Below are 1153433 nucleotides of genomic sequence, written 5' to 3' on the forward strand. Positions count from 1 at the left end.
GGAAACGGTCTACATAGGCATATAGCTAAGAAGACACCGTCCGGGAATGAGGGGGTGATATACAAACGCATCCATAGGAGTTTAAAGGTTGTCTGCGATTTTTAAAAAAATGTATTGTCAACAGGAAATATAGTAAAATTAAAAACTAACCCGTGACCTTTTCCAGGGCCAGTATGGCCACTCATGTCCCCAGTGACATACATGACTTCTGTGGCCTGGTCTCTGTGGTAATGTTTGCATCTATGTCACAAGACCAGTAATAGGCTATAGAAATGTTGGTGAACCTTTTAGAGACCGAGTGCCGAAACTACAAGTAAAATCCACTTTTATCGTAAAGTGCCAATATGGCAATTTAAGTAGTCACTGATTCTTTCCTTCTCTGTCACAGTTTTCAATCGTATTGGCTCCTGCAGACAACAACACGGTAGAAAGAAAGAGAAATTCATATTACTATTGGAGCTTCCCTTCAGGGTCCTCTGAACAGGAAGAATTGCAGGGCCAGGAGAAGGAAGTCCAATGATAGTCCAGCCCAACGGACACCTCTTCCTGCAGTCCGAAGAAGCCAAGGATGTGTCGCTGAAAGTAGCATTTAGCGACAGTGGGGCTGCTATATGAAAAGTGTTAGACTAGACCACGGGTGTCAAACACAAGGCTCGTAGCCGGGCTCTTGTTGCCTTTCCTCTATGCCGTGCTCATCGATACTCACCTTCCCGAACTCCCACAAAGCAATGATCTCCACTGTACGCAGCGGCTCAAGCCAGCACATGTGATGATGAACGTGACATACTGTTCCCTGGAGAGGGCACTGAAGGAAGATGATGGATGCTACCACTGCTTCGTGGGAGTGAGAAAATGTGAGTACAATTTTTTTCCCCCACAGTAGAACATCAGAGGGGAAAGGGCTACTGGGGTCAGTGAAGGGGCTGTGGCTGCTGGGGCACTGTGGCTACTGGGGGGCAGCGTGAGGCTCTGGCTGTTGGGGACACTGTGCCTACTGTGGGGGCTCTGGCTTCTGGGGAGCACCATGACTCCTGGAGGGCAGTGTGGAGGCTCTGGGTGCTGGGGTCACAGTGACTATTGGGGACACTGTGGCTGCTGGGGGCAGTCAGGGTGTTAGAATGGCACTAGGGGGGGATAACTGTGTGAGCTGGGGGACACATAGCTTTGTGGTTGCCCTCGAATGGCTGATTGTAATGATAAAGCTGTACAAATGTAACTGCTTGAGTAGATACATTTGAACAGTAATAAAATGACAGCCTGGGTGGCCACAGAGAGGGTGCCACTGGTTCGCCACCCCTTGGCTCTAGAGTTCATTTTCTGTTAACATGACCAATGGGGACCACCAGGAAAGTAAAGTTCTTACCACATTCCCTGCTTTTAAAATTAGTTTTGTAGACCCTGAACAACGCGGAAAACAGTATAATTCTTAAATAATTAAATTCAATTATTTTCTTTTCTTATTCTTCATATACTTCTAAAAAAATCATTGTCCAAGCAAAGAGAGGCTGACGGGACTGACTATGGGTCATTCTGTCACAGAGGAGATACATATCCTAATTAGAAAGAAGGAGATAAAACAGAAGCCACAGTATCAGAACGATGTGTATAACGCTGGACGAAAAGCAATTATGCTGTTAAATGTTTTGATATGTGAACTTGAACTCTGCCTCTTAGTAAAATGAAATCTCATTAAATTAGAGGATGACGGAAACATTGATGCCCTAGATCACAAAACACAAGCATTCAGCCAATGCTGGACCACTTATATAAAAACTTGAAAATTGAAATTCTAATAGAGTTCATTTTCCCATTGAACCGGCTTGGCCCAGTCTCGTACAACAGAGAGTCCCTACAGCTAAGTTGTTTACAGGTTCATATGTAGGGTATATTCTAACCATTCATATAGAAGAATAATTAATAACCTGACACCTTCACAAAGATTAAAGGGATTTCCCAATTTGTAGAAAAATGTATATAATGTTACTTATTTTTAACAATATCCTTGATTTTTCTCCTGATTGCAGCATCTGGCTCTACTTTTCTGCTGCAGCCAATCACCGACCTTCGGTGGTTAATTTTGAGAGTAGATTTCCTTTAACCCCTTAAAGGACACCTGTCATCAGGTCTGTGTCACTATTTCTTTCACCACTACCTGTTGGAGCAGCTCACAAGGATCCCATCCCAGCCTTTATCTAATCAATTCATACATTAATCATTGCAAAATCATCTTTTCTTTATTATGTAAATGAGACTGGTCACATGGTCAGAGGCAGTGATGTCACCCCTGTTACCCCTCCCCCTGCTCATGTCTGTGTGTAATGTATAGTAAAGCATTGCTAGGATCTGTGCTGCATCTGCTGACATGCTGCATCCTCCTAATACACATGTGTGAGACACAGACATCAGCTACACAAGTACCTGACATGTTCTGCTATAACATGGCTGCATCCTGGAGCTGTTGTATCTCTCCAATACACACACAGGCTGCAGGGGACACCAGCACCAGGAAGCACATGGAGGAGCCATCACACCATTATACAGGCTGTCAGTCATGTGTATAGGAGTATCTCATACACAGGCTGCAGGGGGCACCAGCACCAGGAAGCACATGGAGGAGCCATCACAACATTATACAGGCTGTCAGTCATGTGTATAGGAGTATCTCATACACACACAGGCTGCAGGGGGCACCAGCACCAGGAAGCACTTGGGGGAGCCATCACACCATTATACAGGCTGTCAGTCAAGCACTGGGGGTGTGGCTGTACCTCCCACTCAAGAATAAGCTGGACAGTTTGAATATGCTAATGACTCATTGGACATCTCACAGGTCATTTGCATACAGCTTTAGGACCTCATTGCTTAAGTTTACAGGCATGTAGAGGGATAATAAAGGGATAGAGGCAATGCTCTCTAATGGCAGTTTATGAAAATATATTTAGTTTAGGGGGGTTATTTTGCCTGATGGGTTCTCTTTAAAGACGCAGCCATTTTACAGTTTAAGGGTGAAGACACACATGGCGTTTTTGGGCCGTTTTTGGGCCGTTTTTACTTAGTGCGTTTTCAGATCGTTAAAAACGCATGCGTTAAAAAACGCATCCGTTTTTTAAAAACGCATCGGTTTTTGTCCGTTTTTCCGAAATTGCGCAATGAAAAACAGACAAAAACGCATGCGTTTTTAACGATCTGAAAACGCACTAAGTAAAAACGGCCCAAAAACGGCCCAAAAACGCCATGTGTGTCTTCACCCTTAGGCTCAGCCCCATTTTTTGTATTCTGACCTGCGTCGCTTTATATGGTTATAACTTTTGAACACTGTTGCTTATCAAAACGATTCGGAGATTGTTTATACCTTACATGTTGTACTTCATTTTAATGGTAAATTTTGGTTGATAAGTTTTGCGTTTACTTACAAAAAAAAAGAAAAATGTAGATTTAAAAAAAAAAAATTTCCAGTTTCGAAATTTGAAATCATTGCGTTTTCAGGCAGATAGATTTACCACCTAAATAAGTTGCTGAATAACATTTCCCATTTGTCTACTTTACATTTTCATAATTTTTGAAATGTCTGGATAATTTAGTTTGATGTCACACGGCTTACAAATTGAATATCTGTTTTCCCGAATTTTCAGAATTTATTATTTTGGGGATAAATACTGTTTTGAATGAAATTTTACATATTTAACATAAAAAAACCCTATATACCCAACCAATTTTCAAATCTGCACCCCTCAAACTATCAGAAACAGCTTTTAGGAAGATTGTTAACCCATTGAGATCTTCATAATAATTGAATCAAAATGGAGGTGAAATTTTAAATGGTCAAATTTTGTCGCTTATACGTTCAGTTAGCCCTAAAATTTACACATTTCCAAAAGAAAAAAAACACCATACAATTAGTTATGATGATTTCTCCCGAGTACAGGGACCCCCCACATGTGATCCTCCATCTGTTTTATGGGTGCACAGCGAGGCGCAGAAAGAAAGGAGCGCACTGCAGCTGGTATTCCTATTGTTGAAAACTTGGGGTACTTTTTTTGAAGGCAGGAGTAGATAAGCATCAATTCTGTACTGGATTCTTTACTTTTTTGGTGTTCACTTTATAGCCAAATAATCATGTTATCTTTATTCTATGGGTTGATATAATTATGGGGGTACCATACTTGAATATTTCTTCTTACGTTTTTCTAAATGTGTCAAATAAAACACTAATTTGGGGAAAAATCTATCATTTGTGCAACGGCGCCTTCCAAGTGGCATAACATTGTTACTTTTTTGGCTATGTAGCTGGTTGATGGCTTGTTTTTTGCAGGACATGTTGTACTTTGTAACAGTATTATTCTGGAGGTTTTTTTGTTCACTTTTTATTGCATTTTTTGTGGGATTCAATAGGAAAAAAATCATAATTTTTGGTGGGTTCTTAACAGTTTTTTTTTTTTTTTTTTTAGAAGTGTTCATTGTCCGGGTTCACTAATTATTTACATTTATTCTACAGGTTGTTACAGACGCAGTGATAATATGAGGTTTGTGTTATGATTTAGACAGTTTTATGTCTCTTTAGATGTTATGGGGATTATGGGCATTTTTATTTATTTATTGCTTTATTTTTTTATGAAAAACCTTTTTTTAAACTTTTCTTTACTATTTTCACTATGGGACATGAACAAGCAATCATCTGATTGCCGTCAGAGACACCATCTTTTAGGCAGTGCCTGCATTCAGCTCTGGGTGCCATAGTAACGATTGGCGTCCCCTGTAGACAGTGCGGGGGGGCACCATGGGGGAAAGACCCACAGAAGGCATGTTAAATGCTGCAGTTATGTTGACCGCGGCATTTAACGAGTTAAACCCCCGCAATCGGAGCCCACTCGGGTGTTACACGGGGATGTTGGCTCTTAGGTACAGCAGGCACCCCGTGTATCTCAATGCCGGTTCGGCTCTGATCCAGAGCTGAGCTGGCATCAGCACTGCGGCGGATATATCCGCCGCTAAGTCACTGAGGAGCAGGAAGGATAAAAGGATATCCACCAGGATAAAAGGATTGTAAACAAAGCACACTGACATACTTGTGTGTGTCCCCTCTGGCAGGTTCCTCTCTTTATCTAGCTTCTTATGCCCTTGTTTTTACAAAAAAAAAAAGAAAACTAAGCAAATGAGCCTGAGGGGCTCCAGGATCCATAGCTGTTAAAAGAGTTTTCCCACAAAGACAACATTTTTAAATATACTCATGATAACACATTCTCTAATTCAATGTTATTAACAAAAATACAGCATTTTACAGATATAATTCCAACCTGTCTCTAATAGTCCTGGTGCACACAGTTTTGGTTGCCGCTGGATCAGACTGTAAATAAGAATTCTAGGGTCGGGCAGGACACATTATTCTCCTCTCTGCCTTCAGCCCCCTGCCTTGCAATCCAGGATGAACACACACACACACACAGACTTCCTGCTGGCAGGGAACACGTTGCGAGGAGAGTAAAGATGCAACCAGATAACATCTTTATCCGGGGGAGGGGGAGGGAGGCACAATAGAGCTGACAGTGTATTGCTAAGATGTAGCAAGGATGAGAATACCATTGTGTGTAAATGCATCTCATGTCTGTTCTGTCTTATCACTCTTTCTAGGTGTCAGATACTAGTAAATATTCAGACGCTAAATGAATAAATGAAAGTGTATATAAACCTGGACCCTTATAATCTAACCACAATGTCAGCTCACAGCACTACAGGGATCATAATGGTGCTTATTTACCAAGGGTCCCGCGGAAGCATTTCTGTCGTTTTTTCCAACGTTTGTAGAGCTCATGCCGCTGGGACAGGCATTGAGAATGTGATTGTGTCACACGCAATCGGATTTTGGCGCATCTGCGCCGGCTTTCATGTGACAGAAATCAAAGGCTGGCCTGTCAGACGATCCGACTGATTCTGACTGAGCTCGGGATATAACAGTAAAATTGTGTTGCAAGACAATGCACTTACATACACTGGGGAAGAAGAAGGTGAAATGATCGGGGAAGCGACACATGCAGGAAATCTGGCACACGATCTTTGTGAAACGAGTTCATTCTTGTCAGACACTCTGGATCGGGGGAACATGCAGGGACAGATAAGTAAATGTACCCCAATGTCTCTGCTTAGAGAATCCCTGCCCACACTCTGGTATTTTACACTTACCAGCCTAGGGAGTAGTAGGAACTAAAACAGCATTAAAACAGTTAAATTGTAAAGTAAGGGGTTAAAAAAATTATTTTTTATTGCGTAAACATCACACAATTGAAATTTGGGATTGTGATCGAAATTTGAGATTTTTTTTTTTTATAGGCAAACCCCTTTAATCGACTTTGGAGCCCCTCATGCTTATTTGCATAATTATTAAAGCCTTTTTTGCAAAAACAATGGCATAACAAGCTAAAAGAAAAGCAGAATCTGGGTGCACACACCAGTATGTCAGTGTGCTTGGTTTACAATCCTTCATCCTGGTGGGAGATCTCCTTTAACAAAAGAAAACAAAGAGCTTCTGACTACTTCCCTAGCTATGGATCGCCGTGATGCTCCCCACATGACACATGGCACATATTTATCTGAAACTTTATCCAGGTGCTGAAGCAGCTCCAGGCTTAACATCTAGAAATAATCAATTTGTTTTCTTTTACGCCTAGAGGCACCCACTGCAGACAGTGATCATGTGTGAGATCTCAGCCCTGGTACCCCTGCTACTTTCTAATGTCTGATATACTTTTAGAAAATACTGAAACATTTCAGAATGCCAACAAAGACATTTTAAACTCAGTGGCAGAGTCTATTGGAACTGGTCACCAGGTAAAAATTACATTCTTGTAAAGGGAACCAATCACCACATTTCCCATTTACAGCTTGTGACAGGTTCCTATAGAGCCCTATTAACTGACTGACACCCTTATTTTAGATAAAAATAGTTTCCATTACATCCACATAAACCAACTTTATGTTATATTCCCTGGCATCAGAGGGGTGTGTGGCCTGCTCAGTCAGCCCCTCCCATCTAATCCTACCCATCCCCCATGCCTCTTCTCAGCATGTCTTGTGACCAGATTGACATCATCGCAGGTCCTTTAGCCTCCTATTATTAGCAAACTGCATACCATGCATATATCTGATTACATGAGATCACAGCAGCCTCCATGGGCTTCTACTTCTCCCCATCCTCCATGGAGGCATGCTGTGATTTCATGTGATCAGATGGTGACATGAGGTAGATGTTGCAGTTCTTAGAGTACCTGCAATGATTTTACCTGGTTACACGTGCCCAATGAGCTCTGTTTTAAATGTTCCATACAGCAGAATATCATAGCCCTGATATCTGTCAATCAAAAGCAAGGAGGCAGGGCAGTGCCATTAAATTTTAATATGTATGAATATGTAAATGACTCACATCAGGTCAGTTGCTTATAAGTTTACAAACTGATTTTTGTAACACTGCAGCGATGGAAAGGAACCATTTAAGGATAAGGGCAATACTTTTTAATGAATTCATTACTTTGTAATGAATATTTTGGGTGGGTTCATTTGCATGATAGATAGTCTTTAAGTGTAACAGGGTTTTTCAGGAAAAAGCATAGAACACATACTTATCCCACTTATCTGGCTCCCAGGTCAACTGGGTATTCCAGTTTTCACTGAAGTGATACATGAACCAGGAGCAAGGGGAGCATAGGTGCCAGTATGTTGTGTAGAATGATAAATGTACCATAAAAATCTGGCAAAACTTTTTTTTGGACAAAAAACTTTTTAATTTAAGTCCTTAAGTCGTGTCTTTGTGGATAGAAAGGCTCCACTTTAGGCAGGGACCCAACAAAATTCATATAAATTCAACTATATATTTGTATAGGTCTTCATAAAACAACCGTGTTTGGGGCTGTGAGCTAGCTGCAAAAACGGCACACGGTCCCAATATTGCTCATGTGCATGAGGCATAAGCAAATACCGTTTGGAGACTTGATTTAACCCCTTACCGACATGTAATGTACTATTACGTAACATGCCAGCTGCGGTTGTATGGAAAAGGGCTCAATTGCTGGTGTTAACCCTGTAAATGCCCCTGGGACAAAGCTGTCGGAGGCATTTTAATCTTGGCGGCACGTGGGCACCACCATCTTGGATTCGATCGCCATCTTGGATTCGATTCGGTCATCGCATGGGGGGCAGCGATCGATTCCCTTGACAGCATCAGGTCTTATAATGACCCCAGGCTGTCTAGTTAAAACCCATTCATTACAATGTGCGATTTGCACATTGTAATAAATGATGTGGTAAATCCCCATATACTGCCATACTGTAGTACAGCAGTATATGGTAGGGTCAATCAGACAATCTAAGGTTAAAAATACCCTAGGGGGTCTGAAAAATAGTAAAAATTGCAAAAACTGTTTAAAAAATAAAATTATTTTTAAAAAAACCTAACAATTCAAATCGCCCCCCTTTCCTTAGAACTCGTATAAATAAACAGTAAAAATTATAAACATGTTAGGTATCACCACGTCCCAAAATATCCAGTCTGTCAAAATATAATAACAGTTATTCCCGGCACTTAACCCCGTAACGGAATTAGGTGCCCAAAGTCGAAAATACCACTTTTTTTGCCATTTTGAAAAATATTAAAAAATACAATAAAAAGTGATCACAAGGCTATACAGTGCTGAAAATGGTAGCATTGAAAATGTAATCAAAAGTCGCAAAAAATGACACCACCCACAGCTCCATACACGAAAGTATGAAAAAGTCATTAGTGCCAGAAAATGGCAAAATGAAGAATTATTTTTTATGCAGGAAGTTTTGATTTTTGTAAACGTATGAAAACATTACAAAACGTATACAAAATGTTATATCCCCCGTGATCGCACCAACCCAAAGAATAAAAGTAGACATGTCATTTGGGGCGGACAGTGAAAACCCTAAAATTTAAGCCCACAAGAAAATGGCGCAAATGAGTTTTTTCATTGCATTTGAAACTTTTTTTCCCCACTTCCCAGTAGATGACATAGAATATGAATTACCGTCACTATGAAGTGCAATTTGTTACGCAGAAAACAAGCCGTCACACAGCTCTTTACATGGAAAATTAAAAAGTTATAGATTTTTGAAGTTGGGGAGTAAAAAATGGAAATGCAAAAATGAAAAAAAGGACTCAGCATTAAGGGGTTAAAGGAGATTATTTGGAGATATGTTACCTGTAATTATGTAACAAGCCATCAATACAGATTCCCTCAGCTAGGATTTGAGAAGTGATTACATAATTTATCGCTTTTTTACAAAAATATAACTAACCTTGTAAAACTGTGAACTTGGCTTGAAGTAAACATTGAGATAATTTTCTTAGATAAATATGGCACACGGGCCCCTGACTGTTTTATACTGATTATGGATTCTTCTGTAGACCTAGGAATAAGAAGTCGTACAATAAACAAAAATGTATCCCGTAGTTAATCATTACAACAAACACGGCAGGAAACCGGCTAGAAAATCCATGTCTAAATCTCCTTCCCAACCATATAGTTTGATTGCTCGGTACATCGATATTAAACTGCGTTACCTGCTGCTCGCTGATATATTTAGACAATCTGTCGCAGTGAATGGGGCTCTTTAAATAAGGCAAATAAATTCCAGTTAATCGCTTTTACACCTGTTACCGGCAACTTCTCCAGATTTTAATATGCAAGAGTTTTGTAGGGAAATCTTTACACAATGTTATGATATTGGGCTTTCATAAAGCTCTTATTTGTAGATACCTGAATAATTACATTCCCAGGCTAGAAATTCAGAGAGGCGGACAGCTCTTCTAGCAAGTATTTTTTTTTTTTTTTAATTTTGGAGCATCTTTGACAACTGAAAGTTACCATTAGGGTGGATTGACAAAGATCAAAAGCCAAGTTGTCATTTTAGCCCTACAGTCCAGGTGTAATATTGGAACAATAAATTGCAATGTCTTAACCCCTCAGTGACTAAACTATTGCCACGGCTGATAAATAATATCACATCGTATGAAAATACATTTTTTTTGTAAGTGGTTGATCTATGAAGTTATTCTGACCACCATATTAGGGGGTTGGGAAGTATTTTTTTTCCCTGCTTTAGGCCATTTGGCATCAGCCCTGCAGGGTTTTTGTCTTTTTCTGGATCAACGTAATCTGATGTATAGACTGGACTGATGGACTGATGTCTTTTTCTAACTTTATTTACTTTGAAACTTTTATAGGTTGTACCTCAAGCATTGAGAAGAGCAATTGCTCGGGTTTACAGCGACAGCCAGACAATGTTGACTGCGGTATTCAGATGCTTTTAGAGGACGGGGGCTTCCTCCTCAACCTATCAGACCCTCATGATGTGGGGCAACACAAGGCCTCTCAATGGCTTCTGGTAAGGGGTCTGATAGTCTTTCTGTGAGTGTATAATACACTGTAATATAGAAGTATTGAGGTGCATTTATTATACAAGTGATTAAAGGATTGCAGGTAGAGATGAGCGAACATACTCGTCGGAGCTTGATGCTCGAGCATTAGCGTACTCGAAACTGCTCGTTGCTCGGACGAATACTTCGCCCGCTCGAGAAAATGGCAGCTCCCGCCGCTTTGCTTTTTGGCGGCCAGAAACAGAGCCAATCACAAGCCAGGAGACTCTGCACTCCACCCAGCATGACGTGGTACCCTTACACGTCGATAGCAGTGGTTGGCTGGCCAGATCAGGTGACCCTGGGATAGACTAGCCGCTGCCCGCGCTGCTCGGATCATTCTGTGTCTGGATGCCGCTAGGGAGAGAGCTGCTGCTGGTCAGGGAAAGCATTAGGGTGTTCTATTAGAATAGTGTTAGGCAGGAGTGATTCTACAAGAACCCAACAGCCCTTCTTAGGGCTACAATAACGTTATACTTTTTTTTTTTTTTATTTGCTTGTGGCTGGGCTTGCTGGCACTAGTAGTGCAGCTAGTACCATATTGTGAGGAATTTGCAGGGGGACTTGCTACCGTTGTGTTTAGCTCTTAGTGACACACATATCCACCTCAAACACCGAAGTGGGACAATTTATTAGGGGTTTGAGTAGAATTAGGCAGAGTCTGCTGATTTAATTTTTTTTTTTTATCTTTATTTCATTTTAAACTCAAACTCATCTTGCAAAGCAGTGTGCTCTCATTGTAGGCTACAAAATAGCCATAGGAGAACCCCAACGGCTTACTTAGGCCTACAATAGCGTTATATTTTCCTTTTTTTTGTTTGCTTGTGGCTGGGCTTGCTGGCACTAGTAGTGCAGCTAGTACCATACTGTGAGGAATTTGCTAGGAGACCTGCGACCGTTGTGTTTAGCTCTTAGTGACACGCATATCCACCTCAAACACCGAAGTGGGACAATTTATTAGGGGTTTGATTAGAATTAGGCATTCTGATTTATTTTTTTTTTTACCTTTATTTCATTTTATAGCTCAAACTCAATCTTGCAAAGCACAAATTCCAGTTGTGTGCTGCCAGTGTAGGTTAGAAACTAGCCATAGCAATAGGATAGCATCGTTTTGTTAAAAAAAAAATAAAAAACAAAAAAAAAATAAACACAAATTTTTTTTTTCAAGTTTACACTTTAATTTGGAAAATGTTTAACCCGAGGGCTAGGGGTAGAGGACGAGGGCGTGGACGTGGGTGTCCAACTACTGCAGGGGTCAGAGGCCGTGGTCCTGTGCGGGGTGAGACACCACCTGCTGATGGGGGAGCAGGGGAACGCCGCAGAGGTACACTCCCTAGGTTCATCATGTCTCAAGTTACTGGGACTCGTGGTAGAGCACTGTTGAGGCCAGAACAGTGCGAAGAGGTGATGTCGTGGATTGCGGACAATGCTTCTAGGCATTTGTCCACCAGTCAGTCTTCCACGCAGTCCACCCATGTCACCGAAATCGGCACTCCTCCAGCTCCTCCACCTCAGACTCCTTCCCCCCAGTCTGCCCCCTCCCACCAAAATTTGGCATTTGAACCGGCATACTCTGAGGAACTGTTTTCTGGACCCTTCCCACAGTCACAAACCACTTGTCCTGCTGCTGCTGAGCTATTTTCCGATGCCCAGGTTTTCCACCAGTCGCAGTCTGTGGGTGATGATGACATTATTCACGTAGTGGAAGAAGTGTGTAAAGAGGTGTCGGACGATGAGGAGACACAGTTGTCAGACAGTGGTGAAGTTGTTGTCAGGGCAGGAAGTCCGAGGGGGGAGCAGACTGAGGGATCGGAGGATGATGAGGTGACAGACCCAAGCTGGGTTGATAGGCCGGGTGAACACAGTGCTTCTGAGACTGAGGCGAGTCCTATAGCAGAACAGGTTGGAAGAGGCAGTGGTGGGGCAAGACGGAGAGGCAGGGCCAGAGCTGGTGCATCAGCGCCAAATGTTGCCCGTAGTCAAGCTCCCGTGGCGAGGGCTAGATTTTCAGAAGCCTGGAGGTTCTTTAAAGAAACACCGGATGACCGACGGACTGTGGTGTGCAACCTTTGCCAAACCAGGATCAGCAGGGGTTCCACCACTACTAGCTTAACTACCACCAGTATGCGCAGGCATCTGAATGCTAAACACCCCACTCAATGGCACCAAGCCCGTTCACCTCCGGCCGGGCACACCACTGCTCCTTCCCCTGTGTCATCTGCTAGTCAGCCCCCTGCCCAGGACCCCGGCCCAAACACCTCCCGTGCGAAAACCCCATCTTCGCCTCCACGATCCTCCACAGCATCCACCAGCGTTCAGCTCTCCATACCCCAGACGCTGGAGCGCAAAAGGAGGTATAGCGCAACCCACCCACACGCCCAAGCCCTCAACGTCCACATCTCCAAGTTGCTTAGCCTGGAGATGCTGCCCTATAGGCTGGTAGAGACCGCCCTTCGGTATTCGGTCCCCAGCCGCCACTACTTTTCCCGATGTGCCGTCCCAGCCCTGCACAAGCACGTGTCAGAGAACATCCTCCGTGCCCTGAGCAACGCCGTTTCTGACAAGGTCCACCTGGCCAAGGACACGTGGACGAGTGCTGCCGGGCAGGGCCACTTTATATCGCTGACGGCACATTGGGTTAACTTGGTGGAGGCTGGGACCGAGTCTGACCCTGGGGCTGGTCATATACTGCCGACGCCGAGGATTGCGGGGCCTTCCTCGGTCCAGGTCTCAAAGGCCTACTATGCCTCCTCCTCCGGCTCCCACCCCTCCTCCACCTCCTCCTCTGAATTACCATCCGTGGGCATGGCGCCATCAGTCGGTAGCTCTAGGCACAGCAGCAGTGCCATCGCTAAGCGACAGCAGGCGGTGCTCAAACTGCTGAGCCTAGGCGATAAAAGGCACACCGCCCAAGAGTTATTACAGGGCATCACGGCGCAGACTGATCTGTGGCTGGCACCGCTGAACCTGAAGCCAGGCATGGTTGTGTGTGACAACAGCCGTAACCTGGTGGCAGCACTGCAACTCGGCGCCGCATCTGTGCGCATTTCAGGAAGTCCAGCACAGATGCTGCCACTCTCAGGGCAGCGCAGCGCCGCCTCCAACTGCCAGCTCACCGGCTGTTGTGCGACGTGCCCACGAGGTGGAATTCAACAATAACCATGTTATCCAGAGTTTACCAGCAGCGCAGAGCGATTGTAGACTGCCAGATGTCAACTTCCACCAGAACTGGTAGTCAGGTCAGTCAGCTTCCTCAAGTCTACAATGAGGAGTGGACGTGGATGTCTGATATCTGTCAGGTGCTGAGTAACTTTGAGGAGTCAACACAGATGGTCAGTGGTGATGCCGCCATCATCAGCCTCACCATTCCACTGCTTGGCCTGTTGAAAAACTCTCTGGTCAGCATGAAGTCAGAAGCTTTGCGCTCGTCACAAGAGACGGGGGAAGAAGATTCCCTTGTTGATAGCCAAAGCACCCTTAGGTCTGTTTCTCAGCGCATATCGGAGGAGGTGGAGGAGGATGAGGAGGAAGAGGAGGAGAATGTTGGCGAGACAGAAGAGGGGACCATTGTTCAGTCCTTCACTGTTCAGCGTGTATGGGCAGAAGAAGAGGAGTTGGAGGAGTTGGAGGAGGAGGAAATGGACAGTCAGGCCAGTGAGGGGAGAGAATTCTTGCACGTTGGGACTCTGGCGCATATGGCAGATTTCATGCTAGGCTGCCTATCCCGTGACCCTCGCGTTCAAAGAATTTATTCCAGCACCGATTACTGGGTATTCACTCTCCTGGACCCACGGTACAAGCAAAATCTTTCCACTCTCATCCCTGGAGAGGAAAGGAGTGTGAGAATGCATGAATACCAGCAGGCCCTGGTGCACAAGCTGAAACACTATTTCCCTTCTGACAGCGCTAGCGGCAGAGTGCATAGTTCTGCGGGACAAGTAGCGAGGGAGAGTAGGCGACCAGGCAGCTTGTCCAGCACTGGCAGGGGTACGCTTTACAAGGCCTTTGCCAGTTTTATGTCACCCCAGCAAGACACTGTCACCTGTCCCAAATCTCAGCAGAGTAGGGCTGATCTTTACAGAAAGATGGTGAGGGAGTACGTAGCTGACCATACCATCGTCCTAAATGATCACACAGCTCCCTACAACTACTGGGTTTCAAAGCTGGACATGTGGCACGAACTGGCGCTGTACGCCTTGGAGGTTCTTGCCTGCCCTGCCGCTAGCGTGTTGTCCGAGCGGGTTTTCAGTGCAGCTGGTGGCATCATCACCGATAAGTGTACACGACTGTCGACTGACAGTGCTGACAGGCTGACGCTTATCAAGATGAATAAAGCCTGGATTACTCCGCATTTCCATTCTCCACCAGGTGAAAGAAGCTGAACCTGAATAATGTATGCACTCCTCCTCCTCATTGTCCTCCTTCTCCTCCTCTTTGTACCCTAAAGCAGAGGAAACTGGCTATTTTTTTGCCAGGGCCAACTGGCTCTGGCTATAGTACTCTATGTATTTAATTTTTCTGGAGGGCCAACTACCCTGTCCTCTGTTTTAAACAATTTTTGGGAGTGCCACATACAGGCACTAAATCTATGTAATTTTTCTGGAGGACCAGCTACCTGCTCCTCTGGTTTGAAAACTTTTTTGGACTGCCACATACAGGCACTATCCAATTTAAATTGTCTCCATAGCAGCCTCCACACATCGTCTTTTTAGCTGCCTTCACACGTTGTCTCCATTGCTACCTCCACACGTCATCGCCATAGCTGCCTCCAAAAGTAGTCCATATAGCTGCCTCCATACATGGTCCCCTTATCAAACGAGCTGTGTCAGGCAGAATTTTGGATTGTTTTCATGGCTTCCATGTTAACTTTGTCGCCACCCTGCTGTGTAATCCACAAAATATACTGGCAAACTTTTATCATTTACCAATATTATTTCAGCGCTTCTTGCGCATCTGTTTACATTCCCCTCACCCGCCATATCCTAAACTTATAAGAACGCTACTACACTTGATCTTATACAAAAGGTTCTTAGAAGTGCTGTTTGGGGAGTAGCCTAGAGACAGGGGCTTGGATTGGCGAAAGCTCGCCTGGCAGCGGAGCGCCAGCTCCATCCCAAGATCCAACTAACATAGTTTTAACTGCAGCACCTTTAATCTACTACTAGTTCACTGCCTCCATACATGGTCCCCTTATCAAACGAGCTGTGTCAGGCAGAATTTTGGGTTGTTTTCATGGCTTCCTGATCAAACTTGTTAACTTTGTCGCCACCCTGCTGTGTAATCCACAAAATATACTGGCAAACTTTTATCATTTACCGATATCATTTGAGCGCTTCTTGCTCACCTCCTTTGGTTCCTCTCTGCCACCCATTGGTTTAAAGCCTGAGTCCATTTGGGGTATGTTGCCAAGACACTCTCTAGCCTGCCGCTGCCTCTGCATAGTCCCCTATAGTGTCAGGGTCAATTATTGGATGTTTTAGATGCTATCTAGCCTCATTCGGTCACTCTGTCATGGCCATGCTGTTGTCCATACTTTTGGCATAATGGTGCGATTAAGCAGCCTCAGAGGCATCCATGCATGCTGCCCCTGCTGTTTCCTGTCCATTTCCGTGGTGTTTCCATCCTTTTCTGAGGTTCCCAGGTGCTTGGCCAAGCTTCCCTGTGCAGATCCTTGGTCCCCTTGAAAAATGCTCGAGTCTCCCATTTACTTCAATGGGGCTCGTTATTCGAGACGAGCACTCGAGCATCGGGAAAAGTTCGTCTCGAATAACGAGTACCCGAGCATTTTAGTGCTCGCTCATCTCTAATTGCAGGTGGAAGGCTCATAGACTAAACAATGTGGTAAAAAAAAATGACAATGACAATCTCATATAGATAATGTGCAATGGAAAAGCCTTTCCGCGGCAAATCATTGAAATGCTTCACTTTGAAATGGGAACTTTGAATATCCTTGCTGCGGCTTTCAGTGCGCAATTCAACATTTGCTCACCCCCACATCCCTGAGTGCGGCAAAATGACAGTATTGTACACATTAGAAAGTAGACAGTTAAGGCGACTTACTGATGCTTGTACCATTCTGCAACCTCTAAGCCAGTGATGGCAAACCTTTTAGAGGCCGGGTGCCCAAACTACAACAAAGACCCACTTATTTATCGCAAAGTGCCAACACAGAAATTTAATTTGTGATTTATACTCCCTTCTCTGTCACAGTTTTCATTGATACCAGCACCCTGAGGACACCAATAAAGCAGAAAGTCCCAGGTAGAGCTGTCACTTTAAAATACCTCTGTGCACAGCAAGTCCTGGGCTCTGGGACTGCAGGAAGATCCCTGGAGTCATCTCTGGTGATGGCCTGAGTGCCCACAGAAAGGGCTCCGAGTGCCACCTCTGGCACCAGTGCCATAGGTTAGCTATCACTGCTCTAAGCTAATATGGCTGTCATTTGAGCTTGTATACAAGCAGAGGAGTAACTAGAAAAGGCGGGGCCCCCTAGCGGGCATCTGGAGGTGACCCCCTTCCCAAATCGATATACTTTTTCTATACACATTCATGCGAGTTACGATCACACATATACATTCATGCATACACATATCGTGCATATACACAGAGACAGTGCCATATTCAAAACGTACAACATATATACAAAAAGTATTTACAACACCATACAGCATATACACATGACAGATACATCACATATATGTTATATAGACATTATGCTGTGCAATGTGCAGTATAGTATGTATATAACGGCGCATATCCTCCACTTTTGAGTGTGTCAGGTCAGATGATAGGGCCCCTTGACACTGTGGGCCCCATAGCAGCTGCTACACCTGTATACAAGGTATAGCCCTAATTTGTGGAAAACAGTTTTTGTTTTTTAAAGTGACAATGGGTGTCATAATATCAAGTAACATGTCCCTGTAGCCGCCTAGATTAATGCAAATGGTTTCCCTTTGAAAAAAATACATAAAATATTAGTAATTAGTAAATGAAATCCCAGAATCACATGTCCTTTCGTAAAGCCTGTGTGAGCTCTGAAAATATTTCTTACCACAAATGGCAGATGACGTCAGAGGAAAGAAATTTTGATCTTTTAGACCCCCTCCATTTTTTGGCAAGAAATATATACAGATTTTTCTACAATGACTGAAAGCATGATTACTCTTGTTTATATGTTTGTCAATGTTGATCTGTATGATTGAGATAATGAGGCTTATTTACTATCGCGCTGGCTTTCATGCAACACAAATCGGGATTTAACAAATTTGTCACATCCAATGCACTTACATAAACCAGGAGGAAGATGGTGAACTCCGGCGTACCTGATCGGGAAAGCGACACACGCAGGAAATAGGGCGCACAACCTTAGTGAATTTTGGCAGATGGGCATTCCGGCGGACAACGCACAGCGTTTGGACCAGGTAAGTAAATGTGCCCAAATATTTCTTATTGCTAAATGTAACATAAGCTTTATATGACATGGAAAAATGTCAACAATAATAGTTAGAGGTAAACCAATCCCAGGGGCCAAACAAACTAGACCCCTAGTTCTTCCCATAGGTGAAAGGCGCTAAAACGGAATCTATGTCTAACAAAAAATATGAGTAGATTTTAAAAAAGGTCCGCTTGTTGTCCACCGTGAGCAATCGCCGCACCCATCGGGCCGACAATTTTCTTTCATCGCCAACTTATCATGTAAAATATTAATTGCCATTCCGGGCAACACACCTATGGCCTCTGCTAATTTGCGCACTTTCGTTCTTCGATCAGCCGTGGACTTTTTGAATGATTTTCTCGGTAACCACGTCTGCTGGGCGTCCTGGTTGCTCCTCATCAAAAACGGATGTTCGCCCACGTTTAAATTAGTTGAACCAATATCTAACTGTGGTCATAGATGGCGAAGTGTCCCCATAAACAGCATCCAACTTTGCTTTTATCTCCTCGCATTTTTTTCCCATCCAAAAACAAAAAGCGAATTACCGAACGATACTGCTCTTTTTCCATCTTACCGAAAATCACAAAACACTTCTTACTCAAATGGCTGCCAAATCCAAACTAACCTATCAATCAGTCTGCAATTCGTTTTGCCGTCGTTTTATAGATGGCAGCACATGATGATAACTCCAACTTCCCTCAGGAACGCCCTCTGTCGTCAAACACAGGTACTTATTGAACCGCCCTTGTATTTGAGGTAGAGACTAAGGCTTTCAGAGACAACTGATACATTGTACAGGTAGTCCCTGACTTAAGGACACGGACTCCTAGTTATAGAGACACCACTCTGCCCACTACGACCTCTGGTGATGCTCTCTGGGTGCAGGCAATTTACTGAACTTTAGTCTAAGGTTGCAAATATCAACTGTAAGGTGTCTGCAATTAAGTATATTCTTCATTCTCTTTTTTTATGGCAAACCAAAATGTTCAAATTCCTCCGGGTCCTCCCATACTATAAAGAAAATATACTTTCCTTAAACAGTAAGATGTGGGGAGATCATACATACCCCACATGTGTATATTCACCAAAATATGCAGCAAAGGGAAAGTTACATCCACAGGGACAACTTTGCACTGAGCGTCACACAGATCTATCATTGTATGCACCTTACACAATGGTAACCCAAATAAATAACTATATATCCATAAACCCCTCTAATGAGATAACAAAAGTCACTTTTAGATGTGCGCCACTGTGTTAGCCGCACAATAACAGAACCGTCCGCGGTTCATAAGAATGAGAGTGAGAACCTCATAACATGGGTGTAAATAATGGAGGATGGTGTGAAATAAAAACTTTATTCCAGAACATGTGAGTGTTTTTGGTGTTACATATAACTTTATGGACATGTTCTGCATTATGGTGTTAATATATAATAGTGACATAGGGCGAAGAGGATTGAATGATCATCGTATCAGCCAATCTTCGCAAAAAAAACAAAAAAACAAACTATCACGAAGTAAAAGACAATAAGAGAAAGTGTGTTCTTAGATAGTTCTGCATAGAGAAGGGTTAAAAACATGAACATAAGTTTTCCTTCTCAAAATGTAGTAACATATAAAGTGAATATTTCCATTATCTGCGAGGTGCAGCTAATTCTCCCTGTAACCTGATGGCTAAGAATCTGGAGGGGGGTCACACTTCAGGGGGCTGTATCTCTGGCTCTGTGACACATAGAATCTCACTTCTTTTTTCCTATGAAAGAAGGGAGTCTCCTCTCTTATAAGAATCTAAATGCGTTTCGAAGGGTCAAGAAAAAGTGAAAATATTAACTATTAAAGTGATTTTTATATATAAAAATGGCACCGGATATTCTCACTTTTACCCTGAATATCTCTGGATCCATGGCACCTAGAAACGTGGATTCATTTGAAAGAAGAAAATCTCCCAACTGCCCACTTTGCCTACCCATAGCACCGTCCCTGATCATATTGCCCTATGATGCAAGGACCTCCATCCACTAGAGGACGCTCAATCCAACCTTCACATGGCCCCATTACCACGGGCTGAACAGCCGACCTAACAGAGGGGACAAGGGGTAACTTTCCTTGCATGCATTAGATTTCTTTGTTGGGGAAGTGGGTGGCAGCAGGTGGAGAAAACCTTTAAATGCTACACTTAAAAGGAATGTATGCTGAAGGAAAACTCATTAGGAATAATTGATACCTGTGCACACTTCTCACTAGGCATATATAACTGCACAGTTCTGCCATTATTCTGCAAAATGTAATCATCCTTGACGTGTCCGCTAATAAACATATGCATTTTAAGCAGAAGTTATAAAATAAATTAATAAATAAAAAAAGGATCGTAAAAATGTTGTATAGCTAGCATGAATGGACGACATAAAACCGTGGCGGAGCAGCACTATGCTGAGCTCATACAGTTATACTTTTATTTAATGAACAAAAATCTAACGTTAGTTTAACTTGAGTTGACCATAAAAGCGATGAGGGCGGGGGAGCGGCAGGCTTTATGCTGACACAGTACCGTTTTAATCCCCGTGATGCATTAACATCAAAATGAACTGAAAATCAGCATCCATGTCATGATCTGCCTGCATCAACCATGGGCTGAGACATCTTTTATCATCCGTGTTTTATTCTGGGTTTATTTCTGCAAGTTAGCAAAGACTAGAGAGTTACAAGGGACAAAGATCACATGGATTCGAAAACGATGTATGTTTTTTTACTTTTGTGTGGTCAAACATTTTAATAAATGTGATACCTATTCACAAAAGGCATTTAGCCCCCCCCCCCTTTCCCCCTCTCTATAACATAGCAGGTGCCTTGTGATGTGAGGAGTCTATATGTAAGGGATACTCATCTTCTTGATGTGACTTCTGTGAACCTTGCGGAGTGTAGGGTTCACATCTGGATCTAGAACACATACACATTGCTGACCAGATTAAACTGGTACCCAGGGAAGTTGTCAATGGGGTTAACGGGGGGAGGGGATGTATGTATGTGTCTGTCTTTAGACCAGTGCAGAGTGGATGGTGGATGAGTAATCTGGTGCAGTATAAGGCTACATTCACACGAGCATATGGAGGACGTATATGCATCCCCCATAGATGGCAATGGCGCACGGTGCCTTACGAGAGTGGTACAGTGCAGTACACATGCGGTACCGTACCGTCCTATAGCCAGGAGAAAGATAGGACATGTCCTATATTTGCCCGGAATATAGCGCTGTGCTATATTGAGGGGTGGGTGTGAGCAGCTCTTCTCCTCTCACCGTACAACGGTATGGCGGGCACACATCGTGTGAATGTAGTCTAAGACTGGAGAGTCGTACTTTGCACCTCCAATTAGTTGGTCTAGTTTGCTGCACCACAAAATTGTATTTTGCACACAAGTCGTTTCTGCATGGCCACACCCCCTAAATTGATGAAGACACGCCCTTTTTGGACAACTCCGATAACTATAGAAAAAAATTCAAAAACTCTCAAATTTGACGCAAGGCATTTCAAGTGCAAATTACTCAAGCACTCTGGCATAGACAGTTGATACGTATCACCCCAAGGCGTCCTAGGTTCTGTTAGGAATTCTTTGTTATAAACCACAAATGAGATTGTTTTGTATGCAACATGGCAGAACCCATCATAAAATACATTGTTTATCGGGCTATTAGGATCAGTTTTTGTTCATAACATGAAGGATCTTTACCCCACTAGTTTTTCAGTGATGTCCATAGTATGAACAATACATACTAGATTATACTCTGTACACCTCTAAAAGGAAAAAAAAACAAAAAAAGGTAGTTTTTTGTAAGAGTTTTATGTAAGACTGTATTAAAATAGGTGAATTAAGGGAAGGTGCGTTGGTTTGGTCATAGGTTGCTGCGTCCTACCCTTCTGCTACACACTTGGCAGTTATCCTATTCTGGCCTGATGAAGCTACAACACACGTTTAGCTACAACACACATTGCAAATACGATTTCTAACTGGGACCCTGGGTACTGCTACAAGTGCGACAGCTATCCTGTTCTGGCCTGATGAAGACAAGCCTTTAGTTTCAAAATTTCCAGCAGTATTACCCATTGCCTGATTCAGCTCTGTACTTCCCAGCAGCTGCTCTTCATATACTGCTTTGTACATGCACAGGAAATTCAACATATGTAAACTCCTTTCCCACTGTAAATTCATTTTAAGCAACAGTTATCATACATGATGTCTAAACTATAGTTTATTAGAAACTGCATTAAAAAAAGCAAGAAACTAAAAAATGGAAGCATTATGAAATAAAATACATATACAAAAATATAGAATATCTAAAATACAAAAGCATCACAAAATGGCAAATTTACATTTGCACTCATCGATACAATAATAGTACATCCTGGTTACAAGAAGATGTGCTGCTCACAATTATTTGGGCCACATAAGAGGTGGCATCATTTATGCAAACCACCAGTTGTCAGATACTTATCCCCAATCCTGTAGGTGAGATAAATCTTCATGATACAACCCCTTTAAATAAACACATCGCATCCAATTTGCCGACTTCCAGTTAATGCACTTGTTGGCTCCAGATCAAAGTCTTTTTATTTTTAAGGGCACAAACACATTGGTCAAGAAGGACTTCCCTTTAACCCTTTCACCGCAAGGCATTTCTGGCAGTTTGGTTGCGTTATTGGCCAGATAAATTTTTACAACTTTGACGTTTACAAAAAAAGCCGAAATTACAGCAAAAAGAATTATACTACACCCCAACAAACCACATTTTCTGAAAGCAGATTAGATTTGATTCAAAGTCTAAAATTTTATTTAAAAAAAATACATAAAATTTGACTTTGATGGCAAAAATCTGAAAATATTTACCTGCACATCTACTAAATGTAATAGATGAACACGTGTAGAGTTCAGGGATACCTCAGTCATATGTTCACATGAATAAATCATAATAGCACTGAAATAACTAAATATCTGCTTTCCAGCTATAAAACAGATTAAAAAGCAAGAGGCACCCCTAAAACCCATATATTTTTTGAAAGTAGACAACCAGGCAATTGCATTTGCCTTGATTAATAGTTTGAAGACTGTACCACCCTCATGCAACTTTGTGACAAACACAAATTATTAAACAAAAAGTGCATTGAAACGGTCATGGAAATACTAGTTTTTACATAAAACTCACATCAAAGTGGAGCTTTACTCACAAACTGGCATTTAAAAATAATATACATCCTACACAGAAAACAGCCAGACTTCAACAATAAGCATCTTCAATAAGCATCAAAATTGTATTATGTTAAAAAATACAAGACAGAAAACCATGCCATATTTGGTTGCAGTCCACAAATGTGTTTAAAAATACCGTATATACAGGCGGTCCCCTACTTAAGAACACCCGACTTACATACGACCCCTAGTTACAAACAGCCTCTGGATTTTGGTAATTTACTGTACTTTAGTCCTAGGCTACAATAAACAGCTGTAACAGTTATCACAGGTGTCTGTAATGAAGCTTTATTGTTAATCCTTGTTCTTATGACAATCCAACACTTTTAAAATTCATTTGTTCGCTGGGGTTACAATGATAAAATATACAGTTCTGACTTACATACAAATTCAACTTAAGAACAAACCTACAGAACCCATCTTGTACATAACCCGGGGACTGCCTGGTACTTGAGTATAAGTCGAGATACCCAATTTAAACACAAAAACTGGGAAAATCTATTAACTTGAGTATAAGCCTAAGCTGGGAATTGCATTGGTCACAGCCTCCCCAGTGTATAGCTGGACAGCACCCTTCCTCCCAGTATACAGCCAGCTGCCCCCCAGTACACAGCCAGAAGCCACTTTCCACCCAGTACACAGCCAGAAGCCACCTTCCCCCCAGTATACAGACAGCAGCCACCTGCCCCCCAGTATATAGCTGGAAAGCACCCTGCCCTCCAGTATACAGCCAGCTGCCCCCCAGTACACAGCCAGAAGCCACTTTCCACCCAGTACACAGCCAGAAGCCACCTTCCCCCCAGTATACAGACAGCAGCCACCTTCCCCCCAGTATACAGACAGCAGCCACCTGCCCCCCAGTATATAGCTGGATAGCACCCTGCCCCCCAGTATACAGCCAGCAGCCAGCTGCCCCCAGTATACAGCCAGCTGCCCCCCCAGTATATAGCTGGATAGCACCCTGCCCCCCAGTATACAGCCAGCAGCCAGCTGCCCCCAGTATACAGCCAGCAGCCCCCAGTATACAGCCAGCAGCCCCCCAGTATACAGCCAGCAGCGATGTGCCCCCCAGTATACAGCCAGCAGCAAATAGAGGACCTTCAGGGGCATCGGAAAGGCGAGTACAGTGTAATTTATTTTTTTATAGACTTGAGCATAAGCAGAGTAAGGGTTTTTCAGCACAATTTTTGTGCTGAAAAGCTCAAAATTAAACGGTATATTATATACAAAGTAAGAAGCTCTTATTCTGTCAAAATCCATTTTTTTCATAAATCACCGCCTAGCAGGTCTTCAAAAATAACTTAAATTAAACCATAATTTTCCTCTAAAATATGTACAAATACAGGCAGTCCCCGGGTTACTTACATGATAGCATCTGTAGGTTTGTTCTTAAGTTGAATTTGTATGTAAGTCGGAACTGTATACTTTATAATTGTAAACCCAGCCAAAATGTTTTGGGTCTCTGACAATTGAATTTTAAAAATGTTGGACTGCCATAAGAACCAGAATTAACACTAAAGCTTAATTGCAGACATAATTTATAACGGTTATTGCTGTTTATTGTAGCCTAGGACTAAAGTATAGTAAATTACCAAAACATCCAGAGGTCCGTTTGTAACTAGGGGTCGTCTGTAAGTCGGGTGTTCTTAAGTAGGGGATCGTCTGTACAGAATACTTATACATAGAAAATATACTTTCCTAAAAATGGTAAGAGGTGAGAAGTTCACACATTGAATATATGTATATATTCACCAAAATATGCAGCAAAGGGAACATTAAATCCACAGGGGGTGCCAAACAATTTTTGCAGAAAATTGCACTTAGAGATCATACAGTAATATATCTTGCTTACACAATGGTAACCCAAATAAATAACTATACAGGCAGTCCCCGGGTTACATACAGGATAGGGTCTGTAGGTTTGTTCTTAAGTTGAGTTTGTATGTAAGTCGGAACTGTATACTTTATCATTGTAACCCCCAGCCAAATTTTTTTGGTCTCTGTGACAATTGGATTTTAAAAATGTTGGGTTGTTATTAGAACCAGGATTAAACAATAAAGCTTCAGTGTAGACACCAGTGATAACTGTTACAGCTGTTAATTGCAGCCTAAGGCTAAAGTAGAGTAAATTACCAACATCCAGAGGTCCGTTTGTAACTAGGGGTCGTATGTAAGTCAGGTGTTCTTAAGTAGGGGACCGCCTGTATATCCATAAACCAAGCTTATGAAATAGCAAAAGTCCTGATTTGATGAGCGCCATTGTAATAGCTGCCTAATAACCGAGCCATCTGCGGTTCATAAGAATTTGAGTATAAACGCCATAACATAGGTATAAATAATGGAGGGATGGTGTGAAATAAAAACTTTATTCAGGAACTTGTGTGTGTGTGTTTCATGTTATATGCAACTTTTTGGACAAGTTCTGGGTCACGTTGTTAATATGTAGCCACATTAGGCGAGGAGGATCAAATGTTCATCGTTTCACTCATTTTACGTAAAAAACCCCCCAAAAAAACACTATCACGAAAAGTCAACCAGAGAGTAAGCGTGTTCTGGATAGGAGAAGGTTAAAAACATGAACATTAGTTGATACAGTATTATCCCTCATCCAAATTTGGTAACAGATAACGTCAATATTTCCATTAACTGTGAGGTGCAGCAGCTCAATTTAAAGGGAACCTACCACCACGAATCTACCTATAAAAGGTAGATCAGGTGGTAGGTGGATCAATAGGACGTGAGGATAGCCCTTTTAAGGGCTATGCCTCACGTCCCCGCACTTTTTGATAATTTGTATTAGCTTTTTATGCAAATTTTGTTATGCTGCTACTGGGGCATGGAGTAGCCGCAGCTGAGATTACACTGTGCGGCTACTCCACGCCCCGGTAGCCTCTTTACTCCTCCTATCTGCGCATGCGCTGAACAGCAGGCCTGCGCCTGTGCAGCTCCGTGAATATCTCCTGTTCCCCTGAGACCTAGAAACACAATTTTAGATTCATTTGAAAGAAGAGATTCTTCTCTTTTATAGGAAGTAGTATGTTACTAGGTTCCACAGAGCCAATGTTATAGTCTTCTGCAGTGAAGACATACCATATACATCCTTGGCTATATACACTCACCGGCCACTTTATTAGGTACACCTGTCCAACTGCTCGTTAACACTTAATTTCTACTCAGCCAATCACATGGCGGCAACTCAGTGCATTTAGGCATGTAGACATGGTCAAGACAATCTCCTGCAGTTCAAACCGAGCATCAGTATGGGGAAGAAAGGTGATTTGAGTGCCTTTGAACGTGGCATGGTTGTGGGTGCCAGAAGGGCTGGTCTGAGTATTTCAGAAACTGCTGATCTACTGGGATTTTCATGCACAACCATCTCTAGGGTTTACAGAGAATGGTCCGAAAAAGAAAAAACATCCAGTGAGCGGCAGTTCTGTGAGCGGAAATGCCTTGTTGATGCCAGAGGTCAGAGGAGAATGGGCAGACTGGTTCGAGCTGATAGAAAGGCAACAGTGACTCAAATCGCCACCTGTTACAACCAAGGTAGGCAGAAGAGCATCTCTGAACGCACAGTACGTCGAACTTTGAGGCAGATGGGCTACAGCAGCAGAAGACCACACCGGGTGCCACTCCTTTCAGCTAAGAACAGGAAACTGAGGCTACAATTTGCACAAGCTCATCGAAATTGGACAGTAGAAGATTGGAAAAACGTTGCCTGGTCTGATGAGTCTCGATTTCTGCTGCGACATTCGGATGGTAGGGTCAGAATTTGGCGTCAACAACATGAAAGCATGGATCCATCCTGCCTTGTATCAACGGTTCAGGCTGGTGGTGGTGGTGTCATGGTGTGGGGAATATTTTCTTGGCACTCTTTGGGCCCCTTGGTACCAATTGAGCATCGTTGCAACACCACAGCCTACCTGAGTATTGTTGCTGTCCATGTCCATCCCTTTATGACCACAATGTACCCTGTAACATCTGATGGCTGCTTTTAGCAGGATAATGCGCCATGTCATAAAGCTGGAATCATCTCAGACTGGTTTCTTGAACATGACAATGAGTTCACTGTACTCAAATGGCCTCCACAGTCACCAGATCTCAATCCAATAGAGCATCTTTGGGATGTGGTGGAACGGGAGATTCGCATCATGGATGTGCAGCCGACAAATCTGTGGCAACTGTGTGATGCCATCATGTCAATATGGACCAAAATCTCTGAGGAATGCTTCCAGCACCTTGTTGAATCTATGCCACGAAGAATTGAGGCAGTTCTGAAGGCAAATGGGGGTCCAACCCGTTACTAGCATGGTGTACCTAATAAACTGGCCGGTGAGTGTATATAGGGCACCCTGTGAGGACTTATGAAATACAACCTTCGCAGGGAAAAGGTTGATGTTACCCTTGCCTCCATATAGTAAAAAAAAATAATAAGTTATAATACAAGATTTAACACTGAATAAAATTTTTTTTTTAATTTTAAAAATAAATTAGGGAACCATTTTCTTAATATCCTTGCAAAGACCAATTTTTGTATCATGGGTACACACACAATTTTGTCAAAGATCAAAATTTGTGTGAGAAATAAACATATACACCGACTTTGTAGACTTAGTCTTTGCTCCTGTTATAAAGTGAATGCATTAATTTAAAGTAAATTATACAATACAGATAAATAATGCTATCAGACTATACAAATAATGGCATTATACAACACAGACGCAACACCCATAAGTCCAGATTCACATCTCTTTGTTACCCCTCCATTGTAAAGGTATGTCAGGAGGATTCACTGAAAACTAGAACACATCACGCTGTATGCTCATACAATGGGATACTTCCTCCAGCACATCTCATCCCCATTAGAGCGGGAGAGGGAGCAAATGTCGGCAGGAGCTAGCGAATTGCTGCTGCCGATGTTCCAGGTATCTCACGAGTTACGCAACTGTCCTTATTTGGACAGTTACAACACTGGAGAACACCAAAAGCAAATAATCAGTGGAGGCCAGGGATGGATGCCATACAATGGCATATGTTCCCCATGGCCTCCACTGAGCAAATACTGATTTCTCCAGGAACAAGCAACAAAACAGTTTTGCAATTTGCAATTTCTTCACATCCAGTGTTGATTTTTTACTAAATGTCATGTAAACTGAGCAGATGGAAACAAGAAGGATGCACCCACCTGCTGATACATGTCTAAGCAAGTTCAGAATATACGCTGAACATATCCAAAAACTGAGATGTGAATGTAGTCGGCACTATTTATCGTGGAATTCAGTTACATCATCATGGCCCGCCATAAGGAAACTGACACCAGAGTGTTTTGTCTCCAGTTAGGAGATCTATGTGCTATTAGCCAATTACGTAGCACTAGAATTCTGAATGACCCACAAAGGCTTTTAGGCCTCCAATCAGCAGGCTCAATGTAGAAAGCAAATCGCTTTCAACATGGCCACTTTGTAATAAATTATAAGGACGGAACATATTAATAAAGTTAATAATAAAATTGACTTAAAATATTAAGTCAACTACATAAAAATAAAACAAAAAAAAAAAACTCAGCAAAATTAAGCAAAAATATATAAAAAAAGTTGATATAATAAAAAGTCACTATGAAATATCACAGTTGTTGAAGAGCACATTATTATATTGAATAAAATATTTAAAAAAATAATCATTCATCAGGTATGATAAAAGTGCATAAGAAAAGATGGATAATAAAAAGGCTGTATAATTTAATCTGTATTGTGCATTGTGGGGTGGTACACTCTGTTCAAGCAAACTTCCACTTTGCTTTCTCCAAGGTGACATATGTCCAAGATGCAGATGACGTGCAGCCGGTCTCTGGATCGTGCATATTCCACAAGTTCATCTGAAATGGAAGAGTGAGAGCAAACAGTGAATGTGATAAGTGGTGAGAAACTGGGATGATCCACCGACTGAAAACTACACAATTTCATCTACGATGATATGAGTCATTGACTAAATGTCCCTTATGGCTCATTCATACAGCCTTGGGGGGGTTAGTGATCTGGTCACATGATTAGCGACCAGATCACAGCCCTCAAAGACATCTATAGGTCTTGGTTACAGAACAGTGAGCACACAGTGTCTCACTACACACTAACATATAGGACACAATCTATACGTTGTCAGATTTGCCACACAGCCACTCATCTGTCTATGGGGGCAAGTTTTAAAGATTGCTCACCCCAACCCATGTCCCGACCCTGTGCTCGCTCAGGATCTGGTCCGGGTGAGCACAAGACCATCTGAAAGCAGCCTTAGGCTTGACTCTGTACACTGTAGCAGATACTGTATCCACCCTGTATCGAAAAGCCACTTATTTATATTATGGAGCTACTGTAATACAAGCCTTTCGACCTCCCCTGTTTGATCAAAAAAAAAAAATTAAAAAAACTCAAGCACCACAGACCTCTGTAATTCCCTTATGATGGCTGAACCACAGAATGTTCAAGTGTTACATATGCAAGTCAAACCTACAAGACATGGTGTGTTGATCCAGAGGAAGACAAAAAGAACCCCAAAAAGCTGATGCAAATTGGTCAAAAAGGAGAAAAATTCCTTCGCTATGTTGTGGTCAGAATAAATGCCTGGATCAACCAAGTGGTTTTGGGCTCAAAATCCAATAAATGTATATCCGTGTTGGTTCAAACTTCGCCCTGATAATGTCTTCTGTTGGATCTAAACTGCTGGTAACATGTTAGAAGTCCCACCAGGGTGGCACATTACATGGCTCTTCTTTTATGTGTATGGTGTGCCTGCTTTGCATGGATAATGTGGCAACATTGCACAATGCAGACCTTTCAATAAGAAGAGGTAAAATGTTTACTTTCTTACTTTTTAGAGAAAACCAATGGTGGTCTTGGAGGTCATCATTATTACCAGCTCTGGTACAGTGGAGTTGACTTGGAAGAGAGTTAATACCAAACACACTGAAGTTCTCAAACATTGGTAGAGAAACGTCTATCGCTATGTCCCGATTTATACCTTTTATAAAAAGAAAACAAATATGGTAGAATTTGTGTAGGTTACATACAGTATGACAGCAGTACATAGTCCATTGCTTACCCAGTATAGTCAGTTCATAGTGGCCACACCTGCTGGCCATGGCGACACTTGAGTTACGTTGTGTTAGGTTTGTGACGGTTGCCGGATGAAGGTTATATGGCTGAATCAGAAACTCCTTGCGTTTGTAGTCAAACTTTTGAGCAAAACTTTCTGGAAATAACTTGCTGTAGTATAGATGTTCCTTTATACTGAGCTTAGCCTCCGGCCACAAGGGGTTTTCCCAGAATTCTGTATGATACAAAGTATCACTGTCTGTAGCAAAACTTCTTGCATGGTCATCTATAGGTGTAGGAAAATAATGGAAATCAAATACAGTCGACTCCTCTCCACTGAAGTCACTATAAATAAATGAAGGTTCAATGGTTATTCCCTATTCTGCTGCAGCCCACGGAGGAAATGGGGTCCTGTAACCTCTATTTGAAAGGGGTATTCCAGGAAAAAGAATAATTCATATTCTATTGGGTCATTAAAATATAAGCTAATGTGTAATTGGTTTTGCTAAAATTTTGCTCCCCTTAGCAGAAAAATGCTGTGGACATACAATGTAAAGGAGAATTAAAATTCTACTGGCCCTTTAACCCCTTAGGGATGCAGCTTTTTTTTCATTAATTTTTCTGTTTACAGAGCTGTACGAGGACCTTTTCTGTGTAACAAATTGCAGTTTTTAGTGATGGCATTTATTATTCCATGCATTGTACTGGGAAGCTGGAAAAAAAAAATTCCAAATGTGGTGAGAATCTGTGAAAAAACATTTGCACATTTTCTTGTGGCCTTGGTTTTTACAAATTTAACAATGAGCTCTAAATAGCACCTTTACTTTATTCTTTCTTAAAATATTAAAACCTTGTTTACCAACTTTTTAGTTTCACCATGTTCTGACGCCAATAACGTTTTCATACTACGGTGTATGTAGCTGTGTAAGGTGTAATTTTATGCGAGATGAGCTGACTTTTCATTGCTAACATTTTGAGGACTGTACAACTGGTACAATCTGTAAATTTTTTATATTTACAAAATGGTGAAAAAGTGTATTTTTTTTTAGACATTCCGCTATTTTTCGTTATGGGGTTCAATGCCGGAAATAATCGCCATTATATTTTGATTGAGGGGACATTTTGGGATGCGGTGATACTTTATATATTTATGATTTAACTTATTAGTTTATTTTATAGCCGTTATAGGAATAGGGGGGGTGAATTTAAATTTTAGGTTTTATTTTATTTATTTATTTTTTTTTTTATCAGCCCCTTAATTACCTGGCTGTATTTTGTTTTTTCATTTCCATTTTTCACTCCCCACCTTCAAAAATCTATAACTTTATTTTTCCATGTACAGAGCTGTGCGACGGCTTGTTTTCAGCGTAACAATTGCATTTCATGGTGTTGGTACTGAATATTCCATGCCGTGTACTGGTGCTATATTCAATATGCAGCAAAGACTTACTGGCTATGGAGAGGGCTCAGCCCGTGAGCCCTATCCAGGTACCCTCATTGTACTATTACAGCGTGCTTCGGTAAGGGGTTAACCCTAGATTGTGTAATAGATTTTACCATTTACTGCCTTTGACTTTACTGATCATGTATTACAATGTGCAAATAGGCGGTAAGTTGCAGTGCACCCAGTATGGCCAGTGTCGTGGTGAGATGACATCTCAGTGAGATAATGTGCAGTGAAGGCAGTTACACACATCATTACTATGGTAACTGAGCAAGACAATCCATTACATCATCACTAGGCACAGAGCATAAAAGGGAGGAGCTGCTACTGAAAACTAAGGGGTCATGGGAGTTGTAGATTGTGGCCATCTTGGAGATAACTTTCCCTACTTTAAAAATCACATAAAATGTAAAAAAAAAAGCATAAAAGCATACAAATTTAAGCTGTGCTTTGTAATTAATGACATTGAGTTTTGTTGTATTCATTTATTTATAGCATTATGGGTTTTTGTATCAGATGTTGACATTCCCAGAATACCCCTAAAGCAACAGGGTAAACATACTTCTTCCAGCTCTTGTTATTGTCAATATCAAAGCACAGGGCTTGGTTATATCCTACCCCCTTATTCCTCTTCTATAACTTGTCAGAGGAAGCCAAGTAATGTTCTAGGCCAGTGGTGGCGAACCTATGGCACGGGTGCCAGAGGTGGCACTCGGAGCCATTTCTGTGGGCATTCAGGCATCACCCCAGGACAGAGTTCACCAATTAGGACCAAATCCACCAAGTCCCAGGCAACTTAAGAGATGCTGCTCTCAGCACTATTTTGGCTGTTAGGAACTGCGGGAAAAGGTGAGAAGGTGTTAACAGAACTGCAATGTCTTTGAAGGTCATCCTGCTGGAACAACCATTTTTCCTACAGAGAGAGACCCTGGATAGAAGCCACAACAAGAGTCTGAATTTGCTCTCCTTCTTTCAACTGTATTTGTTGCCTCAGGGGGGGGCGATGCAGTTGAAAGATGTGGAAGAACAGGTATCAATAAGTTACTGCTTAAAATGCCATGTTGGCACTCCACGGGAAAATAAGTGGATTTTGGTTGTACTTAGGGCACTCTGTCTCCAAAAGGTTCGCCATCACTGTTCTAGGCTATTCTGCCTCTTGGGCTCCATTCATATATCTGAATATGATGGCCGTGAGCTAGCCTCAAAAAGGCTCATGGCCGCCTCAGAGGAGCCTTAAGCACAGGCATTGTGCACTATGCCACCAGAGACCGTGCAGGTCCTATCCCTGCCTGGATTTGCTGTGTGGTCGCACAGCTTCCTCCTTCTCCACCTGACTTATGGTTCATGGCTGTTCACACGGACATGTGAATGGAGCCTTAAAGGGAACCCGTCACCAGGGACCTCTTTTTCACCATGCCTTTCTGCCTTTTCTAAGCATTTGCATTTCAATATAAATTGTGTGTTATAACTTACCTTGCACCCTCACAAAATCCTGGGGTAGTCCCAGGGGCCGGACTTTGGTTTGGATGCATTTAAAAAAACAACATTTGCCTTGCCTACGTTACTCTACCTCCTCAGAGCTTGGCCCCCACCTTTGTACTCCTGTATAGCTCCACCTCATGCTCCTTTTTCAGAGGTCACAGCCTGGTGAGATGACATCAGTGGGGTGTGTTTTTTGAATGCATCAAAACCAAAGCCCAGCCCCTGTGACCACCCCAGGATTTTATCAGGATGCAAGAGTAAGTTATAACACACAATTATATTGTAATGCAAATGCTTAGAAAAGACAGAGGCATTTTTGCACTGCTGAAGTCTTGGGCTTTTACAATCTATCGTTAGTGAAAATGAGGTCCCTGGTGACAGGTTCCCTATAAAGACATTGAATATAGCAGCAAGATACATACTACACCCTATCCATCAATAAGAAGGAACATTGTGGTGGGACTCCAGCAGTCAGACAACCATTATCAGACCATTATATGTGGTATATCTTGTGGATCAGGATAATAATTAGACTTGAGACAACCTCTTTAACAACTCAAAGGGCATTTATAGGCAAAATATAAAATGCACAGTTACCTGCAATGAGATGCCTAAGGAAATTGCACACAACTAACAATACATTTCCCAGAAAAGGTACTGTGGATGTAGTAAGTGAATGTCTGACACCAGGACTCCTTTCAGATGTACTACACTCTTGAGTATGTGACTGCAGAGCCATAGGTGGGTGTAGCACTGTGTTATAAAATTTCGCGAGGGCCTTTCTAAAAATCAGCACCCTATATGTGGTACTTCAGAGAATTACCAGAGGCTGAGCTGCTACATCTTCGATAACCTTGTAGACAGAGGCATGGAACAAATTACCTTTAAAATTTGCGGTTTCCCTAGACCCGGTGTCCACATCTTGGTACAAATGATGCACAACTGGACGATTCTCCATTTCAGAAAAACTTCTGAAAGAAAATGGAAGTTAAAGTATCCATTATTTTATTTCATATGAGACACATTTGCCTTATGCGCCTTCCTCCTCTTATGTCTGGGCTTGTTCTTAATTGGAGTAATGAAGTAAGTAGGTAAGGAGTATAGGGGTAACCTTGATCCCGTCTGAAAGTTTCTCTGACAAAGAACTGGTGCGTGTTCACGCAAGATCAGTTTAATCAGCTTCAAAGTAACATTTGCTTCTACTTTATAAATTATGTTTTAATTGGCCTGAAATAAAACCTGAGCCTGGGAAGCACAAACTAATGAGATATTAGATGTTACATTAGGAAGCTGAGTGGTTTCAATTGGCTCTGCCGAAAATATTAATGAAAAGAACCATAGACAGAACACTGTAGAAGAACGGAGCGGTTGCAATGGCGTATCCTCAGAGGCCACAAGCTAATAAAAGATACATTATTAACCTTTTAAAACACCAGGGGGAAGCCATATCACTTTGTCACTGACTTCCTTCTTGTAGAGAAGTGTATATAGTAGAGCAGGTTGTGTGTGTGCACACCTTACGGGTGCTGCACTGACTGTCCAAAAATGTCAGAGCTAATTGCAGTCTCCCAGATTTGCTGGTTTCCCCTTTCCCACACCCTCGGTGTGGATTCTCTATCTAGATACCAACAAGGGGAACTGGAACAGCACCAAAAGATGGAGAATTATACACACAAACTCATGCCTACCCCCTGGAACTGCAGAAAAAAAAGTAGTGCACGTCCAAAAAGTGGAATCGTACCAATAAATTCTATTCAAACATAAAATGTGTGGACCTCAAACATCTACCATCCTTTGATGTTGTTGCAGTCCCCCTCTCCTGTAATGTAGATACTCTAGTGAGAAAAAAAAACAGCAAAATGGTAATATTTACTATACTATACAAAGTAGAAGATTTTGAAAGGCTGTCACAAGCTGAAACTTTGCATAGCCCAAAGATTAAAAATAGCAGCTCTGTTATCTAATCTATACTGTAAAAGGGGTATTCCCAACTTGAAAAGCATAGATCTATGTGGTGCTAGAGTACTTTAAGTGGGGGTTTCATGTTCCCCGGCCCCCCGGTATACAGCCGGCCAGCCTGCCCCCCGGTATACAGCCGGCCAGCCTGCCCCCTGCCCCCCGGTATACAGCCGGCCAGCCTACCCCCCGGTATACAGCCGGCCAGCTTGCCCCCTGCCCCCCGGTATACAGCCGGCCAGCTTGCCCCCTGCCCCCCGGTATACAGCCGGCCAGCTTGCCCCCTGCCCCCCGGTATACAGCCGGCCAGCCTGCCCCCCGCTATACAGCCGGCCAGCCTGCCCCCTGCCCCCCGCTATACAGCCGGCCAGCCTGCCCCCCGCTATACAGCCGGCCAGCCTGCCCCCCGCTATACAGCCGGCCAGCCTGCCCCCCGCTATACAGCCGGCCAGCCTGCCCCCCGCTATACAGCCGGCCAGCCTGCCCCCCGGGTATACAGCCGGCCAGCCTGCCCCCCGGGTATACAGCCGGCCAGCCTGCCCCCCGGGTATACAGCCGGCCAGCCTGCCCCCCGGGTATACAGCCGGCCAGCCTGCCCCCCGGGTATACAGCCGGCCAGCCTGCCCCCCGGGTATACAGCCGGCCAGCCTGCCCCCCGGGTATACAGCCGGCCAGCCTGCCCCCGGGTATACAGCCGGCCAGCCTGCCCCCGGGTATACAGCCGGCCAGCCTGCCCCCGGGTATACAGCCGGCCAGCCTGCCCCCGGGTATACAGCCGGCCAGCCTGCCCCCGGGTATACAGCCGGCCAGCCTGCCCCCGGGTATACAGCCGGCCAGCCTGCCCCCGGGTATACAGCCGGCCAGCCTGCCCCCGGGTATACAGCCGGCCAGCCTGCCCCCGGGTATACAGCCGGCCAGCCTGCCCCCGGGTATACAGCCGGCCAGCCTGCCCCCTGCCCCCCGGTATACAGTCAGGCAGCCTGCCCCCCGCCCCTCGGTATACAGCCAGCCTGCCCCCCACCCCGCATTAACTCTGTACTCGCCTTTCCGATGGCCCCCACCCACCCACAGGTCCTCTTCTTTGTTGTGATGTTCCATCTCCATGTTCCTACGTGCTGCTGACACCCACACACACTTGGACGTCAGGGACAAAGAGCTGGAGCATTAAAAGAAAAAAAAAAAAAAAAAAGTCGACGTGCAGGGGTAGGGGGGTGTCATAAAGGTGAGGTTTTTTTAATATGCTGGAAATACCATGGTCAGGGGGTTGGCTATATAATTGCGGTACGGGCTGATGGCTATTGATTTGAGTATAAGCTGAGTTAGCTTTCTTAGCATATTTTTTGTGCTGAAAAAAAAAATCTGTTTATGCGCGAGTATATATGGCAAGTCGTTTCCTGATTTACCTCAGATTAAGCTGTGAGTAATAATTGTTCTACAGCTGCCTTAAATGTGCATCTGTTTCCGTTGAGTGGTGAAGATCACTGAACATTGGATATTTGCTGAATCTGAGATTCGATATCAAAGACAAAACTGAAAAATCAATGTGCCTCTAAGGATAGCACAGAGATTATTGTGAAATGGAAGCGCCTGACTTACAGGCCTACTGGTGAGGCTGGCCTTTTCCTTCTCTTTGTCAGATCATAGGCTTCCTTCTGAGGTGTAGGCTCCTGTGCGCCTCGTTTTGAGCTGTTGACTGATCGTTCTGCCATTATGAGGCTCCTGCTTGGAATATGCTCCTCACCGCTGGGTCCTGGGTCATCCATATTGTGTATACTTGGCTTCTGAAAAGGGATAAAATAAAAGCTTATCCAAAGCAAATAAGATACTGATGTAGCAATTGAGGTGCAGAACATTTGGGATCTATTACAGTCAGTCACTCTCCCATTACAAATTCCAATCACAGGCAATGTACATTCTATATTACAGAACTGAAGAGGTTTTATCAACTTTTTGTTTGTTATGCATCTGCTTTTTTTCAAGATTTAACAATTCTAACATCTTTTCTTCTACAACGAAGTGTATTAATTAATGACAACTAGGCATAACTAGTAGGAGGCATGTCGCTGCATAATCTCCAGTCAATGTCGGACTGTACAGCGGTACACAATAGTGATAAGAGGAATAGTAACCTTCAGTTGGCAATTTATTCAAAGTGTTAAATGACTGTACTGAGTAGACATTGATAATACTGTAAAATAGAGTGTTCCATCCCAGATGCTGGTGTGATACCACAAAGATATGTAACATGTAAGGGCTGACTATTGCAATACTGAGCTTTAACTTTACTTTGTGCACAGGAAGACTAGAAAGTAAGTTACACCACCCACTTCCTTCTAGCATAGCAGTGCCTACAGAAGTCACAATCCCACCCACCAGTTACACATGGCATCATCCACCATAATAATAATAAATAATAATAATACTAATAATTCTTTAATTATATAGCGCCTACAGATTACACAGCCCTGCAGAGAACTTGCCAAATTGGTCCCTGTCCCCAATTGGGCTCACAATCTAATCATCCTACCAGTATATTTTTTGGAGTATGTGAGGAAACCAGAGGAAACCCAGACAAACACGGATCTCAGTAAAACTTTAAGAGAATTAAAAAAAGGAACCTGTCATGGCAATTTGCGATACTAAACCACCCACAGGCCCTTATGATTTTTAAGCATTAGGGACAAAAGAGATAAAAAGAAGAAACACCACACCCTCGTCGGCTGCACGTTTTGGCGAGTGAAGTATTACGGCCCCCAAATCGACCCGACAGGTTCTCTTTAAAGGCTCCTTTTTCTTTTATTTTCTAGCATCCACACAATATCAGATCTTTCTATTCATTAGCATGCCTTATAGCCTAGTTTCTCATACACAGACAATGTATACATACCATTTTGGCTTGTGAGAGATTTCTCACAAAGGCACAAGCAGCAATAATACCCTGAACAGCGACACGCTTGTGCTCCCTGTAATGCATGTGCTGCACTATAGTCTTCAGCTCTCCAATCGTGTTTAATATTTCTTCGGCTGTAAATATATACATACATGTTAGTAATCAATGTTGATATTACAACATTTCAATGCATTACTCAAGCAAGAATATTAAATCCAGCAATTCACATACCGTCTCCTGTAGATTGACAGAGAAGTTAACTGGGTGACAATACTGACACCAATCATCTACTCAGAGGATATGTGAGAAGTGTATGAAGCCTCAGCTGCCAGTATGCTACATTAAGAGTCTATGGGAATGACATTGATACTGTTCATGACAGCAGCATCAAAAGGAGAGGTATCACACATGTTAGGGCAGGTTCACATCTAGTTTTTACCTCTCCACTGTAAAAATGCATTGTGTGGACAACTGGCATTTCCTTACAACAAAGGTAAGGACGTACCCTACTGTGTGAGCATCAAAGTGGCAAGAGGAGCGACTATCAGCAGCAGACAGTGATAAAACGGTCCTTCTATGGACAGGTCACTGGGGTCCTCCCATAGCGTAAAGTCAGTGGAGGCCGGAGATGGATACAATATTTTGCATATGTCCCCATAGGCTAAAGATGCATCTTCCCTAAGACTTTCCATCCTGTGTTTCCAGATGGATGCAACTTACACTGGCAGATGGAATCCTCCTTTTTACCCACCTTCTGCAAGTTTATGTATACCTTTATGTATACATGCACGGTTGACGCCAGGAGTTTACACAGCGTTTACGTTGAACGTATCCAAAAAAGATGACATGAATGTAGTAATTATACATCTCTTGGCCCAGCCAATCCCATGTGTACAGTCAGCTGACCCAAAACAAGATGGCACCACTTTCACTTAGCGTTCATCAAAACCAAGTCCTGTTCTCTTTCATAAATTTACATGGACAATCCTTTTTGGAAACAACTTCCTTTACAATTTTGCTTTGTAAATTGTATGGTTAATATCTATTTTTAAAACAGTTGGATGAAAGTACACTCACTTTTTCTATCATTACAGTACTTGGCAAAGGTGGATGGGGTTGGTGGATAGGGTTGGTAGCCGCCAACTGATGTTTTCTTCTCAATTTCAACTTCATTTTGATTCTTCATCCATTTTATATAGCTCTTTACTTTCTCATTGGTTACATACGGCCGCCCTTTATGGTGACCTGAAAATAAAAATGTCACATTTACAAACTGGCTAACACACAAAAAAAGAAGGCTCAACTCTGTTCTGTTCTACAACATGACACATTTAACAAAAAATGTACTGAGTAGAGGCATGATCCAGCACTAAAATTTTACATTTCCAGGTCATTTATTTCAGATTTCTTCAAAACATCAGGTAAAAGTCATGTCTCATGACTAAGGAGTGATATGCGTTTTGTCCGACAGTAGAGCTTGTAGACTCACCTTTACCTGATGTTTTAAAGAAATATGAAATAAACGACCTGAAAAACTTAAAAAATTTAACGATCGCTGGATCATACCTTGCTCCATACAATAGTGTTCCCCCGGAATCAGGATACAGGGCACCGCTCACACGGATAGAGGAGATCTTCAGGATTGCTACATTGAGCTGTTAAACTTTTCTTTCTCCAATTTAGCAAAAAAATGGTGTAGACTCATTGGCTATCCCTGCGGCACAAGAGGGCTGATTGCCGCCATATCCACAGCCTAGAGCAGCATCTAAGGCAGTGGTTCTCAACCTTTCTAATGCTGTGACCCCACAATACAGTTCCTCAAGTTGCGGTGACCTCAAACCATGTATAAGAATATTGTATTCGTGCCAAAAAATGCAATAAAATCGTGGCTCCCATGGCTTTAGGCGACCCCTGTGTTTTGGTCATTTGACCACCACCGGGGTCGCGACCCACAGGTTGAGAACCACTGATCTAAGGCATTGTACACAAACCACCTGGCGTGATCACTTACCGACTGACACCCACTGCTACATCAGAGGGGGTTTCGGTCTAGTTGTCAAAACCACAGACCTAGAAACCCATTGCTCTCGGACCGGTCACCATTGCATGCCAAAACCTACTAGGGGCGTTTCACCCTACAACATTTTTATGATGTTTTGTAATATATTTGATCAAATCATGAAATGTTGTCATTACTCTTATGCATACCAAGTGTAAAAAAAAATTAAAAAAAATATTAAAAAAAAATAAAAATGGTTATCCCGTTTTTTTTCCCCTTACTTTACTTCAAACCCCTAACATCTATCTAATGAAACAAAAATGTAACACATGCCCCAAATCCTGAAAGGAAATTCGATGCAGATCAGAAAATTCACAGTAATTGACAATCATTTCTGCAGGTTTTACAGATAAAAAGAAATCTACCATCATAATCAAGCAAGTATCCCCCCCACTTCGCTCTACCTGATGTACCGTATATACTCGAGTATAAGCCGACCCGAGTATAAGCCTAGACCCAGAGGTCGCACTAACATTTTTCCAGAAGGGTAAAAAATACTCCTCTCACCATTTTTGAGGAGTATTTTTACCCGAGGAGTATGAAAATTTCAGTAAAACACTGCACACATAGCGCACGCACAACACTCCACTACACTACACACTACACTCACAACACTCCACTACACTCACAACACTCACAACACTCACAACACTCACAACACTCCACTACACTCACAACACTCCACTACACTCACAACACTCCACTACACTCACAACACTCCACTACACTCACAACACTCCACTACACTCACAACACTCCACTACACTCACAACACTCCACTACACTCACAACACTCCACTACACTCACAACACTCACAACACTCCACTACACTCACAACACTCCACTACACTCACAACACTCCACTACACTCACAACACTCCACTACACTCACAACACTCCACTACACTCCCAACACTCCACTACACTCCACTACACTACACACAGCACGCACTACACTACACTACACACAGCACGCACTACACTACACTACACTACACTCACACAGCACGCACTACACTACACTCACACAGCACGCACGCACTACACTCACACAGCACGCACGCACTACACTACACACAGCACGCACGCACTACACTACACTCACACAGCACGCACTACACTACACTCACACAGCACGCACGCACTACACTACACTCACACAGCACGCACGCACTACACTACACTCACACAGCACGCACGCACTACACTACACTCACACAGCACGCACGCACTACACTACACTCACACAGCACGCACGCACTACACTACACTCACACAGCACGCACGCACTACACTACACTCACACAGCACGCACGCACTACACTACACTCACACAGCATGCACGCACTACACTACACTCACACAGCACGCACTACACTACACTCACACAGCACGCACTACACTACACTCACACAGCACGCACTACACTACACTCACACAGCACGCACTACACTACACTCACACAGCACGCACTACACTACACTCACACAGCACGCACTACACTACACTACACACAGCACGCACAACACTACACTACACACAGCACGCACAACACTACACTACACACAGCACGCACAACACTACACACAGCACAGCACGCACAACACTACACACAGCACGCACTACACTACACACAGCACGCACTACACTACACACAGCACGCACTACACTACACACAGCACGCACTACACTACACACAGCACGCACAACACTACACACAGCACGCACAACACTACACACAGCACGCACAACACTACACACAGCAAGCACAACACTACACACAGCAAGCACAACACTACACACAGCAAGCACAACACTACACACAGCAAGCACAACACTACACACACACACCACACTACACTACACTCACCCGGCACTGCTCTTAAGTCCCGTCGGCATAACATTAACACGCAGGCAGCTGCGGGCAGGCAGAGATGGAGCAGGACGGGGAGCAGCAGCCCCGCTGTCCACATGTCTCCCCTGTGGCCGGTGCTCTCACTCCGGGTCTCTCCGGCACGCCCCTTAGTCACGTGCCCCGCTGAGCGGCCCGGCGCGCGCTGTGTTCGCGCTAGTGACAGTTCCCTCAGTGACATTGCAGCCGCACCGCAAAAGATAGAGCAGGTCCTTTTCCAACAACCCTGTGGAGAGGGTAGGGGTGAGCAGCACTTACCCCCTGCTCCTACAGCTGGCTTGCAGCACATGTCAGCTCATGCGGACATGTGCATGTAGCCTAGTATAGTGTTATCTTAGTCAACAGAAATATCAAAGAGGTATTTTTCTTGAGGAGGATGTATGATGGTAAAACACACAAGCTCTTAGACTCGACAACATACCAGTTATGAAGACCTGGCTTTCATTGGTAGTTGTAAGATAAGCTTTGTAGGAGATATCTCCTGGGTGTTCCCGGATCACACGCATCTGCGTGCACACCAAATAAGACACTAAGAGAAAAAAGAAAAAAAAGAAGATAATACATGTATTTGCTCAATCCATCACTGTAGGTGAAACACAGAGTGACCATATAAAACAATGATCCTTTTGATTGAACATGTTACTCACAAAAAGGGGTCTAGAGTGAAATCCTTTCATTTTTAACCTCCAATTGAAGATAACTAGGCTGGTAAAATAAAGAATTCTCATGTCCATCAACCCAACAACGTAATCAGTAATAAAATCACCATTTGGCATGATACAGTAGAGGAACATATTTGTTGTATTGTTTAACCTCAAAAGTCATTGCTAGTTGAAGGTCCCGGTCAAACTTTGCAGTTCTACTCTTCTATAAATGATGATATCTTTGAAAGGCTTCATAACTTTTTTTTCTCCTATGAAATGTTAAACCTGATTGGATAGTTTTATTAATTTGATATTTGTTGCTTATAAAAGTAAAAACATAGACATTACTAAAAATTTGAAAAAAAAAAATGCTTTTGTTTGTAATTTTTCACAAAGTAAAATTGAATACACTTTACCAAACTGTTTAAAATGTGAATGTGTGCGGCGACCATTCCCTAGGTGCAGCTACATCTACAAAATTGTCAGCTCCGTCTGACATTTCTAACAGCTATATCTATATGGAGCTGTGGCAAATAGAAACACAGTTCAGGTATCATATTTAAGAGAAGAACCCCTTTATTATTGCACTAGCAATGTGTTTCTAGGTGCTACAGAACAGGAGAAAAGTTAAACATTTACTAATTCTACAACCAAGTTTAAATGAGTAAATTATCCCACTGCACAAGTCCCAACTATTCCCATAACATATATTTACCAGCCATCCACAAATTAGGTAAATACATTTCTACTGTTGTGGATCCAACTTCTGGAACCTCTTATGTCTCTAGTAGGAAACCTCTTTGTCAATAGGATATTAGGCATCCAGTATACATACTTGGAATTATATGTTCAAATATATCTGGCTGTGATGTAGCAAATATTTCAAGTAGAAACGGTTGCTCTGAAGTCCCATCAATCATCTGAACCCATCGATATATCCAGAAGTCTTCCCAGTCATCTGAAGGAATGACACCAACAAAAACACCATATATGGCTCTGAAGGATTGTGTGACAACACAGATACATGTCACCTTACAAACAGCTTTGGATTTCCATATAGATAAAAATATATAAAAATCTAGCAGGTAACTGGTTGCACAGTAATCCTTAGGTTCTCCGAGACATTCTAAACAAATAGTCTTTTAAGAACACATACCTTGCCTTAGATACATGCTGTATGTAAAAAAGTGTCGTCTCTGTAGAGGAGGCCCCTAAAATCTGCACTCAGGGTCCAAATTGCTGCAGAAGATATTATAAAGTGTGAGTACAAAAAGAGAGCTTTCTTCAATCAACTTTATTTACAATGTCTTGGAGAATCAAGGGTGGGCCAAAAGGATAGATTTAAAGGAAACCTTCCATTTGATTTCATGCATTATGAAGCAAACATACCTTGAGAATGTGGTAGCTACACTGATACAGTGTCGTATCTTGTTTAATCCCATGGTTTTGCTGAAAAAAACTATTATAAAATTCAGGACCTCGTGAAAGATGGGCGAGGCTGGGTGCCTACATAAAACACATTACACATGGAGCTTAGTCAAGACATGACTAATGAATCTGAGCTGGATCACTCATACATAGTAGTTGGCGGATGGTGTAGCATTTGATTATTCTGTGCTAGAAAAGCGCCAAGCCCAGGCACAGAAGAGACACAGCTTTATTATCATAATTTTATAATTGTTTATCAGCAAAACCACTCAACACAGGGATTAAGCAAGATATGACCCTGCATCAGTGCAGCTACAGCATTCTCTAGGTAGGTTTGGTTCATAATGCATCAAAATCAAATGGTAGATTTTCTCCAAAAAGGACCACTGAACAGGTCTGGCTTACCTCTTCTTCGTAATCTTTCACATCTTCCAACATAAATCACAAGTCCTATAACATCACAGATTGTATTATGAGGTAGGTCACCGAATTCCGATCTAAAAATCATAGAATTACCACGATCCATTATATTGAAACATCTCACACACACACACACTTAAAGGATGGTTCCTGTTATCAGTTGATAACAGCTAGCAGACCCCCAATCACAATAGTCGACTTTACACACAGAGTGCAAGACCTCGCCAATATACTTGCCCTTAAAATGCCTCTAAAACCTCCAGGATGTGGCCCATCGACAGCAGGGTCTGTGATATCCCATGTCCCGCTGGCTACTGGTGGATGGAGGGGGCCGTGCAGTAATTACTGAATGCATGCCCCCTCCATCATGACCATGGTCCACATGCCATGCTAGACACTGATATGATAGTGGTTATGACCGGGGGGGCAGTTGTGCATACAATAATGCCTGGACACCCCCTCCAACACTCTGAACCCAGCTAGACAGGGGACGTCAACGATGCCAGTGGGTCATGTAACCCACAGCTAACAATGGCAACAGAAACTTTACAGAGGCAAGTACACTATGGGGGATACTGTTAGGGTCTTAACCTGGTAAAGTTCTTATTTGCATGCCCTTTAGTGGTGCTTGTAACTTTTATTAAATTTGGAAAGAGCAGCAGGAAACAAGTACAGCTACCCCAAACTCGACCTCATGTGATCAGTCACTAAGGATATCCCTTAAAAGTACACTACCAGAAACATTTTGTCTGGGGTTTTTTGTTAGTTCTTGCAGTGATGTCAAAGCAAGACTTTTTGTAAAACACTCTACTAAACCATCAATACATAAAATATACAGTGAAATATTCTCAAAAAGAGCATACATACAGTTATGTAACAGATTACTACCTTGTAACAAATTGATATTTCACAGCTGGCAAATTCCATTCCGGCTTCACTTTACTCTCAGAGAGGATGATAATTTTGGGAGGAGGATCTCTGGGATTTAAGCAGATTTCTGGAAAAATAAAAAACAACATACATTTACATTGACGGAGAAACGTCCGTCGGGGTGCTGTGGTGGTGGTCTGGGGACTTATGATTTGTTGGTAGGCACTTTGGGCAAAGATATTGTCTGTGCATTTGTTCTAATCCCCCTTTGTATTTACCTTGATGCCCCACTGTGGGATATATCTGTACTATGATCTGACCACCACCTATTTTGTGTTGTTTCTGTGGTTTTTAACCCCATTCCCGACATTTGGACGTAATAGTACTGCATGGCGAGAGGTGCGTTCCCCAAAAATGCAGTACTATAACGTCATGCTCTGGCATTTCACAAGAATCGGACCCCCTGCGGCGCTTACCTAAGAATAGCTTGAACAAGCGATCAGTGTAAAAGTGAAAAAAAAAAAAAAAAAAAACAATAAAGAATTAAATAAAGTCCCCTAAACACAAACATTCCCTATATACATGCAATATAGTGGAAAAAAAACAAAATTGCCAAAGAAACCCACATATTTGGTATTGCCGCGTCCATAACAATCCGTACAATAACTCAGAAACATTATTGGGCCCGCTCGGTGAACGCCGTAAAAACAAAACCCGGAAAACTCGCCAAAAATGTAAATTTTTCATAAAATCTCTTCACAAAAATGTTCTAAAAAGTGATCATAAAAAGTTATATGCGCCAAAATGGTACCACTTGAAAGGACAACTCAACACGTAAAAAATAAGCCCTAAACCAGCTCTGTCAACAAAAAAATATTAAAGTTACATCTGAAAAGATGGCGATTCAAAAACAAATGAGATTTCCTCTATATTATTTTTTTCAGTAAAATTGTAAAAATAAATGAAAAACTATATAAAATGAGGTATCACCGTAATCGTAGTGACCTATAGAATAAAAATAATATATTTTTTTTAGTGTACGGTGTACGACCCCCAAAAAATACAAAAAGAAAGGAAACCAAACTTGACAATTTTCTTTTCACCCATACATTCAAGAGTTAATAAAATCTCATCAATAAGCTAATGACCCACTAAAATGAAGTATTTGTAAAGTGCATCTCATGTCACAAAAAATAAGCCCTTATGTCCAAATTGCCAAAAAAAATAAAGATTGTATAGCCAATAAAAAATTGCAATGCATAATCTGCTCCCCCTCAGTAGCCTGGCGTGTGCCCATACAGCAGGTGACCACCACATGTGGGGGATTGTTATACACGGGAGGGATTGGGTATCAAATTTTGTGGAGCGTTTTGGTATTTTATCCACTGAGAATTTGTACATTTTTTGGAAAAACATTCATTTAGCCAAAAAAAATAACTTTCAAAATTGTATCCGATTTTGTTTTAACCCCTGTAAAACAATTAAAGGGTTAACAAACTTCACAAAAGTTGTTTTACATACGTTGAGGGGTGTAGTTTCTATAATGGGGTTTTACTTTTATTTAGGCCTCTCAAATTTTCACCAAATATCTGATTTTCTCATAAATAAATGCAAAACATACCACCAAATTTTTTCAACTAACATGAAGTACAAAGTGTCACGAGAAAACTATTTTAAAATCACTTGGATATGTTAAAGTGTTCCAAAGTAATAACCACTTATAGTGACACAGGGCAGATTTGAAAAAAATGGGCCGTGTCCGGAAGGTGAAAAGTGGCTTCGGCGTTAAGGGGTTAAAGAAGTTTTTAATTTTGATTGCCATATTGTTTAAATAAGGTATTAAATAAATGTATTATTATGTAACGCAAGGTTTGAGAGTGGTATGCTGTGGTCCTATATACTATTTTTGGTATTTATTCTATTTTTATTGTAGTGGGCATCTTTATTGGTACTTATTACATTTACATTGAGTAGTCTTCCATTTAGTGTCCTGTTCTGACATTACAGATTTGCCATTTATGGCCTTTTGTCCTAAACCTTCAAAATAAAAGGGAACCGGTTACCAGGTTTTACCCCACTAAGCTACTAGCTCCTGAGGTAAGGCATGAGAAATCTTTTATGTGAATTGTTGACTACAGATTTTTTTTAAAAATCTCCTCCAAAGTCACATGAAAAATTTGCCTAAGGTTAGTCACGTTTTAATAACTCCTTCAAAACAGATCCCTTCTCTGCCAAAAATCGCTCTTTGACCATTTTGCACCCTTTATTTAAATTTTCGTTTGTTGCCTAGGTTCGATACACCCACCGCTGCAAGATCTCAGCAGGGAGACAAAGGCATTTGAGTATGGAGAGGCAGAATATGGAGGTGTATTGAAAGATGCCGGATAGACCAATTTAGTTGATGGATGAAATATGGGCTTTACTTTTAGAAGACAAGTGTCCTTTAACATACAATACTCATTAAAGTAAGTGGAGACTTTTTGGCCTCAGCGTTAAATCCCCCGTCTTATTGGAAATTAATTGTGAAGCAGGAAAGATAAAATGAATATTCACACCAAAGTTATTTTCTTCTTTCTCAGGATGATAAATCACAACATTACTTGGAGACAAATGCATGAAACAAGAGAACGGGCTGGGATACTGTCACTACGTGGTTACAATAGACAGGTTTATTGGATTAGGGAGGGAGACGGGCTCAGGTAACGGCAGCAGGCTATCGCTGGTGGATTGGAGAATATTTAATAGCCTCAGCTAGGACATGCAGATTAGTACGATGCCAGACTCAGGCGGCTGCACAATATTATTGGGAAATATGAAATATGGAGGAAATAAAGGTAGGAACACTTATTGATTCAGATCTGGAAAGCACACCCTCCATATTCATTAATATATAATCTTTATGATGAAAGGCAAGGCTGCTCAAAGAAGCGTTTTAACTAAAAGAAAATAGGAGTAGAGGTAATTTTAGGCCATAGATCATATTAGCCACATTGTGAGTCTCACCCCGGCGATTTGAAGCCGGCCCCGTGCTTGAAATAAGGCCCCGGACTCATCCATCAGTCACTGACAAGTAATTTGCTTAGTTCATGCAGGAAAACAGAAACAAATCCCATCTACTTGTCAACAGACGATGGCTCATGAGCTGCGGATGGGAGAAGCTCCGGATAACGTCATAGCTGAACAGTGTGCAACAGTAGCACGGTGGGACCTAGGGTTGTATGATGCATCCAAACCTTGCTACTCGTTCAATACTTTCATACTCAAATGGTTCAATACCTGATTTCTGTCATTTTTGGTACTCAATGGTTTATCTGGTTGTACAGACTCCTGTCTACAGAGGAATCCTCAGAGGAGACATTGGGCATCTTTTGAATAGATTTGTTAGGTTAGAGGCACAACAAGAAGCAAGCCACCAGGGAAATATCATCATCTGCCCTTATATGGTGTTTCTACATCTCCCAGGGCTTCCCCTGACACAAGGTCTCTAAATGAATTCATGTTATTCAATTAAATATTTTTTTTTGCCCATAGAATATGAACTCACAGCCTCCACACGCTTGCAGGCCAAAGAGATACAGGGCCTCTATTTGCTAGATTATGGACTTACTGGCTGAACGCTGCAATAGAATTACACTGTGACCCAAGCTCAATGCACTGGTATATAGAAATGGATCTTCTCAGAGAACTCGATTATTTTTTTTTATTTAAAAAAAAAACATATAAATAATACAAATAAATGAAAAAAACAGCAGCACAATATAAAGAGATAGTGAGATTTTATTTGACCTCATGTGCGACGTTTCAGCAATACAATTTTTAATTTTTATTTTGTTATTACACGATACAGCTTATCCACCGATACAAATTTCCCAATTAAATGGCAGGGCAATAAACACAATCTTGCCAATATAGAGCGGAATATGGGTTAGTATGGTTAAAAACATGCAGTGATATCAAATAAGCAGTTAACTAACTAAGTCAGACTGCTTAAGGCCAGAGGTGACCTTGTGAGGACCGGTCCAATTATAGTCAATTGACCATAACCAAAACTTAAAGGAATTGGCCACTTTTCAATAAATCTGTTTCATTAGACATGTCTCTGCATGTACATTTAACTGCGTCTTTGCCTCCTACAAGAGCCTCAGCCTTTCTCTGATCTCCACATGCTGCACTTTGCATCTCCACACAACTTCCCATTTCTCACTCCTTCAGTCATGGCAGTCTCCAGTGTGTATTTTTTCTCTCTGTCCATCTCATTGACAGACAAGGGGAAAGGGGAGGGGGAGCAGCAGGATGAGTCCTCTCCTGCTAAAGGCCCCTCCTATCCACCAGTGTAGGGTGTTTGTTTACATGTGTATGCAGAGTGCACAAGGAGTCTGCACACAGGCATAAAGGAAGCATCAGGGATAATTAAGAAATTGGTGAGTATTCAGGGATTATTAATATGACAGTAAAGGCACATAGGCAATGGCCAACCCCTTTAAAGTCAGAACAGAATACATCAACTAGTCTAGAACTCGAACTTAGTGGTCTTTGTTTCGTTTCCTGGTGAGTGGGAGGTCGATTCCTCTGTAAAATAGTGCGGTGCAAGGTCTCCACTGGGTCTCTTTGAATGGCTATGTCTTATTCATAATCTCACACAGTATTTATTTCCCTAATTACTTCTTCCACTGTTGGACATATGGGAGGTTTCCAAAGTCTTGTAATTATGGGTTTAGTGGACATAAGCAGTTGAGCTGGGAGTGTGGAATGCTTTTGGCAAATTTCTGTTTCTTGTATATAATTGACAGTATGTTTTTCATCAGCCCTCAGCCCCCCACCTTTGTGCTCCTGTACTGCTCCTCCCTCTCCCACTGATGTCAGCTCACTAGACTGAGCTCTGTAAAGCAGCAGGAGGGAGGAGCTGTAGAGGAGTACAAAGGTGGGGCCAAGAGCTGAGCAGTCTGCAGCGCAGACAAGTTACATGTTTTTTGAAATGCATCTAAACCAAAGCCCAACTCCTGGAACTACACAGAGCATTCTGTCAGGGTTGAAGGTAAGTTATAACACACAATTATATTGTAATGCAAATGTTTAGAGAAAGGTATATTTACAATGCAGCTGTAATTGGCTTCTATAACCAGTCTTAAAGGGAACCTGTCACTAGGGAGCTCATTTTCATTAAACGCAAAGGGTGATGGTAGAATCCTGTTAGTGAAGACTTGAGCTTTGGAATTTGTATAAAGTGCTTTTATGGCACTACATATATTGCCTCTAATGCCAAATTTATCCAGAACCGAAAAGGTGTATTCCCAGTTTAGTCTGTCGAACGCCTTTTTGGTGTAGAAAGTCAGTAGTAAGGCCTGTATTTTTTTGTCTCGGTGTTGAAGGACATTGATAATCCTATTCTTGAGTATGTGCTGTGTCTGTGAGAGTAGAAAGAAAAATCTCTACCTGATGCATGCTGTATACGCCACACATCAAATAGCTCATTGTTCTATAACTTAGGGTCCTATGGACTTGTTTTGCAGCTCCCGAGTGCAATGCCACCAGTTGCTGTGCCCGCAGTGTTCCCCGGCATGACAGCCGTTTCAGGTAAGTGTGTAGCGGGTTTGGATGCTGGTCCAGGCGCTGTATAGGGATGGTGACGACGGAGCTCCCTATTCACGCTGCCATCTTTGTCGGCAGACAAGCTACACCCCTCTATACAGGCATTGCTCAAGCACAGTTGTAGTTAAATTATAAAAATGTATAAGACTAAATAAATTACACATTTTATATTTTTTATATTTTTATAAATATACCTCTGGTGTCACTTTTCTGGAATAGAGATGTTATCTTCATGCACATTTCCTTCATATATTACAGTCATAAAAGAGAAGGACATTACACTAACATTATCAATAGAGGACTGACACATGGCAGGAATACGTTACCAAGGGAAGGCAGCCTCTTCACCTGTGCATTCCCGGATGTTGGGTGGGTTCTACAGACATAGCTCTTCTTCACAGCATACTGCTGGAGCAGGACTACATTGCCAACCTGGAGGGTATTGTACCATTCTGGACAGAGGGAATTCCAAAGCACAAGAGACATCATACCAGAGTGGTCCGCAACCTCAAAATATGCCTAGTAAAGAAGTTACAGTACAAAATATGTGAACTAGAAGTCAGTCATCTGTGTTACACAAAAACTGCTGGTATAGCGGGAGTAAGAAAGAACTACAATCAGAGGACACACTATAAAAAAATAAATAAATACATTTCAGAAGGGTAATAATACTCCTCGTACCATTTGTAGCCACGCACATAAATAACTCATAGGTGTAGATGATGTGAATAGACAGATATTTATACAAAGACATTCATTACTGTGCATAAATATTTCAGTAATGTTGGGGTAACTCTTTCCTCTCATGGGAATCGGGCTGGGATTTGCAGCAGTGGATAGACAAGGGGCAAAGCTGCCTGTGCTAGCATTTATGTCACTTGTGCAGCCGTTAATGCAACCTCTGACTACATTGAAAAAAAAAAAAACACAACTAAAACCATCAATTAACTGGATATAAACAAATCTATGGCCCCAAAGAAAGCCCTGCAGAGATGAGATGAATATATTATGGGTAGTCAGTCTAAGGCCTCATGCACACACCCCATTTTTTGGGGCAGTGAACTAGCAGCTAAATCACGATTCTCAATGACGTGTTTTGTGGTATTGTGCGAGTGGTATTGTGCATCCACATACGTTTCTGTTTCTTTTAACGGACACAGCAATATTATATGACCCGACTTTACATCAGAATATCTTTCATGTAATAATACAATGTTAAAATATTGGTTCCTTTATTGCGAGATGACCCTATACTTGCAGCCCATATTCCTTATGTATTTAGGATCCTTAATGCAGCTAATCCAGATGCAGATGTACTGCAGAACTGTGGCAGCAGTCAGTGAGTGGCTGAACTGCAAGTTTCCCCTATGGTACATCTGTATTACATGAACAAAGCCTAAGGGCTATTACACAAGTAGCACATTACCTGCAGATTTTCCCCATGGCATGATCTGCAGCAGGTAATTTAATTGCTACATATCATGAAGCAAAACAACTTTTGCAAATTAAAGTGTGATCTCACTCCCCCCCCCCCCTAGCCAGAAAACCACTGCTGCAAAATTGCATGATACTTGGGGAATTGCTGCAAAATTAGAGCTGGGGCAACTTCCTCGCTACATGTGCGGATGCCCTAATAGTTCACTTTTACAAAACACCAAAGTAATCATCGATGGATTTGCATCGCATATCAACCACAGGTCTCTTCTTACTTGGTAAGGGTAGTCCGTTTTCTTTTCTGCTTTGCCAAAATAGCGAAGTCTGGATTTGTGCATGACCCGCACTAGCAGAGGAGGTAAAGTTATTTTCGATAACCCAGTCATTTCCAGCTTCAGTAATGAGCAGACTTTGGTGACTATGAGGAAACAGATAAAGTTATAGTATTAGTCACAGTTGTCACATCGCTTTTATCATATCAGGATTCTACAGAAAACATATGAGCGGAACACAAGGAAATGCTATCAGCTGCTGGTACCACTTCTACGGAGACAGCAACTAACACTAAAAGTTTCACCATTACTTTGTAAATCATATAAATAGGTAGAAGGAGCAGCACTGTGGATAACCGGATTAAATCCAATGTGGGTGCAGGATTCAAGGAACTGACTCAGGATTCCATATGTATACAAACTCCAAGGAAGGAAGCAGCACTCCAAGATAAATAGTGAATGTTTATTCCACCAGTGGTAAGAGCTACGTTTCGGTTGACTCTATGCAGCCATTCTCAAGCATAGTGAAACAGTGATACAGGGCGGGTTTAACTCCCCCGCAGGATGTGACATCATGATTACAAAAACAGGTGGTGCGATAATGAGTTGTTGAATCATGCTCAGAAAACATATAAGGTATATATAGCATATCAATGTGGTAGTTCTCACAATAGCGGGTCCGATCCCCGAGAGTTTGAGAAAAAGCCATGTGACATGGTGGATCGCAGCTGAGCTGATCACAGCCCTGCGTAGCGATCACACTGCCTTGGCCTGTCACCTCAGGATCTCCTCTACCTTGGTAAGGATGAGCCTCCGTTTGTTGTTGGCGCAGTAAGTCGTACTCCGGCACTGAGCGCGCTTTTCTTTCTTTATTTACTTTTTTTGATTCGCTGTGCAGTGTCATGTTGCTTAGCAACGGGTTAAGGACATGTGTTAACATGATGTTTACACACTGTGGCTAGACGGCGTGCGGGGGAATATCGATTGGCTACACTGTTTTTTGTACACTTGATACTGTGTTATGATCATGATGTAATAATATTGCACATTGATATGCTATATATACCTTATATGTTTTCTGAGCATGATTCAACAACTCATTATCGCACCACCTGTTTTTGTAATCATGATGTCACATCCTGCGGGGGATTTAAACCCACCCTGTATCACTGTTTCACTATGCTTGAGAATGGCTGCATAGAGTCAGCCGAAATGTAGCTCTTACCACTGGTGGAATAAACATTCACTATTTATCTTGGAGTGCTGCTTCCTTCCTTGGAGTTTGTAAATCATATAGTTACACATTTCAGTTTAGGAATGAGCTTCATTTCACCAGAGGACAAAGTGGGCACATGGGATTTATGCAACATCACTCTTCACTTGCTGACAAATATATTCCAGCGATTGATAAACATGGAAATTGGTCTATCACCATCAGCTAGGGAGATTCTGTAGATTGTTTGTAGGTGATGTTTGACATAATCCAGCCTTAAAGGGAACCTGTCATCAGATTTTACCCATTTAAACTCCCAGCCCTCAGCTAGGACATGAAATGTACTTTATGGAATTCCCTCTTATCTGAAATTTCACCAGTTTAATGAGCAGAAAAGAGTCATATTTAGAGGCTTTGGGTGGGGGAGGCACCACTATCTTTGGTTCTACAGCACCTAGAAACATGATGCAGGTGTTGCAGGGATCTTTCAGATTACACCAGGCTTGTAGTTCTGTAATTTACAGCAATGAAGATTTATATATTGCAGCTCACATTTCCAACTATGTCTTTAACTACCCGAATGTCCAGTTCTCTAGCTCACAGAACCTCTAGCATGGCGAATCTTATCTTTAGTATGACACCAAAAACATCTTGCACCCTACCTCAGGATGCTAGTAGTTTAAAGGGAACCTGTCACCACATTTTCTTATACACAACTAGTGACAGGTTCCCATAGTAAACTAAAGAACACCCTTCTTTTAGCTAAAAATGGTTTCCCTTACATCCCCACAAATCAACTTTATCTTCTATTACCTGGCATCAGAGGCAGCAAGGTCTGCTTGACCAGCTGCTCACCTAATTAAGGTGATGTCAGCTAAGTCTTTTACCCACTTACGTTTGCAAAGTCTACCCCATGTATGTATCTGATCACATGGACGTCTACTCCTCCCCATCCTCCATGGAGGCTGCATGGATTTCATGTGATTCGATTCATATATGGGGTAGACTGTGCAAATGTAACAGGACCTTAGATGAAGTTGCCATGGTCACGTGACATGAAGTGGCCAATGAGGTTACAAAACCTCTCGCAATGTTACACACAGCAGCATGTTCTGTAGCAATGACAATTGTCAATCAGGAACAATATGGCAGGGCAATACAAGTAACCCATGAAACAGGGCTTCATTGGACTCACTGGACTGAACATCAGGTGTGCTGTATGCTAGTTTAAAAACTGATTTTTAACATTGTAGCCATGGAAATGAACCATTTAAGGATGTGGTTGGATGCTTAGCTTTTTTAATGAAGTATTTATTTTGTGTGGGTTTAAATGTAAAAATTGGTGATGGGTTCCCATTAGGCTCATTGCCCACGACAGAGTTTGTTCCAACAAACCTGCTCTATGAGCTTACGGATTATGGAGACACATTATGACCCATCTAGTTTTGTGATGTGATAATGTGGTTAGATTATCAGGGTACAGATGTATATGAACTTTCATCTGTTTTCTGACACTGTACTAACACACTGACACATAGAAAGAGATGAGACAGATCAGAGATGCAGGAGATGATTACACAGAGGCTGATAGACCATTACACTGTGAGCTCAGCTACATATCACAGATATGTGCCTGCCTCCCCCTCCCCCAGATCACTTATGTCCTTGTAGGTTATAGTTTGCAGCTCCTCCCTCTGCTCACCATGTGCCGACAGGCTGTGAATCAGTGAGTATCTCTAAGCTCCGTGCAGGGGGCGTGGCTACAGGCAAAGCAGAGACAAATCTCATCAAAGATGGTGACCAACTCGAAGTCAAAAAGGAGAATTATTCTCACCGTTAATTCGGTTTCCATTAGTCCACCATGACGGCCCCAACTGGAGGATGACCCTTGACCTCTGTAGGGACAGGAAGCAGAGAGGTTAAATACCCCACCCCGGCATCCGTACACCAGTGGCTACCAAATAACTACACCGGCCTTGGATGCAACCCATTTATTGTATGTTATCAATGCACACAGAACAAATAGGCAATTTTAACTTTTTTAAATTACAGGGTGGGAAATATATATGGGCCGTCATGGTGGACTAATGGAAACCGAATTAACGGTGAGAATAATTCTCCTTTTCCATAGCGTCCCCCATGACGGCCCCAACTGGAGATGTACCAGATAAATAATTAGGGTGGGACAACAGCTTGTAAGACCTTCCTTCCGAAGGACTGGTCTCTAGCACTTTGAACATCTAGCCTATAGTGTCTGGCAAAAGTTAGGTGAGTAGACCAGGTAGCTGCTCTACATATGTCCTCTAATGAGGCGCCCCGTTTCTCCGCCCAGGAGGCTGCCACTCCTCGGGTCGAGTGGGCCCTAATAGTCCCTGAAATGTCCAGGTTGTTGGCATCATAAGCTTCTTTGATGATTGTTCTTATCCACCTGGCGATGGATGCCTTTGAAGCTTTTCTGCCCTTGCTCTTTCCTTTAAATTGTAGGAGAATGTTGTTGTCTTTTCTCCAGGATTTGGTAACTTCGAGATAATGTAGAAGGTATCTTCTGACATCTAGCGTATGCCACTCCTGTTCTTTGGCATGTTTTGGATTCTGACAGAATGAAGGTAGAATAATCTCTTGGTTACGATGAAAAGATGAAGCTACTTTAGGAGTAAAGGCTTTATCTAACATTAGTACAATCTTATCTTCACATATTTTAAGATATGGTTCTTTAACAGGCAAACTTTGGATCTCACCCAAACGCCTAGCTGTTGTTATGGCTATGAGAAAGGTAAGTTTTAGCGTTAACTCTCTAAGTTTAACCGTCTCTAGAGGTTCAAACGGTATTTTTGTGAGATAATCCAGTACTAATGAAAGATCCCAATTGGGGATATTCTGTTTTATATGAGGTCTTAGTCTAGCCGTAGCTTTGACAAACCTTTGGATCCATCTATTTTCGGCTAATGGAGTGTCGAAAAAGGCGCTGAGAGCTGAAATTTGGACTTTTAAGGAATTCGTCTTCAGGCCCTTGTCAAACCCTGCTTGCAGGAAGTCTAGCACCTGTGAGACATTAGGGGACATTTGGTTAGGAGGAGTCCTGCCACAAAAAGACACAAATCTTCCCCATATTCTGGCATAGATTTTGTGGGTAACTGGTTTGCGGCTCGCTTTGAGTGTGGAAATTACCTTGTCTGATAGCCCCCTGGATCTTAGCAATCTCCCTTCAGGATCCATGCCGAGAGCCGGAGAGCCTGTGGATGTGGATGGTAAACTGGACCCTGGAACAGAAGATTGTTTAGAGGTTCCAGCATGACAGGTTCTTCCAATGCCATCTTTCCTAGCCACGGAAACCAGTTCCTCTTTGGCCACCAGGGAACAATGAGTATAACCTTTGCTTGGTCTTCTCTGATCTTCTGAATCACTCTCGCTATGAGAGGTATAGGAGGAAAGGCATACATTAGTGGTCCGCTCCAGGACTGGCTGAAGGCATCCCTTTGGCAAACCGGAGTATCTGGATGCAGAGAGAAGAAATGAGGAACTTTTGTGTTTTTGCTGGTGGCAAACAGATCTGTTACTGGTCGTCCCCATTTTTGTGTGAGACTTGAAAAGATGTTCTCGTTTAGACACCACTCGTTGTGGTCTATTGTCTGACGACTGAGATAGTCCGCTATTTGATTCATTTCTCCCTTTAGATGGGTAGCTGAGAGGGAGCGGATGTTGGTCTCTGCCCAGATGAATATCTTGTCTGAAAGACTGAGGAGATCGGGGTTCCTGGTACCCCCTGATGACGGAGATAAGCCACCGTGGTGGTGTTGTCTGAATAAATTCTTACGTGCTTTCCCCTCAGGCTTTGAGCACTTGCTCTTAAGGTCTCTAGAACAGCTCTCAGTTCTCGGAAGTTCGAGGAACGGGATCTGATTGAGGACGCCCATAGACCCTGAACGGGAATGCCTGCTATGTCCGCTCCCCATCCTGACCGACTTGCGTCCGTCTGGATATTTATCACTGGCCAGGGATGCCACGATATCCCTCTTTCCAGGTTGGAAGTATCTATCCACCACTCCAGGGATTGCTTGACCGCTTCCGGAATCTGGATCTTTTGATTTAGATGTTGGGGATCTTTGTCCCAGGCCGCCAATATCCAATTTTGAAGGACTCTGGTGTGACTTTGGCTCCACTGTACACATTGTATCGAAGATGTCATAAGGCCCAGTATCCTCATGGCTTCCCTTATCATGCAGTGACTTCTTTTTTGAAACATTACAACATGTTGCATTAGTCTTGTTGCCTTCTCTGGTGGTAAGAAGGACATCTGCTGGATCGAATTCAATAATGTCCCTAGGAACACAACTTCTGTGCTTGGATTTAGTTTGGACTTTTCCAGGTTTATTATCCATCCTAACTGCTGTAGGATCCTCATTGTGAAATCTCGGTGGTGTATAAGCTCTTGTTTTGAACCGGCCACCAGTAACAGATCGTCCAGGTAGGGGATGACTAGAATCCCTTTTCGCCTCAGCAAAGCTATCACCTCGATCATGATTTTTGTGAAAGTCCTGGGGGCCGAAGAAATCCCAAAAGGCAGCGCCTTGTACTGATAGTGGACCTCTTCTCCCCAAGGTGATCGTACTGCGAATCTGAGGAACTTTTGAGATTTTTGATGTATTGGCACATGGTAATACGCATCCCTCAGATCTATCGTACACATATATGCTCCTGGTTGGATCAGAACGACCGCCGAGCTCACTGTTTCCATCTTGAACTTCCGATACCGTATGTACCTGTTCAGATTCTTCAGGTTGCAAATCATCCTGAAAGAGCCATTCGGTTTTTTTATCAAGAAGAGGGGAGAGTAGTGTCCCTCCCTTAATTGTGTCTGGGCTACTGGGATGATGACATCCAACTGAATAAGTTTTTGTATCTCCGACCACAGTGAGTTTGAGAGGTTTTCTGAGGGCTGCTCTGTCAAAACAAATTTTCTGGGGGGAAGAGAGGTTAATTCTAGATGGTAACCTTCCTGAAGAATATTTAGTATCCAGGGATTTGATGTTATCTGAGTCCATTGGAAGTGGAACTTCAATAATCTTCCCCCCACCCTGGCGTCATTGTTTTCTGAACACTGGGCCCGAGTTGCTGGCACTGAGAAGGAAGCCCCTTCCTCTCCCTCCTTTAGGGTAGCTCCATCTGCCCTGTTTGCCTTTCCCTCTAAAGGGCTGTTTTCTGTCCTTAGAATCTCGAAAGGGTTGCTTTCTTTGGCTACTTCTGGATTCCGGAAACCCTTTCTTCCTGTCCGCCGCTTTTTCCAAAAGAGTGTCAAGTTCAGAGCCGAATAGGTATTCCCCTTCAAACGGAATACCACATAACTTTGACTTCGATCTGAAATCACCAGTCCACTGGCGAAGCCAAAGTGATCTTCTGACTGAATTTGATAGTGCCCCTTCCTTGGCACTTATTCTAACTCCTTCCGCTGAGGCATCCGCGATGAAGGCTGTGGCTGCTCTCAACGTTGAAAATGTACTCAATAGCATCTCCCTAGGAGTGCCGTCTCTAATATGACCTTCCAATTCGGTAATCCAATGAAAGAGAGTCCGCGCCATAGATGTTGTGGCAATATTTGATTTTAGATTCAACATGGCACACTCCCATGTCTTCTTTAGAAGGCTGTCCGCCTTCCTATCCAGGGGATCTCTTAACTGGATTGCGTCCTCAAACGGGAGGTCCGTCTTCTTGGTCATTTTTGTGACCTGGATGTCTACTTTAGGGGTAGCGTTCCAAATTTTGGCCTCTGTTTCATCAAAAGAGAGTCGATTTTTAAATTCTCTAGATATGGAGATTTTGTTCTCCGGTTCTCTCCATTCTTCTAGGATTAGCTCCTTAAGAGTGTCATTTATGGGAAACACTCGCCTTTTCTTAACTTTAAGAAGTCCGAATAATTCGTCCTGAATAGATTTGGTCTCTTCTACTTCCTCAATTTTGAGGGTATCCCTCATAGCTTTTAGTAAGGGTTCCAGCTCTTCGGATGCTAACAAATATCTCGACTCCATTCTACTTGCTGAATTGGAGGGACCTGGCTCCATATCCATAGATTCCTTGGTCCCTTCTGAGTCTGATGTATAATCCGACATGGATTCTATAACTCTTTGTTTTTTATGTGGAGGCTCCTGAGGTATGAAAGCTGTCATGGACGATGCTATAGATGTTTTCACTTCTTCCCTGATAAAACTACGCATTTCATCCACGAATGAGGTTCTCTCTTCCCTGAGTAGATTATCCACGCAGGTTTTACAGACCGGCTTTTTATAGTCCGTAGGGAGTTTCTCTAAGCACATATTACACTTTCTGGAAGTGGTTTTCTTAGTGCCGGACTGATCTTTAGCTCTCCCTTTATCCTTCTCCTTTTCCCTGGGCTCCTACCAAGGAGAAGGAGAAGTAATTAGTCCTTAACCGGACACCTCATGTGACAATATAGGGACATGTGGGTGACCCACCACCCTATCCCAAATTGACCCTACTTACAGGGTTCAAGGATATGAGGTCCAAACTCGAAGCCTCCATGCCATGTGTCTCCATATTCCCAATTGTGGGACCACAGATATCAGCAAGCCTAAACAATTATAGACATGTGAGATAGACTGTGACATTTTTACCCAGGTGGAATATGACAAAGGGGTACCTGAGGTATCTTGAAATGAGGGTTACACAGCACAAGCCCCTAAGAGAAACATACACATGTCTATATAGACCTGAATTGTATATAATACATATGACACAAACGAGGCAACCATACAGCATGTTAACCGACCTTGTTGGCTGGAAAATGCTCAGAATAGCGTCCGATTATAGCGACTACTCTCGTCAGGACCAGAGTGCGACTATTAGACCTCAGATCAACGTGAATACCTGCTTTTTCAAGCTTACCGCTCCACGCTCCTGCTTCCGGGTCGCGCCATCGTGACGTCACATCCGGTCCCGTCATTTCCGGCGGAAGTCGTCACCAGAGACGGACGGCGGCTGGTCCACGTGACTTCCACGATGGACACGCTCCGGGTGTCCTTAGCTGCGCAGAGCCGCGGGCAGAGCCGGAGAGGAAGGCATCTCTGTCTTGTGGCAGAGGAAAGGACCGAAGTCCGATCGAGGCCGAGACTGCCTTAGGGTAAGGAACAATTTCCTGCGCCACACTGGTCCCCCCTCACCGTCCCAACTACTGGGGATGAGGAGAGACTTCTCTCTACTCCCTGCCCTGTGTAGGGACAGGAAGCCACTGGTGTACGGATGCCGGGGTGGGGTATTTAACCTCTCTGCTTCCTGTCCCTACAGAGGTCAAGGGTCATCCTCCAGTTGGGGCCGTCATGGGGGACGCTATGGAAAGTTACAGTTTCGTGTCTAGGGGAACCTGAAATTGTGTACACCAGGACTGATAGAGACAGGATGGACTTATTAACAAAAATCCAGCATTTGACAGATATAACAGTGAATTATTGAATGTGTTATTTTGTTATCCTGAGAACACATAAGAAACTTGTCTTCGTGGGAATACCCCTTTAATGACTACACCTCTTGAAATTCCAAGAAAGTTCCCCTCTGGCCTGCACATCAATGTAACATGTAAGAATTATACAGTGCTATCTGCATGATGTGCAGTTAAATTAAACAAATAAAAATAAGGGCTCATGGAGGCGGGCGTTTCAGCTGCCAATTTGCAAGAAAATGCAGACGTCATCGATTTTTTTAAGACATTTTAAGAAATAACACTCTGCACGACAAAATAACGCATGCTGCATTTTTCTCACTGTCTGCACATCCATTACAAAAAACGGACACGTGAACAGACCCATAAGAAACAGTGGGTCCGTTTACCATTCCCAAAAAAAGGATAGCACACAGACATCAAAAAACACCAGTCTACATGACCCCAAATTATACTATTTTATATTAACATTACCAGGAGAACCTTTACAACACATATTATACACTGTCATAAAGAACTAAAGCTTCTCCTGGCAAATCACTGGTGACCATTACTGATCACATGTATCAATGGAAACACAAATGTGATCAGGCCGAGCCCGCAATGTAAACGCCCTATGTGAGCGCACCCTGAACATTCAGTATCGTATCGAGTATTGTGATACTTTCCTGGGTATTGCATCAGACTCAAAATTCTGGTATTGGTGCAACCCTAAAGCTTACGCAGAATTTGTGTATGTCAAGTTTGCCTAGTGCAGTGATGGCGAACCTATGACACGCGTGTCAGCACTGACACGCGTAGTCATTTTTGCTGACACGCGGCCGCCCAGCGCCCGCTGTCCCCCCCCCTCCCTGTGTAATGTGCTACCCCTATGTTAATGTCCCGCCCCCGTCCTTGTGTTTCTGTCCCTGTGCAATATGCTCCCCCTGTGTTAATGTTCCTGTGTAATGTGCTGCCCCTGTGGTAATGTCCCGCCCCCGTCCCTGTGTTTCTGCCCCCTGCTTACCTGTCCGGCGCCGCGTTGGTCCGCCCACCTTCTGCAACTCCTCCGGCTCCTCCAGGCTGCAATGCGCGCTGCTCGTCACGTGACTGAAGCGACCTGACGTCAGGTCACGTTAGTCACGTGACCCGAGGCGCGCGGTGCAACCTGGAGGTCCCGAGCCGCCTGCAGTAAAGCTACAGGGAAGAAGACATCACTGGGTAAGTATGTAAGTTTATTATTATATTATATTTAAAGGGAGGGCGCTAGGGGTATTTTAGTAGTAAAGGGAGGGTGCTAGGGGTAATTTAGTAGTAAAGGGAGGGTGCTAGGGGTATTTTAGTAGTAAAGGGAGGGCGCTAGGGGTATTTTAATAGTAAAGGGAGGGCGCTAGGGGTATTTTAGTAGTAAAGGGAGGCCGCTAGGGGTATTTTAATAGTAAAGGGAGGCCGCTAGGGGTATTTTAGTAGTAAAGGGAGGCCGCTAGGGGTATTTTAATAGTAAAGGGAGGCCGCTAGGGGTATTTTAATAGTAAAGGGAGGCCGCTAGGGGTATTTTAGTAGTAAAGGGAGGCCGCTAGGGGTATTTTAGTAGTAAAGGGAGGCCGCTAGGGGCATTTTAGTAGTAAAGGGAGGCCGCTAGGGGCATTTTAGTAGTAAAGGGAGGCCGCTAGGGGTATTTTAGTAGTAAAGGGAGGCCGCTAGGGGTATTTTAGTAGTAAAGGGAGGCTGCTAGGGGTATTTTAGTAGTAAAGGGAGGCTGCTAGGGGTATTTTAGTAGTAAAGGGAGGCCGCTGCTGGACATGTTATTAATAAGGGGAGGCCGCTGCTGGACATGTTATTAATAAGGGGAGGCCGCTGCTGGACATGTTATTAATAAGGGGAGGCCGCTGCTGGACATGTTATTAATAAGGGGAGGCCGCTGCTGGACATGTTATTAATAAGGGGAGGCCGCTGCTGGACATGTTATTACAAAATTAGGTTTTTCCTAAAGGTGACACAGCACCCGAGTTATGCTCGTTTTTTTGGCAAATTTTGACACACCTAGCTCAAAAGATTGCCCATCACTGGCCTAGTGTCTATGCTTACCCGCAGCTTACGTTTACGTTGCATTTATACTTCCCTGCCATCACGTATGTTTGCATTTGTCCCGTTTACACTTAAAGGGATTCTACCACCACGATTCTACCTATAAAGAAAGAACGGGTGGTAGGTGCATGTATGGGACGTGAGGATAGCCTTTATAGAGTTAATCCTTATGTCCCTGCCATCTTTTTGAAAACTTTATTGCTACGAGGAGCTGCGCGACGAATATCTTCGGGGAAGGGGAGTAAAGAGGCTACTGGGGCATGGAGTGGCCGCAACGTGTAGCCTCATGTCCGGCTACTCCATGCCCCAGTAGCCGCTTTACAAAATTTACATATTAGGGCAATAAAGTTTTCAAAAAGATAGCAGGGACGTGAGGATTAGCTATCACGTCCCATACATCCACCTACCACCCGTACTACCTTCATAGGTAGAATTGTGGTGGTAGGTTCCCTTTAAATTTACATTTTGTATCCTGTCATGCTAGATGTCCTTTAAATATTCCAGAAGATGAAATGTTACAATTTTGTCTGGACCAGGCTAAAAGAACAAGCATCTACAATGAATCAATGTACAACATTTACTAAATGTATCATCCTGAATGATAGAAAACAGTTCCATCAATACTGGATTTCAGCACTGGGATGTGGACAGAAAGTTTCCATCTACTCTGCAGCAGTTGAAGGACTTTTTGTTATTTAATGATTGATCATAAACCCCCGTAAGACTATGTAGTGATATAATGATTTATCCAGAAGACCCCTGTAAGTCTACGCAAAAGTAAAAGTAACAATAGTAACAGTCAAAACTAAAAAGTGGCATTTAAAGGGAACCTACCACTCCGATTCTACCTATAAAGGTAGAAGGGGTGGTAGGTGGATGAATAGGACGTGAGGATAGCCCTTTTTTGGGCTAATCCTCACGTCCCGGGTGTCTTTTAGAAAACTTTATTGCATGTATATACTAATTTTTTATGCGGCTACTGGGGCATGGAGTAGCCGGACATGAGGCTACTAGTCGCGGCTACTCCACACCCCAGTAGCCATGTTACTCCACCTACCAGGTAATCTTCAGCGCGCAGCTCCTGGTAGCTGCGCGCCCTCGTCCGAGTCCCCCGGCTACTGCACAGTAGTTGCGGCCCCGGAGCCGCGGCCGTGCAGCCGAGGGACCCGGACGAGGGCGCGCAGCTACCAGGAGCTGCGCGCTGAAGATTACCTGGTAGGTGGAGTAACATGGCTACTGGGGTGTGGAGTAGCCGCGACTAGTAGCCTCATGTCCGGCTACTCCATGCCCCAGTAGCCGCATAAAAAAATTAGTATATACATGCAATAAAGTTTTCTAAAAGACACCCGGGACGTGAGGATTAGCCCAAAAAAGGGCTGTCCTCACGTTCCATCCACCTACCACCCCTTCTACCTTTATAGGTAGAATCGGAGTGGTAGGTTCCCTTTAAATGCCACTTTTTAGTTTTGACTGTTACTATTGTTACTTTTACTTTTGCGTAGACTTACAGGGGTCTTCTGGATAAATCATTATTTATAGGAATGGGTTGGTTTGGCAGTAATGGATTGTACCCCCCAAACACCACATGTGGGTGGCAGAGATACAAGACTACAGCGCCCATTGTATCACTGCCACGTGGCATCTCTCCTGCAGACGGATGTGATGTAACGTTACATTCTGTTCAGAGATGAGACAGTCACATTGGATGGAAGATTATCACAAGGAATCCTCACAGCCCCGGAACATGCAGAGCTCTGCCACCCACGGTGGGTGTGGGTCAGTGCGTCGTATCTGAATCCACAGAGACCAGAATAACAAACACAGAAAAAGTACAAAACTTCCAGAGAGAGAGACAGAGAGAAAGAGACAGAGAGACAGAGAAAGTATCAACCTGGATTACAGCAAACCAGTTATCTATACTGGATTTCAGCACTGGAGTGGAGAGAAAGTTTATTTTAGGGGTTTATTTTAGGGGATAATAGGCAGAGTACAAAGCCGGAATAACAAGTACTTTACATATCAGAAAACTGGTGGATACAGTTATTAACCCTTGTACATCAGCTGTATATCTAACATTCTCATTATTGGCGCATTGTACACCACAAAGTTATGAATTATACCAGTGTACAATAAATTAACCCCTAATGCCCACCAATTGTTGTATTCTTCATAACGACCGATTTGGCAAGCTCTGTACAGCGCCGCGTAATCTGTGTGTGCGCTATATAATTGTATTTTATATAAATAATTATTATTGTGACATAATTTGATAAAAATTGCAGTGAAGAAACAAGATTATTAAAATGAGTCTATTAGAAAAGTTGCGTTATAGTTAAACCTGTTCGTATTAACTCATTTGGCGCCAAACAGTAAAACACAAGATACGAGATAATTGTGGGTTCCTGGCGGATGGGATAAGTCACGTGTCATTAGTCTTATGACTTATTTTTCCCTGCTGTGTTACAATAATCCACAATGTTACTTGTTACGTGGTCGCCAAATGATGTCAAAACTTTCATGTAAAATTGTGTTTAACATGAGCCATGTACAAAGCAATGCAGTGATGACATCACGGTGGCAGGCCATGACGTCACCCTAGTACACAGCTGTCTCACCGTCCACACTGGGCTCCTGCCCCGGTCCTCCTCTCCGCCAGATGTCTCCGTACGGGTCCTCGTTATTCCACAGCGGCAGGTAATGCTTCCTGTCCCCGGAGAGAGGGCCGGCCGGTGCCCGCAGCGGGAGCTCCACGGGGCTGCCCTGCTCCTGCCCGGGCTCCAGCTCGTCCACACACACCAGGCCGGCGGCCAGCCTCTTCTCCAGGTAGCGGTACGAGCAGCGGCGGATGGTGACGGAGCGGCCGCAGCGCAGGAGGTTGCCGTGCACCAGGGGGCAGAGCTCCGGGGCCAGCAGCCAGGTGTCCTGCTCCGCTCCATCCCACAGGGTGACATCATAGCAGTAGCCGGAGCTCTCCCCCAGGTACCGCTGCACGGCCAGCACTGTCACCGGCACCGGCTCCCGCACCACCAGCCGCGGCCTCAGCGCCAGCTCTTCCCGGGTCTGCTGCAGCCAGGAGCCCGAGGCCTGCCCCGCCGGAGGACTGCTGGAAGGAGCGGGGCTCCCCGCATCAAACTCCGAGAGCGGCTCGTACATGTCCTCCCCGATGTGTACACATTAAGCTGAGTGAAGAGCGGCCGTACAGCGCCACACTGCGCTCCAGCAAGTGACGTACACAGGAACATTTGAAAATAGCACGTAAAATGGGCTGGCCAATCAGCGGATAACCCTGGGTGACAGAAACATGAAGGCAGTACATGAGGGAGGAGGGCCAAACATGACGTGCTGGATATGGATAAGCTGGTGGTGATAGATGGACACTGCCTAAATACTCATCAGTGAGGGACACTCACATCAGGAGACTTTAGTTCTATAGTGGAGGGGGAGAAGATGTTCATCCTGGTGGGGGAGAGGAGATCACAATGGCCATAGTGGCAATAGGCTGAGACGGACTGCTTGAAAACGGCCTAAAAATGGGTTCAAAACGCCACGTGTGCCACCGGCCTTAGTAAATGAGCCATTAAACCCATTTGTCATTAATAAAAAGTAACTTTTATTAGGGTATTTTAAAAACACTGAAACGGTGATTAGCGTACACACTAATGTGTGTTTAAAAACACAGCTGGAGCTGGTGAATTATTTTTATTTTATGAGTAGCTTTTGAAAACTAGAGGGTAGGAATAGTTGGATGATATTAATAAAGTTACAAGTCAACAGTTGGAGTATCTGCAATGTGTTTTGTTCAGTAAATAAACATATTTTGATGTTTCATTTTTAACCCCTTATCACCGACACTAGTTTTCAGCTCAATGACCAGACTCGATTTTTCAAATCTGACATGTCTCACAATAATTGGTTATAACTTCGGAACACTTTAACATATCCTGGTGATTTTGAGAATGTTTTCTCGTGACACATTATACTTCATGTTTGTTATAAAATTTAAGTGATACGTTTTGCGATTCGTTCTGAAAAAAAGTGAAAATTTGGCAAAAGTTTGTAAAAATTCTTCATTTTCCAAGTTTGAAATGTTCTGCGTTCCAGACAGGAAGTAAAGCTACCCAAAAAGCTTGATAAATTACATTTACGGAATGTCTGCTTTATGTTGGGATGATATTTTATGTATCCTCTCACTTTTCTAGGATGTTATGAGGTGCAGAACTTTAGGTGCGATTTTTCTCATTTTCATGAAAATGGCCAAAACTCACATTTTGAGGGAAAACTCAGCTTCCAAGTGACTTTGTAAGGCCTAAATAATAGTAAACCCCCATAAATTACCCCACTATAGAAACTTCACCCCTCAACGTATGTAAAACAACTTCTATTAAGTCCATTAACCCTTTAAGTGTTTCACATGGGTTAAAACAATATGGACCTGCGATTTAGAAACTATGGAATTTTTTTTGGGAAAATGACAGTTTCAGAATAAATTAAATGATGAAACGCACTGCAACGTTTGATGCCCAATTCCTCCCGAGTTTACTGATACCCCATATGTGAGCGGCAAACTTCTGTACGGGCGCACGGCTGAGTATAGAATGAATGGAGGCGCCATTCACAGCAGATTTGTATTGTCACATTGTACTACCTATACATTTTTATTTTTTTTGGTAATGCCAACATATGAGGGCTTATTATGTACGGGATGAGATACAATGTATAGATAATTCATTTTGGGGGTCTATAGCTTATTCATGAGATTTTATTAACTATTTCAAGGGGGACACAAACAAAATCATCAATTTTTATTTTGGATTTTTAGCATTTCTTTCCCCCCGCTCATCGTAATGTAAAAATAATATTTTATCTTTATTCTCCGGTTCACTACGATTGCGGTGATACCTCATTTATATAGTTTTTCTTATAGTTATTCTTAATTTTCCTGAGCAAAACCAATATTGGAGAATATCGCATTGTTTTTACTATTGACAACTTTTTAGGGCCATAACTTCTGTATTTTTATGTTGTCAGATCTGGTTGAGGGCTTATTTTTTGCGAAAAGAGTTGTTCTTTTCAGTCGTATCATATTAGGGAACGTAACTTTTTTTGATCACTTTTTAGAAAATTTTTTGTGATGGTGTTTGATGAAAAATTGTATATTACGGGAAGTTTTTCGTAGTTTTTTTTTCCTCGTTCACCGAGCGGGTTCAATATTGATTTAGATTTATTGTACAGATTAATACGGACGCGGTGATACCAAATATGTAAATTTTTCATGTGTTTTTGTGTTTTATATACTGTATTTGCATTATATGTGTAACTGGGGAGATTATGGGACCTTTTTTTATTTATTTATTTAATTATTATTATAAAATGATTTAATCTTTTTTTTTTTTACTTTCACATATTTTCCACCTTTTGGCTTGAACAAGCGATCATCCGATCACTTATTCAAGCCTCTACACTGCAATACACTTGTATTGCAGTGTATAGTGTAAGTAACTGAGCATGCTGCGCATGCTCAGTTACTTACAGCCGGGTCCTGCCAGGAAGGCAGGACCCAGCGAGAAGAGGAGCCGACAGCCTCGGGTCACTCGTCGGGACCCGGGGCAGCGGCAGGAGGGATCGGATCCCCCGATAAGCACACCGGGGGGGGGGGTCCGATCCATGGGGGACACACTTGCACGCCGCGGTCATGCTTGACCGCGGCGTGTAAGGGGTTAAACACCCGGGATCTGAGTTTTTCCGATCCCGGGTGTTAGTGCCGGGTCTGGGCTGTGATATCACAGCCCGACACCGGCACTATACTGACCCGATGTCCCGAAATCTTCTTCTGACGCGGCGCCGTAGAAAGGCGTCGCGTCAGAAGAAGTACCCTTAATGACCGACGTAGATTCCTGATAGGACGGTCATTAAGGGGTTCATTACACAGCCATATTATTTGTTACAAGAGGAAACTTTGTTGGCTGTTTATTTGACAGCTGCACTAATCACTACAACGGACACTATAACACACAACACTCTTCTATTTCTAAGGCTGCAATTCACACGGACATGTATTTCTCCAGTCCTGTATCTACAGGCTGTATTTCTGTATAAATACGTGACGTTTTTCATCCGTATGCAGCACGTATTTAACCCGTATTTTATACATGCCCATAGACTTTTAGGGCATACAGAACTGAAATACGGGAGAAAATAGGACATTTTTATACGGCCAGTATACGGTACGTACACTCCAGTGTCAAAAACGGCAATATAAATGGTTGAACGTATTGTCCATTGAAATGAATGTGGCCGTATGTAACCTGTAAAAAAACGGTACGTATACGGCCGTTTTTATACGTCCGTGTGAATGTAGCCTAAGGCTACATTCACACTACAGTATGGGGGACGTATATACGGCCGACGTATATGCGGCCGATATACGTCCCCCATACACTCCTATGGGCTCACGGCCCTGTACGGGAGCGGTACGGTGCAGCACACGTGCGGCACCGTACCGCTCCGTAGCCCGGGGAAAGATAGGACCTGTCCCATCTTTCCCCGTATTACGGCGCCGTGCGCCATTAGTTTCTATGGAGAGGGGCGGGGGTGAGCTGCGCTCACCTCCTCCTCCTCTCCCCGCGCTGCCGTGAGCCCGCCGTACTACGGTGCGGCAGGGCTCACGGCAGTGTGAATTTAGCCTAAGTCTGTATTAACCTAACATTTCCTGCACAATACTCACTGATATCTCACTACATCCTGTCAGTGGCGTAACTAGGAGAGGCAGGGCCCCATAGCACCTTTCTGTATGGGGCCCCCCTCACCCTTAGGGTGAAGACACGCGTGACGTTTTTAGGCCGTTATTGGGCTGTTTTTAATTAGTGCGTTTCCCCTTGTTAAAAACGCATGCGATAAAAACCGGACAAAAATGAGGTTTTCCGAAATTGCGCAATAAAAACCGGACAAAAACGCATGCGTTTTCAAAAAACGAACGCGTTTTCAAAAAACGGTTGCATTTTTAACGCCACGTGTGTCTTCACCCTTAGGGCGCGTTCACACGTTGCGCTTTGTTTGCGTTTTCATTGCGTTTTAAAACGCATTACAACAGCTGAGATGAGGTTATTTGCCTAATTACATTACTGTTAACGTTTGCGTTTACAAAACGCATGCGTTAACACATTGTTAACGCTCACATTAACAATACGTTAACGTATGCGTTTTGTTAACACCTGGGAGCAGAGTCTAAGTGGCACCCGGTTTGCAGCAAAGCGGCTAGGACTTGCTGCGGCGTGGTACCACCAGGTCGGTCCAAAAGCATGGTCGGGGACAAGCAGAAGGTGGAGACAGGCAGGAGGTCATAATAGGCAGCGCCAGATTAAAGTCAGGGACGTAGCAGTTAGTCAGGACAGGCAGCACAGGAGCGAAGTCGGAAACGGAATCAAGGTCACAATGGGAAATCAGTCTAAACGCACAGCTTTCTCTCAGGTATAGAGCACAAAGATCCGTCAGGGGACACAGTAAGGGGCTGGAATTTACCAGTGAAGGTGGCCAGCCAGCGCCAATTATCAGCTCGCTGGCCTTTAAATTGTACAGAGCGGGCTCTAACGTGTGGAATTATATCTGTAAAATGCTGTATTTTTGTTAATAACAATGAATTAGCGAATATGTTATTTTGTTATCCTGAGTACATTTAAGAAACTTGTCTTCCTGGGAATACCCCTTTAAGGTCCCTTACAGATACCGGTTGCCATACTGATTTCTATGTGATAGAAAGGTTATGTGTAGAGATGAGCGAACATGCTCGTCCGAGCTTGATGCTCGGTCGAGCATTAGCGTACTCGAAACTGCTCGTTGCTCGGACGAATACTTCACCCGCTCGAGAAAATGGCAGCTCCCGCCGTTTTGCTTTTTGGCGGCCAGAAACAGAGCCAATCACAAGCCAGGAGACTCTTCACTCCACCCAGCATGACGTGGTACCCTTACACGTCGATAGCAGTGGTTGGCTGGCCAGATCAGGTGACCCTGGGATAGACTAGCCGCTGCCCGCGCTGCTCGGATCATTCTGTGTCTGGATGCCGCTAGGGAGAGAGCTGCTGCTGGTCAGGGGAAGCGTTAGGGTGTTCTATTAGCTTACTGTTAGGCAGGAGTGATTCTCCAAGAACCCAACAGCCCTTCTTAGGGCTACAATAACGTTCTACTTTTTTTTTTTTTTATTTGCATCTAGTACCATTTTGTGAGGAATTAGCAGGGGGACTTGCTACCGTTGTGTTTAGCTCTTAGTGGCACACATATCCACCTCAAACACCAAAGTGGGAAAATTTAGTAGGGGTTGGATTTCAATTAGGCACAGTCTGCCATTTGTCCTTTTTTATTTTACGTTTATTTTGTTTAATAACTCAGTGTCATCTCATCTTGCATAGTAGTGTGCTTTCATACTTGGCTAGAAAATAGCCATAGGAGAATCCAAACGGCTTACTTGCGCCTACAGTAGCGTTATATATTTGATTTCTGGTTGATCTGCTGGTGGCTGTACTTGCTGCAGTGCATCTACTAGCCAATTGTGAGCAATTTGTAGTGAGACTTGCGACCGCTGTGTTTTGCGCTTAGTGACGCACATATCCATTGCAAAGACCGAAGTGGGAAAATTTAGTAGGGGTTGGATTTCAATTAGGCACAGTCTGCCATTTGTCCTTTTTTATTTTACGTTTATTTTGTTTAATAACTCAGTGTCATCTCATCTGGCATAGTAGTGTGCTTTCATACTTGGCTAGAAAATAGCCATAGCTATAGGATAGCATTGTTTGTTTTTAAAAACTCAAAAACACAAAAAAAAAAACAAAAAACACAAAAAAAAGTTAAAAAAAAATTAAAGTTATAACTCTCATTTTAAAAATGTTTAACCCGAGGGCTAGGGGTAGAGGACGAGGGCGGGGACGTGGGCGTCCAACTACTGCAGGGGTCAGAGGCCGTGGTCCTGGGCGGGGTGAGACACCACCTGCTTATGAGGGAGTAGGGGAACGCCGCAGAGCTACACTCCCTAGGTTCATGTCTGAAGTTACTGGGACTCGTGGTAGAGCACTGTTGAGGCCAGAACAGTGCGAACAGGTGATGTCGTGGATTGCTGACAATGCTTCGAGCAATTTGTCCACCAGTCAGTCTTCCACGCAGTCCACCCATGTCACCGAAATCGCCACTCCTCCAGCTCCTGCACCTCAGCCTCCTCCCCCCCAGTCTGCCCCCTCCCAGGAAAATTTGGCATTTGAACCGGCATACTCTGAGGAACTGTTTTCTGGACCCTTCCCACAGTCACAAACCACTTGTCCGGTTGCTGCTGAGCAATTTTCCGATGCCCAGGTTTTCCACCAGTCACAGTCTGTGGGTGATGATGACCTTCTTGACGTAGTGGAAGTGTGTAAAGAGGTGTCCGACGATGAGGAGACACGGTTGTCAGAAAGTGGGGAAGTTGTTGTCAGGGCAGGAAGTCCGAGGGGGGAGCAGACTGAGGGATCGGAGGATGATGAGGTGACAGACCCAAGCTGGGATGAGAGGCCGGGTGAACACAGTGCTTCTGAGACGGAGGAGAGTCCTCGACCAGAACAGGTTGGAAGAGGCAGTGGTGGGGCCAGACGGAGAGGCAGGGCCAGAGCTGGTGCATCAGCGCCAAATGTGTCAACTAGTGAAGCTCCCGTGGCGAGGGCTCTTGCGGCGAGGGCTAGATCTTCAGAAGTCTGGAGGTTCTTTAAGGAAACACCGGATGACCGACGGACTGTGGTGTGCAACCTTTGCCAAACCAGGCTCAGCAGGGGTTCCACCACTACTAGCTTAACTACCACCAGTATGCGCAGGCATATGAATGCTAAACACCCCACTCAGTGGCAACAAGCCCGTTCACCTCCGGCCGTGCACACCACTGCTCCTTCCCCTGTGTCAGCTGATAGTCAGCCCCCTGCCCAGGACCCTGCCACAAAAACCCCATCGTCGCCTCCACGATCCTCCACAGCATCCACCAGCGTTCAGCTCTCCATACCCCAGACGCTGGAGCGGAAACGCAAATATAGTGCAACCCACCCGCACGCCCAAGCCCTTAATGTGCACATCTCCAGATTGCTTAGCCTGGAGATGCTGCCCTATAGGCTAGTAGAGACCGAGGCCTTTCGCAACCTCATGGCGGCGGCCGCCCCTCGGTATTCGGTCCCCAGCCGCCACTACTTTTCCCGATGTGCCGTCCCAGCCCTGCACCAGCACGTGTCAGACAACATCATCCGTGCCCTGACCAACGCCGTTTCTGACAAGGTCCACCTGACCACGGACACGTGGACGAGTGCTGCCGGGCAGGGCCACTATATATCGCTGACGGCACATTGGGTTAACTTGGTGGAGGCTGGGACCGAGTCTGACCCTGCGGCTGGTCATATACTGCCGACGCCGAGGATTGCGGGGCCTACCTCGGTCCAGGTGTTTCAGGCCTACTATGCCTCCTCCTCCTCCCACCCCTCCTCCACCTCCTCCTCCGAACTACCATCCGTGGGCACGGCGCCATCAGTCGGTAGCTCTAGGCACAGCAGCAGTGCCGTCGCTAAGCGACAGCAGGCGGTGCTCAAACTGCTGAGCCTAGGCGATAAAAGGCACACCGCCCAAGAGCTATTACAGGGCATCACGGCGCAGACTGATCTGTGGCTGGCACCGCTGAACCTGAAGCCAGGCATGGTTGTGTGTGACAACGGCCGTAACCTGGTGGCGGCTCTGCAACTCGGCAGACTGACACATGTGCCATGCCTGGCCCATGTGTTAAATCTGATAGTTCAGCGTTTCCTCAAGACATACCCCAATCTGTCTGATTTGCTCACGAAGGTGCGCCGCATCTGTGCGCATTTCAGGAAGTCCAGCACAGATGCTGCCACTCTCAGGGCAGCGCAGCGCCGCCTCCAACTGCCCGCTCACCGACTGTTGTGCGACGTGCCCACGAGGTGGAATTCAACACTGACCATGTTATCCAGAGTTTACCAGCAGCGCCGAGCGATTGTAGACTGCCAGATGTCAACTTCCACCAGAACTGGTAGTCAGGTCAGTCAGCTTCCTCAAGTCTACAATGAGGAGTGGACGTGGATGTCTGATATCTGTCAGGTGCTGAGTAACTTTGAGGAGTCAACACAGATGGTCAGTGGCGATGCCGCCATCATCAGCCTCACCATCCCGCTGCTTGGCCTGTTGAAAAACTCTCTGATCAGCATGAAGTCGGAAGCTTTGCGCTCGTCACAAGAGACGGGGGAAGAAGATTCCCTTGTTGATAGCCAAAGCACCCTCAGGTCTGTTTCTCAGCGCATATCGGAGGAGGTGGAGGTGGAGGAGGATGAGGAGGAAGAGGAGGAGAATGTTGGCGAGACACAAGAGGGGACCATTGTTGAGTCCTTCACTGTTCAGCGTGTATGGGCAGAAGAAGAGGAGTTGGAGGAGGAGGAAATGGACAGTCAGGCCAGTGAGGGGAGTGAATTCTTACGCGTTGGTACTCTGGCGCATATGGCAGATTTCATGCTAGGCTGCCTATCCCGTGACCCTCGCGTTCAAAGAATTTATTCCAGCACCGATTACTGGGTGTTCACTCTCCTGGACCCACGGTACAAGCAAAATCTTTCCACTCTCATCCCTGCAGAGGAAAGGAGTGTGAGAATGCATGAATACCAGCAGGCCCTGGTGCACAAGCTGAAACAGTATTTCCCTTCTGACAGCGCTAGCGGCAGAGGGCGTAGTTCTGCGGGACAAGTAGCGAGGGAGAGTAGGCGAGCAGGCAGCTTGTCCAGCACTGGCAAGGGTACGCTTTACAAGGCTTTTGCCAGCTTTATGTCACCCCAGCAAGACACTGTCACCTGTCCCCAGTCTCGGCAGAGTAGGGCTGATCTTTACAGAAAGATGGTGAGGGAGTACGTAGCTGACCATACCATCGTCCTAAATGATCACACAGCTCCCTACAACTACTGGGTTTCAAAGCTGGACATGTGGCACGAACTGGCGCTGTACGCCTTGGAGGTTCTTGCCTGCCCTGCCGCTAGCGTCTTGTCCGAGCGGGTTTTCAGTGCAGCTGGTGGCATCATCACCGATAAGCGTACACGCCTGTCGACTGACAGCGCTGACAGGCTGACGCTTATTAAGATGAATAAAGCCTGGATTTCTCATAATTTCCAATCTCCACCAGGTGAAGGAAGCTCAACCTGAATAATTGATCCACTCCTCCTCCTCCTCATTTTCCTCCTTCTCCTCCTCTTTGTACAGTAAAGCAGAGGAAACTGGCTATTTTTTGACAGGGCCCACTGGCTCTAGCTATAGTACTTTATGCATTTAATTTTTCTGGAGGGCCACCTACCCGGTCCTCTGTTTTAAACAATTTTTGGGAGTGCCACATACAGGCACTCAATCTATTCAATTTTTCTGGAGGGCCACCTACCTGCTCCTCTGGTTTGAAAATTTTTTTGGACTGCCACATACAGGCACTCAATCTATTCCATTTTACTGGAGGGCCACCTACCTGCTCCTCTGGTTTGAAAAATTTTTGGGACTGCCACATACAGGCACTATCCAAATTAAATTGTCTCCATAGCAGCCTCCACACGTTGTCTCCATTGCTACCTCCAAAAGTCGTCCATATAGCTGCCTCCATACATCGTCCCTTTATCAAACGAGGTGTGTCAGGCAGAAATTTGGGTTGTTTTCATGGATTCCACATCAAACTTGTTAACTTTGTCGCCACCCTGCTGTGTTATCCACAAAATATACTGGCAAACTTTTATCATTTACCAATATTATTTCAGCGCTTCTTGCGCATCTGTTTACATTCCCCTCACCCGGCATATCCTAAACTTATAAGAACGCTACTACACTTGATCTTATACAAAAGTGCTGTTTGGGGAGTAGCCTAGAGACAGGGGCTTGGATTGGCGAAAGCTCGCCTGGCAGCGGAGCGCCAGCTCCATGCGCATCATGCGCTTCTTGCGCATCTGTTTACATTCCCCTCACCCGCCATATCCCAAACTTATAAGAACGCTACTACACTTAACTTGGTGCAGGCTGGGACCGAGTCTGACCCTGGGGCTGGTCATATACTGCCGACGCAGAGAATTGCGGGGCCTACCTCGGTCCAGGTCTCAAAGGCCTACTATACCTCCTCCCAACCCTCCTCCACCTCCTCCTCCTCCGAATTACCATCCGTGGGCATGGCGCCATCAGTCGGTAGCTCTAGGCACAGCAGCAGTGCCGTCGCTAAGCGACAGCAGGCGGTGCTCAAACTGCTGAGCCTAGGCGATAAAAGGCACACCGCCCAAGAGCTATTACAGGGCATTCCACATCAAACTTGTTAACTTTGTCGCCACCCTGCTGTGTAATCCACAAAATATACTTGCAAACTTTTATCATTTACTGATATTATTTCAGCGCTTCTTGCGCATCTGTTTACATTCCCCTCACCCGGCATATCCTAAACTTATAAGAACGCTACTACACTTGATCTTATACAAAAGGTTCTTAGAAGTGCTGTTTGGGGAGTAGCCTAGAGACACGGGCTTGGATTGGCGAAAGCTCGCCTGGCAGCGGAGCGCCAGCTCCATGCCAAGATCCAACTAACATAGTTTTAACTGCAGCACCTTTAATCTACTACTAGTTCACTGCCTCCATACATGGTCCCCTTATCAAACGAGCTGTGTCAGGCAGAATTTTGGGTTGTTTTCATGGCTTCCATGTTAACTTTGTCGCCACCCTGCTGTGTAATCCACAAAATATACTGGCAAACTTTTATCATGTACCGATATTATTTGAGCGCTTCTTGCTCACCTCCTTTGGTTCCTCTCTGCCACCCATTGGTTTGAAGCCTGAGTCCATTTAGGGTATGTTGCCATGCCACTCTCTAGCCTGCCGCTGCTGCCGCTGCCTCTGCATGCCGTCCCCTATAGTGTCAGGGTCAATTATTGGATGTTTTAGATGCTATCTCGCTTCATTCTGTCACTCTTTCATGGCCATGCTGTTGCCCATAATTTTGGCATAATGGTGCGATTAAGCAGCCTCAGAGGCATCCATGCATGCTGCCCCTGCTGTTTCCTGTCCATTTCCGTGGTGTTTCCATCCGTTTCTGAGGTTCCCAGGTGTTTGGCCAAGCTTCTCTGTGCAGAGCCTTGGTCCCCTTGAAAAATGCTCGAGTCTCCCATTGACTTCAATGGGGTTCGTTATTCGAGACGAGCACTCGAGCATCGGGAAAAGTTCGTCTCGAATAACGAGTACCCGAGCATTTTAGTGTTCGCTCATCTCTAGTTATGTGTCCCCAGTCCCAGAGTAATGGTAGCCCATGAGAAATCTGTACAATGGGGAACATAAAACCAAAGGACCATATTCAGTTCTCCCAGTCCAGCAAAATATACAGTTAGCTCCCACACATTCTGCTCATGGTATAAATAGGTCATAATGGCAGTACAAAATAAGCATGTGAACTGTTTGTAAGCACTAAAGTAGAAACATTAAATGAGAGAACAAAGCTGCCGGTATCCGAATCAAATGGAATGTATTTATATTCAAAAAGGGGAATTTTGTGAGCTCACCCAGCAACAAGGAATGCATCCGTTTAGGGGATTCACAGATAATTCCTCTAGTGTCAATTGAGTAACTCAGTTCATAGTACGTGCGGTGAGTCAGATCCCGCCGGGCATCCGGCTTGTGGTAGAATTGCTTAGTGCTTACTCTACAGAAAAATATCTCGAATATCAAACAGTCCGTGGACATGGCTTGGCGCCTATAAGGCGTTCCTGTGTGTTGTGGTTTGTACATGTTTGTTTTCTGAAAGATTTTTTAAAAATAAGTGTAACTTATATCATCTCTAATACTGAACCAGAGTACAGAAAAAGATACAGCAATTTATATTTTGGACCTTATTTTTAAGTCCCAGCTTCCCAGGAGCGCTCACTCCCCCTACCTTCTTCATCTGGCCAAATGCTTTCATCCTGGATACTAATTTGTTCTAGGTGGTATCACTCCAGCAGAGTTGGGTCAGACAGTAGGTGTTCTCCTAAAATAACTGATTTAATGAGCAATTCACAGTTTCACTGTAAAGAATAGCCACTACTTGCATGGCTTAATCTTTAAAACAAGTATATACTACTGGCAGGATGAACCAGCTCCTTAACCCCTTCCCAACGTGCGCCGTACTAGTACGGCGCGCGCAGGGTCCGGGTGCATGGAGAGGGCTCGCGGGCCGAGCCCTCTCCATAGCCGGTAAGTCTTTGCTGCATATTGCTTTCACTGCGATTGCCGCCGGCAATGCTGCCGGAGGCTTCAGAAAGATGGCGCCGCCATCTTGCAGCGGATCATCGCTCCCCGATGACGTCACGGGGAGCGGGGATCCGTTGCCATGACAGCTTCGGGTCTCACGGAGGCCCGAAGCTGTCTCGTTTTAACCCATTCATTACAATGTGCTATCAGCACATTGTAATGAATGAGGAGTAAAATCCCCATATACTGCCATATTGCAGTATGGCAGTATATGGTAGGATCGATCAGACAACCTAGGGTTAAAGTACCCTAGGGAGTCTTAAAAATAGTAAAAGTAAAAAAAAGTTAAAAAATATATATATAATAAAAAAACCTAAAAATTCAAATCACCCCCCTTTCCCTAGAACTGATATTAATATTAATAAACAGTAAAAATCATAAACACATTAGGTATCACCGCATCCAAAAATGTCCGATCTATCAAAATATATTAACAGTTTTTTGCTGCGTTTAACCCCGTAACGGAAAATAGCGTCGAAAGTCAAAAATGAAATTTTTTTGCCATTTTGGAAAATATAAAAAAATTAATAAAAAGTGATCAAAAGGTCGCACAGTCCTAAAAATGATAGCAATGAAAACGCCATCAAAAGTCGCAAAAAATGACACCACCCACAGCTCCGTACACCAAAGTATGAAAAAGTTATTGCCGCCAGAAGATGACAAAATAAAAAAAAAAATTTTGTACAGGAGGTTCTCATTTTTTTAAATGTATGAAAATATTATAAAACCTATACAAATTTGGTATCCACATAATCGTAGCAACCCAAAGAATAAAATAGACATGTCATTTGGGGCACACAGTGAAAGCTGTAAAATCCAAGCCCACAAGAAAACGTCGCAAATGTGTTTTTTCACCATTTTCACTGCATTTGGAATGTTTTTCCCGCTTCCCAGTACGCACCATGGAATATTAAATACCGTCACTACGAAGTGCAATTTGTTACGCAGAAAATAAGCCATAACAGAGCTCTTTATGTGGAAAAATAAAAAAGTTATATATTTTTGAAGGTGGGGAGTGAAAAATGGAAGTGAAAAAACTAAAAAAGGCCAAGTCGTTAAGGGGTTAAGGAGAACACCTACTGTCTGACCCTAGTCAATAGCCTCTCACACAGCCAAATCCGTGCCCTATGCTGTACTGAGGAGACCCAACCAGGTCGAAACAGTGCTGTCTATAGTTTGGAGTCTGTTCCTTCTGGAATAGATATACTGGTTTGGCTGAATCCCACACCATGCTTTTAGACTTCTTTTAGGTCATGCCTGGTGTTAAGGGGGCTGTCTTTCAAGGTAGCAAAAGGAGGCATTGTTTTCCATTTAACACTATTTGCATTCTTTCCAGCAGAGGTGGTCATATCCAAGGACAACAATCTTGTTTCTAAGGGACAACAAGACTGTATTTATGGAAAATGATTTTCACACGAGTACATTGTTTCAGGTACCAGGGGTAGTGGACCCACTGGACCACAGTGAACCATGACATAAGCCAACACCTGGCAGCAGAGTCTAAGTGGTACCCAGCTTTCACCAGAGCCCGCCACGAAGCGGGTCGAACTTGCTGCGGCGTGGTACCAGCAGGTCTCTCCACAGGCACAACTTTGTCTGCAGTGGTGGCCAAGGCAAAGTACTAAGTCGTATAGCAGAATCGTAGTTGGGGACACGCAGGTCAGGACAGGCAGCACGGGATCGTTGTCAATAACGGAACCGGAACAGGAAATACAGACAAGGAGCATACAGGAACAAAGCGTATGGGCACAAGGCACAAAGATCCGGCAAGGGACACAGGAAGGGGGTGGCAATTTATCAGGGCAGGTGGCCGGCCAGCGCCAATTATTGGCGTGCTGGGCCTTTAAATGTTACCGAGCCGTGCGCGCCCCCTCAGAGACCGGCTGGAGTGCGGGGACCGCAGAGACCGCCGCTAGAATCAGGGAAGGTGAGTGAGGATGCAGACTGGCTCCGGGGACACAAGGAAGCACATGGGTGTGCCTGTGACCCAGGATATGGGTCGCAGGAGCACCCATGACACATTCTTTATGTAACCTTTTGAAGAAATGTATGTACATGGCAGACAAATTAAATTCAATGTCAGTGGCAAGATGAGAATACACCTTGAGGGATTTCCCTTACCTACATATTTGCTTCCTCCCCTCTAGGAATGATGCTCTATAACAGGGGTCCCCAAACTTTTTACATAGGGGGCCGTTCACTGTCCCTTTCAGACTGTTGGAGGGCCGGACTGAAGTTTAAAATACAAAAAAAATATAAGAAATTATACAGCGCTAGCTGTACATGTGACAGCATCCGTAATACCCCTTTGTGAACTATTTTATTTATTGGCCCAATTAATGAATCAATTGGGTCAATTAATTATTAAATATGCTGCCCCCCCCATTAATTACTAGACTGCCCCTTATTTCCTATGCTGCCCCTCATAATTAATTATTTCCTATACCCCCACCATTAATTCTTTCCTATGCTGCCCCTCAAAATTAATTATATCCAATGCTGCCTCTCATAATTAATTATTTCCTATACCCCCACCAATAATTATATCCTATGCTGCACCTCATAATTAATTATATCTTATGCTGCCCCTTATGAGAGGCAGCATAGGAAATAATTAATTATGAGGTGCCGCATAGGAAATAATTAATTATGAGGAGCAGCATAGGATATAATTATTGGTGGGGGTATAGGAAATAATTAATTATGAGAGGCTGCATTGGATATAATTAATTATGAGGGGCAGCATAGGAAAGAATTAATGGTGGGGGTATAGGAAAGAATTAATTATGAGGTGCAGCATAGGAAATAATTAATTATGAGGAGCAGCATAGGAAATAATTTATTATAATTAATTATTCACTATGCTGCCCCTCATAATTAATTATTCCCTATGCTGCCCCTCCATTATTATTTTCTCTAATGGCCCCATAATTCATTACTTTGTATATTGGGGTCGCAACACTCTTTCTACTGCTGTTTAAAAAAAAAAAATTAAAAACCTGTACTTACCTCTGGCTCCCGCGTCTTCTTTCTTCTTCCTGCGGCCGGGCAGAAAGGTTAAAGTTAAGGTGCTCCAGTTAAAGTGCTCGAGCGGCCGTTCCTGGCCGCATCGGGCACTATACAGTGACGGGCAGGAGCTTCCTATCCGGACGGACGGAGGCCCCTGCCCGACCACTGAAGGCCGCGGCCTAATCATTGACACAATTGTCAATGCCAGCGCCGAGCCCCGGATCCATCATTTGGGGGCACCCGGGCGCTGGATGGGATGGGGGCCGTAGTTTGTGGACCCCTGCTCTATAACATTAGTCAGCTGTAATACTTTTTCTATATTTTGCGTTTTGCATTTAGTCATCTGTCATAGATCAGCCTATTCGGAAAGTACCTAGTTAGCTGTATACAGAGAAATCTGCTTTGAGTAAACAAAGCATGCAATAGTGTTTCCTAAAGACAGCGTTCGGGGTGTTATTAAGGGGTTTCCCAGATTTATAAAATATTGCAAATAGCCTGAATCTTCAATATAATAACCTGTAACTTGTTTAACGTCTGTTCCCTGTACTCCTTGTGGTCATAGTCTATATCACTGCAGAAATGATATGCCAACCCATTAATATCTAGTGGTATCTGATAACTGGCTAGTTGTCATCCACCCAGTATAACTTCCACCTAAGGCCCCTTCCACACTAGCGTTGCATTTCACGTCAGGGTGCAATGCGTGACAAACTGACGTTTTTGCCTGCGTTTTTGTTCCATTTTTCCTTGGAGTAATTAGCGTGTTGTTAGCGTTTTTTTGCGTTTTCGGCGCATTTTTCACGCGCGATTCAATGGGAGACTCGAGCATTTTTCAAAGGGACCATGGTTTGGGATTAAAATGTGTTATTTAATTGAAAAATAATGTCTTCTGATAATTTGCAAACATCTGCGATCTATTCTTCACTGTTCTGCGCGTATATTATCTCCCGACAAGTTAGCAGATGTGAAGAACAGTGAAGAATAGAATAAAAACATTGAACACAGTGAACACAGTGAACACAGGATCATTTAAGAGAAAAACACAGTGCAGAACACAGTGCAGAATAGATTACAGATGTTCGGCACATCTGCTTACTTGTCGGGAGATACGCGCGGAACGGCGCGAACAAAATAGCATGTGAAGAACAATATATATGTGTGTGAAGAACACATTGCAGATGTTTAAATACATCTGCAATGTGTTCTTCACACATATATATTGTTCTTCACATGCTATTTTGTTTGCGCCGTTCCGCGCCGTTCCACTGCTGTTCTCGATCCCTTTTTGACGTCTGATGACTACTCTTCCCTCTCAAATACAGATGCACAGTGAGTGGTGTGTAGATGCACCCCATGGCTATAACAGCCTTAATACAACAAAAGGGTGTTTGAATATATTTTTATTTTCATAGAATTACTGTATACAATTAATTAGTTGTGACAGCCGGCCTTACTGCAATTCGTTTTCTCATAGACATAATTACACAGCATTCCAAAAGGGAAATATCACTTTTTAAAAAGTAATTCTCATAATTTATGAATGTCTGCTGTTCTATGATTCTCATAGATTGAAAGTTTACTTTGAATCTCCGTGAGCGTCTAAAGGAGTGCGATGGAAACAACTTTATTCTATCGTGATCTGAATGAGAGTGCAAAAAATCTGATTGGTCCAGGAGGTTTCTAAGGGAGCCCCTAGATTACTTGTTCAATATTGTAGCACTATCCACTCTTTGTTCCGAAATAAGTTTTTCATCTGTGTGATAGTACATAACAGGAAACAATTTTACTTTAAGTTTACATCCCATGGACAAAAATCAGTCCATGGTCATGCGATGTCACACAGGTGCATGACTCCTTATAATACACAGCTCTGATTTCTCTCTATGATATAACGAGCCGTTCACCTGTGTGACATCACATGACCAGGTACCCGTTTTTGTTCACAGGAAGTAAACAATAAAGCTTCCTGTAAAATAACAGCAAGCAGAGATTTAGAAAACAGTGAGCAATTGATATAGAAAGTACATTGGAAAATTGTATAAACTTTCATAGTAAAATATAATATCATTTAATTGCTGAAAGTTGACAACACCTTTAAAGTTACTTTAAAATTGTTATCTATCGTAACAGACAGGTTTCAGATTTGTCAAAAAATAAGCAGACATATTCAGATATCTGGAACACAAACAAAATATATGGACTCTTTTAAGGGAGAACTAGTGAACTGGCATTAAAGGGAACCTGTCATAAGGGTTCAGCTCCTCCCTCCCCCACCTGATGTCATCTTACCAGGCTGTGAGCTCTGTGAAGGAACAGGAGGGAGGAGCTGTACAGGAGCACAAAGGGTGGGAGCCAAGAGCTGAGCAATCTGCAGCACAGACAATCTGTGATTCAACCTTACTGAAGGGGCACAAAGGACTATAACCTGAAAGCATTTCTCCCCATAGACCTAAATCTTAGTCCTGGAAGGAAGACTGTATCAGGAATAGCACTAAGTACACATCCAAACTATCCTGGTAATGCCCCCCCCCCCATGGGTCACAGTACTCTATCTGGGGGGAGAATTAGGAATAATTCAGAATTGACATCTGATGCGTTTCTGCTGATCTGTGAATACTTATGACAGACCAGCTCATTAGAGATGTCATTTGTACAAAGTAGCCCACTACATTGCATAAACCAACCCCAATCACTACACACACATAGCCTTGTTCCTAGCTGTCTCGGAATTAACATGTCTAGTCTAACATGCGTGCAACATTGTCTCCGTCACTAGTATGGTCGTCTTTAAAGAGGGCCATAAAAAAGGCTTACTAAAGTAAGCAGATCCTAGTGCTACATCAGATGTAGCAGTGTTACACTGCTAGCGTTATTGGAACCCTCCGATAAAGCTAGCAGACACTAGCGCGCTGTACAATAGGAATGCCGGACCGGGTTCACAGTGGTCCGGCGTATTTGTGAAGGGGCAGTCCAGGGCGCTGCTTCTTCCTTGGACTGCCCCTCCCACCCCATAGACTGGCGGTGAATGCCAGGCTTCATGCGGCAGTCACCGCCTCCTAGTCCTGCACCCTCATGAATACGCCGGACCGCTGAAAGCTTGGCACGGCGTTCCTATTGTACATAGCGGCAGTTAGCTCCCAGTGCCGTTTTTATGGGTGACAGGTCCTCTTTAAAAAATGGTTGGAAGACAGTTTAAACCGGCTGCTTACCAGCAGTGATGCTGGGGCCTGACCCTCCGATACTGTAAGTAAGGTAATTACAGTCCCCGTCCATGTCTGTGTCCCCAAACAAAAAAGTCATTTGCATCCGATTTCCTTACTCTAGGACAACAGCGTCAAATGTTTTATCACTTTTTATGGGATAAACAACATAAATATATAAAAGCTTTTAAAGCAAGACTGTTGTCATGCATCAACAAATGCCCTCTTTGGCAAATTGAGTGGAAATGTTAAGTGGATTATTTTCCATATCTGTGACATTTTCCTAAAAGCATTTACATAATAAAAGCAAAGCCAGACAACAATAATGTTTATTCAGTCAGTATGTTTTATTTATTCATTTTTTTTTTATTTTGCCTAGAATTCAGAAAAATACAACTTCTTATGAATAAGCACTGCAGCCGAGCAATAGCGATGCATTTATTCTGGAAATAGAAAACATAAAGGTAAGTTTTCTTGCGGCGCTCGAATGAAAATGCCCCTTCCAGTTGTTACCATTTACAGGGAATTAATCAATGCAGAACTTCCATAGTTTCAGGCCTTTGTGTACATTGTTGGATTCTAGTCACAAATAAAGCTGCAGAAATTTGAATAGTTGAAGTTTTTATTAGATGTTGCATTTGATTTACTGTTTGTATTTATTTTTCATCCTTGAAGAAAATCCATTTATGTGCAAAGTATCCTGATTCATAGAGCAGAACCGTTGTACTCAGGTTGTAGTCCTTTACATACAAGTGCAGCTGCTCGCATATGTTTGTATCGGGATTACAATAGACCTGACAATCATTTTACAACTATAATTCAGTTTTGCTGGAGAATGTATGTTTCTGCTTTGTAGGCATTTCACTCATCCAGGCAATGATTTAGCGTGGTGCCGTCCCCTACAGAGTCCACATACCTATACACTACTCTTACATCCATACAGTAAGTGGACCTTTAGTTCAACAGCTCAGTCACCAGGCTTTCCTGGAATTGCTGCTGGATTGCGATCCCATACTTTTACTTCAATCTATGTATATTTGCTGCCAAAATATTAACCACCATTGCCCTTTTTCTTTGATTGCATTTCTCTGTTTTTTAAAATATTTTTCCATTTACAGAGCTGTATGAGGAATTGGTTTCTGAGTAACAAATTGCACTTCCTAATGTCAGTATGAAGTATTCCATGCTGTTTACTGGGATGCTGGATAAAAATTCCAAATGCAGTGAAATTGCTAAAAAAAAACCACATTGGGGCACATTTACTTACCTGTCTGGAGGAGTTCACAGATAATGCACGCGATTCACTAAGATCGTCTGCCCAATATCCTGCATGTGTCGCTTCCCCGCTCAGGTCTGCCGGAGTTCACCTTCTTCTTCCAAATGCATGTAAGTGATTGATCTTCCGGCACAATTTGAAAGTTAAATCAGTATGAATCAGTAAGATCATCCAACGCCCCCCCCCCCCGATTTCTGTCGCATGAAAGCCAAAATCCGGTCACATGCGACACAATCCCCTGTTAAATATCTGTCACAGCCGCGCAAAACCCAAAAATGTTGGGAAGTCTGACGAAAGTGTGTCTGCGGACTCTTTGTAAATAAGCCCCATTTTATTGTGGTTGCTGTTTTCATGGCTTTCACTTTGAGCACCAAATGACCTCTCCTTTACAATCACAGATATAGAACCTTAATAGAGGTTCTATTAAGTTTCAATTTCAAAGAATTGTAATCTTTTGTGCAAAAAAAAAAATTCTCAGTTCGGTTTCCCCATGTCCCATAAGCCTGATCTATTAAAATATGAAAACGAATATCTGGTATGGTAGATCGACACAAATTGAATTAAAATGTCACGGATGCTCCTGCGCCCCATCTTCCGGGTTGCAGGTGCACCCATGACCCTCTCCGCTGCTCCGGTCCCCTGGCGAGTCACTCCGCGATACAGTACCGACTCCGGCAGCATGACGCATGCGTCCCCGCCTCCTAGGGCATGCGCGTGCCAGCTTCAGTAAATTCAAAGTGCCAGCGCGCCGTTAATTGGCCATTTTCAGAAAATTATTTAAGCCTGCCTCTTCCTGCACTCCCTGGATCTTTAAGCCTATTCCATTGAGATAGCTCCCCTGCGATGGAAGTGTTCCTGTGTCATGTGTTCCTGTTCCCGTGTTCTTGTTCCCCTGCTCCTGTGTGATCCTTCGTTCCTGTTCCTGTGCTTCTGTGTGTTCCTGCTTTTCTTTGTATTCCAGTCCATTCCTGTGTTCCCGTTCCCATCTGCCTGGACTTCCTATTGCTGACCCTGGATTGGACCTTGCATCTCTGCCGCCCGGCCTGACCCTGTGCCTGAACTTGACCATGAGACTGTCTTCTGCTAAGGTACCTCGACCTCGGCTGCCACCAAAGGCACACCTGTGGAACGAACTGGTGGTATCCCGCTGCAGCAAGACCATCCCGCTTTGCGGCGAGCTCTGGTAAAGGCCAAGTGCCAGTAAGATTCCGGTCGGAGGTGTCGGCTAGTCCACACTATCACTGATCCTGAATCCTGACTAAAAGATCAGTCACAGTCACAGTGAAATCCTTAAAACAAATCTTGCAAGAAAATGCCTCAGTTGTTTTTTTTGTCAATTCAACCATATTCTTAATTTTCTTCCAGCTTTCCAGTACATTGAAAAGAATTTTAAAACATTAATATTGATGTCACTGGGAACTCAAAAGGTGGAGTATTTAAAAAAAAAGTTTAATAAACATATCTTAAATCACTTACAAAAAATGCGCCACCACAAAAAAAACTACACTCACATTTCAACTACACAATTAAAGTAAATCTACCATTTGTTTTTAAGCATTGTGAACCAAACATAGCATGAGAATGCTGTAGCTCCATCCCTTCCCCTCCGGCTCCAGTTGCCCCCGGAGGTCAAGGCCGGTCCCTGCACTACCCCAAAAGAGTTCACCAACTTTTTTTTTGGTGCACCTTTAACATAGGGCGTGCAATACATTTCTGTCAGACTTTGCATGATAAATTTGGTGCGTGGTTCGACTGAGCACCAGAAGGCCCCCTAATTTGTGTTGCATGATGCCTAGTGCAGCTCCGCCACAAAAGGGATGAGTGCAACACAATTGTGGTGCAGACACTTCTTAAATATCTGTGCAAGCATTTTGCACCTAAAAGATTGTGCAAAGTCCAACAGAAAACTGGCGCCCACCCCTTAATAAATGTGCCCCAATATGTACATAATGGTAAACATCCTCCATTCTTTGGTGTGGCAGGTCGGGTGCTGAGGCCCCCTGTCACTGTGGGCCCCATAGAAGCTGCTATGGCTGCTACCTCTGTAGTTACTGCCCTGCTGGCTGCCTACCCAACTCTAGTAGGCCTCATCCCTCTTCTCATGTAGGGTGTAGAAGATGTAGCAAAAGTTCTTTGATGTTATCAGGAAAACAGAACCCATAGTCCATCTTAGAAGACGAAAATAAAATTGGACCAAAATGACTGTTTGGATTTTTCATGTGCCCCTTTATGTATACTACATTTAAAACAAAATCATGTCTTCATGTATAGATTTATGAAAGCATAATATAACCCAAGCGTTGTGTATGCTGCTGGATGTAAATTATGCTTATATTCCCTACCAACTTCCAAGGAGCACCACAGTGTCTTTGTACAGCTGCTGCTCGAGGCACAGTAAACTCACTTTCCCATGAGGTAGAATAAAGTTTATTCTATCACAGTAAACAAACACTGCAGCCACTTCCAATATTCACATGTTGAAAGACAAGTTTATAGAGGAGTCTTATGAGGTTTCACTGCCAATTAAGTTGCATCTGTGATAATCAAACACAACGACAGAAGCAAAATCTTCTCCTTTTGATGGTCAGGCAGTGCCCATGTGGGTATTTGTCACTTACCGAAAGAAAACATCAACACAAAGCAGATGTGCCTTTGGCGGAATCCTTTTATTATTAATTGACAAGTGATTTCACATCATTCGGAAGTATCATGAACATATGTTGATTTAAATATACAAAGATAGACAAGATGTGAGGTTTCAGTATTCTCTCTCGTCACAGGTGAAAACAAGACTTTGGAGTTGAGTCACATTTTCGTTTCGATTAATATATTATGAAGGGTTTCATAAAGTGTTTCCTGCCTTATAAAGGCATAGTGGCTAAATGACAAACATTAAAGGACATTTGATAAAATAACAAAGGTACATGGAAACACGTGTGTACATTGATAGTGTGGGGAACAGCATACTATGTTCTTTAACTTTATTTTATAGGAATGTGTCAAGTTTATTCATAAAATATTAGTTTCAGTGATAGAGATGGTGACTACTGGGCATATAGTGGGTATGGAAAGTATTCAGACCCCTTTAACTCTGTTTAATTGCAGCCAATTGGTAAGATCAACATTTTTTTTTGCTAATTAATGTACACTCTTTTTTGACAGAAAAACAGAACTGAAATGTAGGTATTTTTGCTAAGTTATTGAAAAAGAAAAACTGAAATATCACATGGTGATAAGTATTCACACCCTTAGCTGGGACACGTATTAGAGTTTAGCTGTGTTTAAGTCTAAGGAACTGCCCAAGAAGCTCAGAGACAAAATTGTGGCAAGGCACAGGTCTGGCCAAGGTTACAAAATAATTTCTGTCCCTAAGATTACAGTGGCCTCCATAATCCTTAAATTAAAGAAGTTTGGGACAACCACAACTCTTCCTCAACCTGGCCGTTCAGCCAGACTAAGAAATCATGGGAAAAGAGCCTTGGTGAGAGAGGTAAAGAAGATTCCCAACATCCCTGTGGCTGACCTTCATAGAAGCAGTAGGGAGCTGGGAGAAAGTTCCACAACTATCACTGCAGCCTCCACCAGTCAGGGCTTTATGGTAGAGTGTGCCAACAGAAGCCTCTCCACAGTGCAAGACATATAAAAGTGCATACAGTTTGCAAAATACTACTACTCCCAGACTATGATAAATAAGATTCTCTGGTCTGATGAGATGAAGATTGAACTATTGTGTTTATTCTAAGCGATATGTGTGGAGAAAACCAGGAACTGCTCTGCACCTGCCAAATACAATCCCAACAGTGACACATGGCTCAGCTGGATCTGAATACTTATGACCATGTGATATTTTAATTTTTCTTGTTTAATAAATTAGAAAAAATATCTACATTTATGTTTCTTTTTCTGTCAAAATGGGGGAGCAGAGTGTACAACTGGCAGAGCAATTGGCTGGAATGAAAGAAAGTGAAAAATCTAAAAGGTACTGAATACTTTCCGTACCTAATGTAGTCCTTTTTCTAGTGGATTTGTTTATGTTTTATTTTTAAATGTTTTGGTGTGCAACCATAGTGGAAGTACTTATTACTTTCTTTTTTTATTTATGAATGCTTCATGGCCATTGCAATGAATTGCAATTAGTGGCAATCAGACAGAGAAATGTCATAGACTGTTAGTCTGCAGGAAGGGGATGGATTATAGACCCACCCCTGAAGACCAGGAAGAATCATACAGACGATTTAGCTGCATTTGTCGAGCTTTTAATGTTTCAATGTTGCTTTATCCAGGTATCTAGCAGTACAACAGAACTGTAATTACAAAGCCTATTCTTAAAGGGATTTTTCTATGAATATACCAGGGGTCTGAGTTTGAAAGAAAGAACATATAATTACCACACTCAAGTTCTCGTTTTGGAACCTGCAATTTTGGGGCCCGCACCCCACTGTAAGTTCTGAGGGTCATGGGACTGAATTCATCTAATGACTGTCCTCTTCTGACCTGGGGACAATGTCCTTGAAATCAGAAGTAATGTCCTGTGGACCAAGGAGGTCACTGATTGGATGCAGTAGGTCCAGTGACTCCTGCAACTGCAGGTTGGGTGCAGACTCAAAGACTGAAAGTAGTGTGGTGACGTGGGAGTTGGGGAGGGGTAAGTATTTTTTCTTTTCTTGCAATCCCCGGCACATAGGGGTCATATAAAACCCCTTTAATGGTAATGGGATGACTCATTCTTTTACAACCTAAAGAGCTCAAAAAAAGAAGGGAGCTCTTGACTAGTCAAATGACAAGTAGTAAAACCATAATATTATCCGCCCTTTAAAAATGGTTTTTGAAAAAACTGTATACTATGAACCTTTAAATTGTTTGTAATTTTTTTAAAATGATAAATCCTACAAAGGACCTAATGCAAGTAAATTACAGTTATTTTGAGCTCCTCCAATTATAAATCATAATATAGGTTGAACTTTCAGGGTATATTCATACCTGGCAACTTTGAAGCAGAGATTTTAAATAGGGTTTAAAGAATCCATATATCATACATCTATACATGCTGTGTAGTTAATACATTGACTTTTCCATATTTTGTAAAATATTTGTTAATGTACTGTAGTATGAATAAAAATAATGGGCTTTTAAAGGGATGCAAATATTTTTCATTTCTGCATTTAAACCATGGTTTCCAACTACTGTGAGCATGGAGGATGACCATTATTCAGGTACCATTCAAGGAATATCACCACAAAACATTGCATAGGGAGTGGATATGGATAATTTTGTAGCAGGATCATATGCACCAATCTTTTGCTACCAATATTTACATAGCACCAACCCATAACAGCTTTGTATAGAAAGAATGATCTCATGCAAGTGCCCTGTCTGACAAAGAGGCAGAGCCTATCGTAAAGGGGTTAAACCTTTCATAAAGGGGTGAGCTTGACAGAAAGGGACAGGCTTAAAATGTTACCAAAATCCACCAAATTGTGCTACATTTTAACCTATTATTAGAGGGTGTAAACTTAGACTCAACTGTACAAAACATACAACATATAATCATACACAAGATTATATAGTTTATATGCATAGTAATCTAAAATTACTTCAGAAACATCACTTATTGTCTTCACTTTCCTGAAACATAATATTTGTCAAACTTAAAAATAGAGAAGAATAGACTATGATGTTACTTAGAATCCTGTGTAATCGGATGTATAAAAGGGAAGTAGAAACTATGTTGTTTTATAAATGGGAAGAATCAGACTGAATCTTATCTAATGGGTACGCGGAGAGGTCAGCTGCCTGTTATAGTACAGATATAAGGGAAATGAACAGCAGTTACATTGTGGTAGTATAGCATTCACTATATTACAGCTAGTGTTCAGAATTGTATTGTACATATGGACACTTAGACTGTTTGAGCCTTGAGAAGTCCTCTGTATATTATGCAACTGGTGAAATCTTTGAATCAAAGCCTCACAGGAGGGGAAATATAAAAGATCATTTAATTAGTTTTAATTTGGGTTGTTTCACTTGAAACTACATAAAAATGCACAGCGAGCCAGAGACAGAACAGGGAATAGAGGAGGCTGATATTGGATTCGGGGTCATTGTGCAGACTTTGGCTAAGAATGACAGAGCCCACTGAGGCTCTTATGTAGCTTTTATGGTAATGAGTAAATCGCAGGGGGGTTGGGTGGGGTTCAATATGGACGTTTTTAAACGCATGCATTTGTGTCCGTTGTTAACTGCGCAAATTCAGAAAACCGTACAAATGCATGCATTTTTTAAAAACGGAAGCGTTTTTTAACAAATGCGTTTTTTTCAATCAAACGGCCTAAAAACGCCATGTGTGACACAGATCTGTCCCAGTAGCTGCTCACCAAATGGCGGAAGTACTCGGCAGGAATTAGAGATGAGAGATTCCAGTTCCATCGTTCTGCTGTCCCCTCCCTCTCCCTCAACATTTCTTATCTGAGCAGCTGATTCATGCTGTGTACTGCAGATGATGTACACTGTTATATACATATTATGCTGTAAAAATGCAGTATTATACTTATATAATGGTGCACAACCTCCATTCTTTAGTGTGTCGGGTTGGATGCCAGGGATCCTGACACTACGGGTCCCATACCAGCTGCTATCGCTGTAGTTATGCCCCTGAATACTGTATTCCTGGGTGCCTCTGGATGAGCAGTTGAGGGCAATTAGCAGTGAGCTGATACTCATTATGATGGTATTATTAAGTCACTGCGTAATTGTAATAATTAACAAATAAATAATTATTTGGCAGTAGGGCTAATCTCACCTAATTTCAAGATTATGGTACAGCATTTAGTGCACATGCAGTACATGTCCCCCTTGTATGGTGGAGAGGTAATCTGGTTTAGATCTTGGACACATATACAATTATTATTTGCTTGCTCCCTGAACATAAATTTGACATCCAGCCCATTACATTACTGATCTTATTTTTTGTCATATGTTATCACTGAAGGACAGAAAAATCAGCTGATATACACTAAAAACTTAGATGTGGGTGTCTGAACAAGTCGAGACATGTCCAGATAGCTCATACATCTTGAAAAGACAACCAGTAAAGGGGTTTCCCAGAATTAACATTTATTACTCATCATCAGAGGAAGCAAATCATTACACAGTTTCCATTAAAATCTATGTGCTGCAGATATTTGCATTATACAGTAAATATTGTATTGTATTGCTCATAGGCATGGTGGATCATCCAGTGGAAGAGAGGTTCCTGATAGCTATGCTGAACTGTGTTCTGGCTAATACATGATGGTGCTAAACTGGGGGCCTCCCTTTATTAACTAAGAATGCAAACAACCTCAACAGAGCTTGGATATCCACTATTAGATATTAATAGTCCATGGAGGGGATGCTAATCTAAAATATTGCAGATGACAGCATAACCATAAACAAAAGAAGAATTGATGGTAGATAGTAATGGTAGAGATATTAAGGACAAGCAACTTAGTGTTCCAAGAATAAAGTGGTATTTCAGTCTTTAAAAACATTGGCGTGAAGCGGCAGGTGTATAAAAATAAGAACAAAAAAGTCCTTGCAGTCTTGTTGTGAGCCTGGTCCCTAGGCTTCCATGTATCTGTCAGACCAATATTGATGACATACTGACCGTTATTCACATGACAGCATAAGGAATCGGTGGCCTCAACAATTATTTGTGCATCATTGGCACATGACCTTGAGGCCAGTGATTGGCTGAGAAGTCTCATGAAGGATGGATGTGATGTCATCATGAGGAAAGGAAGCCCTGGGGCCTATATTTTTTGTAAAAAGACATTTAGAAAATGAGTCTTTTTTACTTGTTTTAAACACATGCCTGCTCCATCTTCAATAATTTTGAATGTTGGCATTAAAGTAACTTCTAAATAAGATATAATGACATCTGGGTACTGACATTTATTTTCCCATTTATTCTTCATAACACATTGGCATGCATTTTATTCTGCTATATATTACTAAAAACAAATACAGGCAGTCACCGGGTTACGTACAAGATAGGTTACATAGGTTTGTTCTTAAGTTGAATTTGTATTAAAGTCGAAACTGTATATTTTATAACTGTAGCTCCAGACAAAAATTTTTTTTGGGCCCCAGTGACAATTGGAGCCTAAACATTTTTTGCTGTAATTGGAATAAGGATTATCAATAAAGCTTCATTACAGACTCCTTACAGATGATCATTGCATTCTGGGACTATAATAAAGCATCAAGGGAGCTTCACCAGAGGTCACAGTGGGTAGAAGGGTCCAACTTTAACTAGGGTTCATTTGTAAGTTGGGTGTCCTTAAGTACGGGACCGCCTGTACTCTCATTTATGCATCAAAAAGCTTTGGCGTGTATTTGATTCTAAAAATGCAGCAATACAATGTAGGTCAGAGTAAACAATGACATAAACCTGATGGGAATAGCATTGATCATTACCGCTTATCACTACAACAACATAGAAACAAAAATAAAACCAAAAGAATTATACCACACTGGAAATATTACTGTTATATAGGCACCTATGGGTGACAAGTGCCTTCCCCAAAGAATGTAATAAACCTGAATCGTGGAATAATGAAACTTTCTTGAAACTCTGTGGGGCTTATTTACTAAGGGTCCCGCGGATCGCACTTTCGTCAGATTTTAGAATTTTTCAGGGATTGCAGCTCTGGGACAGCTAATTAAAAGGGGATTGTGTCGCACACGATTAGATTTTGGCACATCGGCGCCGGCTTTCATGCGACAGAAATCGGGGGGGGGGGGGGGGAGGGGTCGGGCCGTTGCATAATCCGACTGATTTGGACTGAGCGTCGGATTTAATATTCAAATTGCATCGCAACCAATGCACTTATATACACTGGGTAGAAGATGGTGAACTCCAGCGGACCTGAGCGGGAAAGCGACAGATGCAGGAAATCGGGCGCACGGGCGTGAATCACGCCGGAGTGCATTGGAGTCGGACACTCTGTATTTCGGGTACTCCATCGGTCGGGTAAGTAAATGTGCTCCTGTATCTTTTCTGTCTTGCATAAACCAGTCTTTATCACATTCAATTCTTTCTCCTTTCTTTTATCTTCTAACACTTTCACTTTCATCTTCCGTCTAGTAAGGAAACTTAAGCTCACTTTCAAAAATAAAGAACTTTCCTCTTTAACCTTTATATATACATACTGTCGCTTCTAAATGCTTTCCCATTTTGAAAGCTTTCCTTTTTATATACATACTATCCCTTCTAAATGCTTTCCCATTTTGTCACATTACTGTGAATAAACCATGCTTATACATACACAAAATCACTTGGTCCCACCTTGACCAAGATCAAGAGGCCCTTGGTCATTTCCTGTTTTCTGCATGTTGATCTGGCTCTATTTATTAGATCGTTCTTGGAAACAAAACTTGTTAGTTTATATGAAATATATATTTTTTTTATTACGATTAAGGTTTATAGCTGTATGAGGATTGGCTAAACTGCTGTGGCTGCTTGGATGAGTAAGGTAAAAGGCCACTTGAATACACAGATTTTCTTGGTGTAAAAAGTAGTCACATTGAAGGTTTTTGAGACTTTTCACTGCTAAAAAGTCTGCCACATGGTAACCGTGCCACATGCCTTTAGAAAAACTGTATATTTGCCCAGTGCTTATATATCGGACAATGTCATTTTTTCCCTCTATGAAATGTGGATCAGTCAAAAATGGATATCTTTCGTGTGCACTTTGTTTTCACTGATTCCAAAAAAAATCTGTGAATAACAGACAAGAATAGAAGATGGCCCAGGTTTAACAAATCACAAAAACAGACATATCAATGATTCATTGGCTTCTTTGGGGTTGCCTATCATTGTGTGAAAAAGCAGTATTAATCAGTATTGAAAATGTCAATAAGTTTCCTTTTCTTCTATAGGAGGTCACACAGATGCTCACGCTTGGTATCTGTTTGTGACAAGGAGTGAAGAATAAGCTATTTTCTGTTAAAAATATACAGGATGAGAGCTAAAATAACTGTGGATAGCTGTATATAATAGCTATAAATGAAAGTAAATATTTTCACAGCTTACAGTGGAAATTAATAGAAAAAGTTAAGAAACTATATATTTTTTCCTAGTAACATTAAATTCAATATTGACATTGTTTCTATTCACAACTAAAGAATAATTGATCCTTCTCTGTGAATGGAGAAGAAAACATCAGGGAACTCAATATCAGTTTTAAAGAACTAGAAACTACAATATCAATCCTAATTGGAGCTGCAATTTCTATTTCTTAAAGCAAGATAATACTAATGTAGCTGTATTAGTAATATTGATTACTGTTTATATAATTTTATAAATCATTAGATTCTTTTTATGTTTTCATCTACAGTACATAACATTGATGAACTCTTCATGCATTTATGTGCATAAATATAATATCTCTCAAACTATATTACAATATTAATATATAAGCAATATTTTACATGGCAGACTATAGGCGTTCTACATATAATAGAACCTCCTGTCCTTCAAGTAAAACTTATATTACAGTGTCAGTGGAGCATGAGCAGATTCTGAGACAAAAGTGCATTTTTGGCAGTTTGGCAGTTCCCCAAAATACACAATTTTCTATGCACCTTAAATTTTAAGTAGCAGTAAATAAATCACAATACAGGAAAGTTCCTGAAATGTTAGGGGCCAGCCGGAAATGACAACTCATCAGTGTTAGGCTACATTCACACTACAGTATGGGGGACGTATATATGGCCGACGTATATGCAACCGATATACGTCCCCCATACACTTCTATGGGCTCACGGCGCCCTACGGGAGCGGTGCGGTGCAGCACACGTGCGGCACCGTACCGCTCCGTAGCCCAGGAAAAGATAGGACATGTCCTATCTTTTCCCGTAATATGGCGCCGCTGCCATATATCGCTATTGGGAGGGGCGGGGGTGAGCTGCGCTCACCTCCTCCTCCTCTCCCCGCGCTGCCGTTTGCCTGCCGTGCTACGGTGCGGCGGGCTCACAGCAGTGTGCATGTAGCCTTAGAAGGACACCTTTAAAGGGGTTTTCCCATGAAACAAGTTAGGCCCCATCCACAGGATAGGGTCTAACTTCTGATCGTGGGGGACTTAGAGATGAGCCCCCACAGATAACAAAAACGGGAGGTCGGGGGTTACCTCTGTCTGACCCCTCTTTGCTCCCTGAGATGAGGGGTAAACCCCTTTTAGGATCAATGCCAGTAATATTTGATAAAAGTTTATATACTAATGGAAGGGTAAATATAGTATCTACTGTACACAACATTTCCTGTCAAAATGATTGACAAATTGGCAGAAGGAAAGATCCTAGTTGTATGACTTCACCACAAATATGAAAAAAATCCTAGGGTGATGCCACACATGACGTTTTGAACCCGTTTTTGGCCCGATTTTAAGCAGTCCATCCAAAAATGCATGCGTTGAAAAATGTATGCGTTTTTTGAAAACGCATCCGTTTTTGACAGGTTTTTACCAATTATCTTAATTAAAACTGGTCAAAAACGGATGTGTTTTCAAAAAACGGATGCGTTTTGGGACGGACTGCTTAAAAACGGACCAAAAACGGGTTCAAAACGCCATGTGTGGCATCACCCTTAGTATAGTTTTAAGTGTATGGTTTAAAGAGTTAAAAATGTAAAATGGGGCCTTATGCCGTTACAGGGATCCTCAGCTGTCTACTACTAGGCCGCAACTGAAGCCTGCTTGGTATTACCACAGAGCAGTCCTGTGCTGAACCACTTGTCTGAACTTAAATGAAATATAGGCAGATAATATCATGTAATATTTATAATTTTACTACAGAATGTGCCCTATAATAGAATACGAACATGATGATGAGGCTTGGATAAATTTTACATGTCAAAATTACCTCAGCTTTATGTCTGTCAGGTTCTATGGTGCATCTTTTTTAACATATAGTTTCACATTTTCACCACCATTTCTGCACTGACCACTGACATGAATGTAAGGTGAGGTAATTCACATATTGCTGGACATGAAGTCACTGGGTTGGGAGACACCCGAGGCCTCGGCTACATTCATTGGTAACTCTTGATGTCAGGAAACCTCTCTGATATTGCCCTGCAAGGCTACAGCCCCTCCTTGAGGCCCATTTCAAATCATTATCCAGTCTACAATAGAATATTAGTTATAAAATAGAGTTTTTTGCCAGTTGCCAGAATATCATAAATTGCTTTCCATATCTCAAGTATTAGCTTGGTAAAGTGATATTGTACCAGTATGGTGTATGTAATGCTTGTTTCCTCAAGTATAGACATTAATGTATCTAACCTCAAATCAATATATATGTCATCTGCTACATTATCCCCATAAACCCCTTCAGCTATAATGCTTCGCTAACAGCCAGAGAAATATTTTCTTCAATAACATGAAATTCACATGTGCAAAACATAGATGTGACCACAAGATGCGCATAGCGCTACAGGCCAGCCTCAGAAGTGTCTCTTCTCATTGAACACACCACCAATGTTCAGCTCCTCTGGGCCTTCTTTGGGTTACAGTGCACACTTGTAGGAGGCTCCTCTCACAGCCACCATTTTCGTTTTCGGTCCAAATGGTTAATTCGTAACCCTGTGTTACCAGTTGAAGAGAACATTTTGTCCCAGAGTCATGAAGTAAATTTGACTGCCACCACCAGATTGTATAGATGCAAAAAATACCTGAAAAAGAATTGATGTATATTTAGAATTATGGATAATTATGTTCCACTGTATAACATATGAATATACCGTTCACAGAAATCATGTAACATAAGAGTGCCAGACTCCAGATGGACACAACTGAGGGAGATTTAAGAAACTATAATACCAACAATCTGCAGTGCAAGAGTTTGTGATTAAAATAGTGAATATGCCACCAAAACGCCATGTAGGTTCTGAGGGGGCGTAGAGGCGTGCGACGGCCAGTGGGGGAGGCGGGCACGAGGCGTGCCATGCTTTTATTTGAATAACCGGCAAACTTTCGTTTGGCGTTTTTCTTGCTGGCCGCATCGCCCACCAGATACATCAAGAGGCCTCTTGTATCCGACACAACAAATGACCCCCTGGTATATAATAAATATCCCTCATAATCTTTATTTTTATACCATTCCCTGCCTGTATGCAAATATCCAAAAATCCAAAACAACCCCACGAGGGTATTGTTTCAAGCCAATGTCAACAATATGCCCTATTTGACTTTTCTATGTGCCTCTTTACTATGTTACAATGGTTTATACCATGTATACAGTTCTACATTATACCCTAACTTTGTTAGGGTACTCTCAAAGGAAACATGTCTCCAGATTTTACCCTCAAACTACTAGCACCCTCAGGTAGGGTATGAAAAGTCCTTTCTAGAATTCTCTCTTTTATGTGAAAAATATAGATGGCGCCCGACCGCCAAGTCTGAAGTTACAGGGTCGTGTCTAGGGGCACCTGAAATTGTGTACAGCAGGACTGATAGAGGCAGGTTGGACATAAATCTGTGAATTGTTGCATTTTTGTTAATAACGGTGAAATAGAGAATGTGTTATTATGATGTGCAGTATGTGAAGTACATATAAGAAACTTGTCTTCGTGGGAATATCCCTTTAAAACCTACTTGCTAAAAAATGCCTTCTAGAAATTCTTTGAAAACAACTATTCTTGGTCATTACCCCAATCATCAGTCTTAATTTCAATCTTTAGCTTTCTACTTATGTGTCACCTGTAGAGATGAGCGAACATACTCGTCCGAGCTTGATGCTCGTTCGAGCATTAGCGTACTCGAAACTGCTCGTTGCTCGGACGAATACTTCGCCCGCTCGAGAAAATGGCATCTCCCGCCGTTTTGCTTTTTGGCGGCCAGAAACAGAGCCAATCACAAGCCAGGAGACTCTGCACTCCACCCAGCATGACGTGGTACCCTTACACGTCGATAGCAGTGGTTGGCTGGCCAGATCAGGTGACCCTGGGATAGACTAGCCGCTGCCCGCGCTGCTCGGATCATTCTGTGTCTGGATGCCGCTAGGGAGAGAGCTGCTGCTGGTCAGGGACAGCGTTAGGGTGCTAGTAGATTACTGTTAGGCAGGAGTGATTCAACAAGAACCCAACAGCCCTTCTTAGGGCTACAATAACGTTATACTTTTTTTTTTTTGTTTGCTTGTGGCTGGGCTTGCTGGCACTAGTAGTGCAGCTAGTACCATATTGTGAGGAATTTGCAGGGGGACTTGCTACCGTTGTGTTTAGCTCTTAGTGACACACATATCCACCTCAAACACCAAAGTGGGAAAATTTATTAGGGGTTTGATTTCAATTAGGCACAGTCTGCCAGTTTCTTTTTATTTTACGTTTATTTTTTCATAACTCAGCGTCATCTCATCAGTGTGCTTTCATACTTGGCTAGAAAATAGCCAAAGGAGAATCCAAACGGCGTACTTACGCCTACAATAGCGTTATATATATTTTATTTCTGGTTGATCTGCTGGTGGCTGTCCTTGCTGCAGTGCATATACTAGCCAATTGTGAGGAATTTTGAGTGAGACTTGCGACCGCTGTGTTTAGCGCTTAGTGACGCACATATCCATCGCAAAGACCGAAGTGGGAAAATTTATTAGGGGTTGGATTTCAATTAGGCACAGTCTGCCAGTTTCTTTTTATTTTACGTTTATTTTTTCATAACTCAGCGTCATCTCATCAGTGTGCTTTCATACTTGGCTAGAAAATAGCCAAAGGAGAATCCAAACGGCTTACTTACGCCTACAATAGTGTTATATATATTTTATTTCTGGTTGATCTGCTGGTGGCTGTCCTTGCTGCAGTGCATATACTAGCCAATTGTGAGGAATTTGGAGTGAGACTTGCGACCGCTGTGTTTAGCGCTTAGTGACGCACATATCCATCGCAAAGACCGAAGTGGGAAAATTTATTAGGGGTTGGATTTCAATTAGGCACAGTCTGCCAGTTTCTTTTTATTTTACGTTTATTTTTGCATAACTCAGCGTCATCTCATCAGTGTGCTTTCATACTTGGCTAGAAAATAGCCAAAGGAGAATCCAAACAGCTTACTTACGCCTACAATAGCGTTATATATATTTTATTTCTGGTTGATCTGCTGGTGGCTGTCCTTGCTGCAGTGCATATACTAGCCAATTGTGAGGAATTTGGAGTGAGACTTGCGACCGCTGTGTTTAGCGCTTAGTGACGCACATATCCATCGCAAAGACCGAAGTGGGAAAACTTATTAGGGGTTGGATTTCAATTAGGCACAGTCTGCCAGTTTCTTTTTATTTTACGTTTATTTTTGCATAACTCAGCGTCATCTCATCAGTGTGCTTTCATACTTGGCTAGAAAATAGCCAAAGGAGAATCCAAACGGCTTACTTACGCCTACAATAGCGTTATATATATTTTATTTCTGGTTGATCTGCTGGTGGCTGTCCTTGCTGCAGTGCATATACTAGCCAATTGTGAGGAATTTGGAGTGACTACTTGCGACCGCTGTGTTTAGCGCTTAGTGACGCACATATCCATCGCAAAGACCGAAGTGGGAAAATTTATTAGGGGTTGGATTTCAATTAGGCACAGTCTGCCAGTTTCTTTTTATTTTACGTTTATTTTTTCATAACTCAGCGTCATCTCATCAGTGTGCTTTCATACTTGGCTAGAAAATAGCCAAAGGAGAATCCAAACGGCTTACTTACGCCTACAATAGCGTTATATATATTTTATTTCTGGTTGATCTGCTGGTGGCTGTCCTTGCTGCAGTGCATATACTAGCCAATTGTGAGGAATTTTGAGTGAGACTTGCGACCGCTGTGTTTAGCGCTTAGTGACGCACATATCCATCGCAAAGACCGAAGTGGGAAAATTTATTAGGGGTTGGATTTCAATTAGGCACAGTCTGCCAGTTTCTTTTTATTTTACGTTTATTTTTTCATAACTCAGCGTCATCTCATCAGTGTGCTTTCATACTTGGCTAGAAAATAGCCATAGCAATAGGATAGCATTGTTTGGTTTTAAAAACTAAAAAACACAAAAAAAACACAAAAAACACAAAAAAAACAAAAAAAAAGTGAAAAACAAAATTAAAGTTATATAACTTTCATTTTCAAAATGTTTAACCCGAGGGCTAGGGGTAGAGGACGAGGACGGGGGCGGGGACGTGGGCGTCCATCTACTGCAGGGGTCAGAGGCCGTGGTCCTGGGTGGGGTGAGACACCACCTGCTGATGAGGGAGCAGGGGAACGCCGCAGAGCTACACTCCCTAGGTTCATCATGTCTGAAGTTACTGGGACTCGTGGTAGAGCACTGTTGAGGCCAGAACAGTGCGAACAGGTGATGTCGTGGATTGCCGACAATGCTTCGAGCAATTTGTCCACCAGTCAGTCTTCCACGCAGTCCACCCATGTCACCGAAATCGTCACTCCTCCAGCTCCTGCACCTCAGCCTCCTCCCCCCCAGTCTGCCCCCTCCCAGGAAAATTTGGCATTTGAACCGCCATACTCTGAGGAACTGTTTTCTGGACCCTTCCCACAGTCACAAACCACTTGTCCGGTTGCTGCTGAGCAATTTTCCGATGCCCAGGTTTTCCACCAGTCGCAGTCTGTGGGTGATGATGACCTTCTTGACGTAGTGGAAGAAGTGTGTAAAGAGGTGTCCGACGATGAGGAGACACGGTTGTCAGACAGTGGTGAAGTTGTTGTCAGGGCAGGAAGTCCGAGGGGGGAGCAGACTGAGGGATCGGAGGATGATGAGGTGACAGACCCAAGCTGGGTTGAGAGGCCGGGTGAACACAGTGCTTCTGAGACGGAGGAGAGTCCTATAGCAGAACAGGTTGGAAGAGGCAGTGGTGGGGCCAGACGGAGAGGCAGGGCCAGAGCAGGTGCATCAGCGCCAAATGTGTCACGTAGTGAAGCTCCCGTGGTGAGGGCTCCCGCGGCGAGGGCTAGATTTTCAGAAGTCTGGAGGTTCTTTAAGGAAACACCGGATGACCGACGGACTGTGGTGTGCAACCTTTGCCAAACCAGGATCAGCAGGGGTTCCACCACTACTAGCTTAACTACCACCAGTATGCGCAGGCATATGAATGCTAAACACCCAAATCAGTGGCACCAAGCCCGTTCACCTCCGGCCGTGCACACCACTGCTCCTTCCCCTGTGTCAGCTGATAGTTAGCCCCCTGCCCAGGACCCTGGCACAAAAACCCCATCGTCGCCTCCACGATCCTCCACAGCATCCACCAGCGTTCAGCTCTCCATACCCCAGACGCTGGAGCGGAAAAGAAAATATAGTGCAACCCACCCACACGCCCAAGCCCTTAATGTCCACATCTCCAGATTGCTTAGCCTGGAGATGCTGCCCTATAGGCTAGTAGAGACCGAGGCCTTTCGCAACCTCATGGCGGCGGCCGCCCCTCGGTATTCGGTCCCCAGCCGCCACTACTTTTCCCAATGTGCCGTCCCAGCCCTGCACCAGCACGTGTCAGACAACATCATCCGTGCCCTGACCAACGCCGTTTCTGACAAGGTCCACCTGACCACGGACACGTGGACGAGTGCTGCCGGGCAGGGCCACTATATATCGCTGACGGCACATTGGGTTAACTTGGTGGAGGCTGGGACCGAGTCTGACCCTGGGGCTGGTCATATACTGCCGACGCCGAGGATTGCGGGGCCTACCTCGGTCCAGGTCTCAAAGGCCTACTATGCCTCCTCCTCCTCCCACCCCTCCTCCACCTCCTCCTCCTCCGAATTACCATCCGTGGCCATGGCGCCATCGGTCGGTAGCTCTAGGCACAGCAGCAGTGCCGTCGCTAAGCGACAGCTTCCTCAAGTCTACAATGAGGAGTGGACGTGGATGTCTGATATCTGTCAGGTGCTGAGTAACTTTGAGGAGTCAACACAGATGGTCAGTGGCGATGCCGCCATCATCAGCCTCACCATCCCGCTGCTTGGCCTGTTGAAAAACTCTCTGATCAGCATGAAGTCGGAAGCTTTGCGCTCGTCACAAGAGACGGGGGAAGAAGATTCCCTTGTTGATAGCCAAAGCACCCTTAGGTCTGTTTCTCAGCGCATATCGGAGGAGGTGGAGGAGGATGAGGAGGAAGAGGAGGAGAATGTTGGCGAGACACAAGAGGGGAGCATTGCTCAGACCTTCACTGTTCAGCGTGTATGGGCAGAAGAAGAGGAGTTGGAGGAGTAGGAAATGGGCAGTCAGGCCAGTGAGGGGAGTGAATTCTTGCGCGTTGGGACTCTGGCGCATATGGCAGATTTCATGCTAGGCTGCCTATCCCGTGACCCTCGCGTTCAAAGAATTTATTCCAGCACCGATTACTGGGTGTTCACTCTCCTGGACCCACGGTACAAGCAAAATCTTTCCACTCTCATCCCTGCAGAGGAAAGGAGTGTGAGAATGCATGAATACCAGCAGGCCCTGGTGCACAAGCTGAAACAGTATTTCCCTTCTGACAGCGCTAGCAGCAGAGTGCGTAGTTCTGCGGGACAAGTAGCGAGGGAGAGTAGGCGAGCAGGCAGCTTGTCCAGCACTGGCAAGGGTACGCTTTACAAGGCTTTTGCCAGCTTTATGTCACCCCAGCAAGACACTGTCACCTGTCCCCAGTCTCGGCAGAGTAGGGCTGATCTTTACAGAAAGATGGTGAGGGAGTACGTAGCTGACCATACCATCGTCCTAAATGATCACACAGCTCCCTACAACTACTGGGTTTCAAAGCTGGACATGTGGCACGAACTGGCGCTGTACGCCTTGGAGGTTCTTGCCTGCCCTGCCGCTAGTGTCTTGTCCGAGCGGGTTTTCAGTGCAGCTGGTGGCATCATCACCGATAAGCGTACACGCCTGTCGACTGACAGCGCTGACAGGCTGACGCTTATTAAGATGAATAAAGCCTGGATTTCTCATAATTTCCAATCTCCACCAGGTGAAGGAAGCTCAACCTGAATAATTTATGCACTCCTCCTCCTCCTCATTTTCCTCCTTCTCCTCCTCTTTGTACACTAAAGCAGAGGAAACTGGCTATTTGTTGACAGGGCCCACTGGCTCTAGCTATAGTACTTTATGCATTTAATTTTTCTGGAGGGCCACCTACCCGGTCCTCTGTTTTAAACAATTTTTGGGAGTGCCACATACAGGCACTCAATCTATTCAATTTTTCTGGAGGGCCACCTACCTGCTCCTCTGGTTTGAAAACTTTTTTGGACTGCCACATACAGGCACTCAATCTATTTCATTTTTCTGGAGGGCCACCTACCTGCTCCTCTGGTTTGAAAACTTTTTTGGACTGCCACATACAGGCACTATCCAAATTAAATTGTCTCCATAGCAGCCTCCACACGTTGTCTCCATTGCTACCTCCAAAAGTCGTCCATATAGCTGCCTCCATTCATCGTCCCCTTATCAAACGAGGTGTGTCAGGCACAAATTTGGGTTGTTTTCATGGATTCCACATCAAACTTGTTAACTTTGTCGCCACCCTGCTGTGTTATCCACAAAATATACTGGCAAACTTTTACCATTTAGGGATATTATTTCAGCGCTTCTTGCGCATCTGTTTACATTCCCCTCATCCGCCATATCCCAAACTTATAAGAACGCTACTACACTTAACTTGGCTGGGACCGAGTCTGACCCTGGGGCTGGTCATATACTGCCGACGCCGAGGATTGCGGGGCCTACTTCGGTCCAGGTCTCAAAGGCCTACTATACCTCCTCCTCCTCCCACCCCTCCTCCACCTCCTCCTCCTCCGAATTACCATCCGTGGCCATGGCGCCATCGGTCGGTAGCTCTAGGCACAGCAGCAGTGCCGTCGCTAAGCGACAGCAGGCGGTGCTCAAACTGCTGAGCCTAGGCGATAAAAGGCACACCGCCCAAGAGCTATTACAGGGCATTCCACATCAAACTTGTTAACTTTGTCGCCACCCTGCTGTGTAATCCCCAAAATATACTGGCAAACTTTTATCATTTACCAATATTATTTCAGCGCTTCTTGCGCATCTGTTTACATTCCCCTCACCCGCCATATCCTAAACTTATAAGAATGCTACTACACTTGATCTTATACAAAAGGTTCTTAGAGGTGCTGTTTGGGGAGTAGCCTAGAGACAGGGGCTTGGATTGGCGAAAGCTCGCTTGGCAGCGGAGCGCCAGCTCCATGCCAAGATCCAACTAACATAGTTTTAACTGCAGCACCTTTAATCTACTACTAGTTCACTGCCTCCATACATGGTCCCCTTATCAAACAAGCTGTGTCAGGCAGAATTTTGGGTTGTTTTCATGGCTTCTACATCAAACTTGTTAACTTTGTCGCCACCCTGCTGTGTAATCCCCAAAATATACTGGCAAACTTTTATCATTTACCGATATTATTTCAGCGCTTCTTGCGCATCTGTTTACATTCCCCTCACCCGCCATATCCCAAACTTATAAGAACGCTACTACACTTGATCTTATACAAAAGGTTCTTAGAAGTGCTGTTTGGGGAGTAGCCTAGAGACAGGGGCTTGGATTGGCGAAAGCTCGCCTGGCAGCGGAGCGCCAGCTCCATGCCAAGATCCAACTAACATAGTTTTAACTGCAGCACCTTTAATCTACTACTAGTTCAATGCCTCCATACATGGTCCCCTTATCAAACGAGCTGTGTCAGGCAGAATTTTGGGTTGTTTTCATGGCTTCCATGTTAACTTTGTCGCCACTCTGCTGTGTAATCCACAAAATATACTGGCAAACTTTTATCATGTACCGATATTATTTGAGCGCTTCTTGCTCACCTCCTTTGGTTCCTCTCTGCCACCCATTGGTTTGAAGCCTGAGTCCATTTAGGGTATGTCGCCATGACACTCTCTAGCCTGCTGCCGCTGCCTCTGCATGCCGTCCCCTATAGTGTCAGGGTCAATTATTGGATGTTTTAGATGCTATCTAGCTTCATTCTGTCACTCTGTCATGGCCATGCTGTTGCCCATAATTTTGGCATAATGGTGCGATTAAGCAGCCTCAGAGGCATCCATGCATGCTGCCCCTGCTGTTTCCTGTCCATTTCCGTGGTGTTTCCATCCTTTTCTGAGGTTCCCAGGTGTTTGGCCAAGCTTCCCTGTGCAGAGCCTTGGTCCCCTTGAAAAATGCTCGAGTCTCCCATTGACTTCAATGGGGCTCGTTATTCGAGACGAGCACTCGAGCATCGGGAAAAGTTCGTCTCGAATAACGAGTACCCGAGCATTTTAGTGCTCGCTCATCTCTAGTCACCTGCTCTTCTATAATAGAATCGTCTATGGAGCAGACTTTGACATCTAACTTTTGTAGATTCTGATGCTGCTCTGTTTCGGGTTAACATTAAATAAAACATCTACTACAAGATGAAGTGTCGGAGCTTTAAATAGACTATCTGGGCGCAGAAAAATTTCATGTGGTTTGAGCAGAGTTGTCTCTGACAGCTTTCCCCTCAAGAAATAGATTTTCATAAATAGTTCACAGCAATAAAGAAAATAACCCCTGGGTCGGTCAGTCGGCTGCCATTAATGTCCAACCCCTGTCCGCTTTATTAGATATGTCCCTGTCACATGCAGTACTTCTCTAGGACCATTACATGGTAGAATCATCAGATGACAGCAGAGTTCACACAGTGACAGGGACATTAGTTTATCTTATTTATTAGCCAAATCCAGTTTATGATTTTCCAAGGCGTGAGGAGAATGGCAAGTGAATCATCCAAACGCAGAATGTCCAATTATAGACAATCAAATCATGATTCCTAAAATATAGAGCTGCACGGATTATTCCAGCTGGAATCAACATGCACTTACAGTGCTTTGTAAAAATATATATTTCCTGTTATTAAATAGATGATCCATTTATAGTTTGCATATTAATTGGTGTCACATAATAAATTCCATTCTTTCATTAATTGTTATTTTAAAGTGACAAAAAATCTAGTAGTACAAAAGTAGTGCAGTTGTGTTTGCAAGCAGTAACCACTAGGGAAAGCTAGATGAATATGGATTTTACATAGCTAGTATTGATGAACTGTATAAGGCTAAGGCTACAAGGCCCTAAGCCACACCCATTGTTCAGCCCTTTATTTCACCCCCTTGCATAGTATAATATCCACCTTAAAGAGAACCATCAGGCAAATTAACCCCCTAAACTAAATATATTTTCATAAACTGCCATAACAAAGCATTGCCTCTATCCCTTCATTGTCCCTCTACATGCCTGTAAATCTAAGCAATGAGGTCCTAAAGCTGTATGCAAATGACCTGTAAGATGTCCAATGAGTCATTATCATATTCAAGCTGTCCAGCTTATTCATGAGTGGGAGGCACAGCCACACCCCCAGTGCTTGACTGACAGTCTGTATAATGGTGTAATGGCTCCTCCATGTGCTTCCTGGTGCTGGCATCCCTTGCAGCCTGTGTGTATGAGATACTCCTTTACACATGACCGACAGCCTGTATAATGGTGTTAGGTATAATGGTGTAATGGCTCCTACATGTGCTTCCTTGTGCTGGCGCCCCGCTGCAGGCTGTGTGTGTATATAGGAGAGATACAACAGCTCCAGGCAGCCATGTTATAGCAGAACATGTCAGGTACTTGTGTAGCTGATGTCTGTGTCTCACACATGTGTATTAGGAGGTTGCAGCATGTCAGCAGATAAAGCACAGACACTAGCAATGCTTTACTATACATTACACACACACATGAGCAGGGGGAGGAGAGTGGAGGGGTAACAGGGGTGACATCACTGCCTCTGACCATGTGACCAGCCTCATTTACATAAAAAAGAAAAGATGATTTTACAATGATTAATGTATGAAATGACTAGATAAAGACTGGGATGGGATCCTTGTGAGCTGCTCCAAGAGGTAGAGGTGACAGGACTAGTGGCAGAGACCTGATGACAGGTGTCCTTTAATTTCCCCCCAACTATTATAAGGCCATTTTCTGTGGCCAGCTCCCTTGCACCCCCTTATGCCACTCAGCAAAAGATAATCCCCCTCTTAATAATCATAATCTTTACTAATACAGCGCCATCAAATTCCGTAGCGATTTACAGATTCGGGGGAACATACAAATAAAATAAGACAAGTTATAACAGTCATATGAAACATTAGGAGACTGTATCCTTCCTTTCTTGGGTCCCCTTTCTTTTAATTCACCAGATAGTGAGCAGTTTTATTTATCTTCCACTCACTTATAATGCCTGAGATTTCTGTTCTCCTTCTCCCTCACAATTTAGTTCCTTTCTTTCTCCCTGTCACAATGTGGTCTCCTCCTCCTCCTCACACTGTGGCACCCTTCTCCTTCACATTATGACCCCTCTTCTGCTCCTATCTTCCTACTGTTACACCTCTCCTCCCTTACATTGTGGACCCTCTTTTTCCCCCTTGAATCGGGGGACTCCTCCCCTTCACATTTGGCTCCTCTTGTGCTCCTCCCCTCACATTGTGACCCTTATCCTCCTCCCTCACATTGTGGCTCCTCTCCTTCCCCCTCAGATTGTGGCCCCTCTCCTCCCCCTCCTCACATTTTGCCCCCCTTTCCTCTTGTTGCTGTATATTAAACAAAACAACCATTCATTACTTACCTTTCCTATTTTTCCACAGCAGTCCTGCTTCCTCCTATATAGCATCACATTGATATTGTCATCACTTCTAAAGACAGCATTACTTTGACATCATCACATTTCTCCTGCAGGCCTCTGATGCACACAGCAGTAGCAGATTGTTATATTGACTACGGCTCCCTGCATCACCATTGTATGTCTGTGTCCTGAGGAAACCCAAAACAGCGTGGCATACCTCCCGGACAGTTGGCAGGTATGCAAACACTCCTGTAGCCTGACAACTGCAAAAAAAGTTGTCCATTCAGCAGCTTTTAAAAAGTTACTTTCAAAAAGTTTTACTGGCGCTGAGGTCTGCAGAGGGGAAAAGCTTTGACCTGTGTTTACCCTTATATAAGCACAATTACGTACTGATTTCTGCAAAGTTTATTGAATGGCAAGTTATGTGTCAGGCACCTGCCCAGCAAGCAATACAACCACAAGCAAAATTGGTGCAAGCTGTCAGATTGGGTAAGCGGTGGCTAACTCACAAACTAGCAAAATTAGTAACAGATATAAGAAAAAAGCAAGGTTTAATGGAATTGGGCAGGCATGTAAAGGTGTTCCTGGATTTCGCCCCAGTAGCTAAGTGGAGCGGCCATCCATCACTCTATTAACCCTTGCTGGTCAGAGCAAGAACTGGGCGTGGCTCAATCAATCCCAAACAAAGCAGGGATCAGTCACAGTTCACACACACAAAACAGAAAGCAAAATTAATACCACCTAAGACAAACTGCAGACACTGGAAGATGTTACAGTACGTGTTGATATTTTTGTAGTGTGGACATATTCTTTTATTCTACTAGTCTGGTAGTTATGGCTGCAGCCCCTTGATATTGAACTCAGATAAGGGGTTAAATAGCCAGATTTGGAATAATTTCCAAATTAATTTGGGAATTGCAGCAGTAAGTGGGCTATCACAGCATTACAGCACGGTGCAAGTAGTACTCAGTCCCCATGCTGTACTATTGGCAGTCACCGAGATTGTCTTGTAGGTTTTCCAAAAACAGATTTAATGAGGGAATATCTGAACAGATTAAAGGAGTGATTTAATTGTGAGTGCAATGGATGCAACTAAAAACTTTTATTTTTAGGTACATGAAATTATTTTTGCCCTTGCTGTATAATTCTAATAAGAAATGGTACTAAGTAAATCTAACAACCCAGCAGTGAGAGCTTAGAAACACCATATATTTCCTTTATTTTGCACATAAATAGTTAGCATTCTTAGATTTACCTTGTCATTTCTTTCACACAGAAATTTTAACTTCTGCGCCTTCTTGTGCATGAATACTCCTTCTAGAGTTCCTGTTTCTCCGGAACGCAGCTCTATTGCCTTCTCACCCCAGCCCATAATCTGATTAGACTGAAGATATGCTGGAAAATAATAAATGTATAGATGTGATAGATGTGATAGATAGATAATTTTAAGGAAAATACAGTTTTTCTAGTTACAATATACAAAGATAAAATATATTATGAACGTATTTGTACTCAAAAACTAACTTATACAGCTACTTCTGCCTCTCTCACAGCAGGAAATCTCAGCAGGATGTTAAAGTAATCTCTGCCGGATCAAATAAATTCATAAAATGCTCAGTATCAGTAAAACTAAAAATACAAGTCCTTCTGCCATACAGGGATTGCCGCAAAACACCCAATCTCATTGTATAGACCAGTGGTGGCGAACCTATGGCACGGGTGCCAGAGGCGGCACTCTGAGCTCTTTCTGTGGGCACCCGGACCATCGCCCCAGCACACCAGACAGGACTCGAAGTATCTTCCTGCAGTTCCAAACAACTTATAAGAAGCTGCTTTCAGTGATATTTTAAAGTGATAAAGCAGCAATAAGTTACTGCTTTAATTTTTGGTTGGCACCTCGCGATAAATGAGGGGGTTTGTGGTTGCAGTTTGGGCACTCGGTCGCTAAAAGGTTCGCCATCACTGGTATAGACTATTGTCTCTTTAAAAAATTATTACAATCAATTTAATAGTCTTATGGATGTCAAATACATTTTTGGTCCAGTCTCAACTCAAATGACATTAGGATATGAAACAGAATAGAGGGTGAAATATAAGGATCTGCACATGGTTTATAATACATTGAAGGTTACGGCCAAAAGTATAGAGCAGCTGAGTCTAATGAGGCATAGAAACTCAGTATGACATCCACAGACCTGCACCTGATGCCACAATCAGACCGGATCACGGAATGTCCTTTCATAGGGCTGATATGGGGATTATTTATAGTAGCTTTGTTTAGATACAAATGTTCATGGCTAATTTATGTTATTGTAAACCTCATGCTGACTATAATAGTCCTAGAAAACTTATTTAGATAAGCTATTAGGTAGGAAGGTGTAATAGAGAAGTATACATATAGATTATATCATATTCTGGTGCTGTAATCTATATTACTACTACTAGGTAATATAATCATAATGCACATTGATACACTAAAATATTTAGATACAGTATTATAATAATTAGGGGCCTATAAAATTTACTCTCCAAAAGGGCACATTCAGATGAGTGTTTTTGATTTCAGTATACTATCAGTATTTTCTGCAGATAGCATAATAACCCATTCCTTTCTAAGTCTTTTCACATGTTTTACTGGATTTACAAAAAAATGTAACATTTTTTTCTCACAGATAACCAACTGGAAAGGAGACAAAGTGGATTAGGAACCAGGGGCAGATTAAAACTGTCATGAGTCGTGGGCTGTATGAATATTCTTACATACGGTATGACTTGGGGAAACTTCTTGGGGAATGGAGGACACGTCCCTTCTGCCTGCTTTCAATCTGCAGTTTTAGGTCCTTTTGATGGCCTTCAAATGCCTTGAAATGGCTCCAATGAACATGTGTATGGAGAGCAGGAACAAATGTATAAGGGTGTCATGGGTAAAAAAATCGGATGCAGATACAATATGGAATGAACACAGCTATAACCCATTCACATTTTATTGCTGCAAAAATTTTCATTAATTTAATTAATTAAATTGATACTTTTCATTAAATAAATTAATGAAATTTTTTGCGGCAATAAAATGTGAATGTGTATATCTGTGTTTATTCCATATTGTATCTGTATTCAGTTTTTCAGATCTATGTGTCATCCCTTTATTACAAATCCTGAAAAAAAATCAGATGGATTCCTAACAGTAGTGGGTTATAATAAAGGCAGTTTGGGCGGTAGCTTGGGACCCAAGCCTTCTAAGGGGCCCATGTCCACCCAAACCACATACCGAATTTTGTACTCCGAAGGACCTTTACCTATATGCCATAAAGAGGTAAATGGCAAACCAGTGGGAACCATATCCATTGCAAGAACATGGGTCCCCTTATCCATATTATTTTTTTTAAGCCAGCTGGTGATGTCCACCGAACACGATCATCAGGATGGCCATAGCATTGAGGTGGGAGATATATATATATATATATATATATATATATATATATATATATATATATATTCAATTAAAAAGTGTAAATATACCTTCAACCGGACATTTTAGCATTATACCTGCTGTAGATACATGTTCGGGCACACAATATGTATCTTGTGATCATTGACTAAATAACATTGGGATTTGTAGAGATAGACTGTCCTGCCATATAAAAGAAAATCAAAATCCGAAACCTGTCCTGCTAATCCGCTAATGTATCCTTACAAATTGATTGGATAAAATGAAAGACTCTTGGTGTCCATAGGAGATTACAGCTGGCTGTAAATGCTGATAAAACAAGTCCTGTGTATAGACTCCTACAGCTGACAAGATAGTAAAAACATGCCGGCCTTCCTGACTGATATGGAAAAAATGGTTGCCAACGGCGGGCAGAAGGTTGAAAGCGATTAAGGTATTGATTACCATTAGGCATCATCTCTAAGGGAAAGACTAAATATTGACAGTATAAACAGCCTCTTGCCGTCTTGAAAGAAGCTTTTAACACGGATCTTTCTTGTTTACATTGGTGAAACGGTTACATCGACAAATGTTCTTCTCAATGGTCGTAATCCTGCTCATAGGCAGCCGGTATTGTAACTTGTCTGCATGTGAAGTCAAAGGAGTTGTCTCATCAAAATCCAAAAACAGGGATTATTGACAGATCAGTGCAAAGGCTACAGTGTGGGCCCCCATCCCCTGAGTAAAAGCCTAATATACAAGATAAGAACACAGGTCATATTCTGTATCCTTAAATGCAGGATATGACTTGTAGTCCCCTGCCTGTGCATTGGTAAGAAAAGTACATAAAGAACAAAGAAAAAGAGGATGCGTACAAGTAATCAAGTAATTTTATTGAGCAACAAAAAATAGAATATTAAAAACAATTAAAAACACAAATCCTACGGCCATCTTCAAAAAAAAGATAGATCGTCTACTTGCATCTGCGGCACAAGTGGGCATCATAAACAAGAGTGAATTTAAATTTCTAACAGTCGAGCATCCGATAATTCCCACCTTTTACATGCTCCCTAAAGTGCATAAATCACTTACTGCACCACCGGGCCGCCCCATAGTCTCTGGCATAGGCAGCCTCAATGAAAAATTATTGATTTCAGGTTGCCATCCTTTGTTCGGGACACCACGCGTTTAATTCAGAGACTACAGGATGTTTGAACTTCAGAGAACCTCCTCTTTGTGACGCTAGACGTCGAAGCACTCTACACAATAATCGAACATAAGGTAGGCTTGGAAGCGGTGGCTTTCTTCCTGGATAGACAGTGGTCATGCAACAGAAGACACAATTCTTTTATCTTAGATTTACTCCACATCATCCTACACCAAAACTACTTCGTGTTTGACCATACATTCTATAGGCAGGTTTCGGGTATGGCCATGGGGGCCTGTTGCACCCCCTCCTACGCGAACCTGTTTCTAGGATGGTGGGAGGAAAGGGTTGTCTATGTATCAGACATGTTCAATCTCTATGTAGCGGGCTGGTACAGCTACATAGATCATGTGCTCCTATTGTGGACAGGCACAACACTTGAATGTGAACAGTTCCTTAAGAACCTTAATGACAACCCGTGGCATATACATCTCACATCCTATTTCTCCACCTCTGCTGTTGATTTTTTGATGTTACCATCCACCACACATACCCAGCCTTAACTACCACACTGTTCCAGAAAGAGACGGCTACTAACAATTTACTTCATTTTTCTAGTTTTCACACTCAACACCTTAAAACAGGTGTACCAACTGGCCAATTTTTAAGAGTGAAACGCAATTGTAGCTCAGATTCAGAATTTAGAGCCCATGCACTGGATTTGACAAACAGACTCAAGAACCGTGGTTATCCCAAAAAGGTAATTTCCAAAGCCTTTACATGGGCACGTGACAGCAACCGCAGTGATCTCCTCACTACAAGGGTTCGGGAGAAGGACACAAAACCACGGTTAGTGACCACATTCAATAATCAATGGTCTGATATTTACCAGATTCTCACAAAAAACTGGGAAATTCTGATGAGCGATTCACGTCTATCCCATATAATTTCGAACAAACCACAATTAACGGCTAGACGTGCAAGGAACCTTCGTGACATCTTGACCTCCAGCCACTTCAAACAACCTGGCACCACACTCGGAAGAGGCACCCGTCTACAGGGCTCATACCCTTGTGGTGAGTGTACTGTGTGCCCATGGATAATCTGTACGAAACAACTAGAGGACCCCAACAGTCGGGTTTCTCACCCAATAAAGCAATTTATTAATTGCAAATCTAAAGGTGTCATCTATGTTCTTTTGTGTCCTTGTCCTCTCATCTATGTAGGTCAAACCACCCAAGAAATGAGAAAAAGGTTCCAACAGCATTTGTCTAACGTCAACAAAGCTGCATCGGATCTACAAAAAGGTAAACCCCTAACATCGGTAGCTGCGCTTTTCCTCCACTGTCATGGAGGGAATTCCAGAGATCTGAGAGTTATCGGTCTGGAAAAGATTCTATCTAACTCAAGGGGTGGAAACATCACCTCATTGTTATTGCAGAGGGAATCCAAATGGATTTACACTCTTGACTGCGTATCTCCTAAGGGCCTCAGTGAGGCCTTATTGTTTACAGTTTTTTATAAAAAATCATAAATTATCTATGGCACACCCCTTCTTTCAGAGCTATATACGGCATTTCATATCTTTAGCCACCCACCTTTACTCCTTCACATTCTGGACCCCCTCGGCTTGCTTTTTTTCGGGCCCTCCTAGTTTTTACGCTTGCTCACGTTCTCTTCATTTTTTTTTCTCATTCACACACCCTCACCCTCACTCCCAAGCTTCAGGCTTCCTACCTTACTTCATTTTTCATTTTCATGGCACATCCTCACAACTCACTGTGGCACATATTCTCATCTCTAATACATTATTATTGTAACATTCTAAATTTTTTCTTAATATATTTCTTCACTTAGAATGAGACCCTGCAATGTGTTCTTCCCTAACAGTACATTAACTCATCATACCCTCTGCAGTCCTGATGATTCTCGTTGGCTCCGAAGATTCCTTGATCATCGGTTTCCAGTGTTTTATACTGATCTCTTCTGAATCCATATTGGCTGATCTACCCTCTTGAAGGTTGAATGTTTGTCTTCTGCCTTTATTCCCAAGATGCTCTATATACGCATCTTTATGTATTTTTCATGTACATTCCTAATTGTATCTCTAAGTCCACAAAGCTTCCTCCACTGCTGTTTCCTCAGTAGTTTTGCAAACCATACTGTGAGTTATCATGCTTGAAAGGACCAACTATAACTTTAAAAATTGAATTTTTATTATTTTTTGTGTTCTATGACCAATACAATGAGCAGAACTTTTGCATGCTATATCAGCAGCACACTTATTATATTCATAATATACAATACCTTTCTACTCGCCTTCTTTTGCGTGCGGTGTCAGCCTTGGTGTGGCTCCGTGGACCTCAAAACCTATACCCTTTATATACATACCCTATACACCGGCATGAAGTTTCTTTTGTAAGTCCACCATTTATATACATGGATGTGGGGAACTTTGGTGGCATTCGCTCCCTATTATCTTGTAGAAACAGTACTGTGCTGTGTTGTGCCCATATACATGATAGAAGTAGTGGTAATGTGTCAATACTATATATGCAGAGTAGGAGTATACAGAACAAGTACACTGATGGACTGTGCAACTGCACATAAATTTACCTGCCCCATAAAAGTGCAAATAGAGTTAATGTTGAGACTGTCAGGGGCCCCATGGATGGAGCAGCCCTGATCTTAGGATATTCCACACAACTGTGATATTCCAAATAGATTATAGTACAGGCAGTTCCCTACTTAAGAACACTCAACTTACATACGACCCCTAGTTACAAACGGACCTCTGGATATTGGTAATTTATTGTATTTAGTCCTAGGCTACAATAATCAGCTGTAACAGTTATCAAATGTGTCTGTAATGAAGCTTTATTGTTAATATTGTTTCTTATGATAACCCAACATTTTTGAAATCCAATTGTCACAGAGACCAAAAAAGTTCTGTCTGGGATTACAATGATAAAATATACAGTTCCGACTTACATACAAATTCAACTTAAGAACAAACCTACAGACCCTATCTTGTATGTAACCCGGGGACTGCCTGTATTGCACCTCCACCCAGGTACACATCACACAGGTGCAGGGCTTTCAAGACTAGACCACCCAGTAAGTTGTCATCAGAGGTAAAATAACATATTAAGAATAATTAGAAATGAGTTCTAGGTACATAATTATATGTCAAATTACATGGTATTAAGTTATGATTATATGTTAAATTACATGAGGCCAAGCCAAGAAGATTTTTTGTGATATGAATCTTTAAAGCTAGTCTTGTTAATCTCAAACACTGTAATATGTAGAAGATGAATCAAATGTATACTGATGTTTAATATATACACTTCTGTAATACTATACACAGAGTGGACCATGCACAACCACCAAAACAAGGTAAATGTCAGCACACAAAGCAAGCTATAAAATATTCAAAGAGAAAAAGAGGTGTGCCAATAGACAAAATTATGTAAAAAAGTGATAAATCTTTATTTCAACAATAGAAAAACTCCATCCATGAAGGACAAGTTAAAAACAATTAAAAAACATACATGAGTCAAAATGTTTGGCACAACTAGGTAAGGTTTACCAAACAAACACCTCCTCCATACAGTGGGTTGTCCCACTGTCTTTCATAGCTGATATTTTTTGTGTAAGGAAAAGTTATACAATTTTCCAGTATACTTTCTGTATCAATTCCTCACCATTTTCTAGATCTCTGCTTGCTCCGCTTCTACAGAAAGCTTGTCAGTTTACTTCCAGTGGATATATTCTGTCCATGGTGATGTGATGGGCATGCAGGTCCATAAGCTGTTATTATTACACTCCTATTACTCTCAGTGATAACCGCTCGTGCACCTGCGTGTCCATCACATCACCATGGACCGATTCCATCCATGGAAAGTGAATAGAGAAGCTTCCTATAGAAGTACAACAAGCAGTGATCTAAAAAACATGAGCCATTGATACAGAAAGTATATTGAAAAATTGCATAACTTTTCATTCCACAAATTATATCAATTCTTTACTGAAAGTGGCCAACCCCTTTAAGACTAAAATAATCTCCCACACAGTTGATAATGGAAAGATTACATTTTTTTTCATCTAACGTTAAACAATTTTTAAATTACTGAGACTCCAATGACCTATAAATTGTCTAATGCCGTAGCATTAGATACATATATAATTAATAGATTCACTGTAGAGAAAAAAATTAAATATGCCTTTGATACGATCAATTAAGGAACACAGTTGTTAAAGTAATGAGCATTGTTTAATTAGAAGGGGCGACTTGTGTGTGATATCCTAATGACAGTCAAAGCTTTTCTATTTCATTGTGCCATGTATCACAATTCATTTGCTGCCCTCTCTTACACAAAGTTCTGAAGGTCATATTACGGCCTGTGCAAACTAATTAAAGTGAGAAGTCCCCTACTGTTAGACATCACATGACATCATAGTTATAATGCAACAGTTATAATTGAAGCCTTTGGTTGTGTTGGGTGTGCTGATAGCTTTTTGTCTAAAGAAATTCAAGGACAAGAAATGAACATTTTGATAAAAATGTCAAAAATTTTTTTGCAACTATTGCTAATTACAGTGATCACAGTAATGCCGGTTTTGAGATAAGGTAATCTATGTTCCTATGACAACTATCTAATCCAAATTTTCCATTCAAAATATAGCTACATGGCAACTTTGATCACACTAGAGCCATGCTGCTTTAATAAAGGGTTCACACTGTGACTTACTGCAACATTAAAGGAGTTATCCGAGATTAATAAATAACTTCGGGCCTAAATGGGGTGAGCTTTTACAAAATATTAAAGGTGTGCTCACCTCCTCCATCACTGCTGATGTGTCACGCCGCGGTCCGTCCTATCCATGCCCCATGGAAGCTGGGCTCCGGGAGCTTCCGGCCGGCCGGGGTGGTTGGTCACTCCCATCTAACACCATATCCCAGCACTTACAACGCTGAGAGATAGGGACAGATGGGAGTGGCTGGCCACCTCGGCCAGCCGGAAGCTCCTGAGACGCAGCTTCCGTGCACCTGTAAACAAACAGGGGCAGGGACCAGACAGACTGCAACACGGGACATCAGTAGCGACAGAGGAGATGAGTACACATTTATTTTTTTTTTAAAAAGCCCGCCCTAGCCCGTCCCTAAGTTATTTATTAATCTTGGATAACCCCTTTAAAGTAACTGAAATTGAAGTAGTTTTAGATTATTGGCAGCTATTGTGTAAGTGGGGTCACAATGCAATGCAGGCGCAATGTAGCCCAGGCCTAACATGCAGAACGCATCAAATTCATTTCTGGTGCTCCTGGTACCTGCGCAATGTTTCTAGGAAGAAACCGCAGGTCAATAAGGACTTATGGCTGGTATCCTTAATCACTATGGTTCTTCAAAACCATATATGAATAAGGGAATATGAAAATATTCTGTAACTCTGCCTCCGATTCTTATAATGGCATAACTAGGAAATGCTAAACTCCACTGTAAAGTTGTGGTTTCTAGTTAAGTATGACTAGTTTGAGCTACCTGCTAGCAATAGCAACCCCTATGCCTGCTTTTAGCACACCCTTGTGTGCTAAACAACTTATTATTAAGATTATGCCTCCCTCACTATATACTTATGTTCACTAATACATATATTGTCACATTATGACAAACAATTATATCATGCTATGCTGAGGCATTATAGGACTTAAAGGAAAGCAGAAATAAAAGATGATGGCAAACTCTGAAACAGAAGCGTATTACAGAAATAAGTGTAAAATGTTGTAAAAAATCAGATGGTCTAATGCATAAATTTTTCCAGGGCCAGTCCTTATTCTTACCCGTTTTTAGTTACGGTATGTTGAATGATTTCCAGCATTGGACTAGATTATTTCAGTTGCACTAATACTAAGTGTTTTATAGAGTTATATAAATAATGGATCAGATTGATCTGTCTGCCTATGACAGAATGCTTTGCCCCACACTTTTATAGCTAACATGACAAAAGGTATGTTTCTTCAGAAACAGGGCTATACCTTTGTAGGGAAAGGGGCATGAACTAAGCCAACTAATTATTAAGGATTATCATTAGAGATGAGCGAGCACTAAAATGCTCAGGTACTCGTTATTCGAGACGAACTTTTCCCGATGCTCGAGTGCTCGTCTCGAATAACGAGCCCCATTGAAGTCAATGGTAGACTCGAGCATTTTTCAAAGGGACCAAGGCTCTGCACAGGAAAGCTTGGCCAAACACCTGGGAACCTCAGAAAAGGATGGAAACACCACGGAAATGGACAGGAAACAGCAGGGGCAGCATGCATGGATGCCTCTGAGGCTGCTTAATCGCACCATTATGCCAAAATTATGGGCAACAGCATGGCCATGACAGAGTGACCGAATGAGGCTAGATAGCATCTAAAACATCCAATAATTGACCCTGACACTATAGGGGACGGCATGCAGAGGCAGCGGCAACAGTGGCAGGCTAGAGAGTCTCATGGCGACATACCCTAAATGGACTCAGGTTTCACCAAAGGAGGTGAAGTGATTTCCTATGTGAACAAAAGGTTGACGGTATATTTAGTCGATAACACAGCATGGTGGCGACATAGTGACCAAGTTCCATAACGTATCTGGTGAAACACCCGAAAAATGAGCCTGACACAGCTCTTTTGATAAGGGGACGACATGTGGAGGCAGCTATGGAGACGACATCCATGATTAAGAGCGACAGTATGGGGCATTCATATTGCGCTGCTATGATTGCAACTTCAGGTCTCCAGCATGGCGGCGACAGATGGGCCGAGTTCCACTATGTATCTGGTGAAACACCTGAAAATTCTGCCTGACACAGCTCGTTTGATAAGGGGATGATGTGCTCCATATCCTCTCGTGCTCCAGCGTCTGGGGTATAGAGAGTTGAAATGAGACATTGGTGGACGCTGTGGAGGATCGTGGAGGCAAAATGGACAGGAAACAGCAGGGGCAGCATGCATGGATGCCTCTGAGGCTGCCTAATCTTGGGATGGAGCTGGCGGTCCACTGCCAGGCGAGCTTTCGCCTGTCCAAGCCCCTGTCTCTCGGCTCCTCCCCACCCAAAATGGGCCTGGGGGCCAGAAGCGTTTACTTTGAAAAAATTATAATTTTCAAATCAGGCCGGGTCGTTTGAATATTTCACCTAGGAATAATGGAATAGCATAGTGGTTCTATTTTTAATTGTTTTTACGGAAATGGTTCCATGATTAAGAGCGACAGTATGGGGCATCCATATTGCGCTGCTATGATTGCAACTTCAGGTCTCCAGCATGGCGGCGACAGATGGGCCGAGTTCCACTATGTATCTGGTGAAACACCTGAAAATTCTGCCTGACACAGCTCGCAAGAAGCGCTGAAATAATATTGGTAAATGATAAAAGTTTATAAAAGTATATACTGGATTACACAGCAGGGTGGCGACAAAGTTAACAAGTTTGATGTGGAAGCCATGAAAACAACCCAAAATTCTGCCCGACACAGCTCGTTTGATAAGGGGACGATGTATGGAGGCAGCTATATGGACGACTTTTGGAGGCAGCTATGGCGATGACGTGTGGAGGTAGCTAAAAAGACGACATGTGGAGGCTGCTATGGAGACAATTTAATTTGGATAGTGCCTGTATGTGGCAGTCCAAAAAAGTTTTCAAACCAGAGGAGCAGGTAGGTGGTCCTCCAGAAAAATTAAATAGATTGAGTGCCTGTATGTGTCACTCCCAAAAATTGCTTAAAACAGAGGACCGGGTAGGTGGCCCTCCAGAAAAATTAAATACATAGAGTACTATAGCTAGAGCCAGTTGGCCCTGGCCAAAAATAGCCAGTTTCTTATGCTTTAGTGTACAAAGAGGAGGAGAAGGAGGACAATGAGGAGGAGGAGTGCATATATTATTCAGGTTCAGCTTCTTTCACCTGGTGGAGAATGAAAATCCGGAGAAATCCAGGCTTTATTCATCTTGATAAGCGTCAGCCTGTCAGCGCTGTCAGTCGACAGGCGTGTACGCTTATCGGTGATGATGCCACCAGCTGCACTGAAAACCCGCTCGGACAACACGCTAGCGGCAGGGCAGGCAAGAACCTCCAAGGCGTACAGCGCCAGTTCGTGCCACATGTCCAGCTTTGAAACCCAGTAGTTGTAGGGAGCTGTGTGATCATTTAGGACGATGGTATGGTCAGCTACGTACTCCCTCACCATCTTTCTGTAAAGATCAGCCCTACTCTGCCGAGACTGGGGACAGGTGACAGTGTCTTGCTGGGGTGACATAAAACTGGCAAAGGCCTTGTAAAGCGTACCCCTGCCAGTGCTGGAAAAGCTGCCTGCTCGCCTACTCTCCCTCGCTACTTGTCCCGCAGAAGTACGCCCTCTGCCGCTAGCGCTGTCAGAAGGGAAATACTGTTTCAGCTTGTGCACCAGGGCCTGCTGGTATTCATGCATTCTCACACTCCTTTCCTCTCCAGGGATGAGAGTGGAAAGATTTTGCTTGTACCGTGGGTCCAAGAGAGTGAATACCCAGTAATTGGTGCTGGAATAAATTCTTTGAACGCGAGGGTCACGGGATAGGCAGCCTAGCATGAAATCTGCCATATGTGCCAGTGTCCCAACGCACAAGAATTCACTCCCCTCACTGGCCTGACTGCCCATTTCCTCCTCCTCCAGCTCCTCCAACTCCTCTTCTTCTGCCCATACACGCTGAACAGTGAAGGACTGAACAATGGTCCCCTCTTCTGTCTCGCCAACATTCTCCTCCTCTTCCTCCTCATCCTCCTCCACCTCCTCCGATATGCGCTGAGAAACAGACCTAAGGGTGCTTTGGCTATCAACAAGGGAATCTTCTTCCCCCGTCTCTTGTGACGAGCGCAAAGCTTCCGACTTCATGCTGACCAGAGAGTTTTTCAACAGGCCAAGCAGCGGGATGTGAGGCTGATGATGGCGGCATCGCCACTGACCATCTGTGTTGACTCCTCAAAGTTCTCAGCACCTGACAGATATCAGACATCCACGTCCACTCCTCATTGTAGACTTGAGGAAGCTGACTGACCTGGCTACCAGTTCTGGTGGAAGTTGACATCTGGCAGTCTACAATCGCTGTGCGCTGCTGGTAAACTCTGGATAACATGGTTAATGTTGAATTCCACCTCGTGGGCACGTCGCACAACAGTCGGTGAGCGGGCAGTTGGAGGCGGCGCTGCGCTGCCCTGAGAGTGGCAGCATCTGTGCTGGACTTCCTGAAATGCGCACAGATGCGGCGCACCTTCGTGAGCAAATCAGACAGATTGGGGTATGTCTTGAGGAAACGCTGAACTATGATATTTAACACATGGGCCAGGCATGGCACATGTGTCAGTCTGCCGAGTTGCAGAGCCGCCACCAGGTTACGGCCGTTGTCACACACAACCATGCCTGGCTTCAGGTTCAGCGGTGCCAGCCACAGATCAGTCTGCGCCGTGATGCCCTGTAATAGCTCTTGGGCGGTGTGCCTTTTATCGCCTAGGCTCAGCAGTTTGAGCACCGCCTGCTGTCGCTTAGCGATGGCACTGCTGCTGTGCCTAGAGCTACCGACTGATGGCGCCATGCCCACGGGTGGTAATTCGGAGGAGGAGGTGGAGGAGGGGTGGGAGGAGGAGGAGGCATAGTAGGCCTTTGAGACCTGGACAGAGGTAGGCCCCGCAATCCTCGGCGTCGGCAGTATATGAGCAGCCCCAGGGTCAGACTCGGTCCCAGCCTCCACCAAGTTAACCCAATGTGCCGTCAGCGATATATAGTGGCCCTGCCCGGCAGCACTCGTCCACGTGTCCGTGGTCAGGTGGACCTTGTCAGAAACGGCGTTGGTCAGGGCACTGATAATGTTCTCTGACACGTGCTTGTGCAGGGCTGGGACGGCACATCGGGAAAAGTAGCGGCGGTTGGGGACCGAATACCGAGGGGCGGCCGCCGCCATGAGGTTTTGAAAGGCCTTGGTCTCTACCAGCCTATAGGGCAGCATCTCCAGGCTAAGCAACTTGGAGATGTGGACGTTGAGGGCTTGGGCGTGTGGGTGGGTTGCGCTATACTTCCTTTTGCGCTCCAGCGCGTGGGGTATGGAGAGCTGAACGCTGGTGGATGCTGTGGAGGATCGTGGAGGCGAAGATGGGGTTTTCGCACGGGAGGTGTTTGGGCCGTGGTCCTGGGCAGGGGGCTGACTAGCAGATGACACAGGGGAAGGAGCAGTGGTGTGCCCGGCCGGAGGTGAACGGGCTTGGTGCCATTGAGTGGGGTGTTTAGCATTCATATGCCTGCGCATACTGGTGGTAGTTAAGCTAGTAGTGGTGGAACCCCTGCTGATCCTGGTTTGGCAAAGGTTGCACACCACAGTCCGTCGGTCATCCGGTGTTTCTTTAAAGAACCTCCAGACTTCTGAAAATCTAGCCCTCGCCACGGGAGCTTGACTACGGGCAACATTTGGCGCTGATGCACCAGCTCTGGCCCTGCCTCTCCGTCTGGCCCCACCACTGCCTCTTCCAACCTGTTCTGCTATAGGACTCGCCTCCATCTCAGAAGCACTGTGTTCACCCGGCCTCTCAACCCAGCTTGGGTCTGTCACCTCATCATCCTCCGATCCCTCAGTCTGCTCCCCCCTCGGACTTCCTGCCCTGATAACAACTTCACCACTGTCTGACAACCGTGTCTCCTCATCGTCCGACACCTCTTTACACACTTCTTCCACTACGTCAATAATGTCATCATCACCCACAGACTGCGACTGGTGGAAAACCTGGGCATCGGAAAATTGCTCAGCAGCAACCGGACAAGAGGTTTGTGACTGTGGGAAGGGTCCAGAAAACAGTTCCTCAGAGTATGCCGGTTCAAATGCCAAATTTTGCTGGGAGGGGGCAGACTGGGGGGAAGGAGGCTGAGGTGGAGGAGCTGGAGGAGTGCTGATTTCGGTGACATGGGTGGACTGCGTGGAAGACTGACTGGTGGACAAATGGCTAGAAGCATTGTCCCCAATCCACGACATCACCTCTTCGCACTGTTCTGGCCTCAACAGTGCTCTACCACGAGTCCCAGTAACTTGAGACATGATGAACCTAGGGAGTGCAGCTCTGCGGCGTTCCCCTGCTCCCTCATCAGCAGGTGGTGTCTCACCCCGCCCAGGACCACGGCCTCTGACCCCTGCAGTAGTTGGACGCCCACGTCCACGCCCTCTACCCCTCTCCCTCGGGTTAAACATTTTCCAAATTAAAGTGTAAACTTTTAATTTTTTTTTTTTTGTGTTTATTTTTTTTTTATTTTTTTTTTTTTTTAACAAAACGATGCTATCCTATCGCTATGGCTAGTTTCTAACCTACACTGACAGCACACAACTGGATTTTGTGCTGTGCCTGATGACTTTGAGCTATAAAATGAAATAAAGGTAAAAAAAAATAAATCAGCAGACTCTGCCTAATTCTAATCAAACCCCTAATAAATTGTCCCACTTCCGTGTTTGAGGTGGATATGCGTGTCACTAAGAGCTAAACACAACGGTCGCAGGTCTCCCAGCAAATTCCTCACAATATGGTACTAGCTGCACTACTAATGCCAGCAAGCCCAGCCACAAGCAAACAAAAAAAAAGGAAAATATAACGCTATTGTAGGCCTAAGTAAGCCGTTGGGGTTCTCCTATGGCTATTTTGTAGCCTACAATGAAAGCACACTGCTTTGCAAGATGAGTTTGAGCTATAAAATGAAATAAAGGTAAAAAAAAAAAAAAATCAGCAGACTCTGCCTAATTCTAATCAAACCCCTAATAAATTGTCCCACTTCGGTGTTTGAGGTGGATATGTGTGTCACTAAGAGCTAAACACAACGGTAGCAAGTCCCCCTGCAAATTCCTCACAATATGGTACTAGCTGCACTACTAGTGCCAGCAAGCCGAGCCACAAGCAAATAAAAAAAAAAATGTATAACGTTATTGTAGCCCTAAGAAGGACTGTTGGGTTCTTTAAGAATCACTCCTGCCTAACACTATTCTAATAGAACACCCTAACGCTTTCCCTGACCAGCAGCAGCTCTCTCCCTAGCGGCATCCAGACAGAGAATGATCCGAGCAGTGCGGGCAGGGGCTAGTCTATTCCAGGGTCACCTGATCTGGCCAGCCAACCACTGCTATCGACGTGTAAGGGTACCACGTCATGCTGGGTGGAGTGCAGAGTCTCCTGGCTTGTGATTGGCTCTGTTTCTGGCCGCCAAAAAGCAAAACGGCGGGAGATGCCATTTTCTCGAGCGGGCGAAGTATTCGTCCGAGCAACGAGCAGTTTCGAGTACGCTAATGCTCGAACGAGCATCAAGCTCGGACGAGTATGTTCGCTCATCTCTAATTATCATCCAACATCAGACACTTTCATAAATCTGGTGCAGCAGAAGTGTGTCTAGTTGTTATGCTGCTGTAATGAAACGGCTTGGATAAACCGGAAGGACAAACAAGGACAGCAAGCCCTAAGGATAAATTCCCTTCACAGCTGTCCCTACGTACAGGCCTACCCTAAGTGGTAGGTGACAACTTGTTGATGCTCCCTTCCTGCGCCAAAGTATAAACACTGAGACAAAGACTGGATAGTAAAAACATAGAAGAGTACATGACATATATGGGTCAGAACCAAGAGGACAAACCAGTTTAGAATCAATGGGCAAACTGGCTGGTCAGAAAACGGGGGAAACAGGAATACGAAATACATAAGTCATAAGTCAAGATAAATGCTAGCTATCTTCAAAAAGATTTATAGCAAGCTAGGAGGAAGTTCTTTTATAAAGTCATAATTTAATGAAATTATTGACCCCGAGATACTACAAAAGAGGAAAACACTTTCCCAGGGCTCATCTTCTTACTGTCCATACATAGAAAGAGGAGCCAGAAACTCCCTGTTGGCCTCTAGCCCATGATAAGAAAAGGAATGCAGAATACTTAGTTTAAGATGAGATTAAATATTACGATGGATTCATACAAAAGTCTGTAAAAAGCAGCAATATGAATGTCGGGAGGGCTGACCAAAGTCACCATTACTGAATTGTGCAGAGCTTGGCCTTCCATGTAATCTCTGTTATGGTATCATAAAAGTCGTTTTTGCTATTTTACAGAGTTACTTACAATAAAACACAAAATAATCATCTCATACTCACCAACAGATGCCGGCATTTCACCCCACTGTAAAACAGTTTCCTTTGTAAAGTGTCCGTATGTATCAATGTAAACGCCTTCATCTTCATAACTCAGCAGGAGCTCCATGCCGTTCGTGTTGGGGAGAATGATAATGGCGTGTGGGTGGATATTTCCCTGGATCTAAAATCATAAACATACTTCACAATAAGTATATTCCAAAAATGCAGAATATACACATAATACATATAGAAAATACACAAAAAATGCACACAAGAATGCAAAGATTAATAATATATAACAACAGGCTAAGTGTATATACTTTTGTTGCATACCTATGTATATCTATATTATAACCAGACAATAAAGTGCTCTATATACTTTCATAAATATCACATAATTTGTCATGTAGGGGTGTCACCAAGCTATTGATTTGAAGAGGTAATGCGTGATAATCAACTCTGGGGTTGATGTAAAACTACAGCGGTAATGTCAGGCCAATGGCACGTGACAACTGCAAGCCTATAGTCAGGGGTGCAGCAGCCATGAGGCGAGTTGAGCCTCTTGCCTCAGACAGCCCCATCTGCAGCAAGATGGAGTGGGAGCATCAGGGGTGCAGTCCCTGTTACAAAGAACTTAACGCTAAAAAATAGCATTTCTTCACACCAGATGTCAGCATGGGTGTGAGACACTGCATGGAGAGGCCACATATTATAAAAATAACCTGATATATTACTAGTGGAAGTGGTCGAGGGGACGCTGTTCTATTGCTTGTCTCAGGCAGAAGAAAGTTTAGGTTCACCCCTACCTATAGTTGGCGGCATGTATAGCAAATACTGCTAAATGAAGGGAACTTCAACACAATCACATCCTCAGTTAAACAAGCCATAACTAGAAATGGATTACAAAGGAGAAGTAAAATCTTTTCAATGTTCTTATTTGATCATAATAAGCCATTCCTGTCACTGGCTTCACAAAGTGCATCAAAACTCACATGAAAAAGCCCCCTTAAATTAGCACAATACAATAAACGCCAATACAAGATCATTCTCAAAGTTGGGGCATGCACATACTAACGTATATGGTGAAATGGACAAACATTCTTTACTTGCCAGGAAGAAAAATCGGAGGCCAACCTCTGATGTCCATCTCTCCGCTATGACTATCCGTAATACCAATACTGGTATCCACAGCTGGAGGGAAATCTTTATACGTTGCCTTGGTGTTTTCATGAGCAGATGAGTCACAGACAGATATGGGCAGAGGACTAAAAAAATATTGGCAGTGATAGCCAGAAAAAAACAGCAGTCTTCTTCTCCGGACAATCTGCTCTGCTCTCCCCTTCTACATCACATAACATCAGCTATCTGGTCCATAGGCTGTAGCAGAACTGAGAAGATCCACACATTATTTCAGATCATTGACACTAAACAGGGAGGGGGATGTTTATTTTTAGATGTATCTCTTAGAACAAAAAAAAAAAAAGGCAGAATCGCAGGAAAATCTCCAAGGGGAACCTTAAATTAAGGACATAATTTCTTTGAGAAATATTAGGCCTATTTTTTATTAGCTGCTCTACTTTTCATAAGTGATGCCAGAAATAAAAGGGACTTCAATTAACTGGAAATTCATTTTACTAATGAAATATTGAATTGAGGTAAAAAGGGTTACTATTAGAGATGAGCGAACATGCTCGTCCGAGCTTGATGCTCGTTCGAGCATTAGCGTACTCGAAACTGCTCGTTGCTCGGACGAATACTTCGCCCGCTCGAGAAAATGGCAGCTCCCGCCGTTTTGCTTTTTGGCGGCCAGAAACAGAGCCAATCACAAGCCAGGAGACTCTGCACTCCACCCAGCATGACGTGGTACCCTTACACGTCGATAGCAGTGGTTGGCTGGCCAGATCAGGTGACCCTGGGATAGACTAGCCGCTGCCCGCGCTGCTCGGATCATTCTGTGTCTGGATGCCGCTAGGGAGAGAGCTGCTGCTGGTCAGGGAAAGCGTTAGGGTGTTCTATTAGCTTACTGTTAGGCAGGAGTGATTCTACAAGAACCCAACAGCCCTTCTTAGGGCTACAATAATGTTCTACTTTTTTTTTTTTTTATTTGCATCTAGTACCATTTTGTGAGGAATTAGCAGGGGGACTTGCTACCGTTGTGTTTAGCTCTTAGTGGCACACATATCCACCTCAAACACCAAAGTGGGAAAATTTAGTAGGGGTTGGATTTCAATTAGGCACAGTCTGCCATTTTTCCTTTTTTATTTTACGTTTATTTTGTTTAATAACTCAGTGTCATCTCATCTGGCATAGTAGTGTGCTTTCATACTTGGCTAGAAAATAGCCATAGGAGAATCCAAACGGCTTACGCCTACAGTAGCGTTATATATTTGATTTCTGGTTGATCTGCTGGTGGCTGTACTTGCTGCAGTGCATCTACTAGCCAATTGTCAGCAATTTGTAGTGAGACTTGCGACCGCTGTGTTTTGCGCTTAGTGACGCACATATCCATTGCAAAGACCGAAGTGGGAAAATTTAGTAGGGGTTGGATTTCAATTAGGCACAGTCTGCCATTTGTCCTTTTTTATTTTACGTTTATTTTGTTTAATAACTCAGCGTCATCTCATCTGGCATAGTAGTGTGCTTTCATACTTGGCTAGAAAATAGCCATAGGAGAATCCAAACGGCTTACGCCTACAGTAGCGTTATATATTTGATTTCTGGTTGATCTGCTGGTGGCTGTACTTGCTGCAGTGCATCTACTAGCCAATTGTGAGCAATTTGTAGTGAGACTTGCGACCGCTGTGTTTTGCGCTTAGTGACGCACATATCCATTGCAAAGACCGAAGTGGGAAAATTTAGTAGGGGTTGGATTTCAATTAGGCACAGTCTGCCATTTGTCCTTTTTTATTTTACGTTTATTTTGTTTAATAACTCAGCGTCATCTCATCTGGCATAGTAGTGTGCTTTCATACTTGGCTAGAAAATAGCCATAGGAGAATCCAAACGGCTTACGCCTACAGTAGCGTTATATATTTGATTTCTGGTTGATCTGCTGGTGGCTGTACTTGCTGCAGTGCATCTACTAGCCAATTGTCAGCAATTTGTAGTGAGACTTGCGACCGCTGTGTTTTGCGCTTAGTGACGCACATATCCATTGCAAAGACCGAAGTGGGAAAATTTAGTAGGGGTTGGATTTCAATTAGGCACAGTCTGCCATTTGTCCTTTTTTATTTTACGTTTATTTTGTTTAATAACTCAGCGTCATCTCATCTGGCATAGTAGTGTGCTTTCATACTTGGCTAGAAAATAGCCATAGGAGAATCCAAACGGCTTACGCCTACAGTAGCGTTATATATTTGATTTCTGGTTGATCTGCTGGTGGCTGTACTTGCTGCAGTGCATCTACTAGCCAATTGTCAGCAATTTGTAGTGAGACTTGCGACCGCTGTGTTTTGCGCTTAGTGACGCACATATCCATTGCAAAGACCGAAGTGGGAAAATTTAGTAGGGGTTGGATTTCAATTAGGCACAGTCTGCCATTTGTCCTTTTTTATTTTACGTTTATTTTGTTTAATAACTCAGCGTCATCTCATCTGGCATAGTAGTGTGCTTTCATACTTGGCTAGAAAATAGCCATAGGAGAATCCAAACGGCTTACGCCTACAGTAGCGTTATATATTTGATTTCTGGTTGATCTGCTGGTGGCTGTACTTGCTGCAGTGCATCTACTAGCCAATTGTCAGCAATTTGTAGTGAGACTTGCGACCGCTGTGTTTTGCGCTTAGTGACGCACATATCCATTGCAAAGACCGAAGTGGGAAAATTTAGTAGGGGTTGGATTTCAATTAGGCACAGTCTGCCATTTGTCCTTTTTTATTTTACGTTTATTTTGTTTAATAACTCAGCGTCATCTCATCTGGCATAGTAGTGTGCTTTCATACTTGGCTAGAAAATAGCCATAGGAGAATCCAAACGGCTTACGCCTACAGTAGCGTTATATATTTGATTTCTGGTTGATCTGCTGGTGGCTGTACTTGCTGCAGTGCATCTACTAGCCAATTGTCAGCAATTTGTAGTGAGACTTGCGACCGCTGTGTTTTGCGCTTAGTGACGCACATATCCATTGCAAAGACCGAAGTGGGAAAATTTAGTAGGGGTTGGATTTCAATTAGGCACAGTCTGCCATTTGTCCTTTTTTATTTTACGTTTATTTTGTTTAATAACTCGGTGTCATCTCTTCTGGCATAGTAGTGTGCTTTCATACTTGGCTAGAAAATAGCCATAGCAATAGGATAGCATTGTTTGGTTTTAAAAACTCAAAAACACAAAAAAAAAAAAAAACACAAAAAAAAGTTAAAAAAAAATTAAAGCTATAACTCTCATTTTAAAAATGTTTAACCCGAGGGCTAGGGGTAGAGGACGAGGGCGGGGACGTGGGCGTCCAACTACTGCAGGGGTCAGAGGCCGTGGTCCTGGCCGGGGTGAGACACCACCTGCTTATGAGGGAGCAGGGGAACGCCGCAGAGCTACACTCCCTAGGTTCATGTCTGAAGTTACTGGGACTCGTGGTAGAGCACTGTTGAGGCCAGAACAGTGCGAACAGGTGATGTCGTGGATTGCTGACAATGCTTCGAGCAATTTGTCCACCAGTCAGTCTTCCACGCAGTCCACCCATGTCACCGAAATCGCCACTCCTCCAGCTCCTGCACCTCAGCCTCCTCCCCCCCAGTCTGCCCCCTCCCAGGAAAATTTGGCATTTGAACCGGCATACTCTGAGGAACTGTTTTCTGGACCCTTCCCACAGTCACAAACCACTTGTCCGGTTGCTGCTGAGCAATTTTCCGATGCCCAGGTTTTCCACCAGTCACAGTCTGTGGGTGATGATGACCTTCTTGACGTAGTGGAAGTGTGTAAAGAGGTGTCCGACGATGAGGAGACACGGTTGTCAGACAGTGGGGAAGTTGTTGTCAGGGCAGGAAGTCCGAGGGGGGAGCAGACTGAGGGATCGGAGGATGATGAGGTGACAGACCCAAGCTGGGTTGAGAGGCCGGGTGAACACAGTGCTTCTGAGACGGAGGAGAGTCCTATAGCAGAACAGGTTGGAAGAGGCAGTGGTGGGGCCAGACGGAGAGGCAGGGCCAGAGCTGGTGCATCAGCGCCAAATGTGTCAACTAGTGAAGCTCCCGTGGCGAGGGCTCTTGCGGCGAGGGCTAGATCTTCAGAAGTCTGGAGGTTCTTTAAGGAAACACCGGATGACCGACGGACTGTGGTGTGCAACATTTGCCAAAACAGGCTCAGCAGGGGTTCCAACACTACTAGCTTAACTACCACCAGTATGCGCAGGCATATGAATGCTAAACACCCCACTCAGTGGCAACAAGCCCGTTCACCTCCGGCCGTGCACACCACTGCTCCTTCCCCTGTGTCAGCTGATAGTCAGCCCCCTGCCCAGGACCCTGCCACAAAAACCCCATCATCGCCTCCACGATCCGCCACAGCATCCACCAGCGTTCAGCTCTCCATACCCCAGACGCTGGAGCGGAAACGCAAATATAGTGCAACCCACCCGCACGCCCAAGCCCTTAATGTGCACATCTCCAGATTGCTTAGCCTGGAGATGCTGCCCTATAGGCTAGTAGAGACCGAGGCCTTTCGCAACCTCATGGCGGCGGCCGCCCCTCGGTATTCGGTCCCCAGCCGCCACTACTTTTCCCGATGTGCCGTCCCAGCCCTGCACCAGCACGTGTCAGACAACATCACCCGTGCCCTGACCAACGCCGTTTCTGACAAGGTCCACCTGACCACGGACACGTGGACGAGTGCTGCCGGGCAGGGCCACTATATATCGCTGACGGCACATTGGGTTAACTTGGTGGAGGCTGGGACTGAGTCTGACCCTGGGGCTGGTCATATACTGCCGACGCCGAGGATTGCGGGGCCTACCTCGGTCCAGGTGTTTCAGGCCTACTATGCCTCCTCCTCCTCCCACCCCTCCTCCACCTCCTCCTCCGAACTACCATCCGTGGGCACGGCGCCATCAGTCGGTAGCTCTAGGCACAGCAGCAGTGCCGTTGCTAAGCGACAGCAGGCGGTGCTCAAACTGCTGAGCCTAGGCGATAAAAGGCACACCGCCCAAGAGCTATTACAGGGCATCACGGCGCAGACTGATCTGTGGCTGGCACCGCTGAACCTGAAGCCAGGCATGGTTGTGTGTGACAACGGCCGTAACCTGGTGGCGGCTCTGCAACTCGGCAGACTGACACATGTGCCATGCCTGGCCCATGTGTTAAATCTGATAGTTCAGCGTTTCCTCAAGACATACCCCAATCTGTCAGATTTGCTCACGAAGGTGCGCCGCATCTGTGCGCATTTCAGGAAGTCCAGCACAGATGCTGCCACTCTCAGGGCAGCGCAGCGCCGCCTCCAACTGCCCGCTCACCGACTGTTGTGCGACGTGCCCACGAGGTGGAATTCAACACTGACCATGTTATCCAGAGTTTACCAGCAGCGCCGAGCCATTGTAGACTGCCAGATGTCAACTTCCACCAGAACTGGTAGTCAGGTCAGTCAGCTTCCTCAAGTCTACAATGAGGAGTGGATGTGGATGTCTGATATCTGTCAGGTGCTGAGTAACTTTGAGGAGTCAACACAGATGGTCAGTGGCGATGCCGCCATCATCAGCCTCACCATCCCGCTGCTTGGCCTGTTGAAAAACTCTCTGATCAGCATGAAGTCGGAAGCTTTGCGCTCGTCACAAGAGACGGGGGAAGAAGATTCCCTTGTTGATAGCCAAAGCACCCTTAGGTCTGTTTCTCAGCGCATATCGGAGGAGGTGGAGGTGGAGGAGGATGAGGAGGAAGAGGAGGAGAATGTTGGCGAGACACAAGAGGGGACCATTGTTGAGTCCTTTACTGTTCAGCGTGTATGGGCAGAAGAAGAGGAGTTGGAGGAGTTGGAGGAGGAGGAAATGGACAGTCAGGCCAGTGAGGGGAGTGAATTCTTACGCGTTGGTACTCTGGCGCATATGGCAGATTTCATGCTAGGCTGCCTATCCCGTGACCCTCGCGTTCAAAGAATTTATTCCAGCACCGATTACTGGGTGTTCACTCTCCTGGACCCACGGTACAAGCAAAATCTTTCCACTCTCATCCCTGCAGAGGAAAGGAGTGTGAGAATGCATGAATACCAGCAGGCCCTGGTGCACAAGCTGAAACAGTATTTCCCTTCTGACAGCGCTAGCAGCAGAGTGCGTAGTTCTGCGGGACAAGTAGCGAGGGAGAGTAGGCGAGCAGGCAGCTTGTCCAGCACTGGCAAGGGTACGCTTTACAAGGCTTTTGCCAGCTTTATGTCACCCCAGCAAGACACTGTCACCTGTCCCCAGTCTCGGCAGAGTAGGGCTGATCTTTACAGAAAGATGGTGAGGGAGTACGTAGCTGACCATACCATCGTCCTAAATGATCACACAGCTCCCTACAACTACTGGGTTTCAAAGCTGGACATGTGGCACGAACTGGCGCTGTACGCCTTGGAGGTTCTTGCCTGCCCTGCCGCTAGTGTCTTGTCCGAGCGGGTTTTCAGTGCAGCTGGTGGCATCATCACCGATAAGCGTACACGCCTGTCGACTGACAGCGCTGACAGGCTGACGCTTATTAAGATGAATAAAGCCTGGATTTCTCATAATTTCCAATCTCCACCAGGTGAAGGAAGCTCAACCTGAATAATTGATCCACTCCTCCTCCTCCTCATTTTCCTCCTTCTCCTCCTCTTTGTACAGTAAAGCAGAGGAAACTGGCTATTTTTTGACAGGGCCCACTGGCTCTTGCTATAGTACTTTATGCATTTAATTTTTCTGGAGGGCCACCGACCCGGTCCTCTGTTTTAAACAATTTTTGGGAGTGCCACATACAGGCACTCAATCTATTCAATTTTTCTGGAGGGCCACCGACCCGTTCCTCTGTTTTAAACAATTTTTGGGAGTGCCACATACAGGCACTCAATCTATTCTATTTTTCTGGAGGGCCACCTACCTGCTCCTCTGGTTTGAAAACTTTTTGGGACTGCCACATACAGGCACTCAATCGATTCCATTTTTCTGGAGGGCCACCTACCTGCTCCTCTGGTTTGAAAACTTTTTGGGACTGCCACATACAGGCACTCAATCTATTCTATTTTTCTGGAGGGCCACCTACCTGCTCCTCTGGTTTGAAAACTTTTTGGGACTGCCACATACAGGCACTCAATCTATTCAATTTTTCTGGAGGGCCACCTACCTGCTCCTCTGGTTTGAAAAATTTTTGGGACTGCCACATACAGGCACTCAATCTATTCTATTTTTCTGGAGGGCCACCTACCTGCTCCTCTGGTTTGAAAAATTTTTGGGACTGCCACATACAGGCACTATCCAAATTAAATTGTCTCCATAGCAGCCTCCACACGTTGTCTCCATTGCTACCTCCAAAAGTCGTCCATATAGCTGCCTCCATACATCGTCCCTTTATCAAACGAGGTGTGTCAGGCAGAAATTTGGGTTGTTTTCATGGATTCCACATCAAAGTTGTTAACTTTGTCGCCACCCAGCTGTGTTATCCACAAAATATACTAATAAACTTTTATCATTTACCAATATTATTTCAGCGCTTCTTGCGCATCTGTTTACATTCCCCTCACCCGCCATATCCTAAACTTATAAGAACGCTACTACACTTGATCTTATACAAAAGGTTCTTAGAAGTGCTGTTTGGGGAGTAGCCTAGAGACAGGGGCTTGGATTGGCGAAAGCTCGCCTGGCAGCGGAGCGCTAACTCCATGCCAAGATCCAACTAACATAGTTTTAACTGCAGCACCTTTAATCTACTACTAGTTCACTGCCTCCATACATGGTCCCCTTATCAAACGAGCTGTGTCAGGCAGAATTTTGGGTTGTTTTCATGGCTTCCATGTTAACTTTGTCGCCACCCTGCTGTGTAATCCACAAAATATACTGGCAAACTTTTATCATGTACCGATATTATTTGAGCGCTTCTTGCTCACCTCCTTTGGTTCCTCTCTGCCACCCATTGGTTTGAAGCCTGAGTCCATTTAGGGTATGTCGCCATGCCACTCTCTAGCCTGCTGCCGCTGCCTCTGCATGCCGTCCCCTATAGTGTCAGGGTCAATTATTGCATGTTTTAGATGCTATCTAGCTTCATTCTGTCACTCTGTCATGGCCATGCTGTTGCCCATAATTTTGGCATAATGGTGCGATTAAGCAGCCTCAGAGGCATCCATGCATGCTGCCCCTGCTGTTTCCTGTCCATTTCCGTGGTGTTTCCATCCTTTTCTGAGGTTCCCAGGTGTTTGGCCAAGCTTCCCTGTGCAGAGCCTTGGTCCCCTTGAAAAATGCTCGAGTCTCCCATTGACTTCAATGGGGTTCGTTATTCGAGACGAGCACTCGAGCATCGGGAAAAGTTCGTCTCGAATAACGAGTACCCGAGCATTTTAGTGCTCGCTCATCTCTAGTTACTATATCCCCCCACCAAATGTTTATTTAACTCTTTTGCATTCTAAGTTGCTTCCATGGATTTATCCTCAACAATAGAGAAGAAGATGTTGGTATAGCTTACTTCTGTTGTAAGATTTTGATATGCAAATGTACTTTCTATACAATGATCATGCTGATGGTTACATGCGGAGACTGCAGATGTTCTTATGAGAGGAGCCAACTAGATAGGTTCCCTATGAAAGATGTAAGCAAGCAAAATATATATTTTTTTTTGTAAAATATTTTATGTGCTATATCCTAGTAGCATTCCACGCATGAAATCCTGTATTAGCTGCTATTTTTGGAATTCTTTTTAATATAATTATCAGGTTGTGATGTGAAACAGTGTTAGGGTCACATACAGTATATTCAGGAGTGTAGTCATAGGGTAAAGCTACCACTGGTGCCAATAACGACATGGAAGGGCAGGTAGTAGGATCATATATACGCCTTTTCTACTGTATTTAGATGTTTGCCTGTTTACGCAATTTTAATGTAGCTGGAAGAAAAGGCATTGTGGAACGGAGGGTAGATTTTATATTATTATTGATTTTACCAACCCTCCTAACACTGAGAACCATTGGGTCCAAAAGAGGGAAAAGAGGGGGGGTTTTCTAGTGTACAATGGAAGGTCTGAAATTAATGTCCGGTCAGGAATCTTTCAACATCACTTAAAGTTGTCAAGGTGTAATCACCCCTCTCCAGAACGCAGCACCTACATTATCTCCATTTTAACACAAAGGCTTAAAGGATGTCTAGCATCAAAATCAAGCATGCTAAACCAGGGGCGCTCCAGGCACTGTGACTGTAGTAAATTCTTATATTTGTTATCCATGGTCTCCTTTCTTCCAAATTCAACTTTTAAAATTTAGTGCCAAAGGGCTCTTTGGGTGCTATTAGAGCCCCTCTATGGTCTGTAGCTTTGTATTCTGTTACACTGCCTACCTCTGCACTTCTGGGGCTGGCTAGGCTGGCTAAATGTAGACATTATCCAATCTAAGCTCAATAAAATCAATGTGTACAAAGCTCCTGGACCAGATGGGTTACACCCCAGAGTTCTTAAAGAACTCAGTTCTGTTATTGCTGTACCGCTGGCTAAAATCTTCAGGGATTCTGTAATGTCTGGTGTGGTGCCAAGTGACTGGCGCAAGGCAAATGTGGTGCCAATATATAAAAAGGGCTCTAGAACTTCACCTGGCAATTACAGGCCTGTAAGCTTAACTTCCATTGTGGGGAAAGTATTGGAAGGGTTAGTAAAAGACTACATACTGGAGTATGTGACATCAAATAGTATAATAAGTGACAGCCAGCATGGGTTTACTAAGAATAGAAGTTGTCAAACTAACCTTATCTGCTTTTATGAAGATTTGAGCAGATGCTTGGATGGAGGAGCAGCTGTGGATATTGTGTTCTTGGACTTTGCAAAGGCATTTGACACTATCCCTCATAGACGCCTGATGGGTAAAATTAGGGCTATTGGTTTGGCAGAAATCATTTGCAATTGGATTGAAAACTGGCTGAAGGATCGTATCCAGAGAGTTGTGGTCAATGATTCCTACTCGGAATGGTCACCAGTTATGAGTGGTGTACCCCAGGTTTCTGTGCTTGGCCCACTACTATTTAATATATTTTTTAATGATATAGAGGTAGGAATTAATAGCACTGTGTCTATTTTTGCAGATGACACCAAACTGTGTAGTGTAATACAGTCTATGGAGGATGTTCATAGGCTGCAGGGTGACTTGGACAAACTGAATGTTTGGTCATCCACTTGGCAAATGAGGTTTAATGTGGATAAATGTAAGGTTATGCACCTGGGGGCCAATAATCCAAAGGCAAAATATGTCCTTGGGGGAGTAAATCTGGGAGAGTCCCTTGTTGAGAAGGACCTGGGGGTACTAGTAGATCATAAATTGAATAACAGCATGCAATGTCAATCAGCTGCCTCTAAAGCCAGTAGGATCTTGTCATGTATCAAAAGTGGTATGGACTCTCGTGATAGGGATGTAATATTACCACTATACAAGGCACTGGTTCGGCCACACCTGGAATATGCTGTCCAGTTCTGGGCACCGGTCCATAAAAAGGATGCCCTGGAGCTGGAGAGGGTTCAACGTAGAGCCACAAAAATGATAAGGGGTATGGAGGGTCTCAGTTATGAGGAAAGATTAAAACAACTAGATTTATTTAGTCTGGAAAAGAGACGACTACGAGGGGACATGATTAATTTATATAAATATATGAATGGTCCATACAAAAAATATGGTGGTAAGTTGTTTCAGATTAGATCAAATCAAAAGACGAGGGGGCACTGTCTCCGTTTGGAGAAATCAAGGTTTAATCACCGGAGGCGACAGGGCTTTTTTACTATGAGAACGGTCAATCTGTGGAATAGCCTGCCTCAGGCGCTGGTCACAGCAGGGACAGCGGAGAGCTTCAAGAAGGGTCTAGATGCCTTTTTACACCTAAATAACATTGATGGTTATGTTATATAGAATTGTTTCCCCTAAATCCCTTCCTCATCCAATCCCTTCCCTTCCTTGGTTGAACTTGATGGACAAGTGTCTTTTTTCAACCGTAGAAACTATGGAATCAAAAAAAAAAAAAAAAGTGCTCCTGCACATTAAGGCCCCTTCCACACTTGCGTTGCAGATCACGTCAGAGTCTGATCAGGTTGCGATCAGGGTTTGGTCAGTGAAAAACGCACATTTTGCATCAGAGTTCAATCAGTTTTCAGAGTTTGTTCAGTGTCTCAGTTTTTCATGCGCGTTTTCAATGCAATTTCAATGCGTTTTTCACGCGTGTGAAATGGACTCAGGGCTGAGCTCTATCTTTTCTATGGCAATTGATGCATGAAAAACGCATTGCACTTGCAAGTGTCTCAGAGTACAATGCATTTTTGATGCATCTCCATAGACTTGTATGGTGCGTTTTTCACGCGTGTGACTTGCAAAAGTTGAGCATGTCAAAATTTAAATGCGCGTGTGTGCGTGAAAAAAAATGCAAGTCTGAAAAGACCCATTGGTTACAATTGGTCAGAGTGCAATGCAAGTTCTGTGCGTCAAAAGCACGCGCAGAAAACGCGTGTGAAACACGCAAGTGTGAAAGGGACCTAACAGTCAGTGAAGCTGCATTGAAGTTAATTTTAGAAGGAAGGAGGCCATGGATAACAAATATAAGATGATTACCACAGTCATGGAGGGAAGGATAGCATGTTTGATTTGTTACTTATATACCCCTAGCACCTATTTTTATAAATTCCTGATCCCGGACATCGCCTCTCAGCACTGCCATGCTGGTCCTCCCTTCTGAGGCTTACATATTTATGTGGAGATGATGTGCCGGTTTCTATAACCGAGTAAACAAAGCTCGTGGGGAGAACCAAAGTGGTGACACTGGAAACTGTTTCTTGCATCCTCACCTCACCAAATACTGTCTAAGGACTGTCTGATACTTTTCGATAAATGTATTGCAATTTGTTTTAGACAGTCTTTTCTTGGGAGAAATAATTGTCAAACAAACATTTGGCCAATAAGTTGCTTATGTTTATGTCCACTCATATTATCAATTTATATATAAATAATATCTGCGGAGTCATCGTGAAATGAAACACATTGTACATGTACATAGGCAATACTATAAGGTTAATAAATATACATACTTTCAACTATGGTTTCTATGGTTTCTAGTCATCTGAGGGAACTGTGTATATAAATGTAGAATATATACAGGACTAGACTAGTTAGTAATGGTGTCTCCTAATATCGTTGGAGCTATCACACAAGAACTCCATTGCCATATTGTTGCCCTCCAAATGTACAATAATTGCTTTACACTAATGAACTGCTGAGTTACTAAATTCTCTTCTAAGTGATGAAACCAACCAAAATAATGGAAGCAGCCAGTATATCTGTTACATCTGTGAAGTACGCTACATATTTCTATCATCATCTGGAATCAATCCATATCCAGATCTGGGACCTCTTCCAATGTGTAGCAGCAGCTGCAGGCAGTTCTACCTTGCTTCTCCTCAAATTCTAAATTGGAATAGAAATTGTAAAAATAATATACAACATTTACAAAATATTCAGACTAAAGCTACATTCAAACGGCCATATGGAGGACGTATATACGGCAGATATACATCGCCCATAGACAGCAATGGGCGCACGGTGCCCTGCGGGAGCAGTGAGATGCTGCACGTGTGCGGCACCGTACCACTCCGTACCCTGTGAAAAGATAGCACATGCCCTATCTTTTCGTGGCATATGGCTCCATGCGCCATATATACCTATGGAGAGGGGCGGAGGTGAGCATTGCTCACCTCCTCCTCCTCTCCCCTCGCACCGCCGTATGCCTGCTGTGCTACGGTACGCTGTACAACGGGCGTCTGAATGTAGCCTTAGAAAGATCTTAAAGAAAATCTACCACCAAAATCAAGCATTATAAAGCAGGAACACTTACTCATAGATCCAGGCACCGTGACTGTGGTAATCTTCTTATATTTGTTTACTATCCCCATACTCCTTCTAAAATCAACTTATTAGGCTAATTATGCAAATCTAGGGGGAGGGTTTGCCAAAGCCCCTCCGTGCTGTGGCTCGAGGAGCACTTGCCACATCCCACTGTGTGAGACTACAACAGAGAGGGAAGTGCCGAGGGAGCAGGGGTGAGGCCGTGTAACAGCCTTTGAAGCTACAGCACAGAGATCTAGTAACACACCCAGGAGCCCTTCTGACTGATTAGCATAATTTAAAAAGTTGATTATAGGATGAAAGAGGCCATGGATAATAAATATAAGAAGATTACCACAGTCATTGTGTGTGGATCTATCAGTAAGTGCTTCTGGTTTATCATGCTTGATTTTGATAGTAGATTTCCTTTAAAATAAATTTAATATAGAATGGTAAGAGTCCTGTTCCTGAGTTCTGTTATTTCATTTTCTACTCCCTTCTACCACAATGTAAACTTTGTGGAAAAAAGAGGATTCCAGCAGGCAAATGGCCACAAAGGCCTAGCATGGATGGCCTATTAAACTTTTTATGCATAATCATTGACGGTACACATTTTTGGCAGTAACCTTTTTCACTGGCCACGTTGAATGCCCTGGAAAATGAGTATCCTACATACAGGTTAGCACTTTACAGATTATTTTCTGGGATACCAGGGTGCCTGGTCTCTTATGATCAGTGTTCAGGACACTTTGTGGACTAGCAGTATATCCCTGTTATGATTTGGGGAGGGAATCCATTTAAGCCCGTATTCACCTATATATCTCCATAGTAAGTAAAACGTTGGAACGGTTTTTGACAATAATGCTTCAAACCCGAAGACCCCAATGCCAACAATGCCTGTCACAAACCCCACTCACCTGAGTTCCCACACGGGGTGTACCTACTCTATGGAGTCCCAGAATTTAGCCCCTAAGCTCTGCCCACTTCCATAAAATGGCATCCTAATGCTAAATTTACTCCACGCAATCTCAGCACCCAGTCAATCTACTGCCACCACCCACGAGGTACTTACGCAAAGAAGGCCGTAGGCGCCTCAACCACACAAACAATGCACACTGAAGATTTACTCAGCACATGCTCTCACTACTTATACGATATTAAACTGATGAATTCACATAGAACATGCAATCGCTTACTATATAGACTATGCTAAAAATACCTCTGGTAACGCAATTCCCTTTGGAGACACAGATACTTTAAGGCTACAAGCAGAGACTTACTAAAGTCACACTTTAATATACATAAAAAATACAGTACACTCAAAGAATAAAGTTGTCAGATAAAATGAAAAACACAATACACATCTGATACTAACAAACAGTTAGGGAAAAAGGAAACAAAAGACTCTTGCTATTGAAATAGATAGAAGTTCTTTGGCCCGAGGACTAGACATAGAGAGCGATACAGTCTTCTAGTGAATAGGGTCCCCCAAACCGAACCAAAGCCATGTGGCTGCTTCACTAATTTAAACCTAGGGGCTTTTTGACCCCCACCCCTCGCTGTGCTGTCACCGTGAGGGGGAGTTTTTCTTTCCCCCTCCCATCAGTGAGGTACTTTCTGGGTCTGGGGTTTTATTAAAACCCAATAACTTTTGATTGGAAGATGGTACAATTGTGCCATTGCTTCCAATCAACCGGGTACCTTATTCCCATTTACCCCCTACCAAACTCTGGTTGTCTTAGCCTAATATCACGGGTGTTCTGCTATTGGCTGACTTCCCCTGGAGCTAGGCTTCTGATTCTCGCTCCAGGAGCATATCTAGACCCCATAACTGTCCCGTGTAACTGGAGACCCATAATTATGAATTATGCATAAGTTATGGACAGCTATGATATTTCCCATTGTCTGAGTTTTGGAGGGAAAAACCATAATCTGCTGTTTCTTTCATCCACCTTCCTAAACCACACTCTGGACCAAGGTGTCATTTTCCCCACTTAGTGAAGAGCATGTTTCTATGACCAAAAGAGACTCCCTGGGGAGACACTCTCTTCCTGGCTGGTTGTAAAACAATGTGCCCCTTCAGCCATTTGCTCTGGCCAAATGGAGCCTCAGGACAGGACATGATTGAAACAACACAAAAGAAAAAAACAATAAAGAAAATTAAAAAAAAAAAACCTGTAGAGTAGTAATATTATCACACCGCCCATAATGAGAGGAACACTGCAAATAAATGCTAATAGAGGATATGCCACACTACAGAGTATTCTGACTTGATCTGCTGACTGTTGCTGTTCATGGCAATTTAGTGAAGTGGATAAAGCGCTACTTGAAAATCCAACTCTATTGAAATCAATGGTATCTGACAATTTCCTGGCACACGCAACGTAATCAATGTGGTTAGGCAGCAGTTATTTCCGTGCATTTCAAGCCTAAAAATTGCTGAGAAAATGCAGATGTTTTAGAACGCTGATGTTTATTTTGGAAAGTTTGTATGTGTATACCATATACTTATATGGCAGTAGATTGATAAGATATCTTTTCTAACTAGACTAAAAATGTGTATTACAAAATTGCAATATTAAAATTTAAACATAGAGAGCAAATTTATTGCATCAATACAACATCCCCCTTTAGAAGTCATACTATAGAGCATTTGTTATGTAATAACATTTTTTTAATTTTAAAGGAACAGATGTGAATCAACGCAATGAAGTAAGTCAATGCACAATGGGTATAACACAAGGCAAGAATCATGTGCATACGACAATAGAAAATAAAACATCCCATGGCCTAGGGTATTTGGGGCATTAGATCTAAACATATGACCCTAGTGGCGGACCAAACTTAGAAAAGTGGAAAGTGAGGAAAATAACAAGGCGTTGGCCACCAGACTAATGGAGCTTAGCTGGGAGCAGAAGGAAGCATAGTTGTAATATGGCAGTGATATAAGGGTACCTCATTGAGCCAAAATAATCCAATGGGCCCCAAATTGTATTGTATTTATCAATGGAATTACTCAGGAAAGCAGATGGTTCCATTTTGGATGTTGGAGAGGTCTGCTTTCAACAATGGGCTATCAGGGTCAGGATGTTCAGTAATAATTTGTCATGGAACACCATTAAAGTTTGCTAAAAATGTATTCTCATAGCAACCCATTACAATTCAATCCTGGGTACTACCTCCATTCCAGAAAGACTACTTTATTGGCAAGCAAAATGGTAGGGAGTTGGCAAGTGTAAAGGAGCAGAAGGTACTGAGCATTATAATGATGTCCACTTTGATCTTTGCATTACTTCTATGTATGTTGCTAGTTGGATTATAAAATATTGGGCTTCCAAAGACTAGAGTATGCTTTCATTTACTACTTTATATGATACATATTATGTATCATAAAAACAAATATTTGAACTTAGAATTTCCTAATTAAGAAAAGAATACAAATATAAAATACTACCCTGATATAGTACTTACATGTGTGGGCAGATAAAGATCGTAGACCGTCCCAGAGTCAACATCAATGGCGTGAAATCCCACCGAAGATCCAAAAATGACCTTGAGCCTTTGCCCATTTTCTACGGTTAGGTCAACAAATAATGGTTTTTGATGAAGAGAAGAAAATGACTAAAAAAAAAAAACAGACAACAACAAAATTGTGGCACAACAGTAATCAGTTCCATAGTTGTAGTAACAGGTAGTCAACCTCCATACAGAAGACTGTATAATTCTATTACACTATTTATTGCATAATTGAAATATTACATTTCTGGTTATTATGTGTAATTATTACTCAAAAGTTTTCAAGCAAATATACAACAGGAAAATACACTTCAAGAATGAAACAGATATTATCTATAGTCATGGCTAGATATAAACCGTATATTCTTTAAGTATAATTCGACCCGAGTATAAGCCAAGGCCCATAATTTTAACACAAAAAAACTGGTTAAACCTATTGACTCGAGTATAAGCCAAGGATGGGAAATGCATTGGTCACATGCCCCCCAGTATATAGCCAGCCATCCCCCTGTATTATATAGCCAGGCCCCCTAGTATAAAGCCAGTAGTCCCCTTGTATATAGCGAGTGCCTGCCCCCCTGTATATAGCCAGCAAAGTCCTAGTATATAGCCAGTGCCTGCCTCCCCGTGTATATAGCCAGTGTCTGCCACCATGTATATAGCCACTGTCTGCCGCCCATGTATATAGCCAGTGCCTGCCACACAGTATATTGCCAGTGCCTGCCACACAGTATATTGCCAGTGCCTGCCACACAGTATATAGTCAGTGCTTGACACACAGTGTATAACCAGTGCTTGCCCCACAGTATATAGCCAGTGCCTGCCCCACAGTATATAGCCAATGCCTGCCCCCAGTATGTAGCATGTGCCTGCCCCCCCATATATAGCCAGTGCTTGCACCTCCCGGTATATAGCTAGTGCCTCCCCCCCTCCCACCCCATATATAGCAAGCAGCCCCCCTCGCAGCCTAAAAAAACCATCTTTCCAAAATCTGTCCCTGGTCATATGATGTCACAAGTGCATGGCTCATTAATCACAGAGAGCAATCAGAGCTGCGTGACATAACAAGCCATGCACCTGTGTGACATCACATGACCAGAGATATAACGAGCCGTGCACCTGTTTGACATCACATGACTAGAGATATAACGAGCCGTGCACCTGTCTGACATCACGTGACCAGGGACAGATTTCTGCCCACTGCGGGTAAACAAGCTTTCTGTAGAATGACAGCAAGCAGAGATCTAGAAGTGATTTGGAAAATATTGGTACATGGTATATTTTACCAGTATACAGAGCATAATATTTATTTGCTAAAATGAGAAGACCCGTTAGTTACCAAGGCTGCATTCGTGACTGATCCATTGAGGCCTCTAGTAAGCTTTAACCATATCCTGGTTAACATCTGCTTCCAATCAGGGTAGGATATTCAGGAATAATCTGGCATGATACTCTGCGAGTCTCCACCCAAGACTTTTTTCATAACAGTCATTATTGTTCGACTTAGCGTCTCATGAAAGATTTTGTCACAATAAAATAAATGTATAATAAAATAAACCTGATTTAAAATATGATGTCTCCTAGGACAGTGTTCCAAGTGTATGTTTCTTCTGAAATCCCCCGTTACATTTATCCTTAAATCTCTGCTGTTTGAAGGCTGCACAGGGGATTGTATCTCAGAACTCTAAAGACTTCCAATCAGTTTCATCTAGGACCTTGCAGCTTGCTGATCCCAGGGCTGATACGCAGATAGAGAGAGCACTGTTTCACATTCCTAACCTTTGATTTGAAGGTTATCGCTTTGGGTTGTACTATTCGCAGCTTTGTGACTAAATTATTTTATTTGAAGAGTAATTCTTTCTAGATCATTCAGATGGGAACGCACAAAAAGCCACAAGTAATTCTTGCGATTGCTTAATGTTGTATCTAGATACGATGCAGATATTATGAATATTTAGGAATGTCGTCTCTCCACTCAATACAGTTTTTTTTAGCACTACATTATAATTAATACCATTTGTTGGCAGCTGGATGAGCTGCCATAAATATTTTTATGGTATCTGGCAAAAAGTCATAAGAATTCATGTCACGAAGACAAAGAATAACATCCTATGAGGTTTTAAGCAAAGAATTAAAATTGAGATGTCACTTTTTGAAACTACATTTCAACCTGTTACTTAGTGGATGGTTTTTTAAAGAAGACTAACATTTTTTTTTTTTTTTTTTGGGGGGGGGGGGGGGGTTAGATCAGTCAAAGCAATTAGTCAAATCACAACAAGTTTTCAAATAACTACAGCATAAGGGATAACTTGCTGATCGGTGAGGGTCCCAGTGGTGATATCCTCATGGATCACGAGAATGATGGTCCATTGTACACCAAATGAATACAGTACTGGTCACATGGGGGTTCTGCTGCTCTATTCATCTTTATGGCACTAACAGACAGCTGAACGCAATTCTCGACCTACCACAGTAAGCGCATGTTCAACCTGCCCCTCTTTTAATTGAGGTACAATAAATCCCTGTTCTTTAGATCCATGGGGATTAGCAAGTTATACCCTATTTTGTGAATAGGGGATAACTTATTGTGACCCGAGAAGCCCCTTAACATCATATACTGCACCAAGGAGAAACAATAACGCATTATTTTAACCGCTATAGGAGAATATGAGAAGATAAGGGTCATTTCGCTTTCAACACATTAGGGGTCGGATAGCAGCACAAAAAGTTTATCACATCTCAAATAGTAAGGGAAGGTATATATTCAGAATTGCTGTCAGTATTGTGGCAATCTTTGGACTTTGCATTGGATATTAGCAATTTCTTATTTCTTATGTTAGTATAATTTGCCATTTTAATTGTTGTTCTTCATACAGGTACTTATATTTCCTACTATTTTCGAGGACAAGACTAATCTCTTGGAGGCAAATTGAACATAACCCTTTCCCAGGGAAATGAAAGCCTTGCTATGAGGACCCATTGTTTGCGGTCGGGTTTGAGCACGACACTGACATTTTGCCGTATTGGCGGCAGAACAGCCATTCTGGGAAATTGATGCCCTGGTCATAGCCATGGCTATAATTGGCTAGGGGGAAACAGAAGGGCCGAAACCCGAACACAGCCATCAGATCTGCTAATCTCTATCAATCTTTCAAATAGGATATGCTAGGATATGTTCAGGGTACATCGATGAACAATAAGACTAAAATCTAAAAGATCTCACCAGAATTAATAACTAATATGTAAGATTTTGCAGATTGTATTAAAGAAAACCAGAATAAATTTCTATATAGAATGTGAGTGCAGACTGATGAACTGTGTCTAGTTACGAATTGAAAGAATATAGCACACAAGAGTCTATAAAGTCATACATGCGAGTAATAACCTAGTAGTATTAGGTCATTGAAACTTGTGCATAGTTAGAAAAACCACAAAACGGTCATGTAAGACTGAAAAGGAATCAATGACTTAAATGAAGAGTATTGTCCAATTTGCTATGTGAATTTTCTCAGCAAGGGATAATTTCTGGGGCAAGTCACTGTTATAGTTCTACCATGAGTTATAGAAGTGCAATAATCTGAATTGAAATTAAATGAGGAAACCCGTTTAGGGGAAAGAAGAAGGAAGAGGAGAGAGTGTATTTTGGAAAGCGCAATTTAACGGTAGTTGGACTGACACTGTTCGGTGCACAACTGGCACATTTTATACAGAAATGATGGATGACTCACCTTAAAAGCCATAAATTTATGGTATGGCTTTGGCGCCCATGCATACACTTCCACAGAGTTCTTTAGAGCAATAACAAGGAATTTTATTCTTTCATATTTAACTGTAATGGAAAAAAAAAAAAAATCACGAGAAGAAGAAGAAACATATTATCTTAAGGGCTCCTAATGATAATATCTTTCTTGTCTATACCCATTTTACTGTATGTTAAAGTTACAAAAATACCTTAATTTACCTTATACACTTCCATAATTTCATGACATACAGTGCTATATGTAATCCTACAGGTGGGGGCGCTATGATTATGGACACTGTAGAATAATTATAATGAAATAAAACATTCTCTAGTGCATTATTACAAAATACCGATTCAAAGTAGGAAGCTGGATTGGAGGCGAAGAAGGTAGAAGACTAAAAAAACAAGTGATTTTTGATCTGAGAGCACCAAATGGTAAAGGAAAATAATTTAATCATTTCTGAGCGCAATTTTAAATTAAAAAGTTTAATAAATCCTGACTCGTAGGAAATAGTAGAGTCCTGCGTATACCATCGAACACAGCAATTAAAGGCCTTGTACGTCACTTGCAAGCCCTGAAATAATCACAGTTCCTTGCAAATCTCCAGGAATTGTGATTATTTCCACCTCACACCACCTTATGTAACTTACTGCTGATTACATCAGTAGGCCAGAGTCTTTTCATGTATCCAACGTGGAGGATGGTCAGGTTTTCATCATACACTGTGTGTGTGTGGGGTTATCTGGGGTTATCTGGACTATCACCGTCAATAACTGTGTGTGTGTGTGGCATAATCTGGACTCTAACTGTGAATCACTCTGTGTGGACGGGGTTATCTGGACTCTAACTGACAATTACTGTGTTGGAAGGGTTATCGGGACACCCCCTGTCAATTACCATGTGTGGGTGGAGCAATCCGGACTCTCTCTGTCAACCATTCTGTGGGCATTGGGTAATCCGGACTCTCACCGTCAATCACTGTGTGTGGTAATCCGAACTCTCACTGTCAATTACTGTATGTGGGAAGGGCTATGGGGACTCCCTCTGTCAGTTACTGTGTGTGGGGTAATCTAGGCTCTCACCATCAATCATGGTGTGTGGATTGGGTAATGGGCAGGCTATGTAAAAGAGTGACCAACCCCTTTAAGAAGTAATCCGGGGAACCCAATTATATCCAGTAGTTCAGGATAAATGAGTATAGTTTGTGAAAGTTCTGGATTATCAGATGCTTCTTGCTGCGAGAAATATGCCAGCATCACCTCAGATGGCTTGTAGTGTAGTAAACAATTTAATGGCATCTGAATTTACAATGAATATGCGAATGATCTAGTAATTTCATTTATTTGCAAAAAAAAAGTTTATTTGTGCCTATTAAGCAATACACATGATCACTTACTGAATTGTTTTATTACACTAATTTCATGCAATCAACTGTAAATGGGCTGCGGCCCACATGGTATTTATATTGTAATCAGGCATTTCCTGAAATTAGATGGATTAAAAATTTGGGAGCACCTACACGAGGAAACCGTTCTGTAGCACAAATGCAAATGACCAGATTTTTCTTTTTATTGTGCTAAGAGGTGAACATCTGCTTTGGAAATGTAACAAAACACTATTATGCTGTTTACCTTTCATTCCATCACATTTTAGATTCTATTCAAGCTAGAGAACGGAGCAACAGAATTTTTATTCAGAATTGTCAGACTGTACAATTGTATGCCTTGGAATTGTGTGGAGAAATGGCCCATTGCAATCCAAAAAAAACCTGCTGTCGTAGTCTATTCAAAATCCTCCAGTTGGACAAGAGAAGGCAAAACACTACTAATTATAACCACACACTAATTAAGTGTATTATAAAAGGGGAGACATTGGTGATGCCCCTACATTATAAACATTTTTTTAAAGACACTACAAGAGCCTTCTTACATGACATTATCACATTAAATCTGTAGCCTGTGATACACACTTCATTGTTAGATTTCATCAAGCTTCAGTTTTGCTAGTCCAACAGAGTAAGAAAATATAAGAGAGGTTGTCCAAAACTAATAAATGGCCTTTTAAATGATCCCACTACAGCCCCCAGTAACATATCTTAACAAAACCTACTCATCTCATTTCCCCATAGGCATTCCAGGCCTCCCACTGACCCCCCGATCTCTGTTTGACCCAGAAGACTTGGCACTGCTGCAGCCCAATCAGTGACCTTCGATAGAGTGGCATGAGGTCAGTCTATAGATGGTCCCTGCTCAACTGCTGCTTGGCTGTAGAAGTGCAAAGTCTCCCGACTCATAACAGATCAGGAACACCAGGGGAGATCAAGTTCTGGATTGCCTGCAGGGAAATTAAGTGAATTAGATTTTTTTATATCACTGGAAGACCACAGGGTCATTTAAAATAAATATAGTTTCTCTTAGAAAACCCCTTTAATCAGTGGTGTAACTAGAAGCTGGTGGGCCCCAGTGCAAAGTCTGTGCCAGGCCCCCGACTATAATGTATGGTTTAAAGTAATAGTCTTCTCATATGGGAAAGTGACACCATAAGGGCCCCCTAAACCTCTTGGGCCTGGATGCGATCACACCTCCTCAAGTTATGCCCCTGCCTTTAATCTTTCATCCCTCTTTATGTGATAAGCAGAGGGGAATTGCCAAAAAACCTTGCATGGGCAAACCCATTTTGATGTTCCCCAATGATTAGCCTATTACAAGGTGTCTAAAGCCACAGCAATCGTCAATAACCCAAAAAGTCTTGCAGCAGTTGCGGTGCCCCCAATCCAGTGATACTGTATCCATATTATACCACTATATTATACATGCACTTACCAACTTTGTAGTGTACACAGCCTTCCAGTTCCCCAACAGAAACCCAGCCTTGTTTCTTCTCTACTTCTGGATCATTCCGCAGGATTTTATTCCTCAACCATGACAAGTAATAAACCCTCAGTTTGTTTTTCTTGCCTTAAAATACAAAAGTAAAAAACTCATTATCTTTGATGTTTTCCCATCCACACTATAAAGAAACTTAAACATTTTTGAGATTTTTAAAAAAAATTTCCATGTCTGTAAATAGAAAATGCTTCTACTTGTCTGCAATAAGAAACAATGGTCTGAATCTCTTTCTCATAGTAATTTCAGTGTAAGATTACAATGATAATTTACACCTACGGTATATATAAATAACACAGGATCCATTTTTCACATGTCTCCTGCACAATGACTTGCTGCAAAGCAGGTCTAGAAGACTCTCCCATAGTCATCACTAAACATCTACAATGTATTTTATTATGGAATATGCCAAAGGATTCCACATAAAATACTACAAAAGTAACCAATATATCAAAATACTGAGAAACCATCACCCACCTGAAATGGTGATGAGGATATTAAGTCCTTCCAGAACATCCATCTGGTAGAAGCGTCTTCTGCTTATAAGGGAATAAACTCTACCTTGTCCACTTCTGTCCAGGAGCCAGAGGCCGTGCTCTGTTCCCACCAACAAGTTCACACCTGCAATAACGGGACGGAACCTGCATGAGATACATTTCACAACGTAGCAAACAACTCACATGGGCATTATCGTTGACGTGTGTTTATTTATGCCAGGAGCTAACTGGCACAGGAGCCCATTAGTTGGTACAACAAGAGCTCTGTTCTCTATTAGGGAGAGAAATGCTCCAGGCAATTTAGCAATTTCTCCCATAGTGATCATTTCATTATGTTTTATAGTTTCACTGCAACACGTTTACAATTCACTTTCCTGAATGGATAAACTATGTCAAAGAAACCATGATCCAAATGTCATAAGCGAGCATTTCGGCAGTATGACAGAATACAGTGAACAACCGAGTCAAATCGCAACTCAGGGTCGGGTTGAAAAAATAATCAGGCTTTTGTTGCGCTGCTCTAGTTCAGTAAAACGTTTATTTTGATAGTGGTGGACAACGCCTTTCGGAGGTGAACTACCTCCTTCGTCAGGTCCAAGGGTACAAGGTCTGTTTTTTCTCCTGTGACAAGTCCGTCCTGAGGGTGAACTTGGGTGGTATTAGGGGGTACAGACAGGTGGGGATCACAACAAATCGGCCTCGGAGTTTGAGGACTGGGGCAGACTTGCGGAATATTTGGTCTTAAGACGCGAGTTGGCACGGGCGCTGTGTGCCGACTCGCGTCTTAAGACCAAATATTCCGCAAGGAGGTAGTTCACCTCCGAAACGCGTTGTCCACCACTATCAAAATAAACGTTTTACTGAACTAGAGCAGCCCGACAAAAGCCTGATTATTTTTTCAACCCGACCCTAATTGCATTATGTTCGTTGTCTCGGCCTGACAATGGTCATCAGGCGTCCTGCAGCAGCTCTACCTATGTTTTAATTCATTACTTATACATTGTTACCCTGCTACCTCACCATTCTATGACGACTAAGTCTTACATTGCCTGTGCTGTGTAACCTTTTTTCTCCACTTCTGTAAAATCGCAACTCAATCAGTCTGCTTAGCTATCAGCAAAAATTGACTGAGCTGAAACTGAGTGACTGTATGCATTTGTATATTATTTACCTTGTTACATAGTTTATTGACAATACATTTTTGTCACTAGATTTAGAGATCACCTATTCTAAAATGCATGTTATATGTACATATAGAGCAGGGGTCTCAAACTCGCGGCCCGCGGGCCAACTGTGGCCCGCGGGACAATATTTTGCGGCCCCCACCTGGAAAAGCACCGCCCGCCGTGTATTCACGGCGGCGGTCGGGTCACGCTGCATGGAGAGGGCTCACGGGCTGAGCCCTCTCCATAGCCGGTAAGTCTTTGCTGCATATTGCAGCAAAGGCTTACCGGTAACACCCGCGATCGGTGCTAGCAGGCTAGGTGTTTGCACAGCGATAGCTGCCGGCAAAGCTGCCAGCAGCCTCAAAAAGATAGCGGCGCATGGGTGCCGCCATCTTACCTGGGATCGCCGCTCCCCGTGACGTCATCGGGGGCGGCGATCCGTCTCCATGGTAGCCTCGGGTCTTCCGAAGACCCGAGGCTATTTCGTTTTAACCCCTTCATTACAATGTGCTGATAGCACATTGTAATGAATGAGGAGGAAAATCCCCATATATTGCCATACTGTAGTATGGCAGTATATGATAGGATCGATCAGACAACCTAGGGTTAAAGTACCCTAGGGAGTCTGAAAAATAGTATAAATAAAAATACAAAAAAGTTTAAAAAAAAAAAATTATAATAAAAAAACCTAAAATTTCAAATCACCCCCCTTTCCCTAGAACTGACATAAATATAAATAAACAGTAAAAATCATAAACACATCAGGTATCGACGTGTCCGAAAATGCCCGATCTATCAAAATATGTTAATGGTTTTTCAATGCCTTTAACCCCGTAACGGAAAATAGCGCCCAAAGTCGAAAATGCCACTTTTTTGCCATTTTGAAAAATATAAAAAATCTATAAAAAGTGATCAAAAGGTCGTACAGTCCTAAAAATGATATCATTGAAAATATTATCAAATTTCGCAAAAAATGACACCACCCACAGCTCCGTACACTAAAGTATGAAAAAGTTATTAGCGCCAGAAGTTGGCAAAATCAAAAAAATTATTTTAGTACAGGAGGTTTTAATTTTTGTAAAAAACATTATAAACCTATAACAAATTTGGTATCCCCTTAATCGTACCGACCCAAAGAATAAAGTAGACAAGTCATTTGGAGCGCTCAGTGAAAGATGCAATATCCAAGCCCACAAGAAAATGGCGCAAATGCGTTTTTTCACCATTTTCATTGCATTTGGATTTTTTTTCCCGCTTCCAAGTACATGGCATGGAATATTAAATACCATCACTATGAAGTGCAATTTGTTACGCAGAAAACAAGCCGTCACACAGCTCTTTACGTGTAAAAATAAAAAAGTTATAGATTTTTGAAGGTGGGGAGTGAAAAATGGACATGAAAAAACAGGAAAGGGCCCGTAACCGGTTAATCCCCTTCCCTCCGGTACTTGAAGAAGATGAAGTCGCCGCTCTGAACGCACTTGGTGCAGGTCAGAGCGGCGACTTCATCTTCTTCGATGGGAGGGACACGGGGAGACAAGTACCGGGGGGGAGGGGGGGTGGAGTGTCCCTGACTGGGCTCAGTGCGGTAGGAGCTTGGGACCCCTCGGTGCACAGGACCGTTCATAGAGAAAACACGTCTCCCAGCTTGGGGCTTTCCTTGCGCTGGGAGACGCCATGACATTTGAATCTGAATAATGATATTTTGTAAGTGCATTTTGTGTGGAAAACTTGATGCGGCCCAGCCTTACCCAGAATCTACCTCCAGCGGCCCCCAGGTAAATTGAGTTTGAGACCCCTGATATAGAGGGACATTTATCATACGCTGGTGCTCCACGTTGCAGCATATGATGAACACCTCATCAGAAGACTCCAACCTTTCAATGTATTCGGCATCCACTGCGACAATGTACAATTCTTAGGAACTCTTTAGAATTGCGCTATTCAGCGAGGGTGAAGGCGTGGGCAAGAACACGCTGCCCCTTCATGTCCCTCCATTATTACTTGGCGTGGAGGCGATGTAAGGGGTAAAATAATCACAATCCCTGGCAGTTTGCAATGCATTGTGATTATCTCAGGGCTTGAATGCCAGAAAACTGGTGTACAACCCTGGTAAACCTCCCTCATAGTCTACATTAGCCGAAAGAGAATTGGGGGTTGTCCAAATTTTGGTTGTTATCTCCAATCTTCAGCATACAAGATATCTACCTAAGGTACAAATGCGACCCAAGCAATTAGGAGAACAGGGATCCTGTTCTCACTAATGGGTGGGGTTGAAGGCTGAGCACGCACCCTCCCGCTCCATTCAATTCTACGTGCTCAACCGCAGATAGCTGAGCACTGTGCTCAACAATCTTTAGCCAGTTCTGTGAACTGGGGATAACTTTCAGAGTTGGGAGCTTCTACAACAATAAAGGAAACACCAGCAATCATTGTTTGTACAGAAAAAGTAGTTTTGACTTTATGCAGTATATGGTTTGAAAGGCCAGTGGTAAGTAAGGGGAATGTTTTATACCACCCAGTGTCTACCATCTACTTATCTCGGAGTAACAAATAATGGACTATGCTTAGGGTAGGTCTTTCACTGGAGATCGGTGGTTGTCTAACACTCCTCATGGACTAATTGATTACACAGTGTTTAGGGCTTGACACAAATAGCTCCATGACTTTGTAGTGGTCCTGCTGCAGTATTGCGGCTGAGCTTCCGTTTAAATGGAAATACTCCAGCTTACCACATTGCAGGGACTAGATGTCCAACCCTCACCAATCTCCAGTTTATCTAGTCCTAGACCTCCTCTTTAATCTATGACATCTTTCAAAAGGTAAGAGACAAGAAATCTGACTCTCCAACAGGTGGAGACAAGCAGCTAGCATGTACGGTAATCCAATGTATTCATGTATATATTATTGTGGTGACTACAATTCTTTTTTAAAACCACTGCAATTGTTTATTGGGAAGACTCTTCTGGAAGCAGAATCGGGATACTTTGCTGGCACTTTATCTAGAATTATTATACCAGTCTTATACCACAGTTTTGTAAAATCTATCCAATTAAATTCCCTTGTCACATATATTTTTTCTAAGTGCTAAGAGGGATCATATTTTCCACTAAATACTCCAAATTCCTACTCCCATTATGGTGGAAACTTACTTCAATATATTGTAGTGTAATGACAATATATCTTCCTTTTTAGATAGTTATAATGTTATCTATAAATGCACTTGCAGAATGACTAAGAATAAAAGAGATTGGAGAAGGTTTTCATTGTTCTTTAATGGAATAAATAGCTACTTTATGTGCAGTCCTTATAATGTTCAGTTTGCTTCCAATATCCACTCCTACTGAAACGAAATATTGACTTTGGATTTGTTCTTCTAACCGGCTGCCTTAATATGTATCATTAATTCCCCGAAAATAGGCAGATTCAGCTATGTGAACAAACAAAACACATTAGGAAAAGATTTAAGGTTGATGGTAAAATAGTCCTAATTTTATCGAAAGCTAATACTGTGTATGTATTGCATGTATATAGAGTGCACTGCTCTAAAACCAAATTTCTATTTTTTTTATATTTTCTAGCTAAAAGTCAAGAAGAATCAGATGGAATGCAGGATGGAGGGGCTGGGGAACATGAATACGTTCAACACAGAGAAGTCTTGAGAAGTTTACACAAGAAATTATACAACTTTAAAGGGAACCTGTGATAAGGATTTCACATTTTCACCTAATGACAGGTTCCCCTAATACTAATTCCAAATCTGCTATTAGAATTGACAGTTCCATACACTATTAAAAGTAAATAAAAGTAAACCTGGCTTTCTGCAAGCAAAATGGAGTCATGGGGGTGCCCCAAGTCCCTTTTTCATAATCATTATCTGCTCACAACTCTCCCTCTGTTGACAAAAGATTTGCTTGCAGGGTAGGGTAAGCACAAGTGGGCAGGAGGGAGGAAGGATAGTTTTTAGTCCTGGGAAAGCTGTGAGAAGATAATGATGATGACACAGGGACTCAGTTTGACTCGATGCAGTTTGCTGGCAGAGAGCTGGGTATACTTTTATATACTTTTAAATAGTATTGAAAAGGCAGTGGGATCCTGTCATTAGATGAAAATGTGAAATTCTGAAGACAGGTTGCTTTTAAGTGGAAAATTACTAAAGTAAAGTAACTAACTAAAAAAACAAAAACAAATTAAGATTGTAACTGAAGTACCCACAAAAACTCACCCCATAAAGCAGCGCACAGGATCTCAGAATTGAATTTCTTTTTATACTTGCGAATTTCTGGGCTGTCACTTTGAGGTCGAATATTAGTTGGATTAACATTGACAACAGATCCTTTCCTAGCATTTTCTCTGCGGAAAGGCTCAATTTTTGTGCCACTAGCTAAATGTAAAGGACAAGGGCAAGTTAGATATAAAGACAACTTGTAAAAAGATAGAAATTGTACATTTATACAACACATTGTACAACATTTATCTCTATCATGACACACTGTGCTGTGATTGTTACTGTCAGCATTTGGCCCTCTTCCACCGGCCTTTTGGACTTAGTCTGAGAGATGGAACACAGATGCTACAGCGTATCTGCATCATAAATGTGCATGCCTTGTGGGCTCCAGCCAATTGTGCCACTGGGTTCAGCAAGTCTAGCTTCTGCCATCAATGACTTCATGATCAGAACAAACTGTTTTATTATATTTTCAGACAGTAATCATCTGCAGACCCATATCTTTCTTAAGTATACTTACGGGAACATGTAGGACTTGTTGGAGGTGAGAACTGTAGCAGCCGGGGGTCAATGAAAGCACTAAATGATGTAGTGGAAGAAGAACTATTTTTTGGCTGTGGACTGTCACCATTTGGTATCTAAAATATTTAGGAAAAAATGTAATTAATTGCAATTCTAATTTAAATAATTATAAAATGTGTGAAAACTTTTGCAATTCGAAAGAAATCTCATTGAGAAAGACTAACAATCCTCTGGTAATTCATTGATTGGTAGAGCAATATACAAAGTATGTATAATATAGATAGGCAGTGGCGTAACTACAGCGGTAGCAGCTGCTATGGGGCCCACAGTGTGAAAGGACCCTGGCATCTGGGGTATTGGGTGTGTGGTGTGTATATGCTGTATGTCTTTATATGGTATTGTATGTATGTGTGTATTGATATATGTATGTATGTGTATGTGGTGTGTATATTAAAATATTTTTACATCAGTGTAACCTATGTATAATTTTTTTAAGTAAAGAAGGAGGGCCCAAATCAGAAATCTACTACGGGTCCAAGGTTCTCCTAGTAACACCCCTGTAGATACATAAATATATAAATAATATTGGGATTTTGGTGCACGCGATCAGATTGTGGCGCATCGGCGCTGGCATGCATGCGACGGAAATTGGGGGGCGTGGCTGAACGTAAACCCAACGGATTCGGAAAAACCGCCGCATTTAAAAAAAAAAAATCTGTCGGGGAGCTTGCACTTACCTTCACTCAGCCCGGCCCGGTGAACTCCAGCGCGTTCCGATGCTTTTCAGCGCAGCAGCGCCACCTGGTGGACGGCGGAGGAACTACCTTAATGAATTCCGTCCGGACCCGAATCCAGTGCAGAGAACGCGCCGCTGGATCGCGAATGGACCGGGAAAGTAAATCTGCCCCATACTGTATACTTTTAGCTTTTTGATCCAATGTGTATTTTGTGAGATATTCCACAGTCCCAAACTTTTTATTACACCCTGTTGTTTACTCCAGGGGCACCCATCAATGTTGATACTAGATACAGCTTTATCTAAAGTATCATACATATCATACATCTTCAGTTGCTTAGATTAAATTTGTGCTCTTTTTATTACCGTCATTGGGTGATACCTAAACACGTGAGAAAAAAACTATTAATTGTGCTAAACAAACATCACCATTTCATTTTGACTGCCATAGAGGCACTTCCATTGGTCCCTACATACACCATATACACGACTTAGTATACAAGCAATGGGACTTACAGTGTGTCTGTGACATTGACTAAATGCTTTCCCATTTACATTGTAAAAATATTTTATTATTACATGATAAGCAAAATACTATATATACTGTATATTATATATATATCTAATATATGGGAAATTCAGTAATGACTCCTAACAACCCATAGATGTCACTGTTGTGACAGTTAGTAATGAGGAGATGAGGATTAGCCTACAATTTAAATAACAACAATATATATTAAAAAAAAAACACTTCAGAAACGGAACAACTTAATTAAATCACTGTTTTTATGTATACCATATATAAACATTAGATAAGACACATCATTTTCTATGTATATCTTCTGGCGCTCTTTTGCATCAGATTTTTGCATTATGTAAATTACTTTTTTTTAAACCCTATTTGAAAAACTTCATTTTTTTTACATTTTTCTGTGCCAAATGTATAAAATAAGAAATGCAATAACAAATATTTCAAAGCTGTCGTTGTTTATCAATATGTTAAAGATTAATTTTAGTCATTTCATAAGACCGCCATACATGGAGAATAACTTCTGCAGAGCAAGGATTGGGAATATTATATTTAAAGATTTATATTATATGGAGTGTCCAGATCAAAATAAAATTTGACTCGGCTCCACAATAAAGCAGATTAAGTTTATTATTAAGCATAAAATAGAATAAAATAAAATAATAAATTATACAGTCCTTTTGACTAATTTTTTAGGACAGAGCAAATGTATTCTTTGGCTACAGATGTAATTAAGGCGACTTCTCTACTTGTTTTGTATATATACAAGCTTATCTGCAGTATTTTGACATTTGCTCAGTATTTAGAAATTTGCTCTGTCCTAAGTTTGAGATATTGGTTGTTTTCCCCCGAAAGGAGTCAAAAGTACTATATAATTTATTAGTTGATTTTATTCTATTTTATTCTTAAAGGGGTATTTCCGGAATATGATTGTCTGACACAAAAACCCATGATGATATAAATAAATATAACAAAACTCAATGTCATTAGTCACAAAATGGAGCTAAAAATAGTTTGATATTATGATGTACAAAATTTATATCCTCTCTAAAGTATGCAGAGTTATCACCAAGATGTCCGCCACTGAAAACAACAAGTCCCATGATCCTTTGGTTCACAGTAACTCCTCTTCCCTCTTATGCTCTGCTCCCAGAGATGATGTAACAGACTGTCCTGCTCCATTACCATAGTAATGATGTGTGCAACTGCCATCTCTGCACATCAACTCACTGAGATGATGTCTCACCACAACACTGGCCATACTGGGTGCACTGCAACCAACCAACTACAGACAAACTGTGGTGATCACATGACCTGCTTAGGCAGGTGCTGGTGCTGGACATGTGATGTGGACATATGACCAGTGACCATCTTCTGTTCTATTGCTGCTCCCCATGGGGGAAATCAACGGACTGATTAAAGGGCCAGTAGCATTTTAATTCTCCATTACAGTCTATGTCAACAGCATATTTCTGCTAAGGGGAGCAAAATTTTAAATAACAACTAATTACACATTAGCTTCTATTGGGTATCTCCGGCACTCTCATAGACAGTGAATTGGAGTGTCGAAGATAGCTGTTTATTTACATTCACATAGTATCAATTTGTGTGACAGAATGCACGCTCGCACTTCATTCCATTATTGTGAACCTTCATTGTTGCGATTGGTGGGACTACATCAATGTCAGGGTAAGAAGGATCAGACATGTTAAAATAGAATGGCTAAATAGAATTTTTTAATACCCTGTTTCCCCTAAAATAAGACATCCCCCGAAAATAAGACCTAGTACAATTTTGTTCAGGCTTAGAAATATAAGGCCTCCCCTGAAAATAAGACCTAGCGGCAGTCATTGCAGCAGCTCCTCCCATATATTAGTATTAGTAGATCTTTAAGATGCTGCAGAAGGTTGTGACATGGTGAACAATTCATGGAAGTAAATCACTAATTGTTGTGCTGCAAATGTGATCCCAGCAGCTTGCAGGATAAGAAGGGTCATTTATGGAAAGTGCTTTTACTAAACATGAGAGACTGGGGCCAATGATTCTAATAGAAATGGAGTCACAAGAAATTCTGCATGAAATTCAGAGTTTGTAGTCATAAGGAGGTTAGAGAAGATAATTTTTTGTTCATCAATAAATGTAAATTCTTGTTCATGGAAAAATAAGACGTCCCCTGAAAATAAGGCCTAATGCCACTTTAGGAGCAAAAATTAATATAAGACACTGTCTTATTTTCGGGGAAACAGGGTAATTACGAGAAGGGGGCAATGTATTTATTATTTCACATCAGTGGGGATCTCAAGTTTTGGACACCACCATGACAAACGATGAGTGGACCTATAGTTTCAGTTTATGTTTTGGATGCGGAAGAACCAATTCGACAAATGGATGCCTGTTGCTACTAGCCATCATCATGATTGGCCCCCTGGACACCCCCTGTCCAGTCATGGCCATGGCTAGTAGCAAAGGCAACCATTGGGCTATCGACCACCGGAGGGTGTCCAAACTGAAACTATGGGTTTCATCTTTAGGAAATACCTATCTTGCAGGTAGGTTATTAACATTTTTTCTGGAAATCCCCTTTAAGAGGAAGAAAAAAAAAATAGATGGCAGGGGTATATAAGTATTCTGTACTGTCTGTATCCGATCTGCTAAAAGTATAAAAATGTAGTATAAAGGTAGAAAGGTGACCTGTAATAGGGAAGGCAAGCGTTCATTCTCTCTGTGTCTTTCTTGTATGAGTGAACAAATGGAACAGGACATAAAACATAATGGTTTCACCTGATCATTCACAGGCCGGGGACTTTTTGGAGGAGTTTTGTGCTGATTCACTGAAGTCTCTGAAGGATGGCTCTGTTGCAGGAGATCTGGCAGGAGATAATTCTGATTGTAGGAGCTCCAGAGTCCTTGCTTGCTGCTACAACTTTGCTGTTCAGCTGCCTGTTAACACATAATGCAGCAGATTGAAATATAAAGCATCCTGGATCCCTCTGCACCATGAAAGATAAATCTGTCATCAGTCCAAAAGAAATGTAATCTGTGGCAAAGACAAATGTCAGAGCTGAGGACGGTGCGCTCTACCTGGCAGCAACAACTCGCTTATTTATTATGTAATAAACCGATTTCTCATGTGCGCTGCCGATACAAATATTTGGTTACACATTTAGTGTGAAATATCAGTATAAAATGCTAAACTCTGTACAGGGCCAGAGCAAAAATATGGACTCCTATTTTATAACTTTTCCTCATCTGGTCATTGCAAGCCCCCGTTTTTGTTAACCCCCCTACTCAACCATTGGTTTTAATGTTGTGGTTGTGTCCTATGCCGAAACAAATGGAGACAAGTGGCCCTTTCGTGAACTTGTGTGATTATTCAGCATTAAGAACATTATGGAAGAGATTTATCAAAAGCTAGCACATCATTTCAGTGTAATTAATATACTAAGAAAGTGTGCCCTGATCAATTCTATACCATGGAACTGGTACAGGCTAATGCGGTAGTGTGGGGCATCCCCTCAACACACTGGTCCACTTAAGTGGGGCTTTGTGCCAGGAATTGCAAGTTTTTCAAGGCTTGATAATTTATCTAAATATAGGGGGGACATTTAACAAAAATATGGATAATATAACTGAATACATGAAGGCGTAATGCTTAAAAAAAGACTAAATTAAGTGCTGAAGCAAAAGTTCTTTTTACAGAGATTGCCAATTAAGGCCGCCGTGTAGGTGTGTGGAGTTTTATAGCTATTGATGCCCCACTAGGAAATTTCTGGGAACATATGCAAAGTTTTCCAGGGTGGGATAAGGAAAACAACCCCTCTTTTAGCTCCCTTGACATCAAGCATGACCTACAAGAGGCCTTATGACATTATGCAGGATTAAATTAGCTCCTTTCAGCCTTAGATTAGGCCATGAATACTAGATCCTTAGGGGTGCAGAAACTTCCAACAACTGATTGGGAGTGGGGCTGGGGGTAGATCAAAACCTAATATTGATGGCCTTTCTTACAAGATTTGTCCAAGGTCCTTCCACCAGTTGAATTTTTTTTCCTTGTTCACTGTGTTCCAGTGACAGTAGTTTCAGCACTGTATACACTAATTGGACACGCACTATGATTGGGCGCCCGAAATCCTGCATGTGTCGCTTTCCCATTCAGGTCCGACGGAGTTCACCTTCTTCTTCCTGGTGCATGTAAGTGCTTGATCTTGTGACACAATTTGAATGTTAAATCCTATGCTCAGTCCGAATCAGTCGGATTGTCCGACGGCGCGCCCCTCGATTTCTGTCGCATGAAAGTCGGCACAGCTACACCAAAATCCAATCACGTGCAAAACAATCCCCGTTTAAATACCTGTCACAGCCGTGCAATCCCTAAAAATGTCAAAAAAATCAAACGAAAGTGCGGCCGCAGACCCTTAGTAAATAAGCCCCAATGGGATCAACACCACATGCACCAGATAATTGTCCAGCATAGCAAATTTAGTTGACATCCACTGTTTTTATACCTATAGAGTTAGATGGTGATAAGAGGAGCTATGCTGCATGACAAAGACTGATGTAAGTATAAGCTTTTTCTGACTTTTACACCACATTGGGGCCAATAGTGAAAAGATTTATGAACCCGAATGACCCCATTAACTCTTTGGACTTCACTATGAAAATATAATTGTCTGTATTTTATTATTTTATAAAGATATAGATGAAGTTAATTGCCTTTAACAGATTAGAAATTTTAAAGTTTTAGTTACTAAACCAAACTTTGAACAAACTTTTTAAGGTAATTTCATGTGTTTTATTTTTTTTACAAAATGTGATCAAAGCAGGAAATAAAATAGCTGTTTAAAACTGTGCAATATAAAAGCCTACTGACGGTTGCTTATTTCATGAAAGAGACCCAGGGGTAAAGTGCTACGAGCGATTCCAGAGCTTTCGTTTTTATGCAAGACTCTTATCAGCTGCAAGGAAGAAGGAAAGTGGCCTTTTAAATTATAGAATTAATTTATATGTAATGTGGGTCACTTAAATGCAATTGTTTAAGCCCATTGAAGAAGATAATATCTTGAACAAAACGGAATTAGATTTTAGTGCATACAGTCCTTGGAGCATAATGTAGTATTAATGAGATCTTTCAGCATAACTTAAAAGTGATTCTCAAAAGATGGAAGGAAATGGCCGAATGTCGGGTGATGAACAGGTGGAAATTCAGACGCTTGAATGCAGGATCAGATTTTTCTTATCAATTTAAGTGGAAGGAAACATATTTTCTATCATTTTAATATGACAGAGCAACTAGAAGTGATATAATTTCTTTGGTGGCATCAACCATATTGTAGTTGGGCAACTTCGTGACGATGACACCTACCACACTAGAAGGGTGATCTCAACAGTAGCAGAAATTATTGCAACATCCTACTAGGACTGACGGAATAAGAATGTGTTCACATCAAGAGTGGAATGAATAAGCTGATGTTCCAAATGGAAATCAGTGTAAAGTAAGTAACTCATATCAAGTAATTCACAAAAAAAAAGTTTGTCAATTGTTAACAGTCAAAACTATATACAACGCTAGACAGCAGTCATGGGGAGCTGTTTAAAATACATTTGTGCAACTTGCTTGTAAGGGTATGTTCTTGTAAAATGGATGTATATTCCTTAAATGTAGCTTTTCAATGTGCATAGCAATGTGTCCTCACAGTCCTGGGCTCTTTTTTATTTTTTTACTGAACTGCTTCACAGCCCCTCTCCTCTGAGCATGTGCTCTAACAAGCTTCTTGTTGAATACTACAGCAGTCACTCAGGGTCGGCTCCAGGTTTCAGTAAGCCCCTGGGTGACAGAGCCTCAGTGGGCCCTTTTGCAGTGAACTCACATGGCAGCAGTAAAAATTCAGAAACTAATACAGTCTCCTGTTCCCTAAAATGTTCCCTAGTTTATCATTCCAAACACCCCCCCATAGTTATTTTATATAAAGCTCCCCTTACCATCTATGGATTCATTAGATACAGTCCTCCTCACCCCTATGGATTTCTTATGTACAGCCTTGTGTAGGCCCCCCCTGCAGGTCTGGGCACCGGCACTTGCAAAGGTATGCCCAGACGCCTGGTTAGCTGTCACTCATAGCAGAAGGAATGATGTAAAATAAGGGCAGTGTGAGAAAACACAGCTAATGGACTCCTAATTTGGGCCCGGAAAACTCCCAGCATATAAGCAGAACGTATCCATAGACTAATACCAGCAAGTGAAGGCATCCTTCTCACCCCTGTCTGCACAGTATACGTCACATACTCTAGGAAACACACAATGGAAAGATGGAGTAATCTGCTCATGGTAAACCCTAGTGATGTCACTGTCCATATAAGGACGGAGACATCACTGGGGAAACACCGTGAACATCGGTAACTGCTGCCGATACTTTCTCCTCACCCACTTTCAGGGGGAGGAACAGTATGATGTATTCTGGACATAGCCAACCACTATCTGCTGATTGGCATGAAAAATTGGGCCATATACAAACTAAACAATGAAGCATTGTCAACCCTTATTGTATATCTATCTAAACCAGATTGTGGTAAACAAAACAATATAATGTAAATCTATTTGTCCAATAACCTGACCTAGTTATTTCACAACATATGGGACTCATCAGAAATTGTTCTCGATTGCAAATGTGTATTATTGTAGTCATTACGCTAAGTTTATGATTTATATGGAGACTGGCAATAAGCCTGAAAGATTATGCAGGCCATATGTAAAGTACCGTATCTGTCGACAGAGCACTATTGGAATGGAGGAAATATTAGATAAACAGAATGTAAAATAAATGGATAAATAAGAAAGCAGAAAAGTCACAAAACAAAGACTTCATGTAAATGGAATGGAATTTGGGGATTCTTACCGACAATTATTTTTTTTTGGTAATTAAAAATTAGTTTTCACATAAGAAAATATTAAACTTTGGACTGATATAATATCTCATATGTTGCAACTGTATGTTTGCATGCATAAATATTTTATTTCTACAGGTCTATCAGTATAAGGTGTAATAAATGTATCTGCAGTCCTTTTTAAAACCACAGTCATTGGTGATGAAATCCTGACCTTAAGCTACCCCTATACACAGTCCCGGCCAGATGTTTGTTGCAAAAATCCTGGAGAGAAAATTGGCCAGAAAATTTTCGAAGATATTGAATTTTTTTGACATATGTTTTGCACAGATAAAATTACTATTATAGGACTTTCTGACTCCATATCTCATAAAAGGAAATACAATAAGGCTGGGTGCATAGCAATTTGTGAATTTCTAATATTTATGCAATATCTACTAAAAATGTGACATAAATATGTATTGCAAAAATATGGAATTAGACCATCAGAGAATAAATACTAGGTGTACTTTAAAAGGGGTCTTCATTTTTCAACACTCACTACTTGTTCGAAGAATCCCATGACATTTAGCTGTCAAAGTATCCAAAATCATGTCTGACGAAGAGAACTAGTATTCTCAAAAGCTCACCATCAAATATACTCAGTTAGCCTCAAAAAGGTATCGCCTGATTTCTTCACTCTTCTAAAGTATCTGAAACCCAGCCATCAGTGGGGAAAACATGGCCGTGTACACGGCTGTGTTCGGTTTGTGGACACAGACCCATGTGATGGTCAGAGACCCTGGACTGAGCACAATGGACAGAAATATGATACAAGGATTCACTTTCTGCAAGCCGAACAGTGGCATCGGCATAGTGTATGTTTCCCTGCAGCACCACCGCTAGGTAAATGAAAGGGGTTGTTCCATGAAAGTAACTTATTCACAGGATAGAGAATTATTGTCAAGTGGAGCCCCCTCTGAATGAGGTCCCTGTGTGTATGCTTGACTGACAGACCATTCACTTCTCAGGGGATCACAGTCCCAGTCCCCCTTTCTCCAATTGCTTGAAGTCCCTGTGGTTGGTCCACCATCACATTTTCAACTCAGTAATAAGACATATAAAATGGGGCCTTAAAACTGGACAGATAGTTACAATTACATGCAAAAAATCCTGAATCCAGTGTTAACGCGTTGCAAATTTCATTTAGAAACACAAAACCAGCACTTCCAACACATGTTTTGCATTGTTTGACGACACATCACGTTTCTCGTTCATAATCACAAGGCTTTAAGATGAAAACACATCTGTATTCGGGAGTAGCTTCTCCCTGTTTCTATTTCTAAATGCAATTTCAGTGCAATGTTTAACACAGACTTAAAGGGGTTTTCCCAGGAACTAAAGTTAGGCCCTACCCCACAAATTGCGAAAACGAGTGGTCCGTCAGAATGGAGCAGACGGCCATGTATGACCGTTCGGCTCCATTTATCTCTATGGAGCTGACGTAGATTGGTAAGCGCAGCAAATTGCCAAGTGCTGCGGTCACCTATCTGGAGCAGAACGGTAATGCACGGTCGTCTGCTCCATTAGTCTGAGAGAGCGTCAAGGGGTCCGATCATTTTCGCAATCTGTGTCGGTTTCAGCACTGAGACCCACACTGATCAGCAAGTTAGGCCCTATCCTGTGGATAGGGCCCAACTTTAATTTGTGGGAAGACCCACTTACAAGTCTTCAAAACTTTTACGTATGTTTAAGTATGTAATAGGATTAAGTGATTTAGGGATCTGGGTAGGATCCATTAATCGACAATACCTTCATTCTAAAGTAATCTACTCCACCCTAGAAATCCCACTGCAATAACATGCAGATGAAAGCTTTCTAGGTTTCCATAATCAACTAATGTTCTAGTTTATTGGTACCAATGGAGCCTACAAGAATACATAGTGTGATGTTGGCATGACCGTGTGCTTTGGCCGTGATATAGTCACACAAATTGTGGCTAACTCAACCCCCATTGCCTTCTATCGGACATGTTCACAGCATGGTTCATGCACTGTGTGGCATAACTGTGCTGGGAACATACTTCAAGAGATAGGGCAGGTCAGGCGAGGGCAGTCACTCCCTATGAACATTAGTGAGAGGCGCTACCCTAGCGATGTAAGATGGATCACAAGCAAGGATATGCGGCTTGTTACTTGCGGCCCATAAAATGTACACATTCGCATAAATAAAGCCTGTTTGCTACACAGTGAGTCCATCAAAAAGGATTACTTTAAGTTTTCTCTACTACTTCTGCTATTGTAAAAACATATTAAAGAAGCTGGGATGTATGCACCTTGTGTCCATGGGTCTTGCTCTGGGGTTTCTCTGCTTTTCCATCCACTGGTCTTGTCCTAGAGACATCCACTATACCATTGCTCAATGGCTTCCTGCAAACATTATTAAAACATATTACTATACAGTACAATATAATATAATTTATCCCTTAATATTCACTCATTTTAGGAAAAGTACAGTTTAGTTGTCTATGGGTGCAACATTCCAGATAATTTGCAAGGAAATAAAAAAAGAGTTAACTAATGCTGATGCAATTGTATCTACTTTATCATAGCTATGAATACACCAATGTACACATATCATCATGACTAAAATAATAAAGTTAATCTGGTAGAATGAAATAACATTTTGGAAATAACACAATGTAAGTATCTATAGAATTTCTATTTGCAATCCACTAGGGGGAATCAACTCCCCACTGTATAGATTTGCAAAAGCTAGTCGGTCAGATAATGAGTAGAAGTTGGCATAAAAAAGTTCTTATCCCCAGATATTAAAATCTACTTAACCCCCTAACGACCAGGCCCTTTTTTGTTTTTTCATTTCCATCTTTCACTCCCCACCTTCAAAAATTAATAACTTTTTTACTTTTACACGTAAAGAGCTCTGTGACTGCTTGTTTTCTGCGTAACAAATTGCATGGTATTGAATATTCCATGCCATGTACTGGGAAGCAGGAAAAAATTCCAAATGTAGTGAAAATGGTGAAAAACGCATTTGCGCCGTTTTCTTGTGGGCTTGGATTTTATGGCTTTCACTGTGCGCCCCAAATGAGATGTCTACTTTATTACTTTATTCTTTGGGTCAGTACGATCATGGGGGTACCAAATTTGTATAAGTTTTATAATGTTTTTATAATTAAAACCTCCTGTACAAAATTTTTATTTTGGATTTTGCCATCTTCTGGTGCTAATACCCTTTTCATACTTTGGTGTATGGAGCTGTAGGTGGTGTCACTTTTGCGACTTTTGATGATGTCTTCTATGCTACAATTTTTAGGACTGTACGACCTTTTGATCACTTTTTATTGAATTTTATATGTTTTTCAAAATGGCAAAAATGTGCCATTTTTGACTTTGGGCGCTATTTTCCGTTACGGGATTAAACGCAGTGAAAACCAGTTCTTATATTTTGATAGATTGGGCATTTTCGGATGCAGAGATTTTTTCTTAACTTTTTTTTTTTTCAGACCCCCTAGGGTACTTTAACTCTAGGTTGTCTGATCGATTCCTACCATATACTTCCATACTATGTGCAATTAGCATATTGTAACGAATGGGTTGAAACGAGACTGCCTCAGGTCTACGGAAGACCCGAGGCTGTCATAGCAATGGATTGCCATTCCCTGATGACGTCACAGAGAGTGACGATCTTCGGCAACCGTTTGCGGGTGTTATTGATAAGTCTTTGGGATTTTGTGTAATTGCAGCTGTAGCTACTGCCTGGTAGCAACATAGTGATATGTGATTGTCCAATGATGTTCCTGTAACACAAGTTGGAAGGTGATTTGAGAGGTGATATCACCTGACCAGGGAGTATATAAACCCCTGCTGGGTGGAAGCTTATGGTCAGGGTGAGAGACTCCATCATGGAGTCAGTCTCTTGCTAGAGTCTGCAGTCAGAACCAGACTTCCAGGTCTGTCTTCCACAGCCACTCTCCTTACTCTATGAACTCCAAGTGCCTCAGGCCTACTGCCTAGCACCCAGGGCAAGTCCAGAGACTTAAGCCCAGAACTGAGCTCCAATAGCTGGACTCAGTTACATCTGCACCAGCCCAGCCTGAACCTACTACCAGGCTGCGTGTAACCTTCCTGTGGACCGGCTCTCCATGATTCTTCCAGCTTAAGAATCTGCTGTTAATCATTTTGGCCGTTGCCTGCTGTTCAATAAAGAACCGTAAGTTGATTTGCACAACGTTGCCTCCATCTAATTCCTGGATCCAGGCTGCTTACCATCACGGACTTCCCTATCCATCACCCAGGGACTCATCCTACATACACTCAGGGGTTTCCCTAGGGAGAAACCATTGCATCAGCCTCTCCCTCCATATTTCTTGCACACATCACCTGCTGGAGACCTGCCAGCCCTCCGGTCCCCATACCAAGCACCATGGGGAATACTTGGAGTGTTCTATGCCACAATATCACCAAGTGTACACAACATACACTGAGCTATGCTGAATAAGAATACATAACTGAAGCTCTAAATTGAAGCCCTAGAGGGAAGCTGCATAATGATACAATGTAATCTGTAGGCAGCATGTTATAAAACAGGAGGAGTTGAACTCTGCACATTTTCTTATCAGCAGAGAGCATGTTATAGAGCAGAAGGATCCGAGCACATTGTGCCAGTGTCCTACTGGCAGGCAGCATGTTATAAAGCAGGTGTGATCTGAGTGTGTACTGCATGTTGCATATACTAAGAGCCTCAGGACTCTGCTTCTAGTGAATGTTGGGGTTCTGTTGTGTATCCTCCACCAATAACATTGTCCTATCACCACGATTGGGGATAAAAAAAATAATTGTCAAGACCTCTTTAATATACAATAGATGCATCATGCATTAATACTCTGGATTATAGAAACTGTGACATAGCTTTTCCAAAAAAATTAGCCAATAAAATTTGTCAGTGAACCTATTGACATGTGCCATCGTTGGACAACTGTATGTTATCAATGCCTGCCTCTTATATCCAAGTTAGAATCCAACCTTTGTCTTTGGACGTCATCATCGCTGCTGCTGATCTCGTCACTGGACGAAGAGTAATACGATGCTTTTAGGTAGGTCTTGTTACTCTCGTTTCCTTTTGCTACAAAATTGTGATTCTGGGCGAGAAATAATAAAAAATAATTTCTGACTATTTCTCACTGCACATTATAACACTTTATCGGCATCATACACTGTTAGCATATATTTAGAGTAACAACAAGACAAGTCTTTGGACAGATGTAGTTCTTTTGATATCTCCAGGTAACATGGATAAGACTAACAACAGGGCCAATAAAACAAAGACCCAAACTTTGTTACAGGTTTGTTAATTGGTGTTTTACGGATTTCCTTCTTTGATATCTAGAAATTCAGTAAATAAAAAACCCAGTAATGCAATAACAGACGAAGATGACGGCACTCACCGGTTCCAAAGGTAGGAGAATTGTCCTTTTATTGGATCGGTTTGAGAAAGCGCCGCAGCGTGCGAAACGTCCCCGTTGCCGAAGTTTGCTTGCATACCCCCCCTGCATGCTTATCCACCAATAAAGGAGGTTTCTCCTACCTTTGGAACCGGTGAGTGCCGTCATCTTCTTCTGTTATTGCATATGGACTCTCTCTCTTACACACTGACAGAGCACCGCCGGGAGGTCCCACCGTGATCACATTTGCCCTAGCACACCATCCTAAGTTGCGTACTAAGCTGTCAGCGACAATGTTGGGACTGTGCCTGCCTCATATACTCTCCTATTTATACTAAAAAACCCAGTAAGTAGTGTTTTCTTTTTTTTTTTGAGAACAAGAGTGGGCTTACCCCTTTTTGAAGCATGACCGAATAGTGAGTATGCCGCACATACACAGACATTCTGCATTCATGTCAATGGGAGCATCAAATTGTGCACCTGTATTTAGCCAGGCAGTGGGAAGGGGGTCATTGGACCACTGCTCTTGAAACAGGTATGGATCTCAGAGGTGAGACCCACACCTTTCTTGTATTTATACTGTGGATATGTCATAAGTACCCAAGCTAGGAATACCCCTTTAAAGAGAACTTTTCACTTTATTCTCCAACCCCAAATCTTCACATATTTTAACAGACAATGTCCCACGGATTCCAGCACAGCTGGAATTATTTCTCTAACCTAACAGTGTCAATAATATTAGCTCTACTGTCAAATGGTTGTTGCCGTTCCACTGATCCAACTTTAAAGAACCTATTTTGCATACTTTCAGGGTAGTTTTAGGACCCAATATGCTAATAAGGCTCTGGACTACCAGATGAGTGGTCCTAGGCTGCAGCAGGCAACCTAGATCCAATCATCCCTCTGCAGAGATAAAAAAAAATCATGGAGGCTAGAAAGAAAATTCCAACTACACTACACTGATCCATATTAATGGATGCAAAGAGTTGGGAGTTGATAAAAATGGTGAAAGGTCCCCTCTCAAATGAATACGGATGAGATAAAGATATGTCAATTCTTTTGTCAACCACTTCCTTGAGAGTTATGGAGGCAACCAAATACGGCTGTTTCCCACATTTATATGTTATCAACATGACCCCTCCACCCCTGTTTTAAAGGACTCCAGCGATCAGACATCAGCAATCAGGCATGTACGTCCTATTCTCTGGATAAAGTTTAAGAAAAACATCTATAAAAGGGTTATCCACAAGTTTTGTTGATGGCCTATCCTCAGTATAGGTCAATAATGTCTGATAGTGATGAACCAATACTTGTCCAGTTATGGAGTTGCAAGGATCACCTATTCTGGCCCATGAAACACAGAGAACTTTAATGGGAGCAAAATCTGCAGGAGGAACCATCAGATTCTGCCTGTTTATTGGTGTTGGGGATAAATACCTGCTCTGCACTGATCAGGCCTGAAAATAGACCATGGATTTAAAATTGTGGATGATCACTTAAAGGAAACCTGCCATCGCGGATCTACCTATTAAGGTAGGTCTAGTGGCAGGTTCATGTAATAAATATCATCTGAGGCTAGGGCTAACACTTCAGTGCCCACTAAGATTTGAAAAGTTTTATTAACCTAATAGGCAAGTATGTAAAAGAGGCTACTGGGGCGGGGAGTAGCCGGAGCTGAAGCTACACGGCGCCGCTACTAGTAGCCTCTTTCCATCCTCCTACTATATCTTCAGTGCACAGGTCCTGGTAGCTACGCACACTCGTCCACGCTCTGCATAAACTATCTATGCAGAGCTGGGGGCTGCATGTACTCAGCTCCGAAGCCGGTGCTACTGTGCATGCACAGTAACTCCAGCTTCTGAACTGAGTGTGCGCAGCAGCTCGAGCGCAGACGACCTGTGTGCTGAAGATATAGTAGGAGGATCAAAAAAGGCTACTGGGGCGTGGAAAGCCATGCCGTGTAGATCAGCTCCGACTACTCTACGTCCAAGTAGCCTCTTTCACATATTTTCATTTTAAGATAATAAAACTTTTCAAAACTTAGCGGGCACTAAAGTATAAGCCCTATAAAAGGCTCTGATTATATTTATTAGATGAACCTGCCACCGAATCTACTTTAATAGGTAAATCCGGGTTGGTAGCTTTCCTTTAAGTGATGAGATGCTGTAAGTAATTTTCACTTAAATGAATATACATATAAATACACACATGAGTGGTTCTGGGATATAATTGTTAGCATATGTTGCAGCACTTACTGAAATCTTTCTGAAATCCAGATGCAATTCATTTTCAACCTTCTCTAATTGTTGGGGATAATTGTGTACCATTTGCTTATCTCTTGGTGACCCTAAAACAATAAAATACAATGATATGACGATAATTGTACTTTTTTTCTAGAGTGTTCTATCATTTATAGTTAGTGTCATCCACCATGGTGGCATCTGGCACTCTCTGTCAATCCTCATTCATCAAGTATCTTTCATTTATCTTAAGGGAAATCTTGTCGGAGTTATAAGCCATGCATCATAAAAGCACTCAAGCAGCGCTCTTGAACCTTCTAGATTCTAGAAATCCAATGTGACTTGTAGTACAAGATGATCAGTAAATAGAGGAAACCTGCTGATAACCATATGAAAGCAAAAACAAAGTGCATTATGGAGCAAAGCGAAGGCACCAAAGAGCATCACTAAATAAATACACACCGCAACACAAATGTATGTAATGTCACGAGACACAATAAAACACTTGTTATGTGAATTTACAGAATCTCTGCCTGTCAAGCTACACTGTAGAGCAGGGGTCTCAAACTCAATTTACCTGGGGGCCATTGGAGGTAGATTCTGGGTAAGGCTGGGCCGCATCAAGTTTTCCACACAAAATGCGCTTACAAAATATCATTATTCAGATTCAAATGTCACGGCGTCTCCCAGTGCAAGGAAAGCCCCAAGCTGGGAGACGTGTTTTCTCTATGAACGCGTCCTGTGCACCGAGGGGTCCCAAGCTCCTACCGCACTGAGCCCAGTCAGGGACACTCCATTACCCCCCCCCCCACCCGGTACTTGCCTCCCCGTGTCCCTCCCATCGAAGAAGATGAAGTCGCCGCTCTGACCTGCACCAAGTGCATTCAGAGCGGCGACTTCATCTTCTTCAAGTACCGGAGGGAAGGGGATTAACCGGTTACGGGCCCTTTCCTGTTTTTTCATGTCCATTTTTCACTCCCCACCTTCAAAAAACTATAACTTTTTTATTTTTACACGTAAAGAGCTGTGTGATGGATTGTTTTCTGCGTAACAAATTGCACTTCATAGTGATGGTATTAAATATTCCATGCCATGTACTCGGAAGCGGGAAAAAAATTCCAAATGCAATGAAAATGCATTTGCGCCATTTTCTTGTGGGCTTGGATATTACGTCTTTCACTGAGCGCCCCAAATGACATGTCTACTTTATTTTTTGGGTCGGTACGATTAAGGGGATACCAAATTTGTATAGGTTTTATAATGTTTTCATACATTTACAAAAATTAAAACCTACTGTACAAAAATATTTTTTTTTATTTTGCCAAATTCTGGCGCTAATAACTTTTTCATACTTTGATGTACGGAGCTGTGGGTGCTGTCATTTTTTGCGAAATTTGATAATATGTTCAATGATATCATTTTTAGGACTGTACAACCTTTTGATCACTTTTTATAGATTTTTTTATATTTTTCAAAATGGCAAAAAAGTGCCATTTTCGAATTTGGGCGCTATTTTACGTAACGGGGTTAAACGCACTGAAAAACCGTCATCATATTTTGATAGATCGGGCATTTTCGGACGCGTCGGTACCTGATATGTTTATGATTTTTACTGTTTATTTATATTTATGTCAGTTCTAGGGAAAGGGGGGTGATTTGAAATTTTAGGTTTTTTTATTATTATTTTTTTTTTTTAAACTTTTTTTTATTTTTATTTATACTATTTTTCAGACTCCCTAGGGTACTTTAACCCTAGGTTGTCTGATCGATCCTATCATATACTGCCATACTACAGTATGGCAGTATATGGAGATTTTCCTCCTCATTCATTACAATGTGCTATCAGCACATTGTAATGAAGGGGTTAAAACGAAATAGCCTCGGGTCTTCGGAAGACCTGAGGCTACCATGGAGACGGATCTCCGCCCCCCGATGACGTCACGGGGAGCGGTGATCCCAGGTAAGATGGCGGCGCCCATGCGCCGCTATCTTTTTGAGGCTGCCGGCAGCTTTGTCGGCAGCCATCGCTGTGAAAGCACCCGCGATCGGTGCTAGCACCGATCGCGGGTGTTACCGGTAAGCCTTTGCTGCAATATGCAGCAAAGACTTACCGGCTATGGAGAGGGCTCAGCCCGTGAGCCCTCTCCATGCAGCGCGACCAGGTGGGGGCCCCAAAATATTGTCCCGCGGGCCGCAGTTGGCCCGCGGGCCGCGAGTTTGAGACCCCTGCTGTAGAGGGTACTGGTAACTGTGAAATTCTAGGCAAATCTAATGTTATCAAAAGCAATCCCTTTAGCCAAAGAAACATTCGGATATTAACCCTTGAGTTGTCAACAGTGCAGTTAATGCGTATTGCAGGCAATCCTAAACAGATGGGTTTTCAAATCATCTTCCTTTATTGTATCCTACTCTTAGAAAGGACATCACCTATAAGGATCCTCTTAAAAAAGCCAAGTAGACAAAAACTGCAGTTTTACTGTTTATAACGGAATAATCTTTGTTTTGCTGGTTATGCTCTCATTTGGGGTTATGAATAATGTTTTGTGCGTTTCTTAAACAAACCAAATGAAAAATGTCTAGTTTTAAAAATAGATTTTAAGTAAAAGAAGCTGTAGCTGGCTACACTAATTCCATATATTAACCTGTATATGCACTTACACACAGTTTCCAATAACTATAGGATAATACAGCTGATGCTAGAAGTTGGCTTAAGTGCAGAAATCCCAGCGGATAAATAATTTCCTGCAGTACATACCAGTGGGACAAGTGGAAGATGGAGAGCACTTTAACCAAAATGCTAGCAATGTAACTTTAATAATAAGGAAGAATTATGTTTATATAAAGACAATGAGCAAGTTAAAATGTACGAGTTGTGGGACTTAGCAGAAATCCCCTGGAAGCCTCACTACTTCAGCACTTTTTTATTGTAAATCTGTTTTTCTCAGTGTGAGGGCGGCAGCCGAGTGGAGAGCAGTCAATCGATGAGCAAACATCAATTATTTTTAAAGCTTAACCATTTGTTAAAAAAGTCAAGTACATCACAATACGGAAGAGTTCTAAGAAAATGTAAAAAATCAGGAGTAAACCTTAGGCCCGGTCACACCTTCTGCTAGCGTTGAGTTCATAAATGAAAGAAGCCGGGTCGTGGTTATCGATTGCATGTGTTTCCCCGCCTTCTCGTGTGCGCTAGCATTGTGTTATGAGCGCAACGCTAGCAGAATGCGTGACTGCGGCCTAAAAGGGGTTCATGACAACCTGTTCTCGTTGGAAGGATCTGCCAGTCATGAGCCTTTCTCTTCAGCGCCACCACAAGGAAAATAAAGCATTACATGGTGATATTAGGTTGGTAACACCAAGGGGGGGGGGGGATTTATTTACACACTTGCACCACATTTCTGGTGGTTTTGCGGCAAAAACAGCGTCTAAAACGCCTCGCACCACAGTTATCAAGACTTTTAGACTTGAGATGGGCATGAGATGGGCAGGGCCTTGTGAGAAAGGGGCGTGGTTTGTGGGAAATCGTCTGTGCACCCAAAATTCTGGTGTATAGTTTAGACCAACTTAAAGTAGGTCTAAAGTAGGAACCGACAGTCTTATACCAGAATTCATTATTACAGTGATAAATCTGGTGCAGGGAAAGACGGGTGTTTTCCAGCTAGAAGCATGTGTCATTAATGCATGTTTTTTCAAATGCATCACAAGAGCTAGGAAGAGGAGATTTGCCTCATTACTTTGCTGTCAATATTGCATCAACAAAACGCATGCGTTTATTAACGCTATGTTAGCGCATGGGTTAACCCACATGTTTTGTAAACGCAATGTAATCCTCAATCACTTCAATCAGTGATTGGGTGAGATTGGGACCACTTTCTCATGGGTTTTAGGGGTTGGTTCTGGTGATTGGTGGGAGTCCGAGCAGTCAGATGCCAACCAATCAAATTGTTATAACATTTATATTTGGTACAACCCACTGTATGTGCTAGGTCCTCCATCGTGTGGGACACTCACTCTTTCCTTGAAGTGAGAGGTACCTTAGGAGGGGCTTTTAAAACTAGTTTAACACAATAAGGCCGGCGGCACACGTGGTGTTTTGAACCCAATTTTAGTCTGTTTTTGGGCCGTTTTTAAGCAGTCTGTTAAAAAATGCATGCGTTTTTTGGACCGTTTTTGTATATTTTCTAATTATCCTCATTAAGATAATTAAAACAAAACTGTCAAAATGGATGCGTTTTCAAAAACCGCATGTTTTTTTAACGGACTGCTTAAAAACGGCCCAAAAATGGGTTCAAAACGCCACAAGGGCCGCCGGCCTAAATATTTGAATATTGGGAACTTTAAATTGTGTCATGGAATTTGGTGGTCACATCTCAGGTATGATTCAAGTGCTTTTGGAGATAAAGCACTACCCACAGACCAAATTTCAGGCCAGGCTTCCCAAATTATATATGTCTATTCACATCTATCTAGCATATAGTGATCTCTAACCTATTAATAGAAGATGCCTTGTGGTCCCCTGGAGGCCCTATTGTGACTGCACCATATGTATCCCCTTAAGTCTTGCCATTGCCAATAGCAATGTTTATATTAAGGAATTCGTTTTTTTATCTCCCGAATTTGATGTGTTCATTCCATCTCAATTTTCTGATTGAATGAAACCATTTACTTGCTATAAGCCATTGAGACTTTTCTGTATGAAGGTCTGTGGAGCTACATTGTTCATAGAATCCCACAGCACTCCAGAGGTTGGCGGCAAACGTGTCATTTTGAACCCGTTTTCGGGCCGTATTTAAGCAGTCCGTTAAAAAACACATGCATTTTTTTAACGGGCTGCTTAAAAACGGCCCAAAAACTGGTTCAAACGCCACATTTGCCGCCGGCCTTTGGGTGGTGGCACATGTGGCGTTTTGAACCCGTTTTTAGGTCGTTTTAAGGTAGTCCATTAATAAATGCATGCATTTCCAATTATCAATTAAGATAATTGGGAAAACTCAAAAAAACTCAAAAAAGGAGTTTTTTTAATGGACTGCTTAAAAATGGCCAAGAACGGCTTCAAACCGACATGTATATCACCACCCTAGCGAATTAAAAGCAACCTGGGGCAGTCCAGAATCAAAACAGGAACATGAAAAAAAAATTTAATTTGAAAACTGAAACGGAATTAAAACGCTGAGGGTGACGGCACACGTGGCGTTTTGAAACCGTTTTGGGGCCGTTTTAAAGCAGTCTGTTAAAAAATACATGTGTTTTTTGAAACCGCATCCATTTTTGACCCATTTTAATTAAGATAATTGGTAAAACCGGTCAAAAACAGATGCGTTTTCAAACGCATGGGTTTTTTTAACGGACTGCTTAAAAACGGCCCCAAAACGGGTTCAAAACGCTACGTGTGCCGCTGGCCTAACTTTGTAACACTTGTAACTTGTGCAGTCTCAGGGTGCGTTCACACGTTGCAGTTAAAACTGCATCGCAATCAGCTTTGAGGTGGTTTTAGGTGCAGTTTTGTCAATTGAACAGGTGAAAGACATGAACTGAATGGGTGAATTTGATTTTGAAGGAGAAACCTGCTCCACAAATGTCATTCACCCGTTCAGTTCATGTCTTTCACCTGTTCAATTGACAAAACTGCTCCTAAAACCACCTCAAAGCTGATTGCGATGCAGTTTTAACTGCAACGTGTGACCGCACCCTCAGGGTACTATCACACGATGTGTTGTGTCACATTTTTGATTCGTTTTTTTCTTTAACCTTGTTCTTATGCTGAAGTTACATTGTGTTTTAGCAAATGCAATGGAAACGCAATGTTACCTCAGCATGTGATCCAGGCTGGAGCCTTTGGAATGCATCAAAACCGCATACAAAAATGTGACGCAACGCATTGTGTGAGCGCCCTTTACCATGCAGTTTTTCAGTTGCATTTTGAATTGCTGCACAATCCTCGAGGGAGGGGCTAGCCAGACTGCAGATGCATTTCTACTGAAACACTTGTGAACTCGCATCATACTTGCAACGCGTGCTGCTCGGATCGCACGGCCCGAACTCTGCAAAACGAAACTGAACTCAGCATGTTCATTTCGCGAGTGTGAGGCTGGTGCCACACGTAGCGCTTTGTCTGCGTTTGACAAATTAACGCAAAACACCGGCGGTTCATTCCCGATCGCAGGCGTTTCCATAGAATCGCCGATGCGATCGGGCCGAGGCCCGCCCCGGTGGGCACGGCTTTGTCTGCGTTTGCAAGCGCAGACAAAGCGCAACGTCTGACATCACCCTGAAAGGGGCTTAACAAGCTTTGATCGCAACAAATGTTCTCTGTTTGTATGGTTTACATGCACAAATGTGTTCTGTTTTTTAGTATTTAAAGGGGTTGGCCCCTTAGGCTGGCGCCACACATGGCGCTTTGTCTGCGCTTGCAAGCGCAAAGTTGCGCCCACTGGGGCGGGCCTCGGCCCGATCGCATCGGCGTTTCTATGGAAACGCCTGCGATCGGGAACGAGCGGCCGGTGTTTTGGTCGCAGGCGTTTCGGTGGGCGCGACTTTGTTTGCGTTTGCAAGCGCAGACAAAGCGCCATGTGTGGCGCCGGCCTTACTGGCAAGTGTTCATGGGCTTGCAATAAATATCAATAAAGTGGAGCAAAACTATTAATAGATGTATATTGGTAAATTACCTAATATCCTGCCCCCACACTTACACGTACATTACAAAAAACAGGAGGTAAGGGTGATGCCACACAAGGCGTTTTGAACCCGTTTTGGGTCCGCTTTTATGCAGTCCGTTAAAAACCGCAGCAGTTTTTGAAAACGCATCCGTTTTTGACAGGTTTTACCAATTATCTTAATTAAAAATGGTCAAAAATGGATGTGGTTTAAAAAAAAAAAAACAGAGGTTTTTAACGGACTGCTTAAAAACGGACCAAAAACGGGCTCAGAACACCATGTGTGACATCACCCTAAAGTGGCCAAACCACACAACAAAAACGGGAAAAAGCTTTTTGCGGATTTCTAACAGTTAATAACAATGATAGACAATAGACAGATACAAAATGGAAACAAAATTTGATCAAAATGAAAAAAAAAATGAAATGTGCATCCATATTTGATCTGTATTTTCTTACACATGTGAATGAGCCCTAGTACTTTGTATCCACTCACCTGGCTTCAATCTGCTGCTCTGATTGGCAGTCACGCTGCTGCACTTTGCTGGATCAGGCTGCTCCTTGGACGGCTGCTGGAAGCCACTAAAGAAGGAATTGCACAAGGTTAGTGCAAAGTGTACTGAATAAATAGAACATTTCTGATGTTGTTAACAGATGGAGAAAACAAATATTAATCATGTATTCACATGATAAATCTACTTCTATCATGGAATCTGCTGTTCGTTTACTCCGCTGAGAGTCCGTGAGAGTCCGTGATTGTGTAACTCCTAAAATAAAGATCTTTTTGATTTACAGCTGTCCACAACTGTAAGGGTGCGTTCACATGTTCCTCTAGCGTCACGTTCATAACATGACGCTAGTGCATAGGGGGCAGGTCAATTGCATATGCATTTCCAGAGAAACACATGCGATCGGGTTATCAATCGCATGCGTTTCTCTGGAAACAATTAAAACTGGTTAAAAAACGGATGAGCTTTCAAAAAATGCATGCGTCTTTTAACGGACAGCTTAAAAATGGGCCAAAAACGGGTTCAAAACGCCACATGTACCCCCGGCCTAAGGTGTTTTTATGCTTCAATTTTGGGATCAACCACTGCATCGCAAAGGTTTAATTCCGCACCGAGATCCACAGCATATAAATTGTCATAAATTCAAAATATAAAGCCTTTTCTACTGCTGATTTTAGTTTTCTGTAGTGTGTGTGTGTGGAATAAATCTATACTGTTATTGTATAAGGACTCTTGCTGTGTTATGGGCTCTTAGACACAGCCCCATGTATGCTCTTACTTCTAAAGATGCAAGTCCTATTCCTTTTTTGGCTCTAAACGCTTGCCGATTGGTCGCAAGCAACACGTGTTTTGTTTTGTTTGGTGCAATTTTGACACTGCCTCTGCACGCAGCCTAGCGGTTCAGTCACACGTAGCGTTCTTGGTATGTTTACATTTTCACAGCTGCTTACACTTCCAGAAATAAAGGAAAATGGATTCAAACCAGTCAAACCAATGGTAAACATTTCTAAAATGCATAGCGTCGCGTTCATAACAAAATGCTCGCGCACAGGGGGCGGGGCTCGGGACGATCGTATATGTGTTTCAAGGGAATCGCATGCGTTTCTCTGGAAATGCATATGCGATCACCCCGAGTCCCGCCCCCTGTGCGCTAGCATCGCGTTATGAATGTGACGCTAGCGGAACGTGTGAACGCGCCCTCAGTGTGTATTCACCTTGTGCGTTTAAAAGTTAACCAAAAGCTGGATTACAAAAAACACAAGCATTTTTTTGTGTGTTCTTCACAGGTTACTCATGGTCCGTTTTTCTAATACGCAACATTTTAGTCTTAATTTAGTGAAAATTGCATAAATACTTCACACATCAAATTACATTTACATTTACCGTATTTGTTCATATGATATCGTCAATTCACTGCATCAGTGAATCAAAAGCATAAGGAAAAAAATTGATTTTTATGGGATACTGCTGCAAAACCTAATAAAGTATTTCATCGCTCCTTGTAAATGTGTATATAGTATGGATAAAATGTATATAAATCTTTAAAATAACTTGGTTTTAGATGGGATTATACATTCTTGTTTTATGGTCTATCCTTTATAGGACTGAGTATTGTATCCAGGGTTTATCTTCTAGTGTTCCATGGGTTGAATTGTCAAGTAGATGAAACATTCTGACAAACTCTAATTTTAACTAAAGCTTGCAATTATGTTCCCAGAATTGTCCGTTTGGTTGAGAGCTGGAAAATGTGCTTTCCCCTTGTCTTACCCAGACGGGCTCCTTTGGTGGCCTCGGGTGTCCTTATAAAACTTTGATGTGGTCCTTTCTGGAACCTGAATAAAAGAGACATTTCAACAGTAAGCCCAGGCTGACATCACGGTGTCATTGTAATAATACGCTTACCACGGCCGTACTTTAAATAATTTTTCAGAAAAATTAGTTGAAAAACGTACTATTCAAATACCCTACAATACAATGTTGTGAAGATGTTTTTGCGACCCTCCTCCCTATTAGTGGTTAATCCGTCTATGAGAGCAAATAGCTGGGTTGATCACAGATACCAATGGGACAACATGTTCCGTTTTCCTAGCCCAGTTAAAACATACAAGTTTAGCACAATGTAAAAAAAAGCCTATTCTTTATAGTCGCTAAAGCTCATGGTCCCCTCATCATGGCAGTGCAGGAAGTAGGATTAGTAAAACATGTCTTCACTAGAGATGAGCGAACATGCTCGTCCGAGCTTGATGCTCGGTCGAGCATTAGGGTACTCGAAACTGCTCGTTGCTCGGACGAATACTTCGCCCGCTCGAGAAAATGGCAGCTCCCGCCGTTTTGCTTTTTGGCGGCCAGAAACAGAGCCGATCACAAGCCAGGAGACTCTGCACTCCACCCAGCATGACGTGGTACCCTTACACGTCGATAGCAGTGGTTGGCTGGCCAGATCAGGTGACCCTGGGATAGACTAGCCGCTGCCCGCGCTGCTCGGATCATTCTGTGTCTGGATGCCGCTAGGGAGAGAGCTGCTGCTGGTCAGGGAAAGCGTTAGGGTGTTCTATTAGCTTACTGTTAGGCAGGAGTGATTCTCAAAGAACCCAACAGCCCTTCTTAGGGCTACAATAACGTTCTACTTTTTTTATTTTAATTTGCATCTAGTACCATTTTGTGAGGAATTAGCAGGGGGACTTGCTACCGTTGTGTTTAGCTCTTAGTGGCACACATATCCATAGCAAAGACCGAAGTGGGAAAATTTAGTAGGGGTTGGATTTCAATTAGGCACTAACTCAGTGTCATCTCATCTGGCATAGTAGTGTGCTTTGATACTTGGCTAGAAAATAGCCATAGGAGAATACAAAGAGCTTACTTACGCCTACAGTAGCGTTCTATATATTTGATTTCTGGTTGATCTGCTGGTGGCTGTACTTTCTGCAGTGCATGTACTAGCCAATTCTGAGCAATTTGTAGTGAGACTTGCGACCGCTGTGTTCTGCGCTTAGTGACGCACATATCCATAGCAAAGACCGAAGTGGGAAAATTTAGTAGGGGTTGGATTTCAATTAGGCACTAACTCAGTGTCATCTCATCTGGCATAGTAGTGTGCTTTGATACTTGGCTAGAAAATAGCCATAGCAATAGGATAGCATTGTTTGGTTTTAAAAACTCAAAAAAAAACAAAAAACACAAAAAAAAACAAAAAACACAAAAAAAAACAAAAAAAAGTTAAAAAAAAAATAAAGTTATAACTCTCATTTTAAAAATGTTTAACCCGAGGGCTAGGGGTAGAGGACGAGGGCGGGGACGTGGGCGTCCAACTACTGCAGGGGTCAGAGGCCGTGGTCCTGGGCGGGGTGAGACACCACCTGCTGATGAGGGAGCAGGGGAACGCCGCAGAGCTACACTCCCTAGGTTCATGTCTGAAGTTACTGGGACTCGTGGTAGAGCACTGTTGAGGCCAGAACAGTGCGAACAGGTGATGTCGTGGATTGCTGACAATGCTTCGAGCAATTTGTCCACCACCAGTCAGTCTTCCACGCAGTCCACCCATGTCACCGAAATCGCCACTCCTCCAGCTCCTGCACCTCAGCCTCCTCCCCCCCAGTCTGCCCCCTCCCAGGAAAATTTGGCATTTGAACCGGCATACTCTGAGGAACTGTTTTCTGGACCCTTCCCACAGTCACAAACCACTTGTCCGGTTGCTGCTGAGCAATTTTCCGATGCCCAGGTTTTCCACCAGTCACAGTCTGTGGGTGATGATGACCTTCTTGACGTAGTGGAAGTGTGTAAAGAGGTGTCCGACGATGAGGAGACACGGTTGTCAGACAGTGGGGAAGTTGTTGTCAGGGCAGGAAGTCCGAGGGGGGAGCAGACTGAGGGATCGGAGGATGATGAGGTGACAGACCCAAGCTGGGTTGAGAGGCCGGGTGAACACAGTGCTTCTGAGACGGAGGAGAGTCCTCGACCAGAACAGGTTGGAAGAGGCAGTGGTGGGGCCAGACGGAGAGGCAGGGCCAGAGCTGGTGCATCAGCGCCAAATGTGTCAACTAGTGAAGCTCCCGTGGCGAGGGCTAGATCTTCAGAAGTCTGGAGGTTCTTTAAGGAAACACCGGATGACCGACGGACTGTGGTGTGCAACATTTGCCAAACCAGGCTCAGCAGGGGTTCCACCACTACTAGCTTAACTACCACCAGTATGCGCAGGCATATGAATGCTAAACACCCCACTCAGTGGCAACAAGCCCGTTCACCTCCGGCCGTGCACACCACTGCTCCTTCCCCTGTGTCAGCTGCTAGTCAGCCCCCTGCCCAGGACCCTGCCACAAAAACCCCATCGTCGCCTCCACGATCCTCCACAGCATCCACCAGCGTTCAGCTCTCCATACCCCAGACGCTGGAGCGGAAACGCAAATATAGTGCAACCCACCCGCACGCCCAAGCCCTTAATGTGCACATCTCCAGATTGCTTAGCCTAGAGATGCTGCCCTATAGGCTAGTAGAGACCGAGGCCTTTCGCAACCTCATGGCGGCGGCCGCCCCTCGGTATTCGGTCCCCAGCCGCCACTACTTTTCCCGATGTGCCGTCCCAGCCCTGCACCAGCACGTGTCAGACAACATCATCCGTGCCCTGACCAACGCCGTTTCTGACAAGGTCCACCTGACCACGGACACGTGGACGAGTGCTGCCGGGCAGGGCCACTATATATCGCTGACGGCACATTGGGTTAACTTGGTGGAGGCTGGGACCGAGTCTGACCCTGGGGCTGCTCATATACTGCCGACGCCGAGGATTGCGGGGCCTACCTCGGTCCAGGTGTTTCAGGCCTACTATGCCTCCTCCTCCTCCCACCCCTCCTCCACCTCCTCCTCCGAACTACCATCCGTGGGCACGGCGCCATCAGTCGGTAGCTCTAGGCACGGCAGCAGTGCCGTCGCTAAGCGACAGCAGGCGGTGCTCAAACTGCTGAGCCTAGGCGACAAAAGGCACACCGCCCAAGAGCTATTACAGGGCATCACGGCGCAGACTGATCTGTGGCTGGCACCGCTGAACCTCAAGCCGGGAATGGTTGTGTGTGACAACGGCCGTAACCTGGTGGCGGCTCTGCAACTCAGCAGATTGACACATGTGCCATGCCTGGCCCATGTGTTAAATCTGATAATTCAGCGTTTCCTCAAGACATACCCCAATCTGTCTGATTTGCTCACGAAGGTGCGCCGCATCTGTGCGCATTTCAGGAAGTCCAGCCCAGATGCTGCCACTCTCAGGGCAGCGCAGCGCCGCCTCCAACTGCCCGCTCACCGACTGTTGTGCGACGTGCCCACGAGGTGGAATTCAACACTGACCATGTTATCCAGAGTTTACCAGCAGCGCAGAGCGATTGTAGACTGCCAGATGTCAACTTCCACCAGAACTGGTAGTCAGGTCAGTCAGCTTCCTCAAGTCTACAATGAGGAGTGGACGTGGATGTCTGATATCTGTCAGGTGCTGAGTAACTTTGAGGAGTCAACACAGATGGTCAGTGGCGATGCCGCCATCATCAGCCTCACCATCCCGCTGCTTGGCCTGTTGAAAAACTCTCTGGTCAGCATGAAGTCGGAAGCTTTGCGCTCGTCACAAGAGACAGGGGAAGAATATTCCCTTGTTGATAGCCAAAGCACCCTCAGGTCTGTTTCTCAGCGCATATCGGAGGAGGTGGAGGTGGAGGTGGAGGAGGATGAGGAGGAAGAGGAGGAGAATGTTGGCGAGACACAAGAGGGGACCATTGTTGAGTCCTTCACTGTTCAGCGTGTATGGGCAGAAGAAGAGGAGTTGGAGGAGTTGGAGGAGGAGGAAATGGACAGTCAGGCCAGTGAGGGGAGTGAATTCTTACGCGTTGGTACTCTGGCGCATATGGCAGATTTCATGCTAGGCTGCCTATCCCGTGACCCTCGCGTTCAAAGAATTTATTCCAGCACCGATTACTGGGTGTTCACTCTCCTGGACCCACGGTACAAGCAAAATCTTCCCACTCTCATCCCTGCAGAGGAAAGGAGTGTGAGAATGCATGAATACCAGCAGGCCCTGGTGCACAAGCTGAAACAGTATTTCCCTTCTGACAGCGCTAGCGGCAGAGTGCGTAGTTCTGCGGGACAAGTAGCGAGGGAGAGTAGGCGAGCAGGCAGCTTGTCCAGCACTGGCAAGGGTACGCTTTACAAGGCTTTTGCCAGCTTTATGTCACCCCAGCAAGACACTGTCACCTGTCCCCAGTCTCGGCAGAGTAGGGCTGATCTTTACAGAAAGATGGTGAGGGAGTACGTAGCTGACCATACCCTCGTCCTAAATGATCACACAGCTCCCTACAACTACTGGGTTTCAAAGCTGGACATGTGGCACGAACTGGCGCTGTACGCCTTGGAGGTTCTTGCCTGCCCTGCCGCTAGCGTCTTGTCCGAGCGGGTTTTCAGTGCAGCTGGTAGCATCATCACCGATAAGCGTACACGCCTGTCGACTGACAGCGCTGACAGGCTGACGCTTATTAAAATGAATAAAGGCTGGATTTCTCAGAATTTCCAATCTCCACCAGGTGAAGGAAGCTCAACCTGAATAATTGATCCACTCCTCCTCCTCCTCATTTTCCTCCTTCTCCTCCTCTTTGTACAGTAAAGCAGAGGAAAATGGCTATTTTTTGACAGGGCCCACTGGCTCTTGCTATAGTACTTCATGCATTTAATTTTTCTGGAGGGCCACCTACCCGGTCCTCTGTTTGAAACAATTTTTGTGAGTGCCACATACAGGCACTCAATCTATTCCATTTTACTGGAGGGCCACCTACCTGCTCCTCTGGTTTGAAAAATTTTTGGGACTGCCACATACAGGCACTCAATCTATTCCATTTTACTGCAGGGCCACCTACCTGCTCCTCTGGTTTGAAACATTTTTGGGACTGCCACATACAGGCACTCAATCTATTCCATTTTACTGGAGGGCCACCTACCTGCTCCTCTGGTTTGAAAAATTTTTGGGACTGCCACATACAGGCACTCAATCTATTCCATTTTACTGCAGGGCCACCTACCTGCTCCTCTGGTTTGAAACATTTTTGGGACTGCCACATACAGGCACTCAATCTATTCCATTTTACTGGAGGGCCACCTACCTGCTCCTCTGGTTTGAAAAATTTTTGGGACTGCCACATACAGGCACTCAATCTATTCCATTTTTCTGGAGGGCCACCTACCCGGTCCTCTGTTTTAAAAAATTTTTGGGACTGCCACATACAGGCACTCAATCTATTCCATTTTACTGGAGGGCCACCTACCTGCTCCTCTGGTTTGAAAAATTTTTGGGACTGCCACATACAGGCACTCAATCTATTCCATTTTACTGGAGGGCCACCTACCTGCTCCTCTGGTTTGAAAAATGTTTGGGACTGCCACATACAGGCACTATCCAAATTAAATTGTCTCCATAGCAGCCTCCACACGTTGTCTCCATTGCTACCTCCAAAAGTCGTCCATATAGCTGCCTCCATACATCGTCCCTTTATCAAACGAGGTGTGTCAGGCAGAAATTTGGGTTGTTTTCATGGATTCCACATCAAAGTTGTTAACTTTGTCGCCACCCTGCTGTGTTATCCACAAAATATACTGGCAAACTTTTACCATTTAGGGATATTATTTCAGCGCTTCTTGCGCATCTGTTTACATTCCCCTCACCCGGCATATCCTAAACTTATAAGAACGCTACTACACTTGATCTTATACAAAAGGTTCTTAGAAGTGCTGTTTGGGGAGTAGCCTAGAGACAGGGGCTTGGATTGGCGAAAGCTCGCCTGGCAGCGGAGCGCCAGCTCCATGCGCATCATGCGCTTCTTGCGCATCTGTTTACATTCCCCTCACCCGCCATATCCCAAACTTATAAGAACGCTACTACACTTAACTTGGTGCAGGCTGGGACCGAGTCTGACCCTGGGGCTGGTCATATACTGCCGACGCAGAGAATTGCGGGGCCTACCTCGGTCCAGGTCTCAAAGGCCTACTATTCCTCCTCCCACCCCTCCTCCACCTCCTCCTCCTCCGAATTACCATCCGTGGGCATGGCGCCATCAGTCGGTAGCTCTAGGCACAGCAGCAGTGCCGTCGCTAAGCGACAGCAGGCGGTGCTGAAACTGCTGAGCCTAGGCGATAAAAGGCACACCGCCCAAGAGCTATTACAGGGCATTCCACATCAAAGTTGTTAACTTTGTCGCCACCCTGCTGTGTAATCCACAAAATATACTTGCAAACTTTTACCATTTAGGGATATTATTTCAGCGCTTCTTGCGCATCTGTTTACATTCCCCTCACCCGCCATATCCTAAACTTATAAGAACGCTACTACACTTGATCTTATACAAAAGGTTCTTAGAAGTGCTGTTTGGGGAGTAGCCTAGAGACAGGGGCTTGGATTGGCGAAAGCTCGCCTGGCTGCAGAGCGCCAGCTCCATCCCAAGATCCAACTAACATAGTTGCAGCACCTTTAATCTACTACTAGTTCACTGCCTCCATAATAATAATAATAATAATCTTTATTTATATAGCGTCATCATATTCTGTAGCGCTTTACAAATCATAGGAAACAAATACAAATGTAATGTAACAGAGCACAACATTTGTATGGAACAACAGGAGTGAGGTCCCTGCTCGCCAGAGCTTACGGTTTATGAAGATGATGGGGTAACACGAGGTAAAAGAATATTTAATGGTCAAGCCATTCTTCTTAGGGAATAGAAAAAAATATAATAAATGGAATTGCTGTCGCTTGAACCACTCAGCCGTCATCTTATATACCAGGTCCAGGGTGAATGGGACTGCAGAGAAGTCTGGTGCCTGTTGGTTGCTGGATAACAGATGGGAGGACGACACAGGACGGGTTAGTAGAAGAGTTAAAACTTCATGCAGTTAATGAGTGTTATAGGCTTGCCTAAAGAAATGGGTTTTAAGAGCACGTTTGAAACTTTGGAGGTTAGGTATTAGTCTGATAGTCCGGGGAAGAGCATTCCATAGAATTGGTGCAGCTCTAGAGAAGTCTTGGAGACGCGAGTGGGAGGTCCGCACTAGGGTAGAGGTTAATCTAAGATCACTGGCGGATCTAAGAGCACGGGTTGGGCGATAGACTGAGATAAGAGAGGAGAGGTAGGGGGGTGCAGCATTATACAGAGCTTTATGGATGAGGGTTATTATTATTTTAAACTGTATTCGAAAGGAGACTGGCAGCCAGTGCAGCGACTGGCATGAACTGTAAGCATACATGGTCCCCTTATCAAACGAGCTGTGTCAGGCAGAATTTTGGGTTGTTTTCATGGCTTCCATGTTAACTTTGTCGCCACCCTGCTGTGTAATCCACAAAATATACTGGCAAACTTTTATCATGTACCGATATTATTTGAGCGCTTCTTGCTCACCTCCTTTGGTTCCTCTCTGACACCCATTGGTTTGAAGCCTGAGTCCAATTAGGGTATGTCGCCATGCCACTCTCTAGCCTGCTGCCGCTGCCTCTGCATGCCGTCCCCTATAGTGTCAGGGTCAATTATTGGATGTTTTAGATGCTATCTAGCTTCATTCTGTCACTCTGTCATGGCCATGCTGTTGCCCATAATTTTGGCATAATGGTGCGATTAGGCAGCCTCAGAGGCATCCATGCATGCTGCCCCTGCTGTTTCCTGTCCATTTCCGTGGTGTTTCCATCCTTTTCTGAGGTTCCCAGGTGTTTGGCCAAGCTTCCCTGTGCAGAGCCTTGGTCCCCTTGAAAAATGCTCGAGTCTCCCATTGACTTCAATGGGGTTCGTTATTCGAGACGAGCACTCGAGCATCGGGAAAAGTTCGTCTCGAATAACGAGTACCCGAGCATTTTAGTGTTCGCTCATCTCTAGTCTTCACCTAGAAATTGCAACATATAGGTTGTATGCGGTAATTAATTTCAGTTCTATTCACTCTATTTACTTTATTTTTATTACAGGCTGCTATACCTGTAAAAAAAAACAAAACAATAGAAACTGTATTATATGTCCACAGTTTATCAACTTTCTTAACAAAAACAAAAAGACTTATAATAAAAAGACGCCTATAGAAAAGAAACCCCTGTAAATGGTCACCTTTCAACAAACTTTGAATTGTTCGTACAAGTGAATACAAGAAACTATGTAATATATCTAATCAAAGCAAAGTTCTTCTTTCTCCACATTTTTATCATCCTCCCTATTTCCTGATCTACCATTCACTCTGAAATCTATTCTGAATTCTGTTTTGGAAGCAAGACAGATCAGAAACTGTCAGATTAGATGGTAGTAGAGATCAGCGGACCCAATGATCGATTCAGGTTATGCTTACCTGAAAAACCCCTTTATGCATGCATTGTGCAAATTGATAGTTTTGAACATGTTTAACACAATACTTAAAGGGCAGCTGTCATCAGGTCTCTGTCACTATTTCTGTCACCACTACCTGTTGGAGCAGCTCACAAGGATCCCATCCCAGCCTTTATCTTGTCAATTCTTACATTAACAATTCTAAAATCATATTCTCTTTATTATGTAAATGAGGCTGGTCACATGGTCAGAGGCAGTGATGTCACCCCTATTACTCCTCCCCTCTCCTCCCCCTGCTCATGTCTGTGTGTAATGTATAGTAAAGCATTGCTGGTGTCTGTGCTGTATCTGCTGACATGCTGCATCCTCCTAATACACATGTGTGAGACAGACATCAGCTACACAAGTACCTGAGGCTGTGCCTCCCACTCATGAATAAGCTGGACAGCTTGAATATGCTAATGACTCATTGGACATTTCACAAGTCATTTGCATACAGCTTTAGGACCTCATTGCTTAATTTTACAGGCATGTAGAGGGACAATGAAGGGATAGGGGCAATGCTTTCTAAAGGTAGTTTACGAAAATATATTTAGTTTAGGGGGTTAATTTAAACGGGTTCTCTTTAATCCCTCGCTTCACTATTTACCTGCGATATTTGTGTATTTTTGTGTAGAAGCATCTCATCCTAGGTGTATAACCGTTACATTGAACCAATTGTAACTGGGTTCCCCAAGTCTTAATGAGGAGCATTGCCTTAGGAACTGACGTGAGGAATGAATATTCCATATGAATATGATCATACCCATCAGATTTACTATCGCCAGCTACAACCGAGTTAATAACATCAGATGTCTGTATGGTTAATTTATTTTTCTTGAGAGCCATGAAGAGCTGTTCTTGCTATCTCTGAAATGCGGCTATGTAGATCATGTTTACAGAACCGCCTCTGTTCCTCCGCTCGTCTCTGCTCCAGTTTGTTTGTAGAGTTCTGAAGTTCTAATAGGTTTGAAAACATCATTTGCAACGCATGGCTGAATTTTAGAGATACTTAGATGCCGTCTCAAAGATTTATCCCCGTGTTTAGTCAGGCTAACAAAATATACTAAGTTTTCCAAACCTAATGTCTGCTAGTAGATATATATACATATATTTTATGTATATATGTTTCCCTCTCAGATCTGGGGCATCATCAAAATTCTATGCACATGGATTCACACATTTCATAGCCTGTCAGTATTGGAAAAGTTTCCCTCCTCTTAACTTTCTGAAGTTAATCTACTTGCTTGTAGTGATCTTGAGCAAGACCTACTGTATGGAAGTAGTGCAGTGTTATGGTTGAGCTACATGTATATCTATGCAAAGCTAAGCATAGAAAACCTATACAGAATGAATCCTGATAGGACTCCTAGTAGAGACAGTGAGAGTCCTGGTCACCCCTCCCATGCACAGTGATTGGCTGTGAAACCCCTCATCACCCCACCCATGCAGTGTAATTGGCAGTGAGACAAATGCAGTGCAGATAAATATAAAACTTCTTATAGGTCCCAAGACTTGGACCCTATCTCCTCCCTAAACTTAAACTTTACAAGGGTTTTGTTGGATTAGAGATTTTTAAATATAGATCCCTGGGGGGACTTTACTCTTTATACTTGCCCTTCTACGGGACTTCAGTTCAGCACAGTGATGCCAATCACTGCTCAGCAGTGACATCACATTGGCAGCTACACATCTGCTACAGCCTGCAACTGCTGCTGTAGCCGCCTTTCTATGAAGCCTCCCTAAGCAAACAGAAACTGGCGGTGATAGGTGGAGAGAAGTGAGTATATTGTGTTTTTTATATTTCTCTTCTTTGGATCTTTATTTTATTAAAACCTCTGATCCCATACAATCCCTTTTAAATGGCAAAAGTAGCTGGAAATCAAACAGAACATCGTCATTTCCATAACTGTTATGTACCTTAGGTGGCTGTTCTTCACCTTGTACAGATCCCCAAAACACATCATCCTTTCCTGGGGTCAGAGGACTGATGACCATATCAGATAGGGAGCTGCTGTAGTGATTGTCTCTACTGGAGCGGAGGTTTTCATTCTTTGTTTTAGAGAGAAAACAAACACTTGGATAAAATAATAATAATGCTGGATCACAGGAGACGGCGCCGATTAATCAAACCATTCCCAGCTTGGCTCAGGAGAGCTTATCAGCTATACATATTAATATTAACCATTTCTTTTATGGTGTAAGGTATGTTTATTTTCACTTTATAACGTTGACCTGGCTGTTCACATCCTGTTGTGGTGTGAACAAATGTTCTACAACATACGCTGTATGATGTACTAAATTTTGCTCTGCTCTACGTTAAATCACGATATCTTTGCACCAACTTTATATATCATGACAAATTTTACTATTTAAATTTTAATTTTGTGCTCTGATTGGTTTCTATGGGCGACTAGAACAGCCAGGGCTGGCGCCAGCACTGGGTGTGGTGCCCCACCCGGGCAAGTGCTCCACATAAGGCTGTACATAAAAAATCCATGGGGGGATGGCTGTGTCTAATGAATCTATAGGGGTGAGGGGGGCTTTATATAAAATAACCATGCGGGGGCTGACTGGTACGATAAACTAGGGTATATTTTAGGGAATTGTAATTTATTTCTCGTTCTTTGACAACTTTCAATCATTCGGCCTCCTAAAAACACCAACACAGTTGAATGGAGGAGGGCAAATTCATCTATCATTGTAGGAATATTCTGTAGGAAGATTCTTTGAGTAGTGTCTGGTGAACTTCATGCTGGGTTGATGGCCTGGGTGCCCACAGAAAGGGCTCAGAGTGCTGCCTCTGGCACCAGTGCCATAGGTTCGCCACCACTGTTCTAGAATGTATTTTTCCTTTCTCATAGGATACCCAGTCTTATCCAATCTTACCCTTCACACACTCCTACTTCACAGACTTACGAAAGAAGACCAAGACCACATATTCGGGTGAATAGGTAGACTTCATTATTTCCACTCGCAGTCTTTATAGCAGTACTAGGCGTATTTTAAGAAGACTTTTATATGTGTACACAAATATTTAAGAATGAACCAACCTCCAAAATGGCCCTGGGTAAAGCTGGCGTACATGGACTAGAGCTGCTTCCAGACCCAAGCCGTGAATGCGCTGGCTGCACAAAGCCTGGCCATTTCAGATTACTTTGGTCGACATTTGTCGTTCTCTTTTCCGATATCTGAAATTAGAGCAAATTTAAAGTGTTTTATATAATCAACTATATTTGGATGTAAAAGTAGAAAGTTTTTTTTTATATTAAAGACATAAGCATTGATGACTCCTTCAAACCGTCCAAAATATTTCCATGAATTGTATCAGATTGTTTTATTACCATTTTTGAATGCTGAGATCCCATGACCAATGGGTCCTTTGTGAATGGAGTGGAGTGTGAATTAAGCCTGCATACTCCATACCATGTCTGAAAGACTGCTGAATAGAGATACGTAGACTTGAACTTACGGTTTAGCATCCTCAGTTCGGCAACTCCTTCTAACTCACAACATGTTGCTCACTGGGCTCTAGGTCCCAAATTAGGCAGCTTAATGCCCCTAGCAAGTAGGCACGGTTGTAATTGGCCAGGTTAAAAACTTGGGGGGTCATTTATCAAACTTTTTTGGTTTTTATTTTCTCTCTTTTTGCACAATTTTGCCACAATTTGCAACTTTTACACCCATTTAGCAATGTACGCTGCAAATTCAGATGTGGCATCTGAAAAAAGTTTTGAAATTTAGCGCAATCATGGTGAAAAGTCACAATTTTTGCACAAACAACCTCAAGTCCAGAGCAAGCATGTGCAAGGGGTTGCTTAAACATTTGAGACTTTTGTGCAATTTCAAACAAGTCTCAAAAAAACTACCTGCAACTGTCATTTATGAACCACTAAGTTAAAATCGGGCAAGCCCAAAACCTTAAATACAGTAAGTCCCAAAAACTAAATGTATGTTTCCAGACTTTAGATGATTTGTAAGGCACTATGTAATTTGGCGCTATGTAAAGATTATTATTATAAATGCCCCCCATGGTGACCACACTTGGCCAATCACAGCCATTCCCAGATGCTATTGGAGTAAAGCAGCCTGATTGGCTGCTCTGCAAACCATCAAGCAACATGTTCAGGTTAGGCAGAGCTGCCAAACAGTGGAAATTTTCTGCTGAAAATAGCAGATTGTAGTAATCCCCTATTTCCCGCAGACCTGTAGCTGTTCCCTAATTTTTGCTGAGGACAGGTCTATGATCTCCTTTCCCAACCACTAATCAGGCATTGTGATCACACTCCTGATAAGGCATTTAAGATCAATTAAAAAGGACCTGTCTCCCGTAAATTGGGCACTAGGAGATCCTTACTAAAGTAAGTAGCTCCTAGTGCTTAAACAAACACTGCAGTGTTAGAATGATAGTGTTACCAGAAACCGCTATCTAGAATTGCAGCGGAATACAATGTGAAAGCGGGACCGCTCGCAAAGAGGTCCGACGTATTCATGAGGGGGCGGTCGAAGCACTGCCTCTTCTCCAGACCGCCCCGCTCACTCCATAGGCCAGAGGTGACTGCCGTGCATCCTGTGGCAGTCACCGCCCCAAATCCTGCCCCAACCCCGCCCCCTCATGAATAAATCGGACTGCTTGGCGAGCAGTCCAGCGTTTACATTGTAAACCGGGGCAGTGTTAAAGAGGCGCGGTGTTATCGTAGGTTTCCGATAACGCTATCATTTTAACACTGCGGCATTTGTTTAAGCACTAGGAGCTGCTTACCTCAGTAAGCAGCTCCTAGTGCCCAATTTATTGGTTAATCAACCAAGAGCCCCTTTACTGCAGGTTTGCAAAATTTTTGTCTGTCTATGCATCCAAACCATTTTTTTTAATTATCCTGGAAATTGATATACAATGCTCTCTAGTCTACTAAGAATAATCCAAAGAACGTGGTCAATAATGGTTAATGACCCGTGATCACTTATATTCTTAAGGCAGAAAAATACATACAAAGAAGTGATCTTTTTAAAACTTAACTTTTACTGAGAAGTCTCATAAAATATACAAACATTAAGTGGTACAAATTAGCTGCTGCTATGTAGAATCCTTAGTGCATGAACCCCATCTAGAAAAAAATAGACAAATGCAAAACGTGAGCTGGGTGGCCTAAATGGATAAAGTTTCACATGAAAAATATATTAGGCACCAGGCTCACCTTGAATGCTCAGCAGCATAAGTCATCAATGTACACTATCCAACTTCCTTGAGCGTGTCAATTTGTTCATTGGTTTTGTCTCAAGATAGAAGCGTCGGAGTGCTCGTCCGAAAAGTAGACACAACGTGTCTTAAAAGGTGTGAAGAGGATAGGTGAGTATAAACAGGGTAAGATGGGACTTACGGATGTCAAGAATGGGGTCAAGATGACAATGTCACTCTCCCTGGTACACCCTGAGTCCAGCTTCTCTGATACCCTGAGAACCTAACCTCGGAGTCGTGGTCCTATTTGGCCACAACCCCGACAGGAACCTGTCCCTGGCTGGATGGCCCTATTAAACAAGCCTATACCACCGGAGTGGTTCCCGTAAAAAGATTGAAGAAAGTCTGGTATGCAGTTATGGACAGTATATAGTCCTATGGAAATTCAATATACAACGTAGGAATCAGAGCGACCGAATCCCGACAGGACCTGTTTCACCCTTCCAGGGCTCATCAGGGGAAAATTGCGGTGCGCCAGAAGGTGTCCCTTTACTGTGGGTAAGGGAAACACAGGGGTAATCCGTCCCTTAGTCTAAATTGTTGGTACGGACTGGTGGTCAGGTGGGGGCTGTGGGGGCCCAGTTACAGCGTCCCCGTGCACAGCCTTGCAGGACCAGTGGGTCTGTGTAAAACACAGTTTTGTATTCTATTTCATCAATTCTTCACAAATTTTTTGATTTTAAGTCTTCACATAATTGATAATAACAGAGGTCTAACGACCATGAGACAAAAGGACAATAACGGAAACCATCAAAAGACCATTGAAATTACTAGAAATGTTAAGGGACTCCTTAGACCTCTGGTAATACCGTATATACACATTCTCATTTTATTTTCCCTTATCACAATAAAAAGGTAATAACAAAAGCATGAGGGATATGATACAAATGGTCAATAATGAAAACCATCAAAAGACTATTATTGTATGCCTGAAAATCAAAAGATTCACCATATCTACAGTTAATGTAACCTTATAAATTACCTTTAATTCACTGATGGCACCAGTGACTTTATGACCTGAAGTGAGCTTTGGTGTCTCTTGATTCTTCTCCATGTGGTCATGTTGGAGAAACAGTAGCTGTGTCTGGTCTTTGGGCAAGGTCCGATGAAACTTCCTCTGATTCTGATTATCTTCAGTCTTCTGCTAATCAAGGCAAGTTTTATGTTACCTTTCACACTTCATTTTGGTAATACAAGGCATTTGTGTCTTACATTGTATTTATTATTGGATGAATATGTGATTTCTGGCATTTAAGTACCGGTAATTGTTTTCCAGAAATCTGTAGACTATTCAGCTGGAAAATATCATAAGGAGTCAATTAGTTAATTCTACCTGGAAGTTCGAATGATAATTCAACTTGGTAGTAGATGTAAAATACTGTGAATGAAATTATGAGACGGATTATCACACATCCAGAAGGTGAATTTACCCATTTGTTAGAAGAATATAAATAAAAACCCAAAACATTCCCCAAAGCAACCAACAATCATCTGTTATTATAATTATTTATTTTGTAAAGGAATGTACTAAGGTAAAAAGCTTCTATTCTGCAAAACTGTAATTTGTTTTCTTTGCAGAAGTTGGGATTACTTCTGGATCTGATCACAAAATGGGATTATAAGAGTTTCTGTTTTGAATTACAAATTAATTTTCCATATTCTCAGAGAATGAGAATGTTTGCAGGCATTTATCTATGTCTTATGATTTCTTTGAATGGATGGGCCAGGAGACTGCATCTCTGTGGGTTGGTATAGACCAGGGGTCTCAAACTCGCGGCCCGCGGGCCAACTGCGGCCCGCGGGACAATATTTTGTGGCCCCCACCTGGTCGCGCTGCATGGAGAGGGCTCGCCTTGGCAGTCGGGCAGGAGCCTCCGTCCGTCCGGACAGGAAGCTCCTGCCCGTCACTGTATAGTGCTCGGTGCGGCCGGAAACGGCCGCTCGAGCACTATTACTGGAGCGATGTGGCCGGAAAACCACCCCGGCGCACATCGCTCCATGAATTGGGATGCGCGACCGCGCGATGACGTCATCACGCGGCCGCGCACCCTTTCCTGTCCGGACGCAGGACGAGGAAAGAAGCCGCGGGAGCCAGAGGTGAGTATGAGGGGTTTTTTTTTTTCATCAAACAGCAGTAAAAACATGGTGGGGGCTTATTGTATAAAATCATTCATTGGTGGAGAGAGGGGATCGGTGGGCAGAACATGAAGTAATTTATTGTGGGGGGCAGCATATTATATAATTCATTGTGGGGGGGATATTATATAATTCATTGTGGGGGAGGGTATCATATAATTCATTGTGGGGGAGGGTATCATATAATTCATTGTGGGGGAGGGTATCATATAATTCATTGTGGGGGAGGGTATCATATAATTCATTGTGGGGGAGGATATCATATAATTCATTGTGGGGGGGGGTGTAATATAATTCATTGTGGGGGGATGTAATATAATTCATTGTGGGGGGCAGCATATTATATAATTCATTGTTGGGGAGGATATAATATAATTCATTGTGGGGGGCAGCATATTATATAATTCATTGTTGGGGAGGATATAATATAATTCATTGTGGGGGGGGAAGCATATGAAATAATTAACTGGTTCACGGCGCGCAGCGGGTCCTACTGCATGGAGAGGGCCCACGGGCTGAACCCTCTCCATAGCCGGTAAGTCTTTGCTGCATATTGCAGCAAAGACTTAGGGTGATGTCAGACGTGGCGCTTTGTCTGCGCTTGCAAAAGCAGACAAAGCCGCGCCCCCCGGGGCGGCCTGCGGACCAATCGCATTGGCGTTTCTATGGAAACACCTGCGATCGGGAATGAGTCGCCGGTGGTTTGCGTTAATTTAATAGAAACGCAGATGCGATTGGGCCGCAGGCCGCCCCGGGGGGCACGGCTTTGTCTGCATTTGCAAGCGCAGACAAAGCGCCACGTCTGACATCACCCTTCAAAGTAACACCCGCAATCTGTGCTAACACCAATCGCGGGTGTTTTCACAGTGATCACTGCCGGCAAAGCAACCAGCAGCTTCAAAAAGATGTTGGCGCCCATGCCTAGGATCGTCGCTCCCCGTCATCGAGGAGCGGCGATCCGTCGCCAGCCTCGGGTCTTCCGAAGAATGAAGAGGCTGTTTCGTTTTAACCCCTTCATTGCAATGTGCTGATAGCACATTGTAATGAATGAGGAGGGAAATCCCCACCTATGGCAGTAAATGATAGGATTGATCAGACAACCTAGGGTTAAAGTACCCTAGGGAGTTTGAAAAATAGTAAAAATAAAAAAAGTTTTAAAAAAATTATAATAAAAAACCCTAAAAATTCTAATCACCTCGCTTTCCCTAGAACTGATATAAATATAAATAAACAGTAAAAATCATATACACATTAGGTATCACCGCATCCGAAAATGCCCGATCTATCGAAATATATTAACGGTTTTTCACTGCGCTTAAGCCGTAACGGAAAATAGTGCCCAAAATTGAAAATAGCACTTTTTTGCCATTTTGAAAACATTTAAAAAAATCTATAAAAAGTGATCAAAAGGTCGCACAGTCCTAAAGGGACCCCTCGGTACACAGGACGCGTTCATAGAGAAAACACGTCGCCCAGCTTGGGGCTTTCCTTGCACTGGGAGACGCCATGACATTTGAATCTGAATAATGATATTTTGTAAGCGCATTTTGTGTGGAAAACTTGATGCGGCCCAGCCTTACCCAGAATCTACCTCCAACGGCCCCCAGGTAAATTGAGTTTGAGACCCCTGGTATAGACCATTACAGGCTGTACAGTTAGTTTACTCTCTAGCACTTACCTATATTGTGGTGGTTTCCATTAATTATGAATCCTTTCATGGTGCCACCAACCTTGGTCCTCAACAAGTGTTTTGTTTAACCCAACAATGACTAAGTACAGTACATTTATTGTACAAATATGGGTCATAGGCTTTAAATCTACCCTACTGTTAATTTCCCATACTACACCTCTGTTTCTGCAACCTGGCATGACCAGTTCGGAGCTTCGATTTCAGAGACATTGTGGTGCATTTTTTTGGCTTGGCCTTTTCTTTTTTTTATTTGCAACTTTCTTTCTGGATCATGTCTACCTTTATGACTTTTTTATTTGTACCAAAGACCGTGATGGCCAACCTTTTGAGCTTGATGTGTCAAAATTTGTAAAAAAACAAAACAAACAAAAACTGGAGCATTACTCAGGTGGTGGTCAAGAAAAACTTGAATTGTGGAATTCCCTCATAATTGCCGAGCAGTGCTAGTGGGGTGATATTTTAATAGCTGCCTTAAATCAAACCTGTTATCAGCAATGTAATTTTTAGCTGGTGACAGGTTCCAATATTTTATGCTATGCTAATTTTAAAAATGTCTTTGTCAGAAATCTGAATAATTTTATACAACTTTATTCCACATTACCAGGCTCCCTGCCAGCAACATGTGGTGAATCCATGGGTTATGCAGGAGGAGCTGTGGTCATGACTGTGCCAATGACTCTCAAATTCTCAAGTATTTATCCTCCTCTAGGACACAAGCAAATATGCTGCTGCAGCTGCATTCCTCTTCCTTTGGACTCGCCATACACTGCTGACAGGGTGCCAGGTAATGTTAAATAAAGTTTTACAAAGTATTAAACAGAATGCTGACAAAAGGCATTTTTAAAATCGGCATAGCGTAGGCTATTGGAACTTGTAACCAGCTAAAAATGACATTCCTGGTGACAGGTTTGGTGTAAGGAGCACACACGTTAGATAACTCCCAGTCCCAGACTCCCTGTGGAGCTTTAATTGTCCTTGAAATTGGTATGTAACCCCCTCTAGTCCTCTATTTCCCGGTTGTTGCTGGAATAGACGTTGGTCTATCCGTCTGACACTAACAAGGAAAATGTGGAACAAAATGGTAGGTGAAAAATGTTTGTGTGGGTGGGAGCTTTGACTTCAATGCCTAAGTAACTAGTTGCCCCACCTCCAAATGCTGTCACAATGTGTCAGCAAAAATGTCTCCGCATGTCACTTCTGATCAGTGTCTGGGGCACCCCCTCCCAAACACAGCGCCCCTCTGCCCGTTTTGCACATATATAAGGGTCCATATACAGTATAATGCCCATTGTCAGGCCTGCCACACAGAATGCACACCTTGCAGATTATGAAAATCCTTGTATTCTATCAAAATATGATGCCAGGACTACTCATCTGCTGGCCAGACTGCAGCTAATACAGTTTATACAGTGCTGGCGCTGCATTCTGTCCAGATGATAAGTCCTTGCATTATATTTTGATAGAATACAAGGATTTTCATCCTCTTCAAGGTGTGGGTCTGTGGGGCCAGGCTAACATAAAGGCCTGTATCCACAGGCTGGACGAGTCCAGGGACCCCAGCACAGCCTCCCCTCACCACTAACATGTCTAGCAGTGGCCTCCCCTCACTAATAACATGTCTAGCAGTGGCCTCCCCTCACTAACTACATGTCTAGCAGTGGCCTCCCATCACTAACTACATGTCTAGCAGTGGCCTCACCTCACTAATACCATGTCCAGCAGTGGCCTCGCCTAACTAATAACATGTCCAGCAGCAGCCTCCCCTCACTAATAACATGCCCCAGCAGCAGCCTCCTTTTACAATTTACATGCCCCAGCAGCAGCCTCCCTTTACAATTTACATGCCCCAGCAGCAGCCTCCCTTTAAAATTTACATGCCCCAGCAGCAGCCTCCCTTTACTAATAGCATGCCCCAGCAGCAGCCTCCCTTTACAAATAACACGACCCAGCAGCAGCCTCCCTTTACAAATAACTTGCCCTAGCAGCAGCCTTCCTTTACAAATAATAAACTTATTTACTCACTTTCCCATGATCGTGTCCTCTTTCCTGTATCTTTACTCCGAAGAGGCGGCGTGGCTTCTCCGGGGTGCATGGCGCTCCTCTGTTCATGTGACAAGGGGGTGCAGTGCAGCCTAGAGGAGCTACAGTCAGTGGGCAGACCGGACCATCGACGAGGTGCCGGCCGGATAAGCAGGGGCAGGGAAGGAACACAGGCAGCAGGAACAGCAAGCAGGGGGTGGGATGATTGCCGTGTTGTGCCATATAGTAGGGCCCAGGCAGTGGTCGGACCGGGTTGGGAAATGCAGCGCAGCAGTCTGCAGACATTGTGATTCTGCCGCCTTGGCCCCTAAAGCTCACAGGCCCCATAGAAACTGCTACAGCGGTAGTTACGCCACTGCCTCTAATACGCATGTCAAAGGTTAGCCATAACTGGCCTAAGGCGATCTTGCTTCTAAGTTTGCCATGGACACCATTTATGCAGTCTTGCTTCAGTTATCAACTATTTCCAGATGTGATCATCTTGTTTTTGCAAAAAGTCACAACATTTTTTTTGCAAAAACACTCCTGCCTCAAGCTGCCATAGGAATTTGAATAGTTGATTTTGCTAAAATTTTCCACTTTTGAAATAAACGCTAAAATACATAAAACAACAAGGGATTCGCTCCAATGAGCCGGAAGAGGGGATAGAAGTGTTTTTTAACTCCACTTATTTTCCAGCCACATAGTTTAAAAATCATACTTCACATGTAAAGATATTCGGCATCAACATTAGGTAATACATCAATAAGGAACAGATGTTAATATTTTTTTTTCTCAATTTAAAAATTAAGGTGTTATTTTTTTTTTTTTTAATTTTATTAACCTTTTGCTTACCATTTGGGAGTTTGAGATTGGAGTGTCTTTTCCTTCTGTTTTCAGCTTCTGATCTTCGTGCTGTCAAGTAAGAGTTGTCCATTAAAATAATGTAATAACCATATTTCTTATAATTACATAAACCAAAGAAAATTGATGCTTTTTTGAAAGGTACAATTCTTTTGTACATTCTAACATTCTGTTCACATCTGTGATGTTCCTAATCTATAACTGGAAAAAAATGATGGCCTTGTTGGACTCGTCACAAATGGTGTCTGATTGACTCTCAAGATGTCCATTGCATTTCCATCATGGCAATGAATCCACACTTTACTTCATGCTGTGCTATTTTTTCTGCAAGTCCTCCATCCCAAATGTGAGCACAATACAGACATCTCTAAGTTTTACCCCGGCCTTGACCAAAAGCCATAATATAATATTCAGTATTTTCCAACAAAGTAAGGATTGGACTCAGAAACACATCTTTAAACGACTTGTGATTGTCTCTTTGGAAATAAAAGTAGGAACTGTTAGGATATTTCACACTTACTTATTTCTTGTGGGTTTGGCAGAATGATTTTTTATTTAAAAAATGCAGCCAAAATTGGCATCATTAAAATAATAGACTACTAATAAATCCATGCGTATTGCCATATGGTTATGTTGTTTTTCATGTTGGGTATTTTTGACACTATACACGCTTTCTATGATAAGGTTGCCACAAAAACCATTGCGTTTCAGACACTGTTTGTAGTTGTAGTTATTCTTTGCAGCTTGATTTCGATGCATTATAATGTAAATGAGCAAATTGCAATGTTGGGTAGCCTCCTGACTTACGCTTACAATGGAGGGCTCAGACATGTCTCACTTTATGCAGTATACAGTGGGATAAGTCACTTTACTTATATGGACAGTTACATCACTGGCGGACTCTCTAAGCATCTTTTCAGCAGTGGTCCAGGTAGGGGGGGGGGGGGGCACATACTGCTGCTACATTCATTCGCTATAAGATTCAACTGGCTCCATCTGCAAGTATGTGTCAATGGGTACGCTGAGCTTACTGTTTACATCGGGAGCTTTCCTGGTCCTAGCCTTAAAGGGAACCTACCATCAAGAACAGGCACAATAAATCTTACTCCACCCCCACTGTGCCTGAGCTCAAATCTGTATCCTCTCACTAGGAAAATCAATCGCCAATCGTTTCCAGCCTTTGTCTATGTTCTGGCTCCACCCACTGCTGGTTGACTCTGCTATTGCTGCTTAACTCTGCCCATCATAGGGTGCGTGAAATGGTGAGAAGGTCTGCAGCTTCCCACACAGTTCTCACTGCTAAATACACCATGCAGTGAGAGGGACAGCATTCTGGTAAGGGCAGGAAGTGGACAGGGTGAGGACTTCCTGTCAGCTCAGTTTGAGATTTGAAGAGACACTGAGCTGTCAATCAAAAGAAAGAGGTGTGGTTCAGTGGCAACCTGGAGAAAGTATGACTCTTTTCTTCAAGATTGGAGTCTTTGTCTGCACAGAAAAATGGCTGTAATTAAGGTGCAGTGTCTTAGTGGTTAATTTTAGGTTATATAGGGAGGACTTTGAACCCTTTACCAGCAGGTAGTACTGGTGTGAGGGGTAAAATTCTGGTGACAGATCTTCTTTAACTGTCCACTTAATATGACAGGTGTGTGTATATGATAGTGATCCTCCCTCACAAAGCAGGAATGGACGTTTATTTGTGTTACCCTGCTATAGCATAAAGGTCCCTATGTATATTAAGGAAAATTCTGACTGACTATTAGGAGCAAAGCAGATGCCAGAGATGTTAAAATTACTTCTAAAATGGTTCATTGCTGCAATATCTAGAAAAGGATAGGAATATGGTCATTACATCTTAGTGTTAGCCCTGGTTAAAACATTGTCAAAGCTGCTGACGGGCTCAATTTAAGCCACAATTCAGGAGATTTTTAGTACATTTGTTTCATTGATTTTATTTAAAGGATTGCAGAATTAAAATTAATAATCCATTATTTTTGCAACTCCACCAGTTAGCTGTTTAACACCTAAAGATGTGAAGGGTTACGACAGCCACCATTCTCAATGAAGTGAATGAGCCAGGACAGTGATACACTATAGACAGATCTGTCTGCTTATGGCTGCATCTGATCAGTGGGACACAACACTATGCATATTTTAAAGCCAAAGGTTTAAAGAGGCCAGAGACTCTTAGTATACATGGCCTGATGTGTGGGCCGGAGACCTTCAAGGGTTGGCTCTCAATTTACTAGCCTTTGATAAAGTAGAGAGCCCCAGACTACATATGTTATAGCTGACTCCTCTTTCCATACACCTTAAGTACAGGTACACTGATTAACCATGTCTGGTATCGGTGAATTAGCTTAGCTGTGATTAAAGGAGAGCTAACTTTTCACTAAAGGCTCATTCTGCCATTGTTGAAGTAAGTGCAGCACAGTGTTCCCTCATTCTCCTTAGTCTTAATCTATGGGGAGTTTTTGTGACCACTGTGTCTTATTTCAGCTGATACTTTACAAAATGCACCGACCCAGTGTTAGATGTGCTTTAAATTATGGATCCAAACCCTAATAAATGCAGTCGTAAAGTGTAGATGTATTTGGAGAAAGTGCCTTTCTTATCCTCCAGGAGAAGCTTTTTTATTCTCAATTTTTGTTTGAAATGTTTCTTCCGAATTTGTATTTGCACGGTCTACAATCCAACCCTTTCCCATGGTGCTCTAACTGTATAAAACCTCTATGAGGCTGATACGCTGCCGTTTCAAAAGTGACCCTTTCCTGCATTGTATTTGCTTTGAAATAATAAGTTTTTTTGATTTAAGTTGTCTGGTGATACTTCAATGTTTTTTTTTTTTTTTTTTTTTTTTTTTTGGATGAAGTATCTATCCTCACTTTTTTCCCTTAGGAAAGTATAGATGATTACCCGCCGCCTCACACTGTGCCATTTCAGATGGGTCATTTGGTGGCCTAATGTGTTACCTACTCTGTTTCCAAGAGAACAAATGCCTCCTTCCTATCCGTTATAACCGCTCTACGCACTTTATATTGAAATAATATATGTTCTACTGTTATATACAAAGGCAAATCATGGGAGAATACCGGATTGTACATTTTTACAGAAAAAAATCTTATTATCATCAAGAATAACAAATCCAACTTTGTTCTGGAAATAAATTAATGAAGAAAATTAAAGGTTTTTCTATAAACTCAAGTAAATAAGAGAATATGAAAACAAATGTTACAATTAGTCGCAAGCAAAATGTTATTCTGTAAAATGGATAGTTTCATTTCTGAAAGGGTATTAAGCGGTTAGACAATGAAAAAAAAAACTTCTCTAATGACATTACGTGCGTCGACAATAATGAGGTTGCTAAAAGAATTTAACTAAAACTTTAAATAAAATTATTGTAATTAGTAGACTGAAATAATCCTGAGAAGAAGGCAGCGCTGCAGTTTATATCCACTCTTTTTAACACTTTTTGTGCTCTCGATTTCAGATTGCAAGTAAAAATTGTGTTTTTAAAGGAGCTAAAAATTGACTATTTAGTACATTATTACTACTCTTGAAGGTTATTGAAGGCGTCCAGCTTTCTTTGTAATGTTTAGGAGAACGTTCATACTATAGGAAAAAAGCAAGGAGAAAAATAAAGACCTCATGTATCTGCTTACTATTCCTGACTGGATTGATTCCTTTTTTTTCAAGTAGCCAAATGACCAAGTATTTTTTTTATGTGCCAATGGCAACTAGGAGGGAAGCCCACTGGTTACAATATCCTGCAGTTACATATGAGGCATATTAATCTGACATAGTTGCTTGAAAAGGAATTAGGATTTTAGGTAGTGATTACAAACAAATTATGGGGGGGACAGCGTGGCTACTGGGGAAGGGGGGGGACAGCGTGGCTACTGCGGAAGGGGGGGACAGCGTGGCTACTGGGGAAGGGGGGGACAGCGTGGCTACTTGGGAAGGGGGGGACAGCGTGGCTACTTGGGAAGGGGGGGACAGCGTGGCTACTGGGGAAGCGGGGGGGGGGCAGCATGGCCACTGGGGAAGTGGGGGGCAGCGTGGCTACTGGGGAAGGGGGTGGGCAGCGTGGCTACTGGGGAAGGGGGGGGCAGCGTGGCCACTGGGGAAGGGGGGGCAGCGTGGCCACTGGGGAAGGGGGCGGGCAGCGTGGCTACTGGGGAAGGGGGGGGGACAGCGTGGCTACTGGGCAAGAGGGGGGCAGCGTGGCTACTGTGGGGAGACAGTGTGGTGCCAGGATGTGAGTTTACCGAAAAGGGGACCACTAAAATGTTGTCGCCCAGTGATCTACTTAAAGCTGGAGCCAATCCTGCATGGACCATAGGGAACTTTAGTCTGAACATCGTAGGTGACCTGTGAAGAAGCTACAGCGAATGTGGGTGTAGATGCTCTACTGTGCCTATCATCTATTATTCGCAGCCAATCCTGCTGCCTTCAGCTTTAAAATGTTAAACACTGTCACAAAAAACAAGGCTTCATCTACTGAAGAAATTCTCAAAATTTATACAGATTTTAATTCATTTTATAGAACAAAATTGGAAACCAGGAAGATGTTACTTTTGCATAAAAGATGCATTATATATTTTTACTTCTTAGAATTACTGAGACAGTTTTCAGTGGTTGCTTTGAGTCTTATAGAAATGAACGGTATTTAAATCCAATATTGTTTTTTTTTTAAATGCATTTTTTTAGGGTTGTTTAAATGATTTGCATGTCAGCTGGCATAAAAATGTTCCAGATAGGAGCGTGAACGCTTGGTGACAACTATAAAAACAATAAAGGAAAAAGTTATAGTGTGAGTAGAGATGGAGAGAAATGGACTAGAAAGCGCGACAGTGATAGATGACAGATAGCTGAATTGACAGACGAACATCTATCAAAAAAAAAAAATATGGGAAAGAGGTGGTGATTATCCCATGGGTTCTGAAAAGACAGACATTGTTCGTGACACAATTCTCTTCCTACTGTCTGCATATTGTTGTGTTTTCATATTTATTGAATGCAAAGTTATTAGGGTGTCATGGTGTAAATTCTTAGTTTCTGCATACATTTAATGTAAAAAACTACAGGAAATTAATATTTCCACCTAGGACTGGAGGTTCAGTATTAGAAAAAAATCCTCCCATAATCAAGAAGATGATGGTTATATATAATATATATATATATATTACACTCACCGGCCACTTTATTAGGTACACCTGTCCAACTGCTCGTTAACACTTAATTTCTAATCAGCCAATCACATGGCGGCAACTCAGTGCATGTAGACATGGTCAAGACAATCTCGAGCATCAGTATGGGGAAGAAAGGTGATTTGAGGCCTTTGAACGTGGCATGGTTGTTGGTGCCAGAAGGGCTGGTCTGAGTATTTCAGAAACTGCTGATCTACTGGGATTTTCACGCACGACCATCTCTAGGGTTTACAGAGAATGGTCCGAAAAAGAAAATACATCCAGTGAGTGGCAGTTCTGTGGGCGGAAATGCCTTGTTGATGCCAGAGGTCAGAGGAGAATGGGCAGACTGGTTCGAGCTGATAGAAAGGCAACAGTGACTCAAATCGCCATCCGTTACAACCAAGGTAGGCAGAAGAGCATCTCTGAACGCACAGTATGTCGAACTTTGAGGCAGATGGGCTACAGCAGCAGAAGACCACACCGGGTGCCACTCCTTTCAGCTAAGAACAGGAAACTGAGGCTACAATTTGCACAAGCTCATCGAAATTGGACAGTAGAAGATTGGAAAAACGTCGCCTGGTTTGATGAGTCTCGATTTCTGCTGCGACATTCGGATGGTAGGGTCAGAATTTGGCGTCAACAACATGAAAGCATGGATCCATCCTGCCTTGTATCAACGGTTCAGGCTGGTGGTGGTGGTGTCATGGTGTGGGGAATATTTTCTTGGCACTCTTTGGGCCCCTTGGTACCAATTGAGCATCGTTGCAACGCCACAGCCTACCTGAGTATTGTTGCTGACCATGTCCATCCCTTTATGAGCACAATGTACCCAACATCTGATGGCTACTTTCAGCAGGATAATGCGCCATGTCATAAAGCTGGAATCATCTCAGACTGCTTTCTTGAACATGACAATGAGGTCACTGTACTCAAATGGCCTTCACAGTCACCAGATCTCAATCCAATAGAGCATCTTTGGGATGTGGTGGAACGGGAGATTCGCATCATAGATGTGCAGCCGACAAATCTGCGGCAACTGTTTGATGCCATCATGTCAATATGGACCAAAATCTCTGAGGAATGCTTCCAGCACCTTGTTGAATCTATGCCACGAAGAATTGAGGCAGTTCTGAAGGCAAAAGTGGGTCCAACCCGTTACTAGCATGGTGTACCTAATAAAGTGGCCGGTGAGTGTATATAATATATATATTTTATACTGCACATGAACATCATAAAGGTAGGTTCCCTCGCACACAAAGGCTTATAACAGTGATGCCAGTTGCTGGCGTGAAGTTAGTTATTCCAAGTTTGATTGTTAAAGGGCATCTACGACTAGGATAAAGGACTGTGTATGCGAATGAGCCTAAGGGGCTCCAGACTCCATAGGTGTTAATGGGGCCCGGAGCCCTTCAGGCTCATTTGTATACAGTCTTTTATCCTGCGGTGGATGTTCTTTAACTCCTTTCCAGAGGATAGGGGATAACAAATCTGATCAGTGACAACCTCATGACAGGTTCCCTTTTAAGTCTTTTTACCTTTTTCCTTTCACCCCCATCGTGTATATCTGCCAGGACGCATCTCTCCTTATCCAGCTGTTTCCTGTCCTCTTTTCCTCGTCCATCCTTTTTCTGTTCTACCCATTCTGTTGATCTTGGCTCATATTCCTGGATCTTGCGTAGCTCCAACTCTCTCTTCTGGTGCTGTCAGTAGAGCAAATCCACAAGTTTCTATTGTGCACTACACAGAATATCTTTGTGGTATATTACCAGCATTTATACCATATGATATACATAATTTAACTTGTGCATTGGGCAAGTACTTAATTATTGATAGTTGTTATGCCTGACTGAGCCTAGGTAGGTCCTTCTAATATTTACTTTTTAAGGTTCCTTACAGTGCGACATAAAAGCAAACCCAATTGGATAATTTATTTTGTGAGCGTATTAAGTAACTTTGGGAGAGAAGCTGCCTCAGTGACTATATATGATTCTATCATTTGGAGCCGAATTTCTGAGTACCAAAAAAAAAAAAAAATCCTCACCAGCCATAGTACACACAGTACACACCTGAGCCAGCATTTCAGATAAGAAATGTCGGGGTAGAGGAGAATCTGATCTCTACTTCCTCTTGCCTCTTTACCCCATGCAGCTGCTGTGCTGCATCACCCCACTGGTATTAGAAGACTATCTGTATGTATAAGTGATGTATATATGCCTTATGTGTGAATATGTGCTGTGTATGTGTATTTGATAACTACATACTCCATGTGTGTTCATATGGTGTGTATGGACTGTATGTATGTGCTTTTATGCTGTATGTGTTAATACTGTATACACGTGTATATATGCTTTGTATACACTATGATGTACATATTCTATATAAATGTATATATGCATGCTTAAATGTATGCACATAAGTGTACAATTATGTGTATGAGTATAGAACTCTATGTGTATAAAATCTATGTATGAGTGTATAAATGTGTGTGTTTAAAAAAATATATATATATATTTTTTTTTTAAATGGATGGGAGCCCCATTCAAAAGTTTGCTTTGCAGACCCCCCTGTGCACACTGATACAGTGAGAGCTTTCAATCGCTGTATGATTCTATGAGAGTTTGATCTTAAAACCAATTCAAATTATAAAATGTATTGCTGAACTATAGGTTACACTTTACATCAGACTACATACAATGTTTGTAGTCTGTTACCATGGAGACACACAGTCTGCATAGAATCAGGACTTCTGTACTATTCCTTCATTTTGATGCAATGAAGTTATAAAATGTGCAGATAACTTATAAATAAGACCTTTATGCTGTACGTGACCCAGAAATAGTCCAACTGTTTTCATACCCCCTGCCGTCAATTGAGACTTTTTGGCTGCACTTGTGTCAATTTTTACAGAATCTGCTTTGTTGTCGCCCTAGCATACTGTAGGTGACAAATCAGCTGTTTGTGTATTTAGTGAAAAGGGGAAAGATGCTCAATTCCTACATCCTCCAGCTTTTTCCTCTGCTCCTTCTGCTGCTCGATCCGTTTCTGGCGCTCGGCCAGGAGCTGTTTTTTGTATTTCTCCTGGTCTTTTAGCTTCTGTAATTGCTGCTGTCTCTGAGGATCTGATCTGTTCTTGTTTTCCTGCTGCAATCGCAAGAATTCGCGACGGAGAGTCGATTCACCGGGAAGATTAACAATGGAGCTTAAAAAAAAAACATAAGATAATGGAAGTTGAGAATTTTCTTTAGTTTCCCAATCCTTCAAAGATTTGACTTCCCAACAAATAAGACTTTTGCTGTTCAAGCAAAAGTAACTTTCTAAATACGAAGGACAAGCCTCTCCATGCAACAAAAACAGAAAGCGGATTCCCAATATTAATAAAACATGACTCGCTTTTTCAAATAACGGAACCATATCTGTCTATATTATACTGTGGGAATTCAGTTTAATGGAGATGAGCTGCAATACAATACAATACAATACAATGCGGCAGAATGTATAACAAAAATTGACATAATTTAAAGAAAATCTACCATCAAAATCCATCATGATAAACCCAGTACATTTCCTGATAGATCCAGGCCCAGTGACTGTGCTAATATTCTTATATTTTTTATCCATGGCCTCCTTCCTTCTTAAATTAACTTTTAGGTAATTTACCCATATACAGTCCCCGGGTTACATACAAGATAGGGACTGTAGGTTTGTTCTTAAGTTGAATTTGTATGTAAGTCGAAACTGTATATTTTATCATTGTAGTTCCCGACAATTTTTTTTTTTGCCCCAGTGACAATTGGAGTTTCAAATTTTTTTGCTGTAATAGGACCAAGAATTATCAATAAAGCTTCATTGCAGACAATTTTAAGCTGATTATTGCAGTCTGGGACTATTTTAAAGCATCCAGAGAGCTTCACCAGAGGTCACAGTGGGCAGAGGGGTCTGTCTGTAACTATGGGTTGTCTGTAAGTCGGGTGTCCTTAAGTAGGGGACCGCCTGTACTGTACATCTATTAATAGTCCTGCTCTGCTTTCTAAATATTTAAAGTGAAGCCTCCTGTCTTTTTCATCATCAGCCAAAGATTCCTGTCCATAAAATGACCGAAAATGGAGGGTCATGTGGCTCTGTCCATGAGAAATCACCCTGCCAGGACCTAATAACAGTTTTCATGAATATAAGATCTGACAGGGCGATTGTCAAAGAAACATTTCCAGACTCTCTCGTCCATGAAGATACGTTAAACTTTTATTATAAAATAAAATGATAAAACTTTTGATGTCTATGGACACATAGAACATTGTATGCTAAAACAAAAATAGTATAAAAGAATGCATTGAGACCCGTTTCAAGTCCTATACCGGGCTCGTCATAAGTCAGATAAAATGTACACTATGTACTGTATATTTTGTACTGATGATGAGCTTGTCATACTCTATATGTGTTTATCTGTGAATATACTGGTGTGAATATACATACAAGTGGTCCCCTACTTAAGCACACCCGACTTACAGACGACCCCTAGTTGAAGACGGACCACTCTTCCCACTTTGACCTTTGAATCTCTTAAAGCTCTCTGAATGCTTTGCTATAGTCCCAATTCAAATTCATCTTACTGTATTTTTTGGACTATAAGGCGCACAAAAAATCCTTTCATTTTCTCAGAAATCAATGGTGCGCCTTATAAGTCCAGTGCACCTTATATCTGAACAATACTTACAGACAACAGCTGCCTTGAACTGTGCACAGGTCTGCCACCTGCTGGTCATTCACTTATAATCCGGTGCGCCTTATAGTCCGAAAAATACAGTAAAAGGGTATTCCCGCCTGGGCATTCACATTAATTTTAACTAATCTGCCATGTATAAACATTTCTTCAATTAGGTGTTATTTAAAAAAAATGTTCCTGTGTGAAGATAATTTCCCATAAATGTCGTAATATGGTCCCTTAGATACAAGACTGCATCCTTGGATATGCCCACCTCTGCCGATGTGATTGCAAAAAAAAGTAAAGGATTTTGGTATATGAAATGTTCGGGAGTTACTACATGTCCCACAGCCGCCCTGTAGTAATGAACGCTGAGTCCAGGTGGTCAGGAAGGACTCAATAGCGCATGTCTGGCCACTGCTGCCAGAGTGCGGGGTGGTCGTATCCAAGGAAGCTATCTCGTTTCTAAGGGACAATTTGGCTATGTTTATGAGAAATTATCTTCACACAGGAAATTTTTTTTTTATTAACATCCAATTGAAGAAATGTTTACATATGGCAAATGAATTAAATTAAATGTGAAGGCCCAGATGGGAATACCCCTTTAAGAACAAACTTATGGAACCTTGTATGTAACCACAGGGACTGCCTGTATATGGTGTAAATATACTGTATGTATGTAAATGGTGTTTGTATATACCAGTGATACAACCAAAACCCACGTATTTTTCGCAAAGTGCCGATGCGACAATTCAAGCAGTAACATAGGTTACTGTCACAGGTTTAAATTGTATTGGCACCTGAGGACACCAATACAGTAGAAAGAAGGAGAAGTTTGGATTATCAATCTAGCTTCCTTCTAGGGTCCTGGGCTGCCTAGGACTGCAAGTGGCCTTGAGTCCTGGCCCACGAACTCTGCACTGGGGGAATGGCGCAGGTGCCCATAGGGAGGGCTCTGAGTGCCACCTCTGACACCCGTTCCATAGGTTCGCCGCCAGTGGTATATACTGTGTGTATGTATGTTTATGCTATATGGCTATATATGGTGTGTTAATACTGTATACATGGGTATATATGATATGTGTATACTGTATATGTGTAATAAAATGTGTGTATATATACAGTATATGTGAATAAGATATGTATATGCAAGGTACATATATTTGTGTGCATGAATGCATAAATGTGTGTGTATTAGTGTAGAACTTTATGTGTGTGTGCATGATTGTATGAATGTGTAAGTGTACAAATATGTATATTTTTTTAAAAAACAAAAGTTGAGCCCCTTGCAGAAATCTGCTATGTATCCCAGCCTCCTCTAGTTATGCTGCTAGAAGTTGCACTAACTCTCAGACGCAGGGCGTCTCCCAGCAGGGTAAACTGACGTTTGTCTCTGAAGTAGGCACCTATCCACCAACAGCAGCACAGGACTTGCAACCAGGGCATTGAGAGAAAAAAGTGGATGGGACAGGGCAGGGATCTTTGGGGACAGCATCATAGGAACGACCATGCCCTCCTGATAAGGTCATGGACACAGTGGGGCACATTTACTAAGGGTCCTCGGACCGCGGTTTCCTGACTTTCTCTGTTTGGCGCCACATTTAAACTGGGGTTTTTGGCGCACGCGATCGGACTTTCATGCAACACAAATCTGGGGGGGTGTGGCCGTCGGACTACCCGACTGATTCTGACTAAGCGTGGGATTTAACATTCAAAATTGTGTCGCAAGCCAAGCACTTACATGCACTGGGAAGAAGAAGGTGAACTCCGGCGGACCTCAGCGGGGAAGCGAAACATGCAGGAAATTGGACCCACGATCTTAGTGAATCGCGGCAGCTCCGAATCCTCGTCGAACAACACACCTCGGGGATATCGACAGGACAAGTAAATGTGACCCAGTCTCTTTGATAAAACGGTGCTGTAAGTGTGCTCCCTCTAGTGGAGATGGCATATATCCAGGATGCTATCTTTAGTTTCCATCTCTGTGGTGGATTTGTAGCTTTTTAGCAGAAAAAAAACACTAACTTAGACCTTGTTTAAGTTGAACCGGTTGGCTACTAATATACTGTGAAACGGCACATAAAAAGTCCTCTGAATACAGGTAGTCCCCGGGTTACATACAAGATAGGGTCTGTAGGTTTGTTCTTAAGTTGAGTTTGTATGTAAGTCGGAACTCTATATTTTATCATTGTAATCCCAGCCAGAACTTTTTTGGTCTCTGTGACAAGTGGATTTTAAAAATGTTGGGTTGTCATAAGAACCAGGAATAACACTAAAGCTTCATTACAGACACCTGTGATAACTGTTACAGCTGTTTATTGTAGCCTAGGACTAAAATACAATAAATTATCAATATCCAGAGGTCCGTTTGAAACTATGGGTCGTATGTAGAGATGAGCGAACATGCTCGTCCGAGCTTGATGCTCGGTCGAGCATTAGGGTACTCGAAACTGCTCGTTGCTCGGACGAATACTTTGCCCGCTCGAGAAAATGGCAGCTCCCGCCGTTTTGCTTTTTGGCGGCCAGAAACAGAGCCAATCACAAGCCAGGAGACTCTGCACTCCACCCAGCATGACGTGGTACCCTTACACGTCGATAGCAGTGGTTGGCTGGCCAGATCAGGTGACCCTGGGATAGACTAGCCGCTGGCCGCGCTGCTCGGATCATTCTGTCTCTGGATGCCGCTAGGGAGAGAGCTGCTGCTGGTCAGGGAAAGCGTTAGGGTGTTCTATTAGCTTACTGTTAGGCAGGAGTGATTCTCAAAGAACCCAACAGCCCTTCTTAGGGCTACAATAACGTTCTACTTTTTTTATTTTAATTTGCATCTTTTACCATTTTGTGAGGAATTAGCAGGGGGACTTGCTACCGTTGTGTTTAGCTCTTAGTGGCACACATATCCATAGCAAAGACCGAAGTGGGAAAATTCAGTAGGGGTTGGATTTCTATTAGGCAATAACTCAGTGTCATCTCATCTGGCATAGTAGTGTGCTTCCTTTGATACTTGGCTAGAAAATAGCCATAGGAGAATACAAATAGCTTCTTGAAGCCTACAGTAGCGTTCTATATATTTGATTTCTGGTTGATCTGCTGGTGGCTGTAGTTTCTGCAGTGCATGTACTTGCCAATTCTGAGCAATTTGTAGTGAGACTTGCGACCGCTGTGTTCTGCGCTTAGTGGCGCACATATCCATAGCAAAGGCTGAAGTGGGAAAATTCAGTAGGGGTTGGATTTCTATTAGGCAATAACTCAGTGTCATCTCATCTGGCATAGTAGTGTGCTTCCTTTGATACTTGGCTAGAAAATAGCCATAGGAGAATACAAATAGCTTCTTGAAGCCTACAGTAGCGTTCTATATATTTGATTTCTGGTTGATCTGCTGGTGGCTGTAGTTTCTGCAGTGCATGTACTTGCCAATTCTGAGCAATTTGTAGTGAGACTTGCGACCGCTGTGTTCTGCGCTTAGTGGCGCACATATCCATAGCAAAGGCTGAAGTGGCAAAATTCAGTAGGGGTTGGATTTCTATTAGGCAATAACTCAGTGTCATCTCATCTGGCATAGTAGTGTGCTTCCTTTGATACTTGGCTAGAAAATAGCCATAGGAGAATACAAATAGCTTCTTGAAGCCTACAGTAGCGTTCTATATATTTGATTTCTGGTTGATCTGCTGGTGGCTGTAGTTTCTGCAGTGCATGTACTTGCCAATTCTGAGCAATTTGTAGTGAGACTTGCGACCGCTGTGTTCTGCGCTTAGTGGCGCACATATCCATAGCAAAGGCTGAAGTGGGAAAATTCAGTAGGGGTTGGATTTCTATTAGGCAATAACTCAGTGTCATCTCATCTGGCATAGTAGTGTGCTTCCTTTGATACTTGGCTAGAAAATAGCCATAGGAGAATACAAATAGCTTCTTGAAGCCTACAGTAGCGTTCTATATATTTGATTTCTGGTTGATCTGCTGGTGGCTGTAGTTTCTGCAGTGCATGTACTTGCCAATTCTGAGCAATTTGTAGTGAGACTTGCGACCGCTGTGTTCTGCGCTTAGTGGCGCACATATCCATAGCAAAGGCTGAAGTGGGAAAATTCAGTAGGGGTTGGATTTCTATTAGGCAATAACTCAGTGTCATCTCATCTGGCATAGTAGTGTGCTTCCTTTGATACTTGGCTAGAAAATAGCCATAGCAATAGGATAGGATTGTTTGGTTCTAAAAACTCAAAAAAAAACAAAAAACACAAAAAAAAACAAAAAACACAAAAAAACACACAAAAAAAAAAAAAAAAGTAAAAAAAAAAAAAAAGTTATAACTCTCATTTTAAAAATGTTTAACCCCAGGGCTAGGGGTAGAGGACGAGGGCGGGGACGTGGGCGTCCAACTACTGCAGGGGTCAGAGGCCGTGGTCCTGGGCGGGGTGAGACACCACCTGCTGATGAGGGAGCAGGGGAACGCCGCAGAGCTACACTCCCTAGGTTCATGTCTGAAGTTACTGGGACTCGTGGTAGAGCACTGTTGAGGCCAGAACAGTGCGAACAGGTGATGTCGTGGATTGCTGACAATGCTTCGAGCAATTTGTCCACCACCAGTCAGTCTTCCACGCAGTCCACCCATGTCACCGAAATCCCCACTCCTCCAGCTCCTGCACCTCAGCCTCCTCCCCCCCAGTCTGCCCCCTCCCAGGAAAATTTGCCATTTGAACCGGCATACTCTGAGGAACTGTTTTCTGGACCCTTCCCACAGTCACAAACCACTTGTCCGGTTGCTGCTGAGCAATTTTCCGATGCCCAGGTTTTCCACCAGTCACAGTCTGTGGGTGATGATGACCTTCTTGACGTAGTGGAAGTGTGTAAAGAGGTGTCCGACGATGAGGAGACATGGTTGTCAGACAGTGGGGAAGTTGTTGTCAGGGCAGGAAGTCCGAGGGGGGAGCAGACTGAGGGATCGGAGGATGATGAGGTGACAGACCCAAGCTGGGTTGAGAGGCCGGGTGAACACAGTGCTTCTGAGACGGAGGAGAGTCCTCGACCTGAACAGGTTGGAAGAGGCAGTGGTGGGGCCAGACGGAGAGGCAGGGCCAGAGCTGGTGCATCAGCGCCACTGTCAACTAGTGAAGCTCCCGTGGTGAGGGCTCTTGCGGCGAGGGCTAGATCTTCAGAAGTGTGGAGGTTCTTTAAGGAAACACCGGATGACCGACGGACTGTGGTGTGCAACATTTGCCAAACCAGGCTCAGCAGGGGTTCCACCACTACTAGCTTAACTACCACCAGTATGCGCAGGCATATGAATGCTAAGCACCCCACTCAGTGGCAACAAGCCCGTTCACCTCCGGCCGTGCACACCACTGCTCCTTCCCCTGTGTCAGCTGCTAGTCAGCCCCCTGCCCAGGACCCTGGCCCAAAAACCCCATCGTCGCCTCCACGATCCTCCACAGCATCCACCAGCGTTCAGCTCTCCATACCCCAGACGCTGGAGCGGAAACGCAAATATAGTGCAACCCACCCGCACGCCCAAGCCCTTAATGTGCACATCTCCAGATTGCTTAGCCTGGAGATGCTGCCCTATAGGCTAGTAGAGACCGAGGCCTTTCGCAACCTCATGGCGGCGGCCGCCCCTCGGTATTCGGTCCCCAGCCGCCACTACTTTTCCCGATGTGCCGTCCCAGCCCTGCACCAGCACGTGTCAGACAACATCATCCGTGCCCTGACCAACGCCGTTTCTGACAAGGTCCACCTGACCACGGACACGTGGACGAGTGCTGCCGGGCAGGGCCACTATATATCGCTGACGGCACATTGGGTTAACTTGGTGGAGGCTGGGACCGAGACTGACCCTGGGGCTGCTCATATACTGCCGACGCCGAGGATTGCGGGGCCTACCTCGGTCCAGGTGTTTCAGGCCTACTATGCCTCCTCCTCCTCCCACCCCTCCTCCACCTCCTCCTCCGAACTACCATCCGTGGGCACGGCGCCATCAGTCGGTAGCTCTAGGCACAGCAGCAGTGCCGTCGCTAAGCGACAGCAGGCGGTGCTCAAACTGCTGAGCCTAGGCGACAAAAGGCACACCGCCCAAGAGCTATTACAGGGCATCACGGCGCAGACTGATCTGTGGCTGGCACCGCTGAACCTCAAGCCGGGAATGGTTGTGTGTGACAACGGCCGTAACCTGGTGGCGGCTCTGCAACTCGGCAGACTGACACATGTGCCATGCCTGGCCCATGTGTTAAATCTGATAGTGCAGCGTTTCCTCAAGACATACCCCAATCTGTCTGATTTGCTCACGAAGGTGCGCCGCATCTGTGCGCATTTCAGGAAGTCCAGCCCAGATGCTGCCACTCTCAGGGCAGCGCAGCGCCGCCTCCAACTGCCCGCTCACCGACTGTTGTGCGACGTGCCCACGAGGTGGAATTCAACACTGACCATGTTATCCAGAGTTTACCAGCAGCGCCGAGCGATTGTAGACTGCCAGATGTCAACTTCCACCAGAACTGGTAGTCAGGTCAGTCAGCTTCCTCAAGTCTACAATGAGGAGTGGACGTGGATGTCTGATATCTGTCAGGTGCTGAGTAACTTTGAGGAGTCAACACAGATGGTCAGTGGCGATGCCGCCATCATCAGCCTCACCATCCCGCTGCTTGGCCTGTTGAAAAACTCTCTGGTCAGCATGAAGTCGGAAGCTTTGCGCTCGTCACAAGAGACGGGGGAAGAATATTCCCTTGTTGATAGCCAAAGCACCCTGAGGTCTGTTTCTCAGCGCATATCGGAGGAGGTGGAGGTGGAGGAGGATGAGGAGGAAGAGGAGGAGAATGTTGGCGAGACACAAGAGGGGACCATTGTTGAGTCCTTCACTGTTCAGCGTGTATGGGCAGAAGAAGAGGAGTTGGAGGAGTTGGAGGAGGAGGAAATGGACAGTCAGGCCAGTGAGGGGAGTGAATTCTTACGCGTTGGTACTCTGGCGCATATGGCAGATTTCATGCTAGGCTGCCTATCCCGTGACCCTCGTGTTCAAAGAATTTATTCCAGCACCGATTACTGGGTGTTCACTCTCCTGGACCCACGGTACAAGCAAAATCTTGCCACTCTCATCCCTGCAGAGGAAAGGAGTGTGAGAATGCATGAATACCAGCAGGCCCTGGTGCACAAGCTGAAACAGTATTTCCCTTCTGACAGCGCTAGCGGCAGAGTGCGTAGTTCTGCGGGACAAGTAGCGAGGGAGAGTAGGCGAGCAGGCAGCTTGTCCAGCACTGGCAAGGGTACGCTTTACAAGGCTTTTGCCAGCTTTATGTCACCCCAGCAAGACACTGTCACCTGTCCCCAGTCTCGGCAGAGTAGGGCTGATCTTTACAGAAAGATGGTGAGGGAGTACGTAGCTGACCATACCATCGTCCTAAATGATCACACAGCTCCCTACAACTACTGGGTTTCAAAGCTGGACATGTGGCACGAACTGGCGCTGTACGCCTTGGAGGTTCTTGCCTGCCCTGCCGCTAGCGTCTTGTCCGAGCGGGTTTTCAGTGCAGCTGGTGGCATCATCACCGATAAGCGTACACGCCTGTCGACTGACAGCGCTGACAGGCTGACGCTTATTAAAATGAATAAAGGCTGGATTTCTCAGAATTTCCAATCTCCACCAGGTGAAGGAAGCTCAACCTGAATAATTGATCCACTCCTCCTCCTCCTCCTCATTTTCCTCCTTCTCCTCCTCTTTGTACAGTAAAGCAGAGGAAAATGGCTATTTTTTGACAGGGCCCACTGGCTCTTGCTATACTTCATGCATTTAATTTTTCTGGAGGGCCACCTACCCGGTCCTCTGTTTGAAACAATTTTTGTGAGTGCCACATACAGGCACTCAATCTATTCCATTTTTCTGGAGGGCCACCTACCCGGTCCTCTGGTTTGAACAATTTTTGGGACTGCCACATACAGGCACTCAATCTATTCCATTTTACTGGAGGGCCACCTACCTGCTCCTCTGGTTTGAACAATTTTTGGGACTGCCACATACAGGCACTCAATCTATTCCATTTTACTGGAGGGCCACCTACCTGCTCCTCTGGTTTGAAACATTTTTGGGACTGCCACATACAGGCACTCAATCTATCCCATTTTACTGGAGGGCCACCTACCTGCTCCTCTGGTTTGAACAATTTTTGGGACTGCCACATACAGGCACTCAATCTATTCCATTTTACTGGAGGGCCACCTACCTGCTCCTCTGGTTTGAAACATTTTTGGGACTGCCACATACAGGCACTCAATCTATCCCATTTTACTGGAGGGCCACCTACCTGCTCCTCTGGTTTGAAACATTTTTGGGACTGCCACATACAGGCACTCAATCTATCCCATTTTACTGGAGGGCCACCTACCTGCTCCTCTGGTTTGAAACATTTTTGGGACTGCCACATACAGGCACTCAATCTATTCCATTTTACTGCAGGGCCACCTACCTGCTCCTCTGGTTTGAACAATTTTTGGGACTGCCACATACAGGCACTCAATCTATTCCATTTTACTGGAGGGCCACCTACCTGCTCCTCTGGTTTGAACAATTTTTGGGACTGCCACATACAGGCACTCAATCTATCCCATTTTACTGGAGGGCCACCTACCTGCTCCTCTGGTTTGAAAAATGTTTGGGACTGCCACATACAGGCACTATCCAAATTAAATTGTCTCCATAGCAGCCTCCACACGTTGTCTCCATTCCTACCTCCAAAAGTCGTCCATATAGCTGCCTCCATACATCGTCCCTTTATCAAACGAGGTGTGTCAGGCAGAAATTTGGGTTGTTTTCATGGATTCCACATCAAAGTTGTTAACTTTGTCGCCACCCTGCTGTGTAATCCACAAAATATACTTGCAAACTTTTACCATTTAGGGATATTATTTCAGCGCTTCTTGCGCATCTGTTTACATTCCCCTCACCCGCCATATCCTAAACTTATAAGAACGCTACTACACTTGATCTTATACAAAAGTGCTGTTTGGGGAGTAGCCTAGAGACAGGGGCTTGGATTTGCGAAAGCTCGCCTGGCAGCGGAGCGCCAGCTCCATGCGCATCATGCGCTTCTTGCGCATCTGTTTACATTCCCCTCACCCGGCATATCCTAAACTTATAAGAACGCTACTACACTTGATCTTATACAAAAGGTTCTTAGAAGTGCTGTTTGGGGAGTAGCCTAGAGACAGGGGCTTGGATTGGCGAAAGCTCGCCTGGCAGCGGAGCGCCAGCTCCATGCCAAGATCCAACTAACATAGTTTTAACTGCAGCACCTTTAATCTACTACTAGTTCACTGCCTCCATACATGGTCCCCTTATCAAACGAGCTGTGTCAGGCAGAATTTTGGGTTGTTTTCATGGCTTCCATGTTAACTTTGTCGCCACCCTGCTGTGTAATCCACAAAATATACTGGCAAACTTTTATCATGTACCGATATTATTTGAGCACTTCTTGCTCACCTCCTTTGGTTCCTCTCTGCCACCCATTGGTTTGAAGCCTGAGTCCATTTAGGGTATGTCGCCATGACACTCTCTAGCCTGCTGCCGCTGCCTCTGCATGCCGTCCCCTATAGTGTCAGGGTCAATTATTGCATGTTTTAGATGCTATCTAGCTTCATTCTGTCACTCTGTCATGGCCATGCTGTTGCCCATAATTTTGGCATAATGGTGCGTTTAAGCAGCCTCAGAGGCATCCATGCATGCTGCCCCTGCTGTTTCCTGTCCATTTCCGTGGTGTTTCCATCCTTTTCTGAGGTTCCCAGGTGTTTGGCCAAGCTTCCCTGTGCAGAGCCTTGGTCCCCTTGAAAAATGCTCGAGTCTCCCATTGACTTCAATGGGGTTCGTTATTCGAGACGAGCACTCGAGCATCGGGAAAAGTTCGTCTCGAATAACGAGTACCCGAGCATTTTAGTGTTCGCTCATCTCTAGTCGTATGTAAGTAAGGGGACCGCCTGTAGTTACTAGAAATTAATAATAATCTCCATGATGATCACATCTTGGTTTACTAATAACGCCATATGTAAAAACATTGATTTGTGCCCTTTTTATGTGAAAATAAGATTATGAGGACCAATGTGAATGTACAGTTGTCTTTGGATAATTCTGTAGGATATGGTGACTTTAATGAAAATGTGATATCTGGGAAACATTATGTTTTAACGATAAATACACTCCGTGCTTTGTAGTGAAGATAGTGCCTTTCTTTAAGCTTCTGAAATAACTTTTTAATCTAGTTTGACTTTGACAACCAATATAGAGCTTATACAGTGGCAGAGTCCTTTATCTTCGGTGCCATAGTTTATATCCTTGGCAGGCCGGATAAGTCCTGAGCAATTTACCTGAAATGCTCTTTTGTGTAGCTTTTTAATGCGGATACTTTGTCCTCTGCTTACGTGTTGTATCATAAATTAGGAAATGTGCATTTACTTACCTTGGCTCTCCTTCATCTTCATTCATCTCATCATCATCCTCTTCACTTCCACTGTACTCATATCCTGTTTCATCTGAAAAAACAAGTTTAGGTGGGTAAATCTGTCAACTAATCGAATCCAAGTATCGCTGAATGTATGCTGCTTCTTTAAAACCTGTCATTTTAAATTCTATCCTGTTTTTTTTTAAAGGAAACTTAGGACCAGCCTTTTATTAAATGGGATATATAGGAAGGAACCTGTCCTTATACTGCTCCCCCTAGTGGTAACCATATTCAGAGAAATACCTTTTTCTTTCTTCTTTCTCGTCCGATCCAAATGATCTTTGAGCATAATTCGTATTTGACGTTCGTTTTGTAAATCTCGAACAAAGGAATGTTTGAGCAGGGTCTCTGTTGTGGGTCGATGAGTGTAGTTCTTAATTAGGCACGTATCAACAAAATTAAGGCACTTCTTTGACCTGCGGAAATAAAGTCTCTACAGTCAAAGGTTGTGGGGTAATTAGTTATTTTCTAAGACTATAACTATAAAGGTAGTGGTCATATCTGGGCCTTGGTCTTGGAGAGTACTAAAAGGACTACAACGGGAGAAACCAACTTCAGTGTGATAAAGTGGCATATGGTAAGTGGGAAATATGCAAATATGTTTTCCAAGGTGTTAATTGGAAAACAATGGGGCAGATCTATCAAGCTGTCTGAAAGTCTGAATATTTCTAGTTGGCCATGGCAACCAATCACAGCTCCCCTTTAAAATATTCATCAGCACTGGTAAAATTAAAGTTGACCTGTGATTGGTTGCCATGAGCAGCTAGAAATATTCTGACTTTCAGACAGCTTGATAAATCTGCCCCAATGCCTCCTTTTGTTACCTTGAAAGGGAGCCCCCAAGCATGACTTACAAGAAGCCTAATAATATATGGGATTAAGCTAAACCAGTAGACACCATTGTTTTGAGCTAATTTAGTTTCTTAGTATAGGGTAGGGAGTTGGTTTGGCTGTGCGAGAGGCTATTGATTAGGGTCAGGAAGTAGGAGCTCTACTTATGGAGAGTTTGAAAATCAAGACCCTTTTAATGTAGCAAAAAAGCTTTTGTTTTCCTTTTCCCACCTTGGAAAACATATTTGCATATTTCCCAGAGTCCCCTAGTGGAACATCAATGGCTATAAGTCTCAACACTTTTATAACGTGGCCTTATTTGGCAAAGCCAAACCAGTTCCCTACACTCTACCAAAGAGACCCAACCAGGTCAAAACAGCACTGTCTACAGTTGGGAATCTGTTCTTTCTGGAATAGATAAACTGATTTTGCTTCATTTTGGTATTTCGGTTGCCACTTTTTCATGTTTCCTGAAGTTGGCCTACTTAACCATTGCAATGTATCTTAAGTTTTTCCCCTTTGTGATACAGGTGATGAGTTTACCTGTTTAGTCTCACTTTTACAACTTTTTGTTTTGGTGTGTGACTCTTTAGTCCCAAATAGTAGCTGCGAATGTAAGTCTGGGTATAGCATGCTCTGTTTTACAACTTATTAGCCACTAGAATGGGACAATTTCAGAGCCCAAAAGTTGCACAACTTGAACAAACATCTGGGCTACAAAGATAAATACGGCACACTGCATGAGCGGTGATTCGTCGCCTTAAAAAGACCCGAGGCTGTATCGTTTTAACCCATTCATTACAATGTGCTAATTGCACATTGCAAAGAATGAGGAGGAAAATCCCCATATACTACCATACTGTAGTATGGCAGTATATGGTAGGATCGATCAGACAACTTAGGGTTAAAGTAGCCTAGGGAGTCTGAAAAATCGTAAAAATAAAAAATAAGTTTAAAAAAAAATTATAATAAAAAACCATAAAAATTCAAATCACCCCCCTTTCCCTAGAACTGATATAAATATAAATAAACTGTAAATGTCATAAACACATTAGGTATCGCTGCATCCGGAAATGCCCGATATATCAAAATATAACAACGTTTTTTTCATTGCATTTAGCGAAAAATGTCACTTTTTGTCCCGCTTCCCAGTACACAGCATGGAATATTATATACCACCATTTTGAAGTGTAATTTGTTATGCAGAAAATGAGCCACAACACCGCTCTGTATATGGAAAAAGTTTATAGATTCTTGAAGGTGTGGAGTGAAAAATGAAAACGCAAAAACGAAAAAGGGCATCCGCAGGAAGGGGTTAACTTATAAGTGTGTTCGGGCTGAGTCTAATAAATCTCTTGCAGTTGGAAAAGACACTCTATCTACTGACTGTTTCACAGTCTGTTCTAGTTAGACTAGATGCGTAGGAACAGTAGGAATGAGGAAATAACTTAAAAAGGTTCTAAAGGAAATTAAAGAACCCCCAGGGCAAGCAAAGATGCAGGCTTCCCATTTTGCTCCAGTACTCCTGTTTTTTAGAGCCTGTTCATAGACGGAAGTTCAGGGAAGGGGGCTGCAGGGATCATTTGAGCCCATGCGTGTCTTTCTCAGACTAGGAGACAACACAGGAAGTGAAGTCACTTCTGGTTCCCAGGGGACGTCTTGAGATGTGAGAAGGCCACTCATTGGATGAAGCAAGTCCCAGGTAAAGTCTATATATTGTATACTGGCACGGTGGCTGAGTGAGTAGCACTTCTGCCTTGCAGCACTGGGGTCCTGGGTTCGAATCCCACCCAGGTCAACATCTGCAAAGAGTTTGTATGTTCTCTCCGTGTTTGCGTGGGTTTCCTCCGGGTACTCCGGTTTCCTCCCACACTTCAAAACATACTGTTAGGTTGCTTAGATTGTGAGCCCCATGGGGACAGGGACCAATTTGATATGCTTGTGCAGCGCTGCGTAATCTGTGTGCGCTATATAAATAAAGAATTATTATTATTATTATTATTACTGGGAAGAGTGGGGTTTAACCAGCTGCTACTGTTCTGCTACAACAATAGATGTTACTTTGCTATAGTAGTTTTGGGACTTCTGGTGAAGCTGATACAGCTAAACTGTGTGGGTGTAGTTTTGACATTTCTAAATTGTTAGATTAAGTAGCTTTCACCACACAAGTGCAATAGGTCTTCACTGAGCTTAGAGTCTCACATGTAATAATAACATAAGAAAAGCAGACAAAGCTTTCTGCCGCTTAAGTTTTATAAATAAAATAGTGGTCGGTCAAAGATCATTCATGCCCCATTTACCACAGGAGACTATGAGAGTCCGTGTCAGGAAAGAGAAGCATTTCTAAAATCCAGGCTTGACCCAGTCAGGTACTGTAAATCAGATTTTTTTTGTTTCAAGCTAGAAAACTACAGCTCGGCCATGTAGCAGGTACATTGTAGATGTTCTGTATTTTTACCTCCTTTAATCGCATTGGTTCCCAATTCTAGCTCTTCTCTAGTGTCTTATTTGTGCCTTAACGTTTTATTCCATCCACTAACTAAAGTTCTTTCGCCATTATTAAGCGGCGTTCAATATTATCTCTACTTATATAGTACAAGGTCTGAGACTTGTCGGTCAAACAAACATTACAAATTTTTTAAAAAGTGCCTAAGCTCGAAGCACAAGTGTAACCTTTATTTCACCCGGAATTAAACAGAAAATGAATTAATAAATGAATATTAAATACATATTTTATAAAATCGGTTTTGTGCATTTTAAACCTGTTCCACAGTCCATGGAGTGATGATCAAACCAGTTATTTCTCTTATGCCTCTGTGCTTATAGGAAATCTGTCTCACACTTTTATTAAATTTACCTTTTACCCTTTAACACAAACATATTATTTCTCCAGTCCTGTATTTCTGTGCTGTATGAATTGGTATATATGAGTTGTTTTTAATTTGTATGTGCATGTGTATTACCCTATCTTTACCATAACTGTATAAAATACAGTGAGCTGGCAAATGATGGATAGCTGTCTATTGGCTGGCTGACAAAATGCACCTCCCACACTTATATACCGCAACATACAGTGCACAACTATATGCAGCTAGTGTTCAACACATATTTTAAATGCTCCTATAGACTTCTATGGGGCGTATGGAATGGAAATACTGGAGAAAACGGTACATGTTTTAATTTCTTTTTTACATCGTGTTTATGATACAGTACGATGGACAGAACGCCATTTAAATGGATGGCCGCAATACTCATTGAAATGAAATTGGCCATATGCTACCCGTATGAAAACGGTATGGTATCGGCAACATATAGCGATTTCGACCTCCTGATGTGTATATATATACATACACACACCAATCTAATCTAATGTCTAGTGTACAAGTCCTGATAAATCTCCGCCATTGGGAGAAAGCTGTCTATAAATATAGAGCTGAGATATCAAAGGGTTAATTAAAAATTATACTGTGTAATTTCCTGCTAAACTATACATTAATATGTTCAGCTCTGCCTACTCCAAAACAGGCTTTAATATTAACCTAAATACCAGCGAGGTATGGGTGGCACCAGCTTAGCCCAGTCATCTCCTCCAGGATGTAAATGTGGAACACTGGAGGCCCAAAAAACCACTCACTAGCCGCATATGCTGGGAAAGAAACTTCTAATTAGCAGCACGGAGAGTGGGATTGAGATGTCCGGCGCTCCTGGCTGCTAATTATGCACACCCTTGCCACTTCCCTCTCCCATGCTGGTGTGCGCATAATTAGCAGCCCGGAGCGCTGGACATCTTGTCTCTGTGCTGCTAACTATAACTTTCACTTTTGTATCAGGACGAGCAGAGGACAGCGTAGGGATCAAGATGAAAAGGAGCGAAGGTGAGTATTTCTAGGTTCTTTGCGTTCTTTAAGTGGTTGATTTCTTTTAAAGATCTGTGGCCCCTATTAAGCAAGAAGTAGGTGTAAAGTGCCAGTAAAGAGGCTTTCACACACTGCTAATGAATATTTCGTCAGTAATGTCGGCTAATATGACATAAGGTGATTATACAGTGTTTTCCACTGAAGAACGGTTGCCATTATTGCAATCCATAAGTGCAGCGACATCCCTGAAGTATATGTTATCCTGCCTGCTGAGGTGTCCTTTAATAAATCCAATTATCAAGACTAGTCTTGTAATATGCAAATAGACAAGAAGAAAATGAAGGCCCTAGAAAGCAGTAAATTGCTCTTAACTAACCATCTGTGTGATTATTAATTCATTATTTCTCGTAGACGCTCCAGCCGTTGACTAAGCACATTAAACCTTTTTATCCTGTACAGACTTTTCTGTCCCACTTACCCAGTGCATTATCAAAAACTATTGTTTAACCCTGACATTGCCATAAAAAAACAAAATGCCCTCTACATACCACTTCCTTGATTTCAGTTTTGGAGGGGGGTTTCGAGGGATAAGGAATAGCGCTCTCATAGGATGCATGTCACATAAAGCTGAAAAAAATGAAAACATAATGGTGAAATATGTGACACACTACATGGGCATCTCATATAAATGACTTTTGGTTTAACGTTTATAGAAATAAATAAATCATATTTAATTAAATATTCCCTATTCGTAAAAAGGTATAAGTGTTTGACAAGTACATTAAAGGGATTCTTTTGGGATGGAAAAATCGCTGTTAATTGACATTGGGATCAGGACAACATTAGTGGAGATGTAAAGTGATGGATCTGGACTGTTAAATAACTCATTATACTATACTATTTGAACTCTATTTCACTCGTTTTCCCAGAGGACATACAGGAGGTAGGAAACTTCTTAACACATGTAATAGATTTAGGTTGATATCTAGTAACTAAAATGTATTGTTTGATAAGTTTTTATTTTTTGCATGCAGTAGGAGCTGTGGTTATCTTAGGCTAGATTCACATCTCATTATTCACAGGAAAACTCTTGACGTATAAACTGCGCTTGAACATAGAGATATACTGGAGGTGGAGACATCCTTTTTGGCACAGTCTGCACAGTATACAATGAGCACCCTCAGTGGAGGGAAATAGGGATGGATGCAATGTATGGAATTTCGCCCCAGGCCTCTGCGGAGCGTGCGCTCACTGTCCATACAAGGATAATGACCTCACGCGGGTTCATGCCATAAACAGTGGGAGCAGCCAATCACTCCTCATCCAGCTTTCAGGGAGGAGGGAGAAGAGCAGGGTGATGTATGCCACTGTATGTCTTTGGTATGTCATGTATCCTTACAACGTAGAGTGAAGATGTGATGTGAATGCAGCCAAACTCTATACACTGGTCCTAAAGACTGTAATAAGTTAGATATTGGCCTGTAGTGGTCGTGCGTTAGCTTTAAGAACCGTTGTTTAATGATCACTAATAAAAACACAGTATCCTATTTTTCTTATACTAAACTAAAAAAAAAACACTTCACAGCCCATTTTAAAACCTGTCTTTCACCATCTATGGGGCATCTTTTACTGAAAGCGTAAAATCCATCACAGCATCAGCAGTCGGCAGAGCATCGGATATCCCAGAAGGACGTTTTAGAAATGTCACAATTTAGTTCAAATGGAAAATGTTTGGATTAAATGTTTTGACATTTAAGTATTATCTCCAAGGACCCTTCTGAGGACAGCCTGCTAGACTGTCCCTTTTTTGTCATTTAAATGTTGAAACATACATTACCGAACTGCTGGAGATGTACTCGCTGCCAAAACCGTCTATATCTTATCCTACAGAATGATCAAGCTGTGCCGGTAATGACTAATTATTTTTTGAGTAATTTCTTTCCGGAGCAGTTTGTTAAATATAAATGTCAAAATAATGTGACGTGAAAAATGTATCTGGAGTGAGTTAGGTCTGCGTACAGTCTATAAAGCTCTAATGCCTTCAGTCTGTCACAAATTAAACTATTGTAGGTCGTCAAATATACCACATTACAGGTAACCTAAAATCACAGTTTATAAAAATGGCTTAAAAGGCCACTCCACTGAAAACTAAAGTGTTCTCCATTATTATATTCCATGAGTCCAGTTTACAGTTACTAGAAAATGGATGGGTTCCTGTCACAATCTTAGACCTCCTGGACATGACAGAGTACGCAGTATGGGCTTCAAACAACTGCCTTCAGATGAACCCAAAGGTCCAAGGATTCCTACATAAACAATTTCCTGGAAAGTGGAGTGGTCATCGTGGGATGTTGAATGGCCACCAAGATCTAAATCTCTTAGACTTTTATCTTCGGTTTCATCTGAAGGCAATTGTCTATGCTGTGAAGATACGAGATGTGCAGCATCTGGAACAATGGATACTGGAAGCCTTTTTTCTGCAGTGTTGCTATCAGTGTGTCAAGACTGGAAGAAGAGGATTGCATTGACAATCAAACATAATGGGCAGCACTTTGAACACATTTTATAACTGGTCATAAACTTGTAAATAACCCATGGAAGAATAAAGTTATGTTAAAATCAAGCACACCATTGCTACATTACCCTCTTTCCATTGGAAAAAAAAAAGTTATATCCAAAAAAGTTGATATCACCAACCCTTCCCATTTTATTTAGGTGTATCCCATATAAATGACCGACCCTGTATTGCGTTTTTTCAGTTGCAAATAAAGTAAGTGTGATGGATGTGTGCCGTCTGTCAACAAAATCCTGGCTGACTTGTGCTGCACAGTGACTGTGGACAATAGACCTCAATGGGGGGTCATGAGCTAGCCACAATTCAAGAGTCTAACTCCTTCTCCCCAAATACCATTGTGTACATGAGGCCTTATAAATAAGTAGACAACCTCTCTAACTGGGAGGAGTCAGGACATCTGCTTACACATTACATAAAAACTAGCATGTTCATCTGGATTTTATCTAAAGCATACAGGCTCCTTAATTTTTCTTGGTCATCTTCAAGGTACACACAGACATTTAACTAGAAGCTAATGGGCTTGTATTATATCATTTGTCATAACTTCTCTGTATTCATCTGAAGCTTGACTTCTGTTGTTTGATGCCTGGCTTCGGTCAGTAGGTCATGTGAACTGAGCTTCTAGCAGGCTTACACAGATCCTGAGTTGCACAATATTTTTTTTCTTTTTACTTCATTGTAGATCTCACATTTTTGGTGTTCTCTTGTAGCATGTGACTTTTGCAATGGGTATTATTCTTCCACAATTTTGCCAACTTCACCCTTTTGATGTGGCTGCAATCTTTCCCAGACATTGTGAAACTTTTAAGTTTTTTCAATTATTGTGCAAAATATTATTTTTTAGTAAGTAATGTATTTAGTATTCTTGAGGGCCATTTTCCCTATAGAAGTTGGGCAAGAGGTATACAGCAGCTACAGGGGACTGAACCTTATTGGTCATAAAGGCTAGAATTATGACCAGAATTGTATATGAGACATGATAAGTGCCCATTACAGATTTAGCATTTGGGCCCAGGAGCATAAAGTTACGCTTCTCGGTTGCGAAAATCACCTGTAAGGACATGATAACATCCTGCCAGCAGATTCCACATGGTAAACTTAGAAGATCAATGTTCTAGGGGCTTTTTTAAGTCAGAGTTATCGACTAGAAGTAAGTTTAACTGTAGGGAGATATTCCTGTTGCAGGCAGAGGTCTCACAGATGGGAGGATGGTCAGAATTAAAATGTAAAAAAAATTATTTCCCTGAAACTTTCATGAATTTTCTTAGTTTCTAAGTTGAGCAACTTCAAGGATTATGGTGTCCAACTTACGTGGAGCTCCCTCTGCCATCTCTATAGCGGTGATTCCCAAAGACCAGAGATCACTCTGTGGAACAAAGAACAATTATAAGTTCAAGACTGGAATTACTTTTACGAGTAACAATGCTAGTTGGAAGTTTTGAGAGGGGAGAGGTTGTCGGAACATATCTGGATAGAGAAGTGGATTTAGAAATTCACGTTCTGCTCAAGATACAAAAATCCAATGACACACTTTTATTTTTAGAAACAATTGTGAAAATTACATACCTTCAGCAAGTAATGGGTGAGGGAGCCATGTCTGGAACATGACCATTTTATTGGATTTACCAATATGTAGGTGATTATGATTATAAAGTCAGTGTACTTACAATAAGATTTGTAATATATCTTGTGGCTCTATGGTGGAGATTCATTATGCTTTCTCCACTGGTTTGCTGGTGGAGCAGGCATATGAATATTCCCCTCCCCACCAGTTTTTGGCTTCTCCAACCTTCTCGCCACTTTGGGCATGTCAGTTCAGGCATATGGTGGACAGGGGCATGAACGCCTGGCCCGGGTACGGCTATAGCAAAAAAAACTCCACCACTTCAGACCTGGTCTACAGGCCTGACCTGTGCCTCTTAGTAGATATGGGGGGTGGACCGCTATCTTGGGGAATTTTAAGATGTTTAAAACAGCAGTCTTAATGAATTCTCCCCACTGTTTTGGACATGTCACTAAACACAGAACTGAAGATTCTGGACCAAATCGTTATAAACTTCCATGAGAATCTATGGAGAAAGTTTTTTTTGAACCACAAGACCTATTGCAAGTCTGATTGTGGTAATCAATATTGAGACAATTCTTTAATAAGCTACACGATCATTTTCCCATTGGAAAAACTTTCCCTTCAATATGTTGGCTTCCAAGGTGGCAAACGTTCCTGAATTGTGTTTTTTTTTCTATACCACTCCACCAATAATGTTTCATTGAATGTTTTAAGAAACTCATTAAATAATGCATTTTAAATGCACCTCTCCTCTCCTACAAACTTTGATTTAAGGTCTTATTCACATGGCGTGTCCACACCGGATCCTGGACAAACACAGGGCCGGGAGGGTATGGGAAAGATAAGAGGCCACTCATCACATCTTCCCAAAAGTAGAACATGCCCTATATTTTGTGGTGTGAATGCCTGTCTTTGTCAAGGTGTGATGAGACACTGTTCTCACCGCATCGGGACCAGGTGCCATAGACTTTTGTTGTGGCCTTGTGAATAGGGCCTAAAAATGGCAAATTAAATAAGTACAGTTTGACACCTGTGAAGGATTACCATCTCCAGATCTGTGTATGATATGACACAATATAGCATATATAGTGGGGGTTATAATCTGGAATCCACATGATCGCTGCACTGAAGATGTTCATACGTTCTCATCGTCATTGCTTATAACCCGTATTTATCATCTATACTTGGAAGATCTGGCTCCTTTGTCTTCCTGGAACAGCTGCGATATTATCTGTAACCTTCTTTTTACTTAAGTGAACTCCTTTAAGTATAGTGCAAGGGAATATTTCACAATTGTAACAAATACAAGCGTCCATGGCAATGATGATTTGTATGAACAGCTGGCCTTCTCAAATCCCGGGGGGGGGGGGGGGAGGGGTACTGAGTATTCAACAATAACTCTTCACCACTAGCCTATTAGGAAGTGATTCTTACACAGTCAGCATACTTCCTTTAGGAAAGTCTGGTGAGTCCAGTGTTTATCAGAATAGGAGATGACTAATGACACAAAGAATTTCTATTTTCACAGAATCCCTCCGTGTTTCCTTTGTGAAATAATGTGCCTTCTTAGGAGAACTCACCCGATAGTCATATGTTGAGTCTGGATTCTCGTCACATGCAATGACCTCAGGTGCCATCCAGTACGGGGTTCCAATAAATGTGTTTCTTCTGCCGATTGTTCTGTCCAATTGGGCACTCACACCGAAGTCAACTGGAAAGACAGAACCAGTATAAAACCCAGCCAGGCGTTCAATTCCCATTACAACCCAACATGCCACATTTACACAGTTAACAAATCTTGGCGACTGAGCCAAGTGGGTTTTTGCTGTTTCAGTGTAGGGAATACAATTGTAAAAGCAAGAGAAATTGTATAATAAATCAACCGTACTTTTGGCAGAACCTATTTTTGGCCAACACAAAGGAGTTTATTTCCCCCCTCATTTTCAATATGCACTTACAAGTTGGATTCATAGAAGAACTTTTGTGAGTGATAGATACCAGCGTACGGCTCATTCAGACTAATTGCTTTGCGGGGGTAACTAATTCTGAAATAGCATCTTTGTGGTGACGAAAATAAAAGAAATGTCACATTTTTGCACGCACCCATCAATTATGTATTTATACAAATCTATCAAGCCGTTCTTGCTTTGCCAGGCTTTACCTGGAATGTTTTATAATCGTCTCAAAACAGATGAACGCACTGCAATAATTGCCTGTGGATAAGCTGTCTAAATATAGTGTTCTATTAAAGGGCTGGGAGGTAACTCAATGGCAGGTCTCTATTATATAACATAAGCAATTTAGGTAACTGTGCTTGTATATGGCATTTTACAGTGCACTCATGTATGATTTATGGAGGACTCGCTAACTGGCTGTGTCTATAGGATAGGAGTTAAATAAGCAAAGTAAATGTGTTATGGAACTCTCTGCATTATGGATTTATGTAAAGGGAATCTGTCATCGGCTTCCTTTTACCCAGTAACTAGAAGCTGATGGGCCCCAGTGCAAAGTCTGTGCCAGGCCCCGACTATAATATATTATTTAAAGTACTAATCTTCTCATATGGGAAAGTGAGACCTTATGGGCCCCCAAAGCCTCTTTGGCCCGGTTGCAACCGCACCCTCCGAACCCCCTCAAGTTACGCCCCTGCTTTTACCCCTGCTACAGGAAACTTGAAACCCCAACAGGATGAATCACGGACTGAGATCTACTACTCCAGTTTAATGGCGCCTGCATTGGTTCACAAAAATTGTACTTTGTCTAAAACTTTTTGCCCGAGATCTGCTTTCTACTCTGAAGTGAGACTATAATAATCTTGGTAGTTTTTTAAGCATTATTGGAATATTTGTATTTGATATACCGTATTTGGTCTAAATTTCTCAAACAAACTAACCCACTACCTTATCCCCATGCACTTAAAATTGCTCAAAAATTAAGAAATTTATATCCAGAAATCAGTGGGATTGAGGCTGAGCTGCAATACAAGACATAAAGTGAAGAATGTGAAATTGAAGTCAGATTCAAGAACAGTTACAAAATATGTCAAATTTCTCACGTTCAACAATCTACTTGGTGAGATGAGAGATACATGTGAAGCAGAGGGTGTTGAAAAACATCCTGGGCGTTAAAGACACTAAGGTTAATTTTTTTTAACCCAAGGGTGTGTCTGAAACCATCCAGCATCCTGTTTCTTTATACTGTGACTCGGTGAATTGATTTGATGACCTTATGTGACTGTGTTAACCAGAAGAGAATCTCGCATATTGATTTTGGCTAACACTGAGAAAGCAGAGCAAAAACTTGCAAACTCCTTGCAATGACCTGAGAAAATTAAGAACATAAGAAAAAGAAAATATACTGTATCGGACAAAGCTGTATACTGTACAGTGGCACAAAGAGTAATTTAAGTACCATATAACAGTGGTCTACGAACTTCATGTGCCGTTGCATGTTGCCTCTAAGCCAAATGTAAAGTATTTGCACATGTACTTCAACATTGTGAGTGGGAACCAGAATTGACAGGAGGATCTAAGGGGTCAACTGACTTTGGCTATTGGAGCAGGAGCCATTATCAGTCAGTGCTGTCAAGGTCTTCCTTCCATTTGTCTAGTTTTGTGTTTTTGTACTTCTTTGTGCTGGTTGTTATGCTATGCATGTGAACTCCTTTTGATCACTGTGCACTACTTGATCAGTGGGACCCCCAATAGATCATGATAATTGGGATCTGTTGTACTCCAAATCAATTAGGGAGGCTTATGCAGCCAGCTGAGCTGAGGGTAAAACAGACGTTCTCGTGATCTGTGGGGGTGAGATAATTTCCAAGGACAACCAGAATTATGTCTGTGAAATGCTGTATTTTTGTTAATAACAGTGAATTAGAGATTGTGTTCTTTTTGTAATCCTGAGTATATTTGAGTCTTGTCTTTGTAGGAATGCCCCTTTAACAATGTTACAAATGATATACAGGCAATCCTCTACTTAACCCCTTCACGCTCCGTGGCGGATATATCCACCACGGAGCGCAGTGACTTAGCGCTCCGTGGCGGATATATCTGCCACGGCGCTTATGCCGGCTCGGCTCTGGATCAGAGCCGAACCGGCATCGGGAAACACGGGGTGCCGGCTGTAACTAATAGCCGGCACCCCAGTGTAACACCCGCGATCGGAGTTGTCTCCGATCGCGGGTGCTTAACCCGTTAAATGCCGCGGTCAGCGCGACCGCGGCATCTAACATGCATGTGGGGGATCTTTCCCCCACGATCGGCCCCCCCGAACCGTTTTCGGGGGGCGCCGATCGTTGCTATAGCAACTCTGGGGTCCGATCTGGACCCCAGAGTTACTTGCAAGAATTGCCGGTAAGATGGCGTCTGTGACGTCATCTTACTGGCACAGTGCCAGCCTATGCAAGTGTATAGGCTGACACTGATAATACTCTGCAATACATCAGTATTGCAGAATATTATCATGAAGAAGCAATCAGATGATTGCTTGTTCATGTCCCATGGTATAAAAGTGAAAAAGTAAAAAAAAAAAAGTTATTCAATAAAAAAATAAAGTCATAAATCACTAAAAATGCCCCAAACCCCCAAAACATATAAAGAGACATATAACTAAAAAAAAAGTCTAAATCATAACACAAACCCCACATATATAGTATCACCGCGTCCGTAACAACCCGTAGAATAAAAGTAAATCATTATTGAACCCCCACGATAAACGCCGTAAAAAAAACTGTTATAAACCCTCCAAAAATTATGATTTTTACCTTTTCAATCCCACAAAAAATGCTATAAAATGCGATCAAAAAACCATATGTACTCAGACATGATACTGGTGCAAAGTACAACATGTCCCGCAAAAAACAAGCCATCAACCAGCTCCGTAGCCAAAAAAGTAACAATGTTATGCCACTTGGAAGACGGCAATACATAAATGATAGATTTTTCCCCACATTAGTGTTTTGTTTGACAAATTTAGTAAAACGTAAGAAAATATATTCATGTCTGGTATCCCTGTAATCGTATCGACCCATAGAATAAAGATAACATGATTGTTAGTCTATACGGTGAACACCAAAAAAAAAAAGTAAAAAATCCAGTACAGAATTGATGCTTTTCTACTCCTGCCCTCAAAAAAAGTTCCTAAATTTTCAACAATAGGTGATACCAACCCCAAAATGGTAACAATGGAAAAAGCATCTCGTCCCGCAAAAAAAATGCCGTCACATGGCCCCAATAACGAAAAAGCGAAAATTTTATAGCCTTCAAAAGGGGCCAATGAGGAAACTAAAATCCTGGCAGCTGCAGCGCCCTCCTTCCCTTCTGCACCTCGCTGTGCCCCCATAAAACAAGTCACAGCCACATGTGGGGGGTCTTTGTACTCACGAGAAATTGCAGAACAAATTGTATGGTGGTATTTCTCTTTTTATATTTTGGAAATGTGTAAATTTTAGTGCTAAATGAACGTATAAGGGAACAATATGACCATTCTAAATTTCACCTCCATTTTGATTCAATTACTATGAAGATCTCAAGGGGTTAACAATCTTCGTAAAAGCTGTTTCTGATAGCTTGAGGGGTGCAGATTTGAAAATGGGTAGATTATATAGGGGGTTTTGATGCTAAATATGTAAAATTTCATTCAAAACGGTATTTATCCCCAAAATAGTCAATTCTGAAAATCCGGAAAAGCGATATTCTATTTGTAAGCCGCGTGACATCAAAATAAATTATCCAGACATTTCAGAAATTATGAAAATGTAAAGTAGACAAATGGGAAATGTTATTCAGCAGCTTATTTAGGTGGTAAATCTATCTGCCTGAAAACGCAATGATTTAGAATTTCGAAAATGGCAAATTTTTCAAAAAATTTATCATATTTTCTTTTTTTTTTGTAAATAAACGCAAAACTTATCAGCCAAAATTTACCAATAAAATGAAGTACAACATGTGGGGAAAAAACTTTCTCAGAATCGTTTTGATAAGTAACAGTGTTCAAAAGTTATAACCATATAAAGCGAAGCAAGTCAGAATCCAAAAAATCGGGCTGAGCCTTAAGCTACAAAATGGCTGCGTCCTTAAGGGGTTAAGAACACCCGACTTATAGACGACCCCTAGTTACATATGGACCCCTCTGCCCACTGTGACATCTGGTGAAGCTCTCTGGATACTTTACTATAGTCCCAGGCTGCAACGATCAGCTGAAAGGTGTCTGTAATGAAGCTTTATTGATCATCCTTGGTCCCATTACAGCAAAAAATGTAGGAAATCCAACTGTCACTGGGGCAAAAAAAAAAATTGTCTGCATCTACAATTCTAAAATATACAGTTTCGACTTGCATACAAATTTAACTTCAAAACAAACCTATAGAACCTATCCTGTACGTATCCCAGGGACTGCCTGTAATAACAGTTCAGCACAGACACAGTCTACTACAGGGTATCGCCCAATTCAATGTGCAGAGTTTACTGCTGGTAATTTCATGTCATGTGTCCATTGCTAATAGCAACCCTGATGTTATAGATATTTTACTAGTGGTGAAATGATATGACGTCTGTGTGTAATATCATTGACTCTGTTTGTATAGCATTTCATTCTGTACTTGCCAAGTCATAACTAGTTTCTCTAAAAGAGCTGGCACTCTAATTAAAACCATTCACCCTTCACATCTGTCTTTCCTTACACTGCGGTTTTAAGCTTCTAGAATGTATTGGCTCCTGATTGTTAATAGCAGATTTCTGTATGTGACTCTGGTCCTATGTGGAGTGGTTTGTGTAGTCTATGGAGAGTGTTTCTGAGATGACACTCTCTCTGGTGGCTGACTGTAGACAGCAGGCATCTGGGGCATCTGTCATTATACAAAGATTATAGTAAATTGTATACTGTCTCCTTCATTATTAACCTGGGGGGGGGGGGGGGTGTTATATGACTAAAACATCAAACGCTGTGTAATTCTTCTAAAGTGATCTTGGATTGCTATAGGATTCATCTGTAGATGTTTCCAATATGGTTTATTTTCACCAATCTCACAGTGATCATTAAGGGTTATTAGGATTACACATAAATACATGTAATGTGTAAACAGAAAGTTATTAGTCACTAAGTGAGACCACCCACTGGACCCTTAAACCCAGAACGAGCACAGATTAAATTGATTAAATCCTGCCCGATTAATTTTTTAGAACAGTAAATACAGCAGGCCCTGGGTTACGTACAAGATGGGTTCTGTAGGTTTGTTCTTAAGTTGAATTTGTGTGTAAGTCGGAACTATATATTTTATAATTGTAACCTCAGCCAACATTTTTTTGGTCTATGCGACAATAGGATTTTAAAATTGTTGGGTTGTCATAAGAACCAGGATTAACTATAAATCTTCATTGCAGATGCCAGTGATAACTGTTATAGCTGTTTATTGTAGCCTAGGGCTTAAAGGGAACCTACCACCACAATTCTACCTATAAAGGTAGATTGGGTGGTAGATGGATGTAAGGGACATGAGGATAGCTCTTTTAAAAGCTAATCCTCACATCCCCGTTAACTTTTAATAAACTTTATTCCCTTAATATGTAAATTTAGTTATGCGGCTACTGGGGCGTGGAGTAGCCGGGCACGAAGCTACACAGCGCAGCTACTCCACGCCCTAGTAGCCACGTTACTCCTCCTACCCTGTTGTGTGCGGCGCGCAGAGTCCAACAAGCCGGAGTTCTGCACATGCGCAGGAACTCCGGCCTCGGAGCTGTGGCTGCTCAGCTGCAGACCTGCGTTCTATGCATGCGCAGAAAGGCAGCATGTCGGACGAGGGCGCGCAGCTATGAGGAGCTGCGCGCCGCACACAACAAGGTAGGACGAGTAACGTGGCTACTGGGGCGTGGAGTAGCCACGCTGTGTAGCCTCGTGCCCAGCTACTCCACGCCCCAGTAGCCGCATAACTAAATTTACATATTAAGGGAATAAAGTTTATTAAAAGTTAGCGGCGACGTGAGGATTAGCTCTAAAAAGAGCTATCCTCAAGTCCCTTACATCCACCTACCACCTGATCTAGCTTTTATAGGTAGAATCGTGGTGGTAGGTTCCCTTTAAGTACAGTAATTACCAATTACCAATGTAAGTCGAGTGTTCTTAAGTAGGGGACCGCCTGTATCAGTCTTCGTGCTCTATAACATGCTGACAGCAGATAGGACCCTATCTACAGTCTTCTCCGCTCCTCCTGTTTTATAACCTAATACTAGCAGAGAGAACTTTATATAATGTTATTTGTCAGCAGATAGGAAATGATGTACACTCTGAATATTATAGAACAAGAGGAGCTGAGCAACCTGCAGATGGGACACTATGTACAATCTGCCCAGCTCCTCTTGCTTTATAATATGCTGTCAGCTAATGGGATACAATGTACAGTACAAAATATGCTCTGCTCCTACTGCTCTATAACATGCTGTCAGCTAATAGGATGCTATGTACAGTACAATCTATTCAGCTCCTATTGCTGTATAGAAGTCATTTTGTGATGATTTCTCTGGGTTCTATATCAAAACCAGGTCTATCAGTAGGGATGAGAGGAACCAGTTAAGTTTGGGTCCGCCTGGGTTTTTGGCCGAAACCTAACTGAAAAATCCTGTTCGCTTCCCAGACCAGGGAATTAAAACATGATCTACTAAAGATCTGATGCACTGTGCACCACTATGTTGGGATCTGATATCATTGAGGAGCACCAATCCTCCCCAAAATGGGTTGGCATAGCGTTGTTGGCACTGGCGGAGCAGGGTGGTTGAGCTAGATCCAGACTTGATCACATGACTTTTTAATATCCCTTTAAAATGGAATTTTATCTTTTGACTAAGCCTTAAGGGGGCGCTGCAATAGCATTTTTATAGGATAGTAGACGTTTACATAAGATGAGCCTTAATCGTTAACTGAATTATCTGTAGTCATTAGTTTGATCCTCACCCAATTTCACTTCTGCATTTTCCGTCAGGAGAACATTTTGCCCTTTGATGTCCCTGTGAATAACGTGGTGAGCGTGGAGGTGAGCCAGACCCTGCAACACACAAATCTGTCATGTAAAGCCGCAAACACCAGGATCATTATTAGCAGTGGAAGAAATGTATTATGTGCGATATAACAAAGACATGACACATGGCCGTATAGTTTCCATTGCTATACTGTATTCATCATCTTCTTTTATCTTCCCTTTAAAAAAATGTTGATTCGAATTTCCATTTCTTTCCAAAACTGATCTTCTGGACAGACCATCAACGTGTTATCAGTGGGGATCAGCATTACCATTAATGAGAAGAATGGGAAAAAATAATCTTGGACAACACATTTAAATGCAATGGCAATGTTGGCACAGATGACTGGAAGATGATCAAGTCCCTTTTAATTTTTGCCATCAAATTTTTTTTTTCTATACAGTGCTGTATATCTCAGGGGCCTTGTTTTTTGCAAGATCAGGACTATATTGCTATATTCCTATGCATATAATTTGGGGATTAACTGCTTGGTCCAAGACCCAATGGTGCGTTTACACAGAGAAGAGGAGATTCGCCTGATAACATGGCTGTTAACGCTGTATTTACAAAATGCAGGCATTAACGTAATGTTAACGTGTTAACGCATGTGTTTTTTCACAGCCTGGCTGATTTAGCTCCTTGGTTAACCTACTAGGATTAACTATTCTTCCTAGTCCTCCCTTACACCTAGTCAACATCCTCTGTGATATCTTCAAGGATCTTTTACCAGGGATAAAGAACAATCTGTTTTTTGGCTGTGGAAAGGGGCGCAGACAGACCAGGAAGTGTCACTGGTTTCTGCAGTGGTGAAGCCTTTTAGGATGGCACATTGATTTGGGTGGTGAGTCAGAGTAGTAATTGATGTATGCCCACCCACCGTGACTACCTACTATTTTTACCTACATAGCCACCATATAGAACGTAGATGACTTTTGATGCCTGACGTAGGATTGTACCAAACTGATTTCATCTGCAGACACTGCTGTTTTGGTGTTATTACTTCTCATTGGTGCAGTTCAGGAAACTAGTTTGTGAAAGGCAAGTTAGAACAAAGATATAAAAAAGTAGTTGCCTTAAGGGGTCATTGCCCCCCTTCTCACTGCATCCTTGGCATCTTATCTAGACTAACCAGTTTCCTGCTTTGTGCTGATGAGGAGAAAAACTCCACAAAAGCTGCTGTCTGCAGAAGGGTCGAATTTGCTTCAATCCCAAGTCATGTCACAAGAATTTTTGAAAGTTAAGCATCAGCTTATAAAGTGGCACAGGGGCAACTTTTTTCCTCTTTCATCCAAGAAAACTTTTTTTTTGCTTTTGATAGTGAATTCATTGTAATATTATTCTGTATGTCTTTTTAATGTGCGCAATCTTTGATATATAATTATGCACCGCAATGTAATATTCACATTTTCTTAAAAAAAATCATAAAATACTCTGAGCTCTTTGCTCTAAGGATTTCCTGCTGTTTTCAAATGCTTACAAAGCTTTCCTCTAACTTCTAATATTCTTACACTATCTGGTAAATTATGAATAGACTTTCCCACGGTTTGTGTTAATAAAGTCTACAAATGCTGAAAATTGCATTCTGATAGGGGATTTCTGTGCTAATCATTTTAGAAACGTGGCGTACAGTGCAATGTTCCCGGTTTAGATTTCCATTATGGACTAGTGAAGTGACACCACCTCAGTCAGCTGATTGATAGAGGTCAGAAGTGTATTATAATATTGGCCATTTGGGTGGCCGCCTATGGGCCTGCGGCAGCTCCTAATACATATGTATTTATACAACAGCCTTTCTAGGACCCTGACAAAGTTCAGTAGCACTGAAACAGATCTTCTTTCCTGTTTTACTTCCCTATGAATTAAAGGGAACCTGTCACCAGGAGACTCCTTTTTAGCACCCCATAGAGAAGTGGTGGCTAACCTACGGCACTGGTGCAAGAGGTGGCACTCAGAGCCCTTTCAGTGGGCACTCAGGCCATCACCAGAGAGGACTCCAGGTATCTTTCTGCAGTCCTAGACAGCCCAGGACTTGCTGTGCACAGAGCTATTTTAAAGTGACAGCGCTACCTGGGACTACTGGAGGAGTGGGAAGGTGTGTACAGATCTGGATTATCATTGTAGCTTTTGCTCCGGCCCTGACAATTCTTCCTGTTTATGGGACCCTAGAGGGTGCTACAATGATTGTCCAAATTTCTTCTATTTTCTCCTTTATTGGTGTCCTCAGGGTGCTGGTATTAATGAAAGCTGTGAAGGGAGTTGGGAGCAGAGAAGGAAGTATAAATCACAAACTAAATTTCTGTGTTGGCACTTTGCGGTAAATAAGTGGGTCTTGGTAGTAATTTGGGCACTCTGTCTCTAAAAGTTTCACCATCACTGCCATACAGCATTGTACGTAGACTGCAAATTTTTTGTATGAAAAATAGTTTTAACAGAACAAAATGACAGAATGACATGAGCTGTGAGACCAGTCAAGTCGCCCACTGTGCATACAAAGAGAAAAGAGAAGAACAACAGGAGGACGGCGCTTCGTGTGATACCGTCGGCGTAGTGTTCAGTAAGGAGTAAGCAAAACTGCTCACCTGTTTACCACTTGGTGGTATGCAGTGTAAATTCCCAAGAGTAGTCCTCAAAGTCCAGGTAGTTCCTGCAGCTCCACAGACCCTAGGATAACCGGTACCCACAATAATGGACCGGTACCAAGTGTGCAATAAAGGAAAAAAGAAGTGGGGCGCTAAACTAGCCTTGTCTACACCAGAAATGCCAAGATTTAACTGACTCAACTCGCACCAAAAGGCGAGGCAATTTTTGCCCATTTTTTCAGTCCGATGAAGGGATTACTCCCGAAACGCGTCACTCTAGACATTAAGGTCTTATTTTATTTGTACCACATAAATCTGTAAGTGCTTTTTATCCTCAATAAAACGTCCTTGCCTTTTGGTGTGAGTTGAGTCAGTTAAATCTTGGCATTTCTGGTGTAGACACTCCACCTTTTTAAGGCTAGTTTAGCGCCCCACCTAGAGCCCCATTTCTTTTTTCCTTTATTGCTCTAGTCGCCCACTGGGTTGGGCTGAAGAGGTGTAGATTCCCGCCAACCCCCCCCCGCTCCTCCCCCTTACAGACTTTACCTATCCTTGCCCCGCATGACAGTAAGGCGCCAGGAGCTATGCAAACTACGCAGCTACTCTGACTTGGCAGCGTAGTGTGGCGAATGCGACGACCTTGCAGCTGACAACGCTTCATCTGCACATGTCCGTGCACGCGGTACGAGAGATGATAAAGTCGCAAGAATGCCTGATGCGGTCAGCGAGGGTCCTGGACAGCGGGGAGGCCATGGAAAGGGTGCCGTCTGCAGAGGGGGTCAACCAGTGGGCGTAAATTTGATGGAGAAGGGCGGGTGAGGGGCTTGATTAGTCTTTTGAAAATCACACACCGAGGAGCGGTTTCCCGAGGGTGGGGGTGCAGGACTACTCCTTTTCATCCTCGCCCAGAGGGCGACTTGACTAGTCACACAGCACATGTAATTCTAAGGTAATGTATAAATTATCTTTTGTTTTGTAAAACCAATGTTTCATACAAAAATGTTTAGCAGTGTATGTGCAATGTTCTATGGGGATGGGGGGATGGGACTAAAAAGAGGTTTCCTGGTGACAGGTTTTCTTTAAACTTGGCAGTGGTATCATATAAATGTAATATGACGAGTATCAAACCATTAAGAAAAATTGGATAGATGAGGGGCCTATCTAATTTACTGTTGAATTGTTTCAAAACGCATTGTAAACGCCATATGTAACCGCACCCCATGATTAACCATGATGATTTCATTGTATGGGGCTTTTTTTTTACTACTTGATCAATAATATATTGATCAACCTACCCGCAGGACCTCTCTGCAGATGTATGCAATCCAGTCTTCTTTCAAGCAGTTGCCTTTTGTCTTCTTGACCAAGTCTGTAACTGACCCTGCTCCACAGTATTCCATTACTAGCTGTAATAGAGGGGAAATTGTTAAATAGTTCAGGTCATAATGAAACAAATATTTTTTGTGATTATTATGTTAGTCCCTCTAAAGGATTAAACAGCTTGATCTGTGCTATGACCACCCAAGGCTGTTTCAGTAGGGGGACAACTGTCAAATACAGATGGGCTCCAGAAGTGATCATTTATCCAAAACATTCAATAGATGACTCTTCTAGGTAGTGCTGCGCTACCCCAGGAGAAACTAATATGCAGACTCTATACTTTTTAAGGATTTATTATTAAATCTATACGTTGTCGTAGCTCCTTTCTAAGGTCATACCAATGCATAGGGAGTAAATAATGGCACGATTCCCATTGAAAATCTGTTGTTTTCATAGGGTGGGATAATATAGGCCCCTCCATGTTGCAACCCCTCAATGTTGCAATGTAGGCCCCTCCATGTTGCAACACACAAGATCATTTGGCAGGTCCTATAGATGTATATGGACAAAGGGCACGTCTCAACGCAACATAATAGCCCAATAGCTATAGCCCATAATGAATGCCCAATTCATTCATTATAGCCTAGTTTTCTAACCAGGAATCCTTGCGCCCTGATCTAGCGTTCACAAAAGTACAGAAACAACTATTATAAGAGGGAATGAACCACCATCCGATATACCCTGCAAAGCTTTAAGTACATCTGGACTAGATTATATCACCAAGAATGGGATTATTTTTTTCCTTTGGTTTTAATTACATTGAAGTTCAGTGAAACGACTCCTACACATTGGAGGAGAACAGTTTCAAAGACATCAAGGGTGTTTAAAATAGTTTGACCCTTTTTGTCGCTGCTCTGGGCAGATGAATGAGAAGAGATGGTAAACAATTACAAATTATAGAAAATGTAATTCAATTCTAATTCAGCAAGACGGAAACAATGTTTTAAGGACAAGGCCATCCAAGCATTCGTAGTTACTCATAGTTACCCATAGCTGATCATCTTGACCCACTGGACTTTTCTTGACAAAAGCTCCGTAGTATGTAGCAATGTTCCTGTGATGGGAATACTTCTTCAGCATATTAATTTCAAGTTTTATTTCCTCCTCTTCTTCCTAGAGATGCAAGGACATAACATTTAAGAAGAAGTACATTACTATTTGGTTTGCCTAAAATTTGAAATTTGAGTTTTTGTCCATAAGTAGGTTTATACTCTTTATTTTTTTTTCTACATATCTATCCACAAGGTTGTCTCTATAGGGGGGGTGCATAGATTTCAGTCGCTTCAAGGCCTTTAAGCATCAGGGGGCGGAAATAGTAGATCAGCTACTCAAATTGGGAAAAGGTGCTTGTAGCTTGTAAAATAACATAGAAGTGTGTGACAAAGGGAAATCCATGACTGTTTTGTTTTGGCAACAGAAAATGATAATTATGACTACTTGGCTCTGTTGATATTTTTTTGGCATTTGTTCTCTCAAGGTTACTGAAGTGTAAATTTATAAGGCCTTGAGATAATGTAGCACCAGAGCCACAACAATAATAGACAGTGATGTGCATATAAGCTCATGTACAGCACCTAGACAGCTTCACTGCAGAACCATTTTGGTGAAAACCCTAATCAAAGTGAGTGGAGAAGCCGGAGCACAGTGAATGTTAACTATACGAGCCTAATGTAGAGTCTAATCTTCTCCTCTGACTGGAGGGTTCCATTAGTTGTGCTTTTATACCACCGGGTGGGGTGCCGGCCATTTGGGGCAGTGGGGGGCACCTAAATTTGTTCCAAACTGCACAAGAGTCAATAGAATCCATGTCTTTCAGACGTGGATTCTATTGATAATGAGAGTGCCAGACCTGTATTCTGCTATTGCTCTTGTGCTCAATGTGTCTCCGCAGCTCCTGTGCGTTATTATGTCATCAGCAGATGCCGGGGCCCGGGAGTCGGCAGAGGGAGGAGGAGGTTCTAGGAGTGGCTTTATTATTTTATTACAGGGGCACAGTATATCTATCTCAATAATATAGCTTATTAATACAGGGAGCAGAGTATATGACTCTTCTCTCTCCCTGTGTTAATACAGTTATATACTCTGCCACTGTGTTAATACAGAAACATTTTCTTTCCCTGTGTTAATACAGTAATATACTCTTCCCCTGTGTTAATACAGTAATATACTCTGCCCCTGTGTTAATACAGTAATATACTCTGCCCCTGTGTTAATACAGTAGTATATTCTGCTCCTGTATATACATTTCAGGATTCTGGATGGAAAATTTGCAGTTTATATCGTATTAAATTTTGAAATCTAATCTGCACAAAAACATGGAAACTTTAAAATAAAAGGTGTCTTCATACCGGTCAGTAATGGATTATAATATATATAAACCATTAACCAAATTTTATACTGAAGGGCTTTAGTCCATGAAATCCTTGTACATCTGTTCCTGTCCTGCTCTTAATACACATGTTCGCAAAAGCCATTTCAGGACCTTTTGAATCTCCTCCCAAGGTCCTGAAAACTGACGGAAAGGATACATCCTCCATTACCTAAGAAGCTGTATACTAGTATCATATGTAGGAATTGATTCTAGACTTGTCAGGGATATAATATTGATAATGCACAGAGCCCATGGCTGTCTTAATCTGCCCCTGATCCCGGTATATACAGTAAAGAGATACTTCATCACCCCCAACAAAAAGCTGATTGGTGGACGCGACCGTAGTCAGATCCCCACTAAAGGTCAACTTTACAAGTCTGTATTAGCCCTTTAAAGCATGTAGCACTACAGGAAGTATTTTGTATGGCTTTTTACACATAAAGTATAGAATTCACATATCTATCGGTAACATTCGGATGATCTTGTGGTAGATTGTAAATCTGTGCCTTGTTTTGGTGAGATAACTTTCTAGAAAATGACTTTAGATGATGACAGATAACAGGATATGAAGTAGTGCTGCATAAGCACCAGGGAGAAGTAACATAAGCCAGCGCTTGTTTTAGGATCTGTGTTTCATACCCGCCCTGTAAGATGATACAGCAGCATTTCCTGACAGAGGTCCAGATGACCCTACACTGACCGAAAGCATCCTGCAGCCTCGTACAGCCCCGTGTCTCTGCGCTGCAGCCCTCTATATACAGGGAAGAGTTTTAATCTACAGTTTTTTTTCCATTCTTGTCCAAAAAAGTGGAAAAAAATTGTAAAAAAAACAAAACAATTGTGATAAGAACACGGAGATTGCAGTCACACATGAGCACTAGTGATAGAGGGGATGCCATACCTCCTCCGCCATATTATGGGATATTAGTTTCTCCTAACTTTCTTAGTTTTTAACCTAGTAGCTGGTATGTATCTGTAGGAGGACCCCTCCAATATAAATCTGTATACGGAAATGCTGTTAATGTGCTTTTCTATGTACGGTATATTATAAATGACATGTTATATTAGCTTCTAATGCTGGATGATAATTCAGGTGATATCTCTAGTATGATATAATAACTCTTTTTACCACTTTTGAGCCGAGGAGGAGTATTAAATTTTCAGTAATACATATATATAACTCCTATTTGTATAAAGTGTAAAAAGATGTCTATTTCTACAAGAAAATCGTAGTACCGTAATATAACATCATGTATTAAACAAGTGCTGCACAACTTTTTTAGTGTCTCCACAGAAATTTCAACCTACAGAGCGGCTGGGGCTGACGGTAGCACCAGTGCCCCCAGAATTTGATTTAATTTATTTTTGGGGCTTTGGGGTATAATTTTTAAATGTAATTTACTGGAGCACATTTAGTAAGGAACACATTATATAAGTGTTCCCTGATTTTCTTTATATATAGATCACATATAACAAGGATCTAATGGTAACAGCCCATTGGATGACTGTTATCAGTGATCTGTATACAGAGCCTTTTAGAGAAGATGCACATAGCATCCTCCCAGCATGCCTCTCACTGTATACAGGGGCAGGTGTGACAGGTGACTGATAATAGCAGCCCCCTAGAATTGGGCTGTCACATAGACACAGCTGAATCCAGCTGGTATCACTGTGTGCAGGAGCGCACATTACCACTGGAAGGGGCGGAGCTCCTCACCGCTCCGGCCCACAGCCACTGTAGAATGTCATGTGACCTGAGCTACGCTCACGTAACTTTCTATCAGAGCTACGAGCTCTATAGAGAAGTACAGGACTAGTGCCGTAGCACAGAGAAATATAAGACATATCCGTTATTTTTCTTTCCATGGTCACGGTGCGGTGTGACAACGTATGCTCTCCGCACCATGACACTATATCAATGGCGTAACCAGGAATAGCTGAGCCCCCCTTCCCACTTAAAAAATATACATATTTGGATACTCACGCCTGCAAGTTACAATTACACATTTATACACTGAAGCACACACATATAGAGAATATACACATAAATACAGTGCCATATACAAACATACAGCATATATACACACACACACACACACCCATACAGTATATACAGACACCATACACTGTATACACATACACATGACAGATACAGCATGTATACATCACATATATCTTAAATACATATTATGCTGTATATGTTGCAGCATAATATGTATATAATCATGCACATCCTCCACTCTTTAGTGTGTCAAATCGAAAGATGGGGCCCCTTGATACTGCGGGCCCCATAGCGGCTGGTATGGCTGCTGCCACTGTAGTTATGCCTCTGTACTATATGCATCAATGGGGTCCAGTATGGAGTTCGTGTGCATGGGACCTTAGCAGAAGAGGTGTGTTATATGAACAGCACTATAGAGAGGGATGTGCAACATCCCCCACCGGGGCCTAGCCCTTGAGGTGAGGCCTGGAGACAGCCGGGGCCCGCGGTACCGGAGTGGCTGGCGGTTGCGGCCTAAGCACGCTATTGTCACGGTGCTTGGTACGGGGGAACCGGAGGGCTGTCCTACAGCCTGGCAGGTCTCCAGCAGGGTGGTGTTGGCAAGAAATGATGAGGGAGAGGCTGCTATAGCGGATCTCCCTGGGGCAACCCTTTGGTGTCTAGAGTGTAAGTCTCTGTGTGGTGGACAGGGTGCTGGTGATGATGGTAGTTGTAGTAGCAGGGACCAGACGGAGGCAGAGGTTGAACAAAACAACTTACAGTTCTTTATTGGAACCGCAGGAACTTCAGCAACAGGCCGTGAACCAAATGGTGGAGTGCTGGAGAGGTACTTGGAGGGAGCCACAGGAGTAGAGCACCAGCCTGGATACAGATGGCAGGCTGGGCGGTAGCTGGGTCCTAGTAGGATGCTTCAGCTTGTTCTCAGGGGCTTCAGGTATCACCCTTAAAGGTAGGATGATACCCCTTTCCTCACTACACTAACTCCTAGTTCCACTCTTCAGAGGCAGGGGCTAGGCTCTTCCTGCTCTGGTCTGGTGTGCTAAGGGTACAGACTCCTAAGAGCCTGTACTGGAGAGACTCCAGTCTCCCCCTGAGCTACAGCTCAGCTAGCTACTAACTCCTCACATTCCTAAGACCTAAGTCTCTAGAACATTCTGGGCCAGGGGTTTTATCATCTCCCCTTGGTCAGGTGGTGGCTGCTCCTCCAATTACCTCTCAGCTTACAGAGACAGGATGCAATACATGTGATTGGTTACTAGACTCTTACATCACACAGAACAATTAACTTCTGCCTTGCCAGGCAGGATTAACCACTGCAATGTCCCCTGTGTTAAGTGATGACATGCTGTGGGGCTTATTCGCAAACCCTCCTTCGCCATTGCATCGGCGAGGGTGTTGCATACCCCGGGGGCAATTGAAAGAGCCGCCCTCGGCTCGACTACAGATGGTTGGGGCGCATTGGTGGATACGGGCACTTCGGGGAAGTGCAGGCTATGTGAAGGTGTAGGGACAAACCGCCCATGGTCCTGGAAACAGGCACCTGGGTTGGTGTCGGACTAAGACACATATATGTAGATGCGAAGTAAGACAGTTGGTCGCTAACGCCATTAAACCGAACTGTACAGTAGGAAAGGTGTGGTGTCATGTCCTGTAATCCACTCCTTGCACCAAGGCCTGTATATTTGTTATGTAAACACTTCTTCCCTGGCGACAATTATATAATGTGTATATCTGCATTGCATTAGCATATGCGACACGAGTACCTCCTGACGTCCTTACCCATAATATGAGTGGCATCCAGGTGCTATCTCTGTAACACCCCCGGTCCCCGAAGGACCCGCAGTTTACGGACTACCCCCATGTGCAAACCTCGGTTTGGGGATAAGGTAACAGTCAGTGTTTCACACAAAAAGACGGTCCGACACAGCCACACTACAACCTGGAAAGCCTAAGACAGGGTTAATGCAAACTACTGGCATATAGACAGGGTGCAAGCATATTGTAAGCTCACATTGGCTTAGGAGCTCAATGGGTACACATCTTAAACGTTGCAAACGTTACATAGGAAGTTAGGCTACTCAGGGTAGCAGGATCAAATGTCTCTTTTCCTGCAAAGGAAAGGCATAAAAAAGGTGCAAGCATAATGTCCGTACCTAAGAGGGAAGGCATTAAGTGCAAAATAGTAATAAATTACATGGCAACTTTTCTTTAAAATTGGCAACAGTCTCTCAGAAGGTCTCCAATAGGAAAGTCCATCTTCTGGGCACAGCCCTTGATGTGGGGAAAAGTGCAATAAAGTTGCAAAGGGTCTCCTCTATGTGTAGAGGGACAGAGTCCTTTGTAGGAATCTCTGCTGTGGCAGAGGAAGGGGTGCTATCATAGCACATAATAGTGGAAAATCTCTTGACTGAGATAAATAAGGGTAAGAGTCTCAGGAAAGTCTCTGGCTCTATAGGTTAGGAAAAAGCAAATATACAATATGTACACAGTACCTGAAGAAGGCTTTCAGCCCATCAGGGGTTACTCGGCATCGCTGGGTTCAGCAAAGACAAGATCCAGCTCCAGCAAGGGATCCTGTACATCCTCAGCGGGAATGGGTTCCGGCTGGGGACACCCGGTGGCAGTAGCGGGTACTGCAGGTGCAGCAACATCCTCCTGACTTTCAGAGGGAGGAGCGCTGTCGCCCGGGGTGTCGGCTGTTCTAGCCGGGGGCTCAACTGAGCCAGGGACCACGGAGGGGTCCAGAAAGAAATAAACTGGGACCTGCGGCAGCGCCGCAGCTCCCTCCAGCTCCGGTTCTTCCGGGGCCGGGTCATCACCCCATTGGTAACCGGCAAGGGAAAATGTGGGCCTAGACGGAACCTCCGGACAAGGTTCGCTAGCCGGGATGTCTTCTCCCACAGAAGAGCCGCGGGACCTGGCAATACTCCCGGCAGGGGAGACGGTGGGGGTGGCGCCCTGGATCATGCCCGGCCCATGGATGGCAATGGGACCCGTACTCACGATTACCGTGGATGGGGCATTCACGTGGGTCACCGCCCGGGGACTCGCAGCCGAGGAAGAAGAGGTGTTCGGAGATTCCGGCCACTCGTCGTCCTCATACCAGTCGTCATACGGGAGGTAGCGGTCCTCATCGGAGTCGGGCATCCGGATCACACCAGCCGCCCAGGGTCCTCGGGGTCCCTCTTGCAGGGAGAATTCAATGCACTCGCCTGGCTTCAGGTTGTGCTGGCTCTCCGGCAGATCAGGCCTCTTGACAGACCGGCGGGGTATAAATACTTCCCGTCCGGTGTAGTCCTGAGTGGCGAAGCCATAGCCACGCTGCTTATCGAAGAACCGGACCATGCCGGTGGTGCGGTTCTTTTCCACCCAGGCTCCAGCTGTAGACCGGCCGGCCATGTAGCGTTGGGCCTCCTTCTTGCGGCGTCGCTGCTCCGAGACAGCGTCCCGGAGTCGCTGGCGGGCGGCCTCACCTCGGCCTCGAGGCTGCGGAGGTGCTGGTGCTGGGGCTCGTGGCTCCGGTGCAGGCTCGGCTCTCCGTGTTGGTCGGGTAGGTGCCGGAACAGGAGCAGGAGCAGCCGGAGGATCAGGGACCGTCTCAGCAGGGCTAGCAGGCCGAACAGCAGGGACAGTAGGCCTCGTAGCAGGTGGCACAGCAGCAGTAGGCCCAGGCGCTGGCTCGACAGGAGTCGGGGCCTCCCCACGTGGCGCCTCCACGTGGGCCCGCGGTACCGGCATGGTAACCGGGAGAGGCACGAGGAACCGCCCGGGTGGTACTTGATACTCCGTCACCGTCTGGACATACCTCCGGGTGACAAAGGCTCGGGTCAGTCCTCGATGCAGCCGGTGCCCAGCAAAGGGCCTCCGGACCGGCTGCGCAGAGACCACAACCATGGTCTCTAAGACTTCGAAAAACTCGGGACGCTCCACAGAAGGGAATGGCGGAGGACCCCACATGATGCTGACCTCACAGTCCAAGATCCGCACGAGTTCTGGCGTTTTGTTGAGGCGGGGCAGGAAGTCCGCGTCACGCCAGAGGGAGGAGTCCAAGTCCTTCCCGCCAAGAGCTGTGGCGGGCTCTAATTTTTCCTGCGCCACAGGAGGCGGGGTTCGCGCCCTTCGCGCGTGGGTGGAGCTTGATGTGTCGTCTGGGTTTCCCGCCAGTGAAGATTTTGGCGGGCTGGAATTACTTGCTGCGCCACAGTTTCTGAGGTAAAATGTTTAGGCGCGGCAGCGCCGGATGTAGCAGAGCTGGTACAGTTCTTGCAGGGATTAACCTCTTAAGTGCTGGAGCGGCGCTCGACAGCACGTGGCAGCAGTATAACACAGTTCAGTCCAGAAACACACAAGTACTTGGGCCTAAACCCGGATGGCAGCAGGGTTAGGCAGCACAGTCTTTTTAATAAAGGAAAGTCTTTAATGCCGTAATAAGGCACAGAAGTATCAATCCTGTTCGTGACGCCACTTGCAACATCCCCCACCGGGGCCTAGCCCTTGAGGTGAGGCCTGGAGACAGCCGGGGCCCGCGGTACTGGAGTGGCTGGCGGTTGCGGCCTAAGCACACTATTGTCACGGTGCTTGGTACGGGGGAACCGGAGGGCTGTCCTACAGCCTGGCAGGTCTCCAGCAGGGTGGTGTTGGCAAGAAATGATGAGGGAGAGGCTGCTATAGCGGATCTCCCTGGGGCAACCCTTTGGTGTCTAGAGTGTAAGTCTCTGTGTGGTGGACAGGGTGCTGGTGATGATGGTAGTTGTAGTAGCAGGGACCAGACGGAGGCAGAGGTTGAACAAAACAACTTACAGTTCTTTATTGGAACCGCAGGAACTTCAGCAACAGGCCGTGAACCAAATGGTGGAGTGCTGGAGAGGTACTTGGAGGGAGCCACAGGAGTAGAGCACCAGCCTGGATACAGATGGCAGGCTGGGTGGTAGCTGGGTCCTAGTAGGATGCTTCAGCTTGTTCTCAGGGGCTTCAGGTATCACCCTTAAAGGTAGGATGATACCCCTTTCCTCACTACACTAACTCCTAGTTCCACTCTTCAGAGGCAGGGGCTAGGCTCTTCCTGCTCTGGTCTGGTGTGCTAAGGGTACAGACTCCTAAGAGCCTGTACTGGAGAGACTCCAGTCTCCCCCTGAGCTACAGCTCAGCTAGCTACTAACTCCTCACATTCCTAAGACCTAAGTCTCTAGAACATTCTGGGCCAGGGGTTTTATCATCTCCCCTTGGTCAGGTGGTGGCTGCTCCTCCAATTACCTCTCAGCTTACAGAGACAGGATGTAATACATGTGATTGGTTACTAGACTCTTACATCACACAGAACAATTAACTTCTGCCTTGCCAGGCAGGATTAACCACTGCAATGTCCCCTGTGTTAAGTGATGACATGCTGTGGGGCTTATTCGCAAACCCTCCTTCGCCATTGCATCGGCGAGGGTGTTGCAGATGTGTTATACAGAGCATGTCCTGGTGTGGGGGTGATATGTTACAGACAGAAATGTCAGTTTTAGTAGAGGGGTAATATGTTATAGAGAGGGCGGGTCATGGTAGGGCATGTTGTGGTTTTAGTAGAGGGGCGATGTGTTATAGAGAGGGCATGTCATAGTGTTAGTAGAAGTGGTGTGTGTTGCACAGAGTGCTGCCATGGAGATATATAGAGGGCATGTGATACAATGCCAGTAGGCAACCATCTCAGCTATGGCACTATACCTGCTTCCCTTTGCCCATCTCCTCAGAGCTTCCTCTTGCTTCTCTCTTTGATCCCTCAGAAGAAGGAGAGCCTTTCCCCAACCTCTGCTGCCCCACTCCTCACTCCTTCCTGATGCTCCCCTGCTCATTCCGGCTCATGGTCAATGCTGGTCTCTGGACCATTACCAAGCCACTTGCCAGCAGGGTTAAGGTTATAGTGCAGCAGAGTCACGCCGACATACTCTGCGATCTTTCAAAGGAAATTATGCTCCTTAAGAATATCACCAAGCGTATTTATACACTTATACATATTTTGGGGGAAGTAAATAAGCCTCTTCGAGCATCATAGATGCTTTTAGAGGCGTTATTGCGACCTCTGCCTATAAAGTTACTGGATAAACAGTTCATACATTTTTAGGTGGCAACACTGTGATGATTATTACTGTGCCATATGTGTGTCCTGTGACATCTCTGTGTGTATTTTTTCCTGCCCTATAACATCACTGTGTATATTATCCATATACTGTGATATGACTGTGTGTTATCACTTTCCTGTGACATCACAGTGTGTATTATCCAAGTACTGCAACATCACTGTGAGTATTATCCCTGTACTGTGATATCACCCTGTGTATTATCTCTGTACTGTGACATCACTGTGTGTATTATCCCTGTACTGTGACATCACTGTGTCTTTTATCCATGTACTGTGATATCACTGTGTTTATTATCTATGTACTGTGACATCATTGTATGTATTATCCATGTATTGTGATACCACTGTGTGTATTATCTCTGCAATGTCACTGTATGTAATATCCATGTACTTGAACATAGATTTAAAGAAAATTTACCATCAAAATCCATCAAGATAAACCAGGGACACTTCATCATAGATCCAGGCACCGTGACTTTGGTGATCTTTTTATATTTGTTATCCATGCCCTCCTTCCTTTTAAAATCAAACTTCTAAAATGATGCCAATGAGCTCAGGTGGGTGTTTCCAGGGCCCCACATTGATGTCTTTTCACTTGTTAGGACTAGCAGAGCAGGTCTCCCCTCCACTTTCTGCTGCTGCTATATTACACAGGCAGAGGGAGGAGGGAGAGAGCAGGGGCGGATGATTCTGCTCATTGTAACAGCCTGTGAAGCTATAGCACATAGTAGATTTGGAGCCCCTCAGGTTCATTAGCATAATCACAAAAGTTGCTTTTAGCAGGAAGATTACCAGAGTCACGGTGCCTGGATCTATGAATAAGTGCCCCTGGTTTATCATGACATATTTTGATGGTAGATTTCCTTTAAGGCCCAGTTAGGTCTTCATTTATTTGTATCAGTTTTGTGATACAAAACCAGGACTAGAGGAACACACAGAAGTAGTGCAAGTCTTACCATTATACCATACCTATTTATAGTTGCCATAGAAATTGATCTGAAACTGGAATGTATCTCCTTTAAAGAGGTTGTCCACTTTCGGCTAATAATTTGCAGTTTTTGTATAAAGAAATCGGTCCCTGGTCATGTGATGTCACACAGGTGCACAGCTCATTATATCACAGTGCGTAATGAGAGCTGTGTATTAATGAGCCATGCACCTGTGTGACGTCACATGACCATGGACCGATTTCTATCTACAGGAAGTAAGTAGTGTAGCTTTCTATAGAATGACAGCAAGCGGAAATTTGTGAAGCATTGATACAGAAAGTATTTTGGAAAATTGTATAACTTGACACAAAAATTATCAATTATTTGCTTAAAGTGGACAAACCCTTTAAGCATAAACTTATCCGTGGAGGGCTTTGTTACATTTTAAAGAGGATCTGAGACCTGCCAGCTTAACTATTGGTGATTTATTCTCTGTTTGCTGACGATCCACCTTTTATCTGACTTTACACTTCATTTCCGGATCATTAATCTAGTACAATGCTAATAAAGGAGGATGTTTTCCTTAGGGAGAAACCCATTGAGGCTTCCATAAGGATGATATACAGGCAGTCCCCGGCTTACGTACAAGATAGGGTCTGTAGGTTTGTTCTTAAGTTGAATTTGTATGTAAGTCGGAACTGTATACTTCATCATTGTAACCCCCAGCTACATTTTTTTTGGTCCCTGTGACAATTGGATTTTAAAAATGTTGGGTTGTCATCAGAACCAGGATTAACAATAAAGTTTCATTGCAGACACCTGTGATAACTGTTACAGCTGTTTATTGTAGCCTGGGGCTAAAGCACAATAAATTACCAACATCCAGAGGTCCGTTTGTAACTAGGGGTCGTATGTAAGTCAGGTGTTCTTAAGTAGGGGACCGCCTGTAATTTTGTTTCACTAAAAATCTGACACAGATTACTACAAGAAAACTAAAATGTAACGTATAACCAAAAACCGCAAATATTCATTTGTCTTGATAAAAATTGCTTTGTGGCATTTACATTAACTGATGTGCAAGCTGTCAAAAAAACAGCAACATAAAGACGGGTAGATGCCGACATGTTATTATCTGTTATACTGACTGCCGCTCCTGCCGATCTCTATCCCTGCTATGATGTTAATGTAGAGACTAAAAGTGTAACTAATTTCCCTTATGTATTCTCTGTACATGTAGCATCTGTAGGATAGGATCACCCATTGTACGTTCCGGGTGTGATCTTAGGCTTAGTCCATTTTTTTATGATTTTCCTTCTGTCAGACAGTATTCCTGGTACTTTTCTTCCCTCATTTCCAATTACAAATATTAGGCCTTAGTAGATGATTTTTGTATCTCTTTTTGTATTGGTTATTATGTGGCTATCAGAGCTGATTGGTAATGAATTATTTCATGGACATTGCTTCACGACTGGCACAGAATTATGGAACGTTCTGTGTTGTGGGCATGAATGTGTGAGAAGTTACAGGTTCTAGGACTTTTCCCTGGGCAACACTTCATCAAGGCACAAATGTAAGTAAATGTTATAGTTACTAGGGTACTAGTTATATATTTATATAGAGATATAAAAATAAAACATACTCCTATAGTAGCACATACAATGGGTTGTCCCCATATTATATCTGGACAGTTGAGGATATTGGCTGACGTTGGTTGTGCAGCCACTTAGGCTTTTTGTAAGACAGATAATTTGGCAGTAACCATCAGGTTGGTAATGACTACTAGATTAATGGGAATCTAATTTGTCGGATAGGGATTCCCTATACTCAATTGGTATGGAAGGGTTGAATTTGAGCATGCACACCAGGCTCTTGGCTGTGTATACTTTGCATGGCAGGGTGCTAGACTGCAGCTTCATCCAGATAAAAGAGACCTAGGGCTCTGTGGTTATTATTGGAACACCCTTTTATAACCCTAAAAAGACGATGTAGAAGAACAACGTCTGAATACCAAACTGCCGATCATTGCTTGGCTTTTTTTTTGTCTTTTTATAACTTTTTTTTTTTTTTGTCTTTGTTTGTACTGCACTGTATTTCCCCACTTTGGAACTAATGAAGGTTTATGTTATCTTAAAACTAGAAGATGCATTATAATTTCCCTTCCACTCTAATTATGGTCCTGCATCCAGGGTCATCATTCATCAGATCTCCTGAAGACCTGCGCATGATGTCAATCACCTAGTAGGTGTTGAGAGGCAGGGAGAGCTTGACTTCAATGTAAAACTCTCCACCTCCCTGATTCTATACATCAAACTTTAAAGTTGATTTTCTGGATGATGTCACCAGACTGGCAGTTGATCAACTGCTTGACAGCAAAGCGGTAGTGGATTATTGTGCCACTTTCTGATGACATGTTCCCTTTTAATAAATCCCAGTGCTTATGCCGTATCCAGCATGGAGGATTTCAGACCCTGTGTGAACCTTATCTTTAAACTGTGAAAAGTATGTCTAAAACATTGGAGGAATGAAACTGCGTGTGAATTTCTGGAGGTGGCTTCTTCTTTGAAGAGTGACCTGATAAAAATTTTTCCAGTTGGTGTTGTATCTCCAAGGCCGTGGACTCCTGAGTGCAATAGTACATTTTCTAAATTATATTTATTAGTATAACTGTCTACTCCAGAATTCTGGAGTTATTAAGGGTTTAAGACCATCTCTAGGCAGTATTAAGACTTGTCTGAAAAGTGGGTTTGACCATGGAAAGATGGGGGCATGTACATCAGTTTAGAACTAAAGTAGAGGTCACATTTGTAAACTACTCCAGATCACCCGACATGACTTATCTGGGGCATAACAAGACGGAGGAGTCTAAGTTAGCCCTGGTCTATTCTCCGACTCCATCATAAATCACCCCATTGTACTTAACCCTAATCTTCAAAATGTAAGTTGAAGTTTGCCAATTTTAAAGTGCTGTAATAAATAAAATATTATCTCAGTGATTATCTAATGCTTGGCTGACATCTCCCGAGCACCACAGATGGCTCCAGAGCTGGTCTAATGATTAATAAAGCTTTTATACTTCATTTAAAGCTGCTTTTTGCTAATGTTCTTCAGATGAACATCTGAACAAACATCTACTTATTTGCGGACCATGTGCTATTTCAGCTTTTATTGCTCATTGACCTTCAACCATACCAAGAACTCAAACCCTCTTCCTTTTTGCTGGTCATAGACGACATAAACTTCGAAATAATTATGGAACCACTTCTATGTGCCCTAATGTAATTTATTGCAAAATACTTGTATCACTGAATATACTGTCTTATGATCGGGTAGATGAGATGTTGGATTTCTACATTCAGGGGACTTCTCAGAAATGTATTTCCTGCTGACCTAGTGGTAAATCAATACAGCTGGCTGGTGTGACCTCAAGCTGGAGTCACTGGTTTTAATATAGTCACAGAATGAGTCAAATTTGGGTGTGCCACTCAGATTAGGGATTAAGAATCTTCCTCTTTCATTAAAATTTAGGTGTGAGGAAACCGCTATTCGCTGAAATGCTTTGTATAAGAATTAGAGCAATAAGTCTGAATTTAGAACTATTCTGTAACCTTTTATCAAAGTTATGATTATATTAGCATCCAATCAACGTTAATATTGCGGAAAATATTTGTATTGTTATTATGAGAAAACCTATTGATGTAGTGTATACACGTTTACCCATCTGCAATCTCCGTTCAGAATAACCAGGTGTTAACTCTTCATATTTCATATTCAAAATGTAACGTGTAATTGCTATATATAGGCAGCATGTGATAGATTAGTAGGAAAAGATACAAAATAAGTTTCTGGGATTAGTCAAATAGGTGGTCATACTCCGTGACTGATGAATTTTACTCACCTGTTGAAAGATATTTCTGTGTATGTACATTTAGTTAAAGCGTCTTCTTCATTTATGAGGCAAGACAATTGTATAATATTCTACTCAGCTGCTCCTGCACTATAACATGCTGCATGCAGAAAGGCCATTATGTATAATTTTCTAAGCTTCTCCTGCTCTATAGCATGTTGCTAAAGACACTGTATACAAACTGTTCAGTTCCTCTTGCTCGACAACCTGCTGCCTGCAGATAGGACACTGTGTACAATCTGCTCAGCTTCTCTTTCTCTATAACATGCTGCCTGCAGATAGGACACTGTGTGCAATCTGCTCAACTTCTCCTTCTTTATAGCATGCTGTCTGCAGACAGGACACTGTGTGCAATCTGCTCAGTTCCTCCTGCTCTATAACATGCTTTCTGCTGATAGGACACTATGAACAATCTACACAGCTCCTCCTGCTCTATAATATGACACATGCAGCTAGGACACTATGTACAATCTGCACAGTTCCTCCTGCACTATAACTTGCTACCTGCATACTGGATGCTATGTACAATCTACTCAGCATCTGTATAACATGTGGCCTGCAGACAGAGCACTGTGAAAATCTTATCAGCTCCTCCTACTCTATAGCATGCAGACTGCAGATGGGACACTATGTACAATATTCTCAGCTCCACTTCTCTATAACATGCAGACTGCAGATGGGACACTATGAACAATATTCCCAGCTCCCCCTGCTCTGTAACATACTGCCTGCAGATAGGACACTATGAACAATATTCTCAGCTCCTCCTGCTCTACAACATGATACCTGCAGATAGGACACTATGAACAACTTGCCCAGGCCCTCAAGCTCTATATAATGCTACCTGTGGATAAGTACAACCTTTTCAACCTCCTGCCTGACCACAATATATTCTGGTATAAAGGAAAATAATTGTGTTTCTGTTGAAAAACTTTACCAAAACAGACCAGTTACTATGAATAACTACCCTGCTCTTTTTTGCAACAGCTTTGGTATGTTTCATATTGTAATTGATAGCTTTATTGGATGGATCTTTGGCATGGCTCCCTATGTATTTACCTACCCGGTAATTCCATCACCTGTTGGCAGCCAACAATTACTCTGTGAGTAAAGAAATGGTGGAAATCCACTAGTCAGAAAAAACCATAGTGAAAATACCTATACCTATTGCCTAATAAATATATACTATTCATAGAGTGGTTAATGGTATGGAGTATGTGGCACACGACTCTCCTCACATAGTCCTAAAACTGACTGCACTGAAATATTCCCTGGGTCTATGAAATCCTATCATTTCCCCGAGAGCCGGCAGACCTGATAGCAGCTGGCATATTGTTTAGAAAATTTGGCTAATAAAATGCCCTGTCTATTGCTTGGCAGCTCTGTCCTGAGAAGTCAGTAGGACGTAAAAGTCTGGATGTGTCCAAAAAGAAAACAAAAGAATGGAGTTTGTGTGACGGAAAAGGATATGGAGGGTCACACAGTGTTACAGGAAGTTATCTGTGCTCCATCTCTGGCAGCAGATAAACTGGAAGCAGCCAGGAGAATGTGTGTTTTTCTAAGTTGTTTTTTCCTGGTAAATAATTTACTCTAAAATCTCTGAAGAAGGAGGAGGAGGGACGTAATCCAATAACGTGCCCTTATACCCTCCTTTATAGAACGCTATGTTTATTTCTATACCCTTTAATCTCTTGCTACGCCTCGTATCTACAGCCACAATTGCATCAATGTCTTCCGCATTTACCTGATGGGTAGTGACACAAGTGTTTTCTCCTGCCGGGGAGCGATACGCTCCTTGTAAACTAGTTGAGCACTCAAGGGCAAGTAGCGGATCCTTCTATACAAAGGTTATGTCTCTACAGAAGGCGATGCTTAATAGGCTGCTCAGCCATGAAAATTGAAAGTGACCATGAACCCTTTGCATTCTTGTGGTGTATTTGTTATTTGTGTGGACAAACAATACGCAAGCGAAATTCTTTACTTAAAGCAATATTCTGGTCATTAGCAGTCATCTGGTAAATGGACAAACATTTTTTGCAGTGGTCTGTACTTTTTGATACTGTGAGGGACACTCTAAGGGGGCATGCACACCAACATATGGGGGATGTATATACGGCAGACGTATATACGGCATACATACTTCCCCCATACACTTCTATGGCCTCACAGTGCCATACCGCAGCGGTACAGTGCAGCATACATGTGGCATTGTAAGGTTCCGTAGCCCGTAGAAAGATGGGACATGTCCTATCTTTCTACAGAATACGGCACCGTGCGCTGTGTATTCCTATGGAGAAGGCCGGGGGTGAGCAGCGCTCATCCCCTGCTCCACTCCCCGATGCTGATGTATGTACTACGCTGTACTATGGTACGGCGGGCATACATTGTGTGAATGTAGCCTAAGGATGCATGTACACAAACGTATGGGGGACGTATCTATCCCCCCATAATTGTCTATGGCGCCCTGGGCTCGGTACCATGAGCACAACGTGTGCTCACCATACCGTGCCATGGCCCGGATAAATGATAGAGCTTGCTCAATCTTTTGGCTGTAAGCACAGTGTGTGCCACTATTCTCTATGGAGAGGGGAGGGGCGAGCTATGCTCGCTTATCCTCCTATCCATTGCACCCGGCCTGTGTCTGACCGGCAGTAACCGTGTGGGCACACGTTCATGTGCATGCACCCTAAATGGCATCCTAACCTGGCACTTGGGGAGCAATCAGATATCTAGATGTCAATAAACCAAGCAAGTCCAGTATAGGATATCATTTTGTTTTATCTGCATCCCCCTTTCAAATAAATCTGAATGATGGCTGTATTGTGATTCTCACATTTTTCTTTCTAGACTAAAGACCTGTTTTCTGTTTTTAAACTACTTCCTCAGTCAAAGAGTATGGATGTAGAGTGACCTCTTCCTGTCTTTGCCCTAAAGGTGAGTCAATTATATCCTAACCATAGTTTCCATAAAGTAACTTAATAGTAAATCCAAATCTAAATAAAAAAATGAAAGTTGCAGCTTTGTTGTGTTTTAAACAGTTTTGGTAATCTATCACTTACCACAACTTAAGGTAATAGGTGCAGCATTTGGACAATATGGTAGTTTTATTTAAATGCACAGATGTAATATTTTAGCAGTTCTGTCCGGACCTAGAAGTGTTGTAGCAATATTTATGGCACTAGGCATTGGTACTGAGGTTATTGCATTGAGTCATGATACTTTCAAGACATACAATATGTTACCACTTCAATACTAGAGACTTAAGTAGACAATTGAGGGAAAGGGATTGCTGCCAAAAAGTCTTCAGTAACCTCCAAAGTTATTTGTGGTGTAACTTGAAGCAGTATTGTGTATAAATGAAAAATGTAGTTGTTTTCAGCTAGGGAAGAGACTATAGAGATAAAGTAAGCAGTAAATGTCAAGTAAGTAGCACCAAAAGGATACGTATTGTGCATGTCTACCTATAGATAATGATTGACTTGAATTTAATTTCCTCCATACTGCTACTCTACAGCTAGGATATTATGCCTATAGGGAGTCATGGCTATAAAGGTATGGGGGAGGGGTGGTATAGGAAAGGTGGTGAGTAGAATTAAAAATGTAATCTTTATAAGTTATGTATTAACAGAAGTGGAAAATTATTCTAGTCATAGAGAAAATTATGTAAATGAAGAGTGATATGCATAAAAAAACAAATCTGACTTCAGATTCCTTAAGTGCATTGCAAGTGAGCGATAATGAAAGTTATGGGGGGACCTCTGTATATAATCCACCAAGAAAATTTTCATCCAGTACTCCTCTGCTTTCATGGCTATAATGATCTTCTTTATTGATCTTCAAAAATATTATATGCAGTTACAGCAAGAACAGACAATTGGACCAATGTGTTCCGACCTATGGGGTCCTGGATGACATTTTCCTTTTGGATTAAATACTCGGGACACCCATAATTTTCCTAAACCCTCACTTGCAAAACACTGCAGTCACGTTGAAGTACCAGCGTTGTGGGAGAAGCGTCCGTGCACCTGAGGATTCAAGGGCAGGTGAGCTGAACACAATCTCTTTTATGTGTGGTCCCCAGTATTGTTACATTACCAAACCCCTCTACAGTGCGAGTTTAACATGAAATGCTTCAGGGCCAGGGGAAAGAGAAACTTTTTGGGGGCACTTTTTTATTGATACAACCCCTACTATTATATACAAACCGAGGATGTGTCCAGGCGCAAGGTTGTAGTCTCTGGTGGCTCCGACAGCAGAACAATGCCCTAGCAGTCACTTGCTGCTAGTGGCCGAGTAACTGAACTTGGCTCTCCAGACACACGGCACTGAAAGGGTGCTAATCTCAGTAGGTGGCGTGGGGGTGGGGGTGCAGTATTGGATGGCTATCACTCCCACAATTGAACTATCCCCATCTACAGTTGGGTATTGCTGGACCAAACATACATTTCGCTGAAGCTAATCGGCTTATTCTAGGGAAGAATCTAGGCACCCTTCATTATTGGATCAGGTTGATTCTCTCTCCCTCCCTGGATGCAAAAATAATAAAGTATACTTGCTATTCTCCAGGTCCCCTGACACACTAAATGGAGATGAGTGGTTCTGGCAAATCTTACTCATGGCTAGTTACTAAGCTGCTGTTTGTCTGCCAATCCAACATCATGTCCTGGTCACGCAGATGAACGCAAACCTGAACGGGAACATTGGGTCGGCTCCTCTCTAACACTGAAGTGGGAGTAGCCTAAAAACCCACTATAGGCAATAAAAACAGGCCCTGTTAATTTATTTTTCATTTGTTTTTCTAACTCATCCCTTTCCCTGTGGGTTTTTCAAAACAATTGGAAAATCTTCTCTAACAATCCAGTTAAAGAAAAAATGTTTTGTGTTTGTGCCACTCATTTACAGCGTAGCCAAACATTTTACTCTTTTCCGCTACCATTTCTGACTGTGATAATTTCCTCACAGGTAGCCCCCTGTATCCTAGAATGAGAGGCAGCTTCCCGTTCCTTATTTTGTAAGAATCACCCGCAAACCAGATGCAAACTCCAATAACACAAGGTATTGTCCCATTATAGTCCTGTAAACAAGCAACTTACCTCTGTGACATTCATGAGCTTAATTGCGGCGAGCTGTCCTGTCTTCACATGCCGGCCCTGCGGAGATAAAGAGCAGAGTTAAATTAAGGGACTTCATTATAACAACTGATTAAAGACGAGCTCTTGTATGGAAATACAATTTCTCTGTAGTCGGCTGGAGGCTTTGATGCTGCTTCTCAGATCTCCAGCACGGTCCAAACAAGCCAATAATTTCACAAATTCATTGTAGGTATTTATTTCAATTAAATAGCCATTTTACCGACGGCTTTTTCTTTTTCTTAACTTTCTGGTAATGTAACAAGTGTGTTTAAACCTGAAGCAATTTCTGCAATGGGTGACATTTTAGGCAGAGGGCAGACTAGATTTTACTGCTATTAATGGGCGTTTTGAGAAATAGATTTTTAATGAATAGATGGCTTTATGCTAAACGCTTGTGTTGTTTTTTTTTTCCATGTCGCTCTGGCTTTTAATACATTAGGGTTTGGCATAAATTGGACTTTTGGAACAACATTTAAATACTAATCACGCCACAAATGAAAAAAAAAAGTCCAGTTTGCAGTGCAAAGAACAGTGCGGCACCTGATAAAGCGTTGTCAATGCTTCTGCTAATGAACACTGTTCTTTGACACAGCCGCGTGTACGGTCATTATCCGCTTTATTTGATGTAAGTTATGGTTAGTACATATTTCCTTGCTTTTCAATTGGAGGCCATTGTCTGCTCCTTTAATCACTACCCAGACTTGTTTCATATTGAATATAAAATGCTTTTATTTTAGACATTTAACTCCTAAATATCCGATAAACCTTGTGAATGCTAAATTCAAAGCATATGCTTGCCTATGTAAGGGATGCATTGTATATTTACAATGCTACGCTTGTAAATATAGAGGGGTTTGAAGAGAACTTGTCACCAAATATAAACTGCCTCATGTGATCACCACTATGCCCATGATGAATTTGGTGTTGGTTAAGAAAATTCCATGCATTGAAAATATAGGGCTCCCGGAGGCTTATATGTGACTTAGCTTGTAGTAGCCAATGGGGTGGTAAACTTTTATTTTTGTTCCTCACAAGAGACTCTGACATGGAAAAATAAGTTACCGCCACATTGGCTACAATGTGTTTATACAGGGGCTGTTTCATAGGAATGGGTGTAAAAAATACTCTACTGGTCTACAAACATACATGAAAAGCAGAGTTCCCCAAGCAGTCCTGCAATATTTCCAAAAATTACATCTAAGTTGCCTTCCCTCTCTACAATGAATGTGGTTAGTAATGTTACACATCTAATTGACAGTAACTGTGTATATTCCTTTATATGATCATATATACATCATAGAAAGGGTCCCCATTGGATTAGCTACAATGTAATTGTACAGCTAGAAATTCATGCCTGTACTCCTTTTAGAACAGTTTTCTATCGCAAAGTCAGCTGTTTGCTGTAAATGCCAGGAGTGGGACTTAGAGGCGATGGGCTGATTACCCCAGCTTGTCCCATCTGTTCCTGCACACATGACTTTTGGTCCATTCAAAGTCAATAAGACTGGCGGAGACAGCTTAGTTATGTAAATGACCTTGTCTGTCAGCATGATAGAGTGTTATAAACACTTATAAAATTAGCTGATCAGTTGTGACATTAGAAAACAAGGTGCATTCACCAGACGTGTGAAAACGCTCAGAATTAAGTGTAGCATATGGCCCCATTCATTTCAATGGGCAATACGGCCATCCATTTACGTGGTCAAATTGCCCACCGTACTATACCGGAAGCGACCCATATAAAAATATACAGCATGTCCTATTTTCTGTATGTATTTACATTCCGGATGCCCCTTAAAAGTCTATGGGAACGCATAAAACGGTGTATAAAACATGCTGCATGCAGTTGTGCATCGTATGCTGCCATATATACGTGCAGTATCCAGAACCAGTAGGAGGTGGGTTCTATCAGCCAGCCAATAGTCATCCAACCATTATATGCCAGAACAGCATATTTTATATGGATGTGGTACAGAACCGCTGATATGCGGATAAAAATCGTCACGTATATGCAGATTCATTTGGAAATAAGAACGTTCATGTGACTGCAGCCTAACTTTTATGAAATAAAAAGAAGTTGTGGACTCTCTCAGTGAAAGTTCTCAAAAATGATAGGACGCTTGCTTCTGTTTCTGTCCTGCTCCACTTTGTATACTACCTCCTTACTACTTAATTTAAAGTGAGTTTGTGGTCTAAAGATTTGGGCTGCATTCAGACCAATGTGTGGGGGTTGCATGTATGAAAGTCGCAAACAAAAGGCCCTGGCCCATTTGTTGTTGGCCCGGTGCATGAGGCACTGTGCATACACCGCACCATGATTGTGCCCAATAGAAGCTAGTCCCTGGGCTGTCCATGAGGCCTAAGTTTGTGCTAAAACAAAAATGATACAAATCGTGTAGGGATTTAAGTGGCACAACCTATACCAACTTATACACTACTGTCTGCTATGCTACTGCTTCATCTGGTACCAAAATTTGTGCTAAATACAATATTGGAAAGTAGAGACTAGTAGAGTTTATAAGTTATGATTGATCAAACAAAAAATACAAGAAATCCAATGTATAACATGGCCAGAAATTAATGGTTTGCTGTAAACTGTTAGTAATAATCTAGTGGGTATGCCAAAATGTACTGGTAAATCATAGCTAAAAATAACATCACATGTAATATATGTACCAACTACTAACAAAGATACAAAAACAACAGTTAAAAAGTGACAACAAAAAGAAAAAAATGCCTTACACTGCAGTTATCAAAAGGGTTTTTGAACGTTTTAGACAGTTTTTTCACCACTGATGCAAATAAAAGGGGACATGGTATAATGGAAAAGGATGCACGCCACATGGCAATGTGCCAAGATTTTGGCTATTTCTTGCATTAAACTTGGCATACAGAAAGCCAACTAAGATGTGCAAAATGACACCAGATTTATTATCTAGCTTCAGACACGTTAATCAAGGCAAATTTAAGATGATCTGTGATAGTCTGGGTTGCAGACTTTGTTGATTTAGTTGATATTTTCCCCAAATCTTTGGTTTCATCCATCTAGAACTATCAGGGAGACCATCTAAGAGCAACATATTTATTTTCTCTACACAAGGCAATGGCCTGGAATAAGGATCTTGCTAAAAAAGGGTGGGCTCCACTTCATTCAGACAGTCCTGTACTTCAATAATAAGAAGCCATCGGTGATACTGTGTAAAATAACTTCTCTTTACACTGGCTCTGCCTGAGGAATGCAGAGAGATCATGCAAAATACTCTATATCAGGCTGTATGGACTGAACTCTATATATAAGGTGCCAGGTAATAGGCCGCCTCCTGCTGTATAACAATCATGCACACAGGACACTATAAGCAGCAACCATCCTGCTCTATAACACATTGCAGCACATTTACTATGGGCCGTGCGCCAGTTGTTGTTGGACTTTGCACCTTGTTTTAGGTGAAAACTGCTTGCACGGGTATTTAAGAAGGGTCGCACGTGACCCTTTTGTGGCGCAGCTGCACTCGCCATCATGTGAGACAAATCGGGGGCCGTTCTGGTGCTCAGTCGCAGCGTGCGCCAGATTTAAAGGGGTATTCTCATCTGGGCATTAATATTCAATTTTATTAATATGTCCTATATAAACATATCTTCAATTAGATGGTATTACAAAAAAATTTACCTCGGTGAAGATAATTTCTCATAAGTGTAGTGGTCCCTTATAAACAATACTGTATCCTTGGATATGACCCCCTCTGCTGGAGTGATTGCACAAACCAACAAAAAGTGGTAAAGAATGCTGAATCCAGGTGGTCAGGCAGAACTCAATAGAGCATGTCTGCCCACCACTTCCAGAGCGAGGGGTGGTCGTATCCAAGGAAGCCATCTCGTTTCTAAGGGACAACATGGCTACATTTATGAAATTATCTTCACAGAGGAACATTTATTTAATAACATCCAATTGAATAAATGTTTACATATGGCAAATGAATTGAATGAAATGTCAATGCCCAGATGAGAATACCCCTTTAACATGAAAAGTCCAACATAATTGTGTTGAATGCCCTATGTTAAAGGGGCACCCAAAAAAAGTGGTACTCGCTCTCTCTGTTGGGGTAGTGCAAGGGGCGCCAGATTCACGAACAACATGCACCGGAAATCCAGAAGCCGGCCCCCCTTGCACACTACACAGGCAAACTGCATTTAGCGCCGTTTGCACGGTTATTGGTAAATGTGCCCCACTGTCTGTAGATAGGTCGCTATATCCAAAGTACTAAGCTGCACCTGCTCTATGACATGATGATCGGACATTGTAAAATCTGCTCTGCTCCTCCTGTTCTATAACATGTTGCCTGCAGAAAGGACACTCTATACCAGTGGTGGTGAACCTATGGCACGGGTGCCAGAGGTGGCACTCAGAGCCCTCTCTGTGGGCACTCAGGCCATTGACTCAGGCCCAAGACAGAGCTTACCAAACAGGACCAAATCCACCGAATCTTCCTGCAGTCCCAGGCAATTTAAGAGATGCTCCTCTCAGCGCTATTTCAAAGTGACACTTCAATGGCTGTTTGGAACTGCGGGAAAAGTGAGAAGGTGTTGATAGAAGTGCATTATCTTTGTAGCTCATCCTACTGGACCCTTCATTCGTACTGTACAGAGAGACCCTGCAGAGAAGCTACAATGATAGTCTGAATGTGGCCTCAAGGGGCCGATACGATTGATAGATGTTGAAGAACAGTTAGCAATAAGTTACTGCTTAAAATGCCATGTTGGCACTTTGCGGTAAATAAGTGGATTTTGGTTGTAGTTAGGGCACTCTGTCTCTAAAAGGTTCGCCATCACTGCTCTATACAGTCTGCTTTCCTCCTCCTGCTCTATATGATACTTCCAGCAGCTAAGACCCATATGCCCGATCTGTTCATCTCATTCTGCACTGTGTGATAAGGCCTTTTTCTGCTGTGTGTGCTTTCTGTAATGTGCCCATCTACCCCAGGAGATAACTGCCCCCTTATCTTATACCTCACACAATGAATATTACTATTTGGATGATTATGTCACTTTGTAACTTTCACAACAGTTATAAATTGCTATTTTAATTCTACTGTAAGAGGAAACAATGGACACCCTTTAGTTTCCCCCGGCTGTTTACCCAAGGCATTTGACGTGGTTTATGTAACGTTTGCAGTGGTCCTATGAATGCAGACATTAAGAAATTCTTTCTGTAGACACAATGAATAAAAATAACACCTGTGGTGTAAGTCGTACAATACAATGATGATAAACAGTCATTTAAGAATTTCCAGGAGGCAGGAAAGGGTGGAATAGAAATCTCCTTTGATATAAACAAGAGAGAAGGAAACAGTGAAAATATCCTGAACTATTAAACATTTTCGGATTGTCGCACTTTGTGTAGAATTCCTCTCATGGGGAGCCAGATGTTTTCTTTTTATGTCTGCTAGATATTATTTTTATCTGCCGCTGCTGTAAAGTATATACGGTAGTAATTATGTGTCTGTGGTATAAATCGTATGGGATACACGATCACCGGTAATTATGGAGATATATTATGTATCGTGTGTGATATTATCTAGACTGTAAGCCTTTATAGAGTTCCAGGGGAATGGCAGAAATGGGATATTAGGATATACTTTAGAATTTATAGCCTCCTAGAAGAATAGAAATGATACTTAATGCAAAACTAATGTGAACTTAGGCACTGTTCACACTGATGTTATAGCTCCATGTCAACAGGAGCCATGAGACATCCCTTATAACAGTAATACAATCTAATGGATTCAATGTTTCCATTGGAAAGATGGTACAGGATGTTTTGTTAATCTTTCCGTGACAGATTTCACCCTAATGAATATGAAAAGATTTGTCCTGGCTTTGCATTTGTCAGACTTGTGTCGCATGAAAGTTGGCGCGATTGCGCCAAAATCCGATTGCGTGCGCCAGAAACCCCTGTTAAATGCAGCGAAAAACAGGAATAATCAGGAAACCCTGCGGTCTGTGTATCCTTAGTAAATGTGCCCCAATGTACAATATTCTCTGCTCTATAACATGCTGCCTGCAGATGGAACGCAGATATCTTCAGCAAAAACTATGCAATGAGCATTATCGTAAGTCATTTATCACGTTTTCTATTGCACTTTATAACAAAGAACTTGCTGGCTGTGGAACATCATTGAATATCATCTTTTTATGTGGTGTTGTTTTTAGTGTATGTCTTTAGTGTATGTTTTTGTATTTTTTATCTTGTGCATATGACTGAAGCAAAAGAATTTCCTCTTGGGGATTAATAAAGTTTTATCTAATGTAATGCAGCCTGCAGATAGGACACTATGTACAATCTGCTTAGCTCCCCCTGTTCTATAATGTTCTATAACACAATTTAAAATCTGCTTTGCTCCTCCTGCTCTAAAACATGCTGTCTGCATACTGTATAGTACTTTATAGTACAGACGGTCCCCTACTTAAGAACAACCGACTTACAGACGACCCCTAATTACAGATAGACCTCTGAATATTGATTATTTATTGTACTTTAGCTCTAGGCTACAATAACCAGTTATAACAGTTATTAAAGGTGTCTGCATTTAAGATTTATTGTTCATCCTTGTTCACTCCAACATTTTTAAAATCCAATTGTCACAGAGACCAAAAAAATTTTTGCCTGGGGTTACAGTTATAAAATATACAGTTCCGACTTACATACAAATTCAACTTAAGAACAAACCTACAGAACCTATCTTGTACGTAATCCAGGGGCTGTCTGAACTTTATGTGCAATATTCTCTGCTCCTCCTGCTTTATAACTTGCTGCCTGCAGGAAGAACACTAAATACAATCTGCTCATATCACAATCTTTTAACCATATTGACATGTTTGACATGGTCCTGGAAGAAGTTGTGTTTTCTTTTTCTTTTTTGTTGCTACTATGTAAATTGTCTTCCTGCCACAGTAGTCCAGAGTATATGCCATTTGTGAACACACCCTGTGTTGCTGTTTTATAAAAATTTTGCTGTATGCATAGACATATTCTAAACGAGCACTGTCAGTATGGATATTAATGAGCATTATAGTTCTGTACAATAGCTCCGGATATGTTGGGTTGCGGTGTATCCTACATACACGGAAATGACTGTTGTGATATAAAAATACATTTTGGAAACTCTTTCCTGTGTCTGCTGACCCATGGTCAGATAGGGGAAGACGCGTTTCCTATGGCCATTACTTTTATACTGTTCAGTCTGTCGTCTTAAGACACTCACTATTATTGGAAACTATTCCTCCTTGTGACTAAATTTATCTGGTGGCATCTTTACTGAAATCTCTGTACTTGTCCTTTGAAAACTTATCTGCAAGATCTAATAATAAAACTAATAATAAAGTTTTCTCTTGGAAGTGAAGAGCACAAAATGGCAAAATTAGGTCTCAATTTTTGTCTCTTTTGTTCTCAGTTGAAATTGTCTATTCTGTACTCCATCCAAAGATCTGAAAAAGACAGTACCTGAAAATGTTGCGTCTCCTAATATATGAGATGTGTTGAAAATGAAAAATTTATTTTCTAACTTAACTAGTTGTGGAGCTCAGAGCTAGGACTGTAGAAATAACACTAAGGGTGCATTCACACTAATCCCGTCGGCTCGCCAAAGTCGTCTATGGGGATGTATATCGATACAGGTCCCCAAGACGTGTAAAAGGGGCCTTAGAATTATAAAGCGAATGCAAAGGTTAATTCACATGGTAAGCTACGCGCATGGACACTGTAGGGTGGTCATCAGTTATTTAAGATATCAGATTATCCTCTCTACACTATGATTTTGGCACTAGATCAAACATGCCATCAAATTTATAAAATTTTGTATCTATAGAAGTAGAGTGGGGACCCAAAACAGTGTAGAGAAACACAAGAGGTAGAGTAGCTGAAGACAATCCACTTTGGAGGCTATTAGGGTCTGTTTTCTTTGGGTTAATTTCCTATGGGATGTTTTACACCTTAAAAGGTGGCCCGCAAAGGCAAACCTCCGTGAGTGCTGAAGAACAAGAACGTGTATGGTCCGTGAATCCGTGGTGGCTGGATTTCATGATCCGAACACTGTTGGCATTAAATGTGATACAAAGAGTCCCTACATCCCCTCGAAATAACCCTGCAATACTGAAAACATGATAACCTTTCAGATTGGTGTTCAAGTGGTTCCAGTTTAATGCTCAGTGCTAAAATACAGGACCGCACTCCATCCATATATCTCACTGTTGTGGCAGGAAATCACACACTAAAAGATGTGCCAGATATATATAGAACAACACCTATTCTGCTCCCCCAGAGCATATTAAAGTTGTAATGTCATTTTTAATTTTAATTGGTTCCACTTGTTTAGGAATCACAAATATATTTTATATTTATTTTGTTAAAGGGATTTCCAAGGATAAAAATATTTGTGTACATGGCTTGGCAGAGGGGGATGGCTTAAAAGACTATAAATGACTTCTACTTATCAATTCTGCTGTCTGATATTGTGATGTAGCGGGTGCTCAACAGTGGTCAGCATTCTGTGACCCACAATTATGTTGTGCAGTAATGTGAATTTTGGAAAAATTATGATCTCTCTGTAAAACTAAACGTCATGTGTTATTTTAAAGTAATAAATCAATAATTCATGATAAACCAAAATTATCATGTGTGTTTTTTTTTCTTAACTCTTCCCGTTTTTATGTTACTATGCTACCCACACTCTTCTAAAAATACAAGATTTTGGCTTGGCCGAGTGCACAAGTGTAATGTCTTCAGTGAGTGAAGTAGATGCGGTCTGTGGCCTCATCATCATCTTAAAATAAAAATAATAAGTATTTTCCAGGCACCTGTTTTAAAACGGGAACCGGGCACTTAACCACAATCTTTAGATTTAGTTGGAATACAGAAAAAAGGGAACCGAGCCGTGAGGACAGCACAGCTGCCAGCTAGTTTCTTCTGTATTTATTTTATTGTTTTATGAAATGAGTGGAAGTTACTGTAAGTTCATGATATTTACTGGTCCATCATTAGGGGAAGTGACTGGTTTCAAAAAGATCTATGAGAAATATTCTAATCATTTTAAAGGAACTCCTTTCCAATGATAAGAGGGATCCACCACTAATTTTGATGGATAATGGACCACACACCACAGCATAGGAGGGGGATTATTGTAAAATAAAAATCTAACAATGCAGATAGGACAATGAGCCAATTTAAAATATTTTTTAATATGTAGAAAGTTGCTGGTTTAATGTAATATTACTTTGTGAGTTTCATAGGCCTTTAGTAGAGTTTAATGGGGGGGATTTGTGTTCTCTCCAATCCTTTAAATAGGGAATAACATTGTAATGGGGTGGGGTTTAACTGCTGGGACCCCACCAATTGGCAGAATCTTGACATCCATTTCCACTACTTGAGGATGTTCTGTTTTCTGTCAATCCATTCAGTTACCCTGAGAGAACCAAAGATAATTGAACACTGTTCTCCTCTATTTCTGGCATTGAATGGTTTGGCAGTAGGATGCTCCTTCAATTATCAGGAACAGGAACACATTCTCATGATTGAATGGTGCCCAGGAGTTGGACATCCACCAATCATAATGTTATCTACCATCCTTTGGATAGGTAAGTAGAGGTTAAAGATGGGAAATTCCCTGGATCTGTCATCACTATACAAGATGGATACAATGGACTTATAAGTAAGTGCATTTTTTTGTGCACTAAAACCCCCCCACCACCTAAAGTCTATAACATGCTTACTATGGCCAATTCACATACCGGTAACTGTTCTTCACTTGTTGTGAGCCAAAACCATGTGAGACAACTACAGATGGGCACGGTTTAACGAAATAACTAGCACCTGTTTGGTGTAGTTGCCTCACCTGGTTTTGGCTCACAATAACTAATGCTAAAAACTGAAGCGCTAAGACTACACGTACACCGTATTGTTTCACAGTATCCATATTTTAGATTATTTTTTTCATAGGTTCGTATCTCTGTCACATCCCAAATGTGTTTTCTGAAACCATCCATATGTCAACCCTATTTGCAGATTGGTTGCTGGGTCACAAAAAATCAAGTGACTGGAATAAGCCAAGGACTTGATTTACCAGTCTTTTTTTATGGACCATAAATACATTGGTAATATGGGTGACACACTAACTGTATTTATGTCCATATGTGGAGAAACTGAAGACCGTTTGGACAAATATTGAAGATAAATATGGGAAATATTCAGGCTGTATAAAATGATGCGCTGTGTGCATGTAGCCCAAGGGCTTTTTCACGCTACCGTCAAGGCTCATTGAGGTCTATGGCACCCGCTCGTTTTTTTAATCGATATGGGAGGGTTGAGGAGCACACGGCAGTCTGAATGGGGCCTAATGGAGAATTGAACTGCCCTTTACTCTAAAGAGCCGTCAAAGTTATTACTTATGAGAAATGAGACTTAGACACTGCACACACTGTTATTTTATTATTTTTTAATTTATTTATTTTTTATTATTTTGTTTTTAGAATAATATACCATAGACCGACCTAGCTCCTTCGGTCTAATCTTAATTTGCCGAGTTACATTTGTTTGCATTCAGTGATATCTGTGAGAGGTTAAAGACAAGTCATGAGAACTTTTATACACAGCAACTTAAGTGTTGACCACAAACTGTGCATAAACATTAGCAGATGGGCAAGGAATGTTTTACATGTACATTGCTTAATGCAGTAGTGAAACTCCCAGAGTGAAGAACACATCGGCAGCATCAAAAGTCTTCCCATCACATAGTATATGTATGGTCAAACATTGTTGAGCTTTGCACGTTTACTAGAAAAATCGCTTCAAACTGAATTTCCATTACAAAAGAAAAAAAAAAGTATTTCTAAACCATCACAGTAAGATTTGGGTAAGAATATTTTAATAACGTGACTAAGCAAAAGAGGGACTTCTGTTTAACATTTACATATATTCAAAGGTCTTAATAATTGCCAAATTTATTGAAAAATTTTTTAAACATAAGATTTTGTCCCCTTTCACACAAACATTTTTGCATTGCGTTTTTACGTTGAGTTTTTGAATTACGTTTTTGCAGTGTTTTACGTTTTTGCAAAGTTTTTTTTGCTTTACGTTTTTTACATTATGTTTTTGCAGACTTGTATTGCAGATAACATAGGTCTCTATTTTGTTTAATGGATTAATTCTCATTTTTTCCCTGGTGCACTGGTTGTAGTCCTGTCCTGTCCTACTTTTAGCTGATTTTGCGTCTAGTGCCTTCTTAATGAAGTTCATCCGTTTGTTTGCACTTTTTTTTCATTGTGTTGCTTAGATATTACGCACATGTCCAGAAAATCTTCAACTGACCAAGTTTTAATAGAGGCAATATTTGCAGATCCACAAAAACGGATGACATACAGATAACACATGGACTGTACAAGAAATAAAAACTGGCAAATGGGTGCAAAGCACAATAATAAAAATTACCTTACCTACAAGCCAGAGTTTGCAGACCTAAGAAAACCTTTGTGTGAAAGAGGTACAGACAGTTCCCAGGTTACGGGCAGGATAAGTGCTGTAGGTTTGTTCTTAAGTTGAATTTGCATGTAAGTTGGAACCGTATACTTTATAAATGTAACCCCAGTAAAAAAAAAATTTGGTCTCTGTTTAAATAGGATTTTAAAAATGTTGGATTAAAAAAACCAGGATTAAAAATAAAGCATTAAAAAATGCTTTAAAGGATCAACGGGACGAAATATTGTAAGCCAAACACACTTACATGCTGGTGTGTGTCCATTCTGGCAGGATCTTCTCTTCTTTTAGCTTCTTATGCCATTGTTTTTTTTCTTTTAATAGGTTTTAAAATTATGCAATGAAGGCTTGGGCACATTTGCATAATTTTAAAAGCCCTTTTTTTTGTAAAAACCAGGGCAGAAGCTAAAAGAAGAGCAGATACTGCTGATGTAAGTATGAATGGTTTACAATTCTTATCCTGGTGGTAGATTTCCTAAATACAATTTTTAAAAAAAGCATTAAAAAAAGTTTCATTTGTAGAGAGTAAACTTTCTTTTCGAATGGGCAGTAACTTTGTAGTGCCATAAATTTAGCTTTGTACTCATTGAGAATACTTTATATTCTGTACAATAAGTAACATGTTGTACTGAATGCAAAAAAAACCCCTGTTAATGTGCTAAAATGAGTGTTGAATTGGAGTAATGATCGCCTTCTGTGGGATTGCACTACTGGAGACCATAAAGAATGATTTATAACCCAAGCGGTGACGGCAGTGTCAGAAAATCCATCATCTCCTGGCAGTTAATTACCAGGTTTCCCCCTGCAGAATACAGGGTGAGTCTTGATGGGTTTATCATTGTGATTGTATCAGGGTTTTACTGTACCATACTTCTATATCTACATTAGTTTCTTATATCGGGAGCAAAAATAACACCCTGTACCTGTCACCAAGCAACAGGTAGAGGAAAGTACACAATGAACTCTTCTCTGGAAAGACTCGAGGCTGGACATCAAAATTATATTTAGTCATTAGCGGTAGACAAGTATTGCGGCTTTCATTACTTTTTACTGATAGATGTTATAACATGGATTTATTGAAGGATCTTAAAGTTTAGAAGCTTAACTCATTCCCATGGATCAGGGATAAAGCGTTTTAAACCCATCAACACTTGACAAACCGAGACTTCGCTCCTTCCTTCCATTGTTCAATTGTCTTCAGCGTTGACAAGTAACAAGAAGAGGCTGTCGAAATGTATTAACTGGTTTTCGTGAAATGAAAGGTTAAAGATCTTCCTTGTAGTGAGAACATTGTGACTGGAGAGTATTATGTGAACATGTTGTCAGATAATTGCCCTGTACTCGGAGGCATATATTTCCATTACAACTGTACGGTCAAGAGCTTGATTTTATTTAAATGCTACATTTTCTTTAAAACAAAAACTGCACTTTCCATTTTTTTTAAATAAAACATTATTTTGATATCAAAAACAGATATAAATTCATTGGCCCATCACTTATTTTTTTGCTCACCACCAATTTGTATAGCAAACAGGTTCCGGTAAAGAAGTTATCTCAACTTTATATATGTGTGGATTTTAATATTTTAAATCATTAGCAAACATAAAAAGAGATTCTTTCACCAAAATATTCTATACTACTCTGGCATTGATTTTATAACTTCCATTTAAGAGATATTTTTAAAATCTACCTTTTCTAATATTTAGCAAAGATTTGGCAAAGAACACCAATATTTATTTATTTTAACACTAACATTACTATGCCTTGAAACAATATGGGGCAGTCCATATATTGAGGTCTTGTCTTTGGAAGCTTCAACATCTGAGTTAGAGACAAACCCGTGGATGTATTTTAAGGCACACCTTAAACACGCTGCTTCTTTGTGTAACATAATAGGAAAGTCTTCAGAAATCAGGCAAGATATCGGGAAGAGAATTGTGGGTTTGCACAAATCTTGATTACAATTTCGAGATCCCAGAAGGGACCTTTTTCATCTGTAGAAACAATTATATGCAAGTACAAACAAATGCCCGTCCATCATATCACTCAGGAAGGAGAAGGGTTCTGTGTCCAAGAAATGAATATACTTTGGTCCGAATTGTGCATATTAACCCAAGAACAAAAGCAAAGGACCTTGTGAAGAGTGTGTTATTATCCATAGTGAAACAAGTACTGTACCAACATGGGCTGAAAGGACACTGTGCCAGGAAGAAGCCATTACTCCAAAATAAACATAACACGCCAGACACATGAACCCTAAAATCAAACTGTTTTGCCATATTGACAATTGTTGCGTTTGGAGAAAAAAATGGAGAAGCTTGTAATGCTAAGAACACCATCCCAGCTGGGAAACAGGGTGACAGCATCAAGTTGTGTGATTGTTTTACACTGGGGCATTTCACTAAATAGATGCATCATGAGAAAAGAACATTATGTGCCAGATACTGAAGCAACATCTCAAGACATCAGCCAGGAAGTTAAAGCAAATGTGTCTTCTAAATGGACAATGACCTGAAGCTGCTGCCAAACTGGTTACAAAGTGTCTTAAACTGTAACAGTCAATTGATAATTTTTTGTATTGTCTGATATAGTTCATTAACAAATTTAGCTTGGTTCTTTAAAAAATCAATTTACTCCCTCCCATTGAGATGCATATTCCAGCCTGTACAGTGTTTGTCTATGGAGGCTGCATGAGCTCACATCTAATCTCCCTGTGTTTGGTTAAACAGCTCTGAGATGGGAGGATTTACCTTCCCTTTAATCTTGATCTTTGAAAATACTGCTCATAGCATAATGCAGCAGCAGGTGTGAGCAAGATGGCCTACAAACATATTGTGGCCTATCAAATATTGTGAGAAGCTTATGGAAGGATATACAAAATGTTTGAACCAAGTCATGTTTAAACATCACTAGGGAAGTAAAACTATAGAACTTTCTTTCATGGGCAAACCCCTTTAACCCTTTACCGATGCATGCTGTAGTGCTTTGGGTCCCGGTGCATGGAGAGGGCTCATGGGCTTAGCCCTCTCCAAAGCCTTTAAGTCTTTGCTGCATATTGCAGCAAAGGCTTACCGATAACATCTGAACGCAGGTGCTATGTCGTCAATCGTGCCGGCAACTTCAATAAGATTTCGAGGATCGACGCTCCCCATAACGGCAGAAATCCATTGCCATGACAGCCTCCATTTTCCAAAGACCCATGGCTGTCTCGTTTTAACCCTTTCATTACAATGTGCTATCAGCACATTGTAATGAATGAGGAGGAAAATCCCCAAATACTGCCATACTGTAGTATGGCAGCATATGATAGGATTGATCAGACAACCTATAGTTAAAATACATTAGGGAGTCTAACAAAGTAGTAAAAATAAAAAAAAAAGTTAAAAAAAAATTATATATAAAAAACCCTAAAAAATAAAATCACCCCCCTTTCCCTAGAACTGATATAAATATAACAGTAAAAATCATAAACACATTAGGTATTGTCTCGTTCAAAAATGCCCCTTCTATCAAAATATAATAAAGTTTTTTCACTGTGTTTAACCCAGTAAAGGAAAATAGCGCCCATTATAAAAAAGTGATTGAAATGTTGTACCATACTAAAAAGTCCAAAAGTCACAAAAAATTACACCACCCACAGTTCCATACACTGAAGTATGAAAAAGTTATTAGGGCCAGAAGATGGCAAAATCAATCTTTTACAGGAGGTTTTAATTTTTGTAAATGTATGAAAACATTATAAAACCTATACAAATTTGGAATCCCTGTGATCAAACCGACCCAAAGAATAAAGTAGACCTGTCATTTGGGGCGCACAGTGAAAGCTGTAAAATCCATGCCCACAAGAAAACGGCACAATTGCATTTTTTCACCATTTTCACTGTATTTGAAATTTTTTTCCCACATCCCAGTACACAACATGGAAAATTAAATACCATCACTATGAAGAGAAAGCAAGCCGCCACAGAGCTCAAAGTTAGAGATTTTTGAAGGTGGGGAGTGAAAAATGGAACTGAAAAAACTTAAAAGGGCCAAGTCGTTAAGGGGTTAAGTAAGGGCTACAAGAAATTGGGAGAAAATTATTACATAATGTGTGAAATGGTTAGAAGCAAAACTAATCTAGATGAAAGGAGCTAAGCTGGTCATCTGCTAGTTAGTAATGGTTTCCCATTTAGCAATTTACTGGAGGGCAACATCGCTTACAATGGAATGAATAAACCCACAGAATCAGCCCTACAAAAAGCTTTTCATATAAGCTCCAGCAGTTTTTCTAATGTAAACCAAGTCATATGAATTGATCCCTAAAGATTATGTAAGAAAAAATGCATTTCGGTGTCAAAAAATTCCCAAGAAAAAGTAAATGGAGCCGGAGGGAATGAAATTGAGCTTTGAAATATTAAGACATCTGTGTGCGACAATACAATGAAAATAAAGCAGAATGTAAAATAAGAAAATCTTTTCTTTTTCTCTGCAACAAATAAAGGAATGAAAAGTGCCTCACATTTCCCTTAAGTCAGAATTACAGAAAGATATTATCCAAAGTAGCAAATGCACTTTACATGCGGTTTGATGTATTTATCAAAGTGGCTGTTGAAAGAGCCATTTGGCAGAATGAGGGGAAGTGCGTGAAAAGTTCAAGAAGATTCTCAGTCAAAAATCCACTTGATAAATCCTGTAGACCGCGTAACCTGGGATAAATATTGTAGTAAAACATTTACTTTCAAGTTAGGAAAATCATTGCCCTGTCAAATGAATTGAAAAGAAATTAAAAACCGTGTAATAATTATAATAATAAAGGGAAACATGTTTGAGCACTTTAGGGACCTGGACTCAGGACTGGTCAAAAAGATGAAAACGTAATAATGCACATTAGAATTATACATTGCTTCTAAGTTACAGGGGTTTATATAATAAGTGTCTCATTGAGGGGGTCTCATAACTAGATTTCAGTAATCACAGTTATTAATAATCCTTTATGCCAGGAAACTATGCTGGGCCATACCCATCAAGCCAAACTGACAATGGTAAATGCAAACCTGCACAAATGTTGCCCACAAAATTTAAGAACTGTTGAATATGACAAACCACCATTCCAAGGGAAGATTCACAAGACGACCGTGTGATGTGCGTTATCAGAATTGATGTTACAGCAGTTCGTAGCTTTTTAATAGATCGGTAGTCATGTGATTGACCGATCTGTTAAAAGTAGAACATGTCCTAGTCAGAACTGTTTTTCATGGTTCACTTATCATTTACAAGTAATGTTGAGATGACCCAAACTGCAAAATTCGGATTCGGGTCACCCGTGTCCCACCCCAAACTTCAGCATTTAAAGGGCTATTACCATCAGGTCATTTACATTTAATTAAATTCATTTCTTCAATTGTATGTTAATAAAAAAATTTTCCTGTGTGAAGATTATTTCCCATAAATGTAGTCTTGCTGACCCTTAGAAATTAGATAACTTCCTCGGATATGACCTCCTCACACTCTGGCTGCGGTGGCCAGACTGTATGCCAGATTGGTGGCCAAACAGATTGTTTTTGTATATGAAATGTCCGGGAGTTACTATATGTACCACAGCCGTCCAGTGGAAATGATTGCTGAATCCTGGTGGTCCGGCAGGACTCTATAGCGCAGTTCCTTAGCAGTTCACCCTTCTCAGGGCACTATATTTGCTTTAGTCAGGTCTGCACAGGGTGTCTGACAGCTTGCGCCAAGTCTGCTTGTAGTTGCGCAGATTGCTGTACAGGTACCGGACACTGGCTTCCCGAGGTTCATTGCACTCCTCTCTTGTGATATGCCTTCTTTACTTTTGTGCTTTCTCTAGTATTGTGACTCCTGCTTTTGTTGACTGCATCTAAATTCGATTTATTTGGCTCTATGTAGATTATCCTTGATTTGACTTCGATAAGTTTATCACTTCTCCTTTATATTATTTGGCATAGAACTTGCCAATCTTCACAAACCATTTACAGTACTATTACTTAACTTTCTTTTCATAATTTCAATGAGGCTTAAAGTAATGATTTTAAATGTAGCTATAAGACAATAACCCGAGGCGATCCAGTCAATTGCAGCTTTCAGAGCTCCACCGTGGACTGTGAGCACAAAGCATTTCATCTAACCTTGTGATTCCTAATGTGATTTGGAACATGACCCTGTACGTGGTAAATGTGCGGCAAGTAGCATGAAATCTTTAACACCACTATAAAATCCAAGTGGAGTAATGGAAATAAGTGTGATAAACAATGGTTAGAACATATAAAAGCCTTTATTGTTATGAGCAATGAAGTTGACACTTGGACTGGAAAGTAAGACTTATTTCAGCAGCTTTAGTAAGAACTGCTTCTCTCTTGAGAGGTTTATAAAATACTAAGATACTAAACGTAAGGAATGTGTGCATTTTAAAATTACCAGTTTAGGTAAGGCAGGGGTGTAGCTGGAGGGGGAAAAGGGCTGGTATCCTTGGTACACTAATGAACCCCATAAAGGGTTTGCTTACCTATGATGATGTGATTCCCCGCTAACCTTTCTTTTGCTGGCTTTAAAATCCTTTTAAAGGGGTATTCTCATGAGTATAGCTATCTCAAAACAAGTTTATCCCCTTCTCATGGTCCAGCTAAAAAAAAAGTTTGTCGTACAGTCTTCTCGGCTCTCTATTAAGATGAATACCAAAAAGCAGTACATAGGATCAAAAATCATACCACTATCAATACACAAGTACCATATTAGTAGTAAATTATTCAGACTTTGTTTCGCCACAAATTGACACTCAAAATATATTAAAAACAAGATTAAAACCACAGATACAACAAGACAAAGGGTGGTGGTCAGAGTAGTAATAACTATACATCCCTCAATGGGGTATCACAGTCGGGCACAAAAAGGACAGTCAGATTATAGGTTATGAGGGTAGTACCAAACCAGGGCACAATATAGCCCACAAGTGCCTACCAATGGTGTTTAAATCACCAGACCACCATCACAGGACCCAGACGTATGTTTCGCCGTCGCTTCCTCAGGTCTGTGACTCGGCTATTTCCTACTTGAATGGATAGTATGGGGGCTTACATGGCTAATTAGTGAATTAACTGAAGTCCTCTAAGACTAGTTTTATTAATAACATTCCATTGTGTTGTGTCTACAGTTCAAATAATGATCTATGTGTCTTTGTGGTACAGTACAAACTAAAGCCATAATTACAAAAGTGTGTATGAATGGGGTATAACAGTATATTTGACCACTGTTTTTGTATTTGTCATGTTTTAAGCAGTTTTCCCTTCTGCAGCATTAATGTAAATTCTTGTGAGTTGAGATTTGCTGGGATGATGTCTCCAATACACTTGATAAGTGGAAGCAAAGGTTAAGTGGAAGCAGAAGTTTTTTATCTTGAATTACAATAATAGAAACTAAGGCACATTTCTCTTAAGAGGAATGTTCAACAATACAGACGGTCCATGACTTAAGAACACCTGACTTACAGATGACCCCTAGTTATAAATGGACCTCTGGATGTTGGTAATTTACTGTACTTTAGCCTAAGGCAACAATAAACAGCTGGAAAAGTTATCAAAGGAGTCTGCAATGAAGAATTATTGTTAATCCTGTTTCATCAAAAAGTTTTAAAATCGAATTGTCACAGAGACCCAAAAAAATTTCCCTGGGGTTACAATTGTAAAATACACAGTTCTGACTTACATATAAATTCAACTTAAGAACAAACCTAAAGAACCTATCTTGTACGTAACCCAGGGACTGCCTGTACACTATTTTTGACCTTTTCTGTCCATTAAAGGAAACCTACCACTTGAAGTGGCAGGTTTCAGATGGAAATACCGAGCACCAGCTCAGGGTGAGCTGGTGCCGGAGCTGATTTTTGTTTTGTGTTTTAAACCGCGATATCGCGGTTTAAAACACTTTTTAAACTTTATAGCCGGCGCAGGGAGGTACACGCTCGGCGCTTACCATGCGCGCGTCTCTCCTTCACTTCCTATGTAGCCGTGCGCACGGTCGTGTGCATGGTAAGCGCAGAGCGCGTACCTCCCTGCGCCGGCTATAAAGTTTAAAAAGTGTTTTAAACAGCGATACAGCGGTTTAAAACACTAACAAAAATAAGCTCCGGCACCAGCTCACCCTGAGCTGGTGCTCGGTATTTCCATCTGAAACCTGCCACTTCAAGTGGTAGGTTTCCTTTAATATCAGAGTAGCAGGGGATTGACCTCAGCTGATTAGCTGTTTGCACTGGGCACATATCTCTAGTGTGGGGAATTTATTAGACTGGCATTTAGTAATAATCTCTGCTGGCGCACATGGGATTTACCAGGAAGCTTGGCCAGTGAGTAGGTGTCTCAAAAAGCATTCTCCTCCAGGTCAGACCTGGGAGAAATGTAAGCTGTTGCTCCATCTGTCTTCCAGCACAGTAAATAAGGTACTAAGGAGGTCGATACCCCCATCCACTCCTCTTTCCACCCTGTCATTCCCACTTTCAGAAAAAGTGTCCTGTGGGTCAGAAAACCTTACAAAACATCAGAAAAACTGCTTTTTACATTCTTTATCTTCCATAAAACTGTCTCTTGCTTCTGAAGTGATATTATCTTTATTTTGTTTGCTGTGTATTTGGACCTAGATTTGACTACTCTTTTGCCTACCTATTCTGTACCTTGCTACCCTTTTGGTTTCGAACCTGGTTATTCTGTCTTTTTCTGTTTGAGCAATTACTAAGTAGACAGTTCTGTCCATTTGCCGCCTTTGGTTTAGCGCAGGGCTTGGCAAGTAGGTATGGAAAGGGGTACTCTGTAGGCTCTGTATTGACACATGGCCTCTCATACAGGCAACACATATTATTGATGAGGATTAGCAGCAGTTATTTATCTTCTACACATTATATACAATGGGCAATGAAATAAAGTAATGGGACCAGTCGTAACCCTAAGCAACAGTCAAATAGGATGTTTAAGATGGCGGTAAACACAGAAAGCCTGTATTGGGTTTCAGCTAAAGTAATTTACATTTGTTAAGGAAAATCAATGCTACTTTTTGAGATTCAGAATCTCTGTCTTTATTAATGTCCATTCTTGACTGTACAATAGGAGAATTATAAAGATCCCCCATTTAGCTCACATCACAGAGAGAATATGTTCGCGTCTGATAGACAGTGAAGCTATAGCTTCTGACCTGATTACATGGAGAGAAGCTGATTTTAGTGCATGTTTTCAGGAATTAATGATCTTTAACCATAGTCTGGGTGCATTTGCCTTTTACAGCTATTTTTGGCCACTCTCTGGAAGTTATGGAGCAGCACAAGATGGTATCTGACACACATTTGTCTTACATTTATGCCCCAAGGAACTTAATGGTTCCATTTGTCTAACTTAAGTATCTTCTATCATTTCTTCTCAATCCATTTTCCTTGCTCGTTTTCTTTCTTCTGTCAAGGTTGGCCTTGTAAAAGAAGCTAAACAACTCCTTTGATCAGATTAGTTTTGATATCCAGAAGGTGTACTTTATCATAGGTGATTCTCTTGCTACAGTTTTATTTATTCCTATGCTGAATCATTTGTATTGGGCACTGTTATTTTTCTAGATTTGATTTGTCTTCAGATGTTATATGATGTAGATATATTATTGTTTATTTTGAAATACTATTTTTGGAAAAATTAAATACACACATGAGTTTGCAAGAGAATATCCAAATTTATATAGTCCTTTAACTTTGATTTTCCTCTCTTTGCATAATCCTCCAATATATACCTATATGTACAGAAACTGTCGGTTAGCCATATATGGTGCCCTTCCTACAACATGCCCATTTACTGCATGTTTGCAAGGCAAATGTGTTTTGCCAATACATGTTGTACTTGTTTGCCCTGTACAGATTTGTATTACAAGTATGTGACATTTTTGGGGCCCCATATAAAGTCTTGGAGCCAACATTATGATAAACTCTCTTACTAAGTGTGAGTCCTCCCCTTGTGTAGTTACTTTTCCTACAGCTATTGCTTGAGATTTTACCACCAGATGGAGGAGTAGATTGGAGATGGACATTGCTTCATCACACCAAGCAATGGGCAGGAATTTTCTGGGTTTTTACCCAGTGCCTCCCTGTTTCCTGAAACAAGATGAACTTGCATCCCACCTCTGTGTGGGCACCCACTTGGAATCTGGGATGGCATTAAATGGTTAACCAAATGGCCAAATTAAAAAGCATAACTATGCAGGGACAAACCCTGATGACTACTACATTTCTAGAAGGAAAAAGCAGTATATGGCTGACCGTAGTTCTTCATTCTGCTCCTTACCAAGTTCTTCAAATCGGCTATTATTTTGTCAGGCAATTTAGGTGAATTTGCCTACTATCACTGTATTTATTGTAGTCATTTAGGTATTTAGCCAAGTGGTTGTAACCAGTCAGTGCACTTCCCTGCATAGTACTGCCACATAACAGATTATGCAGGGACACAGACCGATTACTCCTGTGTTTCTAGAAGGATAACAATGGGCTAACATAGGTTACAAAAAAGATGCTCTACATTTCTACCTTGTGAAGGATTTTCGTGTTCAGGACACCCCTTTTCCCTGCAGTTAACACTTGCAGCTATAACGAAGCAAAGCATTTAAAGATATCAAAGCTTCTAATATTCAAAATCTCTTTTTTTAGATTTGGGTTCACTCCTCCCCAATGCAATTATTTACTAAAATGGACATTCAGTATTGAGAAATGTGACAAGTCGTCTTTGAAGAAACATATCGTATACCAAATTCTAGTTTGTGTTTTTCTTATAAATATGGATTCCCTATCACTGTATGTTTATAACCAGGTGTATTTTACACAAACAGCTAAACTCTACCCCCTAGTATGGACCTCCTGGAGAGTTGACGAACAAAGGAAAGAAAACAGACTTTGGTACCGGACCATTAGCTAAGATCATTTGTAAAATTTTCATATCTAGTAATTAGAAAAGTAGTTGGTCAAACCTTGTAGACTTGTCCATAGGTTCCATTTCCAACCACTTCCACCAGCTCAAAAATTCCAGCAGGATCCTGTAGAGAAGAATAAATGAAGATGTAAGGCTTAGGACGAGCAGTTTAGCGGCTTAAGCTCTCATTAACCGGCTTCTACTGAGAGGATTTCATGAATTCTGTATTAATCAATTTACTGCAAAGTAGGAAGAATTGCCTCGGAATGTGAAGTTTACTTTATTTCAGTTTTCTGTGTCAGTGACTCATGCGGTGCTCGTCTTCTAAGCCACTCAGAAGGATTTTTGCCATTTCATTTTATGTAATTTAGGATGTGATGAATTTAGCACATAAATGTATTTTGCCTTCTCATATAAATGTTTAAAAGTGTCTCCTTGTCCCGATGAGAAGTTATATTTGTTCAACAACATTCCCACTCCATATTTTATATTTGGAGCAGTGGTTTATGTCCTGACTGTTGTAAGCAGGTAAATAGTTGTGAGGTGGATGCCAAAAAACACTTGGGGACGGGGGGGGGGGGGGGGAATTTATCAGTGTTTTTCTATGGTGTAGAAGCACTGAAATAATAATAGCAATTTGTGCACTGCAAGAATTTGTGATTTATTTTTGTACCTACGCCGCTTCCACACCATCGGCAGTTTTTAAAAACTAATACATGCAGGTTTTTACGCAAAAATTACACAAAACTTTTGCCCGGCAGCACTGCCACTCTACAGATACATCAAGAGGCCTATGTCTCTTAATGTATCCCCCTATACAGGGAGGCCTGGCCCTTATCATACATCGGCACACAACAAATTCCATCCTTGGTGTTCATCCAGGCACGTTTTTTTGTTTTCCAGTGATGTTTAGTTTATTTGTCACAAAAAATTAGTTTTCATTGCAATTTCAATATGTTTTTGCTCTGTACCGTGTGTGTGTATGAATTTTATCAAACAGAATAATATTGTGTGGAACAGAGATGGCGAATAGATCAAACAATATGTTGCAATCTTTAAAAAAAAAAAAAAGTTTTCATCACAAATTATATTCCTAGATGTGATTGATTTTACCAACAGTCCAATCATACTTCTCTAACTTGCTGATTGGTGGGGGTCTCAATGATGAGACCCCCACAGATCAAAAGAACGGGGGGTCCAACTGATCCACATTGGACCCCCGTTCTTGTGATCTGTAGAGGTCTCATAATTGAGACCCCACTGATCATAAAGTTAGGTTTATATTCTACAATAATACTGTAACAATAGTTGCATCATTTTGGACACCTCAGAAACCTTACGTACAGTATGCACTGTGGATTTTAACAAATGCACTTTAGATCCCCGGTGAGTAAACTCTTTGATGTGCAGCAACAATTTTTTAGAAGTCTATGAGCAGCTTTGACCATGCTCATTTGCAGATACTGTTAGGTATGAATCATGTGGAACTTTAGAACCATAGCTTTGTGTATGTTAGTAGCAGCAGGACTGTGAAAAATGAGTTTATAATTCCTGCATTCTAACTGAAGCACTGGGGGAGAGTCATGTATTTTACATACATAGTTAGTTAGTTTTTTGAACCACAGTTCAGTTTGGATAAGAAGAGATACAGTTATAAGCAAAAGAAAGTAGCCCATTTTTAATTCTACAATTTTAGGTACTAGAACATCACATCTTAACATCTAGAATAATAATAATAATAATTATAATCTTTATTTATATAGCGCCATCATATTACGTAGCGCTTTACAAATCATAGGAAACAAATACAAATATAATATAACATGACAGAGCACAACATTTGTATGGAACAACAGGAGTGAGGTCCCTGCTTGCCAGAGCTTATGGTTTATGAAGATGATGGGGTAACACGAGGTAAAAGAATATTTAGTGGTCAAGCCATTCTTCTTAGGGAATAGAACAAAATATAATAAATGGAATTGCTGTCGCTTGAACCAATCAGCCGTCATCATATATACCAGGTCCAGGGTGAATAGGACTGCAGAGAAGTCTGGTGCCTGTTGGTTGCTGGATAACAGATGGGAGGACGACACAGGACGGGTTAGTAGAAGAGTTAAAACTTTATGCAGTTAATGAGTGTTATAGGCTTGCCTAAAGAAATGGGTTTTAAGAGCACGTTTGAAACTTTGGAGGTTAGGTATTAGTCTGATCGTCCGGGGCAGAGCATTCCATAGAATTGGTGCAGCTCTAGAGAAGTCTTGGAGACGCGAGTGGGAGGTCCGCACTAGGGTAGAGGTTAATCTAAGATCACTGGCAGATCTAAGAGCACGAGTTGGGCGACAGACTGAGATTAGAGAGGAGAGGTAGGAAGGTGCAGCATTATAAACTGTATTCGAAAGGAGACTGGCAGCCAGTGCAGTGACTGGCATGAACTGGAGGCATCCGTGTAGCGTTTAGTCTGAAAGACGAGCCTGGCTGCTGAATTAAGAATCGATTGGAGAGGAGAGAGTTTGGTGAGTGGAAGACCGGTTAGTAGAGAGTTACAGTAGTCTAGTCGAGAGTGAATCAGAGCAACAGTTAGCATTTTACAGGTTTCAAATGTGAGAAATGGTCGGATTCTGGAGATATTTCTGAGATGCATCCGGCAAGAGCGAGCAAGAGATTGAATGTGTGGCTCAAAGGAGAGGTCGGAATCCAACACAACCCCAAGACAGCGGGCCTGCTGCTTTGGGGTTATGGTGACCCCACAGACTGATATGGAGAGGTTAGGATAGGCTCTGTTAGTGGATGGTGGAAAGACAAGAAGTTCGGTCTTGGAAAGATTAAGTTTCAAGAAGAGAGAGGACATGATGTTAGAGACAGCAGAGAGACAGTCACTAGTGTTCTGGATTAAGGCAGGAGTGATGTTACGTGCTGAGGTATACAGCTGGGTGTCATCAGCATAAAGATGATATTGAAAACCAAATCTGCTGATGGTTTGTCCAATGGGTGCAGTATAGAGGGAGAAGAGGAGAGGACCTAGGACTGAGCCCTGAGGAACCCCGACAGAGAGCGGAACAGAAGAAGAGATAGATCCAGAAAAGGAGACACTGAAAGTGCGGTCAGAGAGATAGGAGGAAAACCAAGAGAGTGCAGAGCCTTTTAGGCCAATGGAGCAAAGCATCCTGAGGAGGAGCTGGTGGTCCACAGTATCGAACGCTGCGGAGAGATCCAGAAGAATGAGGAGAGAAGAGTCACCTTTGGATTTAGCAGTGAGGAGATCATTGGAGACTTTAGTAAGAGCAGTTTCAGTAGAATGCATAGGGCGGAAACCAGATTGCAGGGGGTCAAGGAGGGAGTTAGCTGAGAGAAAACGGGAAAGTCGAGAATAGACCAGGCGTTCCAGGAGTTTGGAGATGAAAGGGAGGTTAGAAACTGGTCGGTAGTTAGCAGCACTGGATGGGTCCAGGGAAGGTTTCTTTAGTAAAGGGGTAAGAATAGCATGCTTGAAAGATGAGGGAAAGACACCAGAAGAGAGAGAGAGGTTGAAGATTTTAGTTAGGTGAGAAGTGACTGCTGGGGAGAGAGACTGTACCAGATGTGAGGGGATGGGGTCACTGATGCAGGTAGTGGGGCGAGCAGAGAGAAGAAGCCTGGACACTTCTTTCTCTGTGACTGGCTCAAAGGAAGAGAGTGAACAGGGTAAGGTATCAGAGAAAAATGGATTTATGGAGTTAGTGGACTGAGAAATTACTTCCTGGCGAATGCAGTCGATTTTATCTTTAAAGTAGGTGGCCATATCTTCAGCCCCAAGGTCTGTGACCGGTGGCTGCACCTTTGGTGTTAGTAAGGAGTGAAGAGTATTGAAAAGCCTTTTGGGGTTGTTAGAAAGAGAAGATATTAGATTAGTAAAATAGACCTGTTTAGCAAGATGGAGAGCAGAGTTATAGGATTTAAGCATAAATTTAAAGTGAAGAAAGTCAGAGGAAGTGCCCGATTTTCTCCACAGACGTTCGGCACTCCTGGCACACTTACGAAGGAAACGGGTTTGTGCCGTGTGCCAAGGTTGCCTACATCTGTGTCGAAAGGCTCGAACCGATGGTGGTGCCATCTTGTCCAGGGCGCTTTTGAGAACATGATTGTAATGATTAGTGGCCAGGTTAGGACAGGAGAGAGAGGAGATGGGGGACAGCGATGGCTGCACAGTTTCTATGAGGTGGGGAACACTGATGGCACGTGGGTTCCGGTATGTGTGATAAATGGACTTATTCTGTACAGGACAAGAACTATTTACAGTAAAAGAGAGAAGGTTATGGTCTGAAAGTGGAAAGTCATTGTTAGTAAAGTCAGAGACAGAAGAGAGTCGGGCGAAGACCAAGTCAAGGATGTTTCCCTCTTGGTGGGTAGGAGAATCAGAGAGTTAGTAAGTGATAAAAGCTGAGAGGCTGAAGAGGAGATGGGGGTGTTCATAGGGATGTTAAAGTCTCCCATGATGAGTGTTGGGATATCACAGGAAAGAAAGTAAGGGAGCCAGGAAGCAAAGTGATCAAGGAACTGATGGGGTGAACCAGGAGGATGGTAAACTACAGCCACACGAAGAGAGAATGGGCGGAAAAGTCTAAGGGTGTGGACCTCAAAAGATGGGAAAGTAAGAGAGGGGACAGGAGGAATGACCTGGAAAGTGCACCGTTGAGAGAGGAGTATGCCTACCCCTCCTCCCTGCCTATTCTCTGGTCTGGAGGAGTGAGAGAATTGCAAACCGTCATAGCCCAGTGCAGCAAGTGATGCAGTGTCATCCTGCTGGATCCATGTTTCAGTGATAGCCAGCAAGTCAAATGACTTGGAAAGAAACAGAAGAACATCACTTTAGAAGATATGAAAATAAAACAAACCAAAATAAAAACATACAATAGATTCCACTTTTGCAGCAAAAATATTTAGTTTTAGTTTGTAAAACCATTGAATTCTAAGAGGGTGTAACTTCTTTATCTCAAAGCTGTAAAAGACATAAAATACTTTTCTTAAATCTGCTCCTGCATCTAAGATCTGATTCTGAATGTGTGTCCTTTTTCTCAGATTTGTATATGTTAGTAAAATTCACTGTACAAATAGCGGGATTCATTGACAGTTATTGTGGGCTGGTTCAGGCGTTAGTCACATTGGTTCTTTGGCAGACCACAGTAATTCCCTTGAAAACAAAGCACATTTGAAGCAATTTGACTGATCATTTGAGAAACTAGATCCACATGGCAAGCTCTGCGCCAGATGATCCCTGTGAAAGGAAAGTGGAGCCAGTCTTATTTGTTTTAGATTGCACAGCTGGCTGTCCTAGCTCTATCATCCCATTATGTAAGCGGCAGAGGAGGACCAGATACCTGAACTATATTTAGTATTACATCTGTGTAATATGTACCTAGTGATATCAACTCTACGGTTGGTCTGTGCATGGTCTTGACTAGATAACAAAACACACATAATACAAAGCGTCCATTCTTTTTGATGCATGCCTATGGTCTTCTCTTCCACATCAGAAAACACGTTGTATACAGTCCCAGTTGTTCGTATTTGCATCATTTGTCAGAATAATTCAATTGCACATTCTGTACATATGGCTTTCTAAACAAGTTAATGTATTTAACAATGAGAACTAGCAGACATACCCAACGGCTTAGGCTATTTTCACATTGATATCACAGGACTTTAGAGATTTCTCTGGAAAGTCCTTGAAAAATCGTGGACAAAATAGCCTAGCGATGATGGTTCATGATGTTTGTCAGGATCTTTCTATGTATGTCCGAAGACAGATCTGTTCCTCTCAGGATTTCAAGTTTTCTGTTCCTATATCACATTTGAAAATAGAAATTCTGATAAAGTTGTGAACACAGCCTTGAGTTCATATAAACCTTATGTTGGCTACATGTGCATCAGGTGACAGAATATGGAGGAACATTTAAAGTAGATGGAATTTGCTTGAACCATCAATATAGCAACAGAACAAGTGACTACAATGCTTTATAAAAAAAAAATCTACTTAAAGAGAACCTGACAGGGTGATTCGGGACACTAAATCACCCACATATCCTTATGGACCTTTGGTTTAGTGTTCCAAATCACTTTTTATCAAGTCCTCTTGTGCCCTCTAGTGAAATTAAAAAACCTTTATACTTACCTTATTCCGCCTTGTTCTCCCTGTAGCTGCGCAGACCTAGAGTGAAGCCGGAGTCCGGTCATTCTGCATGCACTGTGGTTACAGCTCTGGATTCATTAAATGACTTCACAGGTGCGGGGGGTCTAGAAATGGATCCAATGCACCTCATTGGACCCCTCTCTAGGTAAGGATAAAGGATTTTTTTGATAGTGCCCATGGAGGGATTTTCTCTAGGGCAATTTGGGACACAAAACCACTAATCCATATGGACATGTGGGTAGTTTAGTGTCCCAAATGGCCCTGACCGATCCTCTTTGATTTCACTCTTATCATCCCTCCTTTTATCTGCTGGAACGATAGAAAGGTATTTAAAGTTTTTTTTAATTTAAGAAAAGAAGGAAGCAGCAGGATCCCGCCTCCTGGTCTCAGCTCTGAGCCTCTAGTGTGTCGGGACTAGGCTGGACATTCTCCCATCAGCCCGAGACAGCAGGACAGCCCTCAAAAACTTGGACTGTTCTGCCAAATAGGACATGTTCTCAGTGTGGTGAGAAACATAGCTGTATTTCTTAATAAAGTCAATGGGGGCATTTTTTTAGCCAGAAAAAAAAAATAACGTGCAGTGGCCATTTTTAAGCTCACAAAAGACAGTTGTGTGCATGAGAGCATAGGCTACATACACGTGAACGTATTTTCTGGCCGTGCGCTAGCCATACCGCAACATTCTTTTCACAACAAGCACATGGCTCCTTTGTTTTCAATAGAAAATATGGTTAGGCATTTAATTATGATTGATCCATAATTTGGCAGGGTGAAGAGGCGGAGGAGTGACAAGAGCTCAGTCCCCCTCTCTTCTCCATCCGGCTGTGGGCTACAGCCAGGTTTTGACCCTGGAGAACACACGGTTGTATGCATGTAGCCATACATGGACTGTATTTGTATCCATATGAGAAAGAAACAAGAGAAAAGCAGGACACATATGGAGGACAAACGAATCTGGCCCACAAAACGTCATGTAGCTTTAGACAGAATCTGCTCAATTTACTTTTAATAGCATACGGTGTCAAGCTATTGATTCTGTTCCATGATGAGTAAGCATTTTCTCATCATTACAATATGACCAGTTCAGGGCCCACACACCATTCTACAACATTCTAGTTACTTAGAACCCCGGACTTGAGAACTATTTTTTTTTACAATGTTGCACATTAAAGCAGAGTAAAGCAGAAAAGATACAGATTTCAATTGGTGCCTAAAGAATGGCAGATACGTACCAAATGTATAAACCATCAAAAAAAATTTGGCATCCCTTGTAGAGTCCTTCCTTACCTATCCTCCTGTCTGGACCTAATCAGATTAGTTTGTCCTATTATAACTTGGTTTTCATTTCAACAAAGTTAAGTGATAGTTTTTTGAGTTCTAGTGTTTTAAGCTCTAGTGTTGGGTATTGACATCTGACGAGGGGTTTTCTGGAATTTTGTATAAAATGGAATCCTCAAAGGGGTTGTCCATTAAAAAAATCCCTTTGCTACTTGACATGCCCAGTGTCCAGTGCACTCAAGACTATTGGGTGGTCTACATGAAGACCCATTACTAGCTCTGCTTTGGGATACTGCTTTGTTATGTGTTATGCCTCTATCATACATGCCAAAATTTCTGAGGACTGCCTTTTGTGTGTATAGGGGAATGTCCTATTGGTCTGATATATTCATTGATGTTGATTCCCATCAACAAGGTCCATATTATGATCTCCATGAAAATCTAGGAATACAACATGCAGTTGGGAGTTTAGAATTTAATGTTTTGAACTTGGTGGTGATAAATTCTAAGAAATGTAATGCATTTGTAATTAGTGAGATTAGTTTCATCTTTTCACCTTGACTGTTGACTGATAAAAGAAGTTGAAGACCCTTCAAAACAACTGATATGAGTGACTGATTAAAGTGTAGAGGCACAATGGTGTGGGGAGATCTACAAATCCTTGTCTGCCAGTTTTCATGAATCTTTAGCCAAACAGGTTGGAACGGGGTGGGTGGGGGTGTGGTTGCTTCTCCACAAATTTACTAAAGTCTCCCCCAGAAAATGTCAAGAATGTTCCAGAATTTTTAGACCAGATTTCACCTGGTCTAAACCACTCAAACCTGGTGTACATTTGGAGGAGGGTTAAGGAACTCCCTTTCGGATGCCATTAACACTAGTCTTAATAATTCCCCCTCTATGTGTTTATGTGATCAGTTTTGTACCGTATTGTCCCTTCTCAATCAAAGGCTCATTCTGGGCTGAAATGCATTGAGCATGTCCTCTCTCTACATTTCTGGTAAAATAAATGTTTTTTAAACTTTTAGACATTTTTAAAACTCTCCAGTTTAAATTTGCAGTAATTATTAGGTGTTTAAACGGGTATTCCCATGAATTCAAGATTCTTAAATATACTCAGGATAACAAAATAACACATTCACTAATTCACTGATATTAACAAAATTACAGCATTTCACAGATATAAGTTCAACCTCTATCAGTCCTGGTGTTTACAATTTAGTTGTCCCTGGATACGACCATAAATCTTCTGACGGTATCTTCCCTTAACTGGACACTGCAGTGCCCTCTGCCTCCTGCCCCTCTTCCCTGCATTACCAGACCAGCTCAGACACAGGCACTCTACAAGCTATAGTCAGATAATGTCTTGATAGCAGAGCTGACTGTCTGTATTATTGATTAGGTAAAGGAGCAAAGCTGAAAGTGTGATTGTAATCTTATGGATCTCATAATCTCTCTTCTGTGATCTGTCTCATCTCTCATTCTATTTGTTGGATGCAAGTAGAATGTTCAGAAGCTAAATAAATGTGTAGATAAACCCTGTACTATGACAATCTAAGCACATTGGCAGCACACAGCATCTCATAGCACTAGAGGGATCATGAAGTATATGCTTAGAGAGTCCCCGCCTACATTCTGAAATCTTAAAATCACCATCACTAAGTTATTTGAGCTAAAAAAGCAATAAAACTAACTAAAATTGCAAAGTAAGGGGTTAAAAATTATGTATGGGATTAACATTTGAGAACTTTCTTTCATGGGAAACCCTCTTTTAATGGAATGTGATTTCTACTTCTACAGTAAAAGGTGCTTTACAGCTTTCTACTAGGCAATGTAATTCAAGACCTAATATTCTGTCATGGTCCCGCTGTCTGTATGCGGTGAAGAGCATGATTACAGCCTATGGCACTTGTTCATCAATATTACAGTGATCGCCATAGAGTTGATATCTATTTCTGTAAACATGATGGCAAAAAAATACAGAGTATCCTAACATGACTCCTTCTCACATGCTCTACTATAACACTTTCATCAAAGCAATGGGACAAACCATCAGATGCCTCCCCCACCCCTCAAATGGCGTAATAGCCTCTCCATGGTCCAGGTGTGTAGACACCTGCAAGTCTACCTGCAAGTCCCGTTGGGTTGTTATCGGATTATTCCTACTCAATGTAGACATACTAGTTATGTAGCCTGATCTGTATTTGTCTTGGCGTTGGCCATTATTTCCTATGTAAGAAGTTAACATAAAATAATAACCCAAACTATTCTCTTCCTCAATTTTCTTCATTTTATTATTGTGATCCATTCTATCTTCAGTAAACATTTCTGGACTAACCTTGTAAGTGATTTGTTAGCAGGACATCTCCTCCTACTTTGTGTTACAGATTAAAAAATACCCGGTGCCCAATGGATAACTTTCATTTGATCTTTACGCTGTCTCTGCCTATTTCTTCATTCTACACAAATCGAGCAAATGAATAAAGACTGCTGGGGGAGATAAAGTATAAAGTCAATGCAGGACCCTATGATTCTTAGTCATATCAGTAATGGGCCGTACTCCGCACTGTACATAGGGGAGATCTCAGGTGCTAGGAATGATATAATCCCGCAGAATGTTTATTAGATATGAGAGGATGTGTATTAGTTATCTTCATCGGCTTCCATTTTTTTTGTACTGTATACAGGCAGTCCCCAGGTTACATACAGGATAGGTTCTGTGGGTTTGTTATGAAGTTGAATTTGTATGTAAGTCGGAACCGTATACTTTTAATTTCAACCCCAGTAAAAAAAAAATTTGGTCTCTGTGTCAATAGGATTTTAAAAATGTTGGATTGTCGTATGAACCAGGATTAACAATAAAGCTTTATTACAGACACATTACAGACACACTGTTATAGCGGTTTATATTAGTCTATGGCGTAAGTACAGTAAATTACCAACATCCAGAAGTCTGTTTGTAACTAGGGGTCGTCTGTAAATCGGGTGTTCTTAAGTAGTGGACCGCCTGTATAGGGACTCGACATCTACAAATATTCTGGTATCTTGTAATTATATGAAAGTTTTCCTCATTACAAAGTCTGCACTGGTCTACTAACCTATAGTCTATCGATTGATACTGGACTATGAGCTCCTGAAGTCTGAAGATATGTTCCAAGGTATCTAATTTTTTTTGTAGCCCTTTAGTATATTGCTCCAGTAGCAAAGGTCATATAATTATACAAGGGAATTGCTATTTATGCACATCCTGTGTCAATATCGTCTTCAGGTTTGGTGTCCCTTTAAATAACTTTCTAAGTCATCCTACTTGCAAAAGTTAAAACCCTTTGAGGCACGAGGCGCACAACCCAGAATCTCACAGCAGAGATAACGTCCTCTCCAACCGGCAGAGCTGTGTGTATGAACGCCAATCCAAATTTCTGCCTGACGCATGAATATCAACAGCGAAAGCCGGCAATCTAAGCTTTAATGTCCAGCAACGATAAGAACTTCACAAGCTGGCGAGTCACACTGAAACTTCCCATAGGCATCAGCTCCTCATTAACCCCCTCCAGTCCTGCATGAGGCTTAATGTGAAATAGCATCTGTATTACCCGTTCCTTTAAGCATCAGCTGTAGACCACGCAGCAAGCCTTACTCTCTACAAATAGCAATAATCATTAACTTACTCTCAAAGAGGCCAAGTCGATATAGTCCAGGCTCTTGGTGGTCAACATTCTTGCCATCTCTCGTCTGCATTCAAGTGTGCAAAAAAAAGTTTTTATCCTCCTATTTTTATTTTTGAATTCCTCCCTTTTTCGAGTTGTTTGCAGGGTTTATATTCTGGAAGCATATCGTAGAGTTGTCAGTGAGTGTCAGCCCATGGTTAGAACTGGAAGTGTGTGTGTCTCTGTGACAAACACAGGAAACTTCACATTCAGCACAACCCGGAAAACACACACAGAGGAAACAAATCTGTTTTTCTTTAAGAAGCAGCATTGCACAGCTATTTGCTGGTGAAAGTGAGGGAAGGAAATGACGCTCTAGAATTTTGGAGCTACAAAAGATTTATTATTAATACTTTTTAGTGATTTTGGCTTCTGAACTCTGCTACATGAATGACGTTACTGTAGATTGTAAGTAGATATATGGATCTGCCAATTACACAACAAGCTGAAGCCCTGAAAACTGGCATTGTCTGTATTCATGTTTTATTCAAAAAAACTTTCTTCAATTCTTTGATTATTGACTAATCGGATATAGACTGATGGACTCCTACTGTAAATGTATCAGTATTATTAAAATATATGTACCCCAGGCTTTTCCCTTAAATATATACATTATGTCCCTAAAAGAGTCCGTGTTATGTCTCTCAGAATGTGACTATGCAATAGCAAAAAAATATATTAAAAAAAATCCCACGTGTATTCAAATTAATTAATCTTTAAATCTTGTTATTAAAGCTTTTTGATAATTGTTTGGAAATACTTTTTAACTTTTCCATGCATTATCATTTTTTTTTTTAAATCCTAAACGTCGTAAAATATACACATTTCCTGTTCTGTAAAGATCACTTAATCCAGCCATGCTATCATCATCACATGCAGGATTATAAGGATGGGGCTTGGTAAACCCTCTCATAGACATCTCCAGTCTACACGTTTCTTTGGCTCATGCGGCCACTGTAAACATCCATTTTAAAAAATTCTAAAAATGTTTATGTTCACATTGGCTGCTAAGACATACACACTTCCTGTTCTGTAAAGATCACTTATTGCAACCATGCTGTCATGATCACATGCAGGATTCTGAGGATGGGTCGTCTCCAGTTTACATGTTTCTGTGGGCCATGAGGCCATTGTACAGTGCATCTTAGCGGTGTGGAGAACCATTTAAACAAAATGTCTGCCTTCAAAATAGAAAAGTAAAAAACAGAAAATAAAAAATGGATTAGAAAAAAAACATACAAAAAAATACTGTGTGTCTGCAGTCCAGCAGATAGGGTGTCCTTTCATCATAATTCACTGTTATGCAAGGACCCCAGTCCACTGGTCTGTGTGACCTGACCAGTGCATGTGTCAATTTCCATGGACCGAGCATGTTCGTGTACATGGGGCTTTAGCCTGTTTAAGAGTTGGGTGATGCAAACTCCTTTTCTTCTCAATTTATCACAGTTTCTGATGGTGAAAAGAAATCTGTTGCTTTCTACCACTGAATAGTTTCCTTTGTGTTGCGATTTTGCTCCAAAATTTTGATGCATTCTGGTGAATATTGTTACACCTTAGCCACTCCCCTTTTTAGTTAAGCTCCACCCCCTTATTGAACTAGATGGAAAAAATTGTCTTCAATTTATAGTACATGTGACTAATTATTGTTATGGGTGCCGCTTTGCTGTTTCGGGTAAAGCTGCTTTCAAGTTCCTACTATGTATGAGAAATTTGTGTCATTAGTTTATGCAGCAAATTAGGCTCCTCACTGATAAGAAGGGAATCGGCATGGGTTGGAGCACACCCCTGGGCTGCCCACTTGACAGCAGAGAACTTAATTAGTATAAATTTCCATCTGAAGTGATAAAAAAAAGGAAAATTATAGTCTGTTCCATAGACTGGGTACCACATGTAGTACCACATATAGATGCGCACATATATAGGGTTTGCCCGTCTATCAATAGGCCATGTGGAAATCTTTCACTTTCTCTCAATGTGAGGGATGTTTAATGGGAAATGCAATTCCTTTGAGTCCAAAATAAACAGGTTGAGCTTGGATGTGATGTGTCATGTATCCTGTGCAGCGTGGAGAGTGTGAAGTGACTCGCATATGATCAATATCCTAGAGTCAGGAAAGACATTGTTAGATAGTAGAAAGTGTGACTCTGCATTGATGAACTTCCTCCACTTTATGGTGTATCAGCTATTATAGCACATTGTCATATAGTCTGTATTAGATACTGTACAGTCACGAAACACGAACACTGAGAAGGAAGTGGCCTCCACGTATTGACATCTGTATAATAAAAGGCCTTACATGTACTAATGTGGACATACCATAGAAGTGCTTCTTAATCTCTTTTTAAAATATTTCAGTAGGTACTTGTACCATTCATGAAACAACGATTCTGGATCAAGTTCTCTAAATAGATTTGTGTTATACAGTTTCTCTCCTATTAATAGACAACTGGGAGCTTTTATTTCCCTTGTCAAAGAGCAATACAATCATCATTTATTGGACGTGGTAAGCATGTGCAGAAATATCCCGACTGATAACAGCCACTTATCAATTTATCTTCATTGTAAGGTCGCATTCACGCGACTGTATGGCCTTGCGGCCTTACATACATTCCACATAGATCGGCAATGGCCATACGGAGCGTTACAGTGCCACATGTGCTACACCATACCGCTCCATACAAGAGAAAAAGATAGGACATGTCCTATCTTTCCTGTGTTATGGACCGTTCATAATGCATTGCAATGGTGAGAGGAGGCGTCACCCCTCCTCCTGTCGCGGCTGATGTATGCCGGCCATAGCCGTGCAGGCATACATCAGTGTGAATGAAGCCTTAGAGGAATTACACACAGCACATTTCTTAGAATATGGTACTTTTTGATGAATTAGATTATTTACCGATATACTTTAACCTGGGAAGCGACAGCTGAGGGATAATATAATATACCATCACTTCAGTATTGGTGACCTATCATAGCCGGGAGGCTGTTGGGGACTTGTCATGAATACGTTCAACTACTGGATTGAAGAACATTGATCCACTTTGAATCTTAAAGATGTCCAGTAGTCACCTGTATTGCTGTACAATGAAAAATTTCTTTGAACACAGGCAGTTCCCTACTTAAGAACACCTGACTTACCAACGATCCCTAGTTACACCTCTGGATGCTGGTAATTTACTGTACTTTAGCCCTAGGCTACAATAAACAGCTATAACAGTTATTAAAGGAGTTTATTGTTAATCCTGGTTCTATGACCATTCAACATTTTTAAATTCCAACTCTCACAGAGACCAGTAGCTGGTGCTACAATTGTAAAGTATACAGTTCCCGACTTGCATACAAATTCAACTTGAGAACAAACCTACAGAACCTATCCTGTACGTAACCCAGGGACTGCCTGTAATTACTTAATTAGCCCCCTTAATTGTAAAGGCTCATCTGCATAAAATTGTACTTTTTACTTACTTACTTTTTTGCTCAGTCCGGATTCTGGCCTTGTCACAGGACAGTCACACGGTATGAATCAGAATGCAGAGGAACGTCTTGGGACCTATAGTAACTTTACTTCTCATTTTAACCCATTTGAATTATGTTATAACCGTAAATAGAGGACACACTATTGAATTTTTCTTGAGACATATGGGAGGCCTTACGAATAGAATTTAGGACAATAATTCTGAATCCATGGTTTAGGTAAAAATAGAACAGAAGGACAATGGAGATGGATAAAACACTAAGTCCTAGTACTGAATGCTGTGCCATTGTTCCGTCAAAAGGAGTCTTAAAAAGCGGCCTGTTGTCTTCTCGGTTTTTCCCTGGGGTGATAAGAATCTGCTCTATACTTGGCACTGTGAGACATGGTAAAAAGAACAAATTTATATTCTTCCACAACATTTCTATTACGTTTGCTGGAGCTTTGTAATAATGTGGATAAAGTGTTAGTGAAACTGTCCATACACAGTCATATTGTGCCCTATGTGCCTGCAATGCCGACCACATGTACAAGGAGATGGTACATGCTGCAGGTCTATTCTAGCCACAGTCATAGGATCCAATGCCAGGCACAGGACACCGAGTGAAAAGATTTCCACAACTAGCAGCTGTGTAGAAAAGGAAATGACTACCTCTAGAACATTTCTGTATAGTAAAGATTTTTTTTTTACCAAGATGCCTGCAATGGAAACAATAAGGAGGTGGACACAGGGTTAAAGGAGTTATTAATACTTCGGAAGTTATCCCCAATTAGGAGAACAAGGATTATATTCTCAATAATGAGTAGAGCAGCAGGCCAAGAAAGCACCCAGCCACTCCATCCAGTTCTATGGGTTTGGCCAGAGCGCTGTGCTCAGCAATCTGTGCCTGCTTGCATTGAATTGAATGGAGTGGCAGGTCAAGTATCCACTCATTATAGAAAAGGGTATCCCTGTTCTCCTTTTTGCTGGAGGTCCCGTTCTCATCATTGGTGGGAGTCTCAGCTGTCAGAGTAATTGTAGACAAATAGTGGAGACACTGAAGTAAATTTACTTACCCGGTCCTGACGCGATCCCCGATCTGGACAGTCCAACGAAGATGAAGTCTGGCGCGATTCACGTAGCTTGTTGCGCCGGATTTCCTGCATCTGTCGCTTCCCCGCTGAAGTGCGCAGGAGTTCACCTTCTTCTCAGTGCTTGTAAGTGCGTGTCTTGCAACACAAATTTAATTCCCGTGCGTAGTCCGAATCAGTTGGGTTGTCCGACGGCTACGCCCCCCCCCCCTGATTTGCATCACATGAAAATCGGTGCGATTGCGCCAAAATCCGATCGCGTTGACCAAAAAACCCCGTTAATGCCGCGCAACACGGAAATCATCGGGAAACCCGACAAAAATGCGGTCCGCGGACCCTTAGGAAGTGAGCCCCACAATTGCGAGTTCTAAAAGTAATGGCGTACAGCTTCCATGATACTTATGTCAGCTTCATTCCCTCTTGCTAGCATTTCAGATTGAAATAGAATAGTAGGTAAGGATGGAGGGTGATACACAAGTGCAGAAAGAAGCGTTTTTCACTAATAAGATGCATTACAAAGTTTCTAGAATTCACTTTTAATGTTAAGCTATACAAAGTCTGTTGGAAAGTTAATAACCATATAATTCCATATTCCATAAAATATGAAACATGATGATTATTAAAGATGTCATACTAAATGGATGGTTACAGGAGGGGATAACATAGCTACGCTCTCAGAGTACACACAGATATCCTTCCACTAGAAGAAGCAATGTCCCTATTAAAAGGTTAATATAAACAGGGTCAGATCACACATACACCAGAAGCAGCTCCATGAGCTCATATAGCACGAAGTGAAGACTTATCCCTAAGGTTACAACCGTCTGCTACGAGCAAGGTCCATAATAAAATACTCCATACTATAATAACATCCAAAAGGTGCATTAGGAACCTTTGGTGCAGACATTGCTAAAAGGCACATAGGGCTTTACTTCCATTACCGGAAACCCATTAAAGGGAACCTGTCATCAGAAATCCACCTAATAAACCACTGCCGTATGTTGTCAAGCAGTTGAACAGCTTCTCGATCATGTTTCGTTCATGGTCCAGCATGGTGGCATCATCCAGAAAATGAACTTTTAAGTTGCTAGTGGTTTACTAGGCCAATTTCTGATGATAGGTTCCCTTTAAAGTTGATGAAGGTTTTTGGGCACAGTTTGTGTCTGTTATTGCACATCTTAACTTGAAGACAATGGACACCGCAAAAATGTTGTATTTTATAGTGCAAAATGAATCTCTTTCTCATCTTCTCGAGCAGCATGTAGTTTGCCCATTTTCTGTGTGCAGACTCTATGTAAATATATTGACACCTCCGTGTGCATAAATACGTTTGGAGGGAGAGGAAGACGGTGATGCAGCTGCATTTTTTTTTCTTCTTTTATTCATATATCACCCCCCTCATCCTCATACACTGTAAGCTCTTGTGTCGCCCCTTCAGCCTCATAGACTGTAAACTCTTGTGTCATCCCCTCATCCTCATAGACTGTAAGCTCTTGTGCCCCCCACATCCTCATAGACTGTAAGCTCTTGTGTCACCCCCTCATCCACATAGACTGTAAGCTCTTGTGTCACCCCCTCATCCTCATAGACTGTAAGCTCTTGTGTCACCCCCTCATCCTCATAGACTGTAAGCTCTTGTGTCACCCCCCTCATCCTCATAGACTGTAAGCTCTTGTGTCACCCCCTTCATCCTCATAAACTGTGAGCTTTTTTGTCACCCCCTCATCCTCATAGACTGTAAGCTCTTGTGCCACCCCTTCATCCTCGTACTGTAAGCTCTTGTGTCACCCCCTCATCCTCGTACTGTAAGCTCTTGTGCCACCCCCTCATCCTCAGACTGTAAGCTCTTGTGTCACCCCCTCATCCTCATAGACTGTAAGCTCTTGTGCCCCCCTCATCCTCATAGACTGTAAGCTCTTGTGTCACCCCCCTCATCCTCATAGACTGTAAGCTCTTGTGTCACCCCCTCATCCTCATAGACTGTAAGCTCTTGTGTCACCCCCTCATCCTCATAGACTGTAAGCTCTTGTGTTAACCCCTCATCCTCATAGACTGTAAGCTCTTGTGTCACCCCCTCATCCTCATAGATTGTAAGCTCTTGTGTCACCCCCCTCATCCTCATAGACTGTAAGCTCTTGTGTCACCCCCTTCATCCTCATAAACTGTGAGCTTTTTTGTCACCCCCTCATCCTCATAGACTGTAAGCTCTTGTGCCACCCCTTCATCCTCGTACTGTAAGCTCTTGTGTCACCCCCTCATCCTCGTACTGTAAGCTCTTGTGCCACCCCCTCATCCTCAGACTGTAAGCGCTTGTGTCACCCCCTCATCCTCATAGACTGTAAGCTCTTGTGTCACCCCCCTCATCCTCATACACTGTAAGCTCTTGTGCCCCCCTCATCCTCATAGACTGTAAGCTCTTGTGTCACCCCCTCATCCTCATAGACTGTAAGCTCATGTGCCCCCCTCATCCTCATAGACTGTAAGCTCTTGTGTCACCCCCTCATCCTCATAGACTGTAAGCTCTTGTGTCACACCCCCATCCTAATAGACTGTAAGCTCTTGTGTCACCCCCTCATCCTCATAGACTGTAAGCTCTTGTGTCACACCCCCATCCTCATAGACTGTAAGCTCTTGTGCCCCCCTCATCCTCATAGACTGTAAGCTCTTGTGTCACCCCCTCATCCTCATAGACTGTAAGCTCTTGTGTCACCCCCTCATCCTCATAGACTGTAAGCTCTTGTGCCCCCCTCATCCTCATAGACTGTAAGCTCTTGTGTCAGCCCCTCATCCTCATAGACTGTAAGCTCTTGTGTCAGCCCCTCATCCTCATAGACTGTAAGCTCTTGTGTCACCCCCTCATCCTCATAGACTGTAAGCTCTTGTGTCACCCCCTCATCCTCAAAGACTGTAAGCTCTTGTGTCACCCCCTCATCCTCAGAATGTAAGCTCTTGTGTCACCCCCTTCATACTCATAAACTGTGAGCTTTTTTGTCACCCCCTCATCCTCATAGACTGTAAGCTCTTGTGTCACCCCTTCATCCTCGTACTGTAAGCTCTTGTGTCACCCCTTCTTCCTCATAGACTGTAAGCTCTTGTGTCACCCCCTCTTCCTCATAGACTGTAAGCTCTTGTGTCACCCCTCATCCTCATAGACTGTAAGCTCTTGTGTCACCCCCTCATCCTCATAGACTGTAAGCTCTTGTGTCACCCCCCTCATCCTCATAGACTGTAAGCTCTAGTGTCACCCCCTTCATCCTCATAAACTGTGAGCTTTTTTGTCACCCCCTCATCCTCATAGACTGTAAGCTCTTGTGTCACCCCTTCATCCTCGTACTGTAAGCTCTTGTGTCACCCCTTCTTCCTTATAGACTGTAAGCTCTTGTGTCACCCCCTCATCCTCATAGACTGTAAGCTCTTGTGTCACCCCCTCATCCTCATAGACTGTAAGCTCTTGTGTCACCCCCTCATCCTCATAGACTGTAAGCTCTTGTGTCACCCCCCTCATCCTCATAGACTGTAAGCTCTTGTGTCACCCCCTCATCCTCATAGACTGTAAGCTCTTGTGCCCCAATCATCCTCATAGACTGTAAGCTCTTGTGTCACCCCCTCATCCTCATAGACTGTAAGCTCTTGTGTCACCCCCTCATCCTCATAGACTGTAAGCTCTTGTGTCACCCCTTCATCCTCGTACAGTAAGCTCTTGTGTCACCCCTTCTTCCTTATAGACTGTAAGCTCTTGTGTCACCCCCTCGTCCTCATAGACTGTAAGCTCTTGTGTCACCCCCTCATCCTCATAGACTGTAAGCTCTTGTGTCACCCCCTCATCCTCATAGACTGTAAGCTCTTGTGCCCCCCTCATCCTCATAGACTGTAAGCTCTTGTGTCACCCCCTCTTCCTCAGACTGTAAGCTCTTGTGTCACCCCCTCATCCTCATAGACTGTAAGCTCTTGTGTTACCCCCTCATCCTCATAGACTGTAAGCTCTTGTGTCACCCCCTCATCCTCATAGACTGTAAGCTCTTGTGTCACCCCAATCCAAATAAAATACCAAACCCCCCTTGATCAATCTAATGTTTCTGTTTCTTCAAGCTGCAGTTTACATCCATATTACACAGCAGAACTGAGCATAGTACAGTATGGTACATGTACAGTATGGTACCAGTGATGAGCGGACCACATTGTATGGATCCTGCTAAACACTGCCAGCCAGAAGTTTGGATTTGGCTTGGCCCACTGCTGGTTCAATGGGGAGCATTGGTCCTTGGGAAAATGGAGGCATCCACGAACCTCAGGCATCCAAACCTCAGACACCCATTATCGGTATCCTCGCCAATGACAGGTGTTACCAGCTGGCATGAGCACTGTTCTGAACCCAGACAGAACTTTCAGGTAAGGGTTCAGCTGAACCTGAACCTGATCCGGTCTGCTGAGAGTATTGGGACACTCTGCCATAGGCTCTGGGCTTCTAGCTTTTGGCCACGGTACCAGCCTTCAGATAGAGGTACAGCTAGCCTGGGCCTTTCCTCAGCATTAACCCTTCTTCTGCAGAAGAGATTTGAGAGGTTGTCCCTGCGCTCTCCTTGTATTGTTTTGAACCTAAATTTATTCAGTAAATCAACTGTTCTCTGTAGACCTGGACTTCCCATTGAGGTGCACAGTGCCTTACCATCCTTTCCAGAGAGCAGCAACATGTGGTGACACCTCAATGGTGTCTGGCAGACTCTGCATAGCCTTGGGGCTACCCCTAACCCAGGCACTATACATGTTCTACGATCAACAAGCATTCCTTCCTTTAGGAGAACAACTGCACCATAAAATCATTACCACAACATTTTCTGTGTCCCAAAACATTTAGCAAGTTTCTCAATTTTCCTAACCTTTTCCTTTGAGGTGGCCTGAATCATTTTGCTTAGTTAATAAGATGCTAATGCGCTGTTCTTCTCACCCCTCTTACCTGTCTGTCTTCAGAGGAACACGGGAACATCTAGAAGAACCAGTGTTCTGTCTTCTCACCCAGAGACCTCCTCACATAATGCATCCAGCCCGGTGCATGTGCTATTAAAGTGCCTCATTACCATCACTCTACTGCTTTTACATGCTTTCCTTATTTGCTTAAGGCTTCCACAGTTCAGTTGTTTTCTTGGTCAGGTGGCTCACAGCGAGGCGCAGTAATTAGCTTATTCTCCGCTATGTCCCTGTCTGAATATTTATGACAGTTTAATGTCTGATTCCTTCTCATTTATGTTTGCTGCCTCTAAAGGTAACTGCACTATCCAGGAAGTCCTCCTAGATCTGTGTTAGTTGCCGGTGAATGAATCTCATTTCCCCATCTGATCTCTCCATACATCTTGGGAGCTTGGGTGATGTGTAGTTAAGAGGTCCCAAAGGGATAGTGGGGATTGTTTACTCCATGTCACAGGATATACCATCATTTCAGCTGATGTGGCATTGCAACGATGCTCAATTGGTACCAAGGGGCCCAAAGAGTGCCAAGAAAATATTCCCCACACCATGACACCACCACCACCAGCCTGAACCGTTGATACAAGGCAGGATGGATCCATGCTTTCATGTTGTTGACGCCAAATTCTGACCCTACCATCCGACTGTCGCAGCAGAAATCGAGACTCATCAGACCAGGCAACATTTTTCCAATCTTCTACTGTCCAATTTCGATGAGCTTGTGCAAATTGTAGCCTCAGTTTCCTGTTCTTAGCTGAAAGGAGTGGCACCCGGTGTAGTCTTCTGCTGCTGTAGCCCATCTGCCTCAAAGTTCGACGTACTGTGCGTTCAGAGATGCTCTTCTGCCTACCTTGGTTGTAACGGGTGGCAATTTGAGTCACTGTTGCCGTTCTATCAGCTCGAACCAGTCTGCCCATTCTCCTCTGACCTCTGGCATCAACAAGGCATTTCCGCCCACAGAACTTCCGCTCACTGGATGTTTTTTCTTTTTCAGACCATTCTCTGTAAACCCTAGAGATGGTTGTGCGTGAAAATCCCAGTAGATCAGCAGTTTCTGAAATACTCAGACCAGCCCTTCTGGTACCAACAACCATGCCACGTTCAAAGGCATCAAATCACCTTTCTTCCCCATACTGATGCTCGGTTTGAACTGCAGGAGATTGTCTTGACCATGTCTACATGCCTAAATGCACTGAGTTGCTGCCATGTGATTGGCTGATTAGAAATTGAGTGTTAACGAGCAGTTGGACAGGTGTACCTAATAAACTGCCCGTTGAGTGTATATATAAAAAAAAGCTCCAGCTTTGCAGGCGTTGAGTAAGGAGTTTTGTAATCCAGCCAAGTCCAAGCAGCTGCAGCGGCCCATAGGCCCCTTACAATGTCCTAGTGGTAAATGTGTCACTTGTCTAAGCTGAAGCCCCAGAGTCCTATTAAGAGGATGATGTTGTAGATGACTTTACGATCAAGGGGCGAATAAAACTGCTTTTTGGAGAAATGGGTGCACTAATACTAAAACATTAATTGAAAACCTCTAAAGTGTGCTATAAGGTACTGTGTTGGATTTGTGGGTGGTTTCGTGGTGCCATGTTCCCTTTAAAAACTTTGGTTAGGCTTCATTCACATCACATCTTGCATTTCTTGTATATGTTCAGCATATAAGCCAGGACGGCCCCAGATGTCAGATGGAGGCATCCCTTTTATTCTGCTTCATCCTGCAACCTACTGAGCAATGTACAGTATATGCGCATCAGAGACCATTGGAGGCAATGGGGGACGGATGCAAATTATTGCATCCATCCCCCATAAAAGCACAGTGACATCACTGGGGAAATATCCCAAACATTGCTGTTTTCAGGGGGAGGGGGAGGAACAGGACGACAGTTCCCACTGTATGAGTAGTAGGAAAGCCTCTTTAATCATATGTAGTACATATAATTTTAGTAATCTACACTGTTCAGTCAAATTAGGTTACTACAGGAACTGCTTAATAGAGCGCTCTGCAATTCAATTCTTCTAACTTCTATGACTTCTTTTTGATAATCTTCTAAACTCATTTTTTGTATGTAGGACAACGATGGGATCTCCCATGATAGAAATTTTTTTCTTTGTAATTATTTTTAGCAAAAGTCTAAAGTGGACATCCCTCATATCACTGCAAATGCATAATATACAACCATATAAATTCTGTCCTGGAGATTTGGCCAGGGCTCTCCAAAGTAATCTATATGCAAAGTTCCTCTCTTTTTTTTTTTTTCGCTTCTGTTACATAATGAGTCACAGATACATTCAAGTGAGCACTATTTTATCTTCTTTTTCTCTGAGATTTATCCAACAGAGACTGATTGTTCTTTAGTTGAAATATGTATGTCTGTTCAGCCAGATAATTTTTCTTTGCTTTGTTTGCATGAGTAATTTAATGTGTCTCTTGGTATTTGTGAGAACGGGAAAAGTTTTGCTTGCCGTATACAATTTTGGTCTGCTGAAGGCCGTTCAAGCATATTTGAAGATTTTATAAAATAATGAAACTAAGCCCTGAGTAAGACGGATTAAAGCGTATTCATGCTTACAAGATGACATACAGATGTAGGAAATACAGTTGCACCCAGCAGTACGTTAACACGACAATGAGGACAAGCTGCATGGCTGAGTCAAAAAGAAAAATGAAATCTCTGTCTCCTGAGGCTGAATGCACAATAAATCTGTATCTAAGAAAGGTTTTCCGTAACTTTAACCAGAAGTTAAAAAAAGTAACATTTTGTAACCTGGTTTTATTCAATAAGTTTTTGATCTCAAAGACAAAAATCCTGATGGTCTGGCATATGCCCAGGGTCTAAGTGCACCCATTTAAAAGTGCCAAGGCACAAAGATTCTTAGTGTAGTACAAAGTTTTTCTCTCTTACCTGGCTCTGAGCCTGTTCAGCATGTCCTGATTGCTGCCTATTACTGTATTGACTCGATGACACTTGCTTTGACCTCAGCCTGTATTACCATTTTGCCTGTACTAACCTTGGTCTCTCCCATGACTATGTCTCTGCCTATCCCTTTGGTGCCATTCTTCTATAGTTCTCCAAAAATTCTTGGAGACCTGGTGGTTGCCCTGTACTGGTCAAGACCGTGGACAGGTTAAAGAGTGAATAACAGGTGACCACTTGAATAACACCTGTAAAGTACATCTATCACCACTTTAGGGGTGTTAGACTGTCCTATAAATCATGCTTTTAACCTGTAGGGGATGCTCTCGCTTCTTTCCACTAGTTTACAGGCTCCAGAATCGCCAATAAAATTATTTTAAAAACTTGGCATATAGTACTGGAGGTGTCATCTGAGCTCAGTCATTTATGATCGCCCCCCCCCCCCGGCTAATTGATAAGCATAACTCCCCTGAAGTGCCAATAGATGTCCTTTTATAGTGTTCTGTTTACCAATTATTACTGGTCCAACTCCTGGGATCCTCACTAATCTAAAGAATGGAAGTCCTATTCTCACTAATTGAATGAAGCACCAGGCCAAGCATGAGTCCTGCTGTTGTGTCCTGCTTCTTTTGCACTTTCTTTTGATGGCTATGCGAGTATCTTAGATACTGTGCTCATCAAATTTCGTTGACTCTCATAGTATTGAATGGAGTGTCATGACACATGCTTAAACTGCAGTTTCATTCAATAAGTGAGAACGGGATCTTCGTTCTTATGATTGTGGGGGTCGTAGGTAGATGCCCACCAATTGTATTACTATCCTCTATACTGTGGTATTTGGTACAAAGTGTATCCCAAGTCAAATCTGTGACACACCCACTGTATTACATATACAGTATGAGGTTATAATTATGTCATAACTAGAGATGAGCGAACACACTCGTCCGAGCTTGATGCTCGTTCAAGCATTAGCGTACTCGAAACTGCTCGTTGCTCGGACGAGTATTTCGCCAGCTCGAGAAAATGGCATCTCCCGCCCTTGTGATTTTTGGCGGCCAGAAACAGAGCCAATCACAAGCCAAGAGACTCTGCACTCCACCCAGCATGACGTGGTACCCTTACACGTCGATAGCAGTGGTTGGCTGGCCAGATCAGGTGACCCTGGAATAGACTAGCCCCTGCCCGCGCTGCTCGGATCATTCTGTGTCTGGATGCCGCTAGGGAGAGAGCTGCTGCTGGTCAGGGAAAGCGTTAGGGTGTTCTATTAGAATAGTGTTAGGCAGGAGTGATTCTACAAGAACCCAACAGCCCTTCTTAGGGCTACAATAACGTTTATATATATTTTTTTATTTGCTTGTGGCTGGGCTTGCTGCCACTAGTAGTGCAGCTAGTACCATATTGTGAGGAATTTGCAGGGAGACTTGCAACCGTTGTGTTTAGCTCTTAGAGACACACATATCCATCTCAAATACCTAAGTGGGACAATTTATTAGAGGTTTGGATAGCAATAGTATAGCTTAAAAAAAAAAACACAAAAAAACAAAAAACAAAAAAAATTTACAGTTTACACTTTAATTTTGAAAATGTTTAACCCGAGGGCTAGGGGTAGAGGACGAGGGCGTGGACGTGAGCGTCCAACTACTGCAGGGGTCAGAGGCCGTGCTCCTGGGCGTGGTCCACCTGCTGATGAGGGAGCAGGGGAACGCCGCAGAGCTACACTCCCTTGGTTCATCATGTCTCAAGTTACTGGGACTTGTAGTAGAGCACTGTTGAGGCCAGAACAGTGCGAAGAGGTGATGTCGTGGATTGCGGACAATGCTTCTAGCCATTTGTCCACAAGTCAGTCTTCCACGCAGTCCACCCATGTCACAAAAATCAGCACTCCTCCAGCTCCTCCACCTCAGCCTCCTTCCCCCCAGTCTGCCCCCTCCCTGGAAAATTTGGCATTTGAACCAGCATACTCTGAGGAACTGTTTTATGGACCCTTCCCAGAGTCACAAACCACTTGTCCGGTTGCTGCTGAGCTATTTTCCGATGCCCAGGTTTTCCACCGGTCGCAGTCTGTGGGTGATGATGACATTATTGACGTAGTGGAAGAAGTGTGTAAAGAGGTGTCGGACGATGAGGAGACACGGTTGTCAGACAGTGGTGAAGTTGTTGTCATGGCAGGAAGTCCGAGGGGGGAGCAGACTGAGGGATCGGAGGATGATGAGTTGACAGACCCAAGCTGGGTTAATAGGCCGGGTGACCACAGTGCTTCTGAGAAGGAGGCAAGTCCTATACCAGAACAGGTTGGAAGAGGCAGTGGTGGGGCCAGACGGAGAGGCAGGGCCAGAGCTGGTGCATCAGCGCCAAATGTTTCACATAGTCAAGCTTCCGTGGCGAGGGCTAGATTTTCAGAAGTCTGGAGGTTCTTTAAAGAAACACCGGATGACCGACGGACTGTGGTGTGCAACCTTTGCCAAACCAGGATCAGCAGGGGTTCCACCACTACTAGCTTAACCACCACCAGTATGCGCAGGCATATGAATGCTAAACACCCCACTCAATGGCACCAAGCCCATTCACCTCCGGCCGGGCACACCACTGCTCCTTCCCCTGTGTCATCTGCTAGACAGCCCCCTGCCCAGGACCCCGGCCCAAACACCTCCTGTGCGAAAACCCCATCTTCGCCTCCACGATCCTCCACAGCATCCACCAGCATTCAGCTCTCCATACCCCAGACGCTGGAGCGCAAAAGGAAGTATAGTGCAACCCACCCACACGCCCAAGCCCTCAACGTCCACATCTCCAAACTGCTTAGCCTGGAGATGCTGCGCTATAGGCTGGTAGAGACCGAGGCCTTTCAAAACCTCATGGCGGCGGCCTCGCCTCGGTATTCGGTCCCCAGCCGCCACTACTTTTCCCGATGTGCCGTCCCAGCCCTGCACAAGCACGTTTCTGACAAGGTCCACCAGTGCTGGGCCACTATATATCGCTGACGGCACATTGGTTTAACTTGGTGGAGGCTGGGACTGAGTCTGACCCTGGGGCTGCTCATATACTGCCGACGCCGAGGATTGCGGGGCCTACCTCGGTCCAGGTCTCTCAGGCCTACTATGCCTCCTCCTCCTCCCACCCCTCCTCCACCTCCTCCGAATTACCATCCGTGGGCATGGCGCCATCAGTCGGTAGCTCTAGGCATAGCAGCAGTGCCATCGCTAAGCGACAGCAGGTGATGCTCAAACTGCTGAGCCTAGGCGATAAAAGGCACACCACCAAAGAGCTATTACAGGGCATCATGGCGCAGACTGATCTGTGGCTGGCACCGCTGAACCTGAAGCCAGGGATGGTTGTGTGTGACAACGGCCGTAACCTGGTGGCGGCTCTGCAACTCGGCAGACTGACACATGGGCCAGGCATGGCCCATGTGTTAAATCTCATAGTTCAGCCATTCCTCAAGACATACCCCAATCTGTCTGATTTGCTCACGAAGGTGCGCCGCATCTGTGCGCATTTCAGGAAGTCCAGCACAGATGCTGCCACTCTCAGGGCAGCGCAGCGCCGCCTCCAACTGCCCGCTCACCGACTATTGTGAGACGTGCCCACGAGGTGGAATTCAACATTAACCATGTTATCCAGAGTTTACCAGCAGCGCAGAGCGATTGTAGACTGCCAGATGTCAACTTCCACCAGAACTGGTAGTCAGGCCAGTCAGCTTCCTCAAGTCTACAATGAGGAGTGGACGTGGATGTCTGATATGTGTCAGGTGCTGAGTAACTTTGAGACGTCAACACAGATGGTCAGTGGTGATGCCGCCATCATCAGCCTCACCATCCCGCTGCTTGGCCTGTTGAAAAACTCTCTGGTCAGCATGAAGTCGGAAGCTTTGCACTCGTCACAAGAGATGGGGGAAGAAGATTCCCTTGTTGATAGCCAAAGCACCCTCAGGTCTGTTTCTCAGCGCATATCGGAGGAGGTGGAGGAGGATGAGGAGGAAGAGGAGGAGAATGTTGGCGAGACAGAAGAGGGGAGTATTGTTCAGTCCTTCACTGTTCAGCGTGTATGGGCAGAAGAAGAGGAGTTGGAGGAGGAGGAAATGGAGAGTCAGGCCAGTGAGGGGAGTGAATTCTTGCGCGTTGGTACTCTGGCGCATATGGCAGATTTCATGCTAGGGTGTCTATCCCGTGACCCTCGCGTTCAAAGAATTTATTCCAGCACCGATTACTGGGTATTCACTCTCCTGGACCAACGGTTCCTCTCATCCCTGGAGAGGAAAGGAGTGTGAGAATACATGAATACCAGCAGGCCCTGGTGCACAAGCTGAAACAGTATTTCCCTTATGACAGCGCTAGCGGCAGAGGGCGTACTTCTGCGGGACAAGGAGCGAGGGAGAGTAGGCGAGCAGGCAGCTTGTCCAGCACTGGCAGAGGTACGCTTTACAAGGCCTTTGCCAGTTTTATGTCACCCCAGCAAGACACTGTCACCTGTCCCCAGTCTCGGCAGAGTAGGGCTGATCTTTACAGAAAGATGGTGAGGGAGTACGTAGCTAACCATACCATCGTCCTAAATGATCACACAGCCCAACTGCTGGGTTTCAAAGCTGGGCATGTGGCACGAACTGGCGCTGTACGCCTTGGACGTTCTTGCCTGCCCTGCTGCTAGCGTGTTGTCCGAGTGGGTTTTCAGTGCAGCTGGTGGCATCATCATCGACTGACAGCGCTGACAGGCTGACGCTTATCAAGATGAATAAAGCCTGGATTTCTCAGGATTTCCATTCTCCACCAGGTGAAGGAAGCTCAACCTGAATAATGTATGCACTCCTCCTCCTCATTGTCCTCCTTCTCCTCCTCTTTGTACACTAAAGCAGAGGAAACTGGCTATTTTTTGTCAGGGCCAACTGGCTCTAGCTACAGTACTCTATGTATTTAATTTTTCTGGAGGGCCACCTACCCGGTCCTCTGTTTTAAGCAATTTTTGGGAGTGCCACATACAGGCACTCAATCTATTTAATTTTTCTGGAGGACCACCTACCTGCTCCTCTGGTTTGAAAACTTTTTTGGACTGCCACATACAGGCACTATCCAAATTAAATTGTCTCCATAGCAGCCTCCACACATCGTCTTTTTAGCTGCCTCCACACGTTGTCTCCATTGCTACCTCCAAAAGTCATCCATATAGCTGCCTCCATACATCGTCCCCTTAGCAAACGAGCTGTGTCAGGCAGAGTTTTGGGTTGTTTTCATGGCTTCCACATCAAACTTGTTAACTTTGTCGCCACCCTGCTGTGTTATCCACAAAATATACTGGCAAACTTTTATCATTTACCAATATTATTTCAGCGCTTCTTGTGCATCTGTTTACATTCCCCTCACCCGCCATAACCCAAACTTATAAGAACGCTACTACACTTGATCTTATACAAAAGGTTCTTAGAAGTGCTGTTTGGGGAGTAGCCTAGAGACAGGGGCTTGGATAGGCGAAAGCTCGCCTGGCAGCGTAGCGCCAGCTCCATCCCAAGATCCAACTAACATAGTTTTAACTGCAGCACCTTTAATCTACTACTAGTTTACTGCCTCCATACATCGTCCTCTTATCGAACGAGCTGTGTCAGGCAGAATTTTCAGGTGTTTCACCAGATACATAGTGGAACTCGGCCCATCTGTCGCCGCCATGCTGGAGACCTGAAGTTGCAATCATAGCAGCGTCATATGGATGCCCCATACTGTCGCTCTTAATCATGGAACCATTTCCGAAAAAACAATTAAAAATAGAACCACTATGCTATTCAATTATTCCTAGGTGAAATAAACGACCCAGCCTGCTTTGAAAATTATAATTTTTTCAAAGTAAACGCTTCTGGCCCCCAGGCCCATTTTGGGTGGGGAGGAGCCGAGAGACAGGGGCTTGGACAGGCGAAAGCTCGCCTGGCAGCGGACCGCCAGCTCCATCCCAACATTAGGCAGCCTCAGAGGCATCCATGCATGCTGCCCCTGCTGTTTCCTGTCCATTTTGCCTCCACGATCCTCCACAGCGTCCACCAATGTCTCCATGCGCAACTTTCAACTCTCTATACCCCAGACGCTGGAGCACGAGAGGATATGCAGCACATCATCCCCTTATCAAACGATCTGTGTCAGGCAGAATTTTCAGGTGTTTCACCAGATACATAGTGGAACTCAGCCCATCTGTCGCCGCCATGCTAGAGACCTGAAGTTGCAATCATAGTAGCGCAATATGGATGCCCCATACTGTCGCTCTTCATCATGGAAGTCGTCTCCATGGCTGCCTCCACATGTCGTCTCCTTATCAAAAGAGCTGTGTCAGGCTCATTTTTCGGGTGTTTCACCAGATACGTTATGGAACTTGGTCACTATGTCGCCACCATGCTGTGTTATCGACTAAATATACCGTCAACCTTTTGTTCACATAGGAAATCATTTCAGCGCTTCTTGCTCACCTCCTTTAGTTCCTCTCTGCCACCCATTGGTTTGAAGCCTGAGTCCATTTAGGGTATGTCGCCATGACACTCTCTAGCCTGCCGCTGCTGCAGCTGCCTCTGCATGCCGTCCCCTATAGTGTCAGGGTCAATTATTGCATGTTTTAGATGCTATCTAGCCTCATTCGGTTACTCTGTCATGGCCATGCTGTTGCCCATAATTTTGGCATAATGGTACGATTAAGCAGCCTCAGAGGCATCCATGCATGCTGCCCCTTCTGTTTCCTGTCCATTTCCATGGTGTTTCCATCCTTTTCTGAGGTTCCCAGGTGTTTGGCCAAGCTTCCCTGTGCAGAGCCTTGGTCCCCTTGAAAAATGCTCGAGTCTCCCATTGACTTCAATGGGCCTCGTTATTCGAGACGAGCACTCGAGCATCGGGAAAAGTTTGTCTCGAATAACACGAGCATTTTAGTGCTCGCTCATCTCTAGTCATGACCTATACATAAATATAAAAAATATTTAGGGAAGGGGTTAATTTGATTTTAAAAAATCACAATGTTTGTTTCACTTGTTGGGTAATTTAATCATTTTGTAGACCATAAAATGGGTTGTTCGGAAATGATCACACCCATAATACAATACATTGGTTTTATACTACGGCTGTGTATGGATGATGTTATACTATCATTTGTTTCCAAACAAGATGAGGGTTGATAAGGGATGTATATATATATATATTGATATACATGAGATCCCCTACTTAAGGACACCCGACTTACAGACGACCACTAGTTACAGATGGACCCCTCTGCCCACTGTGACCTCTGGTGAAGCTCTCTGAATGCTTTACTTTAGTCCCAGGCTGTACAAACCCAAGGAACCTATCTTGTACTTAACCCGGGGACTGCCTGTATATATTGATGTTGGATGGTCCCTAATTTTGTCTAGTGTGCCCCACAGAAATAGAGACTATTAAATAATTCATTTATTTTACAATACATTTTCTTTATTGAAAAGCAGTAGTCACAAGTAAAACATTAAATGCAAACACGGACAAAGGATAGAAAATTAATTTTTTAGAATCAGAGGATAAACAAACACCTTAAGTGGAATTTGTCCAAAAATACCGAATTTATCTTTGCTACCCACGAATGTGACTGGCAAAGAGATCATCTTCCTTATTTAGAAGGTGTCAGTCTTTCAGAACTCAGTAACATGAGCCTGATTCTGCCATATTTTATTAGACATTGTGTAATTATACTATTTGGAGAGTAAATGTGTAATTACAGTTTCTAATTTCAGCTTCTAAACTTGTCAAAAAGTTTACGTTAAAGATGTAGGAGTGTGAATAGTTGTCTGCTGCTCCCCCAGTGTGTAACAAATGAAACCTCACAGTGCCCTCTATAGGTGAACATGTCTCATTACATAGGGTTACATGGCAATTTATGGAAAAGAAAATTTTTCTCTTAGGATTTGTATAGAAATATATTGTTATTTCTTTACGGACTCCACTGCTGACGCGTATAATTCTGCAGAGACGCACAGCAGGGAACTGGAACATATTAATATTTAACTTGTCATTGGTTTATAAAGCTTTTTTTTTGCTTTCAGCTATTTCTCCCAGAGAGCGGCCGCATTACAGACGGAAGGGAATCCGTATTTTTCATTTGCAGTCTTGTTTGTGGTTCAGTACAGTGTAACTAGTCTCCATGAAATCCTTTATCTAGACTCTTTACTGTTATCGCCTCATTTTACACTACATTGACTTCTGACTTGCTCCTTTTAGTGCAATATTTATTCTGCGAGATAAAACAGAACTTCTTAATATCAACATATGAAAGTCAGCGTAGTGTGCAAAATCTAAAGACAAAGCGCAGGGCACTTTAAAAAAGAAAAATATTGAGCAAGTTAGTCAGTCATGAAATGAAGACTTGTACTTTTTAGGTAGAGAGCGCTGCTGGAATTTTTTATTTGGATAGTGGGAGCCTGAAGGATGTCACCTACTACATCTGTTTGGTGAAATCCATGCTAACATTATATCATACATGTCACCCAGGGCACCAGTTCAGTTCACTGCCCTTACGTTTAAAAGGAAGCGGCCAGGGAACCTTCTTTGTCAGTCTTGGGAAATCCATCTTCACGGAAAGGCTGACTTGAATCATCTTTCCGGAGTGTCCCCAGCTGAATAATCCGAACTATTCCATAGTAAGGTTATTTCGTTTTTTCATCCCGTTTATTTTCTTAACTGTTTATGTATGTACTGTGTGTATATCTTATATGACCTTTTATTTTCTGTCTGACAACTGCATATTTTATGTCTGCATTGCAAACATCCTTATTAAACTTAAAAACTTAATAAGCCTCTGCTTGTGTTTCTGAAGTGATTTACTTTCCCAAGTTTCTTATAGCATAGAATATTTAGTTATCATATGTTCTCTGTGATTTACCAATGTGGGTTGTCTGCTGAAATGAGGTGCCCACGTCCTTCCTAGTATTAGTAAATTGTGGGTGGTACTGCCACTAGGCAGTAGATTTGTCATAAATACAGCTTCTTGGGTGGTTCAGTGGAATTTATATTGTAAATTGGGAGGATCCCTAGTGTAAGTGTACCCATGATCCTGATATTGTTATTCCCCATGCCATAAAAAATTCAGTTTGTTGTAAAGCTAAATCAACCTCTATTGATATTGATACATTGTAGCTCAGCCATGCCTCAAGCTCCCTCCTAGACAAGGGGCCTATTTCTCTTCTAATGCCAATTATTGTTTCACACTTCAGTGTATGGAGCTGTGTTAGGTGCCATCTTCTGAGGAACAAGCTTAAGCTTCAATGCTTCAATTTTGTGTCTTTCCAACATAATGAACAATTTTAATTCAATGTTTTATTTTACGAATTTGCAAAAACGTGGTGTTATTGACGTTTATTTTTCCATTACGGGGTTAACCACAAGTTGTAACTGTTTTAATGATTTGATAGACCAGACATTTTGGGGTGTGGTGATACCTTACATGTTTGTTCATTTTGATAAACCTAATCCCAGGTAGTGACAATGCAAGGTAACATGGGCCACCATTGAAGTGCCACAGGCAACACCTTTTATCAGTTCTAATATGTTTTAATAGTAGGTTTTTGCTGCATAATGCAGGAAACACTTCCTAAACAGTCAAGGTAGCTACCTTCTCTAGGTGTGTGTCTCTGTTGTGGATGGATAGTAAGGTCCCCCTTAGCTAGTATGAGTTGTTTCATATTTAAGCTACTAGGGACCTTATCTCTTTGTATATGTGGGTAGATGGTGGATCTAATGGAGGATCTGTCCTCAATGGTGGAACTAAGAAAATCATGGACACATATCTACATGTCCAATGTAATATAAAGCTCATCTTCTGCACATCAGAGGGCCCCAGTTGCTCCAGGTTTTCCTGTTAACTTTGGTGGAGATCTCCACTTGACCTAGATAGATTGTGTCAGCCTTTGAGAACATCAGAATTGTGAACAAAGGACCAAAGCTGGGAGATGTTGCCAAGTGGCCTAACGTTTACTGATGATGCATGTGGCACTGCAGCAGTCAATATCTTAGGTCAATGCCCACATTTCTCACATCCAATTTTCAGCTGAGCCCAGGAAACACTGGATGGTTCATGTGGAAGGAAAGTAAGACCTGTAGTCCGGATGCTTGGCTTGCTACCTAATTTGCATGCTGATTTCTAGCATTTTCTCTGCAATAAAGCTTTTGGTAGGTGTAATTCATCTGGCTAAACTTTTGGATTCTTTTCCTTCAGGTTTTTATTATCAGTTGCTTTCTCTGTGCATACAATGAACAAATTTCAAAAGCTTAAAGCGTAATTAACCCTTAAATTACTCTTTTTAGGCCTTTAGGACACAGAATCTGACAGGAAAGAAGGAAAAAGCATCCAAAATCTGTAACTTTTTTTATTTTTCCACATATGTCGCTGGTTAAGAGTTGGTTTTTTGCATAACGAGTTGTAATTTATAGTGGGTCTCCAATGGAGGTGCATATAATTTATTGAGGATAAAAAACATAAACCCTACTGAGAAACCCTAAAGGTTAGTTCCTCTCTATCTTACATATACATTGTATGAAGTCTGTCATCCCCTATCCACAGAGACCCCCAGCAACCATGAGAATGAGGGGTCAAGAATTCTTCCTGCAGATTTATTCAATATAATAAGGCAATAAGAGAACTGAAAATTGCCAAGCACAGCGCTCAGTTATTTCTGTTAAACCTGAGGGCGGTGTGCAGTGGAACCCCACGGATCAAACTGTTTACCTTTATCCTGGGTACCAAACCCCTTTTATTTAGTTTCCCTATAGTTTATATGACAATTTTTTTTTTGTTTTCTCATTTCACAAAAAAAAAAACTTTTTTGTATTAAAGGGGTTTATGGAGGATTAAACAACCAGTCCTCAGGGGGTCTCTGGAAGATTATGTAGTAAAGCATTTTTACTATTGCCCATTTTTGATAAATATTTCCTTTTTTATACCTAGGCAATGAGTATCTGTCTAGTAGACCTGACTTGCTCCATCAGCCATTTTCAGAAAAACCTGCTTTGTCTTCTGCCACCAATTATTTTCAATTACAAGCAGCGGAAATGATTGAAGCACAATGACAACCATAGATTCAGTCCTCAGATATGAGACAATTGGTACAAAAACAGTGTAAATGGAAAATTAAAGGGGTTGTCCGATCATTTTTATTATCCTGCAGGCAGGCTGTGGAGGGATTTAAAAAAAAAAAAACTGTGCTCCCCTCCTCCATTGCCCCCGGTGTCCCGCGCCGCCATCTCTCCGGTCTGTGCCCCTGTTTGCCAGTGGCTCTAAAGCTGTGTTGTGGACAGGTGTCGGCTGGCTGAGGGGCCAGTTGGAAGCCAGTTGGAAGCCGATCTCAGCATAATGTCCGTGCCCCTGTAAACAAACAAGGGCACAGAACGGAGAGACAGCAGCTCGGGGAGCGATGGAGGAGGTGAGTACAGGGTGGTTGTTTGTTTTTTTTTGTTGTTTTTTTTATCCTTCCCTAGCTTGCCTCCAGGATTTAAAAAAAAAATTGGACAACCCCTTCACGGTGTGAAATCATTGTAGATTGAGCTACAAATTTCCTTTACTTTACTTGTCCTGCACCTAGTCATCGGGAGAAGTTACTTAGAACTGATGTTGCCTCATGGATTGAAGAGTTGTAATTAAATGGAAAATAGCTTAAACAGTGTTTCTAGAATTTTTCTTATTCTCCTGCTGTCCTTTTAATAGGTTTTTTTTTATGTTGAATAATTGAAGGTCTATCACCCCACTGGTTCGTCAAGGGCCAATGATCTCCTCATCACTTGTGATTAAATACATTATAAACATGAGACCGTGTGAGTGCAACTCCTAATGTTTGATACTGAGATGAATGTGACCCTTTAATTCATCTAGATGTGCAGTTGTTGTGGGCATTATTCTTGCCCTGTATGCTGTATCTGAATGACTAAGAGGGCAGAAACTCTTAGTAATCCCGAAGTGTTATGTGCCCCCGCAGGGAGTTAATACATTGTCCCCGTTCAGTATTAGGATGATCACCAATCTGTTAGGGTGCTGTCACACGTTCTTGGACCGTTCTTGGTGCGTTTTTAATAGCACTGAAAACACGTGCATTTTACATGTTTACCATATTTTTGGCTGTTTTTAATCTGTTTTGTCTTCAAGTCTGGAAGTGCCGGCAGACATGAAAATGTTAATACAGCTGCTTACGCTTCCAGCAAAAAAGCATCCGTTTTTGGTGCTTTTAAAAACACACCATGTGACTGCACCCTTAAGGTCTTCAGATATTTCCTTCAGTTATATTGTTAACCAAAACCATGTTTGAACACACAGAAGAGGTGCAAGTCTTTCCATTATACCTTCTCTGTGTGGTCACGGGAAAGACTTGCAAGTGTTTTGTGTGTTTGAACACTCCTGGTGTAGGCTCAAAATAACTGAAGACCAAATGGAGATTTTAAATGTCCCTTGCTTGTTGCTTTGCATAAGAAGACAATGGGTCAAATTTATCTTGGTCTAAGCACCTAAAATCTGGTGCACAAGCCATGAAATAGGGCTATTTTTTTCCTTTATGCCACCTCCATGCAAAGTGGGCGTGACTGGTGCAGTGGGTGGGGTTGGGGCGTTCTAGCAAAGTGCCTACGCATAAAGCTATAGCCTGCGCCTGTTCAATTACTATAACAAAAGCTCTCAAAAGGGTTGAAAGTTCTGGTATGTGGTGTATTGTTATAGACTTCCAACATGTTAAAAGGGATGTCGCCTCAAAGACAGTTAACCTTTAATGGTTGCCATCCTTAGCTCAGCAGCCTATGGCAAAGAATCTTCGTGACAATAGGTTACCAAGCCCAGTAGTGTTGGCTAGAGTAGAGTTGACGGCAGCATGGACAACCAATTCCTCTTGTGCTTTAAGGCTATAATCACATCCGTGTCATCCTCTGTGAGGATTATCCTTGTTAGATTTTGTCAAGGGACAAATAAGTGCCCCCTCTGCTGGTCTTCGTGATCATGGATATCATAATGGAACCTCCTTATTATCATTGGGGGCCATCAAAACACATTTGTATCCATTATGACAGCATTGTGCTTCCTGAATGAGAATAGTAGATGTGAACCCAGAGAGCAGAAAATATTATAACTCTAGAATTTTTTTCTGATTAGGGGTTATGTCTTCATATTGGTTATTTTACATGAAATTAAAAGTGGACACCCACATGCAGTTAAATACAGTTATAGCTAAGATACAAAATCTTCTTTTAAGATAACACTTTATTAGCAAACCAAGTTTTTGGGTCACGTATGTCTTAGTCCAGGCATCAATGTGACAGCATCTAATGAAAAGTACAAGTTTACACTGAATACTATGTATATCACCGGTACAAACATATTCCCACAACGCACTAGAAACTTTTACCTGAACTTTAGAGGGACAGAGAGCAGTTCTCTGTGTTTAGTTGTGGATGATTATCAATGCAATTGTAATACTATCAATTGAACAGGCCTGAAGTCTCAGGAGTATTGCTCTGGGATTCATCCTATTGCTGGCATTTTGTAGTGTTTTATATATTCTTGTGTGACATTACAACACTGATAGGAACAGACGTTTCATACAGCAATAGAAAAAGTAAAAGCATTGAGGGTTCTTTGTGAACCTGGAAAAGTGACATCATGTGCATCTGTTTTCTGATACCATATAACTACGTTATATATCTTTCCATAGAAACACAAATATGAAGGTAGATTGACTATACTTACACTGGTTATCCCAGCATCAAAGTTATTCCCTATCCACACATTAGGAGATAACTTGCTGATTGGTGAAGGTCTCAGCAGTGGGGCCCCTATGGATCACAAGAACGAGTGTATGTATAGAGCAGGTAGGTGCTCATGCTCTTACTGCTCTATTCATATCTATGGTGCTGACAGAAATAGCTACATGTATTAATAATAATAATTCCTTTATTTATATAGCGCACACAGATTCCGCAGCGCTACACAGAGTTTGCCAAATCCCTGTCCCCATTAGGGCTCACAGTCTAATCAACCTACCAGTATGTTTTGGAGTGTGGAAACCGTATTGGCTACTTCCATTAGTCACATAGACAGTGAATGGCAGAGCAGTCCGAATGTGCAACCTGCCGCTCCATTTGGAAGTATTACAGACCTCTGATCCAATCATGAAGTTGTCCTGTGGATACAAATTAACTTGGATTACCCCTTTAAACTACAAACTAAATAACAGCGTTATTTCTTATCCTCTCAATTGCCTGAAAGTCTCAGTTCACATAGCATTTGATTGTATTCTATCAGTGGCCTTGGTGGTGGTGGTGTTGACATGTTACTCCTACAGCAGTTTGACACCACAGTGAAGTTTTTAGGATAACTTTCCAAGTCTGCGAATGTCTATGATGTGTGTAGAGATGAAGCAGTGGCTGTTACTTCAAAATCAAATGAAAACAAGACTTGTTATTTCAAAGAATGGTAACCGCCCAATCATCAGATAGGTTTCAGTCCAGTGCGGTCTTTAACCAGATATGACTACAGACTGTACTTGTCTGTAACGTGTCAGATGATACTGCTGGGATTTCCATGATGTTTTTATTGGACCATTACCATTTTTGATATTTGAGTGCTGACCATGACTTCATCTCTCTATTGTCACTGGAAGAAAAATAAGACTTTCTCATGTACTGGGAGGTGAGTGAGACCTTAATTATTTGCATCATCTAGGACAATGTATTACACAGAACTGATCTGAAGTTCAAAGACATTAATAGAGCAATGGTCATGGGATATCGGGCCCTTGCCATGTCAGGGAGGGTCACTGCAGTCAGACCAGCAGCAATTAGACACTTATTCCGTACGCTATAGGGTGGTTAGAAGTGACCTCAGTGGCCTTAGTAGGCCTAAAAGTCTCAGTGATCTGGGATTGGTTGGCAAGAATGCATTCGCTTTATGTTATGCTATCTGCACACGACATAGAATTGAGGCTCAGCCCTGTTCATGAGTGGACTCTTCGAAAAAGCAAAGGCTGAGCACGCCTGTGGATGATACCCGGGGTTTGCAAACAACCATCTACGTTTTGTGCAAGTAGTTTTAGGCAGTGCATTCCTAGCAGTTGCCCTGACTCAAATATATCCTAAGGTCAAGCAGGCCACACTGTACATATTTATTAAGTGTTCTACAGTTCAGTCAAATACTGCTCTCCTAAACTAGCTGAAAATACCAAATGACAACATAATGGCACAGTCTTATGGAAATGTTATGTGCAGCCATGTGTTCTGCTGTGCTCACATCTGCATTGGTGGACGTCAGAATTAAAGGGACAAGTCAAAATCTGTTAGGCTCCATTTCAAGTCATAGAATCGGTTTGGTTCTGATGGATGTCTGCTGTGTGGTGTTGAATTGCTGTGACAGAATTGGTAATGTCATGCCAAGATGACCCAATAGATCAATAGTGTCTTCTGATCCTCACTGTAAACACATCTTTCCATAAGGCCTCGCATGCGACAACCTATTTGGCCCTCTAAAAGTTGAGGGTCATAGCAACCAATTACAATGAGGCCTAAACTTATTTGGACTCCGAAGACATCACATTGTGAATTCGGTGTTATATATAATATAGAAAAAACACTAGGAGACTTCATGTACTATGGAGATGAGAGAATGTGTGTCACTTCAGATGCAGTCTCCTGAAAGGACATCTATCGCCATTTCCTCAGTTTTAGACTGTCCCATAATGCACCCTCGTTATCTGTAGGGCATGAGGGATCTTCCTTTCGCTTCCTCCAGGGCCTTCGTCACATAGAGAAAATAACTTCTAAAAATGTTCAAATGAGCCGGAGGTGCTCAAGGTCCCTTCCGACGAGCGCCTCCTGGCTCTTCCATGACCTAATTGCGCCTGTGCGAGGATTCCAGACAGCCAGGTGACGTCACCAGCTGTCAGGCCGCAGAGAGGCATGGGAGCAGGGAATAACAAGACTATTTTCTCGATGTAACGGATGCCCCAGAGAAAGCGCAAAGAGGATCCCTCATGCCCTACAGGTAACAAGGGTACATTATGGGACAGTCTACCACCGAGAAAATGGTGATAGATGTCCTTTAAAATGATTTCTCAGGATTTTAATATTGATTCTTGTCACTGCTAGGTATCTGGAAGTGCAACTTTCTGGGTATCAGTAGATTTAGGGGGCTCCAATGCTCCTGCGAGCACAAAATCATCAGGGGTGGCTCGTTTAATTTTGTTATGTGCCTATGCCAGGTACTGCAACATATTATGTAAAAACCTCCAAACCTACGACATGTAGGGATTTTCTGGGATTAAAAATACAAATAGCACCACAATTCTGGGCTGACAGTACCTGGTATTAGGGCTCCGTTTAGTCTGACAAAACTAACAAACCAACTGTTTTACTCTTTTTGGATAAATAAGGGGACTCTTTATTGTAATTGTGAAAAAAATGTATAAGACACTACAGGATTAGAAAAACATTACATTTTTTTTCCTTCCAAAAACAGTGCCCCACTAGTTAATGTTTTGTGTTGGTATTGCATTTCATCTCCATTGAGATGAGGGTAGTTGAGGATATGCAACCTATCGAGGGATATGGCCCTTTTTTTGGATGAAAGTAGCCAGGTTTTTCCAAAATTTTGGTCCATACGTACCTGATGCCAGTAGTGTAAGGGTTTTTGCCTGCTCGAACAATAGAATCTAGACATTTATATTAGTGCAGTTTTTATTGGTGCAATTGGAGCATGTTACAAATTGGTTAGTCTGTGAATATCCTTTATGTATCTGTTAATCTATCTATTAATTTTTCTTTACAAAAACAATTCCCTTATAGGGCTTTATGTGTACACCTGTGACCTGTCAATTTTGACCAGGTATCATGCTAGAAAGAGGAAGGGTATTAACTAATCTAATTTACCTATTCAATTGAAAAAAAAAAAAATTCTGATGTAAAAAAAAATTACAGAGAATAAAAAAGTTATTTCCTATCCAAAAGACTGAATGGTGAGGGACCAACTTCTGGGATCCCATTCTCACTAATTGAAGGAGCAGCAGGACTAACAATAGATTATATTGTTATAAATTATGACAACCAAAGATAAAAATTACTATTGAAGCCAGATAGATCCCTGATCTATGGGACCTGTTCATGTACATGAACGGAGGAAGATCTGCTTAGAACTGGATTATAATCTGTATAGAATTTTCAATATTTGTACAGAACATTGACTATTGCTCATATTCTGTAGATGTTTCTATAGGATAAAGGATGTTATCATCTAAATAATAAGGGCCACTGGATCTTGCCACCAGCACAAGGATGCAAGCTCACAAGTGCCCGCATTGTGATTGGTGCAACTGCTCAACCATTCACTTCTTTGGGTCTGCCAGACATTTCCATCCCAGAAGGCCCAAAGAACTGAACAGGGGGGTAGCTGAAGAAACACATCATTTCTCTATTCACCTGGGAAACTTGGGACTGTGTTCACTACTGAGGGTACCTGTGTCCTGTGGGTAAATGGGAAACCCCTTTAAAGAGAACTCATCAATGAACACAAAATGGTACACAACACCATTAATTTCATTGGAAGACCTCAGTTTGCTGTATGTTTCCATCCACCGATAAAAAAAAAAATATTTATATAATATTCCCCTTGTTGGGGAGTGACAAGATCCTCAGAAAAATGTTGCACTCGTGTGCAGTTGGCGTATAAGGGAAAACACAGACAATAGGTGCCGACACCCATCATGGATGTTACCGGTGAGAGTTCAGCCAAACTTGAACTTTTTGCTGAAGTCTGTGTTCAGGTCCAGGTACATGTGTTCATATCATGTTTGGGTACACATTTATCAATACTTAAACTGATGGATTTTTAAAAACAAATTGATGTTTGTACTTGGCGTCAGGTTCTCTTTAAGACCTGCATATAGGTGTGATTTGGAGCCGTAGAAACCTACTCTAGACTGTAAAGTTATACTATATATGGAATATTCCAATATTTCCTTTCCTTACATGTATCCTAGACACCCGTAACACGTGAATACGGATTTTGAATAGTGAATATTGTTGCAATAAAGTAAGAGAAGCATGCTCACTACAGATGTAAGGAACCAGAACAATGCTGTGCTTAGTGCGCAACGCTAAACCCTTCCCAGCTAGAGCTATCCCAGCCTTTTACCTAAAGGTATCATCAACATTTTAACTCTATTGTGCAGTTTTATTGATGGACAATGTGACAATCTCACAAGAAGTGGACAAACCCTCGAAGGTGTCACATAATCCGTGCTTTACAAAAAAAAAAATAAAATAACATTATTAGAATGTGCTATGACATTTGCATAATTATAAGTCTAAAATAACTATAGTTAACATTTTTTTTATTGTATTGAAATAACTTTCGAAATATATAGAAATTAATCCGTACGCACTGAACGTTAGTCCATAAGATTGAAACATCTAAACTAAAATATTTTTTCTTTTTTTCTTTTTTTTTTCAATTCTCCTGACATTGCCGTAAAACATTTACACCATATTTTGTTTTATATATATACTTTTTTTAAACTATGTTGGAACTAAAAAAAGGCAGGATCCTTCATATCAATATCCTGGGATTGTAAACAAAATGCTCCAGTAGAAAACTGAGTAATTGTGCCATTGCTTGAAAGCTTCCTTTGGCACCCCTGTGGCATGAGTCTCAGAGAGCTTGTAGAGCAGCAGAGACGAGAGGTCTGTGTCCTAAAATGCTACCAAATATCACTGGAAATGCCAAGCTCCCTCGAGGAGATTGGTATAAATGTACTATTCCCATGGAACTCCTGGGGGTCCTTGGCTGCGCTGCTGTGGCTCAATTGTCCATTGAGAAGAGATAATGGGATATTGCAATATGTATGGTGGTTGCCTAGGGATGCTACTGGCATAACCGGGGCTGGCTTCTCATACTCATAAGCTCTGCAGAAATGTCTCATTTGTATGGCTTCTGCATGATGGTAGCCAGACATATCTTCTGATGGTGGCAGAGTGCCTGATGTTCCCGTTACTGCAATGGAGGGTACAGTTTGTAGGTCTCCAAAAAGACTCTGTTCACCACTGTCCATGACGTGCTGCCTGGACAGAACTTCTTTCTTTTTTGCAGGCATTTCATAGACTAAGCGCTTCCAAAATTTTGAGTTGAGTTTGCTGCTTTTTGGACCATCCCATTTGATTAATGACTGGTGTTTGATGGCGTGTTTTAGGGATTCTACTTCTTGATAATTGACTTTTCCTCTCAAATTGGTGCATTCTATTAATATGACTTTGATTTCCCCGCTGGTCAGCATATTGTGGAGTCTGCTGTCCAGCACAAAGATGCTCCAGCCCCTTCTGATGACATAATCTGGTGTCAGCACTATGATGAGCCTTCTGCTTTGCTCAACGCACCTCGCCAGATCTTCCATGTAAGCTGTAAGACAGAAAGAGCAGATTCAAAGTTAAATTACTTCCAAATGCTTTGTATTTAGAGTTAGGTGTGATTGTTTTTAAGGTTCTGGTGCATCCCATGCGACCCTGACTTATTGCTGGATTGGTGGCTACCAATCCGGCGATATGTCCAGCTCTAGCAGTATGCACCCAGACCTGAACTTAAACTTCAGGTCCGCTCATCTCTATTTGTAATGTATATCTAGGGTTGTAACATAAACCCTGTGTTGACTTGGTATGCCATGATTCAATCAATAAGTAGGATTTCATCTCGGGCGTCTACATGTAGCCACTACATAAGGCGCCGCCCGTGGTGAAATCCAGCACCTATTGACAATAAAGGAGGTTGTTATATACTTTGCATTAACAATACATCTTAGGAGCTTGTGTACAACACTCTCCTGTCTTATCTATTATGATCTGTTATTCCCTCACTCGTTGGAGGAACCTTACTGTGCATAATAACAAGCTATCCTGATGAACTGTAAAAGAATAATGTACTAGTTGGTGGTCAGACATAAAAGGCAGAGCTTGATTGTATTTAGTTACTACTTTTTCTATGTAGTGGTGGATTTGACTACAATTGACCTAGTAATATCTAGGATTTATGTCAAACCAAGTTTCATTTCTAAAATATTTTAACTTAATGCATACAATGACTGAAATAAACCATAGTTGCAGCCTGTGCCAATCCCAAGGGGCCAAACAGTAGTTAGTAAAGTTGCTTTATTAGTCATTGACTAATAAATAAAATGTTATACCTATCCACTAGAACAGATGGATAATATTCTTCCCAATAAGAAGAATGAGAGATTTCAAGTTCTCCTTATCTGCTGGATAGCAAAGGAACCTCCAGGATCTGGCTGCGCCATATTCCAATCCGAGAAGTCCTGTGCTCCATTGTAGGTCTAGTTAAAAGGACAAACTTTCTAATTGTAGGGGGGGGGGGTGTCAACACCAGAGGTGACCCCTTCCCGCAATTATATATGTATCCCCTGTGGGCTAGATGGTGAATGTCTATTCTCTCCACTGATTCTATAGAAGATGGCTCCTTTTGCTGTACTGGTTTATTATAGGAGTCATTTACAGCAAGTCCTGTGTGACTAGGAAGAGGTGACACTATAGCTGCTAAAACAAGATTTTAAAGGAAACCTACCATTTGATTTGATGCATTATGAACCAAACATACCTTGAGACTGCTGTAGCTACACTGATGCAGAAACATATCTTGTTTAATCCCTGAGATGAGTGGTTTTGCTGAAAAAACTATTATAAATTTCAGTATAATAAGGAAGGTGTCACTCGTTAGCGGTTTGATTCCGTTTCATCATGGAATCAAAACGCACTGGTGGCCGATCGCATATGCGTTTGTTTGCAAACGCACCAGTCCGCAATCAACACCCGGTGTCTCGTATTGTGTAGCTGTGAGACACCGGGCACTGATTGCAGATCGCATGCATTTGTATACAAACGCATATGAGATTGACGGTGTGCTGCCCCAGTGCGTTTTGATTTTGTTACAAATCTGTCGCTCATGTGCCTGCCTCGGAGCTTCTCCTCTTGCACTGCTTCGGAGAATGATGTAATCACTGACAGGCAGAAGTAATCAATCCCTGCACCATTCCTCAACTGATGTATATAAGTCATCCAGCTCATGTTGATTAGTCCTGTCTGGACAGTTCAGAATGCTCGATGTAATGTGTTTATGAACAGCAAGCAGCATGCAACCAAGCTTTCCCAAGGTCCTGAAATTTACAGCAAAACCACTCAGTTCAGGGATTTAACAAGATATGTTTCTGCATCATTGTAGCTACAGCATTCTCAAGGTATGTTTGGTTTATAATTCATGAAATCAAAACGTAGATTTCCTTTAAGAAATCAGTTCTCTGGTCACCCTTTCCATTCAACAAAAACAATAACTGTATAAATATCTCCATAATAGTAAAAGGGATCTCAATGTAACCAGTCACAATTTCTTTAGTATCGTAGCTCCAAGGTACAGTGTTAAAATGTAATCTCAAGCTTCTGTATTATAGTCAAAATTGCTTTCCATCACTTCTCATGTTAGGCTGTGCTGGAAAACTGTAATTTGTGCTGTAAAAATGAACACAGGCATTTAAGCAAATTGCAAGCTTGTCTGGCCTCCCCTTCCCATCCTGCAATGGTAGCATTTTGATAATTTTGCTAATTACATGCAATATATTCTCCTAGAGCAGTGTTTATTTTAATGAGTTTGGCTTCGGAGAAGGTATTAATGATATACTGTGACTTTAATATTTCCCGGTGCTGCCAGCTAAAAAGATCTGTCATGTTTGGAGCCAAGTATCAAAGGTATAAGTATTGCTGCGGCGGATCGAGGCTCCAATTACAAGAGCAGAACAATAACACACACCCTCGTGTGGCTGTAACTTATAATTACACAGTCATGAACTTAACTTTCCAAGGCAGCGTCCAATCAAGTCTTAAAGAGACTTTAAATTACCATGTGCTGATGTAATCAGCCGCTGCAGATCCCTTTAATTAGTATGTTCTGGAGAGACGCACTATGTGAACCCTCCAACACAAACATCCATTTTCTGATCTCGATATAAATTGCAGGTGTTTGTAACATGACAGACACAGACAGAAATCAAGCACAAGGATGCTTATTAACACCGTTGCCTTCCAAAAAAATGAGACAGTGGGAGGATTCTGTAGAGGAAACTGTAGGAATTCTAGTGGAGAAGAGAATCGGGCAGTGCCCGGATGTTACTTCCATAGTACCAGGGCATTGGCTTTCTACTTCTACTTGTACAAGGGACAAAATAATACAATATAACAAAAAAAACATAGAAGGACAGATTCACAAATACATTTTCATACAATGCAGATATAAGACATTCTTGGGCGACATTCCGATCACAGTTTTATGATAAGAGTATATGTCAGGAAAGTTCCCATCATATATGCAGAGCGTATCCATCCTATACCAGCCTCTGCACATTATACACTCAGAGCAGGCAATGGGGGACAGATGCAAAGTGTTGCATCCACCCCTGGCCTCCACTGAGTTCACTCCTATACCCTCTTTAAGGGGGAGGAGTAGGACTAAATATTCCACTTTCTGTGCAATTATCTCGACATATCCTTGCAACGGATAAGAAAAATGAGATGTGATTGAGGCCTTAAACTGTGCTAGGTTTATTATAGTAACTAATAATGGATAGCACTTTCAGTTAGTTTGCTTGGGCCAAGTTTATACTTTCCTTTAATAATAGTGGGAAAAAAACCACATCAGGGTTTTTATCCACTATTAACGGATGTGTCATGGAAAATAAGAAAATAATGGAGGGTGCTTTTAAGTATATGGGGACGGAAGATGAACCCAGTGTCGGACTGAACCGCCGGGGTCCCGGTGAAAGCCCCGATGGGCCCCGACACCTTCTGGCTCCGCCGCCTAGTCGCGTCGACCCCGCCCCCTTTTCCCGGTTTGCTACTTCAACTGTGCCCGATGGAGTGGAAAACAGTGATGATGCAGAGAGCTGTGAGCTCTCCACATCATCATTGTGCCTCTCTGTTGCTGTGTACAGCAGGTCGGCAGGTGCAATATGATGATGTCATCACCTGCCAGCCTGTTGTACACAGCAGCAGAGAAGATGAGGAGCTGCTGGGGAACCTGGAAAGGTGAGGTATGTGTTGTTTGTTTTTTTAAACTTATGTTACAAAGAGGAGAGGGGGCCACACTATGAGGGGGGAGTTGCGGGGGTCAGAAAAAGTGGGGGAGATAAGAGAAGGAGATACCAGGGGCCCCACAATAAGAATGGGAGGTACAGGGGGACAATATTAAGAGGAGGGATGTAGAGGGGCCATAAGGGGGGGTGAGAAAGGGGGTACAGAAGATCAGGGGGTCCACAATAAGTAGGGGAGATACCAGGGGGAGAACAATAAGAGGGGGCAGATGAGGGGGCTACATAATGAGAGGGAGATGAAAGGGGGCCCATAATAAGAGTAGGAGAGGTGAGAGTACCACAAATGAGAGGGGGAACAGAAGATGAGGGGGGGCAAGATAGGGGGACATTAGAATGGGTTAGAAAAAGAGGGGGAGATGAGGGGGGATACTTGGGGATCCACAATAAGAGGGGGTAGAGGGGATACAAAATGAGGGGGAGATACAAGGGTCAACATTAAGAGAAGGGAGATGAGAGGCAGCAAAGAAGATGAGGGGGGACAACAATAAGAGCAGGTCAGAAAAAGAGGGGGCGATACTAGGGGGCTCATAATGAGAGGGGGAGATGAGGAGGCTACATAATGAGGGTTGGACAAAGTGATTCCACAATAAGAGGGGTATATACAAGGGGGCCCATAATTAGAGGGGGGAGAAGAGAAAGACCACAATAACGGGGGAAATGAGAGAGACCCAACATTTTTTAGTATATAGCCTGCGACCCCTGCCCCCCAGTATATAGCCTGCAACCCCTGACCCCCAGTGTATAGCCTGCAGCCCCTGCCCCTCCCAATATATAGCTAGCAGCCCCTGCCCCCAGTATATAGCCTGCAGCCCCTGACCACAGTATATAGCCTGCAGCCCCTGCCCTCCAGTATATAGTCTGCTGCTCCTGCCCGCAGTATATAGCCTGCAGCCCCTGCCCTCCCAGTATATAGCCTGCAGCCCCTGACCCCTAGTACATAGCCTGCAGCCCCTGCCCCCAGTATATAGCCTGCAGCACCTGCCCTCCAGTATACAGCCTGCAGCGCCTGACCCCCAGTAAATAGCCTGCAGCACCTAACCCCAGTATATAGTCTGCTGCCCCTGCCCCCAGTATATAGCCTGCAGCCCCTGCCCCCCAGTGTTTATTCTGCAGCCCCCTGTCCCCAGTGTTTAGCCTGCAGCCCCTGCCCACAGTATATAACCTGTAGATGCTGCCCCTCCTGGCAGGTCCTCTTCTCTCCATTGATGCTTCGGCTCCAGTTCCCTTGTCCGATAAAGTTGCTTGCGTCATGACGTCAGCTGTTCACTGACATCATAGCGTATGCCAATGGCAGCAAGCAGCTGACGTCATGACGGCACCGCACGGAGACACAGAACTGAAGCCGACATCAATGGATAGAAGAGGACCTGCAGGGGGGGGGGGTGTCGGAAAGTGAGTACACATTTTGTTGTTTTTTTTCTTGACTCGAGTAAGAGCACGTTCTTTTTGCTGAAAAACTTGGCTTATTCTCAAGTATTTACGGTCAATATTCCCATGTAGCGGTAGGTGGGCCCTCAAAATCAATTTCACTGGTGGGCCCTTGGTCCCCCAGTCCGACCCTGGATGAACCATAGACCTTATGTTCACCTTTCCTTTTGAGCATATGTGAAGATCTCCTTAAATGGAGATTACAAAGCCATGAGGCAGGTGTGAACTGGGTCTCGGCTTAAAAAAATGCATTTCCTTGAGTTATCACCTGAATCCAGATGTGAAAGTTGCGACTTTTGTAAAAGTCTATGGCTGCCCCTGACTAGGCGTGGAAAATAGCTTGGAACTGATTGTGACTTTTGTTTGATCCTACCATATACTGCCATACTGCAGTACAATCAGACAACTTAAGGGTTAAAGTATTGTAGGGGGTCTGAAAAATAGTAAAAATAAAAAAGGTATTAGTCTGTAGGTAGGTAGTACCGGTAATGTTTTATAAGTTTAATTTCTGCTGACAGGTTCCCTCGAAGGTTCGTAGGCAAAATAATAATAATTTAGATGCAGTAGAAGGTCCTTTTACAAAACAATGTCAATGGTAGCACTTGACAGGGCTTTTAGGTTTATAAATAACGGAGACAATTTGCCACTGATACATCTCTTCCAGTGCTTGAAATCAAGAGCGCTGTGCCAAGACATCATTGTACGAGATGGAAGGATTTTGATTAGATATTCTTTGTGTCTAAAGATGCATGAAAAGGATTTTATGTTCTTTCAGGGTATTTTTATCACAATAAAACCATTCTTTAAATTTGGGAAAACTTATCATTAGGTTGTCGCAACAGTGTGCATTCTGCATCCTAGATATAATGTATATATTGTACGTATATGATTATTACATTAGTGGAAGGAATGCTGGTCTTATTTATGTCCAAAAATGCCAGAATTATTGTAAAAATAACTATAAGTGTCATACAATATTTTATCTCATTGGAGAAGGATGGACTCTGGTTGCTGTGGCTAGTTTACTGGACAATTGTCATCTTGTCACTATTTGCACTAGAGAGCTTGAGATTTAGAGGCAGTTGTTAGATAGAAGCAGAGTTCCTCAACCAACAGGAAACTTTGGTCTGTAGTTACATATTTGAGAACCTGGAGATGCATATTTCCATCATCCCCCAGACTCTGTAGACAGAACTGGTATAACTGATCCTCCAGAACCAGGGGTGCATCAGCCATGAGGCGAGTTGAGTCTCTTCCCTCAGGCAGCACCGCCTGCAGCAACATATGGGGCAGCATAGGCGGCACAAAGCAGGACCTGCCACTTAAAAAGTGTTTCTTCATATCTGTTGTCAGCGTGGGTATGAGACACTGCATGGAGAAACCACTTACTAAATAAAATAATCTGATACATTACTACTGGCGGGGCAGGGACAGTGCTGATCTATACCTCACCTCTGGCAGCGGAGAGTACCCCTGCCCTACCCACAGGAAATATACTGATGTCCGGGTGACACATGCTGTACAATACATACCAATAAGAACAGCAATTCATAAGAAGGCCTTTTCCTTTAAGCACATTTACCCCTCATCTCTGCAATCAGCAGAATCAGGGGACCACAAGTCCCCCTTAAAGGGAACCTGTCATCAGCAATCGATCTAATAAATCACTATTAGTATATTGTCAGGTAACATAACAGTTTCTAGTTTTTGTTTCTTTCATAGTCCAGTGTGGTGCATCATCCAGAAAATCAAAATTGAAATGAGATATAAATTAGTTGTATAAAGTCAAGGAGGTGGAAAGTTCAACAATGAAGTTAGAGTCGGGAGCTCTGACCGCCTCCTCCTCTGTGATTGACATTGTGCTTCGCACTTTTCGAACTTCGAATCTGGTCAGTGATGTCTCTGGATGTAGGACCCATAATTACAATGAAGTGGCTTTCTGAGGAAGAGAGAGAGCTTGACTTCTGTGTTAAAATCTCCGCCTCCTTGACTTTATGCAACCAGTTTACATCTCATTTCAAAGTTGCTTTTCTGAACAATGCCACCACACTGGATCATGAGTAAAACAAGCTCTGGAAGGTGTTCGGGTGCTTAGCAATATACTTGTAGTGGTTTATTAAATCCATTTCTGATGACAGGTTCCCTTTAAGCTCCGTGTATTATAGTCGACTCATCCTGTGCTGCATTGACTTTTAAGGTACTGCCGGAAAAGGCTCACAAGATCATATTTATAAAATTATTGGCCATTGGCCATCTTTGAGTATATGTTATAAAGAAACGCAAAACTGCAATGAGTACAGCCAAGCAAGGTATAGAGAAATAGACTTACTCCCACTAGGGATCATGTCCCTGTCTGGAACAAATAGCTTGTATCCATATTGCTTCTCCAGGATATCTGGAAGGATTTCTAGTGCAAACTGTTCTTCCCCTTTGCTTTCGTGATCTAATGAATCCGGATCCACTTTGGTGTATGAAAGATACGCATCATATTCCTTGTTGTCTTAGGAAAAAAAATGGGAGATAACAAATGAGTTCAATAACAATCACTTCTGTTGTATAATATGTTATTTTATATCTTACGATTTGTTATGATCATATGGATGCAGGTTTGGTCCACATATTGGGAAAGAAGATACTGTACTGTACCTGTGGATGGTTACTGGTTCTTGGATGTTGGGTTATGGAAGTGTAAACCTGTCTGTAATAAGGTCCCTATTCTGTTGTCTCTATATGGCAGTGATGGAGAACCTTTTAGTGGCCGAGTGCCCAAAAAGACACCCAAAACCCCCCCTTATTAATCGCTCCCTGTTCTTCAAAAATCATATTTGCCTCCTGAGGACAGCAACACAGTAGAAAGATGGAAAATTTGCATCATTTTAGCTCCTTTCCAGTGTCCCTCTGTAGACCTGTAGGGGCCAGCAGGAGGTGCTCCAAAGATATTTCGGCCCTGTCTGTTTATTCTCCCTCTTCCTACATACCCAAGTATTGAAGTAAGTATCAACATATGACTGAAAGCAGCATCTTTTAAGTTGCTTGGAACTGCAGGAAGATTCTTCGAGTCCTGTCTGGTGTGCTGGCGAGATGGCTCGGGTGCCCACAAAAAGGGCTCGGAGTGCCGTCTCTGGCACCCGTGCCATAGGTTCACCACCACTGCTATATGTAATATATGTGTAATTATATATTATGTAGACAAGTTATGTGGGTCATGAAATGTGTGCTGTACAACATGTGTGACCCTTAAAGGGATTGTCCAGGGATTTTTTTAAAACTGCTGTTGTAGCGGGTGGGCAGCTCATAATGCCGATGAGCCTCTGTATAGAAACAAACACCGGTGGGGGGCGGGGGGGGGGGGAGGCTGGAGGGAGGCACCTATTCATCCCTCAGAAACTTTAAAGAAAATTTTGATTTACTTTAGTTTTCGTGTGAAGGTAATCAGTGCTGTGGGCACAGAGCGTTCCTTGCAGGCATGCTGTGATGTCTAGTGCCACACAAAGAGGGGACTATCCTGCTTCTCTGTGGCTCATAAATCAAGGAATCAATGTTTCTATTAGCTTGGGTTAGTATATCTTGTCACATTACAGTAATAAAGCGCTATCCCACAAGTGACTATACTAATGTTTTGACAAATAGAATAATTTTCAGAGATGAATAATTACTCCATTGCTTTATCAACATCTGCAGTACATGTAACTGGCACAGCATGTGTAACACAAGGAAAATAGACCATAATAAATGGGTCTTCAACTCTGTTGACATACGCGTAGCAAGAAGTAACCCAGACATGGTGGGGAACTCGGAGAACTACGGTACCGCTGCTGCAACTCCTCTGGTATTGTGTTCCATATGAGATACCAAAGATCTGCAACTACTTATTAGTTACTTATTTTAAATTGATCTTATTGAGGAGACAATTTTGAGTTAAAGGAAATCTCTAACTAAAATCAAGCATGATAAACCAGTGACACTTACTTATTGATCCAGGTGCCATGACTCTGGTAATCTTCTTATATTTGTTAAACTCATTTCTTCCTAAATCAACTTTTAAAATTATACTAATGAGCCAGAAGGGCTCTGGGGTGGGAGTTATAGAACCTCTCTGTGCTCTGGCTTCACAAGCTGTTGTTATACTGCAGCTGCACATCTCAGGCTCATCTTCCCACCTGAACTTACTGTAATCTGGGCAGCAGTGAGCACGCAATGGACAAGTGATTCTTCATAATGTAAAAGCCTGTGAATCTTTCTGGCTCATGAGCATAATTTTAAAAGTTGATTTTAGAAGAAAGGAGGCCATGGATGACAAAGTCATGGTGCCTGGATCTATGAGTAAGTGTCCCTGGGTTATCATGATGGGTTTTGATGGTAGTATTAACTAAAAATCCTTACAGGCGTGAGGTCTGCTGGGTATATGAATATTCTTCTCTGAAACATTAGGCTACATTCACACAATGTATGGCCGCCATACCGTAGTATGGCGGGCATACAACGGCGCTGCAGAGAAGAGTCCAATCTTTCTATGGGGTACGGAGCGGTACGGTGCCGCACGCGTGCTACAACGAACGGCTCCCATACGACGCCGTGAGCCCATAGAAGTGTATTGGGGACGTATATACGTCCCCCATACGTTCGTGTGAATGTAGCCTAACTTTGTATCATCTTAAGGTCTACCTGAATAATCATATGCTTTAATCCTCCTACCGCAGGATAGGTGGAACTTGAAGACAGCTGATGGTCAACTGTCGATGTCCCCCTGATCACTCATCCCTTCAAATAGGCTGTCTTTGAGATATAGAATGAAAGGAGTGTCTGTGCCTGAGCACAACTTCCTTCTCCATTCAGGCGGGTATATAAGTGATAAGTTGGGTTCCAGTGGTGGAACACCAACTAATCACCCATCTGTGGAAAAAGCATTACATAACTTGGTCCAACTCCTTGAGAGCATTTATAGAAGTTCTTCTACATCAACTTAGAAAGCCAACATTACAGTTGATTTTTCTTTTTGTTATAATAAGACAAGTAAAGGTCCCATTTGATTCCTCCAAAGCACTACTACTGCTATTGAGTCAAGGGGGAGCTATTTGTGCCTATACAAAATTGTCCCTGCTATATAGCCAAACAGAGAATGAGGAGATGGTCTTCATCTCCAGATCGGCCTAGCTGTCCATCTCCTCCTTTCTTGAGTAATTGATCTGCTACGGGTTATGTAGAGGAAGCCACGGTCACCTCGCTACATGTGCAGATGAACCAAAACCGGAGAAGCCAAATAATTAGAAATGGGGGCCTGACTGGTCAGAAGAGGGAGACTACCTGCTTGACATCACAGAGATCATTTCACTAGAAAAGGTTAAAAGAAGAACTAAACTGGTCACCATTCACATTGTATAAACCATCTTGGGACCAAACCATAAAGCACTTACCTTCTGCAGCTTCATCACTGCCAAAATTCTGTCTGTAGAATAGCATGATTTCTATGTTGTAGCATTTATAGATGGTGACAAGTAAAATGAATACAACGAGTATAGCACCCAGACCTCCGGCAAGCTCCATGTTATACTTCAGTTCTAAGGAAAAGAAAATGCATCATATTTATTCTAATCAGAAAAAAGCCTTAAAGGGGTGAACCATTTTACCTCATGTTTTTGTAAAGTGTGAGGGGAGGATATTAGGTAATTTTCCAATATCCATCTATTAATAGTTCTGCTCCGCTTTCTTGATAAGTATAGTGAATCCTCCTGTCTTTTACCTCATCAGCCAGAGATTCCTGTCCATAAAATGGCCGCAGATGGAGGGACATGTGATCTCATCTTAAAGTTCATGAATACTGTCATAAGGTCCTGGTAGTGCGATTGTTCATGGACAATTAGAGATCACATGACCCTGCATCTGCGGCCATTTTATGGTAAGGAATTCCTGTTGCTTTTGATATGTCAAAGTTTCTTGAGATTGTGATAATGGCTAATTGAAATATAAGATGTTACAAGCAAGCTTTCGGGACAGCTACGGTCCCTCCATCAGGCAAGGTATAACGGGCTTTTCTTTTGTGTGTATGATCTGTGTCTTCAGAAAGCCGGTTATACAATGCCTGATGAAGGGACCTAAGCTGTCCCGAAAGCTTGCTTGTAACGCCTTTTTATGGCTAACATGGTACAAAACTTTTTTTTGTGTAATGGTGAGGAATGTCTCATCGATGAGGTAGCAGCTCACCATTCTAGCCACATTCTTTTTAAAGGGAACCTGTCATCAGGAACATCATTTTCACATGATGACAGGTTCCAATAGCCTGTGGAATATTGAATGCATAAATGCCTTTGTCATGAATCTGAATAATTCCACTGTTTTTTAATTGTTTCTTTAACATCACCTGCCAGCTCCCTGCCAGCAGTGTGTGGTGAGTAGCGGCAGTTCAAGGAGCTGACATAAGTAGGGGGAAGGATCAGAGGAAAGGATGAGGGAGGGGAGGGCAATGAGAGAGCACAAGACTACTTATGCTGTTTGAAATGCACCACCCCAGGACTCGCCACACTCGCTGGTAGGGAGCCTGGTACTGTTAAAGAAACAATTCAATAATTGTGGATATATTCAGATATACAACAAAGGCATTTTAAATCAGCATACAAAAGGCTATTGGAACTTGTTATCATGTGAAAATGACATCCTTGATGACAGGTTTCCTTTAAGTAGCACAAATCAGGTTCCCAAACAGAACCTTTAAATCCATAGACAATAAAAAAACCTGATGATCCAGCTTTTCCAGAAACTGGAACGCTTCTTCATTTATTAAATCCATACAAATTAAATGGGTAAATGGGTCCCTTCTTTCTGGTGCTTATGTCATACACACTGGAAACAATCCACATGCTGTGTCTTATACTGTAGCAAATAAACACAAACTGTACTACCACAAATCACCTGTGAACAGGTGTGGCACTGTTCTGCAATGAAAGCAGTCATGGTTCCTCTCCAGGACAACCTTTGAGGCACATCACCGCACATCTAAGCTTCTGGTACTCTATTTCAAGTCTGAATACAAGTCTAGCAGCTGAGGAGTTAATACATTTAATCGTAATACATTATGCAATGATTATGCCACTGACAATATGCGGCACATATTACGCTAAATGTAAAATAAGTAGCAATCAGCGCTCATATAAACACATGTCTTACAATTACACCGAGCGCTAACAAGTCATTTGCATCTCTCTGATCATGTTGGCGGTGGGAGAATGCCAGCATCTTGGAGGCACACTTGTGGAGCTGCGTGCCCGTCGCCCCTTGCCAGGTGTGCATGTAAATCTACTTTCCTTTTTTTTTTGGCCTCTGCTGCTAATTATGTTTTGAATGAAGAACAAGGGTGTTATTACATCTAATCTGACAAGCCATTTGGAAATGACGTGCCCTGCATCCAGACGCCTTGCATTGTTTTTGTGCAGAATGTGTTGGCTTTAAAAGAAAATATTAAATGTCAAGGTCTCCCTCTGTGTAATCCTATGTATAAGCTTCATAAATTAATACATTTCTTAAAAGGGACATTTCTTACAGTGCTGCTCCCACAAAAATCTTTATCCTCTATCCCGTTGGAAATGTAAATTGTATTGTCTGATTGTATTGAAAAGTTATTGTCCACTTTCAAATAAATGATATTGTTTGTATAATGAAGAGTCATACAGCTTTCCAATTTACTTTGTATCAATTCCTCACAGTTTTCTAGATCTCTGCTTGCTGTCATTTACTTCATGATCAGTTACAACATACAGCTCTGATTACACTGGGACACTTAATGGGCCACGCACCCAGCAGTGGATTATAAAATAGATGGTTTGGGTGCTAGCCCAGGGGCCAAGCTTTCTAGGGTGCCCATGGCCACATAAACTACCCACCAATATTTTATATTGAGAAGTACCTTCACCCATGAAATCTTCATATGAAATCCTGTCAATAAGAACCTAAAAGCCATTTCTGGACCTTTAAAGGTCCTAAAAATGCCCTGAAACCACAGATTGACAGCAAGCAGAAGGGACACGCCCTTCATTACCCAAGGAGCTTGATTTTAGTACCATGTGTAGGAAGGGAATTCCAGACTTGTAGGGGCTATAATATTCATAGAACCGAGGGTCCATGGCAGTCTTAATCCACCCCTGCGTGCACCTATGTGACAACACATGACTATGGAATAGTTTTCATCCACAGGAAATAAACAATGAAGCTTCTGATGGAATGACAGCAAGCAGAGATCTAGCAAACTGTGAGGAATTGCTACAGAAAGTATATTAATAAATTGCAAATTTTTCATTACAGAAACAATATCAATTATTTGTTAAAAGTGGACGATACATTTAAGGAATCTATTTTACCAGTTGATGTATATTATTGAGTTATCTGCACCCTTCTGCTCCCTTCTGGCCCTCAGCTGTGTCATGTAACCAGCAACTGACTACCAACTACTCACTCCTATGGGACTCATGGTAAAGCTTTCACAGGATTGAATAAGGAAACCTGGTGTCCTGTTAAAAAATAAGATGTTGCATCATGTGACCAGCAATCAGGCTCTGCATCCAAGGACCAGACGGGAGCAAATAACTCCAAATATTGCCACCGATAAGAAGATTACCTCCGCTATCATTTACATCATGTTCTTTTCTAATAGCTCAGGGAATAAAAGTTTTTTGTGCAAGACAATGCTCCCTTATATAAAAAAAATTAAGTACAAAAAGTTAAAAAAAATCACCTATTGTTTTGAGTTTACAGCTGCTTTGTAGACCTATAGGTTTTAATGGTAGCAGACTACAAACAAGCCCTGTAGTCTGATCCTGAAGTCATCCTCCCTTCCATCTATCCCCGACATTTTACTGATATACATTGGTAGATTATGAAGAATTAGGGACAGATGGATCACAAAATGACTGCAGGATCGGGCTACATGGGGTTTCATTGAAGCTTGCTACAATTGAAACTGTAGGTTTGCAATGAAGTTGTAGACACCCAACCAACAGAGGTTTTATATTAAGACTTTTAGCTATTTTTATTTAAGTTGTATTGGAGAAACTAAAAACTGGCTGTACAGCCGGAGCTTTGATTCAAAATCCATTTTGTTCCCCATATTTTGCAGATCTAGTTTGATGATAAATAAAAACAGGACTATTGTCGAGTCCAATATACTGGTTATAGTAGAAAAATATCACATAATCTGTATCTGGTTCTGTTTGGTACAGGTTCTGTGACAGTTAGAAATAATATATATATCAGTACTACAAGCATTGCTAAAATATACTATATCCTAACGCAGAACAAGATTAGGACAAATATTATCAATGAATTTCACATTCAAGGTGCCTAAATATATGGGCAAAATCAGTCGTTAAAACTGATTGGTGGCATTAGCCACAGTTTGGGCTAGGGCGGGGGAAGAGGTGGTTATGAGTGTCAGCCATAGTCTAGTCCAGGCAGGGGGGTGGTAGTGTCAGCCACTGTCTGGTCTGGGGAGGAGGATCATTGGCATCAGCTATGGTCTGATAGGTTGCAGTCTCTGAGGAAGCTAAAAAAAAAGTTGTGCATTCCTTGTTTCATGTATCATGATACTATAAAAACACTAAAAAACAGGGGGAGTAATGATTTACTTGCATACATCTTTCTATGTACATAATATATGCCTATTAGATATATACACTCACCGGCCACTTTATTAGGTACACCATGCTAGTAACGGGTTGGACCCCCTTTTGCTTTCAGAACTGCCTCAATTCTTCGTGGCATAGATTCAACAAGGTGCTGGAAGCATTCCTCAGAGATTTTGGTCCATATTGACATGATGGCATCACACAGTTGCCGCAGATTTGTCAGCTGCACATCCACGATGCGAATCTCCCGTTCCACCACATCCCAAAGATGCTCTATTGGATTGAGATCTGGTGACTGTGGAGGCCATTTGAGTACAGTGAACTCATTGTCATGTTCAAGAAACCAGTCTGAGATGATTCCAGCTTTATGACATGGCGCATTATCCTGCTGAAAGTAGCCATCAGATGTTGGGTACATTGTGGTCATAAAGGGATGGACATGGTCAGCAACAATACTCAGGTAGGCTGTGGCGTTGCAACGATGCTCAATTGGTACCAAGGGGCCCAAAGAGTGCCAAGAAAATATTCCCCACACCATGACACCACCACCAGCCTGAACCGTTGATACAAGGCAGGATGGATCCATGCTTTCATGTTGTTGATGCCAAATTCTGACCCTACCATCCGAATGTCGCAGCAGAAATCAAGACTCATCAGACCAGGCAACGTTTTTCCAATCTTCTACTGTCCAATTATTGATGAGCTTGTGCAAATTGTAGCCTCAGTTTCCTGTCCTTAGCTGAAAGGAGTGGCACCCGGTGTGGTCTTCTGCTGCTGTAGCCCATCTGCCTCAAAGTTCGACGTACTGTGCATTCAGAGATGCTCTTCTGCCTACCTTGGTTGTAACGGGTGGTGATTTGAGTCACTGTTGCCTTTCTATCAGCTCGAACCAGTCTGCCCATTCTCCTCTGACCTCTGGCATCAACAAGGCATTTCCGCCCACAGAACTGCCGCTCACTGGATGTTTTTGCTTTTTCGGACCATTCTCTGTTAATCCTAGAGATGGTTGTGCGTGAAAATCCCAGTAGATCAGCAGTTTCTGAAATACTCAGACCAGCCCTTCTGGCACCAATATCCATGCCACGTTCAAAGGCACTCAAATCACCTTTCTTCCCCATACTGATGCTCAGTTTGAACTTCAGGAGATTGTCTTGACCATGTCTACATGCCTAAATGCACTGAGTTGCCGCCATGTGATTGGCTGATTAGAAATTAAGTGTTAACGAGCAGTTGAACAGGTGTACCTAATAAAGTGGCCGGTGAGTATATATATGAATTACTGAACTTTTCATACTACTCAGACTATAGATACTTCTCAAAACTGGTAAGAGGAGTATTTTCACTCTTCTGGAAAAAAGTTAGTGCAACCTCTGGTAACAGCTCAATGTATTTCTCCAGTAAGTGGCTACTCAGATGCTGTGGGGGAACTTGATTGTAGCTAAAACGCTTTTATATGTCAATGAAAAATAAGACATTTAAAAATATTTATTAGCTACTAGCCGTATGGGGTACGTGTATAAGGCCGATATACGTCCCCCCATAGACGGCAATGGGCGCCCGGCGCCCAACGGGAGTGGCACCGTACCGCTCCGTACCCCGTAGAAAGATAGGACATGTCCTTAGTACAGCGACGTGCTGCCATATGTTCCTATAAAGAGGGGCGGGGGTGAGCTGCGCTCACCTCCTCTCCCAGCGCACAACCGTTGCCCGCTGTGCTACGGTACGGCAGGCAATGGCCGTCTGAATGTAGCCTTAGGGTTTTGACATATTTTGTACTAAATTGGAAATACGCAGTGTTTCGTTAGATTCATGAGGCCCAAATTTTTCTGATCTGTTCATTTACATTCCAAACCTTAGTCAGAATTTCAAGCTAGAAAAGTGCACCTTTCTCCAGAATCCATTCATTATATATATATATTCTGGATCATTTAATCTGCTAATCCTGTAATACAGTAGACGCGAAGAGTTAAGTAGATCTAGCGCAAAGCTGTAGCCAAATATGGTTGGATTAATGAACTGATTTCCAATTACCTGTTCAGTGAATTACAGAATTTTGGCTAATGTTATTATGAGGGTTTATAATATGTAAATCTCTTAAGCCATGTGCATTGCCATGTCCCTCATTATTAAACACTTTTTTTTTTGTCATATCCTCTCAAGCTTTTCATAATGACCTATGCGACTGTAATATATTCTTCTATAATTGTTGAGCCCTAAAACAGCTTCATTTGGAGCATTTTCATGAAGCAAATCTATGGGATATTTAATTCCTCTTATGTTATAGATGAGATGTTATTATAATGAGATCACTAATGCTGTGTTCATACCCCTATCTGGAGTTTCTTCTTCTGTTTTGTTATAGGAAAAGAAAATTTAAAATGTTGATGGAGATGGAGCCTGATGAACCCCATTGACTGTAAAGGGATCAGTCAGGTTTTTGTTCTGCTATCTGGCATTTTACAACCTAATGGAACGACTGACACAGATGTAAACAGACCCTATTACATATTTCATGTATTGTGCTTACAAACACCTCTCTAAGATTATTTCAAGAGACAATTGTATAGGAACCAGGTGGCCGTAAGTCAAAAGGGGAGACTGTAAAGTTCTGTTCTTCAAAAACTTTGAAAGAAAAAAGGAAAAATGTTCCCAAAAGAGATGTAGCATCTGACCAGACGATAAAAAGATAAAGCAAATAATTTCTACCATTCATGTTAAATTTTGTTAGGCCCAGCATAGCAGTTCAGAATAACCCTGTCTCAGATCATACATGGGCTATAATTTGGCCTAAACCAGATGTTACCCCAGGGTATAAAGTGGTCTAGGCCAAAGTTATATAACTGAATATTTAGCAAATTTAGCAAAAATAGCTACATTTCAGTTTTTTTCTGTCAAGATGGCTGCAGAGTGTACATTAATGAGCATAAAAGAACTTTTTTGATCTTGCCAATTGGCTGCAATGAAGCAAAGAATGAAACATTTCCACTGTATGGATAATAAATGTGAATGCAAAGATAAGAATGGGGGGTTTTGATTTCCAAACCAGGAGTGGAGTAAATATAAGAGGAGAAGCAGCATCTGCATTATACACTCTCACCCATTGGGATGCAGATCCTCAATGTGGGAACATAGCCTAACAGTGATGTTAGGAGTCAGTAAAGTTTCTCACTTATCAGAGCTGAATCACAAATAAAATATAGAAAAATAAGTAATTCTTGTCCAAATCACACTGTTACCAATGGGGGAATGAAATTACCTGGAGGGGTATAAAATGGCCTAGACCACTTTATACCCCGGGATAGCCTAGGCAAGGGTTTACACCGTTTAACATCTCCATTAGGTCTTCAGTTATTTTGTTAAGTTATAGCACGTGCACAATAAAGCCAGGGCACTATTTCGGCTTAAGTTGTCTCATTGCAAGAGGATGCATTGGTACGTGATTTTGAGGTAAGTATAAAAGTTTTTTGTTTTCCTCCATGTACATCCCTCATACAGGTCAATTTGGGACCATAATCAACCATAATCAAATTATTGGGGGGTGGCTCTTGAGCCAAGTACTCACTACCAGTATCATGTTTGATTCAAGGATAATCTACCCCACATACTTGCCCCAAAAAAACACAGCACACAAGCTAAAGTAAACATAGTCCTTCTAAAACTAATTTTAAAAAAGCAGAAAAATATTTATTTGTGAAAAGGAGGTAAGTTGGAGATACAAGTTGAGGTCCATATTTACCTTTCTTTTTCAGGATGACACTTGCTTGCTTGCGGCCATTTCGGTTTTCCACATGGCAGGTATAGTTTCCCAGGTCTCCTTCTTGTATGGCGTCAAATGTTAGTGCTAGTTCTACCTCCTTCTCCCCAAGGTGTTCTCTAAGTAACCTAAATCAAAGAGAAACATGAATGAGCCCAAGTTAAGAGACCCTAAAATAAAACATTTCCCCTAGGAGCTGATGTTGCATAAGATAAGGATTACACTGTTGGCTTGGGCTAGAAGTGTCTGGAAGTGACTTACTAACCTCCACTGCTCAGGGCACATAACCTACTCAGCAATAAACTTAATTGTCACTTCATTCGCTCAACTGAAAAAGCAGGTTCTCAAGATTTGTGTGGGTCCTAGAAGTCATAACTTTTATCCTTCCACCTATGAAACGTTCCACATTGGAAAGTTTAACATGACAAACTCAACTCTGTCCATCTCTTGGCCACATTTCTTTGTCACCTCAACAGAATGAATCTGCAAAAACATATGACAACACACAGAGCGGATTTGTCACACCAAATTTCCCCTTGTGTAACAGCCCTAAGATGCAGCTATGGTAGTAATAGCTCACAAATAAAATGGGGAAAAAATTATTTAGTCAGCCACCCATTGTGCAAGTTCTCCTACTTAAAAAAAGATGAGGGGACCTGTGTGTGACAGCATAGGTAAAACTCAACTATGAGAGACAAAATGTGAAAACAAGTCTTGAATATCATATTATCTGATTTGTAACCAATTTAATTGCAAATTATGGTGGGAAATAAGTATTTAGTCGCCTACAGACCTGTAACAACTTCTGTAAGAGGCTCCGCTGTACATCACTAATTAACGGCATTTAACTTGTTATCAGTATAAAAGACACCTGTCCACAAGACCAAAGGGCTGTCACAGGACACCAGAAACAAAATTGTAGACCTGCACCAGTCTGTGAAGACAATCTACAAGACGCAGCAGCTTGGTGTGAAGAAATCAATGGCAATAATTAGAAAATGGAAGACATACAAGACCACTGATGATATCCCTCAATCAGGGTCACCACGCAAGTTCTTACCCAGTGGGGTCGAAATGATCGCAAGAATGGTGAGCAAAAATTCCAGAACCACACAGGAACTAGTGAATGACCTGCAGAAAGGGCCAATGTAACAAATGTTACCATCAGAAACACACTATGCCACCAGGACACAAATTCTGCAGTTCCAGATGTGTCCCCTACTTTAGCCAGTACATAGTCAGGCCTATCTGAAGTTTGCTAGAAAGAATTGGGATATTCCATGAGAGTATTGGGAGAATTACATATGAACCCAAAGTAGAACTATTTGGTAGAAACACAATTCTTTGGGGCAGATTTACTTAGCCGGTCCATCCGCGATCCAGCGGCGCGTTCTCTTCGATGGATTCGGGTCTGGCCGGGATTCACTAAGGTAGTTCCTCCAACGTCCACCAGGTGGCGCTGCTGCGCTGAAGTTCGGTGAGGCCCGCCGGAATGCACTGAAGTTCACCGGCCTATTCCTAGTGAAGGTAAGCATGAGTCCCGCGACACTTTTTTTAAAAAAATGCTGCGGTTTTTTCGAATCCGTCGGGTTTTCGTTCAGCCACACCCCCCCATTTCCATCGCATGCATGCCAGCGCCGATGCGCCACAATCCGATCGCGTGTGCCAAAATCCCGGGGCAATACAGGGAAAATCGGCGCAAATTGGAAATATTTGGGTAACACGTCGGGAAACTGCGAATCGGGCCCTTAGTAAATGACCCCCTTTGTGTTTTAAGGAGAGTGAATGCAGGGTTACATTCAAATAACACCATACCTACTGTGAAGAATGAGGGAGGCAACATGATTTGGGGCTGTTTCTATGAAAAGGAACCAAGATCGATGATCCATGTACATGAAATAATAAATGGGGCCATATATTGTGAGATTTTGAGTGCAAACCTCCTTCTATTAGCAAGGACATTGAAGATGAAACGCCTGGGTCTTTCAGTATGACAATGATCCAAGCACAACCCTGGGGCAACGAAGGAGCGGCTTCATATGAAGCATTTTAAGGTCCTGGAGTGGCCTAGCTAGTCTCCAGATCTAAACCTTATAGAAAACCATCACTGCTCTAGAGGAGATCTGCATGGAGGAGTAGGCCAACATTTCAGCAACAGCGTGTGCCAACCTTGTGAAGACTTATAGAAAACATTTGACCTCATTGCCAACAAAGAACATATAACAAGGTATTGAGATGAACTTTTATAATTGACCAAATAATTATTTTCCACCATACTTTTGCAATAAAATTCTTTAAAGACTTTCATTAAAAAACTGAAGTCCATCGTGGTTAAGGATGTGTGTACACAATTTTCCAACGGAGGAGACAAAATCATTCCCATATATAGATGTACATTCTGTTTTTAATTATTATATAATTTTCATTATCAACACCTCATAATATCACCAAAACACCCAGAAATCATTCAAGATAAAAGGTAATATATATTGTTTTTAAGACAAACAAATGTCGAATCATGTGAATGTGTTATTGGAGTTCCTCATCAAGTGCACTTATTACTTGTAGCTTTCCAGAGTAATTACAGTGTTTGCAGTACATGTAGTTCTCAGTTAATTAGAAAGACGTGGAGTTTATTATTACCATTGCAGGATTATTGAAGCACGGACCAGAAACATTGTGATGATCAGTTATGAAAGCAAGGATTACAGTGGAGGAAGTGATGCTATTACATGATGACTTCTACAAAGCGGGTTCACTGCTTGGCATTAGAGCCCTTATAGCATTTCCTCTATAAGACATATTGCTATTTCCTTGATCATTAAGAGAAGAGCTGGAGTGTTGTACAAGTGACATTTCCATAATCAGGGATCAATGCACTGGTTTATTTCCATCCTCTGACCTTTTACACATACTACTCTAGAAACATTGTGTACTTCAGAGCAAAGCTGTTACTGTTCACTTATGCTTAAAAGAGACTTCAAAGCCACAAAAAGCCATTAGTAAATTCTTAGACATTTTTATATTTAACACCTTAAAGTACATTTTAAAGATAGGGTCTGTTCTGCTCCTTTTGCTGTCAGGTCTCTAAGGTATGGTCCATGATTGGAGATACTTAATATGTAGCATTACCCTACAGATTCCATGATCTAATCAGAGGAGCAGTGCTGTAACAGTGCAGCTGCTACAGGGCCCACAAGGATCAGGGGCCCATGGCGTACAGGAGAATTGCAGTGCTCCTGCCCCTAATGTGCCACTGCAGCACAACTTCATTACAGGGGCCCACCACCCTGTGAGGAGGAGGGGGTGTGGATTAATTGTATGTCCCCTCTCTCCCCCAGCATCTGCCAACCTACTCCCTGTATTCTTCCCTTTCTGCTCCATAATCGGATATGCAGGTCCTTGGCAGAAGCGAATGCTGGTCCCCTCCAGACGGCACACATAGTCCCTCAATAAATAGCAGAAGAGGTGCAGGTCCAGCATCAGGTAACACAGCAGCTGCCTGGGCTGTAGAAGGTGATGAGGCCCCCAGGCATGAGTGCTAGCATCTGAAAAATTCCCCTGTCTGATAAATTCCCTATCTCTATGTATATATACTATGTGTTTATAATGTCTATGTGCTATGCAGAATGTGTGTATAAATGTATGGATGTGTACATACTGTATATACTTTGAGTTTGTATATAATGTATGCATAAATGTATAAATATATATACACGTAAATGAGTACGTATGAGTTTATACATGTGTAGGAGTGTATTAATGTGTGTATGAGTGTAAAACTTTATGCATGTTTATACAAGTATATTCTGTAAATGTGTGTATATTTGAGTGTATAAATGTGTGTGATTTTAAAAATATGTTTATAATTTAAGGGTAAGGGGTTCCCCATGCATAAATATGCTATGGGGCCCAGCCTCTCCAAGGTACTGAAAATGAAGTAAAAATATATTGTGCGTATATGTGTGTGATTGTGCTCCATATACAAAGTTAAATAGCATCAATGTCTTCTCAATGCTTCGAAACTAGTAGACTTACCTGTTATGCTTGCAAAGCAGACCCTTTATCCAATCTTCAAGGCACTCTAAGACTACTCTATTTCTTAGGATAAAAATCATGATTAATCCTACTACTCCAAGAATGTTTCGGATCACCCCCTGCAAGTGGTTGTATCTGTATAATCAGGGTACATGTGCGGCCTTCACAGACTCCACTTCGGTGACATTACCTTTTGCTTAAATATATAAGAAAGCAAAAGTTTTGATCTCACTATTTACTCCAGTTCGATTTAGAGTATTAAGGTCATAAATCCACTTACTTTCTGTATGGGAGATTTTGTTTATAAAATTGCCGTCTCTTCATTCAGGTTTTACCTGCTCTATGCCAAAAATAATTGTTCCCGTCACTGCCTGCATGTTTTTCTATACAGTGACGTGACAACTGATGTCTCACAATTTTCTTCCTTATATCAGATAGATGTTCATAAACCCCTTAATGACCACCCTACCAGGAATCTACGTCGGTCATTAAAGGTACTTCTTTGTAGAAAGGCGTCGCATCAGAAGAAGATTTTCGGACATCGGGACAGTATAGTGCCGGGTCTGGGCTGTGATAAATTTTACAACTAACATGGAGTGAATAGTGATATATAAATATACATATATACATCCTTCCTTTAATCGCTTATCAGTGGATACACCTTTGAGCAAATACCTTGTCTTTGGGAACTATGTGTATAGGTATATATAAATAGATATACACTCACCGGCCACTTTATTAGGTACACCTGTCCAACTGCTCGTTAACACTTAATTTCTAATCAGCCAATCACATGGCGGCAACTCAGTGCATTTAGGCATGTAGACATGGTCAAGACAATCTCCTGCAGTTCAAACCGAGCATCAGTATGGGGAAGAAAGGTGATTTGAGTGCCTTTGAACGTGGCATGGTTGTGGGTGCCAGAAGGGCTGGTCTGAGTATTTCAGAAACTGCTGATCTACTGGGATTTTCACGCACAACCATCTCTAGGGTTTACAGAGAATGGTCCGAAAAAGAAAAAACATCCAGTGAGCGGCAGTTCTGTGGGCGGAGGTTCTTGTTGATGCCAGAGGTCAGAGGAGGTGGTGTCATGGTGTGGGGAATATTTTCTTGGCACTCTTTGGGCCCCTTGGTACCAATTGAGCATCGTTGCAACGCCACAGCCTACCTGAGTATTGTTGCTGACCATGTCCATCCCTTTATGACCACAATGTACCCAACATCTGATGGCTACTTTCAGCAGGAGAATGCGCCATGTCATAAAGCTGGAATCATCTCAGACTGGTTTCTTGAACATGACAATGAGTTCACTGTACTCAAATGGCCTCCACAGTCACTAGATCTCAATCCAATAGAGCATCTTTGGGATGTGGTGGAACGGGAGATTCGCATCATGGATGTGCAGCCGACAAATCTGCGGCAACTGTGTGATGCCATCATGTCAATATGGACCAAAATCTCAGAGGAATGCTTCCAGCTCCTTGTTGAATCTATGCCATGAAAAATTGAGGCAGTTCTGAAGGCAAAAGGGGGTCCAACCCGTTACTAGCATGGTGTACCTAATAAAGTGGCCGGTGAGTGTAGATATATAAGGGATATATATAGATCTCAAAGACAAGGTATTTGTTCAAAGGTGGATCCACTGATAATCGATTGAAGGAAGCCAGAGGACAGAGAACATAATCCCCGACCATTGAAGAAGTCTCTCCTTCGAAACGCGTAGGGGTTGTTTGTAATGCATCACTTACTCTAGTAACAGGTGACAACAGCCACTGCTGAGTTGGACTGCTCTTGGAGTATATATCATGTATTAATCACATCATGGGTTTTTATTCTAAGAAATACCGGAGTATTCTTTGAGGACCTTGAAGATTGGATAAAAGGTTGTATCTCGAGGACAATCCACTATCTCCAAAGCATTGAGAAGACAAGGTACAGAAAGAACCACACTATAAACCCTGAATAGTACCTTAGTATCTTTGTGTATTCTGTACGTTGCAGCTTCGTCCTAAAAAAACATGTTTATTTAGCCTGGTTTCTCTCATCGATGCAGCTGATGAGTCTGGAAAACACACCAGTGCACACGTCCCTTGGTACTGCCCCATGTTCATGTAACAGCGATCGTGTCTGAAAACACTGCGCATGCGTCGTGCAGCTGGGAGGAGCATGGCCAGTTATCTCTAGCGCATACCCAGGACTGCACACACTACACGCTTGTGCAGTGCAGATCTGGATACAGCTGGGGACAAGCTTCACTGCACCACAAGCCACACTGTGCATGCGCAGAGTTTTCAAACATGGAGGCAGCGCCAAGGGACGAGTGGAGGGGTGGGTTTACAGGGCACAGCAGCTTTGAGGGGGCAGGAGAGATCTCCCACCTCCTTGACTGCATCGATGAGAGTAAACAGTCTGAATAAAAGTGTTTTTTGGGATGAAGATGCAACATACAGAATACACAAAGGAACCATGAAAATACAATTACAGTTATCTAGAAGGTAATGTTGGGGTTATAAAGTTATAGTGTTAACAAGTTCCCATTAACTTTAAATACGGAGCACAATCACCCACCCATATGCACAATATATTTTTCAATTGTAATAATAATTTTTTGTAACCAATAAAACAGGAGTGCCATGGGATTACTATGGTGAAAATAATTCCATTTATCTGTATATTACCAAAGTCATATTTCCATTGCAGATAATATTCTGTAATATACAGTATTATCCACACGGATGTGCTAAAAATCCACTAGGAATCTACACCAGATTTCCACATGTAGATCTTTCACAGATTAATTATACATTTACTGGAGACTGGCTGCATATCCTCCAGATCTGGAGTTTGCTTTAAGAAACACAGTTTTCTCACTTGGTTTTAGGAAGACTTTCACTTATCATTTGCTCTCACTCTATTGATATTGTAATGTGCTGCTGACAGTTCCAGGGAAAAATTGATTTTCCTATGGATGATTTCCCCTATTACCTAAATCTTAACATTTATCCTGATATTGGGTTTTGCTCACAGACAGAGAATTCCCTCCTGGTCCTCTTTGTTTAATGACTACTTCTTATCTGGCCTTGGAGAGCAAACTAACAACTGCGCTTCATTTCTTTATATTTATACATTGTTGTCCTCTGTTGGTCTAGAGAGTAATCTAATAAAAGTAGAATGCAAGTAAAATAGTCAGTCATGAGGCTAATAAAAGTATATTACAATATGTAATGCCTTAATCTCCTTCTTGCTTCTTTATAATTGCACATGCCAATGGTTGAAACGGTCATTAAATCTGCAAGTGACTAAAATAAATTTATTTGAAAATATAATTTCTATTAGTTATTATTTACAGTATATTTATTATAATATAAATTTATATGAAAAATATTTCATGACATAATAATTACTTAAATAACAACTATAAAATATAAAAACTTTTGCCTAAATCTGCACTAAGCTAATATAAAAAAAAAATCTCTAATTTACTCTTATTAGCTATCTGCAACCTTTCCCTACTAGCGGGGGTTTTACCTTGTCCCCCTGGCTACTCTCCCCCACTTTGCTTGGGTTGGTGGCCATGGGAATCTGTATCTGTACGCCAGAGATGAGGGTCAGTAGATCTTGTTGGGAGGGGCACTAGGAGATGATCTGTAGCTGGTGGGTGCAAAAGAATATTAGTCCTCACTATTGCTGGCAGCTTTTAAAAACTCCAGGACCTTGAGTGTTGTCACAATATGACTGATCACATGCTTCAGGTCATCCAATAACAAGGAAGAAGTCTCTTTGTACTGCCCATGGAATGGTATGTTGCAGAGCTGATTGTGTTTGAAAGTTTGAATGCAACAGGATTGTGTATGTCTGGAGTTTTAATGCACAAATAAATACAGAGCTCAAGCTCCCTATCAATTCTAATGAATGTGTGTTCAGATGTGTGTTTACTCATACTGTGATGTTACCATGTGTTCATCTTTTTATTCCTATGTTGGTATTTTATGGTGTAGGTGGGCATGTTTTAATATATTTTTTTCTTTGTGGTGTTGTAACTGTATGATCAATTGTTACTATGATTCAGAGCTCTTGTAGTGCTCTTTGTCTTCCCTGCCTTGCTCTGCACTAGATCTCTATACTAGCAGTAACAACGATTCTGTTTCCTGATTGGCTGTTTCTGCATGCTCATGCTCTGGCCTCACTGCCCTTAGATGTGTCACAACCAGGAAGTCCCACCCACTTCAGCAAAAGCTAAGATGATTTTACAAGTATGGCTGATAGATATGAGGCTATATCTCAGGCTAGTAATAAGTCAGAACATGGTATATGTATCATTGGAATTATTTCAAAGGCTCTCTCCAGCTGTTGTAAAACTAAATTTTTGCCAAGTAACGTTACAGTTACACTTTAACGCTAAACTGTCACCAGGAATATGATTTTTACTTGATGACAGTTTCAATATCCTATGCTATACTGATTTTAAAATGCCTATTCAATAGTTTATAATAGCTGATTTAGATTACCTGACAGTGTGAGGTGAGTACCGGAGGAAGTGGCAGATATATCCTATGTGTGCCAGTTCGACTCTTGCATTATGCCTCCCTGATCAATACATATGAAAAAAAGTGGGGAGGGCTGAGGGAGCTGTATGGGTGTAGCGGAGAGAAGACTGACTCTGTGGCTGTGCCACAACTGTATCTGCTTTCTTGTTTCAAGGTGTTTCTTCCCTACAGAGATATGTTGGTAGCACCACCATGAATGGCCATGCACCATGAGGCTAATTTCCATAAAGTTAGCGGAAATCTACCACCAGCATCAAGGATTGTAAACTAAGCACACTGGCATACTGGTGTGTCCCCCCTCAAGCTGGATCTACTCTTCTCTTAACTTCTTATCCACCGTTTTAGCACTCTGTAGTGAATAAAGGTTTTTATTTCACCAGTGGAAAATACAACGTTTCAGCTATCTATATGTAGCCATTCTCAAACTATTTTTCTAGATCCAGGTGGTAGATCTCCTTTAAAAGTAGAAACCTGTGTGATAGTTGTATTTTGACACAATTACTGTACATATAAAACCCACAAATGACTGTCTAGAAGAATCATTACTATTTATAGAAATATTGTTTACCGGATTACTCCTTCCTTTATATGATTCTCTAATTCTTCAATAAACTTCTCTCCTCTCATCCAGTAGATCATAGGACCGGATTCCCCACTAAATCCGAAGAAAGCTCTGCAGAATACACTGAGTGGGCTGCCTGAGGAAAGAAAACAAAGAAAATACATTATGTGCCTCTGCCCTCCTCTTATCCAAAAACAGAATTATGGCCTTTGCCAAAGTTCAGCCGACACTCTGAGTGCGGTTTGACTCATGCAATATACACACATCCGCCTTAAAATATCTGTTTGCAGCTCCACTTTATTTGAGTGTCTTTGTGTCCCCTCTAGTTTACAGCTGTATCATTTTTTTATGAAGCTCCCAATGCCATTGTGTTGTAGAGTTGTGTACTTTATACCCTCACCTTTCCTAGCAAAACATAACTTATAGCCACATGCGCGCGCCTGAACAACTGGCTGTATGTTTTTCACAGCAAAAGCAAATAAAAGACATAAAAAAAGTATTCCACAATGAAGTGTAAAAGTAAATGGGCTGAATTTTATGAAAAGCTCATATCTGTTACTACGAGGAACATATCTGCTAGGGCTTTATCAGGAAAACCTAATAAAATGGGTTGAATATAAGGTAAATATAAAAGGCAAATGTTAATATTATTGGATTCACTAAAAGAATTCATTGCCTGGTGGAGAAGCTGTGGGGGTTGTATTATGCAGAAAGTGTAGAAATTGTATCTGGAGGGGTATGTTCATATCATATAAGATCAGGGGAGTCTAATAGATATGATTTACAACAGCCACATGGATCACATTTGGAGACATTCAGAGACAGACAGACACAAACGGTCAGAGACAATCAGAGAGAGAGAGAGACAGATACATATAAAATATTTATTTTGTTTTAACCCATTCTATTCTGTTATAGCTAAGAGCAGTTATTTACTATCCCAGGCCACGCCGGGAACTACGGCTAGTATACAATATAGATGAAACAATCCTAAGATCATTACTTCTTAAAATCCTTATTCTAGGACTGGATCCTACTAGTAGTTCTTTACTAAAATAAGGTGGGTCCACGGATAAATTCAGAACATGGCAACCAAAAAAAAAGGTTTTAGTTTCGCTGAGCACTTTTTGTCCTTGCGCTGCTCAGAGTTTTAGAACTCCACCTGTTACACAAGGATCACACACAGAACATTGTGATTATAAATTAATTAGTGTCTCAATGAACGGGGGACCGAGCTGAGGTCACATCCTCGTAAAGTAAGACTAACAAATGTCAAAAACATCCGTCTCCAAAACAAATAGGTCAAAAATGAGATGAGGGAGCGCTCCCTGGGAATGACATGAAAGCCCTTTTAAAAAGAAAGAATTAAACAAACAAAGGAGCAGAGTCCTGCTGGCTCTTGCAAGTCATCCTATAAATGATGCATAATAGTACCATATGTCACAAGCCTGATGAGTGCTCCCATAAACACAGAAAAACCCAATTCTTCTATATCTGCCACATTCCCAGACAAGGATACTGAAAAAACATGACAACTTAAACTTGTCTTCCCATCTGACCTCCGCTGACATACAACACTTAAAAGATAAAAGCCTTATTCAACATTTCCACTTGTATGCTGGCACGCATTGCCTTCACAAGACCCCCATGTGATATCTGCCCCAGCCATGTACACGTGTAGTAGAGCTGGGTTTATTATTTCCTCAAGCAGTGACAGAATAGTTTACTACTTGTTGTTTTTCCTGCACAGACACATATCAATAGTAAAGAGAAGTATCACTGTAGCTCTAATCACCGGGTGTCAAACACAAAGCCCATGCCCCGGCTCCATGCTCCTGTGCTTAGTGCCTATGACTAGTGCAGAGCAATGTAGAGTGTGCTGGACACATGATTCGCTAGTCACAATGCGCAGCACAGCATCCCTACATCCACGTGGTGCAATCACAGCAGGAGCTGCTGCAGGAAACAAACGGTGCACTGCAGCCAGTCATCAGCAGGCCACCGCCGATCCGCCGCTGCAGCGCTACTACTTGCAGATCCAGGAATGATGACTATCTCCACAACCAACTACCGGACTGAAAATAATTCCTGATTGTCTTCCTACGTCAGCTGGCATACCACACACTGCCACACTACCAAAACTGGTTATTTTAACTATTACATGTATAATGCGATACAACTGTTTGTAACTGTTATTTGTTGTACTTTGACTCTGTTTATCATTACTGTTTATCTTGTACCATGTAAAAAAAAATGTATTGACTGTTGATGAGATGAGATTGGGCTAAACCCAGGGAAAGGGTTTGGTTCCCTAGAGCAGTGATTTTCAACCTTCTTTGAGCCGCGGCACACTTTTTATACTTAGAAAATCCTGGGGCACACCACCAACCAAAATAGCACAAAATGACACTAAAACAACCATATTATACGTATAGTTAATAATATAGATTCTAAATCTATTTTACTCAGTGTGAAACCTGGGCTTGTTTCCTGGCAGGAATGGTGGAAAGACACACACGGAGCTCTTCCTCAACAGTTCTCAGTTTCTCCCTGCTTTTAGTATATGGTGCTGATTATTATGTGGCTCATATACTGCAAAATAAAGGGGTACAGTGAGAAGTACCAAGGCCATGAGGCCAGAGTACAAGTCCCAGCTCATATACTCAGCATATGAGCTGGTATTTGTAGTACTCCAGCCTCATGACTATAGTATTTCTCATTTTACATTTCTCATTTTTATATGCAGTATACTGCTGGAGTACTAAAAGTACCAGCTCATATGCTGAGTATTCTGCCAACAGTCCATATACTCAGGCAAAAGCTCATATAGTCAGCATTATTGGTGGGCATAACCTTGGCGGTGGGCAAATGCGAGAGTCTCTCCGCTCTCAGGATGATGCGCCGGCCTCGGTGATGTCATTTTGTTGCGCGAGGTTCAAAACTTGCGCATGTGTTATTGTACACGTCTCCTACATTGTAAGAAGCCGTGACTGCGCATCGCCGGGAAACAAAACACAGGGGGCACCATAGTTTGGGGAACTTTCCCCGCGGCACACCCGACCATGGGTCGCGGCACACTGGTTGAAAATCACTGCCGTAGAGGTTTCCTCCACAGGGGTTTTTTTTACTCTCCTGAGCGCTGTGGGATGACTCTTTGTGAGTCAGAGGCTGCCCATATTTACATTTTCTGCCTGGACATTAAAATTTCTCAATGATATGTTCATGGCTTTGGTTACAAAAGGAAATATATAATTAAACAAAAAATATGTATGGCATTTTCTTATCTGTCGCAGCTTTTATTTTGCGGTGGAGGAGTCAGGTGGAAGGTGCAGGCACGTTATTGGTGGACTAATTTACCTTATAGAGGATGTAAAACCTCATGGTGGTGAACAGGCTGAGCTTTGGAAGTGGCAGCCTCAAGGGACTGGTAATGATAAAATCAGCCAGGTGTGGGCACGGTGATGAAGCACACAATGGATAATCTTCACTAGGGTCATTAGTGCCCTTAAAGTGTACTGGCTCCGCTAGAATGGCAGCAAGAGCGTGCCGCCCCCTTTATTGCTGTCTGGCTGGGTGCTGTATGTCAGGCAGCTGTAAATTGGGGTATTTGGTGAATTCCACCCATAGCATGTCATCTGACTCCTGCTCTGTTTGTTTTATTCCAGTGATTTAAATAAAGCTGTGGCCATTTCACCCATTACGTTATGTGGTTGTGTATTTTTTCCAGACATCGTGTTCTCTCTTGTCTAAGTTTTTCTTAAAATAAAGAGAGGGTCCATCCCATATCCACACGTCATGCGCCATCTACTGTCTACGTGTGATATTGTAGCTGCATTACATCTGACTGGGAAGGAAATGTTTATACTGTGACCAATAGGATGTCATGTTTATTCCATGTTGTAAGAAGGTCCCTGGTTGGATACACCTTGAACTCTCCGCCCCAGGTAAAGTTTATATCAACAACCTAGTGGCTGGAAAGTGCCAGAGAGAGTGAGTTCTTCTAAGATAAGTGATAAGCAGATGTGTCCAAGACCTGCTCTCCAAGCCTGCTCCTGCTGCAGGACTCTATCTCCAAAAGCTTGCATAGAACCACTGCCAAAGCAAATTCTCACCTCTCCAGCCTGAAGCTACCTATACCAGGCGGTGAGCATCGTTTGCTGAACACCATCCAACCAGTGACCTGGGACCTCGACTAGTTATACTGTTACCTTGATCTGTTGCCTCTGTCAAGTTGGTGTTCTAAAATAAAGGACCCGTGAGTTGATGTTTCACATCCCTGGTCTCAGTGTGATCCCTTGAAGATGCATAATATCATGGCTTCCACTCCACCATCTACCTGGGGATTCTCATATATACATACATTGGGTGTGTCCTAGGGATAACTTTTTCCTTCCCCCCATGGTGTCTCCCTCTTTCTTGCAGACCACCTGTCGGATACCAACCCGTCATGTACCAGGCCTGTTCCACCTGTACCGAGCGACTGTGAACCAGTTTAGCTCTAGGCAGTGATCAAGCCAGGAACTCCGGTAAATCCAACTGGCCCCAAGCCAAAAGTTCAGGCCCTGGTGGGGGGATTTTGCACTGTGACATGGCCACGGGGAGCAGGTGCAGTGACAAGGCCACGGGGGAGCAGGTGCTGTGACTTGAGCTTTTTGGTTACCCTCAAAGGAATATTTTTATTCCTCCCCAAACTGTTATGGAGCAGATACATTTATATAGTACTAAAATGACAAGCACAAGGGTGATGTGACCCCCAGCAAAAATGAGTTTGACACCCTGCTTTAATCAATCAATTAACAGTGAGCCATGGACACCGATGCTACACTTAGACATTAAATAAATTCCCATTTTTCATTTTGAGGTGGAACGTACCTTATTGCAGCTGCGTAGACTGAACACATGTTGGTTAACAAAGTTGTATAATTCTATCTGAAATGCCTTGTGCTACATTTAACAAATGTCTTAGATATAGTATAGGAAAGTGGTCATGGCCCATGTGCCAAAACTATGCCAGTGTTGCATCATTTTGCCACAAAATTAAACAAAGTTAACAAATAGTATTCATAAAGTTACCATAGATTACAAAAACAATTGTACCTTCTTCCAAATTGAGTCCCCACCTGTCTAAGTGTTGCGTTTGGTATTGCGGCTAAGGCCCAGTAAACACGTATATCAGAACCCTCCGTTCTCCTTTCCTCTCTGTTCAACTAAAAACTGTAGGTGAAAGGAACGTCTTTCCATACACCTTCTATTTCATGGACACATCCATTATCAAATAGAAACTATCTATCTATGTTCTTTTTGGAGGAAAGCAACCACATTATGTAACCCTGGGCAGCCCCTTTATTTTGTATTAGTAGATTTATTAATCCATTCGCTATTATGGTGTTTATTTACAACTTATGTTACTTATCTCCTTCTACCAAGTGTGTTAGCATTAATGTAATTTTGCATTTTGAGGTGGGAGTGTACCTTATTGCAGCTGCGTGGGCTGTATACATAAGGGGGGGGTGCAGAATTGTCATCTGAAAGGCCATGCATTTAACAAATGTCTTAGATATAGTGTGGGAAAGTCGTCATGGTTTAAGAAGAGATAAACCGTGTGCCAAAAGTGCACCAGTGTTGCATCATTTTGCTACTATTGAACAAAGTTAATGAACACTAGGTGTAATTTAAAAAAAAATGGCTAAAAGACAGTACTAACCTGTCCCTCTTTATTAGTAAATTTTCCCCAGTGTGTCTACAGCAGTGTTTTTTTTAAATAAATACTTATATTTCTTAATTCCTACCCAGTGTGTTAGCATATAGGGTTCGTAAAATATATCTACCATCAAACTGAAGCACGGATAAACCAGGGACACTTACTGGGGTAATCTTTTTATATTTGTTATCCGTGGCCTACCTCCTTCTGCAATCAATTTTTAAAATTATGTTAATGAGCCAGAAGTGGTCTAGGGGTTGTTATGCAAGGAGCACTTCCCCCTCCCATCGTGTATTAAAATTACTGACCGACCATAGCCCAGAATAGCATATGGCAGCGAGCTGGAGAGGACCAGGGGTGAACGCTGCTCACTCCTTCCTTCTTCATAGCGGTGCATTGCACCCGGACGTTTATATTGGATATTCTCTATCTTTTCCTCATACACGGTACGTGTGTGTAATCGCATTGGTCTGGGCGCCATATCTGTCTATTGTGGCATATATCCAGCCACAAGTACGTCCCTATAACAGCAGTGTGAAAGAGGCCTTATACTGTATGTACAAAATGTTTATAATCCTGGACCTTATGATCCCTCTTGATTACTGCAGATTTGTTCTTATAATGGATTAGTGAATTACAGGAGTAGAAATTTTCTGATGAATGAGAAGCTATATTAGGGACATAAGCTATTTTGGTGCATTTTTCTTTATTTTTTAATTTTAAGATTATGATGTCTAGTAAGTTCACTTTAAGACAACCCCATTGTTATTATTTCACTGTACTGTTCCATTATTGGGACAAACACTTTTCTCATTGCTATATTTGATCTATGGCATCCATAACATCATAAATGGCTACATGATTGAACGTTGAACAACCTCCAGGTGTACGTGGGTGTATGTGTCATATTTGACTTTAATGGAAGTGGACAATTTATACCGATGTGTAAAAGGAACATTGTGACTATCTGCGGTGACAGCCTCATGCCTTTACTTAGCACTTCACGCTGGGCACTGAATGCAGGAAGAATAACCTTCTTAAGTGTTAATGCTCCCCTGTTGAACAGTGAAGGAGGATGAAAATGAATAACATCTATAAGCTTTACTGTTCTCTAAGGCAACAGGAGGCTGAAAGTAGAGGGTCAGAATGATAGAACCCCATTAACCGCCCTCTTCTACACTGCTAAAGGAGGAATGGCCCCTCTTCTTCTTTTATGTTACGTCTATATAGAGCTATGTGCATATTGATTGACAATGAAGCCCATAAACTTATTTTAATATTTTCTTACATATTTTTAACATAACAGTTAGAGTAGTTTATAGGTTAAACTGCTTTGTACAGAAACTTCACCTAACACCAAGCAGGAACCAACAATGAGGGAATGCGGCAATAGGAAAGTTTTGTTCAATTTCCGTTCAGGTCCTCCGCAGGGGTATTACTCACTTCCTAATAGAATCGAATAAATGCACGTTTCACGCACCACAATCCATACATATGATTCATCTGTCAGCTGTGAACTCCCATCCCAACTCCTCAAAAGAGGGGATTACATCATAGCCAGACACCTTCAGTAGCATCCTATTTCTCCTGAGAAAGTAATAATCAGGATAAAAAGTGAATTGATGAGTTTTAACAACTAACACAGACGCGTACCAAGGGATCAAGCTCATTGGGGTATGTAAGGCTACATGCACACGGCAATGTGCGAAAACAATGGAGCCATAATTGGTTGTTTACATCCGGTCTATCAATGCCATTCTAAAAGCCAACATGGACCGCAATACAGGCACAAATAGTACCTGCTCTATCCTTTGTGGCCCGGACAGTCAGCTCCTTCGCAGGGACATGGAATCCACAGCCATGTGCATGAACCCCATAGAATTATATGGGTCTGTAAAACCTTGTGGTGTGCATGGGCCCGAAGCTCTGGATTCACACCTCTCCTCCTTCTGTTGGAATTATATACCAAGAGCATTCCTATCTTAATTGTACAAAATAAGGCTGCATTTACAGCCATGTGCCCACACATCTATGGTCGGGCGGGCTGGAGAGGAGGAGGGATGAGCGTTACTCACTTCTCCCCTCTCCATAGAAAATAGAGTCACAAAGCCATTCTTACAGCCAGAGAAATATCATGTTTCCATTGTATAAGCAGTGGGATTAATTATCTTGTCAGGCCAATTCCCTCTGTCAGCAGGTGAAAGAGTGAATTTAGGCAGTGACATGTACATTTTCCAGTAGTATCTACCCCCCATCGGCTATTATTATAGACGGCATTAAACATATACTTTTTCTTACAGTAATTTGCAGGATCAAAAGCCGTTGTCTAAAACAAAATTCCACCTTGGTGACCACCTGTATGGCTAATAATATTTTGAAGAATGTACACAAACCTCACTAGTAGTTTGGCTACTAGTCGGGCTTAACCCCTTTCTAAACCCAATGTGTCGGAACTAACATTCCAGTGCCACCATTTTGGGGAAGAATGTATGGTAACTCACCGATAATGTCATCCGAAGTGAAGATTCTCCCAGAGACTGAAGTAATTTTAGGGGACGCTGGCAGCTTTGCCTATTTTATATGTCTTCACTCTCTGCTGCCACCAGGTAAACAATGGCTATGATAAGTGATTTTGGTATTCTAAAACAGCCTTACTGGTTCTTCTCATATATCATCTCTCCTTGAGTTGATATAGTTGTGTCAGCATCCTATTTTCTGTGACAGAATGGAAGAGACGTTCTGCAAAGGACAACTCCTGTGTCAGGTGGACCCATAACCATGACACCTACAAATGTTTTGATCTCAATGATCCTCTATAAATAAAATAGCATCACTCAGTATAGTAAAGAAACCCTGATGATAAATGTAGTAGTCTACAATAGTCTGTATTAGTCTACACTACTTGAAGAGAGAACAGTTCAGTACTAAGTGCCTAACTAGAATAAAAAAAATCCCTGTAGTAATCCACTTGATTCATATGAAATACAATTAATGGATGGATATTAGCGTCATAGGACAGATCATGTTCACACGGATGTAACCTTATGATGGCTCAGACCAGAAGAGTCTAAGATACTCCTTACGGTCACCAGTAAAATTGCTCACCACTAAAACTTGAAATGTACTCCTGTGAGTTATTAACCAGCTATGTAAACATGTTGTGTTTTCCATCTTTGGTAGATTTAAAAAAAAAATAGAATTTAGACATTTTTTCTCATAATGCAAATTGTTGTTCAAACAAAATACTTAATTATCACAGCTGAGCAAACATTGCAGTCATTCTGGAGCGGCGTCTGTGAGTTGTGTGGGTATGAGATGGGAAGCCTCTAAGATCAACATATACAGACTTCCTTGAGTTGAAAATGAGCATAACCCAATTACCAATCTTATAAAAATGATCCCTGAACAGTAATTTCTATATTGTAGTTTATGATAAGTAAGCAGTGCTCAAGTACAGAGATGCCTGAAGGATCTGCAGAGACAAAGATTATACGGATAACAAAAATATCATAAACATAAAATCTATTTTTGCATACTTTATAGATAAAACCTTAATTAACCAGTTTATACTATACAATTGTAATGCAAAAAAAAAGGTGGTGCAATCTTCTCTCTCTCTGAGGTAGACAGAGATGTTCTTAGTTAGGCTTTGCTTTAGCAACAATTCAGTATAGTGCCCTTAGTACACTGGCAAACGCAGACCTGCAAGTGGTCCTGAGGCAACCCCTTACTATTTACCAAGAAAAGGCGGCTGTACATGAACATACTTGGTCTGTGGAAACAGAAGCATGCGGTGGTCAGATCCTATGGACCGAATGCAGTGCAAGTCCTTTGATGGAAGTCCTTGCAACATTGAAGGAGTGTTTTTTTGTAAGAGGACAAGGGGTCAGAATGACTTAAATAATGGGACGCATTTACTTACAAAGTCACACGAGTTCACTAAAAGTGCATTGTCCGTCTATAATGCTATAAGATCCTGTGCCAGAAATCATGAATGTGTCGCTTCCCCGCTCAGGTCCGACAGAGTTCACAATCTTTTTTGTGGTGCATCTTTAACAACACAATTTGAAAGTCGGACCTTCTGAAGGCTCCCACATTTGTGTTGCATGGAAGCCAGTGCAGCTGCATCACAAAAGAGTCGCGTGCGACACAATCACAGCGCAGACACTTCTTAAATACCTGTGCAAGCCGTTTTATCGATGGAGAATGCGCACAGTCCGACAAAAGCGCAGCGTAAAGTGGCCCCAATGTGTTGGGGGGGGGGGAACAAACAGCACAGCAAGCTGATTTACACAAACTACTAAAATAAGGAGGACAAGCAGAGTAAAAAAAAGTAGGACACAAACTTAGTTCTTTCATGGTATATTACAAAGTTTTACTATTATCAATTAATTTATGCAATTTTGTTGACAGTTTAATTACACTTTAAGGCCATTTGTTTAACCTTTTAAGACATTTTTAATGTGTTCTCCTTTGTGTTGTTGACACTATTGGTATAATAACCTTCCTTTGGTCACATTAAGATGGCAGTAAAACATTTGCAACATGCCCCACCAGGGCCTAGCCTTTTTTGGTGGCCTGGAGGCAGCCGGGGCCCAGAATACCGGGGCTCAGACAGAGGCAACATAAAAAACTGTGTAAATAAACTTTCAGTTCTTTATTGAACAGCAGGCAATGGCCAGAAACAGTCAACAGTAGATTCTTTGATGCTGGAGTGGTCAGGGAGAGTTGGTCCGCATGAAAGGTGCACGCAGCCTGATAGTAGATGCAGGCTGGGCTGGTTCAGGAAGGAACTGAGTCCAAGTGGTATAAGCTGCAGTGCTGGGCTTAAAGGGGTATTCTCGTCTGGGCACTCACATTCAGTTTCACTATTCTTCCATATATAAACATTTCTTCAATTGGATGTTATTAAAAAAAATGTTCCTGTGTAAAGATAATTTCTCATAAATGTTGTCCCTTAGAAACCAGATAGCTTCCTCGGATACGACCACGTCACACTCTGGCAGTGGTGGCCAGACATGCGCTATTGAGTCCTGCCTGACCACCAGGATTCAGCAATCATTACCACAGGACGGCTGTGAGACATGCAGTAACTCCCAGACATTTCATATACAAAAACAATTTCTTTCTTTATGTAATCCCTCCAGCAGAGGTGGCCGTATCCGAGGAAGCCATCTCGTTACTAAGGGACAAAATTACTACATTTATGAGAAATTATCTTCACACAGGAACATTTTTTTAAATAACATCTAATTGAAGAAATGTTTATGTATGGCAGATTTATCAAACTGAATGTGAATGCCCAGGCGAGAATACCCCTTTAAGTCTCTGGACTAACCCTGTGTGCCAGGCAGTAGAAATGAGGCACTAGTAGTTCCTGTGATTAGTGGCTGTGGCAGAACTGAAGGTGTGCTGCACACTCTCCTCGGGATAAGACCCTGCAGTTTGTCTGTCTCCCCCTGGTCAGGTGGTAGCACCTCTCCAATCACACTCCAGCTTTCATAACAGACGGATCATTGGCTAATTACATACACCAGTTAATTGTTGCCTTGCCAGGAAGTATCTACAGCTGCCTACAGTATATCAGTTCTAGAAATTTCCTACAGGGTTCATTACTCCCCCTAACAGCTCTTGACCTGGAGATGGCACGATTCAGAACTACCAGCCAGCCTATGCATTGGCAGGGGTGTTGCACATTCATATTATACATCCTTTATTATGGCTTCAAACTCTCTTCTAAGCACAGGGAATGTGAGCCAAACCTTCAGCATCATGGATCCCTACAATGCTACTAGTCATTAGATCCATGGTCGGAATAGATGTACAGCAGCAGTGTGTCTGCCTGTATAAAGCTTAAGCCACTCGTTATGTTGGTAGGGACAGATTTCTATTCATTTTACAGGTTCATTCTGAAACAAGCAGAGATCAAAAGCCATTACACTATATAAAATCCACATCATTTCTGTGAGTGATCTCAATGATATATTAACAGCCAGCTAATAAATGGCATTTAATGGAAAAGTCTTATCTATTGTCAGCAATAATCTTGACCTCAATTAAAGGGTGGGAATGTAATAGTGATTTTTCTGTACATGAACATTCCCAGAAACATTTCCTAAAGGAGGCCGTGCTCAGTCCCCGAAGCAATTTTTCAGGCAGGCTTTGCTTAGCTCTATCAATCTGTGGTTACTATTTCACATTTCAGCCACACAGCATCTTATTTATAATCCTCATACAAAGAACCCTGACAACAATTTCTTTAACAATAATAAAGAATCCATCATCGGGATTGTGGAGACATTGAAATATGGACTCCTTTAACCAGCAAATAGTTTTGTTGAGAACAATATTTTTTATGTGTTTATCCAAAGATGAATTGAAATAAATGCACACACCGGAGCCCATCACCAGAGGTGATTTAACTACAATGACCAGAATGCTTTGCAGCGGGATAGGTAAAAGCCACAGGGTTGTTAATGAATGATTGTGTTAATGCATGGGATGAATAGTTTTTCTTTTCTACCATCATTAGACTCTTTTTACATGGCTGGTGATTCTCCCTGTAAAGAGCGCCAAATACTATAAATGCAAATTTTAAAATATCACACGACTTGTATTAACATATTCGAATAATTGCATACAGATACTACCTTCCCTAAGCTCGATGTTATGTTAGCCAGAAATGTTATTTAGGACGGAAACAATTGCTTAGTACAGTTTGACAGGGCAACGGAAATTGCTTAGAGTAACAGAGCCTTAAAAGACATCTATCACCAGATCAAGGATTGTAAACCAAACATACAGACAAACTGGTGTGTGCCCCCTCTGGCAGGATCTGCTGTTCTTTTAGCTTCTTATGCTCTTGTTTTTAAGAAACACACACAAAGGTATGTACTTCATATAGATACATAATAGAACTGAGGCTCTTTTATGCAGGCCAATAATAGATTGAATGGGTCTAAAGATTCCCTTTATTCCGAAGAATGGTCCATGGATGTCCACAGATTATCCCGTTGTAAAGGATACCAAGACTCCCAACATTAAACCTTGGATTATTGACTAAAACAAGATAATATAATGAGCTACTATAGATTTCCAAAGCACTGTCTAAATATAATTCTATACAAATGACAAGACCTTTCCAATTCAGAAAGCATTAGAGTATATTACATTTAAAAGCTTCTAAAGATGTGATGGAAATTGTTTGAAAAAAACATCTATTTTCCCAAAAGTCAAGTATATAAGTATCAAATGCCAGAACCACAATAAAAATAATATAACTAAAGGGCAAATGTCACATTCAGCAACAGCAAAATCCCATCTAAATATGGTCACATCCACATAAATATCCAAAGGGAGATTCATTAAAGTACAATAACCATTGCCACTGATTGGAGTGAAATTGCTGCTTTGGAAGTCTAATGTATCTTGCCCAGAGATCTAGTGACTCACTGAAGAATGGATGTAATGTCATATTTCGAGCATGGGAACTATAACCTCAAGAAGATAATATAGCCACAATTAAATATACCAAGGAGGAAATCTATGCTGATCCCTTATGGCAACAGTTGGATTTGGTCTTAACACAATCAGACAGTAATGAGAGATTTTATAGTAAGAGGCTACATATGACAATATGCTAAATTCAGAGCTTTTATGTGTATTAAAGAGAGATACAATAGAAGCATTTGTATTTAGCCCAAACAACAGCAAATAAATTTACAATTTAAGGGGCTGACCAGGAATAGCAAGATGAAAATCAACATTAGGCCCTCTTGTGAGGATCCATTTGCTGTTTGATATTTTCCTCCATTCCAATAGAACCAAGCAAGCCTGCCCCTCACAGGACCAATGGCGTCATTGTTGTCTAGGTTTCCAGGAGGGTTCAGAAGGCTGGTTGAACATGAATCCTCTTAGCTTTCTGAAGGTTTTCCAACCTCCTTCCTTCTTATCTCCGTTTTATCGCTGAAAGCAAATCTTAGTTGGGGAGGAAAGTACTTGTTCCAAAATCCCTCAGTATCTGGGAATCCCTTTTCTCTATCGGAAGCCCTGTCCAGTATTTTGTCCAAAGTAGACCTGAACAAGTATTCCCCTTCACAAGGAATAGCACATAGATTATTTTTGGACGATACGTTCCCTTTTCAAAAGGCCCTCTGGGCGGAATTGGAAAGAGCAGATAATCTCGCAGAAAGTCTAAGCGCATCTACTGAAGCCTTTGTGAGCAAGGCTCATGCTGGCTGTAACTAGTTGCAGGAAGGTTCCTACATAATTTGGCACCATCCAATCTACCAGACAGTGGCAAACTATGGATTAGTAACCAACACCTAATGTATCTATAATTCTTAAAAATGTCAAGTATGAATAACAGTGTAACATCAGCAAAAGTAGTGATGAAAATGGTCAAATTTGTACAAATATTATTTTAGTGGTTATAATATTTGTATATAGCATCTATAGACCATTAAAACATTTTTACTGTATTGAAAAATTTAGGCTGTTGAACTTTTCACCTAAACAGGATACCTATTCCTCTCTTGATACATAAGTGTATTTGCTTTAGCAAAAGCTGCCTGCCTTTTGTTTCTAAAATTAAGTTTACCATGCACCAATACCCCCAAGTATTTTTTAGCTTCAGTTTTACCAAGTAATTGACTGTTTAGAACATAATTGTACTTTTTGTTTCCATGGTCCGAGTCCATAACTTTACATTTATCTACATTAAACCTCATCAACCATTTCTCCACCCATTCCTCCAGCCTCCACAAATCCCTCTGTAATGCTATACTATCGGCCTTAGTATTAATAACTTTACACAGCTTAGTATCATCTGCAAATATTGAAACTTGACTGTGTAAACCCACTACAAGGTCATTAATAAAAATATTAAAAATAAGTGGCCCCAATAATGAATGCTGTGCACTCCAATGGTAACTCAACTCAATTCTGAGAATGTGTCATTAATGACAAATCTCTGTTTTCTATCCATAAGCCAATTACTTACCAAAATATGCAGATTTTCCCCTAGTCCTAGCAGTCTCATTTTATGTACCAACCTTATGTTGGGTTATAAGGCTATGTAAAGTGAGATCTCTAAAAAAAAACCTCAAATATTTTCCCCACAACAGATGTTAGACTCACAAGTTAGACTCACAGGTCTGTAGTTTCCAGGATCACTTTTTGATCCTTTTTTCTATATTTGTAACACATTTGCTATGCACCAGTCCTATGGAACATAACCAGTCCTCAGTGAATCATCAAATATTAAAAATAATGGTCTGTCTACCCTGTTACATAGTTCATATAGAACCCTGGGCTGTATGCCATAAACTGTTGACATTCCAAAGAGAATATAATTCCTCATTGTGTCTTCCACCAGGGGATTTTCCTGGGTAAAGACAGTTGAGAAGGCAACATTCAGTAGATTGGCCTTTTCCTTATCTCCTTCCACCATGACCCCACAGGTTATTCCTCAGAGGGCCCACACGCTCTGTTTTTAGCTCCGTACCTTAAACGCCTCATCTTTCTCACTTATTGCTCTCCTTGCAAGACTAGTTAGCCACATTGGCGTTTTCTTGTTTCTCTTATGCTTCTTCCCATTTGTTTCTCACAGGCCTTTTTTAAAATATTTGTTAAAAAGTCCCTTTTTTGGGGGGGGCTTTTGTCTTTGAGAACACTATTCCAGTTTATGCCTTTAAGGTCTTCCCTTAGCTGCTGAAAATGTTACCTTCTGAAGTTTAGAGTGTACGTTGCCCCTCCACTAACGCGCTTAGTAAAGTTAATACAAAATCAATAATATTGTGGTCACTATTACCCAGGTTCCCCCCAACATGCAATTTTGATACCCTGTTAGGTCTGTTGGTTAGGTAATTCTCTTTTGTTGTTGACAAAAATCTGCCACCTTTGAAGGACCTGCAGGTTTCTGCCCCCCAGTCAATATTTGGATAATTTGAGTCCCCCATAAGTACTTTACCATGCTTTGAAGCCGCATCCATTTCACTTATCAGCATTTCCACTGCTGTCTCCATTATATGTGGAGCCCTATAACAAACCCCTCCTAATATTTTATTATTTTCTTTCCCTCCCCTTATCTCCACCCATAGGGACTCCACATTTTCATAGACTATAACCATCTATAGTAACAGCCCAGTCATAGCTACTGTCCAGCCATGTCTCGCTGATTCCCACTAGATCATATTTGCTCTCCAACATTAAGAGTTCCAGTTCCTCCATTTTGTTTGTGAGATTTCTGGTATTTGTGTACATGCACCTTATATGGTTTTCCCTGTCCCTAAGTCAGACCTGGCTGTCCAACTCCCAGATAATTTGAGAGAGGAAACCATGACACTGTAACCAGGAAATCTTTTAGTACGAGGGTAGTGCTTTGCTGTGATTTTATGTAAAATCCTTGATGGTTTAGAAACATCAAAGATAAACTGCAGAAAATTGATGACAATATTGCTCTCCCACTGAAATCAGTGGAAGGGCTTCAAGCAATTGTTCCACAAGTGGTATTGACTGTACACATGAAAAATATACAAACATGTCAAGAACCTGTCAGAACCTGCCCAGCAAACAGCGCAACCACAACTAGACAGCAAGCAGTCAGACTGGGTAAGTGGTGGCGAATTAACCCTGCAAAGTCACTGCAGGGTAGGCCTCTGCCTACAGCCAATAACCTATATGCCAAAAACCAAACACAAGTCTGAGTCAAGTAAAGCCGGGTCACATCAGGAGAGATAAGACAGAGAGAGAGAGCGAGAGACAAACAGATAATAGACAGACAAGTGAAGCCAGACTGAACTGGGTCAAATCAAAGATGGCAGGGAGGCACAGATTCAAATGACAAGAAAATGGTCAAATAAACGTAGCAGAGGTCGGAAGAATAAAAAAGCAAAGTGATAGCTATAACAGTAGATACAGACAAAGAGTAAAAGAGCAACAATAAACATTTATCTGTCTCAGAACTGAGCAGATATATTAAAGAGTTCCTGGATGCTGCCCTGTGGAGACATGCACAGAAACCTGAAACGTGATCCCTTTCAGAACACTGAGGAGCAAATTAAGTGACATTACGTACCCAAAAGCCCCTTAGATTATAGATATATCTACAAAAAAAAGGCATCTAAAGATGCAAGATGCAAATATAATTTCTGTAACTCCCTATATCTCAGGTTTTGTAGCTTACAGAACCAATCCTGCTGTTGAACCCACAGACAACTCCTGCAGCCTATAAATGTGGCGTATCTCAGGTAAAATATGACTCTAATCTGCTAATTTTCACTTGTTTTTGGAATGGAGAATTCTACCTAAGGGGGCTGGTAGTTAAATCAGGTAAAATCTGGCTAGAGGTTTCCTTTAAGATCTGCATGGATATATATCTAACAAATACACATCCTGCAGAAAATATCCAGCCATCAGTGACTTAATAGGATACTGTTCATAACGCCATGTACCCAATAAACTGCAAATTGATACAGCAAAGAAATCCAAGAATCAAAACCATAGCATCAGCCTAGGAAATGATCTGTGTTAAATACTCGAGCTGCATAAATCTCCGGTTCAGATGTTTATTTATAGCGCCACAATCTTGCTGTAAATTGCCTAAAATTACAGAGGTGATTGAGGATATTTGATATTTGATGTGTATTTGTGTAGAAGTGAACAGCAGCAAACACATCCCCCGGTCACAATATCCTCAGCATCTATGCATCATTTTCATTAGCTGCAAAGTACACTACAGGGTGCTTGCTCATATGACTTGTTTCGCATGTGTCAGTACTCAGGAATTAAATGGAAGAGGAAAAAAAAATCTGATGAACGCTACTGGCGACCAGAACATTTATCAAGCCTCCATTTTGCTTGTGTTGCTAATTAGACCTCGTCTGTATACGTCTAAACAATTAAAATTGCTGTCACACTTTTGAGGCTTTCAAAAAGGCCCCGGAGAGCAGACACAGGAGAGATCATAAACACTGTTAATATGACTAATCTAGACTGATGATTAAGTCTTCGTTTACAGATATCAGATATTATTATGTGATAATGTTATTTTATGCCACGAACCTCATACAAAGTTGACTTCACCCTCCGATTAGCTGCAGGGAGATTATCGCTAGTTGATAAGATGTGTTAATTAAAGAACATGACTTTGGAAAATAAGCTCTGCTGATTTCAGAAGGGAACGTACTCACCGCGTAATACGGTTTTGTAAAGTTCCCAATAAATTGATGATCATTATCAGGTTTTATTTATATGTTTTCTTACATATTTAATACTTTTTATATGTTTGCACCCTCATCCACTTGTCCACAACGCTGCATCCCCCTACCTCCTTCATCTCCATATACTGCTCTTTTGTCTGCCAATGATGTCAATGATTTAAAATGAATATCTTCTTTAAATGAAGACTTTACATCCCAATAACTTCTCGCGTGATGCACCAATTCACTGGAATGCCCTACCCCAGACTAACTTTCAAAGATTCTAAAAAAAATCATCTTTTATCTTAAATTTTTTTTTACTCCTCCACTTTTGTCATCATATCATGATATAAGTTTACTGGCTACAGTACAGGTCTATTCACTACGAATTATGTATGTATAGATAGTGACTGGCAACTGTTCACGTAGCCTTATACATTTATTTTGATCAGTGGTGTAACTTGAAGCTGATGGGCCCCAGTGCAAAGTCTGTGCCAGGCCCCCAATATGTGGTTTTTAATACTAGCCTTCTCATGGGAAAGTAACACCTTAGGGGACCCCTAAGCCTCTTGGGCCCGGTGTGACCGCACCCCCTCAAGTTACGCCCCTGATTTTGATTCCTTATAAATAATAGCTGGACCATTCTACAAGCACTCATGCTCCCCCCTTTCTGTCTCATAGATTGTAAGCTCTTGTCAGCAGGAGGCGTATAATTATAACTTCATCTGACCATGATGCTGTCCTGTTTGTAGCTGTTTCGCATTATCTGTATAAGATGGTGCTATAAGAATACAGTTCCTTTTTGCACATGGAACACTATGCAGTAGGAGTGGAGTTGCAACCTTGATTTGTTGAATTTTATCGTTGTCACATTACGGTATCAATCATCAACTTGCACAGAAGGTATATAGTATGTATATATAGATATATAACCATATATAGATAAAGTAGGTGGCAAATGAACCATATTTTCTCCTCCTGTGTATGGAAGTAATAAACATGAAATTGACATGGAATGGATCAGCCACCAGTGGGAAGCAGGTACAATTGACCATGAAGGCCTAGGCCAATTTAAAAGAAACCAGGTCCAAGGAAGGTGATTGCTTTAAAATAAAACTTTATTCAGGAGGACAGCGCATTTCAGGAACAATCTACTCTCTTCATCAGGACCAATTGGTGTGTAATAATAGAGCCTTATAACTCCTTATTTATTTGAACATAGAGGTAGAATTGTAGGGACACCAGACTCCCATACATGGATATCCCAGGTGCTGGTCTTGAAATGTGTTGTCCTCCTGGATATAGCTGTATTTTAAACCCGTTCCCCTCCTGATTTCTAGAAATAGCAGAAGATCTTAAACCAACCTATGACTTTCACCCCTCTGTATACAATTTACTATTCAAACATTGTGCAAATGGCTTGAAAAAAATCTTAAAAGCAACAAAGGAGAACCTGGAAGCCATGGGGTTAAAGCGGCAGATAACAAAGTGACTTTAGATGAGGTCACCTTGCTTGCTTAAAGCTGTAAGATCCAGACACAAGTCTCCGCTCTTGCAGGAGTTTCTTTGCTCTGTCAATCAAACCTATTTCTTGTGAAATCCCAGTTGATAAGATCACAACTGCTGACTATGGCAATGACTTTTGATGGCTAAATCTTATTTCCAATGTTTGAAGGATGAATTACTGAACAACAGATTAATTCTCAAAGGGCTCTTTGATTCAGCCTGACATAATGCAAAGTAGCTGGATCTAAATACATATATTATAAAGATCAAACAGCATTTTAGCAAGTACGACTACAAATATTCCAGTGCTACCTCATTCTGTATAACATGGTTTATTTAGGAAATATTATCACAGCTGGGACCAAGGACAGAACTACCATATGTGCAATGGATGAGACCGCTATGGGGCTGATCTGTCCTAGAGGACCCAGACCATATGCTGTCTATGCCATAGTAGTCAAAACCGGATTATTCACTTATAGATTGTGCTGCTGTATCATATGCTTTTATATAATGAATGAACAAGTAATGTCCTTCAGTAAAAGTCAATGGGTCCAATTAAAAATACAAGTCTGGGGGGTGGCTCGCAGTATCCTCTAAGCTTTCAATTGTCCTTATTGCCTCGCAGATAAAGAAATTGCATTTTGCATTGACCTTCTTAAAAGCAGTGTACACCTAATGACTAGAGATGAGCGAGTATACTCGTCCGAGTATACTGCTCGGTCGAGTATTAGCATACTCGGACCGTCTCGTTACTCGGACGAGTATTTCCCCTGCTCGCGATCGAGCATTAAATTAAGTGAAGAACAGTGTTTTTATTGTTTAATAAAATATTACAGATGTTTCCTGATGTTTTGCTTGTAAGAACACATTGAAATAACACTATTCTTCACTTTCCAGGTGTGCGCGCGTGTCTCCCGCTAGGTTCGGTGTGCGCGCGTGTCTTCCGATAGGTTCGGAGATACACGCGCACCTCTGCAAAGTGAAGAATAGAATTAAAACAGTGAACACAGTGAACACAGAGCCATTTAAGTGCAGAACACATTGAACGAACACTATTCTTCACATTCCAGATGTTCGTGCACATCTCCTAACTTAGCGGAAGACACACGCACACACCTGCAAACTGAAGAATAGTCTTATTTCAATGTGTTCTTACAAGCAAAACATCAGGAAACATCTGGAATATTTAATTAAGCACTGTTCTTTTACTGTTCTGTTTAAGCAAAAAAAATGCTCGGGTCTCCCATTGACTTCAATGGGGTTCGTTATTCGAGACAAGCACTCGAGCATCTGAAAAAGTTTGTCTCGAATAACGAGTACCCGATTATTTTAGTGCTCGCTCATCTCTACTAATGACACCTAATTCAATTAATTGGCTATTTCATGTCAAACTGAAATACTGTTCATTCATTTTTTTGTAGCATCTTTTGTAATGTGTAAGGGATAACATTTTTGTAATACACCTGTATCAGATTGCAAAAGTTTTCCCTGAGCAGTGCTCTAAATAATGATTATAAGGGGGAAGACATTTTCAACCTATTTTTATTATAGCAGATAAAACACCAGAAGAAAGTATATTACTAAATATTTTTTTAAAAAACTCATCCCTTGAGTGATAAAAAATTAAAAAAAACTCCACACTGGCATAAAGACATGGAAAAGGACCCAAGGGAGATGTCTGAGAAGAACATGTCTTGTCTACTGGTGAACAAGTATAAAGCCTAATTTCTGCCATTTTTATCATTATACCATCATAGGGAATGCCCCAGCCCTCTGTATTCGCTATAGTGTCCACCAGAAAACAGACGGAGACTATAGCCAAAATAACTGATAGGTCTTGCCTGGTAAGAGATTTCATTTTGACGGAGCACAAACCTCTGGATATTCCAGATGGCCTGGAGCTTCTTAATATATCAAGCATGATGTGTGCTGGGAGGGGAGGATTAAGACAACCATAATAAATTCTTCCCATTGAGAGGAGTGAAAAGTAAGTGAATGCCTCAAATTTCATACCCTGTCAGGTTTCTCCACAAAATTGTGCCAGCTGCAGTTAGGTTCCCCAATAGGTGTGACAAACCCAGTCTGGTTGTCCCATTACAAAGTCTCAGACTCCCCAAAATAGATTGCCTAACTCGGTAATGTTCTAACATTATGTCACATTCAGGCTTCCCCACAACAGCTACAGTAATTCTGATAATTTGTATTTAGAGATATAGAACATATAGATATAGAGACATACAATATATCCCCAAGTAAAAAAGTAAATTGAAACTGATAAAACTGAAAAATGTCTTTTTGTTTGGGGAAAAAAAGAAATATCAAAAGTAACTACTGAAAAAAACTTACAATGAGTGGAGATGCAGGGAGCAGAAGATGACCACTAAAACTGGGACATGGCTGTAAGTTCATAGGTTTTATATTTTCTGACCCCTGCCCATAATACATCATGATTATGTGCGTCATCTATAAAAATAATAAATGTTTATTTCTATATCAGATTTGCTTTACGGATCATGGGGTACTTATAAAAACAAAATATGACATTAACAATAACAAGTCAGATGAAACAATAGGATTAAGGAATATTTGACAAGTTTAAAAGATGTATGTACACTAAGTTAAAAAATTAACTAGATAACAAAAATTCAAGATTTTAAAAATGCAGACTACAGCACGAAGATGAAAGGTGGATCTTTATCTGCAGTCCCTATTCAGTCCTGCCATTCAGGTTACATTCTATTTCAGTCTAAAGCCACAGTGCTACGAGGGTGAAGTCTCTTCAAACTTTGACAGAGAACAATCATGGAGGATGTAATTCTATTTATTACAGGAAAAATAGGGCAGCATTTAATGTCCCAAAAAGGATAAGAACTGGTCTGTATTTTATCCTTTTTTCTGTCATCTAAACTGTAAATAGAAGCGATCAGAGGGGGATAGAAAGGAATAGAGGGAAAGCATAACAATCCGCTATGCACAAAGCCATGTTCCTTTTTTCAATAAAGCTATATTCACATTTAAAGAAAACATTTTCTAGGTTCTGCTTTTACCTTGTGGCAAGACAAAAACGTAGGTTCTAGATAGGCCATATTATTTGTCATCATTCGGCGTGGGAAATGATGAGTGGAACTGTTAAAGTTCTGGTTTGGCTAAGTTTGGCCTCACCCCAATTTGAAAAATCTGTTCAGGTCCAAACCCCCCAATAACGCCCAATGTTATCTGTTTGAATGTCGGTGGCAAAACAGCTAGTGGCATTTAAATCAATGTGGCGCATGCGTGCTGGCATTAGTATGAGGTCGTTGAGAATTGTTACATTTCAACAGTTAACACCCGCAATCAATGTTAGTATAGGTCAAGGGTGTTAACAACAGAGGTGGCGAGAAACACCGAACTTCTGACTTAAGTCAGGGGGACCCAAACCTGCAGAATTCGGTTCCAACCTTGACATTGCGGTTCGCAATTTGTTATGGCCAAAATAGTCCAGCATGCAAGAGTATGTTTTTTCAGAATGGAGTCCATTACAGATACCCTGTAATATAAAGTAAACTTTCTTAGAATATTCTGGGTAAGAGAGTAGCTTTCACAGCAACATTTCCTAACTAAACAAAAAAAAAATTCTTCCAGGTCTAAGCAATAAAAATTTCCAATATCTCGTATTCATATATTAAACCCATCTTCCGAAATTTTGCATGCCAATGGGCCATAATGGTGCATTGATTTCGCCTAAATGGCAGACAAATCATTCATACAGGGAAGAGCAGGCGGCAGAGGAGATAAATGGATATTTTTAGCACAAGTCAACATTTTTTATTTCTTACATGAGGAAAATGATCTTAGATGTGTGAAGTTACATAATTAGTTCTTACAATGGTCTTTCCAGTCGCCTGTTAATTTTCAGATAGGTTACAGAATGTGAAGAGCGGCTCTGAAGAAAAGTGCTGGTTTGACAAAATGGAAAATCAGATTGATGGTAGGGCGAGGAGTGAATACATATTTTTGCAGATTAGTAAAAGAAAGGAACCCATAAAAAATGATTTGTGAATTGTAATGGAAAGATTTCCCTGTGTGATATGCCATCACCTCGCGCAGATAATCATATTTTCATCATTTTTGTTAGTAGCTAAAACATAACCATGAGACAATATCCCGCTCCTTGCAGACATTCATCTCTGGATTAAGACAGAAGTATGTCTCACATAAGTCGGATCTGAAATTACGAGGTCTTGTCTTTAATTTTTCTAAACTTTAGACTGCCTTTGCACATAACAAGTTACTATTAAATTCTGTCTGGTATATTGAGGTGTAGGACAGTGAAAGGAACTAACAGGCTTTGAGGTGGAGCTTAACCTCTTCACGACCCCTTTAAATTGTGCCAAAAAAGACTGTTTTAAATGACATCTATCATCATTTTTACGGATGGTAGATGTGTCTTACTAAGAAGTTCTTGAGAAACAATGTTCCTCAGGACTTCTTTTCTTATGACTCTATACGCAGCGGAAATATAGAGTTATAAAAATAATGCTAATTAGTCTGAGTCACCAGAGCGCCTCCTCTTTTAGTTACTTAATTTCCCCATTCTGGGCGGGACTTGTATCGGAGTGGGTGGACAAGGTGGTCCGAGGCTCCCAGGCATAATTTTTATTACTCTATATTGCCACAATTGCAGCATAGAGAGTTATAATAACCAGTGGTACGAGGGTGAAGTCTCTTCAAACTTCGACAGAGAACAATCAGGATGTAATTTTATTCATTACAGGAAAAATAGGGCAGCATTTAATGTCCCAAAAAGGATAAGAACTGGTCCGTATTTTATCCTTTTCTCTGTGAAAAAAGGAATATCCTTAGGTATGTCTTAGTAGGACACATCTACACTTAGTAAAGTTGATGGAAGATGTCTTTTAAGCACTTGTACAACAATGTTAATGTAAGAAGGACCTATATTAAATCGGACAATATCTTTTTAACAAACTTTACATAAATAAAAAGTACAAATAAAAACAAAAAACCTTGAAATATTTCATATAAGAGCAAAGTCCTTTCTTTTCCACTTGCTTTACCTCTCAGTCCTTTTCATCTATTTTTCACTCTGGAATTTCCACTGAAATCATCTTTTGAAACATTATGGGTCCCATTAGAACCTGCCCATGTTGACCATGATCATGCAAACTGACCATATCTACTATGATAGATCTATTTTTTAATTACTTAAAGGGGTTGGCAACTTTTCAATAAATCTCTTCCATTAGACATGTATCTGCATGTAGATGTGCCTGTAACTTTGACTACCTTAAGAGCTTCAGTCTTTCCCTTTTCTCACCAAGCTGCCCTCTCTCTCATTGCTCCTGCCCGTCCGTATGGCATCTCCCACTGTATCTCTCTTTTCACAGTTTGTCATCACTAGCAGAGACAGAGAGATGAGGGATCAGGATGCATCATAACTCTGCTACTTCAGTTCCTCCTATTCATCAGTGCTCACACATGTAAGCAGAGGATCATGGAGAGCCCGCAGACAGCACAAATTTATGCATCAGGAATACTGAATCATTAAATGAACGTACAGCAATTATTATTAAGGAAGCAAAGGCACATGTGCATCGTGCCAACCCCTTTAATTTTCTTTTTTTAATAGAAAATGTTCCTAATTTATAATATTTGGTTTATCCGGATTAATTAAAACCATTGTTTTTTTCACTTATGGAAATACCTTAACATTTTAGGTAAAATATTCTGGTACATATTCTCTGGAAATAAGTTGTAACAGTAAAGTGCAGATATAATATTCACAGATCGAACAGAAGCTCTGCCTAAATTATCCTACAATCATTAGGAAGAAAATAGAAGAACATGTGCCACACGCTAGTTTCTTGGTTCCTTGTGGGCTTCTTTATCCCTGATCATCCACCATCTGGATGACTGAAACAAGGAGTAGAAAGCTAGACTCACATCTGCAAATCTAATTTTAACATATTAGCATCAATTTGGTATATGGTAACCAAGGCAACACACCCACAGGATGTCTGAGGAGTCGGACTATCTGCCGTAACAAATGCTGCAAATAACTGCAAACAAAAAAGTCACACTCGTCTTCCTCCACATAATAGACAAAGCTCAAATGTTGCGGGACACACAGTAAAATGTGTTCACTTGTACAGGTGTTTTTAAAAATATTTTTGGACATTTTACTAAAACTCCTTTCTTTTGTAACTATTAAATTCTCACCAACACTTTCAAAATGACCGTCATGTCCTCTAATCCTATCAAGACCACGTCAAGTTGTGGCATTTCCGTTCTTTTCACTTGCCACATTCCTTTCCTCCATATATCTTTTTATTTTATCATTTACAGAGCCATTTGAGGGCTTCTTATCTGAAGGACAAAGTGTTTTTTCTTGTGGCGGCATCTCATATTCTGTGCAATGTACTCAGAAGCTGTAAAAGGAGCTCCAAATGCAGTGAAATGTACACTACAAGCCACAGTTGCACCAGTTTCTAGCGAGCTTTGTTTTTACAGATTCCATAATACTGTACAAATGACTCATCCCCTTTCTTCTTAGGGTCAGAACAATCAAGATACCCAATGTATGTACTCGGGTATAAGCCGAGTTTTTGCGCAAACAAAAGTTTACTGAAAAAAAAACAACTTATATACAAGTGTTTAAAAAAATAAACTTATATACTTACCCTCTGACGCTCCCCGCGGCTCCTCTTCCTTCTCCTCTGTATGTGTATCAGAGCGGGCAAAGACACATCCATGCACTCCGCCCGTACACACACTATGATGTCATCATGTCAGAGAGTAAGTACCTTATATACTCGAGTATAAGCCTAGTTTTTCAGCACAAAATTTGTGCTCAAAAACCCTAACTCGGCTTATACTCGAGTCAACTAAAAACAAAGACAAAACTCATATTTCTGACGTCACCCATAGGTCCTCTTCTGTCTGAGACAGTCTGAGACAGAAGAGGACCTATGGGGGACGTCGGAAAGATGAGTACAGTGTTATTTTTTTCCTACTACAGGGGCTGGGCAGGCTGCATGCTACAGGGGTTGGGCAGGCTGTATGCTACAGGGGCTGGCAGACTATATACTGGGAGGCTGTAACCAATGCATTTCCCACCCTCGGCTTATACTCGAGTCAATAGGTTTTCCAAGTTTTTTGTGTTGAAATTAGGGGTCTCGGCTTATACTCGGGTCGGCTTATACTCGAGTATATACGGTAAATGATTTTATTTTTATTTTTATAGAACAAGGAGCTTCATGGCTCGAGGGGCATTTCATTAGTGGGGAGGCTGCTGAGCATTTAATTACTGGGGGATGATGTCTGGGCATTTCATGATATGATGAGTAGCTGCAGGGCATTTAATTTCCCGGGGAAGGCCTTCTGCAGGAAATAATATTACTCAGGGAGGCTGCTGGGCATTTAATTACTGGGGGAGAGGCTGCCTGGGCATTACTTGGGGAGGCTGCTGGGCAATACATTTCCTGTTGCTGGGCTGATACTCAATTTTTCCCAGTATTTTGTGGTAAAATGAGAGGCTTAATCTTATACTAGAGTATATACGGTAGATTTGTTATATCTTAATACATTTAAATCAAATTTAAAAGCGGTGAATTGTATAATTTGTTATGGGATGAGTTGAAGTTTTCAATGATACCATTTTGGGGACTGTACAACACTTTTTATAAAAAATTTTATTGGTGGAAAAATAGCCAAAAAGTGGCTAACTTTTTTGCGTGAACCCTAAGGCCTCTTTTACACAAACATTTTTTTCAATTGTTCACAAACCAGGGCTTGTTGGTTGTTTTTTTACATTGTGTTTCTCACCTGTTTTAGCCTGTTTTTCTCCTTTCTTGTCTGGTCTGTGTATTAGTAGAGGGCTAAGCTTGTGAAATCAAACCTACTCCTATAATGCCGCCTGTGGAGATGCGAAAACATCTTTTTTCTTTCTAGCTTTATCTACAGCCATGTATGATAAAACACAGATTGAGTCAAAGAAATTTCATCTACCATCTATTCTTCTTTCCTAGTGTTAAAAGGACATCTACCACCAGGATGAAGAATTGTAAACCAAGCACACGGACATACTGGTATGTGCTCCCTCTGGTAGGATACGCTCTTCTCTTCTCTTCTTCTTCTTATGCCCTGGTTTTTACAAAAAAGGCTTTTATTATTATTGTTAAATTATACAAATGATTCAGTGGGGCTCCAGTCCCCATAGGTATTAATTGAGCCTATAGCCCCTCATTTACATAATTTTCAAAGTATTTTTCTCTTTAAAACAAGGGAAAAGAAAGCATAAATAAGAGTAGATCCTACGAGAGGGAGAACACATGTCAGTGTGCTTGGTTTACAATCCTTGATCCTGGTGGTTGATGTTCTTTAACTTGGATTTTTCTATTTGTTATTTTGCTATTATGGGTAACCAAACTGAGGTATTTGATTGCCATCCATACTGGCACAGTTCCATACTACACTATATGCGTAAAAATCTCAAACAATATTATGTTGAAAAACAAATTGCCATTATCACCGTAGACATGAGTTAAGTTTCTTGGTACCCGATCAAAAATAGAGAATGAAACAAATTACATGACACTTGCAGATGCTAAACATTCATGAGATACAACCGGTGGATCTTTTGCATCTGCTGATGAGCTGCGTGTAGAACGTCATGCCTTGTGATTGTCTGTTCTTAACCTTTCACTGATTAAGGGGGATGCAGATGCCTCTTGTAAGCCAAGTCATTCTGGATACATTAGAGAATCGGCACAGTTCATGTCCATTATACCCCGTCGTCATGATCCCATGGGCATTATGCTCAATGAAAAGATTATATTGAAGATTTGGATACCTCACTAGAGATGCAAATGTGAAAGTGAGCACTTTCCAAAAAACATTCCACATTTAGGCAATTGTTTTGCAATAAATTGCATCCTTGTTTAAAGCTAGTCGCAGAAGTAATGTATGCAAATGGCTTGGATTTGATTTCATTTACATTTCAGTCATAAAGAAACTGAAAACTAACTTGAAGTTAAAAAGCTTTCTAGAAATAACACCCAGTATACATAATGAGGGCACGTGCTTAAAGGGAACCTGTCAGCAGAAATTGACCCAATAAACCACTACCAGTATTTGGTGAAACAACTAAACACCTTAAAGATAATGGTATGTATAATAATGTATGATAGCATCATCCATTAAATGAACCTTGAAGTGAGATGTAATTTGGTTGTATAAAGTCAAGGAGTTGGTGAATTTAACACGGATATAAAGCTTTCCCTGCCTCAGAACATCCCCTCCACTGAAATGTGTGGTCCTGCAACCAGAAACTTCACTAACCAGATCTCCTGAAGACTAATGCTTGGGAGAGCTTGACTTTAGTGTTAAAGTCTCCGCCTCCCTCACTTTACACAATCAATTTATATCTTATGTGATACCTGTGCAGGACAGGTTGTGGAGGGGAGGTATATTTCTCCAAGGTTCCTCTCATATGTGAAGTAGCAGTCCAGCTGCCTAATTAATAAGGTGTTCAGAAGGAAGGTATTTAGGGAAAGTCAGGTGGGCAGTTCACTCTCTCTACCTGGAGACACAGGGCCTGTCTGTGTGAGAGCCACATGCAAGTAAGGTTGCAATACTGCTGTGTTTGTTAGCTGGCAGGGAGAAGGCCTCCAGTTGTTAGTTAGGGCTGTACTTTGTATAGTCAGTGCCGGACAGGCAAGGAGTTTTGTTTGTGAATGTTTTTTGTTTCTTTTCTTGCAATCTTCTACAATAAACCTGACCCTGAGTCAGTTTATATCTACCTGCTGCTGTTTGCCTCGAATTGATGGAAAAAGAAGCGTGACCTTTGACTCCAGCAAAGGCAATCCCTAACCAATTTCTTACAAGTGGTGGAGGACGCGCGCAACGCGCTAAGGTGACGTTGAAAGATGAAGGACGTATTAAAGGCTTTGTTGCAGTCTACTGCAGCCCAGCAGGATGCTACCAGAGAACAACAGCGGACCAATGCACACCAGCAGGAAGCAAACCGCTTATTGTCAGCACAGCTAACCACATTAATAGATGCTACAAATAAAGACCGTCAGATTCTACAGGAGGTGGTGCAGCAGGTGGCAAATCTTCCCGCGGCTCAAGGAGAGTCAGAAAGGAAAACTATTAATGTGAGTCGTTTTTTGCAAAAAATGACAGCAGAGGATGATGTGGAAGCATTTATCACCACGTTTGAAAGGACGTGTGAGGCATGGCCCAGAGCACGTTGGGCAGGACTACTGGCCCCATTCCATGCCGGGGAAGCACAAAAGGCCTATTTTGATTTGGACCAGAGGCAACCCAGGACTTTTATAAGCTTAAGGCAGAGATCCTGGCTCGTTTGGGAGTAACCCTAGCAGTCCGAGCGCAAAGAGTGCACCAGTGGACATACAGAGCAGACAAACCACCACGTTCTCAGATGTTCGACCTCATTCATCTGACCAGAAAGTGGCTACAGCCTGAGGTTTTGTCGGCACCTAACGTGGTACAAAGAGTGGTTATGGACAGATACCTTAGGGCTCTACCCCAAAAATTAAGGCAGTGGGTAAGCCATGGAGACCCTGAAACAGCCGACCAACTTGTGGATCTGGTGGAACGGTATTCTGCAGCTGAAGGACTACTGACTGACACCCAGCATCAGACCTCGACCCCTAGGATGACAAGGTTTCCGGGAGTTTCTGATAAGACTGTTCCGGGTCCTAAGGGAGCTGGGAAAAATGTAAAGACTTTGGCTGAGTATAATAATGAGACTGAGGGTCCAGAGAAGCCAAAAATGCATGGACATGGCAAAGGGCCATTACGATGTTTCCGTTGCCATGAGTTGGGGCACATTGCAATGAACTGTCCATTAACTACTGAACCGATGCAATGTGATGTTGCCTTTTTGAGGAAGCGTATGTCTATGTTTGCTCAGGTGGTGTGTTCTGTTGCAAGCTCAGATTGTTTACAAAAACATTTGTGTGAACTAACTGTAGGGGATAAGAGTGTAATTGCTTTGCTAGACTCAGGAAGTGTGGTCACTCTTGTTAAAGCTAGCCTTGTCTGTTCCCCTAACAGTCCGACAGAAACTTTTTCAGTTACCTGTGTACATGGGGATACCTGTGAATATCAAACTGCAATAACTTGTCTTACTACTCCCTATGGAGCAGTATTTCATAAGGTTGGGTTAGTCCCAGAATTAATGCATGATGTAATTTTGGGAAGGGATTTCCCACATTTTTGGAGGTTGTGGGAAAACAACTTGGTTCCTGGGAGAAGGACCACTGTAAGTCTCACAGCTCCAGATTTATGTCCTGAACCATTTGACGGTACGACATAAGAGGCTGTCGAGGAAGAGCCTGCAGATAGTTCTCTACCTTTTCCATTTTCAGTTATGGCAGGAGACTTGGAGGCACCACCCTCAGAGACTGAGACTGAAGGGGAGTCCCAAACAATTATGCCTGAATTAGAGTTTAATAGGGATGACTTTCATAGTGAGCAGATGAGGGACCCTACACTGAGTCGAGCTCGAGAAAATGTAAAAGTCATAAACGGGAAACAGGTGGAACCTGACCAGAGACTTGCTTTCCCACACATGGCACTGGAAAATGATTTGTTGTATCAGATTGTTAAGAAGGGGGAAGACAGAGTTCAGCAGCTAGTTGTTCCAAAGCAATTTAGGAGAACAGTTCTGGATCTGGCACATGGACACATTATGAGTGGCCATTTGGGGATCCAGAAAACTACTGAGAGAATCTTGCAAAGGTTCTTCTGGCCCGGTATGCATGCTGATATTAAAGCCTATTGTGATTCATGCCCAGATTGTCAGATATCTGCACCTACACCCCACTTTCGCAGTCCATTGGTACCTTTGCCCATCATTGAGATACCATTTGAGCGGATTGGGATGGATTTGGTTGGTCCCTTAACCAAGTCAGCACGTGGGCACCAACACATCCTTGTTATAATGGATTATGCAACCCGTTACCCAGAGGCTATCCCCTTACGCAATACATCATCCAAAACTATTGCCAAAGAACTAGTGCATGTATTCAGTAGGGTGGGCATTCCAAAAGAAATACTGACGGACCAAGGAACCCCTTTTATGTCTAAGGTAATGAAAGAGCTTTGTAAGTTATTGAAGGTCTCTCAGCTACGTACATCAGTCTACCATCCTCAAACTGATGGTTTAGTTGAAAGATTCAATAAAACATTGAAACAAATGCTAAAGAAGGCAGTGGACAAAGATGGGAAAAATTGGGATTTTTTACTCCCCTATTTACTCTTTGCCATAAGGGAGGTGCCTCAGTCATCCACAGGGTTTTCACCATTTGAACTCATGTATGGTAGACATCCCCGAGGTTTGTTAGACGTGGCCAAAGAGACTTGGGAAGGGCAGGTCACCCCGTACAAAAGCGTAATAGAACATGTCTCGGAGATGCAGGATAGAATTTCAGCGGTGATGCCAATTGTAAGGGAGCACATGGAACGTGCTCAGGGAGCCCAGAAAAGGATTTATGACCGGGGAGCTAAGTTGCGTACATTTTCTCCAGGGCAGCGTGTACTGGTCCTTGTCCCTAAAGTGGAGAGCAAATTTCTAGCCAAATGGCAGGGTCCCTATGAAATTATGGAAAAGGTAGGGGAAGTTAACTATAAAGTCTACCAACCAGGTAGAAGGAAACCTGAACAGATTTACCATGTGAATCTTCTAAAACTGTGGAAAGATCGGCAGGTGCTTTCTGTAGATTTTTTACAACCCCTCCAAAATGTGACGGTAATGCCTAATGTGAACATAGCTGAACCCTTGTCTGATATACAAAAGAAGGAGGCTAAACAGTTGATCTCCCAGAACAGAGAGTTCTTTTCTGATAAGCCTGGGCAAACACCAGTTATAAAACATGATATTGTCACAGAACCTGGGGTCCGGGTACGTGTTAAGCCATATAGAATTCCTGAGGCAAGGCTAGAGGCAGTCTCGAAGGAGGTAAAAGAGATGCTAGAAATGGGAGTGATTGAGGAGTCCCATAGTGACTGGTCAAGCCCAATTGTGTTAATACCAAAGCCTGATGGTACTGTAAGGTTTTGTAATGACTTCAGAAAGTTGAACTCAGTGTCTAAATTTGATGCATATCCTATGCCACGAGTAGATGAGCTCATAGATCGACTGGGTAGGGCCCGTTATATCACAACCCTAGATCTGACAAAAGGTTATTGGCAGATACCCCTGACAGACGCAGCCAAGGAAAAGACGGCATTTTCAACACCTGATGGCTTGTTTCAATACATTACTATGCCTTTTGGTCTACATGCGGCCCCTGCAACGTTCCAACGATTAATGGACAGAGTTTTGAGGCCACATAGGCAATATGCCTCTGCCTACCTTGATGACATAGTTATTTATAGCCCTGACTGGGAGACACACCTACCAAGAGTACAGTCTGTGATTGACACCTTGAAGAAGGCAGGGTTGACGACAAACCCCAAAAAATGTCATATTGGTCTGGAAGAGGCTAAGTACTTGGGGTACATTATTGGGAGAGGTGAAGTCAAGCCCCAAGTTGAAAAGATTAATGCTATCCAGAACTGGCCCCCACCATTAAATAAAAAACAAGTGAGGGCTTTCCTTGGGATTACTGGTTATTATAGGCGCTTTATACCCAAATTTGCAGCTCTTGCAGCGCCACTAACTGATCTTATCAAGGGAAAAGAGTCAGTTATGATAAAGTGGAATCCGGAAGCAGAGAAGGCATTCCAAACTCTGAAGTTGGCTCTTTGTTCCCAGCCGGTATTGGTAACCCCTGACTTTAAGAAAGAGTTTATAGTGCAGACTGATGCTTCAGAGATAGGAATAGGGGCAGTCTTGTCGCAGATCAGAGATGGAGAAGAACATCCTGTGCTTTATTTAAGCAGAAAACTGAATAAGCATGAGAAAAATTATGCAGTTGTGGAAAAGGAATGTCTTGCCATTAAATGGGCACTGGAATCCCTCAAATATTATTTGGTGGGCAGGAAATTTAGGTTGGTCACAGACCACGCTCCCCTTAAGTGGATGAACCTGAATAAAGAAAGAAACAGTCGAGTGACTAGGTGGTTCCTGGCTCTGCAGTCTTACAATTTTACAATGGAGCATAGGCCAGGAAGATTACAGGGAAATGTGCATGCATTGTCACGTGTGCACTGTCTTGGGGTTACAGTTGCTCAGTCCGAGGGGCCTGAGCAGAGGGGGAGGATATGTGATACCTGTGCAGGACAGGTTGTGGAGGGGAGGTATATTTCTCCAAGGTTCCTCTCATATGTGAAGTAGCAGTCCAGAGACTCACCTGCTGCCTAATTAATAAGGTGTTCAGAAGGAAGGTATTTAGGGAAAGTCAGGTGGGCAGTTCACTCTCTCTACCTGGAGACACAGGGCCTGTCTGTGTGAGAGCCACATGCAAGTAAGGTTGCAATACTGCTGTGTTTGTTAGCTGGCAGGGAGAAGCCCTCCAGTTGTTAGTTAGGGCTGTACTTTGTATAGTCAGTGCCGGACAGGCAAGGAGTTTTGTTTGTGAATGTTTTTTGTTTCTTTTCTTGCAATCTTCTACAATAAACCTGACCCTGAGTCAGTTTATATCTACTTGCTGCTGTTTGCCTTGAATTGATGGAAAAAGAAGCGTGACCTTTGACTCCAGCAAAGGCGATCCCTAACCAATTTCTTACACTTACTTCAAAGAGGATTCTCTGGATGATGGCACCATGCTGGGTCATGAAAGAAACAAAAACTAGAAGGTATTACTCTTTATGACCATATACTGGTAGTGGTTTATTAGGCCAATTTCTATTAGAAAGTTTCCTTTAATTCAGGACTTTGCCCTCTTTTGAAACAAGAGGCTGATTGTACACCATACACAATCATGGCAGATTACTGGCAGACTATCCCACTGTGGTTATAAGACATTGATGAACAGTACTAGCGTAGGTGATAGGATTTATACAAATCCCATCCACATGCTGCAAGAAAAAAACGTAGCAGGTTAATCATTGTTGTGAATGCTTGGTGCACAATTTGGAAGGTAAGCTTTATTCCATGCCCACAAATCATGGCTTAAACACTCAACAAAAAAACTTTCATTTTAGTCTGGTTTCTATCATGAAAAGAAGTGCTGCAAAATACATAAACTGTGCAGCTAGACTAACCAGAATAGCTAGACTATTGCATAAAATATGCCACTATTTCATACATCCACACCCGGATTTTAAAAACACATTACACATCACACTGAAAAAGTAAGTTATGGTAAACTTTGCTGAGCGAGTGAAATAGGTGAAAATCTTTATGCAAATACTCAAATGTTTAATATTCAAAGAATAAAAAAGAAAAGAAAAAAAAAGAAAATCCTTACATAACCTCCTTTGAGTATCTTTTTTTGGTAAAACCGCTTTAAGCCTCAGCTCAGAATGTCCACACTTAAGCATATTTGCACAAGCCCTAACAATTTGGAGGACCATTTTATTGGATAGTCCTATGGAAAGATATGACTGAAAACTTTATGATGGTCATTAGCAAGCTGGAAATCCCTGGTCCGCGTCCTGCATGCAGTTTTACATTGTTATAGTTGATTGGGGAGAATTTATAGCTGAAGTTTCATAGGTTTTTGTATTATTGACCACAAGTGGTCTTAAAGTAATAAACAAGTTATACTTACCTTGGTCCTTATCTCGGGTCTAAAACAGCACCACCCATCCCCATGTGTCTCTGCCAATGTAACATGCAGCCAAAGGCCTTAGAGGGAGTGCCATGTCACAGCCAAGCTCCTGTATACTAATAGAGACCATCGCTGACAGAAGGCTCCATGTCAGACCATGCTAAGACTACAAAAATTAACTTAACTGGACAGCTCCTCTAAGAAAACCCATTGGAGGGTTCTCTATTTGGTATAAACCTCTCTTTCCAAAGGGAGGAGAGCAGTTGCATAGAGAAGCTCACACTCTGGAGAATTGTCTCCAATCAATGTGACAGCATAGCAGGGGTGTTAAACACATAGAGGGACATTTTTCAGGACTTGTCAATAACTAGCAAACCTCCTGCACACTACCTTGTCTTATATAATTTTTTTCCTAAACACCCACTAGGTCTTATTTTCACCAGGCGCAATAACCACTACAATTGCTGGAACTGATTTTCCGTAGCCCCCTTCCCACTGTTTCATATGCTAATCAGTTAAAGATTGCACCATGTCCCAGCTCACAAGGACATCAGATGTAGTGGTGGTGGTAAGCCTCTCCTCGCTAAAATACTGCAGCAGACGGTGGACAGTACGATGGCCTCTTCTAGCTCAAACATACATGATAATGCTGCTATGACCATCTACGTGAGCAACCCGTCTGCTGTCCCTACACCGAGCCACTTAAAACTGACACAATGGGTCTCTTCAGCTGGAGAGTGGATGCAGTGGTGGCCGTCTTGGTAAACTGCAAGGACAGCTGACACGGCAATGGCCCTCTTTAAGCAAAAAAGTGCATACCACTACTCAAATTGCTGACGTGGCGATGGCCTTCTTCAGCCACGGGTGCTGTGCATTCCATTTTCATGTTCTCAGATGCCTGGAGGATCTGTACCAATGACTGCCACTAGTAATAGTGGATTATAATAAAGGCCTCCAAATTTTATACTGAGAAGGACCCTCGGCCATTAAATCCTTGTATATCTATTCCTGTTCTCAGTAGACATGAGGCTTTTCGGGACCTTTGAAGGTCCTGAAACAGCAGACTAAAAGCAGGAAGAAGGGACACACCCTCCATTCTCCAAGATGCTGATTCTAGTACCAGATGTAGGTCATGATTCCAGACTTGTAGGGGCTAGTCCAGGGACCCATGGCAGTCTTAATCTGCCCCTGGCTGCTAGGTCATATTTCCAGGGAAGGCTTTATATTTGTTAGCCTGGAAAATTGCAGTAGGTCCTATTTTCGGGGGATGCCTTCATTTTGGGAGAAGCACGAAAGCTATAACCTGCGAACATTCAGGCCTGAATGTTTGCAGGCTATAGCAAGGCCATCTTCCAGATATATCAGGAGGCCGGAGCTGCAGGGGCCCTAATCACCTGCTGGTGCACAAGCATCACGTTTAGTGTCAGATTTCACCATAGATTACCGATTCTAACTAGGGGCATCAGGGGAACATTATATAATCTACTTATTGTCAAGGGACTCTGCTTTTGACAGTTAACAAACATCTTTTAAGATGACTTTGTGGCTTACATGCCAGGAAAAGGGAAGCTGTTTTGACACAAATCTATGCTATATATTCTGATTCTATTATTAAATGTAATAGGTTGGGGGAGGCAGAAAGAGACCCACAGCGGCTGATTTTGTATGTTGGAGCCTTTCTCTAAGAAGTTATGCTGTGGCTTCATAATGCGGAGAGAATGAATATAAACAACATATGTCTCATGAGGACTGTGCTATTGTGTAGGTAGTGATAACTGCTTTGGAAGGAGGACCAGCACAGATTTCACAAATATATATTCTCACATTCTGTTTAATTACCAAGTGGCTATGTGCCTGCTTTCATTCACACGTAAACCTAAAACTTAGCTATTGCTAAAATACAGAGTGGCCTAAATATCTCTTACAAGAAATACTAGATTCATTTCTAAACTGTTCATTTCCCAAGATCCAGTATTGCCAATTAGTCATTCCTACTAGGCTCTGTTTACATGCATGTAGATTATGAATGCAGCAGCCAATGAGTAGAAGCAAATATATTGAAAAAAAAGCCCAATTCAGCTGACCCCTGGAGATCCTAGTAGCTGTCGGTCCGATCACACTTCATGCCTGTGCCAAGGAACAAGTTGTCCGGACACCAACGAAACAAACTCTGGAGAATAATTGAAGGAGTTCCGGCACTGGACTTAAATAGTCTTTAAAGTTTTATTAGATTACATTAAACGGGTGTCTACATACATGCAGGAGGAAATGAGTAGAAGCACTTGACATAAGCCCTATTACTGACATGTTAACTCCCATTAAAGTAATATGGCTCATGCATATGGCTATCCTGCCCCTTTAATCTGTGTCTCAAAGTAGTTATGACTGGTTCTTCAAATAGTACACATTCCTGATCCTGGCATTTAAAAAACAGTCTTGGTTTGGGATCTAACAAAATCTGTAACTTGGTCTCTGGTCAGAATCATCCCTCTCTATGTGGTGTATTATTGAACATTTATTGCAGTATATACTGAGTGACAGCACTCTTACATAGCTGCTATAAAGTGAGCCATCTGCTTCTGGCTATGTCTCCTATATAGCCTGTAGCGGCTGACACAATTGACTAGTGTATGGTTCAAGTGTTCCACCCCCCCATCCCGAAGGATAGGTCATAACTATAGCGGTAACCGGGGTCCATAAAAAACCTTTATAACTTGGCCCTTCCAATTTAATTCTACAAAATTTCCATTTGGGTTTACTCTTGAAAAACTTTTTTTTAATTATTTTAAAAAATTCTTGGTACTGCATGTAAAAACAACAGTTAAGTAATACCAAGCAGAGGGCAGAGCAGATATCGGAACAGAACTAAGCCAACATTATACTACTAATGTCCAACCCTCAGCTGATTTCCCTCCAGAGATATGGGGCTACCATTATTTGCCCTACCACACAATGGGGCTAAAGGAACAATGAGTGCCGTGCTAACATTGGAGTTAGTTGCTTTTAAAATTGAGATTTTATTTTTAGACAAATTCGCCCACCTATTGAGTTAATAGTAAAGGTACAGTGGAAACACTGTACAGGCAGTCCCCGGGTTACATACAAGATAGGGTCTGGAGGTTTGTTCTTAAGTTGAATTTGTATGTAAGTCGAAACTGTATATTTTATAATGGAAGTTCTAGACAATTTTTTTTCTTTTGCCCCAGTGACAATTGGAGTTTCAAAATTTTTGGTGTAATTGGACCAAGAATTATCAATAAAGCTTCATTACAGACACCTTACAGCTGATCATTGCAGTCTGGGACTATAGTAAAGCATCCAGAGAGCTTCACCAGAGGTCACAGTGGGCAGAGGGGTCCGTCTGTAACTATGGGTTGTCTGTAAGTCGGGTGTCCTTAAGTAGGGGACCTTCTGTATCTGCAACCTTCGGATTCCCATCCTTCCCTGAGGGTTTATTAAGTAAAATTAGGTTTTTATTTCGTAATCTTGACAGACAGCTTACAGACAGTCCCCGGATTACGTACAAGATAAGTTCTGTAGGTTTGTTCTTAAGTTGAATTTGTCTGCAAGTCATAATTGTATATTTTATAATTGTAACCCCTGACAAACAGTTTTTGGTCTCAGTAACAACTGGATTTTAAAAATGTTGGGTTGTCATAAGAAAGGAGAGTAACAATAAAGCTTCATTGCAATCGCCTTTGATAACTGTTACAGCTGATCATTGTAGCCTGGGGGTAAATTACAATAAATGACAAGCACCCAGAGGGCCGTTTGTAACTAGGGGTCCTCTCTAAGTTGGGTGTTCGAAAGTCAGGGACAGCCTGAAATTGCATAGGAACAAGGTTTAAACTTATTTCAGTATCCTCAAAGAATTAAAATTCGTATGTAAAGTACATATTCTGGTCATCCTTGACTCCATTCCACCAGTCCATATGTGTCTGCACAAAGATAATAATTTCATACAAGGAGCGAGGGGCATAGCTGGGATCAGCAATATGGTGTTGACATAAAGTGAATGCATCATTTAATTTTCATTCTTCTATATCAATTCCTTTGTTATTGAGCTCAAGTCAAACAATGTAAAGTCAATAACAATCTAGAACGCCTTCTTCATTCACTTACAATAAAGCAGGAATTGTTTTTTGCCAAAGTTGAAAATTGTGAAGTCACCAGAAATCCAGATGTCACTTTTCTATGTTACCACCACTGGCACAGGAACAGCACAGCTGCTGAGAGGGCTCCGGTTTGCCAGCCAACATTTGAGGGGAATCAGTACCATTGACAATTTAGAAGAACGCTGCCAGATCTGTAATTATATTATGTAATTTTGCTTTCTGCCAGTGGCCTTAGCTGTGTTCCATATATTTCAATGGTTTGGGAAATTAGAGCAGTGCATTTAATGGGCTGTTATGTTACTATGTTGTGCCAAACATACTGTAACAACCACCCATCTCCCAAGGTCAAAGACTTTCTTACGCAGACCTTGCAGATCTTCCATATAAGTAAGTGGACTTGTACAGCTCACAAAAATGCCACCAGCTATGACTAAGGGGACACAATTTGTTCAACCCTTTAAAGACACAGCCTGAAAAGGCTCTAGTGACCGGGCATTTCTAGTTCAAGGTCCATTACTTTTTTTTTTAATTTTGTGTGCTACCTTAAAATTTCTTGTGGAATTTTTTTCAGGACACATAGAGCTAATTAAAACATAAAAAAAAAGTTAAAATATTTTTTTTATCTTTAGTTTTATTTGGGGTTAAAAGTAGAGAAAAGGCTTTTTTGTAATTTATAGTACATATATATTTTTTTAAATTTTCAAATGAACTCAATTAATTTTGGAATGAATAAATTCTGCATTTTGTTCCAGTCTTTTCGATGTATAATATGTATAGCCTTGGGCAAACAGGCGACTATGGCAAAGTTTTTCACTGTTTGTTTTTTTTTTTTACATTTTTCTTTTTTTGTTTTACAAGTTTTCCCCTGTAACTGAGGTATCTATAAGAACCTCAGTTACAGAGAGAAATGACCCCATTACTGCTGATGTTGATCAGAGCTGTAACCCCTTTAGACCTGGCGGTCATGTGACTGCAGAGTCTAAAGAGCCAGTGGCAATTCCGTCTCTAGTTCTCTATGCATTCTGTTACTGGTGTGAGGAGCGGAGAAGGGAGAAGCAGTGATAAACCGCGTTTCCCTTCTCCCTGAGGGTCTCTAGCCGTCTCTGACACCCGGTCCTTTTCCCACACTAACCATCTAAAGAAGTCACTGCAGTCTCTGGACCTGCGTCTGCTGACTTTAGACAGACTGATAGGAGTCTATCAAAAAGTTGCCCAAAAAGTTGTTAGTTTTATATTAAACAAATTAACAATTTTTAATTATGCTGCCGGGATCCTTCTCCCTTTTTTTAAAGCATTATCCAGATCATGTTTCGCTTCTGGAAATAGTTAATGATAATGTAACAGTTAGTCTATTTGGCATAGGGTAGTCTGAATTAGACATAACATTTTTGTAAGCAGTGTCCCCTAACAAAGGGCTAATCACAGCAATCGGACTGTAATTTCCCTGCAGCGAAGGTAGCAGTCACTGCTCACGGGCTCTATCATGCTGGAGTTGTTTTTCACATGGAAGTGGACAAAAAGCTGAAGCAAAAAATGGAAACAACGAGCAATGGATGCACAAAGGACAGCCAACACAAGCACCAATTTGAATCCACCCTAAAGAGAGTACAAAGTTTCCACTACAAAGATACCAGCAGCATAAATGGCCCATTATAGTTGGAGGTTCAGGCATATCAGGCTACATCCCTATATATATGAAATACAGTGCCAATGGCTATTACTGCACAAGCTATATTAAATTTTAATATAATATCGATTAATATTAATCTTCACCTTGGTACTCTTCTGAAGACAAAAAACAGACAAGCAACTTAAAAAATTATTTTAATCATTTTATCTTCTCTCCAATTTGGCTAATACTTTCCTAAATGGGGTAACCCCCCCCCCCCCCTCCAAATACCTACAAATTTTAATGTACTAGGGCAAAGCAGGTTTCCGGACTAGTAATGACATGCTACCGCTCATCACTAGATGAACCTGTCAGTTGCCTATAAAACCTGTGAACTTTTTCTCCTTTGTAAGGACATATGGATTGAATCCTGCACTTCTCTTTTTATAACTACAGTATATAACATCTAACACCTAATGGACTTGAATGTGTCATTAATTTTCCAGCTCTTGATGTTGGAGTCACATGTGCTGCTTCACTAGCGGCTCACTGTCAAAACAACTGCTCAGCACAAAAGCTTTGTTATCAGGGACTCTCTTATTGCCGCTGTTTTAAATATAATTTGTTAGATATAAATATAATTTTGTTAGAAATTGAGGCTTTGATTTAAGATATACGGTAAATTGTTTAACCGGTTCGCGACCGCCCGCCGTGTATTCACGGCGGCAGTCGCGTCGCGCTGCATGGAGAGGGCTCACGGGCATATTGCAGCAAAGGCTTACCGGTAACATCCGCGATCGGTGCTAGCACCGATCGCGGGTGTTTTTACAGCGTGGGCTGCCGGCAAAGCTGCCGGCAGCCTCAAACAGATAGCGGCGCATGGGCGCCGCCATCTTACCTGGGATCGCCGCTCCCCGTGACGTCATCGGGGGGCGGCGATCCGTCTCCATGGTAGCCTCGGGTCTTCCGAAGACCCGAGGCTATTTCGTTTTAACCCCTTCATTACAATGTGCTGATAGCACATTGTAATGAATGAGTTAGAAAATCTGTAGTATGGCAGTATACGATAGGATCGATCAGACAACCTAGAGTTAAAGTACCCTAGGGAGTCTGAAAAATAGTATAAATAAAAAAAAGTTTAAAAAAAAAAAATTATAATAAAAAAACCTAAAATTTCAAATCACCCCCCTTTCCCTAGAACTGACATAAATATAAATAAACAGTAAAAATCATAAACACATCAGGTATCGACGCGTCCGAAAATGCCCGATCTATCAAAATATGATAACGGTTTTTCAATGTGTTTAACCCCGTAACGGAAAATAGCGCCCAAAGTCGAAAATGGCACTTTTTTGCCATTTTGAAAAATCTAAATAAATCTATAAAAAGTGATCAAAAGGTCGTACAGTCCTAAAAATTATATCATTGAAAATATTATCAAATTTCGCCAAAAATGACACCGCCCACAGCTCCGTACACCAAAGTATAAAAAAGTTATTAGCGCCAGAAGTTGGCAAAATCCAAAAAATAATTTTTGTACAGGAGGTTTTAATTTTTGTAAATGTATGAAAACATTATAAAACCTATACAAATTTGGTATCCCCTTAATCGTACCGACCCAAAGAATAAAGTAGACATGTCATTTGGGGCGCTCAGTGAAAGACGTAATATCCAAGCCCACAAGAAAATGGCGCAAATGCGTTTGCGCCATTTTCATTGCATTTGGAATTTTTTTCCCGCTTCCGAGTACATGGCATGGAATATTTAATACCATCATTATGAAGTGCAATTTGTTACGCAGAAAACAAGCCATCACACAGCTCTTTATGTGTAAAAATAAAAAAGTTATAGATTTTTGAAGGTGGGGAGTGAAAAATGGACATGAAAAAACAGGAAAGGGCCCGGTCCTTAACCGGTTAAAAACATTGTTAGATACCAATTTTTTTTTAATTTCTATATTTTACTTAAAAATTTGTTGTCGGAAGGATGTGGTTTTAAACTTTTCATATAGTTTATTAAAATTTCGATTTATTTCTTGCTGACTATTGGGGGTTCCAATGTTTAAAATGGGGGTCCATTGTACCCCAAAAGAATTCAGTGGATAGAATAAGTTATTTGTTCCTCATGAATAATAAAATTACTGTAGTTTCTCAAATAAAACACTTTAAAGAATAAGACACCTCAAAATATTGATTTATTCTTGCTGACTATTGGGGGTTCCAATGTTTAAAATGGGGGTCCATTGTACCCCAAAAGAATTCAGTGGATAGAATAAGTTATTTGTTCCTCATGAATAATAAAATTACTGTAGTTTCTCAAATAAAACACTTTAAAGAATAAGACACCTCAAAATATTGATTTATTCTTGCCAAAAACTATTCAAATAAAATAAAAGGAAAAAGATAACGTACTAGAAAATGAAGTTAAAGGGGTATTCAAGGAATAAGCATAATTCATATTCCAATGGTTTCTTGAAATATAAGTGAATATGTTATGAATATCAGTTATTTAAAAATGTTCTTCCCATATACTATTATGACGCATTAAACTGCTACTGGCCTTTAATCAGTACATTGATTTTGTCATTGTGGAGGAGACAAGACAAAAGATGGCTGTTTGTCACATGACCATATCACATGTCCTGCACCTGTCTGCGCAGGTCATGTGATCAACACTATGTTGAGCTGTTGTCGGTTGGTTTCAGTGCGTTCAGTATGTCCGGTGTAGTGGTGATGTGCAGTGATGGCAGTTACACATCATTACTATGGTAACAGAGCAGGGCAGTCTGTTAGATCACCACCGGAAGCTGAACATGAGAGGCAGGAGTGGTTACTGAGAACTGAGGAAGCATGGGAGTTGTAGTATCTTGTGGTGGCCATTTTGAAGATAGTTCTGCCTACTTTATATGGCCCATAAAATGTTGTGAATCATAAAAACAAAATATGTAAGCTCCATTTTGTGATTAATGACATTGGGGGCTAATGTATGAAGTGGGGGACTGGACAGCATTTATTTTACTTTTACCACGTGGCATAAAAATAAACACAGCCGGCAAATTTTCATGCATGAAAATTTGCTGGCTGCAGCGAGTGCACAAGCGTGAGGACACAATCCCCTCGTGCTGGCCCACTTCCTGCTGCCCACCCTCCTGGAAACCCTGATAAATACCCCCCATTGAGTTTTGTTGTATTCATTTATTTAGCACTGTGGGGTTTTGTATCAGACGTTCATACTCCCAGAATACCACTTTAACCAAAGTAAATTAAGATGAGTGGTAGTATAGAAATCCATAGATGAGTAGATTTATGCCTGAGGGTTTTCAGGGGGCTTGTGACTTAATGTTATACAACTCCTTTCAGCTACAGGAAAACTAATAGAAATACAGTGGCTGAGTTTGTATCATAAGAAAGGGAGAATGTAGGAAATTGTGTCATATTTTACTATATAGAATGGCAATGCATTTTACATATGTCATCACCATGCTCCCTTGTACACAGAGAATATAAGCAAGGTTAACAGCCCAAGTGACACAATAAAAATGATTGACACAGATGTTACATTGCTCCTGAATACAGCGCTGGCCAAACGATAGTTATTTACTATATTTCATATATTTCATGAAACTTAATAAAAGTAATTCACCTGTTCTTGGCCCATAAAGACATAAAACCTGATAGGTATGGATTAGTTCCAGGTTTCCATGAATCTGTTTAGCGCTCCGCTGGATATAAATCATATAGGAGGCAGGGCTGCATATTTTTGTGTTACGGGATTAGATCATAAAACAATGCGCGTATTGCAGGGGGAAGAGGCATTCTGGGATATTTACCCTTTTAACCCAATTTATATTGAACTCTAAAACTTGAAATATTCTCTTAAAAAATAGAAAAATCAGTTTATTATTAACGATTGAGACTATTATTGTAAAATGGTTTGTAAATCAAATCAATAAGTGACGGGTTGAGGTGGTCATCTACCTTCAATTGATCTTCAACGCCAAAGATGTGTGGATTACCTACCCTTTTTATCAATCTTTATTTATATTTTCAAAGACTGAAAAACAACAAGTATGATGTATAACAGAGTAGAAAAGTATAACTAAAATATAACAGATGTGGACCTGGAGCAGCCAGACACGATTATGTTGACACGGGTAAGTTGTTACAGTAAAGGGAGTTAACTCAGAAGGTCATCAGTGAGATAGCTAGGTGCAAGGCCAAGTACCATGGAGCATGTATACCAAAGAAAACACTCTCCGAAGGGGGAGTCTAAAGTAAAAAGGGCAGAGGGCTATAAAAAAAGTGGGGAGAAGGGGAGGGGGGAAAAGGAGGGTTGAGGTTGACAAACTGCCAACCAAAAGGCCCAATGATGCCTGTTGATGGTAAAAAAAGAAGATGCAGGGGCTCCCGAATGTGGGGTGTCCTATTTTCTCCAGTATTTCAGTTCTGTATGCCCCACACCAGTCTATGGGAATGTTATTAAATGATAGATTAGGGAAGAGCCAGGCAGAAGGATCAGATCTACTTCTGATGGCACAGAATTACAGGACTGGAGAAATCTTACTTCTGTGCAAAAGGGGTCTTAGACCATGTTTCACATGGGAACAGAAATTAATTGAAGTTTTTATAGTCATAGAATGGAAGCACTGATTTATTGTTCACACAAATCTACCCCAAAAATTGGAACACAGCCTTGCGACGCATTTTTTTTTAGAAAATTTCCAATATTTCAACACTGTAAAGTTGGTGTATATGAACCTTCATAAAGAAAACAAAATGATGGAAACTCCCCTCCAACAGCACCATTAAAACCGGAGTTTTAGAAAACATTGAAATCATAAATAGCTGGCAATAATAACCTATCACTGTATGGAACAGTGTAAAGAAATTTAAATGCATAGTAAATGTAGCCATATGCCACAAGATAGTCCCTTTTATGTGGAACACAGGACTCAGAACTTAATGGACCTGATCCAGGCCCTGAGGGTGTATCTTAAAATTTCTGATGACGACCTGCCTTTGCTATACCCTAACCAGCCAGTTAATAATCACATCATTGTGGGTCAGGCTGCTGGGACCCTGAATGATCATGAGAAAGGGAGTTCAGTTCTCACTAATTGATGGGGCGGCAGGTTGAGAACACATCCTGCCACTCTGTTTAGTAGTATAGGAATATCATAAATTGCTGATGGTCTATAAGAGTGCTGGATATATAGCGGATTGTTTACTTGCCAATTTTTGAGGATCACTTAGTATTACATGGAGAAGCAGAAATAATGCTCGACCTGCTGTTTTATCAATTTGTGAGTAGTAGAACACACATTCTTGTGATCTGTAAGGGTCTGGCTGCTGGGAACCCCCAACAGGGGGTCCTGTGGATAGGGGATAGGCTGAGATGAGAAAACCAAAATATGTACACGCTCCTTAAAAATAAAACAGTTAAAACTAAAAGAACAACTATATTATTGCCATAAAAAAGTGTCTGCTTCTTTATGCTATATTAACATTTAAAGTAGACCTACCAGAAGTAATATTTAAAAGGCACTTTATGTACATTTCAGATTGCTGAGCTTCAAAAGCAGCTTTTCCACCATTTAATTAACAAATATTTCTTTTCTCAGAGCAATTAAAATTCAGTTTTTGTTTAATTTGGTTAAGGAAAATGTCACAAACAGAACTATTGAAAAAGAGGCAGAATTACACTTTCCTGGATTTCCTTTATGCTCAGCCAAGAACAATGGAAGTGATTATTATGCTTTATAACCTATTTGACAAACTTCTTACACTAACACTTAGTAATTACAATGTTACATGTGTTACATTACTGTAGGTGTGTGTGTTTTACGTTGTTCCTGTGCTTTTCCACACAGTGACAGGATATCATTACAGTTTATATATAGACTTCTTCTGCATACACATATTCCATGGATTCATATTGAGGCCCCATGGAGTTGTATGGATCCTCAGTGTGCCTATCATTTATAAAAATATTTTACCCCATGGCTTACTAGGAGTCTATCTGGTGCCATATCATCTCACAAGTAAAACCACAATTTTTAGGGCACTTTATATACTTACAGAGATTTCTACACCCTCTGTTTAAAGGGTTGGTTCTATAGAAAAACAAAAACTGTTTCAGTAGTAGGTAGTTTTATAGAGCAACAAGTAGATCATTTGCATAGAAAAATAACTTTGAATGATGAGGCCTGAAAATGTTTTATTACTGGACATTTTAGCAAGTTTTGAGACTTAGTGGTTTATTTTCTTTTGTATTACTTTGGCCTGTAACTGCCATATCCTATATTCAATATCTTCTGGCTAGGGTCTCCCGCCAAAAGACATCACTGCAGACTTGGGCCATTTAATGTCAAAAGTCATTGGGTGGTCGGGGACGAGTTAAATTGCCCGATTACTGGGAGACAGGAAAATAGTGTTTGGAAAGCTAATAAAGTGCTCTACACATTAATGCTATCAATTAGGATAAAGAAAAAAAAATAGAGTATAAACTTCCAAATATAATGATTAGAGATGAGCGAGCACTAAAATGCTCGGGTACTCGTTATTCGAGACGAACTTTTCCCGATGCTCGAGTGCTCGTCTCGAATAACGAGCCCCATTGAAGTCAATGGGAGACTCGAGCATTTTTCAAGGGGACCAAGGCTCTGCACAGGGAAGCTTGGCCAAACACCTGGGAACCTCAGAAAAGGATGGAAACACCACGGAAATGGACAGGAAACAGCAGGGGCGGCATGCATGGATGCCTCTGAGGCTGCTTAAACGCACCATTATGCCAAAATTATGGGCAACAGCATGGCCATGACAGAGTGACAGAATGAAGCTAGATAGCATCTAAAACATCCAATAATTGACCCTGACACTATAGGGGACGGCATGCAGAGGCAGCGGCAGCAGGCTAGAGAGTGTCATGGCGACATACCCTAAATGGACTCAGGCTTCAAACCAATGGGTGGCAGAGAGGAAACAAAGGAGGTGAGCAAGAAGCGCTCAAATAATATCGGTACATGATAAAAGTTTGCCAGTATATTTTGTGGATTACACAGCAGGGTGGCGACAAAGTTAACATGGAAGCCATGAAAACAACCCAAAATTCTGCCTGACACAGCTCGTTTGCTAAGGGGACCATGTATGGAGGCAGTGAACTAGTAGTAGATTAAAGGTGCTGCAGTTAAAACTATGTTAGTTGGATCTTGGCATGGAGCTGGCGCTCCGCTGCCAGGCGAGCTTTCGCCAATCCAAGCCCCTGTCTCTAGGCTACTCCCCAAACAGCACTTCTAAGAACCTTTTGTATAAGATCAAGTGTAGTAGCGTTCTTATAAGTTGGGATATGGCGGGTGAGGGGAATGTAAACAGATGCGCAAGAAGCGCTGAAATAATATCGGTTAATCATAAAAGTTTGCCAGTATATTTTGTGGATAACACAGCAGGGTGGCGACAAAGTTAACAACTTTGATGTGGAATCCATGAAAACAACCCAAATTTCTGCCTGACACACCTCGTTTGATAAGGGGACGATGTATGGAGGCAGCTATATGGACGACTTTTGGAGGTAGCAATGGAGACAACGTGTGGAGGCTGCTATGGAGACAATTTAATTTGGATAGTGCCTGTATGTGGCAGTCCAAAAAAGTTTTCAAACCAGAGGAGCAGGTAGGTGGCCCTCCAGAAAAATGAAATAGATTGAGTGCCTGTATGTGGCACTCCCAAAAATTGTTTAAAACAGAGGACCGGGTAGGTGGCCCTCCAGAAAAATTAAATGCATAAAGTACTATAGCTAGAGCCAGTGGGCCCTGTCAAAAAATAGCCAGTTTCCTCTGCTTTAGTGTACAAAGAGGAGGAGAAGGAGGAAAATGAGGAGGAGGAGTGCATAAATTATTCAGGTTGAGCTTCCTTCACCTGGTGGAGATTGGAAATTATGAGAAATCCAGGCTTTATTCATCTTAATAAGCGTCAGCCTGTCAGCGCTGTCAGTCGACAGGCGTGTACGCTTATCGGTGATGATGCCACCAGCTGCACTGAAAACCCGCTCGGACAAGACGCTAGCGGCAGGGCAGGCAAGAACCTCCAAGGCGTACAGCGCCAGTTCGTGCCACATGTCCAGCTTTGAAACCCAGTAGTTGTAGGGAGCTGTGTGATCATTTAGGACGATGGTATGGTCAGCTACGTACTCCCTCACCATCTTTCTGTAAAGATCAGCCCTACTCTGCCGAGACTGGGGACAGGTGACAGTGTCTTGCTGGGGTGACATAAAGCTGGCAAAAGCCTTGTAAAGCGTACCCTTGCCAGTGCTGGACAAGCTGCCTGCTCGCCTACTCTCCCTCGCTACTTGTCCCGCAGAACTACGCACTCTGCCGCTAGCGCTGTCAGAAGGGAAATACTGTTTCAGCTTGTGCACCAGGGCCTGCTGGTATTCATGCATTCTCACACTCCTTTCCTCTCCAGGGATGAGAGTGGAAAGATTTTGCTTGTACCGTGGGTCCAGGAGAGTGAATACCCAGTAATCGGAGCTGGAATAAATTCTTTGAATGCGAGGGTCACGGGATAGGCAGCCTAGCATGAAATCTGCCATATGCGCCAGAGTCCCAACGCGCAAGAATTCACTCCCCTCACTGGCCTGACTGCCCATTTCCTCCTCCTCCAACTCCTCCAACTCCTCTTCTTCTGCCCATACACGCTGAACAGTGAAGGTCTGAGCAATGCTCCCCTCTTGTGTCTCGCCAACATTCTCCTCCTCTTCCTCCTCATCCTCCTCCACCTCCTCCGATATGCGCTGAGAAACAGACCTGAGGGTGCTTTGGCTATCAACAAGGGAATCTTCTTCCCCCGTCTCTTGTGACGAGCGCAAAGCTTCCGACTTCATGCTGATCAGAGAGTTTTTCAACAGGCCCAGCAGCGGGATGGTGAGGCTGATGATGGCGGCATCGCCACTGACCATCTGTGTTGACTCCTCAAAGTTACTCAGCACCTGACAGATATCAGACATCCACGTCCACTCCTCATTGTAGACTTGAGGAAGCTGACTGACCTGACTACCAGTTCTGGTGGAAGTTGACATCTGGCAGTCTACAATCGCTCTGCGCTGCTGGTAAACTCTGGATAACATGGTTAATGTTGAATTCCACCTCGTGGGCACGTCGCACAACAGTCGGTGAGCGGGCAGTTGGAGGCGGCGCTGCGCTGCCCTGAGAGTGGCAGCATCTGTGCTGGACTTCCTGAAATGCGCACAGATGCGGCGCACCTTCGTGAGCAAATCTGACAGATTGGGGTATGTCTTGAGGAAACGCTGAACTATCAGATTTAACACATGGTTCAGCGGTGCCAGCCACAGATCAGTCTGCGCCGTGATGCCCTGTAATAGTTCTTGGGCGGTGTGCCTTTTATCGCCTAGGCTCAGCAGTTTGAGCACCGCCTGCTGTCGCTTAGCGACGGCACTGCTGCTGTGCCTAGAGCTAGCGACTGATGGCGCCATGCCCACGGATGGTAGTTCGGAGGAGGAGGTGGCATAGTAGGCCTTTGAGACCTGGACCGAGGTAGGCCCCGCAATCCTCGGCGTCGGCAGTATATGACCAGCCCCAGGGTCAGACTTGGTCCCAGCCTCCACCAAGTTAACCCAATGTGCCGTCAGCGATATATAGTGGCCCTGCCCGGCAGCACTCGTCCACGTGTCCGTGGTCAGGTGGACCTTGTCAGAAACGGCGTTGGTCAGGGCACGGATGATGTTGTCTGACACGTGCTGGTGCAGGGCTGGGACGGCACATCGGGAAAAGTAGTGGCGGCTGGGGACCGAATACCGAGGGGCGGCCGCCGCCATGAGGTTGCGAAAGGCCTCGGTCTCTACTAGCCTATAGGGCAGCATCTCCAGGCTAAGCAATCTGGAGATGTGGACATTAAGGGCTTGGGCGTGCGGGTGGGTTGCACTATATTTTCTTTTCCTCTCTGGGGTATGGAGAGCTGAACGCTGGTGGATGCTGTGGAGGATCGTGGAGGCGACGATGGGGTTTTTGTGCCAGGGTCCTGGGCAGGGGGCTGACTATCAGCTGACACAGGGGAAGGAGCAGTGGTGTGCACGGCCGGAGGTGAACGGGCTTGGTGCCACTGATTCGGGTGTTTAGCATTCATATGCCTGCGCATACTGGTGGTAGTTAAGCTAGTAGTGGTGGAACCCCTGCTGATCCTGGTTTGGCAAAGGTTGCACACCACAGTCCGTCAGTCATCCGGTGTTTCCTTAAAGAACCGCCAGACTTCTGAAAATCTAGCCCTCGCCGCGGGAGCCCTCGCCACGGGAGCTTCACTACGTGACACAGTTGGTGCTGATGCACCTGCTCTGGCCCTGCCTCTCCGTCTGGCCCCACCACTGCCTCTTCCAACCTGTTCTGCTATAGGACTCTCCTCCGTCTCAGAAGCACTGTGTTCACCCGGCCTCTCAACCCAGCTTGGGTCTGTCACCTCATCATCCTCCGATCCCTCAGTCTGCTCCCCCCTCGGACTTCCTGCCCTGACAACAACTTCACCACTGTCTGACAACCGTGTCTCCTCATCGTCGGACACCTCTTTACACACTTCTTCCACTACGTCAAGAAGGTCATCATCACCCACAGACTGCGACTGGTGGAAAACCTGGGCATCGGAAAATTGCTCAGCAGCAACCGGACAAGTGGTTTGTGACTGTGGGAAGGGTCCAGAAAACAGTTCCTCAGAGTATGCCGGTTCAAATGCCAAATTTTCCTGGGAGGGGGCAGACTGGGGGGGAGGAGGCTGAGGTGCAGGAGCTGGAGGAGTGCCGATTTCGGTGACATGGGTGGACTGCGTGGAAGACTGACTGGTGGACAAATTGCTCGAAGCATTGTCGGCAATCCACGACATCACCTGTTCGCACTGTTCTGGCCTCAACAGTGCTCTACCACGAGTCCCAGTAACTTCAGACATGATGAACCTAGGGAGTGTAGCTCTGCGGCGTTCCCCTGCTCCCTCATCAGCAGGTGGTGTCTCACCCCACCCAGGATCACGGCCTCTGACCCCTGCAGTAGATGGACGCCCATGTCCCCGCCCTCGTCCTCTACCCCTAGCCCTCGGGTTAAACATTTTGAAAATGAAAGTTATATAACTTTAATTTTTTTTTTAAACTTTTTTTTGTGTTTTTTTGTGTTTTTAAGTTTTTAAAACCAAACAATGCTATCCTATTGCTATGGCTATTTTCTAGCCAAGTATGAAAGCACACTGATGAGATGACGCTGAGTTATGAAAAAATAAACGTAAAATAAAAAGGAAATGGCAGACTGTGCCTAATTGAAATCCAACCCCTAATAAATTTTCCCACTTTGGTGTTTGAGGTGGATATGTGTGTCACTAAGAGCTAAACACAACGGTAGCAAGTCCCCCTGCAAATTCCTCACAATATGGTACTAGCTGCACTACTAGTGCCAGCAAGCCCAGCCACAAGCAAACAAAAAAAAAAAAAAGTATAACGTTATTGTAGCCCTAAGAAGGGCTGTTGGGTTCTTGTTGAATCACTCTTGCCTAACAGTAATCTACTAGCACCCTAACGCTGTCCCTGACCAGCAGCAGCTCTCTCCCTAGCGGCATCCAGACACAGAATGATCCGAGCAGCGCGGGCAGCGGCTAGTCTATCCCAGGGTCACCTGATCTGGCCAGCCAACCACTGCTATCGACGTGTAAGGGTACCACGTCATGCTGGGTGGAGTGCAGAGTCTCCTGGCTTGTGATTGGCTCTGTTTCTGGCCGCCAAAAAGCAAAACGGCGGGAGCTGCCATTTTCTCGAGCGGGCGAAGTATTCGTCCGAGCAACGAGCAGTTTCGAGTACGCTAATGCTCGAACGAGCATCAAGCTCGGACGAGTATGTTCGCTCATCTCTAATAATGATTAAATAAGTTCTGCAGCAATAAAAAAAGTAAGCAAATGATAGCTGGATCTTTTCTTTCTAACACAAGGGACAGTCTTCTTTCAGCACTCATACTGCTCCTTAGTTGATTATAAATAGTACACATTACCAAATTATGTTACCAAAGGTCCTGACTGTAAAACTCCATGTGAGAATATGCCCCTGTCAGCAAAGAAGAGCTGAAAATTTGTCAGTAAGCACAACTTTGCGACTGCTTGTTCTTTTGGAGTTAACTTTTACATTAATGGACAAAGTTAAACAGAGAAGATATACATTTAAATATAAACAAGGAGAAGTCTATGTAATCCATAATGTGCCTTCAATTACATGAGCAGCCTTAGGTTTTATTTTTCTTTATCAAATGCATTATACAGCTTCTAGGGAGACAATATTGCTGCTCAGCCTTCTGCACATCTATAATACGTACATTTCATGACCACAAACAACAGACCCATGAACTACTCTTTGTGACCCGTGTGTCATTGGCATGTGAGGTCTGATCATGTCTTGACGCCTGTAGCACAGCCATCTATATGAACCCATACAAATACAGGGGGGGGGGGGATTGAAACATGTTAGCCATTGAAACATAGCGAGCATCCCTAAACAATGTTCATGCCAATGTTTGCCTTACACTGTGTCATCATATAGCCTCTATAATATGCATGAAGCCTTACACAAAGAATGATGTAAATGATCTAAAGTAAGCTGAAAGTACGCACAAACGGATAGCCTCAATGAGTAAACAAATTGGCACAATTTAAACACTATGGGGCACATTTACTTACCCGGCCCTGTGCGTTCTCCGATGACAATGCACATCTGCCGCAATTCACTTACATTGTACGCCCGAGATCCTGCATGTGTCGCTCCCTGCTCAGGTCCGCTGGAGTTCACCATCCTCTTCCTTGTGTATGTAAGTGCATTGTCTTGCGACACAATTTAAATGTTAAATCCCTTAGTCCGAATCAGTCGGACCGGCCAGGACCCCCCCCCCCCCAATTTGTGTCGCATAAAAAGGCAGCGCCAAAATCCCCTACTAAATGCGGCGCAAATGAGAAATCGTCGGAATATCCGACGATAGTGTGGTCAGCGGACCCTTAGTAAATTAGCCCCTATGTTTCCATCCAGCATATCAGAAAAAAGTTTAAAAAAATGAATCATTCTGCTACTCTAGGGCTTGAAAAATAGTATTCAATAGAGATGAGCGAGCACTAAAATGCTCGGGTACTCGTTATTCGAGACGAACTTTTCCCGATGCTCGAGTGCTCGTCTCGAATAACGAACCCCATTGAAGTCAATGGGAGACTCGAGCATTTTTCAAGGGGACCAAGGCTCTGCACAGGGAAGCTTGGCCAAACACCTGGGAACCTCAGAAAAGGATGGAAACACCACGGAAATGGACAGGAAACAGCAGGGGAAGCATGCATGGATGCCTCTGAGGCTGCTTAATCGCACCATTATGCCAAAATTATGGGCAACAGCATGGCCATGACAGAGTGACAGAATGAAGCTAGATAGCATCTAAAACATGCAATAATTGACCCTGACACTATAGAGGACGGCATGCAGAGGCAGCGGCAGCAGGCTAGAGAGTGTCATGGCGACATACCCTAAATGGACTCAGGCTTCAAACCAATGGGTGGCAGAGAGGAACTAAAGGAGGTGAGCAAGAAGCGCTCAAATAATATCGGTACATGATAAAAGTTTGCCAGTATATTTTGTGGATTACACAGCAGGGTGGCGACAAAGTTAACATGGAAGCCATGAAAACAACCCAAAATTCTGCCTGACACAGCTCGTTTGATAAGGGGACCATGTATGGAGGCAGTGAACTAGTAGTAGATTAAAGGTGCTGCAGTTAAAACTATGTTAGTTGGATCTTGGCATGGAGTTGGCGCTCCGCTGCCAGGCGAGCTTTCGCCAATCCAAGCCCCTGTCTCTAGGCTACTCCCCAAACAGCACTTCTAAGAACCTTTTGTATAAGATCAAGTGTAGTAGCGTTCTTATAAGTTTAGGATATGCCGGGTGAGGGGAATGTAAACAGATGCGCAAGAAGCGCTGAAATAATATTGGTAAATGATAAAAGTTTGCCAGTATATTTTGTGGATAACACAGCAGGGTGGCGACAAAGTTAACAACTTTGATGTGGAATCCATGAAAACAACCCAAATTTCTGCCTGACACACCTCGTTTGATAAAGGGACGATGTATGGAGGCAGCTATATGGACGACTTTTGGAGGTAGCAATGGAGACAACGTGTGGAGGCTGCTATGGAGACAATTTAATTTGGATAGTGCCTGTATGTGGCAGTCCCAAAAAATTTTCAAACCAGAGGAGCAGGTAGGTGGCCCTCCAGTAAAATGGAATAGATTGAGTGCCTGTATGTGGCAGTCCAAAAAAATTTTCAAACCAGAGGAGCAGGTAGGTGGCCCTCCAGAAAAATTGAATAGATTGAGTGCCTGTATGTGGCACTCCCAAAAATTGTTTAAAACAGAGGACCGGGTAGGTGGCCCTCCAGAAAAATTGAATAGATTGAGTGCCTGTATGTGGCACTCCCAAAAATTGTTTAAAACAGAGGACCGGGTCGGTGGCCCTCCAGAAAAATTAAATGCATAAAGTACTATAGCTAGAGCCAGTGGGCCCTGTCAAAAAATAGCCAGTTTCCTCTGCTTTACTGTACAAAGAGGAGGAGAAGGAGGAAAATGAGGAGGAGTGGATCAATTATTCAGGTTGAGCTTCCTTCACCTGGTGGAGATTGGAAATTATGAGAAATCCAGGCTTTATTCATCTTAATAAGCGTCAGCCTGTCAGCGCTGTCAGTCGACAGGCGTGTACGCTTATCGGTGATGATGCCACCAGCTGCACTGAAAACCCGCTCGGACAAGACGCTAGCGGCAGGGCAGGCAAGAACCTCCAAGGCGTACAGCGCCAGTTCGTGCCACATGTCCAGCTTTGAAACCCAGTAGTTGTAGGGAGCTGTGTGATCATTTAGGACGATGGTATGGTCAGCTACGTACTCCCTCACCATCTTTCTGTAAAGATCAGCCCTACTCTGCCGAGACTGGGGACAGGTGACAGTGTCTTGCTGGGGTGACATAAAGCTGGCAAAAGCCTTGTAAAGCGTACCCTTGCCAGTGCTGGACAAGCTGCCTGCTCGCCTACTCTCCCTCGCTACTTGTCCCGCAGAACTACGCACTCTGCCGCTAGCGCTGTCAGAAGGGAAATACTGTTTCAGCTTGTGAACCAGGGCCTGCTGGTATTCATGCATTCTCACACTCCTTTCCTCTGCAGGGATGAGAGTGGAAAGATTTTGCTTGTACCGTGGGTCCAGGAGAGTGAACACCCAGTAATCGGTGCTGGAATAAATTCTTTGAACGCGAGGGTCACGGGATAGGCAGCCTAGCATGAAATCTGCCATATGCGCCAGAGTACCAACGCGTAAGAATTCACTCCCCTCACTGGCCTGACTGTCCATTTCCTCCTCCTCCAACTCCTCTTCTTCTGCCCATACACGCTGAACAGTGAAGGACTCAACAATGGTCCCCTCTTGTGTCTCGCCAACATTCTCCTCCTCTTCCTCCTCATCCTCCTCCACCTCCACCTCCTCCGATATGCGCTGAGAAACAGACCTAAGGGTGCTTTGGCTATCAACAAGGGAATCTTCTTCCCCCGTCTCTTGTGACGAGCGCAAAGCTTCCGACTTCATGCTGATCAGAGAGTTTTTCAACAGGCCAAGCAGCGGGATGGTGAGGCTGATGATGGCGGCATCGCCACTGACCATCTGTGTTGACTCCTCAAAGTTACTCAGCACCTGACAGATATCAGACATCCACGTCCACTCCTCATTGTAGACTTGAGGAAGCTGACTGACCTGACTACCAGTTCTGGTGGAAGTTGACATCTGGCAGTCTACAATGGCTCGGCGCTGCTGGTAAACTCTGGATAACATGGTCAGTGTTGAATTCCACCTCGTGGGCACGTCGCACAACAGTCGGTGAGCGGGCAGTTGGAGGCGGCGCTGCGCTGCCCTGAGAGTGGCAGCATCTGTGCTGGACTTCCTGAAATGCGCACAGATGCGGCGCACCTTCGTGAGCAAATCTGACAGATTGGGGTATGTCTTGAGGAAACGCTGAACTATCAGATTTAACACATGGGCCAGGCATGGCACATGTGTCAGTCTGCCGAGTTGCAGAGCCGCCACCAGGTTACGGCCGTTGTCACACACAACCATGCCTGGCTTCAGGTTCAGCGGTGCCAGCCACAGATCAGTCTGCGCCGTGATGCCCTGTAATAGCTCTTGGGCGGTGTGCCTTTTATCGCCTAGGCTCAGCAGTTTGAGCACCGCCTGCTGTCGCTTAGCAACGGCACTGCTGCTGTGCCTAGAGCTACCGACTGATGGCGCCGTGCCCATGGATGGTAGTTCGGAGGAGGAGGTGGAGGAGGGGTGGGAGGAGGAGGAGGCATAGTAGGCCTGAAACACCTGGACCGAGGTAGGCCCCGCAATCCTCGGCGTCGGCAGTATATGACCAGTCCCAGGGTCAGACTCGGTCCCAGCCTCCACCAAGTTAACCCAATGTGCCGTCAGCGATATATAGTGGCCCTGCCCGGCAGCACTCGTCCACATGTCCGTGGTCAGGTGGACCCTGTCAGAAACGGCGTTGGTCAGGGCACGGGTGATGTTGTCTGACACGTGCTGGTGCAGGGCTGGGACGGCACATCGGGAAAAGTAGTGGCGGCTGGGGACCGAATACCGAGGGGCGGCCGCCGCCATGAGGTTGCGAAAGGCCTCGGTCTCTACTAGCCTATAGGGCAGCATCTCCAGGCTAAGCAATCTGGAGATGTGCACATTAAGGGCTTGGGCGTGCGGGTGGGTTGCACTATATTTGCGTTTCCGCTCCAGCGTCTGGGGTATGGAGAGCTGAACGCTGGTGGATGCTGTGGAGGATCGTGGAGGCGACGATGGGGTTTTTGTGGCAGGGTCCTGGGCAGGGGGCTGACTATCAGCTGACACAGGGGAAGGAGCAGTGGTGTGCACGGCCGGAGGTGAACGGGCTTGTTGCCACTGAGTGGGGTGTTTAGCATTCATATGCCTGCGCATACTGGTGGTAGTTAAGCTAGTAGTGGTGGAACCCCTGCTGAGCCTGGTTTGGCAAATGTTGCACACCACAGTCCGTCGGTCATCCGGTGTTTCCTTAAAGAACCTCCAGACTTCTGAAGATCTAGCCCTCGCCGCAAGAGCCCTCGCCACGGGAGCTTCACTAGTTGACACATTTGGCGCTGATGCACCAGCTCTGGCCCTGCCTCTCCGTCTGGCCCCACCACTGCCTCTTCCAACCTGTTCTGGTCGAGGACTCTCCTCCGTCTCAGAAGCACTGTGTTCACCCGGCCTCTCAACCCAGCTTGGGTCTGTCACCTCATCATCCTCCGATCCCTCAGTCTGCTCCCCCCTCGGACTTCCTGCCCTGACAACAACTTCCCCACTGTCTGACAACCGTGTCTCCTCATCGTCGGACACCTCTTTACACACTTCCACTACGTCAAGAAGGTCATCATCACCCACAGACTGTGACTGGTGGAAAACCTGGGCATCGGAAAATTGCTCAGCAGCAACCGGACAAGTGGTTTGTGACTGTGGGAAGGGTCCAGAAAACAGTTCCTCAGAGTATGCCGGTTCAAATGCCAAATTTTCCTGGGAGGGGGCAGACTGGGGGGGGGGGGAGGCTGAGGTGCAGGAGCTGGAGGAGTGGCGATTTCGGTGACATGGGTGGACTGCGTGGAAGACTGACTGGTGGACAAATTGCTCGAAGCATTGTCAGCAATCCACGACATCACCTGTTCGCACTGTTCTGGCCTCAACAGTGCTCTACCACGAGTCCCAGTAACTTCAGACATGAACCTAGGGAGTGTAGCTCTGCGGCGTTCCCCTGCTCCCTCATAAGCAGGTGGTGTCTCACCCCGGCCAGGACCACGGCCTCTGACCCCTGCAGTAGTTGGACGCCCACGTCCCCGCCCTCGTCCTCTACCCCTAGCCCTCGGGTTAAACATTTTTAAAATGAGAGTTATAGCTTTAATTTTTTTTTTAACTTTTTTTTGTGTTTTTTTTTTTTTTTGTGTTTTTGAGTTTTTAAAACCAAACAATGCTATCCTATTGCTATGGCTATTTTCTAGCCAAGTATGAAAGCACACTACTATGCCAGATGAGATGACGCTGAGTTATTAAACAAAATAAACGTAAAATAAAAAAGGACAAATGGCAGACTGTGCCTAATTGAAATCCAACCCCTACTAAATTTTCCCACTTCGGTCTTTGCAATGGATATGTGCGTCACTAAGCGCAAAACACAGCGGTCGCAAGTCTCACTACAAATTGCTCACAATTGGCTAGTAGATGCACTGCAGCAAGTACAGCCACCAGCAGATCAACCAGAAATCAAATATATAACGCTACTGTAGGCGTAAGCCGTTTGGATTCTCCTATGGCTATTTTCTAGCCAAGTATGAAAGCACACTACTATGCCAGATGAGATGACGCTGAGTTATTAAACAAAATAAACGTAAAATAAAAAAGGACAAATGGCAGACTGTGCCTAATTGAAATCCAACCCCTACTAAATTTTCCCACTTCGGTCTTTGCAATGGATATGTGCGTCACTAAGCGCAAAACACAGCGGTCGCAAGTCTCACTACAAATTGCTCACAATTGGCTAGTAGATGCACTGCAGCAAGTACAGCCACCAGCAGATCAACCAGAAATCAAATATATAACGCTACTGTAGGCGTAAGCCGTTTGGATTCTCCTATGGCTATTTTCTAGCCAAGTATGAAAGCACACTACTATGCCAGATGAGATGACGCTGAGTTATTAAACAAAATAAACGTAAAATAAAAAAGGACAAATGGCAGACTGTGCCTAATTGAAATCCAACCCCTACTAAATTTTCCCACTTCGGTCTTTGCAATGGATATGTGCGTCACTAAGCGCAAAACACAGCGGTCGCAAGTCTCACTACAAATTGCTCACAATTGGCTAGTAGATGCACTGCAGCAAGTACAGCCACCAGCAGATCAACCAGAAATCAAATATATAACGCTACTGTAGGCGTAAGCCGTTTGGATTCTCCTATGGCTATTTTCTAGCCAAGTATGAAAGCACACTACTATGCCAGATGAGATGACGCTGAGTTATTAAACAAAATAAACGTAAAATAAAAAAGGACAAATGGCAGACTGTGCCTAATTGAAATCCAACCCCTACTAAATTTTCCCACTTTGGTGTTTGAGGTGGATATGTGTGCCACTAAGAGCTAAACACAACGGTAGCAAGTCCCCCTGCTAATTCCTCACAAAATGGTACTAGATGCAAATAAAAAAAAAAAAAGTAGAACGTTATTGTAGCCCTAAGAAGGGCTGTTGGGTTCTTGGAGAATCACTCCTGCCTAACAGTAAGCTAATAGAACACCCTAACGCTTTCCCTGACCAGCAGCAGCTCTCTCCCTAGCGGCATCCAGACACAGAATGATCCGAGCAGCGCGGGCAGCGGCTAGTCTATCCCAGGGTCACCTGATCTGGCCAGCCAACTACTGCTATCGACGTGTAAGGGTACCACGTCATGCTGGGTGGAGTGCAGAGTCTCCTGGCTTGTGATTGGCTCTGTTTCTGGCCGCCAAAAAGCAAAACGGCGGGAGCTGCCATTTTCTCGAGCGGGCGAAGTATTCGTCCGAGCAACGAGCAGTTTCGAGTACGCTAATGCTCGAACGAGCATCAAGCTCGGACGAGCATGTTCGCTCAGCTCTAGTATTCAAGTTGGGAGAGGTTCTTTATACTGATGACCTATCCTTAAAGAATTGGGAGTCTGACATTTGGAGCCTGCACCAATCACTTTTTGTCCACCACCTTGGCACCCACTGTACATCAGCCTTGCAGGGTTAAGGCAGCTCAACATATTTTTAGGAGTACTGCAATTCCACAGCAATACCACCATAAAGCGGATGGGGCCTTCTGCTTCTGGCTCTTTTTCCATATAGCTACTGAAGGATTCTTGGAACATTTGATCACCTTGGGATATGGATGTTGGACCCCATATTTCCTTAGGATACGTCAACCTCTATCAAAATTGTCCCGAAGGCCCCTTTTAAGCCAATTAGTATTGTGCCTATTTACATTGTGGCCAAGTTTTGGTAACTACACATGGATTCAATCTAAAGTACTTATTCAATGGCTTTATCATTTTTGGTAACCACGCTGCTGCTATCATATCCATCTGATCTAAACAGCTCATGAAAGTGGAGGGAAGAGCTGTCAGGACAATTACTGATTTGATTTGATAATAAGTATGGAAGGTAAAAAGCTTGGCTTACAATAGTTTTATAGAGAACAAAGTTGTTATACCCAAAATCTGAAGGACCGTAGCAGACGGCAAGTAGGTCAGCTCACACGTTGCAAGGTTGTCACATTTTCTGCTTGCATGATGCATTCAGCTCGAAAAAGTGCGTCAGTAAAAGAAGACGTCTTCAGTTTCTTGGCATAATATTCTATGTCATTTAGAAAGTCTGGCAACATCTGCCTTCTAATTGTCCTGAACGTTATGAGCTAAAACTGTCAGGTTTGGATTCCATTCTGGGGCAGCACTCTTCCATATCTGAACAATGGAATACAAAGTCGCATAGTCAGCCCGCTCCCAGTCTCTACAAAGTCTTCTCCGTTTATGAAATGTTACGGAAAAGCAATGTGTTCAGAAATGTAAGCAGCACATTGGGGTAATTACATTGTAAAATGAGCAGACGGAATAATTAGCACCTGGGAAAAAAAAGCAAGTGAGGAATTCTGCTGATGGGAACGTCGCTTCTTTAGAGTAGTTATCTTTCCTTAAGATTGAGCACCTAATGAGGTGACTCCATGATAATTGCTCAATCACATTTCCAGGCTTTTATTCGAAGTTTATGAAAATATTGCATTAGACAAAGCTTTTCCAATAACCGGATGCAATCATACTAATATTTCTGACATAAGGCAAACTATACAGCACTTAATAGATGTGGTAAATGGGTCAATGTGTATTCCCACTGGACCCAGTGGCAGAACTTTAAATAATAATAATATTTATATATATATATATATATATATATAGCGCCATCAAATTCCATAGCGCTTTACAAATCAAATCAATTATAGGAATAAAGTCAGCCTATTCCACATCTCACCTTAAAGTTGATTATTTTAAATAGATGTCAGTGCACTGCACAATGAAAAAAACACAGGGGCACATTTACTAAGTGTCCGTCAGGCGCATTTCCATCGGGTTTTGCGATTTTTTTACGATTTGCCCCGGGTTTTTGGCCTATGCGATTGGATTGTGGCGCATCGGTGCTGGCTTGCATGCAACACAAATTGGGAGGCGTGGACATCGGACGTTTAAAAACCAAATTGTGTCGCAAGATCAGCACTCACATGCACTGGGAAGAAGGTGGTGAACTCTGGCGGACCTCAGCGGGGGAAGCGACACATGCAGGAAATTGGACGCACGATCTTAGTGAATCGCGGTAACTCCGAATCCTCGTCAGACATTCCGGAGCGGCGGCGTCAACGGGACAAGTAACTAAATGTGCCCCATTGTCTGGAAGGTGTGTAGCTGGTCGACAAAACTTTGGTGGTGGTCATTAGGTTAATTTCTGCGAACAGGTTCACTTTAAACCTCTCTTTTCTTAAAGATTCTTTTTTCCAGGCAGTTTTGACCTCTCCACAGATGGATGGGGACTCCAGGATCTGAATCCAGGATCTTGTACTAATCACTTAATGGGGATTTCCTTCCATGATAAAAACTATACCAGGGATTAAAGTAAAACTAGAAGCTTTTTTATGCATGTGGAGGGTAGGGTAGACATAGGACTCACTGCAACTTAAAGCAGGTCAAGTTATTGTAACCGTCATCATTTATGTTCTGACAGAAAAGGCTTTCTAATTAAAAGGATCAGATTAATCTTAGAAATAAAATAGGACCCAACAGAGTGAACAACATTCAACAATTCTCCACTACTTTGCTGATTAAAATCAAGACTCCAACAGACAAAGTACTTCAATACAAAGTCCACCTTCAGAGCAGAAATTTTAACCCCTAGGCGCACCAGGACGTTATAGTATGTCCCCGCGGCTAGATGCTAAGCGCATGTGGACGTGCTATAACGTCCTGCTTCTGGCACTGGCTCATGAACAGAGCCGGCACCAGAAGCAGCGGCTGTCAGCTGTCTATCACAGCTGACACTGCGATGTAATCGCGGGTGTTAACCCCTTACACGTCGAGGTCAAGCATGACCGCGGCGTGTAAGGGTGTGTCCACTATGGATCGGATCCCCCTTGCCGCTTACCGGGGGATCTGATCCACTACTGGGCAGCCCCGAGGACTGCCATGTGCCCTGGAGCTGCCCAATCTCCCTGGCAGTCAGACCCCTTCCGGGTCTGATTGTAAACTGTCTGCACATGCACATGCTCAGACAGTTTACACTGCTCTACAATGAAAAAGTATTGTAGAGCAGTGTATTGAACTTGAACCAGCGATCAGAGCATCGCTGGTTCAAGTTCAAGTATGGAAAAGTAAAAACATGTAAAAACACTAAACACTACACATTAGAATAAATAAAAAATAGATACATAAAAATCTAAGCCCCTAAAATGTCACTTTCCGATAAAAACACTTAATAAAGTATAAAAAACACCCCCCCCCCCCATATTGCCGCGTCCGTAACAATCTGTATAATAAAACAAAATCGTTACTGGACCTGCACGGTAAATGCCGGAGAAAAAAACACAAAAAAAGATAAGTTTTAATTAATAAACTAGAAAAAATGCTCTAAAAAGTGATTTAAAAAATGTTATGCACTCTAAAATAAGCCCACTAAAAAGAACAACTCTTCTCTCAAAAAAAGTATACAGTAATGGGAAAAAAAAAAAAACGGAGTGCATGCATTACTGTATACCTTGACACTACCGGCCCCCTGGGAGTCTGGTCTTTGGAGTTGTGGGAGCTGCTCAGCACAGTTGCTTACCCTACCACTATATCTACCTCTGAAAGACACTACCAGTCTGGACTTGGGGACCATCGCACCTTGGATGTGGACCTACTCTATACCTATACGCTTTGATACCAAGAACGGCCAAGGTGAGCACCCCTGATCAATTCATTACGTCTGCCTGTTATCTAACGATATCCCCCGAGGCGCCATCCTCTGTTGTTTTCCCTTTTTTTCTCTCTCTACCCCTTGAAAAATAAAAAAGTTATGCATAAGAAAAGATGGTGATGCTAAAATGAACAAGATTTTCTCCAAATTAGTTTTTATTCAGTGCAATTGAATAAAATACCCAAAACCCCCACATATTTGGTATCCCTGCGTCCGTAACAATCTGCATAATAAAACAGAATCGTTATTAGATCCTCAAAGTGAACCCCATAAAAAAATCCCCCATAAAAGCTCCAAAAAAGATAATTTTTAATTAATACCCTATAAAAAATGCTCTAAAAAGTGATTTAAAAAATGTTATGCACTCTAAAATAAGAACACTAAAAAGAACAATCCTACTCGCAAAAAATAAGCTCTTAAACAGATTTGTGAGGTAAAAAATAAAAGTTATGCATATATCTCACAGTCAATTAAAAGTTGAGCAGGTCCATCTAAATATTAGTTTTGGTGATTTTCCCAAAAATTTTAAAAATGGCACCCAAATTCTGAGCCTCATAACATTCTAGTAAAATATGTGGAATCTTAAATAATCATGCCAACATTTGGGAAATGTAAGTTATGAATTTATTAGCATTAATCTGCATTAAAAGTAGAGAATTTAGAACTTTTTTTCCAAATTTCTGCCAAATTTAGTTTTTTTTCATAACTAAACACAAAATATATCATCCAAATTTTTAAACTAATTTGAAGTACAATGTGTCACGAGAAAACATTCTCAAAATCCCTTGGATATCTTATAGCGTCTCAAAGCTATAACCACTTATAGTGACACAGGCCAGATTTGAATAATGGGGCCGCGTCCTTAAGGCAAAGTGTGTCGCATAGGAACTCGGACCTCAGGAAAATGGAATCCAACTCCAGTTCCTCTGTCGCTGGTAGCTCTCGATCTAACTTACACTTAGTGGAAAGATGACCAACAAGAGTGTACTACCATTTATAAAGTAGTAAGTTAAAAATTATCTTTATTATACTCACGAGAGAATATTTTGCATAGAAGTCATAAAAAATCCTCTTATTGGTGAATGGAGACTTGTAGCTAGCTTGACTTGAGTTTCAGCAATTGCAGCTTCATCTGGATTCCAATTTCCAGAGGAACGTGTTTCTGTGCAACACACTCGGTGTTGAAAGCCAAACTTCTCAGTGGTGATCGATACCAGTGACAATTTTTTGACCCTATAAAAATTTCTACTCCAAAAGGTGGACTTTGTACCTTGGTAATTTTTCTGTTGGCGTCTTGATCTTATTCAACGTAGTAGAGGAGAATTGTTATATTATGGTAGCATTTTCACTTGGCATTTATGGACTATTGCCTGTTTTCTCCAGCTTTGTGTTCAAATTGAGGCAGATATTGTTAGCTGTAGTGGTCAAGGAACACAGGGATTATTGTTACCCAATCTTTGTATTTGATTTGTATTCTAACCTGGGACATTGCTTGGATAGCTAAGTCCTGTTACAAAGTGGAATAAGCAAATGCGGGGGGGGGGGGGGTTAGTCCAAAAATCTTTTAAATATGGAAAATGACCCTCCCTCTGATAAAAAGTAATTCCCATCACAGCCTGTCATGACCGACAGATGGTGAAGAGTAACAGAGAATGCTGATCATGGCTGTCGTAAGGACCAGAAAGGCCCAAAGGTATGGAAACAACTACCTCTGGCCAAGGGAGAGTTTTGGTATAGAATATACAACTAGTCCCTAGAATGCAGAAAATTAAAAAAAAAAGAAAAGAAACTGCTTAATATTTTAAAGATGCTTCAGAAAGTTCTGCATGGTCTCACACAGGTGAAATTATATCTTTAGGACAAGAAGCTTACTTTTTGAACTTGAACCCCATCAAAATGTATTAATTCTTCGAAAAAGCAGAACACTTAGCTAAATCTTCAGTAATAACATCTTGGGAGTTCCATTAAATTTCTGTAGCAGAGGTAAGAAGATTTGACATGTCAGAGCACACAAAGAGCCATTTATCTGCTGCAGCTTTAAATATAATATTAGTCTCCTGTCACATGGACTATTCTGTAGCTGACATAATACCCAATAACGTTTTCTATGGAGCATGTCAAATGAACTACTTTCTGGTCTTCCATAGAAATCAACCTATTCTGTTCTGCAATCAAGTATCTCATATGACAGAGGCCTAAGGCTACAAACTATAATTCAAGCCTAGTGAAATGTTATTCATGTCAAGTATCCCTATCTTGTAAATAATTATACGAGTGGCCAAACTTTGCTTCAAACTCCACTTTGTTATCCAGCGTTCAGTTCTCAAGTCAGTTACTACGGAGGAGATTTTTATTCTTTTGATTATCATGGTAATTTATAGGCTTGCCAACGGCAAATGAGCCCTTCATGCCGTTCTATCTGGCGCAAGAAAAATGCTCCTCCATATTATTTCACATGGATCCTTTGAAAGTGATGGAATCCATATCAATGAGGCAGAAACACACTGTAGTAAGAATTAACCCATACAACGCACATTCTTTATAAAGCGTACTTCCACACCACACAGAAGTCAGTGGCTAGAGAAAACTGCTTTTATATTACATTATATTGCCTTCCTCTAAGTTTTTGGCTATAGATCTTACTTAAAGAGAGTCTGTCATCACCTCCACCATTTGTAATCCTTTGGAAATGTATCTCTAGACACCACCACTTGCCAACAATCCACTTTGTGAAGCTGCATTCTAACATGTGTTTGAATTGCATTTTGAAATGCAATTCAAAGGCAATGGGGAGGAGTCTCTCCAAATCTCACATGCATTTACACTGAAATAATTGTGATCAGGAAGGAAGACCACAAGTTTTGCATTGTCTAGAGGCCCAAGTTCCTCCACGTAATAACTGTTCCTGATCGCAAGAGTTTCAGTGTTAGCACATATGTGATTGGGCCAGGTGTCTCCTCACAGAATTTGTACCTGTCAATAATTATCCCAATTAGCATACCTACAAACTAAAAATGGTGGATCTCATACTATAAAACATAACTTTCGTGTTAGCAATGCTAATTACGCTCCTAGAGCTGTGACAGTAAACGTATTTACCTTCAACCACTCTCTTGGCATTTGTGGGTTAACTCCAAACAATACACCTAGATAAATAAACAAATGTGAAGGTTGCTTACCTTCATCTGATACTTGGAGTGATACCAGACCAGGATTGGGGAGCAGGTTCCACAAAATCCTTCCAAATGTAGATATGTAAGGCCTGCAATGTAGTGTGTTGTCATAGGATTAGACTAAAGTGGCGTGAGGTAAAAAATATAAATAAGGGTGTTACCTTGTAGTAAACAGTGAGTGTGGTGACCCCAGGACCAGGGTACCTATCCCTAATTTTACCCTGTCCAATGAGAACACCCTAATAGCCTCAACTCGGGGCTGTAGTCCTAAACGGCTACCACCCCAACAGGAACATGTCCCTAGTATTAAAATCCCCAGTACAAGCAGAGTAACACCCATGGACCCAGCTGCATATCTACTTAACGTCTTTCCAACGGGTTTGCAGAAACAGAATGTCAAACTCTTACTACAACTTTTGTAGGCCTTAAATATCTTCTTTTGGAAGGATTTTGTGGAACCTGTTACCCAATCTCGGTCTGGTACTACTCCAAGCATCTCTTGGCCACCAATGCCAAGAGAGTGGTTGACAGGTAGATCATTTTACCATTACAGCTCTAGGATGTAATTAGCATTAGTAACACAAATTTTTGATTGTATATTTTTTTCTTTTATGGTATATTTAGTCAAAGTTACGTTTTATTGTATAAGATACACCATTTGGAGTTTATATTTGGCGGTGAGGTGGGTATTAGCTTTGGGAAGACTAAACCGGCCAAACATTAATTGTACTTATAATTAGCATACCTAGTGTGAAAACTAATGACACTAAGCTCTCGGGAATCATTGGAAATAGAGCAAAGAGTTATTGAAGGTGGTGAAAGTTTCTCTTTAAAAGGAAACAAAAGTACAATTCTCACATTAACAGATGCCATCATCACTGTGATTCAATCACTTTAATTATGCTGTGGATTGCTGAGATAACTGCTATCCTCAGTGGTCACATGTGACTGCTAAGGACAGTGATTGGCTCAGCTATCATAAGCACAATGTACTGTATCTTTAAAACACGTTTTAAAAGACTGCCCATAGATTAGATTGATTCTAGTAAGCTGATCTTGTGTGATTGATCATGATGTGTAGAGCAGAAAGTAATCATAGTTTATATGGTTGAAAAAAGACACTTGTCCATCAAGTTCAACCAAGGAAGAGAAGTGATTGGATGATGAAGGGATTTAGGGGAAACAATTCTATATAACATACCCATCAATGTTATTTAGGTGTAAAAAGGCATCTAGACCCTTCTTGAAGCTCTCTGCTGTCCCTGCTGTGACCAGCACCTAAGGCAGGCTATTCCACAGATTGACAGTTCTCAAAGTAATCAGTTAAACTAAAAATGAAGGATTTTATTTTCTGTTCTATTAAATAACAGCAAAATGTGCAAAAGACCATAGTCATGTCTTGATTTTATATTGCCTATCACTTCTTGCCCACAGTTTGCAATGGTAACAGACTCAGCGTAGTGTGATCCTGTAGTCATGTGTTACTCTCCTTACATCTGTTCACTTCTCAACACTAACCTACCAAATATTTGTAAGAAAGAATTTGTGGACAGATGGAGCAGAGCAACACATAAGTGCAGAATCAAACAGCAAAACTTCGGAGACATACGAGTTTGTACTTGTATATGAAGAGTAGAAACAAAGTAAGTTATTCTATTTGCAAAGTTTGTGTTCATGGGTTTTAATAAAAATTTAAATGTTATGCTTTTGCAGTTCAATTTCTAAGGGATTATTTAAGATCAAGCAAAATAGGGACAAAGGCAGGCAAGAGTGTAAAATAATATAAACCATTACTTACCAGTTAAAAATCCCCCCCCCCCCCCCAAATCTGCTTACCTCTATCTAGCCTTTACATACTGGACTGCATTGATGACATCATGTCGACAACATTGTATCAACTTTGCCAAGAATAAAACATCCACAGCCAAGGAGATCCCACTAATCATGAGAACATGGGTAATGGGTACTCCCTATATGGTTATGGATGCATGGTGACAGACTGACAGCTAAAGACCGAATGGAGTGGCAGTGAACACTTGCGACCATTTCTCCATACAAATACAGGACATGAGTCGCCTGTTCTTGCAGACTTTAGGGGGTTCTATGGTCCCCATTTGAATCAAATGAACTAGACAAAACTGCTTAAACCAGAACAAAGCAGTGAAAACTATGATGGGTGCCAAGAGTAACACCCCCAAAAATGTAGTGGAAATAGCCTATCCGATGCATGTGCCATCAAAATTTTGATCCGAAGCACATGGAATAAGTAGAAAAAAGTGAGGAAAAATTTCTGAGTCTTAAAGAATTTGCCTTTACGTAACTTTTACAACGTGATTTATTTTTATTACACCGATACACAGAAAGGTGATAATTTTAGGACTGTACATATTATAGCACAGGGACAGGTTCACCAGAACTGTCAGAAACATCACAGTGTGTGTCTAGGAAAAAACACATCTATAGAATTCAAATGTTGAGATTATAAAGAGAAACCATGCAGGTTTGTCTAACCTTTCACTGTTACCATTAGTTATGAGCTACACAAGTTTGTAGTCTGGAAAATATCCCATCCTTCCAGAGAGCTAATAAAAACATAAGTCATAACACTTTCTAATCATATGAAAAATGCATGAAAACAATGTTTTGTGCTTGAAAAGCTGCAAATAATTCAGAGGTGCTGTTGAGTCGCATTAGTTTAGGAAAATTAAAGGCATGAGACAAGAACATTTTTCTACAATATATTCCAAAGCTGTAATAACAGCATCTAGTAGTTTCCCATAGGGTTTTTCTCGTTTACTTTTCTTGGGCAACAAAGTATCAATTTGTTTACCTAAACTATATTTCATTTCCCTTATTCCCACAATCAGCATCTAGCCCGAAAATTGCATACAAATGTTCAGCGTCAAGAGGATCCGTACAATATACTCCCAGGATTCCGTATCTCTTTTTTTATAATGCTGTAGATTACATACAGGTTGTATCCATTTAGGAATCATTGAGGAGTTTTTTTATGAAGAAGTCACAACTAGGGATGAGCAGACCCAGTAGGGTCGGTCAAACTTACAACAAAAGCTCAGTTTGGGTATACACCGCTAAGACCTGCAATTGGTTCTGGCACTGGCCATGGGCGTTAACCCTTTAAATGTCTTCTCCAAGCCACTTGTGATCAGAGGGAAAGGAAAGGGGTATTCCAGGAATATGAATATCTGATACAAATACCCATAATGCTATAAATAAATACAACAACACTCAATGTCACAAAATCACAAAATGGTGTTCAAATAGTTTGATTTTATGATTCACAAAATGTTATGGTCTTTCTAAAGTAGGCAGAGTCATCTCCAAGATGGTCGTCATCTACAACTACAACTCCCACGATCCCTCAGTTCTCAATAACAGCTCCTCCTTCTCATGCTCTGCTCCCAGTGGTAATCTAATAAATTGTCCTGTTACCAGAGTAATGATGTGTAACTGACATCACTGCTCATAGCCCAACTGATATAACATCTCATTACAACATTGGCCATACTGGAAGCATTGCAACCAACTGACTACAGTCAAACATGGTGAAGATCATATGATCTGCCCAGGCAGGTGCAGGACATGTGATGTGGGCATGTGTCCAGGGCCCATGTTCTGTCCTGATTCTCCTCCATAGGGCCAAATTATGCTTATTCCTGGAATACACCTTTAAGGAAAGTCGTGTGGGCAATTGTCTCTCTACCTGGAGACACAAAGGCCTGTCTGTGTGAGAGCCACATGCTAGTGAGGTTGCTACAAGCAGTGTTTGTTAGCCGACAGGGAAAAGCCCTTCAGCTGTTAGTCAGAACTGCACTCTATATAGTTAGTGCCAGACAGGCAACGATTTTTGTTTTGTTACTGTTTTTGTTTATTTTCTTACAACCTAACACCTTAACCTAACACAACAAACCTGACCTTGAGTCAGCTTCTACCTACCTGCTGTTGTTGGCCAGCAAAGGCGATCCCTAACAAATCTCCTACAAAATCCTCTACCTGCAGCAAATAAATGTTAATAAATGACTCCCAACCATCCAATTTTTCACTTGTGCCTCAGCAGGTGTATCTGGGAGGCTTATGTGGGCTGGTAGGTCTGTGGTCACATGTTGAGAGGTATTGTGTATGTACAATAATGTTCATCACTGGCGCCTAACCTTTTCATGGTGGCCTGGAGGCAATAGGGGCCAAGAATACCTGAGTGGCTGGCTAGTGAGGCCTTGGGCATGCTGTGGTCACAGTGCTTGGTATGGGGACTGGAGGGCTGACCTATAGCCTGACAGGCCTCCAGCAGGTGGTGTGTGCAACAAATATGGAGGGAGAGGCTGATGCAATGGTTTCTCCTTGGGGCGACCCCGGTGGTGTCTGTAGGATGATGGTGCCTGGGTGATGGATAGGGAAGCCCGTGGTGGTACACAGCCATATCCAGGGATCAGACGGAGGCAACGTTGAACACGGCTGGCGCTACCACAGAATGCATAATAACTGCACCCATCAGAGATAAACGCATTTTTAATGTACCATTAACTAAGTTATATACACCAATATAAAATCTTTATTAAATCTAGTAACCACACTAACAAAATTTATGAAAAAAACAACAAATTACCTAGCAATATGAATACAAAGAGGCTGCATCTGGTAGTAATATTCCTGTATGTAGTCCATCCATATATAACATGAGGCTGCCAAGACAGCAACGTCAAAATAGACACAAATGCAAATATTCATCTAACAATACCAAAAATGAAGAGCGCCAAAAAATTAACAATAGTACATGGTCACAAAGTGGACCTATGTAGCAATCAGAGGCCTGGCTGGCAGGGTTTGTTGCACTTTATTTCTAGTTAGTCTAGTGGTCAGGTACCACACGTGGAACACACATTATTGACGCAGTGTAAAATCCTCCCGTTGGATGAGGTGGTTAGGAACTTTCTGGGTGACCTGGTGAAGGTGCGCTCTCTGGAGTATGAGAGGCCGGGCACTGGGAGGGCCTCTTTACTTTGGAGGGGGTTCTCCTTTAGTGTTCCTTAGTCTGTCCTCTCCCCTCCTGGTGATGGGCTGATTCTGCGCTGTACTTTTTTTTTTTCTTGTTATGAGTATATAGTGATGAAGGGCTTGCAGGTGCCAAACGAGGGATTTATGTGGTTTGTTGTAGGTTTTTTATGCTTTGCTTCGTATATTATTTTTTGTTTATATTGTATATACTGTATATAGTGTAGTATGGGTGGCATAGTTAGGTTGGGAGAAGGGACTATGGACTGATCTTGGACACTGGATCGCGACTACTTAGCGCAAACTTTAGACCAGTGTCTGAGGGGAAAGGTGGAGTTTTTAGTTTATATGACTTATGGTATGGTTTGGTGTATTTGTGTATTTATGGGTGTGGGATGCGTTATTTTTGGAGAGGGTGTGGGGCATGGTTTATGTTTTCTATTATTGGTTGTTTGTTTTATTTTCATGTGGGTGGGGGTTGTGGTATAATAATTTTCGTGTAAGTTTTATTATTGCTACCATTGTTGCTATTTATTCTTTTATTTATTTAATGTGTGTTAGGTGAATGGGGAATTTGTGTTTATATTGTGTTTGTTGTGTTTTCTACTATATATGCAGTGGTAGGTTTCCGAAGTTAAACTGTTTATACAGGACTTGGTAATCATTTATTTTTTATCCATAGCCTCCTTCCTTCTAAATTCAACCTTTAAAATTATGCTAATTCTATGCAGAAGGGTTCTGCGTGTTATTACCAGAGCCCATCTGTGCTGCAGGTTCACAGGTTTTTACGCGGTGAAGGAGCATCCTCCCACCTTCCACTGTGTGCTGAAACTTCCTTTTCTGCCCTGTAGTCCAACCATCTCTTTATAGTGACCTTGAACATTAAACTCAACTTACTATATAAAGAGTCAGCTCTTTTGGCTCTCAAGTGGCTCTTGCATTTTTAGACAGCCGGCCAGCCACCCATCCCCACTCCACTTTTAACCTTTTTGGGTTAAAGAGAATGTGGTCCAAATATAAGAGGCACATTGTTTTATTTCTAAATTCAACTTGCAAATGAGCCTGTAGGGCTCAGAGCCACTTTGTGCTGCAGATTCACAGGCTGTTGCACTGCTAATCCTTCCTCTCTGCTCTCTCAGCACTCCCCCCCCACTGCCTGATGTAATCTCACTGCAGCACAGGAAGTTTTAGCAAACAGTGGGAAGTGCCCCTGTTCACTGTAACAGCCTATGGAGGGGCTCAGCAAACTGGCTCATTAGCATAATTTTAAAAGTTTATTTTAGAAGGAAGGAGGCCATGGATAACAAATATAAGAAGATTACTACAGTCACAGTGCCTGGATCTATGAGTAAGTGTCCCTGATTTTTTCATAATGGATTCTGATGGTAAAAAATTGCCCACCCATTATTTTTAATCCTGAATACTTTGCCTTAAGCAGTTATACTCGGTAACAATACATTGGTACAGTCGTTTGTGAAAGATTAATGGCATATTTATTCAAGAGGTGCATGAAGAACTACAGAACATCTGGACTGGGTAACATTTATCATGCTGCTCCTCCAAAGTAAAAAGAAAAATCCTTCATTTAATCCACATTATGTGCCATGAGCTCTCCTGCCAATTACATAGCCGTCTATTATTCGCCATCCTTCCTATAATGAACAAGCGCGTTCACGTTTATTTTATCTATCGCCGCCATAAGTAATGAACGGCCTTATATGTATTAAAAGAAATTTGTATGTCATTTACAATATTGCAGCCCTAAATGACTGAAGGCAGACTGCTTCCTATGGAGATACAAACTCCCCACTGCTAAATCTTCAGTCTGACAGCTGCTACGTGTTCAGCTATAGATTTTCCACATAGGACAGACCACTGCGCTAAAGGGACGTCTGCAGAGAGCTCATGCCGTCCCAGGTGTTTTTCATGTTCCCTTCTAAAATGTATTTAGTTCATCATTCTTTGCTATCAGGCTAATACTATTAGTCTCTTTGGAATACCTTAACCCTCACATGACATGGCCCTTCTTCACAAGGATTCACACAAGGTCTTTTAGTTTTCGCTTCTTGATCCCGAAACATTCATGATGACATCTACAGTACTTTTCGGACTATAACGCGCACCATCAATAAATGCCTGCTAAAACATCTAGGTTCATATATAAGGCGCACCTGAGTATAAGGATGAATGACCAGCAGGTGGCAGACCTGTGCACAGTTCAAGGCAGCTGTTGTCTGTAAGTACGGTTCATATATAAGGCGCACTGGACAATAAGGCACACCTTTGATTTCTGAGAAAATCAAAGGATTTTTTTGTGCGCCTTACAGTCCGAAAAATATAGTATATAATAAAAGGGTTTCTTCAAAAAAGTTAAGGCTTTCATTACCTTTATCTCCGCGCCCGTTTTTATAAATGTCCTCCACTGTGACTTGTTTAAGGTCACATTAAACTATCAGTGGGATACGAATTACAGTTCCCAGCAAGATATTCCACAAAACGCAGAGAAAATTGCCGACCCATAACTGAGCACATAATTATTTAAGTTTTTTTGCAAACTTTGGAGTACATAAATCCTGTAATGAAACTGCATCAATCTACGGAGACAGCTGATTGGATTTGGGTCTGCCTACATGGCATCATCACTTTGTGTGGAGGTGATTTTCCTGAAAAATTAGCTTACAGCAGATCATCTACAGGCACAGGCAAAAATAGACATTTCATGAAATTTAGGCTCTGAAGTACGGTAATTATTGATGTATAATGATAAAGGGAGTCTCTAGTGATTTAACCTTTGCATGCAATAATCTCAGATTTAGTTTGTGCTTTCTGCTGTTTGGTAAATTATAACACAGAGAGGGGACAAAAGGTCTCGACCAACTCAGCAGATGATAGGACAACATAGGTTAACAGTTATTAGGCTAAAACCTTATACAGATGGAAGTATTTTTTTTTGACACAATAAAGATCCATGATAGGTGAATGATGGAATGTTCAAAACCATTTTCCCATAAAAAGTCTCACAGGGCTATTTCTACCTCTACATTAATCAGGAGTAAACACAGACCTGCTTCTAATACAACACCATGCTAAGCCAGACTCATGACTTGGAACTTTTCCATTTTGAGACCTTTTTTTAGGACTTTTTGAAAAAAAAAAATCTCAGAAGGAAAGTAGACCAGAAGAACATTTCTTGAAGGGCCAAAGCCACTTTAATGAATCTGATGGGCAGCAGAGCATCCCAAAGTAGACATAGAAATGTCCCAACTGCCTCTTGAACCCCCATGGACCACCATAATGTAGCCATATTTTAGGGTTCTATACGATCAGTTGGTACGTTGACCCTAACTTGCAGTCATAGGGGGATATGCATCTTCGTTTTGGTTTTGTGCTCCTGGCTTTTTTCTTCTGCTTTTCCGCTGGTCAGATGTGTCTTAGGAGTTTTGCCTTTTTAAAACATCCGAGATTAGGTTTTTAGTACATTTGCAACTTTTTGAACAAAAGTTGCAAACAGCTCTGAGCTATTTCCTACGCCTGGCAAGAACAGGTATGGATTTGAGCAAAACTTGAGACTTCCACATCACTAATAGAGTAATAACTCAGAGAACAATGCAGAATACTGGACCAGGGTGAACTTCGAAGGGAGGTTGTCTTGGGCATAAAAAAGGGCCACAAAATGTCACAAAAACAGAAGAAAAAGCCAAGCAAAAACAAAAGTGCATGTGTATCATAGAGTTCTGTTGATTTGCCTAGAACAGATCCTAACAGTTAAGGGACACAAACATTGCTTTCATGCTTGCCTGTTGGTTTTAGGAGGTGGATAGCTTAGTATTATGAACATTGGCAGTCTAAAGTAGTGCTATTGCAGAGTGGGATAGAATTTTCATGCATAGTGGTCTTAGGTGGAAGTGGTTTATACTTTTGGGTTTTCGTGTAATATGATCATCTCCCTATAAGATTACTTGGCCTACAAAAATGACTTTGGTGAAACTTTCAGCATCTGTTTCTTCCTATGGTGGGTGTCACGCTATAGCCTAGGTCAGCCATTAACTATAAAAAGCCCTGAAATAAAAAATCATAATATACTTTATTGAAATGTTAATACATACAATTCAAGGTTCTATACCATATAATGGGGAAAGAAAAAAGGGGAAACAAGTGGCCCCTGATGGAAATGGGGGCAACCATGGAATACACAAGCGCCCTCAGAATACCCAAGAACCAAAAATAAATAGGTGACAACTCAGACTACAAAGGTCTGATCAATAATTAGTAATGCAGACGGGAATATAAGAAACATTGCTTTCCTCAATCAATCATATGTGGAGTCTAGACCGGAGGGCACTATGTGCACTTTATACATTGCAACACTTTTTTATCTTCATGTACAGTTTGTATACACGACATGTATATATAATATATGTATAGATTATATATTTTATTTGTTATTAGCACTTTATTCTCAACTGCATAAATGCACTTTTTTATACGTATGTATGATAATACTAGTTATTCACTATGAGCACTTTATTTACACTGTGTATGGTATAATTTTTCATATTGGGGTTTTTAATATGCAGTATCAGTGATACTCATGTGGGGATATCCCTAAGCTATATAGATCTGTCTTGGGAGTCTGATGTATTATTATTCATATCTGTTTCACATGTATTGATATATGAATTTTCCCTTTTTACATGCATCATATTTCATATATGCATTAAGTGCATTATATATTGTTTATAAGGTGGCCTTTTTGGATACTGTATAATTAGCTTGATGCCTGTGGTATATGATCTTTCACATTTTTATAGGTAGTCTAGGCACTGAGATTTTTCTGTGTTTGGTTTTAATATTTGGATTTTTATTCACTTATCATTCTTGATGTCAGAACTCACCTAGTTATGCTTGATCACAGCGTCCAGTTGACGCCTCTATGCGCGTGCGCCGTCGTTTGTGCTTCGGAAGAGCACGGACAGGACGCGTCTCCATGACAGCGCCGCTCCGATCACATGATTTGGATGGGCACATCATGGTGATGCACTTCCAGTGCGCGACCCCATGTGATGAGCGCATCACACGGTGGGCGCGTCTTTAAGCTGGATGGCCGGCAGCGAGTATAAAACAGGAGACGCGACACACACACTTTACCTCCTGACAATGCATCAGCGAAACGCGCGTCGGGGTGTATATTATTAGCCCCCTCAGGTCTCCCAATTGAACGTACCATCATGCTTTCGGGTAAGCATTAACCATTTACGTGTATTGTGGGAAGGTACCTCCTGTCTCCACTCCACATATGATTGATTGAGGAAAGCAATGTTTCTTATATTCCCATCTGCATTACTCATTATTGATCAGACCTTTGTAGTCTGAGTTGTCACTTATTTATTTTTGGTTCTTGGGTATTCTGAGGGCGCTTGTGTATTCCATGGTTGCCCCAATTTCCATCAGGGGCCACTTGTTTTCCCCTTTTTTCTTTCCCCATTTTATGGTATATAACCTTGAATTGTATGTATTGACATTTCAATAAAGTATATTATGAATTTTTATTTTGCGCCATTAAGAGTTGTATGTGGTATGTTATAGAAAAGGGCTGTTTTTCATTTTTTGGTTTTGCGGCCATTAACTATGTCAGAAAATTTTACCCAGAAGAAACTTGGTGCAGTCTCTAGATATTTGTAGCCCCTCTACAAGAAATGAAATCATGACACATTTCCTCATTTAAATCAGTGCGATTACCCTGTAAAATAAATTAATGATTTTATCCATTCTGCCAAACCTCAAAAAAAGTTTCAAATTCCAAAATATGATCCAGCACAGCCCACACACTCCAATTCCTTTACCTCTACATTGTGGGTGCTCCACTCTGGTCTAAAGCCCGAGGAAAAATTTGTATTCAAGAAACAGAACAACCGACACAACTCATTTTACTCGAGGAGGTGGAAAATGCTAATTTTCTATATTCAATGATTAAAACATCCATACAGCAAGGCGTGCGACAATGCCAGAGAGTCAATACGTTGCGATGCTGGATGATTCATGACATAATACCCTGGTGTGTACAACAGACTTTTAAAACACCCACTTGTCACATCATCAGGAAGCCCGATCTGACATGACGCCAACTAACAAATAAAATCCAATGAAAGGAAAATTGTATCAAACAATGGGACACAGCAAGTTTTTGTTACTATACTCCAAAGTATAGTTAAGAAAAAGATATTTTACCAATTGCAGTTCAAAATATTTAAATTACAAACAGACTGCCTGAATGCTATTAAATGGCATACGGGATATAAACATCATAAAAGCATAGGGACACCCATATAGTCCAAAGAGATAGATGTGGGGTGGCACCATGTATATGAAAACAGTAGGTGCAGGTCTTCTCATAAGGTCTGAGAATGATCCCAAGAATCAATATCCATCGACGGTGAAGCAGCACTCCAATAGATGAAGATAAAGTATTTTTATTCCATGATAATAATGCGACATTTCGCCTGTCCAATCAATGCTTGTCGCATTATTATGGTGGAATAAAAATACTTTATCTTCATCTATTGGAGTGCTGCTTCACCGTCGAGGGACACCCATATATATACTTAATATAAAACATCCAATAAGTTTCACAGCAACTTCCTCTTCACATCTCTCCTCTGATAGGCTGCAATTCCCATCCAGGCAAATCTGTCACTTTGCTGTTTTCAAAACATTTTATGGGAGAACACAAGAAACAGTGACTGCTTGATTAGTAATGTCTTCCAAATGTCTACAGATTCTAACCTTTATTGCTATTGTATCACTATCAAAGCCTTTTAAAAACTGTGAATTTCTATATGTTCTGCAAGAACATTCCACTGTCAAAACTACCCCTGTAGTTTGGCCTTAAAGTGGTTGTACTAAGAATGTAATTTCTTTATTATCAACTGTAGTTGACACCATCAACAGTTAGAGAAATGGACACCACCCAAGAATGAATTACCTTTCCACAATTATGTGTAATGCTCCCTTTACTTCTGTGGGTCTGCCGCAGTAGTGTATTATAATATAGGCGGCTTGGGCAGTAGCATGGAGCCCAAGCATTCTAGGGGTCCCATGGCCACTCAAATCACTGGCCAAACTTTATACTGAGAAGGATCTTCACCCATGAAATCCTAGTACATCTTAATAGATATGTACACAAGAGCCATTACAAGAACTTTAATGGTCTTCAAAAAGTCCTGAAACCTCACATTGATAGCACACATCATCCATTTCCCAAGGAGCTTGATTGTAGTACCATATGTAGGAAGTGATTTCCAGACTCGTAGGGTCTGTAATAGTCATACAATTCAGGACCCATGGCAGTCTTAATCCACCTCTGGGGAAAGAAATTGCCCCAGCCTCACAGAAGTGAATGTAGCTCAGATCATGGATTGGTCTTCTGGGGTTCCCATTAGTGAAATTTGTTACTATCTGCTAGATATCTCCTATTTTGTAGATAGGAAAAGAGTTACCATGGAAGAGATCTTTAAGCTCTTCAACAAAAGTTATATGTAAATCCAACTACAATCAAAAACAGGGTAGACCTTTACCTTTTTTTGCTTTTTCTTAAACTAAATTAGCTCAATTAGATGAAGCTTTAATTCAAATTTGTAGTAACAATCAGGGAATTAGCATTGTAAATGCGACATCACTAAAATAAAGTTGACCTCATGTCCTTTATTTTATGTGTAAATGTTCATTTATGGATATTTGTGTCTTCACAATTGCCTTAAACTTGTGGCCAACAGGTCTCGAACCCTCCACCTTCCATCTCCCAGACACAGAAGCTGTACATGATAATGGGCAGAATTATGGGTAATTACTCTTCCCCAGATGCTCTCATTAGGAGTTATTTTTATCCGGCTCGGTACAAGAACAGTTAGTGACATATTTATATCTGCTGTCAATGAATTTAGCTATGGTTTAAAAACACAGTGTGACGGGATGGACCTGTGCACATGTACAGATGAAGTGCACAGCTACCAGAGGTTACAGATAGAGGTCTATCCAACTGATTGGAGATGTTAATTAGTCAGGGTGCCAGACTGACAGAAGAATTACACACATTTGCAGGTAATAGCTCATTAGCTTGAAATAGCCACTGTTAATTATGACAAGGTCATCAAAGTAATATTCTAAATTAGCAATGAAATTAAAAATAAGTTTCAAAACACTTTCCGGAGAACAATTGTGGATCATATCGCTGAGCCCTTCTATCACTCTTTTCCGTAAATATAATTCATAATAATAAATTATAACAAATAGAGGTGTGGAGTCCTCATTGACTCAATGACTTTTTACAATTATCACATCAATTAAACCCCCACACAAGTCTAATAAGAAAACTGACCTGCTGACTACTTTCCGGCTTCTGCGGAGCAGCTTTTGTTGTGCGGTTATCCATGCATAAGTAATTTGGCGGATTTAGAAATGCCTACCTGTGTGCAGGATTATGGAGCAGCAATGTGATAATAGGCATGTGGATTATTATATTTTGAGCTAGATTTTAGGGGCTTTTAGTTTATAAAGTTATACTTTTTGGCTCATAAAAGGTTCTGTGGAAAAGGTTTCGCTCTTTCAATATTGGATCGATCATGTTACAATTGAGCATGCCTGATCTATTTCCATTGGTACAACTCCATTCTAAATCCATAGCAGTATCCAAATCTGTAGGTTTTGCCAATTCTACTATAATATACATGTTAAGACCCACCTGTTTACACTGAAGTTACTTTGGGAGTTCTGCACATGTTGTCATTGACAAGTAGTAGATGGGAGGATACCTCCTTGTGCCAGTCATACGCCCCTATTTTCAGTTCTACGGCACCTTGAAACTATTGGAAATGTGAGCTCCTGATTAAAATCCAATTCCTGCCTTGTTTAAATGAAATCTACCATGAAGAATCTACTATCAGCAGTAGATCTGATGGCAGATTCCTCCTGCCTGCCTTTGCCCTAATGTAATTTAATAATTCTGGAACCTAACTTAACCTGTTAAACTTTATTTTATTAATAAATACATTTACTACAAAGGCTACTCGGGCGTGGAGTAGCTTTAGCTCCCATTTGCTGGCCAGGCTAGTACACGCCCCAGTAGCCTCTGCAGTTAATTTACATATTACTAAAATAAAGTGTTTTACCATGTTAGGTCCCAGGATTATTAAATAACATATTAGGGCAGAGGCAGGCAGGAGGAATCTACCATCAGATCTACTTCTGATAGAAAATTCCTTATGGTAGGTTTCTTTTAAGTGTCTGCATTTCCTCTTCTGTTCTATTAATATCCTCCTCCTTTTTGATGAATAATACAGACTCAATTATATTAACTCTTGACCTAAAGGTTACCTGACCTAGAGGATATTCCTTTCAATTTAGTAATGTCTGTACGCGTTTTATCTCAACTGAGCACCAACAACCTAATGTTTTTACACTTACTGCCTACTTAAATGGCATCTACCTCCAGGATGAAGAACTGTATGCAAATGAACCTTAGGGGCTCCAGGCTCCATCGGCGTTAATGGAGCCTGGAGCCCCTCAGGCTCATTTGCATTCATTCCTTCATCCTGGCGGTAGATGTCCATTAAGGTACCAGAACCGCAGAGAGGGCTCTTTCTACTGTCATCTTGCAGTTCTGAATTTTAAGGACCTTTGCAGAACCTTCGAAGGACCTGGAAAGGCTCTTCTCTACATGTGTAACAAAAGCCCACACACATGTTTGAGGAGTGCATTGCTGAAGGCCACTGTCTTCTAATCAGTATGAAGCTTTGTGAGTAGTTTGTATTGGCCTTGAGACCCCTAGGAGCTTTGTGCTCCGCAACACTATCAAAATCACCTACTGTGCAGGTGGGACAAAGTATGTCTGGGAAAATTCCTGCCCTTTCCCAGTTACGTGTGGAACACACCATACAACAGACTTGATAAAAGCCATGTACAAATCACTTTTCAGAGTTATTTTCACAGATCTTACTGTGTAGTGTAAAACCCAGAAAAACCCGCACATTATGTGAAGAAGATGATCAGTAAGCTTTGGTTTGAACTGAAGACTGGGCTGAGATGTTTCATTCCCCGAGTGTTGGAGAATGCTGCCTGCTGCATGTATAATTCATATTGATAATTATGACAACAAAGACTTTCTCTGCTCTTTTACAGACAGATGGTGAGTGGCGCATCAGAGTATTCATATTAAATGTGTGCCAAAGCTGCAAGTGAATTGCCAAATAGGGTGTGAAACAGAGCAATGCAGAAAAACAAAAAAACCCACAGGATTAGGTGTTTGAACTAGCGTTTTGTTTTTGGGTGGGCGCACGGTAAATCAGACTTTAATGAACATGATCTCTTAAATAGCTACATTCATTTTACGCTTTTTCCTATCAAATATGATGCCAAAGAGCAATTAAATTTTCATGAGGTCTTTGGGGGTTTCCGGTAAAACTTTTTCCACAAGTGAAATTAAATTTTATAAATTTGTATCCTTCTAATGCTGTATGGATGTATTCACACACAACTGTTTGATTGCAAAACCGCCTGCACTCTGCTAATCCTTTGACTAGCATATGCTCACTGCAGAAACTCCGATATATGCAAATGATTTTCGATTTAACCCCTCCCGAACAAGGCCCTTTCCATTTTTTACTCCCCACCTTCAAAAACTATACCTTTTTTATTTTTCCATGTTTGAGGGCTTGTTTTCTGCATAACAAATTGCACTTCACAGTGTATGGTATTTAATATTCCATTCTGTGTACTGGGAGGTGGGAAAAAAATTCTGAATGCAGTGAAAATGGTGAAAAAACGCACTTGTAACGTTTTCTTGTGGGCTTGGACATTTACTATTATTATTAAAAGATGCAAAAAGTTGGTGTTGTTGTAGGAAATGAAAGGATTTCTTTTAAACGTCCCTTCATTAATAATTATTTTGGAACTAATTGCTCTTGTCACGTAGCATAACTTTGCCTATTATTTCCAGAGACTGTCCCTCCTCAGATTGGTAGTAGCCTGTGGTTTCTATCTTGTCTCTCTGAGACGATCTTCTTAGAATCTATAGATTGTTAACTCAAAAAATACATGAGTCGGTTTCAAAAGGGGAGCGGCTGCTGCTCCCTGCTCAATCTGGAGGGAGAGGGAGGCCATGTGGTGCTTCCCTCTGTGTAGCTAGCAGGAGAACCTTGTATATGTGCCGCTCTGTGGAAGCATCAGTCCCTTGCAAATAATACGAGTGGCAATGAGTTTCCCTTGTTCCCTTTCAGTCCCTTGATCCTATTCTGTGATACTGCAAACCTCCTTCTTTCACTCTGCAACTCAAGCTGCATCATAGAGAATCTTCACTCCTCTGCACGCCCATTCCTCAAGACGCTTTCTACAGAGAAATTGTTAACCCTTAATACTCAAACAGCACAGACGATGAACTTCATGTAACTATGTTACTGCTGGTCTATACTAGAGGTACACCCTGCAACTAATATGCTGATGATAAATGCACTATAAATATCGGTGAATGTTGAAGATTTTAGTCTTCAGTATCTAGCATTTCAAAGCCTAAAAGCTCAAAGCAATACTCTTATGTTGATGAGCAACATGATAGATAGCAACATGCGTATAGAAAGGACTGTTAGGTTAACTACAAGTAGGCTGTGTAGAGTACCATCAATGGGGCAGATTTACTTACCCAGGCCCGTCACAATCCCACGGTGTGTTGTCTGATGAGGGTTCGGGTCTGCCGCGATTCACTAACTTCGTGCGTCCGAATTCCTGCATGTGTCGCTGCTGCGCTGAGGTCCGCCGGAGTTCGCCTGCTTCTTCCCGCTGCATGTGAGTGCTTGATCTTGCGACACAAATCCTTTTTTAAATTCCGCGGTCTGTCCGAATCCGGCGCCCCCCCCCCCATTTCTGTCGCGTGCAAGCCAAATCCAATTGCGTGTGCCAAAATCCCGGGGCAATTTGGAGCAAAACGGAAATATTCAGGAAACCCGACGGAAGAGCGGCGTTAGGTCCCTTAGTAAATGAGCCCCATAGTGTAGAAGGCTTATATAGAGACAAAACCACCATTTTTACACCCGAGTCATATATTCAGAATTACACCAGAGCCCTTTATATACCCTCATCAAAGTAAAATGGTTTTACTACCCCTCGTTTTACACGCAGCACCCAGGGCACACTAGTTACACTCATGGTCATCACATGGTGCAGCACTGAGGGGCACATGGTCCAGCCTCATTATCTGGGTGAATTCAAGGGGCACCATTATTGTATGGGCAGCATACAATTTGTAGAAAATGTGAAAAGCTCCAAAGGGGGCACTACTATTTAAGGAATCCCAACAATAATGTGCATCACTGAGAAATTACAATCACTAAGCAACTTACATAGAAACAGTGTGAAGAATATAATTATAGAAGGCATTGCTTGTGAGTCCTTGGATGTCACAAGAATACGGTCCACAATGTGATTACACTTCTCAGGGAACCAATATACTACATTTGTGCCCCTGGTGAAGGACAGCCTACAGAGAGAGGTATAGACAAAAGAGGCTGATAGTGACCATAGATATGTGAAGGCCTTAGAGGAGGTTGTATGGTAATTATTTATAATGTAAAAGGGGCAGCAAGTGGAAGTATTAAAGGGAATTTGGGACAAAAATTTGACACATTTTTCTTATCAAGTTTTTATATTTTTGATGATTAAAAATATATAACATGTCACTATTTATCTTTAATAGGAAGTATTATATCTTGAAATTTTCACTGTGGACACTTAACCTATCAATAAACTGATATTTGCTGATTCTTTATGGATTTCTTTGCAGCAATCACCCCATTAACATCACAGTTCACTCCAGTCAATGTCTTTTACCATGAGACAAGGCTAGATGTCAGCTCCTATAACCACGTGCAGAAAATGAATCTACCCTTAAGGACGGAGGGTTTTTCGGCTCATTTCTCGCTCTCCAACTTCAAAAATCCATAACTTTTTCATTTTTCTGTGTACAGACCTGTGTGAGGGCTTATTTTGTGCGTAACAAATTTTACTTTCCCGTAATGTTATTTATTTTAACATGCCGTGTACTGCGAAGCTGAAAAAAAATTCCAAATGTGGAAAAATTGAAAAAAAAAAACACACGTGTGTCACGTTCTTGTGGGCTCAGTTTTTACGACTTTCACTCTTCGCTCCAAATAACACGCCTACTTTATTCTTTGGTTCGGTGCGATCGCGGTGATACCAAATTTATACAGGTTTTATTGTGTTTTAATACATTTTCAAAAATTAAACGAATGTGTACAAAAAAGAAAAAAAAATTTTTGCCATCTTCTGCCGCTAATAACTTTTTCATACTTTGGCGCACAGAGATGTGTGAGGGGTCATTTTTTGCGAAATGAGGTGACGTTTCCATTGCTACCATTTTGAGGTCTGTGCGACATTTTGATAATTTTTTATTTAATTTTTTATGTTATGTAAAAAGGTGTAAAAGTCGCATTTCGGACATTTGGGCGCCATTTCCCGCCTCGGAGGTCACCGCCGCCTGTAACCGTTTTTATATTTTGATAGATTGGGCATTTTGGGACGCGGCGATACCTAATATGTTTGTGATTTTTACTGTTTATTATGTTTTATATCCGTTCTAGGAAAGGGGGGTGATTTGAATTTTTAATATTTTATTAATTTTTTTTATTTTTTAAACTTTTTTTTTCACTATCTTTTAGACCATCTAGGGTACATTAACCCTAGATGGTCAGATCGCTGCTACCATATACTGCAATACTTCTGTATTGCAATATATGGCATTTTTGCAGCACATTCATTACAATGAGCCACTGGCTCATTGTAACGAATCTGCAGCTGCCAGATAGCCTCGTGCACCGCCGTCTTTTAAATGCCGCTGGCGACTTTGCCGGCGGCAACGGGGGGGTTAATAGCCGCGATCGGTGCTAGCACCGACCGCGGTTATTAGCGGTGGGGGTTTTATGCATTATGCAAAAACCCCCACCTTTGTATGAAGAGGACTCAGCCCGTGAGCCCTCTTCATACATCCCTTATACCTCTGCGCCGTAGAGCTACGGCACAGAGCGTTAAGGGGTTAAATATATATTTTTTATCATAACAATGTCCTATAAGCAATGTTTTTGTCCATTGTGCGACTTAAAGAAAAAAACGGATTTGATACACTCAATGTGAAACTTGTGGATGCGGTTCCTGGATACTATTATGCTCATAATGTCATAATTTATATAAGGGAGGGAGCTTCATACATCTAGAGCTTGCAGGAGTTTGTGATGACGCTGCACAGTCTGATGGCACAGTCAGGAATTGAGTTCACAGGTACGTGATAAATTGTGGTTTCAAGTGTTATACTGGGAAATATAAAATGCTCGAAAATTATTCTCTGAGATTTAGCATAGAAATGGCAACTACAGGTAAAAGTCAGAAATATTAGTCTTCATATTAACGTCTGTTGGATTTCAGCAATCCAGATTTGCAGTGGACTCGAAAACATTTTAAAATTCAACACTGAACATTCTAATAATAAATTACACCATAGATCCTAGATGGGTCCAACAATGGGATACAATATAGAACTGCTCAATTTAAATTTCACATCTATAATGTGGTGTTTATTGAAATATAATCTGGCTTTGTTCACACACATCTATTTTTTTCTCTTTGTTCCTGATTTGCAGCCAATATAGGTTTTGAGCTTGCAGGTACCCATAGACATTGGTGTCATCAGTACCTGATACAGTACTTATTAATCACGTGATCACAACAGGAATATGCTTGATACTGTAATGAAAGACCATCCCCTCCTGAGGGATCTAGTGTAGGCATTTGAAATATAAGTGGACGGGACACACCACAGTTGTAGGCATGTGGGCCATCAGCGTGTGAGGTCTGCTCATGCGCCAATGCAACTAGAAAGGGACTAAGGCACTTGGCTCATAAAATGGTCCTGTGGCCTTGTGTATCAAAATAAATGGGGGGTATGTGCAAGTGATTCAAAAACATTCATGTAAAGGCCTTAGTTTCATAAAAATGAATGGATCATTGGGCATGCAAGCATACTGTCCATCTAGTCACCCGTGGAACTTAACACCACTTTTAGTGGGTAAGGAATGAATATATTGAAAGCATATCCCAACATAAGTGGCATGATCACATTACCCCATCAAATATGACTATGCTACTGTATCTATGTCTACGATAGGCATTTCTATTCATTGTTGTTATGTTTAAAGTCATTGTTTTTGCAGTGTAAGATGTTTCATATTGTATTGAGATTGATGGTAAGTAACCGTTGTCCACTCATGTAGTTGTCAAAGACTAGAAAAGGCTTAGAAGCCATGATCATACATCTGTCTCATCTGCCATAAGGTTGCTATTCACATATAGTATTGTCACATGGCCTTAAATTAATTTGAAAGAGATTTAACTCTTTAACTAAAGTTATCTAAAGGATTCCCAAAAATACTAAATACCGCTAAATCAACACGAGGACCCCTCTAGAAACCTTAGTATTTCAATTTCAATTGTTTTTAAGAAAGCATTATATTCCACAGAAATTGTGATGAGCTATACACTATGGCAGAAACTTATTATCTCCATTGACCACTATAAAAGCACCAACTTACCTTTAGCACCACAAAATACCATCTCGGAAATGATAGATACACCCATACACCATGAAATATCACCCCAGAAAAAAAAATGATTTAATTGTAACCCCAGGCCAACCAGAAAATACCTTTCACTGCTCTGCTTTTGCTGTGTGCAGTATACTTTATGTTCTTATAATGCTTCACCACATACTACCAGCATCAGGACCCAGGGAAGAGCAGACCTGCAGCAGGAGAGGACCAGGGAGGGGAGAACAAAGTCTAGTACAAACTAGAGCATAGTCGATGGGATTTATATAGACAAGTAAAAAAGTGCTCGGATCTATGGCTTTCAAACCCATCCAATCATTGGAGAAGTTTTCATTTTTTGGTTTTCAAACTTTGTACTAGGGGTGCAGAGAAAGTCACAATAAATGAAGGCCCATTGCTGGCTTGAGTTTTTGCAGCAGAATGTTGGCACCGATTCTGTAGCAGACATTTTGCTGTAAGAAGGACATGAGTGTCCAGCCTAACAGTATTTCTAGTAAATGGTAAACAGCAAATAGCTGAACATACCAGAGTATTTACCAAACCTGGATAACAATCCCAAAAGTATTCTTCGATTTGGAAAACCAGAATAAACTGGAATAAAATCCATTCGGCTGTCCAAAAAAAAAAAATGTTTAATCAGTATATTGGCTCTTGCCAATATGAACATGACTATGTATGTGCCACCTTTGGCAGCATTCCCCTTGTCACTATTAAATATGTTCTTTAGAGCTGATATAAACCCAAATATGTCTTTTACCAGCAGTGCCACGAAAAAACGACTTTGTTTTGGGTTATGTTTGCTCTTATGCACCATGAGTTGGAGGAAAAATGATTTGCCCTCATTACTTGATCCCTTTCCTGCCAAGTTATTATTATAAAATTATAATTAACCCCATCTCTGCAGAACCATAAGGATAATCGCTTTATTATACACAGATGGAAAATAACATTCTAGCATCATCAACCACTGAACTCTTGCCTTTACAAATCACAGTTAATCTTGGACTGGTTCACTGCAATTCATACATGAGACCAATGGAAATTTTTAATTAGCGGTTTATAAATATTAGAGCAATTTTAGGAAATCAATTTAGAAGATTTCGCTTGATCACTAACCAAGAAGTGGGATACAGTTTTTGATTAGGGTAAAATGAAGAATTATACATATCAAAATGTCATAATGAGAAAAAAATTTGACATATGTTTTCTCTGTATATACTCTATACATTTATTGTTGTGTTGCAGGTTTCTCTGCTAAGCTATTGTTACAGTACGTGTTTTACTTTAAGGTTTCACTGTATTACAGTTCTGAGAATGCAGATGGTTTTGTCCAGAGCAGAACTATAGACACTATATCACAAAAAAACTGTAGAAAATGAAAAATTGCTGCAACGCACCATAAAAAAACTGAGTGATTCTATACAAATTCACCTTCAGAGTAAGAGGATTACAGAGTTAGACAGTGTGAGCTGCATGAATCCGCTTAGCATTTGCATCATGTTTCAGGTGGGAGTTCTTGGATCTTATCCTACATTTACAAGAGGATCCATTTTGCCCCTGATGGTGCAGTTAATCCAATGATGTAATTTACACCGTAGTACATCAACAAATCAAATTAGTATTAACTCCTACTGTATGTCCTGAGAAACATATCAGAAAAAATAAAGGGACACTAATTCAGAATATTAGCAAGATTCCTAAAGAAAACCTTCCACCTTCTATACATAAATTTGTTGTTTTTATTGCAATTGTTTCCATTGGGCAAAGTGCGCTAGGAGGTCTTCCTACATAAACAACAAACAAATGGAAGAGTGGGAAGGGAAAAGGGTGGAGTGAATTTAGGGGAAGGAGGTCTCAATTCTGTAGTGCAACCCCCTAATACAGAGTTCCAGCTAAGTCCACACCCTTATGTAATATCCAAGACCGGTACCACTTGTGAAGGGTGTTGAGGAAAGTGAGGTGTTGCTCTTGGCTGGCAACCATTTCTTGACTTCTGTTACAACTGCACATGGTGGTGCAAGATTAGTACAAAGTTGATTAAGCCGTTATCTGTCAAAAGTATTTTCAAAAGACCTGGAATTCATGGGATTGAAGAGCGTGAAAACATCCCGACTACTTCCATCTGGAGTTTGGAAACCTATCAGAAGGTACCTGGCCAAAATTCCATTCCCCTGCACAAATTGTCCATCAAAGAGAGAGCCATCTCAATGTGTAATTACAGATATTTCTCAGGCTCCTCATCCTAATCTAGTTCCACTGGGAAATCATTTGTCAACTGTCTCTTCAGATACAAGACCATTGGCGCAAAACAGTATCTTATGTTCTTACACTTTAGAATGAATTCAGTCTAAGATTTGCTACATGACATTTAACATCAGATCAATGGTCTAGACATAACTTTAAAAAGAACTTCTGCCTCACAGTTTTTCACTCTGCATCAAATGACTCTAAGAAACATAGAAGAAGTACTTGAAAATACTACACTGGGACTTTGATGGAGGTAATGATGGAAGAGAAAAGGACTCAATCACTGGTGTACACCACCACAAAGTTAGGATTGGGCAAAAAAGGAAGGGTTTAAAAGATGTGAGTGTATTAAAATGTAACCTTGAAGGAAATCAACCACTTTACAAAAGTAAATGACACATACACATACCAACCTACTCTCCTTTTCACCTAGAAGAGAGACTCCTAGAAAAAAAGACTTAAAAAAGCAACCCAGAGCTTGGGAACAAGATAGTAAAGATATAACTTGGCGCTCATCAAGCTTAATTTCTGTTTTATTTCATCAAAAAACAATCCACATAATTTCTGACGTTTTTCCTCAGAAAACGAAGGGCAAGAGAATGAAAGAAAGATGGGGACCGCAGTGAGCTCCGCAATACTCCAGACGCCATCAACTGATGGCCACGGGCCATCTTACTTTCATTCTCTTACCCTCCAGCAATCCATTCTCTGAGGAAGGTCATATTTTGACTGAAACATCAAAGAAATTATGTGGATTTATTTTTGAGGAAATAAAACAGAAATTAAGCTTGCCGAGTGCCAAGTTATTTCTTTACTATCAATTGGGGTGGTAGCCTACTTGTGCACCTGCTTCTCGAGTGGAGTGATGTGTATAAAGAAGTACTCGGGGATGAGATATTCGGCGCTTGGGGTTGCTAATAATTGTCGCATCTTACACCTCCTTCTTCCATGCTGGTGATGTTGCACAGGGGCATGAATAATTAGCAAGATTATCAAAGACCAGCGCTGAGATCAAGATGAAGACGAGAGTAGGCGAGTATATGTAGTGGCTTTTTACTTTTGTAAAGTGGTAGATTTCCTTAACACGTTATTGCATTGTTCTCCACACATGTGTGATGTAGTGAAGGGTACTTTGCGGCAAAAAAAAATTGAAAAAATTATCACCTGGGAACTAAAAGTAAGAGGGGGTCCCTTTATAGGTGTACCCTTTATTTATTTGTATTAGCTAATCCTTGGTATTCCTCCAGTGAATAATATACAGAGGGAAAGCAAAGGAAGTCCTAGTATTTTCTAAACAGTGGCATAAATTATAAAACACCTTTAACTGGGAGTCCTACCAAATACACTGTGTGAATGCCAAAGCTGTAGTAAGCACTTGCGGCACTCCTGCTCCTATACGCTGCGACCCGATCCTGTGGTGTGGAAGTGGAGTGATCAACTGATTCTACTGCACCGCAATTATATTTGAATAAGACCTGTAGGTAGGTATATGACAATAACTGCTAACCCTCAATGGAACTTGGAGAACAGCGAGACCCTATACAGCGTCCCAGCGTATGTTTCACCAAGGGGACTTGGTTTCTTCTTAGGGGAAGTGTGTCATAAATATGTATCTGACCTAATAATTGAGAAAGTGGAGTACCATTAAATAAAGTGGCCAGATACTTTTATTAATCAAACTACTGCTAAAGTAAAGGAGAACATTGCATGACTTTTTGTACGGTAGTTCCCACTGATGAACCTCATTGGAATGAATTGAGCTGGCATTCTGAACAAAACAACCACAAAAAAATACAACATTTCTCTACTGATCGGCAAAACAAATTAAAACCTGTTCCTAAGCCTATAATGACGGAGCTTCGATTTAACACCAATGTGCTGTGTAATAGCTAGAGGCAGGAGATAAACCCAATATTCACACCACTTGTGCAATATGCAATTGCAAACATAAACTCCCTTCATTTCAACATGCTACTAAACAAAAAAGGAAATCAAATTGTAGCCTATTTCACTCAATAATAGAAACACAGCGAGGCAATCATGTGATCAAAGCAGTTAAGAATTTTGAAAATAACTTTTAAGAAGGGATCAGGCTGAGATAATATAACGTTTCATTCCTTTTAATACATTTCGGCTCAATGCCATATTATCTCATCAGCGTTATGATAGCTCTACAAAGGAATGAACTGGAGTTTTGTCATCCAGAAGCGGAGCAGCAATCCAAACAAACCACTGAAACAAAGACTTGAAGAAAAGCTTTAAATAAAAGTATGTGGCCTACAAATAATAGGCATCTCATAGCAGGAGTCCATACTATGTTAGTACATGAAATCTTTCAAAAGGCATTCATCTCTTCCACGAAAACGTCACTGGTTCAGTCCTATTTTAACTTAAATTATTTTTAATTGTCTTCCATTGGTATTTTGACAGGTTAAGTCCGAATGTATATACATCTGTTGGGGATTATTGTTACACTCTCCATTATAGGAGAGTGTAACAGAAACTAAAAGGGCAACTGAAAAGTTACTTTATAAAAATAATTTTTAAGATAGATTTTGACAACAATTTTGATACCTATATTATGCTTTTGACTTCTTCCAAGCCTGTGATCTGGTCCTATCAGTATAATCCCCTCAGCTTGTTTTGAAGTGGGTGGGACTTCCTGGTTGTCACATCAGCTAAGGGCACTGAGGCCAGAGCACTGAGGGCATTCACTTGAATGTGTAGAAATAGCCCAACCAATCTGGACATAGAATTTGTGTTACTGCTTGTACAAAGATCTAGTACATAGAAGTGATGGGAAGTTCGTCTCTTTTTAGTGAGTTGGATCATTAGACTCTGCTAAAATAAAACCCGACTCTTCTGGGTCCTGAATGTCTCCCTATTAAATGTATTATAGGGAGCCTCAGTTGCTTCAGTCACTGCTATCCACAGCACTATCGTCATGATTTTTTTAAATTAAAGGGGCATGGTTAATTTGGTTAATTGGTTGGGGGCAAAGTTAAATGAGCTGAAGGGAGGCCAACTCCCATGCCAACTCATTCACAAACAACAAAACACAGAGCTGACAGCACAGAGTATGGGATCTCTGCATCTTAGTAAAAAATTATCATACAGTAATCTACTACACCACAAAGAAAAGGATATATTTAAGCCTACACCATAAAACACCTACATAGTAATAAAAACCTCCCCAGCAGACCACCTTTCTCTATGGAAGCTGCCCCCTATCTGCAAAACACCCCTTTCTTGTGCAAAGAGGTTACACTGTATATAAACATTCATTAGAACTGATGGGGAGACTGAACTCTGTCTTTGTTTATTCAATCAAATTAGAGACTGCCTCCTTGTAGTTGGATGATCTGAAGCAGGAGACATGTCACATGCTTGTGACATCACTCAAGTTCCTGGAGATTTTTTTGTCACTGCCAGAAATAGTGACGACTGATATTCTCCTGCCCTAGCAGACTTCAGATTGGGAGCATGCACCTTTTTTAGTGCCCGCCCCAACAAGATCCACCCACCCTGCTCTCATTTTCAGCTACAGATACAGATTCCCATGACAACCAATCAAAAAAATATTATGGAGAGCAGCCAGGGGGACAAGGTAAAACCCAAGCTATGAGGCAAATGGCTACAAATGGCTAATGAGAGTAAATTAGAGAATTTCTTATTTTAGCTTAGTACGAAGTTAGGACATTTTTTTTATTATGTTCTTTAAACCATTACATTTCCCATAGACTTCAATGTATTTTTTGTCAGGTAAGATCCAATTTATACCCAGGTTGAGGCTTTCTGCTACACTCTGTGTTTTGGGATACATTGCAACAGAAACTCGAACCCTTCTGTTCACCTTCCATTCCCCATAGACTTCAATGTATCTTCTGTTTTCTTCCGTTTCTTCCATAAGACCTTGTTATTACAAACAAGGCTTTATAAGAGTATGCAAATGAACCTGAGGAGCTCTAAGCTCAATAGATGTCAATGGAGCCTGGAGCCCCTAGACTCATTTGCATAATTAAAATTAATAAAAAAGGCCTTAATAAGCTAAAAGATTAGCAGATCCTGACAGAGTGGGCACACACCAGTATGTAAGTCTTCTTGGGTTATGATAAAGGGGTTGATTCTTTTTTCTCAGTTTCTTACTCTGTGTGGTGTCTCCCAGACACCCACTCCAGTCCTTCATACATCACAGGAGTAACATACATCCCTTGCAGATACTTATATATAAAAAGACTTTACTAATAGGATACATGTAGCAAAGTAACATAAAATATAATACAAAATACATAGAGAGCAACTACACACAGATCATTTCCTGCCCCCTCCTGGATCCCCAATAATGTGTATGTATATACAATATATTTTAACACTACAGCAGCTCCTGGATAAATCCGGATAGCAGAAGTCCCATCCAGTACCTCACCATATACATGTACATATAGAGACTTATGCACAATTTATCAACTCCTCCAATACACGCGCAGGGCAAAGATTCACGTGTGAAGGGAATATGGATACAGGTTGTAAATGTAATTACACTAATATATACACACGCTCACTGGGGACATTCAGTTATGCATATATGGTAAAACACATGGAATATCACACATCACACATACACATGTACAAAGTTTACTATCTTAGAATTACTCTTATAAAGTTGTATACATACACAGAAAGCACACACAATATATAACCTGTTTCCTTGGGGCGAGTGCTTCTCCTGGAAGGGTCAGGAAACAGAGTGAAAGATTTCTAGTTTCACCAGCCTAAATATTCGTGTGGGCAGCCCCACCCCACATAACTCCACCCTAAGACCACTGAGGATAGACCCCAGCATTTGCAGGTAGAGAATTTCACACCTGGTTCATGATGGTTCCTGATGAAGGCTGTCAGACTGGCCATATGAAAACCATGTGCTCACCTTTCCAACGCTCCCCCACAGCTCCGCTGATGCAGTCTGGCCGGCAGTGACAGCTCCCTGATCGCTGGCGTCGCACAGACTATGATGTCGGCAAGCAGCTGACGTCATAGTCTGTGAGCCGCCGGTGCGCACAGAGCCATCGCTTCTGCCTGGACTGCATCAAGAATGGTGAGTACATTGTTTATTATTTTAACCTGCTGGGCAGGGAGCTGGCGGGCTGTATACTGAGGGGTGGCGGCCGGCCAGGCTGGCTGTCTACAGGTGGAGGCAGACTGGCTGTATACTGAGGGGTGTATGTATATTCTAGTACAAAGGGGTCAGTATTAAAGTAGATATATTCTTGAACATAGGGGGGAAGTATTATGGTAGTTATATTCTTGTACCTAGGGTGCAATATTATAGTAGTTATATTGTTGTACATAGGGAGCAGTATTATAGTAGCTGGTGAGCTGTATACTGAGGGGCAGCGGGCGGTCAGGCTGGCTGTATACAGGTGGAGGCAGACTTGCTATATACTGAGGGGGGGGGGCATATATATTCTAGTATAAAGGGGTCAATATTATAGTAGATATATTCTTGTACATGGGGGCAGTATTATAGTAGATATGTTGTAAAAGAGGCAAGAGTACATAGAAGGGCGGGAGATCCAGCATCCAAAAAAATATGTTAGTGAAGAATCGCTGTTAAGACATTGTTGATAACTTTAATTTTCTTCCTTTAAAAGATATACATGGTGGAAAACATGAAGACACAAAAATAAAACCAAAAAAAACATGAGACAAAAAATAAGCAAAGGTAACGCGTTTCGGACTATTTCATGTTCAGTCCTTAGTCATACCTGCCCTGCTTGTGTCCGCTTGAAGTTTAAATAGTGACAAGGACTCATGTCCACGAGCGGATTTCCGGCGTGAAAGTGACACGCCTGGTGGGTTGTGTGATTGGCTCTCTATGTTATGTACTGAGGATAATTAGTAATACAAATATATATGTCAGTAGAAGTAAAGTAAATACTGTTTATAATTAAGACCTTTTGGGAAGCGAGTATCTAAACTCAGAATCCAAAACGCTTCTCTGGATAATAGCATTTTTTCCAGTCACCGCCTGAATTGGGGCGTGTCACTTTCACGCCGGAAATCCGCTCGTGGACATGAGTCCTTTTCCCTATTTAAACTTCAAGCGGAAACGAGCAGGGCAGGTATGACTAAGGACTGAACAGTTTGTGTGGAGTTTAGTAACTCCACCCACATCACATGGCCACGCCCCACCCACAGAATGGGGCCACTTTTACAGGTTTTTCCAGGGCCACATTAAATTCCCAGTCCGCCCCTTTGTATACTAATGACCAAATGGCCTCTGTACACATGAACATTGCACTAAAGAATAGCAGTGACTGCTGTCAGTATATACTATATCCAATTAATGTGTATTTAATATATAATCATAGAGCAGAGCGTCTAGTTAGGAACAATTTTCTCTTGTAACAGTTTACAATCTATCATCCTGGTGGTAGATTTCCTTTAAGACATTTGACAACATACTGATAGTGGTTTATTAGGTCTATTTCTGTTGACAGGTTCCCTCTAAAATCTAATAAAGGGAAAAGACAACACACTACAATGTATTCAAGTCATAAGGAACGTCTACAGAAATGTAGGGGCTTTTGATTGTGTACATAACCATATTAGCAAAAGCCTGTGTATATCTCTACCTTCTAAGATGTACAGTATAATATATGGAAAAATAAAAGTTCTGCAATCACAAGAGAAGTTTTCTTTAAGAGTTTCCACTTTTAACAAGCAGCTAAAACATAATTCAGCAATCTATGAAGAATAACCATGGCTTAAAAAGAAATTACATTGAAAAATTCCAAAATTTCTTTAAAAAAAAAAGTAATTTGACACAAAGGAATCTAGATAAATAGGTAGATTCTTCATTCAGGGGTTTGAGAAAAATGGATGACAGGTCATGTGAGTTCTTTCATTTTACTTCAGAGCGACAATGGCGTCTAATGAGTTTGTGAGGCGACAGATTATATTTCAGAATGACTCTTCTCAGTAAAGAATATTCTCTCAAAAGTTCAAGTATACGACAGACAGGAGTTTAAGTAAGACATTTTCCCGGATTTAAAAGAACGGGAAGGCTTAAATGGCATTTTGATGGCTATATGCCCACCCACAAAGGAAGAATACATTCTCACTATCTCCGAAACGTCTTTTCACAACACATCTTCTGAAAGACTCCAAATAAGACACCAACACTATTACTCACCCATGAATAGGAAGAAAGATCCGTCTCGCTATTCATGTCATGCTAATTTTTTGTCCATGTGTATATCCGAACCACCTGCATTTATGTAAAAGATATATTCCCCATTTGATAATGCAAATTCATTGCTTAATTCTTTTCTAGAAGCACAACACGTACATACAGAGTCATATCGCCTTTCTAAGCAAGGAAGTCATCTAAAAGAAGCAATAGGTGAAATTTACATATAAAAGGCAGCTAAATATCTGCAGCTTTGAGTGATTTTAATAGTGTACACAAGGGATTAGAGGAGAGAATAAAAGTGCCTTATGCTTTATGTCTCCAAGTGTCAAATAAAAAGCAATAAAAAGAGAACACAATCATGTCTTGTACCATATGGCTGGATGTGGTAGGAAGCATATTTCATGGCACAAACTATATGGGGTAATCATTTAGTAAATTATACAGTGACATTAGATATGACTTCTAAAGATTATTTAGATCAACTCCTTTTCCAGAATATATTAATCAAAGCTAAAAAGAAAAAAAAAAGAGGACCTGTCATCCTTAAAAATGGCACTAGTGCTACAACAGTCCCAGCAGTGTGTCACTGATCTGAAATCTCAAATAGCGCTAGCAGACACTGCCGCAATGAACACGTCAAATGCCGGACCGCTATCAAAGCGGCATGGGGTATTCATGATGGGGCGGTCCGAGGTGCTGCCTCTTCCCTGGACTGCCCCACCCACCGCATAGGCCGGCATCGCCTGCTGCACATCATGCGGAAGTCACCACCCCTAATTCCGCCCCCTCATGAATACGCCCGATTGCTTACAGCGTGTTTCTAGTGTACATCACGGCACTTACTTTAGTAAGCAGTTCCTAGTGCCGTTTTTAAGGGTGACAGGTCCTCTTTAAGGCAGATTTAGACTTCTGAGGTTGATTCGTGAATAATGGACAATTCAATATCCTGTTTTACAGACCAATTACACTGCTGGGGAAGGGACTCCACACATCATAGCAATACATATGATGAAAGAAAGCCCTGCTTCTCTCAATAAAAGTTTCAACCCCATTTACAAGGTTTTTTTACTTTCTCTATGCAACCTAGATCTCTTGATACTAAAGGCATCCTTAAAGGGAACCTGTCACCAGGAGACCCATTTTTAGCACTCCCCTAGTCCCCTTAGAACATAGTACATACACTGCCAAAGTGTTTTTGTAGAAAAATTAGGTTTTACAGAAAAAAAATATATGTTATATTGTACCTTTCATTAGCATCTGCTGTGTGAATAGACACTCGTCCCCTGGGAGTGGCTGGAAAGGAGCAGTTCCCCACACCCTTGGGAAACCGCTCCTCCATGTCTCCTTTTCAAATATATGAATGACTCCGACCACTCGGGATTGGCTGTAGAGGAGCAGGGGGCGTCGCTAAGCCAAGTGATGGGTGTTTTCATATATTTGAAAAGGATACATGTAGGAGCAATTTCCCAAGGGTGGGGGGAAACTACTCCTTTCCAGCCACTCCCATGTGCCTAGTCACACAGCACATGGTATTGAAAGATAATAAATAACATATCTTTTATTCTGTAAAACCTATTTTTTCTTATACAAAAACACTTTGGCAGTGTATGTACAGTGCTCTTTGGTTACTGGGGGAGTGCTAAAAATGGATCTCCTGGTGACAGGTTCCCTTAAACAAGGATTAGATTACCCACTGATTTTTGAAGGACTGGCCAATAACTTTAGGGGTGTAATCTAATGCATATTCAAGTGTCCAGTCTTTCCCTCATGGCAAATATCCATATACTTCAGTGTCTCTTACCCTATATTGGGGGTATTGAGAGGAATAAATGTCACAAGATCAGACAGACAGTGGACATGAATACTCTATCAAAGCTTTCAACCTCCAAACATCATAGAAAATAGATTACTTTAGGGTCATATGTCAACTTACTAGACCCACAAGTTCTTTTACATGACTGTAAATATTTTTAAGCTCATATTAAAAAAGAAATACTTGGACCTCCTGAGTTCTGCATCCTTGGCTGATTTAAAGGGGTTTTCCCACAAAAGAAAATTCTTAATTCTCAACCCCATAGTGATGTTCACACAATAAAGATCATTTTAACCCCTTACTTTACAATGTTACTCAGTGTTATTGCTGTATTAGCTCTATCACTTCTTAGGCTGGACAGTGTAATACTCCAGAGTGTGGGCAGGGACTCTCTAAGCAGACACATTATGATCCACCTAGTTCTGTAGGGTGACAGTGAAGTTAGATTATCAGGGTACAGGTGTATATACACTTTTATCTGGCTTCTGACATTGTACTAACACACTGACACAAAGAAAGAAATGAGACAGATGAGAGATGATGAGATGCCTATTACACAGAGGCTGACAGACTTTTACACTTTAAGTTCTGCTATGTATCTGTTATCACTGATATGTGCCTGTCTCCCTCTTCCCCCGAATCACTTATCTGCCAGGAGTTAGCATCTTCTGAAGTGAGTCTGAGTGTTTGTGAGCTCCGCCCTGGACTGCAGGGTGGCAGGGCTACAGGCACAGAGCAGAGAGAGACAGAAATTTCAGTCACACAGGAAGATGGGAAGATCGCGATCCGATCCTAAGTCAGAAGTTACAAGGTCGCGTCTAGGGCCAACTGAAATTGTGTACAGCAGGACTGATAAAGACAGGTTGTACTTATATCTGTGAAATGCTGCATTTTTTGTTAATAATTGTGAATTAGAGAATGTGTTATTTTGTTATCCTGAGTACATATAAGGAACTTGTCTTCATTGGAATACCCCTCTAAGTTGTGCCCAGTAGAATAGCAAGGGCTAAGAATTTGTGACCTTGTGAAATCGCAGATCAAAGGTGTGTGGGTGATCAGGCAATTAAAAAATTGGAACACCAGAGCATGGAGTACAGAAACGGGAGGAGGAACAGTAAGAACTCATGCACATAACTGTGTTCTGAAGCAAGATGGAAACTGGGCTTGAGGCCTATTTTGGCCATGTGGAGATGGTCATGTGGAGATGCTGCGGAGATGCTGCTGATCCCTTCCATGACCATAAAAAATTCATTGGCTTGCCATATCGTAACATAACAGAAGTCAATGGTGGCTCGTGACTTAGCTGCCGTTTTTGTGGCCGGCTCAAGGCCACCAATTATGGTTATGTGCATGAGGCCTAAAATAGTTTTTGTCCTTTTCTATCCACTGATTTAACAATTAGCACACTTACAATTTCGGTTCCATGGGCTCCCATACACGGACATGGGTTCTATGTAAACATGGAATTACTTTGAGATTTGCAGCTTGTCAAGGTTTTCCTTTTATTGCACCTCACACAACAAACTTATAAAGCACACATTCGGGTACAGTATGTTTAATGGGCATATATTGGCGCCAGCGAGAGGAGAAGGGGATGAATGCATGGCGACTCACTCCGGCAAAAGAAAGGACATGTTCTATCTTTCTTCCAGCTACAGAACGGTACGGAGCCGCACATGTGCCACACTGTACAGCTAACGAACGGCGCTCTGCGCCCATTGCTGTGTATGGGGGATGTATATACGCTGTATATACATTGGCCGTATACACGTCCCCCATACCTTCATGTAAATGTAGCCTAAGGGTGGAAGTCACTAAGGATTCCTTGGGTATAGAGCGGTCGATTTACCCGTAATGTGACCCATGAAATTGCTTGGGAACCCACATAGTGGTGGGACAAAGACAATTCTATTTGACCAGAAGTTAAAAAATTGAGATGCTGGATATGTACTGTAGTATGCACTGCAACTAACAAGTCCGACTTTCATAGCTCTTACACCAACTTATTTTTTGAAGAACCCACTATATAAATTTCATAGGGGAAACAACAACATGACCCTAATCAGTCATTTGAGAACATTGTGTGTACCCGGTTATACCTTTGGTTCTGCAATTGGGGTCTGTAAAGCTAACATGAAATCCGTATAATATAATAAAAAGATAAAGATTAAAGAACTCAAAGATGTAATAGATGTTTTCATTATTTGGAGTGTGACTGATTAATAGAAATTTATTACAAATATATAAATTCCCCTTACAACAGCATAAACAGCCCCCAGAATTAATGTTACTAATAAGGAGGCCATCTTGTATTGTTTCCATTAAGTACAACTACAGCTAGAGCAATACATTTTGCAAATATGATGCTTTCCCTCTGGAAGAAAAAGAATGTGCTGAGAAGATTAACTGATATTGGAAAAGTAATATCCTTGTATCTTTAATACCGAATATATATTATTGTTAAGGGACTTGCCAAAAGTAATTGCATTATAAAAATTTAATATTTAAGATTAACTACCGATTAAAGTATAGAATAAAAGATCACATTTTAAAATTTAATATCGTCTTTCTTGTAAACCTCAAAATCCACAATCATAGACCATGAGGGAACAGGCAAAAGAGACAGGTGGTCTATTTCATTGTCCATTAACCAAGAGATTTATGTAACGCATATCCATCTTCTGCAAATTAGAAGGATTTTTTTTTTCAAATCTTACAGTTTGATTGAAAATTTGAGACAATAAAACAATTAAAATGCTTAGTTCAAACCTATCATATCTGTTTTATATAGTGAAAAGTCCATATCACGAGTCAGTTAAGTGTGTGGATTTCTTGAACTCTCATTCACTTGGGTGCTACTTCCTATATATATCCCCTTACATCCCTTGCTTTGTTTCGATTTCTCTATATTTATAAAAAGCTTCCCTATGCATGGAACTTTATTTGCAGTTAGGTTATTGATAAGAAACTACTACATTATGTTAGCGTTGACCTATTGGGGCACAAATGCTATAACCTTGGTGATCACTTATAAGAGCATTACAAAAAGTATAGGAATCTTTCACTATTCACAGCACAGAAATGAATCATTCGACTGGTAAAGGCCTAACTACTCAGACCCCTGGCAGTCATTAAAATTGGTGTCCCGTGTGAGAATAGAAACACAAGTCATGGTGCATGCAGGCTGCCTACCTATTTAATTGGATGGGAACATGGGAGATCTGGTAGATACATGCCGTAATCACTATCGATGAGCAGACCTAAACTTTCAGTTTGGGTCCATGAGATGAGCAGAGCAGGCCTTTCAGTTTGGGTCCATGAGATGAGCAGAGCAGGCCTTTCAGTTTGGGTCCATGAGATGAGCAGAGCAGGCCTTTCCGTTTGGGTCCATGAGATAAGCAGAGCAGGCCTTTCAGTTTGGGTCCATGAGATAAGCAGAAAAGGCCTTTCAGTTTGGGTCCATGAGATAAGCAGAAAAGGCCTTTCAGTTTGGGTCCATGAGATAAGCAGAGCAGGCCTTTCAGTTTGGGTCCGTGGTTCAGGTGTGTCACCCTGGCTAATCACAGCCATGGCTAGTAGCTAGGGGCGTCAATTTGTGTCCGCTCATCTCAGTCTCATAAAGATGAACAGACTGACTACAGTTCAGTTCATGACTCTGTTCATATAGGCACATAGTACTACGCTTTTCTTTGCGAGTGACTACTATCAGGACTGGGCAGGCCTAATATTAAACCACACCAAACTATCTCTGCTTCACAACAGCCCCCCACCTGGGCAATGCTCACTACACTAAGGAAGGTGAAGGGAAAAGGGGTGTAACAACATTCAGCAGACCAGGTGGTTGGTATGTCACAAAATGAAGAGCTACTCAAGTCCGTCGTCAAATTAAAAGTATGATAATAATAAGTAAGAAATAAGAAGTAAGTAGTCAGTAAACAAATCCAAAGTCAGAACACTTGACTGCTCCAGCAGTTTTCCCTCTTCCAAGAACAGATAAAAATAACTTGCTTGACACGGAGAGAGGACTTTATACCAAACAAGCAGGCTGCTAAAAAGCAAGTGAGAAAAACATTCAGGACACCTTTGTCCGCCTAATGTGTAACATTCCTCTCAAAGTTTTTTATGTTGAGCCAATCCCATGGACCGGAAATAAAGTCATTGTACTATGCCAATATCCAATTGTACTATGACTTCCAATTATCAACTGTAACAGTGACGGTGCTGAAAGCCGGCAGGTAGGGGGGACATCCTAGCATCATTTTTCTGCTTAATGCAAGGACTCCCCTTCTGTACAAGGTGTGAAGTCCATGGGATCAGGCTGATATATGTGGCCAGGAGGCCTTAAACACACAAAGAAATATTTTATAACATATACAACTTCTGCATTTCTAAATAATACAGCATGTATTATAACAACTGGAACCCAATAACAACATTAACGAGTTATCAAGTTGAAATTCATAACTTGCTTATACTGTCAATACAAAAGTCATACATAGGGGCTTATTTACTTATACATATTCGGGTTTTGCGCCGCTGTGACAGGTATTTAACTGGGGATTGTGCTGCGGCTGCGCTGGATTTCATGCGACAAAAATTGGGAGGGCGATCCATCCGATGATCCAACTAATTCGGACTGAGCGTGGGATTTAAGAGTCAAATTGTGTCGCGAGATCAAGCACTTACATGCACCAGGAAGAAGAAGGTGAACTCTGACGGACCTGAGCAGGGAAGCAACACATGCAGGATATCGGGAGCGCGATCTTAGTGAATCGCGGCACAGGGCATTCCGGTCGGACAATGCACTTTTGGGGAACGCATCAGGACTGGTAAGTAAAAGTGCCCCATAATATCACACAGACCAGATTTTTTTTTCACATCTTTGTCCATGAAACATTATAGAAATGGACAGGAATATATGTTATAATTTTACATTTCTAGCCCTCAATAAACACCTCTTTCTTCTCTCTCAACTCGGTCTCAACTTGAAGAAGTTATATTCAGATCCACAATTTTTTTCTTTTAGACAGGCTTATTAAATGAAGTAATTGTAAATAATTGAGCATCACTAATTATGGAAGTAATTAATACATTATTACTTGGAGCAGCACCGCAATCCTTCTTCCTAATCTGTACTATAACCAGCAGAGGGATGCAACAGTGTCATGTGTGCATCTATATCAGATAAATTGGAACTGACAAAGCAAGATGCACGGGAAGTCTAAAAAGTTCATATAAAGTGCATTTTATGGTTCAAATCAGCAGCTGCATTATTGAAAAATGTCACTGAAATCTAGGTTATAGTTACACTATCATATATAAATGTAGACTTTTTAAACATATGCTTAAAGGGAACCAGCATTTGCACTGCTAAACTAATAGAATCCTTCAGTATGTTATGAAATATCCTTTCTAGAATTCTCTCTTTTGTGTTTATCTACTGAACTACAAAAACAAAATTCCCTTTAAAGTCACAAATGAGTTGGAGAGTAATTTCTTGGCCTGGACCAACATCACTGATGGGGATAGAACTCCTTACTTTATATCGATCTATGATTATAGGAGCTCCAGCAGTGCTGAAACTGTAATCATGTTTACACTGCTGCTGGAACTCCTCACATCATAGATCGAGATTATGTTAGTCAACCCAACAGTGATGTCGGTCTGTGCAACAGGACTCTGCATGGTTACAGCTCAACAGGGGCGGTGTGAATCTGCCCTAAAGATGAGAATAAAGTGAAGTTTGTATCCCCCAAGTAGTCTGCTCTTTAAAATAACACCAGAAGCATAATCCTTTGTGCTACAGATCAAAACTACAGGGGCTTTTGAAGCGACGCTAGTAGAGATGAGTGGATTGAGTTCAGATGAACCTGAAAGCTCACCCCACCAGTAACCCTCGCAAGTGATACTTTGTACATTACATGCCACTATAGGCATTCCTCAGGAAATTGATGACGTGTCGGTGGCATCACATTAAAATGCTGCCAACATTATTTAAAGAGCCAGCACCGTTTGAGGGTGCTACCGTTGGGGATGATGAGCTTTCCAAGCCTGGAAAGGTCCATTTGCTAGATAATACAAACATATTATAAGGGCCACCTGGGGAGCTTATTGAGCATTTTTTCCTTGATTCTTTATTTTGTTTCCACCATAATTCTCATTCTCCAAATGCATTGTAGTAAAGCTTTAATATATCGTTTTATATACATGCAACAATGAATTGAAAGTCTTATGCCTTTGATGACCCTTTGTAATTTTAAAGAGAAAAAATACTCCAAATATTATAAAGTTGGCAGAATGCAATGCTTGCTTTGATTGACCTTCCTAAGAAATCTTTTGACCAGAGGTCAACACAATAATACAAAGCATCGAAAGGCAAATGTATGAGGATCGGAAATTAATAGTGCGAAGTCTGAAAGTCACACAAAGTCAGATGAACTGAAATGAGCTTTACATACACGGGTTCTAAGGGTCATTTAAGAAAATGCATTAAAATGTTCTCAATATATCTGAAGCTTAAAGGACATCTAACACCAGGATGAAGAATTGTAAACAATACACACTGACTTACAGATGCGTTCTCCCTCTAGCAGGATCCACTCTTCTATAGGCTTCTTATGTCCAGGTTTTTAACAGACAAAAAATATGCAAATGAACCTTACGGGCTTCAGGTCTATTAACATATATGGGGCCTGGAGCTCCTTAGGCTCGATTTGCATGATTTGCATGATTTTAACCCCATAAGGACGCAGATTTTTTTCGCTCATTTTTTGCTCTCCACATTCAATAATCCATAACTTTTTAATTTTTCCATGTACAGATGTGTGAGGGCTTATTTTGTGCATAACAAATTTAACTTCTCTGTCACATTATTTATTATTCCATGCCGTGTACTGGGAAGCTGGAAAAAAATTCCAAATGTGGAAAAAAAAAATCACGTTCACGTCACGTTCTTGTGAGCTCAGTTTTTATGGCTTTCACCGTGTGCTCCAAATAACACCTCTACTTTATTCTTTGGTTTGGTAAATTTATATAGGTTTTATTGCGTTTAAACACATTTTCAAAAGTTAAACGATTGTGTACAAAAAAGAAAAAAAAATTTCGCCATCTTCTGACGTTAATAACTTTTTCATACTTTGGTGTACGGAGCTGTGTTAGAAGTCATTTTTTTTGGCGAAATGAGCCGACGTTTTCATTGCTACCATTTTGAGGTGTCTGCGACATTTTGGTCACTTTTTATTCCATTTTTTAACGGTGCTATTTGCCGTTATGTGGTTCACTGCCAGCATTTTTATATTTTGGTAGATCTGGCATTTTGGGACGTGGCAATACTTTTGTCTGTGACTTTTACTGTTTATTACATTTTATATCAGCTCTAGTGAAAGGGCGGGGGTGATTTGAACTTTTAATTTTAACTTTTTAAAAATTATTTTTAAAACTTTTGGAAACTTTTTTTTTTACTATTTCTGATATAAAACCCATTAAAAAAAACTTTGGCAAAGAAACAATTTACAGGGTCGCTACCCTGTAACAAGGGACAATAGAAATTTTTCTTACTTTAAGAGGATGGCTATTTGCATTCTGCCAACTTAGAGGTGACCCTGGTTTGAAATCATGGATCCATAGCTCTTCAATGGATCGAATAGTGACTTACAAACTAGCCACCAGTAGGTAGTTGCATGCAGACAATTATCTTTCCTTCTTTTACACCATCATGCACCAACCATGATTATCGGCACACCCTTTGCCCTAAGGTGTGCCCGGCTGCTGAGATTTTATAGGCCATGGTACCCTTGGTAAAAGTACCGTATATTCCGGCGTATAAGACGACTTTTGAAGACAGAAAAATCTTCTGTCTGGTCTGGGGTCGTCTTATACGCCGGTAATTGACCGCCCGCCGTTTATTCACGGCGGCGGTCGGGTCGCGCTGCATGGAGCGGGCTCACGGGCTGAGCCCTTTCCATAGCCGGTAAGTCTTTGCTGCATATTGCAGCAAAGGCTTACTGGTAACACCCGCGATCGCTGCATGGAGCGGGCTCACGGGCTGAGCCCTTTCCATAGCCGGTAAGTCTTTGCTGCATAGTGCTAGCACCGATCGCGGGTGTTTTCACATCGATGGCTGCCGGCAGCCTCAAAAAGATAGCAGCACATGGTAGCCTCGGATCTTCCGAAGACCCGAGGCAATTTCGTTTTAACCCCTTCATTACAATGTGCTGATGGCACATTGTAATGAATGAGGAGGAAAATCCCCATATACTGCCATACTGTAGTATGGCAGTATATGATAGGATCGATCAGACAACCTAGGGTTAAAGTACCCTAGGGAGTCTGAAAAATAGTATAAATAAAAATAAAAAAAAAGTTAAAAAAAAATTATAATAAAAAAACCTAAAATTTCAAATCACCCCCCTTTCCCTAGAACTGACATAAATATAAATAAACAGAAAAAATCATAAACACATCAGGTATCGACGCTTCCAAAAATGCCCGATATATCAAAATATGATAACGGTTTTTCACTGCGTTTAACCCCGTAACGGAAAATAGCGCCCAAAGTCGAAAATGGCACTTTTTTGCCATTTTGAAAAATATAAAAAAATCTATAAAAAGTGATCAAAAGGTCGTACTGTCCTAAAAATTATATCATTGAAAATATTATCAGATTTCACAAAAAATGACACCACCCACAGCTCCGTACACCAAAGTTTTAAAAAGTTATTAGCGCCAGAAGTTGGCAAAATCAAAAAAATAATTTTTGTACAGGAGGTTTTAATTTTTGTAAATGTATGAAAACATTATAAAACCAATACAAATTTGGTATCCCCTTAATCGTACCGACCCAAAGAATAAAGTAGACAAGTCATTTGGGGCGCTCAGTGAAAGACGTAATATCCAAGCCCACAAGAAAATGGCGCGAATGCGTTTTTTCACCATTTTCATTGCATTTGGAATTTTTTTCCCGCTTCTGAGTACATGGCATGGAATATTTAATAAAATAAAAATTTAAGGTACAGTATGGTAACATTTACAGTAAAATGGACGATGGCAATGTTGTTGTTGTATGCCTTATGTTTATGAGCGACAGTTTTCCTGCTATATACCTGCATGTCATAAGAATTTAAATTAAAAAAAGGACCATGTTAAATTCAAATCTGTTTTTTTTTTAATTTTTACCGGTGTTTTGTAAGCGTTGGAAAAGGGGTAGTCTTATACGGCGAATATATCTTAAACTTTATATTTTAACAGGAAAGTAGGGGGGTCGTCTTATACACCAGGTCGTCTTATACGCCGGAATATACGGTAGATCCCTGTGTATAAAAGGCAACTTCTTTCATAAGAAGAGAATTATAAATCCCTACTCTACTATTTCTATGACTATTGCCATTCTTGTCCCACTGACTCTTGCCGACAGCCCTAACTCAACCTGACTATTAACCTCTACAGCTGGCCCTTCAAGGAAATATTTCAGTATTTTTGACAATACAAAACAGCAGACAGTGTTAGGTAGCAGTCCTGGACATCTGTGTAATTACACCTTCGTGTATGTGGTTTGTAGGGACAGGACTGTGAAAGTGAAGTTATAATCCAGCTCTGCAGCTCTTGCGAGGGCTCTGGGTGGATTTTTTAGCCTGAAGAGTTTTCTGCTTTCTGCTGCTCTACAGACCCTCACCTGTGCTAAGAGTAAGAGCTATATCAGGATTTTGTTTAGAAACTTGCAGAGGTCACTCAGAGCAGAAGGGAGGAGATTTGGAAAAATCAATTGCAAAGAGAAGAATGCTCTTCAGGCTGAAAGACCCACCCCTCAGAGCACTTTCAGGAGCTCCAAATCTGGATTAAAATTAACTTTTCAATCCTGCTGCTTTGGTTATACAGATCTCCAGGTGCCCATAACTAGCACTGTCTACATTTAATTATTATCTAAACTGATAACCCAATCCCTTTAAATCCCTCTTACTCTTCTACAAATTTGCCTTCCCAGATGTCCTGACCGTTGTTTGGTTTTCTTATCCGGTATGGGTCAGCTTCAACTAACGAAGAGTAATTGCCCTTCTGACCTTGTTGTAGGGGACATTTTAAGATTAAAGGAAAATTGATACAGATGTTAAAACTCGAGCGGGTTTTAGGTAGTAAAGGGAGATGTTATGATGTTAGGTGCTTATAAAATGATATCTTATATCTCAGCTAAGTGATATTGATGGTGACAATATTTTAATAGCATTGAATGGTATAAAATTGATCTGGGAAAGTTTGACATTTATTTTTGTTACCAAAGTAACTGTGCAGCTACAATGGGTCTACAGGGAGAATCTGAAGTTCCCAGCTGCCTTTCAAGCTGCTCCTGAAGTAGCAAATTACCTTTCTGCTTATTTTTATGCAAAGATCGGCTACACCATCAATGTTATAGTCCCAAATAACCCCTTTAAGTCAAAGAAATAAATGGCACAAAGCTAAAAGACAATCAAACAGAGCTGTGACCAAATCTTTAGTAGCTAAAACAATGCAATCAATATCCCAGTAATCAGACGGAATTAGAGAAGATAAGCAAACATTCAATCTACACCGGTAGTGATATAACGGAGCTAAATGAGTGGACTTATATGATACTAAGTCTTCAAACACAAAAATTGAGCCAATATAAAATTGCTTAATTAACTAAAAGCACTTAGTAATTGAAATATCCACTGCACAGCCATAACACTATCAGCTGTGCAAATCACCTTATAAAACCTGATTTTACAACTCATTTGTGAACATTGTTGTCCAGGGCTCTAATTAGAATAATTATCATTTAGTGCACTACACTTTATATTGTCATATATTAATAGAAGAAAATAATAAGTATTCAGCCAGACTGAATGAAGCTAAAAAAAACAAACGCTATCCACTCAAGTTTGTAATCTTTAAGTAGGTTGTTTTCCAGTCAGAGGGGGCAGTATTGGAAGATTAGTCGCCAAGGGTTGGTCACTGTACCTCATGTCATGTCTGTAAGTGTGTGTGGGGGGGGGGGCAGGATATATACAGTACATCTATTAAAAATTCTGAATTGCTTTTTTTATTTAAAGAGAGACAGGGCCTCATAGCAGACTTTAGAATGGGGCACCCCTCCCCCTTCAGAATATATATATATATATATATATATATATATATATATATATATATATATTACATTCATATATGTACACTAATTTCTATTCCTAAATACATAAACATGCAGTTCTTCACTCATACACACACATACATATATAGAGACTATACACATCATATATAAACACTTATAGTGCCATATACAGATATATACATATATATATATATACACATATACAGTATACACTCAACATATACACATACAGCATATACACATATTTTATATACATATTATGCAGTACAACATGCAGCATAATATATAAATATATAATGGTACACATCCTCCATTCTTTAGTATCAGGTCGGATGATAGGGCCCCCTTATACTGTGAGCCCCTTAGCAGCTGCTATCACTGTAGTTACGCCCTGTGTAAAGTGAAGCTTTCTGTCCTTTACCTCACCAGCCAGAGGTTCATTTCCATACAATGGCGGCAGATGGAGGGTCATGTGATCTCTATTAGTCCATGAACAATAGCCCTGCCAGGACCTTATAACAATATTCATGATTATAAGATAATGGTTCTGCCAGGGCAATAGTTCATGGACTACTAGAGATCACATGACCCTCCATCTGCGGTCATTTTATGGTCAGGAATCTCTGGCTGATGAGGTAAAAAAAAGGAGGCTTCACTTCACATATTGAGAAAGTGGAACTTTTGTTAAATGTATATTGGTAAATTACCTAATATCATTTGGGTTTTATTTATGCAGTTTATTTGAATGGCCAAATACTGAAAAACATCAAGAGGAATGAGGAATTATGAAAGTCCTGGATAAGAGAGCAAGGATACAACACAGTACATACAAGTAGGTCCTAGTCATAGGCTAGGGACAGACCAATTGTTCCAATCATTCCACAAGTATTTTGTAGGTCTGTAGGTACATTTTGCATGCATTGGTTACAGTGACAGACAGTATCCTGTCAGTTCTTCTGCTCATCGGGTTAACCCTTTAAATGTGGCAGTTATTACTGATGGTGGCATTAAAGAAGTTCCTGAAAAACAAAAAGTAGCTAAGACTTTTAAGGGTTAACGAATACTTTAAATGGGGCTTTCACCAACTCCAACACTTTACACTTTACTAGGTGCCACTGTGCTGATTATGGTAAAATTTGGAATTATTTCTCTTGCCACTCATTGACCTGAGAAATCATTGATGTTTAATGGATTAGCATATTGGATACCACAGGTAGGTAAGCAGTGTTGAGATGGAATTCACATTTTCAATTCTGATTGTTTGAAAATGGTAGAAGAAAAAAATTTAGATGGGCAGATATCAGTGGAGTGATAACTATTCAGAGACTTAAAGGGACCCTGTCAGGTCGATTTAGGACCCTTAACCAACTACAGGTCCTAAAGCAACCTGTATAAGAGCTGTGCATTTATACTTAGATTTATAGATATACTTACATTTAAACTTAGATTAGATGTGAGACCAATGGGGCACATGAAGATGATCAAACACAAACAAGATGATCAAAACTTTTTTTAGTACTTCTGAGATACAATGCATACTAAAACAAATACACATCATTGTTTCGTCCTATTCTGTAATTAATAAAAATCTATGTTTGATGTGTGAAATTTAAGAAATGAGCAGCCGAGCGACCACACATTCTCCAGAGCAGGTAATGAATTTTGTGTTGTGCTATGAATCCCGTACATTGCAGTTCAAGCTCCTCTTCATTTCCCGTTTTTAATGTGTAGATAGAACTAGTGGAATTTGCAAATTGACGAGCAAAATATGCAAATGTGTACATAATGAGAACAAACTAATTACAGCAATTCAGAGTTCTCATTCATCGATCCATTCATCCAAAAGCTTTTTTTATTGAAAATTTTAGGGGTGTATATTTATCACAATAATGTTCTGAAAGCTTCTATATAAATACAGCTGCATCTCGACAGGTTTAGTCGTAGATTTAAAACGCAGAAAGACAACTCTCTAGTCGGTGGCTTTTCAAGACTTGTCTTAGGTCATTGTCAAAACAGGACCACGAGTCTTTCTAATTTTGACTACTTTCAACGTGGATTTGGCCAAAGTCGCATGATAATTTTCAGGACACTGCATATCAAAATTCTACCATTGAGTATTTATTCCTTTAAATAGGTTTTCCAGAAAGCATACTTGTTTCACTCAAGAAGGACAGATATCCTTCAGGGTTGCTACCATTTACAGTATAGTATTTATCATATTTAAGGTGATCCATTTGACATTCAGTCTAGTAACTTAATTACACAGATTGACAATTAAACATTTTAAAATGAATGCAAAAAGAATAATTTAGACAGCCACCTGCCTGTCAGACTGCGGTTTGGTAAAGTAAATAATTTCTTCCGCTTTCCACTTGCCCATTCAAGATAAAGGGAGAATATCTTAGACTAACAAAATGAAAAATAAGTATTTTGCTCAAGAAACTAGTGTACATGCAGTGCACTAAATTTACTTCTTAGTTACTATTACATACCTTTGCATCTCCCACAATAAAGTTTCAATAACTAGTAAAAAGGTTCTGCACAAGTTGTAACACTGAATGTCAAGAAAATTGTATTGTAGGGTAAACAAGGACTGGTCAGTCTAAGGATGCACCAGATTGAGGACTAGAAAGTGTGATAAATCCAATATATACTGCTCAAATTTCACATTCTAGATCTGAATGAATGAAATATTCTCAGTAAATACTTTGTTCTATGTATACAAGAAGAAAGAAGGAGCTGGCACTCACCGCTAGTAAAACAGTCATTCCATATCGCTAAAAACAGGAGAAATACTTTGTTCTGTACAAAGTTGAATGTGTTGACAACAAAATCACAAAATCATTAATGGAATTCAAATTACTAAGCAAAGAGACTTGGATTTGGAGTCACCCACAAAATTAAAGTGGAAAAACACACTACATGTTGATCCAACTTTGATGTAATGTCCTTAAAACAAGTCAAAATGAGACTCAGTATTGTGTGTGGCCTCTATGTGCTTGTATGACCTGCATAAAATGCCTCGGCATGCTCCTGATGAGGTTGTGGATGGTCTCCTTAGGGATCTCCTCCCAGACCCGGTGTACAGTAAAGCATCCTCCAACTCCTGAACAGTCTATGGTGCAACGTGACGTTGGTAGATGGAGCAAATATGATGTCCCAGATGTGCTCAATCAGATTTCATTCTGGGGAATGAGCAGGCAAGTCCATAGCTTCAATGCCTTCATCTTGCAGGAACGACTGACACACTCCAGCCACATTAGGTCCATCATTGTCCAGTGTTAGGAGGAAGCCAGAGTCAACTGAACCAGCATATGGTCTCACAAGGGGTCTGAGGATCTCATCTCTGTACCTAATGGCAGTCAGGCTACCTCTGGTGAGCTCATGGAAATGCCACCCCATACCATTACCGACCCACTGCCAAACCAGTCATGCTGAAGGATGCTACAGGCAGCAGATCACTCTCCACAATGTTTCCACATTCTTGCACGTCCATCATATGTGCTCAGTGTGAACCTGCTTTCATCTGTGAAGAGCAGAGGGTGCCAGAATTTGCCATTCCTGGTGTTCTCCGGCAAATGCCATGTGTCCTGCACATCTGTGCCCTCGTACCATCCTCATGGCATCAGTTTCTAACCGTTTGTGCAGACACATACACATTTGTGGCCTTCTGGAGGTCATTTTGCAGGACTCTGGCAGTGATCCTCCTATTCCTCCTTGCACAAAGCTAGAGGTAGCGGTCCTGCTGCTAAATTGTTGCCCTCCTACAGCCACCTCCATGTCTCCTGGTGTATTGGCCTATCTCCTGGTAGTGCCTCCAGACTCTGGAAACTACGCTGACAGACGACACAGCAAACCTTCTGGCCACAGCTGGCATTGATGTGCCACCCTGAATGGGCTGTACTGCCTGAGCCACCTGTGTGAATTGTAGAGTCCATATGTGGCTACCACGAGTGTGAAAGCACAACCAACATTCAAAATTGACCAAAACATCAGCCAGAGAGCATTGGTACTGAGAAGTAGTCTGTAGTCCCTACCTACAGAACCACTCAATTATTGAGTGTGTCTTGCCTGTAAAATTGATTGTTAACCAGTGTTGTTTCCTAAGTGGACAGTTTGATTTAAATTGAGTTATAGTGTGTTGTTTAAGTGTTCCCTTTATTTTTGTTGAGCAGTGTAGTTATATACCATCTAGTCATGAATTTTTCTGGAAGTAACAAATGCTATACTTGGGTTTGGTTCTTGTAGAATCTATCTTTCAACCCTCAGAACAGAGGGGTGAGAAAACCAACATAAACAGCAAATAACATCATAAGTGGTAAAAAATTGTAAATTTTATTGAATACAAAATATATCGTACTGGTTAAAAATGAGCCCCTCGGGCAACGAGTTCAATATGGGTAAGCTTGATACAGTAGTATGTATGCCTTAATTACAGGTTATGTGACTTATCACCTTTCATGCTTCCCAACGTCCCCCCCCCCTTTTGTAGTGGGGCTCATTTTTAACCAGTACGTTATATTTTGTATTCAATAAAATTTACAATTTTTTACCACTTATTATGTTATTTGCTGTTTATGTTGGTTTTCTCACCCCTCTGTTCTGAGGGTTGAAAGATAGGTTGTACTTCTGCTTTCCAACAAGCTTCATGGAGTATAATTATTATAGGGAAGCATGACCAGTATACCGTGATAGATGTTTCACATTATTATAACTCTTTTCCTTTCCCTATTTGTGCATGTTCAATTTTGGTTTATATTGGGTTTAGTTCTCCTTAGGATGGCTTCTTTCAGTCTAGTGAAAAATATCAATTCCATTCCAATTGTGTTTTGCACCGATGGTCCCTATTTTTTCTACCAAGTCCATGAGGTTTAGAAGAAAGACCTGCCTCTCTAAAACTTATTTTGGCAAAGAATTTCCTGTGTGATTCCTGTTATTCCCATTTTTAATATACATAAACTGTATGTCATGAGTTCCCATAATACTAATTTTGCAAATATCTAAAATACCCAGGGCAAGTACAACATTGACTACATCTCAACTCAACATTGACAATAACTAAATACAAGATAAAATGCTTAAAAAAATGTATGGTTGATAAAATATTAAGGTGATTAAATAGTAAGGTTTATCAAGTAGGATTTATTGTGGAAGCTGAAGTAACACAATGGGGACATGTATCTTTATTTTCTTTAATTGTTGTAACTTTTCATGGTGCTTTTGCCCACTTGCAACTTTTTTTGCGCCAAGACAGACAGTCTCCCTTCAAAGTTCGCAGTTTTCTGCAATGTCCACTCAGTTGTCATCTGAACCCAGATATGTAAATGGCCTTGAAATTGACTTAGAGCTGATTGCGACTTTGGGAGACTTTTTGCGACCTTTGTTTTAAAAAGACCAAATACCACATGTATCAATAAGGAGAAACCACTCAGAAACATGTGACCATGAGAAAAGCCACAAAAACAGACGGTCAAAGCTAGACTTATGATACATGTGCCCCATGAATGATTGACAGATCAATGACTCTCTCCTTTCTAAAAGAAGGCTAAATATACATTGTGGTCTCTTCCATATTCACCTGGAGTGTAACAGAAGGCGTAAGGTCAGGGCTTTATTGAGGTCCACATAGTGAGGTAGGTTTTTGATGCTGCAAGTTGCCTCCAAGCCATTGACAAAACAGTATGCTGCCAAGTCCTGTACCCTTTTCCCATATGGAGTTACAGAGGAATGTATGGAAAGTGTCAATGAAGTTTAATATTCAAGCTTTGTATATTTACAATTATTCACTTCAATCAATTCTCTTTCAAAATATACAGAAGGGTAAATGTCCATCATACATCACATATCTGTAAATTGCTTTTGTCAGGCTTCGTCCTGGCAGGATTGACTAATGCGCTTTGAATAGTAAAGGACCCGCGGTATAAAGAACAGCATGATGTATATTATTAAAGACCTATGTTCCATACCTCTGTACTATACAGATCTTTGATCTGTGACACACAGAAACAAATGTATCGTCCACACCACACATTTAAAAATAGTGTCGTGGAGAATGAGGCTTTAATGTGCAGGATCAATAATTCAAGGCGGTGTGACACACTGTAGTCATTGAACGCTATAGTAGCAGCGAATGCTTCTTAAATGTAAAAATAAAAGGGGACTTTCTAAGTGATATTGCTCTGTTCTTTACTTGCCTCAAGGGTAACAAGAAAAGCTACTTTATCCTTTCACATACAAGTATGATATATTCATCATCTCGATTAAGAAAGCTACTTTATCGGTCATAGGAAGATCTATAGGAAAAGTACAAATAGAAAATAAACATGTGATTACAGATGTGTGCAAATATTGTGACAGATGCATCTACCACAGCCCTAAAAATTGCCCCAATGCTGAAGTCATTGAATAGAAGAAATGTCTAGTTGGCTTTAGAATACATAAACTATTAAACTTTATTTTGGATTCCTGCTAGTTGGCTTTAACGGCAATATTCACTGATATTCATTATACATTTTCTTTACACGAATGTCCACATTTCACCTGACTATTTTGCTGACCTGACTGCTTGTATAAAGTCAAGGAGGTGGAGAGTTTAGCACCGAAGATAAGCTCTCCCGGCCTTTTTCCCTCTGCTGCATGTGATCCTCTTATGCCCAGTAACATACCTAAGTCTGTTGAGTGATTTCTTTTACAGCAGAGGTGGGGAGAGCTTGACTTCAGTGATAAACTTTTGACAGCTGAATTGTGTAGGTTTATTGCCGCAATTTCTGCTAACACGGTCCCTTTAAATATTCTTGGTTATATTAGATATGGGACAATAGCTCATCTCTGTGATCTGATGAGGTTTATCTTGTAGAAACCATCTTTGACAAACCCTTACAATGTAGTAAAATGGGAGACAACACGGTCTTATCATTTAACAAAAGCCAGAAGAAGGGCGATCGTTATCCCAAAATGTTTCTGTAGTGTAGTAACATGACATGTTAAAGAAAGAAGCTATTGGAGAAAATGCTGATGGGTGGCGTCTAACCACTGGGATGTCCACCAATCATGGAAATGGGAGTCCAGTTTCCCTTAATGGAGTGGCAGGTCAACCATGCACCTTGCCACTCCATTTACTGAGGACGAGACAGAGAGAATGCCAAGAAATAGGAGAGTGGAGGTTTCAGTGGTCAGACACAAACTGATCTTAATGTAACTTAGACACCAGATAACATGTTGTGTTCAAACAACTCCTGTACATGCCAGCTTTATTTTTGAACCTTTTTAGTAATCTAATCCTCAACCGTTATTTTAACAAACCTTTACATTATATAAGTTCCCAAGAAATAAAGGTTGGGAAATAAAAACATTAACTGAAGTTGATGACATGGTTTATAAGGAAGCAGGAAACTGAATAAAGCGATCAGCAAGAACTAGGGAAACAGGGAAGAGAAAACTGTCCCTTATTCTAGGGCTAAGCTAGGCCCTGCCTGCGAGTGATGGTCAGCTTACCCGGGCTAGCCTCAGACCCAACAACTTCTCTCTCTCTCTCTGAACACAAAGACCTTTGCCGAAGGGTAGGGAAAAGGACTAAAGCATATTGGGGTCTGGTGTACTAAATTTGGACCCCCCCTGCAAGTAAAACTTGGCAAACTAACAATCCCAGCATGCACACAAACACACAACCAACACAGGATACAGAAAAGAGGGCAATAGGGAGGAGAAAAATAACGAGTAACAACCAGAGAAGAGCCACAAAACACTCACTGAAAAATAAACACAGACAAAGGGGAGACAGGAAAGTGTTGAGTGAATACAAGAGAACAGACAAACTATATAGAATCTCTCACCACAAGCAAAGAAACAAGCTACTTAGAAAGTATAGATATTCATATAGCACAGAGCCAGGGATAAGCTGCAGATACAACAATAACTAGCAAATACTGAACAACAAAACCAGCGTTAAAGGGAGCCTGGCCACTCCTGATAGGATAATACAAATTAACACAGCTGAGACCTAAAAACACAGCTAACACATCAGGTAATGCAGTAGCACTAATAACAAAACGATCAGGCTACATAGCACAGTGATAGAGAACCGACTAAAAAGGCCAAAGGACTTCGTTGATTTAAACGCTCACAATTGAACATAATAGCATCTCCAAATATATTACTTAACATCTTATATATTGTATTTTCACACATACACTTCTTATAACTTTTAAGAAGTTTTCATACTAAGTATGTAGCACAAGCCAAATGCATATTCTGGTATAAAGTATCTGATCTGTGTCTGACCATCTGTCTACACTAGTTCAAAACATATTTTTAGACTGAATTAAAAACCCATTATCCTCTTTTCCTAAATGAAGGCAGCCTGTGGCCTAACAAATGCAGAATTCTTACAATGTAAAACCTATTAAACTGGGTGTAGAGGTTACAGATCACATCCAGATCTACCAGCTGACCTAAAGTGACACAGAATTGTAAAGAAAAAAAAAATATTTGTACAGCTATCTGGTCGGACAGAAAACAGGGGATTTTGTAGACATAATTTTATGTAGCCATGGAAAAAAAATGTGTAATGGATAATATTACATCAACATTAGCTTGACTGGAGATGACCTTTCCAGATCTAAATATAAAGTCACTGGATAGAGCCGCAAGGATTTCCTAAATACAAACAAACATTTCCACCACTTTTTTGCTTGACTAGATCCAGGGAGACACGTGCTGCAAAGCATTCCCCAGAAAATGACCCTACACTGTACAGGGAAGTTCATAGGGTGATTATTTTTGGATTTTGTTAGAGCCAAAAGGAGGCCAATTAGTAAAAGGTAAAAGCTCTTTTTTGTATATACATTTGTTTCTTTGCACAAACTTTTATGCCAGCCTGCTCACTAGTGGCCCTGCAATCCACCACTAGGACGCCGGACCCATCAGTCATTTCAGGAGTTAGGCACACAGCCAACTCCAACCTGTTGCCACTGTTTTGTAATCCTGGGATTCCCCCCCCCCCCTCTTTTTTGATACCATTAGCCGTAAAACACCAGTCCCTCAGAAAAATCGTACGGGGAAGAAATGTCTTTCCTAATAGAGACAGTCTGGGGACTTCCCATGTCAGGGCGGGAGTTATGGGGGACTTTCTAGGGACAATATACCATCCTTGTATACTCCACTCCATCTAGAATTAACCACTGTACGCCTGAATCATGGTAAGAGATATCAAACACATTTTGCATGCTCTCTCCGTCGTTATGCCAGTGGTATTTTTATGACTTGTATACTTCTGTTGGGCCATCTTTACACATGTGTTTTTGTGTGTTTTTTATTGTGTTGTTAATAAACGCTAAGTTTAGGCATGACTGTATGACCAAAAGAAGAGACAAAGAGGAGTGTGTATAGGCCAAAAGTATCTATATACAAATCTTTATTTATATCAAAAATGGTAAACACTACAAAACATGCATATATTTTTTAAAAGCACCTAAAACGTACAAAAGTACATGCAAATTGACCCATGCATATGACCACAATAGGTCTATGCAAAACACATGACCCTATAAAGACAATGGGGCAGATTTACTTACCCGGTCCGTTCGCGATCCAGCGGCGCGTTCTCTGCACTGGATTCGGGTCCGGCCGGGATTCATCAAAGCAGTTCCTCCGCCGTCCACCAGGTGGCGCTGCTGCGCTGAAGTCCGCTGGAATGCCTCGAAATACACCGGCCTATCCAGGATGAAGGTGAGTGAAATTTTCGCGACACAATTTTTTTTTTAAATGCGGCGGTTTTTCCGAATACGTCGGGTTTTCGTTCGCCCACGCCCCCCGATTTCTGTCGCGCGCATGCCGGCGCCGATGCGCCACAATTCGATCGCGTGCACCAAAAACCCGGGGCAATTCAGGTACAATCGGCGCAAATCGGAAATATTCGGGTAACACGTCGAGAAAACGCGAATCTGGCCTTTAGTAAATGACCCCCAATGTATCAGTTGTCTGTTGTTTACCCTGTAGAGAAGGTATCTATGGAGGGGAGCCGGTATGACACAATGAAAAATCAAAATAGACTATTCACGATTCCCTTTAACAACATCCACATGATATGACAAGAACAGGGCAAAAAACGGCACACTCTACAGTAAGCACAGATAAAAGGTAAGTATTTGGTTACCCATCCACATGATAGACCTGGAGTAGAACGTGTACCAAGGGTGATGTGGGCAAAGAGTCCCCACGCGTTTCGTCGCTACCTGCGACTTCCTCAGGGGTCCAAGTTCTTGTCATATCATGTGGATGTTGTTAAAGGGAATCGTGAATAGTCTATTTTGATTTTTCATTGTGTCATACGGCTCCCCTCCATAGATACCTTCTCTACAGGGTAAACAACAGACAACTGATACATTGTCTTTATAGGGTCATGTGTTTTGCATAGACCTATTGTGGTCATATGCATGGGTCAATTTGCATGTACTTTTGTACGTTTTAGGTGCTTTTAAAAAATATATGCATGTTTTGTAGTGTTTACCATTTTTGATATAAATAAAGATTTGTATATAGATACTTTTGGCCTATACACGCTCCTCTTTGTCTCTTCTTTTGGTCATACATTGGTAATCAGAATGTGGTGGCCTCTTCAGGCATATTTTTATTATACACTTGCTGTGCGGGTTTCTACTTTTGAAGCATTTAAGTTTAGGCACGACTACCACTGTTAGAGTTGATACTCTGCTTATTTATATTTTTTATAGAAATCAGCAGAAGAGGAGGATGAGTTTGGAGTAAAATGAAAACTTTGAGAAAAATGACCATCAGCAACAGGCCAAAATGTGGTAAAAACAACAAAATTTATTGAAAAGCCATTAAAAGATTTGGCCTGTTGCCGATGGTCATTTTTCTCAAAGTTTTCATTTTACCTGTGGTCTCCGGGACCGGACCAGACTTTCCACCGTGGCACGGCAATCACTGGAGCCGCGGACCAGGTGAGCGGACACTCTTTTCCCCCTTATTTCATTTTGCATGACCTTAGAGTAGTTTTCCCCTGTAAGTTATTTGATGCCTATATGGTACTTGACTAACAAAACTCGATCAAATCACATACTGCAGTGAACTGCCATTCAATGTATGTCAAAGGATGCATGAAAAAACTATGGTCCACTTATAGCCTTTATACAAGCACTAAACATATCCCCATTCCAATCCATGTGTTGTACTTTGGTAAATGAAATGCTTTAACATTTTCCCATCCAAAATTTCAATGATAAGTAACCAAAATTAAATAAAAAGTGATGTAAAACAGAAACTGTTTCAATTAATTAAATTCCTTTGCTCTAAAAAGAAAATAATTGTAAAACAACTGTGCCAAATACATTTATTATCCGCCAAAATCAACCCTTGGGATAGGAGATGAAAATGAAGGTCCCATATGTTTGTTATTGGATGGGTTAACAGTATGAATGAGCGGACCCATTTAGGTTTGCTGAGTTCGGCCAAACCCTACTTGTAAGTTCATTCAGGTGCTGACACCAATCATCTCTTTAAACGATGACACTATTTTCACTTTGATGGTTAATCTCTGTGACATCATCAGGGAGTGACAAACCTAGGGAAAATATGTGCGCACATGCTCAGACAGGATTTAGAGGATTAAACAATCGCAGGTAGCATGCACTCTTTCCTTGTTACCAACAGATCCCCAAAAATCAGATTGTTATCCCCAATCCTAGCAAAGAACCAACAATAATATTTTGTACAACCCCTTTAAACACCTTTTCAATTCAAAAAGCTATTTCACAATAAATGTATATTGAAGTTCCAGACATTGTGGTTTGGTAGTCTGAGACACTCCTCTGATGTGATGTTACGTAGCAGGCCTGGAGATCCGTGTAACAATTTCTTTGTGTGTGCACTTCTATTCTAGAATTATAGGGTGCACTGTGGTGAAAGAGGGTGTGAGATTTCCTTACTGAACCCCGCACAGCCCTTACCCCCGAGTAACTGCTGTAGTATTCACACATTACTAACCAATAGCTGAGGGGAGGTACTGTGCTAAGAGTTGTACTCAAAGTACTCGGAGTCCAGCAACAATCTTGGAATATTAGTGCAATTTCACCACTGGAATTTGCAATTTGGAATTTTTTCTAGCTTCATAGTACATGGCACAAATATTTAATGCCCCCTCCCCCAGGAAGTCTAAAGGTATGGCTTGTGGAAGAGGGCGGGGGGGGGGGGGGTTAAAAAACTCAGAAATAAACTGTTCCTAAAAAGGGTAAAGCAAAGCTTTAATAGGAAATATCTGCCAATTAATGGACAAAAATCACATAAGAATAAGCATTGAATATAATGATGTGCAATGTGGGTTATTATTTCAAAACACAGAGAAGGAAAATGTCCCTCTTCTTCAATAATTGGTAACAAATTTGAAAATTATATAAAACTATATAAATAATGTATTTTCTTCTGTGTCATGGTGTGCTTTTAACCTATACCCTGCTGATAGTACTGAGTGTTATATGATGTACATACAGCGGGGAACGTTCTGGGACATACTGTGCATTGTATTTGAGTAGCATATAAAAATAGATGTTCTCTACATAGTTAATGTACAAACACATGAATAAATCTAGATCCACTCATGCACTAGTAGAGAAGCAAGTCCATAGTAATTTACTAGCCATATTGTGTTACATGCTTACACTATGCAGAAGTGCCAGCATGCAGTTTCCAGTAACAAGCAATCTGGCATAGACTTATATTGTGTATTATGTGCTTGATATACTGTTTTCAGCAATTTAAGTGTTGAAATTGAACTAAATGAGGTTGTGAGCTCCGGATAGAGAGAGACACTAACGTGCGTGAATATGGCCTTTATAGAGCACTATGTAAACACTGGCTTACAGGAACCAATCAGATAACAGCATCGAGATTTATATGTCATTCTATTGTGTGTGTTCCTCAAAAATATTCGTAGATTACAGTATTTTGGTGTTCACACAGATGTCCAAAATGTTTTATTGTAGCCATTTATGCATTTGCTTCTTCATTTGCATATTCACTGATTCCTACAACCATTTGTCTTCTCTGTTAGTTAACCAATTTTTAAAAAGGGTTACAAAAATTTGGTAAATACCTTCAAAAACCTTCAAATACCATCAAAATCCATCATGATAAACCAGACTTTATGATAAACTATTTTATAGATTCGGGCACTGTGAGTGTGGTAATCTTCTTATATTTGTTATCCGTAGCCTCCTTCCTTCTGAAATCATGCTAATGAGCCCGAGGAGCTACTCTAGCCCTTATGTGATTTGGCTTTACTGCCCCCTTCCCGAGCGGGAAGTGCTCACTGCTCAAGTGCTATGAAGGGGAGGGTGAGACAGCGTTTTTAGTTTTTATAACAATTCACTAAGCAAATGTACCTGAAGGGCAGTACAATTCATGTTAGCATATAAGAAACACAATCTAAGTGACATCACAAGTTTTGTGGAGGTAGGAATACCCATAAAGTATAAATTATTGGGTTATGCAAATGCCAATCTTTTGGGGAATCCATTGTCGCATAAAGAGGCTGTCTGCTGAATTTCCACAGCCAAATAACTGCTACTATTCATTAGTTAGGCTATTTGTTTTATTCACTTTTATTTTACAACTGTTTATGTCTGTATTGTATATATGTTCTTGTAATTATTTTTTATCTGACAATTGAATTTGTGATGTCTGCATTGCATATCCATGTATTAAATTTTTAAAACTGATTAAGTCTCCGCTTCTAGCCTTTTTGTCTTCATATTATACATTAACAAGTAAAGTATAGGGTATAGGTGGTGGCAGCTAAAGATTTTGGTGAAAATGCCGAGTGTAGAATTAAGGTTAAAAGTGCCATCTTGCATAGATGGTTGGGGTCTTGTGCAATAAATGATAAGGCGCTTTAGCGTAAGTGCACCCCATGACATCACATGAGATTGGGTATTTATCACAAGCATGCTTATCTTCACTTTTCCAGGGAGTCCCCAATTCCCTCCGGAGGTAATACTCCTCTTGCAAGTGCTTCAGCCAATTCTTTACTAGAAAACTTGTTAATCCCCCACTGTTATATTCAACACCTAGCAGAGAACAGCGGAACAGCCAACACAATAAATGTTGTAGGCCACCCCTCCTCAATGCAATACCAAATTTACTGCTTACCTAATACCTTACATACCAGGGGATATCCTCCTCCTCCTCTTTGTATCATACCACTGCAAAATGCTAACCCATGTTCCCCAATAAACTGGAAGCTAAACTTCATCCTATAATCCTTGACACTGATCGCTCTTTTCATTGATACACACAATAGCCCCTAATCCAGCACATAATAATTATTAACAGGGGAGGGACATGATATAACACAATTTAAAGGATACTAATGCCTCATTGCTATCCACAAGACAAATGTTGTCAATAAGTCAATAAGTCAAAATTCTGACTGTCCCCAGCTCATTTAACCCCTTAAGGACGCAGCCTGTTTGCAGGTTAAGGCTCGCAACTTTTTTTTGAAATTTGACCAGTGTCTCTTCCTGTGGTAATAACTTTTGAACGCTGTTACTTATCAAAGCGATTCTGAGATAGTTTTTTCCCCACATGTTGTACTTCATTTTAGTGGTAAATTTTGGCTGATAAGTTTTGCGTTTATTTACAAAAAAAGGAAAAAAATGATGAATTTTTAGAAAAATTTGACATTTTCGAAATTCTAAATCACCGCGTTTTCAGGCAGATAGATTTACCACCTAAATAACTTGCAGAATAACATTTCCCATTTGTCTACTTTACATTTTCATAATTTTTGAAATGTTTGGATAATTTATTTTGACGTCACGCGGCCTACAAATCGAATAGCGATTTTCCGTATTTTCGGAATTGACTATTTTGGGGATAAATACTGTTTGAAATCAAATTTTACATATTTAGCATCAAAACCCCCTATATAACCAACCCAATTTCAAATCTGCACCCCTCAAACTATCAGAAACAGCATTTACAAAGATTGTTAACCCCTTGAGATCTTCATAGTAATTGAATCAAAATGGCGGTGAAATTTAGAATGGTCAAATTTTGTCGGTTATACGTTCATTTAGCCCTAAAATTTACACATTTCCAAAAGATAAAAAGAGAAAACTCACCATAAAATTTGTTCTACAATTTCTCCTGAGTGCAGCGACCCCCCACATGTGGACATTACTTGTATTATGGGGGCACAGCGAGGCGCAGAAGGGAAGGAGCACCCTGCAGCTGCCAGGATTTTAGTTTTCTGGTTGCCCCCTTTTGAAGGCTATAAAATTTTCGCTTTTCCGTTATTTGGGCCATGTGACGGCATTTTTTTTGCGGGATGAGATGCTTTTTCCAGTGTTGCCATTTTGGGGTTGGTATCACCTATTGTTGAAAATTTTTGAACTTTTTTTGAGGTCATGAGTAGAAAAGCATCAATTCTGTACTGGATTTTTTACTTTTTTTTTTTTCGTGTTCACCGTATAGCCTAATAATCCTGTTATCTTTATTCTATGGGTCGATACGATTACGGGGATACCAGACATGAATATTTTTTCTTATGTTTTACTAAATTTGCCAAATAAAATCCTAATGTGGGGAAAAATCTATCATTTTTGCATCGCTGTCTTCCAAGTGGCATAACATTGTTACTTTTTTGGCTACAGAGCTGGTCGATGGCTTGTTTTTTGCGGGACATGTTGTTCTTTGCAACAATATCATTCTGGAGTACATATGTTTTGTTGATCACTTTTTATTGCATTTTTAGTGGGATATAATAGGTAAAAATCATAATTTTTGGCGGGTTTTTAACGTTTTTTTTTTACGGCGTTCATCATATGGGTTCAATAGTTATTTAGTTTTATTCTATGGATTGTTACGGACGCGGTGATACTATATATGTGGGGTTTGTGTTATGATTTAGACTTTTTTGAGCGTTATATGTCTCTTTATATGTTTTGGGGCTTATGGGCATTTTTAGTGATTTATAAAGTAATTTTTTATTGAAAAACATTTTTTTTTACTTTTTTTTACATGATCCACCATGGGATATGAACAAGCAATCATCTGATTGCTTGTTCTTGATAATACTCTGCAATACTAATGTATTGCAGGGTATTATCAGTGCCAGCCTATGCAGATGCATAGGCTGACACTTTGCCTTTAAGATGACGTCACAGACGCCATCTTAAAGGTAAACACTCCAGGCTTCTCTGGGGTCCCGATCGGACCCCAGAGGTGCCAAAACAGCGATCGGTCCCCCCGAAAACGGTGCGGGGGGGCCGATCGTGGGGTAAAGACCCCCAGAAGGCATGTTAAATGGCGCGGTCGCGTTGACCGCGGCATTTAACGGGTTAAACACCCGCGATCGGAGCCCACTCCGACCGCGGGTGATAGCCGGGGATGTCAACGGTAGATTACCGTTGAATTCCCGCGGCTAACTATGCCGGTTCGGCTGCTATACAGCGCTGAACCGGCATCGTCTCTGCGCAGTAGCTGTACTGCGCTGAGCGCTATTCGCGGGACTCAGCGCAGTACAGCTACGGCGCAGAGCGGCAAGGGGTTAAATTACTTCTCTAATAAATACATTTATTAGTTTGCGGGTCACCATTATAAATGTAATTAGGTTACTAAGGAAACTCATACACAATTCCTGAGCAAATAACAGAATAAAGAAATTAGGAAAATTCCGGTTCATAACTAATATCTAAATACTTTGTTATATTTTTAATTATTAGAAATCTATAAAAATTCTAAATAGTTTTAGAAAAAAATCAATGCAAGTAGGAAAATTGTGCAGAAATTAATTTGCTGTTTTCTGTAAAAGGGCACTCAAAGGCTACTGGGGAGTGGGGTTGCTCTCACTGCCCGGAGAGGTTGCTCCACCCCCCAGTAGCCTCTGCTAAATTAGATTAAATTAGCATATTAACTAGATAAAGTGTAGTTCATTTTAGAAAGCATTATTGGATTAGGAAAAGATAGATTAAGGCCTAGAAGGTTACTTGGAACCTACTATAAGATCTACCCTAATAGGTAGATTTCCAATGGTAGGTCTCCTTTAACGATGGCTGTCATAATAGTGTGGCTCAGCATTGTTATTGTTATTTTTATCAGGGGACCGGTTGCAATAGACAAATTACTATATATGCCAAACATGTTTTTTAAAAAAATGTCTGTGTTATATATGGTGTTTGAAGTATTTGTATAAAGTATGTGTAATCTTTACCTGGCTCCCTGCCAGATGCACTAGGCCAAATTCTAGAGATGGACATTTCAAATCGCAACTTCCGCCTGCTCTGTAATATATTCACTGCTCTCCTCATTGCTCCCCACCATCGCTCCCAAATCCTGTCTCTCATCCTGCCTCCCCCTGATGACATGTCAGCAAACTGCTCACCCTCTGGCATCTCTGTGCAAGGAGAGGATGAGAGAGAGCATGTGGGAGAGGGAGGGTTATAAAGAAAGTTCTAAAAGTACAGGGACAAGATGTCCAGCTCTCCGAGCTGCCAATTATGAACATCTTGTCCCTGCGCTTGTGCTGCTTTTTACAACTTTCTTTTCTAGGTGATCACAGTGTCTGAAGCTTAGCGACGGACAGCGTCGTGATTGGAATGAAGAGGAGCGGAGGTGAGTATCCTTAGATGGTTTTTTTTAAATGGTTGATTCAAAGTAAGATGCATCTTATAGTCTGAAAAATACAGTAGTTTTGTATAAAAATAACTTCTATAAAATACTGCCTGCAAATCGGGAGGTATCTTCAATATGACACGTTCCCTTAAAATCTTGAATCCCTTAATAATTTTAAGAAATATAGGACCGGAAATCTGTTTAGTAGTACAACCTACAAATCAGTAGATTACACAATGCTGTCAAAGGAAAGAGAGATTTGGTTTGGAAGCAATATAAAATACCAGGGGTGCGAACGTGTGTAGAAAGGAGAAAGGAACAGCAATTATGTATTCACACAGCCTTAAATTAACCCAGAATCTGGCTGTATACATTCAATCAGGAGATAATTGATTAAGCTCTGACTTGGAGCGGGATAATCAAAGAACGCTAACAGGGTGCACTCAATATAATTAAGAAATCTTTGTATCCACTATTTACTAGCATTTACTAGGCAGGAAGCACACAACACAGAGCATTCATTTTTACAGGGACGTTCTTTCTTTTTCAAAAACAAGGACTCAGGAAAAGAAACTTGAGGATTCGATGTCTGGATAATGTTCTGAGATGACAATTTTTTTAACCAACATCTACTTGCTGAGGGTCTGTAAAAAAATGTTTATGCTAGTGAAATTTTGTAATATTAATTACGTAGTAATAACGTAACCTTACAGTAGATACAGCGGGGCCAACAACAGGTGATCCTTACATCTACAGACTCTTTGTACATATATACAGGCAGTCCCGGGTTACGTACAAGATAGGTTCTGTAGGTTTGTTCGGAACTGTATACTTTATCATTGTAACTCCAGACAAAATTTTTTTGGTCTCTGTAACAATTGGATTTTAAAAATGTTGGATTGTCGTAAGAACCAGAATTAACAATAAAGCTTACTTACAGAGACCTTTAATAACTGTTATAGCTGATCATTGTAGTCTGGGACTAAAGTACAGTAAATTACCAATTACCAGATGTCCGTTTGTAACTGGGGATCATCTGTATGTCGGGTGTTCTTAAGTAGGGAACTGCCTATATATATATATATATATATATATATATATATATATATATATATATATATTATACATATACATATATATATATATACACACACACACTCACCGGCCACTTTATTAGGTACACCTGTCCAACTGCTCGTTAACACTTAATTTCTAATCAGCCAATCACATGGCGGCAACTCAGTGCATTTAGACATGTAGACATGGTCAATACAATCTCCCGCAGTTCAAACCGAGCATCAGTATGGGGAAGAAAGGTGATTTGAATGCCTTTGAACGTGGCATGGTTGTTGGTGCCAGAAGGGCTGGTCTGAGTATTTAAGAAACTGCTGATATACTGGGATTTTCACGCACAACCATCTCTAGGGTTTACAGAGAATGGTCCGAAAAAGAAAAAACATCCAGTGAGAGGCAGTTCTGTGTGCGGAAATGCCTTGTTGATGCCAGAGGTCAGAGGAAAATGGGCAGACTGGTTTGAGCTGATAGAAAGGCCACAGTGACTCAAATCGCCACCCGTTACAACCAAGGTAGGCAGAAGAGCATCTCTGAACACACAGTACGTCGAACTTTGAGGCAGATGGGCTACAGCAGCAGAAGACCACACCGGGTGCCAGCTAAGAACAGGAAACTGAGGCTACAATTTGCACAAGCTCATCGAAATTGGACAGTAGAAGATTGGAAAAACGTTGCCTGGTCTGATGAGTCTCGATTTCTGCTGCGACATTTGGAAGGTAGGGTCAGAATTTGGCGTCAACAACATGAAGGCTACTTTCAGCAGGATAATGCGCCATGTCATAAAGCTGGAATCATCTCAGACTGGTTTCTTGAACATGACAATGAGTTCACTGTACTCAAATGGCCTCCACAGTCACCAGATCTCAATCCAATAGAGCATCTTTGGGATGTGGTGAAACGGGAGATTCGCATCATGGATGTGCAGCCGACAAATCTGGGGCAACTGTGTGATGCCATCATGTCAATATGGACCAAAATCTCTGAGGAATGCTTCCAGTACCTTGTTGAATCTATGCCACGAAGAATGGAGGCAGTTCTGAAGGCAAAAGGGGGTCCAACCCGTTACTAGCATGGTGTACCTAATAAAGTGGCCAGTGAGTGTATATATATATATATATATATATATTTTTTTTTTATTTTTTTTTTAACACACACACTCTGTAATATCCCATTATACCTCCTAGCAGAAAACGTAAATATCAAGGCTCTCAGACAATTTAATAAACCAGAAATAAAATATAATATATATAGCAAAAAGAAAAAATTATTAATGTTTCTGTACATTGTTTTGAGACAAAGTTTATGCCTTGAAAAATAAAGACAATACCTACAACAGCCTTCAGAAAATATAATTGAAGGCAATCGTTGTTTCGACCTTTGACAAATTGTAGACATTATCAGAAACAGAACAATTCTCAGCAGTAATGTGTTTGGGACATTTTTTTCCCAGGAGAGTTCCCTTCGAGGCCCTGGCATGTCTTTACCAATGAGATGACTCACATCAGCTTTTGGGTGAAATGTCAAATGACAGAGCACAATAGGAATGATTGATGTAGAAAACTTTGACATTAAACGAAGAGGCACAATGACAACCGGGTTTACCGAATTCTCAAATCTGTATTTATACAGTCATTCTCCCTCAGACTGAACTGAACTCCTTTCTTTGGAAAAGAAAGAGACATTGTCTAGATTTGTTTGAAGCCCACTAGTAAACCTACAGCTTTTGAGATTTTTGAAAAATTGCCAGGTTTTTCAAAATCTCATTGGACTGAGCTCAACAATATTTTGTGATACATTTTGATGCACCTGATGCCTTGCAATGAATAAATCATAAGTACAAATAGTCTAGAGCAAGTCATAAACCTTCTCCAGATGGCATAACATGTACTTTATTGAGTGAACTTTATTCAAGAAGATTGTACAGTTGGTCCAGCTGAATTAAGTTTTCCATCCAAGAAACACCAACCATGTGCTGTGACATTTCCTGGATTGACCATACTGGGCTACTGGCTGGTACAACTAAATCAGTAAGTTTAACATATTTAAAAGGAGTTTTCCTTTATAAGCCCTTATGAATAACATCTATTCGCCCCAAAAATGGTAGTTCAACAACTAGCCCTCTATGTAAATGTAGAATTAACCTAGATCCCCATTTCTTAGTGTCGTGTCTTGTGCTGTAGTAAAATTTGGACAGGAAAGGTCAACATTAAGTTCTGGATAAAAAAGGGTCTTAAAACCAAATAGAGACCCATTATTGTCAAGTAGGTCTTTGAAAATATTTTTGTCCAAAATTTTTTTAAAAAATGGTATACTCGAATATGGCTAAAGGGGCCTATGAAAACAATAAATCACCTATATAAAACATATATTATCGATACCTGCGCCAAATTAAAAAAATAAATCTACAAACATATACAGAGCATTAGTAGGAGCCAGAAGCAAACACAACCAATCCACCACAGTATTCCAACCAGAGGAAAACAAATTAACATGAACTACAATCGTTGTCAATAAATTTATCAATTATGGTAGTAGTGTGTTTGTGTTATTTACCTGGTTCCTATTGCACCGGCTCTTTGTCAGTTTTCCGGGATGCTGTGATCCTCTTCAATCAAGTAGCAATTCGATACTCTAAGTGTGTATTGCTGTACCGCTGGGTTTTTTGAAAAGTCCAATACACTGTTGTCCACGTAGATGGAAACCCGTGGAGGAAAGCCCCGGCCGGTGGCTCTACCTCTACACTTGGTTCCGGCAGGTCTTCGTATGGTGACGTCACCAGTGAACTACGGTAAGTCGAGATGGACACAGTTCCTACGCGTTTCGGAGGATACTTCCTCCTTCGTCAGGGAATCCTGTTTCTGCCGATTAGTCGCAGTTTTATAGGCTGGAACCAGGTACGTGGATTTTGTGTAGTTGGATGAAATGTTTACAAAGTACGGTGCATTAATATTGATATAAATAAATAGCAATGGCCATTAATAGTGTGTACTTTTGGTAGTAAAGCTAATTAAAATTAGGTTTTATTATGTACCTCTAAAAAATACATGAAATTAAAAACAAAAGAGAGATGAGAAAAAGAATATATATATGTAATATATATATATATGTATACCACAATGTGTATACACATAAATAAAACAATACAATAACAATTAATATCTTTATTTTTACTTTTACATAAAACCGAACAATTCTATTTCTTGATTAAGACCTATTGGAGCCAATGTATCCAGTAAAAATATCCATTTGCTCTCTGCACGAGACATTTGAGCAATGTAATTTCCACCTCTCCAATTATGAAAAATCTTTTCGATTGCAAAGAACTGTGAGCCAGAGAAACATCCATGGTGGAACATTTTATAGTGTCTGGACAAAGGATGCTCTTCCAAACCCTTCTTAATATTACGTCGGTGTTCGTTAATTCGATCTTTTAAAGCTCTCTTAGTGCGGCCAACATAAAGTTTATTGCATGGACACTTGATGCAATATATTACACCTTTAGTGTGGCAATTTATATGGCTAGTGATTCTATATTTATTAATACATGATTGGGGGCCAAATGTTTTAATGGTTTGTTTTGTATTTGTGATTTTACATGAAGCACATCGGGTACATGGAAAAAAGCCATCTGCTTGTAAAAAGTTTTTTTGGCGTAGTGTAGTAGTCCTGTTGTTGTTTTTGACAGTTGGAGCTACCATCATCCCAATATTTCGTGCTTTTTTAAAGATAAATTTAGGTTTTTCCATTAAATGAGGTCCAATTGTTTTATCCTGAGTGAGAATACTCCAATGGCGATGGATAATGCGTTTTAAAACTACGCTGTCTTGTGTATATTGGGTAACTATGGGCACCTCTATTTTTGTTCCTATTTGTATAGGTCTTAGGTTTTCTTCATTTTTTGAATCTATCTTAGTTTTTTCAACTAAAATGTCTGCCCTTTGTAAGTTACCAATACTATTCTCTGTGGTTTTTAGAGAAGTTTCATCGTATCCCTTTTGTAGGAACTTATGATGTACTGATTGAGCCTCTTCTTTATAGGTGGCCAGATCTGTGCAATTTCTTCGGTGACGTAAGAATTGACTTTTAGGTATATTTTCAAGCCAAATCGGTAGATGACAGCTGGTTTTCAAAATTAAACTGTTGCTATCAGTGGGTTTTGAAAAAGTTTTAGTTTTAATGACCTCTTCTTCAATATAGATGGTTAGGTCTAGAAAATTAATGCTCTCCTGGCTAATTGTAGAAGTGAATTCTAAATGATATTCATTCTGATTTATTTCTTCAAGGAATTTTTGAAGGGATTGTTCATCTCCTGACCATATGAATATGACATCATCGATGAATCTATGCCAGAGGACCAGGTTCGCAGCAAGCGCGCCGTTGGGGAAAATTTGGGAATCCTCCCATTTGCCCACATATAAATTGGCGTAGCTTGGTGCGAACCTGGTCCCCATGGCAGTGCCCCATGTCTGCAAATAAAAGTCATCCTCATATTTAAAATAATTATGGTTTAAAATAAATGTAATACATTCTCCAATATAATTTATTTGTTCTTCTGTCATAACATTAGTTTGTTTAAGAAAATAGTCCACTGAGTCTCTTCCTCGATTATGTTCAATAATTGTATATAACGAGGTGACATCGAGTGTACCCAGAATAAAATGCGGCTGCCATTTGATAGTGTTTAAAATCCGTAAAATATGGGCAGTATCTTTTAAATAAGCTGGTAAATTTTGTACATATGGTTGCAGCATATGATCTACGTATTCAGATAAATTTGATGTAAGGCAGCCTATACCAGATATGATAGGTCTGCCTGGAGGTTTAGTTTTAGATTTGTGAATTTTCGGTATGTGGTACATAATAGCGATTCTTGGTGTAAGGATGTTAATATGTTGATATTCTTTTTTATTTAGAATTTTTTGCTCTAAACCTTTTTTAGCTAAAGTTCCCAATTCTTTTCTATAAGTAATGGTGGGATCAGATTTTAATTTCAAATATGTTTGTTGATCTCCCAAAAGGCGAAGAGCTTCCTGATGGTAGTCAGCAATATTTTGGACAACTATACTGCCCCCTTTGTCCGCTGGTCGGACTATGATCTTATTATTTCTTTGTAGGGATAGAATGGCCTGTCTTTCTTTACTGTTCAAGTTATTCTGATATTTATTGATACCAATATCTTTAACTTTCCTGATATCTCTAATTACCATATGTTGAAAGACTCTAAAAGCTTCCGAATATTCATTTTGGGGATTGAACTGGGATTGCGGTTTGAGTGTAGTATGGACAAAACGGTCCGGAGTACTAAGTTTAGTACTACACATTGGTTTTTTAAGAAAGTATTTTTTAATAGCTAAATTTCGCATAAATTTCTTTATACCTATGAAGGCATTGAATTTATCAAACCGTGTTGTAGGTGCAAATTTTAATCCTTTTTGGAGTAATTCAATTTCTCCCTGGTTTAATTTATGATCACTTAGATTAAAGATTTTTTGACCAGTGTCTAATTTACTTATATCTGTTTCTTTATTATCAGGTTTTTTTATATTATTAGTTCTCATTTTATTTTTGGTGAGTTTCCCCGCCCGTCTCCCGCGTTTGTGTTTCTTTTTTGACCCCCAAAAAAATTTGGATTTGTGGTGATCTTTTTCCCCGTTTTAGTTTTTATTGTTTCATTTTTTGATTTACGATCTTTGTTATTGGAATCTGCATCTGTTTTACCATCTATTTTACGGTTAGCGATGTTTAATGTATTTCTTGTGATGATTTTTTCCCTACTGGGTTTTTCTACTGTTATTTCCTCAATTTCTTCATTAGTGTCTAATACGCTTACATTGCTTAATATTTCGTATCTATTGGAAGTTGGTGTGATGGTTAATTCAATGTTTTGTTGGGGCTGGGGAACTGGAGTTTTTCTTTGATTAATAATGATGTTTGGAGTCAGTGGAATGAGGTTTACTGGTTTCTCTTTCCTAGGTTCAGAAGTTGTTATAGAGGTAATGCTGTGTGTCGTTATATTTTCCATATTTATTGAATTACAACTTAAATTATCTATAGTATTGTATATTGCAGAAGTATTGTTCCAATCACAGTTCTTTGCAATCGAAAAGATTTTTCATAATTGGAGAGGTGGAAATTACATTGCTCAAATGTCTCGTGCAGAGAGCAAATGGATATTTTTACTGGATACATTGGCTCCAATAGGTCTTAATCAAGAAATAGAATTGTTCGGTTTTATGTAAAAGTAAAAATAAAGATATTAATTGTTATTGTATTGTTTTATTTATGTGTATACACATTGTGGTATACATATATATATATATTACATATATATATTCTTTTTCTCATCTCTCTTTTGTTTTTAATTTCATGTATTTTTTAGAGGTACATAATAAAACCTAATTTTAATTAGCTTTACTACCAAAAGTACACACTATTAATGGCCATTGCTATTTATTTATATCAATATTAATGCACCGTACTTTGTAAACATTTCATCCAACTACACAAAATCCACGTACCTGGTTCCAGCCTATAAAACTGCGACTAATCGGCAGAAACAGGATTCCCTGACGAAGGAGGAAGTATCCTCCGAAACGCGTAGGAACTGTGTCCATCTCGACTTACCGTAGTTCACTGGTGACGTCACCATACGAAGACCTGCCGGAACCAAGTGTAGAGGTAGAGCCACCGGCCGGGGCTTTCCTCCACGGGTTTCCATCTACGTGGACAACAGTGTATTGGACTTTTCAAAAAACCCAGCGGTACAGCAATACACACTTAGAGTATCGAATTGCTACTTGATTGAAGAGGATCACAGCATCCCGGAAAACTGACAAAGAGCCGGTGCAATAGGAACCAGGTAAATAACACAAACACACTACTACCATAATTGATAAATTTATTGACAACGATTGTAGTTCATGTTAATTTGTTTTCCTCTGGTTGGAATACTGTGGTGGATTGGTTGTGTTTGCTTCTGGCTCCTACTAATGCTCTGTATATGTTTGTAGATTTATTTTTTTAATTTGGCGCAGGTATCGATAATATATGTTTTATGTATTTTGTGGCTTCCAACCTGTGGTAACCACGTGGTAGATTTGGGTGCAGGTCACCTCTCTATAGATACCAGCGACACTCGTTAAAGGTTGTTCACCTTATTGCGCCAATCCAAACAAATTTGTATTCTTTCTAATAAATCACCTATACTCACCTTCTCCGGCATAGATGGTCACCTCTGACATCAGGGGCAGATTAAGATTGCCATGAGATCTGGTCTGTATGAATATTATAGCCCCAGAAGTCTGAAAATTCACTTCCTACTTATGGTACTAGAAACAAGCTTCTTAGGGAATGGAGAATGTGTCCTTTTGCCTGCTTCCAATCTGTGTTTCCAAGACTTTTGGAGGAGCTTCAAAGGTGCGGAAATGGCTATTTTGTACATGTATATTGAGAGCAGGAACAGATGTACAAGAATTTAATGGGAGAAGGTGTAAAATTGTAGGTGTAGAAGTGTAAAATTTGGTGGGCGGTTTCGTTGGGCATGGGCCCCGGGATACTGCCCATACTGCCTATATTATATTCCACAACTGTATGGCAGCACCTGTCCCTGCTGATGCCCAGCTTGTATACAGAGGGCGTTGATGCCATCCCAACCACTACTGTGTGCCTGCTGTAGCCTAAAACGCAAGCTGTAGCAGCAGCACAGCGGTGGTCAGGGAGACACCACCAGTCTCTCTACACAAGCAGGGACCCAACAAGGCGGCAGGTGTGGGAGAGCATCAGCCATGCATACCCCCAGAAAACTCCTTAAATAATATATGTAATATTCTGTGGGATAGGAAACAGTAAAATGTGTCTAAATTGGGAAAAGGCGGAACAAAATTTGCCCAAAGTGCATTATGTCAGTCCTGAGTAGACATGTCTGTTTTTGTAGTTTGTTACAGACTGTCAAAAAAAATTACCTCCACAATGAAGAAGATTTGATGTTCCATTATTTGACTTGATTAAATGCTTCTAGCAACAAAAGTCAATCTATAAAATGGAAACAAACTGCACACTAAAATGTTCACATTATCATAATGCTTGATTCTTCAGGTTACTCGAATCAGAAGGAAACATGATATTCTGTTCAATTACATATACCCTCCAACACAAAAACCCCACAGCTAAAAGATACAGAAAAGCCTAACTTGTACCTTAAGTTTTATACCGCTCAACACTACTTTTCATTTCTCGAGTATGATTTGCTACATTTATAGATTATTATGATTATAATAATAAAAACAAAAGCCACCAGCATAAGCACAGAGAACTTCATCATTTATCATCTTCAGCAATTTCCTTGTATTCAGGGATTATTGCCATAATACAAAACCTATTCTGGGTCAAAAAACAAAATGTAAAAACAGGCTTGGAGTAATTCAATCACAATCTAACATATTTTATGCTGCTGGTTTAGAGCATTTTCATCAATACGTACTGACGCTAGGCCAGCCGTAGACTTTCCTCTTACAGATCTAAGTGAATCAATGCTCCACATAAAGTCATCATTTAAAGTAGAACATATAATAGCAAAAAACCTGCGATAATCTCTGCTTTAGTATGGAACTGCATATAGTGATTCATTTACTGGCTTCATCAAATCGTAGCTTAAAGACAGTAGGAACGTAACAACAAGGGTCATACAATGGGGCTATATGGTCTTAAAATTCTAATAGAACTCCGGTGATTCTCTTCTTTGAAGTCTAAATTGTGCTTTTCGTGGGTTTATCTTATGCATTAAGTCAGTTGATAAAGTCTATGGGGGCAGTTATCAGTGATTTTACAACAATTTCTGGAAGCACAGAGATGGCCTCTATTTCTTGTGCACTGCATACACAGATGACTCTTGATGCATCTGCTGCAGCAGGGGTTTAGTAGTCTGTACCATACACCAGCGTGCAAGCTATTCCCACCATGTATTTATTCCTAAACAGTCCAACTTCATTCAGACGCCCGCCACTGTAAAGGATGATTCACACTGCTGGGGTCCGTCTGGAGTCCCTGCTTCCCAGCAAAACAGCAACACCCAACCATAACAGTATATCACCTTGATGCAGAGAAACAGGGGACTACATGGTCTTCGATTCATAGATCGACCATGGTAGTGTAAAACTGCCCTTATATGGTGCATTGGCAAACCCTATTGTCAAAGAGAAACGCCCAGTTGTAAATTTATTTCTACATAAAGCATTCACCTTTCCTGCATGCATTTTTATCTTTTAATAGTAGGTCATTAGTAGCAATAGACTAGTGTAATCCAAGTACTTTAAGGGGTTTTCCACAAAAGAAAATTCTCAAATCTCAATCGCCTAGTGATGTTTACACAAGAAAGATCATTTTAACCCTTTACATTACAATTTTATTCAGTTTTATTGCTGTTTTAGCTCCTGTCACTCCCTAGGCTGTTCAGTGCAAAATCCCAGGTTGTGGGCAGGGATTCTCTAAGCAGACACATTAAGATCCATCTAGTTCTGTGAGTTGACAATGTGGTTAGATTATTAGGGTACAGGTGTATATACACTTTCATCTGGCTTCTGACATTGTACTAACAGACTGACACATAAAGAGAGATGAGACAGATTAGAGATGATGACATGCATGAGATACCTAATATACAGAGGCATGACAGACATAGGCTGACAGACTTTTACACTGTCAGCACTGTTATGTCTCTGTTCTCACAGATATGTGCCTGCCTCCCCCATTCCCCTGGATCACTTACCTGCCTGGAGTTTGTAGTATGCAGCTTTGATTTCCTCACAATGTGGTGCTGTCAGGAAGTGAATCAGTGGACTGTAGGAGTGCGGGGCTACAGGCTCAGAGCAGAGAGTCAGCTCCATGCTGTCACACAGGAATCCAAGATGGCTTCCCCGACCCTAAGTCAGAAGTTACAGGGTCGTGTCCTTGGCAACTAAAATAGTGTATACCAGGACAGATAGAGATAGGTTGTACGTACTTATATCTGTGAAATGCTGTATTGTTGTTAACAGTGAATTAGAAAATGTGTTATTTTGTTATCCTGTGTACATATAAGAAACTTGTCTTTGTGGGAATACCCCTTTAATAGTAACAGGTTCCACTGGATATACTCTTTTCTCCAACTACTCTACATAAGGAGAAAGATCATGTAAAATAGTAAACATGTAATACACTATATAACTAAGCCCGATCATTTTATTGTATTATGTTTTATATCATCTCAGAAGACCATAAAGTCTTCATCTTGATTACAAAGTCCTATTTTGCATCTTAAATAATCAATAAATATTTACTGCATGTGCAACATCCCCCACGGGGCCTAGCCTTTTCTTGGGGCCTGGAGACAGCCTGAGCCCGCAGTACCTGAGTGGCTGGCGGTTGCGGCCTAAGCACGCTTGTGTCGCGGTGCTTGGTATGGGGAACCGGTGGGCTGTCCTACAGCCTGGCAGGTCTCCAGCAGGGTGGTGTTGGCAAGAAATGATGAGGGAGAGGCTGCTATAGCGGATCTCCCTGGGGCAACCCTTTGGTGTCTAGAGTATGAGTCTCTGTGTAGTGGACAGGGTGCCCGTGATGGTGACAGCCGTAGTAGCAGGGACCAGACGGAGGCAGAGGTTTAACAAAAACAACTTACAGTTCTTTATTGGAACCGACAGGAACCGCAGCAACGTGCCTTTAACAGAATGGTGGATTGCTGAGATGTACTTGGAGGGAGCCACAGGATGTAGATCGCCAGTCTGGATGCAGAGGGCAGGCTGGGAGGTAGCTGTGTCCTAATAGGAAGCTTCAGCTTGTCCTGGAGTGCTTCAGGTATCACCCTTAAAGGTAGGATGATACCCCTTTCCTCTCTCTCTAACTCTTAGCTATTAGCTCCACTCTTCAGGCAGGGGCTAGGCTCTTCCTGCTCTGGTCTGGTATGCTAGCTGTATAGAGTTTAGACTGGAGTTACTCCAGTCTGCTACTGCAGACTCCTAGGTCTGGCTACAACTGGTCTCTTCTCCCTCCAGGGAGAGACTACTCCCTCTCGAAGTTTCCTGACAGGGTCTTGTAACTCCCCTGGTCAGGTGGTGGCTGCTCCTCCAATTACATCTCAGCTTACAGAGAATAGAGTGTAATACCTGTGATTGGATGACACATCTTACATCACATAAAACATTTAACTCCTGCCTTGCCAGGCAGGATCTACCACTGCAATGTCCCCTGTGTCCTATAAGGACTATGTAGTGTGATGTAGTGACATGCTGTGGGGCTGACTAGACCCTACACAGGCTGCAAGCTACATGGTGGGACGTATTCGCAACCACTCCTCTGCCTTGCATTGGCGAGGGTGTTGCATACCCCCGGGGCAATTGAAAGAGCCGCCCTCGGCTCGACTACAGATGGTGTGGGGCGCAGAGGTAGATAAGGACACTTCTATGAAGTGCAGGCTATAGGATATGTAGGGACAAACCGCCCATAGCCCTGGAGACAGGCACCTGGGTTGGTGTCGGACTAAGACAAGGACATGTAAATGCGAAGTATGACAGTTGGTCGCTAACGCCATTAAACCGAACTGTACAGTAGGAAAGGTGTGGTGTCATGTACTGTAATCCACTCCTTGCACCAAGGCCTGTATATTTGTTATGTAAACACTTCTTCCCTGGCGACAAATATATATTGTGTGTATATTCATTACATTGGCATATGTGATACAATAAGACATTATACAAATGTATAAGTACCTGCCGACTGACATTCTTACCCTTAAATGAGTGGCATCCAGGTGCTATCTCTGTAATCCCTAAGGACCCGCAGTTTACGGACTACCCCCATGTGCAAACCTCGGTTTGGGGAATAAGGTAGCGGTCAGTGTTTTACAAAAAGACGGTCCGACACAGCCACACTACAACCTGTAAAGCCTATGAAAGGGTGAATGCAGACTACTGGCATATATTTTGACAGTGTGCAAACAGGTTAACTCACATTGGTTTAGGAGCCCAATGGGTACACATCTTATAACATTACAACGTTACAGATAGATAGGCTACTCAGGGTAGCAAGATAGTAAATGTCTCTTTTCCTGCAAAGGAAAGGCATGGAAGTGCAAACATAATGTCCGTACCTAAAAGGAAAGGCATTAAGTGCAAAATAATAATAAATTACATGGCAACTTTTCCTGGTAGTATCCGGCGAAAGTCTCACAGAAGGTCTTTAATGACAAAGTTCATCTTCTGGGTACAGCCCTTGAGGTGGGGAAAAGTGCCATAAAATATGCAAAGGGTCTCCTCTATGTGTAGAGGGACAGAGTCCTTTGGAAAGAATCTCTGCTGTGGCAGAGGAAGGGTGCTATCATAGCACATGACAGTGGAAAATCTCTTGACTGAGATAAATAAGGGTGAGAGTCTCAGGACAGTTTCTGGCTCTGTAGGGATAATGGAAATAAATATACATATGTACACAGTACCTGAAGAAGGCTTTCAGCCCATCAGGGGTTACTCGGCATCGCTGGGTTCAGCAGAGATAGGATCCAGCTCCAGCAGGGAATCCTGTGCATCCTCAGCGGGAGTAGGTGCCGGCTGGGGACACCCGGTGGCAGTAGCGGGTACTGCAGGTGCAGCAACATCCTCCGGACCTTCAGGGGGAGGAGCGCTGTCGCCCAGGGTGTCGGCTGTTCCAGCCGGGGGCTCAACTGAGCCAGGGACCACAGAGGGGTCCAGCAATAAATAGATAGGAACCTGCGGCAGCGCCGCGGCTCCTTCCAGCTCCGGTTCTTCTGGGGCCGGGTCGTCACCCCATTGGTAACCGGCAAGTGGAGAAGTGGGCTTCGTCGGAACCTCCGGACAAGGTTCACTAGCCTGGATGTCTTCCCCCACAGAAGAGCCGCGGGACCTGGCAATGCTCCCGGCAGGGGAGACGGTGGGGGTGGCGCCCTGGATCATGCCCGGCCCATGGATGGCAATGGGACCTGTACTCACGATCACCGTGGATGGAGCATTCACGTGGGTCACCGCCCGGGGACTCGCAGCCGAGGAAGAAGAAGTGTTCGGGGATTCCGGCCACTCGTCGTCCTCATACAGCTCGTCGTACGATGGGTAGCGGTCCTCGTCGGAGTCCGGGATCCGGATCACACCAGCCGCCCATGGCCCTCGGGGCCCCTCCTGCAGGGAGAACTCAATACACTCTCCCGGTCTCAAATTGTGGAGCCTTTCCGGAAGGTCAGGCCTCTTGACAGACCGGCGGGGAATAAATACCTCCCGTCCGGTGTAGTCCTGGGTGGCGAAGCCATAGCCACGCTGCCGGTCGAAGTACCGGACCATGCCGGTGGTGCGGTTTTGTTCCACCCAGGCTCCAGCTGCAGACCGGCCGGCCATGTAACGCTGGGCCTTCTTCTCGCGGCGTCGCTGTTCTGAAACAGCGTCTCGGAGTCTCTGGCAGACAACCTCACCTCGGCCTCGAGGCTGCGGAGGTGCCGGTGCTGGGGCTCGTGGCTCCGGTGCAGGCTCGGATCTCCGTGGTTGTCGGGCAGGTGCCGGAACAGGAGCAGGAGCAGCCGGAGGATCAGGAACCGTCACAGCAGGGCTAGCAGGCCGAACAGCAGGGACAGTAGGCCTCGGAGCAGGTGGCACGGCAGCAGTAGGCCCAGGCACTGGCTCAACAGGAGTCGGGGCCTCCCCACGTGGCGCCTCCACGTGGGCCCGCGGTACCGGCATGGTAACCGGGAGAGGCACGAGGAACCGCCCGGGTGGTAATTGGTACTCCGTCACCGTCTCGACATACCTCCTGGTAATGAAGGCTCGGGTCAGTCCTCGATGCAGCCGGTGCCCAGCAAAGGGCCTCCGGACAGGCTGAGCAGAGACCACAACCATGGTCTCCAAAACCTCAAAGAACTCGGGACGCTCCACGGAAGGGAATGGCGGAGGACCCCACATGATGCTGACCTCACTGTCCAAGATCCGCACGAGTTCTGGCGTTTCGTTGATGCGGGGCAGGAAGTCCGCTTCGTGCCAGAGGGAGGAGTCCAAGTCCTTCTCGCCAAGAGCTGTGGCGGGCTCTAATTTTTCCTGCGCCACAGGAGGCGGGGTTCGCGCCCTTCGCACGTGGGTGGAGCTTGGTGTGTCGTCTGGGTTTCCCGCCAGTGAAGGTTTTGGCGGGCTGGAATTACTTGCTGCGCCACAGTTTCTGAGGTAAAATCTTCAGGCGCGGCAGCGCCGGATGCAGCAGAGCTGGTACAGTTCTTGCAGGGATTAACCTCTTGATTGCTGGAGCGGCGCTCGACAGCGCGTGGCAGCATTAACACAGTTCAATCCAGAAACACACAATCACTTGGGCCTAAACCCGAATGGCAGCAGGGTTAGGCAGCACAGTCTTTTCAATAAAGGATAGTCCTTAATGCCGGAATAAGGCACAGAAGTATATACCATCCTGTTCGTGACGCCACTTGCAACATCCCCCACCGGGGCCTAGCCTTTTCTTGGGGCCTGGAGACAGCCTGAGCCCGCAGTACCTGAGTGGCTGGCGGTTGCGGCCTAACCACGCTTGTGTCACGGTGCTTGGTATGGGGAACCGGAGGGCTGTCCTACAGCCTGGCAGGTCTCCAGCAGGGTGGTGTTGGCAAGAAATGATGAGGGAGAGGCTGCTATAGCGGATCTCCCTGGGGCAACCCTTTGGTGTCTAGAGTATGAGTCTCTGTGTAGTGGACAGGGTGCCCGTGATGGTGACAGCCATAGTAGCAGGGACCAGACGGAGGCAGAGGTTGAACAAAAACAACTTACAGTTCTTTATTGGAACCGACAGGAACCGCAGCAACGTGCCTTTAACAGAATGGTGGATTGCTGAGATGTACTTGGAGGGAGCCACAGGAGGTAGATCGCCAGCCTGGATGCAGAGGGCAGGCTGGGAGGTAGCTGTGTCCTAATAGGAAGCTTCAGCTTGTCCTGGAGTGCTTCAGGTATCACCCTTAAAGGTAGGATGATACCCCTTTCCTCTCTCTCTAACTCTTAGCTATTAGCTCCACTCTTCAGGCAGGGGCTAGGCTCTTCCTGCTCTGGTCTGGTATGCTAGCTGTATAGAGTTTAGACTGGAGTTACTCCAGTCTGCTACTGCAGACTCCTAGGTCTGGCTAGAACTGGTCTCTTCTCCCTCCAGGGAGAGACTACTCCCTCTCGAAGTTTCCTGACAGGGTCTTGTAACTCCCCTGGTCAGGTGGTGGCTGCTCCTCCAATTACATCTCAGCTTACAGAGAATAGAGTGTAATACCTGTGATTGGATGACACATCTTACATCACATAAAACACTTAACTCCTGCCTTGCCAGGCAGGATCTACCACTGCAGTGTCCCCTGTGTCCTATAAGGACTATGTAGTGTGATGTAGTGACATGCTGTGGGGCTGACTAGACCCTACACAGGCTGCAAGCTACATGGTGGGACGTATTCGCAACCACTCCTCTGCCTTGCATTGGCGAGGGTGTTGCACATGCCTGGGGAATGTATTATTGAATAGAATTCATATGGGAGATATATTTATATTTTTGACTGAAGAAAAAAATATGTATTTACACACAGAACTTTATAGTGAAATAAATTACGAAAAACAAGGTAGATATTATTGCACATATTAATTTTTGGGCTAGTACGGTTTTCATTTGTTGGGCTAGTCATGTGATTCTTTCTGCATTTTCTAAGATAATGTTTTTTACATGCATATTTTTTTCTGGTAATATTATAGTGTTGACTAGGGATAAGCGTACCCTTTTGGATTCGGTGTGTATAGCTGAACCTTGAACATAATTTTGGTTTGGGTATTTAAACACAATGGTGACTCCCGCAATCGTGCCAGTGTTGATTTAACCTGGTGATCTCATTGCGGAGTGGAGATATTTGAGGAGCCAGGGTAAATGCCAATTGCACCTGTTACTGGTAGGTGTTTAACCTGAACACCAAGCCCAAACCTTGGGGATCTAAACTTGCAATGTTCGGCACAGATCCCATGTTAGGGCCCCGGGGTACGATATAGCTGTACTACAAAGAATGGTGAATGTTTTACATTAGGGTGGGGTATTTTTATTGGATTTTTAATTCCGATTATTTTTGGTATTTGTTCACTGTTAATATTTATTTTTTGAGTCTTGAAGGTTGGAAAATACACTTTTCTACTTAATGTTAAAGTAGGGTTAGAGAAACTTATAGTTTCTTTAAAAAGAAAAGACAGGTTTGGCACTGTATATGGAAGAAAGGAGACTTTTTTCTACACCTGGATTAGCCATACGGCACTTGGCAATTAGGATTGAGAGAGAATCACTGCCTAGCTAGACCCTGCAGCATCTTAGTTTCACCATCTTGTGATAAACCATGCAACCCCCATGCTCAAAAGTGAAATATCATGGTTGTCTAACAACCTCTTACAGCATACCCCTTACAGCAAGATGTGGCTATTGTTTGAGAGCAGTGGGCCAAGCAACACATTCAATCGATGTCACAGGTGCTCCTGCGACCCATGTCATAGGTCGCAGCCGCCCCCCTGTGCCTCTCCATGCCCAGCATCCCGGCTCTGTGATCCTGCTGGATCTTTGCGCCTAGAGCCCTTGAGAAAGTTTGTTCCCTTATGATACCCTGTGCATTTGCTGTGATTGCCCATTGTGACCCCACTTCCGTTCCGGAAATCGCGCCTCTGATGCCCACACTGACTTCTTGTCTTGTACCTGACTCCAGCCCTGTGCTGTCTGTTCTGACCTCCAGCCTGTCCATGACTCCGTCTCATTCTCATGATTCTGTAACTCGTCTTGGCCACCACTGCGGGCAAAGTCGCGCCCCCAAAGCGACCTGGTGGTATCCCGCTGCAGGAAGTCCAACCCGCTTTGCAGCGGGCTCTGGTAAAAGCCAGGTTCCACTTAGACGCCGCTCCCAGGTGTCGACTTACGTCATCGCCGGAGGTGGTTTAGTGGGTTCACAACCCCTAACAATGGGATGGAGATGTACTAATACCCCTTGAACTTATCATCATTTACAAATGTAATTTACAAATGTTACAGTCACAAAGTATGTAAATAAAATAATACATAATTTTGTGATTTTTTTTTTTTAAAGTGTGGGGTCAATTTGTATTAAGACCCCCTGGAGAAACCTCAGAGCCACTGGGAATTATATAATGTGTCAATTATATGGAGACAGAAATAGAAACACGAGCCGGCTTGAACGCTGTGTACATAGCTTGGCCACCAACAGCCATGCATTATGTGTTCGTGGTGAACAGTGTTGGTTTTCCTTAACATACAGCATTTCAACCAAATGCCATTATCCCAAAGTTAATATTTTGACCAGAGCACCTTCTTTCAAATGCTTGCTGTAGCTCCTACAGAGTGATCCTGCACACATCGTAAAATGCTCTGGGATGTTCAGAGCCTACCGCTCTTAAAACCTAATCCTGCAATATACAGTTTTATCTTTTATGATGCAGTTTGTCCACTAATGTTCTATAACAAACCGATGAGGCCTTCACATAACTATACTTATAATGAGAAAAATGAAATACAGATTTAGGGGTATGAGAGAAGAGTGGACTGAATACATGGGCATGCAACATTATTCATTTTGTAAAAATATTTAAAACCATGTATCATTTTCTTTAAACTTCAAAAATATGTGATCCTTTTTGTTTGTCAATTACATAAAATAATTTATGTTTGTGGCTGTAATGTTTAAAAATGAGGAGAAGTTGAAGGGGTAAGAATCTTTTTTCAACTCACTGTTTACTACTGAGATCAACGGCTGTAAACCTATCAAAAGAAAGGCCAGACTTGCACAAATAATATTTACAATAAGGGGTCATCCCCCCTGACGAAGGCAGCGTGCCGAAACACGCTTCGGGCATAAGTGGGATATTTTACCTCAGGTAAAATTACTGATACACCTTGTAGTAGACTCTAGTGTATATTATTACTATTGCACATACAAACCTGATTAACTACCAGCACTTTTTTAACACAGGGCTGTGCAATATGTATCTATATTGTTGTTTTTTTGTATTCTTATTCATATCAAGGTGTACCTTTTTAATACCACACTTGTTACTTTTCATTGCCAAATATGCACGTTTGAGTATTATACATACAACTAAAAGGAATTTTTTTATATCATGTTGGTAATGCCCACGTATCCCAGATGGAATGTCTCTCCAGAACACGTTGCTTACTTTGTAGGCACCTATTTTCCCTCTCTTTTTATCGTATGCATGTCCATGTGTTTCAATAAAATTAGGATCTTTTTGTAAATATTTTTTTGTGCAAGTCTGGCTTTTCTTTTGATAGGTTTACCATGCATTTTGCCAGTTATCTAATAGTCCCACATAGAGAATCACTATGACGTCATTTAACTACCTCTAAAATGTTGGTGTTCCGTATCTGCTATTGAGAAACCACGGCTGTAAACTTGCTAAAAATGTTGGATTGATACAACTCACATAGTGTGAAAGTAAGTTGTCAAGTAACTTTATATGTCCTCATTTTTCAGTAGAAGTATTGTTACTTTCACATTATTACTGCATCTCCATGTACAGCATTGTGAATTTTCACTAAAAATAGTAAAAATATGCATTCAGTGTGGTAGTAGATATCTTATGGCAAAAAAATCCATTGATTATGGTACATGCAAGTATACGTCATGTCATCATTTCACAAACCTCCTCAAAAATCATTATAGTAGTTACAAATAAGAACATAGTTATTTACCAGCAGGACATGAGTTTTACAGCTCTAGACAGACGAGACCAGGAAGAGATTAAAATGCAAACCTGCAGCGTTCTACACTCCTGTCTGACATCGAAGATTAACTAATGTAAGTCACTACGTAGGTGACATTGCAAACTCTGCTAATAGCAGTGCAAAGAGGACATTGAATGACTAAGAAAAAATAGCTGCCAATGAAAAGTTGCTTTCTAGTCCACTCTACATAGGTCACAACTACATTTTAACTTTAATCTTACTCAAAGAACATTCGTATCCCAACTAAAAATAACTTTGATTCTGGCAGTTCTCTTGAGCTCATCTCATCTACTTTGGTCAGAAACCTTTGATTGAAAGTCCATTACTGTATCCACAGGGGCAAAGCTTACAGACACTCATCCTGGTGCAAGAGCTACCCTACCTGGACGGGTTCTAGCGTATGATGACATCATGCTCTACAGAATCCTTATAAAGTTGATCTTGTATTATTTGTATAAAGTGAAATAGCTCAGTCTAATTAGTTGAGTTTATAACAAATTAAGCAAAGCAGAGTTTAGTACAACCAGCGGAGATCTTTCATAAAGTCATAGGATGTTATGTATCATTAGGCAGGCTCCTTCTATGTCTGGGTAATGAGCTCCATTACCCATAAGATTCATTACCTTTAGCCCATTAATAAATGTTTGTCTGCTCTCATTGCTGCGTGGGATTTGTTTTGTTTTTTTTCGAAAAAGTCTCAAAATGCATAAAAAGTCCCAGCAAATACACCAGGGAATTGGAGTAACTATGAGCCTTTTTATAAAAGTCCCAAGTCATGAATCTGGCTTTGCACATTGTTGCACTAGCAGTAGTTCTATGTTTATGCCAGATTAATAAAGCAGGAAATAACCCTGTGAGTCTTTTAAGCCAGAATGCTACTTTTTTACGCCAAGTCCAGGAAAATCAATGATAAATAACCCCCATAAACTGGATGAATTATATAGAGGATGTAAGTACGCTTTCATTATTTCTATAAACCCTGTGTAGCAGTAAACTGTGTTCCTATGCAACAGCATTATGTAGCTGTAGGTAAAGTACTTTGGGTTCAGCTGTATGAAGACTTTCTTCACACTAAGGGCTAAAACAGGCCAACGTGGCTAATCCCAGATTGTTTGGTGGGCAAGATTTCACAGGGTCCTACCTTCAGCAATATATGATGCAAGTAGTTCCTTATTCCCCCTGTTTCCAATGCCAAACTATAATCACAATTGTCTTTTTGGGGGTCTATATTCATGATACAGTTCAGCGCCTTGCATCATATTTTATGCATCATATTTCATCCTTAGCACTGTGTACTGACCATGAAATCTGTGCAACAATATAATAAAAAAAATATTTAGTCATCCACCAATTGTGCAAGTTCTCCCACTTAAAAATAAGTGAAATGCCTGTAATTGACATCATAGTTAGACTTCAACATGAGAGACAAAATGTGAAAACAAAAGCAAAAAATCACATTTTCTGATTATTAAAGAATTTATTTGCTAATTATTTGGAAAATAAATTTTTTGTCACCTACACACAAACAAGATTTCTGGCTCTCACAGACCTGTAACTTCTTCAAAAAGAGGCTCCTCTGTCCTTCATTCATTACCTGTAGTAATGGCTCCTGTTTGAACTGGTTATCAGTATAAAATACACCGGTCAACCACCTCAAGCAGTCACACCCCAATCTCCACTATGATGAAGAACAAAGCTGTCAAAGGACACCAGAAACAACATTGTAGACCTGTACCTGCTGAGAAGAATGAATTGGCAATAGGCAAACAGCTTGCTGTAAAGAAACCAACTGTGGGAGAAATAATTAGAAAATGGAAGACATACAAGACCATTGATAATCTTCCTCAATCAGGGGCTCCATGTAAGATCTCACCTTGTGGGGTGAAAATGATCACAAGATCAGTGAGCAAAAATCCCCAAACCACACGGAGGGACCTGGTGAATGACTTGTAGAAAGCTGGGGCCAACGTAACAAAGGCTACCGTCAGTAACACACTATGCTACCAGTGACTAAGATACAGCAATGCCAGACATATACCCTGCTTAAACCAGTACATATCCAGGGCAGTCTGAAGTTAATTAGAGAGCATTTGGATGTTCCAGAAGATTATTGGAAGAATATCAGATTTTCAGATGAAACCAAAGTAGAACTGATAGGTAGAGACACAACTCATCGTGTTTGGAGGAGAGTGGATGCGGAGTTGCATCAAAAGAACACTTTACCTACTGTGAAGCATTGGGGTCTGATCCGTGTACATGAAAGAATGAATGGGGCCATGTATCAAGAGATTTTGAGAGCAAACCTCCTTCTGTCAGCAAATGCATTGAGGATGAAACGTGGCTGGGTGTTTCAGCATGACAATGATCCCAAGCACACCCCCAAGGCAACGAAGGAGTGACTTAATAAGAAGAATTTCAAGGTCCTAGAGGGGTCTAGCCAGTCTCCAGATCTCAACCTTATAGAAATCCTTTGGAGGGAGTTGAAAGTCTGTGTTGCCCAGCAAAATCCCCAAAACATCACTGCTCTAGAGGAAATCTGCATTTAGGAATGGACCATTATACCATCTCTAGTTTGTGTCAACCTTGTGAAGACTAAAATAAAACGTTTGACCTCTGTCATTGCCAAAAAAGGACATATAACACGGTATTGAGATGAACTTTTGTTATTAACCAACTATTTATTGCCACCCTAATAATTTGCAAATAAATTCTTCAAAAATCAGACAATGTGATTTTCTGGTTTTCTCCTTTTGTCTCTCATAGTTGAAGTCTTCCTAGAATGTCAATTACAGTCCCCTATCTTTTTAAGTGGAACAACTTGCACAATTGGTGGCTGACTTAATACTTTTTTTTCCCACTGTACAGGCATAATAATAATAATAATAATATGAATTTTGAAAATAGCCATCTCTACAAAACCTATGTGTATGGCATGATCTACAAAAAAGGGTATATACCACATGCATGTTGTACATCACACCAGAGCCACCATCAGGGGAAGAATAATGATACTAGATTCAGGGAACGGCCCGGGAGTCTCACTTTTATACCCTTATGGCAGCAGAGTTGGAGGATCCTCCTGTAACAAGGTTGGAGCTGAAGTAGCAGCCTCCTGCCTCTTCCATGCATTAGTAATACCTCTGGGGAGACCGGAAGATATCCCAGGGCCCTGGAACCCAAAAGAGTGCCGCTGCCCTAATGTACTTGCTGCTGTGATAGTTTAGCAGGACAGTTGAATCTTCCACCACTTTGTTACCAAGTTGTGCTACTAGAGAAGTAGAACTGAACAAGCTCAGGGTCAGAACAAGGTTGGGGTAGAGGTGCTGTGTTCACACCTCCAATTTTCCAGATGCAGTTTTTGATATCCAAACCAGGAGTGAAGTGAAAAAAGAGAAGAAGCACCTCTTACCCAAGTCCTCACCCATTATGAGTCACACCTGTATGCATAATGTTTGCACCTTTGTAATGGTCATGTATGTGTTGGTATGTACAGAATGCATTTCTAATATGTGACTAGTATCTGTAATATGCATATTTTATTTCACACTGGGTCTTGTAGTGTCTGTTGCTCCATTCTGTTATGGAATAGAAAAACGGAAACCTACAACTGATAGTAAACGGAAGACCTTCTATTTACCATCTATTCCCATTGGCTTGCTTATAAGCGATTTTACCTTCCATTATATTTATAAACAATCTAGCTGAGAGACAAGATGCACCACAAGTTGCTCATAGATAATGCAATTCAAATATTTATTCATATCCAAACAAGAACAAAATCAGACATACATTTAAAATCATTTAAAACATGTAATGTACATGAAATGACAACCGGAGACCCCGGTATGGGTCTTCACAGTGAACACCCCCTGCTATGAGTACTCAGTGGTGCTCAATAATCCCTACCACTCACTATTATGATTCTTGGTCAATGCATATGCCAGCAAAAAGTCTCTGCCATGAGGGTAATGCAAAAACTCTCCAAGTGTGCTGATAAACACCTATGTTTGTTATAAAGTGCAAGTGCTAAGTGTTGAAGTGTGCAAAGTGCCAAAAAGTAGCAGCAGGAGTTTGCAAAAGTGCAGATGCTAGTTACCAAATGCTGGCAGGCAGGCATACAGGTGGAGGGAGAAAGAAGCAGGGGTGTGCAGCTCCCCACGCGTTTCGTCGCTCTGGGCGACTTCCTCAGGGGTGTACAGCAGCACAATTGAACCTGCCTTAAATACCAGTACTCACCCCCTATCCCACAATTTCGGCGTGTTACAAACTGCAATGCGCATGACCGGAAACGGATGGTTCCGAGACCAGAAGTAGGAAGGTACAATGATGCGCCTGAATGTCAATGTTATCCTGGTTACTGGCATCAATAGTTAGAAGTTTTGTGCGCACGCGCGTGCGCCAGCATTTGGTAACTAGCATCTGCACTTTTGCAAACTCCTGCTGCTACTTTTTGGCACTTTGCACACTTCAACACTTAGCACTTGCACTTTATAACAAACATAGGTGTTTATCAGCACACTTGGAGAGTTTTTGCATTACCCTCATGGCAGAGACTTTTTGCTGGCATATGCATTGACCAAGAATCATAATAGTGAGTGGTAGGGATTATTGAGCACCACTGAGTACTCATAGCAGGGGGTGTTCACTGTGAAGACCCATACCGGGGTCTCCGGTTGTCATTTCATGTACATTACATGTTTTAAATGATTTTAAATGTATGTCTGATTTTGTTCTAGTTTGGATATAAATAAATATTTGAACTGCATTATCTATGAGCAACTTGTGGTGCATCTTGTATCTCAGCTAGATTGTTTATAAATATTTATGCATCTGCTCTATTGTGTATTTTTGGTTGTGCTACCCACTATATCTTTTGGCACCTTCCATTATATTTCCATTATTTATAATGGCAAAAATAGTAATGCCAGCATGATTTTTGCTGTTAAAAATAATGCAATATATCTACAGTTACCACAATTGGTGATGTGAACTGGGTTTTAGACTTAACATCAAAGTCTTAGAGATTTCTGTCAGTTTAAGTTGGTCAATTTATTTGAACTATTTTATGAAAAGCGGATTTTTGTCTGCCATCTGTTTTTAGACCTGAAGAGGCACTCAACTTGAAGTGCGAAACGCATAGTCTTTGTTGTGCACCATTTTTATCTTCTCAGTAAACGGACACAATTTTGGAAATATTTTGGATCAGCCCCATTTGAGATACGTCCATTTTACACTACTTTGGGTACATCAATGACCTACCCTAGGTTCATTTATTGCAGAATTAGGATAGGTTATTAACATTTTTAGCCTGGAAACCCCTTATTGGGATTGTCCCAAGTTTGACCACCAATCACTAGAATGGACCCCTGCCGATTCATAGTATGCAGATCCAGTTCTTTATGATTGAATGAAGTGGCAGGTCAAACATGCACCTTGCCTGTCTATTCAATACTAGAGAACTTCAACAATTGCGGGGCATAGCACTCACAGTCTATGACAAAGTGCCAGAGATAGCAGAGCGCTGAAAATCTCCAACACTCCCACAGTACTGAATGGAGTAAGATAAAACACATGCTCTAACTACTACATTTAATCGATAAGAATGTGACCCTTGTTCTCGTGATTGTTGGGGATTCCAGCAGTCAGACTCTGACCAATCAGATATCCTTTAGATGGGATGATAAGAATATGAACTTGGAACAACCCCTTGATATAGCTTTAGGTTTCTCAATCTCCAAACAAATAAGGTAGATGTCAGTCATATAAAAGCCTCTATTGTGTTGCTTTTGTAAATCCTGCGAGCTCCGCTTATTTCCTATGGGTTATCAGTTTACAATGAAACTATTGGGACTAATGTCAAAACTACCAAAAAGTTTCTGATGAAAATAAGTCAGGCATCACCTCTCTAATCTATCAGCCCCGCATAATTATCTATATTTCCCAAATCAATGAACAATTCCGCTATTCCTGCTGCTTTGTCCTGACAGATGTGAGAGAACGGAAAGTAACACTTGACCAGCACATGTCTTGTCTGGTGCCACAGGCAAAACTGTGTTACGGACTCCCTGTAGAAGTGCTAATTTGCCAGGGCAGACCCTGTACAAAACAGCCTACGGCTTGCAAATACAATGCTGACTTTTTCAGCTGTGAACCAGATTCTCTAGACACACGAAATGACAAGTCCTTCCAGTCCTAAATGGAAATTTAGAAAAATGTCAGCTGGAAATTGTCACTTAAAGAAAGCCCTCCATGGCATCTAACCCATTTACTGCTAAAATAATTCAGAAAGAATCCAAGGTCTGTGTTCTATAAACCTCCACTGGAAATGACCATAAAAGATTGAAATGTTCATCTTTAAAAAGCTTGCATACTCTTTAGCCAAAATGAACCATGCATTGGACGATTTTCTTACTATTTTATACATTAGAGTTTTATAATCTTTAATTTGTTACACCAGAACATAGTTCATATGTGATTTTTTTCAATACTTGATATAAACCAATTCCTCAAAAACAATATTTGCAAAAAATAAGAAAGATGGTTTGGATCGCAGCCGGAAAGATAAAAGTCCAGGCGAAGCTTTAAGATGCAGGAAAGAAAAAAATGTAAATGAAAAATTGTCACATACAGTAACCAAAGTCTGTCCTTTAAAAAAGCCTAATAGTATTACTGAAGTGTTTTATGTTTCTCCAACCTCAGGAGAAGGAAAACTTCTAGTGGATGAGCAGGGAAGTCACACGGCCTGATCTATCTATCTAACCTCATAGGGCTGGTTCACACAGAGTTGTTTGGATACAATTTTGAGCACAAAGTCTATATCCAATCCAAAAAGATATATCTAAACTGAGGCTCTGTATCTGTTCATAGTTTATACGGTTGAAAAAAGACACAGTCCATCAAGTTCAACCAAGGAAGGGAAGGGATTCAATGAGGAAGGGATTTAGGGGAAACATTTCTATATAACATAGCCATCAATGTTATTTAGTTGTAAAAAGGCATCTAGACCCTTCTTGAAGCTCTCTGCTGTCCCTGCTGTGACCAGAGCCTCAGGCAGGCTATTCCACAGATTGACAGTTCTCATAGTAAAAAAGCCCTGTCGTCTCTGGTGATTAAACCTTGATTTCTCCAAACGGAGACCGTGCCCTCTCATCTTTTGAATTGATTTAATCTGAAACAACTTACCACCATGTTTTTTGTATGGGCCATTCATATATTTAAATAAATTAATCATGTCACCTCGAAATTGTCTCTTTTTTAGACTAAATAAATCTAGTTGTTTTAATCTTTCCTCATAACTGAGACCCTCCATACCCCTTATCATTTTTGTGGCTCTACGTTGAACCCTCTCCAGCTCCAGGGCATCCTTTTTATGGACCGGTGCCCAGAACTGGACAGCATATTCCAATTGAGACCGAACCAATGCCTTGTACAGTGGTAATATTACATCCCTATCACGAGAGTCCATACCGCTTTTGATACATGACAAGATCCTACTGGCTTTAGAGGCAGCTGATTGACATTGCATGCTGTTATTCAATTTATGATCTACTAGTACCCCCAGGTCCTTCTCAACAAGGGACTCTCCCAGATTTACTCCCCCAAGGACATATTTTACCTTTGGATTATTAGCCCCCAGGTGCATAACCTTACATTTATCCACATTAAACCTCATTTTCCAAGTGGATGACCCTATGAACATCCTCCATAGACTGTATTACACTACATAGCTTGGAGTCATCTGCAAAAATAGACACAGTGCTATCAATTCCTTCCTCTATATCATTAATAAATATATTAAATAGTAGTGGGCCAAGCACAGAACCTGGGGTACACCACTCATAACTAGTGACCATTCCGAGTAGGACTCATTGACCACAACTCTCTGGATACGATCCTTCAGCCAGTTCTCAATCCAATTGCAAATGATTTCTGCCAAACTAATAGCCCTAATTTTACCCATCAGGCGTCTATGAGGGACAGTGTCAAATTCCTTTGCAAAGTCCAAGAACACAATATCCACAGCTGCTCATCCATCCAGGCATCTGCTCACCTCTTCATAGAAGCAGATCAGGTTAGTTTGACAACTTCTATTCTTAGTAAACCCATGTTGGCTTTCGCTTATTATACTATTTGATGTCACATACTCCAGTATATAGTCTTTTACTAACCCTTCCAATATTTTCTCTACAATGGAAGTTAAGCTTACAGGCCTGTAATTGCCTGGCGAAATTCTAGAGCCCTTTTTATATATTGGCACCACATTTGCCTTGCGCCAATCACTTGGCACCGCACCAGACTTAACGGAATCCCTGAAGATTTTAGACAGCGGTACAGCAATAACAGAACTGAGTTCTTTAAGAACTCTGGGGTGTAACCCATTTGGTCCAGGAGCCTTGTACACATTCATTTTATTGAGCTTAGATTGGATCATGTCTACATTCAACCATTCTAGTATATTACAGGATGCATGACCCGCACCAGAAGTAATAAATGGAGCTAAAAAAACCTATTAAGTATCTCCGCCTTCTCTTGGTCTCCAGTCACCGATGCCACATTTTCAGAATAAAGGGGCCCAACTTGTTCTGACACATTTTTTTTTTTGCATTCATATACTTAAAAAATTCTTTGGATTTGTTTTGCCATCTTTAGCCATCTGTCTTTCATTTTGTATTTTGGCTGATTTGATTTCCTTTTTGCATATTTTGGTAAGTTTTTTGTAAGTATTGAAAGTCTCAGGTGACCCGTCAGATTTATATTTTCTTCAGGTTCCACACATGTCTAAGCCTCTTACAATGGCGCTCCTCCACATGCTATCACTAGATTTCTGGATGTAACTGATAGGTTTCCGTGAGACAAACAGATGGTGGTTTGGTATTCTCAGGAACTTGCTTCACCCGATTAGTTTAATACATAAGGTCAGTGTCGGACTGGCCCACCAGAGCACCAGAGGATCCTCTGGTGGGCCCTGGTTTTAACCCAATACTGAACCCCAGAGGTCCTTTAGAAAACACCACAATTTGGAGGTTGCTAGAGTATACTTCCTGGGGGATAATGAAGAGTGGGCCCCCAAATAGATTTTCTCTGGTGGGCCTAAGAAAACCCAGTCCGACACTGCATAAGGTTCTATTTATTGTTTAAAAGCAACACATTTGGGTCCAGAACATGGAACTTCATCATGTGGCCTGATGAAGGTTCATATTCTTGACCTTTTTTATGTCACATGTCGGTCAAAAAAAAATGTAGAAAAAGTTATTGGAAGCAAACAAACAGTGGCAGTTTGGTCAAAAAGTTACCTAGTAAATGATCAGTTAACAGACTATTAAAGAAAACCAGCATATATCATAAGCGTCCTATGTGTCACAAAAATCTGACAGATATGGGTGTTATAGATGTCCATAACCTCTGTGAGTGCAGAGGTTGGTAGCACATGCACCGCACTTGTTATTTACTACTAAGAGAGGCACATACAGGTATTCTGAGGAGGCTCATAGAAAAGTACATAGAAAGGCATGTATGGACTGCTACTTCCCAGGTGTCATTGGCTGAGGACCTCTTCTCCTGAAATAAATGTAGGTTGTGGAGGTGTATCCTCTATCTAACAGAGATTTATGATTTATTCTTACAGATAGGAATATGACTTTAAGACTGCACAGTACTAAATCTCCTGTGAAAGTAAAATGATATAATCTATTCTGCCTGTAACCACCAATAGAGGGAGCTTCCGAACAATAAGAATACAGATTATACAGTTCTAAGATAATAAAAGAATGCATAGTGATTTCTATAGGAAGTTATAAACTTATCACACAGTGCTGTTTAATATGAAAGGCCATGTCCTATAAAGATGAGTCGGCACTGAATGAGATAGTGTTAAAAACAAATAGAAACAATCCCTTATTGACTTAGGCAACTTGTTTTCCTTATCCTACTAATCATATTTCATCTTGATTAAGACTTGTGTAGTCGTGAACAATGACAAGATGAACCCAAGATAACTAATTGCAGTCAGACCCCATCAGTATTTAGGAGGGAAGATACGAGAAGCCGTCACAAAGTAATAGTCAATGCAGCTGTCATTTAATATATTCCATCTAATCTTCCAGCATAAAGCAGAAATGCAAACATTGCATATACTGTATTTAATATGCAGCTTAACCAATTAGCATTAACAGCCTCTGCCACTAAGCAAAGCCATATCCTTAAACGACTGCTACAATATACTCCAGCATTATAAATGGGAAGTAGCAAATTGATTTGCATGTAATAACAGTGGCAATAAACCTTCCTTGCTACGTGCAATTTTTCCCATCTGTTAATGGAGTGGAAGTTTAGAAGCTATTATTCCCAGAAGGGGACTTACCCAGCTGGACATCTATAACACTTGGCTGGTTCTCTACAGGGAACAATGGTTTAGGAGGCTTCGCTGTGAGTAAAGCTGGAAAAGAGAACGGGAGAATGTAATGGAAGTCAGAGACAAATTACAGCACTGGAAACGTTCTATCATGCAAGGCATTTAATTTTGCTGCACTTGATACAGTGTAAACATCATCATAAAGTGAGCCTATCTATACAGAATATATTTAACAGTTCAATTTCAATTTCTATGAATTATTATGGATGGCTTTTCCCTGACAGGTACATTTTCTATATGCTATAAATTTCCGCGAATCGTACCATAGGTCAAAAGTCATCCCCCCTACAAACTCAAAATTACAGGCGAGTTGAAACCTGATGCAGAGAATGCTTAGGGAGAATGGGAGCTGTACACTTTGGGGGGTATTATTATTTTATTTGGGGGCCATGTTGAATCTTTATGATTTACAGTGTAATCTGTTTTAATTTAAAATTCGGAGATATGTGAGATCAAGGCGCATTATTATGGGTTATATTTAAGGTTTAGATATGTTAGTCATATTTATGGGCAAATGTCTTTTGGCCTTTTTTAAGATTATTAAAAAAAAAAAAACCTGTCATGTTGAGCATGGTTTCTGATCTGGAGGCAAGCAGGGGCGCAACTATCATGGGCACAGGGGGTGCAATTCATTCTGAGAGTGTACAGGTGGAGACTTTTTTTTATATGACAAGGGTCCCTGCTGGACATTAGTGAGGGGACGCTGCTGCATATTTCAGGAATGAGGGGAGGCTGCTACTGGACATTTTTAGGAATCAGGGAGGCTGCCACTGGACATTTCATGAATGAGGGAGGTGGCAGCTACATACTTCATGAATGACGGGAGACTGTAGCTGGACATTTCAAGAATGAGAGGTGACTGCTGTCAGACATTTCATGAATGAGAGGTGACTGCTGCCAGACATTTCATGAATGAGAGGTGACTGCTGCCAGACATTTCATGAATGAGAGGTGACTGCTGCCAGACATTTCATGAATGAGAGGTGACTGCTGCCGGACATTTCATGAATGAGAGGTGACTGCTGCCAGACATTTCATGAATGAGAGGTGACTGCTGCCAGACATTTCATGAATGAGAGGTGACTGCTGCCAGACATTTCATGAATGAGAGGTGACTGCTGCCAGACATTTCATGAATGAGAGGTGACTGCTGCCAGACATTTCATGAATGAGAGGTGGCTGCTGCCAGACTAAAAGGTAGGTTGCAGCTGGACACTTCATGAATGAGGGTATGCAGCTGCTGGACATTTCATAAAAAAGGGAAGGGCTGCTGCTGGACATTTCATGAAAGGGGTGACTGCTGTTCATTTTGTAAATGGGGAGGCTGCTGGACATTTTGTGAATGGTTAGAGATTGCTGGACATTTCCTGAATGGGTGGGGGCTGCAGGACATTTCATAAATGAGGGAAGGCTGCTGGAAACTTCAGGAATGGTTGTAGGCTACTGAACATTTCATGAATGGGTGGAGGTTGCTGGACATTTTGTGAGTGGGTTGAGGCTGCTGCTGCTGGATATTCTGTAAATGAGGGAAGGCTGCTTGACATTTGGCTAAATCACAAGAAGCTGTAGCAAAGTTCCCCTAGAAGTATTAGTCATACGATACTTATAACAGTAATCCCATAATGTGGTCTGTTGTTTAATGGCATTCACCCTTATATTGCATAAGTTCCTCTGATAGGGCATTCACAAATAAATGTACTGAGCAAAAGTTTCAATTGACACCAAAATTGTATAATTCTTGGTAATTCTGTTTCAGTATGAAACATATTTGGTGTAAATAAATAGTATAGAAACTGGTACAATGATTCAAAATAATCATCATTTTGTAACTTGTTTTATTTTTGATACTTTTTATTTTGTTGATTATATCCTGGATACAAAAATATGTACTGAAAATAACTAGCGAGTCCCACATATCTGTGGTAAGACATCTCCATCTCATTAGTTTCTGCAGTATGTGTGAATGTACGGTTATTTTTAGACATTGCATTGCTGTCAGATAGAATTGTTTTACTGGTCATGGAAAGTGTCAGCAACAACAGCACAGTCAGAACCGATAGCAAGACCAGCGGCATTGCCCCAAGTCACAAGCACCAGATGTCAGACACTGCTATGTAGAACCTCCCCTATGTCATTGAGCTTGTGGGCCTCATGTCAAAACAGTGGACTCGCCTCAGGTTTGCCATTTCATCCGCCTGGGTTAACCGCTTGCATGATCTTCATGTTATCTAAATGTATATAAAAATATATATGTATATGGTAGTTATTTAATATTGTTCTTACTATTTATTACTTAATAAAAAATCTTTATATGTACAGTCGTCCATGAAAATGCCCTTTAACAGGGGTTTATCCATAGGATATACCCCCAAAGTACTAAAGATCCACTGAATCAGGCTCGGATTGTTCCAAAGGGGGACAGTTGAATCCACCAGTGGGCCGCTGAACTAGGTGAGCTCCCAGGATCTGCATGAGTTGCCACAGTGCGTCATGAAGATATTATTCAGTATAAACGATTTCAACTCCTCTATAAAAATGTGGGTGGATTATCTAGCAGTGTCACTCAACAGTGTAGATGCACTGGATGAATGGGATGGCATACAAATAAAGGGGGAGACTCATCATGCGCCAAGGTATGTTAAATCCAGGCCTCCTTCTGTCACGGCAGATGCATCATAAGGCTTAGGCTACATTCACACTAACGTATGGGGAACGTATATACGTCCGACGTATATACGGCCGATATATGTCCCCCATAGGCAGCAATGGGCTCACGGCACCCTGCGGCAGCGGTATGGTGCCGCACACGTGCGGCACCGTACAGTTCCGTACCCGGGAAAAAGATAGGACCTGTCCTATCTTTTCCCGTAATACGGCGCCGTGCGCCATAGGTTGCTATGGAGAGGGGCGGGGGTGAGCTGCGCTCACCTCCTCCTCCTCCTCTCCCCGTGCACTGCCATTGCCCGCTACGGTACGGGTGGGCAACGGCAGTGTGAATATAGCCTTAGACTTCATTATGTATCCTTTGGCTGTACTGGCTGCTGGACAAAACTATGTCAGGACCGTCCTGGTGTAGTTTTCACTAAAGATCAATAAACATTCACCGTTGAATGTTTTACCATTTAAAAATTGTGCATGCACATGGCAGGAATGCCCTCTGCCCGCCCACTCAGCCAATGGCTATGTCCCTCCAGGCCGCCTCCACGCCCACATGGACATGCACATTAGGGGGGGGGGTATTTTTTTTGGACAGGAGGGGGCAGATTTGTATTTTGAATCCGATACCAGTAACATGGTTCTTCCTGAACAAATTCCAAGGCCTTTTTCTCTTTGCCAAACCAGTGCCCCATACTGACTAGAAGTTATGACCATCTTTTTAATAATGCTAAAATAAAAGATGATTTTTATTGCAAATATTGAGCTGGATCATGTGTTTGATCAAATTCAGGTGGAGTGAGGGTCCTAAACCTGGAACCGGGCACTATCATTTTTTAATACACGTCTTTCCTTTTCCACTCTGCAAAACCTATTTGCGACATCCTCATTAGGTTTATTTCTATGAAAAACCTAAAAACTTTCTGTGGCAAACCAATAGAATATATTGTGCAAAATGCACAAGTTACTTGTAAAGCGTATTTTTATTGCCACTCAAAACTAATATATTACCAAAACAGAAACGTGAGACTTCCAGCCATATACAAGTAAAAGTACCACCTTCTTTAATACACATTCAAGATTGTTCATATTAAAACGAAGTGCAGCAGATAAAGTGGTTCTCTCTACCAGTAGCAAAGGGCTATATAGAAGTACATTCAGAGTATCCATAAGAACCAGACCTGCATTACTGTCAGAGGTGCATACAACAGGGCCTAAAATAAACCTGTGTAAACATGAAGATACAAGCCTATAAGAAGCAGTAAAATTACCTTCAAATTACAAAAGTACAAAAAGAGAGAATGAGCACCCACCCCCACAGCATCCCAGCACAGTGACCACAATGACCAACAGTGTTCTCTCCTTCTTGTTGGTCATTTGAAGGTTAATCCAATGCTTTTCATATACCGTATATACTTGTGTATAAGCCAAGTTTTTCAGCACAAAACATACAACTGGCTGGCTGCTGGGCATTTAATTACTAGGGTCTCTGCTGCAGGGCATATAATAACAAGGGGCTCTGTTGCAGGACATATAATAACAAGGGGCTCTGCTGCGGGGCATATAATAACAAGGGGCTCTGCTGCAGGGCATTTCATTACTGCATTACCAATGTATTTCCCACCCTAGGCTTATACTCGAGTCAAAAAGTTTCCCCGGTTATTTGTGGCAAAATTAGGGACCTCAGCTTATACTCGTGTCAACTTATACTCGAGTACATACGTATCTTCATTCCATTATATTTTCCTACATAGGTTTGTATTATGCTCTGTTGAATACACCTTTGTCAGTAATACCTGTGTGGTTCTTATGGATACTCTGAATGTACTTCTATAAAGTGTGTGTCCCTTTGCTATTGGTGTGGAGAAGACCATTTTATCTGCAGATTCTCTATATTTATCTTTGAATAAAGTGAAGATATATGGTATATACCTGCTATATGGCTGGAGATCTCAAATTCGTTTTGTTACTGACTAAGCAAAAGCAATGTATGTTTTATACTGTAAATGAAGAGATGCATTGTTCTTATGGTCTACTTTCTGTATGGGATTTTTTTTTCCCAAAAATGTCTTGAAATGGGACCTTTTATGGGACCTTTTGCAAAAGTCTTAAGTCATGCATCTGACTGTGCACGGTGTTACACTAGCAGTCGTTCTACGTTTATGCCAAATGAATGAGGTGGTGGAAATAGCCCTTGGACTCCCAGAAAATCCCAGAAAACTTTGAGACTTTTTTTTGGCGAAAAAACCCAGAAAAAAAACAATTATTAATAACCTCCCTTACTAAACAGACTGAGCTTATTTAGTATAAAAGTTGTTAATTTAAGCAAATCATAACGATAGACTATAGACTTTTGGCACTACTCGGTTTTAACCTCTTGTTATATAATTTTCCTGGGTCACCATCCTAATTCCCTTACTATTAGTATGTGCAAACAGCATAATATTCCACAACACATAACAATAATGTGGTGTACCATCCATACAGAATGGTGCTTAATACTTCTGTATCTTCATTGATTATTGAAAACGCAAACATAATGGTCCACACGCTATTAAAAAAAGACTGCTATTTTTACCCGCTTTTCTTGAATGAATGAATATTTTATTATTCTACTCTTGAATTGCATCTCATAATCCACTAGGTTCTATTCTCTTACTTAATAAGAGCCTTGATATGATTTGTTCACAAACACTATGATCATCCTACAGATGTACAACTCCACCATAGATCGATGACAAGAGTTTTTTTTAGAACCCATTGTAATGGTAATTTGGCACTTTGACTAGGAGTCAACTAACAGCAGTTCTTGGCACGTGTGACTGCGGAGCAACAAAGTGGTGACAGTTTTAGGGCAGCCAGCGTAAGTATAGTCCAGGGAAAGTCATAGTTCAGGCTTAATTTTAGAGGGCATCTTGTCAAAATAATCACAGGTCTTCTGTTTTTCTTACAGAAAGATCTGGCAGTGGAAAGAGAAAAGATTATTTTTGCCTTAATGTTTTGTCCTCAAGGCAAAGAGAAAAAGCCGAGATCGTCATATAAGGAGTTTTTGCACCAGAGGTAAAATGCTACATGTATCTAGAAAGATAGAAGCATACGGCAGACTCCAGTGATTTTGATTGACGCTGAACATATGTTGCTTTTTTGTAGCGGAGGAGTAAAATGCGTATTTTATATAGGTTATTTTTATCTCTCTCTCTGGTCTACATTTCATTGCTAATATCATTCAAAAATAAAAGATAATCTATTTATACAATGAAAAAACTGTTTACAATGTATCTATTTCTTCGCATGACTTAAGCTAGGTATACAAAATCAACACTTATTTTGGTGAAAGCTATTCTGTTTTATCTGTTTTATTTTTTAAAGCTATTCTGTTCTATCTATAGAACAGAATAGAGAAAAGAGTATAAATGACAAGTTGGGGCTTCATTAGTCTTAAATTGGAACATGTGGGTTTAGGACACTGCAGTGGGACACTACAGTATTCCTTCCTGACTGCAGCGGTCTCCGTTCCATGCACCCTCTAAGGTGATTCCCCATCACCCAATGGCACTTGTCAAGGGAGTGGCAAGTGTCAAGGGTTCCCACTATCACTACTTATCTTCATCCTCACCTTAGAGCCAATGTTACGGCTAAATATCTGCCTTTTCGGGAGATTTGTTCTTCTTATTACAATCCCAAAAATTTCACTTCCTAATATTTACAAAAAACTGTGTTAATACTGGCACTCCTCGGGTTACATACAAGATAGGGTCCTTAGCTTTGTTCTCAATTTGAATTTGTATGTAAATTGAAACTGTATATTTTATAATTGGAGATCCAGACAAATTTTCTTTTGCTGAGTGACACTCGGAGTTTCAGAATATTTTGCTGTAATGGGACCAAGGACTATCAATAAAGCTTCACTATAGACACCTTACAGCTGATCATTGCAGTCTGGGACTAAAGTAAAGTACCCAGAGGGCTTCACCAGAGATCACACTTGGCAGAGGGGTCTGTCCTTAACTAGGGGTCATCTGTAATTCGGGTGTCTTTAAGTAGGGGATCGCCTGTATTCTAAACTAGCTAATTGTAAAATCAATATTAGAAGTTCAAGGCACTTAACGTTCAATTTATGATTGATCTCATGGCAAAGTTTCCCTTTCCGTTGGTCTAATACTTGAATACCGAGTAGACTTCTGACTTATTGAATCAACAGAAGATCTTTACAAGAATTAGATGAAATTTTAGAAAAAGAATTCAGAATAAATTATCTTCCACTATCTGCAACTAGAAAAAAATAACTATCCACTAGGTCAAGAGTATACATACTTGGTTTGGCAGAAACTATTAAAGAAAATCTACCATCAATATGAAGCATGATAAACCAGGGACACTTACTCATAGATCCAGGCAAAGTGCCGGGGGTAATCTTCATATCTTTGTTATCCATGGCCTCCTTCCTTCTAAAATCAACTATAACATTAAGTTAATGAGTCTGAGGGGTTTCTTTCTCATGCTCAAGCGTTGGGGGAACAAGGGGGAGGAAGTCGGTAAAGCCAGATCACAGAGGGGCTAGGGAAGCCCATCAGGATCATAAGAAGGAAGGAGGCCATGAATAACAAATATAAGAAGAAGATTACCGCAGTCTCAGTGCCTGGATCTATGAGTAAGTGTCCCAGGGTTATCATGATGGATTTTGATGGTAGCATTTCTTTTAAATGAATATACCAAAAATGTTATACATCTTTCAGACTGTTCCTAGACTTTTTTTAATTTAAAATTATTAATTCATTAATTTGGTAATTTATCTGGAAACCTGCTCAGATAGCTGAAAGTTTCCTATTCCGTCCTAAAAGGAAAGGGGGTTTTGCACCTTTAGATATATTTTCTTGTTATATTTGTATCCATTTGATGAGAATATTGGATTGACATAGAAATGTTGATACAAAGCTTTGGATGGATATGGAGGAATAAGTCACCAAGGTGCCCCTGTAGGTTCCTACTTGGCTTCAGTCGACTGGAAAATTGGGGGTGAACCACCTGACACTCATCCCAAAAGTAAATATATGGAACAAATAGCTTCAAGCCAGTCAGCTCTCCCCAAATCCATCACTAAATGCAGAACCCACGATTTCTAACAAATTACTCGAGATTTTTGAGATTTGTAGTTTCAGATTTTTTCTTTTTTTACTTTGTTTGTTAGATTCTGTATGTATGTTGTAATGGTGTTGGTTAATTGTAAACTTATAAACTGTTAAATTAAAGAATTAATATAAAAATAATTAGCCCAAAGTTTAAAGAATTTAAAGAATAAAAGTATCAAAAAATTCACTTAAATAATCTCCTTATTTTAGAAATTTTGGACATACATAGTCTAACGGAAAACTTGTGGAACAAAAGTAATTTTAACTCCACAAAAAAAATTATAATTATTTTATATCATCATTAATAGGCAATTTAATGTCGCATCCAACAGCGTATAGATAAAAAATAATGAAATCATATAAAAGATCCTCATGTGAATCAAGGAAATTAGTAGTTATGATAATTTAGTATGTTTTATATTTATTGTTGGCTATTGCCACATAAAACCGAAATATTATTTAAGGGAAAGATGCTTCATTTCACCCTTCAGTTCAAGGATATCTGCAGTGTGCATTTTATGACATTTTTATCTTCCTGCCTTCTTAATTTTTTTCCTTTTCATCTTCTGGAAAAGTAAAGAAGTGGTGACGGATGAGGCAGGAACCCATCATCCATCTTGAATGGACAGCTGGAGCTTTAGCATGCAAATGAAACCTATCATTCTTGTCAACCTAAAGCCATAGCACCAAAGACTTCGGTCCAGAGCCAATTAATATTCCATGACCAATCAGTCCACTCATGCACGGGGCTCTCCACAGTACAGTGCAATCTCCCTGACAAGAATTATTAGAGCACTGGGGCTATGTTTTAATATGCCCCATGGAAGTGAAAATAGATCTTGTAAATGTACATCTTTACAGCCAACAAAGTAAACAGATAGCAGGGGTAGCACAGTATTCAATGGAGCATCTCCGGAAGAATATCCCATAGCTATAAATCAGTTGGAATTTATGGAACCATAAAAGTTTTTAGGACATTCCACACCAAAAAAAATCAACTTTGTGGGTCATAGGCAGTGAGAAAATTGGGAGCTATGTAATGCTTAATTTCTCCTGTGGTGGTGCTGCTGTGAAACTGAACATTTACTACCAGATCTACCTAAAGCTCATAGCTGATCACTGGGATCCCCCACCCCATTACAAGAATGTGGGTCCTTTACCCACTAATTGATGGCTCACCAGGTCAAGTATGCATCCTGCTGCTCCGTTCAATACCATACTCTGCAATTACCAATTTTCCCAAAATATTGAAGGGAGTGGCTAAACACATGCTCAACCTACCAATCCATTAAATAGTGATATCAGAATCTCATTTCTTGTGAATGGCTGCAGTAACATTGCCACTTTAGTGGAGATAAGGTTTTGAATATGGTCTGCGATGGTTTTCTTGGAATACGCATGAAGAAGAAAAAAACACATGTTGCTAAATTTTGACATTTCTTTGATAAATGTACTTGTGTTAGGTTTCCAAAGGGTTCTAATTATGTGAGAGCTTTAATATACCATTACAAGTGATACTATTACAGTTATGGTTTGGATCGGTGGTCCTCCAACTGCTCATAGGAACCGGCTATATACATAAAATTGTTTTAGCTGCAAATCTACAGTTTGCAAGCCTCACTCTTACCCCATATCTAACCCCATCCCCTCATGTACCTATAAAGCTTTATAACCCTTAGCAGTCCCTACATAGTATACAGCTGACTTCCAATGAAAAACCACTTATGTTACATTTTTATAGCTCCCCCAATAAAGCCCCTGTTTTGTAACCCCCTTAGTAAAATACCCCCTTTTGTAGAAGCCTCCTAATAATACACATTTTCTATTGCTCACCCAGTAATAATGTCCCCATTTCTCAGGCTCCGTGGCCACAAAAGTATTGGGGGAGAGTATATATACAGCCGCATAAACATCCCCCATAGTTGTCTATGGCACCGGGGCTAAGTAAGGTGAACACAACGTGTGCTCACCGTACCGACCCGTGGCCCCAAAAAAGATAGAGTGTGCTCTATCTTTGGCTGTAAGCACAGCCATAATCCACAATTCTCTATGGAGGGTTTAGCAGCACTCGCTTTTCCTCCTCTCTACCGCGCCCAACGCGTGCCTGCCCGGGTTTTATGAATATCAGCTGTTTTGATTTTAGAAGCTGATATTGTTGTTTTAAACCACAAGAGCCTGACACTGATTATTTGGCATACTAACAGCAGTAACGCATTCTCAAGAAAACCCATAATGAATATAAAACTAGCACATACGGCTGGTGGCGAAGACTGGAAGCTATTTAATCTAAAGATCTGGAACTTTTCACACTTTCACATTTTATTCCATAATCTCAAGAGCCACCTGCAGAGCTCATGAGAATATGGAGCAAGCTAGATCTCTTAAAATAACTTTCTTTGCCACGCAAGTAGTTACATGTAACGGAGCATGAAAGAGGAGAGGTTTATAGGTGACCTCTCAATATCTCCACTGGGAATTCAATTTATTTTGTTGAAGTGATTCTATGGGATTTACTATACCCTATGAGGAAATCTGTATATATCCACTTTAGAGACCATTTAAGCATGGTCAGACAGGCCAACCACAGCAACCCCGTACCCTTCAGTCAAACAATAATCTAAAGTGACAAAAGTAAAGCACACTCCACCGATCCCAGGCAATTCACTGGTGTCTTTATCTCTAGGTAGTTATGGTATGTTGAGACACCATGAGATGAGCAACCACTAATCACACAGGTGACCTCAACGGTGTCAACATGCCACCGCTACAGCCAATGATTGGCTACAGTGGTCATAGGTTGATACACCCTTTCATCAGTGGAGTACTGTATATGGAGACTGGTTGGGATCCAGAAGTGTGTCAGCACATGGCAGGGCATTTGTAAGATGACCATTGTATATATAGCTGTAAAAATTGTACAACCTATTTAACAGTAACAAATAATAAGAACTTCCCTTGAGAATATTGGAAACAAAATTATGCATTCATTACTGATCACCCAAACAGCACTTTTTATGTGACAATTGGTCTTATAACCTAGTAAACTTGTTACTATAATACACTGCTCATAAACACACCATAATTGTGATGACAGATCAACTTTAATTAAGACTAGGCAATAAATTATACCGCAGATTGATTTTTAATCTGTCATTTATGTATTAAATAGTAAGGTGTGTCCATCGTCTACCTTCACAATAAGAATCAAAACAATAAAGATATTTTGTGACACAAAAAAAAGAAAAGATTTACTTTATATTTCCATCTTCCAATAACATAGGGTACAGTTCGCCATGAAATTTGTTCTGCAGTTTGTGGAAAAATCCACATTGCAGAGATACTTAGCCATTACAAAACGTTCAAGTTTTCAGTTTCTTTTCTCTGTTCACTTATGACTAATCACATGTACTGTTAGTCAATGGGTTTTTGGAATAAATTTCATTAAATGTTTTTATCTTCAAGTTTTTTTTTCTTTCATAGTCACACTGGTGAATGCTCATTTTCTTTCTACAGCATTAACAAAGTTTAGCAGCATCTTTATTTTTTTAACTCCGTTTATGGGTACACCAGCTTGTACCTTATAGCGCAGGGGGGGGGGGGGGCAGGGGTCAAGACCACCTATAAAGGTAGTGTAAAGGGTCACATCCGACTACGAGGAATCACAAATAGCTACAAACAGCTCCCGGGACTGGGAAATGTTGCTGGAGACTTACACCATCTATCCCATACTTGAGAGAGTTTAGTAGGACAGTTCCTATGCTTATAAACCACCTTCTCGTAAGGTAAAATAGCATTAACTAAGTTTTTCGATGTGCCACTGGTAGGAGGCCTGGACTCCATCGAACGTAGCACAATAGCCTTCCAGCCAAAAAAAAAAAAAGATTCCCTTATAAATATCTTTTTGTGATGGGTCCAGGCCTCATTGTCCACCAAACCAAACAGGCACACCACTGTGGAGTGGGGAAAAGGCTAGCAGCATCTTTATGTTCAGCAAAATGGATGAGATCCGAGTGGATGTGAAAAAGACTACGGGTCCCAAAAACAGAGAGTCATTAGGACTGGTGAGAACTTAAAAAGGGTTAACACACATACAATATTTGATCTAAAAATTGTATGCAAAGAAAATTTCTATTAAGACGTCTCTACAGAATATTAGAACTTTGCAGCATGTACATGCATAGGGCAGTGAACATTCCCAGAGACTTCATATACAGGCTCTGGGTTACATACATGATAGGGTCCATAGGTTTGTTCTTAAGTTGAATTTGTATGTAAGTCCAAACTGTATATTTTGTAATTGTAGCTCCAGACAATTTTTTTTTTTTTTTTTTGCCCTGGTGACAATTAGAGTTTTACATTTTTTTGCTCTAATGGGACCAAGGATTATCAATAAAGCTTCGTTACAGACACCTGGCAGCTGATCATTGCAGTCTGGGACTATAGTAAAGCATTCAGAGAGCTTCACCAGAGGTCACAGTGAGAGGAGGGGTCAGTCTTTAACTTTGGGTCATCTGTAAGTCGGGTGTCCTTAAGTAGGGGAATGCCTGTACAACAAAACAAAATGTAGACCCTGCTGTTTTAAAACAATTAATACAACACCTCCTAAATACTTTGTGCTGTCTTTCAAGTTAAAAACAAGCTTCTGTTTAGTATCAATGTAGCCTGTTCTCCCAAAACTCCTAGAGCTTTTCACTAACGAGTGTAATTTTCTTGTCATTTCCAAAATTCCCAAGCAAGTCAAAGTGCCAACGTCATGAAAAACCAAAGTGACACTCTCAGGAACTTTACAATTTGTTATTGTGGGTGAAAATTCCTGTTCACAGATTTCCAGATTAACTATTGAAACTGCATGAATATTTAAATTTTCTTACATAACAACAACAAAAAAATTTTGATCACCAGTTATTCTCCCCGGCACTGAAACAGGAGGTTTCCTGAGTTTGACTTCTCTGCTATATTCATATATTTGTTAACACTCTTGCGATGTCCAAGACAAATGTTGATACTGGCTGCCTGAACATTGGCAAATCTTCACTCTTCTCTCTGTACTAACTTATCTAAACATACTTTGCCACATTATGCTGGTTTAAAGTGGTTGTCCTGGAGGGTTATAAAAATAATAAATGAGTTATACTCCTCTCTCTCTGTGCTCCCGTTTAGCAGAGGGTCCTCCATCACTTCTGATCTCTGTATAAAGAGGCTGGAGGTGTTGTCATAACCACAGCAGGAACATGCTCCACTACAAACTGTGGCATGTGTATGCTTTATCATACTAAAATTATACATGCATGTTCTTCCTTCTATATAATCTTCAAGGGACATTCTGTAGGCCATATATACACAATGTCAGAGATTCCCTCTAAAATCAGCATGTTCAATCAACTTTGTGAATATGGTCTTAGAGAAAGCATAACCCTTTAAAAAGCGTTGAAGAAATCAGTGGCCTAGTGACTATGTGTCCTGTGTGTGTAATCTTCCTTTTCTTACAATTTTTCCCACTGTATCTGTATAGCTGCAAAGCCTTCTGAGCTGTTAGGTGGAAACCTAGGTACTGTGACTCAAGGCTTCCATTCCCCTGTTCTTACAGCTGCCATGACATATCAGTAGACTTCAGCTGAATCTTGCCAGCAAGATGGAATCATCCAAAATTTCAAAGTAAAGCAAATTCGGAAAGAAAACATTGGATGGAAAGAACCAATGTCTGTCAACAAGAAAGCATTTGTCTATGATATATTACAACATTTCTTGCATTCAAGTATAATATTTTATGCAAAAATTAGTTGAAACCATTTGTTTAGTCAATTTAATCCTAAATCTAGCGGTAGTCTATAGAGTTTTACAAATTCAAAAAATTAAGATTGAAATTATTTAAAGATTTCTTTAGGCCTCTCTAACAATACAAAATGTTTTTTTTTACCTTTACCTAAATAAAGGTGATCTATATTTTAAGCTTCAGATGCGAAACATAATCTGGTCTATTATTTCAACAACAAAAATCTCCACAACAATGCCTTCACCGGATGACCTTTAGTGGAAAGTGGCTGCAATTGCTTTCGCTATCAGCGATTAAATAACCCTGGCTGCCAGAGGCTTCGTTTTAAAGTACTGCCTAACTATAAAGGAAATTCATGGTCTTGTCGAGTATAACCTGACCTTCTCTTGCTTCCTAATGGCTTTCAGCTGATGATAAAACACTACAAATTAGAATGTTTTTATAACGGAGGGAGGCACATATATTTTACCTGAAAAAAACGTCTAGACTAGGAGTTCATGCGCGGTAAACTCATCACCTCGTTGTTATTTACTCGTGAAAATTTAACGCATTACTCATTATTATTAAATGTAGTTGACAAAACTGGAGCTGCAGTATGAGATTATTATGTTTCCAAACTAGCTTCCCCATGAGTTATGACTTTGGAAGATTATGAAATTAATATTTGCAAAAAAAGGAGCATTAAATATTATCAGCACATGAGATGCCAAGAGAAAAGAAATGATTATAACCTCAAGGTCACGTTATTCATCTCATTATAAACTGTCCTTGAATTTTCTTCTTAATTAAATTAAATTTGGAGTTTCTTGTCTTTGGATAAGGGTCTTGATGTCTTCTGTGGCTATGGTAATGGAATATCTTAAGGAGGCCGAGAAGACTTTTGGACGATAGACTTTATAATGTGAAATTGTACTATTCATTCATTCATACATTCATACCATCTCAGAATCCTTGAGGACTATGACAGTTTTTATTTTGGCTAATTGGTATTTTCTTTGGTAAAAACTTGCTAAATTGGGACCAGAGGTGAAAATGATTAATACATGGATGCTTTATCTCAACAAAATAAGTTATAAAACAGTTTAATGGTATAGATGTTACCATGAACTGTAGAGCTACTTGTCCAGTAACGCTTTGTGTGGATCCAGGGAAGCCAAAATAATGGCATGATTAAAGGCAGTGAATTTACCTGAAATGCGTTGGATGATTTGTATGTCACTTGGATGTTTTAAATACATGCTAGTAAGAAATTATCACAATTTTCTATGAGCTGGACCTGAATTTTGCTTGAAGCCAAAATAATGGAACGGTCTACCTGAAAGTTTGAAGAGAATTGGGCATGGGCAACTGTGCTAACCACTTAACTGCCAATCTTCCCTAGAATTATCAACCATTAGACCTCTGCAGGAGGAGAGGTGGGTTACTTTTAGTGTTCCAAGCCCTATTGACCATTCCAGAATTTAATTTTTGCTAGGTACCGTATGATATTGCCGAACTGTGTTATATCCAGGGATAACTCTACAAAAAAAAAGAAAAAAACAGATTCCCAAGAGAGAACAGTGGGTGCCAATACATGAAAGGAAATATACCACTTCAATTAAAGGTAACCTGTCATCAGAAATTATCTAAAAAAGCAGCTAGCAGTATGTTGTTAAACAGCTGAATAGCTTCTACATTTATTTTCTTTTATGACCCAGTGTGGTGGCTTTATCCAGAAAATCTCATTCAAAGCGAGATGTAAATTGGTTGTATAAAGCCAAGTAGAAGGGTTTAACAGTGTAGTCAAGATCTCCCCACCTCTGAATGCCTCCTCCCCCGTGATTGATGGTCTGGACTTCAAGAAATCTAATTAGTGTTGTCTCTGGATGCAGGACTATCATTTATAGTGAATGGGGCCTTCTGAGGGTGGAAGAGCTTGACTCCAGTATTAAACTGTCTGCCTCCATGACTTTATACAATCAGTTTACATGGAATCAAGCTGGGCCATAAAAGAAACGTGATCTAGAAGATGTTCAGCTGCTTGACAACATACTGGTAGTAGTTTATAAGGCCAATTATGTCAGAGGGCCAGGCTGTGGAGATAGTGGGGCATTTGCTTTAGTTCCCTGGCCAAAGCTTGCATGAATTAAAAGCAGGGGAAACCGAGAGGCACTCGGGCGTCATCAGCCTGAGCGCCTCTGGCACTTTTACAAAGTTATTATTTCAGTATTAAAGATGCAAGAAAACCTAATAAAATTATTCACCCATCCCCTAGATGTAAAGAGCAACCTAATTAGAGTACTCTACCACTAGTAAGTGCAATCTTCTTCTCATCAGACCAGATCTCAGTAGCGCAGCCATAGTGATTATATGGTTCTTCTTTACTTCTTTCACCAAGGCTCTTCTCCCTCGATGGCTTAGTTTGGCTGGACAGCCAGGTTGAGAAAGAGTTGTAGTTCTCCCAAACTTCTTCAATTTAATGACTATGGAGGCCACTGTGCTCTTAGAAACCTTGAGTGCAGCAGAAATTTTTTTGTAACCTCAGCTAGATCAGTGCCTTGCCACAATTCTCTGTCTCTGAGCTCCTTTGGCAATTCCTTAGACCTCATGATTCTCACATGCTCTGACATGCACTGTGCGCTGTGTGTTTGGTCTTATATTAAGCGGTGTGTGCTTTTCCTAATCAAGTCTCATCTATTTAATTAAACACAGCTGGACTCCAATGAAGGTGTATCCTCTCCAGGAGGATCAGAAGAAAATTGACAGCATGTAGGTTAAATAAGAGTGTCACAGCAAATGGTCTGAATACTTATGACCATGTTATATTTTAGTTTTTCTTGTATAATAAATGAGCTAAATAGCTACAAGATGGGGTGCAGAGTTACATTAATGAGTAAAAAAAACAAAAAAAAAAAACAGAACCTTTTTGATCTTAGCAAGTGGCTGCAATGAAAGAAAGAGTGAAAATTCTAAAGAAGTATGAATACTTTCCATACCCACTGTACATCTAGTCCTTGAAGTTACAGCCCCAGCTCTCACATGTAGTACTGTTCTGGTGGTCTCATACACTGATTTATTACTTATTTCTGATATCAACTCAATGACAATAGATAGTAATAGAAGTAATCCAGTCTGTTCATTTATAATAACATTTTATAATAAATGTATATATAGATATGCTTGTGCTTTCCATAGATAAGTTGTCTTGTGTTCACTAATAGTTGACGTGTTATACAACTACATCCTGTGCTGCAGACTTTCCACGCTGCTGATTCAACACAATCACACAGACATTGCCATTTCAGTCAGTGGGAGTTTCTGTGTGAAAGTGCCAATTTGGCACTTCAACATTTGATTGAATAACCCTCTGTGAGCCTTTATAGGTGATGCATCATTCTGTAGAATACTTTCTATTGTTATGAAGGGTTGTTTCAGGTGAAAGGTTCATGTAAGAAGATCTTCTAGGAGGCATTGCATCCTTTTTCTTTTAAAAATAAAGTGAATGCCATTTACTCATCTAATGTACAGTATGGGTGTGGCTATGCATTATGTATAATGTAGATAATGGCTAGCAAAGAAAAAAAAAAAAAAAATATATATATATATATATATATATATATATATATATATATATATATATTTTTTTTTTTTAATGCCCGTTGGAAATGTTAGGAAGTACAATTCAGCTGCTTTTGAAGATAATCTTCTGTCCTTACTATGTTTGCGATCAGGTTGTGAGAAAGCTTACTGTTCAGTATAATGTCATACATACATAAATATACATATATACACACACATATATATACACACATATATATACACATACATATATATACATACATACATACATACATACATATATATATACATACATACATACATACATATATACATACATACATACATATATATACATACATACATATATACATACATACATATATACATACATACATATATTCAAAAACGACTCAAAAACGACTTGCACAGTGTGAAGCTCGTTGGATTTGGACATTAAACGCACTCCAACCCAACGGGCTGAACGAGACACTCAGCTTTGCTCCCTTTTTATAAGATTTTCCCAGTTCTGCTCCGTAGTCTGCACGTCATCCATACTGACCTGAGTCGCCTTTCAGGTTTTTAACGAGGTCACCATTTATGGGTTTCCTTTTTATTGGTTCTTGTGTTATTTATGTTTATGTTACTAACACTTTTTATTCTTTGTTACAGTTGTAGTATGATACTTTCTTCGAGCCACATGACTTATAGCCTCCATATGTAGATGTTGGAGAAGTGACCGATTCCTTTTGCTGCGCATTAGCGCCACATCACGGACTACTATATAGGCATTATAATGATAATATTATGCTGCTTTCCCTGCTAGATTCATCATGTTACTTGTTTTCTCCAATATATGATTATAATTATTCGTTCAATCATTATTATTTGCTCAACAATGATTGGCACTATTGCACTTTATATTAGATTTTTGTCAATTTATAAACTATGCTTTTGTTTATTAATCGCAGTGTATTAGACACAAACTGTGTACCTGCACAGCACTTCCCTTCACATGTTCCCTCACTGTTGTGCACGTCACCACCCACTTTCCCTCCCCTCCCTTCCCTCACGATGTAACTAAACATGGTTTAACTATGTGGTTTGATAATATGAGCACTCAGTACTTTTATACTTTTAGGTACTCATCACTAATGTTATATAAGCATTTTTTGATTTTAACATTTTTATTGTCACTCAGATATTACTTAGTTAATGGTGTATGATTAATTTCATTTATGACTAAAATAGCATAATGATTTTTATGTGTATAGATTCCTCTTTCTTATATATAATGTAATATCCTTCTTTACATAATGGCACGCTTCATGTATATCACATTCATTCTGGTACACACCATTATGTAGGTTTGTGTTTCTTCACTAGTATTGGAGTCACCTGTAACTCCGGCCCTTAGTCTTGGGTACAAGCAGGATACACATCACTGACAGCACCTATTTACTGTTGCGCATGCGCCGATTTTTAATACTGCATTTTTTTCCGTGCGCCGCTATGCTACCGTTGCATCCGAGTGTCTTCCCGCGAGACCATGACGTCACCTCCCACATGACCGGCATACATGATTACCCACGTGACCGCTACACATGATCACTCATGTGATCGGACCACATGTTCACATCTCAGGTTATTCATTGGCTAATCTCTAAATATATTGTGGCTCGTTGTCCTGATGACTCCACCCCCAGACGAAGGCTGCACGCCAGCCGAAACGCGCGTCGGGGCGCTGTCAACCCAGGCAACGATCATCCTCATACATGGGTAAGATACACCATATCTATCTATCTTATATGCACATGCACTTCACTGATTTACAAACTTTATTGCACTGCATATTTACAGCTCCCATGTACATAATGGCATAGCCACAGTTGCTGCTACTTCATAGGTATTTACTGTGATGTTTTTGCTGCCTGGGCCACAGCTTCTTTTGTGTCCCCCTTGGGGTTGTACCATTCATCACCAGTGTTTTGTCATTTTGTTATTTTACCATCACTATTTGATTTAAAATTAAAATAAAGTACAAAATTCTTTTATCTTGACCTTTGGTCTCTGTGCTATTGTGTTGGATTCTCTCTTCCATTTGTGGAAGACCAATAGGTATCCATACATACATATATACATACATATATACATACATACATATATACATACATACATATACATACATACATATATACATATATATATATATATACACACACATACATACATACATACATATATATATACATACATATATACATACATATATATATACATACATACATATATACATATATATACATATATATATATATATATATATATATATACATACATATACATATATATACAAATACATATACTGTATATAGGATAATACATGAGAAAAGAAAGTTCCTACAGTACATATGGCTATAGCACTATACAGGTCTTTAGACAATTGCAAGTAAAGGTTACTCAAGGATACAACAAGTATGACTTTTACAGCCCTAAAGCACTGTCAGGTTCATCAAAGAGAAATGGGGAGATTGTGCCTAAAGTAGACTATCTTCCAAAAATAAGCATCTATGTAAGAAAGATCGGAGGTAGGCTTTTGGCAATTCAACAACATGACATGGAGAACATGAAGGAAAATAGCCATGAAAAATCTTGGGTGCGCACTTAGTAGTAAAGGAGCAAAGACAAATTAAAACTTATATGGCAATAATATTTCATTTCCTATTTACCTTATTTTATCTCTGTAAAGGATACTTAGATATGAAGACTGCCATCTCTAAACCTGTAGGGAATGTATATATATTGTGAGACACTGAAGGGGTTAACTGTGGATGGGCGGTATGTTTCCCCTAGGTTTTGCTATTATGCAAGGCCTTAGTGCTGAGGTTGGGTGTCCAGCACCTTGGACACAGGTGATGGGAGCAGCCCAATCAGTCTTTTTTTTAAACCGCTCAGCAGAGCTGGAAGTGTTGTCTCTCTCTGGAAGGAGGCTGGAGAGCACGCAGCCCTGACCTCTGTGCCTGGAGCAGCCAAGTGATTTTGTATAGTGGTGAGTTAGTGAACGCCTGTATAGTTAGCACCCTGACGGGTAGGATTTTGTTTGTTTAATGCCTGAATGTAAAGGCTGTTTTATTTTTGCTGCTACAATAAACGCAGGCGAGACCTGTTTTGGACTGTACTTTGGTGTCACTGTCTTGAACTGCATCACAGCACCCCACTACCACGGTCTCTACTGGGCCAAATCTCCCACATATGGTGCTTCGGATTGCGGGCAGTTCAAAAAGACACACACCTGAAAGGCTCGCTACATCCTGCAACATTGCATGGCCTGGGTGAAAGCAGCAGGCAAATTGCAGGATAAAGCCAAGATGGAGGACTTTATTAAAGCCATGCTCCTGCAACAGGAGGAGAGATCCCGCCAGCAGCAGGAGGAGGCCAGAGCTAATCGGCAGCAGCAGCAGGAAGAGTCCCAGGCTAATCGACAGCTGCAGCAAGCCATGCTCCAGCAGCAGGAGGAGAGGTCCCGACAGCAGCAAGCCATGCTCCAGCAGCAGGAGGAGAGATCCCGCCAGCAGCAAGCCATGCTCCAGCAGCAGCAGGCAGAGTCCCGAGCCATGTTCCAGCTGATGATGGAAAAGTTTTCTGGCGTTATGGCAGCACCGCAAGCGACGACTACTGAGGGGTCCCATACTGGTTTGCAAGGGTACCCGGTTGTCCAGCGCTCCGCACGGGCTGCAGTGCAGAAGGCTTTACAAAAGATGACGGCGACCGACGACGTGGAGGCTTATCTCACTGTGTTCGAGCGAGTAGCTGAGCGAGAGGAGTTACCAGCTGAGCAGTGGGCAGATGTCCTGGCACCGTTCCTGACCGGCGAATCGCAGAAGGCCTACTACGACCTGAGTGAAACGGAGGCCCGTGAGTACCCCCAGCTAAAGGCGGAGATTCTGGCTCGTCTTGGGGTCACCGTTCAAGTTCGTTCCAGCCGGGTCCACCAGTGGGCATACTCTAAAAAACTACCCCCGCGCTCCCAAATGCATGACCTGATCCATCTTGTCCGGAAGTGGCTACAACCCGATGACTGCACCCCAGCACAGATGGTCGAGAGAGTGGTTCTTGACAAGTTCACCCGTTCTCTGCCCTCTCGGCTCCAGCGGTGGGTTGGACAGGCCGGTCCCACAAATGCTGAGGAACTCGTGTCCCTAGTAGAGAGATATCGGGCTACGGAGGATCTTCTACTTATCCCTCCCACACGAAGCAGTGCCAGTGACAAGGCCATTAAACCATCTGGTAGGACTGCTACTGCAGAAAAAGGGAAACAGGTCAGGTTGGGAGGGGGTACACTGGGGGGCTTGGATACACAGAAACCCAGTGAGGCTCGTGACCGAGGTCATGGCCGTATCCAGTGTTGGCGGTGCCATGAAATGGGCCATATTGCTGCCAACTGTCCACTGTCAGTGGAGCCAATGGACTGCAACCAGACCCGGCGAGTGTCACTGTTTGCCCGGCCGGTTCTGGCTGCCGAGTCAGTCACGGATGCAGAACCCCAAGTGTGTATGGTCACAATCGGTGGTCACACGGTGGAAGCCTTGCTAGACTCAGGGAGTCTGGTTACCCTGGTGCGGGGAACTTTGGTTGATCCTGGACTGTACAGTGGGCGTAAAGTGGGAGTGTTGTGTATACATGGGGACACTCGCGAATATCCCACTGCTGTCATCAACCTACATACACCTTGTGGTACTATTACCCATGAAGTGGGGGTGGTGGGGACCCTGTTTCATGAGGCTATTATCGGCAGAGACTTACCGGTGTTTTGGGACCTCTGGAGACGAAGACCCACCTCAGGTGCTGTTGCAGATAATGGACGTCAGGTATGTCCGGCCTTGGCCCCTGAACCCTTTGAGGCCGATGTACCCACACCAGCAGTAGGGGTGACCCCATGTGATGAATTCTCTCCCCTAGAGGTCCTAGCTGGTGAGGTCGAGGGCCACGAGGAGGTGGCCGACATGCCGGACCTTGAGTTTTCCCGTGAGAATTTTGGGGCTGCACAGCTACAGGACCCTACCTTGTTTAAAGCACGGGAGAATGTTAAGGTGATAAATGGGGTACTCCAAATACCAGGGGCTGACAAAATATACCCCCGAATGGTGATTGTTGGGGAGCTGTTATACAGGGTCGACCAGATACGGGGCGAGGAGGTTGAGCAACTTGTAGTACCCCAATCTCACCGTAGGCTGGTGCTAGAGTTGGCACACAAACATGTGCTGGGAGGGCACTTAGGTGCTGAGAAGACCCGGGAGAGGATCCTGCAGAGATTTTTCTGGCCCGGGGTGTGGGAGGAGGTAAACCGGTATTGTAGCTCCTGCCCTGAGTGTCAACTTACTGCCCCGGTGTCCCACTTCAGGAGTCCTTTGGTCCCGCTACCAATCATAGAAGTGCCATTTGAGCGGATTGCAATGGATCTGGTTGGCCCGATAGTCAAATCCTCAAGGGGGCACCAATACATCCTGGTTATCCTGGACTACGCTACGCGGTATCCCGAGGCGATTCCATTAAGGAACACCTCCTCCAAAAATATTGCTAGGGAGCTGTTCCAGGTATTCTCACGCACAGGCCTCCCCAAGGAAATCTTGACTGACCAGGGTACCCCATTCATGTCTAGGGTAATGAAGGAGATGTGTAAGTTACTGCAGGGTAAACAGCTCCGCGCCTCTGTGTATCATCCTCAGACAGATGGCCTAGTCGAGAAGTTTAACAAGACCTTGAAGGGGATGCTAAAGAGGGTGGTCAGCAAGGATGGGAAGGACTGGGATTGTTTGTTGCCCTATTTGATGTTTGCCATACGTGAAGTTCCCCAGTCCTCCACGGGTTTCTCACCCTTTGAGCTGTTATATGGCCGTTCCCCACGTGGGCTTTTGGATATAGCCAAGGAGACCTGGGAACAGGAGAGAACCCCCCCACCGTAGTGTGATAGAACACGTCTCCCTTATGCAGGACCGCATAGCGGCGGTAATGCCCCTTGTAAAGGAGCACATGACAAGGGCACAAGAGGCCCAGTCTAGGGTCTACAATAGGTCAGCCAGACTCAGGACCTTTAACCCAGGCGACAGAGTGCTAGTTCTGGTGCCCACCGTTGAGAGCAAGTTCTTGGCAAAATGGCAAGGACCATATGAGGTCATGGAGAAAGTGGGGGAGGTTAACTACAAGGTATCTCAGCCGGGGAGGAGGAAACCCGAACAGATATACCACATGAACCTCCTAAAGCCATGGAGGGAAAGAGAGTCCCTGATAGCCGTGGGAGTAGAAAAAGCGTCTGTCCCCAAGAAGGTGACACCGGAGGTAGGTGTACCTGATGCCAAGGTGCCTGAAGTACAGATCCCGGAGTCCCTCTCCAGGGCCCAGATTCAGGAAGCGAAGGAGTTTGTGCTCCGAAATGTGGATGTGTTCTCTAAGTTACCGGGACGTACTTCAGTCATCAAGCATGACATCGTAACCGAACCCCACATCCGGGTACACCAAAAACCCTACCGGGTCCCGGAAGCGCGCCGGAAAGCCATATCCGAAGAAGTCAAGCAGATGTTAGACCTGGGGGTTATCGAGGAGTCTAAAAGTGACTGGTCGAGTCCTATTGTGTTGATTCCCAAACCTGATGGTTCCCTACGGTTCTGCAATGACTTTAGGAAGTTGAACGAGGTGTCCAAATTTGATTCTTATCCCATGCCCAGGGTTGACGAGTTGATAGAACGACTTGGACAGCCTAGGTTCTTCTCCACCCTTGACCTGACGAAAGGGTATTGGCAGGTACCCCTTACTGACAGGGCCAAAGAGAAGACCGCTTTTGTTACCCCTGATGGGCTTTTTCAGTACGTGGTACTCCCCTTTGGGCTACATGGGGCTCCCGCCACATTCCAGAGGTTAATGGATCTCGTGCTAAAACCTCACCGGAGATATGCCTCGGCCTATCTGGATGACATCATAGTTTATAGTAACGATTGGGAGAGTCACCTGGCCAAGGTGCAAGCAGTGGTAGACTCCCTGAGGGCAGCAGGGTTGACAGCGAACCCCCAAAAATGTGCTCTGGGTCTGGAAGAGGCTCGTTACCTGGGGTACCGTATTGGGCGAGGGGTCATCAAACCCCAAGTAAATAAAGTGGAGGCGATCCAGCAGTGGCCACGACCTATGAGCAAGAAGCAAGTGAGGGCTTTCCTAGGCATAGTGGGCTATTATCGCCGATTTATCCCCGATTTTGCTACCATAGCGGCACCCCTGACTGACCTGACCAAGGGTAGCAGGGCGGTGTTGGTAAAGTGGAGTGAAGAGGCTGAGGGGGCGTTTCAGCGACTTAAGACGGTTTTGTGCGAGGGACCGGTACTGATCACCCCTGACTTCACCAAGACCTTTATTGTGCAGACTGACGCTTCTGACGTGGGCTTAGGGGCTGTCCTGTCCCAAGTAGTTGAGGGTGAGGAACATCCCGTGACATTCCTGAGCCGCAAGCTCACACCCCCTGAGAAGAACTATAGCATAGTTGAGAGGGAGTGCTTGGCAATCAAATGGGCTCTGGAATCCCTGAGGTATTACTTGATAGGGCGACAGTTTACACTAGTGACCGATCACTCTCCCCTCACCTGGATGAGTCAGGCCAAAGAGAGGAACGCCAGGGTCACAAGGTGGTTCCTAATGCTCCAGAATTTCAAATTCACGGTAGAACATCGAGCGGGAAAGCTGCATGGGAATGCCGATGCCCTATCCCGTACACACTGTCTGATGGCCAAAAGTGTTCGCCCCCACAGGGTCAAACAGAGGGGGAGGGTATGTGAGACACTGAAGGGGTTAACTGTGGATGGGCGGTATGTTTCCCCTAGGTTTTGCTATTATGCAAGGCCTTAGTGCTGAGGTTGGGTGTCCAGCACCTTGGACACAGGTGATGGGAGCAGCCCAATCAGTCTTTTTTTTAAACCGCTCAGCAGAGCTGGAAGTGTTGTCTCTCTCTGGAAGGAGGCTGGAGAGCACACAGCCCTGACCTCTGTGCCTGGAGCAGCCAAGTGATTTTGTATAGTGGTGAGTTAGTGAACGCCTGTATAGTTAGCACCCTGACGGGTAGGATTTTGTTTGTTTAATGCCTGAATGTAAAGGCTGTTTTATTTTTGCTGCTACAATAAACGCAGGCGAGACCTGTTTTGGACTGTACTTTGGTGTCACTGTCTTGAACTGCATCACAGCACCCCACTACCACGGTCTCTACTGGGCCAAATCTCCCACAATATATATATATATATATATATAGATAGATACACACTCACCAGCCACTTTATTAGGTACACCTGTCCAACTGCTCGTTAACACTTCATTTCTAATCAGCCAATCACATGGCGGCAACTCAGTGCATTAAGGCATGTAGACATGGTCAAGACAATCTCCTGCAGTTCAAACATCAGTATCAGTATGGGGGAGAAAGGTGATTTGAGTGCCTTTGAACATGGCATGGTTGTTGGTGCCAGAAGGGCTGGTCTGAGTATTTCAGAAACTGCTGATCTACTGGGATTTTCACGCACAACCATCTCTAGGGTTTACAGAGAATGGTTTGCAAAAGAAAAAACATCCAGTGAGCGGCAGTTCTGTGGGCAGAAATGCCTTGTTGATGCCAGAGGTCAGAGGAGAATGGGCAAACTGGTTTGAGCTCATAGAAGCAACAGTGACTCAAATGGCCACCCGTTACAACCAAGGTAGGCAGAAGAGCATCTCTGAACGCACAGTACGTCCAACTTTGAGGCAGATGGGCTACAGCAGCAGAAGACCACACCGGGTGCCACTCCTTTCAGCTAAGAACAGGAAACTGAGGCTACAATTTGCAAAAGCTCATCGAAATTGGACGGTAGAATATTGGAAAAACGTTGCCAGGTCTGATGAGTCTCGATTTCTGCTGCGACATTCGGATGGTATGGTCAGAATTTGGCGTCCACAACAAGAAAGCATGGATCCATCCTGCCTTGTATCAACGGTTCATGCTGCTGGTGGTGGTGGTGTCATGATGTGGGGAATATTTTCTTGGCACTCTTTGGGCCCCTTGGTACCAAATGAGCATCGTTGCAACGCCACAGCCTGCCTGAGTATTGTTGCTGACCATGTCCATCCCTTTATGACCACAATGTACCCAACATCTGATGGCTACTTTCAGCAGGATAATGCGCCATGTCATAAAGCTGGAATCATCTCAGACTGGTTTCTTGAACATGACAATGAGTTCACTGTACTCAAATGGCCTCCACAGTCACCAGATTTCAAACCAATAGAGCATCTTTGGGATGTGGTGGAACGGGAAATTCGCATCATGGATGTGCAGCCGACAAATCTGCGGCAACTTGTGATGCCATCATATCAATATGGACCAAACTCTCTGAGGAATGCTTCCAGCACCTTGTTGAATCTATGCCACGAAGAACAGGTCCAACCAGTTACTAGCATGGTGTACCTAATAAAGTGGCCGGTGAGTGTATTTGCAGAAGCAAAACTATACAATTATAAAACAAAGGTAGAAAAGTCCTGTATGGAAGGATGTCATTGGTCAGAGGTTGGTAATGAAACAGAATGTGTAGGTTAAAGTAAATATTTATTCTGAATACTTTACAAAAAAGGGGACCCATTAGGACTGACAATAATACAATTGACATGACAGACAGAATTGGAAGAAGGTGGTAATAGTAGAGTCTGTTGTTTCAGTGGACCACATTGTAGATGGTTTTTGTTGGCAAAGAAGCATATTACATCTAAACAAAGATGGAAGAGATGACAAACTCAATCTTGTCTTGAATCTCAATATTTAAAATATTGACTGCATATATTAAACCAATAAAAGTAGGCCATCTAAAGCATGCAAACCAGTTGGCTAAATGTAGACAGGGATCTCTAGCAAAAATACACATTTAATTTCAACGACCGTCTCAGTATAAAGTCATAAGGTGGAATTCATTAATATCCCCCCCCACTGGTGGTCCAGAACTCGTATCAGGGCCGGATTATAGGCGGGGCTCACGGGGCTCGAGCCCCGGGGCCCCCACCATCTTGCCCCCCCTAGGGGCCCCCACCAGATCACACCTCCCGGGCCACCCGTCTGAGATGTCCGCTCCCAGACTCAGGTGACCGCCTCCCCGCTCATCTCCCTGCACCACAGAGACGCCCCCGTCAAAGGTGACACCGCCTCCACCTCCCAGGCCGCCCCCTCAGCACAGGTGACACCGCCTCCACGGCCGCCCCCCTCGGCACAGGTTACAGCCCTCCCGCCCGCCGATCCCCATGCATGCGTGGCCGAGCAACCAACCCCCGCCGGCCCGCCTGAACAAGTTAAACCCGCTCGATTGCCCCGCCACCGCTCCCGCTCGAACAGGCACCCACCGCCCCCTTCACATCCCCGGCCGAACAAGAGAGCCCCGTCACAGGTGACCGCCTGCTGGCCTGCCCATCCCCCGCCATGCCTGGCCGTAACATCAACCCCCCCTGCTCGAACAAGGACCCACCGCCCCTCCCCGGCCGAACAAGCGACCCCCCCCCCCACTCCGCTCCCTGCTTGAAAAAGCACCTGGCGCCCTGCTCCCCGTCTGAACAATCGTCGCCCCCCGCCCCCCCCCCAGATGAAAAAGCACCCGGCGCCCCCCCCCTCCCCGTCCGAACAAATGACCCCCCCCCCTCAGCCCCCCCCCACGTGAACAAGCACCGCCGACCCCCTCCCAGCTGAACAACAACCGAAAGACCCCCAACCCACCTGAACACCCACCTGAAGCCACGGTCGGTCACCCTAAGTATATACATATGTATTTATTTGTGTGTATATATGTATATACTGTTTATGTGTATATATGCGTATATATGTATATACTGTTTATTTATGTGTATATATGCGTATATATGTATATACTGTTTATTTATGTGTATATATGCGTATATATGTATATACTGTTTATTTATGTGTATATATGCGTATATATGTATATACTGTTTATGTGTATATATGCGTATATATGTATATACTGTTTATTTATGTGTATATAGGCATCTACTGTGTATATACTGTTTATTTATGTGTATATATGCATCTACTGTGTATATACTGTTTATTTATGTGTATATATGCATCTACTGTGTATATACTGTTTATTTATGTGTATATATGCATCTACTGTGTATATACTGTTTATTTATGTGTATATATGCATCTACTGTGTATATACTGTTTATTTATGTGTATATATGCATCTACTGTGTATATACTGTTTATTTATGTGTATATATGCATCTACTGTGTATATACTGTTTATTTATGTGTATATATGCATCTACTGTGTATATACTGTTTATTTATGTGTATATATGTATCTACTGTGTATATACTGTTTATTTATGTGTATATATGTATATACTGTGTATATACTGTTTATTTATGTGTATATATGCATCTACTGTGTATATGGGTATATATGCATCTACTGTGTATATATGCATCTACTGTGTATATGGGTATATATGCATCTACTGTGTATATACTGTGTATATGGGTATATATGCATCTACTGTGTATATACTGTGTATATGGGTATATATGCATCTACTGTGTATATACTGTGTATATGGGTATATATGCATCTACTGTGTATATACTGTGTATATGGGTATATATGCATCTACTGTGTATATACTGTGTATATGGGTATATATGCATCTACTGTGTATATACTGTGTATATGGGTATATATGCATCTACTGTGTATATACTGTGTATATGGGTATATATGCATCTACTGTGTATATACTGTGTATATGGGTATATATGCATCTACTGTGTATATACTGTGTACATGGGTATATATGCATCTACTGTGTATATACTGTTTATATGGGTATATATGCATCTACTGTGTATATAGGTATATATGCATCTACTGTGTATATACTGTGTATATGGGCCTGAATGTAAAGGCTGTTTTATTTTTGCTGCTACAATAAACGCAGGCGAGACCTGTTTTGGACTGTACTTTGGTGTCACTGTCTTGAACTGCATCACAGCACCCCACTACCACGGTCTCTACTGGGCCAAATCTCCCACAATATATATATATATATATATATAGATAGATACACACTCACCAGCCACTTTATTAGGTACACCTGTCCAACTGCTCGTTAACACTTCATTTCTAATCAGCCAATCACATGGCGGCAACTCAGTGCATTAAGGCATGTAGACATGGTCAAGACAATCTCCTGCAGTTCAAACATCAGTATCAGTATGGGGGAGAAAGGTGATTTGAGTGCCTTTGAACATGGCATGGTTGTTGGTGCCAGAAGGGCTGGTCTGAGTATTTCAGAAACTGCTGATCTACTGGGATTTTCACGCACAACCATCTCTAGGGTTTACAGAGAATGGTTTGCAAAAGAAAAAACATCCAGTGAGCGGCAGTTCTGTGGGCAGAAATGCCTTGTTGATGCCAGAGGTCAGAGGAGAATGGGCAAACTGGTTTGAGCTCATAGAAGCAACAGTGACTCAAATGGCCACCCGTTACAACCAAGGTAGGCAGAAGAGCATCTCTGAACGCACAGTACGTCCAACTTTGAGGCAGATGGGCTACAGCAGCAGAAGACCACACCGGGTGCCACTCCTTTCAGCTAAGAACAGGAAACTGAGGCTACAATTTGCAAAAGCTCATCGAAATTGGACGGTAGAATATTGGAAAAACGTTGCCAGGTCTGATGAGTCTCGATTTCTGCTGCGACATTCGGATGGTATGGTCAGAATTTGGCGTCCACAACAAGAAAGCATGGATCCATCCTGCCTTGTATCAACGGTTCATGCTGCTGGTGGTGGTGGTGTCATGATGTGGGGAATATTTTCTTGGCACTCTTTGGGCCCCTTGGTACCAAATGAGCATCGTTGCAACGCCACAGCCTGCCTGAGTATTGTTGCTGACCATGTCCATCCCTTTATGACCACAATGTACCCAACATCTGATGGCTACTTTCAGCAGGATAATGCGCCATGTCATAAAGCTGGAATCATCTCAGACTGGTTTCTTGAACATGACAATGAGTTCACTGTACTCAAATGGCCTCCACAGTCACCAGATTTCAAACCAATAGAGCATCTTTGGGATGTGGTGGAACGGGAAATTCGCATCATGGATGTGCAGCCGACAAATCTGCGGCAACTTGTGATGCCATCATATCAATATGGACCAAACTCTCTGAGGAATGCTTCCAGCACCTTGTTGAATCTATGCCACGAAGAACAGGTCCAACCAGTTACTAGCATGGTGTACCTAATAAAGTGGCCGGTGAGTGTATTTGCAGAAGCAAAACTATACAATTATAAAACAAAGGTAGAAAAGTCCTGTATGGAAGGATGTCATTGGTCAGAGGTTGGTAATGAAACAGAATGTGTAGGTTAAAGTAAATATTTATTCTGAATACTTTACAAAAAAGGGGACCCATTAGGACTGACAATAATACAATTGACATGACAGACAGAATTGGAAGAAGGTGGTAATAGTAGAGTCTGTTGTTTCAGTGGACCACATTGTAGATGGTTTTTGTTGGCAAAGAAGCATATTACATCTAAACAAAGATGGAAGAGATGACAAACTCAATCTTGTCTTGAATCTCAATATTTAAAATATTGACTGCATATATTAAACCAATAAAAGTAGGCCATCTAAAGCATGCAAACCAGTTGGCTAAATGTAGACAGGGATCTCTAGCAAAAATACACATTTAATTTCAACGACCGTCTCAGTATAAAGTCATAAGGTGGAATTCATTAATATCCCCCCCCACTGGTGGTCCAGAACTCGTATCAGGGCCGGATTATAGGCGGGGCTCACGGGGCTCGAGCCCCGGGGCCCCCACCATCTTGCCCCCCCTAGGGGCCCCCACCAGATCACACCTCCCGGGCCACCCGTCTGAGATGTCCGCTCCCAGACTCAGGTGACCGCCTCCCCGCTCATCTCCCTGCACCACAGAGACGCCCCCGTCAAAGGTGACACCGCCTCCACCTCCCAGGCCGCCCCCTCAGCACAGGTGACACCGCCTCCACGGCCGCCCCCCTCGGCACAGGTTACAGCCCTCCCGCCCGCCGATCCCCATGCATGCGTGGCCGAGCAACCAACCCCCGCCGGCCCGCCTGAACAAGTTAAACCCGCTCGATTGCCCCGCCACCGCTCCCGCTCGAACAGGCACCCACCGCCCCCTTCACATCCCCGGCCGAACAAGAGAGCCCCGTCACAGGTGACCGCCTGCCGGCCTGCCCACCCCCCGCCATGCCTGGCCGTAACATCAACCCCCCCTGCTCGAACAAGGACCCACCGCCCCTCTCCGGCCGAACAAGCGACCCCCCCCCCCACTCCGCTCCCTGCTTGAAAAAGCACCTGGCGCCCTGCTCCCCGTCTGAACAATCGTCGCCCCCCGCCCCCCCCCCAGATGAAAAAGCACCCGGCGCCCCCCCCCCTCCCCGTCCGAACAAATGACCCCCCCCCTCAGCCCCCCCCCACGTGAACAAGCACCGCCGACCCCCTCCCAGCTGAACAACAACCGAAAGACCCCCAACCCACCTGAACACCCACCTGAAGCCACGGTCGGTCACCCTAAGTATATACATATGTATTTATTTGTGTGTATATATGTATATACTGTTTATGTGTATATATGCGTATATATGTATATACTGTTTATTTATGTGTATATATGCGTATATATGTATATACTGTTTATTTATGTGTATATATGCGTATATATGTATATACTGTTTATTTATGTGTATATATGCGTATATATGTATATACTGTTTATTTATGTGTATATATGCGTATATATGTATATACTGTTTATGTGTATATATGCGTATATATGTATATACTGTTTATTTATGTGTATATATGCATCTACTGTGTATATACTGTTTATTTATGTGTATATATGCATCTACTGTGTATATACTGTTTATTTATGTGTATATATGCATCTACTGTGTATATACTGTTTATTTATGTGTATATATGCATCTACTGTGTATATACTGTTTATTTATGTGTATATATGCATCTACTGTGTATATACTGTTTATTTATGTGTATATATGCATCTACTGTGTATATACTGTTTATTTATGTGTATATATGCATCTACTGTGTATATACTGTTTATTTATGTGTATATATGTATCTACTGTGTATATACTGTTTATTTATGTGTATATATGTATATACTGTGTATATACTGTTTATTTATGTGTATATATGCATCTACTGTGTATATGGGTATATATGCATCTACTGTGTATATATGCATCTACTGTGTATATGGGTATATATGCATCTACTGTGTATATACTGTGTATATGGGTATATATGCATCTACTGTGTATATACTGTGTATATGGGTATATATGCATCTACTGTGTATATACTGTGTATATGGGTATATATGCATCTACTGTGTATATACTGTGTATATGGGTATATATGCATCTACTGTGTATATACTGTGTATATGGGTATATATGCATCTACTGTGTATATACTGTGTATATGGGTATATATGCATCTACTGTGTATATACTGTGTATATGGGTATATATGCATCTACTGTGTATATACTGTGTACATGGGTATATATGCATCTACTGTGTATATACTGTTTATATGGGTATATATGCATCTACTGTGTATATAGGTATATATGCATCTACTGTGTATATACTGTGTATATGGGTATATATGCATCTACTGTGTATATACTGTGTACATGGGTATATATGCATCTATTGTGTATATACTGTGTACATGGGTATATATGCATCTACTGTGTATATACTGTGTACATGGGTATATATGCATCTACTGTGTATAGATGCATAAGATGCATATACTGTATTTAAACATGTATATATGTGTGTACATTTAAAGGGAACCTACCACCACAAATCTACCTATAAAGGTAGATTGGGTGGTAGGTGGATCAATGGGACGTGAGGATAGCCCTTTTAAGGGCTAATCCTCACGTCCCTGCACTTTTTTGATAACTTTAATTTGATATTTATTCAAATTTACTTATGCGGCTACCGGGGCGTGGAGTAGCCGCATATGAGATTACACGAGGCGGCTACTCCACGCCCCGGTAGCCACTTTACCCCTCCTACTCACCCATCTACGCCCTCGTCCGGCGATCCTGCCGTCTGCGCATGCGCAGAAGAGCAGGCCCGCGCCTGTTTCGGAGTTGTGACCGCGCAGGCGCGGGCCTGCTCTTCTGCGCGCCGAAGATGGGTGAGTAGGAGGGGTAAAGTGGCTACCGGGGCTTGGAGTAGCCGCCTCGTGTAATCTCATATGCGGCTACTCCACGCCCCAGTAGCCGCATAAGTAAATTTGAATAAATATCAAATTAAAGTTATCAAAAAAGTGCAGGGACGTGAGGATTAGCCCTTAAAAGGGCTATCCTCACGTCCCATTGATCCACCTACCACCCAATCTACCTTTAGAGGTAGATTTGTGGTGGTAGGTGCCCTTTAAATTATAATTATATATTATGCTGGGTATATGGTATGTATGTATATGCTCTATATACTATGTGTGTATTTCCCATATGTGTGCGTATATGCTGTATATACTGAATGTGTGTGTATTTGCTGTATATACTCTGTGTATTAGTGTATAAATGTATATGAGTGCATAAATGTGTGTGTATATATGGGTGCAAGTATATGCGTGTAGAACTTTATCTGTGTGTATATAAGTATATAAAGGTGTGTATATATCAGTCTGGGGGCAAGGCGGCTGTATGTAGCTGTGTTACTGGGGAAGAGGCGGCTGTATGTAGCCGTGTTACTGGGAGCCAGACGGCTGTATGTAGCCGTGTTACTGGGGGCCAGGCGGCTGTATGTAGCCGTGTTACTGGGGGCCAGGCGGCTGTATGTAGCCGTGTTACTGGGGGCCAGGCAGCTGTATGTAGCTGTGTTACTGGGGGCGAGGCGGCTGTATGTAGCTGTGTTCCTGGGGGCGAGGCGGCTGTATGTAGCTGTGTTCCTGGGGGCGAGGCGGCTGTATGTAGCTGTGTTCCTGGGGGCGAGGCGGCTGTATGTAGCTGTGTTACTGGGGGCCAGGCGGCTGTATGTAGCTGTGTTACTGGGGGCCAGGCGGCTGTATGTAGCTGTGTTACTGGGGATGAGGCGGCTGTATGTTGCTGTGTTACTGGGGGTGAGGCGGCTGTATGTTGCTGTGTTACTGGGGGTGAGGCGGCTGTATGTAGCTGTGTTACTGGGGATGAGGCGGCTGTATGTTGCTGTGTTACTGGGGGTGAGGCGGCTGTATGTTGCTGTGTTACTGGGGGTGAGGCGGCTGTATGTAGCTGTGTTACTGGGACCAGTCGGCTGTATGTAGCTGTGTTACTGGGGGCCAGGCGGTTGTATGTAGCTGTGTTACTGGGGGCCAGGCGGCTGTATGTAGCTGTGTTACTGGGGGCCAGGCGGCTGTATGTAGCTGTGTTACTGGGGGCCAGGCGGCTGTATGTAGCTGTGTTACTGGGGGCCAGGCGGCTGTATGTAGCTGTGTTACTGGGGGCCAGGCGGCTGTATGTAGCTGTGTTACTGCGGGAGAGGCGGCTGTATGTAGCTGTGTTACTGGGGGCCAGGCGGCTGTATGTAGCTGTGTTACTGGGGGCCAGGCGGCTGTATGTAGCTGTGTTACTGGGGGCCAGGCGGCTGTATGTAGCTGTGTTACTGGGGGCCAGGCGGCTGTATGTAGCTGTGTTACTGGGGGCCAGGCGGCTGTATGTAGCTGTGTTACTGGGGGCCAGGCGGCTGTATGTAGCTGTGTTACTGGGGGCCAGGCGGCTGTATGTAGCTGTGTTACTGGGGATGAGGCGGCTGTATGTTGCTGTGTTACTGGGGGTGAGGAGGCTGTATGTAGCTGTGTTACTGGGGGCCAGGCGGCTGTATGTAGCGGTGTTACTGGGGGCGAGGCGGCTGTATGTAGCTGTGTTACTGGGGGCCAGGCGGCTGTATGTAGCTGTGTTACTGGCGGCCAGGCGGCTGTATGTAGCTGTGTCACTGGCGGCCAAGCGGCTGTATGTAGCTGTGTTACTGGGGGCCAGGCGGCTGTATGTAGCTGTGTTACTGCTGGGATAGTGGAAAGGAAGCAGGAGGACGTGTGTGCACGCTGCACTCAGTGGGGGCCTCCACCAGATTTTGCACCCAGGGGCCCCCACCAACCTTAATCCGGCCCTGACTCGTATTCACCAAGAAGCTTCAGCCTCTTAGTAAATATAGGTCCAAACATGGAGATTAGAGACTATAGTAAATGTGGCAGACCGGGCATTCACACCCAGCCCGCTCCCAATCCCCTCTCCACCTCAACCATAATAGTGGGGAGAGGGAGACATATGTGCTTTCTTTTCCAGGCCTAAATAAGGCATAGTGAATCTCCCCAAAGTATCTTACTTAGTATATACAAATGTATAAAGCACATTTTAAAAAACCAAGAGCATACACGATAGACAGACAGATACTATTATTATATGTACTGTACGCACATAAGTTAAATAGTTTATCAAAACCTACCATTGTATCCTGCTGAGGAACACATTTCAGCCTACGGATCTATGAATGATGAGCCACATTAATTTAAGTGGCATTTTGTCAGACTTTCTGAAGCCCAACAAAATAGCAAACAAGTTTGTGTAAATTGTAGCTTACATAGCGAAGGATTTCACAAATGTGTAACAACGATATTTACATCTGAACACATTAATTCACTTAAAACATGTCATCTTTTCTTTGCTAGAACTAGCAAGTGTGTAATATTCTGTCATCAATCAAAGCAAACTTACTAAATATTCAATTTAAATTGCAATATAAAAGAAAGAAAATCTCAGAATCATCTGTCACGGCGTCAAGCATCTCAATTTTTCAGGAGATGCCATAATTCAGGACTCTCAAGGCCTGTAGCACAGCCAAGGATGATTCATGATAGATTTTGTCTGTTCCATGGGGATAACACTGTGATATCTGCTGTTTCATGAGAAATAGTAGTCAACAATAATTTTGAGGAGAGTATATATATAATATATAAACATGTACATGTGGAATGAAACAAAAAAAAAGTTCTGCCTCAAAATCTTAAAGATCAACTTAATTTTGTCACTATTACAATAGGAATAGCTCTGATGTTTAGCTAAAACTTTATGTTACCTTCTACCTCTACCTCTATCTGGCTGCTCATGAGATCGTAATGAGACTGGGCATTGAATTGGGTTTATCACTAGGCTAGAACTATAGGACGACTCACCTGCAAAAACAGTTCACTTAATTAAACAACTAAATAAAACATTGGGGAATTCAACATTATTGTGCTCAAATTCGCCATTGATTTTGGTTAATGTAACTAAAGGGTGATGTCACTTCCTGCTCATCCCCCCTCCCAAACTGCAGCTATAGACGTAAGGGTGGAAGTAAGGGACATACATATACACACATACACTTTACCTCTGTATATTGTGAATCACACAAGTTCACAGTGTGAAAGAAATTATTCCCTATGACATATGACAAGTGGTTTAAGGGCTATTCCCACAAAGACAAGATTCTTATATATACTCAGGGTATTAACATAACACACTATAATTCACTGATAATAACAAAAATACAGCATTTCACAGATATAATTCCAACCTTTCTCTATCAGTCCTGGTGTATTCAATTTCTGTTGCCCCAGGATCCGACTGTAAATCTTCCGATTTAGTTGGTTGGGCAGGACAGATTCTTCTCATGAATTGATTCTCCTGTCTGTGCAATGCAGTGTGATCTCTGCCCCCCTCCATTACAAGACCATCACACACACAGACAATTCCTGCCAGCAAGCAGCATTGTGCACACTCTTATTCTGCAAGCTATAGGCAAGATAAGATCATTATAGCAGTGGAAGAAGGCATGCAGCAGAGCTCACTGTGTGTGTTATAGCTGAGTTAGCAGAATGTCATTGTGTGTTATATCCATCTCATGGATCTCATCATCTCTCATCTTTGATCTCTCTTTTTCTGTGTGTTAGATAGTAGTAGTATGTTCAGAAGCTAAATGAAGCTAAATGAAGGTGTATATAAACCTGTACCCTGATAATCTAAGCACATTGTCAGCACATAGCATCTCACAGCACTAGAGGGATCATGAAGTATATGCTTAGAGAGTCGTCACCCACTCTCTGGAATATTACACTGACCATCACTGAGAGTTATAGTAGTGAAAACAGCAATAAAACAGTGCAAAAAGGTAAAGTAAGGGATTAAAAATAATCTTTATTGTGTAAACATCACTAGAGGATTTCAATTTGAGAACTTTCTTTCATGGGAAAGCCCCTTTAAACAACCTGGGTTACCTATCTCATATCTACAACAGCATATTGTTGAGGGGTGAGTGGTGAATTGTTTGTCGATCTGTGTGTTTGTACCTTTTCTTCTTTTTCTCCTGGTGCTGGCCAGCAAACCTTTCTCTCTGTCCACTATTGTTTCAACAGACAAACCAGTTCAGCAGTCACCACTCAGCATTACCTGATCTTACCTGCGTGTGTGCAAAACCTGAGCAGAGGGTGAGCTGTGGTTATATAGATGTACCTGATTACTGCCAGGTGATGCAGAGCTGAAGCCATGCGGTTTATGTTTGCATTTCTTACTTTGGTTACTTTGTGTATATTGTAAACTCCATTTTATTTTTGTCTTGTGTAATATACTGTATTGTGATGTTATTTATATTAAGTAAGAAATATATTTTTGAGTGATGTTTGTTAAAGGTGCAACCCAGGGGTGTATCCCTTTAAGACTCAAGGGAAATAGTTGTAATAAATGACACCTCTGTGTACATGGATTGTCTCTAGGTCAGAGTGTCTGATCTGACCACAGGGGAGCTGCTTGTTCCAAGGTAGCTGCAACCTGACCCCTGAATTATCTGCATTTTTGTTCTGTACATTTTATTTTTGTGCAAATAAATGCAAGCCTTTTCTTTGGACCTGAAGCCTGAGTAAAGATTTCTTTTTTTTTTTAACGGCCAGAAGACCCCACATCTCAACACAGATGAGTAATCTCTATTCCCACCAGGGGACTTATCTCCAAACTAAGATCAGGCTGTTGTAAAAATACAGAATTCTTTCCTAGAGCCAATAGGATTCACCATTAAAACATCAAATGACTGTCAGTATAATGTTAAATTACCTCGAATGGACCTTAGACGTATGAAATTTTAGGTCAGAAAGATCTGGGGCAAGAAAAAAATCAAGATTTTGATATACTAACAAATGTGAAAGCACCTGGTGTACCTGTCCAAATACAACACAGATGCAGAATGCGGATTTGTCTAAAATATCCGAGGCAGATCTGGTGAATAAAGTACAAACACATAGTATGGCCATGTTATTACATTAAGAAGAGTACAAAAAACTCCACATTTTGTGTAAACAAATCTAATTTAGAAATGACAATTTCAGCACTTCATGAACAGCACGGACACTACAGAAAGCAATTGCTGCCAAGAATGGAGATTTATAGAAGTGTCACGCACATAGAAAAGCTTCAAATTAAAAGCACTAGAGGAGTTCAGGGAGTGTGACAAAATCCAATCCAAGATTTGTCAGCTGGTTAAATTATCCTATCTGAATCCGGGCTCTGTGGGTGATCCTGCTTAAACTGTTTTCATGCAGCAGAAAATGACTGCAAATATTGAACACCTTCACTAGTACAGCACAGACAGTATGGTGTCCCCATGCACATCGTACAGGGACTATAGAGTACAGACAGGTGCTATAACAAGCATCTGTCATCTGTGCAACATAAGCTTTCATTTAAGAGGAGGTCCTGAGTTTTTAGACTTAGTTTTTCTTTTAAAAAAAAGGGTTGTTTACACTATACTAAATTGGGTAAGTTGATTCATTTACCTTCTGTTGTTACATTGGGCAGGGGGCACTATTATTGGGCACCAGGCTCCCTCCACATGCTTTCAGTTCACATCTCTGTTAGATCTTAAGTTATTTGGATAAGTTAGTGTAAGTCCCAACCATGTGAAGCAACTACAGATAGTTAGGAAATACCAGAAGGTATGATGGAAAGACTTGCCCCTGTATTGTGTGTTCAACCAATTAAAGGGGTATTTCGGGAATATGAACGTCTTACACAAAAACCCATGATGATATAAATAAATGAATGTAACAAAACTCAATGTCATTAGTCACAAAACAGAGCTTAAATAGTTTGATTTTATGATTTACAAAATGTATGGCCTCTCTAAAGTAGGTGGAGTTATCACTAAGATGGCCGCCAGTGGAAACTACAAGTTCCATGATCCTTTAGTTCTCAATAACTCCTCCTACCTCTTATGCTCTGCTCCCAGTGATGATGTAACAGACTGTCCTGCGCTGTTACCATAGTAATGATGTGTAACTGCCATCCCTGCACATCTCCACAACACCGGCCATACTGGATGCACTTCAACCTACCGACTACAGCCAAACGTAGTGGTGATCACATGACCTGCCCTGGCAGGTGCAGGACATGTGATGTTGACATGTGACCAGCAGCCATCTTCTGTTCTGTGTCTGCTCCGCAACGGACTGCACAGAGGAAATTAACGGACTGATTAAAGGGCCAGTAGCATTTTAATTCTTCGCTACAGTCTATGTCACCAGCATTTTCTGCTAAGGGGAGCAAAATTTGAAATAACTAATTACACATTAGCTTATATTTTGAGTACCCATTTATATATGAATTATGCTTATTCCTGGAATACCCCTTTAAGGCTTTGGGTCACAATTAGTTATGAGCGGACCCCAACTTAACGTTCAGTTGAGTCCCGGATATATTGCCAGATTGGCTGCCGAACAAACAATCAGGCCAAATGTCCCCAGCTACCCAATTGCCAATCAAACCCATGGCTAGTTGTTAGGGTCTCAATCTGTTGGAATGGCTGTTCAGCGGTCAATCTGGCAATATGTCCGGTTCATGAAGTGCGAACCCGAACCCCAGAACCTGAACAGTAATTTCAACTCAAAATAACTAAGTAAATAACCGAAGACAGAAGAGATGTGAAATGGCCCTTAGTCAGCTCTAGTCAAACTGTTTAGTAGAAATGTGAGAAAATGGCAATGTAGCCTTCTAGACTCTATAATTACTCCAGGAGTAGTTAGGTTTTTTTGAGAGGGGAATTTATATTGCCAAATTCAACAATGTCATCTCCCTAGAAATGGTAATTGTTTTATCTGCATATTCTGTAATGAAGATTAAGGGATTTATAGCAGAGGAGAGAAATATGCTTATGAAGATGTCTGAACAGAACATATCTTAGGCTGGGCTCACATCACGTTTTTGGATACGTTAAGCATATACATCAGGAAAGCATCCGGCGTATGTGCTTAGCGTATACATTGGCAAATAGTAGCAGAGGGAGGCATAGTTGTTTCCTCTTTCTGGCCACTATATGCCCTGCATGTCAAAAAATGTAGGATGGAAAGATGCATATGTTGATCGGCAGAAGGGAGGACCTGGTGATACCACTCTCCATAATAGGACAGTGACATTGCTGGGCAGCTGTGCTTTGCTGCCGGTCAACCAGGAAGTGATGTCTTCTTCTTGTCACCTCCGCTTACTGCGATGTACTGACATGCGGCCTTGCCAGCATGTTGCTCTGTGTGTGGTATACAGCACTGAAGGCGTTTTGCTAAGTAAAATGTCTCCACCCCAAACAGGTAAGCCTTAAAGGAGATTGGGCATAACCCCTACCTGACCTTGTATGGGCTTGTTGATTGCCTAAGCAGGCTAAGGGGGAAGCTCTGGTATTGACAACACATTTTAAATACGATAGCAGAGGGGTATCTACCCCAACGATCAGTCTGTTTTTTTTATCCCCTGAGGAATGGCCCATCAGTGATGGTCCTGGAAATGAATCAGCGCAGGGCTAACCAGGGATTAATAGGGTCAGCTCTGTGGTGGAAGCTGTTTCTTGTTGGGGAATCAGGGATATGCAGTTATAGGGTGTTTGAGGTGCGGTGCAGTTATCCTTTTCCTGACCTGGTCGCTGGTTGGTTTATTTCCCTGCATCTGATCCCACCCTTGATTTTTATTTGAACTCTGTAGAATGGTAAGACTGTTTCAAATAGTTTCTGATGCCTCACAACTATCATTACAGGCAATCCCCAGGTTACGTACAAGATTAAGTGGAAATATATATGCAAGCCAGAACTGTATATTTTATAATTGTAGCTCCAGAAAAATAACAATTGGATTTTCTAAATGTTTTACTGTAATGGGACCAATATCAATAATATCAATAAAACTTCATTGCAGACACTTTACAGCTGATCATTGCAACCTGGAATTGTCACAGGTGTTCCTGCGATCCATGTCTCGGGACGCAGGTGCACCTATGTGCCCTCATGTAGCGGCTCCCCATGATTCTCTGCCACCTGCTTTGACCTTGTGCCAAGTCCCCAACTCCAACCCTGCACTGCCTATCCTGACCTACTGCCTGCCCACGACTCCGATTCTGCTTGCACACCTGTGCAACCCACTTTGTGGCGGGATCTGGTGAATACCGGGTGCCACTTAGACTCCGCTCCCAGGAGTCGGCTTACATCATTACTTGTGGTGGTTCAGTGGGTCCACCTCCACCAACCCTGACAGGGACTAAAGCAGTGATGGCTAACCTTTAGGAGCCGGAGTTTCCAAACTTCAACAAAAAGCCACTTATTTATTGCAAAGTGCCAGCACAGCAATTTAAGCAGTAATTTATTTCTCCTTTTTCTTTGACAATTTTCAATTGTTCAGCCTCCTAAGGACACCGACACAGTTGAAAGGAGGAGGGCACATTCGTCTAATATTGTAGTAAGATTCCCCAGGAACATTCTTTGAGTCCTGTCTGTTGAACTTCATTCTGGGGTGATGGCCTGGGTGGCCACACAGAGGGCTCCGAGTGCCGCCTCTGGCACCACTGGACTAAAGGAAAGCATCCAGAGAGCTTCACCAGAGGTCACAGTGGGTAGAGGGGTTTCTCTGTAACTAGGGGTCGTCTCTAAGTCGGACGTCCTTATGTAGAGGAGTGCCTTACTGGCGTGGTCTTAAGGGTTTGGCCTTGTTGATTGTTTATTGTGGCTATTTTTCATCATTTGATTTTTAATTGCATCATTAAAAGTTAATAAAAATTTTTTATTATTAACTTAAACTTTGAAAAAAAAGTTCAATAAAACAAGTTATGGAAACTTTGTGATGTCATTAAAAAAATGTAACTGTAAATGTAAAAAACAAACCACCATCACGTGATTATGTCAACCAAAATACATGTATACAAAAGCCGTCTCCAGTATTGCATGTATATTGTAATGTATGCATTTCTATTGTGATAATTATATACACACTTCTTCTATTCTAGACATAGGTGTCACATGTTGTGACATACACTCAATATATGGACCCAGGGACTAATAATTCTGTAATGTAAAAGACAAGACAAGAAGAATCTCAGGGCTTTCATTGCAGGTAAACACTTAACAGGCAAATGCAATTCTCAGCTAGATATTGTGAAAGAAATTACAGTCCATACTAAATAACCTGTTCTACTGATATCTCTCTGCCTAAGAGGCAGGAAAGTAATAATTTGATGTGTGTAAACAGCGATCCGGCAGAAGATGTCATTATGCATGCACACTATAATGCATTTATAGACTTGTTCTTAGTGTTACTCATTTTTCTAAATGGTTTTATTTCTCTAATCTTATTTGTATAGTGTATGATTTATGGCCCTGGTAAGCTGTTTTGAGAAGGGGCCTTGTAAATGACTGGCTGAATGCCTTTTTTAGCATTCTTATTTGATTTTATTCCAGAGCAAATCCAAGTCCATCAGTTACCTAAATCCTGTCTGGACCCAATTTACATAGCGTAAAATATATATAGAGAGAGAGAGAGAAAAAAAAAAACTGGAAACAGCAGCACTCCAAGATTCAAAAAAGAAAAAAGTGCGCTTTTATTCCTACATGCCAGACAACGTTTCAGCTCCGGAGCCTTTCTCAAGCAAAGGTATATCAGACTCAAGTGCGCATATATATATATATATATATATATATATATATATATATATATATATATATATATATACATACAAATCAAACAAGGAAATGGCATCATTTTCATAAAAAACCGTGACATCATTGTCACGGGTGCTCCCGCGATCCCTGTCACGGATCGCGGGCGCATCCGTGCTCCTTCACGTGCCCCCGCTGCTGCCCGGTGTCTCTTACCTCTCCCAGCTCCTGCTCTTCCTCGGACTGCCGTGCGCGCGCGTCCCCGCCTCCTAGGGCGCGCGCGCGGCTCCGGACGAAAATTTAAAGGGCCAGTGCACCGCTAATTAGTGCACTGGCTGAACACCTCACCTTTAAGAATCTGCCTCTTCCTGTGTTCCTTGCCGGATCTTTGTGCCTCATAGCCTTAGAGAAAGCTTCCAAGCGAGTATTCCTGCGTTCCTGTGTATTCCTGTGTGTTCCCGCTCCTGAGTCCTGTGTTACCTGAGTTCCTTCGTGTTGCTGTGTTCCGTGTGCCTGTGTTCCCGTTCCCACCTGCCTGGACCTCCTGTTGCTGACCCCGGACTTGGACCTGACGTTGCATCTCTGCCGCCTGCCCTGACCCTGTGCCTGGACCTGTCTACGAGATTGTCATCCGCTAAGGTACCTCGACCTCGGCTGCCACCGTGGGCTAGTCACACCTGGGAACGACCTAGTGGTATCCTGCCGCAGCAAGTCCAACCCGCTTTGCGGCGGGCTCTGGTGAATACCAGGTGCCGCTGGGCTCCGGTTCCGGGTGTTGGCTAGTTACATCTCCCGCGGTGGTCCAGAGGATCCACTGATCCTAACAGTAAGATCCGGCCATGGATCCCGCCGAGGCTCCTTCTCCCAGTCAGCCTGATCTCGCCACCATCGTGATCCACCAGTCCCGGCAGATTGCAGCACAGCGGAATCAGCTAGAGCAAGTCACCGCCATACTACAACAACTACTTGCTACCCAACATCAGCAACCGTCTCCAGAAGCGGCCGCTGCGACCCCTGCTACCCCGGCTTATCTTCCTGCTGCTGAACCCAGGCTACGCCTCTCTTTGCCCGGCAAGTATGATGGAGATCCCAAGATGTGCAGGGGCTTCATAACCCAGTGCTCCTTGCACATAGAACTCATGCCGTCGCAATTTGCCACAGAGCGGTCCAAGGTGGCATTTGTCCTCAGCCTTCTTTCCGGGAAAGCCCTGGCCTGGGCTACTCCGCTTTGGGACAGAGATGACCCGGTTGTGTCTAGCCTCACTGCGTTTCTGTCAGAGTTCCGGTCAGTCTTCGAGGAACCAGCACGAGCCTCCTCTGCGGAGTCTGCATTGTTGAACTTGCGTCAGGGCAACTCATCGGTGGGAGAGTACGCAGTTCAATTCCGCACCCTGGTTTCTGAACTTGCTTGGAACGATGCAGCCCTCATCGCTACATTTAAGAAAGGGCTCTCTGCGCAGGTCAAGGACGCACTGGCAGCTCGGGATCTTCCATCTACTCTGAGTGACCTCATCACCTTGGCCACTCGAATTGATGTTCGGTTTAAGGAGCGAGCTGAGGAACTACGCTCCGAGTATCCCCAAGGCCGTGTTAGACGCATTCCTCGCCTGGCGCCAGTCTTCCAAAGGCCGCTCCAGGTCCCGCCTGAATCTTCTGTTGAGGAACCCATGCAGGTTGACCGAACCCGGCTCACTCTACAAGAGCGTTCCAGACGACGTCAGGAGAACTTGTGCATGTATTGTGCCAGCCCACAGCACTTCGTCGGGACTTGCCCTGTACGTCCCCAACGCCCGGGAAACGCCAGCACCTAGGCTTCTCAGGAGAAGCGTCCCTAGGTGTGAATAAAGCTTCTCCACGCTTGATTCTCCCTGTACTCCTCAGCATTGGCCCCGGTACTCCGGTCCAGGTTTCCGCTTTCCTGGATTCGGGCTCCATAGCGAACTTTGTAGATGCTGCACTGGTCACCACCGGAATCACTTCCCGGTGGTTCGTCTTGAGAAGCCCTTGTCCATTGCCTCAGTCAGTGGCCAGATTCTCTCCGTGCCTATCTGGTTTCGCACTGAACCCCTGCTCCTTCAAGGTGGTGCATTGCATAAAGAGAGACTCTCCTTTTTTGTGCTGCCACAGTGCACTTCCACTCTCCTGCTGGGTCTCCCCTGGTTGCAGCATCATGCCCCTGTTCTGGACTGGTCTTCTGGGGAGATTCTCCGTTGGGGTCCGGATTGCCCCTCACGCTGCATGACGGTTCCACATCCGCTCCCTGTCAGGACTGCTACCTTGTCTCCCAAGCCTCTGGAGGGACTTCCAGCTCCGTACCGGGACTTTGCAGACGTGTTTTCTAAAAAACAAGCAGAGATCCTTCCTCCACATCGTCCCTATGATTGCCCCATTGATCTGCTGCCTGGATCTTCTCCACCACGGGGTCGGGTGTATCCGCTCTCGGTTCCTGAGACTGCCGCTATGTCGGAATATGTTAAGGAAAATCTGCAAAGAGGTTTCATCCGCAAATCCTCCTCGCCAGCTGGCGCTGGTTTCTTTTTTGTCACTAAAAAGGATGGCTCTCTCCGCCCCTGTATAGACTATCGCGGTCTTAACAAGGTCACCGTTAAGAACCGCTATCCTCTGCCGCTTATCACAGAGCTATTTGATCGTCTGCGGGGTGCAAGAATTTTTTCCAAATTGGATCTTCGTGGGGCCTACAACCTCATCCGCATCAGGAAGGGTGACGAGTGGAAGACCGCCTTTAACACCCGTGATGGGCATTTTGAATATCTAGTTATGCCCTTCGGACTTTGTAATGCGCCAGCCGTTTTCCAGGAGTTTGTAAATGATATTTTTCGGGACTTATTGTACAGTTGTGTCGTGGTGTACCTGGACGACATCCTTGTGTATTCTGCCAATCTGGAGTCCCGGCAGTCTCATGTACGGGAGGTTCTCAGCCGCATCAGGACAAACCACCTCTATGCCAAGCTGGAGAAGTGTCACTTTCATCAGAGGAGCCTTCCATTCCTCGGCTACATAATTTCTGATAGGGGTTTGCAGATGGATCCTGCCAAGTTATCTGCGGTCCTTCAGTGGCCACGCCCAGTGGGACTGCGAGCTATACAAAGATTTCTGGGCTTTGCTAATTATTATAGGCAATTTATCCCACACTTCTCATCTTTGGTCGCGCCGATGGTGGCGCTTACGAAAAAGGGTGCTAATCCCCGTGTCTGGCCACCAGCAGCAGAAGAAGCCTTCACGAAATTAAAAACTGCTTTTTCCTCTGCTTCAGTCCTTACCCGACCGGATACTGAAAAGCCGTTCCTGGTGGAGGTTGATGCCTCCTCCGTGGGTGCTGGGGCAGTCCTTACCCAGAAGGGTCCCAGGGGACGAACACTCACTTGTGGTTTCTTCTCCAAAACCTTCTCCTCCGCGGAGAGAAATTATTCCATTGGAGATCGGGAGCTTCTAGCCATCAAGCTGGCTTTGGAAGAGTGGCGTCATCTGCTGGAGGGAGCCCGATTTCCAGTCAGCATTTTCACGGACCACAAAAACCTTCAGTACCTACGGCTCAGCGTTTGAATCCACATCAAGCCCGGTGGTCCCTCTTCTTTTCTCGCTTTGATTTCCGAATCCATTTTCGCCCTGCAGAGAAAAACATCAAGGCTGACGCCTTGTCCCGTGCTTCTGATGTTATGGGGGAGGACTCTGCTCCGAGGCATGTTGTTCCTCCAGAGAGACTTGTGCTTGCCGCGCCGGTAGACCTCCGGCAGCTGCCTCCCGGCAAGACTTATGTGCGACCTGGTCTCCGAAAGAGGATTCTGACCTGGGGACATTCTTCTCGTGTGGCTGGGCACCCTGGGGTGCAGCGCTCTGTGGCCTTAATTTCCCGATTCTACTGGTGGCCTGATTTTGTCAAGGACGTTCGGGATTTTGTGCCTCTTGTGCCCGCAACAAGCCTTCACGACTTAAACCTGCTGGTCTTCTGTTGCCGTTACCCGTGCCTACCAGCCCATGGTCTCATGTGGCTATGGACTTTGTTACGGATCTACCGCCATCTTCTGGCAACACCGTTATCTGGGTGGTGACTGACCGCTTTTCGAAGATGTCTCACTTTGTCCCTCTACCAGGTTTGCCTTCTGCTCCACGTCTCGCCAGCCTCTTCTTCCAGCATATTTTCCGGCTTCATGGTCTCCCTCAGCACATCGTCTCGGATCGAGGAGTTCAGTTTGTGTCCAAATTCTGGAGATCTTTGTGCAACCAGTTGCAGGTGAACTTGGACTTCTCTTCTGCCTATCACCCACAGACTAACGGCCAAGTGGAGAGGGTGAATCAGACTTTAGGTTGCTATCTCCGCCATTTCGTCTCTGCCCGTCAGGACGACTGGGCATCTCTTCTACCATGGGCGGAGTTCTCTTACAATTCCCTGGACTCCACTTCTGCCGGTTCTGCTCCCTTTTTTATTAACTATGGACTGCATCCTCGGCCTCCTCTTCCGTTACCTACGTCTGCAGATGTTCCTGCTGTGGAGGACCTGGTACGTGATCTGAAAGCCATCTGGGAGCAAGTCCACACCTCATTGCTCCGAGCTACAGCCCAGACCAAGCGTCAAGCAGACAAAAGACGCCGACCATTCCCTGTTTTAGCTCCTGGTGACAAGGTTTGGCTGTCCGCCAAGTATGTTCGGCTGAAGATCCCGAGCTATAAATTGGGACCTCGGTTCTTGGGTCCATTCGAAATTCTCGGCCGCATCAACCCGGTGGCTTACAAGTTGCGTCTGCCTCCCAGCATGCGCATTCCTAATTCTCTCCACGTTTCTCTCCTTAAGCCAGTCATCTTCAACCGCTTCAACCGACAAATTACTCCTCCTCCGGTACCACAAGCTGATTCCACCGATGTCTTCGAGGTGAAAGAGATCCTGGATACTAAGACTGTGAGAGGTAGACGGTTGTTTCTGGTAGACTGGAAAGGATTTGGTCCTGAGGAGAGATCCTGGGAGCCAGAGGATAACATCCTGGACAAGAGCCTGCTCCAACGTTTTCTCAGGCCCAAGAAGAGAGGGAGGCCGATGGGGGGGGTACTGTCACGGGTGCTCCCGCGATCCCTGTCACGGATCGCGGGCGCATCCGTGCTCCTTCACGTGCCCCCGCTGCTGCCCGGTGTCTCTTACCTCTCCCGGCTCCTGCTCTTCCTCGGACTGCCGTGCGCGCGCGTCCCCGCCTCCTAGTGCGCGCGCGCGGCTCCAGCCGAAAATTTAAAGGGCCAGTGCACCGCTAATTGGTGCACTGGCTGAACACCTCAACTTTAAGAATCTGCCTCTTCCTGTGTTCCTTGCCGGATCTTTGTGCCTCATAGCCTTAGAGAAAGCTTCCAAGCGAGTATTCCTGCGTTCCTGTGTATTCCTGCGTTCCTGTGTATTCCTGCGTTCCTGTGTATTCCTGTGTGTTCCCGCTCCTGAGTCCTGTGTTACCTGAGTTCCTTCGTGTTGCTGTGTTCCGTGTGCCTGTGTTCCCGTTCCCACCTGCCTGGACCTCCTGTTGCTGACCCCGGACTTGGACCTGACGTTGCATCTCTGCCGCCTGCCCTGACCCTGTGCCTGGACCTGTCTACGAGATTGTCATCCGCTAAGGTACCTCGACCTCGGCTGCCACCGTGGGCTAGTCACACCTGGGAACGACCTAGTGGTATCCTGCCGCAGCAAGTCCAACCCGCTTTGCGGCGGGCTCTGGTGAATACCAGGTGCCGCTGGGCTCCGGTTCCGGGTGTTGGCTAGTTACATCTCCCGCGGTGGTCCAGAGGATCCACTGATCCTAACAATCATCTTATAACAAGTGCACTGATTACAGACTTCATAAACCAATACACATAATATATACAGTAATCATAAGTGAAGTGTATATGTGAAATGATATACATAATACGAGATCTTACACTTAGCAAGGATTGGAATTAGCAGGGAGTATTAAACCCGGCATTCTGCAAATACATCCGATAATATAGTATAGTCCATTCACACGGTAGTGATGCACACTGGGAGATCTTGAGACCTGTTAAAACTCTGCGCATGCGCAGATGTATTATATTAGACAGAACCACTATCTTAGAATAGAGCATTACGAGATCAGGGTCTACTACTGAAAAACATATGTCAGATGGCCAAACATTATACATACAGTGATTGTTATGTGTCATGACTGTCTACACATATCACATGGACCACAGTCACGGACAACTACCGAACTGGTGGACCAAGTTACCAGGGTGATGTCATCTAAGGTCCTTTACCCAGTTTGCTTTCTGCATGTCCTTTTCTTTGACCAAATACTTATTTTCCTCCATAATTTTCAAACAAATTCTTTAAAAATTAGACAATGGGATTTTCTGGATTCATTTTCACATTTTGTCTCTCTTAGTTGAGGTTCTACCGATAATGTCAATTACAGCCCTCACTTATCTTTTTAAGTGGAAGAACTTGCACAATTGGTGGCTGACTACTTTTTTATTTATGTTTTTCTCACAAAATGAAATCCAAATAAACATTTTTGAATTAAATTAGGATTACCAAAAAAATTATTGTTAGCCAAATGCCAGAGTTATGTGACAACTTATTGACTCGATACAATATGATTAATATGCCTTTAAGCAATTTGGGATATCCCATATGATGAGGTCATGTCTTTGGGATATTCGAAAACCTTTATTGGCAACCTCTGAGTTAGAGACATCACACACCTAAAAAACAATGCTTCTTTGTGTAACATCATGGGAAAAGCTAAAGAAATCAGCCAAGACACTGGGAAGAAAATTGTGGACCTGCCCAGGTCTGGTTCATTGTGCTTTATAAATCCAAAATACAAAAGCCAAACACATTATTAAGATGCTGGCTTAAGCTGGTACGACCGTCATTATCCACAGTGAAACGAGTAATGTATTGAAATGGGCCGAAAGTCTACTTGGTCAGAAAGAAGCAAAGCTGAAGAGTCAAGAGTGGCCACAACAACTACAAACATGGCTCAGTTACTCCAGTTTTCTCAGGAGGAATGGGTCCACATTCCTACCAACTATTGTGAGAAGTTTAAAAAACAACAGAATTTTTCCTTATAAATGCAAAAACCTGTTATCGAAAAAAAAGACGGCACACAGGGAACAAAATGGTAAAGTCCGATAAAAAAACCTCAAAGTCCAAACAACATAAAAGATATGTTCCGCCGTTTCTCCGTCCTCCTCTTTTGACTGGTGGCAAAATATTAAGAGAGAGACACAATACCTTTTAAATGTACAATCAAACCTCACAGGTAATGTCCTTTTGCGATCTCAGTGTTCATTGTGAGAAGCATGTGGAAGGATATCCAAAACATTTGACCCAAGTCATACAGTTTAAGGGCCATGGTACCAAATACTAATGAAATTTATGTTAACTTTTGACAGTGCAGAAAGTAATAAAAATGCCTTAAAAGTCTCCCTCTTATTATTTTGCCATTTGGCAAGTGTAAATAATATTGGTAATCCTAATGCTGCGCCCATGACTGAAGAATAAGGTGAGGAAATCACCTAGAAAGTGAAAACCTGGGGGAGTGCATTTCCATGGTGCAGTCAAGGTTCCAGGAAATATAATTACAGGTTAGTAATTACCGATTTCCCTTTTTCACCATGACAGCACCATCACCGGTGAGAATAACAGAGAAGAATTTGGGAGGGATTACCATTAAAAGGACCCTGTGGCCAAAGGTCAATTCATACGTACCTGCCACATTACATATTTGCCTCAAAGATACCTATCTATACTCAGCCCAAGATGATGTGGGCCTTCAACTCTTCTGGCACTGGTAGGTCAGTCGCTGTATGTGATGGCCATTTTAACTTTCCAGATGTTACTAGGGATACTACATTTTTCTGGTTCCATGGAACCCCTCTGAGGAGATTCGTGTCCAGCAGCCACCAGTGAAGGGACTTTAAGTAGCTGTAATTTTCCTGCCTCCTCTGACCTCCCTATCAGCAAGAAGTCTTCGAGATATGGAAAAAAAAGCCCTTGTTCCCTCCTTGTGTTAGATGCCATCTCGGAAACAAGCTTTGTGAAAACTTTTGGGCCCACTGCAACTCCAAACAGTAAAGCTTGGAACTGAAGATGGACTAAGGTTCCCTTTACCTATATGGCTACCATCAAACATGATAGTAGGCACCTGAGAGGTCTATCGATGCCATATAGGAATCCCGGTAAAGCAGATTTATACACCCTTGTACGCCCGTGTATCCAGAAGATTGTAACTTTTCCCCCCTTTCGCTCTCTTCACATCACTTAAAAAAAGTGTCCATGATGGGGGAGAAGCATGCAGTTCCAGTCTTAATAAATTCCCCCCAATGTAGCAGGACAAAGGTGAGAAAAGGGGGTTCACTTCAGTTTTGCAAACAGCTTATAGCCACCTTGTCACTTGGTATTCCAATGACATTATAGAATTATGTTTTCAGCGAATACATTGTTGTATTTTTTTAATTGTTAAATGAATCCTAACCCATACTGTAAAATTTTGATGTTAATAGGCACATGCAAGAAACATTCCTAATGCATTGTTTTTAACCCTGGTACATTACATTTTCATCTAGCTGGGAAATAATACAGAGGGGAAACTCAATCAGCTCCCTGACAATGGCAAAAGCTTCATTTAAAACAGGGAGGTAGAGAAATATTTTCCATTAAATCCCGTAGTATTATTACAGTCGATGCCTCATTAAGCCATTGTTTTCTTCATAGAAGGTTGTCTCATTCATCTCCCAAAACCTAGCAAAATACAGTGAGCCCCTGATCTATTCCCCTTTGTAAAAGATACCCTAACGCTTTCAAACACAAGAAAGGAGCCACTTTCATGTTACATGTCCACAATTTTCCATTTAAATGCAGATTGTAACTTTCTGCTAAATAAGAGCAGGAAATTTTTCTATTAAAATGCTAATCGGAGTGTTAACTTTAACTTGGGAGTGTTTCAGAGGAAAGCACAGATAGGATGGTTTACATACAGTACCTCCAGGTTATTCCTATGAAAGACAACGCTTAACCTACGTGGCTCCATCAATAAAAACAGTGTTTCATTAGACGGCCAAAGCGACAGAATTTCACTCCATTTCCATTTGTCTATTTCAAAATTTCCCAAGGTCATGTTTTTTCTTTATTCTGCAACTTTCAGGAACGGTCTAATTTGTATGTATTAATATATAGTGCTGCTTAGTTTCCTTTTATACCTAATGGTTTGTGCTTGTCCTTTATGAAGATACACAAAGCATAGAAGAAAACTTTGGTTGAAATGGCTCACACGCTAATTTTTATCTCCAAAATGGTGGCAATAAGTCCTGAAGGGCTCCTGGGGCCAGAGCCTCTCTGTGCTGCTTTCACAGGCTGTTTGACTGCCTTACTCTCCCTTTCTGATCCTTCAGCACTTCCCCCTCCCTCTGCCTGATGTCATTTCACTGCAGCACAAGAAGTTTTTGGATACTAGTGGGAGGGGTAGGTGCTTCTGCTCAACTGTAACAGCCGGTGAATCTGCTGCACAGAGGGGCTCTAGTAACAAACCCCGGAGTCCTTGCGGCTATGGATAACAAATATAAGATTACCAAAGAGTAAGTGCCCCTAGTTTATCATGCTTAAGTTTGATGGTAGATTATCATTAAAAACAGACTGATATCCAAATTATAGTTTCAAAAACATGCAAAGGAAATGGGAACCTTGTTGCTGAAGCAACTCAGAACAAGTATCTAGAACTAGTTGATGGCTATGTCAGACAAAATCAGACATTTAGCACAAGTCTGCAGGACACAGAATAATGGGATGCAAAGTTTAGCAGAAAAAAAATATTTGTAGATTACTAAAGAAGTCACTTTACACATGGAACTTTTTCTTATAGGAGGATTTGGTATGTAACTCCACAGTTAATGGAGGGGATGGGGAGGGGGGGGGGGCGTTGCAAAAAAACTTTACTACAAAAAAAGAGAGGACTAGAGAGCTTTATATACTAATTTAAACATTTACAGATTTGATCTGTAATATAGATACAGTTAAGTTGTTTATACAATCGGATAAGCATTGGACAGATTTGATCAACCCAAACCAATTTCTTAGATACAGGGGCAGATTTATCAAGCTGTCTGAAAGTCAGAATATTTCTAGTTGCCCATGGCAACCAATCACAGCTCTCCTTTAAAATATTCATGAGCACTGGTAAAATGAAAGCTGAGCTGTGATTGGTTGACATGGGCAACAAGAAATATTCTGACTTTCCGACAGCTTGATAAATCTGCCCCACAGTTGTCAATACATTTCATACTTCGGAAGTGATTTACTGAGAAGGGTACATGATGATTGCACAACACTGAAAGGAGGATAAATAGGAGCAAGCATTGTGAGATTTTGGCAACAACCTAATTTCCTCAATAAAAGCACTGAAGAAGCTGCTTTGTAAAAGAAGCATTTCAAGGTTCTGGAGTGGCCTAGCTATCTGGGCCAGCACTGGGCATACCCACGCAAAGAGCCCACATAAGGCTGTACATAAGGAATCCATGGGGGTGAGGAGGGCTGTATCTAATGAATCCATGGAGGTGAGGGGGGCTTTATAAAAAATAACCATAAGGGGGCTGTTAGGGATGATACACTAGGGAATATTTTAGGGAACAGGAGACCATTTTGGTTTCAGAATTTTTAATGCCGCTATGTGAGTTGACTGCAAAGGGGCCCACTGAAGCTCTGTCACCCAGGGGCCTACTGAAACCAGGAGCCAACCCTGCTAGCCAGTCTCCAGACCTGAATCCAATCAGGATCAAAGCAATGTTGTCCAGTAACAGCGCTGAAATGTAAAATGACTGGAGAAGATCTGTATGGAGGACTGCGTCAAAATCCCTACTGAAGTGTGTGAAAACTTACATAAACTGAAGTAAACATCTGACCTCTCTAATATACAACAAAGGTATCTCTACCAAACATTAAGTTCTGATATTCTATTGTGCCGCATACTAATTTCACACAATAAAATGCAAATTAATCATTTCTAATTCATACAGATTTTCTGGATTTCAAATTTTTTTCTCTTACAGTGTAAGTGTTGCTACAATACAAAAAAAAAACAAAAAAACCTCTCCATTATTTGTAGGGGATAAAAACTTGCAAACTCATGATTTTTTCCCCCACTTTATATCCTAGAAATCTGTTTACCTCAAGGGACATTTCACCAAATGAGAACATTTACCAGAGCTATAATGAGCGAATTGCAATTCTGCGCACACTGTCTATCTATAATAGCAAAGACTTTGGGGATTTTATCTTAATCCATATGAAGGTGGCAAATCCTGATGTGTTAATTAAAAACAGTAAGGGGTTGCTATGGATTGGTTCTCTTTTCATGTCACTGACATCCGATCTTAAGCCTATGACCACAGGTACTCATTGTGGAAGAATGGAAATATTTGGTATTCATCTGCCTCTGCCCTTCTTGGGTTCTGTAGCAGAAAGTTCTTTTGTAATTAAGACGAGTTTTCTCCACAATCTAAATAACATCTCTGCGGAACGAGCCGGCAACTAAACATATTTGCATTACATTTATAACTTCTTAATGTTAACAGCTTGTTAAGGGGGTAAGAGAGATGTAAGGCATCTTAAAGGATTACTGTTAATGCAACACATCTGCTCTACACATCCCGTAATCATGCACTGTGATTCCATTACAACTTTATATCTCTGCTTTGCCTAAACAATGTCCACTTTTAATAATTCATTGCCAAGGACAGTTAATAAGGCCATTGGGAAAAATCCTCTCCGCTATTCTCCGCTTATGATACTGACTGTATTAAAGTTTGTTCTAACAAGATAAACACAGTGTAATTTTGCTGCAGTTTATTTGCTGGCTCAGAGTTTGGAACACTTGGGAGCAACAAAACTTAATTTATCTTTTAGATTGTATAATGGAAATATGGTAAGACAAAGAAGCAAATCAATGAGCCGACCAACTACTGTAGGTTCCGATTCCAGCGAGAGTAAATTTTCATCTAATGTACAAGGAACTACTTGCACATATCCTTTAACGTGGCTCACACCACTGTGTATGTTCTGCTATACAACTTCTTTATTCTCCCCTGAGGCACGACTTCATAATATGACCATAAAATCATCATGAGACCTTATGAATGGAGAGTGAATGGAGTAATGATATTACATCATCAGCCTTGATGATGTCTATGTGGGAATTATCGTGTTTTTTCAGACTGAACTGAGACAAATAAATCTCAAAAGAAACAAAAAAAAGTCTCTAAAATAGTTCAAGAAACCAGACAATATAGTGCTAAATCAGCCCCATAACATGATCAATGTCAATAAGCTGTAAGTAGCAGCCCCCCAAAAATATCTCACACACAGTTGTATGGAGTTTGCCAATCTGATCGTCTTATTTAGGAAGGTACAGTTTTTATATATTCTCCAATATGTCATTGAGGCATTAGCAGAAATGTTCTTACAGAGCACATCCATAAGGTGTGACAACTTTGAAACTTTTGTAGGCCAATTGTGTTGTCACATCACTCTATAAAAGCACCACTTTTACTACATAGGCTGCGCAGTGAAGGTGTCAGGTCCACAAATCCACAATATTTTATTGATCACCTATCTGAAGAAATACTTCTTTGGAGGGGTTATATGAAATTACAACCACAGGGCTACATTCTGTGCTTACTATATCTATCCTTCATTCACACAAGCATTATCGTACTATATATACAATGAGGCTTAAAGGGATTTCCCACTAGGAATTCTTATCTTCTTTCCGAGGAAAGTGGATATGTATGCATTTGATTACTGGAAGGACTGACCACAACCCCCAAGAGTTCATTTTAACAAAGTGCTGGTGCTCCATCCACTGCTATGGCATTGCAGAATGTAGCTATACTGAATGTCCAATACAGGTTACTGAACAATCAACCATTGTTTTATTCAGATCAAGCACTTGGGTGCACTTGATGATGCATCACAATGACTTACAACTTGTTTTACCTTTGGTTAAAAAATACCTGTCACGGCAATTAGGGACAATAAACCTAGTGGCTTTATGGACCAGTGGTTTAAAGACCCAAATTGCCCTACATGCGAGATGTTTTTGTTAAATAACACACATACATTCACTTAGGCTCCTTACACACAATTGTATGCCATATTTGGGTCCCCGACCCGGGCGTAGCATATGTTCGGCTGGAGAGGTGGAGGAGTGAGCGCTCCCAATAGGGAGGAATGCTACCAGGTTTCTCGTACGGCAAAAGATAGAGCACGCTTACGGACAGAGCACGCTCTATCTTTTTTCCGGCCACAACATGGTATGGTGACACGTGAGTAGTCACCATAACATGTAGTGCACAATGCACCTCTATGGCGGCCATATGCTAGCTGCCGTTCGCCACATGCTAATATATAAAGAAATAAAATGATCTGCTTTTATACATTACTGCCCCAATAATTTCATGATGGTATAGAGTAAGAAGATTACCAGGCTCTGATCACAAGTCCTTCCATGATATATAGATACAAGGACCCCAAAGAAAAAAAATCACCAGATAACCACATAGCCTTATCTAGAGCTCTCTGCCCCAAAGGGCACGCAAACTAATCCATGTCACAGACAAGCTTATTAAAAATAATAATGGATGAGTTGGCATCAGGTATACCTCACAGGCCATTATTCCGTTTTGGAAAGCGTTCAACTTCAGGGGAAGAGGTGAGCTGCGGAGCATATCATAAACACTGTCAAATTAATTAGCATTTATCCTTGGATTAAATGGAGGCTTGACTCAGCAGGGACTGACATCTCATACAACACGTCATGTTTTATTCATGGACCCGCAACTTTTGGCAACTGGAGGAAAGATAATAATGTATCAACAAGTTTAGTTTAATGTGAAGTTAGGGACAAGCAATGATGAGGTCTTTTATTAACATTCCCCGACATCCTCGGTTGTCTCCTGAAGCAGCTGTGTGTCTTTACCTTGTGTTCAGAAGAAAATATGAATTTAATACAGAAAGAGCTGTCATGAAAGTGCAAGTTTTAACCCCATTCTGAATGAATGAACGGATTTCAATTATCCTTGTTGCAATTTAACAGGAGGCTTAAACGATAATCAACATTTAGATGAACCATTAGAAGGATTCACATTTGTCAGGGACCACAAGGTTACATTTTATTCTTCATATAACTTGAGACGTCAATACTGGCGGACCACATAGAAGCACTGAAGTGGATTAGAGCTACCATTTATAGTCTATTTAATCAGAAGCGCTTAGACAATGGGGGATATTTATCAGGACCTCTGCGCACCGGCAGTGGCGCAGAGGCCCTGAAATAATCGCAAATGCTAGCTTATTGCTAGCTCATGCGATTATTTTCCCCGATCCGCCAGTTTCACACCAGTGGGGCGTGAAGGGGGGGGGGGTGTCCAGCTGAGCGGGGGGCGCGGCTGGACGGGAGTGGGCCGGCACGGGGCGTTACTGGCCCTGCCTGGCGTAGAATAAACGCTTCGCAGCCTCCCGCCCGATACATCAAGAGAGGGGCGAGTGCCAGAGTATGATAAATATCCCCCAATGTATCTATGTCACTATACAGAACTATAGGTAATACCACTGGCTTCCAGGATTTAAATGGGGGACTGGAGAGGTGGAGGTCATAGCTATTGCCTCATTTTACTGACTTTTTGGGAGTAAATAAGTTTCACTTATTTATTTGCTGTATTTAAAATAGATCTGTGGCTCCTGATCAATTTGATTTTTTTTTTTCAAATCCTCAAACCCATCCATATAAAAGGTTACACAAGGGAACCTCACCAACTTTTACATCACTAAACCAAGTTATACCTGTTGAAAGAATCTTATATAAATCTGAGAACTCCCCCATACTGTACTTTAGGTGCTTTACAATGGAAGGAAGCAGCACTCTCTAGGCAATGTTGAGAGTGTAAATTTCTGAATGGACTAAACCCAGTCATGTAGTAAATATTGTTTGAAAATCATGATTTTCCTTTTCATATGTGACTTTTACTACAAATTGCGGAATTTCCTTACCCTATTTGTGAGTTAGCAAATAGAAGATTGGTGTGCAAGGTTTCAGGCAAAACCCTTTACCAGACATACAGTACCAAGAGGAATAACAGGTCAACTTACAGTATGGTCCTATTATCAAACAAACCTAGTGGGTGTATGAAACATCTGTCAGCGTCTATTCAGAGATATTATGAAAACCATACTTACCGTATACACTCACCGGCCACTTTATTAGGTACACCATGCTAGTAACGGGTTGGACCCCCTTTTGCCTTCAGAACTGCCTCAATTCTTAGTGGCATAGATTCAACAAGGTGCTGGAAGCATTCCTCAGAGATTTTGGTCCATATTGACATGATGGCATCACACAGTTGCCGCAGATTTGTCGGCTGCACATCCATGATGCGAATCTCCCGTTCCACCACATCCCAAAGATGCTCTATTGGATTGAGATCTGGTGACTGTGGAGGCCATTTGAGTACAGTGAACTCATTGTCATGTTCAAGAAACCAGTCTGAGATGATTCCAGCTTTATGACATGGCGCATTATCCTGCTGAAAGTAGCCATCAGATGTTGGGTACATTGTGGTCAGCAACAATACTCAGATAGGCTGTGGCGTTGCAACGATGCTCAATTGGTACCAAGGGGTCCAAAGAGTGCTAAGAAAATATTCCCCACACCATGACACCACCACCACCAGCCTGAACCGTTGATACAAGGCAGGATGGATCCATGCTTTCATGTTGTTGACGCCAAATTCTGACCCTACCATCCGAATGTCGCAGCAGAAATCGAGACTCATCAGACCAGGCAGCGTTTTTCCAATCTTCTACTATCCAATTTCGATGAGCTTGTGCAAATTGTAGCCTCAGTTTCCTGTTCTTAGCTGAAAGGAGTGGCACCCGGTGTGGTCTTCTGCTGCTGTAGCCCATCTGCCTCAAAGATCGACGTACTGTGCATTCAGAGATGCTCTTCTGCCTACCTTGGTTGTAACGGGTGGCGATTTGAGTCGCTGTTGCCTTTCTATTAGCTCGAACCAGTCTGCCCATTCTCCTCTGACCTCTGGCATCAACAACAACAACTGCCGCTCACTGGATGTTTTTTCTTTTTCGAACCATTCTCTGTAAACCCTAGAGATGGTTGTGCGTGCAAATCCCAGTAGATCAGCAGTTTCTGAAATACTCAGACCAGCCCTTCTGGCACCAACATCCATGCCACGTTCAAAGGCACTCAAATCACCTTTCTTCCCCATACTGATGCTCGGTTTGAACGGCAGGAGATTGTCTTGACCATGTCTACATGCCTAAATGCACTGAGTTGCCGCCATGTGATTGGCTGATTAGAAATTAAGTGTTAACAAGCAGTTGGACAGGTGTACCTAATAAAGTGGCCGGTGAGTGTATATACATATTATGCACACTATGATGAGAAAGTGTCACCGCTGTTGACATCATAGTGTGTGTCGGCGTGCAAAGGGTATGGATGCATCTCTGCCCAATCTGCTACACGGGAAGAGAAAAAGGAAGAGGAGACGCAGGAAGAAGTTGAGTATGTAAGTTAATTATGTTATTTGCCGCAGAGCTGCAGGACATTTCATTATTTTGGGGACTGCAGGGCAATTTATTATTTGTGGGGCTGTGGAGCATCTCATTAATGGGGATGCGGGGCCTTTCATTAATGGGGATGCGGGGCATCTCATTGATGGGGATGCGGGGCATTTCATTGATGGGGATGCGGGGCATTTCATTGATGGGGATGCGGGGCATTTCATTGATGGGACTGCGGGGTATTTCATTGATGGGGCTGCGGGGTATTTCATTAACAGGGGGCTGCGGGGCATTTCATTAACAGGGGGCTGCGGGGCATTTCATTAATGGGGGGCTGCAGGGCATTTCATTAATGGGGGGCTGCAGGGCATTTCATTAATGGGGGGCTGCAGGGTATTTAATTAATGGGGGGCTGCAGGGCATTTCATTAATGGGGGGCTGCAGGGCATCTCAAATGGGGGGCTGCAGGGCATTTCATTATTGGAGGGGTTGCATGGGCATCTCATAAGGGTATACAGGACATTTCATTATTTGGGGGGCTACATCTGTCATTTCATTATTTGGGGGGGGGGGATGCTGCAGGGAATTTCATTATGGGGGGGTGCATTGGGCATTTTATTACTAGGGGAAGTTGCTGAGCATTACAATACACAGGTAGACTTTGACCAATGCATTTCCCACCATAGGCTTATATTTGAGTCAATAAGTTTTCCCAGTTATTTGTGGTAAAATTGGGGGCCTCGGCTTATGCTCAAGTAATACGGTAGGTTTTATTTAACAATCACTCCAAATTCTTAACTCAATAGTAGCGTACTGTATAAAGAGATATGGATTGTCATTGGAGCCAAAGTCAAATGATATTTTCTACAAATCACAGATTTAGACTTTAAGGTTGTCCAATTTGATGTATCGGTTTCCAGTAGCCCCAAAACATCAAACCTGATGTTTTTCTAGAAATAGTCCATCAGGTCAAATCACTTCTAAGCATCATGTCATGAAACCACTGCACCAACATCTCTCAATGGCACTTGTTAAATTTAGCTCATACCATGTTAGTGACTTTATGAAATTTCTCTATAGAGATGGATCCTCTAGCTCATTCTAGAGTTGGTAATGTATTCTATATTTTTCTCATTCAGTCTTCCATTAAAATTAAATTCACATTTATTGGTAACATACAATTTTCTATGCACAGAAGAGAAAATAAATGTTAAAATTTTCTATGTGGCAGAAACGGAAAGTCCACATCGGTGTGACTAGCACATATTACATAAATATGATATCTGGAAAAACTCCTGCCACTAGTGATTTATAGTGTCTTCTCACTAATGGGAATATATGTGTTTATTCAACTATAGCAGATAAATCTCATCATTCAGCAAAGTAGTGTTACACACTTTAAGCGGTTGCTATTCCTGGGCGCACATCAGATTTCATTTTGCAATGGATTTAAAAAATATTAAGAATATTTACTTAGGATCCAATGAATTTAATCATAAATTAATTTGTCTAATTTGGCAGACTCCAAGTAACAAAAAATACAGATAACAATAGAGTCTTTACACCACAAATAATCTAATTTATGTAGTTTGTTTTAATTTCATACAGTTTATATTCATGGAACAGTTTTTTTGCTGATATGAGTTTAAAAAAAAAAAACCTACCGTAGTGTTTATCTGTCACCATTGTTGGTTTAATATGAATAATATTACTTCCAACATATTCTTTCAAATCACTTCTGGCTCTGTTAATCATTTAGACTCATACCATTAATCATAGTTCAATAATATTCATTCTACAAATGCACAGGTCCTAGGAGCCGTCCTATATTACTTAAGTTATCAAAATGGACATAAATCAAGTAAGGCTGGTTTTACACAGTGCAGTAGATGGGAGTACTTGCACCATACAGAAATATGATGCAAGGAGTCTCTACCTGCTGGATGAACTGCAGCACCAATGCTGTTACAGTTAATACAGTGTCGGGGCTGCTGTTTACCGGCAGACAGAGAGTCCCTGTATCATATTGTTACAAGATGCAAGGACTCTCCAACACTGCACTATGTTTGACCTGTGAGCAAAAGAGAAACTTTAATTATTACTTTATTGCTGCAGGAAGCAGCATACTCTATATCAGGAAACATAGCAGGAAACTCCATATCAGCCCTGGAATTACCCTATCCAACCTGGAGGTGACTGTGGCAAATGCGTCAAGAATGGCATTCAGCCGAGCAAAATGCTTATGCTACATTGAAGGGGTTAACCGAGATCCAAAAATTCAGTAGCCAGGCTAGGGCGGCTTTTTTAAAAAAAATAATGTATACTCACCTCCTCCATCGTCTCTGATGGCCTGAGCCGCGGTCCCCTGATCTGTGCTACTGTCTTGACAGGGGTTCGGAAGCTGTGCTCGGGGAGCTTCCGGCTGGCTGAAGTGGCCCGGCACGCCCACCTGTCACAATATCCCAGCGCCTGGGATTGGAATGGCCGGCTCCCTAAGCACAGCTTCCGTGTCCCAGTAAAGAGCCAAGGATCATATGGATTGCAGCAAAGGACATCAGGAGCAATGGAGGAGGTGAGTATACGTTTATTTTTTCAAAAAGCCTGCCCGGCTATTAATTTTTTGGAACTCTCAGATAACCCCTTTTGATGAATTGTAGTCCCTTCTAATATATAGCTTAGGATTTATGTTGACGCCATAAACCATAGCAACACATTTTCTAAATAACATGACACCGACTCAGACTGATATTCTGATGCCGTAAAATAATTTGTAAATAGTTCAACCAGGATTGACTGTTATAGATGATGAATACAATTAGACATAGAGGCCCATATATATGAAAAGTCTCATATGACTCATGAGCCTCACTCATATGCCAGTTGCGCCAGATAATCCAAAAGTGTTGCAAGCTCTTCGTAAATCTGGTCTGTTTTCAGGATGTGACACAGTTACACCTTTTTCAACAAGATTGTGTGCCCGATAGCCTGGATGTGTCGCTTCCCCGCTGAGGTCCACCGGAGTTCACCACCTTCTTCCCGGTGTATGTGAGTGCATGTCTTGCGACACAATTTAAATGTTAAATCCCACGCTCAGTCAGAATCCATTGGATTGTCCAACGGCCCGCCCCCTGATTTGTGTTGCGCAAAAGCTGGCGCCGATGCACCAAAATCCGATTGCGTGTGCCACAATCCCCTTTTAAATGCGCCGCAAAATGGTAATCGACGTTTGTGCAGTCCGCGCACCCTTACTATATGAGCCCCAACATGTATATAAATATAAAGGAATTATGAATCTGCCCAAGTCATGGTTCATTTAAAGGAGCACCATGCAACACTATATTTCCCATAGTTATCCTCCTTTCCAAATATTCTCGGATCTTTGCATCCAGAGACAGAAAACTGAGTGCACTACAGTCGTATCCAGTGTAGGCATTCATCTGTGAGCTAAACAGCTTAGACCTTTTACTCACAATGATCCATCAGGACAGAATAGAGATTTGTGCTGATGTATTCCGCTCCCGGAGGATTGCTTAGACTGGAAGACTCTCAGTATTACATCTGTGATGTCAATTGAATGCAAACAGTTGCAGAAATTAACAAAAGCTAAATGCACCAGATCCTTGGACTGACTATATGTTTTGGACAAGCGTTTATTGCTTTGCTTGACAATGTGATGCGGCTAAATGGGGTAAGTGGTGTGGCAGGTTTGTCACCCAGAATAAGCCATTGATCTACATTAACACTGACCCTTTAAATTCTCCTTCTTATAATCAACAAACGAGATTAGAAAGTTGCAGAATATTTTATTATTCTATTAAAGGGGTTGTACTAAGTTTGTTGTATTCATGGTATGGGGGATAACAAAATCATCAAAAGAGGTTACAAGCTTCAGGGTTGATCGATCACAAGAGCACAAGTCCTGTAATTCATAGAGCGTCCTGCCTCTCCATTCACTACTGTATAAGTGATATCTATATTTTTAACCCAACGTAACTGTGGATGCATAAAGGATTACTCTCCTTCTTAGATCAACCACTGGCTTTTTATTAAACAACAATTAGAGAACAACATGGTCTAAGGGCCGTATTGTCACCCTGCACGAGTAACCAGCACCCTAAATCCAATAACAACCACATTACAGCACAAAATGCCACAGTATAACAATAAATAATACTCCAGAAACCAAATACTGCATTCAGATCACACAATAATAGTACAGAACCCAGAGAAGATAACAATCCTAGATAACCAAGAACATATAATGATAGTATAACATAGGTGCCCCAGAGTAGACTGGAGACCACAGAGCAGATGAATGTTTCTGGAGACCCCATAGCAAACTAATAATATTGGATACCCCCAGAGCTGACAAATATTACTTTATACTCCAATATTACTCCAATATTACTTTACACTACATGGCAGACTAAAAATACCCCCAGAGCAGACACCAGGTAATACTGGAGACCACATGTACATGCTCAGTAGTGAAGCTCCTTTGTTACAGATCAAAGGAAAACGGGCACAGAAAAGGAATGCCTGCACTCATCTTAGAACTGATGGAATGATCAAGAAAATGGAGCCATGGAGTCAGTGACCATTTTGGTGAAGTTGGAGACCACAGCCCTGGATTTTATGGCACCAGACAACAAATATGGCCTCCGCCATGAGGCTCTTTCCTATTTCTCCTCTTACTTCTTGTTAAATAACCAACAAAGTATGTGACTGATGGAAGGCCGTTTAGTTTGTCTGGGTTTTGGTCTGGTTTAATTTATCTTAGAGGTTGATATATCAGGCAGCTGAGTATGTGGGGTTTTTGAGACTTATTAATAAAAAGTAATACAAATGTCAAAAACTCTTCTAACCCCCCTCTAAAGTTTTCCTATGTCTGATCGGGACTGGAGTTTATTTGCAACTTTGCACCAAAATTTCTCTGAGATATATCCAGAAAATCCAGATGTGGATGTATCAGGTACAACACAGAAAAATTCCTGAGTGCCAAACTTTGATAGGCGAGTGGAAAAGTCGCAAATTTAGGTGCAAATATATCAAATGTGCCAAAAAAGTTGCATAAATAAGAAAAAAAAAGATAATATGAAGATAAATGACCCCCTATATTTCATAATACTAAGGCTGATTGACCTCTTTACAATAGATGTGTTTATGAACATGAAGAACGTCTGGGGGAGGTAGTAAGCCAATAAGACAGGAGGGTGTGGCCGACTACACCAGTAGTCTCCTGCAAATAGAAAATTTCTTAGATGGTTTGTCTTCAAATACAATGGAGGTGATGTATCATTGATTTATGCCTATTTGTAGGGTTGTTGTGGCACATTGGTGGTTCAAATGCTGTTTTGCAACTTTCTATTGCGGCAAATGAGCATAGGGCAGTGAAAAGTCACTTTGACATAGACCCTGCTTGTGCTAAATTCATTAATTTTTTCGAAAAAATAGTTTTCACAGTAGGACTGAATTCGTGAATTGTGACTTTGATACAAATAGAGATGAGCAAGCACTAAAATACTCGAGTGCTGGTTACTCGAGTCAAACTTTTCCCGATGCTCGAGTGCTCATTTCGAATAACGAACCCCTTTGAAGTCAATGGAAGACTCGAGCATTTTTCAAGTGGACGAAGGCTCTGCAATAAAATGTGTCATTTTATTGAGAAATAAGGAAGTCAGTCCTGTTTGTTTGTTTTTTTAATTCAATGGAATATTCGTGGAACTTCAAAAAGGAGAATAACCCGTGTGAAACATCTGTAATGTGTTCTTCACACATATTGTTCTTCACATACTATTGTGAAGAACACCTTTCTGCACTAATATCTTCTGATAAGTTAGCAGATGTACGGAAACATCTGCAATGTGTTCTTCACTGTGAACACACTGCAGATGTCTCCGTACATCTGCTAACTTATCAGAAGACACGAGTGCAGAACGCTGTTCTTCACAATAGTATGTGAAGAACAATATGTGTGAATATTCTTCATATACATATTGTACTTCTGATAAGTAAGCAGATGTACGGAAATATCTGCAATGTGTTTCCCAGTGAAGAGCACATTGCAGATGTTTCCATACATCAGAAGACATTAGTGCAGAAAGGTGTCACTGTTCTTCACTGTGTTTCCTTAAGTTAAAGCTCGTTCTCGAGCAGGCGAAATACTTGTCCAAGCAATGAGCCGTTTCGAGTACGCTAATACTCGAACGAGCATCAAGCTTGGACGAGTATGCTCGCTCATCCTTAGATGCAAGTTTTGATGCATAATGACACCAGTTGTCCCCCTGTTCCCTGGTCTATGTGCTGTGACTTTTGATAGCACTTTGTGACTTTTTAGGTGTCTGCCACAAACAATCCCATAGTATAAGACACTACCAGCAGATTTATCAAGGGCCAAAGCCATCTGACGGCAACGGAGCTCCAAAGACAGACATTAGCCGCCTAATGATAAATCCCCCCCCCCTAATTTTATATCGAACACCCTTTTGTTAGGGTGATTTTTCTGCCCAGACATTTCCCCTTGCAGTGGCCGATCATGCGTAGGTCACTCTACTGAACAGAATGGAGGCGATATGTGTGACTATTTGGAAACATACCGAGAGGTTCCTTATTTTAACCCTCGCTCCCCCTATGACATTCATATGCCGTAATATTATGGATATTGGCAGTCCTCATGAGACAAGTGTTTTCATAGATTACTGTCAATATTTTTGACCCCTACCGTTATACAATCATTTCTTGCTGTAGGTTAAATATGCAAAATTATTATCAGGTTAATGTACATCAAAAATATTGGAAGGCCCTATCATTTTATATGGAATAACAATGTATGTAAGACTTGGTAGATTTGTAAGCTGTATGTATGGTAGCTGCTGTGTACCCGTTGCAGTTCTCTTTTGCATGCCATACAGATTGCTGTAATCCTATTAGCATTGATTGATTTATCGTTATCACTAAAGACTTATTAAAATACATTTATTTGAGCAACATTCTGTTGGGAATAGAAGACTGCATTGATTTGTGGAAGCAGCTTCAGCATATTCCTGTGATTTCTGGCTATTTCTGTTTGTCTCTGGGTAGAAGGACGGAGCACGTTTGATCTCTGAATTTCACTTTCATATCCAGTAGATAAGGCCAGAAGGGACAGGAGACATCTATCTCCTCATTATTAGGGAGCCACACACTTCAGATCACTTAGAACACACATACATATGCGCCACTCGCTGATGTCTCTTACCGGTGTGAATACTTAATAGAGCAAAACCCTTTTAAGTGCATGCAAAATGGCAACCGGTCTGCAGGACATTTTTCATATGACAAGTGTAGTCATGGTGCTCATCTCCCGTAGAATTTCATACAAGGCATATTAATATTTCAGGCCGACTTTCTCGACGTGGGCTTTCCACATAGTCTTCAACACATCGGAGTGTACAAATCAGTTTTGTCAGCTAAGCACCATTAGTAAGCTCCTCACAAATGCCTCTGGGATTATTATATAGCTTGGAGGGGTTTTTCTGTCTGGACACTAACTAAATCACATCTGACATTTTTTCCTCCGTAATTTACCTGTAGCGTAGACATAGCTCCATCGCTTTTCCAAGGGACATCAAATGCATTTCATCGACTGTACTAATTAAATGCCTGTCACATATCAGACAGACAGAATTCCCTACTCGATGTTTTTATACCGCCTAGTAAACAATCACGTTACAGCTCATTTTTTTAATAAAGTGGTGTCATCAGATTTTTCAATAGGAAAATGTGTAACATAAATCACAATAGTTCTGCTCAGTGTGGCTAATTAGAAAGGCTTTAATAGAGAACTGGAACCTTATGTGACCGCACTTACACACGGAACCTTCATAGCCTGACATTCATTAATATGCCCACCTAGCTAATTAGGAGCCTGCCATCACTACAGTACAATGTGCTGTAAGGAAAAACTAAAATTATTTGTATTGGTCACATACTACTTGGAAAGGAAATACAGTATAAACAGTACAATGTCCTTACCAAAGATTATTCTACCTAAGGCTACATTCACCGTGCCCGGGAGAGGAGGAGGGGATGAGCACTGCTCCTACCGGCCGCTCTCTTTAGCGATATATGGGGCATGCCGTATTACGGGGAAAGGTAGGGCATGTCCTATCTTTCTCCCAGCTACGGAGTGGTACCGCACATGTTGCTGCACTGTATCGCTCCCGTATAGCATGGTGCGCCCAATGCCGTCTATGGAGTACGTATAAATGCCGCATATAGGTTGGCCGTATAAACGTCCCCCATACGGTCCTGTAAATGTAGCCTAAAGTATATGCAAAAAATGCTTTAAAATGGGCTTTAAAGAGAACTTGTTACCACAGATCTGACCCTCACCCAGCCCACTGTCTAGTGACATCATCTTCCTGTTCGAATATACTGCACATTGTGAAATCAGGGGACGTGCAGTGCTGGAGCCCACCTTCAGCACTTCAGCCCCATCTCTCACTTGTGCCTGCAATGCACTGAAGCACCTGTGACCATGTGAAGTAGGCCGTCGCTGAGCTCAAGGGCAAACTGTGAATGCTTTGCTTCAGTGCATTGCAGGTCGCTCCAGTGATGCTTTGAAGAGGCGCATGCGCAGTGCACTTGTGTAGAAATACGGCCCCTGCCCTGCATGGATAGCACCTTATACAGTAAGTTACACAGGTAAAACAGGAGGATGTCACTAGACAATGGGCTGGGTAAGGGTGGTGAGTCACCTAGAGGAGGCGGGCACCAAGACTGGTGGAGCTCCCTCGCCTCCTTGACTGGTCTTCCAAACTCCCTGGGGCAGTCTGATCAGAACTGTACTGGGTCTGATAAGACCCAGCAGCTCTGATTAACGGTTTCAGAACAACACGACCACCGGATCTATAGACACTGGGACTCTACCGTCTCCTCTATGCACTACTTCACATCCCAATAAGCTAAATTGTCTCTTTACGTCAAGTGGGTGACTCTGAGCTTGGGCAAAAAACTTGGCTGCTGGAATTGCATCAATAGATCATATGATACTACCGAAGAATTATCATCCAGCGTCAAACACACAAATTAATCTGGAGGAGCCCTGCCTTAATTTTCTTTCTAAATTCTTGTTCTCTTAAAAAACCTGTTCTAAAAAAATCCTGCAAAAAACATCTTACAATATCCCTTTAAATGTAAGCAGAATTACCCTTGTTAGCAGGACTTATGGGGTCCTATTGAGCCTATAGGTCCCAATTCCATCCATAAGACATCCAATTAATTAAAGGGGTTTTCCCATGAAAGAAAATTCTCACATCTCAATCCCCTAGTGATGTAAACACAATAAAGACCATTTTAACCCTTTACTTTACAATTTACTCAGTCTCTCCCTCTGCTACTCAATGCAAAATCCCAGGGTGTGGGCGGGGCCCCTCTAAGCAGACACATTACTGTATGATCCATCTAGTTCTATGGGGTGACATTATCAGGGTACAGATGTAAATGCACTTTCATCTGACTTCTGACATTTTACTAACACACTGACACATAGAAAGAGAGATGAGACAGATAAGTGATGATGAAATGCCTATTGTACACACAGCTCTACTACATCTCACTCTCCCTTCAATCACTTATCACTTATCTCCTTGTAGCTTTAAGTTTGCAGCCTCTCTCTCTCTGCCATGTGCTGGCAGGATGACATCAGTGATGGGCTCTGAGCTCCGTGCAGGGGGCGTGGCTACAGTAACACACAGCAGAGACAGATAGAAACTCAGCATCATGATCTCATCCAAGATGGCCACCGACCCTAAGAGAAGTTACTGGGTCGTGTTTAGGGGAAACTGAAATTGTGTACACCAGGACTGATACAGACAGGTTGAACTTATATTTGTGAAATGCTGCATTTTTGTTAATAGTGAATTAGATGTGTTTTTTTCTTATGCTGAGTACATATAAGAAACATGTCTAGGTGGGAATACCACTTTAATCAATTGGATACATTCACATTGATCTGACACTACCCCCTTTAATAGCTAAATCCCTTTTTCAATTATTACAATTTCTTACATGACAAATTTAAAACCTATGGGGTCCCCCGGGGTGGTGCTTTAGTCCATGGTGCAATGGATTGAACACAATTTTGCAGATTTTATTAGAAAAGGAAGCCACAACATGTATAGGAACAGTGCCTAAATAAGCACAATTTCTTGGGGCATAGTAGAGGAGACTTGCACAGTAGCTGACAAGATATTTCTTAAGGAAGATCCCATAAAATAAGATCATCTTCTCCGGGAAAAAGTTAAACATCTTTGGATGACAGAGAATACAGTCTTATGCTAATATAAGTACATTACATTGAGCGGCTGCAGCCTGCGGAGTACAGTATCAGCGTGGGCCTGTGGTTTGTCAGAAACTATTTCAGACTTTATTCTCAAGTGATCCTTTTTTTCAGCTGGAATGTGCAGGGAATTAAAGATGTGCTGGGAAAAGCTGAACATTCCACTGTGCGGCAAATTAAACTTTGAGTTCAGCTACTTTGAGTCTTTCATGTAATTTACCACAGCTGTTAGAAAGACAAAAGAGAGCGACCGAGATTCACATAAAAGGAGATAATTCAAACAATATACCGCTTCTACAAAGCCAACTTTTATATAACTCAATTTACAGATTGCAAAACTGAGGTGTCTCATTCAATGGGATACATGGTGACATCCCATGATCACATGCTATCGCATACTATTCGATCTCCTGTGTATATGTATAGACCAGAAAAGGTATATGCAAATATGTTTTTCAGGGTGGGAAAAGGAAAAGAATGCCTCCAATACAAGGTCAAATCCATGTCTGACTTTAAAGAAGCCTAGTAACATGATGTGGGATAAAAGTGCTCACTGCACAAGTCCTGAGGAAGCAAGGGTAACAGGGAAGACATTGTAACAGGCTGTAAAGCCAGATCACCGCAGAGCTAGGGTAGACCCTCGGGCTCATAAGCATAATTTTAAAAGTTGATTTTTAGAAGGAAGGGGGCCATGGATAACAAACATAAGATTGCCACAGTCCCGGTGCCTGGATCTATAAGTAAGTGTCCCTAGTTTATCATGATGGATTTTGATGGCAGATTTCCTTTAAGCTTTATTGTCTTTTTACCAAACACATGAATACTGCATATCTCCACTGTTACTTTAGCTCAAATGTCACATTACAACCAAGTTGTAATAATATAAGCACATATATTCAGTGTCATAAGTTGCCAGGAGATCTGCTCTAGGCCCCCAACAATAATGTATTGCTAGTCTTCTTGTATTCTATCTTGACAGATTCTTTGAGCCATGTAAGCCAGTGGTTAAATAGATACAAGTTGAGAGTCCTCAGTTGTTGATACCTTTTATTGGCTAACTAAAAAAGAAAATGACAATTGCAAGCTTTCAAGACTACTTAGGTCTCTTCATCAGGCATGGTATAAGACAGGGGTCCCTAAACTTTTTACATAGGGGGCCGTTCACTGTCCCTCCGAGACCGTTGGAGGGCTGGACTAGAGTTTAAAAATAAATAGTGGTACATGTGACCGCATCCATAATACACCGGGCCCCTCCTCAATTAATTATTTAATATACTGCACCCTCTTGTTAACTATTTTTATATATTGGCGTATAACTATTTTTATATATTGGCGTGGAGTAGCCGCATATGAGATTACACGAGGCGGCTACTCCACGCCCCGGTAGCCACTTTACCCCTCCTACTCACCCATCTTCGGCGCGCAGCTCCGCGTAGCTGCGCGCCCTCGTCCGGCGATCCTGCCGTCTGCGCATGCGCAGAAGAGCAGGCCCGCGTCTGTTTCGGAGTGCGCATGCGCAGACGGCAGGATCGCCGGACGAGGGCGCGCAGCTACGCGGAGCTGCGCGCCGAAGATGGGTGAGTAGGAGGGGTAAAGTGGCTACCGGGGCGTGGAGTAGCCGCCTCGTGTAATCTCATATGCGGCTACTCCACGCCCCGGTAGCCGCATAAGTAAATTTGAATAAATATCAAATTAAAGTTATCAAAAAAGTGCAGGGACGTGAGGATTAGCCCTTAAAAGGGCTATCCTCACGTCCCATTGATCCACCTACCACCCAATCTACCTTTATAGGTAGATTTGTAGTGGAAGGTGCCCTTTAATGGGTCAATTAATTATTAAATATACTGGGACCCCTCTCCATTAATTATTGAATAATGCTACCCCCTCCCCAATTAATTACTAAGCTGCCCCTCATAATTAATTATTTCTTATGCCCCCCACCATTAATTGATTACTATGCTACCCCACACCTTTTATTATTTCCTATACTGTCCCTAATAATTATTTCCTATACTCCCCCTAATAATTATTTCCTGTTCTGCCCCTCATAATTAATTATTTCCTGTTCTGCCCCTCATAATTAATTATTTCCTGTTCTGCCCCTCATAATTAATTATTTCCTGTTCTGCCCCTCATAATTAATTATTTCCTGTTCTGCCCCTCATAATTAATTATTTCCTGTTCTGCCCCTCATAATTAATTATTTCCTGTTCTGCCCCTCATAATTATTTCCTATTCTGCCCCTGATAATTAATGTTATAAATTAGGGCCCCCGGCCGCCACAATCTTTCTCTTGACGTTTTTGGTGTACTCACCTCAGTCTCCGTGCTTCTTCTATCTTTTTGCTCAGTCCGGGCAAGAAGGGGTGTGCAGCCGCTTGATGATGTAATCACGCGGTCGCGCATCCTAGTTCACGGAGCGATGTGTGCCGGGCTTGTCTTCCGGCCACATCGCTCCAGTGATAGTGCTCGAGCGGCCGTTTCCAGCCGCATCGAGCACTATACAGTGAGGGGCAAGAGCTTCCTGTCCGGACGGACGGAAGCCCCTGCCCGACTGTTGAAGGCTGCAAGGCCCCGGTGCTGGCGTTCCAAGCGTCAGGGGCTGGTTAGAAATTGTCCTAGTTTGGGGACCCCTGGTATAAGACAACATCTGAAAAGAAAACACATGTATACACAGTAAGACTATGGTTGATGAGTTCAATGTAAGGAGAGAAGAGTAAACACTATTGGCAATAAATAGTGCAGCACTTGTGGAGCAAGATGGTTTTATTGTCCCTTGATTGTGATCTGGTCCATGGCTGTGATGGCCCCCATTCTTGTTCTGCTCTCTATGCCTAACACAGTACAAATCGACACTATGACCCCACCTGCTCTGAGGAGCAGTTTGCTTAAGAGTCATAAACTATAACAAATTCATGTAGCACATTCACGCGTCAAATGTTGTACTTGTCCATTTGTGTATAAATTTGTGTTCTGTTCAGATGTTGTCTTATACGATGCCTGATGAAGAAGCAAGTCCTCTTAAAAGCTGCTATTTGTCATCATCTTTTTTAGTTAGCCAATAAAAGCTATCAACAAGTGAGAACTCTCAACTTTTATATATTAGAAAGACCCCAGAGGCTTCTGGGTATGTAACCAAACCCCCCCTCGATTTATGCCCCTGCTCATATATACCGCTTGTCATGTACTATGAGAACAGAGCAACATAGGAATATCCAAGCAGTACTATGTAGAAAAATCATAATTTGAAATTTCATGGAGTTTCCCGTTGTCGTTTGTCTTCCTAACTCACTGTAGAAAAGAACTCCTCGAGTAAGTTGGATAGTCTTCTCGTTGTGAAGTGATGGATGTCACGGCTATTAATTATTCTGCTCATTACAACTCTACGGATAAATCATTTCTAGCCTGGAGCGTGTCACTTTGTACTCAGTAGGCCAGAGCACACTGTGCAGGACTCCTTCCAGTACGTGAGCGATTTCAATCACATTCATAGGAGAATCCCTTGCTTGTTCACAGGCTCTTTACTATAGATCTGCCTTATGTACTAGTTGTCTTTTTCATAAAAAATGATTATATGAAGATTCTCTGAGGGTTTTTCTAGTTTTTAATCTAATTTAATTCCCCACTGCTTGTTAAGTTGTATGGCAGCATCCCTGTAGTTTCCTACACTTTACAGCTGAGTGACTCCTTAAAGCAACAATCCTCCGCTTATTACAGGCTCAGATACATTGCTGAGAATTAAAGTGGCTAAATTTACAATCGCTGTTCCCTTGTGTGACATTCTGCACCCCCTGGGGATACACAAGGTCAGTTAACTATCATTTCTACAGACATCCCTTGAAAGCATGGGTTCAGGTGGGCACAAAAAGTGAGTGAGCGTGCCGTTGTGATCTCCAGTGTGGCACAAGACCTGCTCAAAACCCTGAAGGGCAGAGAGATCCTTTTCACTAGACTCAGCTGCCACCAGCTCATTTTAGATATAAACCAGGTCTGGAATGGGATTATATATGGCCAGAACCGGCCGAGGGAGTTTGTATATTATATGTAACATAGACCTGTGGACGCGTAGATCAAGATAAAAAACAAGCCTGGTTAAATTTAGATATTATATCACCTAGACTAGGCACAACACTATACACAAAAGTAATCTATATATACACACAGGCGGTTCCCTACTTAAGAACACCCGATTTACAGATGACCCCTAGTTACAAACATACCTCTAGATGTTGGTAATTCACTGTAATTTTGCCTTAGACTACAATAAAGAGCTATAATAGTTATCAAAGGTGTCCGTAATTACAGTATTTTTTGGACTATAAGGCACATCGAAGTATAACCCAGACATATGTACCTAGGTTATATGAACCTAGACGTTTTAGCAAGCATTTATTGATTGTGCATCAATAAATGCTTGCTAAAACGTCTAGGTTCATATATAAGGTGCACTGGAGTATAAGGCGCACCTGACTATAAGGGTGAATAACCAGCAGGTGGCAAATCTGTGCACAGTTCAAGGCAGCTGTTGTCTGTAAGTACGGTTCATATACAAGGCGAACTGGACTATAAGGCACACCTTTGATTTCTGAGAAAATCAAAGTATTTTTAGTGCGCCTTATAGTCCGAAAAATACAGTAAGCTTCATTGTTAATCTTGGTTCTAATGATAACCCAAAATTTTTAAAATCCAATTGTCACAGAGGCCAAAAAAAATGTGGCTGGTGTCACAATTACAAAATATACAGTTCCGACAAATTCAACTTAAGAACAAACCTACAGAACCTATCTTGTACATAACCCGGGACTTCCTGCCTGTATATAATATATCTTTATAAATAAATATTCACACAGCAGACAGAGTTACAAGATACAGGCATTGGTACAATCAAGCTACTGGATGAGTAATAAGTAATTTCTTGAGGGAGCTCAGTTCTGGTGCCGTTTTTCTGTTGGGAGCCCAATTCTGGTTTTGTATTTATGGCATGAGCTTGGTTTTGGTGCTGTATTTATAGCATGAGCTACGTTTTTATGCTGTATTTATCAACAGAGCTTGGTTCTGAAGCTAGATTTCTGTACTCTGCTCTTTTCTGCATGTATACAGTTGACGCATGTCTACAGCTTCTGTTTTCTGTAAGAGGCTGGCAGTGATTCATGTTTATAGTTGTGCTCCTGCTACTGCACACTTATACAGTGGCAGGAGCACATCTGCAGACTGTATACTAACAGAAGTCGGCAGTAATGGGGAGAGCCATGAAGAATCCCCATCCAAATATAAAACAGTTAATATTCCTGGCCAACCACTATAATACTGTATGTGCTAAAATTTACATTTTGTTTATTAAATAAAAAACACAACGTGTAGTAGCATAGTAATTTTGTGTATCCTGCCAAACATGGTATTCCATGAAATACAAGTTATTCTATATGTGTTGCACACTCCCAACTCCTGGAGCTACATACAGTCCAGGACCGACGCATATATGTCCAACCAACATATATAAAGCTGGGAGCTCATTCTATTTGTTGTATATCTGTCCAAAGATCTAATATTAATCCAGGATTGTTTGAGGATTTTGCACAATCGAAAGGTTTTCCTTAAGAATAAGTCGACATTCAGACATAGAACGCAACTAATGTTCTTCCTCCGGTTTCACTAGTGTTCACACTGGTTTACAAGACAGGGGGAATTCGCTCAAACATAGCACTGGCCCGGAAGAAGCTGTTTGGAGGCTAAACCCAGTCTTGGGCACGCAATACTGCCATCCTCATTGTAATTTGATATGCACATTTTATTCTCTTGTTCGTGAGTATATTTTAATAAATATATCTTTTAATGCATAGAACGTACGACGACATGGTATTCCATGTTTGTGTCCTTTCATTGCTGAAAATGTGAGGGGCGCATGAACTTTTAGGAAAGCTCAAAGTTTGTTATATGTAAAAATTTATTTACTGAAACTTCGAGGAGCAGACTATCTTTTTATTTCATATTTCTTTGTAGCTGTGCGGGAGTCAAAGCGGCTGTATTTGTCTTACAAGATGCTGGCTTTATTAATCTGTGTCATATCGCTGTCTGTTGATGACCCTTTGTACTATCTTTAACTTAATCTTATTGAAATTGATTTTCTGTGCCTTGGCAGGTTAAGATTCCTACCGTCCATTGATTCACAGAAAGCTACCTGCACACATGGGTAACTTTCGCAACAAAATGTCCACCTTAAGATTTAAAAAAGATAAAGAAACTGCTGGAGCAGGATCACACAGTACAGTTTTCTGAACTAAAAAAAAATATATATATTTAATATATATAATAAGTGTGGACGCTGGACATATACTAAAGTTACTGGCTTTTATATAACAATATAAAAGTAAAAGGTAACATTCTAAGCAGTACATTGTGTGAATGTATTTATTTTTGGTAATGTTTTTCTAATTTTCTGCATTTCGTAACAGTTTGCCCTCTACAGATTCTATGGGGCACATTTACTTACCCGTCCCATTGACGCCACCGATCCGGAATGTCCGACGAGGATTTGGAGCTGCCGTGATTCACTAAGATCGTATGTCCAATTTCCTGCATGTGTCGCTTCCCTCGCTGAGGTCCGCCAGAGTTCACCTTCTTCTTCCCAGTGCATGTGAGTGCTGATCTTGCGACACAATTTCATTTTTAAATTCCGTGGTTTGTCCGAATCAGTCGGGTTGTCCGACGACCATGCCTTGTCGCATGAAAGCCAACGCTGATGCACCACTATCCGACCGCGTGCCCAAAAACCCGGGGAAATTCAGGGCAAATCGGAAAAACTCGGGAAACCCAACGGAAATGTGTCCAACAGACCCTTAGTAAATGTGCCCCTATGTGTGAGTCTGCTGTGAGTTGCCTTATCCCCCTATTCTCTATGGACTTCTGTGTGATCTCTGTGAGCTTCTGTATGTCTCAGTAGTAAGATGAAATTCAGCACATTATGTGAAAGTCTTTTTTATTAGATGGGAAGAAGCAAAAAAGGAGCAAATTTTGCATCTCTCTGATGAGACATATTACAAAGTTTCATGTACAGATATGTATGATCGGCTCACCTACTGGGTGCACAACAGAAAGAGAGGCTTTTAAATTTCTTGTAAATGATCTTGTAAAAAATCTGTCTGTAAAACCTAAGCTCCAGCTTTGTTCAACCCAATATCAGTGCAAGCACAGTAAAATACACTAAGTAAATTTCATCTTATCCATTTCAGACCATAACGCCTAAGATGATATTTGCTTATTGTGTCTTACTGTGATTTTACTGAACATGGGTTAAATAAAGCTACTTTAGATTAAATAAGAAAAAAATCCCCATTTCTCCCAATTGAAAACACAGGTCACCACCGGGTAGGTCTTGTGCAAACGAAACAGACCGGCTGCGCCTCAACATTGACTGGAGTAAAACCTGTTCTATAATTTGCGGCCAATCATTGAGATCATTGGCTGTTCCAATTGTTGTGATGTCAATAATTCTAACCAATCATATTTCACCTTTCAATGACATCAGATCTAGGTCTCATGAAATATGTGGCTTGTCACCTTGAGGCAAAAACCTGCTGTCAGCAAAGATAGCACAGAACACATTGCAATGACAAAGCCCCTTTCCAGGCCAAGAAATAAAAAAAAAAGCTTGCTGTGCCAGTGTAATATATGAACTGTTCAAAGACTTTATTAAATGTGACAGTAGCAGCTGCAAAGGCTAAAAGATTGCTGGAGCAGTGGACTGCATCTCATCCTAGTGGTGGCTACAAATATGGATAATTACAATTACAGAAATATTTAACACAAAATCTCTAAAATGACAGTCTTAAAAGTGATTGATTTATTAATTTGATTATTATTACTTGAATTACATGTAAAATGCAAAAAAAGGAAAAAGGTGCCTTGGCGGAATTCTTGGTCTACTAAATACATATATATACAGGTGGTCTCCTACTTAACACCAGACTTACAGATGACCCCTAGTTACAGACGGACCCCTCTGCCCACTGTAACCTCTGGTGAAGCTCTCTGGTTGCTTTACTATAGTCCCAGACTGCAATGATCAGATGTAAGGTGTCTGTAATTTTATTGATAATCAATTTTACTGATAGTCCTTGGTCCAATTACAGCAAAAAATGTTTAAACTCCAATTGAGACAAAAAAAAGAAATTTGTCTGGATCTACAATGATTAAATATACAGTTTCGACTTGCATACAAATTCAACTTAAGAACAAACCTATGGTACCTATCTTGTATGTCACCTGGGGACTGCTTGTATTTAAAATATATAATATATATAATAACACACACAAACATCTAAAACGTATGCATAGAACATACATATAAACATGGCTTTTCAAAGTTTTTTTTTAACCCTTTTTGGTCTCAGGTCTCATTGCTGAGACACAAGTTCTATAAATATCAATAAATACATTTCCTTGTGGTCCAAAAGGTCCAAATGTTTTTGCAGCATATAATGGGGAGATGTATTACCAGTTCTCTTCTGCTCCAGATTAATCCCTGTGTCTGATGCTGGATGGTTAATCTGGTGCAGTATAAGACTGGGGAGCCTTACTTTGCATCTCCTTTTAGTTGTTCTAGGTTGTTGCACCACAAAATTCTATTTTCTCGAGGAGGTTTAGAATTTTCTGCAGCATGGCTATTTTCTGTCCAGTCACGCTCTATAGAACTTAAAATGGTCTAAAAGCTTCAGTAAATGTGCCGCACAAAATGCGGCAAAATGAAAGCTGAGCTGTGATAGGTTGCCATGGGCAACTGGAAATATTCTGACTTTCAGACACTTGATAAATCTGCCCCATTGACTTTTGCAAAAACCTGGATGCACCTTGACACCAGCTAGTGGGGTCTGCACTTCAGTTTGATAAGTACTGCTTCGAAACATACACATACTGTAGATGTATTCAATACATAAATGTGTATTTATATGCACAATACACCTAGGGCCACATTTAACACTTTTGTGCGCCTAAGTGTAGTAGTTGCGCACTGTTTTGCCAGAATTATCACAAGCTACAACCATCTGTGATAAGTATATTTTCTGCCTCTTATTAATCACTTTAACACAGTTTAGGCGCAAATTTTGGCGCAGTTTAGGCGCAATGTTAGATTCGGGCACTTACATGTGATCCTGCTACAAGCTCCTCTCTGCTTCTCCCACATCCCAGAATGAAGATAACACTCACAGCAGCACCCAGGTGTGTGACACCCAGCACCCAGTGATCTCCTCAGCAGTGGCTTCTCGTGGAGGGGATCCCCCAGTGCTGGTCTCGTGCTGCACCCCTGTAATTCTGCACAGTATCCCCCTCAGACACTGTGCAGAATTACATGGGGGACACTTGTTTGTAGTATCTGCAAACTTCTGCAAAGTTCTCTTCTCTCTTGCTGTGAGCTCAGCGTTTTGCAGAATATTTTGTAAATAGAAGGTGATGAACTGTAAATAGAGTCTGCAGCTCCTGTCTGTAATGTATCTAATTGTATCTATTATATGTTCTAGTGTCTGGCTAAGCTTTGCTGCTAGAAATGAGCTGTTCTGCAAAGGGGCTCAGTGCTTTCTTCTCAGATAATGCCACCTTCGGGCTGGAGTGTTTTTGCGCCCGTTTTTGCGCCCATTTTTGCGCATAAATGCAAAAGTCGCACGTGATGAATATCATTAGGCACAGCAAAACATCTGGAATTGAACGATAGACCCCAGGGAAAGGTGGTTATTTTAGCTGCGCGGCTAATTTGACGTTTAATCGCAAAAATGGCGCAAAAACGGTGCGCCTAAACGAAAAGGCGCAAAAACAACAGAAAAAACAAGTGATAAATGCGGCCCCTAGTGTATACATGACATGGAGTACTCAATATCTGTTTAAATATGCCAGTCATTCTGGGATGGTTTAGAGTCTCTAGTTCAGCCAACCAAATTAATAAACTGGTCGGAACACTGGTTGGGGGGCTTATGAGGTGCATGTTAACCTTACAGGTCCTTCAAGATATACTAAGAGAATCCTTCCTCCAAGTAGATCCAGCACACAATTATACAGCCAACCATACTATAATTCCTGTCTGCAGGCCCTGTCAGCACTGAATTGCACTATAGCAGAGCAAGGCATAGTCAATGTAGCAGAATGGCATAGCCCACTTGGCGAGTACAAGCCTCGATAACAAAAAACCCCACACTGAGTTTAACTCTAAAATTACATACATTTAAAGGTTCCCTTTAAAATCTCTTTGATAAGTAAAAGTGTTCAAAAGTAATAACCATATAAAGCAAAGCATGTCAGAATACAAAAAAAGGGACTGAGCCTTTAGCTACGTCCTGGAGGGGTTAAGGTGGTGCTCAGGGCAAATGGTTATATTTTCATTAAAGGTCTCTGATTGTGACAGAGAGTCTTTATAACACTTTACTAAAACTTCCACGAAAGAGAAAATTAAAGGACATCTTTTGAGCCCCATTGGGGACAGGGACCGATTTGGCAAGCTCTGTGCAGCGCTGCATAATCTGTGTGCGCTATATAAATAAAGAATTATTATTGTACATAAATGTGTGAGTATATATGTGTGTTATATTGATATTTTTAAGCGGGAAAGGGGAGCCCCATTCAGAAGTTTGCTACGCAGTTATGCCTCTTCTAGTTACACCCCTGATTGTACTGTTTACTTAGTGATTAGTTGCTTTACATTTCCACCATGTCTGTCTGAGGAACATAAATGGTTACTATTTGTACTTATTATTATTTATCCTCTGACTTCTACTTCTTTTCCTTATTTAATCCCAATGTCACTTAATCTTTGCCTATTTAATAGATATAACTGATATGCAAAGGAAGTTCACACTGTCTTCTCTGGATCCCAGATTCTGATACAGGCAGTCCCCGGGTTACATACAAGATAGGGTCTGGAGGTTTGTTCTTAAGTTGAATTTGTATGTAAGTCGAAACTGTATATTTTATAATGGAAGTTCTAGACAATTTTTTTTCTTTTGCCCCAGTGACAATTGGAGTTTCAAAATTTTTGGTGTAATTGGACCAAGAATTATCAATAAAGCTTCATTACAGACACCTTACAACTGATCATTGCAGTCTGGGACTAAAGGAAAGCATTCAGAGAGCTTCACCAGAGGTCACAGTGGGCAGAGGGGTCCGTCTGTAACTTGGGGTTGTCTGTAAGTTGGGTGTCCTTAAGTAGGGGACCGCCTGCACTGGCAAAACATCTGTTCATATTCAATTTGACGAGACACTTCACTCCAATGTTAGGTTGTAAACCTTTATTTTGTATTAGCTTTTTCTAATACTTTTATATTGTATATGCAACATCCCCCACCGGGGCCTAGCCCTTTGCGGTGAGGCCTGGAGACAGCCGGGGCCCGCTGTACCGGAGTGGCTGGCGGTTGCGGCCTAAGCACGCTACTGTCACGGTGCTTGGTACGGGGGAACCGGAGGGCTGTCCTACAGCCTGGCAGGTCTCCAGCAGGGTGGTGTTGGCAAGAAAAGATGAGGGAGCGGCTGCTATAGCGGATATCCCTGGGGCAACCCCTTAATGTCCCGAGTGTGAGTCTCTGGGTGATGGACAGGGTGCCGGTGATGAGGGTAGTTGTAGTAGCAGGGACCAGACGGAGACAGAGGTTGAAGAAAACAACTTACAGTTCGTTTATTGCAACCGGCAGGAACTGCAGAAAACGTGTCTTTAACAGGTGGAGTACTGGAGAGGTATTTGGAGGGAGCCACAGGATGTAGTTCACCAGCCTGGATGTGGAGGGCAGGCTGGGAGGCAGCTGTGTCCTGGTAGGAAGCTTCAGCTCGGTCCTGGATCTCTTCAGGTATCACCCTTGAAGGTAGGATGATACCCCTTTTCCTCACTACACTAGCTCTAGTCTAATCTTCCACTTCAGGCAGGGGCTAGGCTCTTCCTGCACTGGTCTGGTATGCTAGAGTCTCTGAGCTGCTGCTCAGCTAACTACTCTCTGCTTGCGTCCTGCAGACCCAGAGGGCCTGACTAGGACCGGTCTCTCTCCTGAGAGAGATTTCTCGCTTTCCCCTCTAGAACATTCCAGGCTAGGGGGTTTTATTACCTCCCTTTTGTCAGGTGGTGGCTGCTCCTCCAATTACCTCTCAGTGCACAGAGACAGGATGCAACACATATCATTGGATAATAGAAATTACATCACATATTAACATCTGCCTTGCCAGGCAGGATTAACCACTGCAATTTCCCCTTGATCCTATAAGGACCATGTAGTGTAATGTGGTGTTACCTACAGGTGGGACGTATTCGCAAGCACTACCTCGCCATTGCATCGGCGAGGGTGTTGCATATAGATTAAGAGAAAAAGACTAAAGAAGAATTATAAGACGAGGCAAGATGATAAGTAGTACTATTGTATTCATGTCAAATCTTACCTAGATATGGAATTTGTATCTTCTTCACATGTGTGCTTTTTGACAATTTCCATCCCAAACATACAATAAAACCAGGATCAACAGGATTTTTGCTCAAAATCTTTTTCCATGTGATTCAAATCAATGAAGCCCATTTTCCTTAATGGTTAGTTGTTGTTTGGGGCATCATATTCCTGAGGGAAGTGGCTTGTGAAGCAAAAGAATTTTGCAGGGTCTGATGTTATGCATGATCCTCTGTGCCATGTGTGTAGTAAATTCAGTGTGGAGCAGAGACAAGTTTGCCAGGAGATGCAAGAGAAAGAATAGTTAACTAGGAAAAAAGTAGAGAAACTCATATTTTCCATCTACAGAGATGTGTCAGTACCTGGTGTACCAAGAGTTACCAACAGAGTCACTGTTTGCATACCTGACCACGTACGAAAGCAGAAATAGTAGGCCATTGTGTGAATAGGACGTGTAACAATGTATAAATTATGTTATTTGCAATCAAAATTTTTAGCATCTCTTCAATCTCTAATTGGCAATTCTCTCTTTGCTGGTGGGTGGACACCTAGCTGCTATAACTTATTCTTCTCTCCTCCGCTCATAAAGGTTCTATATCAGTGATGGCGAACCTTTTAGAGACTGAGTGCCCAAATTACAACCGAAAGCCACATATTTTTCACAAAGTGCCAAATGCCAGTTTAAAGTAACTTATTGCTCCCTGCTGTGTCACAGATTTGAATGTATTGGCGTCCTGAAGACACCAATACAGTAGAAAGATGGAGAAATGTGGATTATTATTGCAGCTTCCCTCTAAGGTCCCCTTAACAGGATGAATCACAGGCCTTGAGAAGGGGCTACAATGACAAATAGTGCTGAACATGGCACGTTCTGGGCTGCCTGTGACTGCAGGAGGAGGAGTCCTCAATGGTTACCTTTGTGCTGGGTGATGGCCTGGGTGCCAACAGAAAGGGCTCCGAGTGCCACCTCTGGCACCCGTGCCATAGGTTCGCCACCACTGTTCTATATGATCTGACACCTCAATGAATTCAGCATAACTTACAGTGAAAAGCAGATTAGGAGGAAGGGAAGATGAGAGGAGCCAAGGTGAGTAAGGAGGCACTTTTTTCTAAAATATTTTATACAGCATCACTGCTGTTCCTATTGCTTAAAGGGAACCTGTCATCAGCAATTGACCTAATAAACCACTACCAGAATATTATTAAGCAGGGTAACGCCTTCTAGTTTTTGTTTCTCTCAGGTCCCAGTGTGGTGGCATCATCCAGAAAATCAACTTTGAAGCCAGTTGTAAATTGGTTTTATAAAGTCAAGTTGTATAAAGATTTTCTCCATGATTTTACCATACTGGGTTACAACAGAAACATGACCTACTGGTTTATTAGGCCAATTCCTGCTGACAGGTTCCCTTTGAGAGAATGAGCCTACATTTGCAAGGAGTACATATAAGATTTAGAATGAATTAGAAGACTGATGAAAGGAAAAATGTCCTTCAGGGTTGGTCTATTATTTACCACTGCAGAAATATTGTGTATACTACATAGTATTTTATTATTTTCTAAAATCCCTGGCACTTTTTACATATTTGATGCATTTTACATTGATACAAATTGTGCTTATTTCTATGCACATATTTACAGCATGGCTTACGGAAATACAATGAAATGATGGATTTTAAACATGAAGATTGTTAATTTTCTAAATATGAACAGGTCCTGTGACTGAGTTAATATCCATGATGTAACGTTTATCGAACTGGTGCTGTAGAAGTTCCGGTTTTAAAGGAATCTTATAGAATGCAAGACATCTCTTAAGAAGACATTACTGCTGCTCTATTAATTGATTGCAGGATCAAAAGAACAGTACAGCTGGCTAACTGCCCTGGAGACCAAGGAACATCACTGACTGTACAGTATGTCTCATATGGCCTTCAGGCTATTTTCCATAGCAACACAAACAGGAGAATGTCCGTTTGCAGTCAGTCCACTAAGTGAATTCACCTACAGAAGAGAAAAATATCATATAATAATAAAAACTTATTATAAACTATGGAAAATCTAAGTTCATTATTTAAAAAAACCTATGGAATATCCAAGTTTAAAGGGGAATTTCAGGAATATGAACTTCTGATACAAAAAACCCATAAAGCTAGAACTAATTGAATTCAACAAAATCACGAAAGGAGCCTAAATAGTTTGCTTTTATGAGTCACAATATTTTATGGGCTTTCTAAAGTAGGTGGAGTTATATCCAAGATGGCTGCCATCTACAACTCCCATGATCCCTCAATTCTCAGTAACAGGTCCTACCTCTCATGTTCTACTCCCAGTGATGGTCTAACAACCTGTCCTGCTCTGTTACCATAATAATGATGTGTGTACATGCCAACACTCACCACAACATTGGCCATACTGGATGCACTACAATCAGCCAAACATAGTGATGATCCCATGACCTGCCTAGGGAGGTGCAGGACATGTGATATGGACATGTGACGAGTGGCCATCTTCTGTCCTGTGTCTCCTTCACAGGGATGAAGTCACAGGATTGATTAAAGTGTATGTCCACAAAAATGTTCTGCTTCGGGAAGCACATTTTTATAAAAACTTATAACACATAAGCTTGTATTTAAATGACCCATTTCATCATGAATTATGCTTAATCCTGGAGTACCCCTGTAATGTTAATTCTCTGTAATGTTCTAACCACTCATTTTCTCCAATTTGTAGGGACAATCCACATTTTCAATGTTTCGGAAATCTCAATAATCTAAGCACAAAAACACCATCACTCTAATTTTCCGATGCATGGCTATATTTACCAACTTACCGTATTATAGTCAGTCCAATAGAGACATTTAAATCTTTTCCATCAATAAAAGAAAATCTCAATAATAATCTTATTAGCCCCAACATTCTCAACCGTAAATCAGGTTCTTCTAGGCCATTTTTTTAAAGCCCTACCCTTTTTGTGGACAGGGGTATGCATTAACTTGTATGGACCCTCAAAATTAGGGAATGTCCTGAAAAATTCAACGCCATTGGAAAGTATCCATGGGTTTATCCCAAATACACCACTGATCCTAAAATCATCTATGTTATTGTATCTGTTTTAAGGGATATATTGTACTCTTACCCCGAGTGACTGTAGCTAATAATGTAAATAATAACCCTTAAATGTTCCAAATAGTAGTCCCCAAAGACATATTAGTGCAAATATAGTGTTAGAATGGTGTCCAAACAAGCACAACACTCCTCTGTCCACATGAGGCACCTCCATATCTCCATTTTGGTGATTGTTAGAGGTAGAAAGAACTATTAGATACCAATTTATTCTCCTTATTGAAAAAAGATAAAACAGTAGCAAACTTGCCATCTACTCTGGCATGATGATAACTGATCTTGAATAAAGTACAGGCGGTCCCCTACTTAAGGACACCCGACTTACAGACAACCCATAGTTACAGACGGACCCCTCTGCCCACTGTGACCTCTGGTGAAGCTCTCTGGATGCTTTACTATAGTTCCAGACTGCAATGATCAGCTGTAAGGTGTCTGTAATGAAGCTTTATTGATAATCCTTGGTCCAATTACAGCAAAAATTTTGAAACTCCAATTGTCACTGGGACAAAAGAAAAAAATTTGTCTAGAACTTCAATTATAAAATATATAGTTTCGACTTACATACAAATTCAACTTAAGAACAAACCTCCAGACCCTATCTTGTATGTAACCCGGGGACTGCCTGTAATACGTTCTTATTTAAAAGGACCCATTGGCTTTATATTACATACTGATGAGAACGTGGGTTAGGAAATATTTCAGGCCGTTTATGCTAATCCTAAACTCAACTCAAATTTAGGATACTTGCACAACAGGTGCAGTTAAACAGGCCAAGACATATGGTCTCCTGGACTGTTGTTTGCAGTCGGTGTGTTATCAGTGGGTTAGTGCCCTTCAGATGACGATAATAACAGGCTGCTAAGGTAGCAATACAAGAAGGGAAAGGATATGCTCTCTATCTTGAGGCCCGGCCAGTTAGCACATGCACAGGCCATGGTATCCATAAGTCTTTTGCCTGACCCCATATTGAAGTAAATAAGGAATCTTGTTAGCTGCCGAAAATATGTCTAGCACATGTCCTTAATTTCTAGTCATAAGCTTACCCTACAGCGTTACCTATGGTCTATGCTTTGTGTCACTGGCTTTTCAAAAAATGCAAACCCTAGTCACACACTGCTAAATAGTAGTATTTGTAATGACCTCCTACATGTGTGCACATCATATTAAATGCCTACAAATGGGCTCCGCTTCATATACCAAACACCGAAATGTTCTCTGTGAACTTATTTTTGGTTGGTTAGTCACAAATTGTAGGGGGTTTTAAAAAGATTATTGACAGAAAGTCACGAAAAATTCACCGATCTCCAGTCTTAAGAGCCTCCAGAGGCATTTCTGTACATATGTGTGGAGGGTATTGGTAGCTCTTTTTTTCTGCAGTATCTGAGGTTACATGCTCCTTTAATTGGCACCAAAATAATAGTGATGCGTCCAGTTAAAACAGAAATAGACTTTTTAATGACCTTTTCTGTCTTTTTTCTGTTGCACAGTGATCACCCATCTCTTCTACCTTATTAGAAAGCAGCAGAATTTGGTGACTCACCCCCATTTGCATTCTACTGCTCCAGTTATCAGCATAACAGAACAATCCTCATATGAAAAGATTATTAAATCTGTACACGCTGCTCTCTGATCAACACATCAGTGGAATTGTGAGATCTTCTATACCCTGTCATCTACCAGCTCAAATTAGTTTCATTAAATTATCAGACATTTGTGATACATTTTACTACCAAACATTAAATTTGGGTTGCAATTTCTGACAAGCTATAATTTTAAAATTTGTACCCAAATTATGTAAAAATACATATTTACATTTTTAAATTGCCAAAACATATATTAAGAGCTAAAATGTAAAAACATGGTGTCATGGTACATGCTCTGTCTTAATAAGCTGTTACACTGTCTCCCCTTCTCTTCCTGCTACCTCAGCACTTCTCCCCTCCCACTGAGGGGTAGCTGCCATAGCAGCTGCTGTTGGGCCCGCAATGTCAGGGGGCCCCTGCATCTGGGGTATTGGTTGTGTATATGCTGGAAGTATGTGTAAGTGTGTGTATATGCTATAGGTCTGTATATGTGATGTGTATATGCTGTATGTGTGTGTATAGGCTGCATGTGTGTATGATACTATTTGTATTTAAGTATGTTGTATGTTTATGCTGTTTGTGTGTACATTATGTGCATATGCTGTACGTATATAAATGTGTGTGATTGTAACTCAGATGTGTGAGTGCACAAATATATATTCTTTTAAGGGTGAAGGGGGGCCCCATTCAGAAGTCTACTATAGTGTGCTGCCTCTCCTAGTAACGCCCTTAGCTGCTTCCATGTGATTAGAGCAGGAAAAGAGAGGTGGAAGTGCTGAGAGAGTTACCGGGAGGGTGAGAAAGTGTAACAGCCTGTGAAGACATGGAGGGTCTCAGGTAGCTCATTAGGATCCTTTTAAAAGTTGGTTTTAGAAGGAAGGAGGCAATGGATAACAAATATAAGAAGCTTCCCACAGTTACTGTGCCTTGATCTAGGAGTAAGTGTACTTGGATTTTGATGGTAGATTTCTTTTAATTAAAATTCATAATTGAGCAGTTGTAAATGTTTTCTTGGCTGGAAATAAAGGCGTGGCGTTTATTTACATGGCGCCTGGAGCGACAGCAGCGCGGGACACCGGAAGGCGCCGGGAGGCAAGTAGATCCTTATTTTTTTAAGCAGCCCCCTCCGGCCACCTTTATTTTATTTTCATTACTCTCGGACAACCCCTTTAAGATTTTTGTGTAGTGGCTTGTTCCTCAATGGAAAGTTTCTCTATGTATCCAATAGATTGGATACATATGTTAGAAAAGTAACAGTACTGCTGGGACTTCCACTAAGAACCACTGCTGTAAGTAGTCGGAAATAAGCAGCAGTCACAAATGTGTGCTGTATGTTCCATTTAATTACCAGAGATAGGCCAGTTCTCAGTCCCTTACACATAATCGGGGGGTCAGTCTGCATGGGCATGGCAGGATGAAAATAGAGGGGCTTGGAGTTATGTTCTTCTAAACGGTGGTGGTTCTAGCAGTGAAACTTTCAGCAATCAGATGCGATACATCTCTAATTTTGGATTCTACCCATTTGAGCTGTTTTACTTCCTTCTAAAACTGTTAGTTTCCTATGTTGTTTTTAATTAGCTGTTAGTTCACATTTCTGGTTTTCTTGAAGCATTTTTTCCTAAATGATACTTGTTACATTTGTTTCCTTTTTCAATGAAGCAGAAGCAAAAGTAGAATAGACATTTTGTTGGCTGAATATAATGAAGATGTCGATTCTTTTTTTATTTCAAAGGCAACTTGAGGCTTTATTTTTGTAGGAGGAGTTTTATATGTTTAAGAATTAGATCAGATAAACTATTTATTTATACCGATATTTTTCTTATTAGAATTTTTTCAAAAGAGCAATTACCGATTACATTGATCTTTTTTTTTCTTTTAGCTATTTATTTCACACCTCCTCCACACAAACATATGTTTAGGCTGTGAGGTAGCTGCACAAACTTTTACTGACTCACAGCCCCATTGCCTTCTATTAGGCATGTTCATATTGTGGTGCATGCGCCATGCCTCACCCCAAAGTGGGGGCACCGACTGCTCCCACTGCGCAACTTAATCAGTATCATGTGCTTGAACGTGTATAATGGCCATAATGTAGTCGTATAATTTGCAGCTTACTCACAGCCCCATTTCTTTCTATTGGGGTCAGGCACGGCAAGGTGCATGCGCCGACTACCAGTACAGCAAAAGATAGGGTAGGATTTATTCCTGCCCATCTTTGCGTTCCATGCACTCATTTCCTATGGACATCAGCGTGGTGAGGCCACAATCTTACACACAGGCTAGGGTTGCAATGTACACAAGCTCATGTACCTGAGCCCTAATGCAGCGTTCCACAATCTTATATACAACTACTTACATAAATCATCCTCCTTCTAGTGATAAGGTGCAATACTATAGGCATGTGCAAGATGGTAAACCTTCCCTCACAATTTGACAAGCTGTAATGGTCAAAGTAATTTGATTTACATTTTTCGACAAGGACCTCTTGCCAAGAACAAAGCCCCCAGGCTTCAGACAAGTGCACACTCATAATCTCATTTATATCAATAGTTATTGATGCTGTTAAAGATAATGAATACAGCAGACACGAGCGGTGGTTTTATACTTGTCTTTCCCTATCCACACCATTGTTTGGCAGTACATTTAGATTTAATGAAAAGCCGTCAACGTCTCATTGAAAACGCATAATTTATTATTACATAGAATAATGAATTAGCAATCTTTTCTGATCTCTGCCCTTCTCCTCCTAATTATGACACCTCTGGGTCCCACATTAAGTACATTCTTGGCCACATATTTTGAAATATTGCATTTCACGTGAATAATAGATGTGTCTTTATTGATGATTTGCAGAAAGGTTAAAATGCAGAGTAAAAACCTCCAGAAGACCCTGAAGCATTAAAGGGGTCAGCATAAAGTGCAGCTGCTAATGACTGACTGGTTAAAAATAACAAAGCCTTCTGCCGGAAAAGTTATAGAGTTCAAAAACTATAGGGGAGATTTAATATATATTTTATGTCAGCTTTTTAGCATAAATATATCATCTCATGTTTGGAAATATAGGAAGGCATCTACTATGCCTTGTCCGTGGCGCAATTCAGACAATTTTTTCCACTTTTTCCAAAAGTGGGTGTAACTGGGTGGGTGAGGGTGTCAATTTCTGGCCTACCAAAAAAAGGTAAAAGCTTATAAGCCTGAGAACATCTTCCCAACTGTGATACACAGGGTGGCAGCATCATGATGTTGCGTCATTTTGCTGCTGGAAGGACTGGCATGCTTTACCGAGTAGATGGCATCATGAGGAAAGAATATTCATTAAGTCCTAATCTCTAGCCTGTTGAAAATTTATGGGCACAACTGAAAGGGCAGGTGCAAAAAAGGCATTGCATGCAACAGTGAATGTTTGCGCAGACAGTAAAAAAGGGTCAGGAATGCCCCGAACTGGCCCACTGTGACACTGGCTGTGGCCCTTCAAGCCCCCTCCAAGCTCACATGGGGTGAAGGTGACATAGTTGGCATAGTAATTGCATTACCCACAAAATCACAATTATTTTAGTACTTCAATGCCAGAAAACTGTAAATGTCCCCCCATGTTAGATAGGACAAGTCCTCTTATGCTGGTTACACAAATATGACAATGAGTGACTACTATAAGGAAAGTTTCCATACAATAGCATCAAAATATTTTCACCCAAAACCAAATGTCTCACTGAGCTTATGCTACTTGGTCTTTATAACTTCTCAAAGTAGAGGAAAAGAACATTATTTCAGTATTATGAAATCTAAAAACCAATAAAATATCTAGAAGAGAAACACATCTGTTAAAACACTCCATCGAGAATATAGAGTTTTTCAGTTTGATGAAATGGAACGTGTTTGACATAAACTGTATTAAAGATGCAGAATTTGTAATCTGAATATTGGCGAGCATTCACTCCACTAAATCTTGCTCTGAGCTGTGGATATGGAGCCAGTGAAAGCTGTAATTGTGTTAAATGTAGTGTAAAATAATAAGTGCACAGGAATTTTTCACTTCCATACAGAATATATACACATTCAGTCTGACAATGTACTGTAAAAGAATATAATACTTCTCACTGTTCTGTCTTATAAATGTATTTCTTTGAATGTCCAAGCTAAGTAACTGGTCCAGTAGGGGGCAGTATTATAGTAGTTATATTCCTGTACATAGGAGGCAGTATTATAGTAGTTATATTCCTGTACATAGGGGGCAGTATTATAGTAGTTATATCCCTGTACATAGGGGGCATTATTATAGTAGTTATATTCCTGTACATAGGGGGCAGTATTATAGTAGTTATATTCCTGTACATAGGGGGTAGTATTATAGTAGTTATATTCCTGTACATAGGGGGCAGTATTATAGTAGTTATATTCCTGTACATAGGGGGCAGTATTATAGTAGTTATATTCTTGTACATAGGGGACAGTATTATAGTAGTTATATTCCTGTACATAGGGGGCAATATTATAGTAGTTATATTCTTGTACATAGGGGGTAGTATTATAGTAGTTATATTCTTGTACATAGGGGGCAGTATTATAGTAGTTATATTCTTGTACATAGGGGGCAGTATTATAGTAGTTATATTCTTGTACATAGGGAGCAGTGTTATAGTAGTTATATTCTTGTACATAGGGGGCAGCATTATAGTAGTTATATTCTTGCACATAGGGGGCAGTATTATAGTAGTTATATTCTTGTACATAGGGGGCAGTATTATAGTAGTTATATTCCTGTACATAGGGGGCAGTATTATAGTAGTTATATTCCTGTACATAGGGGGCAGTATTATAGTAGTTATATTCCTGTACATAGGGGGTAGTATTATAGTAGTTATATTCCTGTACATAGGGGGCAGTATTATAGTAGTTATATTCCTGTACATAGGGGGCAGTATTATAGCAGTTATATTCTTGTACATAGGGGGCAGTATTATAGTAGTTATATTCCTGTACATAGGGGCAGTATTATAGTAGTTATATTCCTGTACATAGGTGGCAGTATTATAGTAGTTATATTCCTGTACATAGGGGGTAGTATTATAGTAGTAATATTCTTGTACACAGGGGGTAGTATTCTAGTAGTTATATTCCTGTTGGACCCCTTTCACATGAACGTTATGGGGATGTGTATCCGGCCGTACAGACCAAATATCCGTCCTCATAGACGCCTATGGCGTCCGGCAATGGCATGGTGAACACAACGTATGTCACTGTACCGTACTGTCCACAGGAAAAAGAGCTTGCTCTCTTATTTTCCTGCAAGTACGGGGAAAAAACATTCTAAGAAGCCTTAAACTGTGTCTGCGAGTTGCATTTTTGGATGCGTTTGTAAACGAATCCCAGAAATGCACATCTATGTCTAATAAAAATTAAAATGATTGTCTAATTCGGGGGCCTCCACCAGATTTTGCGCCCAGGGGCCCCCACCAACCTTAATCCGGCCCTGTAACTGGACATATCCATAAATCCCAATAGCCATTCAGGAATTAACTATTTAACATCAGTAAAGATCATTGTTGTTACAATGGAAACATGTGTCATATTCAAATCTGGTTAAAATTTAGAAACCCTCATTGTCACCAGTCATATGATAGTAGAATTCTGAAAAGATGAGCTATCTGGGATCAGACAGTTTTTATTCTCCATGTTTCCAAAATTATAAGAGGTGCAGAATGGACTCTGAAGAGTCACTGTTCAATTATTTGACAATCAGATCGGTGCCAAGAGGGCCAGGACAGTTGGAGACCCCATGGAAGGTCACCCAATACCCTGGCACTATAAAGACCCATAAGCATCATTTAAATTATGCTTTGGTAAAGTATTTAGAATTACTTTACCAAAACACCTTGGGGGGGGGGGGCGGTGGGGGTTTCATCATTAAGCAGGCTTCTTGATGCCATGATGCATGTCTGTGTAAGAAATAGTGCCGGTGGAGAGGCGCGGCTGGCAGAAAGGGAGTCCTTGCATCATAGTAGGTACAAGATCAGAACTCCAGTTCGCTAAAAAATCTTGCTAGTTTATTTCATAAAATTGTACCTACTATTTTGGCATTTACATTGGGATCTCCAACAAATCTCCTGGATGACTTGTGCACCGGACTACACAGATGATATTGCATCCCGGATCTGATGGTTCACGCGAGTGAGCGGCTAGCTAATTTTCTTAGTCCTTGCATCATATTTCTGTATAATGCAAGAAATCCCATCCTGGACAATTTGTTCAGTTTTTTGGATTGCACCAGCAAATAGGTCCAGCGGCTGAATACATCTGTGTGCAGTTGGTTTTAGGAGATTTTTGTTTGTCAGATTTACCTCAAAGGCTTAGACATCTTGATAAATGTGGCATATGAGGTTTTAATGTTGGCATTGATATTTTGTGAGAAGCTGCAAAAAAAAACTAAAACTTTTTTTTTGCAAATTGGGAGTTTAATTCACCTCCTTGACTTCTAGTCCAATGGGTTCAGGCTCAAATGCTACTGGTTTCCCCACTACGGCAGGGGACCAAGATGGACAGAGCTAAGTGGGGACTCTGGAGGAGTCAGAAAGGGTATTACTAACTGGACAACCCCTTGAAAGATTAGATTCACCTGAAGGACCCATTAAGATGGTAGTATTCTGGTCAGTATTTTTTATCAGTAAGCCAAAACTAGGAGTGGAATGTAAATCTTTAGATTACATCTTCTTTCTGATTTACTTCCACTTATATTTTCAGCAAATACTGATCAGAATACTGCTGCCTGATTGAGCCCTTACACTTTAAAACTCTGCTTATAAGTAACATTATAACTCCATTACTTTACATCTGCTGAATTACTGCATGTGGCAAAACCCAAAGCTACATCACATTTGATTCCAATAAAGGCTTTAAAAAAAACACAGCCAGTCATTTACAAATATGGGCTTCATTCCTCCAGGTGTATAAAGACCCCCATACTTCTTGGGGGTACCAGGATTTAATACAAATGATAACTTGCAATTACTAAGCAATTGCATAGGGGCCAAAATTTGCCAGGATTTAACAAAAGCATGAGGCTATGAAAAGATAAGAGATACGACCCAAACAAAGCCTTCAGTTCTGTTCCAGTTCTTACCTGTTACCTTTAGCTGAATCGTTCGCTTGATTGGTCGGCCTTCAAATTTAATTTCACAAGTATAATTTCCCATATCGTCTTTCTGAACATCTTGTATCAGAAGGCTATTTCCCTTCTGTATAATCAGGCTTCTCCACTTCTTTGGCTTACATTCCTGCAGAGGAAGCACAATTAGAGGGGACATTTAGTCTAGTTAAATGCATGAGCTGCTTTATGTATTAGATAGTTTATTTTTTATTTTTACATTTTGGTTTTCCCATCGTCTCAGTAACACAATTAAGCGAGGCATCCATAGACATGTATTTTCTACGGATAGACACAAGAGTTTGTAAAAGAAAACAATGCGATAGCTTTAATTACAAAGGAAAATTGGTCTGAAAAGGGCTTTTAAATGTCATCGTCAATCGTCTTATCCGGCAAGGAAGATGAGAGCAAAAAATAATAAATCCAGTAAAATACTGACTAAACTTTATAAGAAGTAAATTACCATCCGTAATAACAGAGCTTAGGAACCACTGAATTCACTGGGAGCTGATTCATTTGAATTATTTTCTCAGTGTGAAAGTCGGAACAAATTCCAGAAGATTCTGAATGTGACGTAAGTGTTTGCTCTTTGATCATATACAGTAGGAGAGTGTGAGCCCACTGTGCTAATGTTCCCAGCTCAGAATTATTAATAAACTGTGTACAAATACAGTTGTATGTCGGAGAATATAGGAAGTACAATGAAGCTAATAAATTGCCTTGAAGTGGTTATAAAGGACTAAAGACTTTCTAGCTGCCTGGACTTCTTAGAAGCCAATTTCATTTTTTATTTCAAATTCCATAGATAGTAAAGGGATTGTCCAGGCTTTTGAAATAATTTGTTTAAGGCTTGGTGGGGCTAGAAAAACAGTATAAATCATATACCTCCTCCGATGCACCCCAGAGGCTGGTGCTCCCATCCCAACCACTGTGGTGAATCGGCACGCGGCAGTAGTTGGGATGTGACAGCGCCGGCTTCTGTAAACAAACAGAGCAGTGACGGCTGATGCCAAGGGTGAATGGGAGTGTTGGAGGAGGTGAGTATAAGATTTGTTTTTCTAGCCACCCCTCCAAGCCTTTTACAATTTTTTTAAAAGCCTGGACAACCCCTTTAATATCTAAGCTCACATTTTTCACAGACCGATGCTGTGGTTTCTTTGAACCACACCAAACATGATTTTCCATTTACATAGTTTATTAGGTTATAAAAAAGACAACAGGTCCATCAATTCCAACCTATAATTTTACATTGTTCATCCACTGAAAGGCAAACTCGAATCACATTAAGCCCTTACTCTAGAAGGGACCATTCTGCTTATTTCCACAGTGAACCATTTAATTAACCAGTAAGTAGCATTATACTCTCCAATGTATCCTCCAATGATACTCATCTATTGCTAAATAGATGAAAGTTGAGAGTCCTTAGTTGTTCATACCTTTCATTGGCTAAGGATGCTGTTAGTTTTAAGTTTTCTAAACTACTCCGTTCTCTTCATCAGACAGGGGCGTCGCTAGGTCAAAAGATCCGGGGCTGTGTTAGGCACATTATTTCCTGGGGAGCTGTGTGAGGCACATTATTTCCTGGGGAGCTGTGTGAGGCACATTATTTACTGGGGGGCTGTGTGAGGCACATTATTTACTGGGGGACTGTGTGAGGCACATTACTTACTGGGGGGCTGTGTGAGGCACATTATTTACTGGGGGGCTGTGTGAGGCACATTATTTACTGGGGGGCTGTGTGAGGCACATTATTTACTGGTGGGACTGTGTGAGGCACATTATTTACTGGGGGGGCTGTGTGAGGCACATTATTTACTGGGGGGGGCTGTGTGAGGCACATTATTTACTGGGGGAGCTGTATGAGGCACATTATTTACTGGGGGGAGCTGTGTGAGGCACATTATTTACTGGGGGAGCTGTGTGAGGCACATTATTTACTGGGAAGACTGTGTGAGGCACATTACTTACTGGGGGGGCTGTGTGGGCACATTACTGGAGGGACTGTGTGAGGCACATTACTTATTGGGGGGCTGTGTGAGGCACATTATTTACTGGGGAGCTGTGTGAGGCACATTATTTACTGGGGGAGCTGTGTGAGGCACATTTTTTACTGGGGGGGCTGTGAGGCACATTATTTACTGGGGGGGCTGTGTGAGGCACATTACTTACTGGGGGGGCTGTGTGAGGCACATTACTTACTGGGGGGACTGTGTGAGGCACATTACTTACTGGGGGGGCTGTGTGGGCACATTACTTACTGGGGGGACTGTGTGAGGCACATTATTTACTGGGGGACTGTGTGAGGCACATTATTTACTGGGGAGCTGTGTGAGGCGCATTATTTACTGGGGGGCTGTGTGGGCACATTACTTACTGGGGGCTGTGTGGGAACATTACTGGGGGGACTGTGTGAGGCACATTATTTACTGGGGGGACTGTGTGAGGCACATTACTTACTGGGGGCTGTGTGGGCACATTACTGGGGGTACTGTGTGGGGCACATTATTTACTGGGGGCTGTGTGAGGCACATTATTTACTGGGGGGCTGTGTGAGGCACATTATTTCCTGGGGGGCTGTGTGAGGCATATTCTTTACTGGGGGGACTGTGTGAGGCACATTATTTACTGGGGGGACTGTGTGAGGCACATTATTTACTGGGGGGACTGTGTGAGGCACACTATTTACTGGGGGAGCTGTGTGAGGCGCATTATTTACTGGGGGGCTGTGTGGGCACATGACTTACTGGGGGAGCTGTGTGAGGCACATTATTTACTGGGGGGATTGTGTTAGGCACATTATTTACTGGGGGGCTGTGTGAGGCACATTACTTACTGGGGGCTGTGTGGGCACATTACTGGGGGTACTGTGTGGGGCACATTATTTACTGGGGGCTGTGTGAGGCACATTATTTACTGGGGGGCTGTGTGAGGCACATTATTTACTGGGGGGCTGTGTGAGGCACATTATTTACTGGGGGGCTGTGTGAGGCACATTATTTACTGGGGGGCTGTGTGTGAGGCACATTATTTACTGGGGGGCTGTGTGTGAGGCACATTATTTACTGGGGGGCTGTGTGTGAGGCACATTATTTACTGGGGGGCTGTGTGTGAGGCACATTATTTACTGGGGGGCTGTGTGGGGCACATTATTTACTGGGGGGCTGTGTGTGAGGCACATTATTTACTGGGGGGCTGTGTGTGAGGCACATTATTTACTGGGGGGCTGTGTGGGGCACATTATTTACTGGGGGGCTGAGTGTGAGGCACATTATTTACTGGGGGGCTGTGTGAGGCACATTACTTACTGGGGGGCTGTGTGAGGCACATTACTTACTGGGGGGCTGTGTGAGGCACATTACTTACTGGGGGCTGTGTGGGCACATTATTTACTGGGGGGACTGTGTGAGGCACATTACTTACTGGGGGCTGTGTGGGCACATTATTTACTGGGGGGACTGTGTGAGGCACATTACTTACTGGGGGCTGTGTGAGGCACATTACTTACTGGGGGGACTGTGTGAGGCACATTACTTACTGGGGGCTGTGTGGGCACATTATTTACTGGGGGGACTGTGTGAGGCACATTACTTACTGGGGGCTGTGTGGGCACATTATTTACTGGGGGGACTGTGTGAGGCACATTACTTACTGGGGGGACTGTGTGAGGCACATTATTTACTGGGGGACTGTGTGAGGCACATTATTTACTGGGGGGACTGTGTGAGGCACATTACTTACTGGGGGGACTGTGTGAGGCACATTATTTACTGGGGGGACTGTGTGAGGCACATTATTTACTGGGGGGACTGTGTGAGGCATATTACTGGGGGGACTGTGTGAGGCACATTACTTACTGGGGGGCTGTGTGTGAGGCACATTTACTGGGGGGCTGTGTGTGAGGCACATTATTTACTGGGGGGCTGTGTGAGGCACATTACTTACTGGGGGCTGTGTGTGAGGCACATTACTTACTGGGGGGCTGTGTGAGGCACATTATTTCCTGGGGGGCTGTGTGAGGCACATTATTTCCTGGGGGGACTGTGTGAGGCACATTATTTACTGGGGGGCTGTGTGAGGCACATTATTTCCTGGGGGGCTGTGTGAGGCATATTATTTACTGGGGGGACTGTGTGAGGCACATTATTTACTGGGGGGCTGTGTGAGGCACATTATTTACTGGGGGGCTGTGTGAGGCACATTATTTACTGGGGGGGCTGTGTGAGGCACATTATTTACTGGGGGGCTGTTTGAGGCACATTATTTCCTGGGGGGCTGTGTGAGGCACATTATTTACTGGGGGGACTGTGTGAGGCACATTATTTACTGGGGGGCTGTGTGAGGCACATTATTTACTGGGGGGGCTGTGTGAGGCATATTATTTACTGGGGGGACTGTGTGAGGCACATTATTTACTGGGGGGACTGTGTGAGGCACATTATTTACTGGGGGGACTGTGTGAGGCACATTATTTACTGGGGGGCTGTGTGAGGCACATTATTTACTGGGGGAGCTGTGTGAGGCGCATTATTTACTGGGGGGCTGTGTGGGCACATTACTTACTGGGGGAGCTGTGTGAGGCACATTATTTACTGGGGGGATTGTGTTAGTCACATTATTTACTGGGGGGCTGTGTGAGGCACATTACTTACTGGGGGCTGTGTGGGCACATTACTGGGGGTACTGTGTGGGGCACATTATTTACTGGGGGCTGTGTGAGGCACATTATTTACTGGGGGGCTGTGTGAGGCACATTATTTACTGGGGGGCTGTGTGAGGCACATTATTTACTGGGGGGCTGTGTGAGGCACATTATTTACTGGGGGGCTGTGTGAGGCACATTATTTACTGGGGGGACTGTGTGAGGCACATTATTTACTGGGGGGCTGTGTGTGAGGCACATTATTTACTGGGGGGCTGTGTGTGAGGCACATTATTTACTGGGGGGCTGTGTGTGAGGCACATTATTTACTGGGGGGCTGTGTGGGGCACATTATTTACTGGGGGGCTGAGTGTGAGGCACATTATTTACTGGGGGGCTGTGTGAGGCACATTACTTACTGGGGGCTGTGTGAGGCACATTACTTACTGGGGGGCTGTGTGTGAGGCATATTATTTACTGGGGGGCTGTGTGAGGACATTACTTATGGGGGGGGGCTGTGTGGGGGACATTTCTTGGAGCGTGTTCACACATGGCACTAGGACAGGCCTCGGTTTGATCTCATTTGCGTTTCTAGTAATACACAAGTGATGGGTAACAAGCTCCTGGTGTTGTTTAAATGCAAGACAATGTGTGAGCGCGGCCTTACCGTATTTGGGGAGATTGTTAGGGGCAGCAGCAAGATAACACTGCCAGGGAACAAAGATGTAGGGACAATGAGGAACATAAGATGTGGTGATGGGGATTTCTCCTTTGTTCTCTGGAGCTGTATATACCAGAAGTAACCTTGTTATTGGCACAACCACATGTGAGGGGGTTATGTACAGGTGGGGGCATTACTGAAAGTGCAATACACATGCATTGGGGCCCGTGCCCCGGATCTTTTACCACCCTAGCAACGCCCCTGTCATCAGACATAGTATAAGACAATGGGGCAGATTTATCAAGCAGTCTGAAAGTCAGAATATTTCCAGTTGCCCATGGCAACCAATCACAGCTCAGCTTTCATTTCACCAGTGCTCATGAATATTTTATAGGGGAGCTGTGATTGGTTGCCATGGGCAACTGGAAATATTCTGACTTTCAGACTGCTTGATAAATCTGCCCCAATATCTGAAAAGAACACACATTTATACTCACATTGATACCATCAGATTTATCAGAAGTTTCTGAAAGCAAAACTGTTGTAGTTGCCCATGGAAACGAATCAGAACTCCACTTTAATTTCCCCATAGTTGTTTATAAAATTAAAGCTGAACTCTGATTGGTTTTAACTCAGACACTTCTTCTAAATCTCCCCCAGTAACTTTACAGTTGATGGTTAATTTGTGTTCTATTCAGATGTTTTCTTATACCATTCATAATTAAGAGATATGAGTACTTACTTTCAGAAAGTTTGTCACATGCATGTCACATCTAAGCTACTGGGCACTCACTGCTCTCAGTGAATTGCCCACAGTAGAGATTGTGCAGCATTTAGTTGGGAGCAGAGAGGTGGTTCTAGAACAAATGGACCAAATGCAATTTGTTACTTTAAAACAGTCCAGGTCTTTAGAAAAATAAATGTATATACTGGACAAGTACTTTAAAGATTTTACACATACTCAGCCTTAAACTACTGTAGGACAGCCAGGGGAGCAACATCGGAACAATGGAAGTCTGTTGTACCCAGGTTAGGCAATTCACTTGCAACCCTGAAAGTATCCAGCCATGCCAGCTAAACAAATTTCAAAAATTGTGGAAGACCTAGTTCACTCTTCTTGCTCTGCCTCCTATAGACTTCAATAGCTACCACTAAGCATAGACATCGCTCAACATTAGCAAGTGCAACAGCCCTCATTGGGGCCTGCCCTTTTTGGGATGGCTGGAGGAAGCCAGGGTTCTGACTACTGAAGTGACTGGCAATGCAGTCGGGGGGGGGGGGGGGTTCAGCAGTGATCACGGGGCTTGGTATCAGGAGTGGAGGCCTCGTCCACAGCCTGGCAGGTCTCCAGCAGGTGATGTGTGCAAGAAAATCGAGGGAGAGGCTGACAAGAGTAGGTTTTTCCCTGGGGAAAACTCAATGTATAGTGTTGGAGGATGGGGAGCCCGTGATGGTTAACAGCCTAGTCCAGGGATCAGTTGTAGGGACATTGGTGCAGAATAACTTACAGTTCTTTATTGGAACACCAAACAGCAGGCAATGGCATAAAACATCAGCAGCCTTCAAGTGGTTAGAGGTAGCTGGTTGGAACAGATCCGCAAGAAGGTGGTTGCTCACAGCCTGGTAAAGTATCTTCAGGCTGGACTGGTAGTGTCCTGATGGGGACCTCTATTCTGGGCCTAGTCTCTTATGAGTGGCCAAGGTGTCCGGCTGCTTACCTGAGACATCTCTGCTACTTGGGTTTAGACAGACTCCTCTCCTCAAAGACCTCCTGGCAAAGACTGGACCTCTCAGTATGAACCATGTGCTCCCACCCACAAGGGGTTTTATCAACTTCCCATTGTGAGGTAGCAAGCACCTGTCCAACCAGTTCCCTCCTCCTTTCCAGTAAGTACAGAGCATTTGATTGGGCAGTACAGTTACCTCTTAGCATCTCAGGCAGAGACTTACAGCTGCATTTACCAAGCTTACCATGCTAGCGTCCTCCTAGTGAGGTGATCAGTCTCACCAGGTAGTTCCTGACATGGAAAGGGCGAAGTTCGTAACACCTATTGACCCCTTGCATCTGCAGGGGTGTTGCACAAGCGGCTGTGCCTTACTTCTTCCACTTCCCTTCCAAGGTGTACCCTAGTACCTCTTTAAGCTTCTGTCTGTGTTACTAGCAAGCTGTAATTCAGATTTTGTGAAATCGCAATTAAGAGGGAAAGAGGATAAGAGCCAAAGTAAGTGTAGAAGCACTTACCTCTAATAAGATAAATTACAAAGTTTCTTGTAGTCACTTGTACCATTGTTGAAAAGCTGGTGACCATTTCAATATTTCACAATAAAGATCACATTCTTGTAGAGGAAAAACATTGCCATTATTTCCCATGTAACAAATCACAGGTTTACAAAGTTACAGTTTAGGTTTATGGGAATCATTTTACCATTCTCTACAACCCAGAATCTGCTTCATACATGAGACTTTGCCTCTGGCTTCAAGCTGTTTCTCGGTTTACAGAGATTCAGCCCTAAAATAACATGTCGCCTACATGAATTAATGACAGCACCAAGAAATGTTTGCTAAGTGTTTCAATATTGGAGGAAAGCAGCGCGTGCAAAACATCAGCATAAATAAAAGTTGTACAAGTAGCAGGAGGTATAATTGGATTGAGACCTACAATCCTAAAATGGTGCATTATCCTCTAGCTGACACTCTGCCAGATTCATGCACTCTCTGCAGAAGGACTGAAGAACCATTCATCAGCCATTGTGTCTGTGCTCTGAATGGCAGGGACGGGAAGGAGAACTACCAGGTGACTCCTAACATTGTTTTACTTACACTTTTACGGCTGAGGAACGCACATGCTAAGCAGTGCTCCGCCACTGATTTATAAGTGTTATCACGCATCCCCCACTATTACATCCGCTGGACACGGCACGTAATGAGTCTGCCTACTGTAGCTCCTATTAACAAAATCTTCCACCAGAGACACATCGTACTGTACACGTCTGCCAGATTTCCTCATTTGTTGCTTTGGCCTCTCTGGTGGTAGGACATAACGCTTAAATGCAAGAACGTCTCTGATAATTCATATGGAGACAAGGAATTCTCTCTGCAGCTGTGTCTAACAGATTTTTTTCTGTAGACAATAAATAACACAGCTGACAATGGATTTATAATGGCTTTCTTCCACTCCATTAATCTTGTTGGTTCTAGTATTGCATATATGGCAAATATACTGTAGTATCTACTAGTAAGTGCTGTACCCCAGAAGGAAAACTTGTCAAAATCTACGTACAGTCTAATGCTCCTTTTAGTAGAACGTTTCAATATGGGTAGCATTCGGCCACATTCACTTTAATGGGCAATGCGGCCATCCATTTGAATGGCCGAATTGCTCCCCGCACCGTGCCATCACCGGAAAAGAGCTGTCTGCTCGCCTTGCAATGAAGAGGGGTGAAGGGTGCTCCTTTCCAGAGCATAGCATGTGCTTGTCTGAAAGAAGCCTTAGATGTAGCCATTTGAGGGTTGGATATGTAACACCCTTGCCAATGCAGAGTTAAACCTAGTGTTGCAAAATCAACATCCCTCTCCATTCAATAAGGTTTTCTCTATAGCCTGATCAAGTTAAGAATCTGGAAATGGTAATGCAGATGATAATTATCTGACTGAGAAGGAATACGTATTAATGTTGACCAATCAGATGTTTTGTTTTTGTTCCATTCTACAAAGTGCTGCTCGGATGATCCACCTGAGCTGGACACTCCTCAGCACATGGCCTGTCTGGAGGCCGGACCCAAGCAGACATCCACCTCCAGGAGTCTGCTTCACTATCCTGTTGCTGAAGCAACCAACTATGCTCTCCTGCCTGAGGCTACCGTTACCAGGCTATGAGTATCTCCTGTGGAACGATATTCAACAAGCCATTTCCCAGTTGAAGTTACTGATGTTGTGGTGATTGCTGATTTCCAATAAATGAATTGAATGCTTTACAAACCCTGTCTCCGAGTGATCCATGTGTAAGGCTGTTATCACCACAGGCACCCATTCACCACCATCAGGGATCTCATATCTACATTGAGGTTGCCCCAGGTAGAAGTCTACATATTCAGCCTCCCTCCATTTCTTGTACCTTCCACCTGCCAGAGACCTGCCAGGCCGTAGACAAGGCCTCTTTTCCCTGGTAGCCAGCATGGTGACCGAAGACGAGCGCTAGGCCGGACTCAACCAGCCATTCAGGAATCCAGGCCTCCAGCTTCCACCAAGCCACAGAAAAGGCTAGGCCCCACTGGGGGATGCTGCCAATATCAAAGGGAATCTGTCACCGGTTCTGACCATAGACAGCTGGACAAAGTGTTAGTAGCAGCAGGACTGTAAATAAATTGCATTCCAGGATTGTAGCTTATGTATAGCGGATTGAGTCTCCTAACACTGCTGTGCTCTTAGCTCTTTAAATTAAATTACTTGACAGCCTCTGCTCTCTCAGTGACTCTTCTTCTCCTAGTGACTTTTGTATTATTCAAACAGTTGTCTACTATAGCTTTTACTCAGAGCAGAGGGGAGGTGATGTGGAGAAGATCACTACAAGTTCTAGAGTAAAGCAGTTTTAAGACACACCCAGAGAGCAATTGTAAACTAACATCCTGGATTATAAATCTACTACCAACATATTCATAATATATTGAAAGGAAACATTGCCCCCAAAGTCAAATGCAAATTATCTGAAGAGAGACACTTTTCCCTGAGATGAATTACACTAAGAGGCTGGGGGAGAACTTGATACACCCCTATGTTGGGTTTCTTAGCCCTAGTTACATACTTTATTTGTCATTTTAAAGATGAGAATCTCTTCTTTCAAAATGTATCTGTAGCACACACAACCACAGCCCAGGTGGTTTAAAAGATGAGATTCTCATCTTGAAAATTGCATAAAAAGAATGATGCTAGGTTCTATAGAATTCAAGATGGTTAGCATGTTTTGAAACAGTTCCAGTGGCCACTACAGAGAAGACAACTTCCTGACTGCACATCCACAGGGGGCTGTCTGTAGTGATATGATATTTTTGTTCCCAAGTTTTTTTCCCCACTACATTGCAATGAAAGTTTTAGTACTTTGAGCCATTACCTTATACCATGCAACTTCAATGCTTTCATTTGGCGTCCTGTAGTCTTCAATATCCGGGCAGGAGATTACTTTAGTTTTGGTGACTTCTGCTTTTTCTACGTATCTTATTCTACTGTTGTAACAAAGTCCCACCTCGTTTTCTGCCACCGTCAAGGACATTGATACTTTCATGCAGTACGTGGAGTTTCTGTAAGAGGAAATAAGACATTTTTATAATGGAATGTTCTGTACTTTCCCCTTTCTTTTTTCTTTTTACATTTTTATAACTTGCACTTGATTAAGCCCTTTCTGCCAGTAATGCAATTTAGGGGTCCCTATGCTCCGCCCTATTCTATATAGCTGGAATTATAGGTTTTCTTTATCCCACATACGAACCACTTCCAAATAAATCAACTTCCGTGTTCCACCTAAACCATCTATTCGTGGTTACGAAAGCAAATGTGTAAAACAACCAATATAGTAAACTGACCAGAGGTAAATCTGGCCATTCGGACCCATTTTTAATGAACCTGTTTAAGTGAATAGTTAAGTGGAAAAAAGTGCAATGCAGATTTTTTATGCAAACTTACGGTAGTCCATGCAGGTAATGGAATTAATGGATTGAATAGGTTTAGGCGTTTCAGTAACATCTTTTGCAAATAGGAGCATACAATCAAGTATACAAAAAACGCAAACCCAACATAAAAATCATAGCATGGGTTGTACTGAAGATTGCAGTGTCTTGAAACATTCGCTTTAATAAATCTACACAATCACTTCATAAATGGAGCACATTAATAACCCCAAAAATTCCAAGATCCAAAATAAAAAGCCATCTGAGAGTATCCGGTGTGAAAATGTTTTCATTGCAATGCAAATCACTCCATGACTACATTTTAGGATATATAAAAAGTTAGCTAAGTAACATACCAGATAATAGTTAAACTAGAAAACCGCCTGAACATATTTTTCTGGAGCTTTTGAAAATCTCATCACAGATTTGTAAAAGTCTTGTTCAAAATCTTTGGGATGTAATTATCAATCTGTTGTAACTCGGGCCAATAGAAAAAATGTGTATATTTAGGAAATCTACCATCAAAATCAACTAAGGGAACTTGCTCTTGGATCCAGACACTGCAACTGTTGTAATCTTCTTATATTTGTTATCCATTGCTTTCTTCCTTCTAACATCATCTTTTAAAATTATGCTAATAAGCCTGAAGTTCTCTGGGGGAACTTCAGGTTTACAGGCTTCAGGTTTACAGGCTGATACACTGTGTAGGAGCACTTTTCTCTCTGACTTTGTCCTGAAACTTCCTCTGCTGCAATGAGATTTCATCAGGCAGAAGGAGGGGGAGAGTGCTGAGGCTGCCAGGGGGTGGCGATGACAGTGTAACAGCCTGTGAACCTGCAACACAGATTGGCTTTGGCAATGCCCCCCCAGAGCCCTTCAGACTCATTACCATAATTTGTAAAGTTGATGTTAGAAGGAAGGAGATCATGGATAACAAATATAAGAAGATTACCACAGTCAAGGTGCCTGGATCTAGGAGTAAGTGTCTCTGGTTTATTATGCTTCATTTTGATGGCAGATTTAGGAGGTACAAAGTTATACTAGACCGTCTTACACCACATTTATCTTTCAGCATCAGATATTTTGGTGCAGTTTAAGGTCTGGTCTAACTTTGTGACACTTTTAATAGAAACGCCCATGCTTTCTGTATTTTTCGGAGATATTCCGTTTTACATGTAGCAAACTATGTAATCACATTTTACAACTTTAGCTAATTTTTTTCTTAAAGCAAGATTCTGACATGGTCCAGTCTCATGACAGTCTCGATGTAAACTCACAAGTTCCTGGTGCTTTCAATAAGTTAAAGCCATGGTTCATCCTCACGCATCATTTTCAATTGTTGCTACAGAACATTGTTCTTTGATATTTATGCATAAAAAAGTCTTGACTATATATTACAGAACTCCTCTCAGCTAATTTGCATAAATCATCAATAACATGCCCCTTACTTTAATGAATGTACTCAATATTCCACTACCAGACAGTGATCCATCTCATTATCTTGTGAAAAATATTAATTGTATTACTATTAGTTTTAAGGTATTACGCTCCATCTATATATAGAAAATACATTTTAAGATTCTGCTACTCAGTGAGATGGCATCCACTTCCCTTGTTTAACATTCTCATTAAGCTAAAGATACACAGTGGTGCTCCTCGGAGACTTACTAACCTCCAGCTATCATCATATAAACCCTGCATAATTATTGCGAGAATTCCCAGCTGGCAAAGTGATTCACATTTTAAATGTGTCCAAATAAGAGTATATTCTAGATTATACTAAGTGTTGGCCTAGGAAAACATACAAACCTAAAGTTCTTATTACTGTATTATGAGAAAAAGTAGTTAAAGGAAACCTACCACTTGAAGTGGCAGGTTTCCGATGGAAATACCGGGCACCAGCTCAGGGTGAGCTGGTGCCAGAGCTTATTTTAGTTAGTGTTTTAAACCGCGGTATCGCGGTTTAAAACACTTTTTAAACGTTATAGCCGGCGCAGGCAGGTACGCGCTCGGTGCTTACCGTGCACGCGGCTCTCATTCACTTCCTATGTAGCCGCGCGCACGGTAAGCGCCGAGCGCGTACCTGCCTGCGCCGGCTATAAAGTTTAAAAAGTGTTTTAAACCGCGATACCGCGGTTTAAAACACTAACTAAAATAAGCTCCGGCACCAGCTCACCCTGAGCTGGTGCCCGGTATTTCCATCGGAAACCTGCCACTACAAGTGGTAGGTTTCCTTTAAGCACAAATAGGGTTGTATACCCCTTTAAATCTATTTGGTAGAAAATGTAGTTGGAAGTAATATGCATATTAGGTAGTTGGCGCACTCAGGGTACTATTTTTTTTAGAATTTTTAGAACACCACTTGGTAAACACTCCCCTTTCCTGCACCTTCTTCTTAATCATCCCTAAGCCCACCATCATATTCTAAGTGGCAATTTACACACAAGTATGGCACCCAGTTTTTACAAAGCATGCTTAGTGAGCCCAGGATCATTTGCCCAACTATTATGCAAGTGCGCAATATTGATTAGATATGAGGAAGATTGACAAGAGGATGCCAAAAAGAGAAGTTGAGTGTGTTTCAGGGTGGTGCTCCGAGTGCACCAACTACCAATTTTGCTTACTGCTTTATTTCCTGCCCATTCTTTCTGGATCTAAAGGAGCATTGCGAATGTGTGTTGCAGCACTAGCTATTGATTGCCGTGGGTGGTGGGAGATTCCCTTTAATGCAAAGAATATTGATGTGACATATTGCTCAAATATTTATAAAATATCACTACTACTACCACTAGTTTTTCGATAACTGACCTCTAACAATCATAATCAGAATTTCAGTGAGCAAATAGTGTTCCCTCCGCTAGGGTCATCAGAGGTAGACAGTCTCATGCCATGATGATTGAATTTTCCATGTAATAGATAAAAAGGATAATGTAGAAATCATTACAGATATTTTGAGCCAGTCAGTGGCTGATGCCCAAGTACCCATGTTGGCCCATTGAGCATTCTAAGATAAATCTGGTGCATTTGTAGACTGTGAAGTCTCCACTATAAAAATGTTAGACTGGACCTGCCTGACTGTCATGTCTCATACATGACATATCTCGTACACACCACTGTAGAACCAGGCATATGCACTGCTATTGCTATTGTACAGGCAAAATAGTGGCCATGGTGTGTGGCTCTCATGTCAAGGAGGTTTTCACGTTGGTTCTTCGGGAGCCAGTAGCATAATAGAATGGTACTTACTAGTCTCATGTCTCGTTGCTACAACTAAACAAAAATAGAAACACTAGAAAATGATGCCCAGCATATTACTGGCTGGTCAGAACTCCAATAAGTGTTTGGCCAAGTGGCCTCCCTTAATGGACCTTGACCAGAAGCTGCAATACTTTACAGTTGCCCAAGAACATTTACCTCTCTGACTCCCCTACAGCTAAAGTATTTATACATTTAAAACTTTTATTGACTTGCTAGACCATTTATTATCTGGTCCACCTAACATAAGATATGTAAAAATAACTGTATATGATGTTTTGCTAGTGTTCACTTTTAGGCCTGCAAGAGAAAATGCCCTATTCCAAAAAAACTACAAGCCAAAAATGATCAGATGTTTCCAATTGCATGGCAACTAAAGTATCGGGCACACACTTGGAACTTGGCTCTACCAGGGCTACTTTAATGTCCCAACCTTGTCTTCAACAAGAAATCCTGGCTGGATTTAATGAGGAAATAGATGGGAAAGATTGATCTGAATTCCAATGAGTTTTTCTCCATCCAAATGAATTGGACATCTCCTAGCTCATACTGTTTACTTGAGGAAACCGATAAGTGCTCAGTGTTTCTAAGTATTCTGTGATTTAATGACTGCCAACATAACTTACAACATATTGCCGAGCAGGTGTTTCTTTTTAATAATTGTAAAAGGCAGAAGAAACCAAAGGAGAAATTGCATTTTAATGGCTTTGACACTTCATCACCACCATGAAATGTTCTACATTCTGTCCATTTCATCTCTCTCTAAAGGCTGGGGGTGGAGACGTTTATTATCTTATTTCTTCCCTCCAAGAAATTGTATGTAATTATCAAATCTGGGTGTAAAAAGGGAAGAAAATTCCACTAAGAAGGAAATGTGTCCTCTTATATATAATTACAAGAACTCACGCCTACAGAAATCATCAAAACCATAATGAGTGTATTGTTTAGTGCCCGCGTACAGAACAAGTGGTGCTTCAGGAAAGGAAGATTTTTTTTAATTGTAAATCCAATGTTATGAATACAGTAACATTTTGCATTAAGGATTGTAGTCAGGATGTGATTGTATTGAAATTCCTGTAAAATGTATGATCTAATATAACAAAAGAAGTGAAAACGCAGATAGGTCAGGCCTACAGGTCAAGTTCTCAGCTCAGTATGACCATGCCCAGGGTTGAAGGGTGATCACACTGCCACCATACAACACAATCCACTGCATCGTCATAAGTGGTGGCACTACTGTGTGGCATTCTGGGGCCCTGTGTTGCTGTTCTGGGCATGAAAACAATGAGCATTTTTTGATTGCTATTTTAAATTACTTTTATTGTCAGCCCGAAGTAAGTGTGGTTATATTTTCCATTTCTCTTAACAGACAAACAAACTTTAGTTCGGGGGCTTGTCTTTTGTGACATCACTGTGCATATTATGCCTGCACTGTGACATCACTGTGCATATTATGTCTGCACTGTGACATCACTGTGCATATTATGCCTGCACTGTGACATCACTGTGCATATTATGCCTGCACTGTGACATCACTGTGCATATTATGCCTGCACTGTGACATCACTGTGCATATTATGCCTGCACTGTGACATCACTGTGCATATTATGCCTGCACTGTGACATCACTGTGCATATTATGCCTGCACTGTGACATCACTGTGCATATTATGCCTGCACTGTGACATCACTGTGCATATTATGCCTGCACTGTGACATCGCTGTGCATATTTTGCCAGTATTGGGACATCACTGTTGTATTATGTCTGTACTGTGACATTTATGTGCCTATTATATCTCTACTGTGACACCACTGTGCATATTATCCCTGTACCGTGACAGCACTGTGTCTATTATTGCTGTACTGTGATATAACTGTGTCCTTTATCCCAGTAGTGTGATATCACCAGGGCGCAACGATCGCGGTCGCAGAGGGTGCAACAGCGACCGGGCCCGGTGGTAGAGGTGGGCCCATGGCTGTGCAGTGAGCTGCTCTTACCTGCTGCACCCAAATGCAGCGCAGAAAGCACATGCGGTTGAACTGTGGCAGCTGCGGGCCCCTCTGTCACACTCAGGTACCTTTTACTGCTGAACAGGAAGCTCTTTACTTTGCTAACAGAGGCTCTGCCCCCAGCCCTGGGGTCTCTGCAGCTTCCTGTCAGCGGCCTGTTGGTCCATGCTGTTCCCGGCAGTCATGGACACCAAAGAGGAAAGTATTCCCTGCTTTATAAGAGCTTGTTTTCTATGTAATAAATTGTATTGCTTAGTGAGGGTATTTAATAATCCATGGTGTATACTGCTGCATAATAAAAAATACCCATCTCTACTTTATTATGGGGTAGTAGTAATAGCAGTGGTCACAGTTATGGGGGAGGGGGGCCCCATAAGGAATTTTACTCCGGGGGCCAGCAAACTCTAGTTACGCCACTGGACATCACTGTGCCTATAATCCCAGTACTGTGCCATCACTGTGTATTATCTCTGTTCTGTGGCATCACTTTGTGTAATATCCCTTTACTGTGACATCAATGTGTGTATTGCCCCTGTATTATGACATCACAGTCTGTATTATCCCTGTAATGTGACCACACATTAGGGGGATTTATCATAAGCCTTTTAGAGCAGAACTGTTCTAGTTGCCTATGGCAACCAATCTGGGCTCGGCTTTCATTTTCCCACAGCTGTTTATAAAATGAATGCTGAGCTCTGATTGGTTTCTATGGGAAACTAGAACAGTTTTACCTAAAAAACTTGATGATAAATCTCCCCCAATTGTGTGCATTATCTTTACACTTTGCTATCACCATTATTTCTGTACTGTAGTATAAATTTTCACTTTTATAACAGTTCGTAATAATAATTTTCATTTGCAACAGTAAAGGCCTTAATGTCTGATTACAGGAGAGCAGTAGATGAAAGCTATTTGTGGTGTCCCGATAACTGGGGATAACAGCAGTGGGATCACCATATGATCAGAGAGAAAAGCTTGAGAAAGGCTCCTAGTGAGCCGAAACGTTGTACATGGAATAAAGACACCCCTTCTTTTTTTACACTATTTTTGAGTGCTGCCTGTTCCTGAAGCATATGATCAGACATTTATTCCCTGCCCTCTGGATAGGGGATAAATATGTTTTTTATCATAGAAATAGACTTTAGGGTTGAAACTCCATGGACTGCACACTATTCACTGCTTATCTGTATGTGTGGCTGTGCATGGTACCACAACTCATCTCCATTCAAGCTCGCGGGTTCCCAGTGGACATCTTCATTCTAATGTCCTGCACATCCCTGGGACCAGATATCACCCAAACATCAATATTTAAGTGCCTTCACTTTATGAAGGGTCCATGTGACAAACGTAAAATGAAAATATACATTGCTAAAAACTTGGACTATTTTTGGTCTTGTCTTGTACAGCCCACTGCACACAACAAGGTACATTGGTATTGACAAGGCATTAATAATCTATTGTCAGGATTGTGTCTACTGAATTTATGTCATTTTGCAGACTAGAAGAATAACTGACTACAATAAATAATCTAACAAGCATGCCAGAGCTTGTTCTTTAGGGTACTGAAGCAGAATTTACAGCAGTAATTACTTTATGATGTTTGAAGATCAAATGGGCCATTTAATGAGTCACTAATAAAACATTAACAATAATATTCCAAAAACTACTTTAACACAAAAGAGGATTTGTGCCAAAAAATTAACTGAAAGTTCAGTCTTATTACTTAGGATGCAGTTCAATTTTTATGAATAGGGTTTTCCAACTTATTAATCGATATTAGGTCATTGAGATCAGATGGTTATAAGTATGTCAATAAGGACCCCCTTTAGTAAGGTTATTGGGTATGATGGGTTAATTCTGTTGTGTGGCACAGTTCTGTTACTGAATGTTGACCCCGCCTATTTATCTGTAAATGAACTATCCTCAACTAGCATTTTAGCAGTTAAAGCAATGAAAACCCCTGGTCAGCAGGAATGGGGAAGCAGAAGCTACCTGCTATGTTGTCTCCTCTGGCAGGGTTAGTGATGTCATTGGTCGCTGTGGGCAATTAGTGGCTTCAGACATCAGAGGATGGAGAGCAGCAAGATTCAATAGCGATTCTGGTGTTCTTCTATGTGGGTTGAGGCTACTTCTGCTTCACAGTACTAGCTTCCACTCCTCTCACAAGTGTCTCCAGTACTTCTCCTGTACATCCCCCATAATATGAATCTCTTTACCAAGATATTCCAGACTCTCCCCCAGCTTCCAAACCTTCAAATATAACCTAAAAAGCCACCTGTCCAGGATTACCTACCCACAAAAACCCAACGGCTATGGTCCCTCACCCTGTGTCTCCATCTACCATCCCAAATATATTGTGAGCCCTCAGGGGCAGGGTCCTCCTTACACTTGTTTCAGATCTCTCTAATTTTTGATTTTTTTTACATTTTTGCATTTGCTCTTGTCTTAATATAATGTATGTGAACCCCTTACTGATTCTACAGTACCATGTAATTTTTGGTGCCCTATAAATAATTATTTCACTGTAGAAAGGAGCTCGGAAAAGGGTTATGTTTACATGTATCTAAGACTAACATTCTAGTTTGGAATTAGAGCTAAACCCTAAAAAAAATTGTAGCTTCCAATCCGGATTTCTGAAACCCTACTATAGGAATTTTAACCCACTAAAGACTATTGTAAATTAGGCTAATTTTACAGTATTATTTCAAGCATCTCCAACATACTATTTAGTGTCTATGCTCAGCCTTAATGTGATGACAGATTTTCACCCTAGAGACCACCCACCATTGATTCTGTACTTTCGTACATAATACTGCACTAACTGATGCCCTAGAACCAATTTATTATAGTAGGACTGTCAAATCCCTTCAACAGAGAAGCAACCTAAAACTGCTGGGGTCAATACAAAATACCTATTTCTGTTTTCTCTCTTCAATTTACAAATAAAAGGCTTCATAGGTACCATTGTCTAAATCTGCTACCAAAGCAATCCAGGTCCAGGGTAGATGACGTGGAGCAAACAAATAAGAGGTAATAAAGATCATTGCTGGCATTCCAGATTCTTTTTTCTGTCACACAGTTCTTTATTTGGAAGACCATCTATACCAATGAAATGTTCTTAAAGGAACACTCCAGTTAAAGCTAATTAATTGAATAATGCATGGTGAAGTGTCTGAGGGAGGGGCATTGTTCATTTCAATTGTATTACTAGAACTTCTACCCTTCAGGTCCTGAAAAAGTTATAATTTAATGAATCAGCTTTGATAGGTGTCACAAGGAACATGGGTTCTGGGAGGAGCATTTCTCATTGTCATTGTATTTTTACAACCTAGCTAGAACCTGGAGTCATGCTCCTCCCTTCACACACATCAGCCAAAGCCACCTATTAAAGAAGGCATAAGGGGAATAAGGATTGAGCAATTGGATTTCCGTTACCAGAACCCTTGTTTATGGGAAGGTTAGTTCCCTCATCCAAAGTAAGGCATATGCAAGCTTGACTGATCCAAGCATCCATGCTTTGAGGGAATTAGGAAAGACTGTTGGCTACATGCTATCTAGTGTCCATGATCAGCTTTACTATAATGAAAGATTTTTATCCTTGAAGCCCCCCACCATTGATTGCCTTTGGCTAGGACTGTGAAGAGTCTTGAATATGTGGACAAAATTATTTGTTAGCCTTTAATGCAAGTCCGAGGAACGACCAGTTACACTCAGAATTATTTAGCCAATGAGATTTTTTTTAATGAAGGAGTTGATAGAATATGGACATACAACATACATACCATTTTTGTGTATTATGCATATTTTTAATGTTTATTTTTCGTATTTTACCACTGATTTTCTGAAGATTCATTTGTGACTTTCCAATGTCTAGTTAAAGCCGTTCTTTTAAATCTGAGCTTATGTTAAAGCTACAAAGTAAAAGGCTTACAAAGGGAATAAGGATTATTATTATTTATAACATTTTATTTTCATATGATTAAAAAGGACAGATTTCTATTCTAAACACTACAGCTCTTTAATTTCCGTTTTCATGTACTTGACATGAGGGTTAGCTCAGGCATCAGTTGGTTAAGTGTATTATAAAACACATGGATTTTCACATATAACATCTGACCGAGACGCACAATCACCTCCTGATTATGTGCTAAGCACTACTTACACGGAGTTACTCGCTCATATCGCTTCAATCTCCCACAGCTCCGGCATACCATTCAAAAAGCATAACCTCATTTAAAATGGGCAGATTCAGGCTTAACCCTTTAAACATTAATAGGGCAAATTGACTGACAAATGCATCAGAATTCTATTGAAAACTGCACCATGTGGGGCAATTGAATCTCTGTTTTTAACGCTTTGGATAAAAAGCCCTCCAAACTTTTTCAATAGAAAACAGATTTTGGTGGGAGTGGACAGGCTCTGATAAATACCAGGATCTTTATTATTCATCATGCCAGTATATGTCTGCTATAAGCAGATGTGGATCTAAATGTATGATGCACGGGCAAAAGATTTGTCAAATTTATTATTTTTTATTTAAACTTGATTGAAATTCCCATTTTAATAAATTCTCCCCATTAAATTTGTATTTCAAGCAGCGTGGTGCAGACTCATACCCTGGTCAATCATAAATGGAGGAAGAAATAAACTTTTGTCAATAGTTGCTATCCTTTTACTAGTTGATCCATATTGGATTATGCACCTAGTATCCCTTTCTGTGTAGTTAGTAGTCTAAGTCTATAGAGATCTACTTGTCACCCATATCAGGCATCAGATGTTTTCATTCTATCACAGCCATTAATAATAATTAGTTTCTAGTCGCACAGTTATTAATAAGGAGCTGACAGCCTTCCTGGTTGTATACTTATGGTATGTTGAATAAAGATAAAGAGGATAATCACAAAACCCACCCAACCGAGATTCTGATGTCTCTCGCTGATCAAGTGATGTACATGTGCCATGGGATTGAAGCAAACAAGAGAAGAATAATAAGAAAGTGCATCGAAAGATCAGCAGAGGAGGAACATATAGAAGAAGTGCAGAGTGTGATTTACAGTAAGGTAGAGGATGCATGGATTCTCCATTGGAAGACTTCCTCAACTAAGATCTTAGCTAGAATTGAGTAAATCTATTTATTGATTTGTGTATTCGGTATTAATATGAAAATGTTCAGGTATCAAATTTAATATGAAGGTTGGGAAGGTGGGATATCTCGCAAAATACACATTGGAGTGAAAAACAATCCATGAATCTCCAAATCTGTGTCTCGATTATAAATACATGTTCCCCTGGGGTTGAGCCCGGACTCTATATAATCCAGTTATGAACTGGATTTATATAAAACTAGCAGTTGGTGGCAGTGAATGGGGACTTAAAGAGGACCTGGCACCCGATTTTGACCACACTGAGTAAAGGGTTAAAAGTCCTCCCCGTATCACCTAAAATGAGTTGCCAGTGGGGCCAAGTACCTTAATAACAGATGTTTTTCTGATATGCAAATTAGCTTGTGTGACTCATGCCTAGTGTGTGTGTGACTCATGCCTAGTGTGTGTGTGACTCATGCCTAGTGTGTGTGTGACTCATGCCTAGTGTGTGTGTGACTCATGCCTAGTGTGTGTGTGTGACTCATGCCTAGTGTGTGTGTGTGACTCATGCCTAGTGTGTGTGTGTGACTCATGCCTAGTGTGTGTGTGTGACTCATGCCTAGTGTGTGTGTGTGACTCATGCCTAGTGTGTGTGTGTGACTCATGCCTAGTGTGTGTGTGTGACTCATGCCTAGTGTGTGTGTGTGACTCATGCCTAGTGTGTGTGTGTGACTCATGCCTAGTGTGTGTGTGTGACTCATGCCTAGTGTGTGTGTGTGACTCATGCCTAGTGTGTGTGTGTGACTCATGCCTAGTGTGTGTGTGTGACTCATGCCTAGTGTGTGTGTGTGACTCATGCCTAGTGTGTGTGTGTGACTCATGCCTAGTGTGTGTGTGTGACTCATGCCTAGTGTGTGTGTGTGACTCATGCCTAGTGTGTGTGTGTGACTCATGCCTAGTGTGTGTGTGTGACTCATGCCTAGTGTGTGTGTGTGACTCATGCCTAGTGTGTGTGTGTGACTCATGCCTAGTGTGTGTGTGTGACTCATGCCTAGTGTGTGTGTGTGACTCATGCCTAGTGTGTGTGTGTGACTCATGCCTAGTGTGTGTGTGTGACTCATGCCTAGTGTGTGTGTGTGACTCATGCCTAGTGTGTGTGTGTGACTCATGCCTAGTGTGTGTGTGTGACTCATGCCTAGTGTGTGTGTGTGACTCATGCCTAGTGTGTGTGTGTGACTCATGCCTAGTGTGTGTGTGTGACTCATGCCTAGTGTGTGTGTGTGACTCATGCCTAGTGTGTGTGTGTGACTCATGCCTAGTGTGTGTGTGTGACTCATGCCTAGTGTGTGTGTGTGACTCATGCCTAGTGTGTGTGTGTGACTCATGCCTAGTGTGTGTGTGTGACTCATGCCTAGTGTGTGTGTGTGACTCATGCCTAGTGTGTGTGTGTGACTCATGCCTAGTGTGTGTGTGTGACTCATGCCTAGTGTGTGTGTGTGACTCATGCCTAGTGTGTGTGTGTGACTCATGCCTAGTGTGTGTGTGTGACTCATGCCTAGTGTGTGTGTGTGACTCATGCCTAGTGTGTGTGTGTGACTCATGCCTAGTGTGTGTGTGTGACTCATGCCTAGTGTGTGTGTGTGACTCATGCCTAGTGTGTGTGTGTGACTCATGCCTAGTGTGTGTGTGTGACTCATGCCTAGTGTGTGTGTGTGACTCATGCCTAGTGTGTGTGTGTGACTCATGCCTAGTGTGTGTGTGTGACTCATGCCTAGTGTGTGTGTGTGACTCATGCCTAGTGTGTGTGTGTGACTCATGCCTAGTGTGTGTGTGTGACTCATGCCTAGTGTGTGTGTGTGACTCATGCCTAGTGTGTGTGTGTGACTCATGCCTAGTGTGTGTGTGTGACTCATGCCTAGTGTGTGTGTGTGACTCATGCCTAGTGTGTGTGTGTGACTCATGCCTAGTGTGTGTGTGTGACTCATGCCTAGTGTGTGTGTGTGACTCATGCCTAGTGTGTGTGTGTGACTCATGCCTAGTGTGTGTGTGTGACTCATGCCTAGTGTGTGTGTGTGACTCATGCCTAGTGTGTGTGTGCGACTCATGCCTAGTGTGTGTGTGCGACTCATGCCTAGTGTTTGTGTGACTCATGCCTAGTGTTTGTGTGACTCATGCCTAGTGTGTGTGTGACTCATGCCTAGTGTGTGTGTGACTCATGCCTAGTGTTTGTGTGTGACTCATGCCTAGTGTGTGTGTGACTCATGCCTAGTGTGTGTGTGACTCATGCCTAGTGTGTGTGTGACTCATGCCTAGTGTGTGTGTGACTCATGCCTAGTGTGTGTGTGACTCATGCCTAGTGTGTGTGTGACTCATGCCTAGTGTGTGTGTGACTCATGCCTAGTGTGTGTCAATATTGTGTCAATTTTTTTACATGGTCCCTTGTGTTACATTCATGTCGTGTGACTAGAGTGACATCATTCCAGGTCCTTTAGCCTTCTAACAATAGCAAACTGTCCAATGTATGTGATTACATGAAATCACAGCAGCTTCCATGGAGAATGGAGAGGAAAGTTTGCTATTATAAAGAGGCTAAAGTTCCTGAGATTATGTCACTCTGGTCACATGACAACAACTTTGACCGGTAAGGAGGCATAAGGCATGGGGAGGGTTAGATGGAAAAGGCCGGTCGAGCAGGACAGCCCCCCCCCCCTGATGCCAGGGAATATAAGATAAAAGGTGATTTCTGTTGATCTAAGCGCAACAATTTTTAGCTAAAAGAAGGGTGTCAGTCAGGTATTAAAGATCTATACGAACCGGTCACTGGCTGTATATGTGCATATGTGGTGACTGGTTCCCTTTAAAGCCATTCAGGGTTATGGGTATCTATCCGTTCAGGGGGTATATATAAAAACAATAAATTGACCTTGGAGGTAGGAGGCAGAGTTTGGTATCATTGGAGTGATTTTTAAAAAAAATATTTGACAAGTATATTTTTCATTTCGTGATCCAATGTGCTTTTCCAGAAATATTCCCCCATCCAGGCCTTTTTGTTACACCCAGTATATGATAATAACGAAAGCCTAAGCCCAATAACATGTCCCTTAATTTCAGTGGACTTTTAATGCTTTTCATTATTGTCCATTTGCACCATATGTGTTTGCATCAGTCAATTTTTAGCATTCACTAAAATGGAAATAATGGAATGAAACTAGAAAAAAAAAATTAATAAAAAATAAAGTCAGTGTTTCATAGGACTAGAGGGGTTATTTAGCAATTTCCAGGACAATTAATGCAACCTAGTTTCAGACCTGAATCGAAGCTGATGAATAATTTGGCAAAACTCCAGCCAAGTGAGTCTTAAATGATTCACTCAACTCTAATCTTATTCTCTTTATTGTTTTTTTTTTTTTTTATATATATTAAAAATTTAGAGAAGCAGATTTTCTATTGCGGTTTAAAAACTAGACAGAGTTGAACTAGATGTACAGTCAATCTTGAGCCTGATTCAAAGTGTCTAATAATGCTAAATGGTACATGCACAGAATAGTTTTTTTCTCAAGTGATATGGACGTTTTTTTCTGTAGCTTTTTCATGGCTCCATGTATTGCTATGGGCTCATGCACACAGCCATGGATTTGGGAAAAAAAACTCAGACTGGGTCCTATTCTTGGCCATATTTGCATCTCCCATAGTATGTGGCTGTGAAAAATATGGATGACACATGCTGTGTCATCTGTGTGCCGTCCGTATATGCGAACCACTTGCTAGGTGACATAACTGCGTGACAATTTAAAAAGTTGAGATAATCCACTGACATAATTTGCCAGTTTTTTGCGGCTATGCACAAACAGAAGATATACAGATGACATTTGGAAGGTTTTTGTGGCCATATGGCTCAGACACACAGGCCAAAAAATGGCCAATAGAGTTCTAGCAAAAATAGTGCAGAGGAGGCTACAGTTTAAGTTGCTGCCATCTAACTCTGTACCTTGTATCTGCAGACGCTTTCTTCAGAACACCCCTTTTGTCATATAAAAAGAAGATAAAAGTAAAGTTCAGTCATTTAAAGGACATCTACCATCAGGATTATGGATTATAAACCAAGTACACTTACATGCTGGTGTGTGCCCCTTTTGTCAGGATCGGCACTTATTTAAGATTTATATGCATTTGTTTTTATGAAAAAAGGCTTCAAAATGAGCCTAAGAGAGCTCCATGCTCCATAGAACTCAATGGAGCCTGGAGCCCCTCACGCTCATTTGCATAGGTTTTAAAGCATATTTTAATAGAAATTGAGGGCATAAGAAGTTAAAAAAGAGCAGATCCTGATAAAGGGGGCACACACCAGAATGTTAGTGTATTTAGTTTATAATCCATGATCCTGAAGGTAGATTTCCTTTAAGAGATTTTGACACAAATTGCTACATATTTTAGTTCTAAACTAAAAAGTATCGCCCTAAGTTCTCCAATGAACTGTAACTTACCTCAGAACACATGTGTAGAATCCACTGTCTTCTACCTCAGCTGAATGAATCCATAGAGAATCATCGTCCTTACTCATTCGAGCCACAGAAAATAAAATTGGTTCTTCCAAATCCCCTTTGGTCTTGTACCACATAAGGCGAAGTCCTGCGCTCTGAGCCATGGTGTAATTAGTCCTGATATAACTGTAGAACAGCGCACATTTCACTCGCACAGGTTCTCCAGCCAGGGACATATAGGTGTTTAGATCCACAGACCAGTCAATGCAGCCATCCGCTATAAGAATTGTAGAAAGAAATGTCATTTAAAAGGGTTGTATTGTTAGTATCATGTCGGAAGGCAAAAAAAAGTGGAAATTATATTCTGTATAGGATGCACTTGAAAAACAATATATATAATATAATATTCAAAAATGATAGTTGTAGTCACATCCAGGACCTGGACATCAGCACAATGTATTGGGCTTCGCTGAATTAGTCCCACACAAACCCAATGCATATCCCTTTTATACTGACCATAAAAGTAGAGGGATATTCCCATTAAAGCTAATTAATGTTATTCTTTTTATGATAAAAATTTATACAATTTTCCAATATACTTTCTGTATCAATTCCTAACAGTTTTTTAGATCTCAGCTTGTTGTCATTCTATTCTATTACTGTCTGTAATATAACTAGCCGTGCACTGTATGACCATGGTCAGATTCCTGTTCACTGGAAGTAAACATAGAAGCTTTTCACAGAATGACAGAAAGCTGAGATCTGGAAAACTGTGAGGAATTAATACAGAAAGTATATTGGCAGACCATATCTGCCATGAGGCGGCGTGAAGACCCTGCCTCAGGCAGCAGTTCGCGAACCCTTTTAGAGGCGGCATTTTGCTGTCGGTAGTACAGACTTACCATTGGCTGGCAAGTCCATACTCCCTGAAAAATCAATTACATCGGCGCTTAAGACAGAGCGGTGCAGCACAGCGCGAATCTATTCTACAAATATCGACATTGATGTTTGTTACTGGATTGAAGAGGCTGAGGAAGCACTTGTTTAGAGCAAAACGGGCGGATGGTGTCCTCACGCATCATCACCAGCTAACAATATAGTGATGAAAGAGCACATCAAGTGAATGCCACTTCTTTTTCCCATATACATTTTTGAAGATTCTCTTGCTCTCAGGCTTAGCATCCCCGAAGTCTCTTGGTTTCCATCCCCCATTAATTGCCTGGTCTTAATAAAGAGAACCTTTCACTACCCCAAACTTATTAACTTTAACATACCAGAAAGTAGGGGCTTTCTCCCTTTCTCAGGGGCACTTTGAACAGTATTCCTAGCCCCAATACGCGCAGCTGAGCTGACCATTCAATGTACCAGCTCGTCAGAGAAGAGGTGCTGCAGCAGGGGTGGGGGTGTATGTATATGCTCATCTTCTCTGACATTGTCCAATCAGCGGTGGACGGTGCAAGATCAGATCTTCCTTAGGCACTGTGAACTTGCAGAGTGGTCTCGCTGTGCTACAGCTAGTGAGACCTCTCTGCCTGCTGCTGTATGCTCCCCGTTCACTCTGATCATTTTGCCTTCCCAGTGAGCGCAGCTGCTTTGTTCCAGCATGATTTTGCGATATTGCTCTGTGCTCTTCTATGTGCCGTTCTATGTTGTAGCGTTCTGAATATAAGGAGTAATCTAGGGAGGAATATCTTCTCTTACACGCTTGCCGCTGATTGGATGAGAAAGGATTGGCATTTACACAGACCCCCACCCCTGCTGCAGCACCTCCTCTATGATGATCCGGTACATTGAATGGTCAGAGAACGGTGCTCATATCTCAGTAACGGTGGGGGTTAGGAATACAATTCAAAGTGCACCTGAATAAGTGAGCATGGCTGTACATTCAGGTATGTTAAAGTTTATAAGTTTGGGGTGGTGAAAGGTCCTCTTTAATGGATGTGTACCCTCGCTGACAGTAGTGCCAGTCTTTTGCTCTATTATGTGGTTGCACTCTCCTTAGACTGATTGGTGAATTCTAAGAGTTGTGTAACACACTGTGTCAATGACTATCCAAAGGACCATCCTTGTTAGGCCCACTCCAGACGACTGTATATGACTAGCGTATGCAGGCTATACAAATGGCAGCTAGCATACAGTCGCCATAGGAGTGCATCGTGCACGTGTGTCACTAAAGTGTGCTGGAAAAAAGATAGAGCGTATTTTGCGTAAGTATGGCAAAGCAGCACACCTCCTTATGCAGAGGGGATGGGTGAAGAGGGATCAGCCCTCCATCGCCCTTGTCGAATGTATGTGACACCCTGGTAGTATACGTTTGTGTGACAGAAGGCTTATAAATATAGATAACCCTTCGATCATTATTAATACTAGGCTACACGAACATTAATGTAAAAGAACCTTTCGTTATAAAGGGAAAACATTAATCTGATACTAAAATAGTTACTTTCCGTTATCACTCTCTGAAAGCCACTGCTTCATTATGCAACTCGTCCAACACACAAAACCAACGACAATCCAAATTTGGAATATAACAAGCATGCAATTATCTAGATGAACATCAAAATGATGTGACATGAACTATATATAAGAATAGTGTGAAGAAAAGCCATATAACGCCGGAGAAATTCAGACGGTAAAGAGAATCTCATTTAGTTACTCCGAGGTGGCAGTGAAATCGAAAAAAGATGTACGTAAAAGATACTGTAAAACTCAGTTTCATATAAGTTTGATCCAGGCGCACTTCTTTTTTTTTTAATGTTAGGGGGATGAGGTTATGTGAATAGAATGGGAGAAGATAAAATAATGGAACAATCAGTACATCAAATCTAGAGGTGTCCTTGACTGTTAAGATCATGCAGCAACTCAGCTGGCAATTAAACCCCAGCAACGTGAAAAAATTGCTCAACAAGTTGACTGTCAGTAAACATAAAAGACAATTCATGGTTTGAACTCACTTAACAACCCGAGGATCTGCATGGTTTATATTCAGCAAATTTAAAGAAATGAATTAATGAAGAGCACTGGGCAGAGTGTGCTTAATCCATTAGGAAATTACTGCCTCATCACACCACATATCTTAGATGCTTTGTGAAAATTTCCTCCAGTAAGAGAGGCAAAGGGGACATGGTTACCACAAAGTAGACCACGAGTTGTCAAAAAATACATGCTTCCGATAGAAAGAAGAACATCCATAGTTCATGTTATTTGTAGAAATGTTCTATAATTTAAGTCTTGTAAAAGGTTTATAAAAAGCTGGGTTCACACCGGGACGGGCCAAGTGTTACAGCCACTACCTCGTCATTTACAAAAATACACAGGAAGTTATGTCCTAATGGCACAAGCCAAATATCATAAAGCAGTGCAGGTCATTTGTTTCAAAAGGGACTAAAGAAGTGGACATTTTACCTGGGTCCAGATATTTAAGGGATGTCACAAGCCCCATTATCACATATGAAGATAACAGTTCTATAGCACATAGTACTTGAAACAAAAAGCTTTTACATAGCTGCCACCAGTAATTTCAGGTCTGTAAATATTGTACTTGCAATTCGCAGTAAACCAAAAATTCTGGGCATCTTTTCTTTCCTGGTATTCTGCCTACATACAACATGAGGTGTGTTTCTGTACAAATTATGACTGGAGATCAAGAACGAAGAATCCACAGGCACAGCACATGTAACATATATAAAATAGCATAACAATGCATTTCACCTTATATAATGATATTGGAACCACTATCTCACACTTGAAACTTTTGCGCTTTGGGTCCCCTCGCAAAACCCCCTATGTTTTTTAGCATCCAGTCCAACTGTAATATTATACTAGAAAAGAAATAAACGCTAAACTTATCAGCCAAAATTTACCACTAAAATGAAGTACAACATGTGGGGGAAAAAAAACAATCTCAGAATCGCTTTAATAAGTACCGTATTTTCCGGGCCATTAGGCGCACTGGAATATAAGGCGCATTAGTCCGATGCGCCTTATATATGTAATAATTCCATATATAAGGCGCATCGGACTATAAGGCGCGGGGTCCGGGGGCGTGGTGGAGGTCCGGGGGCGGAGCGGAGACCCGACGGGACGCGACGCGGAGAAGAGGCGCGGCAACGCGGGGAAGGTGAGTGGGGAAGGTGAGGTGGAGGAGGGCAGCGGACCATACTTACATAGGTCCCCGCTACCGGAGACAGCAGATCTCCAGCGGGAACTGCAGACCACGCGGCAGAAGTTGTTCGTGCCGCGTGGTCTGCAGTTCCCGCTGGAGATCTGCTGTCTCCGGTCTCCGGTAGCGGGGACCTATGTAAGTATGGTCCGCTGCCCAGCGCTATACATAGGGCGCACCGGACTATAAGGCGCACTTTGGATTTCCAAGGAAATCCAAGGCTTTTAAGTGCGCCTTATAGTCCGGAAAATACGGTAACAGTGTTCAAAAGTTATAACCATATAAAGCTGTGCAAGTCTGAATCCAAAAAATGGGGCTGAGCCTTAAGCTACAAAATGGCTGCGTCCTTAAGGGGTTAAGGAGCATTTGCAGATTATCACAGCAATGTTAATTGAACAGTTCAAAAAGATAATTCTGCTAATTGAGTATAAACTTTTTTCAATGATCAATTTGTCAATGAATTGAAATAGAAAAACAGCAGCATTTGTCCCGTACAACATATGAAGTCAATTTTTAAAAAAAAGTTCTTAAAATGAATTTTCATGTATAATCATATTTTATGCAGTGAGCTACTTTTGTGTGATTTCCATTTAATGAGACTAGTGGGGGATGACTGGAGGGGGCCTGGATCAAATTGTTTTCTTTCTAGTAATCCAATATTTTAAAATACTTCCTGTCATAAGGAAATCACCACCATACCGTAAACTATTGTACTGGATGAAATTAGAAGTGGATCCTAAAATCTTTTTATTTCTCCCTAGATATAGCTATTATGTCACACGTCCCAAACACTTCCAGAGACAAACCGCCTCAACATGAAATGTTACTTTGTTTTCTTTGACCTTGATTGGAGAAGGTTGATTTATAATTCATATGTCCTTTAGGCTACAGGAAAGCAGAGATCCTTGATAAAGAGATGTTGTACCCTCATCTCATTCATCAACCTTTATAATGACCTTGGGGGTCTAAGAAAGAGTGTTGTTAAAAGAAAAAAAAAAAGATGTGTCAATATGGAACTTCTACTTAATAGAAAGATTGCATACGAAACATTTGGGCCAAGTGAAAAACTAAGCAACTCAGTTTTTCATTGTTGGGAATACTCTGCCAATGTATTAATGAGTATAAAGTAGTAGATGATAAGGTTTACATGTCATAGCAAGGGGGTTATGTCATTGGGCAGCCTTGATACCATTGTGAACAATAGAATATAGAGTCATATAATCAGTGTCATCCACTTAATGATGGATTATAATAAAGGTGGTTTAAGTGGTAGCCTAGGGCCTAAGCCATCTAGGAGGCCCAGGGCAACCCAAAGCACCCACCAAATTTTATATGGCCAAGGACCTTAACCCCTGAAATCCTTGCTCTTGCATCCATGCTCTCAATTCACATGCACACAAGAGCCATTTCATAAGATTTGGTGGGTTGTTTGGACGCTAGCCTGGGACTCAAGGACTTCCAAACCGCATATTGAAAGTAGGCAGTAGGGATGTATGGTTTATTCCACAAGAAGCTCGATTCTAGTACCATATTTAGGAAGTATAGGATCTATAATATTCATACAGCCCAGGGTCCGTGGTAGTCTTAATTTTCCTCTGGTGTTCAGCTCATTTCTAGGGGCATCTTTTAACTAAAAGGTATTGCTCAAAGTAGACATTACCTTTAAGGCTCTAGCAGCCTGAGCTGAGAAATGATTGAGGAGGTCATTAATTCAGTCTGTGGAAAAGAACATTAAATCATACTCCATTTCATCTGTCCTCTCTGAAGGAGCCCAACTTTGGGGAAGGGAAAAACGAGGGACATTCTGATAAATATAGAGTCTAATTAGTCTATAAACATGGAAACATATCCTAATATGTTTAATTTCATAATTGTGCGGGTGATAATAGTAACCAATATCATATACTTCAAAAAGTACAGCAGCTTCTCCGTGGCTATTTTCTGTTCTTCCTCCTGTAGTGAGCAGTGTACAGGCGGTCCCCTACTTAAGGACACCCGACTTACAGACAACCCATAGTTACAGACGGACCCCTCTGCCCACTGTGACCTCTGGTGAAGCTCTCTGGATGCTTTAAAATAGTCCCAGATTGCAATAATCAGCTTAAAATTGTCTGTAATGAAGCTTTATTGATAATTCTTGGTCCTATTACAGCAAAAAAATTTGAAACTCCAATTGTCACTGGGGCAAAAAAAAAAAATTGTCGGGAACTACAATGATAAAATATACAGTTTCGACTTACATACAAATTCAACTTAAGAACAAACCTACAGTCCCTATCTTGTATGTAACCCGGGGACTGCCTGTATCTGGAAGCCTTGAGAGCTTCCTCCAGTTCAGACAGGTAAAGAGGCAAAAGATTAAAGGGGTTGTCTAGGATTTAAAAATGTTATATATTTATGGCTTGGTAGCTATTACAAAAAGAATAAATCACTTCAGCTCCTCCATCTCTCACATTCACCCACGGTACTGTCCATCACAGTTGGGTCTCTGTTTTCAGAGGCTGGAAGTACCATCCCAACCACAGACTCCTACAGCCTGAGTTTAGGCTATAAATGGAGACACGGAAGTGATTTAGTATTAGGAGCGCTGGAGGAGGTTTTGATGTTTTTATAGTCCCGCAAAGCTGTATATAACTTTAAAATCTCAGACAACTCCATTAACTCTATCCATATCTAAATAATATTTAACTTGATAATTTAACTCTCTGAAATGAGTAAACTGTATAATGACAACATTGAGTACAGACAAGTGGAGTGGACTGACAGAAATGGCCTTATACTAAATGTAGAAAATACCAAAGAAGTTGTATTGGATTCAAGGAAGAAGGGGAAGGAGGTACTTCCAGTGCCTATTGAAGACCTGGACATTGAATTTGTATATAACCTGCAAATACCTGGGGATTCTTATGGATGACGACCCATTTCCCATCTGTTCTTCTTGAGGAAATTAAGATCATTCATCCACTCCAGCAAAATGTTAAAAATGTTCTATGACACTGTGATTGCCAGCATTATTCACTATTACATTCTGTGGTGGCAATGCGAGATCTATGGATCTAACCAAACTAAAAGAAAATTGGGCGTAGAGCTCAAGGCATAATCAGCATACCACTGAAATCACTAGAGGATGTCTCTGAAGAGAGGTGATCACCAAATTCACATCATTAATAGAAAACACACCTCACCTCTGATCAGTAATCAGAAAAGCGACATAAGTGACCAATACAACAGATCAGGAGCCGCACTATACACAAACCTTTTCCTTTTCGAAAACTGTAGAACAAGAAACTGCTCCTTAAACATGATATAATATAAAAAGAATGCCTTGCCCCCTCGTGTAATTTGTTTGTAAATGCCATGGCTAAAATGTACAAATCAATTTCCTACCAGATCAATAAAAGTTGTATCGTATTGTAAAGTTACAGGACAGAAAGCGGATTTACACCAACTGCTTACATAAGGAAGGGCAGTGAAATAATAAGTACAAGGGAACAGATTTCTTTAATAAAGTATATTACAAAGTTTATTAGCAGCTTATACAATTTTATTGAAAGTTTAATTTGTTAGGAAATTAGTTATATCCAGCATGTATCTTTAGTATACAAATAAACTAAAAAACTACTATATTCTATGCAGCTTAATGCAGATGACTCTTTGCTGTACTGCTGTAAACTTTTACCCACTGTGTAACCCAGTTAGATGTAAAAAAAACATTTACAAAAACAAAAAAATATATATGTACTTTTTTATGTACAGGCAGTCCCCTACTTAAGAACACCCGACTTACAGACGATGCCTAGTTACAAACACACCTCTGGATGCTGGGAATTTACTGTAGTTCAGCCGTAGGCTACAATAAACAGCCATAACAGTTATTAAAGGTGTCTAATTAAGCTTCATTGTTAATCCTGCTTTTTATGACAATCCAACATTTTTAAAATCCAATTGTCACAGAGACCAAAAGGTTTTTTGATGGGGTTACAATTATAAAATATACAGTTCCAACTAACATACAAATTCAACTTAAGAACAAACCTACAGAACCGATCTTGTACATAAGCCAGGGACTGCCTGTACAAATATTTTCAGATTGGTAACACTATGTATATTCATAAAGATGTCAATGCTTTCAGCCAACATTCAGAGTCACTAAAGAGAGATAAAAATTTAGATTCTTACAAACAAAGGTGCCATGTAAATGAGCTAATTTGTTTCTGCAGTTTACTTAATTTAGCCTAAATGAAGAATTTAGATTTTTGTCACAAGTGTCAAATAGGATGTAATATAACAGCTGCCGTCTCCGTTGTAGCACCCAACAAAGAATATATAATTTATTAGGTTTCATATAATACAATAAGAGACATCTTATTGATTTAGTTGCCTTGTCAACATCTGGGCTTTCAAACCTGTGCTTTGAATTACCTTTGTTATTGGCTTACAGAACTACGGTACACTTCCTCCTCAAGTAAACAAAACATAGTGGAGAACCTTAACAAAATCTATGCTGGACATGACCCCGAGGAGAGGAGATGCCCTGCACCTCAGTGGTGGGTACATTGTTCTCTAAGGTGAAAGTGAATTTAAAAGTTGTTCCAAATTTTATTATTTCCCTCTTGCCCTAGGATGACAACAATGGGACAACATTTACTCATGATAATGTGGGTCTGATCTCTCAAATAAATGGAATGACAGGCTGAACATATATTATTATCCATTTAAGGTCTATTGGAGTGCAGGAAGTTGCCAAGCACAAAACTTGTACAGTGGAAAAAACAGTATTTAGTCAGCCACCATCTGTCAATAACAGAGGGTCTTCTTAGTACTTTGTTGTATATCCTTTGTTGGCAATGGCAGAGGTAAAAAGTTTTCTGTAAATTTTCACTTGGTTGGCACACACTGTTGGCCCATTCCTCCATACAGATGCCCTCTAGAGCAGTGATGTTTTAGGGCTGTTGATCGGCAACACACACTTTCAACTCCCTCCAAAGGTTTTCTATGGAGTTGAGACATGGAGACTGGCTAAGCCATTACAGACCTTCCCTCGGTCTTCCCAGCCTTGTGAAGGTCTACATTTTTTTTCTGGTGTCCTTCGACAGTTCTTTGGTCTAATAGACCATAGTGGAGTTTGGAGTCTGACTGTTTGAGGTTGTGCAACAGGAGCCATTCCTACAGGTAATGAGTGGAGGACATAAGAGCCTCTTACAGATGAAGTTAAATCAGACAGTGTGAGTTTCTGGATTTGTTTTCACATTTTGTCTCTCATAGTTGAGGTCTACCTATGGGGTCAATTACAGGCCTCTTGTCTTTTTAAGTTGGAGAACTTTTGGTGGCTGACTTAATTTGCAATAAATGCAATAAATAGGCAATAAATGGGGGTGCTACCAATATCCATGTGCTATGCTTTGTAACACTCCCATATTACTGAGTGGAGCGACAGGGTACATGCTTGACCCACCACTCCATCAGATGAAACCTTCATTTTCATGTTAAGATTCCCACAAAATGGATAGTGGAAAACAATAGCAATAGACACTTCATGTGTCCAGTATATACGGTAAGTACCTCCCTATTTCACATATATTTTCTGTTCACTTTGCTTTTTAATGTGCAATTGACCAAACATGCCCATTGATACTATAAGTTATTTAACATTTTTTATTTTAAAGTGTCAATATTTTACACTGGATACTTTACCAGCACCCTAGATTTATTAATTTGTTATGGTCACTATGAATATTCTTTCTTGTATGCTAAATATGGCCATCAACATTTCTTGGTGTCATCATCTAGTTTATAATATGATTAAAAAATAAAGAAAAAATGATTGGGATACGCTGAATAAGAAGAGATGTGACCAGGGTGCAGTCCTTCCTGCCACTAGGAACCATTGATGAAGCACATTTCATTGCTATGTGAAGTGATGCCTGCTCCTTATACTGTGAAGGGCTACAAATTTTCACTTGGTAATTGCAGTCTTTCAGGCTGTAATAAAAATATATGCCTGGCTGCTCATCTATCTAGTAAGTGACACAGGGTACAGTAAATCACTCTCATCTATTACAACTGGGATACAGTTTGTTAAGCCGGAACTCTAGTAATAAGGAGGTATATCGTGGTCATGTATCCTGGTCAGGAGTTTAATGAGGACTCCGCTTAACGCTTTCTCAGGGTGAATTCTTGCAGTCATGATTTTGCGTTCTATGACACTGCAGAACGTATACTTTATGTTGTACACTAGCTTTCATTTAGAGGGGCTTATTACTATTGCGTTGGGTTGCCATACATTATACATGAACAGTTAGACTATGTCACCTACAAATTGAGGGTTTTGCCATTTTCTAATACATGTTTTATTTTGTTATAATAGTGTTTTTAGCATTCGGTTTCTGTACATTGTTGAGCATGGAGGTCACTGGGCAGGGAGGTTAGTAGAACAATTGTGGCATCAACAATTAGATTACCGGATCCACCATTCACAAGTTATACTTTATTGTTATCCTTCTTTCGAATGAGATGACCTGTGAATGTGACCACAATGGTCAACTGTGAAATCTCTGCAGAATTATGTCTTCCTAGAAAAAACAGCCAGAAACCCAGTAAAATTTTATGGGAGGGGGAAGAGGGAGTCAAAGCAGCTAAGTTTCCTCAAGGACCCCAGCGCTGCGAGGGCAGCACGGTGGCTTACAGCCTTGCAGAGCTGGGGAGCTGAGTTCAAGTTCCAGGGTCAACAACTGCAAAGACTTTGTATGTTCTCTCCGTGTTTGCGTGGGTTTCCTCCGAGTCTTACGGTTTCCTCCCACACTCCAAAACATACTGGTAGGTTGATTAGATTGTGAGCCCCATTGGGAACATGGACTGATTTGGCAACTCTGTGCAGCACTGCAGAATCTATGTGCACTATATAAAGGAATTATTATTTATTTATTAAGCCACTGTGCTGATGAAGACAACTCCTCGAATCAGACATCATTGGATTTACAGTAAGTGATAGCAGTACACATAAGCTCACAGTTCTGCACTCAATGCTCAATATCTTTTACGGAGCTTGATTCTATTTTTATTCACTGAACTGTACTCATCCCAGTTATGGTGCTGTATTTTTTCTTTTACTGTTCTGGTGCTGTTTTGATGTACTGATTCTGTTGCTGTAATTATATACAAACTCGGTTTTAGTATTTGCCTTTCTTCTGGTGGTATATATGTGTAGGACTTGGTTATGGGGCTGTATTTATCGTATGATCTTTGCTCTGGTGTATTTATCCTTTTGGATCTATACAGTTAATGCAATATTTTAGTATTTATGGGTTGCTAAGGGGACTGTATAAGTTTATATATGAGATAATATGTTAGTTAACTACGTTGTTTGAATGTTGATTTGAATAGTATATTAAGATAACGTGAATTTTAAATATTGGAACAGTTGATTAAAGTAGGTAGCATTTTTTGCTTGTGCCCTGCAATGGGACAGACTGTAGAAAGTCTGTTGCTAAAAATAATCCAATAGTGATCTATTAAAAGATGGTTGAAATTTGAGGAACACTTCAAGAAATGTTACCACCCAGCAAATGAGAAAAAGTAACCATATAAAAGATCTAATATGATGAGCTTGGAAAGTTGGACTTGACCTATTCTTGACTTTATATATTCAGAAGTGGCAGCCATCAGACTGCTTATTAGCTTCCACATTACTAAAAAGTAGTATCAAAACCAATCTAGTACACTCTTCACACCCATAGGATTTGTGTCATACAAAAGACAGGTCTTCTTTAAGGAAATTCTGCTTGGAGACTGTGGTGACCTAGAGGTCCACCATCACAGGTGCTATATCACATCATAATCCAGGCTCGGAGATAGGCCACTAGTTTAACTACAGCAATATAAAAGAAGTGCAGTATTTCCAGCTGTCAGTTGACTACATCTCTCCTGAGATTGTGCATATTGTCATCTGAAGTTAACCATGCACTGCAGGAGACATCTGGATTACAACCAGAGGGAAAATGGCTGCATACGTTCCCAAACCAATTCCTTGTAAATTGCATGAGCTAAAATGTCATAGAAATAAACCTGCGAGGCTTTAAAATATTCTGTACTATTTATACCTCTGTGCACTAATCATTTTCTTCAAGAATTTACTCATGTGACTTAGATGGAGGAAAAGAAAATAATTCCGCTCGGAGTCATAAAAGGCAGGAAAGATAAATTTGCAGATGTGTGTCAGGTAAATCTAGAATCATAGTAAATCAGTTCACTGCACATTCATTTGTGGGATGTGGTAAATGGCTCTATGCAGAACATCAGGATGTGACAATATTGTGTACACTATATATAAAGTATGCTTGAATATATGCATCTCAGAGAACCCTCACAAATAGTGTGTGGCATAACACATGCAAGAGGGACAAAGATAGATCCAACACCAAGTGTGTATGATTCCTGTCTCACAAACAACTACAAATTTGGAACACACACTAGAAAGTAATGAAAGAAAAAGTCACATTTTTATAACAATCAATATGAATATGCATCCATCACAAACAGAAAAAGAACATCTCCACAATATCTACAACTCGAAAAGAGGACCAATCATGGGCTTCTGGAAAATATCAAGCACAGGTTAAAAACAAGAAACCCTTCCCCTAACATGACCACTCGGTAACAAAAAACGCTACTTGAAAAAAATATCAGATTGTATCCAAATTTATATATAATATAGTATGTTAAAAGAATACCTGTCGGTAGGAGGGTGTCAAAGGGAACCAGTTTGTAGGAAACGCTCCAATGTGGGCTCCCTCTGCTAATGTTAATATGTCACAATCTTCTTATAGTATGTGTAGCCTTTTTGGCTGTACAAAGACGCACTCTGGCCACAGGAAGTTTTCATCTTCCTGCTTACACTCTCAGGCCTCATGCACATGAACATAAGGGGCCGTGATCTGGCCGTACAATTTGCAGACAGATCACAGTCCTCATAGATATCTATGGCACCCGGTCTCACTGCACCATGAGTGAGAAATGAAAAATATAGGACATGTCGCCGGCCACTATTCTTTGGAGAGGGGAGGGGTAAGGAGCGCTCACTCCTCCTCTCTCCTGAATCCGGCTGGATGCTCACGGCCCGGGAGAGCATCCAATTGTGTGCATGAAGCCTTAACCAGAAAGGACATTTTATTGGACCCAACCCTCTCCACTCCTTAGAATCTTCCATCTAAATCTACACGGACATATACATTTTTTGGCTGTATGTATTTCTATGGGCTCATGCATGGTTTCCACATCCCTGTGTGTTCTCATACTGTCCGAGCAAGTCCTATTCCTGAATGTGTTTGCGGCTTGGACAGTCTTTTCTTCTGTCTTGGGTGTGAGAGAGCCCTTGCTATTTATGTGCTCCATGCCTTGGATTAGGATCATGGTGGTTCTCTTAGGTTGCATGCACAAATATTCACTGCAGATATTTCCAGATTTTTTTTTACATTTGGTTATAGACTTTAACCCTTCCATTGAAATAAGTAACATCTACAATGAAAATTTACACGAGACATTAATACATTGTAGACTGTAATATCCACAAGGGACAGTACGTCAATTCTCATACAGAAACAAATCTACATGGCGTTTGCATTTGCTGTGTATTATCATAGAAAATCCTCACAATCTCCCAATGTTTGCAGCCTCAGCTGTAGTCATGGTCAGTCCTGGGTAAAGCTAAAGATTTGGTGAGAATGAGGAAGATTTTCTCTGTCCTTAAAGGGGTTGACTACTTTACTTCATGTTTCTTGTAATATGCGGGAGACAGGATATTATTGTATGTCATTTACTAATATACATCTATTAATAGTTTTCCTCCCCTTTCTTTTACCTCAACAGCCAGATATTCCTGACCATAAAATGGCTGCAAACTGAGAGTCATGTGATCTCTAACTGGTGAATTTTAATGGAAAGTTAAGAGATCACATGACCCTCCATCTGCAGCCATGTATATAGGTAAATTACACACACATTACACGGAACATGAGGTAAAGTAGCCAACCCCTTTTAACAATGGGAAGCCGCACCTGGAATCCGTTACACGTAAAACAAATTGTGGCAACATTAAAACACACTGTGCACCGTACCCTTCAGAAACCTATGAAGCACAGTTAACCAATCTCAATTTCTGCTGAGATTGTGAAAAGCCTAATGCATTACATAAACATCTACAACTTTTAATTATGTATGTTGACGCAGCTTAGAGAATATTTATTCCGTTTTAGGCAAATATTATCTTTCCCGTTTGGAGCTCAGCTTTATTACTGCTGCAATTCGAGATGGAATATCACCTGACTTATTATAGGTTTTGCATGATTTGCCACAGTAATATGATGGGCTCACCAATGCCATTTCAGCCTGTAATGAAATATATGTAGAACATATTATTTAACAGGTTTCCATATGGCCATCCTGTTTATCTGCTGCCAAGTAATATGATATAGCTATCACCGTGTTTGATGTACCAGGGCTAAGCCTGTCACAAGTCGGTTTCTTTTCTACGCCTTGATATCTCACCGATTACCTGACATCTAAGCAGATTTCATGATGCTGCCTCTTCCCTGTTGTAATATTTTAAGCAAACCAGATAGGTTTTATTCTTTAACTGAAAGTGGGATATGATAGAAAGAAATAGAGTTCTATGACATATACGGTTAAAGGATTTGCACAGGGATTTCTCTAAAAAAAAACAAGCACAATAAATCTTGACACGACCCTTAGGAGAAAAAAATTAGGGCCCTACTTATATTGTCCAGCTGTCCCTGCATCAGTGTATGTATACAGAAGGTTAAACTGGTTGGCCACTCTTTTACATAAGTTGCCAGTGTATTTTTACTACCTTGTAGATAATCTCTGAATGTTCATCAAGTGATGGTTCTGCAATTTACTATTAGGCTACATTCACACAGTGTATGCCCGCTGTACCGTAGTGCGGCGGGCTTACATTGACGTTGCGGAGAGGAACAAGGGATGAGTGCAGCTCAGCCCCACCGCTCTCCATAGGAGTATACAGTGCACGGTACCGTATTAGGTAGAAAGATAGGACATGTGCTATCTTTCTATGGGCTAAGGAGCTGTACCGTGCAGTACGTGCATTGCTTCTTCTGCAGCTCTGCTAAATAGGAGGAGCTGCAGAAGAAGAAGCATGGTTATGTACCTTGCTCCCTTTCCTCTCCCAGTCTAAGGCTACATGCACACTGCCGTTGCCCGACGTACCGTAGCACGCGGGCACACGGCAGCACGCGGGGAGAGGAGGAGGAGAGCGCTGCTCACCCCCGCCCCCCTCCATAGGGATAAATGGCGCACGGCGCCGTATTACGGGAAAAGATAGGACATGTCCTATCTTTTTCCTGGGTACGGAGTGGTACGGTGCCGCACATGTGCTGCCCCGTACCGCTCCCGTAGGGCGCCTTGAGCCCATAGAATTGTATGGGGGACGTATATCGGCTGTATATACATCGGCCGTATATACTTCCCCCATACATGTGTGTGAATGCAGCCTCAGTATGGATGGACTGTGAGAAGAGAGAGAGAGTGTGACATCTCATGGATGTCCTGGAGCAGAGAAAAAGGTGAAAGCTGTGTTTGTATTCAGAGGGCAGCATGCAGAGAATAGAGAAAGTTGCAGCTTTTAACCTCTTAAGGACACAGTCCTTTTTTGTTTTTGCAATTTTCACTCCCGCTTTCAAAATCCTATATTTTTCTGATTTTTCAAAATAATAAATGTTTTTAATATTACATACCGTGTACTAGGAAGCTGGAAAAAATATTCCAAATGTAGTGAAATTGACCAAAAAAACACATTTGCGACATTTTCTTTTAGGCCCTGTTTTTGTATTTCACTGTGCTCTCGAAATGACACCTCCATGTTTCAGTAAATTTAAAAAAATTTGTAAAAAAAAAAAAATCTTCATGTTATAATATTCTGAGACCAATAACTTTTTATATACTCACATGTTTAGAGCCGTGTATGGCATCATTATTTGTGGGATGAGATTACATTTTCATTGTTACCATTATGGGCAATGTACAAACATTTGATCGCTTTTTATTAAATTTCTATGTGTCGAAAACAGCAAAAAAGTGGTGTTTTGGACATTTGGGCGCTATTTTCTGTTACAGGGAGCACTGGCAGAAATAACTGTTTTTAAATATTGATAGATTGGGACTTTTGGGACATGACCTTGCATAACATTTTTCTGTGATCCAGTGAAAGGTGTGCAATCCATGTGATCAGGGCAATATACGGGCCCATTTCCACAGGCTGCACATGAACCAGCCATGTATACAACAGGTGTAATACAATTATGTCTTTTCACTCCCCTCACACAAGATATTTGCACCACAGACTTTCGATAATATAACCAATCACTAATCACCAATTATGTTTCAACAGTATAAAGCTGTAAAAAAGCAGGCCTCATATGAGATTCTCACCATGTTTATTAGAAGCTGGAACTACGACACCCCCCAATCTGGCCTGGACGATGGTGGGAACATGTTAGGAAATTATATTTTGCCAATCACTTCCTATTTCTAAGGGGTTCACATAAGAGGGTTTTTCCACTTTTTCTCCTTACTCTAATTATTTAATGATCACCAAAATATATGTACTTCTAAATATAAATAACGGCACCAATAAAAGTACCAAGCAGCATATAAAGCTAGTTTGCTAGCCTGAAGTTCACTTAATGGGCTTTTGTGTCACATAACTTTACGACAGTAAAAGCGAAATGTGCCGTAAAAAAAAACAAATAAACTGCTGCAGATAAAAAGCCACAATTGTCTCACATGTTAAGTAGTAATATGCACACATTACTAGAAATGCTTGCAAAAGAAGAGCCTTTGCTTTCAAAACGTAGAGTTATTTTCATAGGGCTATGTTATAAGCTTACATCTTAAAGGGGTTGTCCATCATAAAAAAAAAAAACATGACTATTTTCTTTATTAATCAACGTTACTCTTTGCAAGAAAGATCCTGCAGGATTGGAGCTCAGCCTCCCTCACATCAATGAAGCGGACTTTCAATATCAGATGCAACACGTGTATCGGATGATGCTTTTGCAGTCTCAAAATAGACATGCTCAGGCACTTCCAGTTTATAGGCCCTGTGCCCAACCAATAGGAGCCACAGAATCCTGTTACATACTTTTAAAAAAAAGTCTTTAACGCTACTGAAATCTTTCATCAATATTGATGAAATGTAAACAACTCCATGCAGAGCTTTTCATTATTACTGTAGGAAAGTAGATCTGGAAAATCCTAGGGTACAAGGGGTAGGCGTGCAAATAACAAAAAAAACACACTTACCCCCTATTGTTCTTTTGTCACTCTGCAGCTCACGTTATTTTAGCATTGCTTCCCATCAGAAGTTTTGAGGGAATCGCTGCACCGGCTTCAGCCAAGAAGTGCACTCCTTGGACAACTGGATGTCCCTTCCCTTGATCATGGGAATCCCTCTCTTTCCCCCACTGGGCTGTGAAGGTAGTTTAATGGCTGAAATGTGTACTTTGTCTGTCTGGGACAGTGCCAAAAACTGGAAGTACCAGAGAGACACCACAACCGGGAACAAGGTAAGTACGCGTTGCACCTAAGTCCTAGTATGGCTTTCTAGTTTTTCTGTTCAACCTATGTAAACGTTATTTAGTGGACAGGACAACCTCTTCCATCTTCATATCACTGAAGATATTATTTTTATTTACTCCGTTTCCTTCTGAACATGATGATAAAAAAACATATTTGATATGCTGTTAAATAAATGAGGGAGGCAGAAGCGTACAATTTATGAGACCTAATAAAACAGGTAGAAATCTAGAATATATAATGAGGAGGAAACCATAAATTTTCATTCCAGCGTCAGCCACACTAAAACATTGCCTTGACAATTCCTAGTGATAAAAATCTGGCTCTTTGCGCTTAAATCCCACGTGCTGGATGCTATCTGGGCACACGCCGAGAAAAAACAACAGGGCTGAATTGTCCTTTTTACAGCTTTTTAGCTTTCATTCATAAAAGAGGGTGAAGAGTCAGAGAGAAGAGAATAACACCAAGTGCCAGTGCCATCTGTTACATTCAGAGCAATGTCCTCAGAGCTTCCCCTACATCATAAGATGTCTGTACTATACACCATTAAATCATCATTACTCCATTATTTAACTAATCCAGCCTTCCATGGGTTAATGCACAAACCTGATTATCAGTAAAACTAAAAAAATATATACAATGGGAAATTCTTCCGATCAACATTTATCAGTGGTACATTGTTTAAAATGACACGTTCCAGGCAACTATGCAAATGTGACATTTCAGCTCAGAATAGATGTAGATATGCGTTACCTGGAATGAACAAACTATATGTACAATGGACATTAAGAATTGCTCATGTTACCGACTATAACGACCTCAAGAGTGAGGCAATATAGTCCAGGACACCCACGCACTATGTATGTCCAGTACAAGTAATATGCAATTAAAATATTACAAAATAAGACGTAATCTATGTATAAACAGGTCCTTCAATTGTCCTCTAATTGTTACTAAGCATATCATTTAAAATCCACACCAGCTGGAAATTCACACTATTGAGCCTCAAAGGAATTGCATGTCCTACTCTAGTCCGTGGGCCATGTCTGGTACTGCAACTACGATCCGCTCACTTCGACAACACTGCCACAATCTCCCTTACCGGTTGTAGGATTCAGCATTAAGACCCAGAGCAGAGCAACACCCAGGGCAAGAGAGGACCAGCGAGCAGTGAGAGCATGTCCAATGCACTGTACTCACCTCACCCAGGTCTTCTCAAGCTTAGGGGTCGGCTCTGATCTAGGTTCTGATGCTGGAGGATATAAACAGTGTCAGGAAACAGAGCAGCACATGACATGACATACGTCCAGTTTGCACAAAAAGTCTACCTTTTGTTCCTTCTTCCATTTTGTCCATCCAGAACCAACAACAAAGTCAGTTTCCTGAAATCAGTACTGGAAAGGAAAATATTAGAGGAAATATCTATGAATTGTTTTAACTAATGAGCAAAATGGAAGACAAATGTTGACCACTAGTCCTTTCAACCATGTTAAAGTAGTTTACATCACCTGAAATACTGTAGAAAGTGAGTGATGGGACATTGAAAGTACTAAAAACTCTTAAATATGTGTCCATGATATGGTATCTATAGAATGCCCCTTATGTAAAGGAGCCTCTACTGGAAACAAATCTAACTGACATTTGGCTCTGTGAGTACAAGCAATACCATATGATGGAATTACTATGCTACTAACTTTACTTATTTTATACTTTGGCCAAAATAAGACGAGTTCTTAAAACAGGTTGTCCAAGAGCATCATTTATTAAAATATATACATCTTGGAGGAGGGGTCACGGGCTTCTGTTCTCCCACAGCGCCGCCCTTCACTGCCAGCTTCTGTTTGTATACACGTATAGGGTTGTGATCCACGGCTGATGTGCATCACTGCCGGCCTCTGACTATATAAACGTAAGTGATAGACGAATGTCAACAATGGCCTCTGTATACAAACAGAAGCCAGCAGTGAGAACGAGAGGGGAATGAGAGGCAAGTATAAATTTTTCTTTATTTTTAAAGGACACCTACCACCATGATCAAGGACTGCAAACCAAGCACACTGACATACTAATGTGTGCCGCCTCTGTCAGGATCAGCTCTTCTTTAAGCTTCCTATGCCCTTGTTTGTAAGAATCAGGACATAAGAAGCTAAAAGAAAATCAGATCCTGTGAGAGAGGGCACACACTATGTCAGTGTGCTTGGTTTACAGTCCTTATCCTTATTATTATAAATCTCATCCAATGTGTGTATCATTGTATCCTTAGATATTTTTAACCCCTTCACGCTCCGCGGCGGATATATCCGCCACGGAGCGCAGTGACTTAGCGCTCAGTGGCGGATATATCCGCCACGGCGCCTATGCCGGCTCGGCTCTGGATCAGAGCCGAACCGGCATCGGGAAACACGGGGTGCCGGCTGTAACTAATAGCCGGCACCCCAGTGTAACACCCGCGATCGGAGTTGTCTCCGATCGCGGGTGCTTAACCCTTTAGATGCCGCGGTCAGCGCGACCGCGGCATCTAACAAGCATCTGGGGTGTCTTTCCCCCACGATCGGCCCCCCCGAACCGTTTTCGGGGGGCGCCGATCGTTGCTATAGTAACTCTGGGGTCCGATCTGGACCCCAGAGTTACTAGCAAGAATTGCCAGTAAGATGGCGTCTGTGACGTCATCTTACTGGCAAAGTGCCAGCCTATGCAAGTGCATAGGCTGACACTGATAATACTCTGCAATACATGAGTATTGCAGAATATTATCATGAACAAGCAATCAGAGGATTGCTTGTTCATATCCCATGGTATAAAAGTAAAAAAGTAAAAAAAAAAGTTATTCAATAAAAAAATAAAGTCATAAATCACTAAAAATGCCCCAAACCCCCAAAACATATAAAGAGACATATAACTCAAAAAAAAAGTCTAAATCATAACACAAACCCCACATATATAGTATCACCGCGTCCGTAACAACCCGTAGAATAAAAGTAAATCATTATTGAACCCCCACGATAAACGCCGTAAAAAAAAACTGCTATAAACCCTCCAAAAATTATGATTTTTACCTTTTCAATCCCACAAAAAATGCTATAAAATGCGACCAAAAAACCATATGTACTTAGACATGATACTGGTGCAAAGTACAACATGTTCCGCAAAAAACAAGCCATCAACCAGCTCCGTAGCCAAAAACGTAACAAAGTTATGCCACTTGGAAGATGGCAATACAAAAATTATAGATTTTTCCCCACATTAGGGTTTTGTTTGACAAATTTAGTAAAACGTAAGAAAATATATTCATGTCTGGTATCCCCGTAATCGTATCAACCCATAGAATAAAGCTAACATGATTATTAGTCTATACGGTGAACACCAAAAAAAAAAAAAGTCAAAAATCCAGTACAGAATTGATGCTTTTCTACTCCTGCCCTCAAAAAAAGTTCCTAAATTTTCAACAATAGGTGATACCAACCCCAAAATGGTAACAATGGAAAAAGCATCTCATCCCGCAAAAAAAATGCCGTCACATGGCCCCAATAACGGAAAAGCGAAAATTTTATAGCCTTCAAAAGGGGCCAATGAGGAAACTAAAATCCTGGCAGCTGCAGGGCCCTCCTTCCCTTCTGCGTCTCGCTGTGCGCCCATAAAACAAGTCACAGCCACATGTGGGGGGTCTTTGTACTCAGGAGAAATTGCAGAACAAATTGTATGGTGGGTTTTCTCTTTTTATATTTTGGAAATGTGTAAATTTTAGTGCTAAATGAACGTATAAGGGAACAATTTGACCATTCTAAATTTCACCTCCATTTTGATTCAATTACTATGAAGATCTCAAGGGGTTAACAATCTTCGTAAAAGCTGTTTCTGATAGCTTGAGGGGTGCAGATTTGAAAATGGGTAGATTATATAGGGGGTTTTGATGCTAAATATGTAAAATTTCATTCAAAACTGTATTTATCCCCAAAATAGTCAATTCTGAAAATCCGGAAAAGCGATATTCTATTTGTAAGCCGCGTGACATCAAAATAAATTATCCAGACATTTCAGAAATTATGAAAATGTAAAGTAGACAAATGGGAAATGTTATTCAGCAACTTATTTAGGTGGTAAATCTATCTGCCTGAAAACGCAATGATTTAGAATTTCGAAAATGGCAAATTTTTCAAAAAATTTATCATATTTTCTTTTTTTTGTAAATAAACGCAAAACTTATCTGCCAAAATTTACCACTAAAATGAAGTACAACATGTGGGGAAAAAACAATCTCAGAATCGTTTTGATAAGTAACAGTGTTCAAAAGTTATAACCATATAAAGCGAAGCAAGTCAGAATCCAAAAAATCGGGCTGAGCCTTAAGCTGTAAAATGGCTGCGTCCTTAAGGGGTTAAAGTAGACTAAATGTCGGTTAAAAAAATATACTTTAATAGATAAAACCTAGTCCTTGGCAAGTGATAAGAGAAAGTGCTGATGACTGGATAGTGAGAGTGGGAACTTTCTAAGAACAAGTGTTCCCATTCCTGTTCAGTACTGTAATAAGACAATCATCCCATCCACAGGCAACAAATACCATTGACTGCAACCTAAATATTATACAAAACATGTCATAATTTAATCAAGAGACATGTATTATACAAGCGCAGAGGAGACACATCACAGATGAAACAGATTAATAAAATCAATAGTTTTGGTTATCTGGTGGAGGAAAGCTTAACAGATATAAATAAAGCATTCAAGTCCCTGAATTATTTAATGAATATTTCATCATCCCCCGAAATCCTAAACCAGCAGCGTTATTCCCAGTAACTTTCTTATGGTTGAGGAAGCAGCGTAAATATGAGGATTTGATCAATAATTCACCAGTCATATTTACAGAAGTCTTCATATACATATACAGACATACCCTCCAAACTGTTAAATTACCTTGGCTATACCCAGTGATGAGCCCAAGACTTTATCGAAAGGTTTTTCATAATATTTGATTTTTGATTAGATGGAAATGTAGCTGGGATGCAGATAAGTTATAGGCAAGTATGATACATTCTGAATGGTAGTGCTGGTTTCTAAGCCACTATATCTCTTCTGCTATTAGAAATGTTAAGCAAGTGGTTAATTACGTGGATATGCCAAGCGGAGGTGACATATTTGGAACATGCCCGAAACAGAAGTTATTACCCTAGTTTAGGTTTTGCTTCAAAGCAGCCGACTGAGTGGCCAACAACAGTAATGGTCTGGTGTCAGCTACATTCATACATCAAAGCTGCAGTATTATAATGGCATTGTGAATAAAGGGGGTCATTAAAGCGCCAGGCTGCAATGCTTATTATACACCAGAAAATAATGATTCCTGTGATTTGCTTAGATTTATTGTAAAATAGTTATGGCCCAGATTTGTCAATATGTTATAGGGAAAAAAAAACTGTAATAAGTGGGGTCCTGAGAGCCAGTAGTGGATTATTGCACAACTGGGGGCCAACAATTCTAGAGGGCCCGGGCCACTTGAACTGCCCACCAAATTTTCTATTGAGAAGGACTTTGACCCATGAAAGCCTCATACATCTGTTCCTGCTCTAAACACAAGAGCTATTTTACAACCTTTGAAGGTCCTACAAAGGTCCTGAAACCGCAGGTTGAAAGCAGGCAGAAGGGACACATGCTCCATTGGAGTTGGGTGGTTATTCCCTAGCCTGAGGAGAGAGGATAACAATCTGATTGGTGGAGGTCCAACTAGTCAGTCCTTCAAAAATAACGAGTACTACAGGAGTTTCAGAAATTGCTGAGCACTACCTTTCACCATCACCAGCACTCTCATAGGCAGCGAATGATAATGTCAGAGACACCAGAAAGCTGATCTTTGCTATTTACGCAACTCTTTTAGTATTAATTGGAGAGGCAGAATGCATGTTTGACTACCGACTCCATCAATTATTGAAAACAAGACCCCCCCCCCATTCTCGTGATCAGGGCGGATTTCAGCAGTAGGTCCCACACTGTTCACATTGGTACAGTATATAGGATAACAATCAAACTTGGTACAACCCCTTTCTCAGTCAAGAATGGTGGGGGTCCCGGCAATAATCAAATTATGTCTTATCCTATGGTTAGGAGAACTGAATGAAGAATTAGTTGTATATGGCGATCGCCCAATGCTCAGTGAGCCTCGATGAATCCACTGTACTACATTTGGAGCCTTTATATTTATACACCGCTGCCCTTTCTCCCTGAAGGTGTATTACGAGGCCACAGTTTCCTCCGTAACCTATTTCCTAAAGGACCTGTACTTTTTTAGATCTTGTTTAGGCTGCCGCTTTAATCAGCAATTTATTTTGTTATGCTAGTTGACATTTCGATTTGCTATTCACAGCCACAGTGACATTCCCTGACATACTTAAGCCTTATTGCCTATAAAGATGTATAAGCTGCCAAAACTGTGATCATTTTGGTATTTTATTTATAGTTCAATTTCTCCTGTGCTTTAACAATTGAGTTATACTTACAAGCTATATTTCCATCTGGCCTATTCCACGACAGTTCATAATTCAATGCATTTAGATAGGTCATTTTTATTGTTTCCTGCAAAGGAATGGGGTTTTAACTAATGATTCGCCAAAGCAAATCTGCAGCAGAAATGAGATAATCATATTTTACAAGGGTAAGTAAACCATCCAAAAATGTTGTATTAGATAAATAAATCCCCACTATACACAAACCTATTCTTAGCATAACTTGGCATAAGAGCAGCGCTTGGCTGATAACATTTGCCTACACACCTCACGTTATACCTGAGAGTGTATATACTACACATACATAGCCAGTTACAGTTTTATAATTCCCAATACACATACCGGTATATTTGAGCAAAGAATACTTTGGTCCACATTTATCAAGGGTATTTTTCAGATGTCCCTTTTGAAACTGGATACTCTAAGTCTAAAAATTTAAGCGTATCGGCTCAGAATGTCTTGAACTTTCATTGACTCAAATGAATAAAGATTGCCATGGCTCATATGAAAATTGAAGGACCCCCATCATTCTTATTTTGTATTAATATTTTGACAGAACCAGAACCAAGCTACTCGAGAAAGGAAGGGATGTCCCCTCTGTTGGATTTCAGTTTTATTATTTAAAGACCCTTGAAGGACTTTCAAGTGCCCTGGAAGGTTCTTGTATACATTTGTGTTGAGAGCCTGCATACATATATTAGGATTAAAGGTCTAGAGCTCCCTCTCATTATCATACAGTGCAGTTTTAAATATGATGGGTGGTCTGTGACCTGGGGCCCCCTAAAAACATTGGAACTTGCGCTGTTGCCATGCAGCCTATATTATTATCCGTTACTGATCTTCATCCTAGTCATGTGTCATTCGCAAACGAGCTGGATCAATGAGAGCCAGCTCCCTTCAGTGAGCCAATGGTTCCCTTAACCCCATCCCTAACCGGCTCACCACGCCCCCTTTAACCCGATACAATCATGATTGACTGGCCTGGGGCTCTGTATTATATATTTAATAGGGAGCCGTTCAGAAGCCAGAAGAGCCGGCTCTTCTTAGTGAGTAGAGCCTAATGAGCCAGCTCACCAAGTAATTCCCATCACTACTACAAGCATGTTCCATATACTGTCCATATATTTTGGATTTATGTTGACCGTACTAACCAATTGTAGTGGGAGTGGCCAACTACCCAATGTGTATTGAGTCTTCCATATTCTCACTAATTTTTTTTTTTATTCTTATATTCTCAAGCAGGGGCAATTTGACAAAATTGGCCAAATCAGCATCTTTAGCAAAAGCCAGGAACAAATTTGAGATGAAAATAAGATTAATAGGCTCCTGCTCAATTATATCCACTCCTTCAAAACGCACCAAATCTGTCTGAATCTCAATTTAGAGGTGGCTGACCCAGTTGAGGCAATAGACGGAGATATAGTCAGTAACCAGCCGGGAACATTTTGGGTGAAGCAGGCTCAAATGTGGGTAAATAGGCAAGGGTCAAAATTCAAGCACACAAACAGTTTTAAAGCCCTTTGCAACTAAACTAGAAGACCACAAACCTTTTGCTCAGACAACTTCTGACAGAGAAAGGCGCCGTAAGGGAAATCTACCATCAAAATACATTATGATAAACTAGGAACACTTACTCAAAGATCCGGGCATCAGGATTGCGGTAATCATTTTATATTTATTTGTTATCCTTAGCCTCCTTCTAAAATCAACTTTTTAATATTATGCTAATGAGTCTTGAGGGGCTCCAGGCTCCAAAGTAGTTAATGGAGCTGGGAGCCCATCAGGCTAATTTGCATATTTTTTAAAGCCCTTTTTTTCTTAAAAAAGAGGGAATAAGAAGCTAAAAGAACAGCAGTTCATGCCAGAGGGGGCACACACCAGTATGTCTATATGTTTTGTTACAATCCTTGATCTGGTGATAGATGCCCTTTAAATAGCCCTAGAATACTTAAACAGGACCTGTCAGCCATAAAAAAGGCACTAGGATTTGCCTACTAAAGTAGCGTTATCAGAATTCTCCAATAAAGCTAGCAGACACTGCCGCGAAGTACAATAGGAACTAGGTATTCATGGGGGGGCGGGACTAGGAGGCGATGACTGGTGCATGAAGCTCAGTAGTCACTGCCAGCCTATGGATTCGGCGGGGTGGTTTGCGGAAGAGACAGCACCTCAGACTGCCCCCTCATGACCACTTAAAGCGGTTGGGCGATCCAATTGTACTGCGCAGAAGTGTTTGCTAGCTTTTAGCTTTATCACTGCTAAAAATGCGCTAGAAGCTGCTTACTTTAGTAAGGTTAGCCTGAGCTCATCTACAGGGAATGTACCATGTTCCTTTAAGTGGACCCAGCTGCTGCTAGGGAAGGAGCGGGGGCAAAAAATACTTAACCCTCAATAGCTTTTTGTTTTGAGTTGCTTAAGTACTTCTGTTTTTGGACCTGTGTCCAGCTGAAATTTCTGAGGGGGTCACAGGACTTGCTTCAGCCAATTATTGGCCTCCTTGGACCACAAGAAGTCACTTCTTTTCTTGTCATATAGTCTGCAGAGGCCATTCATTGGCTTAGTTTGGATTCATCATCCCCTTGAGCTTCCTGCTTGCCATAAGGTCAGAAGTACCACAGCGATGGAGTAATAAGGAACCAGAGCAGGGGTGTGTATGCTGTATTTTTCCCACCTTTGACCTCTAGGGGCTTTCCAGGCTCCTGGTAAACACCTTTAAATTATAAAAATTATGAATGAATTATTAGCTGGTGTAGATTTGCTTTTCTGACACAGCCAACCAAAAGTGGACTAAATTTATAACAAGGCATACCTTTGTAATAAAGCAGATTTTATTTCTCCACACTCCCCTCTAAGATGAAATGCTTACTATATATTCCCCATATGACATTAGGCAATGCAGGTTACAACCAGTAAAATGTGACCACACTATATTCATATATACACCCAAGAGAATGCATAAAGAAGTCGCCTTCTCAAGGTAACACAGAGTCTAACAGATGGACAGGCCCTTCAAGATTCCATGGGGTTTCCTTTAGCCAATCTGAATGTCTCAGAGGAAAGTCAGCTTTACACCTGATGCATCTGTGCGAGAAGACCCCCTGCCTTTAAAATGACTTTTCTAACTGTTATAGGAAACAACAACATTAGGATAATGGCTAGAGTGACAGTCAGAAATTCACCCGGGATGTAAAATAAATGAAATCAATTAGTATCATAAATACAGGCTAAGTGTCCCACATCTGACATGTAAAACATTTACAGCACCAAAATAATCAAAGAGTAAAGAAAAGAAACGGATACAGATAGTCAAGAATACACATCAAGGCGCCAATAAGACATATAAGATAAAGGAGAGCAGAGGCAATGCCAGCGACTATTGGATAAATGGACAAGAACAATCAAGCTACACATTTCCTGGAGCTTTACGTAAAAGCCCAAGTCATATTTTAGAACACATCCCTATATGACTCGGAAATCTGCATAAGCAATGGCTCCCTCAGAACACGCCTGTTAACAGAATGAATCATTTTAAGGTCAGCTGTCATTTCTCTAGAATTAGTCCCTAAACAGATCATACAGCAGATGGAAAAGGCCAATCTGACATGACTCTTTGGCTTAATTATAGCAATACTAAGACAACATATGGACTTTGTAAGTGCTGCCAACTAATATGAGCCGAGGAGTGGACAACAGTTTCACATCTTTTGTCTTCACACTTTGATTTACTATGAAGAATTACTTATCCAAAATGTGCATACTGGAATGGCCTGGAAATTGTAGAGACCAATGCATCTCAATGTATTTTATATTTTAACAAATAGTTTGAGTCCACCAACAAAGTGTTATGTCTCCATGATGTCTCTTCATAGCAGTAATAGATGTAGCCTTTGTAAAAATATAAGCCTGCATGTTTTGGTCATGCGCAAACTCACACAAGTCTATTTATCAGGGCTACCTGGCGTAGAAACCCCAAAATAACCACAATTACTAGCAAAAGGAGCTGCAGTCAAGTAGGCAGCCATCCTCAAGGCCGCCCCATTCGGTAACACCTGCCTCCTTCCCTCCGTGCAGCCAATTCAGGCACTGCCCCAGATATTTGTTAACTCCCCGCCCTCCGGCAGTCACTTTTCAAATATCGCGCATGTGCAGTGCAGCTGTCATTTACTCACCAGCTCTGTGCGTACCAGGAGGGAGAAACCCACAGTGCCCATGCATATTGTGACAGCGGATCAGCCGGCTAGAAGGTGTGCGTTTCTCCCTCCAGGTATGCGCAGAGAAGAAGGGGAGATGACAGTCGCACTGTACATGAGCAATATTTAAAAAGTGACTGTGGGAGGATGGGGAGGTGACAAATATCAGAGGCAGGGCCTGAATGAGCTACACGGAGGGAAGGAGACGGGGGTTACCAAACGAGACGGCCTTGAGGGTGGCTGTCTGCTTGACTGCAGCTTCCCACACCCCAGCCCCCTAACTGGTAGCTGAACAAGAATAAAACATGGATGAAGACATTGCTGGCCTTTTATAAAGACATAATGGCCCGTATAAGGTATGTTTGTTGGTTTAGAAGCAAAGGGGTTGGTAACAGGTTCCATTTAAATATTCATTTTCATTAGTTTAACCGGTTAAAGACCGGGCCCTTTCCTGTTTTTTCATGTCCATTTTTACTCCCCACCTTCAAAAATCTATCACTTTTTTATTTTTACACGTAAAGAGTTGTGTGACGGCTTTTTTTCTGCGTAACAAATTGCACTTCATAGTGATGGTATTAAATATTCCATGCCATGTACTCGGAAGCAATAAAAAAAAATCCAAATGCAGTGAAAATGGTGAAAAAACGCATTTGCACCATTTTCTTGTGGGCTTGGATATTACGTCTTTCACTGAGCGCCCCAAATGACATGTCTACTTTATTCCTTGGGTCGGTACGATTAAGGGGATACCAAATTTGTATAGGTTTTATAATGTTTTCATACATTTACAAAAATTAAAACCTTCTGTACAAAAATTATTTTTTTTATTTTGCCAACTTCTGGCGCTAATAACTTTTTTATACTTTGTTGTACGGAGGTGTGGGTGGTGTCATTTTTTGCAAAATTTGATAATATTTTCAATGATATCATTTTTAGGACTGTACGACCGTTTGATCACTTTTTATAGATTTTTTTATATTTTTCAAAATGGCAAAAAAGTGCCATTTTCGATTTTGGGCGCTATTTTACGTTACGGGGTTAAACGCAGTGAAAACCAGTTATTATATTTTGATAGATCGGGCATTTTCGGACGCGTCGATACCTAATGTGTTTATGAGTTTTACTGTTTATTTATATTTATGTCAGTTCTAGGGAAAGGGGGGTGATTTGAAATTTTAGGGTTTTTTATTATAATTTTTTTTTTTTTTAACTTTTTTTTATTTTTACTATTTTTCAGACTCCCTAGAGTACTTTAACCCTAGGTTGTTTGATCGCTCCTATCATATACTGCCATACTACAGTATGGCAGTATATGGGGATTTTCCTCCTCATTCATTACAATGTGCTATCAGCACATTGTAATGAAGGGGTTAAAACGAAATAGCCTCGGGTCTTCGGAAGACCTGAGGCTACCATGGAGACAGATCGCCGCTCCCCGATGACATCACGGGGAGCGGCGATCCCACGTAAGATGGCGGCGCCCATGCGCCGCTATCTTTTTGAGGCTGCCGGCAGCTTTGCCGGCAGCCATCGCTGTGATAACACCCGCGAACGCAATATGCAGCAAAGAGTTACCGGCTATGGAGAGGGCTCAGCCCGTGAGCCCTCTCCATGCAGCGCGACCCGACCGTACACGGCGGGCGGTCGGGAACTGGTTAAGGTTTTGTGAAAGTGGCAAAAGCCTTTAATAATTTTACTTTTTTCACACCAATGATGACTACACTGCTCAATACTGCTGGGTAATGTCCACCATGAAGCTGCTACTATATATGTGTGACAGGGTACTAGATCTGTTCTCTAGGGGTGCAGGGTTTAGGATGAATCTAAATATTGTGTTTTATTAGTTCAGTGATAACTATCAATTAACATTGGTGTCTGCAGATTAAAAAACAAGTCATAGGGTGGGAAGAAACAGCTATCCCTCATGTATACTGAGGGGCATTGCTTGGATGGTAAAAGATCCGGGGCATGGGCAACAATGCATTTCGCACTTTTATTAATGCCCAGTCCTGTACATAACTCCCTTACATTTGGTTGCGCCAATATCAACTTTACAGACAGTATATACAGCTACAAAAACACAGGTGAAATCCCTACTTCTTACATCCAGTGACTGCAGGTGACGTGTCCACTATTTTCTCCATTAGGCCCAGCATCGCCATGTTTCCACGTTTCCTTCCTGTGAATTTCACCAGACCAACATCTCATGTTCTTCATTGTCCCTACATCTTGGTTCTCTGACAGTGTTATCCTGCTGCTACCCCTAACACTCTCCCCAAAATACTGTAAGGCTGCATTCACACAGTTGACTTGCATTTAAACAATACAAGTACAAGTGCTCGTTACCGATTTCACGGGAAACGCATATGCAATCAAACAGAGGCCCACCTGGTGCCACGTGTGAACGGGTCCCAAGAAATGTCCTCACACGGTCACCCCCAGGACTGTGCCCTCACACGGTCACCCCCAGGACTGTGCCCTCACACGGTCACCCCCAGGACTGTGCCCTCACACGGTCACCCCCAGGACTGTGCCCTCACACGGTCACCCCCAGGACTGTGCCCTCACACAGTCACCCCCAGGACTGTGCCCTCACACAGTCACCAGCAGTAATATCTTCACACAATCACCTGCAGTAATGTGCCCCCACACAGTCACCCCCACTAATGTGCCCTCACACAGCCACCCCTAGGAATGTGCCCCCACACATTCACACCCACTAATGTGCCCTCACACAATCACCTGCAGTAATATCTTCACACAATCAACTGCAGAAATATCTGAACACAATCACCTGCAGTAATGTGCCAAAACACAGTCACCCCCACTAATGTGCCCTCACACAGCCACCCCTAGGAATGTGCCCCCACACAGTCACCAGCAGTAATATCTTCACACAATCACCTGCAGTAATGTGCCCCCACACAGTCACCCCCACTAATGTGCCCTCACACAGCCACCCCTAGGAATGTGCCCCCACACATTCACACCCACTAATGTGCCCTCACACAATCACCTGCAGTAATATCTTCACACAATCAACTGCAGAAATATCTGAACACAATCACCTGCAGTAATGTGCCCACACACAGTCACCCCCACTAATGTGCCCTCACACAGTCACCCCCACTAATGTGCCCTCACACAGCCACCCCTAGGAATGTGCCCTCACACAGTCACCCCCACTAATGTGCCCCCACACAGTCACCCCCACTAATGTGCCCTCACACAATCACCTGCAGTAATATCTTCACACAATCACCTGCAGTAATGTGCCCTCACACCGTCACCCCCAGTAATGTGCCCTCACACCGTCACCCCCAGTAATGTGCCCTCACACCGTCACCCCCAGTAATGTGCCCTCACACAGTCACCCCCATTAATTTGCCCTCACACAATCACCTGCAGTAATGTGCCCACACACAGTCACCCCCAGCAATGTGCCCTCACAGAGTCCCCCAGTAATGTCCTTACACAATTACCCCTTATGTTCTCCCCTATTCCCTCAATTAGCCCATATCATGTCTACCACTCACCTCATCAGTGAGGTATTGCAGCTCTGTGCACTGCTTTCTCTTGCAGGTCGTATGATCATGACATTATCACAGGTCCTGTAGCCATTGAGTACCGATATTCTCCTGGAGGCTACAGGTCCTGCAGGGGAAAGAAGTGTGCTAAATGCACACTTACGCATCATGATCTGTGTCCTGAGGACACATATCATGATGAGAGAGGGGAGGAATGCCCTGCTGACCCGGGGAGATCGGGGCTCCAGCCAAGCGATCCAGCGTCTAGCGACACCCCTGCATATTCTTGCAAAAGCTGAGAATATTTCCTTTGATTTGCATGGGATCAATGGCTGCCACTTTCGAAAAACACTGCCAATCATGACTTTAGGCATTGACTGGTATTACAACTCAAATTTCATCACATGAAGCTGCAATAACAAATCCATCTCATGTACAAAAATGGCGCCACTTTTTATTTGTAACCTCATACAACTCCTGTAAAGCTAATTTAAGTGAATATAAAAGAGGAGGAGTGTGTGTGTCACCAGAAATATTCTCATTGGTCATTTATTATATACAGTTGTTCTCATAAATTTATATAGTGTCTCATACAGTCTCCGATGCAGTTCGATATATAGTGTCTGAATATATAATTTAATTTGTAAATGCAAATGAAGCAGCAGAAAGAAGCACTTTCTGTCACCTGAGCAGAAGCTCATTGACGCACACATTTGTCAATTAATTTTTGTCTTGCAGACTCGAAGACACCAAGTCAACCCAGAACAATTTATGGGAGCCATTTATATTTTTCCTGTATTTTTTTAATTGGATGTGCAGACATTGTGGCGCTAATTAAATAATGAAATGAGCGCTGGTGAGGCGAGTACATTCTGATAGCTTATTTACTCAAAATTGGAGACAGTGTTTTGAAAGCCATTTACTTTTGCTATCTCACGTTATTACACAATGCCGCGGCCAATAAAGAAAAAATTGCCAAGCTGGCAACCCCGTAACGACACAGCAGATATGTGGGGAGGTGATATATTAATAACCACAGTACCAGGAAAAAAGTTTAGACCCTAAAATGATTAATTATTTACACATTAACAAAAAGCTGATTATATGATATTGGTTTATTTCAGAGAGAAAAATGGTGGATTTACTGCAGGAAGGATGCATATAGAATAAAACAGAGGTAAGAGATCATTTATACGTTGGTTTGTAGATTCAGTACAAATCTGGCATTTTTTAGACTTTCTCTTTTGTTTCGCTTCAGACATATCTTTTAAATGGCACGTAGCTACTGCTGTGATGCATCCCAGTGCTTAGGAAGGGGGAGATGAGCGTGAGAAAATTAAAAAATACTTTTAAAAAATTTCGAAGAGATAGGATCTTTTTTTTTTTTTAAATCTGTGTTTTAGAGGACCAAAGGGGGTTATATAACAATCTTCAGGACAATTAGAGCAATATTTGGACCTATTCCATGCCAACATGAATCAAATCTTATGAAAAATTCGACAAAGCCTCTACAATTCAAAGCATTAGCATTTTTTTCTCCTTGGGTCCATACACTAGACTACTGATACTGAAACCAAAGTTTTTGGTTTCACAATGCCTACTCTTGTAGAATATTGAATAATAAATCTGCATAATACATATCTATGTACTGTGGGTCTGATACATACCTTTCTTTTTAAAGGCAGTTGTAGTATTCGACATAAAGAAGAAATTCAAAAATATAGGGGGACATTTGTCAGAAGTTTCTGTAGCAGAACTGTAGCTTGGCTTACATTTTCCCACAGCTGTTAATAAAATTAAAGCTGAGCTCTGATTGGTTTCCATGGACAACTAGAACAGTTTTACCTCAAAACGCATGATAAACCTTCCCCCCCTCCCCATAGTTTTAGAGTGGCCTGTAATACCGCACACTACATTTCCTTCTGTTCACATTCAAATGATGGAGAAAGGTGATAATGGCTCTATGGATGAGCTGAAACGTTGCACCTTATTTTGCTATGGGTGAATAAAGATCACCTTTATACCTACCGGAGTGCTGCCTCACTGCATTTTTTTTATATTTGACCTTACAAACCATTGGGTTTGTTGGAGGCGTGCACCCACTATTAGATTTGATCCATTATACTCGCTGTGCTGCTCCACAATCGGACTGTTTTCAAATGATGGGGGGTGGCACTCGCTTCCATGAGTTACCATCAATATGGACAGAAAAAAACAAAAGCCTTGGATGGACAATGGTTACCATCAGGGGCAGATTTACATTGCTGTGGGCCCTGGAATTCCCTTCCTACTTATGGTACTAAAATCAGGCTTCTTTGGGAATGGAGAATCTGTCCCTTCTGCCTGCTTTCAATCTGTGGTTTAAGGACCTTTGGGGGACTTTCGCCCTAGAAGGTTTGGGTCCCTGGTTAACTCCCAAGCCTCCATTATTATAATCCAACACTGGTTACCTAGTAGAACACCACTAGGTGACCACGTCCTATCGACGCACTAATATAACCAATGGGACTAGGTCCCTGCGAGAGGTATTCCACAAATGACATATTCATCAAAAGTCCATAAAAATAAAGGTATATTCATTAAAACGCATATCCCCAAAGGGTCATAATACAAAGCTGATGTTTGATGAAGAAATTATGATCCTAAAATGTGATAAATCTAACTGCATTTTTGTGACATACTTTGTTTTTTTTTTTGGGAGGATACCGTGTAGCTAAGTGTTATGGTAATGAGACAGTTTTCACATAATTTTTAAAAAATAAATTTATAAGGAAGATTTTTCAGCTCATGCCTTGTTACGGGCCAAATTTAGTACATACGGGTAACATATTATGTCAAACACATTGGTGAAATCTGCAATCTCCAATCTAAAATATTTGGAGATCTGAATTCAGGATTCTTATATTAGTAATTTTTCCTTGGATTAGGGAATTGATATCAGATTGGTGGTTAAACTGTTATTAAAAAATTGCATATGAGCATTATGGCTTCTTTATAACCATGAAATGTATAGTGGCTGTGCTTGGTATAGCAGTTCAACCCGATTTCCTTCAACTGCTGTAATGACAGGTGTCATACCACACCATTCTGAAGAGCAATCCCTAGGATGCTTAACAAAAATCAAGTCTTAGAACACCTTCTTCAGAATACACAAATATCCAATGCTTGTTTCACATTATCTGCCAATATCGGAGTACAGCTATCCCCTCTGTTCAGATTATCATCCTTCTCCTGCTTTAACCCATAACCAGTTTCATAAGCTAGAACACATGGTTAAGTGGGTAATTCATGTTACTTTTGGCTGCATTGTGAACACTCCTAACAATTGTTAAAATTGTAGTTATGTATAATCCAAACTTTTAGTCAAACAGTAATGCTTTTGCGATTAACAAACTTATCCATTAGACACACCTCTCTACACTATAACTAGTGTTTCCTGTGGCATCCTCCATATAAATATAACGTGCACAGTTTCATACATTTTTTTGTTATGACAAAGGACTACGATACAGTTATGTATGTATGTGATAACGGTATGTAATGCACAATATGAGTGGGAGTGAGGGGACAAAATATGAAAAACTGTAGGTGGAGGGGACTCAATGGAAGAGGGGTCAACAAGATGAGGGGGGCATGAGATCTTCTGAATGTAAACATTATAATAACAGCCATGAAGAATTTTCTATAATTTTTTTTGGCCATGTTTGTTTTCATTTTTTTTGGCATCACGGCTATAAAATTCATAATAACAAAATCTTTTTGGCAGTGCACATGTTAAGGATTCGTTTTTTGGTAATCTTCTTCATCCCTAGCTCTTTCCTTAATTTTTAATTGTTAAACTCATTGTTAATTGATATAAACCTCTGCCGTTAATTGTTTCTTACATAAAGAATTAAACTTTCTTTGCTAATTTCAGATCTAAAGTCGGAATGATAAATTAGAAAGCTTTTAATTTAAGAGGAACCTATATTCACTGCAGCTCCCTAGCGGGTTTGTTAGATTACAAAAGGCACAAAGGTAACGTGGATAACAATAAGATACAATCTAAGAATCACAAGCAAAGATCAGTTTTGCGAAATTCTAAAACTAGTCTATGTGGGAGAGGTCAGGAAGCAGCTGTTCTCCGAACACCTTTATGGCTGAATATATAAACCCTACTGATAACCTGTCTGACCCTCCTCTATCTTCTCTTTATCACAGCACAAACTTCCATCTTTGGCCTCCAGAGAACTTGACCTCCACCTTTTCCTGCAGACGCCAAGAAGAGTTTGAGTCCGTTGAAAAAAAAAAGAGGAAGAAAGTGGTTAAAAGTCGGCTATGAAGTCAAGAAGCGGACGGCCTTATTCCAGAAGACACACACTGAGAGTAATGTCAGAGATCTCATCTTTACTTTAACTGCAGGGTAACCAATTATTGGCAACACTTACTGAACTCTGGGAACTGTTTTACATGCACCACTGCTACTGACATCTTTAGACAATTCGATCATCAACAACTATGTCTTCCACAGCCTTCAGCTAGCGTGCCGAAACTTCTTGAAAGTTAGCTCAGGGCAATCATTGCTAAAGGTTCATTATCCAGAAGACTAGCTTTTTAACCTCTTCTGTGCCTCAAGGATGACTGCCAAATGCTATTAACTGATTTCTCAGCTAAGTTAAGAGGAAGAAATAATTACATATTAAAAGGAAATAATGAAAAAAACGTACATGTTGTACACGTATTGGACAAAGTTTATGAAAATTCCAATTAACCGAAGTTACATTTTATTTCCTAGCAGATTTTTAACAAAAGGCTCTTCAGTTGAGATGATGAAAAACTTGCCTATGTTTCATCAGTGAAACGGTGACAATTATCCAGTGCAGTTTTATATTAATTTTCTGTCTACTGGTATCTAATAGTGTTGAGCAGACATAACTTAAGAAATTAGAAGTTCAGGCCCTGGTTCGGCTCAACAACCTCCCCCCTTCACCATTAAAACCTGCAATCATTCAACTCTTCAAATGCAAGTCGCCATCGGCATGATGTCATCACAAGTGTTACTGATGGGGGTTTGGGTCAGTGTTTGGTACCCCAACCCAAACAGATTTTTTAAATCCGGTTATCACTAGTGTTAGACTGTCCTTACAAGTCTGGTGGTTACCTCTAGGGGATGATGGGACCATTTCTGGCTAGGACATCAGTACTCCAGAGAAATGAACAAGCTCTAGTCATCTGAGCGCCTCATGGCCCCTCTGAGCCCACAGACAGCCAGTGATGTTAGCTGCCCGACTCCATCCTTGTGTAACCTGAAGGCACGAGATTTTCAGGCAGTCAGCTGAGGTCACTGTCTGTCTGCAGGCTGTACAGAGCGGTGAATATTGAGTGGTGGGGGGATGTGCATAATTAGTGTACAGCAGAGCCATGAGGCGCTCAGGTGACGTGAACCTGAGTGCCTCAGGCTCATTTACATATTTTTTTCTCCGGAGTACTGATATCCCGGAACTAGCCAAAAACAGTGCCATCATCCCCTAGTAGTAACAAGCAGAATATATTCTATATACATAGAATATAGGAAAATTACACCATATGAACATATCATTATTGTAATCTACAGTTTGAGGCCTTGAAACTAAATTCCTCCAACAATACTATTGTAAATCACCAACAAAACGATGCAACCTAATCGCTACTGTGTACACATGAGAATAACCTACCAATATAGAATCAAACAGAAGCAAACATGTGATATAAAATATAAATCTTTATTTAAATAGAATAAACAATAAAAATGTAAACAATAAATAGATATATACATTATGCATAAAAATGAATACATAAATCTGAATGTATACTGCACAGGCACTGCAACAAAAAGCACAAGGGATACAACCACCCTGAAGACTTCCCGAATCACCATCCACAAGGACCCAATAATAAAAAACCCTGGCTATAATAAGTGTACAAATACACATATTTTTCAGCTATGTATCAGAGGTTGCAGATTACTATTTAGTATATTTATATGCAAATAACCAGTGCCCAAAAAGGGCCTCAGGACAGCCAGCCATAATAGAGTAAGTATACATACAGACCATGTGGAGAAGGACAAGGGGTGTCACCAACCCGACATGTATTTCGCACACCTCGCTTCTTCCGGAAGCAGCAAGTACAAATGTAATGTGAGGGAAAAGTGCTGCACTATTAGATGTCGAACGCTGATATCAAAGTCCAAGAAAATGCCACGAGGAACAGCTGAAGATCTTAAAAATACATTAAGAGACTGTTCTGACATTTTTTGCCATTTACTCTTCCGTTCTTTTCCAAAAACGCACCTGAAGCAGTATGTGCCAGGCCTGCCGAGTGCTCTAAATTTTCAATTCTCTTGTTCCCCATTAATAAGGGAGTCATATAAAAATGCTACAGAACGAGAGTATCACAGCTGAACATTGTTACTCTGGAAACAAAAGTGGTGAACGTCTAGGACAGCTCAGAATCTTGTGCACGGTAAGCAAATTACACATCCTCTACCTGTGTGCCGGAGAGATATTACATATTTTCTATGCGACTATAAGCTTTCTAGCATTTAGGTTAAGTAACTGTACCTAAAATTATGCATAAGGAAATACATGAATATACATTGTCCATAACAGGAAACTATGCCGCCAGTGGTACCTTAACCCATGCATGAAACATGGCTGTATACATCCCACTTCCACATGTAACATGTGTATAGATGTCATGACAGTGGCTAAATTCAAACAGCTAGATCTTCTAAACCATGACACCTGAAAACGCACAGTTCTACTGTCATATTAAAGAGACATGATTGGGTTTTCAAGAGCCACAGAACTGGAGATATCCACTGTCAAATCGCCAATAAAAGTGTGCCATTTTTATATACAGCTCCACATTCCTGACTGTAACTTTAATCAATGGGTATCTCTATTTCTGTGGCACCTGGAAACACAATCCTAGTGTGATATTAAAGATTTGATTCTCCAGAACTGTGTTTCTTTGTGCCACTGTTCAGAAGCTATAGACATCTGAATGTCCCTCCCAACCAACCAACCCGTCAGCTTACAGTTTGAAGAAGCACCTGTATTCTCTGCATCTGTGGTTAAACCTCAGAAGAGTGACATATTTACCCTATAGATGTCTTTTATATATTTTGGTATATGCAGTATGTGCAGGGCTCGGGGCATAGATGACCGGCACACTGCACATGCGCAGGGATTCGAACAAGACACTGGCCAGACGAGGGAGTGGAAGAGGAGGCAGGGGTCAGATGCATGTACAGGGAGATAAGGAGGTGTGGTTAGGTGACCATGACGGGAGTGCCTGTGTGACTGCTGTGACGAAAACCCCACCCCCTGACTGGATGCTGATTGAGAATATAAGCTCATTTTTCTGGCTTCAGGCCAGTTTCATTGGAAACTTATAAAGACATGGCCAGCAACAAGGAAACTGGCCATATAAGGTACTGTGGTTTACAAGTCTGGAGGCTGGTGACAGGTTCCCAATAAAGCAAAAAAAGAATTTAAAAAAACCAAGCCACTTGTATAATTCTCTTTTAGGTATGTGATAGAGGTTTTTAAAGGGGTTTGGGTCTGCACTATCCTTCAATTTGATTGAAAAGGAGAAGAGCTGTAATAGGGCAGCATGGTCACTTTAGGGTGTACCCAAAAATATATAAAAATAAATGAACATCAAAAAAACTATTTTAAATGGGTACATTTTCTATTAACCTGGATGAAAGAAAAAAAAGAACTGAAGAAGCATATATTCGAACATACCAACATCTGTTAGGCTTCACCTAAATTGATCCAGGCAAATTTGTAATGCTAAAATTGGGCAAATTGTAAGTGTCCACCAATGAATACTATAGTATTCTTGAAATACTATACAGTACAGTAGTTTATCGGGACCAATTAAATCTGATGATATCTCATATAACCTTCAACATTTTGTCCTTTAAACTCAACTGTAGTTTACAATAAAATTTGTTGATTTCATATACATTATGATGATTTTATTTGTTAAAATGAAAACAAATGTAATTTTCACAAAAAAGGTTGTACACAAAAAAATCTTGCTACAGGAAATAGGTTGTTAAAAAAAATCAAAACGATAAGTAGTTCATGACTTAAGCTGTGAGAACATGACTCCTAAATCATCATTAGCTTGAGTTATGTACTGCCATTGGTGAGGTTGATGTGCTTACATGTCCAATGAAGCCTTTCTTTTTCTAGGCAGTAGAAAATCAATATAGTGAGTAATTATTGTAGATGAATTTCAATAACATGAACACAATGTTTAACTATTATCAATAATGAAGTCCATAGGTCTGTGCACAAAGTGATTACTAACCATGTTTAAGGGCAGCTAACAAGTTCTATTATTATGTTGTCAAAGGACTATGAAAAAGATGGTTTTGTTGAAAATCTCTGATAATCCTAGACTACATTATCAGAAAATGTAAAGTTCTTATTAATTTACAAGCGGATACAGTAAAATGCTTCTCTGAGCTAAAATCACAATGTTACAAATGCTGTAGGGGTTCTGCTCAAACAGTGGGGTTGGCAATGACAAAGCACTCATGGACTACAAGATTCGAGTTGAAACTTTGCAATTATTCCAGAAAAACTCCAGCATCAAACATAACATAAAACAAGATTCTTTCCTGTCCGGCACCAACTATACATCTGGCGGGCCTCACTATCCACTGGAGGGCTCTTTCCAGCATGCATAAAATACTTTCAGAAACCCTGTGTCACTCACGTGTGGCTCTCACACAGTCCAGCTTCTGTGTCTCCAGGTAGCGCTCCACGCCCTTCTTTAAGGGTTCCACACCAGGTGAACACACTAGGGCACATTTATCAATCAGTCTGAAAGTCAGAATATTTCCAGTTGCCCATGGCAACCAATCACAGCTCAGCTTTCATTTTACCAGTGCTCATGAATATTTTAAAGGGGAGCTGTGATTGGTTTCCATGGGCAACTAGAAATAGTCTGACTTTCAGACTGCTTGATAAATCTGCCCCACTGTCTCCACCTCAGCAACTAGAGTCCTGTACCAGGTCTTCCAGGAGACCAATGGAAAACGGCTTCCAGAATGATCCAAATCAAATTCTGGTTGCTGTAAAACACATAGCATCTCATTTCCTCTCATGCCCAATAGTGATCTTGTCACAGTGATTACAGATAGTTATACTTGATCAAATCTAAAGACTACTCAACCATCTCCTCCTCTCCATACTTGCTTCGATCTTCTAGTTCTACATCACTCTACTTCAACTCCCTGAAACCAATGCAAGCATCTCTTGCTTCCATACATTCTATTCTCATGCATCTCACTAGAACTCAAACCAGCAAATATTTCCAAATTAACATCTTGTACATTACAGAAAATGGAAAAAAAGGTCACAACAGAACTATAAAAGCCAAATCATGCACCAACCACAACGAGACAGAATACAAGTAGTACAACACTTATTATAATCCATCCAAAATGTTAGCAAATTGTTGTAAAAGATGTCGACAAATAAGCACCATATTCCATATCTCCTGGGATATCAAGACATGAATAGTAAGCCTCCATCTGAGCTAGGTTTTCTGAGGCACACCACTGAGTCATCGTATTTGCAATTTGCCTATTATCAATTCTAGACAATGCAATCTTAGTTCTAGTAAAGCTCTCATATATGCCCATGTTTTTTAACCTCCATTTTTACATGTTGGGATTATCCATTTTTCTGCATTTTTTCTGCAATTTTCCATAGCCTATGGCCAGATGCTACAACAGGGCAGTTTAAAACTAATCATACCAACAAGTGTGCCATAATGTGGCTCTTCCCTCCCTTTCAGTTTTTCCTCCCCCTCTCTCAGCTTTCTGAGACTAGGCATTGATGACTACCCCTACCCCTATAGGACTGTAAGCTCCCATGCCCTCACCTCCAAAATCATAGATATTGCCAACAATGGAGATTCTTCATGACCCCGACCATTACATAAATTGGAAAAACAGTTAACTTTAATTATAAATAGGAGTATATGCTCAAACTCATCTTAGGACCAAATACACATGATAAGCCTGACAAGTATGGACTGGCCTAACTGATCCACTAGAGGACTGGTTCTGATTCCATTATATCTTGATGAAAACGTTCCCCTCACCCCATATGTACAGGCTAAGGCCAGAAGAAGAGCTAGATAGCATAAAACAGCCATTGGCTCACTTAAGGTTTACCTGCATGCCCTCCCTTTCCCTATTACTACATTACTCATTACCACCCCGGTTATCTGGAGTGTAACTTGAGACATATAGAGTTAGAATATCCCCCACCACCTTACGAAGAGCCAGTGTGGTATAGTGCAGATCATTCGGTAGATCTACCAACTGTAGGAACATTTCGTGCACGCTAGAGTGGAAGAGAAGTGAGCGCTGCTCACCCCACCTCTCTCCATAGAAAATAGAGCCGCATGACTGTTCTTACGGCCAAAGATAGAGCACGCTCTCTTTTTTTTTGTGGCCACAGCGCGATACATTATGGAGAGCACATATTGTGCTCACCTTACCAAGCTCGGGTGCCATAGACAACTATGGGGGATGTATATGTGTCCATAAATTTGCGGCCTTGTATAAGTCCCCCATACGTTAGTATGCATGAGCCCTTATATGCAGTATGATGCAGCAGCAAGAATAAAACAAGGAATACCATTAAGGAGCACATAGGAAACCTTGAAAATTTAAGTTTCAGTTGATTTGTATTTTGGAATATTTTCTAAACATGACAACATCAATTTTTTGATGCATGCTTTTTTAGCTAGCATTAGCTAAATTTAGCAAACACAAAATATACAAATCTTAACAACTTGGTTCCCTATAATTGATAAATGCACATTTATTGTAATAATTTATTGGTATTTGAATGTAAAGTGATTACTGTACATTGTTTCCTAATAGATTGGTCCTCCTAGCTTTTAATTGGAAAATAAATTGAAGCAATTAATGTATAAGCTAATGTATAAGCTGTATGAGCTTTATCTGTCCCCCTAGTAAAATTTTACTCTACCTTTACATTCCATCTTAATTAAAGTTTGCCAGTAATTTCTAATTGGGTGTTAAAATAACCCGTATGGGACTGCAATGCTAATTTATTAAATGAGTCATTCAGCCGAATTGATCTTTAAACAATTTTCAGACTGCACTGCGTATGCCTTTACACAATTCTACACGGAGGGAAGAGCACAGGGGTTAACATCAAATTAAATGGTTTGTTTGACCGTGAGCAATTATAGGCTTAAACACTGGATTACAATAGCCAATGTTAATGACTTTTAGTATTTAGGAATTCACATGAAGTTTCTAAGTCTCTGTAACTCATTTTGGAAAAAAATTGACGTAGAGCATGCTAAAAAAAAGTTTGATAGCAATGTGTGACACACATTGATGTTGGAAATCATCAAAGGGACAGCACAAGTCACCCATAGATCTGCTCTCTACAACAACTTTGGTTACGGTCAAACTACTAGACTTCAGGCAGCTCTGTACAATAAAAAAATTGAAAACTAAACCTTTATAATTTTGGCCATTCCCATTTGTATCCTCAAATAAGGGGTTAGGAATTTTACATGTTCAATCATTTTGTTCCCTGGAAGATAAGCTCATATAGTAGGTTTCCTGTATAGGCTCATTCTCTTTTCCCTATATAAAATGCTTTAACAGAAATTAGAAGGTATGATGGCTTTTACTTTAGAAAAGCTCAAAATGAGCAACCAAAACTCACATTCTGGGTAAATTAAAAAAAAGGGATTTTTTTTTTACCATTAGTGTGATTCCCATTCCTTTGAATATTTTAGAAGGGATCTGTCCGATGCCATTAGCACTGGTCCCTTGGCTCTGCTTGTTTCTGCAAACCAAGGATCGTTTGCACATACACATTTGTTTCCAGGGATTGAATGGGCATGGGTCTGCACACAATTTTTTATGCTGTTGGTATTCTTCGATGAGGTCTGATGATCAGACACCAAAATTTGAACAGAAAAACAGTAAGATTCTTAAAAGTGTATTGCAAGATTTGTAAAATCCCTCTCAAGGATTCCACATATTTTTGGGGAAATCCTTTGGAAAATAATAACAAAACTAAATCAACTGTTTGGGGCAAGTTCACCACTTTTTATGAATCTCATCCATTGTATTATGTCATCTAGCTGGAATCAGATTAGATTGATGGGTCACTTCCTTTCTATTTCTTCACACTAGTTTATGCCAATAATAACACATCATGTTAGAGCTATGATTGAGGAGTAAATCTCTGCATGGCTGCAGTTGAATGGCCCTTTACTGGTCATCCAAAGTTCAATAATAATTCACCCTGATGCAGCAAAAAAAGCAGTAAATGTTATCTAATGTTATAATAAAGCACGGTAGGACCTTTTCATCATTACACACCAGCTATACACGGTTAGGTCTTGTTTGAAGACGATAGAACCCTGTGGTATACTCACAAACGTATTTATCTCACAATCAAGATAGACCATCAATATGAGATCTGTAGTGGTCTGAGCAAGGGTGCGGACATTTTTCAGCATATTGGGGTACTTACAGTAGTTCAGTTATGCTGGAACACCTTGTGGCAAGTAAAATTAAAAAATAAAAAAAAGATTGTGCTTGGCTCGCTTCTCATGAGAAGTCCCTTTGGAGCTTTGTTCACACTGCACATTTGACTGCTAGAGTCAGTCAATGGCCATAGTAGTCACAGAAACGGGAACAGCGATGGACAGCAGTAAATGTCACTTTTCTTACACAAAAGAGAACCACGCTTGCCTTGCTTTGCTTCCCATGTGCAAACAGATCCTGCATATTATTGTTTTTTGCTAACCCTCTGACAGCAGGTGAAGTTGTATTCCAAAGTATTAATGGAACCAAGATTGAGAGTGAGATGCACTTGAAACGCGTTTCTTTATTTACTGAACAATGCACTTTATATTTTTAACAAGAAGATATAAAATATAAGAAGTATTAAGAAGTGTTGGATTCTTCCATTCTTACTTTGGAATGTCACTGTTCTACCTGGTTTCAATAAATTAAACAGCACCATGAAATTTCATATGGCAGCAAAGACAAAGATAGGTTGGCTTGTGCCTGAGTAATATGGAGGTGAGGGGGTCAAAGGCTTGTACTCCCATGATAAAGTTGCAACTATTGATACAAGTTACCTCCAAAGCAACTGGACAGAGAAGAGCGTGGAGTGGGCCGTGTTCCTGGTGAAGGTTATTGGCAGGGTGTTGAACTGTCCACGGTTGTGCGCCAAATATACTGACCTCATGGTATATTCATTACAACTTTAGGAGCAAGATGCACGATGCACCAGCCTTTGATAAATTCCCCTCAAAATGCTGAAATAAAGCAGTTACACAGTGTCGACATGACTGCCATAATAGTCTGTATATTTAAAGGATTGGGGCAAAAATAATCCAATAAGGGGCTTAGTCACACATCTAGAAACTACCAATGTATAAGACACAATAGGAGATGTGTATGAATGACAAAAATTAAACTTTATTAATAAATCATGTTAAAACATACTTAAAAACCCAAAGGACAGATTGGGTGTACATCACATACGAACTCCCCAGTCCCGCCACATGAATAAATCACAGATGAGCCACAGTATATGATGGATATAGATGGGCTTAAAAAAGCAGTATAAACATATATTGAGGACCGAGAAAAAAGAGGTAAACAAATCACTCATGTAAATAATAAATACTGTGATAAATATATGGTCCAGGGTGGATAATCTGCGAAAGTAAACAAATACAAAAAATATATTACCAGTAAGGTCGTTGTGGTCTGGGGAGGATAGAGTGCCCCACGCGTATCGCCCGGCTCGCGGGCCTGACAAAGCCCGCGAGCCGGGCGATACGCGTGGGGCACTCTATCCTCCCCAGACCACAACGACCTTACTGGTAATATATTTTTTGTATTTGTTTACTTTCGCAGATTATCCACCCTGGACCATATATTTATCACAGTATTTATTATTTACATGAGTGATTTGTTTACCTCTTCTTTCTCGGTCCTCAATATATGTTTATACTGCTTTTTTAAGCCCATCTATATCCATCATATACTGTGGCTCATCTGTGATTTATTCATGTGGCGGGACTGGGGAGTTCGTATGTGATGTACACCCAATCTGTCCTTTGGGTTTTTAAGTATGTTTTAACATGATTTATTAATAAAAGTTTAATTTTTGTCATTCATACACATCTCCTATTGTGTCTTATACATTGCCATAATAGTCTCTGAAAACATTGCCATTTATCTTACCAATATTTTTTAGTCCATAAACTAGGAAATTTAGCTTCCTCTCCAAGGCATTACCCATGAAACATAAGACCTGGATGCAAGCTATGGGCGTTTTGGTCATCATACGTAATGGTAGTGAAAGATGAGGTGCCATCCTGTCATGCACTGGGGTGCGTAAGAGTCTCTGGGGCTAAAGTCTGTGGACTCCCTGGACCACCGTGGGGGACAACGATGCTAGCCGCAACCTGGGAGCGGACTCTAAGTGGACTCCTGGTCTTTGCCAGAGCCCGTCGCAAAGCGGGATGGTCTTGCTGAGGCGAGGAGCCATCAGGTCGCTCCACGGGGGCGACCAGTCCCGCGGTGGCAGCCAAGGCGGGGAACTTGAAGGCAGGAGCACGGGAGGACGGCTGGCAGGACCTCAGAAGGATGGATGGCAGGACCCTGGAAGGACGGCTAGCAGGGCCTTGGACCGCCACGGGATTACGGGACCGCCACGGGATTACGGGACCGCCACGGGATTACGGGAACACCACAGGAACACGGGAACACCACAGGAAAGCGGGAAAACCACAGGAAAGCGGGAACACCAAAGGAACACGGCAACACCAAAGGAACACGGGAACACCAAAGGAACACGGGAACACCAAAGGAACACGGAGGTGTCTGGAATCACTCAGGAATCACGGGGGCGTCTGGAAACGCTCAGGAGGCGCTCTCTTCAGCAGAATGACCTGAAGATCTGGCAGGGAATGCTGGGAGTCACCAGGCTATATAGCAGAGCCGGGATTGCCAGCGCCAATAAGGAGGATGCTGGCCCTTTAAATTCTTAGAGAGTAGCAGCGGGAGCACGTGGCCTAGTCAAGAGACCTGGAAGGGACCGCGATGGAGCCATCAGAAGCTGGGAGAGGCAAGTACTGACATGGGGGAGCGGGGGCAGGAGACAGCGGAGCACAGGTGCACCTGCGATCCACAATATGGATGGGGGAGCGGGGGCAGCGGCAGGAGACAGTGGAGCACGGGTGCACCCATGATCCGAGACATGGATCGCGGGGTCATCCGTGACACACCCATGGGAATGTTTACACTGAACAACCCCAAAACTGGCATGGCAGCACAAAGTTATTCAACAATAGTTACATAGTTATAAAGGTTAAAAAAAAGACATATGTCCAGGTTCAACCAAGGAAGGAAAGAGATGGGATGGGGTGAGGCGAGGTGAGGATGGAATGTAAGGGAAGTAGAGTGGCCTTAAAATGCATCTTAAAATATTTCTTCAGAAAGGGATGAAAGTCCATAGTCATGAAAATGTAATTGCAGTATTCTCCTCCAAGCCACATGTTATAAATTTGCATCTAGCAAGTAGTTTTAGTAGCATCAATAGGCATAAATTATAAAGACAATCAAATGGATTAAGATTCTGGAGCAGGAGACCTCTGTGACAGACCACTGTTACCACATCTATTAATATGTCATAAAAATGACTGAGACAGATAAGATTATTCATCAAAAATCAAGGCACAAACTATTACAGAACTGTAGACAACTCTTCAAATCAAATGTGACTCAAATACCAACTAGAAGTGGTAGAAAGTGTAATTCATCCTGGCAAACTAATTAATTATCCCAGAGATTGCCTATCGATTGCCCGGCATACACTCGCAGCGAGATGACCATGTTTCATAATGCACCAAAGTGCTGATAGATAGGGAAGTCTTGGCAGCTCAGAATAGATTAACATACCGAACAGGATTCAAGCATTTTTTAATAATCCTCAATTATAAAGTGTATATTTCATTCTAATCCTTGTTCGGATAGAATTACAAAGACCTTTACACTTCAATAATTCACAATAGTAATTTACAAAACCACTGAGTGAGAAGAAGATGTGATAATAAATACACATGTATTCATGAGGGTGTTGTAGGAGGATAACAAATCAATTCATATCTACAGTATTTACTGTCATGGCACATTAGTGAGGTGAAAGGACACCCCTCAAAACTAAGGATTTCCCTTTCCTGTTTATCTAAGACTACAGATATTGCATATAAACCATGTCGATATGGACAAGAGGTTGTTTAAAGTTATCACTTGACTGAACAATAAAAGAAATAGAATTTGGTCTATAATGGTGCCTCAGCCATCACCACTAGTCCCGTTTGTAGAAATTGACTGTAGCAATGACATCTCACTCTCGATGTAACCTAATATCTGCCTCAAGCTACAGCTAACTGGTGAATCGGAGTACTTATTTTGCTCCTGAATCAACACCCTTTGTCGTCCATTACCCCCTTCATTATCTGACACCTCTCCATCCTTACTCTCCAACGTGTACACTACCATTACATTATTCCATTATTTTAGTCGATTTTAATTAGGTTTAAAGGGGGGATTCCAAGGTTAATTGTACTGATTTCTTATTCTTCGAGTTTGGTAGAAATTTCCGATTGGCAGGGGCAGACAATAAAAAACCCTTCCATCAATTGTTTAAAGAGAGAACAGCATTGATACATATAATAGCCTTATAAACACAACACTATGTTATTAAAATGTTTACACTAGAAAGAAATTGCAAACTGCTTGCATATGTATTTAAGAAGTATTTGCACCAGGTTTGTGTCGCCCTTGCAATGTGTCCTACAAGACAGAAAGGGGCATGTTAGTGCTTAGTCACAATTCTGAATCATGAACAAAGTGCACCAAAAAAAAAATATTGAGCATTCTTCCGGATAAGTGCAGGGGGCATCAGATTCATGAAGAATGTGTGACACATTACATAAATGTGTTGCACACTGCTCCCCCTAAAGGAAAACTGCAAAACTGCACAGCGTGCAATGGACGGAGTTTGGACGGAGGCAATCCTAAGAATATTCATGATGTCCTAGATCCTTGATGCACAAGTACTCACTGGCATGTCATAACCACTTACAACAGCTAATAAATGAGGGTGTGGTTGTGTCCGACCCCAATTTGACACTCATCAACAGTTTAGAATGGGGGATAAATAAAAAATATCCCACAATGCCCCAGTAAAGGGTTGGCTAAATTAACGAAATAAGATATGGGGAACATTTAGATAATGTAACCCAATAAATATGTCTACTTCTATACAGCCTTCATGACAAGCAGAACATATGATGAGTGTGTGCATATGAATATCATGTTACTAGGGCCTCATTCATATTCCACTTTCTGTAAACCGTTTAGAACAGTAGAAAAGAACTGCAAAACCAAGAGCTGCGAAAATAGACAAAGCTATAATAGGGCTGATGCTCTAGCAAGCCGACTATATCAATCATGGATCAGCTAAGGTACGGATCATAACCATCGATCTGCTAGTAAACACATCCAGTAGACACTGGCTCTGCTCCAACTCTTTGATGCATAATAAATATTACTTGATTTATTTTGATGTGTCAACTAATGATACAGGGAGCTCTATACAGATCAATCACCTTTCTATTGTTTTTCAGTTGCCTGTTCTGGCCGAGTTCACAAAAAGGTGAATGTCACAAAGAAAGCAAAGCACCAGCGACTGTATGTCTATCTGAAGGTATTCATTAACCTCCGATGTTGCTTCCCTTGAATACAACTTGTCATAAAAAATGGCTTGAAAAAAATTACAAATATCATCTCATAATTCAAACCAGTCTCTTGATGAGGATATTGCCTAATGCCATCAACATTTAAGTATAAAGTAATGGAGAAAAAAAATTGTGCTAACAAAAGTATTTTACAAAGAAACATTTTTTAAAATATTCAGTGTTTCTTCACATGTTACGGTGACCTTGGAGATCTAGTATCATCTGCTAGTGCCATCCTTTTTTGTACTGTGTTATGTCATCCAGTGAAGACCACATCTTATTAATATCTAAATAAAAGTATCGTAAACCAATTTTACCAATATAAATATTTTTAATGGCCAGAATATTTTTGTGCCAAGCAACTCACAAGTCCAAATACAACAAGAAAACAAGAAAAACAAGAAAACAAGACTTTAGGCACAGTGGAACTTCAATTTCTAAAAATGTACCGACTCTGCATCATATTTAAGGCAATTAAGATTGTTGGCAGGTGTATGTGTGGGTCCCTACACAGTCACATGTGAATTGTAAAAATCAAAGTAGGAGCAAGTAGGAACAGTATGGCACACAGCTACAAGAAAATATTCTCCAAGCTGAAATAAAAAAAACATTGCTCAAGTAAACATAAGTGATGACAAAAAGTTATTAGAAAGCAGTGGCCATAAGCACACACTGGTAGACTGATTATAAGCATCACCTTACGGGACCTATTTCATTTAGTATGTAGGGCATCTTTGTATAGTATAGAATTTACTAAGGTCCCGCGGCCGCATTTCTGTCTGGTTTTCCGGCGTTTTCAGGGATTACACCGGGCATTCCGTCGCAATTGCTCCGGCTTTCACGCAACACAGATCGGGGACGGACCATCAGACAATCCGACGGATTCGGATAACGTGCAGGAATTAACATTTAAAATTGTGTTGAAGCCAAGCAGTTACATACACCGGGAAGAAGAAGGTGAACTCCGGCGGACCTGAGCGGGGAGCGACACATGCAGGATATCGGGCGCACAATCTTTGTGAATCGCAGCAGCTGTGCAGGATCGTTGGAGACCGCACCTCAGGGATCAGGCAGGGATGAGTAAGTAAATGTGCCCCATTGTCACAGGTACAATACTGTATTGTTGTTTTAGCAGGATATAAAACATGCAGAAGTGGGAGAAGAGCAGGAGACAGGAGACATATCTGCTATCCTCATGGGAGGTACTCAATTTCTCACCTGAAGCAATACTCATAAAGATCCAAATGCTGAATAAGCACTATTACATAATATCACAATGCATACCGTACCTCTCCATGTAATTCCCAATCAATGGAACAGCTGCATTGTCAGAAACATTGCTCCAGGCAATAACATGACAAGGTCTCAGTTTTGCTAGTAAGCTCTCACTATATTTTTAGCTGTTTTCCTGCTCTAATAAACTCTCTCACAATGTATCTGGTTTATATTGGATATTATTAAAGATATATATTTATAAAGCCGTCTGTGGATACAGGTATAATGCACTATGCACTAATTATTATTGTACGACTAATGATAGTTAGAGCTAAGTTACCTAGGCTATAAGATAATATGACAGCCCTGTCACAAATGTTCTACTACTTTCTGAATGATATTTTGTGTGTGTGCTTATATATATATATATATATATATTTTACAGGCAGTCCCCACTGTTATAGCTGTTTATTGTAGCCCAGGACTAAAGTACAGGAAATTGCCAATTACCGGAGGGCCGTCTGTAACTAGGGGTTGCCTGCAATTTGGGTGTTTTTAAGTAGGGGACTGCCTGTATATATATTAATTGATTATATGATACGATGTGTGTCTATTTCCACTTGTGTAACTCCAATACAATGTATTCATTTGATCCAAATATCCATTTTCTTTCATGAAATTTAATTAAATTCTATGAATACATTTTGACCAAATTAGCGTTTGAAGTCTGGCTTCTCTTTGTAGGTAATATGTTATTTACCAGTCATTTAGGCTAATTCATATGGAGGAATATTACTTAGACACAATTGGGAAGATTTATCCGAGGTTTAGGAGGTAAAAATGTTCTAGTTACCCAACCAATCAGAGCGCAGCTTTAATTTCATAGACTGCTGTGGGGAAATGAGAGCTGAGCTCTGACTGGTTGCCATATGCAACTAGAACTGTTCTGTTCTTAGACACTTCTCATAAATCTTCTCCAATGTATGGATTTAATCATTTACATGTTCTCCTCCTAGTTCGATATATATTTACATGATATGATACAATTGGATGGTATTGTGGATATTATCAAATATATACACATATACTCTTGGAAAATTAGCATGAATATTAGACTAGTGAAGTTACGATGTATTATGTCAGATATGATTTTCTTGGCTTTTTTTGTTGTTTAATAAAAGATTAATCCTTTGTGCTGATTTGTATGTTTGACAAACTACTTAATAAAAATTTATAAAAGAAAAAGAAATACAAAGATATATTTCATATATATATATATATATATATATATATATATATATATATATATATATGACATGGCGCATTATCCTGCTGAAAGTAGCCATCAGATGTTGGGTACATTGTGGTCATAAAGGGATGGACATGGTCAGCAACAATACTCAGGTAGGCTGTGGCGTTGCAATGATGCTCAATTGGTACAAAGGGGCCCAAAGAGTGCCAAGAAAATATTCCCCACACCATGACACCACCACCACCAGCCTGAACCGTTGATACAAGGCAGGATGGATCCATGCTTTCATGTTGTTGACGCCAAATTCTGACCCTACCATCCGAATGTCGCAGCAGAAATCGAAACTCATCAGACCAGGCAACGTTTTTCCAATCTTCTACTGTCCAATTTCGATAAGCTTGTGCAAATTGTAGCCTCAGTTTCCTGTTCTTAGCTGAAAGGAGTGGCACCCAGTGTGGTCTTCTGCTGCTGTATCCCATCTGCCTCAAAGTTCGACGTACTGTGCGTTCAGAGATGCCGCTCACTGGATGTTTTTTATTTTTCGGACCATTCTCTGTAAACCCTAGAGATGGTTGTGCGTGAAAATCCCAGTAGTTTCTGAAATACTCAGACCAGCCCTTCTGGCTCCAACAACCATGCCACGTTCAAAGGAACTCAAATCACCTTTCTTCCCCATACTGATGCTCGGTTTGAACTGCAGGAGATTGTCTTGACCATGTCTACATGCCTAAATGCACTGAGTTGCCGCCATGTGATTGGCTGATTAGAAATTAAGTGTTAATGAGCAGTTGAACAGGTGTACCTAATAAAGTGGCCGGTGAGAGTGTATATATATATATATATATATATATATATATATATATATATATATATATATATATATATACATACATACATACATACATACATACATACACACACCATACATACACATGCTCACAAATATACATACATGCAAACATACACAAACAACTTATTCTCCTTAAAGTAGAAATAGCGTAAGGCAAAAAAGAGCTTAGTTAAAAAGTCAAAAGTTCTATCAGGAATTTCTAAAACATAAAAATAACAAGAAAAGTTAGTAAAAAAAAAAATTCCTTGCTGTGTGGGAAGCCACATAATGAACAAGGCACTGAGCAAGGTTAGACAAAAGAAAGCCTGGAGTCAGCTTACACATGAACATCTTTTCACAAGACATATTTGTATTCTCCTTGAAAATCTGCTTCCAGCAATCTCCAGCCAGAACATTACCCCAAACTAGACGGAATAGGTGCACATTACGATACAGAAAGGACTAGCAACACATCTGAACATTGCATTTCCACCAGCAAAGGTGTCATAAGATTAAGTTGAAACATGACACAACACATTATGTTTTATTGGAATCACTTTGTGAATCAGACATCACAGTGTTTAGTCTGCTACGTGAGATATTCCATACCTACTACTAGCACGGCAGAACATGGATGGAAACCGCTGGATAAAAAATTATTCTGCTAAGCTAGTCCATGTAATGCAAAGGTGGCTAAAATTGAAAACATACAAATGAAGTAGCCTCTGATAACTTGCTGAAGTTTGATATCTCACAATGGAAGACATTGAAAAAAAGTTAGTTTTATAAGCTCGATAAAGTTGAGGTTACACTTTGCTGAATATGAATTAAAGTCGTAGGGGGCACCTCCACGCATTAGCCTCTATATAGAGAAACGAGCTCTACTGCTGAACTCATTCTCTGCGTAGCTGTTTAGTTCAGTTAGCGGTTTTATCTGTAATTTATGCAGACAAGAGAAGTTTGCATGTGACTGAAAGTGCAGTCATTTTTTACATATTAATTTTTATTTCCCACAAAATTAACTCTAGGTGTATACATGGATCATGAAAATGTATTTATTTATTTTTTTGCATTGGAATTAAAAAATATATTATTTTAATGTTGGACACATCTTTCGACATTGGTGGGACCAGTTTACCACTTAAAGGGTTGGTAAAACATGGATTAAAAATTATCTTTAATTGCTTTGCAATTTTACTGTTATTACTGTTTTAGCTCAAGTACATAAAGACAAAAGGGCAAAATCCAGCTCACCAGTCAGACGCCATCTTCCAGCGCACGGGCATAAGGAGATCCCCCATGGACTCGGGGCAATAGCACATTTGTAGAAAGGACCAGCGCTTCAGAAGAATGTAGCAGTAAAAATAGTAATTCCTTTATTCGTACCTCTTTAAAAGCATAAGTGGTGGCAGAGTGCACAACACATTGGGAACACAGGGTAAATCCAACGCGTTTCGCTCAAATGAGCTTAGTCATGGATACAAACACAGTAGATTCTTACCTCTATTTAAGCTCCGCGCTTCCTCTGTGGCGTGTGACGTCACGAACACGTGTCCGAGTCACGTGACCAGACCATACGGTCACATGACCAGACACATGATCGGGACAATCCCACACCCCCACAGGAAGAAAAACGCGGTGAAATAAAAACATATTCACATTGCTAAAAACAACCTGAACAAGATACATTGGAAAAAGACGTAATAATGCAGGTATATTCGAATATCTTGTATAATAGAATAGAGTATATTGTTTCAAACCCCAACCGATGTTCCTGCTCTTCATTAAATGTGTGGAAATTTTTAACTAGGAATGAAGCTCGAAGAAAGGCTTTTCTGACATTGGGTTTAGACCTATTTGTTTTTGGGTCTCTAAGGGCAATAAATTTAGACCTGTCTGTTTTTAGATCTCTAAAGGAAAGACTGGTCAAGGGCCTGTATCTATTTGTACCTATGTAAAGCCAGTTGGTATAGTACGGTATTCTTATCTAGTAAGGCATAATTAAGCCATAATAATCATTTAGTGATACGATTTGAGGAATGGCAAATCTTATATACAGAATACTTGATGTCAAAAAATACTAAGTCATATTAAGAAGACTCTCAATAACATAGGATTAGATCTTGTCTTAAGTTCAATCCCAGAGGTTGTGTGGTTTTTAACACAAACATCCAATAGGTTTCCCTATTCATTAGTTTCTTTTTATAGTCTCCACCCCTAGTAGGTTTTTTCACTTTTTCTATTCCCATCCACTTGAAATGGCTCGTGTCCCCCTGGTGAGTTTCCCGAAAATGTTTGGAGGCTGCAGAGATGTTGGTTAGATTAACATTCCTGATATCTGAGAGATGTTTTCTGATTCTTACTTTGAGTGGATTTGTTGTGCATCCTACATATTGCTTGCTACAGGAGATACATGTAATGAGATACACCATATAGGAGGTGTTACAGTTGATAAATGATTGGATGTCATAAATTGTATTAGTCACACATGATGTAAAAGTATTAACTGTAAGTATGTAACCGCATGTTAGACATCGCGTGTGACCACATTTATGGTTCCCCAAGTGATGCAGCCAGGAGTACTTGGTTGTATTTTTTTCATTATAGCTGAAAAGACTCGGTGACACCATGGACCCAATAGTTGGCGCTTTTTTTGGAAATAAACCTTACTCCCTGTTTGAGACATATCTTTAAATCATTATCCTGTTCCAAGATGGGCAGGTATTTAGCAACCACTTTTTTAACTTGGTGGAACTGATTGCTATAGGTAGTGACAAACGATATTGGATTTTTATCCCTCCCTTGTGTGTTGTTATGCTGTTTATCCCTTAAAAGGGTGGACCTCTGTGTTTTGTTAATTCTGTTTTTAGCCGAGGACAAGCTTTTTGGCTTGTACCCCCTTTCCCTAAGTCTCTGTTCCCAATCTGTCAAATGTTGGTTGAATATATCATCCGTAGAACTGTTTCTACGGATACGGGTTATTTCACCAAAAGGGATGTTGTCCACGACGTGTCTAGGATGACACGACGTGGACAACAAAATCGTGTTGCCTGATGCCTGTTTACGGAAGGGGGATACTGTAACTGCATCTCCCTGTCCTTTTATAGTGACATCCAAGAAGTCTATACTGTTGCCCCCAAACTGGTGTGTGAATCTTAGATTCATGTCATTTGAATTCAAAAAAGAAACAAAGTTCTCAAATTCTAGGGGTGTGTCATTCCAAACCCACAACAGGTCATCTATATAGCGACCAAACCACCATATAGATGACCTGTGTGTGTTCCTATCCCCAAAAATGTACTGTTTTTCCCATTGTATCATGTAGATATTAGCAAGGGAGGGGGAGAACTTCGCTCCCATAGGAGCCCCCTCCACTTGCAAATAATAATGGGAATTGAACATAAAAAAGTTGTTCTCAAGGAGAAATTCTGTTGTCATCAGAATATACTCCCTTAGTTCTGGAGAATAAGTACTAAACTCCTCCAGATGTTTGGCCAAATATACCAGTTAAAAAAGTGGTTGCTAAATACCTGCCCATCTTGGAACAGGATAATGATTTAAAGATATGTCTCAAACAGGGAGTAAGGTTTATTTCCAAAAAAGCGCCAACTATTGGGTCCATGGTGTCACCGAGTCTTTTCAGCTATAATGAAAAAAATACAACCAAGTACTCCTGGCTGCATCACTTGGGGAACCATAAATGTGGTCACACACGATGTCTAACATGCGGTTACATACTTACAGTTAATACTTTTACATCATGTGTGACTAATACAATTTATGACATCCAATCATTTATCAACTGTAACACCTCCTATGTGGTGTATCTCATTACATGTATCTCCTGTAGCAAGCAATATGTAGGATGCACAACAAATCCACTCAAAGTAAGAATCAGAAAACATCTCTCAGATATCAGGAATGTTAATCTAACCAACATCTCTGCAGCCTCCAAACATTTTCGGGAAACTCACCAGGGGGACACGAGCCATTTCAAGTGGATGGGAATAGAAAAAGTGAAAAAACCTACTAGGGGTGGAGACTATAAAAAGAAACTAATGAATAGGGAAACCTATTGGATGTTTGTGTTAAAAACCACACAACCTCTGGGATTGAACTTAAGACAAGATCTAATCCTATGTTATTGAGAGTCTTCTTAATATGACTTAGTATTTTTTGACATCAAGTATTCTGTATATAAGATTTGCCATTCCTCAAATCGTATCACTAAATGATTATTATGGCTTAATTATGCCTTACTAGATAAGAATACCGTACTATACCAACTGGCTTTACATAGGTACAAATAGATACAGGCCCTTGACCAGTCTTTCCTTTAGAGATCTAAAAACAGACAGGTCTAAATTTATTGCCCTTAGAGACCCAAAAACAAATAGGTCTAAACCCAATGTCAGAAAAGCCTTTCTTCGAGCTTCATTCCTAGTTAAAAATTTCCACACATTTAATGAAGAGCAGGAACATCGGTTGGGGTTTGAAACAATATACTCTATTCTATTATACAAGATATTCGAATATACCTGCATTATTACGTCTTTTTCCAATGTATCTTGTTCAGGTTGTTTTTAGCAATGTGAATATGTTTTTATTTCACCGCGTTTTTCTTCCTGTGGGGGTGTGGGATTGTCCCGATCATGTGTCTGGTCATGTGACCGTATGGTCTGGTCACGTGACTCGGACACGTGTTCGTGACGTCACACGCCACAGAGGAAGCGCGGAGCTTAAATAGAGGTAAGAATCTACTGTGTTTGTATCCATGACTAAGCTCATTTGAGCGAAACGCGTTGGATTTACCCTGTGTTCCCAATGTGTTGTGCACTCTGCCACCACTTATGCTTTTAAAGAGGTACGAATAAAGGAATTACTATTTTTACTGCTACATTCTTCTGAAGCGCTGGTCCTTTCTACAAATGTACTGTTTTAGCTCCTATCACTATCAGTGATGGTCAGTGTAAGATTCCAGAGTGTGGGCGGGGACTCTCTAAGCAGACACTTCATGATTCCTGCAAGCTCTGATATGCTGAAAATGTTCTTAGATTATATACACTTTCTTTTAGCTTCTGAAGACTCTACTAGTATCTGAGACATAGAAAAAGAAATATGAGAGATTATAGTGATGAGATGCATATAAGACACAATGACACACTCAGCTTTGCTACCTCATGTAATTAATAAAAAAAACATACAGTCAGCACTGCTACGTCAGCTCCTCCCCTTGGATTAAGACATTGGGGCACATTTACTTTCCCGTCGACGGAGTTCCCGGAAAGTCCATTGTCCGACCGGATTCACATTGTCTGCCGTCATTCAATAAGATTGTGCGTCCAAAATCCTGCATGTGTCACTTCCCCGCTCATGTCCACCGGATTTCACCTTCTTCTTCCTGGTGCATGTAAGTGGTCTTGCAACACAATTTGAAAGTTTAATCCCGCGCTCAGTCCGAATCAGTTAGATCGTTTACAGCACGCCCCCTGATTTCTGTCGCAATGAAAGCCAGCGCAGCTGCGCCACATACCGATTGCATGCAACACAATCCGCAATTACATACCCGTCAAAGTGGCGCAAATCCTGAAAACTTCGGAAAAACCTATGAAAGTGCAGCCGCGGATACTTAGTAAATAAGCCCCATTATCTTGTCTATAGAGCTGCTGCGGTCTCCTCTACACGCTGCTGGTGGACAGGAGGTTCCGATGTCTGTAGTGCGCTCTGCCTACTATTCCTCCCCCGACCCTTAGCAGGAGTTTATAGTCCTATCCAGGGACAACCAAAATGTAAAACAACAGGACTGATAGAGATTGGTCACAGATATAATTCCAACCTAAGGTAGAAAAATATCTTACATTCAGCTGAGCTGCAATACTGGCATATAGCATGGTTACGTCTGGAGCAGCTTTTGAAAGAATGCAGACATATTTTTCAACCCCTTTAATAAGGATGAGGATGTCTTGTCTCCCAAACAAGTAAGAAGAGTAGCAGTTTGGCGTCGGCCAACTATGTGGAAAGGCCATCAATGTAACCCCCTTAATGTTAACATAAGTTTTTTAGTATCTTTTCCTTTTTTTTTTTTTTTTATTTGCATCATTCAAGTTCCAACCAAGTTGCTTCTTCTATTATTTAAATATTAAATAAATTCTAGGACAGAAAGTTTGTGTTTTTTTCCCTGTTTATATTTAGAAAAAACATTCTTTGCACAAGACACAACAGGAAAGAATATATGTATTCAAAATTATTCAGAATTTTTCCAGCCGCTTAGAAATCGCTTCTTGAATTTCAAAATGTTTCCATCACTGTCTGCAAACACCATTCATGAATTATTTCCTTATTTTCTAAGCTAAAGGCGTCATTATACAATAACGCACACTCTGCGGTCTCAAGATAAAGGCAATATTGAGAAGTAATAATGTAATAAAGAGAAGTATTTTACTAGTAGTAGCACATAAGCCATTGTCTCATACTACAACATGGTTCTAAAATGCACTGAATTAGAAAAGTGATTAAAAGTTACGGCGACCCATGGTGTATCCATCATCATTGGGTTGGATTGTTTTGTATATTTCTGCCTTTTATCACGTAGGAACATCTGTGGCTGCTGTAATGTCACTGCACATTTGTAAAGGTTGTATTCTCAGAGTCAGACAAATACACAGGTGCTGGAATATCTGAGAGTCTTCTGCTGTCACACTTAAATGTTTGAGATGCGGTTCTAGTAGGTATTTGTACGACTGACAAATATTCTTTGTGACTAAGGTAATATAAATGCAAACTAATACAAGATGAAAAGAAAAAATGGAAATCGGGAAAAGTTAACCCTCAGCTCAGCCAGTAAATCAGTGTGCAGTGTAAAGTTAAGTCATTCTGAGCTATACAGACAGAGGTTAGCTTGTTGATATTAAAGGGGTGCTAGCGGTTTATCCACTGCGACCCGGCACCAGGTCTCCATCTGTCGTCCCGGTATACAAGTTGCAGCCAATACGTGGTCCCAGCATCCAGGCTCCAATCACTGAAGTGCTGATGCCACTAATATGCCATGACCCTTTTGCTCACTCATTTACTTTAATGGTCAAATTTTGTCCACATGTATATAAATATCCAAGTTTTGGCACTAAACATAGAACATCTACCAAAAGGATCAAGGATTGTAAACCAAGTACATTGACATACTGTGCCCCTCTGGCAGAATCCAAGCTTCCTACGCTCTTTTTTAAAGGGGGAAAAAAAAACTTTAAAAAGTATGCAAATGAGCTCATCAAGGCATCACCTGTAGGCAACACCTATGGAGCCAAGGCTCATTTGCATAATTTTAAAATCCTTTTTTGGTAAAAACCAGGGAATAAGAAGCTAAAGGAAGATCCTGTCAGAGGGATTGTAGAGGTGATATATGTCCCTTATAGAGAACTTGTCACAGGACACCCATTTTTAGCAAACCCACAGTCCCCACAGAGCATTGGTAATAAACCACCAAAGAGTTTTGGTATAAAAAATAGGTTTCACAGACAAAAAGTTATGATATATAGTAATTTTCAATACCATGTGGTCTGTGACTGTGACTCCCCTGGGAGTGGCTATAGAGGAGCAGGGGGCATGGCTAAGTTGGGAGATGGGTGTTTTCATATATTTGAAAAGGACACAAGGAGGTGCGGTGTCCCAAGAGCGGGGGGAACTGCTCCTCTATAGCCACTCCCTGGGGAGTATATAACATACCGTATATACTCTAATTTTACCACAAAACCTGGTAAAACCGAATATATATTCTGTAAAACCTATTTTTCTTTAAAACCTATTTTTTTATACATAAACTCTTTGGCAGTGTGTGTGCTATGCTTTGTTGAGACTGAGGCTGCATAAAATGGGTGCCCTGGTGACAGGTTCCCTTTAACCCTTATATAATATAACAAAGGCTCTGGTGCCTTCAGTAATCCTTCACAGGCACTAGCTAATGCACCCAGAACAAGTCATGATAAATCCCCTATGTGTTTGTGTCATAAAATTTGGGATCATGATGATATTTAAATTTGATTGTTTCTAAGGGAACAGTTAAATAGAAATTAAGGATAAAATTAGTCAAACCTCCGTCATCAAATTCAACCAAGGGATGGGAAAGGACATAATTTAACACATCACTTAAAATTTACATTTTTTCAGTTTTCACTTAACAGCTGGAAAAAGTGCTCCATCTGAAAAATGAAAAAAAATCGGGAAATTGCGATTCAGGAAAATTATACAATTTTCAATGTATACTGATTAACTGCAATTAACTCCACACAGGACTCACACGTTCAATAGCAGTGTATAGATACCCCACAGAGTCACTTGGTAAGAGCCACATGCACAAGAGGTTTCTCTATCGGTGATCCTTTGCAGGTTAGCTATAGTAGCAGGTTCACCTTTGGTGAAGTAGCAATTGTGTCCCGAAATAAACTTCCATTTGCCAAACCACTTCTTTTACAGGAAATAATACACAGACAACCATCAACATTGCCCCTTTCTACGCTCTCAAGACTGAAACTGGCCCTTGAATATAATTTGCACGTCTGTGTCCAATTCTTACACAAAACCTGCTTATAATAGACTGATCTGGGTAAAAAAGACATTTTAAAGAATTGCTCATAATGTATTTCTAATATAGTAGGCAAATTAGAAAGTGGACTTTCAGTTTAAGATCTAACCATAAGTGAGGCACAACATATTGGTGTGACGTTTTTTCATCACGTTGAAGTTCCAACCAATAACATCTACTATATGTCTATGCACAATGTCAAAAGATTTTTTACAATTGTATGTGTACAGGCCATCGTCATCTTGTGTTATGGTCATGGACGGCCCCTTTTTTTTTTTAAAGTAAACCTGTGACCTTTGATATGCCTCCAATACCTCAACAGTACCCTGTTCAGAAAATTTCAAGTTTCATAATGGCCTTTTTATACGTGGAAAACATTATGGTATTCCTCTAAAAAAGACCTTAATTCCCTCTCATCACTTGGATTAAGTAAAGAAGGCAGGGGAACTTAACAATGCAGTCAAGCTACCCCAGGTGTGATTTAACTCAAACGTAGTGCTCTGGAGTAAACATTTTTACTTTATCCTAAGGATTAGAGGGAATTAATATAAGCCTCTAGAGAGTTGTATATGTGGCAGAGGTGGCATGTTCCTTTTAACCATTTAGATACTGTAGTCAGGAGTCTTTATTGACAACAAGTCAATTTAATTAATTTGTATTGTAACAAGTAGAGGTGAGCAGAGCTGAACTTTAGGTTTGATGTCCTCCATTCGGCAGCTCCACATAAACTGGATGTGTTGCTCGATGGGCTGAAGAGCAGCCAATCAGGTAGCTTTACTCCCCTAGCAGCTAGGCATGGCTGTGATTGGTGGACCTGATGAGGAAAAGCTGCCTGATTGGCTATTCCACAGCCCATGAAGCAACATGTCTGAGTTAGCAGGCGTTGCCAAACAGAAGACGCCAAACCAAATGTTTTGGTAAGTTCATCTCTAATAACAAGTCATTACATGTTAAAGGGTTCATTTGGTACAAACGTTTTCATTTCATTTATTTTTTTTACTAAAGATAATTTTGCATACAGGCAAAAACAACCGCACTGCGTAAAACGAAAAATCAAGAATTCATTCCTCCAACATACCATTGAAACCCAGATTTTAAATCAAATTATTTATGATATTTTCCAGTTTTATTTTCTACCAGACAATTCCCACCTTCTCGATGCTAACAAATTAAAGAGCCTGAATTCCTTTAAGCGCACACTGTTAGACTTCCCATAGTTATTTTCAATAATCCGCAGTATGTTATGCCTCATTTTTATTGCTGGCTCAAAGACTTCTCGGATCCTATTACCTGCAGCAATGCAAATGAAATATTGCATGTTTACATTATAAACATATAAACAGGTCAATTAATCATGTTCTAACTAATTTGTCCTGACAACTCGGAGTTTCCCTGTTAGGACATCATTTTAATTAACACAGTGAGCGTTTCTGTATAATTTGCCTCCTGTTTCAGCATTAAACATGCACATGTATTTGCAGTTCCGAGACTTTCTCTGCCTTCATGAACACAACAATTGCACGGTAGCTGTTGGCGGTGATGCATAGGCTCCTCTCCGAAGTCTACGGAATTTAAATGAGATTTGGGAATGTATGCAAGTCTGTAAAATGATATTTATTTGGAAGCCGCGGTGAAAGCTTTAGAACATTTATAGTGTAGGTTAATGTAAAACGCAGCAGTGCACTGATAACATAACAGGAGATCCTGAATCACAGAGACGGAGACTAAATGCTATCACACTACACATCGTAGACAGTTCTGATGTAGTGGAGCCAAATACTTCAATGAATGTTTCTTTTGTGCTATGAGATCAGTGAATTTAGATATCAGTAGGTTTAGCTGCCCCTTATGGGAAAATACAGATAACAATGGAAGCCATTATAACATACTAGGCTGAAGGACAAAGCCAGGTTTGCTATACTAACACATAGCAACAATGCATAAACATTATCAAAAAACAGGAATTTCAAGCAAAATTAGTGTTAATTATCCACCAGAGGTGAAAATTAACTCACAATACTGTTCTGGGTTTTTGCATTTTTTAATTTTTAGTTTCCAAGGAGATAAAACAATAAAAATTGAGCTATTTTTGTAAAATTCTTGGGGTAGATATATAATTCTGTTATACCAAACATTATGGAAATGTGCCAAAAATCTTAGTGCTATTTTCTGGGGTAAACTAAGTAAACTGATAGGAGGCATCAGAAGCAGTTTAATGTAACTTAATTTAATGTATAATTTTTCTATATGTGTTAATAAAAATAGTTTGCATGATGAGTTGCTGTTTTTAACAATATCATTTATGGATTAATACAATCTATTTGACAGCTTTGTCTAGAAAATGTTATGAGTGGCAAAGTGGTGATATAGCAGCCAATAGAGGACAATTTACAACATGTTCAACATAATGGTTAATTATTTTCACATTTGAATAAAGGGGATTGATAATAATTATTTTTTTGTTCGTTCCTTTTTAACTTTTTTAATACTCGCCTCCTCTAGGTGGCTCAAACATGTGTTCCCTATATGGCTTTTACCGGAGACTACAATGCTACTGTATTACTGTCTATGGAGAGAATTCAATATAATACATCTTTATTTATCCCTGAGGAAATTGTTTTGTAAACTGAGTAGGTCCGACATTATGTAAAATACCAAACCAATATTGGAAGAGAAAAGAACTTGACCGCACATCCTCACATCATACAGTTATCTTTTCCCGCTAGGCTACATTTACAAAACAAACTCAAGGTTCTTAGTTACATTTTGATCAAATTGCATAAGCCCAGTAACCTCTTCACTTTGACCTTGTTGTAGTGGGTCCCTACGCTATTAAGTGCGGCATCACATGGCATCCAACTCTGCTGCAACGCAGCACTAGCAGAGACCAAGGCTCTGTTGTCCCCCCCAGTACCCATACTCCCAGGCATAGCCCCCCATGGCTACAGGCCCTGGGTCCCTCCCAGCACCGCATTACAGTAGCAGCAGATGTCATGCAATACCATAACAGGACTTATGTAAAATACCATCCTATAACAAATAACAGCAGAACACAACTGGGAAACACAAAAACATAAAGCAAAGATTGTCGAGGGACGGTAGGAGCGATGTGGGGAGGGTAATAAATAGGGCTGATTATCTAGTTTATTATATGTACTTAACCACTTATTACACATTGAAGGATGGAGTCGTTGGAGTAGAGTATGTTGCATAATATTCATTTTGTTTTGTAAAATCCAAGCAAATATGCGGTGGAACCGTTCTTGCCAAATGGTGTCGAAATTTTAGAGATTGCGCCTTCTTGATGATTTTAGCCAGTCTGTTACACTACCATTTGATACACAATACACTATCAATAGTGAACCCTGCACAGTGTTAAATATATCGTATATACACTAGAAATATTTTAAGTTATGCAATTTCACAAGTCCCATTATACATTGGTTCTAATTTAATTTGGAACTGAATCTTTAAAGAAGCAATCTTCTATAATTAACACTTACATTTGTGTAGCCTGTACTTCCCAAAATGTGGGTCAGTGCAAATTTCTAAATCCAAAAATAGAAAATTCCTGGCATAAGTTTATTTTTATTTTGACAAATTTAATTGTCTTTTATGTATAATTATCAGATTTTTGAAGCATTAATGTTGACCTAATTTTTTGTTAAAGGTTTTATGTACAATGCTGTAATGTAATAAATGATCATTATACATCCATACATTTATGGGCACGGTGTTACAGCATCTTTTAGAAATTAATTAGTCATAGATCAAGAAATGCAATTTACAGAACAATATGCGGTTAATGCTAGACTTTATGATGAAGGAGTCGGCAGCGCCATCTGTCATGGTATTTTAATAGGCTGTTTTGATGCTCACAGCTTGGTCCAGTTTTACCATGACACAAAATTGATTGAAGGTCAACCTGATAATGATATTGTACCGTGATGGATGATACTGACAAACACTTTATCAGTTCATACAAATGTTCACCAGCTTCTACAGCAAAAGCGGCAAGTATGTTACTTTATGCTAAACAAAGAGCAGCGATTATTGCCATATAAGTCATTTCTTTATATCAACTATTTAATATATTTTTAAAAATAGATGAATACATTTAAAGAAATATATCTGAAGTTCTACCAGGTAGTTCTTCACATCTCAATAAGGTATAAGGAAAATAGTTTCATTTCTCAATGACAAAAATAAAAGAACAAATTTAAAAAGAATACAATGAAAATAATTTCAAATTCTAAAACTTGTATACAGGCAGTCCCCGGGTTACATACAAGATAGGGTCTGTAGCTTTGTTCTTAAGTTGAATTTGTATGTAAGTCGGAACTGTATATTTTATCATTGTAATCCCAGACAGAACTTTTTTGGTGACAATTGGATTTTAAAAATGTTGGGTCATAAGAATCAATATTAACACTAAAGCTTCACTACAGACACATTTGATAACTTTTACAGCTGTTTATTGTAGCCTAGGACTAAATTACAATAAATTGCCAATATCCAGAGGTCCGTTTGTAACTAGGGGTCGTATGTAAGCCGAGTGTTCTTAAGTAGGGGACTGCCTGTAATGGTAAAACACTAACAGTACTCCAAAAGCACCCATAATCCCTAGAAATCAGAGTCAATGCTGAGTAGAAACCTGAACAATACACAGAACCTGATGTAGAAAAAATAAAAGGTCAACAGAGGCAAGTCCTAAGTGTGAACTGGTCTCAATACTTTACATGTCCAGGTGTACGTCAGGAAATTCTCAGTCGGCGTCCCATGTCAGATAGCCTTAGGGTGCTATGATTGGTGTGAAGGAGGTGGAGGGCTCCCCACGCGTTCCATCCCCTAAATGGGGGACTTCCTCAGGGGTAGACTCTGATTACTAGGGATTATTGGTGCTTTTGGAGTATTGTTATAGTGCAGGAGGCGTTTTGCCAGTTATCCTCACAGGGAATTCTGGCCAATGAATTTACTAATGTACTTGGTACAATTTTAATTGTTTTTAATTAGAGATGAGCGAACATGCTCGTCCGAGCTTGATGCTCGGTCGAGCATTAGGGTACTCGAAACTGCTCGTTACTCGGACGAATACTTCGCCCGCTCGAGAAAATGGCAGCTCCCGCCGTTTTGCTTTTTGGCGGCCAGAAACAGAGCCAATCACAAGCCAGGAGACTCTGCACTCCACCCAGCATGACGTGGTACCCTTACACGTCGATAGCAGTGGTTGGCTGGCCAGATCAGGTGACCCTGGGATAGACTAGCCGCTGGCCGCGCTGCTCGGATCATTCTGTCTCTGGATGCCGCTAGGGAGAGAGCTGCTGCTGGTCAGGGAAAGCGTTAGGGTGTTCTATTAGCTTACTGTTAGGCAGGAGTGATTCTCAAAGAACCCAACAGCCCTTCTTAGGGCTACAATAACGTTCTACTTTTTTTATTTTAATTTGCATCTTTTACCATTTTGTGAGGAATTAGCAGGGGGACTTGCTACCGTTGTGTTTAGCTCTTAGTGGCACACATATCCATAGCAAAGGCCGAAGTGGCAAAATTCAGTAGGGGTTGGATTTCTATTAGGCAATAACTCAGTGTCATCTCATCTGGCATAGTAGTGTGCTTCCTTTGATACTTGGCTAGAAAATAGCCATAGGAGAATACAAACAGCTTCTTGAAGCCTACAGTAGCGTTCTATATATTTGATTTCTGGTTGATCTGCTGGTGGCTGTAGTTTCTGCAGTGCATGTACTTGCCAATTCTGAGCAATTTGTAGTGAGACTTGCGACCGCTGTGTTCTGCGCTTAGTGGCGCACATATCCATAGCAAAGGCCGAAGTGGCAAAATTCAGTAGGGGTTGGATTTCTATTAGGCAATAACTCAGTGTCATCTCATCTGGCATAGTAGTGTGCTTCCTTTGATACTTGGCTAGAAAATAGCCATAGGAGAATACAAACAGCTTCTTGAAGCCTACAGTAGCGTTCTATATATTTGATTTCTGGTTGATCTGCTGGTGGCTGTAGTTTCTGCAGTGCATGTACTTGCCAATTCTGAGCAATTTGTAGTGAGACTTGCGACCGCTGTGTTCTGCGCTTAGTGGCGCACATATCCATAGCAAAGGCCGAAGTGGCAAAATTCAGTAGGGGTTGGATTTCTATTAGGCAATAACTCAGTGTCATCTCATCTGGCATAGTAGTGTGCTTCCTTTGATACTTGGCTAGAAAATAGCCATAGGAGAATACAAACAGCTTCTTGAAGCCTACAGTAGCGTTCTATATATTTGATTTCTGGTTGATCTGCTGGTGGCTGTAGTTTCTGCAGTGCATGTACTTGCCAATTCTGAGCAATTTGTAGTGAGACTTGCGACCGCTGTGTTCTGCGCTTAGTGGCGCACATATCCATAGCAAAGGCCGAAGTGGCAAAATTCAGTAGGGGTTGGATTTCTATTAGGCAATAACTCAGTGTCATCTCATCTGGCATAGTAGTGTGCTTCCTTTGATACTTGGCTAGAAAATAGCCATAGGAGAATACAAACAGCTTCTTGAAGCCTACAGTAGCGTTCTATATATTTGATTTCTGGTTGATCTGCTGGTGGCTGTAGTTTCTGCAGTGCATGTACTTGCCAATTCTGAGCAATTTGTAGTGAGACTTGCGACCGCTGTGTTCTGCGCTTAGTGGCGCACATATCCATAGCAAAGGCCGAAGTGGCAAAATTCAGTAGGGGTTGGATTTCTATTAGGCAATAACTCAGTGTCATCTCATCTGGCATAGTAGTGTGCTTCCTTTGATACTTGGCTAGAAAATAGCCATAGGAGAATACAAACAGCTTCTTGAAGCCTACAGTAGCGTTCTATATATTTGATTTCTGGTTGATCTGCTGGTGGCTGTAGTTTCTGCAGTGCATGTACTTGCCAATTCTGAGCAATTTGTAGTGAGACTTGCGACCGCTGTGTTCTGCGCTTAGTGGCGCACATATCCATAGCAAAGGCCGAAGTGGCAAAATTCAGTAGGGGTTGGATTTCTATTAGGCAATAACTCAGTGTCATCTCATCTGGCATAGTAGTGTGCTTCCTTTGATACTTGGCTAGAAAATAGCCATAGGAGAATACAAACAGCTTCTTGAAGCCTACAGTAGCGTTCTATATATTTGATTTCTGGTTGATCTGCTGGTGGCTGTAGTTTCTGCAGTGCATGTACTTGCCAATTCTGAGCAATTTGTAGTGAGACTTGCGACCGCTGTGTTCTGCGCTTAGTGGCGCACATATCCATAGCAAAGGCCGAAGTGGCAAAATTCAGTAGGGGTTGGATTTCTATTAGGCAATAACTCAGTGTCATCTCATCTGGCATAGTAGTGTGCTTCCTTTGATACTTGGCTAGAAAATAGCCATAGCAATAGGATAGGATTGTTTGGTTTTAAAAACTCAAAAAAAAAAAAAAAACACAAAAAAAAAAAAAAACACAAAAAAACACCAAAAAAAACAAAAAGAATTAAAAAAAAAAAAAAGTTATAACTCTCATTTTAAAAATGTTTAACCCGAGGGCTAGGGGTAGAGGACGAGGGCGGGGACGTGGGCGTCCAACTACTGCAGGGGTCAGAGGCCGTGGTCCTGGGCGGGGTGAGACACCACCTGCTGATGAGGGAGCAAGGGAACGCCGCAGAGCTACACTCCCTAGGTTCATGTCTGAAGTTACTGGGACTCGTGGTAGAGCACTGTTGAGGCCAGAACAGTGCGAACAGGTGATGTCGTGGATTGCTGACAATGCTTCGAGCAATTTGTCCACCACCAGTCAGTCTTCCACGCAGTCCACCCATGTCACCGAAATCCCCACTCCTCCAGCTCCTGCACCTCAGCCTCCTCCCCCCCAGTCTGCCCCCTCCCAGGAAAATTTGGCATTTGAACCGGCATACTCTGAGGAACTGTTTTCTGGACCCTTCCCACAGTCACAAACCACTTGTCCGGTTGCTGCTGAGCAATTTTCCGATGCCCAGGTTTTCCACCAGTCACAGTCTGTGGGTGATGATGACCTTCTTGACGTAGTGGAAGTGTGTAAAGAGGTGTCCGACGATGAGGAGACACGGTTGTCAGACAGTGGGGAAGTTGTTGTCAGGGCAGGAAGTCCGAGGGGGGAGCAGACTGAGGGATCGGAGGATGATGAGGTGACAGACCCAAGCTGGGTTGAGAGGCCGGGTGAACACAGTGCTTCTGAGACGGAGGAGAGTCCTCGACCTGAACAGGTTGGAAGAGGCAGTGGTGGGGCCAGACGGAGAGGCAGGGCCAGAGCTGGTGCATCAGCGCCACTGTCAACTAGTGAAGCTCCCGTGGTGAGGGCTCTTGCGGCGAGGGCTAGATCTTCAGAAGTGTGGAGGTTCTTTAAGGAAACACCGGATGACCGACGGACTGTGGTGTGCAACATTTGCCAAACCAGGCTCAGCAGGGGTTCCACCACTACTAGCTTAACTACCACCAGTATGCGCAGGCATATGAATGCTAAGCACCCCACTCAGTGGCAACAAGCCCGTTCACCTCCGGCCGTGCACACCACTGCTCCTTCCCCTGTGTCAGCTGCTAGTCAGCCCCCTGCCCAGGACCCTGGCACAAAAACCCCATCGTCGCCTCCACGATCCTCCACAGCATCCACCAGCGTTCAGCTCTCCATACCCCAGACGCTGGAGCGGAAACGCAAATATAGTGCAACCCACCCGCACGCCCAAGCCCTTAATGTGCACATCTCCAGATTGCTTAGCCTGGAGATGCTGCCCTATAGGCTAGTAGAGACCGAGGCCTTTCGCAACCTCATGGCGGCGGCCGCCCCTCGGTATTCGGTCCCCAGCCGCCACTACTTTTCCCGATGTGCCGTCCCAGCCCTGCACCAGCACGTGTCAGACAACATCATCCGTGCCCTGACCAACGCCGTTTCTGACAAGGTCCACCTGACCACGGACACGTGGACGAGTGCTGCCGGGCAGGGCCACTATATATCGCTGACGGCACATTGGGTTAACTTGGTGGAGGCTGGGACCGAGTCTGACCCTGGGGCTGCTCATATACTGCCGACGCCGAGGATTGCGGGGCCTACCTCGGTCCAGGTGTTTCAGGCCTACTATGCCTCCTCCTCCTCCCACCCCTCCTCCACCTCCTCCTCCGAACTACCATCCGTGGGCACGGCGCCATCAGTCGGTAGCTCTAGGCACAGCAGCAGTGCCGTCGCTAAGCGACAGCAGGCGGTGCTCAAACTGCTGAGCCTAGGCGACAAAAGGCACACCGCCCAAGAGCTATTACAGGGCATCACGGCGCAGACTGATCTGTGGCTGGCACCGCTGAACCTCAAGCCGGGAATGGTTGTGTGTGACAACGGCCGTAACCTGGTGGCGGCTCTGCAACTCGGCAGACTGACACATGTGCCATGCCTGGCCCATGTGTTAAATCTGATAGTGCAGCGTTTCCTCAAGACATACCCCAATCTGTCTGATTTGCTCACGAAGGTGCGCCGCATCTGTGCGCATTTCAGGAAGTCCAGCCCAGATGCTGCCACTCTCAGGGCAGCGCAGCGCCGCCTCCAACTGCCCGCTCACCGACTGTTGTGCGACGTGCCCACGAGGTGGAATTCAACACTGACCATGTTATCCAGAGTTTACCAGCAGCGCAGAGCGATTGTAGACTGCCAGATGTCAATTTCCACCAGAACTGGTAGTCAGGTCAGTCAGCTTCCTCAAGTCTACAATGAGGAGTGGACGTGGATGTCTGATATCTGTCAGGTGCTGAGTAACTTTGAGGAGTCAACACAGATGGTCAGTGGCGATGCCGCCATCATCAGCCTCACCATCCCGCTGCTTGGCCTGTTGAAAAACTCTCTGGTCAGCATGAAGTCGGAAGCTTTGCGCTCGTCACAAGAGACGGGGGAAGAATATTCCCTTGTTGATAGCCAAAGCACCCTGAGGTCTGTTTCTCAGCGCATATCGGAGGAGGTGGAGGTGGAGGAGGATGAGGAGGAAGAGGAGGAGAATGTTGGCGAGACACAAGAGGGGACCATTGTTGAGTCCTTCACTGTTCAGCGTGTATGGGCAGAAGAAGAGGAGTTGGAGGAGTTGGAGGAGGAGGAAATGGACAGTCAGGCCAGTGAGGGGAGTGAATTCTTACGCGTTGGTACTCTGGCGCATATGGCAGATTTCATGCTAGGCTGCCTATCCCGTGACCCTCGCGTTCAAAGAATTTATTCCAGCACCGATTACTGGGTGTTCACTCTCCTGGACCCACGGTACAAGCAAAATCTTCCCACTCTCATCCCTGGAGAGGAAAGGAGTGTGAGAATGCATGAATACCAGCAGGCCCTGGTGCACAAGCTGAAACAGTATTTCCCTTCTGACAGCGCTAGCGGCAGAGTGCGTAGTTCTGCGGGACAAGTAGCGAGGGAGAGTAGGCGAGCAGGCAGCTTGTCCAGCACTGGCAAGGGTACGCTTTACAAGGCTTTTGCCAGCTTTATGTCACCCCAGCAAGACACTGTCACCTGTCCCCAGTCTCGGCAGAGTAGGGCTGATCTTTACAGAAAGATGGTGAGGGAGTACGTAGCTGACCATACCATCGTCCTAAATGATCACACAGCTCCCTACAACTACTGGGTTTCAAAGCTGGACATGTGGCACGAACTGGCGCCGTACGCCTTGGAGGTTCTTGCCTGCCCTGCCGCTAGCGTCTTGTCCGAGCGGGTTTTCAGTGCAGCTGGTGGCATCATCACCGATAAGCGTACACGCCTGTCGACTGACAGCGCTGACAGGCTGACGCTTATTAAAATGAATAAAGGCTGGATTTCTCAGAATTTCCAATCTCCACCAGGTGAAGGAAGCTCAACCTGAATAATTGATCCACTCCTCCTCCTCATTTTCCTCCTTCTCCTCCTCTTTGTACAGTAAAGCAGAGGAAAATGGCTATTTTTTGACAGGGCCCACTGGCTCTTGCTATAGTACTTCATGCATTTAATTTTTCTGGAGGGCCACCTACCCGGTCCTCTGTTTGAAACAATTTTTGTGAGTGCCACATACAGGCACTCAATCTATTCCATTTTTCTGGAGGGCCACCTACCCGGTCCTCTGTTTTAAAAAATTTTTGGGACTGCCACATACAGGCACTCAATCTATTCCATTTTACTGCAGGGCCACCTACCTGCTCCTCTGGTTTGAACAATTTTTGGGACTGCCACATACAGGCACTCAATCTATTCCATTTTACTGCAGGGCCACCTACCTGCTCCTCTGGTTTGAACAATTTTTGGGACTGCCACATACAGGCACTCAATCTATCCCATTTTACTGGAGGGCCACCTACCTGCTCCTCTGGTTTGAAAAATGTTTGGGACTGCCACATACAGGCACTATCCAAATTAAATTGTCTCCATAGCAGCCTCCACACGTTGTCTCCATTGCTACCTCCAAAAGTCGTCCATATAGCTGCCTCCATACATCGTCCCTTTATCAAACGAGGTGTGTCAGGCAGAAATTTGGGTTGTTTTCATGGATTCCACATCAAAGTTGTTAACTTTGTCGCCACCCTGCTGTGTTATCCACAAAATATACTGGCAAACTTTTACCATTTAGGGATATTATTTCAGCGCTTCTTGCGCATCTGTTTACATTCCCCTCACCCGGCATATCCTAAACTTATAAGAACGCTACTACACTTGATCTTATACAAAAGGTTCTTAGAAGTGCTGTTTGGGGAGTAGCCTAGAGACAGGGGCTTGGATTGGCGAAAGCTCGCCTGGCAGCGGAACGCCAGCTCCATGCGCATCATGCGCTTCTTGCGCATCTGTTTACATTCCCCTCACCCGCCATATCCCAAACTTATAAGAACGCTACTACACTTAACTTGGTGCAGGCTGGGACCGAGTCTGACCCTGGGGCTGGTCATATACTGCCGACGCAGAGAATTGCGGGGCCTACCTCGGTCCAGGTCTCAAAGGCCTACTATACCTCCTCCCACCCCTCCTCCACCTCCTCCTCCTCCGAATTACCATCCGTGGGCATGGCGCCATCAGTCGGTAGCTCTAGGCACAGCAGCAGTGCCGTCGCTAAGCGACAGCAGGCGGTGCTGAAACTGCTGAGCCTAGGCGATAAAAGGCACACCGCCCAAGAGCTATTACAGGGCATTCCACATCAAAGTTGTTAACTTTGTCGCCACCCTGCTGTGTAATCCCCAAAATATACTTGCAAACTTTTACCATTTAGGGATATTATTTCAGCGCTTCTTGCGCATCTGTTTACATTCCCCTCACCCGCCATATCCTAAACTTATAAGAACGCTACTACACTTGATCTTATACAAAAGGTTCTTAGAAGTGCTGTTTGGGGAGTAGCCTATAGACAGGGGCTTGGATTGGCGAAAGCTCGCCTGGCAGCGGAGCGCCAGCTCCATGCCAAGATCCAACTAACATAGTTTTAACTGCAGCACCTTTAATCTACTACTAGTTCACTGCCTCCATACATGGTCCCCTTATCAAACGAGCTGTGTCAGGCAGAATTTTGGGTTGTTTTCATGGCTTCCATGTTAACTTTGTCGCCACCCTGCTGTGTAATCCACAAAATATACTGGCAAACTTTTATCATGTACCGATATTATTTGAGCGCTTCTTGCTCACCTCCTTTGGTTCCTCTCTGCCACCCATTGGTTTGAAGCCTGAGTCCATTTAGGGTATGTCGCCATGACACTCTCTAGCCTGCTGCCGCTGCCTCTGCATGCCGTCCCCTATAGTGTCAGGGTCAATTATTGGATGTTTTAGATGCTATCTAGCTTCATTCTGTCACTCTGTCATGGCCATGCTGTTGCCCATAATTTTGGCATAATGGTGCGATTATGCAGCCTCAGAGGCATCCATGCATGCTGCCCCTGCTGTTTCCTGTCCATTTCCGTGGTGTTTCCATCCTTTTCTGAGGTTCCCAGGTGTTTGGCCAAGCTTCCCTGTGCAGAGCCTTGGTCCCCTTGAAAAATGCTCGAGTCTCCCATTGACTTCAATGGGGTTCGTTATTCGAGACGAGCACTCGAGCATCGGGAAAAGTTCGTCTCGAATAACGAGTACCCGAGCATTTTAGTGTTCGCTCATCTCTATTTTTAATCTGTCTTTCTTGTCTGTGTCGGGATACAAATAAATTTCATGTATGCCTTTTTGTTACTTCAATAAAGTGATTTTGTATATTGTCAGATGACACATCTCTTGCTCTTTTTGTATATATTAATTAAAAAATGTTGGGTTGTCATAAGAACCAGGATTAACAATAAATCTTAAATCCAATAGTCATAGAGACCCAAAAGATTTTGCCTGGAACCACAATTCTAAAGTACACAGTTCCGACTTACATACAAATTCAACTTATAACAGAACCTGTCTTGTATGTAACCACCTGTATAAAATAATATAGTCTTTGGTTAAAATATGGAAAGCTACAAGTTGTCCCAATTTTTAGTTTAGTTTTTTTTTCAAAAGTTTTCTTTGACCTATTCCAAATGTGCAGTGTGGGATCCAGTACCAGTAGAGGGTCCATAAATGTTATTAACGGGGTTAAAAACATAAAGTAAAATAACATATACCCATTTGTTATGCATGATCTGCTTGGTCTGCTCTGAAAGAAACACAGTAAAGAATTTGCCATTCCTTGGGGTAGACTAAAGCTTGCCATATGTTTACGATAGCTTTTGGCTAAAAGCTATTTTGCGTGACTTCTCTATATTGTCCATGTGTGCTCTTCAAGCAATACATGTGCAATGAATTGAGAGGGGGAAGAAAACTGCTAGCAGACATGTATGACTTCAAGAAACTGATCCCTACCGTCACCAAGTTACAGTTCTGTGTGGATGGACAACCTAAATCTACTCACAGTAGATGTACAAAAACAAAATTACAAGGATGCATCATTAAAAAGGTATGCAGAGAAATCAGCTTTCCAATATTTGCCACATGCATTATAAAAGGTTTTCCATCCTTTACTACTACCAAGTCATATTTCAGCTTGTCTTGAATCTGGTCTCTCAGAAGAAACTCTGCTACAAAGTTTTGCTAGACTGACCTCCGATAAGGCCACCCATCTATTCTGAGTTCATATAACATTGTGTTAAACGGTGAGGGACTAGACTCTGGTGTTTACTTAAGAAGGGGAATAATTTGAGAGCCTCATTGGAAAAAACAGCTTCTATCATGAGTATTAGACTGGGGTGTCTTTGGTCTATCAGAATCAATGTAGACACAGGACATGTCATCACAGTTTGTGAGCGAGTGTGAAATTTAACCTCTATGCTTCAAAATGTCTGCCATTTTGTATATTATAACTCTGATGTCCCTAGTGCACCGGAAGAAAAGTTCAACTACTGTCATTATGTTACATGTTATATTGTATCAGATACAAAATCAAGTCAAGTCAATAAAAATGCAGGTTACAAAACATACTTCACCTTGTAAGTTGATACCATAAAGAGTATTTTGTACTTTGGGAGTGCGTTTAATACTGTCTTCACCCTGTTTTTTTAATTAATATTTTAATTGAAAAATTAATAATGAAAATATAGTCATAAAGTTCAGGTTAGATGTTCTGCTGGCACGGTCATCTCGTCAGCTCTTGCACACTAGTTCCATGCTTGAAAGCTATTTACTTTTGCAATTACAATAAAATTATAAATCAATGGAGACGTTGCTTTAAGGACTGAAACAAATAAATCACGCCTGGAAAGCCATAAAGAAATTCACTAAAGAAGATGCATCACTGTCACTTGTGCCACAGGTCAAAGTGTTAACTGCTTTAGTGATAATTTTTGACGCCTGCTTTACAGCCTGACATGTGAAGTCAGCAGGTAATAGGAGGGCAAGATGCAAAGTGACAGCCTTCTGACACCCTATCTAGACATTCTAATACTAAATCAAGAAATATGACTTTGGAAAATTTATTACATTGGCTTAACCTACACAAAAATGATTAAAGATAGAAAAAGTCGAAAAAGAACAAAAATGAAAGAGAAAAATTACCTTGAAATTGCAGAAGAAGCAACAATAAAAGCCCCAAGGAGCATGTAGAACATTATCTCCATGTATAGTTTTATCATTTTTGAGCCACTTAGATTTCTAGCGAGTTTAAAGCATTCAGTATAGTACCACACGTCTCTAGAACTTGTACTTTGTAACTCTGATTATATAGTTATATAGTTATTATATTCTTCTCTACCTCTACTGTATTTTAATATAAGTATAAAGAAGGGAATTATTTTATCTCAAATTTTAAACAGTTAAAATAGTATATTAATTATTTACTTAAAATAATAACAACTTTTGTCATTCCAGTTTATTTTCAAAGGGTTACGTAATCAAAGTGAGGATGCCACATCCATTATTTAAAATTAAACCTCAGCCAATCACTGTCCTCCGAGGTCACATGACATATAATCACACTATAACTGTTGAGGCCAAGTATAAGAGTTCAATGGGACCAAGGTTGTATCCTGAAACATGTAGGTTTATGTTTATATCGACTTTTAAATGCTTTTCTACTAAATAAAGGAAACTAATTTTACCCAATCTTGGATGCTGGATATGCTTTCTTTTACAATATTATGAGACTTCAATCCCTCTTCTGTCCTCTCCTCTATCCCCTTTTTATATATGGTCCACCCACCTAGTAAGAAATATCGACTTTAAAGGACATCTACCACCTGGATGAAGGACAAGAGCCTGAGGGGCTCCAGGCTCCATAGGTGTTAATGGTGCCTGGAGCCCCTCAGGCTCATTTGTATACAGTTCTTCATCCTGGTGGAAGATGTTCTTTAACCCGCACCCACAGTCAGAGAGAAAAGTAAGGTGTTAGAATAAAAATTATAAAAATAATCACCTACGCTAACCTAAAAAATATAAAACCGAATGAATAAAGATAAAAATTAAATAAAATATATGTTCACCCCCCTTCCTCCAGTCACTAACGCCTCCCATTATGACAGGAAAAAAACATTTTTTTTTTTTTTTTTTTTTTACTATTTTGTCAGATTTTAAGCTTACATTTCATAAAATAAGAATCCCACATTTCTCTTGGGAAAAACCCTTCAAAATTCTTGTTGATGGCCTTAATAAAGAAAAAGTTTGAATCTTTAAAAGAAGAGTCCAAAAATTCAAAAATCCTGCAGCCTGAGCATAGTGCACCATGACAATCACACTGCACAAGTTGAATGACCGGTGACACAATAACATCCATGTAGATCTTCATGAATTATATAAAAGTTATTTTGGTAACACTTTTTATTCTGAACAAACACAATTTTACTTTCATCAAATCAATGTTCCCATCAAAAACTATTTTCATCATCACTCACTGTTCCGGAAAATATCACTTTAAAGCAAATATTGTTTCCTAATTTCTATCTGAAATATGACCTAGTCTAATAATTTTGTAGTACATTCCACTATGTGGTATGTGAAGGTATGTTAATTCATCTATTCAAGTGCACAGCTCAGTTCAAAGTCACTCCAGAAAACTCCAAAAAGCATTTGAAGTCTTTGGAGAAAGTAGTGCGTCTGCACTAGAAGTTTTGTTAGCATTCTTAATAAAGGTATAACGGGACTCTAGCATGGAGAGTGGGGGTGACCTGCCATCTTTATCATGTCCCTGAGTAATGTTCTAGCTACACAATTCAGTTCAGCAATTGACCAAAAAATTGTAATTCTACAAAATCTATCTATAACTATGGAATAGATAGGGTGATGGCCGATTTCTGTTGACACTGAAAGTTTATCATCTACAGGCACCATGTATGTCATCCCATGTACGCAGACCTGGTCAGAGAGGGAGGCAAGGATTACATTCTTGAGTGATTTGCTCAACTGTCACTCAGCTACCCTATTAGCTTTCTATAAAACACCTTCGGTGCTGGATTTACTTGCCAGAGATTAACTTCCTGTGGCTCATTCTCTACTAATGTGTTGAATATCAAATGTTGATGTGACTTTTCCCTGTATCTGCATTGGCCAATTTATTCTCTACTAGCATCTGCTGAGTATAAGAAACCTCTCTTTTTACCTTGCAGGTTCCTGATATTAGGTTCACCTCTAAAGGGGCAGTTGATTTCACACACAGACATGGCTCTAGTCTGCAGTGACATTGTAGAATGAGTTTGACTCCACTTGCCCAGTCTGACAGCTGGAGCTTCATGGAGGACTGGTTTCTGATAGCATTGCCACCCTGTGTTGTCCAAGGTCTTGTATGGAGAGTTCCACATTTGTAACATGGTTAATATATTGGTTATATTTAGAGATGAGCGAACATGCTCGTCCGAGCTTGATGCTCGGTCGAGCATTAGGGTACTCGAAACTGCTCGTTACTCGGACGAATACTTCGCCCGCTCGAGAAAATGGCAGCTCCCGCCGTTTTGCTTTTTGGCGGCCAGAAACAGAGCCAATCACAAGCCAGGAGACTCTGCACTCCACCCAGCATGACGTGGTACCCTTACACGTCGATAGCAGTGGTTGGCTGGCCAGATCAGGTGACCCTGGGATAGACTAGCCGCTGGCCGCGCTGCTCGGATCATTCTGTCTCTGGATGCCGCTAGGGAGAGAGCTGCTGCTGGTCAGGGAAAGCGTTAGGGTGTTCTATTAGCTTACTGTTAGGCAGGAGTGATTCTCAAAGAACCCAACAGCCCTTCTTAGGGCTACAATAACGTTCTACTTTTTTTATTTTAATTTGCATCTTTTACCATTTTGTGAGGAATTAGCAGGGGGACTTGCTACCGTTGTGTTTAGCTCTTAGTGGCACACATATCCATAGCAAAGGCCGAAGTGGCAAAATTCAGTAGGGGTTGGATTTCTATTAGGCAATAACTCAGTGTCATCTCATCTGGCATAGTAGTGTGCTTCCTTTGATACTTGGCTAGAAAATAGCCATAGGAGAATACAAACAGCTTCTTGAAGCCTACAGTAGCGTTCTATATATTTGATTTCTGGTTGATCTGCTGGTGGCTGTAGTTTCTGCAGTGCATGTACTTGCCAATTCTGAGCAATTTGTAGTGAGACTTGCGACCGCTGTGTTCTGCGCTTAGTGGCGCACATATCCATAGCAAAGGCCGAAGTGGCAAAATTCAGTAGGGGTTGGATTTCTATTAGGCAATAACTCAGTGTCATCTCATCTGGCATAGTAGTGTGCTTCCTTTGATACTTGGCTAGAAAATAGCCATAGGAGAATACAAACAGCTTCTTGAAGCCTACAGTAGCGTTCTATATATTTGATTTCTGGTTGATCTGCTGGTGGCTGTAGTTTCTGCAGTGCATGTACTTGCCAATTCTGAGCAATTTGTAGTGAGACTTGCGACCGCTGTGTTCTGCGCTTAGTGGCGCACATATCCATAGCAAAGGCCGAAGTGGCAAAATTCAGTAGGGGTTGGATTTCTATTAGGCAATAACTCAGTGTCATCTCATCTGGCATAGTAGTGTGCTTCCTTTGATACTTGGCTAGAAAATAGCCATAGGAGAATACAAACAGCTTCTTGAAGCCTACAGTAGCGTTCTATATATTTGATTTCTGGTTGATCTGCTGGTGGCTGTAGTTTCTGCAGTGCATGTACTTGCCAATTCTGAGCAATTTGTAGTGAGACTTGCGACCGCTGTGTTCTGCGCTTAGTGGCGCACATATCCATAGCAAAGGCCGAAGTGGCAAAATTCAGTAGGGGTTGGATTTCTATTAGGCAATAACTCAGTGTCATCTCATCTGGCATAGTAGTGTGCTTCCTTTGATACTTGGCTAGAAAATAGCCATAGCAATAGGATAGGATTGTTTGGTTTTAAAAACTAAAAAAAAAACAAAAACACAAAAAAACACCAAAAAAAACAAAAAGAAGTAAAAAAAAAAAAAAAAGTTATAACTCTCATTTTAAAAATGTTTAACCCGAGGGCTAGGGGTAGAGGACGAGGGCGGGGACGTGGGCGTCCAACTACTGCAGGGGTCAGAGGCCGTGGTCCTGGGCGGGGTGAGACACCACCTGCTGATGAGGGAGCAGGGGAACGCCGCAGAGCTACACTCCCTAGGTTCATGTCTGAAGTTACTGGGACTCGTGGTAGAGCACTGTTGAGGCCAGAACAGTGCGAACAGGTGATGTCGTGGATTGCTGACAATGCTTCGAGCAATTTGTCCACCACCAGTCAGTCTTCCACGCAGTCCACCCATGTCACCGAAATCCCCACTCCTCCAGCTCCTGCACCTCAGCCTCCTCCCCCCCAGTCTGCCCCCTCCCAGGAAAATTTGGCATTTGAACCGGCATACTCTGAGGAACTGTTTTCTGGACCCTTCCCACAGTCACAAACCACTTGTCCGGTTGCTGCTGAGCAATTTTCCGATGCCCAGGTTTTCCACCAGTCACAGTCTGTGGGTGATGATGACCTTCTTGACGTAGTGGAAGTGTGTAAAGAGGTGTCCGACGATGAGGAGACACGGTTGTCAGACAGTGGGGAAGTTGTTGTCAGGGCAGGAAGTCCGAGGGGGGAGCAGACTGAGGGATCGGAGGATGATGAGGTGACAGACCCAAGCTGGGTTGAGAGGCCGGGTGAACACAGTGCTTCTGAGACGGAGGAGAGTCCTCGACCTGAACAGGTTGGAAGAGGCAGTGGTGGGGCCAGACGGAGAGGCAGGGCCAGAGCTGGTGCATCAGCGCCACTGTCAACTAGTGAAGCTCCCGTGGTGAGGGCTCTTGCGGCGAGGGCTAGATCTTCAGAAGTGTGGAGGTTCTTTAAGGAAACACCGGATGACCGACGGACTGTGGTGTGCAACATTTGCCAAACCAGGCTCAGCAGGGGTTCCACCACTACTAGCTTAACTACCACCAGTATGCGCAGGCATATGAATGCTAAGCACCCCACTCAGTGGCAACAAGCCCGTTCACCTCCGGCCGTGCACACCACTGCTCCTTCCCCTGTGTCAGCTGCTAGTCAGCCCCCTGCCCAGGACCCTGGCACAAAAACCCCATCGTCGCCTCCACGATCCTCCACAGCATCCACCAGCGTTCAGCTCTCCATACCCCAGACGCTGGAGCGGAAACGCAAATATAGTGCAACCCACCCGCACGCCCAAGCCCTTAATGTGCACATCTCCAGATTGCTTAGCCTGGAGATGCTGCCCTATAGGCTAGTAGAGACCGAGGCCTTTCGCAACCTCATGGCGGCGGCCGCCCCTCGGTATTCGGTCCCCAGCCGCCACTACTTTTCCCGATGTGCCGTCCCAGCCCTGCACCAGCACGTGTCAGACAACATCATCCGTGCCCTGACCAACGCCGTTTCTGACAAGGTCCACCTGACCACGGACACGTGGACGAGTGCTGCCGGGCAGGGCCACTATATATCGCTGACGGCACATTGGGTTAACTTGGTGGAGGCTGGGACCGAGTCTGACCCTGGGGCTGCTCATATACTGCCGACGCCGAGGATTGCGGGGCCTACCTCGGTCCAGGTGTTTCAGGCCTACTATGCCTCCTCCTCCTCCCACCCCTCCTCCACCTCCTCCTCCGAACTACCATCCGTGGGCACGGCGCCATCAGTCGGTAGCTCTAGGCACAGCAGCAGTGACGTCGCTAAGCGACAGCAGGCGGTGCTCAAACTGCTGAGCCTAGGCGACAAAAGGCACACCGCCCAAGAGCTATTACAGGGCATCACGGCGCAGACTGATCTGTGGCTGGCACCGCTGAACCTCAAGCCGGGAATGGTTGTGTGTGACAACGGCCGTAACCTGGTGGCGGCTCTGCAACTCGGCAGACTGACACATGTGCCATGCCTGGCCCATGTGTTAAATCTGATAGTGCAGCGTTTCCTCAAGACATACCCCAATCTGTCTGATTTGCTCACGAAGGTGCGCCGCATCTGTGCGCATTTCAGGAAGTCCAGCCCAGATGCTGCCACTCTCAGGGCAGCGCAGCGCCGCCTCCAACTGCCCGCTCACCGACTGTTGTGCGACGTGCCCACGAGGTGGAATTCAACACTGACCATGTTATCCAGAGTTTACCAGCAGCGCAGAGCGATTGTAGACTGCCAGATGTCAACTTCCACCAGAACTGGTAGTCAGGTCAGTCAGCTTCCTCAAGTCTACAATGAGGAGTGGACGTGGATGTCTGATATCTGTCAGGTGCTGAGTAACTTTGAGGAGTCAACACAGATGGTCAGTGGCGATGCCGCCATCATCAGCCTCACCATCCCGCTGCTTGGCCTGTTGAAAAACTCTCTGGTCAGCATGAAGTCGGAAGCTTTGCGCTCGTCACAAGAGACGGGGGAAGAATATTCCCTTGTTGATAGCCAAAGCACCCTGAGGTCTGTTTCTCAGCGCATATCGGAGGAGGTGGAGGTGGAGGAGGATGAGGAGGAAGAGGAGGAGAATGTTGGCGAGACACAAGAGGGGACCATTGTTGAGTCCTTCACTGTTCAGCGTGTATGGGCAGAAGAAGAGGAGTTGGAGGAGTTGGAGGAGGAGGAAATGGACAGTCAGGCCAGTGAGGGGAGTGAATTCTTACGCGTTGGTACTCTGGCGCATATGGCAGATTTCATGCTAGGCTGCCTATCCCGTGACCCTCGCGTTCAAAGAATTTATTCCAGCACCGATTACTGGGTGTTCACTCTCCTGGACCCACGGTACAAGCAAAATCTTCCCACTCTCATCCCTGGAGAGGAAAGGAGTGTGAGAATGCATGAATACCAGCAGGCCCTGGTGCACAAGCTGAAACAGTATTTCCCTTCTGACAGCGCTAGCGGCAGAGTGCGTAGTTCTGCGGGACAAGTAGCGAGGGAGAGTAGGCGAGCAGGCAGCTTGTCCAGCACTGGCAAGGGTACGCTTTACAAGGCTTTTGCCAGCTTTATGTCACCCCAGCAAGACACTGTCACCTGTCCCCAGTCTCGGCAGAGTAGGGCTGATCTTTACAGAAAGATGGTGAGGGAGTACGTAGCTGACCATACCATCGTCCTAAATGATCACACAGCTCCCTACAACTACTGGGTTTCAAAGCTGGACATGTGGCACGAACTGGCGCTGTACGCCTTGGAGGTTCTTGCCTGCCCTGCCGCTAGCGTCTTGTCCGAGCGGGTTTTCAGTGCAGCTGGTGGCATCATCACCGATAAGCGTACACGCCTGTCGACTGACAGCGCTGACAGGCTGACGCTTATTAAAATGAATAAAGGCTGGATTTCTCAGAATTTCCAATCTCCACCAGGTGAAGGAAGCTCAACCTGAATAATTGATCCACTCCTCCTCCTCCTCCTCATTTTCCTCCTTCTCCTCCTCTTTGTACAGTAAAGCAGAGGAAAATGGCTATTTTTTGACAGGGCCCACTGGCTCTTGCTATAGTACTTCATGCATTTAATTTTTCTGGAGGGCCACCTACCCGGTCCTCTGTTTGAAACAATTTTTGTGAGTGCCACATACAGGCACTCAATCTATTCCATTTTTCTGGAGGGCCACCTACCCGGTCCTCTGTTTTAAAAATTTTTTGGGACTGCCACATACAGGCACTCAATCTATTCCATTTTACTGCAGGGCCACCTACCTGCTCCTCTGGTTTGAACAATTTTTGGGACTGCCACATACAGGCACTCAATCTATTCCATTTTACTGGAGGGCCACCTACCTGCTCCTCTGGTTTGAAACATTTTTGGGACTGCCACATACAGGCACTCAATCTATTCCATTTTACTGCAGGGCCACCTACCTGCTCCTCTGGTTTGAACAATTTTTGGGACTGCCACATACAGGCACTCAATCTATTCCATTTTACTGCAGGGCCACCTACCTGCTCCTCTGGTTTGAACAATTTTTGGGACTGCCACATACAGGCACTCAATCTATTCCATTTTACTGGAGGGCCACGTACCTGCTCCTCTGGTTTGAAACATTTTTGGGACTGCCACATACAGGCACTCAATCTATCCCATTTTACTGGAGGGCCACCTACCTGCTCCTCTGGTTTGAAAAATGTTTGGGACTGCCACATACAGGCACTATCCAAATTAAATTGTCTCCATAGCAGCCTCCACACGTTGTCTCCATTGCTACCTCCAAAAGTCGTCCATATAGCTGCCTCCATACATCGTCCCTTTATCAAACGAGGTGTGTCAGGCAGAAATTTGGGTTGTTTTCATGGATTCCACATCAAAGTTGTTAACTTTGTCGCCACCCTGCTGTGTTATCCACAAAATATACTGGCAAACTTTTACCATTTAGGGATATTATTTCAGCGCTTCTTGCGCATCTGTTTACATTCCCCTCACCCGGCATATCCTAAACTTATAAGAACGCTACTACACTTGATCTTATACAAAAGGTTCTTAGAAGTGCTGTTTGGGGAGTAGCCTAGAGACAGGGGCTTGGATTGGCGAAAGCTCGCCTGGCAGCGGAACGCCAGCTCCATGCGCATCATGCGCTTCTTGCGCATCTGTTTACATTCCCCTCACCCGCCATATCCCAAACTTATAAGAACGCTACTACACTTAACTTGGTGCAGGCTGGGACCGAGTCTGACCCTGGGGCTGGTCATATACTGCCGACGCAGAGAATTGCGGGGCCTACCTCGGTCCAGGTCTCAAAGGCCTACTATACCTCCTCCCACCCCTCCTCCACCTCCTCCTCCTCCGAATTACCATCCGTGGGCATGGCGCCATCAGTCGGTAGCTCTAGGCACAGCAGCAGTGCCGTCGCTAAGCGACAGCAGGCGGTGCTGAAACTGCTGAGCCTAGGCGATAAAAGGCACACCGCCCAAGAGCTATTACAGGGCATTCCACATCAAAGTTGTTAACTTTGTCGCCACCCTGCTGTGTAATCCCCAAAATATACTTGCAAACTTTTACCATTTAGGGATATTATTTCAGCGCTTCTTGCGCATCTGTTTACATTCCCCTCACCCGCCATATCCTAAACTTATAAGAACGCTACTACACTTGATCTTATACAAAAGGTTCTTAGAAGTGCTGTTTGGGGAGTAGCCTATAGACAGGGGCTTGGATTGGCGAAAGCTCGCCTGGCAGCGGAGCGCCAGCTCCATGCCAAGATCCAACTAACATAGTTTTAACTGCAGCACCTTTAATCTACTACTAGTTCACTGCCTCCATACATGGTCCCCTTATCAAACGAGCTGTGTCAGGCAGAATTTTGGGTTGTTTTCATGGCTTCCATGTTAACTTTGTCGCCACCCTGCTGTGTAATCCACAAAATATACTGGCAAACTTTTATCATGTACCGATATTATTTGAGCGCTTCTTGCTCACCTCCTTTGGTTCCTCTCTGCCACCCATTGGTTTGAAGCCTGAGTCCATTTAGGGTATGTCGCCATGACACTCTCTAGCCTGCTGCCGCTGCCTCTGCATGCCGTCCCCTATAGTGTCAGGGTCAATTATTGGATGTTTTAGATGCTATCTAGCTTCATTCTGTCACTCTGTCATGGCCATGCTGTTGCCCATAATTTTGGCATAATGGTGCGATTATGCAGCCTCAGAGGCATCCATGCATGCTGCCCCTGCTGTTTCCTGTCCATTTCCGTGGTGTTTCCATCCTTTTCTGAGGTTCCCAGGTGTTTGGCCAAGCTTCCCTGTGCAGAGCCTTGGTCCCCTTGAAAAATGCTCGAGTCTCCCATTGACTTCAATGGGGTTCGTTATTCGAGACGAGCACTCGAGCATCGGGAAAAGTTCGTCTCGAATAACGAGTACCCGAGCATTTTAGTGTTCGCTCATCTCTAGTTATATTGTATAAAAAATAGAGATGAGCGAACACTAAAATGCTCGGGTACTCGTTATTCGAGACGAACTTTTCCCGATGCTCGAGTGCTCGTCTCGAATAACGAACCCCATTGAAGTCAATGGGAGACTCGAGCATTTTTCAAGGGGACCAAGGCTCTGCACAGGGAAGCTTGGCCAAACACCTGGGAACCTCAGAAAAGGATGGAAACACCACGGAAATGGACAGGAAACAGCAGGGGCAGCATGCATGGATGCCTCTGAGGCTGCATAATCGCACCATTATGCCAAAATTATGGGCAACAGCATGGCCATGACAGAGTGACAGAATGAAGCTAGATAGCATCTAAAACATCCAATAATTGACCCTGACACTATAGGGGACGGCATGCAGAGGCAGCGGCAGCAGGCTAGAGAGTGTCATGGCGACATACCCTAAATGGACTCAGGCTTCAAACCAATGGGTGGCAGAGAGGAACCAAAGGAGGTGAGCAAGAAGCGCTCAAATAATATCGGTACATGATAAAAGTTTGCCAGTATATTTTGTGGATTACACAGCAGGGTGGCGACAAAGTTAACATGGAAGCCATGAAAACAACCCAAAATTCTGCCTGACACAGCTCGTTTGATAAGGGGACCATGTATGGAGGCAGTGAACTAGTAGTAGATTAAAGGTGCTGCAGTTAAAACTATGTTAGTTGGATCTTGGCATGGAGCTGGCGCTCCGCTGCCAGGCGAGCTTTCGCCAATCCAAGCCCCTGTCTATAGGCTACTCCCCAAACAGCACTTCTAAGAACCTTTTGTATAAGATCAAGTGTAGTAGCGTTCTTATAAGTTTAGGATATGGCGAGTGAGGGGAATGTAAACAGATGCGCAAGAAGCGCTGAAATAATATCCCTAAATGGTAAAAGTTTGCAAGTATATTTTGGGGATTACACAGCAGGGTGGCGACAAAGTTAACAACTTTGATGTGGAATGCCCTGTAATAGCTCTTGGGCGGTGTGCCTTTTATCGCCTAGGCTCAGCAGTTTCAGCACCGCCTGCTGTCGCTTAGCGACGGCACTGCTGCTGTGCCTAGAGCTACCGACTGATGGCGCCATGCCCACGGATGGTAATTCGGAGGAGGAGGAGGTGGAGGAGGGGTGGGAGGAGGTATAGTAGGCCTTTGAGACCTGGACCGAGGTAGGCCCCGCAATTCTCTGCGTCGGCAGTATATGACCAGCCCCAGGGTCAGACTCGGTCCCAGCCTGCACCAAGTTAAGTGTAGTAGCGTTCTTATAAGTTTGGGATATGGCGGGTGAGGGGAATGTAAACAGATGCGCAAGAAGCGCATGATGCGCATGGAGCTGGCGTTCCGCTGCCAGGCGAGCTTTCGCCAATCCAAGCCCCTGTCTCTAGGCTACTCCCCAAACAGCACTTCTAAGAACCTTTTGTATAAGATCAAGTGTAGTAGCGTTCTTATAAGTTTAGGATATGCCGGGTGAGGGGAATGTAAACAGATGCGCAAGAAGCGCTGAAATAATATCCCTAAATGGTAAAAGTTTGCCAGTATATTTTGTGGATAACACAGCAGGGTGGCGACAAAGTTAACAACTTTGATGTGGAATCCATGAAAACAACCCAAATTTCTGCCTGACACACCTCGTTTGATAAAGGGACGATGTATGGAGGCAGCTATATGGACGACTTTTGGAGGTAGCAATGGAGACAACGTGTGGAGGCTGCTATGGAGACAATTTAATTTGGATAGTGCCTGTATGTGGCAGTCCCAAACATTTTTCAAACCAGAGGAGCAGGTAGGTGGCCCTCCAGTAAAATGGGATAGATTGAGTGCCTGTATGTGGCAGTCCCAAAAATGTTTCAAACCAGAGGAGCAGGTAGGTGGCCCTCCAGTAAAATGGAATAGATTGAGTGCCTGTATGTGGCAGTCCCAAAAATGTTTCAAACCAGAGGAGCAGGTAGGTGGCCCTGCAGTAAAATGGAATAGATTGAGTGCCTGTATGTGGCAGTCCCAAAAATTGTTCAAACCAGAGGAGCAGGTAGGTGGCCCTGCAGTAAAATGGAATAGATTGAGTGCCTGTATGTGGCAGTCCCAAAAATTTTTTAAAACAGAGGACCGGGTAGGTGGCCCTCCAGAAAAATGGAATAGATTGAGTGCCTGTATGTGGCACTCACAAAAATTGTTTCAAACAGAGGACCGGGTAGGTGGCCCTCCAGAAAAATTAAATGCATGAAGTACTATAGCAAGAGCCAGTGGGCCCTGTCAAAAAATAGCCATTTTCCTCTGCTTTACTGTACAAAGAGGAGGAGAAGGAGGAAAATGAGGAGGAGGAGGAGGAGTGGATCAATTATTCAGGTTGAGCTTCCTTCACCTGGTGGAGATTGGAAATTCTGAGAAATCCAGCCTTTATTCATTTTAATAAGCGTCAGCCTGTCAGCGCTGTCAGTCGACAGGCGTGTACGCTTATCGGTGATGATGCCACCAGCTGCACTGAAAACCCGCTCGGACAAGACGCTAGCGGCAGGGCAGGCAAGAACCTCCAAGGCGTACAGCGCCAGTTCGTGCCACATGTCCAGCTTTGAAACCCAGTAGTTGTAGGGAGCTGTGTGATCATTTAGGACGATGGTATGGTCAGCTACGTACTCCCTCACCATCTTTCTGTAAAGATCAGCCCTACTCTGCCGAGACTGGGGACAGGTGACAGTGTCTTGCTGGGGTGACATAAAGCTGGCAAAAGCCTTGTAAAGCGTACCCTTGCCAGTGCTGGACAAGCTGCCTGCTCGCCTACTCTCCCTCGCTACTTGTCCCGCAGAACTACGCACTCTGCCGCTAGCGCTGTCAGAAGGGAAATACTGTTTCAGCTTGTGCACCAGGGCCTGCTGGTATTCATGCATTCTCACACTCCTTTCCTCTCCAGGGATGAGAGTGGGAAGATTTTGCTTGTACCGTGGGTCCAGGAGAGTGAACACCCAGTAATCGGTGCTGGAATAAATTCTTTGAACGCGAGGGTCACGGGATAGGCAGCCTAGCATGAAATCTGCCATATGCGCCAGAGTACCAACGCGTAAGAATTCACTCCCCTCACTGGCCTGACTGTCCATTTCCTCCTCCTCCAACTCCTCCAACTCCTCTTCTTCTGCCCATACACGCTGAACAGTGAAGGACTCAACAATGGTCCCCTCTTGTGTCTCGCCAACATTCTCCTCCTCTTCCTCCTCATCCTCCTCCACCTCCACCTCCTCCGATATGCGCTGAGAAACAGACCTCAGGGTGCTTTGGCTATCAACAAGGGAATATTCTTCCCCCGTCTCTTGTGACGAGCGCAAAGCTTCCGACTTCATGCTGACCAGAGAGTTTTTCAACAGGCCAAGCAGCGGGATGGTGAGGCTGATGATGGCGGCATCGCCACTGACCATCTGTGTTGACTCCTCAAAGTTACTCAGCACCTGACAGATATCAGACATCCACGTCCACTCCTCATTGTAGACTTGAGGAAGCTGACTGACCTGACTACCAGTTCTGGTGGAAGTTGACATCTGGCAGTCTACAATCGCTCTGCGCTGCTGGTAAACTCTGGATAACATGGTCAGTGTTGAATTCCACCTCGTGGGCACGTCGCACAACAGTCGGTGAGCGGGCAGTTGGAGGCGGCGCTGCGCTGCCCTGAGAGTGGCAGCATCTGGGCTGGACTTCCTGAAATGCGCACAGATGCGGCGCACCTTCGTGAGCAAATCAGACAGATTGGGGTATGTCTTGAGGAAACGCTGCACTATCAGATTTAACACATGGGCCAGGCATGGCACATGTGTCAGTCTGCCGAGTTGCAGAGCCGCCACCAGGTTACGGCCGTTGTCACACACAACCATTCCCGGCTTGAGGTTCAGCGGTGCCAGCCACAGATCAGTCTGCGCCGTGATGCCCTGTAATAGCTCTTGGGCGGTGTGCCTTTTGTCGCCTAGGCTCAGCAGTTTGAGCACCGCCTGCTGTCGCTTAGCGACGGCACTGCTGCTGTGCCTAGAGCTACCGACTGATGGCGCCGTGCCCACGGATGGTAGTTCGGAGGAGGAGGTGGAGGAGGGGTGGGAGGAGGAGGAGGCATAGTAGGCCTGAAACACCTGGACCGAGGTAGGCCCCGCAATCCTCGGCGTCGGCAGTATATGAGCAGCCCCAGGGTCAGACTCGGTCCCAGCCTCCACCAAGTTAACCCAATGTGCCGTCAGCGATATATAGTGGCCCTGCCCGGCAGCACTCGTCCACGTGTCCGTGGTCAGGTGGACCTTGTCAGAAACGGCGTTGGTCAGGGCACGGATGATGTTGTCTGACACGTGCTGGTGCAGGGCTGGGACGGCACATCGGGAAAAGTAGTGGCGGCTGGGGACCGAATACCGAGGGGCGGCCGCCGCCATGAGGTTGCGAAAGGCCTCGGTCTCTACTAGCCTATAGGGCAGCATCTCCAGGCTAAGCAATCTGGAGATGTGCACATTAAGGGCTTGGGCGTGCGGGTGGGTTGCACTATATTTGCGTTTCCGCTCCAGCGTCTGGGGTATGGAGAGCTGAACGCTGGTGGATGCTGTGGAGGATCGTGGAGGCGACGATGGGGTTTTTGTGCCAGGGTCCTGGGCAGGGGGCTGACTAGCAGCTGACACAGGGGAAGGAGCAGTGGTGTGCACGGCCGGAGGTGAACGGGCTTGTTGCCACTGAGTGGGGTGCTTAGCATTCATATGCCTGCGCATACTGGTGGTAGTTAAGCTAGTAGTGGTGGAACCCCTGCTGAGCCTGGTTTGGCAAATGTTGCACACCACAGTCCGTCGGTCATCCGGTGTTTCCTTAAAGAACCTCCACACTTCTGAAGATCTAGCCCTCGCCGCAAGAGCCCTCACCACGGGAGCTTCACTAGTTGACAGTGGCGCTGATGCACCAGCTCTGGCCCTGCCTCTCCGTCTGGCCCCACCACTGCCTCTTCCAACCTGTTCAGGTCGAGGACTCTCCTCCGTCTCAGAAGCACTGTGTTCACCCGGCCTCTCAACCCAGCTTGGGTCTGTCACCTCATCATCCTCCGATCCCTCAGTCTGCTCCCCCCTCGGACTTCCTGCCCTGACAACAACTTCCCCACTGTCTGACAACCGTGTCTCCTCATCGTCGGACACCTCTTTACACACTTCCACTACGTCAAGAAGGTCATCATAACCCACAGACTGTGACTGGTGGAAAACCTGGGCATCGGAAAATTGCTCAGCAGCAACCGGACAAGTGGTTTGTGACTGTGGGAAGGGTCCAGAAAACAGTTCCTCAGAGTATGCCGGTTCAAATGCCAAATTTTCCTGGGAGGGGGCAGACTGGGGGGGAGGAGGCTGAGGTGCAGGAGCTGGAGGAGTGGGGATTTCGGTGACATGGGTGGACTGCGTGGAAGACTGACTGGTGGTGGACAAATTGCTCGAAGCATTGTCAGCAATCCACGACATCACCTGTTCGCACTGTTCTGGCCTCAACAGTGCTCTACCACGAGTCCCAGTAACTTCAGACATGAACCTAGGGAGTGTAGCTCTGCGGCGTTCCCCTGCTCCCTCATCAGCAGGTGGTGTCTCACCCCGCCCAGGACCACGGCCTCTGACCCCTGCAGTAGTTGGACGCCCACGTCCCCGCCCTCGTCCTCTACCCCTAGCCCTCGGGTTAAACATTTTTAAAATGAGAGTTATAACTTTTTTTTTTTTTTTTACTTCTTTTTGTTTTTTTTGGTGTTTTTTTGTGTTTTTTTTTTTTTTTTGTGTTTTGTTTTTTTTTGAGTTTTTAAAACCAAACAATCCTATCCTATTGCTATGGCTATTTTCTAGCCAAGTATCAAAGGAAGCACACTACTATGCCAGATGAGATGACACTGAGTTATTGCCTAATAGAAATCCAACCCCTACTGAATTTTGCCACTTCGGCCTTTGCTATGGATATGTGCGCCACTAAGCGCAGAACACAGCGGTCGCAAGTCTCACTACAAATTGCTCAGAATTGGCAAGTACATGCACTGCAGAAACTACAGCCACCAGCAGATCAACCAGAAATCAAATATATAGAACGCTACTGTAGGCTTCAAGAAGCTGTTTGTATTCTCCTATGGCTATTTTCTAGCCAAGTATCAAAGGAAGCACACTACTATGCCAGATGAGATGACACTGAGTTATTGCCTAATAGAAATCCAACCCCTACTGAATTTTGCCACTTCGGCCTTTGCTATGGATATGTGCGCCACTAAGCGCAGAACACAGCGGTCGCAAGTCTCACTACAAATTGCTCAGAATTGGCAAGTACATGCACTGCAGAAACTACAGCCACCAGCAGATCAACCAGAAATCAAATATATAGAACGCTACTGTAGGCTTCAAGAAGCTGTTTGTATTCTCCTATGGCTATTTTCTAGCCAAGTATCAAAGGAAGCACACTACTATGCCAGATGAGATGACACTGAGTTATTGCCTAATAGAAATCCAACCCCTACTGAATTTTGCCACTTCGGCCTTTGCTATGGATATGTGCGCCACTAAGCGCAGAACACAGCGGTCGCAAGTCTCACTACAAATTGCTCAGAATTGGCAAGTACATGCACTGCAGAAACTACAGCCACCAGCAGATCAACCAGAAATCAAATATATAGAACGCTACTGTAGGCTTCAAGAAGCTGTTTGTATTCTCCTATGGCTATTTTCTAGCCAAGTATCAAAGGAAGCACACTACTATGCCAGATGAGATGACACTGAGTTATTGCCTAATAGAAATCCAACCCCTACTGAATTTTGCCACTTCGGCCTTTGCTATGGATATGTGCGCCACTAAGCGCAGAACACAGCGGTCGCAAGTCTCACTACAAATTGCTCAGAATTGGCAAGTACATGCACTGCAGAAACTACAGCCACCAGCAGATCAACCAGAAATCAAATATATAGAACGCTACTGTAGGCTTCAAGAAGCTGTTTGTATTCTCCTATGGCTATTTTCTAGCCAAGTATCAAAGGAAGCACACTACTATGCCAGATGAGATGACACTGAGTTATTGCCTAATAGAAATCCAACCCCTACTGAATTTTGCCACTTCGGCCTTTGCTATGGATATGTGCGCCACTAAGCGCAGAACACAGCGGTCGCAAGTCTCACTACAAATTGCTCAGAATTGGCAAGTACATGCACTGCAGAAACTACAGCCACCAGCAGATCAACCAGAAATCAAATATATAGAACGCTACTGTAGGCTTCAAGAAGCTGTTTGTATTCTCCTATGGCTATTTTCTAGCCAAGTATCAAAGGAAGCACACTACTATGCCAGATGAGATGACACTGAGTTATTGCCTAATAGAAATCCAACCCCTACTGAATTTTGCCACTTCGGCCTTTGCTATGGATATGTGCGCCACTAAGCGCAGAACACAGCGGTCGCAAGTCTCACTACAAATTGCTCAGAATTGGCAAGTACATGCACTGCAGAAACTACAGCCACCAGCAGATCAACCAGAAATCAAATATATAGAACGCTACTGTAGGCTTCAAGAAGCTGTTTGTATTCTCCTATGGCTATTTTCTAGCCAAGTATCAAAGGAAGCACACTACTATGCCAGATGAGATGACACTGAGTTATTGCCTAATAGAAATCCAACCCCTACTGAATTTTGCCACTTCGGCCTTTGCTATGGATATGTGCGCCACTAAGCGCAGAACACAGCGGTCGCAAGTCTCACTACAAATTGCTCAGAATTGGCAAGTACATGCACTGCAGAAACTACAGCCACCAGCAGATCAACCAGAAATCAAATATATAGAACGCTACTGTAGGCTTCAAGAAGCTGTTTGTATTCTCCTATGGCTATTTTCTAGCCAAGTATCAAAGGAAGCACACTACTATGCCAGATGAGATGACACTGAGTTATTGCCTAATAGAAATCCAACCCCTACTGAATTTTGCCACTTCGGCCTTTGCTATGGATATGTGCGCCACTAAGCGCAGAACACAGCGGTCGCAAGTCTCACTACAAATTGCTCAGAATTGGCAAGTACATGCACTGCAGAAACTACAGCCACCAGCAGATCAACCAGAAATCAAATATATAGAACGCTACTGTAGGCTTCAAGAAGCTGTTTGTATTCTCCTATGGCTATTTTCTAGCCAAGTATCAAAGGAAGCACAGTACTATGCCAGATGAGATGACACTGAGTTATTGCCTAATAGAAATCCAACCCCTACTGAATTTTGCCACTTCGGCCTTTGCTATGGATATGTGCGCCACTAAGCGCAGAACACAGCGGTCGCAAGTCTCACTACAAATTGCTCAGAATTGGCAAGTACATGCACTGCAGAAACTACAGCCACCAGCAGATCAACCAGAAATCAAATATATAGAACGCTACTGTAGGCTTCAAGAAGCTGTTTGTATTCTCCTATGGCTATTTTCTAGCCAAGTATCAAAGGAAGCACACTACTATGCCAGATGAGATGACACTGAGTTATTGCCTAATAGAAATCCAACCCCTACTGAATTTTGCCACTTCGGCCTTTGCTATGGATATGTGCGCCACTAAGCGCAGAACACAGCGGTCGCAAGTCTCACTACAAATTGCTCAGAATTGGCAAGTACATGCACTGCAGAAACTACAGCCACCAGCAGATCAACCAGAAATCAAATATATAGAACGCTACTGTAGGCTTCAAGAAGCTGTTTGTATTCTCCTATGGCTATTTTCTAGCCAAGTATCAAAGGAAGCACACTACTATGCCAGATGAGATGACACTGAGTTATTGCCTAATAGAAATCCAACCCCTACTGAATTTTGCCACTTCGGCCTTTGCTATGGATATGTGCGCCACTAAGCGCAGAACACAGCGGTCGCAAGTCTCACTACAAATTGCTCAGAATTGGCAAGTACATGCACTGCAGAAACTACAGCCACCAGCAGATCAACCAGAAATCAAATATATAGAACGCTACTGTAGGCTTCAAGAAGCTGTTTGTATTCTCCTATGGCTATTTTCTAGCCAAGTATCAAAGGAAGCACACTACTATGCCAGATGAGATGACACTGAGTTATTGCCTAATAGAAATCCAACCCCTACTGAATTTTGCCACTTCGGCCTTTGCTATGGATATGTGTGCCACTAAGAGCTAAACACAACGGTAGCAAGTCCCCCTGCTAATTCCTCACAAAATGGTAAAAGATGCAAATTAAAATAAAAAAAGTAGAACGTTATTGTAGCCCTAAGAAGGGCTGTTGGGTTCTTTGAGAATCACTCCTGCCTAACAGTAAGCTAATAGAACACCCTAACGCTTTCCCTGACCAGCAGCAGCTCTCTCCCTAGCGGCATCCAGAGACAGAATGATCCGAGCAGCGCGGCCAGCGGCTAGTCTATCCCAGGGTCACCTGATCTGGCCAGCCAACCACTGCTATCGACGTGTAAGGGTACCACGTCATGCTGGGTGGAGTGCAGAGTCTCCTGGCTTGTGATTGGCTCTGTTTCTGGCCGCCAAAAAGCAAAACGGCGGGAGCTGCCATTTTCTCGAGCGGGCGAAGTATTCGTCCGAGTAACGAGCAGTTTCGAGTACCCTAATGCTCGACCGAGCATCAAGCTCGGACGAGCATGTTCGCTCATCTCTAATAAAAAAACAAATCAAATACATAAATAGAGCTGAATTTATTCAACAGGAAATCTATTTTTGGTCTTCTTCTAAGGACACTTACCACTAAAATTAAAAACCCTCAAATACGGGTGAATGACAGTGTCTTAGTTTTATTAATGGTTAGGTCTGAAGTCAGAGAGTTTCAGCGTAATATTGTTAAAACCCAAGTCAGAGCGACTTAGTAAAGAATGGGTGAAAGTGCTGAAAACTGTAATTAATAAGACTACTTGGAACAAGAAGAATAATCTGGTACTAATGGGATCGTGGCCATGCTGGCGGGATTTCCACCTGATTTATTGCGCTGCTATGTAGGAATATAAAGGGATATCAACTCTGACAGTACAAAAACAAGGAGATGCCAATGTATTTAGACCTTGTGCTCAGGTTATTCCGCTCTTTATAGACAACAAATGTTTGGAAATTTGTTTACATCACATTTGGTGTTTTTGTTTCCACAAGACACAACATTTCTAGTAACAAAATGTAAAGAATATGGTTACTTTATTATATAATATTCTATTTTATTATATAAAGATATATACTTTCCTCTTCTGTTCTTGGTCTCTATACTGTCTCCTGTGTATATAAAAATTCTTGCCTATTGAGTTATAAAATGTCACTTTATGAATTTCCTGACAATTCCATACATCTGCCTTCTATGGAGTCAGACACCTTAATTTGGTTATGTCAAACTAGAAATATAGCTGGACCTTTTATCATATCAAAACACAGCAGATTAGGTGATAGATATGTGTGCGCTCTAATAGATTACTGTCATTTAGAGCTCGAAAAAAAGACTGGGCCTAGGAGCACGCGAGTGACAGTGAAAGCACAGCATGCGATATTTAACCCTTCCCTGTTCCCGATGTAAGAGAACAATGTAAGCTTGGGCATAACTTGTGAGGGTGCAAAGGTTGCGATCGCACCCGGGGCCAAACGGTTTAGGGGGCCTTATGGTGTCACTTTCCCATATGAGAAGACTATTACTATAAACCATACATTGTAGTCGGGGGCCTGGGACTGGGGCCCATCAGCTTCTAGCTACGCCACTGGTTGCGAGGATCAGATAACCAGGTTAAATTATGTACATTAACAGGAACTATAAATGGATGAAATCTTAACATGAGAAATGAAAAATAAAAATAAAAAAGGTGTTATAAATAAAACCTATAAAATAAAGTGGCACCTTTTTAAAACTAAAGCAAAAAAAAGTATTACTCTACTTTCTATATTATAGACAATATAGAAAAATGAAAACAAGAATCTCTTGAATTGCTGGTATATAAAATTCTATAGCATTATCTTACTCAAGGGGTGTACAAACCTGATTGGTCAAAGAGCTGCATTGTCCTACTGCTTGAGTGGGACGCAATAGGACCCAGCCCCCTAGATGTGCAGTAGAGTTTTTGGCAAAAATGCCCCCCAAATACTTCTTCTGTACAGACTCCAGAGCAATCTAAAAATACAGTACACAAAGCAGATGATAATAATACTGCAGACCCCCCTGGAGAAGGCAAATAATACAGGAGGCCTTCAGAGCAGACCTAGAATACTGGAGAACCCCCGGATCAGATGTAGAACAGTAGAGACCCCAATAGCAGACCTATAATAATGATGGCAGCGCTCATTGGTCTCTCATGCAGTAACATGTGGGTGGGGGTAAAACTGCAAGCTTAAAGCATTTCACTTAAAAACGTATGTAGCTTTGTGCAATGTTTGATAAATTACAGCAACGTTGACTCAAGCAAACAAACTTTTGTCTATTTAAAAATGTCAGGCAACTTTCATAACTCTTTTTAGCCATTCATTGTAAGGATATGTTTGGTGGATTCCTTATGTATCCTCATAATGTAGGGCTAGGACATAACCCATTTTATGCTAATACAGTGTGATGTGTTCTCAAGTTCAACCCATCCCCTCAAAAGCAGCAGGAGGAGTAAATATTGCCTGCAGCCAGTGATTGGGTGCTGCCGATGTTCAGGCAGTCACCTGACTGAGGAGCATGCTCAATGAAGTTGCATAAGTCCCTCATAACCGATTATGGCCTTCACTAATACATTTAGTCTATATATGCCCGGGACTTTCCTAGCATATTTGCTGACAGTTTCCAAAAAACAAGACGTGAATGTAGCCTTAAACAGATATGTATTTTACTTCTGCTCATATATTCCAGATTTGATTGGTTGCATTATACAAGTTGAAGAAAAATAAAAAAACTTCCTTAGTAATTGTGGTTATGCCAAGACATTGTGGAAAATGTATTAAAGGGTTTGTTCACTTTAAGCTTATTGCAGCAAATAATTGATACGGTTTGTGTAATGAAAAGTTATACAAATTTCCAATATATACTTTCTCTATGAAATCTTAACAATTGCTAGATCTCTGCTTGCTGTCATGTAACAGGAAACTTTTTTTTTAACTCAGTTTTATTGAGAAGTAAAAACATACATATCCATACATGATGTACAAGGTTGGGCAATCAGCGAGCAAAGTAATTCCAGAGTACAGCTGTTATACATTAGCGTAAGGATTACACATGGAAATTTGGCTTATTCTTCCAAGGAGGGGCACACATCGCCGCCCAACCTTAAGGCGAGCCAAAAGGTTACATAGTTGGACATGTTATATCTTATTCGAAACAAAACAAAACAATAAACAAACTTTGTCACCTAAGTGCGGTATCCAGTCATACATATACATTGGTGTTGCATATCAGACATAGTCTGTAACAGGAAACCTAATTCTCTACTTCCTGTAGATAAACACCAGTCCAGAGAGAGTAATCAATCAATACTAACAAGCTGGCCACCTGTGTAGAGGCAGTAGAAAAATAAGTTTCCGGTTACTCTTAAAATGGGACTAATAGGGTGTACATTTTGTTTTGAGAATAAAACAAGCAGCAGACTGCTCCATTCTCTGTATAGTGGCGGATTAAATTTACTGCAGCTTAGCTCACATTCAACGGAATAGAAGCCGATCTGTAGTACTTTGGTCTGACCACTACAATGAGAACGGAGCTGTAAGGACCCCATCCATTCTGATATTGGGGACCTATTCTATTCATACATCATTCATATTTAATAGGTTTTCCAGGCTAAAAATGTTACGTGCAGCAGCGTCATCCAGAAAATCAAGTTTGAAGTGAGATTTGGTTGTATATCACTTTACGTCCAAATGCTCTCTTGACTGTAATTGTTGGTCCTACATGCACAGGACCATCACTAACCAGATCTCCTTCATTCAGCTCTCCGTCTATGACTTTATACAACCACTTTACATTCCACTTCAAAGTATTCACTTTTCTAGATGATCCCACAATACTGGGCCATGGGAAAAACAATCTATTATGTGTTAAGCTGCTTCACAGCACATTGGTAGTGGTTTATCAAGTCATTTTCTGATGACAGATTTACAGAAGTAAAATATTGTAAAAATACAAAAAATGTACTACTTTTTATATTTAATAATTATTAATTATAATGATTCCTTTATTTATATAGCGTACACAGGTTATGCAGCGCTACAAAGAGTTTGCCAAATTGGTGCCTGTCCCCAATGGGGCTCACAATCTAATCAGCCTACCAATATGTTTTGGAGTGTGGGAGAAAACCGGAGGACATGGAGAAAATCCATACAAACATGGAGAGAACATCTAAATGATTATTGTTATTGCTTTCTAAGAATAATATTCATTATTTTCAACATTTTATCACTGCACCCCAAACCCAAAATAAAAAATATGGGTTATTTCATTGTGATAGATCCCCCATTGTCATTTCAATATAAATGTGCTTTTTATGGGCTATAAAAGAATCATTCATCATACCAGCTGAACTTCGTGTTGTCTGCACAACAATCCACAAATGTCTTCCATAGACTTGTATATGATCCCCAAGACCTAGATCCAATTATCTCAAGGCACAGATCTAACAGTGGACCTGTCATGTCTAAATAAATAAAATGCCGCCTGGTACAGACTGTAGAAATTAATTACTTTAACTACACTTCCTTCATTGTCACCGTGAAGTGAATGGTATCATCTGCTCCGGGGCTATTAATTAGTTTTTTTCCCAAGAAGTTGGCATTTCCATGTGTTCCTTATTACAGGAAATGTACCTTATTTGCTCTTGCACCTTTGTGTCCAATCCTGTACAGTAATTTGTGGTCTGTATGGTCGGTATTTCATTATACTTATATCATGTCATCTATATTTTCCATCATGCGCAATTCTTCACACACACCTCTTCTAGAATCCATGTTACTTATTAATTCCATATACCAGAACATAAATCGGCTCCCCACTGCCTTATTAGCCCTCTGACCCCTTCTTCAGAATGGAATTGATCACCAAAAAGAGTTGCTGTAAATTGGCAGTGCAAGAAAATGAAGCTTATTTATGTCCATCTCAGACCCTATATTAGTACAGATTCTGAGAATAATAAGCCTTACATCTAAGAGAATTTTCTTCGTTGTTAAACATTAGTTTGTTAAAATCTTTTTCAAACTTTTAGTTTTTTTAGCTTATTTTTCTTTACTTTTTTTATCACTTCTCTACCTGCAAGAATTGGAAGTTGGGGTCTTATGGGGCTAAGGTATATGGAACTAACACCATGGGTTTTAACCCGCTGCGATCGCGGGTCGTAGCCGGCTGATCGCTGGCGTCGGCTTAAAAAAGATTGGCGAGGTGTGAAATCATCGCAGAGAGGCGATCGGTCCCCATGACAGCCTTGGGTCTTCCGAAGACAGGAGTCTGTCTCGTTTTAACCCTTTAATTACAATGTGTGATCAGTTTTTTTAAAACATTCTGAATTATATGAAAATTGCCATTATAAAACCTGATGCAGTAGACTTTGTAAAAATTAAGATTTGTATCATTCTCAAAACTTTTGGCCATGACTGTATTTAATGCATTTCAGCAATAACTCATTAAAAGTTATTGTTTAGTGACCGTTTCATGTACTGTTAACATGAAAAAAAATTTAAAGAATCAACAACAGATATTGTTGACAGAGGCTCTTTACATTGCGTTCATTTGTATTATGGAGGATATATCCATGCTATAAACTGCGAACAATAATCCAACAAAATCATAATCTGTTAACGATCACTTATATACTGGATTAAAGCCTGGATTACTACTTTAAATTGTGGATTTCCATTGAACAAACTGCTGGTTTTGGCTCATTTCTTTATTCAGATCCTTAAATAAATCTTTACCCAGAAAGTTCTGTTTAAATAAGATACAAATGTCATTGTAATTCCGGGACAATTTTACAAATACAGAAGTTCATGCTGATATTTATTTGCTTTAACTACATTGAGCATGTACTCTTTAAACTCCAAGCAAAACCAAGCAAAATAGAAGAGAAGTATAATCAATCACTGGCACGGCTGTCTACTGTATCAAGTAGCTTGGAAATATTTCAAGAAAAATGCTGAAATTGCTGAAAGAAAATATTTTCAGCACTCTCCCTGTAATAACTGCAGTAACGCTGAGCTGGATTCAAAGTATTGTCTTAAAAAGGTATTTAAAATTCTATTACATTATCTCTGCTTCAGTCGGAGTTAGTGGAGTATGCCTTAGGCATTATGATAGTAACTATCTTGAGCTGGCAAAGAAGTACATCGGAATATATCATCTGGAAACATCTGGATGCTTAGGTCTTTTCTGATTCCCTTTCATTTTAACTACTTGATACTTGCGGATATTACAGCATAATGTCCTTAGCAAGAAAAACAACAAAAAGAACAAAAAAGAATTTTTTAAATATTATAGAACATAGAGTAGATAGTTAGTATGACATACACTGAATGCCAGATTATAATGGTTAGCATTTCAACACATCTCAAGCTATAATGGGGCTCATTTACCAAGTCCTCATTTTTGACAGACTGTTCGCCTTTTTCGGGGATTGCACGGCTTGGACAGGTATTTAACAGGTGTCTGCGCTAGGATTTTGGCGCACACACTCGCTTTTTGGCACAGCTGCGCTGGCTTCCATGCGACACAAATTGGGGGGCATGCCGTCGGACGATCTGACCGATTCTGACTGAGCACGGGATTTAACTTTCAAATTATGTCGCAAGCTCAAGCACTTACATGCACCACTAAAACGATGGTGAGGTTTGTCGTACCTGAGCGGGGAAGCGACACATGCAGGATATCGGGTGCAAGATCTTAGTGAATCGCAGCACAGTGCATTATCAGACAATGCACTTTCTGTGAACTGCTGTGGGAATGTAAGTAAATGTGCCCCATTGTGTCTCTCTTACTCTAGTTTTATTGTAATTCATATCCCCAAGTCAACTAAAATCCAAAAAATACAGTTATATAAGGGTATGTGATCACAAAATGATGGAGGTCACGATTTGGAACAGGATTCTCTGTACAATAAATATTGGAGAAGGAGCGGTCAGTCATTGGGTGTGTGGGACAGGCAGGACTTTTATGGATTCTATAAAAATCTGGGAGGAATTGATACGGAAAGTATATTGGAAAATTGCAAAACTTTTCAGTACACATAACAATATTATTGCCTAAAAGTGGACAAACCCTTTGAGGCAGAAATATCAGTGCTTTGAGTCCTGAGGACAAACCCTGAGTGACCCAACTGCCTCATGAGCATACAGATCAAAATGGGAATATCTCAGAAACCATATAATGCACAGAAATAATAAAGGTAAGTTGGAAATCGTAGTGCATTTCGCTATGAAATGTTGCCAGCAGATTATTACACAGGAGGTGGTAGACTCCCTTTAAAGATGTAAATACAGAAAATCACTTTGCTAAAAGTTTAGCAGAGTGATTTTTGCTGAAAGTCTCTGAGCACATTCTAACAAACAGACAAGATTAATATAGACCCCTCCTGGGATCCTAAACATGTTTACACTGGTAGAGGTGTTCAGAAAATAATTGTATTTTATCTTCCATCCAATAGTGTACTGCCCTTTTTTATATTCCATTAAATTATCTTTTTTTTTTTCCCTAAAGTAAACTGGCAGCAAAACACATGCTTCGTAAAGATCACACCAACCAATGGTCTTGGCGGCACAGCCCGCTGTGAAAAATGGTCATTTCTCAAAAGTCAAGGAACACGCTGGAAAATAACTACATTTACACAACAGGAACGCGGCACAAAAAGTCAAGAATAAATACAGTGAAGATTCTGGCTCCCCCTCAAAAAAACTATATTCAACTCACTGGGCAGACATGGCTAATGAGAGGAGAGGAAATGTGTCAGACTGGAGTGAGGAGCGAGCCCGAGATACATGACAAAGGAGGATGATACAGACTGTTAATTTTACAGCACTATGCATTTCAATATTGCAGGGAATACACCATTTAATAACGCCTTAAGCCCTTTCCTGCCAGAGGGAATTGTACTACTCTCGTTGCAATACACCGCTAGACACATTTGGCAGGAAAAGATTTAATGCTATTGGGCAAAGACACATCTTTTGCTTTAAGCAATAATTGTTCTCTCACAGGGGAAAAAAGTTACAGTCGGGAAATTCATCCACCTTATAAATAAGTCCCATGCGATTTGTTGCGATTTTAATTAAAAAAATTCAATTATACGTTAAATCTAATTTGTATAGAATGAGGCAAATCTCTATGGAGATCCAAATTACTTAAAATCGCCTGTTAATAGGGGGAAAGATTGATTTATGCAATCTTAGAAGTAGGTGTGAATATAACTTTAGGGGGCAAAGAGTTTGAGGACGTATACATGTCATGGAGCCAAATAATAGTAGTCTAAGTTCAGATGTATAAAATCTTCACAATTAAATGACCTATGGATCACCTGAAGTATCCACATTTTGTCGTTTCCCATAAAATCTAGAAGAAACTATGTTTGGAATATATGTGGGTAACTATCAGGGCTCGTATGTCAGTTTTATGAAATGATCAAAATTAGGCTTCTTGCAGAACATTGCTGTAAGCACCTGATGTGTCAAACTCAAATCAAACTTGCATTAAACTCACTAGTAGACAAGAGGCCTTACTGGCAGACCGCCAGTGATAGGGGAAATGGAGGGGGGTCAAGGGTTGGCTCAAGGTTTCTATAGGCCCCTTGGCGACAGAGCCTCAGAAGGCCCTTTGCAGTAAACTTACATGGGGGCATTAAAAATTCAGAAACAATAACAGTCTCCTGTTCCCCAAAATATTGCCTAGTTTATCATCCCAAACAGCCCCCACTTTGTATGTTTTATATAAAGCCTGCCTCACCCCATGGATTCCTTATGTACTGCCTTAATAATAATGATACTTTATTTGTCCCCAAAGGGAAACTACAGACCCGTAAGTCTAACTGCTGTGGTGGGGAAAATATTTGAGGGGTTTATTAGAGATGCTATCCTGGAGTATCTCACTGTGCACAACCTTATAACCCAGCGTCAGCATGGGTTTATGAGAGATCGGTCCTGTCAGACTAATCTGATTGGTTTCTACGAGGAGGTAAGTTCAAGACTGGATCTGGGGGACGCTGTGGATGTTGTATATCTGGACTTCTCAAAGGCATTTGACACCGTGCCACATAAAAGGTTGGTATATAAAATGAGACTGCTGGGAATAGGAGAAAATCTGTGTATCTGGGTAAGTAATTGGCTTAGTGATAGAAAACAGAGGGTGGTCATTAATGGCACATTCTCAGATTGGGTTGATGTTACCAGTGGAGTGCCACAGGGGTCAGTATTGGGGCCACTTCTTTTTAATATTTTTATTAATGACCTTGTAGTGGGTTTACACAGTCAAGTTTCAATATTTGCAGATGATACTAAGCTGTGTAAAGTAATAAATACTGAGGTCGATAGTTTAGCATTACAGAGGGATTTGTGGAAGCTTGAGGGATGGGCAGAGAAATGGTTGATGAGGTTTAATGTAGATAAATGTAAAGTTATGCACTTGGGCCATGGAAACAAAAAGTATAATTATGTTCTAAACGGTCAATTACTTAGTAAAACTGAAGCTGAAAAGGACCTGGGCGTATTGGTGGATGGTAAACTTAATTTTAGTGACCAGAGCCAGGCGGCTGCTGCTAAAGCAAATAAAATAATGGGATGTATCAAGAGAGGAATAGATTCTCATGATAAAGACATAGTTTTGCCCTTATACGAATCCCTGGTCAGACCACACATGGAATATTGTGTACAGTTTTGGGCACCAGTGTATAAAAAGGATATAATAGAGCTGGAACGGGTGCAGAGGAGAGCAACCAGGATTATTAGGGGAATGGGGGGATTAGAATACACTGACAGATTACAAAATTTGGGATTATTCAGTTTAGAAAAAAGACGACTGAGGGGAGACCTCATTACAATGTACAAATACCTGAACGGACAGTACAAGGATCTCTCCAAAGATCTTTTTATACCTAGGCCTGTGACCAGGACAAGGGGGCATCCTCTACGCCTAGAGGAGAGGCGATTTTACCATCACCATAGACAAAGGTTCTTTACTGTACGAGCAGTGAGACTATGGAACTCTCTGCCGCAGGAGGTTGTTATGGCCGACTCTATGTACATGTTCAAGAGAGGCCTGGATGCCTTTCTGGAGAGAAAAAATATCACGGGTTATGAGGATAAAACATTTATTTAATTCTTGAAGGTTGGACTTGATGGACTTGAGTCTCCTTCCAGCCTTATATACTATGATACTATGAAATGTCTTAATCAGCTTAAGCATACAATAAATGTATTGTATGAGGCCCCCCAGCAGCTCTGGGTCCCCCACCTCCGCTGGTATGCCTTATTCTGAAGTCGCCCCTTGCGCTGGAGTTGGTGGAGGGGCCCGGGTCTTCCTGCTCTGCGCAGCCCTGTCAGCAGATACATCAAGAGGCCATATACATCACTTTGTGCCAGAAAGGGGTTTCATCATACGTCAGTGCTTGAGCACTGGCATAAATCTTCCGTGTGGGCATAGCTTGATAAGCCATATACAGCCAGACATTTTCCAAATTCTATATGTATTTATTCATTTTTTAAAGAGACTATCTGATTGGCCAATATAATTTCTCATTTTGCCAATAATAGCATACATAATAATAAAAATAACAACCTTTATACAGCGCCATCGCATTCCGTAGCACTGTACAGAATTTCGGGAGCCATAAATAAAATAAGACATTACAGAGTAAAAACATAGACATATGAAACAATAGGACTGAGGGCGCTGCTGGCAAGAGTTTACATTCTATGAGGATGAAAGGAATCGGATCTCTTATAGGGATTTTATAGGGATGTGCTCAGGGCTAGATTAAGGTTGGTGGGGGCCCCTGGGCGCAAAATCTGGTGGAGGCCCCCACTGAGTGTAGCGTACACACACGTCCTCCTGCTTCCTTTCCACTATCCTAGCAGTAACACAGCTACATACAGCCGCCTCACCCCCAGTCACACAGCTACATACAGCCGCCTCACCCCCAGTAACACAGCTACATACAGCCGCCTCACCCCCAGTAACACCGCTACATACAGCCGCCTCACCCCCAGTAACACCGCTACATACAGCCGCCTCATCCTAGTAACACAGCTACATACAGCCGCCTCACCCCAGTAACACAGCTACATACAGCCGCCTCACCCCAGTAACACAGCTACATACAGCCGCCTCGTCCCCAGTAACACAGCTACATACAGCCGCCTCGTCCCCAGTAACACCGCCACATACAGCGCCTCACCCCAGTAACAAAGCTACATACAGCCGCCTCGCCCCCAGTAACACAGCTACATACAGCCGCCTCACCCCAGTAACACAGCTACATACAGCCGCCTCATCCTCAGTAACACAGCTACATACAGCCGCCTCGTCCCCAGTAACACAGCTACATACAGCCGCCTCGTCCCCAGTAACACAGCTACATACAGCCGCCTCGTCCCCAGTAACACAGCTACATACAGCCGCCTCACCCCCAGTAACACAGCTACATACAGCCGCCTCGTCCCCAGTAACACCGCCACATACAGCGCCTCACCCCAGTAACAAAGCTACATACAGCCGCCTCACCCCAGTAACAAAGCTACATACAGCCGCTTCATCCCCAGTAACACAGCTACATACAGCCGCCTCGCCCCCAGTAACACAGCTACATACAGCCGCCTCACCCCCAGTAACACAGCTACATACAGCCGCCTCACCCCCAGTAACACAGCTGCATACAGCCGCCTCACCCCCAGTAACACAGCTACATACAGCCGCCTCATCCTCAGTAACACAGCTACATACAGCCGCCTCGTCCCCAGTAACACAGCTACATACAGCCGCCTCGTCCCCAGTAACACAGCTACATACAGCCACCTTGTCCCCAGTAACAGAGCTACATACAGCCGCCTCACCCCCAGTAACACAGCTACATACAGCCGCCTCACCCCAGTAACACAGCTACATACAGCGCCTCACCCCAGTAACAAAGCTACATACAGCCGCCTCACCCCAGTAACAAAGCTACATACAGCCGCTTCATCCCCAGTAACACAGCTACATACAGCCGCCTCGCCCCCAGTAACACAGCTACATACAGCCGCCTCACCCCCAGTAACACAGCTACATACAGCCGCCTCACCCCCAGTAACACAGCTACATACAGCCGCCTCACCCCCAGTAACACAGCTACATACAGCCGCCTCATCCTCAGTAACACAGCTACATACAGCCGCCTCGTCCCCAGTAACACAGCTACATACAGCCGCCTCGTCCCCAGTAACACAGCTACATACAGCCACCTTGTCCCCAGTAACAGAGCTACATACAGCCGCCTCACCCCCAGTAACACAGCTACATACAGCCGCCTCACCCCAGTAACACAGCTACATACAGCCGCCTCACCCCAGTAACACAGCTACATACAGCCGCCTCGTCCCCAGTAACACAGCTACATACAGCCGCCTTGTCCCCAGTAACACAGCTACATACAGCCGCCTCGTCCCCAGTAACACAGCTACATACAGCCGCCTCACCCCAGTAACACAGCTACATACAGCCGCCTCGTCCCCAGTAACACAGCTACATACAGCCGCCTCGCCCTCAGTAACACAGCTACATACAGCTGCCCCCCCCCCTCAGTAACACCGCTGACTATAGGAAAAAACTTTTACCCCTCAAAAGGAGGGGAGAAAAAGGACCAACTAAGAAAATGCATATAAAACACGAAGTCTTTATTTATAGTATTTTACATAAAAGTTACAATAAAGAACATAAAGTGGTGGTGTACAGAAAAATGCGGAGCGATCCAATCTGGACAGGATGGAGTGGTATGAGTTAGGAAAAGGAACAGCCTGGGTGTGAAATAAGCCCAATAGATATGGGATGACTATTGGTCAATAGTATTTGTAGAAAAAACCAAGTGGTAATTAGCATAAAGGTAGTGTTTCATCTTACCAGGCGATGTGAGTGTTTGACCCCCAGACGAAGGCGTGAGCCGAAACGTACGTCGGGGACGCGATCCCCCCTGGACAGGTGAACCTCAAACACTCACATCGCCTGGTAAGATGAAACACTACCTTTATGCTAATTACCACTTGGTTTTTTCTACAAATACTATTGACCAATAGTCATCCCATATCTATTGGGCTTATTTCACACCCAGGCTGTTCCTTTTCCTAACTCATACCACTCCATCCTGTCAAGATTGGATCGCTCCGCATTTTTCTGTACACCACCACTTTATGTTCTTTATTGTAACTTTTATGTAAAATACTATAAATAAAGACTTCGTGTTTTATATGCATTTTCTTAGTTGGTCCTTTTTCTCCCCTCCTTTTGAGGGGTAAAAGTTTTTTCCTATATTGTTCATTTAGGACCACTGTGTTATTAGTGAGGGGCGACCGTACAGAGTGCCTTACAATTGGCCCCGGTATACACATTTTGGGGACTATTTCCCCAGAACCCCACTACCTGTATCCAACTTCCTATCAACACCGCTGACTATAGCCTGGCAGGCACACGTCGGGCATTCTGGAGAGAAGATCGCAGCTCACCCCTCCCGTCTCCATACAGAATAGAGCTACGTGGTCGTTCTTACGGCCATAGATAGAGCACGCTCTATCTCTTTTGCGGCCGCAGCACGAAACAGTGAGTACTCGTTGTGCTCACCATACCAAAGCACTATAGATGCCTATGAGGGAAGTGTATCAGGTAGCAAATTTGCGGCCAGATATACGTCCCCCATACATGTTCCCTTATACAGACATGTTTATACAATTACACACTGATATATACACACCTTTATATACTTATATACACACAAATAAAGTTCTACACTCGTATACTTGCACCCATATATACACACACAAGTATACACTTATACACACATTTATGCACTCATATACATTTATACACTAATACACAGAGTATATATAAACTCATAAAGTATATACACACATACAGCATATACACACACATATGGGAAGTACACACACATAAAGTATATAGAGCATATACATACCATATTCCCAGTAATATATATATATTTAAATGTACACACATATATGCATGTATAAATACAGTATATACACCTATACACGGTAGATGCATATATACCCATATACACAGTAGTCTGTATAAAATTTGCTACCTTTTTCACCCTTATACATCTGCCTTTCTTTCTTTTATGTCCATATACACAGTATATACATCTATACGTGGTAGATGCATATATACGCTGTACATACATATATACACAGTAAATGCATATATACTCATGTACACAGTATATACACATAAATAAACAGTATATACACATAAATAAACAGTATATACACATATACACATACACAGTAGATACATATATACACATACACAGTATATACATATATACACAGTAGATGCATATATACACAGTAGATACATATATACACATATGCCCTGTATATACACATAAGCTCTGTATATACACATAAGCTCTGTATATACACATATACTCTGTATATACACATATACACTGTATATATATATATATACACACATATATACACACAGATAAATTGATATGTATATACTTACCTTTTAGGGTGCTTGTTCGTGCGGGTGGGTCTTTCGGTTGCTTGTTCGGCCGGGGAGGGGGTCGGTGGGTGCTTGTTCGAGCGGAGGGGGGGTTGCTTGTCCGGTCGGGGAGGGGGGCGGTGGGTGCTTGTTATAGCAGGGGGCGGAGGGGGGGGGGTGCGCGGCGGGTGCTTGTTCTAGCGGGGGGCGGAGGGGGGGGGGGGCGCGGCGGGTGCTTGTTCTAGCGGGGGGTGGAGGGGGGGCGGGGGTGCGCAGCGGGTGTTTGTTCTAGCGGGGGGGGGGGGTGCTTGTTCTAGCCGAGCGAGGTTGCTTGTTTGGGCGGGGGTTGGTAGCTCGGCCATGCATGCCGGGGATGGGCGGGCCGAGAGGCGGTCATCTGTGCTGGGGGGGCGGGCGGAGAGGCGAGCGCAGAGTCACCTGTGGCAGGGTTTAGGCGGTGTAACCTGTGCTGGGGCGGGCCCGGAGGCGGTGTCAACTGTGCCGGGGGGAGATGGTGGCCGTTGAGGAGGAGTTAGTAACACTCATGCCAAGGGGGGCGGGCGGCTCCTCCAGCGGGCATCTCAGGCGGGCGGCGCGGGCGCACAGGAGGTGCGATCTGGTGGGGGCCCCAAGGGGGGGCAAGATGGTGGGGGCCCCGGGGCTCGAGCCCCGGGAGCCCCGCCTATAATCCGGCCCTGGATGTGCTTATCCCTGCTAATTACCAAAAATAGGATTTTACCACATTTTTTAAAAATGGGGATGAATGGGCAAGACCTGCAATTTTACGTATAGCTGGGAGCATTAACTTAAAGGGGTATTCCAGGAATCAGTATAATTAATATTCAAATGAATTAAAATATAAGCTAAGATGTAATTAGATGATATTTAAAATTTTGCTTCCCTAAGCAGGAAAATGTTGTGGACATATATACGATCATTAAGACTTAAAATGCTACTGGCCCTTTAATCAGTCCATTGATTTTTGTCCCTGTGAATGACACACTAAACAGATGATGGCTACTGGTCCCATGTCCACATCACATGTCCTGCACCTGCCTGAGCAGGTCATGTGAGCATCATTATGTTTGGCTGTAGTCACTTGCATTGCATCCAGTATGGCCAGTATTGTGGTGAGTTGCTATCTCAGTGGCTCAATCTACAGTGATGGTAGTTACACATATCATTACTGGGATCAGAACATAGGATGTTACTGAGAACTGGGGGATCATGGGAGTTGTAGATGGTGGCCACCTTAGAGATAACTCTTTAGAGCCTACTTTAGAAAGCCCATTCGATTTATTGAATCCCTAAACACCCAAGAAGTTTGGTATGGTTGGAAATGGAAGAACTGGGTGAAGAACAATTTTATTATGTTATTGGCATAGCCTTTTTTAACTGGAGTGTTTGAGCCTCCAAGATTTTGTTAGATTAGACATTTGTGAATTGGTATGTAGACAGACAAGATAGCAAAACAATCACCAAGCACATTCTTCCGTTTAGGATGCAACATACAATTTTTCACACGTTAGACAACAAATGAAGACATTTATCAATATTGAAGGATTTGGGCCACATCAAGATCCAGCATTTTACATTTCTGAAAAAAAAGCCATAAATATTGTACAACCATCAAATGCAGTTTTCTGGTGCATACTTGTCGGCACTGTGTCAAGTTGGCATTTCTAGGCTAATGGTATTCTCAGCGAATTTTTGGCAGTTCTGAAACTGACTCCTAAATAATATTCGACAAAATGCTGAAAAAGGTAAGTAATGTCATATTACTGCACATTTATAGCGTAATTATGCAATGATACAGTTCAATGGCTTACAAAATTTTGTGAATAATAAACACAACGTATTCTCATTAGAAATTCAAGTACCTGAGTACAAGGAGACGGTCTGTCAATCATGATAATGAAAAACTACAAAAATAGCAAAAATTGACATTTGTCAGGAGCAAACAGTGATGGAAAGCAGAATGGAAACCTAATAAGCCTCCAAAACTTTATCATAGGGAATCAAGCCAGAATCAGAAGTCTAGAGTGGTATCTCATTAATTGGACAGCAGAAGTTTTCCAGATAAGAAGCAAAGCAGCACCTGAAGAGGACACTTTCATTAATCTAGTCTGGACCAGCTAATGCATGGACACGGGTTGCTTAGTTATATAGTTGATAAAGAAAATAATAACCCTCCCACCATCACTTCTAACCAAGTCCAAACCACAAATGGATGAAAAAAATAAGTGAAGTAACATCTGCTTTTTCTAGGATCTTATCTTTTATAATTCACTGCTGGTTTTGTCTGCAAGTCCAAAAAAAAGGGAGTTTGATTGGCACTCACCAGCTTTATTCATCCAAGATGAGACAATACAAAGTGCAAGGATAAGGTGCAAAAACGAATAACAATCTTACGCGTTTCAGACACTAAGGAGAGACAGCATTTACCCTAAAGGTCTTAATGTTAGAAATGACTTGATTTTAAATTATTGATATGTTTTTATATGAACCCGTTTGTACATATTCATATATTTTCACATTTTTTTTTGTTTTCATGTATGTTTATTGTATCTCTTGTGGAACCCTGATTGTGATAGTATTGAGATGCACTAATTGCCCGGCACCTGTGTAGAAACCCCCACTTCTGGTCTGCCCAGCATATTAGACTGCTCTCAAACATGATTAAGGACCTTAGTGTCTGAAACGCGTAAGATTGTTATTCGTTTTTGCACCTTATCCTTGCACTTTGTATTGTCTCATCTTGGATGAATAAAGCTGAACTATTTTTAACGGAGCTGGTGAGTGCCAATCAAACTCCCTTTTTTTTGGACTTGCATTTGCTTGTGAAAGTGGAAGACTCTTTCCTGGATTGAGCACCTGGTGGTGAGCGCACCTGTTCTGTCTCTTTTACATTCCCATTGCTGGTTTTGTCTGTACCCTATAAGTTGGAGACAAACATATTATTTTGCAGCTGTCTCAGAACCTGTTGCCATGTATGGATCAACTAGGATGGAACAGCATAAGCCCTACATTAGCATTTTCCAATCCTTAATGAGATCCATGTGTGCCTCTCAGATACTAAAAGTGATCTTTAGAGTATGTTCCCACCTTCAGTTAGTTCAAGACATAATTAAGACTTCAGACTAGCCCAGAGGTTCTTGTGATTTTTTTAAATTCATTTATCTAGTTTATTGTGATCAAATGTAAATGAAAAAGAGAAAATAAGACTAATTTAGTAATTAGTTTTCTTGTTCACCCCCAGGCAATCCTAGCAGCTGGCTGGAGAGCCTTACCCTAAACAGAACCTAAAGCTGGTCATAGATGCTTGATCAACGGACAGCAATTCCTCTCTACCCCCTGTACACATGCACAGTAGGTTAAGCCAAATGGGCATGTGTTCTCAATATCACGCTTGAGTATTCCTGGACCCTAGAATTAGATAAAGATGCCCTGGTTATGCGGAGATCAGAAGGTTTCGCTGATATTCATCTGATCTGTACTGCCACCTTTAGAAACATTTGCCTCTACAAATCTACTGAATCTTCAACACGTTCTGAGATCTGAAGACTATCATAACATACTCAAGCAAGAACAGATCTTCATATACGACTACGTCATTTCATTACACAGTATAGCACCATATTATGGAGGTATCTTCTAGAACATTGCTATTTTTTCTATTCTTTGATTCAGTGTAGCCTCGTAGACTAAGATGTCATACAACTATTGCCCGGTGCCCAAGGCCTTAAATTGGTACTTTCTAAATTCTTAGCTTAACACATTTTACGTATGGTTTCTAAGACATGAACATTGATGGCCTATCGTGAGGATAGGCCATCAGGTCTTGATCAACTGTGGGTCTAACACCAGGATACCCATCAGCACTTTTAAAGTTCAAAAGACACTTTAGCTTTTTCCTTTATTTTTCTGTATACAACACTGTAGATAGTCCCAGGGGCATTACTAGAAGAGGTAGGGCCCCATAGCAGACTTCTAAATGCCCCCCCCCCCTACACCCTCAGAAAATATTCACATGTACACACATATTTATACACATTTATGCACTGATGTATACATTCAAACACTTACACATATCTGTCCCAGTATCTGCTGACCACATGAGGGAAAGTACAACGCAGGAATTAGAGATCTGAGATCCCTAGTCTTGTCGTTCTGTACTGTGAAAAATGTGCAATGCTATATAGAGATTATACTGTACAAATGACATGTATATAATGGTGCACATCCTCCATTTTTTAGTGTGTCAGGTCTGATGCCAGGACCCCCCCCCCCCCCCCCAACACTGCAGGCCACATAGTTGCTGCCACTGCAGTTACCTCCCTGCCTATTTACTGCCGTACTATATATAGTAATTTGGGTCCTCACCAATTATAGTACCAATGACTCAACCTTCTCAGTAGATTCCACACAGCGTGAGCAACCAGGCCGATAATAAAGAAGTTTAATATATACAGTCCCAAATGGCTGCAGCTAAACAAAAATATCTTGTTTAGAAATCAAATCTTAAAAGAAAGCCATAAAAATACATCAAAATGTTCCTCTATGAACAAACATAATAAATAGAATCTAGAAAACTGCTGAATATAAAGCTAGTAATGTCCCGTAAATCAGGTTTAACATAACAACTAATAATGTTTGATGTCTGAGACAGGAGAATAGTTCAGCTTCACAGGTCTGTGCGGCTGCCCAAAGGAACCATATAAAATCACTCAGCAGTGGAAAGATTTAACCTTGGTCAGTTAGAGAATCTTCTAAATTCCTACCTAAGCATGTTTGTGACAGCCGTCAATTCAGAAACAGTTTATCAGAAAGGAAAGATGACAGGAAAATGCTGAGTTGATATGACAGTGATGATAAAAATTTGTTAAGGCATGCATCCCTGAAGGAAATGTGTCTGTAATGTAGCAGATGGCCAGTGGTCAGGGGAAGCGGTTCAGACATGCGGGGCAGAAGCTGTTGAACTCAGCCACACCAAATCCTGTAAATAAAAACAATAAGAAAGCAAATTGTAGACTTTCTTCTTCTAATTTCTTTTTATGCCACCTATAGAAACAAGGGCTATTTTCATCTTTCCAACAAATACACAATAAATAAAGACGTAACTTACCATATATACTCGAGTATGAGACAAAATTTTCAGCAAAATTGTTCTGCTGAAAAAGCCCAACTCGGCTTATGCTCAGGTATATAATAAAAATTAAAGTTAGTACTAGGACACGTCAGTGTTTTTTATTAAAGGGGGACACTCTGCTCGGCGTTACATTAATGGGGGGAACTCTGCTAGGCGTTATATTAATGGGGGGAACTCTGCTAGGCGTTATATTAATGGGGGGGCACTCTGCTCAGCGAAACTTTAATGGGAGGCACTCTGCTGCGTTACATTAATGGGAGGCACTCTGCTCGGCATTACTTTAATGGGGGAATTCTGCTAGACGTTATATTATTTGGGGCACTCTGTTAGACATTACTTTAATGGGGGCGCTCTGTTAGACGTTATATTAATTGGAGGGGCTTCTGTGAACATTTAATTGATGAGAGAAGACTACTGGACATTTTGTTAGAGAATAGCAGCTGCATTCTTTAGTGTGGCAGATCAGGTTGCCAGGCCCCCTAACACTGTGGGCCCCATAGTAGCTGCTATGGCTACTTCCCTTGTAGTTATGTACCCTGTGTCAAGGAGATATTAATTGTGAATGTATAAGATTGGTTTAACTATAGGGTAATTACAAACTTTGTTTAAATATTTGGCATCTATTGAAGCGTCCAGGCAGCTTTTAAGACATCCTGGAGCTTTAACAGCCTGATAACCTCTGAACTGAAGACTGGTCTGTTCAGACCCCAAAGGACATTTGGTCTCCCTACCCCCCCTCTTCTGCATCAGGATTTGGAAACTAAAGACTGTTTAAATATTCCTGGACTCTCCCCCCTCATTAACACTTTGCCCAATCGTGAATGACCCTCTGGACTAATTAATGAATGGGAGGTTCTGAAATCTGAACCAAACTGAGAAGTTATAAAACAATATGAAATCCAAGAATTGGTGTTCACATTTTGGGGGCTGCTTGACAAGCTGAGTGTGTTCCTCATTTCTCCCACCTCCAGGGATCAGGATTTACTTTAAGTTTGTAAGTTTATGTTATTTTTCTCCCTTTTTATTTTATAACTGTTTTGCCGTGTTGTGTGTCATTTTATTTTGTAATTCTTTTGTTTTTAATATCTTTTTATGCACTGATCAACTTTTTGTAATTAAAGCTTTTCACTTTAATTTTGGTCCCTGTATGCTCTGCGAACTCATAGCCTTGTGAAGTGTGGTTAGCCGTGTGACTTCTGGAGTGCTGAGTGTGCATGTCTAGTGGTGTGACAAGGTGACTGCCTGAGAAGCAAGAGTTGTTGTAGAGTGGGATACTTATTGGTCCCAGTATAAATGCAATAAGTGGTGACAGCGGTTCTGGTGCTGGATCTGTATGAGGTGTTATTTATGGTCAATTTGTGTCCTGAGTAAAAGGTGAGCGCAAGTTTGAGTAGGCTAAATTAACCCGTACAGTTGCACCCCACGTCACGTGACGAGGCGGCGGCGTCCTCGCCGTGACACCCTGCACAGAAACTTTTTTGCATTTTCATATCTCTGACCAACCCTCACACAAAAGACATATGTTGTCTACTGTTGGTGCAGAGTGTAACATTTTATTTGATCATTCTGCTCTTCATGACTAGTATGGTGCCCTCATGCCTAAAACATTCTCACATTGTTACTGGCTTCACTAAGCATGCTTTTTCCCATCAATCCATGGCACCCACAGACAATTTCCCTTCTCAACATTCTGGTTCCTTCATGGGAGCAAACAGCACTTGTTACGAGAAAAGCTATAAACATTTAATGTAATAATATAATACATGAGTTGCATTATAGTCATAACATGTTCACAATCATATGAGTTCCATTAAAGGTGCATGAGCCCCTTTAAATGGCAAAAAAAAATTAATCTAATTTAAGGACTCTATGAACCAATGAATTGGTCTCTCAAGCTAATTTTTTTTTTTTTTATCACCGATATACAGTACTGTATAAAGATGAAATACATAGGACAGGCCAACAGTATCCACAGGGAAACAAGCTATCCTTCCAGCTCTGTTCTCTATGTTGATTGATCTGTTATTGATGATCCATCCCCTGAATAGGTCATTGATAACTATAAGGCAGAAAACCCTTTTAAGTCGATATAACTGCAGGGAATCTGGCCACTCCGTACCAGAATTCCACTGATCCATGAATGTTCTATAGTTTACATTCTATTGTCTAAAAATTGCAAGCTTTATAGAAATTAAAAAAGAAAAGTAAGACTTGAAAGGGTAGCGTCAACTCAAAAAGTTGTCTAGAATGGAAACCAAAAAGATGCTTTCCCTTCTCTAGTTGTTGGAGGCAATAGATGGCAGGTATAAGAGCATTTGAGTGTTCCGGTAATGAGCATGTCTAGCCCAATTAAATATTTACCCAAAGTAAAGCTTGTCTTATGTCTCTCTCTATCACTTTTACATGAAGTAAGGGATTGCTAGGTTTCCAAGAGGTGGCTATGGTTAACCCAATAAGTGCTGGAAGGTGAACGAGTACAGAGTGGATCTTGGAAAAGCCGACGCTCAGTGAACGTGGGCGAGAACGAGATGCTTGATGAGATAATCTGAATGATAATTAAATTTACATCAATTGCTTCTAGGGTCGGAATGCCCAAGAGACCTTCACTGTAAATATGTTGCTGGCTGATTGTGACAACTGCAATTAGTAAATAGCATTGAACATACGTCCAAGAGCCCCATCAGATATTTCCATGTTTAGTTTACAGCAATTAACGCTTAATTGTTTTAGTTAGGTTTTCATGCTTTACTGCATCAATATAGCAGATGTAAATATTGATGGTGGATGTCCATGGCAGAAGAAAATCCATCTCCTAACACAGCAAAGCATCAAAACCTCTAACACCCTCACATATTGCCGGGGCTGTATTAGAGTTACATTGGAACAACGTACAGGGGCATTACAATATCTAGTTTGAGACAATTACACAAACTCTTTATAGCAGACCTGCATATAAAGAAAAGAAAAATGTACAGATCAATAGTTTTGCAGTTTGCTTGTGTAGTGTGCGCCAGATTTATGATTTCTGGCGCATGTTCATGAATCTGCCACCCCCTGCAATGTTCCGCAGAGTGCACCCCCCTGCAATGTTCCGCAGAGTGCACCAACTTTCTTTTGGTGCACCTTTAACATTGAGCATGTGACACAACTCTGTCAGACATTGCATGTGTCTGACTGAGCACTGGAACGCCCCTTTATGTGCAGAAATTTGTGTTGTGTTGCGAATATTGCAGCTGCTTTCGCGTCATACACAGGATCAGATGTGATTCTACTCACAGGTGTGTTTGGGCTTGGGGATTGGAGGTGGGGGCCCGCACTGGGACTCAAAAGGTAGGCCACGGAGGCTGAGAGGCACAGACCCCTGAGGAAGTCGCAGGCTCGCGACGTAACGCGTGGGGTGCCTCCGGCCACTCGTCCTCCGCTTTTTCACCTTTTTCCCCCCCCCATGGCTTATTTTGTACCTTTCTAGTCACTCAATAATCTTTTGGCTGGTCCATTTACTTTTTACTGGCCGACTCCTTTTTGACCATTACTTGGGTTTTACCGTTTCTATTTAGGAGTTCGCCCATATCCTTAAAAATTTGATAGACCGTTGCGCCATTAATCTGTATTAATTGTTGGCTACATGTTTTCTTCAACCTTGCATGGGGGCTACCTTTCCTATTTAATGGTGACTGGTGGCCGTGTGTGGATCGGTTGGATTGGCACCGTTCCACTTGTTATGTATGTGTACTTTATACACTTTTTAAATGTTTTTATGCAATGTGAGGCATGGCATCTTTCATATGTGTGTCCCATATTTTCTAATAAAATGTGTATACTATTTAGCCTTTACACACCAACTTGTTCTTTGGTTTTGATCTAATGTTGTATAGAGTATGTTGGCTACATGATTGATTGCACGATATACTCAAATTTCCACGTTTTTTGTATACCGAATATTGCAGCTGCGACACACGGACACTTTATAGATACATGTGCAAGCAATTTGCACTGAAAAAATCTGCAAAGTCAGACAAAAATTTGGTGCAGTTGCTTTAATAAATGTGGACCCATGTGTAAGCTGTGCTGCAATGTTTCTTGTGTGGGGTGTTGCATTGATGCATAACACTTTTGGTTAATCTAAACAGTGGCAAGGCTCTGGAACGCTACTTTAAGATACCCACACTGATGGGCAAGATACGTGTAGTAGCAGATGCGTTATGGAGCCATACTGTGCTGCTGCCTTTGCAACCTTTCAATTCACAGAGCAGATTATTATGATATAGGATGGACTTGGAGTAGTAGTATGGATGCCTTCTACCTGTGGGTAATATGAAGGGTGGGGGGATGTAGGCTACATTTGGGATGTTTGTCATGCCTTCTCAGGCACATATCTAGTTAATTTTGCCAGCTGCTCCACCTGTTGATAAGTTGTTATATTGCAGCCTCATTTATTCTGCCTCATGTTTACCTGCAGACTAAACTTTTCCTACTTAGGCTTCCTTAGTTTCCCATCATGCCTTTCTCTAGCCTGGCCCCATGCCTCTGCAGCAGCCATCTTGCTCCATAGAAGCAGCACATGCTAATGTCTCTCTCTTGGACAGTTAGTTTATCTGTTATTTTCCTCATCATAGAACAGTCGGTGAGTTAATATGCAATTCATGTATCTTACAGAATGTTATGTACTGATATATGCTGTGTATCTTGTACTGAATGCTGTTATTTTCTTGTAGTTTTACACTGATCCTATTAATAAAAGTTGAAAAGGACCCCCTGCGTCCAGCTCAATGCATTGATAGGAAAAGAGTTTAGCTGTCTGACAACTCGTTCACAGGGACGGATTGAGGGTGTCAGAACAGTAAAACGACTACTATATAACGGGGTTGAAGCACAGATACCGTCTTCTATCAGCAAGCAGTCAAGCAGCTTACAGCCACAATGTCAGACAGAGGATCTGCTGCACGGTCCTATGTCAGCTCAGCAGCTTCAAGGACCTCTAAGAGCAGCCTTGCAGCTGCAACCGCCAGGGCAAAGGCAGAAGCCGCCAAAGTGAGAGCTGCCTTTGCTGAAAAGGAATTGAAATTAAAGAAGGAAAAAGCAGAACTAGAAGCCGATCTTGCAAAACTTGCTGTGGACATGGAAGCAGCAGCAGCAGAAGCCGAGGCGCAGGCTTTAGAAGCAGCAGTATGTGGCACTTGTGAAGGAGCCAGCATAAAACTCGGACCTGAACCTGGTCATCAGGATATCTCGCAGCGCACTTCAGAATATGTGCTACAGCAAGCCCAGTTAGACCAGTACCTACATCCACTTCAAAGAGTGAGATCAAACTCTGCTGATGATCTAAGACAACATCCTGTCATTCAGTCAACAACCCTCACACATCACCCTAAGCATGAAGGTAATTCTGTCTACCAATCACCTTGCATGCAACCTGCATCCAGACCTATGGGTCCCTACCACTCAGTGACTGCTTTCAAGAAAGAAGGTGCTGACAAAGACTACTTTGACAGCAATGCATTCTATGACAATTGCTCAACTAATCCTCACCACAGCAATGCTCATCCAGATCACCCTCTCAGAGACCAAGAGCTACCACCTTTCCTCAAGTTCTTTGCACGCCGTGAGCTGCTCACCAAAGGTCTCTCAAAATTTAACGACCGGCCTGATAGTTACAGAGCATGGAGAGCTTCTTTCAGGAATGCCTCAGCAGGCCTTGACCTCTCTGCAAGCGAAGAGATGGACCTGTTAGTGAAGTGGCTAGGAGACGAGTCGACAGAGCACGCAAAACGCATCAGAGATATTAACATCAACTACCCGAGCAGAGGCTTGGACATGTTATGGGAGAGGCTCAATGAGTGCTACGGCTCCTCAGAGATGATAGAAGAATCCCTCTTTAAAAGGTTAGAGGACTTTCCTAAAATATCAAACAAAAGCTTTCACAAGCTAAGAGAATTGAGTGACCTCTTGACAGAACTACAAGTTGCCAAGTCTGAAGGAGACCTGCTAGGCCTCACATCCTTAGATACAGCTAGAGGCATCAAATTCATAGTGCAGAAGCTACCTTACAGTTTACAGGAGAAATGGATGAACCGGGGCTCAGAGTACAAAGAAAGACACAACGTGCAGTTCCCACCATTCTTCTTTTTTGTAGATTTCGTACGTCAGCAGGCGAAGATCAGGAATGATCCTAGTTTTGACTTTTCCACCGTAGAACTCGTCAACCCAGGTACAGGTAATCTTGCTTTAATTCGTAACCCCAGAGGCACACCTATCACCGTACACAAAACAAACGTATCTCCTGCCGATTTATCATATGAGACTGATAGTATACCAGAAACCAGTGGGACACTAACAAAAGACCCAAACACTGAGTGCCCCTTACATAAAAAGCCTCACTCACTGCAGAAGTGTAGAAGTTTCAGGAACAAATCTCTTAAGGACCGCAGAATGTTCCTCAAGGAGAATGACATATGCTACAGGTGTTGTGCATCTACATCTCACTTAGCCAGAGATTGCAATGCCAGTATTTCTTGCTCCGAGTGCAACAGCCAAGAACATATTACGGCTCTACACCCAGGGCCAGCACCACAGATTCCCTCACCATCAGACAGTACTTCAGAGCACGGCGGGGAGAGGATAGACAGTGCACCTCCTGATGTGTCACCCCTGTGTACTCAGATTTGCGGAGAAGATCTAGGTAACACATCTTGCTCAAAGATCTGTCCTGTTATAGTTTACCCCATAGGTCACAGAGAAAGAGCAGTTAAACTGTACGCCATCCTGGATGACCAGAGCAACAGGTCACTTGCAAGTACAGCTTTCTTTGACATCTTTCAAATCAAAGGACTTAGTTCGTCCTATTCTCTTAAAACATGTACAGGAGTGAGCAAAGAAACTGGGAGAAGAGCCACAGGTTACTATATTGAATCTATAGATGGTCAGACATCCTTACCCCTTCCTACACTAATAGAGTGTAATTCAATCCCGAACAGTAGGGAAGAAATCCCCACACCAGAAGCAGCTCTACAGCATGCTCATTTGAGAAGCATAGCACATCTCATCCCTACACTGGATCCTCAAGCCAAGTTGGTCCTTTTGCTGGGCAGAGACATTATCAGAGTCCACAAAGTGAGGAAGCAGATAAATGGTCCTCATAACTCGCCCTACGCTCAGAAACTAGACTTAGGATGGGTCATCATAGGGGATGTTCACCGAGAGGAGTTCCTCAACCCAGCACACCTTAATACCAGAGAAGTCAGGCATGCCACCAATTACCTGTGTCATAGAGATGTGATCACCCAAGGGTGCCCATCTTCATTTTATGGAAAGGACTCTGCCAATGTCTGTCAGTGCCATAATGAAGCCAACCGTGACCACATCACTGAGCAGTGCACACGAAGAACAGGATTCACCAGTAAACATTGCAAACAGAAATGTCTGCCAGAGACTTTCGGATATGACCGCCATCAGATGTGTGAGTGTCCACACAATGCAACCAGTGACCATGTTACTGGAACCTGTTATTGTAACCCTGGTTTCAAGGGCATCCACTGTGATCAAGCTGCCCTAAAGATGGAGAAACTAAACCCTTACACCAAGATCAGCCCTGTGCATGGCTCTGAGAGACACTCTGCAAGTGCCATTATTGGTGTCATTGTCCTACTGATCATAATGACTTTACTGGGGCTTTTCTTGTGCTACCAACAGAGGCAAAAGGACAAAGATCATGACATCATTACCCCAGCAATGTGCATGATAAATACAGATTACTTTCTCTCAGGTGCATGTTGTGTGGAAAGAAGACAGAACACACACACGATGGAAAATTGCTTCAAAGATTGTATGAAAGAGTCAGATTGCAACTCCAGCATCTCCTCTCTGAGCACCACTGAGAAACCTCATGCCACCATTACAGACCCTCCGGCACAGCAGTCCAAACACGATAGCGGTTACGTGGAGCCGACACTCAGCCTTCTTCAGGACACCCAACACCAGATCCCAAACTACACGAAGAAACCTTGCGACCTGCCAAGGAACAGCAATTTTCCCAGCCACTATGACCACCTGCCTGTCCGGCACGGTCCTTTACATGGGACATTTTTGGGACAAGCAAAATAGAAAGCTGTTTCTTAGACCTGTTTTGGACTTGTTTTATTTCTCTCGAGTTAAAATGTTCGTGTGGTTTCCCTTGGAAACCAGACGGGGAGTGTCATGCCTTCTCAGGCACATATGTAGTTAATTTTGCCAGCTGCTCCACCTGTTGATAAGTTGTTGTATTGCAGCCTCATTTATTCTGCCTCATGTTTACCTGCAGACTCAACTTTTCCTACTTAGGCTTCCTTAGTTTCCCATCATGTCTTTCTCCAGCCTGGCCCCATGCCTCTGCAGCAGCCATCTTGCTCCATAGAAGCAGCACATGCTAATGTCTCTCTCTTGGACAGTTAGTTTATCTGTTATTTTCCTCATCATAGAACAGTCGGTGAGTTAATATGCAATTCATGTATCTTACAGAATGTTATGTACTGATATATGCTGTGTATCTTGTACTGAATGCTGTTATTTTCTTGTAGTTTTACACTGATCCTATTAATAAAAGTTGAAAAGGACCCCCTGCGTCCAGCTCAATGCATTGATAGGAAAAGAGTTTAGCTGTCTGACAACTCGTTCACAGGGACGGATTGAGGGTGTCAGAACAGTAAAACGACTACTATATAACGGGGTTGAAGCACAGATACCGTCTTCTATCAGCAAGCAGTCAAGCAGCTTACAGCCACAATGTCAGACAGAGGATCTGCTGCACGGTCCTATGTCAGCTCAGCAGCTTCAAGGACCTCTAAGAGCAGCCTTGCAGCTGCAACCGCCAGGGCAAAGGCAGAAGCCTGTAACCAAATCCTACTTTTCCAGGAAAGAGATTCTACTGTCCACCAAAACTGGACAACTTACACAAATCTTATGGAAAACTTGGAACCGTATGGTCTCTGTGTTGATCTTTATACACTAGTCTGCATAGATGTGAAATAGCTGATTTGCAATCAATCACTTTGAGCCATCTTTGCTGTATGTTCATGTTACAATAATTGACTAAAACTGCAGGAAGGGAAATCCTAAACTTTTCTATCTAATTATTTTTGAAAGGCACATTGGCCTCTGTTATTGAGGCAGTCACACGCACAGTAGCACCTTTGTTAATGAGAAAATATTGTGCGGTTTACCTAAGAGAATAATTATAATTTAGCTCGTTAGCATTTGTTAATTGCAATACAGGAGGCCCAAAGTGCTGAGCTGGTCTCCCGTTACAGTTAAAAAATTATTCCTACTATACCCTGTGCATGATGCTCATGCTTGCTCTAAAAACCTTCATCATGAGAAAGTGTCAGGATTCAGAGTCTGTGGACCCTCTTGCCCTCCGTGGGAGATTGTACTATACACCTGGGACCGGAGTCTGAGTGGTACTGGTCTTCACCAGAGCCCGCCGCAAAGCGGGATGGACTTGCTGCGGCGGGGTACCACCAGGTCGTACCAGTCGGTACCCGGGGTGACAGCAGGAGAACAGCACAGGAAGGCACACTAGGACTCAAGTCAGGAACCCAGGATCTGGCACACGGATCAGGAACAAGACCACGGGAACACAGGAGTAGGAACTGGAAGGCAGGTTACACAGGAGCACTTGGATACACGAGAACACTTGGATACACACAGGAGGGCTTTCTCTTCAGAGGAATGGCTTGAAGATCCGTGGGGAATGATGGGAGCCGCCGGATTAACTGCAGAACCAGAAGTGGCCAGCACCAATCAACTGTGCGCTGGCCCTTTAAATCTTGAAGTACCACCACGTGCGGCCCCACTGGATAGGAGCAGAAACCTGGAGAGGTAAGTCCACGGGAAAGGGGCTGGCACAGCGGAGAGGCGCACTGGTGAGGTTGTGGGAGGGGAATTTTTGTGTACTCATACTACAAAACCAGAGAATAATTTTGAAAGAGGATGGAGTTAAGATAAAACAACATGTATCCTTAAGTATTGCAACTTCAACACAAATGTCCAAAATTTAACAGCAAAAATATGTAGATGATTGCTCGGTTTTCACTGTCAAAATTCCATGTAGCTCTAGTTTACAAAATCTTTGGTGAAACATTTGTTGATGGTAAGCTGAGGATTTCAAGTTTCAAAATAATTGATTGACCTTGAAACGGAACCTGTCAGCACATTTTCACAAATAGAGCTAGTGACAGGTTCCAATAAAGTCACATTACCCGACACCCTTCTTTTGGCTAAAAATTGTTTCCCTTACATCCCCATAAATCAACTTTATCATGTGTTACCTAATATCAGAGGGATTGTGTCCTGCTCAGCCGGCCCCTCCCATCTACTCCTTCCCATGTCCAATACTTATTTTTAGCATTCAGAATAATGCCAGGTAACCAAGGTGATATGATCCAAATTCTTTCAACCTAGTTACATTTGCAATGTATACCCCATGAATGTATCTGATCACATGAAATCACAACATGCCTCCATAGAGGATGGGAAAGAGTTGAAGTCCATGGAGGAATGCTGTAATTTAATCAAATGAGACATACATGCAGTAAATGTTGCAAATGTAACGGAGTTTAAGTACTTTAGATGACATCAGCCTGGTCACATGACATTAGGTGCCCAATGATGCAACAGGGTTCTCTTGATGTCCCACACAGCAGCATGTCCTATCAGTGAGACTTGCAAGAACAAGGAGGCAGTCAATGCAAGTAAAATTTAATATAAAGGACTCACTCAAGTGTTTCATTGAACTCACATCAAGTGAGTTGCATATAAGTTTACAAACTGATTTTATAAGGGCAATGCTTTTTACTCATAATTCTAAATAATTTATTTTGGGTGGGTTAATTTAAATAGAAGGTTCTCTTTAAGTTCTAAAACCTTTATGGAGCTGTAGTCACCAGTGGTAGTCTCAGCTCATAGACTCCAACAATCTTAGGTGTAAATTCAAAAACCTGACTGTCAGAGCCAAATTAATAAGAGGGCCATTAAATTTACCATTAAATAGGTTGCTTGAAAACGCCATGTCCAGCTTCACGAACACAGATCCACTTGCGTTTTTAGTAAGAGCAAATATTCTTTATTGTTCAATTCAATAGACAATATAAAAGTCGCATGGAGTCATCACTTAGATCAATGAATGATCGCCTATGCGTTTCGGGTAGGTACTCTACCCTTATTCATGGCTAACTTGAGATGTGCTACTGATGAATTTAAATAGTAGCGTGTGCCATCACGTGATCGGACCTTGGACGGAAACGTCCGATCCCATCACAGGTGAGGCTCACTAATATCATTGCATAGATTCTATCTAAACACATCTCAACCTGCATATACAAAACATATGACATTAAAACATTAAAGCATTAAAAACCTTGAGGATAAGTGAGAACAGAAATGTTGTTCATAGACTATTGACCCTGTATTTTAACATCACATATTTTCAATATTGGCAGATAACGTCAAGTCTTTTATTTAACCCCTTCGGTACTCGAGTCTCCAATGAAAAAATCCAAATCGTTTCTCGGTTAAGGAGTTTTCTTTTATAGTCGCCCCCACGTATAGGTTTAAAAACTTTTTCAATGCCCATACAACTGAAGGAACTGCAATCGCCGCCATGTACATCTCGGAAATGTCTTGAAGCCATGGAGACATTTACCGCATCCTTATTCTTGGCATCAGACAGATGACGGCGAATGCGTACCTTCAGTGGTCCACTAGTGCATCCTACATACTGGATCCGACAAATGTAGGCGATCATTCATTGATCTAAGTGATGACTCCATGCGACTTTTATATTGTCTATTGAATTGAACAATAAAGAATATTTGCTCTTACTAAAAACGCAAGTGGATCTGTGTTCGTGAAGCTGGACATGGCGTTTTCAAGTTACTTACAATCCGGAGGAGGCGGAATAGAGTCCGTGCTACACTGATCCGCATGGGTGCAAAATCAACGATCCAGGTGAGCTGACACTACCGTTGCTGTTGACATTAAATAGGTTGGGTACAGGGGCCTTTTCTTTTACCAAACAACAATGTATGTACCATATCTACTATGTAGTAAGATGATCAGCATCATAGTAAATTATCCTGTTACTGATTCTGTCAATTCTAATAGAAAAATCATGTGGCAGAAATAGAAAGTCTGGTTATCTTCAGCTTAGAATTACTTGCTTTATTGGCCACAGCCTTAGTGTTTTTAGAAGGGCTACGCTACAGTGCAAGTCTCTGATTTACAAGAGCTTTCAGTGACTATTTAGTAACAAATTGCCAAATATTATACACAGTCTTTAGGGGTAGATGTGTTTACACTTAATATGTCAAGAATGACTGCCGTCGTCTGAAGGAAGAATAATGCAGCCTGTTCTCAGACGCTTCATGAGAAGAGACGAGACACCGGTAAGTGTACGCTTTATTGGACAAGTGCACATTATATGTGTCATATTCAGCAGCACTTCAGCAGAGAAGAACAGGCAATGTCATTGTTCTCCAGACACGAATTGTACGCCATTTATCATTCGAGGAAGAATTTACCTGTCAACCAGTCCCATTATAACTAACTAGAGTGTTTCTGAGCAACTCAAAGGAATTGCTAGGAGTAACAGTCTACACCTTGATAGGACACCATGACTAGCAGCTGTTATAGTCTTTCCAAATCAAACGGAATCCATTATTTCAGCAATACAGAAGGGAAGACGTGATGGTAAAGGAAGAGTTATTCAGCCAAGTCTTAGGCTCCATTCACACGATGTGTGCCCGCCGTACCGTAGCACGGCGGGCACATGATGGGGCCGGGGAGAGGAGGAGGGGATGATCGCTGCTCACCCCCGCCCCTCTCCATAATGATATATGGCACACGGCACTGTATTCTGGGGAAAGGTAGGACATGTCTTATCTTTCACCAGGCTACGGGATGGTACGGGGCCACCTGCGCCCAATGCCGTCTATGTGGGACATATATATGGCGTATACACATCGGCCGTATATATTCGTCCCCCATAGGGTTATGTGAATATAGCCTTATTAAAGTCATCAGGAGGAAGTAATGCAAATATGTTTAGTGCAACTGGCAGTAGTAGGAGTAGTAGATGAAGTAGTAGATTAAGTAGTAGTAGATGAAGTAGTAGTAGAAGTAGAAATAGAGGAAGTAGTAGTAGTTGTAGTAGGAGTAATAGTAGGAGTAGTAGAGGGAGTAGTAGTAGAAGTAGAAATAGAGGAAGTAGTAGTAGTTGTTGTAGGAGTAGTAGTAGGAGTAGTAGAAGGAGTAGTAGTAGGAGTAGTAGAAGGAGTAGTAGAAGGAGTAGTAGAAGGAGTAGTAGTAGGAGTAGTAGAAGGAGTAGTAGAAGGAGTGGTAGTAGAAGTAGAAATAGAGGAAGTAGTAGTAGTTGTAGTAGGAGTAATAGTAGGAGTAGTAGAGGGAGTAGTAGTAGAAGTAGAAATAGAGGAAGTAGTAGTAGTTGTTGTAGGAGTAGTAGTAGGAGTAGTAGAAGGAGTAGTAGTAGGAGTAGTAGAAGGAGTAGTAGAAGGAGTAGTAGAAGGAGTAGTAGTAGGAGTAGTAGAAGGAGTAGTAGTAGAAGTAGAAATAGAGTTAGTAGTAGTAGAAGCTTCTGTAGATGTAGTACATTGTGGACTGGGTTAATATTTGATTATTTGAGTAAACCCAGTCAGGTGGAGATATTAGCTTATTGACGGCACGCTAAACATACTTAGCAATGACACATCTCATTTCTAACTACTTGGCCTTCCATACAGAAGAAGTGGTGCATTCATGGAGAACAGCTGTTTGTCTTTGCAGACCAGATGCAGCCTTTTCTCAACTGACTTATTTTTGTATTACAAGGAATCAGCATTTCCCACTAAATTTCTTGAGTCACATAATAGAATTAGAAATCTGCAGCTACGGTACGCTGGACTGATGCCCTGAAATCTTCATATAACATCCTTTATGCATCCTTGAAAAATGCTTGGATAAAATAACATGAAATGTATCAATAGAATAAGGACGCAGTACAAAGGAGGATAATAATATTGTATATATTGTATAATATTTAATTGTAACAGTGCCTATTATTATAACATTTGATGAGCTACAGGGGTTGTCATAAATTCACCTATATCGGTGGTTATGGGTCATCTGTTAATTGGGGATTGTGAGCTATGATCAAGGAAAATCTACAAGTATCCATTCAATCTGCTGTCACTTGACGAGTGTGGAATATTTCTTCAGTAACCAATAACAAAGCATAACATTCAATTTGGAGACTATAACATATTTTGCATAAATGAATAGTACAAGAGACTATTCACCCACTCCACAAGGTACTACATCTTCAGTAGCTGCTTCTTCTTCTACTAAATATATCTGAATTACTTTTGACCAATGACAATTGTGCGGGCGATTCTTGCCAAATTCCTCTGCTTTCTTACCAGTCTACTTTTTGGACAAAAAAAAAATTGAGCCATAAAAAGTTAATTCTTATGTATAATGGTCTGCAATTTTTCCAGCAAATATATATGAAGGCTGTAAATAACTGTCCACATTGCCACAGGAATACACTAAATTCTAAAATTTTGTTATGCTTAAAGCTAATGATTGTAATAGATAAAATGACTATCGGTAAATGGCTGTATAGCATTTGCCATAGAAAATAGGCTAAATGTTCAAAAAAATGTATTTAAAAGAAAATATGTACATTTTTTTCCAGCATTGTGAACCAAACATACCTTGAGAATGCTGAAGCTACACTGATGCAGAAACATCTTGTTTAATCCCTGAGCTGAGTGGTTTTGCTTAAGAAACAATTATAAACTTATGATAATGATGCTCTGTCACTTCTGTACCTGGCTCTGGCGCTTCTCCTCTCACATTAGTTATGCACTGCACCAGAGGGTTATGTAATCACTGTGTTGTGCCTGACAGGCAGAAGTAATCAATCACTGCACCATCCCCCAGCTGATGTGTACGAGTGATCCAGCTTAGGTTTATTAGTCCTGTCTGGACAGTTCAGGAAGCTCTGTGTAATGTGTTTATGAACAGCAGCCAGCATGCAACCCAGCTTTCCCAAGGTTCTGAATTGTATAATTGCATTTTTGTGCAAAACCACTCAGCTCAGGGATTAAACAAGATATGTTTCTGCATCAGTGTTGCTACAGCATTCTCAAGGTATGTTTGGTTCACAATGCAAAATACAAATGGTAGATTTCCTTTAACAGAATTGTATAATGTCACTCTGCTTCAGAAAATATGCTAAACTTTAGCAAGGTTTCCAGTAAATGTATGTAGCCATAGCGTGAGGTATCAGTTTGCTAAAGAAAATACATTAAATCAGGCTAATAAATTCTGCAGTAAAACGATACGTCATTGACAGAATGTAAAGCTCATTCTACAGCACTAAATGACAACGTAATGACTGTCCCTTACCAACACAGCAGAATAACACTGCTGAGATACCCCTGGGTTTGTATTAAATAATTCCCTTGTCCCTTTACTACTGTACCAATTTTATATTTGTATTATTCTGACTTACCAGTTAAAAATGAAACCACCACTAAGTCACTCTTATAAGTCTTCTCTGTTACTTTTTTCCCAGAAATAACAGAGAAGAGCCAGAAGTTAAAAAAAAAATAAAAAATATTACAATTGTTATTGGTACAGAGAAATAAGGGAGCTAAACGCAAACTGTCACTATTCACTGCTGCACCAGACACACACCTAGGTCTACCTAAAATTTATTTTACACTAATACATATTAATTGTATAATTAACCCACCATCTGCACAAAAATGTGAAAAAAAATGTGAAAGGAATCCCATAATTGTCGAAATGAAGTACAATTTACTCCTATAAACGAGAGGCGACAGTCAATTAGTTGAAGTAATTGTTATATACTGCATAGTACGCTGGCTGCCTGACTCGAGATGATGAGAAATTATGTTCACTTAATATCTAATGTGATTGAAGATGTAAAATCTCGGGATTGAGTTAAAAGGGGAAAAGCCTAGTCTACATTATTGCAGTTAATGTACAGAAAATGCTGACTATGAAGCTGCCCGTACAAAGTCTAAATGTCGTTTCTTAGGTTAAGTCCATTAATAAAGCTGATCACAAAGCATTCTCCAGCTGTGATCTATAGGGAAACCCTCTAAGTGCTTGCCATGTGGGGGGAGTAGTTATAAGGGGCTATACCATTTCGGCAAAATGACGTTATTGTTTGTAGGATGAGAAATTATACAATTTTCCCATATACTTTCTGTATCGATTTCTCACAGTTTTCTAGATCTCTGCTTGTTGTCATTCTATAGGAAGCTTCTATGTTTACTTTCAGTGTCTAGAATATGACCATGGTCATATGGTGCACGGCTCATCAGTATCATACAGAGTAATCAGAGACATTTGTTATATCGAGTCGTTTTGTCCATTGGAAATAAACAATGAAGCTTCCAATATAGTGACAGCAAGCAGAGATCTATAAAACTGTGCAAATTGATACAGAAAGTATATTTGAAAATTGTATGACTTTCATTATTCAAACAGTAACATTTATTTGCTGAAATAGGAATACCCCTTTTAGTCCTCTCTGTACAAAACGGATGTCAGATCCAAAATAACATATATATATATATATATATATATATATATATATATATATATATATATATATATATATATATTCAGATCTATTTTACCGAGCCAACAAGAATCCTGTAACACAATTAGATTTCAAGTGTAACCAACATTTAAGATTATTATATATTGTGGGGGGGGGGATGTGGTGAACATTTTCTAATATACTTCATTAATAATTTCTGCTTCATTTGCAAAAACAATCAAGCTGCCCTTCCCATAGAGATGCACATTCCAGCCTGTACAGTGTGCATCCATGGAAGCTGCATGAGCTCTAAGATCCAATCTCCCTGTGCTTGGTTAAACAGCTCTGAGAAGGCAAGATTGACGCCCTTCACTTTCAGTTTGATCTTTGAAAATATTGCTTAGAGCATACTGCAGCCAGGGAGAGATCAGAAAGGGTTAACACACAAAGCTGTCTAACAAACAGGTGACCTGTCTTCAATCTGCTAGACAGATTTGCCATAGCAGCGTAGAAGTAACAATATAACAAAATGGGACTATGCAAACTTAGACTATGCAAACTGCATACAGGCAGTCCCCGGGTTAGGTTCAAGATAAGTTCTGTAGGTTTGTTCTTAAGTTGAATTTGTATGAAAGTTGGAACTGTATACTTTATATTTGTAAAACCAGTCAAATTTTTTTTGGTCCCTGTGACAATTGGATTTTAAAAATGTTGGATTGCCATCAGAACCAGGATTAACAATAAAGCTTCATTGCAGACACCTGTGATAACTGTTACAGCTATTATTGTAGCCTGGGGCTAAAGTACAATAAATTACCAACATCCAGAGGTCAGTTTGTAACTAGGGGTCGTCTGTAAGTCGGGTGTTCTTAAGTAGGGGACCGCCTGTATTAGAAAAATGTTCACAAACACACACACATGAACACGAGCAATAAAAGGTTATTAGACTGGGCTCCATTACACGTATGCCGCAACCTATATGCCTAAGAATTTACAAACATGGATTCATTTTTGGTCATACATTTATGGGTTTCTTTATATTTACGTAGCAGCCATCACATTGTATTTACCCTTAAAAACGTATACTTTTTTTCCTCTACGATGGAGACTTTCAACATCCACATCGAGATTTGGCCATAAAAACGGATGTGATGGATTGATGCATACTTTGTCTATAGACACCATTGTTAAAAAATAGTGTGCGTTTTGCATAGGTTTTCCAAAAACAAATGAAAAATGCAGCAGCCCACATTTTTCTCAGCGGAAAAAAAGAAAAAAAAAAGGTACAGAACAAAAAACGTTCAACGTTTGTGCATCCGTTGTGTCCATAGAAACGAAAGGCTACGCCTTAGTGCATGTTTTGATGCTTTTTTTTCAGTGAAAGTGAAAAAATGAGACGTAAACCAGCCGTAGTGTAGTACGTCCTGCATTTCTTTCTGCCGACTCTTTTCCTTTTGTTATGCGGATTGTTTTTGAAAATTCTTCTGACCTGTTGATCTCCCGTTTTGACCATCTGCCACGGCCCTGGCCTGCATGTGAATACTCTAATCTGGTGCTACGCACCACCATCTCTTGGCTCATGTCCATCATGGACCGGATCACACCGGACTAAGAGGTAGAGGTCTGCTGACATTCTCGCAGTTAAAGCAACAGGGTTACTTAGAGATGACCATTAACAGTGGCCCAAATTTAAACCAGTTATGCAACTCAGAGTTTCCATGTCAACAAGAAAAATGTCACCTTGTTATTGATAGATAATGTTTTAATAACTATTTAAATTATTTTTTAATTGGTAAACAAATTCAGAACACACACCTTTATACTTATTCCAAAACAAGACCCTTTAATCGATTATACCCCAGAGGGACCACTGGCGTGAATAAGAATCAAATCAAGCTAAACCTACCAGGTGCATTCAAAGGCTCAGTTAGGGCTCATTCAGACGCACGTAATGGTTTGAGATATCAGGCTACACATTTTTCAGATGACTATGGCGCCTGATCACGGTGAGCACCAGTTGTCTCACTGCACCATGACCGTGCACAGAGATATAAAGGATATGTCCTATATTTCGTTGTGTTACGGCAACGGGCGTTCGCTTCTCTATGGAGAGGGGAGGGGTGAGCAGCGCTCACTCCTCCTCTCTCCTACGTGTGAATGTTTGCATTTCTCTGAATGTATCCTTGGTGTTATCTGAATAGAATGGATTAGGAAATTGAATGCAGACGACAGGGAGGCCAAGCAATGGCGGAAAAGATGGGTGAATATTATTGTGAGCTATTGATTTCCTGATGTTTCCAATTTGTGAGTGTGAGTGAGGGTGTGATTGAAGTCATGTGATTACAGTGAAAAGTTACATTGCAATCTGTAGAATAAACTAAAAACTGAATGAGTCGTCTCCTGTATCGCTGCTCCAGCGACTACAATACACCTGCAAATTCTGCTTGTTCAGCATCTTGAGGAGGCTGTGTATAATGCATGACAGCAAATAAATATACATTAGAGAAGGTTTAAAAGTAGGATATTAATCAAACCTACTTCACTGCAGGTGTAAGGATCTACTAAACCAAGAGGTCTCACCTGAAATCTTTAGAAGTGTGAGTTGCAGTTATCGCCATATCCAGCAGTAGGATTTAGAATCACATCCCTTGTTTCAGTTTTTACTCATAAGAGGTTTACGCTGTCTCCTGTTAAAAATTTTTGGTCATTTTCTAATAAATGAACTCCAGCATTTTGCATACTAAATTGAAAAATACTTTGCATATGGCTGATCCAGCCATTTTTACTTCATTATAGCAACAGAACTTCTCTTAAAAAACATTCACAATCATTTATATTCTGAATCCCATCAAATATAAATGTACTGAGACTGCAAGTAGAGAGGAAATAGTTGTGTCCCTGACCACAGAAGGGGGTTAGGATTAATTTATGAGTCAGTGACTCAGACACTGCAGAGCTCAACAACACTAGTTTAGTCCTGCGATGACTTATCTGTCACAGTTTGAGACCAGTTTAAGTTCTACTTTCAGACTTGCTTTTCCCGGACTATTTCCAATAGACCACGCCCCTTTACCATTGACCACTCCCATTTTTCCAAAGGCCACACCATCTTTGTCTGACATGATTCTTATTAAATCTATCAGAGGGCATTTTTTGACGCAAATTCTGGCCACAGTGGCTTCATGAAATCCCCCCTAGAGTGTACCTAAACGGATATCCCTTAATGAAATAATATTGCAAAACAATATCGGGAGAATTTGGGGGAAATTTTGTCAGCTTCCGGTGTAAAATTTATGATTAAAGTTTTTGAAATTTTTATATGGCACTGTATGTGTGTACATGTGGTGTGTATATGCTCTATATGTGTGCGGATGTGAGTATGAGTGAAGAACTATGGGGGAGATTTATCATTAATTCTATGAAGCTTCTTGGCGTGTAAAACATCAGGGTTTTTTTGTGTTTTTTAGCAAGAAAAAAATGCAACTCTAAAGTCACGCAATGGCGGAAATAATACACCACAGAGTGTGCAACACCACATTTAGCAACTGAAAATTTTCAAAAGAACGCAAATTTAATCGCAAAACTGCACCACATAGGAGGTGGTGTATGTGGGTCCATTGTTACTAAAGGGGGGAGATTAATCTCAAACTTGCTAAATTTTTGAAGTTTTTGCTCAATTTTATGGTATCTAAGAATTTCCTGTGCAAAAACATCGCAAAAAGGCAGAAATTGAGCAGATGTGCGACTGGTACAGTCTATTCGCATAGAGCACACACAGCTGATCAGGCACATAGTAAGGCTTTTAACACTGCACATACACCAGACTATAAATCCAAACCTGCCAGTCTAACACAGATAACTGCTCAAAATCCTGCCTACTGATACATCTCCTATATGTTTATGTATATAGATATATAAATGTGTGTATATATGAGTGTAATATGTATATTTTTAAGCGAAAAGGAGGGCCCCATTCAGAAGTCTGCTCTGAGGCCCTGCCCCTCCTAGTTACGCCCCTGCACTGAACAATCACATTAACATACACATACATTCCCTTCACTCAGTGCTCTGTTGAGGAACCTTCATCAGGGCTTGCAGCCTAACGGGTGTGACTATTGGGCACTAGTGTTAAGAAGCATGTTCCGATTTTTTATGTGAAGATTCTGAGATTGTTTTGTAAGAGACCCAAGGTGAAAAATGGTCAGTGCTAAAAGGTTATAACTTTTCCCAAAAAAAGAAATAGACACTCTGCTCGGATGTAATTTTGTTGGAATCTCAACAGTTTATTGGGTAAAACAATGGAATGACACGTTCCGAAAATGTACTGTTTCCTTCATCAGGTCAAGAAGCTAGAAACAATGATGATGGGGAGAATCCTATGATTACTGCAATGATGATAGAGGATGTTTTATGTTTCTTCTATCTGGCGGGAGAAGTCCTGTGTGATAGAAGTTTATCTAGGTTCATAGATGTTTGCTTAGGTTCAAGTTTACTGGGTTAGGTTACTCAAATGCAGCATAAAATCAAATAGGAATAAAAATAATAAAAGCAATTCATAAAATATCTATATATTATTCAAAAGACTCTTCCAAAAATTGTTGACTATAGATTCACAGCCCTTTTGAAAAATCTTTAACAACTAGATCTGGTTGAGATCTTTTTTTCAACAAAAAAAAAATATATTAAAGGACATCTACGATCAGGATGAAGGATTGTAAGCCAAATAAACTGACATACTGGTCTGTGCCCCTTCTGGCATGATCTGTTCTTTGTTTAGCTCCTTATTCCTTTGTTTTTACACAAAAAGGCTTTTAACAATATGCTAATGAGCCTAGGAGGCTCCAAGCTCTATGGCTATTATTGGAGCCTGGAGCCCCTCAGTCTCATTTGCGTAATTTAAATCCTTTTGTGAAGGAAACCGCAATGTTTCGGACCCCTGAAGGGTACGCAAGGTCACTTAGTTATCCTTTTAGACGGGTTCTGAGAGGCGCAGGAAGTGATTTAAAGTTGTCCACACAACTTCCGGATATGGCACAACAATGAATGGCTATAAGATCACTCTCACCAGCCTCAGTGAAGCTGCCACCAGTTCTCATTTAATATAAGTGCGGTCCATAGCGGGATTAAATAGGGTGAGGAACCAACTCGGTAGAATCTATATAAGCGAGACTAGGATGTGGGGATTTGTGGATCGAGATAAAAAAGCAACACAGGTTAAATTTTATATTTAATTGCCTTAAGGGCACCCTAGACAAAACAATATATACAGTAGAGCTATACATAGTTACACACAAACTACCATGTAGCACTACAAATAACAGCAGTTCAGTAAGTTAGTTACCTTTGTGTGTGGTGGGCCTATTGGAACTGGATAGTCTACACCTTAACTGGAGCTGAAAAGGACTTGGGGGTATTGGTGGATGGTAAACTTAATTTTAGTGACCAGAGCCAGGCGGCTGCTGCTAAAGCAAATAAAATTATGGGATGTATCAAGAGAGGAATAGATTCTCATGATAAAGACATAGTTTTGCCCTTATACAAATCCCTGGTCAGACCACACATGGAATATTGTGTACAGTTTTGGGCACCAGTGTATAAAAAGGATATAGTAGAGCTGGGACGGGTGCAGAGGAGAGCAACCAGGATTATTAGGGGAATGGGGGGACTAGAATACAATGAAGATTACAAAATTTGGGATTATTCAGTTTAGAAAAAAGACGACTGAGGGGAGACCTCATTACAATGTTCAAATACCTGAACGGACAGTACAAGGATCTCTCCAAAGATCTTTTTATACCTAGGCCTGTGACCAGGACAAGGGGGGCATCCTCTGCGCCTAGAGGAGAGGCGATTCTACCATCACCATAGACAAAGGTTCTTTACTGTAAGAGCAGTGAGACTATGGAACTCTCTGCCGCAGGAGGTTGTTATGGCGGACTCTATGTACATGTTCAAGAGGGGCCTGGATGACTTTCTGGAGAGCAAAAATATCACGGGTTATGGGGATAAAACATTTATTTAATTCTTAAAGGTTGGACTTGATGGACCCGCGTCTTTTTCCAGCCTTATATACTATGCGACTATGATACTATGAACACACAACTTATATGCAACAACATCAGAACACACTTTCCAAACTCTCTTTCAGGTCAGCTGGAACAAGAGATTGGATTTTAAAAATCCTGTACATCTCTTTTTTCAGGGTTTTGAATCAATATGGATTGGTATTTTAGATGTGTTCTATCACCATGATAGAAAATCGCTTTTAATTACAATCATGTAGCAAAAATCCCTAATGTCACTGTAGAATCCTCCTTAGTACCTTGCTCTCACTTGAAAAAGTGAGGATAAAATTAACGTTGTATGGGTTTACTTCTGATCCTTTTGGGCTCTAAGCAGTTTTGTTGACTGAGGGAGCCTGCACATGTACATGCTTCCTGTGCCAGAAGAGAGGGGTAACCCTTTGTTTAAAAAAATCTCTGTCTGATCTATTTGTATTGTCCAAACAGAATGTCCATAAGCCATTTTTTTAAAATGGCCACTCTTAAAGTCCAGCTAGATATTGTTTTGAAAAATGTCCTTGTTTTCATATTAATACTCTGATCATAGAAAATTCATCATTGTTTGAAACTATACTATCCGTAAATTGCAAACCGAATGTGTCAGTCCTCCCTTCCCAGATGATAAAAATGTCATCGATGTACCTTTGAATACAATACAATTAGTGATGAGAGGACGTGAAGATATACATTTCAGGCAAATTTTCTGCCCATTGACGTTCCTTTAGTTTGCAAGAATATAGAGTTCTGGAAGAAAAAATAATTGTGTTCAAGAATAAGTATTATGGATTCCAATAGTATATTTTGTTGCGTTGAAGACATGGACGGATTCTGCAACTAATTTGTGTGTAACATTTGTGTTTAAGGATGCAAAGTCTATGGTAATAAAACAAGTATATTTCTAAGGGATGGGGAGGATTTGTCCGATTAAGTCAGCAGCATCTTAAATGAAGGACTTTACTTGACTGAACCATAAAATGAAGGATTTTAATGACCTGCCCTACTTCTACAATATGTCAACGTAAAGTGATAAAATTAGCTGTTAGTGAATATATCACTGAGATCATCGGTCTTCCTGGTGGTTTCTCAACCCATTTATACACCATCGGCAAATAATACCTCTTCTACCTATACTTGGGTCAACCGCTTCATCCTCATAGACTGTAAGTTCCTGCGATCAGGGCCCTCACTCCTATTATTTCATATGACTGTGCTTATGCACTGTAATGTCTTTCAATAATCTGTAAAGTGTTATAGAATCCTGCTACATGTCCTTCATATAATCCTCTAAAAACTGTCCAATAGCAGGTAGTCCCTTCCAGCAGCAGAAGATGCTAAAAAGCTACTCATGATATCATAATGACCATGTTACAAGCTAGGATTTATTAATCCGGTGGCAGCTTTTTCATGGTCACTAACTTCTTTAAAGATCACCTCCCAGATTTCCGACTTGTCCGGCACTAATTATAAACTGGTTCGGGTCCAACCGTAGCCTGCTGCGTGTCTGCTGGCAGCCAAAAATTCATCTACGTGCCACGATCCAGAAATTTCTACCTCAATGCATTAGGAGGCACTAATCTCTCGCCAAGGTAATATAATAATAATCACGGTCAATACTGGTAATAATAAAACAGAGTGTTTACAATGTTAACTTGCAAAGAGGGAAGCCAGTGCCGTGCTGCGATACCAGAGAAGGTTATAATGCTCCAACGCTTATAACAAAATTATAGACAAGCATTTTCTGTTCTCTCCGGGGTCTTATATACTTCAAGGAAAACATCTTCCAATTATCATAAAAAGCGATCTCCAATTTTCACAGTTCAGCTATAGCAGGCTGATTGAAGATGTAAAAGGTAGGGCTTAGAAATTTATATATATAATCCTCTACAAGCATTTTCTCATGAGTAATAGCAATACCTTAGCTATTTACATTCAGATTGCCTGATATTTATAATGGATTCCCAGCAGGCACATGCAATCAAATATTTTGAAAAAACAAGTATTTTCTTCTTAATATTCATATCACTTTCCATTGGAGAGAGACAAAGGCTTTTGTTACATTTCCAAGGAAACTTTATGTCAAATGAAATGCAATTCGCTCGAACTAAATTAAAAACATGGAAATCCTTTAATGTTCTGGCAAAGGCAGTCGCATTCATGTCCTTGTGCACATGATCTCGCATAGGAGCAAAAACAAATTGAACAAAATTAGAAAAAAACACACATCCAACATAAGCCAGTTCTTTATCGTAAGAAAGGAAGTGATAAAATATACTATAAAATGCTTATTTATCCTCATTAAAGGGAACCTTGTGACACATGATGAGTAGAAATACATAGGTGGAGATGCATGAATAGTGATAAGTAGACCAGGGAGATTCAGGTTCCACCAAACCTGGACCAGATGTCTGGGTTTGTGTACCCGGATCAAAATCCAAACACCCTTAACGAGTGCTACGGTAGTAAACCACTCAGCAGGGGATCCCCCCTCTGGCAGGATCTGTTCTTCTTTAGGTTCCTATACACTGGTTTATAAATAAAAAGGCTTTTATGTAAATGACCCAGAGGGGCTGCTGGCTCCATAGATATTAATGAAGCCTGGAGCCCCTCAGACTCATTTGCATATTTTGTAAAGCCCTTTTTCTTAAAAACAAGGACATAAGATGTTAAAAGAAGAGCAGATTCTGCCAGAGGTGGTACACACCTGTATGTCAGTGTGCTAGAAGATGTCCTTTAAAATGGTTCCGCTCCTAACACCTGCAGTCTCTTATCCCATGCGCAAGCGGAATGTAGTTTCAGGGATGCGCACCACCATTTTCCCTGGGATTTAGTTACTCCCTGTGACATCGCAGCAACAAGATGCTCAAAAAAATGGAGGAGGCAACTAAATGTCACTGGTGGCTTGGCCAGTGCCATGTAAAGGATAACACCCACAATCAGGGATAAGTATGATGAAAACATAAGCATCTCTTAGCAAGTATTGTTAATTATTTTATATTTATTTCCAGAACAGACCGCTGTAATGTAAGGAACAATAACAATAACAATAACAATAAGCAGTCACTTCCCATCTTACAGTGACTGAATGGGAATGGACTGCACTTCCAAGCATTGTACAATTTACCACAGGGAATGGATGGTAGCACATGTCCAAATGCTGCAGTATCTTTAAAACAACTAATTCGAGGTGGTGCCAGATGCTAAAACTCCACCTTTTTGATGAAAGTGATGACATTTTAAAGAGGTTGTACCTACTTTGATTGTTTTCCCCAAGCCGCAGGATAGGTGAAAACAAGCTGAACAGTGGCGGTCCAGTTGTTGGAACAGACCCTGCATCCTGCCTCTCCATTCAATTCTATGGACGCACCAGGAATTGCCTATCACAGCTATCCTGGGCTCTCTTATTGATAGTACCAGAGATAGGCAAGCACTGTCCTCTGAAATTTCAGGAACTTTGGAAGTATTGAATGAAGCAGCAGGACAGGTGCTGGACCTGCTGCTACATTCAATTTGTGAGAATGAGAACCCTCCTCGGGTTCAGTCTCGTGATCAGTAAGAGTCCCATCAGTCGCCAACTATGTGGGTACAACCCCTTTAAATTTCAAATCTTGAAAGTTTGCAATCCTAGTGTTGCATAATTAGGTATGTCCTTCTGGATGGAACTGGGTTCAGGAATCAACCATTATTGGGGTAGAAATAAGAAAATTTTACATTATCTGTGCTATTCCACGCCATCCCCTGTATCCCGCTTTTATGGAACATAACAGTTTTAGTAATCGTTTAGTCCAGTTAAGGTGTAGGACTGAAGTCTTATGTATCTAATGTGGTGCAACATATAAATACAGTGCAGTCTGGAATACAAAAGGGTTGTGTCCCTAGACCTTCAGGAAAGAATTCTTGATTGCTTACATTCCCTGATCTTGTGTTTTCTTACATTCACACTTCTTGTGTTTGTGTACAGAATTATTTTATTACTTTCAGGGTCGGCTTCAGGTTTCAGTAGGCCCCAGGGCAACAGCGCCTCAATGGGCGCCTTTGCAGTGAATGAACATGGCAGCATTAGAAATTCGGAGACTCAAACAGTCTCCTGTTCCCTAGTTTATCATACCAAACACCCCTTTATGATTTATAGAAGCCTTCCTTACACCCTATGGATTCATTAAATACAGCACCCTCACCCCCATGGATTCCTTAGATGCAGCCTTATGTGAGCCCCCCAGCAGCTCTAGGCCCCAGCACTTGCACAGAGCTGGCACCGGCCCCAATTGTTTTAAATGACTGTAACAAGATGAATGTAGTATTTCATAATTGGTGGCAGCACATCTCCGTTGCTCTCCTGCGTATAAAGGGGCAGTGCTAGAAGGATTGCATGAATTCTCTGTTTGGAATCATCTCTTTGGAACAAGAGAGTTATATCTGGAAAGCTTAAAGAAAGTGACCTACACAATGCAATTTTTTACCTGTGGGATGATTTGAATGCTGAAAAGTTCCCCTTAAAATTAACAGAAAAAGCAGGCAGCCACCAATAACTGCTCCCCTGTGCTGCTTTCCTGCTTACAGTGAAAGAATATCAATGACTGTAGATAAAAGTGATAATGCTAGTTTATTGGAAAAGCCATGTTGACAACTTTACTGTGCCAGTAAGGTACCGAGAGAGGTAATATGCCAATAAACACTGCAATAAAGCCTGCAACAAATATTGGCCGGTTGAATTAGTTGAAACCAATTCCTTTCTAATAATGATCTTATTAAAATGAAACATAAATTAAGTAAAAGCGGGACAGGAAAAAGGCAAAAGTGAGATGTAATATTTTGGGTATCTTGTATGTCTGAAATGCTCCATATAAATAAGCATGTCTAAAAGAGAGTTGTAGGAAATCGGATACTTGGCTGCATATTCATTGTTTGCCATTTATTGACCGGTTGGATGAAGATAAAAACTGGCAAAGAAAAAGAGGATAGACCTACAGAGGTGGAAATCTATTATACGGAAGCCCCGACACTGCCTTACGGTATGGTCATGGTTTAAAAGGGCTTTTATAACATATTTATAAAGATTAGCTATTCATATTTTACTGAAAGCAGTGGGGTAACAGCCGAAGCGGCACTTGGGCCTGGGATAGATGCCGGAACCAAAATTTATTCTCCCGGGCCCATCTCTCCCTGCTAACAGCATAGCAGTAACATGGCCCCCGCCTGCTGCACTGAATGTAGAGCTGCCCACCTGTGCTGTCCAACCACTCTCCCAAACTCCTGCCTGCTCGCCGGCACATCTTCCCACCCACCAACACATCCTCCCTCCTACATGACTGTATGGCCGCCTGCCTTTCCCCCAGCTGAAATTACAACCATGCTCCCTAACCCCCACCTTCCTGGCAGACTACACTGCTGGCCGAACTTGAAGAAGCAGCCCCCCCCCCGCCGGCGGACAGACACCCGTCCTCAACCTCCGCCTGGCAACAATGCCTCTTTCCATCTACCCACAACGCATGTGCTGCTTGCTCTCGGCCAGCCACATCACGTTACGCGGCTCCACCCATGGGACGGCTTCTTTATAATCTCCCGCCATCATACAAGCGTCCTACACATTCAGAGCGGGCTAATGCACAATAATGACCTATGGTCACTTGTTACATGCCTCTCATATTTTTCTTTCCTCCTATAAGTACCAGTTATAGACCATGATAATACTTATTCTATTGTATACGAACCTGTGCATCTTCTCATTTTAGCAAGCTGAGATATTTCACTCATTGGTCATTACAACATGTATATTCTGTGGGCCTGTGATCCTTCTTACACTACTCCTACCTGTACCTATTATTCTTGCATATACGTTGTATTTATAATACCAATATTATGCTGCTTACACCCTAGCATTGCATTATTCTTTGATATACATTGTATTTTTTGTACACTTACTCGTCCTTGATCTTGACATCATTATGTAGATCTTTATAATCTCTTGATCATCAGATATAGCTGTCATGACCTGCATCTTGTCTGAATCATAGTAAGTTTGCATTTTCAACAACACCAATAAGATTGAAAATTGGATTCTTTTCTTCAAATATTGATAACCTATTAAAACTATTTTAAAGTAATAGGTAACCAAAGCTTCATGAACTTCAAATCTACAAAAAAAAGATCACAACCATATAGCAAACACTCTCATCTCTCCATGGAAATGGGAACAGCAAGTCATAGCCAAGGAGAAGCCATAGCGGTAACTGTATTCTCACCTCTTATAGTATTCGTTTAATGTCTTCTACAGAGGAGTATTAATTCAATCACTGCTATAAAAATGGAACACGTCTTGCATAAGCAGATAAATTATTAGAAGGAGTATAAATCACTGGGCCGTAATGTGATGCCAACAAGATTCAATGCAATTTACAGATAAATATGAGAAATGACTTGAGCTTTTTACTGAATTAAAAGTGGCAAAAGTTTTCCCAAGATAAATGATTAGCCGTGACCAAACCTTCATCTAAAACTAAAAAGGTGAAAAAAGACATTAAGTGGGTAGGAAAAAAATACAGATATTTCCAGGTTGTAGTGAAAAGATCAGTACAGGCAGTCCCAGGGTTACATAGAAGATAGGTTCTTTAGGTTTGTTCTTAAGTTGAATTTGTTTGCAAGTCGGAACTGTATACTTTATAATTGTAGCTCCAGACAAATTTTATTTTGTCCCAGTAACAATTTTCAATTTTTTTGCTGTAACAGGACCAAGGATTATCAATAAAACTTCATTACAGACACCTTATAGCTGATCATTGTAGCCTGGGACTAATGTAACATCCACAGAGCTTCACCAGAGGTCACAAGGGGAGAGGTCCATCAGCAACTAGGGGTCGTTTGTAAGTCGAGTGTCCTTAAGTAGGGGACCCCCTGTAATGTATTTTACTACGTTTAACTTATCCAATTGACGACAATGCCCTCTTCCGTTTTTGCATATCTGCTTTTTGTTCCCCTGCTTTCAAAAGACATAAAATGTTTTAATTATGAGTTTACAAAGTTGTATGAGAGGTTTTTTTTCTGTGTGACATCATTGAATATTCAGTACATTTTACTCATATGCAGTGAAATTGACAAAAAATGCATTTGCATCATGGCTCTCACTGGGTTAGTACAAACCTAGAAATGCTAAATTTATATAATAAATATTAAATATATAAAAAAATAAAACTCATAATGCTACATTTACTTCTCTGTACAGAGCTGTGCGAGGTGTAATTTTTTTTTTTTGGCACATTCATTGCTACCATTTTGGGGACAGAATAACCTTTTTATGACTTTTTATAAAAATTATTCTGTGTGACAAAGTGGCCAAAAATGTCAATTCTGAGGTGTCTGCACTGAAAGAAATAATCATTTTCATATGTTGAGAAATCAGGCACTTGGAAAATAGGGAATATGTTTATTTATATTTCTGTTACAGGAAAAGGCGGTGATTTGAACTTTTAGAAATTCTTTATTATTTTTTTTTTACTTAAAAAAAAAATTTAAAGTATTTTTTTTAGTCTTCGCAGGTACTTGAACCCAAGAGGGTATGATTGCTTATCTCAAATACAGCAATACCACTTTACAATTTGCTGCAAACTGAATTAGACCCTTCTGTAGGTTCTATAACTATCGCACTAGAGATATTCCCGAATGTCATAACAGATCTCCAACCCCAATGACTGTGTGTGCAGGGTGACAATCTCCGCAAATAAGGGAATTTAATTACAGCGGTGAGCTTTGCCCATAGTACTCTAATGGTTAAGAACTACGATCAGTGCTGCCTTGTATGGAGAGGGTTAATAACTGCTTTAGGACAATGTTAGCTTAAAAAAGAATTTATCTTATAATAATATAAAGTCACTACTTTATAACCTCATGGGTTCATATTTTAGAGTGAAGGAAGTGGAGCTCTCCAATATATACTTCGTTACATTAATCAGGATCCCTAAGATTACTAGGAGAGAGATTAGAGTCCTACTTACCCTGCCCACACACTGATTGACAGCTTTCTCTATACATATATGGAAAAGCTGTCACTGTATGTGGGAGGAGTGAGCAGGGCTCTCATTGTCTCACCTAGGAGTCCTGTTATTAACATCACAAGGCTCAGTTTCCCTGCCTCTTTCAAGGGGTCCAAAGGACGCTTTAAAAGGAACCTGTCATCAGCAATTGGCCTTATAAACCACTTCCAGAATATTGTCAAGCAGTGTAATACCATCAAGTTTTTGCTTCTTTTATGACCCTGTGTGGTGACATCATACAGAAATTCAACTTTAAAGTGAGCTGTAAATTTGTTATATAAAGTCAAGGAGGAGGAGAGTTCAACACTGAAGTCAAGGTGGGAAGCTCTGAACGTCTCTTCCCTTGTCATAGAAATTATAGAGTTCTGATTAGTGATATCTCTGGATGCAGGGCCATCAATCACAGTTAGGGGCTTTCTGAGGAAGAGAGAGCTTGACTTCAGTGTTAAAATATCCACCTTCTTGACTTTATACAACCAATTTACATCTTAATTCAGATTTTCTGAATGATGCCACCACACTGGGCACATCTGTAGACTGTGACAGCTGCTTGACAACATACATTAATGGTTAATTAGGTCAATTTCTGCTGACAGGTTCCCTTTAAGGTTCTTCTACAAACTAATAATAAATAGGTTGCTTACTCCTGTACTTCGCATGCTTTTTTGTAAATTTTTCAAGTCATCTAATATTTTATCTTAGATGAACTTTTGCACCCAACTTAGTGACCAAAATTAAGAAGCAGCACTTCATCTTCTTTAATGCTCAGTTTTTAGGTAAAGTTTGGTTTAAAAAAGCAAACAAACAACTATTTTTAATTCAGATATCATTTTAACATGTGCTCAGTTTATGTATCCGGGGAAACTGTTTACAAATAAATCTCTATTTGCGCTCAACAAGTAGCATGAATGCACAGTAGATAGTAGTGATGAGCAGACCTGAACCACAATATTCGGGTCGGTGGAAAAACATTACAGGTTGGGGTCCCCAAACGCAGACTGCAAACAGAAGCTAGGGTTTGCTGTTCATACTCTCCCTTCTGCTGGTAACACTCGTGTTTAGTGCTGGCACCAATCACGGGTCTCTGCTTTTTAAAGGAAATCTACTACCAGGATCAATTATTATACACACTGACATACTGGTGTTTGCCCCCTCTGGTAGGGGTATGTGAGTGCTATTCTTGCGACACAAATTATTTTTTAATTTCTGCGTCTTTTCCAAATCCGTCGGGTTTTCCGACGGCCACGTCCCCGATTTCTGTCGCGTGAAAGCCGGCGCTGATGCACCACAATCCAATTGTGTGCCACAAAATCCCGGGGAAATTCGGCACAAATCGAAAAAATTCAGAAAACCCGACAAAAATTCAGACCCTTAGTAAATATGCCCCATTGTGGGTGTTACTGTTGGGGTGAGAGTTTGGGTTCAACACCGAAACAGAAATTTTTAATGCAAACCTGAATGTATCTGCACATCTCTAATATGTAGATATTACTATCTAGACTTGTAAATTACCAAAAATAGTTTGTAAGGACTGGGGAGCACAATGCTCCTCCTTTCCCATGACTTGTTTTTTTTTTATTTGTTAAAATTCAGGAATAATATGTTGAAATGCAAACATAGCCCAACAAAATAAAACCCCTGTACATCACCATAGCAATCACCATTGTGTCTCCCACTTTAGCATCCACCTACTAAAGCGATTCCATGCTGTTACTTGCAATCCACTAAGCTCCATCACCGGCTATCCAAAGGCCTTTCTAGCACTTAACATTTTCAACCAAGTTGCATTTCCAGAAATAGGATGTGATTGGTCTCCTAACAGCAGCCTCTTCTCCCCACTTCCTAGGATACTACGAAAAGAACAGTTTAACGTGTGAAAAATCTAAACCGTATAGAATGTGAAATGAAATCTAATATATGTTTCAGTAGTAACATGTTATCAATATTAATAACAGAATTATTGGACACAATCCATCATGGAAATTGCCAAATTAATTCAGAGAAAATTTTTCAGAAAAATTATATTTAATGCTAAAAAATGTAATTAATATCGGTCTATAAACCTTGTGGGCAAATGAATAACATTTATTGTGCCTGCTACATGATGATGTTTGCAATGAAAATAACTTTAACATTTTTGCCAAGACGGAAGTTAAGAAAGAACAAATTTATAAGCCAGTATTTATATATGTAAAAATAGCAAATTATATTATGGTATATCATTAAAGGAATTAATATCGATGGTCTATCTGTAACTGCAGCGCCTATCAACTTCAACAGGAGTCAAGGCTGTAGTTATAGTTTAAGCCACTAGAGACAACTACTTCTGACTCCACTGTTTATGAAGGGTCTAATACCTTATCATGTGGTTCCCATGACACATCAATTATTGGTAGCCAACTCAAAGCTGAGAATATGATCCCTGTGGCCTCATTGATTCATTGTTTGAAAGGAACACTATATTTCTTTAGTATTGTGTCTTCTATACATATTTTGTATTTCATTTTTAGCACTCAAATGTGCCAGGCACTCCGGTGAAACTTGACATGTGAATGGAGCTTCCTGAAGTTTCCTACACAACAGATAATTGGAGCAACTCTATTTTAAAGATGAACAGTAAAGATTCACAACCCCATATACCAGGATCAATCACAATGATCCTCACGATTATAAAGTGGTGAGATTGCCTTGTCATATGCTAAAAGTTTACAGGCCTTTTAATAAATGTTATTCTTACTTGCTGCTAGTTACATACAGTTTAGCCTAAAGATTTTACACAAGACGGCCAACAGGAACTTTTTGTAGACAATATGGACCAGAACAAACTCAATTACAGTCTGGACAAGTTCCAAGTTTATTCATTAGAGGGTTGGAATAACTATAGAACATTTCTGTGTTCTCTGTCTAATATCTACGCTACTTCTGGCTGGCTTCTGGCCCAATATAATCCCATTAAAGACCCAGATTATATCAAAGGAAAGCTGGTGGGAGGATATTGGCCAAATGAGCTCTATTTCACTTTGGTTAGTTAATAGGGTCCCTTAGATCTATCAGATCAGTGAGGGCTACAGAGCGAGAAATCAACACAAGGAATATAGATGGGCAACAGTTCAGTTTTCCATGTAGTGATGTAGTTTTTCATGTTGGTCTTACTCCAGTTCCCATTTACTTCCATGGGAACTGAAATGGGCTGACCCACTAGACAGAGAATGGAGAGATTGTATCTGGCCACATTACTTGTGTTGTTCCTGATGCTGCTGGAACAGATTCAACTTATCAGTAGGGGTCCTAAATCTTAGGACACCATTGGTTATGATTAAGACGGTGTCCGTCGAAACGCGTTAACCCATCTTCTTCCCGTGTTTGTGACATTTTTAACAATAAAGAAGGATTTGCTTTGCATCGTACCCAAGTGATGGTCTCCGTGTTGTGCCGGTCTACTACCATTTTCTTCCTGCATGTGCTATACGGCTATAGACTAGTCCTCCCGTGCACCAGAAGATTCACACAGAAGGTGTACAGCCCAGATGATCCTAAGGTTGGGTGAGCCGGCATTTTTTTCGCTTTTTTCTACTTAGTAGTCAAAGTGTTATATGTTTGTGCCATTGATTTGATATTGATGGTCTATCATGTGGATGGGTCATCAATATTATTACACTAGAAAACACCTTTAACATCAAAGATTTCTATCAGTTTAAGCTGCTTTGTTTCATCCTCCGAAGGCTGATCTGCTAAGAGCTTTGTGGCTGTAGAAGGTAAGGAGCAGGAGGGTAATAGGTGTGATGTCAATTGGTATTAAGCATGCCGCTTAAGCACTTTATTTCTGCAGGCTATGTAAGTACCAGACTTGAATTACTGGCCATTTCAGACGCACAATATAAAGCAATTCCATTAGTGTGGAAGTGTACCTGGTAACAACTTGGTGTGGACGTCACTTCTGCTTGGAGAACATTTCCTAGACTTCTTAAAATAACTCAATATTTGCAACTTCACAGAAGCGCTTCAGACTGTCCTTAACCTTTACTCTTTTTGTTACTTCTCAGAAACTAAAAAGTGTCAACAATGACTGTGCAAATTAACACATTTTATCACTTCTAGAACCATTTCTGTTTTCTGTATTGTATGAAGAGGCACAATACACTGTACAATGTATAAATGGCAGCACAGTAAAATACTGAGAGGGGAGGCAGATTGTGCAATGAATATTCATTTCATATACTGGAAAATGCTGGATTATAAATTTGGTGCATAATTAGGCATTTTACCTAAGGACTTCTCATAGTACACGAAAGTCCTGAAGACCTTTACAAAGAAGGTTTACAGGCTGAGCCCTCCCCATACAGATAGGTAACTGACAAGACAAGGGGCACAGTGTCTGTCTGGGGAAAACAAGGTTTAATCACCAGAGGCAACAGGGATGTTTTACTATGAGAACTGCCAATCTGTGAAATAGCCTGCCTCAGCAGGGAGCTTCAAAAAGGGTCTAAATGCCTTTTTCCCTTCCTCATTCAATCCCTTCCCTCCCTTGGTTGAACTTGATGAACATGTCTTTTTTCACTGTATAAAGTATGATACTATGAACTGCTGTAATATACAGCAGACACCGGTGGCTTACTGGCAGGATCAGTGCTGGCAATAGTTATGGCAGTAAACTGATTAGTTTCTATGGTCAAAGCTGATTATTTCACATAAACAGCAGATTCTGATGATCGCAACCATATTGCCAACCGTCACCCCCCCCCCAGACACACACACACAACATCATCAAGGGTTGCCAATTCATTTCCATGACAGTTCAGAGCCTCTTCAAGGCTGCCAATTATACTGCACAACAGTCGTGTAGTATTATTGCATGAGAAATCAGACCCATCATTTTTCAAACATCCCAGTGCACCTAAAAACGTAGTAAATAAATAAAAACTTTTTTTTTTTTTTTTAAATAAAACTATTTTTTATCCGAATCTCCGCCAGACATTCCAGATCGAGGGACGCAACGGGACGGGAAGTAAATGTGCCCCAATGTCTTTAATTGCCTGTATCTTCCTTTATTTTTTAGCACACGAAAACACAAACCTGAGAAAATTCCAAAGATCTTTAGTACAATGCTAGGATGTCAGCATGGTTCTAGGAGCCAAAGACATGGGCGACTAAAGGGACACTTCTCTAGCAACCTCAAAAGGTGACTCTTCTCAGCTTATTTGCATATGACATTGGAGGTAACTTTTTCCTATGGTGGAAAAACAAGCTTTAACCAAAAGATATTATGCTTAAAATGATGATAAATACCCTACCTGAGGGATCTGTAAAAGTTGATGACAGAGTACCTTTAACATTAATGTGGGGCTTAGTATGAAGTGGTTTCTTGAATATCTTTATCTAGGTTATCATCTTGACAACCTTTAGGCACCAGCCTTTTTATATAGCTGAGAATAAAATGGCATATAGTGTTCTTATCAAATTCCTTTTTCGGATATTATTTTTTAGCCTCTTAGCATTTAAATACATTTCTACTAAGCGTCTCTTGTACTATTTGGAGAAGACTTAAAATAATACAATTTGTTGATGGGTACGGAGTCAGTAATATTTCAGCTCAGAGGTTATAGCCATGTCGAATGCTTTCAAGAGATTACGTGGAAATTCGGGCCTGCTTATTGTACTTCTATGTAATGTTAAAGAGCCATTACGGTGATAACAGACAAGCAAATTTGATTTTATTTGGAAGCGTGTTTATCAGACAATAGCTTCACTTGTAAGATACAATTCATAGTCTTCATAATACACAATGACAGAAGCCATCATTTTCAGTCTTGCTGCTATTAACAGCCATTTAGGAGGTTTCATCATTGGATCTTCAATCAAAACATGTGGTTTTATAAACTGAAATGGACAGCGAGCTACAAGCAAGAATTATCCTGTGAGCGAAAGTGTAGTAAATATGATTAATGTATAACAAGCAGATTAATATGAGCCGTAATCTCACTGGTAGGAGAAAATATAAGGCAGATGTCAAGAGGCAAAAACACACCAGCATCACGGAGGAGAAAAATCATAACTATGGACCTACTACTCCACATCACAAAGATGAATAGTTCTCACTATACAAAGGCTTAGAAATAGGGAAAGAGCAAAGGTCATTGAAAAATTTATTGAAAACAAGTAGCATCACAGAGATTTTAGCAAAATGACTGGTTAGAGATGTACAGGCGGTCCCCTACTTAAGAACACCCGACTTACATACGACCCCTAGTTACAAACGGACCTCTGAATTTTGGTAATTTGCTGTACTTTAGTCCTAGGCTACAATAAACAGCTATAACAGTTATCAAATGTGTCTGTAATTAAGATTTATTGTTTATCCTGGTTCTTATGACAACCCAACATTTTTAAAATCCAATTGTCACAGAGGCCAAAAAAAGTTTGACTGGGGTTGAAATAATAAAGTCTACAGTTCCGACTTACATACAAACTCAACTTAAGAACAAACCTACAGAACCTATCTTGTACGTAAACCCAGGGACTGCCTGTATTCCTAAAAGACATAAAAGATTTAGGATCTTCAGTTATTTTGCCATAAAATGAAATGTGCAGCAACGTGTATGAGTATTATTTCCAAGCTCTGATAAATCCTCTTTACTATATAGTCCTTTTTACCTCCTTAGGACATCTACCACCTCTTTGGACTTCCTCCAGGGCCCCCGTGGAATGGAGAAAACTTTTATATCTATTCAAATGAGCCAGAGGTGCTCAGGGTCTGGTCTGACGAGCACCTTCTGTCTCCTCCGAAGTCTAAATTATGCACGCCCCCCCCCCCCACCTCATTCGTATGCACCGCTCCCAGCTACCCGCGTGCTCAGGCAACCGGTGACGTCATCCAGCATTCTTGATTTCTTGCGCAGCCACACAGGATACCTGCAAGCTGCGCAAGACAGAAGATCTTGCAACAGAAGAGTGGTGGATGATGTCACCAGCTGCCTGACCGTGGTGGTAGCGGTGCATACGAATGAGGTGGAGGGTGTGCATAAATTAGCCTTTGGAGGAGCCAGGAGGCGCTCGTCAGACAAGACTGAGTGCCTCCAGCTCATTTGAATAGGATATAAAAGTTTATTTGCTCCATACCACGGGGGCCCCTGGAGGAGGCACAAAGAGCATCCATCGTGAGCATAAGGTAACAAGTGTGGCATATGGGGCAGTCTACCACTGCTAAAATGGTGGTAGATGTCCTTTAAAACTCTAGCCCTGGCTTTAACTTGGCACTAACAGTGCAATATACAGTGCAGACCCATGGACACCAAGAACTAACTCTATGGAGAAGACTTAGCAAGAGTTGGTGGATTGTGCATTGCCACTCAATGTTGCCTTCCCTCCCTTTCATTCAGCCAGATATATCAAAAGATTCTGACGAATGTGCAGCTGGGCGACTCTGCAGTAGACCCTCCAGGGTGTAGATTTGCACTATAACCTGTGCCAGGAATGAGCACAGGCTAAAGGTGGTGTGCCCATTTTGCAGCATGGTCCACTCCAAGGCCATTTGATGTGGAGGTAGTGAAAAAGATAAATAAATCCCTTCTGTGATTAGATGCAAGAGGTGCATGTGCACAGCCATACACCACTACTGTGGAATAATTACAATAACACGTGAATCGGGGTTGTATTTTCACATCATTTCATCTGGATGTCATGCATCCAAAGAACTGAACAACATGAATTTGTCAAGATATTTATGAGAACAAAACGAATATTAATGAGCCTTGAGGGGGCACAGGAGGCAGTTTAGTAAATTTGCCCGTACAAAGTATTTTAAGCTCTAATGTTTTTAAACATTAACAATAAGTCATACTTTAGGGCAAATTGTTGGCAAGATTAAAGGGGTATCCCCACAAAGACAAGTTTCTTAAATGTACTCAGGATAATAAAATAATAACAGTGAATTAGAGAATGTGTTAACAAAAATCCAGCATTTCACAGATATAATTCCAACCTGTCTCTATCAGTCCTGGTGTACACAATTTCTTTTGCCCCTAGATCGACCCTGTAACTTCTGACTTTAGGGTCGGCAAAATTCTTCCCTGAGGCTTTACAGAGCTTCCTCCTTGTCCCTGCACAGTAGCCCCGCCCAGGACAGAGCACTTTCACTGATGCAAACTGAGACACAGACCATCAGCATGAGGAGAACAAGCTACAAGCTACAAACAGCTAAGTTGTTTATCTGCGGAGGCGCAGCAGATCTAGAGTGTTGCGGAATCACAGAGATGTGGCAGAGCTGAGTTTATAATAGGCATCTAATGGATCTCGTCATCTCTGATCCGTCTCATCTCTTTCTTTTGCTTTCTTTACTTTTTTCTACAATGTTCAGAAGCCAGATGAAAGTGTGTATAAACCTGGACCCTGATAATGTAAAACATTGTCAGCTCACAGAACTAGATGGAGGATAATGTGTCTGCTCAGAGAGTCCCCGCCCACACCCTGAGATTTTGCACTGGCCAACATAGGAAGAGATGGGAGCTAAAACAGCAATACAACAGTAAAATTGTGAAGTAAAGGGTTACAGATTATCTTTATTGTGTTAACATCACTAGGAGATTGCAATTTTAGAATTTTCTTTCATGTGAAATAGCCTTTAAATACAATTTTCTCAATTACTTTTCAATTGATCTCCCCTTAACTATTATTATTATTTAAAAGATAAATTTTCTGCATCTCCAAATTCACCACCTTTGCTCCACTTCATGTTTTGGTCAGTCTTCAGTGCAACTGGGGTAATCTTCTTATATTTGTTGTCCATGACCTACTTCCTTCTAAAAATCACCTTTAAAAATGATGCTAATGAGCCAGGCCCTGGGGTTGTTAACAGAGCCTCTCAGTGCAGCAGATTACTTCAGGCAGAGGGAGGTGTGAAGTGCTAAGGGAACAAGTTGTGAGATAATGAAACAGCCTTTGAAGCATGTAGGGCATGAGGGCATGTAGGGGCTCTGGTAGCACCCATAGCCCTTCAGGCTCATTAGCATAATTTTAAAAGTTGATGTTAGAAGGAAGATGGCAACATATAACAGAAATAAGATTACCATTGTCATAGTGCCTGGATCTAAGAGTAATTGTGCCTTTATTATGCAAATTTTTTAAATAGTGTTTTACCTTTAAAGCTAACCTGTCACCAGGAATGTCTTTTTTAGCCAGTGACAGATTCCAATAACCTATGCTACACTTCTTGTAAAATGCCTTTCAGCTTTCTGAATCATTTCAGTAGTTTATACAAGTTTACATTACCTGGCTCCCTGCCAGCAGCATGTAACGACCTGGGTCTGGTTTTGGAGTCTAACTGTTGCAACTTACTGACTACGATTCCTGACGGCAATAACTCAAGTAAGGCCAGAGGTCGTAACACAGAAGAGGCTTTAGCAGTACAGAGGACCAGGCAGGTATTGTAGTCAGGAGGAAACCGGAGGTCGTAACACATTATATCAGCGTCAGTATTGAGGGAGCAGGCAGGTATGGTAGTCAGGCGGAAGCCGGTGGTCGTTGCACAGAAGAGGAGTCAATCGCAGGAGAGAAGGAGACAAGCTAGACTAAAGGCTGGAAGCACAATAATCTTGCAAGGATGCATAGGCAAGGTTGGCTTTAAATAGGAAGTCCAATCTAGGAAGGGGTGGAGAAAGGCAAGGGAAACAGGAACTAGGAACTGGAAAGTCAAAAACTAGGCCAAGGATCAGCAGTGGAACTATCCAGAGAGTTACATAGCTAAGTTGGTAGAGCTGTAGCCTGGGACAGCAGAGTCCGCTGGTTCAAGTCCTCACACAGCATGTGGTGAGACCCAAGGAGGGGCAGCTGTGAATTAAACTTATAGAAACTACTAAAATTATTCAGAATGCTGGCAAAGATACCAGCTAAAATGACATTCCCGCTGATATGTTCCCTTTAAAGATAGGTTTGTAAATTAACTTAAAGTTGAGTGGATCTTTCAAAAAACATTATGGGAGACATTTTTTCAGTTCTTCTGCGCCACTTTTTTGGCATAGAACCACTAAAATAATAGCAATTTCTTGCACATAAAATCACAAGAAATTGCGATTTTAAAATTCTGCCACCTCCACGCCATGTGGCATGAAGTGGCATAGCGCCAGTGTCAGGCAAAGGTCAGGTTCATCCCTATAGGTCAGGTTCATCCCTATATGTCCTGGGCAACGATTCTACTTGAAATGAATCATAAAGATCCAAAACGAACAAGGAGGATTTTGAACAACTTGGTGTAAACAGGATTAGAAAGGATGAACATGAAACAGGAGAAATAAGACTTCTATGTCAATTTTGATACAAACCTTTACATGATACAATAATCAATCTCCTGATTATATTTCTATCATACATTCCGTTCCCATAAACAGTGTGAAAAACGATTGATGGAGTCAGATACTTTAAAATGAAAACCATTTTGGTAATGACTCGGGTAAATAGGAGCACATTTCCAGTGGTAGACTTCCATCATCAGAACGGTTTTATTGTGCGCTACACCGGCACAGATGGCCAAGCTTTCAGGTGTTCCTCAAATAATTTACCCACAGTACCCTGTGGAAAGCAAGCTGAAAACTAGAGTGTATGAAGCCTTAATCTTTCTGTTCTGCTGTTAAAATGTGCTAACAGAAGGATTTGTAATTAAATTTGGTTAATGATGAAAATGCTAATTTTAAGCTAAACCCATCTTCACCTATATCCAATAATGATCCTTAAACTCAATGATACTGCCGCGACTGAGCATCTACCTTTGCTATTACAACCTATTACGTTAGAACTTTTGGAAAACATATGTAAATGAAGACAAGATGCCAGGTAGAAGCAAAACTCCAGTAATTGAAGTTCTCTTGAGGGTGTGCAAAAAGCTCTTTCGTGATCAGGATTTTTTAGGAGTTGTATAAAAGCTGCACATTTAACAATCTTTGACAATTATCTTGCAGTTTTTAGTTAAATGAGCATCACTTTGTTTCTCAGCGGTGAAAAGCAAATTATAAGAACTCTGTTTTTCTGTTCGCACATGTATCCTAATAAGATTGTATATTCTTTCTTGTAGAAGGAGCTCTTGACATCAGTATACTGTATAATCAGGTGGATTGATCCAAGATTGATCCAGGATTGCCTACTTCATCTTTGATTAAATTATACATTTTGGATTTGAATTTTTTTTGTTTGAAGACACTCAGCATAAGCTCTCTTCCATAAACTTCAGCAAACATTTGATAACCCCCTTACAGCAGACACAGACCAATGTGAAAGTATTTGTCCGATATGAAAATGTGTTCCTCATTCATTCCAATACATATTTAAACTAACCAATCAGGGTTAAAGTTCCATAGCGATAAATGAAGATTTGTTCACGTACCAAACCCAGACCAGAACCCCCACCAGCAACAGCGGCGACTGGTGCTGGAATTTTCAGGAAAGTTGTTGCAGTCGATGACGTTCCCATATGGCCATGCCCTGTGCATGGCCATTTAAATACCATAGGCAACTTTGCCAAATACAGACTTAAAACTAAGTTTGGGGTTGGTGCAAACCTGAACTTTGTGGTTCAGATTTGCTCAACCCTAATAAAGATTGAGGGTGCATTCACACGTGACGTTTTGGATGCGTCAAAATGCATGCATTTTTAAAGTTTACTATGCGTATGGCTACAATGGAAGTATTTTTCTTCATTGCTGTAGTGTAAGTAGCTGTGTACACATTTTCACAGCTGCTTTCACATACAGCAATGAAAAAAACGCTTCCAGAGTAGCCCAAAGCATTGTAACATTTAAAAACGCAAGTGCTCTGATGCACACTCTGTAAGATGGGCAAAGATCAATGTGAGCAACCAGATTGCTTTTCCTCCTTTGTCCCTATAGAGATACAGAGGAGTGACTTTTTAATCTACAATCACAGATGCATTGAAAGTAAGGCTATTTTAGCACATCGAGACCAGGTTGGTATGTGAAATACTAATGCAGCCGCTTGCAAACTTTTTGCCATGGGAATTGAAGTTTTTTGTTGCAATTGCACCAAATTTTGCAACTCTGGATTCCACATCTTAATCCAGTGCAACCCTGGAAAATTTGGCGACAGCAAACTTTTCTGGGTGGGTGGAAATTGAGGAAAATCTGCCAATGCAAAAAAAAAAAATGCAAATACAGACCAAAATGAAGAAGAAAAAAGTAACATAAATGAAACACTAAGTGGGAACATATTATGGTTGTCTTAACTGTCATACAAGGACCTGCTTGCGATGACATCATCAAAGGTTCTTTACCCCCTATAACAAATAGATACTATCAATTCTAAGTGTAATATGATGGGATGCCATCAAGGTCCTTTTACCGATATAATTTTAGTGCATTTTTGCCATGATCCACAGCCATAATGTGACCATTTTCACCCACCGTCCAATTCTGTGTAGCAAGGGGGCACGTTGACTTTGAGACTGACAACTCCATTTCATATCTAGTCTTATTAGGAGGGAGAAGACCAACCGAATGATCAGTCTCTCAAAAGGAAGGAATCCCATCTAATAGAAATATGATAAATATGCTAAAACATCGCTAAGAAAAAATAGTTCGGGTTTTAAATGTGTAAAATTAAATCTTAATAGTATTCTTATACACAGTTGACCCAGTATCCATTCTTTTTTTTACAATTTCCTGCAGACGGTGTACGCTGCAATTACAAAGTGGGGGGAAAAAAAAGACCAGATAAAACTTACACAAAACAATGCAATGCAAATTGTTTCCAAATGACACTATGTGGCTTTAATAATCCTTAGAAAATGTGTGAATTCCAGCAGTAAACAAAGGTTTTCTTTTGAATCTCTTAATTTTGGTCAAAAAAAAAAAAATCCATCAACGGCATAAAATTTTCCATGAACAGCCGAATTTTAAATTGACTTGTATGTGAACCCTAAAGGGCATATTCTTCTTTAAGAATATATTCTCATAGTGAAGAACTCCAAAAACAAGCTTTGAAATGTAAAACGAAGCCTGCAAAAGAATCAAAACTTGTCCTCCTACTGTAAAGTAGAACCGTAGAAGAAAACCCAAACAAGGTTATGTGCCAAAACAACATGTTCCAAATTCGTATTTCATAAACATCCATTTAAGGACAGGAATTGGAGTTTAAAATTAACAAGGACCGCAGAGCAGACGTCACCATAGAAACACTAGATATATTGTAACCGAGTTTGTATTGATAACTTTTTCAGAAGCGCTCGGTTCTATCGGCTAAGTAGATTGTTGATGATCTCATGTATTATGTAGTTGAAGACGTATAAATGAGGATTATTGACTTTTCAGAACAGACATCAAAATGTGGGAATATAGTATAATTACTCCCAATCTCACACCGGCAACAATTTTTATTCTATTTAAAAGTATCACCAGATCATCAACCGTAACGTCCCCTACAAGTCTATTAACAGTTGAGCAGCTGTTGGGGTCAAGTACCCCCCTCTAGACATATTCTAAAGAATACCACTGGTTCCATATTAAAAATGATTCCTAATGACTAGTGTTGACCAGCCCCAAATCCCAAGGTTTGGCTCATAACCACCATCCTCTCTTCCTGGCGGTAATACTTTAAACGCCAATCAGCACCAATCGTGGACGTCATTGGTCGGAGTTAGGGTCATCGGCTCATCATTGCTAATGAAATTATTTTTAAAAAGTGATAAAGAGGTCACTTGGTTTAGAGAACTGCATTTCAAGTAATTATGAAGAATCTGAGTTTTTGATGGAGTTTCTGATTTGAGATGCTAGGTCAGTTCTGGGGTTGAAACAAAACCAAATGTGCTTCACCTGTTAAAAAAATACAAATTAACAATACGTTTTTCTACACAGTTTATGTGGCGTGTTAACCGCACCACACCTATATTGAGTGAATGCTCCTAAAGGGTACCTTTGCGTATTACGTGCACATTTGGAACTTATCACCTGGTGCTTTTCTTAGTGATGTTTACCCAATGTGCCCACACGTGTGACCACCGCAGACAGTGATTGGCTACAGTGCTCATGTGTTCACCCAATCCACAACTACCATCAGCAGGTTATGTTTGATGAAAGATAATTTCATAATAGTTTCTATTTAGGAGACCAAATGATTTTGCTAAACTTTCTTTAACATCAAACATAAGCAACAACCTACATAATCCAAAAATAACAGATGTTAAGCATTGAACTCAAGCAGCAACATATATTTACACTGTATACTTTTCTAGTCCAATCACAACATTGTTTACTGATTTATAGTATTATTAGGGTATTTGTAGTTTGCCATAGTCCTTTTCACAAAGTATATGTATTTTGACTTTGCAACTAAATATATGTCTGTATATTATATGTGTCAATGCAGTTTTCACTTGGGGCAATATTTTGGAGCTTGCACACTATCCTTACCCACATGGGGCAAGTTATTAAGAGCTTGTGCTTCAGGCATCTCTGACCTCTTAGTAAATCCAACTTAGCGCTTGTGTGTCAGAAAGAAAGGCCCGCCATGTCTGTCATGACCTGGTTTTCCAGTGCCCTGGTCCGCTATACTCAGTTTCCCAAGCACACTGGACGTGTACCAGCAATTGCAACTTTTTAATGCCTTATATGCTACAAAACAAGGCATGTTAAAATCTAAATCTGCCCTCTTGACTCAAACCAATGCATAACTACATCAATAGGCTATGGAGGGTGTATGGAGAGGGCTCCATTAAACAGGCTTCTTCTGTATTATTAACTTGAAGCAGTTATCTGTGTAAACTGTGGTTTAGGACCCATAACCAGGGCTGTGTAGTCAGACTCCAAAAGTATGTAATAAAAAGGCAGAATTTGATCAGTGCATATTTTTTCATAAGAATTTGGGAAACTTATGAAAGGTCTTTTAAATGTCTGTTCTATTCCTGATGCAAGGATTGAGACTAGGTGTAAAGAACTTTTATTGTCATGCTGCTCAACTTTAAGGGCCACAACAGTAACCAACATCCTAGATTCACCAAGAACTATAGTAATGCACAAAAAAAAACACACCAAAAATTATGAATACAACAGTACAACAATAAATAGCACTCCACAAACACATACAACCAGTTTCAGGAGTCAGAACACAGAGTAGAGCAAAAGTAGATGACTTGGGAGAAGTGAGGACTTCTCAACTGCACTCACTGCTACCCAGCCTCCTGCACCAATGAACTCTTCTATTAGTTATGGAAGTACTCATTGGTCTCCGACTGTCGGCAGGGTGCAAGCCACAACGGGGCTTGAAAGGCCACATGTGGCATGTTAGCTGCTGGTTGTGCACCCCTCTTTCATGCTTTTAGTTGAGATGAATGTGAGCGGCACTTTATGTACATGCTCAGTAATGAAGCTCTTCGGCTAGAGATTAGAGAGAAAAGGCAATGGGAAGCAATTCCCAAACTCATGTTAGAACTGCTAAAAGAATGACCAGGAAAACAGGCCTGTGAAGTTGGTGGCGTTGAAGTCATGCATATATATATACACGCTTGAAGAATCGGCAGTACATGAACAGATGTAGTGCTATATATGACATACATAATTTTTTTTATTCAAGTTCCTCCCACTCATACATCAGCAACCTGGAAATACAAGGAAATATATATCAGGTTGGAAAAATAGGGTAAATTGCCTATAAACAGAAAAAGTGAATGATGAGATCTGTGTGTTTATTCAGAAGATGGCTTGAGAGAGACCTTGTGTAGCCAAATAGTAAGCCTTTAATGGAGGAGGATAAGCCGATAGAAATATCTAGGTCACATTTAGCTTTATTCTATAATCAAAATACAAACATTGTAATCTTGATATTACGTCTGTATTCACAGTCCACTTACTGCAAAGCGTTACAGTTTCTGCAATATTGAACTGTTTTTTACATACGGATCGCGTCTTATTGATTTGTAACTATTGTAGATATTAGATGTCTATAATATGACATTAACTGCTCGGGAAAATTAACTATTGCCTATTTTATTGTCAGAACCACATAGTTTATCTTCTCAGTTCGGTACAGTGTTTTTTAACTGCTTGATTTCCTTTAGGAAAAATTTATATCTACATAAAACGTAAAGTGTAACACTGTATCCTCATACAGTGTTACACTTTGTTTCATGTAGATATAAATTCTTCCTAAATGAAATCAAGCAGTTAAAAAACATTAAAGAAAAAAATACAAATACTCAGCCCAGTTCCTACGGATGTTGATCCCAGTGCTTGACACGCAGGATTCCCAGCGCTTTGGGGTGATCATTATGTTAATCCTACCGTGTCAATCTTGGCAACGGACAGTGCCGGGATCAACATCAAGAGGAGCAGGGGTGAGTATTAATAGGTTTTTTAAAATATTTTTTCAATGACTGATTTCTTTTAAACTAGCATTTATGCACAATTTCCATATAATGTGTTCACATATATAGTATATGTATTCACATATACTTTGTAATGACGAGGAGGATTCTTCATAGAGCTTAAAGCATTATTCGGGATCGGAAGCCGTGTCTAGTATTGCAGCTTCTCCTCCCTTTGCCTAATCATCCCTACAATCTGACCCTATGAACCTATATCAAAAACAATCCTTGGAAACCCTCTTTTAAAATAAGCAGATATACAGAAATAGCTGTATGTTACATCTGGTTATTTCTTTTTTTGAGGGTCTTAGTGGACCCCTGGCCCATCTATACCCTTGTCAGAAAAGTAAAATATTTTCAAGTTGAGAAATAAATAAAGGTAACTTAAACCTTGCAATGAATCTTTAAAAGCCTTCAGGTTAAACAAGCACTTACTGATAATACCGTGTTGGAGAAACAAGCCTTGGGGTCATCAATGAATTTAAAAGGTGTAATATGAAACTTTCCATTATGCGCACAAGGTGTTATAAGAACAGCATGACCTGTACAAATAGTAATGAATAGTCAAGTGCAATTTATAGATTTTCCAAAAGACCAGAGATGTGCGATGACCCATAAACAGAAGCGACACTCACCAAGGTTTATGGGTTTGTCACATGTGGAGAGGTGACTACACGGCACCTGCATTGTCAACACCAGCAATTTTTCAGCAATCACCCATATACCACGACCTTCACAAGAAAGAAGCAGAAGAGGTCGATAAACAATGGCCGGGTGAAAACATCAGAGGAATGTTGTAAGAAAGTTTTAGATACTTGAGACATATTAGGAAAATAAACTGTGGATGCTTCTCTCATATTACCGTAGATGATGCTGGTGGCAAGAATCACACTAAGCGGTGCGAAACCGATCTCACATTTGCCTAGTAAAATTCAACATTTGTGATTTTCTTCATGACTTTTGCAAGTGTGAATTTATACTGGAGAATATAACACCTTCAGAAGATTGGCAGAGCTCAGGAATGGGAAAAAAGTGTAGATGTTTACACAAAGGGGAAAGTAATCATTTTCTGTTTGTTCTTTTATTTAAACTTTTTTGCCTTTCTTTCACGGTTAGTAATGTTGAAATATTTACACCTTACGATTTCTGCTACCAAGTCAATTTCATGTTACATGACAGTCATTAGAAGTAAATTAAAATTAGAATAAAAGTTAAAAAGTAAAATTTCTGGCTGTGAGGATGAAAAAGTTTTCTCCAGGTTTGTGGAGACATGAGCCCCCTTGGATAAACCCTCCTTCCAATAAGGGTTCGGACGCGCTCCTACTGAGCAGTCAATACAACAAATAAACGCCCCTAGCTACAAGTCATCGCTGTGAGACACCCCTGGCCAATCAAAGCCATGAAAAGAGAAAGGGGCGTTAATGTGCTATTTTGGTTGTAGCAACAGCCAGAACTGTTTTCAGTCCTGACATCGGGAGCAACTGATTTATGTTAGAGCTAGAATAAAAAAGGGTTGATAAAGAGACCATCTTTTACAGTGGACCACCAGAATCTAACCTAGCTGGAGTAATTGGGGTCTAAATATTTTGTTCATTTAAGGACCATCCCTAGTCTTACACATAGCTGCTAAAGCCAGGGATTGCCGAGTTGTAAAATGCACAGTGTACAATGAATTTTTTTTTCAACTATCAAATACTTGTTGCCCCCATGAAGGGTTTTCTTTTTCTAACAGCAGAAACCACTTTAAAAGAAATTAAACCTACACATTTACTATGATTTCCCATATGACATTGACCTTCCTAAAAAAAAAAAAAAAAAGCTACATTAACACCTCATATCCTTCATATGTTCTACGTATTGTGAGGGCCAAAGTAATGATTATATGCTTCTAATGATTATATGCCTTATGATTGTATACATGTGCCCTTTGCTCTATATTTTGTACTTTGTCTGTTGAGAAATACAGAGCTTTTCCCTTACATCAGTTTTAACCAGACATGCAACTGTCAGCGAAACTCAAGTCTTGTGATGGAAAGCAGAAGATGGAAGAGCAGATGTTTGTTAAGAATAGCATCAGCATCCAGACTAGTGGTCAATTTACTGTAGACAACGGTGACTGGAAATTCCCCTGGCATAGCAACTAAGGCCTAGTTTTGGAAGACCAATCAGCAAGAGCCGGGGGCCAGACATATATGCTTAGCTATAACCAATTATAATGATTTTAATGTATGTAACCACACCTTTTCCTATGGGTATAAGAAGCTATGTAATCAGGAAATAAACACAGTTCATCTCTTTTTTCTGTTCGGCAAGTTAAGAGCATGAACCTAAGATAAAACAGAATTTCAGTCTTCTGTCTTTTCTTATCCGAACGTGCACGCATGCTCAACTAATTTGGAGTGTCTGAGAGAAGAGTGTAAGGCGGGATTGGCCCGACCCTGTCAGCTGGCGCCCGAACAGGGACCATTCCCGCTGATACCGTACACCCGAGGACCCGAACCAGAGGACGGGGGACGAACGCTTGTCCACACCAATAGAGGACCGCGGCCTCACTGAATCACGGTAAGTTAATGCATATTATATATGTGTTGGACGTCCCTGTGATCATTGGTGTGGAATAAGTTAGTAGCTTCTGATACTTTTCGGGTCTAAGGGCTGATTGTCTGAGTGGTGAGACTCATTTTCTTTACGGTGATCGCTGGGATGGTTCAGAACTGATGTATAGTGACACTTCCCTATGGTGTGTCACTGAATAATCACCACGCCTCATTCTCTCAGGCACTGAGTCAGACCTTTGGGTGGAAAGTGAAAGTAAAGGCTTCATTGTGACATATAGAGTCTCTGCCCCCCTTCTGTAGGAGCTGGGGAGGAAGTTTGCGGACTGAGAATAGTACAGATTGACATCCTCTGTTCTGTGGACACTGGCTATTAGGTGTCCGGGGATTGTTTTTATTATTTTATACGGGGGGAGGGAAAAAGGGGAAGTAAGGCGGTCTGGGTTAGAGACCGTGAAGATAAGCATTGGCTCACTAGGAGACCGGCTGATTGGGGTACCGAGGGAAGCACGGTTTTTGAACTTTAAATAAGTTCTAACGGGTGTGTGTTCAGTGGTTTTTGGTAGGTTAGGGACTTTGTTATTTTGCTGACACACGACGGTGAGCTGGGGCCCCTGCGTTGAGTGAGTAGCTACACCAACGTGTACCTTGTGGAACATGATGGTAAGTGTGTTTAAGAAAGTGCATACCCTCCCCGAGGGGGCAGAGACTGCAGTCAGGCTTGTTGAAAAAAGGGAAGGAAAAAAGTATGTTAATAATTGTGCGAGGTTGTACAAGTATGTTGATATGCCCTCAAAGGGAAGGCTACAGCCTTCAGTGTGGAAGCAAATTCTAACCACAAGTAGAGGTGTGTTAGAAGATAAGGGCATACTGGAAGCTGCTCAGGCTCACTACAGAGTGGTCAGAGCCGTGCAAGTTTGCAAGTTGAATGATGGTCAGAAGTGCGAGGAGATGGTAGTTCAGCAAAAGCGGAAGTGCTATATCGATATGTGAAGCTTTTAGAAAGAGATGTGAAATGCGGAACCAAAATGGCGACAGTGCCATGTGCCCAGCCACAGCCCCATAATGGCGGACAACCTGGTCCGGAAGGGTGGACCTGTAGAGTGTGTGGTTTATAAAACCTGGAATGGGCGGAGTCATGATAAGAATTAGAAGAATTAGAATTAAAAGGACGTTCTCCTGGAGGGAACCACTGGTGCGCTAGCGACAGTTCAGTGCACATAAGGGAAAGATGTAAGTAGACAGAAGGTTGTTGAGTTAAGTAGGACTGATGGAAAAGTGCAAGTCGATATGATGGAACAGAAGGGCTGGTAGCATTGGTTTGAAAGTTTTGGGATGTGTTAAAGGATCTGATGAATGTACAAGTGAGGAAAAAAAAAAAAAAAAAAAAAAAAAAACTTGATTAGATTTTTAAATAGACACTTAGAGCCTCTGACTTTGACAGACGGACACCAGGACAGAGTGACAGGAATCCTTCAGAGTGCCTGTTGAGAAAGAGACAGGTGATAAGGGACATTTCAGAGATTTTGATGTGTAGAGAATTTGAGAAAAAGAGATTTTATTTCTTGATGGCTAAATTTCTCCATAGCTGCTTGCAATTTGTGTTTGAGAACTGGTCTTGAAGCGATCTGTGCTGTGCTTGGGAGAGAACAAACAGTGACTTGACTTTGCAAGTGCAAGTTTACAAGGAGGGGGGGCGATAGAGGGAACTGTGATTGAAAGACAGAGGGAAACAAAGACTAGTGTTTCACACACCACACCAAAGTATGACTGACAAAAGTTTCGATTCCGGAGGAGCCCAGCTCAAGGGGGCGTGCTTCCACTTGCTGGGAGGAGACATTACTGAAGTGACTAAAGTGAGTGGCTATATTCTAATATAGGTAACTAACAAGGACGTCAGCAAGTACATGCCCCCAGACAGCATCTCTCATTGTCAAACCCTCCCCTGCTAGCCCAGTGATGATTTTAACCCATTCACAGTCAAGAAAAAGACCCAGAAAGAACAACATACATGTAGGATGGTCCATGATCTCCAAGCTGCTAATGAGTGTCCCACACTGGCAGCAGTCCCCGAGAGTGACATATAATTCACTGTTATTGATTTGGCAAATGTCCTCCTCTCTGTGCCCCTACATGAGGATTGCCAGTATCTATTTGCCTTTACCAGTTCAGTATTCCAGTATACCTGATGTAGACTCCCACAAGGGGGGGTAAAACTCACCCAGCTAATACCCCATGGCCCTACAGGGAGTAGACTGGCAGACTAGTCCCTTACTGGATGTTCTCCTCTTCAGTATGCGGAGGACCTACTGTTTTTGTTTGCCAGGATGCATTTATTGACCTTATGTGTTTTCTGTTCCAGAAGGGTTGAAAAGTTTCCAGAGATAAACTCCGGTACTGCCAGGAGAAGGTGGTCTTCCTAGGCCACTGCTTCTCAGACACAGGCAGACACCTGACAGAGGGAAGAAAGCTGGTGGTCCAGAATGTGTCCCTGCCCGGAGGCCCTGAGCCTCTTTACATGTTTTTAGGACTGGCCAGCTCCTGCAGGCCTGGGATAAGGTCTGCTGCCTCCAGCCTGATGTTGCCCCTTGATAAACTGTATTGCCTCTTCCCCATTTGCCCTTAGTCAGGAGGCAATTGATGCATTCTATAGCCCTAAGCTGACAAATCCTGTCTGCCCCGGCCCTAGGCACACCCCACTGAACCAGATATTTTATTTTATTTCTCTTTGAGTATTCAGTCCATGCTATAGATGTTTTAGCCCAGGAATATGGTGGCCTCCCCAGTGGCCCACTATTAGGCCCGGTTAGACTCAGTCGTGAGGGGAGCCCCTCATGTGTCAGTAGCTGCAGCCAGCAATCTGCTCAGCAAGGCCAGTGAGCTGATCCTAGACCCTAGATCACTCAGTTACAGTGCAAACCCCACATGACTTGCACAGTGTCCTCACCCAAGTACAGCCCAAACATCTGAAGAAAGGAATTACAGCTCAGACTCCAGTGTGCACTCCTGATGCCCCAGGACACACTGATAAGGTGCACAGCTCTGAATCCTTCATTCTATCGCCAGTCTTCCAGGATTCAGAGAGGGGGGGGAGAAGGGTGATTAACCCAGATGTTGAGTTTTTTCTCATAGATGGCTCCAGGTCTGCAGGAGAAGACAGACGGTTCTACACTGGATATACAGTGGTCAGTGGCGCACATGAGGTAGTACAAGCAGAACCACTCTCTCCACACAGGTCAGTGCAGGAGGTGCAGTGATGGCACTCAGGGAAGCGCTACAGCTGGTGGAAGGTAAAAGGGCAAACATCTATACTCAAGGTATAGGTCTGGGGTCTAAACACGACTATGAACCCATATGGAAGGCTGGAGATTTCCTCACCTCTGCAGGGACCCCCTTTAAGCATGGCACGCTGATTAAAGAGCTTATGGATGCTCCCTTACTTCCAAAAGAGGTGGGGATAGTAAAAGCAAAAGCACACACAATTTGGTAACTCCATAAGTTAAGGGCAAGTATGTGGCTGACGGGATGGCGAAGGCAGCTGCACAGATGGAGCCCGGAGACTGTCCTGAAGTCTCAGCGGTGAGTTCTGAGCTAAAAGTTTGATCCACAGGTGTTCCAGTCCCTGGTGGCCCGAGAGTCATCAGAAGTGAAGGAAGTGTGGAGGAAAGCTGGAGCCCAGATGACGATGGGACCTGGATGCTGGGAGAGAGGGTGTGCCTGCCCGGAGCCCTGCGCCCGACAGTAAGTCAAGTAGCCCACAGACACACACACACATCCAAAATGGTTATGCTAGTGCTCATAAACCATAAGTGGTTTGCCCGGGCATTTGCCATGGGATTGCCCCCTTTGAAGTACTTTTTGGCTGCGCACCCAGACTAGGCCCCTACTTCCCACAGACCCTATAGCTGATGGCAGGAAACCAGGTGGAACAAGCCACACAGTTGAGCCAGGCCTTGGAAAAGGTCCGCAAAAGTGTTTCTGATTCCTTTTTCAGATCCAGACAGAGACCTCAGGATGCATAACCTGGAGCCTGGAGACTACGTGGTGGTAAAGAGACACTAGAGAGAGAGTCTGGAGCCTCGCTACGACGGTCCTTTCCAAGTCCTGCTGACCAATGCCACGTCTGTGAAGCAGGAGGGAAGCCAGCATGCTGCCATGTTTTTTTGTTGCAAATTTACTTATTCTTATTCTTATTGCTCAAAATGACCTAGGATAGTCCCCTCCCCTGGCCAGAATTGCTCCCCATTGCTCTGTATCATGTCCGCCACACTGTCCAGGTTAAACATGGTCTCACCCCCTAGGAGATTTTGTTTGGCAAACCACCAGTTTTTCCTGTGATAAGTAAGCAGGAATTGTCTGAAAGTCATGATAAGACTGTACAATATGTAATTGAATTGTCCAAGGAATTAACTAATCTGCATGCTGCAGTTGTTGCTTCTCTTCCAGAGTCATCAGGTGACGTAGTTCACAACTTCCAACCAGGTGATCAAGTATATGTGAAGAAGCATATTAGGAAAGACTGCTTCCAACCCAGGTTTGAGGGACCCTACACAGTGGTCCTGGTAACGCCTACAGCGGTGAAACTTGAAGGGAAACCCACCTGGATACACGCGTCACACTGCAAGGGGAAGACAAAATGAAGTTCTATATCCTTTTCTGTCTAAGTTGCTTAATAATCACAGATAATTGCCAAATCACAACTTTTTGGGTACACACCACAGCCCCATATGAAGAGTATTTCTTTGATTTTTGTGATGTTGTAGATTGTCGGGGGACAGAGGACATTAGATGGGATCCATCATATCAGTATAAGGGCGAAGCACAGTTCTATATTTGCGTAACCCGTCCCGGGAATGAGAACTGTAACTCATGGTCAGATGTAGGGTGGAACACAGGGAAAAAGTGGGGATATAGACCCCAAGAAGGGTTAGCAAGGACAGACAAACATGGCAAATCCCTTCTTGACCAGATGGCTCTGTATCTAGGGGGGTTCCCAACTAGATCATGTAAATACCCAGGCAACTGTCTTCCTTTGTTCATAAGAATTACAATGCCTTCCCCAGGAGATTTAGGGAAATATGTGCTAGGATGCCATAGGGGGACGCTAAATGGGAAGCTTGGGATGTTTGAATTGCGGGACGCCAAATTGAGACCCACAAGTGCCCCAGTAAACTACATAGCAGGAACAGATCAAGAACTACAGGAAAAAGTAAGCGAGGTAATACCAGTTCCCGGGTTAAAATGGGAAGAGGTTTTCTCTATGGAAACTCAAGTCGTCCCAAGAAAAAACTTATGGCTAGAATGGGTAAGGTATACTGTAAAAGCACACAACATGTCAGTTGGATGCATAGCTTGTGCAGGGGCGAATCCTCATCTGACCACCCAACCCTATGTGATCCCACACATAGATAAGCTGACCTGTTTGATGAAACTCTTAAAGGGCCAGAATACTTCTGACTGTTTGAAATATCTACCTTTAGTTCATGTTAAGTCTAAGGTAAGACCCCCAGGTGAAATCTGGGTTGAGCAGGGGAACTATACCTGTGTATCCTCTGACATCACTAATGCCAAAACTCCCCTGGGGGTGTTTGAAAAAGGGTTTTGCCAAGAGATTGTCACCATAGACCCAGATTTATTGTCCGACCATACTTCTTTCCTTTATGATGTCTTTTGGCTTTGTGGGAATGGTAAGCTGAGGAATCGCCTCCCCCAATCATGGAGGGGTCAATGCGCCCTAGTTAAATTAGTCCTGCCTTTCTTGATGTTACCCTGGGATCCGACTCATAAAAATGAACAGGTAAAGATAAAAAGGTCACTAAGTAACACCGATTACAGACAAGATCCTGAGGTTTACATAGATAGTATTGGTGTCCCAAGGGGGGTCCCAGACCGATACAAGGCTCAGGATCAGGTTGCAGCTGGATTCGCTTCCATAATTCCCCAAGTGCAAATCAACAAAAATGTGGACTGGATAAATTACGTTTACTATAATGAACAGAGGTTTGTAAATTATAGTAGGGATGCTTTCACCAGTATTGTGGAAGAACTGGGCCCCAATACTAGAATGACTTTGCAAAATAGAATGACCCTAGATATGATACTTGCAGAAAAAGGTGGAGTGTGTGGAATGATAGGAGAAGACTGTTGCACTTACATCCCTCAGAATTCAGGTGCTGGTGGTAAGACACTGATAGCAATAAAGAAAATTACAGCATTGGCAACTGAGATGAAGGAAAATGCAGGGGTAGATACCTCCTGGGCAGCATGGTTTACTAGCTGGGCAGGGGGGTGGAAGGCCCTTTTCCAACAGATAGGATTGGTACTACTCGGGATGTTCATCCTGGCTCTATTTCTCTTATGTTGTTGTATACCATTATACAAGAGGTTGGCCAAGAAAATTGCGAAGAACAAGGCTAAAGGAGTTTTCCCGAATATCGATAAACAGTCTGTTTGTTATATGTCCATGAGGGATAGAAATCTGCCCGATTTGCCTGAGATCTCAGTTCTGTCAGAACAGCCTGATGTTCCAGTTCGGGAACACCCAAATTCTTCCCCGATAAATGACCTACCTGCCATTGTGAATACTCAGCCCCCCCCCCATAGTGGAAGCTTTAGTGTAAGGGAAAGAAGGAGGACTCCATGTGTTAGTAAGGTTAGTGCTGGGAAATTGATCCAGGTGTCACAAGGGCACGTTGGGTCAATGACTCAGTGAAGCAATCCACTCCCCTCTCCCACCACATGGACAGCCTATAGGAAAAACGAATTGTAGTGAAGTGTAGGGAAAAGCTTAGTATTTAGGGGGGAATTGTGAGGGCCAAAGTAATGATTATATGCTTCTAATGATTATATGCCTTATGATTGTATACATGTGCCCTTTGCTCTATATTTTGTACTTTGTCTGTTGAGAAATACAGAGCTTTTCCCTTACATCAGTTTTAACCAGACATGCAACTGTCAGCGAAACTCAAGTCTTGTGATGGAAAGCAGAAGATGGAAGAGCAGATGTTTGTTAAGAATAGCATCAGCATCCAGACTAGTGGTCAATTTACTGTAGACAACGGTGACTGGAAATTCCCCTGGCATAGCAACTAAGGCCTAGTTTTGGAAGACCAATCAGCAAGAGCCGGGGGCCAGACATATATGCTTAGCTATAACCAATTATAATGATTTTAATGTATGTAACCACACCTTTTCCTATGGGTATAAGAAGCTATGTAATCAGGAAATAAACACAGTTCATCTCTTTTTTCTGTTCGGCAAGTTAAGAGCATGAACCTAAGATAAAACAGAATTTCAGTCTTCTGTCTTTTCTTATCCGAACGTGCACGCATGCTCAACTAATTTGGAGTGTCTGAGAGAAGAGTGTAAGGCGGGATTGGCCCGACCCTGTCAGCTGGCGCCCGAACAGGGACCATTCCCGCTGATACCGTACACCCGAGGACCCGAACCAGAGGACGGGGGACGAACGCTTGTCCACACCAATAGAGGACCGCGGCCTCACTGAATCACGGTAAGTTAATGCATATTATATATGTGTTGGACGTCCCTGTGATCATTGGTGTGGAATAAGTTAGTAGCTTCTGATACTTTTCGGGTCTAAGGGCTGATTGTCTGAGTGGTGAGACTCATTTTCTTTACGGTGATCGCTGGGATGGTTCAGAACTGATGTATAGTGACACTTCCCTATGGTGTGTCACTGAATAATCACCACGCCTCATTCTCTCAGGCACTGAGTCAGACCTTTGGGTGGAAAGTGAAAGTAAAGGCTTCATTGTGACATATAGAGTCTCTGCCCCCCTTCTGTAGGAGCTGGGGAGGAAGTTTGCGGACTGAGAATAGTACAGATTGACATCCTCTGTTCTGTGGACACTGGCTATTAGGTGTCCGGGGATTGTTTTTATTATTTTATACGGGGGGAGGGAAAAAGGGGAAGTAAGGCGGTCTGGGTTAGAGACCGTGAAGATAAGCATTGGCTCACTAGGAGACCGGCTGATTGGGGTACCGAGGGAAGCACGGTTTTTGAACTTTAAATAAGTTCTAACGGGTGTGTGTTCAGTGGTTTTTGGTAGGTTAGGGACTTTGTTATTTTGCTGACACACGACGGTGAGCTGGGGCCCCTGCGTTGAGTGAGTAGCTACACCAACGTGTACCTTGTGGAACATGATGGTAAGTGTGTTTAAGAAAGTGCATACCCTCCCCGAGGGGGCAGAGACTGCAGTCAGGCTTGTTGAAAAAAGGGAAGGAAAAAAGTATGTTAATAATTGTGCGAGGTTGTACAAGTATGTTGATATGCCCTCAAAGGGAAGGCTACAGCCTTCAGTGTGGAAGCAAATTCTAACCACAAGTAGAGGTGTGTTAGAAGATAAGGGCATACTGGAAGCTGCTCAGGCTCACTACAGAGTGGTCAGAGCCGTGCAAGTTTGCAAGTTGAATGATGGTCAGAAGTGCGAGGAGATGGTAGTTCAGCAAAAGCGGAAGTGCTATATCGATATGTGAAGCTTTTAGAAAGAGATGTGAAATGCGGAACCAAAATGGCGACAGTGCCATGTGCCCAGCCACAGCCCCATAATGGCGGACAACCTGGTCCGGAAGGGTGGACCTGTAGAGTGTGTGGTTTATAAAACCTGGAATGGGCGGAGTCATGATAAGAATTAGAAGAATTAGAATTAAAAGGACGTTCTCCTGGAGGGAACCACTGGTGCGCTAGCGACAGTTCAGTGCACATAAGGGAAAGATGTAAGTAGACAGAAGGTTGTTGAGTTAAGTAGGACTGATGGAAAAGTGCAAGTCGATATGATGGAACAGAAGGGCTGGTAGCATTGGTTTGAAAGTTTTGGGATGTGTTAAAGGATCTGATGAATGTACAAGTGAGGAAAAAAAAAAAAAAAAAAAAAAAAAAACTTGATTAGATTTTTAAATAGACACTTAGAGCCTCTGACTTTGACAGACGGACACCAGGACAGAGTGACAGGAATCCTTCAGAGTGCCTGTTGAGAAAGAGACAGGTGATAAGGGACATTTCAGAGATTTTGATGTGTAGAGAATTTGAGAAAAAGAGATTTTATTTCTTGATGGCTAAATTTCTCCATAGCTGCTTGCAATTTGTGTTTGAGAACTGGTCTTGAAGCGATCTGTGCTGTGCTTGGGAGAGAACAAACAGTGACTTGACTTTGCAAGTGCAAGTTTACAAGGAGGGGGGGCGATAGAGGGAACTGTGATTGAAAGACAGAGGGAAACAAAGACTAGTGTTTCACACACCACACCAAAGTATGACTGACAAAAGTTTCGATTCCGGAGGAGCCCAGCTCAAGGGGGCGTGCTTCCACTTGCTGGGAGGAGACATTACTGAAGTGACTAAAGTGAGTGGCTATATTCTAATATAGGTAACTAACAAGGACGTCAGCAAGTACATGCCCCCAGACAGCATCTCTCATTGTCAAACCCTCCCCTGCTAGCCCAGTGATGATTTTAACCCATTCACAGTCAAGAAAAAGACCCAGAAAGAACAACATACATGTAGGATGGTCCATGATCTCCAAGCTGCTAATGAGTGTCCCACACTGGCAGCAGTCCCCGAGAGTGACATATAATTCACTGTTATTGATTTGGCAAATGTCCTCCTCTCTGTGCCCCTACATGAGGATTGCCAGTATCTATTTGCCTTTACCAGTTCAGTATTCCAGTATACCTGATGTAGACTCCCACAAGGGGGGGTAAAACTCACCCAGCTAATACCCCATGGCCCTACAGGGAGTAGACTGGCAGACTAGTCCCTTACTGGATGTTCTCCTCTTCAGTATGCGGAGGACCTACTGTTTTTGTTTGCCAGGATGCATTTATTGACCTTATGTGTTTTCTGTTCCAGAAGGGTTGAAAAGTTTCCAGAGATAAACTCCGGTACTGCCAGGAGAAGGTGGTCTTCCTAGGCCACTGCTTCTCAGACACAGGCAGACACCTGACAGAGGGAAGAAAGCTGGTGGTCCAGAATGTGTCCCTGCCCGGAGGCCCTGAGCCTCTTTACATGTTTTTAGGACTGGCCAGCTCCTGCAGGCCTGGGATAAGGTCTGCTGCCTCCAGCCTGATGTTGCCCCTTGATAAACTGTATTGCCTCTTCCCCATTTGCCCTTAGTCAGGAGGCAATTGATGCATTCTATAGCCCTAAGCTGACAAATCCTGTCTGCCCCGGCCCTAGGCACACCCCACTGAACCAGATATTTTATTTTATTTCTCTTTGAGTATTCAGTCCATGCTATAGATGTTTTAGCCCAGGAATATGGTGGCCTCCCCAGTGGCCCACTATTAGGCCCGGTTAGACTCAGTCGTGAGGGGAGCCCCTCATGTGTCAGTAGCTGCAGCCAGCAATCTGCTCAGCAAGGCCAGTGAGCTGATCCTAGACCCTAGATCACTCAGTTACAGTGCAAACCCCACATGACTTGCACAGTGTCCTCACCCAAGTACAGCCCAAACATCTGAAGAAAGGAATTACAGCTCAGACTCCAGTGTGCACTCCTGATGCCCCAGGACACACTGATAAGGTGCACAGCTCTGAATCCTTCATTCTATCGCCAGTCTTCCAGGATTCAGAGAGGGGGGGGAGAAGGGTGATTAACCCAGATGTTGAGTTTTTTCTCATAGATGGCTCCAGGTCTGCAGGAGAAGACAGACGGTTCTACACTGGATATACAGTGGTCAGTGGCGCACATGAGGTAGTACAAGCAGAACCACTCTCTCCACACAGGTCAGTGCAGGAGGTGCAGTGATGGCACTCAGGGAAGCGCTACAGCTGGTGGAAGGTAAAAGGGCAAACATCTATACTCAAGGTATAGGTCTGGGGTCTAAACACGACTATGAACCCATATGGAAGGCTGGAGATTTCCTCACCTCTGCAGGGACCCCCTTTAAGCATGGCACGCTGATTAAAGAGCTTATGGATGCTCCCTTACTTCCAAAAGAGGTGGGGATAGTAAAAGCAAAAGCACACACAATTTGGTAACTCCATAAGTTAAGGGCAAGTATGTGGCTGACGGGATGGCGAAGGCAGCTGCACAGATGGAGCCCGGAGACTGTCCTGAAGTCTCAGCGGTGAGTTCTGAGCTAAAAGTTTGATCCACAGGTGTTCCAGTCCCTGGTGGCCCGAGAGTCATCAGAAGTGAAGGAAGTGTGGAGGAAAGCTGGAGCCCAGATGACGATGGGACCTGGATGCTGGGAGAGAGGGTGTGCCTGCCCGGAGCCCTGCGCCCGACAGTAAGTCAAGTAGCCCACAGACACACACACACATCCAAAATGGTTATGCTAGTGCTCATAAACCATAAGTGGTTTGCCCGGGCATTTGCCATGGGATTGCCCCCTTTGAAGTACTTTTTGGCTGCGCACCCAGACTAGGCCCCTACTTCCCACAGACCCTATAGCTGATGGCAGGAAACCAGGTGGAACAAGCCACACAGTTGAGCCAGGCCTTGGAAAAGGTCCGCAAAAGTGTTTCTGATTCCTTTTTCAGATCCAGACAGAGACCTCAGGATGCATAACCTGGAGCCTGGAGACTACGTGGTGGTAAAGAGACACTAGAGAGAGAGTCTGGAGCCTCGCTACGACGGTCCTTTCCAAGTCCTGCTGACCAATGCCACGTCTGTGAAGCAGGAGGGAAGCCAGCATGCTGCCATGTTTTTTTGTTGCAAATTTACTTATTCTTATTCTTATTGCTCAAAATGACCTAGGATAGTCCCCTCCCCTGGCCAGAATTGCTCCCCATTGCTCTGTATCATGTCCGCCACACTGTCCAGGTTAAACATGGTCTCACCCCCTAGGAGATTTTGTTTGGCAAACCACCAGTTTTTCCTGTGATAAGTAAGCAGGAATTGTCTGAAAGTCATGATAAGACTGTACAATATGTAATTGAATTGTCCAAGGAATTAACTAATCTGCATGCTGCAGTTGTTGCTTCTCTTCCAGAGTCATCAGGTGACGTAGTTCACAACTTCCAACCAGGTGATCAAGTATATGTGAAGAAGCATATTAGGAAAGACTGCTTCCAACCCAGGTTTGAGGGACCCTACACAGTGGTCCTGGTAACGCCTACAGCGGTGAAACTTGAAGGGAAACCCACCTGGATACACGCGTCACACTGCAAGGGGAAGACAAAATGAAGTTCTATATCCTTTTCTGTCTAAGTTGCTTAATAATCACAGATAATTGCCAAATCACAACTTTTTGGGTACACACCACAGCCCCATATGAAGAGTATTTCTTTGATTTTTGTGATGTTGTAGATTGTCGGGGGACAGAGGACATTAGATGGGATCCATCATATCAGTATAAGGGCGAAGCACAGTTCTATATTTGCGTAACCCGTCCCGGGAATGAGAACTGTAACTCATGGTCAGATGTAGGGTGGAACACAGGGAAAAAGTGGGGATATAGACCCCAAGAAGGGTTAGCAAGGACAGACAAACATGGCAAATCCCTTCTTGACCAGATGGCTCTGTATCTAGGGGGGTTCCCAACTAGATCATGTAAATACCCAGGCAACTGTCTTCCTTTGTTCATAAGAATTACAATGCCTTCCCCAGGAGATTTAGGGAAATATGTGCTAGGATGCCATAGGGGGACGCTAAATGGGAAGCTTGGGATGTTTGAATTGCGGGACGCCAAATTGAGACCCACAAGTGCCCCAGTAAACTACATAGCAGGAACAGATCAAGAACTACAGGAAAAAGTAAGCGAGGTAATACCAGTTCCCGGGTTAAAATGGGAAGAGGTTTTCTCTATGGAAACTCAAGTCGTCCCAAGAAAAAACTTATGGCTAGAATGGGTAAGGTATACTGTAAAAGCACACAACATGTCAGTTGGATGCATAGCTTGTGCAGGGGCGAATCCTCATCTGACCACCCAACCCTATGTGATCCCACACATAGATAAGCTGACCTGTTTGATGAAACTCTTAAAGGGCCAGAATACTTCTGACTGTTTGAAATATCTACCTTTAGTTCATGTTAAGTCTAAGGTAAGACCCCCAGGTGAAATCTGGGTTGAGCAGGGGAACTATACCTGTGTATCCTCTGACATCACTAATGCCAAAACTCCCCTGGGGGTGTTTGAAAAAGGGTTTTGCCAAGAGATTGTCACCATAGACCCAGATTTATTGTCCGACCATACTTCTTTCCTTTATGATGTCTTTTGGCTTTGTGGGAATGGTAAGCTGAGGAATCGCCTCCCCCAATCATGGAGGGGTCAATGCGCCCTAGTTAAATTAGTCCTGCCTTTCTTGATGTTACCCTGGGATCCGACTCATAAAAATGAACAGGTAAAGATAAAAAGGTCACTAAGTAACACCGATTACAGACAAGATCCTGAGGTTTACATAGATAGTATTGGTGTCCCAAGGGGGGTCCCAGACCGATACAAGGCTCAGGATCAGGTTGCAGCTGGATTCGCTTCCATAATTCCCCAAGTGCAAATCAACAAAAATGTGGACTGGATAAATTACGTTTACTATAATGAACAGAGGTTTGTAAATTATAGTAGGGATGCTTTCACCAGTATTGTGGAAGAACTGGGCCCCAATACTAGAATGACTTTGCAAAATAGAATGACCCTAGATATGATACTTGCAGAAAAAGGTGGAGTGTGTGGAATGATAGGAGAAGACTGTTGCACTTACATCCCTCAGAATTCAGGTGCTGGTGGTAAGACACTGATAGCAATAAAGAAAATTACAGCATTGGCAACTGAGATGAAGGAAAATGCAGGGGTAGATACCTCCTGGGCAGCATGGTTTACTAGCTGGGCAGGGGGGTGGAAGGCCCTTTTCCAACAGATAGGATTGGTACTACTCGGGATGTTCATCCTGGCTCTATTTCTCTTATGTTGTTGTATACCATTATACAAGAGGTTGGCCAAGAAAATTGCGAAGAACAAGGCTAAAGGAGTTTTCCCGAATATCGATAAACAGTCTGTTTGTTATATGTCCATGAGGGATAGAAATCTGCCCGATTTGCCTGAGATCTCAGTTCTGTCAGAACAGCCTGATGTTCCAGTTCGGGAACACCCAAATTCTTCCCCGATAAATGACCTACCTGCCATTGTGAATACTCAGCCCCCCCCCCATAGTGGAAGCTTTAGTGTAAGGGAAAGAAGGAGGACTCCATGTGTTAGTAAGGTTAGTGCTGGGAAATTGATCCAGGTGTCACAAGGGCACGTTGGGTCAATGACTCAGTGAAGCAATCCACTCCCCTCTCCCACCACATGGACAGCCTATAGGAAAAACGAATTGTAGTGAAGTGTAGGGAAAAGCTTAGTATTTAGGGGGGAATTGTGAGGGCCAAAGTAATGATTATATGCTTCTAATGATTATATGCCTTATGATTGTATACATGTGCCCTTTGCTCTATATTTTGTACTTTGTCTGTTGAGAAATACAGAGCTTTTCCCTTACATCAGTTTTAACCAGACATGCAACTGTCAGCGAAACTCAAGTCTTGTGATGGAAAGCAGAAGATGGAAGAGCAGATGTTTGTTAAGAATAGCATCAGCATCCAGACTAGTGGTCAATTTACTGTAGACAACGGTGACTGGAAATTCCCCTGGCATAGCAACTAAGGCCTAGTTTTGGAAGACCAATCAGCAAGAGCCGGGGGCCAGACATATATGCTTAGCTATAACCAATTATAATGATTTTAATGTATGTAACCACACCTTTTCCTATGGGTATAAGAAGCTATGTAATCAGGAAATAAACACAGTTCATCTCTTTTTTCTGTTCGGCAAGTTAAGAGCATGAACCTAAGATAAAACAGAATTTCAGTCTTCTGTCTTTTCTTATCCGAACGTGCACGCATGCTCAACTAATTTGGAGTGTCTGAGAGAAGAGTGTAAGGCGGGATTGGCCCGACCCTGTCAGTATGTGCCAGGAAAGCTACCAGCCTAAATCGCTGATAATATCCATAGACATACTGTATACTGGCAGACCTGCATCCTTTTTGCCGCCATCTGTCGGGTATACATTGCATACTTTGGAAAACAGAAGACTGGGTCTTTCAAACCTTCTCTCTCCTGCCGGGTTACATTATGTTCAGTGGAGGCCATTGGTGCCAATAGGGACGGATACAAAGTACTAGATCCGGTCCCAGCCTCCACTGAGCATATACGTAACTCAGCAAGAGGGAGGTTCCCAGTGATGTAACTGTCTGTATAAGGGGAAATATCCTGAAGACGTGCATAAAGAGGGACATCCCTCTGCCCTCCATTGTAACACCACTTCAGGAATCAACCCGGCCTATCCTCACAACAGATGGTAGAAACACAGTTTGAATGTAGCCTAATTGATAGCTGCAGATTTCTCATATTCTTAAAGCTCTTATTTTAAATAAAGACAAAATCTATTTAAACCAAATTACAATTTTAAGGTACAATTATTTCTAAAATTGTAACATTTTTCTTTAACATAAAATCTTTAAGCTAGTCTTCATATGGAATTCATCTTTTTACAAAGTATGGAAGACATTAAAAAATAATCTCTCTTCATCTGTCCCACTATTAGCCTACTTATGATTAAATGGGGAAAGAGTCTGAGCAGAACGGAAGCGCAGTTGATCTGAAACTGTGTCAAGAATTTGTCTGATCAAATATTAAACATTTTACACTCTGATTAAAATCAACATAATGAAATGTTTAAAAATATTCATCGGCAAGAAAAAAAAAAAAATTGGAAGAGTAGGAAATGTTTGTCAAAAATCCAGTCTGGAAAATTCTTCCTGTGCTCAGAAATAGTTTGAACAATTGTGTGGTTTTCAGAAATAGGCTACTTTAAGTTTTTATGGTTGATAAAAAAAACCCCTGAAAACTGTGCTGTCAATGTCTCATTCTCACAATAGGATCAGGGGTGTAACTACAAGGGGGGCAGGCACAGCAGCTGCTATGGGTCCTGCAGTGTCAGGGGGCCCAACCACACTAAAGAATGGAGAATGTGCACCATCATTTATTCATTTATTTATATTTCTGTTCCAGGAGAAGCGTGTGATTTGAACTTTTAGAGCTTTTTTATATATTTTTTTTTTTAACTCAAAAACATCTTTTAAGTATTTTTTAGTTCATCTAGGGTAATTGAACCCTAGGAGGTCTGATCACTTATATAATTAGTTGCAATAGCACTTTTTATGGGCTTTTTACTGCAACTGAATTTGACCCTGGCATAGGTTCTATGGCTCCCGAATGTCATAATAACAGATCTCCACACCCAATGATGGTGTGTGTGGGGTGACAATCTTGTATGGAGAGGGTTAGTAACGGCTTTTGTACAATGTTAGCTAATAAAAGCATATGAGGGAAGTTGAGCTCTCTGATACTTTATTGCTATGCAAAGAAGGATACCTAAAAGGTTCTTAGGAGAGGCATGAAAGTCCTACTTACCCTTCCAGGGGCATAAATACAGGAGTAGCAGGCAGAGTAGCTGCTATGGGGTCCGCAGTGTCAGGGGGCCCCGTCACCTGAATTGGCACACTACAGAAATGTGCACCATTACATACATTATACTATACTCCCTTTGCCGGAGTAAAATAGTGACCATGCTCCTTTGCCGTGCCGGATACATTAAAAAAATAATAAATTGGCTTAGGTTTTCACAAGAATGCAGTCATGGGGTGGGAATGCCCAGTGCCCACCCCTCCACTGGCTGCACCGCTCCACTATGGCCACTACACTCCCTCATGGCGTGGAGGTGGTGTAGTCCCGATTTTAATTGCAAATACTTGCACTGCGCCAGAAAATTAACGTAGAACCAGTGATAAATCTCCCTCTATATTTGTGTGCATATGTGATGTGTATAAGCTGTTTCTCAGTCTCCTCATGCATTCTTCCTCTCCACCACACTTATCCAGCTCCCTCCCCCTCACATCATCCTGTCATTTGCATTGAGCAAGAAGTGGAGAGAGGTGCATGGTGTTAAGGAGAGGACGAATGCTTTAAGGAGACAGACACAGCCACACAGGCTGCTACTGGCCCTCCCCTGGAACTCATCACGCACTGCTGGAAAGAAGCCAGGTATGTGAAATAATCTTTTATAAAGTAGTGGCAATATTTAGAATGTTGACAAAGGCATTTTTAAAATCAGCATAGCATTGGCTATTGGAGCCCATCACCAGCTAAAAATGACATTTCTGGTGACAGGTTCGCTTCCCTCAACAGTAACAAATGTTACTTTCCTTAAGATTGCGGCCTGTAAATGTGAGACTAGCTCAAAAGTTAAATGCTTGCTACTTTGAATATGTATCAATTTATTTTACATAAATACACAAGGCACAGTAGGGATTGAGTAACATGTAATAATCTTTCCCTCGGAGACTGATGAAAAATAAGGTTTATCACAGCATTTTCAATTCCCCATTTAAGATGATTATCGCAAGACATACAAATTCCCTGGAGCGATCTGATTGCAATTAAACAAAAGCCTTTTTGTGAGCAAAAAATGTGTTTTCCATAGATTAAAACAAGAGGAGGGTCCAACACGTAAATAGAGTATTCTCAATATTCCAAAGGGAGCAAGTATAACTTCTGCCGAGACTTCACTTTGTACTCTTTTAATATACCGAATGCTTCATATTAAATACTTGACAGCCTTTGGTACCCGTGAATATAGCAGCGGTGCTAATTGAACTAAATGATGTGGTCGCTGGTTTCAAATAGTTAAGAATGAATCCATAACTACACCTTCTTGAATTAAATGAATATTAGAACATATAGAAAGAAAAAAATGAGAACTCATTGAAGAATAAGTTTACATTATGCCCACAGAAGTCTATGGAGAGGGAGAATATAGAAAGAAAAAGCTGCTGAACAAGAGAAGTGGGGATCTGGGAAGACCGTTTTTCTGTAGCGTTCAGTAAGTTTTCTATTTCACCGCTGTTTTCATATACACAGATTCTTATCTATGCCGCTTGGCGAAGCGTCCGGCAGTAGGCAGCCGCCACTCGTCGAAGCGTCCGGCAGCAGGCAGCCGCCATTCGACGAAGCGTCCGGCAGCAGGCAGCCGCCACTTGCCGTAGCGTCCGGAGCTCTACTGCTTTGCTCCGTCTTTCCTCTCATTTCAGTGACCCAACTGCACACAGAGGACCCTCCATCAGCAGGGCATTGATCTAGACAGCTTGTCTAGTGCCTGGTCTTCATGTGAAGGGGCCCGCAGTTGTCTACAGGAAGATGGGAAAGCTATTGAATGGTGACAGGCGTAGGCCCCTCTCCCTAGGGTTATTCAATGATGTTACAAGCCCTTATTAAACTCTTTAAAAATAGAAAAACAAAGTTATGGCTTTTAAAATACTGTACTGGAAACTAATAAGAAAAATGGAAAAAAAATGGAATGTCTGGGCCATAAGCAGTTAAGAAACTGATCAGTACAAACATTTTGATCTATGAAAATGTAATAAAGCAACATGGATTTGAAGGTCATACATTCACCTTTTTTACTTTAGCTGTAAAGGCCTATTTTGTAGTAGAACAACATGTAATGTAAGAAGAGCATTGCTTTCAGTGTACAATACGTTGCATTATGAAGACAGAATGTACCAGAACACAGAATAGTAAATACAAGAGTCCCCAAAAAAATCTGTTAGCAATAGAGAGAAATAGACAAATATTTTTGTATTTTCACAATAATTCTTTCATATGTCAAACTTTTAGACAAGTATTTGTCCTCCCGATGCCTAAAAGTCATACGTTTAAGGCCTCTTGCACACGACAATAATGTCAGTCACTGCACCCAAACTTTTCCAGACAGCTTCAGCCGCTTTCTTTTGTCATCGGCAGGGGGAAGGGACGCTACCTCCCGCGGGCCTTGTTGATCGCAAACAACGCCTGTTTGCAGCCGGTTTTACACACACAGTAGTAGAATGCAGAGTAATCCTGACAGGAATTCTATACTTCTGGATACAAACGTGTCAATTCCCAGTGAAAAACTGACATTTTTTTCTATTTTTCATGGTCGATTTGCATCAGTTTTTTATGGATCTTTACAAATTATAGTCTAAGAGTGACAGTTCTGACTAGGACGCATTCTACTTTTTAAGGGATCGGTCAGTTAAAGGAAACCTACAATGAGGAATCTCCTATCAGAAGTAGATGTGATGGTAGACTACTTCTGCCTACCTTTGTCATAATTTGTAATTTAATAATCCTGGAACCTAAACTAGCCTGTTAAAAACTTTATTTTAGTAATATGTAAAATTAGTTGCAGAGACTACTGGGGCGAGTCCAAGGGCCTCTGCAGTTAAAAAAAAATATTTTAGTAATATGTAAATTAACAAGTTTGTTTAGGTTCCAGGATTATTAAATTACATTTAATCTATGGCTCACGAGCCAGATGTGGCTCTTTTGATGCCCACATCTGGCTTGAGGACAGCTCTCTTATCCAGGGGCGGACTAGCCATAAGACCCACTGGGATAAATCCCGGTGGGCCAACTAGTCAGGGGCCGGTCTGGTGATTGACGTCATAGTCTGTGAACCGCCGGCACGCACAGAGCCCTCACCGCCGGCCGGACTGTATCAAGTAATGTTGCTGCAGGGAGCATCAGAAAGGTGAGTACATTGTTTTTATATTTGTATGTACTGGGGTCGGGGACTGATGGGCTGGCTGTATACAGGGGAGGGTATGGTTGGCTGTATACAGGGTAGCTGGCTGGCTGTATACTTGGAAGGGGCTGGCTGGCTATATAGTGGGAAGGGGCTGGCTGGCTATATAGTGGGAAGGGGCTGGCTGGCTATATAGTGGGAAGGGGCTGGCTGGCTATATAGTGGGAAGGGGCTGGCTGGCTATATAGTGGGAAGGGGCTGGCTGGCTATATAGTGGGAAGGGGCTGGCTGGCTATATAGTGGGAAGGGGCTGGCTGGCTATATAGTGGGAAGGGGCTGGCTGGCTATATAGTGGGAAGGGGCTGGCTGGCTATATAGTGGGAAGGGGCTGGCTGGCTATATAGTGGGAAGGGGCTGGCTGGCTATATAGTGGGAAGGGGCTGGCTGGCTATATAGTGGGAAGGGGCTGGCTGGCTATATACTGGGAAGGGGCTGGCTGGCTATATACTGGGGCATGCTGGCTGTATACAAGGGAGACTGGCTGTATACGGGGGGCTGCAGGCTGGCTATATACCTAGGGGGGGTGCAGGTCGGATGTATGCCTGGGGGGCTTCAGGCTGGATGTATACCTGGGGGGCTTCAGGCTGGATGTATACCTGGGGGGCTTCAGGCTGGATGTATACCTGGGGGGCTTCAGGCTATCTATTTACCTGGGGGGGGGGTGCAGCTGCAGACTGGCTGTATAGCTGGAAGGCTGCAGGCTGGCTGTATAGCTGGAAGGCTGCAGGCTGGCTGTATACCTGGAAGGCTGCAGGCTGGCTGTATACCTGGAAGGCTGCAGGCTGGCTGTATACCTGGAAGGCTGCAGGCTGGCTGTATACCTGGAAGGCTGCAGGCTGGCTGTATACCTGGAAGGCTGCAGGCTGGCTGTATACCTGGAAGGCTGCAGGCTGGCTGTATACCTGGAAGGCTGCAGGCTGGCTGTATACCTGGAAGGCTGCAGGCTGGCTGTATACCTGGAAGGCTGCAGGATGGCTGTATACCTGGAAGGCTGCAGGATGGCTGTATACCTGGGGTGGAGAGCTGCAGGCTGGCTATATACCTGGGGGAGGTCTGGCTGGCTATATACTGGGGGGGCTGGCTGGCTGGCTATATACTGGGGGGGCTGGCAGGCTACATACTGGGGGGGCTGGCAGGCTACATACTGGGGGGGCTGGCAGGCTACATACTGGGGGGGCTGGCAGGCTACATACTAGGGGGGCTGGCTGGCTATATAATTTGTAAACATTTTACGGCTCTTGCAGAATTATATTTTAAAATCTGTGGCGCTTATGACTCTCTCAGCCAAAAAGGATCCTGACACCTTCTTTAACATAAAAGCAAATTTATACAATATTACAATTGGTGTAACCGTCCATTCATAAAGATAAATGTCACGTGGTCATTTCCACGTGGTTTTGGACATCTTACCTAAAAGTCCTGTTTATCCCATCCACTTACAAGCAGCCTTTTAAGAAGTTTGGAGGAATGGACTTCACTAAGGGCACAGAAATAATCTTCAGCTTTGTAAATTTGATTTCCCTTTAACAAAACATCACATAACGCTTAAGACAGATGCATGCACATAAAAATAAATCCAGAACAACACGTTTTGCGCATGTACCAAGCACTTCATCACATTCTCCATTGGTACACACCACGGGAAAGGTTAGCAGGACACTGAGGCTTCTCTAAATTATATAAACCAACACAATAATTATATCATTCCGTCTTTCTATCATATCATTATATGAATACATAATCAACATATAAATACTTTAAAATATGAATATTTAATTGCAATCCAATATATTCCTATATACAAGCATATGTAAGAAGGCAGACCATCTGTGCCTGAAGGTAAACTCAACCATGACAGTTACTGTAGATATAACATAGTAGTCATAAAATACAAAATAAAGCCATTCCATATCGGTTTGTGAGATAAATGCAAATCTATTAGATCGTTTTACCCATTTTTTTCCCCAAACTAAAAGCACTTACACCTCCATTAAGAACCTCATTACACAGGCTTTCAATACTGCACTATTTGTGATCTCCCATCTCAGGAGTAACATACAATGAGATCTGGCTAAAAAACATCTCATTTATTAGGTTAGAAGTAATGGGTAAAACATGAAGGTTACAGTAAAGGTTTGCAGTCAGTTGTTGAAGAAAGCTATCGAGCGCCATGTGAAATTATTACAGGGCTATATAGCGGAGCAGAGGGGCGAGGTAATTTGTCATGGCGCTTGGTTAATAGGTTATAGCCTTTTAATTGTTTCATGAGACGAATAATAAAGTGCGAGGTGCAGCAATATTTACCAGCGTCTCTTGTTCTGCTATTACGCTGGCAATCAGCAATTAGTCCAATAGTAAAAGTGCGATCCTCATGTGTACACAGCTCATTCCAGGGGGTTTACTCAGTGACAGATAATGAGATACTGGATTACCATATTAACAAGGCTGGAACACAAACATTATACATATACAAACATTCCTAATATTTCCTATAAAATAACTACAAAGTGCCAGGATGAAATAAGTTTTATCTTAAATGGTTTTGTGATGTTATAGATTTACCTTTACATAGATAGAAATTGAAAACTATATAAATAAAATGTAAACAAGATACTTCTGTGTTCCATTGGACACCTAGTCTGCAGCTGTACTGTATTTCCTTTACTTAAAGGGAATCGGTCACCAGCTTTAGCCCCTATAAGCTACAAAATGTATCTGATATGGCCAATCACATGTGCTATGGTGGTGTCTTTATATTTGCCCAATGTTGTCTGATGCCTAGAATTTGAATTCTTGAATATAAATTCACCCCCTCGTTCTAGTCAGGGGGGTTAATGGCTCAGTGGTCAATCCTCTAGCCCTCCTCACGGCTGAGAGCCCCCCTTATTCTTTCCTTAGGAGAGTCGGGCTCTGCCTTTCGCTTACAGGAGCCTCCCTGTCCTGCCGCAGTCTCGCACCACTTCTCGCACATGTACAGTGTGCTGCTTATCTCGGGTCCAGTACTGCGCATGCGCCACTATTCCCGCACATTGCATCTGAGCTAGCCATCTGCACTGACTTGTAATGCAATCCCAATGTGGAAGAACAGCGGAGCATGCGCAGTGCGCCTATTTCTCAGTCCGGGCCGGAGCAGATATAACAGTCACACTGCGCATGTACAAAAAGTGGTGAGAGACTGCAGAAGGACAGGGAGGCTCCTGTAAACGAGAGGCATAGCCTGGCTCTGCTACGGAAAGAATGAGGCGGGTTCTCAGACGTGAGGAGGGGTAGAGGATTGACTAGTGCGGTGTTAATGACAATGTGAATATAAGTTCATATTCCAGGTGTCAGACAACGTTGGGCTAATATAAAGACACCACCAGAGCATATGCAATTGGCCATAGAAGGTACATTTTGCAGTTTTAGGGGCTAAAGCTGGTGACAGGTTCCCTTTAACATTCCCCAATGTGGTCCTAAAGAGAACTTGTCACCAGGAATGTGATTTTTAGCTGGTGACGTGTTCCTATAGCTTATGCTATACTGATTTTAAAATTGCCTTTTTTAAATGTCAGCATTCTGAATTATTTTGGTACTTTATACAAGTTTAATTCACATTACCTGGCTCCTTGCCAGCCATGGCGAGACCCCGTGGAGGGGCAGCTGCAACTTGTTTGCCTGTGTCAGTTTTCTATCCTCCACACTAAACCAGCGCTCTCCCCACTCCCTGTTATGTGCATTGAGAAGGCAGGGGAGTGAGGAAAAGAAGTAGAAGAATGCATGAGGGGGCACAGGCACACATAGGCTGCAGCTGCCAGCCCCTCTCTACTGGGACTAGGCAATTTTTAAATTAGGATAGCATAGTCTATTCCTGGTGAAATAGCCAAAAATAGCTAAAATAGCTAAAAATGCCATTCCTGATGACAGGCTTGCTTTAAAGACGACGAGTAATTGTTAAATATAATTGCTATATTTAAAAGGAAGTAGGCGTGAAATGGGGCATTATACAATCAAGGTGCAACACGAGGGGCATGATGCAGCACTGAAGCCACTAATGGTAGGTATTCTACTGTTTGGTAACAGAAACAGGATATTTTGCTCTTTTGGGGCACTTGGAGTGCAGGTATAGGGGCAAGGCTCAACACATGTAAAGGTGGTCTCTCCATTCTTGATCTATATGAAATCGGAAACAGCTGAATTTTTATATACTCTATCCGTTCTTTATAAGGAAACAATACAATAGCACAGAGAGCAGAGGTTTAGATTATCCAGGTGTATAAATGTGGCTTTATATAATAGCAGTAGGTATCTGAGTGCACACTTAAACAAGCATATTAAAGTAAAAATGTAGCTGATCAGCAGAATCATCAAGGTACTTGTTACTTTTTCAGATATTTCACTCCTCTAATTGGCCATCGAATATCGCAATAAATGTGCACTTTCTAGGGGAGAAGGATATAAATAAACAGTCCCTACTCGTACATCTTTAACTGGGATCATTTCATTCAAAGACACCAAAAACGGCTTCTGTTACCTCCCTGCAGCCTTTTATCAACCACAAAAGGAGGTCAAATAGATGATTGGAAATCCAAGGTTCTGCTGACAAAAGGCAAAGCCACTACAGAGCCCCTCCGAAGTTAACAGTTCAATTGCAAACATGCCCTTGATTTCCATGAGAGTTAAGTGATACAGAACACTGTCTGCCATGAATACAATACGGTTACCCAGCTAAAGTCACTGCAGTCACAATGGAAGGACTGGATTGATAATTACTCCTTACTCAGACAAGGAAAGTTAAAAATAAACCTAAAATAATCAAAATAAACATTTAAAACTTTCACAAAAATTTACAGATCTTTTAATTTATGTCAAACAATCTGATATTATTTAAATACAAACCCAGCTAAATAAAAAGGGTTTTTTTTCAATTTACTTTAAATGGAATGCAACAGATTAAAACAGATCTACAAAGGATCATCTTCTTTACTAATAAAAAATATCTGATACATTGGGGGGGGGGGGGATTTAATAATTGTGGCGCAAGCACGTCTGTTGGCATCGGAGATCAGTCTGTGCAAAGCACAGCCGATGTATTTAAGTGGGGCAAGGCTGTTAGTCATTAATGGGTAGACGGAACTGATCAGTCGAGCGTCTTACAAATGCCATCAATGAGATGTGCGCCAAAATCTTACATAGACTGAGCCTTAATTTTGCTATCTGACCAATTTTTTCCTGGTCTATCATGCGCCAAAAACTGCGCCTAAAAATGCCGACAAAATACACATAAATGTGGAGGATAATGTGGAAACGTTAGGCCACACCTACTTGCGCCAAAAAAAGACGGAGGTGTCAGGATAGTCAGAAACATCTGTTCTTTCTGGAGCAAACTCATAAAAAATCCGCTTCTGCGCAAAAAAAAAACATTAAAATCTTGGCATTTTTTGGGCGCAGATGAAATAATACAAGTGCCCCATTGGATTCTAAGCAAATTAGGGTATAAGTGTCAATATTATCCAACATTTTCCCCAGAAATAAGTAGAGACAACTGCACAGATGGCACAATGCCAAAGATCTCCAACACCATTCCCTATACAGGTAAAGAACCAGAAGTGGCAGCCACATGTGTAAGAAATGCAGGTCAGACCTATGCCATAACTGTCCGTGATAGGAAAACCCTATTTAATAAAAATAGATTCAGTACCAAATTATATTTCTACAACTTATTAAATAAAATTTCTAGTTACAAAACAGATTAATCTATCTTCATAACAGTAACAGTCTTTATTAACCCCTTAAGGACGCAGCCATTTTACAGCTTAAGGCTCAGCCCCATTTTTTTTTTATTCTGACTTGCGTCGCTTTATATGGTTATAACTTTTGAACACTGTTACTTATCAAAACGATTCTGAGATTGTTTTTTCCCCACATGTTGTACTTCATTTTAGTGGTAAATGTTGGCTGATAAGTTTTGCATTTATTTTCCAAAAAAAGAAAAAAATGATGAATTCTTTTAAAAATGTCACTTTTTTCAGGCAGATAGATTTAACACCTAAATAAGATGCTGAATAACATTTCCCATGTGTCTACTTTACATTTTTATAATTTGTGAAATGTCTGGATAATATAATTTGATGTCGCTCGGCTTACAAATCGAATAGCGATTTTCCGTATTTTCACAATTTACTCTTTTGGGGATGAATACTGTTTTGAATGAAATTTTACATATTTAGCATCAAAACCCCCTGTATAATCAACCCATTTTCAAATCTGCACCCCTCAAACTATTAGAAACAGCTTTTAGAAAGATCGTTAACCCTTTGAGCTCTTCATAGTAATTGAATCAAAATGGAGGTGAAATTTAGAATGGTCAAATTGTGTCGGTTATATGTTCATTTAGCCCTAAAATTTACACATTTCCAAAAGATAAAAATAAAAAAACCCACCATACAATTTGTTCTCCCGAGTACAGAGACCCCAAACATGTGACTGTAACTTGCTTTATGGGTGCACAGCGAGGCGCAGGAGGGAAGTAGTGCCCTGCAGCTGCCAGGATTAGTTTTCTCATTGCCTCCTTTTGTAGGCTATAAAATTTTCGCTTTTTCATTATTGGGGCCATGTGACGGCATTTTTTTTGCAGAATTAGATGCTTTTTCCAGTGTTGCCATTTTGGGGTTGGTATCCCCTACTGTTGAAAATTTAGGAACTCGTTTTTGAGGGCAGGAGTAGAAAAGCATCAGTTCTGTACTGGATTTTTGAGGGGGTTTTTTTTCGTGTTCACCGTATAGCCTAATAATCATGTTATCTTTATTCTATGGGTCGATACGATTATGGTGACACTAGACATGAATATATTTTCTTTTTTCATTTTTGCATTGCCGTCTTCCAAGTGGCACAACATTTTTACTTTTTTGGCTACGGAGCTGGTTGATGGCTTGTTTCTTGCGGGACATGTTGTACTTTGCACCAGTATCATTCTGGAGTACATACGTTTTTTGATCACTTTTGTAAGATTGAATAGGTAAAAATGATAATTTTTGGTGGGTTTTCAACAGTTTTTATTTTTTAACGGCGTTCATCGTACAGGTTCTATCATGATTTACTTTTATTCTATGGGTTGTTACGAACGCTGTAATACTATATATGTGAGGTTTTTGTTATGACCACTTTATTAGGTACACCATGCTAGTAACGGGATGGACCCCCTTTTGCCTTCAGAACTGCCTCAATTCTTTGTGGCATAGATTCAACAAGGTGCTGGAAGCATTCCTCAGAGATTTTGGTCCATATTGACATGATGGCATCACACTGTTGCCGCAGATTTGTCGGCTGCACATCCATGATGTGAATCTCCCGTTCCACCACATCCCAAAGATGCTCTATTGGATTGAGATCTGGTGACTGTGGAGGCCATTTGAGTACAGTGAACTCATTGTCATGTTCAAGAAACCAGTCTGAGATGATTCCAGCTTTATGACATGGCGCATTATCCTGCTGAAAGTAGCCATCAGATGTTGGGGACATTGTGGTCATAAAGGGATGGACATGGTCAGCAACAATACTCAGGTAGGCTGTGGCATTGCAACAATGCTCAATTGGTACCAAGAAAATATTCCCCACACCATGACACCACCACCACCAGCCTGAACCGTTGATACAAGGCAGGATGGATCCATGCTCTCATGTTGTTGATGCCAAATTCTGACCCAACCATCTGAATGTCGCAGCAGAAATCGAGACTCATCAGACCAGGCAACGTTTTTCCAATCTTCTACTGTCCAATTTCGATGAGCTTGTTCAAATTGTAGCCTCAGTTTCCGGTTCTTAGCTGAAAGGAGTGGCACCCGGTGTGGTCTTCTGCTGCTGTAGCCCATCTGCCTCAAATTTCGACGTACTGTGCGTTCAGAGATGCTCTTCTGCCTACCTTGGTTGTAATGGGTGGCGATCTGAGTCACTGTTGCCTTTCTATCAGCTCGAACCAGTCTGCCCATTCTCCTCTGACCTCTGGCATCAACAAGGCATTTCCGCCCACAGAACTGCCGCTCACTGGATGTTTTTTCTTTTTCGGACCATTCTCTGTAAACCCTAGAGATGGTTGTGCGTAAAAATGCCAGTAAATCAGCAGTTTCTGAAATATTCAGACTATCCCTTCTGGCACCAACAACCATGCCACGTTCACCTTTCTTCCCCATACTGATGCTCGGTTTGAACTGCAGGAGATTGTCTTGACCATGTCTACATGCCTAAATGCACCTAAGTTGCCACCATGTGATTGGCTGATTAGAAATTAAGTGTTAACGAGCAGTTGGACAGGTGTACCTAATAAAGTGGCTGGTGAGTGTATGTCTCTTTATATGTTATGGGGCTTATGGGCATTTTTATTGATTCATTACTTTATTTTTTAATGAATAACATTTTTATTTTTACTTTTTCACTTTTTCCACCATGGGACATGAACAAGCAATTATTTGTTCATGATAATACTCTGCAATAATCATGTATTGCAGGGTATTATCAGTGTCAGCCTACCCCCTTGCATAGGCTGGCACTGTGCCAGTAAAATGATGTCATAGACATCATCTTACTGGCAGTGCCTGCAGGCAGTGCTGGAGACCAGATCAGACCCCAGCACTTCCATAGCAGTGATCGGCCCCCTGAAAATGGTTCGGGGGGGGGGGGCCATCGTGGGGGAAAAACCCCCAGAGGCAAGTTAGATGCCACGGTCAGCGTGACCATGGCATCTAACTTGCCTCTGGGGGTTTTTTCCCCCACGATGGCCCCCCCGAACCGTTTTCAGGGGGCCGATCGCATTTAACGGGTTACACACCCGCGATTGGGGTGGGGGGTTCCGGCTATTAGTTACAGCCGGCACCCCATGTTTCCCGATGCCGGTTCAGCTCTGATCTGGAGCCAAGCCAGTATCAGATCCGTGGCGTATATATATATCCGCCACACTGCGCTTCGTGGCGGATATATCTGCCACAGAGCGCTAAGGGGTTAAAGAGTCTAATAATATTGGGGACAAAAATTCTGCAAGCAGGACTTTCTGCATAGCAATATAATGGTTAACATGGGTTGTCCATTAATTCCAGGAACAATACAGATCCTCATACAGGCAACCGCCCACTACCTGGAACCTATAGAGATAAAGTGGTCTAAAACCATCTGGATAGGAAACGTTTAATTACCGTATATAATCAAGTGTACTATACAGCCCGCCAGCCCCCGTGTACTATACAGCCCGCCAGCCCCGTGTACTATACAGCCCGCCAGCCCCCGTGTACTATACAGCCAGCCAGCCCCCGTGTACTATACAGCCAGCCAGCCCCTGTAGTATACAGCCAGCCCCTGTAGTATACAGCCTCCCAGTCCCCTGTAGTATACAGCCTCCCAGTCCCCTGTAGTATACAGCCTCCCAGTCCCCTGTAGTATACAGCCTCCCAGTCCCCTGTAGTATACAGCCTCCCAGTCCCCTGTAGTATACAGCCTCCCAGTCCCCTGTAGTATACAGCCTCCCAGTCCCCTGTAGTATACAGCCTCCCAGTCCCCTGTAGTATACAGCCTCCCAGTCCCCTGTAGTATACAGCCTCCCAGTCCCCTGTAGTATACAGCCTCCCAGTCCCCTGTAGTATACAGCCTGCCAGCCCCCTGTAGTATACAGCCAACACACAGTTTGCCTAGCACATAAAAAAAATAACCTTCCTTTCTTCATTTTGCTGTAACAGCTAGCAGAGTCATGTCCACGCGATCTGCTGGTGCACACAATGACGTTATCAGAAGCAACACATCATAGTGTGCGCCGACCGGCAGATCACATGATCGCGTCCCTTCCAGCTAATACAGCATATAGAAGGGAGAAGAGGAGCCGCGCCAAGGATCGGGGCGCCAGAGGGTAAGTATGTACGTTTATTTTTTCTATTGACTCGTGTATAAGCCGAGGTGAGGTTTTTCAGCAAATTTTTTGTGTTGAAAAACTTGGCTTATACACAAGTATATATGGCACTTTACCAAATAAGGTAGAATAGCAAGAGGTAGATCAAAAAATGCCAAAATATTTAATTTTACCGATACAGGCAGTCCCCGGATTATGGTTGAATTATTTAAGTCGGAAATAGTATTTTTTTTTTTTTTTAATTTCAACTCTAGAAAAAAATTTTTTTGTCTCAGTGACAATTGTATTTCCAAAATTTTGTGCTGTAATGGGACCAAAGATTATCAATAAAACTTCATTACAGACACCTTACAGCTGATCATTGCAATCTGGGACTACGGTAAAGCATCCAAAGAGCTTCACCAGAGGTCACAGTGGTATGACTATAACTAGAGGTTGTCTGTAAGTCCTTAAGTCGGGGACAGCCTGTATTTCAATTTTAAAAAATGGAATACTGTAGTATGTATACTACAAACAGCACATATATCCAGTATATATAAGACACTGGTTATTCTCCTATGTAACTAAACTGCATTTTTATACATTTCAATTCCATTACACATTCCATAGTAACAGCATCCTGATGCATTAAAGATGATATTCCATAATTTTGTTCCCAGAAGCAAATAATAGTTGCCGCCATCAGTCACACTACATTTCATGTTCCCTCCGCAAGATCAGCTTAGATCAATTACTCACACTTGTAATGTCTCCTTAGTGTCATGAGTTAATTGGTACTCTAACATTATCAATGAACTGTAAGAAGCAGATTAATATTTTCCTTAGGATGTGGCGTGTTTGAAGCAAAACATTCACCAGAGGAGATTGACGTGTTTCTGTTTTGTTCCACTTCTTATTTCTGCAAAAAGTGATAATGGTAGGTGAGGCCAAATGGTTGTGAAGTCTGGGTAAACCCTGTTCTAAGCACTTGCCTCTCATTATAAATATATAAATATTAAGTGGGTCTTTAAACCCACTGCCACTCCTCCGATAGATTCAGTAAATCCAATCTAACTCCCTACAAAAAGTTATATTGCATCAGATCAATTGGTATTTTCTACACTTACAGGGCGGCCTCATCAGACAATTTACTGGAGAGACTGAAGTTAAATATTGTTTCTCATATAAAATATTGCACTGAAAAAAAAAAAGTGTCTGCACCACATTTATAAAGCGGTTGAGACAGTTTTGACAAAGGGGCGTGGTATAACAAAAGGGGGCTTGGCCTCATGGCAAAAACGCCCATGCACCAAAAATACTGCTAACTCGACAGAATTGTGTCCTAATTTTCTGGTGTAAAGTAAGCCAACTAATATGAGGTGCAGAGTAGGACCAGACAGTCTTATACCAGGACAGATTTATCATCCAGCACTAGACACTTTTATAAATCTGGTGCAGAATAAAAGACTGTCTAGTCTCTAATCTCTACACTGTCTAATTTTCTTATTGTTTCTCATACAAAGCATCATATGAAGTCTTAGTCCTGGTTCTGAATCTTTGAGGGGTGGGGGGGGGGGCAGCTGAGAGAGGTGCATGGCAGCTCCTGTTCCGTGCCTGCACACTATAGCCCATTCAGTGCTGACTATGGCACAATTATACGCAGGGTCGGCTCCAGGTTCCAGTAGGCCCCTGGGCAACCGAAGCCTCAGTAGGCCACTTTGCAGTGAAATCAAAAAGGCGGCATCAAAAACTCAGAAACAGAGTCTCCTGTTCCCCAAATTATTCCATAGTTTATCATACCAAACAACCCAATAGTGTTATTTTATGTACTGCCCCAAGTGGTTATTTTATATAAACCCCCCTTCATGCAGAATGGATTAATTAGATACAGCCCCCTCACTGCCATGGATTCCTTCTGTACAGCCTTATGTGGGCCCCCCAGCAGCCGTAGGCCCTGGCACTTGCCCGGGTATGCCCAGTGCTGGCGCCGGCCCAAATTATACGCCAGGCTGGATCTGGCCTAGAACCGCCCCACTAGCGCATCATAACTGCCAGAACCTCAAATAAATCTGGCACAGCAGGGGTGATGGCACTTATATCATACGCTGGGGAAACTAGCACCAGCATATAATAGATCTGCCCCTTGGTACAGATCTATGAAAACACCCATCACTGGTCTTAGCGACGCCCCCTGCTCCTCTGCAGCCAATCCTGAGTGTGGGGAGTTATTCATATATTTGAAAAGGTCATATGTTTCCCAAGGGTGGGTGGGAACTGCTCCTTTCCAGACCCTCCCAATTGGCAAATGCCTATTCACACAGCAGATGCTAATGAAAGGTACAATATAACATATCTTTTGTTCTGTAAAACATATATTTTATACAAAAACACTTTGGCAGTGTATGTACTATGCTCTGTGGGGACTGGGGGAGTGCAAAAAATGGCTCTCCTGGTGACAGGTTCCCTTTAAACTGAGAGTGTAAACACATAACCCAGACACAAGTGTGAGCTGGGCCCTAGATCCATTTGATCAGACCCTCATATAATGTGTTCACAAAAATGTATTAATAGCCTTCTCCTCTGCAGGCTTTATATCTTATGGTCAGTTGTCACCAAACCTGGCTCAAAAATGGGAAAGGTCACATTCTATGATGGCTCCCAACAGAACACAGTAAAAAGCATATTGTGCTTCTAGCGTGTATCATACCCTTAGAAGCTCCAACAGCATAGAGCATATTGTAGAGCAATATTGGGTAGTACAACTGGGAATCTAGAATTGTGATAAGACAGTAGAAGATAAAGAATAGTCCCCGTCTTTGCCTATGTTTCTTTCTGGAGTTGTTTCTTATTCGCTCTCCCCTTCCGATGGATTTCTAGGGATAGTAACTGTAACCTGATCCATCAGTAGATCTCAAAATATGTCTCACCTCTTCATCTTCGATGACAAATGCTGAAAAATAATCAGTAAAAAATAATTTCTCTGAAATATATTTATATATTACTATTTTTTCTGGAATTATTCTATTTATTTAAAGTCTATGGAAATGACTAAAATGTGGTTGTCCTGGTGCTCTGTGATGTCACACACCTCTCATGCCACCCATTAGCCTGTTCTAGTGTTTTGTACAGGTTCCCCACAATGGATCGTTAGTAGCGATCCTGTTCTGTTCATGACTACATAGTTGATACATGTTCGCTTCACATTTACAAACAACCCAGTGACATCTTCTGACAGTAACTAATTGGAAGATGTCAAACTTCATTACCTCTCTGTTAACATGGATTTAATTTCTACAATAAATATCATCTATTTTCATGACATCAACTTGCTTTTCACTGATTGTTAATGTATTAGATAGGTGTTGTGATAATCTGTCAAGCCTTAATGGTTTGATAGGAATGTTTAATGTCTAATTAAGCTCATAAATGGTAAATAATAAGGACAAATAACATTCCGCATAATTACAGTGAATTGGAGTGCACTGAATTATACCCAAACAAAATGCTGGATGAACTGGAAAAATGAACATATTTCAAGGTTATTCAGTTCCAGGGCAAAAATATACCTATAATTATACATAGAGATTAAAAGGGGTTGTTCACTTGAAGAAAATAATTGACATGGTTTATGTAATGAATAGTTATACAATTTTCAAATATACTTGTACGGATGTCCTGCCCAAAAGGATAGGGGTCCTCGAGAAAAAACCTTTAAAGAAATCTACCATTTGTTTTTATGTATTGTGAACCAAACATACTTTGTGAATGCTGTAGCTACACTGATGCAGCAACATATCTTGTTTAATCCCTGATCTGTTTTGCTAAAAAACAATTATGAACTTCAGGACCTTCGTTGGATGGGAAAGTTGGGATGCATGCAGGCTGCTGTTCATAAACACATTACATGGAGCTTCTTGAACTGTCCAGGCAGGACTGATTAATCTGAGCTGGATGACTCATACACAGCAGCTGGGGGATGGTGCAACGTTTGATTACATCTGCTTGTCAGGCACAACACAGTGATTAAATATGAACTGCTGCCAGGGCCAGATTAAGGGTGGTGGGGGCCCCTGGACGCAAACTGGTGGGGGCCCTTCCAACAATGATTTTGGAGGTTAGTAGCCTGCCAGCCCCCCTGTAGTATATAGCCTGCCAGCCCCCCTGTAGTATATAGCCTGCCAGCCCCCCTGTAGTATATAGCCTGCCAGCCCCCCTGTAGTATATAGCCTGCCAGCCCCCCTGTAGTATATAGCCTGCCAGCCCCCCTGTAGTATATAGCCTGCCAACCCCCCTGTAGTATATAGCCTGCCAGCCCCCCTGTAGTATATAGCCACCAGACCCCTGTAATATAAAGCCACCAGCCCCCTGTAAACTATAGCCGCCAGTCCCCTGTAGAAAATGGCGATCTTGGCGATCTCCCCCAGCAAAGGCAGCTGTGTCTCACTGACACAGCTGTCATCCTAGTCCCCTATGTGCATTGCGAGCGGCCACCGGCCGCTCCATATTGTGCACAGGGACACAGAGCTGAGCCAAGTCGCTGACTGTCCGAAACTGGTGGGGGCCCCTTAAAAAGTGAAAGTGGTGGGGGCCCCAGGGCTCGAGCCCCATGAGCCCCTCCTTTTAGCCCTGACTGCTGCAGAGAATGATGTAATGTAAGAGGAGAAGCTCTGAGCAGCCACAAGGGCGACAGAGCCTCATTATAATAATTTCATAATTGTTTGGCAGAAAACCCATTCAAATCAGGGATTAAACAAGATATGTTTCTGCATCAGTGTAGCAACAGCATTCTCAAGGTATGTTAAGTTCATAATACATAAAAGCAAATGGTAGAATTCTTTAAGTGGCGGTAATTGATAATTGGTTGATAAGAATATGACCTGGATAAAATATTTAAATAGAGTATGAAGCTGTGAGTAAAGTTAGAACACCTAGAAGAAACCATTAAAAAAAATTTTCTTAAGCATTGACCATTTTCCTTTCTCCAGTTCTCAACTTAAATTGATAGGGAAGAAGGGCAAATTGTGTCCCGGGTTGTTTCAATCACAGATCTCCACTGGTGAATTTCAACTTGTAACATATATAAAACTTGACAATGTTAAAATAAAACAATATCGAGCAGAGCGGGGAGTGACTGCTGTGCGGCAAGAACATATCCAGTGCATAGTCGATGGCATTCAGACCAATATCAGCAGGAAACCACCAGAAGATGCTGCAAGTAAAAGAGAGAGCCAGAAAGAATAAACAAGGTCAGAGCAGCCGGAGAGGACTGAAAACTAAAGATACATAAAAGCAATGAAGGTAGACGTGCAGCCAAATCCCAAGGTTCATGTCGCAGACACAGTTATTCCTTCATCGCTAACCATTATTTATGACGGTCATTAAACTAGATACAGGGTAAACGCAGAATTATACATTCTATATGAACTGATCATAAATTGAATAAACTTTTTTTTTTTGAAAGATGGCACCTCTGAAGAGATAACAGAGGAAGAGGTGAGAAAAAAATGTTTACCGATGTAAAAATGCCAAAAACTTGTATATTTCCCCAACAAGAACAGAGAGAAAACCCCGAGTGTTTATTACTTTGATGCAGTATTCCTCAAGGTCTCACCCTCTGCTTTCTTCTGGCATTTTTAAAGTTGTTGTAATTTTGCACACAACAAAAGCTTCTATTGCTGCATGGCATTCATTCAAGAAGGTGGGAAAATATTGAATATGTTGTATATGGTGTCTATGGAAAAGGACACAAAACAATGTACAGTACACAAACATTTCTCAGAATGTTTTTCCTACATCTTCTTTCAAGTGTTCCTATTGTGTATCCTTGTATAAGAAATAACAAGAGAGATTTGCCATTTCTCACTGGCTGTGAGACAACTGGGTGGAGCAGGAGCTGCTATGTAGAGCAAGAAAGGTGCCCCATTGTTATATCCCACTCTTCCAGCCAGAGATGTAGCTGATCAGGTGTTCTCCGCAGGATTTCTGCAAGACTACGGGGCAGATTTATTAAAAGTGTCTAAAAGTAAAACAGTGCAAAATTGTAGGGTGCCATTGCAGCGCTGGGGACCTGGGTTCAAGTCCCTGGGTCAACATCTGCAAAGAGATTGTATGTTCTCTCTGTGTTTGCGTGGGTTTCCTACGGGTCCTCCGGTTTCCTCCCACACCCCAAAACATACTAGTAGATTTATTAGATTGTGAGCCCATGGGGACAATGACTGATCTGGCGCTCTGTGTAAAGCTGCGTTATCTGTGTGTGCTATAAAAATAAAGGAATTATTATTATTTATTAGACTAGATATTGCCAGATTTATCAAAAGATTCCGATGCCGGATGATAAATTTGGCATACTTTAAGACTGTCTAGTCTAACTTTGCACATTCAATTGTTTGGCTTAGGTATATTCCAGAAAAATCTACCAGAATTCTGCCGCATTTGGATATTTCTGGGACATGTCCCCTCTACGAGGCAACACCTATTTGGTAGTACTCATCGTAAAAGTGTCTAAAATGTATTCTTAAATTGATGAGCAAATTTTCAACAACATTTGCAACATTCCAAGCAAATAGAAGAAACTTTGTGATACAGAGCAATGTGTCACTTTCTCCACTTTCTGGTTTTCAATCTGAAATTCCAATTTAAAATTGCTAGTAAAGCTGGAAGGAGCACAGTGAGGTGTTAGATTATATAGAAACTCTATGCAGAAGGGAGGATAGCAATGAGCCACAGTAGCTACGTGTCCACCCACCATCAAAGAGGTGACTGCAAACTAAAGATACTAATTAGTGATGGAAACAATGTTGTAAAATATTAATTACAGGTCACATTATAACCAGATACAATGTTACTGCTAAAGAAAATAGATAGATATAAGACATAGCCTATTAGTGTCTGCAGTGTCCATCAATCACATACCCCCCCTCTTCACCTTGACCCTTTTTTGTTGGCATTCCACAAGGCTCTGTCTTAGGAACCCTACTCTTCTCCATCTACACCTCTGACCTACAACAGTTCATCAAGTCCCTCAGCTTTCAATAACACTTCTATGTGGATGACACACAGATCTATATATATGGCCCAGACCTCATCTCTCTTCTAACCAGAATATCAGAGTGCCTATCAGCCATACCCAGGGCCGGATTATAGGCGGGGCTCCCGGGGCTCTAGCCCCGGGGCCCCCACCATCTTGCCCCCCCTAGGGGCCCCCACCAGATCGCAACCAACGTTCCCCCGCCTGAGATGCCCACCGCCGCTAGACACGGGTGACCGCCTCCCCGCATGACAGAGACGCTCCGTCACAGGTAACACCGCCTCCACCTCCCAGGCTGCCCACTTCGCACAGGTGACACCGCCTCCAACTCGCGGACCACCCCCCCCCCCTCCCGCAACAGGTTACCGCCTCCCGGCCCGCCTATTCCCAGCCATGCACCCCAGCCATGCACCCCAGGCTGAGCAACCAATCCCCCGGTGGCCCGCCTGAAAAAGAAAGCCTGCTCGATCTCCCGCCCCCGCTCTCGCTCCCGCTCGCCTCCCCGGCCGAACAAGGGTGCCCCGGCACACAGGTGACACCGCCCCCGCCCGGCCCCCCACAAAGGTGACAGCCTGCTGGCCCGCCTATCCCCCGCCATGCATGGCCGAGACAACAACACAACCCCCCCCCCCCGCCCGAACAAGCCACCGCGCTTGACTACCGCCCACCCCCCGCCCGCTGCTCAAAAAAGCATCCGCCGCTCCCCCCGCACCCCCCGCACCCTGCTCGAACAAGCACCTGCCACCACCCCCCTCCCCGGCCGAATAAGCGACCCCCCCTCCGCGCCCCCCCCTCCGCTTGAAGAAGCACCACCGACTCCCTCCCCGACCGAACAACAACCAAAAGACCCCCCACCGCCCGAACGCCTGCCTGAAGCCACGGCCGGTCACCCTAAAATGTAAGTATATATATGTATTTATCTGTATGTGTATATATGTATATACTGTGTATATACTGTTTATTTATGTGTATATGGGTATATACTGTGTATATATGTATGTACAGCGTATAAATGCATCTACTGTGTATATATATGTATCTACTGTGTATATGTGTAAATACTGTTTATTTATGTGCATATACTGTGTATAGGCGTGTATATACTGTGTATATATGTATGTACAGCGTATAAATGCATCTACTGTGTATATGTGTATATACTGTTTATTTATGTGCATCTACTGTGTATATGTGTATGTACTGTTTATTTATGTGCATCTACTGTGTATATACTGTGTATATATGCATCTACTGTGTATATGTGATTATACTGTTTATTTATGTGTATATACTGTGTATATGGGTATATATGCATCTACTGTGTATAGATGCATAAGATGCATATATATATGCGTGTACATTTAAATTTTATATATTATGCTGGCTATATGGTATGTATGTATATGCTCTATATACTGAATGTGTGTGTGTATTTGCTGTATGTGTGTATATACTTTATGAGTTTGTATATACTCTGTGTATTAGTGTATAAATGTATATGAGTGCATAAATGTGTGTGTATAAGTGTATACTTGTGTGTGTATATATGGGTGCAAGTATACGAGTTTAGAACTTTATCTGTGTATATAAGTATATAAAGGTGTGTATATATCAGTGTATAAATGTGTGTAATTTTATAAACATGTCTGTGTAAGGGTACATTCATAAGAACGTATGAGGGATGTTTATCTGGCTGCAAATTTGCTGCCGGATATACTTCCCTCATAGGAGTCTATAGCCTGGGCTTAATACGGTGAGCACAATGAGTACTCACTGTTTCGAGCCATGGCCGCAAAAGAGAGAGACCCGGTTCTATTCTCTATGGAGAGGGGAGGGGTGAGCTGCGATCACCTCTCTTCCTCTCCAGCACGCCAGACATGTGCTTGCCACGCTCTAGCTTGGCGGGCACACGTTAACATGTAGCTGTGTTACTGGGACCGAGGCGGCTGTATGTAGCTGTGTTACTGGGACCGAGGCGGCTGTATGTAGCTGTGTTACTGGGCGCGAGGCGGCTGTATGTAGCTGTGTTACTGGGCGCGAGGCGGCTGTATGTAGCTGTGTTACTGGGGATGAGGCGGCTGTAAGTAGCTGTGTTACTGGACGCGAGGCGGCTGTAAGTAGCTGTGTTACTGGGCGCGAGGCGGCTGTGTGTAGCTGTGTTACTGGGGATGAGGCGGCTGTATGTAGCTGTGTTACTGGGGGTGAGGTGGCTGTATGTAGCTGTGTTACTGGGGATGAGGCGGCTGTATGTAGCTGTGTTACTGGGGGTGAGGTGGCTGTATGTAGCTGTGTTACTGGGGCCAAGGCGGCTGTGTGTAGCTGTGTTACTGGGGATGAGGCGGCTGTATGTAGCTGTGTTACTGGGCGCGAGGCGGCTGTATGTAGCTGTGTTACTGGGCGCGAGGCGGCTGTATGTAGCTGTGTTACTGGGGCCAAGGCGGCTGTATGTAGCTGTGTTACTGGGCGCGAGGCGGCTGTATGTAGCTGTGTTACTGGGGCCAAGGCGGCTGTATGTAGCTGTGTTACTGGGGGAGAGGCGGCTGTATGTAGCTGTGTTACTGGGAACAAGGTGGCTGTATGTAGCTGTGTTACTGGGGGCGAGGCGGCTGTATGTAGCTGTGTTACTGGGGGCGAGGCGGCTGTATGTAGCTGTGTTACTGGGGGCCAGGCGGCTGTATGTAGCTGTGTTACTGGGAACGAGGCGGCTGTATGTAGCTGTGTTACTGGGAACGAGGCGGCTGTATGTAGCTGTGTTACTGGGAACGAGGCGGCTGTATGTAGCTGTGTTACTGGGAACGAGGCGGCTGTGTGTAGCTGTGTTACTGGGGGCGAGGCGGCTGTGTGTAGCTGTGTTACTGGGGGCGAGGCGGCTGTGTGTAGCGGTGTTACTGGGGGCGAGGCGGCTGTGTGTAGCTGTGTTACTGGGAACGAGGCGGCTGTATGTAGCTGTGTTACTGGGAACGAGGCGGCTGTATGTAGCTGTGTTACTGGGAACGAGGCGGCTGTATGTAGCTGTGTTACTGGGAACGAGGCGGCTGTATGTAGCTGTGTTACTGCTGGGATTGTGGAAAGGAAGCAGGGGGACGTGTATGTACATTACACTCAGTGGGGGCCTCCACCAGATTTTGCGCCCAGGGGCCCCCACCAACCTTAATCCGGCCCTGGCCATACCATCCTTCTCTTCCAGTTTTCTAAAGCTAAAGATGGACAAAATCAATCTAATAATCTTTCCTTTACCCAACGCATCTCTCCTACCGGACTGATTGAGCACGATTCATTGTTCCACACTCCCCTCTTTCCCAAAAGTCTGCTACCTTGGGGTAGTCTTTGATTCTGCCTTATCCTTTAAGCCTGTCATCCAGGTTCATACTACAACCTGCTGCCTCCATCTCAAGAACATCTCTCATAACTGATCCTTCGTCAAATTTACTGAAGTTTACAAAGTTGCTAGTCCATACCCACATCATCTCCGGTTTAGAGTACTTGAATAATATTTTTGTCTGTGGTCTCCCATCCAACTCTTCAATGTCCCTCCAATGTAACCTTAATCTCCAGGCCTTCTCCCGTGCGTCCTCCATACTCTGGAACATCTACAAAAACAGATTGCCCCACAACTTCCAAACCTTTAAATGTAACCTGAAAATGCACCTGTTTATAATTGCTTACAACATACAATAACCCCTACGCCATAAAATACCTACTTAGGATTAAAAAGATAAACACATGTTAACATTAGGAACCCCCTCTTAAAAGACAGGTTTTATATTCACTCACCATTTTTTTTTGCCTTTTTAATATATCGAAGCTTCCCCCTAACTGCAGACCTCCCTTTCCTGTTTCACTGATGACATTCATAATAATTGATGGGGCACCAGAGCTTTGTCTTTAATTGTGCATTTAAACTTCATACATACACATTTCGGCTACATTCAAACTTTCAAACCCACCCAGCTCTGCTACATACCATCCATGTGGTAATGTACAGAGACTTGCTCCTTGTAATTATATAACTGGAAGGTCCTGGAGTTTTTTTCATGTTGCCAGCAACTATGAGGACTAATATTCTCCTGCACCTAGTGGACTACAGATCGGGACCTCTCCTAGAGCCCCTCCCAACAAGTTACACATTCCCATGGCAACAATGATAAAAGAAGGGGACAAGGTAAAAGCCCTGCTAGCAGGCAAATGGATCTGATAGCTAATGAGTGTAAATTTCAAATCTGTAACTTCTTATTTTAGATAAAGATTTAGATTAGTGCAGAGTTACTCAAAAAATGTATACTTTATAGTTGTTCTTTAATAAAATTTATGTGAACCCCTTTCTCTTTAAGTACATAAATAATATTAGCAGAACTGAAAAAAATGTTCCCACCATCAAGCTACTGCCCAATTTGAGCCTTGCCCAAGTCAAGCCTGCCTAAGCATTAGACAGAAAGGTTTGGGGGTTGTCAATCTCTCACCAATGACATTTTTTCCACTTATGCTGTGAATATAGTAGGCAATAAAAGGTTTGTTGCCCGGTAACCCATCCTATTTACATGTTACTGGAGTTAATGAGTAATAGTTGAAGCTTTTGTCTGTCATATATCAAGAAAGGCAATATATTGCAGCAACATAAAAATATATAATGAAAATTAAGAGCCAGATTGTGGTCTGCTGATTTATTGATTTGTGATGCATGGCTAACAGTGTAACAGTATAGATAATGTGGTCTAGCTGTGACCTTTTCCTCCATAAATGTGAATTATTCAATCTGTTGGCAAGCTTTTAGAAAAGTTACAATCATTCAGGGTCCTTTTCTGGTTTGTGAGATGAAATACATTACTATGGAGCCAACAATAAAAAGTGCTGTTTATAGCATGTTCCCATCCTCCAGATTAAGAGTTGCTCAATAGCAGTATAATGGAAACTGTAAATCTAGTGTGTCTAGAGAACGTGGAATCTGACATTGAGGATACAGAGCTGTCACACAAGAGATAACCCGGACAATGAACCCCAGACAGATATGGACAATGTATCATTTGACAATGGTAGAAAACCAGTGCCGCTCCAAATGCAAGCAAAAAAGTTAGTGTCCTTAAAATGTATTTTCTGAGATTAAAAATATGTGTTTTCTTTGTCTCCGGGTGAAATATGTGGGTTAGGCTATATTCATATCATGTCATTGGGTACGTCAGGTGTGATTCCCGACTTGTCTTTAGAGCAGAGGGCTAGGACGTATCCCACTGTATATGCATTGTCCTCTTCCCCAGTGATTGGCTGATGCCCATGTTCAGGGAGTTTACCCCAGTCAAGTAACTGTTGTGATATGGACAGTGACATCTCTGGGGATCTCTCCAAGTGTACACTCAGTGGAGGTCAGGAGACTCCAGACTTAGACTCCAATGGACTACGCTGAGCATATACAGTCGCTCAGCAGGAGGGAGCATGATGGAAAGATGTAGCTTGCTGCATCATTCCATGAATGTATTTCCCACAATAAGCAAAAATGAAGCCTCTGTTTCCAAAAACTGTATGCGTCTATGGCCATGCTCAGGATATATGGCAGCGTATTTCCTGGCGTATACTCTGACCGCATCACAAACACAAAGTGTGAATGAAGTCTTAGAATGACTAAGTCTTGTCTTCTGCTTAATGTATTTTTAATACTGGTGCACACTTTATATCTATGGAAGCAAGCTACTTTCTGCCTCACTGGATGTCACAACTGTTGTGGGCATCTTGACACAGGATTCTGCTTGGCTCTAATGTAAAATTGTCTACCAGCCCCCAATTTATAATGTATTGTTTATGGCAATTGTCTATTTGTATGGAAAAAAAAAGACACCAGCTTTTGTGCCACCTAATGCTCTAAGGCTTAGGCACTTCCTCAAGTTATGCTCCTGCTTACACTTTTAAACGGACAATATTTTTGTAACAAACATCAGGCACAAATTTCGATTTAGCGAAGGAGGGTGGGAAGAGCGAGGCAAGAGGATTCTAAAAGTTGACCAGAACGGAACCTCAAGAGAGACATTACTTCCACTTAGGAGCCAGAATTATTAAAGCTAATTAAGAAGTTGATTTTACCAAACATTGCTGTGATGATCAAAAATCCTTATATTTAAAGGAAAAAAAAATCGGAACCATTGCCATCAGCCACAGATTTATCTTCAGCAGTTGTGCCGATAAGAGATCAGCTCTAAAGACAGAAAAAAATGGCTGCTGAGCTAATACTTTTCTCAAGAGAGGAGGAAATAAGATGGAAACTACATAGGAACAGATTATTTTATTAGTCATTGAGAGCGTTTTCATGTTGTTTAAGGAACGGTCAACCTAACATGAACGGCTTTGGTTGTGATTAATGGGCTGCAGTAGTCAATGTTAGTGTGATTTTTCATTTATATGAAAAATCAAATAATGAAATCATTTTCATTTGAAAATACCCAGACTAATATCTTATCGTTGTCTTATTTTCTGGAAGAAACTCCCATTAGTGAATGAAAAGGAGGGGGGGGGGTTGTTATCTTCACACAGATTTCTTTTTACCGGGAACTATTCTAACTGGGTGAATGTACCAATACTCTTCAAACCTACAATACATTTGCTCTTAGCATAAAGTGATGTTGATCCAACCAACATAAGATGATTGAAACCAAGTATATAATGTAGAGAACATTGTCATTAACCCTCTCAATGTTGAAGAGAAAGATCTAGAAAGTAGGAAAGTCATACACAAGGTGCCATGTTCATGCACGTGCATTCACTGAACCCTTTCTAAAGCAGCAATGAATGTACACTCACCACCAAAATGTTGGCCAACAAATTAGATTGGTCTGGAAAATGTAACCAAAGGTTACCAATCCGAACACTATATAGTTTGTAAAAGATCAGAGGATTTGGACTAGATAAAAAAAACTAATAAATGAATAACTTTATCATCCAGCAACAAGGTTCTTGCTTCACTTAGATTGATCCCATCTTTCTACACAACACAGAACATTCTTTAGAAGTTTTATATTAGAGCTTCATTGTCATCAAGAGCAACATGTATTCTTCTCTAAGTTCCCCTAGGACATGTCATATTACATTGTACTGCTTCATGTGTTATGACATGAACATTAAGATATGCATTTATCCTTCAATAATTAATTATTACATCTGTTAGTTGTCTGAAAAGCTATTAGAAAGTCCAAAGTGGATTGAGTGTTTGCAGGCAGAGAGGAGCTCCGAATGCTGCATTATTCCATTAAATAAAGCACAGAAAAAACTGATGTATCTCTTCCATCTCAATGACAATATTAATTAAAGACCAAAAATTGAGATGCACTTGGCCCATTGACAACATTTATAACATTATGGCTTTTTGATAATGGCTACATTGAGTGAAGAGATATGATATAATTCACCATGACTCTGCCAACTTCTGGACTTGCGAACTTAGTAACAGTCCTTGGAGAGCCCTTTTTTCAAGAGCATTTTTTGGCCTTTCCTATTTTTGATCTTCATCCTAACTATGATAAAGATTGATACAATGAATATGGTAATGTTAACCAAAGCTGGTCATTCATCTTCCATAGCTGTTAATTTGGTCAACATCTACTTATCCCCACCTCCTCCAAACACATGCATATTTGTTTTGGGGGATGACAGAAACCTCTGGTAACAAGTTATCTATCTTGAGAACATAATGATTAGGTATGAAAATTAAACCCTCTTCGCTGGATCACATCTCTTAAATGACCTCCATACACAATACTAGGAAGGGAACTGTGTATGGGCACCATAACAGGATTTCCAAAAAAAACTATAATTATACTCTACCAACAAGATACCAAAAAACCTTTTTCAATGACAGTGCACAAGAGGAAAAACTGTATGTCCCATGGTGCAAGGAGGCCACTGACCGGCCAAAGTGACCCAAGACCAGCCCAGCATTTTCAGCCGTACCTAGATGCTAAAACTGGAATTACCAGTTACCTTTCCTTTACAATATCCTCAAAGCCCAATTAAAGGGAAACCAATTTAACAACATACTTGCTTGTAGACATCCCCTCTCATATTGTGCCCAACACCCAGTGCTAATGCCCTGCCGCCCCCTCCTTTAGTTGTACCACTGTTTAAGCAGTTTAAGTCAGAACAGTCAACATTCACTTGGCACAATGTCCAGGGTAGGTTAACGGCTCAAGTGTTTGAACCGTACAAATGAATAGAGCAGACCCAATTTGATAAAGGGAGAGGACCCCCTGAAACGCAGGAGCCGTGAGCACACACCGATGTCATCCATGTGACTAGGTCTCTGCTAAAATGTTTGGAGTGGATTGCTGTACAGCCTAATGGACTTTTGAAAGACTACTAATGGACTCTACATTTCTGCACAGTTTCAGTTTTTTGTATGGGTCATTTTGTATACAAATTCTTTGATAAAGAAAGATATTTTGCATTATATATAGTGCTTTAGAGGATATCTGATCAAGGGTTTGAACCTGTATAAACAGGAAAGTATTCAATAAAATAACATAAAGGTGGTCCCCTTCTTAAGGACACCCGATTTACAGACAACCCATAGTTACAGACAGAACCCTCTGACCTCCGGTGAAGTCTCTGAATGCTTTCATATAGTCCCAGATTGCAATAATCAGCTGTTAGGCTGGCGCCACATGTAGCGCTTTGTCTGCGCTTGCAAACACAAACGCAGACAAAGTCGCGCCCACCGGAGCGGGCCTCGGCCCGATCGCATTGGCGTTTCTATGGAAACACCTGCGATCGGGAATGAGCCGCTGGTGTTTCGCGTTAAATTAACGCAAAACACCGGCGGCTCGTTCCAGATGGGCGCGACTTTGTCTGCGTTTGCAAGCGCAGACAAAGCGCTACGTTTGGCGCCAGCCTTAGTGCTGAGGTTGTGTTGTCCAGCACCTTGGACACAGGTGGTGGGAGCAGCCTAATCAGGCTGCATAAAGCTGCTGAGCAGAGCTGAGAGCGTTGTCTCTCTGAAAGGAGGCTGCTGAGCGGACCTGAGAGCGTGGGCTCTGAGTGGAGGCTGGAGAGCACACAACCCTTACTGTGCCTGGAGCAGCAACGTCTTATATGTTCTAGTGGCGAGTTAGAATAACTCCGTTTTGTTAGCACCCAGATGGGTAAGATTTTGTTTGTTTCATGCCTGAAAGTAAAGGCTGTTTTATTTTGTTCCTGCAATAAACGCAGACGAGACCTGTTTTGGACTGTACCTTGGTGTCACTGTCTTGAACTGCATCACAAAACCCCGCTACCTCAGACTCTACTGGGCCAAATCTCCCATATTATATATATATATATATATATATATATATATATATACACATACACACACACATAGGTAGCATATATAATATATGAATATATATCACAAAACAAGTTTAAATACCATTCACCTTTATCTCCTCCAAGACATTTCACTGCAAATACATCGACTTAACATGCAAGCTTCTTCTTATCTTATTTTTCTAAGAACGTTTGATAAAGTTGATGGAGGATTTTATGCTTTCATAATCCAGATTTAAACCCAATAAGCCATGACTCATTCTCATTGTGCAGTGACCTATTTCAAGCAGAAGTCTCATTATTATTTTACCTGAAGAATCAGTCCTAATTATGGAGAAAATATATGTCACATCAAACCCATAAAAAGACTTAAAATATAGTCAGATCCCATAAACGTATCCTTTAATCCATTACTTAATTGTTCTCATAATTTCTCAGCTACATTTCGATCAAATTAATTTTACCCGTTGTACTCGGAGACCAATGGGCCGATATCCAATTTATACTTTCATGGTGAAGGTAAGGAAGGAGGACGTTGAGTAGGTTTTCAGAAACAAATAGTTAATGGATTAAAATGCCAAGAAAATAAGGAAACATTTGTAATGGATGAGTAAATAGCTTTGGGGTTAGATTATTTTTTTGTCGTATCAGCATAATGCCTCAAAATAACCAAGGCCTTCTTGAAAGCACAAGGAAAAAATATTTTTAGTTCCTTAACAATTTTAGCCCCATCACTGCACATGTTCATTCATCAATAAAGTACCTCACAGGTCTCGGGGCTAATCATGTTAACCTCAGAGGTCATCACCGTGGCAACAGAGCAGAAAGAATCCCATGAGCTCCAATTCATATAATTAATTTCATGACAATTCCGTAAAATGAAACAGAACTAACATGGGGGTATTTAATAAGCATTACGGAAATTGAAATACTGTATGCATCCCATTGAGGCTAAAAATTACCATGGCACTGATACAAAAGAGTAGGAAGCATGAGAAGTGGTTGTAATAATTACAGCAATAATTTCAGTGTCAAAATGACTTTTACGTTTTAGGTCAGAGGCCATTGCTTTGTAGTTCTGTGTAATTGGGATAGTTTCTCTATAATGGCCCATAATATTGGAGTATAGTGAAGATGAAATGGTAGTACACAACCAGACCAATAGGCCATGAATTGTTACAAAGTAAAGGAGGCTGATGCCTTTTACCTCAAATTAAGGCCTCATGCTCTCTACCATATGGCCCCATCAAGGCTCCCGTTGAGGTCTATGACACATGGTCACAATATGATGAGCACACAGTGGGGCTTATTTACTAAGGTTTTCCATCATTTTTGGGGATCGCCCCGCTGGGACAAGTATTAAGCAGGCGATTGGGGGACGGGACAGGACAAAGCGGGGGACGGGCCATCGGACGATCTGACGGAGTTGGGCAAACCGCAGGATTTAACTTAAAAATTGTTGCAAGCACTTACTTACATTGATAAGAAGAAGGTGAACCGATGGGGAAGCGACACACTCGTTGGACAATGCACTTTCAGGATCTCCGCCGGACCAGGTGAGTAAATGTGCCCAGGGTTTCACCAAGCCAAACAGCTTTCATGCAAAATGTGGAAAATGATTTATCTCTTGCCATTTTAAGTGAGCTGTTTTCGGCTGGCTTCCTATGGAGAGGGGATGGGTAAGGAGCAGTCACTTCCATAACTACCCCCAATTTTGTAAGTATGGCAGGAAAGTCAGTGTGGTCATTTCTCAGCAAGAAAATCAACAGAGACATTTCAAATGCTCAATTTTCCAGGGTGGCATGAAAAAAAGAGTAACATCTCAGGATAGAAATAGAGTGAACCTCTCAACAGTAATGTCATTTTTAGGCGTTGACAGGTTCTAATAGCCTATGTTATGCCTAGTTTAAAAATGGCCTTGTAAAATAAACTTTTATAAACTACTGAATGCTGACATTACCTGGCTCCCTGACAGTGCAAAGAGTCCTGGGGATGGAATGCGGTGGGCAGCTGTATCCTGTATGTGTCTTTGTCTCTTCCACAACATCCCCCACTGTCCCCTGCCAGCTCAATGCACATGACAGGAAGTAGGGGGGATGAATAAACTTGATGAGTGTGGTGGAGAGGAGACAAAGATAAAGGCACCCACAGGCTGCAGTTAACCCTCTCCCCAGGGACTCAGCACATGCCATTTGACAGGGAGCCAGGTAACGTAAAACAAACTATTATAAACTACTGAAATGATTTAGAATGCTAACAAAAGCATTCCATAGCATAGGCTTTTGGAACCTGTCAAAAGCTAAAAATAACATTCCTGCTGACAGGTTCACTTTAAAGTTTGTTTTGCTGCTGATCTTTAAAAAGCGGCACAGTAAGAAAGAGGACGGAGTTGCAGTTGTTAAACTTTATACATTGCTGCATTAAACAAAAGCAAGTTTACATTTACAAACCGCAAAAATAGTCATTTTAATTATTTCCTTAATTTGAAAATAACGGGGAAAGTTTTCTCACAATGCTACCAAGCTTCTCATTAAAATACACATTCTACTCTTCTAGTGCTGAAATGAACTCTGCATGAAATATAGAGGTAGACAACATAAAGATATTATTAGGGCTGTCATACGGCAGAAATCTGGGTTCCAGGGACATTCAGGTTTTCCAAGTTCATTAGAGCCAATCTCTGTTTTGAGTGACAAGCTTTCAGAAGCTTTTAGAAAGCCCATGGCCTTGCAGCAATTCCTTTTCTTTTTGGCCTGCAAAAGTGTACAATGTAAATTACTTTAAGTATAAAGCCTAAAGTAAAAGGATAAGGGATGCAATACCGTCAATCTCTTGGGGTTGGGACGAACGGTGCCAAAAAAAACAAAAACAAAGTGTACATACCCAGCATTTGCTCTTGGTTCCACATTGTGTCATTCTTTAAAATTTTGGCACAACTGGCCTCCCAGGTCAAGGAAACCTTTTTGTTGGATCAGTGGCCTCCTTGGACCACAAGGCAGTGACAACAGAGGAGGTCTTTGATTTGCTGAAGCAAATGCCATGAACCCCGACACGGACAACTCAGCTGGAAGACCAGGACCAAGTGAGAGCAGGTGGTTAAGTAGACTTTTATTTTTGACACCCCTGCCCATACAAGATTTTTGAGGATTCTTGAAAAACTGCTTAATTAAATGGGAATATTGAGGGTTTTATAACCCATAGGGAGATAACTCATATACTTGTACTATGTATATATAACAGTTTAGAAGACTTATTTAACTTTAATTCACAGAGTAGATAGTTGAAACTATAATCTAGTGCCAGTATATATATTTATTTATTGAGTATGTAAAGATTCTGCTGATATATTGGATTGATGCTTGTCTGTTCTCCTGATAAGGATATGGTCCTCTTGAGGTATATTTTATGATGTGTTTTACTTTTGCAGTCTACATAATGTTGCTGATCCTACCCTTAGGCTTTCATCTTCCCAATTATTCTCTCTGTCTCTCTTGTCCTCTATAATTCCACTTCTGGTTAGCTCAGTACTTATGGCCATGTCCTCTCTACTTGCTCTATCAACTTTTTTAGGTGCAATTTACACAAGGGTGTTCCAAGAGCCAGGTTTACTCATATATTCTATTTTACTTACAGATTTTGAACTCTAGTGTATTATCGTTGATCTGATTCATCCACCGAAGTTAATAGACCCCTGGATATTTATAGGTTCATGGTCTTAACAAACACAATAGTGTATCACCCATTGTTGTGCGAATACAACCCAGCAGGAACGATTTTCCAAGTTGTGACAAATTCCCGCTGATATCTGCATGGATTCTTTTTGGCCCAATTTTATCCCCTGTTGTTACATTCAGCTTTCCAGCAGACACTGAGAGCTGCAATTACACATGTCCATTGGGGTATCGTAATTTTTACCCTAAAGTAGTTTAGAAACATTGTGCCTTCACTTTTGCACCCAGGTAATCTAGACAAGTAGATTAAACCTGCTGATATGCGATGGCCATATTGGATTCATTACTTCTTTTCACTGTAACTCTAACAAAAATCAGTGCATCTTGACTGCTCTAGTAGCAGAGACAGAGGTTCACTTCCCCTTGTTCTTTCCAATATCTTAACAAAATGTCATGACTGACAAGTGTTCACACTCTTGGTGGTCAATACAGCAGGCGATGTTTTGCAGAGACACTCAACAGAACTTGCTAGTTGATTGTATAAAAAAGTCATGCACAATTTGGCTGCCTTATAAGATAGCCAAGATGTTTTCCACCAGTGGAGAATCAATGGCTTTAAAGTCTCCACATGCCTGCAAGACGGCCTTAATTGGCAAAGTCTCCGTAAGAATAGGTATTGCTTCCCAAACGTGGAGGGCTAACAGACAGCACTCCTCCTTTCTGGGACAGTCCAATAAAACTGCTCATGTGCTGGAGGGAATGCCCGGACCAAACCTTTTATCATTAGACTGAATGCAGCAGGTCGGTTCAGTCCAGTGATACATGGCTAGACCCTGGAAATCCCTCTCGCACTTAAAGTGGTTTTCTCGGACCAAAATTGCTCCACGAAAGAGTGATCTTGCAAGATTGCACCAAGGAAGGTGTTTGATTTAATGCTAAGTAAAATATCGCTCTTGAACAAATTCTGCATATTCCCCAGATCAGTTAGCAACCATGTTACTAGTATGAAAATGGTAAAATGAGGGGTTTTCTATATATCAGCTGTATCTCCATTTATACAATCACCTTCATTTACCAGGAGTAGCCTACGGAGACAGAGATACACCAATATAGAATTCTATAGCCTTTCACAGTATTGTGCAGATCTACTGTATAATTTCACAGTATTCTTTGTGACATATAAACCTCAATTCCCAGCTCTGACGGCTTCTGCAGATTCATGACAATGGTTGCTTGAACAAACCATTGTTTTTGTCTGTAATAATGTAATCTCTATTCTGCAGTCAGCACTCTGATAACATGAAAAGCCTAACTGTATTGCATCCATCTGGTGTCAAATCATGTAAAAGCCTCCCCTGAATGGGATATTGATTATGATAAGTATGTACTAAGCAAATATTTACAATGCAGCATTAAATGCCTCCAATAACTACGTGCTAGGCTCTTCCTATGGAAAGGATCCATGCTAAGAAGCAATCCCATACAGCTTGTGCTCGCACGAATCTGCGCAAGGGCATTCAACTGGACATTGCTGTTTAATAACCCTGGAGTCACAACTGCAGATGTCGGCATTAAGTCAGTATTAGAAGTAGTAGCAGATGGTTAGTAAGCTCTGACTGAGAGGGCTAGAACCATTTCCAAAGGTAAAACAGCAAGTGGCTTTTATGTATAAATGATGGCCTCCGTATGGCAAGCGTGATTAAATATTTGAGACCAAAATCTAATTATTACAGCCAGGTTGAACAAAATCAAATACAATTAATAAATGCAGGACCAGGCACTAATAATAATTCCACTCCATTATATTTATGTACAATTTTTTTCTTTTTATTGGGAATCATTATAAAGACGACCTGGGGTAAATTAGTGCAGGTTACATTGTACAGTAGCAGAATAGTGAATGAGATTTTACAAAATCTTATCCACATGCTACGCAAGATATTCACAATACTATGATCGTTACTGGGGCCAGTAACTCTCGAGCTTTGCAAAGCAAGAGTTTGTGTGTTCACCTTTTAAGAGCCGAGGTTGAACTGAACACAAGGTGTTACACGTGTGCCACCTGGTTGGTTGGAATCATTGCCCACCCCCGTGACCGTATCGGTGGTGCGGCTATGACAGAGGGAGCCTCTCCTGCTGGAAGGATGGTCTAATACAGATCCATTATATTCAGAGCCCCTGGGGGGCATAAAAGGAGTATCTAGTATCAATGAAAATGTCAGCTCGCCCCACCAAACATTACACCTTACCCAGATCCATACACCGAAAAAGTTACTAGTGTTAAAACAAAAAATAAAGTGAAGAGGTGAAAACATAATAAAAACTATAGAAGAAGGAGGCACAAAGGGGCACAGATCGGTTATTCACCAGGAGTTAACACTTAATATGTTAACTGGGGTGATCGGTACCAGCACTGACCGCAGCAGTTACAGGCGGGTGTCAGCTGTCTAATACAGCCGACCCCGATATGTATGGCAAGAGCTCAGCCAGTAATAGTACGTACTGTAGGGCGAAGTGGTAACTGACTTAAAAATAGGATTGGGCATTGATAATCTTTGCCTGGAAACTTACATTTAAAAAAGTTACAAAATTTTAAGCCTATAATTGGACAATTTAGATCCCCATCACTTGGGAATGGACCCAAACTGCCTATAAATGCCCTTGTTAATGAAATGTGGTTTCCTTTATAAGACAAAAGGATGGAAAGAGAAAATATGGCTATTCTCAATGCAGCAGTCTTTTCAGCAAGGCACTGCGGATCACATAACAGGAGACCGGGGAGAGCGCGCAGCTGCGGTTTTTAAATATATTGCTCTTATTTCCTAAATGCTCTCACAGGTGCTACAACTTCTCTGCTGCCGGGGAGCCTGCAACAGCTTGTTTACCCTCATGTATTTCCGGATTCCTCCCAGTACACAATGCTAAGCTGCAAACAATCTCTTCACTAAGTTATTATCACCGAAACCCCTTCTGTTTCAATGGCACTTCATGATAATCAGTTTCCTATTTCTTCCTCATGTGTAATGTACGATAATAATGTATTCTTGTCCTGGAGTAATTTATTTATCTCCACATGAATGCAATAAAGACAGCTAGCAGACGGTATTTCTGTCTGACTGACAGTCCTATGCATGATTATAAAATAACATTTATTATATTCATATTACGGCTCCCAGGATCCAGATATTGCACCGCTCGCTTGAAACAAGGATGAAAGGATTGGAAACGCTTAGAAAAAAAAATGGAAAGAATGAAAAATTAAATCTTAGCAACGATTTCTTGACACTTACATTATTATTGCTAGATCAGAGTTTTTGAACTAACATTTGAAAGAACTCGTAGATATGAAGACGATCGTACAAAACATAATTTTATACTCCCCAAGGTCTCTTTCATGTAAATGTATGAAAAAGAAAATGACCGTTTTCATACGGGAAGCATATGGCCACATTTATTTCACTGGGCAATACAGCCATCCATTTAAATGGCCGCATTGTCTACTGTACTGCACAGCGAGCGAGACGTAAAAAAATACAATAAAAATACGTTGCATATGTGGTGCACCATATTCTGCCGTATATACATGCAGTATAATAATAATTCTTTATTTATATAGCGCACACAGATTACGCAGCGCTGCACAAGCATGTCAAATTGGTCCAGTATCCAGTAAGATCAGAACCAGCGGCAGGTGCTGTAAGCCAGCAAAAAGTCAGCCATCCATCATTTGCCACCCCACAGTATTTTAAACAGATACAGTGACATAAGTGCATATACATATGCATGAAAAACATCACATATATAGGCAACTTTCACATTGTGGGGACGTATATTGCAGCCAGATATATGCAGCCACCTATGCCACCGTACTGTGCACGGGAAAAAGATAGAGCATGCTTTATATTTTTCTGTGTTTATGGCCGGGTGACAGGCCTCGCTATGGAGAGGGAAGGGATGAGCAGTGCAGTATGCTCACCTGGGCTACGGAAGTGAAAGTAGCCATAAAGATTCATACAGCACAGACATACAGGACTGGAGAAATCATAGGTTCATGTAAGAGAGGTCTATGGCTACTTTCAAACCCCATAGACTGCAATGGCGCCCGGTAGCTATAAGGTGACCACACGTGTGACACCGTACCGTACATGGGGAAGAGATAGAGCACGCGGTAGATTTCTCAATACATACAGCTGCATGCCATGTCTCACTATGGAAAAGGGTGACCAGCACTCACCTCTCCTCCTCTGCAGTGCATGGCTGTAGGCTCACCTGTGCTAGGGCTGGGCTACCCTATGGCTGTGTGAAAGCACCCTTAGTGGGATTGAACTGGAGTCAATGGGAAAAAAAACCCCAACATCTTTTTTTACAAAAGAGTTAGTTACATGGTTTAAAGAGCCCCTTTGAGGCTGCAGGAGCTGCAGAACATTGCCAGCTGTCAGTTACTGATAACAGTTATCTGGTAATGGGGGAGGTCCTGTTTAGAACCATAGAAAGAAGTGCAACACCCCTGCCAATGCATAGGCAAGGTGTTTGTTGCACAAAGTGCCCTCTCCTTGTCAGGATCTATCTGGTGAGGCTACACAACTCACCCATAAGTTACTGCTAGGTAAACTTGGTAATTGCAGTTACAGCCACTGCCTGGTAAAGCAAGGGTTCAGCATGCCAAATACTGTTATCCAAAGAGATTCCTTGTAATATTGTAAAGCAAGCTGGAAGCTGGTTGGAGGGTGCTACCACCTGACCAAGGGAGTAAAAAAATCCCTGGTGGGTGTAGTCAGAGCAGAGAGCCACATGTGCCTCAGGCCACTGCCTAGCACCCAGGGCAAGTCAGGAGACTAAGCCCCCAGAGCAGAGGTCCACGATCCGGAGTTGTCTCCATCTTTACCAGCCCAGCCTGAAGTTACTACCTACTGAGTTGCTAACATCACTGAGACCCCCACTGATCAGCAATTTAGGCCCTATCCCATGGATGATAATTTAGTATATGGAACGGAGCAAACGGTTTTGGAAATTATGGGAAAATGCCATATGAGAAAAATATGATGATGTACGTATTTATGTAGCAACCAAATGTTGATTCAAATAGGCTACTGTCCTGGGTGTAACCTCTAGTGTAGGTATAAATTAATTTCAGGATAAATGCTTTGCAGAGGGTTTGTTCCTGAACATGAAACGCATGGATATAATCTTTTGTTCTATTACTTCTTTTTTTAATAATAGAAAAAATATATATGTTTGGAGAAATACCACCTTGAAATAAGGTTTTATCATCCTCCAATAAGAAGCCTGCAGCATCGCTTACGAGAATGGCAGTTCTTTCTTTTTTCTTCTGTGGAGCTTTCCAGCCTAAGGTTCTTGTATGGACGCTGACACCTCAGTGAGCTTCTGAGCTAGCTGTTGTCACTCACTTCTCCCCCTTACTTCCTACTTAGAGCGACTATGTAACCGGACTCTCATTAAGTAACTGGCTTAGTGATCAGAGGAATAACCTGAAGTTTCTAGGCCCCAATGTAAAACCAGAGTATGACATAATATTCATAAAACTAGCATGACATCACTGTGACTATTATCCATGATGCACATTCCTCATGTACCAAGAACCCAGGAGCATGAGTACAAGAGGTGTAGAGGATTTACTTGCAATTGGAAATGAATGTGAGAGGGGTGTGTAATTGTTCTTCTGTCCCTTTAAAGCAGTGTTCCCCAACCACCGGTCCGTGGCCAAAGACCGGGCCTTGGAACACCTGGTACTGGGCCGCGCCTGACCTCTGTAAAACAAGGAAAAAACCCACCAAATAATGCACTGCTCTATTGACGAAAAGCGTCATGATGTCATAACATCATGCTATTAGTGAAGGGAAGGAAGAGAAGACTGTTGCAGGGGAATGAGGAAGGTAAGTATTTTTGTTTTTGACAGATTTTGGCTGGGAAAGGGGACATTGGAAGCATATGGTGAGGGAAGCAAAGGAAAGGAGACATGGGGGGGAAGACATAATGCAGTAAAGGGGACATGGGAGGGGAGCATGGTACAGGAAAAAGGACAATACAAGTTGGGGTGCTTCTTCAGGAAATGGAACGATGTAAGTTAAGCACACAGGGAATTATGGTGGAGCATTCAAATATACATTTTTAGCTATGAAACTATGACACCAGACCGTAACCCCCCACCAAACTGGTCCCTGAAGAAAATGTATGTTTACAGCTGGTCCCTGGGCAGAAAAAGGTTGGGGATCACTGCTTTAAAGGACCCATGGCTTTGAGATAGACCTGTATGTGTGGCATATTCTAGCCTTGTGTACCTGTAATACACTTATCAAGATTCCGACGGTAAAGCTTAGTGTAAATTCACACAGAACCCACTTCCTGTCTGACTTTTCGGAGTCAAATAAACTTTAATATAATGAAGCAACACTTTACTATATTTAGGACAGTAATAGACCTATCAGAAAGATAAGCATACTCCATTAGCTGTGACTTTGTGCTAGCTGCAGGGCTACAGTAATGGCCGTGAAATGTACATTAAGTGTCTACTAAAAATCAGGAGGATCTTTATTAGTCCTGGCAGGATAAGTGATAGGACAGTAAGAAGAAGCCTCTTCATGTCAAGGTGGCATAATGCAACTGTAGCGGTATGGCCTAATGGAAAAAGTGATAATTCAGATCCTATCCCATAATGAACGCAATGCTGTGATTTAATTGGACAAAAGTTCAGAAGAGACCTGGATATAGGACTGAAACTTTTAGTAGAGAGAAGATTGAATGGTGTACGCCATACTACAGGGTTGTAAGGACACCAAGTGCTGTGATATGGTGTTTTGTATATACAATAAAAATAATAGCACAAAAAGATTGTGCATGTTCAAGGTTAAGTATCCTAGATCCATATGGGGCCAAGTCTTTTCAAATTTATCATCTCCTTTAAGAGAAATATTAGTTTTGAAGCGGTGTCGGAAAGATCTTCTTCCACTAATATTCATAACCATCACAGTCTGGCTCATGCATATCGGAAGAAGAGAAAAATCATGAACCTTTGAAATGACTGATAAGGAGGTTGAGTGTAATAGGGAATGAGATTAATCTTCATTTACCAATATTAACCGTTATGCCATAATCATGTCAATAGTAGATTATTTGCAGTAAATCATTTTCCTTTAGAATAATGAAGGAAAAGCTTGGTAGAATAGATCATTGCCGCTCTGTCCTTCAGGGTCTTCTGCCTTCCTTCCACGCCAGTGAATATTTGCTGTTCCGCTACACTATGTGTTCCAGAGTGAAATGTCACTGTGATACACGCTGAGGTTACACTCACTCTACCAGTAAGGTCAACATGCGTATGATCAGAGGTCAACCTGAGCTCCTCCTGGGACCATGCCCTCAACACAGGCAAATTAATAAAAGCAGGGGCCTATCACTGTATTTGCAATACACATGTAACAGCATATTTTTCAGCAATGTCATTAGATTATTCAATATTACTTCCAATACTTAGCACAAATTCCAGATGAATTTTTGCTGTGGACATCACAAAATATCACCATTAAGGAATTGCCTTTATTTACTTCAGTGTTAGAATATTTGGCTGATGTTGAGTTCTATTTTTTATCACAACAGATTTATTGCTGTTCTGTTGCTCCCCAATTTACACTGCTTTTCTGCTTGTTTAGACTTCACAAGCCTGAAAGATAGATTTCTACCCAAAAGTCATTTTAATTTAAACCAGTAGAAGAATTATATATGCAGTATAAGGGTATTATAGTAATCAGCCATTTTAATTATCCGTATTCCATCCCAAAAAGCCCCCACACCAAATTCAGGCTAAACCAGGGAATATGGAGGCTTCCTTGATTAGCAAGGACAATAAAATGTGATAAAAATAACTACTAGATTTACGGGAACCACTTCATGATTTCTTTTCCTGTAGAATCATCTTTCTGGAGAAGTGTAGCTGTTGGTAATTAAGAAAACTGTCTTGGAGTTTCTTATTGCCGTTTAAAGTCTTCCCTCAGCCACATATGGAAGTTTCTACCATTCTACATTATCCTAGAAGGAGTACCTGCTCAGGTTTTTCATAACTTTTCAGATCCATCAGCCAGGGCTTCAGCAGAACAAGCAGCTGTCTCATGTAGGAAGCCAAATTCAAGGCAAAATCTACTCGTCTGCTAAACATGGATGTCCAAGAAGTTTGACTTCAGTCAGCTGAAACTTTATTGGTTTCCAAATAATAAAATCAATAATACAGTAAGGACATCACTTCGTAGTTTTCACAAATCTTGCTGTTGCCCTACCTGGGACTTACAGATAGGGCAACTATGACAAACAGTTAGGATGAGGAGAGTCTCATACGTAGAAGTAACTGTCCATATAATACTGGTGACTATTTTATGAACACTTGTTCACTACTAGCTATTACTCCAAGGGAGTACACCTCGAATGATGGCTTATCTGCAGTAAGGAGATGTATGGACAGTCTATTTTTATACACAAGACTCTCCAACACTGGTGTGTTTCACGAAAACTTGTAGACTGAGAGCCATTGCTCCGCGGAGGGAACCTTTAACGGTTGCTAATCAGCAATCCAAGATGTCCATCCCAATCGTTCTTTCCAACAATCCTTCAACGTTTGGGGCATAATTTGAATATTCTCTTTATATGGATGGACAGACCATGTTCAGCCAACATTCTTCTATTGATAAGCCACCTCTAGAATATATGGCAAGGTACAATGGACATGACAATATACTCATAACTTCTGCATGTTGTATTAAAGGTTGAAGGAAAATCTATTCTTCTTGTTTTGCTTGGAAAAATATAAAAATGGAGCAAGAAAATAGCTGTAATGTGTCACGTAACCTAGTGCAATATCTACAAGGGCATGAGACTGTCTGTTTAGATACAAAACACTGTATTACTTTATTGCTATTTTTCAAAGTGTGCTATCAAAAAACTTTGATTAAATGTCCTATTTAACCTAGGGCTTATGTTAAAGGATGACATGAAAAAACAGCAATGGAGCTCAATGTATTCAACGTATAATGCAGTCGAGCATCTTACACAAAGGCAAATGAAGGACGTGATAGCAGCTTTGTGATAAGATACAATGCTATATTCTGATGGCCAAGGTTAATAAGACCATTCAGAAGGAAAGGGAGACCAGAGACAGCTTTATAACTGCTTTATGTGAGCTGGCAGTACACTGTGGCTCTTGGACAACATATGATGAAATGACTGGTGACAGAAAATTTACTAGGCCTCAACTAAAAGATGCAAAGCTATCTGAAAGTCACTAAATTGATTCTGAGGTAACACTTCAGAGAGCAGGTAATACATTTAGCTGAGATGTGCACAAAAGAGCCCAAACACACATAATACATTAGATTTCCTTTAAGCAGGAGTTTCGCAGCGGTACAGAGTCGCATATCATGGAAACGTTTCTGGATAATTATCAGCCCTGAAAAGAGAAGACAATGACATTTACCTCTGCATTTACAATGTTCCCCTGGAACCAAATGGAGCTTAAATTAAATTGTCAAAAATAACTTAAACTGCAACTTTATCTGAGATAAAACAAAAATGTCTTAACAAAACAAAAGTTAAGCCATGGAAAGAAAAACTAAATTACAAAGCAAGAGTATAGATAAATGCAGTACAAAAAGAAGCATAGTCAGGGGGTAGCTATAGGGGACAGAGAGGTAGGGCCAAATTGTGCACAGAACTCATGGCAGTGCTTAGGGCCCAGAGATCAGGGTGAGCCACACAGTGGTGGTATGAAGAAATTTCTCCCCAGCCAGTTTCCATAAATACTCAAATATAAGCTGAGATACCGAATTAAAACCTATAGACTCGAATATAAGCTTATGGAAATGCTTTGGTCACAGCCTCCAGCCATTATGTGTATATATATATATACCGTATATACTCGAGTATAAGCCGACCCGAGTATAAGCCGAAACCCCTAATTTCAACACAAAAAACTGGGAAAACCTATTGACTCGAGTATAAGCCGAGGGTGGGAAATGCATTGGTTACAGCCTCCCAGTATATAGTCTGCAAGCCCCTGTAGCATACAGCCTGCCCAACCCCTGTAGCATACAGCCTGCCCAGCCCCTGTAGCATACAGCCTGCCCAGCCCCTGTAGCATACAGCCTGCCCATCCCCTGTAGCATACAGCCTGCCCAGCCCCTGTAGCATACAGCCTGCCCAGCCCCTGTAGCATACAGCCTGCCCAGCCCCTGCAGTAGGAAAAAAAATAACACTGTAGTCATCTTTCCGACGTCCCCCATAGATCCTCTTCTGTCTCAGACAGAAGAGGACCTATGATGTCAGATGATGTCAGAAAGGTGAGTTTTGACTTTATTTTTTTAGTTGACTCGAGTATAAGCCGAGTTAGGGTTTTATATATATTTTATATCTATATCTATCTCCAGGTTTCTTCCCCCCAGTATATAACTGGCCAGCCCCCTGCCCCCAAGTATATAGCCCGCCCGCCCATGCCCTCTAGTAGCTAGCAAGAGCCCATGCCTCCCAGTATATAGCCGGCCCATACCCCGCAGTACCAGTACTCCCCCCCCCCCCAGTATATAGCCATGGTCTCTAGTATATGACTAGCCAGCCGATATCCCCACAGTATATAGGCAGACAGCCCCTGCCCTCCCCAGTATATAGCCAGCCAGCCCCTGTCCCCCCAGTATATAGCCTAAAAGCCCCTGTCCTCCACAGTATATCCCCCCAGGATATAGACTGCCTGCCCCCCAGTTTATAGCCAGCCACCATTGAAAAAGGTTACTCCAAAAAATTTTTTTGCCATGGAGTTGGCTATTTATTTCCATTTCCATATCAACATAAAGTCTACCTGACATTGCTGGGTATCAGCATAGGCTTGGAATAGGGACACCCAACTTACAGATGACCCCTTGTTACGGATGGATCTCGCTGTCCACTGTGACCACTGGTGAAGATTTAGAGAGGCTTTACTTTACCCCCAGGCTGCAATGATCAGCTGTAGTCTGTGTCTACAATGAAGTTTCATTGATACTCCTTGTTCCCATGTCAGCACAAAATTTTGAAAATGTCACAGGGACAAAAAAAAACTTGTCTGGAGCTACAATTATAAAATATACCTGTTCTGACTCAAAGACGACCTGTCACAAGATTTTGACCACCCTGGAGGCTTGGCAATGCCTAATATTGCAACATACTATAAAGCTGTCTCTTTGAATTGAGAGAATGCTGGAATCCAGTAGATAATCATAAATGGATGAGCTTAGAATAAAGAGTCATTGATGGGAGCAGCTTCTTTGGGGAACTTAATGGGGCAGATTTACTAACCCAGTCCTGTCGCGAACCCAGAGGTGCGCTCTCAGACAAGGATGAAGTCCGGCGCAATTCTTCAAGATCGTGCGTCCATTTTCCTGCGTCTGTCGCTTCCCTGCTGATGTCCGACAATGCGAGTGCATTGTCTTGCGACACAATTTGAATTGTGAATCCCACGCTTAGTCCAAATCAGTCGGGTTGTTCGTCGGCCACGCCCCATGATTTGTGTCGCATGCAAGTCAGTGCAATTGCACCAAAAACCCCACTTAAATGCGTCGCAAATCGGAAGTAGTCGGAAAAACCCGACGAAAATACGCCTTGCGGAACCCTTCGTAAACGTGCCCTAATATCTTACCCAACCAAAACTTGAAAGGAAGTAATTAGCAGCATAGGATAAAATCGAAATTAAATGACAATCTGAGTGTTACAAAATTTGGTCCCCAACATGAAATTAAACTTGTGGGTCAATAGAGGTATATACAAAATTGTGGATCTTTATGAAGGCCCAGTCTTAATGGAGGGGAATAAAAAAAGTAAATCCTATTTGTGGCCCCTTAGGAAAATATTCGAGCCCTCGGGGGAAAAAATAAGGGGCATATCATTGGCATATGATATCCTCATTCTGAGCTATATGCAAAAATGGGAATCAGACTTAGGCGTGTAATTTGATAATAATCAATGGGCAAACACTTTTAGATGGACAGCCCAATGCCCACCATGTATTAACCATTTAGAACAGACAAAAAAGATGCATTTAAGATGGTATCTCACACCATATAGACTCTCTAAGGGAGGAAAGCGATCTACTCCTCTATGTTGGCGGGGATGTCTAGCCAAAGGGAACTAAGTGCACATGTGATGGTCATGCCTAAAACTGACCTTATTTTGGTCACAGATAGGGGATCTGATTAGTATGGTGACACACTCACATAGTGTCATCTCTCCTGAGCTGGCCTTACTACATTTAGGGACTGAAAAATTACCAGTGGCCCAGAGATGGATTGTTTCTTACATATTGGAAAACAGTAAAAATAAGTAAAAATAATTTAGGCCCAATTGAATATTTCTCACTTTGGATGCAAGGTGAAACTTCTCTTTTAACACATTATTAGTATTTAATTATGATGCGTAAATACAATATTTGTGTGCAAGTCCTGTTATTGTTTCGTTTGTATTTATTGTCATCTCTGTATAACTTGTATATGTGTTGTTTTGCAATAAAAAAAAAAAAAAAAAAAAAAAAAAAGATTTTTAACCACCCTGACTAACCATGCCTGATGATAAAGGGATGCAAGTTCCCCCCCCCCCCATAAGTGGGGCCCTGTAGCTTACTTACAAACGCTTTTCTGATATGCAAATTAGCTTTTCTGACTCATGTCTGGTATCTGACTCTTCTCTTAGGCTGGCAGTGAACCACGCCCCATTATTCAGAATGACAGCTCTGTGTACCTTCAAATCACTGCTCTGCCTCCTTGTACTTAGGGACCGTCTTCTAATATTCAACTACAGGCATATAAAGCTCTATGTACAGATGGGAAATATTGTGTCAATTTTTTACACGGTGCCTTGTGTTACATTTAAGACATTTGACTAGTGACATCATCGCATGTCTCTCAGCCTACTGACAATAGCAAACTGTACACCAGAGGAGCATAAGTCCATGAAGGCTGCTGTGACTTCATGTGGTCAGATACATGCATGGGGTAAAGTTTGCTATTGTTAAGAGGCTAAAGTACTTGGGATAATGTTTCCTTGGTCACATGACATGAACTGAGACCAGTGAGGAGGTTTAAGGCATGGGGAGTATTAGATGGGAGGGGCCAGTTGAGTAGGACACGCCCCCCTCCGTTTCCATGGAAAGTAAGATTAAAGTTGATTTATGTAGATGTAGGCAAAACAATTTTAAGCTAAAAGAAGGTCGTCGATCAGTTATTAGAGCTCTATAGGAACCTGGTTGTATGTGCGCAAATGTGGTTACAGGTTCCCTTTAAATACTAATTCAACTTAAGTACAAACCTAAACCTGTACTTATAACTTCAACAAGCCCCGGATGAAGCCACCTGGCGAAACTCGGAGTCGGGCTGCTAATGTCGGACGTGCAACCATTTTATTCTTATAAGGCTTTTTATCAGAAGTTTTTTTGTGAGTATACGAAATAAAAAGAAAAAGTTTTACGCAAAACCTTATTGCACCATTGTGTGTTCTTTTTCTCCTTATTGGTGAATGGACTTGAAGTGTTCCCTTTCCGGACCGTAGCGGAACCAAAGTTGGAGGAGTTTAAGTTTCTGAGTCGGAAGACCGGACACTCGCACCGCATCTCCAGTGGGAGACGCAGGATCCACGGACGCATCGAGCTTAAAAAGAACACTACACCACGGAGTGATAACGCACAAATAAGGTTTTTTGCCTCTACTCGGGTACATATGTTTGAAAATGGAGAGGTGCTGTGTCTTTTCTTATTGATTATTTTTTAATTATTTTTTATCTAATTTTTACGGAGGATGCAGAGGGACTTTTGCATTTTATTGTATTTCTATGTTTGGATATTTGGACTTTTATTCATTTTTTGTCTCTCTTGCACCGTTACGCCGTTCCCTACAGCGGATTTGGTTTTCCTTGTTTTTGTTTTTTCTATATATGTGTGCAAATGTGGTTACAGGTTCCCTTTAAATACTAATTCAACTTAAGTACAAACCTAAACCTGTACTTATAACTTTAATACTTTATGCCGTTTTCAAAGTCGATAAAACAATAGCTCCAAACTGTGCTCATAGCAGTCACCTTGAAAAAGAATTGTTCCGAGGCAGGAGCGCTATATATTTCTTTGTCTCTCGGCTCCATCTTTAGTTTGTATATATAGTAATTGCAATTAGTTGATATTTAATCCTGTGACAGTGAAATAAATCTACTCCAGTAATGACTTTGCTTCACAAACTAAAGTCAAATAAGAAAGGATCAGAAATGGACCATCATACTGTGAAGTACAAGGCAATATTCACATAATAAAGCCATTTATGAAAAAACTGATATTTTCATCTGTGTACAGTTACATCACATTTTTCATTGAAAAACGGTCCAGAGAAGAACATGCTCCACTTCTGGATGGAACAGGCACCCATTTAAAAATGGACATGTAATTAGATCCATCTTTTGCATTAACTATATCGGTGTGGTAAAAAAAAAAAACACACATGGCCATTTTATATGCAAATAAGCCCTAACTGTAGAGCATTAACAACTTGTGGGTGAATGATAATGCCAAAAAGAGAATATGGTCTTGTTTTACGGTTCAAGACCCATTGGTGAAGACCATCGAGGTTCAACCCTGCAATACTGCAAGTCACACGATTATTGGGTCTCCTTCTTTCCAGGAATGAATCGTAGGTGACTCACTGAATCACAGCCGGCTGTTTATAAAACAGAACTGACACTCTCATAGCTCCCACTCAACATGAAATTGATTTTATAATGGTAAATTCTCAAGAGCATATTATTTAAGGTGAATGAGGGATTTTCCATTCAATACTACATAATAAATGGGAATCAAGAACTTAATCACAAAACGCTCGACGGTCTCACTAGAGACCATTAGGAATGTTCTGTAGAACGGCCACTACCTACACATTTCATTTACCTTGTATCAGAGGAAAGAGCTGCGCTGTAGACCATGCGGTGCTTTGATGCAGAGGGAATACGCTTTTGATTTAGATAAGGAACTGCATACAATTCTTGCTTTATTACAATGTACTGTATAAGCCATTAAGTTATTTAATATGAAGCATCATACCAAAATATCCAAAATGAGGTTTTTACATCCCTGAGACTAATTCATACAATACCCATCTTGTACAAAATAAGCAAGGTTACTAGTAAAACCTATACACTTGCAGACCTACATGATGCAGGTAGGTTACCGGCCTCTCTGATAGATTGGCTGGGACCACTGACATTGGCCATGGTATTTTTAAGCCAATATAGGAAAGTTCAGTAATCCTTTCTGCTTTCTATGATAACCCACTTCTTGTCACTTCAGTGGCCTTTCACATCCTAATGGATATGTGACTGTCAGTATGTGAAGGTATTCTGTCTACCTTCAGGACAGTGGCGACTTGCCTCTCGAGCTCTCAGCTTCCATACATTTCACCCACCCACTCCTCTCACCCTTCACATCCATACTTGGGGCATTAAGCAGGCGGATCTTGATATGTGGCTGTTAGAATATGTGTTTTCCTATAGAGATTGACAGAGGAAGGGGGGCTCCATTAGTCACCGGTGACCAAAACCCTTGCATTACATTCACCTACTGTAACAGTGCTGTGTATAACGACTTATGTGTCAACGATTGGGCAGCACAATAATACACTGCAAAAAAAGGAATAGGAGCACAGGGGCTAAAACAGCAAATGATTTTACAGAACAGGATTTTTTTTTTTTATTAACTTTTCTACTATTTTGCATGTAATATTAAACCTGGGACAACGCTTTTAAATAAATATAAAGGAAAAGTTTACAAAAAAGAGATGAGAAAAGTCAAGAAATTAGTATGGTGTCTGAATGAGTCAAAAGTGACACTACTATTTCTTATTTTTCTCTCAAAGTTTAGATTTTTGGCAATTGTCACCTGTCCAAATATAAGGAATAAGCTGCCAGGGGCACTTATTCATAGATCCAGGCACCACGAATGTGAGAATCATCTTATATTCTTTATCTATGGTCTCCTACCTTCTAAAATTTAGTTTTAAGATTATGCTAATGAAGCAGAAGGGCTATGGGGGGGGCTTTACCAGAGGCTACGACTAAGTGCCATTTGAGGGCTCAAAACACGTCAGCTTTACTGCGCTTTTTTGTATGGAAATGAACTTTGACATTTAAAGACTAGTGGAAATTTGTTTAACAATGCTGGATGATTTTTATTATACGAATACTAGAGCCCCTCAGTTCTGTAGCTTCACAGGCTGTTACACAGTGCAGGAGCAGTTCCCTCCCTACCCCCCACTATGTGCTGTAACCCCCTTGGCTGTAGTGAGATTACACCAGGCAAAAGGTAGTGGGGAAGTGCTGAGGGAACAGGGGGAATGGATAACAAATATAAGAAGATTTAAGATACAAGTCATGATGCCTGGATCTATGAATTATCCCTGGTTTTTCATGGCTTGTTTTCAAGGGTAGATGTCCTTTAGCTAACCAGTAATAGGGTCATGTACCATATATGAGATTTAAGGATGCATTGGGTTTTACAATGGGGGATTGTCATAAGATGTGCCACTGCAGTAATTTACAATCATATATCTGAACTTGTGAGCAATGAAAGTTGACCCTCTTAAAATCCTCTTTCAAAGTACTTATCAATTAGTTTGGTGTACAACAATTATCAAGTCCGATTTATTTTAAGGTTTGATGCAATGTTTCTTGATCGCTAGACTCTTAGATGCTAAAGTGCTCTAGCAAACAGTGTTCAATGGAGCATTAATGGTCGCCTTTGAGGATAGGATTAGTTTGACAGAACATGTGTTCTACTGAAGTCTAACATGTAGCCCTAGTCAGATTTTATGTGACTCATTATCCATATCAAAGAAAATTAGTTAGACACATAATTACTATGTGAAGTAATCTCATTTGTACATGTTCATCCCACTCTTTGACAAGTAATTACAAGGAAAACATCTAACATCTTTTACAGAGACTACACAATCTATAGAATAGCCACCTTTCTCTTGCTGTGAATTGTAGGGTTTCGTAGGACATTTTTGAGAATTGTTAATAATTGGTCTTTCAAATAAAAAGCGTCTGGCCATTTTTGAACATGCAGTTTAATATATTTTTTCATTCCTGGAGACTGTGGAAAGCATGAATGGTAATGAAGTGAAGCAGAAGTTCTTGTAAGGAACATAGATTTTGTGTGGCACGGTATTGGTTGATTAATTCAGTGATACATAGAGGGGACCGGTTGTGGATGGCTTTGTAAGTCCTGGTTAGTACTTTAAACTGTATTCCTTGTACAATGGGTAACCAGTGGACAGACTGGCAAAAAAGGGAGGCAGAGGAAAACCAGAGAGAGATGAATTTGTAAGGCTGCAGATTTGAGGGTGGATTGGAAGAGAGTTAGCTTGGATACTGCAGTGAAGTATATTGCAGTAGTCCAAGCGGGAGATGATGAGGGCATGGATTAGCAATTTAAAGTCTCCAGATTGAGGAAGGGTCAGATACAGAGATGTTCTAGAGATGAAGGTCCCAGGTTGTAGTAAGGGCCACGGTTTCCAAGGCAGTAGGTTTTAGGGACTGGGGATATTGTGGAGCCTGATGCATGATGATGGTTAGGTCTGGTGGGGGAGTTGTGTTAGGTGGAGGAAAGATTAAGAGTTATGTTTTGTCCATTTTAGAAAATAGGAAGAGAAGAAGGAGAGTATGGCTGATGGACCCTCTGGACTTCTGTCTAGGAGAGAAGGGATATCTGGGCAGAGATATAGATATGTAATCCACATAGGAGTGTACAGCCATGGCACTTAATGAGCTGTCCTAGGTCAGAGGTGTAGATGGAAAAGTGTAGGGTTCCCGAGACAGAGCCTTGTTGGACACCAACAGAGATGAGATGAGATGAAGAGGTGGTATGAAGACACTGAATGTCCAGTTGAAAGGTATGAGGAGGTCCAGGAAAGGAGCAGTTCAGTGATGCCAAGGGTATATAATGCCCGCATCAGTAGAGAATGGTCAACAGTTTCAAAGGCAGAGAAAGGTCAAGAAAGAAGAGTGTAGAGTTGTGGTGTTTTGCCTTGGCAGATAGTATATGATTAGAGACTTTTCAAAGAAGGAGTTGGAGGAAAGGTAGGAGAAGAGTTTCAGATGGACATGTTGATTCAGAAATTTTGAAGCAATTGGAAGTAGTGAAATTGGACCATACTTCAGCAGAGAAGATGGGTCCATGGAAGGCTTCTTTAGGATGGGTGTGACAGGTGCATGATTAAAAAAAGATGGAACAATACCAGTGGATAGCGAAAGGTTAAAGAGGTGATTAGAGCTGGGATGAGTAGAGTGGTGAGATTAGGGATGAGATGTAATAGAACTGGATCAAGTGCATAAGTGCGTGAGCATGACAGCAAGGAGGAAAGTGTCTGATCACTAAGGGAAGAGAAGTTGGTAAAGAGGGGAGCTTGAATATACATAGTTCTTATATGTTCTATCTTCTGACAGCATGTTATAGAGTTAAGACGAGGAGCCAAGTAGATTGTACATAGTGTCCCATCTTCTGATGGCATGTTATAGAACATTAGGAGATGAGAACATTTACATAATATTCCATCTTCAGGCAGCATGTTATAGAGCAGTGATGGCAGACCTTTTAGAGACCGAGTGCCCTAACTTCAACCAAAATCCACTTATTTACCATGAAGTGCCAACATGGAATTTTAAACAGTAACTTATTGCCCCCTGTTCTTCCACATCTTTCAATTGTATCGGCCCCCTAAGGACAACAGTACAAATGACAGAAGGAGTTCAAATTCAAACTATCATTGTAGCTTCTCTCCAGGGTCTCTCTATACAGGAAGAATGGTGGATCCAGCAGGAGGACCTCCAAAGATAATGCAGTTCTGTCAACACCTTCTTACTTTCCCTGCAGTTCCAAACAGCCAATAAAGTGTCACTGAGCACTGAGAGCAGCATCTCTTAAGTTGCTTGGGACTGCAGGAAGATTCAGTGTTTGGTGAACTCTCTCCTTGGACGATGGCCTGAGTGCCGACAGAAAGGGCTGTGAGTGCCACCTCTGGCACCCTTGCCATAGGTTCGCCACCACTGTTATAGAGCATGGAGGGGTTAGAGAATGGGCTGATAACTTGATAAACTCATGCTCACTCATTTAAGTCATTTCATTAATTCCTAGCCAATTCCTAATTTTATTTTCTTGTCCTTTGGTAACAGGAACTATTTTAATATCAAATATTGCTATGCTTTTCGCGGATACCCAGCTTGGAAAATAGCTATATCTTGTAGTTTCCTTCTCAGTACATTTTGTTCTGGCATAGGTCCAGGTTTATTATGTCTTCTTACAAGCCTATTAGAAGTACCTGTCATTTTGATTATACTGAAGAATCAATGAAGGCTGAAGGGGGTTAGAGATAATAAAATGATAAAATGCAGTCTTCATGCTTCTCAGATCAATGCAGCCTGTGGAAGGCTGGAGCAAACATGTACTGAGGAGTCACATCCCGATACAGTGTTACAAAAGGTAAATACATGAAAATGGGGAAATCTAGAAAAATCCAACAAGCCTAAAAAAAAAAAAAAAATCGAGTTAATCTGATTTATTTTCCTTTAAAACTATTGCTTTTAGTTTTCAAATTAATGGTTTTATATTAAAGGAAACCTACCATGAGGAATCTACTATCAAAAGTAGATCTGATGGTAGATTCCTCCTTCCTGCCTTTGCCCTAATATGTAGTTTAATAATCCTGGAACCTAAACTTGTTTAAAACTTTATTTTAGTGATATGTAAAGTAATTGAAGAAGCTACTGAGGTGTATACTAGCCTGTACAGGTACTGTGAGCCAAGGCTAGTACACGCCCCAGTAGCCTCTGCAGTTAATTTACATATTACTAAAATAAAGTTTTTAACAAGTTAGATTCCAGGATTATTAAATTATACTTTAGGGAAGAGGCAGGCAGGAGGAATCTACTTTCAGGTACACTTCATGGTAGATTGCTTTTAAGCTTTAATGCTTAAAGCTGCTCTGGGGTCCATTTACGCTAGCATGGCCACCACATAGTGGATCGAGCTTTTTGCATTATGATCCATATAGTGCAGGGGAGCGCAAACTACGGCCCGCGGGCCACATGCGGCCCACGGACCATTTTTATCCAGTCCCCGTTGCATCCTCTACACCTTCAAAATGGCCACTCGGAAACTATTACTGCAGGTGGAGTGATGTGGCCGGAAGACAACCCAGACAAGCCAGAAGCTCTTTGAACCTGTATGCGAGGCCGCGTGATTACATCATCATGAGGCCGCACACCCCTTCCTGTCCGGCAGCAGCCAGAAGAAAGAAGACGCAGGAGCCACTGGCATAGGTGAGTACAGGATTTTTTTTTAAACAGCAGTAAACAGATTGTGGTGGCCGGGTGGCCTTATAAATGAAATAATTAATTATGGGGGCAGCATAGAAAATAATTAATGGTGGAGGGACAGCATAGAAAATAATTAATGGTGGAGGGACAGCATATTAAATAATTAATGGTGGAGGGACAGCATATTAAATAATTAATGGTGGGGGGTTGCATAGGAAATAATTAATGGTGGGGGGCAGCATAGGGAATAATTAATGGTGGGGGGCAGCATAGGAAATAATTAATGGTGGGTGGCAGCAATAATTTCTTATTTCTTTTATTTTTAAACTTTAGTCCTGTCCTCCAACAGTCTGAGAGAGACAGTGAATGGCCCCAATTGTAAAAAGTTTGGGGACCCCTGATAGTGTATAATTCTAGTGTCAGAAGCAGGGGGAAATGGCTTATTAAAGTGTTTGAACCACATCGATCTGTTATGGGAAATATGATTTTCCTATTCAATGCCAAGAATGGGAAAACAATTTTGTATACCCCACAAAACGTTTTAAAGGAAACCTACCATTTGATTTGATGCATTATGAACCAAGCATACCTTGAGAATGCTGTAGCTGCAGTGGTTAATCCCTGAGTTGAGTGGTTTTGCTGAAAAACAATTATAAAATTCCTTGGGAAAGCTGGGTCAGGCTGGATGCCTACATAAACACATTACACACGGAGCTTAGTCTGGAGATGGTCATGACAGGACTAATCAACCTGAGCTGGAACACTCATACACAGCAGGCGGGGGATTTTGCAGCAATTGATTATTCTGCCTTCAGGTCCAACCCAGGGATTACATCATCCTGTGCAGCAGTGAATAATTAATGTGCAAGGAGAAGCACTGAATAGCCACAGTAGCGAGACAGCTTCATTATCATAATTTTATAATTGTTTTAAACAGCAAAACCACTCAGCACAGGGATTAACCAAGATATGATCCTGCATCAGTGTAGCTACAGCATTCTCAAGGTATGTTTGCTTCATAATGCATCAAATCAAAATGGTAGGTTTCCTTTAAAAGGTAGGTACATTTAGACACCACTAGAGATAGCTTACTGCAAAGCATTATACATTAAATATAAAATGAATGTATGCAGTAAGCTCAGATGCCTCCCTGATGGTGGCTACAGGCACTCGGAATTAAAGGGCTTTGCCACTTTATCTCATGTTTTTTAATGTGTGTGTGCGTGTAAGTGTGGGCGGCAGGATATTATGTAATTTACCATTATACATCTTCTGCACCACTTCCTTGATATGTAAAGTGAAGCCTCCTGTCTTTTACCTCATCAGCCGGAGATTCCTGTCCACAAAATGGCCGCAGATGGAGTTCCAGTTAGAGATCACATGACCCTCCATCTGTGGCCATTTTATGGACAGGAATCTCCGGCTGATGGGGTAAGAGACAGGAGGCTTCACTTTACATATCAAGGAAGTGGTGCAGAACTCTTAAAAGATGTATATTGGTAAATTACCCAATATCCTGCCCCCTACACTTTTGCACACATTACAAAAAAACATGAGGTAAGTGGCCATCTTCTATTTCAGATCTTTGTATATAGAACATAGAAATCATTAAACAATATAAAGACACAGTAAAAACTCCTTTAGTTAAGGAAATATTCAGCTTAGCACTAAATTATTATTTTACTTCTATTCAGCATACACACTGTGTTATAGCACCGTGTTCCTGGCCCAGCATGTTCTGTACTGCTGCATATGGATATAACCACAAGACTAGAACAACCTGGAAATAGATTTGCTCCTAGTAAAATTCCATTATTAAATGTATGGATTTATTTCTGGAACAACTTTGGTTTCCTACAACTACTGTGATAGGTCAACTTCTATTTTCATGCGGTATACAGCGTTTTATACAGTACCTACTGCCCGTCATGATGATCAATCATCCCTATGACAGCCAAATATTGTGGACAATTCTCATGTAGATTACTCGTGGTAAAGGCACCACGGGTGAGCTCTCTGACTTCGGCAGTAATCGCTACAGACATACAGGGGATAGAAATAAGGCACAATGTAGTCTGACTATAATTTAGTACCACGGTTGGATAAGATAAGATTAGGATGGCTGCAAGCATTCTAGTTATACTATAACATCAGCTACTCCTCACAGTTGTATCATCACAGTCATAGATGTGGCCTTGGGCTAAGCTCAGACTATGCGTTGTTCTAGGACATGTTTCTAGAACTGCTCCTGCGAGAAACCAGATCACATCTGAGAGAAAACCCATAATAAACACAACAGGGGAGATTGGTGTAGCATGCCGCTCACAACAAAAGATCACAGCAAGCCAAAAATACTGAAGTTGTAAACCTAAAAACGGGAAGGAGGCTTCTATAAATTGAATTGACATTAAGGGCTCAGCATATGCCTTTATTATGGGTTTCTGTGGAGCGGATATTGACTATGGCACTAAAAAAAAAGCCTGAAGGACTGGTCCATGTAATCGCTTAGATCTTTGATTGTATATAGAAATGATGGGGAATCAGTGCAAATTGTGGTAGGTTCGTATTCTTGTCGTATTGTTGATGGTTGCCCCCTAGATCAATTCAAGGAAAATTTGGTATAATATGGAGGCACATATGGTTACCCATCATTCTATAATAAACAACATAGGAAACATAGGGAGGCCTCCCTACTTCTAAAATCAACTTTTAAAATTATGCTGGTCACCCTGAAGGGCTCTGAGGGATGCTTACAGTGCACCCTGTGCTATATCTTCACTGGCTTTTACAATGAGTATAGCCAGTCTCCCCTTCCCCTGCAAAGATTAGGGGGTTAGGGGAGATATGTTGTGCGCATTGTAAAAGCCTGTGAAGCTATAGCACAGGGGCCCCATAATGCTTCAGGCGTATTAGCATATTCTTAAAAATTGATTTTAGAAGGAAGTAGGACATGGATAACAAATATAAATCAAGGGGTTATCCGAGTTTAAGAAATAATTTAGGGCTATTTAAAAAAAATAAATGTATACGCACCTCCGCCGGCACTGCTGATGCCCCGTGCAGTGGTCCGTCTGATCCATGCCCCTGTTTGTTTATTTGTATGTTCTCTCCGTGTTTGCGTGGGTTTCCTCCGGGTACTCCGGTTTCCTCCCACACTTCAAAACATACTGTTAGGTTGTTTAGATTGTGAGCCCCATGGGGACAGGGACCAATTTGACATGCTTGTGCAGCGCTGCGTAATCTGTGTGCGCTATATAAATAAAGAATTATTATTATTATTATTATAGGGGCGCATAGGGAGATCTGGCCGTCTGGAAGCTCCCATCTGACACCATCTTCCAGTGCCCTACAATGCTAAGAGATAGGGACGGATGGGCGTGGCCAGCTAACTTGCTGGATGGAACTCCCTGTGCGCAGCTTCTGTGCCCCTGTAAACAACGGACCATGACGCGTGACATCAGCAACACTGTCCCAGCCTGGCCCTAAGTTATTTCAACTAGATCACACAAGTGTCGTATTATTTCCAAAATTAGTGGGTCATAAGTTAACCAATATATCACAAGGCTACTGTATATTGTGGCAGATTTAAAAGAAGGAAAACCTGCGCCTAACATGCATTGTTGTGTGGGCACCCTTAGAGGGGTGAGGGGGAGAAGCTACTGCCAGCCGACTTCTGCGGAGGACAGAAGGATATAGAGCATAGGAGAAAGTCTGGAAATACCATATCAAATCATATCATGTACAAAAAAACATAGGATTTCATTTCTATGGTTTCTACACTTTATGCACTAAAGAACAAATAGATTTTAAAATCTATGAAAATTTTATGAAAACAAAACATTTTCTGCAAAATTAATTTCTTCTACACAAAGGGATTTCCGGTAAATGATAACCATAGAGAGAAATGATGGTTTCTGATGTACAGGTTAGTAGGAAGTAGAGGAGAGACAGTAAAGGTTGAGGAGCGGTGTAATATAGGTCAGCTGTCAGGAAGCATTCGACTACAGGGTCTGAAGCTCTGTGAACCTATCTATGCACGCTCCGTGATTTCGCTTTTATGATGTGAATCTCTCCAATGCAATGTTCCTATCTGAGGAGTGTAAAAATAACCACCCATCAATATAATTCTCAATCAATATCAAGACCAGGCAAAGCCTCTCAGGTGTCTCATTGTGTAGCAGAGTGCGGAGCAACATAACAAGCATGAAAGCAAAATGGAGCTTTGCCGACTTAGTTAACGCAAGCCGGTTGTTATCCTTTTACCTTTTATATGGAACCCAATCGATACGGTCACTTTACAGTCACTAATAAACAGACAACATGCTCCATACTTCATACATGGAGGCTTTCACCTCCCACACGGAGCACGCTCGCATAGGATTTCCACCAGCAGGAATCCTAGCAATGGAATAGTCCAAATTGTGAATATTCATTCTTTCTAACGCTCTGCATTCATATAGTATAGTCTGGTCTATTCACAGACACTTAAAAGAAGAATAAAAAGGGAAATCCATTATAATAATGGTCACAAAGCAAAGCCTTATACCAGGCCACCATTTACAATAGGGCAATGCATCAATTTCCTGACTTTGCTTTTGTGCGAATATATATTTAGCTCAGATTTACACTGTTGCTTGCTGTTATTCAGTTAAAAACAAGCCACTTTTGACAGAACCGGTATTGTTTTTCTGATTCTTTTTGTGCTTTATGGTGTCCAGTAGTTAGGGGTGCAACTGTCATGCCGCGACTTGAGCCTCTTGCCTCAGTGGGGACACTACCTGCAGGAAGGGGTAGGGGTTTTTGTGTTAGCAGTTAGCAGCTATCCAGCACTGAAGCACTAGTGTCAGCATGGACGGGAGACACCAATAACGACCGGCAAAAACAAACAATTTTGGGAGGAATAAAGGGGGCACCTATTATAGCTTAATGTAGAGAGGCTAGGCTCAGCAAGATACAGGCTGTGGTGCTGATTTGCTTATTAAACACTTTTGTCCTGTAGCGTCACTCATCAACAAGTTATATTCTGGGTAATTATGCAAATTCTACTAAAATTAGCCATATCCAACAACCAACAGCTTGCTTATTGGTAGCATCCATCCAGGTTCTCAGATTTAAGGGTTTAGCTCAAACTAATCAGAAAATCTAAAAGTTAAATGTTTTATGTGAATCCATATCTCCATATTTCATTGAGGCAACGACAACATTTTTCTTTCAAGAAGTCATTCAAAAAGTGTTTCCAGGGAGCAATAATATTTTACCCGAGTTTCTTTTGGACACCAGCTTTACATCTGCATTTACAGCCGACCAAATCAAAAAGGTGAAGAGTACAGAAGGCTTCATCGTTCACCGTCTTATCCAGGCTCTGAAACACAAAAAGAAGAAGGTTTTCTAAATAAGCCAAATCTCGGAACTTTGAAGCACTGTAGTTACCGGTTATAGAGTGTTGCTAGTAAGAAAGCTTTCAAGATGATACATGATAGAAAAGTTCCTCATAGACGGCTCTGTTACATTATCATCATTACACGCTGTCAAAAGGTCTAAAAAAGTTGGTTGTAACTTTTAAAGTATATAGTATCACACAGCATCGGATTTCTCGTACGAACATAGACCATGGCATCAAAATACACGTTCAATATTATAATGAAGAGATCCGAAATCTATATATGAGGCATAATCTTTATTTTACTAGTAGTAAAGGCCTCTTACTATGGGGAGCCGGTAGTTTATTTGCCCCCTTAGTCTCCTGGCATCGGATGTGACCACACCCTATCTAGTGCTTAGGACTACATATTGGACAACGATAGTGTGAGTAAGTAACCAACCTACAGAAAAATAGTGTGCAAACTATGTTATTTAAAAATCCAATCTTTTATTAATAATAAAAATGGCTGAACAGACAAAGAATCACAATAAAAAGGAGATTACAGCGTTAAAGGGGTTTTCAATCCCAGCACAGATGAGCACAGCGGGTAAACAGCAGCACGCGAGGTATACAAGGCTTGGTAAGGGAAAGTTTCCATTACAGAATTTTCTGGAATATTTATGGTATTTTGTACTTTGGCTAATTCAGGGTATAACTTGCTGTACTATTATAATAACTGGTCATTTGTTTGTAGGTAGACTCCTGTGTATCAGTTTTATGCATGTTTGTGGTTTACCCGCTATACTTATCTGTACAGGGAATTAAATCCCCTTTTAATACTGTGATGTCCTTTTAAGTGTGATTCTTAGGCATTTTTATGTTTTCAAAAAAGTTTGAATTTTTAAATAACATTTGGCATTTTTCTGTAGGTTGGTTACTTATTTAGAAGGATTGAGCCATCATCTAGAATTTGACCTTACTAGCTCACCTAAACATTGGGCTGTGTTTTGGGTTGCGTTTTTGGCAAATATAGGATGAGTAAGGACTAACTGGTCCTAGTTAGAACATTGGAGTCCTAGGGACCAGTTAAAGGAAATCTACCATCAAAATCAAGCATGATTCATCAAGCTAATCTGTGCTGAAGAACCACGAGGAGTCGTCCTGTTCTGGAGGCGCTGTCACACTCAGAGAATATCCATAAAACCAGTTTTAATAAAGAGTAAAAGGTAAAACACTACGCGTTTCGGCCCCGGGCTGGAGCCTTCCAGCCCGGGGCCGAAACGCGTAGTGTTTTACCTTTTACTCTTTATTAAAACTGGTTTTATGGATACACCATCCCAGTCTATTCTCTGAGTGTGACAGCGCCTCCAGAACAGGATGACTCCTCGTGGTTCTTCAGCACACAGCCAAGTCCGTCAACTCTGGTTTGCCCGGACCTGAGTCCCGTCGGCAGCAGTCACTCCATCTATTTTACGCTCTTTCACTGAACCAGGTGAGAGACATTCTATTATATATATTTCCTTATCAAACAATACACTTGAATCCTTTGCGCTTTCTGTCTCCCCCTCCTATTGGCCACGTTGATGCATACCTGTGGATCCCCACATTAACGCATCTAACACCAGCCCTCCATTTGTTTCAAGCTAATCTGTGACTGTGGTAATCTTCTTATATTTGTGACCCTTGGCTTCTTTCCTTCTAAAATGCTAATGAGCCTGAAGGGCTACTGGGTTGGTTCCAAGAGCCACTCAGTGCTGAAGATTTACAGGCTGTTACAGTGTGCAAGAAACACCTCCCGCCCTTCTGACTTGTGTTCCAGTGTGCTGGAACCTCCTCTGTTGCAATGAAATTACACCTAGCAGAGAGAGGGGGAACTAAAAGGTCATTATAACTCTAATATGGAAATCAACTTTAATCTTTTATATACAAAAAAGGCTTCTATTATTTTGCATCTACACCAATCTATGGGTCTCTATGGTAACAGACTACAAACACAAAGTGTTGAATATAAAAATCGGTCAACACCCAAGTGTTATTAAACAAAAATCATATACATAAAAGTACACAATACAAATAATAAATAAGTAATGCAAAATTTCTACTCAATGGCTGGTGATATTTTAGGTAGAGGCTTATAACTATAAGAATATCTTGACAGGACAGATTAAAAAAAAACTCTAATTGAAGAAAATTTCTGACAGATAATTGCGATGGTGAAACCATAATAAATGCTTTTCAAGTGGCATAACTCTAAATGACTTCACCGTCTGCTCCCTCCACTTATTACGTGCAGAACTAGAACTCATTTTGGTGCCACTCTCAGATATCATTTTCTGAATGAGACAGAACTGCACACAATTAAAACCAAATGTCCAATTATAAAAGGATCTGACATATACATTAAAATAGTAATAAAATAGAATGTATTGTGTGTAATAAAACCCCAGTGGGATATTTCAGTGAAATTGTTTCAAAGAACAAGTGCTAAGAGGCATGATGAGTTTTACAACCTATTTCTAGCAAAAGACTTATCACCGTCTTTACTCATGTTAAATACCATTCTGGTTTTATAGCAGTTTTTAAAACCCACACCAGGTGGGGATCTGATAAGACTCTATATTATGTATAGATGGTACTTTCCAACTTTTATTCCTTTTTTTTTATTATTCTTTAATCGCTTAAAGGTTTTTTACTTCAAAATTTCATAGCAAAACATTAATGAGTGTCCATAACCAAAAGCACATACTTACCTCTCTGGAGGCCCCCAGTCCAACACTGGTGATCTAGTTTCCAATGCTTCCAATCCTGAAAGATCAGTATGGTTCACGTCATTCTGGATCGGAAATGTGTTGGGGCTCTGGGGACTTGCCTCAAATAGACCCCCAACACATTGTGAACAATTCAGATGAAGTCAGTATACCTCGCTATACTCTACATGTGCCTGATGTTCTGTGCATGCATATTGAAGCATGGTGCTCTGACCCACATGTGCATGAGATGGGGGCCCCAACAGACTCAAGTCATAAGACCCCACCCACCCACTTTCACATTCAATATCACAGTAGATTAGGTCGAAAGGATTTGGGACCCTTAACCACAGCCCAACAGGTTCAAAAAACCCTATGGACTGAAGATCCAGCACTTGAACATGAGGACTCCATAGTGAAGAGAATAGGGGAGATATCAAAATTACAGGTTGGGCTGCATCATAGTGACCACAGCAATCATTTATTTTGAATTATATTTCACAAAGATAGTTAATAGAGGGGCAACTAACACTAACTTCAAGAGGGTAAAATTTTCACCAGCAAACTGAGGAACTTAAATGGTATAAGCTGGGACAATGTTCTCAAAAAAAGTATCCAAAATAAATACATTTCAAAAATATTCTACACAAAACCTGGGACAATTACAGATATGTGAAGAAACATAATAGAAACAAGAAAACAACAATGTGGTTAATGAAAATGGTAAGGTAAACTAAAAACAAGAAAGATAAGGAGTGTAAACTGCATTACAGGATTAAGGAAAGAGAAAAATAAATTCTGTAGAAAACAAAAGCAGTATTAATAGAGTCCCAAGGAATGGGGAAATAATCCCAAATTATTCTTCAAATATATTTAATTAATATGAAATTTAAAACTGGAAGTGTGGAACCTCTCAGCATCTTGGGGGTCTTCGTGGAGGGAGATGAGGAAAGGGTAAATCTACTGAATGCTACCTTCTGCACTGTCTTTACCAAGGAAATTCCACTGGCGGATGACATGAACGAGTATAATTTAAATCCTCTATTAAATGTCCAGGAACTGCATGAAATATGTAGAGTGATAGACAAACATTTTTAATATTTGAGGAATCCTTAAGTACACGTTCTGTTCCACAGGACTGGCACATAGCAAATTTGCTGCCAATATAAAAAAAAATGGTAAATAAAATTACTACTGGGGCTAGTCTGTGTGTTTTGGCTTAGTGATAGAAAAAAGTGATCATTAATTTTACATACTCCATATAGGGGCCTCTTATTTTTTTTATTTTTATTAAAGACCTAACAGGGTATTTGCAGATAATACTAAGATCTGTAAAGTATTTAATACAGCATATTAGATGTAATAATATTACATAGGGATGTAAGGAAATTGGATGATTGTGTAATAAAGTGGCTAATTGGGCTTAATGTAGATACATATAAGGTTATACACTAGGGCTGTGGAAACGAAAGAATACAGTTATATTCTAAACTCTCAATTAACGTATATACTCGAGTATAAGCCGAATGCTTCCAGCATACACAATATGATGGCAGCAACGGCTGATGTTGAAAACTCTGGTGGCAGTACTAGATTCTCTCCAAAGATCTTTTTATACCTAGGCCTGTGACCAGGACAAGGGGGAATCCTCTACACATACAGGAGGGGAGGTTCTACCCTCACCATAGACAGGGGGCATCCTCTACACCTAGAGGAGAGGCAGTTCTACCATCACCATAGACAGGGGGCATCCTCTACACCTACAGGAGGGGAGGTTCTACCCTCACCATAGACAGGGGGCATCCTCTACACCTAGAGGAGAGGTGGTTCTACCATCACCATAGACAGGGGGCATCCTCTACACCTAGAGGAGAGGTGGTTCTACCATCACCATAGGCAGGGGACATCCTCTATACCTAGAGGAGAGGAGGTTCTACCATCACCATACACAGGGGGCATCCTCTACACCTACACCTGCAGGAGGTTGTTATGGTATGGTGGACTCTACATGTTCAAGAGAGGCCTGGATGTCTTTGTTGAAAAAATATCACGTGTTATGGAAAAAAAAAAATATTTATAGCTTGGAGTTGATGGAGCTGAATCTTTTTCCAACTGTAATGCAAAATGCAAATGGGGTTCACAGTAATCCACAGCATCCACACATGCCAGCACATGGTTTCGGCTGCTGTGTGCCACTGCTATCTGTTACTCAGCCATTGGCATTTTCTGTGCTGGACTGATCCTATTCTAAAGATACTTGAGAAAATTGCAACAAAACAACATTTCAGCAATACCTTTTTAATTTTTTATTTTTTTTTAACTCCGTCTTGTATCATTCTTCTGTTTTTTTTTTTTAAATAAAAATTGTTAATAACCGCCTCTTAATTCATTCATAATTTTTAAGGAGTATTTACAGAGATATCGCCTTGAATAGGACAGGACGCAATAGGACTTGTCTACATACTACATTCAGAACCAGTGACAGATTGAGGTCCATAAGGTCCACAATAAAGATCATATTATACAGTAAGGACATATTTGTAGCCTGAAGTATTCACTGAATAACAAGAAAAGTGTGCACTATGCTGTTCTTCTCATCGCTGGGACTCTTTAAAAGTTTGATATGCAATTTGCTCCCCTTAGTGCTGGAATTTTATTACATAAATGGGGGCCTGAGAACAATATGTATAACACTTACTATGCTCCTAAATTACATATATATTATCTGCAATTGAGCTATTCCAGCAGCAATGTCTACTGCTCCATGGCTCCAAAGGAAAAATCCAAAAATAATGGATCATTGAGCTGCAATGTTTAATTTCTGTTAACAGATGTTTTCAGATGGGTATGGAAATGTAAGAAAAGAAGAGAGGTGTTCTCTTGTACAATGAGAAATAATCTTTATGTATTCAGAATATTCATGTTTTGACTTCAGGCAGTCGTCCAATAATGAAATGAGAGCACCTGGCACCGATCACAAAGCCATTTACGGCACCCAAATTTATAACATTGATTCACCGGAGTATTTGATATTTATGCCAGCCAAGGAACATCTGCTGCAGACACAAAACTTCACCCTCCATTCAGAATATGTGACCCTCTTTAAAGCACATTTATATGTAGGAGACCGCAAACCCCATGTGTTCAGCATGCAAGACGTCTCAGGCAATTCCCTTGTACCACAGAATGGTGAAGTGGTCAGAATGACTTGTGACATGATGCATTGTCTAAAACGGCTTATAGAAAGCGGTCACTTAATCCATGAAGTTAACTATCCTCGCACAATCCAGGTACCGTCATCTAGATCCTTACAATAGAACTGCATTTTATTGCCAGTTTCTGTTGCAATAACTTCCTCAGATGCAGCCAACGAAGGTGGTCATAAAATTAATTAGTTAAGTAGAATCACAATCTAATCAACCAACCAGTATGTTTTTTGAGTGTGGGAGGAAACCCACGCAAAGACGGGAAGAACATGTTGACCTGGATGGGATGTGAACCCAGGACCCCAGCTCTGCAAGGTTGTAGTGCTAACCACTGAGCCACCGTGCTGCCTATGAACAACACACAACAACAAATTCCAATGTGCCATTCTTTAAACTATCAAAAAACTCTTCACTCTACTGCTTCCATTGGAAATAAAGTAAAGTAGCAAAAAGATGCTGCTTATCAAATGCATTTAATTTATTGACCATCAGTAAGAGTGACCACCTCTAATAAAAGCAGTGGTCTGGGGCATTCACTTGTGTTTTAAAGCAATTCCAATGAGGAAGTCCATCAGCACTGAACTTACAAAAACAATTATTTACGATTGTCGGAGATTTACATAAGGTATGTTTTAAGTCCAATACCCAGATGTCTGACCACTATGGAAAAAAGATGAAAACAGGGTAATACCGTATATACTCGAGTATAAGCCGATCCAAGTATAAGCTGAGACCCCTAATTTTACCTGAAAAACCTGGGAAAACCTATTGACTCGAGTATAAGCCGAGGGTGGGAAATGCAATGGTCACAGCCTCCCCAGTTTATAACCTGACGGACCCTGCCCCATAGTATATAGCCAGCATCTGCCCCCCAGTATGTAGCCTGCCAGCCCATATCCTCCAGGATATATAGCCAGCCCCCTACCCCAGTATATAGCAAGCAGTGGGGGAAGCCAGAAAGGTGAGTTTTAATATATTTTTTTTACTCGAATATAAGACGAGTTTGGGTTTTCAGCACATTTGTTTGTGCTGAAAAACTAGGCTTATACTCGAGTATATATATACATAATAGGTATCTCATTCCAGTTTAAGACTCTTTATATTATGGCATGATCATGGGAATTTATTAAAGGAGTTTAAATTTACATTTATTAAATGAAAGACAGTCTTTGTTGGTCTAATAACCAATAGCATAGCAGCTTTTATTTCTTACAATACTCTTGTCTATGACTGGCTGCTATAGGTAATAAACTACCGTACTTCTTTTACACAGTTGCACACATGTGAATGAGGAGTGCACAATTTTGCTTACATTTCTGAAGGTCTCAAAATATAAAAAGTGAGAAAAAAAAATGTATACCTAATAGTTGTTTGCACATTACATTGAGGATTTTGAAGCAAACCTTGTGTTCAGTTTGACACCATTTTACAAAAGCTTTATAAATCAACTGTATTACTAATTTCACATGGAAGCAGAATAATCTTTATTCGACTCCAGAGCTGCAATCAAAATTCTGCTAGGGCTCAAGACCCCCTGTTGCTGAAGTGAAGAATTAGGATAGCACTATTTATCAATAGCAGGGTAAAAGTTTTCATCTGATTACCTTTAGGAGGAAGTCAGTTCTAAAAGTAACAAAACAAGTTTTGATCCTCCATCAGCATATATGTCAGATTTGATGGGACCAATAGCACGGCATGCAGAACTATCAAAGTTCGTAATTTACCACCAGAAGTTGTGAGTCACATGATCCCCGGGCAGCAGGAATCAATGCATCCTGTATCCCGCTGTCCTCTCTATCCACCGGAAGCCAACAGGTCATGGGATGTCCCAGGAAGTCCTGAGTTCTGCTGCCTAGGTTTTATGTGACCTACAGCTTACGGTGGCAGATAAAAACTTTTATAAGGTAATAATAAAAAGGGTGACCCTGTTAGCATCTTATACTTACCCTGATAAAATTTGGTATAAGTAGTGAACCCCTTTAAAGACAGTGTCAGCAATGGGAATGGATTATGCAGCTTACTCACCCATGTCTATAGCGGGATTTATATTGAGATACATTAATCTAAGCTTAAAAATGGCACTGGAGCAGCAGTCCTAGGTGCTATAAATCCAAAGATACAGCTGTAAGCAGCAAAACTTTTTGTCTTATTCAAAATACACAAAATATAATAGGTCCTGAATGTGTGAACTTACCCATTGTTTTTAGCACCATAAAAGTATACCTACATTACACTTTTTAATCCAAAATAAAAATCTGCATTCATGCCAAAAACAAACCGAAAAACACATCTCTGAAACGGTTTCAATTGTTCTAGAAGACGCTATACATTCTGTGCTTAATTGACCAATCTAAATCCTTTTTATCGTTTCAGAAATTGGCGCAATTGCCCAAGTTAATTCGCCGTAACCTTCATGTGGTTACACAGAATAATTATTATTTAGACTAGAATAACTTGAAACGTGCATAATATAGTTTAATAATCCAGAACCCATCTACTTCCTGACGGACAGATGTTGCTATGGCTACCGATCCTGGATCTCTTCCAAGATTATTGCAAACAATCAGAAACCTTAATATAGTATTTCTCAATCTTACTCAAACCAAGTGTCTAATGGCTCCACAATAATAAATCACAGCCGAATATCTATTTTATGGCTTGGAGCATGTGTGATGGTAGCCCAAAACGTCACCTCCAATGTTCCAGAGGATTGTACAGCTCTCTCATTACTGGGGAAAAAGTTTGGAGAACCAATTATAAATCCTATCAGACTTTATAAAACCTCAGTCTCTGCAGTGCCCAATATTTGCCATATGCAGCAAGAAAGGATATATCATGTGCATCCAGTACCGGAGCTGTAAATGTAGATTGTGGAACGTTTACTTTGTCGGAGTTGATTGAAAGATTTTAATAATAAGTTAATGCTGAATGCTAGACTCAGTTTTACAATGTCTGTATAAGGCTATAAGGGGGGGGGGGGGGGGTCCACTGTGTATATACAGCCCCAGGATCATTACTCAGGATATCCAGATCTCACTGTACTGTGTATATGAAACTGTCCAAGGTGCTGAAATCCATCTCTAACATCTAGTATTAGTTTTCTGAGATTGTTTTTGTTGAAGTCCCCTCTACTTAATATATCATTACTCTGATCAAATCTACGTCTGCTCCCCCTTCCCCCCAACAATCTGCAGCTCAGTGCAAAGAGACCACTTCACTTTCTGAGATGAACGCCAATCGGAAAAATAACCGCATGTAATCTGCACTGTGTGAACTGAAGTACATAAAAACATCTTCCCTGTCACGTTCAATTGAAGGTTTTATGATATTTGAAGTTATATGAACACAAATAAGCTACATATACAGTCCGCCCTAAATGCATGGATAAACCAGGGACAGTTACTCATAAATCCAGGCACTGTGACTGTGGAAATCTTCTTATATTTGTTATCCATGGCCTCCTTCCTTCTAAAATCAACTTTTAAAATCATGCTGATGAGCCTAAATGTCTCTTGGGGATGTTACCAGAGCTCCTCCATGTTGTAGATTCACAGGTAGTGTGTCCCCTCCAACTCTGCCTCTTGTAATTTCACTGCCAGAAGTTTCAGCACAAAAGGTGGGGGAGACAGTGAAACAGCCCGTGAAGCTTCAGCACAGAGGAGCTCTGGTATACAACCCCCCCCCCAACACCACCGGGAGCCCTTATGGCTCATTAGCATAATCTTAAACATTGATTTTAGAAGGAATGAAGCAAGTCCCTGTTTTTGATTTTTTAAGGTAGATGTACTTAAAAGAAGCTCGACTTACAGACAACCCCTAGTAACAGACGGACCTCTGTACACGGTGACCCCAGGCTGCAATGATCAGCAGTATAGTGTCTGCATTGAAGTTTTATTAATAATCCTTGTTTGAATCCTTAAAAAGGGACAAAAAAATATAAATACTTACAAAATAGATCTGTTCCCACTTACATACAAATTCAACATAAGAACAAACCCAACCTAAAAAAAAATAAATAAATAACTTAACTGGGAGACCCAGTCCCATATAGACAAAACCCCTATGGGAAATGAAAGCCATAACTAAAGAATAACTTATATAGTCCCATTATACAGGTCTCTTACAGCAATAAGAATAGCACACTGGAAAATAATACACCATAATGATGAATAAATTTGTGTTTCCTAGGTTATGTCGGATAGAAGTTGAAAACGCCATCTCTTCTCATAGATTGATGACCTAAAAAGTCTCGGTGACAAATGACTATCCTTACTTCCAAGAGAAAAGAGAACACCAATTATCTATATGAAAGATAAATTAGTATATGGCAGAGAGGGGAGAGCCTCCCGCCACAGGCTCAAAATAGGCTTCATATACAATGGAGACGTCTTGGTTTATGGATGTCCTGAACAGTATGGATACACTGTATAATATATAATACATAATATAACATTATACATAACTTATATATAATACCATACCTATATATATTTACTGCCGCTCATATAATGTAGCCCCAAACAATCAAAATCTCCCAAGGGCTCCCACCGGCCTGAATCCTCAGCATGGCTGACAGAAGTGCAGAGAGTTTTAAAAAGTTTTCAAAATGTGAACAGGGTTATTAATGTGTTTCAGGCCTTGTCCACCGAATATTAGAAATCTCCCCAGGTCCCTGACACCAAGGAATATTCCATCAAAATGCTTAGAGTCCAGCAAAACTCAGTAAAATCATTATTATTAAGAACTAATTATTATTATATTATTATAATTGTTACTATTATTACTTATTCAATACTTTGTTGCAAAGTCTGACTACTTTAAGCTGATGTCTGCGGAATACAACAAATATAACAAAGAAAATAAAGTTCCGACAGTCCTGATAACTACCATCCAGATGAGCTAAATAGCACAGACAATTCTGAAAACATTCAATTTGAAACATTTTAATTTATATCAGGTTAACCTAATAATAATGTTTGTTACCAACAAGGAAACCTCTGCTATAACTGATGGAGGACTTCATCATATTTCTACATGAATAGCAGAGTCCAGGAAGCACTGTGGGTGCCCTCTAGTGGTAGAAAATGCACATGACAGAAGAAATTAACAGTAAGTGTGTAACTGTTCCCTATGGCTGTTTCTACAGGTGTTATGGGTATTTTCTGTCTGGTTGACATTGGCTCCTAATGAGGACCTTATTCAGCTTTATAGTCAGTATGTATGTATCATTTTAACATGGGTTAAAAATTATGTTATATACTATATGGTTTAAAAGGAGCTCAGAATCCTAGTGTGAACAGAGCTTTAAAAGAAACACTACAAGACCCATTACGCAAATAGATTAACTCTCTAGAAGATACGAACAATGGAAGAAAAGAAAATCATCCAGCACTGTATTGAAAGTTTTCAAATCTTTATTCTTCAATTATAATTGTTATAATTGCCCATAATTGCACAGTGGTAGCTGACACTAGAAGATGCAACACATATTTGGCCATGGGCACAGCAACTTCTTCGCTTAGAGACAACAGTTTTTGTACAGGATATGGATCCAAGGTTAAGGAAGATACAGATAACAGTGAACATTTTCTGGAAGCCATCCATTTTTTTTGAATAGATGTCTCACAGCTCCGCTTAACACTATATTTCTTACATCAGTGCCCATGGCCATTAAAAAGTAACCATGTCCTAGTCAGAACCGGTTTACACAGACATTTATCAGCCCTGAAATAAGTACCATCCCTAGCACACCACCAGGAATAGTGATTATTTCCACCCTTAGAGCACCTCCACATCATGTGAGTGAGGAGGCATCTGAAGGCCTGAAAGGGCACAGGATATAGCGCAATTCTATGCGAGGCAGGGCCCGGTGTAGAATTTATGGCAGTGTAGCCCCCATGCAGATCTCTGAATAGAAATCACTAGTCTTTTGCTGCACCAGATTTATGACTGCGATGATAAATCCTGGTGCAGTATAAATGTCAGTTCCTGCTTTAGAACTAGTTTTAGTTGTTCTAAACTGTGCGGAAGAATTTTTGGCACACTGACCATGCCCTTTCCTATGAAGCCAAGGGAGAGGGAGATGTGGGGGCAAGCATAATTAGCAGCCCAAAACACCGGACAACTTGTCCCCGCGCTCCGTGCTGCTAGTTATAAGTTTCTTTTCTAGATGCTCCCGGAGTGTTAAGACTAGCGATGGACAGCACCCGGATCAAGATAAAGAAGAGCGGAGAGGAGGGTGATTTCCTTATCCTGTGGCCCTATCCACAGGATAGGGTGCTAACTTCCTGATTGCGACCCCCACAGATCACAAAAACGTCAGATTAATGGAGCAGACAGCCGTGCGTGACAATTCTGCTCCATTAATCTGATGGAGCACTGAGCACTGAGACCCCCACTGAACAGTAAGTTAGACCTTAACTTTAGTTCGTGGGAAAAACCCTTTAATGCTAGAAACTATAAACTGTGTAGTTTCATCCATTTTGTGTTCTAGATTCACCCTCTCATGCCAAAAGTCACTGAAAAAAAATGATGCTTTCACACTGGGAAATCCCTCCAAAGCCTCCTTTGCATTCTGTTTTGGAAGATGAGAAATGTGTCTGGTATACAGAAGGCAAAAGACAGACAGACACAATGTATATGGACTCCCGGTGGACCTTTACACAGATAGAAAGGAAAGTCCATGTATCACCTTGTACCTGGCAGCTAGCAGTATATGATACATGGACCGTTACTCAGATAAAAGGCAATGATGGACAGATGTAGCCGCACAGTTATTGGCTCGGTTACTGTGTTTCAATTATACATTAATGGTCAGTCTAACTTTGACAGTATTAGGCTTCTGCTTTTATTGTAAATCTCTCATATAACTAACGGGTAATTGATAGCCAACACCACCCCAACAAGATAAACTGCTAATTAACCCAATATAAAAAGCTGTCAATGGCTCCGGCAGTCAATAGATTCATTCCACTGCAAATTCATTTTCCCTTTTCCCTCCTTGTTATAGAGAACAGCAGAAGAAGTTCAGCAATCAATGTTCTCTGATTTATAACACACAGACATGGTGAGCCGGAAACTATGTCTACACACAGACTTCTAAACTACATATAAAACTTAAGTTCAAGCTTCTGAGAAGACGACCAGGACTAAGGTCTCACCATGATTAACCTGACTAAATTACAATACCATTGGTGGTGGAGTTTGTGTCTCCAACTTTGGTGGTCAAAGGAAGAAGTAAGGTCTATGACTTTGCATACTTATTGAAGTTCTCTAATAAGAAGACAAGAAAGTGAAGAATGTTTAGTGGTTTATGTTAATAGGTTGCATAAAGTGGGAGTAACCTTAGCACTGCAGATTTCTATAAGAAAACTATATTGAATGGAGATTTAGTTACATTTAGAGCTGCAAACCATGCTGGTGTTCCGCTACTCTGGGATAGAGGGACTATCCTGTCTCATAGGAAATGAAGGCCAGGTCACATGTATTTTTACGGCCTTTACCACTGTATGGCACTGCCTATATTAACTTAAGAGTGAAAACATTCCACTGGGTTTGGGATACTTGCCAAGTCTTCCAGGACACCCAGGTCCCCACTTATTTCATGAACCTACTGCATACCCCAGAAGATATGGCACATATGCACCCTATTTGCTATGCTTTGCGCGATCACCCCTTAGCCAGTGGAGGCTGAAATTATCAGGATGTAGTGGAGGACTGTGGATAGGTCATGTGTTGGGCCCTTCACTTGGCATCTGGGGGGCAGAGTGCCCAATTGTTGGGGGTTCTACAGGTTTGGGAGCAGCAACTGTCCCCCTGTGGTGTCAAGAAGAAGCCGGTAGAGGCAGACCCCACTTCTTTTAGTAGCCAGGCTCCATATTCTGCTGTGCCCAAGCATTGTTAGAGACCCTGAAGGCTAATTCAGAGAAGTAGGAACTTTTCAACATAATTTTTTAGGCTAAAATGTGTGTTTTTTTTATAGCTCACAATGATTTCTACAATTTAATTTTTGGCTCTGTGGATACACTGCATTTTAATACATGTAGCGGTCAGTCACATATGTGCATTATTTTGTATGCGTTAGTGGACATAGGAAGCATATAGCAGCATGAAGTCTAATAGCACAAGTAGAGATGGAGCCATATTATACTATAGAGACAGGCGGGGCTTGCAATTTCACTGCTTACCAGTGATGTGTCCGTAGTGTTTGCCTGTGAAGAAATCCATCACAGAGGCAGCAGGGTAAAAAAAAAAAAATAAATTATTGTCGTGCATCGGCTTGTGCCTTTCGGGACAGAGGCGAGCTGGGAAAAATTTTTGTTTTGCTCATTCACAGAAAAAAAAAAAAAAAAAAGAATTGACTTGGTGTTTAGAGATGCACATGCAAGGAGTTAAAAAAAAAGATTTTAGCTAACAGTAGTTAATTTTCTGTAATATGGTTGTAAGTTACTGCAGAGTGGCTGACAACTATTTGACATTGGCTACACAAAGATTACACCCGATGGTGAACAAAGCCCTAAATGGATACCAAATGCACCTCTTACATTTGTGTGGATTAGTATTTCATAACATTGTGCAAATGCAACACAGAGAGTGCCTTGCACTTGTTTCATACCAATGTCCAAAACATCAATCAACATTTTATTGTAGTTCATTGGAGAATGGTTAGATCGTCAAAGAACATAACTCTAAGCGATACGCAACTCTTCACACCAAATAACAGCAGCCTACAGCTTTCATGTTTGCATTCACAGCCTGTGTTCTTTAAATGCACAGGATAATTTTACATAAAAAAGACAAGCAAATACTGTAGCACTTTATTTGCATCCTATATATAACAATAACACAACAATCACATTCTATGATGTAGATGCTCCTGTAGCGCACTACGACAGGTTTTCATTTCTTTTACCCATATTCACCTAAAAATGTGCAAGACAGGAAACACATAAATGCTATTCTAGGGCCTAAAATACAAAACATGGAATGTAGTGACTTCACATTAATCCCAAAATCAGCAGTTCAGCAGGGGGTGCATGCACCAAGCAAAATAACGGTAATAAAGTATTACTTCGAAAATGATTAAATGCATATAACCCAACTGAAATCACAACAAAATAAGGCCTTCCAAATACACAGAAGCAATTATTTCTTTGACTTTATTTGAGAAAAGGTTTTGAATTGGGGGATTATTCTCTGAATATGTCAACATAGCAATGAAAATTATTTTTTTCGGACCTGCAGCTTTATATAATATATTTACATGCAGTTTAGCTAAGGGACACAATGGTACAATATCCACAGTGGACATCCTAAAGCTGATCCAAAAAACTCTAAAGCCTAAAATTCTGTGTAGTGCATTACTAAAGTTTCTAAAACACCTGCTCAGCCAATAACAAGTCATTATCCAAGTTGGACAATCTCGAGACCGGACCAGAAAGGAGACTCCAGGTAGGACCTGGTAAATATCTAAATAGTGTTACGAGTACCACTTTTGGTTTGAACCCATTTTGTGCCTTTTTCTAAAGGATTTTTCCAATAAAAGAATAGCAACAACCACCACAAAGCTGGGGTGATAAAAAAAATAAAAATAAATGTCAGATTTAGATTATAAATAAGATATGGATACAAAACACAGTATTCTTGGAATAGGTTTTTCCCACTACACACTTGACCTCATTACCTCTCTCTCACAAAGCGACAAGATGGATCTTTCTCAAGGTAGAACATAAAACTTCCTCGCCCTATGTCATATACAGGCCTGCAGCCTTGTACATTTATAAGGCTGCAAATCTCTTTAGTCACTTGTAAATATTCTTATAATGTATGGCAAGGGGCACATTAAGCCATATATGATCTTATAAAAATGCTCCTCAGATTAAATTAAAGACAAGATGGATCACACAGACGATAATATCATGGCCGCCTGTGTATTTCCCTTCCATATAGACTGTAGACCTGGCGCTTTTCCCCCATGTAATAAAGTTCTGATTTGACCAATAGATCTATGACAAACAACACTGAACTCCTTCCCAATGGTAAATTTAATAAAACAAACTGCATTGAGACTGCCATCCATCAAACTCTCCATAAAGTCTCGAAAGACCATAGCTAATGTGTCACACCAAGAGGCACCACAACATACAGAAGCCCCAAGTGACCTCTACTCAAATTCATTGTTTAAAACCTTCTGTGGCTCAGGCAAACAGTGGTGTCATCGAATTCAAGGAAAGTCATTTTTACACCGGAAATTGCTAAAAATTGAGAGACAGTTGCCAGTAGCGGAATTAATTCGAAACACAAATTCTCACAGTGAAACAAAGTAAGGAGTCCATAAGGCAGGATAAAAAGCAGGACTCGACAAAACATTGTACAGACATGGTACAGTAGAGATAATAATACACTCTGGGGAGCATTTGTTATCAACTTTCAAATGAAAAACTTGTGCAATTTTTTTTATTATCCCTTGCTGTGCCTTTTGCGCCTTAATCATGAAGTGAATAATCATCGGCGCCACATTTTTGGTGGTTTTCCGAAACTCAAGACTCTGTTTTTGGGTGCAAAAGTAACATTTTAGCCAGTACAAAGGTTGATGCATGATCCATAGAAGGTTACATTTCACAGAAGGAACCACCATTGGGATGCCTACAGTAACATGGGGTCTCATTCTCCTTAATGGATGGAGTGGCAGATGAAACCCTTTGCTCGGCTGGTCCAGGTGACACTGTTGGGTATTTAGTGAAAATTAAAGGTATACTAAACCAGCATGGTTACCACAGCAACTTGCAGCGGCATGCTATTCCATCCGATTTGCGTTTAGTTGGAGCATAATTTATTTTTCAACAGAACAATGACCACAAACACACCTCCAGGCTGTGTAAGGGCTATTTGACCAAGAAGGAGAGTGATCAGGTGCTACGCCAGATGACTTGAACTCCACAGTCACCAGACATGAACCCAATCGAGATGGTTTGGGTTGAGCTGGACCGCAGAGTGAAAGCAAAAGGACCAACAAGTGCTAAGCATCTCTGGGAACTCCTTCAAGACTGTGGGAAGACCATTTCAGGTGACTACTTCTCTCTCAAAAAGAGAATGCCAAGAGTGTGCAAAGCAGTAATTAAAAGGTGGCCATTTTGAAGAATCTAGAATATAAGACATATTTTCAGTTGTTTCACACTTTTTTGTTAAGTATATAATTCCACATGTGTTATTTCATAGTTTTCAGTGTGAATCTGCAATTTTTATAGCTATGAAAATACAGAAAACTCTTTGAATGAGAAGGTGTGTCCAAACTTTTGATCTGTACTGTAAATCTTAGCAGTTTAACACTAATAACTTCAGTTTTGGAAAGCGAGTGTTAGTCTGGCAAACAGATGCATACCGGGTGATGCATTAGAACTGATAGGTTTAAAAGAGGAAAATCTTGTCACAAATATGGTGCTGCATGTGATAACGGGCAGCAACCATCCACCTGCAGTCTTCACCAAGATCCTATAGTCCAGAAGGAGTAATAAACTTCTGTTCAAATTTTGGGAAGAGACAGAAGTCGGATGGTTTCTTAAACTATATGGGACCAGTCTATATTGCATCCGATTTGTTTAAGAAATTCTTATTTGTGTTCTTATTGTTATCCCTTTTCCCTGGAATTCTGAAGTGGCAGATTCGTGGCTTGTTCTATTTGCATTACTGAAATTGCAGATTTCTTTGTTTTGGGGCTAGATAGGAGCTAGTCACAACATATTTTTTTATTTTATAATGCTGCATATTACTGCAACTCATACTAATAAAAATAATAAACCTTCCCTTAGGTCTCGGAGAGTCCAGCTAAATCAACCAACCACTAGATATGTTGAGCTATGAATAGGCATATATTTGGGGACCTAAGTGGATATTTAACAGGATCAAGGTCCATGCATAATCAAGGGTGTTTCCTGGGAGGACCTCCAGAAATAGCGGGATTGGTAAAAGAACCAAAAAAGCTGAAAGAAAACTACATTCATGAAGTTCCTCTTGTATGTTACAATTTGGTATCCAGCAATGATCTCACAAGGTGTATAGCTATAGGGTTCTAAGCTTGGAGACATATATTATATATGCCCAAACCCAAAAAGAATGGCTGCCTCTACAAGTGGGATGTCTATGTTTTACTCGTAGAGAATCATTTGGTTGTATAGTTTTGCTGGTAATAGAGATGTATGGAGATGGTTATCAGATCCACAAGACGGTATGCTTGATTAAAAAATAATAGAGGAAGCCTTTCATCAGCCTTCATGAAATGCACACGTTACAAACTCCTTACTGTGTCACAAGGCAATTCATTAGATTCAGACTGACACAGGGATCTATTGGAATAATTGGCCAGAATGAGGACATGACAAGCTGGGAGGAAATTACAGCAGATGTCGCTGATGCTGCAGGGACCCCACTGGAATGGTGTCTCAAATTTATCCCAGATTGAATTCCAACTCATATAGAATAGTCTATAACATTGCTTATAGGGAACCCAGGAGAATTAAGGTTCCCCAAAACAAAAACAGCAGCAAGACCTGTTCGTTTATACAGTAAATATGGAAATATTCTATCAGTGGCTGGTCTACTATGGGCAGAATATAAGAATACAGTTATTACAAGTTATTCCAATCTCCCACCAATCAGCTGGAAAAAAAAGAGTTCCATTCTTTGTGTAGTGGATGAGCTTCGCGACAAGTACCATGGCAGTTTACAAGGGTTGTCCCAAGATAGTGTCCAAAAGAAAATAGTCAAACAACTGAGCCCCCACCAAGTAAGAGAACAGGGTGATCCACATGAATGGAATAGAAAATGAGCAATGACTCTTATGTCTATGGAATCTCCAGAGCACCATACCATACTATTTCTTTAGGAGCGGCTTCACAGATTCAGGAGCACTTTGAATTATTTTTTTAGCCCCCACGTTTGATGATATATCAGACCTGATAGCTGCCCATTGTAGTCTGTAAAGAGGAGGTACAAGAACAGAGGAGGAGGAGGCATGTGTTATAATATAATCTTCTCTCAGCTACTGAGAGAATTACCATAACACACTCCATACCTGCTCTCTGACGGTAGAGAGGATTATAAAGGTCAGATACAGGGACTGATATCTAAACAACCATGGAGGCTAGAAAGGATATTCAAGGTGCCCCTGAATCTGTGTAGCGGGCCCTATATTATGGTTTGTTAATGTGTGAGGTAGTGAAAAGGTCCTCTTTATGATAGTAGGATCATAGGCGTTTGACTCTTTCTAGTGATATGCAGAGCATCCTATGAATATATAGCTGGATGTATCACTTCCTTTTCTATTTTCATGTTATCATCATTGCTTACATAAGCACCAATGTACCACTGTAATGTAATAGCTGACTGGTGGCAGACTACAGCAGCCCAGAGTCTGCATCACTTACAAACTATAGACTGCAGAATATATACTTCTTATCTGATCAGCAAATCATTTTATCCTGACATGCATAGCTAAATCTTACAACAAGAACACAAAATAAGTACATTGTAGAGAACAATGCATACTGGAAATATTGGCCCTCTTTCAGGAATACTGGTCAGTCTGTACAGTAATTTTTCAATAGTATCATAGGTATCATTGGATATAAGGCTGGAAAAAGACACAAGTCCATCAAGTCCAACCTTTAAGAATTAAATAAATGTTTTATCCCCATAACCCGTGATATTTTTTCTCTCCAGAAAGTCATCCAGGCCTCTCTTGAACATGTACATAGAGTCCGCCATAACAACCTCCTGCGGCAGAGAGTTCCATAGTCTCACTGCTCTTACAGTAAAGAACCTTTGTTGATGGTAGAATCGCCTCTCCTCTAGGTGTAGAGGATACCCCCTTGTCCTGGTCACAGGCCTAGGTATAAAAAGATCTTTGGAGAGATCCTTGTACGGTCCGTTCAGGTATTTGTACATTGTAATGAGGTCTCCCCTCAGTCGTCTTTTTTCTAAACTGAATAATCCCAAATTTTGTAATCTGTCAGTGTATTCTAATCCCTCCATTCCCCTAATAATCCTGGTTGCTCTCCTCTGCACCCGTTCCAGCTCTACTATATCCTTTTTATACACTGGTGCCCAAAACTGTACACAATATTCCATGTGTGGTCTGACCAGGGATTTGTATAAGGGCAAAACTATGTCTTTATCATGAGAATCTATTCCTCTCTTGATACATCCCATAATTTTATCTGCTAAGTTTACCATCCACCAATACCCCCAAGTCCTTTTCAGCTCCAGTTTTACTAAGTAATTGACTGTTTAGAACATAATTAAACTTTTTGTTTCCATGCCCCAAGTGCATAACTTTACATTTATCTACATTAAACCTCATCAACCATTTCTCTGCCCACTCCTCAAGCTTCCACAAATCCCTCTGTAATGCTAAACTATCAACTTCAGTATTTATTACTTTACACAGCTTAGTATCATCTGCAAATATCGAAACTTAACTGTGTAAACCCACTACGTTAATAATAATATTAAAAAGAAGTGGCCCCAATACTGACCTCTGTGGCACTCCACTGGTAACATCAACCCAATCTGAGAATGTACCATTAATGACGACCCTCTGTTTTCTATCACTAAGCCAATTACTTACCCAAATACACAGATTTTCTCCTATTCCCAGCAGTCTCATTTTATATACCAACCTTTTATGTGGCTCGGTGTCAAATGCCTTTGAAAAGTCCAGATATACAACATCCACAGCGTCCCCCAGATCCAGTCTTGAACTTACCTCCTGGTAGAAACCAATCAGATTAGTCTGACAGGACCGATCTCTCATAAACCCATGCTGACACTGGGTTATAAGGTTGTGCATAGTGAGATACTCCAGGATAGCATCTCTAACAAACAGAAAGCTCATGCAGAGGAGTAACTTTTGACTTTTTATAATATAGATGGAATAGGTGTTAAGCTGAAATTCATTAGGTGGAATCACTGTGGAACGTTTGCAGAGAATATTCCACAGCAATTCAAGCTGTTTACTATACTGTGGCCACTTTCACACAGTCAGTGTTTCATCAGTATTTTGCATCAGTGTTTGTAGCCAAATCCAGAGGTGGAACCCGTAAAGAGAGAAGGTATAATGGAAAGTTCGGTGGCTCATCTAATTGATCCAACTTCTGGTTTTGGCTTAAAAATACTGTTGCCAAATACTGGCAGTGTGAGGGTGCGTTCACATGTGCAGTTTATGGATGCGTTTATAAACGCATTGCATTAATACATGTTTTTATATGTTACCATGCGTTTGGTACCATAGAAAGCATTTTGAAAGAGTTTTTCTTCATTGCTGGAAGTGCAAGAAGCTGTGTCCCAATGTTACCACAGCTGCTTACACTTTCAGCAATAATGGAAACGGTTTCAAACCAGCCAAACGCGTGGTAACAAATAAAATTACATGTGGTTCTGTAACACGTTTAAAAATGCATCCAAAACGCCACCCTGAAAGTGGCCCATGACTGTATATGACTGAAATTATTATTAACTTATGAATTTCCCATTCAAATTTTCTGGGACACTGTTAGTTATGACCTTTCCATAGTATAGGCGATATGTAATTAATGGGGAATCCAATATTGAAATATTGGTTTGGAGAGACCACACAGTTTGGATGCATGAGGTAGTCTCTTTATGGCCCAACATGGACAGCACCATTAATGGTCTAGCGGATGGGTTCAAGAACACCACTTGATCCAGCAGGTGCCTGATGAGGTGCCAGATGTAGAACTGCAACCAATCCAACATTGATGGCCTGTATCAAAGATAGATCATCTGGATTATAACCCCATGCACAAGAACAGATTGCAATACAGGTAATCCCAAAATGAAATAGAAATATCAGCAGGTTAGGAGGACTCCGTAACGCCATACTATCTAGCGAGGTACATGGTGTTAATATGGTGAATCTTGACTAGTACAGCCTGGTACACCAGTATATAAGGCTATGCTACAAGGATCAGTTATTCACATGTGCAGGGATATAACATCAAAAATGGGATTACTGCTAATCCCCAATATTCTGGTACGAATAGCTAAAACAACATATCTAACACTGCCCTTTATGAGGTTTTAGCCAGCGTAAAACTTTGGCAGAACTGATTGAGCCACAAATAATTGCATTTTGTGTCCGATAACAAATCTGAAATACAGGCCGACAATGTAGACTGGGATAAAATGACTCCTTGTCTTAGAGCCTGGATAAAGTTTGATTTACTTCAGTGTTGTGCACCCCGTAACATTCTTAAATCACAGCAGCTGTGTGCGCACCGAAGTTAAAATGTCAGCAAGCTCCAGCAAAAACAGCATCCTTCACAGGGAGGCCATAAAAATGAAACACAGATGTCAAAATACAATAAATAACACTAAATGGATTATGTCCAAACTAGAGGAAAACTAGATATGCTTCAATTGATCAATGCTATTAGGAAAATAAATCTGGCCAGGTAGAAGCCTAGTAATAACTTCACTAGCACACACAGCACCCGAGCCCAACGACAGGGGACTGACAGGAATAGAAGAGAGAAGCAGGTGAATAGCTATGAACGATGCACAATACAAACTTACACACATCCAGAACAAGCATACATATAAATATATACATGCAGGATATCTCTTTAAAGTTACTACCACAGATCAGACTTCAAAGGGAAATCAACCATTAGAAAAAAAAAAAGATATAAATACACACACACTCACCTCCATTCCTCTTCATCTTGATCCCAGCGCTGTCCATCGCTAGTCATGTAGGGATCACCTAGAAAAGAAACTCATACATAGCCATCCAGAGCGCAGGGACAAGATATCCGGCATTCAGGGCTGCTAATTATGCACATCCCGACACCTCCCTCTTCCATGCTGGGAACATTGGAGAGGAAGGTGACGTCATGGGATATGCGCGAATTTATGCCCCACTCATGACATCATCTCCCTCTCTGCATTGGAGAGGGAGGTGTGGGGGCAGGCACTATTAGCAGCCCGGAGCACCGGACATCTTGTCCACAAGCTCTGGACAGCTAACTAGAAGTTTCTTTGATAGGTGATCCCGGCGTATCAAAACTAGATGAGTGCAGTGATGAACTTCAAGAGAAGCATCTGTAAGTATTTCTAGGAGATATTTTTCCTAATGGTTGATTTCATTAAAGGAAACCTACCTACTCCGATGGTAGGTTCGTAGTAAAATTCTAAGGATGAGTTCACATCACGTTTTATGTACAAGCTCAGAGTATACCACAGGAAAGCTCCTGGATACGGCGAGGATATACATATACGTGCCGCGGTGTCGGACTGTGCACGTTCTTGTAGGCTAAAACGGCTTGCACAGATATTTAAGAAGGGTTTGAGCTGCACGCGACCCTTTTGTAGCGCAGCTGTGTTAACCTCCATGCGACACAAATTAGGGGGCATTCAAGGTGCACCACAAAAATGATGGTGAACTCTGTTGGGCCAGTGCGGGAAAGCGACACATTCATGATTTGCGGTACACAATCTTAGTGAATCACCGCTCGCAGCATTATACACGGAAATTGCACATTTAGTGCAGTTTCTGACTTTCTAAGTAAAAGTGTCTGTTGTTGGCTTGGCCTGACCACAATATACGTCAGACCCACTGAAAAAGGCGGGATGAAAAGACATAGCGAGCTAGGTTTTTCCATCTTGCTCCCTCCTGCTGAGCACCATATGCGCTCCGCTGAGCCAATTTAAGGTTATAGGGAGCAGATGCAGCTTATTGTATACCTCAATCCCCCTTCCCTCCAGCGAGCAGGTATGTCACTCAGCAGGAGGGGGACCCAGTGATGTCACTGTCCATAAATATCAGGACAGTGACATCACTGGTCAAGACCCCGTATACATGTACACTCCAAACCCCGCATTCACCCCGAGACAAAGTACCCCACTGTATAAGCATACAGTGGGATACATCTGTGCCATACGTTGTAGGGACACGTGGAATCCCCCTGATGTGTCCTTACAACATATGGTAAATAATGTGATGGGAACCCAGCCTTAGCCCTAATCTTTCCTTACCTAATCCTATAATGCTTCCTAAGTAAAGCTGCATTTTATCTACCTAATATGTTAATTTTCGGCAGATGCTACTGGAATAGCCACTAGAGAGTGCACTAGTCACTACTTCTTATAATACACAGCACTGTCAACAGTAGTGTACAATGAGCTCCCTCTAGTGGGAGCTGCTGGTAGCCAGAACTTCAAGTTTATGTGGATATAGAGAGCAGGTCTAATTGCTTTTGTTTTTTGTTCTTTTGCTTGAAAATTAGAAAAGAGCTCCATATACAAAATTTAATTTTTATTAACCTAGGATTGCCTGGAGATTTTTCTCTTGTCAGATGTCTGGATATGAAGATTGACTGCAATAAAGTGCTAAATATAAGGACACATGAACCCAAATATTTTCTTTCTCGGGCTGCATTCCCACGTTCAGTATTTCAGATGCAGTTTTTGATGTCCAAGCCAGTACAGAAGCGGAAAAACGGGAACTGTTCTCAATTATATGTTCTTACCGATTATGATCACCTGCTTTTGGCTTCAAAAACTGCATCTGAAAAACTGAACGTGTGAACACTCCCTAACTCTTGTATCTGGGATTTTCACAGATAGCATACTGACCCTTTTTATGTGTTTGTTCACATGTCAATTTTTCAGACCCTGTACAATTTTTTTCACGTTTGTGGATCACGGACAACAATAGAAGCCTATGGCTCTGCATAAAAATTGATGTGCAGACAGTTTTTTATTCCACTGATCATGCTGGAAAACTAGACGTTTTGTTAAGCCATTAATTTATTTTTGTGGACATGAACGGATGCCATACAAAAAAAAACAAACTGATGCACAAAAAGGAAATAGAAAGAGATCCATTTTTAATGGACTTGAAACGCGTGTGAATAAGGGTGAATTCACATGTGGCGTTAAAGCTTGAGAGTTTTCAAACACATCGAAACAGCTGACACTTCATTTGCAAAATGCATGCGTTAACACAACGTTAATGCAGATGTTGAAAAAACACAGCTTGCTGTGATGTTAACACACATGTTAACATTGTGTTAACACACGTTTTCTAAACTCAATGTTGACAGCAAGTAAAAAAACGCAACAAAAACGCCACATGGGAAACTGTCCTCACTTATTTGCATTGCAACCAGAGGTGATCTAACACAGGCAGCTGCATAGTAAAGAGAGTGCATAACGGTGGCGGAGCTATTTCTATATAAGGTCTTGGGGTATGCACTTCCATTCATTGTCATCACCAAAAACAGATAAATCTCTGCAGAGGAAAGAAAGAAGAACCTTCAGACAGACCACATATACGGCTATGTATGAGTCTTTACATAGATGTGGGGAAATCCTATAGAACGGCTACATATTCATGAAGACGACACTGAGTTTTGGAATCGTTATAATGTGTCACTCCAACCTTCTATATAATCCGCTGCAGAAATATTAATATCATGAATACTTGCTTTATGACACTAATACAAGTAGGTAACAGTCATGTCATTAAATTACGGAGTCCCAAACTTTCCACGGTGAAGGCATTTGCAGGTGACAACATGATAATGGAGTCTATAAAATCCTATCCCATGAAGAGGCTGCTGCTACATATTTCCATTTACCGTCTAATAAATCTGTCCATAGCCATAACCATGTTTAATGATGAACGATCCAATATTCTCCTGAGCTCCCGATTTATTATAAAGTGAATGAGTAATCCATAACTGAAACAATTCATTAGAACAATGCATACAATCTGGTTTGCGCTCTATTCGGTATTTTTCAACGAGCCTCACGGAGATTTATTGTTCCTAACTGGTCTGATGGCTAAATCTATGTCACAAATACTCTCAACTATCAATCAAAATGGTAAAAAGAAGTCGATAAATTGCTGTAATGATTCATCGCTCTCCGGGGGATTCTTGTGATATGACAATTAGCGTTATGAGAACTTTTGTGCCATAAATTTGGCGGTTAACCCCTGCGCTACTGAATAAAACATGCACCTTCTTAAAGATGGGATACAATACAGAATGGGCTGCACACGGGAACAAGAGAGTGATACTGAATCAGGGAGACAAACACTTGTGTCATGGTCATTGTATCACATCTATAACTTTGTCTACTATGTTACAATTTAAAAGGAAAACTTCCTTAAGACCTGCAGGGTAGGAAGCCACAATTGAAGTGTTATGAAGACTAGATACAAGGATTTCTAGTGTTTGTAAATAGCAGAATCTTACCTAAATCTTCCATGTACTGTACACAGGATGAGAGGAGCTAACACTCCAGCAATCCCATACATTTGCTTATAGTTCCTTTCCAGATCTTTAGTATGAGACCTCTTTTGATAATCTCCCTTGTCACACAACCTTTGTAACTTTTGCATCCAGTTATAAAGTCTTATCCCTCTGACAACTCTATCTCTTCCAAGTCACACAGTAAATCTTGCTGATTTAAAGCCACATTAATCCAGAGGAGCAGCAAACCATCTCCCATGTCCCTGAGAAGTCACCTCAAACACTAGATCTCAATGAAGGTGAAAGGTCCAGACCTGCATCAGTCAATGCACATGGGTGTCATGTGTGTATCCTGCAGACACGTGTTAGGTTGTAAATCCCCTGACAAAGTGGAAGGAGCTTCAGCTCTGGAGGAACAGTCCACATTGCTGAGAAGATCCAGGAGTTGGGAGGCTGCAGATCATTCCATGCTGGAGAAGGTGCTCAGGTCCCAGGCACAGCTGCTGCCGTAGTGGTGATAGTGAGAGCTGCACACTGCTGCCTCCTTCTATTACAGCAGCCTCTCACTTCCCTGCCTGATGAACAAGCTGCCTGCAGTCCAATGCTGAGCACAGAGGGGAGGGCTCAATATGCTTCATATACTCACATTCTGCTTAAAGTTACAGTGACATATTGCTGCAATCATCCCATTGACACACAAGTCTGTTACAGCAAATATATTATCATTAGGAGTCACTAAGTTAGTATCATGCATTGTGGTTCATTCCTGTAGTAGATTGCAAGATTCCTGCTGGGAGATCAAATCATTGCAATAATCAGTGATGCTTCATATATATACTCATATAAAATTCTTATGAGTTTGGTATATATAATGCATTAGATATTATATATATACACATATTTGCACAGCCTGGTTACTTCCTTAATAGATGTAGATACAGGTATAAAGACTGTTGAGGGATTTGGAAATCAAGAATCTTGAATTGATGATAATGAATTATCTGCAGCATGCAACATTATTATTGGGTGATGTATTTGGTATTGTACTGTACTTTGCACTTTGAATAATAATTCTGCTTGCAGGCAGGTATATGTCACTGCTGTCCTGTGCCACGCTGTTTGATGGGTGGACTTAAAAGTAGCCCTCAATTATTTTAATTTCATCAATATGAAGTGTCTATATATGACCTATATAGGGTCATTAAAATAGAAAGACAAAAATTACATACAAAGGATACAGGGATGGTGGGTACAAGACTGCCATGTCCGCTATTATAATATATATTATCTTTATTTTAATAAATGATATGCATTTTATTTCAATGTCCTTATAATCATAGTTGTTATTGATGCTCCTATTGTTATTACTGGGAAGGGAAGAGATGGATGTATTATAGGATGTCAGTCTGATTCTCCATCTGAAGCACAGAGAGTAGAAATGATATGTCATGCAATCATGTACTACATGATTTTAGCTTTGTAAAGAAGCTGGAGCACCTAGAAGCGACCTACCTTGACAGCCTGCAGTCTGTAACCAAGACGCAGAGTGGCAGAAATAGATAGAGTAGTGAAAGAAATAGCAGTCATGCTTCAACCTTAGATTAACTAACAATGAATTAATACAAAAACGTCAGGAAGCCCAGCTCAAAAGAATTTTTTTTTGTTATTAAAAATAATTGCAACTTCTACTGGGAATTGTAATAAAATTAAACAAGAAGCTATACTCTCCAGTCTTCCATACCCCTGCTGATTCCAGCACCTCTGCCCCAGTACTCCCTACTGGGATTTATTTATGGATAAGGGTGGTTTCACACTTGCGTTACACTGTGACCCATTGTAATCAATGTGTATTTCAGACTTGCATTTTTTTAATGCACTTTTAAATCTCAGCATGCTCTACTTTTGCAAGTCACAAGTGTAAAAACCGCACCATACAAGTCTATGGAGCTGCATCAAAAATGCATTGCACTCTGAGACACATGCAGCGGTGCACTGGCCCTTTAAATTTATGGAAGCATGGAGAGGTGAGTGAGGCTGGGGGGATCGGCCGCAACGGAGAAGGGCACTGGTGCGCCTGCTACCCGGAATGGGGGTCGCTGGAGCACCCGTGACATATTGTGCTTTTGATCTTTAGAGTCTAGTTACTCATTTTGCTTTATGACTCCATGACCAGTTGTCCAGGACTAGAAAAATGGCCTGTTGTTTTCCTATGAATAGCACCACATCTGTTCAATGGCCGTACCTGGTATTCCAACGTGTTCTTATTCAAGGAGATGTAACGAAACTACAATACCAGGTGTAGCCAAAGTGCAGGTGTAATGGAAGTGCATATCCATTTTTCTAGTCTCCGATCAGTGGCTATGAGAAACCTGATTCTTTCATTTTAGAAGTAATCAAAGAGGAATAATATAGAGACAATAGGGGTTCTTGTAGTCAACTAGCTGGTCCAGATTGAACAGATACAGTAAGGTGAGAGCTGGAACAGAGTATTAACCACCAAAATGAGGTCGGAGAACAGGCCTGACCAGCATCACACAGATCCATTCGTATGTTTTATATACTTACTTTACAAATTCTGCATAAAAAAGCACATGGTTTGTGAGTTAAAGTCACTTTTATCAGAACATGGTTACTAATTCTCGACAAACCATAACAATATTTCAAGTACAATTAAACTTTAAATCTGCATGTCTTTTATTCTTTATACCCTTTATAAAACCTTATAAGTACCTTTTTTATAAGATACTTCTCTTGTGTTTCTTGAAATATTACCTTGCAGTGTAAAGTGGAGAAACCCCCTTCTGACAGTCTCTTATAACATACTAACCCCCGCCGAGCCCGCTATTATGGAGAGGAAACCCCTTAATCATGAACAAAGAGAGCTCCTGTATAATTTACTGGGGAGGCGAGTTAAGCAGCCGCTGATCTCCTTGTGTATCTCTGCTTAATTACTTCTTACTCATCAAATACTTTGCTGCAAATAAAGCAACAACCTATAACAAAGAGAATGCAATAAGTCAGTGGAGAATGCAGGCATGCAACTGCAGGAGAAAAGATGTCATAGAATCCACTTATACATTTATCTAATGCACAAATTATATAAACCCAGAGGCAGAATGTGACCATGGCTGGCCAGAGGACAATCATTATTCCTTGGGAAAGACAAGTGGAGCGTAGGGAGATGAGATATAATATAATAATATAATACATAAAAATAAGTAGATGCCACCTGTTTGGCTCTTGAATGCATAGTCCAACCACTTCACTTAACTTTTGAAGGAGAGTTTATTCTGTATTACATGGTGTAAGTATACATCACATAACTTGTCCCACTGATTCCCTTGGACTTTGATACTACCACACTGGATCACCAAGAAGTGGATATTTTGTAGCTCATTCTATAGTAGTTGAACACAACCTCACCAGTTCTTCAAGAAGTGGACAACGTCTTTCTCATTTCTCTAATAGTTGGACACAACCTCAGAAGGTCTCCAAAAAGTGGACACAGTTTTGCTCATTCACTACTAGTTGGATACAACCTCACTAGGTCTCCAACAAGTAGACACTGTTTCACTCATTCACTATAGTTGGACACAAACTCACCAGGCCTACAAGAAATGGACAATGTTTCACTCAATCACTGCTAGTTGTGCGCAACCACAGAAGGTCTCCAAGAAATAGACACTGTTTTGCTCATTCAATAATAGTTGGACACAACCTCAACAGATCTCCAAGAAGTACAGACTGTCTCGCTTATTCTCTAGCAGTAGGACACAATATCATCAGGTCTCCAAGAAGTAGACACTGTCTCGCTCATTCTCTAGTAGCTGGACACAACCTCGCCAAGTCTCCAAGAAGTGGACACTGTCTCATTTATTCTCTACCAGCTGGACACAACTTCCTCAGGTCTCCAAGAGCTGGACACTGTCTAGCTCATTCTCTATTAGTTAGCCACAACCTCACCAGGCCTCCAAGTGGACCCTATCTCGCTCGTTCTCTAGTAGTTGGACACAACCTAATCAGTTCTACAGAGAACGAGCACTGAGCAGTGACTTATCGAAGAATTAGACTCTAGTCCACTGTATCAACAAGAAATGGACACTGTTTTACTGGATCAACACAGAATGGATAAATTATTGCATGGATGAATTAGGCATACCTAAAAGTCTACTAATGATTTTGTATGGATGGTGTATTCCAACACAAGGAAGTAAGCTCAGTGTGTCGTGTTAATCGTTTGTCTTAATATCCTTACCAAGGCAGCTTGTTGGCTCTTCTTTCTGACAACAAGCACCCAGACCTCATGTTTATGCCAGCCATTGCTCTAAGCTTTGCCTCTAGTAAATAAATGATATATGGGGAATTTATTCACCCTATTGGCAGTACTTGTAGGAGTTAAAGAAATTATTCAGTTCCTTAAAACTGTTGGCCTGACCTTTTTATAGGACATTAATATTAGATTGGTCTCAGCACTTCTTGCCAATTATCTGTTTAAGGGGGGCACACAAAGTAACATCCATTCTTGCTATTGTAGCTTTGCTGCATTCAAATAAAAGAGACATTGCTGAAATAATGGACACTGTGGCCACTATAAATACAGTATTTTGATGCACAAAGCAGTATAAAGAATGAAGAAGACACCATGCTTGCAGTTGTATGTCAGTAGGGGTGGTGAGTTTTTGGGTTCTACCAATCCAATATTGTTTGTCTTTACTAAGGACAGCCAAATGTTGTAAATAACTTAAAGCCCCTGATATCTTACTTTCTCCTTGAATACTCCTACTTCCAGTTTCTTCATCTTATTTCACTTTCTTTGTGACATTTACATTGGGTAAAGAGGCTCCCACAACTTTAGTATTGATGGCCTATCCATGTAACATATCTTAGGCTCTGATCCCCAGGACCCCTGCTGAAGCACTACTATGGGAGGTGCTTTATTATTGGCCGTTTCCAAGTCCAGGTTTTTGCATGCAGATTTTAAACCAAAACTAGAAGAAGACCTTAAAGGAAAGACAATGTAAAAATAACAAGTGTTAATCCTCTTCTTTTTTTTAATTCACTCCTGGTTTGGTTTCAAAAATTGAATGCGCAAACCTGAATGTGGAAACCTAACCTAAGCTGTCCGAAACCAATAGTACCTCCGGTCCAGCAGGTTCTGATACTACAGGAAATATGAAGAGGGGTTTCCTCATTTCATAATTGGTTATCACAATGTTGGCAACGCGGTTGTTCTGAGATACTGAGATCAGGGGCATCCAACTTGACACTGAAGAATGGAGGATGTGCACCAATATATACATATTATGCTGCCCATTGTACACCATAATATGTATATAACAATAGCTATAAATGAAGGTTTGCAAACTAAATTCAAGAAGAGGTGGGAAAAATGGATGGACTCCATGTATTTTCAGAGTCATGTAAACACAAATGAATAAGTAAGTAAGTAATGTCACACACAAAAGAAGAAGATATTGGGGGTCATTTACTAAGGGCCCGATTCGGGTTTTCCCGACGTGTTACTCGAATATTTCAGATTTGCACCAATTTTCCTTGAATTGCCCCGGGATTTTGGCGCACGCGATCAGTTTGTGGCGCATCGGCGCTGGCATGCACGCGACGGAAATCGGAGGCCGTGGCCGAACGCTAACCCAGCGGATTTGGAAAAACCGCCTCATTTTTTTAAAAAAATTGGTCGCATACTCACATGCACCACGATGAAGACAATGAAGACGATGAACTCCGGGGCACTCCGGGGAGAGAGAGAGAGAGACATATTTCATAGCCAGAATGGGTACCCTTCCAGCTAAGTGAGATAACTTGACGTTTCTAACCAGTAAGTATCTTTTACACAAGCTGATGTGTTCAGAATATGATGAATTCTTAATATAGTTGGTTCCTGATCATTTCTGAGTTACTGCATGTTTATATGTAAATTTAAACTACCATATTTTTCAGACTATAAGGCGTACTGGATTATAAGGCGCACCATCAATAAATGCCTGCTAAAACATCTAGGTTCATATATAAGGCGCACCAGATTATAAGGCGCACCTGATTATAAGGATGAATGACCAGAAGGTGGCAGACCTGTGCACACTTCAAGACAGCTGTTGTCTGTAAGTACAGTTCATATATAAGGCGCACTGGACTATAATAACTTATAGTCCAAAAAATAAAGTACCCTAGGGAGTCTGAAAAATAGTAAAAATAAAAATAAAAAAAGTTTTAAAAAAAATTATAATAAAAAACCTAAAAATTCAAATCACCCCCCTTTCCCTAGAACTGACATAAATATAAATAAACAGTGAAAATCATAAACACATTAGGTATCGACGCGTCCAAAAATGCCCGATCTATCAAAATATATGAAAAACGTTTTTTAATGCGTTTAACCCAGTAACGGAAAAAAGCGCCCAAAGTCGAAAATGGCACTTTTTTGCCATTTTGAAAAATATTAAAAAATCTATAAAAAGTGATCAAAAGGTCGTATAGTCCTAAAAATGATATCATTGAAAATATTATCAAATGTCGCAAAAAATGACACCTCCCACAGCTACGTACACCAAAGTATGAAAAAGTTATTAGCGCCAGAAGTTGGCAAAATAGAAAAAAAAATTTTGTACAGGAGGTTTTCATTTTTGTAAATGTATGAAAACACTATAAAACCTATACAAATTTGGTATCCCCTTAATCGTACCAACCCAAAGAATAAAGTAGACATGTCATTTGGGGAACTCAGTGAAAGACGTAATATCCAAGCCCACAAGAAAATGGCGCAAATGCGTTTTTCACCATTTTCACTGCATTTGGAATTTTTTTACCACTTCCGAGTACACGGCATGGAATATTTAATACCATCACTATGAAGTGCAATTTGTTACGCAGAAAACAAGCCGTCACACAGCTCTTTACGTGTAAAAATAAAAAAGTGATAGATTTTTGAAGGTGGGGAGTGAAAAATGGACATGAAAAAACAGGAAAGGGCCTTAACCGGTTAATAAGCGAGAACAGGACCATAATTTTTGAGTTCTTGAGGATCCCAACAATCGGACTCCTACTGATCATAATGCTATCCCCTGTCCTGTGGATAGAATTTCTCTTCCTATTTGGTCCATCATGTCAGAAAGAGCAGCAAATGGCGACTGAAAGAGGGGAGATTAACACAACACTGAAGGCCTTCACTGACAACTACCCAGGAACAAACTATAGTGTATATCATTGGGATTAAGTTGATTGGTGGTATAATCCCAAAGTGATGTCATAGAACAAGTGACGTATCCGTCGATCATAATTGTAATTTTTATCCATTCAGCTCTAAATCACACTACAGTCACACTACAAGGATAGTACAAAAAGTGATGTCATAGTACAGGGATAATGTACACACTGGCCCACATGTACTATGTGCAGTTTACCTGTATAGTGTGCAGCATGTGACAGATTCATGATTTCTGGCGCATGTTCTGCATGAATCTGGTGTTCTGCACTGCTCCGATAGACTGCCCCAACTTCTTTTTTGGTGCTCCTTTAACATAGAGCGTGCGACATTGCAATGTCCCTACCAGTGCAGAATTGTGTCTTAAATAAAAGTGATGCCACAATACAGGGAAAAAACATACAGTGATGTCACATTACATGGATAATACACATAGTGATGTCACAATACAAGGATAATACACATAGTGATGTCACAGTACAGGGATAATACACATAGTGATGACACCGTACAGGGATAATGGACACAGCAATGTCACAGTACAGGGATAATACACACAGTGATGTCACAGTACAGGGATAATACACACAGTGATGTCACAGCACAGGGATAATACACGCAGTGATGTCACAGTACAGGGATAATGCACACTCCTTTCATCATAACCATTCCAATAGGAGCAGTTGGACATCAACACACTCGTCCATTCATCGGTACAGGGGTGGTTATCATGAAGAGGATGTGCACTGCCCCCTCCATCTGTCCAGCAGGACACAGGATGTCACCGGAAGTCTTGAGTCCTGTGGCTCCTACCAGTCATGGTCTTGTCCTTAAAGAGGACCTGTCAACCCCAAAAAGACCCCACTAAATATGCCCCCCATAATCGCCTCCCCAGTCCCTTTCTTTTTATTTTTAACTTACATTGGGAAAGTTGGTTGTAACAGATCCTCGTATCCCCTTCGCTGGAAGTCGGCTTTATTCATGAGGGGACCTGTCGACACTCCCCTACCACTCCCCTGTCAGCAGGAACCTGTAAGAGTAGCCGGCAGCAGCGCATATATTGCACAGTCTCCGTCCGTTTTCTGTGATGTGGCCGTGCTGAACTAACAGCAAGTACAGCCTTGATTTTAGAATATTTACATAATTACATAGTTAATATGGTTGAAAAAAAGACACATGTGCATCAAGTTTAACCAGGGAAGGGATTTACCCTGCTAAAGTTTCTTATGAGAGTTATCAACCTGACCATCATTATTTATCCCACAACTTGTGCAGCTGTTTTCCTAAATCTCAAAAACCTCTTATTGCACTTTCATGGAACAATTGTGTCATGGTTTGGCCGGGCGAACCGTCAGAGAGTCTCTGTGGAGAGACTCTGTGGACCCTCTAGGCCACCACGATGGTTGGTAGTATGCTCACGGTGGCAGCCAAGGTAGCAAGCAGGAACCGTCCGAGTCTGGGATGACAGCAGGAGTGCAACGTTGGTACACAGGATGGCACAGGAACGCTGGGGCGGATCACCGGAATAGAAACCACACAGACGGACCACAGGAACGACAGGACCTCGGGAAGGCAGGACCTGGGGAAGGCAAGACCTCAGGAAGGCTGGACCTCGGGATGGCCATCGGAATACAGGACCGCCACAGGAATGCAGGACCGCCACAGGAATGCAGGACCGCCACAGGAATGCAGGACAGCCACAGGGATGCAGGACCGCCACAGGGATGCAGGACCGCAACAGGGATGCAGGAACGCCACGGGGATACAGGAACGCCACGGGGATACAGGAATGCCACGGGGATACAGGAACGCCACGGGGATACAGGAACGCCACGGGGATACAGGAACTCTGGGGAACACTGGAGGGAAATGACTTGAAGATACGGCAGTGAGTGAAGGGAGGTGCTGGATTATAAGGGCGAGCCGGATTAGCCAGCACCAAGGGATTCTGGCCCTTTAAATCCTAAGAGATGGCGCACGCACGCACGCCCTAGAGACCGCGGACTTATGCGGCCGGAAGCAGGCTCGTGGACAGGTGAGCCTGAGTCCGGGGATGGGGTAGGCGCCACAGCGGAGCACGGGTGTACCTGCGATCCGCGACATGGATCACGGGGGCACCTGTGACATAGGTCCGGGCCGGGGAGCCGTGCGGCAATGCGGAACACAGGTGCACCCGCGATCCGAAACATGGATCGCTGGGTCACCAGTGGAGAATTATATTGCAGCTTTACCAGAAGTCAATGCTAAAAAGGAGAACAAAATACAACAAACAATTCCTTTTTTCCCACTAATTTTTTATTTTAAATTGAGAAATCTATAAAGAATTATTTTTCTATGTGTCTGTGGAGATAAAACAACAGTCTGCAGTTTGTTCCTCACTGCTTTGAAATGGAAGATTCAAAAATAACCATATAGTTACATACAAAATGTCCTTCAAATTTACATAGATCGATTGTTACTGGAGGTTTTACAGAATCCATATGTTGTGTTTTAAATCATGTAAGTCTATAAAAATCCATAATCTTCTCCCTTATCACCTTAAAATCCTTTATAAAGAAAGTCAAAACCTCAGAACATCAGGTTGTAGTTTACATATTGTATATTGGAAACAGAAGAGAAGAAATGATTTTTGGAACCATCTTTGTGATTCTGAGATGCACATTAAAGCTAAAGCCGATTTACAAATATCTTTAATGATGTCAGATTTTGGCAAATGCCTATAAAAGAATGTGTCACAAAAAAATTGGAGTGGAGTAAAAAAGCAAAAGGAAATAATCTGCATGAACCAAATACTTCTGATTTTGGAGGTCAGTTGAAGAAAATAAGCACAATTCAGCCCAAATATCCTGTGGCTAATACTTGTCCATTTCAGAAGCCAGATGTCAGATTTGGAATATTAGATTCCATTCCTGCAGAGCAGCAGCGCCATCTACTGTTCATGGACCTGCACCTTGTCTATTGGATCCCTGCAACATTAACTTTTGCTTCGAAATTCAATACATTTTAATCAAAATGACTGCTGTCGTATTTCCAGCGTCACATATGATCCTGGTTAGAGAAAGTGCTTTACTGCTTACAATTTACTGCTCATCAGTGTATTAAATGTTCTTATTCATCAATGTATAATGGACAGAGATTAAGCTGGAAACAGGTGTGATAAAGAATGAGACATGGAAATCAACCATTACAAGATAGCGATCATATATTGTCTGCCAGGAAGGCTTTTAGGAAGAGGGTTGATAAGAACTGAGATGATGAATCCTAGTATAAGTTACAAATGCGTGAAACCAACATACTATAAAGTAAATCTTTGCTGAAATATCAGCCTACCAGTGCACCCACAGGCAACACTATCCTTACTAGGCACCATGGACACCAATACTTTACTTTTATAATAACGTATAATGTACCTTCTATTAGGGTATTGCATGTCTAGCAATTCCCTTTTGATACTTTATGGCAGGCATACATCAATTGGGGTGTAAGGGGGGGGGCATAAAACATGCTAGAATTTTCAGTGGGATTTAAGATTGTGGCGCAAGGGATTCATGATTTGGCGCACAAACAAAAAGGTTAAGAAATGGCTCACCATTCATGAAGGAGAATTAGAACTCCCTAGACTAATGTTCAGCTGGCGTAAGTGTGCTACAAATTGCGCCACAAAATAAGTTGGAAAATTAGAAGCACCAGAAAAGTGACGGATTCACAAGTGAGGCCAACAATTTTGCGTCCAAAAGAAGAACAATTTGTGAGTGTGGGAAAGTTGCGCAAGAGGCGCAGCAAGTTGGAAAAAAATTCTTTGAATTTTCTGTTTTGAAAGTGGATCATATGTGCCCCCCTATAAGTCTCCGGGTGCTCTGTGTGACAGGATTTTAGTGACTGTAGGCTTTGCAAATGAAAGAATCTGAAATTGTAAGCTAACCATTTATATTCCAAAAATACAGACAAACAAACATGAAATGTGTGAATCTCTATCTGGACATATAGGGTGGGTGCTTACATAGTTTCATGCACGCAATCCATGCGGTATAGACCCCCCTCTCTGGTTCTAATTGGGAAACATCCCAAAAATTGTATGTCCTGAGATTACAGTAAAAACATTGTATTGGTGTGGCTTATAGAGTTTGTTCCGCCACCTCAATACTGTGGGGCAGCATGTAGTGTGCGTGATTCTAAATGTTGGGATGGCGTATTAGATAGACACTATTGCACTATCGTTCCTGCTCTTCAATGGAACCTATCACTGTGCCTGTGTCATTGGAACAGATAGTTATACCTGTGCCTACACTAATCCCAAACAGTGCCTGATTTCTGTCTCAAATTATGGCAGAAGACTGGCAGCTTATATGCTGTAAAGCTGCCAGATCAGTGACAGTCAGATCGCCAACGTTACTGGCAGTCTATTGCTGACACTTGTAGTGTGCGTGATGTTGACTGATGGGACGGCGTACTGGATGGACAATATTGCAATTTCTGCTCTTCAATGGAGCCTGTCACTGTGCTTATGTCACTGGAACAGATAGTTGTATCTGTGCCTGCACCTATCCCAATAAAGGCCTAATTTCTGCCTGGAAATTGTGGCAGAAGACTGGCAGCTTATATGCTATAAAGCTGCCAAGTCAGTGACAGTCAGATCGCCCGCGGTTGTTGGCAGTCTGTTACTGACATTAAACTAATGGGATGGCGTACTAGATGGACTCTATTGCACTGCCGTTCCTGTTCTACAGTGGAACCTGTCGCTGTGGCTGTGTCAATGGGACAGATAATTGTACCTGTGCCTACACCTATCCCAATAAAGGCCTGATTCTTGCCTAAAATTGTGGCAGATGACTGACGTTGTAGAAGAGGACTGGCAGCTTATATGCTGTAAAGCTGCCAAGTCAGTGACAGTCAGATCGCCAGTGTTGTTGGCAATCAGTTACTGACACTATAGGGTTAGCGGATAGGGAGCTGTATATGTGTCTGCTAGCAACAGTACCGCCTGTGTAGCTCGTTGCAGAAACACATCTACCAGCTCTAGCTAAGCTGATCTGCTGGCGGGAGTTCACTTAAGGTCTCCTATGAACTCTCCTCACTGAATACCAGAATCAGGCTGAATCATTGCACCTACTACTGCTAAAACGTATACACCCTAAGACCCAACGCGTTTCGTCCGCCTAAACTCATCAGGGGTCATTTATTGCGGCATTCCTACTAGGGGTATGTGTCACATAAGTCTGTGCTGGTGCACGCCGGCATTGTTATGGCCGCGGCGTGCTGTTGCGGTCCTGCTTATATGCTGCTCCCTTGCTCGTCACCGCTGGCGAGCCTCCTTTTCTAACCAATCAGCTAGTTCTTATTTACAGGGGGGCGTGGTCCCTCTCCGTCAGATTTTTGACCAATCAGGATGTATGGGGGTGGTTCCTTTCTGCCATCACGTCCTGTCCCCTATTCATGCTTATGAAGGGGAATTTCCTGGACCAAAATAAGGTACGTATTGCCGTTCCAAGTACTGGCATTGATTACACATAAGGGTGGTGTTTGAAAATGAGATATTTACGTCTCGGACAGCATATAAAGTATATGGTATTTTCCATCTAGATGTCCGTCACTTAGTGCCTTCACTAAGTTATCAGATATCCTCCACATGATGTAACAGAATGCATGCTCGCAGAGTTTATCGGGGCTCCATAGTCCTAATTAATCTTTATTCACAGAGGAGTAAATGATGGTCAGAATGACCGTTGGGCCATCATTTATATTTGTATATATATACCCTGCTAGAAAGGGTCACAGGAAGTGTTTCCATAATGCACAGTCCCTCTTTGTTGGGACAGCATACATGGTCACTGTAAAGACGTGAGATGGCATAGATGAAATTGCTGGTTGGCTTAACTTTAAGGAAGTATTGAGCTGCAAAATTATTTGTTTAGAAATTAGGAACGGCACTGCTTCCAGTGCCCTTATTGCAGGTAACCATCCTGTACTGAGTGAATTTGTGTAAATCAATGGCTTCAAGGATTACAGTCGTCTTAGAGATTTGTTCAGATTGACACAGTGGGATGTTAGAAAGTTGAAGTGCATAGAGGGTTTATTTTGGACTGGATAAATCAGTTACTACACGAATATTATAATGTGGGGGTAGTGCCCACATTCCAGATGCTCCCATGATGTTATAGTCTGGGGATTGTGCATTATTCAATGAAGCTTGCATATGAAATGAAGTCGTTCATTCCATAGGGTTTGACTGAATTCATTCTGAAGGTCCATTGGGCTTCCTTTCTAAGGATCATTCTGTCCCAGTCTCCTCCTCTCATGGGTGGCCGTACTTCCTCTATACCCCTAAAGGAGATTTCTGGCTTGCCGTGATGGTGGGTGCACATATGCCTAGCTAATGGGGTGTCTTTGTTGTCTTTAATGCTAAGCATATGTTCTTGGATCCTCTTTTTAAATTGCCTATAGGTCTTACCAACGTAATCTATGGGACAAGTACACGTCGCTATATATACTACTCCCATAGTGGAGCAATTGATGAAATCCCGAATCTCAAAGATTTCGGACGTGGATGAACTTGTCACATGCTTGCTAGGTATTACCCATTTGCATGCGGAACAATGTCCGCAGCAAAAAGTGCCTTTGGGTTTCCTCTGTAGCCAGGTCTCTTTAGGTTTAGGTGGTGGCAGATAGCTATGGACTAAAAGGTCCCTGAGGTTTCGACCTCTTCTATAGCTAATCGCCGGGGACTTAGGGATCATTTGGGCCACTTCTCTGTCATGGAGGAGAATGTCCCAATGTTTGTTAATGATACTTCTAATCTCCTTGTTGTTGCCATCGAAGGTGCCAATAATCCGTGTGTTGTTCTCAGATCCCTCATCTCTTTGTTTAGGGGTAAGTAGAGATGATCTGTCCACCATGCAGGCCTGTTGGTATGATTGTTTAAGAATCCCTGCTGGAAATCCTCGCCGTCTAAAGCGTTCATTCAGATCTTGGGATTTCTTTTGGAATTCCTTGAAACCACTGCAATTCCTCATCATGCGGAGGAATTGCCCCTTAGGAATACCCTTTTTCAGGGGATAAGGGTGGCAACTATCCCAGCAGAGTAGATTGTTGGTAGCTGTAGCTTTTCTATAGACAGTCGTGGTGATTTGTCCAGTTGATGTGTTGCTGATTTCTAAATCTAGAAATGCAAACTTCTGAGTCTGTATTTCGGAGGTGAACCGTAGACCTAAATTGTTGTGATTCAGACGAGTCACAAACGCCCCAAATTCTTCTGGAGTGGATGTCCAGACCAGCAGCACATCATCTATGTATCTCAGCCATAGTGGGACATGTTGTGCCCATCTTGCCATCTCCTCTCCGAAGACCACCCTATCCTCCCACCACCCGAGGTACAGATTCGCGTATGTTGGGGCGCAGGGTGTTCCCATGGCTGTACCTCGGGATTGGTGGAAGAGGGCGCCCCCGAAGAGGAAGAAATTATGGCTGAGAACATAGATGAGGAGGTCCAGTAAGAATTCGTTATGTTGGTAATACTGCACTCCTCTGGTTTGTAGGAAAAAACGCACTGCTTCAATACCCTTATCGTGCGGGATTGATGAGTAAAGGGCTTCCACGTCTAGGCTCGCCAGAAAATGATTAGGGTCCACCTGGAGTCCCTCCAATTTTTTAAGGACTTCCATGGTGTCCCTAACATACGAAGGAAGGGACAGTACGAAAGGTCTTAGTAAGTTGTCCAAGTAGCAACTTGCATTCTGTGTCAGATTATTCATGCCAGAGACTATAGGTCTGCCTTTCAGAGGTGGATACCCCTTGTGCAACAACCGCGGGCGATCTGACTGTCACTGACTTGGCAGCTTTATAGCATATAAGCTGCCAGTCTTCTGCCACAATTTCCAGGCAGAAATTAGGCCTTTATTGGGATAGGTGCAGGCACAGATACAACTATCTGTTCCAGTGACATAAGCACAGTGACAGGCTCCATTGAAGAGCAGAAAAGACAGTGCAATATTGTCCATCCAGTACGCCGTCCCATCAGTCAACATCACGCACACTACAAGTGTCAGCAATAGACTGCCAGTAACGTTGGCGATCTGACTGTCACTGATCTGGCAGCTTTACAGCATATAAGCTGCCAGTCTTCTGCCATAATTTGAGACAGAAATCAGGCACTGTTTGGGATTAGTGTAGGCACAGGTATAACTATCTGTTCCAATGACACAGGCACAGTGATAGGTTCCATTGAAGAGCAGGAACGATAGTGCAATAGTGTCTATCTAATACGCCATCCCAACATTTAGAATCACGCACACTACATGCTGCCCCACAGTATTGAGGTGGCGGAACAAACTCTATAAGCCACACCAATACAATGTTTTTACTGTAATCTCAGGACATACAATTTTTGGGATGTTTCCCAATTAGAACCAGAGAGGGGGGTCTATACCGCATGGATTGCGTGCATGAAACTATGTAAGCACCCACCCTATATGTCCAGATAGAGATTCACACATTTCATGTTTGTTTGTCTGTATTTTTGGAGTCCTATTTTACTGGTATTTAATAAAAGTTATTTTTTAGCCTTTATAATTAATATCTCCACATTCAGTGAATCAGATACCCTAGTGGAGGTACTTTATTTCTCAGTGATATAACCATTTATATTGATGGAAATCTGTATTAAAGTCTAAGTGTTGAAGACTGTTTCAGGTTTGCAGAAGATTACGTATTACAATGGATTCCATATGGAAAACCAAACAAGGTCTGTTATTTTTAGCGCACAAACGGGTTGGTTTATTAGACTGTGATTTTTTTTATTGTGTCGCAAGGGCTTCATAAATTGGCGCACAACCAAAGGTGTCTGAAAGAAATTGCGCTAAAAAAGTGTTCGAGAAATTAGAAGGGGAAAATTAGAAGGAAAAGGTTCAGGATTCACAAATTTTGCAGCACAAAAAAAAAATGTGTGAGCGTCACATAATAAATAAGGTGCACATGGCGGAGTAACAACACAGGAAAAAGAAGGTGGCAAAAAAACTGACCCCCTTTCTTTGAACAGAGGTTAAACACTTCATGTCTAAAATCCTGCTTGTTCTTTAGGCAAGGTTATTCCTATTTTGTCTGGTCAACTTTTAACAAGCCTCAGTAATAATTTCTACTATTCAGTGTTCCGCGAACCAAACTTCCAAACATTCAGTGTTTTTTTCTATGGCACACACCTATAAATAATACACAGTTCACACCTATGTGGAAATTGTAAGACGGTGAATATAAGACACTAATAGAGTCACCCATATTATACTTCACGTGGGTCTGACTTTTATTGGCTTCCGTAATTGTGCATTTGCACTTTTCTTCTCAAATAACGGAAGTGGTGCACACGAATATTAATGAAAGCCATTACTAACCCATAGAAATCAAAGGCCATTTTTACAAATTTGTTAGTCCTAGCATTTTTGTGTGGAAGTTAAAAGTGTAGGTCCAAATTCAGGGATGAACAGTAATTAACATGGACAGGTCACTGTACATTTCAGGTTTTTGCAACAGAATCTTGATGAGATTTAAAGGGATTGTCCGAAGGTTGAAAAAGATGGCTGCTTTCTCCCAATAACAGTGCCGTTCCTGAACATGGTTTTTACCTGTATTGCAGCTCAGCTGTGTAGAGATGAATCTTAGTTTCAATACCACGCTCTTGTCATGGTCAGGAGAGGAGAAGGCGTGGAGGAGAAGGTGTGGAAGATAGCAGCCATGTTCGTCATCTTCCAGACAACTACTTTAAAGCCCTGTAGTTCTCGGAAGGTTTTCTAGTGAGTTCACATCCTTGTGGTCCAATTAGAGATGAGCAATGGTCGGGTCCGATAGTTGTGACACCCCTTGGCCAATCATAGCCATGGCTAGTTGCTAGGCGCAGCAGTTTGGCGTTCCGGCAATATTTCTGGGTCAGCCGGTCGAACCCGAATACTGAACCCAAACCTGTCCATCGGGTCAGCTCTAGACCCAATCCTTCAATTCTCCTTTCTTCTTCCAACAGTGTAACAAAGAACAATATGTCGGCAGTACCCCCCCCCCCAACAATGTCAGTCACGTGGCGCTCCCATTAATTATTGCCAATAGGGGGCGCACAGTTTTATCTTGTGTGTTCTACAGCTCTTTGTGCATAAAGAGGGGACTACAAGAGAAATAAACATAACTATGAGTTGAAAATTCTCTGTCCCTTCGTAGTTTGTGATAAATTATAAATCATAGCGTACATTTGTTTGAAAATAGCTGTTTTACACAAAAATCGTGTCAGAAATCAATAAAGTAGTCAGGAGCCAGAACCACTGCAAATCTTGATATAATTAGATAGTGCCAGAGTGTAACCATGAGACATTTCACTAATGCTTAGGATGGAGAACACATACCAGGACTGTAATTTGTTTTCAGCATCGTGCAGATTTCTGACACATCAGTATTCTCTACAATATCAGGAATATTCCAGATTAGTCTCATCGGTCTCAAATAAAAACTTATTGAAAGACTTCCTTACTTTTTTTTTATATTGTGCCACGACTCACTAAGATTGTGTGCCCAATATCCTGCATGTGTCGCTTCCCCACTCAGGTCTGCCGGACTTCACCATCTTCTGACCGGAGTATGTGAGTGCATTGGATTGCGACACAATTTCCATTTTAAATCCCGTGCTCAGTCTGAATCAGTCTGATCGTCCGATGGGCCGCCCCCTCCCGATTTCTGTTGCAAAAAGCCGGCGAGCCAAAATCCAATCATGTGCGAAACAATCCCCTGTTAAATCCCTGTCACAGCGGCGCAAATCCCGAAAATGTCAGGAAGTCCGACGAAAATGCGATCTGCGGACCATTAGTAGAATGAGGCCAATATGTACAAGAAAGTTTATAAAGAGAATAAAAATGGGCACACATTTCCTATTCATAATTTGACAGTGACCTCTGAGAGTTATTTCCCTTACTGGATCCATAGAACCGTGTCTGACACATGACAGTTACTTGTAAATTTGACAGTCATCCCGCTGTGCAATTTATGTAGAGGACAATGGGTAGGGGACAGTGGGCGTGGACCCAAATCAGTTTGACTTTGGGTTACCTCCAAGAGCATTATCTAAGTAATCTCCTGGTTCCTTCCCTATAGACGGATCTTGATATTACTGCAGAGGACCACCAGGACGCATCCTCTTGGAGAAGACCCGATGGAGTGGTGACAGCTGACCTGAGAAGGAAAGGCAATGTTACACCATGGCAAAGAGCAAACAAAGAGTTATAAGAGAACAGGCAATGGACACAAGGGGCAAATAAACATCCAGAAACCCAGCTAAAACCAGAACAGACAAGGAAACATAGAACTAAATCAGAACACAAATACAAAGCAAAGAGTGAAGGTACTGGAGGAAACAAGTACAAAAAATGTAACAAGACAGAAAGCAAAACTCATAATAGAAGGAACCATTGTGCAGGATATTGGATATTAGAAAGCACGGTTTACAGATCCTCCCTTCATATACAAGCAGTCCCCATGTTACGTGCAGGATAGGTTATTTGGGTTTGTTCTTAAAGTGTAGCCGTCATTTCAGATGATTTTTGATATTGTGGGAAGGGGGCATTGTGAACATTTTTCTAATATACTTCATTAACAAATTCTACTTAGTTTGTAAAGTAACAGGCTGTAAAGTGCCCCCTAGTTACAATGTTACTTCTACGTTGCTTGGGAAAAATCTGTCTACATGATCGAAGACAGATCTATCTCTCCTCTCCTGTTTTCTACACATTTTTGAGTGTTAACCCTTTCTGCTCTCTTCCTGGCTGTAGTATGCTTTGAGCATAATTTTCAATGCTCATCCTCACTACCAGAGTTTAACCAACTCATGCAGCCTCCATAGACACACACTGTACAGGGTAAATACGTATCTTTATGGCAGGCTATTAGAAAGCATTGTAATATTGCTATACACTGCAATACAGTAGTATTGCAGTATTTAGTATTAGCAAAGTCTGAAATAAAGGCAAAAAAAATTGACTTTTTTTTTTTAAATTAAAAAATAGTAAAAGAAGTAAAAGTTTAAATCACCCCCCTTTCCCTAGATCACATATAAACGCAAATAAACAGTAAGAATCATAAACATGTTTGGTATCATCGCGTCCCAAAATGTCCGATCTATCAAAATATAATAACAATTTTTACCGGCGTGTAACGGAAAATAGCGCCCAAATTCAATAAATAGTGATCAAAAGGCCATTCAGTCCTAAAAATAAAAGTATTAAAAATGTCATCAAAAGTCACAACAAATGACAACACCCACAGCTCTGTACACTGAAATATGAAAAAGTTATATGCGCCAGAAGATGGCAAAATGAAGAATTTTTTTTGTACAGAAGGTTTTAATTTTTGTAAATGTATGAAAACATTCTAAAACCTATACAAATTTGCTATCCTCGTGATCATACCGACCCAAAGAATAAAGTAGACCTGTCATTTGGGGTGCAGTGAAAGCTGTAAAATCCAAGCTTTTTTTTCATAATTTTCACTGCATTCAGAATTTTTTTTCCGCTTCCAAGTACACAGCATGGAATAATAAATACCATCACTATGAAGTGGAATTTGTTACGCAGAAAACAAGCCCAAACACCGCTCTTTACATGCAAAAGTGAAAAAGGTTATAGTTTTTTGAAGGTGGGAAGTGAAAAATTAAAATGCAAAAACGAAAAAGGGACGCTTCCTTAAGGGGTTAAAGTAACATTCAGAGAGCTTCACCAGAAGTCATAGTGGGCAGAAGAAGTCCGTCTTTAACTAGGGGTCGTCTGTAAGTCAGGTGTACTTATGTAGGGGACCGCCTGTACTCGGGCTGCGTTCCCATGTTCAGTTTTTCATACACAGTTTTCAAAGCAGGTGTGGATCATAATGGGTGAGAACATATCAATGAGAGGCGCTACTCCTCCTCCACATTTTATTACTCTACTCCTGGTTTGGACATAGAAAACAGCTCCTGAAAAACTGAACATATGAACACACCCTCAGCCTTTGATAGGCCCGCAAGTGAACAGGTAAAATTCCCATTCAGCCCCTGCCATAGGTGTGCCCCCGGCCCATTGTATCCTCACTGTACCTCATACAGGTAATCAGTATACAGTATAGTTCCCTATGCATTCTAAGTTACCGAGGCGCTGAAGCAGATCCATGTGGCATAGAGCAGTTACTGCGAGAAGACTGCACATCATCACAGGGATCTCCTGAGACCCCTTAATGTAATCTGAGGGAGAAGCCAGATACAAAGCATCGGTGGCAAGAATAATAGTGCACAGGTTACAGTAATGGACCCTAACCGTTCATAATAGTCCCAGAAAGAGCTCTACTGCCTCCTGATGGGTCCGTATACTGTATACTAGAAGATGTAGAAATATCTGTTGTAGGTCACATGAATGGGGATCATGAATCCCAATGTAAAGTAGAAAGTGTGTGTTCCTTATTATTATATGAATGCTCTGACCCATAAAGGATTTGGTGAAAACTGATATAATATAGGATTTCCCAGGGATCTGTAAAATACTTTTACCTCTAGTACTTTACATTCTTTACCTGACGCCTGTTCAATGTAATGACATGGTGATGAGATTTATTTAGTTGTTCTCATGTAAACACAGAACTGCAGTGAAAAATTTGTAATATCACCTACTTTGTGCCATTTTGAAAACTGGGGTCTCCCATTGTTATAAGATGTTAAGATAATTTTGCATAAATTTTGCCATGTTGTTCCACAGAAATGGGATAGGTGTCATTGGATACTGTATCAAACTGCATACCTGGCGGGCTTAACGATTTCTGGTCATGTATTATCAGCTGTCTGCCTGTATCACACATGTATCTCACCCCCCACTCCCTTTTTTATTTTACACTGCATAACTATGCCAATATATAATGCCATATGTTTCTGCCACTCCCTGTGTTATACTTATATAGGGATTGAGAGATATTTATCGTAAGAACATATGTCTTATCTGCTGACTAGGAAGACTCAGCAGTGAGTGTTATGCATGGAGGAAAAGGAAGGGGCATAACTTAGGGAGCGATTGACTGGCATCCCACTGAGCTGTCTATTGTGAGATGGGAGGAAGAAGGTTTGTGGTTGTATAAAGGGAGCTTGTAGATGAAACTTGTGTGGGGCAGGGTGTCCAGATTTTTGGGCTGTGTGCTAACTGCAAATACAGAACCTGAATTACAGTCCCATAGACTATCATGTTAAGTACGGCTATCTAAATGAGTTCTGTATCTCCCTCTGCACCCTCTGCACCATACACTCACCGGCAACTTTATTAGGTACACCTGTCCAACTGCTCTTTAACACTTAATTTCTAATCAGCCAATCACATGGCGACAACTCAGTGCATTTAGGCATGAAGACATGGTCAAGACAATCTCCTGCAGTTCAAACCAAGCATCAGTATGGGGAAGAAAGGTGATTTGAGTGCCTTTGAATGTGGCATGGTTGTTGGTGCCAGAAAGGCTGGTCTGAGTATTTCAGAAACTGCTGATCTACTGGGATTTTCACGCACAACCATCTCTAGGGTTTACAGAGAATGGTCCGAAAAAGAAAAAACATCCAGTGAGCGGCAGTTCTGTGGGCAGAAATGCCTTGTTGATGCCAGAGGTCAGAGGAGAATGGGCAGACTGGTTCAAGCTGATAGAAAGGCAACAGTGACTCAAATCGCCACCCGTTACAACCAAGGTAGGCGGAAGAGCATCTCTGAATGCACAGTACGTCGAACTTTGAGGCACATGGGCTACAGCAGCAGAAGACCACACCGGGTGCCACTCCTTTCAGCTAAGAACAGGAAACTGAGGCTACAATTTGCACAAGCTCATCGAAATTGGACAGTAGAAGATTGGAAAAACGTTGCCTGGTCTGATGAGTTTCGATTTCTGCTGCGACATTCGGATGGTAGGGTCAGAATTTGGTGTCAACAACATGAAAGCATGGATCCATCCTGCCTTGTATCAACGGTTCAGGCTGGTGGTGGTGGTGTCATGGTGTGGGGAATATTTTCTTGGCACTCTTTGGGCCCCTTGGTACCAATTGAGCATCGTTGCAACGCCACAGCCTACCTGAGTATTGTTGCTGACCATGTCCATCCCTTTATGACCACAATGTACCCAACATCTGATGGCTACTTTCAGCAGGATAATGCGCCATGTCATAAAGCTGGAATCATCTCAGACTGGTTTCTTGAACATGACAATGAGGTCACTGGACACAAATGGCCTCCACAGTCACCAGATCTCAATCCAATAGAGCATCTTTGGGATGTGGTGGAACGGGAGATTCGCATCATGGATGTGCAGCCGACAAATCTGCGACAACTGTGTGATGCCATGATGTCAATATGGACCAAAATCTCTGAGGAATGCTCCCAGCACCATGTTGAATCTATGCCACGAAGAATTGAGGCAGTTCCGAAGGCAAAAGGGCGTCCAACCCGTTACTAGCATGATGTACCTAATAAAGTGGCCGGTGAGTGTATATTGTCTGTATATATGGTTCGCAATATAGAGCATCCTCTATTCTTTTCCAGATCTGGACCTGTTCAACCACATAGAAAACATGGGTTGAATATGCAACACCCCTGCCTACGTATAGAGAGTGGCGTGTTGCGAATGGGGACCTCCACCTACATCTCCCCAGCAGGTGAGCCTGCGCAACTTGCCTCAGGGAGAATGCAGTCAGTGTTAGGCCTCAGTAGTGTTAGACCTGCCTGTATAGCAAGGGTTAAGGTATTTGATGTTTCTTATCCAATGATATTCTTCCATGTGAACTGGAGTGTGATTGGAGAGTGAGCCACCACCTGACCAGGGAATGACAAAACCCCTGGACAGGAAGGGGCAAGGTCTCTAGTCAGCCACCTCTCTTACAAGAGAGGTCAGCTATTTACCACTAGCTCCTAACACAGGAGCAGGTCTTGGAATCCAGCTCTCCTAGAGAGCACATCATTCATCCGAGCATACAGAGAGATAGTGTGATGCACACCTTCAGTGCTACACACAGAACACCCAGGACAAAGCTGCAGCTTCCATATCTGGACACAGCTACATCACAGCCTGCACCTACTACCAGGCTGGTGAATATTCTCCTGAGGATCACTCTCCATGACCACTCCAGTAATCCAGACGCTCTAACAATCCGGCATCTGTAACAGGATTGTTTGGCCCGTTGCCTGCAGTTGTTCTAATAAAGAACCATGAGTTATTTTGCACAACGTTGCCTCCATCTGTTCCCTGGATACGGCTGTAACACTAAGGGCGCTCCATCCTTTACCCAGGGACTCATACTACAGACACCATAGGGGTTGTCCCAGGGAGATTCAGTACATCAGCCTCTCCCTTTCTCTTTCTTGCACACCCCACCTGCTGGAGACCTGCCAGGCTGTAGTACAACCCTCCGGTCCCCATACCAAGCACCATGAGACTAGCAAGCCCTAGGCCGCAACCGCCAGCCACTCCGGTATTCCTGGACCCGGCTCCCTCCAGGCCCCAAGAAAAGGCTAGGCCCGGTGGGGGATGTTACACAAACGGCACACACAAATCGTGAGCCATATGTGACCCGTATTTGCAGACGGCTCCCAGGGAGACCTGCAGGTAGGAGGGCATAGTCTGGCAAGGGTTTGCAAAGTATCAGAGATGTATAATTTGCGGATACATATCACATACGGTTATATAGCAGTGTCTTACGGTCCGTATTTGCAGTCCGAAAATACTGAAAGAGGGAAAAATGTGGGTGTGTGCATGAGGCCTAAGATGGATTTTAGTGACAAATAAGCAAGATAGCTTGGCTGTTTATACTAGTATTCTCTTTACAAATACAATAAAGTTGAAAAAGGTATTCAGCCTTTATGAAATCTCCAATGATCTCTTCACTGCTAAATCTAAAAGTGACTATTTTCTCCTCATTCTTCTGGATCTATCAACAACTTTTGTTACTGTGGACCACCAGCTCCTCCTCAGGATGCTTCGCTCTATTAGCCTGAAAGACACTGTTCTCTCTTGACCTATCTCTATGACCGCACTTTCAGTGTCTCCTTCTGGATCTCTCGTCTACGTTTACTGTCAAGGCTCAGTCCTAGGTCCTCTTCTCTTTTCCCTCTACATTACCTCTGTTGGACAAACCATCAGCAGATTTGGTTTCCAGTATCGTCGCTATGCTGATGATACCCAGCTATATACTTCTGCATATAACGTCAGCCCTGCCTTACTACAAAACACCAGTGATTGTTTCTCTGGCGTCTCTAACATCATGATCTCTCTATTCTTGAAGCTAAATCTTTGTCTAACTAACTGACCCAACCCTGATCTCGCCATTTCAGTCTGTGGTATTGTCTTGGGGTTGTGCTGGACTCTTACCTCTCCTTTGCATTGTATATTCAGTCACTTGCATGCATCCCTTTAGAATTTGCCCATTTCTTACAATTAAAATACTAATTGTCACTCTGATTCACTGGACTACTGTAACTTCCTACTAATTGGTCTTCAACTTCCTACAATCTTTTTTCTGCAGCAGCCAGGCTTATCTTTCAAACCAAATGCTACACCAATGCCTCCAGTCTGTGCCAGTCTCCAGTCATGCTCTGGTTCCCCATCTCCTTCAGAATACAGTTTAAAATAATCACCCTCATCCACAAAACTCTTTAAAATGCTGCAACACCTTATATCTCCTCTCTCATCTCAATCTATCTCACAACATGTGCTCTTCAATCTGCTAGTGATTATTTTTTTTCTTACCTCCCAATCATGTCTCCAGGACTTCTTTATAGCTGCACCAATTCTGTGGAATGCCCTACACTGAACTATCAGACTTACAACCAACCTCCACAGTTTCAAATGTGCTCTTAAACTCTTTAGGCAGGCCTAGCACACTCCCTAAGTACATGAAACTCTTTTTAGTAGCCCTTCCTTTGCCCTCCTCCTGTCAGTTATCCTGCAAACACCAGATACCAAGCAACAGGCTTCTCTGAAATCACATTGACATTGAACTCTGTATATAAGATGGTAGCATCATTTTCATTTATTAAATTATATTTATTCCTCTATTTGGTGCAGCATTTATAAGACTGTGGGTTAGTCTAAACATTTTGGGGCACATTTACTTACCTGTTCCTTGGAGTTCACAGAATTGTCCACCGATAATGCACTGTGATTTACTATGATTGTGCACCCGATATCCTGCATATGTTGCTTCTCCGCTCAGGTCCGCCAGAGTTCACCTGAGACCCATTGTCAGAAAAAGTTTCCTAATGGCAACAGTACATTATTTAAAAAAATTATTGTCATTATCAGCCTTGTATTGTACCCGTGTAAGTCGCTGTTATATCTGTGCATGCATCATCCTCTTTCCGTAAAGAAGGGTTGAGGATGCGCTGATAAGTGTATGTTTTTATCATGTCTTTTGCTTGTCTGAACAGTTGTATATTCCCTTTTCTAGCTTGATTGACTACAAATACTCCCATTTGTCTCCTGCAAATCCTACTCTGGTTCATCAACATCTCTCCACTCACATTGCTGCCCTGCCTGATGTCAGATAACTGAAACAATCCCATTTTGGACCTTGACTCTTGCATCTTATATAAGATTTTGTGGAGCATTGCTCTTTGCCTGTTTGTGACTATCCATTTTCCTAGCAATTTTGTACTGCATTTTTCTCCTGTTTATGATCTGTACTTGGTGACTACCCCTTTTTGTCTTGTAGTGTCTTGTCTTTATCTCCATGTTTGTGCTCTGGAGATGGAAGGGAACATTGACCAGTTGTCATCTATCACTTAGGGTGGATAGAGCAATTTGAGAGGGACAGCTGAGAAGTGACTTTAGTCTCAGGGTCCACTGTCTTTGTCGATTCTCTGACCCTGCATAACTGCAGCAAAACAAAATGAAATTCCCTTTGACTGTCTCCAAGCCGAGATTTTATAAATCATTATGTTAATTTAAAACTTCAAAACACACATTTACTAAATATTTACAAGTGAAACCCCCCTTTAAAAATCCTTTTCTCTATCTATCAGAGTGAAGAACCACAAAAGATAGCAAATTATTCAGTGCACATTTAGTCTGTGCAGTTCAATCCTCAATTAGCTAGGATGAAACCATTAGAGGTTTCATTGTGCATTTCCCTTGCCAGAACTCTCTAACTCTTATGCATTTCAATACTAATTCTGCATGACTTTAATTGCCTATAACTGTCTTGAGCGGATTACAGCGAGACTTATGATTTCTCTGTGTCAGATGCTCTGCTTGATAAAAAAGATATCCATTTTCTAAACATTAACCTCTCCAACTGATAGCAATTCTCTACATGTAAGGGACAGATTATATCTCCTATTATAGAGAGATAAAAGCACATAAATCAAGGTCAATGACTAAACACATATATGAATACATGTATTAAAAGGATATTCCGGGTAGTTTAAAGGACATCTACCACCAGGATGAAGGATTGTAAACTAAGTACACTGACATACTAGTGTGTGCCACCTATGCAGGTTCTGCTCTTCTTTAAACTTCCTTGCCATTGTTTGTAAGAAAAGAAAGGCTTTAAACCTTATGCAAATGAGCCTGTGTCTAGGTTCCCTTAACAGATATGGAGCCTGGAGCCCCTCCGGTTCATTTGCATAATTTTTAAAGCCTTTTTTTTTTTTAATTCAGAGCATAAGCAGCTTAGAAAAGAGCAGATCCTGCCAGAGGGAGCACGCATCAGTATGTCAGCGTGCTTGATTTACAATAATTCATCCTGGTGGTAGATGTCCTTTAAATTATCCACTATTCACTGGATGTAGTGTCTTTTTTAGCAGAAGTCTGGCCAATCAGGTCCACATTGTACAAGAGATCTACTCTATTTTCATCCATGGGCTGACAGAAGTAACCAAGTTCAGCACTCAGCAATCATATCAGCACTTATACGCTCAGTGAATATGGAATAAAATTTACCTGAATACTCCACACAGGGAAGTCTCAGCATAATGTCCAGAAGCTAACCTGCAGTGGTGTACAGTGACAGCATAGAGGATGGGAATAACACCAATCCCTTCTACATGCTATGAAAACAACCTATAGCGGAAAATAATTTCTGGTGCAGGTTTAGGATCTGTAGCAAGTCAATTATTACTTAGGATTATTGGGGGCATTTATTAGTGTTTAAATGCCAGTTTTCTGAGGTACAAGCCTTGAAATAGGTGCAATGTCTGGTTCATGGCCACGTGGATGCGGAGGGGAGACAAGAGGGCCGTGCGCAGGTTATAGTGCAAGTCTACGACAGGTATGTAGAATTGCCCTGCCACATATCCGGAGGCAGGAGCCTCTAGATATACAGTTCCCCTGGTTAGCGGGAGTGGTGGGGATTATGTGAAAATTTGTAGCAAACACTAAAAAGCATTTAAATATAAATAGGTCACATGCAATAGTCGGTCATATGATGCATATGCTGTACAGCCCAGGACAATTGGCAGTGCTAGATTATAATGCTTTCCGATTTGTAAAATGGTCATAAGAAACATATTTGTATTACCAGACAACCCGACACAATGAAGCCCAAACTAAACTGCTCATACAGAAGGGATTGGACAAGAACAGGGAGCTATTGCTGCAGGCTGAATGCTCATATTAAATGCTTGGATATGAACATTATTCCTATTTTATGATATTCCGAAAGAAGCTGCACTGTTCATTTATGTCGTATTATCAAGATATGAGGATTAGTAGAATGTGCTTAAAGGAATAGTCATAGATTGAACCACAGAGTCATATTCTTAGGGTTCATTCACACGCGGTATGCATGGCAGAACGCTCGCAGAAAGATAGAGCGCCATTGCCATCCATAGGGACGTATATGCGGCCGCAAATTTGCGGCCGTATGTACGTCCCCAAGAACGGCCGTGTGAATAAGCCCTCATATCGATAGGCTGCAGCCTTCTCTTGTGGTTGTGCTGCAAGGCAGTTTTATGCCTATTCCTTTTAAAGGGTTTAGATAGTGAGCAGCAGCAGGAGCAGGTGCCGGCCCTCTCTGCCCCTGGGCACAGGCACTTCAAGCCCCTACATGACCACTTGGTGTAGAGGCCACATAAGGCAGAAAATAGTTGCAGTTCTTGTCAGTGCACCGGGAATTATGACTGGCTTGTACACAAGAAAACAGGTGTACAAACTCAGTGATCTGGTGTAAAGGAAAATCCAACAAGAATTACGAACCAGCGCAAGTGGTAGAAAGTCTTTCTGACTTTTATCAAAAGACGAGGGGGCACTGTCTCCGTTTGAAGAAATCAAGGTTTAATCACCAGAGGCGACAGAGCTTTTTTACTATGAGAACTGTCAATCTGTGGAATAGCCTGCCTCAGGCGCTGGTCACAGCAGGGACAGCAGAATGCTTCAAGGTTATATAGAATTGTTTCCCCTAAATCCCTTCCTCATCCAATCCCTTCCCTTCCTTGGTTGAACTTGATGTATAAGTGTCTTTTTTCAACCGTATAAACTATGTTACTATGATGATTATTGAATCCAATGTAGACAGTACAACGCTCGAAACGCGTAGGCAAAGATGCATAGCCCTCGCTGTGGACGCAGGGCTCTGAAGGCAGTAGTCTTATAAAGGGAGCCCTGCACTATTCTACTGGTTGTAACTTAGTAACTTTATAGCGTACGTACGTAATGTATTTACAAAAGTTATAAAGCTCTCTAAATACTTAAAAAGGAAATCTACCACCAGTATGAAGAAATGAAAGCCAAGCACACTGACATACTAGTTTATATCCCCGCTGGCAGGATTCACTCTTTTTTAGGCTTCTTATGCCCTTGTTTTTAAGAAAAAAATGGCTTTAAAGATCAAGCAAATGAGCTTAATGGGCTCCAGGCTCCTTTGCCACCAATCGAGCACCGCCTCATTTGCATATTTTTTTGTTAAAAAAGGAAAGCAGAACCTGCCAGAGGGGGCACACACCAGTATTTCAATGTGCTTGGTTTACAATCCTTCAACCCTGTGGTAGATGTCCTTTAAGGATAATTGATGGTCATCAATATTGGACTTGTTATGGGTCAAACATACATTACCCCACTGACTTTTTGTTATGGAATCTGCCCCCAATAAAATTACCACAATGAATGAAAATGATAGAAAAGCTCCACTTACTGTACAGTGACCAAACCAGATTACTGCAGCTCAGCTCCTGTCCATGTGAAATGGAGTTAAACTGCTGCTTGCACTGATACAGTCTGAGTAATAGAAATACTATGGATTCTATAAACTGTGATACAGTATAATCATGTCTCACTTCACACCCATTTAACATATACTGATGCTACTACTATGTCCTACTATAGGGTTAAACCAAGTAAGAAGCTGGTTGTCATTAGCGATACCCCACAGTCAGGGGGAATAATTTGTGTACTGGAAAGGGCTCTATTTGTGAAAACTGTAAAGATGAGGAGGTCTTGAGACTCTCTGAGAACTACCTCTGATGTGAATGGCTCCAATGATGCAACGTTCTGGCCCTGAAGAATGTCTTAGTTTAATTAAAGAGTTTGGCCTCAAACGTCTTCCTTTGAACTTCAGAACATTAAAACACTTCAATCAATATTCAAGTGGATTCCATTACAGAATGGGAGATTTGGGGTATTTTATAAAAGTTTAATATTCACATTCCTGTAGTGATCCAGAGGTTGCTGAATGAAAAGACAATAATGGGGCAGATTTATCAAGCAGTCTGAAAGTCAGAATATTTCTAGTTGCCCATGGCAACCAATCACAGCTCAGCTTTCATTTTACCAGTGCTCATGAATATTTTAAAGCTGAGCTGTGATTGGTTGCCATGGGCAACTAGAAATATTCTGACTTTCAGACTGCTTGATAAATCTGCCCCATTGGGTGCTTTGTCCGATGAGAATGCACAGCTGTCACGATTCACTTACATCATGCGCCCGATATCCAGCATGTGTTGCTTACCCGCTCAGGTCTGTCTAAGTTTACCATCTTCTTCCCAATGTATGTAAGTTCATGTCTTGCGACACAAATTAAATTTTGCGTTTAGTCCTAATCAGTCGTCCGACGGCCCGCCCCCTGATTTGTGCCGCTGTGCCAAAATCCGATCGCGTGCGACACAATTCCTCCGGCGGCGCGATCCCCGTAAATGTTGCCAAACCTGATGGAAATGCGGCCGCGGGACCCTTTGTAAATAAGCCCCAATAAATGCAGAATTATCACATTGTTGCAATTAAAGGGGTTTTCCCACAAACAGAAGTTAGGCTCTATCCACGGGATAGGGCCTATCTTGTGATCAGTGGGGGTCTCGGTGATGAGACCCCCATAGATCACGACAACGAGGTGTCCGATAAGGTCTCACGTACCTCCGTCGGACCCCTTGTCGCTTCGTCAGAGTAATGGAGCAGACAGCTGCGCATGACCATTCTGCTCCATTAATCTCTATGTAGCTCACAGAGATTGCCGAGTGCTGCGCTCAGCAATTTCCGTCAGATCCATAGAGATTAATCACCACTGAGACCCCACTGATCAGAAAGTTAAATTCTGTTCATGGGAAAATCCCTAATGGAATTAGAGGATTTCTAAATTATATGGGTGCAGATAGCTACAAATTACTTGTTGTCCATGAATATATCCATGTGATATTAATGGTAAAATCATACACTTGTTACAATATCTTCTTCTCCAGATTCTTTCTGATTATCCCTGTCCTCAGTAGTCACAGGTGATGTTCAACATTCTTGGACTTGTGACCGCTCAGGCCAAGGATTGGTCGCACTTCTACCCTAACTGGGAGCGTAACCAGAAAAAATGTGGACCATAGTGCTGGTGAGGGGAGATGATTCAGGGGAGATGGTATATTTTATTATTTTATTTTGCCCATCCGGCATCCAATGGGTTTTCAGCTAAAATCAAAAACTTCGAAGACCCTCCCCTTTTGACTAGAGGCAGTATGTGGCATCTGAATATTTAGCAGATAAAAGAATGGATACAAATAAAGTATTAAACTTTTTATAACACCGACATTAACATTGGGGTAGTTGTTATAATAATAGGCAAGCTGGACATTTTAAAGATGTTCTGGAATTTTCAAAATCCAATAGGTAGGTGCTAAATTGTAGTGCATCTTCATAATGTCTATTTAAAAAGGGCTGGGGCTCACTATGGAATAAGTGGAGAAAACTTATAGAGAGGATAGGCTCTGCCCCAGATGAAAGGAGCTTTGGCCCTAGGACACTGGCATAAAAGCCCTGAATCAATCACAGATGCCAGCTGATTCCTAGCACTTGACATGAAGGGCGTGCAGGTGGTGTGGGCAGCGTGGGGAATTGCTGTCCCTGCGTTGGCACTTTTCATAGGCGAAAAATCGCCAGCTATGCTTATTTGTACTCCAGGTAGGACCTGGCGTACAAATAGACACTGTGCGGCAACGGATACAAATTGCGCTATCATATGTCGGTTCACCAGCGCTGGTGTATAATAAATGCCCCCCACAGAGTTAAACCTTGCTAGAGAAATGCAGAGTGCAGTGAGATTGGGTGTGATAGAAATCAGATCAGCCACTAGAACCCAGAACAATAGAAAAACTCAACGTCTCCTCAACCTACGAGCGCAAGGAAGACTCTGACAGTCTAGTTTTAGATTATACCACCTATTTGCACCCTTTGTAGCATTATTCTTCCATTAACCTTAACCATAAATGTAGTCATGCGTATGTGGAGGAATTTAATCATATACATTCATTTGTACAAATAAAAAATGTGCAGGACTGGATGACTGTATGCATTTGCATCCAACTTATCGATGGGAGCTTCAGATTGGCAGACAAAAAACTGGCCCAATTCGCGAGGCATGACTACGTTGAATGTTGCTTTTTTTATTTCTCAGAACAGTTCTCCCAGAATTCTGTGGTTTCCAACTGCTTGGGGGATAACAATAATACTTGCTTATTAGGCGTTGATTTTTTTGCAAATGTTGTAGCCAAACTACAGAAGTAAATACCTTCACCATATAGTAGTGGTGATGCTTGAACTGATCTGTGGATCATTATTTAATCCTATGAAGAAGGGTCTAGATAATAAATCTGGGTGGGCGCAGTACATGCGTGACTGTGTCACTTCATCTTAGCATCATAGAGACGTCTACTCGTTCTTTTGTGTTCGATATCCTCTGTACTGTTGTTATGCTTCGGGCATTGGAATAAAGATGATCAGAATTCAACTAGATTGATAACGTTCCATCTGTCAGAATAAATCTCTATCCAGAGGTTTTACTATGTAAGGACTGCAAGTTCGCTGTCTTAGACATTTAAGGAATATGTCTATGATGTAACATAAATGAAGGTCTCACCTATAGAAGCTACCGGCAGAACAGGTGCCCCCCACAATTCACCAACAGAAGGAATCTGGAAACCTCCTTACCGAACAGGTTAACGATTAGAAGAGTCCCTAGAGAGTCTGAGAATATGTGTCAGTCCCAATTGTGTGACCTGCAAGTTTAAGACATCTTTAGAATAAATGGAAATATGCATTAATGAGAAAAATAAGGGGGGAGGGAGCACAAAAAAATGGCTTATTTTGAACATCTTTCTTTCCGCTTCTATATTCCATAGTTACATGTAAATATTGTTTCCATTATTTATAATGGCATAAATGATGCAGAGAGAAACCTTATATTATCCTGTTAAAAATAATGGAAGGGCATAACAACCTCCAAATGCATATGTGAAATGGGTTTACAATGAGATCCTTTTTTATTATATCGGCACAGATACATCTTTTTTTTTTTTACGTAGAATAAACCTTACTTTTCTAAGTATTGTCTAGACAGAGGAGAAATATAATTTCCTGTGGTTATCTCCATTTGCGCTATAATGTAGCTGGATCAACAGGCAATAAGTACAGCACAATTTATTAACGTAACTCTGCTGGATATAGCAAAAAAAAAATAATAATAATAATTTTTTTCAACATTTTATATAGTGCAAGCATTTCAGTAGAAAGCCATCTACGATAGGTACAAGCCCCTCCACCAACTGCTGATTTGTGTTTCAAAATGCAATTGAGATGCTACTCCTGTCTGCCTCCTGTTAATTTTTAGTTCCTAACAGTTCTACCAATCTACCATCCGGATCCAGCATGATAAACCAGGGACACTTACTCGTAAATCCAGGTACAGTGACTGGAAATCTTTTTATTTTTGTTATCCATGTCCTCCTTCCTTCTTAAATAAACCTTTAAAATTATGCTAACGATCCTGAAGGGGTCCTAGGGGTGTTCACAGAGGGTAGATTTGTCACAGGTTCCCCTCCGACCCCTGTCTCGGGTCCCAGGCGCACCCGTGTACCTCTGTGTGGGCTGCTGCGCTACACACCTCGCCAGGTTCCAGCGGTGTCCCCCGCTGCACCTTGCGAATTTCCCCACCGCCTAGGGCGCGCACACGTCGGCTCTGTTAAATTTAAAGGGCCAGCGCACCAATAATTGGTGCTGGCCAGCTGCCTTTCCTGATAAATTCCCAGCCCCTTCCTGTGTTCCCTGCCGGATCTTTGGGCCTCACAGCCTTAGAAAAAGCTTTGTTCCCATGTCCTTTGCGTTTATACTGATTTCCCGTTGTGACCTTAATTTTGTTCTTGACTACGCTCCTCTGCTGCCTGCCTTGACATGTTGCTACATCCCCAACTCTGATGCCATGCTGCCTGTCCTGAACTCCTGCTTGTCCCCGACTACGATTCTGCCTAACGTCTGTATACCTCACCTTGGCTGCCACTGCGGACAAAGTCGTACCTGTGGAACGGCCTGGTGGTACCTCGCCGCAGCAAATCCAACCCGCTTTGCGGCGGAATTCACATGAGTCACTGGTTTATTACAGTATCACCATGCACAGCTCCTCACAACTGCTTTGTCTGAATATCAAAGAACTGGTCCAATCAACTTTATTTCATCTGTGCTATAAGTTTTATTTGGAGCTCATTGGTGTTTATTTTGACTTCCTAGATGTTATGCCTGTTTGCTGACTAACCCTTTTGTCTATTAATCCTGTACTGCATTGTCCTCATGGTTCTGACTCGTATCTGTTGGCTACTATTCTTTGTTTGTATTCTTAGTCTTTGTCTTCAATTAGTTGATGCCTATTGCTTAAGGTAGTCTGGGCAATCAGGTAGGGAGGAGATTTAGCTATACTGTCACTGTCTTTGTCCTTCCAGTCCATCCTAGCTGTTCCATAACTACTTTACACATGGATAATGAAGCAATATTTTTGAAACAAGATTATTGTACTGTCATCAAGGATTTCTACTACCAATTTAATCTTCTTTCAACCTAACCAAACCTTTCAGGCTAAACTTGCTAGATTTTCTATTTGCCTCCAAAGAGAATAGCAAATCATAAATCGTGTGTAACGCTGGGAGATCCTTTGCATTTGACCCAATGAGCTTATGCCTGTGTGGAACACTGAGAATATTAAATCAGGAGCACGGTCCAACTGAGCACCGGGACGCCCCCGAAACATATTTGTGGTGCAGACACTTCTTTAATGCCTGTGCAAGCAGGCAAAGAATGTGCAAAGCACATCAGAAAACTGGCGCAAAGCCCTTAGTAAATGTGCCCCATTGTCATGGGCGTAAGTAGGAGAGGCAGGCCCCCATAGCAGAGTTCTGAATGGGGCCCTCTTAAAAATGTACGTGTTATACCCTTTTTTTACACACATTTATAGACCTATATACATAAGCATACAGTTCTTCACTCATACACACACTTATACACTTGAACACATATAGAGCATATACACATCACATACACCATATATATGTACAGCATATACACATCACAGATACACACACATATACAGCATGTATACATCACACGTGTGTTATATACATCAGCATTATACATATATAATGGTACATATCCTCCATTCTTTAGTGTCACGTGAGATTACAGGCCCCCTGATACTGCGGGCCCCAAAGCGGCTGCTATGGCTGCTACCACTGTAGTTACACCCCTGCCCATTACATAACCGCTTGTACACATGAAAAATTTTCAGAAAGGTCAGGTACAATGGTTACTAACTGACCTATTTTGTAGTCCTTTAAAATTTCTTCTATATTTTCTTGTTACATATGCAATAGGCAATGTACATTGCCAATATGTGACAAACAATGACATGTTACAATGTGAATACTGAATATGAAGAAATTTGGCCAACTGTTCAGCTGTCAGATCACATATATGTCATGTACATAGTTTTATGCAAATCCATAATAAAATACTGTAGATAGGGTAAAGAGGCTATAGGTGCTATTTCTGGAAAATCATTGTAAAAAAACAACTGACTTCAACATAAACAACACTTATCTAACTAAACATGGAACAACAAAAGCCGCAAAGATACATAAACATAGAAATCCCCATACACAATTATCTAATGCTGGAGGTGGAAGCTCTGCTCGGATGTGTCACTCTGTAACGGTTTCTGCTAAAAAAAAAACAGCAATACTGTATATTTCTAGAGATTTCCCCATTTCTGAATAATTATTATATCCATTTTGATTTTCAGTGATTACAGTGCCATCAATGAAAATGACTTGATAGTTTTTCTTGGGGAATCCAAATATGCAATAAAAATTGGGGTTCCCATTTTAGCTTTTCAAGTTGCTCAAATATTTAAAAAAAAATTCACATATATATTTATTTTTTCAATCCGATGTGTATTTCACAAGAACTGTCCTGACTATATATATATATATATATATATATATATATATACACATATACACACACATTTAAACATATAGACATGTACAAGTCCTTCCACCACTGCAGGTTCTTCTCACTTATGACATCACAATCTGTGCAGGTTCTATGGGCGGCAGTTTCTCATACAGTAAGTGTTATTCTCCTTTGGAATGACTGTAAGTAGCCTGTATTCCTCCTTACTCCATATTATGTCATATATCTCATCACTTTCTTATCCCAAACTTCAACTAAGCTCTTTGTGGTCTTTTCAGTAACAACTATTAGTGTTCTATCCCTTTCTAACATGTAATTTTATGTGTATTTTATAACTTCTTGCCTTAGCCATAAGCCATGTACATAGGAGAATTCCTCCATAGTGAGGTTACAGGCTCATGTACACATCCTGTTATGTCTTTACTGCGTTATCACATACAAGTCTGTGGCTCATGTAAAGTTTGTTAAAGGGGTTGTACAGAGGTTGAAAAACATTGCCAGATTCTTACAAAAGACAGCGCCACAAATGACTGGAGCTTACTTGTTATACCGCATATTATCCATGGTCAGGTGTCTAGCTGTTATTGGAAGTAAGTAGCCATGTTTTTGGACATTTGGTTAACCCCTTTAATGGATCCATGGGCTTGGCTCAATAAACTTGGGAAATGCCTCCTTTTGGTCCATTTGTACAGAGCACATGAAGCCATTCTGAACTAATGAAATCCATAAAAGAACAATAACTGTGTAGGTTAAAAATGAACACATAGATACAATTTGAGGTCAAAAAATTATTTTATGTGCCACCAACAGCTGTCACCTCACTATGGACCATGCCTTTGGCTACATATGAGCTCTCTAGTGTACATAACTATGGCTACACATGAGCTCACTAGTGGATGTGCTTAGGGCTACACATGAACATTTGGAGTACAAAAATCTGAAACAATTTCTTGTTCTCACTTTATAGCAAATGGATTACGAGATGAATTCTTTTGGCTTTATGAGCATATCGTATACTAGCTCTGGAGTGGATATTGAGATGATCAGATACAACCACACACCAATGGAAGAAAGGTGGACAACACCTCCGAATATGATGGGATACTCGGCACTGGAGGAGGAAGTTTTCATTCCCTCCGATGAAGACCTGCCCCCCATTCCTTCATGGTACAGCACGGGATGTGATATTGTGAGGCATATTCATGCTCCATCAGACTTCAGCAGATCAGAGTCTCCAGATATTCTGCTGTATTCACCTGAGGAGGAGGGGGACTTCAATCCCCTCCATGATGAGATGCCTTCATTTACCTACTGGCCAGACACCGGATGTGAGATTGTAAAACACATTCGAGCACCATCAGATGATAGCAGGTCAACTACTCCAGGACATATGGAGGAGTTCCCTGAGGAAGAAGACTCTTCAGATGATGATCTGCCCCCCATCCACCAGGATCCAGAGGAGGACAAAATCCTCTATGATGTTTCATCATTAAATGTGGATGGCTGGATGGATGAAGAATCAACAGAAAACTCTGAAGAAATAAGACGTCCAAGAAGATGGTCTCTGCAATGGATGAGACTTGGACTGAGAAGAATAACCAATGCTCTTTTTAGCTGCCACAGGGGGCAGCAAGTAGAGTAATAAGCCCATAAGCAATGGCTGGCCTCCCATGACATCGGAGGTCATAATAAATGCTACAATGGACATCAAGAAGTTCAAAACACTCTAAAAAGGTCCATAAAGAAGCACAATATAATGCCCCTAATAAAAATAGAGCTTTATCAAGAGAACTTGCATAAAGAGACCATAAGACATTTCCACCGAAGATACTGGAAGTCACCATAGAGGCACTAGAGACATCAGCATCTGGATCAACAGATCACTGTCATCAGCATATCAAAGGACTTTAAAGAGGTCTTAATTATCAAAAAGAGACCTTCCTTAATAGTGGCCTTAATGATGTTGTGGGACAAAAAAAAACCCAAGAAGATCGTTAAACAATCATAGAAGCCCTTTTCCAAGGTCTGTTTATAACAAAAGTTGTCAAGTGGACCTTGTAGAGATTAGATGCCCACTAAGAACTTACTGGCACTTTCAACGGCAAACCTTCAGAAACCATAAAGACAAATTGAAAGTACCTTTATCAAGAGATCCCAAAAATGACATGAGTGTCTTTGAAAATCTACCCTAGACTCTGGAAGCCGCAATAGGCTGTAAGACACATATCTGTCCTTTCCAAGTCATGAAGCTCCCCAAGCCATCATAGGCTTTTGTGAGACCTCAAGTTGGAAACATAGAAATAACCACGAGGATCTTGCTGGAACACACACCAGACATCAGAGAGCCCAATAAAGACCCCAAAGACATATTGCAGGTGCCCCTGTCAGGAGACTGACCATGATTTCTGAGAACCATACAGACACTGGACTTTGCAGATACACCTAAAAGACCTGAAATGTCCCCTCCCCAGACAACTGTTGGTCTCTATTTTGTTCTATTTTAAGTTTAATAAATATTACATTAACTTGAAGAAAATTGTGTGGATTAATGTCTCCCTATATCTGTATTGCAATGGCACTCTTATATTCCTTTTATAACTTACAACAGTAGTGGTCAATGCCTATATATACTGGCCTACATTTACTTAGGAGTGGGAGCCAGTTTTTTGTTACACTTTGCCCGTTGTTTTAGGTACAAACTGCTTGCACAGGTATTTAAGAAGTGTCTGCACCACATATCTGTTCATGGCGCGGCTGCACCATTCTTCATGCGACACAAATTTCTGCACTGAAAGGGGCGTTCCGGTATTCAGTCGGACAGTGTGGGACATTTATCCTGCAAAGTCTGAGAGAAATGTGTCTCAAGTCCTATGTTAAAGGTGCACCAAAAAAATGTGGTGCACTCTCTCGGGGAAGTGCAGGGAGAGGCAGATTCGTGAAGAACGTGCGGCAGAAATCTTGATCTGTCACCCTCTGCACACTAAATCTGTTTTTAGTAAATGTTGGGAAAATGTCTTCAATGCTGTTTCTAATTGACTAAGAATGGGAGCAGAACTTTTGTGGCGCAGCTGCACTAGGCATCTTGCGACACAATTTAGGGTGTGTTCCGGTGCTCAGTCGCACCGCGCGCCAGATTTATCATGCAAAGTCTGTCTCATTACTTATGTTAAATGTGCACCACAAAAAAGTTGGTGAACTCTGTCGGGGCAGTGCAAAGAGTGTCGGATTCATGAAGAATATGCGCCATAAATCCTGAATCTGGCGCACTCTACAATGTACACGGGCAAACTGCATTTAGTGCTGTTTGCACTACTCTCAGTAAATGTGCCCCATTGTGTTACTACTTGTACAGGAGCATGACAACTTATTTTGAAACATTTTCTGAAAGGTCAGGTACAAGGGTTACTAACTGACCTATTTTGTAGGTCTGGTATATTCTGTTAGAAAAAGAAAATATATTTTTACTTGTTACATATTCAACATACATTGTACATTGAAAATTTGTGACAGCCAGGGAAATGTTACATCGTGAATACTGAATATGAAAAAATTTGGCCAACTGTTCAGCTGCCAGCTCCCTTAAAGGGGTATTCACATTACAGCAAATTAATGTTATTATTTCTATTATAAAAAAGTTATACAATTTACTTTTACACAATATACTTTCAATATCAATCCCTCATGGATTTCTAGATCTTTGTTTGCTGTCATTCTGTAGAACGCTTCTATGTTTACTTCCAGTGGACAGAAATCTGACCATGGTCACACAGATGCACGGCTCATTATAACACACAGCTCTGATTATTCCCGTGATACTAACGAGCTGTGCACCTGTGTGACATCACAGGACCAAGGACCATAGCCGCGCACCTTTGTGACCATGGACAGATTTCTGTCCACAGGAACTAAGCATAGAAGCTTTATATAGACGGTAGGCAGAAATCTAGAAAACCATGAGGAACAACATCAATTTACTGAAATGGGAATACCCCTTTAAGTGTCATGTACATAGTTTTATGCAAAACCATAATAAAATACTGTAGGTAGGATAAAGAGGCTAAAGGTGCTATTTCTGGAAAATCATTGTGAAAAACAACTGACTTCAACATAAACAACACTTATCTAATTAAACATGGAACAACAAAAGCCGCAAAGATACATAAACATAGAAATCCCCATACACAATTATCTAATGCTGGAGGTGGAAGCTCTGCTCAGATGTGTCACTCTGTAACGGCTTCTGCTAAAAGAAATAGCAAAACCAAGAAAATCAAGTAAAAGTAAAATGTACTTGCAGTTTACTGACCAACCTTCCAGTGGTTGGGGTGTAGGGTGTGCTGGTTGGTCCTCAAACCCATGTAAAAAATCTACAAAGAACTATTGAATCTGTGTACTAGCTCTCTAGATAGGCAACTTCTATGATATAGTTGGGTTAAGACCTTATGATCTGGAATGAATAAATTATTAAACTGATGAACTACTGAATTAATGAACCAATATGTTGAATATCATGTACCTATTCCCAATCTGTTGGAAGAGTTTTCTTTTAAAAAATGTTTTCTTTTTTCCAAAAATCAACACCATACTTGTCTACAGCATAACTGAAGTGTAAGGGCTTGAGATGCACTATTAAAAGGCTTCTTAGAATTGGTTATACAACAATGCATAAATCAATACTGCAGATGATAATATACTTTATAACAGAAATCTGGTCCTTCTTTTTCCCATACCTTTCTTCCTTATTTTAGCCGTTTGGGTAAACCAGTTTTTTTCTCCTGTATCCACTGGCAGCTGAGACCTAATTTAGTCTCTAATAACGTATATCTCTACACAGACAGTTCCTGGATAGTTTAATATACTCAGAGAGCTAAGTCATGAAGGTAAATATTCTCTAGGTATGGAAAGAGTTAATCAATAGCCTCCTTATCTGTCTGAAGTGAATGGACGTCAGAAGGCTTTCAGATGCACTGCTCAGAGAAGATGCTTTACATAAAGAAGTATAGTACACTTTATCACCTACAAATTTAAGAGTATGTTATAAGTAAATGGTAAATTTTCTAAAGAGAATAATTTGCATTAGGATTTTTTTAATGTGGAATTTGACACAGTTTGACACATATTTGTCCAGATCTCAATGCAGAAATTAACCTTTCACAGAGAATTTTTTTTTTTTTTTTTTTTGGGGGGGGGGGGGAATCTTGTAGTACAAAAAAAAAGCCTTTCAATGATATAAAAGGGAAGGTAGTTAATCTCCAAAGCCAAACTGGTTTAGAATCCATATCTTTAGAAAGACAATGGAGACAATCATATCGCTCCCAAGGTCTATATGATTTGTACTAAAAAAAACAAACAAAACAGCAACATCATTATTTTAAGTAAAGTTTTTTGGCAGTATGTCCAGGGATATGCAGCTTGTCCGTAATGACAGTGTTGCATTCCTTTTGTTTATTATTCTGATTACATCCGTCATCAGATTTTATTTTGATAAAATGTTACATTGTTGGCTCCAACAATAACCAAAAGATGAAGCTCTATGTGATCATTCCAGTGACTGTGACACATTTACCAGCTAACACTGAAAGTAATTAATTGTGACACTTTTATGTACATGTACCATTAGCCTAGTGGCATCTTATTTTTCCTTCAGGGTGCCCACGGGAGGTTGACCTTCCAGTCAGTCTACTTCATTATAATTGGATCTAGTTATGTTGCCATGTTTTTTCATACATTTTTTCCTGCTTCTGCAGAAAAGTTGCCTGTACACTGAATCATTACAATAAAGCTAAAGTGTGTTTGCTATCTGGTACAAATGTTCAATTAACCAGCTTTCATTGCATCAAAAACTTGGTACAAGGCTGACATTTGTTATTCTGGATACCTTTGTGCACTATTTATTAAAAAAGTATTATACAAAAAAATATCAAAATATATACTGTATGGGTGATTGTCTCTAGGCAAATAGCGGCAGCACTGATTTCTCTATTGAACTTGTTGCAATAAGTCAGTGGCCAGGCTAAGAAAGCATAACTATAGTATGGGACCGCACGTCACTCCATTGAGTATGTTTAAAGGGTGCTCAAGTAGGATACCAGTCCATTCACAAATATCATTTCAAAACAAAAACTTGGCACTCCGTTCAGTGATGCAAAATATAGAATTTTACAGATGCAAAAAATATAACAATCCAAATTCATGTGAAGTTTCTTCAGACACAGGGATTAAAGTAAACCGATATGCGGCATCGGGCGATAGGTAGGGCAGTGAGCACTGCCAGGGAAAAGTAATTCTTTTTTTTGCAGAACTTTTTTAGAGAAAGCATAAGTAATTGTTTGAAGGTTTTTTTTTTTTTTAATTGCAGAAATGAATATTTAATGTGATAATTGTAACCCTTTATACGTTAAGTAAAGGAACTTAACTGTGCCTTACTGGGTTGTCCCACTATTAGAAAACAATATCATATTAAAAAAAAAAGCTTTAATCACCTTCTCCAGCACTCCCGCACCGCGATCCCTGAGAGCTGTGCCCCTGTTTCTTTACATGGGTATAGCAACTCCGCTCTGGCATCTTTTGGTTACAGAAACAAAAAAAATATAAACAAGTTAGGTATCCTTGTGTCCAAAAATGCCTGGTCTTTTTATGTTTTTTTAAGTTTGGTTGCAGGTACGTCCTGCACAAGCCAAACATATTGCCCAATAGGTGGCCGTACAGACAGACAATCTAGCAAATGGAGGCCCCTACTTACTAGCCATGGCTGTGGCTAGCCAGGGGTGCCCCCCTTGGCCAATCAGCCCCATGGCTAGAAGGTTGGGGTGTCAATTTTCCAAATTGGCTGCGCAGCCACAGATCCAGCAATATGTCCGGGTTGCATGGGATGCACCTGAATCCTGGACCTGAATTTCTGGTCCTATCGAATTATAAAATCAATTATCCGATCCTGTGACTGCCACAATGGAAAATAATGTTCAAATATCCGAATCAAAATGTCAACGTGGTTTTTTTTTGTGCACAAAAGAATTTTTTAAAATCTACTAAAACATAATAAAACCTATATAAAGTTGATTTATAATGAAAAATAGACGGAAGGTGTCATTTAGAATGCACAGTGAGAGTCGTAAAAATAGAGCCCACAAGAAAATGCAGCAAATGGATTTTTTTGTCAATTTCACTTAATTTGGAATTTATTCCCAGCTTTCCAGTACACTGAATGGAATATTAAATATAACAATATTACTAAAAAGTACAATTTGTCCTGCAGATAACAAGCCCTCATACATCTCTGTAAATCAAAAAATTAAAAAATTATGACCTTTTGAAGGAGGGGGAGTAAAAAAAATGAAACGCAAAAATAATAAAAAGGGCTGCGTCCTTTAGGTAGACATTTCTTTTCACTGTCACAAGTGATATGACAAGTTGTGTGTATTAGATTGCTGCAAATCTATTATTTATCCAAGGTTATTGTCTCATAGCAAATCTGAAAAGCAATAGGTACAACGGAGCTGCAATGCGCTTTGGGAAAAAACTTTCCGAAGAGCTTGCCATACACACTCTTTACACTCTTTGTATTGGATAGGTAAAATCCACAGCAAAATTTTTACAAATCTACAACACATAAGACATAGTTTTGTATGTAAAACCCACATCATGCCATCATTGATATTTATTACCGATTAATATCAATGGGGTTTTACAAAACAATTCACAAAACACTCCACAATTACTCAAGTTGAAACAAAGATATCTTGAAAAAAACCTACAAAGAAAACAATTATTGTACATAAAAAAGTCGGCTCAGCTTTAAAATAATAGAATAAATATACAACTGGGGCATCAATGCCGTCACTCAAAAACATGATATTGCACGTTATGTATATGAGGTTTCTGGAGAGGGCATATCTTACAGTATATCAGGGATTCGGCTTCATTGGATCAACACAGTAGTAGAATAGATTGATGTAGATAGGTCTGTGTCTTTTTTTTTTTTTTTAACTATATTAAATATGTAGCTATGGGTGACCAGTAATGGACTGAATAATTGGGTATTAACAAAAAGATGTGCAAAAACTTCATACACAGATTTCAACCAGAAAACTTCCTGGGTGTTGAGAATAAAAAATAAAGGGCCATATTTACTAAGGGCTTTGCTGCAGTTTTTTTGTCAGACTTTGTACGTTCTTTTAGTTGTAAACTCCTTGCACAGGTATGTAAGAAGTGTCTGCACCACAATTGTGTCACACTTGACCGTTTTGTGGCGCAGCTGCACTAGGCACCAAGCGACACAAATTAGGGGGCGCTCCAGTGCTCAGTCGGACTGTGCGCCTGATTTAACATCCAAAGTCTGTTCCACGCTCTATGTTAAAGACGCACCACAAAAAAGATGGTGAACTCTGATGGCCAGATTCGACAGATTCATGATTTCTGGCGCACCTTCTTAATGAATCTTACATCTCGAGCATTATACACAGAGCAGAGCAGAGAAGTTTTACTGCAGTTTCCTACATTTTTAGTAAATGTGCCCCAATATGTTCTTATCCGGCTCCAGCATCACTTTCCAGCACGGCAGCCCGCTGTCCTTTTTGTGTGGTCTTTAAATGTCCACAGTCTCAAATGATGAGACAGGATGGAGGGTGTTGACGCATAGCAGTGACTTTTGTGAGTTGACAGATTGGCTGCAGCGGTTGTACGGCTCCCAACACTTAGCCACAACTGAGCACAAATGGACTGAGGCCCATGCACAAGGATTGGAAAACCCTGAAAACCCAACCTCAGGATACCTATATATGAATTTTTTTTCAAGGGCCACAAATAATAGACCTGTGGCCTTTTGTTTTGTTTTCTGCCTACTGACTATTCAATTGTTGACACCCCTTGCCACATAGATGTCAATGCCAAGTTTTTTTTGTTTTTAGTTCTATTCGCTGTACACTGATGACAGGAGTAAAGACTGGCAGGAATAGGACCTGCTCTGAGTTTTTTTGGCTAGGGGAATTGGCTCCTACACAAGGTCAAATGTGACCTAGAAACCAATGTGATGTGTATGACCCTATAGAAAAATAAGGTAACATGTGCTAGACACTGAAAAAGCTAGCCCACCTCTAAAAACAAGCATATGGAGATTTATTCCTCCTGTCTCACAGGTCCGATTTTAGCCATTTTGCTGCCTGCCACTCTCGGTTCCTCTCCCCTCCCCTCTCCACAGCCAGACATGCGGCTGGGCCGTAAAAATGGCAAAAGACAGAGCATGCCGGTCACACAGATGTGAGCCTAAACTGGGAACTGCCTGTATACCCAAGTTTGGAAAGACATATCATATAATATACATCTGTAAAACTATGGAGCTGACTTATTGCAGCTGGTGGTTGTCTGAGAGACAGAAAGCAGTGGTGTCCTGCACCTGTTATATGATCAACATATTCCTAATAAACTGCAGCTGCCAAGTTCATTAAAGGCTTTGTATATGCTAATAACCTGTTTCTAATGGGTTCAATGAACTTTAAAGCGAGAACATTTATAGATCTTGCAATGTGTCTTTGATATATACAATTTTTAATAGTGGTAGGTGGGCGGAAAGAAATCATTTCTTTTTAAATTTAGTTTGACACCTGTGAGGCTGTTCCTGATTCACTCATGTATCCTAATGCTCAGATGTGACTCATTCATTCCGAATACAGACTTGGAATTTGTTCTCGCTTCCAAGCAGTAGAAAACCATCTGTTTTCCCTCCCTACAACTATTACTAATGTAGAAATAGCTAGAGTGGGCTTATATTAGCTCTCAACTATTATGTTTTTGCGAATGTAGAATATATAATTTCCTCAAAATTGGCCAAAATTTATGTCTTGGAAGTCTTTTTTTTCTCATGTGTTAAAATTTTATTTGCCTTTGAGTATAAAGTTTCTCATTAATTTTTATTGCACACATAGGGGGTCATTTATTAAGGGCCCGATTCGCGTTTTCCCGACGTGTTACCCGAATATTTCCGTTTTGCGCCGCTTGTACTTAAATTGCCCCGGGATTTTGGCGCACGCGATCGGATTGTGGCGCATCGGCGCTGGCATGCGCGCGACGGAAATCGGGGGGCGTGGCCGAACGAAAACCCGACGTATTCGGAAAAACCGCCGCATTTAAAAACCGAAAATGTGTCGCATAAGGACCGCTTACCTTCACCTGGTCCAGCTCGGTGCATTCCGGCGCGATGAGTTTACTTTCAGCGCAGCAGCGCCACCTGGTGGACGGCGGAAGAACTACCTTATTAAATCCCGGCCGGACCCGAATCCAGAGCGGAGAAGCCGCCGCTGGAACGCGAATGGACCGGGTAAGTAAATTTGCCCCATAATGTTCCTCAGTAAAAATGTATTTCTTTTTCAGGTCAAATATCTAGACAATTTTAATATACATTTAGGGCTTCATTTACCGTGATGCTATTTGATTGGATGGTTTCAGGTAAAAGGAAGTAGAGCAATAGTCCATGTGCTCTAAAATTCAGGGCTCTGTAAAATTCAGATTGACTCAATTGAATTTCATTTGAAATCTCCTTACCTTGCATTGGAAATGGAAAGTAGGGTTAGCAGATCAGCTGTATAATTCCATCGGCTATAACTGTACTGTTCACATGCAGATGGTGTGTAGCTGCGCATACTATATGACCCAACTTGACAAATGACGTTAAAAGGGCCTGGAATAACATATCATTTTGTTAGGTCGCAAAAGGTTTTCACATTTTCCAATTGTCCCCTTAAAGAAATTGAAATATAACTCTGGCTATATCCTTGTGGGAATTTTATCCTTGTCTGTGTCAGGCTTTTCACATAATTATGTAGACATGTGACAGGGAACAGGCATGATATAGGGGTATAAGCTCAGGAACAAGGTGCAGACTCTGAAACAGGGTTGAGAGTACAGGATCAGGGTACCAAATGAGATTAGAATATAAGAATCCGGATGAGGTCAGGATACAGAGTTACAGATACAGGTTCAGGATACAGGGTTCCAGATACAGGATCAGGATATAAGTTTCCAGATACAGGATCAGGATATAAGGTTCCAGATACAAGATCAGTATATAGGGTTCCAGATACAGGATCAGGATATGGGGTTCCAGATACATGCTCAAGATATAGGGTTCCAGATACAGGTTCAGGATATAACTTTTCAGATACAGGATCAGGATACAGGGTTCCAGATACAGGTTCAGGATATAAGTTTTCAGATACAGGTTCAGGATACAGGGTTCCAGATACAGGTTCAGGATATAAGTTTTCAGATACAGGTTCAGGATACAGGGTTCCAGATACAGGTTCAGGATACAGGGTTCCAGATACAGGTTCAGGATACAGGGTGCCAGATACAGGTTCAGGATTTAAGTTTCCAGATACAGGATCAGGATATAGGGTTCCAGATACAGGTTCAGGATACAGGGTTCCAGATACAGGATACTGGCTTGTGGAAACAGGCAGAAGTACCACAAGTCACAGAAGTGCTGGATCAGACAGGGGTGCACAAATTCAGGTACAGGTAACATTTCACACTGGGGTTCAGGGTACTGGCTCAGATACAGGTTTCAATTCAGACTGGAGTTTAGGGTACTGACTCAAGCTGTAAACCAACTTGGATATGGGCTAGACTAGGATTCAGGGTACTGGCTCAGGCTGGATACAGAATCCAGTTCAGACTGGGTTTCAGGTCCAGCAAAACAGACAGTAGTACTACAGGTAAGTATAACCAGCCCTGAGTGAACCGAGTCCTGGAATTTATCCAGCCCCTGAATGCTGCCACTAGCAGCTGACTCACTAGCCCTGCATCAATCAACTTAAAGCTGAGCTTCCACAGAGCTCCAGAATGAAACCACCCAACTTTCAAGGGATCAGATACTGCAAGGTAGCTGTCAATCATCTCCCAGTAAACCAGCCCTGGGTGAAGCTCTCAGCAGCCAGAGTCCATTCAGAGTCTTTTAGAAATCAGCAGGACAAAATTTCACAAGCTAACCAACCTAATAAGACCAAATAAGATTCTGTATTGTCATGTTCGGTACAATTTTGCATGAGGGAGATGATCTAATTACCAACTAAATGTCTACCTTGACATTCAGGACTTCCTTCTCATCATCACAATGCGGCCACACTCTTCCAAGGGCTTGTCTGCCTTAGATCAGCTCTACTGGACAAACCAATAATTTGTACTAATATTTTGCATTTATTTTATTGTGGGAATATTATTCAGTAATGCATTTTTCTAGTATTATTTAGTAATGCGTTTTTCTATTTAGTCTTTTCTAGGACAAATCTTTAGTATCTCAGTGTTGTGACAAGGCACAGCTATACCACGTCATTTTGTTTTTGACAGAGTCACTTTACTAATCCCTTTGAGTAAACCTGACATAATTCATTTGATGCAGAAAATTGTCTTTGGTGGTAACTGACATGTTTATCCATGCAGCATGTCACACTTTAATGGGAAATTATGTGCATTTCTAAATCACTTGTAGAACGATAAAAAAAACTGATCGACTCAGTGGAATACAATATAATTATTGTCATTTTCAGTCAAATACATATTTTTACCTACTGTTAGGTTCATAGGTAAAACAAAAATTATCTTAGTTACAGCTTCAGTGTAGTCTTGAGACTACATAGTAAACATGATGTTAACACATGCGTTAACATTGCGTTTATATTGCGTTTTGTAAACGCAAATGGCCTCTCCTCAGCTATTGTAATGTGTTTCAAAACACAATTAAAACACTACGTGTGACCTCACCCTTAGAAGTAACCAATACATTTTTAAAAATGCAAATATTTCAGAATTTTCAAAAAAGAGGTTACTGTACAAAATGTAAAACATTTTAAGCATGTGAAATAATTCCAATTTATATGTTAAAATAGGATCCATGAAAAAAATCCTTCCTGAAAAGATGCAAAATTAAGCAAAAAAAGTAATGCATAAGTGAAAAGTCGCACAGAACATCTGGAAAACAAAGATACATAAGGCACAATGCACAAGGCGCAGACAAAGGTGCACTTAAAAATACGACAGGTGTAAAGTTGCAAGAAAGTCACGAAAATGACAAAAGTTGCAAAAATTTGACAATTTGACTAGCAGAAATAATGATACATGTCCCCCTTTGAGTTTTGCAAAGATTCCCATTGTCCCGTATGATCCCTGGCCTGCTGCTAACATCACATGCCTCCCCTTCAGAATCCGCCCAGGGGCACGTTACCACGCAAATACCAGGAGTGCCCCAGAGGGATCCATTATCTATATCATGGCCTCCCCCTCTGCATCTTCCTCTTGGCCCTTACAGGCATTGAAGAGGCCTGAGGCTCAGGGCACGTTCACACGTTGCGTTTTGTTCGCGTTTTCATTGCGTTTGGAACGCATATACAACAGCTGATGAGAGGTGATTTGCCTAATTACATTACCGTTTACGTTTGTAAACGCAATGTTAACGCATGTGTTAACAAAACACATGCGTTAACTTGTTGTTTTAACATCGCGTTTACAATGCATTTTGTAAACGGAAATGTTAACAGTGATGTAATTAGGCAAATCACCTCTCCTCAGCTTTTGTATATGCGTTTCAAACGCAATGAAAACGCAGGTCAAAACGCAACGTGTGAACGCGCCTTCAGGAGTGGCCGGGCTCCATTTGAGGCTGTTTTTGTCATTCAGTATTTGTTAGGTATTGTTTTAGCTGAGGCTTATCCCTGGCTCTGTTCTGTTGGAACATCTATACTTTCTAGTAGCTTGTTTCTTTGTTGGTGGTGATAGATTCTGTGACATTTCTCTGTTCTCTTGTATTCACTCTTGTGTTCCCCTTTGTCTGTGTTTATTTTATAGTGATTGTCTTAAGTATCTGCTCTGGTTGTTACCCACTATTCCTGTCCTCCCTATTGCCCTCCTTCCTGTACCCTGCCTTGGTTGTGTGTTTGTGTGCATGCTGGCTTGGCTAGTTCGCCAAGGTTTCTTGCAGCAATCGTTTCATTAGGGGGGCCCAAATTTAGTACACCAGACCCTAGTATCCTTTAGTCTTTTCCCCTACTTTCTTAATAGGTCTTCATGTTCAGAGAGAAAGAAGTTGTTGGGTCTGGTCAGGTAAGCTGACAATCACCCGAAGGCAGGGACTAGCTAAGCCATAGAGTTAGGGACAGTTTTCACTTCCCTGTTTCACTAGGGCCCCCTGTCCTCCAGCCTCCTCCTGTGGCCCCCTGTCCTCCAGCCTCCTCCTGTGGCCCCCTTCCTCCAGCCTCCTCCTGTGGCCCCCTTCCTCCAGCCTCCTCCTGTGGCCCCCTGTCCTCCAGTCTCCTCTTGCAACTTCCTGTCCTCCAGCCTCCTCTTGCAACTTCCTGTCCTCCAGCCTCCTCCTGTGGCCCTCTGACCTTCAGCCTCCTCCTTATTTGCCTTTCAATTGTTCCCCCGCATTCCTGCTTCCACTTCTCCTGGGGGCTCCAAGATGACATGGAGGAAGGGTAGGGCCATCCAGTGGTAGTTCCTTCCCTGGGAGAGCCCGCCCCTTCTTCTCGGCATCTCAGATCATCTGGGAGAGGGGGAACAATGGCAAGGTAAGTAAAGTCTTTTTACTTTACTCAGTTTTCATAGTTTATACTGTTAAAAAAAGACACTTGTCCATCAAGTTCAACCAAGGAAGGGTAGGGATTGGATGAGGAAGGGATTTAGGGGAAACATTTTTATATAACATAGCAATCAATGTTATTTAGGTGTAAAAAGGCATCTAGACCCTTCTTGAAGCTCTACGCTGTCCCTGCTGTGACCAGTGCCTGAGGCAGGCTATTCCACAGATTGACAGTTCGCATAGTAAAAAAGCCCTGTCGCCTCCGGTGATTAAACCTTGATTTCTCCAAACGGAGACAGTGCCCCCTCGTCTTTTGATTTAATTTAATCTGAAACAATTTACCACCATATTTTTTGTATGGACCATTCATATATTTATATAAATTAATCATCTCCCCTCGTAGTCGTCTCTTTTCCAGACTAAATAAATCTAGTTGTTTTAATCTTTCCTCATAACTAAGACGCTCCATACCCCTTATCATTTTTGTGGCTCTACGTTGAACCCTCTCCAGCTCCAGTGCATCCTTTTTATGGACCGCTGCCCAGAACTGGATGGCATATTCCAGGTGAGGCCGAACGAGTGCCTTGTATAGTGGTAATATTACTTCCCTATCACGAGAGTCCATACCACTTTTGATATATGACAAGATCCTACTAGCTTTAGAGGCAGCTGATTGACATTGCATGCTGTTATTCAATTTATGATCTACTAGTACCCCCAGGTCCTTCTCAACAAGGGACTCTCCCAGATTTACTCCCCCAAAGACATATTTTGCCTTTGAATTATTGGCCCCCAGGTGCATAACCTTACATTTATCCACATTAAACCTCATTTGCCAAGTGGATGACCAAACATTCAGTTTGTCCATGTCACCCTGCAGCCTATGAACATCCTCCATAGACTGTATTACACTACACAGTTTGGTGTCATCTGCAAAAATAGACACAGTGCTATTAATTCCTTTCTCTATATCATTAATAAATATATTAAATAGTAGTGGGCCAAGCACAGAACCCTGGGGTACACCACTCATAACTGGTGACCATTCCGAGTAGGAATCATTGACCACAACTCTCTGGATACGTTCCTTCAGCCAGTTTTCAATCCAATTGCAAATGATTTCTGCCAAACCAATAGCCCTAATTTTACCCATCAGGCGTCTAAGAGGGACAGTGTCAAATGCCTTTGCAAAGTCCAAGAACACAATATCCACAGCTGCTCCTCCATCCAGGAACCTGCTCACATCTTCATAGAAGCAGATAAGGTTAGTTTGACAACTATTCTTAGTAATCCCATGCTGGCTGTCACTTATTATACTATTTGATGTCACATACTCCAGTATATAGTCTTTTACTAACTCTTCTAGTATTTTCCTCACAATGGAAGTTAAGCTTACAGGCCTGTAATTGCCTGGCGAAGTTCTAGAACCCTTTTTATATATTGGCACCACATTTGCCTTGCGCCAGTCACTTGGAACCACACCAGACATTACGGAATCCCTGAAGATTTTAGACAGCGGTACAGAAATAACAGAACTGAGTTCTTTAAGAACTCTGGGGTGTAACCCATCTGGTCCAGGAGCTTTGTACACATTGATTTTATTGAGCTTAAATTGGATCATGTCTACATTCAGCCAGTCTAGTATATTACAGGATGCATGACCTACACTGGCACCACCCACATTATAAGTTCTTTCTTCTATTGTATAAACGGAGCTAAAAAACCTATTAAGTATCTCCGCCTTCTCTTGGTCTCCAGTCACCGATGCCCCATTTTCAGAATAAAGGGGTCCAACCTGTTCTGACCCTTTTTTTTTTGCATTCATATACCTAAAAAAAATTTTGGGATTTGTTTTGCTATCTTTAGCCACCTGTCTTTCATTTTGTATTTTGGCTGATTTGATTTCCTATATCATTAATAAATATATTAAATAGTAGTGGGCAGAGCACAGAACCCTGGGGTACACCACTCATAACTGGTGACCATTCCGAGTAGGAATCATTGACCACAACTCTCTGGATACGATCCTTCAGCCAGTTTTCAATGCAATTGCAAATGATTTCTGCCAAACTAATAGCCCTAATTTTACCCATCAGGCGTCTATGAGGGACAGTGTCAAATGCAAAAGTTTTTTGTAAGTATTGAAAGCCTCAGGTGACCCGTCAGATTTATATTTTTTAAATGCCCTCTTTTTCTCATTAATTGCCCTTTTAACTGTAGCTGTAAGCCACGCGGGGTGTAATCTAGCCCGTCTATACTTGTTACCTATTGGAATAAATTTAGAAGTATAAAAACCCAGGATAGATTTGAATTTCTCCCATTTAACATTAGTATCATCATTTGACAGAATCTGATCCCAGTCTATATATTTTGATTTTCCCACCTGTTTCTGCTTTTTAAAGTTTAAGAGGAAAATAATTATGTTAAGATCGCTGTTCCCAAAGGGTTCCCGGATACTGACATTTTGGGCAATCTCCTCATTGTTAGAAATCACAAGGTCCAACAATGCGTCACCTCTTGTGGGATCTTCTACAAACTGCACCATAAAATTATCCTGAAGAATGTTCATAAAATGTCTCCCCTTCACAGATGAAGACGACCCCAATTTATATTTGGAAAGTTAAAGTCTCCCATTATCACTATGGTCCCCTCCTGTGCAGCCCGCTCCATCTGTTTTTATAGGTGACCCTCTATTTCCTCAGAGATGTTAGGGGGTCTATAAATTACACCAAAAATTATTTTTTCAAAGCTCTCAGCAAGAGCTGGTCCCGCCTCCTGGTCTGCAACCATTGCATGACAGCACGGGACAATCTCCATACCACAACTGCGGGACAGTGCCCAAAAACCTGGATTTCCTGCTGAATCCGGGTCGGTTGGGAGCTATCATCACAGGCCTCCCATTCACAATCTGCCAGGGATCCCTTATTACACACATACCAGAAACCACTCCGGTAACTGGGAATCAGCTGCCCCTCACTGTGGTCAGGCTCCGGTGGGGTAATCTTGCATATGCATATGCATTATGGCTACAGATATACCGCTGCAGTTAACTGAAGGCTGCGTTCACATGTGGTGTTTAAGTTGCACTTTGAAATGCTATACAATAGCTAAGGAGAGGATATTTGCCTATTTAAATAGTTTTTAGAAAACACAGGCCCAGATATTAACCGCTTCATGCTCTGCATTCGACTATCGAAAGCTGAGCTAAAAGCTGAGGAAACTAAAATCCTGGCAGCTGCAGGGCGCTACTTCCCGTTTGTGCCTTGCTGTTTGCCCTTAGAACAAGTAACAGGCACATGTGGGGGGGTCTCTGTACTCGGGAGAAATTGCCTAACAAATTGTATGGTGGGATTTCTCTTTTTATCTTTTGGAAATGTGTTAATATTAGGGCTAAATGAGCATAGTACTGACAAAATTTGACCATCTAAATTTCACCTCCATTTTTATTTAATTACTATGAAGATCTAAAGCGGTTAACAATCAACCTAAAAGCTGTTTCTGATAGTTTGAGGGGAGCAGATTTGAAAATAGGTTGATATATACCGGGTTTTTGATGTTATATCTTTAAAATGTTGTTAATTATCCCCAAAACAGTCAATTCTGAAAATAAAGAAAACTGATATTTGATTTGTAAGCCGCGTGACATCAAAATAAATTATCCAGACAAAATTATGAATATGTAAAGCAGACATATGGGAATTTTTTTTTCAACCACTAATTAGGTGTTAAAACTATCTGCCTGAAAATGTGATGATGTTGAAAATGGTACATTTTTCCAAAAAATTCATCATTTTTTTTTATAAATAAACGCAAAACATATCAGCCAAAATGTATCATTTAAGTGAAGTACAGCATGTAAGGAAAAAACAATCTCAGAATCGTTTTGATAAGTAACAGTTTTCAAAAGTTATAACCATATAAAGCGACGCAAGTCAGAATTCAAAAAATGGGGCTGAGCCTTAAGCTACAGAATGGCTGCGTCCTTAAGGGGTTAACTCCTTCAGCACGTAGCCAGTTTATAGCTTAATCCCTGCCAAGGCCCTTTTTCGTTTCCATTTTTACTCCCCATCTTCAAATCTATAACTTTTTTATTTTTTTCCATTTAAAGATCTGAATGAGCTTGTTTTCTGCTTAACCAATTGCACTTCATAGTGATGGTATTTAATATTCCATGCCGCGCCCCAAATGACATGTCTACTTTATGCTTTGGGTCGGTATGATCACAGGGATACGAAATTTGCATAGGTTTTATAATGTTTTCATACATTTACAAAAATTAAAACCACCTGTAAAAAATTTTTCAAAATGGCAAAAAAGTGGTATTTTCGACTTTGGGCGTTATTTACTGTTACAGCTTAAACAATGGGAATAACTATTATTATATTTTTATAGATCAGAAATTTTGGCACGTGGCGATTTTTAGCATGTTTTTGATTATTACTGTTTATGCATATTTATATCACTTCTAGTGAAAGGGAGGTGATTAGAATTTTTAGGGTTTTTTTATTTATTTTTTTATCACTTTAATTAGTTTTTCACTATTTTTCAGACCCCTATGCTAATTTAACCCAAGGTTGTCTGATCGATTCTACCATATACTGCCATAATTATGTATGGCAGTATATGGGGATTTTCCTCACCATTCATTACAATGTGCAAATCGCACACTATACTAAATAGGTTAAAACCTCAGGTCCTTGAAATAAGGCAATATGCAGCAAACACCCACCTTGTAGGTCCCATTTTACACTTAATTTTAGTAGTAAAGTTTAGCATTTATGTATTAAAAAAAATCAAAAATGAATTTTCTGAAAAAATTTGCCATTTTCCAAATTAGAAATTACTTCATTTTCAGGCAGATGGTTACCACCTGAATTAGTTGCTGAACAACAATTCCCACATGTCTGCTTTTTAAATGTCTGGACAATTTATGTATGGTAATTTCCCCATTTTTTATTGTATATGTAAGTGTAATGTGTAACGGGGCTTTGTAGGCTTTTTAATTAGTTTTTTCGTTTATTTTTATTTACAACCTTTTTTTTTTTTACTTTTTTTACGTGTCCCACTATGGAACATGAATAATAAATTGTTTGATTGCTTATAATACCCTGCAATACGGGTATTAACACTAGCAGCCTATGCTGATGCATAGGCTGACACACTGCCCCGCATTTTCTGCCTGACCTTGCACATTTTTTTTTAGTGCAAACTGCTATATCATGTGTGTTATAAACTGTTACAAAATGCCTGAGACACATTTCTAGCGCGCGCTACACTATATGCCATGCGTCACAAAATTTTCCACTGAAAGGAGCGTTACGGTGCACGGTCAGAATGTGCGACACATTTATCATGCAGAGTCCAACAGAATTGTCACAGGCCCTATGTTAAAGGAGCACCGAAAAAAAGTGCACACAATTCATGAATCAGGCGCACCCTACACTCTTTACAGGCACACTGCACATACTGCAGTTTGCACTAGTTTTGATAAATGTGAGCAACTGTATGTAAGGTCCCGTCTGTGACAGGATGTAACAGGCATTTACTATGGACAGGCATTTACTATAAGACCCCAGGGTTGCCATAGCATTGATCAGCACCCCCTGAAAACAAAGCAGGGGGGGTGCAGATTGAGCAGGGAATGTCCCTACAGCCATTGAAATGCCTCTGGTTGACTGTGGCATTTCAAGGGGTAACAACCACGATCGGAGCTGAATTTAAGGGACCATTGAACATGTTTTTGAGAAAGTTGAGAGGTCATTCATATTGATACCATCAATCCATTATCATCCATATACCTCCATATATTCAGCATATCTCCATTTTGGAGTCATTGTTGCTCTGTGATAACTTTGCAGCAATAATGGACATAAAAATTTCATGTGACCCAACTTGTAGTTGATGTAACATATAGGAAACTACTGTATGTACCTGTTAAACAATCTATAAAATCATAATAAATATCCGGACTAGATGTTTTATCAGGTTATAAGTCTATCATTTTATGTTGGTTAAAAGCTGTGAGATCCACATCTAATTCTGAGTCATAAAATCCACAGTTACTACAAATGCAACCTATGCAATACTTTAACATCTGAAGTTTTCGTGCCAAGTTTCTTAATGCAAGCTTGTAAATATGATATCATTAAGTGTCATGGTGACCATGGAACTAGGACTACTGTGTATTACTGGAATTTCATGGCAGGGATAAGACTCATATTTCAAATGTTCTAGTTCAGGGTTGGAAATCCAAACTTTTACCTAAATCCTTATCAGCCTTTTAAAATCCGTAATTGGAGAACAAAGAGAACAGGTTTCTCTCAGTTCTTCACCTGTACATTGGTGCTACATTACTGAAGTGCAACATAGTCATTTAAAAATAAATAGGGTGATGGGGGCCTTGCTATGGCGTACAGCGAGAACAGATATAAAGAGGGGAATTTATCATACGCCGGTATTGTGCAGGCCATGCCCCCTGTCTCAGGGGATGCAACAAGAGGATGAAGCTGTGCCCACGCCGCCAGACAGTCAGGCCCGAACTGGTGTAGCTTTGCGTAAACTACATAATCGTAAAGTGGCATAATCTCAAAATAATTACAGTGTGCAAGAAATTGTGATTATTTCAGTGCTTCTTATCCAGAAAACTGGCTTACAAACAGTGATAAATATCCCCCAAAGTTCTTCAGCTCTAGCACAAGTGGGCAGTGAGGCACCGGCACCGGCCGCCTAACAAAGGACCCATGCCGAGGCCACCAGCAGAGAGCCCTTGGGCCTCTCTCTTTGACCCAGGCGAGAGTGATGTCGTCATCACGCACGGCACCACTCATGTATGGGTCATAGAGAGACCCGTGTATACAAGGCAGGAGAGGGAGGAGAAGAGGAAGCAGCGATTTCATTCGTTTTATAATGAGCACTGATAAGTTCTGCATGTTCATAAAACTTAAGATAATATAAAATCCTGGTGTACACAATAAAATAGAATATGATGGTAATTTGATAAAATATAATAAATGAATAAATAAGTGAATTCATCTGTACAGCTTCAAATAAATCAAATACCATTGTATTTCTTTTTTACATACTTATATATAATTTAAATATTAAATAAATATTAAACACATAAAGGTCTTTGGGGACAGGTTTGTCTATCTGATAAAATCCTCGTATGATTGTTATGCCCTAGTATAAAGATACATGAATTTAATTACTTCTCAGCAATTATCAGAAACTGTGTAACCGATGACCTTGTCAGTGCCGTAACAACACACATTGGTTATAGGAAGACTATATGGAAATACACTCAGCGGAGTCTTCTCCGCACGATCCACAGTGAATGTGTAATTGTGTACACGGCAGCCTGTGGCTCTGATCTAACAAGAGCTGATACAAAAACTGCAGAGATAATGACAATTCAGTTTTGTGTTGTTTTACCTAAAGCGCATTCATTTCTGATATGTAATTAACATAGCGAGTGGATTTTCAATGAGGCAGATAATGCCCTATCCACAAGTCTCTAATACTAGGTTAATTAAAATGTAAATTCCCGCGTCATGCTGCTAAATCAAAGCTTGTCATCAGATGCTTGTTCAGTGGCCACTAGCTGCGTAATACGCAGAGAGATGTCATTATTAAACCAATAATCCCAATTCATGGCGGAATATTGAGGTGAAATTGTGTTTCTTCGTACAGGTTGTCAGCTTCATATAAAACCTCATCTTATAGCCTATTAGAGCTAGTTGAATGGAATGGGGGATGCAAAGTAGTTTTTTTATGTTTTGCTTTGTGTTGAAAATAGTGCACACCAAAGTGCCTAAAAATTGCTTTATTTAATTAAGCAAACAGACACATTAATATATATATATATATATATATATATATATATATATACGTAATGTGAAAGAATCCAGGTAGTGGTCCATGATACAAAAAGCTTAAAAATTAGGGTATCTTTAGAGAAGGGGCAGCAGGGACGTAAATAAATGGTTAACAGCCATTGCAGCTGTTATGGGGCCCACAGTGTCAGGGGGCCCTGGTATCTTGGTTAGTGGATATCTACACTCACTGGCCACTTTATTAGGTACACCATGCTAGTAACGGGTTGGACCCCCTTTTGCCTTCAGAACTGCCTCAATTCTTCGTGGCATAGATACAACAAGGTGCTGGAAGCTCCTCAGAGATTTTGGTCCATATTGACATGATGGCATCATACAGTTGCCGCAGATTTGTCGGCTGCACATCCATGATGCGAATCTCCCGTTCCACCACATCCCAAAGATGCTCTATTGGATTGAGATCTGGTGACTGTGGAGGCCATTTGAGTACAGTGACCTCATTGTCATGTTCAAGAAACCAGTCTGAGATGATTCCAGCTTTATGACATGGCGCATTATCCTGCTGAAAGTAGCCATCAGATGTTACATGGTACAGTGTGGTCATAAAGGGATGGACATGGTCAGCAATACTACTCAGGTAGGCTGTGGCGTTGTACCAAGGGGCCCAAAGAGTACCAAGAAAATATTCTCCACACCATGACACCACCACCACCAGCCTGAACCGTTTATACAAGGCAGGATGGATCCATGCTTTCATGTTGTTGACGCCAAATTCTGACCCTACCATCCGAATGTCGCAGCAGAAATTGAGACTCATCAGACCAGGCAACATTTTTCCAATCTTATACTGTCCAATTTCGATGAGCTTGTGCAAATTGGAGTGGCACCGGTGTGGTCTTCTGCTGCTGTAGCCCATCTGCCTCAAAGTTGGACGTACTGTGCGTTCAGAGATGCTCTTCTGCCTACCTTGGTTGTAACGGGTGGCGATTTGAGTCACTGTTGCCTTTCTATCAGCTCGAACCAGTCTGCCTATTCGCCTCTGACCTCTAGCATCAACAAGGCATTTCCGTCCACAGAACTGCCACTCACTGGATGTTTTTTCTTTTTCGGACCATTCTCTGTAAACCCTAGAGATGGTTGTGCGTGAAAATCCCAGTAGATCAGCAGTTTCTGAAATACTCAGACCAGCCCTTCTGGCACCAACAACCATGCCACGTTCAAAGGCATCAAATCACCTTTCTTCCCCATACTGATGCTCGGTGTGAACTGCAGGAGATTGTCTTGACCATGTCTACATGCCTAAATGCACTGAGTTGCCGCCATGTGATTGGGTGATTAGAAATTAAGTGTTAACGAGCAGTTGGACAGGTGTACCTAATAAAGTGGCCGGTAAGTGTATATGCTGTATGTGTGTGGTGTATGTATACTCTGTGTGTGTGAATATGATGTATGTCTGAATATTGTATTGTTTATATGAGTGTATATGTGATGCGTATATGCTGTATATGTGTGTGCATATGTAATTTGTACACGCTGCATAGGTGTATATGGTGTGTATCTACTGTATGTATGTTTCTGCTGTATGTGTGTATGGTGTATAGATGCTATATGTATATCTATAAAAGTATATAAATGTGTGTATAAATGTGGGTGATTGTGACTCGCATGTTTGAGTTTACAAATATGTATATTTATTTAAAGAGGACCTTTCGCCACTTAGATGGAGATTATCATGCCATTCTGTAGGGGGTGCTACATAGATTCACGGGTACTTAGAATTTTCTTTCTAGCCCTCGCGGTTGCAGAGTTATTAATCACGAGATCTGACCATTACAATCTGTGTTTGGTCAGAGAGGAGGAGCTGAGGCAGGAGCTGGGGGCGTGTGTTATGCTAATCTTCTCTCATACTGTCAGTGGTGAGATGTAATTTCTCTATCTGCATCTAAAGGCTATGTTCACACACATTCTAATATTCTGTTGACATTGCATTTACACAATGTTTACAAAAATGCAATGTTACACGCATTGGTAAACACGCATGCAATGTAAACGGAAACGCAAATGCTGTGTAACCGTAAGTGCAAAGAGACATCAACTCATATACCACATAAGCGTAAACATGATGCTAACCAAATGCAAATGGCATGTAAATGTAAGTGTAAATGTGCCGTAAACACAAGCGCCGTTTACATAAGCAAAAACACAAGTCACACTCGACATAAAGGCGAATGCTATGTAAGCTTAAACATGGCGCAAATTCAACATAAATAGAAAATCCGTAAACGCACCTCAAACACTGCATGAACGTAAAAACATGCCACAAATGGTGTGTACGCATAAACGCAAACATAAATGTGAGACAAGCGGCCGTAGTCAAAAGTGTGCTGCAAATGCAGTGAAGCGCAACCTTGACGCAAATGGCGCGTAAGAATAACCATAATGCAAACACTGTGTAAGCGTAACGCAAATGCAGCGTAAGCTTAATTGCCGCGGAAACGTAATTGCCACGTAAGCATAAACGTAACGGAAATGCTGCATAAGCATAAACATGGCGCAACTGTTGTGTAATTGTTAATGTGCCGCAAATGTGCCGCAAATGCTGCGTAAGTATTAACGTGACTCAAACACAGAGTAAGCGTAAATGGGACACAAATACCGCGTAAGCGCAACCCTGTCACAAATGTGGAATAAGGGTAGACGTGCCGCAAACGCTGCATAACCGTGGCTCAAAAGCCGCGAAAGCTTAACCGTGACGCAAGAGTTGTGTAACCATGGCGCAAATGCCGCGTAATGGTAACTGGTGCATACGTCGCATAATCGTTACTCCGAAACATTGTAAACATAATGTCAACAGTATATTAGCAGAATGTAAGTGAACACAACCATTAGATGAACATAGAAAAAACTCAACTCACAGATCAATATTCATAATCGTTTCTCTGACATTGCTGGCCACTGATTGGACAGTATGAGAGAAGATTAGAATAAGACACGCCCCCAGCTCCAGCCCCAGCTCCTCCTCTCTGACCAAACACTGATTACAATGGTCAGAAACATGGAATGATATCTCTTCAACCGTGCGGGCTAGAAAATTCCAAGTGCCCCTGAATCTGTGTAGCAGCCCCTACAGGTATGATAATCTTCACATGTGTAGGTGGTGAAAGGTCCTCTTTAAGAATTGATACAAAAAGAAAATAGATACAGATAGAAAAATTTATAACTTAAGAATAGAAACAATAGATTTACCGGTATTTTCTTGGACCACGCCCTTAATTCTGTAGGTACTGAAAGAGTTAATCATTGGTTATTTCTTATCTGCCTGAGGAAGGCAAATTTCAGTATATAAATACAATGCTCACTGCAGAAAAAAACTGAAAAAAAGATGCTTCTTTACTTAAAGGGAACCTGTCATCAGGAGCCCTTTTTCTGGCTCCCCCCTGTATCCATAGAATAGGGTACACATTTGCATAATGTTAAAAGTTGATTTTAGAAGGAAGGAGGCCATGGATAACAAATATTATATATGAGTAAGTGTTGCTGGTTTATCATGATGGATTTTGATGGTAGATTTTCTTTAAGCTTTGAGTCTTTGCAGTTCCAGGTATAAACAATTTAGCATCTTATAAAAGTAGAAAACGGAATACTAGCAGGTGTCTTTCGGTGTGTAAACATAATGTTGTGCCATCAGAAGATAAACACTTGTAATTGTTCTCTTCACAGCTTTGACAAGTGCTTGTACATGTTTGATGACAATATGATTTATATTTTTATATTGTCTCATACACAGATTTAGACATTTGCCAATTTTTCATGATAACAGACGGGTCTCTCTATTCTCTTTATTTAATGACTGATAATTCCACACTGGTCTTACGTTAGTATAAGGAGGCTGAACGTGATTCTGCCTCACTTACAAATCAAGGATATACGTAGACTCCATGGGGGACATTTATCATGGAAGCCCTGATATAATTGCTATTCACGCGATCTCCACACCAAGGGGACACGGAGCGGGCTGAAGGGGGCACAGCCGGCGGCAGGGTTTTAGACTGAATGACCAGTTTGTAGAAAGGATCAAGACTTTTGGGTTATGGTCTAGACCTACAATAAATCAATGTCGTTACTCAAATTGCATTGCTGCAAACAAAGGTCTTTAGACCAAAATTAGGGAAAAGAAAAAATGTGTTGTGTTGTAACACAAAACGGGGAGGACGTTCAGATCTGTAGTAATGAGGTGTGTATTAGTGGTAACTCTTGCCCTCTATCAGGTACGAGAGAGCCCCTTCGGCTCTAATATTGGATGCTGTTGAACTGCCAAGGTGTCTCAACGGTCATCCGTGCCAACGGGGGAGATCCCCTATTTGATGGTGTATGTCACCTATCCTCTTTTTGTCCACAGACACACTTGCTCACTTGTGAGAGGTTTAACTAGAGTTCCACATTCACATTCACACTTTTATATCCCTATTACTAAGTAGCTTGCTAGGTTCTTGCTGCTGCTGTTATATCTGATTCATATCTGTACGTCTCCCTAGGTGCTCAACTAATCACTATGGTAAATTAGAATAACCCTAAACCAATGTCGCTGCAGTTCGACATATGAGGGTTGTTGTTAATCCAACTACTTTTCATCCCTATTAAAATATAAGTCGCTCAATTAGCCCCCCCTTACATGTTTCGCCATAGACTGGCGTCCTCAGGGGGTCAGGGCTGAACTGATGTGCTTGGCGTGTTCGTATCACCTTATAATACCTTGGTACATTGACGTCATTGTAAATGGGTGTGCGCTGTGTGAACCAATCACCCATCGAGAAGTCACCTTAGGGCGTCAGCTGATTGTTCAGGCCGCTGTGTTCCATTGGTGATTGGTTGATAAGGGGGCTCGATAAGGCGTCATCACTCCGAGACTTGCTCCTCATTGGTTCATGTTACTGTTTACTACCGTGACATCACATAAGTCTCGTTGTCATGATCACGCGATGGGTAGGTTTATTCTGCGCATGCGCTCTGATTGGCGCATGCGCATTTGCTGGCAAACCATGTCCTCGTCATGTGGATCTGGTTGCCATGGTGACGTGGACCCCAGTTTCCTCGCGCAGGCGCGTCAACTTAGAGAAAATGATTCTGGAGGCCCGCTATGTGGGTATCATATTATATGGTAAGTATATGTGTTGTATGGCTAATAAATTATGTAATACAGTTGTAGATCAGTTGTAGGTCATGATCGGGATGATTTTTAGATAGGGATAAGAGCCCGATAGTTCGGAGGCAAAGCGAATATGGCTTTAATTGTGATACCTTGTTTATATTTAGTGGAATTGAGGTGATTGGTGACATCGCCAAAGGATGAGTAAGGTCACCAGCGCTACATTGGTGTGTTATTTTATTTCGTCGAAAATATTCGAGAGGGTGATAGGAACTAGTTTTTCGGAGGTATGCACGTGTTTCACCTCTCATTTGAACGTGATATTTTTCTGGGGACTAATATATAGTCTCTAAATTTTTTATTAGTCATTTGTGAGGAACATAGGTTACTAGTTGCACTATTTTTACTTCAGATGAAGGGTGTGAAGGTGAATCCTTCATTTAGTCCACATGGGCTTAGGCTTTTCAACCGATAGATCCATTTGGCTTCTAATTGCATGAGTTGGCGGTCAATATTGCCCTTTCTGGGGCCGGTTTTGAGGGTGTCTATCCCCCAAAAAAGGAGATGCTCTGTATCTCCATTGTGTTTTAAACGTATGTGTCTTGCTAAGGAGGTATCCTTCCCTGTGCGGGTAGCGCTCAAATGTGAGGAGATTCGTCTTCTGAATTCTTGGGTTGTCTTCCCCACATACAGTTTGGGACAACTACATTTTGCCACATAGATGACATTTGTGGTTTTACAGTTTATAAATTTTCTGATCTCATAGGTTTTATTGTCTACAGGGTTTGTAAAACTTTTTGTTTTACAAATCTGTTTACAAAATGTGCAGGTGCCACAAGGGAAGGATCCCTTCAGGGAACTCTGCAACCAATCATTGCCTTTAGAGATTTTGTCGGAAAGGTGACTGTGTACCAGAAGGTCTCTAAGATTCTTACCTCTACGATAGGTGATGGAAGGTTGAGGTGGTAAGATAGCTTTAAGGTCTTCGTCATTGCTAAGGATAGGCCAGAGTGATTTTATTATACCCAATACTTCTTGTGAATGGGCGTCATATGTGCCAATACATCTCGCCTGTTTTACCTCACTGTATTTGGTTTTAGTTAATAGGAGATCTTCTCTTTTTAGAGATTTTGCTCTATGATAGGCTCTATGGAGTGTCTTTTTGGGGTAACCCCTTTCTCTAAATCTATTGTAAAGATTGGAACATTCATTTTCGAAATCCACCTCGGTGGAACAGTTTCGTCTTGCTCTGATATACTGGCCTACCGGTATTCCCCTTTTCAGGGGTTGTGGGTGCCAGCTCGCCCAAATAAGGAGATTGTTTGTGGCAGTATCTTTCCGGTAGATCATTGTGTGACGGTGCCCAGTGTTGTCCTTAGTGATCGTGAGGTCTAGGAAGTTGATCTTGTTTTGGTCGATTTCTGAAGTGAATTTCATGAAGATAGTGTTCTGATTGAGTTTTTTGACAAATTTTTGGAATGTGGGGATGTCTCCCTCCCAGAGGACCAGCACGTCATCTATGTATCTGCCCCAGAACAATACATACTTGGTAAAGGGGGCAAGTTCTTCCGTGAAGACGTGCTGGTCCTCCCACCATCCCAAAAAGAGATTAGCGTAAGTGGGTGCGCAAGTGGTGCCCATGGCGGTGCCCTTCAACTGATGGTAAAGGACACCGCCACAGAGAAAGTAATTGTGTGTTAATAAAAAGGTGAGAAGAGTAATTGTGAACTGATTGTGCTGGTAGTATTGTGTACCTTTAGTGTTGAGAAAGAATTGGACTGCTTTTACCCCTAACTGGTGTTGGATACTACTGTACAGGGTTTCTACATCTAGACTAGCTAGATAGGTCTGTGAGGTCACTGTGATGTCATGTAATTTTGAAATTACATCCATGGTATCCTTAAGAAAGGATGGTAAGGATACCACAAAGGGTTGCAGAATTTTGTCCACGTAGTTACTTATGCCTTGCGTGAGGTTATCGTTGCCAGAGACGATTGGTCTCCCAGGGATTGGTTTGACCGCTTTATGAATTTTTGGGAGGGCATAAAAGGTGGCCACTGTTGGTTTGGGGTTCAGCATGTACTTATACTCATCCAGAGTGATTAATTGGTTTTCTTTAGCCTCATCAAGAATTTGGGTTAGTTCAGCTAAATAGACCGATGTGGGGTCTTTTTGGAGAATCTCGTAGGTGTCTCTATCATTGAGTAATTTCTTGGCCATCAGGATATAATCAGATCGGTTCATCAGAACGGTGTTGCCACCCTTATCCGATGGTTTAATTATTAGTTGGTCAAGGGCCCTTAGTTCTTCTAAGGCTTTTTGTTCTTCCTTACTTAGGTTCGATGCTGTTTGTTTTTTTGATACTGTCAAGTCCTCCAACATTTGTGTAGCTGTATCCACAAAGGTTTGGATGTTTGGATATTGAGTGAATGATGGTGTAATTTTAGATTTAGGTCTTAGGTTAGTAAGTGGTGCTTGAATTGATTCTGGGGTTCTTATATTTTCATCCTCTAACTGTTGGAGTATATTGAGTACTCTAACATCATTATTATTGGTCTTATCTTGACTGTTGTCTGATACAGCAAGGTTTTTTTGGAGAGCTAGCTTACGGGCAAAAAGGTTAATGTCCTTGATCCACAGGAATTTATCAAATGCAAGGATGGGTGTAAATGAGAGTCCTCTTCTTAGTAAGAGTAACTGTTCCTTGGATAGTATGTGTGAAGACAGGTTGATGACTAATTTGTCTTTCTCATTCTGTTCAAAAATATCTAAGTCCATATTCATCCCACATTGTATCCCCATTTTCCTCTTTCTTTGGGATTTTGTTGTGTTATCCCTCCTCCTAAAAAATGGGTCCTGGGTGGTGCAATTGTGCTTTCCGCTACCACCATAGGGAACAAAGTTCCCGTGGTGGTAATATTCGGCATAGTTTGTACAGGGTTCTTCATATTTGTCGCTTGTGCACGTAATGATGGTTGTAATTGGACTTGTGTTATGGTGGGTTTTTGAATAGTCGCACTTGTCTGGGGGGCAAATGTTGGTGAGGCAATGGATGGTTGCGATTGTAAGGAATAGTTTTTGAAAGTAGAATTGTTCTCTGAATCCCATCTTGCCGTTGCTCTGCCCTGTGGTGATTTTTTTGAGTGGTGATAATTCCTATTCTTGCCTTTCCGTTTAGTGCCTCCCCTTTGAGACGATATTGAGGCTGTATCGTCAGTGCCTGAGGTCTCAGTTTCAGATATTTCTGTATTCTGCCAAGAATAATTGGTTTTGTTTTGAAACCTATTCTGCGTTCTCCGTATATAAACCTGACCGGTCTCGAAATCGTTTCTATCTTGTATATACTTTCTATGTTTCCTTTCTTTTATTTCGTTAGTGAGTGTGTTGATATGGACTTGCAACTTGTCTTCACAGTTTTTGAATTCTGTGTGTGTTCTAAAGACTTGAATTTCTTTAATTTCCTTCTCCAGTTGCTCACTGGTTTTTTGTAGGAAACTTTTTTCGTACTCGCATAGATAGCTTATAAGGCGTAAAGAGCTCTCCGTGAGGATCTGTTGCCACCCTTTAATAAAGTTGGCATCCTCTTGGTGTGCATTGGGGAGAAGATTAATACGTAGCCCCCTGTGGACCAACTTTTGCTGTAGGTATGTTTCCAAACTTAATATCTCCCAGTTGGAACGTATATATTGTTTATATGTTTTTGTAAGATCTTTAAAGGCTGTTTGTATATTGGATTGGCTGAGTGGGAGGGATTCTCTGGAGAATGGGGGGGCTGATTGAGCGACTTTTATTTTAATAGGGATGAAAAGTAGTTGGATTAACAACAACCCTCATATGTCGAACTGCAGCGACATTGGTTTAGGGTTATTCTAATTTACCATAGTGATTAGTTGAGCACCTAGGGAGACGTACAGATATGAATCAGATATAACAGCAGCAGCAAGAACCTAGCAAGCTACTTAGTAATAGGGATATAAAAGTGTGAATGTGAATGTGGAACTCTAGTTAAACCTCTCACAAGTGAGCAAGTGTGTCTGTGGACAAAAAGATAGGTGACATACACCATCAAATAGGGGATCTCCCCCGTTGGCACGGATGACCGTTGAGACACCTTGGCAGTTCAACAGCATCCAATATTAGAGCCGAAGGGGCTCTCTCGTACCTGATAGAGGGAAAGAGTTACCACTAATACACACCTCATTACTACAGATCTGAACGTCCTCCCCGTTTTGTGTTACAACACGCACCAGTTTACAACCCACTACCATCCTAAATATTTTTAAACCTTTCGGCCTTGCACATATACCTCAAATAAATGATAAACACAGACATTGTTCTGGTTTTAGAATAAAAATGAAATAAAAGTTTTTTAAATTGGTTTTAAGCCTGAGTCCATTTGGGGCATGTCGCCATGCCACTCTCTAGCCTGCCGCTGCCTCTGCATGCCGTCTTCTATAGTGTCAGGGTCAATTATTGGGTGTTTTAGATGCTATCTCGCCTCACTTGGTCACTCCGAGGCATCCGTGCATGCTGCCCCTGCTGTTTCCTGTCCATTTCCGTGGTGTTTCCATCATTTTCTAAGGTTTCCAGGTTTTTGGCCAAGCTTCCCTGTGCAGAACCTTGGTCCCCTTGAAAAATGCTTGAGTCTCCCATTGACTTCAATGGGGTTCGTTATTCGAAACAAGCACTCGAGCATCGGGAAAAGTTTGACTCGAGCAATTTAGTGCTCGCTCATCTCTAGTGATAACAAAATGGCTCAGGGAACAAAACATCAGTCAGGATTTGGTCCAGAAGGTGATTGAGAGCTGCCAGGGAGAATTGCAGAGGTCCTGAAGAAGAAGGGTCAGCACTTGCTGCAGTAACTCCTTCTAACTGTCAATAAAAGCTTTTGTTACTCATAATATGATTACACTTGTATTTCTGTATGTGATAAAAACATCTGACAAACCAGAGGGCAACAGATCATGTGAAAATATAATATTTGTATCATTCTCAAATGTATGGCCATGACTGTATATAGTTTTAGGACAACCTAGGTCCCCATTTCCTGGCAATTGAAATGATTACAACGTGTCACAGAAGTAAATTGTACAGACTTCTCATCTAAAACAGCCACAAAACCATGGAAAGATGGCAATCAATTTACAGTAGTACCATTAATCTAGAATCATAATCTTCTAATCTGGTCAAGGGCAGCTAAACAGTGCAGTGGTTTACAAATAAGTATTAATACCCCTTGAACTCCTCTTCATTTTTGAACATTACAGTCACAAACTTAAACGTTTTGTTCTTATATTTTATGTGATTAAGAAACATAAAGTATAAAATATTTGTAAATTGTGAAGAAAATTTTACATGCATAAAATTTTGCCAATAATACTGTTTTTTTAAATTATATTCTGTATTAATTCTGTTAGGCCTTTTACAAAACAGCTGTAGTTATACTGCCAATAAATTACTTAAAGGACTTCTACCACCAGATTGCTGGTTGTAGTGTCCTAAATAGGCTGCTCATTATGTCTAGGGGATGGGGGACTGTATTTTTCAAAGTTATTATTTCAGCAATAAAAACGCTGAAATATATGTAAATCACAGTCTAAGATTTCCACATACACTAGAGACTGATGTGTCTAGGTTTGTTCTCATCCTGGTACCTGGGAGCCATTTTTGGCCATAGAAGAGTTAATTTGGAAGTCACCTGTACAACTGAAGTAAGGGCAGTTAAGCTCTAGATAAAAATCTCTAACAACCCCATTCCTTAGTCATGACGAGCAGCCTATTTAGAACACTTTACCACCAGCAATCTGGTGGTAGAAGTCCTTTAAATATATATCCTTTTTACTGGTTACGTGATCTATAAAGACAATTAGAAACATAGAAATATATTTAAGGGTTTCAGAATACAGGTCCCTTTTCAGTTTTAAAAAGTGACTGCAAATTAAAAATGAGCAAAAATATAGAGAAGCACATACTATATTGTCTACTTCACAAATACTTGATAGAACAACTATCACATAAAATATCAATTAACTGCATATGCACTATCCCTTTGTTTTAAACAGTTTTTGACATTTATTTTTTTCTGGAGTTTGTGTTTTTGCTATAGAAACAATGGGGCTTATTTACAAAGGGTCCACGGATCGCACTTTCGTAGATTTTCGGGGATTGCACAGCTGTGACAGGTATTTAACTGGGGATTGTGTCGCATGCGATCGGATTGTGGAGCATCTACGCTGGGTTTCATGCGGCAGAAAACGGGGACGTACCGTCGGACGATCCGACTGATTCGACTGAGCGCAGGATTTAAGATTTCAATTTGTGTCGCAAGATCAAGCACTTAAATGCACCAGAAAGAAGAAGGTTAACTCTGTCGGACCTGAGCAGAGAAGCGACACATGCAGGATATCGGCCGCACAATCTTAGTGAATAGCAGCACAGTGCATTCCAGTTGGGCAATGCACTTTCGGGGGAACTCCACGGCTGGGTAAGTAAATATCCCCCAATATTTCTCCAATCTTAACTTGCAGGAGCCTCCATTTCCCATTTGAGTAATGTCTTTGTAATCCATCTAACGCTGTTTTATGGTTTTGTGGCCATCTGAGGTATAAGATGTACTCTAGGTACAGTACAGAATTGAAAATTAAACTTACTTGAATCAACAGTGCAGGCAAGAACTATGATCACGTAATTCTTAAAGGGCATCCACCATCAGGATGAAGAGTTGTATGCAAATGAGCCTGAGGGTCTCTAGGCTCCATAGATGTTAATCGAGCCTGGAGCCCCTCAGGCTCATTTGCATACAGTCTTTCATCCTGGTAACAGATGTCCTTTTAGGGGTTGGTGCATGACACAGATATGCAAATAACAGCAACAAGCTCTTGTGTTTCTCCACCTCCAAATTAGTAGGAAATCTATGCCTTAGTTTTTCACTTCTACAATAAGGTAGTTTTGTTTCAAAGCTAAAATATTTCTCTCCTGGCACAAAGATTTGGGACAATGAGGTGAAACCATATACATCAGGCATCACAATAAATTCAGAGTTGACATAAACAGACCTGTCAGCAGATTGAAAAACAAGGTACAAGCAAAAATGACTTTGTGAATGAAATAAATGTTACATGTTATCTCAGAAGAGCTGTTCTGTTAGTGCATATCATTATCTGGATCTGCCCTCTACTGATGGACTCATTGTTACCGTTTTGGGGAGTAAATAAGAGACGCCTGAACACTTTAAGTCATTTATTCATTCAGGGAAATTGAAACAGCAGGTGGATGACACTTTCCATCAAAATGACAAGTTACAAACATTCATGTATTTACCGGTAGTGTCAAGAATAGAACAATACATTTTTGTATAAAGTTCACAACAATTTCCAAAAGGTAGAAGGAAATAATATACATTATATAACACTGTAACTGTAATAATTAGATACTATACATAAAGTCCATATTATTTCACTGAGATGAGTTAATAATGTGCTGCTTTCCTATTCACTAATGTGAGGTTCAGTTACAAAACGGGAAAATAACTTATTTAGATCAGCCATGTAGACAGTCTGGAGAAGTTGGGGATCTTCAGTAGCCCCTGGAGACTAGAGTTCAATACCTGTCAGGTTGAGCCTCAGATACATGGTAATTAGCTGCTTGTCTATACTGGAGGCAAGGCTGGGGAGTCCTTGGGTGGCTTTCTCATGGGGAATGGAGCAAACAGGAAACTGTAAATAAAAGTGACCTTGTTCTGTGCAGAATGAGAACGCTTCAGAGCATCTGCATTATTCAGTAACATCTGATCCTGCACCAGGCAGCTCCAGGATATTCCTGCAATGATCTTATCTGCTGAAAACAAGCATAATTCCAGTAGACTGCAGGGAGACAATGCAATAACTAGGACTATATTCATATACTATTAAATAGATAAATATTCCATATGAAACACATGTTAATCTCTGAACATTATTTCCCAATTGTTACACACATAGCTATACTCAATAATTCAATATGTAGACTTTAACTATGACTTTATGTGTCTAGGCATTTCATATATCAAGTAGTGTGTAGCAAAAGCAGGGGCAACAACCTGACCAATTATACATAACATTGGACTACTGTAGCCATCCGAGGGCAAGCAGTGTGTGGCAAAAGCGGGGGCAATAACCAGACCAATCATATATAACAATGGACTACTGAAGCCCTCCGGGGGCAAGCAATGAGTAACAAAAGTGGGGGAAAGAACCTGACCAATCATACATAACACTGGACTACTGCAGTCATCCGGGGGCAAGCTGTGTGTAACAAAAGTGGGAGCAACAACTAAACCAATCATATGTATAACATTGGATTACTATAGTAATTACATATAACACTGGACTGCTGTAGCTGTCTGCCCCAGCCAAGAAAACAGTTTTTGATATATAATGAAATTGCCAGTTAGTCTTCTCAATGGCTGACCCAGATGAAGGTGGTAAACGGACACAGCTCTAGTGTTGGAGGAAGTGGAACAGCTGCAGTTTCGTGTGCAGGGCACAGACATCAAGGGGAACATTTGCAAAGACTCTAGGTAAAAGATAATGAATATATTTGACTATTCTGTCCCCATGTCATAATAAGGAACGCAGGAATATCGCAGGGAAGAGGTTTCTCTAAGGCGTAGGCACAAAGATCAGGCAGGGTGTGATGGGAGAGGCAGGTTTAAATAGCCTTCTGGGAAAATGGCCTGGCCTTTTAAATTTCCTGAAGACGACCCATGCGCGGGGACAGGTAACACGCGCCAGCACTGCACCCATGGGGACCGAGGATCACAGGTGAGCCCACGACCCAGGATATGCGTTGCGGGAGCACCCGTGACACATATACACATTCCATTTCCCACTCTCCATGTTTGCTGGTCGCTACAATGTCAAGTCATGTTCACATGTCTCTAGCACCACACCTCATCCGCCAAGCCAGTCGGCATGTACTACAGATCAGACATGCATGTACAATTCCACCAGTTGTCACTAGGAACCATTGAAGTGTGACACATCCAAAGTAACTTCGCAGAGATGTCCATAAAGATGTAAACAGTTCAATGAGACACATTGCCATTATCAACATATATTGTTTGCAAGTTTTTAATGAGCTTTTCAGAAACAAATGTTATATTGTCACTTTTTTAGCATGCAGACAAAAAAAGATCAACATACATATTGCAAAATAAACAAGAACAAATGTCACAGTAAATAAAACACACATAATTACTAGATTTTAGCAGCTTCTGTTACACATTTTGGATGTAAATTATCTTTAAAGTGAGATGTTTGCAAAACATGATAAAACACATACTGAACATGAGTCACATTTGTAAGACCATGAGACTCCTCAGTACTCTTGAGCGGACCCGAACAGCGTTCACCCAGGGGCGGGCTTGGCTCAACCCTTAGCCTTTAACACCCGCAATTGGTGCCGCCATCATCAATGGGCTTTAACTCGTTAAATGCTGCTGGCAAAGTTGCAGGAGGCATTTAAATTACCTGCACCCGTGTGCACTGGCACTAACATGCTGGAGGTGCAGCGTGTTGCTACCAGAAGCAACGTCATCAGAAGCAAGGACCCTCCCAAAGATGATGGAGTGCAGCTGCGGGTGATGTGACACATAACACATGTGGTGTTACTGGTTAGAGTCCGGGTTGAGGCAGCTTTTTCATGTTTTTAATTTGAACTCAGCCTACTAGTATGGCTTAGCATGCATGCTTTATTGTAGTACTAACCTGGAGACTCTACCTTATTGTAGTGATCTGTAACTATTAGAGTTGATCCTGACCTTCACAAAGTAAAATATCTATTCCCGTGCCCACATATGCTGTGATCTTATCTGCGGAGGGTTACCTTTTATTATTGATTTTTCAACATACTTAACATAAACCCTTTTACAGATTATGTTCATCTGAAGCAGAATCTTGAAAAGAAAAATAATATGTTAAACCTTATATGAATCCATCGTTAACCCCCCCCCCCCCCTGCTTTTTATTAATCAATTGCAATAACACCAACATATATGTGTTAGGATCAGTGGATCCTCTGGACCACCGCGGGAGATGTAACTAGCCAACACCCGGAACCGGAGCCTAGCGGCACCTGGTATTCACCAGAGCCCGCCGCAAAGCGGGTTGGACTTGCTGCGGCAGGATACCACTAGGTCGTTCCCAGGTGTGACTAGCCCATGGTGGCAGCCGAGGTCGAGGTACCTTAGCGGATGACAATCTCGTAGACAGGTCCAGGCACAGGGTCAGGGCAGACGGCAGAGATGCAACGTCAGGTCCAAGTCCGGGGTCAGCAACAGGAGGTCCAGGCAGGTGGGAACGGGAACACAGGCACACAGCAACACGGAGGAACTCAGGTAACACGGCAACACAGGACACAGGAGCGGGAACACACAGGAATACACAGGAATACACGGGAACGCAGGAATACACGGGAATGCAGGAATACTCGCTTGGAAGCTTTCTCTAAGGCTATGAGGCACAAAGATCCGGCAAGGAACACAGGAAGAGGCAGGATTCTTAAAGGTGAGGTGTTCAGCCAGTGCACCAATTAGTGGTGCGCTGGCCCTTTAAATTTTCGGCAGGAGACGAGCGCGCGCCCTAGGAGGCGGGGACGCGCGCGCACAGCAGTCCGAGGAAGTGCAGGAGCCGGGAGAGGTAAGTGACACCAGGCAGCAGCGGGGGCACATGAAGGAGCACGGATGCGCCCGCGATCCGTGACAGGGATCGCGGGAGCACCCGTGACAATATGGCATCTGTGACCTTCAATGTGAATGTTTTATGTCAGATGGGGACAAACTAAAACAAAAAGCTGCAACTATTCTTTAAGGATTTTTTATATAGATAACATTGGAAAATTGGAAACTGCACCATACACAGATGACAAACATACCTTCTATGACAAGATTCACCTATAACAATCTATTATGGTGCCCAAAACAAATACTTTGGAGGAGAAAAGCAAAAAGTTTTAATTGAGTCCTTACACTCAATTCAATGGCAATGGCACAGATTTTATCCATATACAGGCAGTCCCCGAGTTACGTACAAGAGAGGTTCTGTAGGTTAGTTCTTAAGTTGAATTTGTATGTAATTCGGTTATGTATATTTTCTAATTGTGGCTCCTACCAATTTTTTTTTTTTTGGTCTCTGAGACAATTTTAAAAATGTTGGATTGTCATAAAAACCAGAATTAACTATAAAGATGAATTGCAGACACCTCTGATATCTGATATACTCGAGTATAAGTCTAGTTTTTCAACACAAAATTTGTGCTCAAAAACCCTAACTCGGCTTATACTCGAGTCAACTAAAAAAATAAAGTCAAAACTCACCTTTCTAACATCATCTGACATCATAGGTCCTCTTCTGTCTGGGACAGTCTGAGACAGAAAACGACCTATGGGGAATGTCGGAAAGATGAGTACAGTGTTATTTTTTTTCCTTCTACAGGGGCTGGGCAGGCTGTATGCTACAGGGGCTGGGCAGGTTGTATGCTACAGGGGTTTGGCAGGCTGTATTCTACAGGGGCTGGCAGACTATATACTGGGAGGCTGTAACCAATGCATTTCCCACCCTTGGGTCAATAGGTTTTCCCAGTTTTTTTTGTTGAAATTAGGGGTTTTGGCTTATACTCGGGTCAGCTTATACTGGAGTATATACGGTAACTGTTTATTGTAGCCTAAGGCAAAAGTACAGAAAATTACCAACATACAGAGGCCCATTTGTAACTAGGGGCCGTCTGTTAGTCGGGTGTTCTTAAGTAGCGGACCATTGTTCCATTACACTGGATCTGTAGAAACTGTACTAATAACAACATATCTTTTGCTGCTTCCAATATAATCATTCCCTTCACTCAGTAGCTTTAGTTCTCCCAGTAAAGTTGACAGCAGGATGACAAATATTAACCTGCTATCCAACAACCTATTACAAATGGGGTTAATGAGTTGTTCAAGGGATCAATAGAATATTATTGTGATGGCAGCAGAAGAATGATTACACTGCCCTCTAGCTTCCCGTGCCTGTCTCCCCAACAGACATGACTAGCTCCCCTCGCCCTCCACTACAGTAATTACCACGAGAGTTATTAAAAATACTTGTTCAAATACTTAACTCAATTTAAAGATTTTTAGTTGGAAGTAAAACAGCGTGACATTAACACCTGGGTCTCATTAATATTCATGACAACCTGTTCCAAAGATAAACAACAGCATTTGTGTAAAGCATTTAATATAAAAGCCATCACACATACACATAAGCCATCCAATTCCTGCTGAGCTTTTAATTTAAATTTAGCCCATAATTTGGTGGTGTAAATTGAGAATACAGAATGAATCACGCTGTTTACACAGAATTGTTTCCTCTGTATAGAAATGCAAACAATGTCTAAATGTGCCGTAAAAAATCAAAGTCCAATTTATATTAACACAATTTGTGGGTAATTTGTGACTTCATCTGAGACAATTTGATTTGACTCGAAGGCCTAATGGGAAGGAATCTGCTTAGCGGCGTAAATCAAATCACGGAGATGCGGCTGTGTTTACCAATGGCAGATCTTCTTTCAGCTGGCGATGCCACCCGTATTCTCGTCTTTGACTGGTGGAGCGAGTTGTTATGGTTACAATGAAAATATGACCCACTGGACCCATTTTATTGTTTAGTCAGCATGTGCCAGTGTTAAAAAAAATTAAAATCGCTCCAACATGTGGAGGGAAAAACAGCTGCAGAAATAAAAAAACAATTGTAAGAAATCTACTGAAGTCTAATTAGTGAAATCATTAAAAAAATTTATGGTAAAAACAAATTTATTATAAAATGCAGTTCCTTTTTTAACGGTCACACAGACAATAGAAGGTACTTGGGAGTACCTGGGAGGAAAGTCTCTATGGGAAGAGTGTGGAGGGAGGAGTCTGTGGACCAGTGGACCCTCTGGACCACCGCGGGAGATGGAGAGAGTACTAGTCTAAGTGGCACCCTGGTCTTCACCAGAGCCCGCCGCAAAGTGGGATGGTCTTGCTGTGTCAGGGTGCCACCAGGTCGTTCTACGGGTGCTACTAGGCCCATGATGGCAGCCAGGGATGTAGGACACAGTCCGAGCCGGGGATGACAGCAGGAAAGCGGAGCAGCTTGTAAGGATGAGCTGGAACTCACGGCAGTCAAGCAGGCAGCAGCTGGCACAGGACCCAGGCGGGCAGGAATGAAGAGGTCTTTGGAGGAGAGTTGGAAGACAGAAAGACGCCAGAAGACAGGACCACTGGGAACACGGAGGTGTCTGGAAACGCTGGAAGACAGGAGCATCTGGAAACGCTAACGGACTTCAACAGGAACCGCAGTGGAAAGCGAGCTATGGAAACCTTGGAAGTTCCTTGTTGAATGCTGAAACAATGCTGAAGATCCGGCAGGGAAGGAAAGGGAGGTGCCAGATATAAGGGCTGAGCTAGATTAGCCAGCGCCAATCAGGAGGACGCTGACCCATTAAGGCTGGGAGAGATGGCCTAGTCGATTGGGAAGCAGGAACTTGGAGAGGTAAGACAAGGCCGGGGAGCACAGCGAAACACCAGGGGGCACGGTGTGCCTGCAATCCGCGACAAGGATGCATCCGTGACACCTTTTTATGCAGGTAAGTGATCAAATTTCAGTATGGGTAAAATCAAGGCTCTGAAGGGAAATTATATTTGTGGTAATGCTCTGAGAAAGGGAGTGCAGAATAAATACTGCTGCTTTTGCTGTGTTTGGAGCAATGTACCTGGTCTCTGTCCAGCTGTTTCATTAGTTGGCTGTTTAACTATCTTTACAGGTTGCAGGATTGCTTTATAATTACTGACAGATTTCAGCTGGTGTCATGACTTTTTATTGCTTTTTGCATATAACCTTGTTTTCTCCAGATGGAGACAGTGCCCCCTTGTCTTTTGATTTGATTTAATCTGGAATAACTTTCCACCATATTTTTGTATGGGACCTTCATATATTTATATAAAGTAATCATGTCCCCTCATAGTTGTCTCTTTTCCAGACTAAATAAATCTTTTTTAATCTTTCCTCATAACTGAGTCCCTCCATGCCCCTTATCATTTTTGTGGCTCTTCATTGAATCCTATCCAGCTCCAGCATATACCAGGTGAACCAATGCCTTGTACAGTGGTAATATTACATGCCTATCCCGAGAGTCCAGACCACTTTAGATAAATGGCAAGATCTTGCTGGCTTTAGAGGCAGCTGCTTGACATTGCATGCTGTTATTCAATTTATGATCTATTAGTATGCCCAGGTCCTTCTTAACAAGGGACTCTCCCAGATTTACTCCCCCATGAAGCATTAAGAAGCCATTAAGCAAAACCTAATTTATGGACACATATCCTTTGATGTCTTTGTCAATGGGGATTGGATCTGATGAGAAAATCAAGTCATTAGCAACTTTAGAAATATATCTACTTAGAAAATTGGTGATGGGTTTAATTCCTATTTCACCAATTGTAGGTATGCTAAACTAGTGATATAATTTAATGTACAAAATCTTGGGCTTACACATAAATTACATTTTATACAAAAATAATTTCTTGATGCCCCATGGTGGAATTCCAATCGATTTTGTGCGGACTCAGCCTCTTATGGACTGTGCAAACATCTGAGTAGGTAGCTGAATTAAAACTCATTAGGCAAAGACTATTTGAAAGTGAATACGCTTTACCCAACCATATTCCCATAGGGCCAAAGCACATTTATAAGGAGAAAACTGTGTCAGATAAAAAGATTAAAAACTGGTAAAGCCAGCAGATTGCTAGTGCTGCAAATATTATTGAGGAGGAAACTGCTAAAACATAGCAAAACGTTACAAAACTCCCAAGGTTAAAAAACGATTCTCTTTTAAATAAGATATTGCCAGATTATACATCATTTTAGATTAGGTTAAGTCTATTACCCAAAACTTGGCATTATTTATTGGCAAAGTTGCTCCGGAGATCCCCAATTCCCCATCCCAAATTTGTGACGTCATGTCCATTCGTCACATGGTTTGATTGTAGCTCAGTGTCATTATTGTATACATGCAGCCATTATATGTACAATGCTGTGCTTAGTAATCCAAACAGCAATACTCATCCAACTCCCACTGTGTCTTCAAGCAGCTGATCTGTGGGAGGTACTGGCTGTTTGGCACCCACTGCTAAATTATTGGCCTATCCTAATGATAGGTCAACTATAAATATGCACCTTTAAGGGGCACATTCTGTGCTCACAAAGAGAAACACACAAAAAACATTTTGTATCATAAAATATATTAACTGGAAACTTCAAAAAAAATTTATTTTTGTGCAGTTTAGGTGTTTTCCCAGCCTACAAACTCATGTCATTGATAGCCACAGAACTATACCATGATCTGCTCATTCATCGTAGTTGAAAGACATACGTAATTCTTATCTAATCATCTATCAGTGGTCATTTAACATGAAATGATCTACTTTAGGAAAACCTGAAGACATTTTACCACTTATACCAATGTGGCTCCCTAAATTTAATCCAAGGGAATTAAAGTTTCCCCGGCATATATAGTCCTGAGGATAATTCAATCACTTTAATCTAGTTACCTCCCTCTATAAAGTATATGACACCCAGATGATTAGATTTATGTAACTGCATTATCTAAAACGTATAAAGGCAGGGGAACGTTCCTACCACTCAGTTCATAATAGGTAATTATCAAAGGATATAGCATAAAGTGGATGAAAGAATATATAAAATGTCACATTTACAGTATTGCATCAACTTAAAGCACTCATTTTGAAGAGAACCTGTCACCCCATAAACCATGTTTAGGCTTCTGGCTTTACAGCTTCAAACCACTCCACTGAGGTATTGTCAAGATCGGTCGCTTAAAGGGAACCTACCACCCCGATTCTACCTATAAAGGTAGAAGGGGTGGTAGGTGGATGGATGGGACGTGAGGATAGCCCTTTTTTGGGGTAATCCTCACGTCCCGGGTGTCTTTTACAAAACTTTATTACATCTATATGCAAATTTTTTTATGCGGCTACTGGGGCGTGGAGTAGCCGGACATTAGCCTACTAGTCGCGACTACTCCACGCCCCAGTAGCCGCGTTACTCCGCCTACCAGGAAATCTTCGGCTACCAGGAAATCTTCACCCGGCTACTGTGCATGTGCTGTAGTCCCGGCCCCGGAGCCGCGGCCGCACAGCCGAAGGGGACCCGGACAAGGGCGCGCAGCTACCAGGAGCTGCGCGCTGAAGATTTCCTGGTAGGCGGAGTAACGCGGCTACCGGGGCGTGGAGTAGCCGCGACTAGTAGGCTAATGTCCAGCTACTCCACGCCCCAGTAGCCGCATAAAAAAATTTGCATATAGATGTAATAAAGTTTTGTAAAAGACACCCGGGACGTGAGTATTAGCCTAAAAAAGGGCTATCCTCACGTCCCATCCATCCACCTACCACCCCTTCTACCTTTATAGGTAGAATCGGGGTGGTAGGTGCCCTTTAATGCTTTCCATGACTAGCTGATGACTCTTTTTTTTTGCTGCTCAGTTCTCAGATTTTGCTCAGATTTTATCCTTGGATGGAATCCATGGTGTAGGTACCACTGCTAGAACCCACAACTGTCTGTTGACCCCCGTTATACAGCCAACCGCTGCCCCCATTCATTGCTGTGCATGAAGGGGTATCTTACGTATTTAGCCTGTCTCATACCTAGATTGTCTACTTGTGTCAGCAGCTTTTGTACGTTCTCCAGTTTCTCGTTTCTCAGAGAACTGCCCTGCCAGTACAGCGGGAGCCTTCTGATAGATCCAGTGTCTGCCGGCGGCTGGGGGTACCAACATACTTAAAGGGAACCTGTCATCAGAAATTTGATTAATAAACCACTAGCCGTATGTTGACAAGCAGCTGAGCAACTTCTATATCACATTTCTTTCATTATCTGGTGTGAAGGCATCATCCAGAAAATCAACTTTGAAGTGAGATGTAAATTGGTTTTATAAAGTCAAGGAAGTGGAGAGTTTAACACTGTGTCAATCTTTCCCTGCCTTAAAACACCCCCTTCCCTGTAATTATGGTTCTGCATCCAGGGACATCACTGATCAAATCTCCTAAAGTTTGATGCATAATATCAATCACATGGGATGCGGCTTCGAGGGTTGAGAGAGTTTCACTTCAATGTTAAACTCTCCGCCTCCCTGACTTTATACAACCAATTAACATCTCACTTCAAATTTATTTTTCTGGATGATACCACCAAGCTGGGCCATGAAAGAAACATGATCTAGAAGCTGTTGACAACATACTGGTAGTAGTTTATTAGGCCCATTTCTCATGATAGGTTCCCTTTAAAGCCAGTTTATGATACTTTTGCCCCATAATCTAGAGATCGCCTACACCCAGAACCATAGTGTTTAGTAGGGCTTTTGTGGTTCAGTTTAATCTGTTTAGCAAGTGGCAATATAGAACACCAAAGTAGAGCCTTTGTATTTTATATTTTGTATAATGGGATCTGAGTATTAATCTTTCAGCGTGTACAGTATAAAAGTCATATTTTATAATATATAAGTATTAAATGACGACTGCTACTTCAGCTTCAACAGCACAATGGAGCCCTGACCCTGAGGACTGGAGGCCCTTTCCTGTAGGGCTGCCCCTAGACATTGTCCTCTAGTTCCCGATGGGATATCTAGCCCTTACTGTACGCATAAAACCAAATATAGACATTTTGGAGAAATTGCAGCCGTATCTAAAGAGAGAGAAGTCGCACTTAGATTACCGTATTTAAAACCTTCTATCCATTCTCTTCATAACTACTCTGCACAAATTACTCTGATTACTCCATATCTTGTTACAGGTTTCTATTTTTTACTGTAACTGAACATTATTGCATTGAATTAATTTAGCCTAATGCTGTCTTGACTGCAAAGATGGAAATATGTTTATTTTCCTCCATAAAAAATATTCACAAAAAAAAAAAAAAGAACAATTCCTGAAAAAAAAAGCATGAGCAATGGTGAGACTGGTGCTTTTTGCAGGTACATTTAAGAATCAGGTGTTCATAAGTATAAATCTTCAATTCTGTGGTCTCTCTTAAAAGTCTACAGTGTATGTGGATCATGTATAAAAAACAAAAACTGCAGTAGAAAAGGAATGGGACTCGGTGTTCAGGTGCATAACTACAGTGGTAGCAGCCATAGCAGCTGCCATGAGGCCCACAGTGTCAGGGGGCCCCGTCATCTGACTTGACACACTAAAGAGGATCACACTGTAGGATGTGCGCAATTATATACATATGATACAGCATAATATGTATATAACATTTATGTGATCTATATATGCTGTACCTGTGATGTGTATATGCTGTATACAGAGTATGGTGTGTATACATACTATACATTTGTATATAGCACTGTACGTATGTGGATAAGATCTATATGTGTGCGTATGAATGGATGAATGTATGATTGTAACTCAACCAAAATGTATATTTTTTAAGTGGGAAGGGGTCCCATTCCGAAGCCTGCTATGGGGCCCTGCCTCTCCTAGTAACGCCCCTGTCCAGTCCAGTCATTGGAGAGGCCACTGCAATTATAAACTTCCCCAAACCTCTTTAGGATCACACCAAATTGTTGTTCAAAATAATATTAATATAATTTGCCAGAATGTAAAGGGTGTTGCAGCCTGCTATAGCTCCACATGTTGTTACACTTTCTCACCCCCCCCTTGCCTCTCTCTCTGCCTGCTTTAATCTAACACAGTTGGATAGGAAAAAAGCTCCTTGCACATTGTAATAGCTTGTGAAGCCCTAGCTCGGAGCAGCCCTCAGAGCTCTTCTGGCTTATAAGCATAATTTTAAAAGTTGATTCTAGAAGGAAAGGGGCCAAGGATAACAAATATAAGAACACGGTTCCTGGATCTATGAGTAAGTGCCACTGGTTTATCATGATGGATTTTGATGGTAGATTTACTTTCAAAGGCTTCTTGAGGCATGTGGCATGTGGGCCAACTGATCAGAGGCTTTAAAGGGCGACATTGGGGCACATTCACTTACCCGGTCCATTCGCGTTCCAGCGGCGGCTTCTCTGACGAGCGTTCGGGTGTTCCGGCGATTCATGAAGGTCCTGCGCCCGATGTCCACCTGGTGGCGCTGCTGCGCCGAAGTCCGCCGAGGTGCCCCGGAGCTCATCGTCTTCACCGTGGTGCATGTGAGTATGGCCCGTACGAGCAATTTTTTTTTTTAAATGCGGCGGTTTTTCCGAATCCGTCGGGTTACCGTTTGGCCACACCCCCGATTTCCGTCGTGTGCATGCCAGCGCCGATGCGCCACAAACCAATCACGTGCGCCAAAATCCCGAGGCAATTCAGGGAAAATTGGCGCAAATCGGAAATATTCGGGTAACACATCGGGAAAATGCGAATTGGGCCCTTAGTAAATGACCCCCATTGTCTTCAACTTGAATGTCCTCACCTCATGGAAGGTAAGAAGCTCTGAATCACCATCGCCATAGAGGTGTCATGATAAGGAACCTGGTTAAGGCTACATTCACACGGTGTATGCCCGCCATACCGTAGTACGGCGGGCATACATCGCCGCTGCGGACAGGAGCAGGGGATGAGCGCTGCTCACCCCTGCCCCTCTCCATAGGAAGATAAAGTGCACGGTGCCGTATCACGGGAAAAGATAGGACATGTCCTATCTTTTCCCGTGCTACGGAGCGGTACGGTGCCGCACGTGTGCTGCACCGTACCGCTCCTGTACAGGGCCATGAGCCCATAGAAGTGTGTGGGGGACGTGTATTGGCCGTACATACGTCGGCCCCATATATACGTCCCCCATACATGTGTGTGAATGTAGCCTAAGGGCTACAGTTTTATTTATACATTTAATGTGTTACTAAAGCCTTAAAGTGGTATTCCCACTTCACCTACTATCCCTAACCCCCAAATAACATTTCTTCAATAAATTGTTATTTTTTAAAAATGACCTATGTTCCCATGATATACTGTAAATGGGGCTTCTCTAAACCAGCCGGGAATATGATAAGCTAGCGCAGTAGCGTTACAGCTGTCCTGATCGTTCAAGCCTTAGGGTGATGCCACCTGTGGCGTTTTGTATGTGTTTTTAAGCAGTCCGTCCATTTTTTTAAAAAAATGTTTTGAACTTAATTAATTTGAACTGTTTGAATTAAGATAATTGGTCAAACCTGTCAAAAACGGATGAGTTTTCAAAAAACTCATTTTTTAATTCATGCCTTTTTTGACTGGACTGCTTAAAAACGGGCTTATCAAAGCGCCATGTGTGGCATCACCGTTCCAGCGAGACGTTCCAGTTGTTTATTGCCGCAAGCCAGCACTACTAGATGAAAAAAACTCAGTAGTGACGGCTTTCTGCAGTACACAGCTGTCCCGAGGTAAGGCTCTAACAATCAGGACAGCTGTAAAGCCACTGCGCATGCCCGGCAGTCATCCTGATCTAACGAGCGAGGGGGCCAGTATCACTAGCTATGCACATTCACATATTCCCGGCGCGTTCAGAGAAGCCACATATGGTGCCCATATCTAGTGTCAACACAGGGCCCCTACTAGGGGGCAGGTAAGCCCCATTTACAGTTTATTACAGTTAGGAATTGGAATAACTTTAGAAGGTGGGAATGTATGTTATGTATGATAAGCAGCTTATCTTTCTCATTTTGTGCTACTTCTTTCTTCATTGGTGAGTAATGGTTTGTCCACATCATGGAGTAATGGAATAGAGGGGAAAGATCTTCCCATACCTAGAGATTATTTCCCTTAATGATATATATCCAGGGACTCATTGCACAATTTGGGCCAGAAGCCCTGAAATAATTGTAGATGCTATCTTATTGCTAGCACTCGCGATTATTTTCCCCAATCCGCACTGGTGTGAAGGGTTGTGAAGGGGGGACGTGCATCCAGGCGCGTGGAGGGCCGGGGGTGAGCCAGCGCAGGGCGTTACTGTCCCCACACCTGCTCACTCACTACAGCGGAGATTTTTCACATGTGAAAAGGTTCCCTTATCTCTAAGTTGTTAGTGAATACAGGATACCGGCACTGATCGCGTGTGTTTTACAGCTGATCGCCGCCGGCAAAGGTGCCAGCGGCTCCAAAAAGACGGCGGCGCGTGGGCGCCGCCATCTTTCCGTGGATCGACGCTCCCCGTGACGTCATCGAAGACCCGAAGCTACTTCGGGTTAACCCATTCATTACAATGTGCTGTCAGCACATTGTAATGTATGAGTAGTGAAATCCCCATATACTGCCATACTGTAGTATGGCAGTATATGGTAGGATCGATCAGACAACCTAGGGTTAAAGTACCCTAGGGAGGCTGAAAAATAGTAAAAATAAAAATAAAAAAAGTTAAAATAAAAAAATTATAATAAAAAAACCTAAAATTTCAAATTACCCCCCTTTCCCTAGAACTGATATAAATATAAATAAACAGTAAAAATCATAAACACATTAGGTATCGCCATGTCTGAAAATGCCCAGTCTATCAAAATATGATAACGGTTTTTCACCGTGTTTAACCCCGTAACGGAAAATCGCGCCCAAAGTCGAAAATGGCACTTTTTTGCAATTTTAAAAAAAATTAAAAATTCTATAAAAAGTGATCAAAAGGTCATACAGTCCTAAAAATGATAACATTGTAAACGTAATCAAAATCCACAAAAAATGACACCACCCTCAGCTCTGTACACCAAAGTATGAAAAAGTTTGGTATGAAGAAGATGGCAAAATCCCCCCAAAAAAATTTGTACAGGAGGTTTTAATTTGTTTAAATGTATGAAAACATTATAAAACCTATACAAATTTGGTATCCCCATAATCGTACGAACCCAAAGAATAAAGTAGACATGTCATTTGGGGTGCACAGTGAAATCCGTAAAATCCAAGCCCACAAGAATACGGCACAAATGCGTTTTTTTACCAATTTCACTGCATTTGGAATTTTTTTCCCGCTTCCCAGTACACGGTATGGAATATTAAATACCACCATTTTGAAGTGTAATTTATTGCGCAGAAAATAAGTCGTTACACAGCTCTGTACATGGAAAAATAAAAAAGTTACAGATTTTTGAATGTGGGGAGTGAAAAATGAAAACGCAAAATCGAAAAAGGGCCGCGGCGGGAAGGGGTTAATTATAATGTGAATTTACCTGCCCGTATATCTGTTTCTGTACCTCACAGAAACACAAACCTCCCCTCCAGCTTCTGAGCTGAAAAATCAAACAGTTTTCTGCTTATTTTCACTTGACTTCAGATGAGAATAGGTAACATGGTGAGATTTCACATAATGGAGGGAACTCTAGAAAGAATACATCATACCCTACCTGATGGGGCTTCTAGTTTAGCCGGGTAAAGGTAGGCGACAGTCTAGTAACTCTTATTAAACATGAAATACACCATACCCTTGTTTTTCTCTGTTGCACTGCACCGCAGATAATATTAGATAGTCGTAGTTTCCCATTCTGTGTACAGTGTTATTAGCTCTTAGCTAACCGTGTCAGATATTCAAGGACAAAGTGTCTTAAATACATATGTATTAAACCTGAGCTGCTGCGGGGAGGCCAGACATCTAATTAGGAAAAGCATGCAAATCACAAGTAATAAGCCTGCTGCCTGCAATACCAATTGTAACAGTCCTGAGTCACTCAGATGACAATTTCACACAATTTAAGCAGATAATTGCATCATCCGTGATACTTAAAGTACAATAGAGAAACAATAGGCAGATTATTTTAGTAAGAAGCCTGCAGGAGCCTCTCATATGGCATCTGATTTTATCTCTTGCATTTGCAACACCCTCGCCGATGCAATGGCGAGGTAGGGTTTGCGAATACGTCCCACCTGCATGTAATCCCATTACACAACATGGTTCTGATAGGACATAGGGATATTGCAGTGGTGAATCCTGCCTGGCAAGGCAGGAGTTAAGTATTTTGTATAATGCCAGATGCTGTTATCCAATGATATGTGTTACATCCTGTGCTCTGTAAGCTGAGATGTGATTGGAGGAGCAGCCACCACCTGACCAAGGGGAGGTAATAAAACCTCTGGCCAAGAATGTTCTAGAGAAGTCTCTCTCAGGAGAGAGAAGAGAGGAGTTAATGATTATTCTAGTGTGGAATCCTAGGAGAATCAGTGAGTGAGTGAGAAATCTCTGTCTAGCCCATACCAGAGCAGGAAGAGCCTAGCCCCTGCCTCTGAAGAGTGGAGCATTAGACTAGAGTTAGTGTAGTGAGGAAAAGGGGTATCATCTTACCTTTAAAGGTGATACCTGAAGCCCTACAGGACAAGCTGAAGCTTCCTACCAGGACACAGCTGCCTCCCAGCCTGCTCTCTACATCCAGGCTGGTGAGCTATCTCCTGAGGCTCCCTCCAATTCACATCTCAGCACTCCATCCACCTGTTAAAGGCACGTTTGCTGCGGTTCCTGCGGTTCAAATAAAGAACTGTAAGTTGTTTTCTTCAACTTCTGTCTCCGTCTGGTCCCTGCTAATACGGCTGCCTTCATCACCGGCACCCTGTCCATCACCCAGAGACTCACACTCGGGACATTAAGGGGTTGCCCCAGGGAGATCCGCTATAGCAGCCTCTCCCTCATCTTTTCTTGCCAACACCACCCTGCTGGAGACCTGCCAGGCTGTAGGACAGCCCTCCGGTTCCCCCGTACCAAGCACCGTGACAATAGCGTGCTTAGGCCGCAACCGCCAGCCACTCCGGTACAGCGGGCCCCGGCTGTCTCCAGGCCTCACCTCAAGGGCTAGGCCCCGGTGGGGGATGTTGCAAGTGGCGTCACGAATCACAGGATATTTACTTCTGTGCCTTATCCTGGCACTAAAGACTGTACTTTATTAAGAAAATGACTGTGCTGCCTAACCCTGCTGCCATCCGGGTTTAGGCCCAAGTATTTGTGTGTTTCTACATTGAACTTTATACTGCTGCCACGTGCTGTCGAGCGCCGCTCCAGCACTCAAGAGGTTAATTCCTGCAAGAACTGTGTCAGCTCTGCTACATCCGGCGCTGCTGCGCCTGAAGCATTTACCTCAGAGGCGTGTGGCGCAGCAAGTATTTCAAGCCCACCAAATCTTCACTGGCGGGAACTCCAGAGGCGTCATTAGGCCCCGCCCCCTGCGCGAGTGGCGCGAAGCACCGTGGAGGAGGAGCTGGAGCGTGTGCGGCCGGCAACGAAGAGGGTTAATCGGCCATCTTGGATTTCGGCGCAGGCCGCGCCTGAAGCCTGCCAGCAGTGTGCGCCTCATCCGGAGATCCGGCGCACGTGTCCTGCGACTGGAGGAGAACACCGCTGAGCATCACTGAGCCCTGCTGCCTGCCGGACATCGGGAACGGAGACCTTCGTGCACCGGAGCTGTCCTGTCACCGCGGCTGATCCTGAGTGAGTACCGCTGGGGAAGTTAAAGGGGGGTAGAGATTGTTTCCGACGCTAGGTTATTGGCTCACCTCCCAGGGAATAGTGACTGTGTCTTAAAGTGCCCACGTCCCATTCTAGCCATCGCCCATAGCAACGGACATTGTGTAACCCTACAGACTTCCCTCAGCTAGGCCAGTCATGTCCGCCCAGGACGAAGATACGGGACTGGCGCAAATCCCGTCCCCTGGTCCCTCCTCAGGGTACCGGAGCATGTTAAGTCCTCCAGAGAGTCCCTTCAGCCCTGCTACAACTAGTGTCCCTGGGACTCCCACCATGATGCCTCTGACTATGCCCTACTATCCGGGGGCCCCCTGGTTACCCCACTACGAGGGAGAATCACACACTCTCTCTGAATTCAGAGACAAATTGTTAGCCACCTTCGCCCTGTGTCCGTTTACAGAGGAACAGAAAGTGGGCATCCTCATCGGGCAGTTGAAAGGACCCGCTCTCCGGGAAGTCAAGTCTTGGCCCCGAGAACAGTGTCAGAATGTGGTCCAGATTCTTGATAGGCTACGTAACACCTTTGACAAGTGTACTGTCTCCGAGTTGAAGCAGAAATTCTTCGGGAAAAGACAGAAGCCCCAAGAGTCCCTCCGAGACTTTGCCCTCTCCCTACAGGAGACATGGAAGGCCATCACCTGCCTTGAGCCCAAAGACGCTGAAACCTCTGATCAAACCTTAAGGGAACAATTTATTAATGGACTTGTTGATAGAAATCAAAGGTGTCAACTAAAGATCATCTCTTCTCAACATGCCCAGGCCTCCTTCCTTGAGTTTAAGGAAATTGCCATTGACATATTAGGGGACCGACCGCCTACTGGACCGCAGAAAGAGCCTGAATCCATGGAAATGGAGGAATCTGCTCTAGCTTGCTATCCAATGCAGTCGACATCACCTACTCCTGCGGCTACGGAAGTTGCTGACTTAGCAGGACAGGTCTCTAATCTGGCGGACACCCTGCATCAAATCCTCGATCGGTTGACCCAGTTGGAAGTAACTGTCTCCGCTAGGAGGAGGAAACCTCCAGAGAACCCGGTACGGTCAGCTACTCCTCGTGAATCTCCGACTAAACAGCGCCCAAAAGAGGCGAAGTCGTTAAGCACCTGGAGTCAGAAGAAACCCCGCCATCGGTGCAGCTACTGCCATAAATATGGGCATGAAGAGAATGACTGTCGTCAGTTAAACGACAAACCCTTGGAGCTAAGGGACGACCTCCAAGGGAAGAACTTGTAAGTCCCCGAGATGCTAACTGGATGCCCAGGTTCGTGGGGACTCGCCCCATGGTTCATGTAACCATCAATGGAGTTACCCTACCGGCCTTAATTGATACCGGCTCTCAAGTGACCACCCTCCGGAGTGCTGCCTTCGAGAAATGCCGAGGAAAAGCATCCTTAATCCAGCCTCCCAAGGCTTACTTGAACATTATTGCTACGAACGGGAAACCCGTACCCATCCGCGGCTACTGGGAGCCCACGCTAACCATTGGAGACACTGAGTTAACCAGACAGGGCGTAGTGGTGACACGTGTGCCCGAAAACGGTAACTTCTCCCTGGTACTGGGTACCAATGTCCTCCGCAACTGCTACCCTGAAGTGCTGAAGGCTCTCCACGACTCCCTGCCAACAGTGCCCAACGGTTCCCGGAAGGTAATTCAGGAGACTATGCAGGTTCTAGCGGCGCAACAGAAGTTTGCTGGCCCTAATGGAGAAATCTGCAGAGCCCGGATCAAGGATCCCCAACCTGTCCGCCTTCAACCTGGGACTGAGACGTTAGTATGGTGTCGAGCCTGCATGGGCGTCCAAGGTCAAGACTACCAGGCGATAGTAGAACCTCTACCCGCGGATGAAGACCTGCCCATTCTAGCCGCCAGGAGCCTAGTCACTGTGTCCCGAGGACAAGTACCCATTCGACTACTAAATGTGGGAGACTCCCCAGTGGATCTGAGAAAGTACCAAGCCGTAGCCACTCTCTTCAGCGTGCATCCTGAAGACTTGGTGGAAACCGCTCTGTCTGCCTCCCAACAGTTGGAAGTGAAGCAAAGTGCTGAAGGTGAGCCTGCCGAGCAATCCTGGTGGCTTGAGCTCAATATTGGAGACGACGATTTTACTCCTGCAGACCAAGTACAAGGTGTCCTGGATGTCGTTATGAAGCACCACCAGGCCTTCAGCAAACACCCACTGGATTTTGGGCAGACTGCTCTGATCCAACACACCATCCCTACTGGCTCTCATCCTCCTATCAAGGAACGATATCGGCCCATACCTCCAGCCCGTTACCAAGAGGTGAAGAAGCTGGTACAAGAGATGAAGACAGCCAACGTTATCCGGGAGAGTCGCAGCCCATGGGCTGCCCCGCTGGTCCTTGTGAAGAAGAAGGATGGAACCCTTCGATTCTGTGTTGACTATAGGAAAATCAACAATATCACCCACAAGGACGCCTATCCTCTGCCTCGAATCGAGGAATCCCTCACAGCCCTAGGGTCAGCTGCCTACTTCTCTACCCTGGACCTGACCAGTGGCTACTGGCAAGTGGCCATGGCGCCGGAAGACAGAGAGAAGACGGCTTTCACCACCCCAATGGGCCTGTTCGAGTTCAACAACATGCCGTTCGGGCTATGCAACGCCCCAGGCACATTTCAACGGCTGATGGAGAGATGTTTGGGTCATCGCAACTTCGAGACCGTCCTGCTATATTTGGACGACATCATCATCTACTCCAAGACTTATGAAGACCACCTCCACCATCTGGCTGAAGTCTTCCAAATCCTGACCCAACATGGGTTGAAGGTCAAGCCATCCAAGTGCCACCTGCTACAACCTAGCGTCAAGTACCTGGGACATGTGGTGAGCGCTCATGGAATTGAGCCAGATCCAGAGAAGATTGCAGCTGTTCACGACTGGCCTACCCCATCAACCTCCGCTGGACATCGGCTGCACCGAGGATTGACTCGGGCCTTCGTCACCAGGACATGCTACCAAACGGTGACGCAGTATCAAATCCCACCCGGGCGGTTCCTCGTCCCTATCCCGCTACCATCCCGGTACCGCGGGTCCACGTGGAGGCGCCACGTGGGGAGGCCCCGACTCCTGCTGAGCCAACGCCTGGGCCTAGTGTTGCCGCTCCACCTGCTCCGAGGCCTACTACTCCTGCTGCGCGGCCTGCTAGCCCCGCGGTGGTGGCTCCTGACCCTCCGGTGGTTCCTGCTCCTGTTCCGGCACCTACCTGTCGTCCAAGGAGATCCCAGCCTGAACCGGAGCCACGAGCCCCAGCACCGAAACCTCCGCAGCCTCAAGGCTGAGGTGAGGCCGCCCGCCGGCGACTCCGAGACGCTGTCTCGGACCAGCGACGCAGAGAGAAGGAGGCCCAGCGGTATATGGCCGGCCGATCTACAGCTGGAGCTTGGGTCGAGAAGAATCGCACCACCGGCATGGTCCGGTTCTTCGACAAGCGGAAGGGCTATGGCTTCGCTACCCAGGACTATACCGGACGGGAAGTATTTATACCCCGCCGGTCCGTCAAAAGGCCTGATCTGCCAGAGAGCCAGCACAACCTCAAGCCAGGCGAGTGCATCGAGTTCTCCCTGCAGGAAGGACCTCGAGGACCCTGGGCGGCTGGAGTGATCCGGATCCCCGACTCCGATGAGGACCGCTACTACCCGCACGATGACTGGTATGAGGACGACGAGTGGCCGGAATCCCCGAACACCTCTTCTTCCTCGGCTGCGAGTCCCCGGGCGGTGACCCACGTGAATGCCCCATCCACGGTAATCGTGAGTACGGGTCCCATTGCCATCCATGGGCCGGGCATGATACAGGGCGCCACCCCCACCGGTTCCCCTGCTGGGAGCATTGCCAGGTCCCGCGGCTCTTCTGTGGGAGAAGACATCCCGGCTAGTGAACCTTGTCCGGAGGTTCCATCTAGGCCCGCATCTCCCCTTGCCGGTTACCAATGGGGTGATGACCCGGCCCCGGAAGAACCGGAGCTGGAAGGAGCCACGGCGCGGCCGCTGGGCTCTGTCTATTTCTTCATGGACCCCTCTGTGGTCCCTGGCTCAGTTGAGCCCCCGGCTGGAACAGCCGACATCCCGGGCGACAGCGCTCCTCCCCCTGAAGGTCCGGAGGATGTTGCTGCACCTGCAGTACCCACTGCTGCGACCGGGTGTCCCCAGCCGGTACCTACTCCCGCTGAGGATGCACAGGATTCCCTGCAGGAGCTGGATCCTGTCTTTGCTGAACCCAGCGATACTGACTAACCCCTGAAGGGCTGTAGCCCACTTCAGGTACTGTACATATTGTGTATATTTCTGTCCTTACCCCAAAGAGCCAGAGACAGTCCTGAGACTCTTACCCTTATTTATCTCAGTCAAGAGATTATGTGCTATGATAGCACCCTTCCTCTGCCACAGCAGAGATGTCATCAAAGGACTCTGTCCCTCTCCAAATAGAGGAGACCCTTTGCTTCTTCATTGCACTTTTCCCCACATCAAGGGCTGTACCCAGAAGATGGACTTTGTCAGTAGAGACCTTCTGAGAGACTTTTTGCCAACCTCCAGGAAAAGTTGCAATGTAATTGACTATTATTTTGCACTTAATGCCTTTCCTTCTAGGTATGGACATTATGCTTGCATCTTTTTATGCCTTTTCTTTGCAGGAAAAGAGAAATTTGCTATCTTGCTACCCTGAGTAGCCTATTTCTCTATGTAACGTTATGTTATAAGATGTGTACCCATTGGGCTGCTAAGCCAATGTGAGTTTACAAAAATATTTGCACACTGTCATATCTGCCAGTAGTCTGCATTAACCCTTTCATAGGCTTTTCAGGTTGTAGTGTGGCTGTGTCGGACCGTCTTTTATGTAAAACACTGACCGCTACCTGATCCCTCAAACCGAGGTTTGCACATGGGGGTAGTCCGTAAACTGCGGGTCTTTAGGGGACCGGGGGTGTTACAGAGATAGCACCTGGATGCCACCCATACATGGGTAAGGTTGTCAGTCAGGAGGTACTTGTGTCGCATATGCTAACGCAATGCAGATAGACACCATATAATTGCCGCCAGGGAAGAAGCGTTGATCAAACAAATATACAGGCCTTGGTGCAAGGAGTGGATTACAGGACATGACACCACACCTTTCCTACTGTACAGTTCGGTTTAATGGCGTCAGCGACCAACTGTCATACAGCTACATGTTTGTCTTAGTCCGACACCAACCCAGGTGCCTGTCTCCAGGACCATGGGCGGTTTGTCCCTACACCTCACATAGCCTGCACTTCCTAGAAGTGCCCTTAGCCCCCTCTGTGCCCCAAAACATCTATAGTCGAGCCGAGGGCGGCTCTTTCAATTGCCCCCGGGGTATGCAACACCCTCGCCGATGCAATGGCGAGGTAGGGTTTGCGAATACGTCCCACCTGCATGTAATCCCATTACACAACATGGTTCTGATAGGACATAGGGATATTGCAGTGGTGAATCCTGCCTGGCAAGGCAGGAGTTAAGTATTTTGTATAATGCCAGATGCTGTTATCCAATGATATGTGTTACATCCTGTGCTCTGTAAGCTGAGATGTGATTGGAGGAGCAGCCACCACCTGACCAAGGGGAGGTAATAAAACCTCTGGCCAAGAATGTTCTAGAGAAGTCTCTCTCAGGAGAGAGAAGAGAGGAGTTAATGATTATTCTAGTGTGGAATCCTAGGAGAATCAGTGAGTGAGTGAGAAATCTCTGTCTAGCCCATACCAGAGCAGGAAGAGCCTAGCCCCTGCCTCTGAAGAGTGGAGCATTAGACTAGAGTTAGTGTAGTGAGGAAAAGGGGTATCATCTTACCTTTAAAGGTGATACCTGAAGCCCTACAGGACAAGCTGAAGCTTCCTACCAGGACACAGCTGCCTCCCAGCCTGCTCTCTACATCCAGGCTGGTGAGCTATCTCCTGAGGCTCCCTCCAATTCACATCTCAGCACTCCATCCACCTGTTAAAGGCACGTTTGCTGCGGTTCCTGCGGTTCAAATAAAGAACTGTAAGTTGTTTTCTTCAACTTCTGTCTCCGTCTGGTCCCTGCTAATACGGCTGCCTTCATCACCGGCACCCTGTCCATCACCCAGAGACTCACACTCGGGACATTAAGGGGTTGCCCCAGGGAGATCCGCTATAGCAGCCTCTCCCTCATCTTTTCTTGCCAACACCACCCTGCTGGAGACCTGCCAGGCTGTAGGACAGCCCTCCGGTTCCCCCGTACCAAGCACCGTGACAATAGCGTGCTTAGGCCGCAACCGCCAGCCACTCCGGTACAGCGGGCCCCGGCTGTCTCCAGGCCTCACCTCAAGGGCTAGGCCCCGGTGGGGGATGTTGCACATTTATTACGTGGCACATGACCTGTGGCAGTGGACTATCTGCCCTGTTTCCCGAAAATAAGTTCTAGTGCAATTCTAGTACCACCAATCTGTGGTGGTAGGTTTCCTTTAATAAATGTACATTTTTTTGTTCAACAATAATTGTGAATTCTTGTTCATGGAAAAATAAGACATCTTCTGTGCCTCTTTAGGAGCAAAAATTAACATAAGACACTGTCTTGTTTCTTCTGGGAAACAGGAGGGCCACACACACCTCCCACCCTGGAAGTAGCCAATCATCACTTCTTTGTAAGTGTCTGTAATTTGTGACAGTACTGGCCAATATCTCAGTTTTTTTAAGCATTTGCATCTGACCAGCGCTTAACCTCTGCCTCGCAAGATCTGTTTTCTCTTTTTAATTAGGGAACCGTGACCTCTATATTGACCAGATGTCTTTAGCAATGAAGGGACTGTAGAAAGGGAAATATTTGTTACAGCTTCTGTTTCTGCATTTGAATTTAAGGTTAGGATTAATCTGTGCCAGCAGGGGCTTTACTAGTAATCATAGGACTCCATCGAGATAATACAAACAGTGATGTCACAGTACAAGGATAATACACACAGTGATGTCACAGTCAGGGGCGGACTGGGAATTTAAAGTGGCCCTGGAAAAAACTGTAAAAGTGGCCCCATTCTGTGGGCGGGGTCAAAACAAGTAGGCTTGGCCTTGTGATGTGGGTGGAGTTACTAAACTCCATAAAAACTGTATAGATGGTCTAAATCAACATGTACACCACAGAGAAAGAGACTCGTACTGCCTCCTTTATAGAGGAATAACACTTCTATTTTAAGAGCACACAACTTAATACTGCCATATATGTACACTAAAAACATACTACAATACCTTCTCTGATAAACAAGAATGTAACTACCATAGTACTGCCCCCTATGTACAAGAATATAACTACTATAATACTGCCCCCTATGTACAAGAATACAACTACTATAATACTGCCCCCTATGTACAAGAATATAACTACTATAATACTGCCCCCTATGTACAGGGATATAACTACTATAATACTGCCCCCTATGTACAGGAATATAACTACTATAATACTGCCCCTATGTACAAGAATATAACTACTATAATACTGCCCCCTATGTACAAGAATATAACTACTATAATACTGCTCCCTATGTACAAGAATATCACTACTATAATACTGCCCCCTATGTACAGGAATATAACTACTATAATACTGCCCCCTATGTACAAGAATATAACTACTATAATACTGCCCCCTATGTACAAGAATATAACTACTATAATACTGCCCCCTATGTACAAGAATATAACTACTATAATACTGCCCTCTATGTACAAGAATATAACTACTATAATACTGCCCCCTATGGTTTTTCGCCTGCCAGGATTTTTACAAGACTCTAAAACAGTCCTGTCAATCATGAATGACTTTGATTGGTCCCCTTCCTCAACCTGGCTGTCATGTGACGTTTCCGCCCTCTACACCTCTATCCCACATAATCTTGCCAACCAAGCCCTTGAATATCATTTGAGAAAATACAGTAATTATGATCTCACCTTACAGAATTATATGATTTCTGTTCTATCCTTTTTACTATCCAATAATTACTTTATGTTTAACGCTAGGTTCTACCTCCAAAAGTTGGGCTGCCCTATGGGTGCTAGTTTCTCACCTTCGCTTGCCAACCTCTACATGGCCCATTGGGAGGAACACCACCTTTTCTCTTCACTCAATCCCTTCTCGGATTGTATTTCGTGGTACGGTAGATATATTGATGACTGTCTCCTGGTCTGGACTTCGGACCAGGAGACGGTCATCAACTTCATTCAGTATATCAATAATAACCCCTACAATCTTAAATTCACTTACGAGTTTGGAGGCAACCAAATTTCCTTTTTGGATGTTTCTCTAGTGGGAGACAACTCAACGGGTAAAGTGCAAACTGCACTTTTTCGCAAAAAAACGTCAGGCAACACTCTCTTGCATTCTAAAAGCTGTCATGCTCCTCACACAATTAAAAATTTGCCCATAGGAGAATATGTCCGGGCCAAAAGAGCCTGCTCCACTATGTCTCAATACAAAACAGAATGCCATACTATAACCCAAAGACTCCAACACAGGGGTTATTCCAAAAAACTATGCAAACGGGCCATGCATATTGTGAGTAGGAAAACACGGTCTGACTACCTACAAACCACCACCAATACCACATCAGATAGACCCCAACTCACATTCAGCTCAGAGTTCAGCACACAGTTTTACGCCATTACTGACATTATAAAAAGACACCTACCTCTTCTCCAACATGAACCCACACTTGCTAAAATTTTGGATAAAGGTGTCTCTTTTGTGTCTACTAAAGCCAAAAATTTGGGGGACATTCTTTCCCCTAATACTTTTTCTAATTCCTTACACAAAAACAAGAACACATGGCTCCAAACCACAGGTAGTTTTTGTTGTGGTGGGACACGCTGCAATATCTGCAGATATATGCATAAAACTACATGCTTCTCCTCATATAGCACTAACAATTCCTATAACATCAAAACTCATATGAATTGTGAATCTACTCACCTAGTTTATCTTATACAATGTACAAAATGCACACTTCAATACATAGGATGCACCATGAGGAAGCTCAAAGATCGCATTAGTGAGCATGTCACCGCAGCGAACCCCAAAACCATCTCCAGCACACGGAACTCCTCGGGAGTCTCTAGACACTTTAAAGAATTCCATGCTGGCAGTACCGCGACAATGCAGGTTGTTGCGATAGAACAGGTCACTCGTCCGCCCAGAGGAGGTGATTGGAAAAAACTGCTTCTCTCTAAAGAAGCTTATTGGATTTTAAACCTTGACACTCGATACCCAAAAGGTTTAAACTTTAGACAGGACTTATTATATTTCTACTAAATTATCCTGTCCTACTATCCATAATATGTTTCTATTTCCTCTCTTTAGCCGGTCCCCACGGGTTCACTCCTTTTTCCCCCCCACCTTTGTGTAGGCGTGTATTCTACATGCCGGAAATCTACTCACACACACATGTGCAAACACTATTTAACTTAGGTGAGGACATCTAAGCAAAACTAGGTATGACTAAGGACTGAGATTTCCCCCAATAGTCCGAAACGCGTTACCCTTGCCACCCCCCCCCCCTCTTTTTCTCTCCGTGTTATACTGCCTATGCTGTGTCCATGCTTCCTCATGCCATGAAGCACATGTCTTTTAATATGATCTCCTAATAAATTTCCATTTTATTTTATTTGGCTGCTTACCCTTGGATTTTTTCCACACGTGTGCCGGTGTCCCGGCTTTTTTCTTTTTTTCTTCTTTTCATAACTACTATAATACTGCCCCCTATGTACAAGAATATAACTACTATAATACTGCCCCCTATGTACAAGAATATAACTACTATAATACTGCCCCCTATGTACAAGAATATAACTACTATAATACTGCCCCCTATGTACAAGAATATAACTACTATAATACTGCCCCCTATGTACAGGAATATAACTACTATAATACTGCCCCCTATGTACAGGAATATAACTACTATAATACTGCCTCCTATGTACAGGACTATAACTACTATAATACTGCCCCCTATGTACAGGAATATAACTACTATAATACTGCCCCCTATGTACAAGACTATAACTACTATAATACTTCCTCCTATGTACAGGTATATAACTACTATAATACTGCCCCCTATGTACAAGAATATAACTACTATAATACTGCCCCCTATGTACAAGAATATAACTACTATAATACTGCCCCCTATGTACAGGAATATAACTACTATAATACTGCCCCCTATGTATAGGAATATAACTACTATAATACTGCCCCCTATGTACAAGAATATAACTACTATAATACTGCCCCTATGTACAGGAATATAACTACAATAATACTGCCCCTATGTACAAGAATATAACTATTATAATACTGCCCCCTATGTACAAGAATATAACTACTATAATACTGCCCCCTATGTACAAGAATATAACTACTATAATACTGCCCCCTATGTACAAGAATATAACTACTATAATACTGCCCCCTATGTACAAGAATATAACTACTATAATACTGCCCCCTATGTACAAGAATATAACTACTATAATACTGCCCCCTATGTACAGGAATATAACTACTATAATACTGCCCCCAATGTACAAGAATATAACTACTATAATACTGCCCCCTATGTACAGGAATATAACTACTATAATACTGCCCCCTATGTACAAGAATATAACTACTATAATACTGCCCCCTATGTACAGGGATATAACTACTATAATACTGTCCCCTATGTACAATAATATAAATACTATAATACTGCCCCTATGTACAAGAATATAACTACTATAATACTGCCCCCTATGTACAGGAATATAACTACTATAATACTGCCCCCTATGTACAAGAATATAACTACTATAATACTGCCCCCTATGTACAGGGATATAACTACTATAATACTGCCCCCTATGTACAATAATATAAATACTATAATACTGCCCCTATGTACAAGAATATAACTACTATAATACTGCCCCCTATGTACAAGAATATCACTACTATAATACTGCCCCCTATGTACAAGAATATCACTACTATAATACTGCTCCCTATGTACAAGAATATCACTACTATAATACTGCCCCCTATGTACAAGAATATAACTACTATAATACTGCCCCCTATGTACAAGAATATAACTACTATAATACTGCCCCCTATGTACAAGAATATAACTACTATAATACTGCCCCCTATGTACAAGAATATAACTACTATAGTACTGCTCTCTATGTACAAGAATATAACTACTATAATACTGCCCCCTATGTACAAGAATATAACTACTATAATACTGCCCCCTATGTACAGGAATATAACTACTATAATACTGCCCCCTATGTACAGGAATATAACTACTATAATACTGCCCCCTATGTACAGGACTATAACTACTATAATACTGCCCCCTATGTACAAGACTATAACTACTATAATACTGCCTCCTATGTACAGGTATATAACTACTATAATACTGCCCCCAATGTACAAGAATATAACTACTATAATACTGCCCCCTATGTACAAGAATATAACTACTATAATACTGCCTCCTATGTACAGGTATATAACTACTATAATACTGCCCCCAATGTACAAGAATATAACTACTATAATACTGCCCCCTATGTACAAGAATATAACTACTATAATACTGCCCCCTATGTACAGGAATATAACTACTATAATACTGCCCCCTATGTACAAGAATATAACTACTATAATACTGCCCTCTATGTACAAGAATATAACTACTATAATACTGCCCCCTATGTACAAGAATATAACTACTATAATACTGCCCCCTATGTACAAGAATATAACTACTATAATACTGCCCCCTATGTACAAGAATATAACTACTACAATACTGCCCCCAATGTACAAGAATATAACTACTATAATACTGCCCCCTATGTACAAGAATATAACTACTATAATACTGCCCTCTATGTACAAGAATATAACTACTATAATACTGCCCCCTATGTACAAGAATATAACTACTATAATACTGCCCCCTATGTACAAGAATATAACTACTATAATACTGCCCCCTATGTACAAGAATATAACTACTATAATACTGCCCCCTATGTACAAGAATATAACTACTATAATACTGCCCCCTGCCATATATAGCCTGCCAGCCCCTGCCCCGGTGTATATAGCCTGCCAGCCCCTGCCCCGGTGTATATAGCCGGCCAGCCCCTGCCCCGGTGTATATAGCCGGCCAGCCCCTGCCCCGGTGTATATAGCCGGCCAGCCCCTGCCCCGGTGTATATAGCCGGCCAGCCCCTGCCCCGGTGTATATAGCCGGCCAGCCCCTGCCCCGGTGTATATAGCCGGCCAGCCCCTGCCCCGGTGTATATAGCCGGCCAGCCCCTGCCCCGGTGTATATAGCCGGCCAGCCCCTGCCCCGGTGTATATAGCCGGCCAGCCCCTGCCCCGGTGTATATAGCCGGCCAGCCCCTGCCCCGGTGTATATAGCCGGCCAGCCCCTGCCCCGGTGTATATAGCCGGCCAGCCCCTGACCCGGTGTATATAGCCGGCCAGCCCCTGACCCGGTGTATATAGCCGGCCAGCCCCTGACCCGGTGTATACAGCTGCCAGCCCCTGCCCCGGTGTATACAGCTGCCAGCCCCTGCCCCGGTGTATACAGCTGCCAGCCCCTTCCCCGGTGTATACAGCTGCCAGCCCCTGCCCCAGTGTATACAGCCAGTCGCTCATCTCTTTATACAGCAGCCCCCGGTATACAGCCAGCCCAACCCAGTACATAAAAATAAAAACACATGAAACTCACCTCTCTGACGCTGCGCCCCTGCTTGATCCAGTCCGGCCGCGGTGACAGCTCCGTACGGGCCGGCGTCGCACAGACCATGACGTCAGACGCTTGCCGACGTCATGGTCTGTGCGACGCCGGCCCGTACGGAGCTGTCACCGCGGCCGGACTGGATCAAGCTGGGCCGCAGCGTCGGAGAGGTGAGTTTCATGTGTTTTTATTTTTTCACCGGCCCCCCACTCCAGGACCGGCCCCGGACCGGCCCTAAACCAATCGGCCCACCGGGATTTCTCCCGGTGGGTCTTATGGCCAGTCCGCCCCTGGTCACAGTACAGGGATGAAAGACACTGTGATGTCACAGTACAGGGATAATACACACAGTGATGTCACAGTACAGGGATAATACACACTGTGATGTCACAGTACAGGGATAATACACACAGTGATGTCACAGTGCAGGGATGAAAGACACTGTGATGTCACAGTACAGGGATAATACACACAGTGATGTCACAGTACAGGGATAATACACACAGTGATGTCACAGTACAGGGATAATACACATAGTGATGTCACAGTACAGGGATAATGGACAGAGTGATGTCACAGTACAGAGATAATACTCACAGTGATGTCACAGTACAGAGATAATACACACAATGATGTCACAGTACAGGGATAATACAAATAGTGACGTGACAGTAGAAGGATAATACACGCCATGATGTCACAGTACAGGGATAATGGACAGAGTGATGTCACAGTACAAGGATAATACAAACAGTGATGTCACAGTACAGGGTTAATAGACACAGTGACGTGACAGTACAGGGATAATACACACAATGATGTCACAGTACAGGGATAATGGACACAGTGATGTCACAGTACAGAGATAATACACACAGTGATGTCACAGTACATGGATAATGGACACAGTGATGTCACAGTACAGAGATAATACACACAGTGATGTCACAGTACAGGAATAATACACACAGTGATTTCACAGTACTGGGATAATACACACAGTGATGTCACAGTACAGGGATAATACACACAGTGATGTCACAGTATAGGGATAATACACACAGTGATGTCACAGTATAGGGATAATACACACAGTGATATCACAGTACAGGGGTAAATAACAACACTAAATGCAGTTTGCCTGTGTAGTGTGCAGGGGGCGCCAGATTCAGGATTTTTGGCACCCGTTCTTCATGAATCTGGGATAATATACACACATAGTCATAGTACATGGTACAGGGATAACACACACAGTGATATCACACTACAGAGATAATACACACAGTGATGTCACAGTACGGAGATAATACACAAGTTATGTCACATTACAGGGATAATATGCACACAGTGATGTCATAGTACACACAGTGATTTCAAAGTACAGAGATAATACACACAGGGATTTCACATAACAAGTATAATATACACACAGTGATACCACAGTACAGGGATAATACACACAGTGATGCCACAGTATAGGGATAATACACAAAGTGATGTCATAAGTATAGAAAGACCAGCTCTTCTGGAGATTATTGTGTGCCGTTACTTTATTCTCGTCCAATAAAAACACATAACACGGCAAGGTGCATAGGAATGCATGGCATCCTCAGGGCAGAGAAAACATATTCGTGTTGCTCATGAGAGCTTAATCATGGTGAGCTGGACCCAACAGCCCTTGTTAGGGCTACATTAGCGTTATTTATTTATTTTTTTTATTCGCTTGTGGCTGGGCTTGCTGGTACTAGTAGTGCAGCTAGCACCATATTGTGACGAATTTGCAGGGAGACTTGCGAATGCTATTTTTGGCTCTTAGTGACACACATATCCATTTCAAATAGCTAAGTGGCACAATTTATTGGGGGTTTGATTGAATTAGGCACAGTCTGCCAATTTTTTTTTTTTTTTCAAAAGTGAAAGTGAAAGTCACAGCACAAAATCCTTTTGTGTGTTGTCAGTGGTGCAAATGCAATTTTATCTAGCTTAGTCTGCCTGCTACTGTTTAGCAAGCTAGTCTCCAGAAATCCCAATCCACATTCTCTCTGCCGGTGAAGCGTACTGTACGTCACGTGTGGCGTAATCTAATACGGTTATTTGCTCACATTAGTCCTGGGACATTCAGCAATCCGCATTTCAGTTTGCTTTCTGATTTCTTCTGCGTGTTTCGTTCATAAAGAAATTTAAAAAAAAAAAGTTATAAAAATAAAAAAAAATAAATAAATAAATTTTCTCTTTTAATTATTTTTGGGGGTGGGAAATCTCCGTTATAGCATCTCCGTTTTGTCTACTGTAGTTGAACGGTTGTGCCTGCTACTGTTTAGCAAGCTAGTCTCCAGAAATCCCAATCCACATTCTATCTGGTGGTGAAGCGTACTGTACATCATGTGTGGCGTAATGAAATACGGTCTTTTGTTCATATCAACTAGCCATAGCAATCATCTTCTGAGGTTGCTGTCTGATTTCTTCTGCATGTTTTGTTCTTCTATAAATCCAAAAAAAACAAACAAATCTGTGGGTGATAATGACATTGTTGACGTAGTGGAAGAAGTGTGTAAAGAGGTGTTGGACGATGAGGAGACACGGTTGTCAGACAGTGGTGAAGTTGTCAGGGCAGGAAGTCTGAGGGGGGAGCAGACTAAGGGATTGGAGGATGATGAGGTGACAGACCCAAGCTGGGTTGATAGGCCGGGTGAACACAGTGCTTGTGAGACGGAGGCGAATCCTATACCAGGACAGGTTGGAAGAGGCCAGACGGAGAGGCAGGGCCAGAGCTGGTGCATCAGCGCCAAATGTTTCACGTAGTGAAGCTCCCGTGGCGAGGGCTAGATGTTCTCAAGTCTGGAGGTTCTTTAAAGAAACAGCAGATGACCGACGGACTGTGGGGTGCAACCTGTGCCACACCATGATCAGCAGGGGTTCCACCACTACTAGCTTAACCACCACCAGTATGCGCAGGCATATGAGTGCTAAAAACCTCACTCAATGCAACCAAGGCCGTTCACCTCCAGCCAGGCCCACCACTGCTCTTTCCCCTGTGTCATTTGCTGCCTCTGCTAGTCAGCCCCCTGCCCAGGAACCCGGCACAAACACCTCCCGGTCGAAAACCACCAATGTCTCCATGCGCAGCGTTCAGCTGTCTATACCCCAGACGCTGGAGCGCAAGAGGAAATACAGTTCCACACGCCCAAGCTCTCAATGTTCACATCACCAAATTACTGAGCCTGGAGATCCTGCCCTGTAGGCTGGTAGAGACCTAGGCCTTTGGCAACCTCATGGCAGTGGCCACCCCTCGGTATTCGGTCCCCAGCCGCCACTACTTTTCCCGATGTGCCATCCCAGCCCTGCACCAGCACATGTCAGACAACATCATCCGTGCCCTGACCAACATCGTTTCTGACAAGGTAAACCTAACCATGGACACGTGGACGAGTGCTGCCAGGCAGGGCCACTATATGTCGCTGACGGCACATTGGGTTAACTTGGTGGAGGCTGGGACCGAGTCTGACCCTGGGGCCGCTCATATACTGCCAACGCCGAGGATTGTGGGGCCTACCTCAGGCCTACTATGCATCCTCCTCCTCCCACCCCTCCTCCTCCTCCGAATTACCACACGTGGGCATGGCGCCATCAGTCGGTAGCTCTAGGCGCAACAGCAGTGACGTCGCTCAAGAGCTATTTCAGGGCATCACGGCACAGACTGATCTGTGGCTGGCACCACTGAACCTGAAGCCAGGCATGGTTGTGTGTGACAACGGCCGTAACCTGGTGGCAGCTCTGCAACTCGGCAGACTGACATATGTGCCATGCCTGGCCCATGTGTTCAATCTGATAGTTCAGCGGTTCCTCAAGACATACCCCAATCTGTCTGATTTGCTCACAAAGGTGCGCCGCATCTGTTCAGAAAGTCGACCACAGATGTTGCCACTCTCAGGGCAGCACAGCGCCGCCTCCAACTGCCCGCTCACCGACTGTTGTGCGACGTGCCCACGAGATGGAATTCCACATTAACTATGTTATCCAGAGTTTACCAGCAGAGCAGAGCGATTGTAGACTGCCAGATGTCAGCTGCCACCAGAACTGCTAGTCAGGTCAGTCAGCTTCCTCAAGTCTACAATGAGGAGTGGACGTGGATGTCTGATATCTGTCAGGTGTTGAGTAACTTTGAGGAGTCAACACAGATGGTCAGTGGTGATGCCGCCATCATCAGCCTCACCATCCCGCTGCTTGGCCTGTTGAAAAACTCTCTGGTTAGCAAGTCGGAAACTTTGCGCTCCTCACAAGAGACGGGGGAAGAAGATTCCTTTGTTGATAGCCAGAGCACCCTCCGGTCTATTTCTCAGCGCATATCGGAGGAGGTGGAGGAGGAGGAGAATGTCGGCGAGACAGAAGAGGGGACCATTGCTCAGTCCTTATTAACTGTTCAGCGTGTATGTGCAGAAGAAGAGGAGTTGGAGGAGGAGGAGGAAATGGAGAGTCAGGCTACATTTTCGGGTCTTTTACCGGCTTTGATTTTCTGGCATTTTATATTGGTCACTCATTTTCACGATGCATGCAAAGCTGGATGACTGAGTGCACGTTTCCCCCCCCCCCCCTTCCCCCACATGCCTCTACACATCGTCTTCTTAGAAAACGAGCTGTGTCCAGCAAAATTTTGGGTTGTCCGGCTTCCACATCAAACTTGTTAACTTTGTCACCACCCTGCTGTGTTATCCATAAAATATACAAACTTTTATCTATGAAGGATATTATTTCAGCGCTACTTGCGCATCTCTTTACGTTCCCCTCCCCCCGCCATAACCAGGCCAAATACTTATAAGAACAGTGCTACACTTGATCGTACACAAAAGGTTTTTAGAAATGCTGTTTGTAGCCGGAGTACACTCTGGTTATGTTGCCTGGACAATCACCAGCGTGAGCCTGCGGCCGCTGCCTCCACACGTCATCCACATAGCTGCCTCCATACATCGTCCCCTTAGCAAACAAGCTGTGTCAGGCAGAATTTTCACGTGTTTCACCAGATACGTAATGGAACTCGGCCCATCTGTCGCCGCCATGCTGGAGACCTGAAGTTTCAATTATATCGGAGCAATATGAATGCCCCATACCATCGCTCTTAATCATGGAACCATTTCCAAAAAAAAAAAAAATAGAACCGCAATGCTATTCCATTATTCCTAGATGAAGTATTCAAACGACCCCGCCTGCTTTGAAAATGAGAATTTTTCAACGCAAAGGCTTCGGGCCCCCAGGTCCATTTTGGGTGGTGAGGTGCCGAGAGGCAGGGGCTTGGACAAGCGAAAGCTAGTCTGGAAGCGGACCGCAAGCTCCATCCCAAGATCCAACTAACATCATTTTAACTGCAACTATTACTATAACCTTTTACCTCTAAAATCTATCTTTTCACTCCTCTTTTCTCACATCCTTACGTTCACCTCGGGTGCCATAACCGTCCCCACTGCCTCTACATGTCGTCTCGATAGCTGCCTCCACACGTCATCCCCTTAGCAACGAGCTGTGTCAGGCTACATTTTCAGGTGTTTTACAGGCTGTGATTTTCTGGTGTTTTATAAGGGTCACTCATTTTGACAATGGATGCAAAGCTGTATGACTGAGTGTGCCCCCCCCACATGCCTTCACACGTCGTCTCCATAGCTGCCTTCACACGTCGTCTCCATAGCGGCCTTCAGACGTCGTCTTCATATCAGTCTCCAGACGCCGTCTCCATAGCTGCCTCCACACTTTGTCTCCATAGCAGCCTCCACATGTCGTCTCCATAGCTGCCTCCACACGTGGTCTCCATAGCTGCCTCCACACATGGTCTCCATAGCTGCCACCACACGTTGTCTCCATAGCAGCCTCCACATGTTGTCTCCATAGCTGTCTCCATAGCTGCCTCCACATGTCGTCCCCTTAGCAAACGAGCTGTGTCAGGCTCATTTTTCAGGTGTTTCACCAGATAGGTTATGAAAATTTTGGTCACATAGGAAATCATTTCAGCGCTTTTTGCTCACCTCCTTTGGTTCCTCTCTGCCGCCATAACCAGGTCCAATATTGATATGTACAGTGCTACACGTTATCTTTGCCAAAAGGAATTTTTTAAATTGGTTTGGGGTATGTCGCCATGCCAATCTCTAGCCTGCCGCTGCCTCCGCATGCCGTCCCCTATAGCAGAGGTCCCCAACCGTCGGTCCGCGGACCAGGACCGGGCCGTTGGAGTCTATCAGCTGGTCCGCGCAGGGGCGCGCGCCTCCTGCTGTACGAGGGGGCGGCACCGTGCTCCCGACAGCCGTCCCGCATCCTACTCCCACCCGCTGCCACCTGCTCCTTCTGCCGGCCGGAAAGCGCCGAGTTCCCGCCAGCCGCCCGGAACCTAGCTCCCGTTTGCACGCCCTCCGGCCACCATCATTCTCCCGCCCGCGCTCTGGTCCCTGCCTGCCGAAACCAAGCTGCCTGCCCCCAGACACCGAGCTACCGCCCGCGCGCACCATGTAACCAGCCGTCGGCCATGACCATGCGACCGCCTGCAGACCGGCACGACGAGCTCTCAAGTGCCTGGCCGGCATGCACCGATCTTCCGCCCGCCGACCACCTGGCACCAAGCTCCTGTCCGTATGCCAGTTGGTCGGCACCATGCTGCGGCAGCCCACTGGACAGCCCGGCTCCTCCACTCCCCGCATACCTGTCAGGACCATAAAAAAAGGTAATGTAACTTTATCTGTGCATGTATATATTTATGTGTTCGTGTATGTATATGTGTGTGTATATGTGTGTGTGTATAAGTGCATATGCTGTATGAGTGTTTATGTATATTCTGTATATGGTGTGTGTGTATATATATATGTGTGTGTGTGTGTGTGTGTGTGTGTATGTATGTGCAGTGTGTATGTATGTGCAGTGTGTGCATATGCTGTATGTATATGTAGTATTTATGATATTTATCAGAGCTTCTATTTTGTACTACATGGCAATATGCTGTATGCATTTTATACTACATGGCGATACGCTGTATGCATTTTATACTACATGGCGATACACTGTATGCATTTTATACTACATGGCGATACGCTGTATGCATTTTATACTACATGGCGATACGCTGTGTGCATTTTATACTACATGGCGATACGCTGTATGCATTTTATACTACATGGCGATATGCTGTATGCATTTTATACTACATGGCAGCACGCTTTATGCATTTTATACTACATGGCAGCACGCTGTATGCATTTTATACTACATGGCAATACGCTGTATGCATTTTATACTACATGGCGATACGCTGTATGCATTTTATACTACATGGCGATACGCTGTATGCATTTTATACTACATGGCGATACGCTGTATGCATTTTATACTACATGGCGGTATGCTGTATGCATTTTATACTACATGCCGATACGCTGTATGCATTTTATACTATATGGCGATACGCTGTATGCATTTTATACTTCATGGTGATACGCTGTATGCATTTTGCATTGCTTTATTTTTACACCAAACCAATATGATGGATCTGGTCCGGACACTCCCTGATATCTTATATTATAAGCTCCACCCCTCCATAACCCCACCCCATATGACCAAAGCCCCGCCCCCACCGGGCCATGGATAACTGGTCTAGCTTAAAGCCGGTCCCTGGTGCAAAAAAGGTTGGGGACCTCTGCCCTATAGTGTCAGGGTCAATTATTGGGTTTTTAGATGCTATCTCGCCTCACTCGGTCACTCTGTCATCGCCATGCTGTTGCCCATAATTTTGGCATAATGGTGCGATTAGGCAGCCTCAGAGGCATCCGTGCATGCTGCCACTGCTGTTTCCTGTCCATTTCCGTGGTGTTTCCATCATTTTCTGAGGTTTCCAGGTGTTTGGCCAAGCTTCCCTGTGCAGAGCCTTGGTCCCCTTGAAAAACGCTCGAGTCTCCCATTGACTTCAATGGGGTTCATTATTCGAAACGAGCACTCGAGCATCGGAAAAAGTTCGACTCGAATAACGAGCACTCGAGCATTTTAGTGCTCGCTCATCTCTAGTCCTGTCCCTACCCCTATAGCATGAAGCTGCCACCACCATGTGTCACTGCTGGGATTGTATTTGGCAGGTGATGAGCAGTGCCTGGTTGTCTCCACACATGGCGCTTAGAATTAACACCAAAAAGTTTAATATTCTCATCAGACCAGAGAATATTAATTGTCATAGTTTGGGAGATCTTCATTTACAGCTTTCATGTGGCTTTATGTCTTGCACTGAGGAAAGGCTTCAGTTGGTATACACTCTGCCATGAAGCCCTGACTGGTGGAGGCTGCAGTGGACTTTGTGGAACTTTCTCCCTATTGCATCTCTGGAGCTCGGCCAAAGTGATCTTGGGATTCTTCTTTACCTCTCTAACCAAGGCTCTTCTCCCACCATTGCTTAATTAGGCTGAACGACTAGGTCAAAGATGAGTTGTGGTCATCTGTCTGTCTGTCTCTGAGCTCCTTGGGCAGTTCTTTAGAACTCATGATTCTTATGTGCTCTGACATGCACCGTGAGCTGTGAAGTCTTATATAGACAGGTGTGTGGGTCTCCAATAAAGAAGTAGAACCATCTCAAGGAGGATAAGAAGGAAATGGGCAGCATGTGAGTTAAATTTGTGTCACAGCAAAGGGTCTGAATACTTATTTCCATGTTATATTTCAGTTTTTCTTGTTTAATACATAACATAACAAAAATATGTACATTTCTGTGTCAAGATGGGTTGCAGAGTGTACATTAATGAGCAAAAAGAAAGAACTTCTTTGAAACAAAGAGTGAAAAATTTATAGGGCAATTGATGGGGAAGCCAGTGGTGGTAGACAGCCGTATCCAGGGATCAGATGGAGGCAATGTTGTGCAAATCATCTCAAGGTTCTTTATTGAACAACAGGTAGCAGGCAAGGGGCCTAAACGGTCAACAGCAGATCTGGTACTGGAGTGGTCGTGGAGAGTGGTCCTCAGGAATAAAGCACCAGCCTGGTAGTAGATGCAGGCTGGGATAATTAAAATGGAGCTGTGACCAAACTGTGGAAACTGCAGCTCTAGATTAGAGTCTCCTGACTCTGGTCCTGGGATTGGGTTCTGTGTTAGTACTGAAGGTGTACTGAACGCTGTCTCTCTCTTCACTCAGTCCATGTGCTCTATACTGTTGGCAGACTCTAAAGAGCAGACTCCTGAGAATGAGCATGAGGTCTGGACTAAGAGTTAGGGCCTAAGACCTTGTGCTCCTCCATGCCCAGGGGTTTTATACTCCCCTGGTCAGATGGTAGCACTTCTTCAATCACACTCCAGTTTACAATACAGCCAACTCATTGGATAACATCATAAACCCATTTAACTATTGCCTAATAGTTAATAGTAAACTATAGGCTACAGCTGCAGATTACCTGAGATCTCCCTGCATTATCCCTTGGGTGAGTTGTGCAGGCTCACCAGATGGATCCTGACAGGTAGAGGGTCTTATTCGCAACTACCCCCTTGCCTACACTTTTGCAGGGGTGTTGCACATGCATGTCTAATCTGCTCAGCTCTTGCTGCGCTGTAAGATGCTGCCTGCAAATAGGACACTCTTAACAATCTGCTTAGCTCCTCCTGCTCTATAACATACTGGGGCAGATTTATCAAGTGTCTGAAAGTCAGAATATTTCCAGTTGCCCATGTCAACCAATCACAGCTCGCTTTTAAAATATTCATGAGCATTGGTAAAGTGAAAGCTGAGCTGTGATTGGTTGCCATGGGCAACTGGAAATATTCTGACTTTCAGACACTTGATAAATCTTCCCCACTGTCTGCAGATAGGACATGATTCCTGAAGATTCAACACAGCATACAATCTGAATGTCCAAACTTCTCAGCTCTTACTGCTCTATAATATGCTGCCTACAGATAAGACACTAAGTACAATCTGCTCAGCTTTTGTTGCTCCATTACTTGCTATCTGCAGATAGGACGTTACATACAATCCGCACAGGTTTTGCTGCTCTTTAACATGCTGCCTGCAGATAGGACAATTAATGCATGTGCAATCTGCTCAGCTCAAGCTCAGGGGCGGGGTAAGATTGCCTTCTACATATGGTACTAGAAGAATGGAGGATGTGCCCCTTCTGCCTACTTTCAATCTGCGGTATCAAAGGTCTTGAAATGGCTCTTGTGTACATTGTGTATTGAGAGCAGACACAGATGTATGAGGATTAAATGAGTGAAGGTCCTTTTCAGTACATGGGCCCTGTAGAAGGCTTGGGCCCCCGGGCTACTGCCAAACTGCCTATATTATAATCCACTACTGCTGCTCGATAACATGCTGCCTGCAGATAGGACACTACATACATTCCATTCTTCTCAGCTTTTGTTGCTCTATAACATGCTGCCTGCAGATAGCACACTATGTACAATCTTCTCAGCCTTTGCTGCTCTATAACATGCTGCTTGCAAATAAGACACTATATGCAATCTGATCAGTCTTTGTTGCTCTGTAATATGCTGCCTACAGATTGCAATGCTATCTCAAGGCTGAGATGTTCCTGCTGTGTGCTCCCTGAGAATATATCATTTGGCACTGATATAAATGACCAATGATAGACTATCTTTAAAAACTCTCTTAAGAAATAAGAAAAAACACAACTTCACAACTTCCGCCTTGAGTTACAGTAACATCGCTATAAAATGTTTATAGCCAGGACTTGAAATAAATCAGAACCTGTAGAAAAAATTATCTTACAACATGCAGAATTTCTGATACAAAATGTCCTGTTCTTTACAAGAGTGGGAAAGGAACATCTCCTATCTCCAGAGAAAGTCGTCCTTATTGTTGAAAATATGGATAATCTTTGTGGGTTGTCCATAATTCTCATTAAGCATTCATAATTAGAACACATATAAATCAATGAAATATACATGGTTTTTACTATAATTGTTATTCATTTTATTATGCTTTTGAATCAATAATATATAAATTAATCATTTTTCTACCTCTTGATTTCCATTATGTGATGTTGAAAAATAAAAGACAGGTCCATATATAGAAATATGCATTAGTATAAAGTATATTAACCCACACCAGGGGCGTTGCTAGGGTGGTGAAAGACCTGGGTCACGGGCCCAAATGCATATGTATTGGACTTTCAGTATTGCCCCCTCCTGTACATAACTCCCTTAGATTGGTTGTGCCAAAACTACCTTACTGAAGGTATATACAGCTACAGAAACACAGGAGAAATCACTACGTGTTACATCCACTACCTCCATCTTCTCCGTTGGGCCCAGCACCAGCACATCTTATGTTCCTCATTGTCCCTACATCTTGGTTCCCTGACAGTGTTATCCTGCTGCTACGCCTAACAAGACCCCAGGTGCTCGTTCTTGAGCACATGCTTGCTACTGGAAACACTTATCAGATCAAACCGAACAAGTCCCAATAAATGTGCCCCACACAGTAACCCCCAGTAATGTGCCCCACACAGTAACCCCCAGTAATGTGCCCCACACAGTTACCCCCAGTAATGTGCTCCACACAGTTACCCCTAGTAATGTGCTCCACACAGTTACCCCTAGTAATGTGTTCCACACAGTTACCCCTAGTAATGTGCTCCACACAGTTACCCCTAGTAATGTGCTCCACACAGTAACCTCCAGTAATGTGCCCTCACACAGTTGCCCCCAGTAATGTGCTCCACACAGTAACCCCCAGTAATGTGCCCTCACACAGTAACTCCCAGTAATGTGCTCTCACACAGTTGCCCCCAGTAATGTGCTCCACAGAGTTACCCCCAGTAATGTGCTCTCACACAGTCACCCCAGTAATGTGCCCTCACACAGTCACCCCCAGTAATGTGCTCCACACATTTACCCCTAGTAATGTGCTCCACACAGTTACCTCCAGTAATGTGCTCCACACAGTTACCCATAGTAATGTGCTCCACACAGTTACCCATAGTAATGTGCTCCACACAGTTACCTCCAGTAATGTGCTCCACACAGTAACCCTCTAGTAATGTGCCCCACACAGTAACCCCCAGTAATGTGCCCTCACACAGTTGCCCCAGTAATGTGCCCCACACAGTAACTCCCAGTAATGTGCTCTCACACAGTTGCCCCCAGTAATGTGCTCCACACAGTTACCCCCAGTAATCTGCCCTCACACAGTTGCCCCCAGTAATGTGCTCCACACAGTTACCCCCAGTAATGTGCCCCACACAGTTACCTCCAGTAATGTGCCCCACACAGTTACCTCCAGTAATGTGCCCCACACAGTAACCTCTAGTAATGTGCTCCACACAGTTACCCCCAGTAATGTGCCTCACACAGTCACCCCTCGTAATGTGCTCCACACAGTTACCTCCAGTAATATGCCCCACACAGTAACCCCTTGTAATGTGCCCCACACAGTAACCCCTAGTAATGTGCTCCACACAGTTTCCCGCAGTAATGTGCCCCACACAGTTTCCCGCAGTAATGTGTCCCACACAGTTTCACACATTGATGTGCCCCCCATGTTTTCCCCGTTACCTTAGCTCCTCTCATGTTTTCCCTTCACCACACTGGTGCAGCTCTATGCACTGCTTTCCCTTGCAGGTCATGAGATCATGACATCATCACAGGTCCTGTAGCCTCTGGGTAGTTATAGTCCTGCAGCAGGGCCTGCAGGAGGAAAGAAGCAGTGCACTTTTTCATCACCATCTGTGTTCTGAGGACACAGTTAGTAAGGAGAGCGGGGAGGAATGCCCGACAAATGTCCTGCTGACCCAGGTAGATCCAGCCAAAAGTTCAAGGGGCACTATTCACTCCTTGTTCTTCTGGATCTCTCAGAAGCATTTGGTACTGTGGACCACCAGCTCCTCCTCAGGATTCTTCATTCTTTTGGCCTCTGTACGCTTTTGGTTTTATTCCTATCTCTGACCATACCTTCTGGTGTCTCCTTTTCTGAATCTCTCTTCTCCTCTTCCTTTCAGTGTCGGGGTTACTCAAGGCTCAGTCCTAGGTCCTCTTCTCTTCTCCCTCTATACTGCCCCACTTCACTTCCACTCACTAAACTCTCTCCACTACAATCCATTCATAAAGCAGCAGCCAGGCTTGTCTTTCAGTCCAAACGCTGTGTGGGTTCCTGCAGTCTGTGCCCATCACTGCACTGGTTGCTTGTCTCCTTCCATACAGTTTGAAATCACCCTCATCCACAAAGCTCTGCACAGTGCTGCACCTCGTTACCTCTCCTGTCTTATCTCACTCTGTCATCCAACCTGTGCTCTTCAATCCGCCAGTGATCTTAGATTATTCTCTTCCTTATTTCGAACTTCCTCTCCCATCTCCAGGACTTTCCCCGATCTGCATCAATTCTCTGGATTGCCCTAACGTAATCAGACTAATACTCAACCTTCTAAGCTTCTGTATGCAACTTTAATTCTCTTTTTATTAACAATTTCAGTGCACTCCTCCCATCGGTTGTTCAGCAACCACCAAATACCAAGCTACATCGTTCTCTGCAGTCCCATGGACTTTGTATAAAAGATGTCCCCCCCCCCCTTCTTCCTCATAGTCTGTAAGCTCCTGTGAGGGCCCTCACTCCCATTGTTCAATATGACTGTTGTTACTCTGTAATGTCTTATTTTATTTGAATATATTCCCCATAATCTGTAAAGTGCTAAGGAATTTGATGGCACTTTATAAATAAAGATTATTATTATTACTACTATGTCTGTCTATATAACAAGACTAAAGTTGAACATATATATTAGATGACTGCTCACCCAACCCAATGATTTTGTGTATGGGTGCATGTTGGGCCCCATTGTAAGGGAAGCAGTTGCAGTCCCAGAAGCAGTTATATCATTTTACTGTAGTATTATGTGGTGGGGTCCTGGGTTCGAATCCCACCCAGGTAAATATATGCAAAGAGTTTGTATGTTCTCTCCGTGTTTGTGTGGGTTTCCTCCAAAAACATACTGTTAGGTTGTTTTGATGGTGAGCCCCATGGGGACAGGGACCAATTTGACGTGCTTTGTGCAGCGCTGCGTAATCTGTGTGCGCTATATAAATAAAGAATTATTATTAAACTATATTTTTGATCTGTATAAAAATTTAAAGGGGTTAAAATGAGAAATCACCCTTCATTAAAGTACCAGTTCCATAGGAGATTGTGTCCTTGGCTCGGCAGTGATCTGGCTTATCAGCTGTACTAATACCCTGACACCTAATATCTCTGCTCTCTTGTCTGCTTATAAAATGTGCATGTAACATCTTTTAAATATAGTTCCCCAGACTGCACTACATTACTAAGCTGTCCATCAATCTAGACTTAATGATTCACGTGAAGCTTCATATAGATTTCTTGTGTAATAGCTGCACCTGACAGCATAGGCACTGAGCAGACTGTGAGGATATCCAAGCTGTTTCCTGCAGATGTATAATGTCCAAGTTATCAGAGGGACAGTGACATCTAGTGGACAGTGTGTATTACTGCACATCATATTCATTGGTCTGAAAAGGGTAAGATTTCCTTCAGGCGTTGTTAGTAAGGGCCACTGAGAGTACATCCTGTAAGCCTCAGTGCTTCCCCTTATATAGTGACTGTCTGCGTCTACCATACACATATCATAGTCACCTTCACATATCCTTCCACTTGGCTTCTTTCCTCTCCCAGCTTGCCAGTAACGCTGCTGGCTGATCGCAGATCCCTGATATACAGTAAATTCGGAGCTGATACATTAATGCATTAAAAATCCACTCTATATTGAGGCTTTCAAGTGAAGAATAATCTGATATTTCAGTGACATTATGCTGATGAGTCAGGTAGTGCCCTAGGGGTGTTGTCTCCAAAGCCCCTTTGTACTGCAGCTTCACAGGATGTTTCAATGTTTTATCCTCACCCCTGCTCCCTCCTGCTGATGCTTTCTCTGTCGGTGTGAGAAAGTGCTGATGGAGCAGGGAGAAGAGTGAGACAGTGTAACAGGCTGTGAAGCTGCAGCACACAGGTGCTCTGGTAACACCCCCAGAGCCCATCAGGCTCATTCGTATAATTTTAAAAGTTGATTTTAGAAGGAAGGATGCCATGGATATCAAGTATAAGAAAATTACCACAGTCACGGTGCCTGGATTTATGAGTAAGTGTCCCTGGTTTATCATGCTTGACTTTGATGGAAGATTTACCTAAAAGGGATTTTTCGACAAAACAAGTTAGGCCCTATCCACAGGATAAGGACTAACTTGCTGCCCGATGAGGGGCTCAGTGATAAGACCCCCAATGATCATGAGAACGGGGGGGTCCAATGTGGACCGCTGTACCCTCGTCGCTTCTCGAGATAAGCAAAGCATCCGGTCATGAATGGATGGGCTGCCCCATTCATCTCTATGGAGCTGAATGAGATTGCTAAGTACAACGATTGTCAAAAATATTAATAGATTCATAGATTGAAATCTGGCACCAAAGCAAATCCAAATCTTTTCTGCTTTGCTTTCGACCCATCTTATAATATGGCAGCTCTTATTCATCCCAAAGCTTGGGGAGAAAATGAATGAATTTAGATAGCTTCTTATGAAAATGTGTGTTTTGGAGGACAAGAAGCAGCATTTGTTTAGACAAAAATTCAGACCTGAAACAAATTTTTTTTAAATGGTTCTTGAATGGTTCACTGCTCTTTGATGCCCCCTACTGCAAATCAGGCGCAATCATAACAGTCTTGTACAGACTGCTCTTGTGGGGAAATATCACTATTGTTGAGCCAAAATTCTGACATAACTTCACAATTTTTGTGTAATTGCAGCCAAACATTGACACTGCAACAGCTCGATGTAACCCCTTCCCAGCCAGGGACTAATGACCACACAATTTCCAAGGCAATACCACAGCTTTACCCACAAGGTCATACAGACATTGGTTAGCACGTGTGGGCAGTATGAAGTTGGTTGTGGCTTGACCATAGAGGCAAAGGAGGAAAAGCTAAAATAGGAATATCTGCGATTGCCATGTCCATCTAGGGTGTCTTCATCCAGTCTTTAGCTGAAGGAGGCGCTAGCTTACTGGTATCATGGCAATTGTACTATATGATGCCATAAACAAACAGCAAAAAGTAGTCAAAGGGGTTTTCCCACAAATTCCCACAGATCATGAGAACAGGGGGTCCGGTGGAGTCCAATGTATCCCTGTCAGACCCCTCGTTCCTCCATGAGATGGCTGGGCTGCTCCGAGGTGCTGGCAATCTCCGTCAGCTCCATGACCAACCGGTTGCTCTGCTCATCTCGGGGTACGACAAGGGGTCCGACGGGGGTACATCGGACTCCTCATTCTCATGATCATCACTGAGGCCCCCACTGATCTGCAAGTTAGGCCCTATCTTGTTGATAGTGCCTAACCTGCTTTGTAAGAAAAACCTTTTAATGGAGCTAGAAATTAAACTAAAATAATGAAGACTATTGCCTATCGACAAAAGCTGCAAGAAATGATATTGAAGCCTCAGCATTAAGATGACCCGGAGGTGAACCCGCCCCATAAGAATTACCAATCTGTAATATTTGTTCTTGTAATCTTTAATTATCTCAAGCTGTGTGACCGCGGATGAAACGGAGAAGCGAGAGTTTGGGAATGTTATGGAAATGTGCGCTGCTGCAGATGGGGAGAAGATGTCTGCATTATTTAATAATATACTGCAGAAATATTATTTGGAATCTCTCAAGTGGGCGAGAGCTAAGTGGTCCCCCCATTGGATAGAAGCCCAGTTTTACAGAGCATAAATTATTTATGCCACATGGAGAACTTGGTTGCCTGGGATACCAGATAAGACAGTGGTTTACCAATACACGGTTGTCAAGTAAATATACCTGCTGCTTGTTGGAAATATTAATACATGAATCCAATCTCCCCTTCCATTATGGCTGTACTTTATAGGTGCTATATTCATTCTTAGAATGCCGAGTTTATACAAACCAATGGTGTATGGCAGTGGTGGCGAACCTATGGCACGGGTGTCAGAGGTGGCACTCAGAGCCCTTACTGTAGGCACCCAGGCCAACACCAAGACGACGCAAGGAATCTTCATGGATTCCCAGACAGCCCAGCACCTGTTGCGCTAAGTGCTATCTTAAAGCATTAGTGCTGAATGAGACTACAGGAGCAATGGGAAGGTGTGGGCAGGTCTGGATTATCATTTTAGCACCCGCTCCAGGTCCAAAAATTCTTTCTATTCGGGGAACCCTGAATTTATCACTTTTCTTTCTACTGTATTGGTGTTCTCAGGATACTGATACCATTGAAAGCTATGACAGAGAAGGGAGCAAGAGGTCACAGCTTAAATTGCTACGTTGGCACTTTGCGATAAATAAGTGGGTTTGCTTGTAGTTTGGGCACTCAGTGTCTAAAAGGTTCCCCATCACTGGTATATGGTGTTATAATAGGATTATTTTGTAGTGTTATGTGCTTGTCACATGTCTCGCACTTTCTATTTGCATATTCCTGAAATGTATGTTTTTTCTCTGTAGTCGCCTGCTGTCTAGCCTCTGCCTTTGAATGTTATTGTTATAGTGGTGGTGCCTAGCCCATGTGTATGGGTGTAAATGGGGGTCCAGGAGCTACACAAGGGGGTAGTGTGAGAATTGATCCTTTTTGCTCTGTCTTTGCATGTGACCTTAACAATGCACATGTGTAATCATAGACTGAGAAGTTTGTTAAATAACCCCCCAAGTTTATTATATGGGTGCCTTGGCTGGTGGACGTGGTCTTTGTAACCTATCTTTGTGTGTAGTAGGTGACTTATTCATTGCACCAATCTTGCAGTGGCTGATGGGCTTTAGTGGTGCTGCCAGTTGTTTAGAGTAAAACCACTCCCAGGCAGGTTAGGTATCAGTATACTGAAAAAAATGTTGAACTAAAAGTAGTTGAACTATAAACTGTTTTTAAAATGCACTTTGTGGCCACAGACTGATTGAAACTATAAGTGACACCTCTGGCCAGTGCTAGGCTGAGTGGTTTGCTCAGCGGCCTCTCAATCAGATGAATTCTAAGCTACAAACCTTCATTTGGGCTGGATTTCCCTGCCAGTTATTTGTTTTACTTACCTGTGTGTTTATACTGCATGACCTTGCTTAGAGTTGACCACTTTTTGCTTATTTTTCAGACCATCTCATCATGCTTGTATTGTGGCTTTGCTGTGTCCCTTCAATTGCTTTATATTGATTACAGATTTTATTTTGACCTAGTCGCTTGCTTTGGATTGGCTTGCTGACTTTGGCTTTCCCTTCTCCATAACCCCTCAAATTAGTCATTATATGGGGGGCCATCAACTAGGGTGGTCATCAAGCAAACAGAGACAGCGGTATTGTTTCATATTCAGGCTCACTCTCCCCCCTCTGATAAAGTTTTAAAAAGTAATTTTTTATTTTACTGCAGTTTTTTCCTAGACCTTATCCAGGGTTTTTGCATATTGCTCTATTATATCTAGGATAATGGGGGTCATTAATTAGGGCCCGATTCGCGTTTTCCCGACGTGTTACCCGAATATTTCCGATTTGCACCGATTTCCCCGGGAATTTGGTGCACGCGATCGGATTGTGGCGCATCGGCGCTGGCATGCATGCGACGGAAGTCGGGGGCGTGGGCGACGGATTCGGAAAAACCGCCGCATTTTTAAAAAAAAATCTGTCGCGGAGCTTGCACTTACCTTTTGTCAGCCCGGCTCGGTGAACTCCAGTACGTTCCGATGCTTTTCAGCGCAGCAGCGCCACCTGGTGGACGGTGGAGGAACTGCCTTAATAAATCCCGGCCGGACCCGAATCCAGCGCAGAGAACGCGCCGCTGGATCGCAAATGGTCCGGGTAAGTAAATCTGCCCCAATGTGTGCTATTCTCCTTCACTAATGGATGAAAAGGTCCCTAAAGGTGAAATGTAGCATTACATAGTAGTGCCCCTATTTGATAATTGAGCATATGCACTGCGGTGGCACTCCCTTTCATCTTATATAATATATGTGCCTCACCACCTCACTGGGGAGATTTATCAAAAGTGTCTTAGGCAAAACTGTTCTAGTTGACCATGGAAACCAATCAGAGCTCAGGTATAATTTAATAAACAGGTGTTGATTAATGAAAGCTGATTTCTGATTGGTTGCCATGGACAATTATAACAGTTCTGCTCTCAGACACTTCTGATAAATCCCCCCATAGGGTCTAGTGTCTCCATTCTATGTGCTTTTGCATTCCTGTATAAGAATAGATTGCTCAATGCCAGCAGATATTTCACACCATTGTCCATATTATATATTGCCGCAGTACAGTAAACCTAATTGTCTGGATATCTGAGTATGTAATAGATAGTGTACGTTACATTTTATACTAATCCAGTTGTTGGAAATATATATTTTAAATACATTGAAATTACTTTGGGGAAAATGATGTTTGTTGCAGAGTTTAACATGGCAAATTGCAGGGTTAAAAATAAGTTTATTTTAGTCTGGAGCTATAATTATTGGCCAAGAAATTGGCAGTTTGACAAAGCTTAATGTTACTGACATGCTATATAATTTGGATTGGTGCTCATTTGCATTTGAAATTTTACGTGTTCTTTGCCATCTGGATCCAAATTTCTGTACTTCACAAACCAGAAACTTTACAAAACACTTTAACCCCTCATATATAGGAAAAAATTACAGTATTACAGTGATATATATGCTATAAATGCTATACATTCAAGAGCAGAAGAAAGAAGATTCTCTGAACTCTGTCGTTTTACATTTAAAGGGAACCTGTCAGCAAATTGACCTAATAAACGACTTGCAGCTTGTTATCCAGCAGCTGGTCCCGAGTCCAGGGACATCCCTAACCGACTCTCCTGAAGTCTGGTGCACAATGTGAATCATAACTGAGGGGGACATCTGCGGCAGGGAGAGCTTGACTTGAGTGCAAACCTCTCCATCTCTATTACTTTATACAACCAACTTATGTGCTACTTCAAAGTTGATTTATGGATGATGCCACAACACAGGGCCATAAAAAAATGAGTGATCTGGGAGGTATAATACTGCTTTTAGAGGCGTTAACTAGGAGAGGCTGGGCCCCACGGCAAAATTCTGCATGGGGCCCCCCTTCCTCTTTAAAAAAATCAATATATATACATATTTGTATACATGTTTATACAATCACACACACTTTTACACTTTCATATACACACATTTCTATTTAATTCAGTGCAAACTTTAGAGGCGTTTTATGATAACGCTAAAACTTAGCTTTTATTTCATCTTTAATTATTAAAATGAGCTCACTAGGATAAAAACACACACACACACACAACACTTAAAGGGTAGGGCTAGTGTAGATGTATTTGTCACTAAGGTGCATTGTTCACTGCTCCCTTAATTCTCACATAAGCCTCAGGGCAAATCAGTAAGTAAGGGTATGTGTTAGTATCTCATTATTCATTGCATCTAGCCATTCTCATCCCCATTCAGATCCCTGGCTTGTAGTGTCACTACATCTAGGCCCTAAATCCCTAATACTTCATAACCCTATACGTATTTCACTTAAACATGAGTTCTTCAGGGGTTAAAGTAGGTCTACAGATTTAGGTTCAAACAAACTTATCAACACTTGGCCGCATGGTGCAAGCGTGCCCCTGGCATTAGATTATAGCCATGGCCCGCCCCCAGCTCGTCCATATTTATAGTGCTCAATGCACTATTGGGTAACGCCCACAAAGCCGTATCCACCCAATCCGCACTGAACATCAGTCCATCATGTGACCACAGTCCATCATGTCATCACCAAGCGCTGCTCCCCCCAGGATATCACATGACATTGTCACATGATCAGGAGGGTGGGGTGAGCGGCGGAGGCAATGGTCCCAGTGAGACAGCAATCAAAGCCACACCCACTGGTAGCTGGACTTAACTTTCGGGCTTCCAATGGAGGTAATGAATATATCATAACTCCAATAGGCATTCCTATGAACAATCTGCACTTAAAAGATAAAGTAAAAGTGCATAATACAATTTTATTAGCTAAGACAAAGTGGCTCATTTACTGGTTTCCCGACTATTTCCAATTAGCGCCGCATTTAACAGGGGTTTTTGGCGCACGTGATTGGATTTTGGTACAATCGCACCGACTTTCATGCGACACAAATCGGGGGGCGTGGCCATCGGACAACCCGACTGATTCGGACCAAGTGCGGGATTTGAAAATCAAATTGTGTCGCAAGACATCCACTCACATACACCCGGAAGAAGAAGGTGAACTCCGGTGGACCTCAGTGGGGAAGCGACACATGCAGAGCGACACATGCAGGGCGCACGATCTTTGTGAATCGCGCTGGACTTCATCCTCGTCGGACAGCGCACCTCGGGGATGCCGACAGGACGGGGTAAGTAAATCTGCCCCAAAGTGTCACACGCAATAGGCACTTGTATTAGCCAGAAACATCCTGCATCTGAGATTGATGTTCATTCCCACTATTGTTCTATGAAGCATGCATAGGAGACAAAATCATTAATACCATTTGGTTTTACCAAATCCAGATTGAAAGTCCACTGAGCCTCTTTTTTACGGATCAGTTTGTCCCAATCGCCACCTCTCGGTGACGGTACACACATTTCTATACTTGTTCACACTTACAAACATGTATACACTTATACACACATATTTATGTACACCTGTACATACAGTTTATATGCACATACAGTATAAACAGACATGTTGCATATACATACACATAAAACATACACACAGGTACAATATATACAGCATATACACACAGACCATGTACACTCATACAGCACATACACACCATGTACACTCACACAGCACATACATACACACCTTATACACACACACAGCACATATATACACACACAGCACATACACACACTCCATTCACACTAACGCAGAACATACACACACCATGTACACTCACACAACAAATACACACACAGCACATACATACACACCTTATTCACACAGCACATACATACACACACACACACTGTAAACACTCATACAGCACATACACACACACCATGTACACTCACACAGAACATACACACACACCATGTACACTCACACATCACATATGCACACAGCAAATACACATACACACACCACATACACCACATGCACACACACCATGTACACTCACACAGCACATAGGCACACACCACATACACCATATACATACACACACACCATATACCTACACAAAGTGCACGCACACTCACAGCGCACGCACACCACCATATGCACTCACAGCATACACACACCACTATATGCACTCATAGCCCACACACACTATACACAAACAACATATACACTCACAAAGCACATGCATACACACACTCACAGAGCACATACATACTCACACAGCACATACACACACTCACACAGCACATACATAGAGGGACTCACATGTATAGTTAGAGGGCCCTCAGGCGTCTTTGCCGGTGAAAGGGTGGCTGGATGTCCCATCCGTCCGGCAGTTCGTGGTATTGGGCGGAGGGAGCATCGGGCGAACCAGCGGAGCAGCAGACGGAGCGGAGCATCGGACGGGCAGAGCGGATGGAGCGGAGTATCAGGCGGACGGGCGGCGCATCGGGCTGGTGGGTGCAGCGGACGGAGCATTGGGCGGGCGGGTGCCGTGGACAGAGCATTGGTCAGGCGAGCAGACGGTGCATTGGGCGAGCAGACTTGGTGGAGCGTGGCATCGGGTGGGCGGAGGGATGGAGCACGGGCCCCAATTGTTGTTATGCCCCTGGCTGTCACAAGAGTCTGGACGGCAGTGTGCCATTGCGGGCCTCTCTCCCCCAATGGGGCCGGGTCGCGGTCGCACGCTCTGCTACCGTAAGTGTTACGCCACTGACTGCTTTACAACATACTGGTAGTGGTTTATTGGGCCAATTTCTTCTGACAGGTTTCCATTAAGGAAATAAAGAAATAACATCTTGTCCTTAGTAGGTCTTACAACCTTCTGATGCCATGGTGGACAAAGTTGCGCCTGTGGAACGACCTGGTGGCACCACACAGTCCAACCTGCTTTGTGGCGGGCTCTGGTGAAACCTGGGTGCCACTTATTTTCTGGTCCCAGGTGTCGGTTTACGTCATATTCATCTCTAAAATACAAGGGTGTATACTTTCTCAGTCTTGACCCCACCACCACCACCTTTCCCCTTTTGTGTAGGGGAATTGAAAGACTTATATTTGCATCTCCTATAAATCCTGAAGCTTTCAGGAGACACTACTGAACAGCTTCTTTACATTAAGGTTTTTCTCAACAACTTAAAAAGTGTCCAAAGAGAACAACAAATTAATGAACAACCATAAACCAATATCATTTGTTAGAGAAAAGCAAGGAAGGCCATGTAATTGCTGGAAGTGACAGGTTCCTATGGGAGCAGATTCTATCGTCCCAGAACAAATGGTGATGACCTTCTGACATGTTATCTATGAGGCAGTGGGCGACAAGATGTAGCAGTGAGGCAGGAGTTTCTATCGTGGTTATAATTAACTTGCCTTTTCCCTGGAATGGCTAAATATAGATCTGTGTTTGCTATATGTCCCATAAAGCCGATTACATCAAAGATCTGAGTAGAAGTCTACATTGTAACCCCTTAGGCTGGGCTCTCACAATGCACATGCATAAGTTTTTTTTACACATATGTTTTACTTGTTTACCATAATCATTGACATGAATGAGCAAAACATATACACCCAATTATAAATGCAGAAGAAAGCGAGAAAATTGTGTAGGTAAATCACGAGTGCAAGTCTTCAAAAGCGGCTGAAGCAGCACTCCTTGAAAAAGTATTTCTTTATTCCAACATAATAAAAAAAGCGATGTTTCACCCAATTAAAAACGCATGTGTTTAGTAGGAATGCACGTAATTGTGTGAACACAATTTCACATACTGAATCCATTTTGGTTTCAACGACTAATTTTTGCCTCATCAAAGATTTCCCTCCTAGGAATTCAAAGAGGTTTTCCCTAATCCCACCTGATACCGCAGCAGTTGTCGCTAATGACTTCTCCAGAAGCCGCAGGAATACCTTCACTCCCATAGAAATGGATGGGGGTTCAATGATCCCTTGTCTTGATGCAGTGATCCTATTGCAAGACAAAACTTTTGGATGTGCAGATATGGTTGTATTTAAAGGAAATATTTCAAGAGCTTTGACCATACAAACAGTGTTAGGTTTCTGGAGAGCTGTGTGTAACCATATCTGTGAGATTCCAGAAAGTATCCAAAGCACCAGCATTCAGCACATCCTATTGGAGCTATATACAAAATGAGGAAAGATATGTTAAAATACTTTATCTTTAATACAAATCATAAAAAAACATAAACAAGACCAGTATATGTAGCTACATACAGATGATAAATTAATTACACAATCCACAATAAAAAGGAATATGTGGTATAAGATATTGCTTATGAGATCTTATTCCGTTGTAGGTAACTGTTCACATTCAAACCATGCACGCATGTGTGGAGGCCAATTGAATGGTTATGGAGCTCTGTTTCTTACAACATGCGGTTTTTGTTGAAATTACTCTCCGTAACCATTCAATTGGCCTCCACGCATGCGCAGTCAAGCAGAGACAACGCCGAAGGAGATACACGTTTACACAAAGTGCTTAGCAGGGGCCGTGAGTAACGTTACCACATCTCATCTTCATTTTTCATTGTTGCAACTAAAAGAAACATGTTGCTGACATACGATATGAGAATGTATCATTGATCTTGTGGTGTTTGATGCACTAACTACATACAACAACATATTGCACCATATCTCAACAACAAAGTATTGTGTGAATATCATTCTGTTCCTACCACAGCGCTTAACTCTACTGGGAAACTACACAGGACATTCTTTACAACACAAGGTTGCAATTTATCTGTTCAAAGTGCAGATTGCACACTACAACAGTTTTTCAAAAAGTCAAAAAAAGTGTTACGACACTGCTACGTATGTAGCTACATATACTGGTCTTGTTTATGTTTTTTTATGATTTGTATTAAAGATAAAGTATTTTAGACATATCTTTCCTCATATTGTATATAGCTCCAATAGGATGTGCTGAATGCTGGTGCTTTGGATACTTTCTGGAATTTTCTATTTTTTCTTGTTTAGTGATACTCTAAACTACCCAACAGCACAGCTTTTAGAAATCATCTGCAGGTGGGAAGTGTTTGCTGAGTAGCCCCAACTATTTCTATTTTTATATCTGTGAGATGCTAGTAGCAGCAGAATTGTGAAAAATACATTCATATTCCAGGATTGTAGCTGAATTTGGAGCACTCTAGTGCGCTGGTGTGTGAGATCTGTTCACTGAACACAACAGCCCCTCCCCCCTGCTCTGAGTAAGTGCATTAGCAGAGAGGGTGAATCGTAGTATAATCTATGCTCATATATTAAATCAGTACACAAGGTGAACCGTCAAAGCCACTTAGCTTCGTTATAATAGTTTTCCTTACAAAATGTGCTGTTACATTTCCACATACTTATGAATAGATAAGTGAGCACTAAGAGACCTGATAGGACCAGAACCCAAGACATTGGGGCACAATTACTAAGGGCCGTGTGCCAGTATTCTGTTGGACTTTCCCATTCTTCAAAGTGAAAACTGCTTGCACAGGTATTTAAGTGTTTGCACCACATTTGTGTCAAACGACGCAACCCTTTTGTAGCGCGGCTGCACTGATGGGTGAGATCTGGTGTTCAGTGTATCTGTGTATCAGATTTATCATGAAGAGTCAGACAGAAGTGTGTCGTGTTCATGAAGAACGTGTGCCAGAAATCCTGAATCTGGCGCCCCCTGCACACTGCACAGGCACACTGCACATAGTACAGACTGCACTGTCCTTAGTAAATGTGCTCCATTGCATCCCATATAGCCCCCATTAGTTAAACATTTCCAAGGAATCAAATGGTCTTTTCCAGATTCAGCAAATTAATGTTTGTCTATGTTATGGAAAATTAATCAATTTCTCAATACACCTCCCTATCAAATCCTAATGGTTTTCTACATCTCTGTTTGCTGTCATTTCATTATTTTTTTTTTTTTAAGATCAGTCAATGGCCATGTGATGAATATAAAACTGTAAATCTACTATTAGTCAAAGTACAACCTGTATATCACGTGATCACGGGCTCGTTTTTAAGAAATGGATGGATTAATGCAGAAAGTTTATTGGAAAACATATAACTTTATATAAATGTGGGCCATGGATATAAGTAAAGATACACTATCAGTATTCACAAGAGCAAAGCTACATAGTGTAATACAGTTATCTCTCCACAAGAGGGAGACAACACATGTAACCTGAATACACAAGAACAGATTTATATAAGTGTGAAATATTCCAACGACTGATCTGCCATTATTCATAACATTTACAGATGTACCAGACGTATCATAATGGTGGATGCTGTGAAATACATTTGGCTACAATTTAAAGAGATATTCTGCAACTCCCAACCCTCTTATAGGCAAGATGAAGTATTCCCATTCTCAGCCACATGTCAGGAAGATGGGGAAAGGACTATTCACATTTAGGTGCCTAAAATCTGTCAAACGCTGGTACTACGCCAGAAAAAACCATGTCCCTTGTGTAAAGATTTTTGTAAAATGTGTAGCCAGGTGTGTGCTATTTTTGGTGGGCAACAAAGGCAGATTTTTATTTGAGCCAGGCTCAAAGATTTGCCAAAAGCTGTATTTTTATCCTGATTTCTTATAATGCCCACACCAATCCCCTTATTCTCACTTATGTGGACCTGAATAAATGTATGCACTGCACTCTGCCCTGTAAGCTCACATATAGGGGCTGGTTATGTACAGAGAAATGCCTTAGATATATTAGGGAAGAGAATAATCTGCTTGAGTCACGTGCAGCTGATGTTTTGGTGGCTTATCCAAGTAGTTTGTCATATAGTGGACACCATGAACATAGAAACCATAGTAAAAAATGGCATAATGGCATAATTTTTTCCAACTCTGCATCATGATGAATATTAAGGAACATTAAACGATACTATTAGTGAGAACAATGGCCCAGATAAATCATTGTGACAGTTTTTTGTCTATATTTGCAGTAAAAAGAACATCTCTGGGGCTTGCACATGTATTTATGAAGTGTTTGTGGGGTTGCACCTAAAGGCGAGTATTACTGCTTAGTCAGAGTTTGCACCACATTTTTTACTGACGAGCGCCACAATTCTGCAGCATGAAGCAAAGTGCAACTAGGTCACATCCTGAAAACAGACAGGATTTCCTAAGAGCGTGTGGCACTATTGGATTATCTGGTGCAAACTGCACATCAGTGAAGCAAACTGCACCAAGGCAGATTGCACCTGTTTTCATATATTTAGGACAGTGGGGCTTTGCGACGCACTTTAGGCCTCTTGCACACTAGCGTTGCGTTTCACGTCAGGGTGCAATGCGTGAAAAACTGACGTTTTTGCTGCATTTTTGTTTCATTTTTGTTCGCGTTTTTTTGCGTTTTCGGTGCGTTTTTCACGCGCGTTTTTTTAAGTCAATGGGACTTTTTCAAAGGGACCAAGGTTCGGGAATAAAATGTTTTATTTAATTGAAAAATAATGTCTTCTGATAAGTTGCAAACATCTGCGATCTATTCTTCACTGTTCCGCGCGCGTATATTATCTCCCGACAAGTTAGCAGATGTGAAGAACATTGAAGAATAGAATAAAACCAGTGAACACAGTGAAAACAGTGACCACAGGATCATTTAAGATAAAAACACAGTGCAGAACACAGTGCAGAATAGATTACAGATGTTCGGCACATCTGCTTACTTGTCGGGAGATACGCGCGGAGCGGTGCGAACAAAATAGCATGTGAAGAACAATATATATGTGTGAAGAAGACATTGCAGATGTATGGAAACATCTGCAATGTGTTCTTTACACACATATATATTGTTCTTCACATGCTATTTTGTTCGCAGCGCTCCGCGCGTATCTCCCGACAAGTAAGCAGATGTGCCGAACATCTGTAATCTATTCTGCACTGTGTTCTGCACTGTGTTTTTATCTTAAATGATCCTGTGGTCACTGTTTTCACTGTGTTCACTGGTTTTATTCTATTCTTCACTGTTCTTCATTGTGTTTTTTTAATTAAATGATCGTTCGCGAGCAGGGGAAATACTGTTATACTGGTCACCTAGCAACCCTTACGTTTAAAACGCATTGCACTCGCATTGCACTTGCAATGATTGCGAGTGCAATGCGTTCTTGATGCATCTCCATAGACTTGAATGGGGCGTGAAAATTGCGCGTGACTCGCAAAAATAGAGCATGCTGCGATTTTGACGCGCGTGCAAACGAACGCAAGCACGCGCGTGCAAAACAACGCAAATGAAGAAAGACCCATTGAATACAATGGGACAGAGTGCAATGCAAGTTCTGCGCGTCAAATGCACGCGCAGAACTCGCGCGTGAAAAACGCCAGTGTAGAAGGGGCCTTAGTTGGACTGTTTACGTTCTTCATGGCTGAAATGGCTTGCACAGGTATTTAACCCCTTAAGGACGCAGCCATTTTGTAGCTTAAGGCTCAGCCCGATTTTTTGGATTCTGACTTGCGTCTCTTTATACGGTTATAACTTTTGAACACTGTTACTTATCAAAGCGATTCTGAGATTGTTTTTTCCCCACATGTTGTACTTCATTTTAGTGGTAAATTTTGGCAGATAAGTTTTGCATTTATTTACAAAAAAAAAGAAAATATGATAAATTTTTGGAAAAATTTGCCATTTTCGAAATTCAAAATCATTGCGTTTTCAGGCAGATCGATTTACCTTCTAAATAAGTTGCTGAATAACATTTCCCATTTGTCTACTTTACATTTTCATAATTTCTGAAATGTCTGGATAATTTATTTTGATGTCACGCGGCTTGCAAATAGAATATCGCTTTTCCGGATTTTCAGAATTGACTATTTTGGGGATAAATACAGTTTGGAATGAAATTTTACATATTTAGCATCAAAACCCCCTATATAACCAACCCATTTTCAAATCTGCACCCCTCAAGCTATCAGAAACAGCTTTTACGAAGATTGTTAACCCCTTGAGATCTTCATAGTAATTGAATCAAAATGGAGGTGAAATTTAGAATAGTCAAATTGTTCCCTTATACGTTCATTTAGCCCTAAAATTTACACATTTCCAAAAGATAAAAAGAGAAAACCCACCATACAATTTGTTCTGCAATTTCTCCTGAGTACAAAGACCCCCCACATGTGGCTGTGACTTGTGTTATGGGGGCACAGCGAGGTGCAGAAGGGAAGGAGGGCGCTGCAGCTGCCAGGATTTTAGTTTCCTCATTGGCCCCTTTTGAAGGCTATAAAATTTTCGCTTTTGCGTTATTGGGGCCATGTGATGCCATTTTTTTTGCGGGATGAGATGCTTTTTCCAATGTTACCATTTTGGGGTTTGTATCACCTATTGTTGAAAATTTAGGAACGTTTTTTGAGGACAGGAGTAGAAAAGCATCAATTCTGTACTGGATTTTTTACTTCTTTTTTTTTTGGTGTTCACCGTATAGACTAATAATCATGTTATCTTTATTCTATGGGTTGATACGATTACGGGGATACCAAACATAAATATATTTTCTTACGTTTTACTAAATTTGTCAAACAAAACCCTAATGTGGGGAAAAATCTATCATTTATGTATTGCCGTCTTCCAAGTGGCATAACTTTGTTACTTTTTTGGCTACGGAGCTGGTTGATGGCTTGTTTTTTGCGGGACATGTTGTACATTGCACCAGTATCATGTCGCAGTACATATGGTTTTTTGATCACATTTTATAGCATTTTTTGTGGGATTGAAAAGGTAAAAATCATAATTTTTGGAGGGTTTATAACAGTTTTTTTTTACGGCGTTTATCGTGCGGGTTCAATAATGATTTACTTTTATTCTACGGGTTGTTACGGACGCGGTGATACTATATATGTGGGGTTTGTGTTATGATTTAGACTTTTTTTTTAGTTATATGTCTCTTTATATGTTTTGGGGGTTTGGGGCATTTTTAGTGATTTATGACTTTATTTTTTTATTGAATAACTTTTTTTTTTACTTTTTCACTTTTATACCATGGGACATGAAGAAGCAATCATCTGATTGCTTCTTCATGATAATATTCTGCAATACTCATGTATTGCAGAGTATTATCAGTGTCAGCCTATGCACTTGCATAGGCTGGCACTGTGCCAGTAAGATGACGTCACAGACGCCATCTTACTGGCAATTCTTGCAGGTAACTCTGGGGTCCAGATCGGACCCCAGAGTTACTATAGCAACGATCGGCGCACCCCGAAAACGGTTCGGGGGGGCCGATCGTGGGGGAAAGATCCCCCAGATACATGTTAGATGCCGCGGTCGCGCTGACCGCGGCATTTAACGGGTTAAGCACCCGCGATCGGAGACAACTCCGATCGCGGGTGTTACACTGGGGTGCCGGCTATCAGTCACAGCCGGCACCCCGTCTTTCCCGATGCCGGTTCGGCTCAGATCTTGAGATATCGGACGCTGAGCGTTAAGAGGTTAAGGAGTGTTTGCGCTGCGACTGTGTCGCTTGTGACCCTTTTTATGCCACAGCTGCGCTGGGCTTCCATGCGACACAAATTAGGGGGCGTGCCGTCGGTCCGACTGATTCGGACGGAGCCCCGTATTTCATTTTCAAATTGTGTTGCACGCCCTATGTTAAAGATGCACCACAAAAAAGATGGTGAAATTTGTCAGACCAGTGGAGGGAAGCGACACATTCATGATTTTTGGCGCGCGCAGCATTATAGACGGACAATGCACTTTAAGTGAAGTCGAGTGACCTGATAAGTAAATGTGCCCCAATTTGTGTTGCAGACAATCGACTGGCAGCATGTCCTACTCTATAGGACACATTTATCAAAAGTAATAGTACTATGTTCAGCTGCCTGTGGAGTGTGAAGAGTGCACCCCATTCATCAAAACTGGTGCACGGTCTTCATTAATCTGGCGCCCTCTGCACTGTTTGGGAAGTCTGCACCAACTTTTCTTTGTGCACCTTTCACATAGATCGTGCGACACAATTCTGCCTTGGATCACCCCTATAGGTGCAGAATTTTGTGCCGCCACAATACAAAACGGGCACAGACACTTCATAAATACATGTACAATCAGTCTGCACGTTCTTTTCAGTGCAAAGTCAGGCAAAAAACTGCCACAAACACTTAATAAGTGTGGACCTATCAGTGTAGTGTTTGCTGTAGATAACACCATTCAGGACAAAAACACAAGTTGGTTTGTGGTCTGTTTCCTCCATGATCAAACAGACTAAAATACATGTAAAAAGTTCATCCATGTGATACAGGTTCAACTTGAACCATTTTTCAAAATTGATCAGTAAAAATCCTTTGCGTTCCTCTTACATTGGAGAACTGATCACACTCGCTCCATTCACTTCTATGAGACATCCAGGAGCAGTTATGGGGACTTTTTGATCACTTGTTCTGCTCATATCTGAAGCCCAGCAAACAGATATTTACCTCTTTCCTAGTGTGTAATATTGGAACTCTCCTTTAAGCTTGTGCAATATTTGATTGCCTTTTCTCACACTTTATCTTTCTCTGGTAGGGATGAAAAAATCCATTACATAAATGGCTTAAATTTATTTTGCTGGTTATATATCTTTTGGTGTTTTACAATGAAGGCATGAACATACGGTACATTTTGTAAAAATTTTGAATTGACGCCCCCTGCCCATGGTGTTATTGCAATGCATGGACACCAAAGACCTTTTGATGATGAGCAGCCTAGGCCTCATGTGGGAAATATAGATGATATAGATATATACGTGACTACATTAATATTTATCAATATTAACATTAATATTATTTATATAACTTAATATTAATTTGAACGATTAATATTTAATAATTGATCTAAAAAAATTGGCAAAAAATCTCCTTCCCACACTGTAAAAAATATTGCTGTATTTGCCTTGGTTAAACAAAATTGACATATTGTATGGTATATCAAAAAAGATCAATACACTAGGAGATGCATTCATAATAATAATTTTGAAAATAAAAAAGTAGTATGCATTACAAAAAAATCACTTTTTGTAAAGTTAACATTTAATATTATTTATATTGATTAATTTGATTTATATTTGACAATTGATTAGTATCTCAATAAATTGACAAAATATCCTGCCTACACTACAAAGTATTGCTGTATTTGCCCTGATTAAGCAAAACTTCATATATTGTGCAGTATATAAAAAAGATCAATACACTAGGGAATGTACTAGGGTACCGTATGTATTCATAATGATAATTTTGGAAATAAAAAATGGAGTATACATTACAAAAAATGTCACTCAGTGTTGCACAGAAATCACTGCAAACATTTTCAAAGAAGCAGAGAAAAATAAAGTTCTGGCCCATAAACCACCACATCTGCACAGTGCTGAAAATGCCCGGTCATTAAAGCTTTTTAAGGCCTCGTCATTAAGGGGTTAGCTTTGTGTCACTGTATATAAATGAGAGTGTGCAGTATATAGATCATTGGGTGCATTATATTGAGAATAGTGAAATGCTGTACATAATTAGGGGATCCTGTGTACCAACTCATTTAGGGGGTGCTGTATAAAAATAAGGGAACTGCTGTATGTAAATAAATTAATTATGTGGTGCTGTGTATCAATTAATTATGGGATGCTGTATATTAACTAATAAGAAGACATTGTTTCTAGTTTGTGGGGGGTAGTGAGTTGGAGTAAATTATATAATAATTGTATGTAATAAATAAGTCTATGGTATGTTATAATATTGTGAGGGTGTCACATTACATGTCTTATAATTTAGGAGCACAATGTAGGACACCCCAGGGAACACTATACTGTAAGTGATGTAAGCAACCATGAAGTTTTGTGCCCAATAAATTGAATTGAATTGTCAGCCTGCATCTGATTAGTCCTCAACTTACCTTCAAATCATCAGCAATCTTCATAATCTGATGTTTATCTTCACATATAGGCGCACATTTACTAAGAACAGTTTAGTCTGTACTATCTGATCCAGATTCAGGATTTCTGGTGCCTGTTCTTTATGGATCTGGCTCTCCCTGCACTGCCCCGACAGAGTGCACCACTATTTTTTTTTGGTTCACCTTTAACATGGGTCGTGCAATACAATTCTGTCAAACTTTAGATGTTAAATCTGGTCCATGCTGCGACTGAGAACCGGAACACCTCCTTTAATGCAGAAAATTGTGAGGCATAAAGAATAGAACAGCTGCACCAGAAAAGGTTTGCATTCGACACACATGTGGTGCGGACCCTTCTTAAATACCTGTGTAAGTAGTTTGCACCAGAAAGACCATGCAAAATCCAACAGAAAACTGATAAACGGAGCTAAGTAAATGTGACCTATAATATGTACATGACTTTTTGGGGGATCTACACTAGAGGCAAAGACTACGAATAAAGAAAATTAGATTTTGGTTGGACATCAATGCATCTCATGGACATCAACTCCATGTACTTGTCATATATGATATGCACCAAAACCCTTTTTACTTCTTCATCTAGTACAACTCCTTCTTACTACTTCTACTGCTTTAGATTTACTAGCTCTTTCCCTAAACAAATATTCATGTGCTATAAAATGCTGCTTTTCCATTCAGTAACAAATATATTTATTGTGAAATGCGGATGTAATAAAGGCTGTAAAAATAGAGCTGGTTCTCTACTAATGATTGTGTTCAGCTCAGAACTACATAAACCGCATTAGTATTTAAATCAACCTTACAGCTGCCTGAGTCAGTGAGAAGTCTTTATACAGAAGGGGACAATAGTTCCTGAATTATAATCTCTGCCTCCCTGTGTCGTGTAAGTCCATGCACCAGTTCATGCTTGGAACTGCCCACACCAGATGATATGGACTATGTGACACCGAGGTGGTGAGGGACATCAACAGGACCAATGAGAAGAGCAGGGGAGCATGTCCTATGTCCAGTACCTGCTGCGTCTTTCCAGCAATCACAGAGAAGAGTCACATACCAACCATGCAGACTCCAGCACCCTCATCCCTGGACAGCTCCAAAGATCCCCATCCTCCTGCACAGCTCCTCACCTCCTACTTCATAGATAGCATCCTGGGGAGAGCACAGAGTCCTGGGGGTAAGAACAGTCCTGGAGAGGGAGTCACCCTAAAGAGTTCTGGTAAGTACTAATAACTTGTATACATCACTATGTGTTCTGAGCTGACATGGAGATTCTTCTATGACTGGTGCCTTATCTACAGCTGGGAGGTTCAGGTAATATGTGTGATGGGACTGGGTTAAAAGTGTTTGATGTTAAAGATTTTAAAAATAACTTCAACTATAAAAAATGTGGATACTACAGTAGTAACTGATGGGCTTTATAATACGTATTGTTTTTGATGAACGTTGAAGAATTGGGTAACTTTTCAATCTATAAGACGACACATTCCAACTTATTTCATATATATAGATCAAGTCCATGGTGTACACCCGCTGTGGTTACTGGTGCTTCTGGATACTTTTTGTCATATATATATATATATATATATATATATATATATATATATATATGTGGTCCCAGACTTAAGAACACCCAACTTACAGATGACCCCTAGTTACAAACAAACAGACCTCTGTATGTTGGTTATTTACTGTACTTTAGCCCTAGGCTACAATGATCAGCTGTAACAGTTAGCAATGGTGTCTGCAATTGTTAATCCTGGTTCTTATGACAACCAAAAAGTTTTAAAATTGTCACAGAGACCAAAAAAAATTTTGGCTGGGGTTACAATTATAAATGCACATTTCCAACTAATTCAACTTAAGAACAAACCTACAGAACCTATCTTGTACGTAACCTGGGGACCACCTGTATTTATATTCCTCTTCTACAATAGATCCTGCCTTAATTCCATTTTATCTGGGAACTGTATTCTGCTACTAAGATCATGTGAAAACCAAAAGAGCTTACAATCTATGTCTTTTCTTTAGTTCCGATAGGTAATTCTTCTTCACCTGTGAAGATTATATATAAACCAACATCCAATTCCCAAGAATACATCACAGGCAATGAACCATATAGAGGGACTGGTGGAGTCATTACTTCAGGAAACGAATCAAGGAACATCCATGAAGATCAACAAGGAGAGAAGAAGGAGCAAGATGACAGAGAGCTGAATACTGGTTCTGAACTGTCCACAGGAAAAAGGAAGCAGCGCCGATATCGTACCACCTTCAGTAACCTGCAGCTAGAAGAACTAGAACGGGCGTTCATGAAGTCCCATTATCCAGATGTCTTCACCAGGTGATTGGTTTCCTTCCTTCTTTCTTGAATATTTCTGTTCTTCCTTCTTCATATAATTCCATGAAAAAAATGTCTTCATACACTAGATAAATGCATTTAAAGTGGAACCAAGATCCATGAATAGCCCAGACAACACAACCAAATAACAAGATACATGTGAATTATGCATCTTTATGCGGGACAACAAATAACCAAAAATGTTGCTGTCCCTTCACATTCTGCTAACCGCAGAGAAAGCAAAACTTTTCTACATCTCTGCAGATTATTAAGTTATTACAAAACTCTTGCACTATACAAGATCTTAACACATTTGCAGTTCACTTTTTATGTCATTCAATTACACAAAAAATTGAGACAAAATGTTTAAATTCACATTAGAGGTCAAATCGGGCACCAAAGTTAACATTCCAAGTCAAATTTACTCCATGCGACAGTTAAAAACTATGGACTTTTTAGACATTTTGTATGAATTTTGAATTATTCATAGGTAAAATAAAAACACGTGGAATAGGTGTTTTCTTAAAATGTAGCCATGTTTGCTGCAGCTGCTATGTTTTACAACACACACACTGATTTAGAATGCTAATTTGTCTGTTTGATGACGTCTTCTCTTCATCCTATATTTCAACTAAGCCGATTTATGACTTATTTAAAAAAAAAAGGCTGGAGATGGTTAGTGTGAAAGATTTAGCAGCTACCGATATAGGGTAAAACATAGCAGCTGCAGAATCTAAATCAAGCAACATTTTTTTTTTTTACAAAACAGTTTTGCCCCAAAATACATGTAGACCAATAGTAGAAAATGAACCAAAGGTGTACATATACTTTACAGTTCTTTACATATTATTTTATAATAATAATAACCTTTATTTATTTAGCGCCATCAAATTCCGCAGAGTTTTACATAGGAGACATACAAATAAATACATTTCAGGAGTGTGGGCCCTGCTCCCAAGAGCTTACACTCTATGAGGATGAATTCAGTGAACTAGCTATAATTGTAGCCATCTTTAGAATGTAAATTTGTATGATGATGTTTTATCTTTATCCCGTATCTCAGCTAAGCTGATTTTTTACCAATTGCAGAATTGGGCATGATATGGTCAGTGTTGCAGATTCAGAAGCTACCTATATAGGATAAAACATACAGTAACTGCTGCAGAATCTATTTTTTTATAAAACCTATTACAAAACAGTAATGTGTAGACACAGTAGTAGAAAATTGCTCCATAGATGTACATAGACTTTACAGTTCTTTACATATTATTTTATACAGCGAACTAGCTATAGTATATGCAGTGGCTGTAGGTTAAGTAAGGCTGTGGTGTCTACAAAGGTCTAAAGACCCCTCTGCCACATGAGTATTATATAAATTGGATGTAATACTTAAAGACAGACTTATAATAACTGAGTCCTAGAACTTCTAGCTCTGCCTGAGAACATATAGAGGCAGGTCCATACTGGCTTGTTTTACCAGGTAGCATTACAATGGGTCATACAATCTATGTTCTCCATGTTCTACCAAGATTTTTCTCAGAAATTGGAATAAAACTTCAATGGCTGTTGGCCACAAAGTGCCAGGCATTACGGTAGATTTATGAAGGAAACAATAGTATTCCTGGCTCTGACACTTGGCTCTCTGTTCCTGGCTGAATGTGAAGCTTTAATGCACATTAGCTGTAATTTACATTCACAGTACTTATCCCAGTATTTGTAGTGAGTTTGGGCCTCGGGCAATCACTAATGCTTCCAGAATGCAAATTGAGAAGTTGATAATGCAAACAAAACCTTCCGTAATTATGAATTCTATATAAATGATCATTCTCAAATACCTCAAGGAGTTTACATAACACTTTCATATCACAAATAGGCTTCATTATCAGACGCTGTGCTGGGAATTAGACTGCAGTAAAGCGGCTACGCTAGGGATTGTTTGAAGATAATAGCTGTTCTATTAAAGGGTTTATGCAGTAATGAATCAACAGGTTTAGAGGAAATAAATAGTATTAGAATATAGCTGTCAAATGTGTAATGGTATTATAACAAGCACAAGGGTGCTCAAATACCGATAGGCAGCCTGAGGATAACAGTACTATATATATATATATATATATATATATATATATATATATATATGTATGTAGGCAGTCCCCGGGTTACATACAAGATAGGGTCCATAGGTTTGTTCTTAAGTTGAATCTGTATGTAAGTCGAAACTGTATATTTTATAATTGTAGATCCAGACAAAAAATTTTTTGGCCCCAGTGACAATTGAAGTTTCACAATTTTTTGCTGTAATGGGACCAAGGATTATCAATAAAGCTTCATTACAGATGCAGCCTGAGACTATAGTAACATCCAGAGAGCTTCACCAGAGGTCACAGTGGGCAGAGGGGTCCGTCTGTAACTTGGGGTCAACTGTAAGCCGGGTGTCCTTAAGTAGGGGACTGCCTGTATATATATACATTTATACATATATACATTTTATATATATATATGACCTACTGCAATCATTGCATATGCAAGCAAAATTCAAGCAGTATAAAGGGTTGTTGTCCCCAATGAACATGGAGGATTACATTGCCAGCTACACACCCATGTTAACTTCATCATTATTAACAATAATTAAAGTGAACCTGACACCAGATCATACCCCATTAAACCACCAGCCGCCTAAGGTAAGGTATGAAATGTCCTTTCTAAAATTCCCTCTTTTATGTCTAATATTGCGCATTTCCTCCAAAGTCATGTGAAAACGAGCATAAAAAATGTATATTTTGTCTAAGTGGAGTCAAGTTTAGAGTCTTCAGCTGGAGCGTCAATTCAGACATGGCTATCTTTGGTTCTATTGTGTATAGAAACATGTTTATGGTGTTATATTAAATCATTTCCACATCAGGCTTGTGGTTCTGTGAGACACAGAACCAGAGATACAGACAGATATCTGTGGCTCACATTTCCAACTATGTGGAATAACCGGCTGTATCTATGGCTCTGTCGATCACAGAACCACAGAAGCCTTATGTGTTTTGGAAGATAAGATTGTTATCTTTAAAGAAGATTTACCATTGGATTACCTGATAGTAGATGATTATTATATACATGGCTGCATTTCTGTGAAATATATATTTATAAGATATGCAAATCAGCGCTCTGCGGAGCACCCTCAGGCTCCACTGTAATATCATTTATGCTTGCCCTGTGGCAGTGCCAGACGCATTTTGAGAAATTTGAAAAGAGACGATAACATCACCGGCTCTCAGAACACGGCTAGCATTATATTACTGTGGAGTCTGATGAGGCTCTGCAGAGCACCACAGACTAATTTGCATATCTTATAAACTCATTTTTTACAGAAATGCAACCATGCAAAGATATAGGAAATGAAGCTTTGGACACACAGGAATGGGACAAGGAGGTATGTAATAGTCATCTAACATCAGGTAATCTGATGGTAGATGTCCTTTAATATGACACCAGCAAAAACAAAAACCAAAAAAAAGTCATCTGAAATCCTTCTTCACATTAAAGAATGAAATCCAATAAGGACATTTTATACTCTACCTGAGGGGGCTATTAGTATAGTTTTTAGTAGATTCACAATCATTGCCTTACCCTCAAACATGATTTAGAAGTCAACAGAAAGCTGCATATCCATTTTTTCAAATTTATTTTATGTATATGCAAATATCCTTCAGAGCTGCAAAGCCGCAACCCTATCCAAACGCTCCCCCCCCCCACCTGTCCATGCTACTTGTGAACACACTGGCGCAACTTTCCCGAGTTACCTCTGAAAGTAATTTGCATATACACAAAATATAGTTTAAAACAGATAGGCAGCATGCCTTTATCTAATAAAACACGGATAAGGCAGCCATAAAGAATCTACGTCTGGATCTACTAAAAAAAAGGAGATTCCAGATGGTAGATTTCCTTTAGTGAGTTTCACACTAGTTGGATAACTAGGACAATGATTTGCAACCTAGGGCTTACCATCTTCCAGGAAACCAGACCAATCACAGCGCATTTACCGACTACTTGGTCATATATTCTATTATGTTGTATAATTTATAAAATTCCACTATATGAACACCTCAACCCACACACGGGACAATTATTTATTATGTTTTCTGGTGTAGAATTGTGCAGCAGAGGTCTGGGCTTCATGATGTATCCACCATGGCAGGAAGATGGGGCTTCTATAGTACGCCTGCGCCTGGAGCACCGGTGTATCATAAATACCCCCCAAAGGCTCTATTTTGCCCTATGGTGATGGTAAAAGGTTTAAGGCGTATTTTCCAAATTAATATTTGATATTGTAAGTATAGGTCATCAATATCAGACGGTCTAACCTCTAGATCCGAGGTCTAACCTCTAGACAGTAGCAAGACCACTAGAGGGATGCCAGTCGCTCAAAAAATTCCTCCAGGTCTATGTCCGATGTGAAAAAGCTATTTATTTTTATATTTATAAAATATTGTTTAAAAGGTAGAATAGGTTCATATTCCAAACGCTATGTGTAAAATAATGAAACAGACGTGTTTCGGGCCACTAACCGGGTCCGTCATCAGTCATACATATTGATGAAAGGTCTGATACACAACTCTGTTTAATTATTTTACACATAGGGCAGCATTTGGAATATGAACCTATTCTGCCTTTTAAAAAATATTTGAGAAATATAAGAGTAAATTGCTTTTTTACATCCGACGTGCACCTAGAAGAGTTTTTGAGGGACTGGTATCCCTCCAGTGATCTTACTACTTTTACTACCTGGACGGACTCTAATACCACGGGACCTGCCACAGAACAAAAAGTGGTTGTGACTATATCACAACCGAAATAGTTGAGCTAAATATACTTACCTTATGAATTGTCTCCAATGTCAGAATAACATACTACGCCAGATGCACTCGTCTTCTCTTTATCTTTCCTTTTTTCTGTAAATTTTCACTAACCTCTAATACTGTGACCCCGCAATACAGTTCCTCATGTTGCGGTGACCCCAAACCATGTACAAAAATATTGTATTTGTGCCAAAAAATGCTATAGAATCGTGGCTCCGATGGCTTTAGGCGACCCCTGTGTTTTGGTCGTTCGACCCCTGCCGGGGTCGCAACCCACAGGTTGAGAACCACTGATCTAGAGAGTCAGTACAAGTTTCTTTGAGCTCAATCCCATCCTCATGGCACAGAGTTTGGAGTATTTTTCTTAACACTAAATGGTTTTGGGTATGAGAGGAGTTGCTGGGTTACAGTAGTCAAAGCCACAATCGGACATCTGATATTATTAGCTTATCATTTATTACAGGGATCCTGTAAGTAGCAGCAAAGATCTAGGATGTTCCTAGAATTTTCTAGATTAAATATCTGTATATAATATATTAGCATATCGTATGTAAATATAAGTGCAGAAAAGTCATAATGTTGTGATCTCCAGGACTAATCATGTAATATTACTTATCACAGAGAGGACCTGGCAATGCGGCTAAACTTAACTGAAGCAAGAGTGCAGGTAATACTAATGTCTATATATATATCTTGTTACATGTGTACCTATCATGTATATCTGTAAAGAGTTACAACCAGAAAAATATGATTATTATTATAGTTTTTGCGGTAAGACATTGTAACCATATTATCAAGGACTGAAAGATCATCATATTAAAGAGTATACCCAAGTAAGTTGGCCCCAATCCACAGGATAGGGCCTAACGTGCTGATCGTGGGGTCTCAGTCATGAGACACCACAGATTCCGAGAACGAGGGGTCCAATGTGTTCTCAGTACCTCTGTTGGACTGCTCATTGCTCCCCGTCAGTAATGGAACAGACAGCCGCGCTCAGCAATCTTCGTCAGCTCCATAGAGATGAATGGAGCAGAACGGTCATGCAGGTTTATTCCATTCCTCTTTGGGAGCAACAAGGGGCTGGAACCCCAACTGACCCCTTGTTCTCATGATCTATGGGGTTCTCATAACTGAAACCACGGTATATAGGGCCTAACTTGCTTTGTGGAACAACCACTTTTAAGTTTCCATTAATTTGCTAAATTCTACAAATTTTTTTTTTGCCTAAAATAAGTTCAAATATTTGTCCCCACAAATTTCTTAATATATTTTTATTGTAGATGGAGCTCCATATTTCAGTTGCTGCAGCCACCAGCAGAGGGCGCACAGGAGCTCATTGCTTACCTTTTATACCAGTGATGGCAAACCTTTTAGAGACCGAGTGCCCAAACTACAACAAAGACCCACTTATTTATCGCAAAGTGCCAACACAGAAATTTATTTGTGATTTATTCTCCCTTCTCTGTCACAGTTTTCATTGATACCAGCACCTGAGGACACCAATAAAGCAGAAAATAGTCCCAGGTAGCGCTGTCACTTTAAAATACCTCTGTGCACAGCAAGTCCTGGGCTGTCTGGGACTGCAGGAAGATACCTGGAGTCATCTCTAGTGATGGCCTGAGTGCCCACTGAAAGGGCTCTGAGTGCCACCTCTGGCACCAGTGCCATAGGTTAGCCATCACTGTTTTATACATTGTGATAAATCAGTATGCAATCCCTCTACAATGGACACATTGGGGCACATTTACTTACCCGGTCCATTTGCAATCCAGCGGCGCGTTCTCCGACGAGGATTCGGGTCTGCCGGGATTCACTAAGGTCCGTGCACCCGATATCCACCAGGTGTCGCTGCTGCGCCGAGGTCCGCCGCAGTTCACCTTCTTCTTCCAGGTACATGTAAGAGCTGAAGTTGCGACACAAATTCTTTTTTAAATTCCGCGGTTTTTCCAAATCCGTCAGGTTGTCCAATGGCCACGTCCCGTCCCCCCCCCCCATTTCTGTCGCGTGAAAGCCGGCGCGATCCGCCAAAATCCCGGCGCAATTCGGAGCAAAAAATTAGTTCTCATTGCTATAAAGATTAAGAAATGAATCAGCCTGTAAAACTTGGCTATGGTGGAGCACAGGGTATTCCCCAAAAGATGACACATTTCAGTACAATGGGCATTTAGGTTTTGTTCTTTCCAAGGCGGTATTGGTGGCACTCCGATAACTTGCAATAACTTCTTGTAGGACAGGGGAAATTCTAGTTTGGGCCTTTCTGTCCAACTACTCTGTGGCCTTATACAGTCTGGGTCCAGTTCTGATCATTAATCGACTGGTTATACTTCTCAAGGGCAGACTTATTTCCCTTATTTCCCACAAGTTAATGCAGATGGCCATTGGCATTCCCATCTCACACTTAAAGGAACACTGCAGTCACAGCTGATTCATTGAATTATACATTGTGCAGGACCTGAAGGGAAGAGAATGCCTCTAGGTTCTTGCAAGGTTCTAGGAATGCAATGAAAATGACACGTGCTCCTCCCTTCAGGCCCCTGCACATAGATCCAGGCATCTTCTTATATTTGTTATCAATGGCCTACTAAAATAATATTTTAAATTCATGCTAATGAGCCAGAAGTTTTCTAGGAGTTTTACTAGAGCCCCTCCGTGCTGTAACTTCACAGGCTGTTACACTGTAGCATCCTCCCCCTGTACTCCTTCAGCTGTTCCCCCTCCCTCTGCCTGATGTAATTTTACTGCAGCAGAGAAAGTTTCAGCACACAGTGGAAGGGGAAAAGTGCTCCTGCACACTGTAACAGCCTGTGAAGCTACAGCATGAAGGGGCTCTGTAAACACCCCCAACAATATGAACATAATTTTTTAAGTTACAATCTTAGAAGGAAGGAGGTCATGGATAACAAATATAAGAGGATTACCACAGCCACAGTGCCTAGATCTATGATTGAGTGTCCCTGGTTTATCATTCTTAATTTTGATGGTAAGTTTCCTTTAAGAGGCAACTGGACTAAAAATACCGACCCACTAAGCTCTTCAAATAGATGAGGTGGTGGATAAGGTGGCACCTTACAAACTTAACTAGCAGGACTAGGGCCACCACATCATCATATGTGTTGGAAAAAAAGTCTTCTATTACTCAAAGCTTTTTATTTTTTTCTATTTCAGGTTTGGTTCCAAAACCGGAGAGCAAAATGGAGAAAACGTGAGAAGTCAGATATGCTGGGGGGTATCCCTGCCTTACCCATAAGACATCCACTCGGTCTATATCTTGATCTTCCTTTGAACTCCAGCCACCTTATTGACCCAGTATGGAGAACAGCCCCTCTTTCGGCAGTGACATCCCCATCTGTCAACCCAGTCTTCAACACATCACACCAAGCAGCACTCACTCACATGTCGTGGGCATCACTGCTCCGCAATCCTGTCCTCACGCCTTACTTTGGAAGGTAAGCAAATTATTAATCAAAATTCACTATGCAGCATATTTAAGTTCATTTTGGAAACTTCTCCTGGAATGGTGCTGGTAGGAATCCTTGTCCTCCATATTTGGAACCAGATTTGGACTGGCCTTCAGGTGAATCTCACCGAGCTAAGCGACCCCTCGGTTTCTGCATTAGTGGTTACCACAAATATATGAAATGATTTCCAAAAACAAAGGGAGTGAGATTTTCTCTCCTACAAGTGAATCCTTAGTAACCCAGATTTTTCTTATGCTCATTTCAGATTTCTTGGCGTTCTTAACCCCTTGGTCACCACTCCTCCTCTTCTTCTGAAAAGTCCAACGCCTAATTCAGACCCTGAACTTCCGATCCTGAGTGATTCAACTGGAGAGGAGTGGAAATCTCTACCAAATGTTGGAGCTTTGAGACTAGCTTCCAAGGAACATGCAGAGCAAGTGTCCCCTATTAATTTGCTTCCAAGTTTTTCCAGTGCTAATAAAGATCTATGCTGACCAGTGTGAAAACATGGATGGATTATCATATTGGATGAAACGGAAGTCAACTTACCTCCATGTACTTTCGTTAGCTCTCCATGACATTGTTTATATGTCTATACATCCTTTGACCATGAAATCACTACATTCTGAGGACTCCTATTCTTCTATCTGTTGTTTAAACAGCCAAATAGCTTCATGTGCAATGTAGTTCTCCAGCTTGGGACCATGACTTGCACATATCAATGTGTCATCTTGTAGTCTTTAAAAAAGAATTGAAATAGTAAAAACAGCAATATATGTAAATCTGTTTTTATATATTTATTGTACATTAAAAAAAGAAATGACAGTAAAATGACAGATGTTCTACATCCTAGTAAATAAATCTCTATGTGCCTTACATGATGGGTTTTTTTTAAAAAAAAAACACGACTAATTTTATATTCCAGTAGTGCAGAAACATGGTATACTTGTTGTAACATACAGCAATCATACGTGTCTCTTTTAGAATTGAGAACATGTGACAGGAAGTTAAGGGGTGTGGTTTGCTGGGAGCTAGGAGAAGAAATGATGGACTGCACATGTTACAATAAAAGAAGTTTCTGATGGAATTCATCTCTGCCTGCTGCTATCACATGGAGACATTACACTTGTATCTCTTAATAACATTTTGTGCTTTAAAAGGGAACTATCACAGTCAGATCTTCAAGAAGCAAGTTATAGAGTATAAGGAGTTAAGTACAATATACATTGGGGCACATTTAATAAGGGTCCATCGGACGCATTTCTGCCCGGTTTCCCAGATCTTTTCATTTTGTGCTGAATTGCTCCCAGTTTTTGGCGCAAGCAATCGAATTGTGGCGCATCAGCGCCAGCTTGCATGCGATACAAATCGGGGGCACGGACGTCAGACAACCTGATTGATTCGGACAAACCGCAGAATTTAAAAATGAAATTGTGTCGCAAGATCAGCACTCACATGCACTCAGCGGGGAAGCGACACATTCAGGAAATTGGACGCACAATCTTAGTGAATCGCGGTACCATGTTATAGAGCAAGAGGAGCTGAGCAGATTGTAAATTGTGTTCTACCAGAATATGGAGAAGGAGGAGCTTAGCAGATTATACCTATTGTTCTCCTGGAAATAAATGCCTCTGAATTACCACCTATTACCATCCTACACCTTCACCAGTTTTACGATGGACTCCACGGTTTCCTAGTTCTGCTCCTGTAATTAGGAAAAACTGGAAGCAGCCCTGGAGATCTGTAAACATATTTTTGTTAGTAGCAACAGGACTGTAAAATATGCTTTTATATTCCAAGATTGTAATATTCCTAAGATATGTAATATCTCTTCACTGAACAATGCACAGTCCCTAAGGAACTGCTGTTGTATTAAAAAAAAGTCTGCTACAGCAGTGACTCATAGCAGAGAGGAGGTGTTGTGCTGTGTTCAGTGAATAGATCTCACACACCACTGCATTACATACTATATAGAGCAATTTATACAAAACTTTATTAAATATGACAATGAAACAAAAGTACACAAAACATAAAAATACTTAAAAGGATGCAGTACAAAGTTGCACCAGGAAGGAACAAACAGTGGGTGCAATGCAGTGCCCCAACAAAAACCTCCCGTAACTCCTGCCAGTGCTGAGTCTGCATGAAATAACAGTTCAAAGGTGGATGGACGGACCACCTGTCCACTAGATAAAGAATGAAGAATTTAATCAACATGTAGCAAGTAACACTACAAGTATATCATACAATACCAGAATCGGGCTGGTGAACAAAAAGGTGGATGGTGGACAGTGAGTGAAGGAACATAAAAGTAGGGGAGGCGAACCCCACGCGTTTCATTACAAACTCTGACTTCTTCAGGGGTAAGTGACAGGCTAACTGTGTGTTTGCGGTTCAATATTAATATATCCACCCCTGGGAGATTGTCTCCTCCCTTTCCCCCGCAAACAAAAGTGTGATCACCTGTAGGAGCAATGAGCCAGCGTAGACACTTTATTGGGTACACCTGTCCAACTGCTCGTTAACACTTAATTTCTAATCAGCCAATCACATGGCGGCAACTCAGTGCATTTAGGCATGTAGACATGGTCAAGACAATCTCCTGCAGTTCAAACCGAGCATCAGTATGGGGAAGAAAGGTGATTTGAGTGCATTTGAACGTGGCATGGTTGTTGGTGCCAGAAGGGCTGGTCTGAGTATTTCAGAAACTGCTGATCTACTGGGATTTTCACGCACAACCATCTCTAGGGTTTACAGAGAAAAAGAAAAAACATCCAGTGAGCGTCAGTTCTGTGGGCGGAAATGCCTTGTTGATGCCAGAGGTCAGAGGAGAATGGGCAGACTGGTTGGAGCTGATAGAAAGGCAACAGTGACTCAAATCGCCACCCGTTACAACCAAGGTAGGCAGAAGAGCATCTCTGAACGCACAGTACGTCGAACTTTGAGGCAGATGGGCTACAGCAGCAGAAGACCACACCAGGTGCCACTCCTTTCAGCTAAGAACAGGAAAATGAGGCTACAATTTGCACAAGCTCATCGAAATTGGACAGTAGAAGATTGGAAAAATGTTGCCTGGTCTGATGAGTCTCGATTTCTGCTGCGACATTCGGATGGTAGGGTCAGAATTTGGCGTCAACAACATGAAAGCATGGATCCATCCTGCCTTGTATCAACGGTTCAGGCTGGTGGTGGTGGTGTCATGGTGTGGGGAATATTTTCTTGGCACTCTTTGGGCCCCTTGGTACCAAATGAGCATCGTTGCAACGCCACAGCCTGCCTGAGTATTGTTGCTGACCATGTCCATCCCTTTATGACCACAATGTACCAAACATCTGATGGCTACTCTCAGCAGGATAATGCGCCATGTCATAAAGCTGGAATCATCTCAGACTGGTTTCTTGAACATGGCAATGAGTTCACTGTACTCAAATGGCCCACAGTCACCAGATCTCAATCCAATAGAGCATCTTTGGGATGTGGTGGAACGGGAGATTCGCATCATGGATGTGCAGCCGACAAATCTGTGGCAACTGTGTGATGCCATCATGTCAATATGGACCAAAATCTCTGAGGAATGCTTCCAGCACCTTGTTGAATCTATGCCACGAAGAATTGAGGCAGTTCTGAAGGCAAAAGGTTACAACTTTTATGTATATATATATTTATTTTTCCAATGCTCTGTATTTATTTTACGGCTTAAGTAGAGGGTGTTCCGCCTACAACAACAGGATTTACTACCGCATACCCATCCTCTGAATTCTCATCCAAGTGACATTTCACAACCAGGGAACACTGGAAACGGCAGCAGCCCATACATGTGCCAACCTGACCAGATGAGCACCTTTTACACATTAAGCTTTACTTCTAACCCAACTTTATAATTCTATAGAGTGCTGTGTGTTCTTCTAATTTGTCTTAAAATAATAGAAAAGTACTTGCCCCTCTCTGGGGCTCTCATCCAACATGACACAGCCTGTTACTGTCTTGGTATACACGGGCTCAGCAGTGACATTGTGGCGCCTGCTACAGCCTAATTCAGGCTGAAGTTGCACAGGTTGTAGCAGGGGCAGACTTTCAATGTCATGACGCTAAACCTCTATATTTCAGTCTGTATCACAAGCAGCGCACACTGGACTAGAGCGCAGGAGAAGTGGGGGGGGGGGGGGTTCCCAAGGGTTGGGGGGACCACTCCTTACTGGCCACTCCCATGGGACTATGGAGATAGCTATGCACACAGAAAGGTAAAACTTTTATCTAACGTGTCTTTTTTCTGAAAAAATCCAGTTTTACTATAAAAGCTCTATTGCAATGTGTACACTGTTCTCTATGGGGACATGGGGAGCCAGAAAAAGGGTTCATGATAACAAGTTCCCATTAACACTTTTAGACACCCTGAAGCTCAAAGTATAATACCTGGATAAACCCTTTAACTCCCTTATGTTGCTGTATGAAAGAGAATACAGTTCCCAATGTTATCCTTAATCCCTACCTTTAGAGCAGTGGTGGCGAACCTATGGCACGGGTGCCAGAGGTGGCACTCAGAGCCATTTCTGTGGGCACTCAGGTCATTGCCCCAGGACAGAGTTCACCAAACAGGACCAAATCCACCAAATCTTCCTGCAGTCCCAGGCAACTAAAGAGATGCTGCTCTGCACGCTATTTTAAAGCAACACTTCATTGGCTGTTTGGAACTGTGGGAAAAATTAGGAAGTGTGGACTGAATTGCAATATCTCTGGATGTCATCCTGCTGGTCCCACCATTCTTTCTGTACAGAGACCCTGGCGAGAAGCTACAATGAGAGTCTGAATTTGCCCTGCTTCTTTCAACAGGTAGCAATAAGTTACTGCTTAAAAAGCCATGTAGGCACTTCAGGGTAAATAAGTGGATTTTGGTTGTAGTTTGGGCACTCAATCTCTAAAAGGTTCGCCATCACTGCTTTAGAGCCTAAACCAAAGAACCTAAGAACAAATTATACCACACAATAAACCCAAGGCCAATAGCAAAAGTTTATAAAATATATGGCCATCAGAACTTACCGTATTTTCCTGGTGATAAGGCGCACCGGACTATAAGGCGCATTACGAATAAAGGCTTTATATATGGAATAATTCCATATATAAGGCACACCGGACTATAAACCGCAGGGTTAGGAGGAGGTCCGGGGGCGTGGTTTGAAAACCGAGCGGAGAGGTCGCAACCAGCGATGTATTATACTAGGAGAGTGCTCCGCTTTTTTCCTTTTTGTGCCTGATCTCTTCTTATCTGGAGGTATCTAGTTCACAAACATTGAGTTATAATCTCTGCTGAGAATAGGTCATTAATAATGAGAGCAGGGATGGTTATTATTGCCTCTTTAGACTTGTTTTGGATGCCCACACTGCCTGTAAGAAAACTAGCCCTGGAGTTGGTGAACCTTTGGAAAAGTTTGTTGAGCCCCGGTCAGATGAAACATTATTCGTTTGCTTTTGTCTTTTAATTTAATTTTCAGCAGACTTTTCATTGGAGAGATTTTCTCGGCATGAGTTATATGCCTGCTGTGGATGCTAATAATATAATAAAAGTCCACAGGTAATGTCATAACATATAAAATCTGCTTATGTTTAAAGCCGATCAGCTCCGCTCTTGCTAAGGAGCCCAGGAAGCTTTTGTTGATATTTCTATATTAGCAATCAGAATGTACAAAGTTAAAATCCATAAAAATGTAGCTATTTCTATTGTGTGGGATTGAATGATATTGTTAACTCTTAGGTAGACTGTAAAAACCATTTATACAGTAGACCTAGTTTGGCAGATAAGTGAACTATAAGTGATGGTTCTGGATTGAATGGATTATCAATGCCAGGATTCAGCAGTGAGGAAGCTTCAGACTAGTCCTGAATGTGAAGTCACAGAAAAGAGGAGCCCAAAGTATTGGACTCAAGGACAATTAGATGTAAGTATCTTCATTGGTATGAAAATTAGCTTTTAATGATAGGGTTAAAGAAACCACGCCGCCACTACTACACCGCGCCACCTAGCTAGCGTTCAGCCACTTCTCCCGGCACTAAGAGAGCAATGAAGGTGTGGATAATTAACTATTAATAAAAACTCTAACATCTATCCCTGAAAGTAGCGCGTCAATCAATCCTACCTCATACCTTTTTCTCTATTTGCCTAGATTTTAATGATGCAAGGTAAAAAAAATCTTTTTTTCTCATCCTGCCTTGATAATTGGCAGTACACAGCCAAGAAACATGGTTGTCTGAATTAGACATTACATTCTCTTTACCACCAGACACCACTAGGGGAAGCTCATTCTATCTAGATGCATACAGGTTCTAATAAGTTCAGTCGGAGCTGCATAAAGTATTCACACTACATTATATATGTATATAATATATATCTTTATTATACTAATTGTGGCAAACCCTTAAAGGGGTTGTCCAAAAAAAGGGTTTTTGTTTGTTAACGTGTATGAACTAGAGATGGCATCTCACCTAATGTAATGTGATATTTTTTGTATGGCTGAATTATCAACCCACACGTATTCCCTGCACAGTGGTGCTTCTGGCCACCCATCTTAGAATTGCAAAGCAACCCCTGCCCCCCCTGCCCCCACAGAAACAAAATACAACACCCTGCCCCTTTTATTGTTAGTGTAAGAGTTACTGGTGGAACCGCACTGATTATAAAGTGGATTATATATAAAGAAATGTAACAGAAATGTATCATGAGACCTGACATATTAATATCAATTAAAAACCAGATTGATATGAGTTTGAGCGCTATAAGGATACATGCGCCAGTGTATCACTGTAGTATTTTTAGTACAGGGATTGTGTTCTCAAACAAATAAATGAGCATGAAGCCGGAGGGAGTAAAAAAGAGGGAGAGCAAGTCACAAGATTAGCAAGACAGGTGTTTCCCGAAATTACAAAGAACTTCCCAGCAGGACGCTGGGACTCATGAGGCTACGTTGTATTCATGGAGAAAATTAATTTACAAAGTATGTAAGCTTCGGGTTTGAGTCTGTAAGCCCTTTCAAGAACAGATTAGCGATTACAAAGTTTTCTCTTTTTTTCACCTTTTTCAACAGCCTGTTAGACAATTAGTGCAATAATTGGAACTACTAAAATGTGGCATTAGAGTTTCCTATTGAGACTCCATGCACCTGCTATATAGTCACAGGAATCATGAAGGATCAGGAAAACTCAGCGGAATTTAAAGGAACAAAAAATGGCAGAAGTTGATAATAGGCTAAAACCTACAAAAAATTGATATAAAACTATACAAAGGGTAACAACATACAGGCGGTCCCCTACTTAAGAACACCTGACTTACAGATGACCCCTAGTTACAAACGGACCTCTGGATGTTGGTAATTTGCTGTACTTTAGTCCTGGGCTACAATAAACAGCTGTAACAGTTATTAAAGGTGTCTGTAATAAAGCTTTACTGCTAATCCTGGTTCTTATGATTACATTTTTAAAATCCAATTGTCTCGGAGACCAAAAACATTTTTCACTGGGGTTACCATTATAAAATATACAGTTCCGACTTGCATACAAATTCAACTTAAGAACAAACCTAAAGAACCTATCTTGTACGTAACTCGGGGACTGTCTGTATGTAAGAAGAAATATTAAGAGAAAAGCACAAAGGACAATACAAGGAGCTTAAGGCAAGACTTTCCACATGTTACTAAAATCATTTTAGAAATGAAGGAATCCTCCACAATACATGCATTGATTTCCTAATGTAAATGTACAGTATTTTGGTGAATTTTTTTATTGGGGAATTTTAATTTTCTAACAAATCTTTTTAAAGGAAAACACCTCTGGTTAGATATAGAACTAAAGGGATGGTCCTAAGTTTCAATATTATGATTGTTATCCCATGGATTGGGGATAACAGTCTGATCAGTGGTGGTCTGAATGCTGGGACCCCATCTTTCTCACAGTTCATGAGAACCATTCTCACTAAATGTGTCGGGCTGCTCCACCCAGTATCGGAGATAGGTGAGCACTGTACTCTGGAATACTCTGAAACTCCCATTGACTGTAAGAAGTGGCTGGATGCATGCTTGACCAGTGCTATTATTTAGTGAGAACGGGACCCTCCTTCATAAACCCATGCCCTTCCCTGTCGGCCTGTGCAGCGCCAGCGCGTCTCCCCTGTCCTCGTTCCTGCTTCCAGTCTGTTGGCTGTGCGCACGCATCCCCGGCTTCAGCAGATTTAAAGGGCCAGCTCACCATTAATTGTCGCTGGCAATTTCACACAATGCTATTTAAACTGGCCTCTTCCTGCACTCCCTGACGGATCTTTGAGTCTCATAGCCTTAGAGAAAGCTTTCCTGATGCTCTGTGTGATTATCCTGATTTCCCCTTGTGACCTCGATTCTGTTCCTGACCTCGCTTCAGTGCTGCCCGTCCTTACCTTCTGCTACGTCCCCGACCCTGATCCTGTGCTGCCTGTCTCGACCTCCTGCCTGTCCCCGACCACGCTTCTGCCTCACGATTCCGTACTTTGCCTTGGCCGCCACTGATGACAAAGTCGCACCTGTGGAACGACCTGGTGTTACCACGCAGCAGCAAGTCCAACCTGCTTTGTGGCGGGCTCTGATTAAACCGGGTGCCACTTAGACTCCGGTCCCAGGTGTCGGCTTCCATCATCGTCCGTGGTGGTCCGGTGGGTCCACTACCCCTGGAGCCCGACACTTATAATTGTAAATGCTCCAGAATTATTTGATTTCTTTCAAGAAGAGACCTAGTGGAAACAAAGCCTTACAACCTACATTCCCCCTCCTTTCCACACAAACACAACTAACCAAATGAGAGACTGACACATGGAAGACTCTGATCGGATACATGGAAATGTATAGCATTAGATGAAGTCCCATTTGAAGCCTTACAGTCTGATTCCAAATAAAATGATAGAAACAATTAAACTAACTAAAATAATTCCATATGATGATTCTGTACATTGGATTCAGCAGTAAATGTTTTTAGATGACAAATAATTCCATAAAGAATTGAATTAATGGTAAAATAATGTTCCATAATAGTGTGAAAATAAAGTCTATTGTCTCCAATACAGAAGAAACCACCAGCTTTCTCTTGGCAACAATGGCCTTCCCTTACCAACAATGGAATATTACTCAAGATTAAAAACAGATCAAGAGCTTGTGGTGGAAAAGTCATTTAATGCGACTACAAAACAAGCAATTAATGCTTCGTGATACTGGAGCTGATAGCAGACGCATCCTGACACTTCACATTATTTACAGCTCGTGTCATTTATCTGCTGGGAGACTCCCCCTCCACATATGGGACACAAAAAGGACATACATTACCGTGCTATCTTCCTATAAGGAATATGATGATGTGGTTAAGCGTCCAGTAAGTGTAAGAACAATTCACAGAGAAAATCCCCTGCCTCATGCTGAGTGATAAGGACAATCTGACAGCAAATGGGCCGAGATAATATCGCTTTTTAAATGGAACAGACATGGACATCCAATGGCCAGATGCTAAAGCATTTACAGAAACAAAGTTAGATGTCAAATTAATTTTTATACAACAGTTACTCTACTCACTTGCTCGCAAATCACTACTAAATTCCATTCCTGAGGAAGCTGAAGTCATTCATTTTAAAATGGAGTACTGTATTTTTTGGACTATAAGGCGCACCGGAGTATAAGGCACACCATCAATAAATGCCTGCTAAAACGTCTATGTTCATATAAAAGGTGCACCGGAGTACAAGGCGCACCTGATTATAAGGATGAATGACCAGCAGGTGGCAGACCTGTGCACAGTTCAAGGCAGCTGTTGTCTGTAAGTACGGTTCATATATGAGAAATACAAGGTGCACTTTTGATTTCTGAGAAAATCGAAGGATTTTTAGTGCGCCTTATAGTCCGAAAAATACGGTATGTTGCGATCAGTCAGTTATGTGGTTCCAGTGCACAAACACCTAAAGTAATCAGATAAATTATAAAGTGATAAATTGCAATGGTAGCGAATCAACAAACCACTGCAGAGGAAAATGGGCATTTAAAACCATACCACGGGGGTTATTTATCATCAGACCAGTCCTTAGGACAGTTCTATGTCTACTTTTGGAGCTCCACTGCCCATCAGATTTTTAAAGTGTCTCTGGCCCTTTAATAAATGTTTTTATGGTCTATTTTCTGTATGGGTTTTTTCTTTTTCAAAAAGTCACAAAAAAGTCTCAAAATGTATAAAAAGTCCCAGCACATACACCGGCAGGGGGCTGGAGTAGCTATGAGACTTTTTATGAGACCTATTGCAAAAGTCTCAAGTCATGAATCTGGTTTTGCACAGGGTTGCACTAGCAGTCGTTCTATGTTTACACCAGATTAATGAAGAAGTGTATATTGTCCTGTGAGACTTTTTAGCAGTGAAAAGTCTCAAAAAACTTCAATGTAACTACTTTGAGACTTTTTTACACCAAAATAGCCCAGGAAAACCAATGATAAATAACCCCCCACAGTCTATTGCTACCGAGATATTACGGAAATATGCTGCAGATTTGCTACAATTTTTGGGCAAAATTCTAGATGGAAAATTTATGCAAACAGAAAAGACCATGTAGTGATGAATAAAATGGCAAGTATATTCCACAATAGAACAGATTGTTAGGATCAGTGGATCCTCTGGACCACCGCGGGAGATGTAACTAGCCAACACCCGGAACCGGAGCCTAGCGGCACCTGGTATTCACCAGAGCCCGCCGCAAAGCGGGTTGGACTTGCTGCGGCAGGATACCACTAGGTCGTTCCCAGGTGTGACTAGCCCACGGTGGCAGCCGAGGTCGAGGTACCTTAGCGGATGACAATCTCGTAGACAGGTCCAGGCACAGGGTCAGGGCAGGCGGCAGAGATGCAACGTCAGGTCCAAGTCCGGGGTCAGCAACAGGAGGTCCAGGCAGGTGGGAACGGGAACACAGGCACACGGAACACAGCAACACGGAGGAACTCAGGTAACACGGCAACACAGGACTCAGGAGCGGGAACACACAGGAATACACAGGAACGCAGGAATAATCGCTAGTAAGCTTTCTCTAAGGCTATGAGGCACAAAGATCCGGCAAGGAACACAGGAAGAGGCAGATTCTTAAAGGTGAGGTGTTCAGCCAGTGCACCAATTAGCGGTGCGCTGGCCCTTTAAATTTTCGGCCGGAGCCGCGCGCGCGCCCTAGGAGGCGGGGACGCGCGCGCACGGCAGTCCGAGGAAGCGCAGGAGCCGGGAGAGGTAAGAGACACCGGGCAGCAGCGGGGGCACATGCAGGAGCACGGATGCGCCCGCGATCCGTGACAGGGATCGCGGGAGCACCCGTGACAGTACCCCCCCCCCCTTCGGCCTCCCTCTCTTCTTGGGCCTGAGAAAACGTTGGAGCAGGCTCTTGTCCAGGATGTTATCCTCTGGCTCCCAGGATCTCTCCTCAGGACCAAATCCTTTCCAGTCTACCAGAAACAACCGTCTACCTCTCACAGTCTTAGTATCCAGGATCTCTTTCACCTCGAAGACATCGGTGGAATCAGCTTGTGGTGCCGGAGGAGGAGTAATTTGTCGGTTGAAGCGGTTGAAGATAACTGGCTTAAGGAGAGAAACGTGGAAAGAATTAGGAATGCGCATGCTGGGAGGCAGACGCAACTTGTAAGCCACCGGGTTGATGCGGCCGAGAATTTCAAATGGACCCAAGAACCGAGGTCCCAATTTATAGCTCGGGATCTTCAGCCGAACATACTTGACGGACAGCCAAACCTTGTCACCAGGAGCTAAAACAGGGAATGGTTGGCGTCTTTTGTCTGCTTGACGCTTGGTCTGGGCTGTAGCTCGGAGCAATGAGGTGTGGACTTGCTCCCAGATGGCTTTCAGATCACGTACCAGGTCCTCCACAGCATGAACATCTGCAGACGTAGGTAACGGAAGAGGAGGCCGAGGATGCAGTCCATAGTTAATAAAAAAGGGAGCAGAACCGGCAGAAGTGGAGTCCAGGGAATTGTAAGAGAACTCCGCCCATGGTAGAAGAGATGCCCAGTCGTCCTGTCGGGCAGAGACGAAATGGCGGAGATAGCAACCTAGAGTCTGATTCACCCTCTCCACTTGGCCGTTAGTCTGTGGGTGATAGGCAGAAGAGAAGTCCAAGTTCACCTGCAACTGGTTGCACAAAGATCTCCAGAATTTGGACACAAACTGAACTCCTCGATCTCAGACGATGTGCTGAGGGAGACCATGAAGCCGGAAAATATGCTGGAAGAAGAGGCTGGCGAGACGTGGAGCAGAAGGCAAACCTGGTAGAGGGACAAAGTGAGACATCTTCGAAAAGCGGTCAGTCACCACCCAGATAACGGTGTTGCAAGAAGATGGCGGTAGATCCGTAACAAAGTCCATAGCCACATGAGACCATGGGCTGGTAGGCACGGGTAACGGCAACAGAAGACCAGCAGGTTTAAGTCGTGAAGGCTTGTTGCGGGCACAAGAGGCACAGGAACCCACAAAATCCCGAACGTCCTTGACCAAATCAGGCCACCAGTAGAATCGGGAAATTAAGGCCACAGAGCGCTGCACCCCAGGGTGCCCAGCCACACGAGAAGAATGTCCCCAGGTCAGAATCCTCTTTCGGAGACCAGGTCGCACATAAGTCTTGCCGGGAGGCAGCTGCCGGAGGTCCACCGGCGCGGCAAGCACAAGTCTCTCTGGAGGAACAATATGCCTAGGAGCAGAGTCCTCCCCCATAACATCAGAAGCACGGGACAAGGCGTCAGCCTTGATGTTTTTCTCTGCAGGGCGAAAATGGATTCGGAAGTCAAAGCGAGAAAAGAAGAGGGACCACCGGGCTTGACGAGGATTCAAACGCTGAGCCGTCTGAAGGTACTGAAGGTTTTTGTGGTCCGTGAAAATGCTGACTGGAAATCGTGCTCCCTCCAGCAGATGACGCCACTCTTCCAAAGCCAGCTTGATGGCTAGAAGCTCCCGATCTCCAATGGAATAATTTCTCTCCGCGGAGGAGAAGGTTTTGGAGAAGAAACCACAAGTGAGTGTTCGTCCCCTGGGACCCTTCTGGGTAAGGACTGCCCCAGCACCCACGGAGGAGGCATCAACCTCCACCAGGAATGGCTTTTCAGTATCCGGTCGGGTAAGGACTGAAGCGGAGGAAAAAGCAGTTTTTAATTTCGTGAAGGCTTCTTCTGCTGCTGGTGGCCAGACACGGGGATTAGCACCTTTTTTCGTAAGCGCCACCATCGGCGCGACCAGAGATGAGAAGTGTGGGATAAATTGCCTATAATAATTAGCAAAGCCCAGAAATCTTTGTATAGCTCGCAGTCCCACTGGGCGTGGCCACTGAAGTACCGCAGATAACTTGGCAGGATCCATTTGCAAACCCCTATCAGAAATTATGTAGCCGAGGAATGGAAGGCTCCTCTGATGAAAGTGGCACTTCTCCAGCTTGGCATAGAGGTGGTTTGTCCTGAGGCGGCTGAGAACCTCCCGTACATGAGACTGGTGGGACTCCAGATTGGCAGAATACACAAGGATGTCGTCCAGGTACACCACGACACAACTGTACAATAAGTCCCGGAAAATATCATTTACAAACTCCTGGAAAACTGCTGGCGCATTACAAAGTCCGAAGGGCATAACTAGATATTCAAAATGCCCATCACGGGTGTTAAAGGCGGTCTTCCACTCGTCACCCTTCCTGATGCGGATAAGGTTGTAGGCCCCACGAAGATCCAATTTGGAAAAAATTCTTGCACCCCGCAGACGATCAAATAGCTCCGTGATAAGCGGCAAAGGATAGCGGTTCTTAACGGTGACCTTGTTAAGACCGCGATAGTCTATACAGGGGCGGAGAGAGCCATCTTTCTTTGTGACAAAAAATAAACCAGCGCCAGCTGGTGAGGAGGATTTGCGGATGAAACCTCTTTGCAGATTTTCCTTAACATATTCCGACATAGCGGCAGTCTCAGGAACCGAGAGCGGATACACACGACCCCGTGGTGGAGAAGATCCAGGCAGCAGATCAATGGGGCAATCATAGGGACAATGTGGAGGAAGGATCTCGGCTTGTTTTTTAGAAAACACGTCTGCAAAGTCCCGGTACGGAGCTGGAAGTCCCTCCAGGGGCTTGGGAGACAAGGTAGCAGTCCTGACAGGAAGCGGATGTGGAACCGTCATGCAGCGTGAGGGGCAATCCGGACCCCAACGGAGAATCTCTCCAGAAGACCAGTCCAGAACAGGGGCATGATGCTGCAACCAGGGGAGACCCAGCAGGAGAGTGGAAGTGCACTGTGGCAGCACAAAAAAGGAGAGTCTCTCTTTATGCAATGCACCAACTTGAAGGAGCAGGGGTTCAGTGCGAAACCAGATAGGCACGGAGAGAATCTGGCCACTGACTGAGGCAATGGACAAGGGCTTCTCAAGACGAACCACCGGGAAGTGATGCAGGGCGACCAGTGCAGCATCTACAAAGTTCGCTGTGGAGCCCGAATCCAGGAAAGCAGAAACCTGGACCGGAGTGCCGGTGCCAATGCTGAGGAGTACAGGGAGAATCAAGCGTGGAGAAGCTTTATTCACACCTAGGGACGCTTCTCCTGAGAAGCCTAGGTGCTGGCGTTTCCCGGGCGTTGGGGACGTACAGGGCAAGCCCCGACGAAGTGCTGTGGGCTGGCACAATACATGCACAAGTTCTCCTGACGTCGTCTGGAACGCTCTTGTAGAGTGAGCCGGGTTCGGTCAACCTGCATGGGTTCCTCAACAGAAGATTCAGGCGGGACCTGGAGCGGCCTTTGGAAGACTGGCGCCAGGCGAGGAATGCGTCTAACACGGCCTTGGGGATACTCAGATCGTAGTTCCTCAGCTCGCTCCTTAAACCGGACATCAATTCGAGTGGCCAAGGTGATGAGGTCACTCAGAGTAGATGGAAGATCCCGAGCTGCCAGTGCGTCCTTGACCTGCGCAGAGAGCCCTTTCTTAAATGTAGCGATGAGGGCTGCATCGTTCCAAGCCAGTTCTGAAGCCAGGGTGCGGAATTGAACTGCGTACTCTCCCACCGATGAGTTGCCCTGACGCAAGTTCAACAATGCAGACTCTGCAGAGGAGGCTCGTGCTGGTTCCTCGAAGACAGACCGGAACTCTGACAGAAACGCAGTGAGGCTAGACACAACCGGGTCATCTCTGTCCCAAAGCGGAGTAGCCCAGGCCAGGGCTTTCCCAGAAAGAAGGCTGAGGACAAATGCCACCTTGGACCGCTCTGTGGCAAATTGCGACGGCATGAGTTCTATGTGGAAGGAGCACTGGGTGATGAAGCCCCTGCACATCTTAGGATCTCCATCATACTTGCCGGGCAAAGAGAGGCGTAGCCTGGGTTCAGCAGCAGGATGATAAGCCGGGGAAGCAGGGGTCGCAGCGGCCGCTTCTGGAGACTGTTGCTGATGTTGGGTAGCAAGTAGTTGTTGTAGCATGGCGGTGACTTGCTCTAGCTGATTCCGCTGTGCTGCAATCTGCCGGGACTGGTGGATCACGATGGTGGCGAGATCAGGCTGACTGGGAGAAGAAGCCTCGGCGGGATCCATGGCCGGATCTTACTGTTAGGATCAGTGGATCCTCTGGACCACCGCGGGAGATGTAACTAGCCAACACCCGGAACCGGAGCCTAGCGGCACCTGGTATTCACCAGAGCCCACCGCAAAGCGGGTTGGACTTGCTGCGGCAGGATACCACTAGGTCGTTCCCAGGTGTGACTAGCCCACGGTGGCAGCCGAGGTCGAGGTACCTTAGCGGATGACAATCTCGTAGACAGGTCCAGGCACAGGGTCAGGGCAGGCGGCAGAGATGCAACGTCAGGTCCAAGTCCGGGGTCAGCAACAGGAGGTCCAGGCAGGTGGGAACGGGAACACAGGCACACGGAACACAGCAACACGGAGGAACTCAGGTAACACGGCAACACAGGACTCAGGAGCGGGAACACACAGGAATACACAGGAACGCAGGAATAATCGCTAGTAAGCTTTCTCTAAGGCTATGAGGCACAAAGATCCGGCAAGGAACACAGGAAGAGGCAGATTCTTAAAGGTGAGGTGTTCAGCCAGTGCACCAATTAGCGGTGCGCTGGCCCTTTAAATTTTCGGCCGGAGCCGCGCGCGCGCCCTAGGAGGCGGGGACGCGCGCGCACGGCAGTCCGAGGAAGCGCAGGAGCCGGGAGAGGTAAGAGACACCGGGCAGCAGCAGGGGCACATGCAGGAGCACGGATGCGCCCGCGATCCGTGACAGGGATCGCGGGAGCACCCGTGACACAGATTTATACAATAGTACACTACACTATAAGTACACACAAAACACAAAACTGATGTCATGTCTTAAAAAGATCTTAAAAAGATTTGTGAAAAAGATATTTTACTTCAATAGGCTCCAGCAGTAAAAGAAATAAAAAAAAGGTAAATTTTTTTTTAAAGGGCTAAAAGTGTCGCTGGAAATGTATATTACTACTGCTTTACTATTTGCATAGTTATGTGTAAATCTGTTATCACTTTCTACAATTAGAATATGAATGCAAATTTTTTTTTTTTGGTCATAAGATTCACTGTCCAAAAATCTGTATAAACTGATAGACTTTTGTATGTAGGACAATTTATGGTATTAAAGTAAACCCATCATGTGATCCATGATGCTATATATGAGAACAAGTCGTGAGGGTGAGAAGCCGAGCTCTGTAATATATAGGTTTATGGGGCACATTTACTAAGGGCCCGCAGAGCGCATTACCGTGGGGTTTCCCGACTATTTCCATTTTGCGCCGCATTTAACAGGAGTTTTTGGCACATGCGATCAGATTTTGGCGTCGACTTTCATGCAACACAAATCGGGGGCGTGGCCGTCAGACAACACGACTGATTCGGACTAAGGGATTTAAAATTCTAATTGTGTTGCAAGACAATGCACTCACATACACCGGGAACAAGAAGGTGAACTCCGGCAAACTTGAGCGGGGAAGTGACACATGCAGGATCTCGGGCGTACAATCTTGTTGAATCGCAGCAGACTTCATTCTCTTCGGACAACGCACCCCAGGGATCGTGCAGGGACCAGGTAAGTAAATATGCCCCTATGTATTTTGGCATAGAATTTCTGATTAAATAGTAGTGTCCTAGCAGGAGTCACACAAGATATAGGACGGGTCCTGATAACCACACACAGTGGATGACAGCTTTCCCTGTATCAGGGTTTGTTCACACAAGGCTGTCAATCATCCGGTTATCAGGACTCTTACTTTGTATCCCAGAAGTCCTGTCAGTACTGATATTTTTTCCTCTTAATCATATATACCTATATATCAATGAACTCAGATTCTCTTACTATGTCACATCATATGCTACCAAATAACTTGAGGGGTCCCTGGAAATGAAGTTGTGTCTACATTGTATAGAAGGAAACCTATGTACACTCACCGGCCTGTTCCTGTTTCCTGTTCTTAGCTGAAAGGAGTGGCACCCGGTGTGGTCTTCTGCTGCTGTAGCCCATTTGCCTCAAAATTTGGCGTACTGTGCGTTCAGAGATGCTCTTCTGCCTACCTTGGTTGTAACGGGTGGCACCAACAACCATGCCACGTTCAAAGGCACTCAAATCACCTTTCTTCCCCATACTGATGCTCGGTTTGAACTGCAGGAGATTGTCTTGACCATGTCTACATGCCTATAAGCACTGAGTTGCCGCCATGTGATTGGCTGATTAGAAATTAAGTGTTAACGAGCAGTTGGACAGGTGTACCTAATAAAGTGGCCGGTGAGTGTATGTCCCAGTGGCTGTAGTCCAACTGTGTCAATAACTCATTTGACTTGAGACACATCCTCTGTGGCTGTATTCATCCATTAACCCCCATATTGGGATTTGGATATCCCTGCAAGGTTCCACCAGTTAGCTATCTTAGGGCGTTGGTTTTCATGTCCGTGGATCAGAGATTTTCATGGATCCCTCACTGAGTCATTGATTTCTATTAAATTAAAACCTGTCCATTGTTTTTCACCGATGCCAATCAAGGAAGGCAATAGAAGTCTATGGGTCCACATAAAAACTGGTTTTTTTACTCATGAGGCTAAGAAACCAGGTGTTATGTTTTCTCACCAATATTAAACCTTCAGTTATTTTTATGGATATGGAGACACAACAGAAGCAAAACTGAGATGCCACACACACGCCAGTGTCAATCCACCCTTAGGAATACATGCAGTCCCCAGGCTACGTACAAGATAGGCTCTGTAGATTTGTTCTTAAGTCGAATTTGTATGTAAGTTGGAACTGTATATTTTATAATTGCAACCCCAGCCAAAAATGTTTTGGACTCTGTGACAATTGGATTTGAAAACTTTTGGGATGTCATAAGAAACAGGATTAGCAATAAATTTTAATTGCAGACACTCTTGATAATTGTTACAGCTGTTTATTGTAGCCTGGAACTAAAATACATAAAATTACCAACATCCAGAGGTCCCTTTGTAACTAGGTGTCGTCTGTAAGTTGGGTGTTCTTAAGTAGGGGACCGCCCGTAGTCACAATTTAGTGACAGCAGTTCTAGAAGAATCAAGAAACAGTAGTCCGTGGCATTTAAAGAACAGTATAAACACTGAAAAATAGCAATTTTATTTTATTTTAGAGTAAGAGTCAGAACCATGGCTAAATAATTCACGATGCTGACCGGAAACATTGTTGACACTACTTTTTGTTTTGTTTTGCTGTGATATCAGTACTGTCGAGGATACTATACTTACATTCAACAATACAGGATACAAATGTGATGGATCCTCCTAAATCAAAGGATTCCATTTATTAAGATGTACAGTCAGTCCCCGGGTTATGTACAGAATAGGTTCTTCTAGGTTTGTACTTAAAGGCGTATTCACATCTAGGCATTCCCATTCAATTTAATTAATCTGTCATATATGTACATTTCTTCAAGAAGACGTTAAAAAATTTGCCCGTGTGAAGATAATTTCTCATAAATGTAGTCTTATGGTCCCTTAGAAACAAGATTGTGTCCTTGGATACGACCACCACAGCTGGAGTGATTGCACAAAGAAACAAAAAGTTTTTATATATGAAATGGCTGGGAATTCCTGCATGTCCCACATTTGTCCTGTGGTAATGATCGCTGAATCCAGGTGGTCAGGCAGGACTCAATAGCGCATGTCTGTCCACCGCTGCCAGGGTGCAGGGTGGTTGTATCCAAAGAAGCTATCTTGTTTCTAAAAACAACATGGCTACATTTATGAGAAGTTATCTTCATACAGGAACATTTTCTTAATAACATCCAATTGAAGAAATGTTTATATATGGCAAATGAATTAAATTAAATGTGAATGCACAGATGAGAATACCTTTTTAAGTTGAATTTGTATGTAAGTCCATAGCTCCAGACTTTTTGGACTTTCAAAATTGTGTGCTGTCATCGGAACAAGGATTATCAATAAACCTCATTACAGACACCTTACAGCTGATCATTGCAGCCTGGGACAAAAGTAACATCTAGAGATTTCACCAGAGGTCACAGTGGTCAAAGAGATCCGTCTGTAACTAGGGGTCGTCTGTAAGTCGGTGTCCTTAAAGGGGTTTCGGTAAGTTAATGTTATTTGTTTGTTTGTATGATGAAAAATAATAACATTTTCCAATATACTTTCTGTATAATTGTATAATGATTTTCTAGATCTCTGCTTGCTGTCCTGCAATACAAAGCTTCATTGTTTATTTCCAGTGGACAGAAATCTGACCATGGACACACAGGTGCACGGCTCATTATAACCCTGGTCATGTGATGTCACACAGGAGCATGGCTCGTTATATCCCTGGTCATGTGATGTCACACAGGAGCATGGCTCGTTATATATCATTGGTCATGTGTTGTCACACAGGTGCATGGCTCGTTATATATCCCTGGTCATATGATGTCACACAGGTGCATTGCTCGTTATATCCCTAGTCATGTGATGTCACACATGTGACCACAAAAAGCTGGGAAAACCTATTGACTCAAGTATAAGCCGAGGGTGGGATATGCATTGGTCATAGCCCCCCCCCCCCCAGTATATAGCCTGCTGGACTTGCCCCCCAGCCCATATCCCCCAGTATATAGCCAGCCCCTTGCCCCAGTATATAGCCAGCAGCGGGGGAAGCCAGAAAGGTGAATTTTGATTTTATTTTTTTTACTTGAGTATAAGCTGAGTTTGGGTTTTCAGCACATTTTTCTGTGCAGAAAAACTAGGCTTATACTCGAGTATATATAGTATATTGGAAATTTGTATAACTTTTCATTATTCAAACAATATCAATTACTAGTTGCAATGGGAATACCCCTTTAAGTGGGGGGGGGGACGCCTGTACTTGAAAAGTGATCTGTCAGTGCAGTTTCTAACCATTATAAATGGACGCCATGATGATACCATGAACAGAGCTGTATTTGAATAGGATAAATAAATTGAAAGACCAAATGCCTGTTAAGTCCAGCTGCTCGGATCGACATATTTATCTGAGATCTTTAGTGAACTGATGAAGCACACACACCTCCATTAGTGGGATGGAGACTGAATGGTCATTGCACCGATAACTCATATGAATAAGCCGTGTTGATTAAAGTCATTAATAGTAGCATCAGATGCCTTGTGATGTATGAACAAAAATCTATCCCACAGATAATCAGTCTTTTCATGCCAGAATTGTTCCGACATGTCCCAGCCTTCACATTGACAACAAGGCAATTTTGAGAACGCACTGGAGATAAATGGTGTTAATGCCGCTAAGCAAACATGGCATTTTTGTTGTACTCTGGTCATAGATGAGTCACTAAGTACCGTGATTAATCACGAATCAATGTTACCAAGCTCATTTCCCAACTATCTCCCTCTTCAAAAACAGTGAGAGGCTTGAAATTTTGAGGCTAATGCGTTTATTCAACGAGCATCATCTCTATTATTAGTTCTAACCATTTGAGAATACAGGAAATGTGCGAGCAATTAAAAGCGAATGATGTCCTCCTTGTAAACACTTTGGCACTTTTTTATCTTGCAGGAGCACTGAGCAAATATATAAATGAAATAATGCATCCCAGATAAATTATGGCTAATGCAGTGGAGTTGGAAAACATAGATTTCTCTCAATAGATGATGGCTCACAGGAGATGCTTTTTATCTGCCTGTAAATGGAGAGATATTTGCCTTGATTTTTCTTGATTAGGAACATTATTAAGCGCGATACACTTTTTATTGACACGTTCGGCACTCTATGACATGTCACGGCGACTTTTACTCGGTGATATGGTTAATTCTCCGATAAACTGCTTATATGTGTAGATTAATAATTGTGAATTTTCCCACTGTGGAACTAATAAAGGATTATCTTATAATAAAAATGTGACTTTACAATTCCAATTATACCCAATATCCCAATAAATATCATCTATATAAAAGATTGAGTAACTATTGTAAAAATATCACATCACAGGCAATAACCCCGGGTTACATACAAGATAGGGTCTGTAGGTTTGTTCTTAAGTGGAATTTGTATGTAAGTCGGAACTGTATATTTTATAATTGTAACCCCAGACAGAATATTTTTGGTCTCTGTGACAATTGGATTTTGAAAATGTTGGATTGTCAGAAGAAGCAGAACTTATAATAAAGCTTAAAGGACACCTGTCATCAGGTCTCTGTCACTATTTCTGTCACCACTACCTGTTGGAGCAGCTCACAAGGATCCCATCCCAGCCTTTATCTAGTCATTTCATACATTAATCATTATAAAATCATCTTTTCTTTATTATGTAAATGAGACTGGTCACATGGTCAGAGGCAGTGATGTCACCCCTGTTACCCCTCCTCTCTCCTCCCCCTGCTCATGTCTGTGTGTAGTGTATAGTAAAGCATTGCTAGTGTCTGTGCTGTATCTGCTGACATGCTGCATCCTCCTAATACACATGTGTGAGACACAGACATGAGCTACACAAGTACCTGACATGTTCTGCTATAACATGGCTGCCTGGAGCTGCTGTATCTCTCCTATACACACACAGGCTGCAGGGGGCGCCAGCACCAGGAAGCACATCATTATACAGCCTCACACCATTATACAAGCTGTCAGTCATGCACTGGGGGTGTGGCTGTGCCTCCCATTTATGAATAAGCCGGACAGCTTGAATATGCTAATGACTCATTGGACATTTCAGATAAAGGCAGATAAAGCAGATAAAGGCCGCAAAAATAGAGACTGAGAGAAATATTGCCAGGGAGAGCAAAAATAATCCCAAATTATTTTTCAAGTATATAAATGATAAGAAACTAAAAACAGAGAGTGTGGGTCCCCTTAGAAATATGAAAGGGCCAATCTACTGAATGTCGCCTTCTCAACTGTCTTTACCCAGGAAAATCCCCTGGTGGAAGACACAATGAGGAATAATGTAAATTCTTTTTATAATGTCAACAGTTTAACCCAGGAAGAGGTACGGCGCCACCTCGCAAGCACTAAGATAGATAAATCACCTGGGCCAGATGGCATACACCCCCGGGTTCTGCATGAATTATGTACGGTGATAGACAAACCTTTATTTTTAATATTTGAAGATTCACTGTGGACTGGTTATGTTCCACAGGACTGGCGCATATCAAATGTGGTACCAATATACAAAAAAGGATCAAATAGCGATCCTGGAAACTACAGACCCGTGAGTCTAACTGCTGTGGTGGGGAAAATATTTGAGGGGTTTATTAGAGATGCTATCCTGGAGTATCTCACTGTGCACAACCTTATAACCCAGCATCAGCATGGGTTTATGAGAGATCGGTCCTGTCAGACTAATCTGATTGGTTTCTACGAGGAGGTAAGTTCCAGACTGGATCTGGGGGACGCTGTGGATGTTGTATATCTGGACTTTTCAAAGGCATTTGACACCGTGCCACATAAAAGGTTGGTATATAAAATGAGACTGCTGGGAGTAGGAGAAAATCTGTGTATTTGGGTAAGTAATTGGCTTAGTGATAGAAAACAGAGGGTGGTCATTAATGGCACATTTTCAGATTGGGTTGATGTTACTAGTGGAGTGCCACAGGGGTCAGTATTGGGGCCACTTCTTTTTAATATTTTTATTAATGACCTTGTAGTGGGTTTACACAGTCAAGTTTCAATATTTGCAGATGATACTAAGCTGTGTAAAGTAATAAATACTGAGGTCGATAGTTTAGCATTACAGAGGGATCTGTGGAAGCTTGAGGAGTGGGCAGAGAAATGGTTGATGAGGTTTAATGTAGATAAATGTAAAGTTATGCACTTGGGCCATGGTAACAAAAAGTATAATTATGTTCTAAACGGTCAATTACTTAGTAAAACTGAAGCTGAAAAGGACTTGGGGGTATTGGTGGATGGTAAACTTAATTTTAGTGACCAGAGCCAGGCGGCTGCTGCTAAAGCAAATAAAATAATGGGATGTATCAAGAGAGGAATAGATTCTCATGATAAAGACATAGTTTTGCCCTTATACAAATCCCTGGTCAGACCACACATGGAATATTGTGTACAGTTTTGGGCACCAGTGTATAAAAAGGATATAGTAGAGCTGGAACGGGTGCAGAGGAGAGCAACCAGGGTTATTAGGGGAATGGGGGAACTAGAATACACTGACAGATTAAAAAATTTGGGATTATTCAGTTTAGAAAAAAGACGACTGAGGGGAGACCTCATTACAATGTACAAATACCTGAACGGACAGTACAAGGATCTCTCCAAAGATCTTTTTATACCTCGGCCTGTGACCAGGACAAGGGGGCATCCTCTGCGCCTAGAGGAGAGGCGATTCTACCATCACCATAGACAAAGGTTCTTTACTGTAAGAGCAGTGAGACTATGGAACTCTCTGCCGCAGGAGGTTGTTATGGCCGACTCTATGTACATGTTCAAGAGAGGCCTGGATGACTTTCTGGACAGAAAAAATATCACGGGTTATGGGGATAAAACATTTATTTTATTCTTAAAGGTTGGACTTGATGGACTTGTGTCTCCTTCCAGCCTTATATACTATGATACTATGATTTCACAGGTCATTTGCATACAGCTTTAGGACCTCATTGCTTAGGTTTACAGGCATGTAGAGGGACAATGAAGGGATAGAGACAATGCTTTGTAATGGCAGTTTATGAAAATCTATTTAGATGAGGGGAGTTATTTTGCATGACGGGTTCTCTTTAATTACTATAATTATAGCTGTTTATTATAGCCTAAGGATAAAGTACAGTAAATGACCAACATCCAGAGGTCCGTTTGTAACTAGGGGTCGTCTGTAAGTCGGGTGTTCTTAAGTAGGGGACTGCATGTACACAATATACTATAAATTATAAAACATTATCACCCAGAGCTGCACTCATAATTCTGTAAACTTCAATTTATATCTACATATTGACATAAGTCCATTATCCAGAATGCACTGTACAGATGTGTATGTTGCTTTATATATAGAGGAATGAAGTTAAAAAAGAAAAAAAATATTTAACCACACACTTTGTTTTACTTACGGTAATCCACTGTTATAATTACCGTATATACTCGAGTATAAGCCGAGTTTTTTAGCACAACTTTTGTGCTAAAAATTCAACACTTGGCTTATACTCGGGTATACAAAATAATAAACTTACAACTCACCATTCCGACGGCCCGGACAGCTCCTCTTCATCTTCATGCCGCAGGTCCGGCAACAGGGGGCTGGCAGGCATTATAAATTAAGGGGCTGGCAGGCTGTATACACAAAGGGGCTGGCAGGCTGTATACACAAAGGGGCTGGCAGGTTGTATACATAAATGGGCTGGCAGGCTGTATACTTAAGGGGGCTGGCAGGCTGTATACACAAAGGGGCTGGCAGGCTGTATACACAAAGCGGCTGGCAGGCTGTATACACAAAGGGGCTGGCAGGCTGTATACTGAAGGGGGCTGGCAGCTATATACTGAGAGGCTGTGACCCATGCATTTCCCACCCTCGGCTTATACTCGAGTCAATAGGTATTTCCAGTTTTTGGTGGTAAAACTAGGTACCTCGGCTTATACTCGGGTCGGCTTATACTCGATTATATACGGTAATCTCACCGACGTAACCTGGCTTCAGGACTTTAACAAATTGATTTAGCTTTTGCACTTGTTCTTTTTTATTTTTCTGGCCAACATTCTGATTTTGATACATTATTTTTTTTTGGGGGGGGGGGGAGGAGGTGAGAATCTGATTAAAATATGTCTTTCACAACCCGTGACGTAATAGCACGTCACAGGTCGGCTGCGGGTGCACGGAGAGGGCTCACGAGCTGAGCCCTCTCCATAGCCGGTAATTCCTGCTGCATATTATCAGCAAAGACATACCGATAACAGCCGCACATTGCCGCTGGCAAAGATGCTGCTGTCTCCAACAACATGAGTGGCCGCCGCCATCTTGTTGGAGATCGTCGTTCCCTGCAACGTCATAGGGAGCGGCGATCAATTGCCATGACAGCCTCGGACAAAAGCAGTGAACAAGGCTTCTCTCCAGGGTGCAGTGTAGCTTCACTGAGCACCAATCACTCCGGCAGCCACCACCAAAAGTATGCAAAGCTGTAGACTTTAAAGCGGTTGGCCACTTTACCTCATAATTTTAGGTAATTTACCAATATACATCTATTAATAGTTCTGCTCTGTTTTCTTATGTAAAGTGAAGCCTCCTTTCTTTTACCTCATCAGCCAGAGATTCCTGTCCATAAAATGGCCGCAGAAGGAGGGTCATGTGATCTCTGTCCATGATGGCTGTCAGGCAGTGGCGTAACTTGAATCTGTTGGGCCCCAGTTCCAAAATGTGTGCCAGGCCCTACATTACAATGTATTTTTTATAGTACTTGTCATCTCATATAGAAAAGTTACATCATATGGGCCCTCTAGGCCCGGTTGCGATCGCACTCTCTGCACTCCCTCAAGTTACGCCCCTGGAGCCAGGTAGACTTTTAAAGAGGACCTTTCACCACCTCAAACATGTGAAGATTATCATACCATCCTGTATGGGCTGCTACACAAATTGGAATTTTCCTTCTAGTCCCCATAGTTGCGGAGATATCATTCTGAGGTTCTGACTATTGTAATCTGTGTTTGGTCAGAGAGGAGGAGCTGGGGTTGAAGCTGGAGGCGTGTCTTATGCTAATGTTCTCTCATACTGTCCAATCAGTGGCCGGCAATGTCAGTGAAACGATTATGAATATTGATCTGTGAGTTTTTTCTATGTTCATCTAATGGTTGTGTTCACACACATTCCGCTAATATACTGTTGACATTATGTTTACAATGTTTCGGCAGTTTTGCATGTGGTAGCAGTTACGCAGCGTTTGCGTCAGTTACGATTACGCAGCATTTGCGGCAGTTACGATTATGCGGTGTTTGCGCCAGTTACGATTACGCGGTGTTTGCACCAGTTGCGATTATGCGCCGTTTACACCAGTTATGGTTACGTGGCATTTGCGCGAGGGGCGTCGTTAGGTCAAAAGATCCGGGGCTCCTGCCCCGGATCTTTTGGCCTGTGCCCCGGATCTCCCCTGGCATCGTCCCCTCTCTCAACATGATCCATGTCCGCAGGACACGATCGTGATGAGAACGTTTGCTGTCACTGCTTTCCTCTGCAGCTCAGCCTCCGGGTGAGGGTACATTCACACAGCGGTATGCCCGCCGTGCGGGCATACCGCCGTGTGCTGGAGAGGAGGAGGAGGCGGCCCCTCCTCCCTCCATAGAGAATAGCGGCGCACGGCCGCACACACGCCAAAAGATAGAGCATGCTCTATCTTTTTGCGGTGTGCGGGCCGGATCGGTGCCACACATGTGTGGCACCGCATCTGTGCCGCGCCGCTATTACCGTCTATGGGGACGTACATGCGGCTGCAAATTTGCGGCCGCATGTACGTCCCCGCAGACGGCCATGTGAATGTGCCCTGAATAATAGTGCCAGAGGCTGAAGGACCTTTGATGATGTCATGGTCACATGACCTGCCGGGGAAAGCAGTGACCACACAGAGAGAGCTGCATCTGTGAGGTAAGAGGGAGACATGACAGGGGCCAGGGAAGGGGGAGAATAAGGGGGGCTGTGTGGGGCACATTACTTACTGCGGGGGCTGTGCGTGAGGCACATTACTTACTGGGGGGGGCTGTGTGGGCACATTACTTACTGGGGGGCTGTGTGGGCCCATTAGTTACTGGGGGGCTGTGTGGTCACATTACCTACTGGGGGGGCTGTGTGGGCACATTACCTACTGGGGGGGCTGTGTGGGCACATTACCTACTGGGGGGAGCTGTGTGGGCATATTACTTACTGGGGGGCTGTGTGAGGCACATTACTTACTGGGGGGGCTGTGTGGGCACATTACCTACTGGGGGGCTGTGTGAGGTACATTACTTACTGGGGGGGCTGTGTGGGCACATTACTTACTGGGGCGCTGTGTGGGCACATTACTTACTGGGGGGCTGTGTGGGCACATTACCTACTGGGGGGGCTGTGTGGGCACATTACCTACTGGGGTGGCTGTGTGGGCACATTATTTACTGGGGGGCTGTGTGGGCACATTACTTACTGGGGACTTTGTGAGGACATTACTTATGGGGGGGCTGTGTGGGGGGCATTATTGGGAGCTGTGGGGGACATTTCTTGGAGCATGTTCACACATGGCACTAGGATAGGCCTTGGTTTGATCTCATATGTTTTCCAGTAATACACAAGTGATGGGTAACAAGCTCCTGGTGTTGTTTAAGTGCAAAACAAATGTGTGAGCGCGGCCTTACAGTATTTGGGGGAGATTGTTAGGGGCAGCAACAGGGTAACACTGCCCGGGAACCAAGATGTAGGGACAATGAGGAACATAAGACGTGGTGATGCCTAATGGGGAAGATGGAGGACGCGTCACCTGCAGTCACGAAATAGAACAAGTAGGGATTCCTTATGCGTTTCTGTAGCTGTATACTTCAAAGTAAAATTGTTATTGGCACAGCCACATGTGAGGGGTTATGTACAGGAGGGGACATTACTGAAAGAGCGCTACATATGCATTGGGGCCCGTGCCCCGGATCTTTTACAACCCTAGCAACGCCCCTGGTTTGCGCCAGTTACAATTACACTGTGTTTGCGGCAGTTACGAATATGCAGCGTTTGCGCCAGTTATGATTACGCGGCGTTTGTGCCAGTTCCGATAACACAGCGTTTGCGGCAGTTCCAATTACGCAGCGTTTGAGCCAGTTAGGATTACGCTGCGTTTGCGCCAGTTTAGATTACGGCAGTTACGATTACGCGGCGTTTGCGCCAGTTATGATTACGCAGCGTTTGCGCCAGTTACGATTACGCAGCGTTTGCACCCGTTACGATTACATGGCGTTTGCGGCAGTTACGATTACGTGGCGTTTGCGCCACGGTTACGCTTACACAGCATTTGAGTCACGGTTATGCACCGTGTGCATCACGGTTACGCTTATTCCGCATTTGTGACAGGGTTGTGTTCCATTTACGATTATGCAGTGTTTGTGGCAGTTACGATTATGCAGGGTTTGCGCCAGCTACGAGAACGCAGAGTTTGCACCGGTTACGATTACGCGGCGTTTGAGCCTGTTACAATTACGCGGCGGTTGCGACAGTTATGATTACGTGGCGCTTGCGCCAGTTCCGATTATGCAACATTTTTGCAGTTACGATTACGCAGCGTTTTCACCAGTTACGATTACGCGGCGTTTGTGCCAGTTGCGATTATGCGGTGTTTGCGCCAGTTATGATTATCTGTCGTTTGCGCCAGTTGTGATTACGCAGCGTTTGCGCCACCGTTATGCTTACACGGCATTTGAGACACGGTTATGCAGCGTGTGCATCACGGTTACGCTTATTCCGCATTTGTGACAGGGTTACGCTTACGCTGTATTTGCGTCCCATTTACGCATACTCTGTGTTTGCGCCTCATTTACGCTTACGTGGCGTTTGCGTCACAATTGCGCTTATGAGCATTTGCGGCACATACAACACTTACACAACAGTTGCGCCATGTTTATGCTTACATGCCATTTGCGTGACGTTTACGCTTATGCTGCAATTACATTTCCGTCGCAATTATGTCACGTTTACGCTTACACTGCATTTGTGTTATGCTTACACAGTGTTTGCAATATGGTTATTCTTACGCGCCATTTGCTTCAAGGTTGCGATTCGCTGCATTCTCACATTTATGCGTGTGTTTGAGGTGCGTTTACGGATTTTCTGTTTATGTTGAATTTGTGCCATGTTTAAGCTTACATAGCATTCGCCTTTATGTCGAGTGTGACTTGTGTTTTTGCTTGTGTAAACGGCGCTTGTGTTTACGGCACATTTACATGCCATTTGCATTTATGTCTGGTTAGCATCATGTTTACGCTTATGTGGTATATGAGTTGATGTCTCTTTGCACTTACGTTTACACAGCGTTTGCGTTTCCGTTTACATTGCATGCGTGTTTCCCAATGCGTGTAACATTGCATTTTTGTAAACATTGTGTAAATGCAATGTCAACAGAATATTAAAATGTGTGTGAACATAGCCTTTAGATGCAGATAGAGAAATTACATCTCACCACTGACAGTATGAAAGATGATTAGCATAACACACGCCCCCAGCTCCTCCTCTCTGACCAAACACAGATTATAATGGTCAGATCTTGGGACTAATAACTCTGCAACCGCGAGGGCTAGAAAGAAAATTCAAAGTGCCCGTGAATCTATGTAGCACCCCCTACAGAATGGTATGATAAGTGGTATGATAAGTGAAGTAGCGAAAGGTCCTCTTTAAGTGAATGGAACCAGCAGTATAATTTATAAATGTAGATTGGGAATCAATACAAAAAAAAGGGAACCTGTTATTAGTTGAAAATGTCAAATTTTCCAACTAATAGGTTCCCTTTTAACTACCTGTATCTTAGGTTCTGTAGTTCATAGAAGAAGGGAAGATTTGTATCTGTAATAAACATATAAAAACATATAGGTACAATGGGGAGGGTGATTTATATGGATAAAATGGGAATGGTTGGTGATATCAACTTCCTGTATGTGGCACATTAGTTTATGGGGGGGACTTGTCAAGGTGGGTGTTGGCGATTTGGAAGTCGGCTATTTTGTATCCAACTTTATTTTTTCCAATGGGAAGAGGGTCGTGTAACACATCAAACTTATTGAGAATTTCTCAAGAAAAACAATGGTGCACTTGGTTTTAATTGCAAGTTTATTCTTTCATGAGTTTTTTACAAGTTTCTCTTTGTTTACAGCCATTGACATATTGCAGAGGTTGATACGTGAGGAGCGGATAGATATTGTGTTGATATCTAGTGAACACAGTACATTGCAGCAGATTGCATTACAAGATCACCCATCTCCATGCTACAGTAAGCAAATTTCATGAAATAGATTCAGTGTTGGATGTACCAAAATCCAACAAGAAAACAGCCGCAAATGAAAACCAGCGGCCGTCCTCGCTTCATTTAGCAAGAGCCCACAGCGTAGCACTTGCTGCATGTCACTGGAGAGTGGCATCAGTCGAACATCCCTACGGCAGATATAAGCTACTCACAAGTGGCACCTTACAAAATCCAGCTGCTGCAGCACCTCAATGAGGATGACCCACATCGGCACACTGAATTTACAGAATGGGCAAAACAATAATTGGAACAGGAATTTCAGTTTACATAGAACATTGGGGCACATTTGCTATTTACACCGGGTTTCCCGAATTTTTACGTTTTGCGCCAAATTGCCCTGGGATTTTGGCGCACGCAATGGGATTGTGGCGCATCGGCGCCGGCTTTCACGCAACAGAAATCAGGGGGCGTGGCCGTCGGAAAACCCAACGGATTCGGAAAAACCTCGGAATTTAAAAAAAAAATGGTATCGCAAAAATAGCACTCACTAGCACCAGGAAGAAGAAGGTGAACTCCGGCGGACCTCAGCGCAGCAGCGACACCTACTGGACATCGGGCGCATGACCTTAGTGAATCCCGGCAGAACCCGAATCAGCGTGGGAGAATGTGCTGCTGGATCGCGACTGGACCGGGTAAGTAAATCTGCCCCATTATGTTCAGTAATAAGGCAACCTTTTTTGTGAATGGTGAAGTTACCAAACAAAACCATTGGTATTGGTCTGACACTAACTCATAGTGGACAAAAATTGATGGTTTGGTGTGGTAGATAGTGGGGCCATACTTCATCAATGGAAACCTCAATGCCACTGGATATCTGAAATTGCTACATAATGATGTGTTGCCCCTTTCAGGCACCTTCCTGAGTTATGAACATGAACAGTTTCCTAGAAATTGGATTGGTCGTTGTGGACCAGTTGAATGGCCACCGAGGTCTCTGAGGTCATCCCCTCTACACTTTTATCTTTGGGGTCATCCGAAGGCAATTGTCTATGCTGTGAAGATACGAGATGTGCAGCATCTGAAACAACTGATATACTGTGCTAGCATTTCTTCTGCGGTGTTACTATGAGTGTGTCGAGACTGGGAGAAGACGATTACATTGACAATCCAACACAATGGGCAGCACGTTGAACGCATTTTATGGTCATAAACTTGTAAATAAATCATGAATTAATACAGTTACGAGAATACCATTGTTTTTCTTGTGAAATTTTCAATTCATTTGATGTGTGATATGAACCCTCTTCATGTTGGAAAAAATATAGTTGGATCCAAAATTGCCGACATGGTCAACACCCATATAAATGGCCAAGCCTGGGTAGAGTCAAAGATAGGGGAGTTAGAAGTAACATTTCCCACGCAGCTTCTAAACTTGACTCATCTACGGCAAAATATGAGTCTGCTCATTTGCACATGACTTAGTAGATGGTGTTTTTAAGGTAAAGGGTGAGATTTTACATAAAAGAGTGAATTTTTCAAAAGATATTTTTGTACCCTAAACTGAGATTGCTGTTAGTTTAGTGGGGTACAATCTGATGACAGTATATAATATCTATAACACCAAACAAATGAGAATAATAATCCCACAAATCAATCTCACACTCAATCTCCACAGTGAAAGGCCTAGGTAAGGGACTGTTAAAGGGGATTTATGGGTTATTACACAGCAATACTTTGGATAGGTCTACAATCCTAGTTCTGAGAGGGGGTACTGAGCAGCCCGCAGAGCTGTAACTATACAGTGGCAAGCGGGTGGGGGGGGATCTGTATGCTTGGGAGCTGAAGCACAGCTCCCTTTGGCTTCAATGGGAACAAAAGCAGTGTGACAGGCTTACCTAAAGAGATGGGTTTTATGAGCGAATTTTAAGCTTTGGAGGGTGGGTATTAATCTGGTAGTCCTGGGAAGGGCATTCCAGGGAATTGGAGCAACTCGGGAGTAGTCCTGGAGACGTGCATGGGAGGTTTGAATTAAGGTAGAGATTAATCTAATATAAGAGACGAATAATATGAATGGTTATTAAAGATTAGAGACTGTGAAGACCGGCAGCACAGTGGGTGGTGGGGGCATAAACCCCCCACCAATAGTGATTACCAAAAAATGGGTCATCAATATCAAAATGATCTCACCTGGACACTCCCAAGTATTTAATTCTTCTATTTCAACTGCCAAGTATGTTTGGTATTTCCTGACTGCCCCCTAGTGGGCAACTACTTTAATAGCGTTCATTCCTTCAAATCCATGTATTCTTTTGACAAAAAAGTTGCAAATTTTCAGATAGAACAGTTTTGAAGACAGAACTGCAGTGTTAAATCCTAGATTGATTTGAAAAGGACTTCAAAAGGACAAAATATTTTTGGCTTTAAAAACAATATTTAAAACCTGCGTTGATCATTTTGGCGCATCTTTATTAGGGCAGAACTATGATGAGAACCCAGCAAATTTCAATAAGAGACAAAGGTCGGTCTAAGGCCTCATGTACACAAAATTTTTGGCAGGGTGGAGATTGGAGTGGTGAACAGCGATCACTTCCCCTATCTCCACTGCTCATGGACCATGTACAATAGACCTTGATGGGGGCTGTGAGTCAGCCAGAGTTTGTGTGGGTACCTCACTACCCCCAAATACGGTTATGTGCTTGAGGCCTAACACTCACTGTAAGCATGTATTTTACCCTTTTGTAGCAGAAAAAGAAAATGTGGTGTCACTAGGGATGGTAGAAGAAAGGTTGTCTTATGGCCAAAGACCCCTGGGCACATCCAACTGAGCCATCAATGTAAATGGGAACTTTAAAGAGAAAATAGAGTCTAATATAAACATGCAGCGTATCATATACAGGCGTACCTAAGTGAATTGTACATAGTGTCCTATCTGCAGGCAGCATGTATTAGAGCAGATTATACATAGTCTCCCATCAGCAGGCAGCATGTTATAGAGCAGGAGAAGCTGAGCAGATTATACAGTCTCCTATCAGCAGGCAGCATGTTATAGAGCAGGAGAAGCTGAGCAGATTATACATAGTCTCCCATCAGCAGGCAGCATGTTATAGAGCAGGAGAAGCTGAGCAGATTATACAGTCTCCTATCAGCAGGCAGCATGTTATAGAGCAGGAGAAGCTGAGCAGATTATACATAGTCTCCCATCAGCAGGCAGCATGTTATAGAGCAGGAGAAGCTGAGCAGATTATACATAGTCTCCCATCAGCAGGCAGCATGTTATAGAGCAGGAGAAGCTGAGCAGATTATACATAGTCTCCCATCAGCAGGCAGCATGTTATAGAGCAGGAGAAGCTGAGCAGATTATACAGTCTCCTATCAGCAGGCAGCATGTTATAGAGCAGGAGAAGCTGAGCAGATTATACATAGTCTCCCATCAGCAGGCAGCATGTTATAGAGCAGGAGAAGCTGAGCAGATTATACATAGTCTCCCATCAGCAGGCAGCATGTTATAGAGCAGGAGAAGCTGAGCAGATTATACATAGTCTCCCATCAGCAGGCAGCATGTTATAGAGCAGGAGAAGCTGAGCAGATTATACATAGTCTCCCATCAGCAGGCAGCATGTTATAGAGCAGGAGAAGCTGAGCAGATTATACATAGTCTCCCATCAGCAGGCAGCATGTGTATATATAATAAATATATATTAGATATGTGATTTATCTATTTATAACTTCTATGCAGGTGAGGAGTCAAGGAGGCGGTCCCATCAGTGACTGACATCTGGTCTTAACATTCATGCAGCTTCATGACCTCCTTCCCCTAACCTGGAGGCCACAAGCAGATAAGAGCCAGAGCTCTTGTGTCGAGCCTCACAGGTTTTTAATGTTTTCATTGCCGTCCTGTTGTAAATAAGATGTCCCTGTATTTATCAATACAGAGGGTTTTTTTTAATATCCTTTGATCATCACTGTTTAGTTCGTATAAAATGCTGTGAATTTTCTGTTTCATGCATAACATCATGTCTGACGAAGAGAACTAGTATTCTTGAAAGCTCACCATCAAATATACTCAGTTAGCCTCAAAAAGGTATCGCCTGATTTCTTCACTCTTCTTCTGTAAGCACAGAGAGGACCTTCTCACTGACTTCTGGGTTACACTGAATATTTCCCCACCAATTTGTAAATCTATCTGCATAGCTCTGGCCAAGTAGCAGAACTCCACTAATATCAAACCAGAGGAATATCCTCTATGAGGAGATCAATGTATTAAACCCAAAAATACTTTTTGCATAAAAGAAATGAATGACTGACAATGAAACAGATACAACGAATGAATTTTGCAAAGAATATTTATTAAGCCGCATCTTTTCTTCTACGGTAAGGTCGTCTGTAAACCAAATTGACAGAACAAGAAGTTCTTGAAACAATATCAAAAAAAGGACAGAAGTGCTTTCTATGCAAACATAAAAAACATTCCAGAAGTACAGATTTGCAGCTACAACATGTACTGTATTTTAAGAAGCAATGCAGATTCCCCGGCCACACACGTCATGTTTGCACCATTGCTTCCAGGCAAGAAAATAAAATCTATATTTTTCTGCATCATAGCCACAGTCTGAACAGAATATCCAACGTCTGTACATATAAACATAGTAACATTGGTTTTTACCCTTAATCTAGGACTTTACATTACTTTATTATTACTGCGAGGGGTTTCCTACATCGGGAGATGTAAATTAATATTAATGGCAACAGAAATTTACAGCGAAAGCCCCAGAAGTATTTACAGGGAGTGACTAGATTTCCCCATAAGGGACTGGAGCTGCGTATTAGGAAAAATCTATAAATATACTGTCCACTATGCACAAGGATGGTCAGTATGGGAAGTACTCCTTTCAGACCTGCCTAAGGAGGGGAAAAGGCAAGGTTTATGCCTTTAAAAAAACAGTGTCCACATTGTAATTTCTGCACTAAGAGTGTGAATGGGGCTTAAGACATGATCAAAACTAGTGCAAGGCAGAGGTAGAGCTGTTGTCCAAAGCAGCCAAGATCTCTGCTATAATAATTCAGTTATGATAAATTGTTGGTTGCTGAGGGTAAACATGTGAACTATATGGTGTGACAATTCCAGCAGCAAGTGGCGGAGATTGGAAAGAAATGACACCAGGGAAAGTTACCTGGAAAGTAGGTTAAAAAAAAAAAACCACACACACACACACAATGTCACACAGTGAGATGTGCAAAAAAATCTGCACATTATTCAATATTTGGGCCTTGATACTTTCCCTCCGTAGATTCCACTTCTGACATTGCCTTACAAACACGGATGTACAATACAGATCAGAATACTACTGTGGGAATACAGTCCAAAATGTGCGCCTTCTGCTGCAGATTTGTTGCAGTGTCACAGTGAAGTCCATAGGCAGATCCATCAGTCTCCTTTCAGCAGGAATGTATACCTACAGTGTAGTCTGTATGCTTTATGCACAATTATCATCTATATAGTTCAGACTTCCAACATTTTACTGGGACGCAACGCGCACTGCTGCAACCAGAGGTTAAGTCATGGCTTACAGCCTTGTCCTTACTTATAAACCATTAAAAGGGGATGTCCAGGTTCCACAAATACATATTATTGTCTGCATAATTAAAAGTTGGCCAATTTAATTCCTTATTTTTCAAATCTCCATTTGCTGTCCTTCTAGAGGAAGCTTCATTGTTCACTTCCTGTGAATAGACATCCGTTTCCGGTCATGTGATGTCACACAGGTGCACGGACCGCGCACCTGTGCGACATCACCTGACCGGAAACGGATGTCTATCCACAGGAAGTAAACAATGAAGCTTCATATAGAATGACAGCAAGCAGAGCTCTAGCAAACTGCAAGAAACTGATACAGAAAGTATAATGGAAAAATGACATAAAACTTTTCATTATATAAACAGTTATCTGATTAACTGGACAAACCCTTTAACCCTCCCTCTCCCTGTTTGAGGCAGCACTATCCTCGAGCTGCCAATTTTGATAAAGTTCATATAAGAAATGCTGAGTACTACAGGTGTCATAGTAATGCACCGTCCTATGTATAGCATTATTAGACCTTGTTATTTTGGTCCTAATCTAAATGAGCAATTTAATGTCTGATCAGTTGTACTTCTATATGTCAGGTTCTATGCAAGACACAGGAATCAACTGAAAATGCCTGTATGGAAAATTTAAGGCCCTTAAAAAGTACCGGGCAGTGCCGATAATGACACTGCAATAAAGTCCTGAAAATAAAAATTTAGGCGGAAAAAAAATTAATATCAATTTTTTTTCCGCCTAAAGGCACAGTAGTCTTAGAATACCGCGCTACCTGTAGTTTTCATGATGAAATACAAGCTTAGAGAATGTGCCACCGGCCACTTATACAGGAATTCACAAGCCTCACCAGTGAGCGAGATAGAATGATGGCTTTTCTTAAGAACGCAGTTTAGTAGAAATAAAACCTACCGATGCTACGTCTGGAAATCTATGCCGTGTGAAGCAAACGCAAAGCTGAATTCTGCCCACGGAGCACTACGGCATGACAAAGTGCTGAATGCTCTTGATACTAGCAAATCCCAGAATATACACAGTAATGATACAGTAACAGGCCTCTCAATCACCAGCAGCTTCCACAAAGATGGAGCAGAGATATTTGTATATACAGATATACAGGTACAAGCAGGGCAACACTGAGGAGAGAATTACAGTGTTCTTCCTAAGTCTAAAACGGACACGTAGCCAACAACGCAGCAGTAGCAGAAATCGCTGTAAAGAGATGGAAAATCCGGGGGGAGATGTTGCAGTCCGATATCTACAGTGTGCACTGAACCTAGAACAGATTTTTCAGTAGGGATATTCAAATTTTGCTTCTTTACACTGATATATTAAAATCGTATGGAAATCTAAAAAAATACTCATTTTGTTGCTTCTGTAAACACTGCAGCGTGTCTATACAAGTCATATGGGATCTATACATCTGTACAATGGACATATTTACTTATCCATTTCTATAGTACTGCTGTACCATACATTTCCAGACACTTTCTACCATTTGGTTTGCAGAATGTTGCACAGATGATCCATTATTGGCCAAATCATGATTGTTATCGGCAGTCTAAGTAGCGATGGCACTTTCTATGTATAATAGGATTTCCTATTTGCACAAGCTCACGCCCTTGAGAAAAAGCAGATATTCTTATAGGAAAACACTGTATATTATTAAGACTAAGGACACCTGTCAGGCTGCAGGATTATGTATTGATGTCCTGTTACTAGTCTGTACTTAGGACTAGAGGCAGGAATAGAATGCACATTTTACGCATCGCAACTGGAAAGTCACGCGACTTATTGTACCATCTACCACAGATCATCACTATTGTTGGGACTTGGTACCCAAGAATCTGTCCCAAATTAAAGGTTTCTTTTTTTTTTAAAAAAAAAAAGTTGAAGGAATCACATGAACTCAGATGTGATTGTGGCGTCTAATGTAATACTAAAACGATGTCCCACCAGAGGTAAGTTATTAATAAGAATAACATGATAGTGGTTAGTGGGGTTGATGGAGGGATATCTACACAGAGTTGGTGTGGGGTAACAGCCTTATTGAGACTTATGAAGAACACTGCAAGTTTCACCCTCGTCACATCAATACGTCGACATCGGTTTCGTGCTCTTCCTCGTTCACTTTTACAGACAGGACTTCTTCATTTAGAAATAAGCCACTGAGTCTTTCCTTCCGCGCCTGCCTCTGTTCTTTCAGCTGTCTCTTCCGCAAGGCTTTCTGCTGCAGTTTTCTTTGCTTGGACCGTTTCTAAATTTAAAAAAAAAAAAAAAAACATTTTCAACTTTGTTTTTTTCCCCCCATCTTCTGGGTTTTATTTAATTTCACTGGGATTGGTATAAATCCTCATTGCACTTGGGCCAATTTAGATATAAATATACTTCTATATGTAAATCTTCTCAATCACCAGTGTTAGATTATTGTGTGTTATAAAGCGGTTGTCCAGGATCTGACGATTGACGAAGGGTATGTCCAGACAGCAGTGTGCGAGCCCGAAACAGAGCCCGGAACAAGGAGGGGTAAGCGTCTTTATCCCTCTTCCTCCACAGGCTATCTGCATACATTGTGGATTACATACAGATTTTCTGCGCAGATTTAGTTGCAGAAAATCCCCAGCGTAACACAGTACCCTGAAAGAGAACTGTTTTGGTAAAAAGGTATGTAAAAAAAAAAAATGTTTTTCTCTCTGTGCATCACTGTGTGATGCCGAAAATAAATAAATGATCTAACTTCTCTTCAGTGTTTTTTGTTTTTTTTTTACATTGAATTCTGTAGGAATTATGCATAATGATGCTCGAAAACCCACCAGATTAGGTGGGAAAAAACGCATGCAGATCTTCACTTAAAAAAAAAAAAAAAAAAACACTACATGACACATCACCATGATATTTTTGATGCCAATTTACATGCGTATTTTCCACATGTCATTAGCCCTAAAGGGGATTTCCAGTCACAACAAGTAAGCCCCTATTCACAGGATAGGGGCTAGTCTGCTTATTGTTTGGGTCTCAGTAATGGAACCCTCACAGATCACGAGAACAGAGGTTCACCTAAAAAAAAAAATGGAATGGAGTACAGTACACATTTATCTCAGTCAGCACAATAAGGATGACTGGAGAAGCGGGCACTTGCATGACTGGCTGCTCTGTTCATCTTGGGGGTCCATCACTGAGACCCCCCTTCCCCAATAAGCAACTTAGCACCCAACCCCAATTTAGGGGGTTACCTTTATATAGCAGCACAGTCCAAACAATAAAGTTTGGCACCATACTTGAACCTCACATCATAAAAAGTTCACTGGAAATCCAAACATGAAGGAGCAGCACTTAAGTCAATCGATAAAAAGAAAGTATATACTTCATCTCCTGCTGACTGGAGCGCTGGCCTTGTTTTCGTTTGATTAAAAAGTTACATATATGCATGTATGATTTAGTATGTATTTGATTGCTAGTTTTTAAATCAATCTTTGCCTATTAAATCATGTCACCTATTCTTTTGGTGTGCTATATAAATGTAAGGGAAATCTACTGAAAATTATTTCTGTAATCACCTACTCTGACAGGAAAAATATTGTGGCAATTCTGATCTTCCATTACAACCATTCGTTTCCAAAATGTGTATTTCAGGTGTAATGGCAAAACAAACATATTTACCTTAGAGTCTCTGATCCTTTCGGCCGCACTTGCAGATAGATTGCTGTCACTGTGCGTTCGGCTCATGTTTGCGCTGGAGTTGGAGGCAGAATTGCCCCCACTAGAGCCACTGCTGCTGGCGGTGCTGACCATACTGGCACTGCTACTGCTAACGCTGGCTCCACTCACACCACTTGTACTAGCCGTACTGTAACTGGTCCTTTTCCAGCTGTCCCGTGTAGATCTCTGACGTGGACTATGCTCTTTGATGTAGCTTCTGACCTGCAGTTTTAATAGTAATATTAATCATATTCTGTAGCGCTTTAGTGAAGAAATAGAATGGAATGAATGAACCAAATAGACACGTCATATAGATTTGGAATAACGCAATATTATGATATAACGTCACTTACTGCTCAGATCCTCTATATGGTGTGAATTGTGTGGCCTATTTCCCCTCCCTGTGTATAATTTACCAGTATCACCAGTACCATTCACGTCCAGGAAGAAGACAAACCTGTTTGAGCTTCTCATCAGTTAGGCAGTTCAGTTCAATGATAAACTCGCTGTCTGTTGGAGAAATCTGCGCTGTGGGATCGATGATTTTTATGATATCGAGCTGTTCCCGTAGTCCCATCTCTGTGCTGACCTTGCGACTGAGGTACTCAATGTATTCCACCTAGAGAAAACACATGTAGAATGGTTTCAGTATGGAGCACACAAAACATCAGCTGTCATGTGACACTAGTGTAAGGGTTGCATCCCTTCAAGGCGTTTCCTCACACAGCAGTGCTCTGAGCCAGGTAGGGTAACGGAGCACTACAGCAGTCTAGTCTACTCATTGTTCAGCAGAGAATCTGGTGTACCCATACACAGCACTGTGTGCATTATTTTCTATAACTAACAATAATCATTTGCATAAACACAGTCTACGAGTGACTAGTAATCAGTGCAGCGAACTATTCCACTGTCCCGAAACAGGACAAGTGCAATGAACGGTCACAGCGTTATAAAGCCTTCACAAAACAGTGGCATTACCTGCTCATCATTAGTCATGGCACTCCAAGGGAGCTCATCCAGATTCCGATGTTTATTCTTCTTTTTGGAGGGAAGGCAAGGAGAGCTGGGGATGCTGGGAATGATATCTGATAACACATCACTGCCACTTGCAATATCACTTCCAGGCAACTAGAAGGGGATCAAAAACATGGGTTTAGTTCAATTCAAACTTAAAGGGAACCTGTCAACAGAAGACAGAATTTTACTGTTGACAGGTCTGAATAGGCCTTGCATAATACACTATATGACACCCCGATTCATAGCTCTGCTCCCCTCCGTTCCCATAGTATCCCCTTATATAGATTACCCGGCTATCTGCCAAAAGTCCTATTCAAGTCCTGGGGTGATGCCACCTTTCAAATCCCAACACTCACCTCCTCATTAGCATAATTCTCAGCTCTGTACCCTCCCCTACAATTTTCTCCCCTCCCACTTCATGTCTCATGATGACGTCGGCTCACCGCACAGAATACTCACGCCTGCGCGGTGAGCCATATACGACATAAGCGGTTTGCGTACCTGAGCGCTGCCTAGTTGAAGCGCTGCCTAGTTGAAGTTGAAGCCTAGTTGAAGTTGAAGCCTAGTTGAGACTTTAAGCATGCACAGTATGCACACGCTGCCAGGCACATTGAACCACCAAGCAGCGAACTGTGCGCATGCCGGGGTACACGGCTCACCGCGCAGCTGCGCAAGGTTCCCTTTAAAGGGATTAATCACTTTAAACAATAAGCAATTATTTGCTGGATTGTGCTTAAGGTAATCAGTCTCTTTAATGGGTTATATAAATGGATGACCTAGGCTTAGAATAGATCATCAAGGTCAGATCGCTGCCTCTTCTCTACTCACTCAAAACTCCACATAATGGGGCCTAACTTGCTGTTTGGTGGGGGTCTCAGTGATGATCACAAGAATGAGAGGTCCCAGGTACCTCCGTCGGATCTATTGTCGCTCCCAGAGACGGCCGTGCATGACTGCTCTGCTCCATTCATCTCTATGGAGCTGATGGAGATTGCCTTCACTCCCCTGCTTGGGGCCTGTCCCACCACTACCACAGCCAGAGATGCGATGGCGCAAGGAAGATACTACCGGACATGTGCAGGATTTACAGAGAGCTGACGTCACTGGCTATATGGCTGTGGTAAGGGAGGGACAAGGCGGACAAGCAGAGGAGTGAAGGAATGAATAAATTAAAACATGGTGGAGCCCAGGGGGTTTAGATGACGTAACAATGAGGCACTCTGGCTTTGTAGTATATTTCCAAAACATATTTTTAGAAATATAGGGGGGACACACGGCTAAAGCAAAGACAGTGTCAGACACAATAAGAAGACTTGCACAAGTAAGCGAGAGTGGGTTTCCATCAGTGGTTCTGGTGGTAAATTTCCTTTAATGTAAAATTCCTACAGAAAAATCCACGGTTAAAAATTTACTGACATGTTGCCCAGGAGAACATTTCCAGGAGTTTTTGAATGCGTTAGACGTGTGCATTTTCTGTGCTGTACATTGTTGGGTGAGCCCTGCTTAGCCTGCTGATGTCCATAGAAAATGAACAGCTTTTTGGGGGGCGGCCAGTTGGTTCATGTGTGCCCAGTAGTAGTCTATAGGGCTGTGAGATAGAAGCAATTTGTGCGGCTATATATATTTGTGTGCATGAGGCCTAACACAGGGATGGACAATGACTGGCGGATAAAAAGGCTTTACCTGCCACTCAAACTCGCTGTCAGACCAGTCCCAGTATGTGCTGATGGATGAGGAGACATCACTGCATACACTTCCCTCTGGAAACAGGTCAAAGGAGGTGAAATCCTGGTCATCCAGCAGGGAATAGCAGTCATCCTGGTCCCCTACAGAGACCGAAGAAAATAATTCCTCGCTGCATTCAGAGCTCGCAACACTGGTTCCGCAAGACGTGAGGTTCCACCTGCAAAGACAGGAACAGACAAGTTACAGAATCTTAGGCACATACAGGCGGTCCCCTACTTAAGAACACTCGACTTACATACGACTTACATACGACCCCTAGTTACGGAACTCTGGATATTAGTAATTTATTGTACTTTAGTCCTAGGCTACAATAAACAGCTGTAACAGTTATCACAGGTGTCTGTAATGAAGCTTTAGTGTTAATATTTATTGTTATGACAACTCAACATTTTTAAAATCCAATTGTCTCAGAGACCTAAAAAAGTTCTGGCTGGGGTTACAGTGATAAAATATACAGTTCCGACTTACATACAAATTCAACTTAAGAACAAATCTACAGACCCTATCTTGTATGTAACCCAGGGACTGCCTGTATTTGACTTGTGTCCTAGATTTAGCATAATGTATAACTAGGAACAAGTCTTCTCTCCAAGCAAAACCTTTTATAAAATAAAAGGATGATTCATGGAACTACATTTTCCTTTCTTCAAAGTAGGTAGAAATATAGGGGCAGGCAGTATACACCGGCTCCACTCATTTACACAGGACAGATAAAGACATTAGTCTCACTGAGGTCCTTCAGCACCGGGTCACTACAGGGACACAGAGCCCACTACTTCTGACTACATGCCAAACACCTGTACATGTATGTGACATCTGTGTGCGGCAGTAGTAGCAGGAGGTGTGATGACATCATGTACATGTATGTGACATCTGTGTGCGGCAGTAGTAGCAGGCGGTGTGATGACATCATGTACATGTATGTGACATCTGTGTGCGGCAGTAGTAGCAGGCGGTGTGATGACATCATGTACATGTATGTGACATCTGTGTGCGGCAGTAGTAGCAGGCGGTGTGATGACATCATGTACATGTATGTGACATCTGTGTGCGGCAGTAGTAGCAGGAGGTGTGATGACATCATGTACATGTATGTGACATCTGTGTGCGGCAGTAGTAGCAGGCGGTGTGATGACATCATGTACATGTATGTGACATCTGTGTGCGGCAGTAGTAGCAGGAGGTGTGATGACATCATGTACATGTATGTGACATCTGTGTGCGGCAGTAGTAGCAGGCGGTGTGATGACATGTACATGTATGTGACATCTGTGTGCGGCAGTAGTAGCAGGCGGTGTGATGACATGTACATGTATGTGACATCTGTGTGCGGCAGTAGCAGCAGGAGGTGTGATGACATCATGTACATGTATGTGACATCTGTGTGCGGCAGTAGCAGCAGGCGGTGTGATGACATGTACATGTATGTGACATCTGTGTGCGGCAGTAGCAGCAGGCGGTGTGATGACATGTACATGTATGTGACATCTGTGTGCGGCAGTAGCAGCAGGCGGTGTGATGACATGTACATGTATGTGACATCTGTGTGCGGCAGTAGCAGCAGGAGGTGTGATGACATCATGTACATGTATGTGACATCTGTGTGCGGCAGTAGTAGCAGGCGGTGTGATGACATGTACATGTATGTGACATCTGTGTGCGGCAGTAGTAGCAGGAGGTGTGATGACATCATGTACATGTATGTGACATGTGTGCGGCAGTAGTAGCAGGAGGTGTGATGACATCATGTACATGTATGTGACATGTGTGCGGCAGTAGTAGCAGGAGGTGTGATGACATCATGTACATGTATGTGACATCTGTGTGCGGCAGTAGTAGCAGGAGTTGTGATGACATCATGTACATGTATGTGACATCTGTGTGCGGCAGTAGTAGCAGGCGGTGTGATGACATCATGTACATGTATGTGACATGTGTGCGGCAGTAGTAGCAGGAGGTGTGATGACATGTACATGTATGTGACATGTGTGCGGCAGTAGTAGCAGGCGGTGTGATGACATCATGTACATGTATGTGACATGTGTGCGGCAGTAGTAGCAGGAGGTGTGATGACATCATGTACATGTATGTGACATCTGTGTGCGGCAGTAGTAGCAGGAGGTGTGATGACATCATGTACATGTATGTGACATCTGTGTGCGGCAGTAGTAGCAGGAGGTGTGATGACATCATGTACATGTATGTGACATGTGTGCGGCAGTAGTAGCAGGAGGTGTGATGACATCATGTACATGTATGTGACACATCTGTGTGCGGCAGTAGTAGCAGGAGGTGTGATGACATGTACATGTATGTGACATCTGTGTGCGGCAGTAGTAGCAGGAGGTGTGATGACATCATGTACATGTATGTGACATCTGTGTGCGGCAGTAGTAGCAGGCGGTGTGATGACATCATGTACATGTATGTGACATCTGTGTGCGGCAGTAGTAGCAGGCGGTGTGATGACATCATGTACATGTATGTGACATGTGTGCGGCAGTAGTAGCAGGCGGTGTGATGACATGTACATGTATGTGACATCTGTGTGCGGCAGTAGTAGCAGGAGGTGTGATGACATCATGTACATGTATGTGACATCTGTGTGCGGCAGTAGTAGCAGGCGGTGTGATGACATGTACATGTATGTGACATGTGTGCGGCAGTAGTAGCAGGAGGTGTGATGACATGTACATGTATGTGACATGTGTGCGGCAGTAGTAGCAGGAGGTGTGATGACATCATGTACATGTATGTGACATGTGTGCGGCAGTAGTAGCAGGCGGTGTGATGACATGTACATGTATGTGACATCTGTGTGCGGCAGTAGTAGCAGGAGGTGTGATGACATCATGTACATGTATGTGACATCTGTGTGCGGCAGTAGTAGCAGGAGGTGTGATGACATGTACATGTATGTGACATGTGTGCGGCAGTAGTAGCAGGAGGTGTGATGACATGTACATGTATGTGACATGTGTGCGGCAGTAGTAGCAGGAGGTGTGATGACATGTACATGTATGTGACATGTGTGCGGCAGTAGTAGCAGGAGGTGTGATGACATCATGTACATGTATGTGACATGTGTGCGGCAGTAGTAGCAGGAGGTGTGATGACATGTACATGTATGTGACATGTGTGCGGCAGTAGTAGCAGGCGGTGTGATGACATCATGTACATGTATGTGACATGTGTGCGGCAGTAGTAGCAGGAGGTGTGATGACATCATGTACATGTATGTGACATCTGTGTGCGGCAGTAGTAGCAGGAGGTGTGATGACATCATGTACATGTATGTGACATCTGTGTGCGGCAGTAGTAGCAGGAGGTGTGATGACATCATGTACATGTATGTGACATCTGTGTGCGGCAGTAGTAGCAGGCGGTGTGATGACATCATGTACATGTATGTGACATGTGTGCGGCAGTAGTAGCAGGAGGTGTGATGACATCATGTACATGTATGTGACATGTGTGCGGCAGTAGTAGCAGGAGGTGTGATGACATCATGTACATGTATGTGACACATCTGTGTGCGGCAGTAGTAGCAGGAGGTGTGATGACATGTACATGTATGTGACATCTGTGTGCGGCAGTAGTAGCAGGAGGTGTGATGACATGTACATGTATGTGACATCTGTGTGCGGCAGTAGTAGCAGGAGGTGTGATGACATCATGTACATGTATGTGACATGTGTGCGGCAGTAGTAGCAGGAGGTGTGATGACATCATGTACATGTATGTGACATGTGTGCGGCAGTAGTAGCAGGAGGTGTGATGACATCATGTACATGTATGTGACACATCTGTGTGCGGCAGTAGTAGCAGGAGGTGTGATGACATGTACATGTATGTGACATCTGTGTGCGGCAGTAGTAGCAGGAGGTGTGATGACATGTACATGTATGTGACATCTGTGTGCGGCAGTAGTAGCAGGAGGTGTGATGACATCATGTACATGTATGTGTATAAGTGACAGATGATGAGGTAGAGCTCGGTAATCGTCTATGTGCCCTGGGGTAGGGGCACTAGTACTTGCCATCACCCTGGCACAGGCACCCACCTGTTGGAGTGGAATCGGTGCAGGGGGTCGGTGCGGTGGCAGGAGGACAGTTGGCAGCCGAAGTCACTGCCGTCCAGGCAGCCCTCCTCACTGATACTGCCGCGCTGGGAGAGCAGGGGGAAGGGCTCGTCCGGGGCCAGGAACTTCTCGTACACGCCGTCAGACATGATGGAGGCGGCAGCGCGCTGTCTATCGCCGCTCTCCCATACCACACAGCGGGCAGCGCCTAGAGGGGGCCCGCACACACCGAGCCGGAGCGGGAGAAGGCGCCGATGTCCCGGGATCAGGCCCTGCTTCTTCTCCAGCAGGATGCGCGCTCCGATGTCTAGTGCCTCCTACAGGGCAGGAGAGTGATGGCAGTGATGACGCGCCGCGTGACGTGTTATTCATGGCGTGTGATAGCAGCAGAGCGCCCTCAGCAGGGCCGGAGGATAACGGCAGCACAGATTCATACATATACATACAGAACTATATACAGCTGTGTGTTATAGGGGGATAGTAGGGTCTGTCTCTCTCATTTACCTCAGTAAGTTGCATCTAGTGGCATCCGTCACCCTATGTAAAAACCAAATAAATTCTGCACAATTGTCTACTTGTGTCACTGGATATTGTTGTCTTGCTTGGCGTAGTCGGCTTTACTTTTCTCATATCTACCTGTATCCACCATCAAAATCCATAAGCCAGGGACATTTACTCATAGATCCAGGCACTGTGACTGTGTAATCTTCTTCTATTTGTTATCCATGGCTTTCTTCCTTCTAAAACCAACTTTTAAAATTGTGCTTTTGAGCCTAAAGGTCCATGGAGGATGTTACCAGAGCCCCTCCTTGCTGTAGCCTCACAGGCTTTTATACAGTGGAGCAGGAGGTAGGGTGAAACTTGCTCCTGTGTAGTGGAGCAGCCTGTGAAGGAGGGGCTCTGGTAACACCGCTAGAGCCCTTCTGACTCATTAACATAATTTTAGAAGGAAGGAGGCCATGGATAATTAGTATAAGAAGATTACCACAGTCACAGTGCCTGGATCTATGAATAAGTGTCCCTAGTTCGTCATGCTTGATTTTGATGGTAAATTTCCCTTAAAGTTAATTGTAAAAAATGTCTATTTAAAGGGGTCATCTCATCAATGCTAAACACTGCTGAAATGGAATATAGGACTCCTTCTCCACAGCTTCTCCAACAGAGGTAAATAAGAGGAATGGAAATATTGGGGCACATTTACTCCGCTGTGCGTTGTCTGACGAGGATTTGGGTCTTCCGCAATTCACTATGATCGTGCGTCCAATTTCCTGCATGTGTCGCTTCTGCCGCTCAGGTCCGCCAGAGTTCACCTTCTTCTTCCCGGTGCATGTGAGTGCTGATCTAGCGCCACAATTCGCTTTTTAAATTCTGCGATTTGACCGAATCAGTCGGGTTGTCCGATGTCAACGCCCCCCGATTTGTGTCACATGCAAGCCATCTCATATGCCAAAATCCCGGGACAATTCAGCGCAAACAGGGAAAAAAAAAACGCGTCGAAAATGCGTCTGACGGACCCTTAGTAAATGTGCCCCATTGTAGCAAACATCGTCCAGCCATCTCAGAGACACAGAGAGGGATATTCCATCTCTGCTCTTTTTAGGCCATTAGTTGCTACACAATCCCACCAGGAACTTTTATGTACATTTGGGTCCAGGATCATTAGGGGTGTCATAATGTGTCTCTGTCACATATGAACTACTATATAAAATATGTGCAACATCCCCCACCGAGGCCTAGTATTTTCTTGGGGCCTGGAGACAGCAGGGGCCCAGAATACCAGAGTGGCTGCGTGGAGGGCTGTCCTACAGCCTGGCAGGTCTGCAGCCGGTGGTCTGTGCAAAAAATATGGAGGGAGAGGCTGATGCAAAGGTTTCTCCCTGGGGCAACCCCTGAGGTCTCTGTTCGATGAGTCCCTGGGTAATGGATGGGGGAGCCCATGGTGGTAAGCAGCCGTATCCAGGGATCAGAAGGAGGCAACGTTGTGCAAATCAACTTGCAGTCCTTTATTGAACAGTAGACAGCAGGCAACGACCAAACGATCAAACAGCAGATTCAGATTCTGGTACTGGAGTGGTCAAGGAGAGTGGTCCGCAGGAATGGTGCACCAGCCTGGTAGTAGATGCAGGCTGGGAAAGTTGAGGTGGAGTAGAGTCTCCCAACTCAGTTCCAGGGATTGAGTTCTGTGGCAGCACTAAAGTTATACTCCACTCTCTCTCTCTCTCTTCACTCAGACCATGTGGTCTAGGCTGCTGACCGGCAAAGAAGACTTTGCAGACTGGACCATGAGGTCTGGACCATGTGCTCCCACTGCACAGGGGTTTTATACTCCCTCTGGTCAGGTGATAGCACCTCCAGTTTACAATACAGCCACATCATTGGATAACATCTTACACTCATTTAACTATTGCCCTTCCAGGCAGAGGCTACAGCTGCTATTAAAGGGGTTGTCCAAGTTCTGGAAAAAAAAACTAAAGGTGGCCGGGAGAGGGCTGCTTAAAAAATAAAGTCCTACTTACCTTCCGGTGCCCTCCGGTATCCAGCGCTGTACTCAGCTTCCGGCCGGACCCGACAACCTTCCGGCCCCCATACACAATGCTGTGTATAGGGACGGATAGGTGTGCCCGGCCACCGCCGGCCAGAAGCTGAGTCCTGCGCTGCTCCGGCGGCCATGTTTGTTTACATGGCGGCCGGAGCGACAGCAGTGCTGGATACCGGAGGGCACCGGAAGGTAAGTAGGGCTTTATTTTTTAAGCAGCCCTCTCCCGGCCACCTTTAGTTTTTTTTTCCAGATCTCTCGGACAACCCCTTTAAATAGTGCTAGAAACTTACTAGAGGGTTCATGACTCCCTCCAACAGCTCCTAACCTGGAGAGGGCGCTATTAGCAACTACCAGCCTGCCTATATGTTGGCAGGGATGTTGCAGGTGTAATATGTGTGCCTTTGTAATAGCAGAATTATTACTGAACCTCCTATAATTCTTAGGAACTTGAGTTAGGACGTCTTAACTTAGGTATAAATATGGGAGAGTATAGCAATGCTGATATATAGAAAAATATCCAGTTTGCTTACCCATCTTAATCATGATCATGATTAATTGAGATCATGACCTTGTGCGCTTTTTTATCCATGTAATATGCACCAGCAGTGAAAATAAAGTTATTTCGCACAATACCATTGTGGTTTCCATGAGTGCCGCAGACCGCTACTTTTTCTTGTGTGTTGGAATATGGGAGAGATGCTGTAAAATAAAAACTACATTAATGTGTGTGTTACATGTTCAGTGCAACAATTTGGACAAGATCTGGGTCGCAAGTGTTGATATCTGATAAAATAAGGCAAAGATTATCAAATGTTCATCTTTACAGCATCCTGAACATCAAAAATGGGTCTAGACATGTACAAGTTGGCTCTTGTATGGATGTGGTCCATAACATGACATTTCTACTTGACCTGTATTGCCCAGTCTCTATCTTTTATGCAGCCACGTCACGGTATGGTGAGCACACGTTGTGTTCCTGTACTGAGCCCGGGTGCCTCAGACAACTACAGGGGACATATATGCGGCCTTAAATTTGCGGCTTTATATATGTCCCCTACACGTTCGTGTGCATGCACCCTTAGAGTTTATGTCATCTGTTAAAATACACTAAAAATAGATTAGAAAAGAAAAATTCCGCCTCCTCTTTTATGAACTATGACTATTAAAAAAAAGCAGTATACTAACTGTTATCAGCGCACTTGCATGACGTTATCATGAAATTCTGCATCTTATATCAGAGAGTGACGTGGCCTGCTGGAGTCATTGTCAATGGCAACTGCATCTTATAAAGCAAATGCCATTGACTGTGTTAGTTTCAGTGAGAGAATGGGGCATGCCATGTGCACAGGTGTCAGGGTCCCATTATGACCATATTATAAGGACTGTATTAGAGAAGTAAATCATGTTCCATGACCCAAAATTACTGTGACACAGGAAGATAGGCTTAGTAATAAAATACATTCAATCACGTATATAATGACAATCATCCTGCTTCATAGCATAATGAACTCCACCTGCAATGTTCTTATCCGCCGCCAGACGGCGCACACAGAGGCTGCTTTGTTTACCGTCAGCCGTCACATGACCGGTAAGAGTGCGGCTGCGCGGTGCAAGGAGGGAAGATGACAGCGGTCAGGAGCGGCCATCCGTATCCGACCTCTTCCGTTACCAATAATGACCGGAGCAGCTACCTGGGGCCCCGGATCCCCCCGGAGGTGGAGGGCATGACCAGACATCTAAAGGATTTGGACAAGGACGTCTTCAGAAAGATACTGAAGGGTAAGAGCCTGGTGCACGGGTAGTCACTATGTGTCATGAGATCTTACGCGGGGGAACTGCAAGAAATATTTCATCCTTTACAACGTACATATACGTATCCATCCGCCGTGCATCACGTGACATACGTGCAATGGGCTCCTGTTACCTGACTTTAGTGAAAATGAAGTCCGTGCTGACAGAACCAGAGATACTGACACTTTAGACATAGGTGGGAACTGGATCTTTACCTATCATAGAACCAGTGATGGTTGTAAGAGCTATAGAGGCCATGATGGTGTATATGCAGAGGCCCTTCCCCTCCAGTCTTGCAGAATGACTTTATTTATGACTGTCTGGGTAATACATAAGAGATGGAGTTCTAGTGAAGATATTTCATACACCACCTGAAGGTATCGGTAGTTTAGTGGTGGAAATGCTGGTGACAGGTTCCCATTGCTATAGATTTTCAGGCCTGCTATCCAATGAAGTGCATGGATCACTAGGATGTCTTACAGGTGTATGACTATGATGAGTTACTAGTGTGGAACTGTGCCAGAATGTCTTATTAATGATGTGTTTTCTATTCTAGCTGTGGTGGGCGCTCTTGAGGGTAAAGACAGCTCAGAATCTGTGAAGGCTATACAGGAGACTACCTCCGTATCGGAAGAACAGCTCAGTTTTATCATCTCAGGCGCATACACGCTGCTACGGGTGGCGTTCAGACAGTCAGCGTCAACACTTAAACAGGAGGTAAGGAGAGTTCTAAAATGTGTCATTCATAAAGGGGTTGGCCAAGAATCCTCAGGATACGATTAAAGGAAACCTACCATTTCAAATGGTAGGTTTAAGCTGTAAACACCGAGCACCAGCTCAGGGTGAGCTGGTGCCGGTGCTTAGTTTCGTTAGTGTTAAAACCGCGGTATCGCGGTTTTAACACTTTTTAAACTTTATAGCATAAACTGCTACGGCGCTGCGTGCGCACGATCGTGCGCGCGCCTACATAGGAAATGCCGCAGGCGTTCCGAAGCGGCTTCTGCTATAAAGTTTAAAAAGTGTTAAAACCGTGATACCGCGGTTTTAGCACTAACGAAACTAAGCATCGGCACCAGCTCACCCTGAGCTGGTGCTCGGTGTTTACAGCTTAAACCTACCATTTGAAATGGTAGGTTTCCTTTAAGGAGAAAAAATTGTTTATATGAGACCAAACTGGCCAGGTTGACACAGGGTCTTTACTGGTCCAGTTCAGACCCCCTCTCCCCTGGGGCTGCCGCGAGGTCGCTGGACCCGCTCTCCCCTGGGGCTGCCGCAAGGTCGCTGGACCCGCTCTCCCCTGGGGCTGCCGCGAGGTCGCTGGACCCGCTCTCCCCTGGGGCTGCCGCAAGGTCGCTGGACCCGCTCTCCCCTGGGGCTGCCGCGAGGTCGCTGGACCCGCTCTCCCCTGGGGCTGCCGCGAGGTCGCTGGACCCGCTCTCCCCTGGGGCTGCCGCGAGGTCGCTGGACCCGCTCTCCCCTGGGGCTGCCGCGAGGTCGCTGGACCCGCTCTCCCCTGGGGCTGCCGCGAGGTCGCTGGACCCGCTCTCCCCTGGGGCTGCCGCGAGGTCGCTGGACCCGCTCTCCCCTGGGGCTGCCGCGAGGTCGCTGGACCCGCTCTCCCCTGGGGCTGCCGCGAGGTCGCTGGACCCGCTCTCCCCTGGGGCTGCCGCGAGGTCGCTGGACCCGCTCTCCCCTGGGGCTGCCGCGAGGTCGCTGGACCCGCTCTCCCCTGGGGCTGCCGCGAGGTCGCTGGACCCGCTCTCCCCTGGGGCTGCCGCGAGGTCGCTGGACCCGCTCTCCCCTGGGGCTGCCGCGAGGTCGCTGGACCCGCTCTCCCCTGGGGCTGCCGCGAGGTCACTGGGACACCAAGTCAATTGCTTTCAGCCCCATGTCCTGCTTTATCACTGGCTTACTGGTGAGGGGGCTGGGTGTCAGTTTGTCTAGATCGGCTATTGCTGGAGGGCAGCTATGGCAATCCCATAGGAGTATGTGTCTCATCCACTTACAGACCCAGTTATCCTGATTTCTTACGGATTCAGACATTGAAATATTTATCCCCTATTTTGTGTATCCTATAAAGATTTAATCTACAGAACTCGCCTTATAAATCTACACATGAGCCGGGGTGGTGGCACTGAAATAAATGACATTAATTTATGTGTCTCTTGTTGTTTATAGGTTTTTAAAGAAGATCTGAAAGAGCTCAGGTAAAGAAGGGCAATAGATATAAGTTCTGTTCTGTTTCACATCAGCCCCTTTAGGTCCAATATGGACGGTTGTGTATTTACTTGATGTGTACTTGTGGAAATTCCTCTAACCAAGGCTCCATGCACACGTCTGCAGATAGTGGCTTTGCTGCCATAGACATACATTGTGCATGGGAGCTGGGCGGTCGCACCACAAAAGATATGGCGGGTCCTATTCCTGCCCAACTTATCGGCACAGCCACTCAGCACCTTATGAGCAGCACTTGCCGCCCTCTTCTCCAGCCGGCTTGCGTGCATGCAGCCTAATACAGTAGAATTCAATAGATTTTGCCAGGTAAATGACGCATATAATAACATATGAATATACTTTTTTTTTTTTTGCACATACTACTAATAGACATACTGCATATTCAAATCCTGCAGCACAATCCACTTTTGGCCACTATGCTGCTTTCCATTGGAAAATTGCATACCATGATACCATGTGCACCCTACCCAAAGGTCTTTTCTGCGCTGGGGGCATTTTTGATTCTGCACTGGAGGCTGCCTTGATCAGTGTAGGGTCCCTGATCTATTGGATACAGAAAACCTATTGTGGAATATGAGGACCTAATTTGTAATTCTGTCTAAAGAGCAACTATAAAAATCCATGTCCAAAGATAGCGGTCTCCACTACAAGAAGTACTGAGATAGTGTTATAACTCTTCATTACTCAGCAATTACCTTTTATTTACAAATCAGGAAACTGTAAAAGTTAAATGCACCAAATTATCCAACTCTTATGGTCCCATATTTTGCACTACTGCCTCCATATGTACTATCCATACTCTAATATCACAACCGCAACATAAAAATATTATTATTCATTCAGATTATTCTTATTTCTTCTTATTTAAACATTTTCTTTGTGTTGTAGAATTCCAGCTGATTTTATTGAGGATTTTGCAAATATTGTGTATGGAAACAGGTTAGTATCGCTATATAATGCCTATGAATGTGTAATATATATAATGTGTATAATGTATTGGCCAGTTAAGTCTCAGGACACAGCGTAACACTAAGTTTTTTGTCTCCATGTGTCAATCTTCCTGCAGACGCCCAATACTAGAAGATGCTGCCTTAAGACAAGGCAATAGATTGCCAACTGTGGAGGACATGAGGTGGAGAGTTGATGTCGCCATTTCCACCAGGTGATAATTTATTTACAATCCACAAAATACATATATAGATTTTTATACTCAGAGTTGCCATATAGAACATCTACTATAAGTTGTACAGCAATGTGCGTTAGTTGATTTAGTAAACCAAAACTTTGATATCTGCTCCTTCGTAGGTCTCCCAGTTACAATTGTAGCAGCTCTCAGGATTGTGCTGGACAAATCACTGGTCTCATCAGTGAGCTCTACACAACATCACAATCACTAGCCCTATATCACTACAGATCCCAGTCGTAGTCTTAAGTAGTCACCTCTCCAAGAACAGACTCTCACTGCTGAGCTGATTTATTACATGCTATTTGTACAGAGCAGGGATTTTTAGGAGAGTAATGGGGGTATGGAAAGGTAACGTATGTTATTTCACAGCTCAAACTCTTAATTACGCTCAATGTGCTTGAGCTGCCCCGGAATATAAAAACATGCATACTTTCTTTCAAAAATGGGTGATGTTGATGACAAGTTCCTTTTAATGTATTTTTACTGATGAACTACTGATTACAGCTGAATCCCTTTAAAATCTTATGTATTGCTTGTGAGAAACCTTATAGCAAAGGTCAGGTAATAAATCTACCATCAAAAACCAGCAGGGGAACTTACTCATAGATCCAGGCAATGTGACTAATGGTAATCTTATATTTGTTATCCATGGCCTCCCCCCTTCTAAACTTTTGCTAATGAGCCTGAAAGGCTACTTAGGCGGTTCCCAGAGCCCTTTGTGCTGAAGAATCACAGGCTGTTACAATGTGCAGGAGCACTTCCCCTTCTTACTGTGTGCTGGAACCTGCGCTATAGTGAGATTACATCAGGCAATGGGAGGGGGAAGACTGAGCAGAGAAGACTGTGTACAAGTCTGTGACTCTGCATCATGTAGGGCTCTAGGAACCGCCTCCGTAGCCTTTCAGGCTCCTTGGCATAATTTTTCAAATTGATTTTAGAAGGAAGGAGGCCATGGAAGATATATAAGAAGATTCCCACAGTCACAGTGCCTGGATCTAGGAGTAAGCGTCCCTGGTGTATTCATGAAGGATTTTGATGATAGATTTCCTATAAAAGTATAAATTGTAAAATGTATGCATTCTAATAAAGTGTTAATATACAGGGATATCAGCTATGGGCAATGTATGATTTATATTTCACATCAACCTGAGAAGATACGACTATAATAAAAGGAGGCGGCCAAGCTCTGAGGATTGCTACATGTGACTACAAATTCTTAACATGTTCTTCTATAGGAAAACTCTGATTTCCTTATGTTTCTCCTTCTCCTCAGCTCTCTGTCCCGGGCGCTGCAGCCTTCCATCCTGATGCAGATGAAGCTGTCTAATGGAGAGTCTCATCGCTTTGAAGTAAGTTTCCTGTAAAATGTATGTACAATTCTATTTCCTTGAATGTGCCTAATGGAGTGATCATCGACTGCATCCTACTGGGAAGCTGCTAAAATAACTGCAGAAGGTGTTCACTGTAGTAATGTCACACTTGTCACTACAGCGGAGAAAAGTTATGTTTTGAAGTTGGCCATATATTTCCAGACAAGTAATCTTCTCCCCCATGGATATGGAAGGGGTTTTCTGAAGGGAAGGGGGGCGGTTAATGGAAATGTATCATCAAATTCCATCATGATAAAGCAGGAACATTAACTCCTAGATCCAGGTACTGTGACTGCGGTGATCTCCTTATATTACCACATTATCTAATATATAAAGCTGAGTGTGTCTGTATGTCCGCTAAAGGAATCTGTACACCGAAAGAGACTGCAGCCCCCCACGGACGGACAGTTGGCGAAAGAGCCTGACGCCCCCACACGGACGGACAGTCTGAGACCGTCTATGGATGCTAGCTAAAGCTAGTATGTAGCTATATGTATAAAATATAACTATTATAATATAATTCCTATATTTTCTATTCATGGCTTGCTTCCTTATAAATTAAACTTTTTAAATTTTGCTAACGACCCAGAAGGGTTCTGGGGGAAGGGGGTGTTACCCGATCCCCTCCATGCTGTAGCTTCAAAGCTGTTACACTGTGCAGGAGCACCTCCCTCCCCGTTTTTAAAGCCCTAACCCCCGCCACCCCCCACTCCTTCCACTGTGAGAAATTACATCAGGCAGAGAGCGTGGGGGAAGTGTTAAGAGTGCAGAGGGGAGGGAGACAGTATAAAAGCCTCAGAATCCCTTCTGGCCTGATTTTAAAAGTTTACTATAGAAGGTAGGAGGCCGCAGATAACAGCTATAAGAACATCACTACAGTCACAGTGCCTGCATCTATCAGCAAGTGTCTCTGGTTATCATGCTGGTTTTTGATGGCAGATTTCCTTTAAATTTCTATTGAAATATCCTGGAAGAGCAAATACTTAGAGAAATAAAGATTTATATTTTGAAATTTATGTTCACTTGTACGACCTCCATCAAATTGAAAATCCCCAGTCCAGCCGTATTTTCCCCTTCCGTTGTTTCATGTTGCCTTATATTACATTTTTGCCATTTTCCAGGTTCCCGTTTCTAAATTCCAGGAGCTGCGGTATAATGTAGCTCTTCTCTTGAAAGAAATGAATGACTTGGAGAAGAAGAACATTCTGAAAATCCAGGACTGACCTCATGTGATTAACATAGGAACCTGTCTGTGCCCTTTCACTCTCTGTGACGACAGGGTCTCTGTGGGCTCATGTATGAAAATATTGGGGGAGATTTATCATGTAGTCGGGGAATATTGCAGACATATTCTGCACCAGATGAATCCAGCTGGGTGATGTATCTGGAGTAGTTTAGAACTGGATTCGTACTCTAGACCAGATATTACCATATATACTCGAGTATAAGCCTAGTTTTCCAGCACAAAAAAATGTGCTGAAAACCCAAACACTGCTTATACTCGAGTATAAAAATATAGGTTTTTGTGGTAAAATTGGGGGTCTAGGCTTATACTTGGGTCAGCTTATACTCGAGTATATACGGTAGCTGGTCTAGTTTATGACAGAATTTTCTGGCGCACAGATTAGGCCACACACCTTTTCCCCAGGGTCACACCCTATTGTGGGTGCAAATTACTTGAGAATTCTGGTGTACACAGATTGATAAATCTCCCACATTGAGTTTAATGATTTGTTTTTTGCTCCATCTCTGAACCACACCCAATATTTTATTATTTGGCTGTAGTATGGAAGAGTGAGGAACACCATGTCTCATCTCACAGCTACCCATGTACAGCTCTGCTGTGGCCATATTGACAGTATTTCCTAGTCCTGTGCCTAAAATATGCACACTTCCAATGCCTGAAAATACCTGAGGTTGAAGTGAACCTGTCACCAGGAATGTGATTTTTAGATGACAAGTTACAACGACCTATGCTATGCTGATTTTAAAAAGACCTTTGTCTGCATTCTAAGTCATTTCAGTACTTTATAAAAGTGTATTTCACATTACCTGGCTCCCTGCCAGCAGTATGTGGTTGTGTCATCACTGCATTGAAGATCATGGATTGTTCACCTCCCGTGTTGTATATATCCAGAGTTATAGGAAGATTTATGAGAAAATGTAAAACATAATATTTATTAGATAATGATTAAAAGCTAAATAATGCACCTATTGCAGCCCTCCAGCCTAAAAAAACACAAATTCATGACAGATATCTGGAGTCTATAGCTTCTTAGACTCTCATACTACCTCACAGCTACAGAGCCCCTAATACAATTTGAGATCCTTGTTCCTAAAACACTGTACCCTCTGTATGCTACCTCCCAGAGAACTACCTACAGCCAGATCTCCTAGTAATATATTAAATCTGTATTGTTTCTTTTTATTATTTAATCCGGGATCTGATAATATAATGTAAATATTCATAGATACATGGTGGCGTGCACCATCATTGATACCAGCAGCGTGTGGTGAGTCCCGGGGGAAATGAGCTGCAGCAGCCTGTGTGCCCATGTCTCACATCTCCTTGAGCATTATTTCTATCCTCCACACTATCGCCCTAGATGAGAGGAGCTGCACCCCATTCCCTCATCCTTCCCCTCGGAACTCACCACAGGCTGCTGGCAGGGAGCCAGGTAATGTAAAATAAAGTTTTATAAAGTACTGAAATAATTCAGCATTCTGACTGGCATTTTTAAAATCGGCATAGCATAGTTTATTGGAACCTGTCACCAGCTAAAAATCCCATTCATGTGGACAGGTTCCATTTAAATTTATTTTTTCTCAAAAATTAATGAGTTCTTAGCACATCCAGAATCTGGTATGAACTCCGCAAGATCTTTTGTATGTATATTACAAGTCATAAGGATATCACTTGCTTATTCCTAATTACACCATTTATTATAAGCAGAAAACCTCTAAGAGATATCAGTACATGTAAATATTTTTTTTTTGATCTTTGTAATAAATTTTCTTAGTAATAAACTTATCCTTTGTTTATCTTTCTTACCGAATCCTTTTTACTATGCAATGTATGATCAGTTTATACGGTTGAAAAGAGACAGATGTCCATCAAGCTCAACCAAGGAAGTGAAGGGGTTTAGGGGAAAAACAATTCTATGTAACATAATAATTAATCCCTTAAAGAGAACCCGTCATGCAAAATAACCCCCCTAAACTAAATATTTATTATATATGATAAATATATTTTCATAAACTGCCATTAGAGAGCATTGCCTCTATCCCTTCATTGTCCCTCTACATGCCTGTAAACCTAAGCAATGAGGTCCTAAAGCTGTATGCAAATGACCTGTGAAATGTCCAATGAAAAATTAGCATATTCAAGCTGTCCACCTTATTCATGAGTGGGAGGCACAGCCACACCCCCAGTGCATGACTGACAGCCTGTGTAATGATGTGAGGCTGTATAATGATGTGCTTCCTGGTGCTGGTGGCCACACCCCCTGCAGCCTGTGTGTGTGTTTAGGAGAGATACAGCAGCTCCGGGCAGCCATGTTACAGCAGAACATGTCAGGTACTTGTGTAGCTGATGTCTGTGTATTAGGAGGATGCAGCATGTCAGCAGATGCAGCACACACACTAGCAATACTTTACTATACATTACACACAGACATGAGCAGTGGGAGGAGAGGGGAGGGGTAACAGGGGTGACATCACTGCCTCTGACCATGTGATCAGCTTCATTTACATAATAAAGAAAAGATGATTTTGCAGTGATTCATGTATGAATTGACTAGATTAAGGCTGTGACGGTATCCTTGTGAGCTGCTCCAACAGGTAGTAGTGGCAAGACTAGTGACACAGACCTGATGACAGGTGTCCTTTAAGGACGCAGCCATTTTCTAGACCCATTTTTTTACAATTTTGCCATTTTTGAAATCATTGCTTTTTCAGGCAGATAGATTTACCACCTAAATAAGTTGCTGAATAACATTTGTCTGCTTTACATTTTCATAATTTTTTAAATGTCTGGATAATTTATTTTGATGTCACGCGGCTTAGAAATCGAATAGCGATTTTTCCATATTTTCAGAATTGAGTATTTTGAGGATAAATACTGTTTTGAATGAAATATTAAATATTTCACATCAACCCATTTTCAAATCTGCACCCCTCAAACTCAGAAACAGCTTTTAGGAAGATTGTTAACCCCTTGAGATCTTCATTGTAATTAAATCAAACTGGAGGTGAAATTTAGAATGGTTAAATTTTGTCGGTTATACGTTCATTTAGCCCTAAAATTTACACATTTCCAAAAGATAAAAAGAGAAAACTCCCCATACAATGTGTTCTGCAGTTTCTCCTGAGTGCAGAGACCCCCCCCCCCCACATGTAGCCGTGATTTGTTTTATGAGGGCACAGCGAGGCGCAGAAGGGAAGGAGCGCCCCCTGCAGCTGCCAGGATTTTCTTCTTCTCATTGGCCCCTTATAAAATTTTAGCTCTTTCGTTATCGGAGCCGTGTGATGGCATTTCTTTTGCTGGATGAGATGCTTTTTCCAGTGTTACCCCTATTGTTGAAAATTTTTTTTTTGGTGTTCACTAGAGATGAGTCCGAGCTTGAGTATACTCGAAACGGCTCGTTGCTCGGACAAGTATCTCGCCTGCTCGAGATCGAGCATTTACTTAAGGAAACAGAGTGAAGTACAGTGAAGATTACAATGGAAACAGTGAACACAGGATCATTTAAGTGAAGAACACAGTGAAGAACACATTGCAGATGTTCCGAAGACATGAGTGCCAAACGGTGTTCTTCACAATAGTATGTGAAGAACAATATGTGTGAACAACACATTACAGATGTATGGAAACATCTGCAATGTGTTCTTCACACATATTTTTATTACTTCCACCACGGGACATGAACAAGCAATCACCTGATTGCTTATTCATGATAATACTCTGCAATACTAATGTATGCATAGGCTGACACTGTGCCTTTAAGATGACATCATAGATGCCATAACACACACTCTGCCAGCAGGCAGCCCTGGGGTCCTGTTCAGACTTCAGGGCTACCATAGGAAGGATTGGCTTCCTCTGAAGACGAGGAGGGGGGGTGATCGTGGGGGAAAGACCCCCAAAAGGCAGTTTAAATGCCGCGGTCACGCTGACTTCAACATTTAATGGGTTAAATACCCGCGAACGGAGCTCACTCTGACCAGGGATGTTACACTGGGGTGTCGGCTGTTAGTTACAGCCAGCACCCCATGTATCCTGATACAGTTTCAGCTCAGATCTCGAGCTGAACCGGTATCAGCTCTGCATCCGATATATCGGACGCTGAGCGTTATTTTCTATTGTACAGTGTGCTAGTGTCTGCTAGCTTTATCGGAGGTTTACGATAACCTAGCTGTGTAACATTACTTCATCTGTTGTAGCACTAGGAGCTGCTTTAAATTTATGTGCAGTAAATTGATTTAAAACAAGCCGACCTCTTACCAAATAAGAGGTCGGATTGTGTATCTGGCAGTTGGCGTTATTCATTAGGGGGCGTGCCGGCACACTCCCAGCACGCCCCCGCTAGCGGTCACATTGTAGGAGAAGCCGGCAGCATCACATTTGGCAATGTGAATAAGCCAGGTTGCGGCTGCAGCACAGAGAGCCGGCAGCGATGCGATGCTGCTGGCTTCTCATACAATGTGTCGTCAGATACACAATCCGACCTCTTATTTGGTAAGAGGTCGGATCGTTTTAAATCAATTTACTGCACATAAATTTTTTTTTAAAAAAAACAGCTAGGGAGAAAGAGGCTGGGGGGAGGATTATGGGGGGCACATTTGGTGGGTGGGTTTTCCGCGGTGACAGGTCCTCTTTAAGTTATATTTCTGGACGACTGCAGTTAAGTTTTCCAACCTCAGGGCAACCCCCTTTTACTATTACATTTCATTGCGATACGCTGCACTTAGGCCTCTTGCATTGCAGGTCACATCCGAGTGCAATGCGTGAAATTCTGACGTTTTTGGTCTGTTTTTGCTAGGAGTCATTAGCAGTTTTGCGATTTTTTTTTTTTATACTAATTTTTTTTTTGGTTTTCAATGCATTTTTCACTTTCACTTAAAGGACATCTACCTCCAGGATGAAAGACTACGCAAATGAGCCTAAGGGGCTCCAGGCTCCATTAACACCTATAAAACCTGGAGCCCCTCAGGCTCATTTGCATTCAGTCCCTTATGCTGGAGATAGATGCCCTTTAAGACTGTGGGGCTTATAAGGGTACGTTGTTGAACTTTCGCAGGATTTTCCAATGTTTTTCAAAATTTGCCCCGCTGTGACAGCTATTTAACTGGGGATTGCGTCACGCGCAATTGGATTGTGGCGCACCCGATTGGATTGTGGCACGGCTGCGTTGGCTTTCATGCAACAGAAATAGGGGGGACGTACCATCAGACGATCCGACTGATTCAGACTGAGTACTGGATTTAATTTTCAAATTGTGTTGCGAGATCAATCACTTTCCATGCACCAGGAAGAAGAAGGTGAATTCCAGCGGACCTGAGCGGGGAAGCGACACATGCAGGATATCGGGCGCACAATCTCCGTGAATCACAGCAAATGTGCTTTCCGCTCGGCACTTTCGAGGAACTCGAGCAGACGGGTAAGTAAATGTAGAAAAAGTTGTGTTGCAGACTTGGCACACTCCCAAATTAGCCAGAAAAAACACATATATAAAACAATGTTAGTGCTCTAACTCCACAATAAAATGTTAGGATTGAAAATTCCACAGAACAGTCTCACCCAGTTCCTTATAGATCAAAGATTGAAGAAATTTCTCAGCAATTCCTCCTGTCATGATGTTCACTTCTTTAGACTGGATCCTGTGAGGGACCACGCTACACTCTCGTGCACACGATCACAGCACCGGTCCTGTGTCGAGAAACAATGTGGACAGATGGTGCAGATCACCAAGGATAAGAGTAAAATTTTATTCCAGCATACTCACAAACCTCGCGCCCGACCTAGGTTTCGCCCTTTCAGCTTCATCTGGGCCCCAGATGAATCTGAAAGGGCATAACCTAGGTCGGGCATGAGGTCCTCTGGCTTTTTTTAACCATTGTGATATGCGCTCTTTTAATATTCTGTTTATGAGTATGCTGGAATAAAATTCATTTTACTCTTATCCTTGGTGATCTGCACCATCTGTCCACATTCTTCCTGATACAGGACCGGTGCTGGGATCGCGTGCACGAGAGTATAGCGTGGTCTCCCACAGGATCCAGTATAGAGAAGTGAACATCGTGACAGGAGGAATTACAGAGGAAATTTCTTCAATCTCCGATCCATAAAAAACTTGGTGAGACCGCTCTGTGGAATTCTCAATCTTAACTTTTTATTGTGGAGTGACATTATTTTTTATGTGGGTAAGTAAATGTGCCCAGATGTGTGTGAAAAAGACTCATGACTGCAGTGCAGTCTCAGAGTGTTTTTTTGTCCGTCTCCATTGACTTTTATGGTGCGTTTTTTCATGCACGTGACTTGCTAAAGTAAAGCTTGTGAAGACAAAACCCACTGAATCTATTAGGTCAGCGTGCAGTGTGAGTTCTGCGCGTCAAAAACACGCACAGAACTGGCACGTGAAAAATGCCAGTGTAAAAGGGGTCTAAGAAGGTTGTACTTTTCCTTGCTGGTTGGAGAAGAAAAGAGAGGGGGCAGCTGCAGGGATGGATCAGCAGAAGGTCTGTGAGGATACCATGGCTTTATAGGGGGCTGCATCATTTTACATATCATTTATTGAAATGGATTATTATTACAATTGTTTATTGTTTGATGAGTTATCTAGAAGAATAGATACTTGGATGTGTTTAATACATTCTGTGACCATTTAACATTTGCTATAAATCTTAATTAAATTCTGCTGGTAACATGGAATTGTATAATGACATCAACCTGAGAGTATAATTACACAAAGTGTCGTACAGGCGGTCATGTAATGGCTTATGAAACACAACCTGACAACAGGTTATATACTTCACGGTCATGATGAAGCTGCTCCGTCTGCCTCAGCCGCTGATAAAACCAGAAACTCCTGCTCTCAAGTTTCAATAGCTTTTAAAACACCATAGTCACCAGCTTTTACACCACAAAACTAACAGCCCCTCTGATAGGGTATGAAATATCCTTTTAAGAATTCCCATGTTGATGATAGATTTAGCAGAAATTTCTTCCAAAGTCATATGAAAGATGAGTTGCTTCAGATGTTTGGCTCTATAGTACTGAGGTTCTGGTGTCATGATTAGTGCAATCGCTGCGTGCTATAGCTTCAGGGATACAAGCAGGTCTTTTACAGGACTCTTAGATAACCCTCCGGGACTGGACCAGGGGTTCCGAGAGAGATTCTACTACTACTTACCCTGGTTGCAGCAGTGTGGTAGTCTTTTTCACTGTTGGTTCAACCTGTGGGGGATGTCACTTGTGACATAGGGAAGGTGTGGTTTGCTGAGGGCACTGACCAAAGCAGGTCCCATGACATCTGTCCCATGACATCTGTTCGAGCATACCTCCGAACTTTTAGGTGAGGGAAAGAGGGACAAAAAGTCCTTCCCCCATTTTATCTAAACCTTGCCCCACCCACAAGCACATTATAATATCGACCTTAATGGTCCCCACATAATATAATCTCCCCTAACTCTTCAACATATAAAACCCCTCTTTGATTTTATTCTCCCTTTACATTTGGTTTTCCACTTCTCGCCAAACGTATACATAATACTATCTGTACTCCTGCCCCACCTCATGGTGTGGCCCCCTATCCTCCATCTCCTTCATATTGTGGCCCCCTGTCCTCCAGCCTTCCACTGTGGCCTCCTCCTGTCCTCCAGCTTCATCCTGTGGCCTTCTCCTGTCCTACAGCCTCCTCCTGTGGCCTCCACCAGCCTCCTCGTATTGTGGCCTCCTGTCTCCTGTTCCAGAGTATTAAACATGTGAGGAGGTAGCAGGGGCTGGTCCCGCCTTCTCCTGCCCCTGATGCATCGGCTGCTCTGTAGTTGTAATTTACAGAAGCAGAAGGAGGCAGGTCAATGCAGGAGTGAGAGGGGCAACCCAGAACATTCTCCCAACTGCCTGGGACTGTCCCGCTGAATCTGGGACGGTTGGGAGGTATAGTTCAAACTTTCAGACCAACACAATGCTGGAACTGAAAGCCAGAGCAGGATTGGTAGGCTTACTTTTTTGGTCACTCCAGCCCCCAGGGGAGGATCCGGGTTATGACTGAAGGGTACATTTTTTCTTCATAGGCGCAAGTTTTAACTTAAAATGGCAAATTCTACCCTGCCAAGTTTAGTCAAGTAAAGGCTAGTGAGTCCCTTTGTGGACAATTTCCAGAACCAGGAGTGGATGTATTACAGATGGATTTGTATGTTTTCTGTGTTTAGGATCCATTTATGGTTCAATAAACTTTATTGCAAGCGAGCAGAAAGCCTACAGGTCAGGCACATGTTCGGGTCGCAGTCCCATATTTAGTTATGTCATGACATCATATGCATGTAGGTCTCAAGCTCAGCAAGGCAAACGTGGACATACCTAAAATTTAACCAAACAGCCAAAAGTGAAAAAGAAGGGGGGTAGGAAAGAGGGGGAGGGAAGAGGGGGGGGGCAGGGGTTCAATCACTACATCTCGAGGGTGGGGAGGTGCCCCCTGATATTGGGTCAACGAAACCGACTTTTAAGCCTCCTGGATCCAAGGGAGTAGAGCGGGAGAGTTCCTGAACGTCTCCCATTTGTACCAAGTTTTATGAAAAACATTGTATTGGTTGTTGTCTAAAGCTCTCAGTTCCTCCATATGTCAAAGTCGGTCCACTTCTTCCACCCATAGTAATCTAGTAGGTGGAGAGGTGGATTTCCACAATCTGGGGATTACCAGTCTCATTGCCACTATAAAGTGACGTAGAAGAACTTTTTTGATGTCTCTGAGCCTTCCTGGGAGCATCGACAACAAGGCAATATCAGGGGAAATGCTCCCTATGGAGCCGCATAACTGCTTATAGAGATCCCAAATGGCATTCCAGACTGCTGCCACCACTCCACAGTCCCACCAGACATGAAACATGGTGCCCCTGTCATTGTGATACCGCCAGCAGGTAGGAGAAACAGAAGGAAACATGCTGTGCAAGCGAGTGGGGGTCCTATACCACCTGGTAAAGATTTTAAAATTAGTCTCCTGAATTTAGGATCCATTTATCATTTTGGCTTATAAATAGGGTAAAGCTGAGATTAACCCTTAATGGGATTGATAGATAAAAGAAAAACTTTGGGTTTATGTTGCGTTTTTTAAAGACCACACAACGATTGTTGTCTTTGGGTACACATTGATATCTTTTGCTTAAAGGGATTTGCTTAAAGGGATTGTGGCTGCTGTCATCCAAATACACAGGTTGTATAGGCTACATAAATTACAACTTTTGACAAAGGTCTGGTGCTGTTTGTGGGAGAAATCTGCCAGGTTTTTTTGCTTTAGGTCTTTGTTCCCAATGGCCGTGTGACCGCTAATAAGGACAGACACCTCACTTGATCTTGTATAAGGTGACCTATAATTACAGACTCATTTGCATAAATATGAGCACATGCCCCATGGCATGTAGACAGGTTGTGTGAAGTTACTAGGTCAATAACAGTGAACCTTGTACTTGTTATTTATATAACCAGCTGTATGTCGCAGTTACTGTGTCAGGACAGATGCCATAGGGAGAGCGATGACTGGCTATGCTGGCCTGTGTTAATAAATGATTGTTAGTCGTAGGTGATATCTAAAAATTCCCAGCAGCTTCCCCTTCCTGCAATTTCTATTCCGTTTTATGACAACCTTTATACCATCAGCCCCATGCACACAGGGTGTGGGTTTTATATTTATTAGTGTAGCCTATTTATTGTGTTATAAAGTTCTAGAATGATCTAGCATTTTCTAATATATTATGTAACTAAACTAAATCTACCACCAGGATGAAGGATTATAAACCAGGTACACTGAGATACTGATGTGTGCCTCCTATTGCAGGATATGCTCTCGTTTTAGCTACTTATATCCTGGTTTATACACAAAAGGCTTTTGAAATTATGCAAATGCACAAATTATGAAATAATGCCCCTTGGGCTAATTTGCATGATTTTTCTTAAAGAACCTTATAGAAGAGCAGATCCTACCAAAAGGAGCACACACCAGTATGGGTTTGTCCGAGATCTGAAAAGTATAAGTTCCAAAAACAGCACCACATCTGTTCACTGGTTGTGTCTGGCATTGTACCTCAGCTCCATCATGGTACAAGATTAAAATCCCACTCATGGCCTATGGACTGTTTCTAGAAGGGTTTTACAATCCTGGAAAACCTTTATGACGTACATGAATCTGTGATTTGGGTGTGTGAATGGGGCCCAAAAGCAATAATTCTTCTTCTAGCATATTGGTTCTTAACCTTGTTTGAGATACCGAACTCACCAGTTTCTTATGCACTTTCGCGGAACCCTTCTTTAGTAATAAATCAAATATGTGTGCGTCTTGACCTCCATGGCGGAGGCTCCGCCAAACCCCAGAAACTGACTCACCGAACCCTTAGGGTTCAATAGAACCACTGTTCTAGCAATAGGGATTGATGTTGTCATGTAAGCAATTCCCCCGTTGGGGATTTCGAGTGTATATCTCTGCATTTTAGAATGTCAAAGCAAAGCCTGAGGCTGGACTTAGATTGTTGAGATGTAGAAGAGGGAAGGCAGCTGTCTGGGGTAGTCCTGTACACGAGGCAGATATGGTTCACTGCTGCCTGCAAAGAGGGAAACAATTTAGCAACATGTTATTTCTTAGTTCTTTGTGTTGATTTATAAGCAAATGGGAAACATTTTTTTTACATTTTATTTGAATCTGCAGCGCGCCATCAGTGCAACTGATCCATTAAGAGGTAGAGCATGTCCTCTTCTCTTCGGCTTTTAGACTATGGTATGTGGGGATTTGAGTATAGGTAGATCAGACCAATGCAAAATTATCACGGACAATATTTACAACTTTCGTGTGCAAGTAGCCTCAGGGTGCGTTCACACGTGGCGTTTCGGTTGCATTAAAATGCATGCGTTTCCAAAAGTTACACAGCGTTTGGCTGTTTTGAAAGCGGTTTTCATCATTGTTGGAAGTGTAAGCAGCTGTGAAAATATTTACACAACAGCTTACACTTCCAGCAACATAGAAAAATACTTTCATAGTTGCCGAACGCATAGTAACATTTGAAAATGTGTTCTGATGCATGCGTTTGGACACAACCAAAAGGCCACATGTGATCGCACCCTCAGGAAAGATATTTTTGGGGTGCCTTCACACATGGCATTGAATGCTTGCAGCTGAGAGAGATTTGCCTAATTTAATGGCTTTTAAAATTTTCATTCACAAAACTCAAGTGTTAACGCTTGCATTAATGGTTACGTTTTGTAAATGCAAATGTTAACAGCCATTTAATTAGGCAAATCTCTCTTCAGCTGATCTATTGCATTTTGAAACCGATGAGTTCAGCGCCACCTTTGAATGCACCCTCAAACTGGGAGCATTTATTATTGGCTTTCTTTTGTTTTTTGGCACATTTTTTTCCCTTGCTGCGCCTTGTGTGCCATATTTATGAAGTTTCGGGACCACAATACTGCTCCTTTCCAACACTCACGTCTTTATTTTTTGGTTGCACGATTTGGGTACTGCTTGGGAATCCCGACGTGGGAATTTTATGTGCTTCTTGGTTCCCAACGCTTTTTGGGCGCTACTATTGGTGCACAATTAGACGAACTTTTGGTGTGCCATTTGGTGTTCTATTTGAGTGTGACGTCAATTCAGACCCTTTTCGATCATGCAGCATTTCTTTAAGCCCTTGTGCCAAAAACTAACATCCCAGTGTAAATTACTCCATACTTCATGCGCCACAACAACAGAACCTGCAATACTATTAATAAATGCCCCCGATGTAGTAGTCAGGCTGCACCTCATCTCCTAATACCACCTGTGATGAACATATATGTACAAGGGAGATTCACATACCAGATTTTGTCCTGTTCATTAAGCCACCCATATCCCTTACTTTCACCCAGCCTAATCTGAATTAGCTTAATGCTGCTAGCCAGAGTGTTATCTAACACTACAGGGGGCTGAGCTTCAAAGAATTTCCGCAGTGGCTCCAAGGACCTCTCAGAGGCTTCCCTCTATTTCTTAAACAAGAGACAATTGGTCATAAAAAATCTCAGACCAATACATTGATTAGGGACAGTTATGGAGTTAAGGCCCATACTGGATTTAGTATCATCAGGGGATTGCACAGATATGAATCATCTTCTAGCATCCTTGGGTCCAGAGATAAATATCTCGGGATGAGACCATCGCAAATGGGTTAGGTTTGATATCAATGCGATCCAGATATTCACCAGGATCCAATGATACCAGAACCCGGACCCTATGACTTCCCCTTGAGAAGCTATGACTTCTCCAAGGTTCTGGATTTAATACCAGGTAGGACGGTCCATAGAGCCCTCCTAGGGGTCCATCCCCATTAGGCCCACACAATGTAACTAACTTACTGAACTGCTGATACTTGTAGTCTTTCCTTTTTATTTTGTACTCGGCTTAATGTATATATATATTGTGTGTACTATTTGTCTCTAGTGTGCCCTTAAGGCAGTTAAATATAAAATTTAACCTGTGTTCCCCTTTAATCTCGATCCACGAATCCCCAACTCTGTGTCTCAGTTATATACATGCTACTGGGTTTCTTCCTCATCCTATGTAATCCCGAATCCCGGATTGGAGAACTGGTGGCAGCCTATTGGTTTGATAATAAGGGCTGTGATTTATTGTTGTGACATATCCAAAGGTTTTATGGACAAATCTAAATCACTTCCTGCGCCTCTCAGAACCCGTGCATTCTAGGAGTGTCTATAAAAGGATAATTAATTGACCTCACCCCTCAGGGGTCCGAAACATCAAGGTTTCCTTCACACCCCCATGTAAGGGTGGATTCACACTAATGTGTGTGTGTTGAACATTTGTTGCATGTTGCTTCCTTTTTGTCTCCGTTTTGCTTCACAACTGGACCTGTCATGAGTTTGTCAGCAGTGTTACAATGTTAGCGTTATCTGAAACCTCCGGGAATTGCGGAGGTCCGTGGCAGTCACCGCTGGCCTATGGAGTGACCCGGGCGGTGCGGGGAAGAGGGAGTGCCTTGGACCGCCCTCTCATGAATACGCAGTACCGCTTTGAGAGCAGTCCGGCGTTTCCAGTGTACAGCGCAGAGGTGTTGGTTAGCGTTATCGGAGGTTTCCGATAACACTAACATTGTAACGCTGCTGCCTCTGTTTTAGCACTAGGAGCTGCTTACATTAGTAAGCAGCTCCTAGTGCCGTTTTCAAGGGTGACAGGTCCTCTTTAAGACTGCCACGTTCTAACTTTAGACTTTCTTTTAGCTGTTCTAAACTTTGCCCCACAATGTGGTGCCCCATCCTTCTTTTGGTGCACTGACTATTTCCCACCAGGACATGCCCCCTTATCCTGATGCCACACCCCCTTTCTCAAGGTCATGCCTCCTTTGTTTGACAACTGATTTTTGAAAACTGGTCAAAAAGCCTTGATAAATGTGTCAGAGGGTGTTTTTGACTTTTAGTTTTGGTACAATAATGAATTCCCCCCAATGGATTAGAAAACAGATGTGTGGCACCGTACTGCCCCCGCGCCGCCATTGCCGTCTATGGGGACGAGTCACGAGTTGCAAACGCAATAAAAACACAACGTATGTCCGTGACCTCAGGGTGCATCCACATGTTCATTTTTTCAGATGCAGTTTTTGAAGCCAAAAGCAGGTGTGGATCATAACATCGTTGAGGGGTGCTCCTCCTCTTCCTCCTTTCTTTTTACTCTGTTCCATGTTTGGACAGCGAAAACTGCATCTGAAAAACTGAACATGTGAACACCCTGAATATGGTAGGGACTTATTTTACAGGTTTTTTCAAAACAATACGGCTCTGTCCCTCTATTCAGCTAGTTTCTGTGTGTACCGCCACCAGTCTTCCTTTATTACGTGTACCTGTCCTGGATTGATGCAGATAATTGGCCGATAACTATAAATATTACTATGATTTATCTAACCATACAACTAGCTCTAGTTATGCATCACTAACAGCTCTCTCATGGTGTTATCTTACAATTGGTTCTTTATCCTAATATTTCCTTCAATGCGATGAAGCCCTTTACGGATGTTCCCTGGTGGTTTTCATGGAATTGGAGTAAAAATAACTCTCTCCAGACTTAGCGTATTGATTTTTTTTTGCCAGCATCATGTGGTGCACGAAATGAGAGCATGTGCTATACTGATTTCCAGCACCACAAATCACCTTAATGCTGGCTACGAAGCCCTGTGATACTATAAATCACATATATAAATAATTACTTGTATTTATTATTATAACATATATAATAGATTGATTGCATGACTTGTCTTGGTAACATATTCAAGAGATGTGTTCTCATTTGAAACAGTCAGCAAGCCTGTTACCAAACCTGACAGAAAGTTCCTATTATGAGGTGAGACCATGGATTAAATGACCTTGACCCCTGACTCATCTGATCAACTGCAAAAAGGGTCATGCTGCTCTGGTCTGTGAGCATCCAAAATACAAGTGGGAGGGGGTTGGTCCAAAAAAATACATGAGTTTAATTGGAAGTGCACACTTCCAGAGCAGGGCACATTAATGAAGACCAGTTATTATTAATCTGGTGGACCCTGCACACTCCATAGACAAACTGCACATAGTACAGTTAACACTAGTTTAAATAAATGGTCTAGTACCATATAGTACTACTATTATTGTTACTTTACTCCCAGGCTGTAATGATCAGCTGTAAGTGCAACACCCTCGCCGATGCAATGGCGAAGGAGTGCTTGCGAATAAGCCCCACAGCATGTCATCACTTAACACAGGGGACATTGCAGTGGTTAATCCTGCCTGGCAAGGCAGAAGTTAATTGTTCTGTGTGATGTAAGAGTCTAGTAACCAATCACATGTATTGCATCCTGTCTCTGTAAGCTGAGAGGTAATTGGAGGAGCAGCCACCACCTGACCAAGGGGAGATGATAAAACCCCTGGCCCAGAAGGTTCTAGAGTCTTGAGACTTAGGTCTTAGGAATGTGAGGAGTTAGTAGCTAGCTGAGCTGTAGCTCAGGGGGAGACTGGAGTCTCTCCAGTACAGGCTCTTAGGAGTCTGTACCCTTAGCACACCAGACCAGAGCAGGAAGAGCCTAGCCCCTGCCTCTGAAGAGTGGAACTAGGAGTTAGTGTAGTGAGGAAAGGGGTATCATCCTACCTTTAAGGGTGATACCTGAAGCCCCTGAGAACAAGCTGAAGCATCCTACTAGGACCCAGCTACCGCCCAGCCTGCCATCTGCATCCAGGCTGGTGCTCTACTCCTGTGGCTCCCTCCAAGTACCTCTCCAGCACTCCACCACTTTGTTCACGGCATGTTGCTGAAGTTCCTGCGGTTCCAATAAAGAACTGTAAGTTGTTTTGTTCAACCTCTGCCTCCGTCTGGTCCCTGCTACTACAACTACCATCATCACCGGCACCCTGTCCACCACACAGAGACTTACACTCTAGACACCAAAGGGTTGCCCCAGGGAGATCCGCTACAGCAGCCTCTCCCTCATCATTTCTTGCCAACACCACCCTGCTGGAGACCTGCCAGGCTGTAGGACAGCCCTCCGGTTCCCCATACCAAGCACCGTGACACAAGCGTGCTTAGGCCGCAACCGCCAGCCACTCAGGTACTGCGGGCCCCGGCTGTCTCCAGGCCTCACTTCAAAGGCTAGGCCCCGGTGGGGGATGTTGCATAAGGTTTCTGTAATGAAGCTTTATTGATAATCCTTGAAATGATAATCCATTTGTCACAGGGACAAACAATTTTTTTTCTTGAGTTACAACTATAAAATATACCTGTTCCCACTTATATACAAATTCAACTTAAGAACAAACCTAAAGAACCTATCCTGTAAATAACCTGGAATAATCCTTTTATATCATTATATTATAATATGCTCATATTATGTAACACTATGGGCCACATTTACCATCCAGAGGAGTTCACAGTGCGTCCGAAGATTGTGCGTCCGATATCCTGCATGTCGCTTCCCTGCTCAGGTCTCACGGAGTTCACCTTCTTCTTCCTGGTGCATGTAAGTGCTTGATCTTGCGACACAACTTGAAAGTTAAATCCCGCACTCAGTCCGAATCCGCCGAATCCGACAGAATCTGTCGCATAAGAGGCAGCGCAGCTGCGCCAAAATCCAATCACGTGCGTCAAAATCCCCTGTTAAATACCTGTCACAGCTGTTCAAAACCTGAAAACGTTGGAAAGTCCGATGAAAAAAGTGCGTCCGCCGACCCTTAGTAAATAAGCCCTTATATGCTGTGTTCATTATATTCTATTGTAACATATGTATCCATTGTCAACTCGTGATGTGGAAAGTATATCACATTTTTATTTTGTATATGCCGTTGATATGTAGTTTTTTGTGGATCCATAAATCCCAGCTTGGAGCTTTGTGATATCATATAGTGATCTGTACCTACATGTATACTATGCATTGTATCATACTGTATTATGTTGTATATTATTATTAGCCACACATGTAGAGTATTGTGTATTGGATCATATTGTTGAATGTTTTGTATTATTAGACATATTTATATACATATATAATATCATGTATTGTATCATATCCTATTCCTATCATGGAGAAAGCTTCTGTTTGCTAGAGATCCTTCTGTTCTAGTGTGATTTCTTGTGTTCCGGGGCAGGGGCTTTCTCCAGGGTTTACATTGACATTCGATCGCAGACAATGACAGCCGCAACCTTGTTACAAAACCTCACTGGGTTTTGTAACAATTTGAAGACGAACGACCAATGGGAGGTGCTGCCTGGCGTCACGTGACGGCCCTTTTTATATAACACTTGCCTAGAAGAATTCTTATTAGCCGTATTGCAGGAATGAATGTGGTGGAGAAGCCGGGGGTGAAGTGAGAGACGGAGCAGGGGGCAGCATGGGCACCCAGGAGGGGGGCAGCACCAGCCTGATGCTGGAGTTTGCTGCCCAAGCCTTCCAAGCTCAAAACTTCCAGCTGGCATGTGAGATCTATGAGAGGCAGCTGCAGGAGCAGCAGGCAGGGGTGGTGGACTGGGGGCTACTGCTCCGGAGGGCAGACTGCCTGGCATGCACTGGCAAACTTAAGGACGCTTTCCAGTTGTATCAAGAAGCTGCTGCCCAGAAGAAACTGTGTGTGGAACAGCTGGAGACCCTGGTATCCTGCCTGGCAGGGCAGCTAAGAGGAAGAGAGCCCCTGCCCCCGAGCCCACACTGGGGCAGCCTGACCTGTAAGGAGTGCCAGGGCTTCATCTATGAGCCGGTGACTCTGCCATGTGGGCATACCTTCTGTAAGAAGTGCCTGGACACCCAGAGGTGCAGGAGCCAGTGTAACCTGTGCAGGGCTACCCAGGAGGGCACAGAGCATCACTTCAGAGTCAATGTTCTCCTGAGTAACATCCTAGCAAAGTGGTTCCCTTCTGAGGTCCAAGCTGCCAAGCTCAGGCATGAGGGCAATGCCCTGCTCAGTGACAGCAAGCTGCAAGAAGCACTGGACAAATACAATGAAGCGATCTCATTAGGTAAGAACAGATCATGGTGACACTGTGATGGCATTTCTTTCTGTCAGCTCCCCCACAGGGCTCTTAGTTACAGCCTGGCATGTGCCCAGGTAAGTGTGCCACTGGACAGGCTCCCTTGTCATACTGTATCCTTATCTAGGCTGACACAGATAAGAGGATTGGCTGAAACTATTGCTTTTTCCTGTCTACCATACCTGCTACAACTATAATATTCATAAATATGTTGCCAGCCTGTCACTGTATGGAGTCTGGCAGATTCATATATGTCCCAGTACAGTTACTTATAGGCAGTTCACCTTTATGATATATACAGTATGCAAACAGTGAGCACAACAAAGTCTAAGAAACCTTTCACCTTGGTAAACAGTGTATAGAAGTGAATGACCTGGAGTAGAGTGGTTATATAATTTAGGTAAAGTGCAAAGGCCTGCTGTAACCTTTGTGACACCCACAGCTTTCATAGAGGCTATGCTATACATTGTACTCTATATGGTGTTTAATACATGCTGTTTGTGACTTGACAATGATGGCAGAGGATTCTCCTATCATATATCCCCATTGTTCCAGGTAGTAGGTAAAGATTTCAATCCACTGCAACATTCAAGCTTTAGTTAGGGGTTAATAATATTCAGCATCTGAATTGATGCTGCTGTATATAGCTTTTTAAAAAAATATATCTTTAAAATCAAAATGATTTCCTATTCACACTTTGGATGCAGTACATATGTTTAGGATGTGTTTTTAAAAATCTGCCTACATAAATCCTGTGAAATAAATAAATTATTTCACAAATATGCAACATGTGAACTTATCCTTGGATAGAGGAGCACTGAGTGAAATAGACTATGTGGGGCATTTATCAATTTTGGTGCAGGGTCTGTGTTTTTGGCGCACAAATCCTGTTTAAATTGTCACTAGGAGGTTAGATTGTGGCACAAGCGGTAATGAATTGGCTCAGAACTGAAAAGGGTTAAAAATGTCTCCATATTCACGATGGTGAAACCTTGCAGAGCTAAGTGTGTGCCAAAAACAGTGTCAGGAAACTAGATGCGCAGGAAAAGTGTCCTACTCCCAAGCGGCGCCCACATTGTGTGCCCAAAAGAAGAAAATTCATGAGTGTCTGAAAAGCACCAATAATATGGCGCCTACACTTCATAAATAAAGTGCAGGCAAGGTCTGTTACAAGGTCAATAATGAATGCCCCACTATGGGTTTTCTGTGGGTAGATATTTATAGGATTAAATTACCTTTAAGTGTAAAAGTAACTGATCTGAATTTCCATGCCAAATATTAGGTAACCACAGGTCATGAATAAACCACAAAGTAAGTACTACATAACAGTGAGAAACAATATTAATATTAAATACAAAACAGATGATAGACAAATGATAGATAGATAACAATCTATAGGTCTAACCAGATAAAAATTTCAGCTCTCCAAATTGAAAAACCAGGGAAGGGAACCAGTCATCAGCAATTGGCCTAATAAATTACTGCCAGATTGATGTCAAGCAGCATAAAACCTTCTAGTTTTTGTTTCTTTTAAAGCCCATGGTGATGGCATCATCCAGAAAATCTACTTTAGGGGGTTGTGAATTGGTTGTATAAAGTCAAGGAGGAGAAATTAACACTGAAGTCAAGGTGGAAGGCTCTGAACACCTCCTCCTCTGTGATTGAAATCATGCATAGGACTTCAACAGATCTGGTCAATGATGTTGCTGGATACAGTAACTACTTTCTGAGTAGTAGAGAGAGCTTGACTTTAGTATTAAACTCTCTGCCTCTTTGACTCCTTTACATCTCACTTCTAAGTTGATTTTTTGGATGATGCCACCACACTGGGCCGTGAAAGAAACATGTATGGTTGTCAGCTGCTTGACAACATACTGCTAGTGGTTTATTAGGTCAATTTCTGCTGACAGGTTCCCTTTAGTCCCTGAAGATTTTGACCAAATGACAACCGATCATATCATTACTTCTCTGGTAAGCTGTTACTTTTCAGTAAAAGCTAGCAGAGTACAATATACACAGTATAAGGAGTCATAAAAATTATACAATATTAATATATACACACACACATTCACTTTCCTACAAGGCTGAATCAAGCAAGACATTGTTACATAACCTAATACAAGGAAGGCACAGTACTTTCTTATCTGATCTGGATATCCCCAGCACAGATTGTAGTCTCTGCTGACAAGTAAGCAGGGATCTAGTAGCGGGGGTTTCTTAGAATCAGGTAATACTGAAAGGGGATCCTGTTCTATCATTGCCTGATTTCTCATTATAATGAATCCATTGTTTTCAATTAACGATACAGTCCTTTAAGGGAATAAAACGGACCCCAAATATTAATTCCAGTAAACAACTCCTTAAGAGTAGTATATAACTACATATATTTTACATGTATTTAAGTTTATATATTTGTAGCCCATTTTACTTGTCATCAGGTGCCTTGTGCTCTTTTTAGGATTTGAGTCTGACTTTGGGGATTTCTCCTGTTAGTAGCAGAGTATCATGTTCTGGCGCTGGCACACATTTCTCAGACTTGGTGGTACACCACATGCTCTTTGTAGGGAGCCTGACCGGTTTGTTCCTTGGAAGTGTAGCTATGTAGAGAAAGTGGGTCAGGAGAGCAGAGTTGCATAACCATGAAGAATATACTGTCTGCCAGTTCTCCCTCCCCCTCCGCTCTGCTTGCATAACCAGTGAGGTAACAAAGAACTGGGTCAAACATTTCCAACCTTTTCCAACAATAACTGTAATTTAGATAGATTGCCGAATTCTTGTGTACATTTTGTACTGTGGAATTATGAAAATGCTGTAAGATTTTGTAAAACTAAGCAAGAAAAAAAAATGTTATCTGGAGCTGGAGCAGACAAAGCAGCTCACTGTCAGCCTTCAGAAGGCGCCACGTACATAGGAATTGTGTACAAGTGAACAATGCACTACGGATTAATACACACAGCTATTCAGGCTCATTGTCCTCCTATTCTACAATGATATAATTGCATTTATCTGTCAGACAAATCATTTCTTCCTATAATCACTCTTCTGCGCTTCTATTGAAAGAGTAAGCCCTTTACTGATGGTATATTGAGAGAAAACATTGTCATTTTTGGATTTTGTTCTGATTTTGGACTGTAGTTTGGCCATGATGGTAAACAGAGTATTTCTATTGTTCTTAGGAACTTGGTTAAAAAAACCCATGGATTAATTCTATTATATGGGTCTGACCCTGAAGAGGTAGCACCAGGACAGGTATACAATTCTTTTTCCGCATATATGACGGAGATAGCTGGACTTGCACTAGTCAAAAACCGTCACCATTGTACGTCTCTTTTTTGTTAGCATTGAGTGCAAATATAATATATAAACAATACTTCAGTATTAATATATCTCCTTCCTTTTTTTCATTGGTAGTAGTCTGGATGCTCAGTTTACAATGAAAGACCCATTTTTCTGTTCAAAGAACCTTGGGTTTCAATTTTTGGGTTTCAGTCGGCAAATTGCATTGTAGCTATCTATGTTAACACATTGAAACTCTGGAGCAAGAACTGTACTGTACGTATATGGATGGTTTGCATAATCGTCTGGAAATAACGTGCTGCTTCATCTGTACGGTACTCCAGGGTAGGGGTAAGAAAGGGCTTCTGGTGCGGTTGCTGGCAGTGCTGGGTTAGCTGTCACAGGATTGCTACTGCCAATAAGAGTCCTAATCAGCCAAATGGTCAGGACCTAATCAAACAGTGGCATAACTAGGTCCTGCTAGGGCCACTGAGTCACCCCTCAGTGTAAATGAAATGGCAGGAGCCACTGTTGGGAATCAAAACCGGGGCAGGGTAAGCACACCTTTTTTTCTTAGGCTGTATTTTGAGACGCAATACAGACGGAATAATAATAATAATAATAATAATAATAATCTTTATTTATATAGCGCCATCAAATTCCGTAGCGCTTTACAAATCATAGGAGACATATACAACTATATTACATTACAAAGAACAAACAGTCATATGGAACAATAGGAGTGAGGGCCCTGCTCACAAGAGCTTACAGACTATGAGGATGAGGGGGTGACACAAGAGGTTGTATAATGGTCCAGCCATTCTTTATAAGGGAACAATATAAAATAATTTAATAAATAATTTACTAAACAACGATGTTGCTGCTTGAACCAGCCATCAGCCGCCATCTTAATTACAGGGTCCTAGGTGAAAAAGACTGCAGAGAAGCCTGGAGCTTGGTATATATCTGCTGTTTGCCAGATAACAGATGGGAGATAGGACATAGGATGGATTAGTAAAGGGAGAGTTGACATTTCATGCAGTTAGCGAGTGTGATAGGCTTGCCTAAAGAGATGGGTCTTAAGAGCACGTTTGAAGCTTTGGAGGGTGGGTATTAGTCTCAGAGTCTGGGGAAGGGCATTCCAGAGAATTGGTGCAACTCGGGAGAAGTCCTGGATACGTGCATGGGAGGTTCGAATTAAGGTAGAGATTAATCTAATGTCACTGGCAGATCGAAGAGCACGGGAAGGGCGATAGACTGAGATGAGAGAAGAGAGATAGGGAGGTGCAGCATTATTCAGAGCTTTGTGGATGAGGGTTATTATTTTTAAGTGAATACGGAAGGAGACAGGTAGCCAGTGCAGTGATTGGCACAAACTGGAGGCATCCGTGTAGCGTTTGGACTGAAAGACGAGCCTGGCTGCTCCATTAAGAATAGATTGAAGAGGAGAGAGTTTAGAGAGTGGAAGACCAATTAGTAGGGAGTTACAGTAGTCTAGTCGAAAGTGAATAAGTGCAACAATTAGCATTTTAGAAGTTTCAAATGTCAGAAACGGACGGATTCTGGAGATGTTTCTGAGATGCATACGGCAAGAGCGAGCAAGAGATTGAATATATGGTAAAAAGGAGAGGTCAGAGTCCAGCACAACCCCAAGACAGCGGGCCTGCTGCCTCGGTGCTATAGTGATCCCACAGACAGAGATGGAGAGGTCAGGGTTGGTTTGGTTAGTAGATGGTGGAAAGACAAGAAGTTCAGTCTTAGAAAGATTAAGTTTCAAGAAGAGAGAGGACATGATGTTAGAGACAGCAGAGAGACAGTCACTAGTGTTCTGGAGTAAGGCAGGAGTGATGTTACGTGCAGAAGTATATAGCTGGTTATCATCAGCATAAAGATGATACTGGAAACCAAATCTGCTGATGGTTTGTCCAATGGGGGCAGTATAGAGAGAGAAGAGAAGAGGACCTAGGACTGATCCCTGAGGAACCCCAACACTGAGAGGAAGATGAGAAGAGAAAGATCCAGAAAAGGAGACACTGAAAGTGCGGTCAGAGAGATAGGAAGAAAACCAAGAGAGTGCAGTGTCCTTTAGGCCAATGGACTGAAGCATCCTAAGGAGGAGCTGGTGGTCCACAGTATCGAACGCTGCCGATAGATCCAGGAGAATGAGGAGAGAATAGTCACCTTTGAATTTTGCAGTGAGGAGATCATTGGAGACTTTAGAAAGAGCAGTTTCAGTGGAATACATACAGCGGAAACCAGATTGTAGGGGGTCAAGGAGGGAGTTAGCTGAGAGATAGCGGGTTAGTCGAGAATAGACCAAGCGTTCCAGGAGTTTGGAGATGAAAGGGAGGTTAGAGACTGGTCTGTAGACAAATGACTGCAGCCTCACTCTTGCCTATGGGGTTTTCCAAAATTACCAGGATCTGGGAATATAAATCAGACAGGGGTGCATTAAGACTATCATGGGCCCTGGGCTGTAAGAATATCATAGCCCAGCGATGGCGAACCTTTTAGAGACTGAGTGCCCAAACTACAACAAAGACCTGCTTATTTATCGCAAAGTGCCAACACAGAAATTTAATTTGTGGTTTATACTCCCTTCTCTGTCACAGTTTTCATTGATACCAGCACCTGAGGACACCAATAAAGCAGAAAATAGTCCCAGGTAGAGCTGTCACTTTAATATAGCTCTGCGCACAGCAAGTCCTGGGCTGTCTGTGACTGCAGGAAGATACCTGGAGTCATCTCTGGTGATGGCCTGAGTGCCCACAGAAAGGGCTCCGAGTGCCACCTCCGGCACCAGTGCCATAGGTTAGCCATCACTGTCATAGCCCCTTAAGTCTGGAATCACATCCTGTATTTACAGTTTCAGGTCCTTTGGAGGACCTTCAAAGGTCCTGAAGTGGCTCTTGTGTTCATGTGTATTGAAAATAGGTACAGATGTACGAGGATTTCATGGGTGAAGGTCCTTGGGTGGGTGGTTTGGGTGACCATGGGCCTTTTAGAAGCCATGAGCCCCAGGCTACCGCCTGTATTATAATCCACAACTGAAATGAGAATCTGGTTTTAAAATTATCAATTAATACATCAGATCCTCTTAAATTATGACAAAGCTAAAACTTAACTTAAAATATTTTACTTTAATGGGTGCTCTGAAATATTTCCTCCATCAAAGGGCTCGAGATATTTTCTACATGGGTGATCTAAGGTTAATGTAAAAGCATCGCAGCGGGTGAGATGTATGGGGGCGAGCATAATATGGACCCTAAGAAGTGAATATATTATGGCCTAATGCTGAGATCTGAGTTCAGCATTTTACAAAGATCTCTATTCCTGCTGCTAGGAGGATATCGATCTCCCCACAGATTTTTACACCGTTAATTACTTGTCTTTATAAATGAAGGAACTTAAGTAATGGATAAGAAATATGGAAATACAAATCTTAACCCCTAATATCCCTGTAATCACTTAGCTATAATTGCATTACATATTGTTTTGGTTTTAGTTCCTTTGCAATGAATGAAAATAGTTACAGCATCATAAGGGAACCACTGGATGTTTCATCCATTAAAATCTGGACGCCATGGAAACACGCTTTGTTGACATCTGCGGGTGTAAAGCGGCACTTTACAAACAGCTATTTTAGAGCTTTAGCATAGAAGTGACGAATTTTAACACAGTAAGTGACAAAACAGCAACACTAGCTAACAGAATGAGGATGACATAGCGAGTATAAATAGTCTGGCCTCTCCTAACTGCTGTGTAAGATGCTCCTGTCTGTTGGTATTATAAGTCAATATTATATTAATATTAAATGAAGTGCCCCTCCACCACCTTAAAGGGAGTCTACAAGTAGCTTTGACCATTGTTAGGTATTGGCCCTGGTGATCTGTGTTACTAGTCTTAGCTGGACTTTGAGAACTGGGCGAGTCTCCTCACACTGCCGGCTATTTTGATTTCTTCATTCAGACTGTTTTACAACCTCTCCCTTCTGCTGTAATACCTAACCAGAAGCATCTTAACTGAACACAGCACTTAGCTGATCTCACCAAGTCCTGCTCCAATCCTGGAATATGAATCCATTTTCACAGTCCTGCTGTTACATGTATTTATGGTTACACAGATCTCCAGGACCAGAACACTGTCTGCAGCTTTGGAGGGTCAAAACTGCTGGTAGACTTCAAACTTCCAGTAATTTTAGGGGTGCTTTTTCAAATTTGTATTTTAATTTTAAAGAATTGGAGCAAAATTTGATTCTTTGGGGTAGATTTATGGAGGTATTTATTCCAGTTTTTCTGCACAGAAATTACACCACCTGCATGTCAAATGGCCGTTAAGGGGTGTGAAAGGTGGATGCTCCGGGAGGCGGAGTGGGGCAGCACTGGGTGTTCCTGCTATAGCTATAGCTTGCACCTGCTAATTGCCTGACAGCCCAGTGACATGGGGCATTTTTAGTACTAGCCTCCTTATATAAAGAAGAAACACATAATGGACCTCTAAGACACCTGGGACCTCCTCCTCTGCATCATTTAAGGTTAAGCTCCTCCCATTAGAACTCAAAATGGTATAGCAATATTCTGTGTAAAAAGAATATAGAATACAGAACAGAAAATAACATTAATGAATTTGATTTCATTCTCTGCAAAATTCCAAGCTGACTTGTTCCATCCCAGAAACTCTAGTTGCTATGGCAGCACAATTGTTGATATTTTTGGTTGGCACTGAAATAAAAAACAGCTATTTTTAGAGTCCAGGGTGAAGGTTAGATCTATGTAGCTCATAGTTTATCTACTACACAAACAAAAACAAACTGTACAAATTAGAAAATGCAGTAATTTTTTTTTTTTAGCATTCAAAGATTTATTAAAGAATGAGAACAGAGTATGCATGATATAAAAGCAGTGTCAATAGAACAAGAAGGTACAACACATGGAAGTATAAAGAGCTGTCATGTATAATATGCATATACAAGTTACAAATACTTAAATAATAAAGGCGTGTCTGATTATCGCCGATAAAAAAGGTTAACCTTTTATACTTGCAAAAGGTAGTGAGGTGGACAAGGTGTTAATTATACCCATAGAAAGAAACAAAAGGGATGAATAGGGTGAGCAGAAGGTGACAGGGTAAATGGGCATTTGTCAGAATTGAGGGTGCAAGAGTTCCTAAAACCAAGCAGTAACAGTGGGTGCATCTGTAGTCTTCCATAGCCCAGGAATGACAGTGCGACCGCTATAGGTATAAAGCCGATCAAAGAATGAATAGGTAATGGGAGCATTGAGAGTGGCAACACGTGAGGTTAAAGATCAATGTGATCAATGTGAGAGCAACCCGGGGGAAAATCTGGGTTTTCAATGAGGGGAGTCAGCCGCCCGTCACAGGCGAATAGTGGTAGAGGACCTTAGAGGTGCCTATAGACAAGCATGTTGCATCCAGCTTTCAGGGGCAGTCTATCAATGTTATGGTGTAGCTTGACATAAGATGGAGGCCAGGGCATAGGGACTCATAGCTTCCCTTTGTTATTATGGAACCATGCAAGCACCCTGGCTAGTACAGATGCCATATAGCATCCCTTAAAGTCTGGGAGGCCTAGTCCACCTTGGGTCTATCTCCTGATCACGGTTGATCTAGCTACCCTTGGGGGGCCCTCAGACCAAGGACCTAGTAATCTGCCACAGTAATCTGTGTGAAAAATGTCTTGGGAAGAAGAATTGGGATAGTCAGAAACTATTTTGCAGGTCCAGTACAAATGAGGCATCTAAAAAGTAACCAAATGTTTGCAGTCTCTACATCAGCGTAGGCAGAGAGGTATAGCAGAACATCGTCAGCAAAAGCAGAGCATTTGTCAAAAAGCTGTACTTTTTACATAAAAGTGAAAACAAGTTGAAGTTTGGTAACCAGGAGTATGCTAATTCAAATGGGGTAATATATGTAGCGTCAAATATTCACCCACACATTCACCTTCCATTCAGACTATCCTATTTAGATTGTTGATTGTACATTTAGATAAAGGTGTAACAGTGTGTTCTTTCTGTGTCCTGATATCCTCACAGAACGTTCACCTTATGTGCCTAGTGGCAATACATGAATCCACCTGTAGTTCGATGATTCTCATTGGCTGGACTGTATGATGGCAGGCATATGATACAAGAACATTTCCAGGGTTGTAAACATTAGATTTCATAAATAAGATGATAAAGGGACTAAAAATAATTGCATTAAATAAGTTTATAGGAAACCCTGAGCTGTATTAATATTGTGTACAAGTCTAATTTTTCATGGGTCCCATTCACATAAACTTATTGTGGCATATTTATCAGGACTGACATGGCGCAGAGGCCCGAAATAATCGCAAATGCTATCATATTGCTAGAACTTGTGACTATTTGCCCGAATCTGTCACCTTCACACCAGTGGGGCGTGAAGGGGGGGGGGAGGGGGCGCGGCCAGTCAGGAGTGGCCTGGTACGGGGCGTTACATGTGAAAAATCGAGAGGCGGAAGCCTTTTGATGTATCCTACTGCAAATATAGCACCGGCGTATCATAAATGTCCCCAATTAGGGCTGTGATCGGCCTGCATGATCGAGGCCCCCCTAGAGGTCTATTAAACCCGGTAATGGTGCGATAAGCACACTGGCCCAGATATATGAAAACTAGTGCAATCTGCCTCTCTGATGTCCAGTTTGCGACACATAATTTCATAGTCTTGTACACTCTTAATTAATCTGCTCTGTTTTCATGTGCACACAGTTGCACATTTTTTTTTCTTGCTGCACTTTCAATCTACACAGTGCGGCATAACTTTGTTGAATTCTACATTGAATTTGTCTCAATAAGTTTTGTCTGAATAAGCACTACCACGCCCCTTTAGGTGCACAGATTTCGAAAGCGTCGGGCAACCAGGACATAATTGTGGCACAAACACATAATAAATACATGTGCAAGCTCCAAAGACACCTTTTTCATGCAAACTTAGACAAAAAACTGGCACTAACACAATAATATATCTGGGTCACCGTGTCTTACCACACTGTGATTGAGCCGGTCAGCCGAGCCCTATCTTTGGCCTGATTTGCAGTGTGACCATTAAGTTTCCTATGGAGAGTGGAGGGGTTTAGCACGCTCACCCCCTCCCCCTTCTCCACCCACCAGTATGCTTTGCCTGGGTTCCTGCTAAGTGCATGAGGCTCGTTTGACATTTACTGACTTCATAAAGTACCAGAACTAGCACTTACGCGTGAAGATTTCAAGGCTGGAGGTCCCTCACCTAATCTCTTCTGGACAGTACCAAACTTGGTGAGCACCAATATTATAATAAACAACTGCATTCATGCAGCTGGGGTGTAGGCACAAATCTTTTTACCTCTCCTGCATCTTTGAGTTTCCCAGTTGGAAAGGCATCAAGGATTCTAGTGACTTGAGTCCACTGGGGCCCCAACCACATGTGCATTACCCAATACTATACAGTGCCTTGCGAAAGTATTCGGCCCCCTTGAACTTTTCTACCTTTTGCCACATTTTTGGTTTCAAACATAAAGATATAAAATTGTAATTTTTTGGTAAAGAATCAACAACAAGTGGGACACAATTGTGAAGTGGAACAAAATATATTGGATATTTTAAACTTTTGTAAAAAATAATAAACTAAAAAGTGGAATTTGCAATATTATTCGGCCCCTTTACTTTCAGTGCAGCAAACTCACTCCAGAAGTTCAGTCTCTGATCTCTGAATGTTGTCCTAAATGCCTGATGATAACAAATATAATCCCCCTGTGTGTAATCAAGTCTCCATATAGATCCCCCTGCTCTGTGATAGTCTCAGTCTCTGTGATAATGAAGCTTATTCTTATGTATATGTGGGAGTTCTCATCTATCTCAAGTAGAAAAGGAAATGAGATGACTTATATATTTTAGTAGTTGAGAGACACATTTCTTATGGAATAGATAATATAAAGACCTACTTAATTTTATAAATTGTTATGGGCCTTTCTTCCCAAGTGACTACTCTGCTGCAACATACACTGTAATGGAAAATGATAATTAGAACTTAATGAGCTTCCTTCCCATTAACATCATTACTGACCTAACAACACTGATGTACTTGGGTATGTATATGAAATCTTCTGACCACCTGAGGGCACTTATTCTGGTTAACAGATTATTAAAATGAGCTAGAGAATTCCCAGCAATTAAACCATGATGGCTTCCATTTATATATTTTCTGAGTAATAAGTCTTCTGCTGCGTCTTCAACAGTAGCTGAAAATTTGCTGAACTGGTTTCCAAAAACACTTATTCCTATGTGTGACTGCTGCTTAACTCGAGAGAGTAATGGAGAGCCCTGAAGCGGGTGTGAACTGGTCCTTAGTTGTTGTCTTATTAATTCAGTATAGGCACCTAATATCTCAGACCCTATACAAATCGGCATAGAGAGCACAGAGACGGAAGCTATACGTTTGGCCATGGCTCTCATTCACTTCAATGAAGGATAGCCTCTTATTATACGTTCCTGGACAACCCCTTTAAAACATGTCCAATAAAAGCAGCAGAAAAATATATAAAAGTGTGTTTTATATATAGTATATATGTTTGATAATACAGAATGCCTAATAACAGTCTCGTGTCTATTAACTTGTGTTACAGTTTCACTTGACCATTTACTGTATAGCAACCGTTCTAAGGTTCACCTCAGTCTAAAGTCGTATGAAATGGCACTGGGCGATGCTGAAATCGCATGCAGGCTGCAGCCACACTGGTTACAAGTAAGTATTCAAGTCATATTATCACATAATAAGGATATTTTGTGCCATTTTATTAATGTGTGTGTGAAATACCCTCCTAAACAGCATATATTTGCACTTGTATAAAAATCCCACTGCAAAACTAAGAAAAATGTATAAAACGAATCGGACGCCTTGTAATATTCAGGCTGTAAAATAAACAGTGTGAATATTGGCTAGAATGATATATCTATGGATCTATCTATGAATATATCCGTATGCCTGTGAGTGTAGTTGCATTTTATCACATACACCTACTGAAATGTAATCCATCCATCTTTTTCTATCTGTCTATAGGGGCATCTGAGGAAAGCACAAGCACTAGTCAACCTGGGAAAAACGGAAGATGCTTTAAAAGAATTTCTTTACGTTCTCGTACTTGAATCTGGGGATAAGATGGCAAAATTAGAAGCTCAGAAGGTAACAGTAATAATCCAGTGATACCCATACTTGATAAAGATGAAGGAGGAAATAGCTCCTGCACATTGGGGCACATTTACTTACCCAGTCCTGCGGAGTTCACGAAAGTGCATTGTCCGACTATCATGCACTGTGCCGCCATTCACTAAATTCGTGCGCCTGATATGTGTCCCTTACCCGCTCCAGTCTGATGGAGTTCACCTTCTTCTTCCTGGTGCGTGTAAGTGCTTTATCTTGCGACACAATTTGAAAATTAAATCCTGAGCTCAATCCGAATCAGTCGGCACCGACGGCAGCCCACCCCCCCCCCCCCCGATTTGTGACGCATGAAAGCCAGCACAGCCGTGCAACAATCCGTCCTGTGCAACGCAATCCCTGCTAAATACCTGTCACAGCGGCGCAAATCCCGAAGATGCAGGGAAAACGACTAAAGTGCGTCCGCGGACCCTTAGTAAATATGCCCCATTGTATACACAGCTATGACCAAGATTACATTTTCTGGTCATTATATAATGGTCATAGACTCTGACTTTTAGCGCTTTCCCTCTGCCGTCCCAGGTAGTATGTAGAGACTAGCTGAACATGATATATAGCACATCATTTTATTTCTTCTATAGAAATCCCAGTCTACTCTATAACTCTCTGCTCCACTCAGAAGCTACTGCAGTAGCCCTATATGTACTTTTAGCTGCTGCATTTTGTCCGTACACATGTCCCTGCTTCTCTCTCAATTGGGTACATTTTAGAGTAGTGCAAACTGCACGAAAAGAGGGTTTGCCTGTAAATAGTGCAGGATCCTGCCTGCTGGCTTAAAAATATACAGTACATATATTACATTCCTTTATACAAAAACATACAGTTCAGCACTCATACATACACATTTATACACTGTTACACACATATAGGGCATATACACATCACATACATACCTCCCAACATTTGTGAAAAGGAAAGAGGGACAAAATGGCGGCACACGTAGCGTGCCGCGGCGATCCCCCTAAGCCACACCCCCAATCACTCCCTGGCCACGCCCCAAATTTTAGCCATATTAAAATAATAAAAATCATCTCAATAAAAAAAAAAAAAAGTATCCTCATTGGGATTTGAACCCAGAACCTGCAGTGTCCATGTACAATAATAACACAGCGCCTCAACCAACTGAGCTATAACCTCTGTGATTAACAAGGTAGAGAATTTTGGTAACTAAGAACTATGACTATATACTGCCTTGGTATATAGGGAGGGATCTTCTCAGATTATTGTAATTATTGAGACTATTATTATTATTATGGAGATTATTATTATTATTATTATTATTATTATTATTATTATTATTATTATTATTATTATTATTATTATTATTATTGAGATGATTATTATTATTTTTACCATTATTAATAATCATCTCCATAATAATAAAAATAATAAAATGTATAATAATAATAATAATAATAATAATAATAATAATAATAATAATAATAGTCTCAATAATTACAATAATAATCTCTGAGAAGATCCCTCTCTATATATCAGTGCATTAGTCTGTGTCACAATGTAACACTGGCTGATAACATGTCTTAGTTACCAGAAATCCTCAGCTCTGTATCACTGGGCTTATAGCTCAGTTAGTTAAGCTCCTGTCTATGGTGCAGTGGGTCCCAGGTTCGAATCTCAGCCTGGGCAAAACTTTATTTAATTTAATTATATAAAGAGCTTGTGTCTGGGGAAGCCCTGGAGACCATATATGGACAGATAGAGATCTGAGCTGATGACGTGGTCCCTGCTCTCTCCGCTAAGCCGACACTTCTCTGAAAAGGATTCCCTGCCCGATGTCTGCTCTGGGGAACCCTAGGAGATGCAGTGACCATATATGGACAGATACTGATCTGAGCTGATGATGTGGTCCCTGCTCTCTCCGCTAAGCCGACACTTCTCTGAAAAGGATTCCCTCCCGATGTCTGTAGAAGCCATTCTGTACTGTGAGTTCAGACTTTCAAAGTATTTACTATGCGGACACAGCGCCGGGACACAGCGGGACCTGGGGGGAGAATCCGTGACAATATCATAGCTGCCCGTGACGCGGGGCAGAGGTAAGAAAAACGGGAAAGTCCCGTCAAAATCGGGACGGTTGGGAGCTATGCACATATACACACATACAGACATACAGCTTACATACACACATAATGTACTGTATTTATACACACCATACACCATATACACACACAGCATATACACATCACAGATACACACACATAAACATTATATATACCACAATGTGCAGCATAATATGTATATAATGGTTCACATTCTTCATTCTTTAGTGTCAGGTCGGATGAAGGCGCCCCCTAATTTTTGCTACATGTTGCCTACTGCAGCTGTCCCACAAAGTGACGCGTGCGCCAAAAAAAGTGTCTCAGAAACCTCTTAAATACCTGTGAAAGCAGTTTGCACTAGAAAGAATGTACAAAGTCAGCCATTATGTATTTGGAAGGTCTCCCTAATAAATAACACAATCCTGACTGTCTGATCCTCATGGGTTTACACATAGAGATTACAGCTACAGGCTGACATTCCCAGTCAGATTCTGGCCATAATCACTACATATACCGCAGATTACCTCTAGCCAAATTTCCAATGACTGCTGTAGCAGAATAGCCATGATCATATTTTAATATGTCCTGCCGCACCAGTATTTTTGTAAGTTTTATTATCATATTATACCTACAGCTGTTGCTTAACATGTTAAATCCTGGACACAGTCAGGGAGACTTACCCGATATACTACAAATGATGCCACATCCATCAAGGATAAAGGGAAGTCTTGTGAATTCATTTAACACCTCAACCCATGGTAGTAACACACAGAGATTATATAGGGTAAGTAACATTATTATTGTAGTAAATAATAAAAATGTTTGATGGATTTTTGTAGTTATGTTACATATTCTAATTAACGTTGGTTTACTGTATATAGAACTACTATTTATCTCCATTAATAGGATATTACAGGTAAAACGTCTATAAGGATCTGTTATCCTGTTTAATGTTTTAATTTCTCTACTGCACCCAGTTTTCTTCTTTCTTTCTTTCTTGTATGTTTTCTATTAATAGCCAGTGAGATCACTGGTCTATCCCAGGGGATTGATGTCATTGGAATATTCACAGTCAGATCATCAACAACAGACATTATAGGGAGATGAGCTCATTGAGCTGGGGGAGCAGTGATCTCCCCACCTCTGTCATTATGTAAGAGTCACAGCGTGACTGCTGCTTACTGGGCTGAGATCCTGTCCGTACAGCCTGGCAGGACCGCTCAATACAGGCAGTGTAAGGATTGAAGGATAGATCTTCTAAAAGTACAGGCAATGGTTCTAGACCATATCCAATTCATTGTGTTACAATATATGCAGCACAAATTAATACAGGAAATTACTGTCTATATAGACCCCATAAAGAAGAGAATATATGTTAATGCACCCACCCCCCTGAACTGCCAGAAAACATCTACTGCCCCAGGAAAACCCATCAAGAGATCATATGAAATCTACAATAAATCCAAGACTTGTATAAAGCAACAAACAAGCTCCAAGGAGAAACATTTATCTCTTTTTGTTTTTGCTTGATGTATCTTAGTGGTCGATATATAAGTCTTTTAGGGGTTTTTTTTGCAACCCTTTAACTATTGCCTACACCTGCTCTAAACTGGAGTTTGCCTGTGCAGGGGGCACCAGATTCAAAGCCCTTAGTAAATGTGCCCCAATGTTCTTATAAATCCAATCTGTCTCTTCCAGGTGAATTTAGATTATAAAAAATCTGTAATGTTTCCGGAAGATGTTGGCCCAGCTGGATACAAAACTTCATGGAAGTTAATGCAGACTTCAGAAGATAAAACTGAGACGAAGAACCTAAAACCTTTATCAGCAGACAAGTCCTTAAAACTACCTCTCACATGCAACACGTTAAAAAGGAAGTTATCTTCAGAGGATGCAAGCGAGGGTAGAATGATGGAAGGGCCCTGCAAGCTCCTGAAGAGAGGTGAGGCCTCCATGTTACTTAGGCTCACACGGCCAGCTGGACACTAATGGGTCAGAGTGTCCCTTTGGAGAAACTGGTACCTGTTTTTATATATATGGATACACTTCACAGTATCATAGAGTGAATACAAGGTGTCACCGAAAAAGATTCTGTGACCAGGCAATGACCGTGTTTGGGCCTGGGAAAAGACAGAATACCTCTACCCTGACCACACACCTAACTAAATAAAACACTGAGACATTTTGTTTATTAAATCTTGAAATACGATCTGTAAAATATAGAAAAATGTATTAAAAACATGAAATATAAACATAACAGTATAAGTTCTGATAGCGGAGCCCTTTGCAAAAACCCAGAATGGTGGCATGTTTTGAACTCCTAGCTAAATGGTGAAAGAGGATGTGGTTCTAGACCAGGGGTCTCAAACTCGCGGCCCGCGGGACAATATTTTGTGGCCCCCACCTGGTCGCGCTGCATGGAGAGGGCTCAGCCGGTAAGTCTTTGCTGCATATTGCAGCAAAGGCTTACCGGCAGTGGCGTACCGATCGCGGTCGCAGGGGTCGCGACTGAGACCGGGCCCATGGTCAGTCAGAGGCCCGCACCTGACCCCTGCGCTGCGCTGATAACTCGGCGCAGCCCAGCGGGCAGATGTTTTAAATTGTGACAGCCGCGGGCCTTCCCGTTACAGCGCACGGACTGTTCTGTATCTGGTCCGTGCGCTGGATCAGGGAGGGCCCGGAGCTGTCCCAATTCAAAATAAGAACGGGCCCCCGATCCGCCCACCGTCCCACCCACCTCAGCGGCCGTTCCCACCCATCGCATCCATATACGCCGACACGTCTGCCTGCGCCGGGTCTGCTGAGGTCCATGACCCGGCACCTGACCTGGCAGACGCGTCATCAGCCGTCGCCTGCGCCGATCTGCAGAAGAGAGAGCGCGAAGAGGAGCGGGATAACTAGGTAAGAGTCTTATTTTTTATCTTGCTTAAGTATATGGGGCCCTGTTTCTATTTGGGGGGGCATAGGTGAAAGTTAGGAAATTTGGGGGGATATTACCTATGGGGGACATTAATCACGGCTACTGCTGGGGGGATATTAATTATGGCTACTGGAGGGGGGGGGGCATTAATCATGGCTACTGCTGGGGGGGACATTAATTATGGCTACTGGTGGAGGGGGGGACATTAATTATGGCTACTGCTGGGGGGAACATTAATTATGGCTACTGGTGGAGGGGGGGCATTGATTATGGCTACTGGAGGGGGGACATTAATTATAGCTACTGCTGGGGGGGACATTAATTATGGCTACTGGTGGGGGGGACATTAATTATGGCTACTGGTGGGGGGGACATTAATTATGGCTACTGCTGGAGGGGGGGACATTAATTATAGCTACTGGTGGGGGGGACATTAATTATGGCTACTGGTGGGGGGGACATTAATTATGGCTACTGCTGGAGGGGGGGACATTAATTATGGCTACTGGTGGGGGGGACATTAATTATGGTTACTGCTGGAGGGGGGGACATTAATTATGGCTACTGCTGGGGGGGACATTAATTATGGCTACTGCTGGAGGGGGGGACATTAATTATGGCTACTGCTGGGGGGGACATTAATTATAGCTACTGCTGGGGGGGACATTAATTATAGCTACTGCTGGGGAGGACATTAATTATGGCCACTGGTGAGGGGGGACATTAATTATAGCTACTGCTGGGGGGGACATTAATTATGGCTACTGGTGAGGGGGGACATTAATTATGGCTACTGCTGGGGTGGGCATTAATTATGGCTACTGGTGGAGGGGGGGACATTAATTATGGCTACTGCTGGGGGGAACATTAATTATGGCTACTGGTGGAGGGGGGGCATTGATTATGGCTACTGGAGGGGGGACATTAATTATAGCTACTGCTGGGGGGGACTTTAATTATGGCTACTGGTGGGGGGGACATTGATTATGGCTACTGGTGAGGGGGGACTTTAATTATGGCTACTGGTGAGGGGGGACTTTAATTATGGCTTCTGGTGAGGCGGGACATTGATTATGGCTTCTGGTGGTGGGGGGGGACATTGATTACTGCTAATGGTGGATGGTGTTCAATGTTTTTATGCATACTGGGGGGGGGCCCTGTTGGGAATTTTGCCCTGGGGCCCAGAGGACTCTAGTTACGCCACTGCTTACCGGTAACACCCGCGATCAGTGCTAGCACCGATCGCGGGTGCTTTCACAGCGATAGCTGCCGGCAAATAAAAAAAATTATTTTTGTACAGGAGTTTTTATGGAATGGAGTGTCCCTGACTGGGCTCAGTGCGGTAGGAGCTTGGGACCCCTCGGTACACAGGACGCGTTCATAGAGAAAACACGTCTCCCAGCTTGGGGCTTTCCTTGTGCTGGGAGACGCCGTGACATTTGAATCTGAATAATGATATTTTGTAAGCGCATTTTGTGTGGAAAACTTGATGCGGCCCAGCCTTACCCAGAATCTACCTCCAACGGCCCCCAGGTAAATTGAGTTTGAGACCCCTGTTCTAGACCAACCATTGGAGACAATTAACCAAAAATTCCTGCTTGGACATACCCAGGGAAAACCACCATACCTCGCTCTTTTAAAATCCACCACATTGGATTTTAGTGCTTATATTTCCAAACCACCAATTTTAATGTTCCATCTGACTGTGTCAAAAACCCACCACCTCACAGAGCAGGATCTAGCTGCTTAACCTACCCACCTTACATGAAGCTAAATGCTACTTGTATCCCTCCTCCCCAAAACACATGTGCCCTTATACAGAAAACAACTATGTGAGGGTTGGGCGGGACAAATTTTTTTCTGGCCAGAATGAGGCTCGCCCTTCCTGCCAGCCCTAAAATAAACAATAAACTCCACCCCCCATTTTAAAGCCGACTATTACCTAATCCGTTATCTCCATCCACTAATCATCTCCACCCAACCCATTCTGTAGCCCCTCCCAGACCAGCACGTCATGCCCGCTCTCCGCCCACCTGCAGTTGCTATGAGGCCCTCAGTGTCATGGGGCCCCGTCATTCGACCTGACACACTAAAAAATGAAGAATTTGCGCTGTTATATGCATACTTTACTGCATAATGCTGATTATGTGTGTATATTTGTGATGTGGATATGGTGTATAGTGTGTATATATGCTGTACATTTGTATATGGCATTGTGTGTGTTTGTATATGCTTTATATGTGTGTGCATGAATGTATCAATGTGTGTATGAGAGAAGAACTGTATGTGAATGTACATATATTAGTGTATAAATGTGTGTGATTGTAACTTGCATGTGTGAGTATAAAATATGTACATGTTTTAATTGGGAAGGGGGCCTGCCTCTCCTAGTTATGCTCCTGAATGGAGAATATGATGGAACATGACACTAAATTCCAGTCTTCATTTATTTCCTTGTAGAAGTTCCTGTATCTGCGAATGATGGAGATGAAAGCTCATCTGCCTCTTTATACATTGACCCATCAGATCTGGACTGTTCTCTCTGTATGAGGTAATGTTTCTATCTGCTAGGAGCGTCCCCAGTACTGCATCCTAGGAGAGATCATATTTAGAGATGAGCGAGCACTAAAATGCTCGGGTGCTCGTTATTCGAGACGAACTTTTCCAGATGCTCGAGTGCTCGTCTCGAATAACGAGCCCCATTGAAGTCAATGGGAGACTCGAGCATTTTTCAAAGGGACCATGGTTCGGGAATAAAATGTGTTATTTAATTGAAAAAGAATGTCTTCTGATAAGTTATCAGATGTATGCAAACATCTGCAATCTATTCTTCACTGTTCCGCGCGTATATTATCTCCCGACAAGTTATCAGATGTGAAGAACAGTGAAGAATAGAATAAAAACAGTGAACACAGGATCATTTAAGTGAAAAACACAGTGAAGAACACAGTGAAGAATAGATTACAGATGTTCGGCACATCTGCTTACTTGTCGGGAGAGGAGATACGCTGTCCCGGGATCCGCTCCTCTTCTTCCACTGAAGTCTCCCCGATGTCTCCCTGCTGCCCGATGTCTCCCTGGTGCCCGATGTCTGCCTGCTGCCCGATGTCTCCCTGGTGCCCGATGTCTCCCTGCTGCGCGCGATGTCTCCCTGCTGCGCGCGATGTCTCCCTGCTGCGCGCGATGTCTCCCTGCTGCGCCCGATGTGTCTCTGCTGCGCCAGATGTGTCTCTGCCGCGCCAGATGTGTCTCTGCTGCGCCAGATGTGTCTCTGCTGCGCCAGATGTCTCCCTGCTGTGCGATGTCTCCCTGCTGCCGTTCCGCGTGTATCTTCCGACAAGTAAGCAGATGTGCAGAACATCTGTAATCTATTCTTCACTGTGTTCTTCACTTAAATGATCCTGTGTTCACTGTTTTTATTCTATTCTTCATTGTTCTTCACTGTGTTTGTTTAATTAAATGCTCGATCTCGAGCAGGGGAAATACTCGTCCGAGCAACGAGCCGTTTCGAGTACCTTAATACTCGAACGAGCATCAAGCTCGGACGAGTATACTCGCTCATCTCTAATCATATTGTATCCATACCTTGATCACAGAATCACATATTGTTATAGCAATAGCCCACACAGATAAATGCTGAGTATATATATATCTCACATTTTTCGTTCTAATTGGAACACGAGTCGTTCTCTAATACAGATCTTCAAATCACCTTCAAATCACAGCAATAGCTAAAGGGGTTTTATTACAGATGACCTATCCGTAATATTCACTTGAATGGGAGCTGCCACATTCTTCTGGTTCTATTCACTGTGTCCTTCTTGTGCCATCAGCTACTGATCGCTAAGGGTGCTGGGTATTAGACTTAAAGAGGACCTTTCACTGCCGAGACATCAGTCCCAGTATTTGACCATTGTAATCCTCTCAACTGTAAGAGAGGAGGAGCTGGAGCAGAGGAGGAGTTATAATAATATTCTCAGTTTAAGAGAAGATTAGCATAACATACGCCCACTCCTCTGCTCCAGCACCTTCTCTTTGACATTGGAGAGGATTACATGGTCAGCAACAGTAGTGGCTAGAAAGAAGTGCCCAGAATGGTATGCTACTCTCCATATAAGTGAGGTGGTGAAAGGTCCTCTTTAAAGATAGGTCATCCATAACTACAAACCTAAAACATTTTAAAAGACAATGGGGGTGATGTATCATTGTTTTTCTTACCCCTAATATGTTGATATGATATTGTCACATCTGACAGCAGTGGAGCTCCAAAGACAGTCATAGAACTGTCGTAAGGAGTTGGGCTAGTGATAAATTACCCCCAATATGTTTGCTTCCTAATATCTTGATTAAAACGTATCAGAAAGACATTCAATTTAGGAATGATTCCATCTATAGATACTGTTACCTGTGATATAGATCTTAACATGTACTGTAGGAATCAATATGAGACATGCTGCCCATATTGTAAGGAAAAAACGGTGCTTATGCTTATCAATGATTATACAGGATTAGATCATAACAGCACTGCATCTATACTCTGGTCACAATTGGTATTGCAACACAACTCCATTCGTTACAATTACCTGCAATATTAGAATTAGAGCAGTCATGTTTTTCTACTCTGCTCCAAACCCTTTAATATTACAGTCATATAAAAGAGATAATCAGTGTAAATATGTGCCAGTCACATAGGAGACTGATGGCAGACATCTCACTGGCTGGTGAGTGCTGGTAAGATATTTGCCTGTGTATGTGCATAAATACTGTAAGATAAAGCCATAGAAAGAAAATGAATCATACTTGTGTTTCTATGTACATTCTGCATATTTTGGTCTCGTAATAGCTCGACTACAAGTATGAGGCAAATGCTTCATAGAAAATCTAGTCCATTATGAGGTTAGAGACATGGACTCTGCCTTATTCGCAGATGGGTTATGTAATCTTTCTCATCATAGGCTGTTGTAGGCTGATATTAAAAAGGGCAGACTGTGCCATACCCTGGATTAACCAATGACCCAGTGTCCAGTCTGCAAACCAAGCTGGAATTAACCCAGTTCTACTTTTCAGGCAACAAAAAAAACTTTCACATTCAGACCAAGAAAAGAGTTTAAAGGTAAAATGGTAACTGGTTCTGTCTGTGCTGTAGTTGTGGCTATAACTACCCCTAATACAACTTAGTATATAGTATATATGTGCCACAGTAAGGTTTTAGTTAGCCACAAGAGTGATCCATAGGACTCCATATACTGGATATACTGCAGTGATGACCCACATGTATCCTATTGTTGCAAGATAGTGTTGGTTTCTCTGTTTATTCTTTTGACTCCAGGTTGTTATATGAGCCAGTTACGACTCCCTGTGGACACACATATTGCCTAAAGTGTCTGGAGAGATGCCTTGACCACAACCCAAAGTGTCCATTGTGCAAAGAAGATCTGTCTGAGGTTTGTTTCTATGCTGGTTTAAAATACTTTAAATGATGTATCTTCTGTACTACTAGCTGTAGCCCCAGGCATTGCCCGGGATAGTAAATAACTGCTCTTAGCTATAAGAAAATAGAATGGGTTAGTAAAAATATTTTCTATCTATCTATTGCTTTGTCTTTGTCTGTCTCTGTCTGTTTCTCCCTGTCTGTCTTTCAGTCTGTCTATTTCTCTCTCTGTGTGCCTCCCTCCCTCCCTTTCTCTCTGTCTGCCTATCTCTCTGTCTCTCCCTTTTACTCTTTGTCTCCGTCTGTTTGCCTGTCTTGGTTTGTCTGCCTGTCTCACTCTCTCAGTCTGTCTTTTGTGTCCTTTTATATCTGTCTTTCTCTATCTGTATATATATTACCTCACACATAAGCATCTTATACTAATTGCCTATACTAACCAATCAAAGCTCAGAGCTCATATTAATGACCTGTGGCAAAATAGAAGCTGATCTGTGATTGGCTGGCAGCTGACAATTTCCCCTGTAGATGGGTCAATAAGTGTATTTTGGAAAGCACAGGGTGAAAATTTTAACTCAAAACTGGGTCTATGATGATCCATGAGTCATAAGGAGCCGCTGTGCAAAAAATGGTGATTATAAACGCGATGGTGCAGATTCCTTTAGAGGAAATACACACATACATACACTCAGCTTTATATATTAGATTACTATACACCAATATATCCATATGGACAGTTAGATACCTACTGCTAATATCAGGATATATTTCTGTCTTCAGTACCTGGCCATGAGGAAGTTTTGTAAAACAGACTTGATGGAAGATCTCATCGCCAAATACTTTCCTGAGGAACTCAAAGAGAGAAAAATGGTCTACGAAGAAGAAATGGCAGAACTTTCCAAGTAAAAAAAAAACTTAGTTTTATCAAGTTATAATCTGAAGTATAATTAGATCTCATTAAATGTGCATGCAAAAAATTTTAGCCTGTCAAGATGACATATGCCAGTATACTCTGCTTGTTCAGTGTCTGGAATAGATATACTGGTTTGGTTTTGATCCCACGTCATGTCAAAAGGCCTCTTGTAGGTCATTCTTGATGTCAAGGGAGCTGCCTTACAAGGTAGCTAAAAGAGGCGTGGTATTCCTTATGCCATCATGGAAAACTTTGCATATTTTCCCAGAATCCCCTTAGTGGAGCATCCATGGCTATAAGACTCCACATGCCTACATAGTGGCCTTAATTAGCATTTTCCGTAAGGAGAACTCTTACTTTACTACCCTAGTCACAAACCTCTCTGAGGAGACCCAATAAGGTCGAAACTGTGCTGTGTACAGTTGGGAGTCTGTTCCTTCTGGAGTAAATATACTGGTTTGGTTTTAATCCCGCATCATGTCATAAGACCTCTTGTAGGTCATGCTTGATGTCGAGGGAGCTGCCTTACAATGTAGCTAAAAGAGGTGTGATTTTCCCTATCTAATCCTGGAAAACTTTTCAGTGTCTGCACAGAGCTCAATTCAGTACAGGTATCATAGGAGTTAATTTTGAAAGTCTGCTAGAAACTCCAAATGAGAACAGAGATATTACTATTACGTGTAACAGAAATACAAATGTTATAGACATTCTTTGTCAATAAAGATCATTGTATAAGATCATCTTCTATTATGTGAATGAAAGCACCAAAACCATTTTTAGTAATTTTGCTTCATTTCTTTATATTCTCCTTAAGTTTGAACACAAATGTGCCCATCTTTGTGTGCACAATGGCCTACCCTACAGTACCCTGCCCACTACATATATTTGAACCCTGCTATCGCCTGATGATTCGAAGATGCATGGAAACCGGCACCAAGCAGTTTGGCATGTGTATTGGGGATCCTATTAAAGGGTAGGTAACTTTCTTTAAACATTCATGTAACATACATTGACTTTTTATTAGTTGTACTTGATATACCAGTTTTTAGTAGGCTACATGGTGAGTGTTATGCTTGTACATTTTAGTCTATGAAATTTTAACCCCTTCGCGTCTATGCCATTTTAGACCTTCAGGACCAGGCCTGATTTTTTAAATTTGCCCTGTGTCATTATAGGTGGTTATAACTTTGTGACGCTTTAACATATCCAGGGGATTTTGAGATTGTTTTACCGTCACACATTGTACTTCAAAGTAATAGAAAAATTTTGATGATATCTTTTGTGTTTAGTTATGAATAAAATTGAAATTTGGCTAAAATTTCTGAAAATTTTTCATTTTCAAAGTTCAAAATTTTCTGCTTTTCAGGCAGATAGTCATAGCACCCAAGTAACTTTATAACTAACATTTCCCGAATGTCTGCTTTATATTGGCGCAGGGTTTTATGCATCTTCTCTCTTTTCTAGGTTGTTAGGAGGTTCAGAATTTTGGGTGCAATTTTTCTCATTTTTATGAAAATCGCCAAAACCCTTATTTAGAGGCACATGCTCAGGTCTAAGTGACTTTGAGAGGCCTAAACAGCAGTAAAACCCCATGTATCACGCCATTTTAGAAACTACACCCCTCAATGTGTAAAAAATCAACTTTAAGAAGTATGTTAACCCTTTAGATGCTTCACAGTGGTTAAAACAAAATGGAGGTCTAATTTACAAGCTGTCATTTTTTTAGACAATATATTAATTTTGGCCAAAAATTAAACCGTCACAAAATGACAAAAAACTCCACAAAGTTTGATACCCAATTTCTCCCGAGTATAAGGATGCCTCATATGTGGTGGTGACTGCTGTACGGCCGCACGGCCGGGCATAGAAGGGAAGCTGCGCCATTCAGAACAGATCTGCAATGTCACATCTTACAGGCTATAAAATGTTTATTTTTTTTGTAATTTGGACATATGGGGGATTATTTTTTTTGTGGATGAAATCCACTTTTCAGGGACATCATTTACGGTGGGGCTCAATAGCCAATAATCAGATTTTATTAACTCTTTCTTGGTGGTGGTTAAAAAAATCAATTCTTGTTTATGGTTTTTAGCATTTTTTTCGCCGGACGTTCACCATACCATAAAAATAATGTGTTATATTTATTCTACGGGTCATCACGATTACAGCGATACCCCATTTATATGGCTTTTTTATGGTTAACTTGTTTTGCAGAATATAGAACTAATTTTGTGAGAAATTTGCTTGTTTTTGCTTGCCGTGTAACAATGGGCAGAACATTTATATTTTTTGGTTTACAGAGTTGGTTTATAGCTTATTTTTTGCGGGACAAGCTGTACTTATTCTTGGTATAATGTCGGGGTAAATTTTACTTTTTGATTACTTTTTATGCGCTTTTTATGAGGTCAGATGTGAAAATTTCATAATTTTTGCAAGTTTTTTTGTGTTTTTTTTTACGCCGTTCACCGTACGGGTTCAGTGACGATTTTATTCTATTGTACGGGTTGTAACGGACGTTGTGATGCCCAATATGTTGTGTTTTTTTTTGTGATTTTCACTTTTTTATGTTTTATTGTATTATTGCATGGGATGGGACTTCAAGGGACTTTTATTCTTTTTTAATAATTTTTTTTAATTGCACTTTTTTTTTTTAAACTTTTTTTTACTGTTTTATTTTGTCCCAGGGTGGGACATGAACAAGTGATCATTTGATCACTTGTTCATTGTAATATACTGCAATACTAATGTATTGCAGCATATTACATAGTCAGCCTATGCATTCTGCATAGGCTGATATCAGCACTGTTAGGATCGTGCTGTAAGCACGATCCTAACAGGCTTCTAGTGAAGGCAACCCTGGGGGCCTTATCGGGCTTCAGGGTTGCCATGGCAACGATCGGCACCTCCGTGCCATGCACGGAGGGTGCCGATCGTCGCGGCGATTCACTATAGACGCTGCGGTCACAATGACCGCGGCGTCTATAGGGTTAAACAGCCGGGATCGCGATAGTCGCGATCCTGGCTGTTACTGCGGGATCCCGGCTACCGCGTACCGCCGGGATCCCGCGGCGATCGCCCGGGCTCAGCTTCTGACCCCGGGTGATCGCCATGACGTGATACTACGTCAAGGTGCGGGAACGACCCGCATCCTATGACGTAGTATCACGTCAGGGTGCGGGAAGGGGTTTAATATCATTCATTTGTTAATCCAGTACTGGCTGTAGGTCAATAAAATATTAATGACACTATTATATATATATATGCTTGGTATGTATCTGCTCAGGTTTAAAGGAAATTAACCATTTGAGTTCATGCATAATGAACCAAACATACCTTGAGAATGCTGTAGTTACACAGATGCAGGCACATATCTTATTTAATCTCTGTGCTTAGTGGTTTTGCTGAAAAAACTATTTTAAAATTGTGATAATGTGGCTCTGTTGCATCTTTGCCTGGCTCAGGGCTTGTCCCCTTACATTAGTTATGCACTGAACCTAAGAATGATGTAATCACTGTGTTGTGCCTGACAGACAAAAGTAATCAATTGCTACACCATCCCCCAGCTGCTGTGTATGACTGATGCAGCTCAGGTTGATTAGTCCTGTCTGGACAGTTCAGAAAGCTCTATGTGATGTGTTGATCAACGGCAAGCTGAAGCAATTCAGCTTTCCAAGGCCCTGAATGTTATAATTGTTTTTGAGAGAGCTGAGCGACTTATAGCACAGAAGAGAGGTGGGTTGTTTCCTTCTGTGTCAGAGAGAAGCTTCTTTAAGACTTCATTCCCATACAGGCACAGTATGAACAGCTTTCTGATGTGAACTGTTTATATGAATGAGCTCAAAGAAAATCTACCATTAAAATCAAGCATGAAAAACCAGGGACACTTCATCATAGATCCAGACACCTTGACTGTGATAATCTTCTTACATTTGTTACCCATACCTTTTAAAATCAACTTTTATATTTATTCTAATGAGCCTGAAGGGCTACTGGGGGTGTTTCCAGAGCCTTTCAGTTCTGTAGCTTTACAGGCTGTTACAATGAGCAGCTTACAATGGCAGAAGGAAGGTAGATGGTTTTGACGGTAGATTTTCTTCCATTTTCCAGAGAATCGTCTCATTTCATCTGTTATTTTCCCTTATTATAGATTTGCAGATTATGGCTGTATGCTGGAGATCAGGAACGTAGAGTTCTTTGCCGATGGACGTTCTGTTGTAGATAGTATTGGGAAAAGGAGATTTAAAGTCATTCGACACAGTCAGCGGGATGGTTATAATACAGCTGATATAGAATATATTGAGGATGAAAAAGTAAGTACAGTGTGTGCCTGTGAAGAGAGCTTTGGTAGCTTGTACTTGAACCCTGTTATTGGTGGACCTTTACATTCTGTAGGTGTAAGATGGCTGGATAATATGCACAATCCTTAAAGTAATCAGTTTTTCATTCTTTTTCAAACTATAACTCACATCTTTCCTACTTCTTTTAAAAGCAATTTTCACATCCCTATAAGCAATCTTTTCTGGTGATGTTTGTAATAAAAATTATATTTGAAAAACAGTATGTGTTGAAAAAAACATAACTAGCCTTTCCATTACCCTCATTGTCTGCTCTTCCAACGTCTCAGTCGGAATCTCTTGTAACATAAAAAGAACTGATCCCCTGTGGAGTAGGGCCACTGATTGCTCATAGTGATGAACAAGGTCGGCTCCAGGTTTCAGTAGGCCCCTGGGGCGGTAGAGCCTCAGTGGGCCCCTTTGCAATGAACTCACTTGATGCCATTAAAATTTAGAAACTAAAACAGTCTCCTGTTCCCTAAAATATTCCCTAGTTTATGATACCAAATAGCCCCTTATGGTTATTTTATCAGCCCTATGTGTTCCCTCCAGCAGCTCTGAGCGCCGACACTTGCCCGGGTATGGCCAGTGCTGGTGCCAGCCCTGGTGAGAACCCAACACACCTTCCCCCCCGTCTGAAATGTGGGTTCTGAAAAATGGAATACTCAACAGTGTGAAAAGAAGATAATGATAACAATATAACTCTTGTATGGAAAGTTTATCGAAACGACCGTGACCATTTATGCTATAGGCTACGTTTTAAAAGAAATCTTTGAAACATGATTTTGTTTAAAGTGGTGCTACATATGCTGTATGGTTAGTAAACTTTTGTACTCCTTGTTTTTTAGGTACAGGGAGAACATTATGCAGAATTGCTTGTGCTGCATGATGCTGTGTATGATCAAGCTTACACCTGGTTTACTACACTGAAACCAGCACTTAAAAGTCGAATTTTAAGTCATTTTGGACCTATGCCGACTAAAGACACTGATTTACAGGTAAATAGGAGGAGGATACTTTATCGGTTTATTGTCATTTCTGATTGGAGAGGTGAAAAATGTAACCTATCTGCAACAGTATCGCTACACAAGAAGTGTAAAATATTCCACATATACCGCTGTAGCCAGAGATCCTGGTATAAAGGAAATCTACCATCAAAATTAATCATGGGACACTTACTCATAGATCCAGGCATCGTGACTGCGGTAATCTTCTTATATGTTTTATCCAAGGACCCTTCCTTCTACAATCAATTTTTAAAATTATGATAATGAGCCAATGGGCTCAGTGGGGCTATTACCAGAGCCAGGCTGTTATAGTGTGCAGGAGCACTTCCCCCAACCCCTCCCACTGTGTACAATTACAGTAGACAGAGGGAGAGGAAATTGCGTAGGGAACAGTGGCTAAAGTGGATAATTAGTATAGTTTTAAAAGTTGATTTTAGGAGGAAGAAGGCCATGGATAACAAAGATAAACAGATTACCATAGTCACGGTGCATGGGTCTACCCCATAGGATACGTTTTTGGCTTATCAGACTTGATTTTGATGGTAGATTTCCTTTAAGCATTCAGTTGTGACTTTGATTAAATGGGATATTTTCTCTTTCATAGGTTGGGCCATGGAGCTTTATTGTACTCAGAGGTACAGAGTTAGCAAGATCACATAATACAAGTTGTCTTTTACTAAACTCTCTGGTTGTTACTAAATAGTTACAAACAAAGAAAGAGAGCGAGAAAAGCTTCATGCACCTCACCTTTTTTTCAAGTTGTTATTAAGGAATAACATAGGATGATCCAGGGACTTTAATAAAACTTCTTCAATCTTCATTATTTCATTAGATTTTAATATGAAATAATAAAGATTGAAAAAGTCTTCTCCCAGTGCCCAGATCCTAAATAGTTACACATTTACCTTCCTATAACTATTAGTGGTGTAAGCAATAACTACTTTTTACTACTTTATAAACTGGTCGCTAAATGTTTATCATTCATAATTTATTAATATGTAAGATAAGAATTCATGTATGTTAATAGAAGGCATTGTCTTTTCCAGGTAAACCCCAATGGTCCTGCCTGGTGCTGGTGGATTCTTGCAGTTCTTCCTCTTGAGAGCAGGGCGCAGCTTCCTTTCCTCGCTATGACATCACTAAAGGACCGCTTAACCAGCATCCGGCGTGTCCTACTTTTTATGTGTCGTACACGAACACGATAATTCCATTCTACAGTACTTAAAACATTCCATCAAGTACAACTTATTGTATGTCACGTTACAGATTTCAAGGCCTTCAGACCTTCAAAAAGAACTTATTTGCAAATTTTGTCCATCTGATGAATGAAAACGATGCAAATCCTGGACGCCTTTTATATGAAATGCAGTAGACAGATATTTTCTTTGGAACTCCAAATTTTGATAAAGTTTTGTTATACAAAATCTGAGTTTTTACAGAGCTGTACAGATTTGTGTTCATCATTATGCCTAATAATTTATTTTTTCATTACCATTTTCCTGCTTGATGTGCTTAATTCACAGTGAAACAAAAAATTGAAAAAAAATGTTATTGATTGCTCGATTTATTTCCTGCTATCGGAAATTTCAAAGAAAACAAAAAAAACCCCAAACAAGCCCACACTTCTGTGTGTTTGAAGATATTCACTTTGTACCGAATGTCTGAAAATAGTCAATGGTGCTGTCTGAATATTTGCACTACAATTACTTTTACCAGAAAAAGTTTTTTTTTTTAAAGAGGACCTGTCACCCAAATTTTCGGCACTAGGAGCTGCTTACTAAAGTAAGCAGCTCCTAGTGCCTGAACAAATGCTTGAACAAACTCTGGTACCGCTATCAAACACTGTGGCGGGGTACATTGCATTCATCGGACCGCTCGCAAAGCGTTCCCAAGCCTCTGCCCCGGACCGCCCCACTTGCTCATTGGGCCCCTAGCCACGCCCCAACCCCTCATGTAATTGTCGGACAGCTCGCAAAGCTGTCTGACAATTACACTGTACCCCGCCGCAGTGTCAGATAGCGTTATCGGAGGTTTCCGGTAACACTATCACTCTAACACTGCGGCGTTTGTTCAAGCCAGTGATGGCGAACCTTTTAGAGACTGAGTGCCCAAGCTACAACCAAAATCCACTTATTTACCTGATGTGCCAACATGGCGTTTTAAGCAGTAACGTATCGCTACCTGTTCTTCAACATCTTTCAAACGTATCGGCCCCTGAGGACAACAATTCAGTTGAAAGAAGGAGAGCAAATTCAGACTCTGATTGTAGCTTCTCTCCAGGGTCGCTCTCTGTAGAGGAAGAATGAAGGGTCCAGCAGGGG

At 42.0% G+C, this 1153433-nt stretch overlaps 8 protein-coding genes and 4 long non-coding RNA genes across 20 annotated transcripts; 7 read left to right on the plus strand and 5 right to left on the minus strand.

The window, feature by feature from the left end:
* Positions 1-26928: 26928 nt before the first annotated feature.
* On the minus strand, positions 26929-66586 carry RADX (RPA1 related single stranded DNA binding protein, X-linked). Its single transcript, XM_072125739.1, has 14 exons — positions 65933-66586; positions 52594-52736; positions 51211-51403; positions 45314-45422; positions 44411-44502; positions 43413-43535; positions 42355-42462; positions 39039-39206; positions 37959-38095; positions 36668-36852; positions 33998-34086; positions 30197-30475; positions 29966-30115; positions 26929-28976 (listed from the first exon to the last, which is right to left on the minus strand). Exons 1-14 carry the CDS (start codon positions 66468-66470, stop codon positions 28840-28842), a joined length of 2451 nt encoding a protein of 816 aa, XP_071981840.1. The 5' UTR covers positions 66471-66586; the 3' UTR covers positions 26929-28839.
* LOC140078001 (uncharacterized) lies at positions 41901-48991 on the plus strand. Of its 3 annotated transcripts, none has more exons than XR_011849875.1 (3): positions 41901-42176; positions 47586-47760; positions 48379-48817. It is a non-coding gene; the product is annotated as an uncharacterized lncRNA (long non-coding RNA). The 3 variants fall into 3 exon arrangements; XR_011849874.1 differs by lacking the exon at positions 48379-48817 and adding an exon at positions 48827-48991 and having other exon boundaries at positions 41902-42176; XR_011849873.1 differs by lacking the exon at positions 48379-48817 and adding an exon at positions 47875-48368 and having other exon boundaries at positions 41902-42176.
* LOC140078000 (uncharacterized) lies at positions 58885-60410 on the minus strand. Its single transcript, XM_072125740.1, has 2 exons — positions 60299-60410; positions 58885-60192 (listed from the first exon to the last, which is right to left on the minus strand). The coding sequence occupies exons 1-2, from the start codon at positions 60350-60352 to the stop codon at positions 58885-58887; spliced, it is 1362 nt and encodes a 453-aa protein (XP_071981841.1). The 5' UTR covers positions 60353-60410.
* Positions 66587-95559: 28973 nt separating the features above from the next.
* NRK (Nik related kinase) lies at positions 95560-299637 on the minus strand. 3 transcript variants are annotated; one of them, XM_072123361.1, is made up of 32 exons: positions 299393-299637; positions 288342-288407; positions 265805-265861; positions 246372-246497; positions 245300-245410; positions 241361-241451; positions 233995-234125; positions 232159-232213; positions 228821-228899; positions 223828-224000; positions 223543-223615; positions 211420-211621; positions 209958-210122; positions 203225-203284; positions 197507-197665; positions 194342-194479; positions 193209-193340; positions 182701-182765; positions 180921-181006; positions 173790-173881; positions 171116-171231; positions 168406-168499; positions 161991-162149; positions 157943-158060; positions 157420-157578; positions 152009-152152; positions 151469-151603; positions 148632-148732; positions 144859-145008; positions 127435-127594; positions 110944-111083; positions 95560-98799 (listed from the first exon to the last, which is right to left on the minus strand). In XM_072123361.1, the coding sequence occupies exons 1-32, from the start codon at positions 299447-299449 to the stop codon at positions 98716-98718; spliced, it is 3678 nt and encodes a 1225-aa protein (XP_071979462.1). In that variant the 5' UTR covers positions 299450-299637; the 3' UTR covers positions 95560-98715. The 3 variants fall into 3 exon arrangements, with proteins under 3 accessions (XP_071979462.1, XP_071979461.1, XP_071979463.1); XM_072123360.1 differs by having other exon boundaries at positions 197507-197668; XM_072123362.1 differs by lacking the exon at positions 110944-111083 and having other exon boundaries at positions 197507-197668.
* On the plus strand, positions 114885-162540 carry LOC140076706 (uncharacterized). Of its 2 annotated transcripts, none has more exons than XR_011849637.1 (3): positions 114885-115022; positions 115489-115569; positions 162005-162540. It is a non-coding gene; the product is annotated as an uncharacterized lncRNA (long non-coding RNA). The 2 variants fall into 2 exon arrangements; XR_011849638.1 differs by lacking the exon at positions 114885-115022 and adding an exon at positions 115056-115338.
* Positions 180938-359782, plus strand: LOC140076705 (uncharacterized). The gene is made up of 4 exons (XR_011849636.1): positions 180938-181027; positions 263559-263645; positions 265674-265766; positions 358998-359782. It is a non-coding gene; the product is annotated as an uncharacterized lncRNA (long non-coding RNA).
* Positions 325046-903839, minus strand: IL1RAPL2 (interleukin 1 receptor accessory protein like 2). 3 transcript variants are annotated; one of them, XM_072123364.1, is made up of 11 exons: positions 903536-903839; positions 876889-876992; positions 637036-637309; positions 621649-621835; positions 611217-611370; positions 516868-516942; positions 358935-359064; positions 349764-349909; positions 341831-341974; positions 338746-338916; positions 325046-331243 (listed from the first exon to the last, which is right to left on the minus strand). In XM_072123364.1, the coding sequence occupies exons 2-11, from the start codon at positions 876968-876970 to the stop codon at positions 330549-330551; spliced, it is 2058 nt and encodes a 685-aa protein (XP_071979465.1). In that variant the 5' UTR covers positions 876971-876992; positions 903536-903839; the 3' UTR covers positions 325046-330548. The 3 variants fall into 3 exon arrangements, with proteins under 3 accessions (XP_071979465.1, XP_071979464.1, XP_071979466.1); XM_072123363.1 differs by having other exon boundaries at positions 903225-903839; XM_072123365.1 differs by lacking the exon at positions 516868-516942 and having other exon boundaries at positions 903225-903839.
* On the plus strand, positions 665460-676795 carry LOC140077266 (uncharacterized). 2 transcript variants are annotated; one of them, XR_011849744.1, is made up of 4 exons: positions 665460-665839; positions 669749-669871; positions 670135-670187; positions 673211-676795. It is a non-coding gene; the product is annotated as an uncharacterized lncRNA (long non-coding RNA). The 2 variants fall into 2 exon arrangements; XR_011849743.1 differs by lacking the exon at positions 669749-669871.
* Positions 903840-1037822: 133983 nt separating the features above from the next.
* ESX1 (ESX homeobox 1) lies at positions 1037823-1048424 on the plus strand. Its single transcript, XM_072123820.1, has 5 exons — positions 1037823-1038147; positions 1038960-1039272; positions 1044741-1044786; positions 1047285-1047565; positions 1047843-1048424. Exons 1-5 carry the CDS (start codon positions 1037934-1037936, stop codon positions 1048069-1048071), a joined length of 1083 nt encoding a protein of 360 aa, XP_071979921.1. The 5' UTR covers positions 1037823-1037933; the 3' UTR covers positions 1048072-1048424.
* Positions 1048425-1082291: 33867 nt separating this feature from the next.
* On the minus strand, positions 1082292-1094443 carry FAM199X (family with sequence similarity 199, X-linked). The gene is made up of 6 exons (XM_072125932.1): positions 1094067-1094443; positions 1089941-1090160; positions 1088219-1088368; positions 1087698-1087859; positions 1087202-1087462; positions 1082292-1085798 (listed from the first exon to the last, which is right to left on the minus strand). Exons 1-6 carry the CDS (start codon positions 1094231-1094233, stop codon positions 1085628-1085630), a joined length of 1131 nt encoding a protein of 376 aa, XP_071982033.1. The 5' UTR covers positions 1094234-1094443; the 3' UTR covers positions 1082292-1085627.
* A 3747-nt stretch (positions 1094444-1098190) lies between these two features.
* On the plus strand, positions 1098191-1106236 carry COMMD5 (COMM domain containing 5). The gene is made up of 7 exons (XM_072123151.1): positions 1098191-1098402; positions 1098971-1099131; positions 1100593-1100621; positions 1101538-1101588; positions 1101716-1101811; positions 1103109-1103184; positions 1104327-1106236. Exons 1-7 carry the CDS (start codon positions 1098246-1098248, stop codon positions 1104426-1104428), a joined length of 672 nt encoding a protein of 223 aa, XP_071979252.1. The 5' UTR covers positions 1098191-1098245; the 3' UTR covers positions 1104429-1106236.
* A 14984-nt stretch (positions 1106237-1121220) lies between these two features.
* Positions 1121221-1152606, plus strand: LONRF3 (LON peptidase N-terminal domain and ring finger 3). The gene is made up of 12 exons (XM_072125106.1): positions 1121221-1121930; positions 1133861-1133979; positions 1134295-1134417; positions 1137145-1137294; positions 1138209-1138452; positions 1141891-1141981; positions 1144760-1144874; positions 1145639-1145760; positions 1146586-1146744; positions 1149919-1150081; positions 1150954-1151103; positions 1152159-1152606. Exons 1-12 carry the CDS (start codon positions 1121309-1121311, stop codon positions 1152315-1152317), a joined length of 2217 nt encoding a protein of 738 aa, XP_071981207.1. The 5' UTR covers positions 1121221-1121308; the 3' UTR covers positions 1152318-1152606.
* Positions 1152607-1153433: the final 827 nt, after the last annotated feature.

The sequence above is a fragment of the Engystomops pustulosus genome, chromosome 9, assembly GCF_040894005.1.
Source record: "Engystomops pustulosus chromosome 9, aEngPut4.maternal, whole genome shotgun sequence".
In the NCBI taxonomy this organism is placed as follows: Eukaryota; Metazoa; Chordata; class Amphibia; order Anura; family Leptodactylidae; genus Engystomops; species Engystomops pustulosus.

Bases quoted from the DNA above. Each gene is read 5' to 3' on its own strand.
- LOC140078000 (XM_072125740.1), bottom strand. From the start codon at position 60,352: ATGGAGACACATGGCATGGAGGCTTCGAGTTTGGACCTCATATCCTTG. The intron at 60,193-60,298 runs GTAAGTAGGGTC...TCTCCTTGGTAG, and splicing joins ACCTCATATCCTTGAACCCT to GAGCCCAGGGAAAAGGAGAA.
- RADX (XM_072125739.1), bottom strand. From the start codon at position 66,470: ATGTACGAGCCGCTCTCGGAGTTTGATGCGGGGAGCCCCGCTCCTTCC. The intron at 34,087-36,667 runs GTAAGTCAGGCG...ATTTTCTTTCAG, and splicing joins CCAGCCTCACCAGTAGGCCT to AAGTTTTTCTGAAATGGAGA. The intron at 28,977-29,965 runs GTAAGAAAGTAA...CTTCCATTTCAG, and splicing joins CCATTGGTTTTCTCTAAAAA to ATGAACTTGTGGAATATGCA.
- NRK (XM_072123360.1), bottom strand. From the start codon at position 299,449: ATGGCAAGAATGTTGACCACCAAGAGCCTGGACTATATCGACTTGGCC. The intron at 211,622-223,542 runs GTAAGTAAATGC...TTTTTTTTTAAG, and splicing joins GAAGATGAAGGAGAGCCAAG to CTCCATTGTTAATCTTCCCG. The intron at 158,061-161,990 runs GTGAAACCATTA...TAAATATTTTAG, and splicing joins CCCGGCCTGTGAATGATCAG to ATACCAAATGGTGACAGTCC.
- IL1RAPL2 (XM_072123364.1), bottom strand. From the start codon at position 876,970: ATGAAGCCTTCTGTACTCTTCACCTTTTTGATTTGGTCGGCTGTAAAT. The intron at 338,917-341,830 runs GTAAGTGCTTTA...TTTTTTCCTAAG, and splicing joins CAGTGATGAAGCTGCAGAAG to ACAACAAGGAATATGATGCG. The intron at 331,244-338,745 runs GTAAGTCTATTT...TCTGTCTTACAG, and splicing joins GGACATGATCCCTAGTGGGA to CTTACATGGAAGATCTGGCG.
- ESX1 (XM_072123820.1), top strand. From the start codon at position 1,037,934: ATGTCCAGTACCTGCTGCGTCTTTCCAGCAATCACAGAGAAGAGTCAC. The intron at 1,038,148-1,038,959 runs GTAAGTACTAAT...TCTTTTCTTTAG, and splicing joins AGTCACCCTAAAGAGTTCTG to TTCCGATAGGTAATTCTTCT. The intron at 1,039,273-1,044,740 runs GTGATTGGTTTC...TACTTATCACAG, and splicing joins TATCCAGATGTCTTCACCAG to AGAGGACCTGGCAATGCGGC.
- FAM199X (XM_072125932.1), bottom strand. From the start codon at position 1,094,233: ATGTCTGACGGCGTGTACGAGAAGTTCCTGGCCCCGGACGAGCCCTTC. The intron at 1,090,161-1,094,066 runs GTGGGTGCCTGT...CTGTCTTTGCAG, and splicing joins CACCGATTCCACTCCAACAG to GTGGAACCTCACGTCTTGCG. The intron at 1,087,463-1,087,697 runs GTTTGTCTTCTT...TTAAAACTGCAG, and splicing joins CTGATGAGAAGCTCAAACAG to GTCAGAAGCTACATCAAAGA.
- COMMD5 (XM_072123151.1), top strand. From the start codon at position 1,098,246: ATGACAGCGGTCAGGAGCGGCCATCCGTATCCGACCTCTTCCGTTACC. The intron at 1,100,622-1,101,537 runs GTAAAGAAGGGC...TTTGTGTTGTAG, and splicing joins GAAGATCTGAAAGAGCTCAG to AATTCCAGCTGATTTTATTG. The intron at 1,103,185-1,104,326 runs GTAAGTTTCCTG...GCCATTTTCCAG, and splicing joins GAGAGTCTCATCGCTTTGAA to GTTCCCGTTTCTAAATTCCA.
- LONRF3 (XM_072125106.1), top strand. From the start codon at position 1,121,309: ATGGGCACCCAGGAGGGGGGCAGCACCAGCCTGATGCTGGAGTTTGCT. The intron at 1,144,875-1,145,638 runs GTTTGTTTCTAT...TTCTGTCTTCAG, and splicing joins GCAAAGAAGATCTGTCTGAG to TACCTGGCCATGAGGAAGTT. The intron at 1,146,745-1,149,918 runs GTAGGTAACTTT...CCCTTATTATAG, and splicing joins ATTGGGGATCCTATTAAAGG to ATTTGCAGATTATGGCTGTA.